The sequence below is a fragment of the Chlorocebus sabaeus genome, chromosome 9 (genome assembly GCF_047675955.1).
Source record: "Chlorocebus sabaeus isolate Y175 chromosome 9, mChlSab1.0.hap1, whole genome shotgun sequence".
NCBI lineage: Eukaryota > Metazoa > Chordata > Mammalia > Primates > Cercopithecidae > Chlorocebus > Chlorocebus sabaeus.
In genome coordinates this window covers 65,645,335-66,614,464 of record NC_132912.1, presented here as the reverse complement: position 1 = coordinate 66,614,464, position 969,130 = coordinate 65,645,335, and the positions used below count along the sequence as shown (strand labels likewise).

Below are 969,130 nucleotides of genomic sequence, written 5' to 3'. Positions count from 1 at the left end.
CAGCCCTGAGAGCTGCTTTGGGAACCAGACTACCCAGGAGGGGTGATTAGGGAATGGAAGGGCGTGAAGCCCTAAAGCAAAAGCATTAGCAGTTCTCTAGGGAGAAGGGTAGAAAGGGCCAAGGGAAAGGGTAGCAGTGCCAGAACACCATGCCCCACCCCTCCCCAGGGCAACAGGAAGTAAAGTGGAGAGTAAGGCCACTTCCTATCTCAAAGCACCTGGGTGAGAGCCAGGTCCCAAGTCTCAGTGTGGGGTAGGGCAATGAGATTGCGTACATGGAGATGCCAGTAAGTGTTGAGTTTCTGTCATCCATCTTCAAAGCAGAAGCAACCACGAATATCAGTTGATCATCAATGTGCCCTTCCCAAGTGCTCAAGGCAACTTGCTTCCTGACCTCCAGGCTGATACTTGAAACTTTCTATTCATGAATGGAAGGTGGAATGAGGAGAGGAAGAGAGGTCAGAACAAGCACAGAAGAGGGCTGCCATGGGGTCCCCTAGGAGTATCCCTGGGCAAATGTAAAACAGGACTGCAACCCTGACCAGTCTCACATGCCTGCTGGGAAAGGAACATCATCCCCACTAAGGGGAGGGTTCAACACTAGGTGTTTCGGGGTAACCATACAAAGCATTTTGCACTGTATCTCTAAAAGGTAAAGTGATGAGAAAAATATTGGGGTGAAGCCTCAGGGGTAACTCACAGTACTATATAAGTGGAGCTAGCTGCTTTTCAACAAATATCACTCCCTACCACAGGTTTGTCACTGCCTTTTACTTTTTGAAACATCCAAATAAAGTAGAAAGTTATAATTCACACAATTAGAAGAAAACTTAATCCATTGTCTTTTTTTTAATTTTCCCCCTGAGACAGGGTCTCGCTCTGTCGCCCAGGCTGGAGTACAGTGGTGCCGTCATGGCTCACTGCAGCTTCAGCCTCCCAAGTAGTTAGGACTACAGGCATGTGCCACCACACTCAGCTAGTTTTAAATTTTTTTGTGGAGATGAGGTCTCACAATTTTGACCAGGCTGGTCTCAAACTCCTAGACTCAAGCAATCATCCTGTCTTGGCCTCCCAAAGTGCTGGGATTACAGGCATGAGCCACCTTGTCCAGCCTCCTTTTTCCTTTGTATCTCTACCTCACTTCTCCCTTCCTCCCTCACTACTTCTCTCAACAGCGCAGCCTCTGACACATCCATAGTGGAGGTTTGGAGCCTATAGATACTTCTGTGTGCACACACAAACACACACCCTCGCACATACACCCTCCTCTATCCCCACTGATGTAGCGCCCACACAGCATCCAGCTACCCCACAGCAATTAGAGGGAAGATACACACAAATAATAACAAGCTCACCAGCTCCCTTCACCTCAGTATCTATGGCAACCTCCTGGGGTCTTCGGGCTGGGTTGCTCCAGTTGCAGTCAGTCCCCTGGGCAGCACCAGCACTCAGGCTGTGCTCAGAGCTCAGAGAACAGGGAATGACAAAGGTATCAATACCCTGATAATCACCGGAGACACCCACTGGGTGGGACCCTCCATCATTCAGATCTTTCTCTTTGAAGCCTGCAAAGTCTCATGTCCATGAGGGGTTTTTAATCCATATTCTAAGCAGAATCCATTGGGTTACATGGCCAGGCTCCAACAGCTAGTCAACATATATATTGATGTTCCACATAAGATTTGGTTGCAGTTAAGACTCCCTAACTAAAAAGAAGTTTGGAACCCATTGGACTTCTGGGTCCTTTCCAACTCTGAGATTCTATGATTAGTTTTGGAGAATTAGGAGTGATGAGATCATGACCTCTCTCCAAGGAACTCTGAGAGAATTATTAATGGTGAGGCATTTAAAACTGGAGGGAAAATGTGATCATGGAGATAGGAAAGAGTGAGAAAGCAAATACAACATTTGTTTTGAGACAGTGTCTCACTCTGTCACCCAGGCTGGGGTGCAGTGGTGTGATCCTAATTCACTGCAGCCTTGAACTCCTGCGCTCAAGCCACTCTCCTGCCTCAGCCTCCGGAATGGCTGGGACTACAGGTCCATGCCACTAGACCCAGCTTAATTTTTTTTTGGTAGAAATGAGGGTCTTGCTATGTTACCCAGGCTGGTCTTCAACTCCTGATTTCAGGCTGTCCTCCTGCTTTGGCCTCTCAAAGTGCTGTGATTACAGGCATGAGTCACTGCAAACACAATATTTAAATAAGCAATCCTCACATTGGGAGGGAGTGAAGGATGCCCCCCTCTGCCCTGGAAGACACATCAGAAAAAGCCTACCAGTGGGCTTCTCCAAATCACTACTTTTTCCCATCCCTCCTGAATCTAAAAGCTGAAAAAAAAAAAAAAAAAAAAGGGACTGAGAACCACAGATTATGTCAATGACTGCAGCATTTTGTTTTTCTTCTTCTTCTTTTTTTTTTTTTTTTTAAGATAGAGTCTCACCATGTCACCTAGACTGAAGTGCAGTGAAGTGATCCCAGCTCACTGCAGCTTCTATCTCCTGGGCTCAGGCCATCCTCCCACTTCAGTCTCCTGAGTAGCTGGGACTACAAGTACGAGCCACCATGTCCAGCTAATTTTTAAAATTTTTAGTAGAGACAAGGTCTTGCTATGTTGCCTGAGCTGGTCTTGAACTCCTGAACCCAAGCAGCCCTCCTGCCTCAGCCTCCCTAAGTGCTGGGGTTACAGGCATGAGCCACCACACCTGGCCTGACTGCAGTGTTTCTTAGAGGAGGGGCTGAGATATTTGAGGTGAGTGGCTGAGCTCCTGAAGTTTGGGATATAGGAGATTTTGGAATGAGAGGCTGAGGTGTTTGAGGCAAGGGCTGCAGCATCTGGTGTAAGGAGCTGAGGTGTCTGGAATAGGGTTTGAGGCACTAGGGATGAAGAGCTGAGCTGAGAAATTCAGGTAAGTGTAGAAATATGTAATGTGAGGAGCTGAGGGCCTGATGGCGGGGAGCTTCCGCACGTTTTCCAGCCAGCGGGTTAGTTCCAAAGAGCAATGTGATCCTGGCCTTCTCATCCATCCAGTCCAGGGTGTGGCCCCCTCTGCCTCTTGACCCCTCTGCCATCCTCCTATAGACTGTGAGCATCTTGAAGGCAGGGCATGGCTGATCTTTCTCCTTGTATCCCCAACACCTACCATTGAAGCCTGGCACATAGTAGGTGCTCAGTCATTTGGAATGAATGAAGTATTGGGTGCAAGGGACTGAGATACTTGGAATGAAGAGGCAGAACCAGTAGACAAATCTGTCATCACAGTGACAGAGCTGTCATCAGAGGCACAAGCGAGGTACTGATGCCATGACAGGCGGGCGGCATGCATCAGTGTGGACGACCTGGGCAGGAAGAGCGGCATGTGGGGCCCCCTGGTGGGCAAACGTGAGGCACACAGGGAGGGATGGGAAGGGGAGCGTCAAAAAAAAAAAAAAAAAAAAATGACAAAGCGAGGTGTGGTGAGGATGACAAAACTCACCAGGAAAGCTAACGTCTAGAGAAGGCTTGCTACTTGCAAGCCTCATGCACTAAGCACTCTAAATAATCTACTCCATTTAACTCTCACCATCACCCTGCAAGTATGAAAGTTTAGAGGAGGAAACTGAAGTTTAGAAAGGTAAAGTAGCATGCCCCAGGGCAAATAGCTAACACAGTTTATGGTGGAGCTGGGAGAATATGATTGAAGGGCAGTGAATAGAAAGAGATGAGGGGCCTGTAAATTGAATGAGGGGCAATTCAGACAGGCTCACACCACTACTACCATCTAGGTTGGAATCTTAAACTCAGTGTGGATTTATCTCAATCTAGTCCCAGCCCCCTGAATCCAGGCACGTACCCACAGGGGACATTTGTTCGTTTGTTCGTTCGTTCATTCATTCGTTCGTTCATTCATTCATTCATTCATTTTATTGAGTAGCTCCTCTGTTCCAGTCATTTAGGAAACAGAAGAGAAGAATCCAGCAAAACTCTGCCTCTTGGTGCTTACATCCCTGTAGGCAGGCAGTGTACCTGGAAAGAGGTCATTTTGGACTGAAGTTAGGTCCTACTACAGAGAAAGTAAAATCAAGTAATGAGGATAGAGAGTGATGGGGTAGGGAACATAGAGGGCGCCTTTAACCGAGGTAATCAGACCTGGGTGCTGTTTGAACGCAACTTTTAAGGGAGACATTTAGGAATAACATTTAGAAATGATGATAAGGAGGTAGTTGTTTGAAGATCCAAACAAGAGCATTCCTGGTGGAAGGGGCAGTGACAAAGTCCTGAGATGAAAAGCGGTCATGGTCCCAGCTACTCAGAAGACTGGGGCCTGAGGATCACTTAAGCCTGGGAGGCAGAGGATGCAGTGAGCCATGATCATGCCACTGCACTCCAGCCTGGACAACAAAGCGAGACCCTGTCTCAAATAAAATAAAATTTTAAAAAAAGGTCATGGAGTATTTGAGGGGTGGAAAGAAGACTGGTGTGGCCAGAGTGGGCCAGGGGGCAGCAGTGGGAGAATAGGGCCCAGAGGCCCTAATAAACCCCACCATCCTGGTACAACCACCCTGACGTTCCTTCTGTGGTCCCAAACTCTATAACTCGCAGGGAGCCCACAGGGGCAGGCTACCTCCATGCTCACAAACAAAGGAGACCTGAAATCCCAGTTCAGTGCAAGAAGACACCTTCATCAAGGACAGACATAAATCTGGGTCTGGAGCTAGAAGTGACGCTGTTTCTTGGCCCTTGGCCACCACAAAGAAGGGTGGTAGAGATGGCCACAGGATGACCTGTCTGCACTCCAGGGGTTCTGGGGGTGGTGCACTGGGGGTCTCTGCAGAAACAGACAGTGTCCACTTAGTCCATTCAAACAACTGTCTCCCTGCCCTGGGCAAGCTTTAGTCTTAACCCCTGCAGAGGACAGCAAGAGGCCAGAAATAGGCCCTGCCTTAAAGAGTTTTACTCACTGGGGACAAGAAGATAAACATGATAATAAAACAAGGATACAAACCCCAAGATTAGCACCACAGGCAGCCTCTGGGTCTTTGCACAAGTGGCTGCCTGACTCACTCTTCCCTCCCCTCTTTGCCTGTCTGTCCTCCCATTCTCTGCCCAAGCAGCATTTTCTCAGGGTAACTTTCCCTGGCCTCTTGACCAGATCAAATTTGTGTCTTGACAGCCCCAAAAGTACCATCTGCCACTTCTTCAAAGCACTCGTCCCAAGTGTATACAGGTGTTTCTATGACTACAGGCCTCAAGAGGGTAGGATTTATGCCTGTTTATGTTCATCCTGGCATCCCCAGGATCTAAAGTGACTCGGCTGTATTAGGTACTCAACAAATGCTTAGAAAGTAAAAGCAAAGCATGGTGTAAATGGGAGTAATGAAATCAGTTGGAACCATCAGAAGTGACTTAACAGAAAGGAAAGAGAGGAAGGATGTTGGTGGATAGAAGTGGAATTGAGGTGGCAATGCCAGTGGAAAACACAGTGTTGAGGTGCTGAGGGCTTGACAGGTGTTTGGGACACAGGGTGGTCAGGAGAAAAGGAGGGGAGGGTGTGAAGAGGGGAGAAACAGGCCATAGAGCTGGGACCAGCCACGTGGAAATCATGCCTGACTGTGGGTGGGCTAACAGGCTAGGCAGGGATGTGCCTCAGGAAGGACCCATGTTAGGCTGGGCACGGTGGCTCACGCCTGTAATCCCAACACTTTGGAAGGCCAAGGTAGGAGGATCACCTGAGAGGTCAGGAGTTCGAGACCAATATGGCGAAACCCTGTCTGTACCAAAAATACAAAAATTAGCCAGGCGTGCAAGTGCACGCCTGTAATCCCAGCTACTTGGGAGGCTGAGACAGGAGAATCACTTGAACCTGGAAGGCAGAGGTTGCAGTGGGCCAAGATCGTGCCAGTGCCCTTTAGCCTGGGTGACAGAGTGAGACTCCATCTCAAAAAAAAAAAAAAAAAAAAAAGGAAGGACCCATGTCCAACTCTCTGGACTCCAGGCAGGGTCCAGAGGCTGCTAGGTCCCAGACCTGAGCTACAGATGATCCCCTTCCAGACATTCCCACTTGAATGTCATACTATCCACCCAAATTCGACATGATCCTTCTCCAAATTAACCACACTGAGAGGCTGGATAACATGATGGTTGAGAACACACTAGCCGTGGGAGCCTGTGAGCATTTCTTTTGTTTTTTGTTTTTGAGACATTGTCTCGTTCTGTTGCCCAGGCTGGAGTGTGGTGGTGCAATCACAGCTCACTGCAGCCTAGACTTCCCAAGCTCAATCTATCCACCTATCTCGGCCTCCTGAGTAACTGGTTCTACAGGTATGCGCCACCATGCCCAGCTATTTTCTTTTTGTATTTTTTGTAGAGATGGAGTTTCACCATGTTGCCCAGGCTGGTCTCAAACTCCTGACCTCAGTGATCTGTCCGCCTTGGCCTCCCAAAGTATTGGGATTACAGGCGTGAACCACCGCGCGTGGCCTGTGTTTTATGACTTGTCTGTGCCTCAGTTTTCTTACTGGCAAAATAGGAATAATAATAGTACTCTCTTCATAGACTTTTTTTTTTTTAATTAGCATCTTATTTATTTTCACTGGCCAAAAAAATGTATATATTTATCATATACAACATGTTGTTTTGAAATATGTATATATTATGGAATGGCTAAATCCAGCTGATTAACATATGCATTATCTCACATACTGTTTTTTTGTGTTGAGAATACTTTAAAATCAACTTTCTTAGTTATTTTCAAGAATACAGTACATTGTTATTAACTATAGTCACCATGCTACCTCTTTTTTTTGAGACAAGGACCCACTCTGTCACCCAGGATGGGATGCAGTGGCATGATCTCAGCTCACTGCAACCTCGGCCTCCCATGTTCAAGTTGGTATTACAGGTACGTGCCACCAGACCTAGCTAATTTTTATTTATTTATTTATTTATTTTTGTAATTTTAGTGGAGACAGGGTTTTGCCATGTTGGCCAGGCTGGTCTCAAACTCCTGATCTCAAGTGATCCACCCACCCCAGCCTCCCAAAATGCTGGGATTACAGGCCACTGCACCCGGCCAATCACAGTGCTATATCTCCTGATAGATCTCTTGAACTTATTCCTCCTAGCTATTGATAGGATTTTATGAGGAATAAATTATCAGTGTAAGTGAAGGGCAAAACAGTGCCTGGAATAGTCAGGGCTCAATAAATATTAGCCATTAGAACTATATACCTCTTGCCACCCTTGACCAGTTTTCTTCTCAGGATCCCTTGGCTCTGACAGTGACATGACTAGTCTGCCAATGACTTAGGTTCAGAATCTTGGAGTCAATCTTGATTCATCCCTTATCTCGCTTAGGGGACAGAGCTGGGTTTGAATTCTGGGATTGCTGCTTACTATTAATACTTGTGCAACCTTGGGCAAGGTACTTAAGCTCCCTGAGCTTCGTGTTCCTCATTGGTAAAATAAAGATGTTGTAACTTTCACTGTAGGGTTGTTATAATAATTTAATGATAGTATTTGTAGGTGAATGGCTCGATGCCTGATGCTAAATAAATGGTACTTGTTATTATTATCATCCTGTATATCACTAGGAACTGACACCCATATATTTTCCCTTTACATGTCCTTGTATCCATCTCTTCTTTTTTATTTCCCTCCCACCATCCTGGACTAGGCCTTCCTCAGCCTCCTGAGTTTCTGCAGTAGCCCTCCTTCTAACTTTGCTGACCCATTTTATTTATTTTCCTCTTTCTTTCTTTTTCTCTTTTTTTCTCTACCTTTTTTTCTTTCCTTCCTCCCTCCCTCCCTCCTTCCCTCCTTTCCTTCCTTCCTTCCTTCCTTCCTTCCTTCCTTCCTTCCTTCCTTCCTTCGTTCTCTATCTCTTTTTCTTTCTTTCTAAGAAATATTGGCCAAGCGCAGTGGCTCATGCCTGTAATCCCAGCACTTTGGGAGGCCGAGGTGGGTGGATCACCTGAGGTCGGGAGTTGAAGACCAGCCTGACCAACATGGAGAAACCCTCTACTAATGTGTCTTTATATTTATATTTATATTTATATTTATATTTATATATGTCTACATATTTATATTTAGTCTCTACTAAAAATACAAAAGTAGCCGGGCATGGTAGTGCATGCCTATAATCTCAGTTACTCAGAAGGCTGAGGCAGGTGAATCACTTGAACCCGGGAGGTGGAGGTTGCAGTGAGCCGAGATTGCGCCATTGCATTCCAGCTTGGGCAAGAAGAGCAAAACCCTGTCTCAAAAAAAAAAAAAGAAATATTAATGGGACATTGTCTCAGTGCTGGGTATATAGTAGTGAACAAGGCCGGTCGCGGTGGCTCACCCCTGTAATTCCAGCACTTTAGGAGGCCGAGGCAGGTGGATCACCTGGGGTCAGGAGTTTAAGACCACCCTGACCCATATAGTGAAACCCCATCTCTACTAAAAATACAAAAATTAGCCGGGTATGGTGGCACACGCCTGTAGTCCCAGCTACTCGGGAGGCTGAAACAGGAGAATTGCTTGAACCCAGGAGGTGGAAGTTGCAGTGAGCAGAGATCACACCAGTGCACTCCAGCCTGGGTGATAGAGCAAGACTCTGTCTCAAAAAAAAAAAAAAAAAAAAAAAAGTAGTGAAAAAAAGAGAAGATGTCTCTGCCCTCAGGAAGCCTACCTTCTGGTGAGAGGAACAAACAATAAACAAATGAACAGATAAATATTTAGTACATCAGGTGGTGATAAGTCTTACCAAAAAATTAAAGCAGGGAAAGGGATAGAGTGGCAGAGGGGTGCTATTTGATATAACGTGGTCAGGGAAAGCCCCTCTGCTGAAATGAACACATAGGCAGAGATCTGCAGAAAATAAGATCACTTTCAATAGGCTACTTCTTTGCTGAAATGCTGTTTCCTTCAGCATTAAGTATGAATGCCCATGTAGAACTCTCCGGAACCTGCATAGTTCTGGTCAGTCTTGTGGTTTTGCTTCACTCCCACACTGCCCTGCTTTTGTGGACAGGCTCCTCATGCTGAAGGATGTGCATCATTAGGTTAATAGTTCCTATCTCTGATAGTGGTATCAATGTGAACTTTTTTTCTTCCTTAAATGTGCTTTCTAAATTTCTTATGTTGAGTCCGGGTGCGGTGACTCATGCCTGTAATCCCAGCACTTTGGGAGGCACTTGAGGTCCCAGCACTTGAGGTCAGGAGTTTGAGACCAGCCTTGCCAACATGGTGAAACCCCATCTCTACTAAAGATATGAAAATTAGCAGCCGGGCACGGTGGCTCACACCTGTAATCAGCACTTTGGGAGGCCGAGGTGGGCGGATCACGAGGCCAAGAGATCGACACCATCCTGGCCAACATGGTGAAACCTCGTCTCTACTAAAAACACAAAAATTAGCCAGGCATGGTAGCTTATGCCTGTAATCCCGGTTACTTGGGAGGCTAAGGCAGGAGAATAGCTTGAACCCGGGAGGCGGAAGTTACAGTGAGCCGAGATTGCAACACTGCACTCCAGCCTGGTGACACAGCCAGACTCCCTCTCAAAAAAAAAAAAAAAAAAAGAAAAAGGAAAAGAAATTTGCTGGGCATGGTGGCACGTGCCTGTAATCCCAGCTACTTGGGAGGCTGAGGCAGGAGAATTGCTTGAACCCTGGAGGCAGAAGCTGCAGTGAGCTGAGATTGAGCCACTGCACTCCAGCCTGGGTGACAGAGCTAGACTCCATCTCAAAAAATAACAACAAACAAGACGAGTCTCGCTCTGTGGCCCAGGCTGGAGTGCAGTGGTGCGATCTTGGCTCACTGCAAACTCCACCTTCCAGGTTCACGCCATTCTCCTGCCTCAGCCTCCTGAGTAGCTGGGACTACAGGCGCCCGCCACCACGCTCGGCTAATTTTTTGTATTTTTTTAGTAGAGACAGGGTTTTACCATGGTCTCGATCTCCTGACCTCGTGATCCGCCCACCTCGGCCTCCCAAAGTGTTGAGATTACAGGCGTGAGCCACTGTGCCTGGTGTTTCCTAACTTTTTAATGATCGCCATTCTAACTGGTGTGAGATGGTATACCACTGTGGAAGACAGTGTGGCAATTCCTCAAGGATCTAGAACTAGAAATACCATTCGACCCAGCCATCCCATTACTGGGTATAAACCCAAAGCATTATAAATCATGCTGCTATAAAGACACATGCACACATACGTTTATTGCAGCACTATTCACAACAGCAAAGACTTGGAACCAACCCAAATGTCCATCAATGACAGACTGGATTAAGAAAATGTGGCACATATACACCGTAGAATACTATGCAACCGTAAAAAAGGATGATGAGCTCCTGTCCTTTGTAGGGACATGGATGCAGCTGGAAATCATCATTCTCAGCAAACTATCACAAGAACAGAAAACCAAACACCGCATGTTCTCACTCATAGGTGGGAATTGAACAATGAGAACACCTGGACACAGGAAGGGGAGCATCACACACCGGGACCTGTTGTGGGGTGGGGGGCTGGGGGAGGGATAGTGTTAGGAGATGTACCTAATGTAAATGATGAGTTAATGGGTGTAGCACACCAACATGGCACATGTAACAAACCTGCACGTTGTGCACATGTACCCTAGAACATAAAGTATAATTAAAAAAAGAAAAAAAGGGAGGAAATGCTATTTAAAAAAAAAAAAGAAAAAGAAGTGAGGCGGCTGGGCCTCCACTCCAAACGGGCAGTGATTCTGCTTGTCCACTAGAGGCCGCCTTAGACCCAGTTTTAGAGAGCCAGCGAGCCGCCAGATTACTCAGCCCACTCCACCCCAGGAGTCATTTCCAGCACCAAGTCTGTCTTAGCACCCAAGGCCCCACAGTCTATTGGTGCCTCCAGCTTTGGTTTCTTCCAGTAGATCACTACATCTCAGACATGGAATGAGCTCCAGAATAAAAGTTGCTGATGCCAGCTAGATAACAGGAGTGTTCTGGCAGGTTCCAGGTGCCCCTTGATGAGCCAAATCAACAAATATATATGGGGCACCCAACTGAGCACCTTCTGTGTAGTAGGCAGGATACTATACTCTGGGACTAGCTTGGTGAACAAGAGCTCCCTTCCTACCCTCCCAGCTCTTATGATCTAATGACGTACACAGACAAACCTAAAATCAATGCATTGCGTGATAAATTGCTGACATGATTTCTCCTCCAGGGTTAGTTCTCTCTATGTCTCATTTCACTGAATTATCCCATGGGGCACCTACTTGCTTTAGGGCAAGGAAGTAAGGCCAGAAGCAGAGAAAAGAAAATCATCCACATTTGGAGAATCACTGCAGAACCCCTCCCTTCTGGAGGTAGAAGGATCTCCAGCGTCTTCTGGTAGATCTGAGGGCATCTGGGGCTGGAGTGGGTACTAGGGACAAGGAAGCACCAGGCCACCTCAACACAGCCTTCCTGCTCTCCCTTCTCCAGGTGGCCTGGGAGCTTTGCTTGGAAAGGGAAGCAGATTCCCCAGACTTTGGGTTGCGATCTGCCTGCTTGCTTTCTCACTGATTTCTCTTTGTCTCTTTTTGTTTATTTATTTCTTCCTTTTTCTCAGATTATCTGTCAGTCAATATGTTTGTCAAATGACTGTGATATTCAGGACACTCTTTTTCGCTCAGAAGCATGAGGTCAAGGAAGTCACAACAGAGCTGGGGAGATAAGATATAGAGAGATAGAGACAGACTCCCATGCAGTGCAGTATTTTTGTAAGTGCAAGTTGTGGCTGCCCGTGGCCATTTCTAGGGATAGATCCCTGGGGTCTGAGGGGGTCTGGGAAGGCTTCCTTCCTGGAGGAGCTCTCAGCCTGCCCAGTGGTGGATTTCTGTGTGTGGGTGTTTTCAGAAAAGACAGAGAAGAGTGAAACATCCCCTCCACCCAGTTGTTCATTCCACTGTGCCTGGACAAGGGTCTCAGAGGCCCCAGTGCTCCACATTCCTGAGAAGCAGCTTCTGAGTCAGAGCCCCAGAAACAGCTGAGGCGGCTTCAGGCTGGAGTCTTGGCTCTGTTTTCCTCCATTCTGTCCAAAAGCAACTCCCTCCGTAGCTATTTGGATGTGACCAGAAACCCAAGCAGGGCCCTGGGGTGGGAGCCTGGCTCAGCCAAAGACTACAAAATAGATTTGTTCCCTGCATTCCCTCCAGGGCTGCAGCCGTCAGGTAAAGGTGGGTGCCCAGTGACACCTGTGCCAGAAAGCCCAAGGGGCAGGGGAGACTCACCTTGTGCCTACAAGTTGCAGCCCCCAATGCAGCTATTATCGGGTTGCCTCCGGGAAGGGGGTCGTAATTAGGATTTGGCTTAAGTTAAGACAGCAGCATTCCCTGGGCAATCTGCCAGTGCCTCCTCACTGCCTGGGCGTGGGGCCCAGGACATGCCAGGGCAATGCCAGAGAGCTGACTCAGGGGGCGGCATAAGGGGAACAGAAAAACCCTTCCCACCTGCCAGCCAAGAGAGGAGATGAAGCTGCCCAGGGGCCCGCTGTGATGGCCCTGCATGCCCAGACCACCAGCAGGCTCTGTGTATGGGGTCACTTCTCAGGCCACAGAGCCATGAAGCCCCATATTTCCCAGGGCCATCAGCAGAAGGCCAGGGCTCCCCATTCATTCTCTGAGTTCCTTTCTTCCTGCAAAGACTTCTAGCTATGCAGGTCTAGGTTCCCCAAACCCCCTTCTACGTTGACGCAGGCCCTGCCATTGCCACTTTCTTAAGACTGACCGTGGACAAGTCACTTACTTGGGTGAGATTTAGATTCCTTATATTTAAAGTGGGGTGAAGAATATCTGCCTGCCTTATAGGGCTGCAGTAAGGATCAAATGAGATAATGTCTATGAAGGTATCTTGCATATTATAAAGCACATTTATAATAAGGGTATTATTGTTGTCATCATTATTCCTGAGACAGAAATTATAGCCTCTGGCTCCTGAAGCTCAAAGTCCTCCTCTTTTCCTCGTTTATTCTGACAAGTTGCTCTGAAATCCAGTGCCGTAATCTTAACCCAGCTGTGAGCCTCGGAAGCATTGACACCCGCTCTTCTGCCTGGTGCTATGGTGCCAGCTCCGGGAAGCAACCCCCATCACCCTAGCTCTGTTAAACCGGTTCTTTCTCTTCTAATCAGACTCCTCCAGCCCAGTTTGCCTGCAGCGATGACAAAGAAACCTAAAATAGCACAGGCTGTGAAAACACCGCTAGAAACTGGGCTTGGGGCATAAGGTGCTGTCTGTCACCCATGGGCCTGTCTGGGCATCCCATCCAGGTACAGCCCTCTGCCCTCCAGGGTCTGGACTGTCTTCCTTTATGCAGCCCCAGGATGACAATTTCTCCTGTCAGCACTTTGGGTGGCTGAATTGGATGACTACCTAGAAAGCTGGCTTGGCTAGAGGTGCCAGAGGAGGGGGCTTACTGCTCCCTCAACCAGGTCCTCACCCCTGCGCTCTTGGGAACTTCCCTCGTGCCAAGAGGCCAGGTGAGCTGAGCTAATATCACAGGGAACAGCAGCTGCAACTGTGGCCCCAGGGAAAGTTGTGGACTGGGTACTGGAAAAGCCTGATTCTGAGGACCCTGTGGCCAGCAGGCCCTAGCTTGTCACTGTAGCTATAGAACCAGTTTGGTGTGCAGCTGCTGGAGTGCCTGCCTGTGGTCCACTGGGCCTGGCTAGGCTCTGGGATTTCCCATGGGGCCTTCATATGACTTACCCTGGTGGGAGTGGTGGCTGCCAAGGCCTGATTCAAATGAGGAAGCTTGCAGCAGGGAGCCATGGGCAAGAAATGCTGTTCTAGCAGGAACACTCATCATTGCTGAGCCCTTCTCTAACTGACCTGATGTTAAGCCGCCATTTGCATGTGGCACGAGTCTCTATCTTTAGAACTTTCTCGTCCAACTATTTTCCTTTCCTTTTCTTTTCTTTTTTCTTTTCTTTTCTTTCCTTCTTTCTTTCTCTCTCTTTTTCTTTTCCTTTCTTTTCTTCTCCTTTCCTCCCCTCCCCTCCCCTTCCTTTTTCTTTGTCTCATCATCTCACTGTGTCGCCCAGACTGGAATGCAGTGGTACGATCTTGGCTAACTGCAACCTCCGCTTCCCAGGCTCATGCGATTCTTGTGATTCTCTTCAGCCTTCCAAGGAGCTGGGATTACAGGCATGTGCCACCATGCCTGGCTGATTTTTTGTATTTTTAGTAGAGACAGGGTTTCACCATGTTGGCCAGGCTGGTCTTGAACTCCTGACCTCAAATGATCCTCCTGCTTTGTCCTCCCAAAGTGCTGGGATTACAGGTATGAGCCACCACGCCCGGCCTCATCCAGCTCGCTTGCATGCTCTTTCTTTTTCTTTCTTTCTCTTTCTTTCTTTCTTTCTCTCTCTTCTTTCTCTTTCTTTCTTTCTTTTTCTTTCTTTCTTTCTTCTTTCTTTTTCTTTTTCCCTCCTTCCCTTCCTCCCTCCCTCCCTCCATTCTTTCCTTCCTTCCTCCTTCTTTTTTTTTCATTTCCTTCCTTCCTTCCTTCCTTCCTTCCTTCCTTCTTTCTTTTTTGAGACAGTCTCACTCTGTTGCCTAGGCTGGAGTACAATGGTGTGATCTTGGCTCACTGCAACCTCCTCTTCCCAGGCTCAAGCGATTCTCATGCCTCAGCCTCTTGAGTAGCTAGGACTACAGGCACCCACCACCACACCCAGCTAATATTTGTATTTTTTAGTAGAAGTAGGGTTTCACCATGTTGGCCAGGCTGGTCTCGAACTCCTGACCTCAGATGATCCATCCACCTCGGGCCCCCAAATTGCTGGGATTACTGGCGTGAGCCACAGCACCCGGCCTCCTCCAGCTCTTTCTAAAACACTTTCTTTAGTACGTGTGTTCCTTTGTTGGGTGGTTACTATAAGAAAGATAGATGAAGTCTTAGTTTATGTCAGAATCCCAAACTGATGGTCTGTTGGTCAAATGTAGTCCCCAGACCTGATTTTGTTAACATGTACTATTTTAACTGGGAAAATTTAACATTAAAAAATCCAGGTTTCAGCTGGGCATGGCAGCTCCTGCCTGCACTTCCAGCACTTTGGGAGGCCGAGGCAGAAATATTGCTTGAGGTGAGGAGTTCAAGACCAGCCTAGGCAACATAGCAAGACCCCACCTCTACCAAAAAAAACAAAATTAGCCAAGTACAGTAGTGTGTGCCTATAATTCTAGCTACTCGGGAGGAGCATCCCTTGATCCAGGAGGTTAAGGCTACAGTAAGCTGTGATTGTGCCACTACACTCCAGCCTTCGTGACAGAGTGAGCCCCTGTCTCTAACAAAACCAAAACCAAAACAAAACAAACTCAGATTTCAAATATCTTAACATTTGGTGTCCTTAGGTTGCTTTTTCTCAGAAGCAGACCCTGCTATAAGGCTTCAGTACCAAGTAGTTTATTTGGGAGTTAATTCCAGGAAACTGCAGTAAGGAAGTGGGGAAGTGAGACAGAGAAAGGAAGCAGGAGCTGGGCGCAGAGGTTCATGCCTATAATCTCAGCACTTTGAGAGGCCAAAGCAGGAGGATCACTTGAGCCCAGGAGTTTGAGACCAGCTGGGCAACATAGTGAGACCCTGTCTCTACAAAAATATTTTAAAATTAGCTGGGTGTGGTAGCACATGCTTGTAGTTCCAGCTACTTAGGAGGCTGAGGTAGGAGGATTGTTTGAGCCTGGGAGCGTGATTGCACCATGGCACTCCAGCTTGGGCAACAGAGTGAGAACGTGCCTCAAAAAAAAAAAAAAAAAAAGGCCAAGTGCGGTGGCTCACTCCTGTAATACCAGCACTTTGGGAGACCAACGTGGGCAGATCATTTGAGGTCAGGAGTTTAAGAGCAGCCCGGCCAACATGGCAAAACACTGTCTCTACAAAAAATACAAAAGTTAGGGAGGCCTGGTGGTGGGCACCTGTAATCCCAGTTACTTCGGAGGCTGAGTCAGGTTAATTGCTCGAATCAGGGAGATGGAAGTGGCAGCAAGCTGAGATCACACCACTGCACTCCAGTCTGGATGACAGAGCAAGACTCCATCTCAAGAAAAAAAAAAAATACAGAAAGGAATTGAGACAGTCAATAAGGGTGAGGTTTCAAGGAAGTACTATATATACGGGCAACTGGAGCTTAATTCTCCTGGAGAACTCTGGGAAAAGTGTCCAACATGCATCTCAAAGTTTTCTCACCTGAGAGGCAAGGGCATTAGGGTATTTATCCACCAAACTCATCAGTCACTGGTTGGGCGCTGATGTGGTGTAGGGGAGGAAGGGTAATGGCAGTGGTAGCTCCTGGGGGACTTCCAGGCTACTGTGTAGGAGGGAAGAGTGGGCTCCAGAGGTCACAGGAAGCTGGCACTGACAGGATCCGCTACAGTACAGAAGATCTAGCAAAACTGGTCTTCAGTTCCCACGTGGCAATAATCAGTGGGAGCTGAGCAGCAGTTGCTCCTTTAGGAAAGGCAAGAACTGCACTCAGCCTGCTTTCCTCTTCATGTTACCTATATAGCTTCGTGGGTGCTCATGTTCACCACGCCTGGTTTATGTCTGTGTGTAGTCTACTCCATTACAGCTCTGAATCCCACTGTCTCTATTTCCAATAGTTTGTTTCCTATTCTTCTATGCATTACATGATATAGCTAGCCCAGTGATTCCAAAAGATGTTGACTTACTGGGCACGGTGGCTCATGCCTGTAATCCCAGTACTTTGGGAGGCTAACTCGGAGGATTGCTTGAGTCCAGGAGTTCAAGACCAGCCTGGGCAATGTGGTGAAACCATCTCTACAAAAAGAAGAAGAAGAAAAAAAATACAAAACTAGCCAGACACAGTGGTGCGTTCCTGTAGTCCCAGCTACATGGGAGGCTGAGGTGGGAGGATCACCTGCCTGGGAGGTCGAGGCTGCAGTACGTGTGTTCCTTTGCTGGGTGGTTACTATGAGAAAGACAGATGAAATCTTAGTTTATGTCAGAATCCCAAACTGATAGTCTGTTGGTCAACAGGCTAGATTGCACTCTAGCCTGGATGACACAGTGAGACCCTGTCTCCAAAAAGAAAAAAAAAGAAAGAAAAAATGAAAAAATATTGACTGATTATTTCTGTTTCTCTAGCCCTGCAACTGAATTATTTAACTCCCTGAATATCAGACTGCCTTCCCTCTATGCAGTTAAGTGCACTGTGTCAGAGCATGTGAAATAGATCCTCACTTTGAGGACTGATGAGGGGAGACCCTTCATTATCTCTTTGATGTCTTGTACCTGACTGGCTTTCAGTTCCTACGATGCTCTATGTTCCTTTCTGCCTCATGTCAACTCCTTTGCCTGGGAAGTTCTTTTTTTTTTTTTTTTTTTTGAGACGGAGTCTCGCTCTGTCGCCCAGGCTGGGGTGCAGTGGCCGGATATCAGCTCATTGCAAGCTCCGCCTCCCAGGTTTACACCATTCTCCTGCCTCAGCCTCCCGAGTAGCTGGGACTACAGGCGCCCGCCACCTCGCCCGGCTAGTTTTTTGTATTTTTTAGTAGAGACAGGGTTTCACTATGTTAGCCAGGATGGTCTCAATCTCCTGACCTCGTGATCCGCCTGTCTTGGCCTCCCAAAGTGCTGGGATTACAGGCTTGAGCCACCGCGCCCGGCCGGGTAGTTCTTTTTCCCCTTACGACAGGCTCCATCATGGCCATTCTTCAGGATTCAGTGTCAATGTTATCTCCTCAGTGGGGTCTTCCACTTCATCCACTCCTCCGCCCCTCACCAGGTTATGTCCCTGTGCTGTACATTCACACAGGCCATTGTATTCCTTCTTAACATATTCACAATCATTACTTACATATTGGTTTAATTTGTATTTACACTGTGGTTCCATCATGAATGCAGTTCACTTACTCAAACCCTACCACACACTCAGCTGAAAAAGCCCGAAACAAAGAAATTCCTTTGTTTAAAGTCACATGCACCATTAAAGCAGATCTTGACAGCTACTGCCCCAGGGTCACAACCAAAGTACAAAGAGAAATAGATGTTATTTCTCGGTTGTGCTTCTGAATGCCTAGGTCCTGGTAATGTAAGGGATTTTCAAGAATAAGTTGGCAATCTTTATCTCCCAGACAGATTTTAGAATCTGCCACTATTCCCATAAATGCAGAAGGTGGAAATCCATTGTATTATCTGTCTCCCCTCTGGATTGAAGCTCCATGAGGACAGGTTATGGACTTGCCTCTATCATTGCTGGATCCCCAGGGTCTAGCACAGTGCTGAACACATAGCAAGTACTCAGTACGTCGTGGGTTGATGGATAAATGATGCTAAGTGGATGATGGATGATGGATGGAAGAGGGATGGTCAGAGCCATGAGGACCAGCACAGTGCAGGATGTCCCTGGAGATAGGCTAATACTTGATCCAACTTAACTACTGGGGGTGGGGAAGGAGGATGAAGGAGATGAGATGGTTGCACTACTCCAATGGAACTGACTTGCCAAAGGCCTGTACTTTTGCAGATCTCCAAGGATTTTTTAAATCCCACGCTCTACTTTCCCCCAAACTAAGATCATTGGATTAGAGCCTTAACCAAGGCAGTGGAGCCGCCTCTGAGTCACTGCACAGCACTCCCGTACCCCCTCAGGGCTCAGACAGTGTGCACCTCCCAGCTTAGATTCCTATCCTGACCCAAAAACCCCACCCAACCCCCTGCTGTGACCTTGCTCCTTATACTTTCCCTGTCCTCACCTAAAGCTTTGTTTGACCCCAGTGCCAACCCCGATCTTGATCACAATTGCTTTTACAGCCCTGGTGCCAATCCCAGCAATCCCAACCTTGATTCTTATACATACATATTTTCAAAAAATGTTTAGAAACTGGATCTTGCTATGTTGCTCAGGCCAGTCTCAAACTCCTGTCCTCAAGTGATCCTCCTGCCTCAGCCTTCTGAGTAGCTGGGACTACAGATGTGCCACCATGCCTGGCTTTGATTCCCATCTTGACCCTAACCTTGGCCCAGGTATGTCTTTTCTTCTGATCCTGAGTACCTTGTACATCTGTGCATCTATGCCTTTTTTTTATTACTATTTTTGGCTATTTATAAAGCTTTAGCACACATTATTTCATTTGACATTTACAACTTTACATAATCATCCCATTTTATACATGAGAAAACTGAGACTCGTGAAAAATGCCCAAGGCCACACAGCTAGTAAATGGGGGAACCTAGATCAGATTCAGGTCTTCTAGCTTTAAATCCAGCACTAGAGGAGACTGGGTGGCTGAAGTTCCCCATAGAGGTCTCCATTGCCCTTGTGAAGCCATGAGTTCAAAACCAGCATGGGTAACAGAGTGAGCAAAACCAAGGATCTCGGGATCCTAATAGTAGTGGTGATAACAATAACCTTAGCTTACTGGGGAATTCCTTTGTGACAAGCACAGTGCCAAGAAGCTCTTCATGCACTAGCTATCTAATCCCCCACAGCAATGCTATGGAGCTCGGAAGCACCATCTCACAGAGGAAACCATGGCTTATGGAGGTTAAATCACTTGCTTAAGGTAGCACAGCTAACAAGAGTTTGAGCCAGAGCTTCAACCCAGGTTTCTCTGACTTTAATTGTAGTTCACTCCAATCTTTATAAAGAAATGGGATGGGGCAACAGGAAGCAGCTGGAGCCCGGTCTTCTATCCATGGGCCCGCCATACCTTTTGAGCTGTAGTGCCAAATTCCAGGGTATTGTGTTTGATCACCAAAACTGGGTTAAAAATGAGTCAAGCCTTGGCAGAACTGACTCACTGTGGTGTCTGTCAGCTTTAAAAGGAGACAGGAAGCCTCAGAGGGCAACTGCGGGCTGACCAGTAGCCAGTGGATGAAGGTCTCAGAAGCATCCTACCGCAAGCCCTGTGGGCGATAAACACAGAAATCCACGTGCCTGCCAAAGAAAAAAGACTCAGACTCAAAGTTCATTTTTAAAATTAGACCTGCCAGTCGCCATTTCTTTCTCCATACTCAGTGTTAAATTGTATTAGATGTAATAGTTTCGTGTTATTTACGTGAAATTTTTTGTTCTTAACAGATATAAACTGAAGTGTTTGGGGTGAAGCGTCTCAATGTCTTGCTTTCAAATTGTTAAGGAAAAAATAATTTAAATGAGGTGCATACACATGGCCACCCCATGTGGAGAGGGCAGGAGACAGAGAATGCAATTATGAAAAAAGGTTAAAATTGTCAGCACTATCCCCAGCAGAACTCCATTGGAGTCAACTTCTCTTCTTTCTTTTTTTTTTTTTTTTTGAGAGGAAGTCTTATTTTGTCCTCCAGGCTGGAATGCAGTGGTGCAATCTCAGCTCACTGCAAGCTCTGCCTCCCGGGTTCACACCATTCTCCTGGTTCAACCTCCGAGTAGCTGGGACTACAGGCGCCTGCCACCATGCCTGGCTAATTTTTTGTATTTTAAGTAGAGACAGGGTTTCACTGTGTTAGCCAGGATGGTCTCGATCTCCTGACCTCGTGATCCGCCCATCTCGGCCTCCCAAAGTGCTGGGATTACAGGTGTCAGCCATCATGCCCAGCCGGGTCAACTTCTCTTTCATCTCTGACACTCACACTTGATCCTTGTCCCTTGCCGGCAGGTTCTTTATCTTCATCCCAGTCCCCACCCCCATCTCAGTTCACATCACTGAATGTCATTGCTGCTGTCTTCTCATGTCTCTGAGTCTCAGTCTCAGAGTCTGCTAGATCCTTCTGTTGTGGGATCCTTTTGTTTTGGGCAACTTTTTTTGGTAGCAAAATATATGCAACATAAAATTTACCATTTTGTTTTATTTTATTTTTATTTTTTGAGATGAAGTCTCACGCACTGTCACCCAGGCTGGAGCACAGTGACACCATCTTGACTCACTGCAACCTCCGCCTCCCAGGTTCAAGCGATTCTCCTGCCTCAGCCTCCCAAGTAGCTGGAATTACAGGCATCCACCACCACGCTTGGCTAATTTTTGTATTTTTAGTAGAGACAGGGTTTCACCATGTTGGCCAGGCTAGTCTTGAACTCCTGACCTTAGGTGATCCACCCACCTCGGCCTCCCAAAGTGCTGGGATTACAGGTGTGAGCCATTGTGCCCAGCCAAAATTTACCATTTTAAAAATTATTATTTATTTTATTGTGGTAAATTATACACAACACAAAATTTACTTTTTTTCAGACAGGTTCTCACTCTGTCATCCAGGCTGGAGTGCGATGCCATGATCATGGCTCACTGAAGCCTCAACCTCCAGAGGTCAAGTGATCCTCCCACTTCAGTCTCCTGGGTAGCTGGGACCACAGGCATGTGCACCATGCCTGGTTAATTTTTTGTAGAAATGGGGTTCCACTATGTTGCCCAGGCTGGTCTCGAACTCCTGGGCTCAAGCAACCCACCTACCTCAGCCTCCCAAAGTGCTGGGATTATAGGGATGAGCCACTGTGCCTGCCACCCACCCTGCCCTGCTTTTTATTAATTAATTATTATTATTATTTTTTAGACAGGATCTCACTCTGTTGCCTAGGCTGGAGTGCAGTGGTGCAATCATGCCTCAAACTCCTGGGCTTGGCTGGTCACAGTGGCTCACACCTGTAATCCCAGCACTTTGGGAGGCCAAGGCGGGTGGATCGCCTGAGCACAGGAGTTCGAGATCACCCTGGGCAACATGGTGAAACATGTATTTCTCTACTAAAATACAAAAAATTAGCTGGGCGTGGTGGCATGTGCCTGTAGTCCCAGCTACTCGGGAGGCTGAGGCACGAGAATTGCTTGAGCCCAGGAGGTGGAGGTTGTAGTGAGATGAGATCGTGCCACTGCACTCCAGCTTGGGCTACAGAATGAGACTCTGTGTCAAAAACAAAACAAAACAAAACAAACACCAACCAAACAAACAAACAAAAACTCCTGGGCTCAAACAATCCTCCACATCTGGCTAATTTTTAAAATTTTTTGTAAAGACAGGGTTTTGCTCACTATGTTGCCCAGGCTGGTTTTGAACTCATGGCCTCAAGCAATCCTCCCATCTCAGCCTCCCAAAGTGCTGGGATTACATATGTAAGCCACCACACCTAGCCAAAATTTACCTTTTAAACTATTACCTTTTCAACTATTTTTGAATGTATAGCTCAGTGACATTAAATACATTCACATTGTTTTGTAACAATCACTGGTATACATTTCCAGAATTTTTTCATTATCCCAAACAGAACCTCTACCTGTAAATAATAACTTCCATTCCCTTCATCCTCATCCCCTCTAACCACCATTTTATTTTCTGTCTCTATAAATTTGCCTATGTTAATGACCTCATGTAAGTGGAATTATACAATACATGGCCTTCTGTGTCTGGCTTATTGCATTTAGCATAATGTTTTCAAGGGTAATCCACGTTGTAGCAGGTATCAGCAGGCATCAGAATTTCCTGTTTTTTCTGTTGTTGTTGTTGTTTGTTTTTTGAGACAGAGTCTTGCTCTGTCACCCAGACTGAAGTGCAGTAGCGTGATCTTGGCTCACTGCAACCTCTGCCTCCCAGGTTCAAGTGGTTCTCCTGCCTCTGCCTCCCGAATAGCTGGGATTACAGGTGTGCACCACCAGGCCCGGCTAATTTTTGTATTTTCAGTAGAGACGGAGTTTTACCATGTTGGCCAGGCTGGTCTTGAACTCCTGACCTCAAGTGATCCGCCTGCCTTGGCCTCCCAAAGTATTGGGATTACAGGCATGAGCCACTGTGCCCAGCCCAGAATTTCCTTCCTTTTTAAGACTAAATAATATTCCTTGTATGTATGTGTCACATTTTACTTATCCATTCATCCATCAATGGACACTTGGGTTGCTTCCACTTTTTGGCTGTTGTGAATAATGCTGCTATGAACATGGGTATACAAGTATCTCTTTCGGTTCCTGCTTTCAGTTCTTTTGGGTAGATAACTAGAAGCAGAATTGCTTGGTCATATGGTAATTCTATGTTTAACTTTTTTAGAAACAACCAAAATGTTTTCAACAGTGGCTGCATTATTTTACATTCCCACCAGCAATGCACAAGAGTTCCAATTTCTCCACATCCTCACCAGCGCCCTTTTTTTTTTTTTTTTTTTTTTTTGAGATGGGGGTCTCACTCTGTCACCCAAGTTGGAGTGCAGTGGCACGTTCATAGTTCACTGCAGCTTCAAACTCCTAGGCTCAAGCGATCCTCCCACCTTGGCCTCCTCAAGTACTGGGATTGGGGCCAGGTGCAGTGGTGCACACCTGTAATCCTGGCACTTTGGGAGGTCAAGGTGGGCAGATCACCTGAGGTCAGGAGCTCAAGACCAGCCTGGCCAACATGGTGAAACCCCGTCTCTACTAAAAATCAAAAAATTAGCTGGGTGTGGTGGTGTGCATCTGTAATCCCAGCTACTTTGGAGGCTGAGGCATGAGAATCACTTGATCCTGGGAGGCGGAGGTTCCGATTAGCTGAGATTGTGCCACTGCACTCCAGCCTGGGTGACAGAGCGAGACTCTGTCTCAAAAATAAAATAGCCGGGCGCGGTGGCTCACGCCTGTAATCCCAGCACTTTGGGAGGCCGAGGCGGGCGGATCACAAGGTCAGGAGATCGAGACCATGGTGAAACCCCGTCTCTACTAAAAAATAGAAAAAAATTAGCCGGGCGCAGTGGCGGGCGCCTGTAGTCCCGGCTACTCGGGAGGCTGAGGCAGGAGAATGGCGTGAACCCGGGAGGCGGAGCTTGCAGTGAGCCGAGATTGCGCCACTGCACTCCAGCCTGGGTGACAGAGCGAGACTCCGTCTCAAAAAAAATAAAATAAAATAAAATAAAATAAAATAAAATAAAATAAAATAAAATAAAATAAAGTACTGGGATTACAGGTGTGAGCCACTAAGCCTGACCACCAACACTTTTTCTTTTCTTTTTTCTTTTGATAATCGCCATCCTAATGGGTGTGAGATCACATGTGAGATAGTTTTTGAACACAATACTCCAGATATCTGAGTGTTTCAGGCTCCAGGGTCTGCTCCTCCCCCTGAGACCCCACCTCTCCTAGCTCTGAGAAGTGGCATTTCCCTGTGGTGGGAGAACCACCCTTGCAGCTGAACAGCCAACATGCTTCTTTCTCCTGCACCCTCTGGTTTCTTCCAAGCTCTGAAGAACTGGCCATCTCTCTGCCTTTCATTTATGTAGAGTTGGACTGAGAAATAATACAGGCTCTAGGGAGAATACTAACTCTATTTCTGAGCCCACAGTCTTCTGAGCTTCTTTTTCCACATAGTCTTCCAGACCAGAGGCAATTGTGCTGACTCCATGGGGGCCGGCTATGGCTTTGACCTGCCACTGACCTCAGAACTAGAACAACATCCAAAGTCTTGGGCAAAACTGTTTCTTGGTCCCATCAGGACCCAGGGGAACATCTTATATTGCTCTGGCTACAATCCCCATGCTATTTGAATCAGCCCCGTCCTTTGCTGAAGCTCATATCTGGGTTTAGGTCTCCAAGACAGACACTGGGTGTGGTGATTCACCCTGTCTGATCCTCATGACTCCTCAAGGGGAACTTGGAGACCTGGAATTTTGGTCAGGAGTCCCTGTTCATATTCCCAGAACTCAGGCTCTCTGGGGTAACATTTGTTTATGTTGTTTAATAGTTACATCCTCTCCATGGCCTTCTGATGTCAAGAGCAGGCCACGTCAAACCTGGCCCCCATGTCCACGTCAAACATGGCCCCCATGGGCTATAGACATCCCAGGTTTTTCTTCAGCGCAGGCCTCACCCCTTTGCTTACAGGTACCTGAGGAAAATTTCTTTTCCTTTTAGCTGATTCTGTCTTCTGTGAAAGCAGGTGGAAAAGACGTTCTGCTGCATTCCACAGAAGGGAAAACAGGCATATGGAGGGAAGTGACTCAGCCAGGTTCATGGATGGAGTCAGCTACCAAGCCAGGAATGGGGCTCTATCCTCTGACTCTGAAACCACAGCCTTCACCACGGCAGTCACTCCTTTCCTCAAGAGGAAGCTTCAGCTCATGCTCGCAGATATGGCCTTTGGACTCAACAGGTGCTGCTGGCATTGGACGGGGTTTTCTACCCCCGGCTCTTCCCACTCCAATCCAGGAGACTACTCTGGCCTTCAAATATGGATTTCATGGTACAGCCCTTTAAAGGAACTTTCTAAGACTCTTCTTTTTTTTGAGACAGAGTCTTGCTCTGTTTCCCAGGCTGGAGTGCAGTGGTACCATCTCAGCTCACTGTAACCTCTGCCTCCCCGTTTCAAGTGATTCTCATGCCTCAGCCTCCTGAGTAACTGGGACTACAGGCACCCGCCACCACAGCCAGCTAATTGTTTGTATTTTTAGTAGAGACAGGGTTTCACCATGTTGGTCAGGCTGGTCTCGAGCTTCTGACCTCAGGTGATCTGCCCGCCTTGGCCTCCCACAGTGCTGGGATTATAGGTGTGAGCCACCGCGCCTGGCCTCAAAGACTCTTTCTAAAGCAGAGCACATGACTTTCCAAGTTTGGAAAATCAAAGCCCCTAAAGATAGGAAAGATGACAGCTGTACAAGTCCTCATGCCTTGACTTGCACTCTCACTTCCTCTCTCAGAGTCCTCTCATTTCAATTCCCAATTTCATTACTGCACCAAGCTTCTTTTTTTTTTTTTTTTTTTTTTGAGACGGAGTCTCTCTCTGTTGCCCAGGCTGGAGTGCAGTGGCCGGATCTCACCTCACTGCAAGCTCCGCCTCCCGGGTTCACGCCATTCTCCTGCCTCAGCCTCCCAAGTAGCTGGGACTACAGGCGCCCGCCACCTCGCCCGGCTAGTTTTTTATATTTTTTAGTAGAGACAGGGTTTCACTGTATTAGCCAGGATGGTCTCAATCTCCTGACCTCGTGATCTGCCTGTCTCAGCTTCCCAAAGTGCTGGGATTACAGGCTTGAGCCACCGCGCCCAGCCAAGCTTCTGGGGTTTATTTTCCCGACAGCCCAAGCACAGACAAATTTCAAATCACTGTTTTTCGCTTCCTATATTTCAACTGAGATTGATGGGGATTTTCAGCTTTACTAAACTTATGCATACCCTTGCTCAAGAACCTGCAGTACCTTTCTGGAGTCTATGGAATCAAGTGCACACTTCTAGCTGCAATAAGACCTTTTGTAATCTGACCTTGCTCTAACTATTTGTACTTAGCTCTCATGCAATGTAAACCTTCCCTAATCAAGCCAGACTTCTCACTGCTTGTGCATACATCTACACACACACACACACACGCACACACGCACTTAAATACATTCAGGTTTATTCTCCACAACATGTAAAAATGTTTATTCCTAGCTCCTGTCTCTTTCCAGGAGTCTTACCTGCAATTCTTGTTTCCTGCCCTCTGCCAATCCCAACCTCACCCATCTTTTAAGATTTGTTCGTGGGTGAGTACGATAGCTCACGCCTGTAATCCCAGCACTTTGGAAGGCTGAGGTGGGTGGATTACTTGAGGTCAGGAGTTTGAGACCAGACTGGCCAACATGGTGAAACCCCTGTCTCTACTAAAAATACAAAAATTGGCTGGATGTAGTGATATGAGTCTGTAATTCCAGCTAGTTGGGAGGCTGAGGCAGGAGAAATGCTTGAACCTGGGAGGCAGAGGTTGCAGTGAGCTGAGATCAAGCACTGCAGCCTGGGTAACAGAGCAAGACTCTGTCTCAAAAAAAAAAAAAAAAAAAAAAGATTTGTTCAGGAGGCCAGGCGCGGTGGCTCATGCCTGTAATCCCAGCACTTTGAGAGGCCAAGGTAGGCAGATTGCTTGAGCTCAGAAGTTCAAGACCAGCCTAGGCAACATGGTGAAACCCCTTGGTCTCTACCAAAAATACAAAAACTAGCCAGGTGTGGTGGTGGGTGCCTGTAGTCCCAGCTACTCAAGAGGCTGAGCAGGAGAATTGCTTGATCCTGGGAGGCAGAGGTTGCAGTGAGCCAAGATCGCGCCATTGCACACCAACCTGGGTGACAGTGTGAGACCCTGTCCTCCTCCCCCACAAAAAAAGATTAGTCCAGGAAATCTCTAACTTTAGTGTCTCCAGTCTCTAATCTTCTGCTGCGTTTATGACTGATAGGCTGCTTAATGATTAACAACTTTTACAAAAATCTTGGTAAAAATTACATAACATAATATTTACCATCTTTACAATTTTTTTATTACAATTTTTTATGTGTGCAGTTCAGTAGTGTTTAGTACATTTCACTTGTTGTGCAACCAATCTCCAGAACTTTTTTTTAAGACGGGGTCTCACTCGCCCTCCCAAAGTGCTAGGATTACAGGCGTGAGCCACTGCGTCTTGTCCAGAACTTTCACGTTTTGCCAAACTGAACAACAACTCATCATTTCCCCCTTCCTCAGCCTCTGGCAACCACCATTCTACTTTCTGTTTCTATGAATTTGACTATTATATAAAATATAAGTAGATTTAAGTGGAATCATACAGTATTTGCCTTTTCGTGACCGGCTTATTTCACTTACTCTGCTGTCTTCAGGGTTTACTGAAGTTTTAGCATGTGATAGGATTTCCTTCCTTTTGAAGACTGACTAATATTCCATTGTGTATATATGCTGCATTTTGTTTATCCATTTATCTGCATGGACATTTGGGTTGCTTCCCCCTCTTGGCTATTGTCAACAGTGCTGCTACGAACAAGGGTATGCAAATATTTCATCAAGACCCTGCTTTTACTTCTATATTGAGAAGGGGAGTTGCTGGATCAGTTGGTAGTTCTGATTTTTTGAGGAACTGCCATATAGCAGCTGAACAATTTTACAATCCCACCAACGGTACACAAGGATTCCACTCTCTCCACATCATCACCAACACTTGTTATTTTCTGTTATTTTTTTTCTTTAGAGTTGCCATCCTGTTTAAAGGCTTTTTCATTGTTTCATGTAAATTCATTTTGTCTTCCTAACAGATTTCAGGTGTCTTCAGGGCAGGAATCTCGCCCTGTTCTCCTGTGTACATTCAGTGCCTAGTACAGTGTGAGGCATGTCCTTAGGTGTCTGAAAGTCCTTTCTGGTTGATTGGATGAAATGAACAGTTTGAGTTGAGCTTAATCCTTTTGAGAACTTAGGGTAGAATTCCCTTTACAAACAGAACAAGCTGACTGCTATGATACAGACTGAACAAATCTTCAGGACACTGCTGCACTGTGGAGCGAAGTGTGCTTGGGGACACTGTCACTGTCACTTCCTCTTTAACTGAAGATGCAATATTGTGTCATCACACAAGCTACTGGGTCTACTCTCCCTGCAAAGCATAATGCTCTGGAAACCCAATTCTATGCAGTAGAACCAGAAGATCTTAGAAATAAAAACAAAACCAAAAACTGACCTTGAGAAGCTCAGAAGAGGGCCAGTACAGGAACTGAGAGGAAGCATCACAGATAGACAGGTACTGGTAGGTACAGCTATTCTCAACTCTGCTTTGTTCTAACCGCTACTTAATTTCTCTTTATTTTTCCAGAGTCTTGGGGAGCCAATTTTTTATTCACTGACATGACTTTGAGGGTTCCTCTGAGTTTCCAATTTCTCTTTTTTTTTTTTTTTTGGAGACACAGTCTGACTGTGTCACCCAGGCTAGAATGCAGTGGTGTGCTCTTGGCTCACTGCAACCTCTGCCTCCCGGGTTCAAGCAATTCTTGTGCCTCAGCCTCCTGAGTAGCTGGGACCACAGACACATACCACCATGCCCAGCTGATTTTTTTTTTTTTTTAAGTTAGTGGAGACAGGGTTTCACCATGTTGCCCAGGCAGTCTTGAACTCCTGAGCTCAGACGATCCCTCTGCCTTGGCCTCCCAAAGTGCTAGGATTACAGTTGAGCCACTGCATCTGGCCTCCAAGCTCTTTTAGTCTGTATGGAAAAGTCCCTCCATTTAACCATTTGTTTGGCATTTAAAAAATAAAACTATCACTAGGAACCTAAAAAAAGAACAAGTACAAAAGTGCTGAAGCAATTCACTTTCTGAGAACAGATTCTCTAGAAAAGTCGCCTCAGGGTGGCTTGGTTGGCACAAGGCTCTCAGGTGTACATCCCTTTCCTTGATTCATCCCTGCCTGGGAAATGCTGCCCAAAGACCTGCCTTGTAGTCCCGGGCCTTCCCCACCTCTGTGTTCTCCTCCAGCCCCCATCTCAAAGGATAGGTTGAAGTAGAAACCCCAGTAGATAGAAAGTTTGTAGTTTAGTTGGGTGAATAAAATAAAACAACACTCTCTAGATGTATGATGCATTGGCTGACATTTTTCCCAAACTTGTTTGGTGATGAGAATCCTCTGGGGCACCTATTAAGATTCCTTCAGATTCCCTCCTATCAGATTCCTTCACTTGAGGCCAGGAGTTCAAGACTAGCCTGGACAACATAGAGAAACCCCCATCTCTACAAAAATTAAATTAACAGAGCATAATGGTACATACCTGTGGTCCCAGCTACTAGGGAGGCTGAGGTAGGAGGACTGCTTGAGCCTAGGGGTTTAAGGCTACTGTAAGGCATGATTGCATCACTGCGCTCTAGTCTGGGTAACAGACTGACACCCTGACTCTCTTAAAAAAAAAAATCAGATTTCTAGGCCCCATCTAAAGAATCAGAATTTACAAAGGGGTAACCTGAAAATCTGTACTTCTTCAGCCTTCAAGCCAGGTGACTCTTATCATCAGACAAGTTTGGCAAAGGTAACATTAGTGAATATTTATTATTTCAGATACCTGGGCATCTACCCAACAGGGCCTTCCCCCGCCCCCGCTTTAGGGAAGGGTAAAGAGACAATGCCATCTTAGTGATGATTATCAACACAGGCTTTGGAGCAGGAAACCTGGGTTTGACCTGCCAGGCTGTGTGATCTTGGACAAGTTATTTAACCTCTCAGTGCTTCAGTTTCTTTATCCATAAAGTGGGGATGATATTGCATCTCCTTCAATGAGGATCAAATGAGATAATGCATACAGAACTGTTAGCCCAGTGCCTGCTAAATAAAAGGCATGGTCAATAGATAGTTGCTATTGTTATTTCCCCATAGAAGAACCCTAGAGTATCTCCATCATATAAATATGGGTGAATAATTGTGGAAAAGAAAGACTGGCTATGGGTGGTTCCAGGGGTCCACACAGATATATAAGCACAGCCAGAAGGCCCAGTGATCACTTCTGTGACTAGACCCAGCAGACACAACTGTGGCTGGCTACATTAGACAAAAGGAAGAACACTTTAATCAAAGTCTGGTTCAAGGTGGGCAGGCAGGAACCAAGGCAGACATGACTTGGACGGACAGCTAGAGCTATCCTGGGATGTCACCATGGGTTAGAAGTAGGAAGATTCCCAGTTATAGGGATAAGCACCTCCACTTGCCTGATTGAGTTTGATACTGCCTCAGAGACAGTTCTCCAACTATCTCTGGAGTCAACCAGGTCTGCATGTGAGTCTCAGTGCTTCCATTTCCCTGGAGTTTAACCTTGTGGAAATTGCTTAAGCCCAGTGAGCCTTTATTTTCCCATCCATAAAATGGTGACATTAATAGTACCTTCCTTAAAGTGTTAAGATGTAAAAAGAAAATGAATGTAATGCAAATAAAAGTTGGTTATTATTATTATTATCTATCTTTAACAAGGGATAGATTGTAAGATTGTATTGTTCCCTTGGAGACAACAGATATCTTTTTTATTTTTATTTTTTGAGACAGGGTCTCATTGCCCAGGCTGGAGTGCAGTGGTGTGATCAAAGTTCAGCACCACCTCAATCTCCCAAGCTCAAGCAGTCCTCCCATCTCAGCCTCCTGAGTAACTGGGACCACAGGTGTGTGCCACCATGTCTGGCTAATTTTTAAAAAATATTTTATAGAGACAAGGTCTTACTATGTTGTCCAAACTGGTCTGATACTCCTGGGCTCAAGCCATCCTCCCGCCTTGGCCTCCCAAAATGTTGAGATTACAGGTGTGAGCCGCTGCATCTGGTACTCTTCCTTTCCTTTAGTCCCTGCCACATTCCCCACCATCACTGTCTCCAGAGTAAACAAGGAACGCCCATGTAGGAGATTATCCACATACTGTTCCTCCCACTCACTCTGCACATACACCTGCCTCCCGGGATCCCTGCTCCCTCTTCCCACAGATATTCACACATTTAGTCCTCTAGCAGCCTTCTCAAAGGAGACTGTCCCCTCTGCAGGACTTGGTTGCCTCCAAACCCTCCTCAGAGGCTCAGCAAACCAGAGAAAAGAGGCACCTTCTGCAGAAGGGTAGGCAAGACAGATTGAGTATGGGGATGGATGGTGATCGGGGAAAGGGAGGAGCTGAGGATTCGGAATAAGAAAGGAGAGGGTGGAAATGTGTCATGAAGTTCCTCAAAATCTGTGAATCCTGAATCTCATCATTTTTAGTGAATGAACTCAGATGATTCACTTCCCTTCATTAGCCTCTATTTTCCTCTCTGTGTAATGGAAGGGGAAGTGCTTGCTTTGAAGACAAAGATGCATATAGAATCTGGCATATAGAATCCAGCTTGGGAGAGCTATGAGCATGTGGAATTAGACATCATATGGGTTATGAATATTATGTTAGTTTTCTTCTGAATAGGATTTTTTCAGTATTTCAGCTTCTGGCTGAACATATATCCCTAAACATGATTGATGTTTTGGCAGTCTTCAGCAAGCCCACCAGTTGCTGGTTAGTCATCCCAGTCCTTTGTTCCTGAGCATGCCCCTTTGCTTCTAGTGAAGCATCTGTTGCCACCCAACATGGTAACCGGAACTCTGAGCAGAAGTTTTAGGACCAGGGCCTAACTTTGGTTCCTGGTGAGGGGCTCAGAATCCAGAAGGTCTGGTAAGCCATGACCAACACTACTTTTTTTTTTTTTTTTTTTATGGAGTCTCGCTTAGTCACCCAGACTGGAGAGCAGTGGCCTGATCTCGGCTCACTGCACCCTCTGTCTCCCGGGTTTAAGCGATTCTTCCACCTCCGTCTCCTGAGGAGCTGGGATTACAGGCGCGCAACACCACGCTGGCTAAGTTTTGTATTTTTAGTAGGGATGGGGTTTCACCACGTTAGCCAGGCCAGTCTTGAACTCCTGACCTCAAGTGATCCACCTGCCTCAGCCTCCCAAAGTGCTGGGATTACAGGCGTGAGCCACCGCGCCCGGCAAACTCCTTTAGAGCAGTTAAGTTCCTGACTTAGGTAATAATTGGGTTTGGGTCAGGGAGGACAAAGAAAAATTTGGCCAAGACTCATGACATACATGCAGAAGTCTGAGCTGACTGGCCTAGGTAAGCCTAGGAAGCAGGCCAGAGCTGGTAAGGCAGCAAAAGAGTGAGGAAGGTTAGGGGGGTCATAGCCTGATGCTGGAGGGACCAATTTTAGTTCCCCTTTCATGGTGCTACTGAGGACAGTGTAACCTCAGTGTTCAACCCCTGGGCTCTTTGCTTTCCATGAGTAAGGAAGCAAGAATGCTGCCTCCCTCCACCCCTTCCACAGCCTGCTGGGGGCCTGCAGCTCCAGCAATCCCCCTATCATGTTACAGGCCCAGAAGCGGCTTTCAGTGCCTGAGGTTGCCGGCCGGCTTCACCCTTCACACTAGACACTCAGGAAGAAGCGGTCCTTAGACTCAAGGAAGCTATGTGACCAGCATTCCATGTCTCCTTCCCAGAACTGTTGAAGAGTCCGTCTGCCCCATGTGTAGGAGGGAAAGAGGCACTTTGAGCCACACAGGAACACAGACAAGAGGGAGAGGGAGTGAGCATAGGGAATGTGGGAGTGAACAGCACATGCAGCTGTGGGCCCAGCTGCCTGGTTGCTGGGAACTGCTGGCCAAGGATACAGCATCCCCATTGGCCTGGAATCCTGGAATGGACTCCAGCCTGACTTGGTCTTCTGAGTCAATGCAACTGCAGTCAAAAAGGGGAGGCAGGCACTCGATGTAGGAATTATAGTTTACACAGTTCATCTTCCTATCTCTAGCATCCAGAACTGTGCCCAGCACATAGTAGGTCCATGATGAATACGGAATGAATGAATACTTTCACATGCAAGCATGATCTCAGCCAATCTGCAGAGCAAGGCACAGGCTGGACAGGTGTTGCTTCATTTTGCAGATGGGAGAACTAGATAAAAGAGTTAAGCATAACCCCAGCACTTTGGGAGGCTGAGGTGGGCAGAGAGGTCAGGAGTTCGAGACCAGCCTGGCCAACGTGGTGAAACACCATCTCTACTAAAAATACAAAATTAGCCAAGCATAGTGGTAGACACCTGTAATCCCAGCTACTTGGGAGACTAAGGCAGGAGAATTGCTTGAACTCACAAGGCGGAGGGTGCAGTGAGCTGAGATGGTACCATTGCACTCCAGCCTAGGTGACAAGAGCGAGACTCCTTGTCAAAAAAAAAAAAAAAGTTAAGCAACTTGCCTAAGATCATTCAACTCTGACGTAGCAGACTCAAGGCTAGACACTGTGGTCTTTCTATAGTGCCATGCTGAGCATTCTTTCTATACAACACAGAACTGCATCCTATGACTCCATGGGAACTTCCTTTTGGGTCAGAAAGTCCTTAGGGGCTGAGTTTCCTGGACTTAGTCTCAGGGCCAGGTTTGGATACCCTGCCCCTCCCTGCGCATCTGGCATCTGCCTTCCCTTTTATGAGAATCTCCTGGAAAGGGCTTCTCCATTAGTCTCTGTTGCCACATCTGACTCAGGAGCTCGGTACCCTTGAGACACAGAGGCAGGGGTTGGTGGCTTCACTCTAGGAGTCAGGAAAAGAATGAAATCATACACATTCAGTTCCTTATTCTCTTACCCTCAGTAGACATTTCAGACAGCCTAGACCACAGAGGCAGTTCTTGGAATTCAGGCAAGCAACTAACTTGTATTACAGCGGGTGCAACTTAAGAGCTCAGAGTCCATAGTCCGAGCAGTCTTTCTGGAAGGAGGTCTCCAAAGTCAGGAGGAGGGCTCCCCCGAGCTGGATCATCTTAGCTCACTGGCCCCTCCCTTCACAGCGTTCTGTCTTTCATGAAGACAGTGAGGTATAGCACATAGGAACAAGGATCAGAAGATGCTGGGTTTTAGTGCTGGCTTTGCTGCTCATCAACTGTGTATCTTCTCTCCATTTCATTTTCCATATCTGCAAAATGGGAACAACAGTACCAGTCTATATCACAAGCAGTTATGAGTTTAAAGAGAAATGGTTTACATTAATGTGCCTTTAAGCACAAGACAGAAATACAATATAAAATATATGACTGGGTGTGGTGGCTCATGCCTGTAATCTCAGCGCTTTGGAAGGATGAGGTAGGAGGACCCCTTGAACCCAGAAGCCCAGCAAAACCTTGTCTTTAAAGAAAAAAAAAAAAAAAAAGAACTGAAAGTCTAGCACATGCTATGCACAAAGATTTCAGAGAGTGATAAAGATTAGCGCATTGGCCGGGCGCGGTGGCTCACGCCGGTAATCCTACCACTTTGGGAGGCCGAGGCGGGCGGATCACGATGTCAGAAGATGGAGACCATCCTGGCTAACACGGTGAAACCCCGTCTCTACTAAAAATACAAAAAAATTAGCTGGGCGTGGTGGCGGGCGCCTGTAGTCCCAGCTACTCGGGAGGCTGAGGCAGGAGAATGGCGTGAACCCGGGAGGTGGAGCTTGCAGAGAGCCCAGATCGCACCCCTGCACTCCAGCCTGGTGAGACTCCGTCTCAAAAAAAAAAAAAAAAAAAAAAAAAAAAAAAAAAAAAAAAGAAGAGCACATGGATAAAGAGTTGGAGGCGTAGGGGGGAGGAGGGGGCGGGTGGTGAGGGGGAAGGGTGTCAGGCCTCATAACGGTCTCCAAACCTCTTTGTGCAGGAGGAAATGAAGTCATCCGCTCTCAACAATCAGCATGACAGCCTCCAGCCAAGTAATCCGGAGTCATGAGAGCTGCTAGGGGAGCAGCATGAATCATGACGGCCTCTGGGAATTTCCTGATAACTAACCTAGGAGTTTCGGGGTAAGTCCTCAGGCTGCAACAACTCTGTTTACATTCTGGTCACGTTTATTTACAATTAATGGGTTCTCAAATCCAAACAAAACTGACCACAGTCTTCTAGAGGAAGTAGCAAGGTTGGCTCTGAGACCTATAGCATCTCTGACTCAGTGTGTCCCCTGGAAGGCTGGCAGTTCAGCAAGCACAGAAGTCTCTCCAGAAGACAGTGGGTCACCTGCCTCCCAAAAGCTGAAAGGCTAACTTGTATTTTCCCCAGCTACCAGCTGGCATCCTGAGCCCTCGGCTGGCTGCAGCGGAGCAAAGGAGCCTTCCTCCTTCCTACCCTCCTGGCACTCTCCCTGCCTGCCTTCTGTCATTCTCAAGTGGACCCAGACCCAAGGTCCAGATTTGCAAGGCAGGAAAATGCTGCAGGCTTAGGCTGGGAAAGGGACCAAAGCTTGAGCCCCTAGTGGATTGCTGGGACTCAGCCTCCTCCCTCCCACTAAGAGAGCAAGTCCTACTGGGTTCAAAATGACCCCAAGCCCTGGTTCCTGACACTAGGGGAAAGAGATGGGGGTGACAGAATCACAGAATCTCTACTATACTCCTCCAAGTGTGCCCAAAGATGCGTGTGTGTGTGTGTATACACAAATGTCTGCTTATCCTTAGGCAGGAGGGGTGCATGCAGTCGTTTACACATCGTCTGTTTTTCTGGAGGACAATTTTATTTGATAAACAATTGTTTCTATCCAAATAGAATAAAAAAGGCTCTATGATGAAGTAAAACACTAAATACACATGCATTTAAAAATGTGTAATTATCTTTGGAATGGGCTATACAGGGATGTGTTTTTTAAAATGTAAAGAGTGTAAAATGACATACAGTGAAAAATAAATCTTGCTCTTATTTTGTCCTCCAGTCTTCCAATTCCTCTACTCAGAGAACAGAACTTCCACACCTCCAGAACCTCCACAGTTAACTGTCTACATGTTTCCATTGTCTTTACTTTTATTCTTGCCTGCACAAATAAATGAACTGTTCATTATGAAAACTTCCCAAAAGACCCATTAACACTTCAATAGGAAGCACCAACAGTTTATGCCGTAGGACTTTGTTCCCACAATCCTGTAACATCATATCAGGACACCTAATCCAATCCTTATCAAGCCCTGTCAAAAACGGACTTTAAATCAAACTGCAAATTTTCAGTAATCTGGTCTTGCCTTTCCTCCTCTCTGATAGCACCATCAAACTCCCTTACTGCCGAAAGCAGTAAGTCCGGCTTTGTTCCATCCACTGGTTGTGTTGGTGATATCTAGGGACTGCCACTGAACAGAGAGGCACAGAGGGAGCCCCTGCAGGCAGGGGTTTTTGTCTCTGTGTTTCTGGGAGAGTGTGCCTCCTACATTTGTCGCGTTGATGAAGACTTCACAGCTCCATCAGCTGCGGGCAAGGGGGTCTGAGGCCCTCTTAGGCAAGTTGGGGCCCAGCAGGGAGAGGTTGGAGAAGAACTGATTAAGGGACCCCAGGAGGCTTCAGAGCTGGGCGAGGTAGAGAGTCTCCCGTGCGCCTTCTCTCCTCTCTGCAATTCGGGGACTCAGTGCACTGGGGCAGGCCCTGGGCCAGGTTCATGGGAGGAAGCACGGAGAATTTACAAGCCTCTCAATTCCTCAGTACAGACGCTGTTGGGTCCCCTCCGCTGGAGATCGCGCTGCCCCCAAATCTTTGTGAGCGTTGCAGAAGCACGCGGGGTCCGGGTCGCGGAGCGCTGCAGGGCAGGGGAGGGAGCTGGGCGGGAGAGGGCGGGGCGGCGCCGGGGCGGGCCCTGATATAGAGCAGGCGCCGCGGGTAGCAGGACAGCGCGGAGACTGCAGCCCCGGACCCCAGCTCAGGGTCCACCTGTCCCCGCAGCGCCGGCTCGCGCCTTCGTGCCGCAGCCACCGGTGAGTGTCGCGGTATCGAGATCTCCGGGCCGGATGCGCGGCGGCCCCAGTTCGCGAGCATCTGCCTCCCCAGCTCCGGGCTGCCCCGGCTCCCTGGCGGCTGCACGGAGTCACCGCGGCCGCTCCCGGGCGTCCCCCGCGGGTGCCGGTCCAGGCTGCCCGGGAGTCCGGAGCCCAGAGAGGAGAGAGACAGCCGGGGCTGGGGAGCCTGGTCACCGCGGGCACCTCCCTTGCGCTGCAGTCGCCAGCCTGGCCCGCCTTCCCGCACCTCCGCCTCTTGCCCTGACTTCTCTTTCCTTTGCAGAACCGCCGTCTAGCGCCCCGACCTCACCACCATGAGAGCCCTGCTGGCACACCTGCTTCTCTGCGTCCTGGTCGTGAGCGACTCCAAAGTGAGTGCTCCCTTGCTTTGACCGATGCCGCCCGAGGACCTCTGATCAGCACCAGGGGAGAGGAGGGGCTGCTCAGGGAGCGGGGGTCCTCCGACTTCCATCCATAGCAGGGCCCCTCCGGCTTCCATCCATAGGAGGGCCAGGCTCTCCCCAGGAAATGGGACAGGGTGGCAGCGGAGGCTTGAGAACCACGGGGGTTGGCACTGACCGGCAAGGGGGGAAGAAGCCGCCGGGACTGCCCCAGCCTGCGGGCATCTGGTAGATGAAGCTTGCTTGGGTCAATCCATTTCTCCTTGCTGGAAACCCATGGTCTTCCATGTGAGAACTAGATACGAACGGGGTGAGGCGAGAGGGAAGGAAGAGTGGGTTTTGGGACTAGGTCCAGTTTACCCTCACCCTGGAGTCCCTGGAGCATGGGACCTTTGATGAAGCCTCCTCCCGAATCTCTTCCAGGGCAGCCGTGAACTTCATCAAATTCCATGTGAGTATCCACCCCTACAACAATTGGCTGTACAGACATCTTGGGAAAGCTTCTGGGGACATACCCTCCCTACCCCTGCTGCAGGGCTGCCCCAGCCCTTACCGCTTCCACTCCCCCTCGCTTACCCCACCTTTGTTCTCTCCAGCAGACTGTGGCTGTCTAAATGGAGGAACATGTATGTCCAACAAGTACTTCTCCAGCATTCACTGGTGCAACTGCCCAAAGAAATTCGGAGGGCAACACTGTGAGATAGGTATGGGGATCTCCACTGCAAATGGGAGTTAGGGGGCACCAAAAATTTGGGGACAGGGAGGGATGAGTGGGAGGCAAGAGCAGGCAGGAGTTAGGAGCTGGAGGTGGGGTGGGTGACATCTTCATCCCTATGTGACAAGCATAAACACACACACTCCTGTGAAGCAATGGCCACACAAATGTGAGGTGCGGTTGGAAGGAGACCCTGTCCAGTCTTCTGGCAGGTCTGAAACCACATCATCTTTAAAATGTCCGTTGGCAGCTGGGCGTGGTGGCTCACGCTTGTAATCCCAGCATTTTGGGAGGCCAAGGTGAGTGGATCATTTGAGGTCACGAGTTCAAGACCAGCTTGGCCAACATGGTGTAACCCTGCCTCTACTAAAAATACAAAAATCAGCCCGGCATGGTGGTGGATGTCTGTAGTCCCAGCTGCTTGGGAGGCTGAGGCAGGAGAATCGCTTGAACCTGGGAGGCAGAGGTTGCCGTGAGCTGAGATCACACCACTGCACTCCAGCTGGGCGACAGAGCAAGACTTCGTCTCAAAAAAAAAAAAGCTCGTTGGAACGTCCTTCTCTTTCTCACATTCTCTCATCCTCCTGTGCCCTCGTAGATAAGTCAAAAACCTGCTATGAGGGGAATGGTCACTTTTACCGAGGAAAGGCCAGCACTGACACCATGGGCCGGTCCTGCCTGGCCTGGAACTCTGCCACCGTCCTTCAGCAAACATACCATGCCCACAGATCTGATGCTCTTCAGCTGGGCCTGGGGAAGCACAATTACTGCAGGTAAGGTGGGGGCAACAAGGACCAAGAGTCCTCCCCACAGCTTCCCAGAAACCTTGTTACCATCCCCTTCTCCCAGAGGGCTGGCCATAGCATGAGAGAAGCGCAGTCTCTGGCTGCTGAGTCTTCCCTGAGGGGAGGAGGCAAGGAAGGCCCTCTGGGTTGGAATGACATCCCCTATCTTTCTGTGTTGTCAGGAACCCAGACAACCGGAGGCGACCCTGGTGCTATGTGCAGGTCGGCCTAAAGCAGCTTGTCCAAGAGTGCATGGTGCATAACTGTGCAGATGGTGAGCATCACTGACCTGCTGATGACAGTGGGGTGGAAGGGGACAAACTCGCATGTCCCCTTATTCCATCACAGGAGGGCTGAGGAGGTGAGGGGCGCCCGAGAGGGATGCTTTCTCCTAACCGCCTCCCCAAGACATCCCTCTGTTTGTCCTCCAGGAAAAAAGCCCGCCTCTCCTCCAGAAGAATTACAGTTTCATTGTGGCCAAAGGACTCTGAGGCCCCGCTTTAAGATTGTTGGGGGAGAATTCACCACCATCGAGAACCAGCCCTGGTTTGCAGCCATCTACAGGAGGCACCGGGGCGGCTCTGTCACCTACGTGTGTGGAGGCAGCCTCATCAGCCCTTGCTGGGTGGTCAGCGCCACACACTGCTTCATGTACGACCCTGGGTTTCTCCTCTTTGACTCTTCTGCCCCACCCCAAACACATCCCCTTCTCCTTCCCAGCAAAGGGTTCCGCCTCATTTCTCCCTCATTTGCCCCTCTCCTTGCAGCCCATGGCCTTGGGGACAAGTCATGCTTTGAGGCCTCTAGGGAGGGAAGGAAGAAGTGGCAGGATTTCATGGGACTAGGCTTGATGGATTTCTTCTCCCACAGTAATTACCCAAAGAAGGAGGACTACATTGTCTACCTGGGTCGCTCAAGGCTTAACTCCAACACGCAAGGGGAGATGAAGTTTGAGGTGGAAAACCTCATCCTACATGAGGACTACAGCGCTGACACGCTTGCTCACCACAACGACATTGGTGAGGGGAAACCCCGTGACTGCTGTGGCCATCATGGCTTGGGGAGAGAGGGACCCAGGGAGAGACCTGAGCTGAGGTTGAAGCTGGCTGGTGGGGCAGGGGTGGGGTGGGGGACCTTGAAGCCTCAATATACATGACAAAGGGAGTGGTGGCGGGGAAGAGTTCCATAAAGTCTGAGGGGTCCGGTGCTCCTGTGGAGAGACCCTGAATTTCCCCAACAAGTAGCCTCTTGCAAGTGGAAATGGCCCTGTGGGTATATGGCTTGGGTTGGGAATGCCCTGTTTATACGAATTAGAAAAAGACACCCCTTCCTTTGTGGGATGTAGCCTCTGTCTGTGTTGGGATATAGAACTTGGAGAATGGAGCTTTGGGCTGGATTCCAGCCTAACTACCTCACCTGGGACTTTTTGCAGAAACTACCTATAAAGGTGTATGCAGTGGCTCTGGCCATCCAAGACTTTTTCAACACCTGTAACAAAGCCCTTGGGGCATGGGGCAGGGGAGGTTTCCAGGTGATAAGCGACCAGCAGACCTCCCTGGATGACTGACCTAGGGATAGACATAGCTACTTCCTTGGTACTTGAAGGGGACAGATGGGGACCGCCTAACCAGTAGTGATCTTTCTCCTCTCACCCTCTGTCCTCCCCCAGCCTTGCTGAAGATCCGTTCTAAGGAGGGCAGGTGTGCGCAGCCATCCCGGACTATACAGACCATCTGCCTGCCCTCGATGTATAACGATCCCCCTTTTGGCACAAGCTGTGAGATCACTGGCTTTGGAAAAGAGAATTCTAGTAAGTGAAAATTGGGACTGACTTAGGAGGTCCTGGGGAGTGTTTTGACCTGAAAGCAAGCCCAGCATGATCAAGGGAAGACTGCAGAGTTAGAGATGAGAGCACTGAGGAGGTGGCAGATGGGTCCAGGGATGGATGAGGATTGTTGTTTAGGGAGTGATGGGCTGCAAAGTTAAATAGATGGTAGGGGCTATAGGTGGAGTAAAGGCTCAGATTTGCATGGAAAAGAATAAGGGCCTTCCCTGGTAGAGACACTTTATGGTTCCCCTCCCTGGCAGACTCCCAGTGGACAGATAAATCTTGATGCAAACGCCTCCCTGTTTTCTTCGCTTAGCTGACTATCTCTATCCGGAGCAGCTGAAAATGACTGTTGTGAAGCTGGTTTCCCACCAGAAGTGTCAGCAGCCCCACTACTACGGCTCTGAAGTCACCACCAAAATGCTGTGTGCTGCTGACCCACAGTGGGAAACAGATTCCTGCCAGGTGAGAGTTCTAAGCATCTCTCTCCATCTCTTCCATATCTCCCCAGAACTCCTGGGCTTGTCCCAGCCAGCTTTGGGGTGTCTCTCTCTAGCCAAAGCCCTAAGTAGCCAGAATCAGGAGCTCAGGTCTTTGAGGGTTTAAACCAATGCTTGTGTGTTTACCAAACATTACCAAAACAATCCCAGCTCTGTGCTAGTCGCTTAAGACTGGGGGCAGGAGATCCTAGAAAGAGGAAACAGTAAAAGACAATGTAACTCAGTGCCCATGGCACATTGTGAACTATAAATGATCAGGTGTTCAGGAGAGGGAGGTGAGTGTCAACTTGAGGGTCAGGGAGGGGAGGCTTTAAAGGAAATGTGACTTGATAGGTGTTTGAAGAGGCAGAAGGAAGAAAGGAGGGTGTTTCAGTTGAAAGATACAAAACTGAGTAGGAGGCTGGCATATTCCAGGTGGGGAGGAAAAGTAGGGTCTGGGAGTATGGATGGAATAGCAGCAGACGACAGGGGTTTTAAAACCAAGCAGGGGATTTTAAACTTGATGTGGTAGAAAATGGGGCTGCGCCGGGCACAGTGGCTCATGCATGTAATCCCAGCACTTTGGGAGGCTGAGGTGGGTGGATCACTTGAGGCCAGGAGTTTGAGACCAGCCTGGCCAACATGGTGAAACCCTGTCTCTACTAAAAATACAAAAAAAAACTAGCCAGGTGTGGTGGCACATGCCTGTAATCCCAGCTAATCAGGAGGCTGAGACATGGGAATTGCATGAGCACAGGAGGCAAGTTTGCAGTGAGCCGAGATAGTGTCATTGCACTCCAGCCTGGGCAACAGAGGGAGATTGTTCCCCCCGCCCCCCAAAAAAAAGAAAGAAAATGGGAAGTCACTAAGGACTTTGACTGGGAAACTCATCCCTCTCTCAGGTATGGTTGGGTGGTGGGATCAGAAACCCCCTCCTCACTTCTCTAGGGCTCATCTTTTGTGTCTTTGGCTTCACAGGGAGACTCAGGGGGACCCCTTGTCTGTTCCATCCAAGGCTACATGACTTTGACTGGAATTGTGAGCTGGGGCCGTGGATGTGCCCTAAAGGACAAGCCAGGTGTCTACACGAGAGTCTCACGCTTCTTGCCCTGGATTCACAGTCACACCAGGGAAGAGAATGGCCTAGCCCTCTGAGGGTCCCCTGGGAGGAAATGGGCATGACCCGCTTTCTTGCTGGCTGTCATTTTTGCAGTAGAGTCATCTCCATCAGCTGTAAGAAGAGACTGGGAAGACAGGCTCTGCACAGATGGATTTTCCTGTGCCACCCACCAGGGCGAACAACAATAGCTGGGTGCTGGCCGCCCAGACCCCTCTGGCCAGGATGGAGGGGTGGTCCTGACTCAAGATGTTACTGACCAGCAACTTGTCTTTTTCTGGACTGAAGCCTGCAGGAGTTAAAAAAGGCAGGGCATCTCCTGTGCGTGGGTGAAGGGAGAGCCAGCTCCCCTGATGGTGGGCATTCATAAGGCCCATGATTGAGAAATGAATAATTTCCCAATTAGGAAGTGTAACAGCTGAGGCCTTTTGAGGGCGCTTAGCCAATATGGGAGCAGCAGTTTGGGGAGTAGAGACACTAATGATTTCAGGGCAGGGCTCTGACATTCCATGAATGTATCAGGAAATATATATGTGTGTGTATGTTTGCACACTTGTGTGTGGGCTGTGAGTGTAAGTGTGAGTAAGAGCTGGTATCTGATTGCAAGTCTAGATATTTCCTTAAATTGTGTGGACTGTGATGCCACATAGAGTGGTCTGTCTGGAGAGGTTATAGGTCACTCCTGGGGCCTCTTGGGTCCCCCACATGATAGTGCCTGGGAATGTATTATTCTGCAGTATGACCTGTGACCAGCACTGTCTCAGTTTCACTTTCACATAGATGTCCCTTTCTTGGCCAGTTATCCCTTCCTTTTAGCCTAGTTCATCCAATCCTCACTGGGTGGGGTGAGGACCACTCCTGTACACTGAATATTTATATTTCACTATTTTTATTTATATTTTTGTAATTTTAAATAAAAGTGATCAATAAAATGTGATTTTTCTGATGACAAATCTCCCTGGTGCTTGTATGGGAAGGTGTTGGAGTACATGAAAAGGAGAAAATAACAAAAGTGGACTGCACCCCAGAGTTTCTTATGGGACTTCATCTCTGGACTTAATGGAGCTTTGGGAGGTACAAGTTAGGAGAGCTGTAGGGCAGGGCCACCACAGCACTGAAGGTATACGAAGTTTCCCCAAACCACAATCCCATGGCTGTGTAAGTAGTGTGCAGGCTTAGTGTCAGCTCCCAATTGCCTCCTTAACCTGATACCTTTGTGCAGTGCACATCTTGTACAGCTGTACATTGTGGTCTTCTTTAGGGTTAACTCCACAACATTCTCTTCACTCTGCCCCCAACAATCCTTGAGCTGACCTCAACCAAGGAGAACACCTGTGGCCAGGTGCAGTAGCTAATGCCTGTAATCCCAACATTTTGAGAGGCTGAGGTGGGAGAATTGCTTGAGCCCAGGAGTTTGAGACCAGCCTGGGAAACTTAGTGAGACCCTGTCTCTGCAAAAAATAAAAAAAATTAGCCAGGTGTGGTATCACACATCTGTAGTCCTAGCTACTTGGGAGGCTGAGGCAGGAGGATCATAAGCCAAGGAGTTCAAGTTTACAGTCAGCTATGATTGTGCCACTGCACTCCAGCCTAGGTGACAGAGCAAGACTGTTTCAAAAAAAAAAAAAAGAAGAAGAAGAAGAAGAAGATGACCTGTAAGTGAAAATTGCTGGCTGGGCTCGGTGGCTCACGTCTGTAATCCAGCACTTTGGGAAGCCGAAGTGTGTGGATCACCCGAGGTCAGGAGTTTGAGACCAGCCTGACCAACATGGTGAAACCCCATCTCTGCTAAAAATACAAAAAAATTAGCCGGGTGTGGTGGTGGGTGCCTGTAATCCCAGCTACAAGCTGAGCTGAGGCTGAGGCAGGAGAATCATTTGAACCCCCGGAGGCAGAGGTTGCAGTGAGCTGAGAAAGCGCCACTGTACTCCAGCCTGGGCAACAGAGGGAAGAGTTTGCCTCAAAAAAAAGAAAAGAGAAAGAAGGAAGGGAGGGAGGGAGGAAGGAAGGAAGGAAGGAAGGAAAGGGAAAGGGGGAAATTGCTTATCCGGAAGGAAGGAAGGAAGGAAGGAAGGAAGGAAGGAAGGAAGGAAGGAAGGAAGGAAATTGCTTATCCAGAATACCAGCTTGAGTCTGTGGCATTCAGGAAATAGAAAACATAATTCCCCATCATCTGTGTGTGGGGCTGATGCTGGAATTTTCCCAGTGTGTTGACAGAGCTTGTGACCAGCCATTGCTATGCTATGATTAGGGGGCCCAGAATCTCAAAGCAGGATGATGTCCTAATGGGGGTGACTATATATTTTGAACAAAACATCAAGTTTGAAAAACTGGTGTATAGAAGGCAGGTTGGGAGATAATTGGGTATCAAAAATTAGAATTTCCAAGCTGTGTTAATGGGTTTGGGCAGCGTTTCTTAATCGAGTCAGCTGAGGACCTTTTAAAATATGCACACCTACACTCCACCTGTAGAGATTGTGATTCAGGTCAGGGCTGGTGCCAGGTCTCGTGGTTTTAGAAAAGCTCCCTGGGTGTTACTGACATGCACCACTGATTGACAGCCTTGGGGGACAATTGGTCAGAATATATGAAGGGCCCAGAAAAATTCCAGATATGGTCAGCATGAGTTTTCTGCATGAACAGCCCGTTTTCTGAGCGGGGTTTGGTGGCACAAGGTGTCCTGGATTCCCTGGTTAGAGGCTTTCTGGACCGTGCTTCCTTAGAGGGTAAGAACTCCAAATATTGGCTTTTTCTTTTTTTTGAGACAGGGTCTCTCTCTGTCACCAGGCTGGAGTACAATGGTGCAATATCAGCTCACTGCAGCTTCTGCCTCCCAGGTTCAAGCGATTCTCCTGCGTCAGCCTCCCAAGTAGCTGGGATTATAAGCATGCACCACCACTACCTGTCTCATTTTTGTGTTTTTGGTAGAGACAGGGTTTCACCATATTGGCCAGGCTGGTCTTGAACTCCTGACCTCAGGTGATCTGCCTGCCTCGGCCTCCCAAAGTGTTGGGATTAGTATTCGACTTTTGATCTCCATCATCTAGTGTGCTGTTTTACACAGGTTGATGCAGTGGTTCAGAGGATAGATTTTGGAGTCCGGTGGCCTGAACTAGAATCTAACACCAGCTGTGTGACTTGAGAAAAATTATTGGCCTCTCTGCACCTCAGTTTCCTCATCTGTACAAAAGAGATGATACAATCTACCTCCCTGGGTTTTTATAAGGATTCATGAAGGCTGGATGCAGTGGCTCAGGCCTGTAATCCCAGTGCTTCGGGAGGCCAAGGCAGGCGGATCACCTGAGGTCAGGATTTTGAGACCAGCCTGACCAACAAGGTGAAACCCTGTCTCTACTGGGGAGAAAAAAAAAAAAAAAAAAATTAGCTGGTCGTGGCGGCACATGCCTGTAATCCCAGCTACTCGAGAGTTTGAGGCACGAGAATTACTTGAACCTGGGAGGTGGAATTTGCAGTGAGCAGAGATCACAGCACTGCAATCTAGCCTGGGCAACAGAGCAAGACTCCGTCTCAACAACAACAACAAAAAGGATTCATGAGTTCATAAGTCCCTTAGCATAATACTGGCACCTAAAAAAAGCATAAAAACGGTGGTTATTATTACAAAGCTAAGTAAATTCTTGTAGCATCAGATCAGATGGGAACCCTCTCCCTTCTCCCACCTCAGAACTGCACTATTTTGTGGGAGTGGAAACTTGCTAGGAAGCTGCCCAGGCAGAGTGGCCGCTCAGCTTCTGCCTTCCCCTAAGGGGCCAAGAAAGATCTTGTTCAAACTTGAGCAGCTCCAGCATCAGGGCTCAGAGACACTGCAAACAGGAAGTATGAGCCCTACTGGCAGGGTTAAGCAATGAGGCTGTTAACAATCTTCAGGCCATTTCCCAGCCAACACCCCGACCCCCAGTCAGCTGCTGTCTCTTTGCCTAATATTAGATCTCACCCCAGGCGAGCAGGCATCAGCCGCTCCTCCAGCAACCAGCTTCACAGCTCCAGATTCTCACTCCAGAGACTGCCTCTTACTAGTGCCTCCATGATCGAGCACTGTGCTTTTTCTTTTCTTTTCTTTTTTTTGAGATGGAGTCTCGCCGTCGCCCAGGCTGGAGTGCAGTGGCTCAATCTTAGCTCACTGCAACCTCTGCCTCCCAGGTTCAAGCGATTCTCCTGCCTCAGCCTCCTCAGTAGCTGGGATTACAGGCGTGCACCACCACACCTGGATAATTTTTGTATTTTTAGTAGAGATGGGGGTGGTCTCACCATGTAGGCCAGGCTGGTCTCGAACTCCTGACCTCGTGGTTCGCCCACCTTGGCCTCCCAAAGTGCTGGGATTACAGGCGTGAGCCACCACACCCAGCCTCGTCTATCAGAATTTTAACCCTCTCCTAGATAACAATTCTTTCCTCCTAGAAGATTCCCAGACCAGGTGAGGAGACCACACTCAGCCACTGGTTTCAAAGTAAAACTTCACTGTTCTCACCGTAACCTCAGCATTTCTGCTGCAACCTGGTTTCATTGAAGTGGTTTCCATTTTCACCAGAACCCCTCTTTCTGAAGTATTCTCAGCCCATTATATTAACAGGACTCAGCCTGCATTCCACGTATGCCCTATCTTTCCCAAGTCGGCAGCAGCTGCACCCCGGCATATACCCCTCCATACTCACTCCCATTGGGTCCACTATCCTTCCCAGCAGGAAACACTAAACCCTCCCTTTGAATTAGATGAAGTAAGAGGAGTTGCTGAGGTGTTTTTAAAAAATCATTTCTGGGCCAGGTACAGTGACTCACACCAGTAATCCTAATACTGTGGGAGGCCTAGACGGGAGGATTGCTTGAGCCCAGGAGCTCAAGGCTACAGTGAGCTATGATTGCACGACTGCACTCCAGCCTGGGCGACAGAGCAAGACCCTGTCTCTAAAGAAAAAAAAAAAGTCAGTTCTATTGAGATATAATTCATATACAACTTACCCATTTATTCTTTCTCTTTTCTAGAGACAGGGTCTTGCTCTCTCCCCCAAGCTGATTGTAAACTCCTAGGCCAGAGTGATCCTCCCACCTCAGCCTCCTGAGTAGCTGGGATTACAGGCTCATACCACCATGTCTGGCACCATTTAAAGTGTACAATGCAATGGTTTTTAGTAGATTCACAGAATTGTGAGACATCACAACCAATTTTAGAACACTTCATCACCTCACAAAGAAATCCTGTACCCACTAACAATCACTCCCTTTTTCTCCCTAACCCCCTCAGCCCTAGGCAATCACTAATTTACTTTCTGTCCTCTCTGTGGGTTTGCCAATTCTGGGCATTTCATATCAATAGAATCCTATAATATGTGGTTCTTTGTGACTGGCCTCTTTCACTTAACATGATGTTTTCAAGTTTTATCCATGTCATAGCATGTGTCAATGAGGTTGCTGAGTTTTAAATAACAAATTGAGGGAAAAGATGGTCTAGGTGAGGTGCAGTGGCTCACATCTGTAAATTCCAGCACTTTGGGAGGCCAAAGCAGGAGGATCCCTTAAGTTCAGAAGATCCAGACCAGCTTGGGCAACAGAGAGGCCCCATCTCAAAAAAAAACAAAAACAAAAACAAAAAAGTTCTAGATCTCTTTTTTGAGGTTGCAGTCACATTGAGATTCATTCAACAATCTTTGTCCTTCCTTCCTTCCTTCCTTCCTTCCTTCCTTCCTTCCTTCCTTCCTTCCTTCCTTCTTTCCTTCCTTCCTTCCTTCTTCCTTTTTTTTTTTTTTTGAGATGGAGTCTCACTCTGTCACCCAGGTTGAAGTGCAGTGGCGCGATCTCGGCTCACCGCAATCTCCACCTCCCAGGTTCAAGCAATTCTCCACCTCAGCCTCCCAAGTAGCTGGGATTGGTGGCACTTGCCACCATGCCCTGCTGATTTTTTTCTATTTTCAATAAGATGGGGTTTCACCATCTTGGCCAGGCTAATCTTAAATTCCTGACCTCGTGATCCACCTGCTTCAGCCTCCCAAAGTGCTGGGATTACAGGCATGAGCCACTGCCCCTGGTCCTTTGTCATTTTTTAAAAGTACCCATACACAGGACATTATTTTAGATACAAATGAGGCAGTCCTAGTCCTCAAGGAGCTTACCACTTTGCGAAGTGCTATACTAAGTCTGCATAAAATGCATGGAACAATAATGAAGAAGCAATTGATTCTGCCTGGGGAAGTCAATGACGACTTTACAGAAGAGGTGATATTTTACCTGGACTTTCAAATATTCACAGAAATTTGCCAAACTAGAAGAAAGGCATTGTAGGCATAGGGAAGTTCATGGAGGCATGAAAAGGTGAGGTGTCCTCAGGAAATGAGGAATAGTCCATTGTGGTGGAGAACTCTGGGGGACAATGAGCAGGTGGAGATGGTGGGGAAGAATCTGGTGGGATCCACCTGGTGAGGACCCTGCAGCAGGACTGATTCTCAGCAGCAAGCACAGGTTCTCCTCAATGACTAAACAGATGCTGTCCTGAGATCCTCTCTGCGTGGCCCCTGCCATCAGCCTCTCTCCGTTTCTTCATGATCCAGCAACCACAGGGTTAATGCCTGTGGCCTAGCAAAGGCCTCTGAGATCCTCCGTCCAGCTGGCTCAGGTGAAATTGTCCTACTGGGGTATCTTGCTAGTTAAATATTTTGACTATCACCTCTTGCCCTCAGGCACTATTTTTCAAAATCCAGAAAGTGAATTAAGTTATAGAAGCCATAAAAAGTTTGGTTTTTAAACTAAACATTTTTATTCAATTGTAAAAGTAGCTACAAATGTAAAATACTTTCATAGCATTCCACAGCCATTGTTAACATCTCTGGCTTCTTGGGTTTCCTTTGTAATCTCGACCTCTTTTACTCGGTCTTAAATGTTAAGTTTCCCAAAGCCTGATCTTAAACCTCCTATTCCCACCCTAAGCTTTCTCCCTTTGGATCTCGTTAGCACCCAGGCTTAAATGACCACCAATAAACAGATGACTTACAAAGCTGATCTCTAGCCAGACCTCTCTTCTGCACTCCAGACTCATTTTCTGTTGTCTACTTGACACCACTTTCGGTTGTCACTCACAGGGGACCTCAAAGTCAACCTGCCCCAAACTGGCCCAGTCTTCATGCCCCAGTGTGGAGACATCTCCCATCACTTTCTGTCTCAGATGATGGCACCACATCCATTCAATTATGAAAGCCAGAAACCTGGAGGTTTCTGATGCTTCTCTCCTGGTTTCTTTCATCCTGATGCTTCTCTCCTGGTTTCTTTCATCCCCTGCATCACCAAATCCTGGGGATTTGACTGATATCTCTTGAAGTCATCCATTTCTCTCCCTCCCCACCAACACCATTAGTTGAACCCAGTCTACCCTACAATAGCTTCCCAGTTTGATGCCACTGCACTACAGCCTGGGCGACAAGAGCAAAACTCAGTCTCAAAAAAAAAAAAAAAAAAAAAAAGGACCAAAGGACCACTAAAAGAAGAGCACTTTTTTGAGACACGGTCTTGCTCTGTTGCCCAGGCTGGAGTGCAGTGGCATGATCCTAGTTCACTGCAGCCTTGACCTCCTGGGTTTAAATGATCCTCCTGCCTCAGCCTCCCAAGTAACTGGAACTACAGGTATGCGCCACCACACCTGGCTAATTTTTTTTTTTAATTCTTTTGTAGAGACAGGGTCTTACCATGTTGCCCAGGCTGGCTGGTCTCAAACTCCAGGGCTCAAGTGATCCTCCTGCCTTGGCCTTCCAATGTGCTGAGATTATAAGCATGGGCCACCATGGCTGGCCTAAGAAGGGCACTCTTAGCACAGGTTGGTGAGGATTCGGGGCTAGAAGAGAGCCCAAAATGTTCATGTATTCACTGATTCATCCTTCACTCATTAATATAACAAACACTTATTGGGAGTCGGCCATGGGCCTGGCATTGTGCTGTGTATTGGGTATAAAGATGAGAGCCCCAGTCTCAACTTCAGTGAGATAAGGGTCCAGTTGGGGAAGAGACACATTGCAAATGAATAGAGTACAGGGTGAGGAAGATTTACAAGATGGGCAGGGAGGGCTAAGACAGCAAGGTGGAGGAGGTGACCTTGGGGAGAATCTTGAAGGGCAAATACAGGAGGAAGAAATGCTTCTCTGAACAGAGGAAACAGAACATGCAAACGTGAAGAGGAGGGAGGAAGCCCAGGGCACTGGAGGGACTGCAGGTGGTTCGAGCCGCTGGGGTAGGGACTGGCATTGAAGTGATTTGACTGGAAGGATTGGCAAGAGCTGGAACCTACGGGCCTAGAGGACTCTGCCTGCCACATGAAGGACTTTGAACTTTCTTGTGATGTGGAATGGTTAAAGATTTTGGAGCAGTGTGAAAAATTGATCAAAAGAAGATTCTTGGGCCTGGGTGAGACTACAAGCAGGGAAAACCAGTTTGGAGACTATTGCAATCAGCGAGGTAGGAGCTGAAGAGTGTCTGAGCCAGGGCTATGGCAGCGGGATATGAGCAGAGGATATAGATGTGGAAGATTGGTGGGGATAGAATAGACTTGGTGTCTGGCTGGGGGTGGGAAGAAAAGGAGGTATCACTTGATTTAGTCTCCTGCCTTCGGGTAGATAAGGCAACAGCATAATTTTACAGGTGAGAAACTGAGGCTCCACTATAAGAGATTTAGAGTAGGTAGCTGACCAAGCTAGAGTTACCACTTGTAGAACTTTGAGGATCAGTAGCTCAGGGCAGCTAGTCCTGCTAATGACCTCCCTGACTCTGTCTACCCAGCTGGAGAACTTCCCTATCACCATAATCACCATGCAGTGCTGATATCCAAGCCTGCACAGGCTGATGCTTGTTTCCTAAATACCCCGGGCAGGTTCAGTCCCGTGACTATGGTTCTAACACCTGGAATTTCTCCCGAACCTCCTGGTCATGTGATGCACTGGCAGTGAGTTAGTGGATAGGTTCATGGCACGTGTAAGGAAATCAGCAGATGCTGGATCTAGCTGTCTGCCTTCTGACTTCCTAAAAATGTGACTTCTGGTGTTTCAACAGATCACATGCCCTTAGCACATCACCAAGTTCTGGCACGAGGGTGTGGTGATGGAGAAGATTTTGTAAGGACTCCAGCTGGTGGGATTCCTAGCCCAGTCTCTGCTTCCCTCTTTTTGGTGGTTCTTCAGTTGCCCTTAATTTCTCAATCCCTTTTCATATAAAGGAAAGAAAATTACTTTCTCCCTCACCTGGCTCTTCCCATTCTCACCCTACTGTCTTTTTAGCTCTCTCTCCAGGGCACTGTATACGATGGGGTTAATGCCATTGGAGGGAGGTCCAGCTTGGCTTTTCCATTTAATTGTCTTGGTGAAGCCAGCCATGGTGGTGCCCGCCTGTAATCCCACCTACTTGGGAGGCTCAGGGATGAGGATTGCTTGAGGCCAGAAGTTCAAGACCAGCCTGGGTAACATAGTGAGACCTTATTTCTAAATGAATGAATGAATGAATGAATGTATCAAGTGTCAGCCCCAGCCTCAAATTTTCTCTTCCTTTCCTTTTCTTTTTTTTCTTTTTTGAGACAGAGTCTCTCTGTGTCACCCAGGCTGGAGTGCAGTGGCATGATCTCGGCTCACTGCAACCTCTGCCTCCCGAGTGCAAGCGATTCTTCTGCCTCAGCCTCCCGAGTAGCTGGGACTACAGGCGTGTGCCACCACACCAAGCTAAGTTTTGTATTTTTAGTAGTGACGGGGTTTCACCATATTGGCTAGGCTGGTCTCGAACTCCTGACCTTGTGATCCGCCTGCCTCGGCCTCCCAAAGTGCTGGGATTACAGGCATAAGCCACCATGCCTGGCCCCCCAGCCTCAAACTTTCTCTGATTTCTCACTATACCTACACACTCCTTACCACCACAGGCTGAGAGATTCTGCCAGGGAAGCTCTAAGCTCTTGAGTCCCATTGGAACTGGACGTATCTGTGAAGTTAATAGCTATTTCCCACTGGAATTTGGCCACCATCTTTGGCTGTAGAGAGTTATTAGAATTTTGCCAGTTTCCCTAGTGGCGAGCTCACCAGAAGTCCTCTGAAAGTCCCTTCAAGTCAAGACTTCTTTGAGTACTTCCCTCTGCCCTTTCTGTCTCCTCAACTGAATTCTGTGCTGGCTGAGGGAATGAAGAGAAATGATGAACTGGAAACAGAGTGGGATAAACACTTTGCTTAGAACATCAATCTTTGTTTTTTTGAGACAGAGTCTTGCTCTGTCACCCAGCCTGGAGTGTAGTGGCGTGATCTTGGTTCACTGCAACTTCTGTCTCCCAGTTCAAGTGGTTCTCCTGCCTTAGCTTCCCAAGTAGCTGGGATTACAGGTGTGCATCACCATGCCCAGCTAAATTTTTGTATTTTTAGTACAGACGGGGTTTCACCATGTTGGCCAGGCTGGTCTCGAACTCCTGACCTCAAGTGATCCGCCCACCTTGGCCTCCCAAAGTGCTGGGATTACAGGTGTGAGTCACCGCACCCAGCCTAGTACATCAATCTAAAGCAATTAGAGTCCCCAAAGCAGCAATTCTGTATTACCTGGCATATTGTTAGAAGTGCAAATTCTCAGGCCCCACCCCAGATAGATTGAATCAGAAATTCTAGAGGTGGGGCCTAGCAATCTGTGTTTTTACAAGCTCTCCAGGGGATTACGTGGCCTGCTCAGGTTTGAGGACCACTGTTTTAGGTGTTGATTCTCAAACTTCAGGATGCATCCTAACGCCTGGGGCAGCTGGTTATGTAGGATCTGGTTAAACAAATTGGACTGGTGTCTGGGCAACTGTATTTTTAGTAAGCTCCCTAGACAATTCTGATATTCATCGAAGACTGAGGATCATTGATTTAAGGAACTCTCTAATTAGCTGAGTCTCCTGGAGAGGGAGCAGACAGAAGGGCAATGGAAGTGTCTCTTAACATTCCAAATGTTACCTGCATCTGAACCTCTGGAGAGCTTGTTGAAAAAGCAGGATCTTGAGCCCCCATCAGAGGTATTGACCCAGACTCTCCGGGCGTGGGGTCCTGGCATCTACATTCAGAGTTTTCCAGGTGATTCTTGTGCATACTAAAATGCACATACCACAGAGCAACACGTTGGCAGGTGTTCTCAATGCTGGATGCACATTAGAATCACCTGAGGAGATTTATAAAATTATGTGATAACCTGAGCTCCATCTCCATAGAGTCTGACTGAATTGGTCTGGGCTGGGACGTATTTTTAAAATGTTTTTTAAATGTCTCACACCGGATTATTTTAATAGGTAGAGTTAAAAACTATCAGGTTTGGTTGGATGTGGGGGTCATGCCTTAATCCCATGGCTTTGGGAAGCTGAGGTGGGAGGATCTCTTGAGTCCAGGAGGTTGAGACCAGCCTTGGCAACAGAATGAGACCCCCATTTCTACAAAAAAAAATTGTTTTAAAAATTAGCTGAGTATGGTGGTACATGCCAGTAGTCCCAGCTACTTGGGAGGCTGAGGTAGGAGGATTGCTTGAGGCCAGGAGGTCAAGGTTGCAGTGAGCTATGACCACTCCAGCCTGAGCTCTTAAAAACAAAATGAAACAAAAAACCTATCAGGTTAGGCTGGGCATGGTGGTTCATGCGTGTAATCCCGGCACTTTGGGAGGCCAGGGCAGACAGATCACTTGAGGCCAGGAGTTTGAGACCAGTCTGGCCAACATGGTGAAACCTTGTTTCTACTAAAAATACAAAAATTAACTGGGTGTGGTGGTGCACACCTGTAGTCTCAGTTACGCGGGAGATTGAGGCACAAGCTTCACTTGAACATGGGAAGTGCAGGTTGTAGTGTGCTGAAATCGCGCCACTGCACTCCAACCTGGGCAACAGACCAAGACTCTGTCTGTCTCAAAACAAGATACAAAAAACAAAAAACCTATTAGGTTAAAGGGAGATGCAGATCCGGGAAGGGTCAGGAAACAGGAGAAGGCAAGGAATGCCAAGGAAACAATTTGGTGGAAGCCTGAGGGCAAGGCTAATTATGGTTTCCATGTGGGAAATCCAGGGGAGATTGATTGGGAAGGTGGAAGGGGCCTCAGCTGGGAGAGTGGGCAGGGTGGCTTGGAAGGTGTAAAGCTTACTGTATAAACAGGTTAATGTATTAATTTCCTGCTGCTACTGTAGCAAACTTAATGGCTTAAAATAACATATGTATTATTTTACAATTCTCCGGGTCAGAAATGCAAAATGGGTCAGCAGGACTGGGTTCCTTCCGAAGGCTCCAGGGAAGAATCCATTTCCCTGCCTTTTCTAGCCTAGAGGCTGCCTGCATTTCTTGGCTCATGACCCCACATCACTCTGACCTCTGCTTCCATCATGACATCCTCTTCACCCACTCTGGTCCTTCTGTTTCCCTCTTAGAAGGACCCTGAGGATTGCATTGGGTCCATCAGGATAATCTTCCCATCTCAAGATCCTTAACTTAGGCCAGGTATGATGGCTTAAACCTGTAATCCCAGCGCTTTGGGAGGCCAGGGAGGGCCTGAGGTCAGGAGTTTGAAATCAGCCTGGACAATAAGGTAAAACCTTGTCTCTACTAAAAATACAACAACAACAACAAAATTAGCTGGGTGTGGTGGTGCACGCCTGTAGTCCCAACTACTCGAGAGGCTGAGGCAGGAGAATCGCTTGAACCTGGGAAGTGGAGATTACAGTCAGCTGAGATCATGCCACTGCACTCCAGCCTGGATGACAGGCTCTGTCTCTAAAACAAACAAACAAATAAAAAATCCTTAATCACATCTGCAAAGTCATCTTTGCCATGTAAGGGAACAGAATCATTGGCCCCAGGGATTAGGATGTGGACATCTTTGGGAGGATATTATTTAGCCTTCCACAGTTCGCATGGTTTAACTAATGAGAATGGAAAGTGGAGGGACCATGAAAGTCAAGCAGTAGGGGTGGAAGGGTAAAGGGGAGGCAGTCAATAGGTCAAAGTTACAGTTAGGAAGAAAAGCTCTTGTGTTCTACTGCACAGGACAGTGACTAGAGTTTGTAAGAAGGTATTGTATATTTCAAAATAGCTAAAACAGGATTTTAAACGTTATCGCCGTAAAGAAATAATATTTGAGGTGAGGTGATAGTATGCTAATTAGGCTGACATAATCATTCTACAACATATGCATTATTGAAATATGACATTGTACCCCATAAATATATATATTTATTTTTTGTCAATTAAAAATAAAGCTACAAGGCTAGGTGGCTCATGCCTGTATGTAGGGTTCAGCCCTATGGGGCTTAGAGGGTGTTCTCCCCATGTGCGGAGACAAGAGATTGTAATAAATAAAGACGCAAGAAAAAGAGATAAAGAGAAAGCAGCTGGGCCCAGAGGACCACTACCATCAAGACGTGGAGACCGGTAGTGGCCCTGAATGGCTGGGCTCGCTGATATTTATTGCATACAAGATAAGGGGACAGGGTAAGGAGGGTGAATCTTCTAAGTGATTGACAAGGTGAAGCAAGTCACATGATTACAGGATATGGGGCCCTTCCCTTTTAGGTAGCTGAAGGAGAGAGAGAAGGCAGCATACATCAGCGTTTTCTTCTCTGCACTTGTAAGAAAAATCAAGACTAAGATTTTCACTATTTCTTCTACCGCTATCTACTATGAACTTCAAAGAGGAACCAGGAGTATGGGAGGAGCATGAAAGTGGACAAGGAGTGTGACCATTGAAGCACAGCACCATAGGGAGCGGTTTAGGCCTCCAGATGACTGCGGGCAGGCCTAGATAATATCCAGCCTTCCACATGAAGCTGGTGGAGCAAAGCATTCCCTGACTCCTCTAAGGAAAGGAGACTCCCTTTCACCGTCTGCTAAGTAATGGGTGCCTTCTCAGACACTGGCGTTAGCACTTGACCAAGGAGCCCTCAAGTGGCCCTTATGCGGGGGTGGCAGAAGGCTCACCTCTTGCTTTCTAGGTCACTTCTCACAATGTCCCTTCAGCACCTGACCCTATACCCGCTGGTTATTCCTAGGTTATGTTAGTAATGCAACAAAGAGTAATATTAAAACTAATTATTAATAATGTTTATAATAATGATTGATAATTGTCCATGATCATCTCTATATCTAATTTATATTATGACTATTCTTATTCTAACTATTTTCTTTATTATACTGAAACAGTTTGTGCCTTCAATCTCTTGCCTTGGCACCTAGGTAATCTTTCGCCCACACCTGTAATCCCAGCATTTTGGGCAGAAAAGGTGGGCAGATCACCTGAGGTCAGGAGTTTGAGATCAACATGATGAAACCCCACCTCTACTAAAAATACAAAAATTTGTTTGGCGTGGTGGTGGGCACCTGTAGTCCCAGCTACTTGGGAGGCGGAGGTAGGAGAATCGCTTGAACCAGGAGGTGGAGGTTGCAGTGAGCCGAGATTGTGCCATTGCACCACTCCAGCCTGGGTGACAGAGTAAGACTCTGTCTCTAAAAAAGAGAAAGTCGGGTGGAGATACCCTGTCTAGAGTTCGGCCTCCTGGGGCTGGGCTGGTCAGCTCCAGGAAGCCCCTGATGTGGCTACAAGGTTTGGGCAGCCCCTGAAGCTGCCTTGGGATCAGACTCTCATTGGTGTTCCTCAGGTCTGGGATTTTCTTTGCAACTCAGAGAGGAGAAGGGAAGCGACATTGTTTATTGTGTCTGGAGCTGTGGGGCCTTTACCCAAGACCTGTCAGGAGGGTTGTGGTTTCACCAGCTGAGATGCTGGGAGATACACCCCAGGATGGCTGGGTGCCTGTGGCTTGGAGGGGAGAAAGCAGAGCGAAAGGAAGAGGTGTTAGACAAGCAAAGGAGCCCTGGGCTTTTGATTTTCACCCCTAAGGCCTTGGTTTTGGCCTGGGACTATAAAACCCCTCACAGAGTAGCAGGGGTTCTTAGCCTCAGGGTCAGACATGGAGTGGTCCCTGGAACCCTCAATGCCTTACCCCCAGTGGCTAACCTCCTTCCTGAGCAGGCAGATGTGTCATGCTGGGCAGCACCTCTCCCTCCCGGACACCTGCATGGTGACTCAAACTCCCAGGTAAAGCCCAACCCGATGGGAAATGACTCAGCATTGAAGTTCTCTTCCCCTCATTGGGGAGGGAGCAGGAAGTCCAAAGCTGGGCCTGACGCTCCTCTCTGATTTCTCAAGGTAATGAGGGGGGAAGGGGAGATTTGCAGGGGAGTTTTGCCTGGCCAACATGGTGAAACCCCGTGTCTACTAAAAATACAAAAACTTGCTGGGTGTGGTGGTGGGCACCTGCAGTCCCAGCTACTCAGGAGGCTGAGGCAGGAGAATCGCCTGAACCAGGAGGTGGAGGTTGCAGTCAGCCAAGACCATGCCATTGCGCCACTCCAGTCTGGGCTACAGAGCAAGACTCCGTCTCAAAAAAAAGAAAGTCGGGGTGGGGTCTCCCGCTAGAGCACCTTCTTCCTACAGCTTCTGCTTTTACACTCTGTGTGTGTGTGTGTGTGTGTGTGTGTGTGTAGACAGTCTAGGACACTTGAGGGTGGGCATGCTGGAATCTACAAGACTTCCCCCGGCCTTCACCCCTGTTGCCTGCCACTTGCTACCCTGCTGCCCTTTAGGGAGAGTTGAGAGTTTATTTCTTGCCCCAGTGAATTCTTTTTTTTTTTCCTTTTCTTTTTGACTAGGGAAGGTGGGATTTGGGCAATAGGGAGGACTTTTGCTGATTGCCCAGACTGGAGACCTGACAGTGGTGTAGTGCTTAGGAGAGTCCAGTCGCTAGATCACAAAAGCTCCATTTAAAATGCACAGTTGGGCCGGGCGTGGTGGCTCAAGCCTGTAATCCCAGCACTTTGGGAGGCCAAGACGGGTGGATCACGAGGTCAGGAGATCAAGACCATCCTGGCTAACACGGTGAAACCCCGTCTCTACTAAAAAATACAAAAAACTAGCCGGACGTGGTGGCAGCGCCTGTAGTCCCAGCTACTCGGGAGGCTGAGGCAGGAGAATGGCGTGAACCCGGGAGGCGGAGCTTGCAGTAAGCTGAGATCCGGCCACTACACTCCAGCCTGAGCGGCAGAGCGTCTCCGTCTCAAAATAAATAAATAAATAAATAAATAAATAAAATAAAATGCACAGTTGGGGCTAGGCGTGGTGGCTCACACCTGTAATCCCAGCATTCTGGGAGGCCGAGGTGATGGATCCCTTGAGACCAGGAGTTAGAGACCAGCCTGGCCAACATGGCAAAACCCGTCTCTACTAAAAACACAAAAATTAGTTGGGCGTGGTGGTGTGCACCTGTAATCCCAGCTACTCAGGAAGTTGAGGCACGAGAATCACTTGAACTTAAGAGGCAGAGTTTGCAGTGAGCTGAGATCACGCCACTGCACTCCAGCCTGGGTGACAGAGCGAGACTCCATCTCAAATAAATAAATAAAAATAAAAATAAAACGCACAGTTGGACTCTCTCTGTAAGGTTGCGGAAGAACCAGAAATGTAATGACCTCCAGGAAGGAAAATTGCTACTACTGTTTTCCACATATCCTTTGATCACTTTTAAATTGTGTTCCATTTGCAAGTACTATCTACTCAAATGGAAAGAATAAAACATGGTTACCTAGGAAGGAAGATAAAAAGAGAGTCCTTTTCCATATTAGTGCTAAGCACTTCATACAGTTAGTCATTAACTGGAGAAGAATTACGGAATCTCTACAGGATGATGTCAGGAGCTGTGCTGAATTCTGGAGACTCGGCATCCACAAAATAGCATCCCTTGCCTCACAGCGATCCCAGTTGGGAGAGCAATTCAGACAGACAGACAGGCAATGACCACGCAGTGTCAGAAGCGTGGTGATGAGAAGTGCAGATGCCAGGGAATTGCAAAGGAGGCTCCTCTGCCTAGACCTGGGGAGACAAAACCTTTCTGGACCCAGTGATATCTAAGCTGAGACCAGGAGTTAGTCGGAGGGGAAGAGAGCTCCAGGCACAGAGAACAGCACAACATACGCAAAGACTGCAGGAGTCATATAAACTTGACTGCCTCCTTGGAACTGCAAGCAGTCAACATGACTGGAGTGTTGAGTTTGGAGAGGGTGTGTGGAAGAATGAAGCCACAGAGGTAAGGTCAGACCATGGAGCATTTTATAAGCTACTGTAAGGTCAGTTAGTGGTCACCTTGAACAGGTGTGGAGCCCTGGGGGACAGGGGTTAATAATCCACCCGTATTGGAGTGCTCTGTTGTGCCAAGCACTGTAAACTTTTTATGCATTAGCTCACTTAATACTTCCAAAAAGTGCCTGAGATTTTTACTATCATGTTTTTCTTTCTTTTTTTTGTTGAGATGAAGTCTCACTCTGTCGCCCAGGCTGGAATGCAGTGGCGTTAACTCAGCTCACCACAGCCTCCGCCTCTTGGGTTCAAGCAATTCTCCTGCCTCAGCCTCCCGAGTAGCTGGGATTACAGGTGCGTGCCACTGCACCTGGCTAATGTTTTGTTTATTTAGTAGAGACAGGGTTTCACCATGTTGGCCAGGCTAGTCTTGAACTCCTGACCTCAGGTAATCCTCCCGCCTCAGCCTCCCAAAGTGCTGGGATTACAGGCATGAGCCACTGCACCTGGCCTACTATCATTTTTTTCTATTTAATGTTTTGTAAGTGAGGAAACTGAGGCTCAAAGGGGTTAAATTTAGCAGAAAATCTTACAGGGTCACAAATGGAATAATATAAATGTCTAGGGGCATAGCTAGCCCAGGGAGAGTGGAGATCTTAGCCAGATATGCACTGTCTGCCATGTGACCTCCCCATTCAGATAAGGCAGTGGTTGTTGTCAATGAGGGCGGTGATTTTGCCCTCAGGAGACATTTGAAAGTGTCTGGAAACATTTTTGGTTGTCACAACTGGGAAGCTGCTACTGGCATCTCATAGGTAGCTAATATCCTACAATGTAGGATGCTCAAAATATCAACAGTGTCACAGCTGAGAAATCCTAGAGAATAAGTGTAGAGGGCAGGCACAGAGAGGTAGCCAAGTGGTGAGCGTGAGAATTTTGGAAGGGAGTTTTTTCTTTTTTGAGATGGGGTCTTGACTGTTTGTTGCCCAGGCTGGAGTGCAGTGCTGCAGTCATAGCTCACTGCAGCCTCGATCTCCTGGACTGGAGCAATTCTCCCATGTCAGCCTCTTAAGTAGCTAGGACCACAGGTGTGTACCACCATGCCTGGCTAATTTTTATATTTTTAATAGAGACAGGGTCTCACTATGTTGCCCAGGCTGATCTCAAACTCCTAGGCTCAAGTGGTCTACCCACCTTAGCCTCCCAAAATGCTGGGATTACAGGTGTGAGCTGCCATGCCCAGGCAGGAAGAGACATTTTTTAAAGGCCTTTTAAATACTGTACTTATAGCAGCAAGAGACAGGAATTAGTTCCAGCAAAGCGTGGGATGGACACAGCACATCCTTTCCTGATGTGCTGCTTCCAAGCATCAGCCTTAAGAGCTCGGAGGAAACTGCTAATGAATTACCCTAGAGTCACCCAGAACTAACGCTGAAGGGCTTCCTGCCACCTCTCAGTCCAGGACTGTTAAGGGGTACCAGCCAAGATGTCCAACTCCTCACCAGCATATTCTGCCAGGCCAGGGCACCCAGCTCTGATCATGCTGAGTCATGGGACCCAAGCCCAACAGGTTTGGTCAATGCCTGATTTGAAAGAATTGTAACATCAGCAGCTGAGAAACCGGAGACCCAAAGAATGGATTCAAATGCTTGTTGCCTGAATCTGCTCTTCTCACAAGTCCCTCAATATCGTGCCTGAATATAATTCCTTCGCCTGCGTCAAGAGAGGACATTAGGTGGGTCCCAGCTGCCTCTTCAGGGATTTAACACACTAACCAGGAGCTCTTGCTTTCTTTCTACCTGTAAACTACAGAATGGGTGCAGATGTTTCCAGGAAGCTTATAAAAGCTCACAGGATGGGGCAAAAGTCGGCTTAGTCTCAGAGATTCATTGTTGTTGGGAATGTAGAGCCCTGAGTGCTTTAAGTCCTGAAAATGTTCTAGTTTCTGATCTTTAGCTCAACTTTTAACTGTTTCCCTCCTGATTTTTGTTTGACTTTCTGCTTTGATTCTCTGGTTTGACATATGTGTCTGTCTTAATTAGGTTTTCCAGCAGGTCATGGCCCTGTCCCAGGCCCATGTAAACCATCAAAGTCTTGCCTCAGTCATCCCTCTACCAGCTTCTCACCTTGCACAGTCTTAGGGCCTGGGATCTAAGAGCCCTCTGGAAGATCTACCCTTTTTCTACATCTGAAAACTCACTATTAGAGAGTTAAAGTCTTCGAAACATTCCATGTTTCCCAAGGGTCCACATGGCAATTTTGTGATATATTAATAGGTAGCAAGTGGAACAAAGGGGTTCGTAGCCAAATAAATTTGGAGAATATTATGTGAGGTTAGTTTCTTGTCTACAAGGCTTCATATGCTTTGAACAGGTTAAACGTCCATACAATGAACTTATTCAGCTCACAATCCAGTACCCAAACCCCTTGGAACCAGATGTATTTGGATTTCAGAATATTTCAGGTTTAATGGTGAATATGCTATTTATTCCACTATTATTCCATTGCACCCAGAAGAGCCAGCAGGCCCTGTAATCAAGCCATACTTCTGCAGCAAAACATATGGATCTTCATACTAAGTAGGCTAAGTAAAAAATCTGAAAAGCCACATCAATTTAGGTCAGGTTTTACCCCTAAATTTTGTTTTGTTTTTTGAGACAGTCTTGCTTTGTTGCCCAGGCTGGAGTGCAGTGGCATGATCTCGGCTTACTGCAACCTTCGCCTCCTGGGTTCAAGCGATTCTCCCGTCTCAGCCTCCCGAGTAACTGGGATTATAGGCGCATCCCACCACAACCAGCTAATTTTTGTATTTTTAGTAGACATGGGGTTTCCCCACGTTGGCCAGGCTGGTCTCAAACTTCTGACCTCAAGTGATCCATCCACCTTGGCCTCCCAAAGTACTGGGATTACAGGCATAAGCCACTGCACCCAGACTGTTATTTAAAAAAACTTAGTTTTTAGCACTTTTTGGACTTCAACCTGGTGGATACGGGATGGGGCCGTGTAGATGGTGTTCCCAACATAGATGATCTCAGAACTCCCTCTTCCAGGAGCATCTAGCAGGACAGGTATTTCACGGACTCCAAGGACACCCTGAGCTGTTAGTCTATAACACGGAAGAGTGAACACAGTCAGTCATTCTCACTTTAGCCTTATCCTCTCCCACACCAACTAGATTCTGACAGCCAAACAAAGAGGAGAAGCTGGAAAGCCTGTGCATGTCTGCAGATGTGGTTGGGAGTCCTGGTTCAACTGTCAGCTTCTGGTGGAAAAGGGACACCAAAAAGAGCGGCATGGTGGACATCCAGGTTATGGTGGTTTTCTTCTGTGTACACTGCTGTGTTTTTCACATTTCCTCTAGAGATGATTAGCGTGTTCTCCCTTATTGCTGTTTTCTACTGCAGGGAGTTGCTGCTCTTAGTGTTGCTGTGTGGGGAGGCAGGACGGGGGCTGACGCAGAGCCTGAGGGCAAGGCAGGTTCCTGGGAAGATGGATTCTTGTGATTCTGGCCTTGTGCCTCAACCAGAGCTGAGGTGGGGTGGGGTGCACGCCTAAGGCCAGGGTCCCCTGGGGAAGGAGGAGGATGTTGGATTTCTGGTGGATTTCCAGGAAGACTTCCTGCTCTGACAAAAACAACACAAACACAGGAAAAGGCTCTGGGGCCTAAGGAGAGGGGATAATGGACCAAGGTGGAGACTTTTGGGGTGGAGGCTGATACAGAGAGCAGCCCAGAAATAGAGAAGCTGCCTCCTCACTGTCCAGCTGTGTTCCCCAAGCCAGCTGAGAGTCTTTCTCCACTGCGGTGGCAGGTTGGGAACTGGAGGAAGAGGCCCAGAAACTTTGGACTCCCCGGCTTCTTCTCCACTCTTCATTGAGTATAATATTGCTTGGTGGCCTGGACCATGAGGATGGGGGTGGAGAGTAGGCAGTGGCCTGGAGGGGGGCGCATTTGGCTAAGGCCTCAGATTATGTAGGGCCTCAGATACAGACCTTAAATGTGTGGGGTCACATACCTGTCAGAGCTACACTCAGCCTCGCTCTGCGGGATCAGCAGAAGATATGCATCCTAAACTTGCTCCCATTACCAGCCCTATGGTGTGCTGTAAACTCATTATCTTCATATGGCTTGTGAACTGTTCTGTTACGTTGCATTATATATGCATATATACACGTGTGTGTATGGGACTCTGTGTGTGTGTTTGCTGTAAATCAAAAATAAAAATCTAAGGCTCCCCCCACCATCTGAATAGACTCCATCCTCTTGGCCAGGGCACTCCAAAGTTAACCTGAACAACTGTTTCAGGCCATGAGGGGAGGTGGGGGTTGGACCTGCTTTATAATGCCCTCCTGCCTTTTGGAATTCAGGAAAAGCTGACCAGCATTAGCATCAACATAGACCTTAAGTCTGATAAAAGAAAAACCTTTACAATCTATTCTCTCCTGAAGCCTGCTACCTGGAGGCTTCATTTGCATGATAAAACTTTGGTCTCATAACCTCTTATCATAACCTAGATACTTCATTCTATTGATAACTCTTTTAACCATCACCAGTGAGAATATTTTTTTGTTTGAGACGGAGTCCTGAGTGCAGGCTTGAGTGCAGTGGTGCAATCTTGGCTCACTGCAACCTCCGCCTCCCAGCTTCAAATGATTCTCCTGCCTCAGCCCCCCGAGTAGCTAGGATTACAGGTGCCTGCCACTATGCCTGGCTAATTTTTTTATTTTTAGTAGAGACAGGGTTTTGCCATGTTGGCCAGGCTGGTCTCAAACTCCTGATCTCAGATGATCTGCCCACCTCAGCCTCCCGAAGTGCTGGGATTACAGGCATGAGCCACTGCACGCGGCCCAGAAAATTTTTTAATCTACCTATAACCTTGAAGCCCTCTGTACCCCCATTCCCCATTTTGAGTTGTCCCCCCTTTCTGGATCTAACCAATGTACATCTTAAATGTGTTGATTGATGTCTCATGTCTCCCTAAAATGTGTAAAACTAAGCTGTGCCCCAGTCACCTTGGGCACATGTTCTCAGGGTCTCCTGAGGGCTGTGTCACAAGCTATGGTCACCTATATTTGGCTCACAATAAATCTCTTCAAATATTTTACACAATGTGACTCTTTTCGTCCACCGTCTCTCTCTCTCTCTGGGGGTGTGTGTGTGTGTGTGTCGGGGGGAGTCACAGATTTGGGTTTTTTTTTTTTTTTTTTTTGAGATAGGGACTGGCTTTGTCACCCAGTCTGGAGTGCAGTGGGGCATCACCACTCACTGCAGCCTGGACCTACTGGGCTGAAGTGATCCTCCCACCTCAGCCTCCCAAGTAGCTGAGACTACAGGCATGTGCCACCATGCCCAGCTAATTTTTGTATTTTTTGTGGAGATGGTGTCTCATTTTGTTGCCCAGGTTGGTCTCGAACTCCTGAGCTCAAGTGATCCTCCTGCCTCAGCCTCTCCAAGTGCTGGGATTATAGGCATGAGCCACCATGCCTGGCTTTCTTTTACTCATTTATTTATTTATTTGAGTGTGGGGGTCACAACTTTGACTTGCTAAGTATAAACATTTGAGATATACCACACTTTCAGTAACTTTGTTTTGGCATTAAAAATCTGTATCTATCTATATCTGGAGCTTTTAAAGGGAAATAATAAACTTTTTTTTTTTTTTTTTGAGATGGAGTCTTGCTCTGTCGCCCAGGCTAGAGTGCAGTGGCACGATCTCGCCACCACGCCCAGCTAATTTTTTGTATTTTGTAGTAGAGACGGCGTTTCACCGTGTTAGCCAGGATGGTCTTGAACTCCTGACTTCGTGATCCGCCCACCTCAGCCTCCCAGAGTGTTGGGATCACAGGCGTGAGCCACCGCGCCCGGCCAACATTTTTTAAAATAATAAAACGGGGCCAGGGGCGGTGGCTCACGCCTGAAATCCCAACAATTTGGGAGGCCGACGAGGGAAGATCGCTTGAGCCCAGGAGTTCGAGACCAGCCTGGGCAAAAAAGTGAGACTTTGTCTCTGCAAAAAATACAAAATAAAAATAAATTTAAAATAAAACGGAAGGAGTCTGGCTCAGTCTTCGCCTCTGAGAAGGGTAAGGACAGCTCCAAACCAGAGCCTGAGAGCGCCTGTCCTCGCTGGGCACTTGGACCGAGCGTCAAGAACCGGGCGCGGCCCGTGGGAGCCTTGCTTCCGTGGCCCTGGCGCGGCTCTGGCTTCATTTGCATCGCTCTGGCGGCCCCTGCTGGGCTGGCGGTGAAAGACGACCCGGGATGGGGCGGTGCCCCGAGCTCGAGCTGGGGAAGGAGAGACTGCGTAGGGTCGAGGGGACTCCTTAAAGAAGACAAGCTCTGTTTACCGCACGGTTGTGTATGCCACGCTGTGGGCTCAGGGATTGTTCTGAAAGTGCGGCTGAGGAAGGGGGCAAGTCCCGGTCTGAGAGCAAGACTGCTGAGCCCAGGGAGGGAAGTGTCCGATTGCTGGGTGGGAATTCATCGCCCCATTTCTTCTCTTCTCCTTCCCGGCTCCACGTGGTGACCGTAAAGGGCCTGGCCTCTCTCACCAGGGAAGCCATTCTCCTCTGTGCAGCTGGTTGGGGTCATGAACTCTCAGATTCAGAAATAGGGAGCAGGATTTCTTGCTAAGACCTCCTGGCCAAAGTCAAGTTCTCTGACCTGCTTTTACTGAAAAAAATTGTTCTGAGGACATGCAGGAGCCTCAACCAACCATTTAATAAAAAAGCTTCCTCACCGTCCTCATGGTCTTTATCCCTGTAGGGTGGAAGGTAGGATTCAGGGCCCCAAACCTTTCCCTGAGCATACTGGTGACCCAGTGGGTCCTAGTGAGTATTTGAGACAAAAATAGCTTGTGGGAGCTCCTGGCTTAGTGCAGCTGCCATGGCTAGTGCCTTGACCAAAGCTGGTATCAGGTTATTGGGAAAATAGAGCCTTTTGGGTCTGGCAGAGGCTCACTTCAAATAGACAGAGGTTTTAGTCACTGTGAGTCAAGCAATTTATGCCACCACAGCTTGCTGGCGCCCCTTCACCCATTCTCATCCAATATTGCAAATGAAAACTTTAAACTGTGGAAAAAGCAGCTTCTTTATATGTGACGGCCTTTTTTTTTTTTTCCCCCCAAATTATTTTTTGAAACAGGGTCTTCCTCTCTTACCCAGGCTGTAGTGCCCTGGCACCATCTCGGCTCACTTCAACCTCCGCCTCCTGGGCACAGGTGATCCTCCCACCTCAGCCTCCCAAGTAGCTGGAATTATAGATGTGCGCCACCATGCCTGGCTAATATTTACTATTTTTAGAGAGGTGGGGTTTCGCCATGTTGCCCAGGCTGATCTTGAACTTCTGTGCTCAAGTGATCTGCCCACCTCAGCCTCCCAAAGTGCTGGGATTATAGGCTTGAGCCACCACACCCAGCACGGCCACTTCTTTATATATGGTTCTTCACATTTTTGTGTGAAGATTTGAGTCCTTAGGTCACTAGTGGTAGCAGCCTTCTCAGATTCTGTCATCTTTCTCTTGTTTTGTACAAGACCCAGAGCCTATTAATAGGGAAACTTGGTCAAGCTAAGCCCTTAGGCTCATGAAGCAGGTTCAGAGGTTCCTGAGTCCTACCCTCCTCCACTCTCAGGCCCAGCATTGGCCTGACAGGTTGACTGCACAGACCCTTGCCATGGCTGTGGATTCAGCCACCAGAGGGTGGTCAGTTTTATCGGTGGACAATAAAGAGGAATATCTGATTTGTAGTAATTGAAAAAGTCCATTTTCAGAGCAGTCTACATCTGGGAATCAGGTTTGCTTTGACTCAGGGAGAAACTAGATTGTTTTGAAAAATGAATTTTAGGACTGGGCGCGGTGGCTCATGCCTGTAATCCCAGCACTTTGGGAGACTGAGGCGGGTGGATCACGAGGTCAGGAGTTCAAGACCAGCCTGACCAACATGGTGAAACCCCATCTCTACTAAAAATACAAAAATTTAGGCGGGCGTGGTGGTGCGCGCCTGTAATCCCAGATACTCGGGAGGCTGAGGCAGGAGAATCACTTGAACCCGGGAGTCGGAGGTTGCAGTGAGCCGAGATCACACCACTGCACTCCAGCCTGGGCGAAAGAGCGAGACTCTGTCTCAAAAGAAAAATGAATTTTAGTCTTGCAAACTAAGGAGCAGTGGAAAATGAAAGGTAACTGAAGGACATATATTTTAATCTTTTATTGTAAAACATGGCATAGAAAAGAAAACCACACAAATCAAATGTATAACTTAATTTATTATTATAAGGTAAAACCACCCAGATTAAGAAATAAGGCCAGGCGAGGTGGCTCATGGCTCTAATCCCAGCACTTTGGGAGGCCGAGGCGGGTGGATCACTTGAGTCCAGGAGTTTGAGACCAGCCTGGGCAACATGGCGAAACCCCCTCTCTACTAAAAATATAAAAAACTAGCCAGGCGTGGTGGTGTGCACCTATAGTCCCAGCTACTCAGGAGGCTGAGGTAGGAGAATTATCTGAGCTCAGGAGCTTGAGGCTGTGGTGAGCCAAGATTATGCCATTGCACTCTAGCCTGGGCAACTGGAGTGAGACCCTGTCTCAAAGAAGAAAAAAATTAAAACATTTTTCCAGCCTCCCCGGAAAACCTTCTGTGTGCACTGTTCAAATCACAGCCCTCCCTCCTCCCACAAACCATCACTACCCTGAGTAATACAGCAATCAAGATGGATATTTTGGAGGACAGCTTAGACATATAAACCCAGACTAACTACTGTTATTTCATTTTATTTTTTAGACTGAGTCTCATTCTGTCGCCCAGGCTAGAGTGCAGTGGTGCAATCTCGGCTCACTGCAACCTCTGCCTCCCAGGTTCAAGCAATTCTCCTGCCTCAGTCTGCCAAAGTAGCTGGGATTGCAGGTGTGTGCCCCCACGCCTGGCTAATTTTTGTACTTTTAGTAGAGATGGGGTTTCACCATGTTGTCCAGGCTGGTCTCGAATTCCTAACCTCAGGAGATCCCCCTGCCTCAGCCTCCCAAAGTGCTGGGATTACAGGTGTGAGCCACCGCACCTGGCAACAAACACTACTTTCAATAAATGGGTTAGAAAAATGGGGAATAGTTTAATTGTTCTTGGATTAGGGAGGGTGACTGGGACTCAAGAGATTTAGCAAGAGAAGCTGGATCTCAGCAAATGAATTATTTTAATTCCCTGATAGTGAGCTCAAACCCCCTCCAAGCAGACTTTCTCCACATAGAAGAAGAGGTTTGTAATGTCTAAAACTACATGAGATTAATATCTGGAATGCTCAAGAAACTCCTGTGGATCAACAAGAAAAAGGCCAGAAAATCCAATGGAAAAGTGAGCAAATAATAAAGTCAGAAATCACAGAAGGGAAATTAGAATGGTTGGCAAGTGTGTGAAGAGATGCCCAACCTTGGCTGGGCACAGTGGCTCGAATCTGTAATCCCAACATTTTGGGAGGCTGAGGCAGGATTGCTTGAGCCCAGGAGATCCAGACCAGCCTCAACAACATAATGAGACCCCATGTCTACAACAACAACAACAACAACAGGCCAGGCATGGTGATGTGCACCTGCAGTCTCAGCTACTCAGAAGGCTGAGGTGGGAGGCTTGCTTGAGCCTGGGAGGTGAAGGATGCACTCCAGCCTGGGTGACAGAGTGAGACCCTGTCTCACAAAAAGAAAGCTCAATCTTAGAAGTACTGTGAGCAATGCAAATTAAAACATGATATCACTTGGTGTCACCTCAATCAACAAAAGTTAGGCAAGTCCGATAATGCCTTCCAAGTGTTGGAAAGGATGTGGGGAAAAAGGGACAATTCTTGGTAGCAGTATAAACTCGTAGAACCGTTCTGGAAGCCATCTGACTCTATTTCATGAATTCAAATATGCATATAGCCAATGAGCCAGCAATCGCATGTCCCCAGAGGAACATAAACAAGCACATTCATCAGAGGATTATACATGGAGGCAACCTAGGGGGGCCATCGCTAGAGAAATGGGGCAGTAAAATGTATAAATGCATACTTTGCTGTACTGTGCAGCAGTCAGCCACAGTGAACTAAAGGTACTTAGACCCCCACAACAATCTTAAAAACGGGTGTCAGATAAAGAAGAAATACAATAAGATCTAGGGTATAACACCATTTATGTAGGCTAAAGTCACACCTACCCATAAAAGAGCACTGTATATCTTTTAGGAATGTCTATATACCCAAGGACATGCATTAAACACATTATAGTGAGTCTCTTATGGGATAGGGAGAAGGATGAATAAATAGGGTATGAATGGGGGAAAAAATAAAAGAGGATACCTCCTTACCAGAGATGAAAAATGGTCTACCTGAGCTGAAGAGATTTCTCCAACTCTCTCTACTGGAGGGAAGGAAAATTGCTCTTGAAAAGTTTCACACAGATGGTCAATATAAGGACATCAGGAGAGTCTCCTTAACAACTGGAATAGTTGATGGCTATATAAAACTTGGGTAGCTATTTCAAAGGAAGGACCACAAAGATGCTTCAGGCAACTTAGGGGAATTCCAGGGTGGCACAGGAAATCATGTGGATGAGATAACAGGTAAAGGCTTGGACTCACAGAGGACAGGTCGGGGCGTTGCGGGGCTGGAATTACAGTGGCAACTACAGGGCGGGCTGACACTGAAAGGAAGCAGAATGCAGTGGATCCTGTCCAGTCCTGGGGAAAGTGTCCCATGATGGCCAGACCTCCTGACTAGAATGACCCTACTCGGAGCAGGATTTGTTTGATCAAAGGAGTCTTGGGGAGACTTCACACTGGTGAGTCCCAAAAGCAGTATATGGAGAAACATGCAAGGAGAGCAAACATTTGGCCAGAAGGCAAGGAGATGGAAAAATGTAGGAAGGCACTCTGATGCATATGGTGGGGAAAGAAAAGAAACAAAGAAATAGTTGAAATTTGTAGAAATCTATGTGTATAGGCTGGACGCGGTGGCTCATGGCTGTAATCCCAGCACTTTGGGAGGCCGAGTTGGGTGGATCATCTGAGGTCAGGTGTTCAAGACCAGCCTGGCCAATACGGTGAAATCCTGTCTGTACTGAAAATCTCAAAAATTAGCTGAGTGTGGTAGCGCATGCCTGTAGTCCCAGCTAGTCAGGAGGCTGAGGCATGAGAACTGCTTGAACCAGGGAGGTGGAGGTTGCAGTGAGCCAAGATCATGCCACTGCACTCCAGCCTGGGTGACAGAGTGAGACTCTGTCTCAAAAAACAAAAAAGTATGTGTCTAAACACAATGTGTGGTATCCTGGAACAGGAACAGGACATAGGCCGGGTGCAGTAGCTTACACCTATAATCCCAGCAGTTTGGGAGGCTAAGGCAGGTGGATTACCTGAGGTCAGAAGTTCGAGACCAGCCTGGACAACATGGTGAAAACCCATCTCTACTAAAAATACAAAAAGTTAGCCAGGCATGGTGGTGGGCACCTGTAATCCCAGCTACCCGGGAGGCTGAGGCAGGAGAATTGCTTGAACCTGGGAGGCGGAGGTTGCAGTGACGCCAGATCATGCCACTGCACTCCAGCCTGGGCGACAGAGTGAGACTCCATCTCAAAGGAAAAAAAAAAAAAAAAAGAAAAAGAAAAAGAAAAAGAAACAGGACATAAATGGAAAACTGGTTTCAGATTCCAAAAAGAAGCCAAATGATATCTATAGTTTAGTTAATCGTACTGTAACACTGTTAATTTCTTAGTTTTGACAAATGTGCTACAGTATGTCATGTGTTAATAATAAGGCAAGCTGAGTGAAAGGTATACAAGAACTCTCTCTACTATCCCTGCAACTTTTCTGTAAACTGAAACTTACTCCAAAAGAAAAAGAAAAAAAAAAAAAAAGGCCAGGCATGGTGGTTCATGCCTGTAATCCCAGCACTTTGGGAGGGCAAGGAGGGCGGATCACGAGCTTAGGAGATCAAGACCATACTGGCCAACATGGTGAAACCCCGTCTCTGCTAAAATATAACAAATTAGCCGGCCTGTAGTCCCAGTTACTCAGGAGGCTGAGGCAGGGGAATCGCTTGAACCTGGAAGGCGGAGATTGCAGTGAGCTGAGATCACGCCACTGCACTCAAGCCTGAAGACAGAGCAAGACTCTGTCTGAAAAAATAAAAATAAAAATAAAAATAAAAAAACAAAGAAAAAATTAAAAAAAAGGAAAAGCTGCAGCTGAAAAGTGTATAAAATAAATTAAAATAGGCAAATATATCAGTCAGGCATCTTATATATTAACATAAGATGTGTGTGTACATATGTGTTTATATGTGTGTGAATTTTAAAGTTTGAAAGAATTTAGACCAAAGTACTATTATCTCTAAATCATATTATTACTAGGATGTAGAACTATAAGTTACTAATTCTCTACTTTGTGCTTTTCTGTATTGTTTGAATATTCACTATAAAAATGTGTAACTTTTGGCCAGGCGCAGTGACTCACGCCTGTAATCCCAGCACTTTGGGAGGCCGAGATGGGCGGATCACGAGGTCAGGAGATCGAGACCATCCTGGCTAACACGGTGAAACCCTGTCTCTACTAAAATACAAAAAAAATTAGCTGGGCGTGGCGGTGGACGCCTGTGGTCCCAGCTACTCAGGAGGCTGAAGCAGGAGAATGGCGTGAACCCAGGAGGCGGAGCTTGCAGTGAGCCGAGATTGCGCCACTGCACTCCAGCCTGGGCGACAGAGCGAGACTCCGTCTCAAAAACAAGAACAAAAACGTGTAAATTTTTTTAATTGGAAGAAAAAAACTGTCCTGGCATGGTGGCTCACACCTGTAATCTCAGCATTTTGGGAGGCCGAGGCAGGCAGATCACTTGAAATCAGGGGTTCGAGACCAGCCTGGCCAACATGGTGGAACCCCGTCTCTACTAAAAATACAAAAATTAGCCGGGAGTGGTGTCGGGCGCCTGTAATCCCAGCTACTCGGGAGACTGAGGCAGGAGAATAGCCTGAACTCAGGAGGCGGAGGTTGCAGTGAGCCAAGATCTCACCACTGCACTCCAGCCTGGGCCATAGAGCGAGACTTACTCTAAAAAAAAAAAAAGAAAGAAAAGAAAAAGAAAAAGAAAGAAAGAACTCATTTGGGCCTGCCTGAAAGAACAGTGTCATGCTCAGAAGAGACTTCTCTGGATGTCTTGAAAAGATTCTGACACTCCTTGGGTTCTAGGCTCACCCTCTCCCAAGGTCAGGTTTGAGTAAATCTCTTGGAGACAAGCAAATTTCTTCTCCTTCAGCAGGATCCACAAGTCAAAGAAAAAGTGTTGGCTTCTGGGGGTGTTCAGGGGAAAGTGTGTATGCTCTTATTGTTGGTCAGAGAGCTATGAACATGTCTACCTGTTACTGTGCATGTATTCAGACGTACAGTATGAAATTTATGTGTGGTCCAACAGTATTTGTATTTATTCTTATTTATTCTTCCTTTCTTCTTGGTCTTTATTATTTCTCTCTCTCTCTCTCTTTTTTTTTTTTTTTTTGAGACAGTCTTGCTCTGTTGCCCAGGCTGCTGGAGTGCAGTGGCACAATCTCAGCTCACTGCAACCTCTGCCTCCCGGGTTCAAGCGATTCTCACGCCTCAGCCTCTCAAATAGCTGGGATTATAGGTGTGAGGCACTGCACCTTTTATTTATTTATTTATTTTAAGACAGGGTCTCACTCTGTCACCCAGGCTGAAGTACAATGGCATAATCATGGCTCACCACAGCCTCAAACTCCGAGGCTCAGGTGATCCTTCCATTTTAGCCTTCTGGGCAGCTGAGACTACCGGTGCACACCACCAAGCCTGGCTAATATTTTGTATTTTTTGTGGAGACAAGGTTTCACCATGTTGCCCAGGCTGGTCTCGAATTCCTGGGCTCATGTGATCCACCTGTCTCAGTCTCCTAAAGTGCTGAGTTTACCAGTATAAGCCACCGCACCCAGCCTAGTATTTCTTTTTTTTTCTTTTTGAGACAGAGTCTCACTCTGTCCCCCAGGCTGGAGTGCAGTGGTGCCATCTCGGCTGACTGCAATCTCCGCTTCCAGAGTTCAAGAGATTCTTCTGCCTCAGTCTCTGGAGTAGCTGGGACTACAGGCACATACCACCAAACCCAGCGAATTTTTGTATTTTTAGTAGAGACAGGGTTTTGCCATGTTGGCCAGGCTGGTCTTGAACTCCTGACCTCAGGTAATCCACCCGCCTCTGCCTCCCAAAATGTTGGGATTACAGGCGTGAGCCACTGCGCCCAGCCCCATCCTAGTACTTCTTAATTACAAAAGTAATGGGCCCAGCGCAGCGGCTCACGTCTGTAATCCCAACACTTTGGTAGGCAAGTGGATCATTTGAGGTCAGGAGTTTGAGACCAGCCTGACCAACATGGTGAAACCCCGTCTCTACTAAATTAAAAAAAAAAAAAAAATTAGCCGTGCGTGGTCTAGACAAGGAAGACTGGCGCCCTGGGGGGAAGACTGAAGGGGAAAGAGCCTTCCAGACACAGGGTAGGTCTGTGTGGAGGCCCTGAGGTGGGACAGAGGGTGCTGAGGCGGAGGAATATCGGGCCCAGTGTGCGGGGAGAGAATCTGGGAAGCCAGACTGAAGAGGAAGACTGGGCCAGGTCAAGCTCCGTAGGCTGCGGATTTAGTTTCCCCAACAGTGCGCGAAGGAACCTGCACCTTTGGAACCAGCAATACTTAGAAGTGCTTTCTTTGTTCCATTTTATCACTGTGTGAACACTCCTTGATTTTCGATGAAAGCCTTTTTGAGAAGAGTGTAACAGCTCACATTAAGATGATCAGATTCAAAATGCACATCAAATTTACTTTACGATGTTAACCAAATTCCCCAGATCCCTGTGCATCCCAGCATATTTCTTCTATTTTAGGACCTAAAGTATGAGAGAAATTTCCTGTTTCTGCAAAACTAGTTTGTTCTTGTAAAGCAAATTGTGCTTGCTCTGTTCAGCTTGCGTTCCTGGATGCTCCCTCTGGGGGTCCTGGATCCTGCCTTGTCCTGGCCAATAAAATGCAAGTTCTGGTGGGAGGCAGAGCACTGGGCTGGGCACATGGTCTTTCCAGCCACGCTTCCCAGTTCTCTCTGCAGTGCTGCGGATGCTGCCAAACACAGGTCCCCCAATCTGTGTCTCCTCTGGGCTCCCATAGCATCCTGGGGTAAACCTGTTATTGCAAGCCCGATACTGTCATTTGATTTCTCCTACTGGTGCTCAATAAGTACTTATTTAACGGATATATTGTATTAGCACAGGGTTAGACGACACCTAAATTATAGTACATCATTTAATGAAATATTAGGCAACCATAAAAAAAAGTATATTGTTTTTTCCATATATATTTGATATATAATTATAATTGATATATATTTGCAGATATAGAAAGATGCCCATGAGGGCCGGGCATGGTGGCTCATGCCTGTAATCCCAGCACTTTGGGAGGCTGAAATAGGAGGATTGCTTGAGCCCAGGAGTTCGAGACCAGTCTGAGCAATATAGTGAGACTCTGTCTCTACAAAAAATAAAAAAAAAAAAAAATAACCAGGCATGATGGTGCATGCCTGTTGTCCTAGATACTCAGAAGGCTGAGGAGGGAGGATTGTTTGAACCCAAGAGTTCGAGGATGCAATGAGCTATGCCAGCCTGGGTGACAGAGTGAGACTCCAACTCTAAAAAAGAAAGATGTCCATGAGCTGTTAAGTAAAAAGAGAAAGTTATGGAACATATATAGTACAGTATTATTTTTCTTTTTAAAAAGTATATATGTGGCCGGGTGCGGTGGCTCACGCCTGTAATCCCAACACTTTGGGAGGCTGAGGCGGGCGGATTACAAGGTCGGGGATTTGAGACCAGCCTGGCCAACATGGTGAAACCCCGTCTCTACTAAAGATAGAAAAAAATTAGCCGGGCATGGTGGTGGGCGCCTGTAATCCCAGCTACTCGGGAGGCTGAGGCAGGAGAATCACTTGGACTTGGGAGGCAGAGGTTGCAGTGAGCCAAGATCGCACCATTGAACCCCAGCCTGGGAAACAGGGCGAGACTCCATCTCAAAAAAAAAAAAAGTGTGTGTGTGTGTGTGTGTATATATATATATATATATATATAGAAATACACGCACACACACATACATATACATATATGAGAGACATCTACTTTTTTATTTACACATTTCTGTGGTATTTGAATTTGTCACAGTATACAGGCATAACCTCTGTAATTAAAATGAATAAATGAGTGATTGAATTCATAAATAAATAAGGGATTTTTTTTTTTAGGGTTCTCAGAGTGGTGAATTGAGAAGAAAATTCAGGCCTTAAGTTTTTCTCTCCAACCTATTTACCAAGTTTTGGACCTATGCTTTCAACTTTTTATTTTATTTTTATTTTTGAGACAGGATCTCGCTCTGTTGCCCAGGCTGGAGTGCAGTGGCACCATCTCGGCTCACTGCAGCCTCTAACTCCCAGGTTCAAGCAATCTTCCTGCCTCAGTCCCCCAGGTAGCTGAGACTACAGGCACGTGCCACTACGCACTGCTAATTTTTGTATTTTTAATAAAGATGGGGTTTTGCTATGTTGCCCAGGCTGGTCATATTTTATTTTATTTTGTGACAGGATCTTGCTCTGTCAGTCAGGCTGGAGTGCAGTGATGCAATCAGAGCTCACTGCAGCCTTGAATTCTTTGGCTCAAGCAATCCTCCTTTCTCAGCCTCCCAAGTAGTTAGAATTACAGGCATGCACCACCACGCCCAGCTAAGTTTTAAAATTTTTGTAGAGATGGGGTCTTGCTATGTTGCTAGTCTGGAATACCTGACCTCAAGCAATCTTCCTGCCTTGGCCTCCCAAAGTACTGGGAGTATAGGAATAATCGACCATGCCAGACCTCAATTTATTTTTGAAAAGATGTTTATGATATGATAAAAAATAGATTCAGAACAGTATAACCCCAGTTATATTTATGGGAAAAATTTATGGAAAAAAATTTATATATATTTATATTTTGGTGAAAAATACATACATATATATATATGCATATATATATATACACACATACACACACACACTCTTTTTTTGAGACGGAGTTTCACTCTATTGCCCAGGCTGGAGTACAGTGGCAGGATCTTGGCTTGGCTCACTGCAACCTCCACCTCCCATAACCAAGCAATTCACCTGCCTCAGCCTCCCAAGTAGCTGGTACTACAGACACGCCACATCATGCCTGGCTAATTTTTGTGTTTTTGGCAGAAATAGTGTTTCACCGTATTGGCCAGCCTGGTCTCGAACTCCTGGCCTCAAGTGATCCACACCTTGGCCTCCCAAAATGCTGGGATTACAAGTGTGAGCTATCATGCCCGGCTCTACAATATGTATATATTTCTTTAACTATCAGAGACAATAATGATGGCTTAATTTTCCTTTTTGACTATTTCCATATTTCTTTTTATTTAAGATTAACTTATGCATTCAATAAATGTTCATTGAGCATCTGCTATGTGCCTGACATGGTGCTTTTTCTTAAGCTCAGAGTCTGGTGGGAAGACTCACAAGAAAATAATGTAGTTTGTGAGGATGTATAATACCAAATACTATGGGGTCATCCATCTGCCAGGAGGGTCCAGGGATGACCAGGGAAGGCTTCACAGAGGAGGTGCTGCTTAAGCTGAGTCTTGAGGAATGAGGAGGAGTTTGCCAGTTGGACTGGGTGAGAAAGGGCATTGCAGAAAAAAGAGACCATCTTGCATAAAATACCTTTTATAACAATACAGAGGAGCGAAAGAGGACATCCTTTTCATGAACATTCACTTGGTCAATGAGGCAGAAGCACAGTGGACATGAGGGGAAGAAGAGCTGAGAAACAGACACCCTGGAAACAGTAAGGAACCTTTGAGAGACCTTGTATGGAATGGAGTGCAGGCATTGTTGCCCCATTTAAGAGTTGAGAAAACTGAGTCACAGGTTAAATGACTTGCCTAAGGTCATGTTAGGAGATGAGACCAAGCTGGAATGTAACTTGAGGGTTTTTATGCTTCCAACCACAGTGCTGGGCCAGGCCCCGTCCTTGAGATCCCTCTGATGTTCTGGCTTGAACCACTTCAAAGCTGTTAGGAAAGAAGAAGAGGGCTTACCCCACTAGGCTCTGACCACACTGGCCACACACTTGGCGCACCCTTGTACCCACAGCCACAAGAGAGTGTTTTCTGAGAGTCTTTCCCAGAAAATGGCGTGTACACATCCAACCTTGAATTTGGTGGGTAACCTTCAGAAATGATGAAGGAGGTGGATTTCCTGGCATCCTGCCTTGCTGGGGAGCTGCTTCCCATCCTTGCTGCCAGGATTAAGTGGCACTTAGGCCTCTTATTCCCCAGAACAGGGAGTCATGGATGTGGCAGGAGCTCAGATTGAGTGATTTGTTTATTTTTTATTTTATTTTATTTTATTTTATTTTATTTTATTTTATTTTTATTTATTTATTTATTGAGACAGAGTCTTGCTCTGTAGCCCAGGCTGCAGTGCCGTGGCTCGATCTCGGCTCACTGCAACCTCCGCCTCCTGGGTTCAAGCAATTCTCCTATCTCAGTCTCCTGAGTAGCCGGGATTACAGGCACCTGCCACCATGCCCGATTAATATTTATATTTTTAGTAGAGACAAGGTTTCACCATGTTGACCAGGCTGGTCACTCCTGACCTCAGGTGATCCACGCACTTCAGCCTCCCAAAGTGTTGGGATTACAGGCATGAGCCACTATGCCCAACCTTATTTATTTGAGACAGAGTCTGACTCTGTCACCCAGGCTGGAGTGCAGTGGTACGATATCAGCTTATTGCAACCTCACCTCCCAGGTTCAAGTGATTCTTCTGCCTCAGTAGGGATTACAGGTGTGCGCCACCATGCCTGGCTAATTTTTTTTTTTTTTTGTATTTTTAGTAGAGACAGGGCTTCACCATGTTGGCCAGGCTGGTCTCGAACTCCTGACCTCAGGTAATCCACCCCCTTTAGCCTTGCAAAGTGCTGGGGTTATGGGCATGAGCCACCATGCCCAGCTAGATTGAATATTTTATGATGCTTCATAGACTTTGGAATAGGAAAGACCTGATTTCTCACCCTCACTCTAATGGCTAATGAAAAGACTGACAATTCCGTGGGTTGACAAGGATGTAGAACAACTGAAACTCTCGTACAGGGCTGCTGGGAACATAAAATGGCCCAATCTCTTTGGAAAATTGTTTGGTGTACTTAATAAAGTTAAACATGTTTCTCCCTAATAAGAATGTTCATGGCAGTGTTATTCGAAATAGCCTAAAACTGGAAAAAAAAAAATCCACGTATTCATCAACAGGAGGACGGATAAATAAATTGGGTGGTAGATTCATAAAACGGAATACAATTCAGCATAAAAAAGGAACATACTGCTGGTACAACAATGTGGGAAAATTCACAGACATACTATACAGAACAGAAAAAACCACATGCAAGAATACGATTCTGTTTTTTCTTTTTCTTTTTTTGGGGGAGACAGTCTAGCTCTGTTGCCCAGGCTGGAGTGCAGTGGTACAATCTCAGCTCACTGCAACCTCCGTCTCCCAGGTTCAAGTGATTCTCATGCCTTAGCCTCCTGAGTAGCTGGGACTACAGGTGTGCACCACCATGCCCAGCTAATTTTTTGTATTTTTGGTAGAGATGGGGTTTCACCATGTTGGCCAGGCTGGTCTCGAACTCCTGACCTCAGGTAATCTGCCTGCCTCGACCTCCAAACGTGTTAGGATTATAGGCGTGAGCCACCACGCCTGGACAATATGATTCTATTTATACGAAGTTCGAGAATAGGTAAAATTAATCTATGAGAATAGAGGTCAGAATATTGGTTATACTGGAGGTTAGGGGGAGTAAGTATTTGCTGGAAAGGGGCATGAAGGAACTTTGGAGTGTGATGAAAATAGTCTCATTTTGATCTGGGTGGTGGCTACATGCATGTATATGGTATAAGTGTGTACCACATATTATGTGGACAATTATGTGGATATGGCCTAGTATGTTACATAGTAGGCATATGTAAGTTATAGCTCAATAACTTAGTACTCTCATAGTACTCTATGTGAGAGAGAAAGGAGGAGGAGGAAGAGGAGAAAGAAAGGAAGAAAGAGAGGGAAAGAAAGTAAAAGAAATCCTGATTTTGATTTTGGTTTCCAGTTCTGCCCCTGTGACCCTTGGACAATTGACAACACTTCTGAGCCCCTTTCCTCACCCATAAAATGAGGATCACAGGCTGGGCTAGGGGGCTCACACCTATAATCTCAATAATTTGGGAGGCCAAAGTGGGAGGATTGCTCGAAGTCAGGAGTTTGAGACCAGCCTGGGCAACAAAGTGAGGCCTGTCTCTACAAAATAAAATTTTTTAAAAATTAGCCAGGTGTGGTGGCATTAGCCTATAGTCCTAGCTACTCAGGAAGCTGGGGTGGGAGGATCCCTTGAGCCCAGGAGGTCAAGGCTGCAGTGAGCCCTGATTGCCTCACTGGACTCCAGTGTGGGCAACAGAGCAAGTCCCTGTCTCTAAAATAAAATAAAATAAATTAAATAAAAAGGGATCCTAATAGTACCTCTCTCATAGGGTTGTTTGAGAGTCAAATGAGATAATGCACAAAAATCTCTTAGCCCAAGAGCCTGAAACACCGTAAAAGTTCAGGAAAATGTATTCTTACTGTTGGCCCCTTACCTACCGTCTCCTCCACCAGGAGCTGGCCCCTGAAACCTCACCCCAAAAGAACGGTTTCTGCCCCCGGGTTATGTCAGGTCCTTAGGTGGAACTCTGAGCCTCACATCACTAAATGCTGTCATGCCCACAGAATCCAGGAGGCTCCAGTGACTAGAAAGAAGTTTCATCAAATTTGAACAGGAAGCAGCAGTGGCAGCTGATAATCTGTGACCTGAATATAGCTATCCACTATCTCACTGTGGTTTCTGGTTTCCCTGGCAGAGGAAACGCCCACAACTTTCTTGAAGTTATTCTAAGCACTCAGTTCCTTGTTTGGTTTTGGCAGGATAATGTTACCCCTGGGTGCCCCTGTGCTTTGGGCTGTGGCCTCCCTGCCAACCTGAGGCTCCAGCTCTTCTGCCAACCTGTGGGGCAACCATCCCTTCCACTCAGTGGGCAGTGACAGGAGCAGACCAGGAAAGAGGCCACTCGTATCTGCAGCCATTGGAAAGAGAGGGGGGGAAAAGCAAGAAACTTTAAATACAGCATCCACTTCTTGTTCCTCTTCAAGAAACCAGGCAGGCAGGACTGACATGCCGTGAGTGAGCCACCAGCCGCTTCTCACCATCACTAGTTTCTAAATTACGCCCCATTCCCAATTGCTTCTCTCTGGTTCTGTTCTCAGGAAAACAAATCTGTCCTCCTGGTGCCTCCACCTCCAAATGAAGAGCTGAGCCCAGGCCCAGGACACAGGTTTGGCAGAAAAGCCCTGTGAATTCTTGTTATTGTAAAACCCAGAGTCCAAGAGGCTCCCAGCCAATGGGCAAAGTAGGCAAAGTTTGTTTTTGCCTTCTGTTCCCCGGCCACCCCCTGCTCACTGTTGTCTACCAAAGCTTTGATGACACCGTATCACTTATCACTGCATCTTCTGGATCATTCATTCTGAAGAATTCAGGATTTCTTGTGTTCCCCCTCTCAGGAGTGCTTATATTTTAAGAGAAACCTTGAGATAGTAATGCTTACTTAGAGGACTGTCTCTAACTGACACCTGTGTTTGGTAGAGATAAGAGGGCTTTGGGCTCTCTCTGGCCCCCTGGTGGCCACCACTGCTCCAGATGTGGATATGCGGATGACATGGCATGACTTTTCTTTTTCTTTCTTTTTTTTTTGAGATGGAGTCTCGCTCTGTCACCCAGGTTAGAGTGCAGTGGTGTGATCTTGGCTCACTGCAACCTCCACCTACCAGGTTCAAGTGATTCTCCCGCCTCAGCCTCTCCAGTAGCTGGGACTACAGGTGCACCACCACGCCTGGCTAATTTTTGTATTTTTAGTAGAGATGAGGTTTCTCCATGTTGGCCAGGCTGGTCCTGAACTCCTGACCTCGTGATCTGCCCACCTCGGCCTCCCAAAGTGCTGGGATTACAGGCATGAGCCATCATGCCTGGCCATAGTTTTCTTCTTTCTTTTTTTTTTTCTTTTCTTTTCTTTTTTTTCTTTTTTTTGAGACAAGATCTCACTCTTACTCTGTTGCCCAGGCTCAAGTGCAGTAGCACCATCACGGCTCACTGCAGCCTCAACCTCCAGGGCTCAGGTGATCCTCCTGCCTCAGCCTCCCAAGTAGCTGGGACTACAGGCACACTACACCACACCCGGCTGATTTTTTTTTTTTTGTATGTTTTGTAGAGACGGGGTCTCAGTATGTTGCCCAGGCTGGTCTTGAACTCCTAGACTCAAGCAATTTGCCTGTCTCAGTCTCCCAAAATGCTAGGATTACAGGTGTGAGCCACTGTGCCCACCTAAAAGATCTTGTAAAGATCTTTTTTTTTTTTTTTTTTTTAACAAGGCCTGGCACGGTGGCTCACACCTGTAATCCCAGCACTTTGGGAGGTCAAGGTGGGTGCATCACCTGAGGTCAGGAGTTGGAGACCAGCCTGGCCAATATGGTGAAACCCTGTCTCTACTAAAAATACAAAAAATTAGCTGAGCGTGGCAGTTGGTGCCTGTAATCCCAGCTACTCAGGAGGCTGAGGCAGGAGAATTGCTTGAACCCAGGTGGGGCATGGAGGTTGCAGTGAGCCATCGTGCCACGGCGCTTTCAGCCTGGGAGACAGAGTGAGACTCCGTCTCAAAAAAAAAAAAAAAAAAAAATAGATAGTGTTTTGTTTGTTTCCTGAAGAGGAACAGGAAGGTGAAACTCCTGCAGTTGGTTAGAACAAAATGGGGAAGCTGTCAAAGCAGGTGGCTGCAGAGCTCGGGAAGATATGGATGGTGGCTGCTTTCACATGCTCCAGAGCTTGTACTCAGAGCAAGAAGGCCTCCCAGGAAGGTCAGAGGAGTAAAGGGTCACTTAGGGATTCTGAGGCACAGTGGAAGTGACGCTAGTTGAGCAAGGATGAAACCGGACTTCTGAAGGCACAGCTCTGCCGCCAGCTAGTTGAAAGCTAAGTAGTCATCTAACCTGTCTCAGGCTCATTCTCTTCACTTGAAATACTTCAGGCAGGAAGAATACACACTAAGATGTCGATAGTGGTCCTCTCTGGGTATAGAATTATGGGTGAGTTTGGTTTACTTTTTTTGGAATGGGGGACAGAGTCTTGCTCTGTTGTCCAGGCTGGCGTGCAGCCGCGTGATCACAGCTCACTGCAGCCCTGACCTTCTGGGCTCAAGTGGTCCTTCCACCTCAGCCTTCCAAGTAGCTGAGACTATAGGCATATGCCGCTATGCCTGGCTAATTTTTTAACTTTTTGTAGAGATAGGGTCTTGCTATATTGCCCAGGCTGGTCTTGAACTCATAGGCTCAGGTGATCCCCCCTCCTCGGCCTCCCAGAGTGCTGGGATTACGGATGTGAGCCACTGTGCCTGGCCTGGTTTCCTTTTTTTTTGAGACGGAGTCTGGCTCTTTCACCCCAGATGGGAGTGCAGTGGTGTGATCTCAGCTCACTGCAGCCTCTGCCTCCCGGGTTAAAGTGGTTTTCCTGCCTCAGCCTCTTGAGTAGCTGGGACTACAGGCATGCACCACCACATCTGGCTAATTTTTGTATGTTTAGTGGAAGTGGTGTCTCACTATGTTGGTCAGGCTGGTCTCAAAACTCCTGACCTCAGGTGATCCACGCGCCTTGGTCTCCCAAAGTGCTGGGATTCCAGCTGTGAGTCACTGCGCCTGGCCATGGTTTACTTCTTAATGCCTATTATTGGTCAAGGTTTAATTAGAGAAGCAGAACTACCAGGCATGGCATGGAGTAAGATGTTTCTTGTGAGGTTTTGATGTTATGCAATGTGGGAACTTGTTAAGCAGTTTGTATACAACTGTTGCTTCCGTTTCTGGTGCTGGGACTGAAGTCAGAAAGAGCAGGTAGACATGAAGTATGGGAGAGTAAGGACCAGTGGGAGACCAAAAGAACCAGGGGGCACCCACAGGATGAATTGGAACCTGTATCAATGTCTCGCTGCCTCTAAAACATCCTACTTCAACTATGTGGGTGACCCGCAGGAATTGCTGAACTCTTTGCCATAAAGCTGAACACAGACCTGACTCAGGGACTGAAAATGCTGAAGGAAGAGCTGTCATGGGGGCCGAAGGAGATGTAGGCTCAAGTCTATCCCATGGCCACAGGGTGAGCTAGCAGATCTGAAACACCATAAGTTAGAACAGCGCCTGCTTCTACACTGACCTTCTAAGCATAAGCATGTTTGCTTCACCTCTGCCCTCCAATCTTGTGCAAATTTTCTGTGGCTAACCCTAGCCCAGAGCCATACAGAGAAAGAAATTCTGAAAAACATGGTTTCAGTTTAGCTAAACTGAATAGTACAAAACCACTATGTATTTGCCAAACCTTCTTCAATTAACATGGTTTTGTTTGTTTGTTTGTTTTTGTTTTTGTTTTTGAGACAGAATCTCACTCTATCACCCAGGCTGGAGTGCAGTGGCACTATCTGGGCTCCCTGCAACCTCTACCTCCCATGTTCAAGTGATTCTCCTGCCTCTGCCTCCTGGGTAGCTGGGATTACAGGTGCATGCCACCACACCCAGCTAATTTTTGTATTTTTTAGTAGAGATAGGGTTTCACCATGTGGGCCAGGCTTGTCTCAAACTCCTGACCTCAAGTGATTCGCCCACCTCCGCATGTATTATTTTCATAACCAGGAGAAAGAACACCCTTTAAAACACCTCAAAATATCCAAATGGCTAATAAATATACAAAAAGACACCAATTCATTAATTGGCAAGAAAATGCAAATTAAAATACAATAAGATATCCTTGCACATTCACCAGAATGGCTAAAATGAAAAAGACAACACTGAGTATTGGTAAGGATATAGAGCAACTGGAACTTTCCCATGTGGCTAGTGAGAATGTAAATTGCCAGTTTAGAAAACCTTTTAGCAACAACTGTCAAAGTGGAACATATGCAAAAAGTGTGATAAGCAATTACATTTCTAAAAAGATGCATGTTCATATACATAAAAACAGCTATAAGAATGTTCGGCTGGGCGCAGTGGCTCACGCCTGTAATCCCAGCACTTTGGGAGGCCGAGGCAGGCGGATCACGAGGTCAGGAGATCAAGACCATCCTGGCTAACACGGTGAAACCCCGTCTTTCCTAAAAAATACAAAAAATTAGCTGGGTGTGGTGGCGGGGCCTGTGGTCCCAGCTACTCAGGAGGCTGAGGCAGGAGAATGGCGTGAACCTGGGAGGTGGAACTTGCAGTGAGCCAAGATCGCGGCCACTGCACTCCAGCCTAGGCGACAGAGCGAGACTCTGTCTCAAAAAAAAAATAATAATAAAAAAACAATGTTCATAGTGGCACTGTTTGTAAAAGCTAAGAATAGAAACAATTCAAACGTCCACCAACAATAGAATGGATAAATAAGTCATGGTGAATTCACACAATGGAGAGCTACACAGCAATGGGAATAATTAATGTATCACTAAGCACAACCACATGGATGACTGTCACAACCATAATATTATGTGGAAGATACCAGACACAGAAGAGCATATACTGATGATTCCATTTATGTCAAGTTCAAAAATAGGTAAAATTAATCTATGCTGTTCACCTATGGATAAGAATTACCCTTGGGAGATTAGTGACTAGAAGGGGTCAACAGGGGGCTTTTGGGGTATTCGTGATGTTCTGTTCCTTCCTTTAGGTGTTAGTCACTTGGGAGTGTTTTGCCTTTTGCAAATTTATAGATATTTATATAATTTTTATATGGTTTGTGCACTTTTCTGTATATATGTTACACCAACAAAAAGTTAATTAAAAGAAAAAATTAGTAGTCCCTGGTTCTGGTAACTAACAATAACTACTCATTATACCACAAGTTGAGGGGGTCAAATACAAAAATGTGTATTACAGTGTTTGGCAAAACAACTGGGGAATACATAGATGTAGGGATAAGGAAAGAAAATAGAATGGTGAACGTGGTTTGTATTGAACCTGGTTTGTTTTTTTTTTGAGACAGAGTCTCGCTCTGTTGCCCAGGCTGGAGTGCCGTGGCATGATCTCGGCTCACTGCAATTTCCACCTCCTGGGTTCAAGCGATTCTCCTACCTCAGTCTCCTAAGTAGCTGGGACTACAGGCATGCGCCACCATGCCCGGCTAATTTTCTTGTATTTTTAGTACAGACGAGATTTCACCACATTGGCCAGGCTGGTCATCATTGACCTCATGATCTGCCCACCTCGGCCTCCCAAATTCTGTGATTACAGGCGTGAGCCATTGCAGCCTACCTTGAACCTGGTTTTTAAAAATTGTAGTAAAATATACATAGCAAAATTTACCATTTTGTGATATCTTTTTTTTTTTTTCCAGAGGAAGTATGTGGTTATGTGTGTGTGGCAGGGAAGTGCTGGTTAGTGGGAAGTGGGAAGGAAAGATGGGTTTCCCTGAGTCCCTAACTAGCTTCTGTCACGGCCTGCCATGATGTGACAAGCATTCACTCTGCTTGCTCAGTTAAGGTTTCATGACCAGGCAGGGAAATGCCACTGCCCTTAAAGTCAGCCCCTCCATTAGCTACAGGTGGTTCTCCATCCCCCTGAAGCTAGGCTGGCCCAGATGACAGGTGCTCCTGTGAGGTCCAGAAGTGCCACTGAATCTAGGTTTTGCTACAGTAACTCCGCTCCCCCCACTCCCAGAACACACACATACAACCTGGCCTGTGTCCATCTTTGTCCCCAAAGCTTCCCTCCTCATCAGCAGCCATGAGAAAGCCAGGATTCTAAATGCACCAAGGGCTTTAAATGGGACCACAGTAGTAGGATCAGTTTTGCTCTCGGAGTGATGGCATGCCTGTGTCTTCTAGGCTTACTGGGGCAAGTGATTCTTTACTTGGCTCCAGCACTAGCACCATCTGGAGGGGCAAAAGAACACACAACTCTTTTTTTTTTTTTTTTTTTTTCTGAGACAGAGTCTCACTTTGTTGCCCAGGCTGGAGTGCAGTAGCGCCATCTGGCATCTGGGCTCACTGCAACCTCCACCTCCTGGGTTCAAGCAATTCTCCTGCCTCAGCCTCCCAAGTAGCTGGGATTACAGGCATGTGCCACCACACCTGGCTAATTTTTTTTGTTGTTATTGTCTGTTTTTGAGATGGCGTTTTGATCTTGTCACCCAGGCTGGAGTGCAATGGCGCGATCTTGGCTCACTGCAACCTCCGCCTCCAGGGTTCAAGCTATTCTCCTGCCTCAGTCTCCCAAGTAGCTGGGATTACAGGCATGCACCACCACACCCTGCTAATTTTGTATTTTTAGTAGAGACAGGGTTTCCCCATGTTGGTCAGGCTGGTCTGGAACTCCCAACCTCAGGCGATCCACCTGCCTCGGCTTCCCAAAGTGATGGGATTACAGATGTGAGCCACTGCACCCAGCCAATTTTTGTATTTTTAGTAGAGATAGGGTTTCACAGTGTTGTCCAGGCTGGTCTTGAATTCCTGACCTCAGGTGATCTGCCCACCTCGGCCTCCCAGAGTGCTGGGAATACAAGTGTGAGCCATCGTGTCCAGCCTTACAACTCTTAAGTATGCTTGTGGGAGCAGAGGCTTTGCTCCCTGACAGAAGAACCTGTCCCTGACAACACAGCTGGAGAGAATTTATTGAGTGCTTACTGTGTGCTTGGGATGATGCACCCAGCAAGACACCTGAGCCTCCTGGAGACCAGGAGAGTGGACTCAGTCCCAAGTGCAGGTTCATTGAACTAGAGTTTTTAAAGGAGAAGAGAAATCTGGATAAATTGCACTGGGCAATTCTTTCACTCTCTTTCCGGAAGTTCAACCAACCCTAGATTTTATTCTACTGAAGTCAGGATAAAACCAGTCATATGTGTATAAAGAGAGGTCTGGAAGCATGATAACAATGATTATCTTTAAGTGATGGGTTGCAGTTGATATTTCTTTATTGCTTGTACCTCTCAAGGCAGCACATGTAGCTGACACACACAACCTTTGGAGAGCAACCACCTGGGTTTATTTTACTTATTTATTTATTTTTATTTTATATTGAGATGCAGTCTTGCTCTGTCACCCAGGCTGGAGTACAGTGGCATGATTTCAGCTCACTGCAACCTCCGCCTCCTGGTTCAAGCAATTTTCCCACCTTAGTCTTCTGAGTAGTGGGGATTACAGGCGCCCCCACCACCATGCCCGGTTAATGTTTTTGTATTTTTAGTAGAGATGGGATTTCACCATGTTGGCCAGATTGGTCTTGAACTCCTGACCTCGAGTGATCCGCCCGCCTTGGCCTCCCAAAGTGCTGGGATTACAGGCATGAGCCACCATACCTGGCCTATTACCTGAGTTTAAATCTCAGCTTTGCATGTACTAGCTGTGTGCACTTTTCTGTATATATGTTACACCAACAAAAAGTTAATTAAAAGAAAAAATTAGTAGTCCCTGGTTCTGGTAACTAACAATAACTACTCATTATACCACAAGTTGAGGGGGTCAAATACAAAAATGTGTATTACAGTGTTTGGCAAAACAACTGGGGAATACATAGATGTAGGGATAAGGAAAGAAAATAGAATGGTGAACGTGGTTTGTATTGAACCTGGTTTTTTTTTTTTTTTTTTTGCGACAGAGTCTCGCTCTGTTGCCCAGGCTGGAGTGCCGTGGGCAACTTACTTCACCTGTATGAATTTTAATGTTCTTACCTGTAAATAGGGATGATAATATACTTACTTCATAGGGATATTGAGAAGTTTGAATTAAATTATGCATTTTTTTTTAAGAGTCAGGGTCTGGCTCTGTCACCCAGGCTTGAGTGGTGTGCCCCGTCATAACTCACTGCAGTCTTGAATTCCTGGGTTCAAGCCATCTTCCTGCTTCGTCCTCTTGAGTAGCTGGGATTATAGACATGTGCCACCAAGCCTGGCTAATTTTTTCTGCTTTTTGTAGAGATGGGGTCTCACTATGTTGCCCAGGATGGTCTCAACCTCCTAGCCTCAAGCCATCCTCTTACCTTGGCCTCCCAAAGCTTTGGGATTATAGGCATAAGCCATGGCACCTGGCCAAAATGATACACATTAAGTGCTTTAGTATGGTGTCTGATGCAAAGAAAATGCTCTAAATAGGAATTATTATATATATATATATATATATATATATATATTTGGAGATGGAGTCTCGCTCTGTCACCCAGGCTGGAGTGCAGTGGCGCAGTCTCGGCTCACTGCAATCTCCGCCTCCCGGGTTCACGCCATTCTCCTGCCTCAGCCTCCCGAGTAGCTGGGACTACAGGTGCCCGCCACCACACCCGGCTAATTTTTTGTATTTTTAGTAGAGACAGGGTTTCACCGTGTTGGCCAGGATGGTCTCGATCTCCTGACCTTGTGATCCGCCCGCCTCGGCCTTCCAAAGTGCTGGGATTACAGGCGTGAGCCACCGCGCCCGGCCTATTATTATATTTTTGTATCATTGGGTTGTTTTTCTTTTATTTTCTTTTTGAGATGGAGTTTTGTTCTTGTTGCCCAGGCTGGAGTGCAATGGAGCAATCTCAGCTCAACACAACCCCCACCTCCTGGGTTCAAGCGATTCTCCTGCCTCAGCCTCCCAGGTAGCTGGGATTACAGCCATGCGCCATCACGCCCAGCTAATTTTGTATTTTTAGTAGGGACGGGGTTTCTCCTTGTTGGTCAGGCTGATCTTGAACTCCCAAACTCAGGTTATCCGCCTGCCTCGGCCTCCCAAAGTGCTGGGATTACAGGCATGAGCCACTGAGCCTGGCTTTTTTTTTTTTTTTTTTTGAGACAGAGTTTCGCTCTGTTGCCCAGGCTGGAGTGCAGTGGAACAATGCTGATTCACTGCAACCTCTGCCTCCTGGGTTCAAGCAATTCTCCTGCCCCAGTCTCCCAAGTAGCTGGGATTATAGGCAACCGCACCACCATGCCCGGCTAATTTTTTTACTTTCAGTAGAGACGGGGTTTTACCATGTTGGCCAGGCTGCTCTCGAACTCCTGACCTCAGGTGATCCAGCCTCCCAAAGTGCTGGAATTACAGATGTGAGCCACTGTGCCCAGCCCCAATACAGGTTTTTTTAAGGAGAAGAAGCGCAAGGACCACACAGAAGGGAAGAGAGTTTGTGGGGGTGGAGGGGCTCAGCCATAGCAGAAGCGGGAGGTGGAATGTGAGCCGCTACTACCTCCTTCTGCTCTGGGATACTGCCCCCTCCCTCCTGGCTCAGACACAAGAAAAATGACCCCAATCGCTGTGCCCTGAGACAGCTCCATTTCTTAGGGAATCCTGGGGCACCCTGGCTACCAGGAGGTTTCTCACCATCATCTGGCTCAGGGTGACCCAGCTAGCCCAGCACAAGGCTTGTATCATCTCATCCAGTTCGGATGTGCTGTGCCTGTGAGTACTGCTCTAAATGCCTCTAAAGGTCAGCCCCTCTTTGGCCCCTGATGTTGGGGATACGTTTTACTTTTAATAAGACATTCACCACCATGACATAATCAAGCTAACTCTAGAAAAGGGCCTTGGGATGTTGGCCTCCCTTCCCTTCCTTGCAGTTGTTCCTTCTCCTTTAAGTGGCTGCTGGCTCTGGCCTGCCCCACACACACCACAGGTTTTGCCTTTTGTCACACTGAGCATGCCTCCTGCACCCTTGCTGGGGCACAGATTCTCCCATATTTGGGAGTAAGCCGGAGACTCGGCGGCATGTGGGTTTCTGTTTAAAATTCCAAAGCCAGCAGGGCGTATATTATCCATTTCCTCAAATCCAACATGCTGTAAAGCATGAGTCAGAGTCGGATAAGCTTCTTCCCAGGGGAGGTTGTGTCAGTTGGTTAGCGAATGTAATTAAACACAGATAATGTTCACTGGCATTAGCTGCAGATTAATGCAGAGGAAAACAAAATATCCATCTTGACTTTGCAATATTCCTGCCAAGATAACACGACTTTTCCAAGTCTGTCTGATCAGAGAAAACAGCCTAACCTTCACGCAATTTGAGGGGCACAGGAAACCATTCAATCAACACTCTCCTTCCCACAGAAATGAAGAATGCAGGCTGGGCACAGTAGCTCACGCCTGTAATCCTAGCACTTTGGGAGGCCGAAGTGGGTGGATCACCTGAGGTCGGGAGTTCAAGACCAGCCTGACCAATATAGTGAAATCCCATCTCTACTAAAAATACAAAAATTATCTGGGCTGTGGTAGTGCATGCCTGTAATCTCAGGTACTCAGGAGGCTGAGGCGGGAGAATCATTTGAACCCAGGAGGTGTATGCTGCAGTGAGCTGAGATGGCACCACTACACTTCAGCCTGGGCGACAGAGGGAGACCCCAACTCAAGAAAAAAGAAATGAGGAATGCAGATTTTAGGACCTTTCATGGGGAAGCACATATATTCAAATTATTCTTGAGGTATTTTTGTGGGGAAGGGGGTTACATGTTAGCTAATACCAATAAGAGTTATTTTATGTGATTCAATTCATCATTATCACCCGGGGCCAGGTGGTGACAGCAGACTTCAGGTATGGAGGGTATTAGGCTTCTTATGCTTTGCATACCAATGGGGCTTTTAAGGGTTTGCTCCAGGACCCAGGAAGGGCTGAGCTCTGGAAGTGCTGAGGGAGCAAAAGGACCAAGAGGGAAGTCAGGGTGGGACTAGAGGGCACTGGAAACCCGTGTGTTCTATTGCACACCCAAGCCTAGACAAACCCTTTCCACAATCATGGAAATCACAAAATAGAATGCCCATACTGGGAAGAGGCCAGGCGTGGTGACTCATACCTGTAATACCAGCATGTTGGGAGACCGAGGCAGGCGGGTTGCCTGAGATCAGGGTTCGAGACCAGCCTGGGTAACATGGTGAAACCCCATCTCTGTTAAAAAAAAAAAAATACAAAAATTAGCCAGGTATGGTGGTACATGCCTGAATTCCAGCTACGTGGGAGGCTGAGACAGAAGAATCGCTTGAACCCAGGAGGCAGAGGTTGGAGATTGCACCACTGCACTCTAGCCTGGGTGAGACCCCGTTTCAAAAATAAAAAGAACGCCCCGATATAGGGAAGGCCCTTGGTGATCATTTAGTCAACTCCTCTTCAGATACCAGCACACTGAGGCCCAGAGAGGTTAAGTCACTTGCCCAAGTTCACCCTGCAAGGGGAGAGTTGAGACTTAAGTTTTCTCTTTTCATCTTTCTAACAAGCTGCTCCTGGGCACAGTTTCCAAAAATGACAGGAGTGGACACTCAGGTCGACTCCACTGGCCCACCCTGCGAATACCTACTTGGTCTTGTATTTTCAAATGTAACCTCTGCTCAGGGTATTAAAAGCAACGCTAAATCATACTTGAGGAAGTATACTGTCCTGTCACTCAGGCCTCTCCCAACTTCAACAATATGAACAATCTAAAAATGTGTATTTTCTTAACTCTAGTAAAAAGTGTGCTAAATTCCATATAACTGAGATTCAAAGCTAATTGCTAACTAGAATAGCTTCTGGGGTTAAAGAAAAAGGAATTCGTGAATGTTCTTTTATCTTTCTGAGCATTCCCCTGCCCCCACCACCTTCCACCTGAAGGGAAGTAGCTAGGAATACACTGGATCTTTTTGGTGTTTGGCTGTGTTTTCGTGTTTTTGAGTGCCCCTTCTGATGTAGGTCAAGGCATTTTGTTTATCTTAAATGTGAGATTGTATTCTTTCTGCCCAAATAGGATGGAAAAGACTTTTCCAAATAAGGAAGTTTTGCCGGAGTGTGTGTGGCCCAGTTAGCAACTGTTGCTGCCTTCCTCACTTAGGGGAGTACAGTAGCTCCACTAAGCTGGGAAGCATTTAGGGACTCATTAGCACTTCTGCACAGCCAAACCGTTGAGGGGCAGGGGTGCTGCCAACAAGTGGTTGTGACAACCAGGGACATGAAAAAAAAAAATGTGTAGAGAAGATAAAGTTTGGCTTTTGCATAAACCCCTACCCTCTCCACCTCCTTCCCAGCACGAGTCGGCTCTCAATTCAGGATAGAAGGAGGATGTTCTGACTCTCTAGAATCAAGTAAATTTAGGGTAAAATCCCAACACTACACATACAATCTGCTAAATGGCCTTCAGTAAGTTACTTTCTGAGCCTTTTCCTTTCTTTCTGAGTAAAAATAATAGTGCTTAACTGATGTAGTTGTTATGATTAAATAACCTAATCAAAGTAATGCGTGTAGCACATTCTAGATTGACCCTAAAATTACTCCTTTCCTATCCTTTTTTAGTACCTTCTTTACATCAGAACACCTTAGTTTGAGCTGATTGTACTTAAACAGAGATTAAGAGGAAAAGGAAAGCTTGTATTAATTTGTGCTCAGAGGCCAGGTGCGGTGGCTCACGCCTGTAATCCCAGCACTTCGGGAGGCTGAGGTGGGTGGATCACCTGAGGTCAAGAGTTCAATACCAGCCTGGCCAAAGACAGTGAAACCCTGTCTTTACTAAAAATACAAAAAATTAGCTGGTCGTGGTGGCGGGCGCCTGTAATCCCAGCTACTTGGGAGGCTGAGGCAGGAGAATCACTTGAACCTGGGAGGCGGAGGTTGCAGTGAGCCAAGATCGTGCCATTGCACTCCAGCCTGGGCAACAGAGTGAAACTCCATCTCAAAAAATGAAAAACAAGAAAAAAAAAAAAAGAAAACTAATTTATGCTTAGGTGTGAGTGACTAAAATAAGACATTTTTTAGCCCATGTGCACTTCTAACTGCTGTGAACAAGGATGCTATTGTAAGTGAAATGGAAAACTTTGTTGCAACATGGAGGGGTTATGGACTAAATGTTTATATTTCCTCAAAATTCATATGTCAAAGCCCTAACCCCCAATGTGATGTTATTTGGTTGGAGGTGAGGCTTTTTGATGGTAATTAGGTTTAGATGAGGTCATGAAGATAGGGCTCCCATGATGAGATTAGTGTCCTTTATAAGAAAAGGAAGAGAGAACAGAACTTGCTCCCTGGCAACTGCTCCCCGCCAGCCCACAACATGTGAGGATACATTGAGAAGGTGGACATCTGTAAGAGGCGAGGAAGAGAGCCCTCACCAGGGAACTGAATTAGCCAACACCTTGATGGTGGACTTCCCCACCTCTAGAAGTGTGATAAATAAGTTCCTATTGCTTAAGCCACCCAGTCTTTGGTATTGTGTTATGGCAGGCAGCCAGGGACTGCATAGGTCTATGACGGGGGGACATATTGCAATCCCCTTTCATTTATACCACTGTGCCTAACTCCATCTACCCCTGAGGCCTACGCAGTCTCTTAGGGTGAGAAGAGACAAATGTTCTATAAAAGGCTAAGGAAATCTGGAAACTTGATAAGCAGAATTACTCTTCTTCTTTCTAGACAGAATAATAATAGTCTTATTTTTTAAAACTGTGGAAAAACACATACTCTTTTAGACTGCTAAATTTGGATCGTGATATAGAGAGAAACTTTGACTTTGACAGAAGTTTCTTACCTGAACAGCAAAAGCCTGTTCCTAAGTCCATAGCCAAATGTAACATCAATTAACCCCAGATCAAGTAAATCTTATGAGTAGCCTTGATGTAAAATGGTGCAGCCATTTTTGAAAACAGTCTGACAGTTCTTCAAAACGTAAATGTAGAGTTACCATGTAACTCAACAACTCTACTCCTACATATATACCCAAAAGAAATGAAAACATGTCCACACAAAAACTTTCATACAAATGTTCATGCCAGCATTATTCACAATAGCCAAAAAATGGAAACATCCAAATGCCCATCAACTGATGAATGAATAAACAAAATGTGATCCATCCATACAATGGAATATTATTCAGTCTTTTTTTTTTTTTTTTTTAGACGGAGTCTCGTTCTGTTGCCCAGATGCAATGGTGCAATCTTGGCTCACTGCAACCTCCGCCTCCCAGGTTCAAGTGATTCTCCTGCCTGAGCCTCCTGAGTAGCTGGGATTACAGGCATGCGCCACCATGCCCGCCTAATTTTTGTATTTTTAGTAGAGATGGGGTTTCACCATGTTGGTTAGGCTGATCTCAAACTCCTGATCTCGTGATCTGCCCACCTTGGCCTCCCCAAAGTGCTGGGATTACAGGCGTGAGCCACCATGCCCGGGCTTTATTCAGTCTTAAGAGGGATGAAGTACTGATTACATGCTACAACATGGACAATCCTTGAAAACTTCATGCTAAGTGAAAGAAGTCTGGCACAAAAAGCCACTTAGCATATAATGCCATTTATATGAAATGTCCAGAATAAGTAAATTCATAGACACAGAAAATAGATTAGTGGCTGTAGGGGCTGGGAAGAAAAGGGGAATTATTGCTAATGGGTATGAAATTTCTGTTGCTGGTAGTGAAAATATTTTAAAATTGTGGTGTTCGTTGCACAACTCTGTGAATATACTAAAAATCATTACATTGTATACTTTAAATGAGTGAATTGTAGGGCATATAAACTATATGTCAATAAAGCTGTTACACACACATATAACACAAAGATAATCTGGAACACAGTACTTATTACCTTGTAGGTACTTACAGGTTGATTGGTTAAAAGGCTGCAGGTCTCCCATCCCTAGGAATGGAAAACGGCCCTGGTACCCCGTTTGGAGCTCCTGGTGAATGGCCACTGTTGGGGCCAAGCATGGGTGAGAGGAGCCAGGGCAAGGGCCTCACATGCTCATCATTTGTACTCCTGTTCTTTTGGCCAGAAATATAAATAAAGCATGAGAAAACAGGCCAGAAAATAGATTTGAGTATATTTTAATAGTTATTTCTAGTATTTCTGCTGTTTCTTCCTAACAATCTAATTTCTCTTTAAGCCCTATAAATAGAACAAGCCTTATTAGAAGGATCTCATTATTTAAGACTGGAGTCACTAGAGAAATCATATAATTACTAATTCCACAGGCAGTTAATTAAAATGGAATACTCAAATCAGCTATAGAGAAATGAGACAGAATCTTTGGCAAGATGCTATATGATTAACATATTTCTTTTGCACGAAAACAAAAAGGTTTAAGGGTCAGAAAGGAGTTCGGTTAGAATTGCTTCACTTCAAAGGTCCAAATTATTAATGGAAAAATAAAATTAACTCTTTGTAGACTACACAATTAATATCCATCTCAGGATCAATTTTGGTGAAAAATGGCACCACTACTTCATGAGCTATTTTTTGCCCAGGAAATTCTCCCTCCTGATTTGTAAAATGGAAAAGAATAACAAAAGCATGATACAGGCTTTAAGTAAGCAGTCTCCATTTCCTCAGTTAATCTAAAACACAGACAGCAAGGAAATAGGGTCAAAGCACTATTTTCCAGTTTAAAGCATGATTTGATAATGTAAGACTGCATTTACTGCATTTACATTAGTAAACACACAGAATTAAGGTTGATTTCATGCATCTTAAAATTATTTTTTAAATTACAAAAGCAATGCATGTTCATTATAAAAATGCAGCAGTGTGTAAATTATTAATAATACTTACTTTTTTTTTTTTTTCAGAGACAGGGTCTTGCTCTGTTGCCCAGGCTGACGTGCAGTGGTACAATCATGGCTCACAGCAGCCTTGAACTCTTGGACTCAAGCAGTTCTCCCACCTCAGCCTCTCAGTGTTGGGATTACAGGCATGAGCCACTGTGGCTAGCCAATAATTACTATTAAATGAACATTACAATGTGCTGGACACTGGGTTTGGTGCTATCTGATTCAATCCTCACAACAATCTTATGAGGTAGTTATATTTTTCTCCATTTTATAGACAAGGAAAACTGAAGCTCAGAGAGTTAAATAAATTGTCTAAGGCAAATATCCTGTAAGAGGTAGAATCAGGATTTGTTTTGTTTTGTTTTGTTTGAGACAGAGTCTCGCTCTGTCACCCAGGCTGTAGTGCAGTGGCGCGATCTCGGCTCACTGCAACCTCTGCCTCCCGGGTTCAAGCGATTCTCCCGTCTCTGCCTCCCAAGTAGCCGGGACTACAGGTGCATGCCACCACACCAGCAAATTTTTGTATTTTTAGTAGAGAGGGGGTTTCACCATATTGGTCAGGCTGGTCTTGAACTCCTGACCTCGTGATCCACCTGCCTCAGCCTCTCAAAGTAGAATCAGGATTTTAAACCATGCAGTTTCACTTCACCATCTAAGCTCTTAAATTCCTTTATCTCTTGAGTGAAAGCTCCTATTAACTTCTTCTCCACTTTCCTCCCCCCACATTATTACTTACAGTTCTCTGTATATCAGAAAGATAAAAGTTTAATGATTGGAAAATAATCGTTGACTTTCTCATAAAAATATCAATTCGGCTGGGCACAGTGGCTCACGCCTGTAATCCCAGCACTTTGGGAGGCTTAGGCAGGCAGATCACCTGAGGTCAGGAGTTGGAGACCAGCCTGTCCAATATGGAGGAAACCCGCCTCTACTAAAAATATAAAGTTAGCAGGGCGTGGTGGCACATGCCTGTAATCCCAGCTACTTGGGAGGCTGAGGCAGGAGAATCACTTGAACCTGGGAGTTGGAGGTTGTGGTGAACTGAGATCGCGCCATCGCACTCCAGCCTGGGCAACAAGAAGGAAACTCCGTCTCAAAAAAAAAAAAAAAAAAAAAAAAAAAAAAAAAATCAATTCATGGACCTATGTACATAACCAAGAGGAATGTAAACACATGTCCATACAAAAACGTGTACATGAATGGCTGGGCGAGGTGGCTCACGCCTGTAATCCCAGCACTTTGGGAGGGCGAGTCGGGCAGATCACGAGGTTGGGAGATGGAGACCATCCTGGCCAACGTGGTGAAACCCCATCTCCACTAAAAATACAAAAATTAGCTGGGTGTGGTGGTGCATGCCTGTAATCCCAGTTAGTCAGGAGGCTGAGGCACAAGAATCGCTTGAACCCTGGAGGCGGAGGATACAGTGAGCCGAGATCGAGCCATGAACTCCAGCCTGAGCCACAGAGTGAGAGTCTGTCTCAAAAAACAAACAAACAAACAAAAAACATGAATTCTCATAGTAACATTTTTCGTAAGAGCCAAAAAGTAGAAACCATCCAAATGCCCTATTAACTGGTGATGAATCAGCAAAATGCAATATAGTCAGGTATTATTTGGCCATAAAAAAGAATGAAGTACTGATACATGCTACAACATTAATAACCTTGAAAACATTTTGCTAAGTGAAAGAAGCTGGTTACAAAGGACCACATAGTGTATGATTCCATTTATATGAAATGTCCAGAGTATGCAAATCTATTGTCACAGAAAGTAGATTAGTGGTACCTACGACAAGGGGTAGGGATGGTGCAAATGAGTAGGAGGATTGCAAATGAATAGGAGGTTTCTTTTGGGGTGATAAAAATATTCCAAAATTGGCTGGGCATGGTGACTCATGCCTGTAATCCCAGCACTTTGGGAGGCTGAGGTGGGCAGATTGCTTGAGCCCAGGAGTTCAAGACCAGCCTGGACAACATGGTGAAACCCCGACACTAGAAAAAATACGAAAAATTACTGTGGCATGGTGACACAATCCTGTAGTCCCAGCTACTTAGGAGGCTTAGGTAGGAGGATTGCTTGAGCCCAGGAGGCAGAAGCTACAGTTAGCCACGATTGCACCACTGCACTCCAGCCTGTGCAACAGAGTGAGACCTTGTCTCAAAAAAAAAAAAAAAAAATTCTCAAATTGATTGTGGTGACGGTTGCAAATCTCTGTAAACATACTAAAAATCACTGAACCTTATACTTTAAATGTATACATTTTATAGTATATAAATTATATCTCAATAAATTTAACATTTCAATTCATGATAGTGAAAGAACATGATTAAAATACATCTGATTATTTTAACCAGTCTTTGAAATCTGAAGAAATAATACACATATAAACAAGAAAACTTCATAAATCAAGGCAGGTAGTTTGCTGCTCAGAAATGACAGGTTATAATGAGAAGAGAAAGCAGATTTTCAAAAACCACAAGAAACAACCACAAAAGTACATGCTGGTCAGATAGAGGGTAGAAGAGATAATGTGAGCAAGAATCTATAGCATGCCTCTAAAAAAAATCTTTATTTTGCTTTGATCCATATTTGGCTTTTAAATATTACTTATTTAACATGATTTTCGAATATAACATATTTCTGGCAAGGAGACAAGCCAATTAGCTATGACAGTATGGTAGCTAATCTTTGAAAATGGCCCTGGTACCTGATATACTTCCTATTGTTCATGTCTTTAGGTAACCGTCTCCCATATAGACTTTGGATTGATCCTGTAACTCATTTTTTAAAATTACTAAGAATCATAATGAGATTTAAGATATCACACAAAATTTGGAGCTAGATAACTATAAAAGGCTTATGCACTTTTTGTATGTTTGAACATTTCTGTATGCTTTTGTTTTGTTTTAACCAATAGAATACAGTGAAAATGACACGGTACCAGTTCTGGACCGAAGCTTTAAGACTGCCTGATAATTTTCACTTTTGTACTTTTGAAAACAGTCCTGAACTGCCATGTAAGAAGTCTGACTGTCAGGCATGGTGGCTCACGTCTGTAATCCCAGCACTTTGGGAGGCTGAGGCAGGAGGATCAGGAGGTCAAGAGTTCAAGACCAGCCTGGCCAACATGGTGAAACCCCGTCTCTACTAAGAATACAAAATAAAAATTAGCCAGATATGGTGGCAGACACCTGTAATTCCAGCTATTCAGTAGGCTGAGGCAGAAGAATCGCTTGAACCTGGAAGGCCGAGGTTGCAGTGAGCCGAGATCACGCCATTGCATTCCAGCCTAGACAACAAAAGTGAGATTCCATCTAAAAAAAAAAAAAAAGTCTGGCTGTCCTACTGGAGAGATCATGTGGAGAAGTGACTTGGAGAAGCCATGCAAAATGGAAGAGGCCCTGAGACTGCATGGAGAAAGGCCCAACCTTCCAGTCATCCTCACCAAGACACCAGATGTGGGAGTGTGCCTTTGTGCACGTTCTCCTAAATGACTGCGGCCTCATCTGGCATCACATGGAACAGAACTGCCCAGCTGAGCCCAGTCAATCCAGAGAATCATGAGAGACAATACAATGGTGTTGTTTGAAGCCACTGAATTTTGGAGTGGTTTATTATGCAGCTATAAATAACTGAAATGTATATTTTTGTTTTGTTTTCTCTAAATCTCCTAATCCACAGGTGTTTGTGGGCTTTGCTGTTCTTAGGGCTCTCCAATGAAGAAACTGTCACAAATTTTTATCCTTAAAACTTTTTATTTGGAAATAATTTCAAACTTACAAAAAAAGTTGCAAAATAGAACACAGACCTTCTATTCATCCTTCACCTAGATCCTCCACTTATTATTTTTTCTGAATCATTGGAAAATAAATTGTAGACATGATGCCCCATTACCTTTTAATATTTCAATTTGCATTTCTTGAGTGCAAGGCTATAGTACAACAATTAAGATTGATAAATTAACATTGATCTAATAATGCCATCTAATCTGCAGACCCAATTTAAATCTCACCCATTGTACCAAAAGAGTCCCTTACAGGTCCCTGATCCAGTCTAGGATCACACGTTGCATTTAGTTGTCACATCTCTTTAGTCTTCCTCAGTCTGGAACTGTTTCTCATCTCATTTTCTTTCTTTTTTTTTTTTTTTGAGACGGAGTCTCACTCTGTCACCCAGGCTGGAGTGCAATGGCTGGATCTCAGCTCACTGCAAGCTCCACCTCCCGAGTTCACACCACTCTCCTGCCTCAGCCTCCCTAGTAGCTGGGACTACAGGCGCCCCCCACCACCCCCGGCTGATTTTTTGTATTTTTAGTAGAGAAGGGGTTTCACCGTGTTAGCCAGGATGGTCTCGATCTCCTGACCTCGTGATCCGCCCGCCTCGGCCTCCCAAAGTGCTGGGATTACAGGCGTGAGCCACCATGCTCGGCCCTTTTTTTTTTTTTTTTTGGAGGTGGCGTTTCACTCTTGTGAACTGCAACCTCCACCTCCCGAGTTCAAGCGATTCTCCTACCTCAGCCTCCCAAGTAGCCGGGATTACAGGCATGCACCACCATGCCCAACTAATTTTGTATTTTTAGTAGAGACGGGGTTTCACCATGTTGGTCAGGCTGGTCTCAAACCCCTGACCTCAGGTGATCCACCCACCTCAGCCTCCCAAAGTGCTGTGATTACAGGTGTGAGCCACTGTGCCCAGCCTTTTCTCATTTCTGAGTTCTCTTTCGTGACCTTGATGTTTTGAAGAGCCCAGGCCAGTTACTTTTGAGAATTTCCTTCAGTTTGGGGGATGGGGATTGTTTAATGTTTATAATTTATGCATCTGGCAGGAATATCACAGGAATAATACTGTGCTAGTCTCAGCGCAGCATACCAGAAGGCACATGATGTTGACTTGTTCTGCTAATGGTGATGCTAACTTTTATTATTTAGATAAGATGGTGTTTGCCAGGTTCTCCATTTTTAAGTAATTAGTAATTATTTTGTGGCAAGAATCTGTGAGTGCAATCATGTAAATCTTGTTTCTCATCAAACGTTCACCAGTTTTAGCATTGATTAATGATTCTAACCTGAATATTATTACTCTGATGATTACCAAATGGGAATTTTCTATCTTATTCCTTCTAGATTTATTAGGTGGGATAGAGTTTCCTTTCTCTCCTATTAATTATTGATATCAGTATGGACTCAAGAATCCTTTTTTATTCATAGAGTTACAATCTGTTATTATCATTATTTATCTTGTATTGAAATTGTCCCCAGACTTGGCCAGTGGGAGTCCTTTTAAGCTGGTTACTGTCTCATAGATGTGTGCCCTTCATTCCTTGAGCATTTCTTTACTTTCTGGTGTCGTAAAATGTTCCAAGCCCATCCTTGTATTCTCCTTACTTCAGCCCTGGAGTCAGCATTTCTTTAAGGAGCCCTGGTTCCTTTTAGCAGATAATGATGGTATTTAGAAACCAAGATCTTAATATGTTTGTTGTTATCAGAATGTCATTGCTTCTAGGCCATCTCAGTGGACAGAGCTAGCATGTGCACACACACACACACACACACCCCTATATTTGTTGTCTATCTAATCAGACTCTGATACTGATACCTCTAATCCCTATGCAACACTAGAGGATATATTCTAGGCTTCCCAGTTTCCATATTTGTACCTCCTTTCTTTGACAGTGAGAAACGTGTATTCATTTATTTGCTTCATCCTGGACACGCTGACCGCCATCCCTCACTGGGCACCAAGTGAAAGCTCGGCACCAATGATGGGGAAGAGGGCAAAAAGGGGCTTTTCCCCACTTCAATGTGTCAGAAACTTAAGCAATATATGTATATATGTTGGCAAACATTTATGTTTATTCAACTATTTTGACCAAGTTGTTCGCAGACCATTCATTCTTTTTTTTTTTTTTTTTGAGATGGAGTCTCGCTCTGTCACCCAGGCTGCAGTGCAGTGGCATGATCTTGGTTCACTGCAACCTCTGCCTCTGGTTCAAGCAATTTTCCTGCCTCAGCCTCCCAAGTAGCTGGGATTACAGGTATCTGCCACCACACCTGGCTAATTTTTGTATTTTTAGTAGAGACGGGGTTTCCTCATGTTGGCCAGGCTGGTCTTGAACTCCTGACCTCATGATCCAACTGCCTTGGCCTCTGAAAGTGCTGGGATTACAGGCATGAGCCACCACACCCGGCCCATTCATTCTTAAGTAATAGAAAGTAGGCCGGGCACGGTGGATCACGTCTGTAATCCCAGCACTTTGGGAGGCCACGGCAGGTGGATCATGAGGTCAGGAGTTCAAGACCAGCCTGGCCAACATGGGGAAACCCTGTTTCTACTAAAAATACAAAAAAATTAACTGGACATGGTGGTGGGCACCTGTAGTCCCAGCTACTTGGGAGGCTGAGGCAGGAGAATGGCGTGAACCGGGGAAGGCAGAACTTGCAGTGAGCCACGATCATGCCACTGCACTCCAGCCTGGACGACAGAGCGAGACTTCGTCTAAAAAAAAAAAAAAAAAAAAAAAGAAAAAAGAAAGTAGAAGCAAGTTTGTTTAAATGCTCTGTGTATTATCGTTTACTAAAAGCTTAGTAAACTAGATTTCTAGCAGCATCTCTGAAAGCAGTGGAAAGATGTGATTGCGACTTGGAATGAGCTGGTTTTAATTTCTATGTCTAACACTTAGGGTAGCAACCTTGGGCAAATTGCCTCATTTCCCTGCAATATAGTTTCCTTTTGGAAAATGGAGATTAATGAAAGACATAATTGTTTTTAGGATTAAATGAGACCATGTATGTGCAATGGATTGTTTTTGATAGACAGTGGACTTGAGATTTTAAAAGCAGAATAAAAAGTGTTATTTAGAAGTTACAAGCAGTTCCTCCCTACTAAGAAGTGAAGATTTGGATACACATCAAAAGTCCACTGTTCTCTGTTCTGGGAGAACCACCACTTTGTGTTTAAATTATGCAAATATACATGATGTGTCCACCCATTGTTCCTGAGAGAAAATTGAATACAATAAGATAACTCAAATACAGTTGTTTTAGGTCAAGAAATTACGTGTTTGATCATATAAATTGGGTGTATCTTTTCACAACTTTGAAGAGGAATCTGTTCTTTCCTCGATGAATTTAGGCTGTGTTATGCCCCTACATTGTTGCTTCTTCTTGGAGAGTTTTTTTTCCCCTATTATTTATGAAGGAACCCTGAGGACTGTAGGAGGGGCCACAGGCATGAATTTCACTTCATGGTGGAGGGAGGCTGTACACAGTGACTGCTCTGGGCTATTCCCTTCGCGTGTTTTTTTTTTTTTTTTTTTTTTTTTTAAATAATCCAGAATGTATTGATGCTGTATGTGTTAGTCTGAGTCCTCTTAAAAGACAGAATCAAGATGGTATTAAAAGTGCAAGGAATGTATTAAGGAATATGCCTGTGAGAGAAAATGGGGAGGGAACCAAGACACACCAAGTTAGTCATTTTTCATGCTATGAATGAAAAAATAAAGACAGTTAGACTCTATAGAGACAGGGAATGAAGCAGGTGCCCATGAGAGCAAGAGGCCCCAGCAGAAGATGCCGAAATAGAATGTATCTGCCTTAGCACTTGACCACTTCCTAATTCTTTTTGTTCTGACTCTTATGAGGCTGGGCTGCAACTCCTTGAATGGTGCGAGATACTCTTCTTTCTGTGCAATACATGGCTTTTTGTTTAAAGCCATCTTATTTCTGACTAAGACTGCCACATGTGGGATAGAGTAGCTACGGGGAGAGCAACACACCATTTTCTGACACCAGAGTGTGGGTAACCATGGAGAGAACCAGTGGGAAACAGTGGGGTCCCCTGCAGTGGTCATCTCATGAGGATCCCTGAGAGAGTCCACAAGGAGAGGAGGCCAGAGCGGCAGAGTCTTACAGATTTATTCCTGACCCCTCGATAGACAGCCTCTCCCAGCAGGTCACACTGAGTGGTGACTTTTGGCAATTAGACGAATGAGTATTGAGTTATTGTTTTAGTATTAATGAAAATATGACTGAAATTCGCAGTATTAGGCTGAAGCCAGGCATTTTGGTTGCCCAGGTAAAATACTTGCTTCACAGCAAGACTACAGGGAACACTGATTATTTCTCACCCACTTTCCAAGATTCTCTGTCATTCCATAAAATACCATGATCCAGGGTGACTTTATTTATAAATCCACTCTAATTTTTGGAGCAATCATTCCTGAGCACACATAGTGTAATGCAAAGGTCCCCCTTACTTAGAAGAATAAATCACATTTTAGGAATATTGCTAGGTGGTTTATGGTCTGTCATTAACTCCCATGAAAAATTATTAGATCATGGGGTTCTAAAGCACTCTAATTAGAAACGTATTTAGAAGATGTAATAAAATAAAAACAAAAGCTTTTTCAAGAAAGCAAGTTTCGTATAGATCACATACTGGAAGGAAAACAAAAGCTCCTTTGAGCTGATTTTAATTTCTGTGTCTAACACTTAGGGCAGCAACCTTGGGCAAATTCCCTAATTTCTCTGAAATACAGTTTCTTTTTGGAAAATGGAGATTAATGAAAGACATAATTGTTTTTAGGATTAAATGAGACCATGTATGTGCAATGGATTGTTTCTGATAGACACTGGACCTTGAGATTTTAAAAGTAGAATAAGAAGTGTTATTTAGAAGTTACAAGCAGTTCCTCCCTACTAAGAAGTGAAGATTTGGATACACATCAAAAGTCCACTGTTATTTAGAAAATTAGAAAATTGTGTAATGTATTTATCATAGTATCCTAAATTACAGTGCTGTGCTATCCTCAAAATGAGTTCCCGAATACAAATACTAGATGTGTACCTGATGCTAGAGGGGGTGTGTTCGTGTGATGGGTAAAAGGAAGCAATATCCCTCTTTCTTGGGTGATTTTAATGCCTTTTTCTTCTTCCTAAGCTGGTACAAACCATCTAGTATACTCTGGGTTTTCTTTTTCTTCTTCTTTTTAAAAATTAAATTAAATTTAAATTTTTTTTCCTTTTCCTCCTCCTCCTAATTTTTATTATTTATTTATTTATTTATTTTTAGAGATAGGGTCTCACTATATCGCCCAGGACGGTTTCAAACTCCTAGGCTCAAGCAATCCTCCCACCTCAGCTTCCCAAGTAGCTGGGACTACAGGTACCTGCCACCATGCCCTGTTCTAGATACTCAGGGGAGGAACATAGCCAAGACTGGGAAACAGCAACACGCATTAACCAGAGCTCTTTAGACTGCAGATGGGGGAATCCTAACTTAACCTAATTAAAGCCAAAGGGAATTTATTGGTTTCTATATTTGGGTGGTTCAGGGTAGTCTCTGACTTTGAGCATAATTGGACTCAGGAACTCAAACAATGGTTCAAATCTATCCCTCTCTCCCAATCTCTGTGCCCTGCTTCTCACAGTCGTTTGGTCTCACTTTTTTCTTACTCCAGACTTCTGGGGAAAATGGCTCCAACAGTTCCAATTTCACGTCTTTCAAGGTTAGTAACTCCAATAGAGGTTAGTAACTCCAATAGAGAATTATTCTTTCTTAATACCCATATATTAATTTCAGGGAAGGATTCTGATGGGCTCTTCTAGAGTTACATGTCTATTCTTGAATGGTTGACTGTTACCAAGGAGGTAAGATACTATGATTGGCTAATCCTGGGTCATATTCATTCCACTTTGATAATGTTGCAGGGGAGGTGGTTAGAGAAAAGAGATACCTGTAAGTAGGAGCCCTACAAAGTCATATGAAGTATGAGAGGATGTCTGTCCTACTGCCTTAGCCTCCTTAGTAGCTAGGACTACAGGCATGCACCACCACACCTGGCTAATTTTTAAATTGTTTTGTACTGATGGGGTCTCACTATGTTATCCAGGCTGTTCTCGAACTCCTGGCCTCAAATGATCCTCCTGCTTTGGCTTTGCAAGGCATCAATCTAGAATTGTTTACCTTTGGCCTTTTCTATGCCTCAGTTTTTTGGGCTAATAACTATAATTTGTTTAAGTTTGCGAGTATTTTTTCTTTAGCTACAAATTTCATGATAATATCCTCTTGCTTTTTCTTTCCACAGCATTTGAACTTGCTTTCTAGACCCCTTTGCTCAGTAATATTTATGCAAATATTATAGTTATACCTATACCTCACTGGCCCGTAAATAGAACAATTTTAAGATAAGGCCTCTTTGAAGCAACACACATGCCATTGAAAAGCCCAATTGGGCAGAATGAAGATTAAAAAGAGCTAGAATCCTTGAAGACCAATCAGTTGAATTAAAGTCACCCATTTTCAATCTCCAACCTTTCTCCTATGTGAGGACAATAAATCCTTATTTGTTTATACTTTCATGCATATTTCCCATTTACAGTACAGTTCATTCCTTTGTGTAGATATCATTTTCCTTCTGTCTGAAAGATTTCCTTTAACATTACTTATAATACGTGCACACTAGATACAAAGTTTTTCAGCTTTCTACTTCTGAAAAAGTTTTCTTTGCCTTCATTTTTTTCCCCTTCTTTTTCACAGGTGTTGATACCTTCATTTTTGAAAGGTAAAATGTGCATGGAATTCTAGGTTAGCAACTTTGTTTTGTTTTGTTTTTGTTTTTTCTTTGAGTACAGTCATGCACTGCAAGACAACATTTCAGTCAATGACAAACCGCATATACAACGGTGGTCGCATAAAATTACAATACAGTATTTTCACTGTACCTTTTCTATGTTTAGATATGCTTAGATACACAAATGTTTATCATTGTCTTATACTTGCCTACAGTATTCAGTACAGTAACATGCTATACAGGTTTGTAGCCTAGGAGCAATGGCCATACCATAAGGCCTAGATGTGTAGTAAGCTATACCATCCAGATTTGTGTAAGTATGTTTTATAATGTTTGCACAATGAAGAAATTGCCTTACAAAGTATTTATCAAAACATGTCCCCATTGTTAAGTGATGCATGCCTGTCCTTTAAAGACGTCACTCCACTGACTTCTTGGTTTCATTGTTTCCCATGAGTAGTCTGCTGTTACTCTTACCTTCTTGGCTTTTATAATTATGTAAGCCAATTCTCATAATAAACCTCTCTCTATATATGTGTACAGATACATACCTATATAATAATTATCTATCTATCTATCTATCTATCTATCTATCTTAATCTATCTATCTATCTATCTCCTATTTGTTCTGCTTCTCTAGAGAACTATCACTGGTACAAATATGCTGCTTGATCCCCCATGTATTAAAAGTTTTTTCCATTCTAGCTCTAGAGAACATGAAATATTTCCACTGCCATCTGATCTCTGAGTTATTCCACCTGCTCCTTTCAGATAGTTCTTTTCCTAGTCTTGGGTAGTTTTCTCACATGCATATTCTAAAGAGTGGTCAGTTGAAAACCCAGTGTGATCCTCTGAAAATCTTCAGAGCACTCTTCATGTGCAGTGCTCCCTCCTTCTGGTACTCTTTACTGTGAATTATGCTCTTGTTGAATGCTTAGTACTTTTAGCAACAGCTCATCAGCTCAGGAAGACTGTGGACTCTGGGTTCCTCTTCTCTGAGCTGACAGTAAGTCAGGGCAAATTGAATGCTTGCTTCACTAGTTTTCCTCTCCTCAGGGATCAACATCATGCACTGCCTGTTGACCAATGTTTGTTGGTATATTTGCCTTTTTAAAAGTTTTTAGACAAGAGGGTAAATCTAGTTTCTGTTACTCTGTCTTGGTCAAGATTGGAAGTCAAATTCCTATTTGATTATGCCAGTTTTAATTAGATTATCTGCTATTTGCAGCTAAAAACATTCTTTTTTTTTGAGACAGAGTCTTGCTCTGTCACCCAGGCTAGAGTGCAATGACGCGATCTCAGCTCACTGTAACCTCTACCTCCTGGGTTCCAGCGATTTTCCTGCCTCAGCCTCCAAGTAGCTGAAACTACAGGTGTGCACCATCACATCCAGCTAATTTTTTTTCTTTTTTCCTTTTTTTGTTTTTTTTGGGACAGAGTCTCACTCTGTCATCCAGGCTGGCATGCAGTGGCACAATCTCGGCTCACTGCAACCTCCACCTCCTGGGTTCAAGCAATTCCCTGCCTCAGCCTTCCGAGTAGCTGGGATTATAGGCATCCACCACCATGCCTGGCTAATGTTTGTATTTTTAGTAGAGATGGAGTTTCACCATCTTGGCCAGGCTGGTCTTGAACTCTTGACCTCATGATCCACTCGCCTTGGCCTCCCAAAGTGCTGGGATTACAGGCATGAGCCACCACGCCCGACCAAAATGATGTTATCCAATGATTTCTTTTATTATTTTCTCTCTTTCTTTTGAGACAGAGTTTTGCTCTGTCGCCCAGGCTGGAGTGCAATGGCGCAACTCTGGCTCACTACAACTTCTGCCTCCTGGGCTCAAGCGATTCTCCTATCTTAGCCTCCTCAGTAGCTGGGGTTGCAGGTGCCCACCACCACACCTGGCTAATCTTTGTATTTTTAGTAGAGACAGGGTTTCATCATATTAGTCAGGCTGGTCTTGAACTCCTGATCTCAGGTGATCTGCCCACCTCGGCCTCCCAAAGTGCTGAAATTACAGGCATGAGCCACTGTGCCTGGCCGATTGAGCCACCGTGCCCAGCCTATAATTTTTATATTTTTAGTAGAGACGGGTTTTGCCAAGTTGGCCAGGCTGATCTTGAACTCCTAACCTCAAGCAATTTGCCTGCCTTGGCCTCTCAAAGTGCTGGGATTACAGGCATGAGCCACCACACCTGGCTTGCAGCTAAAAACATTCTTAATGGATATATGCCATCTTTGCAATCATTGAGGTAGCTTATATGTATTTTGACTAAAATGTAATCTTTATGAAGAATAACATTATTTTAAATGGTGATATACTAAAATCATCTGCAGGGCCGGGCATGGTGGCTCACACCTGTAATCCCAGCACTTTGGGAGGCCGAGGCGGGCAGATCACGAGGTCAGGAGATCGAGACCACAGTGAAACCCCGTCTCTACTAAAAATACAAAAAATTAGCCGGACATGGTGGCGGGTGCCTGTAGTCCCAGCTACTCGGGAGGCTGAGGCAGGAGAATGGCGTGAACCTGGGAGGCGGAGCTTGCAGTGAGCCGAGATCGCACCACTGTACTCCAGCCTGGGCGACAGAGCGAGACTCCATCTCAAAAAAATAAATAAATAAATTTTAAAAATCATCTGTAAAAAAGGAGATGACTATAATCATCACTATTTGATATTAAAGGTTGTGGTTAATGCAATAAGAAAGCAAAACATATGGAAAAAATATTGGAAATCAAGTGGCAAAGTAAATGTGATTTTTCAGATTATATAATTGTATAACAAGAAAACTTAAGATACTCTACCAAAAATAAAACCTTATTTATAATTAATAAGATAATTTATCTTATGGCAAATTATGATGCCCAGGCTGGAGTACAGTGGTGCTATCTTGACTCACTGCAAGCTCTGCCTCCCGGGTTCACACCATTCTCCTGCCTCAGCCTCCCGAGAAGCTGGGACTACAGGCGCCTGCCACCACGCCCTGCTAATTTTTAGTAGAGATGGGGTTTCACCGTGTTAGCTAGGATGATCTTGATCTCCTGACCTTGTGATCCACCTGCCTCGGCCTCCCAAAGTGCTGGGATTACAGGCGTGAGCCACTGCGCCTGGCCTAAATTTTTGTATTTTTAGTAGAGACAGGGTTTCACCAAGTTGGCCAGGCTGGCCTGAAACTCCTGACGTCAGGTAATCCTCCTGCCTTGGCTTCCCAAAGTGTTGAGATTACAGGCGTTAGCCACCGCGCCCAGCCCCCCCTTTTTTTTTTTGGAGACAGAGTCCCGTTCTGTTACCCAGGCTGGAGTGTAGTGGTGCATTCTTGGCTCACTGCAACCTCCGCCTTTCGGTCTCAAGCAATTATCTTGCCTCAGTCTCCCAAGTAGCTGGGATTACAGGGGTGTGCCACCATGCCCAGCTAATTTTTGTACTTTTTTTTTAGTAGAGATGGGGTTCCACTTTGTTAGCCAGGCTGGTCTCGAACTCCTGATTTCAGGTGATCCGCTCACCTCAGCCTCCCAAAGTGCTGGGATTACAGGCGTGAGCCACTGTGCCCAGCCGATATGTACCTATCTTATTAAATGTATTTGGGCCAGGCATGGTGGCTCATGCCTATAATCCCAGCACTTTGACAGGCTGAGGTGGGAGGATTGCTTGAGCCCAGGAGTTTGAGACTAACCTCAGTAGCATAGGAAGACTCTGTCTCTATAAAAATAAAAATAAAAAATTAGCCAGGTGTGGTGGTGCACACCTGTGGTCCCAGATACTTGGGAGACTGAGGCAGGAGGATCGTCTGAGCCAAGGAGGGTGAGGCTGCAGTGAGCCGTTACTGTGCCTCTGCACTCCAGCCTGAGTGACAGAGTGAGACCCTGTCTCAAAAAATAACAATAAAATAAGTTTATTTGTTGGTATTCGTAGTTTATTGATAACTGAAATGGATTTTTTCCATTCCCCTTTCCAGGAAGTTATTTCTGATTTGAAGAAAAGCTATTTTAAAATTTGCCATAAGATAAATTATCTTATTAACTATAAATAAGGTTTTATTTTTGGTAGAGTATCTTAAGTTTTCTTGTTATACAATTATATAATCTGAAAAATCACATTTACTTTGCCACTTGATTTCCAATATTTTTTCCATAGGTTTTTCTTTGGTGATCAAGATAGTGATATTCAACTTGATGCCCTCATTAGTAGTTGTTAGCACCTTTGAATGATGTCTGTTATGGCTGGTGAAATGCTGAGTTGGTAGATGCTCTGTAGAGTCAAGAGTCAGACTATGAGATACATACAGTTAACGGTTTGGTTGGCAAAGCTGTGGACAAGATAGAAAGTTGAAGATGATAGTGAGAAACTCCTAAATATTATAGGATGAAAGCTGATGGGAGATAAATGGGTACTATCCCTTGTGGGAACGTTTTACCAAATTTACAAACTTCAGGATTTCTCTCAAGTAAATTTCGGAAAACCTTGGAATTCCTGTGCCAGCCAAGGATTTTTTTTTGTTTTTTGGGTTTTTTTTCTAGACAGAGTCTGGCTGTGTTGCCCAGGCTGTTGTGTAGTGGTAAGATCTCGGCTCATTGAAACCTCTGCCTCCCAGGGTCAAGCAATTCCTGTGCCTCAGCCTGTGGAGTACCTGGAATTACAAGAGTATTTTAAAAATAGAGGCATAGAAATCCACACAGTATCAAGAATTGTTCTTGCGGCCGGGCATGGTGGTTCACGCCTATAATCCCAGCACTTTGGGAGGCTGAGGCAGGTAGATGACGAGGTCAGGAGATTGAGACCATCCTGGCGAACATGGTGAAAGCCCATCTCTACTAAAAATACACAAAAATACAAAAAAGTAGCTGGGCATGGTTGGGGGCGCCTGTAGTCCCAGTTACTCGGGAGGCTGAGGCAGGAGAATGGTGTAAACTCGGGAGGCGGAGCTTGCAATGAGCCAATATTGCTCCATTGCACTCCAGTCTGGGCAACAGAGCGAGACTGTCTCAAAAAAAAAAAAAAAAAAAAGAATAAAAAGAATTGTTCTTGGAGATGGAATTAGTAACTTCCTAAGTTAGTGTTTATCAAATGCCAGATCTTGGATTGATTTCATCAGGTTCATGAAGGAATTTTATTAATAATACAGATTCTTTGTCCTCACCAAGGTCACTTTAAATAAAACTATTCCGGGAAAGGCCTAAAATTTGTTGTTGTTGTTTTTTTTTTTTTTTTTTTTGAGACACAGTCTTCACCTGTCACCCAGACTGGAGTGCAGTGCCACAATCTCGGCTCACTGCAACCTCTGCCTACTGGGTTCAAGCGATTCTCCTGCCTCAGCCTCCAGAGTAGCTGGAACTACAGGTGCTTGCCACCATGCCGGGCTAAGTTTTATATTTTTTAGCAGAGACAGGGTTTCACCATGTTGGCCAGGCTGGTCTTGAACTCCTGACCTGAAGTGATCCGCCCGCTTTGGCCTCCCAAAGTGGAGGGATTATAGGTGTGAGCCCCTGTGCCCGGCCACATGTTACTCTTAATGTTTTGAAGGTTACAAATGGCGTGCAAATGTTAGTGATGTGTATTAATCAGAGCTCATTCAGTTGCTAGTGACAGAAACCCAACTTGAGCAAACTGGCTCACACAACTGAGAAGAAGAGGGAGAGATTTTTCAGTCATGGCATGCTCTAGTGATTCAAATTATGTCTCTAAGGATTGGATCTTCCCATTTCTTACAAGGTTCTCTCTCTACTTAGTGGGCAAGAAAGCCATTGTTGGCCCAAGATTCACAACCCTGCTAGGTGGTGGTGGGAGGCAGAGAGCAAGAGCAAGAGCACATGCTCCTGAGTGAGAAGTTGCTAATAGCCCGGCATAAGAATTCCAGAAAAAACTGGCCAATCATGGGTCACATGCTTACTACTGAGTTGGAAAAGGGTTGTAGTCAGCCTCATCTGAACCATCTGAAATAGATTCTTTTTAAGAAAGAAGACTTTTGTCACTACACAAAGATGGGTGTGATTCTGGGAAGTAAAAAAATAAGAGATGATTGCTAAAAATGATAAGTATGATAAGGGCAAGGAACTCATCAGCATCTAACTGTGGCTTTCAAAGTGGGGTCTAGGCCACACTCAGGGTCTCTGAGACAGTTTTACAGGGTTCACATTATCTTCTTTTTTCTTTCTTTCTTTCTTTTTCTTTTTCTTTTTCTTTTTTTTTAGACGGAGTTTTGCTCTTGTTGCCCAGGCTGGAGTGCAATGGTTCGATCTTGGCTCACTGCAACTTCTGCCTCCTGGGTTCTAGGGATTGTCCTGCCTCAGCCTCCCAAGTAGCTGGGATTACAGGCATGCGCCACTATGCCTGGCTAATTTTGTATTTTCAGTAGAGACGGAGTTTCTCCATGTTGGTCAGGCTGGTCTCAAACTCCTGACCTCAGGTGATCTGCCGGCCTCAGCCTCTCAAAGTGCTGGGATTACAGGCGTGAGCCACCGCGCCCAGCCAAGTTCACATTATTTTTATAAAAATATGTTATGTTATCACACCTGTAATCCCAGCACTTCGGGAGGCTGATGCGGGAGTATCATGAGGTCACGAGATGGAGACCATCCTGGCTAATGCAGTGAAACCCCTTGTCTACTAAAAATACAAAAAATTAGCTGGGCCTGGTGGTGGGCGCCTGTGGTCCTACCTACTCAGGAGGCTGAGGCAGGAGAATGGCGGGAACTCAGGAGGTGGAGCTTGCAGTGAGCTGAGATCGTGCCTGGGCGGCAGAGCGAGACTCCGTCTCAAAAAACAAACAAACAAACAAACAAACAAAAACTGGGCATGGTGGCTCAGGCCTGTAATCCCAGCACTCTGGGAGGCCGAGGCGGGAGAATCGCTTGAACCCAGGAGGCGGAGGTTTGGGTGAGTCAAGATTGCGCCATTGCACTCCAGCCTGGGCAACGAGCGAAACTCTATCTCAAAAGAAAATGTTATGTTAAAATGTGATGAGTTTATTATTTTCAAATAATTTAATCAATACGTTTTAAAGTTATCTTTTTTTCTAAAACAGGAAATATTGATTTCTATTTTGTCATACATAATCAATATATAATTGTATTATCATAAATATCACACACAATTTTATCAACATAATTATGCCTCTTTGGCCAGCAAGTGAAGGAAAACCCAAGCCAAACTGGACTAAAAAATAGGGGGATTTATTTGCTCAGCGTGCTGGTTAATTTTGTGTTAACTGGGCTATGGGGTGCCCACATATTTGGTCAAACATTATTCTGGGTGTTTCTGTGAGGGTGTTCTTGAACAAGACTAATGATTAGGTTGATAGACTGAGTAAATAAGATGGTCCTCGCTCCTTAGTGTGGTTGGGCCTCACTGAATAATTTAAAAAGCCTGAATATAAGGAAAAGAGTGAACTTCCTCCAAGTAAGATAATTCTTTCCTGCCTGATTGTGTATGTTTGAATTGGGTTTTTCTCTGCCTTCAGACTTGAACTGAAACACTAGCTTTCCTTTATTCTTGACACTGCTGGCCTTCAGACTGGAGCTAAATCTCTGTTCTACTGGGTCTCCACCTTGCCAACTCACCTTGCAGGTCTAGGGCTTGCCTTCCTCCATAATTGTGTGCACCAATTCCTTATTTTACATACACACACACACACACACACACACACACAATTCAATAGGATAGATGTAACCTCCAGTTGGTTCTATTTCTCTGGAGGACCGTGACTACCATGCAATCCTCCTGCCTCAACCTCTCAAGTAGCTGCAATTACAGGATATACTCTTCATATATTTAGGTAAAAATAGCAAGAATAAAAATTGAGCACTGTACTTCTAAGGGGTGAATTTTTTGGTGTGTGAATGATCTCAATAAAATGCACATGAGAAAAAAGTTGAACACACACACAAAATACAGATGAATAGGAAAAAGGCTGAAAGAGAATACATTAAAATGCTAATAGTAGCCATCTCTAGGAGCTGGAATTTTATATAATGTTAATAGTCTTGTTTGTAACTTTCTCACACAACACAGATTAAAGTACAATAAAAAAGTATATGATTAAAAAAATTGGAAAATGTATGAAGTTGAACATTACTTAATCCACGTTGAATTTTTAAAAATTGGTCAAGAAAAGAGAAGAACCACAATTCAAAGTGATGGGGGAAATGGTTGTGGTTTTGGGTGGAGGTGGAGGGTGGGGCGTGGTGTACACGTCAGCATTTGGAGAAAGGAAGGAAGAGCTACTAATGAAGCCACTGTGTGGTTCACATGGGGAAGAGGCTGCCGTAGTGGTCTAGATAGAGAAGGTTCATCTATAACGAGCTGGAGAATGCAGTGTATGTGTGTGTGTGTGTATGTTACAGGTTCACTCATGTGGGCACAAAGTGTATCGGAGTGTATGGAAAGATGTAAGCAAATCTAGCTATATAACCGATACTCAGCAGTCCAAAAACGAGGCAGGAGGAGAGCCCCAAAACCTGGAGGGACACTGAGCATCGTAACTAAATATAGAAGTCTCAGGTTTTATAATCAGCTCTATCCTGGATTAAAATTTTCATAAATTGCACTGGGTCCAGTGGCTTACGCCTGTAATCCCAGCACTTTGGGAGGCTGAGGTGGGCGGATCACCTGAGGTCAGAAGTTCAAGACCAGCCTGGCCAACATGGTGAAACCCTGTCTCTACAAAAATACAAAAATTAGCCAGACATGATGGTGGGTGCCTGTAATCCCAGCTACTCGAGAGGTGAGTCACGAGAATCTCTTGAACCTGGGAGACAGAGGTTGCAGTGAGCGGAGATCATGTCATTGTATTCCAGCCTGGGTGACAGAGCAAGACTGTTTCAAAGAAAAAAAAATTCACAAATTGTACTTACAACTGACAGTGGCTACTGTGTCTCAGTTTCCCAGTCTGTATATGAAAGAGCTGTACTTCTTGTTTTCTACCTACCTCAGAGAATTGCTACAGACTAAAACAATAGAAAGTTACCCACGTCATGAAGCCATGTGTCATAGAGTTGCTGCCATCAAAAATTCTTCCCCAGTGATTTCTTTTTTTTTTTTTTTGAGACGGAGTCTCGCTCAGTCACCCAGGCTGGAGTGCAGTGGCACCGTCTCGGCTCACTGCAAGCTCCGCCTCCCGGGTTCACGCAATTCTCCTGCCTCAGCCTCCCGAGTAGCTGGGACTACAGGCACCCACCACCACGCCCGGCTAATTTTTTGTATTTTTTAGCAGAGACAGGGTTTCACCGTGTTAGCCAGGATGGTCTCGATCTCCTGACCTCCTGATCCGCCTGCCTCGGCCTCCCAAAGTGCTGGGATTACAGGCGTGAGCCACCGTGCCCGGCCTTCCCCAATGATTTCTAATTTAGAAATGCTAAATTTGGGCCGGGCGCGGTGGCTCAAGCCTGTAATCCCAGCACTTTGGGAGGCCGAGACGGGCGGATCACGAGGTCAGGAGATCAAGACCATCCTGGCTAACCCGGTGAAACCCCGTCTCTACTAAAAAATACAAAAATCTAGCCGGGCGAGGTGGCGGGCGCCTGTAGTCCCAGCTACTCGGGAGGCTGAGGCAGGAGAATGGCGTGAACCCGGGAGGCGGAGCTTGCAGTGAGCTGAGATCCGCCACTGCACTCCAGCCTGGGTGACAGAGCGAAACTCCGCCTCAAAAAAAAAAAAAAAAAAAAAAAAAAAAAAGAAATGCTAAATTTGGAGGCTCACACCTATAATCCCAACACTTTAGGAGGCTGAGATGGAAGCATTGCTTGAGCCCAGGAGTTTGAGACCAGCCTGGGCAACATAGGGGACCCTTGTGTCTATTTAAAAAAAAAAAATTATCTGAGTGTGATGGCAGTCCACACCTGTAGTCCCAGCTACTCGGGAGGCTGAGGTGGGAGGATTGCTTAAGCCCAGGAGGTCAAGGCTGCAATGAGCTGTGGTCACACCATTGTTTACTCTAGCCTGGGTGACAGAGCTAGACCTTGTCTCAAAAAAAGAAAAAAAAGAAACATGAATTTTTTTTTTTTTACATATCTTACAATGTTCCCTATCATTAGTGGTCTCCAAACTAATTACACGGTAAAGAGTAATGTCGAGCTAGCCACAATCAAGAGCAAATGTCAAACAGTCCTTTACCTCTGTAGCTTATAATCCTGTAGCAATTTCCCTTTTCTTCCTTATCTTTGAGTTGCATGAACATTCACTTCAGTCTGACTAATCACTGATCTGGAACATTCGCCCACCTCCTGCCTTGTTCATTCTGAAATGTCTGCCCTCTTGCCTGCCTAACCAAACATTATTCTTCCTTTGAGGGCAGATTTAGTTCCACTGTCCCATAGACTCTTTTTTATCCTTAAGCCCATAGGGATCTCCTCCTGCTTGGAATCTAAGCATCACACATTCTTTGCCACATATTTGCAACTCAGTTTCATGATGATTCCTTAGTCTAGCCCATGCAATGTACTGACCTTTCCCTTTCTATGGTAACATTTCAGTCCTTAATAATGTGTGCTATGTTTAGTGAGACTGAAAACTTTATTATCCCTACTTTAGACATTAGAAACCAGATTTGTAATTTTTCAAGTGTCAAATGAGAATCATATGGCTAAGTGCTCACATACATCTGGGGTTCTATTACTGTGGAGGAAGAGCAGAACAGATATATTGGAGGACATCTAGCAGCCTGTGTCATAGGAGAGAAATGTAAACTGATCATGTCAGAAAAGGACAATTAAAAGGGTTACTACAAAACAGCTCATGCCAGGGCCTTGGTGTGAGAAATCATAAAGAAAGAACTGAAAGTGGACCTTCAAGGTAGGTATATTAGTGATCTATTGTTATGAACAAATCGCCACAAACCTAGAGGCTTAAAACAACACTCATTTATTTTATTTTATTATTATTTTTTGAGACAGAGTCTCGCTCTGTTGCCAGGCTGGAGTGCAGTGGCATGATCTCGGCTCACTGCAATCTCTGCCTCCTGGGTTCAAGCGATTCTTCTGCCTCAGCCTCCCGAGTAGCTAGGACTATAGGCACGCACCAACATGCCCAGCTAATTTTTGTATTTTTAGTAGAGATGGGGTTTCACCATGTTGGCCAGATGGTTTCGACCTTTTGACCTCGTGATCTGCCCGCCTTAGCCTCCTAAAGTGCTGGAATTACAGGCGTGAGCCACTGTGCCTAGCCACAACTCATTTATTATCTCACAACTGTGTAGGTCGGAAGTCCTACATGGTGTGACTAGGTTCTCTGCTCAGTGTCGCAAAGCTGAAATAAAGGTGTCTACTGGACTGAAATCAGGGTTGGAGCTCTCAGCTGGAGGAAAAATCTGTTTCCAAGATCATTCTTCTTGTTGGTAGAGTTCAGTTCCTTGTAACTGTGGGACCAAGTTCCCTGTTTCCTTGCTGGCTGTCAGTCAGGGGCCACTCTCAGCTGCTAGAGGCTGCCCACATTCCTTGACCCATGGCCTCCCACGTTTTTAATCTAGCAACAGCTCATCAAATCCTCTTGTGCTTTTGAGTTCATTTGTTGTAACTGGCTGGAGAAAACTCTGCTTTAAAAGAGCTCATGTGATTAGGTCAAGCCCACTAGGATAATCTCCCTATTTTAAGACCAACTGTGCTATATAATGTAATCTGATTATGAAAGTAAAATTTGTTATAGTCACAGCCTGGGGATTACGGAGAGTGTGTATACTCGGAGTGAGAAATCCCGGGGGACATCTTAGAATTCTGTCTACTGCGCTAGGTTAGAGTTAGACAAGCACAGATAGCTTTCTAGGTGGGAAAAAAATGTGGAGAAAAGCTCAAAAGTGAAACTCTACCAGGAATTTCTGGAGACTGTGAATATGTCAGTTTGTGACCGCGCTAATAATGATAATGGTTTCTTTTACTGAAGGTCTCCTGGATGCTTTACAAATTCATTCACCAATCCTTACATCAGCTCTATGAGGGTGCTATTATCCCGCTTTTATAAGGAAAGAAGTTCCAGCAGAGAGAAGAAAAGCCATTTGCCAGAGTTATATCCCCATCAAGTTGTAAAGCTGGGGTTCTGGCTTGAGCTCTGGATGGTTCTGAATTTATGCTGTTTGCACTGTTTAACCTGCTTGTCTGTGGGTCTAAGCGGGGAAGCTGAAGGCAATAAGGTCGGTCTGGATCCAGATTGTGGAGGACATTGGTGTTAACACGTGCTAATGGGCACCAAGAAAGATTTTAGAGGGAGCCAGTGAATGTGGAAATGAGGGGGATGGAAGTGAGTATGATTTTGGATGTGGGGGAGCAATGGGCTGGATGTGCAAAGTGATATTCTTTTTGGGAGGTTAATATGGCCAGTCAGGCATTAAAGACGATTACATGATCAATCCTCTGAGTCTTCCTGCCAATCTGTAGGAAATACATGGGACAGAAGAACAGGTTAAACTGCACATAAATATGCAATCAGCAAAGTGGGGACAGGGTGAGGATTTAAAAAAATCATATACTTTTTGGGAGGCCAGATATACTTTGGGAGGCCAAGGCAAGTGGATTTCTTGAGTCCAGCAGTTTGAGATCAGCCTGGACAACATGGCAAAACCTTGTCTGTACCAAAAATACAAAAATTAGCCAGGCGTAGTGGCATGCACCTGTGGTCCCGGCTACTTGGATGCTGAGGTGGGAGAATAACCTGAGCCTGGGGAGGCCAAGGCTGCAGAGAGCCGAAATCACACCACTGCACTCCAGCCTGGGCAATCGGTGTGACACCCTGTCTCAAAAAATAAATAATAAATAAAAATAAAATAAAATAATTTTTAAAACAAAAAAATCATATAGTTCCATCACTCAATTTTTCTTTTTTTTTTTTTTGGAGAGGGAGTCTCACTCTGTTGCTCAGGCTAGAGTGCAGTGGCGTGGTATCAGCTCACTGCAACCTCCACCTCCTGGGTTCAAGCAAGTCTCCTGACTCAGCCTCCCGATTAGCTGGGATTACAGGTGCCCGCCACCACACCTGGCTAGTTTTTGTATTTTTAGTAGAGACGGGGGTTTCCCCAGGTTGGCCAGGCTGGTCTTGAACTCCTGACATCAGGTGATCTGTCCGCCTCGGCCTCCCAAAGTGCTGGGATTACAGGCTTGAGCCACTGTGCCTGGCCCCATCACACAAATATTTATACTATTAACACAGAGCAATGGGCAGAGGGTAGGACTAGACAAAACTTTTCATTTGACCTGAGGATCTTTTGGTTGGAGGCATTACTGAAAGTGTTTTGCCTCAGAATGGGAAAGCTTGGGCAAAAGTGAATTTGGAAGATATACAAAGCGTGAGGGAACTGGTTAATTTGGTCTTACCTATCAAAATATAAAATGCACACACTTTTGCATTTTTCACTTCCCTGGTAGGCATTTGTCCTAGATAAATACACAGATGCACAGCACAGGGGCAAGTACAATTAATGCAGAATTTTTTTTTAGACAGAGTCTGGCTCCGTAGCCCAGGCTGGAGTGCGATCTCGCTCACTGCAAGCCCCCCCTCCCGGGTTCACGCTGTTCTCCTGCCTCAGCCTCCCGAGTAGCTGGGACTACAGGCGCCCGCCACCATGCCTGGCTAATTTTTTGTATTTTTTTTTTCTTTTTTAGTAGAGATGGGGTTTCACCATGTTGGCCAGGATCAGCATTGTTTTTTAATAGTGAAAACCAGAACCCAACCCAAGTCCATGACTAGGAACATTGGTTTTGTAAATAGTTTTATTTCATGCAATGGAATACCATGCAGTCATTAAGAAGAATGAAGTAGCCCTTTACCAACAGTGAAAGATAAGGGCATTTTCATCAAGGGCAATCATACCTAGTTCCAGGAAAATGTTTATTAATCTCATTTACTTAGAAAATATATATGTAGAGGTGAATCTATAGACAAGTCTAGAAGGCTATACACTCAGCTGTTAAACAGAATGTCTCTGAGGCGGGCAGGGGGCGGAGCCTGCGTTTACATGAATGGGTCGCTGTTGTTTCTCAGTGCACCTCTGCTGTTTGAATCTTTCACTAAAAACGTTCCCATGCATTACTGGGAGGGAATGGAAGGAGTATTTTGAGGGTTTCGTGTGAAGGGAAAAGTTGAGGAGGGGACGTGGGCGACCCCTTGGTCTCCTGAGACTCAAGCACCGCTTGAGGTGAGGAGACCCCGCCCAGCTGAGGTGATTCTGCAGAAGGGCGGAGCTCCCCAGATCCGAGGCGGGAGGCGGCCCGGGGGCGGGGCCGGCTGGCTCCAGCCGTCCGCTCCGCTCCCACCATGCCCTTATAAGGAGCGCCCGGCGTTAGGGCTCGGGAATCCGGTAGCAATCCCGGCGGCTCAGCCCCAATCCCAGGCCCCTCCCTTGGGAATGGGGGAGGGGCGGGGTTTGGCGGCGCGGTGGCTGGGGTGGAGCATCTCGAAAAGGGACCAGTAGGAGTGGCGGCCCAGGTCTGAGCAGTGCTGCCATTGGGCGCGGCGACGAGAGGGGGCGGAGAGTCCGTGAGGCTGGTTACGCCGAGGGAAGCCCCGACTCTGTAGTCGCTGCTCAGAGTCTGTCTCTTCGCCGGTTCCCGGCCCCGTGGATCCTACTTCTCTGTCGCCCGCGGTTCGCCGCCCCGCTCGCCGCCGCGATGCCGGTGTTTCATACGCGCACGATCGAGAGCATCCTGGAGCCGGTGGCACAGCAGATCTCCCACCTGGTGATAATGCACGAGGAGGGCGAGGTGGACGGCAAAGCCATTCCTGACCTCACCGCGCCCGTGGCCGCCGTGCAGGCGGCCGTCAGCAACCTCGTCCGGGTGAGCGCGCAGGGCCTGGCGCGGGAGCGGGCGCGGGAGGTGTCCCCCGGGCCCCGGCCCGCGTCGCGGCTGCCTGCGGCCGGCTAGCTGGCCGTGACTTTCCGCGTGGGTTCCGGAGCCAGGCGCCGAGAGTTCGAATGGCCTCTTCTCCGCCCTGTGACCTTGAGCGAGTCCTGAGCCTCTCTCGGCCTCAGTGTCCTCATCTATAAAATGGGAGCAGTCATGGAAAAGGCTGCCTGGCGGGCTTGTCGTGAAGATCCGGCGAGGTATTATTTGTGGAGTGCCTCGCGCGGCGTGTGGCCCACAGCAGGCACCCAATAAATGAGAGTTGCTGGGATGTCCGAGGGTCCCTGCCTCGCGCAGGCTTCGCCCCCACGTTGACTTCCTCGCTCTCAGCGCCTTTTTAGGCCTCCTCGATCTGGCTGTGGGGGAGGGAGAGCGGGCCCTCCCACGGATCCCTTGCCTTCTCTTCCAGGGATCCTTATTTGAGCCACGTTGTCCTCCTTTCTAATACTTCTGCCCCTCACCCTGAGATCCGCTTCGCCCACCCCCGCTCCCCAGAGCTCCCTATATTCCGCCCTTTTATTCACTTGCCTCACTCTCCGTCGCCTCCTCCTCCCTCCTGGGCGTTTTACTTACGCTCACTCCTCTGTCACCCTTACACCTTTATGCAGTTATTCGTGACCACAAGCCCTGTTTTTCCTTCCGCTCAGCCCTGCTGCCCTTCCTTTCATTCTCTCCTGTGGACATTTCCACCTGGCTTTACCTGCTGTCAAACGGCCTCCTCCCACTGGGGCCTTTCTAGACTCGGGGGCCCTCCTTGGCCCCTCCTCCTGGCAGGAAGCAAGATGGAGCTGTTGGGAGAGGCCTGTGGAATCTGGGATCTGCCGCCCCTGCCGGAGAGAAGGCTGGGGCATCCCCTCCCCATCCACAACTTTCTTGGTGGCTCCGCAGACCCCTGTAACCCACAGCTGTGACTCATAACCGAGGTGATTCCCGGAGGAGGAGGAGCCCATGTCTGAAATGGGAAAAAAGAGGTGCTGAGACCAGTCTCCCAACACTCCCCTGGCTAATGTCACAGTTTTCTTTCTCACCCTAGGTGGGTGACTCAGACTGGTCCTGCATGTGAGGAACAACTTTGGAAAAAGTTCATACTGCTCCCCCACTGAGCTGTGTAAATAGTGTGTGTCAGGGCAGTTGGGAGGCAACTGTGGGTCTGTCTGGGTGGGGCTTGGGTTACTTATCTGATTTCAGCTCCTCAGTGCACTTAGAGGCTCTTTAGCAGCTGAAAGTCTTCCTCGGTCTTCAGGGGTCCCTGGACTGTCTCAAGCAATTTAGGAGACTGATAGCTAGGAAGACAGGGTGACACCACCGTCCAAATTCCTGATCTTTCTTCTGTATAGCTTTAGTAAGAATCTATTCATTCAGTAAGAATGCCGTATTCATTCACAATGTCTACTTGTACATTGTTCTTCTTTTTATAACTAATTTGAACAGAACACTCCAGAGTACATTCTTATGTAGTGTTGTCTAACATGGCTGCATTCCAGGCCTCCATTTTTCAACAAATAGGAAACAATGTAAAGAGACAAGGTAATAGTGTCTCTCCATGTAGTACTTCAGGAAATGAAATCTTAAAACCACATGTTGCACTTGGAACAGAGCTAGTGTAGTCTAGGGGTTGATATCTGGTTAGGCTATTTAGAGAAAAGTTATTTATGGACTTCCATGCCATGAATTAATAAGCATTGAATGTCTGCTATATGGAAAACATTGCAATAAATCAGTGGTTCTCAGCTTAGAGTGTGCATGAAAATCATCAGTGGGGTTTTTTAGAAATAAAGATGTCCAGCTTCCAAGAGCGTTTGTATTTTGCTCTTTTTTTTTTTTTTTTTTTTTTTTGAGACTGGGTCTCACTGTCATGCAGGTACTGGAGTGCAATGGTGTGATCATAGCTCACTGCAGCCTTCATCTCCTGGGCTGAGAAAATTCCTCTCACCTCAGCCTCCCAAGTAGCTAAAGGTCTTTGTTTGTTTGTTTTTGAGATGGAGCCTTCCTCTGTCATGAGGCTGGAGTGCAGTGACATGATCTGGGCTCACTGCAACGTCCTCCTCCCAGATTGAAGCGATTCTCCTGCCTCAGCCTCTGGAGTAGCTGGGACTACAGGTGTGCACCACCGTGCCCAGCTAATTTTTGTATTTTTAGTGGAGACGGGGTTTCATCATGTTGGCCAGGATGGTCTCCATCTCTTGACCTTGTGATTTGCCTGCCTCGGCCTCCCAAAGTGCTGAGATTACAGGCGTGAGTCACTGTGCCCGGCCAGGCCTTTGTATTTTTTAAAAAGCTCCATAGGTGATTGTGATATACGCCCTTAGTTAGGAAACACTGTAATACACACTGTGAGACAAATACAAAAGAAATAAGGTTATAAGATGAAAACAATGATATGTAGTTAAGTTATATACTTTCCAACACATACAAAAGAGGGCACTTGAGATTGGTGGTAGCTATGGGTTAGCAGAGACAAAGTAGGGAGGATTGTGCTGATAAATAGTTAATCATGAACAAAGGTACTTGTGAGTAAGTCACTTCCAGGTTATAGCAAGTACATTATCTTCATTGCAGCTCAGGAGACAAGTTGGAGAGAAATTGGAGATGAAGTTGGTGTGTGACATATGGGCAGTGTAATACAGGCCATATCCAATAGGATGAACAAAGAGAGCAGGAGAGGGAGGAGGGTGAGAATAGTGTGTGAGAAAGACTGTGTGAGAATGGCGTGTGAGAATAGTATAGTGTGTTTTGGGGAGGCCAGAGGACCTACCCATTGCTTCACATCCTTGGTGCCAATTGTGATCGTTAAATATGTGGATTCTGTACATGCTTCAAGATTGTTCCTGGAGGTCAGGCCTTGTCTGATATTTATCTCTTTTTTAAAAATTTTATTTTGGTTTTAAATAGAGACAGGGTCTTGCTATGTTGCCCAGGCTGGTCTCGAATCCCTGGGCTCAAGCAGTTCTCCCGCCTTGGCCTCTCAAAGTGCTGGATTACAGTTGTGAGCTAGTGTGCCTGGCCTGATATTTCTTTATATGGTCCTCAGTTCCTGCCCTCAAAATTGGCACATGGAATCACTCAGTAAATATTGTTGAAGGAACTATGGGAAGGGAGACAAATTGGGAAGCTTTTAAAATTGGTTGGTTATGAAGAAAATGAAGGTCTGGACTTGGGAGTGGCAGGGAAAATAGAGAAGGAATTAATCAGAAATATATTAGAAGAAGAAATAATAGAACTGGATAATTGAACTCTGAATTTGCTAGGAAAGAAACATTGTATTACTGTAAAATAATGAAACTGATTTTAGAACAAATCTTCTGGAATTTATATAATCTGGGTATTTATTTGGAGTTATTTTGGGAGGTTATATCCTTATTCCAGTGCTTTTCTTTGGGAATTTCTTTCAGATTATTTACATACGTATGCCAAATTAGTTTTATTTTGGTCATAAAATGTACATTTTGACTGAAGTAAGCATTCTTGAGCTCAACTACTTCATTTACTGTTGTTGAGTCTAAATGACTTTCGGATATTTCCATAATTAAAATTTACTAGATGAAGATGAAATTCTCAATTGTTGTACATAGTCATTCACTTATCAAGCAGGTTTTTATTGAGACCCCTTCAAATGTCAAAGCAATAAGTGTGATGCCTGACACAATCAGTATGATACTGAATTGGAAATCTTAAGTGGCACTGAGGAAACAGAGTATGATGGAAAGTCAGAGGAAGACGAGATTACTTTTGATTGGAGAATCAGGGAAGGCTTCATGGAGGATATAACATTGAGTTGGGTCTTAAAGACAGATGAGATTTGAATGTTTAGAGATGTGGTAAGAAAGGCATTACTTGGCCAGGCTTGGTGGCTCATGCCTGTAATCCCAGCACTTTGGGAGGCTGAGGTGGGCTGATCACGAGGTCAAGAGATTGAGACCATCGTGGCCAACATGGTGAAACGCCGTCTCTACTAAAAATACGAAAATTAGCTGGGCATGGTGGCCTGCGCCTGTAGTCCGAGCTACTCGGGAGGCTGAGGCAGGAGAATCACTTGAACCCGGGAGGCAGAGGTTGCACTGAGCCGAGATCGTGCCACTGCACTCTAGCCTGGGCCACAGAGCAAGACTCCGTCTCAAAAAAAAAAAAAAAAAAAAAAAAAAAGACTTAATTTTATGGGGGCAGGACTCATTAGGATTTGTAATTTCATGTGTATTTGTTAGCAAAGTAGTCTGGTCACGGATATATATATATCTATATATATATTGCAACTGGGTCATCACTTTTACTCCACACTTAGGGAGGGCGTAGGGTGGGAGTGTTTATTTATTTATTTATCTTGAGATGGAGTTTCTGTAGCCCAAGCTGGAGTGCAATGGCGTGACCTCAGCTCACTGCAACTTCTGCCTCCTGGGTTCAAGTGATTCTCCTGCCTCAGCCTCTGAAGTAGCAGGGATTACAGGCATGTACCACTTAAAACTCTATTTAAGGCAGTTTTAAACACAGAGAGTGAGTCCGATTCAATAATGAAACAAGGAAGAGGAGGTAGTCAAGGGAAGGGTGGGAAAGGAAAAATAGGGAGGGGCACAAGAAATTCTAAGAAGGCTTAGATTCAGCAGGCAGTGTGAAAAAGTCACAAGTCTTAGACTGAGTACTATGTAATATGGTATATACATTTTTCTTTTTTTCATTAAAGTGGCCCATTGAAATGTGTCAGTCTGTGATGTGACATTAAAATCATGCAAGTTTTATTAATGGGGCTTCAGACACTTTGCTTTCTCCAATGCATCTGAGAGCATGTGTTGTAAGTACTCCTTGGGCTCATGAAATATTTATTTTGGGAGTTTTTGTGGCCTTGACTTTTATGGGCCTCATCCGTATATCATATGCTCTTGGGACCAGGTCTGGGACAAATAGCAGTATTATCTTTACTTTACACTGATAAATGGGAAAGACTGCTTTGCTCTTCTTTTGTTGTTTTTTAGAGATAGAGTCTTGCTCTGTTGTCCAGGCTGGAGTGCAGTGGTGTGATCATAGCTCACTGCAGCCTCGAACTCTTGGGTTCAACAGATCCTCCCACCTCAGCCTCCTTAGTACCTGGGACTACAGGGGTGCACCTCCATGCCTGGCTAATTAAAAAATTTTTTTTGTAGAGATGGGGTTTCACTATATTTCCAAGGCTGGTCTTGAACTCCTGGCCTCAAACAATACTCCTGCCTTAGCCTCCCAAAGTGCTGGGATTATAGGCGTGAGCCACTGTGTCCAGCCTACTCTAATCTTTAAAGGAGGTCAGCAGTTAATTTTGTCATTTGTAATTAGTATTAACATCTGAAAATATTTTTGCTTTAAAATTCAGTTGATATTAGACTTTATTTCAGTTAAATAAATAACAGTGTTTGGGTGAGTGATTTTTTTTCTTAATATTTTTCTGTGTTTTCCAACTTTTGAAAATTAACATATAATTCCTATGCTAAGGAAAAAAATACAGTAAATAAAAAGAATATATGATCATTTATAGCTCATAAAATACTTTCATATTTATAATCTCATAGCAATCTATGGGTAGGTATAGTGGTGGTCTCTGTTTTACAGATGAGGGAGGATACTGTAGTTCAGAGAAATTAAGTAACCTGCCCACAGTGGCACAGCTAGTTAGCCTGGACTTGACCTGTGGTCTGTTGTTCCAGGTCCTCTGCTTTTTTTTTTTTTTTTTTTTTTTTTGAGAAGGCGTCTTGCTCTGTCACCCAGGCTGGAGTGCAGTGGCATGATCTCGGCTCACCACAACCTCTGCCTCCTGGGTTCAAGCAATTCTCCTGCCTCAGCCTCCCAAGTAGCTGGGATTACAGGTGCCCGCCACCACGCCCAGCTAATTTTTCTATTTTTAGTAGAGATGGGGTTTCACTATGTTGGTTAGACTGGTTTCGAACTCCTGACCTCGTGATCTGCCCACCTTGGCCTCCCAAAGTGCTGGAATTACAGGCGTGAGCCACCATGCCCAGCCCCTCTGCTTTTTTTTTTTTTTTTTTTGAGACGGAGTCTCGCTCTGCCGCCCAGGCTGGGGTGTGGCCGGATCTCAGCTCACTGCAAGCTCCGCCTCCCGGGTTTACGCCATTTTCCTGCCTCAGCCTCCCGAGTAGCTGGGACTGCAGGCGCCCGCCACCTCTCCCGGCTAGCTTTTTGTATTTTTTAGTAGAGACAGGGTTTCACCATGTTAGCCAGGATGGTATCGATCTCCTGACGTCGTGATCCGCCCGTCTCGGCCTCCCAAAGTGCTGGGATTACAGGCTTGAGCCACCGCGCCCGGCGCCTCTGCTTTTTTTCATACCACCATTCCACATCTACTTAGAGCAAAGTTGTTAAATATCAGTGGAAGTTTCCCACCTAAAATCAGAAGCAACAGGAATGCTGTTAGTCATAGAGGTTCCATTTGTCCTAGCCCTGGCAACAGTATCTGTTTAGAGCCTGGCTTTAGCATGGCCTACATGAATGGCCTATATGAGAAGAATGATGTGAAGGTAAGCTTGTTTCACAGCCACACCCAATTTCACAGCATGTCTTTTCTTTTCTTTTTTTTTTGAGATGGAGTCTCACTCTGTTGCCCAGACTAGAGTGCAGTGGTGTGATCTTGGCTCACCGCAACCTCCACCTCCTGGGTTCAAGTGATTTTCCTGCCTCAGCCTCCTGAGTAGCTGGGATTACAGGTGTGCGCCACCATGCCTGGCTAGTTTTTGTATTTTTAGTGGACACTAGGTTTCACCACATTGGCCAAGGTGGTCTTGAATTCCTGACCTCAGGTGATCCACCCTCCTTGGCCTCCCAAAGTGCTGCGATTACAGACGTGAGCCACTGTGCCTGACCCATAGCATTTCTTTTTTGAGAAATTAGAGTAGACACAGATCAGCACAAAAATATGCCTGCAAAACAGATAAAGAGTTTTTGTGGTATATGTGACTGCTTAGCTTGAAGCCTATTAGAATGAAATCATATTTAAAATAACTTTGTAGATTCCTTGGGGAATCATGAAGTTTCATTTATAAAACTGTCCCTACATCAAAAGAGATGTAAGAATGAGACAGATATCTGTATCTATATATAGGTGTATTTGTTTTCTTTTTTGAGGCACAGTCTCACTCTGTTGCCCAGGCTGGAGTGCAGTGGTGCGATCTTGGCTCACTGCAACCTCCGCCTCCTGGGTTCAAGTGATTTTCCTGTCTCAGCCTCCTGAGTAGCTGGGATTACAATCGTGTGCCACCACAGTTGGCTAATTTCTTGTATTTTTAGTAGAGACGGGGTTTCACTGTGTTGGCTAGGCTGGTCTCAAACTCCTGACCTCATGTGATCCACCCGCCTTGGCCTCCCAAAGTGCTGGGATTACAGGTGTGAGCCACTGCACCCTGCCAGAGACAGAAATATATTTTGTTCCCATTTTTTTTTTTTTTTTTTCTAGAGACAGAGTCTTGCTCTGTTGCCCAGGCTGGAGTGCAGTGGCATGATTGCGGCTCACTGCAAACTCCGCCTCCCTGGTTCACGCCATTCTCCTGCCTCAGCCTCCCGAGTAGCTGGGACTACAGGCACTTGCCACCACGCCTGGCTAATTTTTTTTTTTTTTTTTTTAGTAGAGACGGGGTTTCACCGTGTCAGCCAGGATGGTCTCGATCTCCAGACCTCGTGATCCGCCTGCCTCAGCCTCCCAAAGTGCTGGGATTACAGGCGTGAGCCACCATGCCCTGCCTGTTCCAATCATTTTTAACATTTACTCATGTGACTGAGAGAACAGAAGATTTTTGGAGATGGGCAGTTATCCGTCAGTATCCATGGGGGATTGGTTGCAGGACCCCCCTTGGATACCAAAATCTGCAGATGCTCAAGTTACTTATATAAAGTGGTGTGGTAATTGCATATAACCTATGCACATCTTCCTGTATACTTTGTCATCTCTAGATTACTTATATTGTAATACCTAATACAATGTAGATGTTATAAATAGTTATACTGTATTGTTTTAAATTTTTATTTTTATTGTTGTATTGTTTTTTACTTTTATTTATTTTTTTGAGAAGGAGTCTCGCTCTGTCACCCAGGCTGGAGTGCAATTGCACGATCTCAGCTCATTGCAACCTCTGCCTCCCAGGTTCAAGAGATTCTCCCACCTCAGCCTCCTGAGTAGCTGGGATTACAGGCACCCACCATAATGCCCGGCTAATTTTTGTATTTTTAGTAGAGATGGGGTTTCACCTTGTTACTCAGGCTGCTCCTGACCTCAGGTGATCCACTGGCCTCGGCCTCCCAAAGTGCCGGGATTACAGGTGTGAGCCACCATGCCCAGCCTATTTTTATTTTTATTTGAATATTTTTGATCTCCAGTTGGTTGAATCCATATATGTGGAACTCAAGGATATGCAGGGCTGACTGTATATGTTTCTACAACTATGTTTAAATTTTAATGGAACTACAACTTAAATGTTTGTTTACATCCACACAGTAGAAAATTTGGCTTTTCTAAAGCTTTTCTATAAATAGAGCTCGTGTAACTCTAAATGGACAAAGTAAGAGGGCAAAAGTCTTCTGGTATCAGCAACAGTAGCTTAGATTGGGTCCTCCTGTTACAGTCCTGGAGTAAGGACAACAGTAGGACAAACTACTTTTATAGGACTCATTTGAATTTTACTATTTCTTGGATATTTGTTTAAAAACAGACTAGCCTGGTTATTTCATACATAGGTTGAGTATCTCTAATCTGAAAATCTGAAATCTGAAATGCTCCAAAATCTAACTTTTTGAGTATTGACATGACACCACTCGTGGAAAATTCCACATCTGACCTCATGTGATGGGTAGAAGTCAAAACTTTGTTTCATGCACAAATTATTACAACTATTATATAAAATTACCTTCATGCTATGTGTATAAAGTGTATATGAAACATAAATGAATTTTGTGTTTAACCTTCAGTCCTATCTCCAATATAGCTCATGATATATATGCAAAAATTCCCAAATCTAAAAAATCTGAAATACGAGACACTTCTGATCTGAACCATTTCAGATAAGGGATATTCAACCTGTACTTATTTAAGTACTCATCATTTGTATAGTTATGAAGTGTTTGTTTTATATATAGTCATTTTATTTATATTTATATTTATTTATTTTGAGATAGGGTCTCGCTCTGCTGCACATGCTGGAGTGCAGTGGCACGATCTGGGCTCACTGTAGTGTCAACCCACTGGGCATTGATCCTACCACCACAGCCTCCCGAGTAGTTTGGACTACAGGCTTATACCTTCATGCCTGACTATTTCTGTATTTTTAGTAGTATTTAAACAAATATCCAACTGGGGTTTTGCCATGTTGCCCAGGCTGTTCCTGAACTCCTGGGCTCAAGTGATCCACCTGCCTTGGCCTGCCAAAGTGCTGTGATTACAGATGTGAGCCAGTGTGCCTGGCCAGGATTGTCATTTTAAGAGCCTTCTGACAACTTCCCAGTCTTTCACTGCACCCTTAGGAAATGGGTAGGATAGGAATATCCTCATTATCCACAGCCTATAGTTCAGCATAGCATGGAGATGCTCTGTTATTACACTCATACTGGTTCAGTGTTTGTCATCTCACTAAGTCGTAGGTTCCTTAGTGGCAGGGACGATATGCCTGTCTGGGTTATAGGTATGCAATACACTTTTTTTTTCTTTTTTTTTGAGACGGAGTCTCGTTCTGTTGCTCAGTCTGGAGTGCAGTGGGGCGATCTTGACTTACTGCAACCTCTGCCTCCCGGGTTCAAGCGATTCTCCTGCCTCAGCCTCCTGAGTACCTGGGATTACAGGCACGCTCCACCACACCCAGCTAATTTTTGTATTTTTAATAAAGACAGGGTTTTACCATATTGGTCAGGTAGGTGTCGAACTCCTGACCTCAAGTGCTCCACCTGCCTTGGCCTCCCAAAGTGCTGGGATTACAGGCATGAGCCACTGCACTCAGCCTACATTTTTTTTTTTGAGATGGAGTTTCACTCTTATTGCCCAGGCTGGAGTGCAGTGGCATAATCTCCGCTTACTACAACCTCTGCCTCCTGGGTTCAAGTGATTCTCCTGCCTGTCTCCCAAGTAGCTGGGATTACAGGTACCCACCACCATGGCCGGCTACTTTTTTGTATTTTTAGTAGAGATGGGGTTTCACCATGTTGGCCAGTCTGGTCTCGAACTCGTGACCTCAGGTGATCTACCCACCTTGGCTTCCCAAAGTGCTGGGATTACAGGCATGAGGCACCGCTCCCGGCCTAAAATTTTAAATTAAATGAACATATGCATATCATTTATTTTTATTTATAACATATAGTATTAGGAATTATTGTACAATGAATATTTCCCATCCCCAGCTTTCAAATATCTGGTATAGCCAAATTTGAACCATCTCATGGAATTTATAATGGGCTTTGACTGAAACAAGTGAAATATATACTAAGAGAAAGGAATGAATGGCTAACTGCCCATTGTTTGAGATAACAAACGTGTTCAGGCTATTTTAGGTTGTGGTTTTTCTGTTTCAGAGTCATTTCAGCTATGCAGATCACTTACTAAATTCATAACATGAGAGTATGTTGCCTTCTATCTGAAAGTGGCATTGGGATTTTGCATTCTCTTCTTGGGAGTGCCTTTTTAAAATTTAATGATTTAGACCAGATGTTGATATATTATTTGGAGCCCTGCTGGTTACAATGCAGTCTCATACTATGAGTCAGAATTCCTCATTAAAGGATCTTTATTTCCCTGAACCATATGGCAAGAGACAAAGATATCATAAAGTTGATCTGCTGCTTTTTTGCTTCCTGGCTGATTTGGGCCCAGCCTTTTCATTAAACCTTTAGGTCATGGTTCTGACAGCGGGGTGTATTTTTACATAATAAACCAGCATTAGGGCAGTATCAAAAGAAGTTGCGGTCCTTAATGAGCAAATATCAGAGATTAGCTGCTTTCTTTGTAGAGGTTTCTTTCTAGAATATGCTGTTTGGTCAGAATTCTTGATGAGGAAGGTCCATTCAGTCAGTTCTTGTTGCTCTCAGGCAGGTCAGCCCTTAAACCTTTCCATATAGATAGGACTAGAATAAAAAACAAACTTCTGCCTTGGCATTTTTAAGCTTCAACAACTTTCAGTGCTATATAATGTAAATCCTTCAGAGTTAACTTTTGGGGGGGAAATTCAAGTCTGTAATAAGACTGAAACATGGAGAAGAAATTTGATATATTGGAGGAAGGACCTCCCATTTAAAGCTTTCATCTGTCATTCTTTTCCTCGTACCTTGGATCTGTAGAAGTCTTGCAGTATATGTTTGAATATATTGAACCACATAAGTTCAGGTAACATAATTTTTAAATTGTCTAGGTGGCTGCTGCTGTTGTTTTTTTTTTTTTCCCTAGCCATTTTAGTATTTAAGTCTGTTTCTATTGGGAATTGTTATGGAAAGGAAAGCTGTCTTACCTTATTTATTATTATTATTATTACTATTTTGAGACGGAATTTCACTTTGTTGCCCACGCTGGAGTGCAATGGTACGATCTTGACTCACTGCAACCTCCGCCTCACAGGTTCAAGCAGTTCTCCTGTTTCAGCCTCCCAAGTAGCTGGGACTACAGGCATGCGTCACCACACCTGGCTAATTTTTGTATTTTTAGAAGAGACAGGGTTTCACCTATTGGCCAGGCTGGCTTTGAACTCCTGACCTCAGATGAACCACCCCCCTTGGCCTCCCAAAGTGTTGGAATTATAGGTGTGAACCACTGCGCCCAGCCACCTTTTTCTTTTTCTTTACTTTTTTGAGATGGAGTCTTGCTCTGTTGCCCATACTGGAGTGCAGTGGTGAGATCTCAACTCACTGCAACCTCCGCCTCCCGGGTTCAAGTGATCCTCCCTCTTCAGCCTCCCAAGTAGCCGAGATTATAAGCATATGCCACACACCCGGCTAATTTTTTTGTATTTTTTGTAGAGACAGAGTTTCACCATGTTGGCCAGGCTGGTCTCAAACTCCTGACTTCAAGTGATCCATCCGTCTCGGATTCCCAAAGTGTTGGGATTACAGGCCGTGAGTCACTGCACCAGCCTACCTTTTTCTTCTTAACAAGTTACAAAAAGATTTATTAGGGAAGGAAGTTGAGAATATGTAGGCAGGGAATTTTGTTATTTTGTATTTTTATCATAATTGAAGTATTTTAGTTTTCATATCGCACTAAAAATAATACTTTTTTTTTTTTTTTCCCCACACGGAGTCTTGCTCTGTGGCCCAGGCCGCAGTGCAGTGCAGTGGCCGGATCTCACCTCACTGCAAGCTCCACCTCCCGGGTTTACGCCATTCTCCTGCCTCAGCCTCCCGAGTAGCTGGGACTACAGGTGCCCGCCACCTCGCCCGGCTAGTTTTTTGTATTTTTTAGTAGAGACGGGGTTTCACTGTGTTAGCCAGGATGGTCTCGATCTCCTGACCTCGTGATCCGCCCGTCTCGGCCTCCCAAAGTGCTGGGATTACAGGCTTGAGCCACCGCGCCCGGCCTAAAATAATACTATTGAACAGTATACTATTAGTAATCACTTTTTATCATGCTGTGTCTTCATATAGTCTAAAAGAATAATTTTTCTTTTTACAAAATAATACATTTTTATTATTGAAAATTTAGAAAATCTATCTTTATTCACAATCTTCTCTGTGTTTCTCAGCCTTTTTCATTTCTGTCTACTTGAACTTGATTTACATCATTTTTTCTTGTTACTCCAAACCAATTTATGTTTCTCTAGGTATAAATACAAATTTAACTATATATAGATGCACCAGCTTTTATCCTTTTCACTGTTTCAAACAAACAAACAAACAAAAACAAAACCCATCTCTAGTTCACTTTCCTGCTGGTGAATTTCAAAGCAAGGTGAGGAAACCCACTGTCTTAAAATACCCCAAGATTTTCTCTGCCATTTGGGGAGCTGTGCTCTAGATAGGAAACTGCTGTTTCAGAAAGTATGAAATGAAATAACTTCAAGATAATGAACCTCATCCTGAAAGAACTTCTGGTCTCAACATACTTATTAAGATATGGGGGCTGGGCATGGTGGCTCACGCCTGTAATCCCAGCACTTTGGGAGGCTGAGGCAGGCGGATCACGAGGTCTGGAGATCGAGACCATCCTGGCTGACACGGTGAAACCCCGTCTCTACTAAAAATACAAAAAATTAGCTGGGCATGGTGGCCGGTGCCTCTAATCCTAGCTACTTACTTGGGAGGCTGAGGCAGGAGAATCGTTTGAACCCAGGAGGCAGAGGTTGCAGTTAGCCGTGCCATTTTACTCCAGCGTGGGTGATAAGTGTGAAACTCTGTCTCCAAAATAAAAACCTGGGGTCAAATAACCATTGATTAAATTAAGTATGTACATTGCATGTATGCAAAGAGGTATAGTGGGATAGAGTGTTAGGTGAAAGGGAACTTGTATAATTACACATAGGAAATGGGGAACTCACTGCCTTCTTTCAAGTCCCTTGGTAAATCTGTAGATTTTGTATCCTCATATACTGGATCATCAGTCCTTGGATGACGGATTTCATATCAAATTTTCTTCCCCTCCCCTCCCTACTCTCCTAGAGTGTCTCCCTTTAGACTGTTGGTTTCTGGAGGGCAAGGACTGGGTTATATTCTTCATATTATTGGTTCTGTGTTTACCATAGTCCCTTGCTCATGATAGTTCTTCAATTAAGTGTGGTATGTTCTGATATTTAATATACCAGCTAGTCATTTTAGGTTATTTCATGACAATAAGGATAGCTGATTATCTCTTGCCTCTACTGGAAGGCATGGTGTTTCTCTTTTCCTGGCCTCAAGTGTTGCTATGTACCAAATATTTACACAATCTCAAAGAGAAACAGATTCATAAATGATATTATATTGTGTTGGGTATATATTTTCAACTTTTAGATTCCAAAAAATTCCATGTCACTTCTATCAGAAGTTAGCACACTGGATTGGCATGAGTGTGGGGTGTATATAGAGGAGAGAGGTGGTGAATCTTAGAACTCAAAATGTTTTACAAATGTTGTTAAGCTGCAGAAAATAGAGTCTTTGGCCCTTAGAGAATTTCCCACTGATAAAATTTCCGGTTGAATAACTTTTAAGGGGAAAGTGGCTGAATTTCACTGCACTTCTTACCACAGCTGGCCACAATCCAAGTCAAAGTCATTCCTCTTTTGAAATAAGCTTAAGTTATTCCCATGAGTAAGCTTTCTGTGAAGAAAGAAATGGCACAGTTGTTAAAGTTGAGAGTTGAGGGACCTCTGTTCCTTGTGTTTCCAGCCTTCTCTTTGTCCTCTCTCTATCACTGGAGAACTGGCTCATCTTTTATCTACCAGGCGGACAACATGTTTTTATTCTTGCAATTAAAATAGGTAAGGATATATGAATAGGCTAGTAAATCTTGTATAAGAAAAAATGTAGATCAGCAACACTTAAATTTCTTATTCTACAATTCTCCCCAAATAGTAAAGTTACTTGTCAAACTCCAGCTCTGCACAATGCTAGGTGTTGGGATATGTAAGATATGGTCTCTGGCCTCAAGTTGCCTAAAACACAGATGAAATCAATACTCTTATAAAAACGATTTATTCACATTCTCTCCACCAACATAATTGTTGCAGAATTTATATTCTTCTTGAAGAGTTGTGTGTTAACTACTACAAATACAGTAGTTTTTATTCTTTGGAGTCACAGAGAAAATGTGAAGCGGTAGTGACATCGGGGAAGAGTGACACACACACAGTGGGCCAGCAGCAGATGGAGACTGGTACGGTATGAGAGGAGTGAGGAGGTGGTAGGCCACCTAGTTAGGAAGAGACCTTTGAGCATTGACCTCAGCTGATTTCTGCTTGTGGCTATCCAAACTCATTGGGATTTTGTTTCCTTCAAAGCACGGTGCTTCTTGTTGGCCTTCCTTCTGCCTGATGTACTTTTCTGTACTTCTTTACTTGGATAATTTCTACTAATCCTCGTTTTCATATTAAATGTCCAGTTTTCAGGGACACTTTACCTGACTACCTCTAAGCTAGGTTAGGTCCTTCTATCATGTACTTTCTATATTTTTTCCTTATTATGCTTATCACAGTTGTAATTGATTATTTGTGTGATTATTCACTGTTTAACATCTCTCCCCACCAGAGCTTCAGGGGCAAATATTGGCTCTGCTGTGTTTGTCCCTGAAGTTTTAGTATCCATCATGGTGCTTGGCGTATAGTAGGATCTTGCCTTGTGGAGTAAAATATTTGTTGAATAAACAAATAGGAAGGCCATTTTCTGCTCCGACCAAAAACTGTTTTAAGCTTCTTTGGAGAAGTATGTATCAGGCTGTGGTTGAATCGGTGAAATTTAACTGCCAATTAGGAAAGTAGCTGTAAATCATTGCTTAACAGAGGGCATTGCATGCAAAAGGACCATCTAATTCATGTTCTCTGAGTGAAAAAAATCTAGGCACAGAGTCCTGGGGTGCAGATGGGGATAATCCTGCACAGCCCAACACAAGATTATACAGAATATGTAAGTGTAAGTAAAAAAATAAACATGGATTTAGAATTCTCTATTAGTTTTGATCCTTTGCAAATGAGCAGAATAGCCATCTTTGGCAAAGTGCAGGTAGTATGAGTTAGCAAATACCAAAGTCACACTTTAGATATAGATACTAGATAAATCAGCATGTGATAATCAGCACATGATAAAAATTTTGGGAAGCAGTAGAGTAGTATAATGGTTAAGCATTAAACTCCTTAGTTTTAAATCCCACTGTTGACACCTTTGAGATAGGTAACATTGGGGAAGTTATTTAATCTCCATTTCTCATGATCCTCCTGTGTAAAACAAAGCTAAAGATAGTACCTAGCTCATAATGTTGTTGTTGTGTGGGTTAAATTAGTTCATTAAAATGATTAGAACTATTCCTGACACAGAGCTAAGAGCTCAATGAATGTTAGATTTTATCATTACTATATTTTCCCATGATTTTAAGTCATATTTTAAACGTTAGTCTAATGAAAAGGCAGTGTTGATTTAAAAAAAAAATGTCTAAGATAGCTTCTAACTTTTATTCAACAAGGCAAAATGCCAATGAAAGCTTTCAGTAGAATTCCATATGTTGTGGAATATACAGTTTTGCCAACTGTGGGGAAAATATCACTCACAGTTTTAGGTGCTTGAACCTTTGATTGCCAGTTTCCCATGATTAAAGATAGACATGCAAATTTTTAATTTATATTTCTTTTGTTAGAAGCAGTAGTGAAGGAAAAAGTATATATATTTTCCAATTTGAAGCAAGAATTAGGGTTTAGGATTTAGGATTTTAACTCAAACATTCATTATCTTATTTTCTTTTATTTCTTTTTTTCTTTTCCTTTCCTTTTTTTTTTGGAGACAGGGTCTCACTCTGTCACCCAGGCTGGAGTGCAGTGGCTTGATCTCGGCTCACTGCAGCCTCAATCTCCTGAGTTCAGGTGATTCTCCCACATCAGCCTCCCCAGTAGCTAGGACTACAGGCATGCGCAACCGTGCCTGGCTAATTTTGTATTTTTAGCAGAGATGGGGTTTCGCCATGTTGCCTAGGCTGGTCTTGAACTCCTGGACTCAAGCAATCCACCCACCTCAGCCTCCCGAAGTGCTGGGATTACAGGCATGAGCCACCATACCCGGTCAGTGTCCTATTTTCTTTTTTTTTTTTTTAAAAAAAAAGCAAAACAAAAATCCCAAAGAGGTACCCAGGCCATTCACTGAAATAATAAGAGAGAACCAGCTTTCCAGGTAGAGTTGAGAAATATTATGCATTTGTGAAATACAATTCATCATATTCTGGAACAGCCAATTTAGTTTTGAGACAGGGTCTTACTCTGTTGTTCAGGCTGAAGTGCAGTGGTGTGATCTCAGCCCACCGCAATCTCCACCTCCCAGGCTCAAGCTTGCATTAGTCTCCTGAGTAGTTGGGACTACAGGCGTGCACTACCATACCTGGCTAATTTTTGTATTTTTTGTAGAGATGGGGTTTCTTCCATGTTGCCCAGGCTGGTCTTGAACTCCTGGGCTTAAGCGATCCTCCCACCTTAGCCTCCCAGAGTGCTGGGATTACAGGCATGTCACCGTGCCCAGCAGTTTATCAAATATTTAATGAGTACATTCTATGCCAGATACTAGACTAGCTTAATATCTCTTGCCTGAAAAAAGGGATAGAATAGCTTTCAGATTCCTGTCAAATATAGGAGTAATAGAGTTGAAAAGTGAGATTAGGAGACCTTAACTACTAGTTTAGAGGTTATACTCAGTATTTCTAGTCTTTCAAGAAGACTATTTTTTTTTTTTTTTGCCATGCGTATTTAATTTCAAAGTCTTAAATCAATTAGCATCTTTACTATTCTCCTGAGTAATAAAAGGATATTAAAACAATTTTTGGCCAGGCCCTGTGGCTCATGCCTGTAATCCCAGCACTTTGGGGGGCTGAGGCGGGTGGATCACTTGAGGTCAGGAGTTTGAGACTAGCCTGGCCAACATGGTGAAACCCCATCTCTACTAAAAATACAAAAAATTAGCTGGGCATGGTGGTGTGTGCCTGTAATCCCAGCTACTTGGGAGGCTGAGGTGGGAGAATTGCTGGAACGTGGGAGGTGGAGGTTCTGTGAGCCGAGATTGTGCCACTGCACTCCAGCCTGGGAGACAGAGCGAGACTCCATCTCAAAATAGAAAACAAGAAAAAAACCACGAAAAACAAACAAACAAACAAACAAAAAACACTTTTAATCCCATTGCCCTCTTATGTACTGTTGCCTCAGATTTAATTTGTCTTGACTTTTTTCAACCCACAAATTAGACATGATTTTTGCCTTATACAGTTTTGCCCCCCATTTACCCACATTTACAACTTTCTTTGAGATGTAAGGGAAATGATAAATAACCTTTTTTCTGGTACATTTCCCTTCTTGAGGTCCATCCTTCACTAATATCTTTAGTGGGGTCTTAGGGCAGAAAACACTCTTTTTATTTCTCAGAAAAATCCTTACTTTGCCCTCGCTTATTTTGCTTTCTTTTTTGAAAGATAATTTAATTGCCTATAATACAAATCTAGGCTAATAGTAATTTTTTTTTCCAGCATTTTCGGACACTGGAAGATATTATTCCAATGTCTTCTGCCTTCAAATCAGTCATCAGTCTAATTGTAATTTCTCTGTTGGTTATGTCATTTTTCTCTGAGGTTTATTTATTTATTTATTTAGAGATGGAGTTTCTCTCTTTTTGCCCAGGCTGTAGTGCAATGGTGTGATCTCGGCTCATTGCAACCTCCATCTCCAGGGCTTAAGAGATTCTCGTGCCTCAGCCTCCTGAGTAGCTGGGACTTACCGGCACTTGGCACCATGCCTGGCTAATTTTTTGTATTTTTAGTCGTGATGGGGTTTCACCATGTTGGCCAACTGGTCTCACTCCTGACCTCAGGTGATCCACTCACCTCGGCTTCCAAAAGTGCTGGGATTACAGGCGTGATCCACCGTGTCCTGCCTTCCCCGGGGTTTTTAATATCTTACTTATCTTTCTTGGGATTATTTTGGGCTCCTAATTTTTTTTTATTTTTATTTTTTTTTGAGACATTGTCTCACTGTGTCACCCAGGCTGGAGTACAGTGGCGTGATCTTGGCTCACTGCACCTCTGCCTCCTGGGTTCAAGTGATTCTCCTATCTCAGCCTCCCAAGAGTAACTGGGACTACAGGTGCTCACCACCATACCCAGTTAATTTTTTTTTTTTTCTTTTTAGATGGAGTTTTGCTCTTGTCACCCAGGCTGGGAGTGCAGTGGCGCAATCTCGGCTCACTGCAACCTCCGCCTTCAGGGTTCAAGTGATTCTCATGTCTCAGCCTCCAGAGTAGCTGGGACTATAGATGCGTGCCACCATGCCCAGCTCATTTTTGTATTTTTAGTAGAGACAGGGTTTCACCATGTTGGCTAAGATGTTCTCAATCTCTTGACCTTGTGATCTGCCCGCCTCAGCCTCCCAGAGTGCTGGGATTACAGGCGTGAGCCACCGTGCCGGGTCAATTTTTGTATTTTTAGTAGAGATGGGGTTTCACCATGTTGGCTAGGCTGTTCTCAAACTCCTGACCTCAAGTGATCCACCCACCTTGGCCTCCCAAAGTGCTGGGATTACAGGGGTGAGCCACTGCACCTGGACTGCTTGGCTTCCCTGATTTTGAGGACTGATTTGTCACTCCTGGAAAATTCTTAGCCATTGTCTCTTGGAATTTTTGCCTCTTTCTTCATTTTATTCTGTCCCTTTGAAACTCTAATTAGAGATATGTTGACCTTTCTCACTCTGTCCTCCATGTCTCTTAAAAGTTTATATTTACTGGCTGGGTGCGGTGGCTCATGCCTGTAATCCTAGCACTTTGGGAGGTTGTTTGAGTCCGGTTCAAGACTAACCTGGCCAACATGGCAAAAACCCATTTCTAGTAAAAATACCAAAAAAAAAAAAAAAAAAAAAAAAAAAAAAAAAAAAAATTAGCTGGGTGTGGTGGTGCATGCCTGTAATCCCAGCTATTCCAGAGACTGAGGCAGGAGACTTGCTTGAGCCCAGGAGGCGGAGATTGCAGCAAGTCGAGATCGCACCATTGCACTCCAGCCTGGGTGACAGAGGGAAACTGTCTCCAAAAAAAAAAAGTTTGTTTCCCACTTGGTAATTTCTTCAGTTCTTCCAGTTTGCTAATTCTTGTGTAGTAGTTTCTAATATGCCATTTAATCCACTCACTGAATTTTTAATTTAAATGGCAGTCTTTTCCTTTTTTTCTTTCTTTCTGTTTCTTTTTTCTTTTGAGAGGGAGTCTCACTCTGTTGCCCAGGCTGGAGTGCAGTAGTGCGATCTTGGCTCACTGCAATCGCTGCCTTCCAGGTTCAAGCGATTCTCCTGCCTCAGCCTCCCAAGTATCTGGGATTACAGTCATCCACCACCACATCAGGCTAATTTTTGTAGTTTTAGTAGAGACAGGGTTTCACCATGTTGGTCAGGCTGATCATGAACTCCTGACCTCAAGTGATCTGCCCATTTCAGCCTCCCAATGTGTTGGAATTACAGGCATGAGCCACTATGCTCGGCCTTTTTTCTTTTTATTTATTTGCTTTTGTAAATAATGGGGTATCCCTGTGTTTCCCAGGCTGGTCTTGAACTCCTGAGCTCAAGGGATCCTCCTGCCTGGGCCTCCCAAAGTCTTAGGATTACAGGCATGAGCCACCATATCCAGCCTAAACGACAGTCTTTTCCCTTCTATAATTCCCTTTGGATCTTTTTCAAAATCTGCTTCAGTTTTGATAGTCTCTTGTTCTTTTATTGTACTTAAAATTGTCATTTCTTGTTGTTCTTGTTGTTTTTCTTGGAGTATAGAAACTATAAGAGCTTAATACCAGAGCGAGAATAGCAAGGCCTCTTTAAAATCTGGTGAAGGCTGGGTAAGGTGGCTCATGCCTATAATCCCAGCATTTTGGGAGGCTGAGGCAGGCAGATTGCTTGAGTGTAGAAGTCTGAGACCAGCCTGGGCAACATGATGAAACTCCTTCCCTACAAAAAGTACAAAAATTAACTAGGCATGGTGGTGTACACCTGTAGTCCCAGCTACTTGGGAGGCTGAGGTGGAGAGGATTGCTTGAGCTGGAGGTCGTGCCACTGCCCTCCAGCCTGGGCAACAGAGCGAGACTCTGTCTCAAAAAGAGAAAAAAATCTGGTAAAATGTCAGGATAATCCTATTGTTTTGAGACTACAGAAGTCTCTTTTAATTTTTAAATTTTGGTAAAATGTACATAATATTAGCTTTGCAATTTTAACTATTTTTAAGTGTATAGATCTGTGGCATTAAGTACATTTACATTGTTGCGCAACCATTACCATCACGTATCTCCAGAACCTTTTTATTTTCCCCAACTAAACTCCCCATTTCTCATTCCTCCTAGCCCAGCAACCACCATTCTTTCTGTCTCTGAATTTGACTACTCTATGTAAGTGGAATTATACAGTGTTTGTATATACTGTGTAACATACAGTATATGATATGCTCTATATACGTGAAATCATATAGTATTTGTCCTTTTGTGATTGATTTATTTTGCTTAGAATAATGTGATCAAGGTTCATCCAAGTTGTAGCATGTGTCAGAATTTCCTTCCTTTTTAAGGCTAAATTATATTCCATTGTATGTGCATACTACATTTGTTTACCCATTCATCCATTGATGGACATTTGGATTGCTTCCACCTTTTGGCTATTGTGAATAATGCTGCTATAATGCTGCTATTTCATCATACATTTAATACCTTAAGAGGCCTGAACTCTGTCTCTAACAGGTGTAAGCTGCTGCTGCTGCTTTTTCTTTTTTTTTTTTTTTTGAGACAGGGTCTGTTTTTTTTTGCCCAGGCTGGAGTGCAGTGGCGTGATCTCAGCTCACTACAACCTCAGCCTCCCAGGCTGAAGCCATCCTCCCACCTCAGCCTCCCAAGTAGCTGGGACTACTACAGGTGCATGCCACCATGTCTGGCTAATTTATAGAATGGGGTTTTACCATGTTGCTCAGGCTAGTCTTAAACTCCTGGGCTCATGTGATCTACCCACCTTGGCCTTCCAAAGTGCTGGGATTACAGGTGTAAGCCACCGTGCCCAGCTGGAATGTAAACTTCTGATGGACTTGTGCTGGGACTGTGAACTTAGCCTCTGATGCCAAGGAGCAAACATGGAATGAAAGCAGGCCAAAGGCTCTTTTGCATAATGTGGCAGGAAGGCAGGAAGGGAAGTTCATTCCACTTTAGAGAGGCAGTGTTTGAAGCACGAGGAAGTTTGCCAGCCAGAGAAAATGGGAATACCTTCTGTGCAGAGTGAATACAAAGATACAAGGGTGTGAGTGTGCAGTTAGGGCATGGGGAAGCTTTAGTAACAAGACTGTTAAGGTGGATTGTGTCTCTTGTGAAGGGACTCAGATGACATAAATCATTTAAAAAAAACCCAAAACTAACCAGTTTTTGAATACGTATAGGATTCACCTGGTTCAAAATTTAAAAGGTAAAGGTATACAGTGAAAAGTCTCCCTTTCCCCATTGAACTCCAGCCACCCAGTTTCTTTCCTCATAGGAAACCGATGCACTTAGGAAACCCAATGTCTTGGATATGCTTCTAGAGATAGTTTGTGCGTAATCTGGCAGTAACTAGTCCCCTTTCATACAAATGAAGACCTGTTATACTGGCTTGTTCTGTTTCTTGTTGTTGTTGTTGTTTTTCATCCTTTGCATGTTTTGGGGAACATTTCTTGTTTGTACCTACAGAACTTTCTCTTCTTTTGACAGTTAAATAACAGTCCCTTGATGGTTGTAGATAATTTATTTAACTAGACCCTTATGGAAGGATCTTCGGTTATTTGTGATCTGTTGCTGTTTCAGACAATATGGCAAAGAATGACACAAATATGTCATTTTATGCGTGTGCAAGTACATTTACAGGATAATTTCTAGAAGAGGAACATACTAAGCATTGGATGTTAGAAAACAGAAATCTTTTATTATTATTATTATTTTTACTTTATTTTACTTTAAGTTCTGGGATGCGCGTGCAGAACGTGCACGTTTGTTACATAGGTATACATGTCCCATGGTAGTTTGCTGCACCTGTCAACCCATCATCTAGGTTTTAAGCCCTGCATGCATTAGGTATGTGTCCTAATGCTCTCCCTCCCCTTGTCCCCCATCCCCCGACAGGCCGCGGTGTGTGATGTTCCCCTCCCGAAACAGAGGTGTTTAAGCTGATGTATAAAATTTTGGTAAAATAATCCTGGTAGCAGCGAGAAAGATAGATTGGAGCACTAGTGAGACACTGGGGTTGGAGAGCCATCCATTCAAGCAAGAGGTAGTAAGAGCTGCCTTCAAGCAGTGGTAGGAATGCAGATAGAGAAAAGACACATCTGCAGCATGTGTAGAATACAAGAGGGAGAGGGAGAAAAAAAAAGGATCAATTCTAGAGATAGACTCGTTATTACTTAATTTATATTTGGATTCATAGTGTTCTCAATTTTGAGAATGAATCAGTAAAGTAAATGTTTTAAAAATAACTAATTGGCCCGGCATGGTGGCTCACGCCTGTAATCCCCGCACTTTAGGAGGTTGAGATGGTCAGATCACCTGAGGTCAGGAGTTCGAGACCAGCCTGGCCAAAATGGTGAAACCCCGTCTCCACTAAAAATACAAAATTAGCCGGGCATGGTGGTGGGCGCCTGTAATCCCAGCTACTCGAGAGGCTGAGGCTGGAGAATCGCTTGAACCCAGGAGGCGGAGGTTGCAGTGAGCTGAGATTGCAACATTGCATTCCAACCTGGGCAACAAGAGTGACATTACGTCTCAAAAAAAAAAAAAAAAAGAAAAAAATTACTAATTTATTTTCAGGGGAGCACTATGTGGTTATTATCTCTATTTTACAGGTAAGGAAACTAAGGCTCAAAGAATTTGAGTAACTTGTCCAGAGCCAGTAATTGGTGGTGTCAGAGTGCAAATATTTTAATTATGCAAATGAGCTTACTTTGAGATGCAGGGCAGAAAACCTAGAATTCTTATTAAATCTAAAAGACTTCAATGATTTTATTGAAGTTGAATATGAAAGAAGTCATGCCTTAACCTTTTTGATCTCACTTGGAAAAAGAAAAACTAAATACAATAGTTGGTAGCATGGATCCACCTAGAGAGATGCTGCAAGAAAACACAAACAATCTAGTTGAAGTGAGAGCTCAAAGGATGGCGCTTAAGGAAAGGGCTTGAATTCAGGAATGCCAGTGTTTTTTAATGACTCTGATATATATTCCAAGCTGGGAGGGACAGATATCTATGCTGGTAAGACGTTAAAAAAAAACAGGGTCAGGCCGGGCGCGGTGGCTCAAGCCTGTAATCCCAGCACTTTGGGAGGCCGAGACGGGCGGATCACGAGGTCAGGAGATCAAGATCATCCTGGCTAACCCGGTGAAACCCCGTCTCTACTAAAAAATACAAAAATCTAGCCGGGCGAGGTGGCGGGCGCCTTTAGTCCCAGCTACTCAGGAGGCTGAGGCAGGAGAATGGCGTAACCCCGGGAGGCGGAGCTTGCAGTGAGCTGAGATCCGGCCACTGCACTCCCGCCTGGGCGACAGAGCAAGACTCCAAAGTCTCAAAAAAAAAAAAAAAAAAAGAAAAAACAGGGTCAATCACTTGGTGGCTCATGCCTGTAATCCCAACACCTTGGGAGACTGAGGTGGGTGGATCACTTGAGCTCAGGAGTTTGAGAGCAGCTTGGGCAACATGGTGAAACCCTGTCTCTACAAAAAATATAAAAATTAGCTGGGCATGGTGGTGCACACCTGTAGTCCCAGCTGCTCAGGAGGCTGAGGCAGAAGGGTCACTTGAGCCCTGGAGGTTGAGGCTGCAGTGAACCATGATTGCCCCACTGCATTCTGACCTGGGCAACAGAGCAAGACCTTGTCTCAAAGGAAAAAAAAAAGAGAGAGAAAACAGTAGGGTAATCTATTTATGATATAAGTGTGGAAGAGTGCATACTAAAATGGTGGCGGGATTGAATGGTAGGATTTCAGGTTAAAAAATTGATTTTATTTTTATTTTTATTTTTTTTTGAGACAGAGTTTCGCTCTTGTTGCCCAGGCTGAAGTGCAATGGCGTGATCTTGGCTCACCACAAACTCTGTCTCCCGGGTTCAAGCGATTCTCCTGCCTCAGCCTCCCGAGTAGCTGGGATTACAGGCATGCACCACCACCCCAGCTAATTTTGTATTTTTAGTAGAGACGGGGTTTCTCCATGTTGGTCAGGCTGGTCTTGAATTCCCAACCTCAGGTGATCCGCCCCCCTTGGCCTCCCAAAGTGCTGGGATTACAGGCGTGAGCCACCGTGCCCGGCTAAAAAAATTATTTTAATGAAATTTTTTTTTTTTTTTTTTTTCTACCATAGTTTATGCTTTTACCCTTACAATGAACATGTGCCACTTTGGAAACAAGAGAAATAAGTTCTGTATTTCCCCCCCATCTTTTTGTTGTTATTGTTTGTACTCTTCCCACTGCCTGGAGTTGCCCTTCCTTTCTCATTAGAATGGGCCCAGTACAGATGTCATTCTCTTCATGAAGCTCTTCCCTGTGTTCCTAAAATATTTGACTATGGTTGTTATCATGAATTAGAACTAACAGTGTTCGTGTCTGTTTCCACCCCTCCTTTCTCTTGACCCCCCTACCCAGCTTCCAAATTTGAGTCCATAGAATGAGAGTAGTTACATACATTAATTTTGAATTGGTTGCATTTTCAGCACTGCAGTTTTTTTCCCCTGTCAGAACAAGAAAAGATAGATAAAAAATCTGAGTCATAGAAGAATGACTTAAAAATTCCGAAGGCAAATGATATATCTATGTAAGCCAGATGAATACTCTTTCCTAATTTGGAAAGTTTCTGGAGTAAAAAGGGCCATAAAGAGATAAACCATCCTTGAAACTGCCATACCTATTGCATCTGGGAAACCAAAACATGATTGCCACATTTCAACTGACATATACCAGAAGACTCTGTCTCTGAACTGGAAGTTCCAACTTGGGCTGTTCTAAATCTTCCGTAAAAAGGCAAATTCCTCAATTAGTCTGCTGAAGTTACATACTATAATGATGGCACTAGAGAATGAGAAGGCAAAAATCTCATCTCCTTTTTTCTCCTTCTTGTCTAGAAATTGAACCTTTTACTTATTCTTGCCAGATAAATAAACCATTCCTCTTCTTTTTTTTTTTTTCTCCAACAAATGTTCCATTGATCTTTCTTTTCATATCTTTTTTCTTCTTTTCCTTTCTCAAAGCAACCAGTCTGGATTAGGCTGATTGTTATCTTCTAATCTCTCCTTCCTTTCCATTACTGCCAAGTAAATCTTTCTTAAGTATAGCTCTGATCTCAACAGTTTCTTGCTCAGAAACCTATGCCTTGTCCCCATTGTCTTCCAGATTAATTTAAATTCCTTATTCTAGCTCTTCAGGGCTATCACATCCCTAACCCTTTTCTGATTTTATTATTTCTCTATGGAGAGCAGAAGTCAGCAAACTATAGCCTGTGTTTTTACTGTCCAGGAGCTAAGAATAGTATTTGCATTTAAAAATATTTGGGGAAAAAAACAGAAGATCAATATTTTGAGACATAAGAAGTTATTCAAAATTAAAACTTCAGGCCGGGCACTGTGGCTCACGCCTGTAATCCCAGCACTTTGGGAGGCTGAAGTGGGTGGATCACCTGGGGTCAGGAGTTCAAGACCAGCCTGGTCAATATGGTGAAACCCCATCTCTACTAAAAATACAAAAATTAGTTGGGCATGGTGGCACGCGCCTGTAGTTCCAGCTACTCCAGAGGCTAAGGCAGGAGGATTGCTTGAACCCAGGAGGCGGCAGTTGCAGTGAGCCAAGATTACACCATTGTATTCCAGCTTGGGTGACAGAGCGAGACTCCGTCTCAAGAAAAAATTAAATACAATAAAAATAAATTTATAAATAAATAAAACTTCAGTGTCCATAACGTCTTTTTTTTTTTTTTTTTTTTTTTTGAGACGGAGTTCGTTCTTGTTGCCCAGGCTAGAGTGCAATGACACAATTTTAGCTCACTGCAACCTCCGCCTCCCAGGTTCAAGCGATTCTCCTGCCTCAGCCTCCCGAGTAGCTGGGATTACAGGTGCGTGCCACCACACCCAGCTAATTATTTTTTTATTTTTAGTAGAGACAGGGTTTCGCCATGTTGGCCAGGCTGGTCTTAAACTCCTGACCCCAGGTGATCCACCTGCCTCGGCCTCCCAAAGTGCTGGGATTACAGATGTGAGCCACCGTGTCTGGCCCACATTGTCTCTAGATATCCAGGCACTCTCTGCTGTTATGTATCTTCCACCTAAACTCTTAGTTTCAGATGGTTTTCATTTATGAACCAAATATAGACTTGTGTTGTTCTTTAATGAATCGTTAGAAGTGAACTTGATATTTATTGAGGAATGAAGATAAAAGGATTGTAGCTTAGTGTGTAGGTGCTTTGCCAGCACTGTCTTTAATGCAGTCATGCATAATGAAATTTCAACAAAAGGCTGCATATGTGATGATGGTACCATAAAAAAATACGATGTTTTCACTGTACCTTTTCTATGTTTAGATACACCAATACTTACAATTATGTTACAGTTGCCTAGAGTATTCAAAACAGTAACATGCTATATAGGTTTGTAGCCTAGGAGCAGTGGCTATGCCATAAAGCCTCGGCATGTAGTAGGCTATACCGTCTAGGTTTGTGTAAGTACACTCTGTGATGTTCACACAATGACAAAATTGTCTAAAAGCACATTTCTCAGAGCAAATCCCTGTCATTAAGCAATGCATGACTGTACTTAAAACAAGTAACAAATTGGATAAACCAATGAACTCTCTAGTATACTGTAATTCTCTCCATTCTGACTAATTCTGATTATTCCTTTTGCCTAACTGGGAATAAGTTATCTGAGATGGTACAGCCTAATTTACTAATGAGTTCGGTTGTTTGTGGCAGCTGTTCAATATCTAGGCTGCGGTATTGATGTTTTATATTGGTAAGCAAGTGAAACAAAAGGAAATGAAGTTAACATTTCTTTTTTTTTTTTTTTTTTTTTTTTTGAGACGGAGTCTTGCTCTGTCGCCCAGGCTGGAGTGCAGTGGCCAGATCTCGGCTCACTGCAAGCTCCGCCTCCCGGGTTCACGCCATTCTCCTGCCTCAGCCTCCCGAGTAGCTGGGACTACAGGCACCCGCCACCTCGCCCGGCTAGTTTTTTGTAATATTTAGTAGAGACGGGGTTTCACCGTGTTAGCCAGGATGGTCTCGATCTCCTGACCTCGTGATCCACCCGTCTCCGCCTCCCAAAGTGCTGGGATTACAGGCTTGAGCCACCGCGCCCTGCCGAAGTTAACATTTCTATAAAAGTATTTTTCTTGTTTTAGACCAAAGGCTGTGTCTAATCTATTAATGTTCTATGAAGAGCAGTGATGAAATACAATCTGCAAAAGGCACAAACACAAATAGTATTGCTGGAGCTGGTTTACAGCTTATTTTCTATCAATACATCTCAGCCAGCATGCTCTGGAAGTGCTGCAGCTGTTCTCTTCTTTCACTTTTCTGCAACTTTAGAACTGAGTCTGTGCCCAGCTCATATGTAGTCACACTAAATTGTGTTTGCAGTAGTTGAAAAGGAAAGATAAAAACCTTAAGAAAAAAAAGCCTAAAGATATAACTTTGGAAGTATAGATAACTTAAGACTCTTTTCTATGAGCATTTTAATTGGAGGTCTTGCCATTTGACACATGAATATTATAAAACTTATAATATTCTGCCTGTGGCTGCCTGTGAGAAATGTGTTTGTAGCTTGAGCAAAGGAGTGATGTTGCTTGTAGCCCTAATTTAATGGGTCAGAATGTTTATTATAACCTGGAGCCAAATTCAATTACTATGTTGTAAAAGTGACTGAATAATCTCCAATTAGCAAGCAGGATGGTCAGCGTTAGTAAATGCATTTAAAGACTTTTGCCGGCTGGGTGCAGTGGCTCACACCTATAATCCCAGCATTTTGGGAGGCTGAGGTGGGCGGATCACCGGAGGTCAGGAGTTCGAGACCAGACTCGCCTGAGGTCAGGAGTTCGAGACCAGACTGGCCAATGTGGTGAAACCCTGTCTCTACTAAAAATACAAAAATTAGTTGGGCATGGTGGCAGGCGCCCGGTACTCGGTAATATGAGGTACTCGGGAGGCTGAGGCAGGAGGATCGCTTGAACTCGGGAGGCAGAGGTTGCAGTGAGCTGAGATTGCGCCATTGCACTCCAGCCTGGGTAACAAGAGCAACATGACACTCCATCTCAAAAAAAAAACAAACAACTTTTGCCATTGTGCTACCATTTCAAGTTTTCATCGCACCTGTAATTAAAAAAAAAAAAAAAAAAATGGGAGGGTTCTACATTCTTGGTCAGTACTGGTTCAATTTTAAAAGTTACTTAAGGCCAGGCTGACTCAGTTGATCATGCCTAAGCAGATAACAGTTAAGGAGCTGAAGCCCTAGTTAAGCCTAACTGATCTTGGCTGTAGAAACCTTCCAGCTTCTGGGAAGAACCAGGACAATGGGACATCAGTTGGTTAGATTGCATCTTGATGGTTTGTATGTCCCCATTGTGTACTTGAAGTTTTTCTTGTCCTTCTTGCCATCTGAAAGTGCTGTAGAGTTATAGAATCACACAATATAACAGCCGAAAATACTAGACATCATTGAATCCCACTCTCTTATTTTATTTTATTTTTTATTTTATTTATTTTTTGAGACAAAGTCTTGCTCTGTCACCCAGGCATGGCACAAGCTCAGCTCACTGCAATCTTTGCCTCCTGGGTTCAAGCCATTCTCCTGTCTCAGCCTCCCGAGTGGCTGGGATTACAGGTGTGCACCACCATGCCTGGCTAATTTTTTGTATTTTTAGTAGAGATGGGGTTTCACTATGTTGGCCTGGCTGGTTCAAACTCCTGACCACAGGTGATCCACCCACTTCAGCCTCCCAAAATGCTGGGAATACAGGTGTGAGCTACGGTGCCCGGCTCCACTCTTCTTATTTTAAAAAGACACAGTATGGCTGGGTGTGGTGGCTCACGCCTGTAATCTTAGCACTTTGAGAGGTGGAGGTGGGAGGATTGCTTGAGGCCAGGAGTTTGAGACCAGCCTAGGCAACATGATGAAACCCCACCTCTACTGAAAATACAAAAATTAACCGAATGTGGTGGTGTGCGTCTACAGTTCCAGCTACTCGGGAGGCTAAGGTGGGAGGATTGATTGAGCTCGGAAGGTCAAGGTTGCAGTGAGCTGAGATCGTCCCACTGCAGTTCAGCCTGGGTGACAGAGCAAAACCCTGTCAAAAAAAAAAAAAAAAAAAAAAGAAAGGGGAGGGGGAAAGAAAGAAGGGAGGGAGGGAGGGAGGAAGGGTGCAGTCCAGTGGTTTAGGACTAGAGTATAGGTGTGCTGAGGTCATCATCACTATTGGAGTGATAATTGAAGCAGTGTCACTTATCTCGGGTAATACCTGAGGTTCACTGCTGGAAATCAAGGATGTGAACACACCAAAGTGAGGTTAAGAGTAGAAGTTTAACAGGCAAAAAGAAAGAGAAGAGCTCTCAGCCCAGAGAGGGATCCTGGAGAAAAATGGGTTGCCAGTTCCATGATGAAATGCACGGAGTTTTATAAATGAGCTTGAGGAGGCAGTGTCTGATTTACATAGGGCCCAAAAGATTGGTTGGACCAGGTGTGCCATTTACATAGCATGCAAAGAAGCTGGCCACCCCAGCCTAATCTTTTATTATGCAGATGTTCTCTACCTGCATCATGTTGCCTCTTCCTTTACTGTACACATGGTTGACAAAGAAAAGGGAAGATGGAGCCTCCATGTTGAACATGCCTGGCCCCCATGTAGCCTTTTCCTATTGGCATAGCTGCTGGCATTCACCCATGCAAGCTTCTAGCATGCTTTTCTATGTCTGCAGCTCGATTTTTCAGGGTGGTCTTTGCTAGAAAAGAAATGATTTGGGGGCTGCTTTTTATTAAAAGGGAAACCTTGCCGAGAACTGTCTTACCCTCATTAACTGCCTAAATAATTTCTTTCTAGCTTCTGCATCACTATTAAGCAAATTGACAAACTTCTCTGTGACTCTGTTCCTCATCTGTGGCATGGGACAGTAAATGGAACCTACCGCACGGGGGAGTTGTAGAGATTTATTGAGATCTTAAAGAGCTCCTGACTTACAGCATGTGCTCAATGAAAAATAATTTTTTTTTTGAAGGAGAAAACTGAAATCACAAATGAATATTGCAATGGCAGAGAAAAGGAAAAAGGGACTAATGTTTATTTAGCCCTTGTTATCTACCAGGCCCTATTCTAGGTGATTTACATATGTAAATTACATATTACATATTACACACTACATATTACATATTACATATTACACATTACATATTACAAATTACATATTACATATTAAATATTACATATTACATCATTTAGCTCTGAGAGAGATGTTACTTTTTCCTTTTTACTGATAAGGAGACTGAGGTTCAAAGAGATTAAGTTACTTGCCAAAGGACACAGATCTGGTAATAGCAGAGTGAGGTAAGATTCAGATTGCTGCATTCCAAAACCCTAGTTCTTTTTCCACTATTCCGTTACCTTCCAAGATGAGAAGTAGGACCTCGTTTTCCTAGCATGAAAATGGGTTGCATTTCAAAAATTCATTTACAAGTTGGTTGTTTGGAGTTACTTTTCTGTGGAGACAATGTTACATGGTTACATGCCCAGGCTTATCTGCAAAAGCTATAATGTAACTGAAATTCTGCACATTTGTGAACTGAAACTATTAAGGAAAAAAAATGCATTGCAGTTCTAGCTATAAGCAGAAAAAGAAAAAATAAGAATGCATTTTAAATTCTGTGGAATGAGAAGAGTACGTTCGGTTAGAGGGCAGTGAAGGAGGAGATGGGGACTGTTTTGATTCTGGTAGGGCTCTGGGATACTTTCATGGACGGGATATTCACCCATATTTCCTTTTAAAAAATAATTACGTATGAGAGAGATAGGACAGGTGGTAGTGTTGACCTAATTTCTGTTGGAAATATTTAGCTTTCCTTTTTAAATACATTTACTCATTTTTTTTTTTTTTAGTAATGACGTGAGAGCCCAGCTAGTCACCCTCATACAGTCATAGAGTATTACAGTTTATAGATGTCATACCTGTAATCCCAGCACTTTGGGAGGCCGAGGTAGGTGAATCATTTGAGGTCAGGAGTTCAAGACCAGCCTGGCCAACATGGTGAAACCCCACCTCTACTAAAAATACAAAAATTAGCCAGGCATGGTGGCAGGTGCCTGTAGTCCCAGCTACTCAGGAGGCTGAGGCAGGAGAATCGCTTGAACCCAGGGGGCGGAGGTTGCAGCCACTGTACTCCAGCCTGGGCGACAGGGTGAGACTGTCTCAAAAAAATAAAAATAAAAAATAAATAAAGTTTATGGATGTGTTGAAGAAAGAATGAAGATAAAAGAATGCTTTCCTGAGCAAATCATGTAGGCATTTGAAGGAATTGAGGAGCTAAACAGCATGTGTGCACAGATATGAAAATGATAAAATTAAATTTTCATTTCATCTTAAATCTTCATCATTTTACTTCATTTGGCACTTAATTTCTGAGCATATGCTATGTGCCAGTCACCATGTGTCGTGGCTATGAGGGAAAAAAACAGTCACAGACCCTAAGTCACAAATTTGCAAAAGTATTTGCTTTGTACTTGAAGCATCTACTAGAGATTATATATTCAGATCATCCAATGATGTTTTCCTCCTCATCAGTATTTATGAATATGTAAAGGTTACTTAATTATAACTAGTGGGAATAAGACTGAGGTGTTTTTTGTTTGTTTTTGTTTTTTAAGGCAGGATCTCCCCCTGTTGCCCAAGCCAGAGTGCAGTGGTGCAAGCATAGTTTACTACAGCCTTGATCTCCTGGGCTCAAGTGATTCTCCTGCGTCGGCCTCCCAAGTAGCTAGGGCTACAGGCAAGAGCCACCACACCCAGTTAATTTTTAATTTTTAAATTTTTTTGTAGAGATAGGGTCTTGCTATGTTGCCCAGGCTGGTCTCAAATTCATGGCTTCAAGTGATCTTCCAGTTTGGCTTCCCAAAATGCTGGAATTAAAGGTGTGAGCCACTGCTCCCAGCCAAGTAATCTTTTTTTTCTTTTTTTTGAGACAGAGTTTCGCTCTTGTCACCCAGACTGGAGTGCAATGGTGTGATCTTATCTCATTGCAACCTCTGCCTCCTGGGTTCAAGCAGTTCTCCTACCTCAGCCTCCCAAGTAGCTGGGATTACAAGCATCTGCCACCATGCCCAACTAATTTTTGTATTTTTAGTAGAGACGGGGTTTTACCACGTTGGCCAGGCGGTCTCGAACTCCTGACCTCAGATGATCCACTCACCTTGGCCTCCCAAAGTGCTGGGATTACAGGCGTGAGCTACCACGCCTGCCAAGTAATCTTTTTAATAACTAAGAACACTGGAAAACTAGAGGCGATTATTAGTAAAAAGTGTTCATTTTATTTTCCCATAATTATTGCTTGATTTCCTGTCACTAGTCAGGACTAAAAGATGGGAGATGTGGGACCTTTGAGTTTTGTTACGTAGCATTTGCTTATGTATGTTTGCAACGAAAATGGAAACTTTAGGCCAGCAGGCACAGTGGCTCATGCCTGTAATCCCAGCACTTTGGGAGGCCTCTGGAGTAGTTGGGACTACAGCTAGGTGCCACCATGCCCAGCTGATTTTTGTATTTTGAGTAGAAATGGGGTTTTACCATGTTGGCTGGTCTCAAGTGATCCACCCATCTTGGCCTCCCAAAGTGCTGGGATTACAGGTGTGCCTCCATACAGAAGAATCTCTTTTTTTTTTGAAACGGAGTCTCACTCTATCACCCAGGCTGGAGTGCAGTGGTGCGATCTTGGCTCACTGCAAGCTCCGCCTCCCGGGTGCATGCCATTGTCCTGCCTCAGCCTCCTAAGTAGCTGGGGACTATAGGCGCCCGCCACCACGCTAATTTTTTGTATTTTTAGTAGAGACGGGATTTCACTCTGTTAGCCAGGATGGTCTCAATCTCCTGACCTCATGATCCGCCCGCCTCAGCCTCCCAAAGTGCTGGGATTACAGCTGTGAGCCACTGTGTCCGGCCAGAAGAATTTGAGTTGAGGGGGAGGATGAAGTGTTTGCACATTGGAAGCTTAGTCATGGTATCTTCATAAATGGGGATCTGGTGAGCAAGACTGATCTGCTAACATTTATGTAGCCTTAACTGACAGACTGAGTCTCATGGTGGGTTAGAATAAACAGCTGCTGCCAAGGAAGCTTAACATTGGTTCTAAGGAAGCTGTGTAGAATCAGATAAGCTTGCTTGACATCAAAACTTGACACTGACATGGTTCATCTGCTGCCTAGCCTATGTGATTGTGTTCTCATTGATGCACATTTAAATTAATATTTTGGGCAATTGGTTAACATTTTAACCTTTAGGCCCTAGAGGTTTCTCATTACTTTATAGATTATTTATGAAGAATATTGTTGATGCATTTTAGAATTTAATCTGTGTTTTTTTTCTGATTATGAAGGCAATACATAGTTGATTTAAAAAAAAAACAAACTCTGGAAAAAGTGTAGAAAAGGATTAAGGAGAAAATAAAAATCACCTGAAATTCTACTTCCCATGGTGCGTTTGCTTCCAGTTATTTTCTCAATGTGGATATATGTTCGGGAGAGAGTGGGATGTTTCCTCATTAGTGAAATAGCTGAGGCTTCAGTAAAATTTCACTTAACACTCATGGTATTGAGATGTTTGCCTAATGCACTGTGCTAATTAAGGTTGTTTGTTTAATCAGGTGGTACAAACTCTGACGCCTTAGGAGCCAAATAAATAGGCAATGAGCGAATCAGGCCAGTTATAAGCATTGGGGAGTGATGGCAACTGTGGTTAATTGGAAAATGCCGGCCCTAACTAAAGAAGTTACTACCATCTTCAACTTACTGTTCTCACCTGGAAACAAGGGCTAATGTTACCAAATCTTCCTAATTGTCAAGAAAGTCCCAGAAGTCTGTTTCTTTTTAATGTGAAATTTCTCATGTTAAAAAATACTATGCAGGTGAAACAAAATAGTCTGTGTGTTGCACTTGGCCGGTACACTGGTATTTTTTGTCACTCCTGACATAAATGCTTCTCAATCTTTCTCATAGCTCTCAGAAGAAGAGCACATTAATTAAAGAAAATGTTGGATAAGGAGTTTCTGAGAATGACTTCAGGAACTTTTCCCTCTGAGAGGGTTGCTTAGTATAGAAATGATAAACTCAGTTACAGGAATCAGGTGGTGACATAAATGAGTAAAATGAATTGGGATTAAGATTATGAGTGTGGACATGGCGCAAATGCCCTGTTTGGGACATTTGGGTTCCAGCAATGTTTTTCCCTGATGGAATGCAGATCCAAATTGCTGCCAGACCTTCTAATATTTAAGAGATGTCAGAAATTTGGATCTTTGTGAAATTTCTTGATTTTTAACCCATTTATGCATAGTGTTCCATTATTGGAACACTAGGCTTGTGGGAGTTATTTATATCCTAATGCTCAAGGTCATTGCCAAGGTCTGATTTTTCACACAAAAAATTTGCAACTTCTGGCATAAATGGGTTAAAAATACTGTGTGGATCAAACAAAAACCATCCTTGTCCCAAATTCTACACAAAGTCCACTAATTTGCAGCTCCTGGCCTAGATCACTGTTTCCTACATATGTCCTAGAAATCCTAATTCCATCATATATTAATAGGTGTAAGAAATAAGGAATTCTTGGTCAAATGAATTTGGAAAATAGAGGATTAAACAAAACTGAACATATTTCCTGACTGAAGGTTATCATAGATCCTCAATTATGCTAATGTGCCTTGTAAATTCCTAAGAAGATATAGCCCATTACCCTATAGTTACAGTCAGGTCTCCATCTCCACTTGCTTCCCCCACTAACCCCCTTGTCTAGGGTAAGGGTGGCCTTTCTCCTGGTAAAGGTTAGTCTCTGTATCTCTCTCCAGATTCTTGCCCTGTCTCTTCAGGGATCTGACTTCAGAAGAAATCTGTTTCCTGCCTCTTTTCCTGTAGCCATCGGTGTGCTTGGTTTTCTCCAGTTTTAAAAAAATGACAACCTTTTCTTTTACCATACACAAAAATTGACTCCAAATGGATCACAGACCTAACTGTAAGAGCTAAAACTATAAAATTCTTAGAATAAAACATGGGAGTAAATCTTCATGACCTCAGGTTAGATGAAGCCTTCTTAGGTGTTACACCAAACGCACAAGTAGCAAAAGATAACACAAAACAACAGGAAAAAAGCACAAGCAACCAAAATCACGAGCAACAAAAGAAGACAAGCTAGGCTGTAATCCCAGCATTTTGGGAGGCCCCATGGGTAGATTACTTGAGGCCAGAAGTTCGAGACCAGCCTGGCCACCATGGTGGACCCCGTCTCTACAAAAAATACTAAAAATTAGCTAGGTGTGGCCGGGTGCGGTGGCTCACACCTGTAATTCCAGCACTTTGGAAGGCTGAGGCCAGCGGATCACCTGTTGTCAAGAGTTCCAGACTAGCCTGACCAACATGGAGAAACCCTATCTCTGCTAAAAATACAAAATTAGCTGGGCGTGGTGGCACATGCCTGTAATCCCAGCTACTCGGGAGGCTAAGGCAGGAGAATCACTTGAACCTGGGAGGCAGAGGTTGCAGTGAGCCGAGATCACGCCATTGCGCTCCAACCTGGGCAACAAGAGTGAAACTCCGTCTCAAAAAAAAAAAAAGCCTGGTGTGGTTGTATACACCTGTACATCTAGCTACTCAGGGGGCTGAGGTGGGAGGACCACCTGGGCCCAAAGAGGTAGAGGCTGTCATGAGTTGTGATCATGCCAGTGCAGTCTAGTCTGGGCAACAGAGACTCTGTCTCAGAATAAAAAAAGGAAAAGAAAAAGGCAAGCTATATTTTAGTCTTAAATTGGCCTTTATCAAAATTAAAAGCTTGTGCTGCAAAGGACACTATCAAGAAAGGGAAAGACAACCCACAGACTGAGAAAAATATTTGCAAAAGATAAATAACTCAAAATATTGGCAAGGAGCCAGGCACAGTGGCTCATGCCTATAATCCCAGCACTTTGTGAGGCCGAAGCAGGCAGATCACCTGAGGTCAGGAGTTCGAGACCTGCCTGGCCAACATGATGAAACCTGGTCTCTACCCAAAAAATACAAAAATTAGCCAGGCGTGGTGACTCATGCCTGTAGTCCAGCTACTTGGGAGGCTGAAACAGGAGAATCGCTTGAACCCGGGAGGCGGAGGTTGCAGTGAGCCCAGATTGCACCACTGCACCTCCGGCCTGGGTGACAGAGTAATGCTTGGTCTCAAAAATAAATAAATTAAATAAATAAATAAATAAATAAATAAATAAATAAAAAATAAAAATTGGCAAGGGATTTGAATAGACATTTCTTAAAAGTAGATATATAAATGGTCAATAAACACATAAAAAGATGCTCAGCATCATTAGCCATCAGGTCAAAACCATAATGAGATACCACTTCACTAGGAGGGCTGTAATTAAAAAGATAATAACAAGTGTTGCCAGGGATGTTGAGAAGTTGGAACCCTCTCATGTAGCTGCTGCGAATGTTAAATGGTTTAGCCTCTTTGGAAGAGTCTGGCATTTCCTCAAATGGTCAAACATAGAGAGACCATGTGACCCAGCAATTCAATACCTAGGTTTATAACCAAGAGAAATGAAATCATGTTCATATAAAACCTTGTACACTAATGTTTATAGCAGCATTATTCATAATAGCCAAAAAATGAAAACAACTCAGGTATCCATCAACTGATGAATGGACACACAAAATGTGGTGTAACCATACAATGAAATATGATTTGGCAATAAAAAGAAAGGAAGTACTGATTCATGGCACAGCATGAAAGAAGCTAGTCACTAAAGAGCACATCTTATGTGATTTTATTTATATCAGATATTTAGAATAAGTGTCTGTAGAGAAAAAGTAGATTAGTGATTACCTAAGACTAGGTGGTGGTGAGGAAGGGTTAGGGCTAAATGGGGGTGGTGTTGACTGCTAGTGGTACTAGGTCTCTTTTTGGAGTGATGAAAATGTTCACAAATCAATTGTGATGGTCGCACAACTCTGTGAATATCTTAATGACACCATTAACCTCTCTATGGCAGTTGACACTATTGACTGTTCCTAAAACTCTTTTGGCTTTTATGACACAGTTCTACTGATCCCCCCTGCCCCTATCTCTGATATTTTCTTCCTAGCTCTTTTCACCAGCTTGTTCTTCCACCAGCTACTTATTTGTTGGTGGTGTTGGGTCATGATTTCATTCATTATCCATGGCTTCTAGAACGTCTGATTTGCCCGTTACTTGTGAATCAATTTTTCTAGTCCAGGTAAGTGAACTGAGGAACCATCTTTTCTGTTGCTTATCGGACAACTCCCTCTGAATATCCCAGTGCTAATTAGTTTCCCTCTCAGATCTGGTTTTCTTCCTATGTTACCAATTGACCCAGTCACTTGAGCCAGGGGCTGGGAGCCATCCTAGATTTCTCTCTCACTCTCTGCATGGAGTGTCATGTAGCTGCCTTTTTTACACCTGCCCTCTCATCTCCATTCACACTGCTGCTGCTTCTGCTACAGTTAATCTGTAGTTTATCTTTCACTAAGACTGTAAGTAAGCTCCGTGAGATCTGGGGCCATGTGTGTTTTCTTCATCACTGTCTGTAATGCTTGGTACATTGCATGTTATATAAGTAGTATTTGTTGATTGAATAAATGAATTCACAAATGAACTTGTCTTCCTAGTTTTCTTTGTTCTGATCCATTCTTGCTGCTGAATTTTTCTGTTTGAAATGCAGACCTAACAGTGTCTTTTACTTAGAATAATTAAATAATTTCCCATTGCTTAGAGGATAAGTCTATTGCTTTGCATACAAGGCCGTTCATGATGTGGCCCCTTTCTGCTTTTCCAATTTCCTGTCCTTTCCATACCTCCTCTCTACACAGTACCCCGTTTTCCAGCTGTGTTTCCTGAACTGGCCATTCTTTCCCATATCTTGCCCTATTAACTGGAAAGCCCTCCTTTTTACCTTGAATCCTATCACTTCTGGATAACTCTTATTCTGCCTTCCTAGAATTTATCTTCCTCTGTGAAACTTCCTGTACCTCACCATGCAGAGCGGAAACTTGGATGTAACTCTACTAGAGCATGCATTACATTGCATTACATTATTTGTTTAAGCATTTGTCTGTGAACAAGGACTGAGTCTCACTTTTGTATCTCCATCACACGGTGACAGATATAGTGCCTCCCACATGGGAAGTACTCATTAAGTGCTTGATTAAATGAATTAAGTTGGAAATCAGAGTAGATTAGAGAGTTTCAGTTTTTCTGGATGTGGCCTCTTCAACACTGAACTCTGGCTGGCCATCTGTGAATGATGTACAAAGGATATCAGTGAGGGGTGGATGGATCACAAATCCATCACCACCCCAGAAAAACAATCAAAAACATTGCTGATGATGGGTCACATACATTATTATTATCCTTGTATGACTGAGGGCTGGTACTGGACACAGCTGCAATCAGAATGGTTGTTCAGTATAATGGATTGATTAGGCTTACTCTTATGCCATAAGACATTGATTTGAGCCACAGTAAGTCAGGCAAATGGGTACACATTCTTAATACTGGTCACAATCAGTTGGTCACAACCTATTGTCTAAATAATTAAATAATTAAGAACATCTTCCTACCACCTTTTTAATGTAATGCTCTTTAGTTATGACTTACACTGTACAAATCAGTAACAAAAGTCTTCCCAGCTTTGTTTCGTCTTTCTGTTTTCTTGTACTTATTCTAGCTAGAGGAGACATCTACATTAACATATTTTTCAGTCTAGGTAGTGACTTGAACCAGCCAACCTTTTTTTTTCTCTCTTTCTTTTTTTTTTGCTGGAAAGAAACCAAATCTCTCTACATTACTAAACCAAATCGAGTACATTGTGATGAAAAGAGTAATAATAACAACAGCAGAAGACAAAAGGCCTCTCACATAGAATTTTGAACTAAAGTCACATATTGAACAAAAGATATTTAAATTAACTACTGAACAAATTAAGAACTCTTCAAAAGAAACAAGGCTTCCTGCCAAGCCCCCTAAAAATGCCCCCAGGCCTCTTACTCATTCACTACCATTATTTCAGTTTATGTCTAAAGATGTTTTATTTCTTATCTCATTCTCTTCCTACCACCTAGTGGACACATAGTTGGCACTTACTGCTTGTTTATTGAATTGAATGGAATCAAGCCCCAAGAGTTAAAGGCTATTCTCTGAAGAAGAAAATAAAAGAGAAATAATTTTGTCAGTGAATAGAACTAACAAGTCTGAGTTTCTCTCAGCAGTGGAATAAAGTTAGGAAGGGATAACATGTACAATTAGCTCTCTGTATCTGTGGGTTCCACACTTGTGCATTTAACCAACTGTGGACTGAAAATATTCAGAAAACAAGGATGGTTGCATCTGTGTTGAACATGTACAGATTTTTTTTCCTTGTCTTTATTCCCTAAACAATACAGTATAACAACTATTTACATAGCATTTATATTATATTAGGTATTACAAATAATCCAGAGATAATTTAAAGTATGTGGGAGGATGTGTGTAAGCTACATGCAAACGCTATGCTGTTTTATATAAGAGACGAGCATCTGTGGGTTTTGGTATTTGAAGCGGGTCATGGAACCAATTCTCCATAGATACCAAGAGACATGACTATATTTCTTATAAGGTTAGATTACTCCAAAAGGGTTGTTTTAAAATACTGACCCAGAGAAACCTATTCAGACTATAACTAAGATCTGTTTGTTCTTTTCTCTGTTTTTGTTTTTGTTTTTTTTTAGATGGAGTTTTGCTCTTGTCACCCAGGCTGGAGTGCCATGGCACAATCTTGGCTCACTGCAACCTCTGTCTCCCGGGTTCAAGTGATACTCCTGCCTCAGGCTCCCGAGTAGTTGGGATTCCAGGTGCCCGCCATCACGCCCAACCAATTTTTGTATATTTAGTAGAGACAGGGTTTCACCATGTTGGCCAGGCTGGTCTCAAACTTCTGATCTCAGGTGATCTGCCCACCTTGGCCTCCCAAAGTGCTGGATTACAGGCGTGAGTCACTGTGCCCAGCTGCTCTGTTTTTTGTTTGTTTGTTTTTTGTTTGTTTTTTTAGTCCTTTAATCCACAGGGCTTTTTTTTCAGAAGGAATCAGGTTTATTTTAAGGCATTAAAAACTCAGGCATCAGACAGGTGTGGTGGCATGCACCCGTACTCCCAGCTACTTGGGAGGCTGAGGTGGAAGGATTCCTTGACCCCAGCAGTTCAAGGAACTGGGCAATATAGCAAGACCCCATCTTAAAAAAAATTAAAAAAGAAGCATTTGTTGATTCTTATGACCTGTTTGCAAAGTTGTAGTCTATATTGGGAATCATGTTTCCCCATACTAAGCTGACCTCCAAGAATAACATTTTCCCACCAGCCATAAAGATTCCTGTTAGTTAACAAAAGACATTTTGTGAATTAATCCCTTTCTTGTTTGTTCTACTCTATTTTTTTTTTTTTTTTTTTTTTTTTTTTGAGACAGAGTCTCACTCTGTTGCCCAGGCTGGAGTGCAGTGGCATGATCTTGGCTCACTGCAAGCTCCACCTCCCGGGTTCACACCATTCTCCTGCCTCAGCCCCTCGAGTAGCTGGGACTACAGGCACCTGCCACCACACACGGCAAGTTTTTTGTATTTTTAGTCGAGACAGGTTTTCACTGTGTTAGCCAGGATGGTCTCGATCTCCTGACCTCGTGATCCGCCCGCCTCGGCCTCCTAAAGTGCTGGGATTATAGGCGTGTGTGAGCCACCGCGCCTGGCCGTTCTACTTTATTTTTATTTGGAAAAGTTGGGTGCTATGGAAATTTTCTGTTTTGATGGTGACAGGAGAGGACAGGAAAATGCATTTTCTGTCATCAATGGATTAATGGCTTAAAAGTAAAAGATTTGTCTTTGGTTCTCCTAGACAGGTTTTGCCAGTTGTTCCCAAACACGACATACCTTTCTGCTTCTGTAGATCTTTAGAAACTGGTTCTTTGGAAGTTCTCGACTTGTTACTTCGGTGTTAGAACACTGAATTGTAAAGATCTAGAAAAGAGGATGACAATCTTTGAATAAATGGGCAGGTCAAGGTAACATAATCCTCTCTGCCTTCACTTAGCGTACAAAGTCCTTCCTGAACTAACTGAGCTTTCCTTTCTAGCCTCATTTCCTCTGTTGAAGCCACACCAGCCTGTCTTTCTAGTCCTGGCCTCCTTGTACTCGCATATCTGACTGACCTTCTTTGCCTGTGATCCTCTTTTTGGTTGGGCTGCCTGATTATTCTCTACTGGGCAGCTTCTCCTTTCCAGGCCTGGCTCCTTTCTTCTAAAAGACCACATAGCAAAGGCATAAATGAAGGTTAATTTAGTAGCTATGTGAAGAATGAATTGGAAGGAAGAGTCTGGAGCAACAAGACCAATTTTAGGAGACAGTGAAGGTCTCATGGATCTGTGCTGCCTGATATGGTAGCCACTAGCCGCATGTGGCAATTAAAATGAAATAAAGGTAAAAATTCAGTTCTTCAGTTATACTGGCCACATTTCTTTCTTTCTTTTCTTTCTTTCTTTTTTTTTTTTGAGATGGAGTTTTGCTCTGTCACCTAGGCTGGAGTGCAGTGGTGCAATCTCAGCTCACTGCAGCCTCCGCCTCCCAGGTTGAAGCAATTCTCCTGCCTCAGCCTCTCGAGTAGCTGGGATTACAGGCGCCTGCCACACGCCCAGCTAATTTTTGTATTTTTAGTAGAGACGGGGTTTCGCCATGTTGACCAGGGTGGTCTTGAATTCCTGACGTCAGGTGATCCACCCGCCTTGGCCTCCCAAAGTGCTGGGATTACAGGCATGAGCCACTGCACCCCACCTATGCTGGGAACATTTCAAGTGGTCAATACTCACATGTGGCTAATGGGTACTGGATTGGGCGGCACAGATTAAATAAAATATTTCCATCATAACAGAAAATTCTTTGGACAGCACTGCCAAAAATCAATTCCCCAAGAAAAAATGGCATTCATTCTACATAGTGATGTTTTATGTGTTGTACCTTAAAAACAGTGCCATTCATTGTCCCTAATCTAATTCTAGGCAGAGTGTATTGAGCAGTTATGAATACTATTGCTTCAAGTATGAATGCAACTTAGAATAACAAAATCAAATTTGGTGTTTATCACTTAAGTATTCAAAAATAGCATTTAAATAAATGCCCTTGAATATATTTTTAATTATTTATCTTTCCTTACCTACTCCTACTCTTACAAAGAGGCGTCAATTAATTACATGCCATTCAGTTTTTAGTAATTACCTCTACTGGGGTCAGATTATTTGCTATTTGCAAAACTGTTTTAATGTTTTCGTCTAGTATAGCCATGATTACTTTATCTTTGGATAGTAACTGTTTGTCATATATCAGCCTTCTAGCATTGCTGCCTTTAAAGGCTTTTTATTTCATTGATTTAGAAGTGATTTTTTTTCTTTTTTCCTTTTTTTGAGGCAGCGTTTTGCTCTTGTTGCCCAGGCTGAAGTACGGTGGCGCGATCTTGGCTCACTGCAACCTCCGCCTCCCAGGTTAAAGCGATTCTCTTGCATCAGCCTCCAGAGTAGCTGGGATTATAGGCATCTGCCACCATGCCCAGCTAATTTTTGTATTTTTAGTAGAGACAGGGTTTCACCATGTTAGCCAGGCTTGGTGGTGAACTCCTGACCTCAGGTGACCCACCCGCCTCAGACTCCCAAAGTGCTGGGATTTATAGGCATAAGCCACCATGCCCGGCCACATGGTTTTATTTCTTTACCTCAGTGTAGTCTTCATCCCCCACCCCACCCAGTCCAAGAGCAAGTCCTAATAATAGTTCTTCCTTCAAAAGGTAACACAATTCTGTTCTTTTCTCCATTTCTATTTTTACTACTTAAGTGATCCTCCCATCTCAGCCTCCCAAGCAGCTGGGACCACAGGTGTGAGCCACCACACCCGACTAATTTTTTGTAGAGACAGGGTCTCACTGTGTTTCCCAGGCTGGTCCCAAACTCCTGGTTTCAAGTAATTCTCTCACCTCGGTCTTTCCAAAGTGCTGGGAATAAGTGTGCACCACTGTGCCGGCCAGGATTTTTCTTACTCCATTTTTTTACTCTTTAAACTCAATCAAAAGTTGCATGGTTAGCCGGGCGTGGTGGCTCACACCTGTAATCCCAGCACTTTGGGAGGCCGAGGTGGGCGGATCACGAGGTCAGGAGATCGAGACCATCCTGGCCAACACGGTGAAACCCCGTCTCTACTAAATATTACAAAAATTAGCTAGGCGTGGTGGCAGGTGCCTGTAATCCCAGCTACTCGGGAGGCTGAGGCAGGAGAATGGCGTGAACCTGGGAGGCGGAGCTTGCAGTGAGCTGAGATCCGGCCACTGCACTCCAGCCTGGGCGACAGAGCGAGACTCCGTCTCAAAAAAAAAAAAAAAAAAAAAAAGTTACGTGGTTAAATAGTAGGACTGACATATTTCACTTAGTAGTGAAAACAGAAATGGAGTAAGTAACTTAAGGTTACTTAAGTCACTACTATCACTCTCCCGGCTGACTGCAGTAGCCTCCCTGCAATCATCTAGGAGAGTGATACTGGTTACCCTGCTTTCCCCTCACCCCCTAAAAATAGGCAAAATGACCTTTTAAAAAGAAAATCAGGCCAGGCATAGTGGCTCATGACTGTAATCCCAACAGTTTGGGAGGCCAAGGCAGGAGGATCGCCGGAGCATGGGAGTTTGAGACCAGCCTGGGAAACACAGTGTGAGACCCCATCTCTACAAAAGAAAAAAACCAAAAAATTAGCTAGGCATGGTGGCTCATGCCTGGAGTCCTAGCTGCTCCAGACGGAGGATCTCTTGAGCCCGGAATCACTTGAGCTATGATTGCGCCACTGCACTCAAGTCTGGGCTATGGAGCCAGATCATGTCTCTTAAAAAAAAGAAAAAGTCAGATTAATCTCTTGTTTAGAACTCCTGCCTCCTATTATACTGATAAACGATTCCAAATATTTCAAGCTGGGCTGAAAGGCTCTTTATGATCTGGCCCTTGCCTTCTTACCCAGCCTCATCACCACACCACACTTCCCTCCCTCCCTGAGCTTCAGCCACTCTGGCCTCTTTCCAGTTCCTAAAATACACGCAGTCTTTTCCTACCTTAGGGCCTTTTTCTGGCTACTCCTCTTGGATTGTTCTTGCCTAGCTCTTTCATGAGTGGCTCCTTCTTAGTTTCAAAGTCTCAGCTCCAATGTTGCTTCTTTATCTACTCTTTCCAAAGTAGGCTCCTCTGTTTCCAGCCTGTACTCTTTATAGCATCATTTTTACCATTATCTGGCGTCATATTTGTTTATTTACTTGACTCTCTGTCTCTCCCTACTAGACTATAAGTTCCATGAAGGCAGGAAACTTATTTTTATTCTCTATCTCTACTACCTAAACAGTACCTGGCACATATTGTTGTGCTAAAAACAATGTTTAATAACGCTGAATAACTTAATATTTTCTAAAGGAGATATAAGAGGAACTCACCTAGTTCTCCCTCTCACCCTTGCTCTCTGTGTCTGTGTCCCTCCTTCTCCCCACATATATAAAAGGAATCTCTCTGTGTCATAAATGTGAATATCTTTCTAGGCCCTTTATACTGAATGTGAACCAGTGACTTTGTGGCTGAACTTCATCTTTTACTTCATGAAATCATGGCCACAGCTTTTTAAATGGTTGGTTTCAGTTGGAAAACATAGTGAATAATACATCTGGAAATATTCTGTCATGTTTTGAGCTGAGAGACTCTAGAGAACCAGCTGCTGATTTAAAAGCCTTTTATTATGATACAGACAGTCTATTGTCTACAGAAGCATTGGCTGTTACACAGTGGTAGATATGTGTTGCTTTTTCTAGCTATTAACTTGAGAGAAAAAACTTGTATTCATAATTTATGCATGACTTATATTCTCTGAGAATAGTTTATTGTGTTATTTTCTTTAGCTGATTTACTGTGCATTTAGAGAATTTTTGATACAGGGTCTTGCCCTGTTCAGGCTGGAGTACAATGGTGTAAAACACTGCTCACCACAGCCTCGACCTCCTGGGCTTAAGTGATCCTCCCATCTCAGTCTCCCAAGCAGCTGGGACCACAGGTGTGAGCCACCACACCCGACTAATTTTTTGTAGAGACAGGGTCTCACTGTGTTGCCCAGGCTGGTCCCCAACTCCTGGTTTCAAGTAATCCTCTCACCTCGTCTTTCCAAAGTGCTGGGAATAAGTGTGCACCACTGTGCTGGCCAGGATTTTTCTTACTCTATTTTTTTTTCCTTTAAACTCAATCAAAAGTTACATGGTTAAATAGTAGGACTGACATATTTTGCATTCTGGGGTTTTTTAATTTCACAGATTTCTACATTAAAATATGGTTTATAATTATGATTTAGTACTCCTAGGTGGCTTTATATTGTTAAAATGGATGAATTTCGCCATTTACTATATTAAAGTTTACTCTTATATTTTATAATACATGAATATAGGGGAAGAAAAATTGACATTCAAGACCTGCACAGAGATAATTTTGAAGAAAGTGAATATGTGTATGATTAGTGGTATAATACATACGTAATTTGTTGTGTGACATTTAATATTTTGATAATTTAAGAAAATTTCTGACCATTACTATTTGGAAGATTTATATAAAATGACAGATAATTATGTACTAAGATTATTAGGTAGAAAATAATTACAACTAAATAACTTAGGCTGGGAGTGGTGGCTCATGCCTGTAATCCCAGCACTTTGGGAGGCCAAGGTGAGTGGATCACTTGAGGTCAGGAGTTCGAGACCAGCCTGGCCAACATGGTGAAACCCCATCTCTACTAAAAATCAAAAAAAAAAAAAAAAAAAAAAAAAAAAATTAGCTGGGTGTGGTGGCACATGCCTGTAGTCCCAACTACTTGGGATGCTGAGGCACGAGAATCACTTGAACCTGGGAGGCCAAGGTTTCAGTGAGCCGAGACTGTACCACTGCGCTTCAGCCTGGGTGATAAAGTGAGACTCTATTTCAAAAACACAAACAAACAAAAATAACAAAACAGCTTACAGTAACATTTTTGTGTTTTTAAATTACAAAAATTACTTTAAAATTTACATTTCAGGGGCCGGGCGCAGTGGCTTACGCCTGTAATCCCAGCACTTTGGGAGGCCGATGTGGGCGGATCACAAGGTCAGGAGATCGAGACCACGGTGAAACCCCGTCTCTACTAAAATACAAAAAATTAGCCGGGCGTGTTGGCGGGCGCCTGTGGTCCCGGCTACTCGGAGGCTGAGGCAGGAGAATGGCGTGAACCCGGGAGGCGGAGCTTGCAGTGAGCCGAGATCCCACCACTGCACTCCAGCCTGGGCGACAGAGAGAGACTCCGTCTCAAAAAAAAAAAAAAAAAATTTACGTTTCAGGAAATTAGAAAATAGGAAATACAAATACAAATTCGCTCATTTTCCTAAGCATTAGTACAACCACTGGAATATTTTAAAAATATTCTTTCAGTGTTGTTGCTTTATTTATACATGCGGGGTTTTTTTTGGTGTTGTACTCATAATGTACTTGCTATTTATATTTCTTCTTTTAAGTGAAATATAATGTCATAAACATTTTCCCATAATGCTAAGTTTTTATAACCATTGTTTTAATGGCCCCATAGTACTCAACCTAACAATATATCTTAATTTACTTAACTATTCCTCTTTGTTGGAGGAGTTATTTATGAAGTGTTTTAGCTTTTATAATTATCATCATAGTGAATACTTTTGTGAATATTGTTTTTATTACCACGTTTGGTATTACAGCTTATAAGGTATATTCTCAAAAGTGGAATTTCTAGGTATGACTTTTTTTTATGTCTCCTAACACATTCTAACAAATGATTTTTCAAAGAGAATATATGAGTTTATATCACCACCTGCAGGGTGTAAAACTATCTATTCCATTGTTGCATGCAGCATTATATATTCTTTCTTTTTAACTTGCGCTACAATTAGGGAAAAATATCATGTTGTTTTAATTTCAGTTTTTTTGATTACTAGTAAATGTTGCATATTTTCATGTTTGGTTTCTAGTGTCAGAATCATAATAGTTTCAAATATTTTCCCCAGTTCCAATAACTATTTATTTTCTATATAGATGTTTTTGTTTGTCTAACTTGATTCATATACTTCAGGTAACATTTTAGAGATGTGGCAGAGTTTTTTGGCTAAACACACACACATGTATTCTCAATGATGAATTTCTCCTATTATGCTCAATAATGCTTTCAAATTAGTTACTCTGGAGAAGGAGTAATACAACATTATGTTTGTATTCCATATTATTCTGGTATATTGTGAAAGCATATTATGTGAGTAATCCTGAAAAATTTTTTAAATCCAGAAATCTCCCTTAAATCTAGAAATTTTAATGATAGATTACGTTTAAGTATATGTTTCAAATATGCTTAAGTAATAGTTTTTTAAGGTCTGAGAATTTATATTTGAATTATGAATTTTTTTTTCCTCTTGTAGGTTGGAAAAGAGACTGTTCAAACCACTGAGGATCAGATTTTGAAGAGAGATATGCCACCAGCATTTATTAAGTGAGTAATTAAAATATTCTTCTGTTGCTAAGCAAAATAGTTCTCTTGTTAGGAAGAAAAAGTAGCTGATTTCAGTAACAACTTTTTTTTTCGGTATAAAACTTTTGTTTACAATTGAAATTTCAACTTTTTTGTCTTTTTTAAAAAAACTTCATTTTAGTCTTTGATATTAGGCATTTTTGACATAATAATTTTTTTTTTTTCCTTTTTTTTTGAGACAGAGTTTCACCCTCGTCACCCAGGTTGGAGTGCAATGGCGCGATGTCAGCTCACTGCAACTCTGTCTCTTGGGTTCAAATGATTTGCCTGTCTCAGCCTCCGGAATAGCTTGGATTATAGGCACGTGCCACCATGTCTGGCTAACCGTACCTGGCCGATTTTTGACATAAGACATAAGATCATGACTTTTGAGTTTTTCTTTCTAGGATGAAAAGTATTCAGAGACCCATTGTGACTATAGCATGCATGAATCTGCATTGTATACTGGGCACCTTTGCTTGGAGATAAGGGAATAATGGTAGATATAAACTTTAAAAAATTATTGTTTCGGCCAGGCAGGGTGTCTCATGCCTGTAATCCTAACACTTAGGGAGGCCGAGGCAGGTGGGTCACCTGAGGTCAGGAGATCGAGACCTTCCTGGCTAACATGGTGAAACCCCATCTCTACTAAAAATACAGAAAAAAAGTTAGTCAAATGTGGTGGCGGGCACCTGTAGTCCCAGCTACTCGGGAGGCTGAGGCAGGAGAATGGTGTGAACTCGGAAGGCAGAGCTTGCAGTGAGTGGAGATCACGCCACTGCACTCCAGCTTGGGTGACAAAGGGAGACTCTGTCTCAAAAAAAAAAAAAAAATTATTGTTTCATATTTTCAGTTACATTTTAAATTTAAGTTATATTTATATATCTCCTAGTACTCCTAAAAATCATTTCCAGGCTTTTTGGGCTATTCTACATAAAACAAGCAGACATACTAATTTTTGAATACTTAAAACTTTTTAGGTTCTTATATTGTCTTTGATTAGTGGTTTTGTTCTATATGGCAGTCAAGTTGTAAGCAAAAGTAAAAGCTGATGGATAGGACAGAAAAAGTAGAACTAATAGAAGTTAGTAAGAATAGCATAAGACTTTTCAAAAAGAAGGTGTGTGAAGGACTTGAATAGCACCTCAAAAGAGGAAATGTAAGTGGCCAATATTTTATCTCAGTCATCAGAGAAGTGCAAATTATTCTATTATACACCCTAAATTAAGAAGCCTGATAATATCAGTTGTTGATAAGATATGGAGCAACTGGAATGTTCTTACACTGCTGTTGGGAATGTAAATTGGTGCAGCCACTTTGGAAAACAATTTGACATTAGTAAAGTAGAGGATAAGCAGTTCCACTCCCAGGTATGTTCCCTAAAGATACTTGTCCACATGCACACCAGCATCCATATAAAAAACATTTCTATCAGCATTGTTCATGACGACTCCACTGGTCTATCTAGAGTAGAATGGGTAAAAATAATCATGGTATAGTCAGAAATTGTAATATTAATCAGTAATGAAAAGGACTGAGGAATTTTCACTTAAAAATGGTTAATTTTATGCTATATGAATTTCATTTCAATTGAAAAAAACAATGAGGCCGGGTGCAGTGGCTCACACCTGTAATCCCAGCACTTTGGGAGGCCGAGGAGGGAAGATCACTTGAGCCTAGGAGTTTGAGACCAGCCTGGGCAATGTGGTGAAAACTCATCTCTACAAAACATTAACTGCATGTGGTAGTGTGAGCCGGTAGTCCCAGCCACCCAGGAGGCTGAAGTGGGAGGATCACCTGAGCTGGGGAAGTTGAGGCTACAGTGAGCTGTGACTGCACCACTGCACTGCAGCTTGGGTGACAGAGTGAAACCCTGTATCTAAAAATAAATAAATAAATAAAAAGACAAAAAAAGAGGAATGAATGAATCTCAAAAATAATTGAGGGAAATGAAAGTCAGATAGATAGATAGATAGATAGATAGATAGATAGATAGATAGATATGTAGGTTCCACTTATTTAAAGTTCAAAAATGGCCAGGTGTGGTGACTCACACCTGTAATCCCAGTACTTTGGGAGGCCAAGGCAGGTGGATCACTTGAGGTCAGGAGTTCAAGACCAGCCTGGCCAACATGGTGAAACCCCATCTCTACTAAAAATATGAAAATTAGCTGGGTATGGTGGCTCACACTTGTAATCCCAGCTACTTGGGAGGCTGAGATGGGAGAATTGCTTGAACCCAGGAAGTGGAGGTTGCAGTGAGCCGAGATCAAGTGACTGTACTCCAGCCTGGGTGATAGAGTGAGACTCTGTCTGGAAAAAAAAAAAAAAAAAAAAGCTCAAAAACATGCAGAAATAAACTATGTTGTTTAGACATGCCTATTTATATGGTAAAAAGATGAAGATGAGTAAGGAATAATGGTCACTACAGCCAGGGTAGATAGTATCTCTGGGAGGGAGGAAGAGGTTTATACTAGGGAGAGGTACACAGGGGCATCTAAAAGTAGTAATAATGTTCTATTTTTGATTTAAGTGATGAGTTACGTGGGTGGTTGTTTTATATTTATTCATTATATTATACATATGTTTATTTTCTCTATGTATGTTATATATCACAACTTTAAATAAAGCTAAAAGTGTTCCTTTATTTTTATCCTCCTTATGTTCTATTATTTTCATTCAACAGATGTAAAATTTTCACCCATATTGAAGTCTTCTTATTTCTAACTAACTTGAGTGGGTGCTTTATGTAACTGTGTTTCTGTTAATTCCACAAAATGTCTTCATGTGTCAGGAAGTAAGGTGCTAAAAGCATCTGTTTTTTTTTGTAGAGCCTATTTTGTGGGAGTATCTTTTTTGTCCTACCTTCATTGGACTTGGTGATCTCAAGGTTTCTTCTAGCTCTGACCAACAGGAGCCTATTTTGTTCACATGCCATGCAATCAGCCTGGTTTTATATATATATATATTTGAGACAGGCTCTTACTCTGTCACGCAGGTTGAAGTGCAATGGTGCAATCATGCCTCACTGCAGCCTCGATCGCCCAGGCTTAAGTGATTCTCCTGCCCCAGCCTCCTGAGTAGCTGGTGTGTGCCACCATGCCCAGACAATTGTTAAATCATTTGTAGAGGCAAGGTCTCCCTGTTGCCCAGGCTGGTCTTGAACTCCTGGGCTCAAGCGATCCTCCCGCATTGGCCTCCCAAAGTGTTGGGAGTACCGGCATGAGCCACTGTGCCCCGGTCTTAGGCTGTTAATATTAAGAGGAATCTTATGCTGTCAACTAAACATATTATAATTAAACTTGCATTTACCTTGCACTGAAAACATAGCTCTAGCTTGTAGCAGGTTGCCCCTCACACCTTGGAAGGTACAGAGCATGGGGAATGAGTGATTAGGGATTTCACTATCAGGTAGGTAGTTCGACTAGAAGACCCTGCAAACAGTTGCTTCCAACCATGACATTCTAGTCTATGAATATGATTTGATTGGTAAATGGATTTTGTCAGGAAACTTATTTTTGCTAATCCCCAGAGATATATGCTGAAATATGCTATGTGGTCTCACAGGCTTCCTTGGGGACTTAGAAAAATTAAAAATGAGCACACCCTAGTTGTGATAAAAATTTCAAAAAATTTGGTCACTTTAAAATAAAATAAAACTTCATTTATCACCCTGTGTGGTAACTAGGGCATCGACCCCTTACTCTAATAATTGGTAATTTAAAGGAAATTAAGCATTTATCTTGCCTTTCCTGTACAAAATTTTTAGAGTAGCCCAATAGCCCTAGTTGTAAGGTGAATTCTAACCAATAAATGTGGAAGACATGACATAATTAAAAATCATTGATCACTGGGCACGGTGGCTCACACCTGTAATGTCAGCACTTTGGGAGGCCGAGGCAGGCGGATCACCTGAGGTCGGGAGTTCAAGACCAGCCTGACCAACATGGAGAAACCCCATCTCTATAAAAATACAAAATTGGCCAGGCATGGTGGCGCATGCCTGTAATCCCAGCTACTCAGGAGGCTGAGGCAGGAGAATCGCTTGAACCTGGAAAGTGGAGGTTGCGGTGAGCCGAGATCATACACCATTGCACCCCAGCCTGGGCAACAAGAGCGAAACTCTATCATTGATCATGTAATTGTTGATTTAGGTAAGGATAGTCAATGGATGAAACCATTCAGAGGTTTGAACTTTTATTTTGCCATGAGGAAAAACTCTGGTCTCCGTGGTTTATCAGGGAAAAGTCATGTGTTATGACCAACTGAAAACTTTACTGAGCAGTTTTTTAAAAGTATATAATTTAATATGCCACACTCTGAAACATTACTTGAAAATAGCCTTGAGTACAAACAACAATATGGCTGTGGTTGTCCAACAAATTTGGGGGCAAATAAATATTCTATAATTGAAAACATGGTGGAGGACTAGGCATGATGGCTCACACTTGTAATCCCTGCACTTTGGGAGGCCAAGGTGGGAAGATTGCTTAAGCCCAGCAGGTCAAGGCTGCAGTGAACTGTCGTCATGCCACTGCACTCCAGCCTGGAGTGAGACCCTGTTTAAAACAAAACAAAATAAACCGTGATGGATTTTTATGCTTTGCTTTTCTTGTTTTTCTATAGAATGCAAAATGAAGCAGAAAATAGTAGGTCTTGACTTGGAAAAGACAGGGATAGAGAGGGGGGAAACAGATGGAAGCAATTAATGACATCCTTGGAACTACAGAGTAGGACATTCTTTTGAGCTGCTTGGTTGATGTTTAGAAATTTCTAGGGCACGACCGACTGAAACTTCCTCTGTAGTCTACTTTTGCAAGGATTTCTCAAGTGACTGCTTAAGCAACACTAAAGGCTAAAATATTTAAAAATTTATTGTTAGATCAGTCTGTACTCCTAGAATGTTAAGATGTCAAGGCAAGAGAAAACAAGATACTTGGCCTTTAGATAGATTTATACCTAAGCTATCTGATATATATTTAAAGGTTTTTCAGGGAAAGATATGATACTTTTAGGATTTGGGGATCTCAAGATCCTATCATAGTCTATTTGTGTGATTGACAATTAAAGGCATATTGAAAAATGGGTTTAATACATTTAAAATGATGTAATTGTCGATGAGGAACTTCCAGTGCTCATGCAATTCCTTATTGTAAACGTGAGAACCATTTTATATAGAACAAGATTTGCATGGTCACAGCCTTTCTCTTGGGTGGAGCAAAAGTTATTTGATCCCTGGCTGCACTGGCAGATAGAGCTCATAATTTACTAATTTTACCCAAGATTGCAGTAATAGCCACGGTGTTGCATAAGAAGTGTAGGGTTGCATGGCGATTGCCATAGAAACTGCCCAGACTGTCATAAACTTCAGGAGTGCAGCAGCTATGCTGTATTGTTGAAATATTGGTTAAACTAACCTTATAACCCTGTAAGAAATCATTTGTTCCTGGCTGAGTCCGGTGGCTGACGCCTGTAATCCCAGCACTTTGGGAGGCTGAGGCAGGTGGATCACTTGAGGTCAAGAGTTCAAAACCAGCCTGGCCAACATGGTGAAACCCGTCTCTACTAAAAATTCAAAATTAGCAGGGCGTGATGGCACATGCCTGTAATCCCAGCTTCTTGGGAGGCTGAGGTAGGAGAATCACTTGAACCCGGGTGGTAGAGGTTGCAGTGAGCCGAGATCATGCCATGCATTCCAGCCTGGGCGACGAGAGCGAAACTCTGTCTCAAAAAAAAAAAAAAAAGAGAAATCATTTGTTCCTTTTGAGACTGTCAGCAAGGGAGTCAGCTACTGTACTCCATGTTTACATTTTGTATCACTGTCAGTTGTCATTTTCTTCTTTGTCATCATCATCATCAGACTGCTGTGGCAGTAATGTTTTATGTATAATTGATTAATGGGCTAGATATGTTCCTTGGTTAATTATTTACTGATTGCCTTCTATGTGCCTAGTGTGCTAAGTGCTGTTTATAGAATAGTAGTTCTTACCAGTGTGTAATGAATGGTCACTTGTGAGATATATTGCAAATAATATGTTAACAGTAATAAAGTGCCAGAGGGTACTAATGCTTTGCTTTAAAAAAAACTGAATTGAGAGGCCGGGCGCACTGGCTCACGCCTGTAATCCCAGCACTTTGGGAGGCCGAGGCTGGGGGATCACGAGGTCAGGAGAGCGAGACCACGGTGAAATCCCAGCTCTACGAAAAATACAAAAAATTAGCCGGGCGCAGTGATGGGCTCCTGTAGTCCCAGCTACTCGGGAGGCTAAGGCAGGAGAATGGCGTGAACCCGGGAGGTGGAGTTTGCAGTGAGCCAAGATTGTACCACTGCACTCCAGCCTGGGTGACGGAGCGAGACTACATCTCAAAAAAAAAAAAAAAAAACAGAATTGAACATATTTAAGTTCACATGTATAATAATATCCCTCTAATTTCTGCTCATTATGAGTTTATTTGTTTAAAACTTTAATTGAAGTATAATATGCTTGTTATTATGTTTTCTTTAGTGGGAGAGAAATTAGTGGAACTACAGCTATTGTGACTGGAAAGTGTGCATAATCCCAAGTAGACCCATGGGGCTATGCCATAAACATGAGTTTTATTTTTCTATATATGATGGTGGAGGAAAGGTGGAAACACTATTGCAGAGAAATTTTGTAAAAAAGAAATATTTTAAGAGGTTTCCAATTAAAGAGCTATAATACAGACTGACTTTATGATGGGAATTCAGAGAGAGAGCCCTCTCATTGTAAGCAGGAATAGTAGAAAGAGCGTTTATGTAGGAAGTGGGGCTTGGGAGGATGGTTAGATGTAGGGAGGAAGGAAAATACTCTAGGTGCAATGAATGGCATGACAAGTCATGAGGGCCTGTGGGGAGGGGGCACATGGTGGGGGTGGTAGGAACTAAGCTTAGGTAGGTAGGTTGGGCAATAGTGAAGGTCCTTGAAAGCCAGGCAAAGGAATTTAGAATTGGGCAGCAGGGAAGCTTTGTAGCTGCAGAGCAGTAAGAGGACAATATGAAAGCATCTTCAGGAAGATTCATAACCAAATACAGAAGGAATAGTAGGTGCTAGTGTTGTAACAGAATAAGCTGGATGTCAAACCGACCAGATTTATTTTCTGTTAATGTAGATTTGCTTCAGATTGATTCCTTATTATAGGTGAGAAATGTTTATAGCAAACTATTTTATTTGCCTTGGAAAAATTGTCATTGCTGTATACAATGGAATTTCATTCTTATTTCTGCAATGGAGCAGAAATGAACAAGGAAGGCAATTCTTGGACCCGATCCAAGGATGTTCAGTACTGAATGGATCAAAAAACCTCACTTCTGAGGTGGTCTTGTGATATGAACTTGAAAAGGGCATGGTGTGCATTATCTCTTGGCAGGCAAATGACAGCTTCATTTCGAACTGGACAGTGTTGTCACTTTCTGCCTCAGTGCTGCTCTGACAGTCTGCTTGAGTCAAAACTTGGATTGGTTCACCAGCTTGGACTATTTTTGAAGCATATTGTAATGTCTAGGCTGACTGAATAAAAGAATGTTCCCAAAATACCATGTGAAAGGATGCACTACTGCTACATGATTGCCATTAATCACATTTCTTGGGAATTTTTTGTTTTAACCCTTAAACTTTATTAGTTAAGAACAGTTATGTTATTTACTTGTACAAATGTACCATAATTTATATTCATGCACAAACAAGAAATTTGAGAAGGATTAAAATATGCTTTATACTTAATTTAGATCTCTTTTGACCTAAAGTAATGATATCACATTTTTAGGTCATCAGGCCTTATAGCTTTTTCTTTGCTTGTGATCTTGAATACTCAAAATAATTTGTGATGAAATTTGTATTTTTAAACACACTTGTGGGTGAAAGTGCCCAGAATATCTTTTTTTAACAATTAATTATTTAATCATATCACTTAATGCCCTTTGTTTGCCTGCGGCTAATGTGTGATTTGTGTGTGTGTGTGTGTGTGTGTGTGTGTGTGTGTGTCCTGAGTTTTGTGGTCCTTTCCGTTGCTACAGTATTAGAAGATTTTTGTCTCTTAATGTGGATGTCCAAGTTTCTGTGATGTAATCATTGACCTCTGCCAGGTGCCTTGCTGTATTTTTGACCTAGAGCAAGCACTAAACTTTAAATAGTTCACCTTTGGACTTGCTACGTAAAACATAATTTAGCACTACTGTTTTTTATTTATTTATTTATTTAGAGACAAAGTCTCGCTCTGCTGCCTTGGCTGGAGTGCAATGGCACCATCTCGGCTCACTGCAACCTCCACCTCCCAGGTTCAAGAGATTCTCCTGACTCAGCCTCCCGAGTAGCTGGGACTATAGGCATATGCCACCATGACTAGTCAATTTTTGCATTTTTAGTGGAGATGAGTTTCACCATGTTGGCCAGGCTGGTCTCGAACTCCTGTCCTCAAGTTATCCATCTGCCTTGGCCTCCCAAAGTGCTGGGATTACAGGCATGAGCTACCGCTCCTGACCTAGCACTACCGTTTTTTGAGACAGAGTCTCGCTCTGTCGTCCAGGCTGGAGTGCAGTGGCGTGATCTTGGCTCACTGCAACTTCTGTCTCCTGGGTTCAAGCAATTCTCCTGCCTCAGCCTCCCGATTAGCTGGGACTACAGGCACGCGCCACCACGCCTGGCTAATTTTTGTATTTTTAGTAGAGACGGGGTTTCACCATGTTGGCCAGCCTGGTCTTGAACTCTGCTCGATTTCTTCAATACCTTCTATGAGCTGGGTATTTTAAGTTGTGTTATTTAATCTACTTCATTTTTCAGATGAAGAGAAGCTCAGTAAGGTGTTGAAAGTTTCTCAGTTCATACATGGCAGAGGTAGGATTCTAACCCTGAACTGTTTGATTCCAAGTATGCTCATTCCAGTATGCTAAGGTACTTTCTCATTCTTCTTTACAAGTCTTTTCTTCTAACATAATAGTTATTGTGAGATTTAAATGAGTAAAATGAAATATGTGAAAATACCTAAAACAAACAAAAAGAAACATTTGGTGATTATGATGCAGGACAGGCAAACCCCAAAATTGAGGCTTAGCCCAAGAGGGTTCTTGACTTTTCCTAGGAAAGAATTCAAGAGCTAGCTGGTGGTGTTAGCAACTTTTATTGAAGCAGTGGTGTATAGCAGCAGCAGCAGAGGCACTGCTCCTGGTGGAGCAGGGCTACGTTAGAGGCAGGGTGCCCAGAGTAGCAGCTCAGAGGCAGTTCTGCACACTCATATTTATACCCACTTTTAATTATATTCCAATTAAGGGGTGATTTATGCAGAAATTTCTAGAATGCAAGTGGTAGCTTCTAGGTTGTTGGGTCGTTGCCATGGAAAGGGGCAGTAACATCTGGGTGTTGCCATGACAGTGGTAAACTGACCTGACACCCTGGTGGGCATGTCTTATGGGGAGGTGCTTCTACCCTGGACCTGCTTTAGCTAGTCCTCTATGTGGTCCAGTGTCCAAGCCTTGCCTTTGGAATTGAGTACTGACTCCTGCTTCAATTACATATTAGCTTCCTTCTATAGCTTCTTTTTTTCTTCTATAGCTTAATTTTTGTTTCTTAATAGTTTTCTCCAAATAAATACGGCGTCTCACTCTGTACCGCAAGCTAGAGTGCAGTAGCATGATCTTGGCTCACTGCAACCTCCCCATCAAGGGCTCAAGCGATTCTCATGCCTCAGGCCCCCAAGTAGCTGGGACTACAGGTGTGCGCCACTACTCCCAGCTGATTTTTTGTATTTTAGTAGAGACGGGGTTTCACCATTTTGCCCAGGGTGGTCTCAAACTCCTGAGTTCAGGTGATCTGCTCACCTTGGCCTACCAAAGTGCTGAAATTCCAGGCATAAGCCACTGTGCCTGGCCCTTCAGTTACTTTTTAAGCTTTTCTCAGAGATTTTTAAAATCTAATTTGTAGTCTTCTGTAGTAAGACTTTTTTTTTTTTTTTTTTTTTTAAATTGGACCATGATTGCTTGTTTTTATTTAATGGCCTTTCTTTCTGTATCTGTTGAGTGGATTACACATTTTTTTATCCTTTACTCTGTTGAGATAGTCTATGGTTTACTACAGGAATATAGATTTGCTGATAATGAACTATTCTTGTATTTCTAGGATAAACCCTACCTGGCTGTGATGAAAAACATATATATATAGTGCTGAATTTAATTTGCTAATATTTTAAAAGGATTTTGCATTTTTGCTCATGAGGGACCTTTATCTGTAATTTTGTTTTCTTCTTATGTTCTTATCTAGTTTGGGTATCAAGGTTATTTTAGCTTCATAAAATAAGGTCTTTTCTAGTTTTTGAAACAGGTTATGTAAGATAAAGATTATCTGCCCTTGAAAGTTTGGCAAAACTTGCATCTAAAACTCTATCTGGTGGTGTCTTTGGGAGGAAGAGATATGACTAAAAGATATGACTAAAAAGAAACTCAGTTTTGTTTTATTATCTAAATCAGGTTCTAAATTCATTGTGAGTCAACTTTGGTAATCTGATACTTTTCTAAGAAATTGCCAATTTTATCCAAACTTCCAAATTTATTAGCATAAAATTCATAATAATCGATTCTTTTAAAAATCTCTGTTGTATCTAGTTATATGACATTTCCTATTCAGTATTGCTTATTTCTGCCTTTTGTCTTTTTTTCTTATCGCTCTTGTTAGAGATTTATCTGTCTTACTAGCTTTTCCCACGAAGATCTATTTCATTAAATTCTTTTCTCATATTTATTATTTACTTTTCTCAAGTTTATTATTTGAATACCTTATTTTTAATATATCAGTCTTTATGTTCAATCTTTCTTTTCTTTTCTTTTTGTTTTTTTTTTAAGATAGTCTTGCTCTGTCACCCAGGCTGGAGTGCAATGGCATGATCTCAGCTCACTGCACCCTCTGCCTCCTGGGTTCAAGTGATTCTCCTGCCTCAGCCTCCTGAGTAGCTGGGATTATAGGTCCCCGCCACCATGCCTGGCTAATTTTTGTATTTTTAGTAGAGACGGGGTTTCACTATGTTGGTCAGGCTGGTCTCGAACTCCTGACCTCCTAATTCTCTTTTAAATTAGAGAATTTAAAAAGTCTTTAAAATAATTTTTTAAAGTTTTCAAAGTTCTTTTTATTATCTTTTGTTATATTTCTAATATAATTGTATTGTACCCAAAGACATGGTATAATATCAATTCTTGGAAATTCTTTTGTTACATAGAGCTCAGTTCTAGTGAGTTTTTATGTGTGCTTGAAAAGAAAGTATATTCTCTTTTGCTTGGGTATAGAGTTCTATTTATATTAATTAGGTCACTATATAAATATTACTGGTCCAATTTTTTATAGCCTAATTTGTCTGTTTCAACTATCAGTTTATGATTGATATATGTTAAAAATCTCCTATACTAATTGTAGACCTGTCTGTTTTTCTTATAATTGTCAGTGTTAGCTCTATATATTTCAAAGCAATATTGTTAGGTGGTTACAAGTTTGTGATTCTCCTAGGTTCTGAATTCTGTTAATTATTTGTTGCTAATTATCTTTTTTTAGAATGACTGTTGATAGACCTTAGCCTGCTGTTGGCTTGTTTCTCCAGATTTTGTTCTTTTTCTTTTAATCTACATCCTAGTTGGTCGGGCATGGTGGTTCACACCTGTAATCCCAGCACTTTGGGAGGCCGAGGTGGGCAGATCACGAGGTCATGAGATGGAGACCATCCTGGCTAACATGGTGAAACCCCGTCTCTACTAAAAAAAAAAAAAAAAAAAAAATTAGCTGGGCGTGGTGGCGGGCACCTGTAGTCCCAGCTACTCAGGAGGCTGAGGCTGGAGAATGGCGTGAACCCAGGAGGCGGAGCTTGCAGTGAGCAGAGACTGTGCGCCACTGCACTCCAGCCTGGGCAACAGAGTGAGACTCCGTCTCCAAAAAAAAAAAAAAAAAAAAAAAAATCTACATCTTAGTTTTTGCCAGTGTTCTTCATAAGTGAAAATATCCTCTTACTGTATCTATTCTACTTCATTTTGTGTTTAGGTAGCCACGCCTGTAACTCTTTTATTACATTCTATTGTAGAATAGTGATTGCCTACTTTTTTCAGCATAAGGACCTTTAAATAATAATAGTGAGATTTTAGGCTGGGCGCGGTGGCTCACGCCTGTAATCCCAGCACTTCGGGAGGCCAAGGCAGGTGGATTACTTGAGGCCAGGAGTTCAAGACCAGTGTGGCCAACATGGTGAAACCCCGTCTCTACTAAAAATACAAAAATTAGCTGGGCATGATGGTGCACGTCTGTAGGTCCAACTACTCGGGTGACTGAGGCAGGATAATTGCTTGAGCCTGGGAGGGGAGATTGCAGTGAGCTGAGATTGTGCCATTGCACTCCAGCCTGGGTGACAGAGCGAGACTATGTCTCAAAAAAAAAAAAACAAAGAAACAAAACAAAACAAAAAAACCAACAACAAAATAATAATGGTGAGATTTTAAATTATTTGTTGATTAAGAAATGCATAAAAACGAAAAGATACAGGCTCATACCTGTAATCCCAGCACTTTGGGAGGCTAAGGTGGGTGGATCACTTGAGGTCAGGAGTTTGAGACCAGTCTGGCTAACATGGTGGAATCCCCTCTCTACTAAAAATACAGAAATTAGCTGGGCATGGTGATAAGTGCCTGTAATCCCAGCTACTTGGGAGTCTGAGGTGGGAGAATGGCTTGAACCTAGGAGGCGGAGACTGCAGTGAGTGGAGATCACATCACTGCACCCTAGTCTGAGTGACAAAGTGAGACTGTATTTCAAACAAACAAACAAACAAACAAACAAACAAATGATACAGTGAATTTCATAATGTTTTATTTTATTTTATATAATTTTTTGAGACAGGATCTTATTATGTCACCTAGGCTGGAATGTAGGTAGTGGTGTGATCACAACTCATTGTAGCCACAGCCTCCTGGGCTCGGGTGATCCTCTCATTTCAGCCTCCCAAGTACCTGGGACTATAGGCATGCATGCTACCATACCTGGCTAATTAAAAGAATTTTTTTTTTTTAAGAGATAGGATCTTACTATGTTGTCCAGGTGGGTCTAGAACTCCTGGGTTCAGTCAGTCCTTCCAGAATACTGGGATTATAGGGGTTAACCACCATGCCTGGCCAATTTAGTAATATTTTAAGATAATTTAAAAATTTTATTCATCATAACAGAATCAACATACATTTGAAAACTACTGGTATCTGTAAGACACTCTTGCTTGTATATTCAATTTCTGCTGTAACCCTAGTATGAGATGGAGGAAGGACTGTGGAGCTGATGGACCAGGAGGTAGCAGAGTTCTTGACAGAACTCTGCACACTCAGAATCTGCACTGACGCTAGATTTGACAAGAGAGTAAGGGAAGAGGGGAGAAAGAGCAGGACTAGTTATTCAGATTTTAAAGGATTTAAAGATTGTGACTCATCCACTATCTTTCAAATAAACTACTTACCAAGACATGAGGAACATATAGCTTGGGCAGCTGTAACGTTTGTTCCTCTCCCATTCATTCTCAACATTCTGCTTCCCCTTCAATTATCTCTTGACTTGGACAGAGTCCTGTTTTATTTGAAGTGAAGTCAAAACTGGCTGCATACCCTTATAATCTCAATAATCTGAAACAAGAGAATTTAGTGAGCCTGTGGGTTTTTTGTGTGCGTGTGCTCGTGTCGGGTATGTGTGTGTGTGTGTGTGTGTATGTTTAGGCTTTGTTATCTAGTATACATCCTCTAGCAAAGGGTTTGGTGTTTCCCTTGAAATGTTTTGAATGTTTTCAATATGACTCATTGTGGGTTATTTTTTAAAATTCATTTTCCCCTTAGCTTTATTGAGATATAATTTACAAATGGAAATTGTATATATTTAAGCTGCATCCTTGTGGTTTTATTTTTAGTTTTGGGTGTACTCATGCAGTGTCCTGTACTATCACTGTTTGGCCTTGATAAGAACAAGAAGGCCACTTTGCATTATGTTGTACTTTCAGAGAGTTGGGACAGGGAAATGAATACTTTGTGGATGAGGTCTATAGGATCTTTAAATGTAGGAGTACAGGGTTGGAGCAGCATGTTTTAGTATTATCACACAGTGTACACCTGGGTGAGTTGGTGCTGCATACTTGCTACTTGAATTAGATTAAAGCTTGTCATTGTACTCTGTGTTCCTGTGTTCCTGACCCCCTCCTAAAAACTGTAACTATGCTTGTGGTCTTCAGTCAGGTCTCTAGGTGACTAATAGCTGAGGATCCTTGACCTTTCTCAAAATGGCAACTCCAGGAGCAAATCATATTGGCTATTACTGGTATGCCACAGAATGCGTTCATCTCTACTGTTTTAAAGTAAAATCTGTGACAAATGCTTTATATTAATATAGAAAAGAAAACTTTCTTCACCTATCTCCTGAGTCTTTTGAAATCTTCACATATATTATTTTCTAAATTATTATTATTTAACATTTTCTTAAAGATGGAGTCTTGCTCTGTCTCCCAGGCTGGATGGAGTACAGTGGCATGATCATAGCTCATGGTAACCTCAAACTTCTGGGCTGAAACAATTCTCCCCTCAGCCCCCTGAATAGCTAGGGCTACAGGCACATGCCATCATGCATGGCTGATTTTTAAAAATTTTTCGTAGAGATGGGGGTCTCGCTATGTAGTCTAGGGTGTTCTCAAATTCCTGGGCTCAAGCAATCCTCCCACCTCAGCCTCCCAAAGTGCTGGGGTTATAGGTGTGAGCCACCATCCCTGACTCTATTATTATTATTTAAAAAAAATCATATGTATATACACATTTCAAGGAGGGAATGAATTGATAGAGGCAGTACTTCCTATTTGAAGGATACTAGAATGGTTGAACTCTCAGTTGCTGATGCCTGAAATTTTATATTGGAGTTCATTCCTTAGGTTAACAATTTAAATCTTAAATATCTAATGAAGGGATAATTTGGGGGGCCTTAGCAGTCATTTTCACTTAGGGCTTTGGCTGAAGGTAGGCTCTTAATATGCGGGAAGGCAGAGAGAGCTTGAGGGCCTGCCTGTACCCCAAACCCCTGTCTTCTCACTCAGGCCTTATATTGTGAAGGGTCTGGACTTTAATATTATCTTCAAACAAGGCCCTGTATGTAGTCACAGGAAAAAGAGAAGTCTTAAAAGATGTTGTTCATGGCCAGGTGTGGTGGCTCATGTTGTAATCCCAGCACTCTGGGAGGCTGAGATGGCTGGATTGCTTGAGCCCAGGAGTTCAAGACCAGCCTGGGCAACATGGCAAAACCCCACCTCTACTAAAAATACAAAAAATTAGCTGGGCATGGTGGTATGCACCTGTAGTCCCAGTTACTCGGGAGGCTAAGGTAGGAGGATCACTTGAGCCCAGGAGGTCAAGACTGTGGTGAGCCATGATTGTGCCACTGCACTCCAGCCCGGACAAAAGTTGATCATGCAATTAAAATATTAAATGTAAGCACTTAAATAGACCACCATTTTTATGAACCTGTTTTGGCATTTCTTTATGTTTAAATATGATGGGCTTCTCAGACTGGGAAGCGATCTAGGCCTTTCTTGATGTCTGAAAGACCCTGACAGGATGGGAAGGGAAGGGAAGATCTTAACAAGGGCTAAGAAAAGAGGAAGAAAAGCCCTGACAATTGATTTTGCCTGCCACATAATTATACCAGGGCCAAACTGGTTGGAGATGACAGCGAGGGAGGTGCTGGGTGCAGTGGCCAGATGGAGAAAATCTCACTGACCAGCTTCTCATGTTCTGACTTCCTTCCCTCCACCTGTTTCCTTCCCATCTCCCAAGTGTCGTCATAGCCTTGTTTGATGAGATATGTTTGTGGGCTCTGCAACAAGCTGTCTCTCTAAAACAGGGATCGTGGGATGTAAACACCTGTTTCCTTGGGTGTGCTCCAGGAACTGCGACCTCCATGAAATCAAATTTTCAGGTGTTCTGTTCCATAGTACTTCACTCTTAGGCAAACAATGCATCTTTTTGACAATATTTGTAACCTAAATGGCTATACTGTCTAAGATCAGTTTTAGTTTTTTTGTTTTTATTAAAACAGTGAATGTGATATGAGTTACTTCCACTCCTCCCCAACTTTTTTTTTTTTTTTTTTTGATGGGAGTGAAAGTTGAACTTGAATGTTTTCAAGTGCTTTCCAGTTTTAACTTATGGACCATATGTCTAAATAGACTTAATCACGCCATTTCCTTTATATTATTTTGTCTAAAGCTCTCCTTCCATGGCTCAACCAGTGAGCTGACATAGGATGACTGCTTTTTACAGAAGTAGATTGAGATTGTTTGGCTTTAGAGTGAGCTACCTGCACTTTGTGATGGTAGACTGCCCTCCCTAGTCCAACTAGGCCTATTGCAAGTGCAGGTTATTTCTCACAGAAAGGATGTGTGTGTGTGCGTGTGTGTGCATGTGCATATGCGTGAGAGAGAGAGAAAGAGAGAGAGAGATCTACTGGAAAAAGAGCTCAAAGAGATGCTGCAAAGAGAATCATCTTTATAAGTAGTGCTGAGCTTCTGAAGGCAGGAGCAGTGTAGTTGTTACCTTCTCCATCACAACATTCCTAACCTCTTAGGTAAAAATGACTCCTCCTGGCCAGGCACGGTGGCTCACACCTGTAATCCCAGCACTTTGGGATCACCTGAGGTTGGGAGTTCGAGACCAGCTGGCCAACATGGTGAAACCCCATCTCTACTAAAAATACAAAAATTAGTTGGGTGTGGTGGCGCATGCCTATAATCCCAGCTGCTGGGAGACTGAGGCTTGAGAATCACCTGAATGTGGGAGGCAGAGGTTGCAGTGGGCTGAGATTGTACCACTGCACTCCAGCCTGGGTGACAGAGCAAGACTCCATTTCAAAAAAAAAAAAAAAAAAAAAAAAGAAAAAATCTCCTCCTGCTTTTGCACCCATACTTTCTTTTTCTTTTTCTTTTTTTTTGAGACAGAGTCTTGCCCTGTTGCCCAGGCTGGAGTGCAGTGGTGCCATCTCGGCTCATTGCAACCTCTACCTCCTGGGTTCAAGTGATTTTCCTGCCTCAGCTTCCTGAGTAGCTGGGATTACAGGTGCGTGCCACCATGCCCGGCTAATTTTTTTTTTTTTTTTTTTTTTTTTTTTTTTTAGTAGAGATGGAGTTTCACCATGTTGGTCAGGCTGGTCTCGAACTCCTGACCTTGTGATCTGCCCGCCTTGGCCTCCCAAAGTGCTGGGATTACAGGCGTGAGCCAACGCGTCTAGCCCGCTGGACATACTTCTAAAGACTGATTTGTATTTGTCTCCTCCTACCAAGGTTCTGCTTAGGTAGGGACTTTAAAAAAATATTCCTATTTCTATGAATCCTAGCATATAATAGTTCCTCAATATATTAGATGAATAAATATATGAAATAATTTAACTAAAGGAATTTAAGATTAGTGACTCTGCTAGGCACAGTGGCTCATGCTTATAATTCTGGCACTTTGGGAGGCCAAGGCAGGAGGATCACTTGAGTCCAGGAGTTCAAGACCAGTCTGGGCAACATAAGGAGACCTTGTCTGTACAAAACATAAAAAATTATCTGGGTGTGGTGATGTGCGCCTATAGTCTCAGCTGCTTGAGAGGCTGAGGTGGGAAGATCACTTGAGCCCAGGAGTTCAAGACCATTCTGGGCAACACAGTGAGATCCTGTCTCTACAAAAAAATATAAAAAATAAAAAATTATCTGGGCATGGTGGCATGTGCCTGTGGTCTCAGTTACTTGAAAGGCTGAGGTGTGAGGATCACTTGAGTCTGGGAGGTTGAGACTACAGTGAGCTGTGATAGTACCACTGCACTCCACCCTGGGTAACAGCAAGACTTTGTCTAGAAAAAAAATTTAGTAACTCACTTTTTCTGCATACAGTCTAAAAGAACCCTTAAAAAGGACTTGTAGGCAGGGCGTGGTGGTTATCCCAGCATTTTGGAAGGCCGAAGGGGGTTGGTCACTTGAGGTCAGGAGTTGGAGACCAGCCTGGGCAATATGATTAAACCTCATATCTACACAAAATACAAAAAAAAAATTAGCTGGGCATAGTGGTGCATTCCTGTAGTTCCAGCTACTTGGGAGGCTGAGGCAGGAGGATTGCTTAAGCCCAGGAAATGGAGGTTGCCGTGAGTTGAGATCGCGCCACTACACCCCAGCCTGGGCGACAGAGTGAGACTCTGTCTCCAAAGAAAAAAAGACTTGTGGTAGTCTTTTTATAATCTCTAAATGTATTTTCCTCTTATTCGGCATACATTTAATCTTCTTGGTTAGTGATAATTGAAATCACATGGAACTGAGGAATTTGTGCTCTTTTTTTCTCAAAAAATAATTACTCATACTCAAGGTCTTCTCCTAAATTGTCTCAAATTATAGTAGGTGGTAATTCTGGGAAGAATGTATTAGAGGGTCATGAGTAAGCATATTTAGGGATCCCATAAGGCTGTCATTGGTCCGTTTGATATATAGCATAAGATTTTTTTCTAGCAATTTAGGTTGAAGATTCAAAGGGAGAGAGAAGTACTAGTTGATTGATTTAAAGTATCTAATTAAATATTATTAGTATATAGTTAAGATATACAATTATTTAGAAAACTGACCTTATCCCTACTTTCATTCTTTAAATACTTTTTAGAAATTCAGATTTCTATTAAAATATACAAGATCACTTTAAGAAGCTAGGGAGCTTGAATGTTTAAATAAAATCCAATTTTCCGTACACAAGACAGACTTCTTCCTGTTTCTGACTGCTGGTTAGTCTTAGTGGGATTTGTTTGGCTTTTATGAATGCCATTAAATTTTAATGTGCAGATCAGATGTCTTATTGTATTAAAAAATGGTGCAGTCTCTGTTTTGGACCTTTCATTTTACCACACAAGGGAACCATTAGTGATAATCAATTTTATTCCTGTAAACGTTTTCCATTTCATCTTTTCTTTTTCAGTTTCCTTTCTCCATAATGGTCATTCTTGTCATTTTTTTTCCAAATTTGAAAAACTTATGCAGTAACTGGATTTCATGAATAGCTATATCACAAGACTTGTAGTTGGTGATGCTTTTGTTTGTTGGCTATAATTTCATAAATGTTCAAGTTCCCTGGAAACAATTTAAATATTACCCTCCCACTACCTTCTCTTCTTTGGAAACTTTAATTACACATGTATTAGGTTGCTTGGAGTTGTCCCACAGCTCACTGATGCTGTTTGTTTTTTAAAATCTTTTTTCACCCTGTTTTATTTTGGATAGTCTTTATTGCTATGACTTCAATTTCACTATTTTTTGTCCCAGCAATATCTAATCTGCTAGTAATTCACAGTGTATTTTTAGATCCCAGACATATCTTTCATATCTAGTTGTTCTATTTGGGTCTTTTTCTCTATCTTCCATTTATGTAACTAGTGTAACCAATCTACTTTTTTTTTTTTTTTTCTTGAGACAGGATCTTGCTGTGTCACCCAGGATGGAGTGCAATCATGGCCCACTGCAGCCTCAACCTCCTGGGCCCAAGTGATCCTCCCACCTCAGCCTCAAGAGTAGCTGGGGCTACAGGCGTGCAACACCATGCCATTACATTTTTTATTTTTATTTTTTTGAGATAGGGTCTTACTCTGTTGCCCAGGCTGGAGTGCAGTGGTACAATCATGGCTCACTGCATCCTCGAATTCCCTGGGCTTAGGTGATCCAGCCACCTCAGCCTCCTGAGTAGCTGGGACTATAGGCATGCACCACCACACATGGCTAATTTTTTATTTTTTTGTAAAAATGGGGTACCCAGGGATTTTTTGCCATGCTGCCCAGGCTGATCTTGAACTCCTGAGCTCAGCAGATCCTCCTGCCCCAGCCTCTCAAAGTGCTAGGATTACAGGTGTGAGCCACCATGCCTGGCCTGATTTTTTTTTTTTTTTTTGTAGAGATGGAGTCTTGCTATATTGCCCAGGCTGGCCTTGAACTCCTGGCCTCAAGCAATCCTTCTGCTTCAGCCTCCCAGACCATAGCACTGTGCCCAGCTCAATCTTTACTTTTGTTTTTTGAACATGTAGAATATAGTTATAACCATTTTAATGTTCTTATCTACTGATTCTTTCATCTTTGTCATTTCTAGGTGGGTTTTGTTTTGAGATAGGATTTTATTCTGTCACCCAAGATGGGGTGTGGTGGTGCAATAATGGCTCACTGCAGCCTTGGCCTCTTGGGCTCAAGTGATCCTCCCATCTTAGCCTCCCGAGTAGCTGGGACCACGGGCACTTGCCACTGTGCCTGGCTAATTTTTAAATTTTTTGTAGAGACAAGGTCTTCTTTGGCCTGACGCAGTGGCTCACACCTATAATCCCAGCACTTTGGGAGGCTGAGGTGGGTGGATCACTTGAGGCCAGGAGTTTGAGACCAGCCTGGCCATCATGGTAAAACCCTGTCTCTACTAAAAATATAAAAATTAGCCAGCTGCGGTGTGGTAGCACAAACTTGTAATCCCAGCTACCTGGGAGGCTGAGGCACAAGAATCCTTTGAACCCAGCAGGTGGAGGTTGCATTGAGCTATCACGCCAGTGCACTCCAGCCTGGGCAACACAGCCAGACTTTGTCTAAAAAAAAGAAGACAGGGTCTCCCTGTGTTGTCCAGGCTGGTCTTGAACTCCTGGCCTCAAGCAGTCCTCCTCTCACCTCAGCCTCCGAAAGTGTTGGAATTACAGGCGTGAGCCATGATACCAGGCCTGGGTTGGTTTTGAATGATTGACTTTTCTCTTCATTATTGGTGGTATTTTCATGCCTTTTTGTATACCTGATAATTTTTGATTGGATGAGAGTTTCCTCTTACTGCTGTGACAAGTCACCACAAAATTTGTGGTTTAAAACAACACAAATTTATTATCTTACAGTTCTGGAAGCCAGAAAGTCCAAAGTGAGTCAGCAGGGCCACATTCTTTCTGGAAACTCTAGAAAAGACTCTGTTTCTTTGCCTTTTCCAGCTTCTAGAGGCTGCCTGCTTTCCTCGGCTTGTAGCCCCACATTACTCCAATCTCTGCTTTCATCATCATACCTCCTTCTCTCCTGCTTTCATTACCATGCCAGTGAATTAATGCCCTCAGTTTGCTGATAAAATAACTGTCAACTTAGAATTCTGTACTACTAAAATAGTCTTTGAAGAATGAGGACAAAATAGACATTATCAAACAAAAACGGATACATTTTGTCACCAGCAGACTTTTACTAGAGGAAATCCTAAAGAATGTACTTCAGACAAGTCAGCTGATCCCAGATGTAAGCCTGAAATACAAGAGGGAATGATGAGCCAAGATACTGGACAGTTTGTTGGTAAATGTAGACAAGCGTTGATGTATATAATAATGGGATGTTTTTACTCAATGTTTCTGATACTAGATGTATGGGTTTTTTTTTCCCACACCAACAACCAGTCTTCCAACTCTTCAGACACCAACTTGGGTATTCAGCAATTCAATTCAATTCTGACACTAACTATCCAGAGTTACTGTCAGACTCCACAGGTTTAAGTGCTTAGTCCCATAAAACTTTCCTCACTGCAGATACCAGTCACAAGTATTGGGTGCCTGGTGTACCCACACTTCTGTCTGACTTTACTACAAAAACGGGAGTTCCTGCAACTCCCAGCTTTCGGGTTTGATAATTCGCTAGAATGTCTCATGTAACTCATGGAAATACTTTACTCAAATAGTTATCAGTTTATTATAAAGGATACAACCCAGGAACAGCCAAATGGAAGAGATGCATAGGGCAAGATATGATGAGGAAGCTTTCATGATGTCTGGGTTCACCACCTCCCAGCACCTGGATGTGTTCACCAACCCAGAAACTCTCTCACCATGCCTTGATGTTTCTGGAACCAGCTTCCATTTTGAAGCTATCTAGGGTCCCCTAGCCACTAGTCATCTGATTAGCATACAAAAGACACTTTTTTTGTTTTTGAGACAGGGTCCAGCTCTGTCACCCACACTGGAGTGCAGTGGCATGATCATAGCTCTCTACAGCCTTGATATCCTGGACTCAAGCAGTCCTCCTGCCTCAGCCTCCTGAGTAGCTAGGACTACAGTTGTGAACCACTGTGCCTGCCTATTTTTATTTTTAATTTTTTATTTTTAGTAGAGGGTCTTGCTCTGTTACCCAGACTGGTCTGGAACTCCTGAGCTCAAGTGATCCTCCTACCTTGGGCTCCCAAAGTACTGGGAGTACAGGCATGAGTCACTGTGCCTGTCCACAAAGACACTCTTAAGTGTCAAAAGACACTTTTAGGAAAAATGTTTTTCCTAAAATTTGGATCACTCATTCTTTTTAAGAACACATAGAAAATTTATAAAACTGAATCATATGTTAAGCCATGAAGCTAGCCTAAATACATTTTAGTGTCTTAAGACCACATTTTCTACACAACTCATTTGAATGATAAATCAATGATGAGAAGGTAAGTGGAAGAGTCCTTTATATGTAGAAGTATATTTTAAAATTCTCGAACAATTTATTGTTAAATAAATCACAGTAACAGTTAGAAATGAATGACAAAAACACTACCTATCAAAACTCATGGGGCCAGTAAACAGTGAAACAAGCAAACAATCCTCAGTTTTATTAATAAAAGAAAAATGCAGGGCTGGGCACAGTGGGTTCAAATCTATAATCCCAGCACTTTTTTTTTTTTTTTTTCCCCCAGACTGAATCTCACTCTGTCGCTCAGGCTGGAGTGCAGTGACGTGATCTTGACTTAATGCAACCTCCACCTCCCAGGTTCAAGCAATTCTCCTGCCTCAGCCTCCCAAGTAGCTTGGATTTACAGGTGCTTGCCACCATGCCTGGTTAATTTTTGTATTTTTAGTAGGGACAGTGTTTCACCATGATGGCCAGGCTGGTCTCCAACTCCTGACCTCAAGTGATCCACCTACCTCAGCCTCCCAAAGTGCTGGGATTACAGGTGTGAGCCACTGTGCCTGGCCCCCAGTACTTTAGGAGTCTGATATGGATGAATTGCTTGAGCCCGGAAGTTCATGACCAGCCTGTGCAACATGGCAACACTCCATCTCTAAAGAAATAAACATAATTAGCTGGGCATGATGGTGTGTGCCTGTAGTCCCAGCTACTTGAGAGGCTGAGGTGGGAGGTGACCAGGAGGTTGAGGCTGCAGTGAGCCATGATTGCACCACTGCACCTGCCGCCTGGGTAACAGACAGACCCTGTCTGGAAAAAAAAAAAAAAAAAAAAAAAAAAGGCAAATTAAATTCACAATAATTTATCATTTCACATTGACTAGAATGGCATATTAAAAGTTCAGACATTGAGGATCAAGTTTGTATACTGCTGGTAGAAGTATTCAATTGATACAGTCATTTTGGAAAGCAGATTGTCATTCCCTGGTAAAGTTGAGTATATATATTTTCTGTAATTTAGTATTTCCATTACTAGATATATAATCTAAACTCTGTTCATGTGTACCAGGAGCCAGAATAAAAATTTTCATAGCACTATTATTCATATTAACACTAATAACAGAAACAAGAACCTAGAACACCTCTAACATCCAGCAGAGGTAGAATGGGTAAATCAATTTTGGTATATTCTTTTTTGCTTTTTGAGACGGAGTTTCGCTCTTGTTTCCCAAGCTGGAGTGCAATGGCGTGATCTCAGCTCACCGCAACCTCCGCCTCCCGGGTTCAAGTAATTCTCCTGCCTCAGCTTCCCGAGTAGTTGGGATTACAGGCATGTGCCACCATGCCCAGCTCATTTTGTATTTTTAATAGAGACAGGGTTTCTCCATGTTGGTCAGGCAGGTCTTGAACTTCCGACCTCAGGTGATCTGCCCGCCTCAGCCTCCCAAAGTGCTGAGTGAGATTACAGGCGTAAGCTACCACGCCTGGCCAGCTTTGTTATATTCTTACAGGGAATACAACACAGTACCTACAGTTGTTAACATGATGGACTGAACATTATAGTGTTGAACAAAAAGAACAGTCACAGAAGCATGCATAACAGTATGATTCTGCTTAAGTTCCAATATAGGCAGAACTCAACAAAAAGTTGCTTAGGTATGTATACATATATAGGTGGTAAAAGTATAAAGAAAATCAAGAAAATAATTAACAACATTCAGAGTAATAATTATCTCTGGAGAATAGGAAGGAAGATTTGGTTAAGGTGGGGTTATAAAGTACCTGGTACTATTTTATAAAATGCTTTTTTTTTTCTTTTTAGACTGAGTCTCACTCTCTTGCCCAGGCTGGAGTGCAGTGGCGTGATCCTGGCTCACTGCAACCTCTGCCTCCTGGGTTCTACCGATTCTCTTGCCTCAGCCTCCTGTGTAGCTGGGATTACAGGTGCCTGCCACCACACCCAGCTAATGGGTTCAAGTGATTCTCCTGCCTCAGCCTCCCCAGTAGCTGGGATTACAGGTCCCTGCCACCATGCCCGGCTAATTTTTGTACTTTTAGTAGAGATGGGGTTTCACCATGTTGGCCAGGCTGATCTCGAACTCCCGACCTAAAGTAATCCACCCGCCATGGCCTCCCAAAGTGCTGAGATTACAGGTGTGAGCCACCACGCCTGGCCCTTTTTATGTACTTTTAATAGAACAACACCTAAGTGAAAAAAGCAGAATATAGCGAGTGTACATAGTATGATCCTATTTGTGTAAAAAGGGGAAATGAACATTTTTGCTTCATTTAGGCCTGAAATGCTTTATGAAGACATTTACATACAGAGGAAATACAACATTGGAGGAAACTCTATATTGGTTGCAAGTAGGATGGAATGAGTGCATGGAAGATAGTGAAGGGAAGGAGATTTTTCAATATATGCCCTTTTGGTTTTAAGTATGTGTATATACTTGTGTAATATGTATGAATATATATTATATATTTAAAATCAAATTAAAATTTTAATTTTAAAAATAAAAAGATTACAGGCGTGACCCTGTAATCCCAGCACTTTGGGAGGCCAAGGCGGGCGGATCACAAGGTCAGGAGATCGAGACCATGGTGAAACCCCGTCTCTACTAAAAATAGAAAAAATTAGCCGGGCGCAGTGGCGGGCGCCTGTAGTCCCAGCTACTCGGGAGGCTGAGGCAGGAGAATGGCGTGAACCCGGGAGGCGGAGCTTGCGGTGAGCTGAGATTGCGCCACTGCACTCCAGCCTGGGCAACAGAGCGAGACTCTGTCTCAAAAAAAAAAAAATAAAATTAAAAAAAAAAATAAAATAAAATAAAAAGAACAAAATATCCAGTCCTCTAAGCCCGATTAAATGCCACATCAAACAGGTCTTGCCCTTCACTGATATTTATTATGTACTGCCTAATTATTTTTGTTGTTGTTTGTTTATTTTGGAGACAGAGTCCTACTCTGTTACCCAGGCTGAAGTGCAGTGGCATGATCTCGGCTCACTGCAACCTCTGCCTCTGATTCTCCTGCCTCAGCCTTCTGAGTAGCTGGAATTCCAGATGTCCACCACTATGCCTGGCTAATTTTTGTATTTTTATTAGAGATGGGGTTTCACCATGTTGGCCAGGCTGGTCTCGAATTCCCAACCTCAAGTGATCCGCCCACCTTGGCCTCTCAAAGTGCTGGGATTACAGGCATGAGCCACTGCGCCCTGCCATGTATTGGCTTATTCTGCCAATGTTTGTGTCTTGCCTTAGTAAAGTATTTTCCTTGAGAGTTAGAATAGTGCTTTTTACATCCTTATATACATACCTACAGTGTCCACAGACCAGTGCTTCTTATGTAGTTGAAATTCATAAGTTGGTTTAATTCTACTTGTTAACAATGTAATACTGCTTTATACTTGTGGAGTTTCTGTATTACTTCATTTATCCTCAAAATAACCCTGTGAGGTAGGCTTTTATTTGCAGGTGACATTTTCTGTGTTTTCAAATGAGAATGTATAATTTTGGCTAAGCATTTTAACTTTAAGCGTTTGTTTCTTATCTTTATAAGTTACTCAGTCACAACATAATGGCTATATTGAATATGAGACTAGAGGAGATGATCTATTAGGTTATTTTCAACTCTGTGTGGATGAATAATTGAATGAATGAATACATTTTATTAGTACAAGGAAGGCAAAGAGAATACTTGGTGTATGCATTTTGGGTTCCTCTTTTAAATGAATCCCTCCCCAGTTCCCCTCCTGCCACTCAACCTTTGGCTGACCTGGTTGCTTATATTAATATTGAATAAACTATTAATAACTGACTTAGTTACTAATACTAGTGACCTTTAATTAACAATATATTTTCATTTTCATTTTTTAATTTTTGTTTTTATTTTCTTTTAACAATCTATTTTCAAATGGTCCAATGGATTTATCAAACAAATTTATTTAGCTAGATGAATAAGTGAGAAATTTATGCATTGCTTCATGCTTTTTCTTTGTGTTTCTTCCTATTCCTTTGCTTTGTTTAGTTATTAAATTTCACTTAACACCATACTTTGGCATTTTATTTCCAGATGTTAGATCTGAAAATGATGCCAAGGATTTCAGTTCTTTGTGCAGTGTCTTTTAATGACAGTGTGTGTAGGGTGGGGTGGGGGGGAATAAGGAAGCAAAGGCATTACAGAGCTAGAGCAACCTAAAGTCAAAGAGCCCAGATGTTTTCTCATCATTTTTTGTTGTCAGGAAATAAAGAATAAGGGCAGTGCACTGAATGAATGTGCTGCTTTTACCTGTAATTTTGTAATTTTCTATTTGAAATGGGGTCTCTCAAAATGCTGGGATTACAGGCATGAGCCACTGTGCCCTGCCTAAATTGTAAAATCTAAAAACTTAGGTCCTATTGTCAATTGGTCTTGGCTATTTTTCATGTAGGGAAAAAAAGTGTGAATTTACATGCATATTCTGTCTTTGCATTTGCATATAGTGTTCTTCTGTGTGGTTCTGTCAGTGTCTTAACCTGTGTTCTTCCCCATAGGGTGGAGAATGCTTGCACCAAGCTTGTCCAGGCAGCTCAGATGCTTCAGTCAGACCCTTATTCAGTGCCTGCTCGAGACTATCTAATTGATGGGTCAAGGGGTATCCTCTCTGGAACATCAGACCTGCTGCTTACCTTCGACGAGGCTGAGGTAGGCAATCTGAGACAAAAAGCCTACTCTTAAAGATAATAATGGAAGAATGATGATTGTTTAGAATGAAAATATGTTGTATGCTGCACATCTGTGTTACCGTGTTTGCTAGTTGTCCACTCATGTGATTGAATACTCTGAAATATATTTTCAGGTCCGTAAAATTATTAGAGTTTGCAAAGGAATTTTGGAATATCTTACAGTGGCAGAGGTGGTGGAGACTATGGAAGATTTGGTCACTTACACAAAGAATCTTGGGCCAGGTTAGTTATATCCAATTTCTATAACATTTTTTAAGGGTTGTTCATGTTGGAGCCAAAGGAAAGGGTACCCTCTTCCTACTTTTTGCAGAAGATAGGTAAAGATGAATTGGACTTTCAGGTGTCTGCTCTGTTGATGGAGCTGATGCTGTGCTTTGAAGTGATGTCATTGTCTCTGGTATCTGAATCTGCTTTTTATATATCCTGGCCTTGTCAAATGAATTAAACCAAACATTGCAAATACTGCTACTGGAGAATGTAGGAAATAGTTTTCTCTTACTGTAATGCTGAAGGCCATCCTGCATCCTGATCTCTTCATTCCACATTACACAGCATTCCTTCACTGTCTGCCAGCTGGCCTGTAGTTCTTTATGACCTCTTAGCTTGCTAATTAGCCTGCCTACTATTATGAATTCATGCCCTAACCGAAGGCTGCATAATATAATCAGATCCAGAAGGAGAGAAGAACTATTGTGGTTAAATTTTATTTTGAAATGATTATTTAGGCATCTGAGCATTAAATATTCAAAATATATAAACGGATACCAGCTTTTGATGTTACAGACATAGCATGAACTTGAGGGTCTTTAAAGTATGAATTAGACCAGTGACAAGATATGTTAGATGTTTAATCTGCTTAACTTGATTTTTACCACTTTATAAAATTCATTTGTTTTATGTGAAATGTTGATTTTTAATTAACAACATATTTATGAGGTTCTAGTGTAAGTGTTCTATAAAACTTAATGGCAGTTAAGAATTTGAGCCATCACTGAAGATCACCTGGAAATAGGTTTCTCTGGTGGCTTTATAGTAGTCCTCTTAAAATTTCTCATAATACTGGCAAAAATGTATTTCCCCAAATGGAATCTTATGCAGAATCCCCAAACGTAAAAGACAAAATGGAGCTACTTTGGGTGAAGCAGATGCAGCCCCACCTCTGCTTCTCTTTGGTCTTGATGGTCTATGAGACAACTTGAGAAATCCTAGAGCAATTTGAAAATCAAAGCTTTGGAGAATCACATAGCGCCTTTGAGTAACAACCAACATAAACAAAAAGTGCCAGCAGACTGATTCCAAAACACCAGATGCTTTCAAACACTGTCATCCCTATAATTATTTTTATAATATTTCTATTTGTTTCTAATTATAAAACTAGTACATGTTTATTTTGGACAAATTGGAAAGTACAGAAAAATAGAAAGATGAAAACAAAACATATCATTGTCATTCTTAGACCTTTTTTCAGCCACTAGATTCAGTACTAGGCTCATGTGAGATTTTTACATAACAGTAGAGAGTTCAGAGACATGGCATGAAATCTGTATGCATAGAAGCCTGGCAAAACGTTTTTCCCTGACCTGTGAATTTCTTTCTAATAAATATATATTTATTCATTTAGATGTTTAATATTTGTGAATGTATTTATATCAAAATATGAAAATGTTTATCACATTTAGGGTTTACATTTCATACATTACTTTCGTTGAAAAGAGTAATGTTGCATAAATATTAGAGTTCAGTGATGGTGTCTGTTGTTTAAATAAGTGAGCAATCGGTTTGAATTTTCATAGTATTTCATAATGGATTTAGAGTGGTCTGGCTGGGAAAGCCAGACCCTGGATTGTTTCACTACTCACCCTGCACAGTTTCTTCTTTGTGCCCCAGGAATGACTAAGATGGCCAAGATGATTGACGAGAGACAGCAGGAGCTGACTCACCAGGAGCACCGAGTGATGTTGGTGAACTCAATGAACACCGTGAAAGAGTTGCTGCCAGTTCTCATTTCAGGTACTTCCTGCCTGTACATTATTTTATACGGGGAAAAAAATGTTAGTGTGTTCTAAACTCTGAGGTTCATTTTCTTTCTTTTATTTATTTATTTAGTTATTTTTTGAGACGAAGTCTCACTCTGTCGCCAGGCTGGAGTGTAGAGGTGCTATCTCAGCTCACTGCAACTTCTGCCTCCTGGGTTCAAGCGATTCTGCTGCCTCAGCCTCCCTAGTAGCTGGGATATAGGTGTGCACCACCACACCTAGCTAATTTTTGTATTTTCAGTAGAGACGGGGTTTCACCATGTTAGCCAGGATGGTCTTGATCTCTTGACCTCGTGATCTGCCTGCCTCGGCCTCCCAAAGTGCTGGGATTACAGGCATGAACTATGGCTCCTGGCATGAGATTCATTTTCTTTTGTGGCTTCACTGCATATCCTTCAGCCTAGGTAAAAATGAGGCCTGAATGATTGGTTATCACATGATGGCTGTAGCTGATTGGCTGAGAACCAGTCTTCTTCTCTAACACTGTCCTTCTCCTGTTCTTTGTTTGAAATTGCCTTCCTGTGGCCTAATTCTGTTCTCCTAAAGCTCTAACAAGCCCCTTTCCTGGGAGGTGGACTCTCCTCTATAAACTCTAGTCTGGGATATTAAATTTTCACACCTTTATTTGTGTTACAGAAAAATAATTAGGAACTGGAATGGATATTATAGAGCGCCATATGATAAAGACATGAACTCAGAGCCCTTTTTAGTGTGTATTAATACAGTTTTTCCTAAAAGATATTTAACTATTCTTTACATCATGAGTAGATCAGTTCTTTAGTCACCAGCTGGGACCACCTTCCCATTGGGCAGCACCCTGAAATGCGAACATGGTAGCTGCTGTCTTGACTAGCAAAAGGGAGTTGCACTTATTGAGTGTCTAGTATATGCCAGACATCTCATGGTTTATAGGAATTATCTTAGTCAAGTTGTGGGTTAATTAGTTAATTCTCAGAAGGCAATTTTATTATAAAAATCTAGTGATTCATGCCATTGTGACTTCCAACTACCTGCTTTGGTGTTTTGGGTGGTAGCTAAAAAAGGACATAAGTGTAAGAGTTCAGGAGGCCAGGTGCGGTGGCTCACTCCTGTAATCCCAGCACTTTGGGAGGCTGAGGCGGGTGGATCACCTGAGGTCAGGAGTTCAAGACCAGCCTAGCCAGCATGGCAAAACCCCGTCTCTACTAAAAGCAAAACAAAACAAAACAAAAATTAGTCAGGAATGGTGGTGGACGCCTATAATCCCAGCTACTCAGGAGATTGAGGCAGGAGAATTGCTCGAACCCAGGAGGCGGAGGTTGCAGTGAGCCGAGATCACACCAAAAGGGGTGGCATTACAGGTGTGAGCCACCACGCCCAGACATTATTTTTTTCTTCTTTATGTTTGGGGGTTAGCAAGTCCAAGCTACATGTTGAGAAAAATCTTGGATGATAAACTTGACATTTTGGGATCTTTTGCTGGGATCGGGGCAGCAGGATATGCCATTCAGAGTATTACTGACAGTTTTCATATTGTCCCATTAGGTTTGTAGTGGATGGAGCCAGGGTGAGGACCAGGATGATAACTGATTTAGAAAGATATTAGATATTTTGTGATTGCAGGTCATCAGCATATGCAGGTTCAATCAGTTACTTAATCATGTTGTGATGGTGTCTTTGTACCTTGAGTTTTCTTTTTCTTTTTTATTTTTACAATAAAGGTTGCTAATGTTGGAACTTTATTGTCAGACTTGTAGTGTTTGTTTTGTATATTCACTTTAGGACCTTAAAAGCCGAAAACATCCAAAGTGTAGAACATCTTTTGTGAATATTGTTATACAACAAGATTAAATTCCAAGCCTAGTTTCTGATCTTTTATTTTTACAGCTATGAAGATTTTTGTAACAACTAAAAACTCAAAAAACCAAGGCATAGAGGAAGCTTTAAAAAATCGCAATTTTACTGTAGAAAAAATGAGTGCTGAAATTAATGAGATAATTCGTGTGTTACAACTCACCTCTTGGGATGAAGATGCCTGGGCCAGCAAGGTAAGTGTTCTTAGTGGAGAAATAAGCAAAATCCCTAACTCTGCCCCACTGTGGGTTTTGATTGGCACCTGTCTCATACTTTATCTTGTAATTTTTGTAGCATAAGAGTACTCAGATATTGTGAAAGTAATTTCTTCTTCATTTTTGTTTCATAGGTTACTTGCTATCTTTGCTAATTTCCTTTGTTCTAAGGTAGAACAAGTAAATAGGCATGTGGGGTAAATACTGGTTTAAGGCTGAGATTTATAGCTTTTCCATCAGGCTGGAGTCTCATTGGCTGGACTGGTGGAAGAGTATATTCCTGTGGATGGGAGCTCTGCCTTGTATATGGGTGGTTGTTCCCAGCTGACTAAGTAAGATACAGATATGTCAGTAATTCTGAACTTTATGGAAAACTGTTCTTTAACCAATCTTCGATCCAGAGAAATCTAGAGGAAACTCTTGGCATTTCTAAATATGTCCCTTGATCATTCCATTTTTCCCAAGGAAGGTTTAATTTTATTAGTCTTCACATTGGTCAGTTAGTTTGAGGGATCCCTTCACCCTTTGTCGGGAATCTCTTTTAGGACCCCAGAGGGGCTAGCAGATTCCTTCTAGAGCTCATCAGCAGTGGTTTTGTGTTGCTGCTGCTGCTCTGGTCTGCTGCTCCCTGTTTAATGACTGTCAACTAAGTTTTCCAGTCTAGGGGCACAGAGATACTTAGGTTTATACTTTACTTGTAGGAGCCCAAGATGTAGGCAGTGGGGGGAACACAATGTCCCCAAGATCTGGCTTTCCCATGTGTGACCCCAGTGTCTCCAGGGTCACCCAGAAGGCTGGTAGTCAACTAAAGAAGGGATTTTGTAGTATGACTTCCATTGGGTGCTCAGTACAGCAGTAGGTTCTCCAGGACCTCTATAAGGAAATGTAAAAGCTGGGGCCTGAAATCACCAGCCCTCTCTCTTGTTGCCCAGAAAGCTGATTTAATTATATAGAGTAAATAAACTTATTTTAACTATGGATTCACAGAGACATTTTCTCATTGATATGAAGTTCTTGAATAGATTCTAAGACTGTATTTTAAATCTATGTGGTAAAATCATTTTAACTCTGATATTTTATTTAATTTTGCTTTTGCATAGTTGACAACTTTCACTTCCCTGTTATGACTTCTTTATGCATCTTTTTTTGTTCTTTTGTTTTATTCTTTTTCTCACGTTTAGAAGGTAAGCTTTCTCTTGCCCTCTAGTTTCTTTTTCGCTTAAAAAGAGAAAAAGCATGTCTGTGAGGTTTTCTTGTGCTGTGTGCCGTGCCTTATTCTGTGTGTAACACTGTGCTTGAATGTGCGTCAGAATGTGATTTAATATGGGACTCTAGACAGTGCTGGGGAGACTGACTCTGGCTCATATTGAGTGATTTCTTTGGGGAAAGCTAAAGGAAAGACATTACTATGGGCTATCAGGCTGCCTATATTTGGTGGGTACTTTCATTTCTTTGAGTAGGCTCCTGGGATCTTTTTTGGCCTGGTCTTCATTTGAGGAGCAGGATTCCCCAGGTGGCTGGGTGAATGAGTTACCTGTGGACCCTGCTGGTGGGAAAGGAGACTTCCAGCTGATGCTATCTCTGTATCTGCCTCTCCCACCAGTTTTCCTTGCGGGCTCTGAAATTTTGCTTTTGGAGATGCATCGTTGAGGTTTTAAGCCATAATGAAAAAGGGTAGGCTAGAGAGCTTAGATGAGGCACCTGTCCTTCATAATAATCCTAGCCTTCAAAATCCAAAGGAAAACAGAAGTGAAGTGTGTCTAAAGGTCTTCCTAACTTCATTCCATGGCTCACTGCATGTTCTGCTGTCCAAACTGAATTAGCTGTAGTTCTCCATGACCTCATGTTCCCCTAACACAAGCTCTTTGCTTATTCTCTTTCTTTTGCTTCTAGCAACTGAGAAAAAGTAATAAGGAGGAACAGGCATTTTAACCTTAATGTTTCTCTATTTTCAGAAGGGAAAAGCTATCCATCATTTAGTGAATACATGGTATTGAGCTTTATTTTGTGCAAGTACCATCAAGAGCTGCTTCTTTCATTAAAAAAATGTAGGCAGTTGAGTTTTTCAGGGCCAGGATTAGGCACTTGGGGATACAAGGGAAATAGACCTGGTACTCACCATGCACAGTCTTGTAGCTGGTCCCAGTTTTATGCTGAGGAAAACCAATTTGTTAGGATGCTACAAAACTAACTTCATCTGAAATGAAAGAAGGTAAATTAAATTAGCTCAACTCAAGTACATGATGACATCAGAATGAACAAGAGATGTTTATTTTTTAATCTACTGACCATCAGAATGAACAAGAGATGCTTATTTTTTAACCTAATGACATCAGAATAAAAAAAAGAGGTTTATTTTTAACCTAATTTTGCTTTTGTTATACATTTATGTGGTTCAAAAATCAAAGTGCTGCAAAAAGATGTACTTGATAAGTCTTCCTCCTAACCTGGTTCCCATCCACTCTACCTTTCCTCACCCTCTAAAAGTCATCATTTCTATTGGTTACAAAAATAGAAAAAAAATTTACCCTGAAAATAGAAATTGGTAATTAGGATTTTGACTCTTTTTCAGTTTTGTAGCATTATGCATCTTTCATTGCTCCACTGTAAGCAGTGAATTAATCAGACCTTCTGTCTGACTGTGACGGCTGGGTTCCCATTCTGTTGAATGCATACAGTGTCTTTCACCTCTTCTCGCACCTACCAATAAATAATTAACTTTGTCTTACCATACTTGTTTCATGCCTCCCCATTGGTGCAGTATTCTTCTGGAAAGTGATGATTCCTCTAGAAAAGTGGGGGAAGAAAGTAAGTGGAAAAAATTCTTGGTAAAAGTGCGTCTTGCCGAATAAATTAAGATTTTAAAGAGGCAATGCAATAACTGATTATTTTACCTTTTATACCTATATTCAAATTGCACATTTACAAATTTAAAAGTAACTTTGACTTTAAACACTTCACTTATTTTAAAAGTAAAAAGTTTCCTTTTCTTAAATCAACAATCATTTTATAGTGATCATTAAAAATCAAATTAGCATTTTTTCTGAGAATACATTATTTATTAAAAGAATTTGAGTTAAACACAATTCTAATTCTACCCTTTGTAAATTTAGTGCTTTACATTTAATTTTTTTGGTATTTATATTACTTGTATCTTGATGCATGCTGAGAATTAAGAGGAAGTGAGATAAAAAATTAAAAAAAAATCTTCACTGCTAAGACTTTGAACCCTACATAGGCACTCCTGCAGCTTTGCACCTTGAATCATTAAATTCTATTATTCAGAATTAGTTCCTGTGGTGGGTTTCTTCCCACTGTGGTCCTGGGCTGGTGGTGGGTAAAAGCAGTGACTGATTCACATCCCTTATACAGAAGATACCAAACTTAACAAAGGCAGGAAATGTTGGTTAGAACTTGTGATCGCGTAATACTACCCCTTACTTGCAGACCATTGGGATTTAAGAGTTGATTTGTTAAAAAAATAAAAATAAAAAAAAAAAAGGTCATTTGTGGGCTTTCTATGAGCAAGTGTTCTAGTGTTTTGTTTTTAGCAGCTAATAGAATGAAATATCTCTCAGAGCTTGAGATAAATAGTTAATTCAGGCATTTATGATATTTTATCTCCCTGCTCCCATGAGGAGAAAATCCCAAAATAAATTGATGTTTCCCTTCTGATCTCAGTTATCTTTGGTTGGTACATCTGATCGTGCAGTCATAGGCAGCATAGATTTTTAGAGCCGGGAAGGTATTCTTAGAGATGAGGAATTGAGACCCAGAGAAGGTAATTGCATGAAGTCTCAGGACCAGACAGCTTTCTTTTGTTTAAATGTAGTTTGTAAGATTTTGTTCTACTGCCCAACCTATACTTTCCAGAAACATCTTAAACCAGAAACATCTGGTTTAAAACATTGACTTGTGGGTGGAAATGAGGTCAGAAAGGGGATGGAGTGGGAAGGGAGGTGTTAGTGGAGGGAGAAGGGAGAGTATGGTGGGCAGTTATGGAGAGGGTTCCTTATTCCCCATATTTAAAATTTTCAAGAGCTTAGGATTGCAAGACTTCACTTTTTTTAACTGAAGTTTCTCTTGACTGTTCATAGAAGGAGGTCATTATTATTCACAGGTGTTCTGAGGCCTAAATCTATTTAATTTTAGCAGTGTTTCAGTTCCTAGGAAAGCATGTACAAATGGTTTAGGTTGTCGTTCCATCTTTTGATATGTAGGGAAGAGTGCCAAGGCACTGTATTTTTTTTATTTAAAACATAAATTCATAAGAATTTTATGGTAAGAAGGAGAATAACATGGGGGGGAGTACCCAGATAGATTCAGGCCAGCTGTCCCCGAAGCCACATGACTAGACTTGGTCTCTTTATACTTCACTCTTTCAACACCCACAACCCCCCTGAAAAACAAAGCAAAAACAGATAAGAAATTGATAGAGACTTTTCTTTTTCCCAAAGTTGAGTTTTTATAGAGAAGAATACTCAAATGAAGGTGCAGTTTTTCTCTCCTCTATTTCATATCTGAATTATACTGTGGATACTTACAGACCTACATGACAAGGTTTAGCAAAATGCTTTGTGGTACATAGCATGGCTGACCACAAGGGTTATGATTATTTTCACCCTTTATAAATATATCCCCAAATTGACTTCTGTCCTAGTTGTCCAGCGAATTTGTTTATGTCATATTCATTGTTTGTATACTTATATGCTTATGACAGAATTCTGTCAATTCTATCATAAAGACTGCCTTTCAAAAGAAATATATGTGAAAGTCTTAGGAGGAAAAAAATTACCTTAAACACATTTATTTTTACTAGATATGACTAAAATAAAATGATTATTTATAACCTACTCTGTTCCAGAAAGAATTTAAGATGGCTCTTTCAGTTATTGTTTTAAATCTCCAAAATTGTCTAAAATTAATGCTGTTAAAAACTTTGGTAACTTATTGAAAGTCCCAGTTATTAAATGCAGCTTCATTCAAAATTGGCTATTGGTTTCTTTTAGGGGAAAATGAACATCTCTTCATTTTAACTTCTTGATGGTGTCACACCTCCCACTGAGCAGTAAATTACTCACTTCCTGAGAATTACATTCTTTCCTTGCAGTACTGGCCATTAGAGCTTTATTGAGGAGAAAAAAAGAAATTATTTTTGAGGATGCTGAATAGACAAAAACCATTTTTTTCCATTGTGTTTCAAATCATTTTTGGGCATTGGAGAATAAAAGCAGTCATTTTTGTTAGTGTAGATTATGAATTTGATTTCTGGAGCTTATTTTCTCTGCAGTATTAACCAAAGTCAAAACTGACAAGGCAGAGATTTGCTGACTATTTTAGGAGATTAGTAGAATCTTTAGCAACTCTCTTTGGTAAAAGAAAAAAAAAAATCTTGTTTCATTTGATAAGCAATGAGGTTTGGAGTCAACAAACCTGAGATCAAATTAGGTTTGTAGGAGTGAGTTCCTACAAACTTAATTTATAGTATTATTTAAATGACATTTAAATTTGAGATTCAATGAGGTAAGGAGGGGGAAAGTAGCTAAAACAGAACCTAACATGCAGGGAAGGCATATTACATTCAATGCATGTCAGTTGAATTTAGTTTCCAAACTAGTAACCTTTAATGCTAGAGTAGACATAAAAATTTCTGACCTTCGTTTCCCTTTGAATTTAGATTTTTGAAATGTAATAAATACCTATTGCTTTTCTCACTGAAAATAAAAGTGTGTTAGGAAAATGGTTTAACAGGTTTTAAGCGAAATATTTTTACACTGACATAATTATTCTCCAGGATGTGCACACACTTCCTAAGTAAGAGTTTGTGATTAAAAGAAAACCTATGCCTAGATAACCTGTGTTAGATCCTGAAGGCTACCCAGTTCTCTGAGGTTAGGAGTTGCCTGGCCTCAGATTCTTTAAAAAAGTTATTGATTCAGGTCTTGCTAATTTGGATTTAAGCTAAAGCTTACCTTTGCATTAATTTTGAAGGCAAGGTTTTCTGCACAAATTAATGTAAGACATGATAGGAGAGATTTGCTGATATTCAAGCCATTTGAGAATCAAAGCACTTAAAAAATACCACATATCTTCTTCTAATTACAAGTGGATTTTGAAATGAATCTTCTTATGACTGTGCCTTTTATTGACAGCTACTATAGTTACATATAACTTGATAATAAAAATATTTTATTTTCAATTTTTTCAGTAATTTAGTTCACTTCTTTTTCATTGCTATAGCTGAGAATTTGCTATTTAGAGCCTCAAATAGCTAAGGATTCAACAGGAGAATAATCTGTGTCTGTTTAGAAGGGGAAGGAGGGTTTCCTACAGTTGAGAGATCTATCTTTTGAATAGGTGCTTTGGAACAGTTGTGGACCTTGAGCCTAACTATGGGTGCTGCCAATGCTTATTTGTGATAGTGCTGGGTCTTTTTTGAATTGGAAGTGGGGGTGCTCCTGGTGCCCCCGTGTGGAAAACTAGTGGTGCAACAATTTTAAGAACCCCAGTTGTGCAGGATTGGAAACTGAAGCTAGAACATTGTCTAGAATTTTAGAGGTTAACTTTGTGCTTTGATCGCTTAACTCTGTAAGAGTCAGTTTCCTACGCAAAAAGGAAGATAGATGGTCTTTGAAGATGCTAAATAGAGACTTAAGTGATGGCTGGTGTTATATTGTTCTCTGTGTTTTTATGTATTTTAAAACATTTACTGAAATACTTATATATATTTAAAGTGATTAGTCTGTTGTTTCAGCTTCTCCTGGTGTATCCTGGGAGATTTTATGCTAGTTTCCTGATAGTCCTCATGAATCCTGGTTGTAAACAATAAGCTGAGACCCATTTATTCTATCCTGCATCTTCTTCCAGGTGAGGGATGGTAAGGGAACTAAGAATGAGGAATAGCAGGGAAGGTCAGAAAACACTTTTAAATTATATTACTTTGAGGGGTTTATTTGTGGAATTAAAATTAAATTGCTAGATTAACATTTTCAATTGTTTCTTCCAACCAGTAATTCCAAGTTTTTCAGATTAATTGAATATAGTGAAACATCATCCAGCGTGTGCATTTCAAAACAAGATGTATAAGAACTGTCATTTGTGGCACCACATACTAATGAGGCTTCCCTGAAGTGGGAAGGGCTTTGGCAAGGCTGCAGTAGATGAATGTTGACTAGTGGAAAGGCTGATAATGAGGCATGTGACAACAGGGCTTTTTCCTGCTGAAGACATTAAACATATTCTGGCTTGAGCAATTTTACCAGTTTTCACAGTTTTAGCAATAGGGAACCCAATTCTACTCTGTTTAGCAACAGAATAGAATTAACTGAAGATTTGCATGCAAGATGCTGCATTTTGACAGAAATGAGAATTGTGGTGTGGTGACAATATTTTTAAGGCCTTTGTAGGACTGACTACCTTAGCTATGTATATTAATGCTGTAACTTCTTCTCTGTCTTACTTTGTATCATGGTATCTCAACTTTTGCAAAGAAAGTAATTGTGGGATTTCTTTCCAAAAGGACACTGAAGCCATGAAGAGAGCATTGGCCTCCATAGACTCCAAACTGAACCAGGCCAAAGATTGGCTCCATGACCCTAGTGCCTTCCCAGGTAACCCTCTAGTTCTGCTTTTCTGATAGATACAATGATAAGCTAAAAACCAAGCAAATGAAAGAAAGAAAGAAAGAAATTCTCCCATAATCTCATCATCTGAGAGAACTACTGTAACATTATGGGGAATACCCCATTATCTGATAGTTTTGAGTAACTGAAACAAGTAGTAGGCCTTAAAAGGATGAAGGAAATAGATTCGATCACCTCTAATCATGGAGGAGTAAGTCATACTGAGCTGGGCATTCTTTGCAAAATTATTCGTCCTCCCCTTCCCTGAATCCAAAAGGTAATTATTTTCAATAAAGGTTCTTCTCTTCCAGTTCCCATTGAGCAGACTTCCATTTATCTCAATAGACTACTTAATTAAGCAGATCAAATCACGATGCCAATGAGAATTGGAAAGTGAAGTTGACTGTATAAAGATAAGACCCAAATAGGTTATTGAACTAGGCTTTATTGATTTTCTAATACAATATTTATTCTGTTTTAGATTAATATTTGAATGAATGTGAAAAACCTAAAGGAGGTTGGAGGTCCTAAATACTATTAAATTATTAGAGTCTGTTTTCATCATCTATATTCTTACCACAAGCTACTTAGTATCTCCAAATAGATATGGTTCCAGTATCTTTTTTCGCAGTGTCTGTGGTTGAAACCTCACCCTATGGTTTAAGGGCACTACTTGGCTGTTAGCTATCAGATATGTTGCCTTCTATTCACTCCTCTTGTTTAAAATCATCCATTCCTTGGTGAATGAAATGACTTGTAAAGTATCCTCTCTAAATAATGAATGTGTCAACAGTGTAGATATTGAATATCTGTTTATTTTAGGGGATGCTGGTGAGCAGGCCATCAGACAGATCTTAGATGAAGCTGGAAAAGTTGGTGAACTCTGTGCAGGCAAAGAACGCAGGGAGATTCTGGGAACCTGCAAAATGCTAGGGCAGATGACTGATCAAGTGGCTGACCTCCGTGCCAGGTAAAGTTCCTCTGTCCTTACAGAGCAGCAGTGGGTAACTCATTCCTAACAGGGTGATTCAGAAAACAAGCCTCTGCCAGTTTTGAGTTATTTATTTGGCTAGTAAATAACAGAGATAATATAGTCTATTAAATTCTTTTGAGATGGAGGTGATCTTTCCCTTTGCTGACTTTATTTATTTATTTATTTATTTATTTATTATTTTTTGAGATAGAGTCTCACTGTCACCCAGACTGGAGTGCAGTGGTGTGATCTTGGCTCACCGCAACCTCCACCTCCCAGGTTCAAGAGATTCTCCTGCCTTAGCCTCCCAGGTAGCTGGGATTATAGGCGCCTGCCATCACACCCGGATAATTTTGTTTGTTTGTTTGTTTGAGACAGTCTCACTCTGTCTTCAGGCTGGAGTGCAGTGGCAGGATCTTGGGTGACTGCAACCTCTGACTCCATGGTTCAAGCAGTTCGCTGCCTCAGCCTCCTGAGTAGCTGGGATTACAGGTGCCCACCACCATGCCCAGCTAATTTTTGTATTTTTAGTAGAGACGGGGTTTCACCATCTTGGCCAGGCTGGTCTTGAACTCCTGACCTTGTGATCTGCCTGCCTCGGCCTCCCAAAGTGCTGGGATTACAGGAGTGAGCCACCGTGCCCGGCCACGCCTGGCTAATTTTTGTATTTTTAGTAGAGATGGGGTTTTGCCAGGTTGGCCAGGCTGGTCTTGAACTCCTGGCCTCAGGTGATCCATTCGCCTCGGCCTCCCAAAGTGCTGGGATTACAGGGGTGAGCCAGCATGCCTGGCCTGACTTTATTTAAAACATGTTTTAAATTATTTATTTATTTATTTATTTTGAGATAGAGTCTCACTCTGTCACCCAGGCTGGTGTGCAGTGGTACGATCTCGGCTCACTGCAACCCCTGCCTCCCAGGTTCAAGCAATTCTCCTGCCTTAACCTCCCAAGTAGCTGGGATCACAGGCATGTGCTGCCATACCCGGCTAATTTTTTGTAATTTTAGTAGAGACAGAGTTTTATCGTGTTGGCCAGGCTGGTCTGAAATTCTCAGGTGATCCACCTGCCTTGGCTTCCAAAAGTGTTGGGATTACAGGCAAGAGCCACCATGACCTGCCAAATTTTTTATTTTTATTTTTTATTTTTTTGAGATGAGAGTTTTGCTCTTGTTGCCCAGGCTGGAGTGCAATGGTGCGATCTTGGCTCACTGCAACCTTCGCCTCCTGGGTTCAAGCGATTCTCCTGCCTCAGCCTCCTGAGTAGCTGGGATTTCAGGAATGCACCACCATGCCCGACTAAGTTTGCATTTTTAGTAGAGACGGGGTTTTTCCATGTTGGTCAGGCTGGTCTTGAACTTCTGGCTTTAGGTGATCTGCCCGCCTCGGCCTCCCAAAGTGCTGGGATTATAGGTGTGAGCCACCATGCCCGGCCAAATTTTTTATTTTTAATGACATGGTCTTGCTCTGTCACCCAGGCTGAAGTGCAGTGGTATGATCATAGTTCACTATAACTTTGAACTCCTGGGCTGAAGCAATGTTCCTTCTTCAGCCTCCTGAGTGATAGAACTATAGGCATATGCCACTATGCTTGGCTAGTTTTTCAATATTTTGTAGAGATAAGGTCTTGCTATGTTCTGTGGTCTCAAACTCCTGGCCTCAAGTGATCCTCCCAAAGTGTTGAGATTAAAGGCGTGAGCCATCACTCCTGGCTTAAGCTTTTAAAATATACAAATGCCTAATAACAAAGTTGAAACTTGTTCCATAATTGAAACTGAAACACAAATCTAGTTTTTAATTTTCTAGCCATAGGCTTATGAAAAATAAGGGGCAGTGGTGAAGTCTGGCTTGGGTAAATACATTTTACGAAGGGTGGGGAGAAAGAAACATAGAGTGAAAACACTGGAATTATTTCACCTCATAAAAACATCATTTAACTCGGTTATCCTCTAAGTTGGTAATTTCTGGGCTTTTTTGAGTTTCCTTTTCATGATTATTTATTTGGTTTCACAATTATTTACCTTCCTTTTACCCTCCTAAAGCCTTGGCCTTCAGAGCTTTTCTCCCCATAAACTAAATACACATAGTTTGCTATTGAGAAAACTCATTATAATATAAATTTGTTTGGAATTCATACAAATGAACTCATCCATAGTGATAATGAAGTTCTAAAAGATCCTCATTTTTATATAATTTTATGGTATGGACATTACGAAAACTTGGAATAGGATGAGACACTCATGAAACATCATGAGATAATTGGGATACACAAGGTCTGCATACAAACAGGGCCCAGAAACACTCCTCTACATGCAGTGCACTGTTATACCTGGTCTCTAATATTAGTGCAATAGGCATAAGTGCAGATCTTATTTATTTTTATTTTATTTTATTTTATTTTATTTTATTTTATTTTATTTTATTTCTTTGAGATGGAGTTTCGCTCTTGTTGCCCAGGCTGGAGTGCAATGGCACGATCTCAGCTCACTGCAACTTCCGCCTCCTGGGTTCAAGCGATTCTGCTGCCTCAGCCTCCTGAGTACCTGGGATTACAGGCATGTGCCACCATGCCTGCCTAATTTTTGTATTTTAGTAGAGACATGGTTTCACCATGTTGGTCAGGCTGGTCTTGAACTCCGGCTAATTTTTGTATTTTAGTAGAGACGTGGTTTCACCATGTTGGTCAGGCTGGTCTTGAACTCCTGACCTCAAGTGACCCACCTACCTCAGCCTCCCAAAGTGCTGGGATTACGGGTGTGAGCCACTGTGCCTGGCCAAGAATGCAGATCTTAAAGGAGTGGTTCTTAACCTTTTTTGGACCAAGATCACTTCTATCATCTGATGAAAACATTCATCCTTAACCTAAAAAGATGTATATAAACATGCCCATACAATGTTATATATAATTTCTAGAGGTTCATGGATTCCCTGTAGCCCTGGAAGCTCCAGGAATTTCAGGTTGAGTCTCTGTGTTGAAGGGGAAAGAAACAGCTTAAATAAATGTGATCTCATTGAATTCAGTGAATCTTTTCTCCTGCTGAGATGCAGTCTCCTCTGTCATGAGCATGGCAAGAACTTAGCAAAAAGACAAAAAGAAGTTTTGTTCTCATTCAGAGAAACGCCAGTGCAGTTTGACAGGATTCTTGGCTCTTCCGATTTCTCACTTTTGTGTCTTTTGTCTGCAGCCTTTTCCCAGTGTGGTCACCAGTTTTCACTTGGAATTCTCAAATACACAGTTGTATGTGTGTAGAGAAAGATGAGTATGAGCAAGAGAATGAGGTAGCTATTGTAGGGGTTCCACCGTTAATCTGTAAAGAGAAAAGGCTAGAACAGTGAAGGGTAACTATGGGCCTGCTTCACAGTGGAGCCTGCAGTATCCTTTCCTGATGAAAGATTAGAAAGTTATCTCCCTATAGTCCTTTTTTAAGTATACCCAGCTATTTAATATTTTAGTGGCTGAAATACAGTAAGAATATCTTCTTGATATTCTGTTAAGTCACACAGGTTTCTAGGTTGCTAGTATATATTTTTACCCCCATAGGACTCAATAAAAACTTTCTATTTTGAATGAAAAAACTGTGTAGCCCATAAATAGTTTTACTTTTTCACAATTGGAATTTCTGCATTTCCAGCCTCAGAGAAGTTATTACTTTGTAATATACAGTTGGACTCTTTTACCAAAAAGATCTCTCATCATGAAGTAGTAGATTTGAAGAAAAAAAGCAAATTAAATCCTAAAGACTATGTTTCCTAAAAGTCTTCCCTCTTCTGCCACATAAAAGGACGGCCTCAACTTCAAGGAAAAGGTGTATATATACCTTTTATATACCCAGCAGTAAATGAATGAATTCATTACCTCAAGTTTTGGTATAGATGAAAAACAGAAGAATTTTAAAAAGAGGCTAGATAGACTGGGCACAGTGGCTCACACCTGTAATCCCAGCACTTTGGGAGGCTGAAGCAGGTGGATCTCTTGAAGTCGGGAGTTCGAGACCAACTTGGCCAGCATTGTGAAACCCCGTCTCTACTAAAAATACAAAAATTAGCCAGGTATGGTGGCACACGCCTGTAATCTCAGCTACTAGGGAGGCCGAGGCAGGAGAATTACTTGAACTACTTGGGAGGCTGAGGTAGGAGAATTGCTGTCTTGGCTCATTGCAACCACTGCCTCCCAAGATCATGCCACTTCATTCCAGCCTGGACAACAGTGAGACTCCGTCTCAAAAAAAAAAAAAAAAAAAAAAAAAAAAACCCACAGAGGCCAGATAGATGAATGACAGATCAATACTATTATGAAGGGAAGCAAAGGTATTTTGGAGTTTATCCTAAAATTAGAAGTTCTGATTAGGATAATCGGCCATGCCATTCTACCAAATGGTAAAGTTACTGCCCCTATCATTGGGATTACCAGGCTGCTTGGATTAAAACAATCTGGATCGTAAAATGAGGGCAAAACAAAGAAATAGGGAAAGTAAATAGAGAAACAAGTTTCCATGAACTCATATCATTTTTGGTAGGAATAGCGTATCATTTCTGAGAGAGGAAAATAGTGAAATCAGTTCTTTAGGCACTTGGTGGGAAACAGTGGTTTCCTATCAACATGTGCTCAGTATTAGCTAGTTTCAGTATTTATATATTTATGGATTGCCTAGGAGTGGAAGGTAGGCATTTAAGATTATCATTAGGTTCATTATAAAAATGATGATAATTCAGTAATATTAGTAGGTTGTATATTTGTATAGCTTTATTACCAGTGTTTTCAAGTATATTATTTTGATACTTGAAGCCACTCCATAAGTGGGGAAAATGTATTACCTACCTTCATTATATGTTACCTTCATTATATAAGTTAGAAAACGGAAACCCAGGGAGGTTAAACATCATAAACAAGGTTCCACAGGTACCAAGAATCAAGATTTGAACACAGATCTGCTTGTTCCCACTATGGTACACTTTCATTAACACTATGTGTGCTGCCTCCTGAAACATTTTCAATGTATACTTGCCCATAAGAAGACAATTTAATGGACTATTTATTTCAGAAGCACACATTACTATGGTAACAAAGCCCTCCTTAGCAATAAGATCACCAGCACATTTTCCCACTGAAGTTTAGATTTGATTATGTAATCACTACCAAGAGGAGAATCATTATCAAAATTTGCTGGCCTGGTCTTCAAAGTGGTTATGCAGTTCCATGAAGCTAATGTGCATTTTTAAAAGAAAAAGTATGTGATTTGGGCATCTTGCTTTGTTTATGTCTGTTTTCTTGTGCTGTCCCAGATTTACTGGGGGAAAGGAAAAAGCAAAGCATGTTCACGAAAACCACATGTACTGTGCTATTGGGAATATTTTGTCATTAAGTATTTGAGGGTGTACAATGACAGCATATGTCTGTTTTGAGCAGAGGACAAGGATCCTCACCGGTGGCCATGCAGAAAGCTCAGCAGGTATCTCAGGGTCTTGATGTGCTCACAGCAAAAGTGGAAAATGCAGCTCGCAAGCTGGAAGCCATGACCAACTCAAAGCAGAGCATTGCAAAGAAGATTGATGCTGCTCAGGTAGTGATGGTGATTTTCAAGAGGGGTGGGAAATAAAAGAGAAAGAGAAATGTTTCATAAATATCCTAAATCATAAATATCCTATCTTTCTTCTCTGTCTCTTATCATTTACTGTGGTTGGATAATGGTTTCTAAGTGATGAGTGACTTCTGGCACTTACCAATGTTAACACCTCCTTTACCACCACAGGTTTAGACAAATATTTATTTGTATTTTGAAATAAAGATCTTAATTTACAGCACTTCAATTAGCTAAAAGTAAGCACTCAGAGTACCAAGGGAATCCTAGTTCCTGATATAGATTGCAGTACATTAAAACTATTCCTTGTCCCAGAATTCACAACTCTTTGGTCATTGTAATGTTTAGGGGTTAAAGTTTTCTGATACTGCTCTACCATAAAATGATTTTCAAGCATTTCACAAACACACATGTTTGAGGAACTGAGGAACTAATAAGGTGTGGTTAATTCAGAGATGAGATAAAGCTTGGGAAGATATTTTATGCTAATGGGCATGAAAAAAATTGATTTTAAAAAGATGAGAGATTGAGTTCATCTTATCTAAGAACCTCTGTACAATAATTAAGACCAGCATTATAAAAATGATTACTGGTGTATTACTTTTGAAATCCTTCTTCTGGCCTGGTTAAGTTTAGTAGAGTGGAGTTTGTGAGTAGATCACAGTGTGCTGCTTCTCCGTTTCTGTGTGTAGAACTGGCTTGCAGATCCAAATGGTGGACCGGAAGGAGAAGAGCAGATTCGAGGGGCTTTGGCTGAAGCTCGGAAAATAGCAGAATTATGTGATGATCCTAAAGAAAGAGATGACATTCTACGTTCCCTTGGAGAAATATCTGCTCTGACTTCTAAATTAGCAGATCTACGAAGACAGTATGTATTTAACCCTTAAATTGCCTTTTCATATCTTTTCTTCTCTCTCTTTCTCTCTCCCTTCCCTCTCCCTATCTTTCTTTCTTCATACATATTTCAATTCCCCTAGGTTAAATGCACTTACAATGCTCCTCCACTATATTCTCATCGATTCTAGGTCAGATGTTAATTTGTTGTATCACTGATATAACTGAGGTTTAATGACTTATTGCTGGTCACATAGTTATAAATTGATAAATTTAGGAAGATAAGAACTCCTTTTTTGAGATGCTTTTTAAATTTCTAAGCTAGGACTTGCTTTGATACATCATGTTTATGACCTATCTGTTTCTCATACATAAGAGGAAAATAATTTTTGTGGCTAGCTATGAAGACTCCTATGTGTATGTGGAAGGGAAGAAGCATAAGAAGGTACTTTCCTCCTTCCCCAGCAATGTTATTTTGTAAGTAGTAAGTATAAAAGATACTTAAATTACATTTCCTGGATGATTTTTCTTATAACAACAGCCTCTCCACAGCCTTCTCTCCTAAAGGCTCTCATGGCACCTACTTTGATGATATGGAAAAGGGATATTTCCTTTTTTTTTTTTTTTTTTGAGATACGGTTTCACTCTGCCACCCACGCTGGAGTGCAGCGGCATGAGTATGCCTCACTGCAGCTTTGAACTCCCAGGCTCAAGCCATCCTTCCACTTCAGCCTCTGGAGCAGCTGGGACTACAGGCACGTGCCACCATGCCTGGCTAATTTTTTTATTTTTTGTAGAGATGGGGTGTCACTATGTTGTCAGGGCTAGTCTCAAACTCAAGGGCTCAAGCAATCCTCCCACTTCAGCTTTCCAAAGTTTTGGGATTACAGGCATGAGCCACTGCACCTAACTGCTTTCTTCTTCCAATAGATATTTTTCACTCTTAAGAATAAAACCCCTGCAGCACATGCTAAAATAACACTAAGGAAGGGTTTAATGTCAAATGTAAAATTTGCTGTCTATACTCTTAGGACCTAATGTAAGTCCATATATATGCTAGGTACTCTTTAATGTTTCTTAATGATGAAGAGGTAATGAATGGTAATGGTGCTAACAGCAGACCTTCATGTGTGGTCATTCATGCCATCATTACTTAATACTGTAGCACACACATAAACATACATCTATGTAACCTCTTGCCAGGAGTAGCCACGATCAGAGTCATGTTAAAGACCTTCTTTGTTCAACTTTATAAAGGAGAATGTTACAAAAATTTAGAATCATAAAGGAACTCTTAAGAGAGTATCTAAGCTGGGCAAGGTAGCTCAGGCCTCTAATCTCAGCACTTGGGGAAGATGAGGGTGTGTGGATCACTTGAGGTCAGGAGTTCAAGATCAGTCTGCCAGCCTGGCCAACATGGTGAAACCCCGTCTCTACTAAAAAAATACAAAAATTAGCCAGGCCTGGTGGTGGGTACCTGTAATCCCAGCTACTCAGAGGCTGAGGCAAGAGAATAGCTTAAACGCAGGAAGTGGAGGTTGCATTGAACTGAGATTGTGCCTGGGTGACAGAGCAAGACTCTGTCTCAGAAAAAAAAAAGAGAGAGAGAGAGAGACAGAATCTAAATTAGCTCTTCTGGCAGATGGGCTATTATTTTTATTTATGTATTCATTTTATTTATTTATTTATTTTTGAGATGGAGTCTCAGTCTGCTGCCAGGCTGGAGTGCAGTGGTGCGATCTTGGCTCACTGCATCCTCCGCCTGCTGAGGTCAAGTGAGTCTCCTGCCTCAGCCTCTCAAGTAGCTGGGACCACAGGCGTGCACCACCATGCCCAGCTAAATTTTTGTATTTTTAGTAGAGATGGGGTTTCACCATGTTGGCCAGGATGATCTTAATTTCTTGACCTCATGATCTACCTGCCTCGGCCTCCCAAAGTCCTGGGATTACAGGCGTAAGCTACCACACCCAGCCTATTATTTTTATTTTTACACATGAGACAGATAAAGTTAAACAGAAAGTTACCTTTCTATGGCTAGAGGACCTGAGATGGAAAATGAGTCAGATTCTTTGTATTTTTATAGTGGTTAGAATTTGAAGTCTTTGGAATAAGGTTTTGGGGGCAGTTTTTTTCTTTGTGATATAATTGTGGTTGTCTTTTTATTTCTGTGTTGGTACTTGGTTGAGGTTCTTTGGTTGGAAGGTCCTGGTCAAGTAAAAAGTAGAGGATTATTGAAAATAGAGGCACCTCATCAAACCCAATAGCTTGAACGTGGCCAGATCTTGTGGCAACGGGAAGCCCCTCCCTCCACCTCTTAGTCACTGTGTGGTATCCTCTATGTCTGTTTCACCCTGTGTGTTGACTTAGTTTATTTATCTGGAGGTTTGTCTCTGGCTGTGAGCTACTATGGCCCAGGCTTAATCACTTTCCAGCTCCAGATCCCCTCACTGGTTGACTATGCAGTGTTTTTGAAGTATGGACCCAGGCTTACCTGCCTAAGAATCATCTGAGAAGATTGTTAAAATTGCAGACCCCTTGACCCCACCCCAGACATACTTAATCCAAATCTCTTTTGATGGTGGGTTTAACAATCTGTATTTAAAAATAAGATCTCCAGTGACTTTTATCCATACTGGACTTTGAGAACCCCCAGAATCTAATTGAGTGCCTTGCCTGACTGTGGATATCTTGTCCTTGAGGTAGATAACCACCCAGTTTAATCAGTTATGGCAAGGACTAGGAATTATGTGATACCAAATGTATAGTAGTTTAAGAATGAAGGCCGGGCGTGGTGGCTCATGCCTGTAATTCTAGCACTTTGGGAGGCTGAGGTGGGCGGATCACTCAAGGTCAGGAGTTCGAGAGCAGCCCAGTCAACATGGTGAAATCCCATTTCTACTAAAAATTAAAAAAATTGCTGAGTGTGGTGGTGGGCACCTATAATCCTAGCTACTCAGGAGGCTGAGACAAGAGAATAGCTTGAATCCGAGAGGCGGAGGTTGCAGTGAGCCAAGATCGTGCCATTGCACTCCAGCCTGGGTGACACAGCGAGACTCCATCTCAAAACAAAACAAAACAAAACAGAGTGGAGACTCTGAAGTCACAGTGCTGGGTTTGAATCCTGACTCTATCAAAGTAAGTAATGGGACATTGGGCAAGTTATCCAACCTCGTACCTTCGTTTCTTTAGTAATGAGGATAATACTGTTACTTACATCATAGGGTTGTTGTAAGGATTAAATAATATAAGACAACTGCTTTTGACCGGGTGTGGTAGGTCATGCCTGTAATCCCAGCACAGGACTTTGGGAGGCCCAAGTGGTAGGATCACTTAAGCCCAGGAGTTCAAGACCAGCTTGGGAAACATCGGGAGAATGTTTCCTTTCTCTAAGAAATGTTTTTTTTTTTTTAAATTAGCCAGGTGTGGTGGTGTATGCCTGTAGTCCCAGCTACATGGAAGGCTGAGGTAGGAGGATTGCTGCAGTGAGACCTGGGAGGTCAAGCCTGCTGTGAGCCATGATCTCACCACTGCATTCCAGCCGGGGTGATGGAGCGAAACTCCTCTCAAAACAAAAAACAAACAACAACAAAAAATTACTTGCAACGGTACTTGGCAGAATTAGGACTCAAAAGATAGATAGTACTACTACTAGTTCGACTGTAACTACTTCAGCCGCTCCTACAACAAACATGGCTGCCTGGGCCCACCCAGTTCCAGAGGGAACTAGTGCTTTCAGAGGTGGCAGGCAGAGGGTGCAGCTAACCTAGTGATGATTGATTGAGCTCAGCTAACCAAATGATTGATTTGAGCTTCACTGATGCAAACTCATATTTAATGTCTTAACTAGGACAAAATCATCTAAATGTAAATTATTAATTTTTTATGTAAGGGCCAAATAAACCACTCCTTTCAAACCAAATTAATAGTAATCATGAGCAATTTGTCATCTTATTAGCATTTGTCATTAACAGCTAAGTGATCTCAATGTAAATAGTGTTTATGTGTGACAGGATGGCTGTCTTTTTCTCTGCAGGGGGAAAGGAGATTCCCCAGAGGCTCGAGCCTTGGCCAAACAGGTGGCCACGGCCCTGCAGAACCTGCAGACCAAAACCAACCGGGCTGTGGCCAACAGCAGACCTGCTAAAGCAGCTGTACACCTTGAGGGCAAGATTGAGCAAGCACAGCGGTGGATTGATAATCCCACAGTGGATGACCGTGGAGTCGGTAAGGGCAGCAGTGCACTAAACCCCATTAGATTGGTCTCAGTGCAAATAAGCAAGTTGTTGATAGGGGTCCTGTAACATCTGTAATTAGGTAAGGGTTCTTTAGCTGCTGATAAGTAACTATGCTTACATTTCCAAATGCAGCCAGTAAAATTCCTGTGATGTAATCAAGAAGTGGGCCAGGCATGGCGGCTCATGTTTGTAATCCCAGTGCTTTGGGAGGCTAAGGTGGGAGGATCACTTGCGCCCAGGAGTTTGAGACCAGCCGAGCAACACAGCAAGACCCTCTCTCCTCAAAAATAAAAAGATAAAGAATTAGCTGGGCATAGTGATGCTCACCTGTAGTCACACCTTCCCAGCTACTTGGGAGGCTGAGGCGGGAGGATCACTTGAGACCAGGAGTTCCAGGCTGTAGTGAGCTATGATCATACTACTACATTCTAACCTCAGTGACAGAGAGAGACCATGTCTCTTAAAAAAAAAAAAAAGACAAAATTCTAAGTTAGTTATACCCAGTGTTGTGAGGAGTTGGAGAATTGGGCACATGTATAATTTACTGGAGAAATAAATTAGTACAAACTTTCTAAATTTGGTATTAGATGTCAAGAGCTTTAAACAAAGTTCATACCTATTGACTCAGGAAATTAAGGGATTTTTTTTCTAACAAATAATTAGAGATCTTTTTAAGAAGTTGCATACAGGAATATATGTTTAATAATAAACATATTAAGTTGTATATAGCATAAATGTTTAATAACAACTGACTTGTGAAAGAATTATGGTTAATATGATAAAATATTACATAGATTTTAGATCATGATTTTAAAATATAGCGAAATAAAAATAAAGTGTTAAAAAGAACTGGCTGGGTGTGGTGGCTCATGCCTGTAATCCCAGCATTTTGGGAGGCCGAGGCAGGTGGATTGCCTGAGCTCAGGGGTTCGAGACCAGCCTGGATAATATAGTGAGACTTTGTCTCTCTAAGAAAACCAATTAGCCAGGTATGGTGGTGCACACTTGTAGTCCCAGCTACTTGAGAGGCTGTGGTGGGAGGGATTGCTTGAGCCAGGAGGTCAGGGCTGCAGTGAGCTGTTGTTATGCCACTACTGCACTCCAGCCTGGGTGATAGAGCAAGACACCACACTGCACCACACTGCAGAATGGCATTGTAATTGTCTCCTCTGGGTCTTGTAAGTTTCATTGTTTTTCTCTTGGTCCAGGTCAGGCTGCCATCCGGGGGCTTGTGGCCGAAGGGCATCGTCTGGCTAATGTAATGATGGGGCCTTATCGGCAAGATCTTCTCGCCAAGTGTGACCGAGTGGACCAGCTGACAGCCCAGCTGGCTGACCTGGCTGCCAGAGGGGAAGGGGAGAGTCCTCAGGCACGAGCACTTGCATCTCAGCTCCAGGACTCCTTAAAGGTAGAACTCAGGAGCACATATCATTTTACTTTTTATGCTTCCTATTATTGAAAGACGAGGGAAGGAAGAGAGAGGTTTGAAAAATACATAATTTCTGGTGTCTAGGGAAAATGAAAAGAGTGTGACCAAAGATACAAGGAAATCTAGAGCTTATTAGGAAAAAGCTTGCTGGTATATAGTAGCAACTAAATTTGTTTTCCAAATTCCACTCAGTCAAGAGCCCTGTTGTGATTTTTGCTCTATCCACATATCATCTGTACTTTTATTCAGCCAATATTTTTCTTAAAATGGACTTCTTTTTAAAACTTAAATTTATTTAAGAGAAAACTCTGTGGCCTGGGCATGGTGGTGCATGCCTGTAATCCCAGCTACTTGGGAGGCTCAGGTGGGAGAATCACTTGAACCTGGGAGGCAGAGGTTGAAGATCACGTCATTGCACTCCAGCCTGGGTGACAGAGTGAGACTCTGTTTCAAATAAATAAATAAATAAGTAAAATAAAACTTTGTAATAATCCTGAAATCTTAGGTTTGGTAAGCTAGTTATATTTTTTCCTATTATCCTTTAAAAGAAACACATAATTATTAAAATAAAAACATTTGCCCATGTAACACCTAAAATTATCTCAGGTAACACCAGCTAGTTTATGCCACCCACCTTGGGAAACAATGAGGGTGATGGAGACTTCTTTATATAAATCCAGAAAACTTAAATTGGACTAAATGTGATGACTATGAAAAGAGCGTGTTCATGGCTTCTAAGAATACTCTTATTTAGACCCATGTTTAGAAATTGATACAGATATTTGTTACTGAGTTTTTCTAGAAAACTTAATTGAAAAAACCCGGATTAAAAAAGTTCCCATTCTTGATTTCTTTCTTCTTCGGATAATAAATTGCTTAGAAATTTGACACTACATCCACCAAACAATCCTTACAGTTACTGTGATCATTATCAGGCCCTGCCAGCACTGGCAATAGTATGGAATTCTAGCTCATCTCTGGGCCTTCTTTGGGCTCAACCTCATGATTCTCAGTATCATTTCATAGAGGCCACCAAGAAAGGAAATAGGATTCCTTGATTGAGTGGAACAATCTCTAGGGACATGTGGGTCATGTCTTATTTCTTCTACACCACTAATGTCTTAGAGGGCAGGATTCATAAATTACATCTGGTCTGTAATAGCTCAGTGCTTTGTACACAGTTAACAATAAATATTTATTGAATGAAAGACTGAATAGATGAATGAATGTCAGTGAAGTAAGGGCATTAGTAGATATGCTTTGAGGATATATCTGGACATTTTCATATGTAAACAATGTTTTGAAGGATCTAAAAGCTCGGATGCAGGAGGCCATGACTCAGGAAGTGTCAGATGTTTTCAGTGATACCACAACTCCCATCAAGCTGTTGGCAGTGGCAGCCACGGCCCCTCCTGACGCACCTAATAGGGAAGAGGTGGGTATCTGAGGTCTTCCATTTTTCTGTTGGCCTGTGCTATAGGTATATGTAAAGTTGAAATGTGATTACAGTGTACATCAGGATCAGTGGTTGGGAAACTGTAGATGAGGGGTGGAAGAGCCGAACAGGGAAAGCCCTACCATCTCTACTTTTAGCCTCCACATGTATCAGTTGGGAATATCTTTAGTTGCAAGCAAGAGAAGACCTGACCATCAGAGATTAAAACAACTTTGTTTTCATCACAAACCAAGAAACATGGAAGTTGGTAGCTTTGGCACTGGTTCAGCAACTAAATATCATGAAAGCTGGCATTTCTGTGATTTTCTAGGTCATTTTCTCAGGGTGTGGGATGGCATCATGTTAAAGGCAGGAAGAAATGAAGAATGGGGGTACTCCAGTCACAACTGTGCCTTTTGAGTCAGGATGATCTTTTTAAATCAATTGATGTCATTCTTATACTCAAACCCTTCCAATGACTTCCCACTATCCCAGAGTAAAACCAGAGTGCTAACAATGAAGAGAATTGCCAGTGATGTGCTGGTAAGCCAACTCTCCAGGAAAACAAAAAACCTTGATTTGTAATGTTTGTTGATTTCCCTTATGTAAATATTCCCACGGTGGCTGTTTCAACATGAAGTCACTGAAACCTGAGTTGGGAAGAGATGGACATGTTTGGCTCCTGTGAGCTGCCATGAGTCTGTACAAGTGGCTTCAGCACACCACTGGATCTGGTCCCCATCCACTTCTTTGCCCTCGTGTGGTACCACTCTTCCCCCTCAGGCTACATCTGTATATACCTCCTTGAATTGTATTCCTAGTGTGTGTTTATATGTTCTAACCTTGGGGCCTTTGCACTTGTTTGTTCCAGTCTTCTCCAGACAACTATATCTATTAGTTACTGTCTTTCTTCAGCTTTCTACTGAAATATCACTTTTGGGTGACCACTAAGAGAACAACCCCACCCCAACTACTATCTCCATGGATTTCTTCATCTCCATATCCTACTTTTTTCCTTAGCATTTATCAAAATTTAATGTATTTACCCAGTTTTCATTTTTGGTTTGTCTGTCTTCCTACCATTACCATGAAAACTCCATACAGGTAGGGACTTTATTCTGTCATTACCTTATTCCCCCTTCTTGGAACAGTGCCTGCCACATTGTTGGTGCTGAATGAGTGAAAATAGAGGCTTTCCTAGAAATTGTCTAGGAGAGCTTTGCTATACCTCATTGGCTTGAACTCTGTCTCATGACCACCAACTGCAAAGGAGTTCAGGAAAGCGAGTATTTGGTTTTCTAGCCTTTATAGTATTGGCAGTGAAGGAGAAGGGGTTTGGGTCAGGTACCCAAGACAGTGTAGAACTGGTAGGTGGAGGTTTTTGTTATTATGTGACGATTACCCCAGTTTTCTTTCTATAACCTGACTTACTAGGCATTTCAGCTGATTGCTCCCTTAGGCTGAGATGATTTGCTATTTTTTTCATTCTAGACTTCTCTTTCATGCTAGTAGATACATCTAGGTGGGCCTCTACACCTATAGGCTTCCTAGTTACCTCAGCATATGTTGTCCTTCTGTTCTGTCTTGGAAATTTGTGAATTGTCATTGACTTTTCCCTTCCCCGCACCCGTTCATACAAATAAACAACTAAGGTATGCTCATTTAATCTCACATCCGTTTTCTGTTCATGTTACCATAGCTCTAATTCTGTTCCTAGTCCCCCCCTGCCTATATGATTGTATAGCTCTAACTGGTCTTCTTTGACTCTTTCACTAGGCCATCAGTCAAATAAAAATACAACCTAACTCTGACATTCTCCTGCTTAAACCCTTCAGTGGTGCCTGCCCTTTCACAGAGGATAAGGCCAGAGCTCTGTGATCTAGCTCTGACACTTCCGATACCTGTTTCCTACAAACTGCTCCCTCTCATTTCTGGCCCTAGCTATACCTAGTTGCTCGTGGTTTCCTGCATAGTCTGTCTTTTCCATGTCTTTGTTTTTTCTGTGTAATTATCTTCCCCTTCTTTTTTGGTGAATTACTATTTATCCTTCATCCTATTATCCTTTGCTTCCTAGAGAGGTTAAGTACTTTTTCTTTGCTCCTGTAATATCAGTGCTTAGCTTTATTATTGTACATAGCACACTGTATTGTAAATCTGTTTTCGAGTGCTTTTTTCTCACTGGGCTGTGAGTTCCTTGAGATGAGGATATTGTGTCTTACTCATTTTTGTATCCTCAGCACCTGTCTCAGGGTCTGGCACATAGTAGGTGCTCAGTAAATTTTGGTTGAGTGACAAGAAAAGCAAGTTAAGCAGTTAGTTAAATGAGAAGGAGCAGCAGTCATGGTCTGGCATTGAGATGGTCAACCAAGGATATTAGGTAGGTAAAAGCCCAGGAGATCCAGAGTGTCGGAGACCAGCTAGGGTGAAAGAACTGAGGCCACAAGAAGGAGGCTAGGAGATCAGGGATTTTAGGCAGAGATTCTGAGCATTAAATGGCAGGAACCCATGTAGCTGAATCCAAACAAGAGGCCGGCGTGGGGAAGAGACTTGAGAGGATAGACACAGAACACTGGCAATGATATTGGAACTTGCTATTGAACCAAGAGAACTTTAGAGATTGTCTAGAGCCAGAAGTGGTCTCCAAGTTAGGCAGAAGGAGACAAAAGAGAGGATGCATTCCACCTGGCAGCTGCAGACATGTTCGTGTAATGTATAAACCTGACCCAGTGCTGTTCGGAAGCATCAGTTCTAATAGTGCGGTAAGTAATTAACTGAATGTGAAGACTAAATAACCCCCATTCTCAAAAGCTTATCTTCTAGTTTGAAGAAGATAAGCTTTTACAAGAATCTATTCTAACAAATGACCAAAGATCTCTTGCTATTTTAGGTAAGTTAAATAGTCCCCTCCACGGTATACGACCTTGCACAGTGAAAGGAAACGTTAACTTTTTTAAAATTTGAGAACTGAATGAACAATTAAGTAGATGGTTTTGCATTTGGGGTTAATAAAATCAGTCATCCTTGCCCTGAGGCCTAAGCGTGAGCACCAGCTATCATTTTTCCCTTGGAGGTCAAGGGCAGAGTTTTTACAACATTAATGGTAATGGGATAAATGAAGGATGCTGCTCTGGGGAGGCTGGAGCTTAGTTTAGGAAGGCGTGGATGTTCTTGGCTTTTAACGTACCCAGCCACCTACAATAGAGTCTGGAGTGGGTTTGACTATCTTCTTCAAACTAGAAGATAAGCTTTTGAGAATGGGGGTTGTTTAGTCTTCACATTCAGCAAATTACTGCAGAGTATATAATGCTCTTGCTTGTACCTGGTAAGCACTGATTGAACTGGAAATGAAGGGTATGTGCATGTGTGTGTGTGAGTGTGTTTGTGTGCATTTGCAGATGGTGGTGATGGCTAAACATCTGAAGAGATCCATCAAGGCCAGGATTTGGAGTTTGACTGTTGTTTTATTAACTAGGGTTTGATGTCATCTCTAAAGTCTTTGAGCAGTTGCTGCCCCTGCTTAAAGGAAGAGACTTTTTCTTAGGCTACCTGACCCATTTGATTGAAATAAATGTTCTTAATGTCTGTTTTTTCTTCAAGGTATTTGATGAGAGGGCAGCTAACTTTGAAAACCATTCAGGAAAGCTTGGTGCTACGGCTGAGAAGGCGGCTGCGGTTGGTACTGCTAATAAATCAACAGTGGAAGGCATTCAGGCCTCAGTGAAGACGGCCCGAGAACTCACACCCCAGGTTGGGTTTTGCTCACTCCTCATACAGTGTTCAGTAAAGAAAGTTAATTACAGAACAGTTTCTATACATTTTTGAATACTTAATGTAAGACGGCATAAGAAAACGTATATAGGCCAGCCCAGTAGCTCACACTTATAATTCTGGCACTTTGGGAGGGTGAGGCAGGAGGACTGCTTGAGCTTGGGAGTTTGAGACCAGCCTGGGCAATATAGCGAGACCCCGACTCTAGCAAAAAAAAAAAAAATTAACTGGGTGTGGTGGTGCATGCCTGTGAACCCAGCTACTTGTGAGGCTGAGGTGGGAGGATTATTTGAGCTCCCAAGGTTGAGGCTGCCAAACTGCCCCACTGCACTCCAGCCTGGGGTGACAGAGCAAGACCCTGTCACTGTCTTTATACATTTTTGTAATGTTTGAATTTTTTTTTACAAAGACTATTTATTAGTTTTGAAAGTAGAAAAAATGAGTAAAGCAATCCCCTTGCCACATACACACATAACTAGGAAAATATTTGGATAATCTTTTTTTTTTTTTTTTTTTTTTGAGACAGAGTTTTGCTCTTGTTGCCCAGGCTGGGGTGCAATGGCGCAATCTCAGCTCACTGCAACCTCCACTTCCTGGGTTCAAGTGACTCCCCTGACTCAGCCTCCTGAGTAGCTGGGATTACAGGTGTGCGCCACCATGCCTGGCTAATTTTTGTATTTTTAGTAGAGACGGGGTTTCTCCATGTTGGCCAGGCTGGTCTCAAACTCCTGACCTCGTGATCTGCCCACCTCGGCCTCCCAAGTGCTGAGATTACAGGCATGAGCTACCACGACTGGCTTGGATAATCTTAAGAGGCTACTTTGTTTTAATTTAGGGTTTATATATTTTCTCCACATCTTTGTGAGAGTTTTTTTTCTTAATTAATTTATTTTTTTCATATTGAGCTGTTTCTACAACTTTCTTTTTTCTACTTATTGTGTAACAAGGCGTGGCTAGTAAGTTTGGGAGCAAATTGGACAGTTATGAAAAGTCTACTATGTGATAAGTTTTCTTAAAAATATTAGCTCAACATTAGTACAATGTTTGTACAATTTTTCTTCTATTCAAATTATAGAAAATTCATTATTTTTTCATTTATTTATTCAGACATTTATTGAGTGCCTGTGATATATTCAGAACTATGCCAGACTTTACAAATTTGTGATACTGTGAACTTGTGAGGAGATATGGGGGAAATGAGCATGTCTCTTAATCATTCAACTTTTGCCCATGTGGTATGTTAATAAACTAGATCCTCTTGTTCAGCTTTTTAACTTGTCCAACTTTTAAACAATTTTTTATAATCTACAAGCATGTCTAACACTCTTTAAAAGCTCCCATAAAACATGGAACATAAAACACAATTTCAATATGAAACTGAGATTCCTAAAAAATAGAAACAGGAATCTAGACTTATAATCTAGGCTTTTTTCAATTATAGAAAAAATGAAGACTCTGGAGACAGATCTGGACTTGAGTCCTCTGTGATCTTTTCTTTTCTTTTGTTTTTTGAGACGGAGTCTCGCTTTGTTGCTCAGGCTGGAGTGCAGTGGCATGATCTCGGCTCACTGCAACCTCCGCCTCCCGGGTTCAAGCGATTCTCTTGCCTCAGCCTCCCCAGTAGCTAGGGTTACAGGCATATGCCACCACACTCGGCTAATTTTTTGTATTTTTAGTAGAGATTGGGTTTCACCATATTGGCCAGGCTGGTCTCAAACTCCTGACCTCAAGTGATCCACCTGCCTCGGCCTCCTTTATAAAGTGCTGGGATTACAGGTATGAGCCACTGCGCCCAGCCGAGTCCTCTGTGTTCTTGATGCTTCGTATCTCATCTGTAACATGGAGCTAACTCCTTCCTAATGGACTCTATTTGGATTAAGAATATGCATGTACAGCCTGTATCTTACCTGATATGTAGCAAATGTTAATCCTTTTTTCCCCCAAATGCTGTAACTGACTGGCCAGGACCTCTTGAGCAAGTCACTTAAATTTTCTGAGACTTGGTTTTTGCATCTCTAAAGTAGAGATATTAACTGTCCTATCTCTCTCATGGGATTGTTGTGAGGATTTTTTCTTTATATTATTTATAAATCAGTTTTGAGTACTTTTTGGTATCTTTCTTAATGGTGATTTTTAAGATGGGTTGATACCAAGTGTTTAAACATATGCCAGTTTTGTGTATGTTCTTCTGAAGTATCAAGTGGGCACTCATTTACTTTGTCACTTTATTACCTTCTTAAAATAAGTCTGTGATGGTAAAACCTTCCTGTGAAGGGCCCATTCTGGGGAGCTATTGAGACCAAACCTCCTATGTTCAGCCTAAAAAGAGACTTGCCACTTTCTGGCTTTACAGTGCCATCTGTAGGTAAAAAGGAGAAAGCTTGGCTGAAGGTTTGTATTTGGAGAGCGAGGGTGCTCTGGTGTTTAAAGGTGTTTTGTCATTGTCAGGTGGTCTCGGCTGCTCGTATCTTACTTAGGAACCCTGGAAATCAAGCTGCTTATGAACATTTTGAGACCATGAAGAACCAGTGGATTGATAATGTTGAAAAAATGACAGGTACAGTTTTCTATAAAGTTCTTATTGTCTAATCCATGAAGAATGAGTTCTGAGAAATTGGAGCGGGACTGGTTCTGTTACTCAGCTGCAATTGGATAAAGGGCCGGTCATGTGCTCAGCAGTGTACTTGGCCCTGTTAAGGCTGCTGAGCAGTGGCGGCTTCTCATTCAAGCCTTGCAACTTTGTCAGAAGAGAGACTCTTTGAGTCTCTTTTATTTTAATGCTGCCCTCCTGGCGTGATGTTTATTGTCACTCCTCCTATCTTCTCTTTGAATAGTGTCTTTGCCCAGTCTGAGCCCGAGTTTGGTTTCAGAGGCTGGGAGGCGGTGTTTGTGGATACAGTAAGTGTCCCTGTCATTTACAGTGGGTTCACATTTCAAGGAACCACAATAGCTACCATTTAATACAACTTGTCTCAGAGTTTCCTCCAACTTATCAACTACGTAGTTTTTTTTAAAAAGGAGAAACCAACCACCAGCAAACCTGTGTCTGTGCAATTGAAGTGGCACCTCTGAATCGTCTTCATTCTCTGTAAAGGGAGAGATAGGAAAGAAGGAATGAGGAATGTAGGCTTTTCGCTGTCCCTGCAGAACCTGTTGTGACTGGGGTCCATGGCAGCCCGAGATGAAAGTGGAACTCCTGAGGTGTCTGAAGAGAGGTAATAGGAATAAGAAACAGGCTGTTAGGGTTATTGGAAGCCTCCGCATGGCTCATCTTGAGCACTACAAGCTGCCAACAAGCAACAGATGGCTGGGGAGTGAGACGGTCAGGGAGAAAATATTATTCACAGATAACGTGGTGGTGATGCAGTGATGGTTTCAGACGTATTCCTTGTTTCCTCCCGATGTTGCATTTCTGGTTGTTTGGGGTGGATACAAGAAGACTGGCAACCACGGTTGGTATAAATGCTGCAAATCCAGATGGGCTTTTGGATTATGTCCTTGCTTTTTTTTTTTTTTTTTTTTTTTACTGTGGTGTTTACCTGGAAGCTTTTGATTATGTAGGAAGAACTTTGAGCTGAAGAAGAGAATTCTGGATGTTATACTTTCTCATGAGAAACTTGAGTGGATAACAGTGTTTTGGAGTTTCTGTTCTTCTAAATTGAAACTAAATTCCATTTCTGTTTTCCTAACAGGGCTGGTGGACGAAGCCATTGATACCAAATCTCTGTTGGATGCTTCGGAAGAAGCAATTAAAAAAGACCTGGACAAGTGCAAGGTAGCTATGGCCAACATTCAGCCTCAGATGCTGGTTGCTGGGGCAACCAGCATTGCTCGTCGGGCCAACCGGATCCTGCTGGTGGCTAAGAGGGAGGTGGAGAATTCCGAGGATCCCAAGTTCCGTGAGGCTGTGAAAGCCGCCTCTGATGAGTTGAGCAAAACCATCTCCCCGATGGTGATGGATGCAAAAGCTGTGGCTGGAAACATTTCTGACCCTGGTAAGCAATGCATGGCACTATGGCTCACCTCCGCTGAGAGGTTAACTCAGGAAAGATAGTGAGGGAATATGTACCCCACAACCACCACATACAAAGTCTGGGGGCAAAAGCTATAGACATTTAGTTCGAGAATGCTAGATTAATCTTTTTCATCCAAATCTCTGCAGTATCAGCAGGATTGTTGTATGTTAATTTTTCTGGACCAACTTCTCTGTGCTTTCTGTTTTTTTTTTTTTTGAGACTGAGTTCTGCTTTCTCACCCAGGACGGAGGGCAGTGGTGTGATATCAGCTCACTGCAACCTCTGCCTCCTGGGTTCTAGCGATTCTCCTGCTTCAGCCTCCCGAGTAGCTGAGATTACAGGTGTGCGCCACCATGCCCAGCTAATTTTTGTGTTTTTAGTAGAGACAGGGTTTTGCCATGTTGGCCAGGCTGGTCTTGAACTCCTGACCTCATGTGATCCACCCGCCTTGGCCTGTTAAAGTGCTGGGATTACAGGTGTGAGCCACTGCGCCCAGCCTCTGTGCTTTTTTTTTAGACGGAGTTTCACTCTTGTTGCCCAGGCTGGAGTAAAATGGCGCAATCTCACCTCACTGTAACCTCCGCCCCCCACCCGGATTCAAGTGATTCTCGTGCCGCAGCCTCCTGAGTAGCTGGGATTACAGGCTCCCACCATCACACCCAGCTAATTTTTTGTAGTTTTAGTAGAGATAGAGTTTCACCATGTTGGCCAGGCTGGTCTCAAACTCCAGACCTCAGGTGATCCACTGGCCTCAGCCTCCCAAAGTGCTGAGATTACAGGCGCCCAGCCTGTGCTTTCTTAATATGCTCTGGCTAAATAGCTCCTCGCCTTGTTCAGTCATTATTTTGGAAAATTTTCAAAAAATGCATGGTAACCAATTTACCGTCCATTTAGTTTATGTAACTGGCTTTAACTTCTCTTGGGCTTTTCTTAAAATGCATTTTTTTCTCTGTAAAGCATTCTCAATTTCTATCAAATCTGGAGGGCTTAAGGTGATCTGTGGGTCTCCTAGGCCCTACACCTAAAAAAAAATCTGGGTTTTCTTTAGGTGAATTTGGATCATATTTTTGGTACTACCATGGCAGATCATAATGGGAGCCGCTCCTTTGGTTTAAATCATCTGAATTTCTTCCTGTTTTGAACATCTGATGTTTTCAATCTTGTCTATGAGTAGAATGTAGTCAATGCAAGAGAGTAGGAAGGAGGGGCTCCCCTATCCATCTCTGGTTCAGGCAGAATCTTTCTAATATCCTCAACCCATTATCACTAAGGACATGCTTGGTTTCCAAAACTGGAGTTTCTAATAGTTTGAGTAGATTCTTGAATTCCAGCCAACTGGACAGAGTAGTGCAGCTTAGCATAAGGGTTAACATACTGAATGCCAAGTAGAGCAAAGGAGTAGAGAGAAAGGTGAGAAGTACTTCAGGGAATGTATGTCCAATCTGAAACTGACATCTCCCATGTTCTGAGTTGGGCAGGCTTATCTCTTGACTGCCTCATCATAAGAGAGGCGATGGATGCCACCTGAGCCCAAAGTGTTCACGCCCAGGGATCTCCTGCGTACTTGTTAGTTGTACAGCCAAGAAGGCACCCTGAACACTAAAAGAACAGCTGGTTTGTGATGCTTCCAACGCTCTGCAGGCCTCAGGACATCTGCCTTGTCCTGCCTCCCTCCCTCTTCAATCACTGCCCGTGATGTTTACTGGCAGCTTCACATCCAGCTTTTGTTCATGGAACCAGTTCTGCTGCTGCACAGACAGTGCTTTGGGGCACTGATCCACCCAGCTGAAAGTGAGGATGTCTTGTGTTTAGGACTGCAAAAGAGCTTCCTGGACTCGGGATATCGGATCCTGGGAGCCGTGGCCAAGGTCAGAGAAGCCTTCCAACCTCAGGAGCCTGACTTCCCGCCTCCTCCACCAGACCTTGAACAACTCCGAGTAAGTAAATTCAGAGATGCGGAGAACTGAGCAGGAAGGTGTTGAGACTGCAGCAAGAGAGAGGTAGATTGTGTTTTAGAGCCTCCATCACTAGGTGGCTTCGTTTAGCTTTCATTTGAAGCTTAGTGGGAGGCAGATCTTGATTTTCATTTCTAAATCCAGTGGAGTTATAACCTAGTGCTTAAATGCATGGGTTGTGTGTGTGTGTGTGTGTAGTATTGGTGTGTGTGGTAGTGGCGTGCTGTGATGGGGAGTGGCTGGAGCAGAGGAGCTGGCTTTGGTAAGGGTGGATGTGATGAGTGATGAGGTAGTGCACTGTAGTAAAATAATCTGCACAGCTTGCAGTAAGGAGATTTGGTGTGTTCTTAGTTGACAATGGTAGAACCAAGGTGGTTGAAATCTTGTGGTGGTTCTTTCCTTTGACTTCTTTTCCTTAAGTAGCAAGATATATGCTTTTAAAATTTTTTTCCTCAACTATAATTTAAGATCTTTAGATACCTTCCCCACTACCCCCCGCAAGTACTGTGAATATATTTTTACATGGTGTAGGAAGAAGCTAGCTAGGCAATATGTTGCAGATACAAATTCCAGAAACAGAAATAGTGATTATTTTTAGACACTATTATTCCAACTAACAGTATTAGAAATACCTTGACTTTGTAAAAAACCTATCAAGGCAATAATCTGATTTACTTTCCCATATTTCATGTCATTAAAAGATGTTAAGTTTCTAAGTTGGTTGAGTACAAAATTGGGTCATTGTGCACACAGCTAAGGAACAGTGTTTCCCAGCCTTCAACGCTTCTTAGATTCTTTCCAGCTGGGCTCTTGGTGGGTGTTTAGAGCTGGGAGAGAGGGCTATTCCTGGGGAATGGCTTCTTATGTGAGCAATAGAGTCATGCTATTTAGAATCTGGATCTTAGAGGTCATTTGGTCTAGTTACCCCTCACTGACAGATGAGGAACCTCAGGCCAAGGGGAGAAGTTACTTGCCTATGTAGCTGCTTTTTGGTAGCACCAGGACCAGAACTTACATCTTTTGTAGGGATTTTTTGAGAATCCTTCATCTGGTAGCACTGTGTATATCTCCCTGGGATGCAACCAAAACAGCAGCTGCAAGCCTTTTTTTTTCTTTTTTTTCCTTTTTTGAGACAGAGTCTTGCCCTGTCGCCCAGGCTGGAGCACAGTGGCATGATCTTAGCCCATGGTAACCTCTGCCTCCCGGGTCCAAGTGATTGTCCTGCCTTCGCTTCTCAAGTAGCTGGGATTACAGGCACATGCCACCACGCCTGGCTCATTTTTGTGTTTTTAGTAAAGATGGGGTATTGCCATGTTGGCCAGGCTGGTCTCAAACTCCTAACCTCTGGTAATCCACCTGCCTCGGCCTCCCAAAGTGCTGGGATTACAGGTGTGAGCCACTGTGCCCGGCCACTGCTAGCTTTTTGTAGAGAAACCTGCTTCTGTTGAGATTGAAGCAGGTGGTCCTTGTGGCTCAGTGTGGGTGGTCTTACGTGGAGTGAATGTGGGTGGATTTTCTAGGGACACTTTTTAGAAGAAACGAAAGAATTCCGGGGACAGGGGGGAATTTTAGGACTTTACTTACAACTTGTTTTCTCTTTTTTAGCTAACAGATGAGCTTGCTCCTCCCAAACCACCTCTGCCTGAAGGTGAGGTCCCTCCACCTAGGCCCCCACCACCAGAGGAAAAGGATGAAGAATTCCCTGAGCAGAAGGCCGGGGAGGTGATTAACCAGCCAATGATGATGGCTGCCAGACAGCTCCATGATGAAGCTCGCAAATGGTCCAGCAAGGTAAGTAGTGAAGCTTTTCTTGTTGAGAAAGGATGTCTTCTCAGAAAGGATGAAGGACCATGCACACAGCCCAGAAAGAAGAGTCTATTTGGAGTCACCCTCTCTCTCTCCTTTGGTTCCTGTGTTGCCAATAGCATGTTCCTCTTCTTACCTGTGGTTTAGTGAGATGTTTCTGGCGCCTGATGGTTTCTCCTTCAAGCTGCAAAAGCCAGAGCCAGGGTGCCTGTGATTTGAGAAGAGGGTTCCTGTCCTCTTTGTCCATTAGAGTACCAGCTGCCTTGACTTTGGCATTTGGGGTCTTTTAGAAATTGCTTATCTTTCTTGTAACTGCAAATGTTTTTAGATGCTACATTGCTAATTATCAGAGCTCCAAATATGAATTCTGTGGGCTGTGCTAAAGCTAGATGAAATGTTTGCATTTTCTTTTTTTTTTTTTTTTCACAGAAGCAAGTAGATTGGTATCTTAGAAGCCATGTGCTTTTGTCCTTTCTCAGAATCATTTTATCTCTCAACTCAAGACAGTTCCAGCCTGTCTCTTACTCAGCAAATCTGAAGGTGTAAATATTAATGTGGTTGGTAAAAATATGGATGCTACAGCAGCCTTGGCCTATGAATAACTTTTGCCTATTTTCCCCTAAATGATGAAAAGTGAGCAGTAGCTTTTCTAGATAAGAGGAATACTATTGCTAACCTTGCAGTGAAAGGTAGCTCTTAGTTCTAAACTGTTTCTAATATGACCCTAGATCTTTTTTCTTTAATGTTTTTATGACCCTAGATCTTTATTCCCACCACCTATTTGCCTTTATTCTTTGCACATCCTCAAAGCTTTCGAGCTCTTGTGCCAACTGTACTTCCTCAGGGACCTCCTGCACCTGCAGCTGATCTTGGATTTTTTTTCAGGCTGGGAAATTCACATTGGTTTTTAACACTGTATTTTGCTGAACTGTTAGCTGTGAGCCCAGGTTCTAAGATGGAAGGGAGACTTTTCTGGTGTTCGACCTGACCTGTAGAATTATTTATAATGGTATCTCTCCAACTGTATGTGGCAGAGTCCCACTGTGCATGGGGAGTGGGGGAGGTGACAGTGAAAATTTTAAAGGAAATTTAAATTTCATTACAATGAACCAAGATACACTATGCAGAACAAAAAATATACATGAATTATTTGAAACAAACAAACAAACAAACAAACAAACAAACAAACAAAAGCAGACAGCATTGGCCCACATTACTTGCCCCACTCCGCCATTTTTGGCCAGAAGTCCTGAGGTCTGTCTCCTGAAGCGTGGAACATCAGGAGTTTGCTGACTTTGAGTTGTGTGAAGTCAGCAGCTACTTGAACCATATATGTACTGGACTGGGGAGGGATATCTGTTTGTGTGTCTGTCAACCTATCTGTCTCTGTACACTGTGGGACTCCGAGCCTTAGCAGCAGTGAGCTGGCTTTTCTTTTGAGCAGCAGAGGTGGGTCTTGGCTGAGTTTAGGCAAGAGTTTAGATGGTACCTGAACCCCTTGTTGGCCCTGAATCCTCCAACATCGTCACCCTTTGGAGTCAGGTTTTGTGTGCAGGATAAGACTTTTAGGAGTGATAACAACCTCAAAGAAAATTCCATATAAACTACTTCCTCTTGAGTACAGATGTTTGATGTAAAGAACCTGTGTTCACCATTCTTCGTATAAATGGTTTGGCTTCGTTGTGGCAGTTTTTAATTTTCTTTCCACATTAGTCTATTTTCAGCATCTGGCTTTTATAATCCCCATCCCTGGTTCTAAATTCATGTTCTCTCCATCATGATTCTCATTCTTAAATGAGCACCAATTTTGGATTCTGCGAGCTCAGCTGCAGTCACTTGGCAAGTTCACATATTATTCTATCTGTGAACTAGATAAGCAGTTTGGTGTGAGTGAGAACCTATTTTGCAAGAAATTTAGGTTGTACCCAAGGAGAAGCTTTCTGAGTTGGTACTAGCAATGGATGCAAAAAGAGATGGTAGAAGCTTTGCCTTGGAAGACCTTGAGGGGACAGAGAGCTGGTCTGATGTGTGGGTGTTCCCTGAGATGGGTGGCTGACGAGGTGGCTTCTTGAGGCTTCTTACAGCTGGGTGACGGTGGGATACTTAAGTTCTCTTCACTTATCATTGTGCTTGTTTTTCCTGCCTCTTTCCTAGTTTGGTATTCACTACCTCTGATGTATCATTTTTAATTCTGGGACTTTTAACTCATGAAGGAAATAATCTGTGTCTGGCAGCTGCAGAGATGACCCAAGTTGCCTCCTGTGTCCCAGGAAAATGTACAACAGTGACCATATGATCCAGCAGTGTTCAGTTTGTTCCGTTCAAAGTAACTTGTGTGGTTGCATTTACTTTTTCTCTCTGGATTCCTTTTAAAGGTAATTTGCTACTATTGTTTGGTTGTTTGGCTCCTCAGAAATATTCTGATGTGAGAATCACTCTTGTGAGGTTTAACTTTAGTATCAAGTATATTAAAGAAATGGATGCTACTTGCTTTCTTGGTGTAAAGATTTCTCCGGAAGCCCTTTGCCATCGGAGTGAGTCCCTTTTCTTCTCTCACCATACGGTGGCTTGGTCTGAGTAGCGCTGGAGGCTGAGAATTCCCCCTTCTATGAAGCTTGGTACACAAGGCTCCTAGAGAACATGTTTCTTTTTCATCCTAGGCAGGCTTTGGTCACTAAACCAGCTGAAGCCCAGTTTCCCAAGTCCTATTGCTCTTACTAACACTATCCCTGTTTCTCATCCTTCCCGCCATCGACAAAGCCGGGCATCCCAGCTGCTGAGGTGGGTATAGGTGTTGTAGCTGAGGCAGATGCGGCCGATGCTGCTGGGTTCTCTGTCCCCCCTGACATGGAAGACGATTACGAACCTGAGCTGCTGTTAATGCCATCCAATCAGCCGGTCAACCAGCCCATTCTGGCCGCGGCTCAGTCCTTGCATCGGGAAGCTACCAAGTGGTCTAGTAAGGTACTGATCAGCACCCCCAGTTGGGGGCTGCTCCATATGCATCCGGCCATGTGCAGCCTTGACACATTGCATCACTCATGATCTGTGCTGGTCCTGTGAGTCTGAGCAGGGCGGGCATCTGTCTGTCTGCACCATGTTGTTAGGACTGGCTTCACAAGTTTGATAGGTCTGCTAATGCCAGATTAATTGGACTGCATTTATGTTTGGGGAATGAAGATGGGGGGTCACTTTTTGAAAGGATTCCTTTTCTTACTGACTTTGTGGCCATCGTTGGAACTTTAAACCGCTTGGGAAGCCGTGGATGCATCTCTCAATGACTTCCAGGTCAGGAACCATGGTGGACCATTACGAGGACACCTGGCCTGACCATTGAGCTTTGCCTGCTCCCGACTGACCCCTCACTGATGGCTCAGGGAGAGCCGATGAGGGTGAGAGGCAGCTTTATATGGCAGGGTCTCTGGGGGAGGACTGCATGCTGCCCTGCACTTGGCTATGTGGCAGATGCTGGCCTTGATGGGAGTCCACAGAGAATGGGGCCTCACTGACTGCCTGTCCAGGTGTCTCAGTGGGAGGGAGTGGGAGTGGGAAACGGAGTACTCAAGGCCACAAGACAGGCCTCCATAGAACTTTGGCCTTGAGGAATGAACCAAAGCTAGTTTGGAGAGTAGGGCGATTGGGATGATCACTTTTCCCTTTAAAGGTGGCATGCTGCAAGAAGAAAGGCTTTGAAGAGTGATGGGTAGTAACTAACCATGGCACTATGCTATCTTCTAACCAAGGTCATGGGGTCCTGGAATGATCCTAGGTCTGCACTAGAAGAGGTAGACCCAGAGGACCTTGTCTAACATGCCCTTTGCTTCTTGACTTCTTCCCATACCTGCGTTCTCTCCGGCCTCAATTACTGCCTGAGATGTTACACCCTCCCAGCATAAATGATGAACTGCTTCATGGTGCCTGTGGAGACCTCTTGCAGAGCACCCTGCAGTGGTATGGTTTGTGTATGCCTCACTGCAATGTAGAGAAATGAAGGGCATGAGGGGAAAAATGAGGAGGGCCTGGCCTTTTAGCTAGTTTTGAACATTGCAGTTGCTATGACTTGGGGTTGTTAGCAGCCAAAAGAGGAGCTTTCATGAGATGGACACAGAATAAATAACTTGTATCTTTCTTTTTTATGACCCATGAGGGTTTTAGTAAACTAAAATGCCAAGTCTAAGATAAACTGCCATTTCTTGGAGTGAGGGTTCCATTTACAGCCTGAATCACGACTTTTATTTTCCTGATGCCTTCCCTTGCATCCTCTTCGCTGAAGGTTCCTTTAACTGGAGTCTTCACTTAGCTGAGGGGACTGAAGAATTGATTCTTTACCCTTTTACATGGGAAAAATTAAAGCAACATGTTCGTTCAGGTTGATGGGACAAATAAGGTGGGAGGATTGCTTAAGCCCAGGAGGTCAAGGCTGCAGTAAGCTGTGATTGCACCACTGCACTCCAGCCTGGGTGACAGAGTGAGACCCTGTCTTGAAAAAACAAAACAAAACAAAAACAAAAACAAACCAGAGGGCTAGCCAGAGCAGGTTAGATCAGAAAATATCTTTTTTTTTTTCCTCCCCTCACCCAGGCTGAGAATAGTTACTTGGGGTTTGACATTCTTTAGCAAGAGCCCTTGGCTGCTATTTGCAACAAGGGTAAGCATGAAGAGGGTGATTTCAGCATTTGGAAAGGCTCCTCTGTATTTTTCCCCTCAGGCCAGCTCTACTGCTTTCTCCCTATAGAAATGAAAGTGCCTATTTAACCAGCTCGTTAGCCCTGTCCCCAGTTTATTGATATGATTAACCTGGAGATGCCAAAGTGCTTGTTCAGTGCTGTGCCTGGGGTGCACATCTTGCCCTTTCAGACTAATATCTGGGTCTTCTTTTTTTTTTTAGTCAGGAAATGTCTCTCTCCCTCTCCTTCTTTCCCCCTCCTCTCTCCTCTCTTCCCCCTCTCTGTTTCTCACACTGCGTGCTTGGGCGCGTGCCCTGTCTCATTCTTTTTTTTCCTCCAGTGCTGTCCGTATCACTCAAGAACGGCCCTTTTCTCCTCTTCTCACCCTTCCGGAGGGATGCTAAGGTGGCAAGCTCCCTCCTCTTCTCTGCGCTTCTCCTTCCTTCCTTAACATGGCCAGAGCGTGGGCAGAGCTCACACTGTATCTTTGCTTCCCTGTAGGGCAATGACATCATTGCAGCAGCCAAGCGTATGGCTCTGCTGATGGCTGAGATGTCTCGGCTGGTAAGAGGGGGCAGTGGTACCAAGCGGGCGCTCATTCAGTGTGCCAAGGACATCGCCAAGGCCTCAGACGAGGTGACTCGGTTGGCCAAGGAGGTTGCCAAGCAGTGCACAGATAAACGGATTAGAACCAACCTCTTACAGGTACTCGGGGAAAGAGGCTGCGTGTGTGTGTGTATGTGTGTATGTGTGTGTGTGTGTGTTGGAGTGGGAGGGTATGAGAGGGAGAAAAGCAGGAGAGAAAAACTAGGTAAGGGAGAAAGAGGCACTTCACCGGGGACAGAAATAGCAGAAAGGAAAAAACACAAATGTACTGGGAATGATAGATTCAGGAAAGGTTACTTCCTAATCAAATGAATGCTTCCATTTCTGGAGAAAGGGATTGTACTGACCCTAGGGAAAAAAACAAGTGGAATTCTGCTGCTTATTTATCGAGTGCCTTCTCTGTGCCAGCCACTGGGAATACAGAGGTAGGTAAGTCTTGCCTTCAAGGAGCTTGTGGGAGGATTGCTTAAGCCCAGGAGGTCAAGGCTGCAGTAAGCTGTGATTGCACCACTGCATTCCAACCTGGGTGAGGCAAACAGAGAAACATACCAAATTAAACTTTCTCTTTAGGTATGTGAGCGAATCCCAACCATAAGCACCCAGCTCAAAATCCTGTCCACAGTGAAGGCCACCATGCTGGGCCGGACCAACATCAGTGATGAGGAGTCGGAGCAGGTATGTGGCAGCTGTTTTTGGTTTCTGGCTGGCAGCTTCTGTGCTTTTTTGCAGTAATTTAATTCCACTTCAGGGAAATTTTTACTTCTGAATCAAGTATCGAGTATTCAGTACGTGGGATGCACTCAGACTCTCTCAGGAGGGGAAAGTCTGTGTTGGATAGATACATCAGAAATTTGGAATTAGGGCCAGGTGCAGTGGCACATGCAGGTAATCCCAGCATTTTGGGAGGCTGAGGCAGGAGGATTGCTTAAGCCTAGGAGGTCAAGGCTGCAGTAAGCTGTGATTGCACCACTGCACTCCAGCCTGGGTGACAGAGTGAGACCCTGTCTTGAAAAAACAAAACAAAACACAAAAACACACCAGGAATTGGGAACCAGGTCCCAGCTACTTAGGAGGCTAAGGCAGTAGGATCATTTGAAACCAGGAGTTCAAGACTAGCTTGGGCAAGATAGCAATCAATAGCCCATCTCAAAAATAAATAAATAAATAAAATAAAAGGAATTTGGAATTGCTCTTGGGCAACTATTGTCATTTTACAGATAGGAAACTGAGGTCTAGAGAGGTTAAGTGTCTAAAATAATACTGTGGATCAGTGGCAGTTAGGACTCCACTCAGTTCCTTACCCTTGGAATAAGTTTGGCTCTTTTGAGGCCTCCAGTGCCTGTTCATTTCAACTCACTGTATGTTTCTGGCTGGAGAGAATGTCCGCTTTTCAGCTCTCTTGGTGTTAGTGCCTCAGGGAGGATGAATAGTGCAGGCTTTTCAGGGGCATGAGGTAGTTAGGCCTGTGCTCAAACTGAAATGACAGCTGAAAGGAGGTGCTTCTCTTATATTCTCTTTAGGTTTCTCTGATAGAGATAGAAATAAGGATGCTGAGAAGGTTCTCTTAACCACTGCTTCCTGCATATACCTTGGCAATTACCTCCTGAAGTTTGTCCTCCTTCCCAGAATCTTGGCCCAGGTCTTTCAGGAAACCCTCATTTGAGCACCCCTTACTCTCCTTATTTCCCCTCCGGGAGGCCCTGCTCTGAACCAGATTCCCAGATGGACTGCCCACACTCATCACACAAGGTACACAGTTTTGTTGGACTAGCCACACAGGGCTCATCACACATGGTGTAAGGTGAAGCACTGTATTAGGTGTTAAGGGAGTTTAAAAAATTAAAAGACAGAATCCCCCCCACGCCCCTTGGGGAACTCAAATATAGTTTGAAAGAACAACTGTTTCAGATCTCTAGGCCAGGAGATAGGGCCCTGGGGCACTTTAGAAGAAATAAGGTGGCCATTCTTCTTGGTGCCATTATTGTTGCTTCTGCTACCATATTCTAATCCAACAACTCTCACCCTAATCCTCTCTTCTCCCAAACCATGGGAGCTGTGTCTTCACACCTAACTTCCATATATTCTATACAGGGTTTGCACACTTGGCTGTTTCTATGTCATGTGATCTCTTCTGTCCAAAGAAAGATGAAAAAAAATGGGGAAGGAAGGATAAGACTGAGATTCAGGCCTAATCACAGACTTAATCAATTAACCACTAAAAATATGCCTTGAGAATATTATGTTCCATAAAATATTCCAGTTTTAAAAAGGGTAGAAATTGACAGTATGATAGAATGGAAAAAACACAGGACTGTTCGGGAGGCTGAGGCAGGAGAATTGCTTGAACCTGGGAGGCGGAAGTTGCCGTGAGCTGAGATTGCACCATTGCACTCCAGCCTGGGCAACAAGAGCGAAACTCCATCTCAAAAAAAACAAAAACAAAAAACAAAACCCATACGACGTAAGTCAGAAATCTTGAGTCCTAATCCTCACTTTATGAATGTCTCTGGGCCTGAGTCCCATTGCTGACCAAGTGAAAAGAACAACTGATGAGGAATTCCAGTCCACAATTATACTTACCAGAGCCTGTGAAACTGAGTGTACAAATTTTATGCATGTGTGCATTTTTTCTGGGGGAGAATTCCCCGCCTTCATTAAATCCTCAAATGATGTATGACTCAAAAATAGCTAAGGATTACTGGGCTGATGAATTGCCAAGATCCTTGACTTTCTATGGTAGAATACCAATGTGATTTCAGTCCTCTAAGTTTGTGTGTTTGAAAGATTAACGTATTTAGATTTTCATGGGTTTAAAGTGGTTGGCTGCTTGGTTTGTTCATTTGGTTGTTTTTAAAATTCGTTAATTAAATATTTATGAAATACCTCCTGTGTGCCAGGCACCATCCTAAATACTGGGGGTGTAACAGTGAACAACACTGACAAAAATCTACTCTGTATAACTTAAATTTTAGTGTGAAGACAGAAAAAAACCTCAAAACTCCCAAACAACCTAGGTAAAATATGTAGTGTATCAGTTAGTGATGATAGGTTCAATGGAGAAAATAAGGCCAGGTGCGGTGGCTCATGCCTATAGTCTTAGCACTTTGGGAGGCTGAGGTGGGCAGATCACTTGAGCCCAGGAGTTTGAGTCCAACCTGGGCAACATGGTGGAACCCCATCTCTACAAAAAATAAAAAAATTACCCAGATGTGGCAGCATGTACCTATTGTCCCAGCTGCTCAAAGGCTGAGGCAGGAGGATCCTTGAGCACAGGAGGCAGAGGCTGCAGTGGCCAAGATCACACCACTGCACTCCAGCCTGGATGACAGACAAAGACCCCATCTCACAAAAAGAATGAGCAGGGAAATCCTCACCAATGTGACAAGTGAGCAAAGATCTGAAGATGAGGGGGATCCCTGAGGAAAAAGCAGTCCAGGTAAAGGAAACAGTAAGTCCTGAGGGAGAAACATGTTTGAAGACCAAGAAAGAGGACATGCTGTAGGCTATCTGAAGCCACAGTACACAATCAGCGATGGCCAGTTTTGGGTTCTTTTTGGTGATCTGGGAAAACCCCTAGTGATGCAAGCAAATATGGGGGATGCCAGCTACCAGTGGGGTTAACTGCATCCCACTCCTGGATGAAACCTATTTTAGAGACAGGCCTACATCAGGGACTCTGGGTAACAGAAGGTACCTCTTTCCTTGCAGGCCACAGAGATGCTGGTTCACAACGCCCAGAACCTCATGCAGTCTGTGAAGGAGACTGTGCGGGAAGCAGAAGCTGCTTCAATCAAAATTCGAACAGATGCTGGATTTACACTGCGCTGGGTTAGAAAGACTCCCTGGTACCAGTAGGCATCTGGCTGAGCCTGGCTGGCACAGAAACCTCTATTAAAAAGAAAGAAAATGATCTGAGTCCCAGGAGCTGCCCTGAGTTGCTGGGAACTGAAAATCACATCCTGGCCTGACACATCAGAAAGGAATGGGGGCCTCTTCAAATTAGAAAACATTTATACTCTTTTTTCATGGACACTTTGAAATGTGTTTCTGTATAAACCCTGTATTCTCCAACACAGTTATACTTGTGCACCCTCTATCCCAATAGGCAGACTGGGTTTCTAGCCCATGGACTTCACATAAGCTCAGAATCCAAGTGAACACTAGCCAGACACCCTGCTCTGCCCTTGTTCCCTAGGGGACACTTCCCTCTGTTTCTCTTTCCTTGGCTCCCATCCACTCTTTCAGACTCCCAAGACCCAGGGCCCAGGCAAGTCAGTTACTAAGAGGAAAATTGCTGTGCCTCCAAAAATTGTTTTGAGCTTTCCATGTTGCTGCCAACCATGCCTGCCTTCCCTGGGCTGTGCTACCTGGGTCCTTTTCAGAAGTGAGCTTCGCTGCTACAGGGGAAGCCCCAGCATATGGGGCCTGGATTCATTTCCTGCCCTTCCTCAGTTTAATCCTTTTAGTTTCCCACAATATAAAACCGTATTTCACCGTCAGGAAGAAATCACAGAATCATATGATTTTGCCTTTACCATGCCCCTGAGCAATGTCTGTGCTAGGGAAACTTCCCATCCCATATCCTGCCTCAGCCCATGAACACACTGTGTCCTGGTGCTCTCTCCCGCTGGAAGGGCAGAGTAGCCAGGGTGTGGCCCTGCCATCTTCTCCGCAGGGTCACTCCTGGCACTCCATGCTTAGTCACTGCCTGCAGAGGTCTGTGCTGAGGCCTTATCATTCATTCTTAGCTCTTAATTGTTCATTTTGAGCTGAAATGCTGCATTTTAATTTTAACCAAAACATGTCTCCTATCCTGGTTTTTGTAGCGTTCCTCCACACCCTTTCTAAACAAGATTTTAAAGACATGTAGGTGTTTGTTCATCTGTAACTCTAAAAGATCCTTTTTATCCTTTTAAAATTCAGTCCTAAGAATGAGTGCTTGTCCCCTAACAGTGTTTAATGGCAAGGCAGCCTTGTCTGAAGGACACCTCCTGCCTAAAGGAGAGGTATTTGCAGACTACAATTCTAGTGCTGCTGAAGATGAATCAATGGGAAATACTACTCCTGTAATTCCTACCTCCCTGCAACCAACTACAACCAAGCTCTCTGCATCTACTCCCAAGTACGGGGTTCAAGAGAGTAATGGGTTTTAGATTTCTTATCACCACAGTAAGTTCCCACTAGGCAAAATGAGAGGGCAATGTTTCCTTTTTGGTACTTATTACTGCTAAGTATTTTCCAGCACGTGAAACCTTATTTTTCCCCAAAGCCAGAACCAGATGAGTAAACGAGTAAGAACCCTTGCCTGAACATCCTTCCATCTCACCCATCACTGTGTGTTAGTTCCCAACATCGAATGTGTAAAACTTACGTTGGTCCTGTACACTCAGGCTTTCACTATTTCCTTTAAAATGAGGATGATTATTTTCAAGGCCCTCAGCGTATTTGTATAGTTGCTTGCCTGATACAAATGCAATATTAATGCCTTTAAAGTATGAATCTATGCCAAAGATCACTTGTTGTTTTACTAAAGATTTACTTAGAGGAAATAAGAAAAATCATGTTTGCTCTCCCGGTTCTTCCAGTGGTTTGAGACACTGGTTTACACTTTATGCCGGATGTGCTTTTCTCCAATATCAGTGCTCAAGACACAGTGCAGCAAATTAAAAAAAAAAAAAAATCCCTGAATGATTAGAGAATCACCGCTAAAAAACTACATTTATAAGCTAGGATTTGTTATATGCAAATATTTTCTGCCTCTTCTTTTGTTCTGTTTAAAACAATAAAATGCATTTGTATAAATAATGCTTTCAAGGATGGGTATGTTATTTTAGCAAGAACTTTTAGGTCAGGTTTCTCCTTTGTTTTGATGAACAGCCAATGAAACTAATCCTCAAGATCTGGAAACTAAAGATTTTTATTTAATCCAAATGTTGTACTGGAAGAAGAAATCAACGGTGGTATATTTACTTAACAAGGATGTGTGTGATACAAGACAACTATGGAGATTACACACTTAAAGGAATGGAAGTGGCAAAGGTTAATAGCAGGCAGAAAGCAGCTGGATGAAACAGTTTGTTTTCATCTTAGAAGATTCTAGCTATCTGTGGAGACCATCACTGTTCCCTGAAAAGCTAAAGTCGTCAAGTTTGTAGGAGTACCACAGGTCCTTCCCCCACTGCAAGACAGAGTCTTGCTCTGTTGCCCAGGCTGGAGTGCAGTGGTACAATCTTGGCTCACTGCAACCTCTGCCTCCTGGGTTCAAGCAATTCTCCTGCTTCAGCCTCCCATGTAGCTGGGATTACAGGCGTGCACCACCATGCCTGGCTAATTTTTGTATTATTAGTAGAGATGAGGTTTCACCATGTTGGCCAGGCTGGTCTTGAACTCCTGACCTCAAGTGATCCACCCACCTTGACCTCCCAAAGTGCTGGGATTACAGGTGTGATCCACCACACCCGGCCACACAGGTCCGTTTTTCATATTCCAAAGCCTAGTATAAACAGGGTTTTCAGGGATCCACCAGGAAAAAGCCCTTATATGGGCTATAAGGCAGAGATAGCTTTGGGGGACATAGTCCTCTTCTTCCTTAAAGAAACACTGACTAAAATAGTAGGAGCAGGTGTTTAGAGTAGAGTTGGGACAGCAGTTTTTGCCTGATTTTCTAGATCTGAAAGGAGTAACATGTCATTAAAGGGTGATGATATTGATATTTAGTGCTGCCAACTGCTATTATCACTGCTTTATCTTGGAAAGCTGCCGAATATAAAGACAGATCCCAGCCTGTTTGAGTTAAAGAAAAGTTCAAGGCTACTACTGAATTAGCAGAACTGTCTTGTTTTTGCCATTTACCATATGTTCACTGGTGCTGCCTTCCTGCTGCAGTATAATCATTTTCTCAACTTGCCGCTTAGGACAAGATCAGCATTTTCCTGATCTTGTTCTGTATTTGTTCCTGATTTTCTACTGTAGCACCACTTAAGAAATGAACCTATCACAGGAACTCCCTTTGGATAAAATAATGTGACTCCCACACACTGGAAATAATCATCTACTTCATTTGTTCTTGATATGCTCCCTTGTGAATTTAGAACTAAGGGATCCAGGATTAGCTGTAACTCTGCTGGAAAAATATTTTACTACTACTAAGTATTCAGGAATCTTTGTTATCAGTAGGTGGTGGTAGTGATAGAGAAGGGAGCTTTGATCACTAATCTCTCAGACTGTGGCCAGAATGGTGATGCTTAAGCCAAGTATGAATGGCTATTAACATAACGAGGTTAGGGAAGGAGTACTGAGAAGTGCTTTGCAGCAACACTCACAGCTTGTATGATGATGCAGAAGAAAATCTGATCATGTTCATCCTGCTTTGACAATGAGCCTTGCCCATTGGAGAATGTTCAATCAACAGTAGACCTAAAAAAAAATCAACTTGTTGCTTTCATCTTTTTATTGATAGCATAGCCAGAGCTACCGAAATGATTTACTGGATTCTAGCAAATTAATAAATACAGTAATTTGATTGTAAAAGAAAACATTCTATTTGGACATTTTAGTAGAAATTGCTAGAAGGAAGGAGCTCCTGGCATACATTCTACTTGGATAGAAGAGAAGATAGTATAGGAGGAGAACTGGACAGTCCAGGTATAGACTGTTGAGATTAGGGATTCAGCAGAAAGCGAAGCAAATGTTCTGATTGTTCTTTTGAGGTACAAACTCTGAAGAGTCAAGACATTAAAAATAAAATGCAATTGAACTGGGTAGCTAAACTTAGGCAAAAGGAATAAATATTTGACAACATTTTGACTATTTGGCAGTTCCGTAAAATAACTGCCAATCTGAGATTAGTTTCTTCAGAAATATGGAAGCTGCAAAACGTTGCCTTTCTTATGCCATGAAAGGCAGGGCAGACAAAGGTAAGAAAGCTGCTCCGTGGGCTCCTTGTACCAGCACCAACCAGCAGCCCTTGACAGCACAGATGGCATGAGTGTAAGGGCTATCCTTAGCATAAGGAAAAGACGGTTATAAGCTGAGAAGACTGAAAGAAGAATGGCGCTATAAAGAGAAGAAAATAGCATAAATAAGAAGGAAACATGAAGAATATCTTAACTTTCAGTCTTTCTCCATTTCTTGATGTCTAATGAGGCAAAAAATAACTGGGCAAGGACCACCAAGATGAAGAAGTTACATAAAATGACACAATGAAGTTGAGTGCAATAATACAACTGTTGACTGACTTTCCAAAACCATGGTGATCAGTACAGTATCATCAATGTTACCGAGGATTTTGTTTCTGCCTCATTATAACTCACTTCCATGTATTTTGTCAGTATAGTAGGTATATTTAAGCACTCCAGTGACAATTATGACAGTAGTTTCTGGAAGAAATCTATGACTATAGCTTTGGGAAGCACACAATATGAAAAGGGAATTTCCCCTAAAGACAAGGAATGCAGGCAAATTCAACCCCTTAAGAACAACAACAAAAAAGGTAAAAGATTTAAAAAGACTGATGACAGTGAGGCAGGCACATTTTCCTCCTTTTGCTGAACCAGGGCATGAGACATTTAGGTTAACCATGGCTTAACTGGTGTTGGGTAAGCTTTATATTATAAAACATTAAGATGGCAAAGGTTTCACTTAAGTTTTTCTTTTACTACTTTAATTTGCTTAAAAGCACAAATGCCTGTGGTTGCAGTAACTTCCTGAAAGCAGAAGTAATGTTCCCTTTTACTACCTTAATAAAGCATTTGCCCCTGTGATACAAATGATTTTTTTACTGTGCTAACAGCTGAACCAGTGGCACAAAATTGAGATGGTATTTACTGCAGCAAGGTCCCTGTAAATCAAATAAGCTTTACATAAAAATCTTATTTATAAAAAATACAATACCAAGTACAGAGAGAATGGAGCATGGAGCAGCAGTGCTCCTTGCCAGGGCCATGTGGAAGTGGCTTTTGCTACAGTGCTTGCTTAATGGCACAAGTGAAAAGCTGAATAAGGCAAACACTTGAAGAGGCAGTTTTCTGTAAACTTCTGGGGGTGTGGGGAATTTCCTCTCTTGGGACAGATACTGGTTTGGGATGGCTAAGATCACATGTGATATTTGGCTGCACCTGACACATCACAGATTTAAGATAGCTTCTGCTGGATGAGACCAGTTAACTCCTTTTAGGAGAGAAGTTATCACTGTAGCTTTCTGCCTTTACTGTTACAATGTGCAGCCGTCAGATGGTATTCTCCTATGGAAAAAAAATCACCTCCAACATCTTCCTAAGTGAAAAGATACAAAATAAGCTAAGTCACTAAAAGGTTTCCTTAGCTTAAAGCTCCTTAAGAATCCTACATTGATAACTAAGCAACTTTGTTAGCGGTGTGTAGCTAGACACAAATGCTTTAACTAGAATATCTATTCCCACCCACTTGGTACCTAATAGTAATACATCATAATGACACTTGGAAAACAAACTGGTCTTGAGAAATTTTGGCCTCTTCTCATGTCCTCACTTGGAACTTTCCAGCTTTCGTGACGTATTTGACTCCTTTAAATGGCTTATATTTCTCCCCATACATGTCCAAACGGTTCACTTTTAAGCCTGTGTCAAAAAGAATGAAAAAGAATAAATTATCATCATCCCAACCAATATGTTAGCAATGAGCACTATATGGTAAATCTGACATTAACCAGTGTCCCTTCCACCATTTGGAAGAAATGTCTCTTCTATCATTTACAAATTATTGCACTTTGATGGTATGGTTTTGGTTAAGATTCCCACACAGGCAGGGAATGTCTGTGAAGTATAATTCTACTTTCTGTAAATATGAATAACTCCCTTTTTGGTGCTTGAATGAGGGCAGAGGTGAGGGGAAGCTGTTTGAAATAAGGTGTTCTTCAAAATCATTTGGTTGATGCCTGGGAGATGGCCCCACCAAGCACAGTGTAAAAGGCAAATGGGCTACTGCTCTTTCTAGAGAGGGAAACTTTTGTTACTCTTCTAAGTGCCTAATAATTGAGCTTGCAAAACTCAATTACCCTTAACTACAAGTCAACCTTATCCTCACCTGAAATAGCAAGCTGCTGGATCTTAAACTGTATATTGAGGCTCGGATTCTCTTCTGGTTTGGGGGCTCCAGACTGTAAATTTACCAGTCCTTTAAGACTTGGGAGCTTTTGTGGAGTAATTTTTCCCACATCCCATGTTAGTACCTTAAAAAGACAAAGAATGAAAAACAAATAGAACCATTTATTAAAGACAAACCCTCAAAAACAAGGTTCAAAGACATCATAAACTTATGTACAAAATGAAGTGCAGTCTCTTGAAAACAAGAGATCTGGGATCTACAGTGAGTTTACCTCTGATTAGCTCTGTGACTTTGAATGGGGAGTGAGGACAGAGAATCTACATTTGTTGAGCATTTTCTTTTGTATTAGCACCGTGCTTAGCACTATTCATATGTTATCTCATTGAGGGCTGTGAAGTAGCTTTTGTCTTCTATTTACAAATGAGGAAATTAAGGCTTAGAGATCAAATGACTTGCTCAAGGTCACACAGCTAGTCAGAGGTAAGGCTGGGATTTGAACCTAAGGCTCTCTGATTTCAAATGTTCTCCATCATACCATCTTCACTACTTTTCTCTGGGCCTGTTTCTTTTTCTTTTTTTTTTTTGAGACAGAGTTTCGCTCTTGTTGCCCAGGATGGAGTGCAATGGCGCAATCTTGGCTCACCACAACCTCCGCCTCTCGGGTTCAAGTGATACTCCTGCCTCAGCATCCCAAGCAGCTGGGATACAGGCATGCGCCACCATGCCCAGCTAATTTTGTAGCTTTAGTAGAGATGGGCTTTCTCCATGTTGGTCAGGCTGGTCTCGAACTCCTGACCTCAGGTGATCTGCCCGCCTCGGCCTCCCAAAGTGCTGGGATTATAGGCATAAGCCACTGTGCACGGCCTCTGTTTATTTTTCTGTAAAATAATTAGATTGACTTAAGATGGTGTTTTTAAAACTTTTAGCTGTGAAACCCATTGTTCAAATGAAATCTTCGGTGTAGAGGCTCAGCAGCAGATGAGAAAGAAAGCAAAGCTGTCATAGTTGAAGCTGTGGTAAAGGGCCAGGAATCTGAAGCTCCCTTTCTCAGCCCTGTGTGGTCTCCAGGAGGTTTTTTGAATCCTTACAACTGTATTAAATAATCTTTAACATTCTATGATGTTATTCAAAAAACATGTCTTTTCATTTATCAGGTAGCTCAATGACTCTGCTATTGAAAACAATCATATTTACTAGCTAATCAGGAAGCTGAGAGAAAATCATCTGCTACAGTTTCTCTGAAAACCCTCTGCTACAGGAAAATTTAAGTAGGGCGAGGAAGCAGCTTTCCTAGTCCTGTGAAAGAGTATGAAATGATGCTTTTAAATTAAAAAGGAAGAAAAAGGTCTTAATGATCAATTTATATAGAAAACTTAATAATTCATATACCATCATAATATCTTCTTCTACATAATGTTTTCTCTTTTTAAAAAAGCTTTTACTTCTTTCTTATTAGATAGCAGAGTGAGGCTCTGGATTAATAATGGATGAGTGACGGCACATTCTGAAAAAGGACAGAATGACACACTTTTCTGTTCATCTGCTCAGTAGCAGCTGCAGGATTCCTTCGGCAGCCAGTGGCAGAAGCACAGCACAGTATGCTCTCTAGGTTTTGATACGAACTTTAGTTTTAAACAAGGTGTTAAACCTTTCCCTCCATTCCTCCCCACAAATCACAAAATAGATTGCAGAAACACTTGCTCACTCTTGATTTGAAGTGGCTGTACCTTGGTGACTGGATCAAATGTATAGCTGCCTTGTGTGGTTGTCAGGTTCATGTTCAGCACAACTTTTGGCATGTGAACTGTCACTGTAATTCCTTCAATAGTTTTCCCCATATTCTGCTTTGGTCCAATTGTTATATCAAATCTGCCACAAGAACTGTTCTCTTTAAAGCTGATACTATGTTTCACATACACTGGTATTGCCACTAGACTAAAAAGAGAAACAGAGAAAGATACAAAAGCATAAACACAATTAATGGTGTGGGGACAGCATCAGAGGTATCCTGAAAACCTCTGTCCAGAGTATCCTACCTTACCTTTAACTCCACAATAAGGTGCTACAGAGTTGGCTCTCTGGAGCCACAGTTATGCATCCTTGAATTTGACCAGTTGAGGATTGAAAATATTATTTAACACTATCGGCCAGGCGTGGTAGCTCATGCCTGTAATCCCGGCACTTTGGGAGGCCGAGACCGGCGGTGGGAGGAGATCACCTGAGGTCAGGAGTTTGAGACCAGCCTGGTCAACATAGTGAAACCTCGTCTCTACAAAAATACAAAAATTAGCTGAGGCTGGGTGTGGTGGCTCACACTTGTAATCCCAGTACTTTGGGAGGCCGAGGCGAGGAGTTCAAGGCCAGCCTGGCCAACATGATGAAACCCCGTCTCTACTGAAAATACAAAAAGTAGCTGGGTGTGGTGGCTTGTGCCTGTAGTCCCAGCTACTCAGAAGGCTGAGGCAGGAGAATCACTTGAACCTGGGAAGTGGAGATTGCAGTGAGCTGAGATTGCGCCTCTGCACTCCAGCCTGGGCAACGGAGCAAGACTCCATCTCAAAAAAAAAAAAAAAAAAAAAAGTAAAAAATAACAATATAACTATAAAAAATAATAAAAATAAAAAGTCAACCTGGTATAACAATTATTTACACAGTGTTTACAGTGTACTATCACAAGTAACTTGGAGATGATTTAAAGTACCCAGGAGGATGTGCATAGGTTATATGCAAATACTACACCATTTTATATAAGGGACTTGAGCATCTGTTGATTTTTGCAACCAATCCTCCAAGGATACCAAGATGGCGGTACCTCCAGAACTGCAGATTCAGCATCTACACAAGGGGGAGCTGAGTATAGCATAATGTTCTGGTACCACTGTGCTGGGAACTGTATACAAATCAAGACAGAAATCTGAAGTTTAATAACAGTATTAACAATTGGGGTGGCTGGGTGCAGTGGCTCATGCCTGTAATCCCAGCACTTTGGGAGGCCAAGGCAGGCAGATCACTGGAGGTCAGGAGTTTGAGACCAGCCTGGCCAACATGGTGAAACCCCCTCTCTACTAAAAAAAGTAACAAGAAACAAAAATTAGCTGGGCGCGGTGGCGGGCGCCTGTAATCCCAGCTACTTGGGAGGCTGAGGCAGAAGAATCACTTGAACCCAGGAGGTAGAGGTTGCCATAAGCCAAGATCACAGAATTGCACTCCAGCCTGGGCGACAATAGTGAAACTCCATCTCAAAACAAACAAACAAAAAAACCAAAAAAACATAAAACAAACAAACAAACAAAAAACAATTGGGGCAAATGGCCCTAGTTTAAAAAAATGAATTACGATCCCACTGAAAAATAATGTAAAATATGTTTTATATAAATGAAAACAGTTCCTATGTGATGAGTCAAGAAACAGGCTGGGTGCGGTGGCTCACGCCTGTAATCCCAGTACTTTGGGAGGCTGAGGTGGGCGGATCACCCGAGGTCGGGGGTTCGAGACCAGCCTGACCAACATGGAGAAACCCTGTCTCTACTAAAAACACAAAATTAGCCAGGCGTGGTGGTGCATGCATGTAATCCCAGCTACTTGGGAGGCTGAGGCAGAGAATCACTTGAACCCTGGAGTTGGAGGTTGAGGTAAGCCAAAATTTCACCATTGCACTCCAGTCTGAGCAACAAGAGCCAAACTCCGGTTCAAAGAAAAAAAGAGCCAAGAAATAATTTCTCTGTTTTTGAGTCCTGTCATAATGTTACTCAAATAACTTCTGGTATTTTCAAGAAACAAACTAGCTATAAAACTACGATCCCCAATGCTAAATTTTTTTTTATTTTTTTGAGATGCAATTTCACCTTCTTGGCCAGGCTGGAGTGCAGTGGCATGATCTGTCATTGCAACCTCTGCCTTCCAGGTTCAAGTGATTCTCATGCCTCAGCCTCCCAAGTAGTTGAGATTATAGGCACACACTATCACGCCTGGCTAATTTTGTATTTTTAGTAGAGACAGGGTTTCACCACGTTGACCAGACTGGTCTAGAACTCCTGACCTCAAGTGATCTGCCCACACTAGCCTCCCAAAGTGCTGGGATTACAGGAGTGAACCACTGCACCCAGCTCTCAATGCTGAACAGTTCCTTAAAACCTCAATGCAGAGAAGACTGACTTGAAGCAGGTAAGTTTGGGAATGTCCTCACGAACTACAGGTAGGTCTGTCTCCTTGTTAGCCACAAAGTCTACAGACTATGGTAAGATTATGGCAGTGGTTCATGGTTTTGCCTGGGTTATGCACAGTCCATTTTGCTCTGCTTGCAAAGTACTCAGCTGTCAGAAGCAGAGCAAAATGGACCATGCATAACCTGAGCAAAGAACCAGCGCCATAATTTGACAATGCGTAACCTTGCAAAGAACCAGTACCATAACCTTTTGCCCAGGTTATGCATGGTTTGCTTGCCCTTGGCTATAGGTTTTACTCTAGTCTCACTTAGTACCACTCTACACTCATACATTCAAAGCATACTGATATTTTAGGTGCGTATTTTCACCAGTTCTCACTGGGTCTCCTGGTGAGCTATGGTTAAAGTGAGCAATGACGACCTCGAGTACTCAACTGTCATAAAGGAACACGGAAAGGTGAGTTCTGCTTGATATGTATGATGGCAGATTCTGGCTGATGCATCAACATACTTTTGTGAGCTGACACGGTATGATATGAGTCGGAAATTTCCATCTGGAGGAATAAATGACAAAACTCTTTCAGATTCCCAACGCTTGAACCGGATGCAGGGGTGGAAGCTGACGTCATCCAGAAGCCTAGGGTTCTGTCAAGAAAACAGAAGACAGCCGTGTTCATAGAGCATAATGAATATGGGAACTGTACTTAGATACCTTGACAAATCAATATGTTCCCTGAAAATAAAGCAGTCATGGAAGAGTTTATGACCACATCTACACAACCTTATAGTTTCACAATGCTTTAAAGTTTGTAAATATTTTATGTACATTATTTTATTGAATTTCAATAACCATAAAGGAGAAAAGGCAAGTATTATTATTTCCCTTTAACAGATTAAAAAACTGAGGTTCAGAGGACTTAAGGTCAGAACAAACTGGTGACAACACAGAAGTCAGTTCTCTTAATTGTTCCTAGCAGTATGTCATGCTGACTCTAAAATGATACAAAAGACTAATGTCCTTTCATATCAGCAAAGCAAATAATTACTCAGTAAAAATGATACTGGATATTTGCAGAAGCCAGCCAGCCAATTTTAAGCCCCTTGTAGCACACTCAGGCAAAGACCTCCCTTAGCCTTTCCATAAAGACCACGCTCATCATGTAAGTGACTGTCTTAGGAAACTCTGCTAGGAATATTTCTGAGACAATCCTTTGCCATCTAAGATGCAAACTTATCTCAATATTTATCATTTCATTTAGTACTTCACATGTATTCAAGGGGCTATAAAATAGGAGACTAAAACTTACCATGAAAGAAAGGGAGAGATCGGGCATTCCAGATAGTTTAATGCAAGCATCAATGACCCCCTGAATTTCTGCAAAGACTGTAGATCCTGAAGAAAGAAAGAAAAAGGAAGATAACATCAATGGAATATGAGTCTTAACTAGAGCTATCACTGTATCTTTTTATTTTTATTTATTTATTGTTTTTAGAGACAGAGTCTTGCTCTGTTGCCAAGGCTGGAGTGCAGTGGCACGATCACAGCTCACTGCAGCCTCACTCCTGGGCTCAAGTAATCCTCCCGCCCTAGCCTCCCGAATAGCTGGGAATATAGGCGCGTGCCATGACACCTAGCCCAACAATCACTATATTTAGAATAATGGAGATGCCCTCTGGGTGTCAGACTTACTGAAGCTTTACATCTCTATTAACAGGTCAGGGGACAAGGTCCATACCTAACTCTTGTTGGAATATGATAATTTTTCTTTTTTTAAGAGATGAGGTCTTACTAGCTAGTCCCAGCTGGCCTCCAGAGTAATTGGGACTACAGGTATGCCACCGTAGAATATAATTTTATTTTTTTTTGAGACAGGGTCTTTCTCTGTCACCCAGGTTGGAGTGTAGTAGTGCTATGACGGCTCACTGCAGCCTCAACCTCCTGAGCTCAAGCAATCCTCCCACCTCAGCCTCCCAAGAAGCTGGTACTACAGGCATGCACCTCCATGCCCGGCTAATTTTTGTATTTTTTTGTAGAGACAGGGTCTTGTTACATTGCCCAGGTTGGTCTCGAACTCCTGGGCTCAAGCAATCTGCCTACCTCAGCCTCCCAAACTGCTGGGATTACAGGTGTGAACTACCATACCCAGCCAGAATATGCTAATTCTAAGGAAAATTAAACTGTCTCCTTTATGGAGCCAACCCTGTAAGATGACTGGATATGAGTTTAAAACATATGAGGCCAGGCACAGTGGCTCATGCCTGTAATCCCAGCATTTAGGGAAGCCGAAGTGGGTAGATTATCTGAGCTCAGGAGTTTGGGACCAGCCTGGGTAACATGGCGAAACCCCGCCTCTACTAAAAATACAAAAAATTAGCCAGGCGTGGTGGTGTGTGCTTGTAGTCCCAGCTACTCGAGAGGCTGAGGCAGGAGAATTGCTTGAACCCAGAAGGCGGAGGTTGCAGTGAGCCGAGACCGCAACACTGTACTACAGCCTGGGCGACAATGTGAGACTCTGTCTCAAAAACAAAATAAAACAAACCAAAAACATTTTCAATAGAATTTTAAAATGAGGCAAGGGTATTATGAAATGGACTAAGTCAACTTTTAAGAAATAGGATCCATAATAGAAAGATCTCTCTTTCTTTTAGAGACAGGGTCTCCCTCTGCCATCCAGGCTGGAGTACAGTGGTGTGAACATAGCTCACTACAGCATTGAACTCCTGGGCTTGAGCAATCCTCCTGCCTCAGCCTCCTGAATAGGTGGGATTAAGGAACCCATGCCTAGCTAATCTTTTAAATTTTTGATAGATACGGGGTCTCGCTATGTTGCCTAGGCTGGTCTTCAACTCCTGGGCTCAAGTGATCTTACTGCCTAAGCCTCCCAAAGTGCTGGGATTACAGGTGTGAGCCACCGTGCCTGGCAAAAAATCTGTTATTCTATAAGATGGAATGTTATAATGAAAAGGGCACTCATGGAAGAGAAGATATTGACTATAATTCACAATAAGCCATCACTACATGTTAACAAGTTGTGTGACTTGGAATAGTTCACTTAACCCTTCTGGGCTTTCCTTATGTATAAAATAAATGTAAGGGAAGGACTAATTTTTTTTTTTTTTTTTTTTGAGATGGAGTCTCGCTCTGTCACCCAGGCTGGAGTGCAGTGGTGCAGTCTTGGCTCACTGCAACCTCTGCCTCCTGGGGTCAAGCAATTCTCCTGCCTCGGCCTCCCGAGTAGCTGGGATTACAGGCGCCTGCCACCATGCCCAGTTAATTTTAGTATTTATAGTAGAGATGGGGTTTTACCATGTTGGCCAGGCTGGTCTTGAACTCCTGACCTCAAGTGATCTGCCTGCCATGGCCTCCCAAAGCGCTGGAACTACAGGAGTGATCCACCATGTCTGGCCGCTATTTTTAATAATAAAATTTTATGATTCTTATAGAGTACCATTGTTTTGTCTGGTCAAAAAGATAATTAGATTGGGTGTGGTGGCTGATGCCTGTAATCTCAGCACTTTGGGAGTCTGAGGTAGGTAAACTGCTTGAGCCCAGGAGTTCAAGACCAGCCTGGGCAACACGGTGAGACTGTACAAAAAAAATAAAAATAAAAGCTAGCCAGGCATGGTGGCGTGCGGTGTGTACCTCCTGATTGGCTGGGACTATAGGCTACTCAGGAGTCTGAGGTAGGAGGATCGCATGAGATGGAGGTCAAGGCTGCAGTAAGTAGGGACTGCACCAGTGCACTCTAGCCTGGGCAAAAGAGCAAGACCCTGTATTTAAAAAAAAAAAAGAAAGAAAGTGAAAAGATAGGGGCTTTTATCAGAAGTACTGCACATAATGTAGTAGCAAAAGCATGGTATATGGTAGATTTTCAATAAATGTTAGAAGGAATAAATAGCAAGAGGTAGAGTTACATAGGGTAATAATTAGCTTAAAGTAAGGCATTATCAGTTCTGATTTACATGTTTGGCAGACCTCAACTAGTGGTTATGAAAATTATATGTAACCTATGGGCAAAATACACAGATTTATGGGCCAGGTGCAGTGGCTCACGCCTGTAATCCCAGCACTTTGGGAGGCCAAGGCAGGTGGATCACTTGAGGTCCGGAGCTCGAGACCAGCCTGGCCAACACTGTGAAACTGCGTCTCTACTAAAAATACAAAAAATTAGCCAGGGCCAGGAGCAATGACTCATGCTTGTAATTCTAGCACTTTGGGAGACCGAAACAGGCGGATCACCTGAGGTCAGGAGTTCGAGACCAGCCCTGACCAACATGGAGAAACCCTATCTCTACTAAAAACACAATATTAGCTGGGCGTGGTGGTGTATGCCTGTAATCCCAGGTACATGGGAGGCTGAGGCAGAAGAATCGCTTGAACCTGGGAGGCAGAGGTTGCGGTGAGCCGAGACTGCACCATTGCACTCCAGCCTGGGCAATGAGAGCGAAACTGCATCTGAAAAGAAAAAAAATTAGCCAGGTATGGTGGCTCATGCCTGTAATCCCAGCTACTTGGGAAGCTGAGGCAGCAGGATCGCTTGAACCCAGGAAGTGAAGGTTCTAGTGAGCCGAGATCATGTCACTGCACTCCAGCCTGGACAACAGTGAGATCCCATCTCAAATAAATAAATAAACAAACAAACTAACAAACAGATTTAAAAATCATCAGATAATGAATGCCTTTCTACTGAAACCATACTGCCAAAGGACTTCAATTTTCTTTTCTTTCTTCTTTTTTTTTTTGTTGAGACACAGCCAGGCTGGAATGCAATGGCGTGATCTTGTCTCATTGCAATCTCTGCCTCCCAGGTTCAAGCAATTCTGCCTCAGCCTCCTGAGTCACTCCAGGTGCCACCACACCTGGCTAATTTTTCGTATCTTTAGTAAAGACGGAGTTTCACCATGTTGGCTAGGCTGGTCTCAAACTCTGACCTCGTGTTCCACCTGTCTTGGCCTCCCAAAGTGCTGGGATTATAGGCGTGAGCCACTGTGCCTGGCCAGGACTTCAGTTTTCTATTCATCTGTGTCAGATGAATTGTTTTGCCCCAAATAAGATGACATGCACACAATTACCTGATTTATCTATAATTGCGTCTATTTCTTCAACGACATCAAAATAGGCTTCATTGTTTGTGTACTTTACCCCTGCCCGACGCCATGGTATGTTGGACAGCTGCCCAGTGGGGAGTGTGTCCCCAACATTACTACTGCCTAGAAACCCAAAAAGAAGGCAAAGTTGATGTGTAAAACAGTCATGAGAAAATGATTACTGGGAAAAAGAAAGCTGCTTCTTTAATGTTTGGATTTTTCTTAATGAACTTGTGGATGGTCTCTAGAATTGTCAGACATTTCCATACCAACATGATCAAATTTCTAGAAGAGAAAAATAGGCCATGTGGCCCTCTGTTTACCTGCCAAACCAGGTTAAATTTATTTACTTATCTTTTGCTTCCTGTGTGTTAACAGTAACCTAATCTAATTCCAGTGGCTCAAAAACAGATTCTCTGCCACTGATGAAAAAAGAGGCTGGTTGTTTCAAAATCTTCTGCCAATAAAATGTCTCCACTGAGAATACAGAGTTATAACTAGGCCCTTCAGTATTCAACTTTAATTTACACAAGATGCTGCCAAGCAGGCCTCAGTGGAGTAAATGGAATCTGGGCTTTTCCTATTTTAAGGTCAACATACCCATATGGCTGCAATATAGCTAGTGTTCAGTATCCGGCTAATTTCCTGGTAAACTGACACATGTCTAAAAATAAGTGTGGTTGTCCAAAACACCTATCTTTGAGCTGTGACTTACTTAACATTTTGGTTAATTTATATTTCCAATTCGAAAGTACTACATACTTAAAAACAACAAAAAAAAGGTGGAGTTCAGAAAGGTGGTTTAAAGAAAAACACTAGACTTCTTACTAACAAAATACATCTACCATTAACATTTTTGTTAATATTATGGTATTAACGTTTTGGCATATTTCTTTAAACATTTCCACCACCAGAAGGTTACATTTTTTTCTATTGTGATAATTTTGGTTTTTAATTGCACTTTAAAATATAGTTGCAATCATACTGTATCTATAATTTTGCAGTCTACTTATGATTGGTGTTCCTACCTGCAACCTACAATCATGTTATCTTCCTGCTCAAAAATCTTCAATGGTTGATCACTGACTTTATGATAAAAGCTAAATATTCAGCCTAGCTTTGAAGGACTTTCTCTACTTTTTAATCTAATCTCTAACTTCTCAACTGAAAAACAGTTCTGCTTCTGCATTAATAAAACTTTAGGTCTTTCTCTTTCATGTGTGTTTTTTTCTCATACAGTTCTACCTATGGAGAATGCTCTTACTCCTCCCTCACTTCCTGAATTCTACTGATTCTCCAAGGTGGCCGCCCACCACAGTTCAGGAGGGAATACTTCATTAATGGAACCATTCTCTTGAACTTTGTAATATACTGCCTTATGAATCTGTTATGTTTTGCATTCTATATTTTAGTAACTTTTCTCTGACTATAAAATACATGTTTATTTTGGAAAATTAGAAAGTATAAAGCAAAAATAAAGATAATCTGTATTTCTTTAGCTGGGTATAATCATTGTAAATATTTAGAATTTTTTGGCCTGGGTGAATATTTATATATAAGAATAATTTTTTCAGTTTTGTGCTGACTTTTCAATTTAACATTATATCATGTGTATTTTCCAATGCTATTACATTATCTGTGAAGTATGGAATTGCTTTTTAAAGTCTTATACAGTTATTTACTTATTTTAATTTTTTTTCCAACGTCCCATTCAGAGTATAAGTTTTAGGAGCACAGACATGCCATCTTATCTTTCTCTGAATTTCTCTCAACATTCACCCTTACACAGAGGATGAATAAAGAGCTGCTGAATGATCTTCTTCTTATAGGCCTCTCTCACCTCATTTTTAGGTCAAGGCACTGGAGAGGGGTTTACAGTGGTGGACAGTGGAGTTGGAGTGGCATATAACATTTCACAGGAATCTTTCTCTAAAAGACTTTAAAGCTTTCGAAAGAACATTGGCATCTGGGTGTGCCTAATTTCTAGCTACACTCAAGAATTAAACCCAACTGGAAGCTTACAACATAAGTACGGGCCCACAATGCATGTGATCTCATGAGTAAACTATTTTTCTGTTTTTTCTTAATACATCTTCTGCATGCATAAAAACAAAGACTCGGAGGATATTGTAGTACTGTGTGGTTAAGAGTCTTAAATTTTCTATTCTCTAGTAATTGTGGAGTAGCAGCATACCAGTTGTTATTTTAAACATTAAAATGCCAGTCTATAAATGGACTAAATTCTCTTCTAAGTGGGCTCATATACTGGCTTCTTTAGGACTAACTGGAACAATTTATTCAGTCTTAGTATTTAGTGTTAAATAATGGTAATAATATTGTTGTGGTATTTTAGAAAAAAAAAAAGAGTAATAACCAAAAGTTCTTCATCACTTAAGGTCTAGCCTCTTTCTATGAAGATAAATATACAGTACATCCATTTTAACTTTACCAGTAAGTTTAATTATGGCTGAATTGTACTACCTTAATAATACATCAGATCATGAGCAATAATGAGTTGTTTACAAAGTTTTAATTGCTCAGTTACTAGTAAAGTATGTTTTCATCTTACCTGTAATAGAGTTGACAACAGACCGTAGAATTGTTGGCGGTTTAATTAATTCTTTCAAAATGTTAGATTCGGTAGCCAGCGGAAATCCATTGTCTAACATTTCTTCTAAGAGTTCATATACTATGACCACATTATCCTTAATTGCAGCCTCTGAACACTCACCAAAGTAGTCCTGACAAAATACACAATATCACACAATGGAAGGCACAAAGAAAGGCTTGCTAAATACTTTTTGTTCTGAAGAACAAACTTACAGTAGCATTATTCATTGCTTAAGAAGCTGAACATATGTAAAACAGAGCCGGGGAAAAAACCCTCTTTAGGCCAGGCACGGTGGCTTATGCCTGCAATCCCAGCAATTTGGGAGGCTGAGGTGGGTGGATCACTTGAGGTCAGGAGTTCAAGACCAGCCTGGCCAACATGGTGAAACAGTGTCTCTACTAAAAATACAAAAATTAGCTGAGTGTGATGGTGCACACCTGTGGTCCCAGCTACTTGGGAGGCCGAGGAGGGAGGATTGCTTGAACCCGAGAGGTGGAGGTTGCAGTGAGCCAAGAGCACGCCACTGCACTCCAGCCTAGGTGACAGAGTGAGACTCCGTCTCAAACAAAAAAAACAAGCAAACAAAAAAAACCCTCTATAGTCCTAACATTATTCCTCAGTATTTTCTTGATATTTCTAGCCTGAATTTAATTCCTATTACACATTATACCAGAAAGAGACATTAAATTGGAATTTGAGCTATAAACTTCATTCACCCTGATTAACTATCCCAACATACACATAGATAAGCTTAAATTGTTTGGTATATTCAGCAAGACAAGAGAAAATAATAAAATGTAAATACAGAAGAGCTCATAACCAATGAAAATCTTGAGACCACTGAGAGAACTGCATGTGGAGGGCATTATTGTTTCCTGATGATATGCAGTCATCCCTTGGTAGTTGTGGGGAATTAGTTCCAGGATCCCCTGTGGATACCAAAACTCACAATTCTCAAGTCCCTGACATAAAATGGCACAGTATTTGCACATAACTTATACACATCCCCCTATATACTTTAAATCACCTCTAGATTACTAGTAATATCTAACACAATGTAAATGCTATGTAACTATTTGTTATACTGCATTGTTTAATAATGAGGAGAAGAAGTTTGTACATGTTCAGTTCAATTTTTTTGTTCAAATATTTGCCATGTAAGGTTCGGTGAATTCATGGATGCAGAACCCATGTATATGGAGAGCCAACTGTAATTTGTAATACATATAAAAAATAGTAAATAGAGCAGCCATGTGTGCAACTGTACACCACATAAAAAAGGGTTTATGAATTTATGCTTAGTTAAACAGAGAGAAACAGACAGTAAACACCAAAACCTGGGTAATTAAATAATATAATCATGTCTCACCTCCAGCTAACTTGGGTCATTTAAGTTAGAAAGGTATGATAGATAACCAACCTGAAAAGTGTCAGCAACTCGATGTAGGAACTCAATTACAAAGAGAGGTGGCACTTCAGTCTGTATGACAGATACAAAGAAGAGCTTATCCCGGTAGATACTGATGAGGTAGTGGTGAGGTGTTGAAATGACAGGTGGTACATTTTCAACATCAGCAGCTTTCTCTTGAGCTTCAAAGAAATAATCACAGACAGACTGGCTCACAACGCTCTTCCAGTGCTTCTCTAGAAATATGTCACCGGAACAGTTTATGAGAAATAGACTGTGGATCATTTTCTGTTGGGGCAAAGAAAGGTTTAAATTTATTATACATTAAATATCATTTAACATATACAAAAAGATCATACACTTTGACCAAGTGGGACTTATTCCAAGAATGCAAAAATCAATCAATATGATATACAATTAAAACTAAAACAACCATTTCAAAAGGTGCAGAAATTGCATTTGACAAAATCCAACATCATTTTACCAAAAAAAACCCCAAAAAACCAAGCCACTTAACAAAAAGAAACCTCCTCAGCCAGGCTCGGTGGCACATGTCTGTAATCCCAGCACTTTGGGAGGCTGAGGTGGGTGGATTGCTTGAGCTCAGGAGTTTGAGACCAGCCTGGGCAACAGGGCAAAACACCATCTTTACAAAAAATACAAAAATTAGCTAAGCATGGTGGCGCTTGCCTGTAGTCCTAGATACTCAGGAGGGTGAAGCAGGAGAATTGCTTGAGCCCAGGAGGAAGGTTGAGGCTGTAGAGAGCTAAGATTGTGTCACTGCACTCCAGCCTGGGTGACCAAGTGAGACACTATCTTAAAAAAAAAAAAAAAAAAAAAAATTCCTTCATCTGATGAAAATCCCAAAGCTAATATTATATTTAATGGTGAAAGACTGAACACTTCCTCCTTAATAACAAAACCAAACAAGGATGTCCAGTCCCATCATTTCTATTCAACATGGTACTGGAGGTTTGAACCATGGCAATTAAGCAAGAAAATAAAACAAAAGGCTTCCAAATTAGAAGATACAATCTTGTATATAGAAAATCATAAGGAACACACACACACACCTATTAGAGTTAATAAATTTAGTTCAGCAAGCTTGCAGGATACAAGTCAATATACAAATCAATTATATTTCTATCCACTATAGCTATAAAATACTAAAAATGGGCTGGGCATTGTAGCTCATGCCTGAAACCCAGCACTGTGGGAGGCTGAGGAAGGAGGATTGCTTGAGCTCAGGAGTTTGAGACCAGTCTGGGCAACATAGTGAGACCTCATCTCTATTGGAAAAAAAAACAAAAAAAAAACCTGAAAATGAAATTAAGAAAACAATTTCAGGCCCGGCACAGTGGCTCATGCCTATAATCCCAGCACTTTGGGAGGCTGAGGCAGGCGGATCACCTGAGGTCGGGAGTTCAAGACCACTGGCCAACATGGAGAAACTCCGTCTCTACTAAAAAAAAAAAAATGCCGGGCGCGGAGGCTCCCACCTGTAATCCCAGCACTTTGTGAGGCTGAGGTGGGCGGATTGTGAGGTCAGGAGATTGAGATCATCCTGCCTAACACGGTGAAACCCCGTCTCTACTAAAAAAAAAAAAAAAAAAAAAAAAAAAAAAAAAAAAAAAAAAAGCCAGGCGTGGTGGCGGGCGCCTCTAGTCCCAGCCACTTGGGAGACTGAGGCAGGAGAACGGCGTGAACCCAGAGGCGGAGCTTGCAGCGAACCGAGATCGCGCCACTGCACTCCAACCTGGGCGAGAGAGCCTCTGTCTCAAAAACAAAAGCAAAACAAACAAAAAACAAAATTAGCTGGGTGTGGTGGTGCATGCCTGTAATCCCAGCTACTGGGGAGGCTGAGGTAGGAGAATCACTTGAACCTGGGAGGTGGAGGTTGCAGTGAGCTGAGATGGCGCCGTTGTACTGCAGCCTGGGCAACAAGAGGGAAACTCTGTCTCAAAAAAAAAAAAAAAAAAAAAAAAAAAGGAAAGAAAGAAAGAAAAAAAAAAGAAAATGCTTGTAATCCCAGCTGTCAGGGAGGCAGAGGCGGGAGGACAGCTTGAGTCCAGGAGTTTGAGACCTGCCTGGGCAATATAGCGAGACCCTGTTCTCCACAAAAAGAAAAAAAAAAAGACCAAAAAAAAATAATAATAATTTCATTTACAATAGCATCAAAAAATTTAAATATGTAGAAAATAAATTTAACAAGAGAAATACAAGACTTGTATACCAAATATTACAAAACGTCAGTGAAATAAATGAAAAAGACCTAAAAAATGGAAAGATATTCCATGTTCATGGATTGGAAGACTTGATATTTTTAAGATGGCAAAATTTCCCAAACTTATCTACACTTTCAATACAATCCCTATTAAAATCCCAGCTGCTTTTTTGTGGAATTGGGCAGGCTAATCCGAAAATTCATACGGAAATGAAAAAGATCAACAGTCAAAACAATCTTGGCTGGGTGCGGTGGCTCACGGTTGTAATTCCAGCACTTGGGGAGGCCAAGGTGGGTGGATCACGAGGTCAGGAGATCGAGACCATCCTGGCTAACATGGTGAAACCCCGTCTCTACTAAAATTAGCCGGCCGTGGTGGCACGCGCCTGTAGTCCCAGCTACTCGGGAGGCTGAGGCAGGAGAATCGCTTGAACGCAGGAGGCGGAGGTTGCAGTGAGCCGACACCCAAGATTGCACCACTGCACTCCGGCCTGGGTGACAGAGCGAGACTCCATTTCAAAAAAAAAAAAAAAAAAAACACACAAAAAAACAAACCCATAGGCCTTTTTGTGGAATTTGACAGGCTAATCCTAAAATTCATATGGAATTGAAAAAGATCAACAGCCAAAACAATCTTGAAAAGGAACAACAGGGGCCAAGGGGTCGGGGTGTGCCCTCCCTCCCCGGCCAGGGCGCTTGGGAGCAGGGACCCACGCCTGCAGCTGAGCATCCTTCCTGAGGGCCACTCTGCTGTTCCAGGGACCTGGGAGGAGCCCTTGGTTCCCCGGGGGCCGGCGCCCTGGGGCGCACACATCCATCCCAGACGGAGCCTGCGTTTCCTGAGCCGGGATCTGGATCTGGGGCCAGAGGGTGTGCTCAAGCCGCACATCCTCGTCTGCCTTGGGGCGCTCCTGGCCAGCTGGTCGCCGTAGGTTAAAGTCACCTTACACCTGTAACCAGTGGACTTTCCTACACACCTTTGCAAGCCTTTCTGTGCCGACCAGAGCCTTCAAAGCGGGGTCTTCTGCCTTTACTTTTGGAAAAGCTTTTTATTTTGAAATATTTGGCTGACTTACAAAAGACTTCCCCTCACACTTGACATGATTGACAAAAGGTCTGAAATGCTTCATCTATAGTCTGATTTACTATGGAAAAAGAATTGGGGGGATGCTTACAAAAATATGTAGAATGTAAAAAGACTGAAAAATATATATATTTGAATTTTTTTAAAAAAGAAAAGGAACAAAGACGGATAACTCGTGCTTCCTGATTTCAAAACTTACTACAAAACTACTGTGTGGTATTGGCACAAGGACAGATATACAGATCGATAGAACATTAACCCTTACATTTATAGTCAACTGATTTTCAACAAGGGTGCCAAGACCTGGGTGACCAGTTGGAGAGAGAACAACCTTTTCAACAAATGGTACTGGAACAACTGGATTTCCACATACAAAAGAATGAAATTGGATACAAAAAGCAACACAAAATGTATCAAAGACCTACTTGGAAAAGCCAAAATGATAAAACTCTTAGGAAAAAATATGCATAGATTTTGACTCTGGATTAGACAATGTTTTAAAGATATGTACAGGCAAGAAAAATAAAAAATAGATAACCTAGAGTCCATCAAAATTAAAACTTTAGTGCTTCAAAGGACATTATCAAGAAAACAAAAATCCACAAAATGAGAGTAAATATTTGAAACCATATATCTTAAAGGGACCCCATCTGGAAAATATAAAGAACTTTTACTCAATAATAAGAAGGGGCAGGTGTGGTGACTCACAACTGTAATCCTAGCACTCTGAGAGGCTGAGGAGGGAGGACTGCTTGAGACCAGGAGTTTCAGACTCCGTCTCTACAAAAAAATTTAAAAATTAGCCAGGGATAGTGGCTCACATCTGTAGTCCCTGCTACTTGGGAGGCTGAGGTGGGAGGATCGCCTGAGTCCAGGAGTTTGAGGCTGCAGTGAACTATAATCCCACCACTGCACTCCAGCCTGGGTGACAGAGGGAGACCTTGCCTCTAAAACATATACATAAACAAGCCACTTAAAAAATGGGCAAAGGATTTGAAAAGACATTTATCCAAAGAATATATACATACAAACGAATCTTACAGATATGATGTTGAATAAATGAAGCCAGATGCAAAAGAATATACCCAGTATGATTTCATTTATATGAAGTTGTAGAACAGGCAAAACTAATCTATGTTAAATCAAATGGTTTCCTTTATGGAGAGTGGAGGGCCATGGGGATGATCTTCAAGGGTGCTGGTAATGTTTTCTTTTTTTTTTTTTTTTCCTTTTTTTTTGGGATGGAGTCTTGCACTGTGGCCCAGGCTGGAATGCAATGGCGTTATCTCGGCTCACTGAAACCTCCGCCTCCCGGGTTCATGAGATTCTCCTGCTTCAGCTTCCCTAGTAGCTGGGATTACAGGCACACACTGCCACGCCCAGGTAATTTTTTTTTTTTTTTGTATTTTTACTAGAGAGGAGGTTTCACTATGTTGGCCAGGCTGGTCTCGAACTCCTGACCTCGAGATCCGCCTGCCTTGGCCTCCCAAAGTGCTAGGATTATAGGAGTGAGACACCGCACCTGGCCAATGTTTTATGTCTTGATCTGTATGATGTTTACAAGCTGTGTTCCGTTTATGATAACTCATTAGGCTTTACATTATGATTTGAATACTTTTCTGAGTGTTAGTTATGCTTCTTATAAAAAGTATATTGTTCCTGCAATATAGGGGACAATGGAAAAATGTCTAATTATCTTACCTTGTTCCTATCTTTTACGTGTATAAGCACCAGTGTCAGGTTTCAGTCTAGTGGCTCAATCATTCCAAGTAATAGTACTATATGATAAATGCAGTCTAAGAAGAAAGAATTTAAAACCTATGAATACAGTTTCTATGAATGAAGATAAATTCCTAAGAGGAAAGGAAGACTTTCCAAAATTGATTCATTTGATTCCGTTGACATAGAAAACAACATCAACCCTTTATGAAAGCAGCCGACATTTAAAGAGTATGTAGTGATGATCTCCCCTTCCCATTGGACACATATTCAGTAGTTATCAAGTAAATACTACTAATTACTAAGATACGTTTTAGTAATTATTGTCTCAATAAAGTATGAACACTGTTAACCGTTTAGGGTTCCCGTTTAATTAGAAACAAAAAAGTTTCTTTGTTTAAAGCCCTCGTTTAGCCAAGCAATCAACTTGAGTTATTAGCAATAAACTCTGACACCTCAGGATTGGAACCTGCCATATTTTTCTACTTTATCTAGTCAGATGATTTGCTTAGTAGGCTTGCTTGGTGTCTTATATTTCTCTCTGGGTATTAATATAAGTGCCATTAGAATACTCAGACTTGCTATATAGAAACTGCTGATTTTAACTATAATCTTAGCAGATAAATTTTCACTTTCATTTTTTAAATGAAACAAGAATATTCAACCATAGGATATGCAACTAAATTTTTATTATTACACCTTTTTCTTGGAATAAAATCAGCATCTGAAATATAAAATATGACTTCAAGAGGAGCACTGTAATCCACAAGGAGACTCAGATTTGAGCACTTCAGGTGAGTCACATATGGAACACAGCATTCTTTGCAAAAATTAATCTTTCGGCTCCATTCAATGTGGTTATTTTTGACCAGGCACAGTGGCTCACGCCTGTAATCCCAGCCCTTTGGGAGGCCAAGACCGGTGGATTACCTGAGGTCAGGAGTTCAAGACCATCCTGGCCAACATGGCAAAACCCTGTCTCTACTAAAAATACAAAAATTAGTCGGGAATGGTGGTGTTCGCCTGTAATCCCAGATACTCGGGAATAAGCTTTTTTTGTTTGTTTGTTTGAGCAGAGTCTCCCTCTGTTACCCAGGCTGGAATGCAGTGGTGTGATCTCTGCTTACTGCAACCTCCGTCTCCCAGGGTCAAGCACTTCCCGTGCCTCAGCCTCCTCAGTAGCTGGGATTACAGGTGTGGGCCACCATGCCCAGCTAATTTTTCTGTTTTTAGCAGAAACGGGGTTTCATCATGTTGGCCTCAAGTGATCCGCCTGCTTTGGCCTCCCAAAGTGAAGCCATTGTACTCAGTCCCCATTCAAAGTGTTTTATTCATTAAAGATAATGAATAATACTACAAATGAATTAATACTGTCTAAAATGTATTGAGTACTTATTATGGGCCAGATACTATTCTAGACACTTTATCTCATCTTATTTTCACAATGCTATGCTATAAATACTACTCTTATCCCCATTTTACAGACAAGACAATGTCATCTCAGAAAAATTAGGTCAGTTACCTAAGATCACACAGTAAGCTAGGATTCAAACCTAAATCCAGCTGAATTCTGAGCTCCTGCTCTTATCTACCTCACAGAGACTAATTATTAGGAACGCATTCTAATACAGCACTGTCCAACAGGGCTTTCTGCAATGATAGAAATGTCCTTTATCTATGCTAATATGGTAGCCACTACATACGTGGCTATTGAGCACTTGAAATGTGGCTAATGCACCCAATACTGAAATTTTAATTTTTTTTTTTTTTTGAGACAGGGTCTTGCTCTGTTGCCCAGGCTGGAGCGCAACTGTGTCATCTTGGTTCACTCCAATCCCCACCTCCAGAGCTCAAGTGATCCTCCCGCTTCAGTCTCCTGAGTAGTGGGGCTTACAGACGTGCATCACCACACTCAGCTGATTTTCAAAGTTTTGTTTTGTAGAGACAAGGTCTGCCTATATTGCCCAGGCTGGTCTTGGACTCTTGGGCTTAAGTGATCTTCCCACCTTGATCTCCCAAAGTTCTGGGATTACAGGTGCGAGCCATCAAGCCTAGCCTGAAGTTTTAATTTTAATTAATTTAAATTTAATTAACCGTATGTGGTTAGTAGTCAATATATTGAACAGTGCATGAGTGTGCTGCTTCAGCTTATGATTTATTTATTTATTTTTTGAGATGGAGTTTCGCTCTGTTGCCTAGGCTGGAGTGCAATGGTGTGATCTCTGCTCACCACAACCACTGCCTGCTGGGTTCAAGCGATTCTCCTGCCTCAGCTTCCCGAGTAGCTAGGATTATAGGTATGTACCACCATGCCCGGCTAATATTCTGTATTTTTAGTAGAAATGGGGTTTCACCATGTTGGCCAGGCTGGTCTCGAACTCCTGACCTCGTGATCTGCCCGCCTCAGCCTCCCAAAGTGCTGAGATTACAGGCGTAAGCCACCGCACCCAGCCTAGCTTACGATTTAAGAGGAGATAAAAGACATTTCTTGTTTAGTTAGGGCCAAAACACATTCTAGTTTTTATGCTGAGGAAGTTTAATAAATTATTTAGAGTGGAAGTTATATTTAAAAGCACTGACACAGGTTATCTAAAATCATTCATCCTATGGAAGGTATAGATCACAAGGATTTATAGTGCTCCATTGCCACAATACACTCTAAAAGAGTTGCTTGTTATGGAAGCAAGTGATTTTGTAGTTTCTTTATTTTAGGGCCAGATCTCTACTCATCCTCTTAAGCTGGTGAAAAATTCTTTCCAGGAAAGTTTCCACCGAAGTTGTTTTTATTGGCAGTAGTTCAGGTCTCAGAATACAGAAAGTTAAACCAGCCTTCTAGATTTATTGTTGTTATCCTTAGTGCTGAGATGAAAGCATAACACTTGTAAGTTCTCGACTATGCTTAGCTTTAAAACCCATCTTAACCTTCTATAATAGGAAAAGAGAGCTTACTTCTTCTATCCATATTATGATCAAGGGTCTAATGCATATAACAATTAAATAATACCACGTTGCAGTGTAAATTAGCCTGTTTCTTTAACTATTTATCATCCTTTTAGTCACTGCAGTTATTTTTAAATTATTATTTTAATAAACTTTCTGGGAAAACTCCACACTCATTATCACCACAACCATCTTTTTGTTCCTAGTGGCTTTTGAGTCATAAAACAGAATTCTCCCTGCTTATTTCAAAGACACTAGAAGAAACTGTGTTCAGAGGCAGACTCATCAGAGCTTTGACTGCAGCTTAAATACATCATAAATCCTTTTTACTAAACATTTTATAATCACCCTGGGTAATTCACAAGCAATGCATTTACAATAGTCAAAATATTCTTGGAAGTCAGTGTCTACAAACAAAAATGTATTCCTTCTATATATAATAGGATGGAGGCACAGAAGGGCCTATACTGAATATGAGAGAATGAGACCAGAAAAGCACCTACTCTTCTGATTCTCAGCCAATATCTTGACCACATATTCATTCAACACAGAGTTTTGAGGCACTGGGTATACAAGAACAAACAAAATTAGAGTTCCTACACTCACAGCATTTAGAGGTCAGCAGAGAAGACAACTTAATACAGTAGGATGTAATTCCTACGATGATACAGGAAATATAGTGTGCTATGGGAATCTACAAGGCTTAGAAGTGAGAGAGAACACAAGACAAAGAAATCCAGTATAAATTTAGCAAATTTGGAAGCTGGAGGTAAGAGGGGAGATGAAACTGGAAAAGGAGGGAAGCAGAGACTGATTGGTTCATGGCGCATGCTAAACTTGTTAAGGAATTTGGACTTTATTCTTAGTGCAATGTAAAGTCATTTTATAATTTTTTTTGGTAACCATGCAATTTGATTTACATTTTTAGAAAGATTATACTAATTACACTGTGGAAACTGGATAGCTGGTAACTGAACACTGTGACACCAGTTGGGAGATGAGTGGTGATGGCCTGGACTAGAGTCCTGACTATGGGGATGGGGTACAGTGAAAAGATAAGATAAACATTTAGGTTTCATGTTAAAAAACATTTAGGCTTGGACAAGGGGGTATGTGGAGATGAGAGAGATGTGTCACTTAGCCTGGTCCTGTGTAATCTGACCAGTTCTGGATGTATCTGACCCAAATAAATATATTCAAAAAACTATTATATATACACTTCTGGTGCTTTAGAGAAGCCAGATTGGAATCAGAATTGTAAGTAATCAGGATTTTTTGTTAATGGGAATTAACCACAAGGAGAATTGAAACAAAAGAAAGAATGTGCATAGTATGATGAGAGCATAATCATGGCAGGAATTCCAACATTTGAGTAGCAGGTGGGTCAAGGAAGTGGACCTAAAGAATGACCGAGATGTGACTGAAGAGGCAAAAGAAAAAAAAGCAGGGTGGTTTTTAGTAACTATAGTATATTAGTGTATTTCCAGAAGAATGGAGGGGTAAACACTGTTACATGGCACAAAGAGGTTAAGCTACGAGAATTAAAAATGTCAGCTGGGCACGGTGGCTCACACCTGTAATCCCAGCACTTTGGGAGGCTGAGGTGGACGGATCACCTGAGCCCGGGAATTTGAGACCAGCCTGGCCAACATGGTGAAATCCCAGCTCTACTAAAAATACAAAAAAATTAGCTGGGTGTGGTGGTGGGTGCCCGTAATCCCAGCTGCTCTGGAGGCTGAGGCAGAAGAATCGCTTGAACCCAGGAGGCAGAGGTTGCAGTGAGTCAAGATGGTGCCACTGCACTCTAGCCTGGATGACAGAGCGAGACTCCATCTCAACAACAAAAAAGAATTGAAAATGTCTGTTGATTTAAGAGTGTTTTTTAACTTTCTTTCCTTAACGCCTGCTAAGGAGCCTTTTTAGACTTCATCTTCTTACCACCCTGCCAATCAAATTCCTCACCCATAAAACTTTTTATTATTCTTTCTTTTTTAATTGTAAATTGACAAATTATAGTTGTATATATTTAGGGGTACCAGATGTTATGACTGATGAATAAAATGTGGAATAATTAACTGAAGCTAATTAATATCACCATAAAATTTTAATACCACAGAATATTCTGTTTATGTAATATATTTGTGCTCTATACATTAAAAAGTATATATATATTTTTCACCTCACAAGAAGCGGTTTTTATCTGCTTTGAGATTGCATGATTTAACACACAGAGGACATTGGTGATCTTGGTAAAAGTAGTTTTGGTGGGCTAGGCGTGGTGGCTCACACCTGTAATCCCAGCACTTTGGGAGGCTGAGGCGGATGGATCACGAGGTCAGGAGTTCAAGACCAGCCTGGCCAACATGGCGAAACCCTGTCTCTACTAAAAATACAAAAGTTAGCTGGGTGTGGTGGCAGGCGCCTGTAATCCCAGCTACTCGGGAGGCTGAGGCAGAAGAATCACTTGAACTCAGGAGGTGGAGGTTGCAGTGAGCTGAGATTATGTCACTGCACTCCAGCCTGGGTGACAAGAGCAAGACTTTGTCTCAAAAAAAAAAAAAAAAAAAAAGTAGTTTTGGTGGTAGTTCAGTGCAATGCTAGAAATAAGTGGGCTGGGAAATAAACAGCAAGAAGTGTAAAAAAAAAAAATAGAGATATGTAGAGTAGATTCAAGAAGTCTAGCTGTGAAGAGGATGAAAAGACAGGAAAATAAATGCAGCAGTTCATAAAGTGAAGGAAGAATACATTTAAATGCTAAAGGAAAGGTGTGAATAGAGGGGGAAAAGCTGACAGAGGAGAGAGGGAAAAACGGAAAGAGGACCCTGACACAGCAGGATAGCATGCTTCTGGGAGACTAGGTGAAAGAGTTTGCCTTCTCTAAGGAGAAGGAACACTTTCTACTCTTCAGATTGAAGGGAAGGTTTGTATACTTGACTGCAGGCAGATGATGGCTCTCCTTCTCTGTGTAATGGGAGAGAGGTCATTTCCAAAGGGAGGGAGAAATCCTCTTCTCTGTAAATACCATGTGCTACTCGTGAATTGACATAGCACTGAGCTACTTAAAAATATTTAGCCTGCAAAGAACTCCAATAGAGTATGTGTATATGCATTTTTTTTAAGAGTTAGGGTCTCGCTTTGTTGCCCAGGCTGAAGTGCAGTGGACCAATCATAGCTCACTATTACTTTGAACTCCTGGGCTCAAGTGATCCTTCTGCCTCATTCTGCCTCCGCCTCCTGAGTAGTCAGGACTACAACCATGCGCCACTAAGCCTGGCTAATGTTTAAATTTTTTGTAGAGATGGAGTCTCGGTATGTTGCCCAGGCTGATCTCCAACTCCTGGCCTCAAGTGATTTTCCTGCCTCACCCACCCAAAGTGCTAGGATTACAGGTGTAAGCTACTGCACTCTGTCTGCCAACAGTATATTGTTTTTTGTTTTTTGTTTGTTTGTTGTTTTGAGACGGAGTCTCACTCTGTTGCCAGGCTGGAGTGCAGTGGCACGATCTCAGCTTACCACAACCTCTGCCTCCCAGGTTCAAGCGATTCTCCTGCCTCAGCCTCCCGAGTAGCTGGGACTACAGGCACATGCCACCACGCCCATATAATTTTTGTATTTTTAGTAGTGACAGGGTTTCTCCATGTTTGCCAGGATGGTCTCAATCTCTTGACCTCGTGATCCACCTGCCTCAGCCTCCCAAAGTGCTGGGATTATAGGCATGAGCCATACTGTGCCTGGCCATATATTATATTAAATGGTTAGAAATAAAAATCATAAGATTAAGAAAACCTAATCTTGTGGCAAAGAGAGCTTTCCTAAAGATACGTAAGGTCTTTTTTTTTTTTTTTCTCCCCGAGGCAGTCTCACTGTGTCCCTCAGGGTAGAGTGCAGTGGTGAGGTCTCAGCTTACTGCAACTTCCGCCTCCCGGGATCAAGGGATCCTCCTGCCTCAGCCTCCCAAGTAGCTGGGACTACAGGCGCGTGCCACGACATCTGGCTAATTTTTGTATTTTTTGTAGAGACAGGGTTTCACTATGTTGGCCAGGCTGGTCTCCAACTCCTGACATCGTGATCTGCCCGCCTCAGCCTCCCAAAGTGCTGAGATTACAGGCGTGAGCCACCGCGCCTGGCCAAGAAACGTAAGTTTAAGATAATTCGTCATTTCTCCTATAGTGTCAATAGAAACTGTCACTCTGCCTTTCCCAAATTAATCCTTTCACTTGTAACTTGATCCCATTCCTTTCCTTCTCTTCTGGGAGGTAAGACTTTTTCTTGAATCTTCAAATAGTTGCTTGCTTCCTGCCCCCAAATAGATATCTTGTATTCTTTAAAACAAACCCCAAACTTTCCCCCACCTTGCCACTCTCAATAATCTTGCTTCATGCACCAAATGATGAAGGATTAGTCTACACTTGCAGTCTTTCCTCAGTTACTATTAAAGCATCTCTCTCAAATAGCTCCATGACTTTCTAATTATAAAATCCAACGACCTATTCTGATTTCAGCTTCCTCCTCTAGCCATTGCAGCATTTTATGTCATTGATAACTTTCTCCTAAACAAAAATACTTCTTACCCTTTTATATGAAACTTCATCTGCTTTGGGTTTCACCTTGAAAGGCTTTCGGGCTTAATTCTCACAAATTATTTTTAAAGTCTTTCTACAATCTCCATGTAAACCACTGTTTCAAATTCGGTAAAACTCAAACTCCGTAAAATTCCTCCTCCTGTCAGTGACACCATCTTCTTAATCACATAAGGCTGTAAACTTCGGGTTCAAATTTACCAAATACCAACAGCCACATCGCCCGTCACTTTTCCATACTCACTGCCACCTGCTCAGCTTAGAACCCCGTTACCTCTCTCCTGAAGAACTGCAACACTCTTCTCACTGCATTCCTCACCCCAGGCTCTTCCAGGCACCACCCACTAACAGGACGTCCGCTCAGGTCCGTTTGGGGTTTTGTCCTCCAGAGCAGAAACTTGGGACTGAGATTCCTGCCGTCTGTACTTCAGCTCACTACAGAGGGGGGACCCAGGAAGCTCGACCTCCGCGGCTCAGGTGCCTGAGAACACTAGGCTGCAGGTGGACCGCTCCCTTCCGGCCTTGCTGGCGAGAAAGCCCGGAAGGCCGGGAGTAGGGGGAAGCGAGGCCCTGGCCCACGGCACCAAAGACGCTCCTAGAGCCCAGATCGGAGTCGGGGGCCCCAGCTATTCAGCCTACTCCCGGGTTTTGGAGCTGTCCCCAATCCACATATTTCCCGCCCCTCACACTCACCCCGACACCTGTGCCAGTCAGTGATTCGGCGCCGGGTCCTCTCCCGACCGAGGCTGAGGAAGCTGAGAAGGCCGCGAGGACCCGCAGCCGGAGTGCCCAGGAGATTGCCTGATTAACAGCTTCAAAGACACCGACTCTGTCTACCATATTAGAAAGAGTAAATATGCCGGAAGACCGTAAATGAGAGGAAAGACGTCTCTTGAGGTTTAGTATCTAAATCTTCTACATCATCCAGGACCTAGAAAAATGGTAGGTTTCTCACCATCTAGATTCAGGCGGTTATCCGCGGCCTAACTCAGTCTGGGGTCCCATATGGCAGGGGAGGCGGGGTCAGGAATGGGCGGGGCATTCGCTGTCGTTGGTGAGGAATAGAGCCAATGATTGTGGATGACAGCGGCACAGAATGGGCGGAGTCTGGAGGGGCGGGATTTGGAGAAGAGAAGGCGGTGATGCGAAGAGGTGGGGGGGTCAGAGAGTATATGGCAGAGGTGGGCTGTAGAACCAAAGTAGGGTGGGAGCGCAAAGATGGCAGCTGCTGAGGAGGAGCCGAAGCCCAAAAAGCTGAAGGTGGAGGCGCCGCAAGCGCTGAGGTGAGCGCTGCCCGACTTGGGGAGGAGGGTGACAGCGCCTGCTGCAAGCAAGCCGGGGCCCACGTGGGGTTTCGCGGCTCCGGCGCTGGGTGGTGTCTCTCACTGCCCGCTTGGGGCCAACACGCAAGACCTGCCGCGCGGGGAGCTGTCTGTTTGGCCGCGATCCCTTGCCGGACGTTCTCTCAGTTTGGCCGAGTCGCCGCCTGTCTGGTGCAGCTCCGGCTCCAGCAGCCCTTGGCCAATCGTGGCCGGCGGAGGGGGGGGCGAGCCGGCTGCCTGCGCCACCTGCGAGCAAGCCCAGGCTGGGCTGGTGCGACCCCGGAGGGCCGGACCGGAGCTGCGTCTTTACGCGGCCGCCTTCCCTTCCTGGGGGATGGCGGGGAGGAGGCTCGGCAACTGCTCTACTCTGGGGCGAAGTCAGAATTTTTGGGGATTTTTCGGAAAGTATTGCGGAAGGGCATGTTGACCTTCCTTTTCGTACACATTCTGAAAACCCGCACCTTTGAGGACCCTCTACCAGTGACCCAGACCCCTCCGAGGCTTTGCAGGGGCAGCATTTGGATGAATGGATAGGAAAGGTTGATTTTTCTTTTTTATTTGCACTTTTTGGCAGCAACGGAGACAGTGCTGCCCCTAACACCTGCCTCACATGTGATTGATGTTGCAACTTTTACTTATAAAGAGTCATTTGTTAAAATAGCCCTCCCTAATAAGTATAAAGTGAAGCAGGCAGTCTTTGATGATTTGGAAATGTTCGTTGAAAGGCAGCGATTTTTTTTTTCCATCTTAAAATAGGCATATCAAACTGATTGAAAAGTATTGGGACACTCCTGATTATACAAGACATATCCCATTTCTTCCTGTATCGCTTTTCTTCACCTCCAAAAGAAGGAATCACAATTGAAAAGAAAAGAACACTTAGGGGCCTTGTGGTGTGTTCATCTGCTTTGGAGGGTGAACAAATCCCTGCCAGTGCCTTTAATGTATTCCTACTACCCTCAAAGGGTTAGCGTGTCTACCTTATACCAAGAACATAAACTTTAAAATAAAAACCCTCTGGATATTCTATTTTTATTTTAAATATTCAAGCTATATGCAGAATAAAGAGCAAGGGCTTTTGAATGAGACCTACCTGAGTTCAAGGCATGTGCTTTCCCTACTCTGCCCTTTATTAGAGTATTTCCTTTATAAGGCACTTCCTTTGCCAAACTGGAAGACAGATGCAACTTTTCCCTACCATCCTACTAAACATACAACCCTTAGATTTCCTTAGATTTTTCCTTAATAAAAATAATTATATATAATGCTGATCCATTTTCACTGTGTTTTCCTATTATTTTGTTGGACAGTTCTGTGATCAAAGGAAGGCAAGAATTATGACTATTTTACAATTGAAGATATTGAAGTCCAAATAAAACAATTAGTACAGGGACAGAAATAAGAACTAGCTGAGCATCCTTTCTTATACCTGCAGTCCTGGTGCTTTGTGAGGCTGGGGTGAGAGCATTCCTTAGGCAACCAAAATTCACTTTATACAACATGAACTTAGTGCCACCTGTAGACATGAAGTTAAAAGCTTAGACACTCGAGTACTAGGACAAATCTCTAATTTTGTGGGGAGACATTTTAGGATTGGCTATTATTACTTTTATTGTATTAGTTTGACTTTCAGACTCAAAGTGTGAGAATGCATTGAGTGTTTACACTGAATTAATTTATGATGACTTGCTTGACAGGGGATTGCTACTAGTTTTGGTTAAGGAGAATGGGTTATAAAGACTAAGCATAATTTAATATTCAGCATCAGTGGGAACAGATAATGAGATATATTTGTAGATGTCAGGGAAAATATTTAGGAGATTTAGGCATTTGTGAGAATTTGGTCCGCTCTGGGACAGTAATTCTCCACCAGGGGAAATTTTGCCCTCCAGGGGACATTTGGCATGGTCTAGAAAGGTATTTTTGGTAGGGAGAGCTATTGGCACCTAATGGATGGAATTCAGGGATGCCGCTAAACATCCTATGTAGGACAACCCCCACAACAAAGAATTATCTGGCCAAATATGTCAACGGTGTTGAGGTTGAGAAATCCGTTCTAGAGGGAGCATCTGACAAGGCTAGTCTGCCTTTCTCAAATATCTATTATTTTTCTAGGCTCGGTTGCTTTTCAGCGTATAACAGTTGCTTACAAAGAAAGAATCAGGCTCTAACATGTTTTCAGGTGGGATTAGGGGAAAGAAGGGAACATTACTTGAGTGCTAGACATTATATTATGTGCTGTATATATGTTATCTCTTTTAACCCTCCCAGTGACCCATGAGGTAGGAGCAATGATTCCTGTGTTACAGACGAGGTATTTTGTGATGAAAGAAGTGGAGAAACATTTTTGGGGAACTGCTCCCTAGATGAAGGTGTTCCATGATGATCACTTATATTTAAGACAACTTAGTTTTCTTTTCTCTCCTTTGGAAATCTCATCCAAGTTCGTTTCTTTAGTGATTGCCTCTTAAGAGGATACAGTGCCTTCCAAGGCTTGTTGAGCACATGCCAAGTCTTTAACTTCAGTTAGTCTTTCAAGTACATGCTATTCTAGATGTGGTGTTAAAAACTGGATATATGTATAGAGAAAGAGGTAAGGCACAGGTAGCATCCTCTTGGTGGGAAATAAGTGGGGTTTGTGAAAATGACACTTGAGTATTCTTAAAGATGACTAGGAGTTAACCAGTCATCTGTGACTGTAGGGTATCTGTGAAGTAGGGTATCTGCCTTATAGGAAAGTTTGTTTGGTGGCAAAACTGGGAGAGAGCTGCCTCTGTTGGGGAAGTGCAGGTAGTCTGACTGAAGCAGAGATGTAGGGGGTCCAGGCTTTGTATTAGACACTCTCACATGTGTCCTTTCTATCTCTATGCCTCTCAGTTCTCAGCTCTTAATTTAATATATTTTTTTGAGACGGAGTCTGACTCTGGTGCACAGGTTGGAGTACAGTGGCACCATCTCGGCTCACTGCAACCTCCCAACTCCTGGATTCAAGCAATTCTACTGCGTCCGCCTCCCAAGTAGCTGGGATTACAGGGGTGCACCACTATGCCTGGCTAATTTTTGTATTTTTAGTAAAGATGGGATTTTGTCATGTTGGCTAGGCTGGTCTTGAACTTCTGACCTCAAGCGATCCGCCTGTCTCAGCCTCCCAAAGTGTTGGGATTACAGGTGTGAGCCACCGCGCCCGGCCTTCCCAGACCTTAATTTTAACTGTCTGCTGAATATGTGCTTCTGAGTGACTTTCTGACATTTCGAAGTCATATATACCAAACTAAATTATCTGTTGTCCTGAATCTGTGCATTTTTCCATATTTCCTGCATCTGTTAATGGCACCAGTAACCTCTTTTACTCCAAAGTCTGAGACCTAGATATTTGATTCATTTTACATCCACATTATAATGTCTTTCCTCTTCCATTCCTGCTGCCGCTACTTACGTTTAGACTTTATCTTTTGCTTAGATTTTGTTTTGACTTCCTAAGCAGTGTCCTTACCTTCAGCCTCAAGTTCTGCCTACTTTTCTTTAGGCATAGCTCTACTTATTCATCACAGCAAATATTTGTAAGCTCTGAAGTTGATGTTAGGAAACGTTGAATCCTGAAAGCCCACATCATTACTCCATCTGACATTAGTAATTAAGCATTATTAAGGATCATGACTTTTAATAGTACTAAAAAGGAAACAAACTACAGTTCTGTAATCAGCAAATATTGAGCTTTTCTCAGATATTGCTTCCTAACTATTTCACTTCCATGGACCCCTTTTATTATTTTCCTCTATCTCCTACCTCATTACGGACTCTGTGTTTTAAAATTAAACCTAGGGGCTGGGCGTGGTGGCTTATGCCTATAATCCAGCACTTTGGGAGGCCTAGGTGGGAGGTTCCCTTGAATCCAGAAGTTCAAGACCAGTCTGGGCAACAAAATGAGACCCTCGAATCTTAAAAAAAAAAAAACTAGCTGGACATGGCGGCATATGCCTGTGGTCCCTGTGGAGGCTGAGGCAGGAGGATTCCTCGGCTTCCCAAAGTGCTGGGATTACAAGCGTGAGCCACCACGCCTGGCCTTAATTAATCTTTATTACATAGAGTGGCACTGATAACTTTCATTTTTCTAGACCCTATACTTTTAATAATGCAGCCTAAAATTGAGCTTGACTACTATTTTCTTTTTCCATCATGATAATCTACTATTGAAAGAGTTTGGTTATTTTTGGACGATATTGCATGCCTTTTACTTATATTCACAAATTTAATCCTTTAAGATTAAGGCTGTGGGCTATGGAGGAATGGAAAACAAAAGTCCCCTGACACACTTAGTATGAATGCCTCAATAAGATCCTTTCCTGGGCAATATATTCTAGTGCAGCATGAGGGTGGCAGAGAGAGCCAGAGGAAAGCCCTGCATGGATGGTTCTGGGTATCCAGGGACAATCATGGAAGTGCTTGAAACTCAGGGAAAGTGGGAAGGGCCTTAGGAAAACGAGGGCATTGAAGACTATGTTTCTTATTTTGGGTATAGGCCTAGACTGAATATTCAGCCTCAAATAAAACATGGCTGATGTGCTGCTTTTTACCTGGAATGTGTCTTTGCTTTATTTCCATCATTTAAAATCCTGGCCACATGGGGTGGCTCATGCCTTTAATCCCAGCACTTTGGGAGGCCAAGTGGGAGGATTGCTTGAGGCCAGGAGTTCTAGACTGGCCTGGGCAACATAGTGAGACCCTGTCTCTACAAAAATAAACTTAGCCAGGCATGGCAGCAGGTTCCTGTAGTCCCAGCCACTCTGGAAGCTGAGGCACTGGCACTACTACATTCCAGCCTGGGTAACATCAAGACCCTGTCTCAAAAAAAGAAAACAAAATATCTTGCCTGTGTACAGTGTTTACAGTTAGGTGGGGGGAAAAAGAATCAAAATTTTAAAGAGCCATCTGGTCAGAATGGATCCCAATAGAGCAGTGGTTAAGAGTATGGTCTCTGGCATCAGCTGCCTGGTTTGACTCTTAATCCTTATTAGCTAGTGCTCTTGGGAAGACTGCCTACTTGCCCCATACCTCTCTTTTCTCACCTGTAAAATGGGTATAGTGATAGTACGAACCTCATAAGGATATTGAGAGGCAAATGCAGCAATTAAAAATTTAAAAAGGAAAGGAAAAGATATAGATATACTCAAGAACAAGATAAACATCTCCAGGGACCAAGAACAGAAAAGAAACATGCAGTTAGACTCTGGGTTCAGGAGCTGGTAGAAATAACATGTAGGGTAACTGGGGTCAGATACTCTGTATGAAACTGAAGCTGGGCTGAGACTGGATGAAAGAAGGCTGAAAACATCTGCTCCTGGCTGTTGCTTCAAAAAGCTGTGGACCTGGAGTGAAGATACAGAAGTGGCTAAGCTGCCATATGGCTCAGAGTCAGGAACTGTGGTTTCCCCACTATCACCTAGTACAAGAGCACCGAGCTTGGAGGTCGTGGACTCTGGAAGATGGGTGGCCTATCACAGAACCCTTGGGAAAAGAGGGAAAGTCTGAGCCTATAAACACATGAGGAAGACCATTACTTTGAAAATTAACACAATTACCAGGAGATAAATTCACAAAAAATCTGATGGAAATATGGGTAATTTCAAAACAATTGTAAGTATTTTAAAGATCCTTAAAAAAGATAAAAGAAATAATGGTCATAAAAAAGCATGAATCAAAAATACGTAGATATGAAATAGATGGCTATATTAAAGAAAAAATGGAATTATTGAAATAAAAAAATAGGTCAGTTAAACTCTAGACCAGAAAAATTTGAAGGGAAAATTAATGAATTGGAAGAAAGTACCCAGATGTATCACACAGAAATAAATAGGAATTAACAAATATGAGCTGGGTGCGGTGGCTCATGCCTATAATCCCAGCACTTTGGGAGGCCAAGGCGGGCGGATCACCTGAGGTTGGGAGTTCGAGACCAGCCTGACCAACATGGAGAAACTCCATCTTTACTAAAAAAAAAAAAAAAAAATGCAAAATTAGCTGGATGTGGTGGTCCATGCCCATAATCCCAGCTACTCAGGAGGCTGAGGCAGGAGAATCTCTTGAACCTGGGAAGCGGAGGTTGGGGTGAGCCGAGATCGTGCCATTGCACTTCAGCCTGGGCAACAGCACAACTCCATAGTTTGGGAGGCACCAACTTACATCTAACTGGGAGTTCCAAAAAGAGGAAATAATGCGAATGGTGGAGAAGCCAGGTTAGAAGAGCTGATGGCTGAGAATTTACCAAAATTTCAGAAAGACCAGTTCTCAGCTTGAAAGGGCATTATATGTATCTAGTAAGATGGAAACAAAAATACACACTAAAACTACAGAGATTTTCTTGCTAATTACATTAATGTATCTATTATAGAAAGAATGTGAAAATTTAGACACTCCAAATTTTATAGTGAGCATCTTTAGGTGGAAGAATTATGAGGTCTAAAAAAGAATCTTGTATTTTCCAGTGTTTCTACACTGAACATATTAGGACTCTTGCTTTTAAGCTGGAGAAACTTGAAGTACGCTGAATATATAAGTGGCCAAATGCTGAGTGGCTAGGTATCACCTTTACAGAATGGACCTCTGGGATACCAAATACATCTGAAACTTGGTAAAATAATTATTATGACTTTATTATAGGCTATAATCTTTTAATCTGTATTTCTGAAATCCCAAAGCTCTGGAAGCTGGAAGTTTTTTAAAAAGTTTGAGATGAGTTAATTTGGCAGCAAAATTTAAACTGATGTAAAGGTGTCAGTAGTATTTATTTGTCTGACACAAATGTATATGCTTTGCTATGGAACTATTAGACTGTTAATGACATGCCACATGAATTCCTCCTGGGTGTTCTACAAAATATATAGTGCTGTGTTACCTTCCTAAAATCCATAAAATTCTGAATTCCAAAACGTACCCTGCCCCAAGGATTTAAGAAAGGGATTGTGGACTCTTGTTACTTATTTATACTTTACTTTTAAAATTTGGCTACTGTGCAGGAACAATAATTTCTCATCAGAGTCAGTTCCTAGATTTTTTTCTCTAGGCACTGTTCTGTACTTCTATGATACTAAGTAGATGCTCATTTCGAAGATACTTTTTGGCTAGCTCTACCATAATACCAGTACAGTTGATATCACTGAGTTATTAGGGCTTTTCTTTCGCTCCAGTAGTAACAGAAAAGACAGACTTCTCTTCAACGTTTGAACTTGAAGATTTGGAAGGCTATTTTATGAAATGGTCTCACAAACTGAAGTTTCACATACTGCTTGAAGAAGATACATTCTGATGATTTTTCAAAGCAGATTTAGAGTTGTTGCTCTCATTTATGTCTATTCTGATATCGTTTGTACTTTTGGCTTCATACCATTTCTTTAAAAATTTAGTTCGTAAACTTCAGATCCAGAAGCAGTGTGATTAGCCTTCGATATAAGAACATCTGAATTTCTATTTGCATTTTTACTTTCATTGCATGCGTGCTGACTTTAGTATTTTCTTTACAATTTAGAAGATACATATGTATAGCAATTATGTAAGAAATTCTTGCCTTCTGCAGGCACAACAGTTTCGTTACTGTATTAACACGGTCTCACCATTTTGTCAGCAAGCCACATGGTTAGTAGTGAGTCCTACTATTTTGCTATGTTACCTGCAAACAGGATTGCAGATGTCAAGATAGCTTGTGTGATCATTGGTCACTCACTGAATTAGGGATTATCAGAAATTATATTGAAGTAGTCACTTGGCTACTTGTCTTCTACAGCTTAGACTAGACTTTGGTTCATACTTAGAACCATTTCGAAGTCTCTGAGAGACTCAGTTGACTCAAGTCTTGCTCTGTCACCCAGGCTGGAGTGCAGTGGCACGATCTCAGCTCACTGCAACCTCCGCCTCCTGGGTTCAAGCAATTCTCCTGCCTCAGCCTCCCGAGTAGCTGGGATTACAGGCATGCACCACCACGCCCAGCTAATTTTTGTATTTTTAGTACAGACTAGGTTTCACAATGGTGGCCAGGCAGGTCTCAAACACCTGACCTCAGGTGATCTGCCTGCCTTGGCCTCCCAACGTGCTGGGATTACAGGTGTGAGCCACCACACCCAGCCTAAAGTCCATCTAAATATGACTCAGTCTAGGAGTTCACTGCTTGTCTCTGTTGTCCTTTAGATTCAATTTATCTCTCACATAGGCCATTTCATTGTAACAAGATGGCAGTTCTCAACTCCAAGCCAAAATCTCATGAGTCCAAAGGAGAGTTTTCCTATATCCTTGTATGAGTTTTGAGAGAAATTTGGTTCTGCCTGTGTTACACACTACCTTGAACCAGTTGAGGTAGGAGGTGGGACTCAACTCTGGAGGTTGGGCTCAGACACTGGACCAAATTGAGGGCTAGCTAAAACAGGGACAGATTGGAAGCAGCTTTCCGTAAGTCACGCCCACTAATGTGCCATGCCAGTTTACCATTGCCATGGCAACACCTGGAAGTTAGCATCCCTTTCCATGACAATGTCCTGGAAGTTACTACCCTTTTCCTAGAAATTACTGCATAATCTGCCTCTTAACTTGTATATAATTAAAATTGGGTATAAATATGACCACAGAACTGCTTCTGAACTGCTACTCTGGGCAGACTGCCTATGGGGTAGCCCTTCTCTGCAAGGGGCAATACCTTTGCCGATGCTTTACGCTGCTGCTTCAATAAAAGTTGCTAACACACCACCGGCTGACCCTTGAATTTTTTCCTGGATGAAGCCAAGCACCATCCTGGGCTAAGCCCCAGTTCTGGGGCTTACCTGTCCTGCATTACAATCACTGTATCAGAGGTGGAGATTTGGGATGGCCTTGGATACATTCTCACCGTCTGCCCATCTGTTGTGTGCATGCATGCAGGTGGGGTGTGTGTGTGTGTGTGTGTGTAGGTAGTACTAGTGTATATGGGGAGCCAGTGAGTGTAGGCATTGTTCATATATGGGGGGGAAATGGATGGGTGTTGAGGGGTACACTGTAATCAGCAACTCGGACAGGACCTTGTAAAGTGAGGGAGGTAGTGTCATTCCCTCAGCAAGAGAAAAATCCATTTTAGCATGTACATTATTGATTAAAACAATCTTCCTCTTCTCCCATTCCAAGAAACCCAACAACCTCAGTCTTCAAGGTCTAGCCAAATTATCTCTTCTCTATAAAACTTTTCTACTCACCAAACCTAGAAATGGCTTCTCCTCTGACTGTTTGTACTTTATACTTTGCATTATTGCAATGTACAGTATGTGCATGTTTTACCTCACCTATTGCTACTTGAAGTTGGGAAACTACTTGAATAACTCTTAGTTCCTCATAATTGATCACTTCATTGCAATATAACAGGCTCTGAATTTCTGTTGAATCAATGAATTCCTATTTATTTATTTTTTTGAGATGAAGTCTCGCTCTGCTGTCCAGGCTGGAGTTCAGTGGCATGATCTTGGCTCACTGCAACCTTCACCTCCCAGGTTCAAGCAATTCTCCTGCCTCAGCCTCCCGAGTAGCCGGGACTACAAGTGCACACCACCACACCTGGCTAAAATTTTTTTTTGTTTGTATTTTTAGTAGAGACGGGGTTTCACTATGTTAGCCAGTATGGTCTCGATCTCCTGACCTTGTGATCTGCCTGCCTCAGCCTCCCAAAATGCTGGGATTACAAGCGTGAGCCACCATGCCTGGCCTATTTATTTTAAAATTTTAATTAATTGTTTTTTCTTTGTAGAGACAGGGTTTCACTATGTTGCCCATGCTGGTCTTGGCCATGCCTGTCTTGAACTCCTGGCCTCAAGCGATCTTCCCCCTCAGCCTCCCAAAGTGCTGGGATTATAGGTGTGAGCCACCATGCCTGACAGAATCAGGGAATTCTTAACTTTTGTTTTTTGTTTTTTGTTTTTTTGAGATGCGGGGGTCTTGCTGTGTTGCCTAGGCTGGAGTGCAGTAGTACAATCATGACTCACTGCAGCTTCGACCTCCCAGGCTTAAGCAATCCTCCTATCTCAGCCTCCAGAGTAGCTGGAACTATAGGGATGCACCACCGTGCCCAACTAATTTAAAAAAAAATTTTAATTTTTGTAGAAACAGGGTCTCACTCTATTGCCCAGACTGGTCTTGAACTCCTGAACTCAAGCAGCCTTACTGCCTTGGCCTCCTAAAGTGGTAGGATTATAAGCATGAGCTGCATGTCTGGCCTCTTAACCCTTTAAATATTTTTTTTGTTTGTTTTTTTAGACAGAGTTTCACTCTTGTTGACCAGGCTGGAGTGTAGTGGTGCGATCTTGGCTCACTGCAACCTCCGCCTTATGGTTTCAAGCGATTCTCCTGCCTCAGCCTCCTGAGTACCTGGGATTACAGGTGCCCGCTACCATACCCGGCTCAATTTTGTATTTTTAGTAGAGACGGGGTTTCACCATGTTGGCCAGGCTAGTCTAGAATTCCAGACCTCGTGATCTGCCCACCTTGGCCTCCCAAAGTGCTGGGATTACAGGTGTGAGCCACTGTGCCCGGCTGCTTGTAGCGTTTAATGCTGCAAAATGGATTCATGTATTGCCTGTAAATTCTTACCAATAATGGGAGTTGATGGAGAGAACTATTACCTGAAAATACTTCATGGTTCTTTGGCCTTTCAGTTTTTTGTTAAATGGAGTGAGCTTGTATGCAAAATCAACCTGCTACTAAAGGATAAGAAATGTACTCCCGATTGCATTTCTTTTTTTTTTTTTTTGTGAGACAGAGTCTTGCTCAGTCGCCCAGGCTGGAGTACAGGGGTGTGATCTCACCTCACTGCAACCTCCACCTCCCGGGTTCAAACTGTTCTCCTTCCTCAGCCTCCTGAGTAACTGGGATTACAGTCATGCGCCACCATGCCCAGCTTGTTTTTGTATTTTTGTGTTTTTAGGTTTCACCATGTTGGCCAGGCTGGTCTTGAACTCCTGACCTTAAGTGATCTACCTGCCTTGGCCTCCCAAAGTTCTGGGATTACAGGCATGAGCCACCACACCTGGCCCCAGATTGCGTTTCTGTTCTTTCTGGTGACCATAGTCAGCTCAATTATAATAGTCATTTCTTATATTTGTCTATGGGGAAAATTCTCTCAGAATAAATACACTTCTCCTACATAAACATTTTCTTTCTTTCTTTCTTTCTTTCTTTCTTTCTTTCTTTCTTTCTTTCTTTCTTTCTTTCTTTCTTTCTTTCTTTCTTTCTCTTTCTTTCTTTCTTTCTTTCTTTCTTTCTTTCTTTCTTTCTTTCTTTCTTTCTTTCTTCTCTTTCTTCTCTTTCTTCTCTTTCTTCTCTTTCCTGTCTTTCCTGTCTTTCCTTTCTTTCCTTTCTTTCCTTTCTTTCCTTTCTTAGACGAGTCTTGCTGTGTCACCCAGGCTGGAGTGCAGTGGTGCGATCTCGGCTCACTGTAATAACCTCTGCCTTCCGGGTTTAAGCGATTCTCCTGCCTCAGCCTCTGAGTAGGTGGGACTACAGGCACCTGCCACCACACCGGCTAATTTTTTGTATATTTAGTAGAGATGGGGTTTCACCGGGGTAGCCAGGATAGTCTCGATCTCCTGACCTCATGATCCACCCGCCTCGGCATCCCAAAGTGTTGGGATTACAGGCGTGAGCCACTGTGCCCAACCAACAGTAACATTTTCTTAAGGCCATGTGGTTGATGTCTTCACTCATTCTTTCTTTTAATATGGTAGAATTGCTTATTTGGGGGAGGAGTAGCGTTTCTAAAAGAGAGACTGTACAAAGAAGATCCCAGTGACCTGTCAGAATGATGAATCTCTTTTCTCTGGGTTAGCAAGCCCTTAATTAGTAAGGCTGTTTGCAGTGTAATTAGAACTGCACAAGCATGGAAGGTCAGTAATACTGTTCAGAATTTCATAGTGTACGGTGTAACATAACGTACTGTGAAATGAATCCATAATACCACAAAATTGTTTTTAAAGAAGTTTGTCTCTATTGACTCATCCAGGAGGGGTCACTTGAAAACAAAATAGGGCAAAAAAATCAAATTCAGATGTCTTAGGTTTTCTCAAATTCCTTTAATCTTGATATAGCAAAAGAAAGTGTTTCCTTCTCAGCCCTAGAATGGCAGTCTGAAAAACTAAGTTTTTGAGGAAACAAATTGAAATACAAGAAAATTATTTCCTTTACAAATAAACAGTTCTCATGTTTGTCTTTGAACTTAACCACATAGAGATTTAAACAGTTTGTTGTTTTATAGGCTTGACTGAGGAAGTCTTCTCCTAAAATAGAATTTTTTAGAATAGTTTTTTCTCAGCCCAGCTGAGACCTTAGTTATCATTTTTAGTTCTTAGTTTTGTTGAAGACTGAAGCCATTAAGCCATAGAAGTGATGCAGATTTATGCTGCTGGCTATATCTGTTTTTCTCACCCACTCAGGATGAATTGATTATACTACATTTTATCATGGGATAGCATGTTGATGCATATAAAATATAGTGATGAAATTCTACTTTGTCTTGTTTTACTTAAGTGCTTGTTCCTTCAAATGTATTAAATTTGATTGTTTAGCTTTGAGATATTATAATAAAACTTGGTTACATTATTAAATTTAGTACATAGTATAAAATGTTTATTAAAAATAGTATTTTAGGCTGGGTATGTTGGCTCATGCCTATAATCCCAGCAGTTTGGGAGGCTGAGGCAGGCAGATCACTTGAGGTCAGGAGTTCGAAACCAGCCTAGTCAACATGGTGAAACCCTGTCTCTACTAAAAATACAAAAATTAGCTGGGCATGGTGGTGGGCACCTGTAGTCCCAGCTACTCGGGAGGCTGAGGCAGGAGAATTGCTTGAACCTGGGAGGCAGAGGTTGCAGTGAGCCTAGATCGCTTCACTACACCAAAGCCTGGGCGACAGAGTGAGACTCCATCTTAAAAAAAAATAACATTTTTTTTTAAAAAAGGAAAAATTTGTCCTTTTTTTTGGGAGGGGGGTGTATGTTCTTCTCTACATAATACATTGACTTCCTTAGGTGTATTCATCTCTGTGTTTGAATATCCTAAGCGTGTTCTGTAGAGAAATATATACATTTCTAGACTTACACTCATAGATTCTTATCTTTGCCTAGTTTCCTCTGGAAGACAAGAAACTCTTCTTTAGCACTGTTTCCCCCATATTTGTGCAGCATTCCTACATTTTTCAATGTGAAAAAACACCACATCAGAGACCTTTGACCTCAGTTCTCTGTGAAGTTTCAATAAACTACATTCCTGGGAAGAAATGTTAGTTTCTTGTAGATACCAAGTCAAACTCAGAGATCTTTAAATGTTTTCTTTGTTGGCCAACATGTTGATTCTTTACTCTCATGAAACAGATTAAAGCAGCCTCTCTCAGCCTTTCTCTTTGAGAAACTACTATTTCCAAAGACTGCTTGGGAATGCTGGTGGGAGTTGGGATAGGAGCAGCGGAGGGAGGAGATGCCTAAGAGTGCAAATTCACAGGTAGATTTGGAAATGTTCCCTCCTAAAGCTGAGATTTCCTGCAAGACATGGAGTTGGGGTGTGAAAGCAGCAGCAGATTTCAGTATCAGCCAGATGTGGCTTTGAAATGGTGGTTCACAGTTTCTTGTGATTTTTGAAAACTCTGAACATATTTTAGACTTTTTCGATTATTAGTGCTTGATGAGGTACTTAAAATCAGAGTGTAATATTTGGGTTGTACATTTGAGGGTATTAAAACCCAGAGAGGCTAGGTGGTATCAGTAAGGTAACACAGTAAGTTATAGCTACTAAGTATCCAAGGTGAGATTTGATCCTGAGTCTTATAAGTTACCATTGCTCTAGGCTCTGGAACAAGAAATGAAGCATCAATTTACTGGGGAGCTTTTTTAAAAAAAAATTTAATGTAATTCTTTTTAAGATAAGAATAACATATTTGAAGAAAATGTCAAGTACTTTCACTTACATTTTCTTATTGATCTTCACAAGAAGACAACCAGGCAATCTGTTTTTAGCTGAGGAAACAGACCCAAACAGGTTAAGAGTCCCTAAGTAGTAAACATTCATCTCACATTCAGGACCTCTGACTCATGCGTCTTGCTGTTTATGTTATGTATGAAGATAGAAATTGAGAATTTGTCAAAGTAAATTCTGTATGTGCTAGATAAGCACACTGTTTAAAGAAATTCTGTGGCAATTGTCAATTGTGTTTTATAATCTTATCTAGACTTGTGTCTCTCAAGTTTTCTTATTTATGCATATGTAGTTTTATCCCCCCCAAAATAATTATTTTCTTGTGGGATCTACTTAGTGGTATGGTTTGCAAATGGATTAACTCATTGAACTAGAATTTTTAGTAGATTATGTTTTCTTTTTTCTTGTTTTTTTTTTTTTTTTTTTTTTTTTTTTTTTGAGACGGAGTCATTCTGTTGCTCCAGGTGGGAGTGCAGTGGCCTCCTGGGTACACCTCTACCTCCTGGGTTCAAGTGATTCTCCTGACTTAGCCTCCCAAGTTGCTGGGATTACAGGCCTGTGCCACCACACCCAGTGAATTTTTGTATTTTTAGTAGAGACGGAGTTTCACTGTGTTGGCCAGGCTGGTCTCGAACTCCCAGCCTCAGGTGATCTGCCCACCTCAGCCTCCCAAAGTGCTGAGATTACAGGCATGAACCACCGCGCCCGGCCAGTAGATTGTATTTTCTAATCAAAACTTTAGACAAACCAATTTTGCCTGTGTTTAATTAAAATGTTCTAGTTAAGAACAATTTATTAGTACTATTTTTTGAGATGGGGTCTTAACTTGGTTGCAGAGGCTGTAGTGCAGTTGAATGATCTTAACTCACTGTAACATTTGCCTCTGGGCTCAAGACATCTTCCCACTGCAGGCTCCTAAGTAGCTGAGACCACAGGCTTGTGTCACTACGCCTGACTAATTTTTGTATTTTTTGTAGAGATGGGGTTTTGTCATGTCACCCAGGCTGGTCTGGAACTCCTGGCCTCAAGTGTTCTGCCCACGTTGGCTACTCAGGAGGCTGAGTCAGGAGAATCGCTTGAACTCAGAAGGTGGAAGTTGCAATGAGCCGAGATTGCGCCACTGCACTCCAGCCTGGGTGATAAAGCAAGACTCCGTCTCAAAAAAAAAAAAAAAAAAAAAAAAAAATTAAAATAGGAAAAGTCTCAGTTCCTCTTAGCTATTTCTGATTGCTACATGACTTCCATGAAGCTTTTTAAGCTTTCACTCAGTTCTGAGGTGTGTATATGAGCTTGTGAGGAACTTCTGGTTACAAACTATAATACCTATTGGCTTTTAGCATGGTGTAAGGAAAAGAGCTTTGGATTAGGGATAAGGACACCTGGGTCCTATTAAGGTTCCTGTCTGGATTTGTGAATGCACCTGTGAAGTGAGTTGTATAGACTAAAATGTTTTCCAAACTACTTCATGAGCCTTTTTGAGTATTGCACAAGTGGTATTTTATAAATGAGAAATAGAATAAAAAATATTGTGCATTGAGTATATAAGAGGTAAGTATTGCTCTGTGAATCATTGTTTCAGTTATATGTACAGGGTACTGGGTTACAATGTAAAAAATGTATTTTTAATTAAAAATATATAAATATAGAAAAATATAATAGAGATGAGGTCTCACTATGTTGCCCAGGCTGGTCTTGAACCCTTAAGCTCAAGTGATCCTCCTGCTTCAGCCTCCCAAAATGTTAGGATAACAGGCATGAGCCTCTGTGTCTGGCCAAAAACTGTATTTTTCACACAGTTTGATTTTCTATTCCAAAATTTGGTGGCTTAAAATAACTACTTTGTTAGATGTCATGATTTTTGGATTAGGAATTCAGACACAGCTTGGCCTGTTGATTCTGTTCCATATGGTAAATAGGATCACTTGGAGGTGTTTAGCTGATAACAGGTCTGGTCTGGAGGGTCCATCTTGTCTTTATTCATTCACCTTGTGCCTTAGGGTAACTGGAGGCTTGGCTCAGCTGTGCTTCTCTTAGTGTAGTTTGAGATCCTCTGTGTGGTTTCTTCAGCTGGGTAATTGGACTTCTCACGTGGCAGCTCCAAGAGACCAAAGCAGGAGCTGGCAGCCCTCTCAAAGGCTAGCTTAGAATCTGGCATAGCATCACTTTCACTATACACTACTGGTCAGAGGAGTTCCAGGCTAGCCCAGATTTAAGAGAAGGGAACACAGACTTCTTGTCTCTAAGATATTGTTCCCATTTTAAGTCTGCCACAATTATGTAAAATAATTTAGAAAAACATGACTGGATTGCATATCCAAGCTTTTAATTCTGTTATTGCCCTTTGAAAGATGATTAAAGTGTTTTTTCCTCCATTGGGAAATTTGTCTGCTTTTGGTAAATTTTCATAGTTCAATTTGAATATGTATATTGTTTTTCCATGGAATACTGAGGGTTTTATGCTTTTGAAGAAATGATTTAAAGTTTAAAATGTCTTTCTCTACATTGATCTGCCGGTTTTAATTCTTTCAATAGCACTTACAATCATTTGATGCTGTCCTTGTTTGTTACTCGATTATTCATCTTTCTCTCCTTAGAATGTAAGTTCTAAAAGGGCAGCACATGTTCTTGATCTTTGCTGAATTTCTAGTGTCTCCTGTAGTAGAACAGATGCTCGATAAATATTTGTTGAGTTAATGAATGAACAATTTAAAAGATTGTGAGCTGGGCGCGGTGGCTCACGCCTGTAATCCCAGCACTTTGGGAGGCTGAGGCGGGTGGATCACGAGGTCAGGAGATCGAGACCATCCTGTCTAACACAGTTAAACCCCCTCTCTACTAAAAATACAAAAAAATTAGCCAGGCGTGGTGGTGGGCGCCTGTAGTCCCAGCTACTCGGGAGGCTGAGGCAGAAGAATGGTGTGAACCCGGGAGGCGGAGCTTGCAGTGAGCCACGCCACTGCACTCCAGCCTGGGCGACAGAGTGAGACTCTGTCTCAAAAAAAGAAAAAAAAAGAAAAAAAAGATTGTGAAGTATCATAGATTAGATCTATGTTGAAATGATAAAAATAAGGAAAATCTCTTTTTGAGACAGAGTCTCACTCTGTCATCCAGGCTGTAGTGCAGTGGCGTGATCTCGGCCCACTGCAACCTCCGCCTCCCTGGTTCAAGCGATTCTCCTGTCTCAGCCTCCTGAGTAGCTGGAATTACAGGCGCATGGCACCACATCCGGCTAATTTTTGTATTTTTAGTAGAGACGGGGATTTTTCCATGTTGGTCAGGCTGGTCTCGAACTCCTGACCTCGTGATCCGCCTGCCTTGGCCTTCCAAAGTGCTGTGATTACAGACGTGAGCCACCATGCCTGGCTAAAATAAGGAAAATCTTTTAGATAGAAAATATAGGACCGGTGCAGTGGCTCATGTCTGTAATCCCAGCACATTGGGAGACTGAGGCAAGTGGATCCCTTGAGCTCAGGAGTTTGAGACCAGCCTGGGCAACATCATGAGACCACATCTCTACCAAAAATACAAAAAATTAGCTGGGCATGGTGGCGTGCATCTGTGGTCCCAGCTACTCAGGAGGCTGGGGTGGGAGGATTGCTTGAGCCTGGGAGGCGGAAGTTGCAGTGAATCAAGATTGCACCAGTACACTCCAGCCTGCGTGACAGTGGGACCCTGTCTTAAAACAAAAAAAGGAAAAAGAAAATATATTTCATAAGGTTAGCAACAACCTTTTGAGAAGGGCTATTCTTTATTTCTGTGATGTACTTTCTATATTTTTGTATTAAAATCCCTTTTCTGTTGTGAAATGATAGTGATATTTACTTCCATAGTTTAAAAATATGTTCTGTGCAGCATAAATAATTGATAAGCAGTGTTGTCTTGTACTTTTAGATTGCAGTTGTCTTTGAGAGTCAAAGATTTGTAGCTCACAGAAAATAAAGAAGTATTGTGTGGGTGTGCCTGGGAGGGAGTTTTGCTAAGAATTCTTACTAAATAAAGTTTAATCAGTCAAATGTTATTGTACTCTTCAAATTCTCCAGGGAAATAAATTGTCAGCTTCCATTTAAAGATTGTATTTTGTTTGAATATGTGATCTTAAAGTGAAATGTGACATATAAGAATCTAAAGATGATAATTAAAAGCAAATAAACATAATAGCATTCTTACAATGTCTTTTGCAGGAGAGAATTAATACATTTAGCAGTGTTTCTTTGAATAAATTTGTCCATAATGAAAGCTAAACTAAAATCGCATTAAAATTTATCAACTCCTTAAAAAAAATTCAATGTGTATTGAGACACAGGTAGGCACAAATATTTTCTTTCGTTGTCTAATAAGAACTTAAAGGAACATGAGATGTCACCTATAACAACTCCTTTGTGTTTCAGAAAAGGAAACTGATGGTCAAAGAGGTAATGATTTGTCAAAAGTAATAAAGTTATTGGTAAGTCCAGGATTTGAATCCCTTCTCATTCCCAGGCTCCTGACCTTTACATGGCTGCACACTATTTTAGGGGGACAAGTTTTAAGAAGTTTCTCTTTTTGGATATGAAATAGATTATTTAAATAATATTATTTTACTGATTTTTAAATTCATATTAAATGAGGGTATGTATTTTTAAGTAACATGCAGGGAAAACATTCTACATTCATGTTATGACAGCTGGGCTCGTCAAGGCTTTGCAAAGCTCTAAAAGTAGGATATACACTTTTAACTTTTGTCAAGTTGTGATTTAAAATTAATCGAAAAAATCATAAGGACATCTTGTTTTTGTTATTCCTGTCTTAAAGAATCTTTACACATGAAAAAATGAAACGTTTATAAAATTAGCCCAATTTGTCTAAAAATAAGGGTAGTTTTGACAGTTGTGAATTTATTTTTTTTAAAAAACTCAGGAACAAGGTTATGATTTTAAAAATGCAAGTTTTCAAAAAGGGCAGGATTAAGTTTTGTAGTTTTAAGCCATTTAAAAAAGATAGTTAAAATTTAATAATTATAAAATTTATGACTATAAAACCAGTATTAGAAAATTAATAAGATAGATGAATGTAAATAAAATAAAATTATGCATAATCCTATTTTCCAGAGATATAATAACATTTAGGTGTGTTTCTTTCCAATCCTTTTTTTCTATGCATATATGCATATATGATGTGTATTTTTTTAAACACAGTTGAGTTCATACTCTACTTCCTTTTGTTTTGCTTTTTTCATTTAACATTGTATCATGAGTATTTTCTTATGTCCTTAAAAAGTCTATGGAAACATTTTATAATAGTTCCATAACATTCTGTAATTTATTTAACTATTACCCTATTTCTGGTTACTTAGGATATAATAAATTTTTGCTATTGTTAATGAGGCTGAAATGAATAACTGGGTATATAAATCTTTATACACATTGGTCTCTCTTTTAATGATAGTTGCCTAAAAATTGGAATTACTGACACATATTGCCAAAAATCTTTGTAGCAGAAATGTACTAATGTATACTCCTGTTAATTTTATATGAGAGTGCTTGTTTTATCACACCCTTAACAAACTGGTTGTGTTTGAAGAGAACTTTGCTATTATTTTGGGGCCTGAAGCATTTGTTGACGAGATTAGTGGATGGGTCCACATTTTTGTTATGCTATCTGGAGGCACTTAGCTATTTTGGATTATGTATCTGAGTGCTTTTATAGGGCCAGACTAACCACAAGATTAGATAAAATATATGGAATATTTACATACCAGTCTTACGAAGAGCAAACTATTCAGACCCACTTACCTTGATTCAACTATTCTAATTGTAAAAAGGCTACTGAAGGTTAAAAATTTCAATTGATTATTTTCTCCTAAAGTAGGATAAGCTAGGCTTTTAGGAAAAGAATAGGGTTGAAATAAATTGTTTAGAAAATTGATCAAAAGTAGTAGTTACTCAGTATTCTCTCTCAGCTCGCTTTCTCTTTCTCTCTCTCTGTCTCCGTGTGTGTGTGTGTCTGTGTATGTCTGTGTGTGTATTTAGAAGAAGACTAGGTGGAATGAAAAGATTAATAATAGAGCATGAAAGTCTGGGGAAGGGAAGTTGCTGTGAATAAAAGAACTTCTGCCTCTACCTGGAAAAATATATCTTTACTTTTGTCCCTACATTATTGACTCTGAAAGATCACATGAGTCCTCTTTCTTGAAATAATATTTTTGTGTTTGTAACTGCTGAAATGACTGGTACTTAAATTTTGAGAGAATAAACTTTTTGAAAGTTTTGTTGACCATTAGTGAAAAACTTTTTTTTCATTTCCTACACTACATGGATTTTTTTTTTTTTTTTTTTTTTTTTTTTTTAAGACAGGGTCTTGCTCTGTTGCTCAGGCTAGGTTGCAGTGGCGCAAACACAGCTCACTGTAGCCTTGAACTCTTAGGCTCAAGCCATCCTTCCATCTGAGCCTCCCAGGTAGCTGGGACTACAGGTGAGTGGTCTCCCTATGTTGCGCAGGCTGATTTTGAACCCCTAGGCTCAAGTGATCTTCCTGCCTTGGTCTCCCTAAGTGCTGGGATTACAGGTGTGAACAATTGCTCCTGGCCAGACAGCTGATTGGCCGGGTGCAGTGGCTCACCTGTAATCCCAGCACTTTGGGAGGCCGAGGAGGGTGGATCACCTGAGGTCGGGAGTTCGAGACCAGTCTGACTAACATGGAGAAACCCCGTCTCTATTAAAAATACAAAATTAGCCGGGTATGATGCCACATGCCTATAATCCCAGCTACTCAGGAGGTTGAGATAGGAGAATCACTTGAACCTGGGAGGCAGAGGTTGCAATGAGCCGAGATTGCGCCATTGCACCCCAGCCTGGGCAACAAGAGAGAAACTCTGTCTCAAAAAAAAAAAAAAAAGCAGATCACGAGGTCAGGAGATTGAGACCACCCTGGCCAACGTGGTGAAACCCCATCTCTACTAAAACACAAAAAATTGGCTGGGCCTAGTGGCGCATGCTTAGGGGATCACTTGAACCCGGGAGGCAGAGGTTGCCGTGAGCCGAGATTGTACCACTGCACTCCAGCTTGGTGACAGAGTGAGACTCCATCTCAAAAAAAAAAAAAAAAAATTAGATGCAAATATCAAAAATGAGTTTAAGAAATCTTTGGTGTGGCTTCAATTTTATTAACTATTTTAATGTTGCAGACCCATATCTTCCCTTAATTATACTGAATTTAGTGTATTTGTTAAAAAATAAAGTTTTAAGACTACCTGTTTTGGTATCAAAATTAGTGGTTTTTTTTTTTTTTTTTTTTTTTTTTTTGAGATGCAGTCTCGCTCTGTGGCCCAGGCTGGAGTGCAGTGGCACGGTCTCCACTCACTGCAAGCTCCACCTTGGGTTCACGCCATTCTGCTGCCTCAGTCTCCCAAGTAGCTGGGACTACAGGCGCCCGCCACCACACCTGGCTAATTTTTTTTGTATTTTTAGTAGAGACGGGGTTATACTGTGTTAGCCAGGATGGTCTCAATCTCCTGACCTTGTGATCCGTCTGCCTTGGCCTCCCAAAGTGCTGGGATTACAGGTGTGACCCACTGTGCCCGGCTAGGTTTTTTTTAATTTTAATTTTTTTTTTTTTTTATTTTGAGACGGAGGCTTGCTCTTGTTGCCCAGGCTGGAGTACAGTGGAACAATCTCAGCTCACTGCAACCTCCGCCTCCCGGGTTCAAGTGATTCCCCTGCCTCAGCCTCCCAGGTAGCTAGGACTATAGGTGTGTGCCACCAGGCCCAGCTAATTCTTGTATTTTTAGTAGACATGGGGTTTCACCATATTGGCCAGGCTGGTCTCGAACTCCTGACCTCGTGGTCCTCCCACCTCAGCCTCCCAAAGTGCTGGGATTACAGGCATAAGCCACAGCGCGTGGCTTTAATTTGCAAATTTTAATGTTACAAATCAAAGGTGGGTGTTACCAAAGTATGTTAAGCATGAGCAAAAGTGCATTTGATTGTTCAGAGGGCCAAGTTCATGTTAGTTTTGGGATCATGCCTCCAGAGATGTAAGTTCAACTATTACGATAATAACAAAGTAATAATTATGCCATGTGCCAAGGATTCTATTAGACTCTTTACTATAGTTAATTAAATTTTAATCTTCACAGTGCCCTGAATAGCATGTAATGGGTAAACCGAGGGACAGACAGATTAAAGGCCCGAGGTGGTGGCTCATGCTTGTATTCCCAGCATTTTGGGAGGCCGAGGTGGGCGGATCACTTGAGGTCACTTGAGGTCAGGAGTTCAAGCCCAACCTGGCCAACACGGTGAAACCTTGTCTCTACTAAAAACACGAAAAAAAAAATTAGCTAGGCATAGTGGTGTACGCCTTTAGTCCCAGCTACTCGGGAGGCTGAGGTGGGAGAAATGCTTGAACCCCGGGGATGGGGTGGGGGGGTGGGGGTGGAGGTTGCAGTAAGCCAAGATCATGGTACTGCACTCCAGCCTGGGTGATAGAGGGAGACTCCATCTCAAAAACAAAACAAAAACAAACAAACAAAAAAACAGCTTAAAGTCATGCAGGTAATAGGAAGTCAAGTAGAAGTTGCAAACCAGGTATCTCTTGCTACCTTTACAGCCTTGCTACTCAGCCTGGCCCACAGACCAGAAGTTCCAGGTGAGACCTGGGAACATAAAGAAATGCAAAGTTTTGGTTACTGATACCTGCAGTGCCAAATCTGCATTTTAACAAGATCCATGAGATTTGTATGTATGTTAAAGTTTGAAAAGCACTGATGGCTTGAAATGTGGATTATCTATCAACATTTTCCACAAGAGAAGGTGCGTAACTCTAGTCAGTGTCTCCACCCTTTGAATTGCTAATCCAGCTGCTGCTTTGCTTCAGATCTTGTTTAATCCAGAGGAAAAACTGACTAATTTTGCTTGTGGACCTTCGGTCAAAGTCTTAACCACACCAAGTATAGCTCTGTGTTTTAACAGCTTTTACTCATGGACTGAACACATCAATTTTATAGACCATGGCTTCATTCTGGATAGGCATTTCCCAAATTAAAGAGAACAATGCTAAAAATAGCATTTTCTAAGGAAACTTGAAATCTTTTGGAATTTTGATGTGTTTTATGGCTAGCAAGGAAACAGATTTGTATAAACTGGCTTCCTTACTAATTTGATTTTGTGAACTTAATTATTCTATCACAGGGACAGTGATAGGCAAGGCTAACTTAGACTGTAGAGCAGCACTATTCTGTATAAATATAATGCAAGATTCCTGTAATTTTAAATTTTCTAGTAGCCACATTAAAAAAGATAAAAAGAGCCCAGGAGTGTTGACTCACACCTGGAAGGCTAAGGTGGGCACATCACTTGAGGCCAGGAGTTTGAGACCAGCCTGGCCAACACAGTGAAACTCTGTCTCTACCAAAAATACAAAAAAATTTAGCCAGGCATGGTGGCGCATGCCTGTAGTCCCAGCTACTCAGGAGCCTGAGGCACGAGAATCACTTGAATCCAGGAGGCGGAGGTTGGAGATCATGCCACTGCACTCCAAGACTCCATCTCAAAAAAAAAAAAAGTGAAATGTAGTCCAACCAAAACAATACGATTGTGTTTAATGGAAAAATATATTGTTTCAGTTATAAAATTTAAATGAATTAAAATTAAATAAATTAAAAATTAAGTTCTTCAGTCCCATCAGCCAATTTCAATATCTGATGGTATTGGGTTGCTTCTGATATAACTGATTTCAGACATATGAAATTGATCACCATCCTAGATGGTCAGTAAGTGAATGCCACTGGATATTGTAGTCTATTAATAACATTGTATAACAGGGCCCAGTCATTCACACCTATATTCCCAGTGCTTTGGGAGGCCAAGGTGGGAGGGTTGCTTGAGGCTAGGAGTTCAAGACCAGCCTGGGCAATGTAGTGAGACCCTGTCTCTAAAAAAATAAAAAAAGAAAATAAAAAAAAATATTGCACAGAGAATAAAGCAATAAAGAAAAGCAATTTAGATCATAAAGCATTTACTGATTCCCCCCTTTTCATAGTTGGAGTTAATTTTCCTTTTATTGGTTCATAGTTTCTTAACCCTTCAACTGCATTAAACCTGTAAGATTAGAGTCAGGAGTTAGGGAGCCATACACTTTTCCCCCCTATGGTCTTAGATTCTTTTTTTATAGCCCACATGCTTCTCTGGAAAGTGAGGTAATTAAGTGTGTCAAATAGGACAGTCTTGAGTGGGGCCCAGAGGCTGTAAAATTTTATGTCTGTACCTGATTCACCTGGCAACTTGCTAAAAATACCGATGTCCAGGCCTTACCTTTCTAGATTCTGATACATAAAGTGACACTTTCCATATTAAATAAACTGCTCTAAATGTTTCTGAAGTTCAGGAACGTTTGGGACCATCAGATCCAGCAATTGACTCTCAAAGGCTGCGGACTGGAATTAGCACGTCGTGCTGCTGTTGCCAGGCGTCTTATTTTTTCCTAGGCTGAGGCTTCCCAGGCTGTTGCTTTTTCCCCCCCCACCTTTGCAGATGGATTTTGCTGGCTGTTAAATCCCATTCCCGAAGACCTGCCTTGACAGCGCCTCTTTCCTAAGTGCTGTTAAAGGGATCTGAGCTTGCCGAGGTAGACCGTGGCCATGTGACTGCTAAACCGGTTGCCAGAGGCGCGGCCATTTTTGGGGCGGGCACCCAATCTCTCGCCTTGTAAACTGCGGGGTGACGGGGACGCTGTTACCAGGACTCAAGATGGCCACTGCGCCCGCTAGTCAGCTCGCTAGCCCGCGCGCCAGCGAGCTGGCACGAGACACGCGGTGGCCCGCGGCGTCTGGGGACGATCTCCAGCCCTTCGCTCGGGGCGGAGCGCCCGCCCTTCCTCCAATCAGCACGCGGGGCCGGCTTGCCAGGGGCCGCCCGCGCGCGGGGTGTGTGAGGACGCGCTCCCAGTCGCTGAGTGCCTGAGCCGGGAAGCAGTTGCTGTGGTACCTGCTGCTGCCCGAGCGGACGTAGAGCATCGGACGCGGGCGCCGTGGCGTGGGGCAGGAGGGCGAAGCCATGACGTCCGTCAGGTAACGAGCGGGCGGCTGCCTCGACTGCTCCGGGCTGGGCGTTAGCCTCCTGAGCGCCTGAGCACTGTCGCTCCTTCTCGCGGGTGGTCTGGAGCCTGCCTCTGCCGCTGGACCCCCTCGTGTTGGGGGTTCCCTCCGCACTTTTCATTTGGGCATTTCTGCTTTCCTCAGAAGTTTTCGGGTCTGTGGCACATTGGGGAGTCCTGTGTGTCGCTGCTTGGTTGAGGTGACCCTCGCCCACATTCCAGGGTTGCGAGCGTTCTTGGGTGTGTAGTGGATTTCACATGAAAAATGTGCCCCACCCGCGCCCCCGGGGGCGGCCCAGGGCCCGAGGGAGCGTGGCGTGCACAGTGTGTGTCATGTCTGCGTGTCATGCCCTCTGACAGAACTTCATTGTTAGCCGGGAGCAGACCTGCAAAGTTGGCCCTTCTCTGATGCAGGTATATTGCCCTCAAGTTGTGAAATTGTGTGTCTCTAAAATGTTTGCTCAAGACTGGAATTAGGACCCTGGTTCCCGAAGGTACCATCTTGTTTCTTTACTCCTTTTATCTGAGAGTCACAAGTAAAATGAGTTGGGAGATACTGGGCATGTAGCGAAAGCCGTGAAACTGGAGACTTCCCCCAATTGCCCTTCCAGTTTGGAAGGTTCTTTTTTTGTTAATGGGGACAGGATAATGGGCTTGTCCACTTTCTCCCAGTAGCCTTGACTGTTTAATTTACACTAGTTCAACTATTTATAAAAAGAGATAAATTGCCTTATGTACCCAGTGTTCTGACTGGCCTTTTTAAAAGCAGAACTTGGGCTTTATTGTCCCAGAGAAAGGGAGGCCCCAGCACAAAAATGTGAAGAGAAATAAAATAAGCTCATTTTTGGTCTATGAGCTTTCCAGGCTCCATCCGTCCTGGTGATTTAAGGGCTTCTCAATGGCAATTTTTACTACATTGTGTTTAAGAGATAGCTTGGGAACCTAACCCTCAGTAGAATCAGTAAGATCTAACTGTGCTGAACTCGGACACAGTCTGTCTCTTAAATTGCATAATTTTATATATATATATATATATATTTTTTTTTTTTTGAGACGGAATTTTGCTCTTGTTGCCCAGACTGGAGTGCAATGGCACGATCTCTGCTCACTGCAACCTCCACCTCCCTGGTTCAAATGATTCTCCTGCCTCAGCCTCCGGAGTAGCTGGAATTACAGGTGTCCACCACCACACCAGGCTAATTTTGTAGTTTTAGTAGAGATGGGGTTTCACTATATTGGCCAGGCTGGTCTTGAGCTCCTGACCTCAAGTGATCCACCCGCCTCGGCCTCCCAAAGTGTTGGGATTACAGGCATGAGCCACCGCCACCGGCCTAAATTGCCTAATTCTGTACTAACATAGACAACGTACTTATCTCATTATGCAGAAGGAGATTCAGGTGCTGAAACATGGCGATCCTTCCCCCCCGCCATGGAAAGATTTCACAGCAAATTATATTGGGGCATATAAATCTAGCTTTTAAAGCTAACAGTATTTTAGGATGAATTAGAATTAGGCTGTTATAGCCAGAGTTAATTTCCCTTCTCCTTATCACAGGATGCTACTAATTAGGTGTAGGGGTCCAATACTTTCTGTGTTAAGAATCAGTTGTTATGTGGATTCAGTTTTAATTGACTATCATCTTCCTGACCCTGTCTCATTGGAGAAACATCCAAATCTAAAGCTTCTGCTGTTTAATAAGTGACAGCAGTATGTATCTTTTAATGTAGGGGTTGATAGTTGTTTTTAAAAGACTAATGTAAAGGTTGACAACATCCTTACTTGACATGTTTTGAAAGGATGGATAACTGATAATAAAATTTATTTATGCTTGTTTCTTGAGATGTCAGTCTGTATTTTACATAATCTTGAACTATAGTAACATGGCTTGAAAAAGCTCTTTTAGATGTGATTTAAACTAGCTATTACATTTTACACCTGAGGAAACTGAGACAAAAGTTGAGTGCCTTGTGCAAAATCATTGGCAAAGTTAGGAATTGAATCTAGATTTCCATGATCTAGTGCTCTGCATGGTGCCTTTATAGAAACAATATACTACTTAAATTTCCTGAAAAAGCTGTTTCTGTGGACAGAAATTGTGAAGTATCATGAGAGACAACTATAGTAACTCTTTTACTTTCTTCTTATCCTGCAATGAACTTGATAACTGGGGTTCAGAAGTAGGCAGGGTTAACCAAGAGAACGCAACTGCTGGGTGTTGGGGGGAAGAGCAGGGAGGCCACTGAAAGTGAAGTGACTCTATATGGTGATAGTTTTCAATGAGCTGGTCATCCTACAGATACCAGCCATTTCCTGGTGAACACTACATTTAATGCAATTATGTCATATCTTTAGTTTTTGCAATTATGATATCAGACATGTTCCTGTCAGAGGCATTTGAGCCAGAGCGACTCCATCTTGAATAGGGGCTGGGTAAAAGAAGGCTGAGACCTGCTGGGTGCATTCCTAGGAGGTTAGGCATTCTTAGTCACAGGATGAGATAGGAGATTGGCAGAAGACATAGGTCACAAAGACCCTACAACAGGATGCAGTAAAGAAGCCAGCAAAAACTCACCAAAACCAAGATGGTGATGAGAGTGACATCTGGTCATACTCATTGCTTATTATACACTAATTATAATGTATTAGGATGATAAAATACTCTCCCACCAGTGCCATGACAATTTACAAATGCCATGGCAACGTTCAGACCTTACCCTGAATAGTCTAAAAAGGTGAGAGACCCTCAGTTCTGAGAAATCATCACCCCTTTCCTGGAAAACTTGTGATTAATCCACCCCTTGTTTAGCATACAATCAAGAAATAACAATATACTTAGTTGAGCAGCCCATACCCCTGCTCTGTCTTTGGAATTGTCATCTTTTTGTCTCTTTAGTTCTCTAATAGACTTGCTTTCACTCTATGGACTTGCCCTGAATTCTTTCTTGCATGATGTCTAAGAACCCTCTTGGGGTCTAGATCGGGACCCCTTTCTGTTAACATTCCCATTTTGTGCTCAGTCTAACAGTAGCCTAAAAGGTAGGTATTATTTTACTGATAAGCTGAATGATTACAAGATATCCAACTCTGACTTTGTGTCCAATGTTCTTGTTTTTACACCACCCTTAATTGTTGCTAAATATAGTACTATGTGACTCTTTTCATAGCAATGGCTATGAAAGAATATAGGATTGAAAATCAATGAGGACTAATGGTTAGAATATCTTGGGCCCAATTGAGAGCCTTTTTTGAGTTACTGATCTTCCATTTCTCTTTTCTTTCTTTCTTTCTTTTTTTTTTTTTAATTTTTTTTTTGAGACGGAGTTTTGCTCTGTCGCCCAGGGTGGAGTGCAGTGGCGGGATCTCGGCTTACTGCAACCTCCGCCTTCCGGACTGAAGTGATTCACCTGCCTCATCCTTCCAAGTAGCTGGGTTTACAGATGCCCACCACCACGCCCAGCTAATTTTTGTATTTTTAGTAGAGACAGGTTTCATCATGTTGGCCAGGCTAGTCTTTTTTTTTTTTTTTTTTTTTTTGAGACGGAGTCTCGCTCTGTCGCCCAGGCTGGAATGCAGTGATGGGATCTTGGCTCACTTGAAGCTCCGCCTGCCAGGTTCACACCATTCTCCTGCCTCAGCCTCCCTAGTAACTGGGACTACAGGCGCCCGCCACCATGCCAGGCTAATTTTTTGTATTTTTAGTAGAGACAGGGTTTCACCTATTAGCCAGGATGGTCTCGATTTCCTGACCTCATGATATGCCTGCCTTGGCCTCCCAAAGTACTGGGATTACAGGCGTGAGCCACTGTGCCCGGTTGGCCATGCTGGTCTTGAATTCCTGACCTCGTGATCCACCCACCTCGGCCTTCCAAAGTGCTGAGATTATAGGTGTGAGCTACTGCACCCAGCCCCATTTCTCTTTTCTATTCTGTACATTTGTTTGATGAAGTAACTCAGTAGAGATACTAATGTGCATCCTACCAGTGTTGCTGGATAAGTGTAAAAGTGCTTTTAAATTTTAAAGCATTTAAAAAATAGAATAAAAACACTTTGAGCCTCTAGAGAATGCTGTCATGTGAGAAAAAATGTTTAAATCTTAAATTTTTAGACAGGAAACAAATTTACCTAATTTTATCATTTTACAGTTGAATTAAAGCCCAGAGATAGTGTGACGTGTTTAAGTTCACACAGTTACATATCTTGAACTAGATATGAGATCTCTGGATACCTTGTTCAGTTCCCTTTCTAGTGTAGCATTCAACTCTGAGGAATTCCTAAATAATGATTTTTTTTTTTTGGGTCTCTTTAGGAATTCCTAAATAATGATTTTAAATGAAAACTTTTTTTTTTTTTTTAACTTAAGATCTTTGAATTTGGCTGGAGATAGTATTTCATCATTTGTATTCTATTCTACTACTTAATTACTGATTAAGAGTCTAAATTTACAGCCTCTGAAGCCACGTATCCTTGGAGAACAACTTATATCTTTTGTTATATATATCAGATTCCTACTGGTCTTCATTTGGGAAATTATAGAACATATTTGATAAATTGATGCTTTTGTCATTTTAAATTGGCTCAATAGTGAAGTTGGTGCCTGAGTTAAATTCAGGATACAGAGGAAGATGTAGAATGTCAGGATTCAGAGAGGATCTTAGCATTTTACTTTTTTCCTTTTCTATACTGGACCTTGTGTCCAAAGTGAAGTGAAATGTCCTACTTAGACCTAGTGGTAGAGCCTAAGATAGAATTTAGATCTTCTGACTCCTACTTTATGTATTTTTCACTGAGCAACACTATTTCAAAATTCCCCTCTGAATATTGCCTTGTTTTCCTAACATCAGTGTCTAGTCTGGTTTTGGGCATTGCTTACAGCTTGGGTTTGTGCCAGGAAGACTAGGAAATGGAGTTGGGGAGTATTTGTTGTAGAGCTAAGGAGTCCTATTCTTTGGTCTGCCCAGATAGGTCAGGTTTGGTCTACAACTATTCTGGGACTCTGGACATTACTGTGCCTTACATGATGATTCTGGAACCCACTTTTGTGGGTTAAAGCCTACATTGGAAAATTTATGTGGGCAGTGGGTGGGGTCGTGGGGTATTTTCCTTCTAACACTCAAAACTTTTTGAGGTATGTCCAATAGAATCTGCCAAGCCACTCAGAACATTCATATGGAGACTAAAATCTGGCTAAGATTGAAACTGTCTTTGTTGAGTTGGTTTCTTTAGAGCCTTAAAACTGAGTTTTCAAACTCATTTTTACCTGTGTTTTTAAAATAAGAAATGTAAATTCACATTACTGGACAATTTTTTTTTATGCAGTGGAATTTTTTTAGAGAGGTAAGTGAGCTTTTAAAATAAAATGAAATTGTTTCATTTATGGAATATTTTGAAGAACTAAAACAGGAATCTTTATTTATTTATTTATTTATTTATTTATTTATTTATTTTTGAGACACAGTTATACTCTTATTGCCCAGGCTGGAGTGCAGTGGCACGATCTCTGCTCACTGCAACCTCCACCTCCCGGGTTCAAGAAATTCTCCTGTCTCAGCCTCCTGAGTAGCTGGAATTACAGGCGCATGCCACCATGCCTGGCTAATTTTTATATTTTTAGCAGAGATAGGGTTTCATCATATTGGTCAGGCTGGTCTCAAACTCCTGCCTCAGCCTCCCAAAGTGCTGGTATCACAGACGTGAGCCACCGTGCCCGGCCAGGAATCTTTCTTTTATGTGCAACGTTGTCAGCTGTTAATGCTCCTATTTATAAATAGGTCATCTTTGTTTGAAAAAAGCATATAAGGTTTTCTAACTCCAAATCTTTGCAGCCACAATATTGCTACATTAAGCAGAATTGTCAAAGATAAAACTTGAACCAAAGTGATTTTCTCGACTGTTTGAATGTTAACCCTTTCCTGCAATATTGGTTAACAGTCACGTCTCCCTACTTCTTCATACCTCCTTGGTTTTATTTTATTTTTTTATTTTTTGAGACAGGGTCTTGCCCTGTTGCCCTTGCTGGAGTGTGGTGGTATGAACATAGTTCACTGCAACCTCAACCTCCGGGCTTAAGTGATCCTCCCACCTCAGGCCTCTTGAGCAGCTGGGAGTATTCCCACTTGTAGTCCCTACAGTCCCACATGTAGTCCGGTAGTCCCACGTTTGTATTTTTTGTAGAGACGGGGTTTAACCATATTGCCTAGGCTGGTTTTGATCTCCTGAGCCCAAGTGATCCACCTGCTTTGACCTCTCAAAGTGCTGGGCCTCCCAAAATGCTGGGATTACAGGCATGAGCCACGGTGCCCATCCACATCCTTGGTTTTAAATTGTTATTTAAAAAATACTGTTGATGGCACGGTGGCACATGCCTGTAATCTCAGCACTCCAGGAGGCCGAGGTGGGAGGATCACTTTGAGGCCAGGAGTTCAAGGCCAGCCTGGGCAATATGGCAAAACCCTGTCTCTACAAAAAAATATGAAAATTTGCAGGGTGTGTGGTATGTGCCTATAGTCCCAGCTACTGGACAAGCTGACTCAGGAAGATCCCTTGATCCTGTAATGAAATATACTATCTTTTTTTTTTTTTTGAGACGGAGTTTTGCTCTTGCTGCCCAGGCTGGAGTACAATGGTACCATCTCAGCTCACTGCAACCTCCACCTCCCAGGTTCAAGCGATTCACCTGCCTCAGCCTCCCGAGTAGCTGGGATTACAAGCATGTGCTACCACACCCGGCTAATTTTGCATTTTTAGTAGAGATGGGGTTTCTCCATGTTGGTCAGGCTGGTCTCAAACCCGACCTCAGGTTACCTACCCACCTCAGCCTCCCTAAGTGCTGGGATTATAGGCATGAGCCACTGCACCTGGCCATGAAATATACTATTAATAAAATACTGTAATAAAACATAAATATACATTTTTATTTTTTACTTTTTACTTTTTTAACTGGCATTCTGGTCTGAGATTATTTTATTTTATTTTTATTTTATTTGAGATGGAGTCTCGCTCTGTCATCCAGGCTGGAGTACAGTGGCACAATCTCAGCTCACTGCAACCTCCACCTCCTGGATTCAAGCGATTCTCCCTGCCTCAGCCTCCCGAGTAGCTGGGATTACTGGTGCCCACCACCACGCCCAGCTAATTTTTGTATTTTTAGTAGAGATGGGGTTTCACCATATTGGCCAGGCTGGTCTTGGACTCCTGACTTCAGGTGATCCACCCACCTTGGCCTCCAAAAATGCTGGGACTATAGGTGTGAGCCACTGCGCCCGGCGGATATTTTTATTTTTTAAATAGCAAAGCTAGGTTATGAATAGGATGACCATATGTTCCAGTTTGCCCAGGACAATTCTGGATCATGCCTGTTATCCTGACATTATTATTTACTTTTTTTCTTTTGTAGACACAGGGTCTTGCTCTGCTGCCCAGCTGGAGTGCAATAGTGCAGTCATGGCTCACTGTAACCTTGAACTCCTGGGCTCAAGTGATCCTCCCACCTCAGCCCTCCAGAGAGGCTGGGACTATAAACACACACCACCATGTCTGGCTATAGTTTGTGTGTGTATGTGGGGGCGGGGGATGTGGGTAAAAATGGGATCTTACCATGTTGCCCAGTCTGGTCTTGAACCTCCTGGCCTCAAACTCTTGGTCAAGTGATCCTCCCGCCTCAGCCACCTAAAGTGCTGGGATTATAGGCATAAGCCATTGTCCCCGGCTATCCTGACATAATTATTAATAGACACATAAATGTGTCTCATTTACTCTCAAAAGTGTCCCATTTGGATAATAAATTATCTGGTCACCTACATATGCATTATAATCATTTTGTTGTACTAAGTTTTGTTTGTTGAAATGTTATTTGAACTAGAACCATAAGAAAATGGAATTTTGGCCTATTTTGGGTACATTTAGATGTTTTTCATTGGCAGACATTTTTATTGTATGGAGAGTTCTGAGTATACAAATACATATTGAACAGTAATGCACATGATTTGAAATTAGGGACTATTTATCTTTCTTTTGGGCAGTTACATAACCTTGAGGAACCTCTTGTTTCCTCATCCGCTAAAAAGAGATAATAGCAATACCTATCCTACATGGGTGTTTTGAAGATATTAAAGAAGTGACATATCAAAAAATGCATTTTAAGTTGAAAATTGTTATATAAGTGTTAGTCATGTCACACATGTGCTTTTCTGCAATTGAATTTAAAATGAATAATTTTACCTAGTTTAGGGGAACTTACTATTTGATAGAGCACTGGTAGTGTTTTGCTGTACAGGAGAGCAGGGAAAAAATGGTAGCTGTTTTCTGTGGGGAGGTTTTCTGTGGGGAGGGTTTGAGATTTTCACATTTATGTGCTGAAAAGAGTGGTCCAATAGAAAGCAGAAAAAAATAGATGATGCTTGACAGAAGGAAGAAATCAATATTGAGTAGGAAAGAAGGATAGAATCTAGAATACATATGGAAGGATTGGCTTTACATAACCAAGAGACACATTTCCCTAGTCTGTTCACTTAAAAAAAAATGCCAACAATATAATTTTTTTTTTTTTTTTAATAAACAGAGTCTCTCTCTGTTGCCCAGACTGGAGTGCAGCTGCCCGATCTCGGCTTACTGCAACCTACCTCTCTCGGGGTCAAGGGATACTCCTGTCTCAGCTACCTGAGTAGCTGGGATTATAGGTGCGCGCCACCGTGCCAGGCTAATTTTTGTATTTTTTGGTAGAGACGGAGTTTCACCATGTTGGCCAGGCTGCTCTGGAATTCCTGACCTCAAGTGATCCGCCTACCTTGGCCTCCTGAAGTGCTGGGATACAGGCATGAGCTACTGTGCCTGGCGCTCTCAGTATAATTTACATAAAGTCAAATCAACCTTCCCTTCCTTCCCTTCCCCTTTTCCCTTTCCCTTTTCCCCTTTCCCCTTTCCCCTTTCCCCTCTCCTTTTCTTTCCCCAGGGTCTTACTTTGTCACCCAGGCTTGAGTGCAGTGGTGCAAACACGTCTCACTGCAACCTTGACCTCCCCAGCCCAAGCCATCTACTTGCCTCAGTCTCCGAAGTAGCTGGGACTACAGATGTGCACCACCATGCCTGGCTTTTTTTTTTTTTTTTTTTTTTTTTTTAAATATTTTTTTGTAACAATGCTGGGGGAGTGGGGTGGGGGTAGGGGGTCTTGCTGTGTTGCCCAGGCTGGTCTTGAACTCCTGAGCTCAAGTGATCCACCCACCTCGGCCTCCCAAAATGCTGAGATTACAGGTGTGAGCCACTGTGCCTGACTCAGCCTCCTTTTAATTAATTCTGTCCGCCTTCTCACCCAGGCAACCACTTTTGTACTTCTTTTACTATAGATATTAGTTTTGCCTATTCTAGAACTTCACATAAATGGAATCATACAGCAAGGAGTATTTTGTATCTGATTACTTTTGTTCAATATAGTATTTTTGAGATTTACCCATTTTGATGTGTGTATCAGTAGTTTTTTCCTTTTATTGCCAAATAATATTCCATTATATGTGTGTAGCAACAAGTTTCCTATTGATGGGCTTTGGGTTATTTCCAATTTTTGGTTACTATGAATAAAGTTGCTATGAACATTTTTGTATATATCTTTATGTGGACTTGGGTAAATATCTAGGAGTGAAATTGCTGTGTACTAGGGTAGATTTATGTTTAACTTTAGAAACCACTAAACTTTTCCAAAATGGAAAATTTAACACATTTTACATTCCCACTAGTTGTTTTATGAGAGTTCAGTTTTCCACATTCTTCACAATGTTGGCATTTTAAAATGTAGGCATTCTCATGAGTGTGTGCTTGTATTTCATCATGGTTTTAGTTTATATTTCCTTGATGGCTAATAGTTATGTGATTATTGGCCATTTGCTTATCTTTTATTTTGAAATGTCAGTTCATTTCTGAAATATTATCACTGAATAATATTTCATTGTATAGATATGCCACAATTTATCCATTTATCACTTGATTGATATTTGGATTATTTTCACTTTTGGGCTATTATGAATAATGGTGCTATAAACATTTATGTACAAGTTTTTATTAAACCTTTATTTACAACCCTATTTTATTGGATTGTCTTTTTGTTGCTGATTTGTAGGAGTTTTTTTTATATCTGAATGCAAGTTATTTGCCAGGTTTCTCAGATTTTACACACACAAACACACACACACACACACTCTTTCTCTAAATATTTTCTCCTAGTCTGAGCTATGTTGTTGCATTTTCTTAATGTCTTTTGAGAGCAGAACTTTTAAATTTTGAGCAAGTTGAATTTGTTGATTTATTTTATTTTATGGTATTACCTTTTCTGTTCTAAGAAGTCTTTCCTTACCCTCTGCTAGGCTTGTGAAACTATTCTCTCATGGTTTTTTTCTAGAAGCTTTATATTTTTGTCTTTTGTGTTTAGGCCTATGATCTATCTTACTAATCTTTTGCTATCATGTAAAGGTTTCTCAAAAGGATTCTCAATTAATTGATTAGATAGCTATGGGTCTTTTCTTGGATTTGTTTTATTCTGTTGATATATTTGTATCTACTTATCCCAATGCCACACTGTCTTAATTACTGTAGCTTTATAAGATTGGTATTGTTACTTTAAATTTTGATAGAATTCATCAGTGAAGCCGTGTGGGCCTGGAGTATTTTTGCAGAAAAGAGCAGAAGGTTTTAAATTAGTTTAATTACTTTTACAGGTTTAATTACTTTAGCTGATATATAAGCATTCAGGTTCTTCACTTTTTCCTGTGTCAGTTTTGAGAAGTTGCATTTTTAAATGAATTTATTCTCAATTGTTGAGTTGTTATAAAGTTCATAAAATTTCCTAATATTCTGCTATTGCCTGTATGAACTGCTGTATTTCTCCATTTGCATTCTTGATGTTGGTACTTCTTTTGAATTTTTGGATCAGCTTTGCTAGGGGTTTAGCAATTAATCTTTCAAAAATCCAGATTTTGTTTTGTTGAATTTCTATTTTGGTCATGTATTTTTTATTTTAATGTATTTCTGCTCTTTTAATTTCCTTGCTGTACTTTTTTTTTTTTTTTTTTTCCCCTTGAGACGGAGTCTTGCTCTGTCGCCCAGGCTGGAGTGCAGTGGTGCGATCTCGGCTCACTGCAAGCTCTGCCTCTCGGGTTCACAGCATTCTCCTGCCTCAGCCTCCCGAGTACCTGGGACTACAGGTGCTCGCCACCACACCCGGCTAATTTTTTGTGTGTGTTTTTAGTAAAGACGGGGTTTCACCATGTTAGCCAGGATGGTCTGGATTTCCTGACCTCGTGATCTGCCCCCCTTGGCCTCCTAAACTGTTGGGATTATGCGCGTGAGTCACTGCGCCCAGACACCCTGCCCTACTCTTTTGGATTTGATTTGCTCTCCTTTTTCTACCTTTTTTGAGTTAGAAGTTTAGATTATTGTTTTTAAACCTTCCTTGTTTTCTAATGTGCATTTCATTTTATTTATTCATTCATACATTAATTCAGACAGAGTCTCGCTCTGTCGCCCAGGCTGGAGTGCAGTGGTACGATCATGGTTTACTGCAACCTCCGCCTCCCAGGTTCAAGCGATTCTTCTGCCTCAGCCTCCCGAGTAGCTGGGACTATAGGCGCCAGCCACCACGCCAGGCTAATTTTTGTATTTTTAGTAGAGACGGGGTTTCACCATGTTGGCCAGGCTGGTCTCTAACTCCTGACCTCATGATCTGCCCACCTCGGCCTCCCCAAGTGCCACCGCGCCCAGCCACATTTCTTTTATTATTATTTTTTTCTTTGCTAACCCCCAGTAGTCATTCTAATGTACATTTCTTACATAATTAACATTTTCTTCTAAGTACTCCTTTAACTGCAGCATACAATTTCGATGTGTGCAATTCAAATTTCTATTTCCGTTGTGATTTTTCTGGTCCACAGGTCATTTAGAAGTTTATTGTTTAATTTCTTAATATTTGGGATGTTCTAGCTATTTTCAATTTTACGTGGTGTTCAGGGGATGTGTTGTTGACGTATTGTGTACATGTTTGTACTATAGATCTGTAAATGATAAGTTGTTTATGATTTTAATTCTTTGATAGCTACAGAGCTTAGTTTTAAGGCCTACCCTGTGGTCTGATTTGGTGAATGTAACGTGTGTCTTTAATTCCGCTCTGCAATATTTTGAGGTCTTCAGTGTAGATATTTTATGTATCTTATTAAATACAGTGTATACTGCAGTTATTGAATTTAGTGTTCTATATAATTTATCAATTAGGTCAGATAGTTTTATGTGTTTGTTACTATTTAACTGAGAAATAATTCAGTTACTGTAAAATGCACCACTTAAAAATTGCACAGCTCAGTAGTTTTTGGTATATTCACAAGGTTGTATGGCCATCGGCACTATTTAATTCCAGAACATTTTTGTCCCCCAAAATGAAAATCCATACCTGTTAGCAGTTACTCTTCATGTCTCCCTACCCTCTAACCCCTGACAACCACTAATCTACCTTGTCCCTACAGATTTGCCTATTCTGAACATTTCCTAAGTGGAATCATATAATATTTGGCTTTTATTGTAGCTGGCTTTTTTTTTTTTTAACCAAGTATGTTTTCAAAATTCATCCATGTTGCAGCATGTATCAGTATTTCATTCTTTCTTATGACTGAAATAATATTTCATTGTATAGATATGCCACGATTTATCCATTTATCACTTGAAAGATATTTGGGTTATTTTCACTTTTGGGCTATTATGGAATAATGGTGCTATAAACATTCATGTACAAGTTTTTGTGTTCTGTGTTTCTGTTTCCCCTAAGGGTAGAATTGCTGGGGCATGTGGTAATTTTATTTTACTTTTTGAGGAACTGCCAAACTATTTTCCAAAGTGGCTGAATCACTTTATAATTTGCAACAGCAATGTATGAAGATGCCAGTTTCTCCACATTCTTGTCAATACTTGTTACTGTTCTAGTCTTTGCTGAGAGGCTCTGTGTGCTTGTTGGAGCGCACTTTCAGCAGTCAACCAGGCTTCCGGTTCATCCATAGCCTTGACTTCCTGTTTTTGCTGAGCTTCATGCTCAGTAAGTGGTGATTGCTTAGGGCCTTCTCAGGTCTTTCTTGAGCATGCCCATAGGCCTGGGCACACTCTTGTGGCCTTCCAGAGTCTTAGGAATTTCAGAACTTTTCAAAACTCCCTATGGACATCTCATTCTCCTTTTCCTTTTGTGTTTTTTGGTTAGCTTGTTTGTCCCAGCTGCTTCAGGTTGCTGAAATGTTAAGCAATTGTAGCTGATTGTTTTTGACAAATAAATAGCTTGGGGGAAAAGGCTGTTAGCAATGGGCAAGCTCTGAATCAGGTTAAATATTGGGAAGTCTTGGGAGTGGGGTTTTTCAGGGAATTGCTAGTCAGCTCAAATAATAACTTGCTCTGAAAATGGGACTTTGAAGGAGCTCTAGCCCTGTTCTGTCACCTCCACTGGCTGCTAGGCTCCAGGATTCTATGGTTTGTGGATTGCTCCTTTTCAGGGCTAGCCTGGAGCTGGGAAGAGGGGCATGGGAATAGGGCATGTTAAAATGCCACAAAGCTTGCTATTCTTTCTGAGATTCAGCCATCTTTTTTGAATAAATGCTCCTTGGATTGTTGCAGACTTTTTGGTTAGTATTCAGAGTTCTGAAAAAGTCTATTTTTGACTCTTTTTTTAGAGATATAGTCTTGCATTGTTGCCCAGGCTGAAGTGCAATGGTGTAATTTTGGCTCACTGCAACCTCTGCCTCCCAGGTTCAAACGATTTCCCTGCTTCAGCCTCCAGAGTAGCTGGAATTACACGTGCCTGCCACCACTCCCAGCTAAGTTTTGTATTTTTAGTAGTGATGGGGTTTCACCATGTTGGCCAGGCTGGTCTTGAACTCCTGACCTTGTGATCTGCCCGCCTGGGCCTCCCAAAGTGCTGGGATTACAGGTGTGAGCCACCATGCCCGGCCCAAGTTTTGACATTTTTTTTTCCAGTGTTCTTGTTGCTTTTGTGGAAGAGAGGATTTTTGGAGGTCCTTACTCTGCCATTCCCAATGATGTCACCCTAATTTGTTTTTTAAGCATTAAAAAAATTATTTTAAAATATAAAGACAGGGTCTCACTATGTAAAATACAAAGACAGGGTCTTGCCCAGACTGGTCTCGAACTCCTGGGCTCAAGTGATTCTCCTGCCTCGGCCTCCCAAAGTGCTGAGATTAACAGGTGTGAGCCACCACACCTGGCCTAAACATTTTTAATATATCTGTTTTATATCCTTTTCCTCCCTTTTCTTTTGAAATACAACTCACAGAAATCGCAAAAATTGTAGAGAAAGTTCCTGTGCCCCGTTCACTCAACTTCCCCCAATGATATATCTTTCATAACTATAGTGTGTTACCAAAACCAGGAAGCTGATTTTGGTGTTATACAATAGTTGGAAGTTGACTATAGACTTTATTAGAATTTCACCAGTTTGTATATATTGTTTTTAATTGAGGAGGTGGTGGTGTATAGTTCTATAAAATTTTATCATGTCTGGATTCATGTAGCTATTACCACATTCAGGGTATTTTTTTTTTTTTTTTTTTTTTTTTTTTGAGACAGAGTCTCGCTCTGTCGCCCAGGCTGGAGTGCAGTGGCGCAATCTCAGCTCACTGCAAGCTCCGCCTCCCGGGTTTACGCCATTCTCCTGCCTCAGCCTCCCGAGTAGCTGGGACTACAGGCGCCCGCCACCGCGCCCGGCTAATTTTTTCTATTTTTAGTAGAGACGGGGTTTCAGCATGGTCTCGATCTCCTGACCTTGTGATCCGCCCGCCTCGGCCTCCCAAAGTGCTGGGATTACAGGCGTGAGCCACCGCGCCCAGCCCACATTCAGGGTATTAAACTGTTCTGTTACACAAATAAATTTCTTCATATCATTTCTTTATGGTTATGCTTTTCTCTGAACCCTAACCCCAGGCAACTACTGATCTGTTTTCCATCAGTGTAATTTTGTAACTTCGAGAGTGTTATGTAAATGGAATCATATAGTATGTAACCGGTAGATACCGCCTTTTTCTCACTTAGCACAATGCCTTTGAGATCCGTTTAAGCTGTTGTGTGTGTCATAGTTCATTCCTTTTTATTGCTTCTCTTTTATGGGTGTACCATAGTTTGTTTACCTATTTCCCTGTTGAAGGGCATTTATTACGTTTCCAGATTTTTACCATTTCTTTTTTTATTTTATTTTTCTGTTTTTGAGACAGAGTCTTGCTCTGTTGCCCAGGCTAGAGTGCGGTGGCACAATCTTGGCTCACCACAACCTCCGCCTCCTGGGTTCAAGTGATTCTCCTGCCTCAGCCTCCCAAGTAGCTGGGATTACAGGTGCATACTACCGTGCCCGGCTAATTTTTCTATTTTTAGTAGAGGCAGAGTTTCACTAGGTCAGGCTAGTCTCGAACTCCTGACCTCATGATCTGCCCTCCTCGGCCTCCCAAAATGCTAGGATTACAGGCGTGAGCCACTGTGCCCGGCCATTTTTTTTTTTTTTTTTAAAGAGATATGGTCTTGCTCTCTCTGTCACTCAGGCCAGAGTGTATTGGCATGATTGTTGAACACTACAGTCCTCTTGGGCTTAAATAATTCTCCCATTTCAGCCTCCTGAGGAGCTGGGACTAGAGACATGCACAACTGCACCCAGCTAATTATTTTTATTTTTTGTAGAGATGAGGTCTTACTGTGTTGCCCAGGCTGGTCTTGAACTCCTGGCCTCAAGTGATCCTTCCACCTCAGCCTCCCAAAGTGCTGGGATTACAGGTGTGAGCCACCATGGCTGGCCTAGTGTTTTCCCTTTACAAATAAATCTGTTGGAAACATTTGTGTACAAATTTCTCTGTGCACTTAAGTTTTTCTTCCTCTAGGATAAATAATGTGTAGTGTGATTCTTTAATTTTTGGTGTGTCTACCTGTTTTACTAATTACTGAAAGAAGGGTGCTGAACTAAGATTATGTATTTGCCTATTTCTTTTGTTTCTAAGTATTTTAAAAAGTATTTTGAAGCCATTTTATTTGGTGTGTACATACTTTGTGTTGTTATCTTTAGTATTATTATGTTTTCTTGATGATTTGACCTATTTTCATGAAATCCCTTTGTATCTGGTGATACTGTCTATTTTAAAGCTTACCTTGTCTGATATTAATATAGCCACTGTAATTTATGATTAGTGTTTTCATGATGTGTCTTTTTGCTAACTTTTTATTTTCAAAACTTCTTTGTCTTTATAAAGGTGTATCTTGGGTTGCATACCTGTGATCCTAGAACCTAGGGAGGCTGAGGCAGAAGTATAGCTTAAGCCCAAGAGTTTGAGATGAGCCTGGGCAACAGAGGGAGACCCAGTCTCTACTGAAAAGAAAAAAATTAACTGGGCATGGTGGCTATAGTCCCAACTTCTTGAGAGGCTGAGGTGGGAGAGCTTGGGAGGTTGAGCCTGCAGTGAGCCATGATTGCACCACTGCCCTCTAGCCCGGGCAACAGAACAGGAGCTTGTCTCAAAAAGAGAAAGAAACTAAAGATCAGAACCTATAATCACAGAATCACTCAAAACCCATGGAATTATCATATGCCAGCCATTGGGAATACAAATGTAAATAAGATTTCAAAAAAATCTTTACCCTTTGTTGTGTAGGTGATTAAGATCAGTTGATTAAGATAAAGTTCAAAGCAACCCCTAAAATCAACTAAAAAGTTCATCAAAGGACTTTTAGAACTGAGCAGGAGGGAATGAATAACTCTTTGGGAGGGAGGGATGCAGTGCCTTGATATACAGTACCAGGAGCCATTTTCTACATTGTTAACAGCACTCTTGAGTGGTGTTGGGGGCAGCTTGTATATCTTATGTGGAAGCCCTTGGGTAGGAGTCGATCAGGAAAAATTTCCCAAGACCAGTAGCATATAGGGAATTTTAAAAAGATGAATGGGAGTTTTCCAGGCAAAGGAAGTAGGAGAAGGACTTTACAGGCAGTCTTATTCAAATAACAGTAAAGCATTATGATTAAAATAGGTTGTATATATTAGAATGGTGAGAGGTAAGGCTAAAGAATTACTGAATTTTGATCTTAATGTGCACATTTCTTCCCATTTTAACAACTCTGAAATTGGCATACATCTTACAGCTGATTGTGTTTTACATCACCATCAGAAATTGGGATTATTTTATGAATAAATGGCATCTTAGATATGATGAAATATGGTAAGTTTGAGCTAGATTCAATGTCCTTTATATTATGCTTTTGGATTTTATCCTATTAATAATCAGAAGCTAGGTAGATTTTAAGTGGAAAAATATTATGGTTAGAATTGTTTAAAATAATATGATTTTGGTGATAATGTGCAGGATCTATTGTGGCTAAAAAAATTGCTGACAATGTAGAAATTCAGGCAATGTCTGTAGAGGGCCTGGTGCTAGTGGGTATATTGTGGGAGATCCAGGTACAATAAGTGTTTGATAAAACCAAGATGATGTCCTTACTAATAAGACGGGGCTAGTTGATGTAGAGAGAAGAGTCACATATAAAGCTGAGGTTTCTGAATTGAAAGAGAAGATGACTGGTGTAAACAGTTAAAGGCAGTCATTGTTAGTGTTTATTCTGGCACCATAACTAAACGTTTCTGTTAGTGAGAGGGCTAATCAACATTCAAACATTAATATATCAATAGCCAAGAAAAAATTTTCTCAGGAACTCTTACTCTAATATATATGTCAGTATAAAATTTGTTGACTGTCCAACAAAATAATAATTGTAGTGTAGGTTTATGTTCGCTGCAAGCCTAAATTATGAGACATTTATAAAATTACTGACTCCCCCCAGAAAAAAAAAAAAAAAAGATTGTTCAGTATCTCTCATTCTAGCATCCATTCCAAAAAAAAGATATTGCTAACATTTGGAACAAAAAGTAATCCCAGTATGGGTTAGTCATAGTTTTTGACTATAGACTAAACCTCATCTTGTTCACATTCTAGTAGAACAAGATAAAAATAAATGCTTATTCATATAGTATGTTCATCATTTAAGAAGGGGATAGTATTTACTGGCCTAGACACTAGTTTATATATATTTGTATGTAAGAAACTAGCCATTATAATCTCAGTTATGTGCAGTGAAGGAGAGAGAAATGTGACATGAGCAAAGTTTTACTTGCTTTTGAAAATAATTATATCTTTTTTACTTAACTTACTATTTGAAGATATCTTTTATGTGCTACTTTATTTAGTTAATTTATTTTTAAGACAAGGTCTTACTCTGTCACCCAAGGCTGGAGTGCAGTGGTGTAATCACAGCTTACTACAACCTCGACCTTCCAGGCTTAAGCGATCCTCTCACCTCAGTCTCTGTTGTAACTGGGATTATGGGTGTGCACCACCATGCCTGGCTTGATTTTTTATATTTTTCTTTTTCTTTCTTTCTTTCTTTCTTTCTTTTTTTTTTTTTTTTTTGAGGTAGTAGCATACTCATGGCTCACAGTAGCCTCAACCTCCTGGGCTCAATGATTCTTCCACCTCAGCCTCCCTAGTAGCTGGGGCTATAGGCACATACCATCACGCCTGGCTAATTTTTGTAGTTTTGTAGAGATGGAGTCTTGCCATGTTGCCCAGGCTGGTCTCGAACTCCTGTGCACAGACAATGCGCCCGCCTCAGCCTCCCAAAGTGCTGAGATTACAGGTGTGAGCCACTGTGCCCAGCCAATTTTTTGTAAAGGTGGGGTTTTGGCATGTTGTCCTGGCTGGCCTTGAACTCCTGGACTCAAACCATCTACCTGCCTCAGCCTCCCACAGTGCTGGGATTACAGGTGTGAGCCACCACGTCCAGCCTGTGCTAATTTAAATTCCTTTCTCCTCACTGCTTATACTAGCCACAACTTCTGCAACCAGTTTCATGCAGGCTTTGGACAATTGCAGCCTAATAGCATCATGCATCAGGGTCTGTGTTGCATACGTTCTCCACTGGGGAATTGTAGTGTTAAGATTCAGCCTAATAGCATCACTCATCAGGTTCTATGTTGCATCCGTTCTCCATTGGGGAACTGTAGTGTTAAGATTAGGCTGGGCGTGGTGGCTTATGCCTGTAATCCCAGCACTTTGGGAGGCCAAGGAGGGCAGATCACGAGGTCAAGAGATGGAGACCATCCTGGCCAACATGGTGAAACCCCATCTTTACTAAAAATACAAAAATTAGCTGGGCATAGTGGTGCATGCTGAGGCAGGAGAATCAGTTGAACCTGGGAGGCGGAGGTTGCAGTGAGCCGAGATTGCGCTGTTGCATTCCAGCCTGGTGACAGAGCGAGACTCTGTGTCCAAAAAAAAAAAAAAAAAAATTGAGCACTAGTAATCTTGTCTGTATTACAGTTTTATAATAAAAATGCATTACGTATTAAACAGATTCACAAAATGAACTAATGACAATTTACATCTGTCCCTATACTTTCAGTTGTAAGTAACTAAAAACCAGCCTCAAATTGAAATAAAACTACCAACATATGTAATTGAAAAGTCCAGATACCTGGGTGATGAAATAACCTGTACAACAAACCCCCATAACACAAGTTTGCCTACGTATCAGACCTGCACTTGTACCCCTGTACTTAAAAAAGCAAAGCAAAACAAAAAACAGAAAAGTTCAGATGGAGTATAGATTTCAGGTAAAGCTTAATTAGGTGGTCCAACAACTTCATTAATGACCTGGTTTCTTTCAGTTTTCGCACTCTGCTTTCTGTGGTGTCAAATTTATCCCAAGGCAGCCACCTTGAGGCTATTAGGTTTTTAAGGCTTCTAGCACCTTCTTCATTTATATCTATTAGGGAAAAATATGTTCTGTATCTGAGCATCATAGAAAAAAATCTTGAGTTCATTCTGATTTTCCTGGCTTAGGTTACATGCCAGTCTCTGAACTGATTACTAAGGCTAGAGAAATATATTGGACTGATTGACTTAGGTTTTGGTTTGCCTGAGGAATCAATTCCACCAAAATTCTGCTCTTGAGTGAGGAAATTTGGGGTAAAAGAAGGAGGACAGCAAGGAAAGATGACACACAATTCCAGTTTACTATAAGCATGACTTCAAATGACATTAACTGAATTGTAATATTATTTGGGAACAAGTCAAACATTATTAACATTTAGGCCCAGAGATGGTAGATGGCTTGCTTAAGTCTCTCTACAAGCTACCTCAAGAACTGAGACTCAGACGTGAATTATTTGACTCTTGAATTGTAATTCATTCTTAGAATCAATTATTAGGCTCTCTGTAAGACTATCTTTACTGAGTTTTTAAACAGAGTATAATAAACTATTTTAGTAATGCAGTAGATGTTCAAAGATTTGACTTCTTAAAAAGAGGTATAACAATTATATTCCTTAAAACTGAGAGGGGACAGATTGAGGGTAGAGGGATTGATGTGGGGGCAGAAGGACGCTTTTTTGTTGTTGCTGTGATGGAAATGTTCCATAGTTTTGTCGTTACATGACTCTATACATTGAACTGGATGCTTGCAAGGGGTGATAAAAAGGGCGAATGAAAATAAAAAGCCAAGTAGCCCAATAACAGTACCCATCCTTTTTTTTTTTTTTTTTTTTTTTTTTAAATAACAAGTTCTAGGAGTTTTTATTGTTTGGATAAGAATATACAAATCAGGCAGAGTAGTCCCTTTGAAATCATGGTTAGGTTTTACTGTATTTGTCTATTGATCCTTCACCTTCTAAGCACTTAAAGTATTTTCTTTTTATTAGACTTGCTTTGATCACAAATGCAGTTTAAGTGTGAATAAGTAAGTGTATTATCTTACCCTCCTCCACTCAGCTTTCTTTAAATAGAAAAGGGACAAATGTCTCTTTACTGCATATTCAGCCATAGTTGCTCAATCTATGGTGTTAATAAGAGACTGTAATTTTATCCTCTAAAAATCATTACAGATTATAATTATAGGCTATGCCTCATTCTCTTAAAAAAATCCTGGTGTGCTAGTCCATTGATATTACTGATAGTCGCCAAATGGTGAGAATGGTAACTGGTTTGGAGGCAACTGAAAGGGAGGCGGATCATCAATAAACTGGAGACCAATAGAAAATTACACAGAGACAAATCTTATTGGATAAACTAGATGAATGTCTCCTGTTGAGACTGATCCAACAGTATTCACTGGCCCATTTCTTACTGCTAGATGAGCTTCTGTTTAAGGCATCACTTGTGGTGGAGTTCTTTCTTTTATTTGGATTGGAACCATACTATGATCTCTTATGGAAAACAGACTTTCTCCAAGTCTGTTAAATGTAATTTAAAATTATATCATTTCTTGTTGATTTGTTTTTGTTTTGCTTTATTTCATGTTGTAGGCATCTGAAATGAATCCTTATATATTTAACATACAAGTATATGCATGAGAAGACATGAATATAAGAAGTATAGGAAACATAAGACATGAATAAAAGTTTTAGCTAGACATTTTTAGATGAAAAGATGTGCAGTTAAATTTGTAAAAGTTACAAATCATTCTATAAAAAGTTAGCATATATTTAAATTTTTTGGATACATAATAAAAGAATTGTATCAGTTCTGATGTCCATTGTGAAGACCCTACCACAGTCATTTTTTGTTAAGGGTAGATAGGGCTCTTGCTTGGACTGTTCCAGGATGTGCCATGGGCTCTCTAATAACATTCAGGGGGGTACATGTGCAGGTTTGTTACATGGGTATTTCATGTGATACTGAAGTTTGGGTTTGTAATGATCCCCATCATCTAAGTAGTGAACGTAGTACCCAATAGGTAGTTTTTCAGCTCTTTCCTCTCTTCTTCCCTGATTTTGGAATCTCCAGTGTCTATTGTCCTGATATCTTTGTGTCGCTGTGTACCCAGTGTTTAGCTCCCACTTATAAGTGAAAACATGTGGTATTTGGTTTTCTGTTTCTATGTTAATTCACTTAGGATAATTCAGCTGCATCCATATTGCTGCAAAGGACATGATTTCGTTCTTTTTTTATGGCTGCGTAGTATTCCATGGTGTATATGTTTTGAATGTTCTTTATCCATTCTACCATTGATGGGCACCTAGGTTGATTCCATGTCTTTGCTATTGTGAAGAGTGCTGTAATAAACATATGTCTTTTTGGTAGAATGATTCTTCTTTTTTTTTTTTTTAAGACACAGTCTCGCTCCATCGCCCAGGCTGGAGTGCAGTGGCACGATCTCGGCTCACTGCAGCCTCCGCCTCCCGGGTTCAAGCGATTCTCCTGCATCAGCCTCCTGAGTAGCTGGGACTACAGGCGTGTTTTTTTTTTTTTTTTAAGACACAGTCTCGCTCCATCGCCCAGGCTGGAGTGCAGTGGCACGATCTCGGCTCACTGCAGCCTCCGCCTCCCGGGTTCAAGCGATTCTCCTGCATCAGCCTCCTGAGTAGCTGGGACTACAGGCGTGCACCACCATGCCTGGCTAATTTCTGTATTTTTAGTAGAGACAGGGTTTCACCATGTTGGCCAGGATGGTCTTGGTCACCTGACCTCATGATCCACCCACCTCGGCCTCCCAAAGTGCTAGGATTACAGGCATGAGCCACTGTGCCCGGCCTAGAATGATTCATTTTTCTTTGGGTATATACCCATAATGAGATTGCTGGGTCGGATGGTAATTATATTTTAAGTTTTTTGAGAGATCTTTAAACTTCTTTTCACAGGAGCTAAGCTAATTTGCATTCCCATCAACAGTTTATAAGTATTACCTTTTCTCTGCAACCTCGACAACATCTGGGTTTTTTTTTTTTTTTTTTTTTTTTTTTTTGGACTCTTCAATAATAGTTATTCTGGGCTGGGCATGGTGGCTCACACCTGTAATCCCAGCATTTTGGGAGGCTAAGGCAGGTGGATCAGCTGAGGTCAGGAGTTCGAGACTAGCCTGGCCAACATGGTGAAACCCCATCTCTACTAAAAATACAAAAATTAGCCAGGCATGGTGGCAGGCACCTTTAATCCCAGCTGCTCAGGAGGTTGAGGCAGGAGAATCACTTGAACCTGGGAGGCAGAGGTTGCAGTGAGCTGAGATCATGCCATTGCACTCTGGCTTGGGCGACAAGAGCAAACCTCTGTGTCAAAAAAAAAAAAAAAAAAAATATATATATATATATATATATATAATTATTCTGATTGGTGTGAGATGGTGTCTCATTGTAGTTTTGATTTGCATCTTTCTCTGATAATCATCTTTTTTTCTAAATGTCTTTATGCTACCTCTAAAATGTCCTACATATAATAGGCAAATCAAATGTTTAATAAACTGGTATGTTAGGTTTATTTTCAGGTTGAAATGAAGATAGTTATTTTTATTTTGTGTACCTTTTACATATCAACTTACTTTTAGAAGTATTTCTAACTTGTATTTTGTGTTTTTTTAGAGAAAATATTCTCTTTGGAATGGGAAATCCTCTGCTTGACATCTCTGCTGTAGTGGACAAAGATTTCCTTGATAAGTAAGTATTAAACTCTTCATATGCACTATGTGGAACTTATATTTGAAGAAAAATGGATGAAAACTTTAGAAGTGACTTTATCACCGAATGTCTTCAATTAAAGGAAAACTCAGGAAATTTAAGTCTGGTAATAGCAAGTGTGCTATCATTAACTATTGAATAACTGAGTACAGTTTTCCTTGGGAAAACATATACATTGCTATTTTTACTTAAAACTTTTTTGCTTATTATTTGGAAGGAGAAAAATTTATATAATTTACCTAATTATTTAATTCCCCAAATTTTAAACTACTGTCAGTGAACTACATCCGTAATAGTATCATAATCTACAGACATTCTACCCTGAATGTGCCCAATCTTGTTTCCTTTCAGAAGCTATAATGGGAGAAGAAAGATGATTAGAGAAGACAAGAGAATATGCAGGATATAATTCAGAGGCCATGAAGCTCTGTTGTTTCCCCTTTGTTAGTAACTTCCAATGTTTCAACTTAGCTGAGAAATCAGTTTGTTTATTTACCTATTTGAGGCCATTTGGTACAAAAGTCCCCTCTTGTGTCCTTTTTTGCACTTTCTGAGGTCTCAGTTACCCATAGGACAGTATAATAAGACATTTTGAGAGAGACATACATACCACGTCCACATAACTTTTATTACAGTATATTTTAATAATTGTTCTATTTTTAGTTAGTTGTTGTTAATCTGTTATGCCTAATTTATAAATGGAACTTTATCATATTATGATGTGTAGGTATGTATGTGTAGAAAAACGTAGCACGTGTGTGTGTGTGTATGTATATATGTATGTATATACATATGGTTCAGTACTATCCACGGTTTCAGATACCCATGGGGCATCTTACAATGCATCTACCTCAGATAATGGGGGGACTACTATCTGGAAAATTTAAGTAGTAAAAAAGATTAATGATGAGAAAGCAAGATCCCCCCTCCTCACACACCCCGATTTCTGTACCCAAGAATAATTACTTTTTAAAAAATTGAGGTAAAATTTATGTCACATAAAATTGATCATTTTAACCATTATAAAGTATACAATTCAGTGACTGCCAGTATATTCACAAAGTTGTACAACCATCACCACTATCTAATTCAGGACATTTTCATCACCCCAAAATGAAATCCCATACCCATTAAGTAGTCATTCACTATTCCCTCCGCTAGCCCAGTCTCCTGGGAACTACCAGTATACTTTGTTTTTCTATGAATTTGTCTATTCTGAGCATTTTATATAAATGGAACCATATAATAATATATGATCTTTTGTGTTTATATATATGACCTTTTGTGTTTGGGCTTATTTTACTTATGTAATGCTTTCAGAGTTCATCCATGTTGTAGCATGTATCAGTCCTTCATTCCTTTTAATAGTGGAATATTCCATTGTGTGGATATACCACATTTTGTTTATCCGTTCATTGGTTGATAGACACGTTGTTTTCATTTTTTGTCTATTAGGAACAATGCTTCTTATGAACATTTATGTATAAGCTTTTGTGTTGGAATGTGTTTTCATTTCTCTTGGGTATACACACAGTAATGGAACTGCTGGGTCACATGATATTTCTGTGTTTAACTTCTAGAGAAACCACCAAACTGTTTTCCAAAGCAGCAGCACTGTTTTGCATTCCTACCGGCAGTGTATAAGGGTTCCGGTTTCTCTACTGCCAAAACTTATTTTTTATTTTTAAAATTATAGCCATATGAGTGGGTGTGAAATGATGTCTCATTGTGATTTTGATTTGCATTTTTCTAATGAAAACTTTTGATGTTAGCATCTTTTCGTATGCTTATTGGACATTTGTATATCTTTGGGAAAATGTTGAAGCTCTCTGCCCATTTTTTAATTGGGTTGTCGTCTTTTTGTTAAGTTGTAAAAGTTCTTCTTATATTCTGGATACTAGACCCTTATCAGCTAGCATATGATTTGCAAACATTTTCTCCCATTCTGGGGATTAACTTTAATTTTTTGATAGTGTCCTTTCATGCACAAAAGTTTTAAATTTTGATGATGTCCAATTTATTTTTCTTTTTTGCTTATGCTTTGCTTTTGCTGTCATATGTAAGAATCTGTTGTTAAATCCAGAATCACAAAGATTTATGCCTGTGTTTTCTTCTAAGAGTTTTGTAGTTTAAGATCTTAGATTGAAGCATTTGATCAATTTTGAGTTAATTTTTGTATAAGGCATGAAATAATGGTTCAACTTTATTCTTTTGTGTGCGGAAATCCAGTTGTCTCAATATCATTTGTTGGAGAGACTATTCTTTTCCCCATTGAATGATCTTGATACTGTTGACAAAATCAGGTGACCATAGATACATGGGTAAATTTCTGGACTCCATTCTATTCTATTGATACATATGTCTGTCCTTATGCCAGTATGACATTGGTGTTTTTGTCTATGTGTGTTTTGTTTTTGTTTTGGAGATAGGGTCTTGCTCTGTCACCCAGGCTGGGGTGCAGTGGTGCAGTCATAGCTCACTGAAACCTTGAACTCCTGGGTTCAAGTGATCCTTCTATTTCAGCCTCCCAAGTAACTGAGACTATATGCGTGTACCACCATCCGTAGCTATTTTTAAAATTTTTTCATATAAATGGGGTCTCCTTATGTTGCCGAGGCTGGTCTCAGACTCAAGTCTGGCTTGATCCTAGGCCCAAGTTGTTTTCCCACCTTGGCCTCCCAAAGTGCTGGGATTATAGGCATTAGCCACTGTGCCTGGCCTGTACGACACTGTGTTGATTACTGTAGCTTTGTAGTAGATTTTGAAGTCAGGAAGTGTAAGTCCTCCAACTTTGTTTTTCAAGATGATGGTGATGATGATGATGATGATTATTTAATTTGAGATCCCTCATAATTCCATATGAATTTTTGGGGATAGCTTTTTCATTTCTGTAAAAAAGGCAGTTGGAATTTTGCTTGGAATTACGTTGAATATATAGACAAATACACTATTAAGTCTTCCAAGTTATGAAGACAGAATGTCTTTCCATTTATTTAGGTCTTTTTTTTTTTTTTTTTTTTTTTTTTTGAGACAGACTCTTGCTCACCCAGGCTGGAGTGTAGTGGCATGATCTCAGCTCACTGCAACCTCCATTTCCTGGGTTGAAATGATTCTCCTGCCTCAGCCTCCTAAGTAGCTGGGATTACAGGCATGCGCCATCATGCCTGGATAATTTTTGTATTTTTAGTAGAGACGGGGTTTCACCATGTTGGTCAGGCTTATCTCGAACTCCTGACCTTCTGATCCGCCTGCCTTGGCCTCCCAAAGTGCTGGGATTATAGGTGTGAGCCACTGCGCCCAGCCTTAGGTCTTTTTAAAATAATTTTAGCAGTGTTTAGTAGGTTTTCAGTGCGTAAGTCTTACACTTCTTTGGTTAAATGTAATTTTATTATTTTTGATGCTATTGTAAATTGGGATTGTTTTCTTTCCTTTTCTTATTGTTCATTGATAGTATATAGAAATATAAGTAATTATGGGGGACAATAAGTTTTTTGAAACTTTTTTTATATCCTGGGAATTACCCCATATTTGGATAAACTCAGATGTCAAAGGGTAAGGCAAGAATTTATAAATGTGTAAATTTGACTTATGGTAATATAATAGGAAATGTGTTGGGGGCCTAGGATAAACTGGGAGATGTGTTTTATCCTAAGACATTAAGATACAAACTTTAAAACACACTTTCCCAGTCAGAAAATACTACTGTATACAGTTAACGTTAATGATTTTAGTTCTTTTGTTTCCTTGTACTTTTAAATAATATACTATGCTTACATTTCTTAAAATTTCTTGTTCTGTCAAATTTCAGGCTGAGCGTGGTGGCTTACACCTGTAATTCCAGCACTTTTGGAGGCTGAGGCAGGTGGATCACTTGAGGTCAGGAGTTCAAGCCTTGCCAACATGGTGAAACCCTGTGTCTACTAAAAATACCAAAAATTAGCCAGGTGTGTTGGCATGCGCCCATAGTCCCAGCTACTCGGGTGGCTGAGGCAGGAGAATTGCTTGAACCCAGGAGGCAGAGGTTGCAGTGAGCTGAAATTGCACCATTGCACTCCAGCCTGGGTGACAGAGAGGCTCTGTCTCAAAAAAAAAAAAAAACATATATATATACACACACACATATATATATACACCAAGCCAAAACAAAACAGATAAACCCAAATTTCAATGGAATCCACTGACTTCTCATTACAGAGAATGAGATTACTGGTGCCGCTATTCTTTCCTCTGCTACTTCTTCCATCTTTCTATCTCCTTACTTCTATTAACTGTGTTTTTAAGGTTGATGTTTTCATTCTGTCATCTATAATTGTTTTCCCAACTTTGAATACAAATTCATAGTGAAAGTTGAAAATGACTTACCCACATTAACATTATCACCTCGGAGCAGGTGCTGGGATTGAGGAGAGGCCAGGCACGGGAGCAGGCACTTCTGAGCCTGCAGGGGAAAAGGGGACTTCCCGGGCCCCATAGAGCGCAGGGATACCTAGGTCCACAGCCATGGCTGGGTGGCTGCAGCTGCACTCAGGAGGGTGGGGCTCCAGCCCTGCCAACTTGGAAGTGGGTGTGGCTCCCACCTGTTCCCAGCTTCCTTGGGCTCTGTGGAACATGCAGCCCTGGCTGCACCTCCCCTATTGCAGCCAGTGTCTTTGCAGCAGCTGCTCTAGACAGCCTGCTGCTGCCATCAGTGACACTACCGGAAGCTCGAGTAACCTCTTTGTTTTACATGTTTTACTAGCAGCTGATCCTAAGTGGCTAGCTGAAGTTTTATTTTATATTTGGAAGGTTTTAATCTTTAACCTTGATTTTCAAATAAGTACCTGAAGATAGAAAACAAGTATTTGGACCCTAACAATAAAAGAGTCTTCTCTATTGTTACTCCTGGCCATTTCTTCCAAATATATTCAAAAATTTACCTTATGATATAAACCGATTGTGTTTAGCCTACATTTTGAGCCACCATTAGATAAGTACTGTGTGTGTGTGTGTGTGTATATATATATTTTTTTTTTTCAATTTTTTACTTTTGAGATGGAGTCTTGCTCTATCACCCAAGCTGCAGTGCAGTGGCGCAATCTCAGCTCACTACAACCTCTGCCTCCTGGGTTCAAGTGATCCTTGTGCCTCAGCTTCCTGAGTAGCTGGGACTATAGGCATGTGCCACCATGCCCGGCTGATTTTTGCATTTTTAGTAGAGACAGGGTTTTACCATGTTGGGCAGGCTGCTCTCGAACTCCTGACCTCTGGTGATCTGCCCACCTCGGCCTCCCAAAGTGCTGGGATTATAGGCATGAGCCACTGCACCCAACCTAGATAAGTGGTATATTGCTATGGTGTGAATGATGGTATCCTCTCCAAAATTCATGTTGAAACTTATCCCCAGTGCCGCAGTATAAGAAGTGTGGCTCTTGGGGGTTGACCAAGTTATGAAGGCTCTGCTCTTATGAATGGGATTAGCACACTTGTGAAAGGACTCAAGGTTAAAGGGAGAGCTCTCCTGCCTTTACATTCCTTCTGCCATGTGAGGACACGGTGTTCCTCCTCTCTGGAGGATGCAGCAACAAGGTGCCATCTTGGAAGCAGAGAAAAGCCTCACCAGACACCAGTCTTGCCAGTGCCTTAACCTTGGGTTTCCCAGCCTCCAGGAATGTGAGAAATAAATTTCTATTGTTTACAAATTACCCCAAACAAAATAAGAAAAATAAAACAACAACAACAAAACATAAGAAAATAAATAAATAAATAGCCTGGTCTGGTATTTTTGTTATAGCAGCACAAGGGGACTAAGATATATACCAAATGAATGAGATATATACTGATTAGTATCTTACACTATGAAAGTGAGTTCTAATTGTCAAAATTCATTTGATAAAATATTTTTCTGATTCTGATTTTTTTTTTTTTTTTTTTTAGAGACAAGGTTTCTGTTTCCCAGACTGGAGTGCAGTAGCACAATCATAGCCTACTCACTGCAGCCTCAAACTCCTGTCCCTCCCACCAAAAAAAGAATTGAAAATTATTGGGAACACCTGTGGCAGAAAGTACATGATTGAAAAGAATCTTTTCTAGTAAACTGTAGGGACACAGTGGACATGAGGGGTAGGAAATGTGGAACATATGAATACCTCCAGATGAGCCCTGGTCTGTAATTATGGAGGTATGTATTAATAGGGATGAAAAAGGCAGGGAAGGAATGTGTAAGGTAGGTTTGCCTTGGTTTTTCCTGACACTAGATAAATATCATTAAAGTAAGAGGAATGAGAGAAGTAATGAAATGGTAATTGAGAAAAGAAAACCATCAATAAAAATGAAAATACTCAGTTTTGGCTGGGTGCGGTGGCTCACACCTGTAATCCCAGCACTTTGGGAGGCCGAGGTGAACAACGGATCACCTGAAGTCAGGAGTTAGAGACCAGCCTGGCTAAGATGGTGAAACCCTGTCTGTATTAAAAATAAAAAATTAGCTGGGCGTGGTGGTGCGCGTCAGCAGTCCCAGCTACTCAGGAGGCTGAGGCAGAAGAATCACTTGAACCCAGGAGCAGAGGTTGCGATGAACCGAGATTGCGCCACTGCACTCCAGCCTGGGTGAGACAGTGAGACTCCATCTCAAAAAAAAAAAAAAGAAATGAAAATACTCAGTTTTATGATGGGAAGCCAGAATACTTGAGGAAACGTGTTTTTCTCACAGATCTAAACCTTTAATAAAATAAACATACAAACCTTATGTGAGTTTTTATTAATCTAAGTGTGCATGAAAGATGTTACTTAATGTTCACACCTAAAATACCTGAAGTAGCTGGCTGTGGTGGTGCTTGCCTGTAATGCCAGCTACTTGGGAGACTCGAACTGTAGTGCACCATGATTGTGCCTGTGAATAGCCACTGTACTCTATCCTGGGCAATATAGTGTGAGACCCTGTCTCTAAAAATTTAAAAAAAGGAAAATGCTCAAAGCAATTGGCCATAAATTTTAGTGCTGATTATTTAGTGCCAATAATTTACAACTGAATTATTTCTACAAATAAAAATGTATTACTTCTACAAATGGGTGTATGTTAGCTTTGAAAGTGAAAAAATTTTTTGGAGTGTCAAGTGAGACTGCATGTGTTAGGTTTAAAGTTAGACATTTAATTGTTTTGCTTTAAAATGAATTGTAAACTGCTCTGACACTTTTATAGTTAATTTTTTTTTTTTCAGACGAAGTTTCACTGTCACTCAGGCTGGAGTGCAGTGGCGTGATTTCAGCTCACTGTAACCTCCACTTCCCGGGTTTAAGCTATTCTCATGGATCAGTCTCCTGAGTAGCTGAGATTACAGGCATGTGCCACCGTGCCTGGCTAATTTTTGTATTTTTAATACAGATGGGGTTTCACCATGTTAGCCAGGCTGGTTTTGAACTCCTGACCTCAAGTGATCCACCCACCTTGGCCTCCCAAAGTGCTGGGATTACAGGTGTGAGCTACCATGCCTGGCCTTTTATTTAATTATTTATAAAGCTATTGCCATATTTTTTTTTTTACAACTTTCAACATTATGTTTTGTATATTTAGGCCTTTAATTGACCTAAATATTCTGTCTGGGATTTTGTTTAGTATTGTATTTATAGATTAATTTGGAAAAAAGATCTTTACCAACAAATTTTCTTATCCCTACAAATATTTCTTTCTTTATTTTAGGTATTCTTCTGTATCTTTTAATAACACATAAAATTTAAATAATGTAATATGGGTTACAAAATGGTTAGGCTGGTTTTTTAAAAACTTATACATCTTGTGGCGGTGATCATTTGCTAAATCTTGTTAGATTCAAAAATTATAAAAGTAAATTCTTTTTAGAAAAATATTCAGACCATATAGAAGTCAATAAACTAGAAATGAAATCTGGGGTCAGTATCTTTGCAGCAGTGTGTGCTGTTCACCAGAATGTTCCATGATTATGGAAATGTGTATCTGTGCTAGCCAACATGGTAACCACTAGTCACATTTGGCTTTGATCACTTCAAGTGTGGCTAGTGCAACTGATGAATTTCAACATTTTATTTCATGTTAATTAAATTTTAATAGATGTTAATTAGCATTTATGGTATTAACCAGTACAGCTTAGGTGTATTGTACAATTTTACATTTCTTTTGATATGTTTATATTTTTTAAAAGATATCTTCAAAAAAAGTTGTATCTCTTGTGTATATGATATATTTTTCTATAACATATTCTAGATTATTGGTAGTTTTCGGAAATGCTTCTTAAGTTTGAATATTTTCTCTTATTTGACTACCTTGTGACCCACATTAACAGATAGTCTTTGGTTATTCTGCTTCTCTCTTTCAAAATTCTAAATTCTTAGAATTTGAAATAAACTGCTATTTGAATCTTTATGTCATTTCACATATTGAGTGATTGGTCCTGAGTTGCTCTGGGGCTTCCTCAAAAAACAACCTAAATTATGGACACTAAATGAACACAGACTTTCCTTCATTTTGCCTAGATATAAGATGCTGTTCTTTGTGTTCTTTGCTGTTCAAACCTAACTTTGAATATTGAAGGAAATGGTACTTCTAAGGATACATAAACATGGATTCTTTTTTAGCAGTTCATTTCACAGCTCAACACACACTTTTTGGAGCACATGTCTTATGGTTACTGTTTTGCCAAATACTGAGAATACAATATTAAATAACTGTTTTGCCTTTAAACAGCTTGTAATCTAATTGAGGAGACAGATGTGGAAAGAAAATCACTTCTTCACAGTGGCATTAAGAATAGAGGTTAAGAGTGTGCTCTGGAGCTGTGTGACCTTGGTTATCTATGGAAGCTCAGTTTCTTTGTGAGTAAAATAAGGATATTAGGGCTCTTGTGAGGATTGAATGAGATTATTTGTATGTTTGGCTTATGTTAGCTAATATTATTGGCTACTGAGGAGCTTGAAATCTCTCATGCCTCTATTATTGGCAATGGAGAGCACTTGTTGATTTAAGCAGGCAGATGACATGGTTGGGATTCACATTTTAGGATTATGTGAATTGCTTTGTCTGTTGTGGATCAATAGATTTGAGGAGGCTATAGTGATAAACCTGTTGAGAGATGATGACTTGATCACTTTAGTTATGATACAATGGTTGGGAGAGAGAGTACAATGATACTTTTGTGTTATCAAGGTAAGACTTGATTGATTTAATGAAGAGGGTAAAGGAGTCAGAGATAACATTTGAATTTTTAGTTTTGGTGACTGAATGATGGTGGTGTTTACAACTGAGTTAGGGAGTATAGGAGGAGGATGTGGAAGAGAGGGTTGAAAGATTGAATTGAGCCTTGTTCAAGCTTGAGATGACTGTGATACCCAGGTAGGCATATTCAGGAGACAGTTGGTTTTATGTTTCTTGGTGGATAGAAGAGTCATGGCTGGACTCCTTTTGTTTTTGGAGACAGGGTCTTGCTGTGTTGCCCAGTCTGGAGTGCAGTGAATGGTGCTGTTTAAATCTAGTTTAATTCTTGTAGCCTTCCGGGCTTAAACAATTCTCTTACCTCAGCCTCCTAAGTAGCTGGGATAGCAGGCATGTGCCCTACCGTGCCCAGCTAATTTAAAAAATTTTATTTTTTAGAGATGGGTCTCACTGTGTTGCCCAGGCTGGTCCTGGACTCCTCTCACCTCGTTCTCTCAAAGTGCTGGGATTACACGTGTGAGCTACAGTGCCTCGCCTGGACTCTTTAATTGTATTTAATTTTACATAGTTTGATGCAGTATTATTCAATAAATGGTAGCTATTACCAGCACTATTTTTATTATTATGTAGGTGGTATTTAAAGCAACCAGTAGATAAAATTTCTAAAAAAAAGAGTAAAAAGTAAAAGGAGAAGTGGGCTGGAAGCTAGAACATTTAATAGATGGAGAGATAAAGAATAAGTGTAGAATGAGACTAAGAAAAAGCAGAACTAAGACAAGGTCTGATGAAGTATGATGAGTTTATATAAGAATAGTCAATAATACCTGCTGTAACAGAGATACCTAGTAAAGTAACACCTAAAAGGGTCCCCTGTATTTGAATGGGATGTCAGTGGCGCCTTCTGCCAGGCAAATCACAGTGCAAATATGGAGACAGAAGCCAGAAATAAAATGTATTAGCAAATAAATGGGAGGTTGATATAACATGGGCCCATTTTGTTGATGTGACCCAAGAGCTAAGCAGTGATAGTAGTATCTTCCAAGTACCAAATTAAAAAATGTCCTTTAATAAAAGATGTGGTTAGTCATTTTAATAATTATCAATAAATTTTTAAAAATAAAAAGCATAGGAAAAATTAAGAATACAAAGAGTATAGTTCTATTTTATGTATTTTTTTTTTTTTTTTTTTTTTTTGAGACGGAGTCTCGCTCTGTGGCCCAGGCTGGAGTGCTGTGGCCGGATCTCAGCTCACTGCAAGCTCCGCCTCCCGGGTTCCCGCCATTCTCCTGCCTCAGCCTCCCGAGTAGCTGGGACTACAGGCGCCCGTCACCTCGCCCGGCTAGTTTTTTGTATTTTTTAGTAGAGACGGGGTTTCACCGTGTTAGCCAGGATGGTCTCGATCTTCTGACCTCGTGATCCGCCCGTCTCGGCCTCCCAAAGTGCTGGGATTACAGGCTTGAGCCACCGCGCCCGGCCCCTATTTTATGTATTTAGGTTTATATCTAGTTTAATTCTTTCAGCTTTCTCTAATTGAGTTTTAATCTTCATTTACATTGCTAATGAGATTTAAAAATATTATCTTTTTAAACCTTATAACTTTTTGCTTTTTTATTCTAACCCTGTGATTTAATCTGTTTCTTTATAAGCTTCTTAAATTTCAGTCCAGCTTTAGTCTTAAATAGTGTTGTAGCGATTAATGGTTTTGCCCCTCCCCCATTTTCTTCCTTTCTAATATATTTTAATCAACTTTTTTTTTTTATTGGAAGAGCCAATTAAATATGTTGTTTAAAATCTTGCCATATCCACACTGTCTACCTGATTGGTTTTGCCAATTCTGTAAAACTTTACTTGATACTGTTGGGATTCTTTGGACTATGTGGCAATATTTGTAGATTTATAGAAATTTTAGTGATTTAATTCTTGGAAGGCAATTTTAGTTCCAAGTATTTATAGAATATTTTATTGTCATCTGTTAACTGTGTAACATTAGGCATGGGCACCTCTCTTATGACTGTCCTATTTTGGAACTTCAGTCTGTACCTGCGCCTTTCAAGGCACTAAGTTCTGTGCCATGTCTTCGGAGGAGGAGCATATTTGAATAAAAAGTGTTTGTTTCAGTCTCAATAAAAGGCTTTTATAAAAGTTATGAACATTTAAAAGTGCCCTTTCCTCCCTTTTTGAGCTAATTGAATTCTTCATTTTACAGGGGTGCAATATTCCAAGAAGAGGGGGCAGGGATGAGTATTTATTATAATTGTTAAATAATGCACTGGACACTTTTCGTGTAATGTTATTTGATCTGGATAGCAACCCTGTGACATAGGCAGTTTTATCCTCATTAGAGAAATTAAGTGGCTTGCCCATTTCAGAAAACAAGTTAATGGCAGAATCAGGATGATACTGCAGGGTTTTTGATTTGTATCTAGTTATTTTTTCACTCAGTGGTTCTCTTTGTAGGGGCTAGAGGCAGAATAAAGAGGCCCCTCCCCTGTGCTCCCTCTTGCTTCCCTGTCTTCTGTTCTTTGGAGTGTATGTCATTTTTCTCCGGTAATTTAGGGCAGAAAAAGTGTTGAGGACTATCACTGTATCATTTTGCTGTCTCTGATTTTTAGGAACTGTGTTCATGCTAAGAATTGATTATAAAAGAATACCTATCTATGCCATTAGGAAACAAAACTCATCCAAAATATATAGGCTGTGCTTTGCATCATTCTATGAAAGACATGGTGGGAAGTTGAGTTATAGCTTTCTACTAAGTTGAAAGTAGGCTCTGTCGCCTAGGCTGGAGTGCAGTGGCACAATCTCAGCTCACTGCAACCTCTGTCTCCCAGGTTCAAGTGATTCTCCTGCCTCAGCCTCCCCAGTAGCTGGGACCACAGGTGCCCGCCACCACACCTGGCTAATTTTTGTGTTTTTAGTAGAGATGGGGTTTCGCCATGTTGGCCAGGCTGGTCTTAAACTCCTGACCTCAAGTGATCCGCTTGCCTTGGCCTCCCAAAGTGGGGATTATAGGCATGAGCCACTGTGCCCAACTAATGATTTTCAATAACTTTATATAATACTGATGAATCACTCTTTTTAGTGGACTCTAAATACCATCATGATTTGATACCCTTTTTATTCATTTATAAAAATATATAAACAGCTTCCTTTTTTGACGTTTAAAAATTTTATAGTCCTTTCTGTCTTGAATTTGCATTTCTGTTACACTGTTCACACCAGATTCTATTCTTAAAGGATGTATTTTATGCATAAGTTATATTTTGCATGTAGCATGCATACATTATGAAGGTAGTATATTTTTATGCATTACAGTCTTTCATGCATATTGATTACCCTATTATATGTCTTTACATCCAGCCAAAATATGTGAATTTTAAAATATCTCTTAGTCATTAAATTGTAATTAGCACAGAGTAAAATAACAAATGTATTAAAATGTTGCTAAAGTATTTTTTATTTATTAAAAAAATTTGTTTTTCTCCTTCTTCTCTGCCATCAAAATGTTGCTTCTCTTCCTTCAAAATGTTGCTAAATTATTAAACAGAAGAAAATAGGCTGGGTGCAGTGGCTCACACCTGTAATCCCACTACTTTGGGAGGATGAGGTGGGATGATCACTTGAGGTGAGGAGTTCGTGACCAGCCTGGCCAACATGGTGAAACTTCATTTCTACTTAAAGTACAAAAATTAGCTGGGCATGGTGGTGCGTGCCTGTAGTCCCAGCTGCTTTGGGGGCTGAGGCACGAGAATTGCTTGAACCCAGCAGGCAGAGGTTGTGGTGAGCCGAGATCGCACCACTGTACTTCAGCCTAACTCTGTCTCAAAAACAAACAAACAAACAAAAAGTTTTGCAGACAAAATATGAATCATTCCTTGTTTAACACTTAAAAGGTTTTTATACTCAGGCAATACAATAGTGTATAGTTTCATTCAGAATAGGTGAGGAGTATGTCATCCTTTTTGTATTAATAAAAAGTGAATTTTAGGCCATTTTCTGTTACTTGGAATACCTGAAACTGGGTATTTTATAAGAAAAGGAATTTATTTCTTACGGTTATGGAGGTTGAAAAGTCCAAGGTCAAAGGGCTGCACTTGGTGAGAACCTTCCTGCTGATAGGGACTCTACAGATTCCTCAGGTGGTGCAGGGTATCACATGGCAAGGGGCCTGAAACTGTTAATATGGTAGCTCAGGTCTCTTCTTTTCTTTTAAAGCTACCAGCTCCCCTCCCATGATAACCCATTAATCCATGAATTGATTAATCCATTTATGAAGGTAGACCTCTCATGATCCAATTATCTTCTTAAAGGCCCCACCTCTCGATATTGCCCCATTGGAGATTAAATTTCAACATGAGATTTGAGGGGGGTCAAATATTCAAACCATAGCAATGGGTTTAAAGGCACTTGTGAAAGAGGAGACTGGAGAGGAAAATCAACATGACCTTTCAAATGGACTTATGATCCATTTTCAGGCAGATTAATTTTAAATTTTATGAAAAGGTTGAGTATGAATGGGAATTGAAGACCTGGGAATTATCCATTGTTGTTTATCTGTTTCTGTGTACCCTTCAGAAAGTCTGTTTACCTTCAGCAGTACAAATATATGGTACTGTGAAAGATCCCTGATCTAATATTTATAGCAACTTGTATTTTATGACCAGAGAAACTGAGACTTAAAGACGTAGAGTACTTGCCTATGATCACTTAACTAGTAAATGGTCAATCAGAAACTCCAAAACTTGAGGCCGGGTATGGTGGCTCATGCCAGTAATCCCAACACTTTGGGAGGCTGAGGTGGTTGGATCACTTGTGGTCAGGAGTTCCAGAGCAGTCTGGCCAACATGGTGAAACCCCTTCTCTACTAAAAATACAAAAATTAGCTGGGCATGGTGGTGCGTGCCTGTAATCCCAGCTTCTGGGGAGGCCGAGACAGGAAAATCGCTTGAACAGGTTGCACTGAGTCAAGATCGTGCCACTGCACTCCAGCCTTGGTGAGAGAGTGAGACTATCTTAAAAAAAAAACAACAAATAAAAAACAAAACTCCAAAGCTTTTCTTTCCCTCCTGTGTCATGCTGCTTAGTACATAGCCTGGTTCACAGTATATGATTACTATATAGTTAATGAATGATTTACATATTGTTTGTGAAGTCTAAAATACTTAACGTTGTAGTTGTTGCATAAGTTCTGAACTGCTGAATAAGTGTGACATTACAGATGATTCACTACAGAAGAATATTGAAGATCTTCAAAGCATGGTTAAGGTGATCTCTCTTCAGTTCCTGGAGTGGTGTTCCTGGAAATGACTAATAGAACAGCAAAAAACGGTCTACTTGGGCATTCTTGGTGTTTTATCAATTAAGTCAGAGACCTATAACCGTGTTGGAGTGCTTGTTTTGAAGAGGTCAACTAACTTATGTTGATACTGTGTTTGTATGAAGAGTGTAATTTTCGTTTCTGTTATGTAGGTATTCTCTGAAACCAAATGACCAAATCTTGGCTGAAGACAAACACAAGGAACTGTAAGTGCATTAAACAATTCGTTGTAAATAGTTTACTCTGTCTATGAAGTTGATATATGTATATGTAATCTGATTTTCAAAATTATATAATGACAAAGTGTAATTAACACTATGACCTTAATCCTAACAGAATTATGATAACCTACACTATATAATTTATACTACATAAGGTTTACACAGGACATAATTTCTCCTGTATTCACATTAAAAGATGTAGTGTTGTATTCTATCATCTAGACTAAAGTCTTATTGGGAAATATGTCATTTCATTTTCTCTTTCCAGATAAAATATTAAATTGTTCCTATTTTCTTTCTGACTGCTCTACCAGAAAAAAGTAAAAAATAAAAATAAATTGTCACTGTTAATTTTTGGGTCTTATTCCGGTGGATCACCCACCTTCATGATAATGATGGAGAAATATAATTTTGTTTCTGTCACTGGTTTATGAAAAAGTAAATGTCAGTTGTTTGGTACAATGTAAAACACTTTTTAAATTTTATTTTATTTTTATTTTTTTGAGACAGAGTCTTGTTCTGCTGCCCAGGCTGGAGGTGCAATCTTGGCTCATTGCAACTTCTCATTCCTGGGTTCAAGCAATTATCCTGCCTCAGCCCCCCAAGTAGCTGGGATTACAGCTGCCCGCCACCACGCCTGGCTAATTTTTGTATTTTAAGTAGAGATGATGGGGTTTTCCCATGTTGGCTAGGCTGGTCTCCAACTCCTGACCGCAGGTGATCCGCCTGCCTTGGCCTCCCAAAGTGCTGGGATTACAGGTGTGAGCTGCTATGCCCGGCTGAAGATATTTTATTTTCACATCTAACTCAGGTCTCTCTTGTTTTAGTTTAATGTAACCTTCACTTGTACTCATATATAGGGACGGTAATTTTTTTTTGTGGAGGACTTCCAGACTATTATTTTCTTCTTGAGGTTAAGTAATAATTTTTTTCCAAATACTTTTAAACTGCTTTTTAAAAACTGTCTTGAACCTTTTGCAAATTATTTTCTTCTCTCCTATTTAAGATAACATATAAATTGTTAATTATAAAATGGCAGGACTAATGTTCAGGGAAAGGATTTCCTTGTGCATTCTTACTGTTTACACATTCTATTATTATGCTAACGTTTCAACCGTATTTTTATATTTGGTCTATCCTTATTTGAGTATAATCTCCATAGTGGGTTCTCAAATATATTTATTGTCAAGAAATTTTTTGCTGTTTCTTTATTTCCTACTATAGTCAATGAGGGTAGGTGATTGTTACTGTAGCATTGGTTGGTTATTATTTGTAGGTCTGGTAACAGAGCTTCTTTTGCTTTGGGAATTAAGTAGTTGGTGAGCCTTAAAAGTTCCTTTAGTCCTTAGACTATGACCAGTATTAAAAATGCCAGAAATCTGCTTTTAAAGAATATATGTTATTTAATATGTAACCCATTTTAATGTGTTAATTCATTTGAAAGTTTTTTAACTGTCCAAGATATAATTCATCTCTATGGCTATAACTTGGCCAACTGATACTTTTTTCTTACTTTTTTTTTTCTTTTGAGATGGAGTCTTGCTCTGTTGCCCAGGCTGGAGTGTCGTGGCATGATCTTGGCTCACTGCAACCTCTGCCTCCTGGGTTCAAGCGATTCTCCTGCCTCAGCCTCCTGAGTAGCTGGAATTACAGGTACCCGCCACCATGCCCAGCTAATTTTTGTGTTTTAGTAGAGACGGGTTTTCGCCATGTTGGTTAGACTGGTCTCGAATTCCTGACCTCAAGCAATCCACCCACTTCAGCCTCCCAAAGTGCTAGGATTAATACAGGCGTGAGCCACTGTGCCCAGCCCCTACATTTTATTACGAAAAGTTTTAAACATATGTTATGTGTTCACCCATATATTTACCACCAAGGTTTTGTCATTAACATATTACTGCTCTTATCTACTTATTCTTCTATTCATGTGTTACTTCATCTGTTTTTTGGATGCATTTCAAAGTAAATTGTAGGCATCAATAGGCTTCTCTCTAAATATTTCAACACATATACCATTAACTAGAGTTTTATATTTCAAAGTTTTTTTTTTTTTTTTTTTGGTTTCACCTGTTCTAAAATTTCGTATAAACTGAGTCATGTATATGTCCTATTTTGTATAAGGCTTCTGCCACTGTGGTTTTGAAATTCATCAGTGTTGTCGCATGTATCAGTTAATTCCTTTTTATTTTTGCAGATTAACATTCTGTTGTTTATTTGTTCTATTATTGCTAAGTATTGCCACTTGTTTGATTTGTCATTAGTTGATGGTCTTGATATTTTTGGCTGCTGGCTGTCTGCCTTGTAGTTTTTGACCTACATACCAAAGAAAACTTGCAGTTGAATATGGCACCATAAAAGCAGAGCATTAATTTAAAAAAATTCAACAGTTATTGAATTAATAAATTTCATGAATTATGAAAGCTGTTTATAAATAATCTCATTTGTGTCTTTGCAACTCAAATAGCCAAAATCTTAGTAGGGTGGTGGTCATGGAAGTCAGAGTCTGCTAAGGAGTGTGTAACAACTCACCTGCTGTATTAAAAACAAAAAAATCCTTTTTGTGTTCAAGACCAAGCTTTAAAAAATATAAGAGATATGGATATAAAACAAAATTTTATTATCTAATCAGTAATTCCATGCTTTATTCTCATAAAACATTATTACAGCTTCTTAATTTCAGTCTGTTAAAGCTTGATTCATTATAAAACTTGTAAAAAATGTGTTGGCACAATCACATTGACCTGCTCTTTGAAAATTAACCCTAACACTCTAAGAGTATCAATAAGATAATGCAGTGATAGCTCTAATGATCTTGGTATTAATAAATAAAGAGTGGCCTGGCATGGTGGTTCACACGTGTAATCCCAACGCTTTGAGAGGCTGAGGTGGAAGGATTGCTTGAGGCCAGGAGTACAAAACCAGCCTGAGAAACATAGTGAGACCCCATTTCTATAAAAAAACTTTAAAAAGGCCAGGCGCGGTGGCTTACGCCTGTAATTCCAGCACTTTGGGAGGCCGAGGTGGGTGGATCACCTGAGGTCAGGAGTTCAAGATTAGCCTGGCCAAGATGGTGACATCTCTACTAAAATACTGTCTCTACTAAACTGTCTCTACTAAACGTCTACTAGACCGTCTCTACCAAAAATGCAAAAATTAGCCAGGCATGGTGGTGGGTGCCTGTAATCCCAGCTACTCGGGAGGCTGAGGCAGGAGAATTGCTTGAATCTGGGAGGCAAAGGTTGCAGTGAGCTGAGATCGCACCACTGCACTCCAGCCTGGGTGACAGAGCGGGACTCTGTCTCAAAAAAAAAAAAAAAATTAGCCTGATGAGGTGGTGTGTGTCTGTAGTCCCAGCTGCTCAGGAAGCTGAGAGGTAGGAGGATCTCTCGGGTCTAGGAGATCAAGGCTGCAGTGAACCATGATCATTCCACTGAGTTCTGGACTAGACAACAGAGTGAGACCTTGCCTTTAACAAAATAAGAATAACAATAAGAGAGTACAATGATAATTCTGATTATCCTGATATTAATATTAAGTATGTTTTCATTAAAACAATTTTAGTTCCTGAAATTTTGTGATTCAGATTTCATATACACTTAGTCACTGATGCTTCACAAGTATACTTGTTTCTCTGTCTGAGGAAGATTGGCATGGGAAAACAGGGAAATATTGGTCAGCAGTGACCCTTGTTTTTCTAAGCAAAGTGATTTTTCTCAAGTTCCTGTTTTTCATTATTCTACATACTGAAGACCTTGGGGGATGATTTTAAGTAGAGAAAGCTGAGCAATTCAAGTTGTGATGTGATTTATCTAAAACTGTAGGATTTATACTTTGTTCTATACATGATCCAGTAATGAACTGGTCTCATCAGCTTTCTAGTTTTTTTCAGTTTTAGTTTTGTAAATGGAATAATTTAAAATAAATTTTAAAAAATCACTATTTTACTATTTTTTTCACCTACTTTCCATTGTGTTAGGCATTGAAGAAAAGATCGTGTGCAGCTTTTTATATGTCAATTATACCTCAATAAAGTGGTTTAAGGAAAAGGAAAAGATACTGATTTTATTATAAATGGAATCTTACTCTCCAATAGTGGCTTTTCAAAATCTATGGACACATCTGCAGTTATCGAAAATAGAACCATTTTGTTTCCATGAATATCTATTTTATGAATTTATAAATTTTGTATTACCTTGGATTTTGAGATCTGATCATAAAGATTTAGGTAAGGAAGGTTAAAAGTTGTCTGGAGTTGGGGTGAATTCCAAATGCAAATATAAATAAATTCAGAAGTATCCATACTACTTAACACAGAGTAACTGATATTTGAAGATTTTTTTTGTTGTTGTTTGCTATAAGGCAAGGGGAAAATCTCTTTAAAAGGGATTCATTCACATTTGTTTACTTGGCTTTTTTTTTAATGACTTTTTTTTATTATTATACTTTATGTTCTAGGGTACATGTGCACAACGTGCAGGTTTGTTACATATGAATACATGTGCCATGTTGGTATGCTGCACCCATTAACTCATCATTTACATTAGGTATATCTCCTAATGCTCTCCCTCCCCCCTCCCACCACCCCCAACAGGCCCCGGTGTGCGACGTTCCCCTTCCTGTGTCCAAGTGTTCTCATTGTTCAGTTCCCACCTATGAGTGAGAACATGCGGTGTTTGGTTTTCTGTTCTTGTGATAGTTTGCTGAGAATGATGGTTTCCAGCTGCATCCATGTCCCTACAAAGGACATGAACTCATCCTTTTTTATGACTGCATAGTATTCCATGGTGTACATGTGCCACATTTTCTTAATCCAGTCTGTCATTGATGGACATTTGGGTTGGTTCCAAGTCTTTGCTATTGTGAATAGTGCCACAATAAACATACATGTGCGTGTGTCTTTATAGCAGCATGATTTATAATCCTTTGGGTATATACCCAATAATGGAATGGCTGGGTCAAATGGTATTTCTAGTTCTAGATCCTTGAGGAATCACCACACTGTCTTCTACAGTGGTTGAACTAGTTTACAGTCTCACCAATAGTGTAAAAGTGTTCCTATTTCTCCACATCCTCTCCAGCATCTGTTGTTTCCTGACTTTTTAATGATTGCCATTCTAACTGGTGTGAGATGGTATCTCATTGTGGTTTTGATTTGCATTTCTCTGATGGCTAGTGATGATGAGCATTTCTTCATGTGTCTGTTGGCTGCATAAATGTCTTCTTTTGAGAAGTGTCTGTTCACATCCTTTGCCCACTTTTTGATGGGGTTGTTTTTTTCTTGTAAATTTGTTTGAGTTCTTTGTAGGTTCTGGATATTAGCCCTTTGTCAGATGAGTAGATTGCAAAAATGTTCTCCCATTCTGTAGGTTGCCTGTTCACTCTGATGGTAGTTTCTTTTGCTGTGCAGAAGCTCTGTAGTTTAATTAGATCCCATTTGTCAATTTTGGCTTTTGTTGTCATTGCTTTTGGTGTTTTAGTCATGAAGTCCTTGACCATGCCTATGTCCTGAATGGTATTGCCTAGGTTTTCTTCTAGGGTTTTTAGGGTTTTAGGTCTAACATTTAAGTCTCTAATCCAACTTGAATTAATTTTTGTATAAGGTGTAAGGAAGGGATCCAGTTTCAGCTTTCTACATATGGCTAGCCAGTTTTCCCAGCACCATTTATTAAATAGGGAATCCTTTCCCCATTTCTTGTTTTTGCCAGGTTTGTCAAAGATCAGATGGTTGTAGATGTGTGGTATTATTTCTGAGGGCTCTGTTCTATTCCATTGGTCTATATATCTGTTTTGGTACCAGTACCATGCTGTTTTGGTTACTGTAGGCTAGTACTATAGTTTTAGCTACCAAGGTAAACAGTGAACTTTTGTAAGCAGTGTATACTGTTCTAAATATGAAGTGTATTTTCCCTTCTGATAGTGATTGAATTCTATTTATGATTTTTTAATGTCAAATATTAAATTATTTTGTCAGAGGCCAGGCGTGGTGGCTCACACCTGTAATCCCAGCACTTTGGGAGGCCGAGGCAGGTGGATCACGAAGTCAGGAGATTAAGACCATCCTGGCTTCCACGGTGAAACCCCGCCTGTACTAAAATTACAAAAAATTAACTGGGTGGCGGCGAGCACCTGTAGTCCCAGCTACTTGGGAGGCTGAGTCAGGAGAATGGCGTGAACCCGGGAGGCGGTGCTTACAGTGAGCCCAGATCGCGCCGCCACACTCCAGCCTGGGCGGGAGAGCAGAGGGTCCGTCTCAAAAAGAAAAAAAATATTTTGTCAGAATAACCCCTTAAATTTTTAAATTTTGTGTTATAAAAGCTAATTATATTGTGGTATTTAAAATGTTTGGCAATTTAGGATTATGATGAGATGGAAGAAAATAAATAAATTATGCAATAGGCATGAACCTTCCAAGGGTATTAGGACGTGCTAAGGCTGTGATCTTTGGTGCAGTGTAAAAACGTAATTTCTTAGAGAATAGTGTTAATTTCCAAACCAGCAGGAGAGTTGTAACTATTTAAATGGAATGTTTAGGGATATGTCAGGGAAGTTAGAGACAATAACATCTGGTATGCTTTTTTGTTGTGTGTGAGACGGAGCCTTGCTCTGTCGCCCCGGCTGGAGTGCAGTGGCGTGATCTCGGCTCACTGCAAGCTCCGCCTCCCGGGTTCACGCCGCTCTCCTGCCTCAGCCTCCAGAGTAGCTGGGACTAGAGGCACCTGCCACCACGCCCGGCTAATTTTTTTTTGTATTTTTAGTAGAGACGGGAGTTCGCTGTGTTGCCAGGATGGTCTCGATCTCCTGACCTCGTGATCCGCCCGCCTGGGCCTGGAATTACAGGTGTGAGCCACCGCGCCCGGCCTGGTATGATCTTAAATTAATTATTAATGCTGTGCCTTAACAGTTCTTTGAAATCATCAAGATCATAGACTGGGCTTGTGCCTATAATCGCAGCACTTTGGGAGACTGAGGCAGGAGGATTGCTTGAGCCTAAGTTAGAGACCAGCGTGGACAACATAGTGAGACTCTTGTCTCTACAAAAAGTTTTTAAAAAAGTAGCCGGATATGGTGGTGTGTGCCTGTAGTCCCAGCTACTTGGGAGACTGAGGTGGGAGGATTGCTTGAGACCGGGAGGTTCAGGCTGCAGTGAGCTATGATCTGTGCCACTGTGCTCCAGCCTGGGTGACAGATGAGACCCTGTTAAAAGAATCTTTTTTGGTAAGAATGATCTAAGAACTGGATGTCTGTAAAGCTAATAGAAAAAATAATCCTGTGAGGCAAAAAGTCAAAATTGAAATAAAGAAGTTAGGACCGACAGCAAGGTTAAATGCTTACTTTTTTTTTAGTGTTCATAAATAAGGTACAGTTTTAAAAATATCATAAACATTTTTATGATCCTGTTCTCAGGGCCCACTTTTTTTCGCATCTTTAAAATTACAGTATTTTGATTCTAGAAATGAACCCTTGAACCAATATCCATATTTTATCATGAATAAGGTGAGAGTAACATTGATAAAATGACTTGCTATAGTTTACATTGCTACTTAAGGACAGTACTAGACCAGAAACCAAGTCTCCTGAGTCCTATTTAAGTGCTGTTTCTGTCACACCAAGCAGTTCTTTAAGTATATAGTCTTTTTTTTTTGTTTTGAAACAGGATCTTGCTTTGTCACCCAGGCTGGAAGACAGTTGTGTGATCATGGCTCATTACAGTCTTGTTTTTAGAGATGGGGTCTCCCTATGTTGCTCAGGTTGGTCTCAAACTCCTGAGTTCAAGCAATCCTCCTGCCTCTGCTCCCAAAGTGTGATTATAGGTATGATCTACCATACCCAGCCAGTAATTTTTTTTTTTTGAGATGGAGTCTCACTCTGTTGCCAGGCTGGAGTACAGTGGCGCGATCTTGGCTTACTGCAACCTCCGCCTCCCAGGTTCAAGTGATTCCCCTGCCTCAGCCTCCCGAGTAGCTGGAACTACAGGCACCTGCCACCACGACTGGCTAATTTTTATATTTTTAGTAGAGACAGGGTTTCACCATATTGGTCAGGCTGGTCTCAAACTCCTGACCTCAGGTGATCCGCCTGCCTCAGCCTCCCAAAATGCTGGGATTACAGATGTGAGCCACCTCCCCTGGCCACCAGTAATTTTTTTTTTTTTTAAAGGGATTAATATCCATTGCAAGACTTGGTAACTGATCACAGAGAACTCAGTAGTTAATTAAATCAATTTCACAGTATTGTGTTGTTGTTTTGGAAACTACTTCATACCTATAACCAATATTGAGTGAGTTGAAGAGAATTACTTCCAAATCCAAGGTACTTTACATTCTTCCAAGGAGAGGATGCAACACAAAGCTGTTGGTCAGCTTGATACAAAAGCTTTTAGGTATGCTCATGAAATAAGTCAAATGTATACATTTTACAGCCTCGTATTATGTTAAATAGAATTCTTTTTCCTTCCCATTTCTTTGAACAGCCATATTCAGAATCTTCGTCATTAGCAACTTTGTCATCATTGGAGCCCTTTTCTCTAGGACACATCAGCCTCTTTCCATGTATGATATTTTCGCTGGAAATTTTATCCTGAGCTATAAATGCCTCTCATGAAAGAAAAGTGTTTTTTTTTTCTTCTGAGATAAGGTCTAACTCTGTTTCCCAGGTTGGAGTGCAGTAGCATGATCATGACTCACTGCAGCCTTGACCTTGTGGGCTTAAGCGATCCTCCCATCAGCCTCCTGAGTATCTGGGACTACCAGTGTGCACCACCACACCTGGCTAATTTTTGTATTTTTTGTAGAGATGGGGTCTTGCCATGTTGTCCAGGCTGGTCTTGGACTCCTGGGCTCAAGTGATATGTCTGCCTTGGCCTCCCAAAGGAGTGGGATTACAGGTGTGAGCCACCATGCCTGGCCAAGAAACGTTTTTTTTAAAGTTTATTTTTGTATGTAGTCATAGTATTTGTAAGGTAACCTTTTCACTGTATTGCTTTTTTTTTTTTTTTTGAGATGGAGTCTCGCTCTGTTGCCCAGGCTGGAGTGCAGTGGCACTATCTCGGCTCATTGCAAGCTCCGCCTCCTGGGTTCACACCGTTTTCCTGTCTCAGCCTCCTGAGTAGCTGGGACTACAGGCGCCCACCATCACGCCCGGCTATTTTTTGTATTTTTAATAGAGACGGGGTTTCACCGTGTTAGCCAGGATGGTCTCGATCTCCTGACCTCATGATCCACCCGTCTCGGTCTCCCAAGTGCTGGGATTACAGGTGTGAGCCACCAGCGCCCGGCTACTGTATTGCTTTTTAAACTAAGGTTTAAATAGTTCATTGTAATAAGAGTTACCATTTGTACTTATAAGGCTGCCTCTCCAGTAGTAAGTGTTAAATAGTTCATTGTAATAAGAGTTACCATTTGTGCTTACAAGACTGCATCTCCAGGAGTAAGTGTAGGTTAATCAATTGCGTGTTCTACTGCTATAGGGAAATTGTGAAGGAGGTTCATGTGTTGTAAGTTCTTTGCAACTGCCACCTTTATGGGCTTTTAGTGAAATATCTGGTGATAGGCTTGGTCCTGGTAGTTGTGGACGTAAGGTAGAGTGGGGATGAGTAAGGACAGATTACAGTTCTGCCCATACCTTTATGTTTGTCCTTCCCTGCCTCTAACCAATGACTGTCTTTGGAATTAAATGGCTACTCCTTCAATTTCATCCCCTAAACTTTATGCAAATTTCAATTCGTGACATATCTTAAGCTGAAACCATATAGGAGAGGAAATTAGGGGAAGTGTACTTCTTGACACAGTTTAAGACCTTAACTTTGTTTAGTCACTTAGTTTTCCAAACTTAAGTTCCTCAAATATCATTTTGGGTTTAGATTAGTGCTTTTCTGTCATTGTCCATTAAACAAATGATTTCTTTCATTACCTACTTCTCTTTTAGTCTGTTCAGTGATCCCTCTGGGTATAGCTTCTGAATTTCTAGCATAAAACTCTTCAACAATAACAAAAAAGGATAATGACCCCCCTGTCAATTTTTAGGGGGAAGGATAAGGTGTTTCCTAGAAATTTTATTCAGAGCTTTTTAGTCAAAGTGTAGTTCATTGATCCTTAACTGCAATTTACTTGACAAGATATATTTATGGGATGAATTTTATTGAGGGTAACAGAGTGGAGAGAGAAGCTGCTGGTGTGATGCATTCTCTTTCTTCTTGGTCTACAACAAACAGGAATGATATAGACTTGGGGTTCTTGAGTGAACTTTTAGTATTTATTAGCAGCCAATCTAACTTTGAAAACTTTACTATGTGGATTTCTTTTTGGAAAGTGTTGAACAATTAAATAATACATTTTAAAGAACAAGGAAGAAGGGCATTGTTTTAATTATTTTATGATCTAATTTAATCCCCACAGCAACTCTGTGAAGTAGATACTGTAAGCATTCCCATTTTACAGATGAGGAAGAGACTTCGTAACTTGGCTTATATAAGAAAAGGATAGAACTGTTTAGATCTTTTTGATTGCTTTCCATTTTGTATAAGTTCAGTGACTTAGGAAACTTTTTAAAAAAACTTTTTTGGAGGAATGATGTTGTTCATTATGGACATATCTACTTCAAAAGTATTTAAGGGTATTTTTGATGGAAATTATATTTTATAAGTTTTAGTATGGTTCACTGGAAATATGTCAACAGTTTGTAGGTAATACCGTGTTTTATTTTGAGTTGGCTCATTGTTAAAGTAAAACTTTAGAGGATAAAGTGAGCTCATATTGATGAATGGTAATCTGATATTTCCAACAGACTAGGTCTTTTTTTGATGTTCGGTGTATTTTAACTTTATTCTTTGTGATACTAGCTCCCTCTGTAGAACTTCAATAAGATTGCAACTGGACTTTTTCAATAATTTAGAAAAGTGATGTAAACATTATCTATAAGTATAAAATTTCCCTGTAAAATTTTACTTTGTATTCTAATCAATTGCAAGTGGGTTTTTAAAAGTATAAATGTAACCTTTATAAAAATGTACACACAAAGTTTTAATAACGTATACAAAATAAAACCTTCTTCTTCAAACATTCCTATAACTTTAATGCTTTTTTATTTAAGAAGGCTAGAGAGAGGTGTGATTTCTAGGTCTGTAGGTCTGTGTTGAGTAAAGCCTGATGGAAGCCCTAGGGGAAAAATAAATTTTGAAGTTTAGGTGGATACTTGAAATTATCCTTTTTTTTTCTGAAACTTTCCAGTTTGAATTGGGTGGGAAAATGTTCATAAGGGATTTTTGTTTGTTTGTTTGTTTGTTTTGTAGAGAAGGGGAAAGCAAACTTCTACGATAGGTAGAAAGAGCAAAGGGAAAATCTTAGCAAGATCCAGAAATTTAGCCAAGAATTGCAGGAAAAAATGCTTTATATATACGGTTTAAAAAATTTTTCCTTTTTCTTTTTTTTTCTTGAGATGTGGTCTCACTCTGAGATGTGGTCATCACATTCTGAGATGTGGCACTGCATGCCACACTGGAGTTCAGTGGCATGATCATGGTGATCGTCCCACCTCAGCCTCCTAAGTAGCTGGGACTATAGGCATGTGCCATCACGCGTGGTTCCTTTTTGTATTTTTAGTAGAGATTGGGTATTGCCATGTTGCCCAGGCTGGTCTTGAGCTTCTGGGTTCAAATGGTCTGCCTACCTCAGCCTCCCAAAGTGTTAGGATTACAGGCGTGAGCCACTGCACCCTGCTCACATATATGAGTTCTGTGAGTTTATGCTGTTGGAAAATCCTTTGTTATCAAAGTCTACTTCCAATTTTCCTGTGTGGGAGTGAGCTTACTTCTTTTACCACCACTTTTTTTCCTTTCTTTCTGCTATGGTTTGAATGTTTGTCCCCTCCAAAACTCATGTTGAGATTTAATTGCCATTGTAACAGTAATAAGAGGTGGAGGGCTTTAAAAGGTAATTAGATCATGGGGCTCTACCTTCATGAGTGCATTAATGCAAGAGTGGGTTAGTTATCTCTAGAGGGTTGTTATAAAGCGAGTCTGGCCCCTCAAGCACTTGCTTGCTGTTTGCCTTCTGCCATGGGATAATGCAGCAAGAAATTGCTGAGCAGAAGCTGGCACCATACTCTAGGACTTCCCAGCCTTCAGAACTGAGAAACATATTAATACTTCTTTCCTTTATAAATTACCCAATCTCAGGTTTCTGTTAACAGCCATAGCAATCGAACTAAGACAATCCCCTAAACCATTTTCTATTAAATTGTAAGTTGTATAATTAGCTCTTCAAAGATGTTTTTTCAGATATAATGTAAGCTCCATGAAGGCAGAGGAAATATGATTGACTTGCAACATGGAATTTAGAAAAATGAGCGAACTGATTTCAACCATAAGGCTAGGGACTAAAACATACAAATGAGGATAAGAAAGAACTGAAGTACATGTACTCTTTCAGTTTCTAAAAATTTAACTGTATTTTCTTCTAAGTAGATTGAAGGATGTTCTTAGGATTATGCTTGAGTAGGCTTTTAAACAATTTTGTGTGGATAATTATCTTTGAAGCCTTCATTAGTACTAAATATCTTTATTCTGTTAAAATATAATACAGTTTATTCAAACAGATGTAACTATGTATTGTGGCACAAAGAAATTCAAGAATGATTGCTATTCTTTTTGTTTGTTGGCCTTGACTAAATTTGGTGTCAGATATTTGCTTTAAAAAATAGACCAATTTTATTGGTATGACAGATCTACTCTTCATTATCCATAAACCACTGAAATAGTAATCTGGTTTTCCTATTCAGGTACTCGTTGGAGATATTGGGGGTTTGGTTCCAGACTATCACAATAAAGTGAATATCACAGTAAAGAGAAATACATGAAGATTGTATTTTCCTAGTGCATATAAAAGTTGTGGTGATATCACACTGTAATCTATTGTATGCAATAACATTGTGTATACAACATGTATATGCCTTAATGTAATCTATTGTATACAATAACATTGTGTATAAAAAATGTATATTCCTTAATCCACAAAAATACTTTATGGATAAAAATGCTAACAATCATCTGAGCCTTTAGCAAGTTATAATCATTTTGCTGGTGGAGGGTCTTGCCTCAGTGTTGATAGCTACTTACTGATCAGGATGTTGGTTGCTGAAGGTTGGAGTGGCTGTGGCAATTTCTTAAAACAAGAGAATAATGAAGGTTGCTGTGTCAGAGCCCTCCCTTCATGAAAAATTTATCTGTAATATGCAATGCTGTCTGATAGCCTATTACCCATGGTAGAACTTGGAAAACTGGAGTCAGTCCTCTCAAACCATGCTGCTGCTTTATCAACTAAAGTTTATGGAATATTCAGAATCCTTTGTTGTCATTTCAGCAGTGTTCACAGCATCTTCACCAGGAGTAAATTCCATCTCAGGAAACCCCTTTTTTTCCTCGTCTGTAAGAAACAACTTCCTGTCCATTCAAGTTTTATCATGAGATTGCAGCATTTCAGTATCCATCTTCAGGCTCCACTTCCAATTCTAGTTCTCTTGCTATTTCTACCACATCTGCAGTGACTTCCTTCACTGAAGTCTTCAAGCCCTCAAAGTCATCCACGAGGGCTGGAATTCACTTCTTCCAAACTCCTGTTAATGTTGATGTTTTGACCTCCTCCCATGATCACAAATGTTCTTAATGGCATCTAGAATGATGAATACGTTGCAGGAGGTTTTCATTTTACTTTGTCTGATCCATCAGAAGAATCACTGTCTATGGCAGCTATAGTCTTGCAAAATATATTTCTTAAATAATAAGACTTGAAAGTCAAAATTACTCCTTGATTTGGGGGCTGCAGAATGAATGTTTTATTAGCAGCCAGGAAAACAGCATTCATCTCCTTGTACATCTCTATCAGAGCTCTTGGGTGGCCAGGTGCATCGTCAGTGAGCAGAAATATTTTAAAAGGGACCAGGTGTGGTGGCTCATACTTGTAATTCCAGGACTTTGGGAGGCTGAGGTGGGCAGATCACTTGAGGTCAGGAGTTCGAGACCAGCCCGACCAACAGGGAGAAACCCCGTCCCTACTAGAAATAGAAAATTAGCCAGGCATGGTGGTGCATGCCTGTAATCCCAGCTACTTGGGAGGCTGAGGCAGGAGAATCGCTTGAACCCAGGAGGCAGAGGTTGTGGTGAGCTGAGATTGCACCATTGCACTCCAGCTTGGGCAATAGGAGGGAAACTGAATCTCAAAAAAATAAAAGCCTAGCCTCCCAAAGTGCCAGGATTACAGGCGTGAGCCACTGCGCCTGTCTGTCCGTCCGTCTTCTTTTTTAAGAGCAAGAAAAGGTTTCCCAGAAGTACTTTGGTAGACTCTCATCACACACATATTCCTAAACCAGTTACTGGCAAAGAAAATAGAATTATCATGATTAATTAGCATATTCTGAAGTACATGCTTCCTTATAACTGAACAAAAATTAGAACTCCACTGGCAATGGGGAAATGGGTGTTGACTTGGCAACTAATAGTGAATTGCGCACAATGTTTAAATGAAATGGCCTGTCAGATTTCCTGGGAACACAGGAACCAGGGCCAGACTTAGAAACAGCCTCAGTAAGAGGTTTTCTAAAACTATTTTCTGATATCGTAATTATTCCTAATTACCTTGTGCACTAAAAAAAATAAAAAATTTTAAGTTTAAAATTTTAAACATGTTTCTTGACAGTAACCAAGATATAAAAATGTATAAAATTGAGTGAACATATTTTAAAGCATGGAAGATTTGTGTTACCCTCAGACTTGAAAGGGAACCTGCAAAGTTATGGTCTCATGGGAAATATTGTTTATTTTTGCCTTGACATAATTTTCAGGCTCTTTGGTTTTATTCTAAGCAACCCAGCAGGGCATCTTTAAAAGGAAACAAACAAAATTGCTGTCTCTAAACCAAAGAAGATAGAAAAATATATTCAGGAGAATAGTATACATTGAAAACTGCCACTTTACCACTTTAGCTAGTGTTTTTTTTTTTTTTTTTTTTTTTTTCTCGGAGTCTTACTCTGTCCCAGACTGGAGTGTAGTGGCACGATCTCGGCTTACTGCAATCTCCACCTCCCAGGTTCAAATGATTCTTATGTCTCAGCCTCCTGAGTAGCTGGGATTACAGGGGCCAGGCACCATGCCCAGCTAATTTTTTCATATTTTTAGTAGAGAGTACTTTTTAACTGAGAAGAGATGCTGTAAAGTTTTAGGAAATCACAATGGGGACGGTAGTCATACTTCTACTTTCTTCTGAATATAATATTGTTTCTTTTTTCTCCTGCAGTTACTTATTTTTTTTTCTTTTTGCTTTAAAGCTTGCTAGTTCTGAGAATTTTAGATTCAGTTATAATCGACTGTAACTATCAACACATGTTATGGAGTAGTATAAATTATTACTTGATGTTTGGAGTTGTTTTACTCAGTCACTCAGCAAAGGTAAGATTAGATCTCCATTAGATGAAAAGTATTATCTTTGACATTGGTTAGCTGTGGATGAAGACAATGGCTATGGGGTCAGTCAACCTTGTAGAAAGAATAGGCTAGGCACAGTGACTCATGCCTGTAATCCCAGCACTTTGGGGTGACCGAAGCCAGTGGATCACTTGAGCCCAGCAGTTCGAGACCAGACTTGGCAACATAGTGAGAGCCCCCTCTCTACAAAATTTTAAAAATTAGCCAGGCGTGGTGGTGTGTACCTGTGGTACTAGCTATCAGAAGGCTGAGGTGGGAGGATCTCTTGACTTGGGGAGGTTGAGTCTGCATACAATGAGCCATGATTGTGCCACTGGACTCCAGCCTGGGTGACGAAGTGAGACCTTGTCTCAAAAAAAAAAAAAAAAAAAAAAAAAAGTAAAATTGTATAATCTCTGGAGAAAACAAAATAGGCTGTCATATTCTAATTCTCAATATGTAAGGATGTTTAGTATATTAGTGGGTATAATTATTAATAAAATATTCTATTTAGGTATCTTTGAACCAGTTTGTAACAACCAAACCACAAAAATTCAATTTGCTTTGTATGTAAAAATCTTTTAAAATAGAAAGTCCTGCCTTAACTTTCATAAATCTGAATGTGAGCATGTATTTATGCTTTTCTTTTGTTTGCACAGCTTTTTTTTTTCCCCTGAGACAGAGTCTCATTCTGTTGCTCAGGCTGGAGTATAGTGGTGTGATCTCAGCTCACTGCAACCTCCACCTCCCAGGTTCAAGTGATTGTTGTCTATCAGCCTCCCAAGTAGCTGGGATTACAGGTGTGCAACACCATATCTGGTTAGTTTTTGTATTTTAAGCAGAGACAGGGTTTCGCCATGTTGTCCAGACTGTTGCACAGCATTTTGTTGTTGACGTGTGAGACTTCTAATATAATAGTAATAATGCTGTCATTTCTTAAAGATGATATGTAATCCTATCAAAATGTTCCTGGGAAGCAGGAATTTGTTAGCCTGTCAATGTTTTCCTTTTATTTTGTGTATGTGTGTGTTTTAGTACATTCTCCCAGATCCTGAAATTTTCCTTTTAAACTGTTATTATGATGTCTGTCTTATTTCTTTCTCTTTTTTGGTCCTAAGTATGCTCTCAGGAGTTAACATAGTATAAAATTATGTTTTTCAAAGGAAACTTCATCAGATATTTGGAAATTAGCAAATGTTTTTTAGAGGTAGAAACTGTAATTTGTATTCCTAAGACTTGTAGGCCATTGTATTTGTTGACTGACTGATTTGACTGAGAACGTAGTATATGATAATGTGTCACTGCTTCTGTCAACTTATATAATTGAGGGACTTTTTAATTGTTCTTACCTTAGACCACTATATATATACTTGTATATAGAGTGGTCTTATAAAGTATATTTGAAAATTACATGCATTTTCATATTTTGTCTGGGCCTGGGAAAAGTATTTAGTTTAAAACTGTAACATCTTAACCTTTAAAACCCATTGTGAATTATTTAGAAAAATTAGTATTATATGATATGAAGCACTTCTTTTTATTGCAGGTTTCACTATCTAGGAAACTCCAGTGTGGAGGCTCTGTTAACTATCTTCTTCGTTTTATCTGGAATGTTTTATTGATACTATAAAACAAAACTTATCAGTAGGACTGATTTGGAATTCATATTGTTTGACAGCATTATCATTGTCAATAATTATCTATTGTCCGCATTTGTAAAGCAGAATAAAAGAAGCCATTATTTAAGTTTAATTCCTGAGATGATTTAGCATGCGGTGTAATGTCAATCTGTGGGAATTTTATTTTAAACTTTTTCTTAGTAAAGTTTACTTTTTAGGGCTGTTTTAGGTTCATTCACGGCAAAATTGAGCAAAGATACAGAGATTTCCCATAATCCTCCTGCCCTCACACATACATAGCCTCCCCTATTTTCAGCATCCCACAACAGAGTGGTACATTTGATACAGTTGATGAACCAATATTGACACATCCAAATAAAACTCTTTTTTTGTTGAGGGGAGATGGAGTCTTTCTCTGTTGCCCAGGCTGGAGTGCAGTGGCGTGATCTCAGCTCACTGCAACCTCTGCCTCCCGGTTTCAAGCAATTCTCTTGTCTCAGCCTCCTGAGTAGCTGGGACTACAGGCACACGCCACCACACCTGGCAAATTTTTGTATTTTTAGTAGAGATGGGGTTTCACCATATTGGTCAGGCTGGTTTCAAACTCCTGACCTCAAGTGATCCACCCGCCTCAGCCTCCCAAAGTGCTGGGATGACAGGTATGAGACACTGCGCCCAGCCCATAAAACTCTTAAAACAAGGTTGATTGAGACAAGGCCTTGCTCTGTCTCCCAGGCTGGAGTGCAGTGATGCAATTATAGTTCACAGCAGCCTACAGCTCCTGGCTTCAAGCGATCCTCCTGCCTGAGCCTCCTGAGTAGTTGGGACTATAGGCTTGTGCTGCTGCTCCCAGAAGACTCTTATTCAATCTGTCTCTCTTAAAGTATAGATTTACAGATCATACCTTTAGAAATTTCTGAGTTTTTATGGTGGTTCTGCAAATAAATCTGTTTGCTTCTTATTTCTGCCTTCCTTTCCCCCTCAGCCTTTGGTTTTTGATTTCTCTTACATGCTGGTTCAGCTATCCTTGTTTCTGTTGCTTTAAAGCCTTCAACATATTATGAACATTTTCCACCAAATATATTGTTCTTATGAGTACATTGTAATTTTAGGGCAAGAAGCAGAGATGAACTTTGCTTTACTCTTTTGTGTTGAAGCATGCTAATGGCAAGCATGTTTTTTAAATATAAAAATTGTACAAGTTGAGATGTTTAATTCCTTTAGGAAAAAGCATCATAATTAGAAGGGAGGATTGCTATTATCTGGAAGGTATTCAGACAGTTGGGGGAAAAAAAACAACCAAAACAGCTGCATTGTAAGTTCCATAAAGGAATGGGCTTATATCTTTGTTTATTTGTGTTTGTTTTCCATTATACAATCAGTGTCTAGCACGGGGTAACACAGTATGTGATTAACCAACAGTTATTGGAAAAATGTATTTTAGTGTGTTATTTTAGATAATTAAAAGTACATTTAGGAAATATGCAAACTTTTTGTTTGACTTTATTAATTTGATCTTACTCTCCTTCTTCATTTCACCTTTAAAATGCTGATGATAGAAGCAGGAGGCAGAGAAATTATAGGCAAATAGGGGTGGGTCCCTGGTGAAACCCCACCTCCAAGCTGAAAAGCTTGAAACCAGCGCCCCAAAATGAGAACTTCTATTTGTTTGCCTGCACTCTCCTGATTGGTTTTTTCTGAATAATGTCTTTTTACTAATTGAATGTGGCTTTTTCCAAAGCTACCTATGGCCTGCCCCACCCCCATCCTGTGCCTGTAAAGCCCCAGATTCGGTAGGTAGAGAGGATTCTGCCAGACTTTAGGGAAAAGAGATGGCTTTACTTTGGGGAAGAGACTGCTGGACTTTGGGGAAGACCACCTACCCTTTCCGTCCCTTCTCCAGCTCCCCTCTCCACTGAGAACCATTTCCACCTCTCGGTAAAATTCTCCGCCTTTACCATCCTTCAAGTGTCTGCATCACTTCCTTCTTCTTGGATACTGGACAAGAACTCAGGACCCACGGAGTGCAGGTACCCTAAAAGGCTGTCATATTGGCCCTTTGCCCTCGCCAGCGGAGGGCAGCCGCCCCATGCGATGTGGTAAGGGACCAACTGAGCTGTTAACACACACACACACAGACGGCAGAGCTAAAAGAGCACTGTAACACTTTCTCTGGGGTTTTGGGGTCGTGGGCACTCTCACTGGGCACTGCTGTGGGCCCTGCATGGAGCTTTCTTTCACTGGCACCTGGAGCAGCTGGCCAGGTCCTTCACTCTCTTGCTAACATGCTCCCTCCTGCAAGGGATTGAGCACTGTGATGTGAGTAAACGGTCGCCCTTGTTGCGAGTCCAATGAAGGGACCGAGAAAAATCCTGCATTACTGATATGAAATGTACCAAATTAAGTAACATCATCTTATTTCTTCTGATTTTGTTTTCAGTTTGTTTATATTCTTTTCCATAGGTATTATGTGTCTGTTTTAGTTCATAAAATTTTGGCCTAATTTATATTGTGACCATTATTCAGCACTGTTAGTACTCAGTACTAATTTCAGTTGCTTATTTAGACTCATCGAAATAAATCACATTTTAAGGCTGGGCGCAGTGGTTCCTGCCTCTAATCCCAGCACTTTGGGAGGTTGAGGCCAGGAGTTCGAGACCAGCCTGGGTAACATGGTGAAATACCGTCTCTACTAACAATACAAAAGTCAGCTGGGCATGGTGATGTGCACTTGTCATCCCAGCTACTCGGGACTTTGAGGCACGAGAATCGCTTGAACCCAGGAGTCGGGGGTTGCCGTGAGCCGAGAACACGGCACTGCATTCCAGTCTGAGTGAGATTCTGTCTCCAAAAAAAAAATTTTTTTAAAACATAAATAATGGACCACACTATCTTTTTTGAAGATTATGTTCACATTTCATTCTCTCCATTGAACTGTATAGATGTATTACCTGTGTATAAGGAATGTAAATTTTTTTGTATTAAAAATTGACACCTTAAAATAAAAAAACTAATACCACCACAAGGTTAAGCTCTGAGATTTCAGCCTTAATGGTATTACAATAATGTTTAACTTCTCAATAATTAAAAACCAAAGCAACGCTGCAACCTTGGTTCAATATTCAAATATATTTTTCTTGGTAACTAAGTTACTTTTCACTATTTATAGTACTTTATAAATGATTTAGAATTGTTATATGCAGTTTTTTCAAAGAAGTATTCATAAGATAAATGTAGGAAATTATTTTAAAACGAAAGTGATGCCCACCAGATGGTGCTATTTCGCCTGTTTTATCTGTGACAATAAGTAGGAAAAATGAATATAGAACTTCAAAAAAGTGTATGGAAGATCTAGAATATTTGCGCATTGTATTTTGGGTGTAGATGAGCTCAGTGGAAGGAAGCATTAAAATGCTCTAAACTTGTGTTCAGTACTGTATGTTTATCTTAATAAAGGTAAAGATGAATTCCCAGAGTTAATATGCCAGATAACCTTTTATTTAGTCTAAATATGTTAAGTAGATTTTTAAAAAAGTTGACCTATATGCAAATTTTACTAACTTCATAGCTGTATACAAATGAAAAATGAAATTATTTATTAGATATGTTACCAAAATTTGTTTCAAGATTTCTTTGTATTGTTAAGTAAACAGTATTACTATCTCATTTGAGTTTCATTGTGATTTACAAATTAAGGGAAACGTTTTGATTATTTATGTGTTCGTAATTATTACTCAAATAAAAGAGAGAAACTTAGGCTTAAATTCACTATTTTTACAAAGGAAAGAGATGACTCTTCTAAATTTATTTTTGTATTAGGAAGAGGTCAAACCATGGTACAGTGTTCATTTAGATGCAGCCATTGAATGACGATCCATTAGAGTCAAAATGGTTAGCTAATGAAATATACTTTTCAGTAAATTTGGAAAGATTTAGCCAGCTCTTAAAAGTGTTTCTAGGATTTTAATGTAGTCTTTTTCCCCCTGATTTTATTATCACTCTGTATTTTTTTCAGGTCATGAGATTGAACCATAAAAGGCATGTAGATGCTTGTTATAAGTATTTGCCAAAGTCATTGTTGTCAATGATTTTATTGGCATGTGTGAAATTAGAGGTTAAACTTGCTTTTAAATCTTGCATTTGAAGTTTTCTTCTGGAAAGGTGCATGTATAACTTTCAATTTAATGTTCAATTATTTATAACAGAATGAAGCATCTCTCTATAGGCCAGTAAATATAAATAGTAGATTTTATTGTATTCCTGTACTGTTTTTGAATAATATTTTACTAATTATTTTAACATAATCCTCATACATACCCTTAAGATTAGGACCTACTGTAATGCTTTATTTGAACTTGTTTCATAACATTTGTCTTTTTTTAACTTTGGATTATAGTTTTGGAACATACATCAGATCCCTCCTACAAAAACATAAAGTTCTTCATGCTTTCTCTTATTCCACTTATCACAATACTTTACATGTAGTAGATGACCCTATATATTTTTTACATAAATGGTTTTGTCATGCCAAGTGTTGTTATTAGTATTATAGTACAAAGGAAATGATTTAGATAGCTTTTCTGTCTTGAAGGAATTTCCTTAGTGATGAGTATTCCTTATTCCATAGTCTTTTTTTTTTTTTTTTTTGAGTCGGAGTCTTGTTCTGTCACCCAGGCTGAAGTGCAGTGGCGCAATCTCAGCTCACTGCAATGTCCGCCTCCCAGGTTCAAGCAATTCTCCTGCCTCGGCCTTCTTAGTAGCTGGGATTACAGGCATGCACCATCACACTCGGCTAAGTTTTGTAATTTTAGTAGAGATGGGGTTTCACCATATTGGTCAGGCTGATCTTGAACTCCTGACCTCGGGTGATCCACTCACCTCGGCCTCCCAAAGTACTGGGATTACAGGCATAAACCACCCCACCCAGCCTCTGTTCTACAGTTTTTTATCTTATGCTTTTCTGAAATGACTTTTTATAGTTGGGTTCCAATGGATCATCTCATTGGAATCTCATATCGTAGTTATGATGGATTCTATCTTGATGAGGATAAGTGTATTTTCAGGTTAAAAAAAATCAAAATATTATTGTCAGCCTGCATGAGTATTAGAGATTGTCTGGTCCAGGAGTTCTCAGATTGTGGTTCAAGGGCCTCTTGTAGGAGCGGGGGTCAGGGGTCCTTAAGACCTTGACAGAAGTTCTGTGAGGGCAGAACTGTATTCAAAGTAATACTAAGACTGTGTCTACCCTTTTCATTCTCATTCTCTCATGAGTGTAGGTGGAGTTTTCTAGAGGTTGTATACCATGCCATACTGATTGAATGCACAAGTTATATGAGACTCTAGCAGTTCTGTCAAAAGACAAAGTTACAACAAATTTAGCTTGAAGATCTCAGTCAGCTTTATTGCAATTCTAGAATCAGGCAATACTTCATTCCATAAAGTAGAGTATGTGTTCCAATGAGTTGAGCAGGTGGTTGGTTTTATAGACAGAAAGGGCTAAAGAAAGCAGATTGGTCATTTCAAAGTGAATTATCTTGTAAGGTCCGGATGGGGAGACAGGACAATAGAAAGACTGGTTAATATCAGGTTACTTCAGATTAGGGATTAAAACAGAGGAAACTTCATTATCATGCCCATTGAATACTTCATTATCATGTGCATTGAATATTGAAAACTGTCTTATTTGGGAAATCAGGCTGTTATCTGTCTTTCCTGATTTTTTAGAAAGTCAAGCTAACAACGCAGTTTGGGTTTGGTGAGCATGGATGACTCCATTTTGATTTTTAGTCTGATCTTCTTTTGGAGTCTAGTGCAGGAGTTTTGTTCAAAACAGTGGCCTATAATTTTGGCTTCATAAGCCAGACATTAAAGAGATTTGCAAAGATTACAAAACAGTGCTTCTCTTGTCACTAACTTCTTTTTTTTAGTTTGGAAATAGTTATTTTCATAAAATGTTACTTACATTAACATTTAATGAATTTATTCTTAAAATAATATTTTAAAAAGTTATATTTTAACTTCTAATATTGTAACTAGGGCTAGATATTAAAGCTCCTTGAACTACTCGATATTCTTTTTAAAGTTTAAAGGGGTCCTGATATGAAAGTGTCTGAGAATTTAGGATTCTAATTCTTGATCCTCATTTCACAGATGAGAATACTCTGAGGCCCAGAGAGGTTAGTTTAGTTAAGTACACTTATCCAGTTTTTGGCTTAGCTGATTGTTGGATCACTGACATCTGGCTTTTTTTGAATTTTTTTTTTTTTTTTTTTTTTAGGGTTTTTTTTTTTTTTTGAGACAGAGTCTTGCTGTGTCACCCAGGCTGGTCACCCAGGCTGGAGGGCTGGAGTGCAGTGGTGTAGTCATGGCTCACTGCTGCCTTCATTGCCTGGGCTCAAGTGATCCTCCCACCTCAGCCTCCTGAGTACCTGGGACTACAGGCACGTGCCACCATGCCTGACTAATTTTTGTGTTTTTTTGTAGAGACGGGTATTTTTTGTTGCCCAGGCTGGTCTCGAACTCCTGGGCTTAAGTGATCAGTTAACCTTGGCCTCCCAAAATGTTGAGATGAGCCACCTTGCCTGGCCTGATATATTTTATTAGCTGTTTTGCTGTTTAGATATTCTTCAACCTAATACCAACCATCAGCTCCTTTAACACTTTCTTCGTTTGATATTTTAACTAATTTTATTAAGTACATGAGTAAATTAGGAATATTAACCTAGTTTTTCAACAACAATAAAATGGTATTTTTTTAAACTTAAAAAATGTCTAGTATAACCTTGCTTTAAAGTATGAACTTTCTAGTAGAAAAAGGGAATTGATAGATGAAACGGTGTAATCTTAGCGTCAAAAAGAATAATGTTGAGGGCAAAGAAATAGGTTCTTGTGTTTTAGAGACTCTTTTACTGTCTTATTTCCTTTTTTCCCCCCCTTCCTCAACAATAAAACATTGGTTACAAGCTTCCCTGGGCATTTATGGCAGCCCACCCACAGAACAAGTGTTCTGTTTTAAAATCTTAAAAACTTTATCAAGAGGATAATAATTACACATATGCTGCTTTTTTGATGGATATGTATTATTTCTCAGGTTGAGCCTCATGGTGGGGTTGGTAGATTCTAACCCCCTCCTTTTAATTGTTGAAGGAATTTAAAACCATGTCATAAAGAAACTGCACAATTTTAATTCAAAGAAAGAGATTTAGGATATACATAATATCCCTCTTCCTTTAAGGGGCTTCCTTCATGTAGAAGACATGGACTGAATGATTTTTGCTGAATAAAGGAAAACTTCATATTAGTAAAAGAATACAAAAATAGAATCAGCTTGTTTGGAAGTAGTGAGTTCCTTTTGTTATGAGGTGTTAAAGCATAGACCAGATTATTGACTCTTGGTAGGAGTATTAGCAAATGAATCAGTAGATGGAGGCTTAATTGGGTTAGATGACCTTTCAGATTTTTTTTTTTTTGAGATGGAGTCTTGCTCTGTCACCAGACTGGAGTGCAGTGGTGCAATCTCGGCTCACTGCCACCTCTGCCTCCTGGGTTCAAGCGATTCTTGTGCCTCAGCCTTCTGAGTAGCTGGGATTACAGGCACGTGCCACCACACCTAACTTTTTGTATTTTTAGTAGAGGCAGGGTTTCATCATGTTGGCCAGGGTGGTTTTGATCTACTGACCTGGTGATTTGCCCACCTTGGCCTCCCAAAGTGCTGGGACTACAGGTGTGAGCTACCACGCCCAGCCTTCAAATTCTTTTATTAAGTGTTTGGGTCTACTTCAAAATAACTTTTTAAATAAGTTTAAAAAGGCAATTGGTTTAGCAGATGTATTCTACTTTTATATCAGCTGCTCAATTAACCTAAAGATTTTATGGATCTGTGGTCTTACCATGATCACTGATATCAGCTCTCCTTGAAGGAGCATGTGTTTTGTTTGTTCATTTTATTGCAAGCCATTTGAAGAGATGATGGATTGGTAGCAGAAATTTGGCAGAGAAAAGGATGATAAATATTAGAAAGGAGGACAAAGGCCATTTGGAAGATATAAATGAATTGATATTTTGGTGTATATTTTCTCATTGCTTTATGATTATAAATATTTTCTGCTGCTTTTTACCACTATCTATTTTTCATGTCTTCCAATAAAGTATTCCATGACCAAAATTTGTGTGAGATTCTCTTCGGTTGTTGCTGGTTTTATAAGTTATAGGGTTCTTTGGAATATAATTACTGAAATGATGACTGCACTAAAACATATTACTTCTTAATTTAACAGAGTGTTTAGTGGGAGGAAGGCTGTAGCTTTTCTTATTTTCTTTAATTTTTTTTTAGGCATGCTAGAGGAAAATAGTGTTCTTACTATTAGTTTTGAACATTTTTTATGACTATTGAGTTGAAGGCCCAAAACACTAGAAATAAATGGATTATTGCAAAATATTTGGTTTTGTTTTCATTTGTGAGTGGGGCATTCATGTGTCACTGTGTCTATGCATCTGTTTTTCTCTTTATATTGTTTATATCCTTAAGACTTTCAAAAAGAATTTGAGAATTTTTATTGTTTTATTGTATATGCATGTACATGCATACACACACACATAGAGTTTTATTTGTTTATTATATATTTAAGACCTGACATAGGTCTTACAAAGTTAAATTACTGTAGGGCTTAAATAGGAAATGAATGGTAAAATGAGCCAACTTGAAGCAATAAATACTGATTGATAGATTATCACCTTCTTCCAAATAAGATATGTGGCATTGTAGAATCTTGCTCTTAGATACACAGATATGTGTGATATTTAAATAGCTGAGAAATTCAACCAGAAATGAATGAAAGGGCTTTCCAGTTATCCTGTCATATGCAAATTACCAGATCATTCAGTTCTTCAATTGATCAATTCATGTATTTATTCATTTAACTAATATTTGTTAGTTTTGTACTATGTGTAAAGCCCTATTTTAGACACTGAATACAGTGCCAGACAGTAATTTTCCTTCACTCATAGTTTATACTCTAATAGAGAAGGTAGACTTGAGCTTTAAATTTCCTATTCAATAAGTATTTTTAGTAATATGTGAAGTACAAGAGCTTCTGATAACTTATTGTGCTACTCTCTCCCTCTTCATCTATTTACCAGTTGTTACTGAATGTTTACTATATGTACTAGAAATGCAGAGATGAGTAAGATACAACCTTGCCCTGAAAAAAATTCGGTCTATTTGGGGTTATAGACAGGCAGTAACTAGCTATTATATAGTGTGATGATGGCTATGATATAATTACAAATAATATTCTGCAAGAACAGTAATTTTCTCTAGCTGTGAGGTATGCAAGAAGCTATCATAGAGAACTAATATTTGAGGATGAGTAGAAATAGTTGGGTATAGGGAGATCAAAGGAGAAGTTACTCCTATTCCCCAAATAGAGGGTTCTTCATGAACACAGAGAAGTAGGGAAGGTCTGTTAGGAGAATGGTGAGATATTGTGTAGTTTGGGTAAAACACTGGGTATGTCATGGAGGGAGAGGTAAAAGAAGAAGCTACAATGAAGGTTCAGGCTGAATTGTGAAAAGTTTTATATACAAGATTAAAGTTGGCTTTTTATTTGACAGTTAGTTGGGGACCTGCGGAAGATTTTTCAGCAGGCAAACATACTTAGTCTGCAGTTTACCAAGATAGTTGATAGAATACAGGATGAAGTAGCGAGAAGTTGAGGCTGTGGAAAGGCAGGTATACCAGTTTGAAAACTTCATAATAGATATTAATAAAATAATGAGGGTCTCTTATATGGTAGTGGTAGTAGTAGTAGTGACTTTAGAACACAGGGATGGATTAAAAATCAAATTCAGAGGTATTTTTGTTTTGCTTCATTTTTTTGAGACAGGGTCTTGCTCTGTCACCCATGCTGGAGTGCAGTGACATGATCACGGCTCACTGCAGCTAGGGCTACAGATGTGTGCCACCATGGCTGGCCAAATTTTTATTTTTATTTGTAGTAGAGACAAGGTCTCATTATGTTGCCCAGGCTGGTCTTAAACTCCTGAGCTCAAGCGATTCTTCCACCTCAGTCTCCCAAATTGCTAGGATTACAAGCATGAGCCACCATGCCTGGACCAGAGGTAGAATTGACAGGATTTAGTGAGTGATTGATGTGGAGAGAGGGCATTGAGAAAGATTTTGAAATTTTGTGTTTGGCATCTGCGTAGTTAAATGCTGATACTATTAACTTCAAAAGGAAAAGCAATATGGTTGAGGGAAGCAATGAATTTGGTTTTGTAATATTGAGGGCAGGAGTAAACCTAAGGGAATGTTGGAGGCATTTAAATTGTAAGTGGAGGAGATGCCTATTCAAGAGAAAAGAGGAGGAGTAGGGGGAAGAGGTAGCTGTTCAGCGTGTCATTAAACATCTCAAATCCTGTTTGTTATTTATAATATATTGGAGGTGGAATCAATAATTTTTCTGGTTTTGAAATAACCTGTGTTTTAGTTATCACAAATTCTAAATTAATAGTACAAAATTATAATTATAGTTTATATGTTGTAGACTGATGATAATATTTATTGAGTACTTCCTGTGAAGTTTAGGTAAAATGCTAAGCATTTTGCATTCATCATGCATTTAATTCTCCTAGCAATATGAGTTAAATATTATTACTATCTGGATTTTCAGAAGAGGGAAGATAACTTGACCAAGATTGTTACAGCAAATAAGTGGTGGGTGGGTATTCAAACCCAGGACAATCTGACTTTAAAACCCAAGCTTTTAACCAGTATATTATTTGCCTGTCTTGTAGAACATAAGAGTTGTAATGAATCTAAAACATCATCTAGCCCTTCCCTGTAATCAAATATATGTCATAGCTAAGGTCTGTAATTAATGTCAAAATTAGCTATCCAATTTGCTTAATAAGAAGCTTACTCCACAGCCATTCATTACTGCTGTTGTCCTTGTGGCATATAATTTTTTTTTTTTTTTTTTTTGTCGACTCACCTCTTTACCATGTGATGTGAGTAAATTCTGCATAGGCTAGGCCACTCATGATTATCCCATTTTTCTTGCTAGTCATTAATTAAGACCTGGGCATATGACTGATATCTGACCAATAACTCATATGTGGCCAATGAGACATGAGGGGAGGTTCGATGAGGGGCTTCTTGGAAAGGTAACACCTCCTCTCCCCTCATTTCTGGATGTTTCTATCTAGATGGGTTCTTGGAATTGTGGGAGCTATCTTGTAATTATTTGGGGCCCAGGTCAGGATAAAACCAAAACACTGGATGGCACAGTGAAAAGATGGTGAGAACTTGGATCCTTAATAATCTTGTTGAACTTCTAAATTACCCATTCCTAAAGCTGTTGTGCCTCAGGACTAGGTCTTACATGAAATTAGAGAGAATTTATTAGGCTATGTGAAACGAGGACACTTTCAGCTATTAACAGTTTTTTCTTTTAAACGATACTTATCACTGAAAGAAACCTAACTGGGATCTACAGTGTTTATCTTTGCCTGAAGTAAATAGAAAGGCATTGTAGGGCTGGCATTACTGTTGAGACACAATTAAAACAGGAATAGAAGACAATTTTTGTGTCACTGCACCTAATTTAATTGGTATTAAAGTTGGAGATGATCATGCTCTAGAAAATAGATCTTATATATGTTAAAGGTAGCAAAATGTCATTGAGGAAATGAGTGTGATTATTCTGACAGTTTCTGTAGGTAAAAGGAATAGAAAGTAAGTCTTCAGATTAGGTTAGGAAATAGAAATGGATTTACTTTGTAGACAACCTACGTTCCAGGGTCCCTAACTTACACAAGTCCTTCCAAGACTCTGGAAGAATCTCAAGCAATGTGTTAACATAATATTTTTGGGGTGGGGGCGGGGTAAGATTTGCAAAAGTTAGGTATTTTAATCCATTAAAATTGCTATTCCTTTTCACTTAGACTTTCCCCGTATCATACACTCATATTGGGTGGCCTGAACTAAGGGAAAATTGATTAGAGGATACATTTAGAGAGAGTATATGGTTTGCAGTTGTTTATATGTCCAGTTATTTTGTAGGCATTACTTCCAGGAATATTATTACTATCCACTGTGTCTACTTCCCTGGCCTTGTGATACATAGATGTAGTTTTGCAGGGCAGGTGAGCCCCAAAGTGGGGCTCAGCCCGTGAGGGTTCTTGGCTTTGCCCAGGAAAGAATTCAAGGTCAAGCCAGAGGTAGAAGAAAACAGATTTATTGAACAGGCAGTGTTATAGCTCTGGTGGTGTTATAGCTCCGTGACTGCTCCTGCAGAGCAGGGCTACCCCGTAGACAGAGAGTAGCAGTTCAGGGAAGTTATTAATACCCATTTTTAATAGCATGCAGATTAAGGGGTGGTTTACACAGAAATTTCTAGGGAAGGGATAGTAACTTTTGGGTCATTGGGTCATTGCCATGGAAAGGGGTGTAACTCCTGGGTGTTCTCATGGCAGTGTTGATATGGCACACTGGTGGGTGTGTCTGATGGAAAGCTTCTTCTGCCCAACCATCTTTAAGCTAGTCCTCAATTTAATTGGATGTCTGAACTCCACCTCTGGAGTCGAATTCTGCCTCCTAACTCGGTAGGGCCAAGGGTCTTGGAGCATTATAAATATGTTCTTTGTGGTAGAGGCAGAGGAAGAAAAATATGATTTAGATGTGTAGAGTCAGAAACTAGTCTGGAAAATTTTTCTAAATCTTGGAACTTGGTTATGGTTTTCCTGAGTTTGATAATATTCCTAAGAATATATATGACATTATCAGTAATAAGTTATAAAGAAGTATAAAGCTGATATAAACCTCCCTACATTGCCTTTTTTTTTTTTTTTTTTTTTTTTTTATGATGGAGTCTCCTCTGTCACCCAGTCTGGAGTGCAGTGGTGTGATCTCTGCTCACTGCAACCTCTGCCTCCCAGGTTCAGGCGATTCTTCTGCCTCAGCCTCCTGAACAGTTGGGACTACAGGCACGCGCCATCATGCCTGATGAATTTTTGTATTTTTAGTAGAGACGGGATTTCAATATGTTGGCCAGGCTGGTCTTGAACTGCTGACCTCAGGTAATCCGCCCGCCTCAGCCTCCCAAAGTGCTGGGATTACAGGCGTGAGCCACTGTGCCCAGCCTACACTGTCAATACTAAAAATTGATCAAACACAGTAGTAAAAAGATAAATTTATCTTTCTATTCTCTTAATATTCCAAAACTGTTATATAAGGAGGAAATCAAGAAATGAAGCCAGAAATGTAAGAAAATAAGAGCACTGTAGAGATAGATTAGGTAATTAATAAAGGTATGCTCTTCTTTTTGAAATTCATGATGTTTTTGGCATTTATTAGCTTTTTAAACTTAGTGATTAGTTGTAATTTATTTTCTCATTCCGGATATTTACTTCACACCTAATTTTGTATTCCTTATTGAGTCCCCCAAATTGTAAAAAAGGAATTAGCTCACCAAAAACACCAAATGCAGTATTTTTAATATTTACCTTTCAGGTTCAGTTGCTGGATCTAGATATGACTCTTTTTTTTTATTTCCTCATTTTTTCTTCTAAAAAGAAAATTATTTATTTTAATATCAGGTTGCTTTTGATGAAAATGTTTCATGTTAAAATTGTAAACCTGAAAAATATTATTCAATAACATACTTCAAAAAGTTGACAGTTTAAAAAAAAAAAGTCAAGAAGAGCCCTTGTTACTTTTCTTACCTAATCACAGAGTTTGTGTAGTGAATGTAAAAAGAAAAAAAATTGTTGCAAGTTTGGAGCAAGGAGCTCTGTGTTTAAAAGGAATCTTTTTCCCTTTTTTGTGTGTTTTTCCTTTTGTCCCAATGGGGAACCTAAGTCTATTTTAGTTGCACAGACACAATAGACAAATAATCATTTTGTATTTGCCAAGTGTGGTACCTTCCTTTGTTTATTTGCTATTAAACTGTTGACAGTTTTATGGCTAGTGGATAATCATTGTTAAAACTTTTTAATAACTACAGTGAATTGTGTTAATATAAAATTACACTGTACAGTATTTTCTTGTTTTGTTGATGGTCAAAGTGAACATCAGATATTAAAAATGTAGATGAGTAAAATGTTTTTGTCATGTAACAAAAGACCATGAGTTCCATAGAAGAAAAAAGGAGAGCTTTATTTTTCTATAGAGAACAATCTGTAGATTAGGGGTATGCAGCCTGTGGTGTAAAATGAAAACGAGCTCCTAGTTGGGGGTTGGAGAGTTAGAAATTATAAAGGCAAAAACTGTAGGACAGGGGAGGGGGATCAGGGAAGTAAGGAATAAAGTCTTGATTGGATGACCTTTAATCCCCAAATCACCAGTGTCTCTTAATTGACTGTTTCCACGTGGTTGGTCAGTTGGCACCAGGTGGTCTTTTGGTGATCATTTGGGGAATTTACAGCCGCAGTTGTTTTGAGGAACTGTTCTTTGACTTGGTGGCAGAAAAACAGGTTTTGCAACACTTTAAGGACACAGGGTATAATTGCTCCATTACCTTGTCATTGCCTCTTGGGTCTGCTTTTACTTTTGAGCCACAAGGAGTCTGTCTTGTCTATTAACTGGGGGCATAATCTGACAGTTCCATATGTATAATGATGACAACAGCTCCACTAACATTAATGCTATTCTTAGAATTTCTCATAGATCCTGGCATTTATTTAGTACATCTGAGTTGAATGAATAAAAGTCTGGGGGATGAATGAAAGAAAATTAGTTCCATGTCCTATAACTTTTAAGTTAATTTATTAGAATTGCTACCAACAAAATTAGCTCTAGCATTTAGATACTAAAAGGAATTTGTCAAGCAAACTTACTTTTGCAGTTATATCTCCATGGACAGTCAGAACAGCTATTCTTCATTTCTAAAACATACTGCTGTTCTTTAAGACCATACTTTGGCACTGTGGAACTTTAGTCATTTTCTAGACATTTGTTTGTTAGCCACTAAATGTCTCATGCCAGGGACTCATATTTGTAAATAATAGTGTCTGCCTTTGAGAAGCTCATAACTAGTGGTTAGTCAGTGAACAGTCACAGTCGAGATCTGGAATCAGTGTTGAGGGAGTACAAAATCCTTTGGGTGTTGTAATCAGAGTCAAGAAAAGCTTCACAGTGGCGATACGCTTAAGCTTAGTTGAAGGAAGAGGAAGCTTTCAAGTGGAGGTGGCAGAGAAAGCATTCTGACATGTGAAAAGGCCGGAAAGCCTGCTTGCAGCATATTTATTAGTTTTGTCTCCCTTGGAGCATTTTGTAAATTTTATTGAGTATTCAGAGTTGACAGAAAGGCAGTCAGGGATCATTTCATGGAGCGCCATGCTGAGAAGATTAGAGGATTTTAAGCAAGTGATGTGGTCAAATTTGCAGTTTTGAGAGAGAACTTAACATTATCCTGGTTAAGATTTGGCAAGAACTGATTGTTATGATTTGATAGTTATTTAATACAAAAAGGAACCTGGAATGCTGTTTGTCTTTAGTGAATATTACGTAACCTATCTTCATGGCCTACTTAGTGAGGTAAAAATATTTTTTTTGAAATTGTAAATATTTAAACTTTTTGAAGGGCTAACTTTCTCAGATAATTGTGCTTAGTTGTGAGCAGAAGTAAAATAATGTTTTTACAGGCCAGAGCATTTAATTACCAGTGCAGGACTGTCCAGACTACTCTTTTCCATTTACCATAACTGGTAAAATGTGAGATGGCAATTGCTCCATCTTCTTGGGTACTGAGATGAATAGATGTGGGGCGGGGTCCTCAAAGGACTTATGATGAACAGCTAGTGTAAGCAAGAAAATGACCTTATTGTTTTAAGCCACTGATATTTTACAGTTCTTACCTGATAAATGGTACATGAACCTAACGTGTTTTTATTGATGCAACCATATATCAAAACAGTATTTTTGAAGAAATCATTGTAGAAGTACAGAGATTTATAGAAAAATTTTTACCTCTCTGATTTAGAGAAATTTTTGAAATCACAATCACTTAGGTAACATAGTAACATAAAAGTTCTCATAATGTGTAAACTGAAATAGGTTACTGCAGCTAAGAGTCATTTTGAAATAGATTAAAATTGACATCTTTAATTTGTTAAATAAAAGTGTGATATTAAATCCATTACAAAAATGGGTAAAAATGGAAGACAACTGCAATTGTATAGGTTACTGAATTTTATATTGTACATGATATTATAGTCATCCTTCAGTATACATGAGTGGGTGGTTCCAGGGCCCAAGTCTACAAATACTTAAGTCCTACAGTGGGCGCTGTGAAACCTACATAAAGGAAAAGTTGGCCCTCTGTATGCGCAAGTTTCGTATGCTGTGAATACTGTATTTTCAATCCACATTTTGTTGAAAAATTTCAGCCTGTAGGTGGACTTGCACAGTTCAAACCCATTTTATTCAAGGGTCAACTGTATTTTACAGTCAGTATTTGCATAATAAGGAAATCTAAGTAGTACTTTGATATTCAAAGTTTCACAATAATCTATATGTACATTTTAAAGTGAGTGTGGTGAAGTTAATACTTAAATGAAAAATATGAGTTACTAAAGCAATTTATAATTTTACATCAATTCAGCATATCGTTTTTAAAATTTAATTTAGAATAATCATCTTTACATAATCTAGAGATACTTTAATCTTTCTACATGACATTCTTATGGTGGTTTACTGATTATCATAACTAATTATGAATAATGAGTGAAAATTATACAAATATACAAGCCAATATATGCTTGAAATCATTATTTATTGATAGTAAATTAGATTTTCATATGAAATGATTTCTGTTTATGTAGGCAATAAATTTAAACTATAGAAAAAAATGCAGTGTAACTTGTACTGTAAATAAACTATTAGCAATGAACATTACAGTGAGAGCTGATAGTATATGAATTATTCACTGCAAACTTATTGTCTCTGTGTCATTAACATGTAAGATAATTAGTCTAATTACCATGGCTTTAAACTCAGGGGAGTTAGCAATTTATGTGTAGAAGTTTCTGGGCTGTAGTTACCACCCACAAAGGTATTGAGAGAACTGCAGACACTACTTCTGTGTTTTGTTTCAGAAATGTTCTTTTTCCTCGCTTGCTTCTTAATAAATTAGTTTTATTTTTATAGTGAGAATATGAGCTTTTTCTCTTGCTTGAATACCTTTTTAAAGGAGTTATGAGAAATATTTAAGTTTTTTTAGTGTAGTTTAGTGTTGTAAGTAGACAAAATATTATTAGATGTATTCTTTTATTTGCTTACATAAGTTGACATCACTTATTATAGTAAATTATGACAAATTGTGTAATTTCTTGGAAAATCTAGCCTAAAAGGTCAATATTAATAATTGGTTTTCTCCTCTAAAAGGACTTGTACTAAGATGATTTACTTTCAAAGTACTCAGTATTAGCCTATAGCCTTTTTTCTGATCTTTAATATTGTATCTCTGATCTTAATTTAAGGTTTTGATGAACTTGTTGCTTCTATTTTCTCTCTTATAGTATAAATTATCTGTAATAAGCCACCTTAATTAAAGTTGGTAAATCTACAACTGCTTCAATTATACACTAATCAATTATACACTAATTTAATTCTACTTAGCAGGATACGGTACATCATTAATCAGTTTTAGACTTAATACAACAGATTTAGAAGTAATCAAAATTGAAGCATTTTATTTAGCTGGGAAAAAATGAAGGGTCATAATATCTAGTAATTCACATATCAATTCTGATAAAATCAAGATTCTTTGTTAAAAATGAAGGAATGTAGCTGTTATGTTTATTGTTGCGTGCCATAGGCTGAAGTTGTGATTATATAATATCTTTAGATGTTAATATAATAGTTTTGTGCTCTACCTTTTTCTTTAAATTGTTATTCATGTTACTAAATGGATTGTTTTCTGTAACATGGTTGTTTAACATATACATAGTATCAGAATTCCTTGAGTGAATATATATTTTTTTGTTGTTGTTTTTGTGTTGTTTTTTTTTTTTTTTTGAGTCGGAGTCTCGCCCTGTCGCCCAGTCTGGAGTGCAGTGGCGTGATCTCGGCTCACTGCAAGCTCCGCCTGCCGGGTACACGCCATTCTCCTGCCTCAGCCTCCAGAGTAGCTGGGACTGTAGGCGCCCGCCCCCACGCCCGGCTAATTTTTTGTATTTTTAGTAGAGACCCGGTTTCACGATGTTAGCCAGGATGGTCTCATCCCCCAACCTCGTGATCCGCCCGCCTCCCAAAGTGCTGGGATTACAGGCGTGAGCCACCGCGCCTGACCCTTGAGTGAGTATCTTTGTTTGTTGCTTTTTAACCTTGTTGTTGTCACGGCAAACATAGATTTTTTTTTTTTTTTTTTTTTTTTTTTTTTTTTTTTTTTGAGACACAGTCTTGTTCTGTTTCTCAGGCTGGAGTGCAGTGGCATGATCTTGGCTCACTGCAACCTCTCCATCCTGGGTTCAAGCGATTCTTGTGCCTTGGCCTCCCAAGTAGCTGGAATTACAGGCATGCTCCAGCATGCCTAGCTGAGTTTTGTATTTTTAGTAGAGAAGAGGTTTCGCCATGTTGGCGAGGCTGATTTCGAACTACAGGCCTCATTTGATCTGCCTGCCTCAGCCTCCCAAAGTGTTGGGATTACAGGCGTGCGCCACTGTGCCTGGCCCATAGAATATTTACTAGTAGCTTGTTTTGAACGTATAAGCATATACACAAGTATATTTTTTTCAGAATTATGTTAAATAAGATGATTAGCTATAATTAACTCGAAAATCTTTAGCAAAATGATCTTTGTTTTCTGTGATTGAGGTGGTGACAAATTTGCCTTAGAATTCTTGGGAATGAGTTATAAACTCGATGTAATCATTTTTCTCAATTATCTGCTCATTGCATTAAATGACTCAGATTTAATTTCTTTGCTCCTTCTTTCTATACATGTTCATATTATTGGAAACACTTCTTGTCCTGCTCAGCTTTCTTTCCAATAAATTAGTATTTCTTTGCCCACCCATCTTGTATTCCTTTATAAGAATGTTCCAAATAGGGATATTCTAAGATTTGAAGACTATGTATCTTAAGAGCATTTTACCCTTTTGAGAGAGTTAGTTTTAGTAACAAGTTTCAGGGAACCCCTCGGACTCTGACCCATTATAGCTTAGGCCATTAAAAAAAAAAAAAAAAAAAAAACTCTCAAAGGTAATATGTGTACATGGTTAACAATCAAGTAGAACAGATGGTCTAATAATGAAAAACAAGAAAAATCTTGCCCTACGTTTCTCTATTCCCACTCCCCCAAAATCAGCCACTTGTAACTGATATTTTCAATGCTTATTGTGGTTGTCTCAACCTGTACTAGAATTATAGATTTTTTGTTTGTTTGGTTTTTTTTTTTTTTCTTTTTAAATTACAGACAAGGTATTGCCCTCTCACCAGGTTGGAGTACAGTGGTGCGATCATAGCTCACTGAAGCCTTGAACTCCTGGGCTCAAGCGATCCTCCTGCCTCAGCTTCCTGAGCAGCTGGGACTGCCGGCATGCACCACTCCGCCCAGCTAATTTTTAAATTTTTTTGTAGAAACAGGGTTTCGCTATGTTGTCCCTTGAATGCCTGGCCTCAAGTGATCCTCCTGCCTTGGCCTGTGATTATAGGTGTGAGCTGCTGTGATTATAGGCGTGAGCCACTGTGCCCAGCCTTATAAATTATTTATTGATGCTTTTGCTCTTCTGTGTTCTGTGATTAGGTGACTCTTTATCTCACACCACTTCTGCCTTTTCTCCATCCTTCCAAGTTGTGATCACTGTTTTAGTTCCTAAATTGGTTATTTTTAAACTTCAAATAATTCAGGGAAATTTATATTTTATGTTTTGTTAACTGTGTTCCCTGCTTATTGTTTCTTGACTTCTGTTAATTTAAATATCATCAAAGTTGATAATGCTAAGAACTTGTTTGTATTAAGGTGATTCTCACATGTGAATAAAAACTGATTAGTGCCAAAAGTTTACAATAAAATATAACAGTCTCCTACCCTACCCTGGATTCTCTAGAAGCGGCAACTTATAATACTGTTAGTTTGTTCCTTCTGATACTAGCTTATTCCTAAATAATACGTGTATTCAGCTTTTCTGATTAACCAATTCTAGATGTTATCTATTGACCTTTTTTTGGGGGCCTGGGATACAGATCATATTATATACCTGTGCACCCAGTTCTGAACAGTTATATAATAATTTTGGTTCAATCTATAAGCAGTCTGTAATCGTTATTTATATTATAGTGACTATGTAAGTATTGAGTGCTATAATATAGCACATTACATTCATTTGCTTAAACAAATATTTGGTCCCCCTTTCCCACCACATTATTTATAGCCTTGTTTATTCATTTACTTGGTTTCCTATTGGCTAATTTGCTAATCTCCCCACTTAGTGTTTCAGCAGATCTCTCCAGCACCTCCCATTAATTTTTCTTTGATCACCATAGGTTCAAAACTCAGTAATTTTTTTTTCCTGGAAATTTCTCTCCTTCAGCCTGCTATTCTACTTTAATAAGGAGTTGTCTTATTCTTTTCAGCTCTGATCCTGGGACTTCCCTTTGTTGCTCTTTTGGGGGACAATTTGCTTTTTGATTATTTTTAGTCTTATTAGTTTATGCCCTTGTTTTGCTTAAGCACATTCTCCAGAGCTTCCTGAGAAACGAATATGTGAGAAATAAAATTTTTCAGTACGTGTAAGTCTAAAATGTCTTTATTCTACCTTTACATAGGTTGGTATTTCAATTAAGTGTGGAAATGCAGATTGATTTCTCTTTGGACATTCTTAGAATCTCCTCTTTCCTCCTGGTATTCTGGCATTTCTCAATTTGATTTTTCTTATTATGGCTCTTTTTTTTCATTGTTCTGAGCATGCAATGGGCCCTTACAGTTCAGAGACTTAAATGTTTTTCCTGCCATTCATGCAGGTTTTTGAAATTTCTTCTTTACCATTTTCTCTAGAGCTATGAGTTATTTTTATTAGTCAGTTTTCTATTAATAGACACTGGATTTTTCAAGTTTTCCACTACAAAAAACACTCATAGGCTGGATGCAGCGGCTAACGCCTGTAATCCCAGTACTTTGGGAGGCCGAGGTGGGTGGATCACCTGAGGTCAGGAGTTCGAGACCAGCCTGGCCAACATAGTGAAACCCCGTCCCTACTAAAAGTACAAAAATTAGCTGGGTGTGATGGCAGGCGCCTGTAAATCCCAGTTACATGGGAGACTGAGGCAGGAGAATTGCTTGAACCTGGGAGGCGGAGGTTGCAGTGAGCTGGTATCACACCACTGCATTCCAGCCTGGACAAGAGCGAGACTTCATCTCAAGAAAATAAAAAAAAAAAAAAAAAAACCACTCGCATTTATTATCTTTTTTGCATGTACTTTTATAAAATTGTGCCAGTTCTTATGTAAGATATACATGGCTTTATTTTATTACTTTCTCTGAGAGGTAGAGGGTGGGGCAGGGAAGGCAGGGAGAGGAAGAAGCTTTGAGATTCTCCTACCTGAACTTCAGATTCTGGTGTGATACCTCAATATTGAATTAGAATGGCTTTATCAAGCATGTTTATTTCCAGTTTTTCATATTATTTTTGTCTTAGTCATGAAGCACAACAAACCAACATAGAACCCATTTCATACTGATGAATAAATAGGTAGTTTCATTCATTCATTATTCATTTATTCATTCAGTCATGTTGTGATACTCTTTGGGAATACAAAAGTGATACTGTACTTGCTGTCATGGAATTTACAATTCTAGGGATTAGTAGGAGCGTAATTGATAATACATGTATTTGAGGTTTTCAATAGTAATATTGACTAACTCAAGAAAACTTTTGGAGACAGGCATTCTTTGAATGGAATGTGATGCTTGCTTGTTTATATTTTCATGAATACATTTATTAGCTTTTGATTTTTTATATTAGGAGGGAACAGAGTGTCTTGTTTGGCAGAAAGACCTAATATGTAGTCCTCTGAGTTCTTCAATTGTTGTACAACATAAACATTTAATAAAGAGTTCAGCAGAGTAGATTAAATGTTATTTAAAACGTATGTTATATTGACCTCATAGCTAAATGGCCTGGTTTAGGAATCCATGAATTATCCCACAGGTAATAACAAAGTTTTCTTCCTGCCTCATCTCCCACCCCACATATTTGATTTCCACATATACTGCACAGGGGAATTAAATTCGATGTCAAAAGCCATAAGAAAAAGAGAAACTTTGCTTTTTACCGCTTTTACTAGGAAATAGAAAACATTTTTAGTGACAGGCTATGCTTCATCATGAAAATACAGTTGGGTGTTTTAGGCCTTCACAAATTTGATTTCATTGTACTTAGTGATGGATGTTAGTAAACTGTGTGAGATGGAGAGAAATTAAAGAATAAACGGGAACTTCTCAAACTTGCTAGTGATGTTCTACAGTTTGTAGCATGGATTTTCTTACTTTTAGTTTTTCCTTATGAAACACTTTATGTAGAACAAACTAGCAATACTAAAACAAACACCCATGCACCCAATATCTCAACACTTAAGATTTGTTGAAGATTTGGGTGGGCAGAATCTTCCACCCAAATGATAAGAGGGGAATACATTACAAGTACATCTGGGGCTCTCTGTATACCTTTCTTCAGTCCATTTGCTGTCTTATTTCAAAGTTCACTGGTGTTCCAGTTTTGTTTTTAGCTGTAATGCTTTTCTTAGTGCTTAAAATATATGTGTATATATTCATAAGCAATATGAGGTATTGATTTGCATGTTCTAAAATATATTTTACAATGTCTTCCTTCAGCTTGCTTTTTTGTGTAACATTGAATTTTTAGATTTTTCCATGTTATTTATATGCATGTAATTTATATGTAATTTTCACCTGTATAGAATTGTATGAATACATTACAATTTATTCTTTGGTTGAGGAATTACAGGTTTTTCAGTATTAGAAACACTACTGCATTTAAGGGTCTTGTACTGATCCGTTTATGCATATGTGAAAGACTCTTGAGGACTGTATTTTAAATACGTGGATATTTAAATTTCAATTAATTAAAATTAACTCAGTACCTCAGTTGCATTAGCAACATTTAAAGTGTTTTATAGCCACATATAACTAGTGAGTAATGTATTGGATATTGTAGATATGGAATAATTCTATTATAAAAAGTTTTATAGGCTAGTGCTCCTTGGGGTTTATACCTGTGTGTGGAATTGTTGTGTCATTGGGCTTGCACATGGTACACTTCACTAGTTGCTGAGTTGTTCTTTCCAGTGGTATCTGAGCATTCCCTTTCTCAATTGTCTTGCTAAAAATTGGTATAAACAGAAGTTCTAATTTCTATTTTCTCATTGTGGTTTTAATTGAATTTTAAAAATATGTAGTGAAGCTGAACCTTTTTTCTTATACATGTATTTACCTTTTACAGTTCCCATCTTGTGATTTCCTCTTAGTGTCCTTTACTCATTTTTTTCTTTTGAAATATTTTAAGTTACTGATGTGTATGAGGTTTTTTTTTTTTTGTATTTTATGGATACAAATTCTTTGATTATATTTGCTATATATGTCTGTGTCTAGTATGTGACTTCATTTTGTGGTGTCTTTTGCCTCACACAAGTTTTAAAATGAAATGTAATCAAATTTATCAATTTTTAAAAATGCTTTATGTTCTTATGCCTTATTTAAGAAATTACTTCCTACTCTAAGGTCAGAGTTTCCTATATGTGCTTTGCAGAGGTAGATCTTTCATCTGGTAGTATGTAATTTTTGTGTATGGTATGAGGTAGTGTTTGAGAATGAGTTTTTTTGCATATGGCTAACCAATTATCTTTGCATAATTTTCTGAAAAGTTTATTGCCTTAATAGTTTTTTGTTTGCATGGGGGTCAATTTCTGGGTTCTAATTCTGTTCCATTGGTCTGTTTGTCCCTACACCAATGTTTCAGTTGAATTTTCTTTTTTAACAAAATACCTATTTTTTTTCTTTATTTTTTGTAGAGACGGGATCTTGCTTTGTTGAGTAGACTGGTCTTGAACTTCAAATGATTCTCCTGCCTCGGCCTCCTAAAGTGCTGGGATTATAGTTGTGAGCAACCACACTTGGCCAAATTTTCTTAAAATGAAAATAACAGTGATAATTTAGGTCAAAGCCCTCTTCCCAAAATTGATTTAGCTGATGATAAGCTATAATATTGGAATTTATAATAAATACTACAAAAAAAAATTTTTTTTGAGACAGAGTCTTGTTTTGTCACCAGGCTGGAGTGCAGTGGCGTGATCTCAGCTCACTGCAACCTCCGGTTCCTAGGTTCAGGTGATTCCCCTGCCTCAGCCTCCTGAGTAGCTAGGACTACAGGTGTGCGCCACCATGCCCAGCTAATTATTTTTATTTTAGTAGAGGTGGAGTTTCACCATGTTGGCCAGGATGGTCTCGATCTCCTAACCTCGTGATCCACCTGCCTCGGCCTCCAAAAGTGCTGGGATTACAGGCGTGAGCCACCGCGCTTGGCCTAGAAAATGATATAACCAGCAGATGTGAACAGTAACATTTTTTTCTGTGATGATATTTGAGAAAAGCTCAACTTAATTACAAAAGAGTGCAAAAAATCACTTTTTCAAAGTCAGAACTTCTATATACACTTTCAAGTGGTGAATTGAGCCTTATTTTAAAAAATCTAATTTTCACTTTTAATGCCATTTGTTTTCTTTTGAGATATAACTGATTCATTTACCACCAAGTTTTATAAATTGGATTTGTAGTGTGGCTATTGTATGAAAATAATTTTTTAAAAAATACATGGGTCATATGGGTAGTAATTAGGCAAATTTGTTTTAGATTTGCACTGCCTGTTCAATTATCTGAGATTTAGGGGATCTAGGACGTGTGAGTAGAGGTTCTATTAGGTTTATAGAGTGCTTGTGATGATAATATAGGTTAAGGACTAAGTACCTGGCAAAGATCAAGGGCATACTAAATAGTTGTTCCTAAAGTAATGGGACAATTACTGGAGAGGGACGAGAGGAGGAGACTTAAGGATGATGTGTTGATGTGTATGTATATATAAATGAGACAGAAATGACTTTTGGAAGGATTACTAAAGAAAAACAGCAATAGAAGAAGACTAGCCTATGTCCAGCAGCAAAAGGAAGTAGAAGACAGTGAGTCAGATAGTGACCAGTACAGGACACTAGGTGGTGCCATTAGTCTTAGACTGCTTATTTGAAGTCTCTGGAGGCTCAGTAGGCTCAGAATAGAAAGATAGAAAGGCGGCCGGGCGCGGTGGCTCACGCCTGTAGTCCCAGCACCTTGGGAGGCCGCAGTGTATGGATCACGAGGTCAGCAATTCCAGACCAGCCAGGCCAACATGATGAAACCCCGTCTCTACTAAAAATACAAAAATTAGCCTGGCGTGTTGGTGAGCGCCTGTAATCCCAGCTACTCCGGAGGCTGAGGCAGAGAATTGCTTGAACCTGGGAGGCAGAGGTTGCTGTGAGCAGAGATTGCAGCACTGCACTCTAGGCTGGGTGACAGAGCTGGACTCCATCTCCAAAAAAAAAAAAAAAAGGCACTGCTTGTATATTAAATGAGTGAATTGTCTTATTGAGTATAACCCATAGTAATATTGTAGTTCTTGGTATTTTCTTCTCCGGTGATCATTTTGAAAAATTTTCTGGAATTTGCATTGTGAAGAAGTTTGTCCACCAAATAAACTATGTTTTAAAAGTAATAGTGCATTTCTTTCTAATTTTAAAGGTTGTATATAAAAACATATTTTCATTTAAAATTCACATTAAAATAAGATAATTGAAATTTTCATATTGAAATTATATAATCAAAAGGAACTTGGTGTTTTAATAAGCTTTAGTGGCCTTTTCCTACGTCAATGTACAATTCCATTGAATTTTTTTGAAATACATATCCATGGGTTCCACATTGGTGGATTCAACTGTGGAAAGAAAATATTAGGGAAAAAGAAATTGCATGTGTACAGAGCATGTATAATTTTTTCCTTGTCAGTATTCCGTAAACAATATGACAAAAGTTTACATACATTTCCATTGTATTAGGTATTATAAGTAATCTAGAGATGATCTGAAGTATCGGGAGGACGTATGCAGGTTATACACAAATACAATTGACCCTCAAACACCACAGGTTTGAACTGCGTGCACCCACTTATATGTAGTGTTTTTCCAGTAAATACAGTAGGCCCTCTATATGGGTTGGTTTGGCATCTACAAGCAAAAATGGATGGAAAATACAGTATTCAAGGAATGTGAAAGTCGTGTATATGGAGAGAAGGGCCAACTTTTCCGATCTATGGGTTCAAGAGGACCACTGTGGTTCTTTAGTATGTGTGCATTTTGGTATCCAAGATGGGTCCTGGATCCCCTAAAGATACTGAGGGATGACTGTATTGAAGATGATTCCTTGATTCCTGCTACTTTTTATTTTTTTTTAAGATTCCAGATTGGGAACAATTAAGTGCATTATTTGATTTCTGCAGATGAGTTACACCATTAAATTTTTGTTGATATGTGTATTGTGCAGATGACAGAAACCCTAACTCATACTGGCTTAAGTAAATGGAAATTTATTGGATCACATATCTTAAAAGATGTTTGTATGACTGATTTTAGGTGAAGCTTGATGCAGTGGTTCAAATAATGTTATTTGGACCCTCTTCACCTCATCTTCTAGAGGTAGGCTACTGCCATCAGCTGTTGGCTTATATCCTTATTTGTGTGTGTGTGTGTGTGTGTGTGTGTGTTTTAGTGGCTCTAAACACAGGTGTGGGATTATGTCATGTTAGGCCTATATGGCTTATTTGGGTTCCATATCTACTCTGCAACTGGAGATGGAGTTAACACTGCTGGAAATTTATGGATTAAGAGTGTTGAAGGGATGATTCCCCAAAGAAAATTTGGATCTTATTAGGGAAATAAAGAATGTTTGTAAAATTGCACTTATTTCTTTAAGAAAGTCATCTTAAAGCTCTTTTTCTTTGCTGGGTATGGTGGCTCACACCTGTAATCCCAGCACTTTGGGAGGCTGTGGTGGGAGGATTGCTTGAAGCCAGGAGTTTGAGACCAGCCTGGGCAACATAATGAGATCCCATCTCTACAAAATATTTAAAAGTTAGCCAGAGATAGTGGCATGAACCTGTAGTTCTAGCTACTCAGGAGGCTGAGGCAGGAGGATTGCTCGAGCCCAGGAGTTCGAGACTGCACTGAGCTATGATTGCGCCACTGCACTGCAGCCTAAGCAACAGAGCAAGTCACCATATCTTTAAGAAACAACAACACACCCCAACACATGAAAAACTGTTTTTTTTTTTTTGGTTTTGTTTTTGGCTAGTCTGTTCTTATGCTATTGATTTTATTTCACTAGAATTTGTTTTTACTTTAATTTCATCTGTGCTACTTACTAGTTGTGTGACTTCTCAGAGTCCATTTCCTCACTGGCAAAATTGTTGATACAACTGTTGATATAGTTATTGTGATGATAAAATAAGAGAATGTGTGTAAAATACCTAACCTAGTGCCTGGCATATATTAGATATTACAGACATGTTAGTCCACTTATAAGCATGGTTATTACCCAGACATGTTTGGATTTTATCAGTCTTTGCTATATGTTTTAAATTCGTCTATAATCTGTAAGTGTCACAAATGTTGTAAATGTAGAATGATCAATTTTCAGATTATCAATTTAATTTATTGATTACCACTTTCAGTGCTGAAAATGACAGTTGGTAGATATTGTCCTATTCATGACTTGCCAGTGTTTTTATCCTAGTACTTAATGTGCAGATTTAACTTCTTACAATTTTTGTAAGATTTTTACAATTAATCTATGTTGGGAAATATAAATTATCTTTAAGGAGTAGCAATAAGTATAGTGAAATTATGATAAATGGTTTTATTGTTTGGGGAAATAGTATAAACTGCTTCATGTGTTTGAAGAATAAAAGGAAGTTGGCAGCAAGGGAGAAAGATGAATGATTAAGTATGGTTTAAACTTGTTTTTTAATTAAAGTGCTTCATTGTTGTACACAATATTCAAATTATATTTTAAATGTAACATTAATTTTTCTATTAACATTCATCTTTATTAGAAAATATTGCATGTATTTATCATAATTTTTTTCTCACCAACTATAACACTCTTATAATCTATTTGGGTTAACGTGTGTGTAGTCTCAAGAAAAGAGCTTCCTTAATTGTTTTCAAACTCTTTGAACATTAGAGATTTAGTAGCCTACATTTCCGATAACTAACAATACATATGAAACTCTTGATAGTGATGGAATAGAACTAATCATTTCCGTATAATATAGTGATACATCATTATTTGACTTATGGCATATTTAACTTTGGTTAGCTACAAGCAGCTTTATACTGGCATCTTTTATTCAGATTTGATAAGTATCAGTGTAATATACAAAGAACTTATTTTTACTAATTTTCACCATATTTTATAGACACAAACCACATGAGACCAAAAATAGTGTAAACTGACATGGCTGGTCATTTTATGGTTGGTTATTGTGTTTATTATTCTGAACTATGTTTGTTGTATTTGTGCTTTAGTTGCTATTTATTTTTAAGAATATTGCGTTATGTAGGTATAAAAGTGATAAGAATGTGCCGGGTGTCGTGGCTCACTGTAATCCCAGCCTTTGGGAGGCCAAGGCAGGTGGATCACTTGAGCTCAGGAGTTCAAGTATATCTTTTGTAATCCTAGCACTTTGGGAGGCCAAGGCAGGTGGATCACTTGAGCTCAAGAGTTCAAGACCAACCTGGCCAACATGGGGAAACCCTGTGTCTACTAAAAATACAAAAAATTAGCTGGGCGTGGTGGCATGTGCCTGTAATCCCAGTTACTCGGGAGGCTGAGGCAGCAGAATCGCTTGAACCCAGGAGGCGGAGGTTGCAGTGAGCCCAGATCATGCCACTCCACTCCAGCCTGGGCGACAGAGTGAGACTCCATCTCAAAACAAAACAAAACAAAACAATATATATATATATAAATAAATAAGTAAATAAATAAATAAAAGTGATAAGAATGTGACATGTTAATAGGGAGAGATATTAGTCCGATGGTAATTAAAAGTAGAGAAAATTTTAAATAAACTAAATGGTGAAGAATTGGTTTGTTCAATAGGAGTTATTTTGAAGAATAAAGCAAGTAATTAAACATGTGAAAAGTAATGTATCTGCCGGGCGCGGTGGCTCACGCCTGTAATCCCAGCACTTTGGGAGGCCGAGGCGGGCGGATCACAAGGTCAGGAGATCGAGACCACGGTGAAACCCCGTCTCTACTAAAAATACAAAAAAATGAGCCGGGCGCGGTGGCAGGCGCCTGTAGTCCCAGCTACTCGGGAGGCTGAGGCAGGAGAATGGCGTGAACCCAGGAGGCGGAGCTTTCAGTGAGCCGAGATCGCGCCACTGCACTCCAGCTTGGGCGAGAGAGCGAGACTCCGGTCTCAAAAAAAAAAAAAAAGAAAAAGAAAAGTAATGTATCTATGCACCAAAGTGCTATTGCTTAGTGGGTTATATCTACTGATACTTACCTTATTAGAAATTAAAATGGAAACGGTTGAAAATATTCAATACATTTAAAGATAACCATAATAATTTGCTAGCATAAACATATTTTTGTGGAAAATAATGATATTTTCTAAGCCAGAAAAAAATTGTTAAAAGAATGGCATTGCTTTTTGCAAATCTCTTTAATGTCTGACTTAGTAGAAAACAGCTGGATTTTCATCTGCTTCTGCCTGCAATCTGTTGTAATGTGTTGAACTGATCCAGAACTCCTGGTCTCAAGCCATCCTCCCACCTTGGCCTCCCAAAGAGCTAGGATTACAGGTGTGAGCCACTGCACCCAGCAAAGCAAATTGTTTTAACCTTGTGGATTCCCTGAAAAGATTTTGTTGGACCCTTGTCGTCCCTAGACTATGCTTTGAGAACTGCTGGCCTTAGCAATTGAAAGTACAGTAGGAGACATGGTAGAAAAGCTTTTGAATTTGCAGTAGAGTCTGGGCATCAATATTAGATGTCTACTGATCTTTTGTTGAAAGACTAAGAGTTTGAGAATTTAAAGGCTAAAACATTATAAGTCCTGCTGATCAGACTTTTCATAACCAGATTGTTCTGTAGGCTTAAGGCCCTTTAAATCCAGATAATGTCCAAGTAAGTGGCAAGGCAGCAATTGTGGATTCCATAGCTGCTAAAAAGTTTCTTATGGCATTTGTACATAGATCATTAAGAAGAGGGAAATTATTTCTCATGACCAATTTTTAGTGTAGATAAAACTGAAATATTTTGGAGAAAAATGTCTTAATAGAATACATATAGCGGTAATGTAGTCTTCTGTTTGGCAGGAATATATATAGGGATGGTCACTTTAGATTAAACAACAAATAAAACTTAACCTACTTACAAACAGAGGCTCCTGTATTGAGAATTTTTCTTAGTATAACATATATTCACCTTAGTATCAAGTTGTGGGGGTTTTTGATACCCCCAGATTGATAGTTATTCAACTGAAGCTTGGAGATAGGACAGACCTTGATTAATATTTGACAATAATTGTCAGTTCTAATGTTGGAAAGTTTTGCTCTAACCTTGTTGATTAAGCATTTAAGTTATTTACATTTTTATGCTTAGGGATTAAAAGTATGTCTACTTCACATTTATAGTCAGGTATATTTTAAAGCAGTTTTTGTTTTAAGTATATCTTTTTTCTTTAATAGTATTTATCAAAATTGTAATTATTTGATATGACAAAGCTGCTTGATATTTTCATAGTAGCTTGAACTTTCCATTGATATGTCAAGCAAATAAATAGTTTTTTTCTGAGTAGAAACCGACTGTACTGCAAACCCATTGATAGTAAATTAATTGCAGGGATTTAACATGTAGGGAAACCTTAATTATTCTGAATATACTTATGTTATGATGTGTAGATGATTTGTTTACTGTCTTTAATGTGACTGAGTAAAAATATGTGTAGTTATTTGCATAAAGGGGAAGTGTTGCTAATATATTTTGCATTACTTAATGTTACATATAAAATTAATTTTCCTTGTAAGGGATGTGAGAAGTTTTTTTACTTCTCATTTCTGTTTATTCTCATCTATTTCTTTGAAAATGTAGATTTAATTTATTTAAATACTGTGTGATGAAAACATTACAGATATGTTCTTGCTCTCTTTTTTTTTTTTTTGAGACAGGGTCTCAATGTCATTTAGGCTGAGTGCAGTGGCATAATCATGGCTCCCTGCATGTCAACCTCCTGGGCTCAAGCAGTCCTCCCACCTCAGCCTCCTGAGTGTTTGGGACTACAGGCGTGCACCACCATGCTGGGTTAACTTTTGACTTTTTGTAGAGATGGGGTCTCACTGTGTTGCCCAGGCTGGTCTCAAACTCCTGAATGCAAGCAATCCTCCTGCCTCAGCCTCCCAAAGTGCTGGGATTACAGGCATGAGCCATCACAGCCAATATGCTTCATTTTCTATGTCTGATTATAATTTAAAGGATCGTATTATAAATGCTTAATTTTATAACCTTCAAATAATGATATTGTATTGCTCTTTATTGTGATAGATAAATTATAAGACATATTTGTTTAGCTGATTTGGTGGAAAGTCTGCTTACGGAAATTTGCTGTTAATTTCTCAGTTGTTCACATGAACTTATTTCATTTATAGCTTTGGCCAGCAATTTACAAAGAAACTTCAGTCAGTAGAGCTTCCTGTTGCTCTGAGTGGGGGCTCCTTCTACCCCGTTCAACTTCAGTCAGCCCATGGTCTATAGTGTACCTGTCACAAGGTCCTTATACTGCAGATCCTCTCTGCTACAGATGCTTGGGCTTTTTGCTTACACACACTGGTATAATTAGAAGTAGGAAAGAAGAGAAAGGGTGAATAATGAGAGATGAGAGGATTTAAAAATGGTCGAAACAGGAGTTGTGAAGTTTGAGTATGTTGGATGTGGAGATGTGCAGCCCTGATCCTCCTTCAAGGAAGAATTGCAGCGCAGTTGTGGGGAGGTCAGTCATCAGAAAGCCTTCAGTTGTCCTGGCCTACAGAGGACAGCCAAAAAAAAAAAAAAAAAAAATTCACCTTAAGCTGTCAGCTCCTTCAGGCTCTACCTCAGTTGCGGAGAGCCTCCTTGCTTAAGGTCACATCCTTTCCAGGGCAGCTCTTATCCTGCAGCCAAGCAAGACATGTTTAAAGGCCCAGCTGTTTTGTTCAGGGCTGAGACAACTCTGACAGGGGATATACCACCAGAGATCTGCCAGGTTGCTTGAGGCTTTGTTGGGCCTGAATTGCAATTTGATTTTTCCCTCTGCTCAATTCTGCTTTCTCCCCAAATCTCTCTCTCTCTCTTTTTTTTTTTTTTCTTTGAGGTGAAGTCTCGCTCTTGTCCCCCAGGCTGGAGTGTGATGGCGTGATCTCAGCTCACTGCAACCTCTGCCTCCCAAGTTCAAGCAATTCTCCTGCCTTGGCCCCCCGAGTAACTGGGATTACAGGTGCCTGCCACCACACCCGGCTAATTTTTGTATTTTTAGTAGAGACGGAGTTTCACCAAGTTGGCCAGGCTGGTCTCGAACTCCTGATCTCAAGTGATCCACCCACCTCTGCCTCCCAAAGTGTTGGGATTACAGGCGTGAACCACTGCGCCTGGCCTCTCCCCGAATTTCTTTCACAGGGATTGACTGCTGATAAACATCATATACCAAAACTACTTCAGCGTCTGTTTTCAGAGAATCCAGCTTGCAACAGGCAGGCATATGGGCTTCATGTTGTCCTAAACCTTATGTAAAGTTCTATGCAATTTTTTTTTTTTTTTTTTTTTTTTGTGAATTTGCATTGTTCTTAGGAGGTCTCTAGCTTCCATTATATTCTTTAAGATAGACTTGAAAATCAAAGGTCTTTCTCATCAAGGACTTAAGAAGGAAAGGCTTAAAATTTTTTTTTTTTTTTTTTTTGACTCAAGGTCAAACTAAATATACTTGGCCCTTGAACAATATGGGGGTTAGTAGTGCTGACCCTTTGCACAGTTGAAAATTGACATATGACTTTTTACTCTCCCAAAACTTAACTATTAATAATCTACTGTGGACCAGAAGCCCTACCAGTAACATAAACAGTCTATAAACACATACTTTGTATATGTATTATATACTGTATTTTTACAAAAGCTAGAGAAAACAAAGTGTTATTTAGAAAATCATGACCGGCCGTGGTGGCTCACGCCTGTAATCCCAGCACTTTGGGAGGCCGAGGTGGGTGGATCACTTGAGGTCAGGAGTTCAAGGCCAGCCTGGCCAACATGGTGAAACCCCATCTCTACTAAAAATAAAAAAATTAGCTGGGCGTGGTGGCAGGCACCTGGAAACCCAGCTACTCAGGAGGCTGAGGCAGGAGAATTGCTTGAACCTGGGAGGCAGAGGTTGCAGTGAGTTGAAATCGCGCCATTGCACTCCAGCCTGGGTGACAAGATCAAGACTCCATCTTAGAAAAAAAAATCATAAGAGAAAACTTGTTTACTATTCATTGAGTGGAACTGGATCATCATAAAGATCTTCATCCTTGTCATCTTCATATTCTGTAGGCTAAGGAGGAGGAGGGTTGCTTTCCAGAGGTGATTAGTAGGAGAAAATTTTATTTTAATGTGCATAGCAGGGGAGAAGCTCAGATTTATGTATGTATGTATGTATGTATGTATTTATTTATTTATTTAAATATTATTTTTTGTAGAGACAGGGTCTTACTTTGTTGCCCAGGCTGGTCTCGAACTCCTGGGCTCAAGTGATCAGCCTGCCTCCTAAAAGTGCTGGGATTACCAGCATGAGACACTGTACCTGGCTGGAGGAACTACATTTTTGATACGGTACTTACAGAACCCAGTGCAGTACAGAAGCTTATACACCCTGTTTTTTATAGGGAAGTGGGGAAATGCGGAATGTAGACAATTTTTTTGAGGGCCAGTAAATCATTAGGTGGGAGGCAGACCTTATGGGAAGGTGAGAGGTGAAGCTGCATAGGAGCACAGGTTGTCTTACTATGCAGATGAAGGCCCCCTTGGTAATCTGTTGGAGCTGTCCTGGGAAGAATAGATGAAGTCTTTCCGGGCAGTAATGATCATGACTTGCAGCTTCTTCTCATGTGGTTGATCTTTCTGATCATTTGATGAGATTTCCTAGGAAGGGGGTTTAAGACAATTGCATTTCTTTTGGAAAGAAGCTTCTCTGGGCTGATGAGGAAATACTAGAGAGAGCCCCTCTCTGCGCTGGGGTGGGGGACACGACAAGGTTAGAGGGATCTTGATTGTGAGGCAGCTTCTAAGGCCTTTAAGCATGTCCAAGTGCCAGTCTTTGAGGGGGTAGTTTGAGAGACGAAAATAGATGCCCCTTTATCAACTAGGACAGATTTTAAGGTTAAGGAAACAAAGTTACCTATTGGTAGAAAGTTCCGGGCCCTGCTGGTGTGGCAAATTTCTAAATTCCTATGGCTACAAGAAAAATCACTCTTATTAAACTTCCTAACAATAGGAGCTATCAGACAAATTATCACAATTCTGATTTACAACCCAGACCACCACAACTCTGGACAGAGTTCCCAACTTAGAAACATTCTTTTCTCTTCTTTGAGACAGAGTCTCACTCTGTCACCCAGGCTGGAGTGCAGTGGTGTGATCTCAGCTTACTACAACCTCCTCCTCCTCCCATGTTCAAGCAATTCTGTGGCCTCGGCCTCCAGCGTGGACCACCATGCCTGGGTAATTTTTGTATTTTTAGTGGAGATGGGGTTTCACCATGTTGGCCAGGCTGTTCTTCAACTCCTGACCACAGGTGATCTGCCTACCTCAGCCTCTCAAAGTACTGGGATTACAGGCATGAGCCGCTGTACCCGGCCCTTAGAAACATTCTTTTCTGATAAGCTTTATAGACCTTGAGTTTCAACCAGCTTTAGAACCTGGGCACAAATTGTCTTTGCATCCTCTAGTTTTTACCTTTTGATGTAAAGAGCCAAATTCCACCTTATTTTAATGCTAAAGCCCCATCCCAAAGTGAACACAGGTTGTATATTACACATATGTTTACCCATTGCATATGCGCTCAGCTCTTCTCATAAATACGAATACCTTTCCCCCTTAATCTGCTGAATATATATGATTCTGTTGTGTAATATGGGCCCTGTGAGGCATAGAACCCAATCTATCCTTCCCCTGTTTGAAGACAGAGCACCTTTGGTCCACGCTGGAGACTTTCTCTTCCCTGGTTGCAAACCCATATTCCCAGTAAAGCTCTCCTTTCTACTACATAGCTTCTGGTTATCTTTTGGATGACAGGGGTATTGCCTTGCGGGCCCCAACACTAGGAAGTAGCACTTAACCATTGTAAGCAAGGAGAAGGGTGCATTAATTTTCTGTTTTTCACATGACAAATTGACACAAATTTAGCAGCTTTAAAATAATATTTTTTTTTTATTATCTCATAGTTCTGTAGGCCAGAAATCTGATACAGTGTGTCTCACTCAGCTGGTTCTCAGCTCCAGGTTTTACAAGGCAGAAATCAAGATGCTGCGAGGATAGTGTGTACTCCTTTCTGGAGGCTCTAGGGGTGAATGTTTCCAAGCTCTTTCTGGTTGTTAGCTGAATTCAGTTACTTGCAGTTGTAGCACTGAGGTTTCCATTTACTTGCTGGCTTTTTGGGAAGTGGTGTTTACCTGTTTAATCTCAGTGGTATGTGTAGTTATATGGGATTGTGTGAAATATCTCTCTCTTTTTTTTTTTTTTTTTTTTTTGAGATGGAGTCTTACTTTGTTGCACAGACTGCAGTACATGACATGATCTCGACTCATTGCAACCGCCACTTCCCCGGTTCAAGCGATTCTCCTGCCTCAGCCTCCCAAGTAGTTGGGATTACAGGCGGCTGCCATCACGCCCAGCTAATTTTCCTATTTTTAGTTAGAGACAGGGTTTCACCGTTTGGCCAGGCTGGTCTCGAACTCCTGATCTCAGGTGATCTGCCTGCCTCAGCCTCCCAAAATGCTGGGATTACAGCCATGAGCCACTGCGCCCGGCCTTTAAATATCTTAATAAGAATACTTAGCTCATTCATTTCCAGGCTTTTTTCATTTCTAAGATGAGCACTTAAGTCTATAATTTTTTCTCAGAATACCTTTTCTGTGTGACCTAGACTGTGTGAGATAGTTTTTTAGTCTTTCATTTTGAAGTGTTTTAAATTTCTTTTATGATTTCTTTTTGACCCGTTGATTGTTTGAGAATTGTTTAGAAATATGGGCTTTTAAAAAGCTATTTGTTCTTTGATTGTACATTGTGGTCAGAGACTAAGTTCCATGTGAGATCTATGCTCAAAAACTTAGAAGTTTTTGAGATTTATATTTTGCCAGTACATGACTACTTTCATAATGTTTTATGTATATTTGATAAAAATATAGATTACCTAATTATTGGATACAGAAACTCATATATTCGATATATCATTATATGATCCATACATATTCAAGCTTGTTAATTATTATTTCCTGAATATAATCTTTGTTTATTTATGTGCTTGACTGGTCAGTAAAAGAAAAATGTTGTGTCAAAATCTACTGTGAGGGTGGGTGTGGTAGCTCACCCCTGTAATCCCAGCACTTTGGGAGGCTCAGGTGGGTGGACTGCTTGAGCTCCGGAGTTTGAGACCAGCCTGGGCAACATGGCAAAACCCCATCTCTACTGAAAATACAAAAATTAGCAAGGCGTGGTGGCAGGCACCTGTAAGCCCAGGTATTCGGGAGGCTGAGGCAGGAGAATTGCTTGATCCTGAGAGGTGAAAGTTGCAGTGAGCCGAGATTATACCACTGCACTCCAGTCTGGGTGACAGAGTGAGACCCCATCTCAAAAAAAAAAAAATCCAAAACAAAACAAATCTACTGTGATGTTAGGTTTGTCCATTTTTTTCCAGATTTTTTTGGCTTGATGTAGTTTAAGAGTATTTTATTAGATGCACATACTTTTAAAATTACTTTGTCTTACTGGTAATGTGAACTTAAATAATTTTGTTATGATCCTTTCTTTCCTAGTTGATCATCTTTTATTTTAAAGTTTATCTGATAACAATTACATGTAGTTAATTTCTTTTGGTCAGCATTTAACCAATATATCCTTTTCCTTCTTTCACTTTTTTTATTTTTATTTTTAGAGTTTGGGTCTGGATATATTGCCCAGGCAGAAGTACCATGACTGTTTATAGGCATGATGATAGCACACTACATCCTCTAACTTGTGGCCTCAAGCGATCTTCCTGTCTTAGCCTCCTGAGTAGCTGGGACTAAAGATGTGAGCCATCACACTCAGCTTCTTTTACATTTATACATTAGGAGTCCTTTTGCTTTTTATATGTCTTTTATAATAGCCATTAGTTGAATTCTTTAATCTTATAATCCTTATTTTTTAACATAATGATTTTTGATTTTTGTTTGTCCCTCTTGTTCTTGGCTTTATAAAAAAAATTGAGGCTGGCTGGGCGTGGTGGCTCATGCCTGTAATCCCAGCACTTTGGGAGGCCAAGGCAGGTGGATCACGAGGTCAGGAGTTCAAGACCAGCAGAGCCAAGATGGCAAAACCTCATCTCTACTAAAAATACAAAAATTAGCTGGGCGTGGTGGCAGGCGCCTGGAATCCCAGCTACTTGGGAGGCTGAGGCAGGAAGAATTGCTTGAATCTGGGAGGCCGAGGTTGCAGTGAGCCGAGATCGTGCTACTGCATTCCAGCATGGGTGACAGAGTGAGACTCCATCTAAAAAAATAAATAAATAAAAAATAAAATAAAAATTGAGGCAGGGCACGGTGGCTCATGCCTGTAATCCCAGCACTTTGGAAGGCCAAGGCGGGTGGATCATGGTTAGGAGTTTGAGACCAGCCTGGCCAACATAGTAAACCCCGTCTCTACTAAAAATACAACAATTAGCCGGGCGTGGTGGCTTACGCCTGTAGTCCCAGCTACTTGGGAGGCTAAAGCCAGAGAATTGCTTGAACCTGGAGGTTACAGTGAGCCGAGATTGTACCACTGCACTCCAGCTTGGGTGACAGAGTGAGGCTTCATCTCAAAAAAAAAAAAAAAGAAAAAAAAAAATTGAGTGCTTTTACCCAGAGCCTCACCAACAGATCTGCCAAACTTTTGCTTTTTTCTTTTTTTGCCAGTTTGATCACTAAATAGTGATGTTTCATCTTACCTCCCAATTTCTTTTTTCATGAGTGAAGTTCAGCATCTTGTTTAAAAACCGTTTGTGACCAAGTGAAGTGGCTCAGGCCTGTAATCCCAGCAAATTGGGAGGTTGAGGCAGAAGGATTGCTTGAAACCAGGAATTTGAGATCAGCCCCAGCAATGTTGGGAGACCCCATCTCTAAAAAATAAAAATTAAACTGGTGTGGTGTTATGTGCTTGTAGTCCCAGCTATTCAGAAGGCTCAGGGAGGAGGATCACTTGAGCCCAGGGGTTTAGGTCTGCAGTGAGTTATTATTGTACCTCTGCACCCAGCGGGGGTGACAGAGTTAGGCTCTATCTCTTAAAACAAACAAAAAGTTTACTTTTCTCTTTTCTGTAAAATATTTGTTCATATCATCTCTACCACACTTATTTTTTGGTGGAATTGTGTCTTTTTGGTGATATCTGTGTTTTTTTTTTTTTTTGAGACCGGGTCTTGCTCTGTCACCCAGGCTCGAGTGCAGTTATGTGATCTCAGCTCGCTGCAACCTCCGCCTCCCGGTTTCAAGCGATTTTCCTGCCTCAGCTTCCCAAGTAGCTGGGACTACAGGCATGTGCCACCAAGCCTGGCTAATTTTTTGTATTTTTAGTAGAGATGGGATTTCACTGTGTTAGCCAGGATGGTATGGATCTCCTGACTTTGTGATCCGCTCACCTCGGTCTCCCAAAGTGCTGGTGTGAGCCACCGTGCCTGGCTTACTTTATTTTTTATAGCTAGCTATTCGTCCAGTTGCTCTATACTGTTTATTAGGTATTGCATCTCTTTCTCATTATTTTGAGATGCCACTTTGACTATATGTAAATTTCTGTGCTTATTTTGGTTTTATTTTTGGACTGACTTTTTATGTTCCATGCTGTGACTTTTTGTCCATGTTCCAGTTTTATTTTTGACATATTAAAATAGTTTTATTCCACATTGGGCTATTCCCTCTCTCATTTCTTCAGTTTTTCAAAATTTCCCACTTTATTCTTTTTATTTTTCAGTATTTCATCTTGTTGTCTCATCTGTACCATCCTTCCCACAAAAGACAAAAAAGCTCTGAATCCTGTGCTTTGATATGGGGATTATGTTAAAGTTAGAAATTAGCCTGAGGTAAATTGACATTGAATCTTCCTAACCAAGAACATGGCGTGTCTTTTCACTGCTCCTGTTTCAAGCCTTCTGTTAATGCTTTTAAGAGTTTTTAAAGTTTATTTTCTTATATGTCTTACTATCTTTTTTATTGGTTTTGTGAATCAAGATCTTCTTTAGCTGGCTTAAGTTTATGTCAGTGAAAGGTTCTGACTTTTATGTATTCGTTGTTTGCCCACCTAGTTTTTAATTTTTTTATTTTTGCAATATTTAAAACTATACAATAATAACAGCTTCAAGTAGTAAAAGATTTACCTTTTAATTCCAAATATTTATACTTCTAATTTGCTTTATATTGTTTGATGGTATTGGCTAGTATTCCAGTATAATGTTAAGTATTAGTGGGATGGGCATCTTTGTCTTATTGCTAACTTGGCAGATTAGTGGTATGGTTATATATTTGATGGTACTCTTCTCACTTTGAAGAAGTATTTTTTATAGGCTCTGTTTAGTGAATTTCCGCCACTGGATTCTCTTTCCACCACTGGATTTTGTGTTTTCTTCCTACTCCAAGACAGCTGATTTTGACAGAGATTACAGCCTACATTTATAATTTTTCTATATCATAATTGATTATTCCATATATTCTCTATTAATTTGCAATACTTGGTGGCTATATTGTTTCCTAATTTTACTGAAAATAAAACACTGTTACTATTTTCATTACTCTTCATTTTGCTTGATTTCTACCACCAGGAAGAAAGCACATGAACATTATAAGTTTTAGTCAAGTCTCAGAATGAGAGTTGGAAGCACTCTGAATAAAACTACAACTCTGTTTTTCTTGGTCTCCATATAGAATTGAAATAACATGGTTGCTCAGATTTGAGTGATCTTACTCCCTTTTTTGGTGTTTCGGTTATTGTAAATGCAGCTTAAAGTGGGCATTTTTTGGTGCAAAACTATTCTAAGTCTCAGTTGCATGTTTCATTTTTGGTTTTTGTCAAAATTGCCTTTCCATTTTCAAAGTGCTGTTCCATTATCTTCTAGCTTTCATTGTTGCTGTGGGAAAATCTGATGTCATTCTGATTCTTGATCCTTTGTTGGAAACGTTTTTTTCTTCAAAAGCTTTTAGGATTATCTTTGTCATTGTAACAAATTGGTATGGGTTTCTCTTCATCCATTTTGCTTAGCACATTGGTGGTGGATTCTTTTGATCTGGAGTATTATATCCTTCAGTTCTTAGAAATTTTCTTTATTCATTTATTTGATTTCTTCCTATTTGTTCTCTTTTAAAACTTCCAGTTTATATGGATATTGGACATATTGGATTAGTTATGTAAATTTTATTTTCTCTTCTAATTTTATTCTATTTTCTGAGAATTTTTGCTGTCATTTTTAATATTCAAAGGATTCATATTCTCTGATACTTTAAAAATAGTATTTGTTGATACTTTTAAAAAATAGCATCTGTTCTTGCCTCACGAATGCAGTATCTTCTCTCATTTCTCTGAGGATATTAATGGTAGATGGGTTTTGTTCTCAAGGCTTTCTTTTCCCCCCTGCATGTCTCTTTTTTCTCCAAGTTGCCATTTAAAATTTCTGTTTATTTTGTTCTCTTTCACACTTGTAGTTTTTTTTCAAATGTCTGATGATCTTTGCCTCTGCTTATTTGTAAGAGTAGGAAATTAAAAGACAATTAGTTGTGTCTGGGTAGGACTTGTCTGGTGTCTAAATCTCTATTATATGATCTGAATGGGCTACTTTGTAACAGACTTCCATGATGCTGGTATCATTAGCTCATGGTATCATTAGATCATTTCTTAGACCAGATTGATTATAGGAATGTGCTGTTTCCAAGTTCCTACCTTCTGAGAGTCAAGAAGGAGAATAAAATTAGAAGTGTCAAAGTTTAGTATCCTTCCTTCCTCCCTCCCTCCCTCCCTCCTCCCTTCCTTCCATCCTCCCTCCTTCCCTCCTTCCCTCCTCCCTTCCTCCCTCCCTCCCATTCCCCCTCTCCCTCTCCCTCTCTTTCTTTCTCTCTTTTTCTTTTTTCTTTTCTTTTGGCTCGATGCATTTTGAGACTATTTTTTTAGATGCATATACTTTTAAAATTACCTTGTCTTACTGGTAATGTGAACTTAATTTTATTATGATCCTTTCTTTCCTAGTTGATCATCTTTTATTTTAAAGTTTATCTGATAACAATTACATGTAGTCAGACTTCTTTCTTTTGGTCAACATTTAACCAATATGTCCTTTTCCTTCTTTCACTTTTTTTAATTTTTATTTTTTATGTTTCTTTCTTTTCTTTCTTTTTTGAGACAGGGTCTTGCTCTGTTGCCCAGTCTGGAATGTAGCGGCATGATCATGGCTCACTGCAGCCTAGACTTCCTGGGCTCAAGTAATCCTCCTTAGTCTCCCAAGTAGCTGAGACTATAAGCAAGAACCACCATGCCCAGCTAATTTTTTATTTATAGTAGAGATGGGGGGTCACACTATATTTCCCAGGCTGGTCTTGAACTCCTGGACTCAAGTAATTTGCTCACCTCGGCCTCCCAAAGTGCTGGGATTACAGGTGTGAGCCACCGGCCCCTGCCACAGTATGTCAGTCTTCTTTTAGTCCTTATGTTTTCAATATATTCTTCCAGTTCCCTAATTATTCTTGCTAAAAAGTAGCCCTTCATTTTCTGCCTTGATGAGGAAAGAAGGGCTTTTGCCCATTTGTGCAGAGTACAAGAGGGGAATCTTAGAACTAGCTACTTTTTAAACAAGATTTCTTTTTTTTTGAGACAGAATCTCACTCTGTCGCCCAGGCTGGAGTGCAATGGTGTGGTCTTGGCCCACTGCAACCTCTGCCTCCCGGGTTCAAGGGATTCTCGTGCCTCAGTCTCATGAGTAGCTAGGATTATAGGCGCCTACCATCGTGCCCAGCTAATTTTTGTATTTTTGGTAGAGACAAGATTTTGCCATGTTGGCCAGGCTGGTCTTGAACTCCAGACCTCAAGTGATCCGTCTGCCTCTGCCTCCCAAGGTGCTGGGATTATAGGCATGAGCCACTGAACCCGGCCTTAAACAAGTTTAAATACACACACACACACACACACACACACACACACACACACACACACACACACACACGTTTTAGAGTTGGGACCTTGCCTTGTAGCCCAGGCTGGTGTCTTAACTTCGGGCCTCAAGTACTTCTCTCCCACCTCGGCCTCCCAGATAGTTTGAATTATGGGTGCTCACCACTATGTCCACCTCTAAATAAGTTTTAATGCTGTCACTTCTATTTGTAGAGATTCCTAATGCCACCCAGTGTAATGCTTTTGGAGCTATGGCAGTATAAATTTGATTTTCTCCCTGCTGTTTAGAATTTAGCTTTCTTGGGTCTATTGAGTTGATCACTGCACCTCACTCTGCTTTCCACTGTCCAAAATTTTGTCACCATTATTTTTTTGTTTTTTCTTGTCTTTCAGAGTTTTAGTGAGGTTTCAGGAGGAGTCAGAAGTTCTTGCATGTATTGATTGAGTCCTTTGGTTTTACGGAAAGTTTGACACATATTTTGAATTGTAGTTATTTTGTCTTTCCTAATTTAGGTGCAAAATTAAGTTTTCTAGTGAGATACTCAGTTAAGTTGAGATATTAAAGGTTACAAAAAGGTTTACCACTGGTGTATATACAGGTTAAATATCCGTAATTTGAAAATTTGAAATTCATAATGCTCCAAAGTCTGAAATTTTTTGTGAGCCGACAAGAGACTCAGAAGAAATTTTGAATAAGGTATACTCAACTTGAATAATAATTCATTTGAAGCACGTAAAAGAAATAATGGCTATTATGTATTATACACAATATGTGAAGATAGTGTTGATTTGATGCTTTACTTTTGATACTATTGATCTGATGCCCTGGTTTTCATCACTTATCAGATACCCATGTGCTTTTTGGGAAGTTGGGTTCTTCTTATGCTCATGGGCTGAGCCTGAATTAATCCAAATCAATAATGGTAATTTTATGCCCTCTCCCATTGATTTAATAATGAGTGGCCTTGAGAGCAAGTACTTTCCTCACTTTTTTGGTAAAGAAATATAAGCAAGGGGAAGGCAGTCTCTCTTACGATCTTAGACATTAAATTGTTACTTGCAACTAGTGTAGCTACTTTGAAACCGTTAGGGGACAAAAAGTCACCACACTAAAGATGACACAGGAAAAACATGGAAATAACTTAGGTCCCTGATCTTGATGAGGCATTATAAATTACCTATCCCTGGAGCTGCTGTAGCTCTGGAATTTTTGTTATATGAGATAATAATTCCTTGGATTGACTTAGAATACCAATCAAAATAACTATTACTTTATCTAGCTAAGAAAAAAATCTGAGTAAATACCATAAGGTTCAGATTACATAAATACAAAGATCAAAACTGCTAGTTTTCTGAGAAGTTAGTTATTATTGTTTTTTACTAATATGAGCTGCATTGGAAATTTATTTCATTAAAAAAAAATTATTGCTGTCTTTGTCCGTAACTTGTATGGACCTGACATTTTAGTTGTTTGGAAAAACTGATAATTTTAATCTTTTGTTTCGGTATGATTCAGGTTGATCTGACATTTTAATAAATCTGGCTCCTAGGACTGATTAAGAGACATTTTGTTTGTTGAAATATGCACATTTTTTTCATGAAATTGGTTTTTTTTTTTTTTAAATCTGTGACTTTTCTTGCAAAAGCTTACAAAGCACATGTTTTTGATAGCAGTGTTACATTTTTAATTAATATTTTAGGTGTAAAGGTGACAGTTTAAAAGATTGTTTTGTTACTGGGTTATCCTTAAAAGCAAGTGGCATTTGGTTTTATTTTACAATAGAATTTAATCTTACATGTTTTTTGTTAAAGTAATGTTACCAAAAAATCTCTTATTGAACTATTTGTGGTGAACTTTTTAAGGATGTTTAAGATTTCATATGCAGTTTAACTGATCACAGATGAAGCTGTAAATTAATACCTCATGAGCGTATTTGACTGCAGGGCATTGTTGTGAATCAAAACTGCTTTGTTCCTGTAAACTGTGAAAGGGGTTTAAGCATATGGATTAAAATTGCATGATGATACCAAAGTACTTATGAAAAGACACTGTAGTTGGATCATTTAAAATGTACTAAAATATTACGAATAGCCATAAAACATAATAATTCCCTTAAGCTTTTGAGAGTGGTAAGATTTAGTTTTATTTCTTTGTTGGATTTAACTACTTTAATAAGAAATTGTTTTGTTGCTTTTGGAACTATGCATAGTAATGAGAATAACCATGATGATGAGAACAGTGGAAGCTTCCCAGAAAACATGTATTTCTGCAGAAATGTTCTTCGTTGTGACATATATATATATATGAAGTTTTTTCTTGTTCCCATCTGAGTCATTCCCTTACCAGAACCTTTAGAATGAAAGGTTTAATTATATCTTCTAGGATAAGATTATCAAATGAGCATTGTTTAATGTAAAATCAGATTTTTCTTTTGCTGTTATTTTTGTCTTATAGTATATGAAAATCACCTGATGTAGTATGTATTTTTCCTGCCATAAGAAACTGTCAAGAATCTATTGAAAAAATACCATGAGAGTAGTTGTTCTGGATGACAATGGTAGGTTCTGATTTATGAAGTAGAACCAAGCTTCAGTTAGCCGCTTTAGTCATAGGTAAACACTAGATTAGCCTAAGGAAAAATTGTTGGAAAGCTTTTGGAGTTCTCATCTGTGTCACTGTTTTAGATCTCTTCAAGTTCTTTGAAAACTTTGGTTCCTTTTTTACAAATATTTTGTTTTCTGCTATCCCATTAGTTCTCATGTAGATGACATTTCTAATACTAATTACCACACTTTCTTGGACTCCTCTTTTATAATGACTTTTATCTCCATTCCATTTGATCATCTTTTATAACTATGTTCTGAACCTACTTCCTACCCAGGACTGCTTTAAAAAAAAGTAATCTATGTTAGCTTCCTGTTTAGCTTCCTCCTAGTTTGACTTTACTCTCTCTATACAGCCTGAGTGGCATGCTCAGTTATTTCAGCTACATCTTACCATTACTCAGTTCTCTCTCCCTTTTGACCTTGCTGGTTTCTAAAATTTGTGTGCCTTGCTTCTTGACTTGATATTACAATTAACTTATTTTGTCATACTAGATGTTTTTAGCCATCTTTGATTCCCCAGGTTGCTCACCAACTCTTATTGCCATTTGAAATGGCTCTCAAATCTCACCTCTCTTTTTTACTTTTATGTTTGTTGCCCACATCTTCTTCTTCTTCTTTTTTTTTTTTGAGATGGAGTTTTGCTCTTGTTTTCCTGTTGCCCAGGCTGGAGTGCAGTGGTTCAATCTCGGCTCACCACCACCTCCGCCTCCTAGATTCAAGCGATTCTCCTGCCTCAGCCTCCCGAGTAGTTGGGATTACAGGCACGTGCCACCATGCCCGGCTCATTTTTTGTATTTTTAGTAGAGACGGGGTTTCTCCATGTTGGCCAGGCTGGTCTCGAAATCCCAAACTCAGGTGATCCGCCCGCCTTGGCCTCCCAAAGTGCTAGGATTACAGGCGTGAGCCACCGCGCCCAGCAAAATCTTTTTTTTTTTTGAGACGGAGTTTCGCTCTTGTTGCCCAGGCTGTGCAATGGCATGATCTCGGCTCACTGCACTCACTGCAACCTCTGCCTCCTGGGTTCAAGCGAGTCTCCTGCCTCAGCCTCCCAAGTAGCTGGGATTACAGGCATGTGTCACCATGCCCAGCTAATTTTGTATTTTTAGTAGAGATGGGGTTTCTCAATGTTGGTCAGGCTGGCCTGGAACTCCCAACCTCAAATGATCTGCCCACTTCGCCCTCCCAAAGTGCTGGGATTACACCGCACCCAGCCCTTCATCTCTTACATTAGGTGCCATAGCACTCACCTCTCTGGCTCTGTTTCTTCTATTCCAACAGCACATGAAGGATTGGGTCCTCTTCTATCTCTCCAACTCCCTACTCCTACTACCACATAAATTAACAGAAACTCCCTTTAGTAGTAATTCTCAAATGAGGTGCCAAATCTGGGTCTGTATGGAATATGTATTTTGTTTTTAAAAACTTCTAAAAGTGATTCTCTTCTGAGGTCCTAAAGGGTCTTTCGCAGGACTTCCTCAAATTCATCTCTTACAATGCTATAGGAATCATCTTTGTGAAACATAGATTTACTCATTTTACAACTGTGTAACAACTTTTTTTTTGCTAAGTATTGGGATAGCTACTGGAGTTAGGAAAGAGAATATTAGGGTGCTGACTTTTGAGAAAAATGCTAATAATACAGTATAGCCATCATTTACTGGAACTTTTTTTAAGTGCTAGGTACTTCATGTATTTATCCTTATAACAGTCCTTCAGTGTAGATATTATTAGCCGCTGTACAGATGAGCAGCCATTCTCAGAATTCTGAGGACTCACATAGTAATTCATTAGGCAAGTGGTAAGTTTTACGATAAATACTTGAAAGGGACCTCTAAGAGCATAGAGGAGGGATATCTAGTTTAGAGTTGGAAGATTAACAGCTAGAATAGGCTTCACAGAGATGATGCATTAAGCTGAGTATTTAAAGACAAGTAGGAACTTAGACACAATGATAGATTGGAAAATGAGTGTGTGGCATGGTTATACTTGTGAATAGTCTTTATACAGAGACATGAGAAAAGCATTTTATGAGAACACCTGGTACTCATTTAGGCAACACATATACTAAAGTTGGAAAACAGCTCAATATGACTGAAGCATAGTATGTGAGTTGGAGAATTTAGAGTGGTTTTAGATATAAAGACATTAAACCAGGTTGTACTCTCTCTCTCTCTCTCTCTCTCTCTCTATATATATATATATATATATATATATGCATCTGTGGTTCCAGCTACTAAGGAGGCTGAGGTGGGAGGATCACCTGAGCCTGGGAGATTAAGGCTCCACTGAGCTGAGATTGCACCATTGCACTCCAGCCTGGGTGACAGAGAGAGAGACCTGTCTCAAAACAAAACAAAACAAAACAAAAACAAAACAAAAACCCAGTTAGACTGCTGGAATAGTCCAAATGAGAAATCAGGAGGCCTTGAAACATGTCAGTGAGATTAAAGAGGAGAGAGGTGGAATTGAAGGTTATCTGGTAGGTGCAGTCAACAGACTTAGTGGTTTAAAAAGTGAGTGAGAGGTGTTATAGTCAGGTTGGGAAGGCATTTGTCAACCTGAAATAAAGGATATTAATAATTTTTTAATTTACTGTACTATGTATTATTGTTAATATCTTTTATTTCAGATTGACATATACCCTTTAATTTTCTTAAATCATATCCTTAAGGTCTTAACAGTCTCTGAACAAATATTTGTATAAGCTGATTCCTAAATGATTTCCCATTCATTTACCAGTGTTTTTATACATCTATTTAGAGACTGAATCTCACTTTGTTGCCCAGGCTAGAGTGCAGGGGCATGATCATAGCTCACTGTAACCTCGCACTCTTGGGTTCAAGTGATCTTCCTGCCTCAGCTTCCCAAGTAGCTAGGACTACAGGTGTGTGCCTCCACACCTGGCGCATTTTTAAATTTTTGCAGAGACAGACTCTTGCTATGTTGCTCAAACTGGCCTCAAACTCCTGGCCTAAAGCAATCCTCCTGCCGCTGCCTCCCAAAGCAGTGGAATTGCAGGTGTGAGTCACCATGCCTGGCCCGAGGAGTGTTTTTTAAAACATCTTGACCAACTGTGAGCATTGAGACATCAATTTATCAAGACTTTACTGAGTGCTCAAGGGCCCAGGCACATTCTAAGTCCTGGAAGAGGGAGCACAGTGGAAGTTCTAGGACTTAGCTATCTAGTTGAATATCTTCAGTTTAAACAGATTTACTCATTTTACAACTGTGTAACAATTTATTTTTTGCCAGTTTCTGAACTTCCAATTTTCACATTCTCTGGTATTGACAACAAGCTGGTAATCTTGCTAGACACAACAGACTCTTGAGGAAGGAATCGTTCATTGTGGTTTAGAGACAATGATATTTGAAGTTAACTTGCCCCAGGGCAGGAGTATGGTTCTTATATAATTGTAGGAAGAGGCCCGTCAATGCCAGACCTCAGATCTATCATTTATGCATTGTGGCAAATGATTTGCATGTATTATTACACTTAATGCTCATGAGAATACTACCATGAAATAGTTATTTAAAACAATTTTTTTAAATTTTTTATGGAGACTGGGTCTCACTATGTTGCCTAGGCTTGTCTCGAACCCCTGGGCTCAAGTGATCCTCCCACCTCAGCCTCTTAAAGTGCTGGGATTACAAGCATGAGCCACCGCGAGTGGTCTTTATCATTTTTATTGCTGTTTTACAGATGAAAAAACTGAGGCACAGAGACCTGCTTACTGTGACATAAGTAGGAATTGAAAAGAAGAGATTTGAATCTAGCTGGTCTCATTTATCCTGAAGTTCAAGATAGCAATATAAGAATTATGAACATAAAAATGGAGTGAGTGGATATGATCACTCAAGATAAATCTTTTGGCCGGGCGCAGTGGCTCACACCTGTAATCCCAGCACTTTGGGATACTAAGGTGGGCAGATCATGAGGTCAGGAGATCAAGACCATCCTGGCTAACATGGTGAAACCCCCTGTCTACTAAAAATACAAAAAATTAGCGGGGCATGGTGGTGCACACCTGTAATCCCAGCTACTCAGGAGGCTGAGGCATGAGAATCATTGGAACCCGGGAGGCAGAGGTTTCAGTGATCCGAAATCGCGCCACTGCACTCCAGCCTGGCTGACAGAGTGAGATTCTATCTCAGGAAAAAAAAAAAAAAAAGGAAGATAAATCTCTTGGATGAGAAAACTAGACCTAGAATTTAAGGAAATCTATGTTAATGGACTGGCCAGAAAAATGAGTCATAAAGGAAAATTAAGAAGTAATCATGAGAGAGGGAAATGTTATGTCCTATTACCGGAAGTAGAAATATAAATGGCAAACATATCAGTCTTGTTGACTGCATGGAAAAGAAAATATAAAAATGTATCTGTTATAAAATATATTCTGTATAAAACTTGAGTACTAGATTGTTGTTTGCATTGATGTTTCCTGTAATCTCAGCATTTTGGAGGGCGAGGTAGGAGAGCTCAGGAGTCCGAGACCAGCCTGGGCAACATGATGAAACTCCATCTCTACAAAAAATTAGCTGGGCATGGTGGCACATGCCTGTAATCCCAGCTACTCAGGAAGCTATAGTGGGAGGATCACTTGAGCCTGGGAGGTTGAGGCTGCAGTGAGCCATTATGGTGCCACTACACTCCTGCCTGGGGCGATGTACTGAGACCCTGTCTCAAAAAATAAAAAATAAAAAAAGAAATATATTTTTAAGTACATTTTTACTTAAAACCTTTCAAACGCCATGTTATGTGTTTTTATATGCAGAAACCCTGGGCAAAGACAGTATGGCTTTTTAAAAAAAATTTTTTTAAAGAATTAGGAGACATGAATGTAAAGCATATTTGTAAATAACAGGCAATAAAATTAATGCAGAAGGTTTGGCTTACATTATTTGGGGAGGGAACATATAAAATTCCACCTGAAGTACAGTGAATCATGACTCAGAAAATGTAGGAAGATGAGACAAAATGGTTGCCTATTGGAATCTTAAATGATACTTTTAGTAGAGATCATGTAAATCTGTGTTGATGTTAAAGAAAGTGAACATAGGTTGGGCGCAGTGGCTTATGCCTGTGATCTCATCACTTTGGGAGGCTGAGGCAGGCGGATCAGCTGAGATCAGGAGTTCGAGACCAGCCTGGCCAACATGGCGAAACCCCGTCTCTACTAAAAATACAAAAAATTAGCCGGGCGTGGTGGCAGGCACCTATAATCCCGGCTACTCAGGAGGCTGAGGCAGGAGAATGGAATGGCGTGAACCCGGGAGGTGGAGATTATAGTGAGCTGAGATCGCGCCACTGCACTGCAGCCTGGGTGACAAGAGCGAGACTCCATCTCAAAAAGAAAAGTGAACATAAACTTTTAAAACTTCATTACGGAATAAAAAAGTCTTATTGGGGTTTTTTGGCCAAAATTTATAAACTTTTAAAACATTTCAGTGAAGTTGAGCTGTATTAGAGGTATCTCTTTACATACCTCTGGAATGGAACTTTGATAACTATTGTAGTAGAAAATAGGATCTAAACCGGGTAACTTCATTATTTCACTTTGCTTTCTTAATAATCATGGAAGGTATTTTGCCTGAAATTATTTTCAGAGATTATATGAAAACTGTATTGCAGCTGATTTGGAGAATGAGTGGATACTTTGAAAATTGTCAGCAGATAGAAAATAAAAATAACAGAATGAAGCAGCTCACACACTTCAGAGTATATTCTCAATATTGTTGAATTGGGCCATAATGTAGCATAAAGCCTGGTTAAACGTTATTGCAATTCAAACATCACACCAAAAAGAAAATGTTTTAAACTATATAAACAAATAAATTCACTGAAGTCTGTCTATAGTTTCTTCTAGGAACTACAATATATTTATTTGTTTGTTTTAACATTTTTTGTAGAGAAAGGGTCTCATTTTGTTACCCAGGCAGATCTCGAACTTCTGGGCTCAAGTGATCAGCCCGCCTCCGAAAGTGCTGGGATTACAGGCATGAGCCACTGTACCTGACTGAAGGAACTACATTTTTGATTTGGTATTCTGCTTTAAACGCAGTAGGTACTTTGCTGAATTGGGCTAAATAAGCATTTCACCTCTCAAAACTATGTGACTATTTGGCTTAAGCAAAGATAGCCTGGGACCATGAAGAAAGTTAAAACACTTTAAAAAAAAATGTACCCTTATTTAAAAAGTAGCATGTTTCTTTCTGATTTGGAGTGTTACGTTTTTGTTGAAAAATTAGAAATTACATAAAACCAAAATGAAAAATATAGAGATGATCAGTAATTTCACTGTGAATCTAATACTCCTCTTATCATTTTGTATTCTTTTCCAACTAATTTTTCTCTTAAAAGTGGCACTATGTTTTTTAAAAGCTGACTACTTTAAGAAAATTGCTCTCAGTCTACTTTCTTAATCATGTGCTTTTCTGAAGAGTTGGCGCTGACATTGACTACTGTAGTAAATCCAATTGATGATTTTTTCTTTTTTAGTGGGCCAAAAAAAAAAAAAAAAAAAAAGGAAAGAAAATTCTCCTTTGTAGAAAAAGGAGGGAGGATGGAATGTGTATTGTAGTACACCTGAAAATCCATACCTTTTCGTAGCCATATAAACAATTAGTTTACCTTTTCTCAAGATAATATTTTTACAGTAAATTAGGATTCTTGGTTACAAGTGATGGGAAACCAAACTAGTGCTACGTTAGGTTAAAAAAGGAATTTAGTGACTCAAGTCACTAAACTACTCATACACACACTGACATAGGGGTTCAGTTGGGCCTTAGGAATGACTAAATCTAATGTCTCAAAAGCTGTCAGATTTTTTTTTCTTCAGTTCTTTGTCTCTGAGAGTTAGCTTCACTTTGTCAGCCTGCCTCCTTATACTCTTCCTCTGTTTTTCACTCTGTCTTACTGTGTTTGTAATGATCTTGGGCTAGTTTTTCTTGTTGCTTACTTGGAAAAACTATTAGTACTTCTGATTAACCAGTAATTTCAGATGTTTTTGTATTTTAATTTTGTATGCAAAATAAGTATCCACAATATTTAAAAAATATTTACTAAGTATTTCCCTAGTCTTTCTCTAAAGGGTAATCTCAAATGAAACAACTGGAACTAGATTCTCATTTGTTTAATGACTGAAGAAGTCTTCCAATTACACTTCAAACCATCGATAACTTTTGTTATTTGTGACCAGTATTCATCTAGTAAGGCGTTAAATGCTTTTATGAAAGAAACAAGTGTTTTACCTAAAGAATGAGAAAAAAAACCATAATTTTATTTTTTGTGAGGTTTTCTCGTTTTTTGCTGAGTGCTTAAAGAAAAAAGTTTATGTTGTTTTAGGTTTTTCTTCTTGCTTATCACCCTAGCAACTAATTGTGTTATTTAAAAATATTTTTAATTTAATTTTTCCTGTCCCTTCCCCATGCTTGCTAATTATGTTTTTTAAAGGTGACCCTTTAAGATGGCTCTTAAAGAATAAAGAGAGACACTGAATTTTCTAATCTTGTGGAGGAGGTTATATTTAGCCATTGGTATTTTAAGTTGGAGCACTTCATTCTACTGTGCCTTTAGTTTATGAGTCATCTGGAGAAAATGGGCTGCTTCTTGCTTTTAGGAAGAGTCTGTAGCAAATAATAATAATAAGTTAAGCGCTATGGGAGATTTTCTGCCAAATAATTTAAAATGGAAAATGTTTTGTAATATATTTTATTGCCCATATGTAAAATACATACTAAAGAATATAGAAGTTTTTGGCTCATTATTATCTTTAGCTCATAAAAATAAAAGAGGCTGGGCAGTGGCTTACGCCTATAATCCCAGTACTTTGAGAAGCCAAGGCGGGTGGATCATGAGGTCAGTAAATTGAGACCATCCTGGCTAACATGGTGAAACCACCCTGTCTCTACTAAAAAATACAAAAAATTAGCTGGGTGTGGTGGCAGGCACCTGTAGTCCCAGCTACTCGGGAGGCTGAGGCAGAAGAATAGCATGAACCCAGGAGGTGGAGCTTGCAGTGAGCAGAGATCGCGCCACTGCACTCCAGCCTGGGCAACAGAGCGAGACTCCATCTCAAAACAACAACAACAATAACAACAAAAACCCTAATGTCACATACAACAAAAAGAAAGCATTTTCTACCAAAACATTATATAGATTGTTATGAGTTATAGGTAAGTGGAAAGCAAGCATAAACCATGTGAAATTATTTTATATGCAGGATGTACAGCAGTGGTCAAATCTTAATGATAATGGTCAGTAACTGGGGAGAGTATTGTGATTATTGAAGTATTGATTTTTTTTCCAAATATTTTTATATTACATGTGGTAACTTTTTAATCTTGTTTTATATCTACTTTAGTATGATAGCTTTACCATATTAGATATTCTACGAGGGGTAGATAGTTGGCAAAGGATGTGATATTGATTCTAATTTTGACTACCTTTGTATTATGTGTATCGTAATGATTTCATGCTTCAGTTTTCTCATCTGTACAATATTTTGTTCTTCATGAGTTTTCTTGCAGGAATGAAAGGAGGTAGCATGGAACAAAGAAAAAAGTGTATCATATTGTAAACAGGAAATTAGAGTTCAGATTTTAAATCCAAGATGTCATTTTTGAGGTAAATTTGTCAGGTCTCCCTGGGGCACAGAATGACTGCATCACTAGAACCATGAGCCTTTTTCTCAAATGTGTTTATTTAACATCTCTCTCTCTCTCTTTGTCTACTTACCTACCTATCTACCTACCTACCTACCTACCTACCTACCTACCTCTGTCGTGAAACTTTTGGGAGTTCAGTATTGTCTACTACACCAAGAATACCAGTCCTTTACTCATGTTTTTTGCATTACAAAGATCATATGGAATATACTGGAGGGGAATTTAGGTCTTTTGGTTCTGTCTTAGAAGAGCCCATTTTGTTTCTCCCTGCATGTGGTAGTCAGTGTACAGGCCTGTTTCTGTGATGGGAAGATGACATCTTTTGTCAAGTCTCTATCCTTTTTGTATGTCAAGGAATCATTTCTTCGGAGTGAAGTAGAGTGTGCCCTATAGTATAGCACTCTGTGTCCTTAGTCATAGCAATATTGGAGGGTTGGAGAGTCATTCATGTTTGAGAAATTAGGTGACTTGTTCTTTCAGCATTTATTTAATGAATGCACTTGTATTTTTGATATCCTAATGTGTCCCAACACTGAACTCCTAATCATTCCTCTAAAACCTATTCCACCTCCAGCCCTCTCTATTTCGCTTGATGGCAGTTTTATCCTTCTAGTTATTCAGGATAAAAACCTGAGACTTATTCTTTATTTTCCTCTTTCTCTTATATCCCACATCTAATCCTTAAGGAAATTATACTGGCACCACTTGTGAAATATATCCTGAAATCTGATCACTTATACCATCTTCATCGCTAAAGTCATCTGTACCCCCACCTCCCTTTTGTGCCACCATCATCCTTTGCCTAGATTTTTGCAGTAGCTTCTTAGTTTCTTTCCTTCCACCTTTGCTGCCTTCAATATATTGTCAGCACGATGGATTGGTTGACATTTTAAAAACGTAAGTCAGATAATGACACTCTAATAAAAATCAGAAAGGTATAAAAATAGTAAAGATAGGAAGCCTGGGTAACATGGTGAAACACCGTCTCTACAAAACTAGCTGGGTGTGGTGGTGCATGCTTGTGGTCAGCTAATCAGGAGCTGAGGCAGGAAGACTGATTGAACTTGGGAGGTTGAGGCTGCAGTGAGCTGTGATTGTATCACTTCACACCAGCCCCAGTGACTGAGCAAGAGCCTGTCTCAAAAAAAAAAAAAAAAAAAAAAAAAAAGGAAATATTATTTGCAGGTGAAATAGTTGTATTTAGAAACAAGAACATTTATGTGGTGGGTAGTTACAGAATTGATATACACAAATACATTTTTTATACTTTTGTATGTTTAAAAAAGCCACAAATTACAAATTATGTTAACAGCAATATAAAAAGAATGAAACATGAGTGGGGTTTATTCTAAGCTGAGTTGTTCAAAATTAGGGTATCTATTAACATAATTTACGATGCTTCTCAGAGGGTTTCTGTTGTTCACTCAGTGACTCCAGACCCACTAGAACTAATGAACTTCTCTCCTAACTTGTTACTGAACTACACCTTCTCCAATGAGGTCTGACTATTACATCGCATACTCTTTTAAAATCTGCCTTGGGGTACTATATGGAGCTTTCTTATATCTTATAGTTACTCTTTTGTTAGAGTTAAAATACTTCTTTATGTTAAACTTCTTCTGTTTACCTTACTCTGTGATTTATAACTTTTGATTAGAACAGACTAATGTATCATATTAGTAGGTTTTTGGATAAATTTTTATATTATTTTCATAGACGCTAGAAGAGCATTTGTCAAAATTCATCATTTATTCTTTCATTAACTTTTTATGAATTAAAGTATAACATAGAAAAGTATACAAATCAAAAGTGTACAACTGAAAGAATTACTGCAAAGTAAACATACTTGCTTAATATCATTTAGTTCTAGAAATAGAACTTGGCCAGCAGCCCAGGAGCACCCCTCACCCCTCCTTCTTCCCCAAAGGTATTTTCTGTTCTGACTTCTAACATTGGAGATTACCTTTGCTGTTTTAAACTTTAAATACATGGAATCATGTAGTGTGTACTTTTTGTCTCTGGCTTCTTTGGCTCATGATTATGAGATTTATCCACATTGTTCAACATAGCAGTACTTTTGTTCATTTTCTTTTCCACGTCCTTCCTATTCCATTATATGAATTTATCTCAGTTTATTTTTATATTCTACTGTTGATGTTGAATATTTGGGTTGTTACTAGTTTGGCCATATTACAAATAATGTTGGTATGTGAACATTCTTGTGTGCGTCTTTTGGTGCTCATGCACACGTTTCTTTTCTTTCTTTCTTTCTTTTTTTTTTTTTTTTTTTTTTTTTCTGAGATGGAGTCTTGCTCTTGTCGCCCAGGCTGGAGTGCAATGGCACAATCTTGGCTCACTGCAACCTCCGCCGGGATTATAGACACACGCCACCATGTCCAGATAATTTTTGTATTTCTGGTAGAAATGGGGTTTCACTATGTTGGCCAGGCTAGTCTTGAACTCCTGACTTCAGGTGATCTGCCTGCATTGGCCTCCCAAAGTGCTGGAATTACAGGCGTGAGCCACCACCCCCGGCCCAAAATGTTATCTTTAGAACAGCAGAAATGGGAGTTCCAGTTTTTCCACTGTTATTTTCTGTCTTCAAACAACTGTTTAGTTATACTGGTAAGTGGGCAGTGGTATATCATTGTAGTTTTAATTGTATTTCCTTGACCATGACCACTAATAAAGTTAAGCTTTTAAAAATGTATTTATATGTTGATCAGTTAGATATACTTCTTTGTGAATTAAGTTTTTTTACCCAGTTTTCTATTTGGTGTTTAAGAATTTTTTATTTTATATTTATTTATGTATTTATTTTTGAGACAGAGTCTTGCTCTGTTGCTCAGGCTGGAGTGCAGTGGTATGATCTCGACTCACTGCAGCCTCCACCTCCCAGGTTCAAGTGATTCTCCCACCTCAGCCTCCCCAGCAGCTGGGGCTACAGGCGCATGCCATCATGCCCGGCTGATTTTTGTATTTTTTGAAAGAACTGGGGTTTCACCATGTTGGCCAGGCTGATCTCGAACTCCTGACCTCAGGTAATTTGCCCACCTCAGCCTCCCAAAGTTCTGGGATTCATGTGCAAGCCACCACGTCCGGCCTGTTTAAGAATTTTTAATGAATTTGATTGGATGTAGTGGCTCACACCTGTAATCCCAGCACTTTGGGAGGCCAAGGTGGGCAGATCAACTGAAGTCAGGAGTTTGAGACCAGCCTGATCAACATGGTGAAACCCCGTTTCTACTAAAAATACAACAATTAGCCAGGCGTGGTGGCATGTGCCTGTAATCCCAGCTTCTTGGGAGGCTGAGGTGCGAGAATCGCTTCAACCTGGGAAGCGGAGGTGGCAGTGAGCCAAGATCACTTTATTGCACTCCAGACTGCGTGACAAGAGCAAGACTCTATCTCAAAAAAAACAAAAAAAATTTTTTTCTTTTAAAATGAAAAGTCTCTGTACTGAGGGCTATGACACTTTTTGGTTGGTATATACCTTTTTGGATTTGCTCTTTCATTCTTTAAATAGTGTCTTTGATGAACCGATGTTCTTCATTTTAATATGAACCCTCTTTTTGGTGTTCCTCCCTTTTTTTAGTTTTTAGAAGATTTTGTCTGTGATTGGTTTTACTTCTGTTGGTTTTATTTCTTACATGTTTGGTGGAATTAACTGGTGATGCCCTCGAAGCCTGGAGTTTTCTTCGTAGGAATGTTCCATTAAAAAAAAAAGTTAAAGGACTTTTTAGATTTTCTTTCACTTGTTAAATCAGCTTTGGTAAAATTTTTTTTCTAAGTATTTGTACATTTTGTCTAAGTGTTAAAATGTGTTAGCATAATTTTTTCCCTATAGTATCTTTCTGTAATTTTAAAATATGTATATGACCTATCATTTCTGCTAATGATTATTTGTGCCTTCTTTGTAAGAGTTCTTTATTAGCGTTTCAAAGAACTAACTTTGGCTTTGTTGTTTCTATGTAGATCATGATGTATGTTTTCTATTTCTACATATTTAGCTCCTTTTTTCACTTTCTTTGGGTTTCATTTGCAGTTTTTCCCTTACCCTAACCCTACAGTTGTTTTTAAAAAAAGATTCTTCAGATAGATACAGGACTATACAAAAAATTTTTTTTATGCATGACAAGAAATTTGCATAAAGTCAGAAGACAAATTACAAACTTGTTAAAAAATTATTTAATACCAATTACATCAAAGTCGAAGGCCTACTTCTTTAATATGTAGTGAGTTTCTAAAAGTCAATAAGAAGGAAATAATTATGTATTAAAAATGAGCAATGTTTGTGAACATATGATGTTAGAAAAATTAATATTAATGGCAGTAAAACATATGAAAGGATATTCATCCTCTCATGAGGAATTCAAAATAAACCTGCTAATAAATTGGCAAGTATTTTAAAAATCAGTAATAAGTAGTATGGGCAAAGTTATAGAGAATAGGCACTTTTATAAGCTGTCGTAAGGATATAAATTGCCACAATCTCTTTGAAGGAGACGTTTACATTATTTATCAAAATTTTAAGTATTCTTTTTTTTTTTTTTCTTTTTTTTTTTGAGATGGAGTCTTACTCTGTCGCCCAGGCTGGAGTGCAATGGCGCGATCTCGGCTCACTGCAAGCTCTGCCTCCCAGGTTCACGCCACTCTCCTGCCTCAGCCTCCCGAGTAGCTGGAACTACAGGCACCCACCATCACACCGGGCTAATTTTTTTTGTATTTTTAGTAGAGACGGGGTTTCTCCGTGTTAGCCAGGATGATCTTGATCCCCTGACCTCGTGATCCGCCTGCCTCGGCCTCCCAAAGTGCTGAGATTACAGGCATGAGCTACCGCACCCGGCCCTTAAGTATTCTTTAATCCACGAACTATATGTATAAAGATGTTTATTTCCATATTACCTATAAAAGCCAAAAAACTAGACATAACCGAAATGTTTATTCTAGAGACTATGTTGTAGCTACCCAATGGAAAGCTATGTAGCCACTAAAAGGCAATAGACTGTTGGTACTGGTCATTACAGAACAAGCTCCAGGAAAGGTTGTTTGCAGAAATATACATTTTATTAAACGAGTTTGTGGGTGAAGTGTTTGTATTTTGTGTGGGCATAGTAAGTTTCTGAAGTGCATAACTTTGTGTATTGCACTAGGTAAAAGTTGAGTGTTGTATTATATTTATGGAGTTGGATTTACAACATCTGCTATTTACTATTCAGTATCACTTTAGGTTATGTTTTGTTTTCTAACTTGCATTGTAAGCTCATAGAAAATGGAAGATATGGACTGTGTATTTTGCTTCATAATATTCTCCACACTGCCTACATAGGATATTGAGTGTGAAACAGACTTGGTTTTTGAAAAACAATTTAAGAACAAATTTAACACTAATTATTTGTTTTCCAGTTTCAGAACCTGTTCATATTATCATTGGTGAGCTGTATTGTAGCTCTCTGTAGTAGATAGGTATAATAATCATTAATTTATTCACATGTTACCATAGGGTGAACTGTGCCCAAGTGAATAAGTGAGTTATTTAAAGTAGGGGTTGGCAAACTATGAGCTGTGGGCTAAATTTGTCCCACCTCTTGTTCTTCATGGCCTGGAAGTTAAGAAAGGTTTTTATATGTTTTAATGTTTGGGAGAAGAAAACATATTTTATGACACATGAATGTTATGTGAAATTCAAAGTTTAGTGTTCATAATTAAAGTTTATTAGAAGACACCGATGCATATTCCTTTATGTATTGTCTATGGCTGCCTTCCCACCACTATGGCAGAATTGAGTCGTTGCAACAGAGATTGGAGTTGGCATTTTCATTGCTTCACACTGCTGCTTGGCATTCTACACATCTCAGTAATTCAGTTATAATTCAACAGTGTTTCAAGTGCCATATGTATTGCTGTGCTGTAACACTTTTTTTTTTTTTTTTTTTTGTTACTAGGGCATACCTATATGTCAAAACAAGAAAAGGAGAAAATCTCATGGTTTTAAAGCACAGTGGACTGGGGATTATTTTATCCAATTAGATGGTAAAGCATTAGGTTTATTATGCCCTACTAAAGAAATAGAATATATATTGCCATTACCGGGCTGAGCACTTACAGTATTCCAAATTCATAGGAACATAATTCTCATAAAAATTCAAAAATTTAAAACATAATATGTTATAACAGCAGAATTTTTCATGCACTCACTTTTTCTCTCACTCACTGTCATACTGAAAAGGAGGCTGGACTTAATGTAAGGTTTTAAGTGGCCAATTTTTTAGCAAAGCAAGGAGAGCTATTTACTAATGGTAAGTTAATTAAGTTGTGTTTCATTGTAGCAGCTAAAGAATATTTTCAGAAAAAAAAACATTAAAAAAATATCATTAGCCATTTGGTGAACATCATTGCTTTAAGAATTGAGGACATTAGGCTAGTTGCAGTGGCTCACACCTGTAACCCCAGCATTTTGGGAGGCTGAAGCAAGAGGATCACATGAGCCTAGGAGTTCAAGACTAGCTGGGGCAACATAGTGAGACCCTATCTTTACAAAAATAAAAATAGAAAGAGTATTGAGGATTTTAGGCCAGGTGTGGTGGCTCATGCCTATAATCTCAGCACTTTGAGAGGTGAAGGTGGGAGGATCCACTTGAGCCCAGGAGTTTAAGTTCAGCCTGGACAAGATGGCAAGACCCCATCTCTACCAAAAAAAAACAAAAAAACAAAAACCCAAAACAAAAAAACCAGAATTGAGGACATTAGCCAGGCATGGTGGTGTGCACTTGTAGTCCTAGCTTCTTGGGAGGCTGAGATGGGAGGATCCATTTGATCCCAGGAGTTTGAGTTCAGCCTAGGGAGCACAGCAAGACCCCTTATCTAAAATAAAAACAAAAAGTGAATTGAGGATATTGGGTGTAACATCAGTAGTCAATTAAAGAAGATAGTGGTTTTACTTGGCTCTGATGAACCAACAGATGTTACTGACACTGATCGGTTGTTTATTCAAAGAGCCAATGCTGAGTTTGAAGTGACTGAAAAATTAGCTTTCATGAAAAGTCGATGAAACATCTGCAGACGTGAATATTTTCAAAAAATTTCAGAAAACACTAATTCAGCATAATCTGAAGTAGAATCTGTTAAGATGTGTTGCTACTGATAGTAGTAAAAAATATATGTGGAGGCTGGGCACAGTGGCTCACGCCTGTAATCCCAGCACTTTGGGAGGCTGAGGTGGGCAGATCACTTGAGGTCAGGAGTTCGAGACCAGCCTAACCAACATGGTGAAACCCCATCTCTACTAAAAAAAAAACAAAAAACAAAACAGAACAAAAATTAGCGGGGTGTGGTGGCATATGCCTGTAATTCCAGCTACTTTAGGAGGCTGAGGCAGGAGAATTGCTTGAATCTGGGAGGTAGAGGATACAGTGAGCAGAGATTATGCCACTGCACTCCAGCCTGGGCAACACAGTGAGACTCTGTCTCAAAAAATATATATATACACATATAATATTAAAATATATATTATATATACTTATAAACTTTGTAGATTTCTGCAATTAACTTTTTTGCTCCATATATATTTTAAATATATATATATATGGATCAGAAAAAAGGGTTAATTGGAGAAATCTACAAAGTTTGTGAAAATATAAGGTTGTAAAGCCTATGGCTATTCATTGTATTATTTATTAGCAGCTATTTTGTAGACAATATTTGAATCTATTATTTATTATTTGAATCTCATTTATTATTGAACCAGTATTATCAACAGTGAACTTCATTTGCTGTATGAAAAGATAGTTCTGTAAGTTTTTATCAGAAATTTAAGCTGGATGTTTAACTTGCCTGACTGCCCATCGGTTTGATTGCTGCAGTTGTTTGAGCTCATGGTCAAGATTCAAATTTTTCTAAACAAGGAGAAGCTCTACCAGCTACTGTTATTGCACATGAAATGGCTTTGAAAATTAGCTTTTGGCCGGGCGCAGTGGCTCACGCCTGTAATCCCAGCACTTTGGGAGGCCGAGGCGGGCGGATCACAAGGTCAGGAGATCGAGACCACGGTGAAACCCCGTCTCTACTAAAAATACAAAAAATTAGCCGGGCGCGGTGGCGGGTGCCTGTAGTCCCAGCTACTCAGGAGGCTGAGGCAGGAGAATGACGTGAACCCGGGAGGCGGAGCTTGCAGTGAGCCAAGATCGCGCCACTGCACTCCAGCCTGGGCTACTATGCAGCCATAAAAAAGGATGAGTTTGTGTCCTTTGTAGGGACATGGATGCAGCTGGAAACCATCATTCTTAGCAAACTATCACAAGAACAGAAAACCAAACACCGCATGTTCTCACTCGTAGGTGGGAACTGAACAATGAGATCACTTGGACTCGGGAAGGGGAACATCACACACCGGGGCCTATCATGGGGAGGGGGGAGGGGGGAGGGATTGCATTGGGAGTTATACCTGATGTAGATGACGGGTTGATGGGTGCAGCACACCGACAGGGCACAGGTATACATGTGTAGCAAACCTGCACGTTGTGCACATGTACCCTACAACTTGAAGTTTAATAATAATAAATAAATTAAAAAAAAAAAAAGAAAGAAAATTAGCTTTTACTGAATACTTTATATTGTTTCTCTTCTTTCTTCTTCTTCCTTTTTTTTTTTTTTTTGTAGAAACAGGATCTTGTTATGTTCTCCAGGTTGGTCTCGAACTCCTGGCCTCAAGTGATCCTCCTGCCTCAAACTCCCAAAGTATTGGGATTATAGGTGTGGGCCATCATGCCCCTGGCTACTACATTGTTTCTAATGATACTGATATTATTGTTGTTTCTTCTTCTTTCTTCTTGCTGCTTCTTCCTTCTTTCTTCCTTCTTTCCTCCTCCTCCTCCTCTTCCTCCTCCTCCTTCTTCTTTTTCTTCTTTCTTCTTTTTCTCTTTTCTCTTTTCTCAACAGGGTTTCACTCTTGTCACGCAGGCTGGAGTGCAGTGGTGCTATCTTGGCTCGCTGCAACCTCCACCTCCCTGGTTCAAGCAATTCTCCTACCTCAGCCTCCCAAGTAGCTGGGACTACAGCCTTATGCCATCATGCCCAGCTAAGCTTTTTGTATTTTTAGTAGAGACAGGATTTCACCATGTTGGCCAGCCTGATCTCAAACTCCTAATGTTAAGCTATCCACTCACTTTGGCTTCCCATAGTGCTGGGATTACAGGTGTGAGCCACTGCAGCAGCCTTTATATGGTTTCTTAATTTTGAGGCATACCAGTGCTTATATGTAAAACTTATACTATGGTAAAGTTATTTTACAGCAGCTAATGTAGTTGGAATCACAAGTAATGTCAAGCTGCTTTATATACAATGTCCCATTCTGTCAAAAGTTAAAACAAAAAGTGATACTTCTATTTCCACACACATTTGTAGCAGATGTTTGTGGGCTCAAACTATAGTTTTAGCAATATCGATGCCAGGGCAGAGATAACTTCTTTATTTCAAAATCCATCTAACACTGCAATCGAGGAGCTTCTACCTTATGTTGCAGTAGAAGTGATTAATCTACAGTCTACATGCTAAAGGGGAAATATCAAGAAAAAGCTCTGACAGAATTCTATAAATGCTTTCTAAGTGATAAATATGCTTAATTTAAATCATATGCTATTGGATTTATATCAGCATTTGGGAGTATCCATTTGTATGTGAAGACTTTCAAAGTTGAAATATGTGAAATTATTATAGATCAGTGTTAACAGATGGATATTTGTGATCAATTTTGATAGATAACAGTAACTTTGGCTGGGCACAGTGTCTCACACCTGTAATCCCAGCACTTTAGGAGGCTGAGGCGGGTGGATCATGAGGGCAGGAGTTCAAGACCAGTCTGGCCAATATGATTAATCACCATCTCTACTAAAAATACAAAAGTTAGCTGGGTGTGGTGACGTGCGCCTGTAGTCCCAGCTGCTCAGGAGGCTAAGGCAGACGAATTGCTTGAACCCGGGAGGTGGAGGTTGTGGTGAGCTGAGATTGCATCACTGCACTCCAGCCCGGGTGACAGAATGAGACTCCATCTCAAAAAAAAAAAAAAAAAAAAAAAAAAAAAAAGTAACTTTAAACACCAATTAAATGAAATGTTATTTCCCCTAAAAGAATTACATTGTTCTCATTACTAAACCTGATAAACAAAAAAAATTATTACTATTAATATTCCTAAATTTGTCAGTAAAAGTTTTTTGTTTTATAAGTACCTAAATAATGTCCTTGGTTTTTTTCTCATTACCCATGGAGCCCAAACTGTTTACTACCTGGCCTTTTACAAAGAAAGCTTTCTGACCCTCATCTTCTTCTAAAAGAATAATAGATGTCTGATCAGAAACCAGTTATGCAGCGGGTTGACTATCCTTTATTAGCATTTTAAAGTTCTTGCATTTAGAAAATACTAAAAATACTCAAATTTAGAAAAGTTAGTTGTCTTCATAATATAATTTAAATGTTTGAAGTGTTATAAAAGAGATTCACCTGCAATTAAATATCAGCAGAGTGTGTCGTATACCCTTATCCTGCAACACTTTTCTCCTATAGTAACTGAATGACTTTGGAATTCAGGGCTTTGCATTTTTACCTTCTTTGTTTGCTCGTTTTTGATTTCTTTTCTTTTCTTTTTTTGTTTGCTTTTTTTTTTTTTTTTTGAGTTGGAGTCTTGCTCTGTTGACCAGGCTGGGTTGCAGTGGCATGATCTTGGCTCACTGCAACCTCTACCTCCCGGGTTCAAGCGATTCTTCCACCTCAGCCTCCTGAGTAATTACAGGTGGGACCACCATGCCTGGCTAATTTTTTGTATTTTAGTAGAGATGGGGTTTCACTATGTTCCCTAGGCTGGTTTCAAACTCCTGAGCTCAGGCAATCAGCCCACCTTCGCCTCCCAAAGTGCTAGGATTATAGGCATGAACTACCACCCCTGGCCTGTTTTTGCTTTCAAATGGACTGTTGATGGTTTTCTCAGAGTGATTTACTTTTGAAATCCAGTTTTTACTGGAAAGAATTTATATTCCAGGCTGGGCACAGTGGCTTATGCCTATAATCTCAGCACTTTGGGAGGCCAAGGCAGGTGGCTCACTTGAGTCCAGGAGTTCAAAACCAGCCTGAGCAACATGGCAAAACCTCGCCTCTTAACAAAAATACATATTTTAAAATTAACTGGTCGTAGTGCTGCATGCCTATGGTCCCAGCTACTCATGGCACTGAGGTGGGAGGTTGGCTTGAGCCTGGGAGGCGGAGGTTGCAGTGAGCCCAAATCATGCCACTGCACTCCAGCCTCCATTACAAAGGGAGACCCTGTCTCAAAAAAAGGAAAGGAATTTGTATTCCTCATTTTACTGAGTCTAGTGTGAGTTTTTGTTTAAAAAAAAAAAAAAAAAATGGAATAATTTCTTCAAATTCATAAGCATGGCAGGCAGTTTTATTTTAAATTCTGTGGGAAATATGAGTTTAAGGATCTCATGTACCATGCCTTGATATCATTTCTCTATAATGTATATTTTGGCAAATGATATTGTTAAAGAAACATACTTTTGCATTAGTATTAACTTTATGCATAATAAAGATGCATCTTCAGTTTTTTGTTTAGCTTATGAGAGTTTACAGCTGGGGACATCTTTACAAAAGTATATTTGTAACCTGTTCAGAAGATATGAAACACAATAATGAGATAATCACCTGTATATTTTTCAGTTAGCAGTTACAAAAGGATTATTGACACTTATAGTTGTTAATATCTCAGTAAAAACATATTCTTGTGATTATTTTAAAATTGAATGCTAGTCTGTATTTTTAAAGTTTCCTTTTATGGAATATTTTGTCTTTCAGCACTTTGCATCTGGATTATAGTTCCCCCACTTAAGAAAAAAAGAAAAAACCTGTTTATATTCAATAGGATTAAAAACACACTTTCAGTTTTAGAGCAGATTTATCATCTACCCTTCAGGCTATTCTTTAATATGGAGCTCTTAAAAATGAGTATCTTAAGATATTGCCCAGATGTTTTAAACTTCAGCAAACTTGTGGTTTTCTTTATTGGAATCTTTGTTTGTAGTATTTGGAAGATGAAAGAAAATATCTCCAGTATCTAAACGCTTTGGTTTTAATTTTTTTTTCTAGAAAGGCATGCATAAGATAAAGCTTCTACACTGATAAATTTTCAAAATCCTTACTTTTAAAATATCAAGCTGGGTGCTGTGGCTCATGCCTGTAATCCCAGCACTTTGGGAGGCTGAGACGGGTGGATCGCTGGAGGTCAGGAGTTCGAGACCAGCCTGGCCAACAGAGTGAAACACCGTCTCTACTAAAAATATTTAAAAAATTAGCTGAGTGTGGTGGCTGGTGGCTGTAATCCCAGCTACTAGGGAGGCTGAGGCAGGAGAATCGCTTGAACCCGGGAGGCGGAGGTTGCAGTGAGCTGAGTTCACGCCATTGCACTCCAGCCTGGGCAACAAGAGTGAAACTCTGTCTCAAAAAAAAAAAAAAAAAAAAAAAAAAAAAGTATTGTCAAAATGAGAATTGTATTAACAGTAATGTAAAAATAATATTGTATGTCTATATACTTTTGAATTTACATTGTTATGTGATTCGTATTTGTTTTGTATAGCTGTAACATTTGGTTAATTGTTTAGTGGGTTATTGAATAGATTCTGTTCTTCATTACTTAGCACAGTGGGGATTGAGAATGCTTTGTATCAAGTGTCTTCCAAGTGTTGGGAAGTTTTAATTAAAAATATTAAAGATGTCGGTCATTTACTTCTTTTTTTTTTAGGTGGTAGCCCAATTGAACATTTTCTGCAAAATCAGTAACTAAGTTATTTTTCCACAATTATAAACTTAGTTGATGGCATTTATTGAGTGCTTACTACGTTCAAGGTAAATGAAATGAAAGAGTGGAATAGTGTGCTATACACACACACAATCTCTCAAGGGAAGCAAGTACAGGCACCTTATTTCATCTCACTTGTTTAGAAATTTGATTTTGTTATTTCTTGCTGGGTAACATCATATCTGTGTTAATGGAAAATTTATGTCTTAGAATGAGATTTCTCTCAAAAGTAGTGGGTAACAGGGATACAAGATAAAGAATTTCATCAGAGAATAGAAATTCTTTTTTACAATCGATAAAATTGTGCTTGTAACAGGGATACAAGCACAAACCAAATCAATATTTAATTATTTTTAAAATATTCAAGGAAAATCTAGTTTTGTTAAAATTTGTATAGGTTGGTAGTGTACATGTTCTTAAAAATCCAAGAACAATAGCAGCAGCAATTCTCATTTAATCCTTCTTTAGTTTGTTCATTCAACCATTCATTCATCAATTTTTTTTTCTGTGTACCCATTATCCATCAGGCACTATGCTTAAATATTGTGGAACACAAAAAGAAATAGTCTTTAATGTTATGTTTTACAAATGAGGAAACCTAATCTCAGAGAACTTAAAGTACAGTTGTCCTTTGGTATTCATGGGGGATTGGTTCCAGGAACTCCCTCAGATGCCAAAATCCAAGGATTCTCAAGTACCTGATATAAAATTCTGTGATATTTGTATATAACGTATGCATATCCTCCTATGTACTTTAAATCATTTCTAGATTACTTGTAATACCTAATATAATGTAAATGCTGTGTAAGTAGTTGTTACACTCTGTTGTTTAGGGAATAATGTCAAGGAAAAAACACTATTTACATATTCAGTACATATTTTCCAAATATTTTCAATCTATGGTTGGTTGAATCCATGGATGCAGAACTTATGGACATGGAGGGCCAGCCGTACTTGCCCCATGTCATACAATTAAATGAATATGGAATTAAAGCTAGGTCTATCTGACACCAGAGCCTTTGCTTCTAACCATTGAGGAATGTTGCCTGTCCTGATGACTCCACTATAGAAAATCATATATTGATATCAAATTGATCTTATATGTCTGTAGTGAGGAATTTGGCTATGTTGGATCTATCCCCTTCCCTCCTTCCTCTGCTCCTTTCTTCCTCCTTTACCCCCACAGCTTTTCCCCTCCCTTAGCTCTTTTTTCTGACAGGTGGGCTGTTTCCATCCCTCTTTGCTGGTACCTTCTCCACTTAAATTTTGGTGTATCCCTTGGTTCCACTCTCTGTGTTCTTCTCTTGTGTATGAGTGTGGATTTTGTGTTTGCTTATCCTGTGTGGAGTTTCTGAGCTTGAATCTGTTAAGAGTATATCATTAATCAAATTTGGAAATTTTAAAGCCATTTTTTTTTCTTTCTTTCCTTTTCCTTTTTTAGAAGCAGGGTCTTGCTTTGTGGTTCAGGCGGTGCAGTGGCATAATCTTAGTTCACTACAGCCTCAAATTCTTGGACTGAAGTGATCCTCCTGCCTCAACCTCCTGAGTAGCTGGGACTACAGGCATGCATCACTATGCCTGGCTATTTTTATTTTTTTGTAGAAGTAGGGTCTCAATATGTTGCCCAGGCTGGTTTCAAACTCGTGGGTTCAAGCAGTCCTCCTGCTTTGACCTCTCAAAGTGCTGAGATTATAGTTGTGAGCCACCATGCCTGGTCAAGTCATTATTTTTTCAATTTTCTTTTTCTGCACTGCACTTTTTTTCTTCTGTTTCTCACGCACAAATTTAGATCTTTTAGTATTGTCTTATAGGTCTGAGTCTTTTTTCATTTTTTAAAAAAATCCTTTTTCTGTCCTGCAGATTGGAAAACTTTTATTGATTTATTTTTAACTATACTGATTCTTAACAGTCTTCTTCATTTTACTATTAAGCCCATCTGGTTATTTTTAAATTTCTAGTTATTGAATTTTTAAGTTCTAATATTTTTATTTTATCTTCTTTATCTTCTGTTTCTTTGCTGAGTCTTTTCACTTTTTCTAGTTGTCTGAAGAGTCCTAGTAGTTTGTGGTTCCCTGGAGCTCTCTGCTTTGGTAATCCAGCCAGAGAATTGGAGCTTTATTTTCCCAGCTCTGCACATACTTCCTGTGACTATAACCATGGCTGGGTCTAAGTAGTAGGCAGATACTCTTCTCTTGCTTTTTTCTTTCTTGCATTTTAGTCAAATTATTTTACCTCTTGTTATAACTTTCAGTTTATTATTATTTACCAATACTGTATATACAAATTGTGGATTCTTCAGATTGTGTCTTCTACCAGAGTGTTCACTCTTTTCTGTATGAGGCTGATACGGAGTGAGGGGAGAGCATATTACCTTAATAAAAATTAAGGGTTAAGCTAGGTCAAAGTTGATTTTTCAGTGTTGATAGTTCAGTCAAGCCTGTTTGCTTCTATTCCTAGAGCCTGAACCTCTAGGACTTTAAATTGAGACCAGTGGTCTCAGCTCTGAAACAGCCCACCAGAATGAGGGTACCAAACTGACCTCAGAGGTTTCCAGCTTAATTCAGAGGTGTCTGGCTTAATTTCTGTCTGCCTTCAAAATTTGGCAATTATGTCAAAGGGGAAATGATCTTTTGTTTTAGGTTTTCAGTTTCCAATGTTATTACTTCAGCCTTATGTAATTGCTAAAATCTCTGCTGTTTTCCCCCTATTGCCCCCTTCCTTATCGTTATCTTCTGCTAAGCACAAAGTGTGAATTTTGAGGTTCCACATGTAACCAGTATAAGTATATCCTTCCCCCCAAACCCCAGTGGAAATGTGCCACGGATCCTTATTTTTATTCTCCACTCCTTTTAGGGCTTTCATTTCTTGCCTATTATGTTTTTAGTTGCTCTTTTCTTGTCCTGTCTTTTGTAAGCACTGCTAGACTCAGAGAACTTTCTGCTTTTGGAACTATTTTGGTTAACCTCTTTAACTTAGCATTCAGCTTCAGAATTCAGCAAATGTGTTTTGGGGCAAACTAGCTGTGTGTTTTAGGTTTGGGAAATGTCAAATTTTGTTTCTCTGTCTTCATGCTTCTGGCTGCAAATGTTGGCAGGTGAAACAAAAAACTGCTAGTTCTGGCCTGCCCCTGTGAACAGGTCTCACCTCTCTGGAAATTTGTCCACTTTGTGCTTGTTGCTTCAGAGCTCTTTGGTACCATTAACAATGTGACTTATGATTTATATGGCCTTCCTAGGTGTCATCAGTACGAACGTTGGCTGTTATGCAGTATATGCTACGCAGAATTGGAAGTTCCATATGTTATGTTTTGATAAGAGATTTTAGATGTTTGAGTATTTCTGATGAGTGATATTTTTGAAGTTTGGTAGAGAGAAATGATTAGCTAGTTATTGCTTAACTACTCTCTCTCCATATCTATTACATATGTTTCTGGAATATTTCTATGATCAGAGAAACTCAGACCCATTATAAACCATGGACTGGTAGAAATAACAGCTGAAAGCAAACCAGTAAGGGAGTTGGAGTGTATATTTTGTGTTTTGGAAGTACCTGTCTGTGGACGTGTAGGTGATGCTCTAGGTTTACCATGAGATTACCCATCTAATTTTGAGAACCACTGTCCTGCAGTATTTTTCTTTTTCTTACATATGACTTTTTCTTTTTGTGATTTAAAACTAAATGTCAACCAGTTACTATTTAATGAAAATAATAAATTGGTTTAGTGAAATTTTGTTGTGTTCTTACAGTGAGTAGAAACCTGATGCATGTATCATGCATCTAAATTTAGGAATAATTCATTTTATTTTAATAATCTATACTTATATACAAAGTGCTTTTCAGCAGTATATTTTATTATCTTAGGAACAATGATCTTCACGTTCAGAGTTATACATGGGAATAATTAAACCTTTAAACATGTTAGAGTTGAATAAGGGCTTATCTAAGCAATACATGCTTAAAATTGCTTTCTTATCAAAGAAAATAAAATTGGAGGTTCAAGAAATGTCTTCAAATTATAATCCTTATGAACTAATAGCTTAACCTTAGTTTTGAATAACTGTTACATTTTCCATCTTGTAAAAATATGCTTAAATATAAACACATGTGGAAAATGTTAGTTTGGCTTTTAACAAACTGACATTTGAGTTTTTTAAAACCTCACCAAACATTTGCAGTAAAAGATTTCAAAGCTTTGAATTTTACAGTTTGCCTGTCGATTCCCTTGCCTGTGTTATTCTATTAACATTTGATCTTAATAAGTATAACCTGTTTAGAATTACTTATGTTTTTAACTTATTATTTGTTTAGATGAGAAGTTTAAGGAAGAACTTTATCAGAAATTCTACTTGGCAGTTATGAATGCTTTCTTAAGGAAGTTAAATTTTTGGAATTTCATTGTAAAGATTTTAATCACATGTCCTATTCTTCATATGTCAACCTATGAAATGTTCAAAAATTGTTAATGTTTTTACGCTGTGCTGATGTTAACACAACGTGAAGTCTTCTTCTCCTGATAATATGCTGAGCACATGCACACTCTCATATGCTTGCTCCCTCTCTCTCCTTCCCTCCCACTCCCCCTTCCCCCTGAGTTTGAAATAACTTAGTCGCTTTAGTTTCTGTGAAAATGGAAAGCAATTGCCCTTAGATAGAACTAGAAATTGTAAAGTGTTGGTTTTGTGGACATTTTCCTGTTCATAATTCTTCTTATTTCTTATTTATAAGTACTTTTATTCATATAGGATGCTGTGTTGAAGGGTGTAATCATGGAATCTTTTTTATTTCTTCATGTTAGGTAAGGAGAAAAAAGACACAATAGAAATTACAGTGCTATTTGTGTTTTACAATTTCTTCTCTCCCTTTTGTATTCCTTATTGTTCTCTTCACTTTTTCTATTGTTTTTCTAGCTTTTCAGGGTACATTTTCTAGATGCATCCTAAATATAACTGACAATAGTTGCCTTTTATTTAAAAGTAATTCATTTAGTTTCCAACCACAAGGTATTTAATTCTACATATTTCTATTTTTATTTTACATGGTCTTAATACATCCTTGATTACTGTGTTGATCTTCCAGTTTTTAGGCTGCCACTTATGCCATCAAAAGCCATTTAAACTGGACTTAGAGGATAATGAATCTAAACTTTCTCATCTTCCTCAAAACAACAGATACAATTAAAGTCACAAATAAGATGTACCTTCAGAATTGTGAGGAGACAGAACATAGTAAGAATTCAAGTCTCTTATAAGCGGAGTTATAAACTTGGTATTCCAGTATTCATTCTGCTGCTTTGTCTGTACATTTGGAGAGCAGAGGTAGCGGGGAGGTTTAAGAGACTGAAAAAAAGGAGAGGGGTGTATGAAGTGTGGATCAGTAACAAACACCATCACTCTTGAAAAGAAAAAGTCCAACAGACATCTTAGACCTGTGTTTTAGACAGGTGGGAGGACAGTATATTAATTTTTAAAGACAAAATAATTATATTGAATGAATTTATTGATCATTTTGTTGAACAATTATTATAAGGACATCCCATATTATATTTCAGCTTTTATAAACTATAAATGTTTATGTCTTACATTTTGTGTTCTTTCAACTTTATCTTAATTTGCTTCTCTTATTTTTAGTGTCATTTTGTACATTTGTTTAATATTACTATATTCATATCTTTATAAGTTATAATTTTTTCCTTTAATAATGTAACTTATAAATAATTATAATATTACAAGGTTTATTAAATTTCTTCCAATGATAATTACTATAGTAGGCTTGTGGTAGAAAAATGGATCAGGTACTGTCCTTCCAATTCTGTCAGGCTTTTGATTGAGGTGTTTATATGGCCACCCCATTCAGACAAAGAATGTCAACCAAAAGGAGAAAGTAAGAAGGAATCTATAAATTCCTAAAATTCCCATACTTTATTCCCTATGGAAAAAGTCCTGTAAGGAAAATATATAGAAGTTTCCCATAAAATGTAATGATACCATAAACTCTTTCATCCTTAAACACCTGTTAGTCTTGCCACAGTACAATCAGTTCCCTGAAGATAAATATTTCTTGGTTTGTTAGTTGGCTACTTAGGAGTTCCTTTTCCTTCTTAAGATTTTCTTCTCTCCTGTATTTCTTTTCTAACACCATCCAACTCGTTATCCAAACTAGCAACCTCAGAATTATCATCCCTCTTCCACATCTTACACTTCTTTATCACATCCTATATCTTCAACTTCAGAATGATTCCTTAGTTTGGTCTCGTCTCTCTATCTGGTCTTTCATATGAGCTATTCTAAAGGCAGGTAGTCTGCTTCTCTTTACTCTGTCCTCTAGTGTTATCATTTTTAAAAAGTGCTCTTTTTGCACTATTGCTAAATAGAGTTTAATAATTTCTAGTAGCCTTCAGAATAATGTCTACACTTATTAGCCTGATAGTTACTACCTTTTCTTTGTCAATTTTTACTACTTTGATTTTGACCTGCATTTTGTTTGTGTTTAACTGGTTTTTCTGAATACGTCATGTTTATTGTTTCACCCTCAACCCTGAATATTTTTTTTTCCCTTAAATGTCAAATTTCAATTCAGATGTTAAACTTTCCCTGCCTTTTTTGTTCAGAATCACTTCTTTCTCTGCTCTTGCTTTTTATCCATCTTTGTTCTATATATAATTCTTTTAAAATAATTGTATGGAAAATTGCTATGTTCTTTTATTATAAAATGAAGTTGATTTTTCATTACAAAACAGTTTACATGCTTACTGCACAATTTAAACAGATGTATAAAAGAGCCATAATTGTTCCTAATTTGGCGATAACTACTGTTAATACTGTGGTTGTATTCTTCCAGGTTCTTTTCAGTAGACATGTATATTGGATAATTTTGTTTACACAAAAAAGGATTATATTGTGCATAAGTTTTTGTAAATTAACATTTCTCATTTGAAATAACATGGAAAATACCATAGACATAAATCTATTTTAAATCTGTAACATTTAAAAATGCTTAATAATTTAATAGAAGCAACACATACACATAGTTAAAACTACATCAAGGTAGAAAATTAAATGCTTATTTGAAGACTTCTAATTTTGGAAAATCGACTAATTCTGCTATTCATCAGGATTTTTCAGGCCAAAATTCAGAACAAGACTAAATTTGCCCATTTCCACCTACTATTGTTTATTCTCTATTTATATTATGCTAGAGCTTGTAGTCTTTGTACTAACGCAAGAAAGGGGAGGAAAAAATTATCCTTATTCACAAATGATAATTATGTTTAATTTATTAAAAACACATAAATCTTTGGAGTTAATTAAATATTAGAAACTTGGCTGAAAAAATGGATATAAAGAATGTTTATAAATATCAGCCACAAATAAAAATTAAATGTAAACTATCATAATAGTATTAAAACATATGAAGTATGAAGTAGTGATCAGAATAAAAGATGTGGGGGCTTTGTGGCAAACATGAAACTTTGAGAGATACTGTAACCATGGAAATATATCACTTTTCCCAGCATAGATATAGAAAATTAGTGCAATCACTAACTTTCTAACAAGTTGGGCATGGTGGCTTACGCCTATAATCCCAGCACTTTGGGAAGCTGAGGCGGGTGGATCACGAGGTCAAGAGATGGAGACCATCCTGGCCAACATAGTGAAACCCCGTCTCTACTAAAAATAGAAAAATTAGATGGACATGGCGGGATGCGCCTGTAGTCCCAGCTACTTGGAAGGCTGAGGCAGGAGTATTGCTTGAACGAGGGAGTTGGAGGCTGCAGTGAGCCAAGATTGCGCCAGTGCACTCCAGTCTGGCGACAGAGCAAGACTCAGTCTCAAAAAAAAAACCCTAACAAGTTGGTTTTTGGAGTTTGACAACTAGTTGTAAATTTATATGAAGTGCAGAGAACCAAGAACGGCCAAAGTACTCGTGAAGAACAACAGGATAAGGACACTTGTAGAGAGACAGTGTGTGTGTGTTTGTGTGTGTATGTGTGTGTGTATGTATATATTATATATGAGAGATATATATAAGATACTGGGGTTTCTAAGTCAGTTCAGTGTTTTTTTTCCTTAACCTGAGTAGTAGTTACACAGACACTTCTTAAATTTTGCACATTTTTAAAAAAATTATCCTAGAGAAATTTATAAAAAACGAAAGTAAACTATAAACACCAGTTTAAAAAAAAAATCCTTTTATATCAACTCCATAGAGATGCAAATACTGTTAAAAGTTAATGTTTTTAGGCCCTGGTTCCATGGCTCACACCTGTAATCCTAGCACTTTAGGAGGCTGAGGTGGGAGGATCGCCTGAGCTCAGGAGTTTGGTATCTGCCCGGGCAACATGGTGAAGCCCATTTCTACAAAATAAAATACAAAAAAAATTAGCCAAATATAGTGGCGCATACCTGTATTCCCAGCTATTTGGGGGACTGAGGTGGGAGGATCCTTTGAGCCCAGGAGATGGAGGCTGCATTGAGCTATGTTTGCGCCACTGCACTCCAGCCTGGGTGACAAAGGAAGATTCTGTCTCAAAAAAAAAAAAAAAAAAAAGAAAGAAAAGGTAATGTTTTTAGCTTAACATTATAAATCCAAATAATGAATTTATGCTTATTTTTAATTAAGTTTATACAATGTCTGTGAACTCTATACTGGAAGATGAAGAATGTAGTGCACTTACACTGTTTTGCCTTTTTATTCTTCCTTATATTTGCTTTGGTTTGATTTTTTTATTGATTGACTTTATGACTTCAACAATATATTTAAAACCTTTTTAAAAACTTGATTTTTAACATTTGAGATATTTATGGAGTCTTCTCCATAAAAGGGAGAATTTTGCTTGCAATAATGTATGATGGGCACTTTTAACTTTTTTATGGCTTTCTTTTTCAAAGTCCTACATCACCCTCCTTTTCTTTTAACCTCATTCCATCTTTCTTCTGTTTTTTGGGGGGGAGAGTTTGGCACATCTCCTTAGTAATTTTTTCCACATAGGATAAAGGATTATTAAATATTGCTTTGCCTTATTAACCTGATAATTTGAGTGCATATTGAAAATTTCTAGTTTCAAAAATTTCCTCCCTTCTCAGCATAGAATACGTTACTCCATTATATTTTTAGCATCTGGTATTCTTTGAGAAGTTTAGTATTAGTCTGATTTTTATTCCTTTTAAGGTAATTATTATTTTTCATTTTATATGCTTTTAGGGTTTTATCTTAATATGAGAGATTACACAAAATGTGTCCAAGTATGGGGTCCTAGTCCCTAATCCCTTGTAAAACTGTTTGATGTTTGGAAAAATCTGACCATATTTATGTTTCACCTTTTTTTCCCCCAACATTTCTCTCTTACTCTTCATAATGTTTATTTTCCCTTTCTGTATTTCCTGTTAAATAGATCTCGGACCACCTAATAAATTCTCTGCACCTTTTAATTTTTATCTCTTATTTTTAATCTCTTATATTTTCTGTCTACTTTTTTGGTATTTTTAAAAATTTCAACTTTTCTATTTTTGTCTTAGTTTTTACCCATGCATATTTTGATTGCTCAGGTAATCCATCCAACTGTTTATCTTTCAAAAATTTTTCAATAATTGTTAAGTTAGTGTATAGAAACTGTGTCATTCTCTAGCTGCATCTTTTCATATAATTAGATAGGTCTGTTTGTGGCATCTTTCTTTCCTTGCTTTACAGGCAGTGCTGTTATACTTTTGTTTATTTTTATATATAAAATATATTTTTTGACATTTAGTAAGATGTGGAAGAGGAAATGAACATATGCTTCATCATCTCTTTTGAAGTGTAAGGTCTTACAATTTTCATACTTCTTGAACTGATTCCAAGGGTAACATTAAGTGAAATTTTGTTTAGTTTCTATAGAAAATTCTCTTAGTTGTCTGGAATGAGGAGAAATACACACTGATTTCTGTATGTTTTTAGTAACAAGTAATTCTGAGACTGGGATTCTGATTTTGACTTAACCAATTTGCCACATGTGACCTCCATTTGGCAATCTATTAATTATTACTTTTACTTTCTGTTTAGTTTAATGGCTAATTATGGACAGTCTGTGTTTTAAATTCTTAAATTCTTATAGTTGTACACTTACGGAAAACATTTCTTAAATGTGGAAATTCAGTATTTTTGTTATAAGATACTTCATTTATTCAACATACTTAAACAATTAAAACATTTTACTATTTGTGTTTTAATACTCTTCTGCTCAGAAAAGTTTACACTGTGGCAGCTCACAGAAGGTAACTTACTCTTTTCTACTGTGATTTCCTTATAGGTTTGATGAACTCGTGAAAAAATTCAAAGTCGAGTATCATGCTGGTGGCTCTACCCAGAACTCAATTAAAGTGGCTCAGGTTGGTTACTTATTTTAAAAGTTAAAAGGATTCAAAATGATTCTAGACCCATGTCTATTTTGCATAATTGTTTCCATTTATATTGTGTTGCTGTAGAATATAGTTTTGTTCATTTGAATTGGGATTTTAGTAGTCATTGCACATCTAATCAAAAGTTACTTTAATTGCTATTTCTTTGGCTGCTGGTAAGCTTGAACTTTTAATATGTTTATTGTTCATTTGCATTTCTTCTTAAATTACTTGTTTCCTTTCACTATCATTTTATAATTTTTCATATGTTACAGATTTATAGAAATTCTTCATATTTTATAGATAGTATTCCTTTTTATTTTATAAGTTGAAAGTATTTATTTTTTGTCATGTGTACATTGACTCTTACAGTGTCTTGTACGGTGCCTTAGTTCTTCATGTAACTTTCCAAGTTTTTAATGTAATTAAACTTTATGGCTTCTTCATTTCCTGCATGTCCTCCTTAGAAAGGACGTTTCTGCCACAAGATAGTAGAAATTGCTCTGTATTATATATAGATATCTATATACATAAATATATATGCATATGTTCATACCTGAATATCTATGTATAGACAGATATGTTGGTAGATATGTATATACATCTTTATATCTATACCGGGGTATATCTTTAATATATCTGTATATCTGTCTCTATTCCCATATCTTCCAATGAGTAATTGAATAAACTCATTAGGCATATACTCTTTGAGTTACCAGTTTAACCTAATCTTGATTGAGAGAGTTAGTGATCTGCTTAATCTTCCAGCTTTGAAAGATACGAACAAGTTTTACATACCACTGGTTCTTACCTTTGCAGTTTGAAGCTAGCTCAAAATTCTGCTCATTGCAATCATGTGTCAGTTCTGCTATACTAGATTTTTTTCTTTTTTATTGATTAATGCATTCCCTTTGAATTCTAATTAACTTCAAGAACTGGAAAAGTGGAAAATTGACAAAATCCAGAATGATTTCAAGTAACTGTTAGTTGATTTAGACATATAGTATGATTATTCCACATACTTCACATACTTCCAAGCTCAGATTTAATCATAGTTTTCAAATCTTTTGTAAAAATGAATCTTTAAGGTGGTCATTAATATGAAGTGGCCTGAGTCTTTCTGTTGGTCAATTGATTTGTGTTGTTTTTGGTAAAACATCCAGGTGGTCACTTTATGAACTTTCAGAGTAATAGAAAAAGGATGATTTACGGCCAGGCGCGGTGGCTCACGCCTGTAATCCCAGCACTTTGGGAAGCTGAGGTGGACAGATCACTTGAGGTCTGGAGATCCAGATCAGCCTGACCAACATGGTTAAACCCCGTCTCTACTAAAAAAGTACAAAAATTAGCCAGGTGTGGTGGCATATGCCTGTCATCCCAGCTACTTGGGAGACTGAGGCCAGAGAATAGCTTGAACCTGGGCAGTAGAGGTTGCAGTGAGCCGAGATCATGCCACTGCACTCCAGCCTGGGCAACAGAGTGAGACTCCATCTCAAAAAAAAAAAAAAAAAAAAAAAAAGGATGATTTACTAAAGCCTTAATTTATAAAGGCACGTTTTGCATTTTGCAGTTTTCAGTCTCTTTTCCTACTAGAACTGGGGGTGATATGGTTAGGCTTTGTGTCCCCACCCAAATCTCATCTTGAATTGTAATCCCTATAATCCCCACATGCCAAGGGAGAGACCAGGTGGAGGTAATTGACTTATGGGGGCAGTTTCCTTCATGTTGTTCTCGTGATAGTGAGTGAGTTCTCACAAGATCTGATGGCTTTATAAGGGGCTCTTACCCCTTTGCTCAGCATTTCCCATTCTTGCTGCCTTGTAAAGAAGGTGCCTTTCTTCTTCTTTGCCTTCTGCCATGATTATAAGTTTTCAGAGGCCTTTCCAGCCATGCTAAACTGTGAGTCAGTTAAACCTTTTTTCTTTTTCCTTTTTGAGACGAAGTCTCACTCTGTCTCCCAGGCTGGAGTGCAGTGGCATGATCTTGGATCACTGCAAGCTCTGCCTCCCGGGTTCACGCCATTCTCCTGCCTCAGCCTCCCGAGTAGCTGGGACTACAGGCGCCTGCCACCATGCCTGGCTAATTTTTTCTATTTTTTGTAGAGATGGAGTTTCACCGTGTTAGCCAGGATGGTCTGGATCTCCTGACCTCGTGATCCGCCCGCCTCGGCCTTTTTTTCTTTATAAATTACCCAGTCTCTGGCGGGGCGCGCGGGGCGTGGTGGCGCACGCCTGTAATCCCAACACTTTGGGAGGCCGAGACGGGCGGATCACGAGGTCAGGAGATCGAGACCATCCTGGCTCACACTGTGAAACCCCGTCTCTACTAAAAATACAAAAAATTAGCCGGGCGCGGTGGCGGGCGCCTGTAGTCCCAGCTACTCAGGAGGCTGAGGCAGGAGAATGGCGTGAGCCTGGGGGCGGAGCTTGCAGTGAGTGGAGATCGCGCCACTGCACTCCAGCCTGGGCGACAGAGCAAGACTCTGTCTCAAAAAAATAAATAAATAAAAATAAATAAATAAATAACCCAGTCTCAGGCAGTTCTTTACCATAGTGTGAAAATGGACTAATACGGGGAGGCTATTAGCTGTTCACTGATTGTCTCCTTTCTTGAGGATCTTCATCAGTTTCTGCCTTCTAAAAGTCTATTATTATATAATTAAGTTCTCCCTCAGCTTTCTCCCTGATATTGGTCTCATAATAAAGCAGTCATTGCCTACTTTTACTCTTTTGCACTTTTTACAATATTTCACATTCATTCTAACAATGTATTCTAGTAATGGTTTATTTGTTCTTGTCTTTTGCAAGGTAATAAAAGGAATTTGAAGTTTTGGGTAACTTACTATGTGAGATCTTACTAGTAATCATACTTTCATATATCAAGTTATATGACAAATTATGTCAATAAGAAAATGTCCCCAAAGCTCTTAGGTATTTTGATATGTCAAATCATGTTCTTGAAGATTTTAATGAAACCATAGGCAACAAAAACAAATATTGTTGATATCTTGTCCAAGTACAATTCTAGATTTATTTGATATACAGTACAAATGTAAATTTTGGTAAATTTCGTTTGGTCTGAACTGCTTACTAATGAAAGTGAAAAGTTCTTATCTGCTCAATATCCTGCACAGCATGTATATAACACTGCTAAAAAGGGGTGTGACTTGCTTAAGTTTGATAATTGATGCTTTCTTAATGAACACTTTTGGTTATGTTGCCAGTTTTTAAAAAATTTGTGGAAGCACTTAATGTGATTTTTGACTTGAAAGAAATGGAAAAAGGCTGACATTGTGACTCATGCCTGTAATCCCAGCATTTTGAGAGGCTAAGTCAGGAGGATCGCTTGATTCCAGTAGTTTGAGACCTTGTCTCTACAAAAAGAAAAATAAATGGAAGAAAATGACCTCCTTGAATATGCGCCTAAAAGATGGCTATTTTTGTTGCTGGACATAGATACCTTGTAGTACAATATTAACAAAATATGGGACCAAAGGAATGCTCTTCTCTGATTTGACAGTACATTGAGAATGAGAATGGAAAAACAAGATTATAGAAAAAGATTTTTTTTGCGGTTTCTGTTTTGTTTGTTTGTTTGTTTGTTTTGAGACAGAGTCTCACTCTGTTGCTAGGCTGGAGTGCAGTGGTGCGATCTCTGCTCACTGCAGCCTCTGCCTCCCGGGTTCAAGTGATTCTCCTGCCTCAGCTTCCCAAGTAGCTGAGACTATAGGCATGTGCCACCATGCCCAGATAATTTTTGTATTTTTAGTAGAGACGGGGTTTCACCATGTTGGACAGGACGGTCTTGATCTCTTGACCTTGTGATCCACCCATCTCGGCCTCCCGAAGTGCTGGAATTGCAGGTGTGACCCACCGTCCCCAGCTTGTTTCTGTTTTTGAAGAGGCCACAAGTAGGCTAGAAAAAACACATACCAAAAAAAAAAAAACCACACAAATAATTTTATTTATTTATTATTATATATATATTTTTTGAGACACTCTCTCTCGCTCTATTGCCTAGGCTGGAATGTAGTGGTGTGATCATAGCTCACTCCAGCCTTGAACTGCTGGGCTCAAAGAGTCCTCCTTCCTCCATCTCCTGAGTAGCTAGGACTACAGTCATACCGTGCCATACCTGGCTAATTTATTTGTTGTAGAGACAGGGTCTCTGTATGTTGCCCAGATTGGTCTTGAACTTTTGGCTTCAAGTGATCCTCCTGCCTTAGTCTCCCAAAGTGCTAGGATTATAGGTGTGAACCATTGTACCTGGCCCAAATGGCTCATTTTTATATTAAGAGTGCTTCAGAACTCAAGTAAAAAAGTCACAGAAAAGAGCAACGAGGTTAAATAAAACTTTTTTTTCAGTTTCTTTACTAAAACTGTAACTTATTTGGAATCCAGTTTTGACATCACAAATTCAAATTCAGGTGTTTTAAAACCATTTCTGCAAGAAAGAGAAATTTAAGTTAGGATGATAGCCAATGTCTTTCAGAGTGTTTTAAAATGATGGACATTTTGAACACTGATAAGCCTATATAATGAATCTGTAAACACAAGGGATGTGATTCATAAGGAGCTGGAATGCCAAAACATGCATTTAGCTAAAAGATAGATGGATATTTTTATAGAACTATAAACTAATTCCTATATCTAAACACCTATTATTGATAGTAATTAAAATCCTAAGTATTCTGTTTACATGCTTTTGTTGAGAGGATATTTAGCTTAATGTCATTGCATTGGATTGATACCAAGAATGTGGGCTTGATGCATCAGAGGTGTAAGTCACAGTGGATTTTACCTTTGACTGTGTGTTAAGTTTCACCACACATACAAGAAGGATTGACCTAATGGCTCTAGTGAAGTATAGAAAGGAAACATAAAAGTAAAAATATTTTATTATTTCATAGGCAAAAAGAAGCATGCCATTGTTCTTTTTAATTCAATATTGGTAAAATGTTTAATCTAACTATAGTTACATTATTTTTTTTTAAAGTGTGACAGAAATAAATAATGCAGAATAATATATGATTATGAATAAGTTCAATATTAGTTAGCTAGAGCATTCTTAACAATTTCAGAGACTAGGTGGCTTAAACAACAAAGATTTATTTTCTCACAGTGTTGGAGTCCCAGATCAAAGTGTTGACACCTTGATTCCTTCAGAGGCCTTGCTTCTTGGCCTGCAGATGGCTACCCTCTTTCTGCCTCTTTGCGTGGTGGTTTCTGTGTACATATGTACCCCTGGAGTGTGTCTGCATGTCCTAATGTCTTCTTATAAGAACACCAGTCAGATTGGATTAAGGCCTACCTTACTGCCCTCCATTAATTTAATTACCTTGTTAAAGACCCTATCTTCAAATGTAGTCACATTGTGAGATACTGGAGTTTAGGGCTTCAACATATGAATAGTGGCAGGAGGGTCCGTGGAGGGATGTTTATAGTTCAGCCCATAACAACTATGTGTTTTTAAATTTTTGTGTCTAAGTAATAAAACATCAATAAGCTAATTTTTGGTAGTGTTCTTTTTTGATACCATCTTCCTTTTCTTTCCTGTATATGTTTTAGTTACTTTTATTATTTACCATTTAAATTACAATTAACATTGTAAACTCATAACAACCTGATTTGGATAATACCAATGTAGTTTCAATAATATACAAACACTACTCCTTTACATCTACATCCTCTTCTTATATATTATTACTCTCATTGATTATGTCTTTGTATATTGCATGCCCATTAACATAGATTTATAATTATTATTTTATTCATTTGCCTTTTTTTTTAAATGTATTTATTATTATTATACTTTAAGTTGTAGGGTACATGTGCATAACGTGCAGGTTTGTTACATATGTATACTTGTGCCCTGTTGGTGTGCTGCACCCATCAACTCGTCATTTACATCAGGTATAACTCCCAATGCAATCCCTCCCCCCTCCCCCCTCCCCATGACAGGCCCTGGTGTGTGATGTTCCCCTTCCCGAGTCCAAGTGATCTCATTGTTCAGTTCCCACCTATGAGTGAGAACATGCGGTGTTTGGTTTTCTGTTCTTGTGATAGTTTGCTAAGAATGATGGTTTCCAGCTGCAGCCATGTCCCTACAAAGGACACAAACTCATCCTTTTTGATGGCTGCATAGTATTCCATGGTGTATATGTGCCACATTTTCTTAATCCAGTCTGTCACTGATGGACATTTGGGTTGATTCCAAGTCTTTGCTATTGTGAATAGTGCTGCAATAAACATACGTGTGCATGTGTCTTTATAGCAGCATAATTTATAATCCTTTGGGTATATACCCAGTAATGGGATGGCTGGATCATATGGTACATCTAGTTTTAGATCCTTGAGGAATCGCCATACTGTTTTCCATAATGGTTGAACTAGTTTACAATCCCACCAACAGTGTAAAAGTGTTCCTATTTCTCCACATCCTCTCCAGCACCTGTTGTTTCCTGACTTTTTAATGATCGCCATTCTAACTGGTGTGAGATGGTATCTCATTGTGGTTTTGATTTGCATTTCTCTGATGGCCAGTGATGACGAGCATTTTTTCATGTGTCTGTTGGCTGTATGAATGCCTTCTTTTGAGAAATGTCTGTTCATATCCTTTGCCCACTTTTTGATGGGGTTGTTTGTTTTTTTCTTGTAAATTTGTTTGAGTTCTTTGTAGGTTCTGGATATTAGCCCTTTGTCAGATGAGTAGATTGCAAAAATGTTCTCCCATTCTGTAGGTTGCCTGTTCACTCTGATGGTAGTTTCTTTTGCTGTGCAGAAGCTCTTTAGTTTAATGAGATCCCATTTGTCAATTTTGGCTTTTGCTGCTGTTGCTTTTGTTGTTTTAGACATGAAGTCTTTGCCCATGCCTATGTCCTGAATGGTACTACCTAGGTTTTCCTCTAGGATTTTTATGGTATTAGGTCTAACATTTAAGTCTCTAATCCATCTTGAATTAATTTTCGTATAAGGAGTAAGGAAAGGATCCAGTTTCAGCTTTCTACTTATGGCTAGCCAATTTTCCCAGCACCATTTATTAAATAGGGAATCCTTTCCCCATTTCTTGTTTCTCTCAGGTTTGTCAAAGATCAGATGGCTGTAGATGTGTGGTATTATTTCTGAGGGCTCTGTTCTGTTCCATTGGTTTATATCTCTGTTTTGGTACCAGTACCATGCTGTTTTGGTTACTGTAGCCTTGTAGTATAGTTTGAAGTCAGGTAGCGTGATGCCTCCAGCTTTGTTCTTTTGACTTAGGATTGTCTTGGAGATGCGGGCTCTTTTTTGGTTCCATATGAACTTTAAAGCAGTTTTTTCCAATTCTGTGAAGAAGCTCATTGGTAGCTTGATGGGGATGGCATTGAATCTATAAATTACCTTGGGCAGTATGGCCATTTTCACGATATTGATTCTTCCTATCCATGAGCATGGTATGTTCTTCCATTTGTTTGTGTCCTCTTTTATTTCACTGAGCAGTGGTTTGTAGTTCTCCTTGAAGAGGTCCTTTACATCCCTTGTAAGTTGGATTCCTAGGTATTTTATTCTCTTTGAAGCAATTGTGAATGGAAGTTCATTCCTGATTTGGCTCTCTGTTTGTCTGTTACTGGTGTATAAGAATGCTTGTGATTTTTGCACATTAATTTTGTATCCTGAGACTTTGCTGAAGTTGCTTATCAGCTTAAGGAGATTTTGGGCTGAGACAATGGGGTTTTCTAAATATACAATCATGTCGTCTGCAAACAGGGACAATTTGACTTCTTCTTTTCCTAACTGAATCTCCTTGATTTCTTTCTCTTGCCTGATTGCCCTAGCCAGAACTTCCAACACTATGTTGAATAGGAGTGGTGAGAGAGGGCATCCCTGTCTTCTGCCAGTTTTCAAAGGGAATTTTTCCAGTTTTTGCCCATTCAGTATGATATTGGCTGTGGGTTTGTCATAAATAGCTCTTATGATTTTGAGGTACGTTCCATCAATACCGAATTTATTGAGCGTTTTTAGCATGAAGGGCTGTTGAATTTTGTCAAAAGCCTTTTCTGCATCTATTGAGATAATGATGTGGTTTTTGTCTTTGTTTCTGTTTATATGCTGGATTATGTTTATTGATTTGCGAATGTTGAACCAGCCTTGCATCCCAGGGATGAAGCCCACTTGATCATGGTGGATAAGCTTTTTGATGTGTTGCTGAATCCGGTTTGCCAGTATTTTATTGAGGATTTTTGCATCGATGTTCATCAGGGATATTGGTCTAAAATTCTCTTTTTTTGTTGTGTCTCTGCCAGGCTTTGGTATCAGGATGATGTTGGCCTCATAAAATGAGTTAGGGAGGATTCCCTCTTTTTCTATTGATTGGAATAGTTTCAGAAGGAATGGTACCAACTCCTCCTTGTACCTCTGGTAGAATTCAGCTGTGAATCCATCTGGTCCTGGACTTTTTTTGGTTGGTAGGCTATTAATTATTGCCTCAATTTCAGAGCCTGCTATTGGTCTATTCAGGGATTCAACTTCTTCCTGGTTTAGTCTTGGAAGAGTGTAAGTGTCCAGGAAATTATCCATTTCTTCTAGATTTTCCAGTTTATTTGCGTAGAGGTGTTTATTCTCTGATGGTAGTTTGTATTTCTGTGGGGTCGGTGGTGATATCCCCTTTATCATTTTTAATTGCGTCGATTTGATTCTTCTCTCTTTTCTTCTTTATTAGTCTTGCTAGTGGTCTGTCAATTTTGTTGATCTTTTCAAAAAACCAACTCCTGGATTCATTGATTTTTTGGAGGGTTTTTTGTGTCTCTATCTCCTTCAGTTCTGCTCTGATCTTAGTTATTTCTTGCCTTCTGCTAGCTTTCGAATGTGTTTGCTCTTGCTTCTCTAGTTCTTTTAATTGCGATGTTAGAGTGTCAATTTTAGATCTTTCCTGCTTTCTCTTGTGGGCATTTAGTGCTATAAATTTCCCTCTACACACTGCTTTAAATGTGTCCCAGAGATTCTGGTATGTTGTATCTTTGTTCTCATTGGTTTCAAAGAACATCTTTATTTCTGCCTTCATTTCGTTATGTACCCAGTAGTCATTCAGGAGCAGGTTGTTCAGTTTCCATGTAGTTGAGCGGTTTTGATTGAGTTTCTTAGTCCTGAGTTCTAGTTTGATTGCACTGTGGTCTGAGAGACAGTTTGTTATAATTTCTGTTCTTGTACATTTGCTGAGGAGTGCTTTACTTCCAATTACGTGATCAATTTTGGAGTAAGTACGATGTGGTGCTGAGAAGAATGTATATTCTGTTGATTTGGGGTGGAGAGTTCTATAGATGTCTATTAGGTCTGCTTGCTGCAGAGATGAGTTCAATTCCTGGATATCCTTGTTAACTTTCTGTCTCGTTGATCTGTCTAATGTTGACAGTGGAGTGTTGAAGTCTCCCATTATTATTGTATGGGAGTCTAAGTCTCTTTGTAAGTCTCTAAGGACTTGCTTTATGAATCTGGGTGCTCCTGTATTGGGTGCATATATATTTAGAATAGTTAGCTCTTCCTGTTGAATTGATCCCTTTACCATTATGTAATGGCCTTCTTTGTCTCTTTTGATCTTTGATGGTTTAAAGTCTGTTTTATCAGAGACTAGTATTGCAACCCCCACTTTTTTTTGTTCTCCATTTGCTTGGTAAATCTTCCTCCATCCCTTTATTTTGAGCCTATGTATGTCTCTGCATGTGAGATGGGTCTCCTGAATACAGCAGACTGATGGGTCTTGACTCTTTATCCAGTTTGCCAGTCTGTGTCTTTTAATTGGAGCATTTAGTCCATTTACATTTAAGGTTAAGATTGTTATGTGTGAACTTGATCCTGCCATTATGATATTAACTGGTCATATTGCTCGTTAGTTGATGCAGTTTCTTCCTAGCCTTGATGGTCTTTACATTTTGGCATGTTTTTGCAATGGCTGGTACCGGTTGTTCCTTTCCATGTTTAGTGCTTCCTTCAGGGTCTCTTGTAAGGCAGGCCTAGTGGTGACAAAATCTCTAAGCATTTGCTTATCTGTAAAGGATTTTATTTCTCCTTCACTTATGAAACTTAGTTTGGCTGGATATAAAATTCTGGGTTTAAAATTCTTTAAGAATGTTGAATATTGGCCCCCACTCTCTTCTGGCTTGAAGAGTTTCTGCCGAGAGATCTGCTGTTAGTCTGATGGGCTTCCCTTTGTGGGTAACCCGACCTTTCTCTCTGGCTGCCCTTAAGATTTTTTCCTTCATTTCAACTTTGGTGAATCTGGCAATTATGTGTCTTGGAGTTGCTCTTCTCGAGGATTATCTTTGTGGCGTTCTCTGTATTTCCTGGATTTGAATGTTGGCCTGCCCTACTAGGTTGGGGAAGTTCTCCTGGATGATATCCTGAAGAGTGTTTTCCAACTTGGTTCCATTTTCCCCCTCACTTTCAGGCACCCCAATCAGACGTAGATTTGGTCTTTTTACATAATCCCATACTTCTTGCAGGCTTTGTTCATTTCTTTTTCTTCTTTTTTCTTTTGGTTTCTCTTCTCGCTTCTTTTCATTCATTTGATCCTCAATCGCTGACATTCTTTCTTCCAGTTGATCGAGTCGGTTACTGAAGCTTGTGCATTTGTCACGTATTTCTCGTGTCATGGTTTTCATCTCTTTCATTTCGTTTATGACCTTCTCTGCATTAATTACTCTAGCCATCAATTCTTCCACTTTTTTTTCAAGATTTTTAGTTTCTTTGCGCTGGGTACGTAATTCCTCCTTTAGCTCTGAGAAATTTGATGGACTGAAGCCTTCTTCTCTCATCTCGTCGAAGTCATTCTCCGTCCAGCTTTGATCCGTTGCTGGCGATGAGCTGCGCTCCTTTGCCGGGGGAGATGCGCTCTTATTTTTTGAATTTCCAGCTTTTCTGCCCTGCTTTTTCCCCATCTTTGTGGTTTTATCTGCCTCTGGTCTTTGATGATGGTGATGTACTGATGGAGTTTTGGTGTAGGTGTCCTTCCTGTTTGATAGTTTTCCTTCTAACAGTCAGGACCCTCAGTTGTAGGTCTGTTCGAGATTGCTTGAGGTCCACTCCAGACCCTGTTTGCCTGGGTATCAGCAGCAGAGGCTGCAGAAGATAGAATATTTCTGAACAGCCAGTGTACCTGTCTGATTCTTGCTTTGTAAGCTTCCTCTCAGGGGTGTACTCCACCCTGTGAGGTGTGGGGTGTCAGACTGCCCCTAGTGGGGGATGTCTCCCAGTTAGGCTACTCAGGGGTCAGGGACTCACTTGAGCAGGGAGTCTGTCCCTTCTCAGATCTCAACCTCCGTGTTGGGAGATCCACTGTTCTCTTCAAAGCTGTCAGACAGAGTCGTTTGCATCTGCAGAGCTTTCTGCTGCGTTTGTTATTGTTTACTGTGCCCTGTCCCCAGAGGTGGAGTCTACAGAGACAGGCAGGTTTCCTTGAGCTGCTGTGAGCTCCACCCAGTTCGAGCTTCCCAGCAGCTTTGTTTACCTACTTAAGCCTCAGCAATGGCGGGCGCCCCTCCCCCAGCCTGGCTGCTGCCTTGCCGGTAGATCACAGACTGCTGTGCTAGCAATGAGGGAGGCTCTGTGGTGTGGGACCCTCCCGGCCAGGTGTGGGATATGATCTCCTGGTGTGCCTGTTTGCTTAAAGCGCAGTATTGGGGTGGGAGTTACTCGATTTTCCAGGTGTTGTGTGTCTCAGTTCCCCTGGCTAGGAAAAGGGATTCCCTTCCCCCTTGCGCTTCCCAGGTGAGGCAATGCCTCGCCCTGCTTCAGCTCTTGCTGGTCGGGCTGCAGCAGCTGACCAGCACCAATCGTCCGGCACTCCCCAGTGAGATGAACCCAGTACCTCAGTTGAAAATGCAGAAATCACCGGTCTTTTGTGTCGCTGGCGCTGGGAGTTGGAGACTGGAGCTGTTCCTATTCGGCCAGCTTGCTCCGCCCCACTCATTTGCCTTTTAAATCATATAGAATAAAAGGAATTACAAACCAAAAGTTCAGTGATACTGGCATTTATATTTACTATGTCCTTTCATTTCAGCCTGAAGGACTCTCTTTAGCATTTTGTGTAGGGCTGGTCTATTGTTAACAAACTGTCTTAGCTTTTATTTATCTGGGAATGTCTTAAATAGCCCCTTTATTATAGGGTAGTTTTGTTGGATATGTAATTCTTGGTTAACAGTGCCTTTCGTTTAATACATTAAATATGTCAACTCACTGCTTTTTGGCCTACATGGTTTCTGATGAGAATTAGTTCTTAATCTTATTGAGAATCCTGACTTGGGACCAGTTGCTTTTCTCTCACTTATTTCAAAATTCTTTCCTTTTCTTTGTCTTTCAACAGTTTGACTATAATGTGTCTTGGTGTGAATCTTTTTGTGTTTATCATGTTTAGAGCTTATTAAATTCATGCTTCAAATTCATGCTTGGATGTGTAGATTCATTCATTTTATCAAAGTCGGGAAGTTTTGGACCATTATATCTTCAAACATTTTTTTCTTTTATTTTTTCTCTGTTTTCTTTCTGGCATTCTCATAATTAATATGTTGGTCTGTGAAGATTGTTTAATGATAAGGATTCTGACCAAATAAGATAGAAAAAAACACAATGGTGAGTAAGCAAAGCAGAAATAGAACCCTACTGTTCTAACTAGTAACCTCAGCTTGCTTTTTTTACTGGAGATTTTTCTCTCATCCTGAGAAGACTTCAATTTTTACTTCTCTAAGTGTGAGAGATTTTGAGTAGTGTTTCACTTGTTTTCTTCACTTCTTACTGTCTTCTTCAATTTGGGAGTAATTGTAGGTTGTCAGAGAGAGTGTCGAATATGCATCACTTTAGATATAGCTATCAGTAAATGGACTCTTTCATTCATGCTTCCCAGGGATGACAGTTTTCCTTGGTGCCTAGATACCTTTTTGTTCCTTGGAGATTTATAGTGTTATGTGACTCACTGAATTTTTTAGAAGCCTGATGGTGAGCTACATGAGGTATTTCTATTTAAGTTCTAGGTTCAGTTGTTTTTAAGCTTCCTTCAATTTAATTTATCTATAGTATTTTAAAATTTATTTTTAAAATGCCATCTTGGGGTATATTCTGGGCATCTCAGAAATTTTAAATAACATCTTATCCTTTGTTAACTGGAACATAAGCAGGTAATCATTTGAATCACTTTTTTCCTGTAATTATTATCATATTGAGGCTATATGGATTTTTATTTTATTTTATTTTGTTTTTTATTTTTTTGAGACAGAGTCTCACTCTGTCACCCAGGCTGGAGTGCAGTGGCGCGATCACAGCTCACCACATCCTTGACCTCCTGGGCTCAAGGAATTCTCCTACCTCAGCCTCTTGAGTAGTTGGGACTATAGGTGCACACCACCACACCCACCTTATATTTAACTTTTTTGTACAGATGGGGTTTTGCCATATTAACCAGGCTAGTCCTGCATTCCTGGGCTCAAATGATCCTCAAGACATTAGCTTGGTCTCCTCTCAAATTAGCAGATCCTTATTTCTGTCTTATAATTTCTAATCTACTTTTATGATTATTGACTTACGTTCAGTCTTGCAGTTTTTCATGTCTCTTCCAGTTAGATAAGCCTCCATATTTGTATTTAACTTCCAGTAAAATTTTAACCATGTTGTTGTTTCATTTTTAATTAAAATTTGAGAGGACTGCCTAAATGTCGTGTGTTTTATGTTTTATACATCTCAGGGGGATGCTTTTAATTGTTTTCTTGATGTAAAACATCACATAATAAACTAGTGTTCATAATTGTATTTTAAAGCTTTCCAAAATGCTATGCAAAATGAGTTTCTAAAAACACTAAACAAAAGTTTTAGGAATTATGTTTGAATGAAATAGAAACATTGAACTCAAAATTGTAAAGCTGTTATTTCAAGAACTACCAATTAGTGTAACATTACTAATTGAGTTATGGTATTTAGAAATTAAAACTGATTTAAATCAAAGGACTCATGTTGGGTTATCTATTTCGAGATCTTTTTTGAAAAAAGTTAATCTAAAGTTTTTCTGTATTAAAAAAAATCTGATTATCTCTTTTGTGACCTGTTTTACCTAGAAAATCTAGTTAGAGGTTAAAAGGTTTTTTATGAGATGTACTTCTGTGCATTGAAACAGTCCAGATGTAAATTTAAAAAGAAGAAATGACAATGAAGTGATCAAAGAGAATTCTCTGTTCAAACGCTTTCACTTGGAGCAGTTGTAGAAATGTCAGTAGTACAACTGTATTTATAATTATAGCAGGATGTGGCAGAAGGAGATGCGACACAGTCTCATCAATTCTGTCATTTAAGAAAGTAGTAAGTACTAATTCTGTCAATTTTATGATTAATGAATAATTTTAAGTAACATAAGCCCTACAAATAAGGTTGACTATTCAAATTGTGGTACCTCCTTATAATTTTTAAAGTTTAAATATGAATTAATACTCCTCTTTGTTTGCCATTCTCAGCTCTTCCCTTTTCAAATTAGGTTGTAAACTTTTCGTAGCTAAAATAAGATGAAGGAAGCAGTGGCTTGCTGTCCTCAATTATAATACTTTTGATGTGTTTGTGAAATTATTCTAACTTAGATCAGATTCTTTAATGTAAAGAAAAATCAGTATTTCGTTTTTCCCTTCCTCCCTTTTCTCCCTCTCTCCTTTCCTTGTCTCTCTCGTTTTCTTTCTCTCTCTTTTTCCCTTCATCCCTCCTCTCCCCTTCCCTTCTTTTTCCTCCTCCTCCCTTCCTTACATCTTCTTCCCTTCTCTTCCTATCCTTCTTCCTCCCTCCCCTCTTCTTCCTTTCATCCTAATTTTTTATGTATTATATTAAGAAATTATTTTACTACTATTAGTGATGACATGCTTTTAGTTCTGTCTCAGCAGTTATGGTTGTGCTCTGCAGTTGTCCAGTATAAATCTACACATATCACAGTTACCCACTTCATAAAAGAATGACATATCTCTACTCTTGTGGACTTTAATGTCATGCGGTGTTCCTGGGTATGATATTAAACATGGGTACAATTTGAAATTGTATTTTTCTGTCTAAAAGCAAAACAAATAAACCTTCAGTAAGAAATACTGCAAGCAATAGGACATAATTTCATCAAGGGGATAAAACTCTATTCCTTTTTATTCTATTTTGGAATTGGAATTCAGAAACTTTTTTTTGTCCTATGGATGGTGTATTCATTTATTTGAAATGAAAATCGAACTCAAATTTTTCTGAAAGAGTCTCATTTGTTAATTGGTTCACAAGGATGGTCTTTGCCATTTAAATTATACAGTGGTACTGTCAGCTGCCATTGTTTTTGAAAGCAAAGAAAATATTTAATTGTATTGATTTTCTAACTTACATTCCAATTAATACACATTTTCTTCTTCTTTAACTTTATTGGAATATAGTTCACATACAATTCACCTGTTTAAAATGTATGACCCTGTGGCTCTTAGTGTGTTCACAGATTTAGCTAGCTGTGCAACCATCACCACAGTCAGTTTTACAATATTTTCATTATCAAATGAAGAAACTCTATAACTATTAGTAGTCATTCCCCATTTCTCTCTCACCCCCTCATCTTCTTTCCATTCAACCCCTGGGCCCCAGACAGTCACTTATCTAGTTTTGTTTCTATATGTTTGCCTATTCTAGACAATTATTTTTGTTTTTGGAGATGGCATCTTGCTCCATCTTCGAGGCTGGAGTGCAGTGGCACAATCATGGCTCACTGCAGCCTCCAACTCCTAAGCACAAGTGATCCTCCCACCTCTGCCTCCCAAGTAGCTGTGTCCACCGGCCTGTGCCAGCATGCTCAGCTAATTTTTAACTTGTAAATTTTCTGTGGAAATGGAATCTTGCTTTGTTGCCCAGGCTGATGTTGTTCCTGACCTCAAGCAACCCTCCTGCCTCTCCCTCCCAAAGTGCTGGGATTACAGGTGTGAGCCACTGTGCACAGCCTTTAAACAATGATCAAAAACCTATTCATATCTGTGATTCTAGATTCTTTCACCAGCATTTGTTTTTTGTACCTGGCTTATTTCTTTTAACATGATATTCTCCAGCTTCCTCCATGTTACCACAAATGAGAGGATTTTTTTCTTTTTTTTTTTTTGTGGATGAATGGTATTCCATTGTGTATATATACCGCATTGTGTATATATACCACATTCATTCATTGACTGATGAACTCTTAGGTTGATTACATATCTTGGCTGTTGTGAATAATAAAGCAATAAATATGGAAGTGCAGATATATCTTAATCATTTCCACTGAATATGTACCCAAAAGTGGAATTGCTGGATTATTTTGAAGTCAGATAGCATGATGTGTCTTTGTCATTTTTGCTCAAGATTGCTTTTGCTGTTTGGGATGTTTTGTGGTTCTATATGAATTTTAGAATTTTTTTTCTATTTCTGTGAAGATTGTCATTGGCATTTTGAGAGGGTTTACTTTGAATCTGTAGATCACTTTGGATAGTATGAACATTTTAGCGTTATTAATTCTTTCATTACATGAATGCAGGCTATCTTTTCATTTATTTGTGTCTTCTTTAATTTCTTTCATCAGTGTTTTATACTTTTCATCTTAGAGATCTTTTACCTCCTTTGTTGAATTTATCCCTAGGTATTTTAGCTATTTTTATAATTATTTTAAGAGGAATTGTTTACTTGATTTTTGTTTTTTCAGGTAGTTTGTGGTTGATGTATAGACATGCTTTTGTATGTTTGTTTTGTATCCTACAACTTTACTGAATGTGATTATTAGTTGTGACAGTATTTTGGTACATTCTTTAGGGTTTTCTGCGTATGAGATCATGTTGTCTGCAAACAAGAACGATTTAATTTCCACCTTTCCAGTTTGGATGCCTTTTATTTCTTTCTCTTGCCTAATTGTTCTGGCTGGGTCTTCTAGACTATGATGAATAGAAAAGGTGAAAGTATACATCCTTGTCTTGTTCCAGATTTCAGAGGAAAAGCTTTCACTTTTTCCCCATTCGAATGATAGCTTTGGGTTTTTCATCTATGGCCTTTATTGTGCTGAGCTACATTCCTTCTATTCCCAATTTGTTGATAATTGTAACATGAAGGAATATTGAATTTTGTCAAATGCTCTTCTGCATCTATTGAAATGATTGTATGTTTTTTTTCCTGCATTTAATGTGATATATCACAGTTATTGATTTGTGTATGTTGAACCATTCATATATCCATAGGACGAATCCACTTGATCCTGGTGAATTATCTTGTTAATGTGCTGGCTTTTTTTTTTCTTTTTTAAGACGGAGTCTCACTCTGTCACCCAGGCTGGGGTGCAGAGGTGCTCCACCTCCTGGATTCAAGCGATTCTCCTGCCTCAGCCTCCCGAGTAGCTGGGATTACAGGTGCCCACCACCATGCCTGGCTAATTTTTGTGTTTTTAGTAGAGAAGGGTTTCACCATGTTGGCCAGGGTGGTCTTGAACTCCTGACTTCAAGTTATTTACTTGGCCTCCCAAAATTAATGTGCTATTGAATTTGGTTTGCTGGTATTTTGTTCAGGATTTTTCCATCGAGGTTCATCAGAGACATTGGCCTGTAGTTTTCTTATTTTTGTTGTGTCCTTGTTAGGTTTTGGTATTAGGGTATTGCTGATTTTGTAGAATGAGTTAAGAAGAATTCCTTCCTCTTTAATTTTTAAAAATAATTTGAGAAGAATTGGTATTAGTTTTGCTTTGAATATTTGGTAGGGCTGGGTGTGTGTTGGCTTACACCAGTACCCCAGCGCTTTGGAAGGCTGAGGTAGAACTGCAAGAGGCCAGGAATTCGAGGTCAACCCGGGCAACAGAGTGAGACCTTGTTTCTACCAAAAAAAAAAAAAAAAAAAAAAAAATTAGCTTGGTGTGCTGGTACACACCTGTAGTCTCAGCTACTTGGAAGGCCTCTTGGGAGGCTGAGGCAGGAAGATAGCTTGAGCTTAGGAGGTGGAGGCTGCAATGAACTCTGATCATGCCACTGTACAGCAGCCTGGGCAACAGAGCAAGACCCTGTCTCTTTAAAAAAACAAAATGAAAATTTTGATACAATACAGCAGTGAAGCCATCAGGTCCTAGGCATTTTTTCTTTTTTCTTTGATGGGAGACTTTTTATCACAGATTTAATCTCTTTACTTATTGGTCTGTTCTAATTTTTTATATCTTCATAATTAAATTTTGGTAGATTATATGTATTCAGAAATTTATTTCTTCTAGATTTTCTAGCTTGTTGGTATATAATTATTAATGAGAGTCTCTTATAATTCTTTGTATTTCTCTGGGACCAATTGTAGTGTCTCCTTTTTTGTTTCTCACTTTTTTATTTGTATCTTCTCCTTTTTTTCTTAGTCTAGCTAAAGGTTTGTTGCTTTTGATTATCGTTTCAAAAACCTAATTATTTGTTGTATTTATCTTTTGTGTGGTTTTTAGATCTCTATTTCATTTATTTCTTCTCTTTATTATTTATTTTTTTCTGCTAATTTGGGGTTTGGCTTGTTCTTGTTTTTCTAGTCCCTTGAGGTGCAACATTAGGTTTGTATCTTTCCTCTTTGGGATTTATGTGTTAATTACTATAAACATCCCTCTTAGACCTGCTTTTGCTGTATCAGATAGGTTATGCTTTGTTTCCATTGGCATTGTTTCAAAAAATCTTTTTATTTCTCTTTAATATTTTCATTGACCATGTTGTTTAATTTCCATGTACTTGTAGAGTTTCTGATTTTCCTCTTATTATTGACTTCTAGTTTTATGCCATTGTGATCAGAAAAGATAATCTATGATTTTGAACTGAAATTTGTTCAGACTTATGTTGTGGCGTAATATGCACTCTATCCTGAAGCATGTTTCATGTTCAGTTGAGAAGAATGTGTAATCTTCAGCCGCTGGATAGAATGTTCTGTAAATGTCTGTTAGGCCTATTTGGTCGAGAATACAGTTTAAACCTAATGTTTCTTTTTTGGTTTTCTGTCTGAATAATGTTTCTGTTGCTTAAGTGGGGTGCTGAAGTTTCCTACTAGGTAGAAGATCGGAAAAAATAACAATTACATACTCGGCTTAGTATCTGGGTGATGAAATAATGTGTACAACAAACCCCCATGACACAACCTGCACATGTAACATACCTGCACATGTACCCCTGAACCTAAAATAAAAGTTAAAAAAAAAGTTGTCTACTATGATTATTTTGTACTCTATCTTTCCCTTTAGATTTATTGATACTTGCTTATATCAGGTTATTTTAAACTAGTAACAACTTAACTTTGATTGTTAAAAATGTTTAATAAACACCTTGTACTTTAACTCCTCTTTTTCTCTCGTATTTTGAATTTTTTTTGAGATAGTCTCACTCTGTCACCCAGGCTGGAGTGCAGTGGCACAATCTCAGCTCACTGCAACCTCTACCTCCTGGGTTCAAGCAATTCTCATGCCTCAGCCACCCAGGTAGCTGGGATTACAGGGGTGTACCACCTTGCTCAGGCAATTTTTATATGTTTAGTAGAGACGGGGTTTCACCATGTTGCCCAGGCTGGTCTTGAACTCCTGACCTCAAGTGATCTGCCTGCCTCGGCCTCCCAAAGTGCTGGGATTACAGGCATAAGCCAACTCGTCCAGCCACATATTTTGAATTTTTGATGTTACAACTTACAACTTTTAAAACTGCATATCCCACTATCAATTGTTGTAGTTATAATTATTTTTAATAGTTTTGTCTTTAATCTTCATATTAAAGATATAAGAGGTTTATATACCATGCTTACAATAGGCCGAATACCCACTTCCCACTCATTTTTTCTACTATAGAAACTTGCATCCAGGGGACTTCTGCATATGCGGGCTTAGGGGAAGGGTGTTGCAGTCAAAGCACCATTTCCCTTACTATCTGATATGGTTTGGCTCTGTGTCCCTCGCCCCAAACCTCATCTCCAATTGTAATCCCCATAATCCCCACATGTTGAGGGAGGGACCTAGTGGGAGGTGATTGGATCATGGGGGTGGTTCCCCCCATGCTGTTCTCATGATAGTGAGTAAGTTCTTATGAATCAGATGGTTTTATAAGTGTTTGGCAGGTCCTCCTTCACTCTCTGTCTTTTTCTCCTGCTACCATGTGAAGAAGGTCATTACTTCCCCTTTGTGTTCCAGCGTGATTGTAAGTTTTCCAAGGCCTCCCCAGTCATATGGAGCTGTGAGTCAATTAAACCTCTTTTCTTTATAAATTACCCAGTCTTGTATATTTCTTTATAGCAGTGTGAAAATGGACTAATACACTGTTCCTAGATTTTTCTCAGCTCTGTGGTACAATGAGACATCATCCTGAGTTCCAAGAGATCCAGGGTAGTCGTCTTGCCACTGAGAAGTCACTAATTGAAACTCTATAGGGTATAGAGAACCAGACAAAAATTCCTACCCTTCCATTTTGCTAACATCAGTGTGCCATGTTTTTTAAAGAAAAATGTTTTTAGAGTATTTGTGTTCTTTGGTACTTTTGCTGCTGAGATACTTTGGTTTTTTACTTTGTTATCCCAATAGTCTAGGTTGTAACATACCACAGTGATTTGCGGCAAGAAGGATGTGCTGTAGAATTAAGCCAAGCTGGGCAAGTATGAACTTGGGACCATCACGAAACTCTTTCTCATTCTTTTCTCCTTCTTGAATTCTTCCCATATCAAGCATTTACAACCCACTATGTAGAGGTCCATACACCTTGGCTTATAGACTTCACTTGGTAGTAACTGTTGCCCACCTATTAACCAGAATTTTCATTTAAAAATCTCTGCATAAAAATTAGTAGGTATGCAGTGGAATTTTCAAACAAGGAAGAAGATTGGTTGGATGGATGGATGTTAGGTGACCACTGGGAAACTATGGTTTTAGAACAAGTAGCTAGTGGGTTGCAGGTGGCATGTATTTTAATACATGTAGCAGAAAACTGAAAATTTATGAGCATTTTAGAAATTAGAGCTCTGTCAAAATAAGAGAAAAACTTAGATTTAATTTTATAAAAGCAGTACTAATGACTTTATGAAGATGGCATATGATTTATGTATATATGAACAATTATATGTATCATTAAGTAGATCAGATAAATTTTTTGTTCTTTTAAGAATAATAGGCCAAGTGTGGTGGCTCATGCTTACAATCCCAGCACTTTGAGAAGCCAAGGCCAAAGGATCAGTTGAGCTCAGGAGTTCAAGACCAGCCTGGGCAACATGACAAAACCCTGTCTCTACAAATAATAATAAAAAAAATTAGCAGGGCACAGTGGTGCATGCCTGTCATCCCAGCTTGTCAGGAAGCTGGGGTGCAAGAATTGCTTGAGCCTAGGAGGTTGAGGCTGTAGTGAGCCATGATTCTGCCACTGCACTCCAGCCTAGGCAACAGAGCTAGACATTGTCTCAAAACCAAATAATAATTATTTTTATATATATATATTTTTTATCTAATGTGGGTTTTTGCTTTATGTAACAGTTGTCACCTACTCTAATATGAAAAGTGAAAGCCAGGTATGGTGGTGCATACCTGTAGTCCCTGCTACTCAGGAGGTTGAGATGGGAGGATCACTTGAGGCCAGGAGTTTGAGGCTGCAGTATGCTATGATTGCTCCTGTGAATAGCCGTTGTACTCTAGCCTGGGAAACACAGTGGCACCCTGTCTCTTAAAAAAAATTATTTAAAAGCATGTTCACAAGTTCTTTAATACTTCTCTATTGAAAAGGTAGAATCTAATTTCCCCTCTCTTGAATATGGCCCAGACTTAGCGACTTGCTTCTAATAAGTAGAATGTATGTAATGATGGTGTGCTATTTCTGAGGCTAGATCGTTAAAGGCATAAATGCTTCCATATTATTTTTTCTTGGGACACCCATAATGGGGAATTCAACTGCTATGTCTTGAGGATACTCAGTCAACCTATGAAGAAGTCCACATGGGCAGGAACATAAGCCTTCCAGCGGCAACCAACGCCAATATGCTGGCCATATGAGTGAGCCAGCCCCAGTCCAATCATCAGATTACTGGAGCCCTGCCTTCCTTAACCGACTACAACCTGATGAGACACCCCAAGAGAGAACTGTTTCACTAAGCTGCTCCTAAATTCCTGACCCACCAAAACTATGTGAGATAGTATTTCTTATTTATAGTCACCATGTTTTGAAGCAACAATGACTATTAAAATAATACAATAACTTTTAGACATGGTTTTTAATCCCTGTTTTCAGTAGTCCCTGTACCTTCCCACCCCAATTTATATTTCCTGTTTCTATTTGAACTTTTTTCTTTTTTGTTTTCATTTCTTTTATACATAGTTGTTTTGAGCTCTAAGAATAATTTATGCCAAAAATTATTCAGCTAATATTTTACACCAGTATTGCAACCAGTATACTGGTATAAAAGTAGAAAATAAGCTACTATGGCTGTGTTTTGCTTCTTACAGATGGAAGGAAATGCCTAAAATTTAATTTTATATACCACAATGTGGTTTGAAAGTTTTGAATAATGCTTCTGGTTTTGAAAACCTCTTTTGATTTTTTTTTCTCACAAACACGATACTCAAGTAAAATGGAGTGATCTATGATTAATATAAATAATGAAGATTGTGCAAGTTATTTTACTTCAATTGAAATAGCAAGGCCAGAATAATTTATTCATGTTTTCCAGAAGAATAACAAAATAGAATCAGTGGCAATACTAGTAAACATTAGTCTACATTTCTATTTATTTATTTATTATTATTATTTTTTTAGATGGAGTTTCACCTTTGTTACCCAGGCTGGAGTGCAGTGGTACGATCTCAGCTCACTGCAACTTGTACCTCCCAGGTTCAAGTGGTTCTCCTGTCTCAGGCCTCCCAAGTAGCTGGGATTACAGGTGCCCGCCACCACACCCGGCTAATTCTTTGTATTTTCAGTAGAGACGGGGTTTCATCATGTTGGCCAGGTTGGTCTCAAACTCCTGACCTCAGGTGATCCACCTGCCTCGACCTCCCAAAGTGCAGGGATTATAGGCGTGAGTCACTGCACCCAGCCAACGTTTCTATTTCTTTAACTTCATACCATTTGCTGTAGCTAGCTGGATCATATTTCTTAAATTTTACTTTATTTGTTTTATTTTTGAGATGGAGTCATGCTCTGTCGCCCAGGCTGAAGCTCAGTGTCGCGATCTTGGCTCACTGCAAATTCTGCCTCCTGGGTTTGAGCAATCCTCCTGCCTCAGTCTCCTAAGTAGCTGGATTACAGGCTTCTGCCACCATGCCCAACTAATTTTTTTTTTTGTATTTTTTTGTAGAGACAGAGTTTCACCCTATTGACCAGGCTAGTATTAAACTCCTGACCTAAAGTGATCCACCCACCTAGGCCTCCCAAGTGCTGGGATTACGGCCATGGGCCACTGTGCCCAGACAAATTTTACTTTCATAGTAACATTTTGCAAATATAAAAATTTTATAATTTGATTAGTAATGTCATACTCTATCAAGGTGATGCTCTCTTAAAAGTTGTTGATGATAATATTAGATGAGAGGTGTATGTAGTTATGAAAGACCCTGAAATGATTGTATTTTTTTATTTGCGTACAAAGTTTACTCACATTTCTATGTCTAGCCATAGCTATTCTAAGCTATAGCACAAAGAACTGTATTATGATAGTGAGACTATAAAAAGGTAAATTTAGAGAAAGCTTCCAGATCTGCTATAGAATTTATTACCATCTGGTCTCTTTGGAGACTAGTATAATTATTCATGGGAATGTTTTCAACACAAAAAAGCATGGTTTGTGTATTGGCAGAAAGTAAAAAGTACCAGTGGTTTAAACCATATGTAGCTTTTTTAGAGTTAGGCAAGGGAAATGAACTGAAGACCTAATTGAGAGTCATCAGTAGTGATGCAATTTCTCTCAATTTTGTCAGAATCTGTTCATAATGAACAAAATATTGCACAACAAGAAAAACTGAAGGTATTAGAAATACAACTCCATTTGAAGAGTATTACTTTATCGTAATTTAACCAATGAAATATAAGATGGTTTCAGCTAAGTATTTGTGTAAATCTGTGAAATAAGGAATATATGTCAGATTTTGATGACTTTTAAAAATGAAAACACTCATGTTAAAATAATTTTAAGCTTGAACACTGGAAGAATTCCTTATTAAGGTTATTTTGCTTAAATTGAATATAATGTATTATTTTAGATCATTTTAGATGTGGCATGGACTTACTACTATTCGTCTTAAGAAGTAGAAATATTTTACAGTCTTTCTTAAGCTTACATAGATTTTATAGAAAAAGGATTAAAAGCTAAATATCTTTTCACTTTCCATTCTAACAGTTACTTGGAGAGAGGTCTATGTAAAATGAGATGACAAATCAAAAAATTGAAATCATCTATTTTTTCAGCTATTTTAAAACAAAAATGCCTAGTGGGCTGGGAATACACAGGAAATTTAAATTTGTGATTGAGAATAAGAAATGAATTTGTGGTTTTAAAAAAGAAATACCAGCATGTCACATTAAAAATATGGCGTCTACAGTATTGCACAGTTAAAAGGAAAATGTTTTACATTAGGGGATATGTTGTACTTTAGAGAGCTAGTGCAGGGATACGAATGAGAAGTCTAACACCATAGAAGGTATGAGCATTAATAATCCGGTCAGAGAGGAAGAATTTTGCTGCCTCCCATGTAACATAAAACAGATGTTCCATTCTATTAGAACCTTACTAAAATGAGAGTTTAGATCATCGGTCAATAGGAGAAACATGAACAATGGCAATTTAATAATTTTGAGGGTTTATCTTATTTGTGGGTTAATATCCATGGCGGGGAGTATGAAGGGATGCCTGCCAAATGTTGTTTTATTTTTGATATCTTGATTTAGAGAGCTGAAAGGCAGCAGTAAACTATACTAATTTTTAATTTATTGTTTTGCAAATTTTATCGGTTTTCTTTCTCAAAAACTGTTGTAAGAAACAAAAGATTGTCCCGGCACAGTGGCTCGCGCCTGTAATCCCAGCACTTTGGGAGGCTAAAGTGGGAGGATCACGAGGTCAGGAGATTGAGACCATCCTGGCTAACACGATGAAACCCCATCTCTATCAAAAATACAAAAACAAAAACAAAAAAAAATTAGCCCGGCGTGGTGGCGGGCGCCTGTAGTCCCAGCTACTTGGGAGGCTGAGGCAGGAGAATGGCATGAACCCGGGAGGCGGAGCTTGCAGTGAGCCTAGATGGCGCCACTGCACTCTAGCCTGGGCGACAGAGCGAGACTCCATCTCAAAAAAAAAAGAAAAAAAAAAGAAAGAAAAGATTTAGAAATGATAAGTCCTGATTTAATGCTTGAATAGGTGTTGAAGCATATCTGACAGTATAATTAATTAACTTTAAATGAATACTGTAAACATTAAGTAGTTGGCAACTGAAAGCAGACATATGCAGAAAGGGACACAAGGGATGGTACCACAGGATCCTGGGTGTATATATATATATATATTTTTTTTTTTTTAGGGAAGATTTACTATTTTCTAGAGAAGAAATTCTTTATTTATATATAAAAAAGTGATCTTTGTAGTGTATGTTTCTGCAAGTTATGGCACATGCACACAGTCTTGCAACCAGTATCAGAAGTAAGATAGAGAAGAGTTTCATCACCCCAAAACTTTCCCTGTGTCTCCTTTGTAGTCTTCCTTTCCCCCACTTCAGCCCTTAGCAATCCCTGCTCTGTTTTTGTTGACAGAGACAGTTCTCCTCACTTGCTTGTGAAGACTGTGAGGCTCTGATTTCCCTTTTTCCTGGGACATTTCTTAGGATTATATGTGCAGCTGATAAACTTGAGACATGTGATAACATCTCTTCCCAGACAAAGAGCAAGCTTATTTACTGCTTGCTATAAAATTGGTGGATTCCCCAAGTTCAGTGCTTCTCATTTGCTGATGCAAACTCACTTCATGCATAGCATCCATCTGAGCATCCCCAAAGGACTTGGAATGAGGGGAACTGATGCAAATATGCTGATGTTCTTCTGCTTTGTCATAAGTAATGAAGTATTTTTTTCTTTGAGGAGTCTTGTGTCTTCTGCCTGCATCCATGAATTAGTTAAGAGCCTTTTGTGTTAGCTTTATTAAATAGGGTAAAATCAAATCTCATTCTCCATAATTTTCTGTTTGTATAGTTTTACCTTTTCCAGTGACTTGTATTGAGGGTTCCTGCTTCTAGTCAACAACCTATGAGTGATTTTTTAGGTCCAATCATAAAGCATTTACAGAGGTTTTTCTGGCAGGCTTCATAGGGGGAAGACTGGTCTCCAGAGCAGACTTGGTGCAAAACTTTTATAGTCTCTGAGGGGAATTGCAGTCAAGGATCCAGTCATCCTCTTACACATATCTGCATTCCTAGCCTAGGTGCCATCATTCAGAGGCCTCTTTATGTGGTTCTTTTGGGGAGGCTTTCCTTAAGTGTCTCTGTCAAGACTTTACTGGGGAAAAGAGGCAAGACACCAACTCTTTCTCTACTATGACTTGCACTTTTCTGTTTCTAACCCTTCCTTCTCTAGCCTTCACTCGACTCCTGGGTCTATAAAACTATCAGAGTCTTTTGTTGGGGGTTCCCTTTGGCAGTGAGGCAGCCCTCACATCTGTGCTGGTCTGCGTGCCCTGTGGACCAATGTGCCATGCCACAGGGGAAAATGGAATGGGGGGTAACTGGCACTTTCTCCAGTTTAACCTCTTATACTATCACAGTAAGTGATTACAGACCTATTCTTTATTTTATTTTATTTATTTTTTTGGCTCGTTGCCATTGGCTATGCCAGAACGTAGCAGCCCAGCTTTCTCCAGCTCTCCTGAGGTGCTGATACACACAAATGGAATCATGTTGTGCATAGCCTTTGAATCTGACTTTATTTGACATAAGTTCATCTTAGATTCATCCATTTTGCTTTGTCAATAGTTTTTAAATTTTAATGGCTGAGTAGTTTTCTATCATCGTGATGTACTACACTTTGTATCTCTGTCCACTCTAGAGGAATATTTGAGTTGTTTCTGGTGATTATGAATAAAGCTGCTAAAAATATTTGTATGTTTTTGTGTTAACATAAATTTTCATTTTACTAGATGTATTGCTAAACTCCTTTCCAAAGTGGCTGTGCCATTTCACATTCCCACTAGTAATATATGAGAAGTCTAGTGGTTCCACATCCTTTCCGCACTTGATGTTGACAATTTTTATTACTATATCAATTATAAGGGGGAGAGGAGTATCTCATTGTTTGTTTCTACTTCCCTAATTATGTGAAGCACGTTTTTATATGCTTATTTGCTATCTGCATATGTTCTTTGAAGAAGTATCTCTTCAAACTGTTTACCTGTTTTTTTTTTTTTTTTTAAAAATTGTGTTTATTTTTGTTACAGGGTTTTGAGAATTCTTTATCTGTTCTGCAGACAAGACTTTTATCAGATGTGTGATTTGCAAATATTTTCTCCTAGTGAGTGGCTTGTGTTTTCTTTTTCCTAACAATGTCTTTCAGTGAGCAGAAGTTCTTACAAATTTATGTACTTTAAAAATGGATTATGCTTTTGTGTCATGTAAGAACTCTTTGCCTAATCCAGGGTCAGAAAGATTTTCTCCTATATTTTCTACTAGAAATTTCATAGTTTTACTTTTTACATGTAGAACTGTGATCCATTTTGAGTTAATTTTTGTGTATATTGAGTGAGGTCTGTAACAGAGTCTTTGGTTATTGTTTTTTGCTTTGGCATGTGGATATCCAGTTGATCCATTACTCTTTCCTGAAGCCTATTTAAATCTCTTTAATTGCCTTTGTACTTTTTTGAAAATCAATTATGTGGTTGTGTATCTATATTCCATATTCTGTTTCATTGATCTATATGATAGATCTCTTCTTTCTCCAATATCATACTTCTCTGATTACTGTAGCTTAATGTGTTTGGTTTTTTTGTTTTGCTGTCTAATCATGGAAGTTGAAATTATTGCATTTTACAAGTCGATATTTTTTGTAGTCGTAGACATCTGTAATTTTGCACTGTTAATTTTAATGTAATGGACATATTAGAAATTAGGTTTTTGATATGCAGGGGAAATGCTTTTAATTTATAATTGAAGAGAGTTATGAAATAATAATAGAAAAAGTAAATAGAGAAAGGAAAGTACAGTCATCCCTTGGTGCCCATAAGGGATTGGTTCTAGGACCCTCTGTGGATACCAAATCCATGGATACTCAAGTCCCTTAAATGGCATAATATTTGCACATAACCTATGCATATCCTCCCATATACTTTAATCCCTAGATTACTTATAATACCTAATACACTGTAAATGCTAAGTAAATACTTGTTATACTGTATTGTTTAGGGAATAATGACAAGAAAAAAGTCTGTACATGTTCAGTACAGACTCAGCAACTATCCATTTCCCCCACTTCCAAGTATTTTTGATCTGCTGTTGGTTGGTCTGCAGATGCAGAACCCGTGGGTATGGTGGGCCTACTATATATATATATGTCTTATTTATTGTCACTACCTTTTGCTTCCAAGTATTTTTTATTTTTAATGAGAGTTATTTTATTGTGGTGGGTGGTTTAACATACATAAGTTTTCCCAGCAGCAGAACCTGAAGCAAGGATTTTAGAACAATGCGTACTTTGGAGATGTATGTAACAGGCGGCAAGAACTGATGCAAGGAAAGCAAGGCAGCTAATGAAGACTTACTAACTAAACTACCACAATAGGTTGCTGGAGCTTTATCTTGTGGGATAATTCTGGGAAAGTCAGTGTCAAATTTAGTTTCGGGATTACCTCACCTGAAGTGTGAGAGAGTGAGTGTATTTCCTGTTATGGTTGTGGACTGCCATACAGAGGACAGTGCACCCACCTGGTGCTATGGTGGGCATAGTAGCATTCAGTCATTCAGAGGAAAGCCCTGAGGCATACAGAGGAAGATACTGGCTGTTGGAAGTAATTTGGTGTGGTGGGAAAGGGTAAGGTCCAAAGGATATTGCAGGGGCACTGACATTATCTGACTCATGCCTTGTGAATTTTCAGTGCCTTTCCTGGGTTATCAAAGTGAATAGCTTTAATCAAATCATCTCTATAATGACATTTCTAAGTAAATTAAATTTTCTATACTTACACTCCTCTACTTTTTATTACTACAGCTGGCTTCATTAGCTTTTTGTATATTAATCTGTGTTGTCCTACTATTAGCTAGAAGAGCTTACTAACTGTGAACTTGAAGATATTATTGTGTATTCCCTCTTCAGATGTTTTTTTTTTTTTTTTTTTTTTTTTTTTGAGTCGGAGTCTTGTAGCCCAGGCTGGAGTGCAATGATGCAATCTCTGCTCACCACAGCCTCCGCCTCCCGGGTTCAAGTGATTGTCATGCCTCAGCCTCCCGAGTAGCTGGGATTATAGGTGCCTGCCACCACGCTGGGCTGCAAATGTATTTAAGAATCTTAAATGAGCCATGATTGCACCACTACACTCCAGTCTGGGTGACAGAGCGAGACCCTAGCTTCAAGGGGTCCTCCTGCCTCAGCTTCCTAAAGTGCTGGGATTACAGGCATGAGCCACTGCCCCTGGCCTAAATTCCTTTTCTAGCTTTTATACAGAATTTCTAGGATAACAGCAGCAACAACAACAGCAAAAACTTAAATTATAAAAATGAATATGTAATAGCAAGTAAGCCATGTAAAATATTTTCAATATTCTTAGCCATTAGAGAAGTGCAAATTAAAACTACAAGATACCACTGCATACATATGTGGATAGCGAAAGTAAAAAATGGTGAGAATACAGAATGAATGGATTTCTCATCTGTTGCTGATAAGAAAATGACACAGCCACTCTGGAAAACAGTTTGGCATTTTTTATAAATTTAAAGATAAATATTCCATATGACTCAGCAATCATATTCCTGAGTATTTAACATAGAGAAATGGAAATTTATGTATATGTAAAAACTTGCTACACAAATATTTATATCAACTTAATTTGCAATTGCCTCAAACTGGAAACAATCCAGATAACCTTCAACAGGTGAATAAACAAACTGTGAGGGATCTATCCAATGGAATGCTAAGCTTTGTAAAGGAATAAATTACTGGTACAGTCAGCAGTTTCCATAGATCTTAAGGGCATCACACTAAGTAAAAAAAAAAAGCTAAACTCAAAATGTTACATACTGTATGATTCCAATTATATAGTATTACTTAAATAAAAAAAAATTAGTTTTGGAAAATTGACCTGTTGTTTCAAGAGTTAGAGATAATGTGGGAGAAGGGGATAGGTATGACTATAAGGGAGTTGCAGGAGAGGGCTTCTTTGTGTTGGTGGAATAGTTCTGTGTCTTAATTGTGCTGGTGAGTACATGAATCTTTACAGCTGATAAGATTTTACAGAATAGTATACACACACTAAGAAGAATGCATGTAATGTCTACTTTGGGGAGTTTTTTTTTTTTAATTTCTTTTAAGAGACAGTGTCTTGTTCCATTTCCCAGGCTGTAGTGCAGTGGCACAGTCATAGCTCACTGTAGCCTCAAACACCTGGGCTCAAGGGATTCTCCTGCTTCAGCTTCCCAAGTAGCTAGGACTATAGATGCATGCCACCATGCCTGGCTAATTTTTTTATTTTTATTTTTTGTAGAGATGGGGGTCTGGCCATGTTGCCCAGGCTGGTCTCAATCTCCTGGCTTCAAGCAGTCCTTCTGCCTTGGCCTTCTGAAGTGCTAGGATTACAGGGGTGAGCCACTGCCCTGGCCTAAATTCCTTTTTTAGCCTCTTCACAGAATTTCTAGGATAACCAATGTAAGTAAAGTAGATTTTATTTTCAAAATGATCCACTTTATACACTAAGTTAGAAGACAGTCTTGATTTCTTCAAAATTCTTTGCTATAAAGTGAAATGTTTGGTGATCATATATCTCATTGACATAAACATACAGATTCCTCTGCATATAACATTCTTTTCCTTCACTTTACCAATTTGTGCCCATTTCACATATCTCAACTTATATATCCCTTTTTCATGGTCATCTTACCTCTGACATACCTCTTTCACCCACCAAATCTGTGTTTGGTGTCATTTCTATGATGTTCCCATACAAAGGTGGACTCATTTTACAGATGCAAAAAGTGTTGAAATAATGAACAAGTTAATGGCCCAATTGAAACTGTGGTGTTGGACATAAAACTTTAGAATCAATCCTAAATCTTAAGTGTGCAAATAAATTATTCAAAACACGAAATTACCCAACCTATTCTAGTGATATTTAACAGAGGTATGTTTGTAACTGGTGGAAGAAGAATCATTCCCTAGGTAAAGATCAATTGGTGTTCATTTTATTCACCTGAAGATAAATCACTTTCACAGATTTTGCAGACTTCTTTTCCTGAAAAAAAATGAGTTATTAAAGTGGAGGTTTCTTTACTATGTCAACACTGGCTTACTCTTTTCTTTATAATACTTCTATATTGAAAGAAGCCAGAGGCCAAAAGTAGTCTTGTCTGTGCTGCTCTTTATTTCATTGTTATTTTTAAACCAGATGATGAAATTCCCTTCCATTTTGAAGGGCCATTTTTCATGTACATAGGAGGGAATTTAAACTGTTTGAGTTAATATTAATGTATTCTGTTACTATAAATTGGTTTTAGTTTGATTTTAAAATAGCCTATTAATTTACATTTATTTAATTTTAGTATTCAACTCTGATTAGGGTAAGGAAAAGGTGTGAAATTCCAGTTACAAATCTAAAGAACTGTGTTTATTGTTTCATTGTGTGTCTGCATTTAGTATTGTTTATATGAGAAAAAGTCAGTTGTTTCCTTACATTCCCATATAATTTTTGAGTAGTATGACAATCTTGATTTATATACCTGATGACTTTTAATTTTTAAAATGTTGTCTAAACCAGGTTTCAGGTGATATATCTTGCTTCCTAACTTGACAACTCTGAATATTACTGTTCAAACTTATAAGCAAGTAGAAATTAAAATGAAGCCATACATAGCATTCGCTTTGATTAAAAAGAATAGAAACCTAGATTGTTTTGGAAAATTCAGTGTATATTTCAGTGTGTGTATATTATGTGTTTATATATTGACAGATCTGGGCATCAGAATAGAGTCAAGAAATAATATAAATAGAAATTCAGTAAGAACACATGTGAAACTGGAAACCAGTGGAGGAAAACTGAGGAATTGCTGTTTGTGAGAGACTTGTTTTTCATTCAGTGTACTTTTTTTTTTTTTTAACTGTTTTAATTATCTGTATAGCATGCTGCGTATTACCAATTTTAAATACTTAATTTTGAAAGATTAAAATGGCTGGCAAATTTATTGCCCATTTGCAAGTACATTTATATCAGGAATAGTACAATATGTAGAATGTTATTGGAGCATTGGAACATTGACTCTGACATACTTTTTTAAAAACCTCATAAAATATGAAAATACTTCTTAATGATTTCAATATTAACTATTCATTAGACATCTATCATTATCCTTTATGTCAGAAACTTAGAGTGAAATTTTATTATTAGCTTGATTGAAGAACACTTGTTCTCATTTCATTGTGCTACAGTTACATTCAAAGTTAAAGTTATTTTTCTTCTCCTTAATAGTATACTATAACAAGTATATTCAAAGTGATGCTCTAGATTTGTTTCCTTCACATTTAGACTTGCATTTTTACAATGTTTATACTAAAGTTTCTTACACTTGCCATAGTATATCTGCGTGGTGGCTTACCCCTGTAATCCCAGCACTTAAGGAGCCCCAGGTGGGTGGATCACGAGGTCAGAAATTTGAGACCAGCCTGGCCAACATGGTGAAACCCCGTCTCTACTAAAAATACAAAAAAAAAAAAAAAAAAAATTAACTGGGCATGGTGGTGGGCACCTGTAATCCCAGCTACTCAGGAGGCTGAGGCAGGACAATCGCTTGAACCCGGGAAGGCGGAGGTTGCAGAGAACCGAGATTGTGCCACTCTACTCCAGCCTGGGCAACAAGAGCGAGACTCCGTCTCAAAAAAAAAAAAAAAAAGGATTTTTGCAATCATTAACTTACTTCTTGCTGTTTTTGTTTTCTTTTGCTGTCCTTCTTAACTTCTTCAAAGATTTCTAATATGTTTGTACCTCCTTAATCCTAAATCCACTGTATGTTGGCTCTCATGGTAGTTTTCTATTTCATGTACTTGCTTGTATAATACAAATCCTTGTTCTTGGTATTTTGTGTATTTATTTATTCGGCTGCCATTGTATTGAAAATTGTCTTGACAATTCATTTACGAACATCCTTAGTACAGCAATATGTAATTCAAACCCAGCATGCTCAAATTTGTACTATTATGGTTAATTATTGCTATGTGTGTATTTTCAAATTTTTAAAGACTTAGAGAATAGTAAAACATATACTTAGTACAAATGATATCACTTCTTGGTACCTTTCTGTGAGTCTTTCTTCCCATAAGGAAATTAAATTGTTCTTTGTTTTCATGCTACTTAAAAAAAAAAAAAAAGCTTTATTGAGATAAATCAAATTTAGAGCATTTTCATCACCTCAAAAAGAGCCCCATATACATTAGCTATCACCCACTCAATTCTCCCTCCTTGACTGTTTTGGGTCCATTGCAATTCCAAGTGAATTTTAGAGTCAGTTTGTCAGTTTACACAATGAGTATAGCTTGGATTCTGATAGGGATTGCGTTGAATCTCTACATCCATAATGGGTAATATTGCCAATCTTAATAAAATTTTCCATGAATGTGGGACGTTTTTCCATTTATTTAGATCACCTTTAATTTGTTGCAACAATGTTTTATAGTTTTCAGAGTATAAATTTTACACTGTAAAGAAAACTTATTCCCAAATATTACTTTATTTTTGATGCTATTGTAAGTGGAATTCTTTTCTTAATTTTATGTTCAGATTATTCGTTGCAGATGGCTTAGAGATACAATTGTGTGTGGTTTTTGTTGTTGTTTTGTTTTTGAGACAGGCTCATGCTTTGTTGCCCAGGCTGAAGTGCAGTGGCACAAACATGGCTCACTGCAGCCACGACCTCCTGGGCTCACCTGATTTTCCTGCCTCAGCCTCCCAAGTAGCGGGGACTGCCAGACATGTGCCACAATGCCTGGCTAATTTTTAATTTTTTTCGTAGAGACAGAGTCTTGCCATGTTGCCCAGGATGGTCTCAAACTCTTGGGCTCAAGCAATCCTCTGGCCTTAGTCTCCCAAAGTTTTAGGATTATAGGCATGAGCCACTGTGCCTGGCCCAGTTGTGTGTGTGTGTGTGTGTGTTAATATTGATCTTGTATCCTGCAGCCTTTCTGAACTTTTTTAGCTGTAATGTTTTTTAGTAGGTTCTTTACGATTTTCTATGTACAAAACCATGTCATCTGTGAATATAGTTTTGTTTCCTTCTTTCTTTCTAATTTGGAAGCGTTTAACTTTTTTTCCCTTTCCTTAATTGCTGTGACCAGTACTTGTAGTGTAACAGTGAACAGAAGTGACAAGAAGAGATGTCCCTAGTCTTGTTTCTCATAGAGGGGGAAAATACCTAATCATTCACTGTTAAGTTTGATGTTTCTCTGCAGTTTTCTTAGATGCCCTTTATCAGATTGAGGAAGTTACCTTCTGTTTCTAGTTTTTTTAGTGTTTTTATCTTGAAACAGTACAGTTGACCCTTGCACAATATGGGGATTGTGGGTGCTGACCCACTGCATAGTCTAAAATCCATGTATAACTTTTGAGTCTCCCAAAACTTGTCAACTAATAGCCTACTGTTAACCAGAAGCCTTACCAGTAACATAAAGTCAATTACCACATATTTTATATATGTATCATATAAAGAATACATTATTAAGAAAATCATGAGAAAATATATGTACTCTTTATTAAGTGGAAATATTTAATGATAAAAGTCATCATTGTCTTCATGTTGGATAGGCTGAGGAGGCAGAGGTGGAGTTGGTTTTGCTGTCTCAAGGGTGGCAGAGGTGGAAGAAAATACTGGTGTAAGTGGATTTGTGAAGTTCAAACCAGTGTTGTTCAAGAGTCAATTGTAGTGGATTTTGCCAAATGCTTTTGATTTGGTTGTTTTTTGAGATGGAGTTTTGCTCTTGTTGCCTAGGTTAGAGTGCAATGGCATGATCTTGGCTCACTGCAACTTCTGCCTCCCTGATTCAAGCAATTCTCCTGCCTCAGCCTCCCGAGTAGCTGGGATTTCAGGTGTCCAGCACCACGCCTAACTAATTTTTGTATTTTTAGTAGTGACAGGGTTTCACCATGTTGGCCAGGCTGGTCTCACACTCCTTACCTCTTGTGATCCACCCGAACTCCTGACCTCTTGTGATCCTCCTGCCTCAGCCTCCCAAAATGTGAGATTACAGGCGTGGGCCACCATGCCTGGCTGCCAGATGCTTTTTCTATGTCTGTTGAGATGATCATGTAATTTTGTTTTCTATTCTATTGATATGATGCATTGAATTAATTGATTTTTGGATCTTAAATCAACCTTGCATTCCTGAGACAAACTGCACTTGGTTATGTTACATATAATTTTTAAATGTTGCTGGATTTGTTTTGCTAGTATTTTGTTGAGGATTTTTGCATCATTCTCATGAGTATTGGTCTGTAGTTTTATTTTCTTGTGACTTTGTCTGATTTTAGAGTATCATAGTAATACTGGCCTCATAATATGAATTGGAAGATGTCTTCCCTCTTCTAATTTTTGGAAGAGTTTGTGGAGAATTGGTATTATTTTTTTAAAAAGAAGCATCAATTGTTTATTTTTCTAATCAAGTGATCATGCTGCTGAATCTTAAGGCCTCAACAAATGTTGCATCTTATTTCATTGAACAATAAGACCTTCTATTCTGATTATTCCTGGTAAATAGGAATAATCACTGGTTTCTCCAGTGGTTTCCATTTGCCAAAAACTCATGACAGATGGCTTAACAAGGTGGCTACTGCTTTCTGGGGATTGTATCAGATGCATACTCATTTCCAGTGCAGCAGCTGTTGGCAATCTAGGACTTCTCTATCATGGTTGGCCAGTGAGTCCTGCTTTGGCTGCCAGAGCTTTGTTCTGCTGAATATGATATTCCTGAAGTCTCATGGATATTCTTTTTGTCATTTAAAAATATTTCCATAAAGTGTTCTGAACAGCTGGTCTCTTCAGGTTTTACATCTCTTGTGCAGTCTTAACACAGTCCAAAAAGCAGATTTCTGTAAGTTTATTGTCCCAAGAAATTCCTTAAACTGTTTAATCTGATCTCTGGTATTTGTGCACCCATATTCTTTTGGTACATTTATTAGTCACCTTTTCTGATGCATGAGTTTCCTTTCTGTTCTGGTAAAGTAGTGTTCCAACCTTTGTTTGAATGTCTTCAGTGAGATGTGATTTCTTAAGCACAGGCTCTCACATCTGACATCAATACAAGGCTGTAGGCCTACACTGCCAGTCGAGTCTGAGGATGGAGGATCAGGATCAGGGCAAGTGTGGCAGCCGCTTTATCTAATTCTTCTTTAAACGTTTATTAGAATTCAACAGTGAAGTCATTCGGGGCTAGGCTTTTCTTTGTGGGTGGTTTCTAGATTACTAATTTAATCTCTTGTTATATAGGTCTGTTCAAGTTATCTATTTTTTCTTGAATTTTTTAGTCATTTGTGCCTTTCTAAGTATTTGTCCATTTCATCTAATAAATAATCTAATTTGTTTAATGGCTATTCTTTCTGACATTAATAAAACCACTTTGTCTTTCTTGTCGGTGTTGTTTGCATAATATGTCTTTTTTTTTTTTTTTTTTTTCCCAGATAGGGTCTTGCTTTGTTGCCCAGGCTGGAGTGCACTGGCAAGCAGAGGTTGCCACTCACTGGAACCTCTGATTCCCAGGCTTAAGTGATCCTCCCACCTCAGTCTCTTGGGTAGCTGGGATTACAGGTGCATACCATCATGCTTGGCTAATTTTTAAATTTTTGCAGAGACAAGGTCTCATTATATTGTCCAGGGTGATCTTGAACTCTTGGCTCAAAGTGAAACCCCTGCCTTGGCCTCTCAAATTGTTGGGTTTACAGGTGTGAGCCACCACATCCACCCTGCATGATATATTTTTCCACCCTTGTACTTTCAATCTGTTAGTAACTTTGTATCTACAGTGTGTCCCCTGTTGACCCACATAATTGTCTTTTATGTATAATTATTAGAACTATCGATAAGAAAATGTGAAAGTATAGTCCCATTATCTTATTTGAGTGGAATCAATAGACTATTTCACTATTTCATAAAATGTATTCTAGCTTGTATATTAAAATAGTTTGTTTTTCATGGCTTTTGAGAAAAACATTTGAATGAGCTTACATTTCTTTTTTTATTTTTATTTTTTATTATTATTATACTTTAATTTAAAATTTCTGGTTTTTTTTTTTTTTTTTTTGGAGACACAGTCTCTCTCTGTTGCCCAGGCTGAAGTGCAATGGTGTGATCTTGGCTCACTGCAACTTCCACCTCCTAGGTTCAAACGATTCTTGTGCCTCAGCCCCTGGAGTAACTGGGACTACAGGTGCATGCCATGACCTAGCTAATTTTGTATTTTTAGTAGAGATGGGGTTTTGCCCTGTTGGCCAAGCTGATCTTGAACTCCTGACCTCAGGTGATCTACCTGATTTAGCCTCCCAAAGTGCTGGAAGTACAGCGCCTGTCCAAAATTTCTGTTTTTTAATGAATCCAAAGTTCATATATATATATTTTTCCCAATGCCATGGTACATATCATCACCAAAAAAAGTAGTGATTTTGCTTCAGTGAACACTGAATTTTAATATTATTGATAGAATGCCTATATCGATCAGGGTTTTACACTTATCGTACAGTATACTTACAATGTATGTAGGCCTCATTCTTTGTAATTAATTAATTAGCTTGTAATTAATGTAAGCTAATCTAAATTTTCATATTTTCAGTTTTAACAGTTGGACTTTTGAGTTACATTTCTTATATTTTGATTTTTTCTATAAAAATATTTTAAAACTGGAAAGAGAACAGTAGAATCAATTAAATGCAAGATTGAAAGGGTTTCATAATGTGAAAAAGCAATCTTGTTTTTGAAATGTTCAGTTTACAGTAAGGATCGAGCCCCTCTGCAGCTACCAATTTGGGAAATACCTGAGGTTTTTTTCCCCTTGCACTTAAAGGCTGTTTTAGCCATGAAGCTGGCTAGTTAAGGACACCGACTTTAGAGTGCCACTACACTTCCATAACAGGAGTGAACTGAAGAAGAGAAGCTGTGGAGTCAGGAGCCTCACAAAGTAAAGACAACCAGTGAAGAGAAAAACCATTTATTTTCAATACTTAAGATGGCCGAGCCTATAATAGGAGGCCGAGGCAGGTGGATCATGAGGTCAGGAGATCGAGACCATCCTGGCTAACACGGTGAAACCCCACCTCTACTAAAAATACAAAAAATTAGCCGGGCTTGGTGGGCACCTGTAGTCCCAGCTACTCGGGAGGCTGAGGCAGGAGCTTGCAGTGAGCTGAGATCATGCCACTGTACTCCAGCCTGGGTGACAGAGTGAGACTCTGTCTCAAAAAAAAAAAAAAAAAAAAAAAAGATGGCTGAATAGGAAGAGCTCTGGTCTGCAGCTCCCTGCAAGACCAACACAGAAGGCGGGTGTTTTCTGCATTTCCAACTAAGATACCCAGTTCATCTCATTGGGACTAGTTAGGCAGTGGTTGCAGCCCACAGAGGGTGAGCAGAAGCAGGGTGGGGCATCACCTCACCTGGGAGGTGCAAGGAGTCGGGGGACCTCCCTCCCCCAGCTGAGGGCAGCCATGAGGGACTGTGCTATCCGACCCAGATACTATGCTTTTCCTATGGTTTTTGCAATCTGCAGATCAGGAGATTCCCTCGTGTACCTATACCACCAGGGCATTGGGTTTCAAGCACAAAACTGGGCGGCTGTTTAGGCAGACACTGAGCTAGTTGCAGGAGTTTTTATTTTATACCCCAGTGGTGCCTGGAACCCCAGCGAGACTGTTAACTCCCCTGGAAAGGGGGCTGAAGCCAGGGAGCCAAGTTCAGAGGGTCCCACTCTCGCGGAGCCCAGCAAGCTAAGAACCACTGGCTTAACATTCTCACTGCCAGCACAGCAGTCTGAAATTGACCTGGGACCATTGGGTTTGGTAGGGGGAGGGGCATCTGCAATTACTGAGGCTTAAGTAGGTGGTTTTTCCCTGACAGTACTAAGACAGCCAGGAGGTTTGTACCAGGTGGAATTCACCACAGTGAAGCAAAGCGGCTGTGGCCAGACTCCCTCTCTAGATTCTTCCTCATTGGACAGGGCATTTCTGAAAGAACAGCAGCAGACCTACTCAGGGACTTATGGATGAAACTCCCATCTCCCTGGGACAGAGCACCTGAGGGAAGAGGCGGCTGTGGGCGCAGCCTCAGAGGACATAAACTTTCCTGCCTGGTGGCTCTGAAGAGAACAACTAATACTGACAAGGAGAATTCTCCCAGCACAGTGCTTGAGCTCTGCTTAGGGACAGACTGCCTTCCCAAGTTAGGGACCCACTTGGGAAGACTCCTGTGCCGTCTCACTGGGAGAGAACTGCCAACAGGGGTCAACAGACACCTCAAACAGGAGAGCTCTGGCTGGCATCAGGCTGGTGCCCCTTTGGGACGAAGCTTCCAGAGGAAGGACCAGGCAGCAGTCTTTGCTGTTCTGCAGCCTCCATTGGTGATACCCAGGCAAACAGGGTCTGGAATGGACTTATAGCAAACTGCAGCAGACCTGCAGAAGAGAGACCTGACTGTTAGAAGAAAAACTAGCAAACGGAAAGCAACAACCTCAGCATCAACGAAAAGGATCCCCACACAAAAACCCCATCCAAAGGTCATCAGCCTCAGAGATCAAAGGTAGATAAATCCATGATGATGAGGAAAAACCAGCACAAAAACACTGAAAATTCCAAAAACCAGAATGCCTCTTTGCCTCCAAATAATTGCAGCTCCTCTCCAGCAAGGGCACAAAACTGGACGGAGAATGACATTGATGAATTGACAGAAGTAGGCTTCAGAAGGTGGGTAATAACAAACTCCTCTGAGCTGAAGAAGCATGTTCTAACCCAGTTCAAGGAAGCTAAGAACCTTGATAGAAGGTTATAGGAACTACTAACTAGAATAATCAGTTTAGAGAGGAACATAAATGACCTGATGGAGCTGAAAAACAGAGCACGAGCACTTCATGAAGCATACACAAGTATCAATAGCCAAATTGATCGAGCAGAAGAAAGGATATCAGAGATTGAATATCAACTTACTGAAATAAGGAGTGAAGATCAGAGAAAAAAATGAAATGGAACGAACAAAAACTTCATGAAATATGGGACTATGTGAAAAGACCAAACCTATGGTTGATTGGTGTACCTGAAAGTGAAAGGAAGAACAGAACCAAGTTGAAAAACACACTTTAGGATATTATCCAGGAGAAGTTCCCCAACCTAACAACACAGGCCAACACTGAAATTCGGGAAATATGGAGAACACCACTAAGATACTCCTCAAGAAGAGCAACTCCAAGACACCTAATTGTCAGATTCTCCAAGGTTGAAATGAAGGGCTGCCATAGAGAAAGGTCAGGTTACCTACAAAAGGAAACCCATCAAACCAATTGCAGATCTCTCTGCAGAAACCCTACAAGCCAGAAGAGAGTGGGGGCCATTATTCAACATTCTTAAAGAATTTTCAACCCAGAATTTCATATCTAGCCAAACTAAGCTTCATAAGCTAAGGAGAAATAAAATCCTTTTCAGAGAAGGAAATGTTGAGGGATTTTGTCACCACCAGGCTTGCTTTACAAGAGCTCCTGAAGGAAGCACTAAATGTGGAAAGGAAAAAGTGGTACTAGCCACTGCACAAACACACCAAAATATAAAGACCAATGACATTATGAAGAAACTGCTTCAACTAATGTGTAAAATAACCTGCTAACATCACGATGACAGGATCAAATTCATATATAATAATATTAACCTTAACTGTACATGGCCTAAATGCCCCAACTAAAAGACACAGACTGGCAAATTGGATAAAGAGTCAAGATCCATTGGTGTGCTGTATTCAGGAGACCCATCTCACTTGCAAAGACACACATAGGTTCAAAATAAAGGGATGGAAGAATGTTTACCAAGCAAATGGAAAGCAAAAAAAAAAAAAAAAAAGCAGGGGTTGCAATCCTAGTCTCTGATAAAACAGACTTTAAACTAACAAAGATCAAAAAAGACAAGGGTATTACTTAATGGTAAAGGGATCAATGCCACAAGAAGAGCTAACTATCATAAATATATATGTGCACCCAATACAGGAGCACCCAGATTCATAAAACAAGTTCTTAGAGACCTGCAAAGAAACTTAGACTTCCACACAATAATAGTGGGAGACTTTAACACCCCACTGTCAATATTAGATCAATGAGACAGAAAATTAACAAGGTTATTCAGGATTTGAACTCAGCTCTGGACCAAGTGGACCTAATAGACATGGGGTTGCTACAGAACTGTCTACCCCAAATCAACAGAATATACATTCTTCTCAGCACCACATAGCACTTACTCTCAAATCGGCCACATAATTCAAAGTAAAACACTCCTCAACAAATGCAAAAGAATGGAAACTGTAACAGTCTTCAGACCACAGCGCAATCAAATTAGAACTTAGGATTAAGAAACTCACTCAAAACCACGCAACTACATGGAAATTGAACAACCTGTTCCTGAATAAATATTGGGTAAATAATGAAATTAAGGCAGAAATGAAGAAGTTATTTGAAACCAATGAGAACAAAGAGAAAACGTACCAGGATCTAGGACACACAAAAAGCAGTGTCAAGAGGGAAATTTATAGCACTAATGCCCACTTCAGACAGCTGGAAAGATCTGAAATCGACACCCCAACATCACAATTAAAAGAACTGGAGAAGCAATAGCAAACAAATTCAAAAGCTAGCGGAAGACAAGAAATAACTAAGATCACAGCAGAACTGAAGGAGGTAGAGACATGAAAAACCCTTGAAAAAAATCAGTGAATCCAGCAGGTGGTTTTTTGAAAAGATTAACCAAATAGATAGACTGTTAGCTAGACTATTAAAGAAGAAAAGAGAGAAGAATCAAATAGACACAATAAAAAATTATAAAGTGGATATCACCACTATTCTCAGAGAAATACAAACTACCAACAGAGAATACTATAAACACCTCTATACAAATAAACTAGAAAATCTAGAAGAAATTGGTACATTCCTGGACACATACACCCTCCCAAGACTAATCCAGGAAGAAGTCGAATCCCTGAATAGACCAATAACAAGTTCTGAAGTTGAGTCAGTAATTAATAGTCTACCAACCAAAAAAAGCCCAGGACCATACAGATTCACAGCTGAATTCCACCAGAGGTTCAAAGAGGAGCTGGTACCATTCCTTCTGAAACTATTCCAAACAATTGAAAAAGAGGGATTCCTCCCTACCTCATTTTATGAAGCCAGCATCATCCTGATTCCAAAACTTGACAGAGACACAACAAAAAAAGAAAATTTCAGGCCAATATCCCTGATGAACATCCATGTGAAAATCCTCAATAAAATACTAGCAAACAAATCCAGCGGCACATCAAAAAGCTTATCCACCACAATCAAGTTGGCTTGGGATGCAAGGCTGGTTCAACATAAGCAAATCAATAAATGTAATCTATCACATAAACAGAACAAATGACAGAAACCATATGATTATCTCAATAGATGCAGAGAAGTCCTTTGATAAAATTAAACATCCCTTCATGCTAAAAACTCTCAAAAACTAGGTATTGATGGATCGTATCTCAAAATATAAGAGCTATTTATGACTAACCCATAGCCAATATCATACTGAACAGGCAAAAGCTGGAAGCATTCCCTTTGAAAACCAGCACAAGACAAGGATGCCCTCTCTCACCACTCCTATTCAACATAGTATTGGAAGTTCTGACTACAGCAATCTGGCAAGATAAAGAAATAAAGGGTATTTAAATAGGAATAGAGGAAGTCAGATTGTCTCTGTTTGCAGATGACATGATTGTGTATTTAGAAAACTCCATTGTCTCAGCCCAAAGCCTCCTTAAGCTGATAAGCAGCTTCAGCAGTCTCAGGATACAAAATCAATGTGCAAAAATCACAAGCATTTCTATACATCAATAATAGACAAGCAGAGAGCCAAATCATGAGTGAACTCCCATTCACAATTGCTACAGGAGAATAAAATACCTAGGAATACAACTTATAAGGGACATGAAGTACCTCTTCAAGGAGAACCACAAGCCACTGCCCAAGGAAGTAAGACAGGACACAAACAAATGGAAAAAAATTCAATGTTCATGGATAGGAAGAATCAATATTGTGAAAATGGCCATATTGCCCAAAGTAATGTATAGATCCAATGCTGTTACCCTCAAGCTTCCGTTGACTTTCTTCACAGAGTTAAAAAACAAACAAACAAAAAAACACCAACAACTTTAAATTTCGTATGGAACCAGAAAGGAGCCTGTATAGCTAAGACAATCCTAAGCAAAAAGGACAAAGCTAGAGGCATCATGTTACCTGACTTCAAACTGTACTACAAGGCAGCATGGTACTGGTACCAAAACAGATGTATAGACCAATGAAACAGAACAGAGGCCTCAGAAATAACACCACACATTTACAACCCTCTGATCTTTGACAAACCTGACAAAAACAGGCAATGGGGAAAGGATTCCCTATTTAATAAATGGTGTTGGGAAAACTGGCTAGCCATATGAAGAAAACTGAAACTGGATCACTGCCTTACACATTATACAAAAAGTAACCAAGATGGATTAAGGACTTAAATGTAAAACCTAAAACCATAAAAACCCTAGAAAAAAACCCGGGCAATACCATTCAGGACATAGCCATGGGCAAAGACTTCATGACTGAAACACCCAATGCAATAGCAACAAAAGCCAAAATTGACAAATGGGATCTAATTAAACTAAAGAGCTTCTGCACAGTGAAAGAAACTATCATTAGAGTGAACAGGCAGCATACAGAATGGGAGAAAATTTTTGCAATCTATCCATCTGACAAAGGTCTAATATCCAGAATCTATAGGAACTTAAATTTACAAGCAAATAACAACCCCATCAAAAAGTGGGTGCAGGATATGAATGGACACTTCTCAAAAGAAGACATGCAACCAACAAACATGAAAAATTGCTCATCATCATTGGTCATTAGAGAAATGCAAATCAAAACCACAATGAGATACCATCTCATGCCAGTTAGAATGGTGATCATTAAAAAGTCAAGAAACAATGGTTGCTGGTGAGGTTGTGGAGATATAGGAATGCTTTTACACTGTTGGTGGGAGTGTAAATTACTTCAACCATTGTAGAAGACAGCGTGGCAGTTCCTCAAGGATCTAGAACCAGACATACCATTTGACCCAGCAATCCCATTACTGGGTATGTACCCAAGGGATTACAAATCATTCTGCTAGAAAGACACATGCACACATATGTTTATTGTAGCACTATTTACAATAGCAAAAGCTTAGGACCAACCTGATGCCCATAAATGATAGACTGGATAGAGAAAATCTTGCACATAGACACCATGGAATACTATGCAGCCATAAAAAAGGATGAGGTCATGTCCTTTGCAGGGACATGATGAAGCTGGAAACCATCATTTTTAGCAAAGTAACATAGGACCAGAAAACTAAACACCACATGTTCTCACTCATAAGTGGGAGTTGAACAATGAGAACACATGGACACAGGGAGGGGAGCATAACATACCTTGGCCAGTTGGTGGGTAGGGGGCAAGAGGAGGGAGAGGATTAGGACAAATACCTATTGCATGCAGGGCTTAAAACTTAGATGATGGGTTGATACGTGCACCAAACCACCATGGCCCATGTATACCAATGTAACAAACCTGCACGTTCTGCACATGTATCCCAGAACTTAAAGTTAAAAAAAAAAAAAAAAAGCAGGACGCGGTGGCTCACGCCTGTAATCCCAGCACTTTGGGAGGCCGAGGCAGGTGGATCACGAGGTCAGGAGATGGAGACCGTCCTGGCTAACATGGTGAAACCCCCGTTTCTACTAAAAATACAAAAAATTAGCCAGGCGTGGTGGCAGGCACCTGTAGTCCCAGCTACTCCGGAGTCTGAGGCAGGAGAATGGCGTGAACCCAGGAGGTAGAGCTTGCGGTCAGCTGAGATTGTGCCACTGTGCTCCAGCCTGGGTGACAGAGCAAGACTCCGTTTCAAAGAAAAAAAAGAAACAAAAAAGTTCAGTTTACTTGATTTTGCATATAGAGTTCCTTGAGAATTTAAATAATCCTTTCTGAATTACAGAAAGTCATAGATTGGAAGTATAGCTTTAAAATGCTCTAAATCACTCTGAATTAGGAAAAAGGGTTTCCTTTGTCCAGAATAAGCCTCAGTTTAAAACTGCCTTTAAAAATAAGTATTCAACAAATTGGTATACGAATTGTAACACAAGCAACGAAATCACTGACTTTGATTAGTCTCTCTACTGATTACTACTGTTGAATGGAAGATGTGTGTAAGAATAGGAGAAGGTGAACTCATTGTCTTGAGCATGTGGAATAAGTTCTTGTCTGAGGTCAGATAGCAATTTTTATCTTATTTTCAGTGTAGTAGATCCTATGCTGCCCTGATAAGAATCACCTGCACAGCCTCAATGACTCACAGAAGTATTCCAGTAACTCTTTGAATTTTTTCATAGAAAAATTGTGTCTCTGTTATCCCTACACAATTCCTTCATAAGCAGTAGAAACTTCCCCCATGAAACCTTTCCTTTAACCTTAACATTCTTTGATCATTATTCATGAAGTCCTTAAATAATTGTTAAAACAAGTATTGGTTTTGAATACATATCAGCTTTGGAATACTGCTTAAGGTAACCATGATAAACTCCAACTCCTTTATGGTTATTTAGAGGAATACATCTATTTGTTATAGTCTTAAGGAAAACTTTGTCAACATATTAGATGATAGAAACAGTCATAACAAGTGACCACCAGCTTTGGTGGGAACTCATGATGTGGAGGGTCTACTCCATGTTCTGCCAACCAAGCAACTAAGTCATTTTGGGCAAATGATTCAGCTTACTTGATCTGTTATATGATTCTTAAGGTCTATTATAGCTCCAATATTTCATGGCATCACTCCACTTTCATCTATTATCTATCTTAAAAAAGTTAAACAGAAAGATCAATTAGCACTTAAATTAAATTTGAGTTGCTGGATATTTTATTTTTTCTCACTGACACTCACTGCTTCCACTCTTTGGGATAATGATTATTGGAGCTGTATGCATTTATAATACATTAAGCAGAGTGTGGTATATCACTAAAACTTCATTACAAGTATTCATTCCATATATTTGTCTGTACTGGGGTCAGTATTTTTTTCCTTCTTTTTAAAGACAGGGTCTTGCTCTGTCTTCTCCTGTCTTGGTCTCCCAATGTTCTAGAATTACGGGCATGAGACACTGCACCTGCTCTTTTCTGATTTTATATGTCTATCTGAAGAGTTTATTATTTGGCCAAACTCACATGGCAAGATACGTATCATGAAGTGTTTTTCTGCTAATATTCTTGTAAGATAAACCAACTATTAGTAAAAGCACTTGCTTCCTAATCAAGATTACTTGGAATTGTTAAGAATATGTATGTGTGTATAAGTTAAGTTAACTTTTTAAAAACTTCTCTGCTGCCTGGAGGAATAATGGAATGACCCAAAGGGATAGAAGCAAAATATTTCAGATAGTACATAAAGTATATACTTAGCTTTGTGCAATGAAGAACTAATGATATAATGTGTATGGAGTAATATTTAACTTTATTTTGTTGTAAGCCCTTTTGGGGTAGTGTTTGTTCCACATGGCTTTTATCTTCTTTAATACTTAGCATCGGCTAGAAATGTAGTCTGTGGGATAATATGAGTTGAGGAAGATTTACAGATAGCATTTTCCGAGACTGAACAGAAAAGCATATTGTCATTTGGAAAAATTTTAAAAGTGTTTAACTTTCTTATTAAGATATTTAGCCCTTTTCATTCAGGACCATTTGCTTTTATTTTCCTGTTGTTATTTATTTCTATTATCTTATCTACAGTTGAAATTTGGACAGTTGGTCTGTATCTTTTCTAATTTTCATTATATTTAAAAACTCAGGTTTACTCTTAAGTGTTTGTTGGTAAACATTAGGTGCTATTTTTAAGTTTTCAATTCTCAGGCATAGTGCTACTTATCTATGTTATTTATACAAGCAAATGAGCATATTTACCAATCAATCCATGGTAAGAAACACAATTTAAGTTGCTACCAAAGTTACCTCTGTGTGTGTGTATGTGTGTGTATGTATCTGAAATATTTCACTGAAGAATTCATATTGTTAATACCTCCACTGCACCTTGATATTCTGTTAGCTTTTTAAATGATGATTGTGACCAATTACAGCTCATATCTTCCACTAGTGGATCACACTCTGCAGCACTAAAATCACTGTGAAATAGATTAATTAGAATAAATGAAGGGTTATTTTTAAATTCTGTTTGTACAGTAGATATTATTGGATTATTTTATAAAATACCCATTTTATAAATTGGATGGTATATTATAAATGGATAGTAGGATTTTTCCTTTCTTCATTTTGCACCAAGAGAATCAAAAACACTCCTGTTCAGTACATCTCTAGCAAGTCTATTCCAACAGCCAATGTCTCAAATAATTAATTTTTCTATACGTTAGTCACCCTTACATCTAAATGTTACAATGCTTCAGTATAACTTCTATGTATACATTATTAATCCCATTTACAAATGGGAACCAGAGTGTTGGGAGACAGCTCATGGATTTCTCATGTTCCTGCACAGTCTGAGTCTTCTAAGGAAAGGCATTTACAGTGCCAATTGTATAAGGAGAAATTTCAAGACAGTAAAACTACTGACATGTCCCTCCCTGGAGACATCCAAGGATAATAAAAATAAAATAACTTCTCTTCCCTTTCCCAGAGGAGATTTGCTAATATTTGAGTGTAATGAGCAATCTTTCTGGGGCAGAGCAGAGTAGCAAACCAATATAAGATCAGAGTTCCTTAATTTGGGGGTTACTCTCCTGTGATGCTCTCTACTGTATGCACTAGTAACATTCATCCCTTACTGCATTGCCTCATGGAGATTGGAGCTCAGGGAACTGGCCTAAATATATTGTTCTAGCTGCTGCTTTTGCTACGAGTAATAAATTGTCTTTGTTTCTGATCCACAGTTCTTGTGTCCTTATGTCATTGTTTGTCCATGCGTATGTGTATGCAGAGAGAAAGCAGCAGATTGAAAAACAGTTAAATATCAGACCTTCGTGGGGTGGTGGTGGTGGTGGTGGTGGTGGTGGTGGTCTTGAGATGGAGTTTTGCTTTGTTACCCAGTCTGGTGTGCAGTGGCGTGATCAAGGCTCATTTGAGCCTTCGAACTTTCAAACTCCATGGGCTCAGGTGATCCTCCCGGCTGGGACTGAAGGCACATCCCACCCTACCCAGTGAATTTTTTTTTTTTTTCTTTTTTAAGGGACAGGGTTTTACATGTTGCCGAGGGTGGTCTCAAGCTCTTGGGCTCAAGCAATCCACCCACTTCGGCCTCCCGAAGTGCTGGGGTTACGGGCATAAGTCACCATGCCTAGCCCTTTGTGGTTTGTTAACTTAACTCTGGCTCACACAATTTAACTGTAGGTCTGTTTGTAAACCTAAAGCCCTTTCTATACTTCCTTCCTTACGTAGACAGATAAAATAAGTAGAAAATATGGTGCTTATGACTAGTATTTGGTATAAGTAGATAAATGTTTTATGTCACATTTGCATGTGCCTATAATCTCTGATCAATGAGCAGTCTGAATATTTTTCCCTCAATCCTCATATGTTAAACTAAAAAAAAGTGATAGATTGAGGATGGGATATCTAGTGGCGAAATTATATTTATATGAACAGAGTTTGTGTGTGTATATATATATATATTTCAGAATATATTGAAAAATAAAAGTGTAATGACCTTGATAAAAATGAAGTATTGACTTAAAAACTCCATTTAGTAATGCCCACAGGAAAGAAATGCTTCTAGAATTTTTTAATTAATAATTTTTCTCAGTACTTTCGATTGTCATGCAAACTAAAGAAATGGACTTAGTGAACAATTTAGTCACAATAATAAAGTTTCAAAAATTCTAAATTTATCTCATAATTGCAACAGATGCAAAATTATTTCATATCTTTATACTCGTTATGAAATTACCTCATATCCAAAAATATTTATGTCAAGTGACAGGCTTTTTGCTGTATTTTTGATATTATTAACCTTGTGTTTTGTAAGTTAACCTTGTGGAACTTTTAAGGGAAATGCATTAACTTAGCATTAATATAGACTTCTAAAATTCACTGTGATGTAGAACAGTTGATTTAATATTATCTGTGTCTAATACAAAGTAACTGTGGTCCACTTATTTATTTCAAAGTTTATTCTCAAAGGTACCTACTAGATTGTGTGTGAAGAAGTTTGTGACCAAAGTAATATAGCTGATTCTGTTTTGAAAATCTAGAATAAAGTTTATGTAAAAGCATATGGATTGTTTCTTTATGAATACAGTTTTATACTAGAAACTCCTCCATACCCATATAAGTAGATATATTCTCATAGTGATGTAGAAAGCTGACAAAACTTTTCGTCCTCAGAGCTAGGAATTCTTGTGTTTGGCCACAAGGGAAAGACAAAGGTATTAGAGTTTTAAATAAGCTATCATGGCTCTGAAATTGAGGCAATAATTAATAGCCTACCAACGAAAAAAAGTCCAGGACCAGATGGATTCACAGCTGAATTCTACCAGAGGTAAAAGGAGGAGCCGGTACCATTCCTTCTGAAACTATTCCAATCAATAGAAAAAGAGGGAATCCTCCCTAACTCATTTTATGAGGCCAACATCATCCTGATACCAAAGCCTGGCAGAGACACAACAAAAAAAGAGAATTTTAGACCAATATCCCTGATGAACATCGATGCAAAAATCCTCAATAAAATACTGGCAAACCGGATCCAGCAGCACATCAAAAAGCTTATCCACCATGATCAAGTGGGCTTCATCCCTGGGATGCAAGGCTGGTTCAACATACGCAAATTAATAAACGTAATCCAGCATATAAACAGAACCAAAGAAAAAACCACATGATTATCTCAATAAATGCAGAAAAGGCCTTTGACAAAATTCAACAGCCCTTCATGCTAAAAATGCTCAATAAATTCGGTATTGATGGAATGTATCTCAAAATAATAAGAGCTATTTATGACAGACCTACAGCCAATATCATACTGAATGGGCAAAAACTGGAAAAATTCCCTTTGAAAACTGGCAGAAGACAGGGATGCCCTCTCTCACCACTCCTATTCAACATAGTGTTGGAAGTTCTGGCTAGGGCAATCAGGCAAGAGAAAGAAATCAAGGGTATTCAGTTAGGAAAAGAAGAAGTCAAATTGTCCCTGTTTACAGATGACATGATTGTATATTTAGAAAACTCCGTTGTCTCAGCCCAAAATCTCCTTAAGCTGATAAGCAACTTCGGCAAAGACTCAGGATACAAAATTAATGTGCAAAAATCACAAGCATTCTTATACACCAGTAACAGACAAACAGAGAGCCAAATCATGAATGAACTTCCATTCACAATTGCTTCAAAGAGAATAAAATACCTAGGAATCCAACTTACAAGGGATGTAAAGGACCTCTTCAAGGAGAACTACAAACCACTGCTCAGTGAAATCAAAGAGGACACAAACAAATGGAAGAACATACCATGCTCATGGATAGGAAGAATCAATATCATGAAAATGGCCATACTGCCCAAGGTAATTTACAGATTCAGTGCCATCCCCATCAAGCTGCCAATGAGTTTCTTCACAGAATTGGAAAAAACTGCTTTAAAGTTCATATGGAACCAAAAAAAGAGCCTGCATTTCCAAGACAATCCTAAGTCAAAAGAACAAAGCTGGAGGCATCACGCTACCTGACTTCAAACTATACTACAAGGCTACAGTAACCAAAACAGCATGGTACTGGTACCAAAACAGAGATATAGACCAATGGAACAGAACAGAGCCCTCAGAAATAATATCACACATCTACAGCCATCTGATCTTTGACAAACCTGAGAAAAACAAGAAATGGGGAAAGGATTCCCTATTTAATAAATGGTGCTGGGAAAATTGGCTAGCCATAAGTAGAAAGCTGAAACGGGATCCTTTCCTTACTCCTTATACGAAAATTAATTCAAGATGGATTAGAGACTTAAATGTTAGACCTAATACCATAAAAACCCTAGAAGACAACCTAGGTAATACCATTCAAGACATAGGCATGGGCAAGGACTTCATGTCTAAAACACCAAAAGCAATGGTAACAAAAGCCAAAATTGACAAATGGGATCTAATTAAACTACAGAGCTTCTGCACAGCCAAAGAAACTACCATCAGAGTGAACAGGCAACCTACAGAATGGGAGAACATTTTTGCAATCTACTCATCTGACAAAGGGCTAATATCCAGAACCTACAAAGAACTCAAACAAATTTACAAGAAAAAACAAACAACCCCATCAAAAAGTGGGCAAAGGATATGAACAGACATTTCTCAAAAGAAGACATTCATACAGCCAACAGACACATGAAAAAATGCTCGTCATCACTGGCCATCAGAGAAATGCAAATCAAAACCACAATGAGATACCATCTCACACCAGTTAGAATGGCGATCATTAAAAAGTCAGGAAACAACAGGTGTTGGAGAGGATGGGGAGAAATAGGAACACTTTTACACTGTTGGTGGGATTGTAAACTAGTTCAACCATTATGGAAAACAGTATGGCGATTCCTCAAGGATCTAGAACTAGAAGTATCATATGATCCAGCCATCCCATTACTGGGTATATGCCCAAAGGATTATAAATCATGCTGCTATAAAGACACATGCACACGTATGTTTACTGCGGCACTATTCACAATAGCAAAGACTTGGAATCAACCCAAATGTCCATCAGTGACAGACTGGATTAAGAAAATGTGGCACATATACACCATGGAATACTATGCAGCCATAAAAAAGGATGAGTTCATGTCCTTTGTAGGGACATGGATGCAGCTGGAAACCATCATTCTCAGCAAACTATCTCTAGAACAGAAAACCAAACACCGCATGTTCTCACTCATAGGTGGGAACTGAACAATGAGATCACTTGGACTCGGGAAGGGGAACATCACACACCGGGGCCTATCATGGGGAGGGGGGAGGGGGGAGGGATTGCATTGGGAGTTATACCTGATGTAAATGACGAATTGATGGGTGCTGATGAGTTGATGGGTGCAGCACACCACCGTGGCACAAGTATACATATGTAACAAACCTGCACGTTATGCACATGTACCCTAGAACTTAAAGTATAATAAATAAATAAATTAATTAATTAATTAATTTTTTAAAAACGCTATCATCAACAAATACTACATCTCTCCAGATCCATTCATAAATATAGCAACATTTTGGAAGTGCAGATGAATCGAACATAGTTAATTGAGAAAAATTTTAGTAGCATACATAATTTGTAAATATTGAATAGTTTTTAAATGATACTCTGAGTCATAATTATTTCAAATTGTACATAATGCTAAAAGAGACTAGGATAACAGCAGAATAAGTTACAGTGACTAAAATCATGTTTTTTTAAAGAGATTGGGGAGTCTATGGTGCCCAGTCTGGAGTGCATTGGTGCAATCATAGCTCGCTGTAACCTTGACTCCTGGCTTCAAGCAATCCTCCTGTCTCTGCCTCCCTTTTGTAGTCTCAGGTCTTACATTTAAGTCTTTCATCCGTTTTGAGTTGATTTTTATACATGGTATAACATGAGGATCTAGTTTTATTCTTCTCCATATGGATATCTTTGGTCTGTATATTTATTTATATGACAGTACCATGCTGTTTTGGTTACTGTAGCTTGGTAATATAATTTGAATTTGTGTAGTGTGATGCCTCCAGCTTTCTCTTTTTCCTCAGGATTATTTTAGCTATTTTCAGTCTTCTGTGGTTCCATGTGAATTTCAGGATTTCTTTTTTCTATTTCTGTGAAGAATGCCTTTGTTATTTTCATAGGGATTGCATTGAATCTGTAGCTCACTTTGGTTAGTAAAGATACTTTAACAAAGCCGAGCATGGTGGCTCATGCCTGTAATCTAGTTCTTTGGGAGGCTGAAGTGGGAGAATTGCTTGAGGCCAGGGATTCAAGACCAGCCTAGGCAACATGATGAGACCATCTCTACAAAAAAAAATGTTTTTTAATTAGCTAGGCATACACTTGTAGTTCCATCTACTTGGGAGGCTGAAGCAGGAGGATCCTTTGGGCCCAGGTGGTCAAGGCCGCAGTATGCTATAATCATGCCACTGCACTCCAGTCTGAGCAACAGAGAGATATTTTATCTCTGTGTAAAAGAAAAAAAAAATGTAATTAATAGAAAAAAACATTTTAACAATAGTCTTTCAATTCCTGAACATGGGATGTCTTTTTTTCCTTTTCTCTTCAGTTTCTTTCATCAGTGTTTTATAATTTTCCTTGTATAGATCTTTCATCTGCTTGGTTAAATTTATTTCCTAGTTATTTTATTTTTTTGTAGCTATTGTAAGTGGTTTTCTTTCTTGATTTCTTTTTCAGGTTGGTTGCTCTTAGTGTATAGAAATTCTACTGACTTTTGTATGTTGATTTTGTATCTGACAACTTTACTAAATTCATTTATCTGTTCTAATATAATATAGTCTAATTAATGTATTAGACTAGAAGTATAAGATCTCTCCTGGAGAATGTTCCATGTACTGATGAGAAGAATGTGTATTCTGTGGCAGTTGGATGAAATGTTCTGTAAAGGTCTGTTAGGTTTATTTGCTCTAGAGTATAGTTTAACTTCACTGTTTGAAGTTAAACACTGATGTTCTTATATTTCTTATAAGAACATCTTATGTTTCTTTTGTATAAGAACACTGATGTTCTTATATTTCTAGTCTAATAATGTATATTTCTAGTTTAATAATGTATAAGATTTCTCCTGGAGAATGTTCATGTCCTGATGAAAAGAATGTGTATTCTGAGGTAGTTGGATGAAATGTTCTGTAAATGTCTTAGGTTTATTTGATCTAGAGTATAGTTTTTTACTTCAGTGTTTATTGATTTTCTGTTGGGATGATCTGTCCATAGCTGAAAATAGGAAATTGAAATCCCCTACTATTACTGTATTTATCTCTTGCTCTTTCTCCTGTGTACTCACACTCGCTCTCTCTCATGCTCTCTCTCTCTTTCCCTTTATATCTAATAATATTTGCTTTATATATTTGGGTACACTGTTGTTGGGTGCATATATATTTATTATTGTTATTCTTTTGTTGACTTGACCCCTTTATCATTATATAATGATCTCCTTTGTCCCTTTTACAGTTTTTGACTTAAAGTCTATTTTGCCTAATACAATTATAGGTATTCCTGCTGTTTTCTGGTTTTTATTTGAATAGAATATCTTTCTGCATCTCTTCACTTTCAGTATCTATGTGTCTTTATAGGTGAAATGAGTTTCTTGTAGGCAGCATGTATTTGGGTCTTGTTTTTAAAATGTATTCACCCACCCTGTGTCTTTATTTTGGTTTTTTTTTTTGAGATGGAGCCTCACTCTGTCCCCCACGCTGGAGTGCAGTGGTGTGATCTCGGCTCACTACAACCTCCAGCTCCCTCGTTCAAGCAATTCTCCTGCCTCAGCCTCCCAAGTAGCTGGGACTACAGGCATGCGCCACCATGCCCGGCTAATTTTTGTATTTTTAGTAGAGACAGGGTTTCACTATGTTGGCCAGGCTGGTCTCAAACTTCTGACCTCATCATCCATCCGTCTCGGCCTCCCCCAGTGCTGGGATTGCAGGCATGAGCCACCGTGCCTTTTCTATGCTGTGTCTTAATTGGAGCGTTTTGTTCATTTATATTCAGTATTATTGATAGATAAGGTTTTACTACTCTTATTTTGTTACTTGTTTTCTAGTTGTTTTTAACTTTTCTTCTGCTTCTTTTCTTACTGTCTTTCTTTGTGGTTAGGTGATTTTCTCTTAAGAGTACATTTTAATTTATTGTTTATTATCCATTTTTGCATTGTGGTTACCATGAGGCTTATAAATAAACATCCTGTAGTTATAGCAAGTATCTAAAACTGATAATCAACTTAACTTTGATATTATTTTTAATAGTTATTATTAAATGTTAAATTTATTATTCATTTAAGTTTATTAAAATTATTTATTATAAATTATTATTATTAGTTATTATTTAGTAGTTATTATTTTTAATAGTTTTGTCTTTTAGTCATCTTACTACAGATATTAGTGTTTTAAACACTGCAAATACAGTATTAATATAACACTCATTTTAGTGTTCCTTTCTTCCAGTTTGAGGAATTTTTTAAAGCATTTCTTATTAGACAAGTCTCATTATGATAAATTCCCTCAGCTTTTGTTTGTCTAAGAAAGTCTTTATTTCTCCTTCAGTTTTGAAGGATAATTGTGCTGAGCACAGTAATCTTGTTTGACAGTTTCTTCCCCACCAGCACTCCAAATATATTGTTCCACATTCTCCTGGCTTATAAGGTTTCTGCTGATAAGTCTGCTACCAGGCATACTGGATCTTCCTTACATGTTATTTACTTCTTTTCTTTCAGTGATTTCAGAATTTTTTCTTTGTGTCTTTGATCTTTGTGAGTTTGATTATAATGTGTCCTAGAGTCATCTTCTTTGTGTTCAATCTAATTAGTGATCTTTGACCTTACTTTACCTGAATATTTATATCTTTTTTCAGGTATGGAAAGTTTTCTGTTATCATTTCCTTGTGTAAGTTTTCTACTCCTTTGTCTTTCTCAGTTCTTCTTTGACTTCTCATAGATTTTGTAAGCTTTCTTGCTTTTATTTATTTTTTCTTTTCCCCATATTTTTAATCATTTTTCTTTGAGCTCACTGATTCTTTTGTTTATTTGATTAATTCTGCTTCTGTTGCTCTCTATTGCGATTTTTACTTCATTAATTTTTGTTTTAGTTGCAGAATTTTTGGTTTTTTAAAAAAGTTATTCAGTCTCTGTTATATTTCTCTCATAAATTTCTGAATTGATTCTTCATGTTTTCTTTAAGTTACTTGAGCTTCCTTCAAAGAGGTATTTTAAATTTTTGGAGAGATCACAAATCTCTGTCACTTTTGGGATTAGTCTTATTTTGTTCTTTTGGTGTGATCGTATTTCCCTCAATGTTCTTAGTGCTTTAAAAGTGTGATGATGTCTGTGCATTGAAGGATTTGTAATTTATTTTAGTCTTCCCAGCCTGACTTTGTTTGTGTCTGTCCTTCTTCAAGAGGCCTTCCAGGGATTCTAAAGCTGACTGATTATTGCATTCCCTGAGCTTCTGACCAATTACAGCCATCTCAGTACTAGAGGATGCTTTAGGCCCAGGTTTGCTGAGTCCTGCAAGGGCTCCAAGGTTGACACAGCTTTCTGGCCCAGATGGACCTCAGAAAGACCCAAGGAAGGTACTTGGACTGCGTGGGAATGCCATCCAGACACCTGAGGCCAGAAGACTCTCCTAGTGGTCCAGATGGGTGTGCCTCCCAACAAATCTCTGCACAGATGGGATAGGTTCCCAACTACAAAGAGAGTGGCTGGAGTTGAGACACTGCCTCTTTGGAATCTAATGAGGGAAGGAGGCTGATTGGCTCACCTCATTGGCTCAGATTGGCGTGCATCACCCGACAGGTCCCAGTATAATCTGGGCAGTTTCTTGACTACAGCAAGAGGGATTGGAGCCAAGACTGGCCCCTTCATATGGATATGCCTGTCACATGGGCCCAGTTGGGCCTGTGTCTCCCAGCAAGTCCCTCCATAGATAGAATTATTCCCTGACTACAGCAGGAGAGGCTAGAGGTGAGACTGTGCCCCCTTAGGATTTGCTATGGGACAGAGGATTGAGAACCTGGTCTTGGCTCAGAGGGTTGTGCATCGCCCTGAATGTTCCTGCACATATAGGATACTTCTCCAACTGCAGTGAGAGGAGCCAAAGCTGAAACTGCACCACCCTGGGATCTACTGTTGGATGGAGGTTTATGTGCTTGTCATGTTGGCTCAGATGGGTATATGTCTCCCAGCAGGTCCCTGCATAGACAGGAGAGTTCCCTAACAGCAGGAGGAGGGTTTGGATCTGAGACTGGACCCTCTCAGGATCTGCTGTGGGATGGGGGCTGGAGAACCTGATCTGAGCATGCATCTCGCCGGTAGACCCTGTAAACAAGATAGTTTCCTGGTTGCAGCAGGAAAGGCTGGAGCTGAGACTGGGCTCCCTCAGGATCTCCTGTGTTGCAGAATCTGGAGAGCCCGTCTTGTTTACCCAGACAGATACCCCTCTTCTGGCAGATCTCTGCACAGAATTATTTTCAGACCGCAGCAAGAAGGGTCAGAGCTGAGAATGGACCACCTGAGGATCTGCTGTGGGATGGAGGTTGGTGTGCCTGTCTCATTAGCTCAAATGGCACCTATCTCCCAGCAGGTTCCTGTTTCTGCACAGACAGGATGCATCCCCTATTGCAGCAGGAGGAGCTGGAGCTAAGTCTGGGGCTTCCCTTGGGATCTGTGGCATGGAGTCTGGAGACCCTTGTCTCATGACTCAGAGACACACCCATAGGAGATAACTTTTCAACTTCTTCTAGTAAGCAATCATTTGAATCATTAAGTATTTTTGGTGTATTATACATAACCACACTTAATTACATTCACACCTGTACTTTCTTATTGCTACCCATATTTGAGGAATAGGTCTTTCCTTCTTTCCTTTTATATTTAAAACTTTTATCTATATTTTCTTCTCATGCCTTGTGTCTAATCTCAAACCTTATTCTCTTCTTGATCTTCACTAACTTTGTTGTAAATGTGCTCCTATTCCAATATTGAAACAAATGGGCAAACTTTCCAACATTTGCCTTATCCTCATTTCAGCTGAATTTCTTGACAGGGTAGTTCACACTTCTTTATCTCTGATGCATTCAGCTGCTCTCACCACGTTTTTAAAATCCAGTGGGCAGGAGTCACCCATGAACTTTTAGTTGCCAAATCCAGTGAACACTTTTCAGTTCTTGTCTATTTGATTTATTTCTGGCATTTATCAGTGTTGACCTTACCATAACTCTGAAACTTTTCCTCTGTCTTGCTTAGCTTATATGATACCTTTTCCCTCAGGTTTTTCTTCTTTTCTGGCTCCTCTTCTTCCTTTTCCACAGCTGGCAATTCCTACTCTTACAGCTCTTCTAATGTTTTCCTTTCCTTTCCTTTATCTTTGGGCAGAGGCTATGGCGTGTGTGTGTGTGTGTGTGTGTGTGTGTGTGTGTGTGTGTGTGTGTGTTCTAGCAGCCTCTTTCAAATGAATTCCAATGGATTCTAACACTAAGCTGGAGTGTCAGGTACTACTTGTGATTTCTTCTCTTTTAGCTTCCTGGGAGTTTTACAGAATCTACGCTAGTGATCACTACTTCCCACAGTCTTTTCCTGACACTTTTTTTCTCCCTTTCTCCAGTTTATTCACTTCTCTTTTAGATTACAGAACAATTTTCCTCTGTTCTCCCTACATCCAGTCTGGCTCTCCTCCAGTCTCTGTTCCATGGAGCTACTGAAAACCCTACTAAGAAACAAATTTTGTAGTATCATTTCCTTACAATGCTTCAGTAATTAATGTTAACATTTAGGTTAAAAACAGCCTTATCTTTAAGAAAATTTTAAAACTGATTTAAAGTTTATATAATGTGAAATAAATCATGTTAAAGTATACAATTCAGTGGCATTTACTGCATTCACAGTGCTGTGCAACCATAATTTCTAAGTAGTTCTAAGTTTTCATCACCCCAAAGGGAAACTCCGTACGCATCAAGCAGTCATTTGTCATTATCCCCTCCGGCTAGCCCCTTTCATCCATTAATCAGCTTTCTGTGTCCATGGATTTACCTATTCTGGAGGTTTCATATGCATGAAATCATCACTATATGTGACATTTTCTGTCTGTTCTTTTACTTAGAATAATGTCTTGGAGGTGCATCCCATTTTGTTGCATATATTAGCACTTCGTTTTTTTTTTGATTGAATAATGTTCCATTGTATAGCTATACCACATTTGTTATTCATTCATCAGTTGATGGACATTTGAGTTGTTTCTGCCTTTTGAATGCCTGATTTTGATTCATTTTTGTAGAGTCCTTAGGTTTTCCTAAGTATAAGATCATTTCATCTGGGAACAAGGCTAATTTAATTTCCTCTCTTTCAATTTGGATGCCCTTTATTTCTTTGTCTTACCTAAATGCTTTGTCTGATTTATTCTGGGCAAATACCTGTGAAGAGTGTTTAATTGCTGGATCATATGGTAATTCTATATTTAACTTTTAAAAAAAAATGCCAAACTGTCTACCACAACATCTGCAACAAGATAAATTTTCTCCAGCAACTTATGAGGGTTTGAGTTTGTGTACATCCTCACTAATCCTTGTTATTTTATTTTCCAGTTTTAAATACTACTAATATCTAACTCAGGGGTATAAAGTTATATCTCGTTGTGTTTATGATTTGCCTTTTGCTAATGACTAATGATATTGTAAATGTTTTATGTGCTTGTTGTCCATGCATACATCTTTTTGAGAGAAGTGTATATTCTACTTATTTTCCCGTTTAAATTTGATTTTTATTTTTAACCAAGAAATACCTTTTAAGTGATCAGACCTGGAACCTTGCCAGGTTTAATGATTATCAAAGCAGAACCATATTTTGACTTTTGAAGTTATCTATTATTATAGTCTTGTTTTTCATAATTACTTGACTATTATCAGCATCTCTGGACCCTTTGTACTTAAAACATAGTATTTTAAATCTTTATATTGAAATATTCAGTACGTCTTGAAAGTTTTGATATAGAACACTCTACTTTGCATTTCTTTATATCCTAAAATGCAATTATAAAAAGGGTGTCATTTCCTCTGCCAATTAAGTAGCCTTCATTGGTTGATATTGAACAAATTGCTGATACTTGTTTCTGTCATGTTTACTTTTTTAAAAAAATATTTTTTGCTTTCTTGTTGATACTTCCAAACAATTGCTAGGTTAATTTGTCAGTGGCAAATGTGAAATAAAATTGTCTTTAGCAGTCTTTCAAATAAAATTTTCATTGAGACTAAAGAGATACTGGATTACAATCAACATTTGTAGATATGTCATATATAGAGAACCAAAAAAAATTATAAATATGATATAATTATCAGAGTGCCATACGGACATGGCTCATGCCTGTAATCTCAGCATTTTGGGAGGCCGAGGCAGGTGGATCACTTGAGTCTAGGAGTTCAAGATTAGCCTGGGCAACATGGTGAAACCCCATCTCTATAAAAAATACAAAAATTAGCCAAGCATGGTGGTACACACCTGTAGTCCCAGCCGTTTGGGAGGCTGAGGTGGGTGGATCATTTAAGCTCGGTAGGCAGAGGTTGCAGCGAGCCGAGATTGTGTCTCTGAACTCCAGCCTAGGTAACAGAGTGAGACCCTGTCTCAGAAAGCAAAACAAAAACACCCAAATATCAAGGTGCTATGAGACCTCATATTGTATGTGTTCATTCCCCCAAATTGGAACATTTTAAGAAGCAAGAAGAGCGCTCTAAATTAGTTTATATCTTGCTTTTCTTCTTATGTTCTGTAGATTCTTTAGTACTCCATAAGAAAAATTTGCTCTAGAAATCATGAAAACTGCAAATACGTTATATCCTCTATGAAACCACCTTTAATTTAGTTGATAAACCCTGATCATTGTTGCACTATACATTCAGAAAATGTATAGCAGTGACTATTTTGTAAATATGAAGAGTTCATATTCAGCATATTCAGCAATGGCTTATATCTAAAATGGTTATTGAAGAATACTTTAAAAAATGTCTTTGCCTAGAGTCTTTAAAGGTGGCACTTTAAAACTATGTTTCATGGATTGTCAGTTGGAATGGACTTCAGGAGGTCCATAAGTCCATGAAATTACAGTTTTTTAACGTGTGAATTTTCTGAGGATACATAATTTTTTATCATATTCTCAAAAGAATCTAAAACTCAAAAAATGATTAAGAGCCACTGATATAAAATGTTGATAAAGGCCATGGTGGATCACATTATACATTGATTCTCATTCTTCAGAAGCTTTGCATGTGTGAGTTTACCTGCTCACTAAAATGTACTTGTAAATCCAAAACCAGTACTCAGGGTGCTTTTATAGTCATTTGTAGACATATGTGGAGAAGCAAAAAATTTGAGTCACCTTATGTGTTCATTCCTCTCTGAGGTCAAAGAAGGTAATGATTTGCCTTGTTGTTTCAACTGTCATACTGTAAACAAGTGTCCTTTTCAATGCATATATAGTGACATATTAATCACATTTTTTTGTTGTTGATTTTTCTGTTTAAAAAAATCCCGAGCATAGTGCAGATATGCTGTCTAGTGTTTCTAAGCATAAGAAGGTTGTGACACACCTTAGAGAATAAAAATCTGTAATAGACAAACTTGGTTCAGGCATGAGTTACATTACTGTTGACTGTGAGTTCATTGTTAGGAACTCAAATATGAAGTATCAATGTCTGTATAAATAGTTAAATATAATTTTATATAGATATAAATATAAATCATTAAAATACAGAATCTTTAAACAGAAACATACATTTTAGAAATTATTTATTGGCATTGGTTGACAAAGATGTTGTTTGGAGAGGTTTGCAGGAAGCTAACCCTGTCTTTTTCCCGGGAACAATAATTCTGCAGGAGGCAGAACCTGTTTTCCAGGTTGGAATACAGTGGCATGAACATGGCTCACTGCAGTTTTGACCTCCTGTGCTTCTTCTGCCCCAGCTTCCAAAGTAGTTTGGACTATAGGCACATGTCACCTTGCCTGGTAATTTTTGTATTTTTTGTAGAGACAGGGTTTCTTTTGCTCAGACTGGTCTTGAATTTCTGGGCTCAAACAGTCCTCCCATCTTGGACCTGCAAAGTGCTAAGATTAGAGATGTGAGCCTCCCTGCCCAGCTCTAGTTAACCTTTTGCAGTGTTTTTTTGTTTTTTTGTTTTTGTTTTTTTTTAACTTAATGTTTCTAAATTCCTTCTAGGGTAAACATAGAAATTTCTTCTAGGCTAATACATAGAGACTGGGTCATTTACCGCTTCATAGTATCACACATTAGATACTTCTGACATAACCATGATAAATGTTAGTGGTTTCATGGTCTTATTTACACTCCAGCTCTACCAGAATTCACTAATCTACTTCAGGTTTCTGTCTGAAATACTCTCTTTTTTCTTTTCTTTTCTTTTCTTTTCTTTTTTATACAGAGTCTCACTCTGTTGCCCAGGCTGTAGTGCAGTGGCCCCATCTCAGATCACTGCAAACTCTGCCTCCCATGTTCAAGTGATTCTCCTGCCTCAGCCTCCCGAGTAGCTGGGACTATAGGTGCACACCACCACACCCAGCTAATTTTTAATTTTTAGTAAAGACGGAGTTTCACCATGTTGGCCAGATGATCTGCCTGCCTTAGCCTCCCAAAGTGCTAGGATTAACAGGCATGAGCCACTGCACCCGGCCTCTGTCTGAAATATTCTTATTGTTCATCATACAGTATATTGGGCTATAGTACTGTATTTTGCTCCAGGGTGTTGATAACCATTTATGCTGAGTTTAGCCATTTTACTTAAGGGTCTACTAATTCATTGTAGATAAAGAGTTACTAGTTTGGCATGGTGGAGCATGCCTGTAATCCCAGCACTTTGGGAGGCTGAGGCAGGTGGATCGCTTGAGTCTAGGAGCTCAAGACCAGCCAAGACAACGTGGCAAATTTTATCTCTACAAAAATTACAAATATTAGCCAAGTGTGGTGGTGCATGCCTGTAGTCCCAGCTACTCAGGAGGCTGAGGTGGGAGGATTATTTCAGACTGGGAGGTAGAGGCTGCAATGAGCCATGATCATGCCGCTGTGCTCCAGCCTCAGAGACAGAGCAGTACCACAAAAAAAGTTAGAAGAGTTCTTTATCTAACAAATATAAGTTGTATATTTGCATAGTTTATTGCATTCATGAAGTCAAAGTATTTTTTATTCACTAAATCTAAAGGAAGTTGGAGCTCTCTGCTTTTGATAAGATGAAGTAACAAGTACTGTACTTATCCTCCATCTAAAATGATGATTAAAGAAAATTTGTGTGTTTATCTCTTAAGACACAGAGCAAGCATTTGATAAAATCCAACATCCATTCCTCATAAAATCACTCCTGAAACTGGTGATAGAGAGGAACTTCCTCAACCTGATAATTAGCATCTATAAAGAACCGATGGTAACATTATAGTTACTGGTGAAAGTCTGAATGCTTTCTCACTAAGATCAGGAATAAGATAAGGATATCTGCTTTCACTGCTTCTGTTCGATATTGTACTGGAGGTTCTAGCAAGTGCAATTAGTCAATAAAAAGAAGTGCTTCTAGATTAAAAAACAGAAGTAAATCAATCATTATACTTCAGTGATATGATCATCTATGTATGTTATTCTGTAGAATCTACAGAAAGGTACTAGAATGAATAATTGAGTTTAGCACACTTGCAGAATATAAGATCAGTACTTAAAACTCGTGTAGTTTTCTGTACTAGGAAAAAAAATTTGAAATTGAAATTTAATAAAAAATATTTTCTATCACGTAAATAATACAGTATACTTGGGGACAAATCTGACAAAAGATCTGGAAGACCTTTACTCTGAAAACTGTAAAAACATTACTAAATGAAAATAAGTGAACAGTTTCCTTACGTATGATACTAATAGAATGATCCATTTAAAATTGATTAATTGTATATCAGCTATATACATAAGCCAAAATTTAAACAGTTGTACACCTTAAATATGTACAGTTAATTTTGTTAATTCAAATCCCTATACTACTGTTAAAACATATTAGAAAAACAAACTAAAGGAATTTATGTTCATATGACAGTAAATGAGTTGTCTGAACTCACCTCAATTTTTTTTTATTATACTTTAAGTTCTAGGGTACATATGCACAACGTGCAGGTTTGTTACATATGTATACGTGTGCCATGTTGGTGTGCTGCACCCATTAACTCGTCATTTACATTTATAATCCTAGGATGAATCCATCTCTAAAAAGTACTGAACATCTCTGAAAAGTTATGAATGTGGTATAGATGTTCTCCCATAACCTCCTATGTATCAATTATTGTTATCAGGAAATCAGAACTAGCTTAAATAGTCATAACATTGACCATCTGCTTTCCTTGTTAAATACATTTGACTACTAACTTAATGTTTTCAGTTAGCCCTCTAAAATTTGAGAAAGCAGCATCTTTTTTACCTTTTTGCCTGATTTCTACAGGCTTTCTGATATATAGCTGGCCCTCTAGATCATTGTTGGCAGTTTGAAATATGTGTGATTATGATGCAGAGTATTTTAAATATTATAAATATTTGATCAATATTTTTATCATATAAATTTTTTTCTTTAAAAAGATAAAATTTAGAGATGGGGTCACATTATGTTGCCCAGGTCTTGAACTCCTGGGCTCAAGTGATCCTTCTGCCTTGGCCTCCAAAAGTGCTGGGATTACTGATGTGAGCCACTGCACCCAGGCTAGAGTACACTTTTGATAAATATTTTTGATTACGTAGAATAATTTTACGGTGAGTTCAAAGTAGGCTTTTGCAGTTTTTATTGTGGACATGTATTTATACTGTTAGTTTCAGGATATCTTTACTTATCATCTCCTGTGTTTTTAATCATAATGTTTCCTTTTCAAACAACACATTATGATGAAAGATCAGTTTTCAATGAAATCATTTATAAGTATGTACTAGCTACTGCAACTTCGGGGTTTGGAAAGGAAAAATTAAAGTGCGCTATGTTTACATGTTGGAAACATGTTGGAAAAATCAGTCTAGGATTGGAAGAAGGTGGGAAGATTTAGGAGTAATTGTTAATGGGTACAAGATTTCTTCTTAGAGTGAGAAAATGTTCTAAAATTATTTGTGGTGATGGGTACACAAGTATGATTATACCTAAAATCATTGAATCATACACTTTAACTGGATAAATGAAAGGCTTTTATATTGGAAAGGAAATAGTAAAACTGTATCTGTTTGTAGATAACATGATCTTATATAAAAAACAAAAATCTTAAGGAGTCCCCTAAAAATCTATTAGAGGTAATAAATGACTTTTCACACTACCCACATAGGGGTCCATATGGCGTTCTGGATTCCCATCATAGCTTAAAGCAAAGCTTTTCACCATGTCTGGAGCCCTTGATGTCCTTCAAATGAAGGAGGAGGATGTCCTGCAAATGAAGGAGGAGGATGTCCTTAAGTTCCTTGCAGCAGGAACCCACTTAGGTGGTACCAATCTTGGCTTCCAGATGGAACAGTACATCTCTATGAGGAAAAGTGATGGCATCCACATCATAAATCTGAAGAGGACCTGGGAGAAGCTTTTGCTGGCAGCTCGTGCCATTGTTGTCAATGAAAACCCTGCTGATGTCAGTGTTAGATTATCCTCCAGGAATATTGGCCAGAGGGCTGTGCTGAAGTTTGCTGCTGCCACTGGAGCCACTCCAGTTGCTGGCCACTTCACTCCTGGAATCTTCACTAACCACATCCAGGCAGCCTTCCAGGAGCCACGGCTTCTTGTGGTTACTAACCCCAGGGCTGACAACCAACCTGTCACAGAGGCATGTTATGTTAACCTATCTACCACTGATTTGTGTAACACAGATTCTCCTCTGCACTATGTGGACATTGCCATTCCATGCAACAAAAAGGGAGCTCACTCAGTGGGTTTGCTGTGGTGGATGCCGGCCCAGGAAGTTTTGCACGTGTGTAGCACCATTTCCCATGAACACCCATGGAAGTTCATGCCTGATCTCTACAGAGATCCTGAAGAGATTGAAAAAGCAGAGCAGACTGCTGCTGAAAAGGCTGTGACAAAGGAGGAATTTCAGGGTGAATGGACTGCTTCAGCTCCTGAGTTAACTGCTGCTCAGCCTGAGGTTGCAGACTGGTCTGAAGGTGTGCAGGTACCCTCTGCACCTATTCATCAGTTCCCTACTGAAGACTGGAGCGCTCAGCCTGCCACAGAAGGCTGGTCCGCAGCTCCCAGTGCTCAGGCCATTGAATGGGTAGGAGCAACCACTGAAAGATCTTAAGCTGTTCTTGCACACACTCTTAAGCAACATGGAAATAAGGTTGATGGAAAATAAACATCAGTTTCTTAAAAAAAAAAAAAAAACAAGTAATGCATTCAGCTAGGTTGACAGATAAAATACCAAGATAGAAAAATCTATTGGATTTTTGCACAGTATTAGTGGACAAACTGAAAATGAAGTTATGAAACAATTTCATTTAAATATCTTAAAAAGAAATAATGTACTTAAGTATAAATATAACAACAGAAGTGTGAAACTTATACTCTAAAAACTACATAACATTGAAAGACATTAAAGGAAACTAAATGGAAAGACATTAAATGTTGATATTTTGAAAAGATTTAATATTTTTAGGATGGCAGTTCTCCCCTAAATTGATCTAAAATAAATTTAAATTTCCTACTAAAATCACAGCTAAATTCTTTGCACAATTTGACAAGCTGCTCTTAAAATTAATATGGAAATTCAAGGGACCCAGTATAGCCAAAACAATCTTGAAAAAGACCAAAATTGTGTTTCTCACTTCCCAATTAAAAAACGTATGATGAAGCCATACCAATATGTAGTTCTGGCATAATGATAGACATATCTATTAATGGTATAGAATTGAGAACAGAAATAAACCTTCACATTTATGGTAACCTGTCTTTCTATAAGTGTGCCATGGCATAAAGAATAGTCTTTTCAATGAAGGGTACTAGAACACCTGCCCATCCATATGGAAAAAAAAAAGAAACCGGACCCCTATCTCATATGTAAAAATTAACTCAAAATGAATTAAAGACTTAGCTGTAAGAATTAAAACTGCAACCATTAGAAGAAGACATAGGGATACATGTTTATGACCGGGCATAGGATATGGGCTGGCAAATGATTCTTAGATAGGTCATGTGCATGAGCAATAAGAGAAAAGAATACATAAATTAGATTTTGTCAAGTTTTGAAACTTTTGTGCTTTAAAGGACACCATCAAGAAAGTGAAAAGACAACCCACAGAATGGGAGAAAATTGCACTCACATATCTATTTTATCTTGAATATATAAAGAATTATTTAGACCCAATAATGATGAAAAGACAAATAACTCACTTTTAAAAATGGGCAGAATATCTGAATAGGCAGTTTCCCAAAAGAAGATATACAAATGACTAAGGAGCACATAAAAAGATTCTCAACATAATTAGCTGTCAGGTATATTAAAATCAAAACTACAATGAGATACCGTTTCACTCCTGCTAGGATGATGGGTATAATCAGAAGAACAGAAGTTTTGGCAAGGATTTGGAGAACCCTAAGCCATTGCTGGTAGGAATGTTAAATGGTGTAGCCTTTTTGGAAAAGAATCTTGCAATTCCTTAAATATTTGAACATAGAGTTGCCATATACAGTAATTCTGCTCCTAGGTATATACACAAGACAAATGAAAATGTTTGCACAAATGTTTATAGCAGCATTATGTATAATAGCCTAAACATGTAAACACCCCAAGTGTGTTACTAACTGATAAATGAATAAACAAAATTTGGAATATCCATACAATAGAATATCATTTGACAAAAAAGAAATGCAGTACTGATACATGTTACAACATGGGCAAATTTTGAAAATATCATGCTAAATGAAAGAAGCCAGTCATAAAAGCACACATGTTTTATGATTCTTGTGTCTGAGAAGTGGCCTGAACATGCATATTTTTAGAGACAGAAAATAAATTAGTGTTTGCCTAGGACTTGTGAGGATGAGATTTTTGCCCGTGGTGACTCAAGAGTGAACTGGTTTTTTTGGGGGGTGTTGAAAAATGCTCTAAAATTGATGTGGTGATGCCTGTACAACTCGAAATATACTAAACAGCATTGAACTGTACACTTCAAAGGGATGAATTGTGTAGTATGTGAATTATGTCTTAAGAAGCTGATAAATAAAGAATATATATTTATTGGGCTGTTTTACCCTTCAAATGGATTTTACCCATATGTGATATTTTTTACCATGATACATTGATCATTTGCAGAGTTTTTGTTCCTTAAATTATGCATATCCTACAAATGTAAAATGTCTCATTTGTCAATATCACTACTAAACAAGAAAATAGTCTGTAAGCATTGGGAACCTCGCTGGTGGATATGAGTTTTACATGATCATAATTTTCAGAGACCCAGGGAGAATTATCTCCCATTCTTTGGTTAGTTTTCCATACACTGTTGCCTAATTGTCTTTCTGAAATACAGATTTATCATGTAACTCTCTGATCCCAGCCTGCTTGTCATTGTCATGCACAGTTAGTCCTTCATAAAATATGCCATTATGGGCCCCATCTTTTACTAAATTCAGAGAAAGCCTGCCCATGTCTCTGTATTTTTGTGCGTATGAGTTTCTCTATTTATAATTCACTTTAGTTTATTTTTCTTGTTTTCAGCCTGGTAAAATCTTCAAACTTCAAGAACCAGCACATCTGTCATTTACTCTTTGACCTTTTCATTATGCCCCATATTCTTTGGTGCTTTCCAAGTATTTTGTTCGTACCTTTGTTATAACACTGCTTGTATTTTGTTTTCATGCTTACTCCTCCACTAGAGCTATGAACTTCTGATGACTTTATTTGTGCTTGTATTGCCTCACAGAGTACTTTTAGATATAGTAAGAGTCTCTTGGATTAACAAGTGCCTAATTTTATTGTGGGTGCTCAGAAATACTTTTATTTTGATGATGTTATAATTGAGGTATGAATCAGACTCCCCTTACACTTTCTGCATATAAATCTTTTTTGTAAAAGAACTCTATTCATTTTAATTATCCTATGAAAACTTAATTACCAATATTGTTTGTAGATGTCTGTTGCCAGATTTTTAAAAAAATGATGCATTACCATCCCCATAAGTGATATTGCCTTTTGCTTTTTTTCATATGAAAATGACAACTTTGCCTGTCAAATTATAAAAAATGGTTTCTCATTATTTTCATTTGCCATTCTTCTAGAGAATATATATGTTTCTTGTTTGTTAGTGTTTATATCATTGCTCTTTTAAAAAAATTGTAGTTATGCAAGAATGGGTGTAGGCAGGCTAAAATATGGACTCTCCAGAAATGTGGATATGCCTGGGAAATTGTCATTTGATTCACCTGTCTTCACAATGAGCATTTTGGACCATGATACAGTTGTTAGTACCTATTTCCACTTGGCCGATAGGCAGGCTCAAAGCTGTAGTCTCTTATTAGAGTCAAACAAGGGAGGCCGGAATGGCAAGAGCCATTTTTTTTTTTTAACTGCTGGTGCTACCTCAGCAGCACCAGGACAGTGGCAAAGGGGGCTTCTTCAAAGATTTTATGGTATCTCTACTTTATGTCAAAGTCTAAGCTATCAGTATTTTTCTTTGTAGTATTCAGTGTATGTGCCATAGTTAGGAAATCTTTGTCTTAGTTATTAAAATAAGTGGTTGAATTTTCTAATACCTTTATGAGTTCTGTTTTGTTTTGGTTTGTTTTTTCATTTGTATGGGGTTTTTGTTGTTGCTGCTGCTGCTGTTGTTTTTACACTTTTGGTTAAAGATTTTTTGGTTAAAGTGTGACAGGAGAAACTTTTCTTTTTTTCCCTGAAAATGGTTCTATTTTTATGCCAGCTTAATGTACTAATTCCCTCATTTCCATCTAAAAAAAAATCACCTTTATTTTAATACTGTATTGCCATAGGTATTTGGTCTGTGTATGCACTCTGTATTTTTTCTTTTGAGCTCTGTATTAGTACCAAATTGTTTCAAAAGCAATTAACAAATAATACATTTTAATACCTCGTAGTAAACTGCTCCCTTAATCCCATCATTATTACTCATCTATTTCAGAAGGTAGGTACTTTCTTATTATTCTTCCACGTGAATTTAAAAATCATATTGATATTTTCAAAATATCACACTGGACTTTGTAGGTTCTTTGGGAAGAAATAACATTTTTAGGGTAAATTTTTGTTTTTTTAATCATATATCAAGATTTTCATTTTAATTTTTTATTTCATAGCTTTTTATTATCAAAAATTTCAAACATACACAGAGAAAGAATAATAGGTATAATGAACTCCATGTTCCTGTTATCCAGCTATCTAGCTTCAGTAATTATTTACAGTTGCCAAACTTGATTTAAGTACCTCTCCTATGAAACAAGTCCCAGATGTCTTATTTCATCCTCAAATTCTCCAGATTGCCTGAGAATTGTCTCAAAAAACCCACCATCATATTATTCACAGTGGTAATTTCTTAATGTTATTAATATCCAATTTAGATTTGCATTTCATAATTGTTTCAAAAATAGCCTTTTACAGTAAGTTTATTTGAATCAACATCTAAAGAAGAATTCAAACACTGTATTTGTACCTTGTGTCTTTTATTATTACTGCTTTTCTCTCTCTCGTCTTTCCCTTTCTCCCTCCCTCCCTCCCTCCCTCCCTCCCTCCCTCCCTCTTTCTTTCTTTCTTTCTTTCTTTCTTTCTTTCTTTCTTTCTTTCTTTCTTTCTTTCTTTCTTTCTTTCTTTCTTTCTTTCTTTCTTTCTCTTTCTTCTTTCTTTCTTTCTTTCTTTCTTTCTTTCTTTCTTTCTTTCTTTCTTTCTTTCTTTCTCTTTCTTTCTTTCTTTCTTTCTTTCTTTCTTTCTTTCTTTCTTTCTTTCTTTCTTTCTTTTCTTTTCTTTTCTTTCTTTTCTTTCTTTTCTTTCTTTTCTTTCTTTCCTGTCATTTACCTTTTTTAGAAAGAGAAACTGGGTTATTTTTCCAGGAGAATATCTCACTTTCTGAATTTGGTTAGTTGCTTCATATTTAGTATTTGCTGAGAGTTAGAGCTAGAGATTTGGTTAAACTCAGGTTTCATTTCTTTAGGCAAGAATCTTCTTAAAGTGATGCTCCATCATTTCCATTTTATCTCATCTGTGAGCCATCATACCTGGTTGTTCTGCTTTTAATGATGCTGAGATTAATCACTATGTTCAGGTGTAGGTTTTTTGTTTGTTTGGTTTTCTTTCTGCTATTGTATATAGAACGTTTTCCTTACTGTTTTTCTAATATGTTATTGTTGGTATCTGAGAAGATTTTTAAAGCATATGTTTTAGTAACTGGACATCTGACCAAACTCTCCTTACTGTGTCAACTTAAAAATCATGAGATCTGTAAATCTGAAAAAGAGAACTTTATTTCTGAGAAGGGTTACAACCTGTAGGCTGGGAAGCGCAGCCTCTGGATTAGATCAAAAATAAGCATTTCATAGAGGATGGGTGAGAGAGGGGAATAGTATAAAACTAACTGGGTTAGCTGCATACATATTTAACAGGTTATAGGAGGAGCTATGAATATTCATGAAAGGGGTCACATGTATGCATGATGAGCAAACATAACATGTTACGTGTGTCCCATGTTCGCTTTGGAATGGAGACTTAACATTAAAAATGCGGTAAAATCAGACTCTATACATCAAAGGTGAGACTTAGGACTCAAAGGTGCTTGGTGCACATTCTTTGTAAACTGACCAGTCCTTGGTCAGTTGTCACTTATCAGGAAGGATTGCTTTGTAAGTTGGTCAGCAGTCATGTTGAAACCATGAAAAGGGAGGGAAATCTGGCCACAACATCAGGCAGTTGGTCAGTGGAAGAATTTTCCATTCTTTCTTTTCCAGGGCTGGTTTTTGTTTAACTCGTAGGAAAAAAAGGTCTAATGACAGGTAGTGAGGAAGAGGAAGACGTGACGAACCTCCTATCTCATCAAGGCCAGGAAACTTCATTTTTAAAGTTTTTCTGGGACCTCCTTAGCCCATAGACGTCTATTCAGTAGGTTGGGGCACTTAGGAGTTTACTTTATCTCACAACTGTTTCTAATAATTTTTTTATTGATCCTCTTCAGTGACTAGTATAGAATAGTCACACTTGAGCTTTGGGGTTGAAGTGTCTCAAATCAAACCCCAGGATGGTTATTTAGTCTTTCTGTGCCTCAGTTTTTGTTTTTGTTTTTTTTCAATCTATGAAATGGAGATCATGTATCTACCTCATAGGTTTATAATGAAGATTGAATCACTTCCCATAATAATCAGAAACTACATATTTGGGCTGGGAGCAGTGGCTCACACCTATAATCCCAGCACTATGAGAGACTGAGGTGGGATGATCCCTTGAGCCCAGGAGTTTGAGGTTATAGTGAGTTATGACCATGCCAATGCACTCGAGTGAGATTCTGCTTCAAAAAAAGAAAGCAGATGTTTATTTTTTAATTTTTCCATATCTTTTGCAGATTGTGATATTGTGCTTTACCTTTTTTCATATTTTAGGCCTTTATTTAATTTTAGGATGTAATTATATAGGCCATAACAGTTTAAAAATAGCATTGATAATATGCATCCTACAATAACACAAATAGCTAATATTTATTTTAGTATAATTTTCTTCTTATATAATTATGTTGTTTTAGTGGTATGTTTTGAATATCACCAGAATAAATTTTTGGTGTCTATTGAAATAATACTATAATTTCTTTCCATTGATCTTTTAAGATACAGTTTATCCAATACTTATGATGCCAGATTCCGGGATGCATTAGAAGAGTGTTTGTGACATAGGGAATGTTGGAACAGAAGGAACACTTTACAATGTTAAATAGTTTTATTGAGAAGGTGAGATTTGGGTAAAGACTTTCAAGATGAGTGAGGATCCATATGGCTTTCTGGGGGAAATCCAGTTCAGTAAAGGGGTTGACATTTGCTAAAGGAGAGCATGTTTGGTGTGTTTCAAAATCCAGTAGGGACCAGGTGCGGCGGTGTGCTTCTGTACTCCTAGCTGCTCAGGAGGCTAACATGGAAGGATTGCTTGAGCCCAGGAGTTCAAATGTAGCCTGGACAACATAGCAAGATCCCATCTCTAAAATAAAATAAAAATTTTAAAAATTGTTTAAAATCCTGTAGAGAGTTCACAGTGGTTGGAGCAGAGTAATGGAGAATAGTAGACAATGAAGTTAGGCAATAAAAGGTAAAGGGAAGTGGCTTGAACCTGTAGGGCCTCATAGACTATTGTAAAGATTTTTGCTTTTTAGTGAGTGCTGTTGGAAGCATTGTAGGGTTTTGAACAAAGGAATGACATACTCCGGCTTGCATTTAAAAAGGACAGCTCTATGTGCATGGAATCAAGGATGGAAGCAGAGAGGTTAGGAAATCATTGCAAAAGTCTAGGCTAGCAGTTATGGTAACTTGGATGGGTGGTAGCAGTGGAGTTAATGAAAAGTGGTTGAAATCTGGAAATAGTTTGAGGACAAGCTTTTCAAATGGTCTGGATGTGGTATGTGAATAACACTATTCTAACTGGTCTTGTTGCCTCTCCAATCCAGTTATACACAGTAGCAAAAGTGATCTTACTTTATGTTTGATAATTTCACCTTCTTGATTAAAATCCTTCAGTGGCATACTGAATAAAATTTATCCTTCTTGATATAACCAACAAGGCCCGCACAATCTAGAACCTGCATATTTTGCTAACGATTTTCATCTCCCTGAGCTCTAGCCATACTGGTGTTAAATTGTTTTAATATGCCAAAGTTTTTCCTGCCTCAGATGGTTTGCATTGCTCCTCCCTCTGGAAACTTCCCCTAACCCTAAGGTCACTCTTTACCCAGTCAGCTCGTTTGCATATTTCATGTCTCAGTTTAAATGTCCTTTTGTCTACTTAAAATAGATTTTAGCTGAGTGCCTTTAATCCCAGCTACTTGGGAGGCTGAGGCAGGAGGATCACTTGAGGCCAGGAGATAGAGACCAGCCTTGGCAACATAGCGAGACCTGATCTCTGAAAAATTGAAGAATTAGCTGAGTGTGATGGCTTGCACATGTAGTCCTAGCTACACAGGAGGCTGAGGCAGGGAGGATCACTTGAGCCCAGGAGTTCAAGGTTACAGTGAGCTATGATTGTACCACTGCACTCCAGTCTGAGTGGCAGAGTGAGATTCCATCTCTAAAAAAATAATTGGTTACTTCTTTGCCCCACTCCCACTCATTGTCTTTCTCAAACATTTTTTTCTTCATAGCATTTCTTACAATTATACATTTTATTTCTGTGTAATGTTTTTGTTTGCTTTGCTTTGCATTTTATTTTGTGTGGAATCTCCATGAAAATAAGGACCAGTCTGACTTGTTCAAGTTTGTGGTTAAGTAACAGGATGGTACCTGACCCTTAGAACTATCTTTATAAATATCATTAGATTGGATTGACTGACTCAATTAATGAACAAATGAACAAACAAAATATTTATATTATATGCTGAAGTAGCAGTCCTGGACATTGTACCTAATTTAGATTTTAATTTAACCTTGTTATTTTGATACTCGCTTTCCTTAATCAGTCATTGCATGTTCCTTATTGTAAGGTGGTTGTGTTTCTTTATCACAAAAAGAATAGTTCTTCTGCGGGAGCAGTGGCTCACACCTGTAACCCCAGCACTTAGGGAGGCTGAGACAGGTGGATCACAAGGTCAGGAGATTGAGACCATCCTGGTTAACATGGTGAAACCCTGTCTCTACTAAAAATGCAAAAAATTAGCTAGGCGTGGTGACACGTGCCTGTAGTCCCAGCTACTCGGGAGACTGAGGCAGGAGAATCGCTTGAACCCAGGAGGCAAAGGTTGCAGTGAGCCGAGATCGTGTGACCGCACTCTAGCCTAGGTGACAGAGTAAGACTCTGTCTCAAAAAAAAAAAAAAAAAAAAAAAAAAAGAATATTTCTTCGTTTAGCTATTAGCTTCTAGGCAAAATCTTAAATTTCAGAAAATAATTATACTCAGATAGTCATACTACCTGTCAGGGATACGTGTCAAAGGAAATATGAAGCAATAGCTTTAAAGTTGTCCCACACCCTCACCCTGTTTTTCTTTTGAAGGTATCATACTAAAGGAAGAAAGGGAAAAAGAGAAATCTATGGTGTGAGTTCAAGTTTACTACTGTAAGTGTTTAAGAAAGGGCTCTGTTACCATGACAACAAATGCATGAATTTCAAGTGGAAAATTTTCAGTGTATGGGACTGATAAAATTGTAACATTCTGATTTTCTCTGGTATAGAATCGTTCTTTGTCAAGTTAAAAAAAATCTGTTAATATATGTTAACATTAAATTTTTAAATGTTTTATGATATTGTTTTCAAATTGTTTATTATAACTTAAAATTATAGCCAAAAGAGTGTACTTTCATAGATCTGTCAAGCAGAAAGTTAAGTATTTGATTTGACATTAAAAATTACTTTTCTAATCTGTACTAGATTTTTGCTAAATGGTAAATAAAATGGTAAATAGTTTCATGTAGTGGGATTTCTTGACAATAGAAAATGACCTGCCGCTTTATAGATTCCTTTGCCTTAAATACTTGCTAACTCCGGTAGAGGAAAGCTGTTAAGCTTTAAGTGCTCTGTCATATTTGCAGGCTTTTATAGTGCAAGAGAACAGCAGTCAGCAATGATGATGGAATACTATGGCAGGTAGACTTAAAACACCATAAAGCACAGACGATTGTGTGTAATGCCTTGAATTGAATCCTTTTTGAATGAAATGATCAGCCATATGTGCCACCCTTATGGACCCTGGAAGAAGAGTAGAAGAAATGTGCCCTAATGCTAACTGTGCATGAAATTGCAGTGTTAGGAGATATTGACCAGATGTTTCAATCTCAACAAATGGCTTGTTATGTGACTGAGTGAAAATATCTTTGCTGCTTTGATCACACACACCTTGAAGTAAGGGGTAATTTAATAGAGGCTGTCATAGTTCATCATCGTCAATAAACTTTGACTTGACCTTTGCCTTATGTTTTTGATGTTGCTGCTGATAAGTGTTGATGGGCAGATGTTTACTGCCTTGAGGGATTTTTATAAAGTGTGTACTAGAAATAGTAAAGGAGAAGGATTTTCTCAATTCTTTTCTTATTCTTTGGTTATTAGTTGGCATGCTTCTCTGTGGATTTTGTAGAATTTCTGGGCAGATGCATTTGAGTGACATTCTTATGTCTAAAGATCACTTATGTCTAAAGATTCTTATGTCTAAAGATCACTGTTTCTCTAAAGGTTTCTTCGTTTCCTCACCTTTCTTTTTCTTTTTCTTTTTCTTTTCTTCTCTCTCTCTCTCTCTCTCTCTTTTTTTTTTTTTTTTTGAGACACAGTCTCACTCTGTCACCCAGGCTGGAGTGCAAGTGATGCAATCTCAGCTCACTGCAACCTCTACCTCCCAGGCTCAAGCAATCCTCTCACCTCAGCCTCCTGAGTAGCTGGAACTACAGGTACACACCACCATGCCTGGCTAATGTTTTATTTTTTCTAGAGATGTGGTTTTACCACGTTGCCCAGGCTGGTCTTGAACTTCTGAGCTCAAGCCATCTGTCTGCCTCAGCCTCCCAAAATGCTGGGATTGCAGGTGTGAGCCACCGCACCTGGCCCTTTCTCACTGTTCTGTCCTGGTTTTAAGTTACCACAATAAACTTCCTTGGTGATTTTTCTTTCTTATTTTATGTACAGCCTATTCTTTTGTTTTGATGAAAGTCACATTGAATAAAAATTTGACACCTATTGTAACACCATACCAGGTGCTGTGTTATTTTTTTTATCCCTAGTTTTGGAGACCTTTGGAGATAAATCCATGCTATTTTGTAACCCATTTTTGTTAATCTTAAGAAATTGAGTGAAAGTTTCAGTAATATAATTTTTTAAAAATTATAAGATAATAGGATTTTAAAATTTTGGTAAATAGCTTTGGATTAAATGAGTTTCTTGTTTAATTTGATGCAGTTCTATAATCTTTTTGCTCTTTTTCTTGAAAAGAAAAAGGCTCCCTCACTGGCTATATCTGGGTTCTGCCTACACTCTTCCCTCACCTCCCCTTGGTGTAGTGGCCTAGACCCTGTTAGTCATCTAATGAAATCTGTGAATCCTCTCTTGAAAAACACATCAAAGTTTCCTTAAAATTTCAGGATGTTCATTGGATTCCCCCCCGCCCACCCCGCCGCATATACCCCGCAATGATAGGGGCCCTTGGACTTCAAGCAGACTAACAAAGCTTAGAAAATAAGATTCATATTCCTTCTTAGTATTCTAGATATCTAACAGTTTGACATAGAAGTAACAATAACAGTGTTAGTGATACTGCTACAATAATTACAACAGTAATAATAATAAATAAAATTTACTCTCTGCCAACCTTATGCCAGATTCTATGCTGAACCTTTAACCTTTATTACTGGTTATATTGTTAATGATACCTCCAGATAGAGTATAGTCAGCATACTTTTCTTCTGTACTTTAGGAAATACTGTATCTTTAGAATACAGATTTGAGTAAGAGATTATATGCATTTTGGTTCTAAGACGTTTTGGAATACTGAACTTTTAGTTTTCTAATTCCAGTAGTCAGTCTCTCTCTCTCTCTTTCTTTCTTTCTCTCTTTCTCGGCCTCTCTGCCATTATTCTTCCTCTGAAAATTAGCTATCCCACCTAAGCCTCATATATCCCCTAATTCCTATTTGTAGTTGTGAGGGAGGAAAAATATTTTCCTTCTAAGTTCTCTGCTGTAAGACCCTTGTAACAAAAGACAAATTAACAAAAATTAAATACACTAATTTATATTCTAAATTTTATGTAACATGGAGGGAAATGAAGACTTGAAAAACAGTTAAACCTGGGCATTTTTATATTAGGTTTTATGAAGAGTGGAAGGGAAAAGCAATAGGAGAGGAAGGGATATGAACTAAGAGTAGTAAACTGAGGGGAACTTAGCAAGACCTGTTTGCTTAGATTCATCTCATGTCCTTCCATCTTCTGAGATAAGGATGTTCTTTTTTTCTGCATATAGTAAACATCCTCTCACATGGATGGTCTTATGATTTGCTTCAGAGGAAATCAGAAAGTCCTTCCTGCACCTGCTGTTCTCAAATTCCTTCAGCTTAAAATTTTCAGTATGTCAAGTGCCATATTTTGGGGTAGTGTGTCCACATCTCCGTTGTAGTTAAGTGTCAGCTTAGATAAAGTTTCTCATATGTATCTTAGGAAGTCTTCTTTGGCCACTCTGCAAAGACTGAGTTAGGTGCTACTTGCATGTGCTGCAGTAATTCCTATTATATATATAATCTCTTGTAATAAATAGTAACATATCTTGTATGTAAGCTTTATGTACCCTTAAATTGTAAGTTTTAAGAAGATAGAATCCTGGCTTTCCTGTTCACTTATTTGACAATTATTTAATTGCATAGAATGTAGCAGACACTCTTCTAGATTTGGAAACACACCCTACAACTCCTTTAAAGAAGCCAAGAAAACAGTCTTGAACGGCAAATTACCTTTAAGTGGAATTAATTCTATGATAGGAATGATACAGTTTGTTGAGGCAACATAAACACAGGCATATAGACTGGGCACAGTTGTTCACACCTGTAATCCCAGCACTTTGGGAGGCCAAGGCGAATGGATCACTTGAGGTCAGGAGTTCGAGACCAGCCTGGCCAACATGGTGGAACCCCATCTCTATTAAAAATGCAAATATTAGCTGGACATGGTGGCGTGTGCCTGTAATCCCAGCTACTCGGGAGGCTGGAGTAGGAGAATTGCTTGAACCTGGAAGGCAGAGGTTTGCGGTGAGTCGAGATCGCACCACTGCTCTCCAGCCTGGGTGACAGAGCAAGACTCTGTCTCAAAAAAATAAAAAATAAATGACAATGGGCATATAGAACAGAGTTTAGGACAACCTTGTCTAAGTAAGTGAAACCTGAAACCTAAGTAGGAAGCTAGAAAGAACAAACAGAAACAGAATGAAGTATTCAGTGTACTGGAACATTGCATTCAAGAGTGTTTAATGCTTAGGATGAACTTGGAGAGGAAGTTAATGGTTCAATCATAAAGTTGTTTATGTTGAACCTTGCTTAAGATACTTAGGTAACGATTGAAGGACATCTTAGGAAGAGCACTCAAAATGCAGTGGATTGGAGAAAAACAGAACTAAAAGCAGGGAGATGATTTAAGAAGCTTTTGCAAAAGGTTGCATGGTTGGGAGGATGGAGTGACAGAATGGGAAATGATATCCATTGGGTAGAAGTTTCTTTTTGAGATAATGAAAATGTTCTGGAGTTAGTGCTGATGGTTGCACAGCTATGTGAATAAACAGGAAACAACTGAATTGTACATTTTAAAGTGGCAAATTGTATGGTTATATGAATATATCTCAATAAATTTTTTTAAAATAGACTTTTATAGTAGTCTAATTGAGAGTAGATGGTGGCCTGTACTAAAGTGGTGTTAATAGAGGCAGGAGTAAAAATGTGTCAATAGGCAAAATAGGGTTGAGTAGGTATTTGGATAGTCAGATCAGTCATATGAAGACAAGTATAAGCTAAAAATGAGGGGGTCTCAGCATATAGATGATAATTGAAACCATGAGAGTAGATTAGATCATATCCAGAGAAAGTATATAGGGTGAGAATTGTAGGTAACCTGGGAATCCAGGCCTGAGAAACGCTAAGGGATGGGAAGAAGGAAAGAAGCCTACAAAAGAGATAGAGAAGACTTCTTTATCCATTATTAATTACAATAATGTCCAACAAATAATAGGTGAGCAACAAATATTGGTGGAATGAATTGAATGAATATACACTAAAAATTCTTCATTTTATCATAGTCTCAGGGCACTGTTGTCATCGTCATCTGTATTCTGCAATAGGTAGTGCCTTGAACACTTTGCTTACGTTATCCTATTCAGTCCTCACAATAATTCCACAAGAAACATAATCTCTGAAAGAGTAGCTTGTTTACCAGCACATGGCTGGATGAACTTATATATCTGAGTCTAATGTTTATTTTTTTCTGCTAGGCCTAATATTCCCCAAATCTGTTCTGAGAATGTTAAAAGATTTATTTACTAACAAAAATAACAATAGAACTATTTAGGGGAAAGAATAGGATTATTAGAAATTGATTTTTATTCATAGGATACTTGCCAGCAGGGGCAATGGAGCAGTTTTTTAAGGAAAGAAGCATAACATACTAGTTATTCAGTGAGAATGAATTATTAATATTTATGAAAATCTTGTGTTTTACCCTGTCTCACTTGGTGGTATTGTAATCATCTGAGAATCTATCCTGTAAGTTATGTGATATTTGCTATTTTCCTAATCAATCTATTTCAGTTTTGATTTCCTCATCATCCTTTGCAGTCTGCTTGTTGCTATTTCTCAGTTTTGACGTTTAATTTCTTTTAGTTGTGCTTTACAGTTTTTCTGAGATGCCTCATTGAGTTTTCTGTATAAAATTTCATGTCTTTGTCTTATCTTGCAACTCTTTTAGTATCTAGGTGTCGTTCTTCATCATTCTATTATGAATTGAATTAAAGCATATGGCATTATCGCAGAAGTGACTGCCTCTTGGGCATCATTGTCAGTTATATTGTCCTAAATATTGCATTTAGGTAATAAAAGGGAAATCTGCCTTGAAGGTAAAGTTAATATTAATAGAAATCTTTCCATATGTTGTTAAAGACTCTTGTTATGAAGTTTAATATGTCATTTATTTAGGCCTTATTTAAATTCAATTGTAAATTTTTTCCTTCTGGTTCCTTACCTTAATGAACCATCATCTCTTCTCATCATACTCTTTGCTTGAAAACCTTCATGTGTTGCTTTCTACCCTCAGAATGTTGCCTAAATTTCTTGAAGTGGTATTTAATGATCTGACCTACATCTACCTTTCCCAATTGTCTCTTCCCTCCCATATAGTTGCTCTGTCGCTATACTCCTAATAGTCTTTTATTTCTATTTTTCATTGTTTTTGTTAATACTATATTCTTGTTTCCCAATCTGTGCACTAAGTCCCCTTAGGGTGCTGTAGCAAACACACAGAGAGTCTTCAGGGTATTTCAGAATTTCAAGGTAAACACAGTGACATCTATCAGACACAGTATGAACCACTAGCTCTAGATATTTCAGTTTTTGTTTTGTTTTGTTTTGTTTGAGATAGAGTCTCGCTGTGTCACCCAGGCTGGAGTGCAGTGGCATGATCCTGGCTCACTGCAACCTCCGCCTCCCGAGTTCAAGCAATTCTCCTGCTTCAGCCTCCTGAGTAGCTGGGATTACAGGTGCATGCCACCATGCCCAGGTAATTATCATACTTTTGGTAGAGATGGGGTTTCACCATGTTGGTCAGGCTGGTCTTGAACTCCTGACCTCATGATCCACCCACCTTGGCCTTCCAAAGTGCTGGGATTACAGGTGTGAGCCACTGCACCCAGCTTGGTATTTCAGTTTTAACATTAGATTACTATATTCCTTTTGGTGGCATTATACTCTGCAAAACTGGATTTTTGACGATTTCTGTGATAAAAAGCAAATACTACCCCCAAATCAGTGTGAAACAAATGAGGGTGAAAGTTACCAGTCTGATTCCAAGGTTTGAGAATTTTGCAGTGCCTAACAGGTACAAAATTGTTAGGAAATAAACACTTTTGGCTGAAACTATTTATTTAATAAGTGGATTTTCTGTCATCCTAGGGGCACCATGATAAAATTTCTAACATAGGAAAGGAGGCATGTACTGTATGCTGTACAACTCTTTTTTCTTTCTAGTTTGTAACCATTTTGGAAGATCATACTTGTCCTTCAAAGACCAGTTGATGCTGCTACCTGTCTTTGGAGGCCTTTCCTCATCCCCCTCCCCTCCACTGCAATTAATCTCTCTCATGGTATTTTCTAGTAATATGCTTTTTTACTATTGCTGTTTAAGTTAAACTAATTGAAGTATTTATTTGAAGTTACCAATAATGGCTGTGGTTTTCCTATTCTTCCAGTTAGGTATAACTACTTAAAGTATAATGAGAGCCCTTTCCGTCTTTGTATAAAAGTGATGCAAATATAATAATAGAAACCCCATACTGTACTAAAATGCATGGGTTATTAGTCAATTTCTTTTTATTTATTTTTTATTTATTTAGTTTTCTTTATTCCTTTTTTTTTGAAGGGAGTTTCACTCTTATTGCCCAGGCTGAAGTGCAATGGTGCAATCTCGGCTCACCGCAACCTCTGCCTCCCGGGTTCAAGTGATTCTTCTTACCTCAGCCTTCTAAGTAGCTGGGATTACAGGCATGCGCCACCACGCTTGGCTAATTTTTTATATTTTTAGAGACGGAGTTTCTCCATTTTGGTCAGGCTGGTCTTGAACTCCTGACCTCAGGTGATCTGCCTGCCTCGGCCTCCCAAAGTGTTGGGATTACAGGCGTGAGCCACTGCTACCGGCCTTGTTTGTAAATTTCTAATTCTTACTACATCCTTAAAAGATCATAGGTTATGTTATCCACATTTTATAGTTGAAGAAATTGACGTTTAGCAGTGTTAGTTTTTCTCACACCCACATACGTCCTAGTCTTTAGCTATTCTAGTTCCTTTGACTTTAATATTGATTATAGAATCAACTTTTTGATATCCTCAAAAATCCATTGAGAGTTTGGTTGGGATTTCATTGAACTTATGAATCAATTTGGGGATAATTAATGTCTTAAGAATATTGAGTTTTCAAATCTATGTATGTAATATAGCTCTTTGTTTATATAAATTGTTTTTTTTTCCTCAGCAATCTTTCATAGTATCCTGCGTATATGTCTTGCACATATTTGGTTAGATGTGTTTCTACGTATTTCAATTTTGGTGGTATTATACATATTGTTTTCTTAATTTTAATTTTCCACTCTTCTTTGAAAATTTATAGAACTACATTAGATTTTTGTATATTCATTTTAAGGTCTGAGACCTTGATTAACTTACTTTTAATTCTAGAGCATTCATGTGGATTCCTTATGATTTTACATATATTCCTTAAACATACACAGGTTGATATCCAGCCATAGCCTCAAGGGTTACTCTGTAGATTTCAACTCATTCTTCTCTGAAAATCTTTTTCACAATTTCTAGTCTTCTGGCTCTCCTTGAATACTTATCTCTGTCCCCTCATTTTAGTGAGAATGCCAGGCTTTGTTTGCCTTCTTTCTCCCTCTCCATGGTGTGGAACTTACCTCCTGGCAGAGAGCCTGCATGATGTCAGGGCACACCTTGTTTCTTTCCTATCAGAGATCATAGTCCTACCATGCCTGTTATTCAATGTCTGAAAATTCTGTAGGTGTTTCCTTTTGGTTTTCTAGTTTACAGTGCAATAGTAATTCTAGACCCTGCTAATCACTTATGGCCAGAGCAGAAGTTCAAGTTTTTAAGGTGTACTGTACATTTATGAACCAAGGGAAGGTGGGCAGTTTATTTTAGCTAAAAGAAGGAACATAATCAAAGGTTATAAACAAGGTTGAATCTTCATCCTGGAGAATCAAAATCTAGTAGTTGTGACTTTGTATTAGGAATATCATCATTTTTATCTTTTTATTCCCTGGCAGACATGCATTAAATGTGTGTTGATCGAGTATCAAAATGGTAGGAAATAGATTAGTTACATGTTAGTGAAACATTGTGTTTTAGATGCTTACAGATGTACTAAAATTTTAACAGAAATATTTGCAAATTACTTATTAAATTTTCCTAAAGTGATTTTTAAAAATCTACTTCATTCTCAATTATAACATCTTTACTCAGATTATTAAATGCTTTGAAGCAGTTAACATGGCTTCTTTTTTTTTAATGGCTGTTAAAAACCTGTTATTTTTAGGCTTGTTAAACTCTGGTTTTAGAATGACTTTTGAGTGGAAATCAGTGATCAAAAGCAAAGTTCTCACATTTTGTCAATATCTGAATACCAGAAATAGAATGTCAGGCAGTTTCCCATGTTGAAATATTCGATACTAAAAGGATAGCAAAGCTGCTGAATATTTCTACTATTTATGAATTTTTGCCTTGCAGGTTCAAATAATATTTATTTGTAATGGAAATATTTCAATTCATTTAAATCCTGATTATGGAGTAGTTAGTAAATCAGGTTTAAGCCTGACCGTGAGTTGCAGCACGCCAACATGGCACAGGTATACATATGTGACAAACCTGCACGTTATCCACATGTACCCTAGAACTTAAAGTATAATAAAAATAAATAAATAAATAAATAAATAAATAAATAAATAAAAAAGATATAGCCCTTATTTCAGACTGTAGTTTGAACATGTAGACTCTCTGATTATAACTAGGCTAAATTATATAATAATGAGTTTCTTTTCACTGAACAAAGTTTGCTATTATTTTGATGACAAATTATTTAAGTAATCGTAGTAAAAGTTGCTATTGGCTCTGGTTTAATTTTTTTGCTATATATTATAGACATGATTGATCATTTAATCATACCTTATAGATAAATAAAAGTAAATTATAGAATAACACAGAAATTTTCTAAATTTATACTTTCACTAAGTTTAATAACACCTAGAAATTCTCTGTTAAATTTATACTTTCACTAATTGTAGAATTAAGTATTTTAAGTTAGGCATTTATACTGAGACATTTTATAATATTAACTACTTCATGTTATTTACTCATTTTGATAAATGGAGTGATAATATCCAAAATGGAATAAATTAAGTTTAAATTATTGTTATTCTTTAAAGGAATGATTTAGCTACAGTATGTTTGTCCCACCTTTTAATTTTGAACATTTTCTAACTTACAGAATAGTAAAATGAACTTTTCTGTACCCTTCACATTGATCCACCAATTGTTAACATTTCAACACATTTGTGTTCTCTCTTTAAATAAATATATGTGTGTATATTTTCCTCAGAATCATTTTGAAGTATTTATTCCTTATTCAAAAAATTAAGCATTGGTACTGTTTTCTGATGTATGATCAAGATTCCAGATGTAGCAGTTATTCTGATAGTGTCCTTGATAGCTGTTTAATTTTATTCTCAGTCCAGGATCCAATAAGAATCACACATTACATGTATTAGTACTATTTCTTTAATATACTTTCCTCTCATCTTTTTGGTCAAGGCATTTTCTTCTTTTAAGAGTCCAACCCAGTTGATTGTAATATGTGCCACCTTGTGGACTTATTCTCATTATTTTAGGCAATAATATTACGTAAGTGACACTGTGTATTTCCCATTGCATCACATCATAAGGTTTATGGCTTTATTGATAATGCTAATTGATAATGGTTAAGATAGCATCCCTCAGGTTTCTTGCATAGAACCTTCTTCCCTTTTCCCATTTCATATTTGTATTTTCCTTATCCTGTTCAGCAAACTTAGTTCCCAACAGCATCAACTTTATATTCATTTGCTCTATCCTACAGTACACACAAAATAGCTTAACCAATAACATAGCCAATAATAAACCTACTAAATAAAGTTTATTTGTTGTTTTTGTTCCTTATAATCTATTCCATCAAGACTGTATTGTCATAAGAGCATACTGAAAAATTATTTACATTATTTTTTCTATGTACTTATGTTACAATTTGATACCTTCTTTGATTTTTCATTCTTGTTATATTCAACTTCATAATTCATTTTTCTTCTAATGGAATTTGAAATTCAAATTAAATTTTATTATTTGAAAATGCAAAATTTTCACGTTTCAGAAGTCAAATTTGAATGTAATGCTATATTCAGAGAACTCTTCTATTCCTATTCCTCTACTCCTTTCCCAGTCACTCTCATAGAAAATCATTTTTCATTTCTAGTTTATTCTTTCTGTGTTTCTTTTTATAAAATTAGCAAACACAAAATTATATATACATTCTAATGTATGTATATAGTATAGTATCTATACTAAAAGAATATATATGGCTGAGTGAGGTAGCTTTCACCTGTAGTCCCGACTACTCAGAAGACTGAGCTGGTAGGATCTGTTGAAATCAGGAGTTCGAAGCAAGAAACTATATATATATATGCGCGCACACACACACACACACGTATATACATATACATACATTATCTTTTATGTAATAAAAACCATAACATTAACTTTACCATCTTAACCATTTTTAAATGTACCAATTAGTATATGTATGTTTTTACATAGTTGACTTCTAGAACTTTTTCATCTTGCAACACTGAAACTCTGTACCTGCTAAACTCTAATTCTCCGACTTCCCTCCCTCAATTCCTTGGTAACCAACTTTCTACTTACGTTTCTATGATTTTGACTATTTCAGCTACTTCCTATGAATGGAATCATACAATATGTGTCTTTTTTGTGACAGATCTTATTTAACTTAGCAAGTCCTTGATGTTCTTGTATGTTGTAGCATGTGACGGGATTTCCTTCTTTTGTTTCTTTATCCTTTAATTGTTGATGGACGTCTGGATTGCTTGTACCTCTTGGCATTTATGAATATTGCTGCAGTGAACATGGACATGCAAATATCTCTTTGAGATCCTGCTTTGAATTCTTTTGACTGTATACCCAGAATTGAGGTTGCTTGATTGTTTGTTAATTTAATTTTTAATATTTCTTTTAGGAAGCTCCATAGTGTGTTCGTAGTGGCTGCACCATGTTACATTTCCACCAACGCTGCACAAGGGTTCATTCACTTCTCCATATTTTGCCAGCATTTTTTGTTTTCTGTGTTTTCGATAGTGACCGTCCTGATCAGTATGAAGTGATATCTCATTGTGGTTTTGATTTCCCTGGTGATTACTGATGTTAAACATTTTTTCTTGTGCTTATTGGCCATTTGTATATCATTTTTGGAGAAATGTCTATTCAAATCCTTTGCCCATTTTAAGATCATGTTATTTGTATTTTTTTTATTGTTCATTTAGAAGTTTGTTATATATTCTGGATATTAACCTTTCATTGAATATATGGTTTGGAAATAAGTTGTCTTTTCACCCTGTTGGTTGTCTCCTTTGCCATGCAGAAGTTAAGCTTGATATAATCACTTTTATCTATTTTTGTTTTTGTTGTCTGTGCTTTTGTGTGATATTTATGAAATCATTGCTAAATCCAATGTCCTGAAGCTATCCCCCTATATTTGAAAATAATATATATTATTAAGTTTTATTCTTTTTTAAACAAAGATTTTATGCCTTTGAGACTTGAATTTTTTTTTAAAGTTAACAAAATATCCTGGAAATTACTTTATATAGATGGAGGGTTCCATAGAGCTTTTCCTTGTTTTCCATTGTTTTGTTGCGGTTTTTGAATGACTGTGTGGTATTCCGTTACGTGGATATACCGTAGTTTAATCGACTGATCTTCTACGGGTGGACTTCTAGTTTGTTTCCAACATTTTGCATTACAAATAACATCTCAATACTTATATATGTGTTGTTTTATATTGTGGATGAGTCTCTAGAATTGGGATTGCTGGTCATCAAGCTGTTACTATATCTCATTCCTACAGTTTTATCTTTGTTACTTTTTTCCTCTCCTCATCCTTTTACCTCTCAAATATGCATGTATTTCTTTTCTATTCCAAATATTCAAGAACAGATTTTATAAAAATTAATCTTGATGTCTTTTGACTTTGTATGTAGATTATTTGTAGGTTATTTTGCTACCTCTAAGTGTTCAAAACCAAATAGGTGTTAGCTGTGGAATCACTAAAGAATATTAGAACCCTCAGGGATTTGAGCTAATTATGAAAGGTAAAAAGTTCAAATCTGTGAAATGTATGCATCTTACAAGAAGTCCATTGTCATTAAAATTTATAATAATTACTTTAATGAAAAAATGAGATATTTGTAATTAGAACTATAACACTATTTCTGAATTTTTAGAAGAATTTTTTAGATACGAGCATGTTTTAGCTTAATTTATGTATGAATTACTACAATAAGTATGACAATCATAGTAACAACCACAGTTAATATATGTTGTTTACTGTGTGCTGGGTACCATGCTCAGCAATGCATGTACATTAATTTACATCATTTCAATTAATCCTCAACGACCTTATGAGATGTATTTGTAATTATATCTCCACTTTAAACATGAGTGAAGTGAGAAATGTTTTTTTTTGTTTTTGTTTTTGTTTTTTTTTTAAATTTATTTATTATTATTAAACTTCAAGTTGTAGGGTACATGTGCACAACGTGCAGGTTTGCTACATATGTATACTTGTGCCATGTTGGTGTGCTACACCCATCAACTCGTCATTTACATCAGGTATAACTCCCAATGCAATCCCTCCCCCCTCCCCCCTCCCCATGATAGGCCCCGGTGTGTGATGTTCCCCTTCCCGAGTCCAAGTGATCTCATTGTTCAGTTCCCACCTACGAGTGAGAACATGCGGTGTTTGGTTTTCTGTTCTTGTGATAGTTTGCTAAGAATGATGGTTTCCAGCTGCATCCATGTCCCTACAAAGGACACAAACTCATCCTTTTTGATGGCTGCATAGTATTCCATGGTGTATATGTGCCACATTTTCTTAATCCAATCTGTCACTGATGGACATTTGGGTTGATTCCAAGTCTTTGCTATTGTGAATAGTGCTGCAATAAACATACGTGTGCATGTGTCCTTATAGCAGCATAATTTATAATCCTTTGGGTATATACCCAGTAATGGGATGGCTGGGTCATATGGTACATCTAGTTCTAGATCCTTGAGGAATCGCCATACTGTTTTCCATAATGGTTGAACTAGTTTACAATCCCACCAACAGTGTAAAAGTGTTCCTATTTCTCCGCATCCTCTCCAGCACCTGTTGTTTCCTGACTTTTGAATGATCGCCATTCTAACTGGTGTGAGATGGTATCTCATTGTGGTTTTGATTTGCATTTCTCTGATGGCCAGTGATGATGAGCATTTTTTCATGTGTCTGTTGGCTGTATGAATGTCTTCTTTTGAGAAATGTCTGTTCATATCCTTTGCCCACTTTTGGATGGGGTTGTTTGTTTTTTTCTTGTAAATTTGTTTGAGTTCTTTGTAGGTTCTGGATATTAGCCCTTTGTCAGATGAGTAGATTGCAAAAATTTTCTCCCATTCTGTAGGTTGCCTGCTCACTCTGATGGTAGTTTCTTTTGCTGTGCAGAAGCTCTTTAGTTTGATGAGATCCCATTTGTCAATTTTGGGTTTTGTTGCCGTTGCTTTTGGTGTTTTAGACATGAAGTCTTTGCCCATGCCTATGTCCTGAATGGTACTACCTAGGTTTTCCTCTAGGATTTTTATGGTATTAGGTCTAACATTTAAGTCTCTAATCCATCTTGAATTAATTTTCGTATAAGGAGTAAGGAAAGGATCCAGTTTCAGCTTTCTACTTATGGCTAGCCAGTTTTCCCAGCACCATTTATTAAATAGGGAATCCTTTCCCCATTTCTTGTTTCTCTCAGGTTTGTCAAAGATCAGATGGCTGTAGATGTGTGGTATTATTTCTGAGGACTCTGTTCTGTTCCATTGGTCTATATCTCTGTTTTGGTACCAGTACCATGCTGTTTTGGTTACTGTAGCCTTGTAGTATAGTTTGAAGTCAGGTAGCGTGATGCCTCCAGCTTTGTTCTTTTGACTTAGGATTGTCTTGGAGATGCGGGCTCTTTTTTGGCTCCATATGAACTTTAAAGCAGTTTTTTCCAACTCTGTGAAGAAGCTCATTGGTAGCTTGATGGGGATGGCATTGAATCTATAAATTACCTTGGGCAGTATGGCCATTTTCACGATATTGATTCTTCCTATCCATGAGCATGGTATGTTCTTCCATTTGTTTGTGTCCTCTTTGATTTCACTGAGCAGTGGTTTGTAGTTCTCCTTGAAGAGGTCCTTTACATCCCTTGTAAGTTGGATTCCTAGGTATTTTATTCTCTTTGAAGCAATTGTGAATGGAAGTTCATTCCTGATTTGGCTCTCTGTTTGACTGTCACTGGTGTATAAGAATGCTTGTGATTTTTGCACATTAATTTTGTATCGTGAGACTTTGCTGAAGTTGCTGATCAGCTTAAGGAGATTTTGGGCTGAGACAATGGGGTTTTCTAAATATACAATCATGTCGTCTGCAAACAGGGACAATTTGACTTCTTCTTTTCCTAACTGAATCCCCTTGATTTCTTTCTCTTGCCTGATTGCCCTAGCCAGAACTTCCAACACTATGTTGAATAGGAGTGGTGAGAGAGGGCATCCCTGTCTTCTGCCAGTTTTCAAAGGGAATTTTTCCAGTTTTTGCCCATTCAGTATGATATTGGCTGTGGGTTTGTCATAAATAGCTCTTATGATTTTGAGGTACGTTCCATCAATACCGAATTTATTGAGCGTTTTTAGCATGAAGGGCTGTTGAATTTTGTCAAAAGCCTTTTCTGCATCTATTGAGATAATGATGTGGTTCTTGTCTTTGGTTCTGTTTATATGCTGGATTATGTTTATTGATTTGCGAATGTTGAACCAGCCTTGCATCCCAGGGATGAAGCCCACTTGATCATGGTGGATAAGCTTTTTGATGTGCTGCTGAATCCGGTTTGCCAGTATTTTATTGAGGATTTTTGCATCGATGTTCATCAGGGATATTGGTCTAAAATTCTCTTTTTTTGTTGTGTCTCTGCCAGGCTTTGGTATCAGGATGATGTTGGCCTCATAAAATGAGTTAGGGAGGATTCCCTCTTTTTCTATTGATTGGAATAGTTTCAGAAGGAATGGTACCAGCTCCTCCTTGTACCTCTGGTAGAATTCAGCTGTGAATCCATCTGGTCCTGGACTTTTTTTGGTTGGTAGGCTATTAATTATTGCCTCAATTTCAGAGCCTACTATTGGTCTATTCAGGGATTCAACTTCTTCCTGGTTTAGTCTTGGAAGAGTGTAAGTGTCCAGGAAATTATCCATTTCTTCTAGATTTTCCAGTTTATTTGCGTAGAGGTGTTTATAGTATTCTCTGATGGTAGTTTGTATTTCTGTGGGGTCGGTGGTGATATCCCCTTTATCATTTTTAATTGCGTCGATTTGATTCTTCTCTCTTTTCTTCTTTATTAGTCTTGCTAGTGGTCTGTCAATTTTGTTGATCTTTTCAAAAAACCAACTCCTGGATTCATTGATTTTTTGGAGGGTTTTTTGTGTCTCTATCTCCTTCAGTTCTGCTCTGATCTTAGTTATTTCTTGCCTTCTGCTAGCTTTCGAATGTGTTTGCTCTTGCTTCTCTAGTTCTTTTAATTGCGATGTTAGAGTGTCAATTTTAGATCTTTCCTGCTTTCTCTTGTGGGCATTTAGTGCTATAAATTTCCCTCTACACACTGCTTTAAATGTGTCCCAGAGATTCTGGTATGTTGTATCTTTGTTCTCATTAGTTTCAAAGAACATCTTTATTTCTGCCTTCATTTCGTTATGTACCCAGTAGTCATTCAGGAGCAGGTTGTTCAGTTTCCATGTAGTTGAGCGGTTTTGATTGAGTTTCTTAGTCCTGAGTTCTAATTTGATTGCACTGTGATCTGAGAGACAGTTTGTTATAATTTCTGTTCTTGTACATTTGCTGAGGAGTGCTTTACTTCCAATTACGTGGTCAATTTTGGAGTAAGTACGATGTGGTGCTGAGAAGAATGTATATTCTGTTGATTTGGGGTGGAGAGTTCTATAGATGTCTATTAGGTCTGCTTGCTGCAGAGATGAGTTCAATTCCTGGATATCCTTGTTAACTTTCTGTCTCGTTGATCTGTCTAATGTTGACAGTGGAGTGTTGAAGTCTCCCATTATTATTGTATGGGAGTCTAAGTCTCTTTGTAAGTCTCTAAGGACTTGCTTTATGAATCTGGGTGCTCCTGTATTGGGTGCATATATATTTAGGATAGTTAGCTCTTCCTGTTGAATTGATCCCTTTACCATTATGTAATGGCCTTCTTTGTCTCTTTTGATCTTTGATGGTTTAAAGTCTGTTTTATCAGAGACTAGTATTGCAACCCCCGCTTTTTTGTGTTCTCCATTTGCTTGGTAAATCTTCCTCCATCCCTTTATTTTGAGCCTATGTATGTCTCTGCGTGTGAGATGGGTCTCCTGAATACAGCAGACTGATGGATCTTGACTCTTTATCCAGTTTGCCAGTCTGTGTCTTTTAATTGGAGCATTTAGTCCATTTACATTTAAGGTTAAGATTGTTATGTGTGAACTTGATCCTGCCATTATGATATTAACTGGTTATTTTGCTCGTTAGTTGATGCAGTTTCTTCCTAGCCTTGATGGTCTTTACATTTTGGCATGTTTTTGCAATGGCTGGTACCGGTTGTTCCTTTCCATGTTTAGTGCTTCCTTCAGGGTCTCTTGTAAGGCAGGCCTAGTGGTGACAAAATCTCTAAGCATTTGCTTATCTGTAAAGGATTTTATTTCTCCTTCACTTATGAAACTTAGTTTGGCTGGATATGAAATTCTGGGTTTAAAATTCTTTTCTTTAAGAATGTTGAATATTGGCCCCCACTCTCTTCTGGCTTGAAGAGTTTCTGCCGAGAGATCTGCTGTTAGTCTGATGGGCTTCCCTTTGTGAGTAACCCGACCTTTCTCTCTGGCTGCCCTTAAGATTTTTTCCTTCATTTCAACTTTGGTGAATCTGGCAATTATGTGTCTTGGAGTTGCTCTTCTCGAGGATTATCTTTGTGGCGTTCTCTGTATTTCCTGGATTTGAATGTTGGCCTGCCCTACTAGGTTGGGGAAGTTCTCCTGGATGATATCCTGAAGAGTGTTTTCCAACTTGGTTCCATTTTCCCCCTCACTTTCAGGCACCCCAATCAGACGTAGATTTGGTCTTTTTACATAATCCCATACTTCTTGCAGGCTTTGTTCATTTCTTTTTCTTCTTTTTTCTTTTGGTTTCTCTTCTCGCTTCATTTCATTCATTTGATCCTCCATCGCTGACATTCTTTCTTCCAGTTGATCGAGACGGTTACTGAAGCTTGTGCATTTGTCACGTATTTCTCGTGCCATGGTTTTCGTCTCTTTCATTTCGTTTGTGAGCTTCTCTGCATTAATTACTCTAGCCATCAATTCTTCCACTTTTTTTTCAAGATTTTTAGTTTCTTTGCGCTGGGTACGTAATTCCTCCTTTAGCTCTGAGAAATTTGATGGACTGAAGCCTTCTTCTCTCATCTCGTCGAAGTCATTCTCCGTCCAGCTTTGATCCGTTGCTGGCGATGAGCTGCGCTCCTTTGCCGGGGGAGATGCGCTCTTATTTTTTGAATTTCCAGCTTTTCTGCCCTGCTTTTTCCCCATCTTTGTGGTTTTATCTGCCTCTGGTCTTTGATGATGGTGATGTACTGATGGGGTTTTGGTGTAGGTGTCCTTCCTGTTTGATAGCTTTCCTTCTAACAGTCAGGATCCTCAGCTGTAGGTTGTAGCTGTAGGAGATTGCTTGAGGTCCACTCCAGACCCTGTTTGCCTGGGTATCAGCAGCAGAGGCTGCAGAAGATAGAATATTTCTGAACAGCGAGTGTACCTGTCTGATTCTTGCTTTGGAATCTTCCTCTCAGGGGTGTACTCCACCCTGTGAGGTGTGGTGTGTCAGACTGCCCCTAGTGGGGGATGTCTCCCAGTTAGGCTACTCAGGGGTCAGGGACCCACTTGAGCAGGGAGTCTGTCCCTTCTCAGATCTCAACCTCCGTGTTGGCAGATCCACTGCTCTCTTCAAAGCTGTCAGACAGAGTCGTTTGCGTCTGCAGAGCTGCTGCGTTTGTTATTATTTACTGTGCCCTGTCCCCAGAGGTGGAGTCTACAGAGACAGGCAGGTTTCCTTGAGCTGCTGTGAGCTCCACCCAGTTCGAGCTTCCCAGCAGCTTTGTTTACCTACTTAAGCCTCAGCAATGGCGGGCGCCCCTCCCCCAGCCTCGCTGCTGCCTTGCCGGTAGATCAGGGACTGCTGTGCTAGCAATGAGGGAGGCTCCGTGGGTGTGGGACACTCCTGGCCAGGTGTGGGATATGATCTCCTGGTGTGCGTGTCTGCTTAAAGCGCAGTATTGGGGTGGGAGTTACCCGATTTTCCAGGTGTTGTGTGTCTCAGTTCCCCTGGCTAGGAAAAGGGATTCCCTTCCCCCTTGCGCTTTCCAGGTGAGGCAATGCCTCGCCCTGCTTCAGCTCTCGCTGGTCGGGCTGCAGCAGCTGACCAGCACCGATTGTCTGGCACTCCCCAGTGAGATGAACCCAGTACCTCAGTTGAAAATGCAGAAATCACCGGTCTTCTGTGTCGCTCGCGCCGGGAGTTGGAGACTGGAGCTGTTCCTATTCGGCCATCTTGCTCCGCCCCACATTAATGTTCTTGCTCCGCCCCACATTAATGTTCGAGAAATGTTAAGTGATATGCTCTAACATGCTCTAACTCATGCAGTTAGTAAGTGGCAGAAGCAAGATTTGAACCCAGACAGTCTGCAATCAAGATGGATTCTGCTCTTTTTATGACAATGCTAGACTTCTTATATTGGGACCCACTATTATTTTCCTATATCAGGCCAGCATTTGTCTTAAGGTCTGTATGATTTTAGCTGCTGAGTCCTTAACCACTCTATGTACTTAATTTCTCTCCCCAATGCAGTATAAGATATTACACGGTTGTTATATCAAGGTTTTTTTTTTTTTATCGTGATAGCACAGAATTGAAATTCCATTCATAACAGCCACAGTTTCTCACAAAGCATTCTTTTCACATCACTATCCGTGGCAGAATACTGAACTATGTGTACCATTTTTTTGACCCATTAAATTATTTATGTTCCTGTTTTACAGTGGATGATTCAACAGCCACACAAAGCAGCAACATTTTTTGGATGCATTGGGATAGATAAATTTGGGGAAATTCTGAAGAGAAAAGCTGCTGAAGCCCATGTAGATGCTCATTACTATGAGCAGAATGAGCAGCCCACAGGAACTTGTGCTGCATGCATCACTGGTGACAACAGGTCAGTGTAATTCCAAGGGAAGCACTATACTAATTGGCTATTTTAACACTGGTAAAATCTGAATTCCAATGTGAATTTGGAATTTTGACTTTATAATTCCTTTTAATGTTTGATAAATGCTTATTCCTTATATCAGTTTTCCTGTGTTGTTTTTAAATTTACTTTTGTTAAACATGCAGTTGAAATCATGAGGCATGTGGAATAAAAGTTTGAGATTATTTAGTCTAGCCTCTACTTTTTATAATTAGAATCAGAAAAGGCAGATAGCTTGCTCAATGCCTTGTAGCTAATTTGTTGCAAAACTTGAATTAGAAAGAATATTCTTTTCACCATATCCTGAGGTTGGAATATTAGAATGAGAGAGAGAGAGAGAGAGAGAGAGTGTGTGTGTGTGTGTGTGTGTGTGTGTGTGTGTGTGTGTATGTATTTTATGTATATAAAATACAACATTCCATTCAGGCTCATATGACTTAGTCATCTGAATGATCATCTAAACCATTTCTGGCAAATAGTAATTCATTCATATTAAATAAACTCAGTCATGGGTAATATACCACTAACGAAGCAACCAAGTATATTTCTATACACTCGTACTTATTAGAAAAGTATTCTTTATATGAACTTGAAATATCTCTTTCAGGCCCCTCCATGTGTTGGTTGATTGTTCCTTTGTTCCCAAATGGAGATGCTCCTATGTATTCATGATTTGCTAACGTTATTACCATATTAGCACAGGCTTTTTTCCCCTTTGCAAGGGAAAAACAAAATAACTGCCCTACCAATTATTATATTGTTGGAATAATCAAAGATGACCTCTTTTTAAATAGTGATTCTCTAGAAATTTTGCATTACTTATAGTTGGAAATATGTAGTCTGTCCTCTTCCATTCCCTATCTCCTTTCTTTTCCCATCTTCCCTTCCTTTTATCTCTCTTCATCCTCCTTTATTTCCTTCCTCCTCTCCACCGCCATCTTGCTCCATTTCTTCTATTTAGCCATTTTATTGCTCACTACTTGACCTTCAGCAGAGGTATATTAAGGAATGGACTATTCTGGAGACTGGGGATCAATAAGCACAGTATTTACTGAATAACCAAAATACAGCTTTCAAAAATTATGAGGGTATGAAAGGCATTTTCAGACTTTTCCTTTAATTTTGTTTTTTATATACAGGAGAACTTCATGATTTTAAGGTTTCAGTAAACATTGAAATATGGGATTCAGAGATTAAAAAAAAAAAAAACTAAAAGTGTTGAAATATGCTTGTTTAGACCTTTGCCCTTAGTTTTCCCAAGGCCAGCCTTAATCTGTAGGTGCAAAGTTTTACCATTCGTGAGAAGTAGGTCAAATTTTCTTCTGAGATCACTTACGCTACAGTAATATTACTAAATTGTTTTGGTATGCTAAATTGCTGTCTTAAAGAACAGTTATGGCTGGGTGCAGTGACTCATGCCTGTAATCCCAGCACTTTGGGAGGCCGAGTCGGGTGGATCACCTGAGGTCAGGAGTTCGAGACCAGCCTGGCCAACATGGTGAAACTCTGTCTCTACTAAAAATACAAAAATTAGCCAGGCGTGCACCTGTAATCCCAGCTACTCAGGAGACTAAGGTAGGAGAATTGCTTGAACCTGGGGGGTGGAGTGAGCTGAGATTGCGCTACTGCACTCCACCCTGGGCAACAGAGCAAGATTCTGTCCCAAAACAAAACAAAACAACAACAAAGAAAGAGAGAGAACAGTTATGATAATACAAGATCTCCTAGATGTCAAAAACTTAACTTTTATACTAATTTGATAGTTATAGTGATATTGTTCAGATGATATGGGAATCAAAAATTGGGGGGAAATCTTCAGTATTTAAATCATTATCTAAATTCTGGAAGCTAATACAGTTGGATCAATTTTTTTGGATAAGTCCTGTAACCTTTGCTGCCACTATCAAAAACTCAGAAATTGGCCAGGCATGGTGGTCACACCTTGTAATCCTAACACTTTAGGGGGCCAAAGCAGGCTGATCACTTGAGCTCAGGAGTTTAAGACCAGCCTGGGCAACATGGCGAAACTCCATCTCTACAAAAAATACAAAAATTAGTTGGGGATGGTGGCGTGTACCTGTGGTCCCAGCTGCTCGAGAGGCTGAGGTGGAAGGATCGCCTGAGCCCCGGAGGTTGAGGCTGCGGTGGACTGGAATTGTGCCACCCACTGTACTTCAGTCTGGGCAAAAGACTGAGCCCCTGTCTCAAAAACAAAAAACAAAACAAAAAATTTCAGAAATCGAAGTGTTTGGGTAATTCAGTATCTTTCTTGATCCAGGTTCTTCCTCTTCAAAGTCAGAATCAAATACATTGGGATAATAAGAATACTCATATTTTTCTGGTCAGGCATGGCGGCTCATGCCTGTAATCCCAGCACTTTGGGAGGCCAAGGCAGGTGGATCATTTGAGGCCAGGAGTTCGAGACCAGCCTGGCCAACATGATGTAACTCCACCTCTACTAAAAATACAAAAAAACTAGCCAAGTGTTGTGGCGGGCACTTGTAATCCCAGCTACTTGGGAGACTGAGGCAAGAGAATTTCTTGAACCCAGAGGCAGAGGTTGCAGTGAGCCAAGACGGAGCCATTGCTCTCTAGCCTAGGCGACAAGAACGAAACTCCATCTCAAAAAAATAAAAAAGGATACTTTTATTTTTCTTTTGGAGAAACTGTAGTTTCCCATCAAAAAGTCATTGTATTATCAAAATAGAGTTTAGTATCTGGTACCAGAAGTGTTTGCTTTTATTTAGTAGCCATTTTGTCAAAATTTTCCTAAAGTCACAATTACTAAAATATTTTTATAAATTAGGTCTAAATTTTCTTAAGTTTGTAATATAGTTATTTTGTATTTGGATATGTTGATGCATATTACTCTTTTCTTTCCTTCGTTTACTTGAACATAAACAGATGTATCCTTTAGTAGTAAATTGGCAGATGGATGAGTGGAAAGACGTTTTGGAAGAGAATTGAGATTTTTTTTTTTTTTTAACAGTGTAATCAAACATTTTACCAAAGTCTGAAATGATAAGATTTTTTTATAAGCTATAACTGTTACAATTTAATAAGAAAAAGAGAAAAATTGGCAAGTAATTTTTTAAATTCTGAAGCAGTATGAGGAAGGAAAGTATTCGTATTATTTTATAATGTAAATAATTATTGTATTTATTTTTAATTAAACAAACCAAGTGACACTTGTAGCAGGATTTTATTTTTTATTTATTCATTTTTTTTTTTTTTTTAGAGATGTGGTTTTGCCTTTTTGCCCAGGCTGGAGTGCAGGTGGCATGATCAGAGCTCATTGCAGCCTCAAACTCCTGGGCTCAAGCAATCCTCCCACCTCAGCTTCCTGAGTTCCTAGGACTATAAGTGTGCACCACTACCCCCAGCTAATTTTGAAAATTATTTTGTAGAGATGGGATCTGGCTGTGTTGCCCAGGCTGACCTGAAATTCCTGGTATCAAGCAATCCTCCTGCCTTGGCCTCTGAAAGAGCTGGGATTTCAACTTTGAGCTACTGCACCCAACCTGTAGCAAGATTTTAAATGCAGTATCCTGCTTAGATATTCTATTTCTAAAACTGGACCAGTCAAGGGACTTTTCAACTGTAGAGAACAATTCTAATTGATTTCAGTCCTTAGAATATAATGGTTTACAAATTAATTCCTCTTAGTGAATATGGTCTACATTTGTAAGCGTCTTTTGTGAAATTAATTCCATACTTGGCTTTTAAAGCCTTCGATTAAATAGACAATTATAGTATGTTGATATTTATTTTTATCAAGATATTTTTCTACTATAAAAAATGTTTTTAGTTGCATAGATTTCTTTTTATATAATGAGTTAGCTTTATTTCTTAACTGCATTTTGAACTATTAAGGTGTAAAAAGTAGGTCCTATTTTACTATCAAAAGGCAACTTAAATGCCAATTTCTTTCTCAGAATACCAGGTGTTGTTTAGAACAAAATTATCATAGATGCCTCAGAAAATTCTCAAAGCAAAATTAGTATTTATATTTATTTAAAAATCAATAACATCAGTTTTGAAGAATTAAACTGTAAATTGTAAAATGTGCAAAAAATATTGGTAACTATCTATAGAAATATATGCTAAGTTTGGCTATAATATTACTTGCTTATTCTTTGGTTGTTTTAGGTCCCTCGTAGCTAATCTTGCTGCTGCCAATTGTTATAAAAAGGAAAAACATCTTGATCTGGAGAAAAATTGGATGTTGGTAGAAAAAGCAAGAGTTTGTTATATAGCAGTAAGTACTTACCTAATTCAAATCTCTGGTACATATTTATGTGATGGATTATAGTTGTTGTCTGATATATATTTTAAAGTAATTATCTTTTATTTACCATGCAAATTATTTACCTATCTCAAAGCATATGTTAGAGTCACTATTGTGAATATAGAACAGAAATAATTATCTTTCTATGGGTAACATAATTTGTATTATTTATCTTCATGTCTACCTATTTTTGGATACATTATGCATAGGTGCTTCCCAACCAAGTGCAGAATTCTATATTAAATCAATTTCCTAATATATTTTAAAATAATTCTACAAACTTACATCTTACATTTGTAGGCAACTTGCATTGTGCAGAAAAATAGTAGTAGTATATATATTCACTGCAAATAGTTTGAGCTGATTTGCCTAAAAAACTTAATTGCTATTTATTCCATAGTAATTACCATGACACCTCTTCATTTAATATTTCAAAAACATTAATCGTGACAAATCTCTTAAATCTGGGAATAAGGGCAGGGTGTTATTTGAATTATTAAGTCTTCTGACATAAAAATAATTGGTTAAGAATATTTCTAAAATAGGACTGTACCAAAAATTCTTCTGAATTAATCACCCCATGATTACCTTGTTTTTATTTAATATGTGTTAAATGTGGCTATACACAAATAAGTAGATACCTATGAAAAATTAAAAGCATCTCATATGAATGTAATATATGGATTTGGTATAACAGCTGCTGCCATTTCACTACCTGAGCTGTGTGAAATAGCTGGTAAGATGCATAAAAATTGATTATCCTACTAGTAGGAACATGTTTATTGAAAATATAATTATTTCTTTCAGTCTAATGTTAATGTCTCCTACAGCATGTTTATGTGCACTGTTCTAGGCTTTACAACATTGTTGTTGATTCCTCTGTATACCAAATCCTACCCCTTTATAACTGTCAAATAAATGCTTACGTTGAGAAGATTACATAACGGAAAGTTATACTATCTTTTCTGCCAGTATGTGAGAAAAACATTTCAAGGATTAAATATTTTTTCCCCTTTATTATTTCCATTTCATTTTATTTCTCAAATTGGTCTCATGTTCATTCCATTTTTCAAATCTTGTTACTATATTTTTTGTAGTGTGATTCTTTAGGGGGGGTTTATGTACTATTTCAAACCATCTTACACGTGAAAGTCTGATTTTCAAAAAGCACCATGTTTAGAGTTTGGCATAATTTGTGTATATTTGTTGACTATGAACTAAGACAGTGTATTCTGATGAAAAAGTATATTTAACTTGACAATTACAGTCTTCTATGTTTCAGTATATATTTGTTCAATCCTGAATTGTGAGCCAACTTGCAAACAACTCATAGTTATAATGATTATACATTATAACACGTCTGGTCAACTTTGGGTGAATGGAACTTTTATGAAAGTATAGATTCAACTTGCAGACAACTTATAGTTTTAGCATTTATGCACTATATTGTATCTAGCGATATTTGGGTGAATAGAGTTTTATAGTAGTGTTAAATATAACTAATGTGCAATTTTGTACAGCGAAAAGTGATCAGCTTTGGTCAAAGTAATAAGGCAAATGGGATTATTTTTGACATTTGAGTGGTGTATTCAGCTAGAACAAATAATTAAATGGATATCAGTTGTTATCTGTGATGCAGGTGTTAGCTTGTAGCTTCTGTTTCAGCAGTTTCATAAAAAGAATGATCTCTTATGTTGCCTGATAAATCTATACTCTTCTCATAGCTTGGCTTATTCCAAAATAGTTCTGAAAATAGTAGACTCATATTGGATGCTTGGGATGCTGTATATTCTAAGTGAACATTTAACAAATATTTTCTTGGTGATTAACTAAGAGCATAATTCGTATTCATTGAAATCTGTGAACTTCCTTTTGAAATATAATGTTATTTCCACAAAGACACTGCAGGTTTTACAAACCTGTAATTCCCTTTGATTTGAGAGCATCCTGAAATGAGATGTAGTCTAGTCTAGTTTTTTCTTAGCATATGGTCAAACCATAAATTAAATGGGCTGCCCTATACTTTCTGGTTCTATGAGGTCAGCAGTCTCATTACATTATCATCATAAACTAATGAGGTTTAAGAAGTTAAAGTTCTGGGGGCTCTTTAATTCTAAAATGTTTTTGATCTAAGGAAGCAACTCAGTTTATCTATTAAACAAATTTCTGTAACTAAAACATCTGTCTGCATCACATAAGCTAAACCAGATCTACGTACTCAGCTCTACTTCTTCACACTAGTCTCTAAACTAGCAGTGTTTAATGAATATTAAGAAAATTGCAAACCTTCTTCTTCATTTTCTTCACCATATAATTCACTGAGTAAGTTCACACTGGGAACCTTCCTGATTGAAAAGCTAAAATTGAATATGGATACACCAGCATCCTCTTTGGGTTTAAATACAGTGTCAAGATCTTTTAAAATTTATTTTTTATCTTTCATAATAAATGTTTCATTTTATGCCATGTAAACTCAGTTTTTCCATGTTTAAACCAACTTCTCAGATTCTTTGTTAGCAAGTAATTATTGACTACTGGTTATGGTGACTAGGTAATTATGTTTTTGAAAACATAAGTCTCAGGTTCTCTTCACCTTAGAATTATCTAAGGGATGTATCTGTTTTTCCTCACTTAAATATTTCCTGACTAGGCATGGTGGTTTATGCCTATAGTTCCAGTGCTTTGGGAGGCCAAAGCCAGTGGAATGCTTTTGGCCAGGAGATTGAGTCCAGCTTGGGCAACGTAGTGAGACCCCATCTGTGCCAAAAAAAAATTCTTTTAAATTAGCGATGCATAGTGGCACTCACCTGTAGATCTAGCTACTTGGGAGACTGAGGCAGGAGGATTACTTGAGCCTAGGAATTAGAAGTTACATTGAGCTATAATTGTGCCACTATACTCCAGCCTAGGCGACAGAGCAAAATCCTGTCTCAAAAAAAAAAAAAAAAGAAAAGAAAAGGAAAAATAATATTTCTTAAATTAGACCTGTAAGACTTATTCAGGAAAGGCTTATGAAAAAGAATAGTACATTGGAGCCATTAATTTTTCTACATTATGTATTTCCTTCTTTTATATTCTTAACTTTTATTTTTACTTTTGATTTTTTTATAGATAAGGTCTTGCTCTGTTTCCCAGGCTGGAGTGCAGTGGTGTGATCACAGCTCACTGCAGCCTTGAAATTCTGGGCTCAGGCGATCCTCCTATCTCACCCTCCCGAGTAGCTGGGGCTGCAGGTGTAAGCCACTGCACCTGGCTTGTATTTCCTTTTTAAGGTGTATTAATCTGCTATGGAAAATGTAAAAAATTTAAAATGTGGCAATGATAGCATAAAGGCTAGGTGAAAATTAGCACTAGGTTTCATCATGAATTTTGGTAGTTACATTTTTACTTTTTTTTATTTTTTTACATTTTTCAGTGTTTAAACATTTTCATTTTATTCTGTAACTATAATTTTTGTAGTCTTAATTCTATATTTAAATGAGATAAATGCTTATCATCAACTACTTTATCACAGTTTTCCCATTCCTTTATTGTTAATTTTAATTATCCCTTGACTGGCTCCATTTTATCATCAAACTTTTTTTTTTTACAGGAAGGACTTAAAATGCGTCCCTTCTTGAGCTTTTATTTAACTCCTATTGCTTTTACATAAATGACAACTCATTTGGTGTAATATTTTTCAAAACAAAATATCTTGTAGTTATTGCTTCATTGACTTCTCATACCTTTTCTGGGAAAGCTAAGCCAGGTTGATTTTTATTTGTTCTTTATTATTGCCTTTTGTTCCTTCTTTGGGTTTCCTTTGTTGTTGTTCTCTTTATTCTGCCTCCCACTACTTTGCCTTATTCTTTTAGTTTGTTTGTTAAGGGAGAACAGTAATTTATTGATTTGTCACTTTTTTTCTACTATAGGTGCATGCTTAGTGCTATACATTTCTAAGGCTTAATTTGGCTGCATCACATATTGTCATGTTGTCATTTTCATTCACTTTGAAATACTTTCTAGTTTCTCTTTTAACTACTTATTTGAATCATGGGTTATTTAGATGTCTGTTTTTTAACTTCTAGATATGGGGACTTTGCAGAGATCTTTCTCTCATTATAATTGTGAATTAGTATATTTATCTCCCATATTCTATTAGTTTTTACTTATGTTGAAATCTGTTGTTAGGTGTATTAGGTGCAAGGTTGATTATTTGGCCTGTTTTTCATTATGAAATATGTATCCCTGGTAATATACTTTACTCTTAAATTTACTGTCTAATATTAATATAGTCAATCCAACTTTCTTTTGATTATTGATATCATGTTATATCTTTTTCCTCCCTTTCACTTCTAACCTATTTGTTTTTATCTTTTAAAGTGCATTTCTTATAGACAACATAGTTGAGTCTTATTTTTTGTCCAACCTGACAGTATCTTCCTTTTAACTGGAATGTTTATACCATTCCAGTTAGCAGTATAGTTAGGTTTGATTTCATAATCCTGGTAATTGTTTTCTATTTCTCTCATGTGTTCTTCATTCTCTTTTCTCTTTCCTGCCCTCTTTTGGGTTAATCCTGTGTTTTTGTCTTTTTTGTTGGTTTAATCTCTCTCTTTTTGTCTTACTTTAATGGTTGCATTAGGATTTATAGTGCACATCTTTCATCACAGTTTGCTTTCACATATAGTATTAAAGTACCTTATAGGGGTATACTTCCATCTTACCTTTCCTAACCTTTATGCTATAATTGTCACATTTTAATTTTTTTTTTACGACTGAACCTTGCTGTGTTGCCCAGGCTGGAGTGCAGTGGTGCAATCGCAGCATGCTGCAACCTGCGCCTCCCAGGTATAAGCAATTCTTGTGCCTCAGGCTCCCAAGCAACTGGGACTACAGGCATGCACCACCATGCCCTGCTAGTTTTTTGTGGGTTTTTTTTAGTAGAGATGGGTTTCTCTATGTTGGCCAGGCTGGTCTCGAACTCCTGGCCTCAAGTGATCCACCCACCTTGGCTTCCTAAAGTGCTAGGATTATAGGCATGAGCCATTGTACCCGGCCTTAATTTTTTTTCTTTGAGGCAGCATCTTGCCCTGTGGTCTAGGCTGCAGTGCGGTGGTACACTCATGGTTCACTGCAGCCTTGACTGCCTGGGATCAAGCAATACTCCCACATCAGCCTCCTGAGGTGCTGGAACTACAGGTGCATACCACTGTGCCTGACTTTTTTTTTTTTTCTACTTTTTAATTTTTTTTTTTAATACTTCAAGTTCTAGGGTACATGTGCACCACATGCAGGTTTGTTACATATGTATACCTGTGCCATGTTGGTATGCTGCACCCATTAACTCGTCATTTACATTAGGTATTTCTCCTAATGCTATCCCTCCCCCCTCCCTCCACCCCATGACAGGCCCCAGTGTGTGATGTTCCCCAACCTGTGTCCCAGTGTTCTCATTGTTCACTTCCCACCTATAAGTGAGAACATGCAGTGTTTGATTTTCTGTCCTTGCGATAGTTTGCTCAGAAGTTTCCAGCTTCATCCATGTCCCTACAAAGGACATGAACTTATCCTTTTTTATGGCTGCATAGTATTCCATGGTGTATATGTGCCACATTTTCTTAATCCAGTCTATCATTGATGGACATTTCGGTTGTTTCCAAGTCTTTGCTATTGTGAATAGTACCACAATAAACATATATGTACATATGTCTTTATAGCAGCATGATTTATAATCCTTTGGGTATGTACCCAGTAATGGGATAGCTGGGTCAAATGGTATTTATAGTTCCAGATCCTTGAGGAATCGCCACACTGTCTTCCACAATGGTTGAACTAGTTTATAGTCCCACCAACAGTGTAAAAGCATTCCTATTTCTCCACATCCTCTCCAGCACCTGTTGTTTCCTGACTTTTGAATGATCACCATTCTTACTGGTGTGAGATGGTCTCTCATTGTGGTTTTCATTTGCATTTCTCTGAAGACCAGTGGTGATGAGCATTTTCTCATGTGTTTGCTGGCTGCATAGATGCCTTCTTTTGAGAAGTGTCTGTTCATATCCTTCACCCACTTTTTGATGGGGTTGTTTGATTTTTTCTTGTAAATTCGTTTAAGTTCTTTGTAGATTCTGGATATTAGCCCTTTGTCAAATGGGTAGATTGCAAAAATTTTCTCCCATTCTGTAGGTTGCCTGTTCACTCTGATGGTAGTTTCTTTTGCTGTGCAGAAGCTCTTTAGTTTAATTAGATCCCATTTGTCTGTTTTGGCTTTTGTTGCCATTGCTTTTGGTGTTTTAGTCATGAAGTCCTTACCCATGCCTGTGTCCTGAATGGTATTGCTTAGGTTTTCTTCTAGGGTTTTTTTATGGTTTTAGGTCTAACATTTAAGTCTTTAATCCATCTTGAATTTTTTTTGTATAAGGTGTAAGGAAGGGATCCAATTTCAGCTTTCTACATATGGCTACCCAGTTTTCCCAACACCATTTATTAAATACAGAATCCTTTCCCCATTGCTTGTTTTTGCCAGGTTTGTCAAAGATCAGATGGTTGTAGATGTGTGGTATTATTTCTGAGGGCTCTGTTCTGTTCCATTGGTCTATATCTCTATTTTGGTACCAGTACCATGCTGTTTTGGTTACTGTAGCCTTGTAGTGTAGTTTGAAGTCAGGTAGGGTGATGCCTCCAGGTTTGCTCTTTTGGCTTAGGATTGTCTTGGCAATGCAGGCTCTTTTTGAGTTTCACATGAACTTTAAAGTAGTTTTTTCCAATTCTGTGAAGAAACTCATTGGTAGCTTGATGAGGATGGCATTGAATCTATAAATTACCTTGGGCAGTACAGCCATTTTCACGATATTGATTCTTACTATGCATGAGCATGGAATGTTCTTCCATTTGTTTGTGTCCTCTTTTATTTCGTTGAGCAGTGATTTGTAGTTCTCCTTGAAAAGGTCGTTCACATCCCTTGTAAGTTGGATTCCTAGGTATTCTTTTTGAAGCAATTGTGAATGAGAGTTCACTCATGATTTGGCTCTCTGTTTGTCTGCTATTGGTGTATAGGAATTCTTGTGATTTTTGCACATTGATTTTGTATCCTGAGACTTTGCTGAAGTTGCTTATCAGCTTAAGGAGATTTTGGGCTGAGACAATGGGATTTTCTAAATATGCAGTCATGTCATCTGCAAACAGGGACAATTTGACTTCCTTTTTTCCTAATTGAATACCTTTTATTTATTTCTCCTGCCTGATTGCCCTGGCCAAAATTTCCAATACTATGTTGAATAGGAGTGGTGAGAGAGGGCATCCCTGTCTTGTGCCAGTTTTTAAAGGGAATGCTTCCAATTTTTGCCCATTCAGTATGATTTTAGCTGTGGGTTTGTCATAAATAGCTCTTGTTATTTTGAGATATGTCCCATCAATACCTAGTTTATTGAGAGTTTTTAGCATGAAGGGCTGTTGAATTTTGTCGAAGGCCTTTTCTGCATGTATTGAGATACTCATGTGGTTTTTGTCTTTGGTTCTGTTTATATGATGGATTACGTTTATTGATTTGCATATGTTGAACCAGCCTTGCATCCCAGGGATGAAGCCCACTTGATTGTGGTGGATAAGCTTTTTGATGTGCTGCTGGGTTCGGTTTGCCAGTATTTTATTGAGGATTTTTGCATCAATGTTCATCACGGATATTGGTCTAAAATTATCTTTTTGTTGTGTCCCTGCCAGGCTTTGGTGTCAGAATGATGCTGGCCTCATAAAATAAGATAGGGCGGATTCCCTCTTTTTCTGTTGATTGGAATAGTTTCAGAAGGAATGGTACCAACTCCTCTTCGTACCTCTGGTAGAATTTGGTTGTGAATCCGTCTGGTCCTGTACTTTTTTTTGTTGGTAGGCTATTAATTATTGCCTCAATTTCAGAGCTTGTTATTGGTCTATTCAGGGATTCAGCTTCTTCTTGGTTTAGTCTTGGGAGGGTATATGTGTCCTGGAATTTATCCATTTCTTCTAGATTTTCTAGTTTATTTGCGTAGAGGTGTTTATAGTATTCTCTGATGGTAGTTTGTATTTCTGTGGGATTGGTGGTGATATCCCCTTTATCATTTTTTATTGCGTCTATTTGATTCTTCTCTCTTTTCTTCTTTATTAATCTTGCTAGCGGTCTATCAATTTTGTTGATTTTTTCAAAAAACCAACTCCTGGATTCATTGATTTTTTGAAGGGTTTTTTGTGTCTCTATCTCCTTTAGTTCTTCTCTGATCTTAGTTATTTCTTGCCTTCTGCTAGCTTTTGAATGTATTTGCTCTTGCTTCTCTAGTTCTTTTAATTGTGATGTGAGGGTGTTGGTTTTAGATCTTTCTTGCTTTTGTGGGCATTTAGTGCTATAAATTTCCCTCACACACTGCTTTAAATGTGTTCCAGAGATTCTGATACGTTGTGTCTTGGTTCTCATTGGTTTCAAAGAACATCTTTATTTCTGCCTTCATTTCGTTATGTACCCAGTAGTCATTCAGGAGCAGGTTGTTAGCTTTCCATGTAGTTGTGTGGTTTTCAGTGAGTTTCTTAATCCTGAGTTCTAATTTGATTGCAGTGTGGTCTGAGAGACAGTTGGTTGTAATTTCTGTTCTTTTACACTTGCTGAGGAGTGCTTTGCTTCCAACTGTTTGGTCAGTTTTGGAATAAGTGCAGTGTGGTGCTGAGAAGACTGTATATTCTGTTGATTTGGGTTGGAGAGTTCTGTAGATGTCTATTAGGTCTGCTTGGTGCAGAGCTGAGTTCAAGTCTTGGGTATCCTCATTACCTTTCTGTGTTGTTGATCTGTCTAATGTTGACAGTGGGGTGTTAAAGTCTCCTATTATTATTGTGTGGGAGTCTAAGTCTGTTTGTAGGTCTCTAAGGACTTGCTTTATGAATCTGATTGCTCCTGTATTGAGTGCGTATATATTTAAGATAGTTAGGTCTTTTTGTTGAATTGATCCCTTTACCATTATGTAATGGTCTTCTTTGTCTCTTTTGATCTTTGTTGTTTTAAAGTCCGTTTTATCAGAGACTAGGATTGCAACCCCTGCTTTTTTTTTTGTTTTCCATTTGCTTGGTAGATCTTCCTCCATCCCTTTATTTTGAGCCTATGTGTGTCTCTGCACGTGAGATGGGTCTCCTGAATACAGCACACTGATGGGTCTTGACTCTTTATCCAATTGGCTAGTCTTTTTCTTTTAATTGGGGATTTAGTCCATTTACATTTAAGGTTAAATGCAACCTCCACCTCCCAGGTTCACACCATTCTTCTGCCTCAGCCTCTCGAGTAGCTGGGACTATACACGCCCGCTAGCACGCCAGGCTAATTTTTTGTGTTTTTAGTAGAGATGGGGTTTCACCATGTTAACCAGGATGGTCTCGATCTCCTGACCTTGTGATCTGCCCGCCTCAGTCTCCGAAAGTGCTGGAATCCACAGGCATGAGCCACCGCACCCAGCCTAATTGTTGTTGTTGTTTTTTAAATCAGCTTTGTTAATATATGTCTCACAATTTACAATACATACATTTTACTTCTACATATATATTATAAACATCATAACCTTGCTGCTATTTTTGTTTAAATTGTCAAATATATATTTTTAAAGACTTAATAAGAAAAAGCATATTTTTACTCATGTATTTATCATTTCTAGTTCTCTTCATTCCTTTTGGTTAGAATTAGATTTCCATCTGGTATCATTTTCCTTCTGCCTAAAGGGCATTCTTTAACATCTCTTGTATTTGGATCTGTTGGTAATAAATTATTTCAGCTTTTGTATGTTTGAAAACATCTTTATGTGCCAGATATACAGTTCTAGTTTGACAGTTTTTCCGTACATGAAAAATGTTACCCCATTGCCATCTTACTTGCATAATTCTTGATAAGAAATCTAACATTCTTTTGTTCTTCAATATTTCACATCCCCAATTGCCCAAATTTTGCTGCTTTTAAGATTTTCTGTATGAGGCCATGGGCAGTGGCTCACACCTGTAATCCCAGTGCTTTGGGAGGTCAAGATGGGAGGATAGCTTTTGAGGCTTGGATTTCAAGAATAGCCTAGGCAACATAGTGAGACCTCATCCCTACAAAAAATACACACACAGAGAAAATTATTGATTTTGATCAGTTTAGTTATGATGGGCCTTAGTGTATTCTTCTTCGTGTTTCTTATGCGTAGGTTTTGTTTACCTTCTTAGAGCTATGAGTTTTTAGTTTTTATTATGAAGTTTTGGAATATTTGCAGCCATTATATATCTTCAAATTGGTTTTCTGACCCTTTCAGGCCACTTGAAGTTGTCTCATAACTCATTGATACTCTTTTTTTTTATTTTGTCTCTTTCTCTGTGTTTTATTTTGCATACCTCCTTTGCTGTGCCTTCCATTTTACTAATATTTTCTTCTATAATACCTGAACTGCTGTTAATCTCATCAAATAAATAAAGCTAAATATTTCCTACTGCTAGGGCAAGACTTTTCTTAGTATTCCATGGCGTAGAGCACTAAGGAGTCTATAATCCCAGGTACTGCAACTGTATCAGTTCCTGTTAGGAACCAGGCCACACAGCAAGAGGTGAGTGGTGGGCCAGCAAACATTACTACCTGAGCTCCACCTTCTGTAAGATCAGCAGAGAATTCTCATAGGAGCACAAACCCTATTTTGAACTGCACAAGCGAGGGATCTAGATTGTATGTGTCTTATGAGAATCTAACTAATGCCTGATGATCTGAGGTGCAACAGTTTCATCCTGAAACCATGCCTCCTACCCTTTCCATGGAAAAATTGTCTTCCAAAAGTAGTCCCTGGTGCCAAAAACATTGGAGACTTTGATGAGAAAAATAGTGAGATTTTCTGCTCTAGGTCTTGGAAATAGTCACTATTTCCAAATGTATATGTGCCTCAGGTACTGTTCCCTCTTTTTTTTTTTTTTCTCTTAATACTTTTGGATGTTTCTTTCCCAGGTACTGACCTGGTATATATTTAAGAAAAGACCCTCTACAGAATTCCAGGTTTCTCTGTAAATCTTTCTGTTCTCTGATATTGTGATCTTTCAGCTCTTAACTGCTCTGAAATTCCCAGACTCTCAGTTCTATTTCCTCAGCTCACTGGAATCTACTACAGTTCTCCTCCTTATGCCATATTCTGGAAACTCTTGCAATAAACTCTTGTAGTCATATTTTCTCTTTCCATCTCCGTCTACCTTTGGGACTCCAATTAAAATAATAATAATAATAATAATAATAATAATAATAATAACAACAAGAAGAAGCAGCCACTTGTAGTTGACCCATGTCTCAGTGATTCTGTTTTCAGTATTTTTGTTTTTCTATCTGTTCTTCGTTTTGAATAATTACTCTCTCCCCTATTTTTTCTTTTTTTATTTTTATTTTTATTTTTTGAGATGGAGTCTTTCCTGTCACCCGGGCTGGAGTGCAGTGGTGCAATCTTGGCTTACTGCAACCCCCGCCTCCCAGGTTCAAGCGATTCTCCTGCCTCAGCCTTCCTAGTAGCTGGGACTGCAGGCACGTGCCACCATGCCCGGCTAATCTTTGTATTTTTAGTAGAGGTGGGTTTTCATCATATCATTTAGGCTGGTCCTGAACTCCTGACCTCATGATCCTCTTGCCTCAACCTCCCAAAGTGCTGGGATTACAGGTATGGGCCACTGCGCCCGGGCTCTTTCTTTTTTTTTTTCAGTCAAATTCTCATTCTGTTTCCCAAGCTGGAGTGCAGTGGCACAATATTGGGTCAATGCAACCCCCGCCTTAGCTTCCCAAGTAGCTGGAACTACAGGAGTGAGTGCACCACCATGCCTGGCTAGTTTTTGTATTTTTTCTAGAGACAGGTTTTTCTGTGTTGCTCAGGCTGGTCTCAAACTCCTGAACTCAAACGATCTGCCTGTCTTGACCTCTCAAATTGCTGGGATTGCAGGCATGAGCTGCTACGTCCGGCCTTGAACAATTTCTATTACTCTGAAGTTTACTAATTATTTCATCTACAATGTTTAATCTGCCATTAATCTCATCCAGTTGACATTTTATGTCTGACATTATAGTTTTCATCTCTTGAACCTTGATTTGGGCCTCTTTTACTCATGCTGTGGCTCTACATAGTATGCTTATGTTGTCATGTGCTTATGGAGTGTTGTTATAACAATTGTTTTAATATCCATGTCTACTAATTCTATCACTTTTTTTAAATCTGATTACCTCATTACTGGTTTTTTCTGATTATCTGGGTATTGGTTCTTTCCTCATACATGTGTACTGAAGACTCCAGAGGAATCCCTTGCATATCTTGAGTTCTCACTTTCCACCTCTTTCTTCTTCAAGCAGCTCTCTCCTCTCCAGTACTCTGCCCCAGCATGTGGTAGCCAGCTTGGCCTCCCTGAATGGAAACTACTTGACTCTATTTAGGTTCTTCCTTCTGCTCTGCAGCCTGGGAACTCTATTCAAGGTGTAAGTTTGAGTAATTGTAGCACTTACCTTATTGTGCCCCTTCTTTGTTTATTATCCAATGCCTGAAAATTGTGTTTTCATATATTTTGTTCATTGTTAGTTGTTTAAGATGGGAATATAAATCTACTCCCTGGTCCTTCATAGTGATTGGAAGTGTAAATCTCTATGTTGATTTTGGTTTTTCCCTTTTTCAGGTAACTTGCTTTTTTTTTCAAGATTGCCTAATTTTTATTATTTGAATTTGAGTCTTGGTCTGTTGCCCAGGCTGGAGTGCAGTGACATAATCTCGGCTCACTGCAACCTCCACCTCCTGGGTTTGAATGATTCTCCTGTGTCAGCCTACCCAGTAGCAGAGATTACAGGGACCCACCACCATGCCTGGCTGAGTTTTGTATTTGTTTTTTTTTTAGTTGAGATGGGGTTTCACCATTTTGGCCAGGCTGGTCTTGAACTCCTGACCTCTAGTGATCCACCCACCTCGGACTCCCAAAGTGCTGGGATTACAGGCATGAGCCACCGCCCCCAGCCTGAATTTGAATTTGATAATAACTATGATTTATCTTTATGGGAATTCTGTACTGTTTTCCTGGAACATTGTATTCATTTTAAACTGTAGATTTCATTCCCAGTTAACTTTCTTGTCCCCGAATATTGTTTCTCCTTTACTTGACCTATTGGAGTGTCAGAAAATGACCATAACCTTCACTGATAAATGTGTTATGGGGAATATTTGAGTAAAAGTGGAAATTGCAAGTTGTGGTGAGAAAGTACAGTAGACACTTGAACAGTGTGGGGGTTCTGGTCACTGACCCTTTCGAAAATCCACATTCAACTTTTACCTCCTCAAAAACTTAACTACTAATAGTAGTTAATTGGAAGCCTTACTGATAACGTAAATAGTTGATTAACACGTATTTTGTATACGTATTATATTCTGTATTCTTACAATAAATTAAGCTAAAGAAAAGGTAATGTTATAATATCATATGGAATGAAAATACATTTATTATTCATTAAGTGGAAATGGATCATCATAAAGGTCTTTATCTCAGTCATCTTCACGTTGAGTGGGCTGAGGAGGGGAAGAAGAGGAGGGGTTGGCCTTCATGTCTCAGAGGTTTGCAGAGGCAGAAGAAAATCTATGTATAGGTTGACCTGCACAGTTCAAATTCATATTGTTATAGTATCAATTGTAATCTTAAATTCATCTTCAGGTTGATTTAATGTCAAAATTCCCTCAAATATTATTCTAGACTCTATAAAATGTTCTAGATACCATTTTATCACTTAAAAATAAATGTGAAAGCTCTCAGCTAAGATATAGTTGTTCATCTTTGTGTAATTACTAGTATTGTAATTTTTTGTAATTTCTTAGTCATCTCTGCATAGTGTTTGAATTACATTGTGAGTTCAGTGGGATTTTGTTTAGAAATCTATTCATTACTTCAAATAACATCTCTTTAGGATAGGAAAAAAGGCTCCCAGTTTCAAATAACACTGTAAAGAACTAATCACCTTGCATGTTTAGGCTTATGAATGGGGAAAATTTTAAACTTTAGGTATTAAAAATATATTTAAGAAATAGATTTTAACAAACGTTCAGTACCTTGTGACTTACCCTGCATAAACAAGGTCAGCCAAATTTGTACCATTTCATGGATTAGAAATTAAACACGATAAGTGAAAGAATAATATGTCATATCTTGTCAGTAACTTTGTGAGAATATGAGAGTTGTGGTGAGTTTTCCTTTAGCATTCATGCCTGTTTTCTTTTTTAAATTATTTTTTTCAGTTCCTATGTCTTATTACAGGTCTTCTCTTTTCCTCTCTTCATTTATTTATAACTCTCTCTTGACCACTTCTATCTGTTTTCAGCCTAGAATTGTACTGCTTTGGAGAATGTGGTTTTTGTGAGGGTACAGTTTTCAGACGTCACTAATGTTTGCTTCTGGAGTAAGGGAAGTATGATTGTGGGTCAGTAGAGGAAACATGGTATGAAGAAATGTACAGCCTTGGCGGTAAATAATAGAATTCATACTTACAAAGAAACAGAAATATATGTATATTAAAGGCAAGTAAGAATCACTACCAAATGTTTACATTTTACATCTCCTGCTTTGTTTGCCCTATGGGTTTTTCATACCTATTCCATGAGTAACAAATTTTCTTAGTAAAACTTTCATTTATACTCAGTTACAATTAAATATCTTTGTCAGTAATCTAAAAGCAATAAAGCCCTTAAAATGAGGCAGTGTGATAAATTATAAGAAATCTCATCTTAGAAATCCTATATTTGAAATTTTACGTCAGTAATGTAGTCTATGTCCATCGAATTAACAAGTTAGAATGAATTTATAATTAAATAAATAATATCTATTTATTAGGATTTGGTTATCTTTTGGCAGTATTTACCAAAAGATATGGTTAAACTAAAATGTGACTAGAAATTTAAAAAGATTGCTCAAAATTTCATGCTCAGAATTTAGAACATGTCATCTAGTATTCTTTGCTCTGTCATGAAAAGATTTGAGAAAGTTTCAGTGAAAGTGAATTAAGTTGTTTTGTAATGGTCACCTAATAGAAATTGAAGTAATATATTTTTTAAAAAGGCAGGTATTACTTACTTAGGCCAGGTGCAGTGGCTCATGCCTGAAATTCCAGCCCTTTGGGAGGCCGAAGTGGGTGGATCACCTGAGATCAAGAGTTTGAGACCAGCCTGGCCAAAATTTTTAGTAGAGACCAGCCCATCTCTACTAAAAATACAAAAATTAGCCAAGCATGGTGGTGCACGCCTTAGTTCCAGCTGCTAGGGAGGCTGAGGCAGGAGATTCACTCGAACCCAGGAGGCAGAGGTTGCAGCGAGCCAAGATCATGCCACTACACTCCAGCCTGGCTGACAGAGCGAGACTCTGTCTGAAAACAAACAAACAAACAAAAAACTTACTTAAAGTGATAGCTTTAAACCTTATTAGACGATGGAACAAGACTTTGTAACATAATTTATGCTGTTACAATAAGTACACTTGGGCAGAGTAAGTGAACTAATGATTTTTTTATAATTTAAGCTAGTCTGTGAATGACAGTTGATTAAATAATGTCACAGCTCTTTATATATAGCATTTAAATAGAGTTCAAAGTATTTTTGGAATTTATTAATTTATAATATTCCTCTAAGATTATTAAAGAAGTGGGATAGCTAAACTGTGTCTTGCCTTTTATCACTGTTCCAAGTGCAGTTTTGAACTCTTATGTGTTAGAACTCCCATTATATTGGTCAAATCGATGATCACCATATGATCACCATATGATCACCATATGACTTTATTCCTGCATTTTTGCCTCAAATTTTTAACTATCCTATTCTGGACTGCTTAATTAACTTCTTTAGGGATTAACTATGAATATTTAAGCCTTTATTTTACAATGTCCTTGCAGGTGACCTTGACTATTTCATTTATAAATACAGAGAATAAAATGAAAAAAAATCTGTAGAGTTGTTTGTTCTATTTGGAGCTTTTCATGTTGGTGTAAAATTCCTGACACTTAACACATATGAATCTTTTTCACTCATGTTTAGTAATTTTATTTGACAGTCACTTCAAGTAAAGCCCAAACTGTGTTAACATTTGAGTTAAGCAAAGACATCTTTGCTTAAATGTAACATGTAGAGGTGAACACAGGCATGCCTTGGAGATATTGTGGATTCAGTTCCAGACCAACACAATAAAGCAAATATCATAATAAAGAAAGTCACATGAATATTTTGAATTTTGAATTAATATAAAAGTTATATTTACACTATACGGTACTCTCAAGTGTGCAGTAGCATTATACCTTTAAAAATTACATACTTTAATTAAAAATAGTTTGTTGCTAAAAAATGCTAATGATCGTCTGAGCCTTCAGGGAGTAATAATCTTTTTGCTATTGGAGGGTCTTGCACTAATGTTGATGGCAGCTGACTGCTCAGGGTGGTGGCTTCTGAAGGTTGCGGTAGCTGTGACAATTTCTTAAAATAAGACAACAATGAAGTTTGCCACATCAATTGACTCTTCTTTCATAAAAGATTTCTCTGTAGCATACAATGCTGTTTGATAGCATTTTACTTATAGTAAAACTTCTTTGAAATTGGAGTCAGCCCTCTCTAACCCTGTTGTTGCTTTAACAATTATGTTTATGCAGTATTCTGAATTTTTCATTGTCATTTCAACAGTGTTCATAGCGTGTTCACCAGGAGTAGATTCCATGTCAAGAAACCACTCTCTATGTTCATCTATAAGAAGCAATTTCTCATCCATTCAAGTTTTATTATGTATTTGCAGCAATTCAGTCCTGTCTTCAGGCTTCACTTCTAATACTAGTTCTCTTGGCTATTTCCATCACATGTGCAGTGACTTCTTCCACTGAAGTTTTGAAGCCCTCAAAGTCATCCATGAGGGTTGGAATCCACTTCTTCCAAACTCCTATTAATGTTAATATTTTGACCACCTCGCATGAATCATGAATGTTCCTTTTTTTTTTTTTTTTTTTTTTTTTTTTGCTCTGTTGCCCAGGCTGGAGTGCAGTGGCGTGATCTTGACTCACTGCAAGCTCCGCCTCCTGGTTTCACGCCATTCTCCTGCCTCAGCCTCCTGAGTAGCTGGAACTACAGGCACATGCCCCCATGCCCGGCTAACTTTTTGTATTTTTGGTAGAAATGGGATTTCACTGTGTTAGCCAGGATGGTCTCAATCTCCTGACCTCATGATCCACCCACCACGGCCTCCCAAAGTGCTGGGATTACAGGCGTGAGCCACTGCGTCTGGCCTGTTTATTTTTTTAGACAGGGTTTTACTCCTGTCACCCAAGCAGAGAAATGCAGTGGCACAATCACTGCACATTGTGTCTCAACCTCCCAGGCAGGCTCAGGCAATCCTCCCACCTCATCATTTATTTTATTTTTGTAGAGATGAGGGTTTCACCATATTGCTCAGGCTGGTCTCAAGCTCCTGTGCTTAAGTGATCCTCCCACTGCGACCTCCCAAAGTGCTGGGATTATAGGTGTGAGCCACCATGCCCAGCCCATAAATGTTCTTAATGACAACTAGAATGATGAATTATTTTCAGAAGGTTTTCAATTACCTTGCCCGAACCCATCAGAGGAGTCACTATGGCAGCTATAGCCTTATGAAATATATTACTTAAATAAGATTTGAAAGTCAAAAATTACTCATTGATTCATGGGCTGCAGAATGAATGTTGTTTTAGCAGCCATGAAAACAACATTCATCTCCTTGTATGTCTCCATCAGAGTCCTTGGATGCATTGCCAATGGGTAGTAATATTTTAAAGGGAATCTTTTTTTCTGAGCAGTAGATCTCAACAGTGGGCTTAAAATATTCAGCATACTGGTCAGGTGTGGTGGCTTATGCCTGTAATCCCAGCACTTTGGGAGGCCAAGGCAGGAGGATCACCTGAGGTCAGGAATTTGAGACCAGCCTGGCTGACATGGTGAAACTCCATCTCTACTAATAATACAAAAATTAGCTGGGCATGGTGGTGCATGCCTGTAATCCCAGCTACTTGGGAGGCTGAAGCAGGAGAATTGCTTGAACCAGGAGGTGGAGGTTGCAGTGAGCCAAGATCATGCCATTGCACTCCAGCCTGGGTGACAAGAGTGAAACACTATCTCAAAAAATAAAAAATAAAAAATAAATTCAGCATACCATACTCAAACAGGTGTGCATTCATCCAGGCTTTGTTATTTCACTGATAGAACACAGGCAGAGCAGATTTAGCATAATTCTTAAGGGCTCTAGGATTTTTAGAATGGTAAATGAGCATTGACTTCAACTGAAAGTCACCAGCTGCATTAGCCCCTAACAGAAGAATCGTCCTATCCTTTGATTGAAGCTTTGAAGCCAAGCATTTACTTCTTTTTAGCTGTAAAAGTCTTCGATGGCATCTTCTGCCAGTAGAAGACTCTTTTGTCTATGTTGACAATCTATTGTTCAGTGCAGCCACCTTCATCAATGATGCTAGCAAGATCTGGGTAACTCATCAGCACCTGCTATTTTACCTTGCACTTTTATGATACGGAGATGGCTTCTTTCAACCTCACAAGTCAGCCTCTCTTAGCTTCAGACTTTTCTTGCACAGCATCCTCACCTCTCAGCCTTAATAGAATTGAAAAGAGTTAAGGCTGTGCTCAGGATTAAGTTTTGACTTAAGAGAATGCTGTCCTGGTTTGATCTTCTATACAGACCACTAAAACTTTCTCCATGTCAGCAATAAGCTTATTTCACTCTCTTATTCCTGTGTTCACTAGAGTAGCACTTTTAATTTTCTTCAAGAACTTTTTCTTTGCATTGATAACTTACCTGTTTGTTGTGAGAGGTCAAGCTTTCAGCCTGTCTCACCTTTCCATATGCCTTCCTCACTAAACTCAATCATTTCTAGCTTTTGATTTAAAGTGAGAGATATGCAACTCCTCCTTTCACTTGAAGACTTAGAGACCATTGTAGCATTATTAATTGGCCTAATGTCACTGTTGTTGTGTCTCAAGAAATAGGGAGGCCTTAGGAGAGATAGAGAGATGGGGTAATGGCCAACTGGTAGGGCAGTGAAAACACAACATTTATCAGTTAAGTTCACCATCTTCTATGGGTGTGGTTTGTGGCATCCCAAAACAGTTACAATAATAATATCATAGATCAGTGATCACTATAAAAGATATAATAAAAGTTTGAAATATTGAAAGAATTACCGCAATATAACAGAGATCCAAGTGAGCACATTCTGTTGGAAAATAATGACACCATAGACTTACTCAAGGCAGGCTTGCCGTAAACCTTCGATTTGTTAAAAAAATAAAAATAAAAAAAAAAAAAATAAAAACAACAACAAAAAGAACCCACGATATCTGTGAAGTGCAATAAAATAAGGTATGCTCATACCAAAACAGACTTAATTATTGCTATTTCTTACCATTAGTATTAGAGTTCAGTTTCTAATGTTTTCCATTTTCCATATGTTATTGATGTTCATTAAGTTACACAAATTATTTACTGTTGTTACTTCCACCTTAGTAGGGAGAATCTTTGATTTTTGCTGGATAAATTTTCCAACAAGAGTGTGATTATAGGCTTGGCGTGGTGGCTCATGCCTGTAATCCCCAGCACTTTGGAAGGCTAAGGCGGGCAGATCATTTGAGGTAAGGAGTTCCAGACCAGCCTGGCCAATATGGTGTAACTCCATTCTACAAAAATATAGAAATTAACCAGGTGTGGTGGCGCATGCCTGTAATCCCAGCTACTTGAGAAGTTGAGGCAGGAGAATGGCTTGAACTTGGGAGGCAGAGGTTGCACTCTTGCCTAGGTGACAGTGAGAGTCTCCATCTCAAAAAAAAAAGGAGTGTGATTATAGAAATCCTATTTGTGTTTATTTTTAATTTCTCTAGAATTTGTTTTCTTCAATAAGTAAAATTCTAATACCAGTTTTTTTAGGGTAACACTGTGATTTTTATACAGAAAGACTTCCTCCAAATTGGAGAATGTACTCCTCTATTCCTATAATTTTTCTTAAGTCTTACTTTTGGCAGCTACCAAAAGTAAAACTCCCTACCAAGATTGAGAAGAAATCTTTGGGAATATTAAAGTAATGTAATTTTTCATTACACGGACTAACCTTTTTACTATGAAGAATTGGGATAGTATTGGTTATAGAAGCGTAGAGCCCTAAAGATAAAGATTGGTAGATTTTGTGTTATGGACTTGTGGCACTATAACAAAGTCTGGGAATTTTATGTGAGATTGGAAACCACACTATGTGCTAATTGCCTCTGAATGGTAAGAAAATAAGCATATGTATAGCATTTAGTTGTTAAGACAGTAGGCACTTATGCAGAGCCCCAAATGAATTAACAAATCGTCTACTGAAATATTTTCACTTCTGTTTTCTTTATGTATTTTAGACCAATCAGCAGTTGCTTGAGAAAATGAAATGTTTACTAAATCTCTTTAATAAACATGTTTAAGAGCGGAAAAACTTATAAACATTCGGATGGCAGTGTACATTTTTATGTGTTAGTTGTCATATCTTTGAAATTGTGTGTAAACTGGACATAAACAATTGAGTGTCTGCAGAAGGGTATCTGTCTTCCAACATATTTACTGAACATATTATAGAATCTTTATAGTTTAATATGATTTACCCCACATGTTCTGTTGTTGCTGTCTTTTCAGATAAAGTTGAATTTAATCTTTCTTAACAGCTTTTATTGAGGTATTTATGTACCATTGAGTTCACTCATTTAAAAAATATCATTCAGTGGCTGTTAGTGTATTTAAAGAGTTTTGCTACCATCACTGTAATCTAATTTTTGAACATTCACATCACCACAAAAGGAAACATTATACCCATCAGCAGTAATGCTCCATACCCCCTGGATTTAATCTTATGTCCACATTTCTTGTAATAGTTTCAATGATATCTGGTTATCATGACTACAAACAATACAATTGTTCCTGATTACACAAATAATGTATTTATGTCTTTATTGTTGGCATGTAATGGAAGACATAATAAGTCTACTTTGATCTCTTGCTCTTACCTATTTCTCTTTTGCAAGTGTTATAGTCTTTTAAGCTTTTGTTCATAAATATAAATATATATATATACACACACACACATATATATGTAGTGCTACCATGTTTGAGGGTCATGAGGGTCAGTTCTTTGAAATACCAGTTTTTTTCTGATTTGGCTGGATGACATGGTACATCAAGCTTAAAAAAACTATTTGGTAAATTGGTATGTAAAAATGAGAGAACAACCTTTTTCCTTTCTGGTACATAGCAGGAAGGCAAGTTCTTGTATGAACCCATATTTCCTGTTACCCATTTTCAGACCAGTATTGGTTTCTCATCTATATAATAGGGATCTTTTGACTCTAACCTCTTAAATCTATCATGTGTTCTCTTTCTTCACCTTGGAAATAGCTTCTTGAAGCCTCAGACTTCTAGAGCACATTCGTATTAACTAACATTGTTCTGGTTTACTAGTTAGGGATCTTAGTAAATCCTAAATAGTTGAAGATGTTCTGAAAGATATATTGCTGCTTTTAAAAATCTTATTTATCTTGTTCTCTATGCAGATTTCTGGCACAAGGTTTTTTTTTTTCAATTGTAGTAAGTCCATGGATGCTTTTCTCTATAACTTTCCCATTTTCCCTTATCACACCTTCACTGCAAACATCTAATTTCTGTCCAGTCTCTCCACTCTTTCCAGTTCTGCTGTCCTAACTAATCATTTTTTGTATTCATCTTTCAAAGTATTTGTTTCTGTCTTCATTCTATAAATGACAAGATTATTTAAGATTATTTTGTATTACAGAAATAGTAAAAATCAAATAACATATCAAATATAGAATAGTCCACCAAAAATATTTTATTTCATCTTTTCCAGAGAAGTACACATATAGTAAAGTAAATGAGCATTATATGTTTTATTATTTATCCTTAATAATATTTTTTTCACAGATATGTTGCTTCTTGTAAGTTTAACTTTTTAAATGTGAAAACTACAATAAACTAAGTTAAATTTTAAAAATATTTTACTTACTAAAGTCAACTGATGTTTTCCTGGTAGATTGATAGGCTTCTTGTGGTAGTTTTTAATCATTTGCAAGTTTTGAGCCCATTTCTAAAACTTTTCTCATTGTAAATATATATTTCCTTTCTTATATTGACTGAGAATTTGTTTTTATAAAAATGAAGTGGGGAATCAGACTCAAGGTGAAACGCTGTACACTTAGTGCCAGCAATAAGCAGAATTACTTAAAATCATTCCAATATCTTTTATTCCTTTGTTGTCTTTTTCAAAAACAGTACATTTTAACCACATTAATATAACTGAAGACTTTTTAAGGCTTAGTTTTCCTTTATAGATATTCCCTAATTTCATTTTTATTTCAGTCTGTCAGGGTTGTGATTGTGATGTTTTAAGGTAAACTGTAGTGTTTTCACATCCTCAGATGAACTGATTTGGGAAAATACTTTGTAGGAAGTTTTTTTGTATAGTATGTAGACACATTGGTAAAAATCAGTATGTCCACTGGCTTATTAGTTTCACAGATGCTTCCATAATTCTTAGTGTACTCTTGGGTATATTAAATTATCATATCCTGACAGCAATCCTGAAACATGCCAGTCTTATAAAGCCTTATTTCTGAGAACTAAAGCAAGGCATCAGCGAACCATATCTGACATGCCATGTTAATTTCCATAACTATCATTTCTGGGAGGTGGTAGGATTTCTAAGGCATGGAGAATCTCAGTAAATCTACTTTTTAAAAAAAAAAAAAAAAAAGCAAAATATCTATTTTATTCTTGGGTTTCCAATCATGAGACCTGACTGCTTCAGTCCCACTTAAATAATTTCAAAAATGGTGATAAGCATATTTTTCTCTTATAGATTATTAAATATTTACTCACGTGCACAATATATCAAAACATTTTGAATTCTGTATTCTTAGTGTTGGGTGTTCATGTTGTGAATGAAAACCTCATTCTGTTACTTTATAGCGTATTTATATATACAAATAATTTTTGCCTTAAGTAGGAAAGAAACAGCTGAAAGATACATAGGTTATTTTGCTTTTTAAAATTTTAGCAAACTATTCTTTGAATCTTCTGTGTGTTTGGGACTGTTTGTAGAGGAAAATTTCATCAAGCAACATTTCGGAAACATTGGTGTTTTGTACTCTTTCCCAAATAAGCTTAAACTTGTACTCCCCAAAATAAAATGTTTCTTTGTATATTGTTACCTGCAAGTTATTGATAATGGAAGGAACACTTTTTCAATCCTTAGTCCCCTTTCCCCCAACACAGCTTTTAGATTGTAGATAAACTTCCCAGCTCAGTAATTAACTGAGCTCAGTCATTGCACCCTGTATCATGTGATTTTTTTTCCAGTGGAATACATTATTAGAGCACTTACACAGCCAGTCTAGCTGCAGCAGCCCAGGCGGCAACAGCAGTGCCATTTTTCACAAAGAAAATGTTGAACAGGAGCCAAATGTTTGGTGGCAGTCTGTTGCTAGGAAATCAAGGTCCTGAGGCGATTAATGACAAAGCAAGCAATAACAAGAAGGCAGAATTACAGATTTAAAAGAGAAAAAAGTGGTTGGTGTTATAATTACCCAAAGAAATCCGCACTCATTAAATTGGCTGTTTTTATGATTGACTTTAATTGGAGGTTAGCTCAGATATTTAGCTCCTTTCCCACCCCTTTAAACACACACAGGCACATAATCTGTAGAACTGCAGACTTGTTTTTCTAAGCATTGAGAGGAGCTTGCCCTGTAATTTGATCCCCACTGACAGATGCATTTTCTATGCTGCCATTTTGAATTAACCTATTGTAGAACAATTTTCTTCAGCCCTGTTGAATAAAACATCCAGTCTGATTACCTCCGATGGATTTGATAGAGTAAAAGAATGTACTTCTCATTGAAGTAGATTGTTTGCATGGACTCTACTGATTTTGAACTCTGCCAGTAAGCACAATCGTTTGTAATAAATTTTCAAAGAAATTTGTGAGGAAAAGGTAATGAGAGTCACCCTTTTATAGTTTAATGTTTGGACACCTCCATCAAAATAATATAATTCTTATAAGACAGTGTTATTTTTCCAGTAAGCTTTTCACGTGGTTTTAGAAAAATATTCTGAATCTTCATTTAGACTATTCATATATTTAGGAATAGAGTCTTGTATTTACACACTCTAAAATGACCATTCTTCCTCCCCAACAACAGTATTTTAGTGCAAGACTCAATATTCAAAGCACTCTGTTGCAAAAATATTTTTGGTATGTACAATATTTAAAGTGATTTTAAGATTGGCCTATTTCAATCTTTGAAGTATTTTCCCCCAAAAAAAATCCCTTATTTAAATTTTTTAGGGTGTGATAAAGCATGTTACTAGAAAAGCATCAATTGGTCTTTCAGGTACAATACCAGAGGAACCATCACAGTGTATTTACCTTTCTCAAAAGCTTTAAAAATGAAGTTACATGATGCCTTTGCTCTCCAGATTTCTAATCAAACCCTGGAACAAAAGAGCCAAGCACATTCTATCTGACAATGCACACACTGCTAATCAGATGCCAATGCCAAGCTGTCTGCTTTGTTAAATACTTAGCTTCCTAGAGGCAGGAAGACAGCTGCTATAAGTATGATGAAATTTTGTAGTTCAATCTATTTTTGCTACCCTTGGGCTACCAAGATACTGTTAATTTAGACCACCCCAATTGGTACACTTTAGGGAGTTTTTTAAAGAGTTTGTAATTAAAATGATAAAACATCGTTATTACATTGAAGACCTTCTGTAAGTTTTACATTTGGCAGATACCTACTGAGATAACCCCAGCATGTAATTTACAATGATGTAATGGTTGTAATTGCATTTTAGAAAAAGAGAGAACTATAGGAGCCAAGTGCTTCCATTAGAAGAGTTTTTAAATCTGCTTCTGTTTCATTTAAATCTACTTCTATCCCCAAATGACTTACCTATAATTGACTATAGCAGCTATAAACCTTAAGATGCTATCTGAGTATTTTTTAAAAGTTATCACCCTAGACACTGCCACCAGGGGAAGGAAGCTAAAATCTTAAAGTTCTTAACTGATGATGATACTGCCAGTAGGTAGATTATATTGCTTAGCCCTACATAGTTAACTACTTACCCCAGATAATACTGCCTTTTGGGACATGATTCTCAAAACCTGTAGTATGTGAAACCTGTAGACTTAGCACACTATTAATTGTAAATAAAATGGAAACTTTTGTACTCTGGTGGTTGGGGTCGGGAAGGAGAAAGAGGCAGTACAAATAAGCAACCTGGACATTTTTATTGTTTTTTTCTTATCTGTTAGTCTACATGAAGAGCTATCCTTGAAAGTGAGTGCTTTAGATCTATGAAACTGGGCAGCTGTCATACCACATCTATTAAGACCTAATAATCACATAATTAATATAGCAGATGAATAGACTGTAAGGTAGTTTTTTATTTTTTATTTTTGTTACTACACTGTGGTTTTGTTTTTAATAAATAGTTTTGGCTTTATTTTAAACAATTAAAAATTCAAAACATTTTTATGATCAAAGCTTATAGGTTCTATCCTTGGAAAAAATATTTTATAAATACAGAAAATAGTTGCTTAGGATTGGAATCCAACTCTGTTGACCATGAACAACTTCAAAGTTGATCTCATAATCTTGCATGTTGTGGAATAATACCACGAAAAAGTTAATTAAAGAATTTAGATGTTTGTTCTCCTGTCTAGAACTCAATAACTTTTAAGTAGTAACTCTCCCTACAGTTTAACTGTTAAGCAGTTTAACTCTTCTGACAGTTTTAGGTTTTATTCTGTGAAGACTCATGATTTTTAATTTTTGCATCCTATTTTTTCAGTTGTTTCAGGTATTGAAATTACAAATGATGGGAAAGAAAAGTGGTTGACTACAAAGGGGATACAAAAAGCAATTTTTAGGGTGATGTACTGTTCTGTATGGTACTATGGTGGTGGATATGTGATTCTATGCATTTATTAAAGCCCAAAGAACTGTAAATCACAAAGGGTTAATTTTAATGTATGCAGGTCTTTTAAATGTTAGGGATTTCAGGATGGAATGCAAGCTGTAACAAATGAATCTACTTGTATCACAAATGTGTGGCATAACTTCACTGAGTAGGTGGGGGGAAAAGGAGCTGACCTCAGTAACTTTGGAAAATGGTATTTTGACTGGACAATGTAAAGCTAATGACTAAGGAACACTATAGAAACACTGTATTCTAGTTGGTAAATTTGTTTCTCATAACGATATGGGTTAACAGTTCTGAACCCCTTTACATGTGTCCTGGGGTAGAACAAATAAGTAAATGGATGATGAATGGTGGAAGCTAGATTTCTCACTATCAGGAAGGGATGTTACAGATAAATAAACAAGAGGGGAGAGCCAGAATGAAACCTGTGGTACTGAATTAGAGTTGGAGATATAAGTATTTACCCATGTTTAGCTTAATATATGTAGATGGATAGATGCAGAAATAATTATAGATACATGTGTATATGTGGATTAGTATACATGCATATGTTTCCTAGCTGTGTTCACTGAGAAGGCCTAGAAGCAGTGATATCCCAGTAGCCACAAACACATCCAACGCTCACATCCCGGTTTGTAAATCCTATTCTCCAATAAAAGGATCCAGGACTCCTTTTAAATATGACTGATTCTGGGGCTGGTGATGGGAAAATACAACGTAAGCATGGAATATCTTGTAGTGCCAAAAGGCAAGAGATTTCTTAAAAATAATAAAGATTAAGCATGCCAAAAGGGACACATGAGCCAACGTGAAAGAACTCCCAATGGCCATAGCTGGAATAATTAGAGCAACAAAATAAAACATGTAGCATTGGATTAAGGATAAATTATTAAATAAATATACATGAGTTCACGGTGTTATGTATAAATTGCATAAATAAATAAATGGAGGAGAACAGATAAATCTCCCTGACAGAAGAATTCCAAATAACATATTGCCCCCTCCAGAAGGTGGATCCTACTTCCCTTCTCCTTGATAGTATGAGCTGGATTGAGTGAGTCAGATCCAAAAATTGAGTTGGAAGACAGCGAAATACTGACTTGACTGTTTCCATTGGAGAAAGCTGGTAAACAGTTATGTTAACTAAGTGATTAAGGTTAACATCACAAATGGGAAGTCATGTTGGTGTGAAAAGGTGGAAACTTCATCTCTCTGATATTCTTTCCCTAAACCTGTAGCCTCAATCTAATCATTAGGAAAACATCAGACAAATCCCAGCTGATGGACATTCTACCACACAAGTTGAGTGTTCCTGAAAACTGTCAAGGTTGTGAACAACGAAGAAAGACTATAAACATCTCACTGACAAGAAGAGACTACAGAGTCATGACAACTAAATGTTACATGGTTTCCTGGATCAGGTCCAGAATAGAAATAGGATATTAGTGTAAAAACTGGTGAAATCTAAACAGAGTCTTAACTTTAGTCAATGATCCACCAACATTGGTTTCTTGGTTTGGACAAATGTGCCACAGTAATGTAAGACGCTAAGATAGTGACATTAGAACAAATTGAATGAGGGGTACACAGGAAGTCTGTATATTATAGTTGTAATTTTTCTGTATATCTAAATTCCCAAATTAAAAAAAAATTATTTGAGGTCGATCAATGGGCTGACTATATTGACAAGATACTGATAGGTTACGTGTTGAAAAAAAAATCCAATATAAAATAGAGAAAAAGTCAGTTCCATCCCTTCCTACTCCCCCTTTACCTGCCTACTTCCCAATACTCATCATTGTGATTTGGTCAGAACAGGGCTTAGTGCCAGAGGTCAGGATGACTGAGGGTGGAGGAGTTGTGGGCAGTGGGTTCATGGCTGTCACAATAATGCTATGGCAATTCTGTGGTTTCCCAGCTGGGAGTTAGGAGTGGGGGAAGGCTGCAGCCTGATGACAGCCAGCTGAAGGAAGAGCTGCTTCTCTCTTCCCTAGCTACTCCATCACCTGAACCCAAGACCACGCCAAATAAGGTATAGATGCGGATGCTTTTGCTGAGTCTATTCTGCAAGAGGCAAAGAAAGGGTAGTTGCTCCAACCCCACTTTCCTCATATACAAAGGTGAGGGGAACAGGAGCATGTGGCTGCTACTAGCAAAGGAAAAGTAGGAGAGCAATAGAAAGGGGAGGAAGTGGGAAGAGCAGAAAATCAATATTATTTAAAAAGTGACCTAAGACTTAAAATTGAATTAGTATTTGTACAGAAAGGTGCAGGTAGAATAACTCACTCTGGCCCATGATCAAAATTATGTGGAGAAATCATGGTGGGCCCCTTCCCCTGTCCCCAGTGGTGGCCCCAGTTGCTGAGTGCGATTGGTTAGAATGGATTCCAGTCTAGTCGTTCAGGCGGAGAAAGTAGTTGCAGTGGGCAGGCAAGAGAGGCTCAGTTGCTGCAGCAGTGGCTCTTGCTTGCTGGGTGGTTCTCCTGGAGGTTTCAGCCTGGAGCACCAGATGCATTCTGGGGCTTATTTTTAGGAATCTTCTTAGCTATCGCCATGAAAATTTCATTTACATTCATTGCAGTCTTTGCTGATGTCTCCACAGTCAACTGTTGTCGTCTGCATAGTCCTGTGCTTCCTGGAATTCCAGGGCTCTCTTGCTGGCCAGGTCTGCCTTGTTACCCACAAGTACAGTGACGATGTTGGGGCTGGCGTGCCTTTCTAGCTCCTTCACCTGTTTCTTGGCTGGTGCAAATGTATCTTTTTTGGTGATTTCATAGTACAGGGGGGCCGGGCTACCATACTGTTCCTGTCCAGCGCTGCCCCAGGTCTCAAACTTGACTATTGTGTTGTCTAAGCAGACAGTCTGTGTAAGGAACGCTGCTCTGATTATGCTCTCCTGGTAGTCTTGAAATTGTCCCTTGACAAAGTGGAGAACAAGGCTGGATTTGGCCACCACAGACTCACTGTTCCCAGTGGCTGGTCCACTAGGTCGTGTGCTGTGCCTCGCCGACCCGCTACTACCCGTCCAGTTGTCATGGTACCAGAGAGCATGGGGACGGGAGCCTTTGCTATGCACAGAGGCACTTAGTTGGGGAGGGTGTCTCCAAGACGACTCAAGAGCAGTAGCATTACTTGGGGCTAGGGCTCAGACAGGCTCCACTTCTCTCCCCCGACCCCCAGCGATATCTCCAAATAAAAATTTTACTTAAACACAAAGACCATGTAAGTACTTAAACACCTAGCTAAAGAAATAAAATATGGCTGGGCACAGTAGCTCATGCCTATAATCCCAGCACTTTGGGAGGCCGAGGCAGGTGGATCACCTGAGGTTGGGAGTTCATGACCAGCCTGACCAACATGGAGAAATCCTGCCTCTACTAAAAATATAAAGTTAGCCGGGCATGGCAGCACATGCCTGTAATCCCAGCTACTTGGGAGGCTAAGGCAAGAGAATTGCTTGAACCCAGGAGGCAGAGGTTGCGGTGAGCCGAGATCCCTGCCACTGCACTCCAGCCTGGGCAACAAGAGCAAAACTCTGTCTCAAAAAAAATTAAAAAATTAAAAAAAATAATTCCCCTGCCTCTCTCCACCCCAGAGGGTAACTATTATCCTACATTTTATGATTATGATTCCCATGCTTTTCTTTATAGCTTAACCATATGTGTATCACTAACTGTTCTATCATATCTCATAACCTCTTACATAGTTTCCCTTTTTTGTCATGTTTGCTATGTTCTGGATAATTTCTTCAGATCTATCTTCTGATATTGCTAATTGTGTCTTCATCAGTGTCTCATATTCTGTTTTACCTGACATTGAATTTTATATAATAATCATTACTTCCGTTTTCATTTCTTCCCCTGAAATCAGTTTACTTTATCATTTTGATAAACTCACTTCATTCTCATGTATACAATCCTCTTATTTATTTAAATAAATTAAACTTATTTTCTATTTTGTGCCTAGCCTAATATTTAAAGCTTATGCAGTTCTGATTTTTCTGTCTGTTGTTTCCTCTGGCTGTTACTCAAACTGCCTTATTTTCCTGTGTGTTAGCTTGTATTCGTTATTTGTGGTGATCTCTGAGACTGAGATTAAGATATGTTTCCAAAGAGAGTATTTACATTTGAATCTGCCAAAAGCCGGAGATACTGTCAACCTGGGAACACATTCAAATAACTGTTGGGCTTAAAGTTTTGTGGGCTGCATAGGTAACATGAGTTCCAGATCCATAAACCTTCATGAGGGTGGGCTTGTGGTTCAATTTTCAAAAAAGTTGTATTTACCTCCACCTAGCATCAAGTTTGAAAAGAGGTGAATTTCCTTGCTTATTCTTTCTATAGGGTAGACATCATTCTATTCAGCTCTTACACTAAACATGTGTGTAGCTCTTTAGGATCCCAACTTTATGTGGAGAGTCTAATTAAACTTCCTATCTTTAATATACCCTAGAATTTATCCCCTAAACCTTGGGTTCAGTAGTGTCCTGGTAAATATTTTAAAACTGGCTCTCCAGGGCAAAAAAAAAAAAAAATCCTAATTTCTCACATTTTTCTATTTCACACTATGACTGATTTCACGATACCAACCTGAAGTCATTGAACGTGGAGTTGGGAAAAGATATGTACAGTTAGCTTTCTCGAGCCGGCTCCAGTGTATCACTGCCAGTTCTGTACATGGCTGTGAAAACTGAAGCTCAATGCACAGGGCTTGGCATATCCCTCAGAATGAAAGACATCTAAGTGTTTGCCTATCCCCCTGGATTTCCATTTTTACTGTTTTAACCTTTTGAGTATTCTGTGTCAGCTCAGCAATATACTTCAAAAAAAGATTCTTTTGTTTTCTTTTTATTTTAACCCAGCATTTGTTGTTATTTTTAGCAAAAGGCCTGTGTTAGGGTACCTGTTTAGTCAGAAATAGAAGTCTCTGTTCTTGTTTGTAAATATAATGTATTGTTTTTCTTTTTGGTAAAATATAGAAAGAAATAGATGTCTCTGTTCTTGTTTGTAAATTTAATGTATTTTTCTTTTTTGAGAAATAGAGAAAGGTACAGAGAATATTAAAATTATCCATAATCCTATCATATATGTTCATTTTATGTGCATGTATGTCTCCATACTTTTTTATATAATTTACATTATATCTATTTCATAATATGATTTTTGTTAATACATAATGAATGTTTGCTCATGCCGTTAACTATTCCTTTAAAACAGCCCCCATTATGTATGAGAGTAAACATAAAATGCTGCACACGTAGGGATTAGTATAATTCAGAAGTTCAGTCTGTATTGCATTTGGAAATAATTTTGTCAAAGTTATTCATGCTGCATTATTAATAATTGCAAAATATCAGAAACCACATAAATGACCCATTCTAGAAGATTGGTTGAATATACTCTGGAACATACAATAGACTACTCTGTTGATAAAAGCTATCTGTTTTTATAACTATATGGAGTAATTTCCAGGAAATATCACATGAAACAAAAAGCAGAAACAAATACTCATAGTGCTACTTGTCATACAAGAAAAAGGGAGAATTAAAAAATGTGTATGTTCAGGAAGGATAAAGCAGAAAACAATAAAATTAGTTACAAGAGGTAGAAGGGAAAGTGAAGTGGAAGGGATGTGGGAGGGAGCGAGACTTGGATATTGGGGTATACTTTCTTGGCATAGTTTCAACTTTTGAAAGCATGTAAATGTCCAACATATTCAAACAGTTAAATAAAAATGATATCACTGGGACAGGGACCTAAAATTATAAACAAACAAACAAATGAACCTAATTCGTTTTTGTTTGTTTGTTTGTTTTTTTGGAGACAGAGTCTCGCTCTGTCGCCCAGGCTGGAGTGCAGTGGCCGGATCTCAGCTCACTGCAAGCTCCGCCACCCGGGTTTACGCCATTCTCCTGCCTCAGCCTCCCTAGTAGCTGGGACTACATTAGCTGGGACTACAGGCGCCCGCCACCTCGCCCAGCTGGTTTTTTGTATTTTTTAGTAGAGACGGGGTTTCACCGTGTTAGCCAGGATGGTCTCGATCTCCTGACCTCATGATCCGCCCGTCTCGGCCTCCGAAAGTGCTGGGATTACAGGATTGAGCCACCGCGCCCGGCCCCTAATTCGTTTTTGTTTTTTGTTTTTTTATTTTTTTCTATTTATTTATTTATTTTTTATTATACTTTAAGTTATGGGATGCATGTGCAGAACGCACAGGTTTGTTACATAGGTATACATGTGCCATGGTGGTTTGCTGCACCCATCAACCCATCATCTGCATTAGGTATTTCACCTAAAGCTATCCCTCCCCTAGCCCCCCAACCCTCAACAGGCCCCTGTGTGTTATGTTCCCTTCCCTGTATCCTTGTGTTCTCATTGATAAACTTAATTTTATTTTATTTTATTTACTTATTTTTTTATTATACTTTAAGTTCTAGGGTACATGTGCACAACGTGCAGGTTTGTTACATATGTATACTTGTGCCATGTTGGTGTGCTGCACCCATCAGCTCATCAGCACCCATCAACTCGTCATTTACATCAGGTATAACTCCCAATGCCATCCCCCCCGCCCCTCCCCGTAATAGGCCCTGGTGTGTGATGTTCCCCTTCCAGAGTCCAAGTGATGTCATTGTTCAATTCCCACCTATGAGTGAGAACATGCGGTGTTTGGTTTTCTGTTCTTGCGATAGTTTGCTGAGAATGATGGTTTCCAGCTGCATCCATGTCCCTACAAAGGACACGAACTCATCCTTTTTTATGGCTGCATAGTATTCCATGGTGTATATGTGCCACATTTTCTTAATCCAGTCTGTCACTGATGGACATTTGGGTTGATTCCAAGTCTTTGCTATTGTGAATAGTGCTGCAGTAAACATACGTGTGCATGTGTCTTTATAGCAGCATGATTTATAATCCTTTGGGTATATACCCAGTAATGGGATGGCTGGATCATATGGTATTTCTAGTTCTAGATCCTTGAGGAATTGCCATACTGTGTCCCACAATGGTTGAACCAGTTTACAATCCCACCAACAGTGTAAAAGTGTTCCTATTTCTCCACATCCTCTCCAGCACCTGTTGTTTCCTGACTTTAATGATTGCCATTCTAACTGGTGTGAGATGGTATTTCATTGTGGTTTTGATTTGCATTTCTCTGATGGCCAGTGATGATGAGCATTTTTTCTTGTATCTGTTGGCTGTATGCATGTCTTCTTTTGAGAAATGTCTGTTCATATCCTTTGCCCACTTTTTGATGGGATTGATTGTTTTTTCTCATAAATTTGTTTGAGTTCTTTGTAGGTTCTGGATATTAGCCCTTTGTCAGATGAGTAGATTGCAAAAATGTTCTCCCATTCTGTAGGTTGCCTGTTCACTCTGATGGTGGTGTCTTTTGCTGTGCAGAAGCTCTGTAGTTTAATTAGATCCCATTTGTCAATTTTGGCTTTTGTTGCCGTTGCTTTTGGTGTTTTAGATATGAAGTTCTTGCCCATGCCTATGTCCTGAATGGTATTACCTAGGTTTTCTTCTAGGGTTTTTATGGTATTAGGTCTAACATTTAAGTCTCTAATCCATCTTGAATTAATTTTCGTATAAGGAGTAAGAAAAGGATCCAGTTTCAGCTTTCTACTTATGGCTAGCCAATTTTCCCAGCACCATTTATTAAATAGGGAATCCTTTCCCCATTTCTTTTTTTTTTTGTTGTTAGGTTTGTCAAAGATCAGATGACTGTAGATGTGTAATATTATTTCTGAGGACTCTGTTCTGTTCCATTGGTCTATATCCCTGTTTTGGTACCACTACCATGCTGTTTTGGTTACTGTAGCCTTTTAGTATAGTTTGAAGTCAGGTAGCGTGATGCCTCCAGCTTTGTTCTTTTAACTTAGGATTATCTTGGCAATGCAGGGTCTTTTTTGGTTCCATATGAACTTTAAAGCAGTTTTTTCCAATTTTGTGAAGAAACTCATTGGTAGCTTGATGGGAATGGCATTGAATCTATAAATTACCTTGGGCAGTATGGCCATTTTCATGATATTGATTCTTCCTATCCATGAGCATGGTATGTTCTTCCATTTGTTTGTGTCCTCTTTTATTTCACTGAGCAGTGGTTTGTAGTTCTCCTTGAAGAGGTCCTTTACATCCCTTGTAAGTTGGATTCCTAGGTATTTTATTCTCTTTGAAGCAATTGTGAATGGAAGTTCATTCATGATTTGGTTCTCTGTTTGTCTGTTACTGGTGTATAAGAATGCTTGGATTTTTGCACATTGATTTTGTATCCTGAGACTTTGCTGAAGTTGCTTATCAGCTTAAGGAGATTTTGGGCTGAGGTGATGGGGTTTTCTAAATATACAATCATGTCATCTGCAAACAGGGACATGAAAATGTAAAAGAACAGAAATTATAACAAAGTGTCTCAGACCACAGTGGAATCAAACTAGAACTCAGGACTAAGAAAATCAATCAAACCACTCAACTACATGGAAACTGAACAACCTCCTCCTGAATGACTGCTGGGTACATAACGAAATGAAGGCAGAAATAAAGATGTTCTTTGAAACCAATGAGAACAAAGATACAACATACCAGAATCTTTGGGACACACTTAAAGCAGTGTGTAGAGAGAAATTTATAGCACTAAATGCTGACAAGAGAAAGCTGGAAAGATCTAAAATTGACACCCTAACATCACAATTAAAAGAACTAGAGAAGCAAGAGCAAACACATTCAAAAGCTAGCAGAAGGCAAGAAATCACTAAGATCAGAGCAGAACCGAAGGAGATAGAGACACAAAAAACCTTCCAAAAAATGAATGAATCCAGGAGCTGGTTTTTTGAAAAAATCAACAAAATTGATAGACCGCTAGCAAGATTAATAAAGAAGAAAAGAGAGAAGAATCAAATAGATGCAATAAAAATTGATAAAGGGGATATCATCACAGACCCCACAGAAATACAAACTACCATCAGAGAATACTATAAACACCTCTACGCAAATAAACTAGAAAACCTAGAAGAAATGGATAATTTCCTGGACACTTACACTCTCCCAAGACTAAACCAGGAAGAAGTTGAATCCCTGAATAGACCAATAGCAGGCTCTGAAATTCAGGCAATAATTAATAGCCTACTAACCAAAAAAAGTCCAGGACCAGACGGATTCATAGCTGAATTCTACCGGAGGTACAAGGAGAAGCTGCTACCATTCCTTCTGAAACTGTTCCAATCAATAGAAAAAGAGGGAATCCTCCCTAACTCATTTTACGAGGCCAACATCATCCTGATACCAAAGCCTGGCGGAGACACAACAAAGAAAGAGAATTTTAGATCAATATCCCTGATGAACATCGATACAAAAGTCCTCAATAAAATACTGGCAAACTGAATCCAGCAGCACATCAAAAAGCTTATCCACCAAGATCAAGTTGACTTCATCCCTGGGATGCAAGGCTGGTTCAACATACGCAAATCAATAAACGTAATCCAGCATATAAACAGAGCCAAAGAAGAAAACCACATGATTATCTCAATAGATGCAGAAAAGACCTTTGACAAAATTCAACAGCCCTTCATGCTAAAAACTCAACGTATCTCAAAATCATAAGAGCTATTTATGACAAACCCATAGCCAATATCATACTGAATGGGCAAAAACTGGAAGCATTCCCTTTGAAAACTGGCAGGAGACAGGGATACCCTCTCTCACCACTCCTATTCAGCATAGTGTTGGAAGTTCTAGCTAGGGCAATCAGGCAAGAGAAAGAAATCAAGAGTATTCAGTTAGGAAAAGAAGAAGTCAAATTGTCCCTGTTTGCAGATGATAAACTTAATTTTAAAATAAAATGAATACTATGTCCATACCAAGGGGGGGATAAAGGGGAAAGAAATGAAGGAAGAAGGGAGGGCTAATTTATGAACACCAGATTCAACTATATGTCCTTAGCTTGGGGTGGCTGGGAGAGAAATGAAGAATTGCAAACAAATTCTGAACTCAGTTTTTATATGTTTATTTTAATGGTATGGGCAAACTAAATCAGAGACTACTTGGAACTAATGAGTGAGCCTGGGTTCTCACTATGGAAGAAGGGACAAACATATAGACAGGAGGAAGACAGGTAAGAACTCTGTGTAGATGGATTGCCTTGGAGGTGTCTGTGTAAATATGGACATTTCTGTGTATGTATATATCTGTTGATGTGTGTGCATGTATTTTTATATATGTGTATGTATATATATGTGTGTGTGTGAAGAGACATTCATATATTTCTTAGCTCTATTGCTGAAAGAGCAAAGGATCAATGTCACAAAAGTAGTAGTGACACACCTAGCGTTATTTCCCACCGTTAGTTTCCTAAGGCTGCTATAACAAATTACCACAAACTTAAGAGAAATTTATTCTTTCATAGTTCAGGAGGCCAGAGCTCCAAACCGAAGGTGTTTGCAGGGTTGGTTCCTTCTTGGGGAGGCAGAGGGAGAATCTGTCCATGCCTCTCTCCTAGCTTCTGGTAGTTGTGCTTAATCCTTGGAACTTACTGGTTTGTGACAGTATAACTTCAATTCCTGCCTTCATTGCCATATGACATTCACCCTATGTTTATCTGTCCAAATTTTACTCTTTTTATCAGAGTAATCCACTCATTAGGGCCCACTAATTCACTGACCTTAGCTTAACTTCCAAAGACCCTGTTTCTAAATAAGCTCACATTCACAGGGTTAGTACCTGATTATGACCTTTTGAGGAGCACAGTTCAGTCCCTAATGCCTACTAAAACCAAAGGTCTTCACTCAAATGGCTGGCTTCTCTCCAGGGCAGAGTAGGTACAAGATGAACCTAGAACATGTTGTAGTGCCAAAAAGTAAGGAAATGCTAAAAAGTAAGATGAGTTGTTTGTTAAGTATACAGAATCTAGCTTGAAGAGTTCCCCACTGGTCAAATCTAGGACAATTTGAGCATCAAATAATTAAATACAGTAACGAATTATAGGCTGTTGGAAATAAAGGACTTTATAAGACCATTCCAATCACTGATGGGTGATGGATAGAAAATGAAGATATTTTGCTTACAGTGGCATGTCCAAAGTTGACCAGCAAATGTGGAGGTTGTGCTAGAGTTGGGAAAAAATGAAACAAGAAAACCTCATTTTGCACTCATCATGTTAAAGAGTAGATCAGGCAAAAATCATAAATTGTTGTAACATCTAAGAGGACAGACATGTCGATGAAAAACAGAATATTTACGTGATCTTGAAATGTTGTACGGGAGAAGAGAAAAGCAGCCACAATGCAGTGGAGAAATAAGACAACACATTGACAGGGCAATCACAATTATCACCTGCAGTGAGAGTCTCATGAACATTGTTTGCCTCCTTATGGGTTTATCTGTCCCTGAGAAGTAAACAGCATCATCTATGCAGTTTCTGGCCCAGAATGTATCTCAACTCAATCACAAGAGAATATTATGCATACATACAGAAAAAGAAAGAATACAACTGAACATAAATGATAAATAAAATGAGGTAAAAATGTGACAACAGATGAAAATGGATAAAGGTATTTTCTGTGTTTTTATTTTTGGAACTTTTTGTACATTGAAATGATTGCCAATGGAAAAGTTTAGATAAATTGTCCTAAAGTTACAGAGAACTTGGGGGGAAAAAACGTCTTAAAGTAGACTAATAGTGGAGAGTCATAAAAGACACTTAGCAAATCTTCTTAGTTGAATATTATTCAAACTATTCAGTTAGGAAACTGATTTTGTGCTAATTATGAAATGCATTATTGCATTGACTTTATGTCTCTTACAACATTAAATTATGTTCCCTAGAATCAATTTGAGATTCAACACATGATAGTAGTTTAATATAGTGATGTTATAACTTGCAACAAACTATCCCAATTTTAAGAATTAATTCTGAGCAATTTTTGTATGCATGAAAAAGATGGTTAGAATTATTTGCAGACACTTGCATATTCTTTAGTCAAGTGGTCTTATTATCATAATTCATATCTGTCATGGGAGTAGGGAAGGAAGAGATTTTAAAAATATCTACCAGTTCTTTCAATCAAGTTCGGTATAATTTTAATAGACTTTGAGCTAAGAAAGTTTTCATGACCAGAAGAGGAGCAGGAACTGTCTAATATAGAAAATTTTATGGTATGCCATAATCAGTTATACAAATATAAAAAGAAAAAATGTCTGACTAGTGATACTCTCAAACTTGGATATCCAGAAGAGTGATTCTATCAGTACTCTAAAAGTAAATTCATCTGTCAGGAGCTTTCATGTTTTCGTTCAACAAATATTTATCCAGTGCCTATTATACTGTTATACTGTCAGTCGGGAGCATATGTTAAAATGGACAATATAGCAGACACTATTCTCTAAAATTATTAACAATAGTAGCTAATACTCATATGATACTTACTCCGGGGCCACATACCATTCTAAGATCTTTACATATAGTAATTCCTTTACCTCAAACAACCTTATTGGATTGGTACTATTATTACCTCTATTTTATTGATGAAGAAATAGAGGCACAGAGGTGTTAACTTTCTCCAGGTTTCACAGCTAATAAGTAGCAGACCCATGATTTTGAATCCATCAGACTGGCTTGGGTCTAAGCTTTTTTTAATTTTTTTTTTATTTTGAGATAATTTGTAGATTCACATGCAATAGTAATATAATACAGAGAGAGCTCATGTACTTTTTACTCAGTTTCCCTTGAGGTAACTCCTTGTAAAACTATAGAACCATATCATAACCATCATATTGATACTGATATAGTCAAGGCACCAAATATATCTGTCACCACAATGATCCTTCATGTTGCCCACCCACTTCCCTCTGTTCACCTATTGAAATACATCTTGGTTATTTCCAGTTTGGAGCTATTACAGATAAAGCTGCTGTGAATATTTGCACATAAGTTTTTGTGTGAACACCAATTTTTGACTGGGCGCAATGGCTTGCACCTGTAATCCCACCACTTTAGGAGGCCGAAATGGGAGAATTGCTTGAGGCCAGGAGTTCAGGACCAGCCTGGTCAACACAGCAAGACCCCATCTCATTTTATAAAAATAAAAAATTATTTTTTAAGAGAAACATCAATTTTCATTTCTTTAGGCTGCCTCTAAGCTTTTAATTCTTACATTCTACCACCTCTCATTATATAGTGGGGAATAAATAGTAGAGAACGACTTGGTGGTTAAGTTGACATTCAGAAGAAGCCTGAAGGAAGTGAAGAAAACAGCCATACAGCTGTTTGGGGAAAGCACATTTCAAGCAGAGGGGACAAGCACAGAGGCCTTGAGAAGGGAATATGCCTGGAGTGTTTGAGACAGAGCAAGGCGGGTGGAAGGAGATGAGTTTTACAAGGCAGCTATGAGCCAAGGTCTCTAAGATGTGGCTGCTATATAGAAAATAGATGGTGATTGGGCAAGAGTTGAAGCACAGGGAACTATTAAGAGGCTGCCCACGTGAGAGATGATGGTAGCTTAGACTTATGGTGGAAGTGTTAAAGATGGTTCAGATTCTAGATATATTTTGAAGAAGAGCTCACAAAAATTTTTCTGATGGCCTGACAGTTGGATATGAGAAAAGGAAAGGAGGCAAGAATGATTCCGTTTACCAGTTTCCAAGAGAATGATTACAGAAACCAATAGATTGCCTTATTTATTTATAGTAGGAAATATAGTTATCACATGGGCCCAAATGTTTGTCTTTGCTTAATCCACATATCTCTTCCTTTAGGCAAACTTGCATTGGAATGTAATGGCGACTGCAGAATCAGGATAAGGGGACTTGAATAAATCAGTCTTTAAATGTGTCTGAGGCCGGGCATAGTAGCTCACGCCTGTAATCCCAACACTTTGGGAGGCTGAGGTGGGCGGATCACTTGAGGTCAGGGGTTTGAGACCAGCGTGGCCAACATGGTGAAATCCCATTTCCACTAAAAATATGAAAATTAGCCAAGTGTGGTGACTGGCACCTGCAATCCCAGTTGCTCGGGAGGCTGAGGCACTATAATTGCTTGAACCCAGGAGGCGGAGGTTGCAGTGAGCCTAGATTGTGCCACTGCACTCCAGCCTGGGCAACAGAGCAAGACTGTGTCTCGATTAATCAATCAATAAGATATATTTATCTCCTTAGTAGGGACCTGAAAAAATTGAAGTCCATAGACAAAAGGCTTCCTGAGCTCTTCTTTAATAACTAGTGTTGGCCGGACACAGTGGCTCATGCTTATAATTCCAGCACTTGAGGAGGCCAAGGCGGGAGGATCCCTGAGGCCAAGAATTTAAGACCAGCCTGGTTAACATAACAAGTCCCTGTCTCTACCAAAATAACAATAATAATAATATTTAGACATAGTGGCTTGTGCCTGAGGTCCCAGCTACTCGAGAGGCTGAGGTGGGAGGATCCCTTGAGCCCAGGAGGTCAAGCCTACTGTGATCCATGGTTGCACCACTGCACTCCAGCCTGAGCAACAGAATTTTTATTTTTATTTAAAATTTAAAAAATAGTAGCACTAACATTTGCTTTTGTTTCTCTTTCATAATGCACCAACACTACCCTAACCCCCAACATAATCCTTTTGTAGATTTGTTAATATATTCAGACAGGCCATATTCCATATCTGATCCTACTTAGTGGTTTGATGGTTGACTAAAAGGCAGTATTAATATCTGTTATTTCCATGTTATTGAGGGATATCTCACATTGATCATCCTTGTAATGGCAATAGAGATAAATGATTGTAGTATTTTTTTGTTGTTGAGATAAATTTAGCACTGCTGTTAGTATTATTGAAACTTAGTTTAGGAATGTATCATTTATCTGTAATCATTTATTGCCGAAGTAAACCCTTCTTTAAATTTTCCTCTTTCAAATATTGATGTAATTCTTTCTTTCTTCATCAGTTCCATGAATACAATTCAGTTTTCTTCATGACACAAGATCATCATCTATAATATCTGTTAGTTATAGGACTATTCTGTGAGTCTCTTCTAGTGTATACATTTATTTGCTTTTAAGTTACTCAAATTGTTATGTATTTTGAGTATTTATATATACATTTTAATAATTTTACCAGCTCTGGAGCTGGTAGTGTGTCATCTTCAAACAACCTCCCTTTTAAAATTACTTCTAATTTCTTAGGGTGGGAAATACCTAATTCAGTAGATTGAATTTTTAGAAAAGAGCAGATAAACTGATGTCTAAATATTCAGGTATTTGTCTATTCTGGAATCTTTTTTGCTTCATGATTTTTCTTTTTTACTTTGCATTCCTGAGATTTCCTTTCATGAACTGGAAGGTTTTACTTTACAAAGTGACTCAGCAGTAGCTCTGTGTATCTTTTAGTTGGAAATGCCTTTGGCTCTATGCAAGCAAACACTGCCCATTAATTAGCAAACCAACATAGAATCGTCTGTTGATGACAAAATTACCAAAATGGATCATCCATAAGTATTTATACTGCAAACAGTGTATCAGAAATGTCATAATCTCATTCATTAAGAAATTTACATACACACCAGATTTTAGAGTGCTCATTCATGATGAATGTCTACTTCCACACTGTTTGTTTGGAAACATTCAATAGCCAGTCTTGAATTAAAAAAATTTAATTGAATGCTTAGAGAATTACAAGTGTTCCTTTCCTTGGCTCTAATGCTAACTAAAGTGCTTTTCTAAACTGCTAAGAATGGACTGAAGATTCTGCTGAGGGCTGTAGATACTTATCTGCCTAATTGAGCCATCATTTGTTGACATGAAGAAAACCACGTGACCTACTTTAATGCATTTCTCAGTAGCAGCAGGAGGTTAGCATGTAGTTCATCCAACAGTAAAACCAGCAGCAGTATTATTAGACGTGAAAATAGCATTGGTTATGGGATAATTTTCGTAAAGTAAGAATAGTAATATAAAAGGATATAGTTATGATATAAACACTATAGAGTGATTTTTTATTTTCAAAATTATTTGAATCCAGTAATCATTTAAGTCAGCCATTCATTCAGTTACTATTTACCAGTGTTTACAGTTGCAGCTATATTAAGGGAATCGTTGACTTGTCAAAGTTGATTCATATGAGAGTAACAGTGGTAAAATTTGAAATTGGTATGGATTGCTAAAACAATGAAGTACTTTGAATAGGCAGGGAATTACTATGATCAAAACTATGCCCGATACATTAATTTGACCATGTGTCTTTAAATTGGAGGTGAGGAAGATTAGTTACAGATACATTAATTAGAAAGGTGTTATATTAGTCTAGGTTGAGGCTGATATAAGTAAGAAAGTAGAAAAGGATGCAGAGACCCTTGGAATTGAATATTTGTGTGTGGTGGAGTAAAATGAGGTAGAGGTTACCCTTTTACATGCCTTGAGAGAATCATGGCTCCTTTAGCAAATCCTGAGGAAGAAATGATTGTCTGTATACATAATGAGTTTGCAATACAGGAAGAATGCCAAAAATAACTTAAGGAATGCTTCCTAAATAGTGAAGAAAGAAATTAGTATCAACAGAGGAGACAGAAAAGGATGGGTATGAAAGATAGGAGGTCATCACTATCTAAAATGACTAATGGATTTTGATTACACCACTGGTGATAGAAAAAAAATTATCAGAGAAAAGTGTAGTCTGAGAACTATTTGATCTTAGTCTGCAATGAATGAAATATGAAAGTTGAGACTATTTGGAAACTGTTTAATAAGTTTACACCCCCTTCCAGCAAATACAAAATTACAACAAATTTAAAGATGTTAATTGGTTTTTATTTGCAATTCTAGAATTGGACAACAACCTCATTCTATTAAATAGAATGAATATTCCTGTAAACTGAGCAGAAGAAGTTGACTTTATAGACAGAAAAGGGCTGAGGAAAGCAAAACAGAAAACAAAACGTGGATTGGCATTTCCAAAGTTACTTTTCTTATAAAGGTTAAAGCAGAGGGGACTTCCTTATACCAGCTAAAACTGGTCTGTTTAGGGATCTGGCTATTATCTGTTTCTCCTGATATCTTGGAAAGTAAGATAAACAACTATGTTTTAGCTTGGTGATGTGGAACTTCAGCTTGAGTGACTCCATTTTGGTTTAGTCTGGTGGGCCTAGTGCAGGAGCTCAGTCCAAATTAATGGGATCCTATACATCTTATTTAACACTGCCAACATCCTGGTGCACGATCATCAGATTTCTCATTGAACATGGAATGGACAACTTTGAATGTTGGAAAGCACCTGTGCTAAGTTGCTTATATATAATCTGTAAACTCGTTATGCACAGTAGCACCATATATGGGTCTGTGTTGAACTGGGGGATAAAAACTAACTTGGCCTTCACCTCAGAGAGTTTAAGAATCACTATAGCACCAGAAAGTTGGAAGTAGTAGGCAGATTACATCGAATGAAGAGTGTTGGGTGAGAGGGAAGATTTGCTTAAAGATATAAGAGGTTTGAGTTTGTATATTGTTTAAGGAAGATATGATAGAACAGAAGACTGATAATGCAATGTGGAGGAGTGATAACTACTAGATGGAATTAAGATCAAAGGTTTATAGATGAACACTTTGGGAAAATACATTTACATTCATTTAATCCTTGGAAAAATACTTTTAAATTCATTTAATGTTTAGTTTTTAAATTATATATTATGTAACTTGAGCCTCACAGGAATCCAATGAATTAAGTGACATATGGTTGGTATAATTCATCCCCCTTTACATGTAAGAAAATTGAGACACAAAAAAATGTTGTTTCTTATCCACAGTCATGTGGTTAGTAAATGGGGAGATATTTTCATGCCCAGTTCTATGCTATAACTACTATTATGTCTGAAAATAAAGGCAGAAAAAAATACTTGAAGAAAAATGGCAAAAAAACAGCCCAAATTTATTGAAAAACATTTGTTTATATATCTAGGAAACTCTTTGAACACCAAGTAGGATAAATGCAAAGAGATGCACACCTGGACTCATAATAGTCAAAATCTTGACTATTTGACAAGGACAAAAGGAAAATCTTAAACTCAGCAAATCACAACAGGGGAACACAAAAGTAACAGCTGACTTCCCACCAGTAACAATGAAGCCAGAAGGTAATGAGATAACATATTTAAAGTGCTGAAAGAAAAAAATTATCAGCAAATAACCTTATGTCCAGCAAAAATATGTCAAAAATAAAATGAAGTATTTTCCTGGATAAGCAAATCTAAGAGTATTCATTGCTGGAACATCTGCCTTACCAACAAATACTAAAGAAAATTCTTTAAGCTGAAATTAAATGACAACAGATAGCAATTTAAATCTATACACAAAAAAACAAAGAGCATCAATAAAGGTAATTATGTAAGTAATTACAAAAGACAGTATAATGACATATTTCTTCACTATTCTCTCAACTTACTTAAAAGCAAATGCATACAACAATTTGCATATAATTGTATTTTGGCCCTATGACTTATTAGAATATAATATATATGACGATAACAGCAGAAAGGAGGTGCATGGCAACAAAGCTCTATTGGAGTAAGAAAAGGACACCAGATGGTAAACTAAATTCACAAGATGAAAGGAAGAAAACCAGAATGGTAAATAAGAAGATTAATATAATAAACTCTTTAAATGCTTGTAGTCCCAGCTACTTGGGGGGCTGAGGCAGGAGAATCACTTGAACCTGGGAGGCGGAGGTTTCAGTGAGCCAAGATCATGCCACTGCGCTCCAGCCTGGAAATCATAAGGAATAGAAAATATATTTACTATTCATTAAGTGGAAGTGAATCATCATAAAGGTCTTCATCCTCTTAGTCTTCATTTACTGTCTCAAAAAAAAAAACCAGTTTCCATGACTCTTAAGTAGATTATTATAAATTAAGATGTGTATTGTAACCCTTAGGGCAACTAGTGAGAAAATAACAAAAAATTCTAGTTAAAAATTATTAAAAGGCCCATATAAATATGCTTAATTGATTTTTGACAAAGGTATAAAGCCAACTAATTGGTGAAAAGATAGCCTTTTCAAAATGTTGCTGTGGCAACTTGACATCTAAAGTGAAAAGTGGTCAAAAGACCAAAAAGTGAACCTTGACCTGATACAAGTAAATGGATCACAGACTTAAATGTAAAACGATAAAACTCTTATGAAAAACATAGGAGACAATCTCAGGATATAGGGGTAATGAAATTTCTACTGAAAATTGTAGTAGCCACAGCAAATAAGCAATAAATAGAAATGGCATTAAGATTGGGAAGAAGTGAAACTACTCCTGTTTGTAGATGGCATTTTGCATATAGAAAATCTTAAGGAATCTACTAAGAAAAATAAAGGAGGACAGGTAGTGATAAATACAAAAACAGAAAGTAATGAAATAGAAAACAAGAAAATAGAATTAAATCTAAAGCCTTTTTAAATAAAATTAACAAAATAGTCAAAGTGGTGATAACACTAAGCAAGTGAAAAAAGACAAGATAGAAGCAATATTATAAGTGAAAAACAATGTTTATCAGTAAACAATTCTAAGAAGAAATTTGGACCAATAAAAGTTTGACATTCTGTAATTTGTTTATATATTTTTGGTATTTATGTATTCATTGTCATAGGTTTCTTAGTTAGATTCATGGCCAAAATTACCATCCAAAAAACTATTTCCAAATGTATATTTTTAGCTTAATGTCCAACTGGTTATTTTGATTATTATGTGCAAATAGAAAACTTAATATAAAGTATCATTCCTGTTTCTCTTATGTTTAATACATCTCTGTATATGGTACCACTGTAGGGTTTGACTCATGTGCCCTAGCCAAACCCTAGGAGTCATCCTTGATTTTTTCTTTTCCTTCAAGAAGTCCCTATCTTTATATCTGGAACCCATTTACTCTTCTTTTATCAGCAATTACCATTCTATTACAGACCATTAGTATTTTTCTCCTACCCTACTGCTATAGCCTCCTGACTGATCTCCTTTTACTTTTTTTCAAACCATTCTCCACAGAATAGCTGGAGTGGCCCTTTAAAAATGCAAACCAGCATAAAACACTTTGATGTTTAAATCCCTCTCATGGCTGCCAATGATTGCTCATAGAATAAACTCCAAACTTTCTGCCATGGTGTATAAAGCCCTACATGTCTTACATGGCTTTCCTCCTACCTACCTATCTAATATCATCTTATTCTAGTTCCTTTCTCATTGATTATTCCTTTAACAACCAAACCTTTTTCCCTCGAAAGTCCTACACTCTTATTTCTTCTTCCTGGAATGCTCTTCACTGTTTTCTAAGGGCTGACTCATTTATAACCTTCAACATTCAACTCAAATGCCATCCTCTTAGAGAGTCATTTTCTGGTTAGCTATCTAAAATAGCTTTCCCTGTTCCTCCATAAGCTATTGTCGTAATATCCCTCCAACCCCCAACCCCCACCTTATATAACCATGCTTATCTCCTTTGTTGCAGTTATCTCCATTTGGTAATTAACTTGTTTAAACCCTCCTAGAATGCTGGCTAATAAAGGTAAGGTCCTTGTCTCTCTCTTTTTTTTGAGACAGAGTTTCCCCTGTCACCCAGGCTGGAGTGCAATGGTGCCATCTTGGCTCACTGCAACTTCCACCTCCCGAGTTCAAGCGATCCTCCTGCCTCAGCCTCCTTAGTAACTAGGATTACAGGTGCCCACCACCACACCCGGGTAATTGTGTGTGTGTGTGTGTGTGTGTGTGTGTGTGTGTGTGTGTGTGTGTATGTGTGTCTTTAGTAGAAATGGGGCATTACCATGTTAGCCAGAGTGGTTTTGAACTCCTGACCTCGTGATCCACCCGCCTCAGCCTCCCGAAGTACTGGGATTATGGGCATGAGCCACTGCGCCTGGCCTTGCCTCTCTTAATAACCATATTACCTCTGGCAATCAGCATAGTGCCTGGTATTTATTGTGCTCAGTATGCATCTGTTGAATATCATTATTTTGTATACTCTATAGTGATGAGCATGTTATGAGCAACCCGATATGCATAAATTGATAGATGGTGTTCTCTCTCTAAATTTTCTTTGTTGTTTTCATGGTGGGTTCATTTCCTCCTTTACCTCCTCTTTTTAGGTTGTATCATTAGTTTTATTTTCATCTCTGATTTTATATGGTCATGTTTCAATGCATACATACAGCTAATATTCTTTTCCTCCTAATTATCTACTATATATATCATCTTCAGTATCATCACCATTCAAAAAACTCTTTTATATGTTCTAGATAATGTGGCCTATTTTTTATGTCAGACTACCTGATACATTGTCAACTGAATTCGCTGCCTTTGATCTGCATTCTGATCCAAAATTTAATTCTAGAGTTTGTAGTCAGCATTTTTCCAAATGTGTAAAACTGTAATCCTTCGTAAAATGTCATATGTAAAAGAGTAAGCGATTCTGTATGTACTAAAAGGTGAGAAAGTTATTACTTTAGCTTTCACTGGAAAGACTTAAAGTTTATCAAAAAGGATTGTAGAAAGAACAGATTTATAGCAACTGTCTGATATATGACCAGAATCCTTATGTTCCACTAAAACAGACTTGCCCTAGGCTTTCTAGAGCATAATGCCCTTAGCAAGTAGCTTTCAACATCTTTTTCAGGAAGCAATATTTTCCTTCAGTAAAAGGGTTACTGTACTGTTTTTCTTTTTCCTTCTCCTGTCTTATCTTTGGAGTTCAGGAAGTACTTCAAATTTACAGGCAGCTTTGAAGACATGAAGCAAGTTCAGCCCCAGAAGTATTTCCTGTTATGGCATTAATCTAATTCCATGAAAGTAGAACTGATTTTTCATCTGTAAAGTAGATAAAGTGCCTAGAGCAGCCGACCATTATTCTGGGTTATCATGATAAAGAGGCTTAGTTTTGACACGAAAGAGTTTATCAGCCTACCCAGGGGAAGATTTCATCCTTTTTGCTGAAAGATATATTAATGGATTATAATCTGTCTTGGCTTCCAAAGGAAAGTTCACCTTTATATTGAAAATGATTAGTTAAATCAGCAAATATTTTCCTGAATATACATTTTATAATATATGATAAATCAAGCAAACATTCTAGGGATATCACATATAATTAAATCTCTAATGTAAATCATTTTATGTTATTTTAATGTTTAAATTATTGTCTCAATTTGAAATAATCACAGATTTTCCTTACAAACCAACTTGATTTAATTTTAACATATAGACTAGCATAATTTCTAATAGGCATATATGCTTCATTTTAGAAGCCCCTGTTATTAGGTTATGTAATTTCTCCTTACAACTTATAATGTAGAAATAGTTTTCTTATAATAATTTATCTTAATAGTTAATAATTAAACTTAGTTGATTATTTTAAATATATGGTACATACAAATAATATAAAATTCAAAAGCTATAATATATTTTTCCTATCCCTATTTCCTAATTCCTCTCTAAGCTAAGGCATTTAGACTAATCCTAGTGGCTTAGTATTGTTTAAAGAATTTTTTATTTGAAAATTGATTCCACATTGGACATATTTATAATATTTCCTTGAATAATAATAGCTTACCACATAGTAATACATTACATATTTAGTTCTCTCAGTAGCCTTCTGAGTTAAATTCTGTTATCCATTTGAAAAATGCAGGAACTCAAGGTTAGAGAGGTTAAATAATTGGCTAAAATTCACCCAGCTGATAAGTGACAGATTTGGGCTGGAACTCAGGTCCTCTAATACTGCAGCCTATATTCATAGCCCATACTGTAGGATTATAGAAATAAAGTTATTCCCAGTTCTGCCTTTTATACTTGAAAAGAACAAAAGATTCCACCGAATGCTTATTTTACAACTAATACATTAAGTTAGGCTTTAGCATATCCTAATGAGATGATATCTCATTATTTGTTTAAAATAAGTGATCTACCATTATGTTCATAAATAAAAATAAAGATATTGTTTTATTATAGATGTTAATATTTTAAAACTTAGATCATCTAAACATGAAAAATCTCTGGCCTAGTCAAAGGCACACTGAGAACTAAATTTGGGATTAAAAAATTTGGAGTTTTCAAATGGCCGTACCAATTCAGCGCATAATTGTATGTGCTCATCATTTTTCCAAAGAAGGTAAATAGTATTCTTCCATTGTATATCTTAGGGAGGCATTATAAAGTTAATATGACATCAGATGTTAAACTTATTCATTTAACCATCATTCATTGAGTCTGCCTACTATACGTATCCTGTGAAGCAATGTGACCGATTCAAAGATAAAGAAAACATGGGTGCTATCTTTACTGAACCACCCATCTTCTAGGAAGAATAAGATCTATTGTAATGTAAACAAGAATGATAAGTGCTTAGTATATGTGAAGGTCTCCTCAGCTAAGTTCCAAAAAGTAGCAAGCTAACTAATTTCACCACCTTAGTATTAATTTTAGTTTTTACAAACTCAGGACCTTACCTCTACTTTGTGAAAACACATATACACAAAGCAAGTTTTAATAAGCACCTGAAAAGATGCTAATGTTAGCCATCAGACAGTGGCATAACCACAGTGAGCTTCGTCTTAACACCCACCACGATGTCTATAATCAAGAAGACAGATAATACCAAGTGTTGACAAGGATGTGGAGAACTTGGAACCCTCATGTACCACTGGTGGAAATATTGGCAGTTCCTCAAAAGGCTAAACACAGAGTTACCATATGACCCAGCAATTCCACTTTTAGATTTATACTAAAGAAAAATGAAAACCTGTGTTTACACAAAAGTGTGTATATGAATGTTTGTGGCAGCATTATTTATAATAGTCAAAAGGTAGAAATGACTGAAATGTTTATCAACTGTTGAATGGATAAATAAAATTAGATCATTATTTTACATGAGACACAAAAATTAACTCAAAGTGGATTAAATGTTTAAACATAAAACCTGAGACCTTAAAACTCAGAAGAAAACATATTAGAAAAGCTTTGTGACATTAGTCTTGCAATGATTTTTTATGTATGACACTAAAAGCACAGGCAGCAAAAGCAGAATTAACAAGTGTATCTATATCAAACTAAGAAGTTTCTGCACAGCAAAAGAGACAACAAAAGAAAAGGCAACTCACAGAATGGGAGAAAATATTTGTAAACCCCATATATGATAAAAGGTTAATTATCCAAAATATGTAAGGAACTTATACAACTCAATAGCAGAAAAACAAACCGATTAAAAAATGAGCCCAGGACCTGAATAGATATTTTCCATGGAAGACATACAAATGACCCAGGTATATGAAAACATGTTCAATGTCATTAATCATCAAAGAAATACAAATCAAAAGACCACAGTGAAGCTAGGTCCAGTGGTGGTACATGCCTAGAGTGCTAGCTACTTAGGAGACTAAGATAGGAGGATCAGTTGAGCCCAGGAGTTCAAGGCCAGCCTGGGCAACATAGGAAGACCCTGTCTCTTTAAAAAAAGAAAAAAAATTACCCCCCTACTTTTCTCTTCCTCACAATGAGATACCACCTTAAACTTGTGACTGTTATCAAAAAGTCAAAATCATGTGGAGAAAAGGGATCCCTTGTTAGTGGGAATGTAAATTGGCACAGAGATTATGAAAAACAATATGAAAGTTCATTTAAAAACAGAACTACTATATAATCCAGCAATCTCATTTTTGGATATAAATCTAAAGGAAATCGGCCAGGCATGGTGGCTCACACCCGTAATCCCAGCACTGTGGAAGGCCGAAGTGGGCAGATTACTTGAGGCCAGGAGTTGGCCTGGCCAACATGATGAAACCCCATCTCTACTAAAAATATAAAAATTAGCCGGGCATGGTGGCACATGCCTATAATCCCAGCTACTTGGGAGGCTGAGGCAGGAGAATCGCTCAAACCCAGGAGGTGGAGGTTGCAGTAAGCCGAGATCATACCACTGCACTCCAGCCTGGGTGACAGAGCGAGATTCTGTCTCTAAATAAATAAATAAATAATTAAATAAATGGAAATGAAATCAGTATGTTGAGGAGATATTTGTACTCCCATGTTCGTTGCTGCATTATTCACAATAGTCAAAATAGGGAGATACCCTAGGGGTCTGTCAACAGATGAATGGATAATGAAAGTATATGTATATATAAACAATGGAGTACTATTCAACCTTTAAAAAGAAGGAAATCCTGCCATTTGCAACAACACAGGTGAACCTGCAGGACATTATGCTAAGTGAAATAGGCCAGATACAAAAATGTAGATACTGTGTGATCTCACTTATATATGAAATCTAAAAAAGTCAACCTCATAGAAACAGGGTAGATAGTGTAGTTTGGGGAGGGAAGAAGGGTGGGTGGAGTGATGGGGAGATTTTGGTTGTGGGGTATAAACTTTTAGTTATAGGATGAATACGTTCTGGAGACCTAATGTACAACATGATAACTATAGTTTATAATTATGTATTTTATGCTTGAAATTTGTTAAGAAAGTAGCTCTTAAGTCTTCTACCACATACAAAAAATAAATTTGTAAGTTCATGGATATGTTAATTGTCTTGATTGTGGTATCATTTCACAATGTATACATATATCAAAATATCACATTTTATGCTGTGAATAAATGTAATTTTTGTCAGTTATAAGTTGAGAAAATTGAATGAAAAATGTATTATATCCACACAGTGAAATATTATTTAGTAGTAAGCAAGATGAAGTACTTTCATCCATGCTGCAACGTGGATAAACCTTTAAAACATTGTGCTAAGTGAAAGAAACCATTTATAAATAGCTGTCTGTTGTATGATCTCATTCATGAGATGTCTTGAATAGGTAAATCCATAAAGACAGAAGGTATATTGGTGGTTGTCTTAGGCTGAAAATGTTGTAGGACAATGCTACACTCCTAATAGATACGGGATTTCTTTGGGAGTTCGACAACTATTCTAAAATTGACTGTGGTGATGGTTACACGTCTCTGTCAATATACTAAAAATCACTGAATTGTATGCTTTAAATGGATGCATTTTATATGTGAATTAGATCTCAATAAAGCTTTTATTTTAAAAAACAGATGGTATTAACAAAACTTTTAGACTACTGTGACCACTTGGCACACCTAACTACAAAGCATCCAAAGAGATTAATATTTCAATGTACATTAATTTATAGTATGAAAGGCATGAATTTAGATAGGGGCATGTAACCTCTTGAAGAAATATATAATGTAGAAGTGTTATTATTGCTATTTTATTTCTTATTTTAATCAAAATAAAGATAGTATTATTCACTCCACTGTAACCCCTATTGGATAAATACATTATAGTATTTAGAATAAAGCTCATGTGTTGGTAAGCCAGTGAGAAAGAATCATACCAGAGCTTTATAGCTCACCAGTTCTATCTCCTGTCCCTCCATTTCAGGTATATGCAACTGACCTACCTGTTCAGAGGATTAACTCTATGGTGCTTCATCAGTCAGACCATCCACTATGCCCAAGTGAGCAATAGTCCAAAGTCTATTTGCAAAATGCATTTCCCTACAGAAATTAATATCCTGTACAAATGCTGGCTAATTGATTATTACTCTTTCATAAAGGCTTAAAGGTAGGAAACCCAGTACCTGCAGCGAGAGAAGAAGAAAAGTCTTTCCTAGAGCTAGATCCTGACCCAAGGTTTTGAATTTTAATGGGGCAGAGTTGTCCGTTTTATGTTAAACACATACTTGGGAGTAAGTAGACTTGCCCATCTCCTGTTTGATACTGATCTTTTAACTAATGTGAATCTTTTTCTTTAAAGAGTAAATATCTTTAAATTTTTCTGTAGCCTTCCCTGTTACAAGTTAAATGTTCCTACTTCTCTAGAGTATTTTGAAGTGTTTATTTAAATAAGTAAACATGGATAGACACTATTTTGTAGCAAGGGGTTGGGGGAGTATACTCTAAGGCAGCTTCTCTCTGACAACTTCTCTTTCTTATGAGTATAGTGTAAACATGTAATTTATAATGTGGGAAAAGAGGGTTTGGTCTTTTAATAAAGCCATTTCTTTTTATTTCAGAATTAAGGAGTTTAAATTCTTTTTCTTTAGCATCTAGCAGTGAGTTCAGGGGTGATGGTCATTAATATCTTGATCCATTACTTTTCCTAAAAGATAAGATTTTTTTTTTCCCATAATGACTCATTTGTCTTACTGCTTTATTTCCCACCAGAAATCACAAAATCTGTTTTTCCTGTGACAGTATAATAATTTTCACAACATCTGATTTTAGTGGCACATACATGCAGAAGATTAAAGGTGTAGGTTAGAAAAGAAGCAGTAAGAAGGCATTAAGAATAAAAACATGGTAGAATTTATTTCTTTAATGTCATAATAACTAATTTAGAAAAACAAATATAAACAATGGTTTGTAAATAGATTATTTAATATTTTAATAAAGAATTAATTCATTACATGCACACTTATTTTTACATACTTGCCCAGATTTCTTACCGAAAAAATTTTTCTCCCCCTATTCTCAAACAAAATTTATAGACATTATATACAGCCTCTGTTGAAAAGACCTTCTGTTAAAATCAGCTGCCCTTAGCTTGACATATCTTGAGTTCTTAGTGATTAACATGTTAATAACAAGTGTGAATGTCATTAATGTGCCTATAATTAATTTCAGTATTAACACCTTATGTTTCTTATTATTCATTCCTCAAATGAAGGATTTTTCCATTTATAACTAAGTGGCAATTATTATATCAATTTTATTTAATGAAGCAATAAATTGTATCTGATGTTATTAATAGTAATTCCTATTCCTTATAACATACTTTTATACTCATTCTTTTATATATTCCTTTACTGTTATATAATACTTTTTAAGTGCCTTTAAGTGAAGAGAAGTGGTTGAAATATAAAAGAAGCTACTGGAATGTCTGTAATAACAAATGTGTTAGTGTATTTACACCTGCTTGAAGGAAAGAGTAAAGTGTTTCCTGAAAACCCCACAGTTACATAGGTAGTTCAACCTCTGATCTGCGCTGAGGCATTTAACCTCTCTTAACCTTGGCTTCCTTACTTAAAGGAAGTGGCTATTGAGCCTTACCTAAATCATAAAGTGAGTGCAAGTAATTGTTTACCGAGAAATCTAAGAAAGGCTAATGGAAAACATCAAGTATAAATGAAACAGTTATAACTGTTTTCCTCTTTGAAAAGAATTGCCGTTCACACATTGAATTTCTATCATGAATCTAACTCTTTTTAAACGAGCTATTTAAATTTAAATATATAAATGGATGTTATAATATTTTGATTTTAATTATTTCAGTAGTGATTCAAAATTAATTGAAGCATACAGCTTAAACATATTTTTATTACATATAAATAGTTGGGAACAAATAAACAGTTGGTTAGCCAAAACCCAATAAATAAATTGGGAATAGATTCTGCTAGTTGAATGCTGAAATGAATAGTCTATACTTAGAAGGGCTTTAGTTTTTTCTTTTATACTGATTTAAGACTGATAATTTATCTCTTATTCTAATTATTTGACCCTTTTTGTTGAAGGAGAGGGGGTAATCTTGTCACTAATTGTGTAACCCTTATTTAATTTACTCTCTCAGGAACCCTTCCAACCTGCCCCCTGTCCACCTTAATACGCTGATGTTCATTTTGGATTTCCAAGAGGGAGATATGATATGCAACTTAAAAAAATCTATTTGCCAGTCAAGCCATTTTTCAAAGAGAGCTTATGAACCTCTCCTATGGATCAAATTGTGAAATACTAAACTAGGTTGCCTGTGGAAGAATAGTGAGAGACGATGATAGGAAAGAAGATAGGATGGGGTCAGAAGAACCTTATATTCCATGCTTAGGAGTATAAACTGTATACGGTAAGCAGCTGGGAGCCATAAAATCCTTTTAAGAAGTATTGTGATATAAGACTAATTTGAAAGAATAGTGAGAGGGTGATTAATTGTACATTTGATTTTATTCCTTTATGCTACTGATTCCCATGTACATACAGTGAATGAAATATAGGAGACAAATATCTTCAAGTGTTCTCATTTCTTATTGGTTTTAGAGCTTGGAAATATGTTAAAAAGACATGTGAACTAGTTCCATCAATTGTATTTGCTCTTATTTAGTTAGTACAGTGATTTTGAGCAAACTGTTAACATTGATTTTAAAATCCAAAATATATTATTAGTCTATAAATCACTGCGTGGTTCTCATTCATTGATTTTCACTTAGGAAGCTTTGGGAGTTGTTTTGTTTTTATAATGCTTTACCCAAAGTATTTTAAATCTTCTACTCTCCAGTAATAATTTCTGTCAAATATATTTTGATATCTGCTGTACTATTTGCTATATTTACTTAAACATCTCTCCACTACCTCATCCCCCCATAAGAGGGGTAGAGCAGGTACTGTAGGAGGAAAAACTTTTCCTCTACCCTCTTATGTTCTGTAGTTGGTGCCTGCAAATTAAACTGACAAAAAATTAGGAGGATAAAAGGTTTTTTTTGTATGCATGTGAGAAGCCTCACAGAAAAGAATTGAAAACCCCCAAAAGCCAGTGAGACCAAGGGGCTTACATACCATTTTAACAAAGAGTGATAAAGTATGGAGAAGAGACTAGACAAAATGGGGGTTTGGACTTCTGGTGGGGTGAGGGTGGGCATTAACGATAGGTGACTAAGAAATGAGTGGTAAGTAAGGGTTGTTTAGTAAGGTTTATTATACAGACTCAAGTGAGAAGAGTCTGTTCCTTCTCTTCCTGGTACTGTAGAGGAGGACGCCATTACAAATATGAATTTCCTTTACAGAAGGGAAATTTATGCCCTGTTTTTAGGAAGTAAAGGGGAGGACAGAGAGCTCCTCCTATGTTTGCTGTTTTAATTGCCTGTAGTTCAAAATAATCCTTATGCTGAAGTGGCATATTTGGGGGTGTCATACTCTGATCCCCTTCATTATAGACTACTCTCTAATACCAGGGTACTGAGTTAAAATAATTCTGAAGGCTTGGCTAATAATCTACTACTCTTTGTCAATTTCCTATCTTAGTTTTCTCATCTGTAAAATGGAGATCATGATAGACAGCACTTACCTCAAAAAGTGATAAGTCAATTTAAAAAACACCAAAAAATGCTTAATAAAGTGGTCTGACACATAGTAAATTCTCAATGAATAATGTATATACCGTTAAGAAGTCATTTCCCTCTGAGAGTACATAGTGCAAAAGGAAAAGTTGGAGCTTAAGATTTAGACTTGGCTGGGTGTGGTGTATCACGCTTGTAATCCCAGCACTTTGGGAGGCCGAGGCGGGTGGATCACCTGAGGTCAGGAGTTGGAGACAAGTCAGCCAACATGGTGAAACCCCGTCTCTACTAAAAATTCAAAAAATTAGCCAGGCGTGGTGGTGCGTGCCTGTAATCTCAGCTATTTGGAAGGTTGAGGCAGGAGAATTGCTTGAACCTCGGAGGCGGAGGCTGCGGTGAGCTGAGATCGCGCCACTGCACTCCAGCCTGGGCAACAGAGCGAGACTCTGTCTCAAAAACATAGACAAAAGAGTTAGGTTTAAAACCACATGCAGTGGTGTGCACCTGTAATCCCAGCTATTTGGGAGGGTGAAGTGGGAAGGTCTCTTGAGCCCAGGAGTTCAAGTCTAGCCGGGGCAACCTAGTGAGCACTTCCCTCCACTCCATCTCTTAAAAAAAAAAAAAAAAAAGGATGGGATTGTTCCCAGTGCTGATTATGCCACCTATTAGCTGTATGACCTTGGACAACTGTAAGCCTCAATTTTCCTATCTATGAAATAAGAATCATTTTTACCTCATTAGATTGTTATGAGGATTAAACGACACAGCCTGTATATGTGTGTGTGTGTGTGTATGTATATATAAATGCATATATACATATAGTGTCTTTTATATAAGTGTTTATTACATGCAACTTCATCTTTTATGCAGACTTTCTAGACTCTCACCTTGCCCCAGGAAGACACTCTTCAATGCCTAATGAAGAGCTCTGGTTACACAAAAAACTAAAGTATAATGTTGACAGACTGCTTTTTTCTACATCTGGGCTCCTTTAATTAAAAACTGACATTTAGGCCAAGAATCCTTAGCAATTCCTATTTAGGTTTATACCAGTTCTCGCTTATACACAAGATGTATACTTGTGTATACATGTTATATATACACATACAATAATATATGCTGGCTTTTTTTATTTCCCTCTCATCCCATAACAGATTGTATACTGCCCTTTTTTTAAAAAAAATGCCCACTTTTCAAATTAAAAAGCAGAGGCACACATTCTTTCAAAATGTATTAGTATAATAATTATATAATTTGAAATAATGAGGTTGTATTAATAGAATTCCGCCACAAAAACAGACTCATTAGGGAAGATAGAGTGAGAATAAGATTTATTTGTTGCTCGATCGATTTCGAGGAATTGGCCTATGTCATTTTGGAGACTGGCTAAGCAGTCCAAAAACCACAGGGCGGGCAACCAGAAAGGGGAGAAAGCGTTGAACTTCTTGGGCATGGGCAGAAGCTGTCATTCATAGGTGGAATTTATTCTCTCTGTCAAGGAAACTTAAGCCATGCTTTTAAGGCCTTTCAGCTGATTCAATCAGGCCCCTCCAGATTGTCCAGGATATTCCAGTACTAGAAGTCAACTGACTGGGAGTTTTAATTACATCTGAAAAATACCTGTATAGCAACACCTAGATTGGAATTTGATTGAATAACTAGAGTCTGTAGCCTAGTCAAGTTGTCACCTCAAAAAAGCCATCTCGGGATAAATAATTTTTGAAAAAAGAAATAGAAAGTTCAGGGCATTTTGGTCTTTATTTTTGTGTATTGTGCCTATTATATCTTTTTTATTTTTTATTTTTGAGAATCCATTTAGTGCCTAGTATTTTGCCAAGAATTATAAAGGAAACAAAGGTATGTTGATTGTTTTTTTCAAATCTTAACATCTTAAAGTTGTTTCAAGCATTTTCCCTGAATTCATTGATTAAGTATTGTTAGAAGAGGTGGAACATGGATGATGCATATGCTTTAGATTGAGGCAGAGGTGTGTGTGGTGACTAAGAGGATAAGAAATGATGATCTCAAGAACACTAGACTGTGAGCTTTCTAAAAGCTGGTATTGTGTGTTATTTATCCTTGTGTTGCCATGGCCTGGCACAGTAATTGAAAAAGTTCAACAATGGTTTGTTTTTTAGGTAGATTAAGGAATGAGCAAAAACATAACTTAAAAGCTATCTGTATTGAAGTGTGATTTGCTGTATGCATTCAGATCTGATTATACTTAGAGTCAAAAGCAACATATCTAAATTAATATTAAGACTCAGGGCCAGGTACATTGTCTGACACCTGTAATCCCAGCACTTTGGGAGGCTGAGGTAGGAAGTCACTTGAGGCCAGGAGTTTGAGACCAGCTTGGGTAACATAGTGAAAAACTCTGTCTCCACAAAAAATTAAAAAATAAAAATTTGCCAGAAATAGTGGCATGTGCCTGTAGTCCTAGCTACTTGGGAGGCTCAGGTAGAGGATTGCTTGAATCTAGAGGTAGAAGCTGCAGTGATCTGTGATCGTACCTCTGCATTTCAGCCTGTGTGACAGAGCGAGACTTTTTCTCAAATAAATAAATAAAGGAATCAATACAGCAATACAGTCCCAATTTCTAAATTGGAGAAAGTCATTTTCTATTTCATCTCCCTCTGTTCCTCCACTAGATTGTAAACTCTTTGAGGGTAAGAATTATGCAGTTTTGTCTGCTCTTCGGTGTTTTATTGCCTTGCATTAAAAAGATAATAAATACTGCTTGATGAATTAATTAAAAACAGCATACAGAAGAGATCCAAATTTAATTTTGTAATGCATCACCTCCGAGAATAAGAAAACCAGAATATTTCAAATACATCATTTGATTGAATAAGGAACAGTAAACTGATTTTTTAATGTTCCTGTTTTTATGTATTTGAAGTTAATGTTTATTTTGTTTCAAAATCTTTACAAAAATCCTCTGCTTTGTTATCTTCCAGTGAACAAGACATATTAATAGCTTTTCTGTAGAACAAGGCGTATTAGTAGCTTTTCTGTTGAATATGAAAGAAAGCAACTGTAGTTTTATCCTACTGAGTACAAATATTTGTTGGGGAATTAAAGATTTATTAGATAAATGGCTTAAAGATTAATTAACTATGCTCTCTTTTTACCTTCCTATCTTATCTGTAGGCCATTGGTCTGTTAATATATAGAAATTGCTGTATTTCCCACTATCTTTCCATTTCTTAATTAAATATTAGAAAAATGCCCAAGGAAAAACAATACAACTGAGCTTCCTTTCTGGTTTTCATGCTTTTAAAATTTGTAAAAATTGTGACTCTGTTGCCTATTTTTGTTGTTGTTGTTGTTGTTGTTGTTGTAGTTAGATGAATTTGGCCTGAGATTTTATGAAAAAAATAATAGTTTTTATTTCATGATTTTTTTTCAGGTTCTGATTTTATAATATCTAGTCAAGTAATGACATGCAGAGATTTTGTTGTGAGGAGAGGAAGAGAGCAAAAAGTATTCTGCCCTGATTGCTTGTTAGTGATTTTATTACTAGAAAGATAAACATTGCCTTGTTATTTTAGCCAGTAAAATTGTCTGCAAAGTAGGTAACAAAAGGCAAAGCAGTGTATTTACTTTTCCAAAGTAAATACACCCAAAGGTATGATTAAAGCAGGGTTCCAGTGGAACAATTTGCTGAGTTCTTTCCTAGGAGCACTGGTAGCATGTATTAGGTGATTATATTTTGGAAAATGCTAATGATGAAAGATGAGTATAATTTATATTCTTTGAAATGTGACTAAAAAGTTGGAAATGAAGCCTATCTTTCTGAGGTGACATCCACATTTGTGGTTCATTTTCATCACACCTGATCCACTTCTGCCAGCACTTCAGAAAGAAAGGTGGAGGTGGGAAAGCATGTATGTAGCTAAGCTACTAAAATGACTATTTGAGTATTTCATTCCATCTCTCAAAAGATCCAGTGGGATAAAGAATTTGGCATAAATGGATGTAATTCATTCTGTTTTTACAAAGAAGTGAATGATAGAACAAAATCATCCTAAAATGAAGGAACAAAATACCAGAAAGTGAAAGAAAACAAAATTTGTATTTTTTGATAGAATAGTAGCAGAACTCAGTGTAAAAATAATGATTACATTAATAATTATTTGCTCACTTTTTCCTGTATTTGGTATTTTGGGAAAGTGGGCTTGAAAAACAACGGATACATTGATGAAACATTTCAATTGCCTATTGTATTTGCTCCTGTTAGACAAACTATAACTTCGCAGTGTATAGATATGATGTGCACAAAATTACACAGAAATTAAGCCATGTATAATAATGCATGACTAAAAGATATACCTCCCTTGAACAAATAACAGTTATTTTAGTAAATTTGCAACAGAGAAAACAGGCTTGATTAACAAAAATATGAAAGATCTTTTAAATAAATGAATTTTGAATTTTTAGAGTAACCTAGAATTTTATCTAAATTTGGATTATTTCATTAGCTAGAACGTGAAAATAGGCATTTATTCTACTCACCTACAGCTTCTGTAGTACCAAATTTATGGAATGAGGCTTTGTGGTGCTGCCTTCAGAGCTCAATGATTTGCTTTTTCTGAATTTTGGAAGTCTGTCTCTGATTGACACACATGAATGTAGTGGGAAGAAATGAGATTAAGCATACAAGCTTTCTTTTTCATTTAAACATCATTGAAGCCATGAATTTGTAAACTGATATAAAAACACAGTCATTTGGATCTGTATTAGTAAATTTATAAATGGGAGCTTCATTTTGCTCCAGAAATGTGATAATTAGAAATATATTCAGGTGATTTTTTCCTTTGGTTTTTGTTGTTTTTTAATTTTTGTTTCTTATTTTTACCAAAGGTTGAAGTCATCTGTAATATTCAGGTGTTTTTAAGAATTTCTCATGGCAAGTTAATTGTGGGTGAACATTTCCCTATTGGACTACCAGATGTACTTAGCGGTTATAACTAGAATAACTCCAGGATTTTCTGTGAATAAGTAGTAAAACACATTTCTGGTTTGCTTTCTGCCATAGAGTATTAAGACTTTTCCACTTTTTAAATGTTACTTTAATCTCTGAAATTTTCAACAATGATTAGTGGCAGTATACTCAAAAAAGGAAATGTGTAGGCTTTACTATAATAAAAATAAGAACAACTTATATAAGCTCCACACTTTATAGATTTGTAATGATATACAATTAAATGTACTAATTTTTAAATTATCCTCATTTTGCAGTAATTTTACATTTTGCTCATTTGTGCAAACCATGGTGATAGTAAAATATGTAACAGAAAATCAAGCAAATTCTTTTAAATCTTTCTGAAAAATCTCACAAATGAGATTTTTTTAAAACAGTTAAGAATATACTAAATTTAAAATGTATATATACCTGGTGCCATCCAGATGTTTTATTGAATTTCTAAAATAAAAGTCCACCAAATGAATAGTTAATTTACTCAACACTTAAGACAAAGATGTATTTCTGTGTTGCTAAGAACATGCATCCTATCTCCTTGACAATGGCTCTAATTACCTCAACTTGGACTGATCAATATTTGATCTTTTTCCCACCATGCAAACATGTTACTTTGACTTTGTATCTTTCTCTTCTTTTCAGATAATTTGCAGCCATGTGAGAATGGTTCATTTTGTTTGTTCTCCCTGGCTTGAGGCCAGGGGTCTCTTATTAGTATAATGCAGTTCATTGATGTGAATTTGTTGATCTCCTGGGTAGGTTTGCACAAATTTAGGGCAATTAAAAGCTTTTATATGGCATTTCACTTGAAGTTATTAGTGACATTTCAGTGATTTTGCTTTTAAAAATTACTTCATCATTTTATGATTATTTCCTTTCCCTCTCTTTTCTCTACCCTCCCCATCCTATAAAATTCTACAAGAAAGGATTGAAACAATTATTTCATTGATTTCATTAAAAGTAATAATATATAAACTTGTAATTCAATAACTTAATATTTTAATTACCACAATTTTTAAAGGACTAATGAAACTTTTGGTTTTGTGTTTTCAAGAGCTGCTTTGTTTTAAGTATATAAACATTCATGCTAGAAGCCATAATTTGGAGAACAATAAGAATTGAATCTAAAAATTATTAGTAATTGCTAAAAAATTCAAAAAGTGTATAGTGTAAACTTTTTTGTGTATATGAGACAGAACTTTTTCTAAATTACAGTTTCATTAATATCTTAAATTTTTCTCATAGCTAACATATGTCCATGATATTTTTGCTTCCTTAACTTTTACAGTCAATGGACCATTCTCCAGCAGGTCATAAGTAAGAATGTTAAATAAAGGCCACCTAAATCTTAAGGAATATGACAACATTGATTAGATTAAAATCTTTTGGCTTCATTGACATATCTTTTTCCCCATTTAAAAAATTGTTTCAGTGGTTTTCCTACTGTTTGTTGGTGGCATATTTTGTTACAGTACTTGATCCAGTTTGTTTCATTGGTGTGATTGATTTGAAGAAATGATCACTGGAGAGGATTCAAAATAACTAGCAAAAATTTCGAAGTATTGCAGTGAGTATATGGAATGTCTTACTCATTTATGCAAAAAATATTGGTGTTTTTTATACTTTTTATTTTAAAAAATATATAACAATAATAGCAAATATTTAGTAGGAATGTAACTTTATGCTGTACTAAGGCAAGAATAATATATTGAATAAGAGGATATACCCCGAAGGCAGGGTATAAATCCAAGTTTCACTGCTTACTAGTTAACTTCTTAAGCAGTTAACTTCTGAATCTCTCTTTATGTGCAAAAAGGTATAGGAGAGGAAAAGTATCGTTCCCTCCTTATATATACATGACTGGGGCTTCTATAACAAAAACAGATTAACAAGAGAAAAGTATACACATGTAATTTAAGTGTAAGTTTTACATGACATGGGAGCCTTCATAAGGAAATGAAGACCCAAAGAAACAGCTAAATCTGAGTGTTTTTTATATTAGGTTTAATGGTGAAACGATAGGGTATGAAGTAAATGGAGTAAACTGGGTGAAACTTGGCAAAGCCTTTTTGTTTGGATTCCCCTCTATATCTTTGTCTTTGGAGAAAAGACGCTTCTTTATAGGGAGGGTACCACTCACATAAGGGTCTTGTGACCTACTTCGGGGAAAGGTCAAAAAATAGTTACCAGGTTTTATTATCTCTTTCTAGAGAAAGGGGCAGGGGTCAGAGAGACCTTCCTGCTTCTGCCATTTTCTAACATTCCTTCACCTTAAAATTTTCAATTTGTCAAGGTGCTATATTTTAGGGTAGTATATCCTGAACCATGCCTGTAGGAATAATGATAATAATATCTGCCATATAAGGATAAAATGAGACAATGTGTGTAAATTATATGGAACAGTGCATGAACCACAAGAAATAGTAACAAAATGTTTGCTATAAAGATGTTTTCGACCTTGCATGGTGGTTCATGCCTATAATCTCAACACTTTGCGAGTCTGAGGTGGGAGGATCACTTGGAGCCAGGAAATCAAAACCAGCTTAGGCAACATAGCAAGACCCCATCTCTTTAAAAAAAAAAAAAAAAAAAATTAAAAAATTACACATGCCTATAGTCCTAACTAGTTGGGAGGCCGAGGCAGGAGGATCATGATTGATCCTCAGGAAGATTGTGCTTGTCTGTAAAGGATTTTATTTCTCCTTCACTTATGAAGTTTAGTTTGACTGGATATAAAATTCTGGGTTGAAAATTCTTTTCTTTTTCTTTTTCTTTTTCTTTTTTTTTGAGACAGAGTCTCACTCTGTCACCAGGCTGGAGTGCAGTGGCATGATCTCGGTTCACTGCAACCTCTACCTCCCAGGTTCAAGCAATTCTCCTGCCTCAGCTTCCTGAGTAGCTGGGACTACAGGGGTGCACCACGACGCCCAGCTAATTTTTGTATTTTTATTAGAGACAGGGTTTCACTATGTTGGCCAGGATTGTCTCGATCTCTTGACCTCGTGATCCACCCGCCTCGGCCTCCCAAAGTGCTGGGATTACAGGCGTGAATATTCTTTTGTTTAATAATGTTGAATATTGGCCCCTACTGTCTTCTGGCTTATAGGGTTTCTGCAGAGAGATCTGCTTTTAGTCTGACAGGCTTCATTTTGTGGATAACCCGACCTTTCTGTCCGACTGCACTTAACATTTTTTCCTTCATTTCAACCTTTGTGAATCTGACGATTATGTGTCTGGGGGTTGCTCTTCTCGATATCTATGCACCCAATACAGGAGCACTCAGATTCATAAAGCAAGTTCTTAGAGACCTACAAAGAGTCTTAGACTCCCACACAATAATAGTGGAAGACTTTAACACCCCACTGTCAATATTAGACAGATCAATGAGACAGAAAATTAACAAGGATATTGAGGACTTGAACTCAGCTCTGGACCAAGCAGATCTAACAGACATCTACAGAACTCTCCATCCCAAATCAACAGAATATACATTCTTCTCAGCACCACATCACACTTACTCTAAAATTGACCACATAATTGGAAGTAAATCACTCCTCGGCACAAGCAAAATAATGGAAATCATAAAAAACACTCTCTCAGACCACAGTGCAATCAAATTAGAACTCAGGATTTAAAAATTCACTCAAGGCTGGCGCAGTGGTTCATGTCTGTAATCCCAGCACTTTGGAAGGTTGAGGTGAGCACATCACAAGGTCAGGAGATCGAGACCATCCTGGCTAACACGGTGAAACCCTGTCTCTACTAAAAATAGAAAAATTAGTCGGGTGTGATGTCAGGCGCCTGTAGTCCCAGCTATTGGAGAGGCTGAGGCAGGAGAATTGCTTGAACCTTGGAGGCGGAGCCTGCAGTGAGCCAAGATCACGCCACTGCACTCCAGCCTGGGTGACAGAGCGAGACTCCGTCTCAAAAAAGAAAAAAGAAAAAAAATTTCACTGAAAACCACCCAGCTACTACTCCTGAATGAATATTGGGTGAATAATGAAATTAAGACAGAAATAAAGCAGTTCTTTGGTACCATAGAGAACAAAGACACAACATACCAGAATCTCTTAGACACAGCTAAAGCAGTGTTTAGAAGGAAATTTATAGCACTAAATGCCCACAGGAGAAAGCAGGAAAGATCTAAAATCGCCACACTAATATCACAATTAAAAGATCTGGAGAAGCAAGAGCAAACAAATTCAAAAGCTAGCATAAGACAAGAAATAACTAAGATCATAGCAGAACTGAAGGAGGTAGAGAAACGAAAAACCCTTGTAGTCCCAGCTACTCGGGAGGCTGAGGCAGGAGAATGGCGTGAACCCGAGAGGCGGAGCTTGCAGTGAGCCGAGATCTGGCCACTGCACTCCAGCCTGGGTGACAGAGTAAGACTCTGTCTCAAAAAAAAAAAAAATCAGTGAATCCAGCAGGTTGCTTTTTGAAAAGATTAAGCAAATACATAGACCGCTAGCTAGACTATTAGAGAAGAATCAAATACACACAATAAAAAATGATAAAGGGGATATCACCACTGATCCCACAGAAATACAAACTACCATCTGAGAATACTATAAACACCTCTACACAAATAAACTAGAAAATCTGGAAGAAATGGATACATTGCTGGACACATACCCCCTCCCAAGACTAAACCAGGAGGAAGTAAATCCCTGAATAGACCAATAACAAGTTCTGAAATTGAGACAGTAATTAATAGCCTACCAACAAAAAAAAAAAAGCTCAGGACCAGATGAATTTACAGCTGAATTCTACCACAGGTACAGAGAGCAGCTGTTGGTGGGAGTGTAAATTAGTTCAATCATTGTGGAAGACAGTGTGGCAATTCCTCAAGGAACTAGAACCAGAACTACCATTTGACCCAGCAATCCCATTACTGGGTATATACCCAAAGGATTATAAATCATGGTACTATGAAGGCATATGCACATGTATGTTTATTACAGCACTATTCACAATAGCAAAGACTTGGAACCAACCCAGATGCCCATCAATGATAGACTGGATAAAGAAAGTGTGGCACATAATCACCATGGAATACTATGCAGCCATTAAAAAGGATGAATTCATGTCCTTTGCAGGGACATGGATGAATCTGGAAACCATCATTCTCAGCAAACTAACACAAGAACAGAAAACCGAACACCGCATGTTCTCACTCGTAAGTGGGAGTTGAACAATGAGAACACATGGACACAGGGAGGGGAGCATTGCACGCCGGGGCCTGTCAGGGGTGAGGGATAGTATTAGGAGAATACCAAATGCAGACGGGTTGATGGGTGCAGCAAACCACCATGGTACGTGTATACCTATGTAACAAACCTGTGTGTTCTGCACATGTATTGCAGAACTTAAAGTACAATTAAAAAATAATAATAAAATTTGGAAAAGAAAAAGATTGGGTATTTCACATCTTATTGAATGTAAAACTGGGGAAAAGTAATATTTTTTAATGTGCATTAAATTTTTTTTGTTAGTTTGTTTTTCGTTTTTTGAAAGAAGGTCTCACTGTGTCGCCCTGGCTGGAGTGCAGCGGTATGATCACGGCTCACTGCGTCCTCAGCCTTGAGTAGGCCCAAGCGATCCTCTCACTTCAGGCTCCCAAATATCTGGACTCACAGGCGTGCATCACCACTCCAGGCTTATTTTTATTTATTTATTTTTTGCAGAGATGGGGGTTTTCTGTGTTACCCAGTCTGGTTTCTAACTCCCAGCCTCAAACAATCCTCTTGCCTCAGCTTGCCAACGTGTTGGGATTACAGGCATGAGCCACTGTGCCTGACCCAGTGACACATTTTAGTGCAGAATAGTTGTGAATTTTTGAAATAGATAACCAAGAAAATTTAACTTCAGATTTATCCCTCAGATCACTACCACCATCACCTAGTTGGAAGTTATCTCTCTGTTTTGTCATTCATGAATGGATTTTCTGAGACTTTTTCCAAATAAATATATATTATCGTTCAGTTTGGCTTTGGAAATTTTATTATTGCCCTATAGTTCTCGTAAAGTAATGTAGATCTAGTTTGATACAGACCATTCCATACACTACACTTGTACTATCAGCTTTCACTTTTCACAGCTCCCGAAAAAAATAAATAAAAGAAAATAGCTTTCTTTTCTATGCTGTTTCTTTCTGAAATAATCTGCCTTACCTTTAATACTAGCCCACAGACTCACCTACTAGTTCTTCCCTTACAAGAGAGTTCTTTTGATCAGATAAGGTTTAATATGGAAAATAAAAAGAAATAATTAGCTAAAACTTTACCAAAATGTTTTTAAAACATACACATATATACTCTACCTTAACATATGGTGAAAAGCAATTTTTCCTAAAATACATTCTATGAAAAAAAGTTTTGGCTGGGCACAGTGACTGTTGTCTGTAATCCCAGCACTTTGGAGGCTGAGGTAGGTGGATCACCTGACGTCAGGAGCATGAGACCAGCCTGGCCAACATGGCAAAACCCCGTCTCTACTAAAAATACAAAAAATTTGCTGTGTACGGGGGTGGGTGCCTGTAATCCTAGCTACTTGGGAGGCTGAGTCAGGGAGAATCGCTGGAACCCAGGAGGCAGGGGTTGCAGTGAGCCAAGATCACACCATTGCACTCCAGCCTGGGCAACAGAGCGAGACTTCATGTCAAAAAACAAAAAAAAAGTTTTATTTCCAATCAGTTGGAAAATGTAAGAATATGCAAAAATTTAACAGATTTCTTTAATGTGGGTTTTTCCTAGAACACCTTTTTAGATTTCAGAGGACATTAGAGTTCAGCAGGACACAGTTTGGTAAATACTAGAATAAAAAATTAGGCTCAGCCAGGTGCGGTGGCTCACGTCGGTAATCCCAGCACTTTGGGAAGCTGAGGTGGGCAGATCACAAGGTCAAGAGATCGAGACCATCCTGGCCAACATGGTGAAACCCCATCTCTACTAAAAATACAAAAATTACCTGGGCATGGTAATGCACACCTGTAGTCCCACCTACTCGGGAGGCTGAGGTAGGAAAATCGCTTGAACCAGGGGGCAGAGGTTGCAGTGAGCTGAGATGGCGCCACTGCACTCCAGCCTGGCAATAGAGCAATACTCCATCTCAAAAAAAAAAGAAAAGAAAAAAGAAAAAAAATCAGGCTCTCTGTAGTCAAAAGTCAAACATTTTTACTGCTAAAATAAGGCATTTTTTTTTTCTTGCTTAATTGCCATGCCAACTTTTATTGGTTCTTTCCTGTCTCCCAATGAATTAAAAAAGAAAAAAGTATCCAAATGTGTTCCCACCCCAACCCAAACCTGTGATCACTTCTTTGTTTTATTGCTTTCCTCTAAGGGTATTTCTCCCCGTAATTATACTCACACTTTAAGAAGTAGGAACCACTATACTTTATTTTCAAATTTCAAATTAGAAAGTGATTTGGATTTGGAAGCTTGTTTCTGTCTCTGGCTATCCAACTGTTTCTCGGCCCCAAGATGCGAAACTGTTTCTTCACCCTAACGCGAAAGAACACCTGCTATTGAGCGTACTCTGAGCATCATTCTCCTAGTCGTACCCTAGATAAGACATTTTTGAAATCAAAAATAAACAAAAACTTCTTGTTGTGATTTCTCTGTGTACCAAAACATCCTCTTGATGTAAACTGTATTATCCTAATGACACAGACAAACACAAATTATCTTCATTTGGGTTGCAGAGATTGGGGATCATTTCTTGTGCTTATGAGCCTGCTATTCTGCAACTGTGAAATTTCAGACATGTTCAATTTGTGGATTTTATTTTTTATTATACACATGTGTAGTATTATTTCTTTTAATACTTTATATGAATATAAAAAGATTGTCATTTTTCAGGTGTTTATTAACTTCATTAATTTTTTATAATGCAAATGATGGAGCGATTCCTATTAAAGGACACTTAGTTTTCTAATAGTTCAGTTATGATTTTATATTCAGTGTAAATGGTTTTGTCTTTCTGGGGCCAGATTCTCCTATTTACCTTGACCCCCCACCATGATAATTTAAATACTGCATTTAACTGTAGTATATGCAAGATTGTCCCTGACAAGTATGAGACTTGCAAGGTTTTTTTTTTGTTTGTGTCCTCTCCTCTTAAGTTTTCCCTTTAAGATGACAGCATACGATAGGTATGTTCTAGTAAGGTGTTTCTTTTATTCATGAATTACAAATAGCTTAAGAAAATGTTTAAAGTAAAACTGTAATGATTAGTCCTGGTAGTCTCCATTTTATTCAAAATGTCTCTGTCAGAAATTATGTCATCACTGTGGACTGTTAGCCAGGAAGTTCTGTCTAGCAGATGAATGAATAAAGAGTACTGAGTTTTCTAATAAAAGACACTATTGTAATATTGAAATACTGCTAATGGAGGTTGCCAGTTTTCTGTCCTTAAATTTACAGGACATCTTCTGTGATTAACGTAAGGAATACTTAGAGCAAGTCCTTAGGGTAAACCAACTATAAACTTAAGAAACCAGAAATAGAACTTTTTTTTAAAACAATGCCATTTAAGTCCCTAACTTGTCTTGGTTCAGCTGCTAGACATTTGTTCCTTTGTCTCAAAAACGTTAGCAGAAAGCAATAAATATACTTCTTGCTTTACTCAGCTAACATCTGATTTTATCTGCACATTGCTTCAATTTTAAAACTTTCTTACCTTACTAGTCTGAATGGCTTATGTAGCCCAGTATTGTTATAATTGTCAGAACAAAGGGTTTGAATATTTTGGCAAGGAAAAAAGCCTGGTCATAGTATTTGCATTTCAGTTAATTATTTCATTCTAATTTGAAATGTGACTTATGTTAGATATATCTCTGCCCCTTCCCTATCTCAATACTAATATTAATATGTTGTATTTCTGCTACAATAGCATTACATCTTACAGACATTTATTTCCTTTATAACTGACATAGAGCTTTCCACATAGTAGGTGTTTAATATAATTGATGGTTTGGAATTCATAATATTTTGTAGACTAAGTATAACTCTCCTACTATTTCATCTACTTCCTAAGCTAGATTTATCTTTACAGGTACTAGACTTTATAGAATTAATGGTAAATTCAGTATGCATATCTTCTATAGTAAACACAGAAAAACATTTTTGTAATAATGCTCCCCAAATTTTAGTTTCTTGACTAGTAATAAAATATCTTATCTGTACTCAAGTTTATTATACAATAATGACAGCATTTTCATGTGCTGTGTTATGGCCAGTTAACTAAAAATAAGTGGGTATTTAAAATGGAAAATGAAATTATCCTGTTGCCTGAAATATCTTGACTCAGGTTTTATTACAGGTTGCATATGGTATCTGTTAGAGCTTTGAATCTATGTTGGTTGTTGAATTATTATGTGGATTAACTGTTGCATTCAGAAGTTCTTTAAAGGCATATGTCTGTTTTAAATCTTATACAAATTCCTTGCAGGTTTTGAGAATAGTCTTTTTATATGTCTTTCTTGTTTGTTGTTTTGTTTTTATACCAGAGCACCATGTCCTAAGCAGCAGTAAATTTAAAACATTGCTTAGGATAGTTTTATAATATCATTAATAGATTTTTATATTAGATAGTTTCTCTGATTTTTTGACCTATTATAGGGAACATGGAAAAAATTTAGAAAAATTAGAAGTTATACGGAGTATTAAGAAAAAACTTTTTGATTTGGTACTCCCAGGAAATCTAAAACCTCTAAGAGTATATTTTAAGAAATTTTTCTAAAATTTTGTAAATCAACCTACAGAGAAAAAAAGTATAAAAAGTATTTTCAAATATTTATATATATATGTGTGTATGTGTACACAAGCCACATTTTCTCCTAGAACTCACTACTGAAGTTTCTGAAAGTGATTCAATAAGATATATATTTCATATTTAGTTTTTAAATTCCATATAATTTTTGTGTTTTGACCATCAGGTAGAGTCTTACAGTTTAGTCACAGTGGAATCATCAGCTTCAAAATGAAAGAACAAGATAGTCTCTTGGCATTCAAAAATTTAGCATACTTTAACTCATGTTTGCTGTGATGTTAGGTAGTGAATTATTCTTGTTAACTGTCTAGCATCCAATGTGACATGCATTTGTTGTTACCTACAACGTACCAAATAAACAGTTACCCTCTGGAATGATAAGAACTTGGGCTTTTTATGAAAAATAAATTCTAAATGAGGACAGAAATCTATATTAATGATACACTATTGATTAAATTTAGAGATACACATAAAGATGACTCTCATATAAAATTTAGAATAAACATGAACGTTTTAGCATGTCCAACCTTTAGGGATTTAGGCTTTATGAAGGTCTTAAACCTGTCTCCTGGAATTCCAACATTGTGATGACTCAAATTTCATCAGTAAATATGGAAAAATAAACTAAAATTCTTGAGAAATTGCCATCTAATAAGTGGTTATTTTTTTTTCTAGTTTTAAAACAAAAAATCTTTATCTACTATTTATTAGATTCACCCGTGTTTTATACGGGGGGTCCCCAACCTTTTTGGCACCAAGGACCGATTTCGTGAAAGATCATTTTTCCACAGGGTGTGGTGGGTGAGGGGTGGTTTCAGAATGATTCAAGTGCATTGCATTTGTTGTACACTTTATTTCTATTACTATTACATTATAATATATAATGAAATAATTATACAACTCACCATAATGTAGAATCGGTGGGAGCTCTGAGCTTGTTTTCCTGCAACTAGACAGTCCCATCTGGGGGTGATGCGAGTCAGTGACAGATCATCAGGCACTAGATTCTCATAAGGATTGTGCATCCTAGATCCCTCACATGCAGAATTCACAATAGGGTTCGCACTCTAATGAGAATCTAATGCCGCCACTTATCTGACAGGAGGTGGAGCTCAGGCAGTAATGTGAGCGATGGGGAGTGGCTGTAAATACAGATGAAGCTTCACTTGCACTTCCTGCTTTGTGGCCCAGTTCCTAACAGGCCATGGATTCATATTGGTCCATGTCCGAGGGGTTGGGGACCCTTGTTTCATACAATTCTAATTGTATCATTGAATTTCTTTTTTCTTTTTTCTCCTTGTTAGGAGGCTAAAAACAACCTGCCTTGTGTAGATTCTTCTTTACCACCAAATTTTTGTCATGGTATCTTGTCCTTTTTTTGCATCTTTCTAAACTGCCTTAATCCTTGTAAGGGAGTAGGCAAGGTGTAAATATAATTAATAAGATGCAAGGAAATGTTTTTAGAAATTAGATTGTTATTTGAAAACATACAGAGCCTAAGTGTAAGAGAAATGTCATAAGCAAAACTTCTTAACAGGAAATTTACTGAATTGGAAAGTATTCTTGATTTTATGACTAATTTGAATCGAGGTATTCTTGTAGACACTCAGAGATTCCTGTACACATGTTACTTGTATTTTTCCAAAACTATATACGTATACGTAAAGTCTTTGTACAAATAAATAGTGACCACCAAGAAAAATTTCAGCAGTACACATAAGACATATCTTATACATGATACTCAACTTTTTCTATATCCTTTGTGTTCAAGTTTCTAGAAATTTTCATCTTTGTAAGGATATCATGTGAGTGTGCTCAAGGTTTGTTCTAAGAATCTGGCTGAGCACAGTGGCTCATGCCTGTTGTTACAATAATTTGAGAGGCTGAGGCAGAAGGAACATTTGAGCCCAGGAGTTTAAGAGCAGCCTGGGCAACATAGGGAGACCTCATCTCTATTAAGTAAAAAAAAAAAAAAATTTCCTGGGCATGGTGGCATGCATCTTTGGTCCCAGCTACTTGGGAGACTAAGGCAGGAGGATCACTTGAGCTTGAAAGGTCGCGGTTGCAGGGAGCCACAATTGTGGCTTTCCACTCCGGCCTTGGTAATATAGCAAGACTATGTCTTTAAAAAAATAAAATAAGAATCTGTACACAACTCATGGAATGATATTGTTTTATAGTTTTACTGTATATTTGTTTCTGTCATAACTTCAAATATCTCAAAAACTTTAATTATTTTTATTCAAGACACGCAGAAGCAGGGCAGGCACAGTGGCTGATGCCTGTAATCCCAACACTTTTGGAAGCCAAGGTGGGTGGGTTACTTGAGCTCAACAGTTTGTTGCTACAGTGAGCTATGATCGTGTCACCGCACTACAGCCTGGGCAACTATTTACGAATAAAAGAGAGAGAAAGAGAGAGAGAGATAGAAGCAGAAATTCAAAGGATACTTTTTGAAATGCACTTAATGTAAAGGTTGTTTTGCATGGTTAATTTATTCCTATTAAAGGAGTACTACATTCCTGCCACTTTTCTAGGTGGTGAATATATAGCAGCAACCAAGTAAATACTGCTGTCCTCAGGGTGCTTACTTTTTAGTGGGTAATGCTTTAAACAAAATATCTAGTATATTAGATGGTAACAAGAACCTTGGAGAAAAATAAAACAGAAAAGAGTGTTCAGGTCTAGCATGAAAGGTTACACTTTCAAATCTGATCATTAGGGAAAGTCTCACCCAAGACAGTGATGTTTAAAAATATTTCAAGAAGCAAGTTGTGCACATATTAGGGAGAAAAGCAATCAATGAATAAATATAGCATGGTTAAGGAATAGCCAGGAGATTAATATGGCTAGAGTAAAATGAGCAATGGGAAAAGTAAGTAGGAGATATAATTACACTGGGAAAGAGTCTAGGGGCATATTAAATAAGACTTTATAGGTCATTATAAAGACTTCACTGTTTTTGTTTTGTTTTGACTCTGAACGAGATCAAAAGATTTTAGAGGGTTTTGTGTGGAGGAGAAACATAACATGACTTATATTTTAGTAGGGTTATTCTCACTGTTACATGGACAAAACTGAATGGGGCAAAAATAGAAATAGGGAAATCACTTTGGAGGTCATTGCAATAATCCGGTGAGAGATATGATGACTTGGACTAGACAAGTAACAATGGAGGTGTTAAGATACAATCAGGCTCTGGATATAGTGTGTAGGTAGATTTAATAGAAATTGCTGTTGGATTGAAGAATAGTTTATAAGGAAATGAGTCAAGGGTGGAAACTTCATTAACCGAGAAAGGGTAAATGGGGATAATTTGGTCTAGTTTTGTATAAATTGTGGGGAAAGTCTTGGTCTCATAGTTGAGTATTCCATGGCTAATGTAGTACCTTCTCTGTAGTATATAAGTGATAGATTTTACTGACTAATTTAATAATTTTTTTGTCTCAAACTTGTGACTTAGACTTTGATAAACTTCTGTTTATGATAGATGGATTTTTAAATTGATTTTATTATTTGTATTTTGTAATGTATTTTAAAGCGTATTAGTGAAAACACAACTTAAAATTTATTTTCTTACCTTCCTAACATTTGAAAAAAAGAACATACACTGTATAATGTTTTTTTGTCTCACTAATGTATTCGTATCCCTCTTCCCCTTTCTTGGCAAACTTGTCTGAAAGTATACTGTTGCGTGTTATGTCATGGATGTACTGGAGCATGTGTGTTCAATACGTGTCATAAATGGAAGCAGCTGGTTTCCTATGCAGTTAAGAGAAGGCATGCATACAGCTGAACTCTTCAAACTTCAGAACTCATTGGATTCAGTTTCTATCCTGTATAAGCATGCTGTGATTTCAGTTAGTACAAATATATAACAAGTTACCTTAATAGCTTAAAAAATTATTTTGTTTCAATAGTTGAACTACTAAATCTGTTTAATTTTCTTTCCGTCTGCCTTCAGTCCCTACTTACCTATCCTACCTCTTGAAAAGAACATTACACCTATAGTCTTAGTTTTAAATTTGAATCTGAAAAGGCCTTGGCTAGAATCGGGAAAAAGTTATCATCTCAAAGGGAAAAGTTGAATTCATACACAGGAACTGCAGGATTACTCTGGTGTTTTACTAGTCCCTTGTAGCACTCGCAAGTCCCATAAATACCTAATGGAAAAACAGCAGAAAATGAGATCTGCAGCAGCCTTTTGAGATCAAATTTATGTTGCTGAACATTTTTTTCAGGTTGAGTGTAAAGGTCAAAAGAAAGTGGGTAGATTAAAGTTGCTGATTTTTGCAAACTTAAGGCCATTTTTAAAGGTTTCTCTTTCTGTAGCAAGAAAATTTCAAGATAAGTGGCTTTGCTTCATTAGCTGAAATGTCATGTCTTCATTTAATATCTGTTACCTAAGACATTTAGTGATTTAGTGGTATTTATATACAATAAACAAAAATCTCAATCCACTTTAACAAATCTAGATAAATTTATGAAATTGCAGATCTTTCCGAGAACAGCATGATGATAAATTAATGTACATATATATGTTTGTATTGCCACGTATATATGTATTCTAAATGACATATTTTAGATATTTTTGTATAATATAGAAGGAAAAGATAAAAGTTTTGTAGTTTTAAAGTATAGGTTATTGATCCAGCAGTGTAATTATCACCATCTTTTTAAAAAATTATTTCTTATATTAAACTATTGCAATGAAGATAAATGACCTCAAAGAAAAGATGGTGGCATGTAATAGCATTACAACAAAATTCATGGATGCTTTTAGTGGTCTCTTTACCTTTTGGACAACCTTTTAACACATTGTTACTGGTGCAAGCCTATATCTAAGAAACTGTGAGTTACTAGGGTACTCCAGACTTGATGCAGTGAAGAACAATGAACTGCCATTTCTGGACATCTCTATCCTGAGTTGATAGTACAGAAAGCCACCACATGTGTTAATGTGAAGTTATAGGTTATTTATATCTCCAGGGCTTTCTTTGTGTCTTTGATTTTATAGTTCAGATTGCCTAGTTATTAATACTTAGAATTCTAAAGAATAAGACAAAAAATTTTGACTTAATACATTCATTGCTGCAATACAATAAAAAGTTTTTGTGGAAATTATCCAGATAATTTCATAGTAGAATAATATATGAAATGAAATATTTTCTTTTTTATGGTCGTTGATAATTAATAGTAAAGCTATTCAGTTTATCTCTAAGAAGTCAGATTATGGGAGACTTGTCTCTGTTTTTCTCTGTTTAATTTTCCCAAAAAGATTCATAAGGAAAATATTAATTTTCATTTAAATCTCTATATTAAGCATTAAGTGATTTTTTTTATGCCTTGGAATCACAATGAATATAAATGTTATTTTTTTATTATAGTTGATTTTGCAATTTCAATTCATTTCTATTGAATATTTTAATGAACATTTTTGTGAAACTAGGTAGAGGTCACAAATCTCGTTAGTCACTGACAGCCAATTCTCAAACCCAGGTCTTTTCCTGTATGCCACATTTCCTCATTAGTTCTCACTACACTGTATGGCTATTTCCTCCTCTTAACTTTTTGTATTTTATTACACTGTTAAAGCACAACTGTACTTCTCTTCTCAAGTGCCCTTTTCTATTCAGTAAGGGTCCCGGGTGAGCAATGATTCTGACTGGGGAAGAGGGAGAAGATGGTGTTGTAGCAAGTAGTATTAAAAGGCCCTTAGGAATGTAGATAGATGTATAATTTTGTCTCTTCTCACTGTTTTCATAAAGACAAAGGCTGTGCCTTAACTTTTTCCCCATTCTTATTTTTGAGACTACCCATTAGGGATTGTTTTTGATGTTGTCGAGATGAAGTATTCAGTGAAGCCAAAACCTCTTTGACTTTTTTTTTTTTTTTTTTTTTTTTTTTTTTTTTTTTTTTTTTTTTTTTTTGAGACGGAGTCTTGCTCTGTCGCCCGGGCTGGACTGCAGTGGCCGGATCTCAGCTCACTGCAAGCTCCGCCTCCCGGGTTTACGCCATTCTCCTGCCTCAGCCTCCCGAGTAGCTGGGACTACAGGCGCCCGCCACCTCGCCCGGCTAGTTTTTTGTATTTTTAGTAGAGACGGGGTTTCACCGGGTTAGCCAGGATGGTCTTGATCTCCTGACCTCGTGATCCGCCCGTCTCGGCCTCCCAAAGTGCTGGGATTACAGGCTTGAGCCACCGCGCCCGGCCCTCTTTGACTTTTATAGTTTTAATAAGTTTGTGCTCTCCAAACCTTCATAAAGTAATGTCTAGTGATCCTTTCAGATATGGCATGCTGTCATGCCAGTTTTAAATAATTGTTAATGGCATGATCTTTAATATTTTACCTAGTTAGAATCAGTAAAATTTATTATATATATTCTGTGCTTATCAATAGAGCCTCTTATGAAGGAGTCAGTATGATGTACTGGATAGAGTATTAGATGGCAAATTGGGTCTCAAATATTATTAGGCATAGTTTTGCCACTAATTTGTATAATGTGCAAGTTTAATAACCTTTCTGGGACTAAAGTTCTCCTCTTCTGAAATGGAAAGATGAATAGGATTCTCTCTAAGGTCTATCCAGATCTAAAGATCTATTTTATTATAGAAAACTTTTATTCATACACACAAAAATAGAATAAAATAAATAGCATAATGAATCCCTGTGTACTCATTACCTGTCCTCATATGTTATCAATAGTAAGCCCTTAGTATCTTCTAATACCTAGTTCATATTAAAATTTCAATTAAAGTATCTAGTCCACATTAAAATATCATCTCAGTAATAATAGTTTCCAGTTGCTTTGTTTTGTTCAAATTGTAATCTAGACAAGGGGTGTGTGTATGTGTCCATGTGTGGGTGTGCGTGTGTATAAGAGAGAGAGATAGAGAGAGAGAGATCTAGTTGTGTTTTTAAGACTTACAGTCAAAAATACATACCATAAAGTTTCTCACTTTAGGCTGTACATGGCTCACACCTGTAATCCCAGCACTCTGGGAGACCAAGGCAGGAGCATTGCTTGAGCCCAGGAGTTTGAGAACAGCCTGAGCAATGTTGCAAAACCCCGTCTCTACAAAAAAAAATATGAAAATTAGCTGAGCGTGATAGTGCGCACTTGTAGTCGGAGCTACTCGGGAGGCTAAAGTGAGAAAATCACCTGAGCCCAGGAGTTTGATGCTGCAGTGAACTGTGATTGCACCACTGCACTCCAGCCTGGGTGATAGAGTGAGCCCTTGTCTCAAAAGAAAAATGTTTTTTAACCTTTTAATTTATTTTTTAGAGATAGGGTCTTGCTGTGTCACCCAGAACTGGAGTGTAGTAGTGCACAGCATAGCTCACTGTAATCTTGAACTCCTGGAGCTCAAGTGATCCTCCTACTTCAGCCTCCAGAGTAGCTAGGACTACAGGCACACACCACCATGCCCAGCTTATTTTTAAAATTTTTTGTAGAGCTGGGGTTTTGCCATGTTGCCCAGGCTGTTCTCAAACTCATAGCCTCAAGTGATCCTCCTATCTTAGCCTCCCGAAATGCTGGGATTATAGGCATATGCCACCGTGCCCAGTCCATCTTAACCATTTTAAAGTGTAAAGTACAGTCATGTTAATTGTATGCACATTGTGTACAATAGATTTCTTGTACAAACACCTTGCAAAACAGAAACTCTGTAGCCATTGAACAGTAACTCCCCTTTGCCCCCTTCATACAGTCCCAGGCAACCACCATTCCACTCTGATTCTGTGAATTTGACTATTTTAGATATTTCATGTAAGTAGAATCATGGTTTATGGCTGGCTTATTTCACTTCCTTACCATAATGTCCTCAAGGTTCATCCTTCTTGTAGCATATGACAGGATTTCCTTGTCTCTCTCTTTTTTTTTTTAGGCCAAGTAATATTCCATTTTGTATATATAGCCCCTTTTTTTTTTTTTTTTTTTTTTTTTTTTTGAGATGGAGTCTTGCTCTGTCACCCAGGCTGGAGTGCAGTGGCACAATCTCAGCTCACTGCAACCTCCACCTCCCGGGTTTCAGCAATTCTCCTGCCTCAGCCTCCCAAGTAGCTGGGACTAAAGGTGCATGCTACCACAACTGACTAATTTTTATATTTTTAGTGGAGACAGAGTTTTATCACATTGGCCAGGCTGGTCTCGAACTCCTGACCTCAGGTGATCTGCCTGCCTTGGCCTCCCAAAGTGGTAGGATTACAGGCGTGAGCCACCGCGCCCAGCCACATTTTCTTTATACATTCATCTTTATACATTCATCTTTCTTTATACATTCATTCTTATACATTCATCTTTATACATACATCTGCTGATGGACATTTAGATTGCTTCCACCTCTTTGCTATTTTGAATAATTCTGCGATGAATATGGGTGTGCAAATATCTCATCAACATCTTGTTTTCAGATCTTTTGGATATATTTCCAGAAATGAGATTGCTGGCATTTTTAATTTTTTGAGGATACTTCATAGTGTTTTCATAGTGGCTGTGTCATCTAACATTGTCAGCAACAGTGCACAAGGATTTCAATTTCTTCACATCCTCACTAGCACTTGTTATTTTTCTGTTGTTGTTGTTTTTTTTAATAGTGGTCATCCTAATGAGTATGCAATGATATCTCATTGTGGATTTGATTTTCATTTCCCTAATGATTAGTGATGTTGAGCATCTTTTCATATACCTGTTGGCCATTCTGTATCTTCTTTGAAAAATATCTATTCAAGTCCTTTGCCAATTTTTTTAGTTGGATTCTTTCAGGGGTGCTGTGTTGTGGAGTTCCTTATATATTCTGGATATTGACCCCTTATTGGATATGTGGTTTGTAACTATTTTCTCTCACTTCATGAGTTGCCTCTTTACTCTGTTGTTTCCTTTGCTGTACAGTAGAGTTTGGTAGTCCCATTTATCTTATTTTCCTTTTGTTGCCCATGCTTTTGGTGTCTTATCTAAGAAATTATTACCAAATTCATTGCTATGAAACTTTTTTCTCCAGTGTTTTCTTCTCGGAGTTGTGTAGTTTTACATTTTAAATTTAATTGTTTCATTCATTTTGAGTTTATTTTTGTATATGCAATAAGGTAAGGGTCTAATTTTGTTCTTTTGCATGTGGATATCCTGTTTTTCCCACCACCGTTTCTCAAAGAAACTATCCTGTATGCATTATCGGTACTATACTGTTTTTGTTGTTGTTGTTGTTGTTGTTGTGTTGTTGTTGTTGTTGTTGTTTGAGATGGATTCTCGCTCTGTCGTCCAGGCTGGAGTGCAGTGGCGCGATCTCTCCTCACTGCAAACTCCACCTCCCGGGTTCATGCCATTCTCCTGCCTTAGCCTCCCAAGTAGCTGGGACTACAGGTTTCTGCCACCATGCCCAGCTAATTTTTTCAATTATAGTAGAGACTGGGTTTCACCCTGTTAGCCAGGATGGTCTTCATCTCCTGACCTCGTGATCCACCCTCCTCAGCCTCCCAAAGTGCTGGGATTACAGGCTTGAGCCACAGTGCCTGGCCTATCAGTACTATACTGTTTTGATTGCTGTTGCTTTGTAGTATGTTTTGAAATCAGGAACTCTGAGGCCTCTATATTTGTTTTTCTTTCTTGAGATTGTTATGGTTATTTGGGGGCCTTTGCAGTTTGTTTAGATTTTAGAATTTTTTTCTATATCTGCAAAAAAATGTCATTGGGATTTGTATAGGAATTGCATTTACAAAGGAATCTGTACATTCCTTTCAGTAGTATGAATATTTTAACAATATTAAGTCTTCCAGTCCATGAACACAGGATGTCTTTTCATTTATTGGTGTCTAATTTCTTTCAGCAATGTTTTATGGTTTTAAGTGTAAAAATCTTGTGCCTTCTTGACTATTCATAAGTATTTTATTCATTTTTAATGCTATTGTTAATATACTTGTTTTCTTAATTTTCTTTTGGGTTGTTCGTTGTTAGTATTTTCAAACACAATTGGTTCTTTTATGTTTATTTTGTGTCCTGCAACTTTGCTGAATTTATTTATTCCTCCTAACAGATCTTTTTGTATGAGCAGTCTCTAGGCTTTTTGTACATGCAAGATTTGTTATCTAAAGAAATAATTCTACTTCTTTATTTCCAATTTGTATGCCTCCTCTTTCCTTTCACTTCTTTTCTTTTCTTTCTTTCTTTGACTGACTGCTCTGGCTAAAACTTCCAGCACTACTGTGTTGGGCATGGTGGTATGCTCCTGTAGTCCTAAATACTTGGAAGGCTAAGGCAGGAGAATCGAGTTCAGGAGTTCAAGGTTACAGTGAGCTGTGGTCGCACCATTGCACTCCAGTCTGGGTGATAGAGCAAGACCCTGTCTGTAAAAAAAAAAGTGGCAAGAAGGGGCATCCTTGCTTTATTCATTGTCTTCGAGGGAAAGCTTTCCGTTTTTAGCCATTGAGTATTATATTACCCATCGGCTTTTCATATATGGTCTTTATTGGGTTGAGGTGATTTCCTCTATGCCTTTTTAAAATGTAATTATAAAAAGGTATTGAATTTTACCAAATAGTTTTTCTACATCAATAGAGATGTCATCTAGTTGTAATGTCTGATAAGATTCTTCTTTCTGTAAGTCTTTTTCCTCCCCTCCCCTCCATTGTTTAGCTTTCTGTTGGTTTGTCAGAGAAGCCAGATCTTACATTTATCTCACATAATGTTCTACAAGGTTCAGTGCTTCCTTTTGTAGCGTTGTTCCTCTATCACTTAATTTCCTAATAAGACCTAGAAATGCATTGTCGTCTGGTAGCTACTAGCTACATGTGGCTCTTTACCTATACATTTTTAAAAATTAAAGTTTAAAATTTTCAGCCATTGTAGTCACCTATCAAGTACTCAGCAGCCAAGTATGGGTAGTGGCTACCATATTAGATAGTGAAAAGGAACATTTCCATCATTGCAGAAAGTGGTCTGATATAAAGAACTGATAGGACAGTGTTTTCGCCATACTCAATTTTGTCTTTTTCCACATGCCAGCTATCTCAACACCATTTGGGGCTATTTTCAGATGTCATAATTTTAGCCAATACTAATGGGTACTTATTGATATCTCATTGTGACTATTTTTTCATCAATAGTTTTTTGTTTGTTTTGGAGGGTGGATTTTGTTTGTTTGTTTTCATTTTTTTGAGATAGGGTCTCACTCTGCTGCCCAGGCTGGAGGACGGTGATGTGATCATGACTCACAGCAACCTCGAACTACTGGACTCAGGTGATTCTCCCACTTCAACCTCCTGAGTAGCTAGAACTACAGGTGTGCACCACCATGCCTAATATATAGATAGATAGATAGGTAGTTAGATAGATAGATAGATATTCAACTCTTTTGGATATATATATATAAAATATATATATATCTACACACACATATATACACACACACACACACAGACACACACACACATATATATATACACACACATAGAGAGAGAGAGAGAGAGAGAGAGAGCCTGGCTCTGCACCTGGCCCAAATAGTTTTATTTTGAAATAATTTTAGATTTATAGAAGTGTTCTAAGATAGTAAAAAGAAGTTCCATGTACTCTTCACCTAGCTTCTCCTAATATTAACACCTTAAATAACTGTAGGATCTTCATCAAAGCTAAATTAACATTGGTACAATACCATTAACTAAACTACAGGTTTATTTTCCAAGTTTCTTAAGTAATGTTCTTTTTCTCTTCCAGGATCTGTTGGAGGATACTACTTGTGATTTCATTGTCATGTTGCTCTGTCTTGTCTTATCTTTTGTGACCTTGACACTTATGAAGAGTAGAGGTCAGATAGTTTATAGGATATCTTTCAATTTGAGTTTATCTGTTGTTTCCTTGTAATTAGACTGAAATTATGGGTTTTTTGAGAATACCACCATTGAGGTGATTTTGCTTTCTCAGTGTATCACATCGAGGTGTACGTAGTGTCAGTCTGTTATTGTTAGTGTGAACCTTGAACATCAAGTTAAGATGGTGTCCATTGGGTTTCTCCATTGTCTGTTTTTTCCTTTCCATATACAGTTCATTAGAAATGAATCACTAAACCCACCCCACACTTGGGGGTGGGGGGGTAAATACAAAATGAATGGTGTTTAGAAACCTCATAGAGGAAGGATATAGCCACCAGAGTAATTAATAAATATTAGTGGAGAGATATTGTGAAACTATGCAAATATTCTAATATTTTAAAGTTTTACCCACTGATTTATAGCATTTATTAGTGGATCTTGCCCATACCAATTACAACTATGGTGTTCTAATGTTGATTTTCTATTTCCCTCATTTATTCTTATATTCATATTTAATAATTCAAATTCTTTAAGGAAGATTTGTCTCTTTGCTTCCATTTTTAATATTCTTAATTTTTTTTTTTTTTTTTTTTGAGATGGGTTCTCACTCTATATAGCTCAGGTTGGAGTGCAGTGGTGTGATCATGGCTCACTGCTGCGTCAACCTTCTGGGCTCAAGTGATCCACCCGAGTAGCTAGGACAATAGGCATGTGCCACCACACCCAATTAACTAACTAATTTTTTTTTTTTTTTTTTTTTTTTTTTTTTTTTTTTTTTAAGAGGCAGGACCTGGCGGGGCGCGGTGGCTCACGCCTGTAATCCCAGCACTTTGGGAGGCCGAGGGGGGTGGATCACGAGGTCAGGAGATCGAGACTATCCTGGCTAACATGGTAAAACCCCGTCGCTACGAAATATGGAAAAAATTAGCCGGGCCTAATGGCAGGCGGCTGTAGTCCCCGCTACTCGGGAACCCGGGAGGCGGAGCTTGCAGTGAGCGGAGATCTCGCCACTGCACTCCAGCCTTGGTGACAGAGCGAGACTCTGTCTCAAAAAAAAAAAAAGAGGTAGGGCCTCACTGTGTTACCCAGGCTAGTCTCAAATGCCTGAACTCAAGTGATCTTCCCTCCTCAGCTTCCCAAAGTGCTGAGATCACATGTGTGACCCACCACACCCAGTCTGTATTCGTTGTTTACAAATTCAGTAGTCTTGTCTTTTCTTTCTTTCCTTTTCCTTTATTTTCTTTCTTTTTCTCCCCCTCCCCCCCTTTCCCCTTCCCCTTCCCCTTCCCTTCCCCTCCTTTCCCTTCCCTTTCTCTCCTTTCTCCCCCTCCCCCCGAATTCTCTCTGTGTCACCCAGGCTGGAGTGCAGTGGCGACATCATGGCTCACTGAAACCTCGGCATCCTGGGCTTAATTGATCTCCCACCTTAGCCTCCCGTGTGTGTGTGTGTGTGTGTGTGTGTGTGTGTGTGTGTGTGTGTGTGTGTGGAATTTCACTGTGTTGCCCAGGCTGTTCTTGCACCTTCTAGGCTCGAGCAATCCTCCCACCTCAGCCTCCCAACGTGCTGGAATTACAGGCATGAGCCACTACACCTAATTTGTTTCCATTTTTCATAAATTCTGCCTGGCGTGGTGGCTCACGCCTGTTGTAATCCCAGCACTTTGGGATGCTGAGGCAGGCAGATCACGAGGTCGGGAGATCGAGACCATTCTGGCCAACATGGTGAAACCCCGTCTCTACTGAAAATACAAAATTAACTGGGCATGGTCGCGTGCGCCTGTAATCCCAGCTACTTGGGAGGCTGAGGCAGGAGAATCGCTTGAACCCGGGAGGCAGAGGTTGCAGTGAGCTGAGATCACACCACTGCACCCCAGCCTGGTGACAGAGTGAGACTCCATCAAAAAAAAAAAAAAACCTCAATTGTCATTTATATCAATAGGGCTCATGGATATTTATTTAGTTCTTTGGATTATAATCTAAAACTGTGTCACTTTTACTACTCAAATTCCAGATTTAACTATTGAGAGCTTTGTCACATTGGCTTCTGTATCATTGTGACAGACCTCTCATCTTTTTATTACTTTCTTACTTTCTGGCACTACAAGATCATCTAGACTTTCTAGACCCCAGCTTGTTTCTCCAAGGATCACTGGTTCACTTTTATCAAAGAAAAGGGCCAGGCATTGTGACTCAATTCTCTAATCCTAACACTTTGGGAGGCTGAGACAGAAGAATCACATGAGGCCAGGAGTTTGAGACCAGCCTGGACAATGTAGTGAGACCCCCATCTCTAAAAAAAAAAAAAAAAAATTAGCCAGGCATGGTGACATGTGCCTGAGACCTAGCTACTTGGGAGGTTTAGGCAGGAGAATTGCATGAGCCCAGGAGGTTGAGCTTGTGTGAGCCATGATCATGTCACTGCACTCCAGCCTAGGTGACAGAGCAAGGCCCTGTCTCTAAACAGAGAAAAAGAGAGAGAGGAACAGAGAGCGAGGAGAGAAGAGAGAAAGAGAGAAATAAAAGAAGCAGGAAAGACAGAGAGAAAGAAAGAGAGGGAAAGAAAAAGAAAAAGAGGAGAAAGAAAGAGAGAGAAAGGAAAGAAAGGAAGAAAAAAAAAAGAAAGAAGAGAAGAGAGAGAGAATGGAGGGAGAGGGAGGGAGGGAGGTAAGAAGGTGTTTCAAAACCAGCATCTGAGCACTGTTTGCTTGTAAGCTACTGGCAGTAATTGCTTGTAGGTTCCCTCAGCAGATAGAATTAGGAAATATACTCATGTCTGCTAACTCATGTATACATAGATACACATTGTATTTAATCTTGTTACCTATGTGTGTTTATAATATATATAAAATCATGAGTTTATAATGATATCTCTGACTCTAATTCAGTACCACAGACTTCATGCTAGCATTTCCCTTTGACTTATTGTAACTTCCTTCTCTGATAGTGAGAAAGCTGCCTCTCATTATTTGACATGTATTTACTTATTTGTGCAAGCCTAGTATACATATAAAGTAGTGTAAAAATTGCTGGCTGGGCACAGTGGCTCACACCTGTAATCTTAGCACTTTGGAAGGCTGAGGCAGGCAGATCACCTGAAGTCAGGAGTTCGAGACCAGCCTTACCAACATGGAGAAACCCCGTCTCTAACAAAAATACAAAATTAGCCGGGCGTAGTGACACATGCCTGTAATCCCAGCTACTCAGGAGGCTGAGGCAGGAGAATTGCTTGAACCTGAGAGGCAGAGGTTGCGGTAAGTCAAGATCACGCCATTGCACTCTAGCCTGGGCAACAAGAGAGAAACTCCGTATTAAAAAAAAAAATTGCTAAATCATACCTCTGTGATAAACCAATTTACCAGAGTACTGTGCTCATATATAGTTCTTTTTGTCTTTAGCCCTATAGTGTGTATACAAAATACTGTTGGCTACAGTTATTTACGGTCTTTTTATTCCCACCACTTTCAGTAAGGTTATATCGTACATATTTAATACACTTAGACTAATTTGTCACAGTTTGCTTTCCATCTTGGGTTCCCTCAACATTCTAATTGGTATTTTAAAATTAGTATTCACTAAAAGTAATTTAAAATACTGCTCCTTTATGGTAGTTGGTCCCTTCTACCTGCCAACCGTGGGAAAAGTTAATCTGTTTTTCATCTCTGTAGTTTTGTATTTTCTAGAATGTCACATACATGAAATTATAAAATATGTAGACTAGTAGTTCTGGCTTTTTTTTTACTTAGCAAAATTCATTTTAATATTCATTCTTACGGTATGAATCAAGTTTGTGTCTATTATATAAAATATATAGTTTAAACCAGATATTTTGGGGCTGATTTATGTTATTGTATGGTATGCTTTCTGTTCTATGAGGATTTTTAAATTTGTTTCTGTCTTTTGCCATATTCCCCTACTTTGGTTTGTGTGTATGTTTCTTCCAATAATTTGTGAGACTTGTATTTTTATTCAAGTGACCACTTTTAGATCTGTAACTTCATGTAACATGATTAAGATTTTTTTATTTAAAAAAAGTTTTTTTGAGACATGGTCTCACCTTGTCACCTAGGCTGGAGTACAGCGGCACAATCTCAGCTTACTGCAGCTATGACTTCCCAGGTGCAAGTAATCCTTCCACCTCAGCCTCCCAAGTAGCTGGGTTTACAGGTGCACGCCACCAGGCCTGGCTATTGTTTTAAAACATGTTTTTAGAGATAGGGTTTTTCCATGTTGCCCAGGCATGTCTCAAACTCCTAGGCTCATGTGATCTACCTGCCTTAGCCTCCCAAAGTACGGAGATTACTGTAGTGCACCCACTGCACCCAGACAAGATTTTTAAAAAGATATTAAGTATTCTTTTTTGGGGAATTCTTCATTCTGTTTTCCTAGAAAATTTTTCTTTACCTTTGTGTTTTTAAGAATACTTGTACCTCAATTACATGATTCATCAGCTTTTTAGGATCTCCTTGACCCCTGACTATAAAAGATGAGGAACTCTTTCTTACCCTCATAGTCTCACACCTTCCCTCTCCCAACTACTCTATTTTATATATTTATTCCCGAGATTTATAACATTTGTATTCTGTTCTGTAACCATACCTATTATCATCCTCCCTCCTGCAAATTTTTGATCTTATTCATAACAGTTAAAAGGCAATAAACAGAATCAATGTTTATAGCTAAGCCTTTCATAATAGTCATTTTATCTCTTGGTTTGTGAGGTTTGTTCTGGTGGTTTCTTCAGAAAGTCACATAGAAACTATATTTCCCAAATTATTTTATGTTCTAAATTTTGTCTATTCTTTTATACTTACATGGTAGTTTGACGAGATACAAAATTAACTAGGCTATCTTTCCTTGAGGAGGTAATAGACATTGCTCTTTTATTGTAGGGTTTTTTGGTTTGTTTGCTTTAATGAGATAGGGTCTCACTTTGTTGTCTATGCTGATCTCCAACTTCTGGCTTCAGCCAGTTCTACTGCCTCAGCCTCCCAAAGCACTGGGATTATAGGCATTAGCCACTATACTTAGCCTATCTTAGAACTGTATTTATTTATTTCTAGAGACAGTGTTTCACTATCACTCCCAGGCTAGAGTGCAATGGAACCATCATAGCTCGTTGCAGCCTCAACCTCCTAGTATTAAATGATCCTAGTATTAAAGCCTCCTGAGTGTCAGGGACTCCAGGCATGTGCCACCACACCCAGCTAATTTAAAAAAAAAAAAATTTCGTAGAGATGGAGTGTTGTTCTGTTGCCCAGGAGGCTGGTCTTGAACTCCTTGCCCCAAGCAGTCCTCCCACCTTGGCCTCCCACAATGCTGGGATTAAAGACATGAGTGACCGCACCCAGCAGTTATTTAAATGATACTTTGAAAACCTGGGCACGCACATATATTTCTTCCCTCTTTGTTAGTAACTCTCAGTTCCTTATCTAGCTTTATTTTTCTGTCACCTGGTGTATATATTCCTTGGATTATTTGTTTACTGTCATCTGCATCTATAGAATATAACTATCAATAATAAAGGGATTTGGTCTGATTTGTTCTGTGTTGAATTCCAAATAGCTTAAGTTAGTGTTTAATACTTAGCATGTAGCCAATAAACATTTATTGAATTATTGAGGTCAGAATTCATGATTCTGCCCAATTCTCCATCCTTATAAGTACTTTGATTGTTTTGATTGCTCACAAAAGGATTTGTTTTAACTTTTGAATTCCTGTGCTTTTACTCAGATGTGTCTTGGTCTTCACTACTGTGTGTCAATATTGTGCTCTTTCCAACTGTATTTTTATGTGCTATTTCTAGAAAGTTCTTCCACATGTATCTTTTTTTAAAAAATATTTTTTTGAGACAGGGTCTTATTCTGTCTCCCAGGCTGGAGTGCAGTGGTGTGATCTCTGCCCACTGCAACCTCCCCCTCCGGGTCTCAAGCACTTCTCCCGCCTCAGCTTCCCAAGTAGCTGGAACCGCAGGCACATACCACCATGCCTAGCTAGTTTTTGTGTTTTTTGTAAAGATGTGGTTTCATGTCTTTATATTTCACATATCTTTATATTAGGATTGCAGCTTCTGTTTCCTACTATTCCCACTGGCCTGATTTATCATTCTCTATCTCTGTTAGTCACTTGGTTTTTTGTGTGTGTGTGTTTTTTTTTTTTTTTTTTTTTTTTCGTTTTTTTTTCCCCACCCCTCTCTTTTAGCCACTTTGAATTAGTTTGTTTTAGTGTCTTTTTGCCATACAGCAGAGAATTTTCTTTTGCTTCCTGAGGCAATCTGAATATACTTACATGTCAATAAGCTGCTGATATATTTGGCCTCAAACCTGTCATGTTATTCTATAATTACTAAATATACATGTATACTGTTTTTCTGTGTGGTTTATTCTCTTTGCTGTTTTTAAATTTTTTATTCTGGCATTTTGGAAAGGTTTATATTTCTTTTCTAGCCATTAGCTTTTCTTTTAAGTGTGCTTTTTATGGTGGCCTCAATCCCCTTTTTTCTTATAATGTTCTACTCTCCAATCAGTTTTAAATGATATCCTTTGATTCTCACCTATTATCTATACAACAGTGATTTTATTCTGCATTTTTCTCTCACTTCTTTGTTTTAAAATTGTGTTACTTCTGCTTTGTCAGAATATGCAGTGCTTAAAAACTATCTTCTTTCCATCCTTTTAATTTATGATTATAATTATCTTATTAAATGTAATGAGGTTTACCAACAATAGTCCTGTGTTTGAGTTTTTCCCCAATCATGCTTGGATGAAGCTTATCTTCTAATACATTTATCAGGAAAGGCATATGTGTACAGTAAGTATCCTCTGTGTTCTCTTTTTTCTATTACTTTATACTTTGTCGTAAACAAAGACAGCTTGGCTGTAGGTAAAATCCTTGACTTTATTTCTTGGAAATAATGTTCTAGTATTGTCTTGCTTTGTGTATGGCTCTTGAAGTCTAAGGCAGCCTAACTTTCTTTCTTTCTTTTTTTTTTTTTAAGAGACAGAGTCTCACTCTGTCACCCAGGCTGGAGTGCGGTGTGGTATGATCATACTTTACTGCAACCTCAATCTCCTCAGCTGAAACAATCATCCAACCACAGCCTCCTGAGTAGCTGGGACTACAGGCATGTGCCACTATACCTGGCTAATTTGTTGGGTTTTGTTTGTTTGTTTTGTTTTGTTTTTGTTTTTTTGTAGAGACAGGGATCCTGCTATGTTGCCCAGGCTAGTCTCAAACTCCTAGCCTCAAATGATCCTCCCACCTCAGCCTCCCACAGTGTTAGGATTATAGGCATGAGTCACCCAGTCCCTAGCCTAATTTTCTTACTCTTATTAGTAATTTTATCTATTTGCCTGTAGGCCTGAAAAAAATTTTTTCATCATTAAGGTCTAATAATTTTACCAGAATGTGTCTTAGACCCTTCTTGTTTGGGGTCAGTTTTTCCAGGTATGCAATAATAAGCTGGAAATATAGTTTCTAGCTTATATAGTAATATGGTAGCCTGCACATGCTTTTACACCAGCAGCACATCTTTTAAATGTGTAGATTTAAATTTTCTTCTATTTCTGGAAAGTTTTCTTAGACTATATTTTAAATATACTATTCCATTGTGTTATTTTTTCCTCAAGGATTCTGTGTTTATATTGGATCTTCTTTGCCTGTCTTCCATTTCATCTGCTTTCTCTCTTTGTTATGTCTTTCTTATCTCATTTTCATTCTTTTGGTTGTTTGTCTTCACTTATTCAGTGTACCTTTTTACATTTTCACTTTATCAATGTATTCTGCATTGCGCACTTTGTAATTTACTTCTGGGATTTTTTTTTTCCTTTTGTTGCATTTCTTTCTGGATTACTTTGTCCTAGTAATGTTGAAGACATGTCATATATTGTTTTTTTGTACTTCTTATGACTTATTGACAGAATATGAAGATAAATGTGGTTTCAGATTATTGCTATTATCCTGAAATAGATTCTGAACTGTTTTTCTGTGCTACTACTTTAGTACTGTAATTTAGGAATGTCATTTATATTATCTTAGATTTACTTTTCCTCTTGTTCTATCCTTTTCTTACTAATTTATTGTATTACCTTTGTTAGTTCCTATTTCATTTTGCTTGCTTTACACAGTCCTGACCTCCATTTTATTTACTATATTTTTATCAGTGTCTTTTCTCCATTTCTTTGATGGTCGTATTTTTCTTTCACACTCTCTTCAGCCCAGCCAGTTTGTGTTTCACCATCTGTTAATATGTTTAATTATAACTTCTCTATACTTTGGTGTCTCTGCTTAATAGGGATAATTGCTTCATGAATTTTGTCCATGCATTTGCTTATAATTGATGTGTGTTCCATTACTATATATTTCTGTTAAATGTCTTGTATATGTCATTTACTTTGCTACTTTTTTTTTCTTCTATCCTCATACAAATTCTGTTCTGGTTCCTTTTTCATTTCCCATCTTTGAATATGGTGTTTCCCTACACCAGCTATTTTACATGAGGTTTAATTAAGGAAGGGGTTACACATGTATTTCATACTATGAAGAACTGTCCATATGATACACATATACCAGTTCAATTAATGGTCTTAACTCAGGACAATACAAATAGTAACTATTGTTTCCTACCACCATCCCTAGGCACCTTATATTGGATTTTCTTTTCCTTAACCCTTGGAGACATCTAGGGAAGATTCATCGTAGTTTTTAGACACTTTCAGCTATTAAGAAAATTGCCCTGCTTTTGGTTATTTAAACAAATTTTAAGTCTGTTGTTAAAAATGTCAGTCTTACTGTATTTGTATTAGTCCTTTCTTGCACTACTTTGAAGAAATACCTGCAACTGGGTAATTTATAAAGAAAAGAAGTTTAATTGGTTTATGGTTCTGCAGGCTCTGCAGGAAGTGTGGCTGCGGAGGCCTCAGGAAACTTTCAATCATGGCAGAAGGGGAAGCAGGCACATCTTACATGGCTGGAGCAGAAGGAAGTAAGACAAGGGGGGAGATGCTACACACTATTAAACAACTATATAGCTCATTGGGAACTCATGCACTATCACAAGAACAGCAATGGGAAAAATCCACCCTCATGATCCAATCATCTCCCACCAGGCCTCTCTTCCAACATTGGGGATTGCAATTTGACATGCAGCTTAGGTAGGGACACTGAACCAAACCATATCATTCTGCCCCTGGCTTCTCCCAAATCTCATGTCCTTCCTACAGTGCAAAATAGAATCCTCCCTTCTCAACAGCACCCCAAGTCTTAACTCATCTCAGCATTAACTCAAAAGTCCACAATCTGAAGTCTAATCGGAGACAAGGCAATCTCTTCTGCCTCTGAGCTTGTAAAATACAGTTAGTTACTTCCATGATACAATGGAGATACAGGCATTGGGTAAATACTCCTGTTCCAAAAGGGATAAATCAACCAAAAGAGAGGGGTTACAGGCCCCATGCAAGTCCGAAACCCAGCAGGGCAGTCATTAAATCTTAAAGCTCCAAAATAATCTTTGACTCTATGTCTCACATTCAGACCACACTGATGCAACGAGTAGGCTCCCAAGGTCTTGGGCAGTTCTGCATCTGTTGCTCTGCAAGACTCAGCTCCCGTGTCAGCTCTCAAGGGCTGGCGTTGAATGCCTGCAGCTTTTCCAGGTGCATGATGCAAGCTGTCGGTGGACCTACCATTTTGAGGTCTGGAGGATAGTGGCCCTCTTCTCACAGCTCCAATAGGCAGTTTCCCAGTGGGGACGCTCTATGAGGGCTCCAACCCTACATTTCTCCTTTGCATTGCCCTAATAGAGGTTCTCCATGAAGGTTCATCCCTGTAGCAAACTTCTACCTGGACATCAGGTGTTTCCATATATCCCCCGAAACCTAGGCAGAGGCTCCCAAGCCTCAACTCTTGCCCTCTGCATATGCACAGGCTGAACACTATATAGAAGCTGCCAAGGCTTACAGCTTGCACCCATTGGAGCAGTGGCCTGAGATGTATCTGGGGCCCCTTTTTCCATGGCTGGAGTGACTGGGACACAGGGAGCAGTATCAAGGTTGCACAGGGCAGCTGGTCCCTGAACTTGGCCTAGGAAAGCACTCTTCACTTTTATGATTCTAGGCTGGTGATGGAAGGAGCTGCTGCAAACATCTCTGAAATACCTTAGCAGCATTTTCCCCACTGTCTCGGCTATTAACATTTGGCTCCTCTTTACTTATGCAATTTTCTACAGCCAACTTAAATTCCTGCCCAGAAAATTTCTCTTTTCTGCCACATGGTCAGGCTGTACATTTTCCTAACTTTCCAAATTCTGTTTCCCTTTTAAATATAAGTTCCAGTTTCAGATCATCTCTTTGCTCACATATATAAGCATATGCTGTTAGAAGCAGACAGGATACATCTTGAATGCTTTGCTGCTTAGATATTTCTTCTCCCAGATACCATAAATCATCTCTCTCAAGTTCAAAGTTCCACATTTCCCTAGAGAAGAGCACAATGCTGCTAGTCTTTTTTGCTAAAGCATAGCAAGAGTGACCTTTACTTCAGTTCCCAAGAAGTTCCTCATCTCCATCTGAGACCTCCTCAGTCTGGACTTCACTGTCCACAGCACTATCAGCATTTAGGTTACAACTACTTAACAAGTCTCTAGGAAGTTCCAGACTTACGCTTATCTTCCTGTATTCTTATGAGCCCTCCAAACTGTTTCAACCTCCGTGTGTTACTGTGTTCCAACGTTGCTTCCACATTTTCAGGTCTCTTTATAGCCATGCCCAAGTCATAGGTACCAATTTTCCATATTAGTTTGTTCTTGTACTGCTATAAAGAACTACCTAAGACTGGGTACCTTAGAAAGAAGAGAGGTTTAATTGGCTCATAGTTCCGCAGGTTCTACAGGACATATGGCTGGGTAGGCCTCAGGAAACTTACAACCATGGCAGAAGAGGAAGCAGGCACATCTTAAATGGCTGGAGCAGAAGGAAGAGAGACAAGAGGGAGGTGCTACACACTGTTAAACAACTAGATCTCATTGAGAACTCACTCATTATCACAAGAACAGCAAGAGGGATATCTGCCCCACTAGGCCCCTCTTCTAACATTGGGGATTAAAATAAACACTCATCTAAACCATATCAGTGTTTACGTTTTTTATTTTTATTATTTTATTACAAAGCTCAGCTTTCCAATATACTCTGCTTATAAATTGAAATTTTTGATATTATTTAAAATATCAGTTCTCCCTGCAGTGGCCCATAGAATCAATGCCTTTCCAACCAAAAAACAAGATTTTTGTGAAACTTTACCATACATTTCTATGGAAAAGCAAAAAGGCAAGAATAATCAAACTACTACTGAGGAGGGACAACAAAGAGAAGTGAGATGTAGCCTACCATATATCCGAACATTCTGTGGTTTTTGTAATGTAGCAGTTCGCTATTAAGACAGTGGTAAACCAGTGTAATGGGACAGAGAGGACAGAGACAGATGCCTTCGTTTCCATAAGGAAGTGGTTGATTATTCAATAAATGGTGCTGAGATAATTCTTTTTTCATAACAAAAAAATGAAATCAAATTTCTATGTTATACTATACACAAAAATCAATTTCAGGTGGATTATAGATCTAAATATGAAGGTAAAATGACAGAACTTTTGGAAGGTAACTTTTGAGAATATCTGTATGATCTCAGGTGTGGAAAAATTTCTTGAGCAAGACACAAAAGCATAAAGGCAAAGACTACTAAGTTGTACTACATTAAAATTAAGAGCCTTTGTTTATCAATAGATACCTTTAAAAGACTAAAAGGCAAGCCACTGAGTAGGAGAAGACGTGACACACATAACCAAGAAAGAATTAATATCCATAATATATTTTAAAAATTTTAGTAATCAATATAGAAAAGACAACACAGAAGAAAAATAGTCAAAAGATACCAACAGGAAATTTACCTTAGAAGAAAATCACATGTGTATTGAAGGAATGAAAAATTGGCTGGGTGTGGTGGCTCACACCTATAATCCCAGCACTTTGGAAGGCCAAGACAGTGGGATCACCTGAGGTCAGGAGTTCGAGACCAGCCTAACCAATATGGTGAAACTTCGTCTCTACAAAAAAATACAAAATATTAGCCAGGTGTGGTGACGTGCGCCTGTAATCCCAGCTGCTCCAGAGGCTGAGACAGGAGAATTGCTTGAACCTGGGAGGCAGAGTTTGCAGTGAACCGAAATCGTGCTGTTGCACTCCAGCCTGGGCAACAAAAGCCAAACTCTGTCTCAAAAAAAAAAAAAAAAAAAGAGGAATGAAAAACTGTTCTACCTCATCATTAATTAGGGAAATGCATTAGCCAGGCATGGTGGCACATGCCTGTATTTCCAGCAATTCAGGAGGCTGAGACGGGAGTATTGCTTGAGTGCAGGATGTCAAGGTTGCAGTGTGGTATGATCTTACCACTGTACTCCAGCCTGGGTGACAGAGTGAGACTCTGTCTCAGAATGAATGAATGAATGAATGAATGAATGAATGAATGAATGAATGAATAAATAAATAATCCTTTGAAAAATAAGGGAAATTCAAATGTAATCCACAATGAGGTATCATTTTATACCAGCTGATAAAAAATTTGAAGTCTAACAATTTCAAATGCTGCATAAAATTAGAATTACTGATTCTTACACACTTGAAGATACAAATTCCCTACTTTCCCCACAAAATTTTATTGCTTTTGGACACTAATTATATCCAATATCTAGAACGTAGTCTAATAAACTATGAACAAGGCTTCTACCAAGAACATTTAAGACATAATTATGACAACTTAAAATATAAATGGAGGTATGTTTTAAAGATGTTTATTAGAAGACTCAATACTGTAAAGACTTACTATTGTCCATTTTAGTCTGTAATTTCAATGCAATTCTAATTAAAATCCTAACAAGTAGGGGTGTATATGAGTATAAATTGACAAACTAATTTTTACATGTTTTTGGAAAGTCAAAGGATAATAATAGCCAAGACCATCTTCAAGACAGATGAGATGGGAGAATTTAATTTACTGGTGATATGCTTAGGCTTTTCCTCCCACCCAAATCTCATCTTGAATTGTAATCCCTATAATCCCCACGTGTCAAAGGAGAGACCTGGTGGGAGGTGATTGGATCATGTGGGTGGTATCCTTCAGACTGTTCTCATGATAGTGAGTGAGTTCTCATGAGATCTGATATTATAAGTGTCTGACAGTTTTCTTTTACACACTTGCTCTCTCTCTCTCTCACCTGCCATCACGTAATATGTGTGTCTTCCCCTTCTGCCATGATTGTAAGTTTCCTGAGGTCTCCCCAACCATGTGGAATTGTGAATCAATTAACCCTTTTTTCTTTAGAAAATACCCAGTCTTGGGCAGTACTTTATAACTGTGTGAGAACAGACTAATACAACTGGATATTGAGTCATCTTATAAAGTTAAAATAATAAGATATTGTGACATTGGTGCAGTGATAAATAATGGAACAGAATAGAAAACCCAAAAACACACCAACAGATATAGTTTTCCATTTTGATTGTGTGTTGGAGCTAATGTTTAAAACATGTGTTACTTTCATTAGATGTTTAAAAATTTATAATGAATATGTACTTTTAGTCAAAATTTATTTACTTGAGAAGCAAAGTGATGTTGGGGATTATGGCCTCTGAGGCTATAACGTGAGTTTGACCCAAATAATGATCCAAATATGAGTTCCAGTCCCAGTTCTGTCCTGTACTTACTAGATATTTGAGCATCGTTATTCAACTGGTCTGTGGTTCTTAGTTTCTTTATCAATAACACAAGATAATAAAATTACCTCTCAGGATTATGGTGAAAATTTGACATAACAAGTATAATCCTGCTGGCACATGCTGTTCCCTTGATGAGGGGAATTTGTTATTATGTTTCTTAGGAACACAAAACTTCTGTTTATTCTTGGTAAGAATTCGTGTTTCCCAGATCTCTGTGTACTATGTGTTATATTTAAGGTTATCAAATTGTATCCTTGGTAATGGTTGCCAGTGGATCTTTTTTGGAATATGTACAACTCCTTATTCAGAGTGGCTTTCTAATCATGATTAGTTTTTGTAGTTTTGGAAGAGCCATATTGCTGCCCTGTATTCATGAAGCAGTCTTGTAAACACTGATTATGATAGTGTTTTGAAAAATTAAAAGCCTCCAAAATCATTAATATTTTTAAAAATAATGCAGTTAAATATAGAAAAGGATTAGCCATAGATATTTTTTAGTTAACCCTATTGTCATTCATCTAAGTGAGTAGAACCTAATTTTTGTACTTGCTAATAATTGCTATTAAGAATTTTGTTAATCGTGTGTGGATTGTTGCTTGAGTTCAGAATGAATGATTGATAGGGGACAACTCCAAGAAATACAGCACTTACATTAATTTTTTATTATATACAAAAAGCTTTATGAGTTATAGTCTTAAAATCATTAGTATTTATTTCATGAAATATTTCGTTTTGTTTTTTTTTCTGGGGACTTTAAAATTGAGATGAGGATGGTAGAATTTGCCAGTTTATTTTTTGGCTATTTTTTTTTAACCCATCTTATTTTGAAAACAAATTTAGTAATATTTTTCTCAACATCCTGAAATTGTGTAACCTATAGAAACTTCCCATTGTCTTTTTAACCTTATTCTTAAATACCACATTTAATATAGGATAAATAAGTCACAAAGCTTGCTTATCACAACAGAATATTGTATTTAGCTTTCCATCAGAGCTTTTGGGAAAGACCTCACAGTATTGTACTGTGTCCTAAGATGCAAAGTATCAGGCTTTAAATATTGAAAATAAGGGAAATGCCAATCGAAAATTAGGAAAAAATGTTAGAACCGTTAAAAACAGCATATTGAAGCCTGCATTATTTGGCTTATCTAAAAAATCATATGTTTTCAGCCCATCAGTACTTATAGTCATTCATTTAATGTTTTAAGAAGGAGACATAATCCACCCTCACCAAGTGATTTAGTATAGCATCCTAACTAATAGTGACTTAATGTGTCCAAATGGCGTACAATGAGAAGTATGGAACACTGTATACTTTCTTGCCTAAGATACTTAACTGAATCTAATCATAAAGCAAGTTCAGATATATCTTCACTGTGGAACGTTTCTATAAGACAATGGCCTGGACTCTTCAAAAATGCCACTGTCATGAAAGACAGGAAAGAAAATAGAGACTGTTTCAGATTAAGGGAGACTAAAGAGACTTAAGCAAATGTAATACTAGATCTTTGACTATATGTTAGATAATATTACATCACTGCCACATTTTGTGCTTATATAGGAAAATGTCCTTGGTCTTAGAAGATACATACTGAATGTATCATAATAGGGTCATAATGTCTGCAACTTATTTTCTAGTGGTTTAAGGGGAAAAAAGACGTGTGTGTGTCTGTGTGTGTGTGTGTGTAAAGAACATGTTCTAATTGATACATATAGGTAATAGTATAGGAGTGTTCATTTGTACTACTCTCAATTTTTTCTATAGGCTTGGTTTCAAAATGAAAATTTGAAAAACCTTCAGGGAAAATATGTTTAAAGTATGATAATAATAACAAATTAGCACACTAGATAAACTTTTTATAGCTTTTGTGAGTTTTTCCCTCAGAAAATCATATTTATGTAGATAGCAGGATTCTTCTCCTCTTAAATAAAACTTTCATAAATTTCAGATGTCAGAAATGGAGACATCTAAATTGTTTTTCCATTTCATCTCTAAATGCTAATGAAAATTGGACTTTTATGACATTAAAGACATTTAATTGATCTATGTGGGATTTCATGTTTAGCTTTGTTCAACAGCTATATATTGAAGATTTAGGTGATGAGATTGAGTAGCTAATCTTATAGGCTCTCTATTGAGGTTGTCCTGATCCCATCACTTACCACCTTTGTGATCTTGGACAAGTAATTTGAGATATCTGTGCCTCATTCTCCTCAAATATTCAACAGGATAATAATAGTACATACCAGTTTCTTAGGATTTTAGTAATGCTTAAATGAGTTAATATATTTGGAGCACTTAGGAAAGAGCCAAGTACACAGTAATTTTCTAAAAATTGTACCTACTTATTATGTGGATCTTTGCTGAGGAAATATGAGTAAGCATACAAGACTGGACAGCCATTGAGTAATGAAGATGTTTTACTCACAGGCAAGGTAATTATGCCTTTTATATTAAAAGAAAGTTCATATGGAACACTTTGCTTATATGCTTCATCTTCTTTTCAATCAGATAATAAGTTCTCCAGTGTGGAAGGGAAATGTCAGCCTGACACTTAAAAATATACTTGTCAGAGATTATATAAGTGTCAAAATAATACTATCTAGAGAAATTCAGGACATTTGGATAAATAAAGGAATGTCATGTATTTTGGACAGAACATAGAGAAGTGAGAAAAGGAGACATTCCCAGGCTCAGTGACTTGAACAAGAATAATAATAGCTCAGTGACTTGAACAAGGATACAGATGCATGTAGTATACACAGTGGACTAGACCATTTGTGTGTGTATGTACATATGTGAAACAAATCATTGAAATGTTTGCATTTCAATTAAATTCTGATTTTAAGAATTTATTTTCACCCTGTATCCTGTATATTTGCTAGTATTCTATTTCCTAAGGCATTCTTTCAAACAGCCATATACCTAGCCCTGAAAATGCTGCTGTTATTGTTCCAGATACAAAGCAGGATGTCATAATTTTTTTTTTTTTTTTACTATTCCAACTGGAATAATATGGTTCAACCTAAGTTCTGTACAAAACTACTTAATGATAACTCACAAAATTAAACCAATTTCTATTTTCTCCAGTTAAAATAGAATGCACAGATTTTTTAAGACATAGAACACATTATTATATCTAGTTTCTGAAATCACTAAATGTCCATGGGGAAGAAATAAAATTCTTATGTAAGTAGGAATAATATAATGGGATTTGGAATGCTCTCTTAAGAGATTGTTTAAAATCATGTGAAATAGAGTTTCTATGATTTTTAAAAAATCACAAATAGCATCTATCAGTTTTATCTTTAATAATGTTTGAGCCCATCATTTTGAAAGCATTGGCGCATTTAACCAGTATTTCTGAAAATGAACCGTGGTTCTAGTCATAAGTCTATATGCTTTAAAATTCCTTCCCTTTATTCTTTCTTCCCAAATCCATGACATCTGAATTTCAATAAGGAAGAAAATAAGCATGTTTTTAAAATGTTTTAGAAAATATTTTCAAAATTAGATTAAAACGTTTGAGGAAATAAAAACTTCTTTATGTATTCATTGTGATACTGATTTTTATCAATGTCTTTTTGTAAAAATAACTATATACTAACTTTGAATAGGTTCAACATATGGTATGTGTTATGCAATTAATGATAATGGAGAATGATGTTAAACCCACAAAATATTGCCAGGGATTTACCAACAACCACAAATTTAATTGTATCGAAGATAAGTATAGTTACAAATGCAGTCTTATGTCTTTTTACATTCTTTATATCTAGAGGGTACCAGAGATACTGTATCACTACGCAGTATATGTTCTCCCAGAATATGTTGATGCAATTAGAACAGAGTTTAGGAGCCTACTTTAAACTTTAATAATTATGGTTATTTCCATGGTGCTAGTAAATAAGAGAAAAAACTTTTTGAGCCCATGTCTCAGTGTAGGTCTCCTAAAGGAAAGTGGCCCAAAGTTCGCATACTTCAATACCATTCGTCTCTGCCTGATAACAAAGTGTTTTGTTTTTGTTTTTACCCTTGGACGAGCCAGTCAGTTGATCTTTGTCTTAATTTGTTTCTGGTGGGATTGAACAAGATGTTTGCAAAAGTTTCCTCTAGTTTGAAAATTGTATTGATTTTTTTTCCCCCATAGTAACTCACAGATGACTTCTAAGGTTGGAAGTAATGGTGTACACATTTAGGTACCATGTGTTAGATCAGATTTGTACTCACAGATCTGTGATTATTTTAACTTTATCTTGTTATTTATAAAAATAATTATGTACTTCTCTCTGGGGTTTAATGTCTTTTTATTCTCAAAAAATGTAGTACATTGATCAGCCACCTGAAATACTAGCCCTACAGAATTTTAATAGTTAGGTTTTATATACAGCCATATGTCGATTAAATATCAAATACTGGATCAGCTTAAAATGGACACACAAAAAAACACTACCACATAAGCTATGCAGTGCCTTTTTTCACAGTGCCTTGTAGGTGGAAGATACTCAATGAGTGTTTGTTGATGAATAAAATATCTTCACTTGCTGCATCCCATTTCCTTCCACTTTATTATTTTTTATTTTACTTTATTTTGAGTTGGGATCTCACTATGTTCCCCAGGCTGGACTTGAACTTTTAGATCCAAGCAATCCTCCTGCCTCAGCCTTTCAAGCAGCTGGGACTACAGGGATATGTCACTATGCATGGCTTTAATTTTTATTTTATTATGAAAGTTTTCAAGTAGCAAAAGCGATGTAATGAACCCCATCTACCCATTACTGAGATTCAATAATTACTAAGATTTTGCCACGCTTGCTTTAGTCTTTAAAGAAATTTCTCCACTGAATGATTTACTTTAAAATACTTGACCTCTTGGCCTTTTACTCTGTATTTTAAAGAAAGCTTTAGGAATTTGTGACATAAACCAATAGACAACAAGCTAAAATTTTGTTTTATCTTTATAGCAATTGACTATGTTTTGGTTTGTCTTACCAAAAATTTGATGAATGACCTTTCATTTTCAACTTATCTTTGGTAACTAATAGATAAGTAGGAGTGTATGTAGGTTTACTTATTTGAATTCTTTAAATTTGTGTGTGTGTGTTGCTTTTTCCCCCCATAGAAACTATAAATGGTAGTGTTATTGTGGTTAGGAATATGGGGCTATGGAGTTGGGGAAAATGTGTATGAATCTCAGTTCTACTACTTTACCTTTTGAATGTGGGCAAGACAAGTCTCAGAGTTGTTTTAGTTTTTTAAATTTTAACTTAGAAATAATTGTAGAAAAATAACAAAAATAGTTTAATGAATTCCCATATGTTAATGTTTACCACAGCTATCATATGTATGTATAGTTTTTTTCCTGAACTGTTTGAGAGTAAGCTGCAAAAATAATGCCTTTTAACCTCTAAATACTTGAGGTGCAGTTAGTAAAAATTCACATTTTGTTTCATAACCACAGTATATTTATCAAAACAGGAAATTAACATTGATAAAGTATTACTGTCTTATCTAGATATCTTATTCAAATATTTTCAGTTATGCCACTAATACCCTTCATGGCAAAAGAAAAATTATTCTTAGGTTGAATCCAAGATCACATGTTACATTTAGTTGTCATATCTCTAGAAACTGCTGGTAGTCCTAGCTATTTGGGAGGCTGAGGAGGGAGGATCACTTGAGCCCTAGAGTTCGAGTCTGACCTGGGCAACATAATAAGACTCTGTCTCTTAAAAAAAAGAAAGAAAAGAAAAGAGAGAGAAGAAGAAGAAAACAGAATAAGCTCGTGGACTGTTATAAAGGCAATAAATGTGACGTAAAGGATGCTAACCAAAACAGATAAATAGTAAAAGGTTAAATAACAGAGGACTTAGCTATTCATAAGTACTGACAAATTTTAATGATCGGTCAAGGAATGATGTGACGTTAACACATCTGACTTTATCTTCCATGACTTTGATATTTTTGAAAAGTATAGGCTGTTTATTCTGTAGAGTGTACCTTAATTTTTTTGTTTGTTTCTTTATGATTAGATTTAGGTTATGCCTTTTCATAAAATACTATGGATATGACCTATCCTTCATGTATCATATTATGAGGTACATGATACCTGTTTTATCCTATTGCTGATGATGTTACCCTTTGATCTTAAGATTATATTTTCAAATTTCTCTACCATAAAGTTACCATTTTCCTTTTGTAATGGATCTCTTGTGAGAGTACCTAACTATCTTATTTCTCATTACATATTCACATGCTAGTTTTGACTTCCATTCTTCCTAGAGACAGTTATTACTACGGAGGTTGCCAAATAATGATTTTTTTTTCATTCCATCATTTTTTCTGCATTTGTTAGTTGGCTTTCAGCCTCAATTTTTACATCTGTAAAATGAACCTAATTAATGTAAAATTGGTTAATAACACCCAAATCATGTAGGGTATAAGATAATACATTTTATTTTATTTTATTTTATTTTATTTTATTTTATTTTACTGAGACAGAGTCTCAGTCTGTCACCCAGGCCAGAGTGCAGTGAGTGACGTGATATGGATCATTGCAGTCTGGAACTCCTGGGATCAAGTGATCCTCCCACCTCAGGCCTCCCTAGTAGCTGAGACGACAGGTGTGCACCAACACACCCAGCACATATATATATGTAAAGGTGAGGTTGCCCAGGTTGATCTCAAAATCCTGGGCTCAAGTGATCCACCCACCTTAGCCTCCCAAATAATACATTGATTTGGGACAATTCTTAGCACATAGATCTTTAAAATAGTAGATATTATAATTTTTATTATGCTAGTATCTACTTTACAGTTAAAGAAATAGATCATTTTAAAGATCTTTGAAAGGTCATAGGAAATGTTAAAAATATCAAATATTTTATGGGTACCTACCATGAATGGTTTACCTCATCTTTGGTAGGGTCAGAAGTGAGATGATGTAACAGCCATCATATGTATGTATATTTTTTTATTTACCTGAGACAGTTTTTGGTTATTTAATGCAGAAAATGCATTTGTAGTGTACTTCATATGATATGCAGTACTTTAAATACTTGTTGTAATATAGTCATTTAATAGGAGAGAAACATAGAGACATGGTAAATTAAGTTTTGATTTAGCATACTGAATGATGAAATATAATTATTTATGGATATTTTAATTCTTTAAAATTTTTTAAATTAGTATTTTAAAATAATATATGTACATAGTTTACTGATTTTGTCCTTAAGGGTATACTGTGGAAAAGAGCAATACCCTGCCTGTACTTTGACAACCCTTTTAGCTATTTCTTATCTACCTCTGTATTTTTATCACCTAATCCATCCAGGTTAGATATTATGTACTTACCAACTTCCTACTATGATAAAATAAACATTTATCTCTCTTATACACATAGATTCTGTCCTCTCCTCCCCCTCTAATTCTCCAGTAGAGTTTTTGATAAATCAGTTTTCAGCATAAATAATAATATACAGATGTAGGTGTTATTCATTTCTGAGACAAATTATATTCTATGGTGTTTTACAACTTGTAGTTTCTCCTGGAGTTTAGAATTCCCTCATCTTTTTATTTCCTTAGGTTTCTTTATACCTGTGGTGACTTCCATACACATACCTTCCAATCGCTTCTCACATTTATTTTGTGCATAGTTAAAAGTGTGAGTTATCAGTTAAACCTATCACTAGCATTTTTTGTTGGTTTGTCCTGAAGACCTTGCTTCTGAAGCTTTTTGTTTTTCTACTCTAAGCTTTTACCTGGGACGTCCCTTCACTATCATCCTGAAATTCCCTTCACCTCTGACCTATGTTAAATCCTCAGTTCCTGAAGTTCCATATATTCTTCCTTAGTTTATTATTATTTATTTATTTATTTTTGAGATGGAGTCTCCTCCTAACTTTTACCATTTGGTTGTGTGTTCTTGAACAATTTTTTAAAAATGGCCGCGAGCTTTAATTTGTATAGGTAATTATAAACCATGTGCCTCTGAAAACTTTGTTTTTCTTATTTTTTTCTTTCTCTCCCTCTTTTTTCTTTTTTTGAAACATAGTGTCCCTCTGTTGCCCAGGCTGGAGTGCAGCCGCAGGATCTCAGCTCACTGCAACCTCTGCCTCCCAGGATCAAGCAATTCTCTTGCCTCAGCCTCTCAAGTAGCTGGGAGTACAGGCGTGAGCCACCACACCCGGCCAGGCTCTTCTGATGGCTCACATCCTTCATTAACTTTCTGAGAAAGAATACAAGGGAGATAAATATTTTGAGAACCAAAGTGTCTCCAAGTATCTCTGTTTACTCACGCTAGATTAATAATTGGGCTCCATGTGGAATTCCAGTGAGAAAATTGATTTTCTTTAGACTCTTGAAACCATTGCTCTATTATATTCTAAATTTATTCTTTTTGAGAGGTCTGATTCTTTTTTTTCCTAAGCCTTTATATATGATCTGCCTTTTCTCTAGAAGCATTTATGATCTCTCTCTGGTTTTCTCAAGTTTCATGATAAATAATAATGATGTAGGTCTTTTCATTAATTCATTATGTTAATACATTATTCCCTACAAATTTAGACAGTAAGTCAGTTCTGAGAATTTTTAAATGAAATTTGACTTCCTGGATTGATCCTCTATTTTTCTTTTTTTCTTTCTTTTTGATTTTTTTTCCCTTTTTTTTTCTCTTTCATTGGAAATCAGCTTTTTGGATACTCTTCTCAAGTGTCTGGTAATGCTAGTTGTGCATTTATATTTAAGAGTGATGCACTAGACTCTGTACAAAATGAGACCTTTCAACTTTCTTAGGGTATTTGAGTAAAAGACAGCTTTTTCATAGGGGAAGTAATTTACATGTGCCTTCTCCAGGGCTATTTAATTTCTCCAAGGAAAATTAGATTCTCTGATTTTCTTTTTGGGTGAACTTAAGCCTGAGTACAGGTCAGGAAAAGGGTCAGAAGGGCTGTTTGGTATGTAAGTGTTCACATAACCTGCCCAGCCTGTTCTTGGTTCAGCACTTCACCCTGTCTTCCTTTGTGCTTGGAGTTCCTGAGTCTGAAGCCTTTCCAGTTCTTTCCTAGCCTACCTGCCCTCCATTATTCTGCAGAGTTAGGAAAAGGATACTTGTCAGGCTATATGAGGTGGGAATGGGGTCTGAAAGTTCTGCTGTTAATTATCTCCCTATTTTCAGCCCTACTAGTTACCTGGTACCACCATTTTCTGAATTTTCCAAGGTTTGGGGGGTGAATCAGCTTGATTTTTGTTGGAATCTCCTCTTAGTAGGCTTTTATACTTTAGCTTTCTTCCCCCTGCTAATCTAATTACCTTTTCTCCATATACTGTCTGACCTCAGAAATTGGAATCCAGGATTATCAACATCTTCTAGTTTGTTTACTAATATGGTTAGTTTTAATTTTTCATTATTGTCTTGAGATGATTTTTGAGAGGAGAATGTGCAGAAATGTTTATATTTTGGCATCAGAAATATCACCTTTGGAGGGGGCGAGGGGGTCTTACCCAGGCTGGAGTGCAGTAATGCAATCACAGCTCACTTCAGCCTCTACCTTCTAGGCTCAAGCAATCGTCCCACCTTCAGCCTTTCAAGTAACTTGGACTACAGGCATGTGCGCCTGATATGGTTCGGCTCTGTGTCCCCACCCAAATCTTACCTTGAATTGTAATAATCCCCACGTGTCAAGGGCAGGACCAGTTGGAGGTAACTGAATCATGGGAGTGGTTTCCTCCATGCTGTTCTCTTGATAATGAGTGAATCTCACAAGATCTGATGGTTTAATAAGCATCTGGCATTTCTGCTGCTTGCATTCATTCTCTCTCTGCCACCCTGTGAAGAGGTGCCTTCCACCATGATTGTAAGTTTCCTGAGGCTTCCAGCCATGTGGAACCGTAAGTCAATTAATTACCCAATAATTAATTGACTTTATAAATTACCCAATCTCAGGTATTCCTTCATAGCAGTGTAAGAATGGACAGATACAGTCACCATGCCGCACTATGTTTTAAATTTTTTTTGTAGATACAGAATCTTTCTGTGTTGCCCAGGCTGGTCTCAAACTCCTTGACTCAAGTGATCCTCTTGCTTCAGCCTCCCATAGTGCTGGGATTATAGGCATGAACCACCATGCCCAGCCAGAAATACTATCTTAAAATCAACTCTACATCATTCATTGACCCATCATTAAAATGTGTCAGTACTTAAAAATAGCTAAGTCCTCTGTTATTTTGTTTAACCTTTTACTGTGTAGTTTATTTGTTTTGGTTGGTATCATTTCAGTCTCATTTATTGCCTTTACAGCAGTCCAAACAGAGCCTTTTCTGTTTTCTTTCTCCTCCTCTCTCATTTTCTTTCTTTTTTTTAAGAGACAGAGTCTTACTATGTTGCCCAGGTTGGACTCAAATGCTTGGGCTCAAGTGATCCTCCCTGCTCAGCCTCCCAAGTAGCAGGGACTACAGCGACTACGTGTGCCACGTTGCCTAGCTCCGCCTCTCTCTTATCTTCTTTACCCTAGTTAAATTATTTCTGCTTTGTCCCACAAAAGAACATTTGTACGTTAGTCTCCACATGGCTTTATGGTGGAGTAGGAATGATGCTTGAGTGTAAGAAGTTTTACACTGGGATGTAGTGCTTTTCCTTTTTTCACTTATAGCTGTTTTGAAATTTGGGCATTCTTTCTGTCTTCCAATTATGCTGAAGGCATAGTGTTTTTGTAGATTTATTTTTCTGTCCTTTTTCTGTATTCTTTTGGAGGGAGACAGGGCTTAAGTGGCAACCATTGCTTCAGCTATTTGGAATTCCTCAATTTATTTTAACTTTATACACCATCTTTTCTCCCACCACTCTCTTCATTATGAGCAGACCCATTCATTCACAGTATGTTTAGTGAGTGCTATGTGCCAGGCATGGTTCCAGGGATATAGTAAGGAACAAAACAAATGTCTTTGCCCTCATAAATACTATATTCCAGTGGTAGAGACAAAGAGTAAAACAAAAAAGTGAATATATACTATGTTAGGTAGTGATTAATGCTATGTTTAAAAAAATAAACAAGATGTGTGCAGTGGTACACTCCTGTAGTCCCCAGCTGCTTGGGAGGCAGAGACAGATGGTCACTTGAGCCTAGGAGTTTTAATAGCCACTGCACTTCAGCCTGAGCAACAAAACAAGACTGTGTCTCTAAAAGTATAGATATATTAATCAAGAACTTGGGGAAGTTCTAGTGCTACCTACAAGAGTTGAGGAAGATCTTTTGTTTTTTTTTGTTTTTTTTGAGATGGAGTCTCGTTCTGTCGCCCAGGCTGGAGTGCAATGGTGCAATCTTGGCTCACTCCAACCTCCACCTTCTGGGTCCATGCCATTCTGCTGCCTCAGCCTCCTGAGTAGCTGGGACTACAGGCGCCCACCACCACGCCCGGCTAATTTTTTGTATTTTTAGGAGAGATGGGGTTTCACAGTGTTAGCCATGATGGTCTCGATCTCCTGACCTCATGATCCACCCGCCTCGGCCTCCCAAAGTGCTGAGATTACAGGTGTGAGCCACTGCGCCTGGCCAAGGAAAACCTCTTTGAAAAAAGTGTTACATTAGCAAATTTTGTTTTGTTATAGGATAGTAGGTACATCTTTTTATGTTAGTATTTACCTTATGTAAATCATTAAGGTTTTACCACTGATCAAGTTTCTATGATAAGTTTTTTAGTTTTAAAACTTCTGTAGTAGAATGGGCATGTGGTGTTACGGAATTCATACCAAATAAGAATTTTACAGAAAATAAAACCTCAAGCTGTCTACTATTCAACTCTTCTCATTCTGCTTTAGAGAACTGATATTGATAGAAGATTATTTGAGGAACATGTAATCTATCCTTTTCTCTAATTCTACATTTTATGCTTAGACCATCAGAAAAACTGTTTACTTGAAAACAGTTTACAGAAAAACTCTTTACCCCAGTGCGTATTGGTTTGCTGCTTTCTGTTGTTCAAGATGGGGTCCCACTCTGTCACCCAGGCTGAATTGCAGTGGTATGATCATAGCTCACTGCAACCTCAAACTCTGGGGCTCAAGCAATCCTCCCACCTTAGCCTCCTTAGTAATTGGGTCTGCAGGCACATGCCACCACACCTGGCTAATTTCTGCGTTTTTTTTATATTGAAGCCTTAATCTTTCATTGAGGAATACTACAATAAACAGACTGAACTTGCTGTTGAGAAGTTGTTGAGGACAACATTGTCTTCTGTATGAATGTTTAACATATTAAGGACCCTATGAAAAGTTTATTTTAGAATCATGTGTTTCTTATAAGAAAGTGACATTTTCTTCAAGAGTGAAAACTAGAAAACTAGGCATGTCTTACTTTTTGCTTTCACTGTCAAGAAATTAGAAACAAATTCAGAGCTAATTCAAGATGCCTCTTCCATGTATTTCTTTTTCTCCCCAGTCTTATACTGTTTGGTTTTCTCTGATCTTTTTTTTTTTTTAGGTTGTCTAACTAATTATGGAACGATGGCAGGGATGTGTATGAAAGAGTGAGCAGGTAGATAAGTCAATAGACGAATGCTGTTGCCTCCTCAAATCATTAGTTGTATGAGCTTGGGTGAGTTAGGCAACCTTTCTGTGCTGTTACTTTCATCTGCAAAATGAGAGGATTAATAGATCAAATATTTTTAGCTGCAGAACTCTGTTTTCATGGGAAATAATTTGGAAGCCTGAAATATAAGCCAAGTAGTAGCAGAACTGTTGTGGTCAGGCCAGTGTCATAGTGGCAGGGAAACTAAGCCTCATTTTTTATCCAGATCATATTAGAACTGCCTCTTGGAACAAAGAAACACTACCTCTTGTGTTTCTGCAATACAGTGTTCTGTATTACAGCCTTGATTACTCTACTTTTTCCCCCACTCCAGCCAAGTTTTACATTTTGTAGTAGGCCTCCTTTTTGCCATCTTTGTGAAGATTCTGAATTTTCCTGGATGGATAAAAATCGTAAGGATAATAAATGGATATTTCAATGTTTTTTTAATGGTGGTTTGCAAAACCACCTGGAGGGCTTGGGAAAACACAGGTTGCTGTGTCCTATCCACACAGGTTTCTGATTCAGCAAGTCTGGGATGTGACCAAGAATTTGCATTTTGAGGAACTTTCCGAGTGATTCAGAAATTATACTTTGAGAACTACTATCCTATGTCAGTATTAAAAATGTATTTTAGTCACTTTTCTTATTTTAAAAATTGTATCAAATCATATAACTTCATAATGCCCAGAAAACAATTAATGTCTCAGTAATATATGGTTTTTGAAAAATAATATTTAAATGACATACGAAGCTTCCAATGTCATGGAGCAAGTGAGAAACAGGTTTGAAAGGTTTGCTATCTAGTGTCAAGAGCTGTCTATCCCTTTTTGACTTCTTGTGCCACTGGTGCAAATGGATAGATATTAATCCTGCAGCAATCAGGATTTCCTTCAGCAATAAAGAAATTATTGATGTCTGAAAGCAATCCTTTCCATTTGACATGTTGGCAGTACCTAAGAAGAAAATGTCAGGGTCAATAGAAATGCATTTACTGACAGTTTGGCTCTTTCCTATGTTACAGAAAATGATTTCAAATTTAGCTTTTATCAAAAACAGGAACACTGACCACTTTGAATGATATAAACAATAGCTTTCAGCTTAGTCATTTTCCACTTATAAAGTGATACTTTCGTAGAAATAAACAATATAAACTTCAGAGAGCCAAAACAATTACCCAGAAAAATATCATTGCATTTTTGCCATTTTTAACTCAGATTTGAAACAACTGTGTCTGGAGTAACTGGAGAGAAATCACTGTTTTGTGTTCTGTTAAGTTGAAACTAGTTAAGATCACTTTATGATAAAATATGGCCAAAAAGAACAATCATCTTCAACTAGGTACTTCAAGATCACTTGTATTCTCTGCTGCTCTTTCAGAGCCTGATCCATATATTTCTTAAACTTCTTCATAATATATAAAATTTTGTATTTATAAAATTTCCACTGAAACCTCAATTATTAGTTTCATGAATCAGAAGTTACAATTAGTTTCATTTCTGGCTCACCAATTTCTGGATAAAAGGGACCCCCTATTCAGAATATCCCTTAAATCTTTTTTAAAAGTGCACCTTTGATGTGTACATGTTTTTATGTTATTTATGGCTTCTGAAAATATTATGAAAAAAATCATTATGGAAACAACCCAAATATCCACAAGCAGGAAGATACATTGTGATAGATCCATACAATGGAATATCATTCGTTCATAAAAAAGAATAAAGTACTAATACATTATATAATGTGAATGAACCTCAGTATCAAGAAAATGGAAGAAGCCAGACATAAAAGATCACTTATTGTATGATTCCATTTATATGAAATATCCATAATAGGTAAATCCATAGAAACAAAAGCAGACTGGTGGTTGCCAGGGGCTTGCTGGTAGTGAGAAATGGGGAATAACTTTTTAATGGGAAGGTAGGGTTTCTTCTTGGGTTGCTAAAAATGTTTAGAAGTAGGTAAAGATAATGGTTGCACAACACTGTGTATATACTTTTATGTGAATTTCACCTCAATTCTTTAAAGAAATCAGTTAATTTAAGACTTAACTGAATTCTAGAATTTTTGAAATGAAGGTATCTCTTAGGGTCATCCAACCCAGTCTCCTGTCTATTTTGCACAAATGAAAAAAGTAAAAACTCATCAAGATTAAATACTATATATCACTCAGATTGCCTAGTAGCTAGTCCAAACCCAGGCCAGAATTTGAGTATCTGGATTTTTAGTCCAGTGATTTCTTTTTAAACTATTGCATGCTGCTTTATTATCAATTGCTATTTTTTTTAATTTTTTATGGGAACATACTACAAGTGTTAGTTTAAAAGTAAACTAACATAAAAGTAAAGACAAAAAGAAGCATAGCTTCCTTTGTGCCACATATAAGAAAGGTAGACATAGAGAGTGTTTACTGCAGTAATTTGCCAAAAAGCAAGCCAGAACTTAAATTAGAAGAGGTTCATTCCCTGCAGTACTTTCACAATCACAGAAGGCATCTATATTTTAAATATAGTCTACATTTGCCTGGCTTATGAACTACAAACTTCTATGATTACCATTCACTTTTTTAAAATTAAAAAAACTTCAAAATAATTTTTGCGTAATTATTAGTACATTCTACCACTTGATAATTTTTGTTTCTTTCAATACACAAAAGCACTCACATTGTAAAAAAATTATATAAATGACCTTGTCTTGTTGGTGAAGCTAGAAGATCTGTTTTCAACAAAACTATCCTCAGAGGCATCTAGGGAGAAACATTTGAGTCAGGTTGGAAGTTAGAGATAGAAAGCAGCGCAACTAAAGCAAGATAACGTAGTACCCCCTGGAAATTGGGTACTCAAATGTAAAGGACTTGTATTGATTTAGTGCTAGCCTCAGAAAATAGTCAGATGTCCTCATTTTAAGGGAAAACTTTAGGAAATGTAATTATATCATTTCTTTCTCTCTAAATCCACTTTAATTTTCAATTTCTTTATGTACTTCGTTACTGAGAGGAAGCTACACTCTCATTACCACACTAAATGGATTTTCTATTAATATTTATCTCCAATGTTATTTTTATCTGGGTTGTTGTTTTCATTTCTACTTAAGGTAGTGTGTATCTCCTTCTTTCCTTTTAGTTTAGAGGTCAACGAAGTATGGCCTGTGAGCCACATGCTACAATAGCAGAGTTGAGTGGTTGCAACAGATATCAGGTGGCCTGCAATCCTAAAATATTTATTGGGGCATTTTACAGAAATCACTTGCCAGTCCTTTCTTTAGTTGACCAAGTAGAAAAGAAAGAGCAGATTCTGTAGAGTGAATAAATATCACCAGCAAAGGAAAGGATACAGAAAGGTATAGGATTTATACTTAGGCTAGCTAGAAACTCCATATGGTCAAAGTAAAAGTTTTGTGGATGTCAGTCATCAGAGATTATACAGGAAAGATAGATTACTGTCAGATTTAGAGGATTTTTATTGCCACTTCAGGAACTTGAGCTACTGTTGTTTAGGAAATGAGTCATTTAAGGTTTTTTGAACAAAGGAACTTTGCCAGAACAGGAAAGTGTTGCAGTAGTGTTTACAAAGTAATGGGAGTTATCAGCTAAAATTACATTAATAGGAAGGATGACATAGTTCCAGGAGTTGCTGTATAATTAAAATTGGTAGGACATTAGACACTGAATTTTGAGACAAAGAGATAATAGTTCTAAGATTAAAACTTCATTGGGCAGAAAAATTATTTGTGTACATATTAGGAAAGTAAAGAGCTAATTTTTATGGAAGGTTTAAGTTGATGGAGAAGGATTATAACACTACATAGGATAAGAAACAAAACTGATTACTAGTTATCACTGTTGCTGAAGTTGTTCACTCATCCCAGGCAAAGACAATTTTTTACTCTTCATATTTTATCTCCAGGGTACCCAGCTGCCATCATCTTGTCAGGGTCCATCTCTTTATAAAATCCTCTTACTTTGCTCTCCAGAATCCCACCCTCATACACAGATTTACTTATGCTACCTCATGCAGAATAAAGTACTTCCATTTTCCAAGTCATCTGAACCATGCTCAAGAAGGGCTTTAGCTCTCTCAAATAAAAAGACTTATCTCAAGGCATTTAATTCAAGTAGAGCCGTAGTTCCCAAACTGTGCTCTGACACCCCAGGGTACTGCAGCAGACTCACAAGAGTGCTACAGGATATTTTATATCAGTTTCAAAATTACATTTTGATACACTCCTTTTGAATGATGTCATTTTTTAAAGAATTATTGTTTTTTTTTAAAAAAAAAAAAAACAACAATGCGGAAATCCTGAAAAATCAATGCGGAACGGGAAATGAAGGTAGCAGTATCCACTTGGAATACAAGGCTTGAAGAGTGTGCAATATCCCATAAGCATACCTATTCCTTTAGTAAATACAGTTAACCCTTGAACAGTGCGGGGGTTAGAGGTACTCCCCTTCCCCGGGTAGTTAAAAATCCATGTATAACTTTTGACTCCCCAAAAACTTTACTAAGAGCCTACTGTTGACCAGAAGCCTTACCTGTAACATTAATAGTTGATGAACATGTATTTTGTATATTATATGTATTATACAGTGTATTTTTGTAACACAGTAAGCTAGAGAAAAGAAAACCCTAAGGAAAATATATTTATTGATACAGTTTGGCTCTGCGTCCCCACTCAAATCTCATCTCGAATTTTAACCCCCATAATCTCCACATGTTAAGGGAGGGACTTGTCAGGAGGTCATTAGATCATGGGGGCCGTTTCCCCCAGGCTGTTCTTGTGATAGTGAGTGAGTTCTCGTGGGACCTATTAGTTTTATAAGTGTTTGACAGTTCCTCTGTCATGTGCCCTCTCTCACCTGCTGCCATGTATGACATGCCTATTTCCCCTTCTGCCATGATTGTAAGTTTCCTGAGGCCTCCCCAGCCATGCAGAACTGTGAGCCAATTAAACCTCTTTTCTTTATAAATTAGCCAGTCTCGGGCAGTTCTTTATAGGAGTGTGAAAATAGACTAATACATTTATTATTCATTAAGTGGAAGTGGATCATCATAAACATCTTCATGCTAGTAGTCTTCACATTGAGCAGACTGAAGAGGAGAAAGAGGAGGAGGAGGATGGGGAAGAGTTGGTCTTCCTGTCTCGGGGTAGCAGGGGTGGAAATGATGAAGGAGGTGGAAAGGATGGCAGAAGAGGTAGGCATACTCAGTGTAATTTTATAGAAATACATTGTAATTTCTGTCTTTTCATTTCCCTAAAAATGTTACTCTAAAAATGTTTCTATATGGTACCTATCCTTCCACCTTTTGCTTTTATTTCAGTGCCCGTATCAATGAAGGGTCCATGTTGTAAAAGAAGTTAAAAGCAGTCTTTTTAATAACTGGAATCCTTCTGTTGTCTAATATCAACTTGTTTCTGGCACTACTTATTCTACATCTTCTTTCTCATCATCTGGCACTGGTTTGGAAGCACTCATCTCCATCAAGTCATCTTCTGTTAATTCCTGTGATATGGTGTCTGTTAGCTCTTGAATTTCTCCAAGATCTATATCTTGCTTGAAACTCTTCAACTTTCCCCCCCCGGCCTTTTTTGTTTTGTTTTGTTTTTGTTTTTGTTTTTGTTTTGCCATATCCACAGTCTCTTTTGTGATATCCTTGATTGACTCTGTTGTAAATCCTATGAAGTTATATATACCATTGGACACAGTTTTTCTCTAGCATCAATTTATTTTTTGGGGCTTGATGGCTTTCATGGCTATTTTTGTAACAATGGCATTTTCCGTGATTTGGTTCTTTCAGATATCCTTGGCATTCTCTGAGTTGGGGTCCACTTCCATAGCATTGACAATCTTCCATAGATCACCATGTGTAATGATCTTTTAAGGTCCTTATGACCCCCTAATCTAGATCTGAATTAGAGATACTGTGTTTGAGGGCAAGTAGACCACTTTGACACCTTTGTTGTTGAACTCCCGGCCTGGGTGACCCCAGGTATTGTTCAATATCTAAAGAACTTTAAAAGACAGTCCCTTACTGACAAGGTACTTCTTTGTCAGCAGAAGTTACTTCTCCTGTTATCCATTTTTTGAAGCCAAACCTCTTTCTAAAAATATCAAGCCATCCTTTGCTGACATTAAATTCTCCAGCTTTAAATTCTTCACCTTGCTTTTGCTTTAAGTTGTCGTATAATGACTTCAAGTCTTACTAGAGTATGCCTTTCTTATAACAATTCTGTACTCACATTGTATTTTAAATATAAGATAAAAAGATATTTTACAGAAATTTCAAGGTTTTCATGCCTGCTGTCGTAGCTGCAGTGATGACTCCACAAAGTCCTCCCCCCACCACCATGGGCCTTAGGCTGGATTCATTTATCTTGAAATGGTGGGCAACCACAGCTGCAGACCTCATTCTGCGGTACATATCAAGCAATTCAGCTTTTTCTTGTAATGATTTTTCTCTGCTTCTTGGGAGTACTTCCAATATTACTAGTGACACTTCATATGGGTCCCATGGTGATGTTCAAGGTTTACAGTACTGCACTAAGCACGATGAAAAATAATGCAAGAGTCATGAGAGGTCACTTTTTTTTGGAATATGCAACTTACTGTAAGATGTAGGGTTCACTCAGAGATGGTTAGCATCACATGGCATTTTAAATGGATACTCACAACAGTTGACTGCAAAAGCAACAGGTGGTAGTTACAAAATTGTTACAATAGTACAGTATTTACTACGGTTCATTTTATGCAGTTAGGATTTAATACTGAATTTTTACATTTGTTTACATTTCTCTTGACTCAAATGGTGCCATGTATGGTCTGTAAGTGTTTGCCTGCGTAAGTTTTGATAGATATTTACTTTTTGTAATAGATTTTTGTAGTTTTATGATAGTAAGTGATAAAATAGTATCTACATATATTTTATGCATTCCTGATGTACTTAACAATTTTTATCTATTTCTAGGCTACAGAGTTTGTCTGTAGAGTATTTCAAACTATCACAAATTTCCAAAAAATTTCCTGATACACGTATTGAAAAAATGTACACACAAGTGGATCCATGCAGTTCAAACCCATGTTGTACAAGGGTCAACTGTGTTGTAGTTATTTTTTTAATGAGATTTTTCAAACTTTTTTCAATCTATATATATTTTTCTTAACTGAGTATTACATTCTGAAGATAGTACTTACTAAATTGTTTGGATTTCACATTAAACAGAACTGTTAGGCATTTGTTAGCATACCATGGAAAAATGAAAAAAATAACAAAAACACTAAAAACACTGTAAACTGAGAAAGTTTCAGAACCTCTGAATTTGAGGGAGTTGTTCAACTCTAAAATGATTACATTCTTCCATATAAGCATGTGAAAAGGCAGCAGTCTTTTTTCTCTTTTTTTCAAGATAGCTTTCTAGACTGGGCACAGTGGCTCACACTTGTAATCCCACCGTTTTGGGAGGCTGAGGTAGATGGATCACTTGAGTCCAGGAATTTGAGACCAGCCTGGGCAACATGGTGAAACCCTATCTCTACAAAACACCCAAAAATTAACCAGATGTGGTGGTGCACACCTGTAGTCTCAGCTTCTGTGGAGGCTGTGATGTGGGAGCCCAGAAGGCAGAGGTCGCAGTGAGCCGAGATCGCGCCACTCCACTCCAGCCTGGGTGACAGTGAAATCCTCTCAAAAAAGCAAAAAAAAAAATTCAAAAACACATTCTAGTGACATAGGATTTTGTGTAACATCTAAACAAAAATTTAATCACATATTTAAAAATTTTCTGTGCTTTTTGCTGTATCAAGCAAAAAAAAGTAAGAAGTGCTCTTCCCCTTAAGGTTATGGTCAGGTAAGAGTGGTAAGACAAATACAAGTTGCTTATATCATTAAGTAAAATAAAATAATTGCCCTCATTTATTTCATAATATCACGTGTTATGGACATTCAGAGAAGAATGTGTACATCTGTTAGTGGGAATGAAGAAAGAATTTGTTAGATTTTAAATGGGCATTGACATGTTGGTAAGTTCTAACATGTAGAGGTAGTGGACATTTCAGATACAAGGAAAAACATAAAAACTCAAAATTTATTTTGGGAGAAGCAAATTATTCTATATGACTGAAGCAAGGACATATGTTATGAAGTAAGGTAGATTACAGCTGGTTTACTGTAAGTTAAAGTACTATTGTGGAGCACTTTGAATGCCGGCGTATGAAGCATTTGGATTTAATTTACTAGGAAAAGAAGAGTGATTAGAGTGATTAATCTGTCAGCAAGATATAGGATGATTAAATCAAGGAGAGAAAGGAGGCAGGGATAGCTTTTTAAAAGGGAATGATGGATTTTGCTTTATGTATTTGTATTTCAAAGGAAATACCAAACTGTTGATCTTTAAAGAGCATACTTTTGTTCAGCACTGTAACTAACAGCTGTAACATAAAACTCACTTTTCTGAGGGGAGGCAGAAGACTTTCTAACTTTCTTGTTATTTCTACAAGAATAATATTAATACAATGTAAATATGTATGGAATGCATACTACAGGCCAGGAACTATATTAAGCATTTATTTAATTCTCACAACCCTTGAGAGACATTATTATTCCCATTTTACAGGTGAGAACAGTAAAGCCTAGTAAAGTTGTGTTGTCAGAGTCACATAGTTAATAAGTAGACAGATTAGCAAACTTTTTAAAAATAAGTTTACTAGTTGGTGTAAACTAAGGAGAAGAGTTAATTCTCCTTGGGTCTTGTCAAATTGTCTTCATCTGACTTAGGCATAGTTCCTCTGTTTTTTTATTTTTCATATTACTCCTAATCTCTTCCCACCATGGGTACTCTTAATGTGTTTGATATGTGCTCTTATATTTGGATGTGTCCTTGAAGACTGTATTGTGTTATTTTAGATGCATGCATATGTGTTTAAATTATATATGATATATAAAAGGGTAAACTATAGCTTGTCTGATTTGATATATATGTTTCTACTTTATTGCTTTTATACACACACAAACATTTTTCTTTTAAAGAAACAGGGTCTTGCTATTAATATGTTACCAAGACCGGAATGCAGTAGTTATTCACAGGTGTGATCATTGTGCAGATAGCCTTGAACTCCTGGCTTCACCTATCCTCCCAGTTGAGCCTCCTAAATAGCTGGAACTACAGGTGCACGCCACTGGGCCTGGCTTAGTTTACTGCTTTTTAAAAAATAATTGACAAATAATAATTGTACATATTCATGGAGTACATTGTGAGTTTTTTTTGTTTTTGTTTTTGTTTTTGTTTTTTTGAGACGGAGTCTCTGTCACCAGGTTGGAGTGCAGTGGTGTGATCTCGCCGCACTCAACCTCCCCCTCCTGGGTTCAAGCGATTCTCCTGCCTCAGCCTCCTGAGCAGCTGGGACTATAGGTGTGCACCACCATACCCAGCTAGTTTTGTATTTTTAGTAGAGACGGGGTTTCACCATGTTGGCCAGGATGATCTCGATCTCTTGACCTCTTGATCCTCCTGCCTCAGCCTCCCAAAGTGCTGGGATTACAGGTGTAAGCCACTGTCCCCGGCCCATAGTGATGTTTTGATACCTGTAATGTATAGTAATCAGACAGGGATAAATAGCATATCCATCATCTCAAACATCTATCATTTCTTTGTGTTAAGAACATTTAATATCCTCCATCTACCTATTTAAACTATTTAATATATTATTGTTAACTAAATAGTCATCCTGCAGAGGTATAGAATTCTATAACTTACTTGTCTTATCTAACTGTAATTTTGTATCCTTTAACAAATTTTTCCCTATCCCTCCCTTCCCCCTACTTTTCCCAGGCTCCAATATCCTCTATTCTACCTTTTACTTCTATAAGATCAACTTTTTTATCTTCTACTTATGACTGAAAACATACCATGTTTAACTTTCTGTTCCTAACATTTCACTTAACATAATGTCCTCCACTTTTATCTATGTTGCTGTGAACCACAGGATTTTATGCTTTTTTATGGCTGAATAGTTTTCCTTTGTGTATATATTACACATTTTCTTTATCCATTCATTTGTTGCTGGACACCTAGGTTTGTTCCATATCTTGGCTATTGTGGATAGTGCTGCAATAAACATAGGGGTACACATGTCCCTTAAATATAATGATTTTAATTCCTTTGGATAAATTTCTAGTAGTAGGATTGCTGGATCAAGTAGTAGTTCTACTTGTGGTTTTTAGGAAACTCCAACTGTTCTCCATAGTGGCTATTTCCACCAACAATGTATTTCTTGTTCCCTTTTCTCCATCCTCACCAACATGTTTTTTTCTTTTTGATAATAGCCATCCTAACTGGGGTGAGATGATACCTCATTGTGGTTTTGATCCGCATTTCTCTGATGATTAGTGATGTTGAGCATTTTTTCATATATTCATTGGCCATTTGTATGTCTTTTGAGAAATGTCTGTTCAGATCATTTACCCATTTTTTAATCAGATTGGTTTTTTGCTGCTGAGATGTTTGAGTTCCTTGTATATTCTCGTATTAATCCCCTATCTGATGGGATGAATAGTTTGCAAATATTTTTTCCCATTCTGTAGGTTGTGTTTTCACTCTATTGATTGTTTCTTTTGCTGTGCTAAAACTTTTCAGTTTGATATAATCTCATTTGTTTATTTTTACTTTTGTTGCTTGTGCTTTTGAAGTTGTATTCATAAAATATTTTTCTATATCAGTGTTCTGAAGCATTTCGCTTGTGTTTTCTTCTAGGAGGGTTATCCTTTTGGGTCACTATATTTAGTTCTTTGATCCTTTTTTTGAGACAGGGTCTTGCTCTGTCGCCCAGGCTGCAGTGCAGTGGTGCAATCATGACTCACTGCAGCCTTGACCTCCTAGGCTCAGGCAGTTCTCCCGCCTCGGCCAGCTGAGTAGCTGGCACTACAGGCACATGCCACCATGCCCGGCTAATTTTTGTATTTTTTTGTAGAGATAGGGTTTCACCATGTTGTCCAGGCTGATCTCAAACTCCTAGGCTCAAGAGATCCACCTGCCTTGACCTCCCAAGATGTTGGGATCACAGGTGTGAGCCACCATGCCCAGCCTCTTTGATCCACTTTGAGTTGATTTTTGCATGCAGTGAGAGGTGGAAGTCTAGTTTCATTCTTCTGCATTTGGCTATCCAGTTTGCTCAGGACCATTTATTGAACAGACTATTCATTCCCCAGTGATAATTCTTGGCACTTTTGTCAAAAATCATTTTGCTGTAGATAAGGTGGATAAATTTCTGGCCTTCCATGCATTTCCATTCATCTATATGTCTGTTTTTATGCTGGTGCCATGCTGTTTGTGTTATTATAGCTTTGTGGTATATTTTGAGTTCTGGTAGTGTGGTACCTCCAGCTTTGTTCTTTTTACTCAGGATTGCTTCAGCTATTCCATGTTTCCATACAAATTTTAGAATTTTTTTCCATTTCTGTGAAAAGTGTCTTTGGTATTTTGATAGGGATTGCATTGAATCTATAGATGTCTTTCCATTTATTTGTATGTACTTCAATTTCTTTCATCAGTGTTTTGTAATCTTCCTTGTAGAGGTCTTTTATCGCCTTAGTTCAGTTTATTCCCAAGGTTCTGTTTTCTTTTCTCACTGTTGTAAATGAGGTTGCTTTTTTGAATTCTTGTTCAACTAGTTTGTTGTTTGTGTACAGAAACACTACTGATTCTTGTGTATTGATTTTGTATCCTGCAACTTTATGGAATTCATTTATCAGTTGTAAGAGTTTTTTGGTAGAGTCTTTAGGCTTTTCAATATGTGGAATCATTACATATGCAAACAGGGACAATTTAACTTCCTCCTTCTCAATTTGGATATGGTTTATTTCTTTCTCTTGCCTAATTGCTGGGCTAGTACTTCCAGTACTATGTTGAATAAGAGTGGTGAGAGAGAGCATCATTGTCTGTTCCAGTTCTTAGAGGAAATACTTTCAGCTTTCAGTAAGATGTTAGCTGTGGGTTTGTCATGTTGAGGTGATTTCATCATGTTATTGTGTTGAGGTACTTTCCTTCTATACCTAATTTATTAAGAATTTTTATGAAGGAATATTAAATTTTATCAAAAGCATTTTCTGCTTTTCATTGAGATGATCATATGGTTTTTGTCCTTCATTCTATTGATATGATGTAAGATATTCATTGAGTGACATATGTTGAACCATCTTTGCATTCTTGGGATAATCTCACTTGCTCATAATCTTTTTGAGGTGCTGTTGGGTTCATTTTGCTAGTATTTTGTTGTGGACTTTTGCATCTATGTTCATCAGGGATATTGGCCTATCATTTTCTTTTTTTGTTTTGTCCTTATCTGTTTTTGGTATCACAGTTATGTTGGCTTCATAGGATCAATTAGGAAGAATTTCCTCTGCTTCATTTTTGGAATAATTTGGGACAAATTGGTTTTAATTCAACAGTGAAGCCATCCAGTTCTGGACTTTTTTTTTGGTGTTGGAAGACTTTTTGTTATTAAATCAATCTTGTTTCTTGTAATTGGTCTGTTTAGGCTTTCTGTTTTTTCTTGTTTCAGTCTTGGTAGGTTTTATGTATCCAGGAATGTGCCCATTTCCTCTAGGTTTTCAAATTTGTTGGCATATAGTTGTTCATAGTAGTCTCTAGTGATCCTTTGTATTTCTGTGGTATCTTTTGTGATGTCTCCTTTTTTGTTTCCTATTTTAGATCTTCTCTTTTTTTCTTATTCTAGCTAATGGTTTGTCAATTTTGTTTAAAAGCCAGCTTTTTGTTTTGTTGATCTTTTGTATTTTTTTGTCTTAATTTTGTTTATTTCTGCACTGATCATTATTTCTTTCCTTCCTTTAATTTTGGGTTTAGATTATTCTTTTCTAGTTCTTTGAGGTTTATCATTAAGTTGTTTACTTGAAATCTTCCTTGTTTTTTAATATAAGCATTTATTGCTACAAACTTGACTCTGAATACTGTTTTTGCTGTGTCCCATAGGTTTTGATATGTTGTTTCTGTTTTTCTTTGTGTCAAGGAATTTTTAAATTTTATTCTTAATTTATTTCTTCATCCATTGGTCATTCAGGAACATATTGTTTAATTTTCATGTAATGGTATCTTTCTAAATGATTCTCTTGTTATAGATATCTAAGTTTATGCCCATTGTGTTCAGATAAGTACTTGATATTATTTTGGTTCTTTAAGAATATTTTGAGACTTCTATTGTGTCCTTACATATGATTGATCCTGAGACTGTTGAATGGGCTGATGAAAAGAATGTGTATTCTGCCATTGTTGACTGAAATGTTCTGTAAATATCTGTTATATTTAGTCTGTGGTGCAGTTTAACTCTGAGGTTTCTTTGTTGACTTTTTGTCTACATGATCTGTCCAGTGTTGAGAGTGGGATGTTGAAGTCCCCATCTATTATTTCACTTTAGATCTAATAATATTTGCTTTACATATCTGGGTGCTTTAGTATTGGGTACATATATATTTACAGCTGTTATATTATCTTGTTGGATCAATCCCTTTATAATTATATAATATCCCTCTGTCTTCTTTTACAGCCTTTGACTTGAAGAATGTTTTACCTCATATAAGTATAGCTGCTCCTGCTTGCTTTTGGTTTCCATTTCCATTGAATATTTTTTCCATCCACTTTCAGTCTATATGTGTATACAGGTGACATGAATTTCTTATAGACAGCATATAATTAGGTCTTGTTTGTTTTTTTTTTTCAAATCCATTAAGCTAGTCTGTATCTTTTAAATGTGGAACTTAATCTATTTACAATCAGGGTTATTATTGATAAGTGAGGACTTACTCCTGTCGTTTTGTTGATTGTTTTCTGGTGGTTTTTATATCCTTTGTTCATTACTTTCTCTCAATGTTATTTTTGCAGTTGAATGGTTTTCTCTAGTGAAAAGGTTTGATTCCTTTCTCTTTCTCCTTTGTACAGCAGTTCTATCAGTGTGTTTCATAGTTTCACATATTTTCATGATGGTGATTATTATTTTTTCATTTCCACCTGTAAGACCCCCTTGAGCATTTCTTGCAAGGCCAGACTTGTGGTGATGAATTCCCTTAGTTTTGCTTGTCTGTGAAATATTTCATTTGTCTTTTATGTCTTAAGGTTAGCTTTGCTAGGCATATTCTTGGGGTAATAATTTTTTTCTTCTAGTACTTTTGACTATATTATCCTGTCCTCTCCTGGACTATAGGGTTTCTGCTGAGAAATTCACTGTTGGTCTAATGAGGATTCCCTTATATGACTTGATGCTTTTATCTTGCTGCTTTTAGAATTATTTCTTTGTCTTTGACTCTTGACAATCTAACTTTAATGTGCCTTGCAGAGGTCCTGTTTGAGGTGAATATATTTGAGCTTTCTGGACTTGTATGTCTCTCTCTCTCTCTTCCCCCCCCCCATTATTATTATTTCATTAAATTTGTTTTTCTCACCTTTCCCTTCACCTTCTGGAGATATTTGTGTGCTTAATGGTATCCCATAAATCCTTTGGGCTTTTTCATTCTCTTTTATTTTTTTAAAGTTATTCTGCCTGTGTTATTTCAAAAGATCATTCTTTAAGTTCAGAAATTCTTCTTGGTCTAGTCTGTTGTTGAGCTCTTTATTGTATTTTTTGTTTTATTCATTGAATTCTTCAGCTCTAGGATTTCTGCTTCATTCTTTTTTGTGATATCTATCTCTATTGAATTTCTCTTTCTTTTTTTTTTGAGACGGAGTCTCGCTCTGTCATCCAGGCTGGAGTGCAGTGCCACGATCTCGGTTCACTGCAAGCTCTGCCTCCCAGGTTCACGCCATTCTCCTGCCTCAGCCTCCCGAGTAGCTGGGACTACAGGCGCCCACCACCACGCCCGGCTAATTTTTTGTATTTTTAGTAGAGACGGGGTTTCACTGTTAGCCAGGATGGTCTCGATCTCCTGACCTCATGATCTGCCCATCTCGGCCTCCCAAAGTGCTGGGATTACAGGCGTGAGCCGCCGCGCCCGGCCAAATTTCTCTTTCAAATCATAAACTGTTTTCCTGACTTTGTTGAATTATCCATCAGTATTCTCTTGTATCTCATTGAATTTCTTTAAGATTATTATTTTGATTTTTTCTCACATTTCATATATTTCCTTATAGTTTGGAGTATGTTACTAGATAATTATTGTTTTCTTTTTGACATTACATATATTCTTGCTTTTTTTTTTTTCTTCTTTTAATACAAGTTCTCATTCCGTTGCCCAGGCTGAAGTGCAGAGGCACAATCTCGGCTCACTGCAGCCTCTACCTCGTATGCTCAAGCGATCCTCCCACCTCAGCTCCCCAGTACAGACACTCACCAATATGCCCTGCTAATTTTTGTGGGTTTTAGTAGAGACAGGGTTTTACCATGTTGCCCAGGCTTTTTCTTGCTTTTTCATGGTTGATGTGTCACTATGTTGATTTCTATGCATCTGGTGGAAAAGTCACCTCTTTTAATTTTATGGAGTAGATTTCATAGAGAAAGACTTATTCATATGAATGAGTCTTGCAGTGTTGGTTTGGTGGGGTACATTAGCCTTATTTCTAGATGCATGCAGTTGTGTGGTCTCTGAGTAATTTCTTCAGCTGTAATCCACTCGAGTGGCATTTGTGAGTTTCTCAGTGGCATGGGCTGAGTTTGTGGCAATGGTGATGCCACTTTGCCAGGGGTGGGCTCACTGGACTGTTTCTCAGGTCTGGGGTATGTATGTGCACATAGTAGGTCAGCCAACTTGGTTGGTGAGATTGGCTTGCTGAGTTTGGGTCCACAAGGCTGTTACTCTGACCAGAAATACAAGTATAAGGTTGCTTGGGCAACCTGGGGACATGCCTGCCAGGAGCAGCTTTCAGGTCTGGGACATGGGCTTTTGGCCACTTGACTGGCTTGGAGATATTCCCTGTGGCACAGGGACAGTCTGTGGAACTATCTTTCAGGCCCTTCCTTATTGGGGGTACAGGACTGTTGGGCAGGCCAAAGGTGTGCCTATGGGGGAGGTGTGTGTCTGTTTCTTAGGTTCTGATTGCTTGCAGGTAGCCCTACTCTGCTGGCCCTGGCCATATCACCTTCTCAGAGGCTCAGGGAACTCTCCTGCTTAGAGGAGGGGGCCCAGCAGTTTGGCCAGCTTAAGAGCAGGCTTGCTGTGGGTAGGACTGGTAGACGGGTTTCTCTGTTGGTGGTATGGCCATGGGGCTTGGTTTTCTTGCTGTGCAAGACCAGAATCGCAGCCAGCCCTGGGTCCAACATTCACCAGCTGGCATCATTGTGTTCAGAAACTTGTTTGGGGTTGACATAATGAAGATGGAGCCCCAGTTCTGGAGAGGTGCAATGGCCACTGACCCCCAAGAAGAGGGCATACTACACAGGTGGCTCTAGTCTCAAGATGGTGCCATGTTACAGCAGTTTGGCTCACAGTGGTGGGATGGGGAGTACATACCTTGTGCCCTTAATCCAGGGCAGTGCAGCTAAATGAATTCGTGGCAGCTCTCCAAAATGGGCTCAGGGCTTGTGAGGACTACGGGATTCTTGTGTAGTAAGGACTTCATGTGTTTGTGGTGTCCAAGAGGGCTGGTAGGGATCTTCTGCTGACTTTTTCCCCTGCAATAGCAATTCCCTCCTGTCTCCAGACAGATCTGATCTAGGTGGGGGAGATGAAACCATGAGTTTTAGTGCCTCTATGCCGCCTTCCTAGACTTCCAATCACCACAGGTGCATCTTCATTCTATCACTGCATCCCTCTACTCTTCCTTTACACTTCAATCAAATCTTAGCTGTTTGTTTGTTGCCTTGATCCTTTTTTTGTGGGTTAGACAAGCACCAGGTATTGCTATTCAACCATTATTGCCTTTTTTTTTTTTTTTGAGATGGAGTCTCACTCTGTTGCCCAGGCTGGAGTGCAATGGTGATCTCAGCTCGCTGCAACCTCCACCTCCTTGGTTCAAGCAATTCCCCTGTGTCAGCCTCCCAAGTGGCTGGGACTATAGGCACCCACCACCACACCCAACTAATTTGTGTATTTTTGGTAGAGACGGGGTCTCACCACGTTGGCCAGGCTGGTTTTGAACTTCTGATCTCAAGTGATCCGCCTGCCTCAGCCTCCCAAAGTGCTGGGATTACAGGCTTGAGCCACCATGCCCAACTCCTTTATTGCTTTTAATCTCTGCATTATAATATGTGTATTAGTCAGTTTTCACATTGCTGATAAAGGCATACCCCAGACTGGGAAGCAAAAGAGGTTTAGTTGAACTTACAGGTCCACGTGGCTGGGGAGGTCTCAGAATCATGGTGGGAGGCAAAAGCAGAAACCCCTGATAAAAACCATCAGATCTCGCGAGACTTATTCACTACCACGAGAACAGTATGAGGGAAACCACCCCCATGATTCAAATTATCTCCCACCGGTCTCTCCCACAACATGTGGGAATTATGGGAGCACAATTAAAGATGAGATTCGGGCAGAAACACAGAGCCAAACCGTATCGGTGTGCATTCACCACGTTCTCATCTTTTCCCCTAGAAATAGACTTCTAGGATTCCTCACACTGTTTTATGTTCAACAGAGCTATAATAAATATGCTCCTATGTATTCCCTTATAGCCCATCTTCTTTCTACTGTATCTTTTTCCTCATTTTACTTCCTTTTTTGAGGAAGTTATGTGGGATGGAAGAAAATGGACTTCTTCATTCATAACATACCTGAAGTTGGGAGTATTTTAACCCTTAAACAGATTAAAATGAGCTGGATGTGGTGGCTTACGCCTGTAACCCCAGTGCTTTGGGAGGCCAAGGCAGGCGGATGGCTTAAGCTCAGGAGTTGGAAACCAGACTGGGCAGCATGGCAAAATCCTGTTTCTACTAAAAATGCAAAAACTAGCTGGGCGTGGTGGCGCATGCCTGTAGTCCCAGCTACTTAGGAGGCAGAGGTGGGAGGATCACCTGAGCCCAGGAAGTTAAGGGTGCACTGAGCTGTGATTGCAATACTGCACTCTACTCTAGGCAACAGGGCCAGGCTCTGTCTCAAAAAAAAAAAAAAAAAGATTAAATGATTGGTAGACTTGGTGATTTTATGCTTCTAAAAGGAACCACATAGGCAGGAAAAAGATCCAGGTGAATTCTCTTACATTGCCTCTGTCATTGGTAACATAACCTTTATGGCATTCACAGTATATTTGTTCTAGCTTTCTTCTTTTAGTAATTCTGTTGCTGTCGTTTGTATGAAATACTGCATATTATAACATTGTAATTATAAATGATGTATACATTATCTTAATCATTGTCAGGGCCAGCGTTTTTCTTACAGGCAGATAGGAACTATGCTTTGTCATAACTCATATTTGATCGACTCTGAGAACAAAATATATTTTGTACTTTCTGGGAGATTCACAAAACCTGTAGCACCCATTAACAGGAAGAAAGCATGCTATATGGTTGTTATATTTATTTTTGACTTGTAATTTATTCATTCTCTCAGCCCTGTTCTCTGACTAGTGTTACTATGGCACCTAAGTTATGGCATGGAGAACAAGCTAATTATGTTCTTTAGAACAGATGACAGTGGTACATCTTGAGACACAAGCATCTGGTACTCTTAGCCCGTCCCTCATCAGTGCTAGTCTAGGCTTGGTTGGGCTCTCTGGTTGTCCAAATATTTTTCTGTTACCACACATCCTTCTTTATTTTCTTTTTCTTCTATAAATAGTGGTTTATGCTTTCTAAAGCCACTAGTCTCATATTTAGTTTGTTCCTTTTTCAGCCTTCTGTCTACTCAAAGAAGTAATATAGACTTACTCCCAGCTGTGTATGATCTACTCTTACTCCTGTTTATTGAGTTAAGCTTCTTACTATTTGTAAACGTCTCTTGTTTGTGTAGACACAAATACACCAAAACTAAAAATGGTTAAATTGGGGTGAAAATTTATGGATATTTCTTACAATTTATTTTTCAAAATTTAGTGATGTGGTTAGATGGCTCTCCTGATAAAAGTTGTTTAAGAGATATGAGTAATCAATACTTTTTTATCAGAAGAGCCATCTAACCATATTACCAAATTTTGAAAAGCAAAGAAAATATTAGAATTATCCACAATTTTTGTACCTAAACTTAACCAGTTTTACTTTTGGTTATTCCCTTCTAATCTTTTTTAGTATTGATTTAATGTAGGTTATAATAATAGTGTGTACCCACTATTTGTATGCCTTCTATTTAATTGAATATTTATGTGCCATAAACATTTTCTACTTTACTACTTAGTTTTCATCATCATCATCATTTGTAATGTCTTTAAAATATTCTCTGGAGTGGTGCTGTTCAACAGAAATATAATTTAAAATTTTCGGCGGATCACGAGGTCAGGAGTTCGAGACCATCCTGGCTAACACGGTGAAACCCTGTCTCTACTAAAAAATACAAAAAACTAGCCGGGCGAGGTGGCGGGCACCTGTAGTCCCGGCTACTCGGGAGGCTGAGGCAGGAGAATGGCGTAAAAACCCGGGAGGCGGAGCTTGCAGTGAGCTGAGATCCGGCCACTGCACTCCAGCCTGGGCGATACAGCGAGACTCCGTCTCAAAAAAAAAAAAAAAAAAAAAAAAAAAAAAAATTTTCCAGGACCCACATGAAAAATGTAAAAAGAAAAAGATTAATAATGTATTTTATTTAACCTCATATATCTAAAATATTTATTGTTTCAACATGTAAAAATTATATACTGTATTAGATGTAAAAATTATTAGATTTTAACATTCTTCTTTTCATACTACATCTTTGAAATGTACCTATTTTACATATATACCATTGAATTCTGTCACTAAACTTTCAATGTCAAAATGTAGTCCTACCAAGACAATAAAGCTCCAGCAGAAAAATACTTTGAAATGCTTCAATTTTTACATTTAATGAAATTAAAAATTTAGCTTCACAATCATACTAGCCACAGTATGCTTATCATCGACATGTAGCTTCTTCATTTAAATTTAAATTAAATTTAAAATTCAAGTCTCTCTTTGCACTAGTCACATTTTAAGTGATCAGTAGTGAGCTTTAGAGTATATAGCCAATTCTTGACTGTTCCTCTGTCATTTTTTACATTGATTTCAATGAAATAAATACACTGATAAGTTTTTGATTGTGTATTTTCCCATGTGTTGGATTACTTTCTTAAGGTAGACTCTCAGAAGTATAATTATTGGGTCAAAGAGTATGAATTTGTTTATGGTTCATCTTGTGTATTTTCAAATTATTTCCTGAAAGACTGTTGTCAGTTGCAGTACCATCAGCAGTATTAATATTTGTTTCATCAACCTTTCTTCATCATTGTTACCATGTTGTTTCCTTAGTTACTAGAGAGGAATATTTCTCTACATATTTATTTACTATGTATTTCTCTTTCAATGGAATACTTCTTTATGTTATGGTTTGTTTATCTGTTGGTGTCCTAATGTTTGTTTAATTTTTAGTCTACTTTTAAATTTCTTTGTGGACTAAAGATACTAACCCTTTGTCATGTTTTTCCTCATCTTTTGTTTATTTGTTTGCTTTTTTCCTTCTGGGAGTACCAACTGAACCCTTTACTTTTCCCATAGCAAATCTTTAGATAATGCCTCCTCTGTAAGCTTGAAAGTTATTCCCACTCTAGAAGTTTGATATTTTCTTCTATCATAAATTTTTTATGTATTTTTAAAAGATGTTTTTATCAAACTGGAATATATGATTGTGTAATTGTGAGAAAAGAAACTAAATTACAAGTTCTTAACCTTCAGTTGAATCCAGTGCTTACCCATTATTTTTAGGTAAAGCCTCATTATGTATAGTTGCTGACCGCCACTGCATAGTTTTATGCATATGTGTATTTAATCAGGAAGTAAATGGCGGGGCGCGGTGGCTCGCGCTTGTAATGCCAGAACTTTGGGAGGCCAAGGCGGGCAGATCACGAGGTCAGGAGATCGAGACCACGGTGAAGCCCCGTCTCTACTAAAAATACAAAAAATTAGCCAGGCGTGGTGACTGGCGCCTGTAGTCCCAGCTACTGGGAGAGGCTGAGGCAGGAGAATGGCGTGAACCCAGGAGGTGGAGCTTGCAGTGAGCGGAGATCGCGCCACTGCACTCCAGCCTGGGCGACAGAGCGAGACTCCGTCTCAATAATAATAATGATAATCAGGAAGTAGATGGACCCAAATAGATTAAAATCCACTATTTCAAATATTTCAAAAAAATACCACATATATCATATATATCATATATATCAATAAAAACAAAAGCTCTTTTTGTCTTTATCACCATGTATCCACAGTTGATTAATTATAGTCATGGTTATTTTACATAGGTTTATTTTGTTTTGAATTAATGTAGATGTATACTTCTAAGAGTTATAAATCCCTGAAATGTATATAGATGTGCATGCACACACACACATATACATACCCCTATTCCTCACATAATTGTTAATAAAAATAATGAAAAGAGGTGCTCTTAGGCAAAGACAATTTTAAAGAACCCCAAATGATTACCTTGAATTAAGGTAAACACCGGTTTAAAAAAAAAAACAAAAACAAAAAGGGCAATTTTTTCCTTTAGTATATTAAACAATGTTGCTTCTAACATTCCCTCACTTTTAAACTACTCTGAAAAATCCTTAGAGTGGTTGTGTAATGTATTTAAGTTTTTTAGATTTCCAAGCATTAAGTCTGGCTCCGCTAAAATGGTTCTTTGGTTCTACTTTAGTCTTTCCCTATCTATCCTACTGCTACCATTTTGTGTTGTTTTGTTTTCTGCTGTAATGAACACAACAGTCCCACTTCATTCTCAGTTCTAATTAATGTTATCCAGCCTCTAAGTGTTAGCATCTACTTTGCTTTTGGTTAACTGTTGTGCAGACTGAAATCCCTAATTAGTAAAGCACAGGATTTTATTGGTTATATATTTTTCTAAACTGTAGACTTGATTTTATTGCAAACCTTACATGTAGATAAAGATTGTAATGGCACTGTTTTTATTTTTGGTGATACTATAGTCTGGAACATGTGGCCTAGCAAGGGTTATAAATCTAGCAAGAAAAATTATGGATGGCATCAATTTTAACAGTCTTTTGCAATCTAACAGAGCACAAACCCCAGATTGTTTAAATACTAAATATTTACTTAAAGAAAAACAAGAGATCATTCAAAAATAGAATTAATTTAAATAGTGAATTTGCCTTTTATTTAAAAGTTGATGGTTTTGTATATTTATAAAATGAACAAAATTGACATCATACTATCCATATCACAAGACTCTTGTGTTGTATTTTAAAGGAAAACACACACACACAGCATACATACATTTGGATTGGGGCCAGATTTAGACTCCAGGGGCACAGTGTTCTGTACCTTAAATTACAATCAGATGTATTTTAGCACAGATCAAATTTTCAGTCTGAAGTTGGTGAGAAGCCTAATTATTTGACCCGGTTACTATTTATGTAGACCATTCTGTGGCTGGCTGTGGTTAATCCACAGCTGGCAGAATGCTAGCTATGGGAGGTTTTTATTTCATGCTGGAACAGTTAGGGGAGAAATAGAGGAGGAAAGTTTTAAAATCTTCTCATTAAATGAAAGACTAAAAAGCAAGACAGTACATCCATATTACTATGGAGACAAGATGCTGTATAAACTGTTCGTTTTAATTCTCCAAGTGACAGAAATAGCACGGCAGCAGCTTGGATGCTCATAGTTTGCAAGTGATAGGATACTTGGTTAAAAAAGAAAGATAAAAACATTTAAAAATAATAGACTAAGATTTGTTGCCTCTTAGAACACTTGAATATTGATAAAGAATTAATTGAATTTTTAAATGATGAGAAAATATTGTTATTATACAAAAACATTTTGTATTTCACTAAACATACTAAAACATTTAGAATTTCACTAGCAGTACTTTAAAGTGATAAGAGGCAGTTGTAGGGGAGAAAAAGTAACATATTTTCCTCATCCATCGCAAGGGTCATGACTGAACCCTCTGTAACGAAAGAGATTAACAAGAGAAAAGCATAATAAATTTATTTAACGAAGTTTTACATGACACAGGAGCCTTCAGAAATTAAGACCCAAAGACCAGCAAAAACTGTATTTTTATGCAAAGTCTGATGAAAGACATGGATAGTTGTAGAGAAACATGATTAGACAAAAGGGATATGATCTAATGGTAACAAACTTAGGGTTGGAGGAGATAGAAGCCAGCAAGTCCCATCTGTTAGATTATTCTTGGCCGCCAGGTATAGGGCAGGACCCCTTTGGAATAGGGTTTTATGACTAGCTTTCACACAGAAAGGTGGGAGAAGGTCAGAGTGACCTTGCTTCTGCGGTTTTCTCAATTGCTAGGGGGCCATATTTTGGAGTATTGTATTCTAGGCCCTGACACAATTATAGTAGATGATTCTCTCTTAATGTCTCAGAATATATGAAGGCAATAAACCCTTCCTTCAAAGATGGATCCCAATACACATGGCTCCTGCTACAAAATTAATTTTTTTAGTCTTATTGTAGTCTATTTGAAATTTGAAAGTAATATTTTATTTTATTTTATTTTATTAACAAGATAAAAACATACAATTTATTTAATAGAAGCCTTACATGACATGGGAGCCTTCATAAGGAAATGAAGACCTGAAGAAGTGGTTAAACCTGAGCATTTTTTTTTTTTTTATACTTTAAGTTCTAGGGTACATGTGGATAATGTGCAGGTTTGTTACATATGTATACCTGTGCCATGTTGGCGTGCTGCACCCATCAACTCGTCAGCACCCATCAACTCGTCATTTACATCAAGTATAACTCCCAATGCAATCCCTCCCCCCTCCCCCCTACCCGTGATAGGCCCCCGTGATGGTCCCCTTCCCGAGTCCAAGTGATCTGGTTGTTCAGTTCCCACCTATGAGTGAGAACATGCGGTGTTTGGTTTTCTGTTCTCGCGATAGTTTGCTGAGAATGATGGTTTCCAGCTGCATCCATGTCCCTACAAAGGACACAAACTCATCCTTTTTTATGGCTGCATAGTATTCCATGGTGTATATGTGCCACATTTTCTTAATCCAGTCTGTCACTGATGGACATTTGGGTTGATTCCAAGTCTTTGCTATTTTAAAAGAGTTTTTTTTTTCTTTTTAAACTTTTCAAAGTTTGCATTATGGAAATCGTTAGTCCCTCAGTTATAAGTGAATATCTCAGCATTTTTGTAACTTTTAGAAGAAGTTTATTTTATATTTTCAAGGTTATTTCTTCCATTTACAAGCCAGTTCTTCTCCCCTTCTACTTTCCAGTGCTCCCACTTACTCTAGTTCTTAGCTCCAATTATCCTCCCTCCCTTGCCTCTTTATTCTTCTGTTTCTCCAATAGATCCTTTTCTTTGAAAAGCAAAATCTTTCCAACTTTCCCTGCCATTAAAAGCAAATCTCTTATTCCCTCCTTTCCCTGCCCACCCTACCCCACAAAAAAAGCGTTTGTGCCTTTTCTTCCTCTTATTATCTGCTCAAACTAGCAATATATCTGGAGTCATATGAATCCAGGCTTCATCACTTGTAAGCTGTGTGTCCTAGGAAACATCTCTTGACTTCTCTATCTTGCTTTATTTATCAAAAGAAACTAATAAGTGTCCACCTCATAGGTTTGATGTAAGGAAAAAACAATAACTGAATTGCTATGTAGTATAGTGCCTGAGACACAAATAATTACTCATTACATTTCAAATGGTTTTATTATCATTACTGATGAAGCTTTGAAAATAATTATTCTTACCTTACTTTCTTACCATTCCTTTTTTTAACAACTACTTTTACCATCATACTAAGTGCTTTCTGTTAATCATCAAATCTTACGACTTTTACTCATTCCTTTCTTTCTCTACTTCCCCATAGCACCTTCTTAAAATTTCCCTTGCTCAGTTTCTTCACCATCACTTCTACTCTCCTCATTTGGCCTCCTCTTGTTTTCTCCTTTTCCTTTTTTATTTCCTCTAATTTTTATTCTGCGTTCTTTCCTTCGTCCTGTTTTGTTCTGTGTTCTCTGCCTTGGGAATCACAATACCTCTTTGACCTCTCCTTTTTCATGGCCTTTACTCTAAGTCCAACTTTCTGGTAGATACTTAGAGATCCCTTAGAACCTCAACTGCAGTGTGACCACAACTAAACACTCTTTACCATCTAAGCCAGATCTTATTCTGGAATTTTCTACTTTTATTAATGGTAGAACCAAATTCAAAAATCTCAATCATCTGTTTACTCTTTTCTTCTTTGCCTTCCACATCTTAAACAATCGCGAAGTCCTGCATGTAGTACTCCTAGTGTGGTTTTCTTTTACACAGACAATTGTAGACATTTATTAACCGTTGCTAAATTGTTGCTGCCCAGGTAAACTTTGCTTTATATTTTCTCATAAGCTTGTTATTCCTTCCTTTCAAGGAAATATTCATTACACATGATCCATCCCTACCCGTCTCGCACATTGCCTACCAAATAGATTCCTACCCTGCCACCCAAGGCCCCTTGTATTCTTAACTTTGCCGACCTTTTCAAGTCTTTTATTATTGCCCTTTGTGTATTCCTTTACTTGTTTGTGCACCATCCAAACTAATTTCCTATATATACATGTATGTCTTTGCTTATGCTTTCATCTAGAAAGCATAAATGTGTTTTAATAAGACTTTCATTAATATTAAAGCTGTAGATAAAAATACCATTTTAAATGCAGCTTTCCTGACATGAAATTTTAATTAAATATCTTTATTTTGCATTACTGAATCCTTTTCTCATTATTTGAAAATTCTAATTCAGAATCTTCCTCAAAAATCAACTTAAATATTTCTTAACATAACAAGTTATGATTTATTTATTTATTTATTTATTTATTTATTTATTTATTTATTTTGAGACAAGGTCTCCCTGTGTCTCCCAGTCTGGAGTGCAGTGGTATGATCTCGGCTCACTTCAACCTCCACTTCCTGGGCTATAGCAGTCCTCCCATCTCAGTCTCATGAGTAGCTGGGACCACAGGCACACACCAGCACACTCAGCTAATTTTTGAAATTTTTGTAGAAACGGAGTTCCGCCATGTTGCCCAGGCTGGTTTGGAACTCCTGGACTCAAGTGATCAGCCCTCCTTGGCCTCCCAAAGCACTAGAATTCCAGGTGTGATTCATTGTGCCTGGCCAGAAGTTATGATCTTAATAAACAGATTATTTTTAAGTCACTTGTAAGAATATAAACTTAGCCAGGCTTAGTGGTACGCACCTGTAATCCCAGCTACTTGGAGGGCTGAGGTAGGAGGATTGCTTTATCCCAGGAGTTCAGGACCAGCCTGGACAATATAGTGAGACTCTTATCTCAAAAAATATATATTCCGAACTGTTTGTAAGAAGCTAAAAGGATTCAGTTTGCCTTCGTAGTACAGTTTCCCTAATTCAAATGTAATTATTGTCTTGAATGAGACCTTTCAAATATTTTTTCTTTCATGAATTTCCAGAATTCTTTAGTATTGAGCATATAAACCTAGTATGAAATAAGTAATGCTTTATTCTCTGAAGTAATGGCATGTATCAAGCATATGGTACTCATATAATCAAATACCCTTCCAGTCAAATGTTGCTATTTTCTGCCTTGCATTTTATAATTGTATTTTATATACTTTTGTATTTTGTTTAGGTTTCTTTTATTCTAGGAGTGACTGTGGAGATGGCATTTCTAATTTTCCCTCCTTTTTTCTTCATTCAGGGCTTTTTTCTTACAGTTTCTCCAGAGTCAGTATTAAAAGTGGCTCACCATGCTTCTGAAAACAACAGGATTTTCACTTTGAATCTGTCTGCACCATTTATTAGCCAGTTCTACAAGGAGTCATTGATGAAAGTTATGCCTTATGTTGACATACTTTTTGGAAATGAGACAGTGAGTTACCTTTCCTTTTTCAAAAGAACCTGGGGTTTTTTTGTTTGTTTATTTCTGATCTGTGTATATATGTTTAGAAATATATAAATTAAATCCTAAATTTTTGTGTAAATATCCTTGAGAATTGCGCAACAAAATTGCCTCAGTGTCAATTGACTGCTCTCAGTATTTTCAATATTTCCTTCAGTATATACTAACTTCTTTCTTAGTGAAATATGTATTTATTTATTTATATTTTTTTGAGATGGAGTTTCCCTCTTTTCGCCCAGGCTGGAGTGTAATGGCATGATCTTGGCTCACTGCAACCTCTCCTTCCCGGGTTCAAGCAATTCTCCTGCCTCAGCCTCCCAAGTAGCTGGGGTTATAGGTGCCTGCCCACCATGCCCTCTACTATTTTTAGTAGAGACAGGGTTTCACCATGTTGGCCAGGCTGGTCACGAACTCCTGACCTCAGGTGATCTGGTCGCCTCAGTCTCCCAAAGTGCTAGGATTACAGGCATGAGCCACTGTGCCTGGCCCAACATTTATTTTTTAAAGTTTAGATGTTTGAGATTTAATTTACCTATAGTAAGAGTTATCCTTTTTACTGTAATTTCTGTGAGTTTTTACAGATGGATACCTGACCTGTTACTATGACCACAATCAGGATAAAAAGCACATTCATCACTTTTTTAAGTCTCTTCAGAGTCTAAGTCCATTTGATGTTTGTTTAATAAATTATGAGTAAATTTTGATATATTGCGTTTATATTTCTTTATTAACAATATCGTTTTTTAAATATTGTTTGTTATAGTTGAAGGTGATAAAATGGAATTTCATCTCAACAATTACAGTTTTTTCTTTCTAGCGAGAATGTATTTTCTTCCATTCTAAATTATGGAAATGCTTATTTACTTAAATGCTTATTTATTTTGATTGCTTATTTACTGTTTATACCTCTTATTTACTGTTTATACCTCTTTGAAAATCCATGAAAGAGGAAAAAAGCCTTCAGTGTGTCTTCCTGTACCTTGGCCATGTCACTTGATGGTTTAATGTATACAATGAAGGTACTGTCTTAATCATCCCAGAAGTTCATTCTAATTCCATAGTTCTAACATAGTTTGAATATATTCATCAATTTTATATCTAATAACTGCTGTCTGCCTAGAATAACATAAAAATTGACCTGGAAATTTATGAGATCACCTGGGTAAAGATTAAAAGATGATCCGTAGAAATAATATCATAATATATCTGCAAAGGTAATGGTTACATTGGTAACAAATGGTGACATTGGAAGGAAATGCTATATTCTTGATAATTCACAAATTGAGATACCGGCAAGAAATAGTGGTAATAATGAAGTGCCAGATAGCTGCTAGAAGCCTAATTTGTCTAAATCTACCATTTAGTTTTTTCCTTATTAACAGTTTTATTTTCCAAAGGGTAAAAGAAGTAACTGGTAAAAGTGCTACTCAAGCCCTTTGAATAATATTAAAGCACTGGTGTCAGTAGTCTTGAGAATCACTGGGAGAAGTTAACACTTGGTCTAGAGTTCTTAGTCATGAAAGATCAGACTGGCAGCACTTAAATAAGTTCTCCAGAGTTTAAGAGACAAATCTTAAAACTTTTTAAAAAGATAAATATGATTCCAAAGGGCCGGGCACGGTGGTTCACGTCTGTAATCCCAGCACTTTGGGAGGCAGAGGCAGGTGGATCACAAAGTCAGGAGATTGAGACCATCCTGGCTAACACGGTGAAACCCTGTCTCTACTTAAAATACAAAAAATTAGCCGGGCACGGTGGCAGGTGCCTGTAGTCCCAGTTACTTGGGAGACTGAGGCAGGAGAATGGCGTGAACCCGGGAGACGGAGCTTGCAGTGAGCCAAGGTTGCGCCACTGCACTCCAGCCTGGGCGACAGAGCGAGACTCCCTCTTAAATAAGTAAATAAATAAATAAATAAATAAATAAATAAATAAATAAAATATGATTCCAAAGAATGAGACTTTGGAAGTAAAGAAAGCTTAGGGAGATTGAATGCCATAAAAAATGCTATTTGGATTTTATAGTCACAAATGATCTTAAGGAGAGAATGTGGAGGGATCTTTTTAAAAAAATTGCAGAGCACACAGAAAACTCTTTAATAAGAGCTCAAATTTGGAGGATGACAAGATGGCTGCCTCTGCCTTTGCCCGTGCAGTGAGAGCAACTTCAGTAATCTTATGGCCTCTGAATATTTTGGCATCTTCAGCCTACCGAAACTGTGTCAAAAATGCCTCTCTTATTTCTGCATTGTCCACTGGACGTTTTAGTCATATTCAGACACCAGTTGTTTCCTCCACTCCCAGACTTACCACATCTGAGAGAAACCTGACATGTGAGCATACTTCAGCGATCCTTAATAGAGTGGTCCCCTTGCTTCCAAGTATCTTGAAGCTGCCAGTCAGATCTCTAACATACCTCAGTATACGAAAAGGCAAGAGAAAGATTGTGAAAGCTGTCATCTATAGGTTTCTTAGACTTCATTGTGGCCTTTGGAAGAGAAGGGCTGGATATAAGAAAAAATTATGGAAAAAGGCACCTGCAAGAAAAAAACGATTGAGGGAATTTGTATTCTGCAATAAAACCCAGAGTAAACTCTTAAGATAAAATGACGACATCCTTCTGGAAGAGGCGAAACTGATATGCCCATGATCCTTATCAGAAGTATCATGATCGAACAAACCTGAAAGTATAGATCAGAAGTTTCACTTATTTCTCAGTTCTTGAATATGTATCTTTGTGTACATATCTTTGCAAAAATGGATAAGTAAAAAACTCGATGTAAATTGTACCAATGAATATGTAAACATACAGTGACAACATTAAACTTATAAAAGTTTTAAAACTTTAAAAAAAAAAGCTCAAATCTGTAAAAGACATGTAAAAAGAAGGTGGAAAATGTATTTAGAACCAGGGAATGATGCTAAAAGTTTGGTAGAGACAAAAGAGAAAAGAATAGTCCTAAAAGTGGTTTAAGTTTGCAGCAGATGCTGATGATATCAAAACAATCTTCACTTAAAAAAAAAAAAAAAAAGACTCCAAAGTACAAGCAACAAATGGAAAAAATAGATAAGTTAAACATCATCAAAATTAACAACTCTTGTGCATCAAAGGACACTATCAAGAATGTGAAAAAACAACTAGTAGAATGGGAGTTAATATTTGCAAATAATATATCTGATAAAGGATTCATATTAAGAATATTTAACACAGTAACAACTCAACAATAAGCAAACTAACAACATAATTCAATAATGATCAAAGGAATTTAATAAACATTTATTTGGAGAAGATATGCAGATGGCCAGTAAACACGTGAAAAGGTGCTCAACATAACCAGTCAAGAAGTGCAAATCAAAACCAAAATTAGATACCACTTCACACCCATCAGAATGACAGTTGTTTTAAAACATGGAAATTAACAAGTATTGGTGAAGATGTGGAGAAATTGGAAACACTTGTGTATTGCTGGTGGGAATGTAAAATGGGAATGTAGAAGACAATTTGGTGGTTCCTCAAGATGTTAAACATAGAATTATTACCATATGATCTAGCAGTTCTACTTTTAGGTATATTACCCAAAATAACTGAAAGCAGGGACTCAGATCATTGTACACCAATGTCCACAGCAGCATTATTCACAATAGCTAAGATAGAGATAGAAGCAAATCAAATATTCATCAACAGATAAACAAAATTTCACGTATATATACAATGGAGTATTATTCAGCCTTAAATGAAATTTTGATACATGCTACAACATGAATGAATTTTGAAAATACTATGTTAAGTAAAATAAGCCAGACACATCAGACAATTATTAGATTTTCTTAGAAGAATTCCACTTACAAGAAGTACCTAGAATAGGCAAATTCATAGAGACACACAGTAGAATAGTGGTTACCTGGGAGTGGGGTAGGGAGGAATGAGGCATTATTGTGTTGTAAGTACAGAGAGCTTCTGTTTGGAATGATGAAAAAGTTCTGGAAATGGATAGTGGTGATAGTTGCGCCACACTGTGAATGTATTTAGTGCCAATGAATTGCATACTTAAAATGGAAATTTTTATCATATGTATAGTTTACCACAATTTTTTTAAAAAGATTGATTCTACAAATCAGTAAACTTAAAAGTTGGATCACAGCTTAGTATAGATTATTAAAGGAATCATTTTTCCCCACCTAGAAGAGGAAGTGGTAAAACTGTAAGCTGCTACGTGGCTGTAAGTCATGGGGCAAGAAAATCTTTTCTCTTTTGGTGTGATTATTGTTCATTTGAATTCACTTCAAGAGGTATTTATATAGTACCTAAGTACCTATTATGGCAGACCAATAAGCAGTGGATGCATAGTATATTTGAGAACATCTGTCATTACATGGATTATAGAATAATGAAGACTGGCTATAAGACAATTAGAGGTATTTTGTATGTTATTGAAGCAGTCTCAAAAGGTCTGTTGATAAATAAATCGATTTCTAGGGGCACGCCTCAGTGTTTACCCTACCTTTGGTTAAGTAAACTAACAGTGATTTAGATAAAGCTATATTTGCATATAATTCAAATGCAAATAATACAACACCTTAATACATACTAGGTAAGTTGAAGGTCAAAATCAAAATTTTTTTTAATGTTAGTAGACTCTAAATATGAGTTGAGTGATGAAATTTAATAGGGATAATAAAAAATTATACCATTTTTGATTACAAAAAGCGAGTAGAGTAAAATGCTTTATCCCTTTAATCTCATCATCCATTGTTTTTCTCTTTGAATACTATAGTAATAATAAGTTATCTTCAGTTCTCCAGGAAAAGAAGGACATTCTACTTCTAAAATGTGATGAAGGATAAAATATAGTTCTCAGAGAGTATACATAGGATTCTTTAATCTTCCCCTCCTCAAAAAAATAAAATATACTGTGGTTAGTATAAATGTTCAAAATGTCAAAACTCAGCTAAAACCAAACACACTTGGCTCTTATTTTCTACGTGATGTCACCTTCCTCTTGTCAGAGGATTGTACAGTAGTAATGACGATTTAAAACTTCTGATAGCCTCAGTATTAAAAAAAATACCTTGTCCACAAAGATTATTTCTTCATAGGCAATGATCAATGATCCCTGTGAGACAGGAAATAAATAAGATAAACCTGATGATTACCCCAGCTAACTCTTTGGAGATAATTTCCAGGCAACAGAAGAAGGGTAACAAAGGCCGGGCACAGTGGGTCACGCCTGTAATACCTGCACTTTGGGAGGCTGAGGCAGGTGGATCCTTTGAGGTCAGGAGTTCAAGACCAGCCTGGCCAACATGGTGAAACCCTGTCTCTACTAAAAATACAAAAAAAGCCTGGCAGGGTGGTTATGCGCCTGTAACCCCAGCTACTTGGGTGGCTGAGGCATGAGAATTACTTGAACCCGGGAAGCAGAGGTGGCAGTGAGCCAAAATTGCACCACTGCACTCCAGCCAGGGTGACTAAGTGAGACTCTATCTCAAAAAGAAAAAAAAGGAACTCAAGTAGAGCCTTGCAATCTCTTTTAATGAGGAGTTGGAGCTGGAAGTTCAAGGAGTCTAAGGCAGCTAGTGTTTGTAAGTTAAAAGTACCAGAGAAGAAATAGCTGAATAGAGAGAGAACACAGGACATTTGCAGAATCCCACCAAGTCTTCAGCTGAGTATGAATCAGTGGATTTTTGTGAAGAAATTAAGGAAGACCAGGAAAAGAACCACCCAAAAAGATTGTAGAGGACAGTCCTCAGTGCACATATGAGGACCTGTAACCATTCCTATCCTACTAGTCAGAGTGGATAACCTGACTAGTAATTCATGAGGTTTCAAATAGAGTATTATAAGGAATTTTGTCTCATTAGTAGGGTAAAATTAGCTCTAGAATAGATGTTCTTGTCCCTCCTGTCAATATTATTACAATATATTTGACAACCTTTATGAAATGGACAAATTTGTTAAAAGACACAAAGTACTAAATCATACTCAAGAAGAAATAGAAAAAGTCTGTTTAGATTATTAAAGAAATTGAATTTGTAGTTAAAACCCTTGCTACAAAGAAACCTCAAAGGCTGAATTACTTCAGTGTTCAATTCTGTTTGTTTGTTTGTTTTGAGACAAGGTCTCACTCTGTCCCCCAGGCTATAGTGCAATGGCACAATCATGTCTCAATGCAAGCTCAAACTCCTGGGTTCAAGTGATCCTCTCACTTCAGCCTCCCGAGCGGCTAGGATGACAGGTGCAAACCACCGTGCCTGGCCAATTTTTAATTTTTGTAGAGAGGAAGTCTCATTTTGTTGCCCAGGCTGGTTTCAACCTCTTTGCTCAAGCAAGTCCTCAGGTGCACACCACCACGCCTGGCTAATTTTTAATTTTTATAGAGAGGAGGTCTCATTTTGTTGCCCAGACTGGTTTCAACCTCCTGCGCTCAAGCAAGTCCTCCCACCTCAGTCTCCCAAAGTGCTGGGATTAGCCACTGCACTTGGCAGTGTTGAATTTTAACACAGATTTCAGAAAGATGTAATACCAATTGTATACAAACTGTCCCAAAAAATTGAAGAGGGAGAAATATACCTATCTTATTTCATGAGGTGTGTATTACCTTCATACCAAAACAAAGTATTGCAAGAAAAGACCGATATCCCTCATAAACACAGATGTAAAAATTCTTCAAATAATTTTAGCAAATCAAACTGAACAATATATTAAAAGAATAATTCGGCCGGGCGCGGTGGCTCAAGCCTGTAATCCCAGCACTTTGGGAGGCTGAGATGGGCGGATCACGAGGTCAGGAGATCCAGACCATCCTGGCAAACGTGGTGAAACCCCGTCTCTACTAAAAAATACAAAAAACTAGCCGGGCGAGGTGGCGGGTGCCTGTAGTCCCAGCTACTCAGGAGGCTGAGGCAGGAGAATGGCGTAAACCCAGGAGGCGGAGCTTGCAGTAAGCTGAGATCCAGCCACTGCACTCCAGCCTGGGTGACAGAGCGAGACTCCGTCTCAATAAATAAATAAATAAATAAATTAATTAATTAATTAAATTAAATAATAATTCATCATGACTAGGAGTGTAGAATTGGTTTAACATTTTAAAATCCATCAATGTAATTAAATGTATTAAGGCTAAAAAGAAAATCACATGATTATCCTAAAAGCTTTTGAAAAAACCAGATATCTACTTCTGTTAAAAGCCCTCGGAGGCTGGGCATGGTGGCTCCTGCGTGCAGTCCCAATAGGGATTGTTGGGAGGCAGAGGCAACCCTGTCTCTACTAAAAATACAAAAAAATTAGCTGGGCATGATGGCACACACCTGTAATCCCAGCTACGGGGAAGGCTGAGCCAGGAGAATCACTTGAACCAGGGAGACAGATGTTGCAGTGAGCCAAGATGTGCCACTGCACTCCAGCCTGTGCAACAGAGCAAGACTTCGTCTCACAAACACACACACACACACACACACACACACACACACACAAAAGCCCTTGGAGGCCAGGTGCAGTGGCTCACACCTGTAATCCCACCACTTAGCGGAGGCTGAGGTGGGAAGATCACTTGAGGTCAGGAGTTTGAGACCAGCCTGGCCAACATTGCAAAACCTCACCTCTACTAATAATACACAAAATAGCAGGGCATGGTGGTGGGCACCTGTAATTCCAGCTACTTCGGAGGCTGAGGCAGGAGAATCTCTTGAACCGGGGAGGCAGAAGTTGCAGTGAACCGAGATCATGCCACCACACTCCAGCCTGGGCAACATGGTGAAACTGTGTCAAAAAAAAAAAAAAAAAAAAAAGGCCCTCAGAATAGTAGGAGTAGAAGGGAACTTCTTTGAGTCAATAAAGAACATCCACTAGGAATATACAGCTAACATCATACCTAATGGTGAAAGATTGAATGCTTTTGCTTAAGATGAGAAACAGAAAATCAAGGATATTCACTCTTTCCACTTCTATTCAACATTGTTTTGAGGGTTCTAGCTAGTGCTAACAAAGCATGAAAAACATCCAGATTTAGAAAGAAGGAAGTAAAAATGTCTCTATTATCAAAACCATGATCATCTTCATGCAAAATCTGATGTAATCTTCAAAAAGCTATTAGAACTGGCTAGGCATGGTGGATCATGCCTGTAATCCTAGCACTTTGGGAGGCCAAGGCTGGTGGATCATTTGAGGTCAAGAGTTCAAGACCAGTCTGGCCAACATGGCAAAACCTCGTCTCTACTAAAAATACAAAAATTAGCTGGGCATTGTGACACATGCCTGTAATCCCAGCTACTTGGGAGGCTGAGGCAGGAGAACCCGGGAGGCGGAGGTTGCAATGAGCCGAGATCATGCCCCTGCACTCCAGTCAGGGTGACAGAGCAAGACTCTGTCTCAAAAAAAAAAAAAAAAAAAAAAAAAAGCTATTAGAACTAAGTGACATAGAAAGATTGTCGCATACAGAATAAAAATTTTAAACTGAAATGTATTTTTCTACATTAGCAAGAAACAACCAGAAATTAAACATATGATTTCCAATACCATCAAAAATTATGACAAAGTATTTACTTTGGAATAAACCAGACCAAAGATGTATACACTGAACACTACAAAACATTGTTGAAAAAATTTAAGAGGACCCAAATGGGAGATATATCATGTTCATGGATTAGAAGATTCTGTATTGTTAAATATAAATTCTACTCAAAATAATCTATAGTTTAATTCAGTCAGAATTTCAGAATTTTTTTTTAAAGTCAACAAGTTGATTCTAATATTTATATGGAAAAGCACTGAACTAGAATAGCCAAACCAACGTGGATTTTAAAAACCAAATCAGAGGACCTTTACATGATTTGAAGACTTATTACAAAGCTACGGTAATCCAGACAATGTGGCATTGGTGTAATGATAGACAAATAGTCAATGGAACAGAAGGGAAAGTCCAGAAATAGACCAAAATAGATTTTTCAAAAATGTTTCAGAGACTATTTATGGAGGAAAAAAGCAGTCTTTTTGACAAGTCGTTCTGGAGCAATTAAATATCCATATCCAAAAACGCAAACTTCAACCCATATAACAAACAACTGCACAGCTATTAGAATGTGTAAAAGTGTGACCATACTAAATATTGGTAAGGATATATGGAGCTGCTAGAATGTAAAATGGTACAACTACTTTGGAGAATGGTGTTCTTGTTTCTTACAAAGTTAAATATACATCCTCCAAATGACCTAACCTGGCTATCCCATTCTTAGATATTCACCCAGGACAGATGAAAGCATCTGTCCATGTAAAGACATACACAAGTGTTTATAGCAGCTTTATTTGTAATAGCCAAAGTCTGGAAAATAAACCAAACATCCACCAACTAGTAACTAGATAAACAAATTGTGATATTTCCATAGAATAAAATACTACTCACCTATAAAAGAATTGTACTATTGGTAAGAAATGAACCAACAGCATAGAAGAATTTTAGAATACCTATGCTGAGTGAAAGATACTATAAAGTACATTCTATGTGATTCTATTTATATTCTAGAAAATGCGAACAAATTTATAGTGTTGGCAGATCCATTGTTGTCTGGGGACAGGGATACGCTATGAAGCAGTGATCACAAACGGACACGAAGAAACTTTTAGGAGCAATAGATGTGTTCCGATTGAGGTTGTGGTTGCAGAACTTTATACATATGTCAAGTTTTATCTAATTATACACTTTTAATTTGTGCAGATAATTGTATGTCAGTTATACCTCAGGAAAGCTATTAAAATGAATATAAACTTTATGATTCCATTTATATGCTTAAAAGTAGGAAACATTATTTTAGAGCCATTAAGTTCCAAAAATACACTGCTAAAATGAAGAAGGGCCAATTTCTTATTTTTTGATCACCATATATTAAACATCTTTTATTTCCATGGAAGATCACCTTATGTTTAAGTAGCAACGTCAACCCAGAGGAAGAGTGTTTTGATAGTCCTGGGTTCTAATCATGACAGACAACTAAAAATTATCATACCCTACTATTGAATAATGCTTTAAAGTTAAAAAGGGTGTTCATAAAAACCATCATGTAATCTACAAGGCAATTCCATGTCGTTTTTCTAATGCATATAAAGTTTCAGCTTGGCTCATAGAATATATACACAATTTTTGTTAGGTAATGTTGTTAGTAGTGTTAGGAGTGTTGATCATGTTATCTATTGAGTTTCACTTCACTTTAACTTGCTTTGATAACTCACACTCTCCATTCATCCCTGTTAAAACATAATGAATAGTACGAAGTACATGAGGGAAAACTCATGGCTATTGGGCTGCTTTCTGCTATATCACCTTACTTCTGTTCCAGCAAAGTTATTTGCTTACGAAAAGTTAATTTTGTTTTTCCTAAACTTTGTGAAATTTGTGTTCACTATTTATTTAACATTATATATTCTGATGAGATATGAATGCAAGTAAATGAGAATTAGTTTAATTAGTTAAATTTGGGTCTAAAACTAAATACATATGAGTTATTTTTAGTGTAAAAGATTAAAGGCAGTAAAAAGCTGTAGACATCTGTATTCAGGAGTGCTTCATAGGTGTCTTTATGTTTTCTCTCTGCTTTAAAAAGGTTGAAACTAGGCCGGGCACCATAGCTCACACCTGTAATCCTAGCACTTTGGGAAGTTGAAGTGGGAGGATCGCTTGAGCACAGGTGTTGGAAACCAGCCTGGGCAGCATAGTTGGACCACATCTCTACAAATACATTTTTTTAATTAACCAGGCATGGTGGCACACACCTGTATTCCCAGCTACTCAGGAAGCTGAGGTGGGAGGATCATTTGCACCTGGGAGGTTGAGGCTGCAGTGAGCCACAGTCATGCAACTGCACTCTGGTCTGGGTAACAGAGTAAGACCCTGTCTAAAAATAAAATTTTTAAGAAAGCAAAATGAAAAATCATGAACTATGAATTCTAGATGTGGTTCTACAAGAAAATCTCTAGAATGTCAGTCTGTAGGCATGTTCAAAGGTTTTGACCCTTTTTTTTTTTTTTGAGACAGAGTCTTGCTCTTGTTGCCTTGGCTGGAGTGCAGTGGTGCAGTCTCAGCTCACTGCTGCCTCCACTTCCCAGGTTCAAGCAATTCTCATGCCTCAGCCTCCTGAGTAGCTGAGACTACAGGCATGCACAATCATGCCTGGCTAATTTTTGTATTTTTAGAGGAGATGGGTTTTTGCCATATTGGCCAGGCTGATTTTGAACTCCTGGCCTCAAGTGATTTTGAACTGCCCGCCTCTGCCTCCCAACATGCTGAGATTACAGGTGTGAGCCACTGCACCCAGCTGACCCTATTTTAAATATTAGCAAATGATGTATCTTTATATATTAAAATAAAATGTTTAGATTATTAAAGCTATTTTTTGTTCCCTTAATTTAAATCATCTCTCCGACTTACTTATCAACTACTTTTTCTTCCGTTTCCTCATCTGTAAATTGAGGGGATTTGCATAGAAATACTAGATAATCTTTTAAATTTTTTCTTGTAGCTTAAATGTGTTATGAAATTGATTCATTTTTTCCCACATTCTAAGATTAATACTGTTAGATTTTATTATAAATTAGTAAAGTTCCTCTTGAAATCTAAAATAATGCCTGACATTTCTTTTAGGTAGTTCTTCTTTTTTATTGAGTGTACCCTTAACTGTGGTGCCTTTTAAGCTGAATTCTCCCCATTTGTGACCCCAGTATACCTTTTTTGTTAGTGAACCCGGGGGAAATGATATTTCTCTCCGAAAAATATCTGAAAATATTTGGTTAGACGCATGCTGGGACAAAAAGTGAAGTATCCACAGTAATACCATTGCTATATTCTTGTGACATAACCAAATTATAATTACTAAATGATACAATTTACTTTTTTAAAATTCTGGTAAAAAACATACACAATATAAAATTTATACCATTTTAACTATTTTTAAGTGTACAAATCAGTGGCATTAAGTACATTTGCAATGTTGTATAGCCATTGCCACTATTCCTCTCCAGAACTTTTTTTTTTAAATCAACCCCAAGCAGAAGCTCTGTACCCATTAAATAATAACTCGCTATTTCCTATTTCCTCCTCCCCCCTTACCCTTCGTAACTGTTTTACTGTCTATGAAAGTGCCTGTTTTAGTTACCTCATACAAATAGGATCATACAAAAGTTGTCTGACTTAATTTCACTTAGCATAATCTTTTTAGACTTCATTCATGTTATAGTGTGTTATCAGAATTTTGTCTTGTATAGGGCTGAATAATATTTCATTGTATGTGTGAAATTTTGTTTTATTGCTTCATCTGTTGATAGACATTTAATTTGTTTCCATGTTTGATTATTATGAACAATGCTACTGTGAATGTTAATGTACAAGTATCTGTTTGAGTTCCTGCTTTTAACTCTTTTGGATATATACCTAGATGTGGAACTGTCGGATCCACAACAGGTAGACCATTTTACATTCCTACCATCAATATACAAGGGTTCCAATTTCTCCACCTCCTCACCAACGCTTATTTTGCATTTAAAAAGTAATAGCCATCCTGCTGGGCATGAGGTGGCATCTCACTTTGGTTTTGATTTGTGTGGTTTACTTTCAGCCAAGGTTCAGAAATACATAGTGACAAATTTCTGTTTCTTTAATTTAAAATCTTGGGTAAGCTGTTACATTGCATTTTGTACTTTTAGATTACACATCTGAATTGATTGGTTATCCTTGTTAAAGTAGTTCCAAAATTACTGCAGTATAAAAACTCTTTAATATTACGTTGTAGTTTTAATTTGTTTCTGACATCTTCAAAGTTTGAAATTTTCCCTTCAGCAACAACCATTTGTTAGCTACACTCACACGAAATCAGCTTAATAAAGGACATTCTACACAAAGGTAATTATAATCCATTGATGCCCCTTAATGCAGGCTGCTTTGTAGTCATTATCTATCAGTAGATGACTAAAGAACTTGATTATTCTTGTTTTTCATTTTTATTAAATTAAGAAGTTTTTTTTTAATTATGTCATTTTGCAAATGGTTCTTAGGAGTAATACCTTTCAAGGCTCCATAATCACTAGATAATTAACCTGCCAGGATTAAGTACACTCAACTTTGCCTCAGGATGCTTAACTCTCAAATACGGTCAATTATCTCATGATAATAACTGCTTTGTCAAGAGTTACCGCTTAATTCCACAGTGAAAAGTCAAATCACCCATACCATGCACTTTAAGATAGTTGCAATAATAAAACAGCAGTTTGAAATGGGGTAGAAGAATTCAGTTGAATTTTTTCATAGGGATAAGAATGATATGCTTTAGACAAAGCTCCCCCTCATATCTAGTATTTTGAATCTCACAAATGATTTCAATTTATAAAGATATATAGGCCAGGTACAGTGGCTCACACCTGTAATCCCAGCACTTTGGGACGCCAAGGTGGGCAGATCACCTGAGGTCAGGAGTTCCAGACCAGCCTGGCCAGCATGGTGAAACCCTGTCTCTAGTAAAAATATAAAAATTAGCTGGGCATGGTGGCATGCGCCTGTAGTCCAAGCTACTCGGGAGGCTGAGGCAGGAGAATCCTGAGAACCCTGGAGGTGGAGGTTGCCGTAAGCCAAGATCATGCCACTGCACTCCAGCCTTGCAACAGAGCAAGACTCTATCAAAAAAAAAAAAAAAAAGAGAGAGAATATATTGCTCTGCTTCATCAGTCCTTTTGCTGGCAATGTTCCCACATTGCAGATTTTCTTATAGGGAAAGCCATTTTGTCTATTAACCTCACAGAGGATTCAATATATTAAAAATCTCTAATGTACACCAAGAAAATTGAAATTACTTTATTTACAGAGTGTTGATTTAGCTTAAAAATCTAGTTTATCAACAAGTGAATTACAAAACAGTGAACAAAATTCTGCAGTTTGTTGTGGTTGTTTTTGTTGTTGAGTAGCTTTACTCATATTTGGACAGGATGTGCCAAAAACAGAAATACTACTAGGTAGATCAGGACATTTTGAAAGAAAATATTAAAATGTCTTTAGGTTTGTTGTCCATGTCTTCTAAGCCTGAGTGATGCTTGTATCTCTTTATAAGTAAACTATCATCATCTTTTTACTAAACCAGATGGGATACATTGGCTTTTTCTTCTGTTATATATTTTACTGCCATGTGGATAGGAGGAGACTTTATTGATACTTTGTTTACACTGTTAAATCCATTTTAATGTTTCTAATAGTGAATTAATCATTTGAAACCATCAATTCTTTAAACTGTAAATAACTTTGATACAGGTATCTTAAGTAATTTTTCAGTTTCCATACTTCTGTAAAATAGAAGTCATTTGCTATTTTAAGATAAAAAATCTGTGTGAATCTATGTGTAATTATGTACACCAAATAGTGCTATACATGCATACAACTTATTTCAGATATTCTCCTTTTGGTTAAGACACTTCTTTTTCATTGTAAAGGTATTATTTTAATTTTTAGAACTATTTTTCTGTGCACTGGAGCACATGTTTGGGAGGAAAAAAAGAAACTTTCTGTCAAATCCATATACACAGAAAATTCTTGTTGGAATTTTTAAAAAATTTTGTCAAGTCTAATTTTTATTTAATTTATTTATTATCAATTAGTTAGATACAGGGTCACACTGTGTTGTCCAGGCTGTTCTCAAACTCCTGGGCTCAAGCAGTCTTCCCGCCTTGGCCTCCCTAAGGTTCTGGGATTACAGGCATGAGCGACCAAGCCTGGCCAAGTCTAATTCTTTAAAGGATGTGATTTCCAAGTATTTCCAGGGATTCAAGACTGTTACCTAGATCTGTATTCTGACAAAAGAGATGATCTTTCCTTTCTTCATATCAGAATATTTCCCCCATGAATGGAGGGAATGGGTCTGTATCTAAAATGGTAATTCTGCCCTTTAAAGTATACAGAAATGCCCTGTTTCTTCCTAAGAGAGATGGAAAACACCTTTCTGAGACTGTGCATATAGATCTCTTTATTCCCCTTTTTCTGCTATAAGCAGTAAGAGGAGCTATATAGACAAAATATAAAGTGGTTATAAAATCATCAAGGAATTGGGAAAGAAACTTTTTTGGAGGATATACATAACCCCTTCAGAAAGAAACAAAAACTTATGGTGCTTTTTGGAAGAAATTCTGACAGTTGTATTTTCTGAGGAGGATAATGAAATTTCAGTTAACACAGGATTGTAACTTCGTAAAATTGCTGCTCACTCCTAGATTTAACATTCTCCCTAGGGTTTTTCTAATATATTTACTCATCTGAAAAAAGTGAGATTGACTGTAGCACAAGGGAGACTTCTAATGTCAGTGGCATGTTGTAAAGATGTGCTATGGGAAAGATTCAGAGAATGCAAAGGCTATTTAACTATATGCTCTGCATCTCCCTGCCTTTCTACATAGCTCTCTCCTTTCTTTCTTACTCCTTATTCTCCCTCTTTATGTCAACTATATTGCCTCTCTGAAGATGAAATGCTTTTAAATCATCCCCAACCTAACATCCATCACTGGTAAAGAGCCATCTAATTATTGTGTGTTGATTTTTAAAAACTAAAAAAAAATTATAAGAAAATCAAGAAGAATATTTAAATGTTTTTAATTGCAAGGAGAAAATAAATACACTCAAGAAAAACACTGTGTAATTTGAAATAGTTTGAATTACTGTGGAGATAATCATATTTTATGCAGTAATGCCTTTCTATTTTATTCACTATTTCTATTAATCTTTATTTGTTTCGGTTACTATACTATAAATTTGTAAGTGATGATTTTGGTATTATTTGTATAGTATGCCATAATATAAAAAAATGAAAAATATTAAATACATACTTAATGTTCTTATTTAATGCCTTTAGTTTTTTTTTTTTTTTCCTCGAGACAAGGTCTCACTCTGTCACCCAGGCTGGAGTGCAGTGATGCAATCTCGGCTCACTGCAAACTCTGCCTCCCCCAGGTTCAAGCGATTCTCAAGTCTCAGCTTTCCGCATAGCTGGGATTACAGGAATGCGCCATCACATTCGGCTAATGTTTATATTTTTAGTAGAGATGGGGTTTTGCCATGTTGGCCAGGCTGATGTTGAACTCCAGGCCTCAAGTGATCTGCCAACCTTGGCCTCCCAAGTGCTGGGGTTACAGGCATGAGACACCTCACCCAGCCAAAAATTATTGTTTATTAAAAATCATTTAATTACATTGACTTATCCTTATAAATAAAAACTGTAAATTTATATCACAGTAGAAAAAGTGCTAGACCTAAATTTAGAAAACCGGTCTTTTGACCTAGCTCTTGAGTATTTCACAGAGAAAACAGAAGCCAAGAAGCCAAAATTCTGACATGAGGGAAATAATTAGCAAAATTTAAATAGGTGCCATCTATTAGTCCATGGTATTTTATCAACATTAATTTTTATTTTATTTATTTATTTATTTTGATATGAAATGTTACTGTGTCGCCCAGACTGGAATGCAGTGGCGTTATCTCAGCTCACTGAAACCTCCACCTCCCGGGTTCAAGCGATTCTCCTGCCTCAGCCTCCTGAGTAACTGGGATTACAAGCGCCTGCCACCATGCCTGGCTAATTTTTGTATTACTAGTAGAGACAGGGTTTCGCCATGTTGGCCAAGCTAGTCTTGAACTCCTGGCCTCAGGTGATTTACCTGCATTGGCCTACAAAGTACTGGGATTACAGGCATGAGTCACTGCACCCAGCTTAACATTAATTTTTTAGTTTTGGTAATTTTAATATGGCTATATAGAAGGTTCACATTTAGTTCACATTTAGTTAGAAGGTTCAATCCTAATATCCTTTTTGACTAATCCAGATCCAGTCCAGGATGCTCACATCGCATTTAGTTATCACATTTCCTTAGTCTCTTTAATCTAGAACAGTTCTTCAGTCATTGTTTGTCTTTATGACCATGACAATTTTGAAGAGTACTGACTGGTTTTTTTGTAGAATGCCCTTCGGTGTGGAGTTTCCTCATTATCAATACATTTTTGATAGGAATACCATAGAAACAGCCTGGGCAGCAGAGCAAGATGCTGTCTCTACAAAAAGTAAAATTAACCAGGCATGATGGCACATTCCTGTAGTCCCAACTACTTGGGAGGCTGAGGCAGGAGGATCGCTTGAGCCCAGGAGTTTGAGGCTCCAGTGAGCCATAATTGCAACCCTGGACTCCAGCCTGGGTTACAGAGCAAGACCCCCTCCATCCCCCCCAAAAAACAAAACCACACACAACACAGAAATGCTATTGTGTCTTTTTTCATGCATTATATTAAGATTTTAGTATGTTTCATTACTGGTAATACTGACTTTGATCACATGGTTAAGAAAATGTTGGCCCAGTTTATTCACTTCAAAGTTACTATTTCTGGTCAGGCATAGTAGCTCACGCCTATAATCCCAGCACTCTGGGGAGCCAAGGAGGACAGATCCCTTGGGCTTAGGAATTCAAGACCAGCCTGGGCAACTTGGTGTAACCCTCTCTCTACTAAAAATATAAAAATTAGCTTGGTATAGTGGCATGCACCTGTAGTCCCAGCTACTTGGGAGGTTAGGTAAGAGGATCACTTGAGCCCAGAAGGTCACATGAGTGACCTTGGAAGCAAATACTCCCTCAAACACGAGATGACTGCAGCCCTGGTCTACATCTCAATTGCAGTCTTGTGAGATATTGAGTTAGAGGCACTCAGCTAAGCCATGCCTGGATTCCTTATCCACAGAAACTATGGAGATAATAAGTGTTTCTCATTTTAAGTCACTAAGTTTTGGAACAACTTGTTATGCAGCAATAACTAATATGCTGTGAAAAACAAATTTACTAAGTAGAGCTTAATATCTGTGTACAATTCTTTTTGTCTTTAGCCTTTGTGTATGTTGTCAAAACACAAATTTTTAGTTAAAGTTAGTTCCTTTCCCCTCCAAGTATTTTAATTTTTTTTAAGTATGTGAAACATTTTTGTGGTTCTTAACATCAGAACTATATGAAAAGATTTACTCAGAAGTGTCGCTCCTCCCTTATCCCTCATCTTCTTCATTCCCCATTCTCTCTCTATTCCTACCCTGTTTCTTCCTACCTACCCTCTATAAATAATCTCTTTAGTTTCTGGCTCACATTTCTAAATTTCTTTTAGCACAAATTAGCAGCTAAATGCATATTTTATTGTATCTTCTTTGTTACATGAAAGGTAGCACACTATAGATAGATCCTCTTTGAACTTAGCTTTTTTTCAATCAAGTATATCTTATAAATCGTTCCATAAAAGCTCACAGAGATCTTCCTCATTTTTAATTTTATTTATTTCTTTCTTTTTTTTTTTTTTTTTTTTTTTTTTAATGAGATGGAGTCTCGCTGTGTCACCCAGGCTGGAGTGCAGTGGTGCGATCTTGGCTCACTGCAACTTCCACCTCCCAGGTTCAAGGGATTCTCCTGCCTCAGCCTCCTGAGTAGCTGGGACTACGGGTGCCCGCCACCACACCCAGCTAAGTTTTTGTATTTTTAGTAAAGACGGGGTTTCACTGTGTTAGCCAAGCTGGTCTTGATCTCCTGACCTCGTGATCTGCCCGCCTTGGTCTCCCAAACTGCTGGGATTACAGGCATGAGCCACTGCACCTGGCCTATTTCATTTTTTTAAAAAAACTGAGACAGCGTCTCACTGTGTTGCCCAGGCTGGTCTTGCCTGGGCTCAAGCAATCCTCCTGCAATCCTTCTGCCTTGGCCTCCCGAAGTGCTGGATTACAGACATCCAGCCACAATCATCCTCATTTTTTATAGTTGGATTTTCCCCATTGTGTGAATGTACCATATTTTATCCAATCACTCTCTTATGTATGGACATTAAGACTGTTTTGAGTCTCACACTTAAAAACAATCTTTCAATGAATAATCTTGTTCATACATATTTCTTGTGTTGCTAGAGGTATTTCTTCAGAGTAAATTCCTAGAAATGGAATTGTTGGGTCAAAGGATAAGTGCATATAGCATTTTGTTAGATGTTGCTAAATTCCTCTCCAAAATAATTAGAAATGTTTTCATTCTCAGCAGCAGTGTAGGTAAATGCCTGTTTTTAATGGAGTTATTTTAATATTTGGTTATCAATTATTTATGAAGCATTGCTATCAAATGGAATTCTAAGAGTGTAAAATTCTAGCTTTATTTCAAATACTTAGTTGCACCAGCCAACTCATTTTAGCACAGTAAAAGTAATCCAAGAACTAAAAAGTGATCATTCTCTAAGGTACAGACTTTAAAGTTTCTTTTATCTTTCTTTTTTTTTTTTTTATTTTATGAGACACATTAGAGGAATATGAATTAATCCCCATTATACACTCTTTAGTTTCATTTTCTGGCCCTATATTTTCATCTTATACTTCTCTCCTACAAGCATCTCTTCCTTTCTCCTGTACTGCCTAACTATTCATGTTTTCTTATCATCAATACTCATTTCATATATTCCCTGCCTCACATTCTCCCCTCCTTTCCCTCCCTTCTCCACTCCCATTCAGTTGGTTATCTTATAAATGTGATTCTGTGATCTTGTGTATATAATTATAATGCTGACATGGTTTCTCTTACACTAGAACGTGTTCCTTCACAGCACTGACTTTCATTCTTCACTATATTCTGCCCACTTGATAGGTGGTCATTTTCTGACTGGAAGTTCCAATTATGTAATCGCAAGGTTAGACTTTCTGGTGACCACTTCCCATCCTGGGGCTGACAGTGAGTCGCTCCATCAGCATAACAAAGACACTTTTAACAATCAGGAAATTCCGAGGGTTTTTGAAGCTCTGTGCTAGGAATCCAGACAAGGACTCAACATATTTTTTACCTTACCACTTTAAGGGTGTAATGATACCATGTAACAACTTTATTAGTAGATTACTATTTATAGAAACTTGATAAATGTGGTGGGAGGTGGTACAGAATCATGTGATATAATCTATTAAAAATGAAAGAAAGCACAGATAAACAAAATTTGAAATCATAAGAGAGAAATAAGAATGACGGCCGGCCACGGTGGCTCACACTTGTAATCCCAGCATTTTGGGATGCTGAAGCGGGCAGATCACAAGGTCAAGAGATTGAGACCATCCTGGCCAACATGGTGAAACCCCTTCTCCACTAAAAATACAAAACTTAGCTGGGCATGGTGGTGAATGCTACTCGGGAGGCTGAGGCAGGAGAATCGCTTGAACCCAGGAGGTGGAGGTTGCAGTGAGCTGAGATTGTGCCACCGCACTCCAGCCTGGGGACAGAGCGAGAAAAAAGAATGAAAACTGAGGAATTTTTTTTTCTTTTTTTTGAGACAGAGTCTTGCTCTGTTGCCAGGTTAAAATAAACTTTCAATTCTCTTCTCTTGAATATCTATCACCCAACAATGCTTTTTTCATATTGATCACTTTGCTAAAGCGAACAATTGGGGTTTCACCAAAATTGTGAAGGATATTTATTCTTCCATACTTATGTCTGTGTTCAGGGTCATACAGATTCTACTTTTTCCTTTTTGTTTAAGGTATTCTCTTGGAGATTTATGTACTTAAATTTGACCACAATTTATTGAGAGCATATTCTGTGTCAGACACTGCACTCTGCCCTAGATATTCAGGGATTTCTAAGAAGAATGTTAACATTGCTGTTACATAGTCAGTTACTTATCACATTCTTTTCCTCTCAACTGTTTTCAAAATAGGAATCTGTAGTATGTTTTCACATATGGAGTTCAGGTCAGGCTAGGGGTCCCTGACAATGTGAATAGTTTTAAGGGCCTCAATTTGTGGTACCCTTTTACGAATTTAACAAGCCATGGACTCCAGTTTCCACCAAAAATATTTTGTTCTCATCCTCTCTGGTTTCAGTCCGTAGTGTACAGAAAGAAAACTAAGGAACTTCAGCCCCAAATTGTCAAATTTTGCTACGTAAGAAACAGAAGATTTAAATCTATCATTTTGTCTTATATTCCAGAGTTGATTGGTTTCTCCTATCTTTAACTTCTTGTCCTTGAAGGGCATTCTAATTTTCATTTGGAAATATGACTTCTCATAGGGTTTGTGTTAGATATTTTCAGGGCCAGTTGGATATGATGTTCCCATTTCTGTTTTATTGTTAAACTATTATTCCTTTTGAGCTGTAATGAATAATTCATTCTGAGAGGCAATATATGTTTTCAGTAATTGACCTGAATAAAAGTAAATGTTAAACATGGGAGTTGTTAAGTTAATACAGTGGGTATTATTACTAATTTGTTCAAGTTAAGATAGAATTCTTAATTTGATAAATAGAATTCTTATATTACAGCATCAGTCCAATTGGATTGATTGTTTATAGAAAGATAATATCTTACATGAGGAAAGACAGGTTTTCTTTCTCTTAACAAGGTATTAATGCAAAAATGACCTCTTAATTTCCTGCCACCTTCCAGAAGGGAAATGCTGGTTAGGAGGTAAATTCAATTTACTCTACAATCAAACTTCACATCTGTTATGCTGAAGTCAGAGTTAATCTTTCTTGTTATGTGGAACCTAGAAATATACCACGAGGAATACTGAAAAATAAACTAGCAGAAATTTTGCTTGATGCTGAGAATTTTTAGTTGACTGCAAAATGGGTGAAAGTAATATAAACTTACCAAAGAATGTTGTCACAGCTCACTGGGACTTAGTATTTTTCAAATAACAAATGGAAGATTTGTAAGACTAGACTGACTTAATGTGATTTCAATGCAGTAATTACTGTGTGGCATGGGCATGGTAAGAGATAGGCCTTTTCTAGAAATATTCTCATCTGTTTTTTTAGTTGCTCTCACTTAGATTTATATTAACTCAGCTCCAGATTTTCATTTCTTTTTATTTTAAACAACGAGAAAAATACTTCACGATGTCACTGATTTAGTTATCAGATTTGCTTTATTTCTGTGTATAATAGGTAATGTGAGTACAGGAAATATATCTGAAAAGGTTGTTTGTATCGAAATTTTAAGTTAGATCATTTAAAAATTACTTATAAGTCTATTGAGTGTCTTATACAGTAGGGCAGATAGAAAAACTTCTTTGATATTCATTTTTGGTACCTCTCAGGAAAATAATTGGGAATGTATTCAGTTGGAAAAAATATTGAGAAGAGTATATTTTTTATAATGATTATTTAGTAAAACATTAAAAATAATTCCTTATTCTGGAGGTCTGTAGACATCAAAATTGACAAAGATTCATGGGTTATACGTTTCATCAAGGTACCGTTAAGTGATTTTTTTAAAAAAAATTCCAACCGTAACAATGCATGCTATTGTGGAGCGTTAAAAATACAAAAACGTGCAAAAGAAAAAATTAAAATTAACATTTATCATATCACCCAGCATTAACTACTCTATAATTTTTCCTGTGTTTTCTTGTAGGGTTTTTCCCACAAATTTTTATTTGTTTTTATCATATTTATTTTTATTCCACACACTTTTTATTTTGATATGATTGACAATCTAGGAAAAAACTGTAAGAAGAGTACAGAGTTCTCTGCTACTACACTTTTGAGCATTCTTGCTTTTTCTCCCTCTCTGTCTCTCTAAATATATGTGCCTAAACATAGTACATATGCAGATTTGTCTAGTTGTCCCAAGAATATTCTTTCTAGTGATTTTGTTTTCCAGGATCATGGATCATGCATTGCCTTAACTTGTCATGTTTCTTTGGTTTCCTTAATCTGGAGTTCCTTGGTCTTTCTCCTCCATGCCATTGCATTTATAAGGAGTATAGTCAACCATTCTGTGTGTGTAAATTCTTAACCAATTGAAATAGATTTTATATCATTTTTCCCACTTTATATATATATAAATATATTTATATATTTTAAATATATATATTTTTTAAATATATATATTTATATATATATTTATATTTTTTAAAATATATATATATTTTTAAATATATATATATTTTTTATATATATATATATATATATTTTTTTTTTTTAGACAAGGCCTTGCTCTGTCACCAGGCTGGAGTGCAGTGGCACGATCTTGGCTCACTGCAACTTCCACCTCCTGGATTTAAGTGATTCTTCTGCCTCAGCCTCCCGAGTAGCTGGGACTACAGATGCGCACCACCATGCCCAGCTAATGTTTTGTTTTGTTTCATTTTGTTTTCTTTTGCTTTTTAGAGATGGAGTTTTGCTCTTGTTTCCCAGGCTGGAGTGCAATGGTGCCATCTCGGCTCACCACAACCTCCGCCTCCCGGGTTCAAGCAATTCTCCTGCCTCAGCCTCCTGAGTAGCTGGGATTACAGGTATATGCCACCACATCTGGCTAATTTTGTATTTTTAGTAGAGACAGGGTTTCTCCCTGTTGGTCAGGCTGGTCTCGAACTCCCAACCTCAGGTGGTCTCCCCACCTTGGCCTCCCAAAGTGCTGGGATTACAGGCATGATCCACCACGCCTGACCTAATTTTTGTATTTTTAGCAGAAACAGGGTTTCACCACGTTGGCCAGGATGGTCTCCATCTCCTGACCTCGTGATCTGCTTGCCTTTGGCCTCCCAAAGTGCTGGGATTACAGGCGTGAGTCACCACGCGCAGCCACTTAATATATTTTCAACATTTTCCAATGTCTTTAATTATGTCAGTTATAATTTTGGATCGCTGTATAATATAATTTATTTTCATTAGTCTTCTAGTGTTGGAAATTTTTACCATTTGGGTTTTTTTTTCAGTATTGCAAGTACAGTTGGGAAAAAAACTTTGTAAATCTTTGTTGTAATTTTAATTTCTGAATCAAGTATTTGTTAAAACATAGAGCAACAAAACAAAAATCCTACAGAAGAGAATAATCAAATGTTAATCTTTTTGATTTTGAATACAATTAGAATGGAAATTTGGAAAAGGGGAAAATTGCCAGATGAAGAGTTTGCCAGATTTAGCAAATAAAAATACAAGATGTCCATTTAAATTTGAATTTCAGATGGGACACATGATATCTGGGACATACTTATACTAAAAAAATTATTCATTGCATATCTGAAACTTAAATATGACTGAGCATCATGTATTTTATCTGGCAGCTCTACCTACCAGTTGTTTGAGTATTCAGGAAGACTTCATGGTAGAGAAGGGAGTAAAGAAGATGTTTTACACAAAAGGAATGGTCGAGATTATCTCCAAAACAAGAGTGAACATAACTTATGTGAAATAGTCTCTATAAAGATAAAGACTTTGTGTCTCATTCACTGCTGTATCCCCAATCCCTTAAACAATCTGTACACTGTAGTCACTCAATAAATATTTGTTGAACGAGTAAATGAATTTGCACTATAAATAAAACCAGGCAACTTGGGACAAAGATTACCTGTTGTAACTAACTAGATAAAGATAAAATTTCCATGAACTTGGAAAACTTGGCAGAAGAATTTGGACTTCCTGCCTTCCCTTATTTATTTTATAATGATTCATTAAGTGACTGTTATATGTCACATGCACAGGATATTTTGGAGAACAAGAACAGACATGGCTTCTACCCTCATGGATTTTATAGTCTGTATTAGAGACTGACATTCAATTTATAATTCAATTATTCATTTAATATTCAATAAATTTCAATTCAATTATAACTTAGCAACTTATAAAATTGAATTTTTAATCATTCAATTTATAATTAGAAATATGAATACTGTGAGGGAAAAGTATATAATACTTATGTTTTAAAATCACACACAGTGAGGGAATATTCTTGAAAGAACCTGATCAAGCTAAATGTGAATGGTGTTGTGTCTTGGGGATAGATCCAATCTTTTCTTTGAAATCTTCATTCTTTCACTAATTTTCCCTCTGAATTTATAGAACACTCTTTGGACTATGACACTTATTCTTATACATTTTAAAAAATCTTTTTATATGGGCAATTTAGTTTACTTACTAGATTGTTAATGTATTTATTTATTTAGAAACAGAGTCTCACTCACATCACCCAGGCTGGAGTCCAGTGGCACAATCACCACTCAGTGGCAGTCTCAACTTCCCAGGCTCAGGTGATCCTCCCACCTTAACCTCCTGAGTAGCTTGGACTTCAGGTGCACATCACTACTCCTGTCTTATTTTTCGTATCTTTTGTAGAGATGGGGTTTCGCCATGTTGCCCAGGCTGGTTTCGAGCTCCTGAGCTCAAGTGATTCACCTGCCTCGGCCTCCCAAGATCCTGGGATTACAGGCCTGAGTCCTGCACCTAGCCTAGATTGTAAGTTCTTTAGTGATCCAGGGGGTATTTCAATTTACTTTTGGCCTCTATTGTTTCATGTATGTAAAATATGCACAGGTGTTAATTATTTGCATGTTGATTCATTGAAATTATAATGGGGCTTTTAATAGCTATATATATGCCATGAGCACATAAAAGACGATTTCTGGATTCTTTTTTTTTTTTTTTTTTTTTTTTGAGAGGGAGTCTCGCGCTGTCGCCCAGGCTGGAGTGCAGTGGCCGGATCTCAGCTCACTGCAAGCTCCGCCTCCCGGGTTTACGCCATTCTCCTGCCTCAGCCTCCCGAGTAGCTGGGACTACAGGCGCCCGCCACCTCGCCCGGCTAGTCTTTTGTATTTTTTAGTAGAGACGGGGTTTCACTGTGTTAGCCAGGATGGTCTCGATCTCCTGACCTCGTGATCCGCCCGTCTCGGCCTCCCAAAGTGCTGGGATTACAGGCTTGAGCCACCGCGCCCGGCCGATTTCTGGATTCTTTGACCCTCTTAAAGAGGTTTATGATGCCTATATGTTGTTATTCTTGGGTCCTTAGACCTTGTATGGCAATATTAGGTCGGGGATAGATGTCTAATGATTTGCAGTCAGGGAGCTTTGATAACTACTGTCACGTATTAGCATAAATCAGAACTCAATCACTTTTTTTGTGGAGATGGAGTCTCGTTCTGTCACCCAGGCTGGAGTACAGTGGCGTGATCTTGGCTCACTGCCACCTCCACCTCCCGGGTTCAAGAGATTCTCCTGCCTAAGCCTCCCAAGTAGCTGGGATCACAGGCACCCACCACCAAGCCCAGCTAATGTTTGCATTTTTAGTAGAGACAGGGTTTCACTGTGTTGGCCAGGCTGGTCTTGAACTTCTGACTTCAGGCAATCCTCCCGCCTCAACCTCCCAAAGTGCTGGGATTGCAGGTGTGAGCCACCGCGTCTAGCCAAGAACCCAATCACTTTTGACCCTGCCTTCTGTATATATTGCAAATCTAACTACTTGTTCCCTTCTTCTACTTCCTCTACTTCTTCCCTTCTAGTTCATGATGCCATTATCACTTGCCCAGATTATTACAGTAATCTCATAATTGCTCTCCCTGCCTCTGGTTTTGGCCATTCCCCACAACAGTAATAGGAAATATTGGAAGTTTTTAAGTAAGCATGATAGTCTCGTTGGATCTGTTCTTTGACACATCTAGCTATGTAGTGTTTGGTAGATTGGAATAGAGGCATAGTAAATGTGGGTTTACATGGTATAGTAGGTATTCAAGACAGTCCAACAATCAATTCTTAAAGACATTTCATTTTGTTAGTAGTAAAGAATATAGGCCTACCACTACTTGTAATTTTAATTTTATTTGATTTATATCAATTTACTTATTAATTTGAATCTTAGTTTATAATATGCTATAATCATATGCTATACTCAAATATAATTGAGTTAATTTTTAGAGACAAGGTCTCGCTATGTTGCAGGTTTCGCCATGTTGTCCAGGGTCATCTTGAACTCCTGGGCTCAAGCAATCCTCCTGTTTCAGCCTCCCAAGCAGTTGGATCTACAGGCATGGCATGCACCATCATACCCAGTTCCGAACTATTTTTTAAGTAAAATTTTTTTTAGATGAAGACAAGCTTGTACACAAGAGTAGTTAAGACAGTGTGGTACTGACTCAAGGATGTACTAATAGACAAAGGATAGAAAACAGACCCACACACATACAGTCATACAGTTACAGCAAAGATGCCACTGTGATATAGAGGAGAAAGGATAGTATTGGGGTCAGTGGATATTCATATGGAAAAAATTTACTACTACCTTATACCACACACCAAAATTAATTCTATATGACTGTACATAAATATAAAATAGAACAATAACACCTCTCGAAGAAATCGTAGGAAAATATCATGGTCTTGGGTAGGCAAAACTTTTCTTACAAAGAATTTTAAAATGCTAACAATAAAGAAAATATAGTCTGGTCCAAATGCAGTGGTATTTACAACTAATTGATCACGACCAGTTACAGATTTCTTTGTTCCTTCTCCACTTCCACTGCTTTACTTGACTAGCCTTAGGAAAAAACAATTTTTAAGGAAAAATAAATTGGACATGTCAAAATTGAGAACCTTTCACCAGAAGACATTGTGAAAGTGAAAAGGCAAAATATAAAGTGAGCTTGAGAATTATGAGAAGTTCAGCACGGAGGACTAGTGGAAGGAAATATGTTTGTACAAAATTTTTTCCCTATAACCAGTACTAAGAATAGAGAACCCTGTATTTAACTAAAGGCAGAAAATATTTTGAGGCCATATTTGTTCTCATGTTATGCCATTTACTTAGTAAATGTACATACCTTAGACTTATAGATTCATGCATATAATATACAGTCCTCCCTTGGTATCTTCAGGGGATTGGTTTTAGGACCCCTCTCGCACATACACAGGATACCAGTACTCAAGTCCCTTGCATAAAATGGCAAAGTATTTGCATATAACCTATGCATATACTCACATGTACTCTAAATAATCTCTAGATTCTTTATAATACCTGATACAATGTAAATGCTATGTAAATAGTTGTTATACCATGGTTTTTTGTATTATTTTGTATTACTGTTACTTTTTATTGTTGGATTTTTTTTCATATTTTCAGTTCACAGTTGGTTGCATGTGGACGCAGATACAGTGGGCCAACTGTATACATATTTTGGGATCTTTTTAGTAGGTAGTAAAACTTGGTTTTCCCCAACTGTTTCTGTTAATTCACAGCCAACTATGAAATATACGACATTTGTCCTGATTAGATAGTGAAATGTCTTAGTCCTTTCCACTGATTATACCGATAGAAAAGATTAAAAAGTGGTGGATAAACCTAACCAAAAAAAAAAAAAATGTTTTCATAAACCACTGCTGTCAGCACTTATTTGAGATTTTAAAACATTTTGTAGTTCTTTATTTTTAAATGACCTTACATTTAAAAGGGTTTGTTAATTCAAAAGGTCTCCTATGGTTAAGGGCAGTTCAAATAGTAGACTGAGGGTAGAAGAGGGATTGACTGTAAATAGGCCTAAAGGTATATTTTGGGGGTGATGTAAATGTTCTAAAACTTGATTGTGGTGATGTTTGCACAAACTTTGCACAAAAGCATTGAACTATACACTGAAAGCATATTAATTTTGTAGTATGTAAATGAATGCCTTAATAAAGTTTTTTTTTTAAGGATACCATTAAGATAACGAATCATCCAGCCATAGATTAGGAGAAAACATTTACAATTCATGTATCTGACAAAGGATTGTATCCAGAAATCAATAATGAGACAAATTAGTAGTAAGACAAATAGCATAATTTTAAAAAATTGGGCAAAAGACTTGGACACTTCATAGAGGGAAATAATCTAATGGCCAAAAAAGCGCACTAAAAGAGGCTGAACATTAGTAATCATTAGGAAACACAAATTAACATCACAGTGAGATACTGACCCATCACTCATCCACTTGAATAGTTAAAATCAAAAGGACTACTAATTGTTGACAAGGATGCAGAACAACTGGAACTCTCATTCTTTGCTGGTGAGACCATGCAGTGGGACCACACGTTTGAAAAACTGTATGATAGTTTTTTATTTTTTTCCCAATAAAAATTAACTGTACATCTACCCTATGATCCAGCAAGTCATTTACCTAAGAAGAACAAAAACATAATATCCACAGAAAGAGCTGTACGAGAAGATTCATAGCACCAAACAGAGATGTTCATTAGAAAGACAGGTTTTCAGCACATTGTGTATTCTTTTTTTCTTTTTTTTTTTCTTTTTTTTTTTGAGACAGAGTCTCACTCTGTCACCAGGCTGGAGTGTAGTGGCACGATCTCTGCTCACTGCAACCTCCACCTCCCAGGTTCAAGCATTCTCCTGCCTCAGCCTCCCAAGTAGCTAAGACTACAGGCACATGCCACCATGCCCAGCTAATTTTTGTATTTGTAGTAGAGATGGGGTTTCACCATGTTGGCCAGGATGGTCTTGATCTCTTGACCTCATGATCTGCCCACCTCAGCCTCCCAAAGTGCTGGGATTACAGGCATGAGCCACCACGCCTGGCCTGTGTATTCATTTAATAGTATGCTACTAGGCAATAAAAATAAATGAACTGCTACTACCCCCAACTACATGGATAAATCTGAGGAACGTTATGTTGAACAAGAAGAGTCAGATGCAAAACAGTATTTGTGTTCTGCATTATACCATTCAAACGAACAAAAACAATCTATAATAGAAATCAGAAAGTAGTTTCCTTTTTGTTGGGGATGTAGGGATTTACCTGTAAGAGAAGTAGAAAACTTTCTGGGATAATAGAAATGTTCTGTTTTGTTTTGGATAGCCATTTAAGATCTGTGCATCATATTTTATGTGATCATACCCCAGTAATAAGAATGGAAAATGCTACAAAAGCCAATTGCAAGTCAACTCAACATCTCTACTAATAAATCTTACTATTTTTAAAAGAATAGTAAATCCTACATCTCTATTTTGAGAAAAAATAAAATATTATAATTTTATTTAATGCTATTTAACATATGCTTATATATGACATATAAATTGTGAAAAGATCATTTAAACAAATTGGCTAAAGAAACTTCATGAAGAAGGTGAATCTTTTGCCTTATTGCATATGCTTTTATATTGAGGAAAACCAAAGTGATTTCCCGTGGTAGCTTCTTACACTCTGTTCTCTTATTCTTTCTTGTGGTAAAATGGAAACTGATGCTCTTCCCATGAAAGGGTAATTATATATTAATGTACTCTTTTTCTCTCCTGTCCTTTTTTTATTATGAAATATTTCATATATCAAAGAATGTGTAACATATGTATATTACAAAGTATATCCTCTACCTCCCTCCTCATTTGAAGATCCTGCCAATCCTCTGCAGAGCTAATGCTTATTCTGACTTTGGGGTTTTCATTTCCTTTCATGTATCCCTTATATATGTAGCCCTAGTAGGTGTATGCATATGTATATCATGAATAGTTGTATATATAATAATTGCAAATATATCCTGTTTATTTAATGGGTTATATTTCTTTAAGTTCCAATAAAATATTTTCTAAATTAGAAAGTTATTACAATTTTAAAAAATGTTCCAGGACAAAATGAATACCAAATTACAAGAATGGTAAAGCTTAGAACATTGTCATTCACTATAAATAATAGCTGCAATTCTATTGTTGGTTTCTTTTTTCACTAGTCCATTTTGATATTAATATTTCTTGTTGTGGCCAGAAATCCTAGCACTTTGGGAAGCCAAGACAGATGGATCGCTTGAGCTCAGGAATTCAAGACCAGCCTGGGCAACATGGCAAGACCTTGTCTCTATTTAAAAAAAAAAAAAAATCGTTTTAGTGCAGCAGTGTTTTATTTCCCACAGAATATGGTTCTTCATAAAAGAACCCCAAAGTATTTATTTATAAAAATACAATTTGGTATACATGCAAATGTAGCTTATTTTACATATAGCCATACTGTAATAAGTCTTTGTGGTAAGCAATTCAGTTAATGTGACTACAGGTTTCAGATATAATAATGTGAAATTTGGAGTAGATTTTAACTTTTAAAAAATATTTTATGTTAGGCTAGGCACGGTGACTCATGCCTGTAATCCCATCACTTTGGGAGTCCAAGGCAGGAGGATCACTTGAGCCCAGGAGTTCAAGACCAGCCTGGGCAACATAAGGAGACCCCGTCTTTACAAAAAAAGAAAATTAGCCCTGCATGGGCCATGCCTGTAGTCTCAGCAATCCAGAGGTTGAGGCTGCAGTGAGCCATCATCATGCCACTGTGCTCCCTCCCGCCTGGGCAACAGAGCAAGACCTTGTCTCAATAATAATAATAACTTATGTTAAGGGCTGATCTTTCTTTTTCTATATTTAACTGATTAAACTGCTTAACTGTTTGCTGGTTTTTTATGTCATAGGTGTCAGATACAGCTAGCAGTCCTATAAGTCAGAATTATAGATGGAAGTAGGGGAGAGAGAGAATTGTCAGAAAAACTTATTAAGATTTCTATCCTGGCAAGGTGCAGTGGCTTATACCTGTAATTCCAGCATTTTGGAAGGCCAAGGTGGAAGGATCCCTGGAACCCAGGAGTTTGAGGCTGCAGTGATCTATGATCATCCCATTGCACTCAAGCCTGGGAAACAGAGCAAGACCTTGTCTCAAAAAAAAAAACAAAAACTAAGTGGCATCATACAGAAAGTTTAAAATTAAATGTATACTGTTATAAATATCTTATTAAAATGCAGGATAATCAGAGGCTGATCTAAAAGTAATCAGGGATGATCATGTCTTGAGAGTATCCTGTTTCTCAGTTGCTTTGGGCAGAAGGCACCTAGAAGGATGAGATAATTTGATGCAAAATCAGAGATTTCCCCCATGTAAACAACCTCAAAACTTGAGTTGGTCCTAACAGTAGACTCAATCCCTTAGAAAAGACTAGGCAGAGCAGAACAATTTTCCTATTGACTACATCTGAGACTCCATTCATTCTTGTGTCACATAAGACATAGGATATACTTTTTAGGTCTCTAATAATAGCAGTTCTCTAAGAAGCAAACTGGGATGAAAGACACTATTCACTTATTTTCTTAAATGGGGAAAGCATTAAAGGGAGTGAAGGTTTATTAATGCCACTTTTAAAGATATAAATAGTAGATTTTTATTCTAATAAGTGATACATCAATGAAATTTGTTATTGCAGCTCTGGGACAGCAATTACTTATATATTGACAACTTATAAATGTTTTACATGCCCATTTGCTCTCCTGTTCACTATTGAAATGTAGTTACCATAGCAATGAACACATCACATGGTTCCTGTGCTAGTTCTAAAACAGAGAACAGCAATATGCCATATGAGCTCTGCTTATTTTCTACGTAAGGACTGCATATACAACTTGAGGCTATTCCATAACCTTCTTAATGCAGATTGCTTATCATTGATTTAGAAAGCTTTCAAAATAAAAAGCAATTGGCAGTAGTATATTTCAGGTCTCTAGCTTCTCTTGTACTGTTCTTTGCCACTGAGCTAAAAGAACAGTTTCACTAGCTTTGACCAGCAGGGACTCTGCTGTTGTATATTTAGCCATAGATCGTCTATGGAATAGCAGTGCCACTTAGACAATTGGTGGGAGAGGCATATATAGCATTCATGGACACATTTTGTAAGTCTTATTGAGCAATTCTTAACCAATCTTAGCTTTTCTCCTACTGTCTCCCTTAATGTTTCAAGTTTTTAAAAATATAGGAGTCTGTTTTAGAATTTGAGGAAAGGAAGATGCCAGGAACAACTGGAGGCATGCTATTAGTTCCTTTTAGGTCCATTATTGTCATGTAAGATTTTAAAATGCATGGGTTATATAGCAGTTTATCTGTAGAAAAGGACTTCAGATTTCTGTGCCTGGTGATATCAGGCCCTATTTATGCCTTACTGTCACATTTACAGTATGTTGTAGGCTGTCAGACCTCCAGAAATAAAGTAGCAACATACCCCTCTTACTGTGACTCTTACCTGATATTTATTTGAAACATTCTAAGCACTATGGCATATTAGGGAGTGGTGCTACTATGTAACCCTTTCTAACCATTAATAAGCAAAATAAATTTCTATTTGAGCTTTTGGCTATACTACACCTATTGTCAAGTGGCACTACAAATTCAAAATTTTAAATATTCTTTCTTGAAACTACTAGGAACAACTGTTTTATATATAGTAGAGGAAACCAGTGCTTTATTCTCTTATTGCTGTATATTCTTGACTGAAACTTGTAAGAGGTGATTCATAGGTCTTCAAACACAAATTAGTAAATTTAGGAAACTAAAAAGTCATATATATTTAACTACTGATGGGGGCAATACGTTGATTGTGTAATATTTTTATCTACCCTTTCATCTCAGTTATAATTTAAAAACCATTTATATACTACATAAACTATGTAATACTGGATACTTCTATCTCTATATAATTTGCAACAAAGTAGATTAAATGGCCAGAAATGTTATTGTACTTTTATGCTTGAATGTTATTCCTTTTTTCTTGGTCATTGTTTAAAATCTGGACATTACAGAAATAGATAATGCAGAAAGAAAATTCTTTCATAATTCCACCACATCTCAATCTTTGTTATTAGTTTTAAAATATGTCCTTCTAGACATTTTATTGTAAACAGTATTTAAAATACTCACTTTATTTTATTGTAGCAACAGAGAGAAGGGCATTTATTGTAGGGCACCAAGCAAGGAGGATGGGCAGCTGATGCTTAAGACCCAGCCTCCCCGCTGGCTTACAAGCATGGGTTTTTAAAGGCAGGGGTACATTTCAGGAAAGTAGAAGTTACAGGCAAAATTATTAATCAATACATGGAGGTTATACATGGGTTGGCTCAAAAAGGAGGAAAATCTTGAAGTGGGGGCTTACAGGTCATCGATGGATTAGGAGATTCTTTGATTTGCAGTTGGTTAAGGAAGAAAGGCTTTGTCTAAAAACTTGGGGTCACCAGAAAGGAGTGTTAAGGTTTGGCCTTAACATAGGTTAGTTAGGATAAGGAAACCTGTTAATCATTATGGGGTGCTATGTCAGGGTCAAGGTATGAGAGCAAGCCATGATGCACTGGGTCAGAGTGACCAGTTTAGGAAATTGATAGTCCACAGGTGTGACTCTCTCGAGGCCCCTCAGGAAGCAATTTAGAACAAAGAGCAGCAGTCAGAGTTCGGTCTTCAGTTTCCCCTTATCAAAGGTCTATGTGACAGCAGTTGACATTTTCTTTCTTTTTTTTTTTTTTTTTTTTTAATGTATTTATTTAAAAGAAGTGTCTCATTCTATTGCCCAGGCTGGAGTGCAGTGGTACATTCATAGCTCACTGCAATCTCAAACTCCTGGCCTCAAGCAATCCTCCTGCCTCAACCTCCTGAGTAGCTAGGACTACAGGCACATGCCACTGTGCCCAGCTTATCATTTTCTATCTGGTGGGTGTCCTGGCCTGTTGAGGGGAGGACCTGGTGAGAGGTGATTGGATCATGGAGGCAGTTTTCCCCATGCTGTTGTGATGATAAGAGTGAATTCTCACAAGATTTGATAGTTTAAAAGTGTGTGGCAGTTTCCTACTCATGCTCTCTCTCTCCTGCCACTATGTAAGATGTACCTTGCTTCTCCTTCACCTTCTGCCATGATTATAAGTTTCCTCAGGCCTCCCCAGTCATGTGGAACTATGAGTCAACTAAAACCCTTTTCTTTTTAAGTTGCCCAGTCTCCGGTAGTTATTTATAGCAGTGTGAAAACAGGCTAATACACCTGGTTTCTGAAAAGTAAATTTGACTGGCTTTGAAGTGGGGATGGGCCATGAGCCAAAGGATGCAGGCACTTCTAGAAGCTGGAAAGACAAGAAAAGATTATCCCCTGGAGCTTCAAAAGGAATCAACCCTGCATACACCTTGATTTTACCCTGGTGAGGCCGGGCTGGACTTCTGATGATTTTATTTTCTGTCTGTTGCCTGTCTGTTGATTTTATTTTTGGTGCTTTTTTTGTACATGGAAGTTTTTCTATTAGTGTTTAGTCATATTTGTTAGTCTTGTCCTTTTCCCCTTCTAGCCTTTACCTTATTTGATAATATCAGATGATGTGTTTCATATGGGTCTAATTTATGCATTCATTCACTTACTTACGGAAGCTAATCATTTGAGTCCTAGTGTACCAAGTATCTTAGATGATGGGTCATTGCTGACTGTACAATCTAAGAAGAATCTTATTTGCAACAATGATGCTTTAGCCTCCCAACAGACCAGATTCTCTAGGATGATTAGCAGCTACTCCTGAATATTGCTGTAAAGTCATAGTAGCATGTAATATGTACAGCAATAGTAAACACATGTAACAGTTTGTTCCTTCCTAAAATTTTATTAATTTAGTCTTTTATATGTCCTTATATTTATAAATATTAGTTTTGTGGCTAAAATGTATACATCTTTCCAAGTTATAGTATTGTGAGAAACATAGCTAGTGGCATTTCACCCAACAGAAAAAAATTCCTTTAGATAAAAGCCAAATCACAATTAGCCTCATTCTACATACTGTTCTACAAATTACAAAATCAGTAAATGTTTATTGGGTGCCTGTTTTATTGCTAAGCTCTTGCAAGAGAAAGAGAGAGTGGTGGGATTTTTTTAAGGTGTGCGCTATCATACTATTTTTAAAGAGCTCATAATCTAGTTTGGAATATTTGGCATAAGTACATCCAAAGGTAAATAATAAAACAAATGATAATTGCTCAACAATGTGTAAAGACCCCCCTCTCCAAACCAAAACAAAACAGAACAACAAAAGTGTCAGTCTCTTCTGTGAGCAGTATTATCTGCTAAGGACATGTTACTGGTCGAAGAGCTTTGGCTGCAGTCATTCCTAGAATGTAAAATGAAATCATCCAAAAAACTGAGAGTGGCCAGTTTTACTAGTCGAATGGAACAAGTGGCCATCTATGAGTTTGTGAATTTATCTGCCAGAATATATTTATTTTCTTGCTTATTCCAGCAGTTACTCCTTCTTGTTAAAGCTTTCACCATTATTAAAGAGAGGTAACTCCTGGAAATGTTAGCCTGCTAGATGTTGTCAAACCTGATAGCACAGTGTGATAGGCTAAAATTCTTTGTTCATTTGTTTTGGATAGGGAAGGAAGGAGACAATGAAAAGACTAGGAGTCTGAGGTGAGAGAAGATGATGAAGAATATGAATCAAGGGATCAGGCATCAAGATAACCTTTCATTTATTTAAATGTAGACTTTATCGGTCTTGATCAGGCATCAAGATAACCTACATTTATTTAAATGTAGACTTTATCTGTCTGATGTATGTGTTCCTAATCCCACAATCTGTTTGAGTCATTGAAACTGATAAGTACTTTCAATACGAACGGTTACAATATTTTAAGATGTTCACTGTTTATAACATCATTATATGAGTTCATGTTAAACCAGAGAAGCAGAACCAGTAGAAAATATAGATTTAGAGATTTGTTACAAGGAATTGGCTGATGGAAGTATGGAGGCTGGCTAAGCAAGTCCAAAGCCCAGTCAAGAGGAAAGCAGGCTAGAAACCCATGGGCATAAGCTATTTAGAGTCCCTCAACTCAGGGAAAGCCTAAGCTGCCTTTCAAAGGGCTCACCTAACTTTGCCTTATAATTTTCTATAATGGATTCCTAGAGTTTACCCACTGATATGATGGTCTAGAGTTACATTTAAGTGAAATTTGGTTGGGAGATTATTTTCTTAACTGTTTACATCTGATGCTCCTGAGCACATATACAACCTTCTCGCCTTCTCTAGGTCCCTAAAAATCATTTCTTAGTTCAAAAAATATTTAAATACCTGCTATGTACCAAGCACTTCTCTTGATAGAGTGGTGACCAAGACAATCTAGTAGAAAAGTGAGACAGGGAAACATTACTGTGGAAAACATAGTTACAGGGGAAGGAGAAGGACATGAGTCATGTTTTTTTCTTCATGACCCACTGCCTGACACATAGTAGATGCTTAATAAATGCCTTTTTAATAAATAAGGCCACATGGCATTTTTAAAGGAGTAAGGACCTCTTTAAAAATATGTGTATATGGGGAAGGAAAGAGACGATGAGAAGACTAGAGTCTGAGTCTTGCTACAGAACTAGGGTAACTGGAGCTGGTAGAAAAGCAAAGAATTTTCTGATTCGGGGATGGATTCAAGAGTATATTGGGATGGGTGCAGACACACTTTCACTGATCAGCAGTTTGCATATTTCCTTTAAGGATAGTCTTACTCTCCTTGTCCTAACTTTTAACCTTTGCTTCAGATTAGTTCAGCAGTTTGTACTAAGTGGAATTGCCAGTGACCAAGTGAATATGATATACATATAGAAGAACAGGGAAAATCAAGTCTTTACTGTGTTTCTGAATCACTAATTCAGGCTTCCAGCTAAATGCCAGAATATAAATTAGATACCTTATCAAATCTGGCACAAAAATATTTAGGATCTTTTTTAATATAGTGCATGTGCTTTCAATAAATGCCTCCTTTGTCAAAAAATAAAACAAGTGTTTTTTGTGTCAAGTACCAGCTGTTGTACTCTGTAACTTTTAAACTGTCCTTGTGAACAAGGTCAAGGGTAAAATTAAATTTGGTTTTTGTAATTAGTTTTACATTCAACAAGTACCGTTTTTTTCTTTGTGTTGTGTTGTCTTGTGGGTATTTGTTTTATTTTGGTTTGGTTTTCACTTAGAACAAAATTCAAAATCTACTAAATATTCCCTAGCCACACTGGCCTGCTTTCAGTTTGGGAATTTTTTGTTTTTAATTTTTTTTAAAGATGGCATCCCACTGTGTTGTCCAGGCTGGAATGCAGTGGCTATTCTTAGGCATGATCATAGCACAACTACAGCCTTGAATTCCTGGGCTAAAGAGATCCTCCTGCCTCAGCCTCCCAAGTCGCTGGGACTACAGGCTTACACCTCCACACCTGACTTCTTTCTGTTTTTATGACAATTGAGCTTTTTCACCTGTCCCCTCAAACTCTCTGTACATGCTCTATCCTCTGCCTTCACCTATTTTTACACCACGTTCAGTGTTATTCACCCAACTTACTCTCACTAATTTATTAAGTTGCAAATATTTTCTCAGAGATTCTTTCGACATCCATGCTTCCATATCTCAGTTAGATCTCTCTTAAAAATCTCTTCTGTGTTACTAGTTCCTAGCATATAGTGGATGTGTGGCAAGTGAAAGGATGGATTGACATATTGAGCACATACTATATTCTAGACATTATAAAATGTCCTCAAGGAACTTTCTTAAATCTGAGTTCTAAAGGACCATGTTATTTTGTTAATAATATTCTTAATTTTACTTTAGGGAAAAAAATCAGCATTTTTTAATGAAATAGAATTAAAAATATAGGCATGTACATTATATACATGCATGTATACATATGTCTGAATATGGCAAGTTGCAAAGTAACATGAATACTATGATTGCTGTCATAAACCTTGAAAGCCACTGTGTTAGTGGATACTGTTGTATAATAATCTCCAAATAAGCACGTCTAGAAAATAACCTGTTTTACTTACCAATTTCCCCAAACATCTCCCTGCTGACTGCATCTTTGGCTTCTAAGAGTTCTTTGCTGAGAGTCAAGAGCCAGAATCTCAGAAATCCCCCAGAAAGACTATTTAAGTTAAATGCACCCATCAAAGTTTGGAGGAAGGCTGCTTAAAAAAAGAAAAGCACTATATTACATTCTACTTTTAATTTTCAAAACCTGAAAACCTCAAACCCAGGAAAACTAATGGTATTTCCATCTATTCTCTTTGATAGCCCATAATTCCTATGATTTTCTTAGCATCCTTTTACTCTGTTTTTCTTCCTAGAATTCTCTTTCAAAGTCCAACACAGAAATCCTTTTTCTCAACAAATCTTTCCTGACTAACCCTATTTCCTTTTTTTAAATTCTTTGAATTTTCTAAAGTTTTTAGTATTTTTCGACGTTTGTATACAATACTATATTACAGTCAGTCATGTATAACTTTATTTTGTGTTAGAAGTAGGTTTTTTGTTTGCATTCTTCCTCATTTTACATGTGCAAAAAGTCACTTTAATCTTATTTTTCTTAAATGAAATAATCCAATTTTAAATCCCTTTCCTGGGGAATTAAATGTAAGTCATTTTGGGGGTGCTTTCCTTTACCTCCCCCAGAATCTCACACAAAGTAAAACATTCAGATAATTAATCGTCCCTGCCCCACCCCACCCTAATCTTCTGTCCATGTTGGCTCTCCTGAGTTGTCCACTGTTAAACCACATAATCCCTTGAAGTTCAGTGGCTCTGTTGCTTCTTGATGCAACATGAGCATCTTGGCCAAGGCTTCAATAGCTTTCTGTGTTGGATATTTTCTCCTGGCATCTCCAGATAGACTTTTTAGTCTTTTCTTTCCCTATTCTGTGCCCAAGGGCCCCAAGAAAATTGCTAAGTATTAGTAACATGGAGAAAAAAAGGATATAGAGTTTTTGGGACTCTAAATTATATAAAGGATAGTTTTAAAGCTCTGGGAAAGTTGGGTGAAAGTTAAAAATGTGTTCAGAAAGGAGGAGGAGGAGGAGTTGGAGCCTAGTCAAGTCACAAATCTTCAAATTCAGCTGAACTCTAGTAGCACTCCTGAAACATTACTACTATATCTTTAACATGTCCTTTTTTAGTTCATGAAACAATTTTGGCATAACTGTTCCCCTAACAAGTTAATGAGAAAGTTAAAGCTTTTAACAACTCAAGATTGCTGCCTATGATACTTATGATTTTTAAACAAGTTGTCATATCAATAAAATAAATAAATAAACCTAGCTGGGCACGGTGGCTCATGCCTGTAATTCCAGCACTTTGGGAGGCTAAGGCAGGCAGATCACCTGAGGTCAGGAGTTCGAGACCAGCCAGACCAACATGGAGAAACTCCGTCTCTACTAAAACTACAAAATGAGCTGGGCATGGTGGCATATGCCTGTAATCCCAGCTACTGGGGAGGCTGAGGCAGGAGAATCGCTTGAACCTGGGAAGCGGAGGTTGCAGTGAGCCAAGATCATGCCATTGCACTCCAGCCTGGGCAACAAGAGCAAAACTCCATCTCAAAAAAATAAAAAAATAAACCTTCCTTTAGGAAGTAGAGCAATGTATTATAACCCCACTTGCAATTTTATTTTTCAGATTAATGAATATGATTAAAATTAAGATGGAATAAAAATTAAGACAATTAAATAAAATACTAATTGGTTGTATAATGAAGACCAAATTGTTATTTTGAGACACATGTTGCATCTTTCCATATGTTCTAAAATTCCTTAGGAACTTGGTACAAGTGCTGCTGAAATAATTTCTGACTCTTAAGTGACAGATGCCTTATCTTTTATTGTGGTATTAATTCTAAATCCCATCAAATAAGACAATGCATGATACAAAAGATAAATTTATAAGCATTTGCTTCCCGATTTAATCACAGAATCATTATCGTAGTACATTCACTTTCAACTTGTTTCTATGTTCTCTCTCTACTTCACATCTGGCCTCTTCATGTTTTTATTTTCTCTTTCTCTCTCTTTTTTTTTTTTTTTTGGAAACAGAGTCTCATTCTGTCACCCAGGCTAGAGTGCGGTGGCACCATCACAGCTTACTGCAGCCTCCAACTCCTGGGCTCAAGTGATCCTCCCACCTCAGCCTCCTGAGTAGCTGGGACCACAGACATGCACCACCATGCCTGGCTACGTTTTTGATGTCTTGTAGAGACAGGGTCTCACTATGTGAGAGGCTAGTCTTGCACTCCTGGGCTCAAGCAGTCCTTCCTCCTCAGTCTTCCAAAGTGCTGAAATTACAGGCATGAGCCACCATACCTGGGCCTGTTTTCTCTTTCTTTTCATTCTAATAATAATCACTTATCTGCTGATGGTTTTTGTTTCTATTTCTGAATACATTTAAATGCCAGTTATAAAATCAGAAATTCTTATTTGTGCTTTTACAATTTGTTGTTCTTGATGAGAGTTTAAGTATCTATGAGTGAGGAGAAAGGTTACTTGAATTTTGGCTTAATTTTGGCTTCTAGAAAGAAGTAATCTTTTCCTGTTACCTTTTAAAAAGATGCTCTACTTTTTATAGAAAGATAGCTGTAGAAAATAACAGGTATTTAAGTATGCTTACTGACTTGGGCCAATTATTTTGTAATGGAATCTCTGCTTCTGTGAATCTCTGTTTTGCTTAAGGAGACCTCCTAAAAAATCATTTTCATGGTCATTGAATTTTAGAGTTAGAAAACACTTTAGAAAATGTTATTAGCCTCTCATTTTTGAAAAAGAATTTCTATCTTGCCCAGAGTCACATTAGGGGTGAAGTAAGAGGCAAAGGAAGAACTGGAATTCAGGTTTCCAGATTCCAAATCCAGGATTCTTTCTTTTTATCTCATTATTTTATGAAACATGGAGAGCAAGCTGATTGTTCATCTAAAGTTCATTACATTGTATCTTGGAATTTGTCATTTCTGTACTTCACTATTTAAATTAAAATATTTTATGTTTATCACCTGTGTTTTGATCTGCCATCTAATAATTTTCACTTATTGTCTTCCCTTTAACATTGAGTCTGCATACTGCTGCTAAATAATCTTTCTACAGTATAGTCCTAATTATGTCACTCAAAAATCATAATACGTCTCACCCCTTCAGTCTATCAGCCACATAAATAAATTAAATCCAATCATTTAACCCATTACAGACCAAATATACCTTCCAAATGTTAGTACTTTCCACTCCTCTGCTCATCTTTTGTGGGCCAGCCAAATGGACTACTTACTTGGTATTCTCAGGACACACGTCTCATTTTTCATACCACTCTATCCTTCTTTACATAACAACTTTGCCTAAAATTGTGCCCATCTTTTGAGACTTAGATCAAATTTCACATTTCCCATTTCTTTTGTTCTCTCTCTTTTTTTGTTTTTTTTGTTTTTTTTTTTTTTGAGATGGAGTCTCGCTCTGTCACCCAGGCTGGAGTGCAGTGGCACGATCTCAACTCTCTGCAACCTCCGCCTCCCGGGTTCACGCCATTCTCCTGCCTCAGCCTCCCAAGTAGCTAGGACTACAGGCACCCACCACCACACCCGGCTAATTTTTCTGTATTTTTAGTATAGACAGTTTCACCATGTTAGCCAGGATGTTCTTGATCTCCTGACCTCATGATCTGCCTGCCTCAGCCTCCCAAAGTGCTGGGCTTACAGGCGTGAGCCACTGCGCCGGGCCCTATTCTCTCTCTTTTTAATTCCAATTACAGTGTACTACCAGCTTGTCCAAACTATAACCCATGGGCCACATGCAGCCCTGGATGGCTTTGAATGCAGCCTAACACAAATTCATAAACTTTGTTAAAACATTATGAGGTGGGTGTTGGGGGTGTGTGTGTGTGTGTGTGTGTGTGTATGTTTAGCTCATCAGCTGTTGTGAGTGTTTGTACATTTTATGTGTGGCCCAAGACAATTCTTTTTCTTTCGTTGTGACCCAGGGAAGCCAAAAGATTGGACATCCTTGATGTACTATATTCTGACTTTAAATTTTGCTTTCCCCTTAATTTTTTTACCTTATTTTTGTTTAATCAAATGAGCCTAAAAGACTGCAACATAGGCCAGACACGGTGGCTCACGCCTGTAATCCAGCACTTTGGAAGGCCGAGGGAGGCGGAGCACCTGAGGTTGGGAGTTCACGACCACCCTGACCAATATAGAGAAACCCCATCTCTACTAAAAATACAAAATTAGCTGGTCGTGGTGGTGCATGCCTGTAATTCCAGCTACTTAGCAGGCTGAGGCAGGAGAATCACTTGATCCTGGGATGCAGAGGTTGCGGTGAGCCAAGATCGTGCCATTGCACTCCAGCCTGGGCAACGAGAGCGAAACTCTGTCTCAAAAAAAAAAAGAATGTAACATAACTGAAGAAATAGTTTCTGATATGATCATTGGTTATTAAGATTCTTGAAGCAGGTAAAAGATAATTATTGCTACCCTCTTTTCTTCCTACATCAAATAATCAAAAATCTGTCCAGGTGATCACAACCAAGAGAAATCCTGTACTCCTATGCCTATCCAACACTGAGTAGTGTCTCAATAATATTGTTACAGTGGTCTCATGGAGACTGGAGATATCCATTAACTATTAAACACCTACCTTGGGTCTAGCACAGTTACCAAGTCTCACCATTTAGGCATTACCTGCAGAATATACAGTGTATACATTTTGCTTTGACATACTAATGACAGTACATATTTTCTTAGGTAATTACACAGAAAGCTATGCCATATTTTTTAGCATTTGGAGATTCCCGGTGCTTCTGAAAACCTTGGCTAGAACAGACCTTGAGACTGTTGGCATTCTCTCACATGCATGGTTTATTGTTTTCTTCCCAAGATAAGAAATGTAGATTATATAGGTTACTGTCACCTATTGATTAACAAAAGATAATGTGAAGGTAGCAGAGGAGAAAGAGAAGTTTCTGACAAATCAAAATCTCTATAATGACAAAACCACTTTTAAGTGTTGGTTGTCCAGGTGAAGGTTAACCATTTTCCATTAGAAGTGATGATGGGGGACATGGAGCCCTTCCCTCCAACAACCCAGTCCTAAATCCAGACTCCTTTCCTTCAGTCCTGTTACTGCTAACCCAATACTGCCTAATTACCAGGATTTACTGGGATAGTGAGCACATCTCAGTCCCCACCATTGTGTCTAAACTATCATTAATCTGTTCTAGCTAATCAAGAATAGATTTTCCTTGTTTGTAAGATTAAGTTCACGTTCATTAGAAATGTAACTCAGATCATTCCTTTCACAAGATGTTTAGGATTATTACCATAAAAACTGCTAGCTTCTGTTTCCAAGCGGCTTACTATGTGAATGAGGTCTTGTCCTTTGAACACCTAACCAGTAAGATCAATGTATTGTGTGTAATCTCTTCTTCTGAAGTAAGAAAATTTAGCAGTGCCATCTTGAACTACACCTGTGGTGGTGTCTATAATGATGTGTATACTGGCATTTAAAAATGACATAGATTACACTGGATACATACTAGCATTTATTTACTAGATGGAAAAAAAGGAGTCATTTTAAAGCTGTGAAAGTGTATTGTAGCAGGTTATTGCTGATCATAAGCTTATTTAGATTTATGTTTCTATCCCACATGCTGTAGATTTTCTATTTATATTGCATGTCAGCACAGTAGAACAGTAGCTTGTCATAAAATTGCTCTCTGTTGATAATTTACCAAGTGCTCAAACTGAGTCAGGACTTAATTATTTACCCATTATTTCATTATTTTGTCTGTACGTAGGGTGTTTTATAATTTTTGTTTAGTTATTTTTGGTTTTGTTTTGTTTTTGCTATTTTGCTACTTTCTTTTTTTTTTTTTTGTCTTTTTTTTTTCTTTTGAGACAGATTCTCGCCCTGTCACCAGGCTGGAGAACAGTGATGCAATCTCAGCTCACTGCAACCTCCACCTCCCGCATTCAAACGATTCTCCTGCCTCGGCCTCTCGAGTAGCTGGGACTACCAGTGTGCACTACCATGCCCTGCTAATTTTTGTATTTTTAGTAGAGACGGGGTTTCACCATGTTGGCCAGGATGGTCTCGCTCTCTTGACCTCGTGATCCGCCTGCCTCGGCCTCCCAAAGTGCTGGGATTATAGGCATGAGCCACCGCACCTGGCCATTCTTGCTACTTTCATAGCAAAACATTTGGCTTTGGCTTTGTTATTCTGCTTTATTGTACTCTTTGATATCCAGTATTTATCAGTAATGTCTGGACTGCATACATCTTTGAAAATACAACTGTAATTAAAGATTTAAATTAAATATTCTTTTGGGAAAATCTCTTTCCCTGATTTTGTTTGATATTGGAAATGAAACAATACCATAATCCTTGAGGATAACTTCCCACAGCAGGACAACTGCAGGTATGGCGCAAAATATGGATTGCATAAATACTCTTATAGAACACATCAGACCAGCACTTTCCGAAGTTTTTAGCCAAATCTTTGCTACCATTCCTGAAAATCTTAGTGCGTATGAGTAGAAAAATTTTTTACCTTTGTAAGCAAAGATTCTACTACTAGAATAATCAAATTAACTCATTCTAATGCACATGTACTTAATTCATACTATATGTGAGGCAGTTTTAGGATGTGATAGAAAACTTTGTTTTCAAGAAGCTGATAAACTAGGTGGGGGTGGGAAACAAACTATAAATAAATTATAATGCAACATAAGAAATAGCATAATAGAAGAATATTCAGACCAGTAAAGTCAGTCAACTCTGATCCCCAAAATTAAGTATGAACCACAAAAAATCAAGTCAGTGTCAATCTAATGCAGATTTATTTGAGGGCTTCTCTTTTCTTCTTTGCTTAATGTAGGTGAGTGCTTTATCCTTACTATTTGGTAAATCAGCAGGGATTTATTATCTATTCTGTGCAGAGTAGTATGTTAGATGCTTTGAGGATACTAAATGAGTTTCTGCACCAAGAATGTATAATCTAGTAGAGGAGATAAGCTATCTACACAAATAACTATGTCTGCAGTCTGCACATAATTGTTATAAAAGAAGCCTTTACAACTTGAGTCAAATTCTTGTACAAATCAGAAAGCCATTCCTGGAGGTAGAGAAAGGAGAAAACATGAACAATTCAGGAAGGCTTCCGTTATGCAAAAGATGGCTGAACTAACCCTGGAGGGATGGCTAGGATTTTGACAAGAGTGGTTGAAGATATTCTAATTCATTTAGTGCCTACATGTGCGAGGCAGCATGAAGGCAAAAAAGCCTGGGGCACGTTCAGAGAACAGCAAGTGTTCTAGTTTGAGTGGCACCTGGTACATGTATAAGGGAATAGTAAAAGATCTGGCTAGAAAGGAAAAGAAAAGGCAGGTTATGAAGGACCTCTGAAAGTCAGACTGTGGAACTGGAACTTTTATCAGGAGGCAGTAGTTAGTTTTTTCAAGCAAAGGCTAATCAGAATTGATATTTAGGAAGATGAATCTAACAGTTGTGTGCAAGCATGCCTTCAAATTGAGTTAGACTGGTATTGGAGACTGGTTAAGAGACTACAACAATAATCTGTATAAGAATTAATACAGGCCTGACCTAGTTTTGAGTGAGTAGGATTGGAAGCAAGAGTTTAGGTATTATAGGACTTATGCATATAAAATGGACTTGCAGAACTTGAAGACAGACAAAGTGTCAAAAGGATGAAGGAAGTGAGGCAGGATATCTTATGATGTTAAAGGAAAGAAATAATAGAAATTACCCCCCATCCCAGAGAAAAAAAAGTAAAGAGAAAAGATTGGAAAGTTAAAAACTGAATTTTTAGAAAAAGACTGCATTTAGGGAGTGTAGCAAATAAGATAAGCAACAGAAAAGTGAGATAATGGGAATAAAGATATTCAACAGAAAAGAAGGGAAGAGAGTTCCTAGGAAAGGGTAGGGAAATTCAAGTCCTAAAATATTGATAAAGTCTCATTTTTCATGTGTTAAATTATCCAGTGGTGTTGGAAGTTCCAAAAGAGAGAATTTAAATGTGCAACAGTGCATGGGGAAAATTGACCAAAGACTTGAAAGAAAGAAAATATTTAGCCACAAAATGAAAAGTAATTGGAGATGCTAAGAAATTTGGGTGGGAGTTGAAATTAAATCTCTGAAAGAATAAAAGGGAATGAATACTCAATTTATATCTTAAATAAATATTTCTAAATGTTACACTATGCAGAAATCCTTCTTCCCTGGAAAAAAAAGAGATCAAGTCCTATTCAAAAAGTCAAGAAGAAAGACTGAGATTGGTGACCCATAGAAAACAGTTTCTGAGATAAGTGTAGGTAGAATTTGTAGTGTTATTTATCATAAGTCAAATGGCTGTTAACAAAAAGTTAATTTTACATCTCATCTGTCAGCCCAGTTGCTGTATAATGTTCGGTACAGTAGAAGTGCCACTACTTTGTAACTACCTACATGGTGTATTACCTTCAATTCCCATTGTGTTGTTGATACCCAAGCAGTACTCATTATTTGTCATGGAGACTACAGAATACCACAAGCAAGCACTAAGGTTGGATAATGTGTTATCTCACATACTGAAAGGAGGGTCTATGTGGTAGATACATTTCTTGATTCTGTTTTGGGATAATTGACTTCTAGGATAATTGGCTCCTATTTCATTATTAAATGCAGTATGAACTTTGCAGAAGTATTCAGTATCTCCTAAAACCTATTTATTTTCCATATAGCAGTGGTATCTACTTTCAATTTAGTATCTGTTCACCATCTACTACATGCTCTACTGAGTGTTTTGTATTATTTCTCTCTCTCTCTCTCTCTCTCTCTCTCTCTCTCTCTCTCTCTCTGTCTCTCTCTCTCTGTGTGTGTGTGTGTGAATAGTCTAACTTGTACATTTGACCAATTTCTTTTTCATCATGTTAGATTTTTCTCTCTGACTTCTTTGTAGTTGTGGGGTAGTTTTGATTTTTACTTAAGAGACCTGTATTGATTATTTCTATGGTTGTCCTTGCTAATGCCCACTGGCCATTGTGAAAAATCTTGTCTATGCTATATTTGTTTCTAAGACAGCCACATTACAATGCACTCTGTACATAATTACTATGAATCAGCTGGCAAAAAATAAGAAAATAATATTGGTTATTGGTAATATCTGTTGATTTTATATGTTAGCTTTTTTAAAGATTTTTTTTTTTCTCTTATTTTCTTTCTACTATTGCTACCTCTGAAGACGCTTTTGGTAGTATGTAGATGGGTTGTGCTATCGATAGGTAAAAATTCTGACCTGGGGGAAATTACCTTTATTTTTCACTAGACGTAGGAAAGTAGATGCTGCTCTGTTTTACTATATTTTGTTACATTAAAAAAAATTACAATGTAGTCTTATAAGTTTCTTTTTTTATTTTATCCAGTACTATTTTAGACTGTGAATATTACTGGGATTTCTAGTTCTATTCCCTCTTCTCCCTCTGAAAATCAAAAGAGCCAAAGAGTAGTAGACCTTTTGTGATATGGTCTAGTCAAAATAGCTAAAAACTAGTGCTCTCTCTTTAAAGTTCATATTCATCTAGCCCATCTCACACCTTACTCTTACCACTTTACCCACAATAGTTTAAAAAATAAAACTGTGTATATTTGTTCATTTTTGTGTTTTATGTATCATTTTCATTTTGTTTTTACTTTTTTTCCGAGAGTGAATTTTGTAAAACTTCCAGAGTAGAGTAAGTTAGGGCCATTAGAGTAGCCCTGGAGGATTAGACTTACAGTGGCAATGATTATCATACCTTGACAACTTGGGAAGGACCATGGGATGTGGAAAATATAAAGGACATTGGTTCACATTTGAACAAAGTAGAAGGAATTATTAGAAAAGCACTTAACAAGGGTGCTTATCTCTCCCCATCTGAGGTCTTCTTTCTTCTTTTCATCTAATTTTAAGCACTGATCGGTGAATTATTTCTCATTATTCTACATAAACAGGTATCTAAACTTATAAAAGTTGGTTATCTTGTCTTTTAGTGCCTTTTTATTAATATAAGTTATTTGGTTTTTAAATTGTTTTGCCAATGAATGAAGGAAGTCCTATCAAAAGATACACATTTTACTTACCTTAAGGCTAACAGCCACCACATCCAGCCTAGCAAACATTTTTTTTAATGAAAGTCCAAGTAGTATGGTTTCTGTTAAGCTACTCTACTTCAACTCTGTCTGTGGTAGCATAAAAACAACCTTAGATAATATGGAAACAAATAGCATTTGCTGTGTTCCAATAAGACTTTATTTATAAAAACAGGTGGCAGGATGAATTTGTCCTATAGGCTGTAGGTTGCTGATCCTAGCATAATATATTGATTATACATTATGGTAGAGCCTTCTGTTGGTTGGAAAGAGAGGATGAGGGAAAAAAAAGTAAAGATGTATTAACTATGCAGAACTTTCTAGTTGATAAGACAAAAAGCAAGAAAATTACAGTAATATAGAATATGTAAAATAAAGGAGGATTCAAAACTGAGTAGGTAATTCTTCAGAGGGAGTCAAATGTAGATTATGGTAAAGTAGAATGCTTATGGTTTAGTACATCAAGAACTATATCCTTCATAAAATAAAATGTAGCTGGACATAGTGGCTACATCTTAGCCACCATAGTTTTACATGTACATGTTTGGTACAGGCTCATGGTGGCAAGTAAATCCAATATTTTGGGAGGCCGAGGCAAGTGGATCACCTGAGATCAGGAGTTAAAGACCAGCCTGGCCAACATGGCAAAACCCCATCTCTACTGAAAATACAAAAATTAGCCGGGTGTGGTGGCACGTGTCTGTAGTCCCAGCTTCTAGGGAGACTGGGGCATGGGAATCACTTGAACCAGGGAGACAGAGGTTGCAGTGAGCTGAGAGCATGTCACTGCACTCCAGCCTGGGCAACAGAGTGAGACCCTGTCTAAAAAAATATATATATATATGTAAAGAACAAGGTAAGACACATTTAATATATCTGATCAATTGGTCTTGTCTTTGGCCTGATACATTTTTTTAAACTAATAAATGATTACAGACTCATTGAATATGCCAGGATCTTTTAGCATCTATACTTTAAAATGGATCCACACTGAACTTCTGCGGGATGTAATGGAGTAAGAGTGGCCAGATTTATCCTCCCTTCTCAAACAATGCAAAAACTAGACAAGGTATATAACACAAGAGTTTTTGGGAACATTAGACAATACTGGGCAGTGATCCCTGAGAGAAAATGAGTGAGGCATCCCTACAATTTCCATAGCATTCTGCCTAGATAGCTTCCAGTCTGCAGTCTGCAGGAAGGAGATCCAAAGCAGAACCTAGTGGCCCAACTGAGTGGAGACAAAGTCAAGGTGGCTAGAATGTGCATAAGACAGTGCCAGAGAAGACAGAGCTTCATAGAGATAGAGCACACACACTGGATATCTGCAGAGGGCTCCCCCTTGATTTTTAAGCCGAGTACTGACCCGCATAAGTATGCTAGGAAACTACTCAGGGACAGGGATAAAACCACTGGAAAGGAATAAGCAGAACATTTCCTGAACTCAGATAAGATTAATAATAGTTTACAGCCCCAATAATCACAGTGGAAAAGCCTCTAATAAATTGGACATCTTTTTTAGTACTCAAAAGAATATTACATCAGTTGGAGACAAGATTAGCTCTAGATTAAGAGCTGCTCTCATCTCACCTAGCAAAGCTTATAAATGTAAAGAATCAAGTTGTTTTTGAGTAACCAACTGAATTTCAGAATAAACCTCAAAAATATATAATGAGAAACAAATTATTTGAGATGGTTTGGCTGTGTCCCCATCCACATCTCACCTTGAATTCCCACATGTTGTAGGAGGGACCCAGTGGGAGGTAATTGAATCATGGGGACAAGTCTTTCCCATGCTGTTCTCATGATAGTGTATAAGTCTCATGAGATCTGATGGTTTTGAAAAGAGGAGTTCCTGGCCAGGCACGGTGGCTCACACCTGTAATCCCAGCACTTTGGGAGTCCGAGGCAGGTGGATCACTTGAGGTCAGGAATTCAAAACCAGCCTGACCAACATGGTGAAACCCCATCTCTATTAAAAATACAAAATTGGCCAGGCATGGTGGTGCACGCCTGTAATCCCAGCTACTTGAGAGGCTGAGACAGGAGAATTGTTTGAACACAGAAGGCAGAGATTGCAGTGGGCTGAGATCACGCCATTGTACTTCAGCCTGGGCAACGAGAGCAAAACTCCATCTAAAAAAAAAAAGGAGTTCTCCTGCACAAGTTCTCTCTCTTTGCCTGCTGCCATCCACGAAAGATGTGATGTGCTCCTCTTTGCCTTCCACCATCACTGTGAGGCTTCCCCAGCCACGTGGAACTGTAAGTCCAAATAAACCTCTTTCTTTTGCAAATTACCCAGTGTTGGATGTGTCTTTATCAGCAGCATGAAAATGGACTAATAGAATATTCAGCATCCAAAACATAAAATTCATAATATCTGTCATCCAATCAAAAATTACCTTTCATTCCCTGAGAAAGACATTGTTAAAAAGTAAATAAGTAAGCCAAGCACAATGACAAATGCTTATAGTTTCTAGCTACTTAAGAGGCGGAAACAAGAGGATAGCTTGAGCCCAGGATTTTGAGGCCAGCCTGTGCAACATAGCAAGACCGTATCTCAGTCAATCAATAATAAATACACACATACACACGTATGTATATATAACCATTCATGCAAAGAAGCAGGAAAATACAACCCATAATGAGAAATATTAATAGAAATGGATTCAGAGATGATACAGATATTAGGATTTGTTGACAAAGATATTAAAACAGCATTTCTAAATATATTCTGTATTTCAAGAAGGTAAATAAAAACATGATCCTATTAAAGAGTGATGTGGGAAATGTAAAAAAGACCTAATTTCTAGAAATAAAAAATACCATGTCTGAGGTGAAAAGTACACTGGATAACATGTGGCACTGCAGAAGAAAAGATTAAGGGTCTTGAAGACAGCAATAGAAACTATTCAAAATGAAACACCTAGAGGGAAAAAAAGACTAGAAAAACAAGCAGTGTAGCTGTGAGCTGTGGGACAACTTTAGGTGATCAAATATATAGAGACTAGGGATGGGGCAGGTGACAGAAAAAATATTTGAAGACATAAGGGCTGAAATTTTTCAAAATTTGATAATAACTGTAAACCCACAGATCCAAAAAGCTCAACAAACCAAAAGCAGAAGAAACACCGAAAAGCTACACCAAGGCACATAATCAAATTGCTTAAGATCAGTAATAAAGAAAAAAACCTTAAAGTAGCTAGGTTTCTAAAACAACAACAACAACAACAAACATTACATACAGAGAAACAAAGATAAGAATAGCAGCAGTCTCCTCAACAGAAACAATGCAAGCTAGATCTTGGAACACAGAAGGAAAGAGATTATTAACCCAGAATTCTAGATCCAGTGAAAATACCTTTCAAAAACAAAAGCAGAATACTTTTTCAGATGTGCAAAACCTGCAAGAGTTCATCAGCAGGAAACCATTCAGAAAGCCTCAGATCTAAATGCTGCCTATAACAATTACCTGCTGTATGGTCTTGGACATACTTGAATCTCTCTGAACCTTCAAATTTTCATCTGTAAGATAAAAGTAATGCTAATTTTTAGGGGTTTTGTGAGAATCAAATAATAGAAAGGAAAAGAATTGACATTTGTTGAATGTCTTATTTATGCGAACTACATATTATCTCATTAAAAATGGAAATAACCTGTCTGGGCAACATGGCAAAACCCTGTCTCTACAAAAAAAATACAAAAATTAGCTGAGCATGGTGGTGCATACCTGTAGTGCCAACTATTTGGGAGGCTGAGGTGTGAGGAACACCTGAGCCTGGGAGGTTGAGGCTGGAATAAGCCATGATCCTGCCACTGTATTCCAGCCTGGGCAACAGAGTGAGACCCAATCTCAAAAAATAAAAATAAAAATGGAAATAAAATTCCCAATAATAGGGCTACTATCCTAACATTTTTCTTATCCTAGCCTCTTTCTTCTTGTTCTTTAATACCAAAAACTTGGGTTGTTCTGAAAGAAGTTAGTCTAAGTAACTCATCTGTCTTACATTTTGATGAAGCACTTTTTCGTAACTTAATTTGTTCTTTAGTTACCAGGTAAAGTATGCTTAAAAGTGGGAATGAACAACTCTCCTTGCTAGAATAGACAAGTCAGTTAATAAATCACTTTGTGAAACAGTTAAGTTTCTTGTAAACTAAACTTTTTTTTTTTGCCTGTGTTTTGGCTGCTTAATGTTTTTTTCAGTTATGTTTATTGAGGTATAATTTATATACTGTCTATCTAATTTTTATTATAAACCTATTGGATAGAGGCAGGAGTGTCTTTATAGTTATACATTGCCCCATAGAGTTTTTGGCACTCAATAAAATGTTAAATAATATTTTTATTCAGCATTCTGTAGACGGGAAGCATATGGTAATAAATGTTCAGAGCACAGGTTGAAAATCTCCAAAAAGTTATATGATATATTCCTTGGAAAAGCTAGTAGAGATACTTTTGTGAATGAAATTTCTTTTAAAAGGGGTTCCCAGACTCACATTTCATGCAACAATTTTCTCCAACCTTCAGTTACTTTATTTACAAATTAAAATTTTTCCTTATCAGAAATAATGCATAAGTTAAAATAGTATAATACTAATGTGGTATCTTAAGAAAGTATATAAATGATTTGATAGATAACATAAAGTAAAGGTAACTCATAGTTTGAAGGACAGCATGAGAAAATATTTAGAGGCTTTAGCAATATAAATCTTTATGTTATATATTGTATGAAAAGAAATACACAGTGGATAGTTCTTTATTGTTAAATTTCAGCATGACTTAGAGTTATGTCACTTCTATAGCTGTTGCAGACATTCTAGTGGTAGGAGACTTTGACTCAGTATTGTTTTTCTCACCTGAGGATTCTAGCACTACTTAATACTCATATTTTAGTGTCAGAAACACAACCATTGCTTCAGAATAACAGAAGACATCGTGAATTGAAACAAATTTCATGCAAAGATTATATCTCCTGGTTAATCTGTGTTGAAGAAATGGTTGACCACAATCAGGTATACAAAGCCATTGAGATAGCATATATCTAAATTTTCTTGCCAGAATTTGCTTACCCTCTGATCTGCCAACCACACTTGCTTTGAAGTTTCGGTTTTTGTTGTTTTGAAGAGATGGGGTCTTGCTATGTTGCCCAGGCATGTCTCAAATTCCTGGACACAAGCAATCCTCCCACCTCAGCCTTCCAAAATGTTGGGATTACAGGCATGAGCCACTGCACCTGGCCACTTTGAAGATTTTATTAATGTAATTTGAATGTGCAATTATCTGAATTTTTCTTGTTAACCTCATATATAAAATGTGGGATAGGGAATCCAGGCACTGCTCACTTAGCTTGGTGCCTCTGGCTCTCATAAGACTTTTAATAAAGGTGTCAACCAGGTTTGTAGTCATCTCACTGTTCAGCTAGGGGAGGATCTTCTTCCAAGCCCACTCATATCTGATCACAGACTTCAGATCCTCACTGATTATTGATCATGTACCTCTCCATAGTCCTTACAACACTGCAATTTATTTCTCCTAGAGTGAGGGCTCAGAGAGAGAAGGCATGTTATCAAGAAGATGAGCAAAACATACCATCACTTTTGTCATATATTTGTTAAAGCAAGTCATTAGGTCTAGAGCACATTCAAGGGGAGGAGAATGTAGAAGGATTTGAATACCAGGTTCAAGGATCACTGGCAACCATTTTGAAGACTGCCTTCTACACATATAATCCACAGATAGGACAGATCATTAAATGTACTCTAGGTGCTCTGACACTCTCTTGTTTATCCTGAGATCTTAACAAGTACTTGAATTCAGTAGGCAAAATGATTTCAGTTTCACATAAAGTATTTCATTTATTCCTAACAACAATGCAACGAAATAGGTATTGTTAACCCCAATTTTATTGATGAAGAAATTGATATACTGAATGACTGGCTCAAGATTACATAGCAAATAATCTGTAAAACTGGGACCTTAGTGTAGGCCTTTTGATTCTAGATCCTGTACTCTTTCCATTGGCTATGATTGCCTCCTGACCAGTACTATGTTGCGTTTAAAGCCATTCAAAGAGAATATTATACCTCTAAATTTATATACAATTATATGAATTTTTATTATACAGAGATTTTTATACAGAGAGAGAGAGAAAGAGAGACAGACACCCCCCTGTCTTAAACTCTCACCTATACCACTCCATTTAGGAGTTATAGTATTACTGAGTCAAAGTCTAATATCATAAGGCCTGCAGCAGCTGTAGCAATGACACAACTGTACACAGATGCTGGCAGCCTAAAACTACACTTAGGAGGTAAATGTTTGTTGCATGGAGAGATGAACAAGCAAAGTAAAAAAACAGACTTGGTCTGGTGGCTCCATTTCCCCTTGGCTTGTCAATATACAGAAATCATTGTGTTTCTATGTTGTTTGTGTTTCAACAATTGGAATTGCAGTGAGTATGGGCAAGTTATGGTTTTAGTTTAATACTGATTATAGATAATTCTACTTTATAAGTAAGAACTTGTGTTATCAGATGAAATGCAGAGAAAGTTTTCTCCTCCATAGTTGTCTTTCATATACACAAACATGCACTTGAGTTTCTTTCCTTTCCTGTGTAATCTCAGGATTGTGCTTTTTAATAGTGGCTTGCTAATCCCTTTAGCTCTTAATGTAAGTATTCCATAGTTTTCATTAACCTGATTGACATAGTTTTTCCCTAACCTCCATTCAAAAACTATATTTGGTTGTTGTTTTACCAGCACCCTTTTTACCCTGGTTGCTGAAGCAGCAAGCCTACTGCAAAACCTAAGTGGTGTGGTATAGATGAGAGTCTAAGACTTTAATTATATGTCATTTTATTCACAACACTCAATTCCAGGAAGGAAGAAATGGCTCTGTTGTTGTAAAGGACGTATTATGTGAGTATCATTCATTGTAAACCAAAAATGATACTGTATTATAGCATAGACAACAATGAGAACTGATTCTGAAAATGTGACCTGACTGAGAAACTGAATAATAGTGAAAGTTATCAAAATGGAAAAAAAGTGTTAATGTGAAATCCATCCTTCTTAGAAATACTCTTTCCTGGCCTGTTTAGTTTTGCTTTTGTTGCTTGTCATGCATGAATGAAAGTGCTATACTCTCAGGGGAGCAGGAAAGCCTCTGTGTCGGTTGTTTATTTCCTTAATCCCTCCTCCTTTGTGATTTTTGATGTCAGATCTAAAATGGAAAGCCTGTAAATATAATGATTATCACATGGATAATCACCTGCATTAGGAACCGCCCTGCTTTTCTATTCTAACCCGAGCTGTTCTCCACATGTCACATCCACTCTGTGGTTGGATTTTAACCTGACTGCTTCATTAGATTTGTGAAACTCAGTACAAGGCGCCCTGGGGCAGCACAGATGGGGACTTGCTTGTTTTCTTTTCTCACTTTTACTGCCAAGGCACACTAAAAAGTCCTTTTCAATTTAGTGCCATCAGTTCACTTGGAATTACCTCTGATATTTGGAACCTGTCTTACTCTTCTGCCCACCATCTATGCCTATTCTTTCTTGCTTACTTTCTGACCTCATGCCTTTTCTTTCTGCCTCTGCATGTCATGAATCTGACAACTAAAATTCTGCTTAAAATTCTTACTGGGTCAAACTGTTCCCGCGTGTTGTTTTGTTTGTTTTGCTGACAGGGAAAAATAAATGTTGTTCCATCATTGTATCTACAAACACCTTCAGATCAGAGGTTAGCTGTGGGAAAGTCTGCAGTGATATGAGCCAGCTGCCTTCTCTAATGGAGTGACTTGGGGCACCAGTCCAAGATCAAAGGAAGGTGGGAGGAAGTCAGAAGATAAGATCATTTTAAGCCACTGAACAACAAGCTTAGCTTTTCTGGTGATAGGGCACAGCTCAGCAAACCTGTGTGAGGGGGCACTAAGACAGAAAATTGAGTTGACTTTTCTTAAGTACATCTTTCCTCAGTCAGAAATATGTTGATGCTTGAAATAGTTTACAGACATGGAAGTGTCCTAGGGCCTGGTTTCCTTAAAAGATAATAATTTGACACTTATATATGTGTCTTCTTGCAGTTAGTCAGCTCCATACCATAACAGATCACAGTTAATTTTTAAAAATAATTTTTTTGGGCTGGGCACAGTAACTCACACCTGTAATCCCAGCACTTTGGGAGGCCAAGGCAGGCGGATCATCTGAGGTCAGGAGTTCGAGACCAGCCTGACCAACATGGTGAAACCCCGTCTCTGCTAAAATTACAAAATTAGCTGGGCATGGTGGGTAGTCCCAGCTACTCGGGAGGCTGAGGCAGGAGAATCGCTTTAACCCAGGAGACGGAGGTTGCAGTGAGCCAAGATCGTACCACTGCACTACAGCCAGGGCTACCAGAGCAAAAGTCCGTCTCAAAAAAAAAAAAAAAAAAAATATATATATATATATATATATATGCACACACACACACACATATAATTTTTTACAGTTAATTTATTTGTATGAGCAAAACTGGACATTAAAAAAATTTTACTATATGTGAATTTTGAGTGTTTATGGCTTAGTGCAATTTTAGTCCTACAGATTCTTCCTTTGAACTTTGTCTTACAGTCCCCTGGGGTTCTCTCATGTCTCTGATGAAGTTCCATATAAATAAGTGGTTCTAGTATAGCTTTTTTGTTGTCTTTTTCATGTAAGAATTTGCTTGGTTCAGAGTGACAGCTTGGGAAGCACTACATCAATAGCTTCTGAACCTTATCCTATTCCTTGATATCGCAGCCAGCAAATGTTATTGACTATGTGATGTACAAAGCTCTAACCTTGCTTGCACAAATTGACCAGTTGTCAAGATCAATATTTATTTGCTTATTTTTGTCTACATGAACTAAGGCTAACTTGGTCAGGCTTATGTTTCTCTAGTAAATAGCGTAAGGAGTTGTACTTTCAACTTAACACTTTCTGTTGACTTCAGTGTTTAGCTGTAATCATACATTTTGACCTTTCTAAATCCTCAAAATGGTTCTCTAACCTATAGGTTATTAGTACATTGGACCATAGGTGCATACATGTATTTTTTTCCCAATGTCTTCCCAAATTTCTGCTGAAGACACTGACTGTACTTTCTGCCTTACATGGCTTGATGCTGCAGTCGTTTTAGTTGAGTTGGATCTGCTCACTACTCAGGCTCAAATCCCATCCTTCTATTAATATCTCTTGGCAAAGATAATTTTGGAAGAATGTAAGTTAAGATGTAGAGACTCTTGACAGTTGTCTGCAGTTTTTTTTTTTTTTTCAAGAGAGAAGTAGAGTTGAAAAGTAATATTGCCTCCCTTTTCTATCAGTCCCAAAATTAAAGTATATGCACAAAGAGTAAAGAAAAGGAAAGGATTTCATTACACATATGTATTTTTGTCATTCAGTAACCTGTGGTAAGAGCCTTAGGGTATATAATAATCATCAGATGGTGTCTTTGAGATATTTAAAATCTAGAAGAACTTTGTGTACTAAAATTTTTTAACCATATGTATTTTTAATGCTCAACTATTGTTACCCTGTCATCTTATACTAAAGAGGATTTTTGGACTGTTTATTATAAAAAAATTCAAACAAAAAAGGAGACATTGAACCCCTACATAGCACATACACCTAGATTTAACACTTGTTAACATTTTGCCACTTTTGCTTCACTTTAATTTTTGTCTGCAGTATTCTAAAATAAATTACATATATCATAACATTTCATTCCTAAATACCTCAGGATTCATCTTAAGAATTAAGGACTTTTAAAATTAACCTGATAATTCCTAATATTATCTAATTTCCATTTCAGATTCAGATTTCTCCCCTTGTCCCAAAAATATCATTTGTAGCTAGTTTGTATAAACCAATTAAGGTTTATACATTGTTCTTGGTCATTTTCCCTTTTCTACTTTATCATTACATTGACTTGTTAAAAACATTAAGCTACTTGTCCTACAGAATATCCTACCCTAGGAATTTTTTCAATTGCTTTTTCTGTATATACTTTAACTTGTTCCCCTATCCTCTGTATTTCTTATAGGCTGCAAGTTACTGGACTAAGGTTTTGATTAATTCATGTTTAAGTATTTAAGTCAGAATACTTTATAGGTGATGCTGTGAACTTCACACTGCATCATAACAGAAGGCAAAGAATATTTGGTGATCCCACTATTAGTGATGATAAGTGATAGCATCGATCACTGGGTTAAAGTGATGACAGCTTGATCCTTCCATTATAAAGTTATGCTTTGCTCCCGTGACCAGCATAAAATCTGAGATACTTTGATTCCATGGAAATACCCAGTTCTCTATCATCCTTTTTACCCAATGAATTTAACATCTACTGAGGATCCTTGCCTGTGTAAGTTTCATTATGAGGATTGCAAAAAGATGATTTTTCTGAATTTATACATTTATTAGCAGGCATTCTTCTCTACATAAGAGCTTTTTGAGAGGTATTGTTTTAATTAAAAACACAACCACCAGCGTATTCCTTGGATTGTCTTTCTTTGCTGAGGTCAGAACACCTGAACTCACTGTGGCAGCTACAGTAAAAACATGTACTACATCTTCTTTATTCCAACTTGTGAAGTGTGTTGACATTAGGCTGCCTTTTTATTATTATTATTATTCCAAGGGAAAAAAGAAATCTTTATTGCTGTAAGAATAAAAATTGAACTATGTGGGTATATTGAGATAATTGTGTAAAAAAGAAGACTGAATGAGTTTCAAAAAATGGATTATTTCTTCATTACCGAGCACTTTATAATTAACTGTTCTTTTTTTTTTTTATTTCAGGAAGCTGCCACTTTTGCTAGAGAGCAAGGCTTTGAGGTGAGTTAACCCACAATTGCACACTAAACAGATCCTAAAGGTTTTTTCTAGCTGATAATGAAGTTCTTTTGGACAGTGATTGATGTGCTATTATACTCTCAGAGCCTCGCAGCAGTTGCCATGGAAACTTGGCAGTCGTCATGGTTTCTTTGTTCTGCCAGCACAGTGTTATGACGCACTCTGCTAGGTCTGCACCCAACATCGCCTACAGATGTTATTTATTGAATTTTGAAAAGCCTCTTGGGAAGCCAAGAGGTTGGGCACGGTTTCAAGCTGCCTCTGCAGATACGGGGCCTGTCAGTTTGTTCAGTTAAAAAGCTACCTCATTAGCTGCATTACATTTCATAAGGATTCACTGCTAAAGCAGTGGTGGAACAAGACCCAATAATGAAATATAATGTCATTTAAATAATTTCAGCCCCATCACATGTAGATTATCATTATGCAAATTAATTTCTAAAAGGTTGTACTTAACAGTTGTTAGGAACTGATTAATTTAAATCCTGCTTTTATAAACTTACTGTTTGAACCTATCTTTTCTTCTCTCTCCCTCTTTTTTTCTGGGGAGAGGGAGGTAGCATAAAATATACACACATTTTCTGAAATAAAATATCAATAATTGGATTTAATGTCTAGGTCCTAATTCTGTTTTCCTGATACAAGTATTATGCTGTCAAGATTCAAAACTCCATGTGGTCGTTGTTGGCAAAATTGAGATAACCATGTTTTTTATCTGTATAATACCCCTCTTCCAACTGATTGTTAGAAAACACTGACTAATATGAACCCACGTTAACTGACAGAGAATTAACTAAGTTGGAGTCTTTTATGACTATGATATTTATTGAGTGAACTATGTAGAATACTGTGTTCTTACAGCAACTTAAAATGTTTCAGGGTAGTAATTTTTAAAAATTTAATCTAACCACAGCCAAAATGTAGGAACTTTCTTTTTATTTGCTTATTCAGTATTGTCTATCAAGTAGGGAAGAGGTGAGTGGTGATTGGATAGTATTGGTAAGGACTAGTAAGCTCACTTTGAACTCTAGAGAAGGATATTATGTGAGTTTGTGAAACTCTTGTTTAAATGTAGTAAAGGCAGATTATCAAGCAACAAAGTAATACATGTGCATGTTATTCATGTCATCAGACTTGACAAACCAGACATAGAGCTTCCCCTTCATAGAGGAAGACAAGGACATGTGATACAGATACCCCATTTGAAAGATCCTATAAAAGAACTACTCCAGAATAGGAAAACCTTGCTTCTCAGTATTCAATTATTAGGAACTGTGATAGTTTCTTACAAGTTTGCTTTTTTGTGCTTTACCATATTATAGTAAATCTAGGGTTAAGTCACATACAGAAAAAGGATTTCCAAGTGGTGGGTTTTTTTCTAATTTAAGTTTCACGTTTTAATTTCCCAAAATGGTAATTATATGTAGAACAAAATGTTATCACGGGAATATTCAATTAAAAAGTCAAATGTTTTGATCATAAGAATATAAATAAAACTTTTCAGGAGTTTTTTAAAGTTTTATTTATTTTAAGTTTTAATATTTAAAAAATTATATTATATGTTGATATATCAGAATTCCCCATAGAAAAAAACTTTCAGAGTATACATTTGTATCCTGTCAGTTTACTGTGTTACCATAAAAAATGTATTTTTGGTTCTATAAAATAACCAATTTTGTAGATACTTAGAAATATAACTTGTGTAACAAATAATCATGATCCTGTAGTGTCTACATAGCAGTTTTTAAAAAATAGTTTATTAAGCCTGATTAATACTTTTATTTCTCCCTTGAGCTACCTGCTTTTCATATGCCTGGTTTACATTCAGTCATAGGAACAAACTACTTTTTCTATTTTCTACTAACTAGCACTGTATTAACCTTTCCATTAGTTCTTACTTACTGATTCTAGAATTGTTTTTGCCATAAATCTGCCATAATTGATTACAGCACATAAGCAAAATGATAATGATTATAATCACATACCTTATTACATCCTGACATAGCAAAACTGCTCTGTCAGTGATATTGACAGTGATATGTTAGATTAAATAAAGCACATAGTGTCTTGATGTGTCTCTTCGTAGATTCCCAAAACCATCACAAGCATTGCAGAATATATTTGAACCATGAGCAGGGTACCCTCAAATAGGTATTTTTAATCAAATGTAATCCATGTATGGAACACTATCTAGAGAAATTCAATGATTTTATAATGTCACTAAAGTTTCCTAGGCCGTTAGACAGAAATGGGAAAGCATAGGTTTGAAACGTGGTATTCTTAAGGAATAAAACAAAAGTAAATCACTTTATCTTAATAGTTTTCTGTGTGAAAATGCATTAATACTCTTGGCTAGTATGACAAACTAGACAAAAATCTACAGTTTATCCCTCCTAACTTCAATTTTGACTCTAAATTTGGAGCATGAATGAGAAGAAAGAAGTGAAAAGATTAAAAGAAAGGAAAGGTGAGTATTTTTTCCTTCCATCAGTGCCGTTGTCCTACCCTCATTTTCTACTACCAATCAGTTCCAAAAGCCACTGAGTATTGCCACTAGTGATCTGGCTGCTGACAGACCAATCCAAGTGCATCTTAAAATAACCAGTGTTTATTCATCAGGAAATATTCTCACTGGCATTGTTTTTATTTATTTATTTATTTATTTATTTATTATTATTCTGGTTAGCTTCTCTGCAAATTTTAGATAATCTTTATTTTTAAAAAAATCTTTAAACTGAATTGGGTAATTTTCAGTTAGAAGCAGCAGCTTAGGAGGGCACTGGAGAAGAAGATAAAAACTGGAGCTGGGCAGAACACAAAGCAGAAGAGAGAGGATTTTATATATATATATATATATATAGGTGATAGAAAATTGCATAGTGCCTGATTTAAATGACAGACCTGCTAAGAATTTAAAATGACAATTCTTGGGGTAAAAAGTTTTATAAGGCCTTTTATTATTCTTCAAAATCAGTTCAGACTGGAGTGTGTTTTTAAATCTAGCTTTTCTTGAGCTGAACTGAACTGATTAATGTTCGTATTTTTAGAACATAAATAAAAATAAGGTGCTCAAAAGCATGTTTCATTATAAAACCTTTTTTAAACTATTGAAAATTGATTTTTTAAAAAAGAAAACACCTCAAAACCTAAATATATATATATGTTCTCTGTATTTTCATTGTGTCTGCAACTGAGTAAATGCCAAATGATGAGAATTCCTACCTTCTCTATTGGATTATTTATTTCATTTTACTCCAAGTAACAAATTTTCTTTTTTTTTTAATTTTAGATCTCTAAGAATAATACTTCTGCCCACAGGGGAAACAATGCAATCCTTTTCCCTTTTTTCACTTCTTCCATAACCCCTGACTACCCAGAAGATCCTAGACTTGTAGTCTTTCTCTGACCAATGAGGATTCTTTCATCTTACACTGCTGAAAGAGAAAAGTATGGAATTGTGCTATCCAATATAGCATCTACTAGCCACATGTGGCTATTTAAATTAGGATTAATTAAAATTAAATAAAATTTAAAATTCATCGCTTCTCGGCCTTTTGGCTAAGATCAAGTGTAAAATTTTAAATTCAGTCCTTCAGTCATACTAGGCACATATTGAGTACTCTATAGACTATATAGCTAGTGACTACTTTATTGGATAATGCAGGATAGAACATATACATCATCACAGAAAGTTTCATTGATCAGCATGGGTAGAAAGTCTACAGAGAATGTATTCAGGCGGTGTTGATTACCAAAGAATTACCTTAGGTGATTTTTAAGTTCCTGTGTTCTTCACAAATATAAATTATGCAATGAATGATCACCCAGAGTTTCAGAGTTTCTGAAGATAAGAGCCTAAATCAGGTGCTGCTGGCTAAGAGAGTGTAGTGTTTTTTTGTAGGTGCCTGAACCCGAAAAGAGGACAATTTTAGCAGTTCAGTTAAGGGAAAGCGATAAGCTAGTACCATACCACTTTGATAGACCCCAAGACAAGGTGGAAGTGACCAGAGAGTGTACCATGAAAGAGAATGTGGGAAGGGTTCCTATTTTAGGTATGATGGCTATGGAATGACCCTAAAAATATGAATATCTAACAATGACAAAAAAAAAAAAGGCAAGACAAACAGCAAAACAAATTTCAAACAGAAAGAACAGGACTATAAAAGCCTCTGAACGAGAGAGTACTTAATGTACTAAGTACTCCAGGAACTGACAGAAGGCCAGTGTGACTGGAATGGAGTGAGTGGGGAGGGCATATGAGATCAAGCTGGCACTGACACATCATATAAACAGCATAACTATTAAAGGAGTTTCTCTTTGGAAAACAAAACAAAATGGTATGGCTAGATGACTCAATGTGTGGAAACACTACAACTGGTTTTCTACAGAACTAGGTAGACTGTGACAGGATTGCTTAACCTTTGTATAATCAGCTGGTTAAAAATAGAATGGAGATTTTTCTTTATCCAGCCTATCATTGATGGGCATTTGGGTTGGTTCCAAGTCTTTGCTATTGTGAATAGTGCTGCAATAAACATATGTGGGCATGTGTCTTTATATTAGAATGATTTATAATCCTATGGGTAGATACCCAGTAATGGGATTGCTGAATCAAATGGTATTTCTTGTTCTAGATCCTTGAGGAATCCAGTTCATGCTCTTTGCACAGACATAGATGAAGCTAGAAACCATCATTCTCAGCAAACTAACACAGGAACAGAAAACCAAACACCACATGTTCTCACTCATAAGTGGGAATTGAACAATGAGAACACATGGACACAGGGAGGGCAGCGTCATACACTGGGGTCTGTCGGGGGGTGGGGGGTTAGAGGAGGGATATCATTAGGAGAAATAACTAATGTAGATGACAGGTTGATGGCTGCAGCAAACCACCATGGCACGTGTATACCTCTGTAACAAACCTGCACGTTCTGTACATGTGTCCCAGAAATTAAAGTATGATTTAAAAAAAAAATTTCTAGTAATAGTAACACTACTAGTAATTAAAATGAAATGTAGTTCTACTAAAATAATAAAGTTGTGTGTAACAGAAAAAAAAAAAAAAGAAATTAAAATGCTACATTGGAAAATACCTATTTCATATAAAACAAGGCAGTAAAGGAGGTATAGAACATATTTTTTAAAATATGACATATGGAAAACAAATAGCTAATGGCAGATATTAATTCAACTATATTAATAATAATGTTAATCTGGAGTAAATAATATGATATAAAAAGGCAGACATTCTCAGACTGGATAAAAAAACTAAGGTCTAACTATATGCTGTCTAAAAGAGATGTATCTTCAATTCAAAGATACAAGTAGGTTAAAAAAAAAAAAGAATGAAGAGAGTATGTTCTTTGACTTGGAATACAATGTGATCACCAATGACAATAAAAGCATAATTCTACATTTATAAAATGCTTCACAGTTTATAAAACCTTTCCCAACATACCATTAATACATTCATACTTGCACAAACCTTGAGAGATAGATAACAACAGATTTTTTAAAAAATAGGCTATATGGCCAGGCGTGGTGGCTCCCACGCCTGTAATCCCAGCACTTTGGGAGGCCAAGGTGGGTGGATCACCTGAGGTCAGGAGTTTGAGACCAGCCTGGCCAACATGGTGAAACCCCCATCTCTACTTAAAATACAAAAAATTAGCCAGGTGTGGTGGCAAATGCCTATAATCCCAGCTACTTGGGAGGCTGAGGCAGGAGAATTGCTTGTACCAGGATGTGGAGGTTGCAGTGAGCTGAAATCACGCCATTGCACACCAGCCTGGGCAACAAGAGTGAAACTCCATCTCAAAAAAAAAAAAAGGCTCTATGACTTATTCAGAGTCACATAGCTAATATATTATGTAGCCAGAACCAGAACTCAGTTCTCTTATGTCTAGTGCTCTTTACTATAAACCACACAGCTTTCTCTCACACATTGTAACATGTTGAAAGAGGAGATTAGATTTCAAAATGACTTTGATAAATGAAAAATATCTTTTTTTATTTTATTATTATTATTATTATTATTATTATTATTTGACACGGAGTCTTGCTCTGTCGCCCAGGCTGGAGTGCAGTAACGCGATCTCAGCTCACTGCAAGCTTCGCCTCCTGGGTTCAGCCATTCTTCTGCCTCAGCCTCCCGAGTAGCTGGGACTACAGGCGCCCACCACCATGCCCAGCTAATTTTTTGTATTTTTAGTAGAGATGGGGTTTCACCGTGTTAGCCAGGATGGTCTCAATCTCCTGACCTCGTGATCTGCCTGCCTCAGCCTCCAAAAGTGCGGGATTACAGCCATGAGCCACCGCCCCTGGAGAGAAATGAAAAATATCTTGAAACTCAAAAACTAAAATTCAGCCAGGCACGGTGGCTTATGCCTGTTATCCCAGCACTTTGAGAGGCCAAGGCGGGCTGATCACCTGAGGTCAGGAGTTCGAGACCAGCCTGGCCAATATGGTGAGACCCTGTCTCTACTAAAAATAAAAAGATTAGCTGGGTGGGGTGGTGGGCACCTGTAATCCCAGTTACTCGGGAGGCTGAGGCAGGAGAATTGATTGAACCCAGGAGGCGGAGGTTGCAGTGAGCCAAGATCATACCCTTGCACTCCAGCCTGGGCAACAAGAGCGAAACTCCATCTCAAAAAAAAAAAAAAAAGAAGCACTGAAATTCTCTGGAGTAAAAATATCAGCCAAATTAATTAAGAAAAAATAGCAGACTTAAACACAAGATGAGAAATGATTTGTGAATGTGGTAAGAAAATGGTTTAGGATGAACATGCTATAGTTTTGTGATAAAAACAACAAAAACACATTGCTAGCATTTATAGAAGCACTGTAATAATGGTTAAGTGTATTATCCTTGGAGTCAGACTCTGGGTGCTAGTCTGTTCTCCACTGCTTATATTTATGACCTTAGGCACATTACTTAGCATCTGTGACTCAGTTTCTTCATTCATAAAAAGGGATATGTATGAGTACCTACTGCCTAGAGTAGTTCAGATTTAATGAGTACTTTATTTTATTGATTGATTGATTGATTGTTTTGATACAGCCTCACTCTGTTGCCCTGGCTGGAATGCAATGGTACGATCTGAGCTCACTGCACCCTCTGCCTCCTGGGCTCAAGCAATCTGTAGATTCAATGCAATCCCTATCAAAATTCCAGTGTCATTTTCTCTCTCTCTCTCTCTCTTTTTTTTTTTTTTTTTTGAGACAGGATCTGGCTTTGTCGCCCACGCTGGAGTGCAGTGGTGTGATCTCAGCTCCCTGAAACCTCTGTCTCCCAGGCTCAAGCCATCCTCCCACCTCAGCCTCCTAAGTAGCTGGGACTATAGGCGCATGCCACCACACCCAGCAAATTTTTGTATTTTTTTGTAGAGATGAAGTTTTACTATGTTGCCCAGGCTAGTCTCAAATTCCTAGGCTCAAGCGATTCACCCACCTCCACCTTCCAGAGTGCTGGGATTACAGGCATGAGCCACCACGCCTTACCTTAATGAATACTTTAGAGCTTTATACATGGCTTTTAGTTCTTCATCTATAAAATAGGGATAATAATAGTACCTACTGACTAGAGAAGTTAAGATTTAATGAGCACTTTAAAGCTATATACATGGCTCATATCTCAATTTTATGAGCTTTCAACTCATACTTCTTACTCCTCCCTGTCTTTGTCTTCTCCCTTATAGCTACTATAATTGAATTTTCCATACTCAAAACTCTTGAAGCCTTTTCTAGAGATTTTGGGGCAACCTAAGGATGTAACGATTTTAAAAAGTATTAAAATGAGAGTAATTAGAGGAAAGAAATTAGTATTTAAGTTCTTAGTATATGCTGAATATTGCATTAAGCTATTTCACTTACCTCATCTTCTTTCATCCTCACAACAATTTTTAACTTTTTATTTTAAAATAACTTAAGTCTTAGAAAAAATACAAAAATAGTACAGAATTCCCACATACCCTTCACCCAGTTTCCCCTAATATTAACATCTTACATAACCAAAGTATAAAGAATAACAGAAAATTAACGTTGAACTACAATAACTGAACTATATACAGACTTTATTCTGGTTTCAACTGTTTTTTCTCTAATTTCCTTTTTCTGTTTCAGAATCGAATCCCAATTTGCATGTTTGTCATGTCTCCTTAGTCTTTTCTAATCTGTGACAGTTCCTCACTCTTGTTGTTCATGAACTTTATGCTTTCGAAAAGTACTGGTCAGTCATTTTTGTAGAATGTCCTTCCATTTGAGTTTGTCTGATGTTTTCTCATGATTACATTGAGATTAGGCATTTTTGGCAGGAAAACCACAGAAGTGATATTCCTTTCTTGGTGCATCATATCAAGGAGGTACACAGTGTCACAGTTTCTTATTGTTGGTGATGCTAAACTTTGATCACTAGGTTTAGGTGGTGTTTGCTAGTTTATCCTCTGTAAAGTTACTGTTTTCCCATTGTATTTAACAAATATCTTGGAGGAGATACTACTTTGGGGCTATGGAAGCATTCTGTTTTATCCACTAATTTTAGCATCACTAAACTGATCTATCTGGGTTAAGGTGATGTCTGTCAATTTTCTCTACTATAACATTTTGATTTTTTCTTTTGTAATGAATATCTTAGGGGGACATGCTTTGAGACTAAATATCCTGTTTTCTTTAACTTTTTGCCCACTAATCTTAGCATAGATTTTTATCCCCCAAAATCTTTTAATGTGAACATTTTCTTAGTTTTGTAGATGAAGAAATGGAGCTTCAAGAGGTTTATTAACCTGCCCCAAATCACACAAATAGTAAATCCAAGCCTGTCATGTTCTAAAAGTCCTTGTAATTTCATTGTTTATTAAGATGTGTGAGCTTAATTGTAAGGGAGAAGAACCTATTGGGGACAAAGGAGAGGAATTACTGTAGAAAGAGAAATAAAGTTTTACATACATCTGGGAAGAATTATGTTTTGTACTTGGAAAGTTTATTTTGTCCTTTAATTGCCATTTTATGAGGTTTAATTTGAGACATAAGAAACATTTCTTTGATTAAATTACCAAAGCTCTCAACAAAATATATCTTCTCAAAGGGTTGGTAGAAAGCAACCATGGAATCTTTTTTTTTTTTTGAGATGATGTCTCGCTCTGTCACCAGGCTGGAGTGCCGTGGCACAATCTCTGCACACTGCAACCTCTCCCTCCTGGGTTCAAGCAATTCTCCTGCCTCAGCCCTCTGGAGTAGCTGGGACTACAGGCACATGCCACCACGCCCTACTAATTTTTGTGTTTTTAGTAGAGACGGAGTTTCACCATGTTGGCCAGGATGGTCTTGATCTGTTGACCTCGTGATCTGCCCGCCTCGGCCTCCCAAAGTGCTGGGATTACCACTACATCTGGCCGGAATCTTATTCTTAATGTATTCCTTATACCACCTTGAAGAAAGATTTTCTTTTAAAGAACATCTAGTACATTCATAAGATTCTGCTTTCAGGATGATAAAGTGAATGTGTTTGTCTCTTATCTTTATTAAATATGAGCTGTATTTAATCACAAGCAAAAATCCCATAGTAGTAAAATATATTTGTGCTGAGGAAATTGCCAAAATATACATGAGTTGTTTTAATTATATGCGTACATTTATTTAGGTGAGTGAAGATATTACATGGCATTTTTCAGTCCTTTCAGCTGTTACTAGTCATTTCTAAAAGTCTGTCTCCTGAAACTGAGGGAATTTCTTCTCATCTTATCAGAGTTCAGGCTTAGTTCTGTTCTAAAATAAGCAACCGAAAGCGAAATAGTCAGCATGTTTGAAAAGTCAGCAGCACTGTCTGTCCTACTACAAATGGCTATTCTTTTCAGAAACAACTGTCCTCTAGAAGTCATCCTGTTATGTATATTAGAAGCTTAGCTTCATGTATTATCTGGAATTTATTAAATATTGAGTGAACAAACAATATAAAAATATTTCACTACAGATTGTCATCCCTTTAAAAATACCAGTTTCTGGTGATGTTTGTAACCATTGCAAACCATTGTGACCTGTCTGCTTTGCTTGCCTAAATGTTTCTCTCTCATATATTCTATTGGTTCTCTTATATAGCCTTCATTTATGCCACTCAGCTGTATTTCCCCTCTGATAGGTGTTTCTTTCTCTGTAACTATTTGAAACTTTGCATAGTGATAGAATAAATTAGTTTTGTTAGCAAAGACCAAAAATATCGACCGTTTTAGAAGCCCACTGAATATAGACATGGATTTTCAAATTATCCAAAATGGTTGAAAAGATGATTCTAAAACTTCTGCCTTTAGCTCAAGAGTTAGGTTTCAGGATTTCAGAAAACTTCAATAAAGATTTCAGTAAAACTTTATGGCCTGTGTGGCGTGAAAAACAGCATCAGGGTTTGACAATTAGTTTGTCATTTTTTAAACTTTACATTTTTTAAAGAAAATTAAGTCTTTGTAGGAAAGGATTAGCATTTCTTTCTCTCAAATCAGTCCTTTGAAAAATTGGCATTATAAGAACTGTATTTTTTCCAAAGTCAGCATAACTTTTATGTTATTATGTTCTTTAACCCTGTAAAATAATTAAATTTTCCTCTTTATAAAAACCTCTCTTTAATTGGGAATTTGAAAACTGCCTGGATATTTGCTGATATTTAGTCATTATTAATAATTTTTGAAGTATGATAATAGTTTTATGGTTATGTTTATCATTACCTTTCAAAGATATATACTAAAACATTTATAGATGAAATTATATATAGTTCTTGGGGTTTACTTTAGAATAATCCGAAAAGCAAGTGGATGAGGATATAGGTGAAATAAGATTCATCATACATTTTAAATTTGTGTAGATCATTGATGGGTTCCTTGGAAGTCACTGTGCTATTCTATTTACTTTTGTATATGGTTTAAAAAAAATTTAATGTCTCTTAATAGATATGCAGATCTCTTATTTTGATCAACAGAAGCTAAATTGTTAAACTACTAATAAAGTTTTGTTTTATTTTATTGGTCATGAGAATTTTTTCCTTCCTTCTGTTAATAGACTAAAGACATTAAAGAGATAGCCAAAAAGACACAAGCCCTGCCAAAGATGAACTCAAAGAGGCAGCGAATCGTGATCTTCACCCAAGGGAGAGATGACACTATAATGGCTACAGGTACATGTGGGAAATTTGTGATGAATCTAGTATTACAGAGATTAATCATTTACAAAAGAATTCTGTTTTCTTTCTATTATAATATATACAATATACATGTATAATATATATAAAATAAAATATTTTACTTTAATAAATATTTCTACCCTGTATCTCAGTAGAAAAGATTTCATGTTCAAGAAGATAATTTATTAAAATTTAGTTAAACCACTTGGATATAATTTACTTAGTTATTTTGGGGATTTTGTCAATCAAGAAATATCTTTCCTAAAAAAAAGGATACATTTCATTTATAAAATACCTGCACTGGAGTAAAATAAATTTACTCAATTATGAACAAAAACAATCCAGAACTAAGTTACATTTTCCATTTTTCCTTCAAGAAGAAAATCTCATTTTTTGTTTTATCTTACCATCTATTTTATAGCACTCATAAAACAGGAATTTCATTTAGTAAGCAAACATGTTATTGATTAAAATGATTAATAGTGTTAATGTGGAGCTACCCACTATTAAAACCAAAATATAAATGTTTTAATTCTGTCTGTACCATTCAGATTAAAACCAATCAGTTGATTAGTTATTATTGTAAACCAGAGCAATTTAGTATTACCTATGTGTTTGTTCAGTACTCTGCTGAACACTGAAATATAAAATAGGAATCTTAAAGACCTAATTGGGAATTAAAATAATATTCATAAAATATAAGTACAAAGTAAAATATAATTATAGTTCTTATCTATTGGTGCAAACTATATGGATTGTATTGACTCAGGAGATCAGTAAATCTTGAAAAAAGATGTTATAGTGAATATGAAGTACATTTGTGTTGAATTAAATATAAAGCCTGAAACAGGTCAAAGATGAAATTATTGTCAAGATATTTTCTCTCTTTTTTAAAGTAAATTTTATTGTTTATATTTGAGGCTTATAACATGATATTATAGGATAAATAGATACATATAGATCAACTTTCTTATTTCAGAATAGTCAAAAGCAAGATTCAGAGATTTGTTTCAAAAAATACTTGCTTCAAAGTAATTCAGTGAGTGTTAAAGTGAGGGTATAAATGAAATGAGACTGGTAATGAATTAATTGTTGAAGCTAGACAGTGGATATATGGGGGCATCATTATGCTATTATCTCCACTTGTGGATATGTTTTAAATTATCCATAATTAAAACTTTAAAAAAAGAAAAGTTTTTTAAAAAAAATTTCAAACAAGATTCAGAGATGTTGAATGGCTTTCCCAAGATACATTGATATCCTTGCTAATCCTTAAATTCTAGGAAGGATTTAAAGAAAGGAGGACAAGTGGGCACAGTGGTTCACACCTGTAACCCTAGCACTTTTGGAAGTCAAGGTGGGAGGATTGCTTGATCCCAGGAGTTGGAGAGCAGCCTTGGTAACAGCAAGACCTAATCTCTAGAAAAAATAATTTTTAAAAAAAATTAGCTGAGGGAGTAGTGACACATGCCATAGTCCTGGCTACTTGGGAGGCTGATGTAAGAAGATCACTTGAGCCCAGAAGTTCGAGGCTGTGTTGAGCTATGGTCTCTCCACTGCACCCCAGCATGGGTGACAGATCAAGACCCTGTCTCCAAAAAAAAAAAAAAAAAAGGACAGAGAGCAATGGAGTCAAAGAGGATCAAGTAGGCACAAGTACTAGCAGTATTTTATTGTGGTAGCAGAAAGAATCAGGTTGTTAATTTGTACAAGAGAGAAAAGAAACCATGGAAAGTTATCCCTGCATTGATACAAACTATCTGAATTGCTTTCTTCCTATAGTATAAGGATTATTCCTGTCTTAGCAGTAAACAGTTTAGAAAAGTGAAAAACATGCAGGCTTCTTGTGGGAATTGTAGTACTACCTTCAGATTTACAAAATATTCTTTGGTTGTTCTCTGTGGAGACATTCATTTTAAGTCTTTGTATATTCTAGATATACATACTGTACAAGTGTCTTCCTCATTGTGAATTTGCAGTTTTCCCAAAATTGAAAATTAACCTCCCCGTCCTGTGACTGTATTTCCTTGTGAACTCATTTTATTCTTTATTAAATCTATTAAGCCATTCTTAGGAATGCTTACAAGCTGGAATTTATTTGAGGAAAGACACTGGCTAATCTTTGCTGTTCCTACCATATGAAAATGAACTTAAATTAGAGGATGCACTATATCTGCAATGCATGATAAATACAAGATGGATAGAGAATCTGTTCAGTGGTGTCAGCTACAAAAGCAAACATGATAAATGTTAATGCAGTTTTGAGCCCTGGGATAAGCTATTCAGTGCACAAGCGTAGCTGAATCTCTTTGCTATGTTGTTATTCATTGCAGCCAAATAAATGTCAATAATAAAAGAGAATTAAAGATTTTCATTTCCCAGAGGCAGTCCTCTAATACGGCTTGATCTTTCATTTCATTTGTAATTCGTTCTCATGTCAGGATGCAATCATTCGCCAGGCTCTGGGTGTCATGTTAAGCCATTTAATAATGATTAAGAACATAAAAATGCTTGGCCTGTGGGGCAATTCACAAAAGAGATGCCAATTTGTTATTGTTTTCCCTCCTTTCCTCTTGAATATGGATCAACTTTTTCCCACCTCCTAGCATTAAAATACTAATGGAAGATAGAGAGGGAAAGTGTCCCTTAATTTACTATAAGTGACATTCCAGAATGGCACAAGGCAGTGCTAACACACATATTAAAAGACTAATTAGGAATCATTGTGCCTTAAACCTATTTTTTAAAATTATATTTTAAGTTCTGGGATACATGTGTAGAATGTGCATGTTTGTTACATAGGTATACACATGCCATGGTGATTTCCTGCATCTATCAACCCATCATCCACATTAGCTATTTCTCCTAATGCTATCCCTCCCCAACCACCACCCCCCACCTCCCGACAGGCCCTGGTGTGTGATGTTGCCCTCCCTGTGTCCGTGTGTTCTCATTGTTCAACTCCTACTTATGACTGAGAACATGCGGTGTTTGGTTTTCTGTTCCTGTATTAGTTTGCTGAGAATGATGGTTTCCAGCTTCATCCATGTCCCTACAAAGGACATGAACTCATCCTTTTTATGGCTGCATAGTATTCCATGGTGTATATGTGCCACATTTTCTTTATCCAGTCTATCATTGATGGGCGTTTGGGTTGTTTCCAAGTCTTTGCTATTGTGAATATACGTGTGTATGTGTCTTTATAGCAGAATGATTTATAATCCTTTGGGTATATACCAGTAATGAGATTGCTGGGTCAAATGGTATTTCTGGTTCTAGATCCTTGAGGAATCGCCACAATGTTTTCCACAATGGTTGAACTAATTAACACTCCCACCAACAGTGTAAAAGCATTCCTGTTTCTCCACATCCTCGCCAGCATCTGTTGTTTCCTGACTTTTTAATGATCGCCATTCTAACTGACGTGAGATGGTATCTCATTGTGGTTTTGATTTTCGTTTCTCTAATGACCAGGGATGATGAGCTTTTTTTCATATGTTTGTTGGCTGCATAAATATCTTCTTTTGAGAAGTGTCTGTTCATATCCTTTGCCGACTTTTTGATGGGGTTGTTTCTTGTAAGTTTGTTTAAGTTCTTTGTAGATTCTGGATATTAGCCATTTGTCAGATGGATAGACTGCAAAAATTTTCTCCCATTCTGTAGGTTACCTGTTCACTCTGATGATAGTTTCATTTGCTGTGTAGAAGCTCTTTAGTTTAATTAGATTGCACTTGTCAGTATTGGTTTTTGTTGCCATTGCTTTTGGTGTTTTAGTCATGAAGTCTTTGCCCATGCCTATGTCCTGAATGGTATTTCCTAGGTTTTCTTCTAGGGTTTTTATGGTTGTAAGTCTTACATTTAAGTCTTTAATCCATCTTGAGTTAATTTTTGTATAAGGTGTAAAGAAGGGGTCCAGTTTCAGTTTTCTGCCTATGGCTAGTCAGTCTTCCCAAAACCATTTATTAAATAGGGAGTCCTTTTCCCATTGTTTGTTTTTGTCAGGTTTCTCAAAGATCAGATGTTTGTAAATGTGTGGCATTATTTCTGAGGCCTCTGTTCTGTTCCATTGATCTATATGTCTGTTTTTGTACCAGTACCATGCTCTTTTGGTTACTGTTGCCTTGTAGTATAGTTTGAAGTCAGGAAGCATGATGCCTCCAGCTTTGTTCTTTTTGCTTAGGATTGTCTTGGCTATACAGGCTCTTTTTTGGTTCCATATGAAATTTATTTTTTTCTAATCCTGTGAAGAAAGTCAGTGGTAGGTTGATGGGGATAGCATTGAATCTGTAAATTACTTTGGGTATTATGGCTATATTCACAATATTGATTCTTCCTATCCGTGAGCATGGAATGTTTTTCCATTTGTTTGTGTCCTCTCTTATTTCCTTGAGCAGTGGTTTGTAGTTCTCCTTGAAGAGGTCCTTCACATCCCTTGTAAGTTGTATGCTTAGTTATTTTATTCTCTTTGAAGCAATTGTGAATGGGAGTTCACTCATGATTTGGCTCTCTGTCTATTACTGGTGTATAGGGATGCTTGTGATTTTCACACATTGATTTTGTGTCCTGAGACTTTGCTGAAGTTGCTTATCAGCTTAAGGAGATTTTGGGCTGAGACGATGGGGTTTTCTAAATATGCAGTCATATCATCTGCAGACAGAGACAATTTGACTTCCTCTCTTCTTATTTGAATACCCTTGATTTCTTTCTCTTGCCTGATTGCCCTGGTCAGAACTTTCAATACTGTCTTGAATAGGAGTGGTGAGATAAGGCATCCTTGTCTTGTGCTGGTTTTCAAAGGCAATCCTTCCAGCTTTTGCCCATTTGGCGTGATATTGGCTATGGGTTTGTCATAAATAGTTCTTATTATTTTGAGATATGTTCCATCAATACCTAGTTTTTTGAGAGTTTTTAGCATGAGGGAGTGTTGAATTTTATTGAAGCCCTTTTCTGCATCTATTGAGATACTCATGTGGCTTTTGTCATTGGTTCTGTTTATATGATGGATTGCGTTTGTTAATTTGTGTATGTTGAACCAGCCTTGCATCCCAGGGATGAAGCCGACTTGATCGTGATGGATAAGCTTTTTGATGTGCTGCTGGATTCAGTTTGCCAGAATTTTATTGAAGACTTTTACGTCAATGTTCATCAGGGATATTGGCCTGAAATTTTCTTTTTTTGTTGTCTCTGCCAGGTTTGGGTATCAGGATGATGCTGGCCTCATAAAATAAGTTAGAGACGAGTCCCTCTTTTTCTATTGTTTGGAATAGTTTCAAAAGGAATGGTACCAGCTCCTCTTTGTACCTCTGGTAGAATTCAGCTGTGAATCCATCTGCTCCTGGGCTTTTTATTATTTCAGAGCCTGTTATTGGTCTATTCAGGGATTCAACTCCTTCCTGGTTTAGTCTTGGGAGAGCGTATGTGTCCAGGAATTTATCCATTTCTTCTAGATTTTCTAGTTTATTTGTGTAGAGATATTTATAGTATCCTCTGATGGTAGTTTATATTTCTGTGGGATCAGTGGTGATCTCGCTTTATCACTTTTTATTATGTCTATTTGATTCTTCTCTCTTTTCTTTATTAGTCTGGCTAGCAGTCTATCTATTTTGTTAACCTTTTCAAAAAACCAACTCCTGGACTCATTGAGTTTTGGAAGGGTTTTTTGTGTCTATCTCCTTCAGTTCTGCTCTGATCTTAGTTATTTCTTGCCTTCTGCTAGGTTTTGAATTTGTTTGCTCTTGCTTCTCTAGTTCTTTTAATTGTGATATTAGGATGTTGATTTTAGATCTTTCCTGCTTTCTCCTGTGGGCATTTAGTGCTATAAATGTCCCTCTTAACACTGCTTTAGCTGTGTCCCAGAGATTCTGGTACATTGTGTCTCTGTTCTCATTGGTTTTAAAGAACTTATTTATTTCTGCCTTAATTTCATTATTTACCCAGTAGTCATTCAGGGGCAGATTGTTCAGTTTCCATGCAGTTGTGTGGTTTTGAGTGAATTTCTTAGTCCTGAGTTCTAATATGATTGCACTGTGGTCTGAGAGACTGTTATGATTTCCATTATTTTGCATGTGCTGAGGAGTGTTTTACTTCCAATTATGTGGTCAATTTTAGAATAAGTGCGATGTGGTGCTGAGAAGAATGTATATTCTGTTGATTTGGGGTGGAGAGTTCTGTAGATGTCTGTTAGGTCTGCTTGGCCAGAGCTGAGTTCAAGTCCTGAATATCATTGTTAATTTTCAGTCTCGTTGATCTAATATTGACAGTGGGGTGTTAAAATCTCCCACTATTATTGTGTGGAAGTCTAGGTCTCTTTGTAGATCTCTAAGAACTTGCTTTATGAATCTGGGTGCTCCTGTATTGGGTGCATATATATTTAGGATAGTTCGCTCTTCTTGTTGCATTGATCCCTTCACCCTTATGTAATGCCCTTCTTTGTCTTTTTTGATCTTTGTTGGTTTAAAGTCTGTTTTATCAGAGACTAAGATTACAACCCCTGCTTTTTTTTGCTTTCCACTTGCTTTGTTAATATTCCTCCATCCCTTTATTTTGAGCCTATGTGCGTCTTTGCACGTGAGATGGCGCTCCTGAATACAGCACACCAATGGGTCTTGACTCTTTATCCAATTTGCCAGTCTGTGTCTTTTAATTGGGGCATTTAGCCCATTTACATTTAAGGTGACTATATTATGTGTGAATTTGATCCTGTCATTATGATGCTAGCTGGTTATTTTGCCCGTTAGTTGATGCAGTTTCTTCATAGTCTTGATGGTCTTTACAATTTGGTATGTTTTTGCAGTGGCTGGTACCAGTTTTTCCTTTCCATATTTAGTGCTTCATTCAGGAGTTCTTGTAAGGCAGGCCTGGTGGTAACAAAATCTCAGCATTTGCTTGTCTGTAAAGGATTTTATTTCTCCTTTGCTTATAAAGCTTAGTTTGGCTGGATATGAAATTCTGGGTTGAAAATTCTTTTCTTTAAGAATGTTAAATATTGGCCCCCACTCTTCTGGCTCATAGGGTTTCTGCAGAGGGATCCGCTGTTAGTCTGATGGGCTTCCCTTTGTGGGTAACCCGACCTTTCTCTCTGTCTGGCTGCCCTTAATGTTTTTTCCTTCATTTCAATCTTGGTGAATCTGAGGATTATGTGTTTTGGGGTCGTTCTTCTCAAGGAGTATCTTTGTGGTGTTCTGTGTATTTCCTGAATGTGAATGTTGGCCTGTCTTGCTAGGTTGGGGAAGCTCTCTTGGATAATATTCTGAAGAGTGTTTTCCAACCTGGTTCCATTCTCCCCGTCACTTTCAGGTACACCAATCAAATGTAGGTTTGGTCTTTTCATGTAGTCCCATATTTCTTGGAGGTTTGTTCATTCCTTTCCATTCTTTTTTCTCTAATCTTGTCTTCATGCTTTATTTCGTTTAGTTGATCTTCAATCTCTGATATCCTTTCTTCTGCTTGATCGCTTTGGCTATTGATACTTGTGTATGCTTCACAAAGTGTTCGTGCTGTGTTTTTCAGCTCCATCAGGTCATTTATGTTCTTCTCTAAACTGGTTATTCTAGTTAGCAATTCCTCTAACCTTTTATCAAGGTTCTTAGCTTCCTTGCATTGGGTTAGAACATGCTCCTTTAGCTCGGCAGAGTTTGTTATTACCCACCTTCTGAAGTCTACTTTTGTCAATTTGTCAAACTCATTCTCTGTCCAGTTTTGTTCCCTTGCTGGCGAGGAGTTGTGATCCTTTGGAGGAGAAGAGTCATTCTGGTTTTTGGAATTTTCAGCCTTTTTGCACTAGTTTTTCCTCATCTTCATGGATTTATCTACCTTTGGTCTTTGATGCTGGTGACCTTCGGATGGGTTTTTGTGTGGACATCCTTTTTGTTGATGTTGGTGCTATTCCTTTCTGTTTGTTAGTTTTCCTTCTAACGGTCAGGCCCCTCTGCTGCAGGTCTGCTGGAGTTTGCTGGATGTCCACTCCAGATCCTGTTTGCCTGGGTATCACCAGGAGAGGCTGCAGAACAGCAAAGATTGCTGCCTGTTCCTTCCTCTGGAAGCTTCGTCCCAGAGAGGCACCTGCCAGATGCCAACCAGAGCTCTCCATTATGAAGGGTCTGTCGACCCTTGCTAGGAGGTATCTCCCAGTCAGGAGGCATTAGGGTCAGGGACACACTTGAGGAGGCAGTCTATCACTTAGCAGAGCTCGAGCGCTGTGCTGGGAGATTCGCTGCTCTCTTCAGAGCCGGTAGGCAGGAAAGTTTAAGTCTGCTGAAGCTGTGCCCACAGCCGCCCCTTCCCCCAGGTGCTCTGTCCCAGGGAGATGGGAGTTTTATCTGTAAGCCCCTGACTGGGGCTGCTGCCTTTCTTTCAGAGATGCCCTGCCCAGAGAGGAGGAATCTAGAGAGGCAGTCTGGCTACAGCAGCTTTTCCAAGCTGCAGTGGGCTCCACCCAGTTCAAACTTTTTTTGTGAACTTTGTGTCTTTGTTTACACTGTGAGGGGAAAACCACCTACTCAAGCCTCAGTAATGGTGGTCACTCCCCACTACCACCAAGCTTGAGTGTCCCAGGTCAACTTCAGGCTGCTGTACTGGCAGCAAGAATTTCAAGCCAGTGGATCTTAGCTTGCTGGGCTCTGTGGGAGTGGGCTCTGCTGATCTAGACCACTTGGCTCCCTGGCTTTAGCCCCCTTTCCAGGGCAGTGAACAGTTGTGTCTCACTGGCATTCCACGCGCCACTATGGTATGAACAAGCTCTCCTGCAGCTAGCTCGGTGTCTGCTCAAAGAGCCGCCCAGTTTTGTGCTTGAAACCCAGGGCCCTGGTGGTGTAGGCACCAGAGGGAATCTCCTGGTCTGTGAGTTGTGAAGAGCATGGGAAAAGCATAGTATCTGGGCCGGAGTGCACCATTTCTCACGGCACAGTCCCTCATGGCTTCCCTTGACTAGGGGAGGGAGATCCCCGACCCCTTGCACTTCCCTAGTAAGGCGACGCCCCACCCTGCTTCCGCTCGCCCTCCGTGGGCTGCATCCACTGTCTAATCAGTCCCAATGAGATGAGCCAGGTCTCTCAGTTGGAAATGTAGAAATTACACGCCTTCTACGTTAATCTTGCTGGGAGGTGCAGACCAAAGCTGTTCCTATTCAGCCATCTTGCCAGCTACCCAAACCTATTTTTAAATGATCACACTGTTAAGTTTGCAGTACTTAGCGATAGTGTATCAAAATGTTTCCTTGGAATTTTATTCTACAGACCTATCTCCTTTTGAGATATGATATCTATAAACTTCTTTTTCTTATTTTATAAATTTAATTCTTTAAATTCCCAGTGAATCTAAAGTATTTTCCACTCACCTGTTTTATGGGTCATACCTCTTTCAGATTGAGTTTCCATCTACCCTAGAGGTTCTGTCACATACCAATCATTGTTTTAGTCCTTGCAGGTTAAAAGTTCCAAAAAAAATTTTCAAGGGAGTGCTGGACACTGAAGAATATTAAGAGTAACAGGCTGGGCAATTCCACAGTTGAGTATATGTCCAAAATAATTGAAGCAGGAACCTAAACAGATATATGTCCACCCATCTTCATAGCAGCATTATTCACAATAACCAAAAGGTAGAAGCAATCCAAGTGTCCATCAACAGATGAACAGATAAATAAAAATTGATATATACATACAAAGGAATATTATTCAGCTTTAAAAAATAAGGAAATCCTAACATGTACTGCAACATGAATGAACCTTGAAGACATTATGCTAAGTGAAATAAGCCAGACACAATGGCATAATTACTGTGTGATTCCATTTATGTGACATACCTAGAGTAGTTAGCTTTATAGACAAAGTAGAGTAATGGTAGCCAGGGGCTTAGGGAGGGGTGAATGGGAAGTTATTGTTTAATGGATAAAAAGTTTCAGTTTTACAGGATAAAAAGTTGTAAAGATGGGTAATGATAATTGCACAATAATATGAATGTACAATGGCACTGAGCTGTATATTCAACAATGCTTAAAATGGTAAATTTTATGTATACTTTTATTTTTTAAGCTTATTTTTCAATTTTAAAAAATTAAACATAACCTAAAGAGTAAGATGCTGGTGATGAAGGCAGAAAAGATGACTGTTCATTTTGATCCTCTTTATAAATGTTGAATGAATTTGTTGAATTACATGGCAGTCAGGTGAAGGAAATCATTTCTGCATTTATAAACTGGAAAAACTAACAATGTTCTTTATCTGTTGGAGAGCAACTACTAATGAGATCTTCATACAATAACACCTTATTATATTAAGCATTGTAGTAAAAAAGTAAATACATATTTATATGCATGTAAATACATAGATAGTGCTTTATAGAAAGTTTAAACTTCCCCAAGTTTCTATACTAAATAAATCACCAAAAATTGGAGAAAGCAATACGACTTTTGTTCTGAACTGGAAACAATGTGTTTCCAATTAAATAGGTTCTCTGAAAAATATATTGTAGATTTTTCTGTTTCGTTTGTTTGTTTTAAGACAGGGCCTCGCTCTGTCGCCCAAGCTGGAGTACGATCATGGCTCACTACAACCTCAGCCAGGCTCAAGCAATCCTCTCTTCCCAGCCTCCTAAGTAGCCATGTCTACAGGCGCATACCACCCTGCCCAGCTAATTTTTTATGTATTTTTTCTTTGGTGGAGAATGGGTTTTGCCATGTTGCCCAGGCTAGTCTCAAACTCTTGAGCTCAAGTAATCTGCCTTCCTAGGCCTCCCTCCTAAAATGCTAGGATTATAGGCATGAGCCACCACACCCGACCTAAATTGTAGACTTTTCTGAACACTCACTTTGAATTGTAATTCAAATTGTAATTCAAATTCACTGAACACTTGTTTGAATTGTAATTTTTCACAAAGGGAGAAAATGTACTAAGTCAGATATTTTCAACTGGAAGACTGGTGCTATCACATCAAAATCACCTAGTGAGTTTTTGGTAAATGCAGTCCTCCTACCTTCTTCTTCTTCTTTTTTTTTTTTTTTTAATTTTAGAATTAGGGGAGGGTGCAATACTTTTTCAGGGTTGTTACATGGATATATTACATAAGGCAGGGGTTTGGGCTTCTACTGAACCCATCACCCAAATAGTGAATACAGTACCCAATAGTTTTTCAACTCACCCCCACCCACTTCCTGCCTCCCCCTTTATGTCCATGTATACCCATTGTTTACCTCCCACTTATAAGTGAGAGTGTGGAGCATTTGGTTTTCTGTTTCTGTGTTAATTCACTTTGGATAATGTCCTCTGGCTGCATCCATGCTGCTGCAGAGGACATTATTTCCTTCTTTGTTATGGCTGCATAGTATCCCATGATGTATATGTACCACACTTTCTTTTCCAGTCCACTGTTGATGGACACTTAGGTTGATTCCATGACTTTGGAATTATGAGTAGTGATGTAATAAACATAAGAGTGCAAGTATCTTTTTGGCAGAACAATTTCTTTTCCTTTGGGTAGATACCCAGTAGTGGGGTTGTTGGATTGAATGGTAATCGTGTTTTTAGTTCTTTAAGAAAGTTCCAAACTGCTTTCCACAGGGGCCGAACTAACTTACATTCCCACCAACAGTATGTGTTTCCTTTTCTCTGTATCCTCGCCAACATGTAATTTTTTAACTTTTTAATAATAGCTGTGCTAACTAATGTGATGATATCTCATTGTGGTTTTAATTTGCATTTCTCTGATTATTAGTGATGCAGAACATTTTTCATATGTTTGTTGGCTGCTTGTATGTGCCATTTTTAAAATTTTTATTTATTTGTATTTTATAGAGAAAGGGTCTTGCTATGTTGCTCAGGCTGATCTCATACTTCTTGAGGCTCAAGCAGTCCTCCTGCCTCAGCCATCCAAAGTGCTGAGATTACAGACGTGAGCCACCATGCCCAACTATATGTCTTTGAGAACTGTTTGTTCATGTCCCTTGCTTACTTTTTAATGGAGTTATTTGGGTTTTTCTTGTTAATTTGTTTAGGTTCCTTATAGATTCTGGATATTAGTCCTTTGTTGGTTGCATAGTTTGCAAATATTTTCTCCCATTCTGTAGGTTGTCTGTTTACTTTGTTGATAGTTTCATTTGTTGTGCAGAAACTCTTAAGTTACAATCGTCAATTTTATTTTTGTTGCATTTGCTTTTGAGATCTTAGTCATAAATTATTTGCCTAGGCCTATGTGCAGAATAGTTTCTCCTAGGTTTTTTCTAGGATTTTTATAGTTTGAGGTTTTATGTGTAAGTTCTTTAATCTATCTTGAGTTAATTTTTGTATATGGTGAGAGGTGTAGGAGTCCAGTTTCATTATTCTGCATATGGCTAGCCAGTTTTCCCAATATCATTTATTGAATTGAGTGTCCTTTCCTCACTGTTTATTTTTGTTGACTTTGTTTAAGATCAGTTGGTTGTAGGTATGTGGCTTTATTTCTGGGTTGGTTCTCTATTTTGTTCCATTGATCTATGTGTCTATTTTTGTGCCAATACCATGCTATTTTGGTTACTATACCCTAGTAGTATAGTTTGAAGTCAGGTAATGTGATGCCTCTGGCTTCGTTTTTTGCTTAGGATGGCTTTGGCTATTCAGCTGCCCTGCCTTCTTAAAAGCACCTTTCCCTCAATCTGATGCAACCCTGTGAGGAGTATTAGAAAATACATCTTCAAGGAGATGTTTGAGAATGCGGGCAGTACAGTCTGGGGCAAGGGGAGTGTAGGATTGTGTATGGTTGAAAATGTTCCCTTCGGTGATATAGCAATGCTGTCTGTCCTCCACCTGTCACTTTGAGAATCACTGGATTAGGTGATTTAATAATGCTGCAAGTTCCGTGATCTGGTGGAATAACGAAAACAGAACCTTTTAACAGCTAAGGGTCTAGTTCTTCAATAACTCAGGCCTTAGGAAATGCTTTTTTCGATCCTTCAAAATCCATCCACACTTACAGGCAATTTACAGTTTACTTTAAATAGTCTCCTACCTTTGAGGTGCTTATAATTTAACATAGTTATATCCCAATGCTCTTTGTCATTTTATTTTAAGTAAATGGGGGTATTGATGTTACTTGTCTTCCTGTTCCTGAGTCCTTAAAGAAACGTGTTACCTCATCTGCTAGTTAAGTTTTCATGTTCTATGAAAATACTGTATGCTGCCCATTACTCTGCAAGAAAAGGTCAGTGTGATTTGCAATTCTGGTAGACATAAAGTTCAGAAAATGTGCATTAGAAAATGCAAACTCTAAAGGAAAACAATCTCAGCACAGAAGAATAATGTCAGCACATGATCCCAACTCAAAATATTAGTATAAATCATTTTTGAAATGTCTCTACTACAGCCAAATCAATTTTAAATGATAATCTTGTTGGCATAGGTTGGTGATGGTAAGGATAGAATAAACGAAGTGGCATTCTTTTAAAGTGTCTTGTATGGCATTCATAGAAAAAAGTTCTTACCAGGTAAGACTTAATAGAGTAGAGAAAATATATTTCTTACCTATGAATGTAAGTTACTAAGTTATTAGCTCATGTTCCATTTTTAGATTAGTGTAATCACAAAAGATAAATTTCTTTAATTAATAGGTCAAAAATAATTTAGAATAACATGTGGAACTGTCACATTTTTCACAAAGTAATATCTTTGAGATGTGGTTCATTTAGTTCAGTGATCTCAGGCCTGAAGAAATGAGACTTCTTTCAACTCCCACCTTTTTATTGAAAAGGACCCTGCTAGAAGGCAAAATAAGAGGCAGCCTATCCTAAACAGATAAAAACCCTATTATAGCACTGATTTCTGGAGGGATGTTTAAGTCAGATTTGTTGAGATATAGATTACATATAGTAAAATCCACAAATATGTTACTAAGTAACACATAACAACCACCACAGAGTGTAGACCACCCTGTACAGTTTGTATTGAAGTATAATATGCATACAAAATTGATACAACTTTTCATTAAGTGGATGGACCTGTGTAGCTATAACCAGATCAGGAAATACAATACTTATAGCACTTTAGAAGCTTCTCCTTGTGCCCCCTCCTAATCATTATCCCCACCAAAGGTAACCATTGTCTTAGCTTCTACTACTGACAATTAGCTTTGCCTGTTTTTGAAATGGAACCACTCAGTATGTAGACTTTATCTGCTCTGTCTCCATCCATTTTTGTGCACTTTCTTACTTTTTGACAACATAAGATCCCCCGGGCTCACGTTGTATTTTCTCCACTTCAGTCCTATAATCAACGATTTCTCCACAGAACCCTGGTTCCCTTTATTGAAGAATGGTTTTTAGAAACCTGTAACTGTGCTCTAAATATGCTCTTTGTTCCCTGAGTGTCTTTCCTTCTAGGCCCTCTTAGCAAACAAAACTTGGCAATAACCTATGTATACTCACTCATCTATATTTATGTCTATATCTGTATATTTATATATTTTTAAAACATGAAGTCATACTGATAACTTTTATTTCAGTTCAGCAACACAAGGTTCATTCTAGCCTTCATTCTTCCTTTTTTACTTCTTCCTTTGACATTGAAAATTCTGGCTCTCATTATCTAAAATGTATTTACTTATTTGTTTTATCCTAAAGCAGTTTTGAATTGCTCACCCACACCCTTGTATGAGAAAGAGATTTACCCTTTAGAATATAGTATTTGCTTACAGTTCTTTTTTTCTGTAGCCCAGTAGTGTCCAGTCAATATATAGTTATCCAAAATAAATTAGCTCTTTTACTGCATCCACTCATTGTGGTTATATTATTCATTTGTAATAGAGGTAGGGTCATTTGTTAAGAGTATTCCATTTTGGTTTCTTTTCACATCCTGATTGGGGTTTTATTTTCTCAATAAATAAAATTCACTTTTGTAGTGTCAAGTTCTGTGGGTTTTGACAAATGCAGAAGATCATGTAACCACCACCATAGTCATGATACCAAAGAGTTACATTTTTTAGTTCCAGATTTGCAAGGTTGGTACCAATATACACTCCCCCAATTTTATGAGACAGCGCTAATTGTTCCACATCTCTACCAGTATTTGCTACTATCTGTCTTTTTAATTTTAGCCATTCTGATGAGTATATAATAGACCTCATAATGATTTTGATTGGAATTTTTCTGATTTGTAGTGAGATGGAGCTCCTTTTCATCGGCTTACTGGCATTTGGTTTTTTGTGGGTAGTTTTGTTTTGTGTTGCTTTGTTTTGTGAGATGGAGCCTCACTCTGTCGCCCAGGCTGGAATGCAGTGGCACGATCTTGGCTCACTGCAATCTCCACCTCCTGGGTTCAAGCGATTCCCTTGCCTCGGCCTCCCGAGTAGTTGGGACTACAGGTACCTGCCATCATGCCCGGCTCATTTTTTTTATTTTTAGTAGAGACAGGGGTTCCACCATGTTGGCCACGCTAGTCTTGAACCCCTGACCGCAAGTGATCCACCAGCCTCGGCCTCCCAAAGTGCTGGGATAACAGGCATGAGCCACCATGCCCGGACTTGCTTACTGGCATTTGGATATCTTCTTTGATGGTATTGCTGTTGGGGTCTTTTGCCCATATTGAGTTGTCTTATTGATTTAGAATTCTTTTTACAGCCTGTATGCAAGTCTTTTGTTAGATAAATGTATTGTAGATATCTCCTGCTACTCTGTGACTTGCCTTTTCACTCTCTTCATGGTATCTTCTGATAAACAAAAGTTCTTGATTTTAATATAGTACAAAGGGGTCATAATGTTTTCCCCTTATGATTAGTGCTTCTCATATCCCTTTAAAGAAAATCATAGCATATCTCAAACTTGTGAAGATATTCTTCTGTTGTTTTTTTCTAAAACTTCTTTTCTTTTACTTTTTTCAACTAGCACAATTCATCTAAGGTTAATTTATATATATATAAGGTGTAGGATAGGGAGAATGATTCATTTATTTTGCCCATATGAATAACCGATTGACCCAACATCATTAATGGACAGGAATATCCTTTCCCTAACTGCAACACCTTTGTCGTGTTTCAGATGACCTTATATCAGTGAGTCTTTTTCTAGGCTATTTCATTGTTCTCATTCTCTATCCTTTACCAATTGCACACTCTCCTGATAGCTTAGGTTTATAATCAGCCTTTTTATCTGGCAATGTCAGTCTTCTGAGTTTATTCTTCAAGATTATCCTGGCTTTTCTTGGCTCTTTGCATTTCTACTTAAATTCTAGAACTGGCCCGTTAATTGTCACCAAAGAACTTTTTTTTTTAAATTCCTTTCTAGAATTTTTCCAAGTCAATTTGGAGAGAACTTATTTCTTTACAGTATTTTGTCTTCCAATCCATATTTTCCTCTATTTATGCAGTCTTTAATTTTTCTCAGGATTTTTTTTTCTTTTCAGTGTAAAGGTCTTATATATCTTTTTTTTAATCATCATACCTTTATTTATTTATTTATTTTTTATTATTATACTTTAAGTTCTAGGGTACATGTGCATAACGTGCAGGTTTGTTACATATGTATACTTGTGCCATGTTGGTGTGCTGCACCCATCAACTCGTCAGCACCCATCAACTCATCATTTACATCAGGTATCACTCCCAATGCAATCCCTTCCTCCTCCCCCCTCCCCATAATAGGCCCCAGTGTGTGATGTTCTCCTTCCCGAGTCCAAGTGATCTCACTGTTCAGTTCCCACCTATGAGTGAGAACATGCGGTGTTTGGTTTTCTGTTCTAGAGATAGTTTGCTGAGAATGATGGTTTCCAGCTGCATCCATGTCCCTACAAAGGACACGAACTCATCCTTTTTTATGGCTGCATAGTATTCCATGGTGTATATGTGCCACATTTTCTTAATCCAGTCTATCACTGATGGACATTTGGGTTGATTCCAAGTCTTTGCTATTGTGAATAGTGCCGCAATAAACATACGTGTGCATGTGTCTTTATAGCAGCATGATTTATAATCGTTTGGGTATATACCCAGTAATGGGATGGCTGGGTCATATGATACTTCTAGTTCTAGATCCTTGAGGAATCGCCATACTGCTTTCCATAATAGTTGAACTAGTTTACAATCCCACCAACAGTGTAAAAGTGTTCCTATTTCTCCACATCCTCTCCAGCACCTGTTGTTTCCTGGCTTTTTAACGATTGCCATTCTAACTGGTGTGAGATGGTATCTCATTGTGGTTTTGATTTGCATTTCTCTGATGGCCAGTGATGACGAGCATTTTTTCATGTATCTGTTGGCTGTATGCATGTCTTCTTTTGAGAACTGTCTGTTCATATCCTTTGCCACTTTTTGATTGTTTGTGTTTTTCTTGTAAATTTGTTTGAGTTCTTTGTAGGTTCTGGATATTAGCCCTTTGTCAGATGAGTAGATTGCAAAAATGTTCTCCCATTCTGTAGGTTGCCTGTTCACTCTGATGGTAGTTTCTTTTGCTGTGCAGAAGCTCTGTAGTTTAATTAGATCCCATTTGTCAATTTTGGCTTTTGTTGCCATTGCTTTTGGTGTTTTAGACATGAAGTCCTTGCCCATGCCCATGTCCTGAATGGTATTACCTAGGTTTTCTTCTAGGGTTTTTATGGTATTAGGTCTAACATTTAAGTCTCTAATCCATCTTGAATTAATTTTCGTATAAGGAGTAAGGAAAGGATCCTGTTTCAGCTTTCTACTTATGGCTAGCCACTTTTCCCAGCACCATTTATTAAATAGGGAATCCTTTCCCCATTTCTTTTTTTCTCAGGTTTGTCAAAGATCAGATGGCTGTAGATGTGTGATATTATTTCTGAGGACTCTGTTCTGTTCCATTGGTCTATATATCTGTTTTGGTACCAGTATCATGCTGTTTTGGTTACTGTAGCCTTGTAGTATACTTTGAAGTCAGGTAGCATGATGCCTCCAGCTTTGTTCTTTTGACTAAGGATTGTCTTGGCAATGCGGGGTCTTTTTTGGTTCCATATGAACTTTAAAGCAGTTTTTTCCAATTCTGTGAAGAAACTCATTGGTAGCTTGATGGGGATAGCATTGAATCTATAAATTACCTTGGGCAGTATGGCCATTTTCATGATATTGATTCTTCCTATCCATGAGCATGGTATGTTCTTCCATTTATTTGTGTCCTCTTTTATTTCACTGAGCAGTGGTTTGTAGTTCTCCTTGAAGAGGCCCTTTACATCCCTTGTAAGTTGGATTCCTAGGTATTTTATTCTCTTTGAAGCAATTGTGAATGGAAGTTTGTTCATGATTTGGCTCTCTGTTTGTCTGTTACTGATGTATAAGAATGCTTGTGATTTTTGCACATTAATTTTGTATCCTGAGACTTTGCTGAAGTTGCTGATCAGCTTAAGGAGATTTTGGGCTGAGGTGATGGGGTTTTCTAAATATACAATCATGTCATCTACAAACAGGGACAATTTGACTTCTTCTTTTCCTAACTGAATACCCTTGATTTCTTTCTCTTGCCTGATTGCCCTAGCCAGAACTTCCAACACTATGTTGAATAGGAGTGGTGAGAGAGGGCATCCCTGTCTTCTGCCAGTTTTCAAAGGGAATGCTTCCAGTTTTTGCCCATTAAGTATGATATTAGCTGTGGGTTTATCATAAATAGCTCTTATTATTTTGAGCTATGTTCCATCAATACCGAATTTATTGAGAGTTTTTAGCATGAAGGGCTGTTGAATTTTGTCAAAGGCCTTTTCTGCATCTATTGAGATAATCATGTGGTTTTTTTCTTTGGTTCTGTTTATATGATGGATTACATTTATTGATTTGTGTATGTTGAACCAGCCTGCATCAAGGGATGAAGCCCACTTGATCATGGTGGATAAGCTTTGTGATGTGCTGCTGGATTTGGTTTGCCAGTATTTTATTGAGGATTTTTGCATCGATGTTCATCAGGGATATTGGTCTGAAATTCTCTTTTTTTGTTGTGTCTCTGCCAGGCTTTGGTATCGGGATGATGTTGGCCTCATAAAATGAGTTAGGGAGGATTCCCTCTTTTTCTATTGATTGGAATAGTTTCAGAAGGAATGGTACCAGCTCCTCCTTGTACCTCTGGTAGAATTCAGCTGTGAATCCATCTGGTCTTGGACTTTTTTTGGTTGGTAGGCTATTAATTATTGCCTCAATTTCAGAGCCTGCTATTGGTCTATTCAGGGATTCAACTTCTTCCTAGTTTAGTCTTGGGAGAGTGTAAGAGTCCAGGAAATTATCCATTTCTTCTAGATTTTCTAGTTTATTTGCGTAGAGGTGTTTATAATATTCTCTGATGGTAGTTTGTATTTCTGTGGGGTCAGTGATGATATCCCCTTTATCATTTTTTATTGCATCTATTTGATTCTTTTCTCTTTTCTTCTTTATTAGTCTTGCTAGCGGTCTATCAATTTTGTTGATTTTTTCAAAAAACCAACTCCTGGATTCATTGATTTTTTGGAGGGTTTTTTGTGTCTCTATCTCCTTCGGTTCTGCTCTGATCTTAGTAATTTCTTGCCTTCTGCTAGCTTTCGAATGTGTTTGCTCTTGCTTCCCTAGTTCTTTTAATTGTGATGTTAGAGTGTCAATTTTAGATCTTTCCCGCTTTCTCTTGTGGTCATTTAGTGCTATAAATTTCCCTCTACACACTGCTTTAAATGTGTCCCAGAGATTCTGGTATGTTGTATCTTTGTTCTCATTGGTTTCAAAGAACATCTTTATTTCTGCCTTCATTTCGTTATGTACCCAGTAGTCATTCAGGAGCAGGTTGTTCAGTTTCCATGTAGTTGAGCGGTTTTGATTGAGTTTCTTAGTCCTGAGTTCTAGTTTGATTGCACTGTGGTCTGAGAGACAGTTTGTTGTAATTTCTGTTCTTTTACATTTTCTGAGGAGTGCTTTACTTCCAATTATGTGGTCAATTTTGGAATAAGTGCGATGTGGTGCTGAGAAGAATGTATATTCTGTTGATTTGGGGTGGAGAGTTCTGTAGATGTCTATTAGGTCCGCTTGGTGCAGAGATGAGTTCAATTCCTGGATATCCTTGTTAACTTTCTGTCTCGTTGATCTGTCTAATGTTGACAGTGGGGTGTTAAAGTCTCCCGTTATTATTGTATGGGAGTCTAAGTCCCTTTGTAAGTCTCTAAGGACTTGCTTTATGAATCTGGGTGCTCCTGTATTGGGTGTGTATATATTTAGGATAGTTAGCTCTTCCTGTTGAATTGATCCCTTTACCATTATGTAATGGCCTTGTCTCTTTTGATCTTTGATGGTTTAAAGTCTGTTTTATCAGAGACTAGGATTGTAACCCCTGCTTTTTTTTGTTCTCCATTTGCTTGGTAGATCTTCCTCCATCCCTTTATTTTGAGCCTATGTGTGTCTCTGCATGTGAGATGGGTCTCCTGAATACAGCAAACTGATGGGTCTTGACTCTTTATCCAATTTGCCAGTCTGTGTCTTTTAATTGGACCATTTAGTCCATTTACATTTAAGGTTAATATTGTTATGTGTGAACTTGATCCTGTCATTATGATATTAACTGATTATTTTGCTCATTAGTTGATGCAGTTTCTTCCTAGCATCGTTGGTCTTTACATTTTGGCATGTTTTTGCAATGGCTGGTACCAGTTGTTCCTTTCCATGTTTAGTGCTTCCTTCAGGGTCTCTTGTAAGGCAGGCCTGGTGGTGACAAAATCTCTAAGCATTTGCTTATCTGTAAAGGATGTTATTTCTCCTTCACTTATGAAACTTAATTTGGCTGGATATGAAATTCTGGGTTGAAAATTCTTTAATTTAAGAATGTTGAATATTGGCCCCCACTCTCTACTGGCTTGTAGAGTTTCTGCTGATAGATCTGTTAGTCTGATGGGCTTCCCTTTGTGGGTAACCCAACCTTTCTCTCTGGCTGCCCTTAAGATTTTTTCCTTCATTTCAACTTTGGTGAATCTGACAATTATGTGTCTTGGAGTTGCTCTTCTGTGGAGTATCTTTGTGGCGTTCTCTGTATTTCCTGAATTTGAATGTTGGCCTGCCTTACTAATTTGGGCAAGTTCTCCTGGATGATATCCTGAAGAGTATTTTCCAACTTGGTTCCATTTTCCCCCTCACTTTCAGGCACCCCAATCAGACGTATATTTGATCTTTTCACATAATCCCATACTTCTTGAAGGCTTTGTTCATTTCTTTTTCCTCTTTTTTCTTTAGACTTCTCTTCTTGCTTCATTTCATTCATTTGATCCTCAATCGCTGATACCCTTTCTTCCAGTCGATCAAGTCAGTTACTGAAGCTTGTGCGTTTGTCACGTATTTCTCATGTCATGGTTTTTATCTCTGTCCGTTCGTTTATGGCCTTCTCTGCATTGATTATTCTAGTTATCCATTCTTCCATTATTTTTTCAAGATTTTTAGTTTCTTTGCTCTGGGTACGTAATTCCTCCTTTAGCTCTGAGAAGTTTGATGGACTGAAGCCTTCTTCTCTCAACTTGTCAAAGTCATTCTTCATCCAGCTTTGATCCGTTGCTGGTGATGAGCTGCGTTCCTTTGGAGGGGGAGATGCGCTCTTATTTTTTGAATTTCCAGCTTTTCTGCCCTGCTTTTTCCCCATCTTTGTGGTTTTATCTGCCTTTGGTCTTTGATGATGGTGATGTACTGATGGGGTTTTGGTGTAGGTGTCCTTCCTGTTTGTTAGTTTTCCTTCTAACAGTCAGGACCCTCAGCTGTAGGTCTATTGGAGATTGCTTGAGGTCCACTCCAGACCCTGTTTGCCTGGGTATCAGCAGCAGAGGCTGCAGAAGATAGAATATTGCTGAACAGCAAGTGTACCTGTTTGATTCTTTCTTTGGAAGCTTCGTCTCAGGGGTGTACCCCGCCGTGTGAGGTGTGAGGTGTCGGTCTGCCCCTAGTGGGGGATGTCTCCCAGTTAGGCTACTCAGAGGTCAGGGACCCACTTTAGCAGGCAGTCTCTCCATTCTCAGATCTCAACCTCCGTGTTGGGAGATCCACTGCTCTCTTCAAAGCTGTCAGACAGGGTCGTCTGCATCTGCAGAGGTTTCTGCTGCTTTTTGTTGTTGTTGTTTAGCTGTGCCCTGTCCCCAGAGGTGGAATCTACAGAGACAGTCTTGAGCTGCTGCGGGCTCCACCCAGTTCGAGCTTCCCAGCAGCTTTGTTTACCTACTTAAGCCTCAGCAATGGCGGGCGCCCCTCCCGCAGCCTTGCTGCTGCCTTACAGTTAGATCTCAGACTGCTGTGCTAGCAATGAGGGAGGCTCCGTGGGCGTGGGACCCTCCCAGCCAGGTGTGGGATATAATCTCCTGGTGTGCCATTTGCTAAGACCCTTGGTAAAGCGCAGTATTGGAGTGGGAGTTACCCGATTTTCCAGGTGTTGTGTGTCTCAGTTCCCTTGGCTAGGAAAAGGGATTCCCTTGCCCCTTGTGCTTCCCAGGTGAGGCGGTGCCTCGCCCTGCTTCAGCTCTCGCTGGTCGGGCTGCAGCAGTTGACCAGCATCGATTGTCCAGCACTCCCTAGTGAGATGAACCCGTTACCTCAGTTGAAAATGCAGAAATCACCCGTCTTCTGTGTCGCTCGCTCTGGGAGCTGTTCCTATTCGGCCATCTTGCTCCGCCCCCCAGGTCTTGTATATCTTTTGTAAGATTCTTAGGTTTTCAATGCTATCTATTTTTAAATGGCATCCTTTTAGGTTTCTATTTGTTTTTTACTGGTATATAGATAATGACCTTTTTCATATATTAACTGTAATAACATATCAGATAATTATTTTGGATTTTCTATATATAGAATTATACCATCTGTGAGTAAAGATAGTTGCATTTCTACTTTTCCAATTCTCATACAGCACTTTTTTTTCTTGCTACACTAGTTAGCACAGTAAGACATGTAGAATACAAGTAAATTGAAATGTTATAGTGAGCACCTTTGTCTTATTCCCAATATCAGTTGAAAAACCTTCAGTATTTTATCAAAAAGGATAATGTTTGCTATAGTCTCTTTGTAGATACTCTATCAGATAAAGGAAATTTCTTTCCATTAATAGTTTGCTAAGAGTTTTTGTTTTGTTCTTAAGATATTTTTTTAAAATCATGAATAGTTGTTGAATTCATCAGATGTTTTTGCATGTAAAATTACTATATGATTTTTTTCCCTTTTTTCTTTTAATGCGTGACTTACAGATTGATTATGGAAAGATAATTCATCTTTGCATTCTTGGAATAATGCCCACATTGACATATCTTTTTAATGTCTTATTGTATTTGATCTGATGCTATTTTGTTTTCTGGTGTTTTTTTTTTGAGAGAGTGTCTCGTCCTGTCACCCAGGCTGGAGTGCAGAGGTACTATCCAGGCTCACTGCAGCCTCCGCCTCCTGGGCTCAAGCAATCCTCCCACTTCAGCCTCCCAAGTAGCTAGGATTACAGGCATGTACCACCACACTAATTTGTAAAATTTTTTGAAGAGATGAGGTCTCACTGTCTTGCCCAGACTGGTCTCAAACTCCTGGGCTCAAATGATTCACCCACCTTGGGCTCCCATAGTGCTGCGATTACAGGTGTGAGCCACCATGCCAGCCTTGCTTTATGTATTTTAAAGCTATCTTACTAAGTGTATATCAATTTAGAATTCTCATGTCTTCCTGATGCATTGAACCTTTTACCTTATGAAATGTCCTTCTTAATCTCTAATGATGCATCTTGCTTTAATATCTATGCCAGCTTTCTGTTGGTTAGTGTTTACATGATGTATCTTTTTTCATTCCTTTATTTTCAACCTTTCTGTGTTTTTTAATTCATTCTGACAATCTTCATATTTTAATTGGCCTGTTTATACTTAATGTAAGTTACTATTGTATTTGTGTTCATATCTTACATCTTACTCTTTTTGTTCTGTTTCACATGCGTACCTTCTTTTTTCTCTCCTTTCCTGCTGTTTTTGGATTAATCAAGTATTTTTTTCTTTTTCTTCTCTTTTAGCTTGTCTGTCTCTCCCTGTTGCCCAGGCTGGAGTGCAGTGGTGTGATCTCAGCTCACTGCAGCCTCCACCTTCCAGTTTCAAGTAATTCTCATGCCTCAGCCTCCTGAGTAGCTGGGATTACAGGCATGCGCCATCACACCCAGCTAGGTTTTGTGTTTTTAGTAGAGACATTTTTGCCATGTTGGCCAGGCTGGTCACTAAGTCCCAGCTTCAAGTGATCTGCCCACCTCGGCCTCCCAAAGTGCTGGGATTACAGGTGCGAGCCACTGTGCCCATCCTGAATTCTCAGTTTTTGTTTGTCTGAAAATGTTTCCTTTTGCCTTTCAATGAGTATAATTCTCTATGTTGGGAGTTATATTTTTTGAGCTCTTTATAAATGGCCTTCCATTATCTTTTGGATTCTCTTATTTTTGTTGAGAAGTCAGCTGTTACTCCTAACCTGCTCTTTTGTATATAATATTTGTATTTGCTCTAGCTGCTTTTTAGAATTTGTCAAACTTTAACTTTATCCTTAGTTCTGGTTTTCCTTGTATTTATCCTGCTAGGATTTTTAGTGCTTCTTGAATCTGTGATTGATGACTTTAATCAGATTTGAAAAATGCTCAGCCATTATCTCTTTAGATACTAGAATTGTTTATACTTGGGGATCTAGTTATATATATACTAGGTCTTTTCATTGTATCTCGTATGCCTTTTATGCTCTTTTTTTTTTTTTTTTTTTGTATTTTTACCCCTTTTCCTCTCCAAGCTTCAGGCTGTATATTTTACACTGACCTGGCATTTAGTTCCCTGATTCTCTCTTCTGCTTTGTCCCATCTGTGTTTCAAAACATCCAGTGTGGCTGGGTGCAGTGGCTCATGCCTGTAATCCCAGCACTTTGGGAGGCCAAGGCGGGCAGATCACTTGAGGCCAAGAGTTCAAGACCAGCCTGGCCAACATGGTGAAATCCTGTCTCTACCAAAAGTAGAAAAATTACCTGGGCGTGGTGGCAGGTGCCTGTACTCCCAGTTACTTGGGAGGCTGAGGCAGGAGAATTGCTTGAACCCAGGAGGCAGAGGTTGCAGTGAGCCAAGATCGCGCCACTGCACTCCGGTCTGGGAGACAGAGCAAGTCTGTCTCAAAAAAAAAAAAAAAAAAAATCTAGTGGATACTTTATTTCAATAGTCCCTTTTTTTATTTTCTAAAGTAGCTGATTATTTCTTATTCATCCTAGTTCTATAGTATAATCCTCTACCTTGTCATCTGTTTTTATCTAGCATATTAATCATGGTAATAATAAATTCTGTGTCTGAAAACTACAATATCTCAGTCATTTGTAGATCTGGCTTTTAAAGACTTTTTTAATTTCCACATAATAATTGCAAATATTTATGGGGTACATAGTGATGGGTTTGGTGTTTTAAGAGATAGGGTCTTGCTCTGTCACCCAGGCCAGAGGGCCAGAGTCCAGTGTCATGATCACAGCTCACTGCAACCTGTATCTTCCAGGCTCAGGCAATTTTCCCACCTCAGCCTCCTAAGTAGCTGGGACTACAGGCACATGCCACCACACCCGGCTAATTTTTTTTATTTTTATTAAAGGTGAGGTCTCGCTGTGTTGCCCAGGCTGGTCTCAAACTCCTGAGCTTAAACGGTCTTCTCACCTTGGCCTCCCAAATTGCTGGGATTAGGGCATGAACCCCCACTCCCTGCCCCTCATGATGTTTTGATATATATAATGTATGGTGATCAGAGCAGAGCGATTAGCATATCCATCATCTCAAACATTTATCATTTCTTTGTATTGGGAACATTCAATATCCTCCTTCTCAGTATTTGAAACTATGTAATGTATTATTGTTAACTGTAGTTATCTCGCAGTGCTGTAGAACACTAGAATTTATTCCTCCTATCTAGCTCTAATTTTGAATACTTTTAAAAATCTCTCCCTATTTTCTCCTTCTTCTTACCCTTCCCAGCCTCTAATATCCTCTGTTCTCCTTTTCACTTCTGTGAGATCAACTTTTTTTAGCTTCCAAATTCGAGTGAGAACACATCGTGTTTAACTTTCTGTTCTGGCTTATTTCGTGTAACATAATGTCTTACAGTTCCACCTATGTTATGGTGAATGACAGGATTTCATTCTTCTTTATGGATAGGTAGTATTCGATCATGTATATATACCACATTTTCTTTATCCATTTATCTGTTGTTGGACATTTGGATTGATTTCATGTCTTGACTATAGTGAATAATGCTGCAGTAAACATGGGGGTGCAAATGTCTCTTTAATATACTGATTTCCTTTCCTTTGGAGAAATACCCAGTAGTGGGATTGCTGGATCATATGGTAGTTCTGTTTGTTTCTTTTCTCTGCATCCTCACCAGCATTTGCTTTTTTTTTTTTTTTTTTTTTTTTTAAATAATAGCCATTCTTATTGGGGTGAGATGATACCTCACTGGTTTTGATTTGCATTTTCCTGATGATTAGTGATAATGAGCTTTTTTCCCCATTTTTTTGGCCATTTCTATATCTTCTTTTGAGAAATGCCTGTTCAGGTCATTTGCCCATTTTTTAAACAGAGTAGTTTTTTGTTTGTTTTCATTTGTTTGTTTGTTTGTTTTTACTGTTGAGATGTTTAAGTTCCTTGTATATTATGGGTATTAATTCCCTGTCTGATTAGATGAGTAGGTTGTAAATTTTTTTCACTATTCCATAGGTTGTCTTTTCACTCTGTTGATTGTTTCCTTTGCTATGCAGAAGCTTTTCAGTTTAACATAATCCCATTTGTTTACTTTTGCTTTTGTTTCCTGTGCTCATAAAAGGTTGTATTCCTAAAGGTTGTACTTGTAAAACATTTTCCCAGACCAATGTTTCGAAACTTTTCCCTTATGTTTTCTTCAAGTAGTTTTATTGTTTTGGGTCTTACATTTAATCGATTTTGAGTTGATTTTTGCAGAGGGTTAGAGCTAGGAGCCTAGTTCCATTCTTATGCATATGGCTAGATGCATATTTAGTTTTCCCAGCACCATTTATTGAAGAAACTGTGCTTTCTCCAGTGACTATTCTTGGCACTTTTGTCAAAAATCAGTTGACTGTAGATATGTGGATTAATTTCTGGGTTCTCTATTCTGTTCCATTGGTCTTTGTGTCTGTTTTTATACCAGTAACCTGCTGTTTTGGTTACTATAGCTTTGTCATATATTTTGAAGTCTGATAGTATGATACCTCTAGCTTTGTTCTTCTTGCTCAGGATGTTTTTACCATTTAGGATCTTTTCTGATTCCGTACAAATTTTAGGATTTTTTTTTTCTATTTCTGTGAAGAATGTCTTTTGTATTTTGATAAGGATTGTATTGAATTGGCACATCACTTTGTGTAGTATATAGGTCTGTTTTTTTGTTTTTGTTTGGTTTGATTTGTGTTTCCTTTTGGGGCTTCTTTCTTGGTTTGCCTGATAATTTTTTGTCCAATGTTAAACATTGTCCATAATAAATTATAGAGCTTCTGTTAGTGTAGAGTAAAATTAGATCTAGGACTAAGCTAACTCAAGGTTGGGTTATAATTTTTGGTAGACCCAGTCTACCTCTCATTTGCTTCCACTTCTATACCATGGCCCTCCTGGAATCTCAACTGAAATCTTAATGTGTTTACGAGATTCCTACTCATTATTGGGTTCTGAACTCCAAATTTTATCTGTTTTGTGTACCATACAACTAGTAAAATCACCACTCTGCCTTATGGATGCCTTATACTTGGTGTCTTTGCCTCTTGTCCTGCTTCCTGACAGATTTTGCAAATACCTTGAGTAGAGTATTTCCTGAGTTTCAGGCCTACTTTATTGTTTTCCCCTCCTCTTCAGGAACATAACCCTCAGTTCTGTCTGTCTTGACAGTCCCAAACTCGAATTTTTGTCTCACCACCCACTAGAGATTACAAAAAGTTATGTTGGCTTCTCTGCCTCTTAGTACTAGTCCATTGCCCAGATTCTCAGCCTCTTACCCAACACGGGAATTTGTAAATGCCCTAGGGGGAAAACGACTTTTTGAATGTCAGTTTAGCTCTTTAAGATTCTCTTCTCTCTGAGACCTTCTCCTGTCAAATTTTGACTACCTTGTCAGCTCTCTCATCCCTTCTTTAAAAAAAAAAAAAAAAAATTAAGCTTTTTTACCTTTTTATGGTCTGGGAATTGGTTTACTACAAGCTATGGCATTAGAGCCTAACCAAAAAGTCCCTATTGAATACATTTTTTTTTTTTTTTTATTAAATGGATACATAGCCCAAGAAAGTTAAGTGGGCTTATATGTGTATTATATAAGGTACTTAGGTGATTTAGGAATACTGTTCTTCATACCACACTTTGGGAACTGCTGGATTAGGTCACTTTCCCAAGGTCTCAAAATTAGAAACAAAAGCAGCTAGATTACAACCCAGCCTTGGCGGGGTGCAGTGGCTCATGCCTGTAATCCCAGCACTTTGGGAGACCAAGGCAGGAGGATCACCTGAGGTCGGGAATTCGAGACCAGCCTGACCAACATGGAGAAACCCTGTCTCTACTAAAAATACAAAATAACCTGGGTGTGGTGTCACATGCCTGTAATCCCAGCTACTCAGGAGGCTGAGGCAGGAGAATCGCTTGAACCCGGGAGGCAGAGGTTGCGGTGAGCCGAGATCGTGCTAAGCCTGGGCAACAAGAGTGAAACTCCATCTATAAAAAAAAAAAAAAAGAACCCAGCTTCTTAATCTCAGACTAGTCCAATCTGTTCTATACCATGTTAACTCATTTGCTTACATCTGTGGTTTTCAACCAGAAACAACTTTCCCCCTTCCTTTCAGTTATGACAACTGGCTGGTGTGGAAGAGTTGGGTCTTCCACTGGCATTTTGTGGGTAAAAGCCAGGGATGCTGCTCTATATCCTATAATGCACAAGATAGCCAATTAACAACAAAGAATTATCTGGCCCAAATTATTAATTGCATCAAGGTTAGAAAAGCCCTCTCTTACAGTATCTCTCAAAATGTATATATTTACAGGATCACTGGCTGATTCCTCTTTACACTTAATCATAAGGTCAACACCAATAGGCTTTAGTAGGATAAAGCTTCTTGCAGAAATACATCTAGAGGCCCTTTGACCCAAGAAAATGTGCATATATGATCTAGTCCATACTTGGTTAACTGTGTTTCTCAAAGCTTTTGCCAAATAAGCTCCAATTCTAAGACTTCTCTTTAGTTAGAATTTGTTAGAGCTGGAAAACTTTCTGGTATAGAATTGTGCATGCATATCTTATAAATGCATTTTGTATGCATGATATCTAGATGATAGTGACATTTACCTACACATTTATAGATTTTATTTATATATATACACATACACATAATATATATGTATTCTAGGCATGTATATGTATGTGTATATATATGCACGTTAATCTTAATGGTTCTTAGAGAAATGTATTCATTTTGGTTTATAACTCTGATCAATTTCTATAATCAAAAGCTCTTGAAAATGTAATACAAATAGATATTTAATTAAAGAGGTATATTACCAAATGTTTTTCAGAATAATTGTTGTTTGTACCAGTGAGTATTTCTTTCAGAAATTCAATTAGACTCTAAAATTCGTTTTTCAAAGCCTTACAACTTGGCGGCAAAATTTTCTTTTGGCTGAAACACTGCGTGCAAGCTTTTGGCTCAGATAAAAATCTGTGGAAATATAGCCGAAAACTCTGATTCAGATAACTGAATGGCTAAAATTTTCCTTGTTTAAAAGGAATAAACTGGTTACACGTGAAATATTAAAAACTGTATTTAAAAGGATAGTTAACTATTGCCTTATTTCTTTTAAGTCTTAACCAAGCTGGCTTATCCTATTTCAACTGCTTTAGAACTCATATCATTTTTGATTCATTTATTTTTTTTTTAAGTATCCCAATAGAAGCCATCATTTCTAAGGTTCCACCCCAACTTTGCTGAGTCTTGGCCCAGAAGATTTGTTTAGCTTTTCTCTGCTGTTGTTAAGGTATTTTGAATTTTAAATTTTTGTGTTTTTAAACCTGTGTTTTTAAAGCCTTTCTGGTTTAATAAACAATTCTAAAATCTCAAGAAAATATCCAAATTCTTTTGTTAATAATTTGGCACTTAGCCATCTACTCAATTTATTTATCATGGTAAATTTTGCTTATAGTCAATTATTTCCTCTAGTCCTAGAACTCCACCCCTTACCATAATGAAGGGGCAGTTTAAAAAACAGGTGTTTTGTAAGTAATTCACGTGGTTTAGTATGCAAAAAGTACAATTATCAGAGCTGTTCAGCTGTCAGTACTTGTGAGGAAGTAAGCAGTTTTTTCGTTACTGGAATGACCATATAACTTATTAGAAAAACTCAGATGCTTTTGAGAGTGAAAGACGGGGGTGCTATTAATAATACTAGGACAGTTCTGGGCAAACCAGCCCATATGGTCACACTAATCATTACAGATATTTAAACAAAAATATTTGGTAAAATGAATTTGTGTATTGGTTGAGGTTTTGGGCTGTGTTTATTTCTAACATTTATTCCAGTGAAAAGATTCGTGAAAAAAAGTGAGAATCTCTAATCTCAAGCAGGACAAGTTGGAGAGGCAAGACACTTAAAGATAATGCAGTAATGTAACAGCACAAATAAATTCAATTCATTACGGTTTTATCGAGTGCTACTGTATGTCAAGAATTGTGGTTATAAAGACGAACAAAACAAAAACTCCATTTCTTGAAATCTAGAAGAAGAGACATATACTTAAATAATATGATGTGAAAAAATGGTATTACTTTCATGAACTAACTTTTATAGAACAAAAGGAACAAGAAGTTGGGGAAAGATTTTCAAAGCAAGTGATGTGTGAACTAGGCCTTGAGGAATCCTTCCAATTTTGGCAAGTTGAGATTACAAAGGTATTCAAAGTTAATGAGGTAATAAGAGCAAAAGGCAGAGTCTTTCCTATGATTTGTTACAAGGAATGGCAGAAGGGAGATATGGGGCAAGCATCTCTGAAATGGTAATTGTGATGGGATTTAAATACTATGCTGGGCAATACATTATTAAGTGCTTAAAATATATATATAGAGAGAAGACATCCTTTGGACTGAGAAACATTTTGTGGTCAGTTTACCATAATCCCATAAAAAGAAAGGAATCACACTTCTATTTGTTTATAAAGTCCTATTTCAAGGGATCAACAAATACTAAAGATGAAAATCCTTTTTTTAATTAAATGCTAAAGAATAAAAGCTGCAATAATCCCTCTAAAAAGTATTAGTGATGAACAATCCCATGGGGTTATAGTGAGACAAATGTGATAGGGTTAGAAAAATTGTAGAGAAAAATTATGATAAAAGCACTAGGGAAATGTCTTAGAAAATTAATAAAGATTGGCTTGGTTTAAAGATGGTAAATAAAGACTAATGCAAAAGGCTAATGAATTCAGTCATGGAGAAAGTTTATACTATAGTGTTTGCTAAAAGAATTACTACTAGATGGGATTTTTATTAAGCATTTTTTTATTTAACGAAAAAGGGTAACTCATTAATAAAATGTGTAGTTGATTCTAAATTAGGAGATACTGTAGCTGATACTACATTCTAGAAATTCTGATAATAGACTCTAGAAATAGATGTTTGAAATAGATGTTTAAAATAACATTTTAAAGAAAATCATATTCACCCCATTTTAAATCCACATAGAAGCAGCAGTTAACATTAAAAACTTGTGTCCTCTTCCAGGAGGTAGTCATGGTTTAAGGGTTCAGAAATCAATGGTAGAATCACCTGAAATTTAAAGCAGCAGAAATATGTCTTCACTAAAGAGTCTAAATTTTTTTTTTTTTTGGAGAAGTCTTGCTCTTTGCCCAGTTTGGAGTGCAGTGGCACAATCTCGGCCCACTGCAACCTCCACCCCCTGGGTTCAAGCAATTCTCCTGCCTCAATCTCTTCCAAGTAGCTGGGACTACAGGTGTGTGCCACCATGCCTGGCTAATTTTTTGTATTTTTAGTAGAGATGGGGTTTTACCATGTTTACCAAGCTGGTCTTCACTCTTAACCTCAAGTGATCCACCTGCCTCAGCCTCCCAAAGTGCTGGGATTACAAGCATGAGCCACTGCGCCTGGCCCGAGAGTCTAAATTTATAGGATGTATATGATTGAAAGTGACTTCTGTGAACATTTAAATAAATCTTTGTGATTGAATTTTCTATGGAACATTTTTGCTTCAGTGGCTTGCATTTTAATGAAGGAATTATTTTAAAATTATCTTATTCCCTCTGGATGTTGTTTAAATATCTAGAGGGTATCTAGGGCTTAAGGAAGATTGCATGTGGAAAATGAGTGGAGGCCTAGAGAACAAGGGTAGTTTCCTGCAACAGTTATATGGATCCCTAGCAAGGTTCATATTTCTGTCTGTACTGCTGGTTAATCTGAATATTCCCATAAACTGTGGAACATAATCCATGGCCTCGATTTTCTGTGTCTTGTAGCAAGATTTATCATTTTATTTCTACCATAAATTAGAGATCATTACATGATTACTATGAAGGATCAACATTGCTATTTGTTATGATCAAATAAACAGTATTTTTGCAGTTGACTGTTCAGGGATCTGTTAAAGCATTTAGACCTTAGGCCGTTATAGCATATATATATATATATAAGCTTTTTGGAGACTTGGCTCTCACTACTTTGAGAATTTGGCACACAGGGTAATCAAAAAAAAGCTTTCTTGGCTCATGCCTGTAATCCCAGCATTTTGGGAGGCTAAGGCAGAAGGATCCCTTGAGCTCAGGCGTTCAAGACCAGCCTGAGCAACATAGCGAGACCTCATCTCTACTAATAGTAAAAAATTAGCCCAGCATGGTGATGCGCACCTGTAGTCCCAGCTACTCAGGAGGCTGAGGTGGGAAGATCACTTGAGCCAGGGAGTTTGAGGCTGCAGTGAGCTATGATTGTGCTACTGCACTCCAGCCTGGGTGATAGAGTGAGACCCTATCTAAAGAAAAAAAGCTTTCTTTTGAAATGGCCTCAGGTTTATCGATTTTTACTTTAACATTGCTCTACATATTCAGATTTATTTTGTTGACCTTTTTTTTTTTTTTTTTTTAAGTACAGAATGTTTTCGGCAGGGGAAAGAAATTCACAATTTTTGTTGTTGTTGTTGTGTTTTGTTTTTTGAGACGGAGTCTTGCTCTGTCACCCAGGCTGGAGTGTGCAGTGGCGCAATCTCAGCTCACTGCAACCTCTGCCCTGCCGGGTTCAAGCAGTCCTCCCACCTCAGCCTCCCAAGAAGCTAGGATTACAGGCATACACCACCTCACCTGGCTAATTTTTTTTCTATTGTTAGCAGAGGTGGGGTTTCACAATGTTGGCCAGGCTGGTCCCAAACTCTTGACTTCAAGTGACCCACCCTGCCTCAGCTTCCCAAAGTGCTCAGATTACAGGCGTAAGCCACCACACCTGGCCTACCACAATGTTTTTTAACTGAACAGTCGGCTGCAGTAAGCTTTTAGAAGCCTACGTGTTGGTATTTGAGCATATGAGGTGGATCATAATGGGGATCATTAGGTTTCTTTGACAAGTGATATTAAGAACCCAACCCAGCATGCCACTTGTAAACTGTCTATACATGGAGACATTTGTCACCATTGACAGTTCTGACATTTAATCTGGGATCTATTTGCAACTCAGCTTTCCATGTGTTACTATGTATTTGATAGTCTCAATTCAGACTCAAAGCATCAGCTTTTTTCTTCTAGTTTTTCTAGATTTTACCTAACAAGGGAAAATAGAAATACCTGTTTTCTATTGAGGTGATCATTTCTCTTCAGATGAGTCATGCCAGTCATGATTCTTGGATGTTGACCTCTTGTGCTGTTTTAGTAGTTCACAAGCCAAAGCTGCACTCAATAGGATTATGGAAATTAGATTAATGGTCCAGGAATGAGGCATAGTGCTTTGGTTGAATAGGAAAGTCTGTAAAGTGGAGCCAGTAGGACCCGAAAAAAACTTAATCCAGGTGAGGCAGATGTTCTGTATCTCACCCGTCTCACCTAGATTAAGTTTTTTTCAGGTCCTGCTGGCTCCACTTTACTGACTTTGCTATTCAACCAAACCACTATGCATCCTTTTTGGAGCACTAATCTAACTCCAAGGGCATACAACAACCTCATCACTTCTAGTATGAATACAACCAAGATATTGTGTGAGCTGAGAGTGGCAGAAGAAAACTGGAAAAAGCTCTTTCTTAGACGACCAGTGTCACTTGGAGAAGTCTATTCTTATATAAAAGGAGTTATATTGGTCTTCTGAGAAGAAAGGTTGTCAGGAACTGGCAAGCATTAAAATGCCTAACCAACACCTCGGAGTTAGAGCAGTCTAGTTTTAGAAGGCAGACACTAGGAGAGATAATCAATCATAGCTAAAGACAGGGAATCCAGACCAAAGCTCATCCCAGTTCCTAGGATTAGTGCAGAATATAATTTATTAAGCTAGAACAGAAGCTTTGCAGTCACAATTGGATCATCACAACTTACATCTGGATGTCAGAAATAATTCTGCACCCTACTCTTTTTTTTTTTTTTTTTTTTTAAGTTAAAGAGACTCTGTCTCCCAGGCTGGAGTAGAGTGGAGTGATCTTAGCTCACTTCACCCTGGAACACTTGGGTTGAAACAATCCTTCTGCCTCAGCCTCCCATATAGCTAGGACTACAGGCACACGCCACCATATTGTCTAATTTTTAAAAATTCTTTTAGAGACAAGGTCTTGCTGTGTTGTCCAGACTGGTCTCAAACTCCTGGCCTCAAGTGATTCTCCTGCTTTGACCTCCTGAGTCACTGGGATTACAGGGCACCCTCCTCTTGATTTGTATTCTTCCCTTGTCAGGACTAGCTTAGAGCTGTTACCCCAATTCTGTAAGTAAGTGCAGCCTTAACTATCAAGACCCAAGAAAGATATGAGCAAAGCAAAATAAGGAGCTCACGCAAGCAAAATTAAGACTTGAAATGTCAGCAGATAAGGTATCTGAACATGTCTATGATAGGAAACCAGTTGCAACTTAACTACTGCAGTGCTAAATTAAACCACTGCTATGCATACCATATTTGAAGTAATAATTGGATACAAAGATATATGGCCCTTACTTCAAAGAGCTGATACTTGTGAAGTGTACACTAGAAGACTGTATGTAGAAAGAATTATATGAATTTTACCAAAAAATGTACTATAGAAATAATGCATGACTTCACATCACACTGGTGATCAGAGAAACAATGTATTTTAAAAGTGACATGTAAACTGGTTTGTGAAACACAAATGAGATTTTGATGCAAAATATAACTAGAAATGACCTTAGATATCAGCTGGTACATCTTAGAAATTTGAGAAACATTACGACCCACTACTAGTGGGATAAATGTTGGTGTACAGTTTTTCTTGGTGACAGCTTGAGAATACATATCAAAAGCCTTAAAATATGCATATCCTTTGACTCAGTAACTTTACTTACAAATTAATCCTATGGAATAATTTAACATATGCACAAAGATTTACATGCAAGAATGTTCTTCATAGCATTGGTCTTAAATTTTTTAATTTTTTTATCTTCTCATTTTGCAGCAAAAAAAAAAGTTGTAAAAATAGTAGATATTTTCCATATATCCTTCATCCAGCTTTCCCAAACATTAGCATTTTATATAACCAGAGTACATTTATCGAAACCAAGGAGTTAATAAATAGGTAGAATTTTTTTCAAATAAATAAATAATAAAATTTTAAAACCAGCAAACTACTATAGATGTGATACTATTATTGAAGCTACAGACCTTTTTCAGATGTTCCCAATTATCCCACTTTTTTTTTTTTTTTTTTTTTGGTCCAGGATACAGTCTAGGATTCTACTCTGTGCTTAGTAGGTAATCATATTCTTTTATTCTGTTGCTATCTGGCATAATTCTTCAGTCTTTTTTTCTCCTCCTTAACATTAACACTTTTGAAGGGTACTGGCCAGTTATTTTATAGAATGTCTCTCAATTTTTGTTTGACTAATGTTTTCCTGTGATAAAATTCACATTATGCATTTTTGACAAGAATACCACAGAAATAATAGAAATAATGCTCTTCTCAGTGAATCATATTCAAAGATACGTGACACCAATTAGCCTCGATAGTAGTGATGTTGACATTGATTCACTTTACTTGGTTAAAGTGGTGCCTGCCCGTTTTCTCCATTGTAAAGTTAGTATTTTTCCCTTCTTAATGAATAAATACCTCACAAGGAGGTACTTCGAGATATGTCTTCCATACATATATTGATTAATCTTGCCTGAAATAATTATTCCTGTGCTATTAGCCAAAGAATTATATGTTACTTTTATTATTCCTTATAAACTTCTTAATTCAAAATTATACACTTATTAATAGAGAAGAGCTTTTTCTTCCCCATTTTTTTGTTTATTCATTTACTTATTTATATCATATGGACTCATGAATATTTTATTCTATTATTTAAAATATATTACTATAACTATTTATTGTGTTCCTCAGATTGTCCTAGATTTGACCATTGGAAGTGCCTTCAAGTTGGTTCTTATGAACTTCCAATGTACTACAGTTATTTTCTGACTTCCTTACATTCTGACACCATAAGATCTCCAGGTTCATGTTGTGTTTTCCTTGCCCCAGCTATGAAATAGGAATTTCTCCGAGAAGCCCTGGTTTCTTTTATTGTATACTAAGAATTTATACATATATCTATATCTATCTATATATATGTCTATATTTAACGTGTGTGTGTGTGTGTGTATATATGTATAATTTTTTTTTTTTTTTTTAGGAGTTTCACTCTTGTTGCCCAGGCTGGAGTGCAATGGCGCAACCTCAGCTCACTGCAACCTCTGCCTCCCAGGTTCAAGTAATTGTCATGCCTCAGCCTCCCATGCCTGGCTATTTTTTTTTTTTTTTTTTTTTTTTTTTGGTAGAGACAGGGTTTCTCCATGTTGATCAGGCTGGTCTCAAACTCCTGACCTCAGGTGATCCACCTGTCTCGGCCTCCCAAAGTGCTGGGATTACAGGTGTGAGCCACTGCACCTGGCCCTGTGTATATATTTTTAAAACATGAGTACACAGTATTATCACCTATTGCAATCCAACACCACAGAGTTCAGGACTGGCTTAGAACTGTTACCCCAACTCTGTATGTGCAGTCTGAACCATCAAGACCGGGGAAAGATATAAGCAGAGCAAAATTAGGAACTCACACAACCACACGTCATGGTTAATTTTAATTAAGTTTTTTAAGTATATAGAAAATTACCATGGTTCTAAAAGTCAAGAACTATCCACAAAGATATAGTAAAGGAAGTGTCACTTCCCTGACGTTACTTTTTCGCCGTTCTTGTTTTAATGTTCTTCCCACGCTGTTCCCACCTACCTCTTATAGGTAACCAATCTCAGTTTTTGGCTTTTCTGTATTTCTTCTTCTTTTTTTTTTTTTTCTAACAGCTTCACTGAGATAAAATTCAGACACCATATAATTTCCTTATTTAAAGTATACAGTTCATTTTTTTTGTATATTCATGGGTTGTGCAACCATCACCACAATCAATTTTAGAACATTTTCATCATCCCAGAAACTGTCTCTCTCCAGCTTCACCCATCTTTTCTCCCAACCTTAAGCAACCATTAATCTACTTTCTGCCTCTATGCATTTGCCTTTTCTGGAAATTGCATATAAAGGGACTCTTACAATATACGGTTTTCTGTGTTAGGCTTCTTTCACTTACCATAATGTTTTCAAGGTTTATCCATATTATAGCATGTGCCAGTTTTTTACTTCTTTCTATTGCCATATAACATTCTATTGCATGTTTATTCATTTTCTAGGGCTGCCATAACAAATTACCACAAAGTAAGTGGCTTAAAAGAACAGAAATGTATTATGTCACAGTTCTGAAGGCTAGAAGTCCAAAATAAAAGGTATCAGCAGGGCCTTGCACCCTCTGAAAACTCTAGGAAATTGTTCCTTGTCTCTTACTAGCTACTGGGCTCCGGGCAATCAATCCTTGGCATTCCTTGGCTTGTAGCTGTATCACTTCAGTATTTGCCTCTGTCTTCACATGGCCTTCTTCCCCGTGTGTATCTTTCTGTGCCAACTCCTTTTATTTTAAAGACACCAATAATTGGATATAGGGCCTAATCTAATCCAGTGTGACCTCATCTTAACTAATTAATCTGCAAAGGCTTTATTTCCAAATAAGGTCACATTCTGAGGTTCCAGATGGACATGAATTCAGGGGCAACACTATTCAGCTCTCTACATATAGACATATAACATTTTATTTACCTATTCTTCAGTTAATGGAATTTCATTCCTATATTTATTTATGCCCAAATGAGTAGATACATGAGCATTTTCTTATTTCTCCTTCCTTTTTATTTGAAAAGTGACATACTGTTGATATGTTTTTTCCTTTTTTCACTTTATAATATATTCTGGAAGTTTTTTCATATCACTTCACAGAGCTCTAGTTCATTCTAATCTAAATGTTCAGTGATAGAGAATTTATTAATATATACATAAGATGGAAATTGATTTAGTATTTTAATTTTTATGAACATGGAATGATGTACACAATATATTGGGAATATTTTCATCTATAGGTTTTTTAATCTATGTTTTCAAGGCATTATATTCACACAGTAAGAAATTCCTCTTTCTAGATGTTCCCCATCTAATCAGCCCTTTCCCAGAGTGAACCAATGCTTCCACTGAATGTCAGCTATACATATTGTTCCATGCCTTGCCTTTTTGCTTAATATATCTTAGAGATGGTTCCATTTTTTATAGCTGCATAATATTTCATTTTCTTGTCACATCATACTTTATTTTACTAACCCACTTTTGATATACATCTTGGTATTTCTAGTCTTTTGCTACAACAAATATATCAGCACTATTTGCAATGACCAAAATAATTGGAAACAACTCCAAAGGTCCATAAAGAGTAAACTGAATATATTATATATTTATGTGATAGCATTCATAATGAAGAGAGAATGAATGGATTACCACTCAACTCAACAATATGAATGAATATAACAAACATAATGTGGAACAAAGTCAGACCCAAAAGAGTATATACAGAATTCCAAACTAAATAAGGTAGGAATAGCTCATGTCAGACCAGTCCTTCTTCAGGTAGCAATTATAACTCTTAACAAAATATTACAAAACCAACTACCTGGAGACACTGGAGAAGAATGAAAATCGGGCAGAAACTGAAGGAGAGTCTATACTTGGAGGTGAATGGCTTTGAGTAGATTTCCTATTTTTATGACTCTTTCTCTAGGGACAGCCCAAGTTGGCACCAAGTAGCATGCCTAAAATTTGGTAGAAAACATGCGGTCTTACTGACTTGAAAATCCAGAGGAAGAGTTTAGGTAAAAAGTGAGTAAGGAAATTTCAGAAAGGAGAAAAACCATACAGAGGTAGCCCTAAATTCTACATACAGACCTTGTCCAAATCTCTGGATGACCCCTGAATTATGCATATGCAGAGTGGATTCCTAGCAGCCCAGCTAAGACTTAAAGAACTTAGTAAAGATGTCTCATTGTCCATTGCTGGGGTGCAGAGTTTGCAATTTAATTCTAGCCAAGTTCACTTGTCTACTTAAAAAAATAATAATCTCTCCTTAGAAACATATTTGACTAGACTCTACAACAGAGTCAGCATTTTTTGTTTGTTTGTTTGTTTGTTTGGTTTTTTGAGACCGAGTCTCCCTCTGTGGCCCAGGCTGGAGTGCAGTGACGCGATCTCGTTTCACTGCAAGCTCTGCCTCCCGGGTTCACGCCATTCTCCCGCCTCAGCCTCCCGAGTAGCTGGGACTACAGGCGCCCGCCACCACGCCAGACTAATTTTGGTTTTGTATTTTTAGTAGAGGCAGGGTTTCACCGTGTTAGCCAGGATGGTCTCCATCTCCTGACCTCGTGATCCGCCCGCCTCGGCCTCCCAAAATGCTGGGATTACAGGCGTGAGCCACCGCGCCCGGCCGGCATTTTTTTCTTAAAGGACCAGAGAATAAATAGTTTAGGTTCACAGGGCATGTGGTCTCTGTTCTAACTACTCAACAATGCAGTTGTAGTGTAAAAACATCCACAGGCAATATGTAAACAAATGGGGGTAGCTGCATAGCATTAAAACTTTATTTAGAAAAACAAGTGATTAGCCCACAGGCTATAGTTTGACAGTTCCTGCTCTATAGCATCTCAATTACAGTATCCAAGGTACAATCAAGAATTATGAGACAAACAAATATACATACTGAAGAACAAAAGCAATCAATAGAGATTAACTCTGAAATGATGCTCATGTATGAATTAGCAGACAAGGACTTTAAAGCAATTCTGTATAGTTATTTTAACTATACTCCGAGATGTAGAGGAAAGTATGCTCATAATGGATAAACAATTAGAAAAATCTCATCAGACAAATAGAAACTTTAAAAAATGAAAATTGTAGAACTGAAAGAATTTTTGAAATAAAAGATTAACTAGGTACTCTTTCAGTAATTTAAATATGACAAGGAGCAAACTTGAATAAAGGTATGTAGAAATTATCAAGTGTGGAAAATGAAGAGGAAAAAACAATGAACATGGCGGGATGCAGTGGCTCACACCTGTAATCCCAGCACTTTTGGAGGTCAGGGTGGGTGGATCTCCTGAAGTCAGGAGTTCAAGACCAGTTTGGCCAACATGGTGAAATGCCGTCTCTACTAAAACTACAAAAATTAGCTGGGCATGGTGGCACATGCCTGTAGTCCCAGCTACTTGGTACGCTGAGGCAGGAAAATCACTTGAACCTGGCAGGCTGAGGTTGCAGTGAGCCGAAATAGTGCCACTGCACTCCAGACTAAACAACAGAGCAAGACTCCATCTCAGAAAAAAAAAGAAAAAGAAAAAAAAAAAAAAAACAGTGAACAGAGCTTCTGTAACCTTTAGGACAGTAACAAAGGGCCTAACCTGTCCGTAATTGGAGTCTCAAAAGGAAAGGAGCTAGAGAATGAGGCAAGATAAATATTAGATGAATAATGGCTGTAAGGTTTCCCTCTTCTGGTGAAAGACATGAACTTACAGATTTGGGAAGCCCTGTGAACCACAGGCAGAATAAATACAAAGAGAACCACACCTAAACATATAGTTAGACTACTACTGAAACCAAAAGATAAAGAGAAGATATTGAAGAGCAAAATGGCACATTGCATAGAATGGGAAATTATATGAACAACTACAGATTCCTTATCAGTAACAGTGGAGATCAAAAGAAAGTGGAACATCTTTGAAGTGCTGAAAGGAAACTGCCAACCCAGAATTCTATCTCCAGCAATATTTTCCTTCAGTGATGAAGGTGACATTAAAACATTTTATATAAACATAAGAATATGTACTTTGTCATTCCATTTGTATAAAGTCAATGGAAATAGGCCTCAAGTTACTTTTGGTGGTGATTAGTAATTGCAAGGAGGGCCTTTTTCACCATAACGAACCACTCCATAAATTTTTAACATAAAAAACAGCAGTTTATTTTCTCATGATTCTCCAATCAAGGCTAGGCTCAGCTGAGTAGTTCTACTGGTCTTGACAGTGGTCTCTTTTTGGCTACATTAAGGTAGTAAGTTGGCTGCAAGCTGGACTCATTAGGGATGTCTAGAACTCTCTATTTAGTCTAAAGGCCAACACTTCCAGGGTCAGACTTCCGATTTGTACTCTTCTCTGTATATGTCATACCTCAGTTAAAAGTCTGCTTTCAGACCAGGTGCAGTGGTTCACACCTGTAATCCCAATACTTTGGGTGGCCAAGGCAGAAGAACTGTATGAGGCCAGGGGTTTGAGACCAACCTGGGCAACACAGCAAGACCCCATCTCTACAAAAAAAAATTGCTGGGCACAGTGGCACATGCCTGTGGTCCTAGCTACTCAGAAGGCTGAGGCAAGGGGGTTCGTGGAGTCCAGGAGTTCAACACAGCAACAGTCAACCATGATCACACCATTACACTCCAGCCTGGGCAACAGAGTGAGACTGTGTTTCAAAAAAAAATAAAAGTCTACTTTCAAAGGGCAATAGATAATTATTTTTTAGTTAAAATCCAACAAAAATAGAATAATAATAATAGAAACTATAAAATGTTCCAGAAAAGTAAGTATTTCTATGTGACTAGTGTAGAATTAATATAAGAAACATTAATAGGTGATAAACTAAAAAAGATAACTTAGGGTTAGATTACAGTGAGATTTGAGTGCTTGGCTACAGAGCTGGGTCTTATTTGAAGGGAAGTGGAAAACTATTGAAAGGTTTTGAGCAGAGAAATGATATATTCAACACAGTGGTTTAGGAATATCATCCCATGCTAGTGTACAAATTAGACTAGAGGAGGTAGAGACTGTTATCAAATGGATCAATTTGGAAACAATTTAGATAAGCACCAATAGGAATTGAATTCAAATGATAGCAAGCTCATGGAAAAAAAAAAAGGTAATAAAATTTATTGATTCTACATCTGCAGAGATTGAGGCCCTACTGTGTTCTATGTACTTGGTAAAGGACTATACATTTTTGTCTTTGTATTCAAGGAACTCACAATATATGAAATATAGAAGTGTGAAAAAATAATGACAATTTGTTGTAATAAGAACTATAATAGATGAATGTTTAGGGTGTTAAGGACACAAGAAGTGGAAGCAGCCAATAATATAGAGAAGTCTAAGACATGCTTTAGATAAGATTTAATCTTACATGAGTAATTACAGTTTACCAAACAAAGAAGGCAAAGAACAACATTCTAGCCAGAAGAAACAGCACATATAAAGTCATAGGCAAAGAAGAGTAGAGCATGGTGAGTTGGGGGACATAGTTCAGTATGTCTGTATGTGCAAGATAAGCATAAGTACAGAAGCTAGAAAGATAAGGATCACATCACTAAGGGCAAAAGACGTGAAAGATATGGTGACTATATGAGATGAAAGAGGATTTAGTGGCTTTATAAGAAGACAAGGATGACCTTACTATTTTGAATTTAAGTGACTAGAAGAATAATGATAAACCCAATATTAAGAATTATATAACTTATAGACACTTTTCATCTGAGTGGACATAAAATACCTAGGAGGTCTTTTTGTATGTGTGTGAAGAATAGCACTAGATGTGTTTCATCAATGAAATTCTGAATATAAAATAATCATGATAGCTTCTTAAAGCCAGTCAACAACCAAGAATTGATACTGACCATTGGCACAGTTTTTTTCAAAAATGACAAACTTTAAAAGAGAAAAAATTACTTGAACGAATGTTTTTCTTAACTCAGAAGAAAAGAAAAATCTTTAAATACGTATAGCATAATTGAAGAAGAAACAGAATTGCTGTGAATGTTCTAAAGACCTGGTTCTAAATAATCCAGTTAATTCCTCTTTCATTTGTTTTAAAATATTGTTGATCCAAGAACCACCAACCATCAGCTATGCTGGAAGTCTATAATTATGCATTGATATGTGAGAAGGCTGTCAGTCTCTACAGAAGACTGGTGCAGTGCTTAGCAAAATAGTTGAGGCTGCTTTTGGTTTAGGAAATCTGTAGCTCAGAAATTTTCCTAGAAAGTAACCTCTGTTGTTCAAATTAGATGGTCATTTGTGGAGACAAAACCCACTGGGTATAGGCAGTGTTACCTGAATCACTAAAGGATAATTGATTCGAAATCCAAATCAAACCTTGAGACTGCTGAATCTAGATGAGTGACTGCCTAGGGATAGAGGGCAGGAAGGGCTGAGACCCTACAAAGACACACGAAGAAACTTTTAGAATTGATGTGTATGTTTGTTATTTTGATTGTGGTGATGGCTTCATGAGTAATACCTATTCAAACTTTTCCAATTGTACACTTAAATAGTACAGTTTATTTTATGTCAATCATGCTTCAATAAAGATGTTAGCAAAAGAGATGACTTTCGTCTTGGAATGGTTAGATATACTATTTTAAGTCCTACACCATTATTCATATAAAGAAGAGATGGCCATTTAAAAATATGTATACATGACTTGAAGCAATGTAGGTTACCTGAGGTATAATAAATTGAGTGTCATGATGTTTAAAGTAGAGTCTTGACGTTAAACACTGTATTAAGATATAGATTTGTAAATTTATGCTAATTCTGAATGATTATTTTTCTTGAGTTGATTTCTATGGACTGAATGTTAAAGTGGGTTTTAAGCAGGTTTTATATAATGTATCAATACCACGTTAGCTTGATATTTTTTTTTTTTTTTTGCGAGAGATGCAGAAAGATCAATATCTTACATGCTCCATATCATTAATAAATACTTTCAATAAAGCTTTTTTGGCCTGGTAGGGTGACTCACACCTGTAACCTCAACACTTTGAGAGGCTGAGGCTGGAGAATCACTTGAGACCAGGAGTTCAAGACCAGCCTGGGAACATAGTGAGACCCTGCAAAAAAAAATATGGGAATTAGCCAGGCATGATAGCACACGCCTGTAGTCTTGGCTACCCAGGAGGCTGAGGCAGTTGATCACATGAGGCGAGGAGCTCAAGGTTACAGTGAGCTATGATCATACCACTTGCACTGTAGCCTGGGCAATAGAGTGAAACCATGTCTCAATCAATCAAACTTATTTGAACCTTTGTACATTTTTGCTTTTATTAATGAGCTTTTCTTTTAAAATCAGACTTTTAATGGCTTTCTGGCAGTGTCATCCTGCTTGTGGGTGAGACTAATATGAGCTCTAGTTTGTGTTTTTTTGTTATTGTTTTTGTTTGTTTTTTTTTGAGACAGGGTCTCTCTCTGTTGCCAAGGCAGTACAGTGGCAGTCACGGCTCACTGCAACCCCTTCCTCCTCCCAGACTCAAGCGATCCTCCCACCTCAGCCTTCTGAGTAGCTGGGACTACAGGTGCACGCTGCCACACTTGGCTAATTTTTTTATTTTTTTGTAGAAACAGGGTTTCACCGTGTTGCCCAAGCTGGTCTTGAACTACTGGACTCAAGTGATCCACTCACCTCAGCCTCCCAAAGTGCTGGGATTATAGGCGTGAACCACCACGCTCAGCAGAGCTCTAGTTACTGAAGATTACTCTATAGGTTGAACCTGGATATGTTAGAAGACATAGGGGACTTTCATAAAGAAGTTCAAATTGGAATATGTGAGATAGGAGAATCTTTTAAAAGAATTGTTATTTGATGCTTAGGGTATAGTCATATACTCTTAATATTGCTACAGTATAAATTGGTAAAACTTTTCATATCCTTTTATACAGCAGTTTCAGCTCTTGGAATTTAATCTAAATAATCAAAAATCTAGGAGCATCTACATGTGAAGACATTCATGTCACTTTTATGTACAATAGTGAAAAAAATGAAAGCAAACTAAAAATAATAGGTAAAGTGTGTTGTTTACTCAAGCCATCATTAAAAATAATGTAGCAACTTGAAACTGTATATATTACATTACATGAAAAATAAACCAACACGGTGGGTTCATTCACTTTGTGAAACTTCATCACTTAGGATTTGAGGACTTTAAGTATAAACAAATCAGAATATAAAATTACCTGCTATTACAAAGTAGTAAGAGAGTCTGGGCATGGTGGCTCACACCTGTAATCCAACACTTTGGGAGGCTGAGGCGGGCGGATCACTTGAGGGGTCAGGAGTTCAAGACCAGCCTGGCCAACACAGTAAAACCCATCTCCACTAAAATTACAAAAATTAGCCAGGCGTAGTGGCATGTGCCTGTAATCCCAGCTACATGGGAGACTGAGGCAGGACAATAGCTTGAACCTGGGAGGCAGAGGTTGCAGTGAGCCGAGATCTTGCTACTACACTCCAGCCTGTGCCACAGAGCGAGCAAGCCAGCAAGCCAGCAAGCGAGACTCCATCTCAAAACAAACAAACAAAAAAAACAAAGTAGCAAGAGTGGGTATGCCAGTGTGCTGGGGGTAAGGTATTAGATACTCTTGTATTTTCCATATCTTATTTTCATACTTTAAAAAACGTATCAGTTGTTTCTAAAATAATATATTCCTTTTAGTTACAAACATACAAATTCAGCAACCCTTAAGTAGCATAGACTACTACTGGCTGAAGCTCTGGGGTTTTATTAGTACAGTGATGACTTAATTAACAAATCCTCGATGAACAAAGCCTCTTTACCCAAGACTGGCCTTGGTGCAGTAGGCATGAGGGAAGGACCAGTTTTCTCTGAGTTAGATCGGTAGCAGCAGGAACTAATGAGGCAGGGCCTTGAAAGTGGCTCTCTCTCAGATCTAACTCCTCAGGGATTGGCTAAAGCTGAAGCTGAGGGCACTGGTGCACTCCTGGGACCCACACAGCCTGGTTACCCAGGTGTTGAAAAAACAATTTCTGTGCCAACACCATATGTGGCTTTTAAGAGACTCGGCAGGACTCTTGCTTTAGGCAGAGCATTCCTCGTGTGGAATGAGTAAGCTGGAAAACAACAAAGAGGGAATCGCATGTGCTAGGAAGCTTCCACTTGTCTTCTGTGTGCTCCGTTTTTCAATTCTCTGGGCCTCATTTTATTCAACTGTAAAGTGAAAGGAGTAGCTAAAAAATCTCTAATGTATCTTTCAGTTCTAATAGACTACATGTTTAAATCAAGAATCGGCAAACTTTTTGTAAAGGGTCAAATAGTAATTATTGTCTGCTGAGCACTCTGTTGCAAGTGCTCAACTCTCCCTCTGTAGCGTGAAAACAGCCCTATGTAAACAAATGGGTGTGGCTGTATTCCAATAAAACTCTATTTATAAAAATAGGCAGCTAGCCAGATGTAGCCCACAGGCCATATTTTAACAAGCCCAGGTCTAGATGTTAATGTAATAGGAATGTCGTATTAAAAGAATTATTGGATGAATAGGATATAATTCTTATTTCATAGAGACCATTCTCTCAGACTTTTTATTTTTAAAGACTAGGCAAATATAAAATATTATTTCACTGCTAGGATGTAATACCATGGGAAAAAGATTAAAAATACTCTGGCACCAAACTGTTTTTGTAAATTATCTGAAATAGAGCCTTTGACTTCCCAATTAAGGAAGAAAATGGTGTCTGCAACACCTGTGACTGGGTTCTTTTAAGTCTTCAAAAGTTAGGGAGAGAGTCTCAAGGTCCTGTTAATTTTCTTTCTGATCAAATGGGCTAAATCATGCCTTTCATAGAAGGTAGGCTGTGGACCCTTTACTATTTTATTTTTAAAAATTTCTGTTGGCTAGGCATAATGGCCCATGCCTAAAATCCCAGGCTGAGGCAGAAGGATCCCTTGAGCCCAGGAGTTTGAGACCACACTGGGCAACATAGCTAGACTCCATCTCTACTAAAAAAAATAACTTTTTAAAAAATTAAAAATAAATAATTTTTTGGTGGTCTAGAAAGGGGCAGCTGCCATGCTCTGCAGGTTTCAGATCCCCATCTATCTTGGGTTGGGTTTCTATCTTGGTCTTAAGTTATTAGTATTCTAATATGGAGATAAGTCTGTCTTCACTTTGGAGACCTTTGTTGGTTCTTCTATGTCAGGCTTCAGCTAGTATAGTTTGTCTAATGCATTTACATAAAACATGTTTCTAACAATGAAAAAGAAATTACAGGTTGGGATATGTATGTAATTCAGGCCCATTATTACATAAAAGGATCAGCACAGTGGTACTTTATCTGAGTAGGGAAGTCTAAAATATTCTTTGTTGGCCAGCTTGCTTTCACTTTTTTTTTTTCCCCGAGACGGAGTCTCGCTCTTTGCCCAGGCTGGACTGCAGTGGCGCTATCTCAGCTCACTGCAAGCTCCACCTCCCAGGTTCACGCCATTCTCCTGCCTCAGCCTCCCAAGTAGCTGGGACTACAGACACCCGCCACCATGCCCGGCTAATTTTTTGTATTTTTTTTTAGTAGAAACAGGGTTTTACTGTGTTAGCCAGGATGGTCTTGATCTCCTGACCTCGTGATCCGCCCACCTCAGCCTCCCAAAGTGCTGGGATTACAGGCGTGAGCCACCATGCCCGGCCTGTTTGGGATCTTTTCTAAGTTGCAGAACGTGAGTTCCTTATTGGCCTATCCCACTAGCCACAGCTGTGAGCACAACAGAACTGACACATTCCTAGTAATTATACCTTATCTAGAGTGAACAAGGCCACCTTCCCAGCATAGTGACAACTACAGCCCTTAATCTAATGCAGTGATTCTCAAAGTATAGACTCATTGGGGGTGCCCTCTCTGAGGCTTTTTCATGGAATCTCTTCTATGAAGTCAAAACTACTTCACAGTAATTCAAATATATTATTTGCCTTTTTGACTCTCAATGGCAGTAGAGTTTTCCAGAGACTACATAATGTATGATATCACAACAGATTAAATGCTGACAAAGACATAGGAATCTAGCTGACTTCTGTTAACTGGATATTAAAGAGATAAGCAAAAACTTAAATGCCATACTTTTTACTAACATTTTTGTTTGGAATATATAATTATTAAAATATGTAAAATGTAGGTTTATTCAGAAATTTTTTAAGATCATTTTAATTTCTAATAAAGTAAATATTAATAAATATGACTCACAAAATCTATTTGGAGTCCTCAATTTTTTTTTCTTTTTTTTTCCTGGCTTACATTTTTTGATGGACTCAATTTTTTTTTTTTTTTAACTTAAAAAGAGACAGGGTCTCACTATATTGCCCAGGCTGGTTTCAAACTTCTGGGTTCAAGCAATCCTCCTGCCTTGGCCTTCCAAAGTACTGGTATTACAGGTGTGAGCCACAGCACTTGGCCTCAATAATTTTTTAAGAGAAAAAGTTTGAGAACCCCTCCTCTAATGTAATACCCTTAGTTGCAATATTCTGATCTCATGGTTACTGATATCATCTTCACCATATTCCCTCTTATAAAATATTTACTAAAATTCTCCCCAGAGATAATACTTGTTAACAATTTAGTGATTACTTCTAGACATCTCTACTGAGTGCTTACATTCACACATATTATATAATTTTACATTCATTGGATCATACTATGGTCTTTAAAAACTTATTCTCCTGAGTTTAATTTTTCTACCTGATCACTCTCCGAATTCTTATAAAATCTTAAGTTCCTTTTTTTTTTTTTTTTAAAGACAGGGTCTCACTCTGTCACTATCACCCAGGCTGGAGTACAGTAGCATGATCATAGCTCACTGCAGCCTCAAACTCCTGGGTTCAAAGGATCCTCTCACCTCAGCCTCCTAAGTAGCTAGGACTACACGTTTGTGCCACCATACCTGGCTAATTTTTTTATTTTTAGTAGAGACAAGCGTCTCACTATATCACTGTTTTGCTCAGGCTGGTTTCAAATTCCTGGCCTCAAGCAATTCACCTACCTCAGCCTCCTAAGGTGCTGGGATTACAGGCATGAGTCACTATGCTTAACCTAAATCCTAAGGTCTTAAAATTGAAAGGGACAGAAGGATCATCTTATCCCATTCCCAACTCAAGTCAGAAACCCTCTCTAAAACATTCATAACCTGAGAGGTCCATTTCATTTGGTTTTATAAACCCTAAATTGTTAGAAACTTTTTCCTTCTCTTGGATATAAATTTGCCTTCTTGATCACTTTTACCCACAGGTTCTAGTTCTACTTTGGGAAACTATATAGAATGCATCTTATCTGTCTTCACTGGGCTTCATTGTTGGTATTTTCTTCTGTTCTGTCTTCCAGTTCACTAATTCTTTTTTAAGTTGTGTCTAAGCTTCTATTAAAACTATCCGTTAAAAATTTTTATTTTCAATTTCCATTTAAACCTGTCTGTTGTATTCCAGTACTCTGTTAAAATTCTCGATTTTATCTTTAACTCTTGATCAGTAAGCATAGTTATTTCAAAGTTTCTGTTTGTTAAGTTCAATATCTGGAACTGCTTTATTAAGCTGTAATTTCTGCTGGTTTTAACTTCCTGCTTGCCTCTTTATATTACTGTTTATTTTTTATTGTGGGTGATATATTTGCGAAATTGCTTATAGAAATAATTTGAGGTATAGGATGATTCATGTTTGCTTTTGGCAGACATGGGGATATTGGCACACTGTATTTATCTTAATCTTAAGCTTAAGGATTTAGATTATTAGAGGCTAAGCTACAATCCCTTGTCTAGGTCTTTCTACTGCCTGTTCACACACCATTAATCCTTTTGATTCCCACCCTGAGATAAGGAGATTTTAACTAGGTCCATTTCTCTTGACAGACTCTGGGTTCCAGACTTTGTCTTCATAGTATCAAACACCAGACTCACTTCTCTAGGTTTCTGTCATCTTCTGTATTATAGACTGGTAATTCTTCATTCTTTTGTTAGGACTTCAATGCCTTCAAACAAATTTTTTTAAAATATGTCCAGATGTTCTAATTCTTGATAAGACACTTGATCTGAATTACCTAGGCTGCCATTAGTCCCTGCAACCTACTTAAATCCATATTAATATTTTTCTGTCCTTCTGGATTGCTTGGGAAACTGTTAGAGAGCAGGGATAACCCTGACCGGGGCATCTGTACCACATTCAACTGGATGTTCTTTAAGAGCTCCTCTTGAAGGTTTAATCTGATATTAATCAGATAGGAAGTACAGTCCTTATGAACAGATTCAGTCTTCCCACAGAGATGAGTGCAGTTCAGAGGGGCGATGGATACAGTGTACAGTGGCCCCATTTTCCTTTATGTTTATATTCTAGTCTTGTAATAAAACTAATGCTCAGAATGAAAGGTCTCAATTTACGATTTAAGCCAAGTATAAACAAAAAGTTAAAACAAGCTTATTGTTCCAACTTTGACTTAAGTGAAAGAATCGGTTTTTTTATGTGTTTATTTTTGGGATAGGGTCTTGCTCTGCTGCTCAGGCTGGAGTGTAGGGGTGCAATCATAGATCACTGTAACCTCGAACTCCTGGGCTCGAGCAATGCTCCCACCTAAGGCTGCTGAGTAGCCAGGAGAACAAGCACCACCATACCCAGCTAATTTTTAAAAATTTTTGTCGAGATGGGGCTTTGTTGTTGCCCAAGCTGGTCTCACCTTCTGGCCTCAAATGATCCTCTTGCCTTGGCCTCCCAAAAGTGCTGGAATTGCAGGCATGAGCCACCATACCTAGCCTGGTTTTATTTTAAAAAACACTTGTGCTGCCCTTCTTTAAAACATTAATTATATGTATGCACATTTTCTTTTATCTGGTGCTTCTCTAAATTCCTTTAGCCCATGTCTTATCTAACTAGTCATGTGGGAATTTGCTCTTTGGGGAGTTAAATATTGAATGTTAACTTCTAGGTAGTACAGAGCAGCCCAGTGTGTTTCACTTTTGTATTCTACCTTCATTAGCACTAAGTTTTCTATATCAGCTTTTCTAGAATTTTTGTTTCAAAATTGTATTCCTCTAGTTTATTTGCAGTTTTTCTCTTTCTCTTCTAATTGTTTAATTGTCCATCCCCTACCCCACCCCCTGCACCAAGGCAAATGTACTGTCTTTAATCCATATGTGCCCATAAATTCTAAACTCAAAGATTTCTGGTTGTCCCTTTTATTTATGGTATTTTTCTACTTCTTCTCTGTTCAGTATATTTTTGCAAGTGTTTCAGTTTTCTTCAGTGTTCGAGGTTCTCTAGTGTGTCATTTCATTTTCATGCATCAGAGTGATTCCTACCAGTCTTATATGGAGTCTCTTACATGATGATTTTTTTATGAGTAAAGTGCAATATTGAGCAACATTGAAGATTTTATTTCTCAGTCTAAAACATAGTATTTATTTAATAATGAGATGAAAATACAGGTTTTGTGAAAGGGAGAAAGGTGTTTCTCTAAATATTATACCTGTGTCGAAAAGCTGCAAGTGCTACTACCACTGTTTATGACCCCTGAATGATTTCTGCTTTCTTTATGTTAATACTTACTCTAATAGTAATTGAACTCCCAAAAAGATCACGAAGTCCCCAATTGCTAGCTTTGTAAATACATTGATGTGTACCTTGTTTGATGAGATAAAAGCTTCAGTAAGTGATATCACCACCTGTGTGGTTAATTTCAAAATATTGTTTGTCTAATACATTGTCGTCAGTGACAACTGAACAAGAACTTTTAGAAGCAGTTGGCTGTCCATTAATGGCAGATTTCAAGGCTATGGAAACTGTGCCAGTTCAGCCCCGCATTTTTCTATATTATCATATCAATTGAGTCAGTTCAGAGTAGACAAAGCAAGGTTATGGGAACCACCTAGAGCATCATGCACCATTTAACATCAATGCAGCATACATGAACATCTGCAACTTCAATCTTATTAACAGAGGATAGAATGGAAGGCAGTAAACAGCTTTCTTCATCACTTAATTGCAAAATAGTATTTCCTAATTTTTGCATTGTTTATCAACAGCAACTTTATCAATAATTGTATAATTATGGTTGCCTAGATCACAGTGCCCTCATGCATCTTGTCACTTATTATAGAGTGGTCTGAATTTAATTTGAATTTGAACACATGATACAAGGATAATAATATAAGTTCCTTGAAATGTGAGTTGCAGAATACAAAAATTTTGTGTAGTAGGAGAATGACAAGTTATGATTTTTCTTTTACTTTGGGGATTGACACAGGGAAATGAAAGACTGAAAGGCAGTGAAAGATGAGGGGAAGCCACTAGTTAGATTCAAACATAGACCCATTGAATATGAGAGTAGGTTATGTTCCTTAGAATTAATCATGAGTAATTCAATGTTTGCTTTAGGCCCAAATTGAGCTGAATTAAAACAGGATTATTATGCTTAGGTCTTCCCTTCAGTCTCTGTAGTTAAAGAGAAAATGGCAGAAAACTACAAATATAGTGAGGAAAAAGCTATGGTGGCCAAAGTTAAAAATACCACATGCTGAGGAAAGCCTTGACATAGCTGCTCAGCCTTCACTGCTGTTGCTTTTTAAGCCTGATAATGCCACTACTCCTAATTAGCAAATGTTAGTATTACAGTAAGCAATCAAGTACAGTCTTCAGGCTTTGTGGCAGCAGTGTCACAGTGCAAAATATTGAAGAAAAAACGAAGGAAAACAATATAAGCTTAGCCACGGTTATTGGTGTGGTCAGTGGGAGTTGTCTCACAAGAGAGCAGGAAAAGGAAAATGTGAAAAACAATGGGTACATTTAAAGCATATAAGACAAGGGCCGGCTAGTCTGAAAAGTTTGTCTATTTTAATCATGAAAATCTCACATTTTGACTTAAATCCATTTTATGTTTAAGGAAAATTCTAAGACCTGTTCATGAAATTACACTTGAAATATTTTAATTTACGGTTAGAATCTCCTTCCCAAATTAAAAGGTATTAAATTGCATATTGAGTGAGCTCCGTTTGTACTCAGCTCTTCCCAATTGATAAACATAGTCATTTCCTTTTAAAAAAAAAAAAAACCTCTAGAGTTAGATTGTTTTCTCTCCCTAATTAGTCTGTATTTATGCCTTTAATAATTATCTGTTCATTTTCTAGCAGCAAATATTTGTTCTCAGATTAAATTGCAGAAGGAAGAAAAAAAAAGATAGCTACTCACAGTATACTATCCACAGATGATATAGAGTTATGTCCCTCTTTGTGTGGTTCTTGAGTATAATAGACATAACAGAAGCTTTCTTAATATGATAATCTAGTATTTTTTCTATTTGGGGGATGCTAAGAACTGGTTTACTAGAGGTAATAGTTTGATCTGTAGTTATTTATGTTAAAAGATTTTTTTAAAAGGTAATTATAGCCTCTACTATAAACTTGAAAAAGTTGTTCTAACTCTGTGCAGAATGAGCGGGGAGATATTACTGTTTACATACATATAAGCATATATGCCTCTTATCTGAATACCTCAGGGAGCACACTTTTCTGAACCAGGGCTTTGCAATAAATGTGTGTACTACTAACTCTGACACATGTATAGTTCTCCTTTAAAGAACTTGTATGCAAACGTTATTCAGGAACCTCTTCTAGGAGCTATTTATCAAAACTGCTATGATAATAACTTTGTCCTAATGAGTTTCAGTCTCTGTTTAGGGAGTAATCGATAAACTACAAATTAATGTTCCATAATTCACATTATAATGCACATATAATTATTTTGAGATGAGGCAAACCCTATGCATTTAATTTACAGCTGTAATTAAGTAAGCTCATTTGATACTAATTAAGTAAGCCTAAAAGGATCATAGGTTTGTGTATTTAATTATCAAGGTACAATCAGCAACTAATTTCTTGAAAAGCTTTCCTATCTTCAGTTCAACACTGATCTCAGCCCACACTACAATTTATCTTCTTGCATCTTCAGTAGATTAAAATGCATTGTGAGTTGTGGAGAATCTACCAGGTAAGTTAGCTTCTTTGTTTAAAAAATACATATATGTATATATACACATACATATATGTATGTATGTATGTATCTTGCCATGTGAAAAAACAGGCTTAAGAATACAGAAATTCTATAATCTGGCAAAACTATCCTTAAGAAGTGAAGGAGAAATTAAGACATTTCCAGATAAAAGATAAAGAGGTTTATTGCTAATAGACCTGTCCTACAAGAAATGCTAACAGGGAATGTTTCAGGATTAAATGAAAGAATGCTAGACAGTAACTCAAAGCCATATGAAGAAATAAAGAACTCCTGTAAAGGTATCTACATAAGTAAATATAAAAACCAGTATTGCTGGTTTGTAACTCTTCTTTCATTCATGAAAGGAAAATGCCTAGGCCGGGCGCAGTGGCTCACTCTTGTAATCCCAGCACTTTGGGAGGCCGAGGCAGGCAGATCATGAGGTCAAGAGATCAAGACCATCCTGGCCAACATGGTGAAACCCTATCTCTACTAAAAATACAAAAATTAGGTGGGCATGGTGGCACGCGCCTGTAGTCCCAGCTACTCGGGAGGCTGAGGCGGGAGAATCACTTGAACCTGGGAGGTGGAGGTTGCAGTGAGCCGAGATCGCACCACTGCACTCCAGCCTGGTGACAAAGCAAGACTCCATTCCAAAAAAAAAGAAGAAAAATGCCTAAAAACAAATTATATGTTAATGGAAAGACATGTAAAATATGTAATTTATGACAACAACATAAAGAGGGGAACAGAGCTGTATAAGAGCAAGGCTTTTAATACTCTCCAGGCTAAGTTGGTATTAATTCAAACTAGATTGTTACGAATTTAGGATTTTAATTGTAATTCCCATAGTAACCACTAAGAAAATAAGAAATAGGTCAGGCACGGTGGCTCACGCCTATAATCCCAGCACTTTGGGAGGCCAAGGCAGGCAGATCACAAGGTCAGGAGATCAAGACCATCCTGGCCAACATGGTGAAACCCCATCTCTACTAAGAATACAAAAATTAGCTGGGCATGGTGCGCGCTGCCTGTAGTCCCAGCTACTTGGGAGGCTGAGGCAAGAGAATCACTTGAACCCAGGAGGCAGAGGTTGCAGTGAGTCAAGATCGCACCACTGCACTCCAGCCTGGGTGACAGACCGAGACTCCGTCTCAAAAAATAAAAAAAAAGAAAGAAAATAAGAAATAATGAAGTTTTCTCTATTTTTGTTCAAGTAGTATATAAAAATTAGATTATTAGAAAATATACTTAATTGCTAGCTTAGAAGTCTTTTAAATTCTACTGTCAGCTGGGCGCAGTGTCTCACACCTATATTTCCAACACTTTGGAAGCACAAGGCAGGAGGATCACTTGGGCCCTGGAGTTCAAGACTAGCCTCTGTAACAGGGAGACCTTGTCTAGAAAAAATTAAAACAATTATCCAGGTATGATGGCATTCACCTGTTGTCCTAGGTACTCAGGAGGCTGAGGTGGGAGGACCGCTTGAGACTGAAAGATTGAGGCTGCAGTGAGTCCTGATTACACCACTGTACTCCAACCTGGGCGACAGAGTGAGATTCTATTAAAAGAAAAAAAAAAAAATCTGTCAGTCAATCAGCTAATACTTAAATATTTAATATGGTAGACTTCCTGCTAAGTTTCAACAATTGTCTCCATTTCTTCCCACTACATTTTTTAATGTATAGTCAAGAAAGAAGAGCTATCTGAAGTCTAGAGTGACATTCTAGTGTTGGGAAATGCTGGATAAAATGTTCACATTTTCAGATTCCCCGGCCACATTTAAACTCAAAAAATGTGAAAACTTGTCCCCGTGACTTTCCTGAAGGTCTAAAAGATATTTCTGTCTCCATCCCTTCAAAACCAAGATACCTGATTGTGAGGAGGAGAAAACTCCTATATGGTCCAGAGTATGTTGTCTTCAATCTCAAAGCATGTTTAGAGTATTGCCATTGCTATCAGAAATGTGAACTTGCCCCTCAGATCCTAGATTTTCAGATTGAGCGAATCAGAATTTAGGCTTTCCCCCTTCCTTATCAGAGGCCACTGTGGTAAAATATTATAGAAAGTAATTGTTGGCCAGGCACAGTGGCTCATGCCTGTAGTCCCAACACTTTGGGAGGCTGAGGCGGGCAGATCATTTGAGGTCAGGAGTTCGAGACCACCCTGGCCAACATGGTGAAACACTGCTTCTACTAAAAATACAAAAATTAGCCGGGTGTGGTGGCCAGCATCTATGGTCCCAGCTACTCAGGAAGCTAAGACAGGAGAATCACTTGAACCCAGGAGGTGGAGGCTGCCAAGATCTCGCCACTGCACTCCAGTCTGGGCAACAGAGTGAGACTCTGTCTCAAAAAAAAGAAAAAAAGTAATTGCTAATGCCTAATGTTGCACCTTACAGCTCACATAGAACATTTTGTATTATCTAAAATGAGGTATTAAAATAGATGAACAAACTGATATCTGGGCTGGGAGAGAGTTGTTCCTTCTTTTATTTCTTTGGGGTACCACTAGCACAGCTTGTCAGTACATTAAAAATAGAGACTTTTTGGCATTACTTTTTTACAAGATTAACTAGCACAGCACAAATTTCTTGTGCCTAGGTATAACCAGTGTTGAGACTTCACATACCACACACAATTAAAGACACCAACCTTGTAGTACTGACAGCGATATTATGCCCAGTTTGTATATGGTGTCTGGGTCATCTGAGGAAGTAAAAATAGTATTGTGATCTGTGAACAGGCCAAGTCTAGCAGGTGCCATTTGCATAGACTAGAGTATAAATAGTATCCTCTAAAGCTATATGATGTAATGTCCCTAAAATGAATTATCTCCCATCTTCTTTCATTCTCAGAAACAAAAATACTGATTCTTATATTGTTTGATGGAAAACTATTAATTGTTCAACATAACTAGCAAAGTATAAAGACTTGACACCTAATGACTTCTTTTTTCTCTGAGAGTTAGAATTAGTATGTAGCTTAAGAAGAGCTGTAGGCATTTAGAATGATATTTGGGGCAGTGAAGGGGAAATGGAGGCATCAGCTAGGGATAGTTTAGAACCAGTTCTGAATGGAATTGCCAAAATTAGGTATAGTATTAGAAAATATGGCCTATTTTGACACAGGATCTTGAATTTTTTTTTAATAGGCTTGTGCCATTCTTCTTAATCTAATAGGCATTGCCTATCCTGAATTATGGAGAACTGGTTTGTCTAGTGACATCCCATATGTTATAGGAAGAATGTTTCCTTCTTTAAAATTATATTTGATAGACACTTGAGTCAAATGAAGAAATCCCAGATGAAAAATTTCAGAAAGGACATTCTACTCTCTTGTTTGGAAAGTTGTCCCTATCAGCTAGTTGTAAGCCAAAGGAGAAAACTTAAGGGATTTTATTATGCAGCTACATTTTTAAACTGATAACAGTTAGCCTTCCCTGTCCTTTCCTGCCTAAACAGATCCTGATGCTGCAAACCAACATTTCTTTCTGTTTTTATCACTGTTGATGCAGGTTATTTAAAAGAGAATCAGTGGTATGGTAGCAAATGTTTTATGACTGGCTTTCAGGAAAAAATAACGTAGATTAGTAGCAATTGTGTCATGGTTTAAATACTCCCACCATCAATGTGAGGTCACTGAATGCAGATTTGAGAAGAGCTTTGTATATGCAGAATTAATTCTCATTAGCCACTCTGGCTCCAGCACACCACTGACAGTTAAAAGAGGTGGATGACTGATGTGAACAACCACGTGAATGAATGTCAAAAACATTATGCTAAAAAAAGTGCTGAGGTAAGAAGTCAGATATAAAAGAACATATACTGTATGTTTACATTTATTTGAATTTAGAACAGGCAGTATTAATTTACAGTGATAAAAATCGGATCAGTAGCTTTTTGGTTTTTGTTTTATTGAGAAAGAATTTGGCTATGAAGGGATATGAAGGAACTTTCTTCTTTTTTTTTTTTTTTTTTTTTTTGAGACAGAGTCTCGGTCTTGTCACCCAGGCTGGAGTGCAATAGTGCCATCTCAGCTCACTGCAACCTCTGCCTCCGGGTTCAAGCAATTCTCCTGCCTCAGCCTCCCAAGTACCTGGGATTACAGGTGCCCACCACCACGCCCAACTAATCTTTTTGTATTTTTAATGGAGACAGGGTTTCACCATGTTGGCCAGGCTGGTCTTGAACTCAGGACCTCAGATGATCCACCCACCTTGGCCTCCCAAGGTGCTGAGATAACAGGTATGAGCCGGTACACCTGGCTGGGAACTTTCTTAGATAAAAATATTCATAGCAGCATTACCCAATAAAACTTTCTACAGAACTATCAGCGTAACAATTGTATTTTCAGTCCTTGCTTGGGAAAAATAAAAAACCAAACAGCAATTTAAAGATAGCCTAGTAGGCTAGGTGTGGTGGCTCACACCTGTAATCCTAGCATTTTGGGAGGCCGAGGCAGGCAGAGCACTTGAGATCAGAAGTTCGAGACCAGCCTGGCCAGCATGGTGAAACCCCATCTCTATTAAAAATACAAAAATTAGCCAGCTGTAGTGGCAGGCACTTACAATCTAGGCTACTTGGGAGGCTGAGGCAGGAGAATCACTTGAACCTGGGTGGCAGAGGTTGCAGTGAGCTGAGATCAACGCCACTGCACTGCAACCTGGGTGATAGAGCAAGACTTAGTCTCAAAAAAAAAAAAAAAAAAAAAAAGCCTAATTGTAAGATGGAACCCAGTATGCTAGTATATATTTTTAACAGTCAGTTCATAGCAAACCAAGCCCTAGTTTGTTGTGTTTTCTAATTTCCATGGTGTAAATACTCCCACCATGACTCACCGTTCAAAATACCAAGATGAAGGCATTGAATGGTGAGTTGGGAAGAGAAATGTACGATCAGTTCGTAAGCCGGTGTGAACTCAATTTCTGAACTGCTTCTACCAATCACTATTATTGAGGGACTAAATTTTCTTGGTTTTAGTTTAATTCTTTAGATTATTCAATCTTTCCCAGAGCTGTGTCTTTGCCCAGAGACTTTATTAAACCTCAGATGTCTGACTAAGCTGTAGCTCAACTTTAGATCCTTTAACAGAATGAAGAACATGAGGACCTGAGTGCAGTGGCTCACGCCTGTAATCCTAGCACTTTGGGAGGCTGAGGTTGGCAGATCACTTGAGGTCAGGAGTTCAAGACCAGCCTGGATCACAGGATGAAACCCTATCTCTACTAAAAATACAAAAATTAGTTGGGCATGGTGGTGGGCACCTGTAATCCCAGCTACATGGGAGGGTAAGGCAGGAGAATTGCTTGAACCCAGGAGGCAGAGGTTGTAGTGAGCCGAGATTATGCCACTGCTCTCCAGCCTGAGTGACAGATCTAGACTCTGTCTCCAAAGAAAAAAAAAAAAGGAATAACATGAGTATTATCCTTCAAGTATTTCTGCAACTTTTTTTCCCCCCTGGTGCTGCAGCTTCTATTCATAAAGAATGGTGAGGAATACAACCAAGCTTTAAAATCAGTGTACTTGAGAGGTTTTGTTGTTGTTGTTTTTACAGGTAATTAACCATATGTTACACATTTTAATCTGCTTCTAAGTGCAAGAGAGATTAGCAAATGACTCAATAAAGAAAAGACTTCTGCTTAAATTGGATAAAATGGTTGTTTACTGGTGTTTATTGCTATATTCCAAGTAGACAAGTAATCTGTGAATCTAATTTAGTTTATTGGACAATAAATAGTACTCAAAACTTTTATCAGTGTTTGATTGTCAGGGTGCCCATTGAAATTGACTTCATACTTTAGGGAACTTTAATTTTATTGTACAGTATACACTGTTAAAAAAAAATCTTTGTCTTTCAGTATAAACCTATGACATTGCCTTGTGGCATTATTATCCCTGAAATGCTTTCTTGCTCTAAGATTTCTTCTATGCCATAGAGAAAAAAGGAACTTTTGGTTCCCTCCTATCTAATGCAGTTTAGGGTTTTTTTGTTTTGTTTTTTGTAAACTCTAAATATTTTCCATTGCCACCATCAGCAATTCAAATAACAATCTTACTGAGGGAAAGTCCATGATTAGAAATAGCTGCTTCTTCAAAAATAAAGAACTTTGTATTTACATATCCATTTTGAAAATCTTGACCATTGTGCTCAGAAGAAGATATATGATTTTAAGAAGGGTCACATTTAGAATACCAATAATGTCCTACTCCTGCAATAATTGGGACCAGGCCACTAAAAGGAAAGCAACTGATGTTTGGCCTTTCAGTATTTTCTATAACTATGATGCCTTGGTCCAAATTATCTAATAAATGCTTCTTCCTATTCTCCCAGCCCTAAGAGTCCATGGTCTCTTTATAAAGAAGAATCATATACATACAGATATTACCTGAAATTATATGGCATCCTTATGAGGTGAATCCCACATATGTCACTAGGATTCATTTGATTGCCCTGGTTTGATCCAATTCAAATATTAATTCAGGCCAGGTGCAATGGCACATGCCTATAATCCCAGCACTCTGGGAGGCTGAGGTGGGTGGATCACCTGAGTTCAGGAGTTTGAGGCCAGCCTGGCCAACATGGGGAAACCCCCATCTCTACTAAAAATACAAAAATTAGCCAGGTGTGATGGCAGGCACCTGTAGTTCCAGCAACTTGGGAGGCCGAGGCAGGAGGATTACTGGAACCCAGGAGGCAGAGGTTGCAGTGAGTAAGCCAAGATTGCACCACTGCACTCCAGCCTGGGTGACAAGAGTGAGACCCTGTCTCAATAGAAAAAAAAAGGGGGGGGGGGGCAATATGGGCCCAGGGCCTGCCATTCAGACTTCTACTTGTTGTGGAGACCAAGGGCTGGCGGCAGGTTAGTCACAGGTGAAGGAAATGCGGTGAGCGAACCCAGCACTCTGCGAGGGCCCCAACCCCTCCTGACTGGGGTCCAGGAGCTCAACAGGCAGTGACCGGCAACCCCTTCACCCTGGGCCGCCTTCCCTTCATCAACTCTGGGAACCTTACTCTGGGGGTTGCAGTTGGTGGTCAAGAAGAAAACCTTCACCCCAAATATCATCAGTCAGAAGAACCCAAGGAAGAAGTAGCTGTCAAGAAGGAGAAACGTGAAAGGGACAGAGATGGACAGAGAGAGGTTCATGAACAGGGATGAGGCCGCCCAGAAGTGATCCAGTCCCACTCCATCTTTGAGCAGGCCCAGCTGAAATAATGAAGAAAAAAGGGAACTTGGATAAGATAGTGGATGTGTCGGACATGGGACCGTCTCATCATCAACATCAAAAAAGAGAAGAAAGAAATGGATGAAGACACGAAACATCTCACCATACTGGAAAAGGACGATTTCATCGATGACCCCAGGCTGAGGAATGACACTCGAAACATGCCTGTGCAGCTGTCATTGGCTCACTTAGGGTGGCTTTTTAAGGAAGAAAATGATGAACCAGTTGTTAAACCTTGGCTGGCTGGCCCCAAGGAAGAGGTAGGTGTACCTACTGTGAAATTGAAAGAGGAGCCCCAAGATGAGGAGGAGGAGGCCAAGATGAAGGCTCCTCCCAGAGCAGCCAGGAAGGCTCCCGGGCCTCCCGAAGGACATACCTGTGGCAGAGCTGCTCAGGGAGCTGAGCCTCACCAAGGAGGAACTGCTGTTCCTCCAGCTGCCAGACAACTCTCCCTGGCCACCCACCACCCAGCTCATCAAGGCAGAGGTGCAGGGCAAGGATAGACAGGTGGTACTCATCAAGCAGGAGAAAGACCAGGAGGCCAGGCTGGCAGAGAATGCTTCTATCCTAGCCGACCTGACAGAGGGTCAGGTTGGCAAGCTGTCCATCCACAAATCCAAAAGGGTGCAACTCCTCCTGGGCAAGGTTACTCTGGACGTGACCATGGGAACCGCCTGCTCTTTCCTGCAGGAGAGGGTGTCTGTGGGCCTTGGAGGTAGGACCAGGGAGACATGTGAAGCACAAACTTGTGTGTTCCCCCAATTTTGAGTCCCTCTTAGATCACAAACACTGGTAAAATGATCAGATGGAGGAGGATGGCGGGCAGCTGCTGTCTGCTCCAGACATATTGTTCTCGAATCTCTGCAACCCAGGAGAGGCCAGTTGAGCCCACCCACTCCAGCCTTTGGCAGCCATTGTCCCAGTTTCCCCCAGAGCCCACGGGGCTTCCTCCCACAACAACTGTGAATGGCACAGTGACTTTCCCACAGTGTGGAGATGGCACATCCTTGCTGCTGGGGACTTGTCCATGCCATTTATTTTTGTATTTGTGTCTTAATCTCTTGAACTGACTGCATCCTCCCAAGGGAGGGGGGAGGATCTGTGGGAAGATGCAGGCTTTTGGTGGCTGTTGGGGCATCAGGCAGGAAGTGTGACGACTGCAGCTTTTGCTGGTGCTCCCTTCTTCCTCCCAGAGGTAGCGTAGGAGAGAGAGCAAGGATTGAGTCTGAGACTTAAGCATGGGGTCCCAGCTCATCAGTTCCTGGTTGATGAAAAAAACTACCTAACTTTTCTGAGCCTCCTGTTCCTCATCTAACAAAAATGGGGATGATACCTACTTCGCAGGGTTGACGTGAGGATTACATGGGATATTATAGATGAAAACTCCTTGCACAAGGCCAGAACCAGTAGCCACTCAATAACTGTTAATTTCCTTTTAAGTAAATAAATAATCAAGTGTTAATTCAAAGTCCCATGAGAGCATTCTATGTTTTGGAGTTTTCGTTTTGTTTTGTTTTAGAGACAGGGTCTCATTATTTCACCTAGGCTGAAGTGCAGTGGCACAATCACAACTCACTGCATCCTCGAATTCCTGGACTCAAAGGATCCTCCTGCCTCAGCCTCCTGAGTAGCTGGAACTATGAGCATGTGCTACCATACCTAGCTAACTTTTTTTAATCTGTAGACTGCCTCTGTGGACAGTTTTTTAAATTTTTTGTCAAAATGGGATCATGCTTTGTTGCCCAGGCTGGTCTTGAGTTCCTGGCCTAAAGTGTTCGTCCCACCTTGGCTGAGACGACAGGTGTGAGCCACTGCACCTGGTCAGCCTTCTATCTTTAAATAGGATCTGAATCTAGATTCATCAACTCATAAATATGTCCTCATTTTAAAATGATGGAATGATAGAAAGTGAAAGCACCAATCAAATCATATTTTCATTATTTCCAGAATGTGTTCAGCACAGTTAGGTCTGGAAAGGTTTTTGGGAAAAGTTGTGCAAGGTTGAATTTATTCATTCCTTCTAAATTTCAAGCAATTGTATGATTTACTTTTATACAAGCATCTGAAATGCTAAATTATTAAATCCCAGTGGCAGGATCATTGACAACTAGAAACTTGAGTTTATTTGCTTACGTGGTTTACTAAACTAAGCTAGAGAAATATAGTACAGTTATTTACTACTTAATATCAGCCAGAAAATGTATAGTGAGTTCATACTATACTAGATTCTGGGAGTGAATCAAATGTAAAACATACACCAGTCTCAAGGAACTTAAAATCTAGTAGGAATAATCATTATATTCAACAATAAATGTTAATTGAGCACCTACTCTCTACCAGATACAGTACTAAGAGCTGGGAATAAGATTAAGTCATAATTCCTACCCATAAGGAGCTCAAAGTTTAGTTGAGAAGACATTTGTAAAGAAGTAATTATAACTATGATAGATACTTTCCTGGAAGTATGTGAAGGTTATAAGTGATGGCATAAAAGAGAATAATGAGTTCTGCTTGGAGGCCAAGGACTATAACCAAGAAGACATGCCTTATTTGGAACTAAGAGTGAAAAACAATTTGAAATGTAGACTTGATATATACATAAGAATAAAAGACCATGGCACATTTGGGAAATCATGAGTATGACCAAAGAGTAACTATTTGACTAAAGTTACTCTTTTGGTCAGGGAAAGGTAAAGTTTGAACAATAGGCTGGATTCATAGCCTAGAGTTAAGAGTTCATTCAATATAGAACCATTGAAGAGTTTTTAACGGGGGAATAACATCAGATTTGTATTCATGAAAAATTACTCCATTTATTCATCATATATTTATTGAGCCCCTATAATATACCAGGCATAGTTCTGGATGCTAGCGATCATCAGAAAAAAAATATTGCCTTTTCTATAACTCCTCTTACCTAGGCAGCCAGGTTTTGTGCCCTGAGCCCTAGCTCCTTTCCTGTGCTCAACTGAGTGAATCAGGGTTAGAAACCTCACCAAAGGTAGACAGTCCATAGATGATCAGTGAACTATGAGCTAATACAGCAGAGGAAACTAGTTTTTTGTTTGTCTGTTTTTGAGATAGGATCTCCCTCTGTCACCCAGGCTGGAGTGCAGTGGTGCTATCATGGCTTACTACAGCCCCAACCTCCTGGGTTAAAGCAATCTACCCACCTTAGTTAGCCTCCCAAGTAACTGGGACTATAGGCATGCACCACCATGCCCAGCTGACTTTTTTTTTTTTTTTGTAGAGACAGCCTGTTGTGCAGGCTGGTCTCAAACTCCTGGGCTCAAGTGATTCTCCTATTTCAGCCTCCCAAGGCTGTGGGATTACAGGCATGAACCACCATGCCTGACTGGAAACCAGTTCTTCAGATAAGAGAGTGCAGCAGATAACATTTAAAGTAGAGACCAGGTTGAAATGAACAGCTTTATAGTAAGATTAAAGTGATATGCTTCATTTAGTGAACTTATTAAAGATAACAGAAACCTCATTAATTCATATTGTGTATGTGTGTATATATATATATAGAGAGAGAGAGAGAGAGAGCATCTGAAATGCTAAATTATTAAATCCCAATGGCAGGATCATTGACAACTAGAAACTTGAGTTTATTTACTTACGTGGTTTACTAAACTAAGCTAGAGAGAGAGAGAGTCAGGTGCAGTGGCCCACACCTATAATCCCAGTACTTCAGGAAGCCAAGGTGGGAGGATCACTTGAGTCTAGGAGTTTGAAACCAGCCTAGGCAACATAGGGAGGCCCTATCTCTATTTTAAAAAAAAAAAAAAAAGATTAACTGGGCATGGTGGCGCATGCCTGTGGTCCCAGCTACGTAGGAAGTTGAGGCAGGAAGATCATTTGAACCCGGAGCTCAAGGCTGCTGTGAGCTGTGATGGCACCACTGCACCAGAGCCTGGGTGACAGAGAGAGATCCTGTCTCTAAAAAATTTCTTAAATGCACTCACATACACTAAACCAAGGGGAAATAAGGTTTTAGAGCAGTAATTCCATCTGTCATTGTTTTCTTGGTCATTTTTCCATGGAAAACAATTTTTGTATTCAAAGTCAACACTCATTCTCTTATATATTTACATTCAAAAGTGAAGACCTTAACTGGAATTAACTTGAAACATTTATGGAAAATTAGATGCAAACATGAACAAACTAAGAGATTTTACCACAAATAATGATGTAGAGGCAGGTAGTCTGCAAGGTCAGAACCATGCCTTCAGAAGCAGCAATTTTAAGTGAGACCTGAATCTCCTATACTCAAAGGTCTCGCATTAGTCAGCATTCTCTAGAGGGATAGAACTAATAGTATATATACATATACATACATATATACATACATACATATATACACACACACACATACATATATATATATGAGTTTATTAACTAGTGTTAACTCACACGATCACAAGGTCCCACAATAGACCATCTACAAGCTAGGAGCAAGGAAGCCAGTCCGAGTCTCAAAGCTGAAGAACTTGGAGTCCGATGTTCGAGGGCAGGAAGCATCCAGCACAGGAGAAAAATATAGGCTGGGAGGCTAAGCCAGTCTGGACTTCTCATGTTTTTCTGCCTTCTTTATACTCTCTGGCAGCTGATTAGATGGTGCCCACCAAGATTAAGGGTGGGGTCTGCCTTCCCCAGCCCACTGACTCAAATGTTAATCTCCTTTGGTAACACCCTCACAGACACACCCAGGATCAATATTTTGCATCCTTCAATCCAATCAAGTTGATACTCAGTATTAACCATCACAAGTTTCATTTCAAGATTAATAATATCCTTGTCCATTTAATCATTAAAAAGAATGCTTATTATCTGTCAACTTTTACTCTAAGTGCTTTATATGTATTAACTAATTTACTCCTCACAAAAATCCTATAAGTACCTATAAATGCTATTATTGTTCCTTTTTTCTTTCTTTCTGAGACAACGTCTGGCTCTGTCACCCAGGCCGGAGTGCAGCGGCATGATCTCGACTCACTGCAATTTCCTGCTCCTGGACTCTAACCATCCTCCCGCCTCAGCCTCCCGAGTAGCTGGGACTACAGGAATGCACTACCACATCCAGCTAGTGTTTTTGAATTTTTTGTAGAAATGGGGTTTTGCCATGCTACCCAGGCTGGTCTCGAACTTGTTAGCTCAAACGATCCGCCCATCTCAGCCTCCCAAAATGCTGAGATTACAGACATGCACCACCATGTCTAGCCTCCTATTTTAAATATGAGAAAATTGGCCTGGCACAGTGGCTCATGCCTGTAATCCCAACACTTTGGGAGGCCGAGGTAGGAAGATTACTTGAGCTTAGGAGTTTGAGACCAGCCTGGGCAACAAGGCGAAAACTCATCTCTACAAAAAATTAGCTGGGCATGGTAGCATGCACCTGTAATCCCAACTACCTGGGAGGCTGAGGTAGGAGGATCACTTGAGCCAGGGAAGTTGAGGCTGTAGTGGTGAGCCGAGATCGCACCACTGCACTCCAGCCAGGGTGACAAAGTGAGACCCTGTCTCAAAAAAAAAAGGGGGCCGGGCACGGTGGCTCATGCCTGTAATCCCAGCACTTTGGGAGGCCGAGGCGGGCGGATCATGAGGTCAGAAGTTCGAGACCAGCCTGGCCAATATGGTGAAACCCCATCCCTACTAAAAATACAAAAATTAGCCAGGTGTGGTGGTGCACACCTATAATCCCAGCTGCTCAGGAGGCTGAGGCAGAAGAATCGCTTCAACTCAGGAGGCAGAGGTTGCAGTGAGCCGAGATCGTGCCACTGCACTCCAGCCTGGGTGACAGAGTGAGACTCCATCTCAAAGAAAAAAATAAAAGCAAAAAAAAGGAGAATTTAATTTGATTACCAGATTGTAAATGGCAAATCTGGAATGTGAACCCAAGCATTCTGACTTATATTCTTAACCACGGTTATACTCCCTCTATTCTCTATGGAGAATTTATCAACTTAATTTAGTCAAATTTGGTTATCAGTACCAGGCTTATGGGAATTTAAATGTCAGTTAACTGCTGTATAATGATGAATCAAAATCTATTTATTCCATGATCACCTTTTTTTCAGAAAAGTAGTTGCAACATTACTTGAATGACAACTTTGGGATCACATTTTACTACTTCTCTTTCATTCATTTGTCCCAAATTCCTGCCTTTGCCGTGGGACCCTAGGCAGTTGACAAACTCTATGAGCCTCAGTGTCATCATTTATAAAATAAGATTAGTGATACCTTACTCATTTGAGAATTAGATGAGATAAAATATACAAAGCATTTGATGCAGTGCTTTTTCACTCAGATAACTACTGTTGCATTCCATTGCCTGATGTATCAAATCCGAACTTTTGCCTAGCTTTCAAAGTCTCCCTAGAAATGGCTAGATCCCACTTATCTTGATTTATTTCTTGCCTTACTTGATATATAAACTTTCTTCTGTCTCTGTTCCTCTTGGGACATACACACCTTTCTTTTCCTCTCTTCTTCATTATCCACATCTTTAAGACCTAGTTTAAGTTCAGTCTTCTCCGTGAAAGCATCTCCAGTTAAACTCATATTGTTTCTTCCCTTTTTTGAACTCCTGTTGAAGTTATAATAGATATTACATTGTGTGACATTTCACAGATTCTTTGATATATGCTAGGTTTCTCTTTCCATCTAGATTCTAAGCTCCTTGAGAAGACAGATCATGTCTTAATATTTTTCTGTATCTCCCCCAGAGGATCTAACAGAGTATCATAACTATTGTTCTATGAGATCTAATGAGCTCATAGCTATTGTTCAACAAATACTTATTACCTGATTGAAGAAAATAAGCTCCTAAAAATACCTTATAATATTATATAGGTCTTCATATTGTCAGTGTGTTTTTATAACACTGTTAATACTTAATCTATATAATAGTCACAGAAAATAGGTAGAACAGATATTATCTTCATTTTTTAGGTAATAACACTGAGTTTAAATTACATTGTGGCTTGCCCAAGGATTCTTGATAAGTAGCATTATTGACCCCACCCCCAACCCCTGCCATTCCAGTCCATTGTGCCTTCTCTATCAGGCTGCCAAAATATTTTTTTTTTCCTTTTGAGACAGGGCGTTGCTCTGTCACGCAGGCTGTAGAGCAGTGGCACAATCATAGCTCACTGCAGCCTCGACCACCTGGGCTCAAGCCCACCTCAGCCTACTGAGTAGCTGGGAATATAGATATACACCACCACACCCAGCTAATTTTTACATTTTGGGTAGAGACGAAGTTTCGCCATGTTCCCAGTCTGGTCTCAAACTCCTGGGCTCAACCAGTCCTCCCGCCTCAGCCTCCCAAAGTGCTGGAATTACAGACATGAGCCAGTGTGCCAGTAATATTTTCAAATCAAAGATGAGATTGCATCACTCCCTTTTTTAAAACCTTCCAACACTTTCCCATTTTACATAGAATGAAATCCTGCAAAACCCCCACATTCACTATACTCCAGGTACAGTGGCCTTCTTTAGCTTCAGCAGTCTTAGTGTGCCAAGCTTGTTGCTAGTCTGGGGCCTCTGCACTTGAATGTTCTACCCCTGGAACTTTACATGGCTTGCTCCTTCTTGCCCTTGAAATCTCAACTCAAATATCACCTCCTCAGTGAGAAAGTAACACCTATGTAAATTAACTCTCCTCCCTTGTCACACTTCATCATATCATCCTGCTTTATTTTTTCTATGGCACCTATTAATATCTCAAGTTAGGCTGGGCTATGGTAGCGCATGCCTGTAATCCCAGCACTTTGGGAGGCCAAGGCGGGTGGATCATGGATCACTTAAGCTCACAATTTTAAGGTAAGCCTGGCCAACATGATGAAACCCTATCTCTGCTAAAAGTACAAAAAGTTAGCTGGGCGTAGTGGTGCACGCCTGTAGTCCCAGCTACTCTGGAGGCTGAGGCACAAGAATAGCTTGAACCCAGGAGGCGGAGTTTGAAGTGAGCCAAGATCACACCACTGTACCCCAGCCTGTGCAACAGAGCAAGATTCTATCTCAAAATATATATATATATCAAATTAGCTTGTTTATATATTTGTTACTTGTGTATTGTATATCCCCAGTAGAATGTTGGCGTCATACAACCAGAGTTTTTATCCTATTCACATCTGTATTCCCAGTCCCTAATAAAGTACCTGACACATGGTAGTCTTAATAAATATTTATTAAATAAAATAGCTAAACCCAAACTAGACTAAAACTATGGCTTTTTTGTTCCTAATCCAGTGTACTTCCCATGAACATTTAATTTTTCCTACTTTTTGTGAAAGTACTTATACGTTTGGAACTACAGTAAGAATTGATGTTCAGAACAATGACATTAAGATGTGCGGGAGGATTCTCTATTATCAAAGAAAAATTTTATTCAGTTCAATAAGCTAAACTAATTAAAGCAGGGATATCATGGCATATTATTATATTAATACATTTAGAAAGATTTCCAAATAAAAAGACTTTTTCTTTAGTTAACTAGAAAATTAAATTAACTCAGAGCTCTTTATTCCCCAAAAGTCCTTGTTAATTAGGATTGTTCTATAAATCTCTATTATTAGCAGAGTTCATCATCTGTTTTATTGCCCTGTTTATTAGGGCAGCCTGAGCAGGGTGTCTTTGCTCATATCCTGATATGTGTGTCCTAGTGAAAAGAAAAGCATTTCCGGATTCTCATTTTTTCCCTATTCCTTGATATAGGCGTATTTCATGCTGTTAGTGTAACAATTTAGTTTCCTTCTATCAGTTCTCTATATAAAGCTGGAATGATATTATTGACCTGGCTATTAAGCAAAATAATTAAATTTAAGTTCTGTTTAAAAGCATTAATGTTTTGTGACATTGTTTATGATAACAGAAGATTGAAAATAGCCTAAAAGTCCATTAGTAAAGGGTTGGTTAAATAAATTATAGTATATCCATGTAGTGGACTATTATGCAGCAATAAAAAATAATGAGGACATTCTCTGTTTACCAAAATTGAAAGATATCCAGTATTTTAAAATATAATCCAGAGTAGCCTAGATAGTATGATACCTTTTTTTGTGTAGGTGAGGGGAGGAAAAAAATAAGAATGTAGTTTATTGTATATGCATAGAAAAATTCTGGAAGGATATATAAAAAAGCAATAACAGTGATAAACAGATTGGGAAGTAGAGGAGCAGAAACCAGCTGAATGGGAGAGATGAGCAGAGAGAGATTTTATAGCATAGCTTTTCATATGTTTTATATTTTTGAATCATACGAATGCATTACCTACTCAAAAAGTTAAATTAAAAACAAGCACAACTAAAAGTAATATGTGGCCAGGTGTGGTACCTCAGCCCTGTAATCCCAGCACTTTGGGAGGCCAAGGTGGGCAGATCACTTGAGGTCAGGAGTTCGAGACCAGCCTGGCCAACTTGGTGAAACCCAGTCTCTACTAAAAATACAAAAATTAGCCGGGCATGGTGGCATGCACCTGTAGTCCCAGCTACTCAGGAGTCTGAGGAAAGATGTCACTCGAACCTGGGAGGTGAAGGTTGCAGTGAGCCAGGGTCGCGCCACTGCACTCCAGCCTGGGCAACACAGCAAAACTCCGTCTCAAAAAAAAAAAAGTAATATGTGATTCTGTACTGAATTCTCTACTAGATTAAAAATATTGCTATAAAATACATTAGGACAATTAAGAAAATTGGACTGGACTATAGATTAGATTAAAATGTTGTTTTCTGTGTTTATCAACTATAACCTGGCTAACAGAATATCATTACTCTTAGGAAATACACACTGAAGTATTAAGGGGTAAAAGGCATAATATATACCACAAATGCTAAAAAAGTTTGAAAGAATAAATAATGTTATATATATATGGGAGGAATGATCAACTAAATGTGGCAAAATGTTAAACGGTAAATCTGGATAAATGTTGCATAGATGTTGTCTGTATTTTTCTGGGAACTTTTCTGTTAATGTAAAATTATTTCTAAATAGTTTTTAAAAACAAGCAAACAAAAACATTTTAATACTATGGAGATTACCTTATTATAAACAATGGCCAAGATACAGGAGCCTCTCTGGTTTTTACATAGTCATACTTTTCACTTTCTGGAGAAGTTTTTACCATCACTTTTCTGTTTCTTCCATGCCTATTGATGCTGGGTCAGAGGCAGTGGCAGGGGTAGTGACTGCATTTTATTTTGAGGTTGAAAAACACCAGGCCAAGTGTGGTGACTCATGTCTAGTGTTCAGGAGGCTGAGGCAGGAGGATCACTTGAAGCCAAGGGCTCAAGACCAGCCCGGAGAGCAAAGCAAGACCCCATCTCTACCAAAAAAAATTTTTTAATTAGCCAGGCATGTTGGCTTGCACTTGTAGTCCTAGCTGCTCAGGAGGCTGAGACAGGAGGATCCTTGTAGCCCAGGAGTTTGAGGCTGCAGTGAGCCATGATCACACCACTGCACTCCAGCCTGGGAGGCAGAGCAAGACCTTAGCTCTTGAAAAACTAGAGAAAAAAGAGAGAGAGAGAGAGAGAGAGAGAGTGAGAGAGAGAGAAAATGAAGAAAGGAAGGAAAAGCAAGAGAGAGAGAAAAGAAAGAAAAACACCTGCCTACCTGCCTTTCAACCTGCTGGATCAGCTTCAGGTGTATCTTCTCAACAGTTTAGGACATTAACAAAACAGTAACAATGTGGCATTTTAAAAATACCTTGAACAAAATTTTCTAAGGATATTGTGAGGTTGTGTGAAATATATAGTTAATTTGGTGGAGGTAAACCTGAAAAAACATTTAATTGTTTGGACTTGAATGACTGGATTTTTATTATTGTTCAGTTAGATATTGTGGCATTTTTAGAAACTTAACCATCTCTACTATAGTTGACTTTCATTATAGATGCATGAAGATGTTTTTATTCTAACTAGATTGGCCTCTTAAGTGATTAGTGAAGCTTGTCTCATATTTAAGTGAAGAGTAAATTATTTGTATGAAGTGTCTAGAGAATGCCTAAAATTGATTATTTTGTGTTCTAGGTAAGCTAAATTTTATTGTTTTGAATGAAGGCATGCTGCAGTCTTATCTAATAAATGACACAAAACAAATATATTATCAACTGAATTGTTAGTGTTTGTTTCCTGTTTGCTTGGGGAAGCTTATGATTTAGTGGTTTTTTAGAAATCCAGAAAGTAGGAATAATAATTATTCCCAACCCTTTTCCTTCTCACTTTACAAAAAGTTTGTGAAGAATTGAGAAATAAATGCTATGAATAATCTTAAGCTCTTAGGTAGAAGTACTTGATCAAAACTAACCAGGTCATTTTTTTACAATTAGGGCAGAAAGCTAGTTTTTACTAATTGTTCCAACAGCTACTCCAGGCTCATTTCATGCCTAAGAAAACTAGGTCCCAGTGAGAGTCATGTAAATGTCTTAGGCTTCATTGGTTGAATAACATCCATACCTGTAAGTGTATATTTAGATTTAGTGAATGTACTTCTGTGTTCATATAATACATTTCTTAGAATAGCCATGGAATAGGTCATGCTGGTGAAAATTGTTAGTTTTGTGACTTTTTTTTTTTTTTGAGATTGAGTTTCACTGTCGCCCAGACTGGAGTGCAGTGGCATGATCTCTGCTCACTGCAACTTCCACCTCCCAGATTCCAGCGATTCTCGTGCCTCAGCCTCCCAAGTAGCTAGAATTACAGGCACATGCCACCATGCCCGACTAATTTTTGTATTTTTAATAGACATACAGTTTTACCATGTTGCTGAGGCTGGTCTTGAATTCCTGACCTCAAGTGATCCACCCGCCTCGGCCTCCCAAAGTGCTGGAATTACAGGCGTGAGCCACTGTGCCTGGCCGTGACTTTTCATAATAGCTCTGTAAACCAGCTTAAGTCATTTGAAAATCAGAGCATACTAAAAATGTAATAAAACATAAATATTATTAAATATATTTTAGTCTTCTAGGACAAGGAGCACATTTTGGGATCTTAAAGATTTTTCAGTGTCATCATTTTGAAAGGAGTTCTTGTAGTTCTTTAGATAATAGAAAATAATGAAAACTGAGTTTATGACACATCTTTTGCATATGTGATATTCTTATATACTTATCTATACTGATAAGTATAAAAAGGTGGAAAATGATTATACTTTGTATTTCAGGAAATTGAACTTCATATGATAACTAAGGATAAAGTATCTCAGTGATGTGTGTGTGTATATATGTATATATCTAGAAAAAGCATTATAAAGCTGCATTTATGTAGAATTTTCAGCAATTTAGATCAAGAAGTCATGATTCTTTTTTTTTTTTTTTCTTTTTTCCCGAGAGGGAGTCTCACTCTGTCCCCAGGCAGGAGTGCAGTGGTGCAATCTCGGCTCACTGCAACCTCCACTTCCTGGGTTTAAGCAATTCTCCTGCCTCAACCTCCAGAGTAGCTGGGATTTCAGGCACATAAGGCACATACCACCATGCCCAGCTAATTTTTTTTTTGTATTTTTAGTGGAGCCGGGATTTTACCATGTTGCCCAGGCTGGTTGAACTCCTGACCTCATGATCCATCCACCTCCACCTCCCAAAGTGCTGGGATTACAGGTGTGAGCCACCATGCCCGGCCAGAAGTCATCATTCTTAAGAATAAAATTCAAAATAATCTCTTCCATTGTCGATTAGATTCTGTTCATAAATAAAGATTTATGCAGTCAAAAATAAATAATTGTTTTCAAACAAGGAGCTCAAGGAATTCTGTATAATTTTGGTTTACTTACCATTTATATTTAATTATTTTCCAATCTATAAATCTAGTAATTAATTCTTATATTACCTAAAATGTTTTATAGACATGTTAGATTATTACATAATGTAAATGTATTATAAATAGTAATGGTGTCATTAACTTACTCATTTTACTTATTTTAGTACCTGTTTGGTTTTAGTTTATAGTTGTTATTTCCCTGTATAGTGTAGCTTGTACTTGGAAGTAGTAAAACCAGATTTCTTTATAAGTATTTATGGTACAGACCTTTTCCTAAATCAGACTGCAGACCTTTCCCAAGTATTTCTAATAAAATCTGCTTACTTTTTTTTTGGCCTGTGTAGTAGTATGTACTGTATATACTCTCTAGAAAATGTAAGTCTGGATATTTGTGCCATAACTTTCAATTAATCAAAATCTTGTCAACTGCCATGTAGGCCCTCATGTGACAAAAAGTGGAAAGTTCAGTTACTTAAAGAGTTTGGCCGGGCGTGGTGGCTCACGCCTAATCCCAGCACTTTGGGAGGCTGAGGCAGTCAGATCACTTGAGGTCAGGGGTTCGAGACCAGCCTGGCCAATATGGCGAAATCCTGCCTCTACTAAAAATACAAAAATTAGCCAGGCGTGGTGGCGCACGACTATAATCCCAGCTACTTGGGAGGCTTAAATCATGAGAATAACTTGAACCAGGAGGCGGAGGTTGCAACGAGCTGAGATCACGCCACTGCACTCCAGCCGGGACAACAGAATGAGACTCTTGTCTCAAAAGAAAAAAAAGTTTAAGCGAGATGCAGTGGCTCATGCCTGTAATCCTAGCACTTTGGGAGACCAAGGCAGGGGATTGCTTGAGCCCAGGAGTTTGAAACTAGCCTGGGCAGCAAAGCGAGACCATGTATCTACCCACATGCCCCCCTGCCCCCCCCCCCCCCCACCTCACAAAAAAGCAAAAAGTTAACCAGCTGTGGTGGTGTGTGTCTGTGGTCCCAACTACATGGGAGGCTGAGACAGGAGGATGCCTTGATCCCTTGAGGTCAAGGCTGGAGTGTGTTATGATTACACAACTGCACTCCAGCCTGGATGACAGAGCAAGACCTAAAAAAAAAAAAGATTTTTAAAAAGATTGACTAAGTAAATGAGTCCTCTTCTTGAATATCAATCTTTCCAGGAGAGTTTTTTCATTAACATATTTATGTCTCTTGGTGAAAGTTTCCATTAAGAGCAGGTAGCAAAAGCTAGACAGAATATGCTTTTGAAGATTCTCTGTGTTCTTTATTAATACCTTTCTTAAGTTTCTCAAGATCTCCTTTTGCCTCCCTTTTGGTCTTAAATGAGACTGAAGTTTACAAGTCTTTAGCCATGTCTGTCCCCATAGGGATGCAAATTTGTGATTTCAGAAGTTCCAGTCCCCAGTAAGAAGCACTGTCCAATCATGTGCAGATGTGTCTTGTAAGCCAGATTTCATCACAGATAAGTTCATTCCACTGTCATGTGCCACATTTAAAGTACTAAATTAGGTTACTCTGTAGTCAAAACAAGCCCTGGTCCAGACTGCTCTAGGACGAGACCCCATTGCACTGTCCCTTTTGTTCTGCCCATGCATTCGGTAGTAGCTTTCCCTTTTGCCAGTTGACAGATAGTGACTTCTTTACAAAACATAACCAGATTAGGTTGTTTTTAATAAACCAACTAAGATAAAAAAATTATTGACATTGGGATGAAGTATTTTAACAGAATAATAGTAATTTTTTATTGTGCCATTGTGATTTTCTGTAAAGAAACACCCAATATTCATTTTTTTTTTTTTTTAATTTACAACTCTTTAACTGTACCCAGCATTTCACTGCTAGGAATATAGTCAGGCTTGAAGCTTTATTAGAAACGCATGATCCAATCCATACCAACACTTCTTTTAGTTTATGGCTTCTGTTCATTTGCACTGTCCAAAAATGTACTGCTACTGTTTGTAGTCATTCCAAAAAAACAAAAATGTGAACTACCTAGGTATAACTGTCATAAGACATATACAGCAGCATCTGTATGCTGAAAGTTACCAAAAAAGTGTTACTTGCATAGGATTTTACACCGTAGTTCCCAAGTGCCCCTGTACAGAATATGGAGCTTATGTCCTGTCTCTCTTTGAATGATGAGTGATGAAAGAGCTTCAGACATTACTGGGTGAGCTTGTATTGAGTGTTACAAAGAGAAGTCAGTCTGCCTTTCTTTGACTCTAATTGCAGAAAGTGAAGTCACTGCTTTTGCTGTCTTGGATCAAGACCAGAAAGAAATTATTGATACCAATGGAGCTGGAGATGCATTTGTTGGAGGTACAGACTAATTTATTTCATTTACTTACAAGTTAAACATTTTAACCCTTGTTTCTACCATATAACCAAGATTTATTCATTTAATAACTTTTAATTTCTTCTTTTAAGTAATTCACTTATGAAGTTCTTTCTATATACTTCTATCATTGTCAGTATTATAGAGGGGTTTTACCACAGGAAAAATTGTGTTTGGAAAAGATAATTTGCTACTGTGCTATACCCTAGTCATTTTCACAAGATTAATTGTATCTGTCAGAAAATTGCATAAACAAGCTGCATCAAGTACAGTATATAGTATATTCGTAGCCCTTCAGGCTTAAATGTTAACACATTTTTGTTCTTTAAAACAAGTTGTGATGAATATTAAACAGTATGCTAATAACTAAGAATGATGTCTTTGGATGATATCCTTTGGTTAAAACATCTGTTTCAAACACAATAGTGGTTGTTTGTTATACTAGGAAGGGTTCAATTTTTGCCTATTTTAGGCTCTATAAGAACTGGCAAATTTTATATGAACTAATGATTTTGGTAATGAATACTCAAAAATAAAATCAAGACAACAGAAGATTTTTGGCTCAGTGACTTAGATTGATCTAAAATCTGATTCAAAAATTCTTTTGATAAGTCTAAATTCCTTCTAGTTAAATGTAGTTAATTAGGCTAGTTTATAGTCTCTAGAAAGCTTTAGCTTCCTCAAAGATACCCCAAAGGGGTCTTTCCCAGTCAGACCAGGTAAAAAAAGCAAGCAAGTGGAACTGATCATTGTCCCTTTTTCTCTGGAGGATAATTTGAATCATGGGAAACTTATTTAAGTTTGTGTGATGGTTTTAACTTAATATTTTGTTTTAATGGTCTTTTACCAACATAAATTTTTATTTTTCTTTCTCTAAAACTATTCATGCCCAGTTTTTTGTTTGTTTTTGATATGGAGTCTCACTCTGTCTCCCAGGCTGGTGTGCAGTGTTGCAATCTCAGCTCACTGCAACCTCTGCCTCCCGGTTCAAATGATTCTCCTGCCTCAGCCTCCTGAGCAGCTGGGACCACAGGCGCATACCACCACACCTGGCTAATTTTTGTACTTTTAGTGGAGATGGGGTTTTGCCATGTTGGGCAGGCTGGTCATGCCCAGTCTTAAATGAACTATTAACCATTAGGATGCCCCATGCCCTGTATTCTTTGGAAAGAGGCTGTACCACAGACAACATTCTACTTCACTGTTATGATTGTGTTTTTTATTTTCTTGCTCGGAAAGTCTTCATTATTGGTAATATTAGAGTACTTAGCAGTCAATTTTCCTATTTTTTACTCTTTAGAGCTATAGATATATGTAGGCTAAAAATATTTTATTCTGAATTTAGCCATATTCTGTAATACATTAAGAAAACCCTAGTGATTTCTTGGTTAGAAATTGGTCAAACCAGGAATCTTAGTCTAGAAACTTTTAAACTTATACACTGTATGTACATTACTTAAGTACTTTAAAATCTTTAAAACATGAAGTCTTCTATTTCTTTGACGTTCAGTAGGACACATAATGAGGCCATCATAGATTTGATGGTGACCTAAATAGCCACTACCTCTGGCCTTGAGTTACTAGGCTTCCTAGCCCTACAACAGCAGATTCTGTTATAGTCACCTAACTATCTGTAATGCTACCGATACTAGGTGAGAATATATAGACTTTTTGAGGGAGGGAGAGGCCATTCTTAGGATACTCAGGTAGGAACAGCTAGCTACCATTTGTATTGTCATTAGAGTGATAAATAAACTACTTCATCAAAGCAATTGGGATTTTTTGTTAGAGGATTTTTCAGCCTCTTTTTATCCTACTTCATTATATTTATTGTTGGGGTATAGTTAGGTAAGTAAAACAGAAAAAGAGTATAGAACAGGGATCCACAATCTTTTTTTTTTTTTTTTTTTTTTTTTGTAAAAGGCCAAATGGTGACTATTTTAGGCTTTGCAAGTCATATACAGGCTGTATTGCATATCTTTGTTTGCTTGCTTGTGTTTTGCTTTGTTTTTTGGTTTTTGTTTTTTTTAAATAGCACTTTTAATACGTAAAAACCTTTCCTAGCTCTCTAGCTGAACAAAAACATGCCATAGGCCAGTGTTGGCCTACAGACTATAGTTTGCCAAACCCTTTTTTACTTATGGGCAGCTTCCTCACTTTATTCATTTCTAGCATTTCAAAGCTCCAGACACTAGATTTCACTACACACTGTTGAAATCAGAATAGAGAAAGTGGAAGGCAGGTAGAAACTAGGCAGGACTTTACTGGTAATACAATTAGATAGCCAGTTTTCTCACTTTGAACCTACTCAGTTCCCAGGGTAATCAGATCCCAAAACACTGGGTCATGCAATGAGATGAAAATCCTAATGTCAGTTTATTAATGGAATACTTATGTTGCCATCTTTACCACATTCTGTCAAATGTGAGTCAAGCTACAAAGTAACAGCAATAGATAACCTTTATGCAGTACCTACTAACCAACCAATATCTTAAATACTTTATATATATTAACTAATTTAGTGTTCATAAAAGGTTCTTGGAGTAGATTATTTTTACCCCTATTTTACTGATGAAAAAAAAACAGAGACAAAGAAAGGTGAGATAATGTGCCCATAGTCTCATGGCTAGAGAGTAGCAGAGCCAGGATTCAAACCCAGAAAGCCTGTCTCCAAAGTCAGGGCTTTTACTGACCACACTAATACTGCTTCTCTAAACATTTATGTAAATCTCACCATTATAACTGAGAATTGCAGACCAGCCTTCCTGACAAAAGCTGGTTTTGCCAGAGAATCTTCCTGTTATCTGAGTAGATGACTTCATTTATTAAAGAGGATCTTTTGTAATCTGACAGGGTTCTGAGGACTCTAAGGTAAGATTGTTGAGGAAAAGAAAGAAAAACTGAAAGGGAAGAGAATCCAAGAACTGTAGTCCCTGGTGAGTTTGAACCAAGAGCTTTTTGCTAAGCTGTAGCATCGATTGCACTACAGAGATACAGAAAGCCAGATGATAAACTTGCTTGGTTAGCATGGACTCCAAATAAGAGAGTTATATGAATCAGCTGTTTAATAGTGAAGCAAGATATTTCCCTAAGCCCTTCTCAGGCAGTAACTGCAGTGTGTGGGCACTGGAACTAGCTGGCCACTTTGATGCCAGCAGGAGGGAACTTCACTCACTCGCTGCTCCACCCCTCACAGGAGGGGGAGCACAGGTGAGCAGGTGCAGGAGCTGGGCCAAGCACTTCTGGGCACTGGTAAGAGCGAATGCCATACCAGCCCAGTGGCAGCATCTAAGGGAAGGTGCCCTTGACCTCTGGTTCCCCAGAGGAAGCGCTACAGTGCCCTTTTAGCTTTGCTGTCCGTAGACAGCTTAAGCGTTAACAGCTCAGTGGAGTGACCCTCCTTTGTCACCAGTGTGACAGCCCTTTGCACCCACAAAGGGCTGAGTTCTTGGCACCTGAGTTCTTGTCTGACGTCCAGGATAAATGGGGTCACACAAACGAATTGGAGATGGTAAATGCAGGGGATTTTATTGCCGATGAAAGTGGCTCTCAGCAGGAAGGGGAGCTGAAAGGGGGATGGAGCAGGAAGATAATCCCCTGGAGTCCGGTCGTCCCCAGCCAGACTCCTCTCCAAAGCTATGCCATCAAGCTGTCCCTCTGAAGTCAAGCCGCTTCTCTCCAGTGTCCAATCGTGGTCTCCAACATCTAACTGCTTCTCCTCTTCTCCTTTCTCTGTTGGCTGAGCCTGGGTTTTTTATGGGCACAGGATTGTGGGTGGAGTGGGCCGTGGGTAGTTTTGGAAAAGGCAACATTTGAGCAGGAAAACAAGGATGTAAGTTCTCACTTTGGGCCGTGGTATTAGGCTTTTTGGCTTTAGGGTGGGGCCCTCACCAGAGACCCACCCTCTTCTGCCCAGAATTTGCCTGCCTCCTGTCCCTATCAGTAGCACCCATCTAACAACCTGATGCATCTTACAACAGAAATGGTCTTGTTAGTTGGAAATACTAAAAGATCCATTGGTTAAAACCCCCTGCTCCCTCTTCACACCAGCAAGAGCCTTTCTACTGGGATTAGAAACAACAGCTGTTGGCTCCACACAGTGAATCACACCTGAAATCCTAGCACTTTGAGAGGCCAAGGCAGGCGGATCACTTGAGGCCAGGAATTTGAGGCCAGCCTGGCCAACATAGTGAAACTCTGTCTCTACTAAAAATACAAAAAATTAGCCAGGCAAGGTAACATGCACTTGTAGTCCCAGCTACTCGGGAGGCTGAGGCCCTGCCCATATGGAAAAATTAACAAAATAGATCAAAGACTTAAATGTAAGTACTAAATCAGCCAGGTGTGGTGGCTCATGCCTGTAATCCCAGCACTTTGGGAGGCCGAAGCAGGTGGATCACTTGAGGCCAGGAGTTTGAGACCAGCCTGGCCAACATGGCGAAACCCCATCTCTACTAAAAATAGAAAAATTAGCCGGGCTTGGCGTTGCATGCCTGAAGTCCTAGCAACTTGGGTGGCTGAGGCGGGAGAATCACTTGAACCCAGGAGGCAGAGGTTGCAGTAAGCCAAGATCTTACTACTGTACTCCAGTCTGGGTGACAGAGTGAGACCTTGTCTCAAAAAAATTAATTAATTAAATAATTAAATAATAGGCGCTGACTACTTCCACCTTGGAAATGAATCTCAGGCAGTGGCAACTTTTACATTTACTATGTAGTTTATTTTTCTTTGCTTCATTGCCCAATTAACATATCTTCTTTCTGATTGACACATTCTATCTTTGGATGGTTAATATATTCATCCTGTAACTTTCAAGTTTTGCTGGCCTAAGAGTATTTCTGTCTTTTGTGACTTTGCATATCTATATTTTAGTCCACTTTGTGGTAATTTAACTCTCTGAAGGACAATAATTTTCTTTGCATAAATTTCAGATTTTGGATAAAGTATCACTCTAGCTACCATGTGCTAATTATCTATATCAGTAGCAGAGTGCCATGTGTTCCTTTAGCCAGCTAAAAAGATATATGACTACATCATGGATTTTCATGTATAATTTAAAAATGAGTAACCCAAATGTACATAAATTAAATTAAATTAAATTCATAGTTCCATCTCACGAGTTTAGTGACAGTAACAAATCCCTCTAGCCTCTACAAGCATCACTCCTTCTTGTTCTATTTGGAGGTCTTAAGCGCTTTGTGATATTTGCTCTTTATTTGTCACCAGCCAGCCCTGATAGAACTAATCTTTTCACATTCTTCCTCAAAAGCCCAAGTACTAGGATTGTACTCTTGGAAATGGAGACAATTCTATAATCTCTAAGGATGATTTCCTAACTTCCTAGGTCAGGAGAAAATTTCTTCCTGTTGTCCTGCTGTGCTTTGTCACAGCAGGTCTGCCTTTTCATTTGGAACCCTCTTTGTCACTGCCATAGTAACAAATGGAAACATTGAGAACATTTTGTGACAGGCACTGTCATTGTTCCCAGTGAAATCTCTTCCCCTGTGTCTTCCCAGTAAATGAAACTGAGAAGAAAAATCATAACAAATAACATGAAAAAGGACCTAATCAATATGTTCCCACTGGGCTGTCAATACCAGCCTGTGTTAATCTAATATGATTTAGTCATATGTTTTATGGCAGCTGTGGGAATATGGACAGGACCTACAAATCATCTTTAGACTGAAAGTGAGTACACCTTTGACAGATGATGTGTAGACACTTACATACAACTCTCAGATAAAAGACTAGACTTCACCCAAGAACCAACATTCTTAGTATTTAAAAAAAAAAAAAAAAACTTCATTAAATATGGTTAAGAGCCACATATAGATTAGAAAACTTTATTTTGTTGGGTTTTTTGTTTTGTTTTTGTTTTTGTTTTCAGATGGAGTCTTGCTCTGCCACCCAGGCTGGAGTGCAGTGACACAATCTTGACTCACTGCAACCTCTGCCTCCCAGGTTCAAGCAATTCTCCTGCCTCATTCTCCCAAATAGCTAGAATTACAGGCATCTGCCACCACACTTGGCTAATTTTTGTATTTTTAGTAAAGATGGAGTTTTGCCATGTTAACCAGGCTGGTCTTGAACTCCTGACCTAAGGTGATCCACCTGCCTCAGCCTCCCAAAGTCCTGGGATTTACAGGCATGAGCCACTGCACCTAGCCAGAATATTTTATTTGGAATGATAATAAAGTAATTGTGCTGCCTCATAATACATTTTTTGGAGGGGGAGATGGGGTCTCACTCTGTCACCTAGGCTGGAGTGCAATAGCACGATCATAGCTCACTGCAGCCTCAAACTCCTGGGCTCAAGCCATCGTCCCACCTCAGTCTCCCGAGTAGCTGGGACTACAGGTTTTTTTTTTAATTTTTCGCAGAGACAGAGTCTCACTCTGTTACCTAGTCTGGTTGAACTCTTGGCCTCAAGCAGTCCTCCTGCCTAGGACTCCCAAAGTGCTGGATTACATTTCATTAACATGACAGTTCATTTGGGATTACAGACATGAGCCACCGCCCCCAGCCAGAATACTCTTTATTTTAAAAATCCTCACAACAGCTTCAGCAGGGAAAATGTATTACCCTTAAAAATATTACCTATAATATGCAAATGACTCTGAAAACCACTTAGCAATCACAATGCAAATAATTCTCCTGTTTCCCATCTAATAAAAAGGAACACTAATTATATTCTCTAGGCTGGGAGCAGTGGCTCACACCTGTAATTCCAGCACTTTGGGAGGCCAAGGCAGGTGAATAGCTTGAGCTCAGCAGTTCAAGACCAGCCTGGACAACGTGGCAAGACCCCAATTCTACCAAAGATAAAAAAATTAGCTGGGCATGGTGGCATGAGCCTGTGGTTCCAGCTACTCAGGAGACTGAGGTGGGAGGATTGCTGGAGCCTGGGAAGTCGAGGCTGCAGTGCACTGTGATTGCACCCCTGCACTCCAGACTGGGTGACAGAGTGAGACCTTGTCTCAAAAACAAACAAAAAACAATTTCATTCTCTAATTCATGTTTAGAAAAGAACATTGGTTTAAAAAAAATTTAAGGAGTTGTTTTCAGAACAAGGATGCCACTTCCTCTTCATGTGGCACCTATCTATACTTCTGAGGACCATAAAGACTCCCTAATTATCTTCATATTTTCTATCCTCACCTTGTTTTTTTGGTCCCAAACATTTATAGCTTCCTCCCCCATTCTTCTTAATTGCTGCTTCATTGTGTTATGCATAGAAGTGGTGCAGAATTCTTGGGATTTTTTTTTTTTTTTTTCACTACACGCTTCCTTTGCTCTCCATCTCAGCAAGACTAGAAGACAACTTAGTAACTGTTGAATATATCGTTTCTCACACTTCTTCACTCAAAAACCAAAACCTTCATATGACCCACGTCTGCTGAGGATTTACTTGATGGTGACCAAGATGATAGCTCCCCACTGCTAAACAACCCGATGTCAACAACTCTTTTTCTTCTTTCTGCTCTAATGGGACATCTTCTCTGTTTTATTTCTTGAGCAGAAATTTTTCTTAAAACCATCAAATGAACTGTGGAATTGGCTTGGTCATTAGGAATATGAAACAGGCCAGGCGTGGTGGCTCACACCTGTAATCCCAACATTTTGGGAGACAAAAGCAGGAGGATCACATGAGGCTAGGATTTCAAGACCAGCCTGGACAGTGCAGTGAGACCCCAGTCTCTACATAAATAAATAAATAAATAAATAAATAAATAAATAAATAAATAGCCAAGCAGGGTGGCATGTGCCTGTAGTCCCAACTACTCAAGAGGCTGAGGTGAGAGGATCACTTGAGCCCAGAAAGTTGAGGCTACAGTGAGCTGAGGTCACGCCACTGCACTACAGTCTGGGCAACAGGGGGAGACCCTGTCTCTACAAAAAAAAAGAAAAAGAAAAAAGATATGAAACATTCACCACAGATAGTAGTTCAAGTTCATGCAAGAGAAAGGAAGAGAGAGCTATGCCCTCGCACAGTGATAGGATGCTTTATTACATGCTACACTAGTGTTATACCTCCAGAGTCTTAGTCAAGCTGAAGCTAGACCAGCACCAAATTTCATAAACACTGTCTATGATTATTTGAGCCTTCGTTAGTTAAAAAATGTAAAGATTATCCTCTCCAGCCATGATTTTAAAAAAGAGAGAGAGAAATCACTTTAGTTCATGTGAAATACAGGATGATTTTAGAGTGAAGCCTGTAATTTCTCATCAACACAAATGTTCCCTCAAAGACCTAATATCCTGAATGACTTCCATCTAGAAGCAATTGTAAATAGATAATGGAATTGAAAGGACTTTATCTTCTGGGAATGTGGATAAGACACAAACAGTCTGAACTATGTAGGTTATCAGACTCTAAAGCTCAGATGTGAATCTTAGGTTTCTTATATTTGATGATTTTTGAGAAATATTTATTCTAAGAAAATGATGTTGATATGGAAATTTTTGTTTAGTTGCAGAAGTCCACAGGAAATGTCATAAGTAAAATTTCTGAAATTCATTTTCTTAAACAGAATTGTGACATAACAAAATATATGTGTGTTAGTTCCCTGACCTAGAATATTGGTGAGCCAATTAGAAGTAATTTGAATCGTATAATTCTCTCAGCTGCTATTACATGAATCTGGTCAGTTTTACCTCTCATATCTGTCTGACACATCCAACATGTATCAGTTAGCTTTTACTGCATAACTAACAACTTTCAAAACCTAGTTACCTAAAATAACAACTCATTTATTTAGTTCCACAAATCTGTGGGTTGACAGCTGGGCCTGTGCTTACCTGGACAGTTCCTCTGGCCTTAGAGTGTTGAGAGATTAAGTAATTTGCCCAAGGTCATATTGAAAGCTAAGATTCAAACTCAAAATTTGGCCTCAAAGTTCTTAGCCCTAGCCATTTTACTATACTCCCTTTTATTACTACATCATCTTACCTTCATCTCTAAAGGAGGAGAAATAGCCAAAGTGGGTTTATAAACACTGGTCTGTAGACTGGTGCCAGTCTATGACATAAGAGTTTTCATCAGTCAATATCAAAATGTAAAAAGGCAGGGGCAAGAAAGTAAACTTCTGTAAAGCTAAATATATTCAGTTTTAAATCTTGCCCTTCCTACATTGAGGAAGTTATATTTTCTTTTTTTATGAATAATGTTGGTAATAGTGGAATTTTTTTTTTTTTTTTTTTTTTTTTTTTTTTTTTTTTTTTTGAGACTGAGTCTCCGCTCTGTCACTCAGGCTGGAGTGCAGTAGTGCAATCTCAGCTCACTGCAACCTCCACCTCCCGGGTTCAAGCAATTCTCATCCCTCAGCCTCCCAAGTAGCTGGGATTATAGGCACCTGCCATCACGCCCGGCTTATTTTTTTAGTAGAGACAGGGTTTCACCATGTGGGCCAGGCTGGTCTTGAACTCCTGACCTCGTGATCCACCCACCTTGGCCTCCCAAAGTGCTGAGATTACAGGCGTGAGCCACTGTGTCCGGCCTGGATTTTTAAAAAATGTTCTTATCTAGCAGAATTAAAGTCTGCCAGCTCTGTGTTTATCCCTAAAATCTTTTGGACAAGTTTCAATGTTCTGTGAAATCCCAAAGTCTGGGATTCACTGATCAACCATATTTTTTCATAAATTCTACAAAATTATTTGGCCCGTTTTTTTTCTTTATGCCACTAAAAGATTAGTGATGACTTGAATGCTGTTCATGTTGGATTCTTCTAATATCTGGCCCATTTCTTCATATAAAGAAGACGAGTGTAGGCCAGACACAGTGGCTCATGCCTGTAATCCCAGCTCTTTGGGAGGCTAAGGCAGGTGGATCACTTGAGGTCAGGAGTTCGAGACCAGCCTGACCAACATGGTGAAATCCCATCTCTACTAAAATACAAAAATTACCAAGGTGTGGTGGTGGGTGCCTATAATCCCAGCTACTCGGGAGGCTGAGGCTAGAGAATCGCTTGAACCCGGGAGGTGGAAGTTGCAGTGAGCTGAGATGGTGCCACTACACTCTAGCCTGGGCAACAGAGCAAGACTCCATCCAAAAAAACAAAATAAAATAAAAAGTAAAGAATACAAGTATAGAACTGTAAGTTCTATACTTGCTGTTGACAGATGAGTACAGAGCAATAAGTATAATATGATGTGACTTGTATTTTGTTAAAAATGGTCTTATGTGTGTATGTTGAATGTATACTTATAAAAGCATATAAAAGTTCCAAGAAGAAACACTCCAAACAGCTAACAGTGGATGTACTTGGAGGTGGATGAATGAAATAATCACTTTCCACTCTGTATGTCTGAATTTTTTTTTTACAATGTGCCCTTATTGGCTTTGTAATTAATGTAATCTTTAAATAAATAAAATCACATGTGTGTAGCACTGATGCAGAGCCTAGCCAGCCTTAGTACCCAGCAGAAATCTTCATTGTGGTAAATAAGTCATCAGACACAACATTTCAAACTATATGATAATTTATATGAAACGTAACCTCTGATGTTTTAAGGCAACTTATCAGCAGAGGTCTGAATAAAACAAAATTAGCAGCATGATTGTCAAATTAACAGCTACTCTCTCTTCAGATATGTAAGTTCTGAAACCAGGGGTATAAACACAGTCTTTTAATTTATTTTTCATTTAAATTATCCAATTAACATTGACATTTTACAGAGTTTAGATATATTTCTTGCCCACAAAGTAAATGGCAAATTAAAAACTGATTTCTGTCATCAAATGCTCTTAAAATTTTAGAACCATCCTGCTATGATAAATTTTTAGTTGATCAAATGCAGATTTTTGAATTGAGTTAAATAATAACAAAATTAAATAACAAAGTTATCTTGCTTATGAATTAGGGCATAAGCACAGCTTCACATAAACAATGTTACCATCATCTTATCCCAGCAGCTATTACTTTGCCCCAATGAATCTTTTGTTTTTAACTATATTGTTTAGAGTGTTTGCGCTGAAAGGAAAATTTTTAAAAATCATATTTTCTGGTTTTCAAACAATTTCCAGTAGTGAAACTCTTTTCAAATGAGGTCTTATCTGAATCGGAATGAAATGAACCCACAAAAATTAAAAATTAAAAAGTTTTTAAGAAAGAATGAAATGAGATTAAACAAACTCCCATTTGTCCCTATCCACATTTTATTTGGTGACTCATGATGTCAGGTAGGAAAACCATGATCTATTCAAAAGCCCCCATTTGATGAATGAAGCAAGTAAGGCCCAAAGAAAGGTAAAAAATGAGTTGTCCAAGGGAGTTAATTGCAAATACGAGACTAGAAGCCAGATTACTGAATTTATGACACAGCGGTTACTTATGTTCATAATCCAAATGAAAGTTGTCAGTTAAGGCTGAGCGTGGTGGCTCATGCCTGTAATCCCAGCACTTTAGAGGCCGAGGTGGACAAATCACTTGAGGTCAGGAGTTCGAGACCAGCCCAGCCAACACAACATGGTGAAACCCCACCTCTACTAAAAATACAAAAAAATTAGCCGAGCATGATGGTAGACACCTGTAATCCCAGCTACTCGAGAGGCTGAGACGGGAGAATTGCTTGAACCTGGGAGGCGGAGGTTGCAGTGGCCCAGGATCGTGCCACTGCACTCCAGCCTGGGCAACAGAGTGAGACTCCCATCTCAAAAAAAAAAGTTGTCAGTTAAGCCGTCTGTTATTTAGTCCTCTTGGAAATACATAGGTCAAGAGTCACTATCCCAAATGCATAGAAGGAGGGGTTTTTTGTTTTGTTTTCTTTTTTTGTCTTGATGTTTGACTTTAAACAGAAATATATGCTAAACTTTTATTTTGGGAACCACGTCAAAAGATCACACATTAGCTTTAAAATCAAATTCTGACTCAGTGTTGTACATCTATGTTCCATGAAGAAGAATGACTTTTAAAGCAGTGTTTTGAAAGGGATTGGGGTGAAAGGGCACCTTACCTATATGAGTACAAAATACCTCTTAGCAGTACTCTTCAAGAGCTTTCTTCCGAAATTAAGATCATTTTTTAATTGAAGGACTTTTGGTTTTGTTTTTAATTCAAATACAGTGTCCCGTACCATGTTAACAGAACTCAGTAAGTTTCCATTTTTAGCCACCACAAAGAAGGAGTAAGAAGTTATTCTCATAGCTGTAGCTATAGGACAATAAAGTTATTCTTTCTTATAGCTATAGTACTGACCACTTGCCTGTATATTACACATTGCTTTTCAGTTGCTCACTTTATGTGGGAGGGTGTGTTGTGCTGAACTATCTGAAAGCAAACTTTGCTCTAAATTGACTTCCTGTACATGTCAACAATTAACACCATCTGACACCACTTAAGCTTTGGTTTTCTTTTTTTTTTTTTTTTGAGACGGAGTCTTGCTGTGTCGCCCAGGATGGAGTATAGTGGTGTAATCTCAGCTCACTGCAACCTCTGCCTCCCAGGTTCGAGCGATTCTCCAACCTCAGCCTCCCGAGTAGCTGGGACTACAGGTGTGCACCACCATACCTGGCCAATTTTTGTATTTTTAGTAGAGACAGAGTTTTGTCATATTGTCCAGAATGGTCTCGAACTCCTGACCTCAGATGATCCACCCGCCTTGGCCTCCCAAAGTGCTGAGATTACAGGCATGAGCCACTGCGCCCAGCCTGGTTTTCATTATGCAAATATCTGCTAGGTCAGACCTTACCCTGGCAGGCACAGTAGCTTTTTCAGTTATTTCAAAATTTAATGTTTATTATTTTCCCTGAAAAATCAGTTTTCTAAAATTTGGGTCACAAGTTGTTGTTTGAGTTCAGGACTAATTGGTAGTCAATATGAAGTCAAAACAAAATTTTACTAACTAGACTATGTAGAAAATACAAAAAGTTTATATCTGAGCACTTTTCAGCAGGGGGAAACCATTACTTTGTCACATCTGGATATTTTAAGCTAGCCAAATTGAAGTGGGAATTTCCTGCCAGATGTAAGTTCTTTGAGCAACCTGTGAACATCTAAGTAAGTGAGGGGTTATGAGTCCTTGTTTGGTAGAGCTATACCCACTCTGAAGGCTTGCTCCTAACAGGCAGCAGACATTTTATATGTACTACCACCGGTCAGGAGGTTGTGCAACCTATTTGAAGTCAATACGATGTGCTTTTGTTCAATGTAAAAACATTGAAGGCCTCATTTTGAATGTACAACATCAGTCTTACAGATATTATATCCAGGGTGAACATTGCATTGAAATGTCCTCCCAAATGTAGATGACAAAAATTTTGTTTCATTAATAGAAAGAAGGTAAGACTGAACCAACACAGGTATTCCAGATAACTTGAATAGGGTCGTTTTGTAAAGTCTGTGTAGACCGAAATATGTCTCTAAATATGAGGGAAATAAAGAATCTGAAATGACATGAAAAAGACCAAGTATTTCTATCAACCTGCTGTTCTAGATGCACATGGGAATTAGGAAGTGAAAATTTCGTTCAGAAGAGCTGTGCACAAAAAGTGGAAATGCATTATTCAATTGAAACAAGTAACATTTTTAAGGGGGATAAAAGACTTTCTACATGATCTCACTGGTTTTGTCGTCCTCTGTAAGGGAAAATATTGACATTTACCAGACTGTTTGCTCCAGCTTTCTGATCTCCTGCAGTTTATTTTTATAACAACCTTATCGATGAGCCTCTTACCCAGCTCTCTAGGTTTAACTGAGTTGAGTCGATTTGTTACCACAGCTTCAAGTAGCTGTTACAGAACAAGCAAGACATCCTAATAAAGCTGTAAACGTGTTTACTCAAACAGAGTATTGATTTTACTTGGAGAGGGAGAAGCCAGTTCTTAGCACAGTGTCAGGGTGGATGAATTTCACTGCAGTTTTTCATTGTCATCTGTCATGGTTGTGAAACACTAAGTAAAGCCATCAGAGGATAATTAGAAGTACCAGAAATTTAGCCCCTAAAATCAGTTAACCACTTGGGAGTTTTGTAGCTTAATTAGCTTTTATTAAAACTTTCCCTAGTATTAATAGCCAAGCACTTTTAATGGTATTTCCAGGTAGATCAGGATATCAAGGTTGTGACTTGTTAAATATATGAATTTAATGGCTAAGGATTTTTCAGACTTTTTCTCACTCTGATAATTAGGCTACCACTAGAACACAATTAGAACCAAAACCAATGTAAAGATACAGTGATATAGACTTATACCAGCAGAATAAATGCATGATTTTTTTTCCTAAAAAATCAAAAGGAGTAGTAAGGCAATTATAAAATAATTTAAGCCAGGCGCAGTGGTTCATAACTGTAAGCTCAGCACTTTGGGAGGCCAAGGCGGGAAGATCACGTGAGCCTAAGAGTTCAGAATGAGTCTGGGCAACATAGTGAGGCTCCCGTCTCTACAAAAAATTAAAAAATTAGCCGGGCATGGTTGTGCACACCTGTAGTTCCAGCTACTCAGGAGGCCAAAGTGGGAGGATCGCTTGAGCTCAGGAGGTCAAGGCTGCAGTGAGCTGTGATCACACCACTGCACTCCAGTCTGAGTGACAAAACGAAGCCCCATTTCAAAAAATAAAAATAAAACATGTCTTTGTAGAAAAATCAAGTTTGCATCTTTATTACACTTAAATGTTTTTGTAACACAACGTGATCTAAACACATAAAACTGTCAATGCCACCCTTATTTCTAAATACCTTGATTAAAGCAGATTCTAAAGTATTCTAGCTTGCTTTAAGTTAGTCATTGTCTTAACAATAAAAGTTGATGCACATTGTGCAAAAGGCAAACATCAGAGTAAGGAGTTGCTTACCTTCTGTAGGAACTGCATTAGCTACTGAGCTTCATGAAAAGCATTCATATGAACACTACCTGACCTCTTGCAAATGTCTAGAAAAACAAATCACAATTGAAAAAAATCTCCCACCTAAAATAATGAACAGAAAACTGGAAATTTATTAAAAATAAGTTTGACCTTCTCTCATGATGCTGCAGTCAAACAAAAATGAAAAATAAGTTCGACCATCATATTTGAAGTACATCTTCCCATATCTGTAATAATTCATTTACTGCTTTATGGTAAACTTTTTATGTCTTCTTGCACTACTGCCTCGGCCTGTCTAAATGACTAATAAAAATTATGATATCTCTGGAATAACCAGTTCTAAAGCCTAAGGGTAACAGACTCTGTCTGAAAGAACAGCAAAAGATGTTGGGTTTTCTTTGTCTTTGAAATACTATGTCACATGTTTATCTGTGCATGTAGTTCTAAGCCAAATTCTGCCCTGAATTGAATCTTTAAGCCATAAAGTAGCAGGTTGTAAAACATTGTTCCATAAGAGGGCACCTCTAGAACTTGCTCTTCTAATTTTTCAAAAGGTAGAAGAAATTGACTTTTCACAGTTGTATTTAGATCATTCTTCCATATTAAGGTATTCAAAAACGGATAGAAAACATAAAGAATATGAATTTATGATTATATCATTTTTATGTACATCTCAAAATGCCCATAGTATAGTAATTTATTTTATTCTGCAATTTTCTTGAGAATGACAGCATGTGAGACAGCTTGTTGGATGGAGAGGGACAGGATATAGTAGGGCAGCCATATTTGAACTTCAAGGCACTGTTTCCTCTGATTCCTTCAGTCAAAAGGAGCATAAACCCGTTTCACCTAGTTCAGGTTAAAGAATTTTTTTTTTGTAAGGAAGATATTATAACATAGTGGTGAAGACATTGGGTCAAAAGATGTGGTTTTAAGTCTGGTACCACCATTAACTAGTTGTGGGATTGGTGTGGTTTGAATGTGTCCCCTGTAAAATTCTAGCATTGTCAATGTAATAGTATTAAGAGGTGGGGACTTTAAGAGGTGATTAGGCCATGGTGGCTCCTCTCTCATTAATGGGATTAAGGCCCTTATAAAAGAGGCTTCATGCAGCATTTGGCTAGCTTGCTCGTCCACTCTGGTTTACCCTTCCACCCTCACAAGTTACCAAATGCCAACAGCTTGATCTTGAATTTCAAAGCTGCCATAATTGTGAGACAATAAATTTCTGCTCTTTATATATTACCCAGTCTCAAGTATTCTGTTATAGCAGCACAGACTATGAGAGAGACTATGGACAAGTTACTTCTCTTTTTTGTTTGTTTGCTGATTTTTTTTTGTTTTTTGGGGGTTTTCTTAGATGGAGTCTTGCTCTGTCACCAGGCTGGAGTGCAGTGGCGCGATCTTGGCTCACTGCAACCTCCACCTCCTGGGTTCAAGCGATTCCCCTGCCTCAGCCTCCCAAGTAGCTGGTGACTACAGGCATGTGCCACCACACCCAACTAATTTTTTGTATTTTAGTAGAGACAGGGTTTTGCCATGTTGGCCAGGATGGTCTCTATATCCTGACCTCATGATCCTCCCGCCTCGTCCTCCCAAAGTGCTGGGATTACAAGCGTCAGCCACCCCGCCTGGTCATTACTTAATATCTCTAAGCCTCAGTTTCCTCATTTATAAAAATGAAGATAATGAGTACCTATCTCATTTGGGTTATTATGAAAGTTAAATGAAGTAATATATATAAAGCACAACACCTGATACATAATAAGGATTCATTAAGTGTTACGTATTATAAGAGGGGTCTCAAAGAAGTCTGAAGCAAGAGCCAGAATGACAAGTTTTCACTGAGAGTATAGCCAGATGGTGATTGTAGGTTCAAGTCAGTTCTAGAGACCTCAGCAGCGGATACTGGATCTTCACTCCAGTGCTTCACTAATTAATGCTACTGAGCTGCATTACGTATCTGCATCTTCCTGTCTCACAGTCAGCTTCCCAGCCTTTGTTTTCCATTCTGGCTCCTAAAAGAGAACATGGGGTTATTAACTCAATTCACTTTTTATACAATGTCATAAGTAGGACACTAGGAGAACCATAAGTTGTTTGCCCTTGAACAAGATGCCTACCCTTTGGTCCATTTAATAGTAAGGGTTGAATTTATGTGCACAAAACATTCCACAGTGCTGGAAGTGATTTTTCTTAAGAGGGTAATACGTGGATGGGCTCTGTAAACATTGTGGTAGCATGCCTTGTCTACTACCTTCTTCCCATATTTATAGTTCTGAAAATGTTCCCTACAACGTGATCCATCTATCATACAATACACGGAACATCAAACAGCTTGTATCTCAAGCTAGAAACCTAGACGTCCTTCCTGAGTCCTTCCATTCCCTCTCTCCAAACCATCAGTGAGTTCTTTTGATTCTATTTTAAGGATGTATCTCAAATTTGTCCATTTGTATTTCTTTGTCATGACTTTAGCTTAGGCCTGTTTTCCACTTACTGTAGTAGTTTCCTAACTGATGTCTGTGCCTTCACTCTTTCTGGAACTTCATTCCATTTTCTATACAGCAGCCAAAATAATCACTTTAGGAAGAAGTTGAATTATTTCATTCCCCTGCTTACAACCTTGCTGTTGCTTCTCACTGCACTTAGCCTAAAAATCCAAGCTCCTATGGTGATTTTAAAAGAATCTATACGATCTGCTATGCTTGTATCTTTATTTCATTCCATTTTCACCTTTGTCTGCATGCTGTAGCTATACTGTCAGTCTTCTTTCAGGCCTTAGACACTTTCTACAGTGGAGTTTACTTTGCCTAGAATGTTCCTCCCCTACTCGTTAAAAGTCGACTCTTCTCTAATCATCCTATCTAAAATGGGTCCCTTGACTATTATTCTCTCCTGTTACCCAGTTCTTTTTCATAGTAGCACTTAACACTCTGGAATTGTCTTATTTATTTGTTTACTTGTTTTTGTTTTTCTCCCCCATTACAATGTATGTTTCAGGAGAACAGGAACTTTATGTGTCTTATTCACCAGCATATCCCCAGGACCCAGCACAGTGGCATAGAGCACTCAGTAAATATTAGTTAAATAAATGAATATATCAATTACATGTACAGCTGCAAACCGATTTGCCCCTACCATCAAGCAAAGACCATTTAGTCAATATTTCTAGGAATTTGGTTATTGAGTTATATTATAAGAAGGGGTTAGAATGAGTCAGGAAATAGAGTAGGCCATACTTGAGGATCAGGTCAACTTGGTTTAAGAGTAACCCATGCTAGGCCAGGTGCGGTGGCTTACGCCTATAATCCCAGCACTTTGGGAGGCTGAGGTGAGACAATAACTTGAGCCCAGGAGTTCAAGACCAACCAGAGCAATATAGTGAGACCCCTATCTCTATCAAAAATTAAAAATTAGCCAGACTGGTGGCAAACATCCATAGTCCCAGTTACTCAGGATGGTGAGATGGGAGGATCTGTTGATCCCAGGAGGTCAAGGCAACAATGAGCCACAATCGTGCCACTGCATTCCAGCCTGGGTATGTACGTGACTAATCCAGAAACAGAGAGACTGATCATACTACATTTAGTGTCCCTTAAAATAAAGCATGCTATGGAGAGAATACATGTGTTAGGAAAGAAGGTGGTATTTAATAACAATTGCACTAAGTAGTTATAGTACAGATATGAAAAAGTTATTCGCAGGATCATAATCCTGAACAACAGTTCCTGCTGTAATAGGCAATAACATACAGGTCAGAGGCTGCAGTCAAGATTTCATAAGATATATTAAAGTTATCTAGTAGATCTCCAAGTTAATGGCTGACATCACTCTCAAGTCCCCTAATACACACATCACACTCTCAAACTTACGGATTTGGTTCACCAAAATGTCCAGTAGGAAAGGTTTAATTCAGCAGATAATAGAACCTTGCCCTGTCCTACCTAGGATCTTTGCTGCCATTCCTTCATTTATAGGTGTGAGTGGGATAAAAGTAGCTCCTCCACAAAGGAGGCAGTGAAAATCTCTAGTGAAGGCACTGAGCCTGGGACATAACCTATGTTTCATTTTCCACAGCTTGTTTACCTCAAGCCACACAAACGTTCTTAGCTGTTTAACTTTTGTCAACACCCACATCAGATCAACAAACTTGCTTATTTTTCTTCTTCCCTTACTATCTATCACCTAGAATAGTGGTTCTCAAACTTGAGTGTGCATCAGAATCATCTGGAACACTTGTTAAAAGATCTATTGCTGGACCCTCTCCCAGGGTTTCTGATTTAGTAGGTCCGTGATGGGACTTAAGTGATACCGAAGCAGCTGGTTCGGGGAACACACTTTGAGAACCATTTCTGGAAAGAATTTTGCAGTCCATTCCCATTTGATCTCTCTGCAAGCAGTCTCTTTCTTAGTAAGTTCATATTCCACACTTCTACCAGGGTTGGCTGCCCAAAAGCAATGTAATATGCCTCCCCTGTATCAGAGTTTTGTTGGCTCTCTATTTATTATAGTATAAAATCCAAATCAGGCCGGGTGTGGTGGCTCACACCTGTAATCCCAGCACTTTGGGAAGCTGAGATGGGTGGATCGCTTGAACTCAGGAGTTTGTGACCATCCTGGGCAACATGGGAAAACCCCATCTCTACCAAGAATACAAAAAATTAGCCAGGCATGGTGGCACACACCTGTGGTCCGAGCTACTCAGGAGGCTGAGGTGGGAGGATTGCTTGAGCCTGGAAGGCAGAGGTTGCAGTGAGCTGAGATCACGCCACTATTCTCCAACCTGGGTGATAGAATGAGACCCCGTCTCAAAAAAAGTCCGTATCACATCATACAAGATCCTTGACAATATGTCCCCATTTTGTCTTTCCCGGTGTGTCCCCAACTCAGCTGACCTTTGACTATATTGCAAAATAAACTTTGTCCTGTCAACAGCACGGCTTTTTTTTCTGCTTATAATGTCTATCTCTGCAAAATGTTATTCCTTCAACACCCAGCTCATGTCACCTTCTCCAAGATGCATTTGTAAATGTCCCCAAATTGAGGTGTTATGTTATTTTTAAAGTGCATATGTGGCTTTCTCTCCTAAAGCTATAAAACCCTCAAGGACAAACACTGTGTTTTATCCATCTTTGACTCCTCTGGTGCACCCAAAGCCCAGTACCTAGACATTCAATAGCTGTTGGTTGTTGGAATGAATCCAGGTACTTCTGATAGATTCCAGGTTTTTACTTTCTTTTGTTTCTTATAATAAAAACGTAGTATAGAAGCAGTCATGGCATGAGTCTAGTAAATTGAGGATTCAGATTAGTCAAAGTTATAATTTGTATCTTATTTCCTTTCCTAAATCAGCTAGAGATAATGAAAATAAAACCTTTAAAAAGAATGTAGCACCTTTAAGTTGACTGCCTCCTATATAATGTGGCAGCATATATCTGGTAATCACTGGTATAGGAAGTAAGTTGAACAGGCCGGTTTAAGACAGCATATAAATCATCACTAAAGGACAGGTAGCTAAGAAAGATGGAAAATAAACAAAGAATTGAAAAACCAGATTGACCCAGAAATGACTAAGAACAAAGTTTGTGCAGGGAGAATTGAGTTTAGTACTGTTAGTTGCTCTAAAATATATCAGGTTTGCTTTAATTACACGGTAATGCTTCTAAAAACAAAGGTAATTACATGATAACTTATGTTACTACTCCCATATTATCTCTTAATAACTATGTAATTAGCTTGTCACTACTATACAGTGTGAAGTTTGATATTACTCATGGATAAAGAACATTGGTAATTTAAGTGAATGAGCGAGGGTGGGATGAGGGATAGAGGCAGCAGGGAAATCATAGGATTATTGCAATCAGGAATGCAAATGGTTAATTAGATCATTGCACCCAGTCCTTAGGGATCTGAGCCAAAGCCATGGAGAATACCAAACAAGTCTGAGGTGAATTCTCCATGGCTTGTCACAGTGCCTTCTGAAGACCATAAACACACAACAAAGTGAGTAAGTTGATAAAGCACTGGAATAGGTCAATGAGTTTGGGATATAATGCATGTAATTTTAAACAGTTCCTTTTATTTGGGGAGGTTTTTCTTTTAAGTAAATATTAAGAAATTTTTAATTGAAAAATATTTCACTCATCTTATTTTCCAACATCCTGAGGTTATCTGTGCAACCTATGGTGCAATCTATGTGACGAGGATGTGTAGCACTGGGAACTCTCATTGCTGGTTAAAAAAAAAAAAAAAAAAAAAAAAGCAAAATGGTAAACAACCACTTTGGAAGACAATTTGGCAATCTCTTACAAAACTAAACATACTCTTACCATATGATCTAGGAATCAGCTCCTTGGTTGCCCAAATGATTTAAAAACTTATGTCTTCACAAAAAACTGCACGCATATGTTGATAGCAGTTTTATTCATAATTGACAAAACTTGGAAGCAGCTAGATATCTTTCACTAGGTGAATGAATAAACATTATCCATACAATAAAATATGGGTCAGCCAACAAAAAGTAATGAGCTATCAGCTGGGCATGGTGGCTCACACCTGTAATCACCAGCACTTTAGGCAGCCAAGGCAGGCAGATCACTTGAGGCCAGGAGTTCAAGACCATCTTGGCCAACATGGTGAAACCCTGTCTCTACTAAAAGTACAAAAATTAGCTGGGCGTGGTGGCAGGCGCCTATAGTCCCAGCTACTCAGGAGGCTGAGGCAGGAGAATTGCTTGAACCCAGGAGGCGGAGGTTGCAGTGAGCTGAGATTGTGCCATTGTACTCCAGCCTGGGCAACAAGAGCAAAACTGTGTCTCAAAAAAATAAAAAAGAAAGAAAGAAAGAAATGAGCTATTAAGCCAAGAAAAGACATGAAGGAACCTTAAATGCATGTTGCTAAATGAAAGAAGGCAGTAGGCAGTCTGAAAGGCTACATACTGTGTGATTCTAACTACAGTCATGCACCACATAACATTTTGGTCGTTGACAGACCACATATATGGCAGTGCTCTCATAAGATTATAATACCTTATTTTTACTGTACCTTTTCTATATTTAGATATGTATAGATACGCAAGTACTTAACATTTTGTTACAATTACCTACAGTATTCAGTAGAGTAACAGGCTATACAGGATTGTAACCTAGGAACAATAGGCTATACCGTCTAGGTTTGTGTAAGTACACTCTGATGTTTGCACAATGACAGAATTACCTAGTGATCCATTTCTCAGAACATATACCCGTTGTTAAGCAACTCATGACTGTATATCACATTCTGGAAAAGGCAAAACTATGGAGACTGTAAAAAAGTAAGTAGCTACCGTGGACTGGAGCTGTGGTGCAAGGAGAGAGAGAAGAATAGGTAGAGAGCACTGAGGATTTTTAGAGTAGCAAAACTGTTTTGTGTGATACTCTAATGGTGTATATTATTATATTTGTCAAATCCCACAGAATATACTACACAAAGAGTAAGCCCTAATGTAAACTATAGACATTATTTAATGATAATATGTCAATAATGGCTCATCAGTTGTAACAAATATACCCACTAACTAATGCAAAATTGTAATCATAGGGGGAACTGGGGAGTAAGGGGATGAGGGAAGATTTGGGAACTCTCTGTATTTTCTGCTTAATTGTTTTGTAAACCTAAAACTGCCCAAAAATGTAAAGTCTATTATTTTTTTTTTAAAAAACCCAGGTGGAAAAACCTTACCTCCATCCATCTTATTCTACCAACATCTTGGGTGTGTATGCATGGTCTGTGTTTCCCAGTGTCATCAATTTCACTGCCTTAAGGTGCTGTGGCTTAGACATGTGTCCGATGGCCAGTGACCTCACAGTTTTTACCAAAACACTTGTTTTCATTACTATCACATGATAGCCATTCTAAGTGTGATTATCCTTCTTAATTCTGTTAGAAATCCCCCCGGCATTCCCTGTGAGGGAAGTATTGGTCCTTGAATTTCCGTTTCAAAAGATGCGTCCTGATTTACTTGGTATATAGCTTCTGTAAGAGGAAGTTTCATTTGGGAAAGAAAGATTGTGCTAAGGTTCCCTCAGAAACTTTCTAAATTGCCTTCTCTAAAATTGCCTGTGTTTCCCTAAGCCTAAGAGTAAAATACAGGAAATAGTTATGATTTTTATGTGCTTGAGGAATCTCCTAAGAAGAGTGACCAATTTCATTCTACTTATACTGATACTTGTACTGATTTACCTTGTGGAAAACTCATCCAGTGACTGCAATTACTAACTAAATTCAAAGGCATGAGTGGGAAACTATTAAAATAAAACATCACTTAGCTGAAACTCTTGAATGGTTGCTCTTAATAACCATTTTTTCTGAATAAAGTTCCCATGGTTTTTTTTAAAGGTGTATTGACTTAGATCTGATTTTAAAAGTGTAATGTAGCTTATTATATAATGTTTAATACATAAGGAAAACAAATAAGAAAAAAGTCATCCCAACTCTAGAAAACAACTGTTTTCAACACACTTTTTTTTTTTTTTTTTACTATTTTGACTAAACATATTTCTAAATGTACTGCATGAATCTGACTAAAGACTAAAAATGGAAGGAAACACAAGTAGAAATTATAAAATCAGGATCAGGCCAGTGTGGTAGCTCATGCTTGTAATTCGAAAACCTTGGGAGGCTGAGGTGGGAGAATCACTTGAGGCCAGGAGTTGGAGACCAGCCTGGGCAACCTAGTGAGGCCCCATCTGTACCAAAAAAAAAATGAAACTTATTTGTTTAAATTTCCTCCCTTTAAAGGTATCATATGCAAAACAGAAGGTTTGGGGTTTTTGGGGTTTTTTGTTTGTTTTTTTGAGACAGGTTCTCACTCTGTAGTCCAGGCTAGAGTACAGTGGCACAGTCATAGCTCATTGTAACCTCAAACTCCTGGGCTCAAGCAGTCCCCGCTACCTTACCCTCCCAAGTAGCTAGGACTAAAGCTTTGCACCACCATGCCCAGCTAATTTTCCTATTTTTTGTAGAGACAGGGTCTTGCTATGTTGCCAGGGTTGGTCTCAAACTCCTGGGCTCAGGCAATTCTCCTGCCTCAGCCTCACAAAGTGCTGGGATTACAGGCATAAACTGCTGTGCCCGGCCAGAAGTTTTCATTTTAGCACAGTTTAATCAATCTTTCACTTTCTGCTTTCTGCTTTTTTTGTGACTTATTTAAGAAATGTTTTTTACCTCTAGGACATAAAGATAGTTTTTATTTTCTTCTAAAAGTCTTACTATTTTGCCATTTACATTTAACTCATTGATACATCTGGAATTCTTTTTTTTAGAGTGAGGTAATGGCATGTTCACAGCTCACTATAGCCTCGACCTTCTGGGCTCAAGCAATCCTCCCACCTCAGCCTCCCAAGTAACTGGCCCTACAGTCACGTGCCACCACGCCCAGATAATTTCTGTATTTTTTCTAGAGCCGAGGTTTCACCTTCTTACCCAGGCTGGTCTTGAACTCTTGGGCTCAAGCGATCTGCCCACCTCAGCCTCCCAAAGTGCTGGAATTACAGGCACAAACTACTGCACCCAGCCTCCCTTTACAATTCTTAAATTACTTTAGTCTTATTACTCTTGTTAGGACTTCCCCAATACTATGTTAAATAGTATTGATTTTTTATTTTATTTTATTTTTGAGACAGAGTCTCACTCTGTCATCCAGGCTGGAATACAGTGGCACAATCTCAGCTCAACACAACCTCCACCTCCCAGGTTCAAGCAATTCTCATCCCTCAGCCAACCAAATAGCTAGGATTATGGGCGCACACCACCATACCTGGCTAATTTTTGTATTTTTAGTAGAGATGGGGTTCCACCATGTTGGCCAGGCTGGTCTCGAACTCCTGACCTCAAGTGATCCACCTATCTCGGCCTCACAAAGTGCTGGGATTACAGGTGCAAGCCATCATGCCTGGCCTGATTATTATTATTATTATTTTATGTTTTGTTTACTATGTATTTATTTTTTTTGAAACAGAGTCTCTGTTGCCCAGGCTGGAGTGCGGTGGCCCAATCTCAGCTCACTGCAAGCTCCACTTCCCGGGTTCACGCCATTCTCCTGCCTCAGCCTCCCAAGTAGTTGGGACTACAGGCGCCCGCCACCACACCAGACTAATTTTGGTTTTGTATTTTTAGTAGAGACGGGGTTTCACCGTGTTAGCCAGGATGGTCTCAATCTCCTGAACTTGTGATCTGCCTGCCTCGGCCTCCCAAAGTGCTGGGATTACAGACGTGAGCCACTGCACCCGGCCCTGATTATTATTTTTAATGGAACTGTGTATGTTTTCTGTTTATTCCTAATTTTACTGTTTCACTTTTTCCACATTTTCTACAGTTATTGGGTATGACTTTTATAATCAGAAAAACAATTTTTTACTTGCTTTCTTAAAAATAAATAATACCTTAGTGAAGGCCTGAGGGGTCCTTATAGGTGTAATATGGATGACCATGGAACTGCTATGGCTTCAGGCTTTATATATATGAGGTATTGCTATCTATTCACGGTATTCTCTGACCTTTAAATTTATGTGGCTTAAAATATATTTTTAACACATAAACATTTGTATATTTTTCCAGGTGAACAGTGTACTACCTAGATGTATAATAACTTAAATTTAGTGTAAAATGAGTTTTTTAGAACAAATTATATATATGTGTGTGTGTGTGTGTGTGTGTGTATGTGTGTGTGTGTGTATATATATATATCCAAAAACTTTAAAATGTTTAAACTCTACATAGGCATATGGTGGTCTACTATATATAAAAGGTTTCTGGGAACTATTTAAGAAGATAAAGATAGAGCCACTGACATGTATTTGTACTGTATCTTTGGGAAAACAATTTCAGCATAATACATACTTGTAAAAAGTGAACTAGTAAAACTGTATTCTGAATGGGCACAGAGGCTCACACCTGTAATCCCAGCACTTTGGGAGGCTGAAGTAGAAAGATTACTTGAGCCCAGGAGTTCAGACCAGCCTGGGCCACATAGTGAGACTCCTCCATTTCTACAAAAAATAGAAAAGTTAGCCAGGTATAATGGCACACACCTGTAGTTCTAGCTACTCAGGAGGCTGAAGTGGGAGGATTGCTTGAGCCCAGGAGTACAAACAAAAACAAAAACAAACAAACAAAAAAAAAAACTTTATTCTTCCAAGTTTATAAAGTGCAGCTTGCTTACTTGTTGACAAGCTGCTGAATGTAGAATGAACAGTACACAGTCTACTGGGTTTTAAGTTCCAGCTACCATGAAAAACTGTTAAGGAACTATAAATGGAAAAGAGAAAATAGACTCATAAAGACTTTGTTCATTTCCTTCTAAAATATCGCTAGCTCTTATTAAGTGTCTCCATTAAGGCTTCCATACCCACTAACAATATTTCTCAGTTCTCCATAAACGACACTAAGAAAATTCTAGATGTTATATCTCTTCTACAGTAACTACATGGAATAGACAGCTTAAGTTACATTGCCTTTTGACCACACCAGCAATCCCACCTCTGTGTGCTTTGAGGAAACTAGTGTAGCATCTCCTCTTTTTGCACAACTTAAACATACGTTTCAGGTCTCATGTCAAATACTAGATATAATTTGTCAATTTATTGATCACACTTCGTAACATCAGTAAAAGTCTAAATAAAATCAACCAGAAGATAATAGGTACACTAATTGTTAATGAACAGAGGTTTATTTGGAAAGATTGTTCCAAGATTCAGAGCCGGCTAACAATAACCCTAAGAACCCAATTTATTGTCGATGAGAGATTCTCACCTTATGCCTCAACAGCTAGAGGACCTGAAGTCTATAATGTCTCCTAAAGCTGGGAAAAGCCTGAGAGGTCCAGCTTGATACGCCTATCTGTAAAAGGATAGAGAGAAGGAACCAAAGTAAAAAGTCAACAACAACGGCCTCAGCATATGAGTTGTTGGAGACTTTTTCATATTGAACACACATTCAAAGTCAGTTTTTTAAGATTTTGCTTTTTGGACTCTTGCTAAGCCCAAATCTTGTTCTAAAAAGAGCAGATATTTTTGTTTTTGTTTTGTTTTGTTTTGTTTTAGATAGTGTCTCACTCTGTCTCCCATGCTGGAGTGCAGTGGTACAATACGGCTCACTGCAGCCACAACCTCCCAGGCTTGGGTGATCCTCCCACCTCAGCCTCCTGAGTAAGTAGCTGAGACTACAGGCATGCACAACCATGCCTGGCTAAATTTTTGAATTTTTCTGTAGAGACGGAATTTTGCCACATTGCCCAGGCTGGTCTCAAACTCCTGGCCTCAAATGATCTGTGTGCCTCAGCCCCACTAAGTACCATGCTTGACCTGTTTTTGTTTTTTTGTTGTTGTTGTTGTTGTTGTTGTTGTTGCCCAAACTAGAGTACAGTAGGCTCAATCACAGCTCACTGCAGCCTCAACCTCCCAGCTCAAGCTCAGGTAGCTGGGATTGCAGGTGCATGCCACCATGCCCAACTAATTTTTTTTTTTTTCTATAGAGACGAGTCTCCCTATGTTGCCCAGGCTGGTTTCCTGAGCTCAGATGATTCTCCCATCTCAGCCTCCCAAAGTGCTCAGATTAGAAGTGAGGCATGAGCCACCCCACCTAGCCTTTTTTTTTTTTTTTTTTTTTTTTTTTTTTTTTTTTTTAATACCTGCAAGCCACACTTATCTGCTATTGTGTTTACCAACCACACTCTGGGGCCTGAGGCTGTGTTTCAGTGAATGAAATATGAAAAAGGACTTTCTTTACTTGCTGATACAGTACAGTATTTGTATCTATTAATAGCATATTGTTATTGTTGGTTTGTTTTTTTTTTTTTTTTTGAAAAACACTTTATTTGAATAATATACCTAAAATGCAGGGAACTTTTAAAAATAGAGATTGAGGCCAGGCATGGTGGCTCACACCTGTAATCCCAGCACTTTGGGAGGCCGAGGCAGGCGGATCACCTGCAGTCAGGAGTTCAAGACCAGCCTTGCCAACATGGTGAAACCCGTCTCTACTGAAAATACAAAAACTAGCCAGGTATGGTGGCGCACATCTGTAATCCCAGCTACTCAGGAGGCTGAAGCAGGAGAATCACTTGAATGCTGGAGGCGGAGGTTGCAGTGAGCCAAGATCACACCACTGTACTCCAGCCTGGGTGACAGAGGAGACTCTGTCTCAAAAATAATAATAATAAAATAGAGGGTGAAGGACCAAACATCCTATAGAAAAATAAGCAAAAGATAAAAATTAATTCACAGAGAGATTTGTTCTTTAAAGATATATAAAAAGATGTTCAGCTTCACTTAATAAGAGAAATCCAGATTAAAATTATACTGAACTATTTCTAACCCATCAGACTGGCAAAAATTCAAAAGCTGGACAGTATACTATATTGGTGAAGTTGTGGGGAAATGGGCACTCTTACATTACTAGTAGAAATACAAAATCCTGAAACCTCTATGAAGGAGAATCACCAATAAAACTATATATGCATATAGTTACTCATTAACCTAGCAGTTCTACTTCTAAAAGTTATCCTGAAGATACGCCCCAACAACACAGAAATACATATGTAAAAGGTTATTCATTGCAGCATTGTTTATATTTTTAAGATATTGGAAACCATGTAAATGTCCACACATAGGAGATAGATTAAACTACAGTGTATTTATACATGGAGGTACTATGTAGCAGTAAAAAAGAATGAAGAAAATCTCTACCAATTGATGTAGAATGATTTCCAGGAGATTTTGTTTTTGTTTTGCTTTGTTTGTTTATTTGAGATGGAGTCTCGCTCTGTCGCCCAGGCTGGAGTGCAGTGGCACGATCTTAGCTCACTGCAACCTCTGCTTCCTGGATTCAGGCGATTCTTCTGCCTCAGCCTCCCAAGTGGCTGGGATTACAGGCACCTGCCCCCACGCCCAGCTAATTTTTGTATTTTTAGTAGAGATGGGGTTTCACCATGTTGGCCAGGCAGGTCTCAAACTCCCAGCCTCAGGTGATCCGCCCACCTCAGCCTCCCAAAGTGCTGGGATTACAGGCTTGATCCATGGCACCCAGCCTCCAAGAGATACTTTTAAGTGAAAAAAAAAAAAGCAAAGGGTAAGAGAGCATATATACTGTATTACCTCCTTTTGTGTTTAAAAAAAAAAGAGAAAAGAAAAAAAGGAAGAAAACATACATACATCTGCTTACCTTTACTAAAAGAATACAGGAAGATAAACCAGAAAACAATGAAAGTGGTTACTTACAAAGGATGGGGAGGAGGACATGGTAAAGAAAGTGACACTTCTTTGAGCATATCTTTTATAGAATTTTTACTTTTACTTTTAGAAACATGTTAATGTTCTATATATTTTTTAAATATTAAATCAATAAGGATAGAATGTAAGAAATGGGACTAAAACTGAAAGCAAACTGAAAAACATGAACCCAACTTTTTCCAATCTTTTCTTAAGTAAAATGAGCTCCCCAAAGGGGGTAAAAAAGAGAACCAATCTGAGTAACATGCTGAACACAGTATTTGACTACATCAGAGAACAGAAAATTAACCCTAAACTCTTTTTAGTAGATTTGAATTTTTTTTCTTTTAAAGTTAGGGATGAAGTGACTTTGAAACTATTTGAGATGTATTACAAAAGTAAGTAAATAAATAAATTTGTTGATATTGTTGGGAAATAGGTTCTCACTATAGAAGAAGGAACATACAAATAATGGGATAAGGAAAGGCAAGAAAGAACCCTGTGGAGATGGACTAGAATTGGGAGTACTGGTGTCAGCTCAATTTCTAAACTAGGTCTCTGTACACACACATATATATATATATACAGTTAGGGATATAAGTGTGTGTGTGCGTGACTATGTGTACATGCATACTTCCTAGCTCTGTTCATTTACAGAGTCTAGAAGCAAAGAGCACACCTGCCTCCCAGATCTTAGTCCCTAATACCATTCTGTGCTAAAAAGAACCAGTTATCCTCAGATAAATGACTGATTCCAGGGCAGAGTGGAGCCCAGAACATTATGGCAGAACATAAAGAAGTGATCAAAAATAATGTGATGGCATATTCAAGGACACAGGAGCCACCAGCCTGAATGGCTCCCACTGGCAAAAACTGGAATATTTTAAGGACCAAATTAATTAAGGGCTGTAAGGGATTATAAACCATTGATTTAAAAAGAATTGAACCATTAATTTAAAAAGAATTGTGGACCGAGCGTGGTGGCTTGCGCCTGTAATCCCAGCACTTTGGGAGGCTGAGGTGGGCAGACCACCTTAGGTTGAGAGTTTGAGACTAGCCTGTCCAACATGGTGAAACCCCATCTCTACTCAAAATACAAAAATTAGCCAGACATGGTGGCTCATGTAGTCCCAGCTGCTACTTGGGAGACTGAGGCAGGAGAGTCGCTTGATCCTGGGAAGTGGAGGTTGCAGTGAACCGAGATCATACCACTGCAATCTAGCCTTGGTGACGGAGCTCCAGACTCCACCAAACAAATAAAATAAAAATAATTGTGCATTCTTACTGATAATAAATAGATTTAAAATAATAAATGGGAGAAGAGGTAAGCTCTTGTTTATGGTAGAATGGTGAGGGCTGACTGGTAAATGTGAAAATCATTTCACATCTGGAGTGGGAGGGGGTTGGAACTTCTGATAAAGAACAGAATATTTATGTGACTTTTTTTTTTTTTTTTTTTTTGAGATGGAGTCTCACTCTGTCACCCAGGCTGGAGTGCAGTGGCGTGATACTTGGCTCACTGCAAACTCTGCCTCCCAGGTTCAAGTGATTCTCCTGCCTCAGCCTCCCAAGTAGCTGAGACTACAGGCGCCTGCCACCATGCCTGGCTAACTTTTGTATTTTTAGTAGAGACGAGGTTTCACCATATTGGCCAGGCTGGTCTCGAATTCCTGACCTTGTGATCCACCACACTTGGCCTCCCAAAGTGCTGGGATTACAGGCATGAGCCACCATGCCCAGCCAAATTTGATTTGAGGATTTGCTCAGTCTTTCTTTCTTTCTTCCTTTCTCTCTCTGGTTCCTTCCTTCCTTCCTTCCCTCCTTCCTTCCTTCCTCCCTCCCTCCCTTCCTTTCTTTTTTTTTGAGATGGAGTTTCACATTTGTTGCCCAGGCTGGTGTGCAGTGACATGATCTTGGCTCACTGCGACCTCCGCCTCCTGGGTTCAAGCAATTCTCCTGCCTCAGCCTCCTAAGTAGCTGGGATTGCAGGCACATGACATCACACCTGGCTAATTTTTATATTTTTAGTAGAGATGGGGTTTCACCATGTTGGCCAGGCTGGTCTCAAACTCCTGACCTCATGATCTGCCTGCCTCAGCCTCCCAAAGTGTTGGGATTACACGTGTGAGCCACCGCGCCTGGCCTATGTGATCTTAAATTGTCTATTCACAAACTGCTTGTTAGATGCAAGGGAAAAAATAGATACTATACAATGGAGAAGTAGGACAACACCTTGATCGGGTGATCAAAATTCCTGTCACTGGTGAACAGCAGATGGACATGATGTATCTCTAAATGGGACACTTTGAGAAGGATCCATCATAATATGTGTAGTAGTCTGCCTGGGAATGCACGATCATGAGAAAATGTTAGACAAACCCAAAATCAGAATCAGTCTATTAAAAATGGGAAAATAAATAAATAAATAATGGGATAAATGCGTCGGACGCAGTGGCTCACACCTGTAATCCCAGCACTTTAGGAGACTGAGGCGGGTGGATTGCTTGAGTCCAGGAGTTCGAGACCAGCCTGGGCAACATGGCAAAACCCCATCTACTAAAAGTACAAAAAAAATTAGCCAGGCATTGTGGTGTGCACCTGTGGTCCCGCTACTCAGGAGGCAGAGGTGGGAGAATCACCTGAGCCTAGGGAGGTTGAGGCTGCAGTGAGCCAAAAAAAAATGACGCCACTGCACTCCAACCTGGGCAATTGGAATAAGACCCTGTCTCAAATAAATGAACAAATAAATTAAAAATTAGGTAGGGGATGACTATATTCTTCAAAAGTGTCCATATCTCAAAAGTCAAAATCTGAGGAAATGTTTCAGATTTTTAAAAACTATAAAGGTGTATCAGTTAAATCCTAAACTAGATTCTGTTCTAGAGGAGAAAATTTCTATGTAGGACATTATTGGGTAATTGACTAAATTGAAATATGGACAGTAGATTAGATAAGTGTTACTGAAGTTGATGTTGATGTCCACACTGTAGCTATGTAAGAGAATATCCTTATTCTCAGAAAAGATACACTGAAGTTTTTAGAAGTAAAAAGATATGATAAATGTAACTTGCTCTCAAATAGTTCAGGGAAATAAAATTGTATAAACAGAAAGAGTACCTGCAAATGGTGCCAAATGTTAACAATATTGTGCACCTGGGTAAAGGATGTACAGATGCTTTTTGTACTATTTTTATTCCTGCAAACTTTTTTCTGAATTTGGAATTATTTTCAAATAAAATACACTTTAAGCAGGCTAATAATTAAAAATCTAAACTAAAATTATATTGGGAAACATTATGCTAAGTGAAATAAGCTAGACACAAAAAGACAAATATTGTTAGAATAGGCAAATTTATAGAGACAAAAAGTAGAGTAGCACTTACCAGGGGTTGGAGGTAAAGAGGAGTGGGGAGTTATTGTTTAATGGGTACAGAGTTTCTTTTGGGGTGATGAAAAAGTTCTAAAAATGCATAGAGGTAATAGTTGCACATTGTGAATGTACTTAATGTCACTGAATTGTGCATTTAAAATTTATTAAAATAGTAAATTTTATGTTATGTATCTTTTCCACAATAAAAGTATCTTGGGGATGTTTACTTACATTATAAAAGGATTCCCTACAATTCTTTAAATATAAACTCCCTTCGTTTATTTAAACAATTTTATACAACTTTCAAGATTCACATCAGCTCCTTTTTGAAGACTCTGCTTATAACTGATTATGTAGTATCTGTATTTCATTTTAGTTGGTTTTTTAAAATAGATTATTGAAAAACTGACATTCACCTTGGGCAAAGATCTTAGCTTTTTTCAGCATCCAGGTTCTCCACTTGTCAAAGCAAAACACTCTTCAGAATACTTTTTTCATTCATCATCTAGTTTTCTTAGAAGAAGGATGCTGGTGGTTTTGCTTCACAAAAATATTTCATAAACATAAGCTTTTTCTTTTTCTCACAATGATCATACCAGGGGGAATGAAGAAAACAGATGTTGCTTATAAGGCGTCTAATAGACATGTTTGCATTGTAAGCTGATCTGACTCTGAATTTGGCATCTGCTCCATTCACTATGTGGACTGAGCATTTTAGCCTCACAGTTTGGCAGAAAAGTTAATATTGACTTTTGACTGTTACCTGAAAACTCAGTGATAAAATACTCTTACTAAACCTCTCGAGAGAGTGATTTTTACAGTCTCAGCAAATGTCTTTAAAATATATCATTCCATTAACCATATTAATTTTATTCTTTGGTTGGGAATACTTATTTATTTCATCTAATACAGAGCATTCCCTAAATCTGACTGGGAAAAGTCTGTGTGGTCAGAATGGTAGAAGAAGAAGGACATAAATCACTTATAATGTTCTCTACAGGTCATTATACCACAGCTTCTCAATTAACCTTCATTCCCCTCAGGCTGCCCAGGGCCTCAGGGAAGGCCCAGAAGCCTAGCTGCAGCACAGTTGCTCATTATCATCTGCTCTTCTGAGCATTTGAGTGTTACTGCAACAGCTCAGGTTTCCCCTAAGGGGAAGATAGCCCAGATTCTTCTGCTCTTGACCTGCCTTATTTGCAATTATCCTTTTTTTCTTCTTTCACAGTTTTATTGTGGCATAATAGACATACAATAAACTGTACATATCTAAAGTGTACAATTGTATAACTTTGGACATATGTGTACACCCATGAAACCATCACTATGGACATATCCACTGCTCCCATGGCCTTTTCTAATCATGCCTTCCTGCTCCTTCTCATCCCCTTTTGGATTGTTTCCAGTTTGGGGCTATTACAAATAAAGCTGCTGTGAACATTCATTTACAAGTCTTTGTGTGGATGTGTACTTTCATCTACCTTGGGTAAATACCTAGAAATAGAATGGGTCATATGATATGCGTATGTTTAGCTTTTTAAGACTGACAAGTGGTTTTGCAAAGTGGTCTCACCATTTTACATTCCCACAATTAGTGTATGAGAGTTGATCGCACCCTTGCTAACACTTGTTATAGTCAGTCTTTTCAGTTTTAGCCATTCTGTGGGTGTGCAGTGGTATCTAATTGTGATTTTAATTTGCATTTTTAAAGAAATAATGATATTGAACATTTCATATGCTTATTTGGCATCTATCTTCTTTGCTAAAATGTTAAAGACTTTTGCCTACTTTGTATTGAGTTGTTTCTTGTTATTGAGGTACCAAGTATTTAATTGTGACAAAGTTCAAATTATTTTTTCTTCTATAAAAGTTGTATTCTTAGCCAGGTGTGGTAGCTCACACCTGTAATCCCAGAGCTTTAGGAGGCCAAGGCAGGCAGATTACTTAAGCCCAGGAGTTCAAGACCAGCCTGAGCAACTAGGCAAAACCCCATCTCTACAAAAAATGCAAGAATTAGCCAGGCATGGTGGCGCACGCCTGTAGTCCCAGCTACTGGGAAAGCTGAGGTGGGAGAAGAGCTTTCAGCCCAGAAGGTTGAGGCTACGGTGAGCCATGACTGTGCCACTGTACTCCAGCCTGAATGATAGTGAGACAGTCTCAAAAATAAATTTTTAAAAAAGAAAAGTTTGTACTTTTTACATCTTACTAAGTGATCTTTAGCAAACTCAAGATCACTAAGATTTTTTCCTATGTTTTCTCCTCAAGAGTTTTAGAATGTTACTCCTTACATTTATGTCTGTGATTCATTTCAGGTGAATTTTTGTAGATAGTGTAAGGTAAAGGTTGAAATGCTTTTTTTTCCACACATGGTATCCATTGTTCTAACACAATTTGTTAGAGTATCCTTTCTCCATGGGATTGTTTGGGCACCTGTGTTCAAAATCAGTTGGCCATACAGAAGTAGGTTTATTTCTGGACTCTGTTCAGTTCCATTGATCTATTTGTCTATATGCAAATACCATAGTGTCTTGGTTATTATCATTCTATAATAAATTTTGAAATCAGATAGTATAAATCCTCTGGCCTGATTCTTCTTTTTCAAAGTTGAGTTTTCACTAACCTAGGTCCTTTGAATTTTCATATAAATTTTAGAAGCAGCTGGTCAGTTTCTATAAGAAAAACCTGCTAGAATTGTTATTGGTATTCCAATGAATTAATAGAAAAAATCCTGCAGAACTGATAATATTGAATCTTCTGACCTTTGAATACTTTATGTCTCTCTATTTATTTAGGCTTCTTTTATATTTCTCAGCATTGTTTTGTCATTTTCAATGTGCAGGCCCTATACAACTTCTGTCAGATTTATTCTAAGGTACTTCAAATATTTGAAGTATGTGAAGTACCTTAGAATAAATATGGATAAATATTCTTAATATTAATTTTTAATTAATTTTTTCGTTGTTGAGACAGGGTCCTACTCTGTTGCCCAGGTTGGGGTGCAGTGATGTAATCATAGCTGACTGCAGCCTCAACCTTCCTGGCTTAAGCAATCCTCTCACCTCAGCCTCCTGAGTAGCTAGGTTTACAGGCATGCACCACAACACCTGGCTAATTTTTGTATTTTTTGTAGAGACAGGATTTTGCCATGTTGCCCATATTGGTCTCAAACTCCTGAGCTCAAGCAACTCACCCGTCTTGGCCTCTCAAAGTGCTGGGATTATAGGCGTGAGCCACAATGCCTGGCTTATTCTTAGTAACTTCTAATTGTTCATTGCTCGTATGTATAATTATATATACACATTACCAGTACAGATAATTTATTTTTGTATTTTTAGTGGAGACGGGGTTTCACCATATTGATTTTGAGACCCTGTCAACACATGCTTCCCTGTCCAGGTGCAGTGGTTCACGCCTGTAATCCCAGCACTTTGGGAGGCCAAGGCAGGTGGATCATATGAGGTCAGGAGTTTGAGACCAGCCTGACCAACATGGTGAAACTCCCCCATCTCTACTAAAAATACAAAAATTACCCGGGCGTGGTGGCAGGCACCTGTAATCCCAGCTACTCGGGAGGCTGAGGCAGAAGAATCGCTTGAACCTGGGAGGCAGAGATTGCAGTGAGCCGAGGTCATGCCATTGCACTTTAGCCTGGGCAACAAGAGTGAAACTCCATCTCAAAAAAAAAAAAAAGACCAGATTGACTTGATGGCAAGTTGTTGTGTCTCAACTCGAGCTCTTTAGAATAAATATTAGGGGACGCTCATGATGTTTGGGAAGAGGCCTCCCGGCCAGGCACAGTGGCTCACGCCTGTAATCCCGGACCGAGGCAGGCAGATCACGAGGTCAGGAGTTTAAGACAAGCCTGGTCAGCATGGTGAAACCCCATCTCTACTAAAACTACAAAAATTAGCTGGGAGTGGTGGTATGTGCCTGTAGTCCCAGCTACTCAGGAGGCTGAGGCAGGAGAATTGCTTGAACCTGGGAGGCGGAGGTTGCAGTGGCCAAGATGATACCACTGCACTCCAGCCTGGGTGACAGAGCAAGATTCTATCTCGGGGGGTGGGGGGGAAAAGACTTCCCTAACAGCAACGCTCAGGACTTTCTCTTACTGTCAAGGCTGAAGAATGAGATAGGTGCTTAGATCATATATCTGTCTGACCCAGTATAACATTTCTGCTGCCGTCACACAACACTCACGTTCTTTTTTGCCTGTGTTCTAGGTTTTCTGTCTCAACTGGTCTCTGACAAGCCTCTGACTGAATGTATCCGTGCTGGCCACTATGCAGCAAGCGTCATAATTAGACGGACTGGCTGCACCTTTCCTGAGAAGCCAGATTTCCACTGATGGAAGAGCCAAAAGCACAAGCCCAGGAGTGCAGACACTGCCCTGATTGCTTCCTGAGAATTCCCATATTAATAAAGAAGAAAATTATCTGCCATTTTTTCCTACTATAATAATGCTGAATCTTAATTTAGAGGGTACAAGGGTACGGTAATGCTTGTAGAATCTTTATTATCTCAACAATCTAAAAAATGATGTTTATTTCCATAGTTTGATAGTGCCACTTAAATGCCAATTAAACAAAACTATAACATTTCAATATAAATTTTTATTTCATTTTCAATTACTTTGTAAATTCATGTGTATTTAGTACACTGATTCTTTTTTTACATTTCTGCTTTGAATGCAGATGCAATTTAATATAATAGATTTTTTAATGAATTAATCTTAACATAGTAATCTTTAGCTTTTTATACAAATATATTTAATTTAGGACTATATGTGTGTCTATACACACACATACATAAATATACCACATATATACCTGATAGTCAAATAAGGTACAGAAATTTTATCTTGTCAAATTATGCCAAATAATCTCTTTAATGTGCACTCAAACATGTAATAAACTTTGGATAATTAAATAATGTGCCAAATTTAAGTTGTATTACAATATTCAAGTCATAGTCTTATGGAACTCTGTAATTTGATACAAACAAAAACTTGTCATATAGGAATTTTTTTCTGTCTTTTCCCTGTGTACAGCAAACTGAGGAAGAAAGATCATTATTTAATACTGGGCCCTGAAATGTTACCCAATTTGTTAATGGAATTATGAAGAACAGCAACATAATACCCTGAAGAATAACTTAGTATCAGAGACCAATAAATCCTTTTTTTAAGGAAGACAAAATGGTATAATTGGACTTCTGGAGTCAGACTTAGTTACCTTTATATGTGACCTCAGTTTCCTTTTTGTAAAATGGGATAATAACCCTTACATAGCAGGTCATTGAGATGATTTGAGAGAGATTACCAAGTATAAGATATTTGTTTTAATGCCTTGTAAATGCTTAATAAGTAGCTGCTCTTATTATCATTATGATTTTTTCTTTTTTAAGAAAAAAAGATAATGTTTGTAAAACTGAATTCAAATCATAGGAAAGGATTTGGCCAGGCGCTGTGGCTCATGCCTGTAATCCCAACACTTTGGGAGGCCAAGGTGGGAGGATCACTTGAGCCCAGGAGTTCAAGACCAGCCTGGGTAACAAAGTGAGGCCCCACCTCTACAAAAAGTTTTTTAAATTATCCAGCCACAGGCTGGGCACAGTGGCTTACACCTGTAATTCCACCACTTTGGGATGAGGCAGGTATCACTTGAGGTCAAGAGTTCAAGACCAACCCGGCCACCATGTTGGTAAAACTCCATCTCTATTAAAAACACAAAAATTAGCCAGACATGGTGGTGGGTGCCTGTAATTCCAACTACTTGGGAGGCTGACACAGGAGAACTGCTTGAACCCAGGAGGCAGAGGTTGCAGTGAGCCAAGATCACACCACTGCACTCCAGCCTGGGCAACAGAGTGAGACTCCATCTCAAAAAAAAAAAAAAATTAGCTGTGGTGGTTTGCACCTGTAGGCTCGGCTACTCAGGAGGCTGAGTTGGGAGGATCGCTTGAGCCCAGGAGTCTGAGGCTATAGTGAGCCATGATCACACCACTGTACTACAGCCTGGGCAACAGAGCAAGACCTTGTCTCAAATAAATAAATATATAAAGTCAAAAACTTGTATGTTGAACTATAGAAAGTTGAGGACTATCTATAGTGCAATTAATTCAAATGTAAAGTAGTTTGATATTTTACAGTGGTGCCAAAGCGATCCAATGGGGAAAGGAAAATCTTTTCAATAGATGATGCTATAAAAACTTGATATGCATAAGGAAAAAAAATGAATCTTTGACCCTGACCTCATACCATACAAAAAATTAGAGATAAATCGTCACAACAGAAAAGCTAAAACTATTAGACTTATAGAAGAAAACAGGAGAATATTTTCACAAGTTGGGGTAAGCAAAAGTTCTTGGAAGGAACCATGAGAGCATGAGAGCACTAACTATATAACAAAAATATTGATAAATTAGATTTCAAAAAATTAAAACTTTATGTTCATCAAAAGACACCCTTAAGATACCCCACAGGCCAGGATACAATAATCACAACACATGTATCTGAATTTGTATGCAGAATGTATCTTAATACTCTTATACTCAAAAATACAGATCCTTTACAAAAGAAGATATATGAGTCACTAATAAGTACATGATAAAGTATTCAACATTGTTATCATGGGAGAAATGAATTTTAAGACCTCATTGAGAATACTAATACACTAGAATGACTAAAATTAAAATGACAACACCAAATGTTGGAGAGGACATGCAGCAACATTGCTGATGGACTGAACAACCACTGAACATTGCCGAAGTAAACTTGAACAACCACTTTGGGAAAAGGCCCTTAAGTTTTTTATAAAAAAGTAAACATACACCTATTCTTTCATCCAGTTGTTTCACTTCTAGGTATTTACCTACAGAAGTGAAAGTATATGTGCACCAAAGGAATTGTAGCAGTTTTATTCATCATTGCCAAAAACTGGAAAGGGATAGTTGTCCATCAGCAGGAGAGCAGATAAACTGATATATTCAAACAGTGGAATAATACTTAGCAAAAGAGGACTGAGTGTGGTGGCCCATGCCTATAATCCCAGCAATTTGGGAGGCTGATGTGGGAGGATCACCTGAACCCAGGAGTTAAGACCAGCCTGGACAATATAGTGAGGCCCCCATCTCTACAGAGAAAAGCAAAATTAGCTGGGTATGGTGGTGCACACCTGTATTTGCTACCCAGGAGGCTGAGGTAGGAGTTGCTTAAGCCCAGAAAGTCAAGACTGCAGTGAGCCATGATTGGGTCACTGCACTCTAACCTGGGTGACAGAGGGAGACCCTCTCTCAAAAAGAAAAAATAGCAAAAGGAAGAAATTAACTGCTGATAAAACAACATGAATCAGCTCAACAATAATTAAAAAAAAAAAAACTTACTGAGGAAACCAGATACAAAAGCATACAAACTGAGATTCCATGTATTTGAAAGTCTAGAACAACCAAAACCAACCTATAGTGAAAAAGAGCAGTGGTTGCTTTTGCAGGGGAGAAGGAAAGTGGAAACTGACTAGAAAGGGTCATGAGGGGACTTTGTGAACTGCTGATGATGTGCTGCATCATAATAGGATTACACAGGTATATACATTTGTCAATGCTCAGGAAATAGCCCACTTAAGTTGTGATTTCATTATATTTAGGTTTTACCTCACACACAGAGAAAGAATTATAGGCTGGCCGTGGTGACTCACACCTGTTACCCCAGCACTTTGGGAGGCCAAGGTGGGTGGATCACTTCAGCCTAGGAGTTCAAGACCAGCCGGGCAACATGGTGGAACCCCATCTCTACAAAAAAAAAAAAAATACAAAAATTAACTGGGCATGGTTGTGCATGCCTATGATCCCAGCTACTCAGGAGGCTGAGATGGGAGGATCACTTGATCCCCGGAGGCTGAGGATGCCGTGAGCCTTGATTGCACAACTGTATTTCAGCCTGAGGGAAAGCCTGTCTCAAAAAAAAAAAAAAGAATTATACGCAAATAATGAATTCTAGTTAAATAAAATACATACTGATAGAGATAAAGTGTACTAAGGTTTTCAACCTATAGTGCATCAAGAAGTGCATCAAGAAATGCGTCAAGAAATAAGAAACATAAAGAGGGAGATGAGTAGATGAAAGATAAGGTAAATATAACAAAAATTTTTTTGAGACGGGGTCTTACTCTGTTGCCCAGGCTGGAGTGCAATGGCACCATCTCAGCTCACTACACAACTTCCACCTCCTGGGCTCAAGCAATTCTCATGCCTCAGCCACCCTAGTAGCTGGAATTATAGGCATGTGTCACCACGCCTGGCTAATTTTTGTATTTTTAGTAGAGATGGGGTTTTGCCATGCTGGCCAGGCTGGTCTCACTCCTGGCCTCAAGCGATCCTCCTGCCTCAGCCTCCCAAAGTGCCGGGATTAAAGATAAGAGCCAATTTCCTATTTTTTAAAGGGCTGAATAGTATTTGATTGTGTATATAGATCACATTCTAAAAATTCATTTATCCATTGATGGGCACTTTGGTTGTTTCCTTATCTTGGCTATTGTGAATAATGCTGCTGGGAGCATGAGAGAACAGACATGTCTATGACATACCAATTCCATTTCCTTTGGGTATATGCCCAAGAAGTGGGATTGTTGGATCATGTGGTAATTATATTTTTAGTTTTTTGAGGAACCTCCATGCTGTTTTCCAAAATGACTGTACTAATTTACAATATCACCAACAGTATGCAAGGGTTCCCTTTTCTCCACATCCTCACCAGCATTTCTTATCTTTCGTGTTTTTGATAATAGCCAATCCAACAGGTGAGAGGTGATACCTCATTGTGGTTTTAATTTGCACTTCTCTGATGACTAGAGATCTTGAGCATTTTTTCACATATTTGTTGGCCATTCATATGTCTTCTTTTGCAAAATGTCTATTCATGTCTTTTTCACATTTTAAATAGGGTTATTTGTTTTCTTATTACCGAGTAGTTTGAGCTCCTTATATATTTTGAATATTAACCCCTTATGCAATGTATGATTTACAAATATTTTCTTCCAATCCGTGGGGTGTATTTTCATTTATTAATTCTTTACTATGCAGAAACTTTTTAGTTCGATGTAATCCTATTTTTGTTTTCATTCCTGTGCTTTTGGAGTCATATTCAGGACACTGTTGTCCAGATCAATGTCATGAAGTTTTTCTCCTGTTTTCTTCTAGTAGTTTTATAGTTTCAGATGTTACATTTAACTCTTTACACTCTGTTGCCTAGGTTGAAGGGCAATAGTGCAATCACGGCTCACTGCAACCCCAACCTCCCAAGCTCAAACAATCCTCCCACCTTAGCCTCCCAAGTAACTGAGACCACAGGCATGCACTACCACATCCAGCTAATTTACTTTTTTTTTTTTGTATAGATGGGGTCGCCCTATGTTTCCCAGGCTGGTCTCAAACTCCTGGCTCAAGTGATCCTCCCACCTCAGACCCCCAAAGTGCTGGCATTACACAGCACCTGGCAAAGTTGTTTATTGTATGAGGTGAGATAAGGAGCTATTTTCATTCTTCCATTTATGGATATCCACATGTGGAAGAATGGAATTTTTTTCAGCACCATTTATTGAAAAGACTGTCCTTTCCCCTTTGTGTGTTCTTGGCACCTTTGCATAAATCAATTGACCATAGATATATGGATTTATTTCTGGAATCTCTATCCTATTCCATTGGTCAATATGTCTGTTTTTAATGCCAGTACCATACAGTTTGGTTACTATAGCTTTCTAATAGATTTTGAAATCCAGTACTGTGATGCCTCCTCCTTTGTTCTTGGTAGTCAAGATTGCTTTGGTTATTCAAGTCTTAAGTGCTTCTATATAAATTTTAGGACTTTTTTTTCTCTTTCTGTGAAGAATGGTATTGGAGGCCAGGTGTAGTGATTCACACCTGTAATCTCAGCACTTTGGGAAGCTGAGGCAGGCAGATTACTTGAGCTCAGGAGTTTGAGACCAGCCTGGGCAACAAAGTAAGACCCCATGTCTATAAAACATACAAAAATTAGCCAGATATAGTGGCATGTACCTGTAGTCCCAGCTAGTCAGGAGGTGGAGGTGGGAGAATGGCTTGAGCTTGGGAGGCAGAAATTGCAGTGAGCACTCCTGCCTGGGCAACAGAGCCAGACCCTGTCTCAAAAAAAAAAAAAAAAAAAGAATGCCACTGGACTTTTGGACTTTTGATAGGGGTTGCATCACTTTGGGTAGTTGGACATTTTTAAAATATTAATTCTTCAATGCATGAACAAAGGATATCTTTCCACTTATTTATGTCCTCTTTAGTTTCTTTTTTAATGTATTTAATGTATCCAACTGATTCTTAAATTTCTTTCATCAATGTTTATAGTTTTTAGTATACAGATCTTTTACTTCCTTGGTTAAATTTACTCCTAAGTAATTTGTTCTTTTGCTGCTATTGTAAATGGGATTGTTTTCTTTTTTTTTTTTTTTTCCCAGATAGATCATTGTTAGTGTATGAAAGCACTACTCTTTTGTATGTTGATTTTGTATCCTGCAACTGTAGTTCATTCATTTGTCAGTTCTAATTTTTTTTGGTGGAATCTTTTGGATTTTGTGTATATAAAATTCTATCATCCACACAGACAATTTCACTTTTTCTTTTCCTATTTGGATGCCCTTTATTTTCTTTTCTTGCCTAATTACTCTGGCTGACACTTCTAGTAATATTTTGAGCCAAAGTGGTGGGAATGGGCATCTTTGTCTTATTCTTGATCTTAGAGAAAAATCCTTCAACTTTTCGTCACTGAGTATAATATTAGCTGTGGCCCTGTCTTATATGGCCTTAATTGTATTGAGGAACATTCTTTCTATACCTAACTTGCTGAGAGTTTTTATCATAAATAGATCTTGAATTTTGTCAAATGTTTTTTCTGCATCTATTGAGATGATCACATGGTTTTTATCTTTCATTCTGTTAATATGATGAATCACATTTATTGATTTGAATATGTTTAATCAGCCTTACATCCCAGGGATAAATCCCATTTGATCATGGTAAATAATCCTTGAATATACTATTGAATAGGCTTTGCTAGTATTTTGTTGAGGATTTTTTACATTTATATTCATCATTGATATTGGCTGGTAGTTTTATTTACTTGTAGTGTCTTTGACTGGCATTGGTATTAGGTTAATAATGACCTTGTTTAGAAGTATTCCCTCCTCTTCAATTTGGTGGAAGAATTTGAGAAGGATTGGTATTAGTTCTTCTGTAAATGGTAGAATTCAGCCACGAAGTCTTCTGATCCTGGGCTTTTTTTTTATGGGAGACTTTTAATTACAGACTTAATCTACTTACTCATTATTGGTCTGTTCAGATTTCCAATTTCTTCATGATTCGGTCTTGGCAGGTTATATGTTTCCAGGAATGTACCATTTCTTCCAGGTTGTTCAGTTTTTTTGGTTTCGTAGTACTCTTTTATGATCTTTTGTATTTCTGTGTGTGTTATTAGTTGTAATGTCTCCTCTTCCACTTTTATTTTCCTTTTTGTCACCTAGACTGGAGTAGAGTGATGTGACACAACTCATTGTAACCTCAAACTTCTAGGTTCAAGTGATCCTCTGCCCTTCATTAGCTTCCCAGTCGGCTAGGACTACAGGTGTTCACTACCACACCCAGCTAACTTTTTTTTTAAAACTTTTTTTTTTTTTTTTTTAAGAGGCAGGGTCCTGCTATGTTTCCCAGGCTGAGCTCAAACTCATCTTCCCACCTTGACCTCCCAAAGTGCTGTAATAACAGGTATGAGCCACCATGCCTGGTCCCATTTTATTTATTTGAGTCTTTTCTCTTTTATTTCTTATTCTAGCCAAGAGTCCCTTTCATGACTGGGCATGGTGGCTCACGCCTGTAATCCCAGCACTCTGGGAGGCCAACATGGGTGGATCAACTGAGGTTAGGAGTTTGAGACCAGCCTGGCCAACATGGTGAAACCCCATCTCTACTAAAAATACAAAAATTAGCCAGGTGTGGTGGCGGACACTGTAATCCCAGCTACTTGGGCTGAGGAAGGAGAATGGCTTGAGCCTGGGAGGCAGAGGTTGCAGTGAGCTGAGATCGTGCCATTGCACTCCAGCCTGGGTGACAGAGCAAGAATCCATCTCAAAAGAAAAAAAAAAAAAAGAGTCCATTTCATTTAGCTTTTCAAAAACCAATTTTGTTGATCTTTTCTATTGATTGTCTAGTGTCTAATCATTTATTTCTTCCTTCCTTCTGCTAACTTTGGGCTTAGTTTGTTCTTCTTCTAGTTCCTTGAGGTGTTACATTTGTTTATTTGATAACTTTTCTCATTTTGAAGGTAGGCATTTTTTGCTATAAACTTTACTCTTAGAACTGCATTGCACAAATTTTGGTATGTTTTGTTTTCATTTTTGTCTCAAGACTTTTTAAAATTTCCCCTGTAATTTATTATTTGACTTAAAGAATATGTAGAATGTTCTTTTTGTGTCAGTTAGGTTTATTTGGTCTGAAGTATAGTTCAAGTACAATGCTTCCTTATTGATTATCTGTCTGAATGATCTGTCTGTTGTTGGAATTGAGATATTAAAATCCCCTACTATTATGGCGTTCCTCCAGTCTATGTGTTCCTTCAGATCTCTTAATGTTTGCTTTATATATTTAGGTGCTATGATGTTGGGTGTATATGTATTTACAATTGTAATATTCTCTTGATTAATTGACCCCTTATTACCATATAATGACCTTCTTTGTCTCTATTTACAGTTTTTTATCTGAAGTCTGTTTTATCAGGGCTGAGCATGGTGGCTCACGTCTATAATCCCAGCACTTTGGGAGGCCAAGGCAGGCGAATCATCTGAGTCAGGAATTCGAGACCAACCTGGCCAACATAGTAAAACCCCAGCTCTACTAAAATACAAAAATTAGCCAGGCGTGGTGGTGTATGCCTGTAGTCCCAGCTACTTGGGAGGCTGAGGCAGGAGAATTGCCTGAACTTGGGAGGTGGAGGTTGTAGTGAGCCAAGATCATGCCAGTACACTCCAGCCTGAATGACAGAGCAAGACTCCATCTCAAAAAAAAAAAAAAAAAAAAAAAGCATATTTTATCTGAAATAAGTGTAGCTACCCCTGCTTTCTTTTGGTTTCCATTTGCATAGAATATTTTTCCCATATCTTCACTTTTCATCTGTGAGTGTCCTTTAAGGTGATATGAATCTCTCATAGGCTGCATATAGTTGGGTCTTGGTTTTTTGTTTTTTAAAATCCATTCAGCCACTCTCTGCCTTTTGATTGGATAATTTAATCCATTTATATTCAACATAACTATTACTAGGTAGGAATTTACCAGCACCATCTTGATCACTGTTTTCTTATTGCTTTGTAGATGCTTTGTTCCTTTCTTCCTCTGTTGCTTTCTTCCTTTTTGGTTTGATGGCTTTCTGTAGTGGTATGCTGAGTCTTTTCTTTTTATCTCTTTTCTATCTGTTATAAGTTTTTGCTTTGTAGTTACCCTGAAGCTTACATAAAACATCTTATAACTGGCTACTTTAAGCTACTGACTATTTAACTTTGATTATTTATACAAAGTCTATACTGTACTCCCCCCCACCCCATGTTTTATGTTTTTGTCAAAATTTACATCTTTTATTATTTGAGTCTTAACAAATTATTGTAGCTCTTCATATGTATGTAGTTGTTCATACTTTTGCTTCTTAACTTTTATACTACAGATATAGTTGATTTACTCACTGCCCTTACCATATTAGAGTGTTTTGGATTTCACAACATACTTATTTTTACCAATGACTTTTATGCTTTTATGTGTTTTAATGTTACTAAGTACATCCTTTTCCTTCAGCTTGAAGAAGTCCCTTTAGCATTTCTTGTAAGCCAGGTCTAGTGGTGATAAACTCTCTCAGCTTTTATTTGTCTGAAAACATCTTTATAACTCCTTCTTTATTGAAAGACAAGATTGCTGGGTATAGTATCATGGGTTGACAGTTTTTTTTCTTTGAGGTTTTTGAATGTGTCATACTGCTTCCCTCTAGCCTGCCTTTGCTGCTTCCCAAACTCTGTCTTTGTTTTAACTTTTACCAATTTGATTATGATATGTCTCAACATGGCTCTCTTTTGATTCATCCTATTTGGTTTCTTTTGCGCTTCCTGAATCTAGATTTCTATGTTCTTCACCCAGGCTTAGGAAGTTTTCTGCCATTATTACTTTAAAAATGTTTTCTGTTCTTTTCTCTCTCCCTTCTCCTTCAGGTATAGCAATAATGTTTATGTTGTTACATTTGGTGGTGTTCCGTAAGTCTTTTAAGCTATCATTACTCTTTTAAGTTCTTTTTGTTTTTGTTCCTCAGATTGGATGATTTCTAATGATCCGTCTTTAAGTTAAATATCCTTTCTTCTGCTTGATCTAGTTGGCTGTTGAATCCCTCTATTTAATTTTTCAGTTCAGTCATAGTATTATTCAGCTCTATGATTTCTGTTTGGTACTTTGTTTTCTTTTGGTTTTTGTTTTGTTTTGTTTTTGAGATAGGCTCTTGCTCTTTTGCCCAGGCTGAAGTGTAGTGGCACAATCATGGCTCACTGGAGCTTTGACCTCTTAAGTTCAAGCAATCTTCCCACCTCAGCCCCTTGAGTAGCTGGAAACAAAGGCATGCACCACCACACCTAGCTAATTTTTTAATAAAAGTTTTTATGGAGCTACATCTCCCTGTGTTGCCCAGGCTGGTCTGAAACTCCTGGGCTCAAGCAATCCTCCCACCTTAGCCTCCAAAAGTGCTGGGATTATAGGCATGAGCCACTGCTCCCACACCCTGATTGGTACTTTTTAATACTCTCTCTTTGTTGAAATTCTCAGTTCTTACATTGCTCTCCTGACCTCAGTGAGCATCTTTATAACCATTATTTTCTATTCCCTGTTGGGTAAATTGCATCTCCACTTCACATCAATTCTAGAGATTTATCTTGTTCTTTTTTTAGAAATATACTCTCCTATTTTTTCCATTTACCTTGCCTTTTTTTCTGTATATTAGATAGGAACGGCCTTTCCTAGTCTTGTCAGACTGGCCTCATATAGAGAATCTCACCAATCCATCTGGTCAGAGACTTTAAATTTTCTCTGAAATCTTTATGTTCATCCAAATGGCTCTTTCTGGTTTTGGTGGCCCCTTAGAGATTAGAATGTGCCATGTCCTGGCCAGGCACAGTAGCTTAAGCCTGTAATCCCAGTACTTTAGGAGGCCAAGACAGGAGGATCGCTTGAGCCCAAGAGTTTGAGACCAGCCTGGACAACATAATAAGGCTCTATCTCTATATTAATATATTACATAAAAATAAAGAGAGAGAAAAAGAATATGCTATGTCCTCTCCATACCCCAAGATTGGTAAGGTAGAAGCAGACTCTCTTGATATACCTGGAAAGGTTGAGGTGTTGCATATGTGTTCCAGTTCCTTCTATCTTCACAGTGAAGCTTAGTGCAAGCATTTTCTCCCACCCTCTCTGCACAAAACTGGGGAGAGAATCTGTGGTAAATGTCTGTCTTCACATTCAGGCAGTAACCTTCTGTTCCTGGGGAAATAGCTGCTGGAAGTGGGCCCGTTGTATATCTGCCTCTTTGTTTTTTGTGGTCTAGGCCACTCAGGAATGCAAAGTCCCATCAATTCCTAGAGTAAGGATTTGTTGTTGTTGTTGTTTTGTTTTTTCGGAGACAGAGTTTCGCTCTTGCTGCCCAGGCTGAAGTGCAATGGTGCCATCTCAGCTTACTGCAACCTCCACCTCCCAGGTTCAAGCGATTCTCCTGCCTCAACCTTCTGAGTAGCTGGGATTACAGGCACCTGCCACCAAGCCTGGCTAATTTTTGGATTTTTAGTAGAGACAGGTTTTCACCATATTGGCCAGGTCTTGAATTCGTAACCTCAGGTGATCCACCCGCCTCAACCTCCCAAAGTTCTGGGATTACAGCCACGAGCCACTGTGCCCAGCCTAGAGTGAGGTTCTTAAGGAGATAGTCCCTTTGGTAGGAGATGTAGAATTTGTGACACTCAGTGCATGTAAAAACTCCTTCCCAAGAAGAATGGATAGGCCTGGATTTATCACTGGGGTGAGCCAAAAGAAAGGCTCAGGAAGTGCCAAGCTCTGGCTCAGGTTGCTGTAGAGCTACTGTTTGTCTGCCCCGTTAACTCTCCAGTCAAGTTCATTAGAAGCCAGGCCATCAATTAGCCACAGGAAGTGTGTGCCATAAACCTCCTCTGGAAAGAAAATGGAAGCTGTACATTCCAACCCATTTTGTGCACTACCAAAAGCAGGTCTAACCCCTGGAAGTGTTTGTGCACCTGTTTAAAACTATCTCTTTGTTCTGTGATCTACAGAGACTCACATATGCCTAGTCCCTTCTGCTCCCAGGTCTAAGAGGTTTAGGATGGAATCCTTTGGGAGATAACTGTAAAAAACTGGAGCACTTGATGCTTGGCATAAGCCTCTTCTGGGGAGAAACAGGGAGCTGCATTTCTATAGCCCCTTCTCTGCACGGCTTTCAGGGGATAAAGCCCCTGGTAATGCTTGCTTATGAAACCACTACTTTTTTCTGTGGACTAGAAAGACTCAAATATGCTTAGATCCCCTCTGTTACTAGAGCTAGAAGATTTAGGATGCAATTCCTCAGATGGAAACTGTAAACGCTGGGGTGCTTGTGTGGACAGTCTCCTTCCAGAAAGGATTAATAGACCTGGAGTCACTGCTGGAGTGAACCAGGAAAGAAGGCTTGGGAAGTGCCAATCTGCTTATCAGGCTGCCGGCAGGCTTCTATTTTGTCTGCCTCTTTAACTCCCTGATGCAAGTTAGTTAAAAGTAAGGCTGTCAAGTAGCCACTGAAAGACTGTGTCATAAACCCCTTCTGGGGAGAAAGAGGGATGCATTTTTTAAGCCCCTTCTCTGTGTTCTTCTGGGGAGATGCAACCTCTAGAAGTGCTTGTGCATCTATAAAACTGCCCCTTTTCTCCTGTGGTCTAGAGAGACTTGTGTATGCCTGATTCCCTCTACTCTCAGAGTTGGTGGATTAAGAAACCAACCATGGAGAAGATACATGTTGGAGATTCCTTTCCCAGTTTCATAGCACAGTGCCCAGAATGGTATCCGTGCCTGAGTATGGCTTGGCTTCTCCTGCCCACTCAATGTGGGTGTTTTCTCAGTTGCCCAGTGGGTGTCTCTCAACTGGTCCCTGACTTTCTCTCAAAGGGAATTGATCTGTAAATAGATGTTGATTTCGTGTGTCTGTGAGTGGAGGAGAGTCTGGAAATTCCTATTCCACCATGTTGCTGACATCATTCATTCCTATATATCTAATTGATCACCAAGTTCGGTCAACAATACCTCTCTTAAATGTCTTCCTCATGTCTCCATCTCCTTTGGTGTAATTTAGAGCATTATCATATATATTTCCCCAACTCTCGTTCTTCCCATCACCAGTAAGTCCTCCCTCACCATGGGGATGCCTTGTTAAAGAGGAAGCTCAGTAACATCCACTGGTCTGTTGAAATCCCTTGACCATCCACCCCTTAACCACTTTAACAGCTTTCCTACAGCCATCCCTCCTTCAGCCTAAACATACCTTATAACTACACTCATGCTTCTAACTGGATTACCATTTTTCCTCTACAACTACTCATATTTAAAGATGCTGTTCAAAAGTCAGGTCGTCTGTAATGTTTTATTCTATAATACCCAGGCAGTTAGTTGCTGCTTCATCTGTTTTTCTCTCATAGTACATTGCATATTTCCTTAACATAGTTTATGCAATTGTATTGTATCATATAATTTTTGTTAATGTATATGTCTTCTTCTAAGGCAGAACTGTCTGCTGTCATATAGTAGATGCTAAATAAATGTTTGCTCAATGAAGACCTTTCTCACTTCTCCAGATTTCTGTAGTGAGTTAGAGACTTAAGAAAGGCAGAGTCACCAGGGATTTTGGCTGTCAGAAAAACTAGCTCTTTGTATTATCTGGCTTTACTTCTGCTCACATCCTCTGCACTGAAACTCTTCCTTCTTCTCAATTTAGCTTCATCCTTAGAAGTCTGTCCCTTAGCCAGGTGCAGTGGCATTGTGGCATTTTAACCTGCCCTAGTTCCATGCCTCACTTTCCAAGAAATACAAGAAACAAGAAAGTATGGCCTATATGTGGGGGGAAAAAATCAACAAAAAAATTGTCCCTGGGGTAGCTCAGACATTAGACTTACTAGACAAAGAATCAGCTATTTTAAGTATGTTTAAACAGCTAAATAAAACATGTCTAAAGAACAACAACTAAAAGGCCGGGCACGGTGGCTCATGCCTGTAATCCCAGCACTTTGAGAGGCTGAGGTGGGCAGATCACCTGAGGTGAGGAGGTCAAGACCAGCCTGACCAACATGGTGAAACCCCATCTCTACTAAATATGCAAAAATTAGCCAGGCATGGTGGTGCACACCTGTAGTACCAGCTGCTTGGGAGGCTGAGGCAGGAGAATTGCTTAAACCCGGGAGGCAGAGATTGCAGTGAGCAAAGATGGTGCCATTGCACTCCAGCCTGGGCAACAGAGCGAGACTCCATCTCAAAAAAAATAAAATAAAATAAAGAACAACAACAACTAAAAAAGCTTGATGTCTCACCAAAGAGAGAATATTAATGAGGAGATAGAAAATATTAAAAAGGAACCAAATAGAAATTTTGCAGTTTAAAATTATACTCAGGCCAGGTACAGTGACTCATGACTATAATCCTGACACTTTGGGAGGCTGAGGTGGGCAGATAACTTGAGGTCAGAAGTTCAAGACCAACTTGGGGAGGTGAAACTTCATCTCTACAAAAATATAAAAATTAGCAGGACGTGGTGACCAGCACCTATAATCCCAGCTACTTGGGAGGCTGAGGCTTGAGAATCTCTTGAACCCAGGAAGCTGAGATCACACCACTGCACTCCAGCCTGGGCACAGAGTGAGACTCTAACTCAAAAAAAAACAAAATTATAATAGCTCAAGTGAAAATTTCACAAGAGGGGCTTAACAGCAGATTTGAACAAGAAAAAGAAAGAATCGGTGGCCTTGAAGATTGAGATTATCCAATCTGAGGAAGAAAAAAAATAAGAATGGAGACAAATGGGCAGACCAACATATAACCAACATAACACTTATCGCACACAATGAAAATCCCAGAAGGAGAGAAGAGAGAGAAAGGGGCAAAAGAATATTCGAAGAAATAATGGCTGAAAACTCCCAAAACTTGATGGCAAATATTAATTTGACACATTCCATAGATAACAAATTCTGCCGGGCGTGGTGGCTCAAGCCTGTAATCCCAGCACTTTGGGAGGCCGAGATGGGTGGATCATGAGGTCAGGAGATCGAGACCATCCTGGCTAACACGGTGAAACCCCGTCTCTACTAAAAAATACAAAAAACTAGCCGGGTGAGGTGGCGGGCGCCTGTAGTCCCAGCTACTCGGGAGGCTGAGGCAGGAGAATGGCGTGAACCCGGGAGGTGGAGCTTGCAGTGAGCCGAGATCTGGCCACTGCACTCCAGCCTGGGCGACAGAGCGAGACTCCGTCTCAAAAAAATAAAAATAAAAATAAAAATAAAAAAGATAACAAATTCCAAGTAGGATAAACTTAAAGAGATCTACATTGAAGCACATTAAATCAAACTGCCAAAAACAAAGAATCCTGAAAGTAGCAAGAGAAGCAACTCATCATAAACAAGAGACCCACAATAAGATTAACAGTTGACTTCTGATTAGAGATCATGGAAGCCAACAGGAAGTGTGATCAAGAGAATGAGAGAACAAGCCACAGACTGGGAGAAAATATTTGCAAAAGATGTATTTGACAAAGGACTGTTATCCTTAATATACAAAGAACTCCTAAAACTCAACAATAAGAAAAGGAACAACCTGACTTAAAAATGGGCCAAAGAGCTGAACAGACACATCACCAAAGAAATTATACAAATGACAAGCATATGACGCCAAGCATGGTGGCTCACGCCTGTAATTCCAACACTCTGGGAGGCCGAGGCAGGTGAATCACATGAGGCCAGGAGTTCGAGACCAGCCTGGTCAACATGGTGAAACTCCATTTCTACTAAAAATACAAAAATTAGCCAGGCATACCAGCGTGCACCTGTAGTCCCAGCTCCTTTAGAGACTGAGGCATAAGAATCATTTGAACCCAGGACATGGAGGTTGCAATGAGCCAAGATCGTACCACTGCACTCCAGCCTGGGCAACAGAGCGAGATTCTGTCAAAAAAAAAAAAAAAAAAAAAGCATATGGAAAGATGCTCAATCTCATATGTCATTAGGGAACTGCAAATTAAAACAATGAGATAAAAAATAAAAAGACAATGAGATACCATTACACACTTATTAGAATGGCCAAAATTTAGAATACTAACAAACATCAAATACCAGAATGACAGGAACTCTCATTCATTGCTGGTGGGAATCCAAAATGGTACAGCCATTCTGAAAGACAGTTTGGTGGTTTCTTACAAAACTAAACATACTCCTACCATATTTATATTCTTTGGTATTTATCCAAAGGAGTTGAAACTTACATTCACACAAAAACCTGCACATGGAGGATTACTGCAGCTTAGCTGCTTTATTCATAATTGCCAAAACTTGTCCTTCAGTAAGTTAATGGATAAGTAAACTGTGGTACATCAGATAATGGAATATTATTCAACACTAAAAAGAAATATACTACTGGTGAGGCACAGTGACTCACACCTGTAATCCCAGCACTTTGGGAGGCTGAGGCAGGAAGATTGCTTGAGGCCAGAAGTTTGAGACAGCCTGGGCAACATGGTGAAACCTCATCTCTATTTTTTAAAATAAGAAAAAAAAAAAGAGGCCGGGCGTGGTGGCTCACGACTGTAATCCCAGCACTTTGGGAGGCCCAGGCGGGCGGATCACGAGGTCAGGAGATCGAGACTATCCTGGCGAACACGGTGAAACCCAGTCTCTACTAAAAATACAAAAAATTAGCCAGGCGTGGTGGCGGGCGCCGTAGTCCCAGCTACTCGGGAGGCTGAGGCAGGAGAACGGCGTGAACCCGGGGGCAGAGCTTGCAGTGAGCCGAGATCGCGCCACTGCACTCCAGCCTGGGAGACACAGGGAAACTCCATCTCAAAAAAAAAAAAAAAGAAACAAGCTATCAAGCTATGAAAAGACATACAGGGATCTTAAATGCATATTGTGAAGCAAAAGAACCCAATCTGAAAAGGCTACATACTATACGATTTCAACTATTTGACATTCCAGAAAATGCAAAACTATATATAGAGACAGTAAAAATATCAGTGGTTGCCAGGGACTGGGGAGAGGGAGGGATGATGAGGTAGAGCACAGAGGATACTTAGGGCAGTGACACTTCCCTGTTGATGTTATGTTGTAGATACATGTCATTACACATTAGTCAAAACCTATAGAATATAAAATACCAAGTGGACCCTAATGTGAACAATAGATTCGGAGGAATAATGATGTGTCATTGTAGGTTCATTGACTGTAACAAATATTCCACTTTTGTGTAGGACGTTGGTAGTGGAGGAGGCTGTGCCCTTTGGGAGACCAGAGGTATATGGGAACTCCTGAAATGTTCTGCTCAATTTTGCTGTGAAAATTGTAAAACTGGGCCGGGCGCGGTGGCTCAAGCCTGTAATCCCAGCACTTTGGGAGGCCGAGACGAGCGGATCACGAGGTCAGGAGATCGAGAGCATCCTGGCTAACACGGTGAAACCCGGTCTCTACTAAAAAATACAAAAAACTAGCCGGGCGAGGTGGCGAGCGCCTGTAGTCCCAGCTACTCGGGAGGCTGAGGCAGGAGAATGGCGTCAACCCGGGAGGCGGAGCTTGCAGTGAGCTGAGATCTGGCCACTGCACTCCAGCCTGGGCGACAGAGCGAGACTCCGTCTCAAAAAAAAAAAAAAAATTGTAAAACTGCTCTAAAAAACCAAGTCTATTTTAAAAGAAGGCTGTGGGGTGTCATATTTAAAGCTCTGACAGAAAAAAAGTTAACCAAGATTCCAACTAAAATATCCTTCAAAAATGAAGAAATTGAGATATTCCTAGATAAATAAAAGCCGAGGAAGTTTATTGAAGAAACTTCTCTAAAGGATATGCTAAGTGGCATCCTCTGGGCTGAAAGGAAAGGACGTTAGACACTAATTCAAATCCACACAAAGAAATAAAGAACACTAGAACACTAGTCAGGTGGGGCGCGATGGCTCACACCTGTAATCCTAGCACTTTGGGAGGCCGAGGCAGGCAGATACCTGAGGCCACGAGTTTGAGACGAGCCTGGCCAACATGGCGAAACCCCATCTCTACTAAAAATACAAAAATCAGTTGGACGTGGTGGTGCAGGCCTGTAATCCCAGCTACTCAGGAGGCGGAGGCAGGAGAATCGCTTGAACCCGCGGGGCGGAGGTTGCGGGGGGCGGCGAGGTTGCAGCGAGCTGAGATCACACCACTGCACTCCAGCCTGGGCGAAAGAACGAAACTCTGTCTCAAAAAAAAAAAAAAAAAAAAAAGAAAAGAACACTAGTCAGGGTAACTACATAAGTAAATATAGAAGACAATGTTAACATATTATTATTGTAATTCTTCTTATCTGGTTTAAAAGGCAACTGCATAAAGCAATAATTATAAATATTTGCATATAACCTATAAATATATAATTTGTGACAATAAAAGCATAAAGAGGGAGGTGAAGCAATATAGGAGCAAATATTTTATATACTATAGGAACTACATTGGTATTAATCTGAATCACAGGGAAAGTGCAGATGAGTCATTACCAGGAACTGGGAGAATGGGAGAAATGAGGACTATTAATGGTTATGGAGTTTCTTCTTGGTAAGTTGATAGTAGTGAAATATTCTGGAATTAGTGGTGGTGGTTGTACAACCTGAATATATTAAAAACAACTAAACTGTACACTTTAAAAGTTGAGTTTTATGGTATGCGAATTATATCTCAATAACAATTACTTTGAAACAAATAAAAAGATGGCAGGAGTTGCCCTGTATGTATTAAAGAAATTGAATTTGTAAAGTTGAAAACATTCCTACAAAAACACCTTCAGGCCCATATGGCTGTAGTCATGAAGTCTACCAAACATTTAAAGAAGAAAGAATCCAATTCTACATACACTCTTCTAAAATAAATTAAAGAAAACATAAATCTTTCCAACTCATTATTTGAGGCTAGAACCAAAACCGGATTAAAACATTAGGAGAAAATACCCTGGAATCCCAGCACTTTGGGAGTCGAGGCGGGTGGATCACCTGAGGTCAGGAGTTCCAGACCAGCCTGGCCAACATGGCAAAACCCTGTCTCTACTAAAAATACAAAAATTAGCCAAGTATGGTGGCACACACCTGTAATCCCAGCTACTCAGGAGGCTGAGGCAGGAGAATTGCTTGAACCCAGGAGGCGGAGTTTGTAATGAGCTGAGATCTCACCACTGTACTCCAGCTTGGGTTACAGAGCAAGACTGTCTCAAAAAAAAAAAAAAAAAAAAAAAAAAATTAGAAGAAAATAAATCATTATCTCTCGCAAACATATATTAAAAATTCAAAATAATTCTCAGCAAATCAAATCCAACACTATATTAAAAAGTTGGCTAAGCACTGTGACTCATGCCTGTAATTCCAGCACTTTGGGAGGCCAAGGTAGGTGGATCATCTGAGGTCAGGAGTTTGAGAACAGCCTGGCCAACGTGGTGAAATCCCATCTTTATTGAAAATACAAGAATTGGCTGGCTGTGATGGCAGGCGCCTGTAATCCCAGCTACTCGGGAGTCTGAGGCACAAGAATCACTTGAGCCCAGGATGTGGAGGTTGCAGTGAGCAAAGATTACTCCACTGCACTCCAGCCTGGGTGACAGAATGAGACTCCATCTCAAAAAAAATATTAAATTAAATATATATGAAAAATAACCGGGCATGGTAGTGCGTGCCTGTAGTCATGGCTACTTAGGAGGCTGAGATGGGAAGATCACTTGAGCCCAGGAGGTCAAGGCTGCAGTGATCCATGATCGTGCTACTGCACTCCAGCCTGAACAACAGAGCAAGACCCTGTCTCAAAAAAAGAAGTTGATATCTCATGATCAAGTGGAGTTTATCCCAGGAATACAGGGCTAGTTTAATCTTCAAAATCAGGCCAGATGTGGCAGCTCTCACTTGTAATCCCAACACTGGGAGGCCAAGCTGGGAGGATCTCTTGAGGCTGAGAGTTTAAGACCAGCCTAAGCAATGTAGCAGGACTCCATTTCTAAATAAATAAAATATTCAAAATCAATAATTGAGCAAGTTGCAGTCATTTATGCCTGTAGTCCAAGCTACTCAGGAGGCTAAGGTGGGAGGATCATTTGAGCCCAGGAGTCTAAGGCCAGCCTGGGCAACAACACAAGATACCATCTCTAAAGGAAAAATCGTTCATTATAATTCACCATATTAACAAAGTAAAAAAAGAAAACCATATGATTATCTTGATAAACACAGAAAAGCATTTGACAAAATCCAATATTCATTCCTGATAAAAACTAAATAAATCTGGAGTAGAAAGGGATATCCTCAACATAATCATGGACATCTACAAAAGCCCCACAGCTACCATCACACTTAGTGGTGAAAGACTGAATAGTTTCCCCCAAGATCAGGAACAAGATACCTTCTCTCCCATTTTCTATTCAACATTGTGCTGGAAGTCCTGGCCACTCAATCAGGCAGGAAAAGAAAGGAAAAAAAAAAAAAACAGCCAAATTGAAGAAGTAAAATTGTCTCAATTTTCAGACAACATGACTGTCTATGTAGAAATCTAATGGAACGCAGAAAAAAGCAACTAGAACTAATAGGCAAGTTTAGCAAGGTTGAAGGATACAAGATAATACACAAAAATTAATTGTATTTCTATATGCTAACAGTGAAAAGTCATAAATTTACTCACTTATCAATTAGTAAAATGCCATTTGTAATAGCATCAAAAATATAAAATACTTAGGAATAAATCTGACAAAATACGTAAAGTCCTCTAACTGGAAACTATAAAATATTGCTAAAAGAAATTAAATAATATCTAAATAAATAAATAGTCTGGGCACAGTGGCTCATGCCTGTAATCCCACACCTTAGGAGGCTGAGGTGGGCAGATCTCTTGAGCTCAGGAGTTCAAGACCAGCCTGGGCAACATGGCAAGCCCCGTCTCTACAGAAAAAAATTTTTTTTTAATTAGCCAGGTATGGTGACTGTCATGTGCATCCATGTGAAGAGACCACCAAACAGGCTTTGTGTGAGCAACATGGCTGTTTATTTCACCTGGGTGCAGGCGGGCTGAGTCCAAAAAGAGTCAGCGAAGGGAGATAAGGGTGGGGCCATTTTATAGGATTTGGGTAGGTAAAGGAAAATTACAGTCAAAGGGGGGGTGTTCTCTGGCGGGCAGGAGTGGGGGTCACAAGGTGCTCAGTGGGGGAGCTTTCTGAGCCAGGATAAGCCAGGCACAAGATAATGTCATCGCTTAAGGCAAGGACCAGCCATTTTCACTTCTTTTGTGGTGGAATGTCATCAGTTAAGGCGGGGCAGGACATTTGCACTTCTTTTGTGATTCTTCAGTTACTTCAGGCCATCTGAGCCTATACGTGCAAGTCACAGGGGATGCGATGGCTTGGCTTGGGCTCAGAGGCCTGACAGTGACACACACCTATGGCCCCAGCTACTGAGATGGGAGGATCACCTGAGCCCATCTCAGCCTCCCAAGTAGCTGGGACTACAGGCGTGTGGGAGATCGAGACTGCAGTGAGCCATGATGATGCCACTGCACTCCAGCTTGGGTGACAGAGTGAAACCCTGTATTAAAAAAAAAAAAAAATAGATACGCCTTGTTCATGGGTCAGAAGACTCAGCAATGTTAAGATATCAGTTGTCCCTGAATTGATCTGTAGATGCTGATATGGTTTGGATATTTATTCCCTCTCAGTCTCATGTTGAATGTGATCCCCAGTGTTGGAGGTGGGGCCTAGTGAAAGGTGTTTGGGTCACAGGGGTGGATCCCTCCTGAGTGGCTTGGCGCCCTTCTGCAGTAATGAGTGAGTTTTTGCTGTATTAGGTCACACAAGAACTGGTTGTTTAAAAGAGCTTGCCATCTCTCTCTTGCTCTCTCTGTCACTACTTGAGACACCTACTCCCTCTTTGCCTCCTGCCATGAGTAAAATCTTCCTGAGGCTGGCCCGGCATGGTGGTTCACACCTTTAATCCTAGCACTTTGGGAAGCCACAGTGGGCAGATCACTTGAGGTCAGGAGTTTGAGACCAGCCTGGCCAACATGGTGAGACCCGTACGAAAATTAGCTAGGCATTGTGGCATGCATGGGTATTATCAGCTACTTGGGAAGCTAAGGCAGGAGGATTGCTTAAATCCAGGAGGCAGAGGTTGCAGTGAGCCAAGATTGTGCCACTGCACTCCAGCCTGGGTAACACAGTGAGACTCTGTTTCAAAAAAAAAAAAAAAAAAAAGAAACTTTCCAGAGGCTTCATCACAAGCTGAGCAGATGGCGGTGCCATGTTTGTACAGCCTACAGAACTGTGGGCCATCTCACCATTCTGTGTGATCTCAGCACCACTGCACCCAGTGGGTTCAAGCGATTCTCCTGCCTCTCAACCTCTTGAGTAGTTGGGGCTACAGGTGTGAGCCACCACGCCTGGCTCATTTTTGTATTTTTAGTAGAGAAGGAGTTTCGCCATATTGGCCAGGGTGGCCTCGAACTCCTGACCTCAAGTGATCCACCCACCTCAGCCTCCCAAAGTGCTGGGATTACAGGCGTGAGCCACCACACCTGGCCAAATTAACCAGTCTTTATAAATTTATAATAAAGGGAGCCCGGTGCTAATATTCAAGATAATAGGGAAAAGACTGAAGGCATTTCCTCCCTAGCAATGCAAAACAGACTAACACAGAACATTGATACCAGCAGTGTGATGTTGCTATAAAGATACCTGAAGATGTGGAAGTGGCTTTAGAACTGGGTAATGAGCAGAAGTTGGAAGAGTTTAGAGGGCTCAGAAGAAGACAGGTAGACAAGGGAAAGTTTGGAACTTATTAGAGATTGGTGAAATGATTGTGTCCAAAATGCTGACAGAAATGCAGACTGTGAAGGCCAGGCTGAGGAGATATCAGATAGAAATTAAGAACTTGTCTGGGAGCAGTGGCTCATGCCTGTAATCCCAGCACTTTGGGAGGCCAAGATGGGCAGATCACCTGAAGTCAGGAGTTCAAGACCAGCCTGGCCAACATGATGAAACCCCGCCTGTACTAAAAATATAAGAATTAGCCACGCACGGTGGTGGGTGCCTGTAACCCCAGCTACTTGGGAGGCTGAGGCAGGAGAATTGCTTGAACCTGAGAGGCGGAGGTTGTCGTGAGCTGAGATGGCGCCACTGCACTGCAGTCTGGGCAACAGGGTGAGACTCCATCTCAAAAAAAAGAAAAGAAATGAAGAACTTAGTGGGAACTGGAGTAAAAGTCACCCTTGTTACACCTTAGCAAAGAACTTGGTGCATTGGGTCCATGTCCTAGAGCTTTGTGGAGGGCTGAACTTGAGAGTGATGACTTAGGGTAACTGGCAGAAGAAATTTCTAAGCATTCAAGAAGTGCCATGGCTGCTTTTAACAGCCTGTAATCAGATATGGGAGCAGAGGAATGACCTAAGTTTGCAACTTACAATTAAAAGGGAAGCAGAGCATAAAAGTTTGGATAATCCACAGCCTGGCCAAGAGGTAGAGGAGGAAAGGGAGTTTCCAGGAGGGGAATCCAAGCAGGCTGCTTGCTAAAGCAATTAGTACATCTAAAAGGGAGCCAGGTGCTAATATTCAAGACAATGGGAAAAAGGCTCAGAAGGCATTTCGGAAATCTTCCAGGACACTTCTCCCATCACAGCCCTGGAAGCCTAGACAGGCAAACTGGTTTTAGAGATCAGGCTAGGGCGCTGCTGCCCTGTATGGCCTCAAGACACTGCTCCCCCAATTCTGGCCACTCCAGCTCTAGCCTTGGTTCAAAGGGGCTCAGGGACAGCTTGGGCTGCAGCTCCAGAGGGCACAAGCTGTAAACCTTGGCAACTTCCGCATGGTGTTAAGTCTGTAGGCACACGGAATGCAAGAGTGAAGCAGGCTTGGCAGCTTCCACCCAGATTTCAGAAGATGTATGGGAAAGCCTGGGTGCCCAGGCGGAAGCCTGCCACAGGGGCAGAGCCCCCACAGAGAGCCACAACTAGGGTAGTGCTGAGGGAAAATGTGGGGTTGGAGCCCCCATGGAGAGTCCCCAGTCAGGCCCGGCGCAGTAGAGCTGTGGGAATGGAACTACCACCCTCCAGGCCCAAGAATGGTAGAGTCACTGGCAGCTTGCACCCTCAGCCTGGAAAAGCTGCAGGCACTCAACTCCAGCCTGTGAGAGCAGCCACTTGGGCTGTGCCCAGCAAAGCCACAGGGCCAGGGCCAGGGCCACCTGAGGCCTTGGGAGTTCATTCTTCACACCAGTGTGCCCAGAATGTGGGACATGGAGCCAAAGGAGATTATTTTGGAGCTTTAACATTTAACGTTTGCCCTGCTGGGTTTCAGACCCACATGAGGCCTGTTGCCCACTTCTTTTGGCCAATTTCTCCCTTTTGGAATGGGAATGTTTGCCTAATGCCTATACCATCATTGTATCTTGGAAGTAAATAGTGTGTTATTGGTCTTACAGGCTCATAGGTGGAAGGGACTTGTCTTGAGTCTCAGATAAGACTTTGGACTTTGGACTTTTGAGTTGATGCTAGAATGACTTAAGACTTTGGGGGACTATTAAGGAGGAGTGATATATTTTGCAGTATGAGACGAACATGAGATCTAGGGGGCCAGGGGTGGAATTATCCGGTTTGGATATCTGTCCCTCCATATCTCATGTTGAAATGTGATTTCCACTGTTGGAGGTGGGGCCTGGTGGGAGGTGTTTGGGTCATGGGGCAGACCCTGCATGAATGGCTTGGCGTCCTCCTATGGTAATGAGTAAGTTCTCGTTCATGTGAGAGCTGGTTGTTTATAGGAGTCTGGCATCTCTCATTTGCTTCCTTTTTTTGCCATGTAACACACCTGCTCCTCCTTCACCTTCCACCATGAATGAAAGCTTCCTGAGGTCTCACCAGAAGCCAAGTGGATGCTGGTGCCATGCTTGGACAGCCTGCAGAACCGTGAGCCAAATAAACCTCTTCTGTCTGTAAATTACCCAGCCTTGAATATTCCTTTGTAGCAACACAAAATGGACTAATACAGATGCTATGCAATCACAATCAAAATTCTAGCTGGCATTTTTGTGAAAACTGACAAGCTACTGATTCTCAAATTCATATGAAAATACATAGGACCTAGAATAACCAAAACAGCTTTGAAAAAGAAGAGCAAAGTCAGAGGATTTACATTACTTGATTCAAGACATATAAAGCCACAGTAATCAAAACAGTGTGGCATTAGCATAAAGTTAGAAACAGAGAAGTGGAACAGAATAGAGAGTTCAGAAATAGACCCACATAAATATGCACAAGTGACTCTTGAAGAGCTTTATGAGAGATAATTTACAAACCAAACTATTCACCCATTTAAAATGTACACTTTTTACATTTTTAGTTTTATTTAATTTATTTTTTTTCTTAGAGATAGGGTCTTACTCTGTTGCCCAGAATGGAGTGCAGTGGCATGATCATAGTTTGCTGCAACCTCAAACTCCTGGGCTTAAGGGATCCTCTTGCTTCAGCCTCCCATGTAGCTAGGACTACACATGTGCACCATCATGCCCAGCTAGTTTTTGAATTTTTCGATAGAGACATGGTCTCACTATGTTGGCCAGGCTCGTCTCCAGCTCTTGACTTGTAGTGATCCTCCCTCCTCTGCCTCCCATAGTGCTGGGATTACAGGTAGCATGAGCCACCTCGCCCAACCTAAGTCAAATTTTTTAAATAAGTTCCCTGGGTTGGACAAACATCACCACAATCTATAGAAAATTTTTGTCCACCCAGAAAGAAACCTTATACTTATTAACAATAGCTCCTCATTTCCCCTACTATCTCCTCCTCAGCCCTGAGCAACAACCAATCTTTCTGTCTTTACAGATTTGGTTCTTACGGATATTTTATAAAATGAAAGCATCCAATATTTAGTCTTCTGTATCTGGCTTCTTTCTCTTAGCATAATTTGTTCAAGGTTCATCTGTGTTGTAGTGTGCATCAGTGCTTCATTCCTTTCACTTGCCAAATAATATTCCTTTGTAAGGATATATCACATTTTGTTTATTCATTCATTGGTCGATAAATACTGGAGTTATTTCCACTTTGGGTCTATTACAATAATGCTGCTAGGGACATTTGTGTACAAGTTTTTGTGTGAGCATATGTTTTCATTTCTCTTGGGTTGATAAGTAGGAGTGGAATTGCTGGATTGTATGAAAATGACATGTTTAACTTTTTAAGAAACTGCAAAACTGTTTTTCAAAACAGCTACAAAAGGCTACATTCCCGCCAGAAGTGCACTAAGGTTTCAATTTCTCCAAATCCTTGCCAACACTCATTATTGCCTGTCTTTTTTATTATAGCCATGCTAGTGAACATGAAATGGTATCTCATCATGCGTTTGTCAATTTGCTTATTGTGGTAAAATAAACGTTACATAAAACATATCATTTTAACCTCTTTTTTCTTTTTCTTTTTCTTTTTTTTTCTTTTTTTTTTTTTGAGACGGAATCTTGCTCTGTTGCCCAGGCTAGAGTGCAGTGGAGCGATCTTGGCTCACTGCAAGCTCCACTTCCTGGGTTCACGCCATTTTCCTGCCTCAGCCGCCCGGCTAAATTTTTGTATTTTTAGTACAGATGGGATTTCACCGTGTTAGTCAGGATAGTCTCGATCTCCTGACCTCGTGATCTGCCCGCCTCAGCCTCCCAAAGTGCTGAGATTACAGGCGTAAGCTACCGTGCCCAGCCGTCATTTTAACTATTTTAAGAGCACAATTCAGTGGCACTAATTACATTCACAATGTTTTGCAATCATCATCACTATTTCTATTTCCAAGACTTTTCCAACACCCCAAACAGAAACTCTGTGCCTGTTAACTACCCATCTCTCCTCACTCCCAACCCCTGATAACCTATTATTTACTTTCTGTTGCTATAAATTTGCCTATTATAGATATTATAAGTGGAATAATACAATATTGTCTAGCTTATTTCACTTAGCATAATGTTTTCAAGATTCACCCATGGTGTAGTATGTATCAGAATGCCACTCCTTTTTTATGGCTGAATACTATTCCACTGTATGCACGCACTACATTTTGTTTATTTATCAGCTGATGGACACTGGGTTGTTTCCACTGTTTGGCTATTGTGAACAGTGCTACAGTGACTGTTAGCATATAAATATCTGCTTGAGTCTCTTTTCAATTCTTTTGATTACATGTCTAGGAGTAGAGTTGAAGAGTCATCTTGTAATTTTATGTCTAACTTTTTGAGGAACTACCAAATGGTTTTCCACAATGGCTGCACCATTTTACATTCCCAGCAATGTACAAAGTTTCCAGTTTCTCCACATCCTCATTAACAAACACTTGTAATTTTCTGTGTTTTAAAAATTACTAGAGCCATCATAGTGGATATGAAGTGGTAACTCATTGTGGTTATGATTTGCATTTCCCTAATGACTAATGGTGTTCAGCATCATTTCATGTGTTATTCACCATTAATATAACTTCTTCAGAGGTACTTTCAAATCCTTTGCTCATTTTTAAATTGGGTTTTTTGTCTTTTAATTGTTGAATTGTATTTTTGTACGTTCTAGATGCAATTCCTTCATATGATCTGCAAATGTTTTCTCCAGTTCTGTAAGTTGCCTTTTCAGTTTTTTGATGGTGTCATTTGTAGCACAAAAGTTTCTAATTTAGCTATAAACTTTTTTTTCTTTTGTTATTTGTGCTTTTGTCATATCTAAGAAACCTTGCCTAGCCCAAGGTTGCAAATATTCTGCATTTTCTTCTAAGTGTTTTATAGTTTTAGCTCTTAAATTTAGATCTGTAAGTAATTTTGAGTTCATTTTTGTGTATGGTATGAGTTAGAGGTCCACATTCCTTTCGTATGTGAATATCCAAGTTTTCCATCATTATATGTTGAAAAGGTTATTTCCTGGCACCTGTTTGAAAAACAATTGATCGTAAATATATGGGTTTATTTCTGAAATTTTAATTATGTGGCAATTGATTGTTAAAAATCTAAAACTATAAAACTACAAAAACAAAAACAGGAGAAAATTTTGGTCGTCTATTAGGCAAAAAAAAAAAATTTAGATATGACACCAAAATGCAATCCTAAAAAGGATGAATTGATATTTTGGACTTCATAAAAATTAAAAATCTCTGCTATTCAAAAGAAACTGTTAAGAATATGAAAATGTAAGCCACAGAATAGGAGAACATTTTTGCAAAGCACATATTTGATTAAAAACCTTGTATCAATACAAGGAACTTGTATCAGTACGAGGAAAATTTTGGAGTGATAGATGACTTTGAAGTGATTGTGGTGATGGTTTTATGGTGTATTCATAAGCCAAAACCTACCAAATCATATACTGAGTATATATGCATTTTATTGTATGTCAATCACAAGCTAATGAAGCCATGTTTAAAATTACACATGTGTTGATCATGTAAAATGGTGCAACCACTTTGGCAAACAGTTGAGCGGTTCCTCAAAAAGCTAAATGTGGCGTTGCCATCTAACCCAGAAATTCCACCTTTCCATATTGGCTCAGAAGAAATAAAAACATATGTGCACACACAGAAATAAACTCATGCATGAATCTCCATAACAGCTTTTTTTTTTTTTTTTTTTTTTGAGACGGAGTCTCGCTCTGTCACCCAGGCTGGAGTACAGTGTTGCAATCTCAGCTCACTGCAACCTCCGTCTCCATCTCCGTCTCCCAGGTTCAAGCAATTCTCCTGCCTCAGCCTCCTGAGTAACTGAGATTACAGGCATGAGCCACCACACCAGGCTAATTTTGTATTCTTTGTAGAGACAGGGTTTCTCTATGTTGGTCAGGCTGGTCTCAAACTTCCGACCTCAGGTAACCTGCCCGCTTCAGCCTCCCAAAGTGCTGGGATTACAGGTGTGACCCACTGCGTCCAGCCTGAATATTTGCTCATTTTAAACACAGGAGAAATGCTGTGGCTTGGCATGGTGGCTCACACCTGTAATCACAGCACTGTGGGAGGCTGAGACAGGTAAATTACTTGAGCACAGGAGTTCAAAACTAGCCCAGGCAACATGGTGAAACACCGTCTCTACAAAAAATACAAAAATTAGCCAGATGTGGTGGTGTGTGCCTGTAGTCCCAGCTACTCAGGAGACTGAAGTGGGAGGATCACCTGAGCCCAGGAGGTTGAGGCTACAGTGAACTGTGATTACACCAGTGCCCTCCAGACTGGGCAACAGATCAAGACTCTGTCTCAAAAAAAAAAAAAAATACACACACACACGCACACAAACACACACACACACATATATATGGTGATATTTTTATGCCATGCCTTTTTTTTTTTTTTTTTTGAGACGGAGTTTTGCTCTTGTTGCCCAGGCTGGAGACCTCAGCTCACTGCAACCCCTGCCTCCTGGGTTTAAGTGATTGTCCTGCCTCAGCCTCCCTAGTAGCTGGGATTACAGGTGCCCACCACCACGCCCAGCTAATTTTTTGTGTTTTTAGTACAGATGGGGTTTCACCATGTTGGCCAAGCTGGTCTCGAACTCCTGACCTCGGGCAATCGACCCGCCTCAGCCTCCCAAAGTGCTGGGATTACAGGTGTGAGCCACCACACCAGGCTGATGCCATGCTTTCTTAAACTATCATGTGTAAAAGCTTTTAAATGCTCTATTTACAGTTGCTAAGTAATATTTAAGTTCTCTAAAGTTAACTTGAAAGTACAAATTACTTTCAAGTCTTGGACAGTTTTTGCCTGTGAGGACTTCCCCATAATCACTAAGAACCCCAGCCCTACTCTGCCCCTTGGCCTCACAGTTTCCTTGCTCTCTTGTCGGATTGCTGCCTTGAGAAAGTTCAGACAGCATCAAGCTTTCTAATCAAGTGCCACCTAATGGTGTGTCAAAATTTGGCTGCCTCAAGTCTTAAATGCACAAATGAATTCTACTGAGTTTGAGGCCAGAATCAAGGACTTACGGTCGTAAGCTGAATGCATGATGGCTGTGTGAATTTGGGGCCTGATGGTGTCTGGCAGTTCATTTTTCCCAAAAGGATGGAGCTGTCTTCTACTTCCTCTTAAACGGAAAAAATTGGCCAGGCACGATGGCTCATGCCAGTAATCCCAACACTTTGGCTGGCAGATTCCTTGATCCCAGGAGTTCAAGACTAGCCTGGGCAACATAGGGAGACCCCGTCTCTACAAAAAATACAAAAATTAGCCAGGCATGGTGTCATGTACCCGTATTAGTCCTAGCTACTTGGGAGGCTGAGGTGGGAGGGTCTCTTGAGCCTGGAAGGAAGAGGTTACAGTGAGCCATGATTGCACCACTGCACTCCAGATGGGTGACAGAGGGAAATCCTGTTTCAAAAATAAAATAAAAACATAAAGGGAAAAAAATTATCCTAAAATATTCTATATGGAAAACAAAGAAATGAAAGGTCTGATAGGCATGATGGTCCCACAAAGGTATCCATGTCCCAATCCCTGCAACCTGTAAGTACACTATGTAACATGCAAAAGGGCCATTGCAGATGTAATTAAGGTGACAGTTCTTAAAATACAGATATTGTTCTGGGTGATCTGGTGAGTCCAGTCTAATCACATGAGCCTTTAAAATCAGAGAACTTTTTCCTGCAGGAGGCGAAGTCAGAGAGATTTGACGCTTGAGAAGAAGTCAGTGAGCCATTGCTGGCTTTGAAGGTGCAGGGGCAATGTGACGAGGCGCACAGGAAACCTCAAGAGGCTCGAGGCCAACAGAAAGGAAACCGGACCTCAGCCCTAGCACCACAAGGAGCTGAATTTGACCAACAGCCTGAATAAGCTTCCTTCCCAGAGCCTCCAGGAAGTACCAAAGCCCTGCTGCCACCTTGATTTCAGCATTTAGAGACCCTAAGGACAGTACCTTGCCAAACCCACCGACCAGACTTCTGACTACAGAAATGTGAGAGGCCAGGCGCGGTGGCTCACGCCTGTAACCCCCGCATTTTCGGAGGACAAAGTCGGGGAATCACTTGAGGTCAGGAGTTTGAAACCAGCTTGGACAACCTGTCGCTATTTATAAAAATCATTTTTGCGTGTAGAATTGTGAGATAATAAATGGGTGCTGTTTTAAGCTACTAAGTTTGTGGCAATCTGTTACACAGCAGTAGAAAACTAATATATGAGCTGCTTGCAAGTAGAGATCTAGGAACCCCATATACTTAAAAGATTCTTAGAGAAGTAAGAGAGATGGTTCTTAAATTTTAAAATTAGAGCTGGGCACAGTGGCTCACATCTGTAATCCCAGCACTTTGGAAGGCTGAGGCAGACAGATCACTTGAGCCCAGGGGTTCAAGACCAGCCTGGCCAACATGGCTAAACCCCATCTCTGCAAAAAATACAAAAATTAGCCAGGAGTGGTGGTGTACACCTGTAACCTCAGCTACTCTGGGGGCTGAGACAAGAGGATTGCTTGAACCCCAGAGGCAGAGGTCGCAGTGAGCCGAGATTGCACCACTGCACTCCAGCCTGGGTGACAGAGTAAGAACTGGTCTTGGGAAAAAAAAAAAAAACAAAACAAAACTGGAAGACACATTTAGGGACATAAATAAAAACATTATGGGAGGTATTATATTAGATCACAGAATCAGAACTTTGGGGCTCACACGTTGGCCCTGAACGTTGCACTCTGCCGTGGACGTGGAACTGGCCTGACAGATTCAGCTATAGTTACAGAAATTCGGAAAGACACAAAGGCTGAAGACAAGTGGGAGATATGGGACTCTCGTTTGTGTCAGCTATCTGCAGGTTCTATGAGACGGGAACAGTAATGGTGCTGTGTTTTGCCCTCAGCTTGCTGTCACTGGAGTTTCCTACCTACCTTGTACAAAGCCAATCCGTTACCCCCTGTCTCGCAGTGTCAGTCCCGTCCTGCATTCGCCAGGAGCATCAAACAGCTGGAAGACAAGGGCACACTTTTCCTCCCTGGGAAAATAGTCAGTCCTTTCAACAAGTGAACATAGAAGGCCGCTGGTCCCCTTTGAGGGGACAGGACCAAAACAAGAAAGACATGTCTTGTCATCTGGTGTCTTGTTATGTAAACCTCCATTCTATCCCATTTCCGTAAATTCTTTCAAAGGTTTGAGATGTAGGACAATTGGGGCCTTTTCTCAGTTTGAGTCTTCTCGATTGAACATTATAATTTAATGTGATTGTTAAGGAGTAAGAATGAAACAATTCCAATGCTACATAAAATACAGAAATAATGGCAAGTTTCCAGTTTATTTCACAAGCTAACATAACCCTTCTACCAAAACCAGCCACAAGCATGCACACACGCACACATACACACACACATACACACACACTCAAGCTAGAACATGTTAGTCTCACTTAGGCTATTTATATGGAATTTATAAACACACATCCTAAATGGAATACTAGCAAATTTAATTCATTAGTACAATATATTAAAATAATATTTTATACCCAAGCAGATCCTGTTCCAGAAATGCAAAGATGATCAATATTTTATAAATGATCAATACTATATATAGACCATGTCTGTTTCGTACACTAGCATGGTCCTTGTGTCTGGCACAGTGCCTGGCACACAGTAGCGTGTAAGTATTTGTTGAGTGACTGAATATTACTGTTAATAATCAGTTTGAAAATAAGAAGAAAAAGAGCTGATGCAAGTAGAAATTATAGCAAATATACATGTGTTTGTGTGCTATGTATGTATACACACATATATATTCCATACATATACACATATGTATTCATGTATATATGTATATATGCATATGTACGCACATATACATAAATACATATACTCATATGTATTTGCATACATATGTGTATATACACATGTTTGCATGCATGTGCATATAAATGTGTATGTGTGCATATATGCATACATGGGTGCATATGTGTACATATGCATGTGTGTACACACGTGTACGTACATATACATATATACATGTATGCACACATATGTTTATGTGTGTGTATGCACACACACACACACATTTCACCCAGGAATAAACTTTTAAAAATGTATATAAGATCTGAATGAAGAATAGAGCAAAACTTTGCCAAAGTACATAAAAGAAGATAAATAAATGGGAAACATGTCACATACCCGTGTGAGAAAAGGCAATAATAAAAGATGTCAGTTCTTTTCAAACTCATTAATAAATGAAGTGCAGTGTCCATTAAAATCTCGAAGCGATTTTGGGAGAGATGAGTCAGTAAATTGTTGGGAAAGAAAAGAAATATGAGGGGATTTTTGCCTAATTATTAAAATCTGTTATAAAACCACAGTAATTAAAACAGATTTGGCATAGAATAGACAGATCAGTAAAATAAAATTTAAAACCTGGAAGCAGACTCACATATACACCAGTATTTTGCATATGATAAAGTTAGAATTTAAAATCAGAGAGGGGAAATATTATGCAAGCAAATCGTGCTGGAATATTGGTCTCTGTTGGGGAAAATTAAGCTGGAGTCCCCACTGCATGCCAATCATCAAGGTAAAGTTCCAAATAGATGAGTTATTTTTTGAAATACTGTAAACAAAATAACGAGAAAATATAGAAAGTGTTTCTATAATCTTGAGTGGTAAAGATTTTTCAAAGCGTAATACCTAAAGAAAAATTATAAGAGATACATAGATTTGCCTAAAGATTTAAAACTTAAATTTGATTTTTAAAAAAATAACCAGGCAAACCACAAACAGGGACAAGATGTTGGCAGTGTAAACGCCTGACAAAAGATTCATAGCCTTAATTTTATTTTTTATTTTTTTGAGATGGAGTCTTGTTCCTGTAGCCCAGGCTGGAGTGCAGTGGCATGATCTCAGCTCACTGCAACTTCTGCCTCCTGAGTTCAAGCGAGTCTCCTGCCCCGACCTCCCGAGAAGCTGGGATTACAGGCATGTGCCATTACGCCTGGCTAATTTTTGTATTTTTAGTAGAGACTGGGTTTCACCATGTTGGCCAGGCTGGTTTTGAACCCCTGACCTCCGGTGATCCACCTGTCTCGGCCTCCCAAAGTGGTGGGATTATAGGTGTGAGCCACCACACATGGCCTAATATCCTTAATTTAGAAAACACCCTTGCAAAGCAGAAGGAAAAAGCATACATTCCATTTGGAAAATGGACAAAGGCAATTCACAAAAGAAGAATACAAATAAAAAAAGAAATGTTTCTTTTCTTTTCTTTTTGAGACAGGGTCTCACTCTGTTGCCCAGGCTGGAGTATAGTGGCTCCATCTTGGCTCACTGCAGACTCTGCCTCCCAGGCTCAAATGATTCTCCTGCCTCAGCCGCCCAAGTAGCTGTGATTACAGGTGTGCGCCACCACACCCAGCTAATTTTTGTATTTTTGGTGGAGACGGGGTTTCACCATGTTGGCTAGGCTGGTTTTGAACTCCTGACCCAAATGATCCACCCACCTCAGCCTCCCAAACTGCTGGGATTACAGGCATGAGCCACCACACCTGGCCGAAAGGTTTACTTTCAATAATAAACCTAGAAATGCAGATAAAATAAGAAAAAAATTAAATACCTTTTAATATCTCCTGGGTTACCAACAATTTACTTTTTTGTGTGTCTTTTTTTTTTCCTTTTTGTGGAGAATGGGGTCTCACCATGTTGCCCAGGCAGGTCTCAAACTCCTGGACTCAAAGTAGCCTCCCGCCTCTGCCTCCCTAAGTGCTGGGATTACAGGCGAGAGCCACTGTGCCTGGCCAGATTATCAACACTTTAAATAATGGTAACATAAGCACTGTAAACAAGGACTTCATATATGTAGAAGACAGTCAAGGCTTTAAATATATGACCTGGAAATACTGTGTCTAGAATTTTTTCTTTTTTCCTTTGTCTTTTTTTTTCTTTTCAATAACTGGTTTTTGCTTTATTCTGTAGTTCACATAGGACAACCCCAAATTCCACACTTGGTTTTTCTCTTCTGTCTTTGTTATTCTTTCAATATCTATGTCAACAGAGACCGTTTCTCCCAATAGCATATGTAGCCTCATCCAGGACACACAGGCCCTCAAAGATCCTAGCCCTCTAGCACTGCCACCTGGGCCTCCCAGGTGACCACACCCATGCCTGTTTGTGCTGGGGCTCTGCCCTGGTCCTGTCACCCTGAGGTGTCCTTAGGGCAGGAATGCCAAACGGGCTCCATGTGATGTACCAACTCTGGGTAAATACAAGAGGCTGCCTGGAGCCCCGGGCTGAGGGTTGAGACAGTCTGCATCTGGCTTCCAATGCAAAGAATGCCATGACCCATGAGTGATGCCTGCCTTGATAATACCCATTAGAGGTGCCTGGAAGGTTGTGGCGTTTGGGGGGAATGGGCTCAGAAAGGGACAAGATGTGTGGCCCATCCTTGCCTTAGGTGGTTGTTCTGCTACCCAAGCTGTGCAGTCCCACTGGCCAGGTGGCCGAGGAGGAAGTCAAGGCCACAAAGTTGCAAGTGGCTTCCCTGTGGCCTGCAGGGAACAGCATAAGCCCCAAGCTGGATGGAGCTTGGAAGGGTGCCCACGCTAGGCCCCGTGGGGGTCTGCACACTGCAGGCCACGCTGGCATTAGCTCCAATCCTTTGGGGTCCGTCTCATCCAGGCAAAGACAGCTGGTTGGCCTCAGAGCGTTACTATAGGTGCCACTAGCAGGTAAAATATTTTTACCTGGCCCGGACGCAGAAATGGGCTGTACCTCTGGATAGGCTTTTAGAAACTTTCAATCCAAACCAAAAGGATGTATCTTCTAGGTGTTACGAAGAAACCTAAACAAAGTAAAAGAACAGGCTTACTTTAATCAAGTTGCAGAATGGGGTGCATGGCTTTGAAAAGCACTTTGTAGCAGAAGATGCAGGGGTGTGTGTAAAGCAAAGTTTCTAGAATACACCAGAGGAAACAGACACAACCCGACTTGGCCTTCGTGTCCCCTGGATGCTGCTCTGTCCCAGCGGTGGGTGGTTACGGGGTCCAACTGACTCTGGGGGTGTCGCGATGCTCCATGTGTGCGTCCAGGCATCTGCTGAAGTCTTCCTCTCTCTACTTGTGGGTCTGGGATGCTTTCTTCAGGATCCTTTCCATTTGTCGCTTCTCCTGCACTTTCTCCTGGGCTGGGGTCAGCCTGTCCAGGTCACACCACTTCTCCTCTTCATTCTTTTTGCTTGTTCCCATCGCTTCCTGAGTTGTGCCTTGTCTTTGTGCTTCTTTTTCTTCTTCTGCTTGGTCACTCCAAGCTCTGCGATGCCTTTTGGCTTCAGGGGTCCCTTCTGGACCTGCTTGTAGGCCCCCAGGTCACTAGCCTGCAGTTCGGTAGGCAGCAGAATTTTTTCTGGAGAAAAGATCAAGCAACATATGTGAAGATTTATGTCCAAGGATGTGCATCATAGAATTCCTGAAAAATATATACATATTTTTTTCAGGAATTATATATATATATATATATAGAGAGAGAGAGAGAGAGATATTATATTTCAGGAATTTTATATATATATATATATAAAAAGAGAGAGAGAGAGAGAGGCAGAATCCCACTATGTTGCCCAGGCTGGAGTGCAGGCCCAAACTCCTGGGCTCAAGCAATTCTCTTGCTTCAGCCTCCTAAGTAGCTGAGAGTATAGGTGTGTACTACCATCCCCGGCCAAATTTTTAATTTTTTTTGTAGAGAGATGAGGCCTTACTATGTTAGCCAGGCTGATCTCAAACTCCTGGCCTCAAGCGATCATCCTGCTTTGACCTCCCAAAACTCTGGAATTACAGGCATGAGCCACAGCACCTGTCCCTTAAAATACATTTTTAAATTTTTATGTTTTTTATTACATGTATCTGCTGATTGCTTTTTATTTTTTATTTTTTTACTTGAAATATTTTTAATGGAAATACTTAAATGTTCTCCAACATGGCGAAACCCCGTCTCTCCTAAAAATGCTAAAATTAGCGGGCATGGTGGCATATGCCTGTAATCCTAACTACTTGGGAGGCTGAGGCACGAGAATCACTTTAACCCTGAAGGCAGAGGTTGCTGTGAGTCCAGATTGCACCACTGAGCTCCAGGCTGGGTGACAGAGCAAGACTCTGTCTCAAAACAATGCATACATATATATAAATGTTTGGCAATAGAAGACCACTTTGGTAGGTTATAGTCCATATGTAATCCCAGCACTTTTGGAGGCCGAGGTTGGGAGGATCACTTGAGCCCAGGAGTTCAAGACCAGCCTGGCCAATATAATGAGATCCCATCCCTACAAAAAAAGGAAAATTAGAAAATTAGCAAGGAATGATGGTATGCACTTGTAGTCCCACCTACTCAGGAGGCTGAGGTGGGAGGATCACTGGAGCCCACAAGGTTGAGGCCACAGTGAGCCATGATTGTGCCACTGCACTCCAGCCTGGGTAACATGCCAAGACCTTGTCTCTAAAGAAAAAAAAAGTGTGTTCTAACTTGGTAAATATTAGAATATTTAAGCTATTAGGCTATGAAGTCAGAGCTGGATTTAAACCCATCTCTTCTTAGCTGTGTATTGTGAAACAATCTGTTTAACCCTCTAAGCCTCAGTTTCCATACCTACTTACTTTATTTATTTATTTTTTTCAGAGGCAAGGTTTGCTACATTGCCCTTGACGGTTCTCCACCTCAGCCTTCTGAGTGGCGGGGACCACCAGCTCGCACCACCTTGCCCAGCTACCTTTTAAAGTTGTGGGATTAAATAAATCAGTTTCTATGGTGTGCTTATAAACACAGTGCCTGGCATTCAATAAATATTCACTGCATATATATATATATAAAATAATTGAATACTAAATCTCGACGTCAGTGATGCTGGCATGCAAAAGACATTTAATAAACATCTTTGAATAAAAAAATACGATGAATATGATAAGAGATTACACTGAGAAAATTGTGTTTATGTCAAAAAGAAAAGTTGACCATTAAGTAAAGAGACTTTGGTTTTCTATGACTGATTAATGAACTCAGGAGGGAATGCCAAAGGATATCTTTTAAAAGTGTTTTGAACAGTAGCAGCAAACTGAAATAAACATATATAGCCTCACAAGGTGAATTCTTTGGAAGACAAAATGCATATAGATGTAATTGTTCTATTAGTATGTATGTTGTTTTCTTTTTTTCTTTCTTTCTTTTTTTTTTTTTTTTAGATGGAGTCTAACTCTGTCACCCAGGCTGGAGTGCAATGGCGCCATCTCGTCTCACTGCAACCTCTGCCTCCTGAGTTCAAGTGATTCTCCTGCCTCAGCCTCCCAAGTAGCTGGGGTTACAAGCACCCACCACCACGCCCAGCTATTTTTTTTATTTTTTTTATTTTTTTATTTTTAGTAGAGATGGGGTTTCACCAGGTTGGCCAGGCTGGTCTTGAAATCCTGACCTCAGGTGATCCACCCACCTCAGCCTCCCAAAGTGCTGGGATTATAGGTGTGAGCCACCGTGCCCAGCCAAAATGTATGTTGTTTTCTATGTGGTAACTTTATAGCCATTCTCTACGTGGCCCACTTCAAAACAGCCCTGGGAGCAGCCTTTCCTTTATTCAGCAAAGGCTCTCTGAGCCCCTAGGATGGGCTAAGCACTTCCACGGAGCTGCCGCTGTGGACTGTGCTGGGCTGTGATGGGGGACAGTGACGCAGTCTCACCTACTGTGGACGACTCGGGAGGTTCCTAATGGTCTGGAAACACCCAGGACAGCCCTGAGCTCAGCTCTCGGAAAAGGAGGCATCTTCGGGCTCTGCCTACTGCATACCCAATTGTGAAGCCTGGGCAACTACGCTGAGGTTCTGGGCCTCAACTCTTCGTCTACGAAATGAGAGCATTACACAGATGACTTCAGGGTTTTGTTTTTTTTAATCCTGTGACCAGAACGAAATTCACTGTGACCAAACACACACACACACACACACACACAAACACACGCACATGGACACAACTGGAAAACTTGCTCACGAATGCCAAGGCCACTCCCACTCTGAAACACATGGGAGATTTTGGTTGTCTTTTTTTTTTTTTTTTTGAGACAAATTCTTGCTCTGTCACCCAGGCTGGAGTGCAGTGGCTCAATCACAGCTCACTGCAACCTTGATCTCCTAGGATCAAGAGTTCTCCCACCTCAGCCTCCCAAATAGCTGGGACCACAGGCACAGGACGCTATGCTCTCAGCTAACTTTTCATTTCTTTTAAGTAGAAACAAGGTCTTGCCATGTTGCCCAGGCTGCTCTCAAACTCCTGGGCTCAAGTGATGCTCCTGCATCAGCCTCCCAAAGTGCTGGGATGACAGGAGTGAGCCACTGCGCCCCGCCTGAAACACCTGTTTTTCTAGTGGAAAAAGGTCTGATGAGGAAGCAAAAGCCCTGGTTGTTGGTGGCTGCCAGGCTTACGGGATCTCAGGCAAATTGCATCACCTTTGTAGGCCCTTTGCTATAATGTCAGGCCTCTGGCCTAATGATCTCTGAAGTCCCTCCATTGCAAAAATTCTGTTTTATAATCATTCCATTCCATTCCATGGTCCTATATTGAGCACGTGTGCCAGGCACTTTCTAGGCCCAGGGGCTGCAAAGGGGAATGACTCACAGACCCCACCATTGAAGGACCTGCCATCTTACTGAGTGAGCCAGCACGGGACGCACAGAGACGGAGATGGGTATGTGTGGGCTTGTTCCAGAGCTGGACGTGCCTGAAGACCCTTTACGGAGGCCATGATCTCCACCTGGCTCTCATTTGGGCCTACGCCATTTTTGTAGACTTTAAATGGGCAATGAATATACTAGGTATCATCAAACACGTATTTCCACCATATTTCCAACCCAACCCTAAGGGATTCATTTCGAGGGGGAGTGTCTGGTCATCCTATGTGGCCAGACTCTGCATAGGGCAAGCTCTGGCAATAGGGCCAAACAATGCATGTGACAAAGGACAAATGCAGAATACAAAATATAGCTAACTGCTGTGTTAATTATCTTACTCAAGTCCAAATGTTTTTCAGCCCTCGCTCTCCATCCCTGTGAGTTGTTTAATTTTATCAGTTAAATTTTTAAAAATTGATGTCTGCAAAACGTAATTATTTTCCTAGTATTCCAGTTCCTCATTTCAGATCCATGGCCATATCCATTTGGTCACTTTCCATCACAAGATACTGTCTGAATTGTCAGCTCGAAAATTCCCACTGCCCAACAAGGCCAAATGCCAACACGAAAAAAACCCCACAAGCCAATGGAGTTTATTTCTAACGCCAGACACAGCTTTGAAATACAGGTTTAGACAGCATGAGACAGTGAATAATTGCTTCAACAGCATCAGCCCTTTAAGGGCCCAAGGAGTAAACACGATCTTCCATGTGAGTAAAATGCAATGGTTGTGCAGAGAGGAGACGTATGAAAGGTTTACCTTGGGCAGCACCAGTCAATAGCGGACTCTTTCCTTGCTCAAGTGTGAAAGCCCATCTATAAACAGCTTTCACAGCTCTGTGGTGACAGACAATTGCACCATTGAAAGACAGGACTGGTAAGTGCTCCCCACTTCCAGGGATTATTCTGTGTGTCTCAGTAGAAGTAGGGTGCTTTGTCCTGCTTCCCCTTTGTGTGAGTAAATGTCTTTTTATTCTAGGAGCCCCCATTCCTGCTCTCGGTCTCTTGCTGTTATGGTTTAACCTTATTGGCAGGAGAGAAGCCAGAGGCAGAGGGAGTCAGCCACAAAACCTGCCCATCTCAGTGCCTGGTGGGGTGGCATTACCTCTCTAGAAGTTGTCCACTGGCCACAGACCCATTCCTCAGAATGAACTCGGGATGTTTGGGATATAGTTTTCCTGGGAAGCAGTAGAGCCATCCAGGAAGGCATTGTGAAACACATGACCCAAAAAGGTTTATTGAGACCCACCATGCGCCGGCATATTCTAGGCCCTGAGGGAAGAGCTCTGCTTATAGCCAAGTCCCTGCTCTCCTGGAGTTCGCTGTCCCCGAGGCATGATGATAACACGCAGATAAATACCTGGAATGTCAGGTGGCAAGGAGGAAGAAGTGATCAGGGCAGGGAGAGATGCTGTTCTAGACAGGCTGCTCAGGACAGTTCCTCCGATGAGGCCATATTTGAATGAAGAAAGAGATTGAGTCCCACAAATACCTGAGGCAGGAGGGCTTCAGGCAAGAGAAACAGCAATGCAAAGGCCCTGGTTTGGGGTGTGCCTGGCATCTTGAAGGACTTCCAGGTGGCATTTTAAGGAGCTGGTGACAGCAAATTCCTCCCAGGGAGCCTCTTCCAGGAGACACTGAGTGAGATGGCAAATGAGAGGCTTTTCTAGTAAAACTGCTAGTGAAGGCCACACATGGTGGCTCATGCCTGTAATCCCAGTACTTTGGGAGGCCAACCAGGAGGATCGCTTCAGCCCAGGAGTTCAAGATTGCAGTGAGCTGTGATCCTACCACCGCACTCCAGCCTGGACAACAGAATGAAACCCTGTCTCCAAAAACAAACACACAAAACAAAACAAACCTGCCACGGATGATCATTCCATGTGAACAACTTGTTGATCCTGCCCATAATTAGAGCTCATGTCTTCTAAGCTCTCCCCCGGGGTCTGCTCCCATGTGTTTTCTTAGAGGCCAAAGCTGCTGAAATCTAAGCAGCCCCACAGGCAAAGCCACAACAGGATGAAAGGAAGAAATGGGCCTGGCGCGCGGCTCACGCCTGTAATCCCAGCACTTTGGGAGGCTGAGGCAGGCAGATCACCTGAGGTCGGGAGTTCGAGACCAGCCTGACCAACATGGAGAAACCCCATCTCTACTAAAATACAGAACTAGCCGGGCGTGGTGGCACATGCCTGTAATCCCAGCTAGTCGGGAGGCTGAGGCGGGAGAATCACTTGAACCTGGGAAGCGGAGGTTGTGGTGAGCCGAGATCGCGCCATTGCACTCCAGCCTGGGCAGCAAGAGCGAAACTCCGTCTCAAAAAAAAATAAAGAAAGAAATATCTGAGCCAGGCACAGCAGTGCGCACCTGTAGTCCCAGCTACTCAGGAAGCTGAGGAGGGAGGATCACTTGAGCCTGGAGTTCAAGGCCAGCCTGGGCAACGTAAAATTTTTTATATATATATAAAGGTCTGGTCTTTAAAATATTTGTGAAGAAAAATAGGTCTTTGATTGCTTTCTGTGTCGATCACCTACCATCATGAACACTTCATGTATATTAGCTTTTATGTAGATGTGATTATCCTCACTTTACACAGGAGTCACCTGAGCCTGAAAGAGAGGAGGCAAATGGCTCTAGGCCACATGGTGCTAAGAAGCTGTGAATCGCCCCAGCTACTTCGGGAACTGAAGCAGGAGGATTGCTTGAGCCCAGGAGGTTGAGTCTGCATTGAGCCCAGATCATGCCACTGCACTCCAGCCTGGGGGACAAAGTGAGAGAGAACCTGTCTCAAAAATAAAAAAAGGTGAATTGAGATTTGAACCCAGGCTGCCTGATTCTGGAGCCTGTATTCTTTCCATGCAGAGCATCGCCCCTGTGCATCACGATGATGTGCATCCAGTACCACGGAACCGTTGCTAACCCAGCTTACAGAGCCCTGTCTGGGAGCAGACTACCAGCCTTGGTTTGTGGCTGCATGGGGACTCCCCATAGCTGGCAATTTGTTTATACAGAGTGGCTGTCACTTAATTCGGTAAAGCCTACATCTCCATGTCTTTGTTACAAGTTTGGTGGAACCACAAACCTAGGGGGTGGCTCGCTGCCTCACCCTCAGCCCTCTCCATGTCTGAAATGCCACGGTGGGCGCTCAGACGGTGAGACAGAGGTGGGGCTCCCCAGCTTTCAGAGATACCCCCGTGTGCTTTCACCACCAACCAATGCTTTCTCTCCAGAGGCTTCACTTCTCCACTAGCGCTGGAGGTGTAGCTCTCACACCTGAAACGACACACAGAGGTTATCACTTTCCTTTCCCCAAAAAGACTCCTAGTACATGGAATCATGGAACGTGAGGGTCAAAATGGACGTGAAGTTCTTTGAGCCCAATCGTCTTCCGATGGTTCCCTCACTACTCCATCTTTCTGCCAAGGGCCATCCTGTTCGAGCCTGAATACTCCAGTTTCCAGGGAACACACCGGCTCCCACCAGCTATTCTTTCTGCTATTTCATCTGGGCAGCTCCGAGCAGCTTCTCTGCCCTGTGCCAAAGTCTGTCTTCCCTTCGCCTCTACTCTGTGAGAGTAGTGTGAGTACAGTGGGAGGCTGCATAGCACACCTCGAATACCTTCTGTGTGGAAGCCAAACAATTGCTTTATAATTCTATTAATATAGCCTGCAGTCACAGCTTTTTTTTTTTTTTTTTTAAATGGAGTCTTGCTCTGTTGCCCAGGCTGGAGTACAGTGGTGCCATCTTGGCTCACTGCAACCTCCACCTCCTGGGTTCAAGTGATTCTCCTGCCTTGGCCTCCTGAGTAGCTGGGATTACAGGCACGTGCCACCACACCTGGCTAATTTTTGTGTTTTTAGTAGAGACGAGGTTTCACCATGTTGGCCAGGCTGGCCTCAAACTCCTGACCTCATGTGTCTGCCCGCCTCGGCCTCCCAAAGTGCCAATCACAGCTTTTTTTGATACTCATATAACACTGTTGATTCATATTGAGATTTTCATCAACCAAAACTTAAGAGTTTGTTTCCTTTTCTTTTCTTTGGTGTCACATTAGTATTAAGCCGTACCCCTGTGTCCACACTACTACAGTGTGGTGATTTCATGGACCATTACAAGATTTCGCATTATTCCTATTAAACTTTCACTAGATGCTCATCAGTTGACTGGATCTTCCTAGATCTTGTTGCTGTGATACATCTGCTTTATCCCTCCCTCCCACCTTCACTTTACCTGTGAGTAGTCAGGGAAGCATGTGTTTTACTTTATTTTTGTTTCGAGACAGAGTCTCGCTCTGTCACCCAGGTGGAGTGCAATGGTGCAATCTCAGCTCACTGCAACCTCCATCTCCAGGCTCAAGCAATTCTCCCACCACAGCCTCCCAAGTAGCTGGGATTACAGGCACCCGCCACCATGCCCGGCTAATTTTTATAGTTTTAGTAGAGATAAGGGTTTCACCATGTTGGCCAGGCTGGTTTCGAACTTCTGACCTCAGGTGATCCGCCAACTTTGGCCTCCCAAAGTGCTGGGACTACAAGTGTGAGTCACCACCCCCAGCCAGGGAAGCATGTGTTGATGGGGTCTCAAAATCAAATACCTGTAGAAACCATGGAAGTAACGTAAGTAAGTAGACCCCCAGGGCTGGGTGGACAAGCCCGAGGGCTTCTCCAGCACCTGCTGGACACAGTCCTCCAACCTCTTACTAAACCACCTCCCCGGGTTGACCTCCAGCCTCTCACTGCCCATCCTGCCCAGATACACTGGGGAGTGCTTTCTAGAGGAAGTGCTACATCTCAGAAAGGGCTATAGTGGAGGGGAACAGAGCTCAGGCTCTGGAGTCAGACAGTGCTGGGGGTTCTCTCTTTTCCATTCCCTGGCTGTGTGACATTGCACAAGTGCATTTACTTCTCTGTTCTCTGGTTTTTCTCATCTGTAAAATGGGGAAAATAATAATGTCTACTTCATAGGGTTAATGTAAGTATTTTACAAAATCATTCATGTAGTGTGTTTAGCTCAGGGCCTAGCACATTGGGATTACTTAATACAATTCACCTATACTGATGGTTTTTGTGGTTACTATTATCATTGCTACAGTGATTATTAGGAATCACACTGTTATCTCTGACATCTACAGATGGTGGCAGCAGGACAATGGAAACAGCCCAGTGAGTACCAAAGATGTGCTCCTGAACACACACCCCACCCTCTTCCTTCATTCATGCCCCCCGGCCTGATATCGTCAGCACATCGCTGCGATCCTCTTGGAGAACACTCCTCCCGCGCTGAGAGTGGAAACACCAGCTTGCCTTCGCGTGACATGGAGCGTGTCATGCCACTCCTCTCCTCAAAAACGTTCAGTGAGGTCCCTTGTATCTTACAGAACAAAGTCCAAACTCTCTCCTGTCATTGAAGAGTCCTCTCCCAGGTGGCCGTGCCACATCTCCAGCTTGTCTCTCAGGAGACCCTCTCCAGGGCCCTGCCTGTCCACACATAGGACTCACCACTCCCTGGGCCAGCCTGGGCCCTTCCCCACCCATCCCGTGCTTTGATTCCCCAGGGGAGGCGCCCTTGCCGGACTCTTCACTCACTAAATCCCACTCATCCTGCAAAACCTGGCGAAATTCAAGGCCACTGGAGGAGCTCTTCCTTTGAGACTCTCCAGCAGGACTTGCCGCCTCTGCATGGGGCATGTAGCAAGCCCTGCCTGCCATTGCCACTCCGTTGCTGCAGAATGAGTGGGACTTGGTCTCTTTCGTGACTTCCCCAACACACACCCACCCCACCCCCACCGCATAGCACAAGGCTGAGAACACTGGGAACGCTCAATAAAGAAATATTTTTGGCCTGAATGAATGGCCTGAAGGACTGCTCCTTTCAACAATTATGGCCCAATAAATTATACCGACATTGCCTCCTGGAGGGAAAGGCCACACCAAGGCCCCCACAGATGGGGAAACTGCTCTGTCTGCCAAAACCCAGATGCAGGACAGCCTTGGCCCTGCTTGGCTGTCTACCTGAATCTGGGTTTAACAACTTGGCCTGCAGTTTTACAGCCTGAATCACCAGGCTCAGCACAACAGCGTGAGTTCTCTGTCCGCACGCTGCCGCCAGGTGTTGAAGGAACGGGCTGCAGTGACTTACCCGGCTCAAGGAGACCTGCAGGCGGGGGAGAGGGGTGCCTGCACCCCAGGCTGGGAGGCCAGGGGACTTGTCTGCAAAAGAAGCCGTTGTCTGGACCCTAAACAGAAAAAAAAAGAGGTGGTGAAAGTTTATAGCATGAGGATCCGGCGCTGGGTGCTGCAGGGGGATGCGTGCCGGCTTGGAGGTTGGGCGTAGGGGCTGTGGAATATAGAGTGACCTTCAGGGTCATGATTCAACTGAACAAAGCTTAGAGGGCCTAGATTCAGTCAGATTTTATTTCTATAGCTGTAAGAGTTGTGTGGTCCTAGGAAGCATGCAGGAAGCCATCAAATTTAAGCTTTTAGAGCTGGGGTTACATATCTTAAGAGCCAAAGAAATGCAGTATCCAAACAAGTGATATAAGGCGTGAAGACTCGTGTGAGGAGAGGCTGGAAGGGTCTCTGGCTGTATGAGCGTTCCGTTCTTGGGTTACGAAGTCACTGGGGCAGCATCTATAATAGAGTTCATGGTAATGGCGTGCTGGTTATGGTTTAACCACCAGTTCTTCCAAGAAAAAGCCCTGTCTTGCGGCATGTGCACATTTCTGTGGTGTAAATACACCCACCATGGCCAATTTCAAACTACCCAGAAGATAGACCCAGAATGTAGAGCTGGGAAGAGATAGCACAGCCAGCTCTTGTGAGCCTGGGCAAGCCAGCTCCCGTACATGCTGATTCCCAGCAGCCTGTCAGCATCACCAGCAAGAATCCTACCAGTAGCCCACTTCTTTGGTAGTTTTGCAACCTCAAGCAGTGCAAGTCAATGAGGCAACCTCAAAGATAATATGAGACAATAACCCCAAAAATTGTGTGAGATAATATAATAATTCCCTTACTGGGTAAGCATTTTTCAAACTTGCTACTATTTATTTTATTTTTTATTTTTATGTTTTATAGAGAACAGGTCTCACTATGTTATCCAAGCTGGTCTCAGACTCCTGGGCTTAAACAATCCTCCTGCCTCAGCCTCCCACAGTGTTGGGATTACAGGCATAAGCCACCATGCCCTATTTATTTATTTATTTTAATTTTTTGAGACAGGGTCTGGCTCTGTCCCAGGCTGGAGTGCAGTGGTGCAGTCATAGCTCACTGCAGCCTCAAACTTCTGGGCTCAAGGGTTTCTACCTTATTAGCCTCCCGGGCTATTAGCAGGGATTACAGGCTCATGCCAACATGCCCAGCTAGCCTTTTATTTTTTGTAGAGATATAATCTTACTATGTTGACCAGGCTGGTCTTGAACTCCTGGCCTCAATCAATCCTCTCGCCTCGGCCTCTCCGAGTACTGAGATTATAGGCATGAATCACTGCGCCCGACCCACACTGCTTTTGCAGATATTCACCAACATGCACAGAGTGGCAAAAAATTTGAGTCAACCAACAAGCACATTTCCAGCAGAGGCTGAACAAGGCAACACTTTGACTTCCTGTTTCGACTGTCATTTGATGAAGAAATGTCCTTTTCACAGTCCATTTAGTGCCAGGTTTTTCATATTTTTGTCCTTTTTCTTGGGGATCGTGCTGTTTAAAATGGTCCCCACGCGCACAGCTGAAGTGCTGTCTAGTGATCTTAAGTGCAGAAAGACTGTGATGTACCTTCTGGAGAAAATTCATGTGTTAGATGAACTTTGTTCGGCAAGAGCTATAGTGTGGTTGACTTAATTCAATGTTAATGAATCCACAATATTTATTCAAAGGCATCTTTAAACAGAAATACACAGCTGGGAGCAATGGCTTATGCCGGTAATGCCAGCACTTTAGGACGCCAAGGCAAGAAGATTACTTGAGCCCAGGAGTTTGGGACCAGCCTGGGCAACATAAAGACCCCATCACTACAAAAAATAAAAAATAAAAAATTAGCTGAGTATGGTGGTGCACACCTGTGGTCCCAGTGACTCAGGAGGCTGAGGTGGGAGAATCATTTGAGCCTGGGCGGTTGAGGCGGCAGTGGAACATAATTGTGCCACCACTGCATTCTAGCCTGGGCAGAGCAAGACCCCGCTTCTCCAAAAATAAAACACAAAGTAAAACAAAACCAAAAAAATCATAAATACACATAAAATAAAGTTATATATTAATCAGTTGACAAAACTCTTGTGACCAGAGGCTCTCAGGAAGCTAGCCCTGTATCTCCCCTAGGCGCAATGGTTCAGTATTCACTAATTCAGTGTCGATGGTGACCTTATCAAATGCAGTTGCTATGAGTAATGGAAATCTATTGTATCTGCAGAAGGGGAGTGAGGAACTGCCACGGCCCAGCCTAGAGTGTCAGGTCCCAAGCAGGGTAAAGAGCGGAGGACGGAATCCATGCAGCAGTAGTTCAGAGTACGGAGTCAGAGTGCACACAGGGAAAAGCCAGTGGCAGCCCAGGTGGGAGATTCATCACAGGCATAGGTGGTGATGAAATAAGTAGTAAACATGGCCCAACACGGTGGCTCACGCCTGTAACTCCAGCACTTTGGGAAGTCAAGGCTGGCGGATCACCTGAGGTCAGGAGTTCGAGACCAGCCTGGCCAACATGGTGAAACCCTGTCTCTACTAAAAATACAAAAATGAGCTGGGCGTGGTGGGGTGCGCCTGTAATCCCAGCTACTCAGGAGGCTAAGGCAGGAGAATCGCTTGAACCCAGAAGGCAGAGGTTGTGGTAAGCCGAGATCATGCCATTGCACTCCAGCCTGGGCAACAATGGCAAAACTCCATCCCCTGCAAAGAAAAGAAAAAAGAAAAGGAAAGAAAAAAAGAAATAAGTAAACATAGTGAGGGCAATGGAAGCCAGGGTGCTCTCTGTTTCTGCCAGTCCAACAACAATAGGCCCCGGTAGAGCGCAGGTCTTGACTTTAAATACTATTTTCCACAGCTCCTTGGAGAAATTGATGCTTCCAGGGTTAAGGCAGGCAAACTGCAATATAAACCTGAAATATCTTATTTTTCCAGAAAGCACACAATTACTAAAAAAGAAAAAATTATGGGGGCATGTCAAAAGGAACAATCTAAGCTGGGTTTGGTGGCTCACACCTGTAATCCCAGCACTTTGAGAGGCCGAGGCGGGTAAATCACTTGAGGTCAGGAGTTGAAGACCAGCCTGGCCAACATGGTCTCTACTGAAAATACAAAAACTAGCCGGGCATAGTGGCACGCATCTGTAATCCCAGCTACTCAGGAAGCTGAAGCACAAGAATCGCTGGAACCGGGAGGCGGAGCTTGCAGTGAGCCGAGATCATGTCAGCGCACTTCACCCCGGATGAGAGAGCAAGACTTCGTCTCAGAAAAAAAGGAACAAGCCAGCTTGATGAGAGACAATATGAGATTCAAAATAATGATAGTAGCAGATTATAACTCAAACATAGATTAATTAATTAATTGAAAGTTTCATTCGAATTTTTAGTAAAAATGGGATATTTGCATGACTTCAAAATACATCTTTGCAAGATACTGATTAGTTACAAAGAGAATAAAAAGCTAAGTTTACAGCAGAAAGAACTGACAGACACCATCTTAAATGATCTAAGTCAACATCATTAATAATGAGAAAAACTGAAATCATGCACCAGTTGATAAGATGCAATAAAGAATACAGCATCATTTCTGTCATTTTTCTGCCCGATGAATAACCTGAATCTGATCATGAGGATCAGACATACCCAAAGCGAGAAATATTCTGCAAAATAATTGGCCTGTAACTTTCAAAAATATCAAGGACAAGAGGCTGAGGAACTATTCCAGACTGAAAGAGAAGGGAGAGACGTGACAACTAAATGCTACACAGGATTCTGAGCTGGACCTGCCTGCTGTACAGGGCATTGTTAGGACTACTGGTAAAACTTGGATGTGGTATTAGGATCTAATGATAGTAACGTATCATGTTAATCTCTTGATTTTAATGGTTGTGTTGTGGTTATACAGGAGAATGTCCTTGTTTCCAGGAAAACACACACTATATATTCAGTGGTGATGGAGTATTAGGTAAGCAATCCTCTCAAATGGTTCAGATAAAAAGTTCTTTCTAGGTTGGGCGTGGTAGCTCACACCTGTAATCCCAGCATTTTGGGAGGCCAAGGTGGGAGGATCACTTGAATCCAGGAGTCCGAGACCAGCCCAGGCAACATGGTGAAACCCCCATCTCTACTAAAAATACAAAAATGAGCTGGGTGTGATGGCGAGCACCTGTAATCCTAGCTACTCAGGAGGCTGAGGCAGGAGAATTGCTTGAACTCGGGAAGTGGAGGCTGCAATGGGCCAAGATGCACTGCCCAAAGCGAGATTCTGTCTCAAAAAAAAAAAAGTTATTTGTACTGTACTTTCAACTTTTCTATGAGTTTGTGTTTTTATCAAAAACATGTCACCAGGTAATTGATTTGTGGTTTTTAAGTAAAAACCTTACTAAATTTATATACAGTAGTGAAACATTTCAGGGAAATTAGGTTCACCACACTGCTATATGTTTAATTTATTGGATTTATAAAAATTAGGTACTTGGGAGCATCTGTCAGTTAGACAACTGAAGTTTGTCCTTTTATTTTATTTTTTTTAAGACAGAGTCTTGCTCTGTCGCCCAGGCTGGGGTGCAGTGGTGCAATCTCGGCTCACTGCAACTTCTGACTCGCTGGTTCAAGTGATTCTCCTGCCTCAGCCTCCTGAGTAGCTGGGATTACAGACATGCGCCACCACACCCGGCTAATTTTTGTATTGAAGTATGTACTTGTAAAAGGAAATAGAATATATTACATTTATAAATGAAGTTTTAAATGATTGAAGGCATTTAACTGAATGTATAAATGAGATAAAATTATTATTTTAAAAGTAATTGCTAAAATTACCTAGACTTATAAATAGAGTATGGTTTTCAACTGAACCTAAAAGTCTACTGAATATTAACATTTTAAAACCAGAGTAAGTGCAAATAGTTTTGTGGGGTTTTTTGTTTTTTTGTTTTGTTTTGTTTTGTTTTTTTGAGATGGGGTTTTGCTCTTGTTGCCCAGACCAAGGTGCAGTGGCGCAATCTTGGCTCACTGCAACCCCAGCCTCCCGGGTTCGAGTGATTCTCCGGGTTCGAGTGATTCTCCTGCCTCAGCCTCCTGAGTAGCTGGGATTACAGGCACATGTCACCATGCCCAGCTAATTTTTTTTATTTTAGCAGAGACCGGGCGGCAGATGAGACTCTGTCTCTAAATAAATAAATAAATAAATAAATAAATAAATAAATACAACAACAACAAAGAAATATATAAAACACAGCCAGGTGCGGTGGCTCACGCCTGTAATCCCAGCACTTTGGGAGGCTGAGGCAGGCGGATCACTTGAGGTCGGGAGTTCAAGACCAGCCTGACCAACATGGAGAAACCCTGTCTCTACTAAAAATACAAAATTAGCTGGGTGTGGTGGGGAATGCCTGTAATCCCAGCTAATCGGGAGGCTGAGGCAGGAGAATTGCTTGAACTCAGGAGGTGGAGGTTGCAGAGAGCCAAGATCACGCCATTGCGCTCCAGTCTGGGCAACAAGAGCAAAACTCTATCAAGAAAGAAAGGAAAGAAAGAAAGGAAGGAAGGAAGGAAGGAAGGAAGGAAGGAAGGAAGGAAGGAAGGAAAGAAGGAAGGAAGGAAATATCTGGCTAGCTAAGGAGATCATAACTAATCGATGCCACAAGACTAACACATGGAAGATAACAGCAAATAAAACAATCTGGCAAGTGTCTGACAGTAAGACAATGTGGCATATCCTTATGCATAGCCCTAGAGGGCAGAACTCCAATCCAGAGGAAAATAAATGAAGGCACTGCAGCCATAAAAAGCAATGAGATCATGTCCTTTGCAGGGACATGGATGGAGTTGTAAGACATTATCTGCAGCAAACGCAGGAAGAAGAAAACCAAACACCGCATGTTCTCACTTATAAGTGGGAGCTGAATGATGAGAACACATGGACACATGGGGGGAACAACACACACTGGGCACCTATGGGGGCTGGGAAGAGGGAGAGCATCAGGAAGAATAGCTAATGGAGGCTGGGCTTAATACCTAGGTGATGGGTTGATCTGTGCAGCAAACCACCATGGCGCACATTTACCTAGGTAACAACCCTGCATATCCTGCACACGTACCCCTGAACTTAAAAGTTAAAGAAAAAATAAATAAATAAAACTATATAAACATGAAGAAAATAGTAATAATAAATGGGGAAGCACTGATATTCAGCTTTCATAGGATGGGGTAGTCTACACCACAAGAACAAACAGAGCTTAAACTCTCAGCAGCTTAACACATAAAATTTTGTATCTTGTTCATTCAAATTTCAATGCAGGCCAGGATAGTTATTTGCCATATGGTGACTCAGGGATTCAGGCACCTTTCATCTTTTTTTTTTTTTTTTTTTTTTTTTTTTGAGACTGAGTCTTGCTCTGTCACTCAGGCTGAAGTGCAATGGTGGGATCTCAGCTCACTGCAACCTCTGCTTCCTAGGTTCAAGTGATTCTCCTGCCTCAGCCTCCCAAGTAGCTGGGATTACAGGTGCCCACCACCACGCCCAACTAATTTTTTTGTATTTTTGGTAGAGATGGGGTTTCACCATGTTGGCCAGGCTGGTCTCGAACTCCTGACCTCAGGTGATCAGCCCACCTCAGCCTCCCAAAGTGCTGGGATTGCAGGCGTGAGCCACCGCACCCAATTCACCTTTCACCTTGTAACTTCACCATCTCTGTTCACTGCTTCCAAACTACTACAACAGGGAAAAAGAGTAGAGAACTCATACTTGCTTTTAAATGCCTCAGCCTGGAAGTTCTACTCACAGCCCATTGGTTACAAATGGTAACATAGTCCCAGAAACAGTAACATAGTCCCACAAGGGCAGTTCCTCCTCTGTGACCAGGGAAAAGAAGAGAACCAAATCTGGTTTTTTTTTGTTTGTTTTTTGTTTTGTTTTGTTTTGTTTTGTTTTGTTTTGTTTTGAGTACGGAGTTTCACTCTTGTTGCCCAGGCTAGAGTGCAATGGTGCGATCTTGGCTCACCGCAACCTCTGCCTGCCAGGTTCAAGCAATTCTCCTACCTCAGCCTCCCAAGTAGCTGGGATTACAGGCATGTGCCACCATGCCCGGCTAATTTTGTATTTAGTAGAGATGGGGTTTTTCCATGTTGGTCAGGCTGGTCTTGAACTCCTGACTTCAGGTGATCTGCCAGCCTTGGCCTCCCAAATTGCTGGGATTACAGGCATGAGTCACCACACCCAGCCCCAAATCTGTTCTCTATTGACAACAGCATCTCTGGAAAGTGTATAGCAATTAGTAACACAGATTTTGAAGTCAGAAGATGTAGTTTAAACCTAGATCCCATGGTTAAAATAACTGTGTGAATTTCAGTAAATAACTTATCTGTGCTTCTCTGCAAAATGGAGTAACAATGACTCCCTCTGATAGTTGTTAAGAGTCAGGAGAAGATGATATATCTTACCACAATATAAAGGCTCAAAATATAGTGGTTATTATTGTTATTATTATTATTACCAAGCCATCCACTAATCAAATACATTACTTAGAAAGTAATGAGATTCAGCCTGGGCATGGTGGCTAACACCTGTAATCCCAGATACTCAGGGAGGCTGAGGCACGAGAATTGCTTGAACCCAGGAGCCAGAGGTTGCAGGTGATCTGAGATCACACCACTAAATTTCAGCCTGGGTGACAGAGCAAGACTCTGTCTAAAAGAAAACAAAAACAAAAAAATCATATATATATGTGTGTATAAAACACTGTGACATAATCAGGCAAAAAATTATTAGCAAATGGTACTATTTATTTATTTAGAGACAGAGTCTCACTCTGTTATTCAGGCTGGAGTGCAGTGGTGCGATCTCGGCTCACTGCAACCTCTGCCTCCCGGGTTCAGGTAATTCTCCTGCCTCAGCCTCCCAGGTAGCTGGGATTACAGCTTCCACCAACACGCCTGGCTAATTCTGTATTTTTAGTAGAGATGAGGGTTCACCATGTTGATCAGGCTGGTCTCGAACTCCTGACCTCAGGTGATCTGCTTGCCTCAGCCTCCCAAAGTACTGAGATTACAAGTGTGAGCCACTGTGCCCTGCAGTAAATGGTACTCTTTAAATCAAAGAAATTTTAAAATAAAAATTTAGCAAAGAGTCTGTGTGCTTGCCAACAGTGATGTGTTTGTCCTTTCTTGCAAAGGACAAACTGTGTCATGACGCTGTGTCTCCCTGTTGCTACTCCAAGGTTCAGAACAAGACCAGGCATCCAATGCTGTCCTGACAACCATGGGCAGCAGGGAGACCTCTACTCTGGAGATGCAATAATAGAGAAAAAATGTGTCCACAGCTGAGCACGGTGGCTCACACCTATAATCCCAGCACTTTGGGAAGCGAAGTGGGTGGATCACAATGTCAGGAGATTGAAACCAGACTGGCCAATATGGTGAAACCCCATCTCTACTAAAAATACAAAAATTAGCCGGGCATGGTGGCACGTGCCTGTAGTCCCAGCTACTTGGGAGGCTGAGGCAGGAGAATCACTTGAACCCAGGAGGCTGAGGTTGCAGTGAGCCAAGATCGCACCACTGCACCCCAGCCTGGGCCACAGAAGAGACTCTGTCTCAAAAAAAAAAAAAAAAAAAAGAAAAGAAAAGAAAAAAGAAAGAAAAATGTCCTCCACTTCCAATGCCAAATTTAATAGTCACTAAAAATTGTTTCGTATCACCACAATTTGTGTTTCTTTTTTAGTGTATGTCCATTTAAAGTATGAGCACATAGACAGAAGCCCTCAGGGCCTCCCAAAGACTCCATCTTCTTGCTCTACTAAGGCTGTGGCAGGGATATTGTCCCTGCTTGGCAGGAATAAACCAGAAAATGCTTGGCCACTTAGATCAAATCGAGAAAAGAGCAAGCACTCTGCACACTGCAGGTGAATGAGGGACTGTGGGGCAGTGGCTCTCCACCCTGCTCTGCCTGGAACCACCTGGGGAGCCCATCAAAATCACCAGTACCTGGGCTCCACCCTATTTATTCATTCAACAAACATTTATTGTTTATTTACGTATGTATTTATGTATTTATTTATTTTTGGGATGGAGTTTCGCTCTCATTACCCAGGTTAGAGTGCAATGGTGCGATCTTGGCTCACCACAACCTCTGCCTCCCAGGTTCAAGCACTTTTTCTGCCTCAGCCTCCCAAGTAGCTGGGATTACAGGCACCTGCCACAATAACTGGCTAATTTTTGTATTTTTAGTAGAGATGAGGTTTCACCATGTTGGCCAAGCTGGTCTTGAATTCCTGACTTCAGGTGATCCACCTGCCTCAGCCTCCCAAAATGCTGGGATTACAGGCATGAGCCACCGTGCCCGGCCTCAACAAATATTTGTTAAGTGTCTCTTTTGTGTCAGGCACTGTTTTGGACAACAGCCTGCACAGGCTGTTGGGGTCCAAGACACAAAACCACAAAATTTCCTTTTGCTTTTGTAGTGCTCATGTTCTAGGAGGGAGGGAAAGAAACAATAATCATAATAAATTAGGAAATGAGACGGTGTGTGCTCAGGAGACAGTGCTGTGTAGGAGATACAAGGCAGGGGATGCAGAGCGTTAAGCAGTGTGAGGGAGCAGTTGCAGTTTTAAATCTGGGGGTCAGGGGAGGCCTCGCTGGGAGAAAGGGCTGCATTTGAGCAAAGCCCTGAGGGTGGGGGAAGCCCAGGCAGCCGGGGCCACACTCCAGGCTGAGGGGATGAGGCCTGGTCCATGTTAATATCTGCAAAGACTCTCCTTGCCCCGATTCCAGGCATCTGTCCTCTGCCCCTAAATGATGGCCACACAAGTTTCCCTTCCTCTGTTCTGGGTATGTGACAGCAAGGGGCCCTTCTAACTGGAAACTCCAGTGGCACATTGGCACGGGGAAGAGAAAGATGAAAGATCAGAGAGGTGACACCAGTTGAAACAGGCTGCTGAATTATCAGAGTGAGTGACCATGGGACGATGGGGCTGGGGGCAGCCACCTCCCGCTGGCTCAGTAGGTCAAGTCAGTGCAGTGTCTCAGCAGAGGCAGCTTGGGCTTAAGGCGAACTGAACAATCAGTGTGGTCCCTTAAATAAACCTAACTTATTTACTCATTAAGTATGGAACACACATTGCTTTCACCCAGGTTAGGTTTGTGTAAAATATGCTATCGATGTGCATATATTTTCAACCATTGTTTGAAGAGAAACCTATTGCTTTCAGGCATTTCATTTACAATGTTTATGGAAATGGGTATGTCAGCTATTTACTTATAAAAACTCATGCCTACTTGAAATGTAAAAGGTGCTAAATAGAGCTTCACTTCACAGGAGTCAGGTGCGAACAGCCCCAGCCTCAGTGGTTTGTAACAACAAAGGTTTGCTTCTCACTCAAGCTCTGTGTGTATCCTGGTTGGCTGGGGCCACGGTGTCACGTCTCCTCATTCTGGGACCCAGGCTGGGGAAGCAGCTGTCATCTCAAACACTGCCAGTCGCCATGGAAAAGGGAGTCTTGGAAGGCTCTTGCATGCAAATTAAATGCCACAGCCCAGGGACACACAGTACTTCCTTCCACGCGGGACTCATTGGCCAGAACAAGTGACGCGCCCCACCCAACCATAAGAGGGTCGAAAATGCAATTCTACCATGTTCCAGGAGATGCGGGGGGCTGGAAGTACTTGGTAAATAATCTGAACAACTCTCCTAAACTGCCATAGGCAACTGGTGTCCAGACAACAGGGCTCAGCCACAGCACCCCCATGCAGTTGTCAGACCATCTCTGAGAAGTAGGTTACTTCTTGATATAACGTGATAGAAACCGTTACCTAAGAACAGAGACAAATAGTCCAGGTGCGGTGGCTCAGCCTATAATCCCAGCACTTTGGGATGACGAGGCGGGAGGATTACCTGACACCAGGAGTTTGGGACTAGCCTGGGCAACATAGTGAGATTCTCACCTCCACAAAAAATTAAAATGTTAGCCAGGTGTAGTGGCATGCACCTGTGATCCCAGCTGCTCAGGAGGCTGAGATGGGAGAATGGCTTGAGCTCACGGGTTGGAGGATACAGTGAGCTACAATGGCGCCATTGTACTCCAGCCTGGGTGACAGAGCAAGACTCTGTCCCTAAAAACAAACCAAACAAACAAGAAAAACAGAGACAAATAATCAAACACTATGGTTATGTTTATTACCAAGGAATGTCTGTGAATAGAGAGAACATGGCTCAGGTAGACTTTGTACTGGGTTGTGTAAAAAGACAGAAGCCGGTGGCAGTGCCTTCTACCTGATTCCAGACCCAGGCCCCGGAACGTAACCACGGTTACCTGAATGTCTCAGGAGCAAGAACTCAGAAGAGAAATGCCACAGTCTGTTTCAGATGTGCTGAATTCTGAGGAAACAGCAGAACGTCTGGAGGCGGCTGGATCCAGTCTGCTGTTAGAATGTACCCCTGGCCCTTACAGGAGAAGCCTGGGGCTTAGAGACACAGCGAGAAGTCACCTGCATCGAGGTGAGAGTCCAGCTGGGGAGGAAGACAAGGTCCAGGACAAAACCTTGCCAATGTCATTGACACTGAAAAAGACCAAGAAGAGCAGGAGCGTGAGAGAGGAGAGCAGGAGGGCACAGGACCTCTCGGGGACCAGACTCCAGCTTCCAGGAGTCCCAGCATGGACACTGCCTGCCCTGGAAAGCCTCCCGCCTTCTCCCAGTGGGTCTGCAGCCCCTCCCACAGTGGGCCCTGTACTCCTGCCTGGCGCTCCCCTTGCACTGGGGTCTGCTTGGCACCTGGGAGTTTTGTTCACTGGAAACTCCCCAGTGCCTAGACTGGTGCCTGACCCTTGGAAAGCATTCAATACATGTTTCATGAATGAAGAAATGAATGAATAGAAAGTCCAGAGTGGTGACGATCAAAATGAAGGTTCAAATGGGGAAACAATAAGTAAGCAAAAGTGGATGCAATTTGGTTTAATTCACAAATGATAAACTCAGCCCCTTGCGGGGGATCCAGGATGGGATGTTGTGTCCCTCTCACAAGGGCCCCTAAAATCCTTCTAGCCAAACTCTGCAGGAGTCAAGGACAAAAGATGTGGAAGTGACCCAGGCCTGCTGACATTTCAGACCACCCCATGTTAGCGCCGAACGGCAGTGAGCTCTCCAGGGAGCAGGGAAGAGCCAGAGGCACATCTTGGCTTCAGCTCTCCCCAGGCAGAGTGCAGAATAGCAGGTTCCCAGTCACCTGGCAGCTCTGCCCTCAGCATCCCAGAGGAGAGGCACCCTCCAGTTTTCAGCAGGGCTTACCCCTGGGAACCAGTTTCTCCTGATAAAATAGCTGTCTATAGTTATGGGAAGTGGCAGGACCAAAAAGCGTCTGTACTCTCTCCAAAAACTCATCAAAATCCCTCCTTGATCTAAATAAAGTGACTTAACAAGTTCTCACTTAATTTAGAGTGAGGATTTGCATCCAATTCCACTCGTACCTGCCAAAAAGACGCTTTATGGAAGCTAAAGCGGAGTTGTGAACCTCTCAGCAAACTTGTTTATAATGAAAATTACAAATCAGCAGCAATGATGTAATTATGCAGTATATTGTACGAAAAGTCTTTCTAGACTGTTTAGAGATACTTTGTGTTCTATAACATGCAACATGAATCCTGGACTAATTGGAAACAATTGCATGGTATATAATAACAAAATGTTTCAGTGTGTTTTAATTTTACCGATGGGTCTGAGTATTCACCTGAGTCATTATCCTGGTATTCTGGGTAGTTAAATTTACAAATCATAAAAATTGAATGCTGGCCGGTTGCAATGGCTCACATCTGTAATCCCAGCACTTTGGGAGGCCCAGGTGGGCAAATCACTAGAGGTCAGGAGTTCGAGACCAGCCTGGCCAGCATGGTGAAACCCTGTCTCTACCAAAAATTACAAAAATTAGCCAGGCATGGTGGTGAACACCTGTAGTCCCAGCTACTCGGGAAGCTGAAGTGGGAGAATCACTTGAACCTGGGAGGCAGAGGTTGCAGTGAGCCAAGATCAAGCCATTGCACTCCAGCCTGTGTGACAGAGCGAGACTCCATCTTAAAAGAAAAAAGAAAACAATTGAATGCCTGTGCTCAGAGGTAGGTTATGATGGACTCACCCTGGGGTGGGCACCCAAGCAATGCAATGGAATAAGAACAATCACAGGCCCCACCCCAAGAGCAGCCCAGGGCACACCTGGGCACCCAAACCTGATGGGCTCTGCTGGAGCATTCTGAGCTGACCCAAGGTGAATTCACATTAACCAGGACTGTTAAAAGAAAAACTTCAGCGGAATTAAAGGAGTTTAATTGAACAATGAACGACTGGTGTATTGGGCAGCCCCCAGAATCACAGCAGATTCAGGGTGACTCTAGGGGTGCCTCATGGTCAGAACAAATTTACAGATAGAAAAAGTAAAGAGACAGACAGAAATCGGAAGTGAGGTGCAGAAACAGCTGGATTGGTTACAGCTCAGCATTTGCCTTATTTGAACACAGTTTGAGCAGTCCTCAGTGTATGACTGGTTAAAGTATGGCCACTGGGACTGGACAAGATTCAGCGATTGTTACAGGGGCATACTCCTAAGTTAGGTTTTCAATCTTGTCTACCTATTAAATTAGGTTGCAGTTCATCCACAAGGACTTACATATAGAAGTATGGAGTCCTTCTCAGGCCATATTTCGTTTGCTTTAACAGAACTGAAGGGGCCGGGTGCGGTGGCTCACACCTATAATCCCAGCACTTTGGGAGGCCAAGGCAGGCGGATCACGAAGTCAGGAGATCGAGACCATCCTGCCTAAGATGGTGAAACCCCGTCTCTACTAAAAATACAAAAAAAAATTAGCTGGGCGTGGTGGCGGGTGCCTGTGGTCCCAGCTGCTGGGGAGGCTGAGGCAGGAGAATGGTGTGAACCCAGGAGGTGGAGCTTGCAGTGAGCCGAGATCCCGCCACTGCACTCCAGCCTGGGCGACAGAGCGAGACTCAGTCCGAAAAAAAAAAAAAAAAAACCAGAACTGGAGGAATTTCATTTTCCATAGGACACAGCATCTCAGCCCTTGAGAAAGGGAAGGACAGGGAGAATCAGAAATTCTTGTATGCCAAGCAAATGGCCAGTGTATTAGGTGAAGAAAGTACTGAATGAGAAGTAATGTTTCCCAAAATATGGTTCCCAAGATCATACTAAAGGATACACAAAACAATATTTTGTATTTGGAATATTAATATGCTTAGTTCAGTCAGTAAAGGCAAGTGACAATGGTTTTTCTATTTATAATATGGATATAAAATTTCCCTTTTGGGCCGGGCACGGTGGCTCATGCCTGTAATCCCAGCACTTTGGGAGGCTGAGGCAGACCGATCAACTGAGGTCAGGAGTTGGAGACCAGCTTGACCAACATGGAGAAACCCTGTCTCTACTAAAAATACAAAATCAACTGGGCATAGTGGCACATGCCTGTAATCCCAACTATGTGGGAGGCTGAGGCAGGAGAATTGCTTGAACCTGGGAGGCGGAAGTTGCCGTGAACTGAGATGGAGCCATTGTACTCCAGCCTGCGCAACAAGAGTGAAATTCCATCTCAAAAAATAAATAAATAAATAAATAATAAAAATTTCCCTTTTGATTACATTTAAGTAAAACAGCAAGTTTCTTTAATTTTTTTTTTTTTTTTTTTTTTTTTTTTTTTTTTGAGACGGAGTTTCACTCTTGTTGCCCAGGCAGGAGTGCAATGGCACAATCTTGGCTCACCGCAACCTCCTCCTACTGGGTTCAAGTGATTCTCCTGCCTCAGCCTCCCAAGTAGATGGGATTACAGGCATGCGCCGCCACCATGCCCGGCTAACTTTTTTTTCTGTATTTTTAGTAAAGACGGGGTTTCTCCATGTTGGTCAGACTGGTCTCGAACTCCTGACCTCAGGCAATCTGCCTGCCTCAGCCTTCCAAAGTGCTGGGATTACAGGGGTAAACCACCATGTCCAGCCTAAATAAAATTTTTAATTTTTTAAATTAAATTTATTTTAATTAAAGCAAATTTTTTTAGAGATAGAGATAGAGTCTTGCTCTGTCCTAGGCTAGAGTACAGTAGCACCATCATAACTCACTGCAGCCTAGAACTCCTGGGCCCAAGTGATCCTCCCACCTTACCTTCCAGAGGACCTGGGACTACAGCCACATGCCACCATACCCGGCTAATTTTTAAAAAAAAATTTTGTAGAGACTGTAACTGTCCATCGAGTTCTCCTTGCCCACTGCCTAGACAGAGCCAATTTATTAAGACAGGTTAATTGCAATAGAGAAAGAGTTTAATTCACGCAGAGCCAGCTGTATGAAAGACTGGAGTTTTATTATTATTCAAATAAGTGTCCCCGAGAATTCGGGGATTCGAATTTTTAATAATTTGGTGGGTAGGGGACCAGTGAGTTGGGAGCACTGACTGGTTGGCTCACAGATGAAATCACAGGGAGTCGAAGCTGTCCTCTTACGCTGAGTCAGTTCCTGAGTGGGGGTCACAGGACTGATTGGCAGGTCCAGGTGGGGCCATCAGGCTGTCAGAAATGCAGAAACCTAAAGAGACATTTTAAAAGGCCAGTCCTAGGTTCTACCATGTTATCTTCAAGAGTAATTGGAGAAGTTGCAAATCTTATGACATCTGGAATAATGACTGGTAATTATTTAGAATTCAAGCCTTTCTCATCCTAATTTGGTGGCCTTTCATTAGTTTTACCAGAACAGTTTAGTTTTAGGGAAGGGCTATTATTTAAACTATAAACTAAATTTCTCCCAAAGTGAGCTTGGCCCTTGCCCAGGAATGAGCAGACAGCCAACCAGTGAGGCCAGAGACAAGGTGGAGTTGGTTAGGTCAGATCCCTTTCACTGTCATAACTTCCTCAGTTATAATTCTTTTGCAAAGGCAGTTTCAAGACAAGGCCTCGCTATTTTACCCAGGCTGGTCCTGAACTCCTGGGACCAAGTGATCCTCCCAAAGTGTTGGGATTGTAGGTGTGAACCACTGCATCCAGCCATTTAAAAAACTATATATATATATTATTTATTTATTTTTATTTTTTACTTTTTAAAATGAGACAGGGTCTTTCTCTGTTGCCTAGGCAGAGTGCATTAGTGCAATTATGACTCACTGAAGCCTCTACTGGCAAGCTCAAGAGATCCTCTCACCTCTGCTTCCTGAGTAGCTGGAACTACAGTCATGTTCCACCACAGCCAGCTGATTTTCTTTTGTGGAGTGATGGGAGTCTTGCTTGTTGCCCAGGCTGGTCTTGAACTCCTGGACACAAGCAATCAAAAAATGCTGGGATTACAAGCATGGGCCACTGCACCCAGCCTTTTTTTTTTTTTTTTTTTTTTTTTGAGAAGGGGGTCTTACTCTGTCACCCAGGCTAGAATGCAGTGGTGTGATCGTGGTTCACTGTGGCCTTGACCTCCCCAGGCCCAGGTGATCTTCCCACCTCAGCCTGCTGAGTAGCTGGGACCACAGGCGCATGCCAGCAGTCCTGGCTAATTTTTGTATTTTCAGTAGAGATCTGACCTTGTTGGCTAGGTTGGTCTCAAACACCTGAGCTCAAGTGATCCACCTGCCCCAGCCTCCCAAGGCTGAAGTGATCCACCTGCCCCATGCCTTGGATTACAGACATGAGCCACCACGCTTGGCCATTTTTTGTTTTGTTTTGGTTTTGTTTTGTTTTGTTTTGTTTTTTGAGACTGGGTCTGGCTTAGTTGCCCAGGCTGGATTGCAGTGGTTTGACTGTGCCTCACTACAGCCTCTGTCTCTGGGGCTCAAGCCATCTTCCCACTTCAGCCTCCTGAGTAACTGGGACTACAGGCATGCACCGTCACCACATTCAGTTAATTTCTGTCTGTTTTATAGAGATGGGGTTTCACCATGTTTCCCAAGCTGGTCTCGAACTCCTGGCCTCATATGATGCACCCACCTCAGCCTGCCAACCAAATGCGTTGGGATTACAGGCATGAGCCACCTTGCCAGGCCTTGAAATTTAGTTTCTAGTTTAATTATAATTAATAACCCTTCCCAAAAACTAGGCTGCCTTCATAAAACTAATGAAAGGCCACCAAGTTAGGAGAGTGAGAGGGGCCTGAATTCTGCTAAGATGTAGGCATAAATAATTTTTTTTTTTTTTTTTTGAGACAGAATCTTTCTGTGTCATCCAGTCTGGAGTGCAGTGGCATGATCTTGGCTCACTGCAACCTCTGCCTCCTGGGTTCAAGCAATTCTCCTGCCTCAGCCTTCCAAGTAGATGGGACTACAGGCACCCGCCACCACACCTGGCTATTTTTTGTATTTTTAGTAGAGATGTGGTTTCACTACATTGGCCAGGCTGGTCTTGAACTCCTGACCTCATGATCCACCCACCTCGGCCTCCGAAAGTGCTGGGATTACAGGCTTGAGCCACCAAGTCCGGCTGATTTTTTTTTTTTTAAGTCAGGATCTCACTCTGCTGCCCAGGCTGGAGTGCAGTGGCTTAATCATGGCTCACTGCAGCCTTGAGCTCCCAGGCTCAAGCAATTCTCCCACCACAGCCTCCTGAGAAGAGGGACTACAGACACATGCCACCACACCTGGCTAACCTTTGTACTTTTAGTAGAGATGGGGTCTTGTTATGTTGCCCAAGCTGGTCTTGGACTCCTGAAATAAGCCATTTGCCCACCCCCTCAGCTTCCCAAAGTGCTGGCATTACAGGTGTGAGACACTGAGCCAGGCCAAATGATTTTATTTTATTTTATTTTTTGAGACAGAGTCTTGCTCTGTTGCCCAGGCTGGAGTGCAGTGGCACAATCTCAGCTCACTGCAACCTCTGCCTCCCGAGCTCAAGCGATTCTCCTGCCTCAGCCTCCTGAGTAGCTGGGATTACAGGTCCACCAACATACCTGGCTAGTTTTCATATTTTTAGTAGAAACAGGGTTTCGCCATGTTGGCCAGGCTGGTCTCGAACTTCTGACCTCAAGTGATCTGCGTCCCTCAGCCTTGCAAAGTGCTGGGATTACAGGCGTGATCCACTGCACCCGGCCAAATTATTTTTTATTGTTCCAGAGATCATAAGATTTACAACTTCCCCAATGACTCTTGTAATTAACATTGCTATTGTAGAATCTTTTGAGATGTCTTTTGCATTTCTGATGATTAGATGGCCCCACCAGACTGCATGACCAGGACCAGTGGCCTCTTTGGTGGCTCCCACTTAGAAGCAGGCTCAGCACAGAAGGAACATTTTCCACACCCGTATGACTGCATCCCCAACCAATCAGCATGCCCCTACTCCGTAGCCCCCTTACCTGCTATCCTTGAAAAACCCTAGCCTTCAAATTTTTGAAGACATTGCCTTGAGTAATGTAGTGTGGTTGGCCTTGCTTCAATTAAACTCTTTCTCTACTGCAATGCCATGGTCTCAGTGTATTGATTTTTGTCTGTGCAGTAGGCAGGAAGAACTTATTGGGCAATTACATTTTGATATACATATACATAGTGAAATGGCTACTACAGTCAAAAAAGTTAACATATCCATCACTGTGATGCTGTGAAAAACATATATATTTTGTCTTGTGAACCCCAGAAATCTGAGACAGGTCACAGTTAATTTAGAAAGTTTATTTTGCCAAGATTGAGGACATGCACCCATAACACAGCCTCAGGAGGTTCTGATGACATGTGCCCAAGGTGGTTAGAGCACAGTTTGGTTTTATACATTTTAGGGAGACATGAGACATCAATCAATATATGTAAAATGAACATTGGTTCAGTCTGGAAAGGCAGCACACCTTACAGCAAAGGTGAGAGAGGGGGCTTCCAGGTCATAGGTATATAAGAAACAAATGGTTGCATTCTTTTGAGTTTCTGATTAGCCTCTCCAAGGTGGGTGATCAGATATGCATTTATCTCAGTGAGCAGAAGGGTGACTTTGTATAAAATGGGAGGCAGGTTGGCCCTAAGCAGTTCCCAGCTTGACTTTTCCCTTTAGCTTAGTGATTTAGAAGCCCCAATATTTATTTTCCTTTCACATTTCCTCCCTTTTCTTTTCAAAAATCTTTTGAAGCATTTTAGAAGAAAATGAGTCTCTGATCTCAGGTTTTGTCTGATTTCTCATGGCTAGGATGGTTTATTCCTAGATGGGTAGGTCCCCAGTTAAATGGGTTAAGAAAGCTCATTTTTCAGCAGGTTGTGAAGTCTCACGTCCTATGAAGAGAAAATAGGGGGAGGAAGAGAGAAAAACAACAACAAACAAAAGAACAATCCTGGAAAATCAATATAGGCCACATTACTCTGAAGTCCATACATCAGTAGGCAGGTATGAAAGTGGCTTATGTATATATATAAAATTTGTTGCTGTTATTTTCTTCTGAAGTTTAAGTTATCCAGCTTTGGTTCATAGGGCTTTACAAAAGCAGAGCTTAGTTTTCGGTGACTCCAAATTAGGAAAAATGGAAAAAAAAGAAGGAAAAAAAATTGAAAGCATTATTTTGCAGACTTGTAGCCAAGAAAAAAAATTAGAATTCGGTCCAAACTGTAGAAAATAATAAAAATTGAAAAACATTAGGCAAGACCAGAATCTAACAACAAGTATACTATAGTTTTTTAAACATAATTTTTCTTTCTCCAGTTTCTCATTTTTACTAAAGATAAATCATGCTAGGACTAATTTGCTTTATTGTACTCAGCCTGATTATTTGTATAACAGTGCAGCGAGAATAACTGTTTTCTTTTATGTAGGCTTTTAAATGGGCTTTAGTGGAACTTTGTTCCATAGAAAGAATCTTAGATAAGACTTTTAAAGCCGAGCCCAGCGACGGATTTGTATCATTAGATACCTATGAGTTGGGTGAATTCCTCTCCTCTAGAGGTTCTAAGACAAACTTGGGGCTCCTGGGCCTGTCAGAAAGTGACATTCTTTACTTAGCACAGGTCAGGAACCCTGTACAGGGACTATGGAAACAAGGTATGAGGCCAGTTTTCTCAAGGGGCTTTTATTGGCTCCATAAGTCAAGTTTGGTTCCTTAAAGGCAAGCACACCACTCTGATCAAAGCTTTGGTAAAATAACCAGTTTCTTCAATTGCGTCCTGTTACAAATGAAAACAGATTCTTACAGCACTTATGCAAATGGCTGCATTGCTGTAAGTTAAGAATACTCACAAATAGTTTAGAAATTCTGTAGAAATCAGGTAGAGAGAAAAAAAATATGCTCCAAATTTTGTTTATAGGAGTATACTAAATTGTTAAAAGCCATCAATGGCTCCAAAGCAGTTTTCTTGACTCTGAAAAAATTAAGGATTAGCAACATTTTAAGCAAAAAGTCAAAAAATTACTTCAGTTTTCTATTACCTCAGTCCATACAGTTAATTCCTATTCTGCTTGATATTCATGAACATTTCAGCTCTCCGTGAGTCCTACAGTTTTTCCTCTATTCTGATGTCACAATCTCCAGAGTTATCAGAAACCTGCATTCAAGAGCACCTGTTAGTTTCATAGCTGATTATAAAACCACCATCTAAAGAGGACCAAAACAACAATTGTCCATGGATGACAAAAGTTTTAAAGATAATAATATTGATTCTTGCAAAATACAGTAATTAAGAAAATTGGCTGGGCATAGTGGCTCACGCCTGTAATCCCAGCACTTTGGGAGGCCAAGGCGGGTGGATCACAAGGTGAGGAGCTCGAGACCAGTCTGACCAACATGGAGAAATCCCGTCTCTACTAAAAATACAAAAAAATTAGCCAGGTATGGTGGCATATGCCTGTAATCTCAGCTACTCAGGAAGCTGAGGCAAGAGAACCATTTGAACCCAGGAGGTGGAGGTTGCAGTGAGCCAAGATCACGTCACTGCACTCGAACCTGGGTGACAGAGTGAGACTCTATCTCAAAAAAGAAAACAGAAAATTAATCTTTTATCACAAACCCTTGCAGCAGAGCACATCTCCCCATATATACCAGCATTGTACCTAGGGTGGGTGCATTCCTCCTCTTACTTTCAGGAATGTCCTCAAATAACTATAGCTATGGAGTAGCTGTTCTTTCACCACTTCACTTTCTTAATAAACTTTCTTTTGCTTTGTACAGCAGGCTTGCCCTGATCTTTCTTGCATGAGATCCAATAACCCTCTCTGGATTGGGACCCCTTTCCTGTAACATATTTCTGGCAACCACAGAAGGGACTATAGAGCAGAAACCATGACCCAGTGGCTACCTTTGGGTAAGTGTTGGGGTCCTGTAACATCTTTCTGGTGAACCCTGAAGGGACGATACTGAAGAAACCCTCCAATCCAAAGGAATAGACTGCAGCACTGATTGGGGGACTTTGAGTAAGTGGTGGAGTACCTGGGTAAAGAATGGGATTGGGTTAGAGGCCCAACTTAGGGGAGTTAGAGTCTCTCGTAAGAGTGGGTTAGAAACCCTTCTTAATAAAAGGCAAGAATGCTTGACCAACCTCAGGTTAGAGGCCTGACTTAGGAGGGTTAGAGTCCCTTCTATGATTTGGGGGTTAGAGGCCCCACTCAGTAAAGTCCCTCTTGGCTAAAAATGTGTTTGGCACCACAGGCTATGCTCTTTGTATCAATCTGCCTTGTCCTCTTTGCTGCATAAATCAATTCCTTAATTGCTGTCTCTGTTTCACTATCATTTTCAGCAGACTTTATTTAACTAGTCTTAGGGATTTTAACTTACTCTTTTCCTAAGCGTCTCCCAATTTCTAACCGTATGCTTGTGATTGAGAAGCACTAGGATGAAATTCAAGGGAATTTTATCCTTGCTGTTTCGTTTCACACTAAAAAATCTTCTTTCCTTTCTTGGATTTGGGCAAACTGGCTTTGCTTGTCCAATCCACACTGCTGCTATTGCCCAGAACCTGTTTGCTCTGGTCATTCCCATCTAAATCTTCTTCATTTCCTTTTCCTTAGTTGACACTTTTGTCTAAGTCCATGTTGTGGTTTATCTAAGATTCATGGCTCGTCTCACATATGTTATTTGGAAAATGTGAATAAGAGAATTCAGTTTTCGGCAGGGATCCCCTCATTAATGCAGCTGGCCTTAATAACCTCTTTTTAGTGGAACTCTGCCAGTGGCAATACAATCTCACAGGCTTGGAACTTTTCTTTCAACATCACCTCCCTCCTTCATGGGAACCATGGCATTGATTCCAAAGAACTTACCACTAGGATGTATTCTTGAACACTGGGACCAGTTTAAACTGAATGGGCTTAAGAAGAGAAAACTGGTGGGTTTTTTTGTTTGTTTGTTTGTTTGTTTTGAGATGGAGTTTTGTTCTTGTTGCCGAGGCTGGAGTACAATGGCGCAATCTCGGCTCACCGCAAACTCCAACTTCCGGATTCAAACAATTCTCCTGCCTCAGTCTCCTGAATAGCTGGGATTATAGGCATGCACCACCACACCCAGCTAATTTTTGTATTTTTAGTAGAGATGGGGTTTCACCATGTTAGTCAGGCTGGTCTCAAACTCCTGACCTCAGGTGGTCTGCCCACCTCGGCCTCCCAAAGTGCTGGGATTACAGGCGTGAGCCACCACGCCCAGTGAAAACTGTTGTTTCTATGTAATACTGTTTAGCCTCAGTACTATTTGGAAAAAGAAGAGAAGTTGCCTCCTACTGGAACTACGGCCTTTAATACTATACTTCAACTTATTTTTTTTGTAAACCGGAGGAAAATGGTATGAAATACCACATGTTCAAGCATTTTTGCAGCTCAGTCAGGATAAAACCCTGCAGCAGGCATGTGCATGTTTGATGAGAGGAAAAGAGGAAAAAGAGCTAGTCAGACTAGATGATCTTTAATGCAAGACCCCTCCCCCCCCGCCCCCGCCCCGGTTCAGCGGGGAGTTTTGGGTGGAGCAGAACCTCCTTCAATCAGCTCTGAAGGTTCAGATGTGTCAGTCCTTTCTCCCTTCAGTCCACCTGAAAGTTCTATTGAGAACCCTTTGTCCCCTCCTCCTTACCAGTCTAGTCCCATTCTATACCCACCACTCCCTGAGGAACTTAGCCCAGTGAGGACTACTCACAGTGGAGCCTCCCATCAATTTCCAAAGGGAAATCTTTGTCCACTTAGAGAGGTGGCAAATGGGGAAGAAGGCACTGTGAGAGTACATGTCCCCTTTTCTATGTCTGATTTGGTTCTATGTAAAGAGAAGTTTGGTCATTTCTCTGAAGATCCAGGAAAATTCACAGATGAGTTTGAGAAGTTAACTCTGACCAATAGTTCAACTTGGCAGGATCTTCATGTTTTGTTGTCTCTGTGTTGTACAGTGGAAGAGAAACAACGCATTCTAGGGACAGCTAGGACCCATGGAGATGTGGTATTGGCTCGCAACCCAAACCATTATATAGATATCAGGCAGGAGGTATAGCAGTTCCAGATCAAGATCCAGAGTGGAACTACTGTAAGGTACATGGATGTGCTTTGGTCAGCAATAGGCTGAGGCAGACATCCGGGTCAAAGTAACTCAGCAAGTTTAGGGTGCAGGCGCATACTCCACTTGTTATATAACCTGTTTGTTGCCTTGGAGCCACTATTGTCTGTGAAAGGTGTAACTGCCCTGTTAACACTGTACAGGCACTCTTGGGCATGACTTGACATGGCTGTCATGCAGGCGTGCTGGTGCCCAGAGAGACAGAGAAAGAACCGGAGCTGTCCATCTTGAAGACAGAGGGGAGCCAGGGCACAGCTTGGCACGGCACACCACGGCTCATGCTCATGCCCAAAGAGAGAAAGAGTTAAGCTGCGGACCCTGAAGGCAAGGGAGGGCTGGCCACACAGCTGTTTGGGGGAGCGGCCAGCTAAAGCAGCCGAGACAGGGCGGACAGTGTAAGTAAGCTGCTGATGAGAGAACAGTGTGAGAGCTAGTCTGAGACAGCTGCTCATGAGAGAGTTGCTGAATAAAACTACATTTCACCTGCTTATGGCCCTTCAAATGTTCTTTCAGCTCCCTATCCCCTGTCCACTCACTCCCCTCAGACTTCAGATGGGTCTGGAACCTGGCCCTGGACATGACATTTGGCATAGTCGTGAACCTAACAATGATCAAAGGGGTAGTGAGGACTTGGGAAGGAGAGATCATATGGTCACTTGTTTGTTGGAAGGGTTGAAGACATGTATGAAAAAGCCGGTTAACTATGAAAAGGTTAAGGAAGTTTCTCAGGGCAAAGAGATGAGAATCCAGCTTTTGTTGAGGCAATCAGGAAGTATACTAACACTGATCCTGCCTCAAGGGAAGGACGAACCCTTTTGGGAGTACATTTTGTAACCCAGTCTGCCCCTGATATCTGCAGCAAACTACAAATAGCAGCTATGGGTCCCCAGAATCCTAAGGAACAGCTTTTGGATATGGCATTTTTAGGTTTTAATAACAGGGACAAAGCAGAGGAAGCAGAAAGAGCAAGAAGGACCTCCCACAAGGTGCAGTTCTTGGCTGCAGCCTTAAGCTCACCTCCCATGTGGGGCTGCCCTCCTGGCTTTTTTTTTTTTTTTTTTGAGACGGAGTCTCGCTTTGTCGCCCAGGCTGGAGTGCAGTGGCATGATCTCAGCTCACTGCAAGCTCCGCCTCCCGGGTTTACACCATTCTCCTGCCTCAGCCTCCCGAGTAGCTGGGACTACAGGCGCCCGCCACCTCACCCGGCTAGTTTTTTGTATTTTTTAGTAGAGACGGGGTTTCACCATATTAGCCAGGATGGTCTCGATCTCCTGACCTCGTGATCCACCCGTCTCGGCCTCCCAAAGTGCTGGGATTACAGGCTTGAGCCACCGCGCCCGGCCTGCCCTCCTGGCTCTTGACCTGAACAAGGGAAGCTGAAAGGTGGGAAGCCCAAAGCTGGGCATCTGAGTCAACGTGCCTCGGGCATCAATCAGTGTGAACACTGTAAGAAAACTGGCCATTGGAAGAGGGATTGTCCAGTGTTCCAAAGGGGGCCATCAGCACCTGAACCAATGATGGCCAAAATAGCCAGATGAGCCCGAGAGTGACAGGGCTCAAGACCTTCTACCACACTCCCATCAAACAACTAGTTGTATCTCCAGGGGAGCCTCGGGTAAACATGACGTGGCAGGTAAGAATATTAACTTCTGGGCCGGGTGCAATGGCTCACACCTGTAATCCCAGTTCTTTGGGAGGCCGAGGTGGGCGGATCACAAGGTCAAGAGATCGAGATCATCCTGGCCAACATGGTGAAACCCCATCTCTACCAAAAATACAAAAAAATTAGCTGGGCGAGGTGGCGCGTGCCTATAATCCCAGCTACTCGGAAGGCTGAGGCAGTAGAATCGCTTGAACCCTGGAGGCAGAGGTTGCAGTGAGCTGAGATCATGCCACTGCACTCCAGACTGGCGACAGAGAAAGACTCTGTCTCAAAATAAATATATATATATATTAACTTCTTTCTGGAATTCTCTGTTTTGGCTCATTATAATGGGCTTCTGTCACCCCAAAAATGTATGCTCAAAGGGACACATGGACAAGCCCATAGACATTTTACCTATCCTCTAAGAGCTCTTCGGGGACTTTGGTTTTCTCCTGAATGCCCCACTCTTGTTGGGAAGGGATTTGTTAACTCAGCTGCAAACAGTAGTATCTTTTGGAAATCACAAGGCAGACAGAAATTGCTCCTTCTCCTGTGAATCACTATCAGGCTTTGTTGCTAAACATCCTGATATAATACTTAAAGTATGGCTGGGCACAGTGGCTCACGCCTATAATCCCAGCATTTTGGGAGGCTGAGGCAGGTGGATCACCTGATATCGGGAGTTCAAAACCAGCCTGGCCAACATGGTGAAACCCCATCTCTACTAAAAATACAATAATTAGCTGGATGTGGTAGTGGGCACCTGTAATCCCAGCTACTTGGGAGGCTGAGGCAGAAGAATTATTTGAACCCAGGAGGCAGAGGTTGCGGTGAGCCGAGATCATGCCATTGCACTGCAGCCTGGGATACAAGAGTGAAACTCAGTCTCAATTAATTAATTAATTAAAATTAAAAATACTTAAAGTATGCCAAACTTTGAATCCAGCAACCCATTTGCCTGAACCCACAGGCAACCCAGATTATTCTTGTATCCAGGTTATGGAGCGAGTTTACTCCAACCATCTAGATTTAAAGGATGAGCCTCTAGATAATCCTGAAGTCTATGAATTACAGATGGAAGTAGCTTTGTGCACCAGGGAAGCAGGACAACAAACTGTTACTACCAGGTGCTAATCAGTGGGAAATAGTTAAGCATTTGCATGACTCTACTCACTGGGGAAGAGATTCCCTGTTTCAATTAGTCTTGGCTTTTTTATTGGAAACGGCTTACTTAAAACAGCAAAGCAGATAACTTGAGCCTGTGAACTACGTGTCCGGAATAACCCAAATAACCAATCTTTATCTCCTCCTCTAGTAAGGCCTATTCAGCGTAGGGGAACGTACCCTGGTTAATAGATTATACTCAGATGCCCCCATGTAAAGGGTTTAAATATTTATTAGTATTCGTTGACACCTTTACGGGTTGGATTGAGGCTTTTCCTACCCAGTCTGAAAAGGCGATTGAAGTTTCTAAATTCCTACTAAAGGAAATAACTCCTAGATTTGGGTTGCCTAAGAGCTTACAGAGCAATAATGGCCCATCTTCCACAGCGACAATGACCAAACCAAAACACATCTTCAACCTAGGAATTCAGTACCGCTGAACTTGGCATGGAGGCCACAGTCTTCAGGGAAAATAGAAAGAGTTAATCAAATTATAAAGGGGACCCTTGCTGAACTATACCAAGAGACATCAGAAACCTGGCTGCCTTTATTACCTGTAGCCTTATTACGGGTTCAAGTGGCCCCTGAGAGAAATGTGCAGCTCAGCTCTTTTGAAATAATGTATGGAAGGCCTTTCTTAACTACAGACCTCCTAATAGAGATAGATACTCTCAAGCTACAGAATTACATAATCAGGCTGGACACAGTGTTTCACACCTGTAATCCCAGCACTTTGGGAGGCTGAGGTAGGTGGATCGCCTACGGTCAGGAGTTCGAGACCAGCCTGGCCAACATGGCGAAACCCCTTCTCTACTAAAAATACAAAAATTAGCCAGGCGTGGTGGTGGGCACCTGTAACCCCAGCTACTCGGGAGGCTGAGGCAGGAAAATCGCTTGAACCCAGGAGGTGGAGGTTGCAGTGAGCCAAGATCGTGTCATTGCACTCCAGCCTGGACAATAAGAGTAACATTCCATCTAAAAAAAAAAAAAAAAGGATTATGTGATTAACTTAGGACAAATGCAAAACACACTTCTTGAATATGGAAATCTAAGACTCCCTTCCCCTTCTAAGGAAGAGAATCTTGTTACAACCCAGCAGGAGACTGGGTCCTATTAAAACTTGGAAGGAAGGGTCCCCAGCAGATCAACTTTCCCCCAAATGAAAGGGACCCTATCAAGTTCTCCTTAGTACCCCAACTGCAGTTAAACTGCTGGGAATAAACAGCTGGGTCCACTTATCTCAAATTAAACAGGCTGATGGAACACAAGAGACTGATCCCGTTTATTCCTGTGAGCCAATCAGTGACCTCCGACTCCTGTTCAGAAGAAATGAAAGGGATAGATATCACCTTTTGTCAGAACTCGGAGTTATAAACAACCTTCACCATACCAATGTTCTCTGCCTGAGCTTCACTCTACCCTGAATGCAAGAGATCCTAATAGTTAGGAGTGACATCACCCCATTCAACCTGAAGAAGTTACAGAAAATGGATCTTCATCCCTGTGCAACCCTTAGGATTAAGGGTCCTCTTGTAAAGGGAGGGGGAGATATGTCAGAGGCATTTGAACCAGAGCGACTCCATTTTGAGTGAGGGCTAAGAAAATAAGGCTGAGACTTGCTGGGCTGCATTCCCAGAAAATTAGGCCTTCCTAGCCTCTAGATGTTTATGGTTAAGGGAACAAATTAATAATGTTTACTAAACAGACCCAGACTTGGAGATGTCCAGATACCCCAATATCTGGAAAACAAAGGCATTCCTAATTTTGATTTAAAGATCATAATATTGATTCTTGCAAAATCTAGTAATTAAGAAAAGTAATCCTTTATCACAAACCCTTGTAGCAGAGCACATCTCCCCACATATACAGGCTTTGCACCTGGGGTGGATGCGTTCCTTCTCTTACTTTCAGAACGTCCTGCTCTGTCTATGGAGTAACTGTCCTTTCACCACTTCACTTTCTTTTTTTTTTTTTTGAGACGGAGTCTCCCTCCGTGGCCCAGGCTGGAGTGCAGTGGTGCGATCTCGGCTCTGCAAGCTCCACCTCCCAGGTTCATGCCATTCTCCTGCCTCAGCCTCCCGAGCAGCTGGGACTACAGGCGCCTGCCAGCACGCTCGGCTAATTTTTTGTATTTTAAGTAGAGACGGGTTTTCACCATGTTAGCCAGGATGGTCTTGATCTCCTGACCTCGTGATCCACCCGCCTGGGCCTCCCAAAGTGCTGGGATTACAGGCGTGAGCCACCGCACCCGGCCCACTTTCTTAATAAACTTGCTTTTGCTTTGCTTTGTGGACTCGCCCTGAATTTTTTCTTGCGCGAGATCCAAGAACCCCCTCTTGGGATCTGGATCGGGACCCACTTCCTGTAACAATAATTTGGAACTTTCCTTCAGATTTGATCAAGTTGGATAGAGTTGGTTAAACCCAGTGGGAAAAAGACCCAAACAGCCGGGCGAGGTGGCTTATGCCTGTAATCCCAGCACTTTGGGAGGCCGAGGCAGGTGGATCGCCTGAGGTCAGGAGTTCAAGACCAGTCTGGCCAACACGGTGAAACCCCGTCTCTACTAAAAATACAAAAATTAGCTGGGTGTGTTGGTGGGCACCTATAATACCAGCTACTTGGGAGGCTGAGGCAGGAAAACTGCTTGACTTCGGGAAGCAGAGGTTGCAGTGAGCCAAGATCGTACCATTGTAAGGAAGGAGACCAACCCTCATATCATCTTATGCCCAATTTCTGCCTCCAAAGAAAGAAGTAAAAACTAAAAGGCAGAAATGAAATCCACAGGCAGACAGCCCGGCGCCGCACCCTGGGCCTGGTAGTTAAAGACCGACCCCTGATCTAATCAGTTATCTTATCTATAGATTACAGACATTGTATAGAAACGCACTGTGAAAATCCCTATCTTGTTTTGTTCCGATCTAATTACCGGTGCCTGCAGCCCCCAGTCACGTACCCTCTGCTTGCTCAATCAATCAGGGCCCTCTCACACGCATCCCTTAGCGTTGTGAGCCCTTAAAAAGGGACAGGAATTGCTCACTTGGGGAGCTCGGCTCTTGAGACAGGAGTCTTGCCAATGCCCCCGGCCAAATTAACCCCTTCCTTCTTTAACTCGGTGTCTGAGGAGTTTTGTCTGCCGCTCGTCCTGCTACAATTGCACTCTAGCCTGGGAGACAGAAGGAGACTCTGTCTCAAAAAAAGAGACAGAAACAACAAAAACGGAAACAACAACAAAAAAACAGTTAAGCAAAAGAAACTAGTTGCATAACTTACATGATTACCGAGCGCTCTAATGTAAGGAGAAATTAAGATCAGCTGATTGTTAAACTTTAGCCAAGACAAAACCCCAATTCACATATTTACTTAGGGATGGGTGTCAGGCCGAAGACTGCACTCTGCCATCCTAGAAGCAGGAAAAGAAAAAAAACAAAACCCAAACTCGTCCTCCCTGCTGGGAGCGAGCTCAAACTCCATAAAGAAGTTACCTGCCTTCCATCGTCATGGAAACAGGAAATCTTGCCTTTCTTGTTGGAAGCAAGTAAAACTGGAAAAAAAAGAAAAAAAGAAAAAAAAAGAGGAGTTGTATAGCAAAATAAACTTTAGATCTTGACCAAATTTTGGGATATAAGGGAATTATCTGGAGGGAATGCTCCCACACCTCAGCAAATTGTCCTATTGGTTTGAGTCATAAAATTAGCTTGTGCTGGTATCAAGCACCGATAGGAGATTTGTCAAGTCAGGGACATCTCCACTCAGAATACCTTTGTGATTACCAAAATGTGAACCCTGAAAATCTAAGACAGGTCTCGGTTAATTTAGAAAGGTTATTTTCCCAACGTTGAAGATATGTGCCCATGACACAGCCTCAGAAGGTTCTGATGACATGTGCCCAAGGTGGTTAGAACACAGTTTGGTTTTACACATTTTAGGGAGACCTGAACATCAGTCAAATATATGTAAGATGAACATTGGTTTGATCTGGAAAGGCAGGGCAACTAGAAGCAAAGGTGGGAAGATGTAAAGTAAGGAGAGGGGGGGCTTCCAAGCCATAGGTAGATAAGTGACAAATGGCTGCATTCTTTTGAGTTTCTGATTAGCCTCTCCAAAGGAAGCAATGAGATACGCATTTCTCTCCATGAGCAGAGGGGTGACTTTGAATAGAATGGGAGGCAGGTTGGCCTTAAGCAGTTCCCAGTTTGACTTTTCCCTTTAGTAATTTGGGGGCCCTAAGATTTATTTTCTTTTCACAGTCTTCATTCCCATTTCCTGGCATACAACTCTTACAATCCTTGAAATCCCCAAAGTGAGTGGGCTGGGCGCAGTGGCTCACACCTGTAATCCCAGCACTTTGGGAGCCTGAGGAGGGCGAATCACATGAGGTCAGGAGTTTGAGACCAGCCTGACCAACATGCTGAAACCCCGTCTCTACTAAAAATACAAAATCAGCTGGGCATGGTGGTGCTTGCCTGTAATCCCAGCTACTTGGGAGGCTGAGGCAGGAGAGGCTGAGGCAGGAGAATTGCTTGAACCCGGGAGGCGGAGGTTGCAGTGAGCCGAGATCGCGCCATTGCACTCCAGCCTGGGCAACAAGAGTGAAACTCCATCTCAGAAAAAAAAAAAAAAGAAAAAAAGAAATCCCCAAAGTGCCTTTTTTTTTTTTTTTTTTTTTAAGATGGGCTCTTAGTCTGTTGCCCAGGCTAGAGTGCAGGGGTGTGATTATAGCTCACTGCAGCCTCCAATTCCTGGGCTCAAGGGATCCTCCTGCCTTAGCCTCCCTGATAGCTGGGACTGCAAGTGGGAGCCACCATGCTCAGCTATGAAGTGCTGTCTTTCTGTATGCTAATGTTGACTGATAGTTTCAGGATGGAAGACCAAAGCATAATTAGAGAGGTGGGACTTTCAGCTCTACCCTCAACCTCCAGGAAGAGGAGAGGGGCTGAAGCTCAAGTTAATCATCAATGGCCAATGGTTTAATCAGTCATGCCTATGTAATGAAGCCTCCATAAAACCCCAAGAGGACAGGTTTCAGAGAACTTCTGGATAGCTGAACACATGGAGGTTCCTGGACAGGGCATGGAGGCTCCAAGCTCCTTCCCTCACACCTCAATGTACACATGTCTTCATCTGCATTATTTGTAATATACTATATAATAAAGCAATAAATGTGTTTCCCTGAGTTCTGTCAGCCACTTCAGCAAATTAATTGAACCCAAAGATGGGGTCATGGGAGCCCCAACTCGAAGCCAGTAAGTCAGAAATTGCAGAGGCCTGGACTTGCCACTAGTGTCTGAAGGGGGGCAATTTTGAAGACTGAGCCCGCAACCTGTGGGATCTGACACTATCTCCAGGTACATGATGTCAGAATCGAATTGGAGGACATTCCACTGGTGTTCCCTGCAGAACTAATTGCTCACTTGGTGGTGGGGAGACCCCCCCATACACATTTGGTCACAAAAGTCTTCTTTCGTGTTGATGTTTGTTGTTCTCATGGTCGTGTGAGAGCAGAGGGAAAGCATAGCTCGAGTTCTTCCAAACAATCACCTTCCATAGTTACTTTTTGTGTATATGTGTGCATGTGATAACAGCATCTAAAATCTCCTATCTTTGCAAATATTTAGTATACAACATTATTAACTATAGTCCTCACGCTATACTTTACATCTCTACACTTATTCATCCTACCTAACCGCATATTTAAAAAAAATAATAGCACAGGCCAGGTGCAGTGGCTCACTCCTGCAATCCCAGGACTTTTGGAGACGGAGGCAGGCAGATCACCTGAGGTCGAGAGTTTGTGACCAGCCGGGCCAACATGGTGAAACCCCGTCTCTACTAAAAATACAAAAAAATCAGCCGGGTGTAGTGACGCACGCCTGTAATCCCAGCTACTCAGGAAGCTGAGGCGGGAGAATCGCTTGAACCCAGGAGGCGGAGGTTGCGATGTGCTGAGATAGCGCCACTGCACTTCAGCCTAGGTAACAGAGTGAGATGCCATCTCAAAACACTACTACTACTACTACTACTACTACTACTACTACTACTACTACTACTACTGCTACTAGCACTGTTGAACCTCAGCTAATGGTAACATAGTGAAGCTGATGCTTTGCCGCGAAGTTGAGGAAACAATAAACAGTGGTGGGTGTTCTAAGCCTTCTGGGCACTTCCTTCTGTCCCAGGATGCGAAGAAGTTCATTCTGTTAGTGGAAAAACCTTAGACAAATTGAATTTAAAGAGTTTAGTTAACCAAGGAGCAGTTCACAAATTGGACAGCCCCTGAAACAAGAATAGGTTCAGAGAGACTCTGGTGCTGCCACGTGGCCAAAGATTTAGGAACAGAAAGAGCCGAGTGATGTATGGAAAATGGAAGGAAGAAAGGTGCAGAAATAGCTGGATTGGTTACAGCTGAGTGTTTGCCTTATTTAAACACAGTTTGAACAGTGGCCGCTTTTGATTGGCTGGAACTGAATGCTTGGTAGAAGAGTAAGTTACAGCCTGTTTACACATCCAGTTAGGTTACAGATCACTATGTACGAAGAAACCTTTAGGCTGAACTTAAAATATCTAAGGAGGCATCTTTAAGCTAAACTTAATTTAACCATTCATTTATTTGATTTTTAGCCACTGTTTAATTGGGTCCCTGTCTTATGCAAGACACTGTCCAAGGCCCTAGGGATGCAGACAATTCAAGAAACAAGGCAATATACCATGGTAAACGGAGAAAGGTATACCATGGTAAACGAAGACATGAAGCAACAGAAGAAATAGATGGCTAAAAACAATAGATGGGTTGGGTGCAGTGGCTCATGCATGTAATCCCAACACTTTGGGAGGCCGAGGCGGGCAGATCACATGAGGTCAGGAGTTCGAGACCAGCCTGGCCAACACAGTGAAACCTCATCTCTACTAAAAATACAAAAATTAGCCGGGCATGGTGGCACATGCGTGTAGTTCCAGCTACGCGGGAGGCTGATGTGAAAGGATGGCTTGAGCTCGGAAGGTGGAGGTTGCAGTGAGCCAAGATTATGCCACTGCACTCCAGCCTGGGGGACAGAGCGAGACTCTGTCTCAACAAACAAACAAACAAAACATACCCTCTCCCCCACTGCCCCCCCACAGGATAGCAAATTATACACATATTTTTAAAACAAACAAACAAAATCTAACAACATAGTCTGCAGAAATAATGTTGTATAATATCTTTATTAATAATAGTTTTCAATGATCGAGCATTTACCATGTGTTGATCTTTGCTTATGTTATTTCTTGTTTCTTTTCTTTTTTCTTTTTTTTTTTTTTGAGGCAGAGTCTTGCTCTGTCGCCCAGGCTGGAATACAGTGGCATGATCTCGGCTCATTGCACCCTCCATCTCCCGGGTTCCAGCAATTCTCCTGCCTCAGCCTCCTGAGTACCTTGGACTACAGGCGGGTGCCACCATGCCCGTCTAATTATTTTTGTGTTTTTAGTAGAGACGGGGTTTCTCCATGTTGGCCAGGCTGGTCTCAAACTTCTGACCTCAAGTGATCCACCAGCCTTGGCCTCCCAAAGTGCTGGGATTACAGGTGTGAGCCACCATGCCTGGCCTGTGTATATTATTTCATTTAATCCTCACTACAATACTAAAGCTAATTGTTACTAAATCCATTTTACAGGTGAGCAAACATAAAGACATGCTCAACTGCACATAACAGTTCTGGGATTCAAACTGAGATCTCCTGGTGCCAAGGCCTGAGCATGTGTCACTGAAGCAGATGTGGGAAGAGAAGGGGAGAAAAGAGAAGTGGAGCAAAGTGTGAAGAGAAGGGAGAGAGAGGAGGAAAAAGTGAGGGGACAGATGAGATTAATAGGGAAGCAGGTGAGGAAGGAGAACAAGGAAGGGAAAAGAAGCCTGTGTCTTTCAGATGGTGTCACAAAGTGGGCTAACTGGTTCTGTTTGAGCAGCAGATGATCTGGGTTTGGTGATTAGGATAAATCTATTCCTTAGAAACCCTTAAACTGAAAACATGGGGTTGGGCATGGTGGCTCACACCTGTAATCCCAGCACTTTTGAAAGCTATGGTGGAAGGATCACTTGAGGCCAGGAGTTCCAGACCAGCCTGGGCAATATAGTGCAATCCCATTTCTGTTAAAAAATGTAAATATTTAGCTGGGCATGATGGTGTGCACCTGTAGTTCTGGCTACTCTGGAGGCTGAGGCAGGAGAATAACTTGAACCCAGGAGGCTGAGGCTGCAGTGAGCTATGAATACACCACTGCACTCCAACCTGAGTGCCAGAGCAAGACCCTGTCTAAAAAAATAAAGAAAACATGGAGTGTTAACAATAGAAAAATATAGCAAGAAAGGGAATAGATTTGTGATTGTCCACAACTGGGGATTTAGAAGTAAATGTGTAGTGACTGCTAATGGGTACAGGGTTTATTTTTCAGTGATAAAAATATTTTATAATCAAATGTAAGTGTTCCACAACTTTGTGAATATACTAAAAACCACTGAATTGCATAATTGGAGTGGATTAATTGTACATATGTGAATTATATCTTAATAAAGTTGTTAATTTAAAAACCAAGGGGATATTGATTGTTTCCAACACAAAGAAATGATAAATGTTTCAGATGATGAATATGCTAATTACCTAATTTGCTCACTATACATTCTATGTGTTGTAACATCACTGTGTACCCCATACATATTACAATCATTATGTGTCAATATAAATATTTATTTATTTTTTTTTTGAGACAGAGTCTTACTGTGTTACCCAGGCTGGAGTGCTACAGCTGGCAAATTGTTCTGTATTTTTAGTAGAGACAAGGTTTTGCCATGTTGGCCAGGTTGGTCTTGAACTCTTGGCCTCAAGTGATCCACCTGCCGTGGCCTCCCAAAGTGCTGGGATTGCATGCCTGCAATCTATGTATGCCAAGACTAGTTGGGCAACATAGTGAGACCCTATCTCTACAAAAAATTTAAAAATTAGCTGGGCATGATGGCATGTGTCTGTAGTCCCAGCCACTGCACCCAGCCAAAAAAAAAAAAAATTTTTTTTTTAATCACTGAATTTGAAGATGGGTCAATTGAGATTATCCAGTCTCTCTTTCCAGAACAAAAAGAAAAAAGGTGAAAATAAGGAACAGAATCTCAGAGACCTGTGGGAAACCTTCAAACATACCAATGATGCAAAACAAGGAGAGGAGAGAGAAAAATAGAGAAAGAAATTTGAATCCATAATGGCCAAAAGTTTCCGAAATTTGGAAGAGAAACCAATCTACATATCCAGGAAGCTTAAAAACTAACAGTAAGGTAAATTCAAAAGGATCCAAAATGTAAACATATCATAAGCAAACTGCTGGAAGTCAAAGACAAAAAGAAAATCTGGGCCGGGCGCGGTGGCTCACACCTGTAATCCCAGCACTTTCAGAGGCCAAGGTGGGCAGATCACCTGAGGTCAGGAGTTCGAGACCAGCCTGATCAACATGGAGAAACCTTCGTCTCTACTAAAAATGCAAAATTAGCCAGGCGTAGTGGTACATACCTGTAATCCCAGCTACTCGGGAGGCTGAGGCAGGAGAATTGCTTGAACCCGGGAGACGGAGGTTGTGGTGAGCCAAGATCGTGTCATTGCATTCCAGCCAGGGCAACAAGAGCGAAACTACGTTTCAAAAAAAAGAAAGAAAGAAAAAAGAAAACAAAAACTGGAAAGCAGTAAGACAGAAGCAACTCATCACATGCAAGAGATCCTCAATAAAATTAACAGCTAATTTATCAGAAATCACAGAGGCAGCTGGGCACAGTGCCTCATGCTGGTAATCCCAGCACTTTGGGAGGCCAAGGCAGGAGGATTGCCTGAGTCCAGGGGTTCGAGACCAGCCTGGGCAACATAGTGAGACCTTGTCTCTACAAAAAATAATTTTTAAAAATTAGCATGCACCTGTAGTCCCAGCTACTGAGGAGGCTGAGCTGGGAGGATTGCTTGAGCCTGGGAGGTCAAGGCTTCAGTGAACTGAGATTATACCACTGCACTCCAGCTTGGATGAACAGTGAGACTCTGTCTCAAAAGGAAAGCAAAACCAAACCAAACCAAAACAAAACAAAACAAAAAACAGGCCGGCATGGTGGCTCATGCCTGTAATCCCAGCACTTTGGGAGGCTGAGACTTATAGATCACCTGAGGTCAGGAGTTCGAGACCAGCCTGGCCAACATGGTGAAACCCCATCTCTACTAAAAATACAAAGATTAGCCGGGTAGGGTGGTGCATGCCTGTAATCCTGGCTACTTGGGAGGCTGAGGTAGGAGAATCGCTTGAACCTGGGAGGCAGGGGTTGCAGTGAGCCGAGATTGTGCCACTGCACTCCAGCCTAGGTGACAGAGTGAGACTCTGTCTCAAAAAAAAAAAAAGAAAGAAAGAAAGAAAGAAAGAAAAGAAATTATAGAGGCTCAAAAGGCAGTGGGGCAAAAACTGACGACCAAAATTTCTACATCCAGCAAAGCAATTCTTTAAAAATTAAGGGCAGGAGCCAGGCATGATGGCTCAGGCCTGTAAACCAAGCACTTTGGGAGGCTGAGGTGGGCAGATTTCTTGAGCTCAGGAGTTTGAGACCAGCCTGGGCAACATGGGTGAAGCCCCATCTTATTTTATTTAAAAAAATAAATAAATAAGGGTTAGATGTGGTGGCTGACACCTGTAATCCCAGCACTTTGGAAGGCCAAGGCAGGAGGTTTGTTTAAGCCCAGGAGTTCAAGACTAGTCTGGTTAACATAGATGAGACCCTATCTCTACAAACAGCTTAAAAATTAGCTGGGCATGGTGGCATGTATCTGTAGTCCCAGCATCATGGTAGGCTGAGGTGGGAAGATATTTGAACCCAAGAGGTTGGGGCTACAGTGAACCATGATCACGAGAACTAAACATATTTGCACACCAATATTCATAGCAGCATTATTTATAATAGCCGAAAGGTGGAAACAACCAGAGTGTCTATCCACAGACGAATGGACAAACAAAATGTGATACATTAATATACTGGAATATTATTCAGCTGTAAAAATGAATGAAATTCTGAGATATGCTACAACACGAATGAACCTTGAGAACATTATGCTAAGTGAAATAAGCCTGTCACAAAAAGACAAATACTGTCCACTTATATGGGGTACCTAGAGTAGTTAAATTCATAGAGATAGAAAGTAGAATGGGATTGCCAGGGCTCAGGGGAGAGAGAACTAGGAAGCTAATCTTTGATGGGTATGGGGTTTTTGATTAGAGAAGATGAAAAATTTCTAGGGATGGAAGGTAGTGATGGTAGCACAACAATGTGAATGTACTCAATGCCTGTACATTTAAAACTGGTTGAAATGAGTCATACAAATATGCACTTAGAAGACACAAGACCTGGCTGGGCCTGGTGGCTCACGCCTGTTATCCCAGCACTTTGGGAGGCAGAGGCCAGCAGATCATGAAGTTCAAGATCAGCCTGGCCAACATGGTGAAACCATGTCTCTACTAAAACACACACACACACACACACACACACACACACACACACACACACACAGGAAGACACAAGACCACTGGGCATGATGACCTATGCCTGTAATTCCAGCACTTTAGGAGGTGGAGGCGGGTGGATCACTTGAAGGAGTTCGAGACCAGCCTGACCAACATGGAGAAACCCGGTCTCTACTAAAAATACATAATTAGCAGGGCGTGGTGGCACATGCCTGTAATCCCATCTACTTGGGAGGCTGAGGCAGGAGAATTGCTTGAACCTGGGAGGCTGAAGTTGTGGTACGCCAAGATCAAACCATTGCGCTCCACCCTGGGCAATAAGAGCAAAACTCGGTCTAAAAAAAAAAAGGCCAGGCACTGTGGCTCACACCTGTAATCCCACCACTTTGGGAGGCCAAGGCGGGCAGATCATGAGGTCAGGAGTTCAAGACCTGCCTGGTCAACATAGTGAAACCACATCTCTACTAAAAATACAAAAATTAGCCAGGCAAAGTGGTGCATGCCTCTAGTCCCAATTACTTCGGAGGCTGAGGCAGGACAATCGTTTGAGGCAGAGGTTGTGGTGAGCCAAGATCATGACACTGCACTCCAGCCTGGGAAACAGAGTGAGACTCCATCTCAAAAAATAAATAAATAAATAAATAAAAATAAGTAGTTAATGCAATGGATATCTCAATTACCCTGATTTGATTACATAAATGTATCAAATTATCATATATACCCCAAAAATATGTACATGTAATACATATCAATAAAGAAGTAGATAGGCCAGGCACGGTGGCTCACTCTTGTAATCCCAGCACTTTGAGAAGCCAAGGCAGGTGAATCACTTGAGGCTAGTTCAATACCAGCTTAGCCAACATGGCAAAACCCCATCTCTACTAAAAATACAAAAAATTAGGCAAGTATGGTGGCATGCACCTGTAGTCCCAGCTACTTAGGAGGCTAAGGCACAAGAATTGCTTGAACCTGGGAGGCAGAGGTTGCAGTGAGCCAAGATCATGTCACTGTACTCCAGCCTGAATGACACAGTGAGACTCTGCTCAAAAAAAAAAAAAAAAAAAAAGAAATCTTTAAAGGTTAAAATGGTAAATGTTCTATTATGTATATTTTACCACAACAAGAAAAGACAAAATGTTAAATAAAAACAGCAACTGAAGATAATTTATCTCTAGTACATCCATCTTTCAGGCTGAAATGAAAGAACAGGTGACACTAACTCAAATCCACATGAAGTGAAGAGCATTGGAAAAGGTAACTAAATAAAGGCAAATATAAAAGATGGTATACATGTATGTTTTGTTTGTGACTCTTTTTTCCTGTCTTCAGACAACTGCATAAAGCACTAATATAAAACACGAAATATATATTGAGGGTCATATATTATATAAACCTGCATTTACTTGTCAATAATAGTACAAAGGAAGGTTGAGGGAATGGTCCTTTATAGGAGCAAGTTTTGTACACTATTGAAACTAAATTGGCATGGTTCCAAACTGTTGTTTTTTTTTTGTTTTGTTTTGTTTTGTTTTGTTTTGTTTTTGAGACGGAGTCTTGCTCTGTAGCCCGGGCTGGACTGCAGTGGCCGGATCTCAGCTCACTGCAAGCTCCGCCTCCCGGGTTTACGCCATTCTCCTGCCTCAGCCTCCCAAGTAGCTGGGACTACAGGCGCCCACCACCTCGCCCGGCTAGTTTTTTGTATTTTTAGTAGAGACGGGGTTTCACCGTGTTAGCCAGGATGGTCTCGATCTCCTGATCTCGTGATCCGCCCGTCTCGGCCTCCCAAAGTGCTGGGATTACAGGCTTGAGCCACCGCGCCCGGCCCAAACTGTTGTTTTAAGTTAAGATGTTAATTGCAATCCCCAGGGAACCACTAAGAAAATAACTAAAAATATATAGTAAAAGAATGACAAGGCAATAACTATAGTATGCTAGAAAATATCTACTTAACAGAAAAGAAGGCAGTAATGGAGTATTAAATCAGACTTAAAATATATATTAAAATAGCAAAATGGCAGATATATATCCTATGTTATCAGTAATTAAATGTAAATGGACTAAGCACTTCAACCAATAGGCAGAGATTTTCAGAATGGATTTTTTTTTTTTTTTTTTTTTTTTTTTTTTTTTTTTTTTTTTTTGAGACAGCTTCCCAGAGTGCTGGGATTAGAGGCATGAGCCACCGCACCTGGCCAGAATGGATTTAAAAAATAAAACTACATGCTATTTACAAGAGACAAAATTCAGATTCAAAGACACAAATAGAGTTAAAAGACTAGAGATGGTCCAGGTGTGGTGGTTCATGCCTGTAATCCCAGCACTTTGGGAGGCCAAGACAGGCAGGTTGCTTGAGCCCAGGAGTTCAAGACCAGCCTGGGCAACATGATGAAACCCTGTCTCTACAAAAAATACAAAAATTGTACAGGCAAGATGGTGTGCGCCTGTAGTCTTAGCTACTCAAGAGGCTGAGGCAGGAGGATTGATTGAGCCCAGGAGTTGGAGGCTGCAGTGAGCTCTGATTACATCACTGCACTCCAGTCTGGGTGACAGAGCGAGATTCCATCTCTAAAAAAAAAAAGAATTGAAGACAATAGAATTGAACCTTTCAGCTTTGCCAAGTCTCATGATTTTTTCATTTGTCTCAGATCAGTTTTTTAAAATGAAACATGAAAAATTTATCGTAATCTATCCCACTCACTCCCAATAGCCAGAGATAATTTGGTGTTGGCCATTCCCTTATGTTTTTATACTTTTACTATATATATAATATATATTTTTTACTATATATAATATATAATACTATATATTGTATTTGTAATTATACTTTATATTATATATTATATTATAAAATATATTATATTTGTGGGCCGGATGCGGTGGCTCACGCCTGTAATCCCAGCACTTTGGGAGGCCAAGGCGGGTGTATCACAAGGTCAGGAGTTTAAGACCAGCCTGGCCAACATGGTGAAACCCTGTCTCTACTAAAAATACAAAAATTAGCTGGATGTGGTGGCAGGTGCCTGTAGTTCCAGCTACTTGGGAGGCTGAGGCAGAGAATTGCTTGGACCTGGGAGGCAGAGGTTGCAGTGAGCGAGATCGCGCTACTGTACTCCAGCCTGGAAGACAAAGTGAGACTCCATCTCAAGAAAAATACATATATATATTAAATATTTGTAATTATACTATATAAAATATTATATAGTATATATATCTTACATATTGTAAAAGTTTTTTATACTTTATATGTAGTAAAAGTATAGAAACATAAGGGGGCCGGGCACAATGGCTCACACCTGTAATCCCAGCACTTTGCGAGGCCAAGGTGGGTGGATTACCTGAGGTTAAGAGTTCGAGACCAGCCTGGTCAACACGGTGAAACCCTGTCTCTACTAAAACTACAAAAGTGCCAGGCACGGTGGCTCAAGTCTGTAATCCCAGCACTTTGGGAGGCCGAGACGGGTGGATCATGAGGTCAGGAGATCGAGACCATCCTGGCTAACATGGTGAAACCCCGTCTCTACTAAAAAATACAAAAAATTAGCCGGGCGTGGTGGCAGGCGCCTGTAGTCCCAGCTACTTGGGAGGCTGAGGCAGGAGAATAGCTTGAACCCAGGAGGTGGAGGTTGCAGTGAGTTGAGAAGGTACCACTGCACTCCAGCTTGGACAACAGACTAAGACTCCATTTCAAAAATAAATAAGTAAATAAATAAATAAAAATAAGGGAATGGTTATATACATACATATATTATTGTTTTACATCTTAAACTTTACATAGATGATATCATACCATAAACATCCTTCTGAAACATGATTTGTCCGGTTAACATTATGATTTTGAGATTTAGTCATGTTTGTTCACTCTGAGCATTTGGAATGCAACAATAAACAAAGCTGACAAAGATCCCTACCTTCATTGAAAGGAGATCAGGCTAGAAAAAAGGAAAACAGGACCGGGTAGGTGAGCTAGTGACCGTCAAGAGAAGGAGCCTTTGCAACTGTAATCAAAGTGTGTGTCAGGAAATGTCAGAAAAATAATTGGGTTGGTTGGGGTGGGTTGGGGGATGTTGACCACAGAGAGGGTTGAAGGCCATTGTGAGGATTTTGCTTTCACTGAAATGAAATGCAGAGTTTTGAGCAGAGTAGAGATATGACCTGACTTACATTTTTGAAATGCTGATACATGTAGCTCTGGTTCATTAACTTTAACTTTTGCTTAGTGTTCTATTGTAGGATCATACATTGAAGTATTGATTCATTCTCCTATTAGTGGTCAATTATTTCCATATTCATTATATATAATGCTGCAGTGGACACTTTTGTATTTGTCCTTTAGGGCACTTGTGGGAGAATTTTCTTAAGAAGGGAATCTTTGGATTGGAGGGTATGTGCCTTTTTAATATTATTTGTAATGACTATTATTACTAATTGTTAATAATATTATTAGTAATAACTGATAATTGCCAAACTGCTCTAGAAAGAGGATGTCCCACTTTGCACTGGCACCAGCATTTATAGAAGTTTCATTTGCTGCCTAGCCTCACCAGCCCTTTTTTTTTTTGAGACAGGGTCTCGTTCTGTCACCCAGGCTGGAGTGCAGTGGTGTGATCTCAGCTCACTGCAACCTCCACCTCCCAGGTTCAAGTAATTCTCCTGTCTCAATCTCCCAAGTAGCTGGAATTACAGGCTCGCACCACCATGCCTGGCTAATTTTTATATTTTTAGTAGAAACGGAGTTTTGCCATGTTGGCCAGGCTGGTCTCGAACTCATGACCTCAAGTGATTCCAATCCCAGCACTTTGGGAGGCCAAGGTGGGCAGATCACTTGGGGTCAAGAGTTCAAGACCAGCCTGACCAACATGGTGAAACCCTATCTCTACTAAAAATCCAACAACAACAACAACAACAAAAAAAATTAGTCAGGTGTTGTGGCAGGCACCTGTAATTCCAACTGCTCAGGAGGCTGAGGCAGGAGAATTGCTTGAACCAGGAGGCAGAGGTTGCAGTGAGCCAAGATCGCGCCACTGCACTCCAGCCTAGGCGATAGGGCATGGAGGCTCCTTCTCAATAAAAAACAAACAAAAGGCCGGGCGTGGTGGCTTACACCTATAATCCCAGCACTTTGGGAGGCCGAGGCGGGTGGATCACGAGGTCAGGAGATCGAGACCATCCTGGCTAACACGGTGAAACCCCATCTCTACTAAAAATACAAAAAATTAGCCAGGCATGTTGGCAGGCACCTGTAGTCCCAGCTACTCGGGAAGCTGAGGCAGGAGAATGGCGTGAAGCCGAGAGGCGGAGCTTGCAGTGAGCAGAGATCGCGCCACTGCACTCCAGCCTGGCCAACAGAGCGAGATTCCGTCTCAAAAAAATAAATAAATAAATAAATAAATAAATAAAACCAAAGTGCTGGGATTACAGGCTTCAGCCACCGGCCGGCCCCTCACCAGACCTTGAAATAGCTCTTTGTGGTTTTAATTTGCATTTCCCCATCCCTGGTAAAGTTGAGCACCTTTTTCATGTGTATTTGTGGTTTGGTCTTTTCTTCTCTGATTGCCTCTTGATGTTCTTTATCATTATTCTATGGAGCTATTTCTCCACCATCCCTCTTTTTTTTGAGACAGAGTCCCCCTCTGTCTCACAGGCTAGAGAGCAATGGTGTAATCTCTGCTCACGGCAACCTCCGTCTCCCAGGTTCAAGCAGTTCTAATGTTTCATCCTCCCTAGTAGTTGGGATTACAGGCCTGTGCTACCACGCCTGATTAAGCCTGGCTAATTTTTGTATTTTTAGTAGAGACAGGGTTTTGTCATGTTGGCCAAGCTGGTCTTGAACTATTTCTCACTTTAAAAAAAAAAAATTTTTTTTAAGATGGGCACTCTGTTGCCCAGGCTGGAGTGCAATGGCATGATCTCAGCTCACTGCAACCTCCCCTTCCCTGGTTCAAGCGATCCTCCCACCTTAGCCTCTTGAGTAGCTGGGATTACAAGTGTGCACCACCACGCCTGACTAATTTTTGTATTTTTAGTAGAGGCAGGGTTTCACCAAGTTGGCCAGGCTAGTCTTGAACTGCTGGCCTCAAGTGATCCACTCCCCTCTGCCTCCCAAAGTGCTGGGATTTCAGGCATGAGCCACTTCACCCAGCTTAAAAGTTGATTTTTAGATGTTCTGTATATATTCTAGATACTGATATTTTGTTAATTATACAACAATCCGTTGTTGATTATAGGTAATACAAACATCTTCTCCCCTTCTCTGGCTTGTCTCTTTTTTTTTTTTTGAGACGGAGTCTCGCCCTATTGCCCAGGCTCGAGTGCAATGGCATGATCTTGGTTCACTGCAACCTCTGCTTCCCGGGTTCAAGCAATTCTGTCTCAGCCTCCCGAGTAGCTGGGACTACAGGCGTGCATCACCACGCCTGGCTAATTTTTGTATTTTTAACAGGTATGGGGTTTCACCATGTTGGCCAGGCTGGTCTTCAACTCCTGGCCTCAAATGATCCACCTGCCTTGGTCTCCCAAAGCGCTGGGATTGCAAGCGTGAGCCACCGTGCCTGGCCGTCTTCATTTTTTAAAACTGACATATTTTATTGCACCGAACCCTTCCATTTTTTTATGCCGTTGAATATTTGAATCTTTTTCTTTCAAGGCTTGTGATTTTTGCGTTTTGTTTAAGAAATGTTCCTCTACACCAAGGTCATAACATTTTCTCATATTCATTCTTCCTTTAAATTTGTTAATACGATCAATCTGGATTATATCGAGAGGGAAGGGGAAGTCTGATCTGTCCCTTTAGAGGTGGCTTTGCATATCTTACTGGGATTCTTTGGTGTTGACTTCATGGCTTAACTCTGTAGATAGTCCTATTCTCCTTATTTACAGGTTGCAAGGAAAGCTTTATTGAAATGTCCAAATCCTAGGCAGATTTTTATTTAATGGACCTGTGATAGGACCCAAGCACTTGCAGCTTTATTTGAAACCCAGGTGAAAGAAGTTTCCTTTTAAATTATTGATAGTGCTGAAGCCATCTTCTCAGGTGTCCGGCAACTTGGAAATGAACCTACTCTTTGTTGGCTGGTGATTGAGCCTCGCTCTGCCTTGGTTCCTCTTTGGTAAAAGTGGATGGCCAAAGTCCCTCCTGGGAAATGGGGAGTCCCATGATGAGTGGGATGACTCTCACATATAAAAGTTTAGCCTGCCTTGCATGCATCAGGCACTCAGTAAACGGTGAACCTTCCTTAACTCCTGAGGTCCCAAGCTCTGGGTTGAGCCAGCCCTGCCTTCCTCCTAGACCGTCTCTCACTGTGCCCTGAACTTGGGCAAGTCCCATAACCCCTCACAGCCTCAGTGTCATCATCTGTAAACTCATTAATTTGCTGGCTGGGCACAGTGGCTCACATCTATAATCCCAGCACTTTGGGAGGCTGAGGCTGGAGGATTGCTTGAGCCCAGGGGTTTGAGACCAGCCTGGGCAACATAGTGAGATGCTATCTCTACAAAAAACTTTTAAAAAATTAGCAAAGTGTGGTGGTGCACATCTGTAGTCCCAGCCACCGCAGAGGGTGAAGTGGAAGGATCACTTGAACCCAGGGGGTCAAGGCTGCAATGAGCCATGACTGCGCCACTGCAGTCCAGCCTAGGTGACAGAGTGAGACCCTGTCGCACAACAAACAAACAAACAAACAAAAATAGTCATTGCATTACAAGGTTGTTGTAAGGATTGAAGTGGCATATAAATGCCCAGGACAGTGCCAGAATGCAGTATCACTACAAGAGACTGTGGAAGCTGAGCAGTTGTGTTTTTAATTCTGGAGAATCTGAAAGATTCCTGGGGCATCTCCCATGTTTCTTCCCAATGCCTAGAACAGTATTGGACATTCTGTAAAGGTTTGGTAAATCCATGTTCTTTCTATTGCAGGACACAATTCTCATAATCCATCAGTGTCTCCAAAGAACCTACAAAACTGGAAAAATATTTTCGATTATTTTATTTAACAGGTGTTTATACTGGGCTTACAGTAGGACAGGCCCTACTGTAAGTGCTTTATATGAACTCATTTAATCTTCATAACACCTCTACGAGGTAGACACTATTATTATTATCATTTTACAGATGAAGAACTGAGATGAGGAATAGCCCTGGACTGAGTGAACTGAACCCTCTGGGTGTGTTACATTCAGGATGGTGGAACAAGACCCCTGGGAAGAAGGTAATTCAAACCCTGGTTCTTCCGGATGCTTTCTGTTTCAGATGGGGGAAACCTTTGAAATTGAAAGTCAATTCAAACTGAGCAATATTAGTTGTAACTTTTGTATTTTAAAATGATCCTACCACAGCATCCCCATTTGGATGGTTACAATCAAAAAAATAAAAACAGGGCTGGGCGTGGTGGCTCTCCTGCAGATGCAGGAGAATCGCTTGAGACCAAGAGTTCAAGACCAGCCTGGGCAACAGGGCCAGGCCCTGTCTCAATTTAAAAATCTATAAATATATATATATATATATTTTTTTTTTTTAAAGAAAAACTTGAAAAAAAAAGAATAAAAATTAGCTGGGTGTAGTGGCGTGTGCCTGTGGTCTCACATACTTGGGAGGCTGAGGTGGGAGGATCACTTGAGGCAGGGAGGTTGAGGCTGCTGTGAGCTGTGATCATGCCACTGCACTCCAGCACTCCAGCCCGAGTGATAAAGCAAAACCCTGCCTAAAAAAAAAAAAGAAAAATTCATTTTTTTTTGTAAAAATGTAATACCTGGGCCGGGCACAGTGATTCACGTCTGTAATCCCAGCACTTTGGGAGGCCAAGGTGGGCAGATCACTTAAGGCCAGGAGTTTGAGACCAGCCTGGCCAACATGGTGAAACCCCCTCTGTACTAAAAATACAAAACTTAGCCGGGCGTGGTGGCAGGTGTCTGTAATCCCAGGTACTTGGGAGGTTGGAGTAGGAGGATCACTTGAACCCGGGTGGCAGAGGTTGCAGTAGGCAGAGGTTGCAGTAGGCAGAGGTTGCAGTGAGCCGAGATCACACCACTGCTCTCCAGCCTGACTGAGTGAGACTCTGTCTCAAAAAAATAAATAAAAAATGGCCAGGCGCAGTGGCTCACGCCTGTAATCCCAGCACTTTGGGAGTCAGAGGCAGAGGGATCACCTAAGGTCCGGAGTTCAAGATCAGCCTGACCAACATGGAGAAACCCCGTCTCTACTAAAAATATAAAATTCAGACAGGTGTGGTGGCATATCCCTGTAATCCCAGTTTACTCGGGAGGCTGAGACGGGAGAATCACATGAACCAGGGAGGTGGAGGTTGCAGTGAGCCGAGATTGCACTATCGTATTCCAGCCTGGGCAATGAAAGCGAAACTCCATCTCAAAAAATGAATAAATAACGTGGCCTGGTGCAGAGACTCACACCTGTAATCTAGCACTTCGGGAGGCCGAGGCGGGCAGATCATGAGGTCAGCAGTTCGAGACCAGTCTGACCAACATGGTGAAACTCTGTCTCTACTAAAAATACAAAAATTAGCCGGGCATGGTGGTGCGTGCCTGTAATCCCAGCTACTCAGGAGGCTGAGGCAGGAGAATGGCTTAAACCCAGGAGGAGGAGGTTGCAGTGAGCCAAGATCACGCCACTGCACTCCACCCTGGGCAACAGGGTGAGACCGTCTCAAAAAAAAAAAAAAAAAAAAAAAAAAAGTAATACCTGAATTCCTATACTTCTCAGTAGGTACAGTAATATTAACCTAAATTATTCCCTGAATAAGATCTCAATTCAGAAAATTCAGGGTGTTTTTGGCTGCTATATTCATTCAGTCATACAGGTGTATTCATGCATACAGGTGTATTCATGCATACAGGTGTGCAACACCACACCTGCCTAGTTTTTGGATTTTTTTTGTAGATACAGAGTTTCACTTTCAAAAAATTAGCTGGGCATAGTGGCGCATGTCTGTAGTCCCAGCTACTCAGGAGGCTGAGGTGGGAGGATCACCTGAACCTGGGAGGTTGAGGCTGCAGTGAGCCATGACTGCACCACTGCACTCCAGCCTGGGCAACAGAGGGAGATCCTGTCTCAAATAAAAGTATTTTATCAAAAATGTGGCTGGGCGCTGTTGCTCATGCCTGTAATCCCAGCACTTTGGGAAGCCGAGGCAGGGTGATCACCTGAGGTCAGGAGTTCAAGACCAGCCTGGCTAACATGGTGAAACCCTGTCTCTACTAAAACACAAAAATTAGCTAGGCGGGATGGCGTTCACCTGTAATCCCAGCTATTCGGGAGGCTGAGGCACGAGAAGTGCTTGAACCTGGGAAGCGGAAGTTGTAGTGAGCCGAAATCACACCACTGCACTCCCGCCTGGGCAACACGGCGAGACTCCATCTCCAAAAAAGAACACAAAAGCATGACCAGGTATAGTGGCTCACGTGAGCCTGTAATCCTAGCACTTTGGGAAGATGAGACAGGCAGATCACTTGAGGCCAGGAGTTTGAGACCACCCTGGCCAAGGTGGCAAAACCCCGTCTCTACTAAAAATACAAAAATTAGCCAGGCATTGTGGTGTATGCCTGTAATCCCAGCTACTTGGGAGGCTGAGGCACCAGAATCACTTGAATCTGGGAGTCAGAGGGTGCAGTGAGCTGAGATCACGCCACTAGACTCCAGCCTGGGTGCTGGGTGATAGAGGAAGACCCTGTCTCAAAAAAAAAAAAAAAAAAAAAAAAATTGCATAACATAAGAAAACATCGGACAAACCCAAACTAAAGGGAATTCTACAAAATGACCTGCCTGAAATCTTTAAAAACATCAAGTTCATAAAGACTAGGAAAGGCTGAGGAATTCTTCCAGATTAAGAAGGAAATTAAGCAAACAGGACAAATAAATGCACCATGTGATCCTGGACCAGCTCTTGGTCTGGAAAAGAGAAAGCTATAAAGGACTTTAATTGGACAATTAGTGAAATTTGAATATGAATTTCAGCTTAGATAACAGCAATTTAACAATGTTAAATTTTCTGCATTTGATAATTATACAGTGATTATTTAAGAGGATGTCCTTCATGTTAGCAGTGAAGATGGAAATATTAAAGGGTAAAAATCTATGATTTGCTCTCAAATGTTCATTTAAACTATAATTTTAGGCTGGGCACAGTGGTTCATGCCTGCAATCCCAACACTTTGGGAGGCCGAGGTGGGCAGATCACCTGAGATCAAGGAGTTTGAGACTAGCCTGGCCAACATGGTGAAACCCCGTCTCTACTAAAAAATACAAAAATTGGCCAGGTGCGGTGGCTCACACCTGTAATCCTAGCACTTTGGGAGGTTGAGGTGGGCGGATCATGGGGTCAGGAGTTCGAGACCAGCCTGGCCAACATGGTGAAACCATGTCTCTACTAAAAATACAAAAATTAGCCGGGTGTGGTGGCACGCGCCTGTAATCCCAGCTACTCGGGAGGCTGAGGTAGGAGAATAGCTTAAACCCGGGAGGCAGAGGTTGCAGAGAGCCGAGATCCCGCCACTGCACTCCAGCCTGGGAGACAGTAAGACTCTGTCTCAAAAAAAAAAAAAAAAAACTCAAAAATACCCGAGCATGGTGACAGGCACCTGTAATCCCAGCTACTCAGGAGGCTGAGGCAGGAGAATCGCTTGAACCCAGGAGGTGGAGGTTGCAGTGAGCAGAGATCGTGCCATTGCACTCCAGCCTGGGCAACAAGAGTGAAACTCCATTTCAAAAAAAGAGTAAAAAATAAAAAATAATTTGGTAAGCAGGTTGATAAAAAAAAAGATAATAGCGATATATATTGTATACAGAATGCTAAAGTAAATGCAGCAAAAATATGAAATGGTGAACCTAGGTGAGGTGCGTATGGGAGTTCCTTAAGCTGTTTTTGCAACTTTTCTGTAAATTTGACGTGTTTTTCAAAATAAAAATTTAAAATTAAGAAAGCCCGTTAAGATATGTAAAGGAAGGGTAAGGGTGATTGTTGAAAGGGGCTCCACTGAGGACTAACCATGCCGGTAGAGTGGTACTGTATGCCAGAACACAGCCACACTGATGTACCTCCAGTGCCACACTGATGTCCCTCACTCCTAGAAAGGGCCTCTTTCAAAGATGATACTGGACCAGGCGCAGTGGCTCCCTCCTGTAATCCCAGCACTTTGGGAGGCTGAGGCAGGCAGATCACCTGAGGTCGGGAGTTCAAGACCAGCCTGACCAACTTGGAGAAACCTTGTTTCTACTAAAAATACAAAATTAGCTGGGCATGGTGGTGCACACCTGTAGTCCCAGCTACTCGGGAGGCTGAGACAGAATGGCTTGAACCCAGGAGCGGGAGGTTGCAGTGAACCAAGATCTCTATTGCACTCCAACCTGGGCAACAAGATCGAAACTCTGTCTCAAAAAAAAAAAAAAAAAATAGATGATACCAATGGCTGGGCTCCAAAACGAAATCAGTTTGGGGGACAAGGGTTCACCTTGTACTTTGTCCCAAATTTGCCCCTAAACAGCAAGCAACATATGAGAACATATGAGACCATGTCAGCAATGCCTGGCCTGATCCTCCTCTGTTAGAAGCTGGAAGTTATTCTGTACCTTCTCGCTTTACCTTTTTTTGGTTTGTTTTTTTTGTTTCTTGCTGGTGAGGCCAGGAATACTCTAAAGTTTCCATAGATAAGTTAATATTTGCATAACAATCTGGGTGACCCTGTTCTTTCCTTTTTGGAAAGGGACTTTTCTTGGCTCCTGAGAGGATAAGTTGAGGGTCTTTTGAAGCTGCCCAGGCCCTATGGGTGGGGGCGTGCCTGTCAGCCCACCGGTGGGGAGCTGGAGCCCAGCGAGTCTCAGGGGTTGGAGGTGTGGCAGGCCAGGAAGAGTGTGTTGAATATGGGGCTAGGAAGTAGGGTTGGGCCCGGCCAAGGTTGGAGGTGAACTTGTCCACACTCACTCATGTACCTTTGAAACCTATTACATAACGCTAGGGTAATACTTCAAAAATTCACTACATTTTGTCACCAGCTGAACACGACTGTTTCGTGGCAGAACTTGATAGAATACAAGAATGTTTTCTCCTTGTGTACTATGCAGATTTGCTTAGAAGACCAGAAGTTCTTGGCACTCACAAAACGGAAGTGCAGTCGCGAAGTATCTGTTGGGTGTCTGCTGGAGTTCAAATGGTAAACTAGGTCGTCAAGGTTCCTGCCCCTCAAGGAGGTAGAGAGCAAGAAAGGTCAATGGATTGCAACAATAGGGTCTAAGGACAGAAATAGAAATTACCTAGGCCCTAGATAACAGTATTTTGAGTTGAAATTTTTTTATTGGCCATGCCTGGTGGCTCATGCCCGTAATTCCAGCACTTTGGGAGGCTGAGGTGGGAGTATTGCTTGAGCCCAGGAGTTCCAGACTAGCCTGGGCAACATAGTGAGACCTTGTCTCCACTTAAAAATAAATAAATAAAATAAAAAAGAAAAAATATGTATTTTTTTCTTGATTAAAAAAACCCTGGCGGCCAGGCATGGTGGCTCATGCCTGTAATCCCAGCACTTTGGGAGGCTGAGGTGGGCGGATCACTTCAGGTCAGGAGTTCAAGACCAGCCTGTCCAACATGGTGAAACCCCGTCTCTACTAAAAAATACAAAAATTAGCCGGGCATGGTGGCGCATGCCTGTAATCCCAGCTACTCCAAAGACTGAGGCAGGAGAATTGCTTGAACCTGGGAGGCGGAGGTTGCAGTGAGCTGAGATCACGCCACTGCACTCCAGCCTGGGTGAGAGGAAGACTCCATCTCAGAAAAAAGAAAAAAGAAACCTTGGCAAAAATTGACCAAAAAGTCAAAAGACAAGTGCTCAAGTGGGGAAAAAAAAAAATTGCATATGTGTTAGCTGAAGGGCTAAGTCAATTAAAAATTAGATTTGGCCGGGTGCGGGGGCTCCCACCTGTAATCCCAGCACTTCGGGAGGCCAAGGCAGACAGATCATCTGAGGTCAGGAGTTTGAGAGCAGCCCGGCCAACGTGGCGAAACCCCATCTCTACTAAAAACACAAAAATTAGCCTGGCATGGTGGCAGGTGCCTGTAATCCCAGCTACTCAGGAGGCTGAGGCAGGAGAATCACTTGAACCCGGCAGGCGGAGGTTGCAGTGAGCCAAAATTGTGCCATTGCACTCCAGTCTGTGCAAGGATAGTGAAACTATCTCAAAAAAAAAAAAAAAAAAAAAAAAAAAAGAAAAGAAAAAGAAAAAAAGAAAGAAAAAAGAAAAGAAAAATGCAAATTGAAATTTCAACAAGATACTACTTTCACATTGGCCAAGAGCAAAATGTTGATAATGTTTGCGGAGGGCTGGGGAAACAGGCTCTGCCCTATATCTGAGGGAAGTGTGCATTGGGCCAGCCTCCATACAGGGCGAGTTGGCCATAGCCGTCAAGATCTAAAATGCACATCTTATGACCCAACAACTCCAATGCTAGGAACTTATCCTACAGACACAGTAAAAACTTGCAACATGTCACACTGTTAAGTGAAAAAAGCAAGCTACAAAGCAGTATATATCATATGCTATCCATTGAATTTATATGTAAAATCCCGTGGTTATGCCATAATTTTCTTAACTTTCTCCTGTTGCTGGGTATGTTGTTTTCATGTTTTTGTGATTATATTACAATGCTGTGATAGACATCTTTTGTGCATGAATTTCTGTCTACACCCAAAGCTGTTTACTTGGGACAGTCCAGATTACTGGGCCAAGGAGATAGCAAAATGAATTTAAGATAGCAACCATTGCAGCAACCATCACCATCTGTTAAGCAGGCTGTTTTGTTTTGTTTTGTTTTTCTCTTCATCTTCTCAACAGTCCTGTGAGGTAGGGAGAAGCACCTCCATTTTGTAGTCGAGGAAAGGGGTTTAAAGGAGGTGAAGTGACTTGTTCCAGGGCACACAGCTGGAATGGTGATAGCAGACCCAGATCTGCTTGGCTCTGTTGATGAAATGAGTCAAATTCCTTAAAATATTTGGATTTATTCTGAGCCAAATATGAGTGACCATGGTCCATGACACAGCCCTCAGGAGGTCCTGAGAACATGTGCCCAAGGTGGTCAGGGCGCAGTTTGGTTTAATACATTTTAGGGAGGCATGAGACATCAATCAAATACATTTAAGAAATACATTGGTTTGGTCCAGAAAGGCCAGATAATTCGAAGCGAGAGGTGGGAGTAGAGGGGGTACTTCCAGGCTGTAGGTAAATTTAAACATTTTCTGGTTGACAATTGGTTGAGTTTGTCTGAAGGCCTGGGATCAGGCCAGGTGCAGTGGCTCACACCTATAATCCCAGCACTTTGGGAGGCTGAGACGGGTGGATCACCTGAGGTGAGGAGTTCGAGACCAGCCTGGCCAATATGATGAAACCCCATCTCTACTAAAAATACAAAAATTAGTCGGGCGTGGTGGCGGGTTCCTGTGATCCCAGCTACTCGAGAGGCTGAGGCAGGAGAATGGCTTAGATCTAGGAGGTGGAGGTTGCAGTGAGCGGAGATAGCACCATTGCACTCCAGCCTGAGCAACAGAGCGAAACTCCATATAAAAGGAAAAAAAAAAAAAAAAAGAGGCCAAGCATGATGGTTCATGCCTGTAATCCAGCACTTTGGGAGGCTGAGGTGGGTGGATCACCTGAGGTTGGAGTTCCAGACCAGCCTGACCAACATTGAGAAATACCATCTCTACTAAAAATACAAAATTAGCCGGGCATGGTGGTGCATGCCTGTAATCCCAGCTACTTGGGAGGGTGAGGCAGGAGAATTGTCTGAATCCAGGAGGCGGAGGTTATGGTGAGCTGATATCACATCATTGCACTCCAGCCTGGGCAACAAGAGCAAAACTCCGTCTCAAAAAAAAAAAAAAAAAATTTATTTTTGGTTTACAGTTCCCAAACCCCTGCTTTAGAGACCCTTCATCTATTTGGGGCTTTCTTTTTTTGAGAGAGAGAGGGTCTGGCTCTGTTGCACAGGTTGGAGTGCAGTGGCGATCACGGCTCACTGCAGCCTCTGTTTGCTGAGCTCAAGCAATCCTCCCACCTGGGCCTCCCAAAGTGCTGGAATTACTGGCATAAGCCACCACACTGGGCCTACTTGGTGTATATTTAAGGTTCTTGGTGGCCAAACATGGTGGCTCATGACTGTAATCCCTGCACTTTGGGAGGCCATGGTGGGTGGATCACCTGAGGGCAGGAGTTTGACACCAGCCTGGTCAACATGATGAAACCCCGTCTCTACTAAAAATACAAAAAATTGGCTGGGCTCCGTGGCTCACACCTGTAATCCCAGCACTTTGGGAGGGTGAGGTGGGCAGATCACGAGGTCAGGAGTTCGAGACCAGCCTGGTCAACATAGTGAAACCTTGTCTCTACTTAAAATACAAAAATTAGCCGAGCATGGTGGCGTGACCCTGTACTCCCAGCTACTTGGGAGGTTGAGGCAGCAGATTTGCACCGCTTGAACCTGGGAGGCGGAGGTTGTGGTGAACTAGAATCGCACACTGCACTCCAGCCTGGGCAACAGAGCAAGACTCCGTCTCAAAAAACAAACAAACAAAAAAACACACCAAAATTAGCTGGGCATAGTGGCACGCGCCTGTAATCCCAGCTACTCAGGAGGCTGAGGCAGGAGAATCACTTGAACTTGGGTGGTGGAGGTTGCAGTGAGCCAAGATTGTGTGCACCACTACACTCCACCCCAGGCAACAAGAGCAAAATTCCGTCTCAAAAAAAAAAAAAGGCCGGTAGGGGGCTCTTTATAAACAATGTCAAATTACTCTCCAGAAACCCAGTTATCAGTTTATGCTCCTGACACTCCCACTGAGATTCCCAAACTCTCCACACTCAGGTCAGTGTGGAGAATGGCAATATTTTCATTCTGCCAACCTGGGAGGGAAAAAAATAGCCTTTCATAGTTTTGATGATCATGTCTTTGGTAATAAATGAATATGACCATTTTTCATATGTTTATTCGCTGTTTGTACTTTTATTAACTGTTCGTATTGGACTATGTACTTTTAAAATATGCAAAACATTCTGAAAACTGTAACATGTCGATTCCCCTCCCCTCCCCTCCCCAGTCTCTTGCTCTGTCGCCCAGGCTGGAGTGCAGTTGTGCGATCTCGCTCACTGCAGCCTCCACTTCCCGGGTTCAAGCAATTATTGTGTCTCAGCCTTCTGAGTAGCTGGGACTACAGGTGTGCACCACCACACCTGGCTAATTTTTGTATTTTTAGTAGAGACAGGGTTTCACCATGTTGGCCAGGCTGGTCTCGAACTCCTGAGCTCCAGCAATCCTCCTGCCTTGGCCTCCCAAAGTGCTAGGATTACAGGCATGGGCCACCGTGCCCGGTAACCTGTTGATTCTTTATGAATCTCAGTAGAAACGCGCGCTTGCGTGGGCAAAAGCACCAGCTGAGGCCGTCAGATGGGTCGTCGAGGATCCAGGTCCTTGGCTTTACCCTGGAGACCCAAGTCCAGGAGGCCTTGGGTGCACTCAGATGGAGAAAGGTGGCAGCAAGGAGTTGGATGTGCCACTGAGACAAAAAACAACGCTAATACTCACCATCTGTGCATTGCCTTCTGTAAGGGTGACAAATGTCTGGGGCCACCGTCACCGGAAAGCCCCTTTTCTCGTCCGCGCCTAAGGGGGCCTCGGGAATCGCCACTGAGACGCGGGAGCAGGAGAGAGTCTGGCAGCTTCTAGAGCCCTCCGCCCGCCTCCCCTGCCTCCTGCTCAGGTCGCTGCTCCGGCAGGGTGAGGCCGGGAGGGAGCGGGCAGGCTGGGCATGGCCCGCGGGGCAGGGTAGCCGGCTTCACGTGCGGGGTCCGGGAGGCAGGCGCAGGGAAGGAGGCCGAGCGCGCAGGCCGGGAGGGCGAGCAGGAGGCGGCCGGCAAAGCCCGCTTCCCTCAGTTTTGTGCGCCTGACAGCAGCCCTTCAGCAAGGTGAATTCTTTGAGGAAGGGTCTCATTCACACGCTGCCAAGACATCCGCGACCTATTCTTGAATTCACACAAATATTAAAGGACAAACAACAGCCCGACTAATTTAGCAACTTGGAAGAGCCAGCTGGTGCTCCTTTTCCGCGCCCCTGGGGCCCTGTCTTCCGCTCCTCCCGCCCCCGCCTCGCCTGAGAGGTCTTCCCGGAGTTATTTTGTATCCTGCAGCTCCAGGCCTCATTGTGACAGCTGAGTGACTTAGCTGGCACCATGGGATGCGGAATGACAAAGGCGCAGAGCATCGGAGGCCCGGTGGCAGCAGGGGATGGCAAGGGATGGCTGAGTCTTGCAGCCCTGAGGACCCCCCATCCAGCAGCCGCCTGAGGTGCCCAGTCGCCCACTCCACCTCTCTCTAAAATAATGCTTCTACGAATTAAGTGAGAGACTTTTGCAGTCCAAAAAGTGGTACTTCCAGTGTCCTCGCAGGCTGGAGGTGGTTGGGTCTCAGACTTCTGCAAGTCCTGGCCCTGACAGTTCTTTTTCTGTCGCTGCCAGTAGCACCTTCTCTCTCTCTCATCCATTAAGTGCCAGGACTCCTGCCTTCTGTCCCCAAGGCCACTTCGCCCTCCCTGGCTTCCCTATCTTTGTGCCTCCTTGGTGGTGCCAGCTTCCTCTCCAGCCTGGGAGAGGTCATGGGCTCCACAGGCCTGTCCTGGCAGTGCCAGCCTGGACTCCTGAACCACCCCACGGGCCATCCTCACAGAACGGTGGCTTCAGGCCTGAACTCTGAATTCAGACCTCACTGAAGGGCAAGTGGAGTGCAATGATCAACTGCCTAGTTGGGATTTCTGACCTCCCTGAAACTGCTTAACACCTCAGAGCACAATTTCCTTGTCTGTAAAATGGGGGATAATAGCAATATTTAAAGAGAATGGTTATGAGGATTACATGAGCCAAATCAGGGAACTCACTTAGGTTGTAAGTGCTCCAAAAGTGTTAGCTATTATTAATAATATTGTTCTACCAAACACTAAAGGCATGTTCAGCAAACATGCTACCTCAGTCCACTTCAGCATCTGGAGGTCCCACACTATCTTCTTCAGAGGTTTTGAGTGGAGTCACAGAATTACACAACACCATCCCCAATATCAGTCCCCACCTCCTTTAATTGGCAGGAATAAAGTGCTCTTTCCCTAGCCACCCTGTAAATCAGCTCATAGGTCATTAACTGTTTCTAAGAGCTCCAGACTAGGCTGAGGAAGCTGCAAAGAGGCCACTGAACAGATACTGGGCAGAATTTCTTTCTCTTCAGATATATCTGTACTCCCAAGCAACATCTGTATTTCCAAAAAATTCAACTTACACTGATGAGAAAGCTAATTATTTGGAAGCCAATAAGCCAATTTCTGTCTTAGTCCATTTTGTGTTGCTATAACAAAATATCCAGGATTGGGTAATTTATACAGAACAGAAATTTATTTCTCATAGTTCTAGAGGCTGGGAAATCAAAGATCAAGGTGCTGGCATCTGGTGAGAACTGCTCTCTGCTTCCAAGATGAAGCCTTGGCCGGGTGAGGTGGCTCACGCCTGTAATTCCAGCACTTTGGAAGGCCAAGGCCAGCGGAACACCTGAGGTCAGGAGTTTGAGACCAGCCTGACAAACATGGTGAAAGCCTGTCTCTACTAAAAACACAAAAATTACCCGGGCATGGTGGTACATGCCTGTAATCCCAGCTACTCGGGAGGCTGAAGCAGGAGAATCACTTCAACCTGGGAGGCAGAGGTTGCAGTGAGCCAAGATTACACCACTGCACTCCAGCCTAGGCAACAGAGCAAGACTCCATCTCTAAAATAAACCAAAGAGGAAGCCTTGAATGCTGCAACTTCTGCAGGGGAGGAGCACTACATCCTCACATGGCAGAAGGCAGAAGGGCAGAAAGGTATGGCTTTAAGAAAAATATTTGGGACAGGTGCAGTGGTTCACCCCTGTAATCCCAGCACTTTGGGAGGCTGAGGCAAATGGATCACCTGAGGTCAGGAGTTCAATACCAGCCTGACCAAACTGGCAAAACCCTGTCTCTACTGAAAATACAAAAAATTAGCTGGGTGTGGTGGAGGGTGCCTGTAATCCCAACTAATTGGGAGGCTGAGGCAGGAGAATCACTGGAACCTGGAAGCGGAGGTTTCAGTGAGTCGAGATCACACCACTGCACTCCAGCCTGGGTGACAGAGCGAGACTCCATCTCAAAAAAAAGAAAAAGAAATATATTTGGGTCATATTGCATTTGGGGAACACAGTGGTTCTCCCTGCCATCCATGGCTTTGCTTTCTGCAGTTTCAGTTACCTAAAGTCAACATGTTCTAAAAATATTAAATTAAAAATTCCAGAAATAAACAATTCATATGTTTTAAACTACACACTGTTCTGAGTAGCATGATGAAATCTCACACCACCCCTCCATCCTTTCTTCATCACAAGAAGAATACAATAAGCTATTTTGAGAGGGAGACTACATTCCCATAACTTTTAGTACAGTATATTATTATATTTTTGCTGTTTTTAAATTATTAATTATTATTATTTTGAGATAGAGTCTCACTCTGTCACCTGGGCTGGAGTGCAGTGATATGATCATGCTCACTGCAGCCTCAACCTTCCAGGCTCAAGCTGTCCTCCCAACTCAGCCTGCTAAGTAGCTGGGATTACAGGCATGTGACCAGCTAATTTTTAAATTTTTTGTAGAGCTGCTACAAGAAATTTTTTTACCCAGGTTCTATTTTATTATTAATTGTTGTTGCTAATCTTTAACTGTGCCTAATTTATAGATTAAACTTTATCATAGATATGTATATATAGAAAAAAATAGTATATATAGGATTCAGTACTATCTGTGGTTTCAGGCATCCACTGGGAACCTTGGAACACAGCCCCTGAATGCTACTGTCTATTAAATTAGGTTAAGCAATACCACCTGCTGTAGCAGAAAAACTTCAGCATCTCTTTGTCTTAACACAATAAGGTGTATTTCTCCTGTTACATATCAGAACAAGTTGGGGGAGTCTGCTCCATGCAGTTACTCAGGGGTCCAGGCTAATGGCAGCTCTGCTAACTTGTAGCTTATCATCTGGAACACATGGCTTCTGAGATGCTACCAAAGGGGAAGAGAGGAATGGAGAATGACTTGCTCTGGTTCTTAACTCTTTGAACCAGAAGTAACACATATCATTTCAGCTTCTCATCCATTGGCTGAAACTAACTACATAGTTCTAACCTAATGGAGGGGAAGGCTATGAAATGTAGGGGTGCACAGGGACTATTTGGTGAACACTAATTTTTCTGCTACAGAGAAAGATTACAAATTACAAATAAGCTGAACTTAGAGTTATTTCATGTCATCAGTTGCTATTCAAGAAATGAAATCTAGGAATTATTACAGACCATTTACCGCAGGTTATGACTCCATGTGTGGCACTGGAATCGGAAGAAAACAGATCTCAGTCTCAAGTAACAGATATGCCAAGTCACATCGGCCATGGAAGTGAGGCACATGGAGCAGATGAATAGGCTGCAAACACCAGAAGGGGCATCTCAGATAAGAGGTCCTCAAAATATGATACTTGATCTTAGAAAGAGAAAAGGTACAATGGGAACAGTTCCAAGACTGTGTATGTACATATATACCACAGAAAAATATAGCAAATGTAGTACATGTAATAAAAATAGAACACTCCATTGGTCAAATGCTAAGATGTTACGTGTTTAAAGTCGCTCTTCAACAAACACACACAAAATAGAAAAAGTGGTTTTAGACTGGGTAACAGAAGTACTACTTTACAGTGGTTAGGAAACGTATTCATCCAATCTTCATGTATTTAATGAATGTCTATGATGTGTTTGACACTTACAAGAAATCTGTAAGCATATGAAGTTTACAGTCTAATTTCTGAATTTAGAAAGATAGATCTTAGATAAACAGATAACAGATCCTTAACCTTTTATTTTACTTAACATTATTTATTACTACTATGTGCAAGGCACTTTGGAGAATATAAAGATGAACCAACCCCAGTTCCAACCCTGAAGCAATTTATAGACAAGGTTGTAGGCTGGGCGCGGTGGCTCACTCCTGTAATACCAGCACTTTGGGAGGCTGAGGTAGGCGGATCACTTAAGGTCAGGAGTTCAAGACCAGCCTGGCCAGCATTGTGAAACACCATCTCTACTAAAAACACAAAAATTAGCCAGGTATGGTGGTGCATACCTGTAGTCCCAGCTACTCAGGAGGCTGAGGCAGGAGAATTGCTTGAGTCTGGGAGGCTGAGCTGATCCAAGATCGTGCCACTGCATTCCAGCCTGGGCGACACAGCAAGACTCTGTCTTTAAAAAAAAAAAAAAAAAAAAAAAAAAAAAAAAAAAAAAAGGGCCGGCCAGGTATGGTGGCTCATATCTGTAATCCCAGCACTTTGGGAGGCTGAGGCAGGTGGATCGCGAGGTCAGGAGTTCAAGACCAGCCTGGCCAAGATGGTGAAACCCCCGTCTCTACTGAAAATACAAAAATCACTGAAAATACAAAAATTAGCTGGGCGTGGTGGCAGGCACCAGTAATCCCAGCTACTTGGGAGGCTGAGGCAGAGAATTGCTTGAACCCGGGAGGTGGAGGTTGCAGTGAGCTGAGATTGTGCCACTGCACTCCAGCCTGGGCAACAGAGCGAGACTCAGTCTCAAAAAAAAAAAAAAAAAAAAAAGACAAGGTTATATGAAGCTGAGCTATGTCCTCCTACAAGTAGTCTCTTGTTACTGAAACCAGTAGGTATCAGAGAATTATCAAGCTGGTGAAATGGTTCGCCAGCCTGATCCTCTTGGCCTTCCTTGGGGTGCAACTTGAAAGATGAATTTTAACTTGAAGTTCAATAATGAACCTGCCACTTTGGGAGGCCAAGGCAGGAAGATCGCTTGAGCTCAGGAGTTCAAGACCAGCCTGGGTAATATAGTGAGACCTTATCTCATTTTTTTTTTTTGCCGGAGTCTTGCTCTGTCGCCCAGGCTGGAGTGCAGTGGCGTGATTTCGGCTCACTGCAAGCTCCGCCTCCCAGGTTCATGCCATTCTCCTGCCTCAGCCTCCCAAGTAGCTGGGACTACAGGCGCCCGCCATAATGCCTGGCTAATTTTTTTGTATTTTTAGTAGAGACGGGGTTTCACCATGTTAGCCAGGATAGTCTCAATCTCCTGAACTCATGATCCTCCTGTCTTGGCCAACCTTATTTCATTTTTTAAAAATATATTTAAAGAGGAAATAATGAATTTGCCAACTTGAATGACCTGATGCTGTCTGCATTGGTTACCTTATAGCTGCAAAGGCAAATTCAGGGCCCCTGTCTGCAATTAGTGAAAAATTGGCCAGGCGCAGTGGCTCACGCCTGTAATCCCAGCACTTTGGGAGGCTGAGGCGGGCGGATCACCTGAGGTCAGGAGTTTGAGACCAGCCTAGCCAACATAGCAAAACCTGGTCTCTACTAAAAATACAAAAAAATTAGCTGGGTGTGGTGGCACACGCCTGAAATCCCAGCTACTCATGAGGCTGATGCAAGAGGATCACTTGAATCTGGGAGGCAGAGGTTGCAGTGAGCGAGATCACGCCACTGCACTCCAGCCTGGGCAACAGAGCGAGACTCTGTTTCAAAAAAGAAAAAGAAATTGGAATATTTCCAGATGTGGAATGATTATAATTCATGCAAACCATCTAAGGAGACTTGACATTCTTGTAAGTTCTAGTAAGTTACTTTTTTACTACTCTAGTTTCCTTAGCTGAAAAATTTAGTTCAACCTTCAGCCACAAGAGAGAGATTAACTGAGGCAAAAAACTGGAATACATGCTAAAATATTATCATTCAGTATTAGTACCTACAACTACTTCTTCTCTCTTTTTTTTGAGATGGAGTCTCGCTCTTGTCGCCCAGGCTGGAGTGCAGTGGCATGATCTCAGCTCACTGCAACCTCTGCCTCTGGGTTCAAATGATTCTCCTGCCTCAGCCTCCCAAATAGCTGAGATTATAGGTATGTGCCACCACAGCTGGCTCATTTTTGTATTTTTAGTAGAGATGGGGTTTCACCATGTTGACCAGGCTGGACTTGAACTCCTGACCTCAGGTGATCCACCCACCTTGGCCTCCCAAAGTACTGGCATTACAGGCATGAGCCACCGTGCCTGGCCTCTTCTCTTTTTATTATACCAACTTTTTTTTTCTTTTTAATATGGGGTCTTGCTCTGTGTCCAAGGCTGGAGTACAGTGGTGTGATCATAGTTCAATGCAGCCTTGAACTCCTGGGCTCAAGCCATACTCCTGACCTTAGCCTCCCAAGTAGCTGAGATTATAGGCACAGGCCACCATGCTCAGCTAATGTTTTAGTTTTTGCAGAGATCAGGTCTTGCCATGTTTCCCAGGCTGGTCTTGAGCTCCTGGCCTCAAGTGACCCGCCTTGCCTTGGCCTCCCAAAATGCTTGCATTATAGGCATGGGCCACTGTGCCCAGCTATACAAACTTTCAATAACAAATATGCTTGAAATTTCTTCTTTTTTTTTTTTTTTTTTGAGACACAGTTTCACTCTTGTTGCCCAGGCTGGAGTGTAATGGCTCCATCTCAACTCACTGCAACCTCTGCCTCCTGGGTTCAAGCAATTCTCCTTCCTCAGCCTCCGGAGTAGCTGGGATTACAGGCATGCCCCACCATGCCCGGCTCATTTTGTAATTTTAATAGAGACAGGGTTTCACCATGTTGGCCAGGCTGATCTTGAACTCCAGACCTCAGATGATCCGCCCACCTCAGCCTCCCAAAGTGCTGGGATTACAGGCGTGAGCCACTGCGCCCGGCCAAATTTGAAAATTTTATAATTAAAAAAAAAAAAAAAATGCAGGTCAGGCACGGTGGCTCATGCCTGTAATCCCAGCATTTGGGGAGGCCGAGGCAGGCGGATCATGAGGTCAGGAGATCGAGACCATCCCGGCTAACATGGTGAAACCCCGTCTCTACTAAACATACAAAAAATTAGCCAGGCGACGTGTGGGACGCCTGTAGTCCCAGCTACTCAGGAGGCTGAGGCAGGAGAATGGCGTGAACCTGGGAGCTGAGATTGCGCAGCTGCACTCCAGCCCGGGTGACAGAGCGAGACTCCGTCTCAAAAAAAATAATAATAAAAAAATAAAATAAAATGCATTATAGCTTTGACGACTCGGGGGAAAGGGTTTGGGGGGGTGAGGGATAAAAGACTATATATCGGGTACAGTGTACACTGCTCAGGTGTTGGGTGCACCAAAATCTCAGATATCATCACTAAAAAAGTATTCATGTACAAATAAATAAATAAGAAAAAAATGCGGCAACAAGAAAAGGAAGTTATTCAGAAGTTTCACTGTTTCATCAATTCTTTTGTTTTCTTCCATCAATTCTTTAGGCACAGTACAAAAATATTGACCTTTTGAGAACCAAGGGTAAATTAATAAATTACTCAGGGCAGAGATTTGTGGTTTACCATTTAAATACGTTGTAGGATTTGAGGCCTGGCTAAGATGATATGAAACAATTCCCTTGATTAAATCTAGTCGTTAACTTAACAGTTGCTTATTGACTACATATCAGGCACTGTACTGGGCTCTGAGGATATAGCTGTCTGCATAGGGCTTCCTGCTTCGTAGAAAACCCAGCTTTAAGACAAGGCCACTCAGTGATTTGCTCAAGGCTTACACACATTAGTTGGTTACAGAGATGGATAAAAATACATCTGAGTGTCCTACTATTAATTTGGCACTCTGTTCCACATTCCTTTGCTACTAGCCTTCTGAGCTGTGTGTTTTCCTTCTGTACTGAAGACAGAATAAGAGGCTGGGCACAGTGGCTCACGCCTGTAATCCCAGCGCTTTGGGAGGCTGAGGCAGGTGGATCACTTTGAGCTCAGGAGTTTGAGACCAGCCCGGGCAACATGGAGAAACCTCATCTCTACTAAGAATACAAAAATTAGCCAGACGTGGTGACATGGGCCTGTAGTCCCAGCTACTCGGGGGGCTGAGGCAGGAGAATCGCTTGAACCCAGGAGGCGGAGGTCGCAGTGAGCTGAGATCGCGCCACTGCATTCCAGCCTGGGCAACAGAGTGAGACCCCGTCTCAAAACAAAAAACAAGAAAAAAAAAAAAAACGCTTTTCAGTTAGATGAGCACATTAGGTTGTGCAAACTGGAGAAAATTGTTAGTAGTTAAGTTAAACTTGATTTATACTTCCTTACTCTTGGAAAATTATAAAGTAGTCCAGTCATTCTTAAATGTACTCTGGTCAGTTAACCAGACACGAAGATAGTTTGTCTATATTGAAATGGAAAATAAAAAAAGATGAAAAAAGTGAGAAAATGAACATGTTGATATAAAGTCGCCCACTCTTCTTTTATGGGAAGGGCTATCCTTTATTCAGGGAGTATGTTTTTCTTACTATTTTGGGGGATAAAATGTCCTTTATTCTATGAAATGATGCTGATAGGAGATAGCTGTTAGTTCTTTTAAAAAATGTCCTTATTATCAAAATTTAAAGTTGGTGGCTGGGGACAGTGGCTCACGCCTGTAATCCCAGCACTTTGGGAGGCCAAGGCGGGTGGATCACCTGAGGTCAGGAGTTCGAAATCAGCCTAACATGGAGAAACCCCGTTTCTACTAAAAATACAAAATTAGCAAGGCATGGTGGCACATGCCTGTAATCCCAGCTACTTGGGAGGCTGAGGCATTAGAATCACTTGAACCCAGGAGGAAGAGGTTGCAGTGAGCCGAGATTGTGCCATTGTACTCCAGCCTGGGCAACAAGAGCGAAAATCCATCTCAAAAAAAAAAAAAAAAGTTGGCAACTGTCAGTTTCCTCAAATTCTTTTTGAAGTGTTACTCTCCTACAAAATCCAAAAGACTGTGAATCACATTAAACACTGGGGTGGTTCAAAAAAATTTTTTTTTTTTAAGAGACAGGGTTCTACTCTGTCACCCAGGCTGGAGTGCAGTGATGGAGTCATAGCTCACTGTAGCCTCCAATTCCTAGGCTCAAGTGATCCTCCCACCTCAGCCTCCCCAGTAGCTGGGACTACGGGTGTGTGTCACCATGTCTGTCTAATATTTAAATTTTTTATAGAGACAGGGATCTGGCTATCTTGCCTAGGCTGGTGTCAAACTCCTGGCCTCCAGCCATCCTCCCATCTCAGCCTCCCAAAGCACTGGGAAAACAGGTATGAGCCACCATACCCTGTCCAAATTTTCTTTGGTAGAGCCTGGTGCTAAAAACTGTGTATTTATTAAGACTATTTGGATATCACTAATCAATATGATGATTAGTGAAAGGCTGCCTCACCTTTGAGTCTCAAAACAAAAACCAAAAGATCCCTGAGAATTTTGTTCTTCAACAATCTAATTCTACAATCTCTTACCACTCTCCTGTCTTCCTCAGAATCTTTCACTTGAGGCTGAGGCATGTTTCTGGTTTATAGAAATCAATGGTCGGGCTGGTATTGAACTCCTGGGCTCAAGCGGCCTCCCAAAGTGCTGGGATTACGGGCCCTGTAATGCCAGCACTTTGGGAGGCTGTTTGAACGCAGGAGTTTAAGACCAGCCTGGGCAACATGGTGAAACCCTGTCTCTATTAAAAACACAAAAAATGCCGGGCGCGGTGGCTCAAGCCTGTAATCCCAGCACTTTGGGAGGCCGAGACGGGCGGATCACGAGGTCAGGAGATCGAGACCATCCTGGCTAACACGGTGAAACCCCGTCTCTACTAAAAAATACAAAAAACGAGCCAGGCGAGGTGGCGGGCGCCTGTAGTCCCAGCTACTCGGGAGGCTGAGGCAGGAGAATGGCGTAAACCCGGGAGGCGGAGCTTGCAGTGAGCTGAGATCCGGCCACAGCACTCCAGCCTGGGCGACAGAGCGAGACTCCGTCTCAAAAAAAAAAAAAAAAAAAAAACACACACAAAAAATTAGCCAGATGTGAAGGCATACTCCTTTAGTCCCAGCTAACCAGAGGCTGAGGTGGGAAGTTGAGGCTGCAGTAAGGCATGATCGTGCCACTGCACTCCAGCGTGGGCAACAGGAACAAGACCCTGTCTTTAAATAAATAAATAAATAAATAAGAAATAAATAAATGGTTGTTCACCCCGACTGCACAGGGTGCTTTGGAAAAATGCTGATGAAGGGCCCCTCTCCCCAAATAGTCTAGTTTAATTGGCCTTACGTGGGACTTAGGCTCTAAGCTGGTTCAAGAGCTCCTCAGGTGATTGTTACATGTGGCCAGGGAAGCAAACCACAGGTATGAATGGTGTGTCTTCATTAAGTAGCTTTTATGGCACTAGGGCAGTTACATAGATGAACAAGCTGGTCCATGCAGTAGAAAAGCTAATTAGGAAAACAGGCAAAATATGACAACAGAGTAGGGTAAATGCTTTTATTTATTCTATAATTCCATAAATACTAGCTAGGCACTTAACAAGCGCCAGTGCTGGAGTGAAGCCATGCTCTCAGTCCTGTGGGCTACCTGCGAAAACCAGGAAAACTTCACAGAGGAGGCAGCAGCCAAGCAGGAATTTGGAGGAGTGCTTAGTCAAGGTCTTTATCAGATAAGGCAGGGAGTGAGGGCATGGCAGTGAGGACAGGGTGTGCTGGCCACAGACAAGTGGCAGGCTTGGAGAAGCTGGAGATGAGATACTGGTGAGGTGCAGATACGCATACCTTTAGAAGACTAAGGGGTTTAGGCTTGGTCCAGAATGCATTTAAAAGACATTAAAGGTTTTAAAGCAGGAATGCACAAATTAGATGTGGGTGCAGAATACTGGTATTGGAAATAACCCCAGCTGTTCATAAAGGCAGCTGTAGCTAGAATTTCCTAACCAGTTTAATGCTTTGACTGATCATCCCCCATCCCCTCTGCCCTTGACTGAAGTAATCAGACATTGTGACCTTGTGGGGTCAGTTTCTAGTCAATGAAGGGAGAGGATTCCATGTAGCAGTTGGAAGGAGGTGTAGATCAATGTTTTTTAAGTGACTAATTGAATGTAAATAGAATTCAACATGGGCTGGACCCTGGACAAATACGTTTAGGGTCCCTGCCTGTGCCTCCTTACCCAATTTCCTTTAGAAGGACTTGGTAGTGCCTCTGTGGATGTGGTACCTCTTATCAGGCTGTTTGTCTGACTTGCCTCAGAGCAAGTAAACAAACCCAAAAGATCAAACCATCTGGGTTCCCAGAGGCTCCTGCAGCTCCTCTGCACTTTATTATTCTTGTTCAGAACTCAAGGACAAATAGGTCAAATCACAAAATCAGCCCAGTACTAGGGACTATAACCTTCTGGCTAAGACACCCACAGAAGAAGTAACTTCCTCGGCTGGGCAGGAAGAAGATTTAGCCTAGGCCAGTGGTTCTCAAATTTAGTGACTGTAAGCTTCAAGACTAGTCATGAGCTAAAAATATATTTTCGGGAGACTCGCTTCAGACTTACTGAATCAGAATCTCTGGGGTTGGGCCAAGGAACCTGTCTTTCAAACACTCATTCCCAGATCATTCTGATTCCAGTGATCTGTAGATTGCATGGAGCAGCATAACTAGTCAGTGGTTCTGGTCTGTGGTGGTGGTTGGCAGCTGTTTTGGGGTGGTGGGGGACAGGTCAGATAAGCGTCTCCATTCATAATCTTCCAGCCCAGTAGGCTTGCAAAATTTGCACCATGCTTGGTTTTCAATTCAGGCTATTTCTAGGTTAATTTCTTAATTGAGCTATTTAGCTCAGCAGAGGACCTGAGATACCACAGATAAGAGAGCGGTTTAGGAGTAAGCATTAAATATCTCTGGCTGTGTCTCTTACTATCCTTTCCAGTCCCACTTATCTGAAGAGCCAGATTTCTCAAAGGACAAGTAACCCTAGAGGGGAGTATCAATGGGAAAGCTACGAATTCCTTGCCACAGCCCCGTTACAGAACTATACTTGCTAGGAACTGAATCTCAAGAAACATATCAAGATGTTGAATGAAGACATTTCTCTCTTCTGTATTCCTGAGCTCCTGGGGTTACAAGAGCACAAGTTTAGGCAAACATAACCCATTTCTCTCTGAGGTGTCTCTTCACTTCTTGATGCACTGGAGATCCTTGTAGAATAATACATTAGTGATAATGAGTGTTGGGTGCTCACAAATCACCCACAATTCGTTGGCTGAAGGCATCTTAAACATGGACTTTTTGGCTTTTATTGTCTTTAGCTGCTTCTTTTAACGTACTTTAGTTTGAGTGTACAGATTTGGGGTTTTCAAACTTGTTTTTAATTAAGGCATGGTTTATTTTTATTGCTTGAGATAAAATGCAGTCTGAGGGTCACAAATGTAATTTACAAAATAAAGTGCATCTGGGCAGATCATAAGGAAAAAAAAGAAAAAAGAACAGAAAGCCTAAATAAAGAGTGGGCCAGGATTCTTAAGTTTATTTAGTAACTTCTTGGAGAATAAAAATCCCAGCACCTGCATTATAAAAAAGCACATCTTCTAAGTGTCCTTCTCTTCGAAACACCTAAATGAACTAGACTGAATTACGAACTAACTAATGGTCTTTAAAAATTCACCTTGAGCAAGCTACTGAAGATACTAAATAAAAGAGGCTGGGACAGAGTCTGAGGAAACCCAACCTGCTGTTTGTTTTATCAGTAATGTAACTCAAAAGTAGCCAAGCGGATGGCCGGAGTTTTCTGTGTTTTGTTTCCCTGGGCTGAGCCTGTGAATGCCAAGATTTAATCTAAAGAGGTTTGTGTTTTAAAAACTAACAACCAAGTAATAAAACACCTATAAAAACGGTTTATAATGGAACCAGTGACAGTTTGTAGTGTAGTATTACAACTCTTCTGCTCCCCCTCGCCCTTTCTCTATTCTTTCATCCAACTCTGTGCCCTTTGTCTAAGTTCCTTTCTCACCTTGCTGCCAAGAAGCACAGGAGAGGGAGCTCACACCCCAAAGCAGCAGACCATTTTTTAAAAATGAAGTGTGTGTTGTGGTCTCCATTTGAAGACAGGGCTGCGTGTGCTGCTTGTTTTGTCTGAGATAAGGACGAAGATAAGTTGTCCTAACAAAGTACCCACCTAGTTGTACAGTGGTTTCTAATGGGGAGGTGAAGATGCCACTGCAGTGTCAGTGGCATGAGGCTGCAGGAGTCAACCAGGGCAGGAAACCTGGGGCCTCCCCTCCCTGGCACCCTGCATCGCCATGCCCGGGCCCAAGATGGCCCTGACTCCAGGGACAGACTTCAGGCAACAGGTGGTTTTCCACCCAGGCCACCATGCCTGAAACTTGGTTCTTTTGCAAAGCCATAGTTCTCCTCTCCCTCTCAAAGAAATGGCGCCTGGGAGGGAAACTTCGTGCTCAAACTCTCTAGGAGCCATTGCTCAGCCCACCTTTCCTATTTTCTTAAGTCTCCCTTGCCAGCATCCCATTCACCTCCGGAAAGAACCAGGGGCGCTCTCTTCAGAGTCCAGAGAGCTCTGGGAGGCATGTGGGCAGCGTCAGAGTGGCCTCGCCTGGGCGGCCAGAGAAGCCCCCAGTCTCCCTCAAGTGGGCCTCAGGAACTCGGGGGGCCCAGGGGAAGCCTGGAAAACCGAACTTCGCCATCAGCCTTCCTTAGAGCGCTGACTAAAAGAGAGGGGGGAAGGGCCCCCCAGCGGTCTTCCCCGCCCCCCTCCCGCCTCAGCCCCTCTGCCATCCGTCTGCACCGCCCAAAAAAGCACCCAGAACGCGGCTGAGCTCGCCAGCTACTCGCAGGCAGGGAGAGGGCATCCTGGGGGGCAGCTTCCCCCTCCAGCCCGCATCTGACATCCCCACTCCCACCCAAGGATGCCGCCGCCGTGCCCTGTCCGCAGTCGCTGAATGTCACTGCTCCCTCTTCCTCCCGATCAGGGTAGACACAGCTCTTCAGGCGTCCCCCACCCCAAAACTGCCGCGATCGCC

At 39.8% G+C, this 969,130-nt stretch overlaps 4 protein-coding genes and 4 pseudogenes across 11 annotated transcripts; 6 read left to right on the top strand and 2 right to left on the bottom strand.

Annotated features, from left to right (window-relative positions):
• Positions 1-36,767: 36,767 nt before the first annotated feature.
• Positions 36,768-43,171, top strand: PLAU (plasminogen activator, urokinase). 2 transcript variants are annotated; one of them, XM_007962966.3, is made up of 11 exons: positions 36,768-36,872; positions 37,177-37,264; positions 37,718-37,745; positions 37,894-37,998; positions 38,608-38,782; positions 38,977-39,068; positions 39,226-39,445; positions 39,665-39,813; positions 40,464-40,604; positions 40,939-41,087; positions 42,080-43,171. In XM_007962966.3, exons 2-11 carry the CDS (start codon positions 37,208-37,210, stop codon positions 42,254-42,256), a joined length of 1,293 nt encoding a protein of 430 aa, XP_007961157.2. In that variant the 5' UTR covers positions 36,768-36,872; positions 37,177-37,207; the 3' UTR covers positions 42,257-43,171. The 2 variants fall into 2 exon arrangements, with proteins under 2 accessions (XP_007961157.2, XP_007961156.2); XM_007962965.3 differs by having other exon boundaries at positions 37,891-37,998.
• Positions 43,172-120,945: 77,774 nt separating this feature from the next.
• Positions 120,946-245,744, top strand: VCL (vinculin). Of its 2 annotated transcripts, XM_007962962.3 has the most exons (22): positions 120,946-121,261; positions 169,695-169,765; positions 196,743-196,893; positions 197,048-197,156; positions 198,822-198,944; positions 200,837-200,997; positions 208,538-208,628; positions 209,463-209,610; positions 215,017-215,170; positions 215,881-216,056; positions 220,056-220,246; positions 221,466-221,665; positions 222,993-223,121; positions 226,719-226,868; positions 229,338-229,446; positions 230,582-230,884; positions 232,718-232,842; positions 234,466-234,651; positions 237,427-237,630; positions 239,835-240,038; positions 240,510-240,614; positions 243,648-245,744. In XM_007962962.3, the coding sequence occupies exons 1-22, from the start codon at positions 121,094-121,096 to the stop codon at positions 243,792-243,794; spliced, it is 3,405 nt and encodes a 1,134-aa protein (XP_007961153.1). In that variant the 5' UTR covers positions 120,946-121,093; the 3' UTR covers positions 243,795-245,744. The 2 variants fall into 2 exon arrangements, with proteins under 2 accessions (XP_007961153.1, XP_007961154.1); XM_007962963.3 differs by lacking the exon at positions 237,427-237,630 and having other exon boundaries at positions 120,992-121,261.
• A 1,630-nt stretch (positions 245,745-247,374) lies between these two features.
• Positions 247,375-276,740, bottom strand: AP3M1 (adaptor related protein complex 3 subunit mu 1). 5 transcript variants are annotated; one of them, XM_007962958.3, is made up of 10 exons: positions 276,535-276,634; positions 268,304-268,398; positions 263,307-263,582; positions 261,845-262,016; positions 259,261-259,398; positions 255,495-255,580; positions 254,699-254,832; positions 251,750-251,957; positions 250,002-250,146; positions 247,375-249,535 (listed from the first exon to the last, which is right to left on the bottom strand). In XM_007962958.3, exons 3-10 carry the CDS (start codon positions 263,577-263,579, stop codon positions 249,435-249,437), a joined length of 1,257 nt encoding a protein of 418 aa, XP_007961149.1. In that variant the 5' UTR covers positions 263,580-263,582; positions 268,304-268,398; positions 276,535-276,634; the 3' UTR covers positions 247,375-249,434. The 5 variants fall into 5 exon arrangements, 4 of the variants coding, with proteins under 4 accessions (XP_007961149.1, XP_007961151.1, XP_007961147.1 ...); XM_007962960.3 differs by lacking the exon at positions 276,535-276,634 and adding an exon at positions 276,116-276,276; XR_012093980.1 differs by lacking the exon at positions 268,304-268,398 and having other exon boundaries at positions 251,728-251,957; positions 276,535-276,740.
• Positions 276,741-276,981: 241 nt separating this feature from the next.
• On the top strand, positions 276,982-854,427 carry ADK (adenosine kinase). 2 transcript variants are annotated; one of them, XM_007962951.3, is made up of 11 exons: positions 276,982-277,124; positions 325,601-325,675; positions 340,326-340,379; positions 434,343-434,421; positions 529,401-529,573; positions 533,756-533,864; positions 669,581-669,751; positions 729,078-729,113; positions 740,175-740,289; positions 816,832-816,918; positions 853,572-854,427. In XM_007962951.3, the coding sequence occupies exons 1-11, from the start codon at positions 277,060-277,062 to the stop codon at positions 853,694-853,696; spliced, it is 1,089 nt and encodes a 362-aa protein (XP_007961142.1). In that variant the 5' UTR covers positions 276,982-277,059; the 3' UTR covers positions 853,697-854,427. The 2 variants fall into 2 exon arrangements, with proteins under 2 accessions (XP_007961142.1, XP_007961143.1); XM_007962952.3 differs by lacking the exon at positions 276,982-277,124 and adding an exon at positions 302,042-302,169.
• LOC119628136 (small ribosomal subunit protein uS2 pseudogene) lies at positions 499,218-503,857 on the top strand (annotated as a pseudogene).
• On the bottom strand, positions 562,046-627,275 carry LOC103215975 (ras-related protein Rab-5C pseudogene; annotated as a pseudogene).
• On the top strand, positions 671,817-672,474 carry LOC103215976 (large ribosomal subunit protein bL35m pseudogene; annotated as a pseudogene).
• Positions 798,352-803,053, top strand: LOC103216757 (DNA-directed RNA polymerase III subunit RPC4 pseudogene; annotated as a pseudogene).
• Positions 854,428-969,130: the final 114,703 nt, after the last annotated feature.

Bases quoted from the DNA above. Each gene is read 5' to 3' on its own strand.
- VCL (XM_007962962.3), top strand. From the start codon at position 121,094: ATGCCGGTGTTTCATACGCGCACGATCGAGAGCATCCTGGAGCCGGTG. The intron at 215,171-215,880 runs GTAGTGATGGTG...TTCTGTGTGTAG, and splicing joins AGAAGATTGATGCTGCTCAG to AACTGGCTTGCAGATCCAAA. The intron at 234,652-237,426 runs GTAAGTAGTGAA...CCATCGACAAAG, and splicing joins CTCGCAAATGGTCCAGCAAG to CCGGGCATCCCAGCTGCTGA.
- PLAU (XM_007962965.3), top strand. From the start codon at position 37,208: ATGAGAGCCCTGCTGGCACACCTGCTTCTCTGCGTCCTGGTCGTGAGC. The intron at 37,746-37,890 runs GTGAGTATCCAC...TGTTCTCTCCAG, and splicing joins TGAACTTCATCAAATTCCAT to CAGACTGTGGCTGTCTAAAT. The intron at 39,069-39,225 runs GTGAGCATCACT...TTTGTCCTCCAG, and splicing joins GGTGCATAACTGTGCAGATG to GAAAAAAGCCCGCCTCTCCT.
- ADK (XM_007962951.3), top strand. From the start codon at position 277,060: ATGGCAGCTGCTGAGGAGGAGCCGAAGCCCAAAAAGCTGAAGGTGGAG. The intron at 277,125-325,600 runs GTGAGCGCTGCC...GTGTTTTTTTAG, and splicing joins GAGGCGCCGCAAGCGCTGAG to AGAAAATATTCTCTTTGGAA. The intron at 325,676-340,325 runs GTAAGTATTAAA...TCTGTTATGTAG, and splicing joins GACAAAGATTTCCTTGATAA to GTATTCTCTGAAACCAAATG.
- AP3M1 (XM_007962956.3), bottom strand. From the start codon at position 276,681: ATGGTAGACAGAGTCGGTGTCTTTGAAGCTGTTAATCAGGCAATCTCC. The intron at 262,017-263,306 runs GTTGGTTATCTA...GTATTTTGTCAG, and splicing joins GAGTTGCTGACACTTTTCAG to GACTACTTTGGTGAGTGTTC. The intron at 254,833-255,494 runs GTAAGTTTTAGT...TTTTCTTGACAG, and splicing joins ATCTCTCCCTTTCTTTCATG to AACCCTAGGCTTCTGGATGA.